Source organism: Lissotriton helveticus, chromosome 2_1 (assembly GCF_964261635.1).
Source record: "Lissotriton helveticus chromosome 2_1, aLisHel1.1, whole genome shotgun sequence".
NCBI classification, from domain to species: Eukaryota; Metazoa; Chordata; class Amphibia; order Caudata; family Salamandridae; genus Lissotriton; species Lissotriton helveticus.
The window spans coordinates 1,033,781,211-1,034,934,643 of record NC_136059.1 but is presented as its reverse complement, the minus strand read 5'-3'; the positions used below and the strand labels follow the sequence as shown (position 1 = coordinate 1,034,934,643).

Here is a 1,153,433-nt window from a genome sequence, read left to right as displayed (position 1 = left end):
ACAAAGCTCAGAAATGTGCCCCACAATAACATAGGGTGCCTCATGCATGAAAAGTGTTGCATCGCTGCAACAAAACAGCGTTGGCACACTTTTCACTGTGCCCTCCTTACAACACCATGGATGCACTTTATTTACTGCACGGTGCTCCATGTCGCAAGGATTTACAGATATGTCTGTATTCCTGAAGTATCTATCAGTGCTAAAATCACGCATTGCTGCATTTTTGTCGCAAGCATGATGCAACTCCAGTAATGCATGAGGCAGGTCTATCACTATGGCACTGCGTTGCCCTTACACCCGCCATGAGGCAGGCAAAAGGTTTTGACGCTGTGGTGTCCTAGAATTGTCGCAATGAAATCTCATAGATTTCACTGTGCCACACTTATGAGGCTTTGTTGCATGGGAACGCCCACCATGCATACATCCTACCTGACACAGGTATAATGTGGCATAGCGGTTCACAAGGTCACGCATATGCCTAGATGCTTCCCTTTGTACAAAGTCTAGTTTGGCTTCCAGGGTGTTTGCTGTCACCTTCTTCAGCAGCCAGCGACTCCCAGGGGTCCACCTACATGGAGGAGCTGCCAAGGCATTGGCGCAGTTGGGGCTCCACCGGTGGAGTTTGTGCATTGTGGTGTTGACGTCTGTAAGCGTTGACGGAGTGCTGGTGCTGAGGAATTTGCCAAAAAGTTCTTTGATGGCCTTGATCCACCTGCAGCTGGGTGAGTAGAGGATGGCGGTAGTGTATGGTGCGCATGGTGAAGACGTGATGTACACTATGGTGGACGGTCCAGGAGAGTTAGGTGGTGTGGCTGTAGTTGACGTTCCCACTGGCGGAGGAGATGGGGTCGAGCGTGTGTCCGGCTATGTGGGTTGGTGCGGTGACAAGCTTCTCGAGTTCGATGTTGGCGAGGTGCGCCAGGAGGGTGTTGGTGTCCTGGTCACTGGGGTTGTCCAGGTGGAAGTTGAGGTGTCCGAGTTGGATGTAGTCAGTGGATGAGAGAGCCTGGGGTGCAATGAGGTCTACAATGGCATTGGTGAATGGGGGTTCATGGGCCAGGGGGCCTGTAGATGAGGGTGCCGCTGAGGGTGGGGTTAATGTTGGTCCGGATCTGGGAGTGGAGGTGTACGGGTCATTAGAGTGTGCGGTCAGTCAGAGTGTGCTTTTTTAGACAATGGCAATGCCTCCTCCTGGGCGCTCGGATGGTCCATGAGGGTGAATTTGTGGCCGTCTTGGATGGTGATGGTGATGTCCGGTCCGGAGCAGAGGTTAGTCCAGGTTTCCGTGAACAAGGTGATGTCTGAAGGGGTGGCATCGAGGAGGTCCCAGATTTCTGTTGCGTGTTTGGTGAGAGACCGCACGTTGAGGTGAATGCTGTTGAGCCTGTCGGCTGTGCTGTTGGTTGGCTGGGCGGCAGGAGGTGCTGATGTGCTGATGTGGCTGAAGGTACATTTGCAGTTTTGGTAGGCGCAGGGTCCAAGGGGATTCAAAAGTGATGCTAGATGGCAGGAGGTGGGGCGTCCAGGGATGATGGTGAGGAGGGTACTGGCTTCGTAGTGGTGGAGTATCCGAGAGGAAGGGTCCTTTGTGCTGGGCGCAGTTCAGGGGCGGATGGACGCAGATGAGCTTGCCTTTGGCTCACCTTTGGTATACCTGCTGTGCATGGCCACACAATGGCTGCCTTTAAGCAGTGCTGTGGGCGGGACTGGGCAGCTAGGAGGCAGGAAACACAGGAAAGGACATTGGAGGGGGTAGGGATGCGGGCGGTAGGTTGTAAATATATATATATTATTAATCTTACCTCGAGGCCGGGTCCCGAGTCTTCTGTGCTCCTGGTTTCCTGAGTCTGCTTCCAGGAACAGGAATCAGGCAGACAGGGTCCCTCCCCTAAGCCAATCATAATGCTGCAATGCAGCATTGTGATTGTTCTTGAGCACCGTGACAAGACGTTCAGCCATGGGCTGGAGGGGTATGCATGCTGTAATGCAGCCTGCATTGCGAACAGGGAAGTGCCCATGACTGGTTTGGGTGGTCTGAGAGGGCCGACCAAACGGTCATTGCGCACTTCAGTGGCCATACCACACCTCCCCTGCCCTGCTCCTTAATTAGGGCAGTCCCACCCACCCTCCCGCCCGCAAAGGAAACATAGCATGAGAATATCAGAAAGTTATCATGTTATGTTATGTGACGCTCTTCCGCCATAGCGGAGCAACCGCCAATGGGGGGGCGTCACCCACAGGTGCTAGGCATGTGATAAACTCGACCCCCTGGCCTCCTCCGCTATGCTTCACTACTTCTCCTCACCTGGACATTGACACTGGCGCAATCCGCTGCACTCACTCCAAATCTGTGACTCACCCAGCAGGAGCCTCAACCAGGCGGGATTTCATAAGCCTGGGTACAGCAGTCGCCGCCAAGTCCGTTGGGGAACCTCTCGATGCAAGTGACAGAGCCCCCTTATGCGTGAAAGTGAAGCGCTCCTGCCACACAAGTTCGGCGGAGCTCAGGGACCTCACCCTCCACAGCGTCCGTCCAGCGCTACATCCTTCGGCCTGTGATGCAGAGGTGCATCCCACCATTGGTAATCCCCTACATACACCCCGGTGTAGTGATGGTGCTTGGTATGTTATGCAGACTTCCTTACGTTGGTGCGCAGGAGCACCTCTACTGTTTACAGCTCCAAGGGGCACTGGGTAGAGTTCTCACACAGGTCAGCAACATGTCTCCATGCGACTTGGCAGACTTCACCACCATGTAAGGGTGATTGCTGATGCCTCAATGTCTACCGCCATGGCCCAGCAACTCCACAGCAGCTCCGCATCCCACTCCGGATCCCAGACGCAGGCACAGTGAGGCCTCCGGGCCCCAGCGACTGTCCGCGCTTTCAAGATTTTGGCTGACATGGGGTTGCAAGGAGGGTGCTATGAAAAGTGATGCATCACAGGTTTTCTCCATCGATGCGCATCTTTTCATATATGTAGCCCTGATTCTGCATTTCCTCTTCCCTTGGTACTCTGGCTTGTCGTCCTGGCTGTTGGGGGGTTTGGGGAGGTTGGTGATTTGTGGTACACTTGTCCCTGGCTGCTCCATTCTGCCTTCCATTGTTTTTATTTTCTTTTTTTCATTGGAGGTGGACTTATTGTATATTTTTGCCTCTAGAGACAAAAAAGGTGAAGTTCTGTTGACTAACTTGAGTTTTTTGCCCACAAATTGACCTTTTGTCAGTTTTTGCTCGCTAACGTCAAAATTGTTATCGCCTTCACGCTAGTGTTAGCAGCAGTTTTCACCGCGGCTACCTGAAACTATTGTCATGTAACAACATGTTGTAAATAGTTTTCGCCGATGGCACACGTTAAGAAAATTGCAGCTAACTAGCGCTAACGCAAGTTAGCAGCAGTTCTTGTAAATATACTCCTGAGTGTCTTCAGAGGTCACCCATTCGGCTTCAATACTGCATCCACCAACAGTCCAGTTTGTTGCAGCCTGACTCTTTCTTTCATTAATTGTGTGGTACACACCCCCTTATATTTCTACTTCTTTACTCAACTATGAAGATCAATCAATGGCTCTCACTTTGGGCACTTTGTAATAGTATTCATTTATTAAGTAATTTTTCAATGTCCATATCACACATCATTGTTTCAGGAAAGAACAACAATTATTGGCATTTTAGACAAAAATGCCTTTAGACTGTGGCAGTCCTCCTTTCCAACAATAATAAAAACAAGCATTTGAAATGCAATAGGTCTCGCATTTACGGTAGTTTGAGCTATTGGTATTATAAATGACACTGCCTTTTATTTATGTGTTGTTTTTTAAAACATAAATAAAAGGCATAGTCAGTTACAATGCTAATAGATTAAACTCTTGGAAATGCAAGAGCTATTGCAGTCCAAATGCTTGTTTTGTAAAAACGCCCTGTGAAAGCATGCATGGCGCACTGAATGTTGCAGGAAAGCATGTAGTGCCTGCAATAGGAGAAACCATTAAAGAAAATAGTGCTTACAGAGTAAATAAGACGTACTGTGTAGCAACCGAAGTAAAAGGGCCAGTCCTCATGGGAGGTTACAAATGAAGACAAGGCGGTACTAAGGAGGGACTAACAAGCCTATTAACGAATCAGAAGCCAGCATTTAGGAAGGACAATGACACAAGCCAATGACAAATATGGGCGGAAAGTGGGCGGTGCTTCAAGTCCATACTCCAATACAGCATGGCTCGCAGCACATGCGCTGCCAGGCTCAACCTAAAAAGACTGTATTTGTAGCTTCCAGCTGCCTCTGCTGGGGGTGCCAATAGCCCCTTACTTCACCTCAAGGGCACGTCAGCCATGCATCGCTCTACTTCACTCGTACATTTCATAATATCCTTCCTCCTCCTCCTACCACTAATGAAGCTGTTTTGCTGTTTTGTTTGACTGTGGTATTTATTTATAAGTACCATTGCTATTGGATTGCCAAACCTACTAGTACTTCTTTTTGCATACACTTTCTGCCTATCTCCTGCTTCGGAGAATCCTTCTAATTATGATGCCATTATGTCAAGTTTATGTTCACTGCTTCTAGATAATATTGCCCTGTTTCATATCTGTTTTTCAAATTCGCAGCAAAGTCTTAAATACAGAGGAGCAGATTTACAAGGACTGTGCCAGTAAAGATGCAACACATAGGAATGCCCTTGCGCCACCAGGGATGCGTCGCATTTCCAATGCGACGCACCATGGCACAAGGATAGTCAGATGCGTGTGGCATCTTATGTCGTAAGAGCAACGCATTGCTGTAGTCGTGTTGCAAGCGAGACGCAACTCCAGCAATGCTCAGGGGCGGCCTATACCTATTGTGCTGCATCACGCCTGCTACAAGCAGGCGTACGTTTTTGACGCAGATTGGAGGTAAAAGTGACTCCGTCAAGTCTTGTAGATTTCACTGCGTCACTTTTACGGGGCTTCCTTGTGACGGAATGCCCACTCTGCATACATTATACCTGACGCAGGTATAATGTAGCGCAGGACTGTACAATGTAAAGCATCTCACTAGATGCGTCACGTTGTAAATCTGTTGAATAGTGGCGCATTGTTTACGACGCTACTGCCCCACAGAAGTGACGCAACAGTGTCGTAAAGATGTCGCAAGGGGCTTGTAAATCTGCCCCATAGTTTGGCAGCTCAATATGTTTATATCTTAATTATTACGATGATTACTAAATGCAGTACATTTGTAAAAAAAAACAAAAAAAACTGATTGCTGTATACAGTCTCGTCTGTGGAATGCTTTCCATTGTCTTCAGATAGATATCGTTTCCAAGAATACGCTTTTCTGGAGTCACGTAACTAAAGCTCGCCTGCGCGTCGCATATGCTTGCATTTCCCTTCTTCGTACACTAGCATTTACATGTTCAAGAGGGGACTTGCGTGACCCCCAACCAATTCGTTCCCCATGGTTAGACGTGAAATGCAAAACAGAACCGGCACCTGTTTTCCTCTTCTCCAAGAAGTAAACACGAATGATGCTTTTGCACCCTCCGTGCATTATCAACACAATACAACAACAAAAAGCATGCGTCTTTCACTGGACAGCCTCTCCCGCCCTCCTAGTCTTTCCCTCAGCTGTGAATGCTTCTGGCAGGCCTATTAGCAATTCTATTATGTTCCTCTCTACTTTCTGTCGCTATTTCCGTTATTACTTACTACCCTTCCTAGCCTGTTTCGCCCTACTACACACAACACGATAAAGACAGCTGACAGCCCAGCATTCCCCTGCACTTTAAGCTCCGTCACTAGGCAACCCTCAAAAACACGCGGGGCTTATCTGTGTACCCAGTCTTGGTGGCCGCGCACCACGACACTTGTGACTCACAGCTCCCGGGGAGTCGGTGTTTGTTCCCAACAGTTGTTTGGCAGCGGGGACGCCACGCACTGGCATCTTCAGCGTATTTGCTTAAGGTGTTTACTGTTTGCTCTGGAATTTACCGTGAGAATGGCGCAGAAGTATAGAAAGCAGCAGGTTACCCGCTCATGCGCTCAGTTTCCCGGCCGCAACCTTGAGCGGGTTCCTATTTTAGACCGCGTGAGCCTTAACCAGTGCATTCCAGAGTGCGTGCAGGATTGCATTATATTAGCATCGAGACGTGTAGCTGCTGGGGTCACCGCCAGCCTGTTCGGTGCTTTGCGTACTCGCAGAGACTGCTTCTGGGTGTCTGCCAGTGGCTATGAGTCAGGTGTGACACAGTGATATGTACGTTTTTATGGCCATGATCACACAGCCTGCAAAGTGCCAGCTGTAAATGAAGTTCAGGATGTCCTGGTTGTAATTAAATTCTGTGACGTCGTTATTAATTTGGAACCTACGTAAGGAAGGGAGGATTAAAGGAACAGTACAAATCTACATACCAAACACAATAAGATGATGGACGAAGCGCTGAAACTTTTTAGATACTCATCCCCAGTCATAGATCTGGGTTTAATCCGTCGTTTTTTCGCTCACCATGCCATCCCAGTTTGGACCCAGCCATATGCAAATTGGTCTTGACCCTGCTCCTCATGCAAACAGTTCAGCCCGAACTGCCAGGCCAGGTTCTCCCTGGACCGGATGCAAGCATTATGGGCCTGGTTTCAGGGTATCACCCCTCATCAGCCAGGCTAGCTTGAATCCAGTGTAAAGTGAGCCCTAAGTGGCTAAGGGTATGCTCAGACGAGGGTCCCTTGCTCACTACGCCACTGGATTCAAGCTAGCCTGGCTAATGAAGAGGGATGCCCCAAAACCGGTCCCAGGATGCTTATATTTTTTAGTCCAGGGAGGACTTGGACTGGGAGTTTAAACTGGACTGTTCCCATGGTGAGCAGGGTCAATACTGATATGCATAAGGCTGGGTCCAAACTGGAGTCACGTGGTGAGCAAAATAACAATAGATTAAAACCAGATCTGTGATGGGGTGAGTGTCTGAAAAGTTTCAACATTCATCCATCATTTTATTTTGTGATGTTGCTATGGGTATGCCCAGAAGGGGACGGATCCTTGCTCGTTGTACCACTGGATTCAAGCTAGCCTGACTCATGAGGGATGATACCCTGAAACCAGTCCCAGGATTCTTGTTTCCAGTCCAGGGAGGACTCGGCCTGGCAGTTCCGACGACTGTTCCCATAGGGAGCAGGGTCGAGACGGATTTGCATATGGCTGAGTTCAAACTGGGGTGATGTGGAGACCAAAATAAGGATGGATTAAAACCAGATCGATGCCTAGGGGCAAGTGTCTGAAAAGTTTCAACACTCCATTCATTTTATTTTGTGATGTTGCTGGTTTACAAATCGACATGTTACATAAAATGGGCCTATCAGGACACAATAGATCCTTTCTACAGGTAGTTTATGAGCGTCATATGTTGTAACAAAGGCCATTTTAAATTTATAACTGAATATGAACTATCTTTTTCCAAAAACTATAGAATATTTGTGTCAGACCAAAAAGCCATTTCCCAGTAAGAATTTGCACCATGCCATTCATCATAGATAATATGATGCTTGAGATAATTGTATCAAACGATAAAGATGTTTTGGCTGAGAGTATATCCGCCGAGCACATAACCCCACCCATACATACATATTTTGTATATATGTATATAAACATAATGCCATAGCAGTGACAATAGATGTGCTTTAAAAATTATATGATTTAGAGCAACTATTCTAATAAAAGACCATTCACAGATTTATTACCACCGTGCAAAGGTCACATTCTTGTTTATTACAATAGTACAGAGTACTTGAGATGAAAAAAACACTATTCACAGCCTTACAAGTTGCATGCTACAATTACTTTATACACAGAAACAGCTCTCCCAATGTTAACAAGGTCTCTTCAATGTGACTTTACACTCTTGCACAAATTTAACCCATGGGTTTTTGTTTTCGATAAATATCTTTCTTCAACAAATGAACATGACAAAATGTTATGACATAAACAATGCATGCAAATGCAAATACTGCCAATATGCTATTTCTTACTATTGATGATAGAGAGGCATCACAACCCTGTACAAGGCTTAATCTCTCACTGATTATGCCCCCAGCCCCCACGCACAACATTAAAGTAGCATATTACACTCTGGGCATGGGCATATATTATGTATGTATGCATTTATGTTTCGAATATTTATTAAACAATGTATGGATGTTTATGTTTATTTGTTTTCAATATAACTCACAACGCTATGTTTTGCTCTTAGAAGACCACCTTTACTGTCTTGTGCCATCGGCTAAGTTGTACACTGAGAATGGCTGGTGAGGTATAGTGTGCATTGTGAGCTTTATACCATAACTGGTGAATTTCATAGCTTTTCAGCGTTTGTCTCAGCTTAACCACAACTAAAGTTTAACAATATTTTTTATAGTGAATTTCTAGAGCTTTTACTGACTGCATTCACCTCTCATGTACCCATTCAAGGTTGTTCGTGAATGCACTCAATAGGTATTAGCTACAGGACCTAGACTTTTCAGACAGACAACCTCTGCTGCACCTGTTCCTGTACAGTCGGAGGTGGCCACAGAGTCTGGCATGTGGCTAGGCCCACAGCCACCACCCTATCAAGACCTTCACTAACTGTAGCCTGCGCTGTTTCATGTTTATCAATGAAAGTTGTGATTTTTATGTTATGTAAATCAAGACTCATAATGCCTGCTTTGAAATATAAAATTACACCAAAAAAGTTAACCCTTGGGTCTGAAATGATTACTGGCCTTGCTAATGAAGGGGCTACCACGCAGGCGAAATCCTTTCTTAGGACAGTTTCCCTCACCCACCAATGGTGGCAGGCTTCATCACTGGGGAACCTTCTCATATCGGGATGCCTAGTCATGATCTAGGTTACAACCCCCTCTCTGGGGTGTTTTAGTGCTAAGGGAGGTAAATACTAAATACCCAACAGTAGAGCTCGGGGTGGTGAAGGCAGCAGAGCAAAAGCGGCAAGCTGGCGTTTTTGAAAATGATAGAGAACCATCCACCCCTTGAGCTTCATGCCAAGTACAGATGAGGTGTGACACCTAACATTAGTAGGTGCCACCAGTGAATCCTCCATCTGATGATGCTCCATGGGATCACTGAATGGTTTTGTATATATCGTTAGGTTGATTTGTTGTATTATTTTGAGCACATTTGAGCTGCAGCACCCATAGGTCCTGAAAAAAAACTGCGACACCAGTTTGGCCAATGGTTCAAACATGTCGACCTTTGTGACACACAAGCAGGTTAAATCAATCCCGCAGTGCCATACTGTTGTTTAATCCTAATCCAGGGTTGCCCCATTAAATTTTTTTTAGCGAAACCTGTGGTTAGTTTTAATTACTGTGTTTTTCATTTGCTCTGCTGCCCTCACGACAACGAGCTGTACTGTTGGGTATTTAGTATATTCCTCCCTTAGCACTAAAACCTCCCTGAGCTCCTTCCTCTTAGAAAGGGGTTTGGAGCCCGTATAGTGACTAGGCATCACACTATGCGGAGGTTCCCCAATGATGAAGCATGCCACCATTGGTGGGTGAGGGAAACCATCCTAAGAAAGAATTCTCCCCCGGTGGTATCCCCATCATTAGTGAGGCTAGTAATGATTCCACATTTTTGAGGTGTAATATATGAAGTAGGGGGGCTAACCCATGCGTGTCTTCAACCCTCCTCAAGCCCACGTTTTGTGAAACTACTTGAAAATGCCATCTGCATAAGGCAGTACAAAATGATCGATATAGATGTGTTTTCAAGAAAACCAAACTGTGCTAAAATAATTGAATAATGAATACCTTTTTCTACAATGATTATTTGTTACCGCTTTACGTACTACCACTACCATCATATGTTAGAGACACAAAAAAATTCCTTTGCAAAATCTATGACATCAAGTGAAACAATATATTTTTATCACTTTGAATGTGATGTAACTGTACACCAATATCAGGCACAGTGAAGGGATCATGGCTGGTAAACACTTTTAGAGATCCCAACCCTTCACCACTTTTACCATAGCAGTATGATTATCAAAAAGATGAAACGCTGCTTAATGGAGAATATACTTTTGTCTGATACTCTTTTGTACAGACAACTGCAGGGAACAACCATGGATGACGTCTGTGCACCCAGAAATGCAAATGTATTCATATGCTGGTGGGAGGATTGGGTAGTCTTATTTGTCAGAATTTACCAACCACATAGTGATTTGACTATGATATATAGATGAACTCTTCCTACAGGCAGGGAAGAGAAAATAAAGCTAAGGAGTTCATTCATCTTTTGAACCAGAACTCAGTCACAAATAAACCCTGTCTTAAGTTTTCCATCAACTCCACCAATGGAAAAATTCCACAGATTGCATGACAGAGGTGGGCCCATCGGAAGAACGATATTGCGTGGTCCACCATATTTGGACTGGATGATGCAATGCCTTTTTTTCCTGCCCACCCCCACCAAATATTGACTCCCATGGTGTGTAGGTAATTAATTTTTTTGTTTTTCTGAAATGAACTCCCACGTTGGGACATTGGTCCCTTGCAATATACAGATATGATCGCTGGGCCAGCAGTCATGTCTAAGTTTAACGGATGGTAGTCCATCAGGATGGCAGAGGTTATATCCTCCTCTGCCCTGATGGATGTAGCACCCTTCATCAAATGCTAAATCAGGCCTTAAATATATTCTAAATTTAGATACACTGGAGTCTAATTAGTTAAGTATGAGCGAAGCATTAGCAGCTCATTTCATGGGATGTGAATGGTTGTATGAGTGTGTGAGTGGGTGTTTGCATGGTTGTATGAGTGTGTGGATGGTTGTGTGAGTGGTTGTAAGAGTGTGTCAGTGGGTGTGTGAGTAACTATGAGGGTGTGTGTCTAGCTGTGTCAGTGTGTGAATGGGTGTGTGATTGGTTGGATGGATGTGTGAGTGTGTGAGGGTTATATTGGTGTCTGAGTGGTTTTATGGGTATGTGAGTGGTTGTATGGGTGTGTGAGTTTGTGTGTGAGTGGTTGTATGAGCGTGTGAGTAGTCTTCCCTGCAAATAGCAGAAAACACATTTTTTTAGATACCTGCTAGCTCTTCCCCACGGCACGTTTGTTTTTAATTGTCACGCAGACCTAGGCATGGACTACATTTCCGATTTGATCAAACTACAACCTATCTTGCTCTGGCGGAGAGTATGGGCATCAAAAGCGCTTGGCCTAAACCAGGGTATTATTAGGGATGTTATGGGCTTGGACAATGCCAAGCGCATTCGTTGGCTTGAGTATGTCAGGGAAACGCTAACTGACCTGCAAAGGCCAGAGCTATTCAGTAACCCGGAAATGATCCGTGAAGTTCCAAAGAAAGTACTAAAAAGGCTCTGCATGGATCATTTTGTCTTGTTAAGATGCTCAGCGGAGCTCATAAAGAAAACTGTAACTCAACATCAACTGTCATTGTCCTGCTACACAATACAACCTTATCTGACCCTTTGTACTTTGAGCTTTGATCGTTTTATTTTAATCAGGTTTAGGTTTGATTTATTTCACTGTCTGGTTACATTTCCAACTAAAAACGATTGGTCGAGAATCCTAGACTTATGTCCATGTGATAATATGTCAATGCAATCTACTTTTCACGTGGTGCTATTTTGCAAACTGTATGAAAAGGAACGTAGTAGATGGATCAAGCAATATATGATATATGGAGCATGGCGGCAATGCAGGCCTGCGTACCTTAGTCTACAACAGTTGGGAAATGTTACATGTACCATGGTTATGACGGGATTTTTAAAAAGTGTTCTGAGGAAACGCAACTCAATGATTAGCTAATTTCGATATATGACAGATTAATTACATGTCGATTTAATACTTTTTTATCCTTAAATGTTATTTATAATCTAACGAAATTTATAGATGTGTATATATATGTATTGTTGCTTTTATGATTTTATACTATGAAAATCGAATAAAGCTAATCTGAATCTGAATCTGAGTAGTTGTATGAGTGTGTGAATGGGTGTGTGAGGTGTTGTATGGGTGTGTGAATGGCTGTGTGAGTAGCTGTGTGGGTGTGTGAGTAAGGGTGGAGTGATTGTATGGGTGTGTGTGTGTGATTGGTTGTATGGGTATGTGAGTGGTTGCACGAGTGTGTGAATGGGTATTTGAGTGGTTGTATGGGTGTGTAGTAGGGTTTGAATGCTAGCTTTTCACAAGCTTAATCTAATCTTTTCCCATACTGATATGTTCTAGGAGTGCAAGGTCCTGGCCTACTTCTACAAATTCTTGTGAATTCATGAAAGCCGGAAATCTGCACCAATGCAAGGATATTTACAGTGGGTGCACTTTTTAAATTCTTTAAGAATTTGGTTCCAAATAAGAGTTGGCTTTAATTATGACCTTTTTTTAAAATTAAAATACTATCTCTCTCTCTCTTTATCTAACAACTGGTTCCAATGTGAGTGACAGCATTCTGCTCTTTCACAAGGAGCATAATGGCGCTCATAGTAGTTTTGTTCTGTGCCAAGGACTACTGTGGCAATGTGTGCTTTTTCAGACCCAAACATATTTTTACTTTTGTCAATGTTTGGTATAATGATGAGGGCCCAGCAGCTCCCACAACAATAAAGTTTTACAAAAACCATGTCAAAACAAGATACGCAATTACAAAACCAAAAGGCTGACGACCCAGGTCAAGCCTATTGATTTTGCCAATGCTTGTTTATTTTCATATTGCCTGTAATGTTGTTGAAACTGGTCACACTGATTTTCCATTATGATTTTTAGGGGGCAAATACTAGTGTGCATCAACACATTTTACTAAATGATGCTTCAAACAATGGTACTTAAAATATATATTACATGTTCATTTTGGGGTAGTTGGTCTTAAACGTATTTTGTTCAAGTGCAGCAGTGAATAGGTACCAGTTGAAATGTTTGTATTCATCTTTTATGAATAAATTGATGCTAAAACAATGGACATCTGTCAGGGCCTATGTATTTATGCAATTCTGTCGCTACAGAGTTTACCACATATTTATGGAATTATCAGATGGGCCAAATATTTGGAAGATTACACCCAAAATGTTGTTTCTAACCCAAATGGATTAAAATAATACTGTGAGGAAATTGTGCCGCATAATTGGCCCTTTTCACGTAAATTAGATAGGTTTAACTCTTAATTGAAATAAAGTTATTCCATAATGCTAGTGGCCCTGAAAATGGGTTGGGAGAGAATGTGCCCAAATGGCTAGGGCGGTCGACCTTAGAGCTGGGGAACCGGGTTGGACTCTCAGCAGGGACGCTCAACATTCTGTGATTCTGGGCAAATCACGTAATCTCCCAGTACTTAACACAAAAAAATGAATGTGTCCGTCTGTATCGTAACTGGTGCTCATGTAAAGCACTCTGATACCTTTGTGTCTAGTTCGGGCTACATACAATTCCACAAAAAAAATCTACAGACTGGTTTGAGGGCTGTCATTATGATGATTAAACCAATTCTAATGATGTATTCACCTTTGCTGTAGTTTTTCAGTGTATTTATATTTCTTATGATACACTACAATATGCTTCAAATTCAGCCAGTTCCCCATTTTGCCTGGCTGTCTCATTATCTAAAGTAACTATAATTTGCTCCCCCTCCACTTACATTGTTGTCATCAACCATGTCATTTCAGATGTTGCAGTGATGTCCTCAATTATTTCATAGAACACGTCACAAGTAATGTAACAGTGCAATAATTAGCAGTGCATGCTTCTTTAAGGCACAAGTTCTAGTTACTTGAGATAACTATATCTGGTGAAAGTCAGTGGTTTTGTTAGTTTAAAATGGTATGTTTGAACTGACATTTTCACTTAACTATAATTTCTCTTTAGCTTCTGTTTTGTTTAGGGAAATTGTGAGGTTTTTTAATGTAAAATAAGATATTATTACAATTCCTAACTATAGCTTCACTTTAACCTTTGTTTTTTTTCTGTGAATGTCTATTTGTTTAAATGTAAAGTAAGATGTACAACGCCATGCTCAGGCTGTGATTGCACGGGTGCCCCTCCTCAGCTGAGCGCAGCCATCACCCATAGCTGTGCATGTCCGCATGTGGCTGGATGCTGGGGCTGCCTGCAGCTAGACTCTATGATCAACCCCAAAGGCGCCCAACCAATGACTATATCGTGTAACAATATGAAATTTAAGTAAGGACATCCTATTGGTGTGTCAAAGGTCCAGAACACCAAAATATTAAAAGTGGGCATATTGGGTTTATCAAGGGGTCAGCACATCAAAATATATAAATATAAATCAGACCTATTGCCTTTGTTTAAAAGTCACCAATAACTACAGTAACATGTATATTTTTAAAATTCACACATTGCAATTTTTAATAAAAATGATTGTCATAAAATATTTTTAATAAAACATTTAAAACAAAAGGAACACATTAACCTGTCTTTAAGTCTTTCTTTAACAATTTTTCAGACCACAAAGTGCAGCTATAGGACCAACCACAAGTGGTCCTGGCACTCCAGGCTGAAGAAATCACCAAAATATCATCAAAATATTATTGTTTACAAAAATACAATCCTCCTAGACTTCATTACAAATAACACAAATATTGATGACAAAGATATTGCCGTAAGAAATATTTTAATTTAACAACATCAAACACACAAGTATCAAAACAAAAATTGTTGTGGGCTAATTAAATGCATACAAAATAACAACATTTTGAAACACATTATCAACTACAATATTTAAATTACAAATAAGGAAAGAATAACACATGAAATCATTAACTCCTATTTTCAAATTTAATAAATATAAAAATACCAATAAATTAACAAAGTGCACAAATAATAAAATTTTAAACCAATAAAAATAAAATTATTAAAATATATAAACCACATTTATTCAACATACATTTTCTATAAAAATAAACAGATTTTAAACCACCAAACATTTATACAAAATAAATACTATAAAAAACATTAACCCCTTGCATGCGTTGGATGGCCCCCGGCCGTCCAACGTCACAGTTGGCGTGTGCGGAGGACGGCCGAGGGCCGCCCGAACCCGCCCACTCATTAATTCACCAGCACCGCAGCGTAATATGTGCCGTGGTCAAGGGGTTAAACAGATATTATTAATACAACAATATAATAAATGTACACATTTGAAAAAATAACCAAGCAACAACACAAGTAAGTTTACAAATGAAAACAACTGCAATGTAACCTAACATATTTTAAAATACAAATAGGTAAATAATTCACCAAACTCTCTCTTTTATTATGTATATTACTCCTTAGATACTAAAAACCACTTCAACTAAAACGGACCAGTGGACACTGAAAAATAAAATTCAAACCCACTCTCGTACAGCAGGACAAAGGCAATTTCAAATTAAGTAAAACAAACACATATAAAAAGGAGAAGAAACCTTACAAGTTAAAACTAAAACCAACTGCCCCCCCCAAAAATGAACCAAACCTTTATTTTATTATGTAACTAAAACAAATCTTTTCTCACCAACAGAAATGAAAACCCCACCTGACCCAAATCCCAACAGCATCAAACAGAAACAGAAGAAAACTAAGTGCAACTTAAATCAACAGCGCATACGTGAGTATAAAATGTAAAATTATTTAAAGCATGTTTACATTATATTACTAAACAAAATAGATGTATCAATCTAATTTCACACAGAATGGCAGCAAGACAAACACATTTCACATCACTTAAAGACAAACAATTGCTTTCTCACATGAGATACACATCCAGCAAGGCAAGCGGAAGCACTGAGACTGTTAATCAGAAACATACTAAATATTATGCAATACTTATTATGGGAAAGCGACAACAAAAGTGGTATTGTAAGTAATATGAGAGCACACAACCACCCCCAAATGTAACCGAGATAGAAGTAAGGCACATACTTTAAAAGAAGCAAGTACTAGTTCTCAAAAGCCCAATACTAAAATTCTAAAAGATATACCCCCTAAAGTACCTGCGGACATCGCATGCCAGCTACCAGCAATTCCTACTTTAAAACGCCTAATATCACATACTAAAAAAGCCACAAGTTAAACTGCTGATACCAAGACATACAGAGTCCAGAAAACCTAACCACTCCCACTACACATTACAAAAAATCCTTCTTCCTGCACTGAAAATAATCTCGTAAGACTAAGCAAATATGAAACATAGATGATGGACAGAACTTTAAAAATGTGCTCTCCAGCACTCACACACATATATACCATACTAGATTATCCATATCAAAACACTAAGATATCCCTCATTTATGCACTGCTGCCTAGCAACTTAGAATTAAACCAAATTGAAATGAAAACTAACAACTACTTCTGCACACATCAAAATTGACTTTGAACAGGCAATAATCCAAACAATACTTAAACTATACCCACAAAGATCCATACCAGTCTGCTATTTCCACTTGAACCCAAACATTTGAAGACATCTCCAAAAATCTGCATTAAGGGGCCGATTAGGATTGCGGTTTTTCCGCATACTTCGGGCCGGCGGAAGTGTCTGCCTGCCTGGAGGATGCGGAAAAACCGCTGCGGAGCCTTCAAAGACCCCCGCTAGATTAGGATGGCTGGGGGGTCAAGAAGACCGTCCGCAGCTTTTCCGCCGCGGTCGTCTTCCAACCGCGGCGGAAAAGCTCTAGCATGGCTGGCGGTGTCTATCAGACACCGCCAGGCATATTAGGATGTTGGTGGCCCTATGCCTTTCCACGGCGGCATTTCTGCCGTGGAAAGGCATACGGTCTTTTCTTTGGGGGCCCATTGCGGGCCCCCAGGGATGAAGGGGGGTGGAGGGTGCACATGGGGGGTTCCTATGGTACCCCCTGCCTTTGCGTGCACGAAGCGGCAGGCACCGCGCGGTGCTGCCGCTTTGTGCATGCAAATGCACTGCTTTCATTTTTAACCTTGAGGCGGGTGCTGCTTCAAGCAGCACCCGCCGCAATGTTAAAAATACAGGATGTGCCCGCCAGTGTGGGGGTCACATCCTAATTTGCACAGAGGGACCGCCGCTGCCCCTGCGGATGGTCCCTCCTACTCTGGGGTGGCGGACGGACGCAGGTCCGTCCGCCATCCTAATCGGCCCCTAAGTGTAGAATATACCACAAACAGCCAATTTGTGTTTGCAATTAAAACATCAATAGCCCTTGCATATGTAACAGTAAAGAATAGCTAAATTTCACAACATGCTAATAGACTCCCCATTTTACTAAAGTAATTAGCAAAAATTAAGTTGACTAATGGACTACTTCAAAGACACATGGCTTGGCAGACTGACCTCCTCTGGGCACAGATGGCAACACATATTCCAAATACAATATTAGAATGACTACAGCAGCAGAACTATGGCTCAACAATCCAAAACCCACAAAGCCGTAGAAGGATGGCATAACGCCTTGAAAGCCACACTGGGAAATACTTAACCAACAGAGAAATGTTCGAAATGCTCAATTCAAAGTCAGACTCTTTTTAAATAGCAAAGAAGTAACCTACCTAGAAATGATAGCTAAATCACTATTATAAACCACCTATCTACTCACAACTAAAATACACAAAACACAAGCTCCACAATACCATAACCATTTTTAAATAAATATTGAAATTATTTTCATGAATCAGGCAAAAATATTAAAGAACCAAACAAGACTGATGAATAAAAATACATTATTTCAATATTTAACTATTATTCTCCATATGAAAACCAAACAGATGCAATATTAAAAATAAACATAGTAGTTCACCATTTAAAACACAAACGTATAAAATTAAACTTTTACATATAAAATATGACCTTTCCTACTCATAGAAAAATAAGAATATCATACCTACAGTTGTGTAGCTGAAGAACTTCATTCACCTCCAATCCACAAAAAAGGAAAACATTAAATCACAAGTAACCAAAAATAAAATGAAATGTCCAAACGAAACCTACCATAGTAATCTATAGTCATTGCAAACCACAACAAATCCCAAAAAATTTAACAAAAATTCAAAAATTTAAAACAAAAACGGCTCCAGGAAAACCAAAAAATGTAAGGAAATTCAACTATAGGGCTTGATTTAGATCTTGGCGGACAGGTTACTTTGTCATAGCTGTGCCAGATATCCTGTCTGCCAAAAAATAAATTTTGTTTTATTATGTGGGATATATATGTCAGCGGACGGGATATCTGTCACAATTGTGAAAGAGTAACCCACCCGTCGACATCTAAAACAGGCCTCCATGTTGGTTTAAATTAAATCAGACTAATTCCCTCTAAAAAAAGGCATTAAAAATAGCTTTAAATGATGCATTCTAATATCCAAATCTATAAATAAAAGAGCAAACCCACACACACAAAACATACATACCAAATACAATAGATACATAATAAAATAATGCATTACAACTTTGCAAACTAGTACAACACATAACCATATATACAATAGCACACTACTACTATGAAACTATAGTTGGGCCTACCTCATTATACTACATAACAATGCACAATAAACCAACTCTAAACAACCTTAACAAACAAGAGTGAAACCATAATCCACACTAACTACACTTAATCCCATACCCCTAAAGAAAACTTTTCAAAAAATTATTGCCTGGTCTGTCAAACAGCAACAGGCAACGATGACCTATGTGAATGAATTCCTCGTCAAAATAACACTAATAGGAGGCCTTCCGACAATCCGACAACTGATCCGTAGTTTACCAGACCCCCAGGAACTGGAACCAGATCCCGTGATCGAGCGGTAGCAGCCGGTGAAACTCCGGTGTCAATTGAAGGCCAGAAAGTACGTCTATCACCGACGGTGCCGGAGCGGCCTACCATCAGGCAGAGACCGGGCACACAAGTAAACTCCGACGCCGACGTCCAGTGCGAGACACCCGGACGGCACCCCGAGGGTTTGTACGCCGCCGGAGGGACTGCGGCAGGAATTAAACAAAACAAACACCTCATCGCCGGGGGAGATGCGCACCTAATAAACACGCCACACTTCTCGGTTACGTTACCCAAGCTGCAGCGGTAGAGGCTGTTTACCCGCCATCCACGCACTTACAGGCGAGAGCGCTCCTGCTGTGAGAAACGCGGAGGACACCGGACTGTGGCGTGCGGAGGGAGTGGAGATCGTCCTGAACACTCAAGGCTGGGGGTAGGTGGCAAAGACCTCCCCCCCACCCCTCCCCGGACCGGCTGTCGCACTAAGAGAGATCCTGGTGGCATCGCAAAAACAAGGGGCTCCCATTACATCGCCCATAGGCGGCTGAAAACTAGATTATGGTGGAGGGTGCACCACCGTCACCGCACAACCCCTTTGGAGAAAGTAATAGCGGATGCTGTGGTCAGAAGCCCAAGCATAGAGGGAAGAGGAGTTAAAATCCACAGAAACTACGCCCCGGCGCCAGGACCACCACAGGCCTGGACCGACAGCGACGGCCCATCCCCCTCGCGAGGGAAGTCTCTAATGAGATGCTGATAGACGCAGGGGGGACATTGAGGTGCACGGGGGTACTCAATGCTCATAATTGAACAAAGAGCACGGCGCCTTTCCTCACGCTGATGCCATAACGGTGCACCACTGGACACTGGTCAGAGACTGAACGGTGCACAAAGCGTCGAGCGCGCAGACCCCCACTGTGCCATAAGAACACAATAAAACCGCGCGCATACACAGAACGTCGCCCACTCCACGTAAGAAGGAATCATGGCGAACAGGGGTCCAAGAACCAGTAACGGCCAATCTAAGCTGGACAGATTTGCCTTTGAGAAAAACACTGTGACATACTCGGAAGGGCGTTTGTCCGCAAGCAAAACCCATGATGGAGACGGGGCAAAAAAGATCACTTTAGAAGACGTCATGGCGGCCTTAACGAACGTACAAGCCACGGTTGGCACAATCTCAACAGATATATCCCTCCTACGCGCAGATCTTCACAAAATGGCCGACAGGGTAAAAGATGTAGAAATCGTGACGAAATCCCTGGTGACAGATACGTCGGAATTACAAACTGAGGTCGTGCAACTCAAGAAAGAGAATAAATCTCTGGCTGACAAGCTGGACGATCAGGAGGGGCGTGCACGACGCAACAATGTGCGCATAATTGGAATTCCGACCGAACGCAAGCAGGCAATGGATCTCTACGTGGAGGAACTGATAAAGACAATGCTGAAACCTAAGGGGCTCTCGAATTTCTTTACAGTGGAGCGAGCACACAGAGTTCCTGGCGGTAGGCCATAGCAGGGAGCCCCCCCCCCCCCTCCGAGACCGGTGCTCGCCAGTCTCCTCAACTTCCGAGACAGGGACGCTATTCTGCAGGCTGCGAGAACTTCCCCACCGGTGCGTGTATAAAACTCCACAATAACCTTCTTTCCAGAATACACGGCGGCTGTGTCCCGGTGCAGGAGGAACTTTCAAGAAGTTAAAAGAGAACTGAGAGCGCGAGAATTGCCCTACTCTATGCTCTTCCCGGGGCGAGGCTCAGGGTGGTGGCAGATGACCGGAACTGGTTCTTTGAAACTCCAGAAGAGGCACAAGATTGGGTTGATGGCTGGCGTCAAGCAGGTAGCAATAACCGTGGAAACAGACAATTCCGCCGGCGAGACGGACAGGAGTGGCCAGAATCGCAGCACACTAAACATCCGGAACCAGGGCAGTCTCAAAGACGCGAAGACGAAGAATAAACGATTAACCAAAGACTCTAAATCAAAAAGCTACTGACACATTGGTCTCATAGTTACAGTAATGAGGCTGTGGCGGCTCTAAGAGCGGGTCGGAACCGGCCCCTGGGGGCTTGAAGGTCTGGAAACTCCACTGGACCTAATACCCCGGATACGCAAGTACTATGATGTTGGGAGGGACAGAGCGCTCTGCTAAGTTGGGGAGGCGGGTAGTTACAAGTCCGCATAGCAGGGAGGCAGAGAGGGGGAGAAGGGCATGGGGGGAACTGTTATCTGTATGCGTAAATTGTTTGTTTTTGTACAAGGCAATGGCAATAGGAAAAAACTTCACTCATTAGGTAGGCCTGCATACCTAACTCACACTGCACGTTGTAGACTTAACATGACAGTCCACACGATAGATAATCAGATCCGACTTGTACACACCGACACGTCCTTTCGCCGTCTTATGGCCAATAGGCAATACCTCTGGCCCTTGATCCTCTACCGAGTGACACCGACATGACGTTGCGAGAAGTCGCTGTGCACCCCCTCACGGTTGTGACTTGGAATGTGAGAGGGCTGGGCGACAAAATGTAGAGAGGATTGGTCTTACAGGCTCTGAAGAGACACAACCCGGTGCTAGCACTCCTACAGGAAACACATCTCACAGGGTCGGCCTGTAAAGCATTAGATAGATGGGGATACAAAATGATTGCCCACTCTCAATTCACTACGGGATCTAAAGGCACTGGCATTTTAATTTTTGGTGCTACAGACTAAGATTGATGATCAGGGATGATTTGCGGCAATCCAAGGGCAATGGGAAGGTAAACTTTTCAATATCGTCTCGGTCTACATTCCACCGGCACTGAATGCAGTGGCTCTACCAGCACTAAGCGACTTCTTACTGGTCTACCTGAGGGAGATCTTATCATTGGAGGGGACTTTAATACCGTACTATATGCGACATCAGATAGATATCCAGCTCGTAAACACACACCTGGACCTTCGCATTTCCAGGGATTCTTGGAGGCAATGGGCATGATAGATGTATGGAGACACACAAACCCAGAAGCGCGTCAATACACATATCACTCCGCGGTCCAAGATAGTTTATCCCGCATAGATTACTTCCTTATGCTGAGTGTGGGACTACAACACATTGAAGACATAGCCATAAAACCTAGAGGAATTTCAGACCATTCCCTGTTAATGCTTACACTCTAATGTCCGAAAAAAAAACGTAGACGGCTCTATCCCATATACCCGGGCTATCTTGCGGTCTCAGCCATCAAAAAATCGCTTCGTACCTCAACCAAACTTTATTTTGAGGAAAATCCGGCCTCAGTTGACTCTGCCATTACTGTATGGGAGGCTTACAAGGCTGTGTTTAGGGGGCAAGCTATTGCGTCTGTCACGGGTTATAAGCGGGAACGTCACAGAGAACTAACAGAGTTGGAAGGGGCGCTCTAGGAGGCAGAAACCGCTCACGCGACCAACCCAACATCTGACACAGAACACACACTGAATATATGCCAGCTACACTATAGGGATTACTTAAAACTACGAACAACTGAAAAATCACGGCGACAAGAGATAGAGTTTACGACGTAGAAGATAAGGCGGGCCAAATGTTGGCCTGGCTAGATAGGAATAGAGAAGGCGTAAGAGGCATACAACAGCTCCGAACGAAGGAAGGGATGCTTACACCACAGCCAGATGAAATAGTGAATATCCTGGCGGATCATTTTAAAGAGGTATATAACCCTACGGCATGTCTATCAGGAACGGACATAAGAGATTCGCTCCAACAACTTGATATGGTCACTCTTGAGCCGGAGGCAGCTTTAGAATTAGAGGCGGAACTAACAGTGGAAGAACTCCAAAACGCTATACAGTCGGTAAAATCAGGGAAAGCTCTGGGCCCGAACGGAATACCAGTAGAATGGTATCAAGCAATGGCGGAAACGTTGGTCCCACATCTCCTGGACATGTTTAAGGAGAGCTTAGAAATAGCAGAACTGCCGTTGGACCAACGAAATGCGATGATAGTAGCAATCCCAAAGCCAGGTAAACCACCTACCGAAAGTTCATCATACCGACCGATCTCACTGTTGAATGCAGAGGGCAAAATCTTTGCAAAACTGCTTGCAACCAGATTGAAAGCGCATCTGCCAAAACTGATACACTCGGATCAATCCGGATTTATGCCTCACAGGACTCCGGCCCTCAATCTCAGAAGACTGCAAGGGGCAATGGCTAGAGCCTCAAGTCTGGTGGACCCGGCAGTTATCTTGGCATTAGACGCTAAAATGGCGTTTGACATGGTGGAATGGCAATATTTATTTGCAGTCTTATCACATGTGGGATTTGGCCCCAAATTCTGCGCTTGGGTAAAGCTCCTTTACACCAATCCGGTCGCTAGGATAACAGCAAATGGTCACCTATCAGGAGAGGTTACTTTGGCATGGGGCACACGTCTAGGATGCCCTCTATCACCGCTATTGTTCGCACTGGTACTAGAACCGCTTGCGACAATGATTAGGCAAACCCCATTGTTAAAAGGAATCAATTGGAAAGAAGGGTGGGAAGACCGTGTATCATTATATGCCGATGACATGCTGGTGTATCTATCGGAACCTAGTAGCGGCATACCGGAGCTTCTTAAGATCTGTAACACTCACGGTACACTCTCAGGGTATACTATAAATTGGTCTAAATCGGTTATGTATATTCTCAAGGGACCGAGACCAACTTTATCGGCGGAATGTCCCCTGCTGATTGCAGAGGACTCATTTAAATATTTAGGGATACACATCACTAACTCAACAGCCGATTTCTTTTCCAAAAATCTCACCCCCCCCGCTAGAGAGACTCAAACGTGACGTGAAGCACTGGGCGACACTACCCCTCACACTCCCCAGAAGGGCAGCGCTGTATAAAATGAAGGCTCTCCCCCGGTTTTTATACGCCCTGGAAAATACGCCTGACCTGATCCCACCCCGATATTTTAAGCAAGTGGCAGCGTAGGTCTCAATCCTTCTTTGGGGCAAACGCCCGGCGCGTATAGCCCAAGCAAAACTATATGGCAGCTGGTACGATGGTGGAATAGCTCTCCCAAATCTCCAACTGTACTACTGGGCAGCACAGCTCAAAGTCATAAATCACTGGATACACGCGCCTCATGATGACCCAGCATACAGCGCAGACAGGGCTCAACTAGGAACTAATAATATGCTAGCGGCACTATACAACAAAAGTATGGTTGCATATTTAGTGGGACCCACTAAACACACAGCACTGATATGGTATATAGCTCACACCAGGCTAGGGTGGAAAGGAGTAATTACAAAAATGACCCCACTCTGGGATACTAAGGCACTAGGGCCGCTGCGGAGGTGTAAGGGTTTTACAATGTGGGACAACATAGGCATCTCCACAGTGGGAGATATGTGGGACAAGGGGGAGGTGATCCCGTTCCTGCAGCTACAACAACAATACGAGCTAGGACAGACTGAAAAATTTAGATATATGCAAATAAGACACGCCTTACTGCCGGTACTTCCACCAAACACTGAAATCCCTGAGGCCTCACCGTTAGTGGACAGACTCCTGACAGACCATATGCCGCAAAAAGCCACCTCTCTCACGTATCGAAAGCTTCTTAATAATTCACCAGACCCCACGGGTAACGTGAAAGAGAAATGGATAGCGGAGGTGGGTGATATAGATGAGCCCGAATGGAGAGAGGCCCTAGCATCCCCTGGGGAGGTGGGCATCTCAGCACGACTGCGATTGGTACAACTTAAAATCTTACATAGAATATACTATACTAGAACAACACTACACAAAATACAGAGGGCACCACACCCGTTCTGCCTGAGAGGTTGCGGGGAGGAGGGAACCTTTTTTCATACCATATGGGACTGCCCAGTTATACTAAACTATTGGAGACAGGTACTACGCACCATTTCACAGACAACAGAAATTTCAGTACTGCCTGAGCCACGAAGAGGTCTGTTAAACATATGGGAGCCCAATGATCTCACCAGACATGGACTGATATGGGTCACGCTAGGGCTCTTAATTGCCAAAAGAGACATTGCACAAAAATGGGAAGCTGCAGAAGCGCCGGCACTATCAGCTTGGTGCAGAAACATGGACTTAACAATGATCACGGAACGTACGGTATATACTGTAAGGAAATGCCCGCGAAAATGGAATAAAATATGGGCTCCCTGGAATGCCTTCAGAGGGGACATTTGTGATCCACTGGTAGAATCAGACAATGCCAGTTCAGATGAAGAGATATAGGAGATGTAGACCGGGAACTGTGGGAAGAGGGGATAGACATGGGATGAAGCTGCATATTATATCAAACTTCAAACACTGGTAGATGGAATGTACTTGAGTCATTGATGTAATGTGAGTGATTTCTGAATGTATTGCCAAGTTTATTGAAATTGTATAAAAAATGTGTTAAAAAATAAAAAAGTAAAAAATAACACTAATAGGCTATAAATTACAGGTAGTGGTGAAAAAGGTTACTAAATGATTTTTTTTTTAAAAAAGCCTATCATTGTATAGAAAGCAAGAGAAATGTTAAAAAAGTTTTTGAAAGTGTTTAAAAATTAATATAAAAATGTACTAAAATACTAAAATGTTTAAAAATGTTAAAGAATGTAACAAATATAAATGTATATTTAAACTATATACACTAAAGAGTACTATAAAAATATAACTATATTACATCATACTAATAAATATATACTAAAAATGTAAACAATTCAGTGTAAACATATTAATGTAAACCATTATTTACCTTTTTTTTAAAATGTTTAGAAACATACATGTATTAAAACTGTGTAAAATACACCACATGTAATACTGTACTAAAATGTACAAACATGTTTCCCTATTGTAACATTAAAAAATATGTTTAGTTTCAAGATTTGTATGTATGTGAAATAACATTTAGAAATGTACATTAAATATAAGAAATAAAATACAAAAATACAAAATATTTAAAAACCTTGACATGTGTTAGTTACTGTTGTAAAAAAAACTACACACTTTACAAAAGTAATAACTACAAACCATTGTGGGGAATATTTTAACAAAATTTTGTTACTAGTCCCACTCCAATCTAAACCATTTTGGGGAAGATGTTGGACACTAAAAGGGTTGGATTTACTATTCCCACTCAAACATAAAACATTTAGGGAAGATTTTGGAAACTTAAGGGGTTAGATTTACTATTCTCACTCAAACATGAACTATTATGGGGAAGTGGTTGGACACTAAAGTGCTTAGATGTACTATTCCCAGTCCAATCCAAACCATTTAGGGGAAGGTGTTGGGCACTAAAGGGGTTAGATGAACTATTCCCACTCCAATCTAAACCATTTAGGGGAAGGTGTTGGACACTAAAGGGGGTGGATGTGCTAGTCCCACTCCAATCTAAACCACTTTGGGGGAAGGTTTTGCACACTAAAGTATTTACATGTATTATTCCCACTTCAATGTAACACATTTTGGAGGAGATGCTGGACAGTAAAGCTTAACATCTACAATTCATACAAGAGAATACTTTATGTTTGTACATGTGAACATGTATCAAATGTACTTTCATTGCTCAGTTTAGTGTTAAAAAATATTAGATTCTCCAAAGACAAATTTGGGTAAAGTACCTGTCACAGAGTAATTACAAATTTAGTTAACCCCTTTGGTGCTAAGGCAATTCCCGCTGTTACTCTAATTTCCATTGAAATGACAAGGTCAGCTCGGCTGCACTGCATGACGAGCTGACCTTGTCATTAGCATGGAAGGGGTTAATAGTTATTTTAGGGCTGGGCGAGCTGAACTGTTGATTGCTGAAAAATTTAGTGGTCAGCAAATCACAAGTATAAACTCAGCAAATGGAATCAGCTTTCCATGTCAATTATTTCTTATGAAATGGCAGAAGTTGTGTTCAAAGCACTACATAAAAATATAAATTTTCTAAGATTTAGACATTTCTTGTATGTTTGAAAGCACGGAGGGCTAAACCAGGAATTGATATGTACGATGTCTCTGACTTTAAACTTAAACTAATAAAATGATGCATGGAAGGCCAAAGCTTTTATTTTACATTTATTTTCCACAGGAAGGATCAACATTGTAGATGCACCTATACTCCAGGTGCTTCTTGGCCCAATGTTAAGTATATTTTGTTGCTTTTCAGGTTGTCTTAAATTTATAATATTGAGTTATGGTGTACTCAGGTTTAAGCTGAAGCAGGGCCCAAGTTCAGTTGCTTTGGATTCCTAATGACTTCTCCATCAATGGGTTGGGCCAGTTCTTCTCCTGGGGAGACGTCACAGTACATATGTAGAGGCTGAATATATAATGCTCATCCCTGTGAGCCAGCCCCTGCCACCCCTGAGCTGCATTATCAAGACTTGAGCTATGGCCAGTTGAATAATAGTTACTCTTCTTTCGCTCCTAAGCGTCCTACACATGGTATGTGCTGATGGCTTAACATGCCTTCAGTGCTTGTACTGTTGTCTCTCATGGGTGAAATCAACGCACCATTCTGTGGTTGCTTATCAGTACCTCCTGTGCCTGGGATTCTGTCACTCCTGGGGGACAATTTTTCACTGGAGGCATAATATTGCTTCTAAAGGTTGTGCTGCTATAAGGTGGCTTCTACTTTATGACACAAATACAGATGGTACGCATTTGATTGCGGGACTGCAACTTTTCTCACATTCTCCAAAACACTTTGCTTAGCATTCCAATGCTGCTGCACCATGTTCAGACTACATCTCTACATACACCTTAACCAACACTTTCAAGGTATGACACACTACGTCCAAAACCCTTTTCAAACCTGCACTCTGAATGGGTACCTATGGTCCAGATACAAACTGGAGCACTGTGCAGCACCATCTATGGTAAGGCGTGTGATATAATTGGCCTACAAGAAGTGTCTGTGTCATGAGGTAGCACATCCTCTTGTGAGAAAGTAGATTATTAATTGGGGTGGGTGGTAGTCCACTTCAAGTAAAAAAGGTCACTGTTTTCCTTAAGTCCAGTAAAGGTTTCAGCAATTTAAACCTGGGCTCAACCCCTAATAGCTTGACAGGAAGTCAGCCAAATGGCCTTTGGAGTTCACTTCTTTGTTCTGGGTACAAGCGGGAGCAGGTCCAGCCTTTCAGGTCTCCTCATAGGTCTCAACAGCAGGTGCACTCCTTCTGTCTTCCACAGGCCCAGCAGTGTTCTGAAGAGTGGCCCCAGGATTCCACATTTATGCCTGGCATTAACATGAGGGCATGGGTGATTTCTGGCACCTCCTTAAGAATTAGGGAAGAAGATCCTGGTTTAACTCTACCCCCTTTGCAACACTCTTGTGTGCCTTGGTGCAAATAATCCCACAGTGCCCTTATCTAACTAAATCCAACATTGAAGAACCTTTCTTCCCCTGTGAAGGAATCCTGTGCCCACTCAACTGGAGTGGCTAGGTAAATGAGCAACCCCTCTTTTCTGTTCACTCAACGCCAGTTTTAGGGAGCAGCCCCTTTCCCACAGGGATTAGTGCCTGCCTGACTAGAGGGACAAAGGAGGGTGAAAATTCACAAGTTAGTTACATCTGCTTGTGACTACATCTTCGAAGTTAAGTTCTTGGGCTCAGCCCAGATGGCCATCCTGCTAGAGGAACAGAACTCCTACCCACACCCAAGGCCTTTTGTATCAGCTCTGGGAACACATTCACACCTTATAAATGAGCTATTCAGCTCCTGGGTGACACTTGGAAGCTCATGCAAATGGACTTCTTAGGCATTGCAACAGCTCCTCATCCATAAAAGAAACTCTGGATAATCAAAGACACACCCACCACAACAAAAACAGAAAGTGCAAACTCCCATCACAAAGGCAGTTAAGAGCCAAAAATAGAAAAACGATAGAAGCAATCTCAAATCATGTTTTTTTGCCATTAATAATACAAGGAAAGAAAAATCTGCATCTTAGTAATAGGTTTATTTTAATTTCTTCCTCCTGTGTGGCAATTCCTAACTTGGATACAGACTTCAGATAATGGGCTTCTGGGGAGAAAGGGATAAATAAAGGACGATGCTAATTATGTTGGCAGCAGCATCAAACACATTCAGAAAGTGTACATAAGTGCTTTGAGTACTAATTTTCAGTGCATGTAGTTTTCAGATTGTAGTATAAGCATGACAATTGTAATTATTGGTGATGTATATTTTCTATTTTTATAGATACCCCCGAAGAAGGGTTTTATGCCCGAAATGCATTGGGTGTTTTTTAAATAAAGTGTGACACGTGGAAGCATGCCGCGTTCTTGTGCTTTTTTGAAGAATTATGAAACATAACAGAAATGAGTAAAATGAATTGAAGGAAACAAAGAAGTACAAAAGATAAATAAAAGGATAAAATTGTGGAATAAGTGTCTTATGGATTTAATTCATTGGATTTGTTTTGAAATAATGGTTGTGCAGCTTGATGGGAATCGAAATGCGGTCCTAACTTGGGACAGAATATAAAAAATAAACTGAAAGAAAAGTGAAGAAATTAAATGTATCACCCTTAGGTTTGGTTAAATTAAGAACATTCGGTACATAATTCTACTTAAATCATATTGCATTCATGTGTTTATTGATGGGTGTACATGCTAAAATAGCATTATGTAGGGATCTATACATACTTGTATGGCACAGGCTTGAATCGATCAGGGACATCTAAACATGTCATCTTTCTGAGAATGATAAAAATGATTCTCGCCAAGTTGTCTAATAGGAGCACATGCTATTCTCAGTCTTTCAAAACAGCTACATATGATGAAGCAAGCAGTATCTAAAACAAGTTACTGTATATTTGTTTACTGAAACAGCACAGTTTTCAATGAAAGTTACATTTAAATTGGGTTATAAGCTACAAAACAAAAAAAGACCAATAGCCTGATTTAGAAATATACCTACCTCTTCTTTTGACTCTATCTCTCTTATCAGTGTGATCTTAAGGATTTTAGGGTCCAAGGGAAGACATATTTCAACTTTTTTTGTATGACCCAGATAAAATTTACCATGTTTTTTAAAAACTATTTGGCATCATGCAGACTTGAAATAGCATGGCATGGGCAAAAAACTCACATTTGTTCTGTACCAGGGCCCCAAAGTATATCTTGCCCTGGTCACCAAAAGTCCTTAAGATGGCACTGCACTAATGTTTGGTTGTCTTGACAGTATAATCGGCCACGAGGCAGAGCTGTATATAAATATTACCAAAACTCCATAATCTGTTATGTATCACATTTGTTTACATGTCTTTACAAAAGGGATATGTATAGTGAAAAACATTGCTACATAATTGTGATTCAAAGCCTTATTTAACATGCATTTTTCACAATTTCTACTTGGTTGTAGTTCCACAGGATACCTAGACTTACAGCTCATGCATTTCAGACATGCCTTGTGGTGAAACTACTTCAGCCTCCTGCTATAATCTCTGGGCATGGCTACTCCTAGAAAGCACTGGTCACGTTGGCTTGACCCAATACCTGTTGGGCATGGCCTGGATTGTGCTCATCAGAGGCTGAGAATAGTATGCACCTGTTCCCAGTATCCCTGCTCTCAGTACAAATAGGTCACTGACCACAGGGCGTGATCAAAGGTCCTGTCCAACAGGTCCAACTTTATGAAGATATATAGTTATCAGTTCTTAGAAATCATTATCACCAATAAACTTTATTCAGCTTTAAAAATAAAACCATAAAAGTCATACAAACATCAATGTACCATCATTCAGGTTACAAAATGACAAATATGGTAAGTTCCGGGTAATCTAAACACAGGATAAAAATACATGATTTACAATACAGAAATTAATCACAGCTTGCCCTGAGTCTGACTGCGACCCGTAAAAAGTTAAAAGTGTACAAAACAGTATCACTAGAGAAAAGTTGTAAAAAAATAAAAGCTGGTCTCACCCTCCTAAAGCCCATTTTTTTAAGAATGGGGATAATAAATAACTTTCTAGTAACAGCATAAAAAATACAAAACATTAAAAAATGCCTCATGTCCTGAGGAGGATCACCGTCGCAGCCACAGTGCATGAGGCACTGACCTCTATGGGAGCCATGGGGTGTGCCAATAAGTAGTGAAAGAGGTCAAGCCGGAACCTCGTCAATAAAAAACTATCATAAATGCTTTAAACCCTTGGAGATATGGCTCGGTGATAGGCACAGTTTTCAGTATAATGTACTTTCACACACTGGGCATACACAGCTCTTTTCCCTCTCTTTCACAATGACGCGTTCTTAAAAACCACTCCTTGGCCCAAACAAGGTCCCTTTTACATGTACGCTCAGGGTTCGTAAAAAGTTCTACTCTCCCTAGCCTGGCGAGGCCGACTCTTATGTACTGGAGCCATTGAATACGTGAGACATGATCAAAAGAAAGACAATCCCGAAAGTTCTACTCTCCCTAGCCTGGCGAGGCCGACTCTTATGTACTGGAGCCATTGAATACGTGAGACATGATCAAAAGAAAGACAATCCCGAATGACGTCTTTACTAAGTGTGTTCTCTTGCTTAGCCCAGAACTTAAGCCACAAAGCCAGGGGATGGAAGCCAAGTTCATCTGAAAGGAAAGACATCCCCAGTTCTTCATGGACAAAATAAGATGGGATACATTGCGGGACAGAAAGGACCCTTCTCAAGAAAGAGTTTTCAGCACTTTGCACAGTCCCAAGCTCCATGTGGCCCCATATCTTACTACCATAAGTAACCTTTGAGATACATTTTGCTTGGTAGATCTTTAAGAGGGCCCCTATTGGCTTCCCTACCACTCTGCTGGCAAGATTAAAAACAGCTGCAGAGGCTTTCACTAGATCCCCTTCCTTCTGATTAAGCAAGGGGCACCAGCTCAAGGAGTTGTTAAACACTACTCCCAAGTAGGAGAAAACGTTGGTCTTGGGTATTGAGACGCATCCTAGTTTAAAAATGGGCTGTTTTACATTTGCCTTGCCAGGGCCCACCTGCATAATGTAAGATTTGGAGTGGTTCACCGACAGGTCCAGGTCCTCCATAACTGAGGCGAAAGAGTTAAGGAGAAGTTGTTGGCCTCTTGCTGTCTTTGCCAGGAGGTCTTCATCATCTGCATATAAGAGGACAGGCAGACTACGCTTGGTTACCTGGGGACAGTCAGCTTTTGTTGCCAGAAGGGCCTTCTCTAGAAAGTTAATATATAGATTAAAAAGAAAGGGTTCTAGGATACACCCATGACACACCCCCCTCTTAATGTTGAACTGGCAGGACACTTTCAACTCCTTCGTATAATAGACTACCGCTCTGGAGTCTCGATGAAGATCCCTCAAGAAACAAAGATTATTGTTGTCAATGCCGATGGATGACATCAACTGCCATAGCTTGGCACAGGTCCATAAAGGATAGGTATATGGGGCAGGCACGAGCTACGGTATACTTATTCAGGACCAAATATAAATGTGAATACTGCTCCACAGTGGAACGACCAGGGCAAAAGCCATATTGAATCTCAGCTAGAAAGTTACTTTCGTCAGCCCAAGATACAAGTCTGTCGAAAATCATGCGACCCACCACCTTCACCACAGAGTCTGGAAGGGAAGTGGGCCTGTTACAAGAGGTGCTGTTCCGATCACCCTTTTTAAATACTGGAACTATAGTCAATAAAGCCCAAGAATCTGGGCGGCCAACCCGAACTGAAGCATTGATAACAGCTGTAAGAACAGGCGCTCAGGTTTCTATGTGGCAATGTAGAGGTCAGGCGGGATCCCGTCTTACCCAGCAGCGTTACTTTTAACCAGTCCCAATATACCAGCTCTCACCTCTTGAATGGTGAAGATGAGACCCGCCTTGCCTTCCACCCTTTCCTGCCCCTCAGTTGGCATAATATCCGGCTGAAAGACACCCTCAAAGTGATGTACCCAATCGTCCTCCATAATGTGGGCGTCTAATAGGTAAACATTTTGATAAAAATGGAATGTTGATAATGGCCCAGAACTTAGAGCTGTTATGCAATGTACTTGCCTCCACTAAATCAGTCCAGGCCTCCTCCTTCAGGGTGGACTTACGAGGTGCTAGCGCAGCCTTGTATACTCTGCGAAGACCTTTGACTGCCACCAGATCTCGTGGCTTAACACTCAAGGCCTGCCTCAAGTTCCTGGAAGCCTGGGAACACGCAGAGTAAAACCATCTTGGGCCTAATGACTCAAGGCCCCCACTCGGGGCCCATAGTAACCTCTGTATAACAATGGACATGGTACCAAATGCACCCATGATGTCCGAGGCACTTGCCTCACCATCAAGACAGGTAGCAAACTCCCTACAACACTGATTTGCGAGGGACTCATGTAGTGGCTGGGGCAATACCAACCCATTTTATGCTCCTCTCCGCCTCCACCACTTTGAGAGGGACACACCCCCGCCCACCTTGGTGTGTCCGTCTACACTGGACCATCCTGTTGCAACACAAATGGGGTTATGGTTGCTACATTCACTTGTCTGGATGAAAAAAATCAGTGACCTAGAAAAAGAAAAGGGTAGATACAAAGGTAAAATCTATAAAGGTCTTACACCGTCTCCCAATGAAGGTGGGAGTGAAATCTGTTTTCCCCGGGGGCAGCTTGTTCATGACTGATGTTAAATCAAGTTCAAGCAGGAAGGAGTTAAGCTCAGTACCCTGAGGGGTATGTTCCATGTGCAGGCCTGCTAGACCTGCACAACCCTTAGCTTCCACTCATCCTTGTCTGATGTCGCCGCACTTATGGATGTTAAAGTACCCTGTTAAGAAGATGTAATGGCAACTCTGACATTTCAAAACGCCACCCTCTAGTACTGACCCCAGCTATTATGTTACCCGTGTCCTTGTGAGTAACTCCCGTGTTATAACATTTTTCCAAAAGGAGCTTGCTCTTGCCACTAGACAGCAACACCACATGCACATTGGGGGAAACATAAAGTGAGGTAACGGAGATATCGGGGACAGCTAATGAGACAAAAGTAGTGAGGCCACCCTTAGCTCTCCCTGACATGGACGGGATTGCTGGAACGCCATGTTAAAATTGTCAGTGTCTAAAAAAGCTAAATTCCTGAAACCCCTTGCTGTTTTTTGTCTGATCTCCCTTGCCTCATCATGGCCCACCAGTTCTTTTTTATGCCCCTCATGGAACCAGAGCCCCAGGACCCAGCCTTTTATGCACTATGTACAATCACCTGTGCCCTAGAAGTGGCAGATTGCCAAGACTGCACAGAGAGGCCATACTAAAGTCAACACAGAGATGTACAAATAGATTTTAACATAACATACCATCTCTGTGGTCCTCCAATAAGCATTTCCTCAGCGACATCACCATTTGAAACCAATAACATTCGCCAATATCCTCCATTTAACACTTTCAAACACCCACAGTGTCATACTTTTTCAAATCACACACACAGGCACACCCAAAAATAACCACTCTCTCCCATTCACGCACACACTCATATGCACTCACATCTCATTTCCCCATCTAGCACACACAACTGTGCATGCACAAACGCATTTGTGGATGTCTGTGTTTGCCAGTGTTAGCAGATTAAAGACAACCTATTGGTTTTTCCAGCACTTGTTTGTTGTTCCTGCCTGACAAAGATGATAGTGAATAGGAAACAGAGCTGATGAAATGTATTAGAAACCTGTTTTTATTTGTTATCTTTGACTGGCCTGAACACTTGGCAAACAGTGTCAGAACTTTCCATGAAGGGAACGTTTCTACTTGTTTATAATATCTTGTTGGCTCCACAAGGTGCCCTCAGATATTAAGAAACATAATAAGTCACCTTTCTGTGGTATTAAGATAGACAGGTCTCTTGTCAATTGTAGTGTGTTTAGGTAAAATTCAGAGGGCGCACTCTGCCTATATTGCCAGCACTACATTGCCCTATCCTTACATTGCCTGCATTACAAAACTCCTTCAAACACAAATCAACATGCTGACATTTGCATATGTTACAGCTGTATTGCCTTCCTGTTTCTCTCTCGCAGGCCTCCTCTCTTTCTCGCTCATACATACACACTCACACATTTTATCACAGGCGCACACGAACACATAACATGGCACCCTCACTCACCCGCATATATCAAACTTTAATCATTTAAATGATGGGAACAACATCTAAGGAAGCATGGTATCTGTCTGGCACTTTAGCACATTATTAGATAAGGGAAGGCATGCAGGAACTATTCAACACATGCGTACATATATAAATTACATATATTATCTATGAGTCATGCTTTTTTCCCCCATCTGATCGGCATTTAGGCTTCAGCCTCATTTTCGACTTCCAGGTGGAATGGGCTTGGGAAATAAGTATTAACATACCAAGGTACTCGACAAACAGAGTGTGATCCTTGGAAGTCGGCCCATCATGGACCCCCTGGGTGTCTAGTTATCAGAAATACTAGGTTTGGTGGGTTTCCCTGAACAGGAGCTGAGCCCAGCCCAATTCCCACAGCTACCCACATTGCTAACAAGCATTTGCAATGCAATAGGTCTGGCCTTTGGGATCTTATAAGGATTTAGTAATGCAGCATATTGGGCAGCCCCAGAGCTTTCAGGGTGCTTAGTCACTGATGAGCAAGTGATGTACTGTGATTTTGAGCAAATACCTTAAAATACAAGCTGCGTTCTCAGAGGGGTGGTGGGGGTGCGGTGAAGGGGTACGGTGCCACTAGCAGGAAACAAGGAGCTATGGTGCAATTGAAAGCGTGTCCTGTGATTTGGGGCAAATCACTTAAAAATACAAGAAGCAATCTTGGAGGGGTAGTCAGTGCAATGTGAAGGGGTAGGGAGAGATGCCACAGGGCGAGTATGAAACAAGATACAATGGTGAAAATTAAAGCAGTGAGGAGGTGGGGAGTGACTTGAACAGCATTTGAGCTTATAAATGACTCCATTTGGCAGCATTTAAGAAACAGCATCAAACATGCAGTGACGGGCATGCGATCAGAGCTGCCGACTTGGGAGCTTGAGTCTCTGTGTTAGCTCAATATCCTGTGATTTTTGGCCAACCACTTAAAATACAAGTAGCGATCTCGGAGGGATGGTGGGGGAGGGGTGTAGGGAGAGACGACACAGAGCGAGCAGGCTGCCACGAGCAGTAAACAAGACGCATTGTGAAAATGAAAGTGGGCACATCGTTAAAAGGAGCATAGCCTCCAAAGGAAAACAATAAATAACCTGCGAAGTAAGTGCAGACCGAAACATGAAGCACATGGATCACTGACAGAATATCGACTGTCAAAATATCGACAGTCAAAATATCGAGGTAAAAATATAGAATGCCAGAATATCGACCTCCTATCTACAAACAGGTAAGTACAAAAATATCGACTCCAAAATATCGATAGGAAAAAATATAGACAGTCAAAATATCGATTTTTTGAAATATCTTAAAAGTAATTTTAAAGTACTATAATAATAAATATAACTATTTTATACATACTTAAAATACTTAAACTTAAAATTAATAAATAATTATTGTAACTTAAAAAAATATATTTTTAAAACATATATATATATATATATATGTATATACATATTATTAACAAAACATATACAAAAATCTTTGCCGTAAGATAGCGAGAGTTTTACACTTACTATTCCAACTCCAATGAGTGCAACAGTAGGGAAAGCGTTGGATAGCGTAGGGGTAAAAATTACTATTCCTACTCCAAAGAGTGCAACAGTAGGGAAAGCATTGGATAGTGTAGGGGTGAAAATTACTATTCCCACTCCAAAGAGTGCAACAGTAGGAAAGCGTTGGATAACGTAGGGGTAAAAATTACTATTCCAACTCCAGCGAGTGCAACAGTAGAGAAAGCGTTGGATAGCGTAGGGGTAAAAATTACTATTCCCACTCCAGCGAGTGCAACAGTAGGGAAAGCGTTGGATAGCGTAGGGGTAAAAATTACTATTCCCACTCCAGAGAGTGCAACAGTAGGGAAAGCATTAGATGGCGTAGGGGTAAAAATAACTATTCCAACTCCAGCAAGTGCAACAGTAGGGAAAGCGTAGGATAGCGTAGGGGTAAATATTACTATTCCCACTCCAGAGAGTGCAACAGTAGGGAAAGCGTTGGATAGCGTAGGGGTAAAAATTACTATTCCCACTCCAGAGAGTGCAATAGTAGGGAAAGCGTTGTATAGCGTAGGGGTAAAAATTACTATTCCCACTCCAGAGAGTGCAACAGTAGGGAAGACGTTGGATAGCGTAGGGGTAAAAATTACTATTCCAACTCCAGCGAGTGCAACAGTAGGGAAAGCGTTGGATAGCGTAGGGGTAAAAATTACTATTCAAACTCCAGCGTGTGCAACAGTAGGGAAAGCGTTGGATAGCATAGGGGTAAAAATTACTATTCCCACTCCAGAGAGTACAACAGTAGAGAAAGCGTTGGATGGCGTAGGGGTAAAAATTACTATTCCAACTCCAGCGAGTGCAAACAGTAGGGAAAGCGTTGGATAGCGTAGGGGTAAAAATTACTATTCCCACTCCAGAGAGTGCAACAGTAGGGAAAGCGTTGGATAGCGTACGGATAAAAATTACTATTCCCACTCCAGTGAGTGCAACAGTAGGGAAAGCGTTGGATAGCGTAGGGGTAAAAATTACTATTCCTACTCCAGAGAGTGCAACAGTAGGGAAAGCATTGGATAGTGTAGGGGTAAATATTACTATTCCCACTCCAGAGAGTGCAACAGTAGGGAAAGCGTTGGATAGCGTAGGGGTAAAACTTACTATTCCCACTCCAGAGAGTGCAACAGTAGGGAAAGCGTTGGATGGCATAGGGGTAAAAATTACTATTCCCACTCCAGAGAGTGCAACAGTAAGGAAAGCGTTGGATAGCATAGGGGTAAATTTTAATATCCCCCCTCTAGTGAAAATAAATTAATCTAAGTCACATCATTATAAATTAATCAATTAATACATTTTAATTACCAATTAAGAATTAATTAATTACCAATTAAACATTAATTAACAATTTATTTAAAATAAATACCAATTAATTAATTATCATGTTTAATTAATTATATTAAATTACTTCCCACCCTATTCCCCTATAATCCCACAACCCGCTACTACAAATAAAATAATATTATTCATATAATTATTAATTAAAAAATTAATTTAAATTAATTATCAATTAAGAATTAAATATTTATCAATTAAAAATTACTTAACAATTAATTCAAAATAAATACCAATTAATTAATTAACATATTTAATTAATTATAATTAAATTACTTCCCACCCTAGTCCCCTATAAACCCACAACCCGCTACAGAAAATAAATTACTAAAATTAAAATAATTATCAATTAATCAATTAAACTTAATTACCAATTATATTTTAATTAATTACCAATTTATATGTAATTAACAATTAATTCTAAATAATAAATAAATAAAATTAACATATTTAATTAATTATAATTAAATTACTTCCCACCCTATTCCCCTATAAACCCACAACCCGCTACAGAAAATAAATGACTAAAATTAAAATAATTATCAATTAATCAATTAAAATTAATTACCAATTATATTTTAATTAATTACCAATTAATAATTAATTAGCAATTAATTCTAAATAAATAACAAAAAATAAATTAACATATTTCATTAATTATAATTAAATTACTTCCCACCCTATTCCCCTATAAACCCAGAACCCGCTACAGATTTATATTACACAAAAAGAAAAATTAATATTAACTTACCTAAATTTCGATATTTTTGTTGTCTATATTATGTCTAGTCGATATTATGTCCATTCTATATTTTTGATTCGATATTATGTCCATTTTATTCGATATTAAAATTTTCTAGTCGATATTTTGGTAGTCTATATTATGTCTAGTCGATATTATGTCCATTCTATATTTTTTACTCGATATTATGTCTAGTCGATATTAAAAACTCGATATTTTGACTCTATACCGAAGCACATTGTCCATGAAGCGGGTGCTGTGCTGATACACAAGCTGAGGCAAATAAGAAAACAAGTCTTCATTCATGTTAAAAAGAAAAAGGAAGTTCCAATCATAAAGTAAAAAAAGCGGAAGCAGACAAGTCCTGCGGCAATACTTCAGAGCCCACAAAGTACATACAACAGAACATCCTGCAGCGCAAGCGCTGTAGGCTTGACCTAAAACAGATTGCTTTTAATGGCAGAAATGTAATATCTCCATATCTTCTTTCGAGGCTTATTGTGCTGCAAGCAGAAAGCACAGCTATTCAAGTGGGGTACTGTTTTTATCAGGAGAAGAGTTGGAACACAGAATAGTACAACATTTGTTATTACCAGTTGGATTTCTCTTCCTTTTTTATTTATTTTATTTTTATTTTTATTTATAAAGTTTTATATAGCGCGAACAAGATCCCGAAGGATATCAGAGCGCTTTACAATCAGTTGGTAGAGAGTCAAAATGAAATATACACAGCAATTGTGGAAAGAAAGAAGAGAAAAAAAACAAAAGAGCAATGATAAACAGTAAGCAATGGTACACATAAAAGGTACAATATTAAGCAGACAAAATGGTCTGTGACTGTTAGTTGTGCCATGGAGCTAGGAACCAAGAGAAAGCATCCTTATGAGTGCCACAACCCCTTATGGTAGGAATTTGCTCATTAAGAATCTTTTGGCTTCCAGTTTGAAAGCCGTCGTCGAGGCGAGTCTGCATACATCCGGAGGAAAAGAGTTCCATATTTTAGGGGCAACACCAGAGAAGGCTCGGAGACAAGTTCTCTTTTTGCTAAGGATGTTAGGTTTCAGGAGGAGAGTAGAGGCGCTTCTGAAACCCTCACCCCGCAGGATATTTCAAGTTTTTGCGCTAGATAAGTGGGAGTATTGTAGTGAAGGGCTTTGAGCGTCAGGATTGCAATCTTTAGCTCTATTTGTGCTTCAGAGGGTAGCCAGTTGAGAGATTTAAGGACTGGGCATATGTGCTCATTTCGTTTAGAGCCTGTAATCAGTCTTGCTGCAGAGTTCAGAGAGGCCCTAAGTGGAGCTAAGGCGTATTTAGGAAGGCCACAGAGAGTTGCACTGCCATAGTCTAACCTTAGTAAGACAAGCGCTTGTACCACCTGGCCATAAGCATCACACTTAGAGAATCACGCTGAGGAATCCTCTGTGTGAAATGGCATAGTGAGCCAATAAGAAAGGACTAGAATGTGGCACCAAGAAATTGCCAATGGCTGATACTTTTACATGCATTTTACCCACCGCCGTTTGTGTTTTTCTTAGTGCAACAGATGCCTGTTGTCTCTGCATGGCCGGTGTGCATGGGAATGCGCTTAATTGAAGTTGGTTAAGATGTTGCAGTGTTATCTATTTCGGGGCACACTGCTGCCATCAATTATGCGCTTCCTTGTTTGCAATGTTTATGCCTAATTTATAGTGCTTTATGTGTGCGCTTTACTCGCAATGGAAGCCTTTAATTGCACGTTCTTGGTCTCCTTTGGCATCTCTCTGTGAATCATTTTGTGAGTGCTTATCTAACGGTGGGTTAGTAAAATTCGATTTTTTGAGCAACTTTGATTTTTTCTGCTACTACAATCAAAGTGAAAATCTGCAAAGCGGTTTGTTGTATTACTATAGTTACTGCTGTCATTATTGGTCATGGTCAGCCCAATGCGATAATCTGTGAGACTTTGGCTCATGGCTTGTATTGGTGAAAACTGATCTCCGACAAAGACATGGTTTTAAGGATGTAATTTTTTTATTTCACTGTTAAAGTACAGTGGATTTTGTGCTTATTTCTGACTGGTAAACCATATGTTTTGCAACGATGGGTTAAATCTATTAAACTCTTTAGCTGAAAAGTCCACATTAGCTTAAAATTGCTAGAAGCCCCACTGCCACAGCAATATAAAAAATAAAACAATATTCAATGACTATGTTAAGGTTTCTAATCCTCGTTACAAGAAATTGGTAATAGACGCAAACACTAAGGTTGTGTGTTTTGTAAGCAAACAGCATAATTTGACACTATGTTTGTGCAATAAAAGACAATTTAGCAAAACTGCCCTCTAAATCATAAAATAAAATGGACAACCTCAAATCTAGAGGTGCACAAATACCCTCTTTCTCTAAACTCAGTATCTAGTGCACATTTCAAAAATATACAGGGCTCCTTCATACCAACTTTTCATTTGTTAGATGTTTCTATATGAGTTTCTGCATGGGTGCTACACAATGACAAATCATTACAAGCTGAAGCTCAGTTGTTCGCTCTGAGTATGATGTATCTTTTGACAACCATCAAGTACTATATATCCCCACAACCAGAAGGGTTTGATGGACGTAACAGTATGGTTCTTTTGTAAATCGACCGTTAAAGCAGAAAATTACGCGTAAAATATTGTCACTGTTGTAAAATGAAATTGTGTTGGTGGTTGACTGGGGTATGAGCCCTAGTCAAGCAACAACCCCAATCCTAGTCAGGTTAAGAAGCAGGCAACCCCTAAATTAACTTGTGTTTACCCTCTGGCAGCTTGGCACAGAGCAGTCAGGCTTAACTTGGAGGCAATGTGTAAAGTGCCTGTGCAACACTTCAAACAATAAAACACCACTCAAAAGATTCCACATCAGGTTTGAAAAATAGAACCTGATTTAATAAACAAAACAAAACCAAAATAACAAAATTTCAATAAGTAGAACTTGAGATATGAATTTTTAAAGAGTATACTGTAAAATAGTGCTTAGAAGTAATAAGCAATTACCTAGAATATCTGGTCGCACCAGACCAGGACAGAGTCAACATTTCAGGCTGGCTGCGATAGTGTGGGCCGGATAAAAGGACCCAGTGAGGCATGCTGAAAAAAAGTACCTTGATCCTGGCTACATCAAAGATGCGGGCCACACCTGAAGTGATGCATTGGTGTCAATTCAAGTAGTGGTGGTGATACACCGGTCCTGATCAGTGCAGCAGCGACGATGCGTTGGCTCTGATGAGCACAGAGATGGTATGTGGAAATTCGTCAACAGTGTTGAAGATGTCTTTGACAGAGATGTGAAGACCTTATGCAGTGATGATTTGTAAGGCAATGTATTTGGGGCCGATCCACACAGTAAAGGGGATGCACCAGTTCTGGTCATGTAACGGAAGCGGTGTGCCAGTTCCGATCCATAGAACAGGGGCAATATGCTGGTCTGATCCACGCAATGGTGCCAATGCACCGGTTCAACAGAGGATGAGTGGGTGTTGTTTCTAGTTTACTGAAACAAGCACCTTAGGTCCAACTTTCATGGGTCCAGGACTGGGGTCCACCATTTGGTAGGGCAGAGTCCAGGTGCAGAAGCAGGTACGTTGGAAATCTTTTATGTCCCTGAGAATTCAGATCAGGAGGCCAATCAGCTAGCCATTGGAGTCCCTTTGGATTCAAGTGATGCGGGTCCAGTCCTCCTTACCCAATCAAGGGAACAGTGGGAAGCAGGGAAGCACAGCATGGCCGGAGTCCAGAAAAGCAGCAGTCTGGCAGAGTAGCAGTCCTTCAGCAGTGCAGTAGTCCTTCTTCACACGTCCAGAAGTGTACTGAAGGCCTGGTGTCAGAGGTCTAGTACTTATACCCAGTTGTGCCTTTGAAGTGGGGGAGACTTCAAAGATAGGTCTTTGAAGTGCACAGAGGTCCTCCCTTCCTGCATGGGCTCCAGACTCACAAAAGGGGGTATGCAGCACTTTTGTGTGGGGACATGACGCAGACTATTCAGGTGTGAGGCTGGGTTCCTCCTATACTGCCAGAATGGCCCATCAACTCACTCCTAAGCTCCCATTGTATGTGGCTGTCTAAGGTGAATATACAAAGTCCAGCTATCACCCTCACCAGATGTGTATCAGTCTCAGCAGCAGGCACCAAATAGCTAAAGTAAGAACTTTCTAAAAGTGGAATTTTCAGAACTGCAGTTTAAAATTTGACTTCACCGTAAATTGTGATTTTAAATTGTGATTCCAGAGACATCAAACTTGAGAAGTCTATCTCTCCACAATTGGGATTTATACTTAGAACATGTAATAAGGTAATCCCAATGTTAGCGTATGGGAGTGATAGGCCTTGCAATAATGAAAAATTAATTTGAGAGTTTTTGACTACCAGGACATGTCAAACTTAAAAGAACACGCTCTGTCTTTGCACCCTGGCCTGTGGGTTGTCCATAGCCTACTTTAGGAGTGGCTTATATGTATAAAAAGGGAAAGTTTGGGCCAGGCAAGAGCTTTATCTTGCCAAATCGAAATGGCTGTATAAATTGCACACACGGGCTTTGCTTTGGCAGGCATGAGCCATAGTTAGAGGGCTACAGAAGTGGGTGGCTCAAAACGTGCTGCAGGCCCACTAGTAACATTTAATTTACAGGCCCTGGACACCTGGCACACTTTACTAGGGACTTATAAGTAATTTAAATATGCCAATGGGGGATGAGCCAATATTACTGTGTTTACGAGAACACAAACACCTCAGCACTGGTTAACAGTGGTAAAGTACACAGAGTCCTACAGCCAGAATAAACTAGGTCAGAAAAGTGGAGGAGTTAGGCAAAACATTGGGGGGAAGGCCACCGTAAGGCTGTCAGGTCTAACAGTCACCAATTGCTATTTTTCTATCCTTATGTTCATTATTTTTGTAATTCAAATGTTACTTTCTTTTGGAAAACCATGAGCAAACTACAAAAATGACTCCCTGGTGAAGTTATTTGGAATTGGACCTCCTTTTCAGAAATAAATAGCTTTCTAGGTTCACCCAAGGATTTCACACCTATTTCCACCGCAAACTGCAGCCACATAAATAGGAAAAATAGACTCCCAGTTAGAAAAAATGTTATGAAAATTGTGTTTCTGTTACAACTCTGCTTTTTCCTGAAAGCTGGGAAGATGGTCATCTTAGCACAGCAAACCATTCCTGATGTCATCCTTTGGAATAAACATATGCTTTTTTGCACAGCACTTTTTCTCCTTTTTACAACAAAACACAATCATTTGCCATATTTTGGTGTTTTTCTTGGCACTCCCCAGTGGAATCCATAAAACCCTGGGTACTTTCAGAATTTCCAAAATGTAGAGAAAACAGCACACAAATTTGACCTTGATACCTTTTGTTGGGGTAAAGTTAAGAAGGCTCACCCACAAAGTACCCCAAAGGGCAAAATAAAAGGCTCAACACTATATGACAGGAAAAGCCTTTGAAGCTAAACACCCTCATAAACGGTATAATTAAAAAAAACACTTGCACTGCTCAAAACAACGTATGAAACTCAAAAAAGGAACTGTAGGCCGCCCCTAAATTATATATAATGAAACAGGACTCAAAAAGTCCCAGAATATACAACTGAAAACAAGCTTCTGTTTCTCCTTACGCCTATTGATTTATTCAATGATTGTTTTCCCGCTCAAAGAACACGTAAGTTAACACCTTTGACTAGTAAAGAGTGTTTATTCTCCTCTCTTTTAAAGATATTTGCATAAAGTTAGTATCTGAAAACACTGACACCACGCAGCAGATATTCATTTCCTTCTATTGCTATGAATGTTAACACCAGACTGTCTGACCCTTTCAAATCCCTATTTATCTCATATACTCAGACTGCCTCTGTTTCATAAATACCTATATCCGAGATCAGCAGCGCTAACTTCTTCATTTTTTTGCATTTTTACAGAGGTTGTGATTTTTGGAAATAAATGCAAATATTTAGAAAGTGTAGTGTAGTTGCCCATTTATTTATGGCCTTTCCTGCCAGCAGCAAAAGTTTATTTTACTTAGAACAATGTGTAACTTCATTCACTAGTTTTATGGGATGATGTGTATTCATGAGAAGTGTTCAAAACTTCCAGCAATTGTTCAGGTAAATATTTACAATTTGTGCTTCATTATTTTATTCATTATATTTAAATAAGGCAGGCCTAGCCATATAGGTAGCAAGTGTGGGAAGAGTGAGCAAGAATAGGGTTTAACAAACTCAGCATCATCCGAGATAATAGTGGGAGGCAAAGTCTGAAAGAACTAGTTTTTGTAACATCCACTTGCTGTCAAAGCGCCACCAAGGACAGAGTGATCAAGACATTATCTCTCTCCAACTTTCTCGTGGATATATCATTCACCACCTGAAATCACTGTGAGTACAAATATTAGCTCTCAGAAGCAAATCTGCCTTTTCAGTTTAAAAAAAAGCCTCTCTTATTATGGACCCGTGGCATGTGCACCCCTATTTAAGAAGTTTGTGAAGTCAGTTACTGGCTGTCCAAATGTGCCATGAGAGAGAAGAAGAGAGATGTTGATCCAGGGGCTGAAAACGTCAGCGCTGTCTGATTTTAATAATAAAATCAAATTATTTATAATATGTGTAAGGCAGCGTTTCCCAGACTGTGGAGCGGAACCCACTAGTGGGTCACGAGATGGTTGTTGGTGAGTGAAGAATGTCCTGGACTATATGCAGGGGCATAGAGTTGGGGGAGAGGGGTCTTGGGGTTTAACACCCTCCTAACAAATGTACTGTCTGATCATAGTTGGGTACAGGTGCTTTCAGTCGGGTATGGTGAGGTGTCTGTCGGATTTAACCAGGAATTCTTACACAGACACAGACAAAAAAACACACACGTTCTCTCCCTCTCTTTTTTGAATGTCCTAAAAAATGTTGGTGATTTCACAAAATATTGTGTTTTCTCTCTTAGTACTCCTACCAATCTGTATTCCTCTCCTTTTCCACTGCCCCTTAGGCCTCTCTCATGCACCTTGCTTCCCTTATAATGTATTTTAATAGCCTGAGTGTTGGAAAATCTGACTCTCACCCCCACCCCCCAATCGCACTGATAAGTTCAGCCCCTGACTGTATGTAAGTAATTAAAAGTACTTACCTCATTTCTACACCAGTACAAAGGTGCTGAACAATGTATTTTTAAGTTCAATTTTAAAACAAACCATTGCAAGTATTTTTTTTATTTTAAAAGTTTTTTATAGCGCTGGTTAGAACCAGAGGTGTCAGAGCGCTTTACATGAGAAGATAATATAAAGCAAACATGGCATACAAGTAGATACAAAGATAATGAAACAACATGTAAAATATACAAATCAAGCTAGATATAGGGGGGACGTGGCTTGGAGCCCAGCAGATATGGAGGCGTTGGAGTGAGGCTCCCGATCCGGCGCGGGTGAATCGGACTCAGAGCGTATTAGCTGCAACGCTTCACGGAGAAATCAACGGGCGAACTGATGCTCGCAACGATGCAGCCCCCTCAGATAACTGCTCCGGTAATTTTAGCAACATTATTTAAAGACGAACGCGCATCGGAGAAATCACGTCTTGACGGCCGCCATTTTGTTGCATTTATCGCGGCACGAACGCACCTTTTTCCTCATAAGAGGCGATTCAATTTTTTCATTAGCACATATTTCAGACCCCCCCTATGCTTCGGCAATGCTTTTTCCTCACTCAGCAGGGGTCTTTAGCGGCACGTCAACCCAGTTTCACCTCACCTTTTTATAAGTGTGAGGTGATCTGGTTATGGCCGCCATTTTGTGTCTCATCTCTAATTTACTTGAGATAAGTTTTCAACATTAACAAAGGCGCACTGGCTCCAGTTTTATTTCTCTATGAAGTCCTGCATGAGACTAATTTCATATATGTGATGCCTCTTTGATTCAAATGTTTCATTTTGCTTTCTCAAGTGATTTATTTCTTCGCTCTGAGGCGATGACCAAACAAACTCCTGGCATTTAAAGGTTCCTAAGATTTTTTGGACTGTTATATCTTCAACACCCATTCTGAAGGCGTGGCCTAGTTCAGCTTTGCAATCTTTCAGCCTGATTTTTCTTCTTTTTGCTAGTTTCCTCTTTTTGCATTTGCTTTCTGGACTCTTAATTTCACAGGTTCATGGGCAGAATAAAAGGTACCCTTTCTACTATTTTGAAACAAAAGCGTATTTTTATCAAGAATTCAACAAAAAAAATCTGAATTCTCTAAGCTGGAAACTTTGGGGGTCCTTGACATAGATCAGTGCAACGCAAACATGGAACTTACGCAGATAGCGACAGGAAAGTCTAATGCGAAACGTTTAAAAAAAGACCCCCCTCACCACCTAAACCAGCTTCCCCAGTCTCAATGGAATTACTACTTCGGGAAATAAGAGATCTCAGACCTTTTGTAGAGGAAACAAATGCCATACTACAAATCCTTTCAGACAATTGGTCGCAGTTGGACGTTAGACTTACAACAGTGGAGCAGAATGTTTACTCTTTTCATGACACCACCAAATGCATTACCTCCTTACACTCTCAAGTATCATCACTACAAAAACAGGTTGAGGACCCTGAAAATGGAAATAGGAGAAATAATATGCGCATTTATAATTTGGCAGAGGGTGTTGAGGGGGCAGATTCCATTGTTTTCTTTGAATCTTTTCTTCCCAATATTCTTCATCTGCCAGAAGGAACTTTATTGAATATCCAACGCACCCATAGATTGGGTCGTATTACCACCAATACTTCATCTTCACAGAGACCGAGAGGTGTCATTTTGTACTTTCTTTAGTATACAGGCCAGTTAAAGGTTCTGGCCGCTGCTTGGGCTATTAAAAAAATGTCTAGGTCTGGTGCTACATTATTTTTTGCACAGGATTATTCAAAAGCCACCGCATCACGACGTAAAGGCTTCCTCAACATGAGACCAACTCTCCGTTCCATGGGTGCCAGATATGGCCTCTTTCATCCATGCTTGTTTAAAGTTACTTATAATAACAAAACTACTTCGTATGAAGATCCAACGCGGCTGCAAAGCTTCATAAATGCGCATGTGACAGGTTCCATAGACTCTTCAGGGCCATCCTCCTCACATGTTCCTTAATCTGCTTAAGTCGCTTCTTCAAGTTGTCACTTTCTTATTGAACGCAGGTTATGCTGTTATACATCTTTAACTGTTCTGCATTTTAATGTTATCTTTGACGTTGTTAATTATTTTTACGAGAATCAGCTTCTTCAATGTTTATGTTTAGTATATGAACTAAGTTAATTTGATCACTCCATTTCTTTTTTGCTTCCACAGTTACATTTATGTTTTGGTGCGATCCACCCCCCGGTTCGGTCTAGTCCTCGCTGGGAGTCTCGTCTGCTCCATGTGGTTCCACCTTCCCCCATTTTCATGTTCCCTTTTTGTATGTATGTTTTTTGTTTTGTCTTTTGTTCTGTGTGTTGCATTATATTCTTCTACTTTGTTCTTTTACCATCTAATCTCTTCACTTACTTTTTCTTATGTGAATATTTTCTTCTTTCATCCCTATGGCTGCTTATCTACTTTCTATATTTCTCTATGTTATGAACTCAACGAGTTTTCCATTTTTGAGACTTTCACCTTTTCTTGTTTCTGCTTATATACGCTCTATACATCTCAATGTCTTAAACTCATTTCACCCTCTCATTTTTCTTTTATCTCTTTTTATGCTACACAATGTTTTTGGAATGAATTGGACTTTTTCACTACAAACTTTATGCTGCTTTTATCATCCCACTTTAATATTAGTCACTTAGATTAGTTTCATGGAACATTAGGGGTCTAAACTCTCCTATCAAGAGACAGAGAGTTTTATCACACTTGGCTAAGTTAAATGCTGATATTGTTTTCTTACAAGAAACCCACCTTACAGATATTGAATCTCTGAAATTGAAACGGGGCCTGGGTGGGTGAGGCTTATTTTTCTCCAGGGGATGGTAAACGAAATGGAGTGGTGATACTATGTGGTGATACTATGTCGTAAATCTTTATCAGTTATTTTGTTATCGCAAGAATCAGATGATGAAGGGAGATGGCTCATTGTTAAACTATCACTAAAGAGTGTTCTAATCTCTCTTCTTAATGTTTATGCACCTACAGGCGGAGATGCTTCCTTTTGGCCTGCTTTAGCTAAGCATATTTCTCACTGCATTGAAGATAATTTTATTATGGCTGGAGACTGCAACCAGGTGTTTGACCCCTTTTTAGACAGAAACTCAAAAGACTTTTTCGTACCCAGTAAATCACATAAATCTTTACTCACACTATACATCAACATAAATTGCTTGACGCTTGGCGCCTCTGTAACCCGACTACTAGAGAATATTTCTTCTGCTCCTCCACCCATTATACCCAATCAAGGATTGACTATGTTTTTGTATCCCATAACATTTCACAGTCCCTTACATATGCAGAAATTAGCCCTATTCTCCTATCGGATCATGCACCGGTTTCAATTGGCTTTGATATACTCCCCAGAAACAATGCTCCTAGAGAAGATGGCGTTTTAATAATGCACTCCTCTTAGATTGCAAATTCACTACAGCTTTTGCCTCCTTCTCAAGGGAATATTTTAAAAGAAATAATACAGATACCCTGTCTCCCGCAACCATTTGGGATGCCTTTAAGGCGTCAGCAAGAGATTTTATTTTAGGTTACGTTGCAAAGAAATGAAAAAAGCTGCGCGTAAGATTACTAGGGACCTTCTCAAAGACATTAAGGCATTAGAACATTCATATTGCACATCACAGTCAGAAGAATGTTTAAAGACCCTCATCAATGCTAAATTGAAATTTAACAAAAAATCAACAGAAGATGCTTCACTTTATTTATTAAAATCCAGCGCAAACTTTTATGGAGGTAAAAACAAGGCAGGGAAAATTTTAGCCAATTACTTAAAGATTCGCCAAAACAAACTAATTAGTGATTCTGTCTTTGATGAGCACTCAGTCTTAAAATTTAAAGATGCTAACATTTTAAATGACTTCTCCCTTTTATAAATCTTTATACTCATCAGAAACCCAACCTACAGATCACTCATTATCGCAATTTTTGTAAATGTAAATGTAAGGGACATTTCTACCGCGCACTTTCACTCCAAGGAGTATCTTGGCGCTCACACAACTCAGGTGGAAGAGTTGGAAAGGAAAGGATGTTCTGCATTTTACACCACAGTTACACCAGAGTTCTACATGTAGCATCGGGCAGAGAGAAGATCCAGGTTTTTAATGCTTTCCTAAAAGGGGCTTCTAAAGAGAAAGTACGTAAAGATAGGGGAAGCTTATTCCAGGCCTTAGTGCCCAGTACTAAAAGGGATTTGCCCCCTTTTGTAGCCAGCTTGAACCGAGGAAGAGTGAGTAGGTTCTGACTGGCGGATCTCAGGCAGCGCGTCGGGTGGTATCTTTTGAACCCATGAAGTAGGTATTTTGGGCCACGCTGGTGGAAAGCCCTAAAGGTAATTAAAAGAATTTTAAACAAAATTCTTTTGCTTACAGGCAGCCAGTGGAGAGTATTAAGTGCCGCTGTAGCTGACGACCTTCTTGGCCAACGTAGTACGAGGCGGGCTGCCGCATTTTGGACCATTTGTAACCTATGGAGAACGCTTTTGTTGGCTCCAGCATATACTCCGTTACAATAGTCTAGCCTAGAACTTATTAAGGCCACTGTTTTCCTCGCTGACAGTGGGAGCAGATCGAAAAACTTCCTCAGTGCTTTGATGATTTGAAAGCACATGCCTGCCACTGCTATAGCCTGGGGCTTAAAAGATAATTGGTTGTCAAATTTAATGCCCAGGTTGCGGGCAGATGCAATTATGTTGGGGGGAGCTTCTACCTCCGTTGGCCAACACATTTTTGGTGAGAACAAGTTATGGCTCCCAACAGGAAGAATTTCAGTTTTGCCGGTGTTGCACTTTAGGTGGTTGTTTGTCATCCATCTAAATGTGGCTGTCAAACACTCCTTGAGATTTTGCTCTGCGCCTGGTCGTTCTCTGTCCAAAACCAGTATGAGCTGAGTGTCGTCAGCATATGAGATGGAACTGATCTGGAATGACGCGATCAGTTTCACAAGGGGTACCATGTACAAGTTGAAGAGGACAGGGCTCAATCTTGAGCCCTGCGGAACCCCTGAGCTGACGTTTTTAGCTTCAGACTGGTATTGGCCTAACACTGTCACTTGGCGTCTGTTGCTGAGGAAATTCCTGAGCCATGCCAAGACCTGGCCACCTACTCCTGCGGCAGCCAACCGGTCCACTAAGATGTTATGTGAAACCGTATCGAAGGCTGCCGACAGGTCGAGTAGGATAAGGACGGCCTTTTTTCCTTGGTCCATTGCTGCCCGTAAGGTTTCTGCAGTGAAAAGTAGGGCCGTCTCAGTGGAGTGTTCTGACCGAAATCCTGATTGATGAGGATGGAGAATGTTATTCTTCTCCAAGAAATTAGTCAGTTGGTTATTGACAAATTTTTCGGTCAGTTTAAACAGGATAGGTAGTAAGGAAATAGGTCGCAGGTTAGACAGGGTAGTAGGGTCGGCCAGTGCTTTTTTTTGGAGTGGCTTGACGGCTGCCAGCTTCCAGTCATTGGGGATGTTTGCCGTGGCTAGAGAGGAATTGATAATCCTGTTAATTATAGGATTAACCAGCTCGACCAAGGTATGCAACACCAGAGGGGGACAAGGATCGAAAGGGGAGCCCGATTTGCAAGCCAGGATAGCTTTAGAGGTATCCTCAAGGGACACTAGGGCAAACTCCTCAAAGCAGGGGGAGGTCGTCATTTCGCTACCTTGTTCAGTTTCCACAGTTGTCATTTCTCCTGATGGAAAGGTGTTTACAATGGCCAGGATCTTGTTGTCAAAATAGTTGGATATCGCATTACAGAGATCCTGAGATGGTGGAATCTCCTGCGATAAAGCTGAAGGATTCATAAAATCCTTGACAATCTTAAAGATTGCTTTTTGTTCCTGACCTGCTGTGGACAAAGCCTGTAGATAGTAGTTTTTTTTGCGGATTTTATTTCTGCATGATATTTTCGTCTTGCTATTATGTAGATGTTACGTGCGGTGGTGTCATAATTTCGACGCCATCTTCGTTCTAATACTCTGACCTTACCCAGTTCAAGTTTCAGAGTCATTGAGAACCAAGGGGCACTCTTTTTAATCCTGCTGGTTTTAGAATTATTGTTTCTAAGCGGACTTAACAGAAGTCCTGCTCTAGCAATCCAATCACAGAAGCTCTGATTATCTACTGGGGTAGAGTCAGTTAGAACTGGTAGATTGTCTTTAAGTTTATTCATTACATCAGGTCTATTGGTTAAAGATTTCCAATCAGGGGTAGATGTAGTTTGAACTTTATTTATCCGAGTTGTAGGGTTAGTGATGGATTTCAAATTCCATACAATATTAAAAGGAATAAAATAATGATCTGTCCATGTCTGAGGACTGGGAGGTTTAACTCTCAGATTGGGAGAATTGGAACATATGCAGTCCAATAGGTGTCCTGCCTGATGGGTGGGCTCATGATTCAAAAGTGAAAGTCCTAGTACTTCCATGATTTCCATAAAGCAGCCTACTCCGGGGTCATTTGGAGACTCTAGGTGCAGATTTAAATCGCCCAATACTGCAAAATGGGAAAATCTGAGTGCTAATTCACTCAGAGCGTCACCTACTGTTTCCAAGAATTTCGAAGATGGGCCCGGAGGACGGTAAATGAGGGCCCCAGAGAAGACAAAGGTGTCATGGATCTCCAATGAGAATGCCAAGGCTTCTGCTTCTTTAATCTCCGGCAGTTCTTGGGATGAGCACTTAATAGTGTTACGGTAGATGATTGCCAGACCCCCTCCACGTTGTTCAAATCTATCCAAACGTTGGATAAGATAATTATGAGGGAGGGCTATGGCTAAATCAGGGTTACACCAAGGCTTAAGCCATGTCTCTGTGACTAAAAGCCAATCCAGCTGGAGATCGACAATAAGGTCATGGATGTTCTGGGCATTTTTGGATAAGGATCGTGCATTGATTAATCCGCCCCGTATAGTACTAGAATCCAAAGGTGTTTCCATAGGGGGCTCCGGAATTAAAGTCCTGCGACAATAGGTGCACGATACAGGGCCATGCCAGCTATGGGGGAGTAGAACATCTCTACAGTGGGCTTGAGAGCCAGTATGTGATAACAGGAATTCTCTAGACATGTCGGAACGAGAGTGGGGGGAAGCCATAGGGGTCGCTCAGAGTCTCCCGCCTTTCCCGCCTCCTTAGCGCTGACGGGCGCAGACGGGCAGACTCTGGCTTGACTCAGGCGCGAGTCCGGCGCGCCCGCTGCGCATCACCGCTGCGCGGGAGGGGTGAGGATTAAATAAAGGCTCACCTGCTCTGCTGACTGAGCACTAGAGCGCTCAGGCGAATGGTACACAGGAGGTCCCGGTCCCACCCAAGATGGAGGAAGACGCCACGAAGAGCCGGTGAAATACACGCTTAAATCCGCTCTAAAAGCGGTGGGGGGCACAAATTAGAGTGCAAGTGTGTGGGCGCAATGATGGTAATTTAAAAACAGGGCCAAAGAAATTAAATCAACCTAAATAGTAGAATCGGTAATTTTTAAAAAAACTCTCTAACATCCAAAAGCCTCAACAGGCTCCTTTGGATTTTTCCCCCTTAGAATCGGACCTCTCCCAGCATGAACTTCTAAAAGCCCTTCTGAATATCAAAAAAGACAAAGCCCCTGGCCCGATGGCTTTACCTAAGCTTTTAATACCCAAATTGCATTCACTTATACATTTTTTTTGCACCTCAAAAGATTCCGAAGCCCATATCTGTCTTATCCCTAAAGAAGGTAAAGACTCTAAATATTGTAAAAACTACAGACCTATTTTGCTGGTCAATATTGATTATAAAAAAAATTCTAAAGCTTTGGCCATACGTCTTGACCCTTACCTACCAAATTTACTAGGAAAGGAACAGTCTGGCTTTGTCAAAGGGTGAGTCATTACAGATAACACACAGCTCTTTTTTGATATCTTATCCAAATCTTCACATCTTGACCATCCTTTGGCGGCAATTGCACTAGATGCCGAAAAGGCTTTTGTTAGAGTGGAGTGGAAATATTTATTTTACGCCCTTAAATAGTTTGGATTTGGCCCCAATTTTATAAATTTACTATCTCTACTCTATTCTAATCCTCGTGCTGCAGTTTGTGCCAATGGCTTAATCTCCTCATTTTTTAACTTAAGCAGAGGGGTGCGCCAGGGTGGTCCTCTTCCTCCTTTTCTTTTTAACTTGGCCTTAGAAACATTTTTATCCAAACTATTTCAAAACCCAAACATTTATGGAATTCAAATACCAAATGTTCACATCAAACTTGCAGCCTATGCTAATGATATTCTTCTTTGTCCAAAAAAGAAGAATCAATTCTGGCTTTTTTAGCGGAAGTGAAATCTTATTCACTAATTTCTGGATACAAATTAAATATTGATAAATACGAAATACTACCGTTAACAAAACATACTTTTAGCTCACAATTTCAAGCTTCTCAATTTAAATGGCGTTCAAATCATATTGAATATTTAGGTTTACACTTTACACCTTCAATTTCAGAAACGGTAACATTATGTATGAATAAGTGCCTTCAAAAGATCACAGAACTGACTTCCAAGTGGCATCCCCTTTATTTGGCTTGGTGGGGCCTCTTGGCCACCATAAAGATGATGTTATCACCCATAGTATTATACACTATCTTGAATATCCCAATCCCCATTACTTCCAAATTAATTAAACAAATTAACTCCATTTTATCCTCTTTCTTATGGAATAATAAGAAATCTCAAATGTCTTTATTAAAACGAATCCGTCCTAAGACAGAGGGTGGAGTTAACTTCCCAGATTTCCAGGCTTATCACAAAGCTTTCTTGCTGCGTCAGGCCTCGCTGTGATTGCTTGAATCTGTGGACGAATGCCCTCTCTGGACTTCAATTGAACACCTGTTTATGTCTCCTTACTCATTTTGTGAATATCTTTCTTTTTCGGGTAAGCCGCAGTCCATTTCCACTTCTGCACTAAAGCATACTTCCAAATTACTTGACTTACCTTCCCACTCTACTCTTGCTTCTAAGGATTCCTTTTTGAATTCCACAATTTGGCATAATAAAGATTTACTGATCCATAACAGACCCTTTTATTGGAGGACTTGGAGAGACAGGGGTTTGATATGGATTCATCGATTATTCTTAAATTCAGTATTTTAGCCTTTTGTTACGCTCATGCAGGTATTCATCTTACCGACTTCCTTTATTCATAAATACAATATACTTAAACAAGCTGTATTGGAAGCCTATTCCCATCTCCCTGACATGCATGCCACCTCCAATAACTCAGAACCCTCGTTACGACTTCATGCCCTGTTAATGACCAAACCGCAAGCCTCTACTATTTACAAACACCTACAAGACATCGACACTGATAGACAGAAAACAAAAACTGAAGAGGCTTGGGAAAAAGACTTTGCGGTATTGGCCACTCTCACTTTGGAAAGGCATCTGGTCCAAAATACATACGCCTCTAGAGCAGCAAATACCAGACAGTCAGTCAAATTACTTTTATTTGATAAATTAATATCATAAAAAGACAGAGGTACATATATATACAGCTGACATATACAACATTAAAAATTATACATTAATTAAAAAGATGCGATAAAATTTGATAAAAATTCATCACTAGAAATGTACAAAACATCCCAATTATAATATAATACTTCATTAGTGCCGTAAGTCTAAAATGCATTCATTCCAATAAATTTCCACCTCAAATAGATGGGGCACAGATGCTCTTGTTCTTAATCCGGACACCAGCTACTAAAAAACTTGCAACATGAAATATAATACGAGGACTATTTAACAATTGTAAATACAGGAGGGCTGGCCTAACCTGTAAGAATCCCGCCTCCTGCAAAATGGGAAGCAAGAACTTCTTCCTGATGTCCAAGTAGTATTCGCAAAACATAATAAAGTGCAAAGTGTCCTGTGCCGAGAAGTTATCACATTTACAAGGGTTGGAATTTTCTGGAGTGCCCCATGAGTGAAAACAGCCTAATGTCAAATGAATCAGGTTAAAACGAAATCTAGTTAACAGGTGCCAATGAAAGGGTTGATTCACAATAGTAAGATAGGGCTCAAGTCCAAGGGAGCTAGCTAAAACATAATTCGCTCTAACAGTAGGTTTCCTCATTTCCACCTCCTCCCTCTCCAGCGACAACAAATTCAACAAAGCATTTTTTGTCTGTAAAATATCCTCTCTTGTAATAGTTTCTGAAGAATAAAAAAGCTCAGGTCACCCTATTTTAAGACAGCTTGATCTAATGTACGCCAGCCATGGTATCCTACTGGCTTTATCCAACGAAAGCAATCTTTAAGGATCATATGATTCAGGGAAATTTCATGATTAAGCCAGGTCTTCATCCAACAGGTCAGGAGGGCAATTTTTATTAAGTCTGTAAAATACCCCACCCCCAACTCTGTGTGAATGGTATGAGTGAGAGTAGATTGTGGCACTGTTAAGACTGACCTTAGAAATTTATTTTCAATCACCTGAATTCTGTCTTTGGGCGAATAGCCCCATATCGAGGAGCCGTAAGTGGCTACTGGTAGACATTTAGCTTTATCCACTTTCAATATTGCCTCTACTGGTCTAGCCCCCAGTTTTTTTGTAAATCCCAGGAGTGCAGCGGTGGATCTAGCAAATACATTACTTCTGTTATTTTTGTCCTGGCCCCAGTTCCCTCTACCGTCGAAAAGGACCCCTAAATAAGTAAAAATAGGGACCCTTCTGACTTCTTCAGCTCCACAGAAGAAAGTTTTCACTTTTTTCTTTCTGCTACATTCCCCTACAAACATGACATTATTTTTTGTTTACAATAGACTTTTATTCACACCAGCCATTTTAGGTAAGCGTTTTTCAGCCAATCCGGACACATGTTGGACCTACTCTTCCCCCAATGCTGACTTGTTTCATATGTTATTTACTTGTCCACAAGTACAAACCTTCTAGAAGCAAGTATGGTCACAAGTTAACTTGATATATGATACTACATTTCCTTTTTCTGTTACTCATATCTTCTTGGGTTGTCTCTCTTCTATCTGGGACGGGGTTTCACTTATTGTCAAGATTATCGATTTATTGTTAGCGATTGACTTTCAACAAACTACTGTCAATTGGAAAGACTTCTCAAAGATTTCGTACAGAGCATGGTGGTACACTGTTTGACATAATCATAGGTTAGACACTGCCTTTGTATACCCACCTCAAATGGCTACAAAGCGCATTGACTTGTGGTCACCTGTTACAATATTTATTGATGATAGTCCCAAGAAATGTTCTTTACCGAAACTATCTCAACAGGAGGTTCCCAAACCAACCTGTAGATCCATGAGTCTTTTGTTTCACTTCTGTATTATCCATCCAATTCCTTTACTTGTAAGATTTATAACATATACTTTGTATGATCACCTTGTTTTCTTTTCAATAAAATAATTTTAACTTTAAAAAAAGATAGATATACAGGTACAAGAGCTATACACTTGAAGTAATTAGGAAGATGATGTTCAGGAAAAGGCCAAATATTACTGAAGAAATATAACATGGTGATTGGAGATCAGGTGCAGGTCACAGGTTAGGACCCCAATAATGATTGGGCCAAACATGACATACAAGTAGATAAAAGATAATAAAAACAACATGCGAAATATACAAATCAAATAGATTAAGAGGAGCAAGAACTATACAAATGAAGTAATTAGGTAGAGGATGTTCAGGGAATGGACAAATATTACTGAACTAAAACAACATGGTGAGTTGGAGATCAAGTGCAGGTCACAGGTTATAATCCCCAGTAATAATTGAGGAAGTGGATTTTTAGGTCTTTTTTGAAGCTGAAATAGGAGGGGTCACAGCACAGGTTTTTTGGGAGGGCATTCCAGATGATAGGGGCATTACCAGAGAAGGAGCGTGATTGTGTGGATTTCTTTTTATGCAGTGGTGGGATTAGGAGGAGGGTATTGGTGCTTCTCAGAGGTGGTGCGGTACCCGCAATGAGGAGTTTCTTGGAGAGGTACAACGGAGTGTTTGGTGGGGGACTTTATGAGTAATGCAGGCAGTTTTGTAGGCAGATCTGCCTTCAATAGGGAGCCATTTAAGAGATTTGAGAGCTGGGGATATTTGATCGAAGCGTTTGCAGTCTGTGATGAGCCTGGCTGCAAGGTTTAGCACAGCTTTGATTGGAGCAAGGAACAAGTATTCCCAAACAAGACTCTTGGTGAACCATCCAGTATTTGTTTCTGTTGTTTTTTTATTTCAGAAAAACATTTCAACAGAGAATGTGCTCACTATATATGATCATACACAAGCATACCACTTGTGTATGACTTCCACACACAAATTCAGAAATATGGATGAGGCCTAATGGATCCAGAGAACCAGGTTGGAATCTTGGAGTTGGCTAAAAATTATTTGATCTGGATAAAAAAAATACTCTTCTGTGTTTATAATAAAATTAATCTGGCCTTGTGTAATGTAATCTGGTGCTCTTGAAAAGTATTCCAATGCCATAGGGCCATGCTGGCGCTATATAAAACCTCAATACATATATGAATTCCAAACTTCAGCACTGGGTCTAGTTTTAACACAAAAATGGATATGAGGCCATACCTAATCTCCGTACTAAAATGTGGAAGGTGTTTCTCAAATTTGTTAACCGACTGGTATCAACACCAAGATTTTTCAGCATCCTTGTGATTTTAGTGAACGGATGCCACAAGCCAGCACCCCAATCTGAAAAGTGTTCAAACTCCAGACTCCAATGCATTTCACAATCTGCTACAGTCCAATATCAAAGGGTGTGGTCAAGGGGATTACATTTGCAAACAACTGTGTTTATTCCATTACAAAATGGCCCCTACTTTATGTTCATTAAAGCTAGGTGGTCGTGAAAGTTTGAAATTTCTAAAAATTGAGTTGTGGGTCTAAAATGTTTGGGAAGGACTTGTGTAGGAAATATCTCTTTGTGATTGATCATTCCCATTTTGTTGACTGATGCTGCTGGTTTTTTTAATTGTGTGTACTGGAGCTCTACTAATCAGGCCCCAGAGCATATGTTCTGAGTCCTCAAACATGTCAAAATGTGCTATTCTCCTAATCAGGATATTTAACTTACCTACAAGTCCCCAGCATATGGTACAAAGTGTACCCAGGGTGTGTAAGTTAAATGTCACTAGTGGGCAGTAGCACACACTATGCAACCCACTACTGTGGCAATGCAAACCTGACTTCAGGCCTACAACTATAGCTTATATATGCAGTTTTAAACCTGCAAATTTGATCTGCCAAAATAACCCATTTTGACAAGCCCAACTCCTCCTTTCAAATAATATTAAGTCACCCCTAATCCCTATAATGTACTGTGGCATGGTATTTAAAAGTAGGACATGCAAACGTTTAATGTAAAACATGTTCTTATAGTGACAAGAAGCTATTTTTCCCAGAAGCTATTTTCCCTGTAAAAGTCTTAGCTGTTCCACAGGAAAGCATGGATATAATATTAAAATTAAATAATGTGATCTACTCTGAGGAAACATCTACACATTTCATTCTTGAAATTTTAAAAATATTTATTACAAGTCCAACTCATTGATAAAGTCAGATGTGTAATAATTATTTTGCAAAAGGTTAATTTAAAAAGTCCCCTTTTACCTGCCTAAAGCCTCTGGAAGCCCACTTTCACAAGCTTCCAAATGTCACCCAATAGCTGAATATCCCCTATAATGAGATATGAGTTTGATCCTACAGTGGAGACAAAAGCCTTGGGAGTGTGGACGTGTTCTTTTCCTCCGAAAGGGCAACCATCTTGGCAGTGCCCAGGAACGTATTAACATCAAAGACACCTACCCTATTAAGGGCAGATGTAGCTAACACCTTTGGCCTGCCCCTTTTATGTCCCTCTAGTCAGCCAGGCACCATTCTTAGAGAGGAGGAGGCCTTGGAGTAATTTGAATTACACCAGAGTAACCAGAATAATTGTAGTAATTCTGCATCACTATTTTCAACGTGGAATGAACAATAATAAGGCAATTACTCCAGCTTGGGTAATTACGAATAATTTGGGGTAGAAAATCTGCATCAAGAGCACATTTAGGGGCCGATTAGGATGGCGGTTTTTCCGCATCCTCCGGGCCGGCGGAAGTGTCCGCCGGCCTGGAGGATGCGTAAAAACCGCGGCGGAGACTCCAAAGACCCACCGCCAAATTAGGATGGCTGGTGGGTCTGGAATTCCGTCCGCCGCTTTTCCGCCGCGGTCGGCTTCCGACCGCGGCGGAAAAGCTATAACATGGCAGGCGGTGTCTATGAGACACCGTCCGCCATATTATGATGTTGGTGTAAATATGCTTTTCCACGGCGGCTTTTCCGCCATGGAAAAGCATACGGACATTCACTTTGGGGGCCCGTTGCGGGCCCCCTGGGTGAATGGGGGGTGGGGGGTGCACATGGGGGGTACCAATGGTACCCCCCTGCATTTGCGTACACAAAGCAGCAGGCACCGTGCGGTGCCTGCCGCTTTGTGCATGTAAATGCAACACATGCATTTTTAACATTGCGGCGGGTGCAGCTTGAAGCTGCACCCGCCGCAATGTAAAAAATAGAGGATGTGACCGCCACCCTGGCGGTCACATCCTAATTGCCATGGAGGGACCGCCGCTGCCCATGCGGACGGTCCCTCCTACTCAGGGGTGGCGGACGGACGCAAGTCCGTCCGCCATCCTAATCGGCCCCTTAGTGTGTGGGCAGCTGCTCATGCTGTTGTTCATATTCTGATGCATCTAGCGCTATTTTCTTAATGCAAAATTTATCCTTACGTCTATTTTAAAGGCGAGGGTGTATTTAGCTCTAAAACAACTAGTGCTACATGCAGAGACTAGGTTGGGGAAAAGCCTACCCCAAAAGCACATTTAGCAATTGTGAGTGGCTACTCGTGCTGCTATTCATGTTCTGTTGCATTTAGCACTATGAGTGCAAAATGCATCCTTGCTCTCATTTTGGACCCAAGGAATCATTTTTGCATTAAGAAAACAGCACTAAATGCAGAACTAATATTCCAGCATAAATCTGTGTCATTCCACAGAGCACAGTTTTTAGGTAATTCTGCTCATTCTACCTCATGGAATTAAGTGAGTTACACCAACCCCTAGAGAGGGGTAGTCCTCAGCTCCAGTTTTGGGTGATCACAGAAGAGGGGTCACTCATTTGCCTGGCCACACCTTTTGGGTGGGCATGGGGGCTCTACTCAAGGGAAGAACTGTTCTGCCATGTGGATTTAGGTAGAGTGGGGCACTGTAGGACTGTTTACAATGGGGCAAACAAGAACTGCTGCAAAAGTGGATTGGGCTTTCCCAGGAACCTTTTCCCCACTGGTTAGGGAAGGACCAAAAGTCACCCTCAGTCACAAGCCACTGACATAAATATGGTGCCCTTGTGTACCCTCTTAGGTATACAACTGGATCTGTAAAAGGCAAAGGAAGAACTGCACCTGTGGTTGAGACCTGTGAGGAGACTGAAAGGCTGGACCTGTTCCCTCCTGTACCCAAGACAAAGAATTTAACTCCAATGGTTAGTGGGTGGACTTCTGTTTAGTTACAGAGACACAACAAACTGCTAGAAGTCCTTTTCCTGAAGAGCCTAGCTAACCACTTCCAACTGAACCTCCCCTAGATCCTGCTGGTGGTTTCCAACGGAGCGAGTCTCACCCACAAGTGTTGTTCTTGATGCCCTGGTACCCTTGACTGTGTCAAAGTGTAATCCTCTGAACATTCTGAAAAACCTGGGACTTAGAATCTGTTTGCCTCCAAAGACCAGACCAAACCAGTCAAGCGAATCTGACAATGGTGTGCTGTCCCAAAGATTCAGGTTCCTCCTGCTCAGAGCCTTTTTCCTCAGCAGTAAATCAGTTTCAGTGGGACGTCACAGAGGAGGTATCCGGCCTCTTGAACCCCTGTTCGACTATAGCTTGCAGCCTTGACTGACTGTATTTGTACTGTACTGGATCTCTTGGCTTTAGTCCCTCTGCAGGTTTCTGGAAACTCTCATTAAACCAGTATCCATTCCTCCCATAGGATTAGCAATCCCCAAGTTCTGGTACAGGTAAGTATGTTATCAGTATTTTTAATGCAATATTCATACTATTATATATGCAGTGATTATAACCAACTCACCCATTTTCCAGGATTGGTGTGTTCAGCTGTGGGTGGTTCTATATTTTTCCTAATCAGTGTTGTTTTTTTCCTGTGTTCCTAAGACCATTCCTCTAGAGCATTGTATTCTATCTAGTGCCCTTACATTTTGTTCAGGGAAGTAGGGGTTTGAAGTCCTTATTAAAACTTGTGGTCGAGACATCTGTATAAAAAAGACAGGAGAGGTCAGAAGTAGAGATCTCCAGCTGAGGACTTGTGAGTTGCACTTTGTAGTATTACTTTACTTGCTCAAAAATTGCTTTCGTGAATAGAGTCCATTGTGTTTAAGAATAACTTCATCTGGAAGGTACATTGGCAAAGAGTAATGCTATAGTGGCAGTAAAATGACCCCCACCTCTCATATTTTAGCTCATCCCCTAATTTTGAAGTGAGGAAAAAGCAGTATGACATGGAAGAGTACACTAATATGAATTTCAGCATCAACCTAGGTTCAGTGGTTTGGTAGACGTAATATTTCCTTCAGAAGCTTTCAAAATGTTATCCTCTATAGACAAATAATACTGCACAAGCACTGTGGGTCTCTTATTTTTTTCTAACCTATACTATGCTAATGTAGTATTAGGGGGCCAGATTGCGCGTTAGCATTAAGAACCCACACCAATTATAGCATCTAGACTCATGTTGAATCCGGGGAATCTTGCAGCGTTGGCACTGATGACCATGTGCTATGTGTTGGGACTATTGAAAGGCTATTCACTAGATCTTTAAAGTTATACAGACAGTTGCTTTTTAAGCATGCTACAACTTGGCTACATACCTAGGGTTATGTAGTCATCTTTAGGCAGCTGAAGATTTAGGGTGGAGATTTCTTTGTAAGATGATAAGCAGATACCCTCTTCTGCAGATATGTGCCTTCGGTACAACATGAAAACTCCTTAGCGATTGTCTAGGGAGCACACAAGCTGTTGAATTTGCAGAGTAAAGAGGATCTTAATGTTCTTTCACTTTGGTTCAACATTACACTTGAAAATACCATAGTTATTGAACATCTTTATCAAGAGAGTTATTTGGTGATAATCACTAATGACATGGTTAAGAGTCATACTCTGAAGTACCTTTGATGATTCCAATATTGTACACTTGCAATTTCCCCAAAAGAATCCTCAATTAATTTTTCCATATGTTAGCATATTTTCCCACTCTCTGTAAAGACAGATTGTTATATCTTCACCATCTCTCTGGGACATTGGTTATACAAAGTAGCTTGAAGGTGGATCTTCTAGCAACTGGAAACCAATGTAGGGCCCTCAATGCAGGGGAGATGTGGGTGTGTAGCTACACATGATCGAGTAGCTTTGCAGCAGAGTACTGAATTTGTTGTAGTCTTTTCATAGTTGATAAAGAAGATCTGTGGTAGAGGCCATTGTCATTAACACGTTTAGACAGTACAAGGGAGATAGTAGCCTGACCTTTTGTGGAAATCCAAAGTAGGGGATGAAACATCACAGAATTTTTAAATTAATAAAGCTTACTTCCTTAGTTACTTTAGGAGGTGGTCCCAGATCGTCAGGCACAGAGTGGGTCATACATTTTCCAATCCCCACACGTGAGTATTTCAGTTTTGGAAGCATTCAATATAAGATGACTCCATGTCATCCACTGATCACTGGCGCGCCGCTAACTGAAGATTTTTGAATTTCCAATGTCTTTGGGGATTTCCCGTTTAAGAAGTGCTTATCATCTGCATAGTCAGAGGATGTGCTCTGAAATTCATTGATCTTTGCAGTAATGACTTCATGTAGTTGTTGAAAAGCATGGGTGAGATCATATAGCTTTTAGGGACTCCTGCTTTGTGAAGTACGGTTTTGATGAGAAAGGGGGAGTATGGATGACGGTGGTTCTGTTTTGAAGGCAGGATGCGATCCAGTAATGAGCAGTCCCCTCGATGCTCCATAGAGTCTTTGGATTAGAGAGAGTGTCATGGTCAACTGTGTCAATGGCAGCTAAGAAGTCTAAGAGAAGTAGTGCAGCAACTATGTTCTGGTCTGCTACGTTTTAAGGTCATGTCAGATGTTGATGAGGTCAGATTCTCTGCCTCTTGCTGGATGGAATCCTACTGGGAAGTCGGAAAGTATAGAATTATCTTCAACGAATTGTGACATCTGGGTGAATTCTGTTCTTTCCATCAGTTTGCCCAGGAAAGGTCCATGTGTAATCAGTTTGTAGGTGTTGGGGTCATGTGGGTCCAGGTTTGTTTTCTTTAATAGTGTATGATTGAATGACTTTTTTTAGTCTTTTAGAAAGATTCCTGTAGTTAAAGACTAATTGATGGTTCTTCTTACTGGTATGGCAGCAGAGGTAGTAAAAAGAATGTTCTTGAAGATTTGTAGTTGAAAAGGGTCAGAAGGGCAGCCGCCTGGCCTGCTTGATTTGACGAGATCTGTAAATTCTCTTTGTGATAGTTGCTGGTAGGAATGCAGAGGCAGGGTTTGCCTACTCATAGAGGGAATTGTTATAAATGGGTCAGTGATGGTGGTTTTCCTTTGTTTTAAATAGGAGTCCAACAGGTCTGCTTTGGTTGTGTAATGATTTGCCAGTTAGTCAGTAAATTCCTGAGTAATGGGATGAGTTCCTTCTGTGCACATAGGTTCATAAAAATCTGTGAGAATTTCATCAAATTTCTTACTTGTACATTTAGCATTTTGAATTCTGTCTGAATAGTATCTTTTTTATCGCTTTTTTGATTAATGACTTGTATATTCTACTAAGTTTGTGTAGGTGAAGTGTGTCTTGATTGCTATTTGTTTTGGGCAGGTGTGTTGCAGCTTTGCAAATTTTCTTTTTTCTTTTTTAGGTCTGCATTCCTCCAAGTTGCATATCTTCTTTTGTCCTGTGTTGTAGCTCTTAGTGGCATTAGGATATCAAAAGCTTCATGGAGCCACTCAGAAAGTTTTTGAATGGAATTTATTGTGTCTAGATCGGTGTTGGATGTTAGTTGTGTTTCTAAGTTTTGAAAATTGAGCTTGGATTCGAGGCAAATATAGTCTCACCAGGGTATAAATTAAGTACTATATCTGGTGTACTTCAGCTGCTGAATGTTATGGTTTAACCACATAGTTGATTGATGGTCTGTTTTCTCTGAATCTTTTGAAGATTACATTTTAGCTGTATTCTCATTGATGAAATTCATGTATTTAAGATCCAGGTTATATGTATTTAAAGGAACTGCCACAGTGCTTTCAATACCTCAAACTCTGTTTTCAAATTAGCAATGGTGCTCGACTGGAGATTTGTGATCCTTGACTAATGAGGTGGTAAGCTTTGGTTTGTGCACACAGAGTGCATACCCCAAGAGTTAATTGGTAGGCTCCAACACATACAGGATTGGTCTGCAATGTTGACCTTCAAGTGGAAGAAACTGGGCCACATGAAAAATGCTTAAATGTAATCCCCGTTGGCCCTAAAAACATGCAGATGTGGGTCAAAAATTGGAGCCAAACTAGTAATCCCTGTTTACTCAAATCCAGAACCAGGTGCCAAAAGAAATTTAAAAGACAAATGTCTGCCTATCTCTCGAAATTCTAGGCTCAATACCCTGGAATTCTCTCCCCTTGGATATTAAGTGAACAGCCAAATGATTTGATCTTCAGGAAACTGCTGCAGTTGAAACTGTTGCAGTTGAAGCATAAAACAATGTGGGTAGACTCTTGATATGCTAGACTGAGGATTAACCACTCACAACCCCACTAGAATAATCATGCTGTTGTTCTCCAAATAACATAGGGGCATATTATCAAGGGATTTATCTCCGCTTTTTTGGCTTTAAAAGCCAAGAAAGCGGAGATTAAATTATCTCCCTATCATCAACAGGGTGCTAACACGCAAATTCGCATGTTAGCACCCTTTTTCTCTATGCTTCCCCTTGCATCTCTAATGTGATGCAAAGGGGGCGTTCCAGAGAAAAATAATAGGAGAAATGTTGTTAAGCGACATTTCTCCTATTATCAAGGATTTCGCTAACCCTGTTAGTGATAAAAAAAAAGCAGCGCTAACCACGGTTAGCACTGCTTTTTTACACCTGGTATTTTCCTGACTTAACCATGATATCCTGTGGAAGTTGGATATCATGGCTAAGTTTGTGAGCCCCTATCATCAAGCTAACGCCAAACTTCGAGGAATGATCGTTGGTTTTTCAGCGATAATTTCTCATTTGGCAGTTAGCGCGAGGAATTTTATCACTTCTGAGATAAACCTTGCTAATAGCAAGTTATCTCTGCGATAATTTCCGGCGATGATTAGCGTTAAAACATTTGTTGCTAAGCATCGTTAGCGATAATTATCGCTAATCGTTGGTAATATGCCCCATAGTTCTCATTACTGCCACACCCTTACCAAATTAGCTTCTAGCACCTCTTTGCTGCTCTCATTTCCCAAGCATTATAAGATAAATATACAGCAGAAAGTGTTCCTCACTGACTGCCTGCTTGTAGGTTTACATTAGTCATCACTACCAATGGCACAATCATACATCATGACCTTGGGTTTTCTATATTGCTGTCTAACATTAACCTGCCAACTACTGTCCATCATGTCTGTGGACTCTGGTATAAGGCAGGAAGCTTCTTGATTTACTGTCCAGGACACAGAGCCAATCATTTGTACATGCCACTAAACCAAGAAAGTCCAAAAAACTAAACTTTTCATGAGGCCTGGTTCTTGTCGGCATGTATGGTATCCATTTTGGACACGCTGCTCTAAAAATAAAGGGAACGTAGCTGCTTTTTACTTTGAAAAAGCAGATTCATATCTGGAAAGCACCTCCGTGGATGTCAGTCCTATGTTCCTGCAAAGTTACGACCCAAAGAATCTTCCTGATGTGGCAAAAATAAAATACTTTGAGAGTGTAAGTTTCATAATTTGCCTCTAACAATGTTTGTACTTCGAAGATTAGTTACAAAATTGTGTACTAATATCTCCCAAGGTCTTCTGAATGGAACGAATCTAGGCCTGGGCGGAATTATAATTCTGCTTGCGGAATTGGCAGAATTTGGTACCTCCACATTACATTTGTAACACGGGGTTCCTGCCAAATTCCACCAATCGGTGCATGGTGGAATTATTCTGCCGTTTGTGACTTTCAATGTTTACAGGGACAGCACAAGGCTCCCCAGCACTCACATGCCATCGCAACTTGCTGTCCCCTGGCACAATTTCCAGTTTCCACCGAGCCATACAGAGCATTTTATAACACTGGTGATCGTGAGCAGTCGTGGTCAGAGAGGGCTGCAGTTCGAGTAGATTTGCTGCCGCTCAAGTAGATTTTCTATTCAAGCAGCAGCAAAATCAATTAGCATGGCTGCACACTCTCTCGCACAACACATGGTGCTGTTCACACTGATTTTCAGCACTGCCCGCACTACTAGTACTAAATTGCAGTGCTAGCTGCATACTTTCTGCTTGTTGGCGGAATTCTGCGAAATCTCGTGGAGTTTATCTGTAACGCTGCAGAATTCAACGGAGTAAAACTAAGTGGAATTCTGCCCATCCCTAAAAATACTAATCCTATTTGAGAAACCATGAGGAACAGAAAGTATCACTGGACAATAATGCAGGTACTACTACTGTCTAAGAGTAAGCCTTGATTGTAATATCTTGTCTTTCTAGAAGAGGTGTCTTCTCATCCTATATTTCTGCCCATTGCCCTCTTAAAGTTATTTCATGTCTGTATAACTGGTGAGTTCTTGGGTATGTTCAGACTTAGGTGCAGACTGGGATCTAAGCATCATGCATTCCAAATCAGGTGTCAAATAGTTTGTTTTCTGCATACATTTGAATTGGTATCATGTACTCACACAAAGTTTCATCAGCAGTGAGCTGTCGGAAGCGATGGCAGACCTGTGCCGTCTGACAGAGATCCTTATGGGAAAGCCAGGTAAAGACACTAATCCAGATTTCATCCGGAAGATACAGCCACATGGACAGATATCGATGGTCACCGTTCATATCCTAAAATCAACAGAACATCCATGAAAATCCATATTTGTTATGATAGTGTTTTGACAAAACAAAGAAAAACGTAATTGGCTAACAACAATAGGAAACTTCATCCTCAAAGGGTACATTATTGCAGTCAGAAGAGAAACAGTTTGCATATATATATTATGAGTGCAATATAAAGGTCACCAAACAAATTCCAACTCAAAACTATGGTAGGTGTTCCCTCCTTTCTAGATTCTAGCGCGGGGACACGCCGAGATGGTGTAACCATGAGTTTTACAAATTTCTTTATTATTATTATCATTATTATTATTAATGATCAAGGACAGACTAAAATAACTGAGTTCAGTGGCAATGTTGCCGTCCATATAAGCAATTAGTATGGTCCAGGCACACCATTGAAAGCCCAGCTATTGTATCTGAGTAATATTTGGACTGCAGCTGGAAACTGCTAAGCTATCGTAGCAGGCAGATTGGCATCTGATTCGTAAATGGTGACCTAGAATCCGAATACCCCAGGATCAAGCAGCCAAATCAAAGTGAAAAAAATGTATCCAATCAATTACCAAGCATTTTTAAAACAGCGTACTGCTTTAATGAGAAGTTGGACATTCTGTCCATTGCATTATGTTGCCTATGCACTAGAGAAGCAATACATATAAAAATACAAAGCCGATGAAGATTGCTGTGGTACATAGACATTAGCTGCACATGGCCCATGTTAAAAATAAACTCATAGATTTTTTACTACATCACAACCTGGGATAATTGTTCCTTATCTAAGATATTTATATTCAATTACGATTGGAGGATCAGTTGTAACAGAGCGGGGCTTTAAATGTTTTTCAAAGGTTTCAATGGTATTTCCAGAAAATGCATCTTTAAATATATACATGTTAGAGATTACTTGGCACAAAAGATTGGTAAGCAAATAATCTTAAGTATTGAAATAAGAAATAGATCTGAATTTTAGTGTCCAGTTTTTCCAATGCTTGTTTTCATAGGCATACTATATCATTACTAACAGCTGCAAGATGACCAAATGCTTAGAACCAATGTGCTGGCCAATAAAACATGGCAAAAACATTCTGAGATGGCCACCCAAAGGGGCTAATTTTAGATGTTTTTGTTACACTTTGACAAAAACTACTCGAAGATGGCCACTCATGCGTGCGCACACATGAGCATACATACTCAAGCACAGGCTGCATCTTGGAATAGGTTCAGTTATAAAATATTACAAGAAGTTCAAACAAAATGGTTTATTTTATAAAATGTAACAGAACCCTTTTAAAGATGGTAATCTATGCTATAAATAAGTCTGCACACATTCGCTTGCCCCAGTGGCCATTTTGTATTTCTGTTTAACATTCCTTGTTACTAACAAAGAATACTAAAGTACATTCCAAAATATCCACCATTAGCAGTGCCTAAGAGGGAGGTCACGGAGGGCCAGGCAGCAGAGTCTAGAGAGCAGTCCAAGCCCTCTCCAAAGTAAAAAGAAAATGCAGTTTGTTTAAAGTAAAATAAAGCACACATTGTCCCATAAGCCTTTGTGCCGAAGAGCAATATTTTAATGGTGGATATGTATAAACAAGATGCGGTCATTCATATGCAGGAAAGCCAGTGCTTGAAGTGAGGTGGCCCCTTGTCCCAGCGCTGTATGCTGCGGCAGGCGCAAGCAAAGTGCAAATGATAATATAGCAGACCAATGGATTAAGACCACTTATTAAAACCCCCAATGTATATTTATATCATATATATTAAAAAATAGTCTTCTGAGGCAGCTAAAGATCAAATATAACAAGCAGTGATAATGCATCGGTTTCGCCTATGTAATGCGTAAAGGGCCAGATGTACGACCATATTTTGCGGTCGCAAACGGGACATTGGCTCGTTAGCGACCACAAAATTATTCTGGCCCATGTACAAACCCTATTTTGCGAGTCTATAACCTATTACCGACTTGCAAAATAGGATTTGCAACTCGCTATTAGGAAGGGGTGTGCCAAGGGTTCGGGACAAGAAATAATAACACACACGACCAAGTCATCACTCATTGATTATAATTACGTTATAAAGAATTTAGCTAATTCAACATCCCGCAAAGGAAACACCATGCACGCCTGTTGAATTAATATGTAGTGTTGCCAAGAAGACCACCTAGAGGTTACAATCATCTCTGAGCCGCTAAGTGACATTTTAATCCCTTTTCAAGACTTCTACTTATTGAGGAGTTTTCACCTACATTCAAGGAAACACGCACATACTGATTCTTCGGCCCTCAATAAGTAGAATCCCTTCCACGTATTGGTTTGGCTGTCCATAAGGTCAGTCCTGATGAAGACACGCTGTGACGCCTTTTGATTTGTGCACAATCTTGGGTCCAAACGTGTACGTGTTTTTAGGTCATGTCCGTCAGTCCCCTCTCCCTAAGGTTGAAATAACTATCACCAGAGTTACTGATGAAGATACAAATAAGCACTAAAGGACAGACCATTACTTTTTGTATATATGTATATATATGTAACATGTACTTTCCCTACACTGATATCACCACTGTGTCACTTTTTCTAACTTGATTCTCATATGTCACTGCTCTCACTTTTGTTGACAGAATTATATATATGACAGCCATATGTCTGAACCTTTTTAATATATAAAAAAAAGTGATTGTTTACATTTACAATTGTATGAGTATCTTTACTTATGTAACTTGGGGTGTTTCTGAAATTGTTCAACGATCATGATGAATTAATTGACTGGTTTAAATCTTTATTACTAAACAATTGCTTGACCCGACAGCATCAGGTTATTTAAAAAGCAGTCACAGACATGGTGGTTTGCTGAAACCAGCAGGCCACCATCCCTGGGAGTGCTAGCCATTCCTAGTGTGGTCGCAAATTGCACCTGCCTCATGAATATTAATGAGGCAGGCAATTTGCGACCCCATTAGGAATTGCTAACAGTGTCTGATAGACTGTGTTAAATTACATTTTGCGAGTCGCAAATTGTGAGTCGCAAAGCGACACAATTTGCGACTCACAAATTGTAAGGGTCGTGCATCTGGCTTAAAGAACTGTTTTCATCAATCATCAAGGATATAAGTGGTGCCATATACTCTGATGAGGCTCTGTGGCCGAGTGCAGAGTCACAGTTGCCTGCTCTCTGGCCTCCTCAGACACCACACTAGCTTCCCTAAAACAATCATATGTGCAGCATATCTCATCAAGGTCTAAAAAGGTCTAAAGAGGTTTGAGAAAAGCACTCCAGGGCAGATGCAACTATACCTCAAGAGGCATGGCATGCAGTCATCAGAACTCTAAGCATGGCAGTAAAAGTAAATCTCGGTGCTGGAAAGTGCAAGAACCAAAGCCAAGTCATTGTAAGACCGGCATGGGTGTCAATTCACCAAAATACTAGGGGTTACATAGGTCACATCACATACTCTTTGACTATAATGATATCATAGGAAGTGACATCATATGGCCCTCAACCCCGATTTGTTTTAGTAAGGATTGTCACATAACCTTTATATCATAACAATTGACTTCACAGAAGTTGCCTGATAAATGGGATTTGCATAATAACATTATACAGACCAATGTCTATTTTAGCTACCACCTATAATATGGAGCTGACTTGGTCTTTGACTGTCCTGGGAAATGACATTTGCCCTGAATTGTAGTGAGTTAGCAAAGTAAGTAAGCTAGGTCTTTTCTGGAGGGTTTCTCCCACTCTGAGAAAAATTCTAAAAGAATGGGATAAAATTGTGTGTTTTAAAGCATAATTTAAAGAAACATTTGCTAAAATGGTGGAGGTAATGAAAGGGCACTCGTTAAATATTCAAACCCTTTCATGTTGTAGCAAGCCAATGAAACCTGACGTTCTCCAGAAGTTGACCCCTTTTTAAAAGAAATTTTCCATGGTTGCCGTTATATGTCTAAAATTGCCTCCATTGTGCCAGGGCCAGAATTATGTAATGGGTGCTCTCATATGCCAAGGGTGCCTCCTTACATCATACATTACATAAAATATGCCAGTGCTACTATTTTGTAAATGACGCTGTCCATATACCATTGGTGACTCTTATGTCAGAAATTACCTCAGTATGTCAGGGTCAGTATTTTGTCATGGTTGCAACTTGTCACCCTTTAGTCCAAGAATTGCCTCCAATGTTCTAGTACCAGCATTTTGCCACTGACCAAATATTACGTCTAAGTATGCCAGTATTATTCCACGAGTGCCCTGTATGCCTTTAATTACCTTTAGTATGCCAGTACCAGTAATTTACCATTGGTGCCCTTTATGCTAAGAATTAACCCCAGCTTTCCAGTATTTTGTCACAGGTGTCTTCAATGCTAAGAATTGCCTAAGTATGCCAGTGCCAGTATATTGCCATTGGTGCTTCTATAAGAGAATAATTACCTTCACTATGTCAAGGCCAACGACATACTCACAAGCATTACATTCTCGCTCACGCTTGCATTCCCTCACTCACATTCATTCTCTCATTCACTCTCATTCATTATCACAGAAACTCTCTTTGACCCCTTACACTAATTCTCATTCATTCCTTGCTTGCATTCATTCTTAATTTCATTCACTCATTCTGACTCATTCATACTTACTGATTCGATTTCACTCACTACCAGTTATGGGCTCCCACTCTCTTTCGCTCGCACACACATGCTTACACTTACAGACACCTATGCTCACACATTCACATACTCTCTCTCATATGAGCACACTGTTAGACCTGTTAGACTTAGGGTGGTCTTTCACTCAACCTTTTGCCTTAACCCTCCACATTTTGCTGAATTTGTTTTTGTTGGCTCTAGGACTCTGTGCACCTTTCCACTCCTAACCAGAGTTAAAGTGCTTGTGCTCACCCCAATAAACATGGTACTTTTGGCTTACACCTGATTGGCATATTTAATTTATTTATAAGTCCCTTGTAGATTAGTATAGTGTAAGAAACTGAGTTATTCGTTGACTGGAGTATGAGCCCTGGTCTGGTAGCTTGGCACAGAGCAGTCAGGCTTAAGACTTTAAAAGGTAACACAGAGAAAACACACCACAATTTAATAAATAAAACAAGACTAAAATTACAAAAATCAATCAGTAGAACCAGAGTTACTGAATTTTAAAGTTTGAAGTAAAAATGGCACCCAAAAGCAAGAAGCGCTACTGGGGATATCTGGTTACACCAGACCGGGACAAAGTCACAATTCAGCTACAGGGACCCAGTTAGGCCATCTGAACAAAGTACCCTAAATCTTGGTTCCAGTGTGTTGCGTGGATTCGTGTCGGTGATGCACCGCGCAGCCACGGCGATGTGTCGGATCCGTGATGCGGCAAGGCTGCGGTGCGAGGTCCTGCTATGCCGATGTCGAGGATCCCGTTGACAGGACTTGAGATGCAAAGACCAGTGTCGGGGATGCACTGTGCAGTTGAGGCCATGTGTTGGTTCCGATGAGCAGTTGTCAACGAGTGATTCGAGGTTTTGCTCTGGAGAAGCATTGAGCAGTTGCGGCAATGTGAGTATTTTGCAACGGTTTCAATCCACACAGTACCAGCGATGCAGTGGTTATGCTCAAGGATGCTCCTTTCAGCCAAGGAGATCCATCAGTTCTGCTCCAGGATGCATTGCTCAGCAGAGAGTATGTGTTGGTTCCACTGCCAAGCACCTTAGACCCACTTCCAAAGGTCCAGGATTGGTGTTGCACCACTTGGCTGGGTAGACTCACAGATGGCAGAGTCCAGGTACAGAAGCAGGGTGGTTGGAAGTCTTTTATGTCCTTGAGACTTCTGATCAATAGGCCAACCAACTGGCCCTTGGAATCATTCTGGGTTCGGGTTGAAGAGATACAGGTCCAGTCCTATTTACCCAGGCAACAGGTCAGCACAGCAAAGCAGGAGTCCAGCAGAGTGCAGTCCTGCAGAGTAGCAGTCATTCAGCAACACAGCAGTCCTTCTTCCTGGCAGAGTATCCACAGGTCGAGAAATGCACTGAAGTGGTAGTGTCTGAGGTCCAATTCTTATACCCAGTTGCGCCTTTGAAATGGGGAGACTTCAAAGATATGCCTTTGAAGTGCACAGATGAGCTGCCCTCCTGTCCTGGCTCCAGGCTAACTACAGAGGAAATGCAGCCCTTTGTCTGGGGACAGAACACAGCCTATCCAGTTATAAGTAAGGCTGCATCTAGCTATTCAATCCATCCTGCCCAGGATGGCCCATCGAGTCACACTTAAGCTCCTATTGTGTGTGGCTGCTTATGGGGAATACACAAAGCCCAACTGACCGCCCAGTCATGGGACCAGAGACAGGTCGCAAGCACCAAATGGCTAGGGCATGAAAATGACAACTTTCTGAAAGTGGCATTTTCAGATTTGCAATTTAAAATCTGACTTCATCATAAATTAGAATTTTAAATTGTGATTCCAGAGATACCAAACATGAAGGAAGTATCTCTTTCCACGCTTATAAGATGTAATAAGGCAACTCCAATGTTATCCTAGCGAAAACAAATGTACGAGTTTTTCACTACTAGGACATATTAAACTTAAAAGTACATGTCCCACTTTTTAAGTACAGTGCACCCTGCCCTCTGGACTGTCTAGGGCCTACCCTAGGGATAACTCACATGTACTAAAAAGGAAGGTTTGGGCCTAGCAAATGCTTTATTTTGCCATGTACAATGGCAGTTTAAAATTGCACACACAGGCTCTGCAACAGCAGGGCTGAGACATGTGTTAAAGAGCCACTAAGTGGGTGGCACAATCAGAGCTCGAGGCCCACTGGTAGCATTTCATTTACAGCCCCATGGCACATGTAATGCACTCTACTAGGGACTTATAAGTAAATTAAATATTTTAATTGGGCATAATCCAATATTACCGTGTTTAGAGGAGTGAGCACCAGTATTTTAGCACTGGTTAGCAGTGGGAAAGTGAACAGTGTCCCAATACCAGAAAAAAGAAGGTCAGAAAAATGGAAGAGAAAGGCAAACCTTTGGGTGGAAGACCATGTTAAGATTGACAGGTCTAACATATACCATATACCCAGAGCCTGTAAATTAAATGCTTCTAGTGCACCTTCAAATAGCAATATTAGTGCTGCTATCTAGGGTTTAGGACCAGCTAGAAAACTGCTATTATTTTTAAATATTTATTAAAGGCCCAATTCCATGGTGAAGTTCGATTTGTAATATACATTTAGAAAGTTAACTTTTCCATGCACATGGCTCTAGGGAGACTAAGAGTAATAACTAAGTATATGCACAATCAATATCATTTTATGTATGGACAGCTGTGATGCTCAACACTTGCTTGTGATGGTCATTCTAGTTTTCCCTTCCGTGAAGGCACTTAGGATCTGAGAGTAGGAAAATACACTTCCTAATTAGCGATGAACCAACTGCTTGTCCCAGACTTGCCAGTTGCAAATTAATTATTGTTCACCCATGCCAAGTTAGTTAACAGAAATTGTAATATTGTCCTCAAGAAGCCTACATTCAGATACACAAGACAAGTCAAATGTGTGGATAAGCAGTAAGCCAACGCTACTGAAATGCTGAGCTACCACTTTTTGATAATCTTACAAGTAACAGGTGTCCAGAACGCAGGAAATTTTAATGCAGAAGTCTTAAACACAAACTAATTAGCGAATGAATATAGACTTGAGGAGACCTTTAGAGTTTTTCAGTTTTGAACCATCTGACAAAAACTGCAGATGCCCGACCACCAAAATAGCAGTACATTCCACCACATTTATAGGTGGGTGAAGCTCCAGATTATTTCTGGGTGAGCCTCAACAGGCTCTGTCATTGGAAACCTTTGACTAGTGCCCTGTCTGACACAGAGCTGTTGGTAAACATAAGTGAGATTATGCACCCTATTGCCTCCAGTGCCAGTCTGCCTTCCTCAACCATGGGGAAACCCCCCTCTGGCAGTACACATCTGCCCTGCAAGAGCAGCTTCACTTTCGAAGTTTGCCTTTTGGTGCTGACACCCAGTGGTTTCCCGGAGGAGGGAGGTGACACCTACCTGGCCTGCAATCCCTCATTGCTCTCCTTCCTCAGAGTCATTAGCAAGTCTCTCCAGGAGGGCAGAAAGCTGTTTTATAGGGCAGGCTCCATGTGTGCCCGTGAAGGCACAGGAGTTTTAAAAGCAACAAAATGGCAGCTTTGCTGAAGCTGCACCCTGCAACAAGGTAAATTAGTTTTGACTTGAGATGCAAGTCGGGCTTAATGTAACAAGTAGTTTGATACCTTGGAGTGACCACTTTGGTCACACCATTCAGGAGTTAGCTGAGGGGTTAGTGTGTAAGGCTGTGATCACCAATTGGGTAAACCACCCGTTCCACAGTAAAAAACATTGTTTTGTGTATTTTACTGTCAGGGCAGGTAAAGTACATGTCCTGCCTTTGTCATATGTTGCACCCTGGCTTTAGGGCTCGGTAGGTCTGCCAGAGGGGTGACTCTCACACGTCTAGGGGAAGTGGTAGATTTGCCTTTGTCTTATTTGGCAAAGTTGGGCTAGCAGTGCACAACTGCTCTATCAGTCTGCAGTGGCAGACTGGGGGATTAGTTTCACTTGTGGGACCTCCAAGATGGCACAATTAGTGCTGCAAGCCCTGAGGTACCCCTTGAACTTGTAGGTCCTGGGTGCCAGGGTACCATTTCCTACGGACTTTCAGGTAAGTTAGCCATTTCTATGGATATAGTCAATTCGACATACACTTTTAGGGTCAGGGCACTGGCACTAATGTCTGGTTATCAGGCCTCAGTGCAGCCTCATAGTTGAAAAACGAGCAGCATCAGTAGAAGAACTTGGGGTTGACCATACAAAAAGTGGCATTTCCTTATAAAAAACAAAAAAACGTTGTCTCATGTTCAGGGCCGGACTAAAAACAGAAACCGGCCCTGGCAAACTGCTCAGCTGGCCCCCCAGGGGTCAGGGGGAGTGCAGATGAGCAGTTTGCAACGACCGGTTTCGGACGATTTTGTTACCGTGGGCCGACATTGCCGAACCCCGGTAACAAAAACGGCCCCCCCAGGGGCCCAAAACCGGCCCCACCCTAGCGGCCGACCGGGGAAATGCCCGGTGCCCGCTATGGCAAGTCCGGCCCTGCTCATGTTTACATGAAACATGACACCAGCTTGGGGATCAGTGCCTTCAACACAGTGGCCAAAGGGAAGGCTCCATTGAAGGTACAGAGATCCCTGCCAAGTACGCAAAGATTTCTACATCTGGTAGGCCAACGGCTCACCTAGCAAACTCTAAATGAACCTCTTGATTTTATGGTATAGTGAGTCTGCTTAACGTGTTTTCCTGATTATTGATGGCATGGGCATATGATAAGCACTAGTCTGATTGGTACATGTATTTAGGTTTACACCTCTATAGGACTGCAGTTTGTGTACAGTTACACCTCTGTACTATCTGCACCATGCATTCCAGATAAAGATGGTGGTTGAAATAAGTAATGTAAATGTGTCATGGCAAGGTCAACCAACACCCCTTCTGGACTCTTAAGTCCAATTTTCCAGGAGTTCTCCAGTCAGCAAGTGCACACGTGTGGAAGTAAAGGTTTGTGGTTTATTTAACATAACAATTAGGTCTAGGTGAAATTGTAATTATGCCAGAGTACTTGGAGTCATTTCAATAAATTCGCGTTACTCTTGTGACAATTATGCAATTACCCCTGTCGCACAATTTGGAGTAATTTGTGGCAAAAAATGTCAATCCACAAATCCAGGAACAGAGCGTCAGCGGCTGCTGCTGTTCCTGTCCTGTTCCAATTATCGCAAAAGCGCAAAACGCATCCTCTGGTTCATTATGGACTCAAGGGTGTATTTTGCGCTATGAAAATAATGTTAAATAATTTCTTTCGCAGTTTTAACTACGCATGCAGTCGTTTCCTGATTTGAGATGTGAAAAGGCAAACATACATCAATGTATGAGTTAGATCCAATCTAGCAATCCGTGTTTTTTCATGCAACTTGCACTGGTGAGGTTAGGGTCAGCTTTCTCCCACTCAGATCTTCACCTGGGAGCGTTCAGACAGCAGGTCTCAATATACACATGTTTACTTTGTGCCCCCGGGCTGCGATCGAATTCTGCTGGTTTTGTTATCAGGAGAACTAAAGATTTATCAAGAATGGAGAATCCCGTTTCCTTCCCTTTGCAGACAAATAGGATCAGGTGCTGACAGGATGAGGCCCGCGTCACAGGCTGGAAAAGAAAGACTACGTTTGAGCTCATTGACAGCTTTCTTCAGTGTCATAATGATCAAAAGCAGTGATGACAACCTGATTTCTGAGGCCGGATGTCTCTAGTAGGATTGTAACAAAGACGTTCTCTGCAGCTCACCGATAGATGGAAAGAACAGCCAGGAATATGAGCACCACGGAAAGCAAACACAATATTGTCAGAACACGGGAACATGGATAATAACTGCTCCTTAATATTCTTTGGGGAAAAAAATAGAGAAATAAATTGGAAATTGAGGAGTTAACGTTGTTGAAATTCTGTCACTATGTTTTCAGTGCATTCAAAAAGACCTAAAGCTAATGAGTGTATTACCTCCTCATCCACGTGCTCTTTTCAGTCCTTACTCGCAGGAGGAGCACGTGCTATTCCAAGACTGGCCCCACGCTGCCCATCTAGCTTAAAACCCTGGCAGGGATCTGATTGGGAATGCCAGCTGTCATAATCCATTTCACCTCCTTGCCAAGCGCATTGCATAATGTCGGCTTTATTTGCCAATCTAGTCTGATGCAACCAAGTGCATTTGAGCACTTATCTTGGCTTGGTTTTGATGCCAGAGCGCTAACCTAGCTCGTTGAAAAACTGGAATTGTGGGCTTCTCAGCTGCTTCCTGCAGGTGAAAGGCTACTTGCTATGACGTTGAGCTGCTGGACTTATTGTCTCAGTAGGGACAACAAGAGGTCCTGACATCCCCCTTGGAAAGACCAAAGAGGGTGTGACTCTTGAAATGAATTAGCTAAGTCACTAAAAAGGTCTTCACATAATTGTTACACACGAGAGAACCAAATACCCTTCAAGACACCCAGGTCCTTTGACGCATTTTGTGTTACCCCATTAGTTTCTAATGGCTTTATTGTCTCGTCAATGTGTTTTAAACTCGTGTGTCTTTCATTTTGCCTAACACACTGAGTAATTTTGGAAATTCGTGTTGAATTGTTTCTTTGTCTTGTAACGAGTAATTGATAGACATTAGTCCCATTTTGTCCGCTGTGTGAGAGCTTAGAAGGTATGCTGCTGGCATTCCTCTATCCGGGCCAGGAATCTTTGTCTTTACTGATGAGGATTTGTATTTTAGCCCTCCTTTGAAAGATCCCATGCATTTCAGAGGGCTTGATGTCACTCAAGTGTCATGGAGTATGTCAGATTTCTCAAGAACTGGCGAAGGTTTCAGTTTTTGGACCTCTTCCATACACATCACATTTATCGATACCTGGCTGTCGAGGAAGAGACGCGTGGGATGGTCATCCACCTTCACCCAGATGCACCCACGTCTCTTAATGTCGGCTGGGTTGCAGAGGAGAGGTCGCTTTTCACTATGAGCGCTGGGGTTTTGCCTCACTAGCTCTAATGCAGTCACATCCTTGAAACACGAAAGGACATGGCGCAGGTACCTTACCTCCCAATATGTGGATATCCGTGGTGACTCTTCTCCATTCATGCTGTGTGCAAACTGCAAACTTGTCTCTGCAGAGTACGAAATTCACATCCACCCATGTGTAGATTTTTCCTCTGGTTTCTCTTTCTGTTTCTTGAATTCAATGATCCCCATGACATTCCCAGAGGCTCCACTGTCTAGTATGAATTTAATTGATTGTATCCTATCCAGAGTGTTGCAGAGGAAGCTCATGGCTGCTGCATCTGATAGCATCAAAATAAACTTTTCTTTACTTCTGTGGGTGGTTGCCCCAAAAGCGGCGGATCTGGCAGAGGGTGATTCTGATCGCTAGATGTGGAGGCCAAAACCCTTATGTGGTGCTTCATATGCGTTCCCCTGGCTCATCCCTTCCCTCCATCCTTTCCGCAGTTTCTTTTCGTCCATGTTGAAATGGTTCTCCTTCCCACAGATTTTGCACTCGGCCCATGGCTGGGCATTTCCCTTGGTGTGAGTATGTTAACCCACAGCAGCAGCCGACATTGGGCCAGATTTAGATCTCTGGGGATGGAATGGCCCGTCACAAATTATTCCGTCCGCATTATTGCAAGTGCTATAGGATATAAGGCACTTGTAATATGGGTACGGAATTTCCGTCACATTTGTGATGGAGTATCCCATCCACCAAGTTATATATCAGGCCCTTTGAGCTTACGTTCTTTCTGGTGTTCTGATGCGCTGTTCGTGTTTTCTCTTCTTGAAAGCTTTTGACTTATTATGGCCATTACGATATCTGCCTGGCTTCTTTGGCATCCATTTGTTTCTGTTTTTTATTCAGCTCCAGCAGTCGCTAACATCTAGTCCAAAGCGTGTTTTCTTTTTAGCATGCATTACAGAACTGATTGCGGCAGGCATCCATCTATGATGCCAAGTCTCCTTCTGCATCATTTAATTCACTGAACCTGCATTGCTTGAGTAGTTTTTTCAGACATTTGTGAGGCCATATGGAATATGCACCTCTAATGGTCAATATTTGAGGAAAAGTCAAAATTCTTAGCAATAACAATAACAACAATAACAAGTGTGTCTTTCTCTTTCTTGTCAGAGACTATTTCCTGTTTTGATAACTTTTCAAATTACATCAGCTACACTATCCCACACAGCATTCTTTAGATATTTGATTATTTGCCATTATCTGTTTCAGCAAGGTGTTTTATGATCTCATCACATTTTTGATCCATTCCAACTAGCGCCTATATCCTCACCCGAGAGTCACTACAGACACAGGTAGTAGCAGACAATATGTTTACTCCAATGCACACAAGTAAACCATGATCCTCTCACCTGCCCCTCGTTGCCCAAATGTCCCATTTCCTTCTGCCCTAAGCCATTTCCCTTTTCCCTTCCCACAGAGAGTGGTCACTGTCCAGTGGGTACTTTATCCTTGCCCTGCCCCAGGGTCTTACCCATGGCTATACACCTTCCATTTGGATCACGTCTGATTGGATGGCTGTTTGGTGAGTTTATAACTCTCTGGCTTGCTAGTGAACTTGTTTTTCTATGCAACCATGTAGCGCTCCAGATTGCTTGCTGTCCCCTGTAGTCAGACTGGAACAGTGCTGGCCCTGAAGGTTCCATCTGGAAAGAGGAATATAAAGCCCTTATGAAAGTAACTCTGACTCATATTTACCGAATAGCATGATGGAGCCCTGCTGTATACCAACGCAACTAACATCCTACCAAACTCACAATTCACCCACCTCAATCAACCCGTTTACAGCGGTAAACATTCCGCTGCAGTGCAGGCATTCTAAAGGGTGGGTGTGGCTGCGTCGGCCAACGGTCGTTCGCAGCACCAGGGAGGGAGTGCTCCTTTCGGCCCTAGGCCGACGGGATCACGGAACAGGTTAAATGTTGACGAAGCACCAGTTGTCCGGTGCTGCAGCCTCAAACGACTACACTGTTGAAGTACATTGACCAGTGACCCATCTTCCAGAGTCTTCATTGTATGTTCATCAAAAGTGCTACTCCCCAACGGGCGGGCCTTCCAGCACACATATTTCCTGTTCAAAAATTTCAAGAAAAGATGGAGGTCCCAGAGAGAAACAAAACATATAGCCCTTACTCATTGGGAGAAAACATCCAGTGTTTCAGGGCCTTTTGTTATTCTAAATAAATGATCTAACAGGGCCAAAACAATATTGTGCCCACTCAGCAAAGTTTTCTGTTGTCTAGGTCACTGCCGCACCAGTAAATGAACAGAAGGAAGTGAGATCTACACCAGGGAGGCAGGGGTCTGAATGAAGACTGTGTTAACAACTAGCCACGGACACGTAAAAGGGATCAGTCATCTGGGAGGGGGACAGGAGCTGTTTGTAGGAGAAAGAATTGCCTTCACACTCCCTATTTCAACTTGGACACCCCAAATAAAGTACAGATACTTGCTCACATTCATTCCCGAGCCCTCCTAGGTTTTGAGGCTCCAATCCCAGGGACAGACCATTTTGATCCTGACAGAGGAAAGGTTAACTCATCTAAACAGGTGAGTGGTTTAGGAAGAGACAAAAACCCTTCTGATGGAAGAAGTGTTTTGCCATCTTGGAATTAGGGCATCTAGGAATTTGTAAAGTAAAGCGAATAGTAAGTGCTATGAAATTCGGTGGGTGTAGAGTGAGAAAGTAGACACAATTGGGTATGGAAAATTCCTCAATCATTGGTTACTGTGCATTTCTCACCACATTCCCTAAATACTACTGGATCTGGAAAGACTATGGGGTCGATTCCGATCCGTTAAAAATCTCCGTCCGTACGACTCGCATCCGGAGCCGTTTCCGTACGACTCGTACGGACGCCGTACGACCGGACGATTCCGATCCCGATCGGGCAACCCGGACGCGATTCGTACGGTCCACGTCGATTCGTACGGAAAAGTGCACGATCACCTACACACCGTACGGTGCGTACCCCCCATGATCGCAGGGGTATGCGCCGTACCCCTGCGATCATGGGGGTACGTGTCGTGCACCCAGCGTACATGGGGGTACGTGCCGTACACCCGGCGTACATGGGGTGTACGGCACGTGCCCCCATGAACGCAGGGGTACGGCGCGTACCCCTGCGATCATGGGGGGTATGCGCCGTACCCGGGGGGGCAGTTCCATACCTGTTTTGGGGCGAACTCTGACTGTATGACAGTTTCCTGCTCCTGTAGAAAAAGGTTCGTACGGAGAGTACACAACACAGATCGTACTTGCCGGGTCGTAAAAAGCAGCCGCGAAACGTATGAACGTCGTGTACAGCGGCTTCCGAGGGCAATTTGAACGGGGGTTTCATTCGTATGGTCCCTGGTACGATTCGGACGGATAGCTGCATCGGGTGTGGATCGTACTACGTCGTTCGTACGGAGACGGTTACGGGTACGATTCGTACGGAAAATAATGCTCCGTACGACGATTCGGAGCGCTTTTTACGGGATCGGAATCGACCCCTATATCTGAAGAAGAAGGCTCTGCTGGAAGAAAGAAAACTCAAAGACTCCTGCCTCATGTTGGCAACCAGGGACGGGAACTGCTCTCCACAACCCTAGCGGCTGACCTCCTGTTTGCCAGCACCAGCGGTTCAAAAAAGCAAAACAACACCTGACTCCAAGATTGCCCTGCTGGCCACTGATTACTGAACCCTGAATGAGCCCTAGCTGGATAAAAGCCTGGTGTGTAGGAGCCTGCCCGGATGAGCTGAGGGCTGCAGGAGTTACCAGAAAGAACTTTCTCAGCAGTTGGAGAAATGTGGGACTTAGGGCCTGATTTGGGAGGCTCGCCACCACAGAGAGCAGCAGAACCAAACGGTCCTGGGCGCAGTGTACACATACTGCTGAGCACGTGAGGGAAACTTTTTATTTATAGATTCTCAGAGGAGCGTTTAATCAAGGTATGCTTTATGGTTTGCCTCTGTGAGTACTGACGCAACTGACTCCAGATAAGATCTGCACAGTCTGGGGAGAAGCACAGAGAGAAAAGACCCACCCAGTTCTCGCCTTGTTGCGTGTATCGGAGACCGCAATGCCTCACAGACACTGGGGAAAGTTGCGACCTGATAAGGGGCACGTAGACAGGCCAGGAAGGACTGGCTAGGCCTGCTCCCATCCCTAGTGTACCGCAGGACTGTAGGGTGCGGACCATACATGTTAGAGTGGAAGGTGTAGAAGACACCTCCTCCCCCCCTTGACAGCGGAGAATAGTGAAGGCTGAACCGAGCCTAGCGGTGGGGGGACATCTTGGGTTCACACACCAAGCGCTGGTAAGACATCGCCTCCACAGCAACATTTGGAAAGGCCCTGTAGGGCTGCACTAGTTTATTGAGGAGGCTCAAAAAGGTGTTTTGAGGCGGTCGCTACTGCATGCAGCGGGAACTGTTCACCTGGGACACAACACGCTACTCGCACCCCCAATAGTCACCATGCACAAGACGGATAACACTCAGCCCAAACTCCAATTTGAGGAGCGTAAGACCCCCAGGTCGAAAGACACTGAACTAAACAATGCAGAGCAGATTCGGAAGCAACAGACCAACCAGTAGATACTGAACTGAAACAGATTCTCCCAGCATTTCAGCGCAGCCTAACAAAAATCAATGGCAAAATAGATGCATTGACCTTCAGAATGGACAGAATGATTGAAAGGCTTGACAAGCATACAGAGAGTCGTGACACAGTGGAGAGAAGGGTATCAGACGCCGAAGATGATCAGCAGTATCAACTGAACATAAAAAGGTGGCCAAAATGCTTCAGATCTTAAGAGGAAAAGCTGAAGATTTAGAAGCACGCTCTCAGAGGAATAACCTGCATATTGTGGGGATCGTGGATTCAACCCACATAGAGAACATGGAACTCTTTGTTTGAAGTCTCCTGATCACCATTTTTGGCAGAAACACATTCTCTGAGATCTTTGTCGTACAGCGAGCACATCACTCTCTGGCACCCAGACTGGCTTCCCCTCGTCCCATTTCAGCATGTCTTCTTAATTACTGTGATCGAGATGCAGCATTCTGCAAGGTGCGAGAGCTACGATCCCTGCCATATGAAGGTATGGAATTATCCCTATATCCTGATTTTACATAACAGGTACAAGAAGCGGAGCGACTACTTGTCCCAGTTAGAAGGAAGCTTTGAAAACTCCTGCTCGAAAAGAACATGCTGTACTCAGCTAAACTGTGCATCATTGCAGAGGGCAAAGCACACTACTTAACTGACCTAAAGCAGGTGTTCCATTTTGTTAAGCAAAGAGGAGAAACAAGAAACAGACGCAGCTCGCCATGTGGAAATCTCAGAGGAGACGAAGAAGTGCTGGGCGTGGAAGAGCAATAGAGGAGAATATCCTAATGGGTAGTAAAGGGTAATCAATCCATTCACGATGAAGGTCTAAATGCTACCAGGGATTTGTATGTTGTGCTTTTGGTTTGCCCAGTTGAGGTGTCACAGTATGTAGATATGAGAGAGAGGCCCAGAATTAAGCGCCTGGAACTGAGTGCATAGGTAAGACTGTTCTGATTAACTTGTGTTGAACCGCTCCAATGTCCAGCGCACAACATAGACTACGCAGGCAGGGAGTCATCTCCCGCAAACCGAAAGACTGTTACAGATAATACATCTATAGTCATTTTGAAGGGGAAGAACTTGTGGATGGGTTTTGGGAATACACATGGGATAGAGTCCCGTGTTTAACTCTGCTCCTGTATTCTGATTCTATTAGAATACGCTGTGGGTGAGACCATATAAGATGTATAGCACTTGGCGGTCGGTGCCTTGGATAATTAGAGACTCACTCAGCCAGCAACATCCACCCCTATGTGTGCACCACCACATTCAAGTCATAGAATTGGGTTGTTTTTTGGGGGGAATTTTGAGTAGGGAGGGGGTGGGAGATGATATCGCTATGCAAAGTTGGGAGGTACATAGCGTTAGAGGGGGTGATTTGGGGAATACATGACAGTACTATATGTATCATAGAAGCATGATTGAAAACATAAAGCAAAGCATGACTGACAGCTCGAAAGTGCCATGCATTTTATTCCTTCCCTGGAACGTACAAGGGCTTAATGAACACTTGAAACTTTGAAAAGTAGTAACCTTAAACTACATAAACTAGATATAGCCATGTTACAGGAAACGCATTCATCTCGCAATAACAGGGTATTGATGACACAGCGGATGCAGCACACTTTACCTCACATGCTCGCGGGGTTATTATATGGACTGACAATAGAGCAAGGGTAGACTTGACAGGTATGCAAACTGATGCAGGTGGTAGATTTGTGATAGCTATATGCCGTAAAGATGATTTGGAGGCGGTATTGGTGGGGATATACAGACCTAACAATGACGAACCACAGTTTTACCATTCTCTCAGCGCCCATCTACTGCAGTGGGGGAATCTTCCACAAGTATGGGGGAGATTTTAACTGTCTACTGAACCCATGCTTAGACCGTTCTAAGGGTCCACCCCATCGGATATCTGTGGCGGCCAAGGCACTACTGGATATACCAGATAACACAGCACTAGTGGACATATGGTGTCATCAAAGCCCGGTTGGCAAGGGGTACACACATTACTCATCTGCTCACAACATCCACACTCAAATAGACTACTGGATGATATCCAGGAGTCTGGTCTCCCAGGTTGCCAGATGTTGACCACTCCACGTACTTACTCTGATCACTTCCCAGCGATTCTGGATTTAAAACTTCTGGCACGGCGGATTACCCCATTCACCAGGTGCTCCCCCCCCCCACTACTCCTTGCTGGATTCCGCCTTCAAGGCAGAGTTGGCACAGTCGATAGAAGAATTTTTCACAAATAATGTGGGCTCAGTGTCCGGCTTTGTCACAGTCTGGGAAACTTTCAATGTATACATGGGGGGAGTCACACTTTCTGAACATGCAGGGGTCCTAAAATCTCTGAGGAACAGACTAGCGTGATTGGAAGGAGAGATAGCAGCCTTGGAATTGAAGCACAGACATTTAGGAGACACCAGAGTAAGGGGGAAAATTAAGACCAAACTGGCAGAATATTATGACACTGTAAATGATGAGGTCAAACATTTAGGCAAATACTCCATTGCGAGAACGTATGGGGAAGGAGAGCTCCCGGGAACTGCTGTAGTGACACTTCTCCACCCAAATAGGGAACATACTGCAATCTTAGGCATTCTCGACAAAGAGGAGAAACTGATTTCGGATACGGAACAAATTGCAGACAGATTTCAGCACTATTTCACTAAGTTATACCACACATGCATCACTCCTGACAAAGTAACTACAACAGACTACTTAGAGCACAGAGCGTTGACATGGCTTACAACAAAACACAGAGAACATCTGATAGCACCCCTAAACCCCTCAGAAATAAGGGCAGCACTTGCTGTTATGCAGGCTGGTAAAACCCTGGGAATGGATGGCCTCACAGTGGGCTTCTATAAGGCTTTTCAGAAACTCCTTATCCCTCATGTAGTCACATTTTATGAAGAGATGGTAGAGACAGGCACTATGCCTCCTTCAATGTGGAAGCATTAATAATTACACTCCTAAAACCAGGTAAAAGCCCTGACAACTGCTCCTAGTACAGGCCTTTGTCCTTATTGAATGTGGACACTAAAACATTTGCGAAAGTGTTAGCTAACAGACTTGCTCCCCCTGCTACCAGGGGTAGTGCGACCAGAACAGGCAGAGTTTTTCCCATTCCGTAGCTCAATGTATAACCTTTGTGCACAATATCTAGACCCAGAGTTGAGAGCCGCTGCCGTGTTTTTGGATGCAGAGAAAGTGTTCGGTAAAATGGACCTTTCTGACAGCAGTTCGTTGCAGAATAGCGGGAGGAATATACCTCAGATTAATTGAGGTCCTATATAATAGATCAACTGCCGGAATATGAGTGGGAAACATAGCCATGACCCCTATCGAGATCACCAGATGCCCCAGGCAGGGATGCCCCCTATAACCAGTGTTGCATGCTATTGTGCCTGAGCATGAGCATGATCTTTGAGGTAATATCATGGACACAGAGGCCTATGTTTCCCTGGTTACAGACTTATAATTTCAGCATATGCTGACGATACATTATTGTACATTCACGACCCTGAGAGGAACCTCTCCCCAGTATTGAGATAAGTGGTGCACTTCGGAGGTCTTTCAGGTCTCCAGATCAATTGGGACAAACCTAGTGTCTTTCCTCTCACCCCCACAACGATACAGATAGCACTGGAGTTCCCACTGCGATGGACAACAGACCCGGTTAGATACCTAGGGATACAAATAAATACAAACCCAGCCCAGGTCATAAGGGAAAACTATGGTAAAGTGATCCACAAACTGGGGAGGACATTGAATGATAGCTCAAACTCCCACTATCCATAATAGGGCGCATAGCAATTATGAAGATGGTAGTGCTGCCCAGATTCTTATTTTTATTTCAAAACATCCCAATGTTACTGCCGCAATAATTTTTTCACACATTGCAATCCTTACTACTTCGGCTGGCTTGGGCAGGAAAACAACCAAGGGTGCAGTGGAAGATCCTAGTTTTACTGTATGACATGGGGGGCCTCAATGCTCCCGATTTAGAGTTATATTATAGAGCCGCACAGTCCCGGCATTTTACTGGCATCATGGCCCGCATGATTTGTTACCACATTTACAAATCGAAGGAGATGCTGCAACTCCACACACTCCACACACTCTCCCTAGAGCACTGTTCCATAATCCAACAAGGTACCATGGAGTCCCTGATTTGCTTAATTCCACAATACACTCCAGGGGACAACTATTAGAATACCAGGCTAGCTCCCCACTATACACCCCTACATAGAAATAAAAAGGTGCACCTGGTTCCCATGGAGTCAGGAGAGAAGTGTTGTGAAGGTACTACATACATTGGGGATCACCACAATGAGAGAACTATTCAGCGAAGGGGTAGCAAAAGAGTGGGAATCTATCCAAGAAGTTGAAGAGACACAAAAACCCTTAACCCTTTTTTAATATTTTAGAGTCAGGATCGCGATACTGTAACTATTGGTAGAGGAAATGTAAGAACCCCCAGATATCTCAGAGCTATTTACCCTGTTACAAGCAAACTCCCCCACTTGACTTGCTGCGAGAGTATAATGCAGACCAAATATCACAAAGACACAATTAGAATGGCTGAGAGATCTAGACAGGGCAATAGATGACGTGTTGGAAATATTGCTGCTCTGTGACTCAAACTGTATCATTAAATGGTTGATATAGACGTATTCACTTTAAATATGTCAGTAGAGTATATTACACTCCAGAGCAAATGTTTAGGTATGGCCTGTGAGACACAAAGGAATGTTCTAGATGCCATGCAACCACAGCAGATTTCATACATGTGTTGTGGTATTGTCCCGAGATTGCTATATTCTGGGGCGTGGTCATTCATGAGTTAGAATCCATTACCGGCTCCGCCCTGGAATTTGATCCAATGCTTGCCCTCTTGGGGTTTGATGGGGGGTAGACACCACCAATTGAAAACTGGTAGCGATTGGTCTATTGCTGGCTAAGTGTTATGTGGCAATGCTTTGGGCGAGGGGTCCAACCCCCACTATAAAGGAATGGCACGCAGACATGGTATTTTGCAATATGCAATCAGATGTATACAGTGAACTATTATCCCCCCATTGTCACCCCAACAGACAATGGGGCCCATATTAGACTTCCTAGTGAGGAAGGAGACGGGAGAAGCGGAAGAAGAGCAGGAAACAGATAGGGGGTCTACTGCACAGGGACGCAGTAATGGCAGAACAGACTGAGTAGAACGAGATAGCAAGTGTATATAGGGGGACAAGGAGCCCATCAGAAATGACAACAGATCTTCAACTAGCGCCCCAACAAAAGAAACATAACAGGACTGTACAAAGAGGAGAAAGTTATATTGGACAGAATTGCACCCAAACACTATGCAGATTGATTGTATTGTTGTAAACAATTGTAATTTATACCAAGTATTATAAATTATAGAAGTACGTCTGTTAATTGAACTAAGGTCATCATGCATACCTGATTAATGTGTTTCGTTAAAATAAATAATTTAAAAAAAACTGCCTTAGTGGGACCTACAAGTGAAGTTACCTAGACTCATGGAGCTTGGCCTGACTACGGCTTCCAATCTTGCTCACAGAACGATTTAGACAACCTAAATAGTGACTAAGCCGGAAGGAATAACCTTGGCCTGGAGTTAGGCAGCAAACCAATCTCACTTTGGAAAGCAACCTCACTGGCTATGAAATCCAGCATTGTCCTGCTCAGAGCTTTTTCCATCAAAACCAACCACTTCAGTGGAATCTCAGATATGACATATCAACACTAAAGAGTTCTTTCTGGCTCCATTTTTGGACTTTCCAGTCTAATGATTCAGACTTCCAAAAGGTAGAAGGTAAATACTTTGACAGGGACAACCCGCTTTGTGCATCCAACCTCCGCCCCATCAGGGTTGGACTGAAAACACATTCAGTTCCCGGTCAACTGTGAATGGCTATTTTTTTAGGGAACTTTACTTTTTCTAGGTGGTTTTTACCTTAATATTTTCATAATATATATATCTCTAGATCCCCTTAACTGATTTTAATAAATATGGATATAATTTGTGTCTATTTTTAAAGATAAATTTACTTTAAACATTGTTGGCATTGCATTAACGTGCATTTTGAACAATATCCTGCTGCTGTGCCTTAGCTACTGGGGTTCGAGCAGAGTTTCACTAATACTTGCATTGAGACCTAACCAGAGTGTGTTTATTAAGTTGGTAAGTGTCCCACTTCCCAAATTAATCACTGACTTTGCGAGAGCCAGTCTTCGGATTACATTTTGCATCTGGTGTTTATGGTTTATAACCCCACACTTCGATTTCTGTCCAAAGAGAAGCCTCTCCTTCCGCCAGCTTCCTCTGCAAAGGGTTTAATTTCTTCTCTTCCTTTCGATGGAGGTTTATCTTCTTTATGATGATGATTGGTCCAGCAAGTCCTACAACAACTTTCAGGGTCAGTCTTGTCAGAAGGATGTGGGCATTCATTGCTCACTTCCCCCCAAGCCCTCCATAGTTTTTGTGACTATGATCTCCCTCAGAACCTTAGATTAGCAAGCTCTCTGTTAGAATTCCGTAGGAATCTAAAGACCTGGCTCTATCCCACGATCTAGTCTGTGCTCTTCCCTTCTGTGGCGACCTGTTCTACTCTGGTCACGGCTTGTTCTCTGTTCTTAAGCGCCAGGATGCCCGTAGGGTGACAGTATGCGCTATATAAAAGCTAAAATCAATCAATCAAATCAATCAATCAAGATGGAGCACCTGCTCTACGGTCATCTTTCAGCTTCCCTGGATGTTTGGTTGAACTAGAATTCTTGGAGACCTTGCTTACTTTGTGGTCACCGCTTCACCTCGGGAAGGATCCTAAAAGTCTCTACTCTGGGGCAACCTGTTGTACTGCTAGCAAAGACAGCCATCTTCCCATTCACATCTTCGAGTGAAGCCTGGATATGTTTTCACAACTACTCCTGATGTACAAATCATTGGGGAGCTTTTAGATGATCATCAATCTCTAGAATGTCAACATGTATGATTCTGCCATCCTTCTCAAGGTGGATACCCTGCATCCCATCATTCCCCTAATTCGGCTGGTGAATTGATTATGTCACTGGATCTAGAAGATGCCTACCTTCATGAGCAAAATCCCCAAGAGTGATTACAAAAAGGATCTGTATCTAGGAAGAAAACAGTTGCAAAACCTGTGCCAGATCAGAGGTTGAAAAACCCATTGCTAGTAATTGTGGAGATTGCATTACATACCCTATATGTGGTATTTGCAGCATCTTGGAATGAACCGTGGTTGAGACCTTCAGGCACCATCCCTAAGAAAATGAAAGAGTTTCAATATAACAACCACACAAAACCAAAACCAAAAATTATCTTTTCAACCAAAAACTAAAGTATCTGTTGCAGGGATTCTGTTAGGGAACAGAACTATTCCAGGGACCACAGGACATCAGAATGTAGGAAATGAGTCACCCAACCACATTAGTACCTATAAACCCAAATCCAGACTAGCTCATAGTGCTTTACCTGCCCTCCTAACCCTTCCAGAGTAACAGAGCACAATACTCTAGTCCCGTGAGGGAAATGTGGTAGCAGGTAATCACCTTTCATTCTCTCACTCATGCATGTCCATATAAAGAGAACTAAGACACAAGAGCAGTTTACAATATTTATTGAAACTATTGTGCTCTATTATGAAGCAACAGTACTGTAACTAGAAAACATACAAAACATAGTAGTGCAATTAGCATTACCAAAAACCATACACAAAGAAAAGCCCTGTCATGTATCTGCCTAAGCCTAGCCTCACAAATATTTAACTAAAATTTCTGGGATGGTACTAGGCTCCATACCTGGTATTTGCCGTTAACTGGTCTGCATCTCAGATTGCACAGAGCTGGCGTGCTCTCGTCTTGGTACCTTTTCTCTGATAGAAATGCTCCCATCTGTTTTCAAAATGGCAAGTCTCTGCTTATATGATAAGAAATGCCCTACGTAAAAACAGCAGCTGGGTCTCTCTATTATGTCTAGCTGTTAGTGTTCAACCACAGAGAAAAACAAGGCACAATGTTGTTTGACCTTGTATGAAATTTCAGACTGACTACCAGCAGAAGAGCTGAATAATAAATCATGTACTACCTATTTCTAAAATAATAGTGTGGCATGAAACCAAATGATTTACTGTGTAACATGTGCAAAGCAAAAGCCGTCTAAAACGTGTGCAGTTAGGCTAACATAGGGGAAAACTATAGTGGGACCAATACAAGACTCACAACACTCTCCCTCGGTTGGGATAGTAACGTGATGACTATTTGAATAATAAGGACTAAAGGCACAAGGTAGGCAAGTTTAAAGTGTTCCTAATAAGCACATTATACAAAAGGGATTATATACATAAGAAAAAAAATGCAACTTGGCAATTTTGAAAAGGTAGCAGAATTAAAGCATGTCGGAGGTATCTAGGATTTCTTTCGCCAGTTCAAAAGCCATTGAATCCAGAATAGATTCCATCTCTGCAGCCGATGATTGTTCAACAGCCCAGCTCACCAACTCCAGAGAACAGTCATGATTTTGAGGGGCTTTTTTCAAACCCCTTGCACTGCAGGTGCGTCACTTTTAATATGGGAAAAGGTGACGTACGGGTGGCTCAAGGGCTCAAAGGACTTGTAAATAAGCCCCTGGGACTCAAGCAATGCTGAGAAAGTAACCGGGTAACCTGCATCTCTGTTATACAATTCATTTGGCAATAATCCATGTGCAGAAGTACGCATGTCTGCCGAAAGAAGTGGCTCATTTCTAGCATTCTGAAGAAGCGGTAGCCCCAAGTGACAACTTTAAAATCGGTTCGCTTATGGACTCATTAACAGGTCTTTGTCCACGGGAGCTGACACCAGTAGAGCCAGGCAAACGTCTAGTACCCATTCAAAGGGGCACCAGAGGCGGTGAAACACGGGTTGAACATAGGTAAACCAGCCTGGTGACAGTGACCAATTAATGTCAAATTCCTGGAGCAACAGGATTCCAAAGAATTGAAGCATGCGCTCACGGCACAGCTGGAGCTGTGGTAATTCCAGTGGGCTGGCAAAGACAACATCCATTGAGGATGAACAAAAATAATACCGGAATGCTGCAAATGAGGAATAACAGCAGCAGAAAACCCCCCAATACACTGGAAAAAGGGAATGAATAAAAGTTGGCATTACTCCAAAGATTGTCTGGAAGGAACTGACTAAGCCGGAACCTACAACCTCAAAAAACTGAGTAGGTATTGAGGCAGTATTGGATGCATTAAAAATGTGATGGACTAATTTGCAGAAATGTAATGGGAGGTTAAAGGACTGTATCCCACTAGATGTCCTTGTGACTTGTAATTCAAATGTTTCTCTAGCAGATGTTAGGGCTACTTCTTTTTCAAACAATAGTGCTTTGAGTCTGCTTAGCTTGTTAAAATCTGCCTTCAAAGTTGAAATGAAGGGCCACAACTAACTATCCATAACCCATTGTGTGGGAGGGAAGAGGACGTTGTTACAGCAGGTGACTCTCTGCAACACTGATAAATTGTATGGGATACCAGCGAGCGTCCCGCAGCAGGCTTGAACACTTAACATTAAATAACTTCCATTTGAAAGGACTACGATTAATGGGATCATTGCATGGACTGGTAAGCCTTTGAGATAACAGACCAAATTCTCTACGAAAGCATTGCATGTGCTTTGAATGATAACATGTTTGCAAACGAGTGAATGTCCAACAGAAGAGTCGCATTCCTTTCCAGTAAGGAAGGCCGCTTTGTGAGCAAGTTCACAAGAGTAAGAAAATAGGAGTCACTATAGTTCATAAATAAAGCTGCCTCATACGGGCTCATATCTACAGGCAGGGAAATGTTTCACACAAGCTGTGAATTGAAATGTTGAAATTTGTGAAGATATTACGCCATGTATTAACCATACAGCTGATGGTGTTTTATCTATAGTGAAAGGGAGCTGTTCTAACTTCTCTAGAAGTAAAATTGTGTGGGTTCTGTCTTTTTTTGCCATGAGCCGTTCTTTACATGTCATTGAAAGGCATGCATAGGTGGCTGGAATTAAGGTAACAGCAAGAGAAGCGACCATTCTTAAGGGTTGGAAGAGTCCAGCTAAACTGCATGATGGATCTAAGCTGACTTTGGCCATGGTACAATATAGACATGTCACTCTGCATGATATCAATAACAGATGACACAATGTTATTCCGATTGTAAATTTGAGAAGGCAACATATTAATACTATTATCAACAACAGCAAGCACTTTATTCAAGTTATATTGATCAATTTGTCTAAAGCGTGCAGCAGCTTCCATTTGTGACAATTTCAAAATGTCATTACATGTAGCATAAAAAAATCTTTTAGAACGTGGAGACTTAGGACCTAATAGAAAGTCTGATAAGTCCATGTCTTCCGATAGAAGAGAAAGATGTTGTTTCACTGCAGATAGTGTGGAGGGTTCTAACCACTGTTGAAGTAATTTCACCACTGAATAGATAGTGACTATTCCTGAGTATTGTGATTGCTGGCCTTAAACCTTGGTGTGTAATTTAAAAAACGACCATGACAACCATTTGTGTCTAGAGGCTACAATAACCACTTGTGAGGACCTGAAAGTGTGGAATTGAATGCACCATTCTGCAACATACTATTGGGCTGGTTTTCAGTGCAATCTGTTACATTTTGCCAATTTTCAAACCGAGCAATGGAAGAAATAATGGGTGCATTTATATCTTTATTGTTAGAAAATCCGACAAATGTGGTGTGTTGAACAGTGTCATTCAGAAAATTAATTTGTGTCGGGATTAAAAAGGTTCGGAACAAGGTTTCCGTCCCCTGAACTTGCCAAGATTTGGTACCCCAAATGGATTTTATGTCAATTGTATCCTTTCAATAGTCATAGCCTTGAAAGCTAATTGTGTAACAAATGAGTCCGTATATATGAGCTTAGTTTGTGTGAGCATGTATTTTTTTAGTAGTGTAGAGACAAGTTTGAAATAAAAGGGTGTTGGATCTGACTTGTCATATCCTGAACAGTATGTGAATTTATGTTTGTATTGGAACTCCCTTGTGGGGGAGAAGGACAATATTCCCACTGTGTGTTACTTAGAATGGTACAATGAACACTACTAGTTCGATGCAAATGATGATGTCCATAATGGTGATAACAGAACATTTCATCACTGTTACCAGAACTAAGGTATAAATCCTCCGATTCGAAAACAGTATAATATTCTAGCTTGGAGAGCATGGAGTTTACAGTTTCAACATCCCAATCATCAGAATGCAAGCTAGAATGTAACCCATCAGAATGTAACCCCATTGAAACTTTAAACAGATGTAGTATCTGCAGGATTTCTGTAGGCCCAAATTTGTCGTAAGGAACTTTACCCCAAACAATTCCATCAGTTACTGGAATAGCTGAAATGTTCACGAGGTACAAGTCTCTTTTTAGCTTATGTAAAGAAGAGTGGGGGGCCAACACCCCATCGACCAATTCTGTAGCAGAGCATTCTGGAAGGTAGTGGCCATTAATCAGGAGGAAAAAAACGGTCACAAATCAAAATCCCAGAAATAGAAAAACCAAGGAAAGTGTTGTCCAAACATATATACATGGTGGGACCAAATAAGTATGTCTGAACCTTGAAAGGAAAACACATATCTGTGCAAGAGTGCCTAGAACAGATAAATTGTCGAAAGGAGTCGGAAGAAAAATCATCTCGCTCCACATAATGCCCAAAAACTGTTTGCTGAAAAATGTATGCCTCAGGTATCGCAATAGCATTGGAAAAAATTCAGAAGAGGTAGATCCAAAAAAGATGGATCTGTATAAATGACATCAGTTGCAGAAGATGCATTAGTAAGGCCAGTACTCACTTCAGTCGAGTTTCTGGCAATTGCAGCGAATGCAGGAATTAACTGTAGTACATCTCAGCCCCCTCCTCACCCCAGCTAGGAAGAAACAGCTTTGGTGGAGCTCACTAGTTGTAAAGGGATTTCCTGTATGGTAGCAAGAGAAGTTAGGGAACCACCAAGGACTCATTGTGGCCTATTGTTGAGAATCAGCTTTATGATGTAACTTGATGTGATCAATAGAGATAAAACGATTGTCTTTGGAACTAGAAAGCAATGGCAAGATTACAGTTCTTGAGATCCCCAACTTTCGGAATCCAGACAGGAGGTTCTGGTTTCTCCTTGATTTCTGCAGAGGCAGATGTCTTCAACTTCTTATTGGATTGGGCATCACAGATGTTTTGCAGATCCTGTAAGACAGCACAATTATCATTTACGTCAAAATGTGTTGCTTGTGCCACAATATCTGGACCGTCAATGTCAGTAACAGACATGTTGATACCAAAATGAACCTGATATGGGGTTCGGCCACCCAGAGATCTTTTAGGGAGGATGTTTAGGGCTCCCTGCCATAAAGCTGTTCCTAATACTCTAGCTGTTAAGGACTGCTTTAAGTCACGATTCATCCTCTCCACAACAGAATTATCCTTGGCCTATATGGAGAGGAATAATGCACCGGTACACCCAGGGAAGCCATAGTATCCCGATAAACTTTAGAAGCGAAAGCTGGGCCCAAGTTTAAGTGGAATGTACTGCATGCATGTATCCTGATAAAGACTTGCATGTTTTTAATAACAGTGCATACATCAACCGAACGCTGTGGCCAAACCCAGAGGAACCTGGAGCAAGAATCAACTGCAACAAAGATACATTTAAGTGCAGTATCCAAAATAAGAGGACCGCAATGGTGCAATAAATGCAGCCAAAAGGTTTGTTAGAAATTAACAGGTGTGCCTGCGGAGGATGCGCCATGGTGGAGGCTTTAATTTGTAGACAAAAATGTCACAGCAAAGGAATTTGTTTTTGGCATTTCGATATAAGCTGTGCCACCAATAATGTTGCTGTAGCAGTGAAATTGTGGCTGCCACACCTGCATGTGCAGAAGCAACTCCTTCATGCACAGCTATCACTAAAGCTAGTCTTTGGTATTGGTTGGGAATCACTCAATTGCGAACTCCTGGAATAGTTACAAAAGCGATGTTTTGTTCACTAAAGTGTTATATATATTTAGAAGGAAAACCCTTTGCTAACTGGGTGCCATCTCTATTTGCATTCACAGCAGCCATATATATTAGAATCTATTCTTGTTTTAGAATGAGTAATTGCAGCAACAGTCGCAACTGACCGCTTCATCAGCCAGAGAATTCCCTACAACGTGTGCTCCCACATGCTGATGACTCAATGTATATATAAAATGAGCCTGTGGCAGCCTATCTTTGAGGTCCGCCACTTTAACTTAAAGCGTTTTAGGCTTGATTGTTTTGCCTTTAGAATATTTTTATCCATTCTGACATCATTAATGTACACAGCCATATGAACCACACACAATAAGTGTGGGGAATTCAGGATACACATGTTCGAGTGCAAGAAGCAAAGCTTTTAGTTCAGCAAACTGCGCAGTGTCAGAAGGCGGAAGATGCTAATGTATTATCCTGGGGCATCCTTCTGTACTTACTTAAGAGACTCCAGTTGGTGCAGAATGCTGTAACCAGGCTCCTGTTGAACATGCAGAGAAATGTCTCTGCTCAGGTCAATCTGAAGGAGTTACACTAGATTCCGATATGGGTGAGAGTGTAGTTCAAGGGACTGGTACTAGCCCATACAGCTTTCTATGAATAGGGGGCTTCTTTAGGTTTTGTGTACCTGAAGCTTAACAGGAGGCTAGCCAAATAACCCTTGGAGTCCACTCACTGTTCCTTGGCACAACTGGGAACAGGTTTGGTCCTTCGGGCCTCTCTCCGTGGGTTTAGCAGCAGTAGAAGCCCTTCTATTTCTGAAGTCCTGTCTTGGTCTATTTGATGGAGCAGCTGTGGTCTTCTTTGGTGCAGCCTCTCTTTCTGGGTTCCACTAGTTTAGCAGATGCAGTTCTTTTTCTGTTCTTTCAGAATTCAGCAGTGTTCTGACACCGGAGGCCAGGGGTGCAACTTTTATGCCAGTTTCAAGTTTGTAGGTGGGGAGGGCTCAGTAGCCAATGGGCTACAATACCATGGGGCAACCCTACACACTTTCACATAATTTCTTGAGGGGTTGTCACTGAACAATCCCACAGTGCATCTCTCTGCCCTAATCTACGATGTTGGGACCCTTCTTCCCTGAAACCCCTCAGGCGGGTCGAGCATAATGAGCAACCACTCCTGGAAAACCTGTTCTGCAACAGGTTTTCCCCCTCTGGATGAGATGTCAACCTGTCTACCTACAAAAAGTAGCAGGCAAGCTAAGGTGTGATTCACATTTGCCTCTCAAAGGCTGGAGTCCTTTTGCAGGAGGGTCATCTATGGCCACCGCCCTTAGGCCATCCTGGCAGAAGGAAGTCACATCTCCTTCTCCAGCAGACCATTTGTTCCCCTCTCTGGGAGCACTTCATACCTATTAGCAGGAGGGCAGCATTCTGACTTGGGTGAAATCTGCTGCAGTTATTCAGAAGCAACTACTAAAAGTTTGGGACACCAAATCACAAAAGCTGCTTGATCCATATGGCATTACTGGTACGTTGGGCAACCTGGAGCATTAATTTTTTAAGCGGCAGCCTAGCCGCGGGGGAAGCACTACCGCGTTAATGGAAGCGGGCCGCTGAGTCGGGAAGCTGCCCGGTTCACTGAGGAAGGACTGGTGCCGGTACTATGATCCTTCAGCCCTTGGGCCCATCCCGGGCATGCATCAGTGATCGACGGTCTCCTGGCACCTATTCAAGGTTTGAGAGTGCAGCATGGACACTACAAGTCCCACTATGCAGTGGGTAATTGCCGAACCTATCAGCATGCGGTATTAGTGATTTTAATGATTGCGCACGCCGTTGGTGAACCGAACAGATCGGCTTTTGATAAAGCATTTAGCGAAACGCATGAGGCCGCATCACAAGAGCTGCTTGATCCATATGGCATTACTGGTCCTAGAGTGTTTCCTGATACGTTGGGCAACATGGAGCATATATATATATATATATATATATATATATATATATATATGTATATATATTCACTGAAAAAAACATAGGTTTCACACATGTTATAGTTAGCTGGACATTGCACTCATACAAAACCATTGAAATTCCCCCTTTATAGTTAGTTCAGCTAACTATAACTTGCGCGCCTGCAATGCACTGCTGATGACGTCACATATAACATCACTCATGACATGGTCAGTGACATCACTCATGACATCACTGCTGACATCTCAAATGACATCACTGAAATGTCCAGCTAACCATAACATGTGTGAAACCTATGGTTTTTTCAGTGAATTTCTAAGGTTTTTTAAATGCTAATTCCTAACTATAACGTGGCTGAAACCTATGGTTTTTTCAGTGAATTTTTAAGGTTTTTTAAATGCTAATTCCTAACTATAACGTGGCTGAAACCTATGGTTTTTTCAGTGAATTTCAAAGGTTTGGTAAATGATCATTTTTAAATGTATTAATTGTTATATTTTTTTATACTGATTTACTACATTGTTTTAAAGTATTTATTTTTAGAAATGTTATTTTTTAAATGACATTACATATTTTTAATATAAATTGAAAAAAAATGTTTTAAAAAATATTGAAATTGTAATATTTGTTTTTTTATTTTATATATTTTTTCATTTATATATATTTTATATAGCAGGCAATGATATCCTATGGAAGGAAATTCAAGTTACTGGTTAGTACGGTTGAGATTACTTTTCAGGATCAGTACTGGGCTGAAAGATGCAGCACTGAGGTCTCCCCTGATAACAGGTGAGTAAATTGGAATTCATAGTTCGGCTGATTTTAGAGGAATTTTTTAAAGTTCTAAAACTCCACACCAAAGAATTTCCAAGTGAAACCAGTCAATGTTAGCCTATGGAAGGAAATTCAAGTTACTGTAAGTATGGTTAGAATTACTTTTCAGGATCAGTAGTGGGCTGAAAGATGCAACACTTAGGTCTCTCCTGATAACAGGTGAGTAAATCGGAATTCGTAGTTCGGCTGTTTTTAGAGGAATTTTTTAACCCCTTCGGGGCTGATGACGAGCTGGGCTCGTCATGGAGCAGGGCGCTCGCACGCTGATGACGAGCCCAGCTCGTCATAAGCCCCACCCTCGGGGGAAGCGCCAGCGCTCCCCCCGAGTCTGCCCGATTTTCTTCTTTTCTGCGGGGATGGCAGGGGAAGACCTTCCCCTGCCTACCCCCGCCCGCGTCATCAATGACGTCAGCGCGCGAGGCGCGCTGACGTCACTGGAGGTTCCCTTTGTTTACCGACGCGCAGGGTAGCCATTTGCTTCCTGCGCGTCGTTGGAGAAAGAGGTTGGTTTTGCGGCTGGGGCGGGGGGGATTGTTTTGAAACTTGCATCGAGGGAAAGGAAAGGCTTTTCCTTTCCCTCGATGCAACTTTAGAGCATTCCTGCTGCACGATGGTGCGATCGTGCAGCTGGAATGCTAGGGATTTACATTTTATTTTTTTTATTTTCCAATTTCGTTGTTCGGGGAGCGGCCCCTTGGGGAAGGGTCGTTCCCCTTTTTGGGGGAACAGTAACTTTGAAGTGTTTTCGTGCCTCTTATGTTTATAAATGGCCGGTTTTTTTTTTAAAATGCTGATGGGGGTCATTTGGAAATTATAATTATAGTGCTCATTTTAATCAAGGATGCAAGTGCCTCTGTCCTTTATTACTTTTACTTTGTGTTTATCTGAAGTGGCTAAAAAACACACCTGTCCTGCCTAGGCAAAGCTCACTAGTGTTTTTGGGCTGATGAATGTTTTTTTGTATTTGTGCTGCAATTCGAACACATGCTTTGTCTCCAGTGACCATGTGTGTGTTACTATGCCATCGCAGCGATGTGCGAAGGGGTCCCTTGAGTGAGCTGTCCATCATAGTGGGAAGCTCACAAATGTTTTTGGGCTGATGATTGTTTTCCTGAATTTGTGCTGCAACTCGAGCGCCATCTTTGTCTCCAGTGACCATGTGTGCGTTACTATGCAATCGCACAGATGTGCGCAGGGGTCCCTTGTGTGAGCTGTCCATCATAGTGGAAAGGTCACAAATGTTTTTGGGCTGATGAATGTTTTCCTGAATTTGTGCTGCAACTCGATCACCTGCTTTGTCTCTAGTGACCTTTGTGTGTGTTATTATGCCATTGCACCGATGTGCGCAGGGGTCCCTTGAGTGAGCTGTCCATCATAGTGGGAAGCTCACAAATGTTTTTGGGCTGATGATTGTTTTCCTGAATTTGTGCTGCAACTCGAGCGCCATCTTTGTCTCCAGTGTCCATGTGTGCGTTACTATGCAATCGCACAGATGTGCGCAGGGGTCCCTTGTGTGAGCTGTCCATCATAGTGGGAAGCTCACAAATGTTTTTGGGCTGATGATTGTTTTCCTGAATTTGTGCTGCAACTCGAGCGCCATCTTTGTCTCCAGTGACCATGTGTGCGTTACTATGCAATCGCACAGATGTGCGCAGGGGTCCCTTGTGTGAGCTGTCCATCATAGTGGAAAGGTCACAAATGTTTTTGGGCTGATGAATGTTTTCCTGAATTTGTGCTGCAACTCGATCACCTGCTTTGTCTCTAGTGACCTTTGTGTGTGTTATTATGCCATTGCACCGATGTGCGCAGGGGTCCCTTGAGTGAGCTGTCCATCATAGTGGGAAGCTCACAAATGTTTTTGCGCTGATGATTGTTTTCCTGAATTTGTGCTGCAACTCGAGCGCCATCTTTGTCTCCAGTGTCCATGTGTGCGTTACTATGCAATCGCACAGATGTGCGCAGGGGTCCCTTGTGTGAGCTGTCCATCATAGTGGGAAGGTCACAAATGTTTTTGGGCTGATGAATGTTTTCCTGAATTTGTGCTGCAACTCGAGCGCTTGCTTTGTCTCCAGTGACCGTGTGTGTTACTATGCCATCGCACCGATGTGTGCACAGGTCCCTTGAGTGAGCTGTCCATCATAGTGGGTAAATTTAGGAAAGATGGTGCACTCCGCTAGTTGGTGGGCGTGGCCAAACGGGGGTCTTCTGTGTGAGTTCACATGCCTCTTATGTGTATAAATGGTCAGAGACTGATGAGAGCAGCAGATGGTGAGAAAGAAGCTCCTGGTCATAGGAACTGTTTTTGGATTGCGCTTGTGAAAATCAAGGATGCAAGTGCCTCTGTCCAGCATCACAGTTAACCACAGTTATTCTGCTGCCCCCCTCCCCATGAGAATCCCTGATGACGTCAGCGCGCACAGCACGCGCCAACATCTTCAGGGATTCCCAGGCGGTCGGGAAGCCATTTGCTTCCTGCGCCTGGAGGTGTTAGGTTGGTTTTGAGATTTTTGGGGGGGTTTGGGGCTGCAAAGAGGCATCAGGGGAGAGGCAAGTGAATTTCCTCTCTCCTGATGTCTCTTTGCAGGGCATTTCTGCCTCACGGTCGCGCACAGCATTGCGATTGTGCGGTGGAAATGCCCCCACTAGCACCTGGGATTTTATTTTAGATTGTAGGAAGTGACCCCTTGGGCAAGAGTCGCTTCCAGGTGGGTCAGATTTAAATTTTAGATTTTCGGCCCCCCCCCCCCCCGGTGGGCAAATCAACCCGTACTTTTGTCCGTTTTGCCCTTTTTGATGGCCCATCTGTGTGGATGTGATTTTGGGGGTAAATTTGTGTGTTGTTTATTCATTTGTTATGTTGTTTGTGAAATGTAGTATTAATTTTTTTTTTCTTCTTTGTTTTTGATCCAGGCTTTTGCTGTTTGTATTGGTGTAGGTTGTGGTTCAGTTAATGCTGGTTTTGCAGCTTGTGTAGTTGCATGTGCTTGGTAAGTAAATGTTTTTTGTACTACTTTCCCTAGATGAATGTGTTTTTATGAAAAGTGTAGTTATTGCTGTTTGTGTGGCTTTGTGTTTCTTGATTGTTAACTTTTTTTGTATTGCTGCTTGATGTGTACTTTGTTTAATCTATACTTTTTTTTTCTTTCTAGTGGGATTTCCTTTCTTTTTGCTGTGTTTCAGCAGAGTAGGTGCTGGTGAGTGTTCTTATATTTGGTTAGATTTGAATTGTTTTTGAGTGTATTGATTTTTGTGTGAAGACTCTACCTTGTTTACTTCTTACTTTGCACAGTGTAGGTTGTTGTTCACTTGTGTGTGTAGTCTTCTTGCTTTGTAAGGATAATGGCTGCTCGCAGGATGACTGCTAAGCAGGTTGTTAGTTTGCTTTTTGAGTCTTCCTCTGACCATGGTCCAGACACTGACTCCGATTCGGAGCATGAGGTAGGTGCAGAAGATTCAGGCAGTGAGTTTTCTCTTCGCATGGTATCATCGGATGATGATTCTTCTTCTAGTGCTGATGAAGTGTCTGTGGTAGAGAGGGACATTGCTGTGCCGGTAGAGAGGCAAGAGCCATCTGAGCGGCAGCCTAGGTCCTCAAGGTTTCCCTTTTTTTCTCGTCGGGAAGAGGCAAGTGTGGTAAAGGCTGCGCCCAAAAGGTTTCACATTGCTGTGGTGCGCCAAGGGTTATCTGGTGCTGCTAGTCTTCCTGTTGTAGAGCAGCATGAGGCATCTGGTGCTGCTAGTCTTTCTGTTGTTGTTGAGCAGCAAGTGGCATCTGGGGATGCGAGTTCTTCTGTTGATGTTGAGATGCAAGAGGCAGCTGGGGATGTGAGTTCTCCTGTTGGTGTAGAGATGCAAAATGTATCTGGGGATGCTAGTATTCCTGTTGGTGTAGTGATGCAAGAGGCATCTGGGGATGCTAGTGTTCCCGTTGATGTAGTGCAGCAAGAGGCATCTGGGCTGCAGGCTAGGGTGGCTTCTTCTCCCGATGTTAGTGATGACGTCTGGGTTGCCCCTGGCGTGGTGCAGCCGGAATTGCCAGACTTCACTGGTGTTCCAGGGTGTAGAGTGAATACTGACAATTTTTTGCCAATTCAATTTTTTCAGTTGTTTTTTGACTATGAGTTTTTGCAAGAGATTGTGGAGCAAACTAATTTGTATGCAGAGCAGTATTTGAGGGACCACAGTGCCAGCCTTAAGCCCCATTCTAGAGCTACCCATTGGGCTCCCACATATGTTGAAGAGATGAAGAAGTTTTTGGGATTAACTTTTTTGATGGGCTTGCTAAGGAAGCCATCAATGTCTTCTTATTGGTCCACTAGTCCCTTGATGGCAACATATATATTTCCAGCAGTTATGTCTCGTGATCGATATATGCTTCTTCTTCGCATGATGCATTTTGTTGATAATGATTTAGCGTTGCCACGCGATCACCCTGATTGTGACCGTCTTTTTAAGATTCGGCCTGTCCTTGATCACTTTGTTGATCGTTTTCCTGAGATCTTTGCTCCTGGAAAAGAAATAGCTGTGGACGAGTCTTTGGTATTGTTCAAGGGCCGCTTGGTTTTTAGGCAATACATTCCTAGTAAGAGGGCACGCTATGGAATCAAACTGTATATGCTGTGTGACAGTGATACTGGATATGTTTATAATTTCAGGGTGTACACCGGTAAGGATTCCAGCATTAACACTTCTGCTTGTCCGTCCACTTTTGGAGTGACTGAGAAAATTGTGTGAGAACTAGGTAGACGATTATTTAACAAAGGCCACCATTTATATGTAGATAACTTCTACACTAGTGTGCGTTTGTTCAAGGAATTGGCCAAAGTGGGCACTGTTGCTTGTGGCACGATGCGCAGTAACCGGAAAGGTTTCCCAATAGAACTTGTTTGCAAAAGGCTTGTGCGGGGACAGTCTACTGCATTGCGATGTGGGAAGCATCTAGCTGTGAAGTTTTCAGACAGGAGAGATGTGTACATGCTGACTACTATCCATGACGAAAGCACTGAAGCTCTGCCTGTTCGGGGTGAGAGTGCTGAAGTGCGTAAACCTGTGTACATTTTACAGTACAATAAGTACATGGGTGGTGTTGACAGAGTAGATCAGAGGTTGGAACCTTATGCTGCTCTTCGAAAGGCCTACGTTTGGTACAAGAAGTTGGCTATCCATCTTTTCCACTTGGCATCCTTTAATGCTTTTGTTGTTTTCCAGAAATCTTGTCCTGAGTCAAAGATGCCTTTTGTTAAGTTTCAGGAGACTATAATAGGCAGCCTTGTACTAGTGGAACAGGCAAGTGTGCCAAGATTTGGAGTGGTGGAGGAAGTGGCTAGACTGAAAGATCGCCACTTTCCAGAATACATTCCTCCCACAACTGCAAAAGACCATCCCACTAAAAGATGTAGAGTCTGTTGGCGAAGAGAAGTGCGGAGGGAGTCTCGTATGTACTGCCCTGACTGTCCTTCAAATCCTGGATTGTGTGTGCCAGCTTGTTTTAAATCGTACCACACACAAAAGAAGTTTTGGGTGTTTCATTGAGCTTGTAAGTGTACTGTCTGGTCTGTATTCTGTAATATTTTTTAGTCTGCTTTAAGGTTTGCATTAGTGCGAAGCATTTAGTTTTTGAATTTGTGTTAGCAGATTTGTAGGTTTCTTCATTTGATTTGAGGTATTTCTTAAAAAAATTCTAATTTCGATGGTGGTGTGTGCAGGATTGTGCTTGGATTGTTGGTGTGCGTGGACTGGCGCTTGGCTGGTGGTGTGCGTGGTCTGGTGCTTGGCTGGCATAGTGCATGGATTGGAGTTGTGCTGGGGGGGTGAGTGGATTTTTGCTTGGCTGGCGGAGTGCATGGTTAGGTGCTTGGCTGGTGGTGTGAGTGGATGGCGCTTGGCTGGTGGTGTGCGTGGTCTGGTGCTTGGTTGGCATAGTGCATGGATTGGAGTTGTGCTGGGGGGTGCGTGGATTTTTGCTTGGCTGGCGGAGTGCATGGTTAGGTGCTTGGCTGGCGGTGTGAGTGGAGTGGTGCTTGGCTGGCGGTGTGTGTGGAGTGGTGCTTGGCTGGTGTTGTGTTTGTGGAGTGGCGCTTGGCTGGTGGTGTGCGTGGAGTGATGCTTGGCTGGTGGTGTGTGTGGAGTGGTACTTGGCTGTCGGTGTGCGCTGAGTGGTGTGTGGCTGGCGGTGTGCATGGTCTGGTGCTTGGATGGTGGTGTGGGTGGACTGGCGCTCGGCAGGTGGTGTGTGAGTAGTTACTTTCTGTTGGTCACTACACACACTGCTAGTTGAGTGACACTCCACACAGTCCATCATTTTGTGTAGTTGCAGTGTCAGAAATGTGGGCGTGTGAAAGTGATGGGCCCTTGAATGGCGCTGTTTTCTGGTGTGAGTGTTGAAATGTGATGGGTCCGCGGCTGGCGGTGTGAATGTTTTGTATGTGTCACGCATACGAAAGGTGTATGAATGGCCTGTAAAGAGGTTGGTGCCTTGACGTGGCTTTACAGCTCACGAGCTGTGAGTCAGTGGTTCAGTTTATCATACTTTCAATTATACGCAGTGTATTTCATTTTTGATGAAATTACTTGCGTATCCAATTGTATGTACTGAATCATCACTCACCCTCGTGCCAAATCCAACCAGTATGTGTGTGTGCTTGCGGATTAGATGGGTGTGCAGTAATAATTGTTTTTTTCTCTTTCTGCTTGTGATCGTTGTAATGTGTTGCTTTTCCATTCGGATGGTGTCAATGGTCTGGTTTGTATCAGGTATGAAAGGTGCGTGAATGGCCTGTAAAACGGTTGGTGCCTTGTCGTGGCTTTACAGCTCACGAGTTGCGAGTCACTGGTTCGGTTTTTATGCATTTATTTATTGACAGAGCATTTCATTTTTTTGAAATATCTTGTTAATAAAATTTTATGTACTGAACCATCACTCGCCCTCGTGCCAAATCCAACCTGTATGTGTGTCTTTGAGGAATAGATAGCTGTGCTTGAATGTTTGACTTTTGAGTAACTCTGTTAAGGTGTGGTATCCTTTTACTCGGGAGAACAAGGGGAACGCAGGGTGGTAGGACATTATTGCCGGCACGGCGATCCCACGCCAAAAAGTTTGGAAAAGTGCTATTTTTATCTAATTTTAAGGTTTACAAGGAGTTCTGGGTAGGAAAACATTGGGGGACCCACGCATGCCATACCTCCCTGAACTCTCCCGGGTGTCTAGTTTCCAGAACTGTTTGGGTTTGCTACTTTCCAAAGAATACCACCCAGCCCCGGGCCAAAAACTCAGGTGCCCACCCCCCCAAAATCAAAGTTATATTGCTTCAGGGTATTTTAAATTCACCACCATACGATTTGGACCTTTTCCTGTTGCAGCCACTATGGCTACCCACGCAAGTGAGGTACCGTTTTTATCGGGAGACCTGGGGGATCGCTGGGTGGGAGGTAATTTGTGTGAGCCCAGTGATGCCACGCTTTCCCAGACTACAACGTGTGAAAAAATTAATTTTTTTCTGCTAAAATTGAGGTTTGCAAGGGATTCTGGGTAAGGGAACGTTGGAGGATCCACGCAAGCCATACCTCCTTGGAAGCCCCCGGGTGTCTACTTTTCAGAAATGTGTGGGTTTGGTAGGTTTCCATAGATGGCTGTCTCGCACGGGGCCAGAAACCCAGGTAACCCCTCTTGCAAAAGCTGGTGAATTTAACAATGGTGACAATGTCAAGTCCACCAGCTTTTGCAAGAGGGGTTACCTGGGTTTTTGGCCCCGTGCGAGACAGCCATCTAGGGAAACCTACCAAACCCACACATTTCTGACAAGTAGACACCCGGGGGCTTCCAAGGAGGTATGGCTTGCATGGATCCTCTAATGTTCCTTTACCCAGAATCCCTTGCAAACCTCATTTTTTGCTTAGAAAAAATCTGTTTTTTCACACATTTTAGTGTGGGAAAGCGTGGCATCACTGGGCTCACACAAATTACCTCCCACCCAGCGTTCCCCAAGGTCTCCCGATAAAAATGGTACCTCACTTGCATGGGTAGGCATAGTGGCTGCTTTAGGAAAAGGCCCAATTCATACTGTGGAGACCAAAAAATTACCTTTAGCCAAATAATCTTATTTTTTGAGGGGGTCACCTGAGCTTTTGGCCCGGGGCTTGGCGGGCATCTTTGGAAACTACCAAACCCAAACAGTTCTGAAAACTAGACACCCGGGGGAGTCCAGGGAGGTATGGCATGCGTGGGTCCCCCAATGTTTTCCTACCCAGAAACCCCTGCAAACCTTAAATTTTGGTAAAAAAACCCACTTTTCCGTACTTTTTTGGGTGGGATCTCGCTGACGGCACAAATGTCCTACCACCCAGCGTTTCCCTTGTTCTCCCGAGTAAAATGATACCTCACTTGTGTGGGTGGGCCAAAGGCATCTGACTCAGGCTGGGGGGCTTAGTTTCTAAAACTTAAATATTACTAAAAACTACTTTTTTCCAAATTCATTTTTGGCGTGTTCTGCTTTGGGGCACCCACACAAGTGAGGTATCCTTTTACTCGGGAGAACAAGGGGAACGCAGGGTGGTAGGACTTTTTTGCCGGCACGGCGATCCCATGCCAAAAAGTTTGGAAAAGTGCTATTTTTACCTAATTTTAAGGTTTGCAAGGAGTTCTGAGTAAGAAAACATTGGGGGACCCACGCATGCCATACCTCCCTGGACTCCCCCAGGTGTCTAGTTTTCAGAACTGTTTGGGTTTGCTACTTTGCAAAGAATACCATCGAGCCCCGGGCCACAAACTTAGACCCCCCCCCAAAATCAAGGTAGTTTTGCAATAAGGTAATGTAAATTCACCACCGTAAGATTTGAACCGTTTCCTGTTGCAGCCACTATGTCTATCCACGCAAGCGAGGTACCATTTTTTTCAGGAGACCTGGGAGCACGCTGGGTGGGTGGAATTTTGTGGATCCACGCAGATTCCAGAAGTTTCCACCACAGAAATGTGAGGAAAATGTGTTTTTTTGTCACATTTTTATGTTTGCAAGGGATTCTGGGTAACAAAACCTGGGGGTAGGCAGACGAGTCACCCCTTCCTGAATTCCCCTGGGTGTCTAGTATTCAAAAATGTATAGGTTTGCTAGGTTTCCCTAGGTGCTGGCAGAGCTACGGCGCAAAAACAAAAGGTAGTCTTTTTGTCCAAAACGTGCTAAATTTCACTGGGAAATTGAGGTGCGACCATGCTGCGTTTTGCGCTGTTTCATGTCGCAGCCACTATGCCTACTCACGCAAGTGAGGTACCATTTTTTTTCGGGAGACCTGGGGGCACGCTGGGTGGGTGGAAATTTGTTGATCCACACAGATTCCAGAACTTCCAACCACAGAAATGTGAGGAAAATGTGTTTTTTAGTCAAATTTGTATGTTTGCAAGGGATTCTGGGTAACAAACCCTGGGGGTAGGCAGACGAGTCACCCCATCCTGATTTTCCCTGGGTGTCTAGTTTTAAAAAATGTATAGGTTTGCTAGGTTTCCCTAGGTGCTGGCAGAGCTACGGCGCAAAAACAAAATGTAGTCTTTTTGTCCAAAACGTGCTAAATTTCACTGGGAAATTGAGGTGCGACCATGCTGCGTTTTGCGCTGTTTCATGTCGCAGCCACTATGCCTACCCACGCAAGTGAGGTACCATTTTTTTCGGGAGACCTGGGGACACGCTGGGCGGGTGGAAATTTGTTGATCCACGCAGATTCCAGAACTTTCCACCACAGAAATGTGAGGAAAATGTGTTTTTTTTGTCAAATTCTTATGTTTGCAAAGGAATTCTGGGTAACAAAACCTGGGGGTAGGCAGACGAGTCACCCCATTCTGAATTCCCCTGGGTGTCTAGTTTTCAAAAATGTACAGGTTTGCTAGGTTTCCCTAGGTGCTGGCAGAGCTACGGCGCAAAAACAAAAGGTAGTCTTTTTGTCCAAAACGTGCTAAATTTCACTGTGAAATTGAGGTGCGACCATGCTGCGTTTTGCGCTGTTTCATGTCGCAGCCACTATGCCTACCCACGCAAATGAGGTACCATTTTTTCGGGAGACCTGGGGACAGGCTCGGTGGGTGGAAATTTGTTGATCCACGCAGATTCCAGAACTTTCCACCACAGAAATGTGAGGAAAATGTGTTTTTTTGGTCAAATTTTTATGTTTGCAAGGGATTCTGGGTAACAAAACCTGGGGGTAGGCAGATGAATCACCCAATCCTGAATTTCCCTGGGTGTCTAGTTTGCAAAAAGGTATAGGTTTTCTAGGTTTCCCTAGGTGCTGGCAGAGCTACGGCGCAAAAACAAAAGGTAGTCTTTTTGTCCAAAACTTGCTAAATTTCACTGTGAAATTGAGGTGCGACCATGCTGCGTTTTGTGCTGTTTCATGTCGCAGCCACTATGCCTACCCACGCAAGTGAGGTACCATTTTTTTTGGCAGACCTGAGGACACGCTGGGTGGGTGGAAATTTGTTGATCCACGCAGATTCCAGAACTTTCCACCACAGAAATGTGAGGAAAATGTGTTTTTTTGGTCAAATTTTTATGTTTGCAAGGGATTCTGGGTAACAAAACCTGGGGGTAGGCAGACGAATCACCCCATCCTGAATTCCCCTGGGTGTCTAGGTTTCAAAAAGGTATAGGTTTGCTAGGTTTCCCTAGGTGCTGGCAGAGCTACGGCGCAAAAAGAAAAGGTATTCTTTTTGTCCAAAACGTGCTAAATTTCACTGGGAAATTGAGGTGCGACCATGCTGCGTTTTGCGCTGTTTCATGTCGCAGCCACTATGCCTACCCATGCAAGTGAGATACCATTTTTTTCAAGAGACCTGGGGACACGCTGGGTGGGTGGAAATTTGTTGATCCACGCAGATTCCAGAACTTTCCATCACAGAAATGTGAGGAAAATGTGTTTTTTTTGTCAAATGTTTAGATTTGCAAGGGATTCTGGGTAACAAAACCTGGGGGTAGGCAGATGAGTCACCCCATCCTAAATTCCCCTGGGTGTCTAGTTTTCAAAAATGTATAGGTTTGCTAGGTTTCCCTAGGTGCTGGCAGAGCTACGGCGCTAAAACAAAAGGTAGTCTTTTTGTCCAAAACGTGCTAAATTTCACTGGGAAATTGAGGTGCGACCATGCTGCGTTTTGCGCTGTTTCATGTCGCAGCCACTATGCCTACTCACGCAAGTGAGGTACCATTTTTTTCGGGAGACCTGGGGGCACGCTGGGTGGGTGGAAATTTGTTGATCCACGCAGATTCCAGAACTTTCCACCACAGAAATGTGAGGAAAATGTGTTTTTTTGGTCAAATTTTTATGTTTGCAAGGGATTCTGGGTAACAAAACCTGGGGGTAGGCAGACGAATCACCCCATCCTGAATTCCCCTGGGTGTCTAGGTTTCAAAAAGGTATAGGTTTGCTAGGTTTCCCTAGGTGCTGGCAGAGCTACGGCGCAAAAAGAAAAGGTATTCTTTTTGTCCAAAACGTGCTAAATTTCACTGGGAAATTGAGGTGCGACCATGCTGCGTTTTGCGCTGTTTCATGTCGCAGCCACTATGCCTACCCATGCAAGTGAGATACCATTTTTTTCAAGAGACCTGGGGACACGCTGGGTGGGTGGAAATTTGTTGATCCACGCAGATTCCAGAACTTTCCATCACAGAAATGTGAGGAAAATGTGTTTTTTTTGGTCAAATTTTTATGTTTGCAAAGGAATTCTGGGTAACAAAACCTGGGTGTAGGCAGACGAGTCACCCCATTCTGAATTCCCCTGGGTGTCTAGTTTTCAAAAATGTACAGGTTTGCTAGGTTTCCCTAGGTGCTGGCAGAGCTACAGCGCAAAAACAAAAGGTAGTCTTTTTGTCCAAAACGTGCTAAATTTCACAGGGAAATTGAGGTGCGACCATGCTGCGTTTTGCGCTGTTTCATGTCGCAGCCACTATGCCTACCCACGCAAGTGAGGTTACATTTTTTTTGGCAGACCTGGGGACACGCTGGGTGGGTGGAAATTTGTTGATCCACGCAGATTCCAGAACTTTCCACCACAGAAATGTGAGGAAAATGTGTTTTTTTGGTCAAATTTTTATGTTTGCAAGGGATTTTGGGTAACAAAACCTGGGGGTAGGCAGACGAGTCACCCCATCCTGAATTCCCCTGGGTGTCTAGTTTTCAAAAAGGTATAGGTTTGCTAGGTTTCCCTAGGTGCTGGCAGAGCTACGGCGCAAAAAGAAAAGGTATTCTTTTTGTCCAAAACGTGCTAAATTTCACTGGGAAATTGAGGTGCGACCATGCTGCGTTTTGCGCTGTTTCATGTCGCAGCCACTATGCCTACCCACGCAAGTGAGATACCATTTTTTTCGGGAGACCTGGGGACACGCTGGGTGGGTGGAAATTTGTTGATCCACGCAGATTCCAGAACTTTCCACCACAGAAATGTGAGGAAAATGTGTTTTTTTTGTTAAATGTTTATGTTTGCAAGGGATTCTGGGTAACAAAACCTGGGGTAGGCAGACGAGTCACCCCATCCTGAATTCCCCTGTGTGTCTAGTTTTAAAAAATGTATAGGTTTGCTAGGTTTCCCTAGGTGCTGGCAGAGCTACGGCGCAAAAACAAAATGTAGTCTTTTTGTCCAAAACGTGCTAAATTTCACTGGGAAATTGAGGTGCGACCATGCTGCGTTTTGCGCTGTTTCATGTCGCAGCCACTATGCCTACCCACGCAAGTGAGGTACCATTTTTTTCGGGAGACCTGGGGGCACGCTGGGTGGGTGGAAATTTGTTGATCCACGCAGATTCCAGAACTTTCCACCACAGAAATGTGAGGAAAATGTGTTTTTTTAGTCAAATTTTTATGTTTGCAAGGGATTCTGGGTAACAAAACCTGGGGGTAGGCAGACGAGTCACCCCATCCTGAATTTCCCTGGGTGTCTAGTTTTCAATAATGTACAGGTTTGCTAGGTTTCCCTAGGTGCTGGCAGAGCTACGGCGCAAAAACAAAAGGTAGTCTTTTTGTCCAAAACGTGCTAAATTTCACTGGGAAATTGAGGTGCGACCATGCTGCGTTTTGCGCTGTTTCGTGTGGCAGCCACTATGCCTACCCACGCAAGTGAGGTACCGTTTTTATCGGGAAACCTGGGGGAACGATGGGTGGGTGGAAATTTGTTGTTCCACGCAGATTCCAGAACTTTCCACCACTGAAATGTGAGGAAAATGTGTTTTTTGTCAAATTCTTAGCTTTGCAAGGGATTCTGGGTAACAAAACCTGGTGAAAGGCAGTCAAGTCAGCCCATCCTGAATTCCCCTGGGTGTCTACTTTTCAAAAATATATAGGTTTGCTAGGTTTCCCTAGGTTCCAGCTGAGCTAGGGCTCAAAAAACAAAAGGTAGTCTCTTTGTCCAAAGAGCGCAAGATTTCACTGGGAAATTGAGGTGCGACCACGTTGCATTTTGTGCCGTTTCCTGTCGTAGGCACAAGGCCGACCCACACAAGTGAGGTACCGTTTTTATCGGGAGACCTGGGGAAACGCTGGGTGGGTGGAAATTTGTTGATCCACGCAGATTCCAGAAATTTCCACCACAGAAATGTGAGGAAAATGTGTTTTTTTGTCAAAATCTTAGCTTTGCAAGGAATTCTGGGTAACAAAACCTGGTGGTAGGCAGTCGAGTCACCCCATCCTGAATTCCCCTGGGTGTCTACTTTTCAAAAATGTATAGGTTTGCTAGGTTTCCCTAGGTGCCGGCAGAGTTAGGGTGCAAAAACTACAGGTAGGCACTTTGCCAAAAAAGGGTCAATTTGTAACTGCAAAATGTAGGTGTGACCACGTTGCATTTTGCGCCGTTTCCTGTCGCAGGCACAAGGCCGACCCACACAAGTGAGGTACCGTTTTTATCGGGACACTTGGGGTAATACAGATTTGTAAATCAACTGTTATTACCAATTGAGCTTTCATGCATTTCTCCCTTTCAATGAAAGACATTGTGTAAAAAAAAATCTTTATGAAAAATGACCAATAATTCTCATGCTAGTATGAGTATTCCCAATTTTGAAAATGTGCAATTATATACTGTTTCTGAACTCTATAATTTGTACCCAATTCAGAAATACATAGGTGTCTTTCATACAGATTATTCCATGTATACATTTTCCAAGACAAAGTGCACTATACCCAGTAAATGAAAAAATACCATTGCAAGTTGCTGCTCAGTTTTTGGATCTGGGTTCATCGGGTTCTTGGTGAAACTACAAGTCCTATATATCCCCACAACCAGGAAGGTCTAACGGATGTAACTATATATTGCTTTCCAAGAGCTGTCAAAATTAGAAAAAGTTATAGGTGAAAACGTTGAGACAAAAGGCTGTTTTTTTCAACAAATTTTCAATTATTCCAATATCTAACTGTTAGTTTCTATAACGAAACCTTCATGGATTTAGACAAATGACCCCTTTCTGAATTCAGAATATTGTCTACTTTTCGAAAATGTAAAGCTTTCCAGGATCCATTATTGCTTTCAAACTCATTTCTACCATTAACTGGAAGGAGGTGGAAAGCTCTAAAAATAGCAAAAATAGGCTATGTCCCAGAAAAATGCCAAAACTGAGTGAAAACTTTCGGTTCTCTGACAAAGGACTGTCATTCCCTAAAAGCTGAGAAAATGGAGATTTCAGCCCCACAAACCCTTTTTTGATACCATTTTCAGGGAAAAACCCAGAGGCTTTCATTTGCAGCACGTTTTTCCCATTTTTCTGAAAAAAACCAAAAAATCACTATATTTTGGTTAATTTCTGGGTCCCCTCCAAGGGAATCCACAAACCCTGGGCGCCTTTAGAATCCACATGATGTTGGAAGAAAAGGACGCAAATTTGGCATGGATACCTTATGTGGTCAAAAAGTTACAAGGGCCTAAGCGCGCACTACTCCAAAACGCCAAAAAAAGCCTTAGCACAGGAGGGGAAAAGGCCTAGCAGCGAAGGGGTTAAAGTTCCAAAACTCCACACTTAGAAGAATTGACAAGTGAAACCAGTCAATGTTAGCCTATGGAAGGAAATTCAAGTTACTGTAAGTATGGTTAAAATTAATTTTCAAGATCAGTGATGGCGTGAAAGATGCAGCACCGAGGTCTCTCCTGATAACAGGTGATTAAATCGGAATTCATAGTTCAGCTGATTTTAGAGGAATATTTTCCTCAATAGTGAAGGAAGGGGACGGGGCCTGAGGTGCATGTGTGCAAACACGCCCTTTGGCGCGTTTTAAGTTGGGGAATTAATTCCTCTTCAATCCAGAGGTCCCCTAGGGGCCAACTAGCCCACTAGGTACCTCCAGTATGCGCCAGGGAGCTGCGTTCCAGAGGTGTTCAGAGGCCAGGCCCCTTTTTACAACACTCTTCAACGCAGCTCCGTGGCGCTTACTGGAGGTACCTGGTGGGCCAGTTGGCCCCTAGGGGACCTCTGGATTGAAAAGGAATTAATTGCCCAACTTAAAACGCGCCACAGGGCGTGTTTGCACACACATCACCTCAAGCCCCGCCCCCTCCCTTCACCACTGTGCAAACACGCCCCGTGGCGAGTTCTAAGTTGGGGGATTAAGTCCCCTTGAATACTGGGGGTCCCTGGGGGCCAGGTAGCCCACCAGGAACCTCCAGTATGCACCAGGGGGCTGCGTTTCAGAGAGGTGTAATGAAGCCACGCCCCTTTTTACACCTCTCTGCAACGAAGCCCCCTGACGCATAGTGGAGGTTCCTGGTGGGCTAGTTGGCCCCCAGGGACCCCCAGTATTCAAGGGGACTTAATCCCCCAATTTAGAATGCGCCACAGGGCGCATTTGCAGAGTGGTGCAATCAGTCACCTCAAGCCCCGCCCCCTACCTGCACCACTCTGCAAATGCGCCCTGTGGCACGTTCTAAATTGGAAGATTAAGTCCCCTTGAATACTGGGGGTCCCTGGAGGTCAACTAGCCCACCAGGAACCTCCACTATGCGCCAGGGGGCTGCCTAGCAGAGAGGTGTAAAAAGGGGCATGGCCTCTGAACACCTCTCTGCAACGCAGCCCCCTGGCGCATACTGGAGGTTCCTGATGGGCTACTTGGCCCCCAGGGAACCCCAGCATTCAAGGGGAATTACTTCCCCCTCTGCAAACGCGCCAGTGGGCGTATTTGCAGAGTGGTGCAGGGAGGGGGGCGTGGCCTCCTCCCCGATCCCGGTTTAAAAAGAAAAAAAATTCACAGCCCCCCTTCTTTTTCTTGGGCCCTGGGGACCCCATCCCCAAGGGTCTGGCCCCCAAATATATATTTTTTAATTATTTTAACGGGAAGGGGGGCACGTGGCCCCCCCTCCTGTGGCTAATTCCAGACCCGGGGGACCTCATCCCCCGGGGCATGCCACATTTAAAAAAATATTTTTAAGGAGGGGGGCTGCACAACCTCCCTCCTCAGGCCACTTAAGGCCCCAGGGACCCCATCACACAGGGCCGGCCTGCCTCCTTTTTTAAATTTTTTTTTTGTTTAAATTATTTGGGGAGGGGGGCACGTGGCCCCCCTCCTGTGGCTAATTCCAGACCCGGGGGACCTCATCCCCCGGGGCATGCCACATTTTTTAAAATATTTTTAAGGAGGGGGGCTGCACAACCTCCCTCCTCAGGCCACTTAAGGCCCCAGGGACCCCATCACACGGGGCCGGCCTGCCTCCTTTTTTTTTTTTTTTTTTTTTTATTTAAATTATTTGGGGAGGGGGGCACGTGGCCCCCCCTCCAGGGCCACTTCTGGCCCCAGGGACCCCATCCCACTTCTGGCCCTCTCTGTTGGGGACCGTGTGGGGGTCCCCAAGCCCCCCACGGTCCCTGCCGGCTCCCCGCATCCTGCGAGAGCCAGCATTGCTTTTCTGCAGGGGGAGCAGCTAACATGCTGCTCCCCATGTAGAAAAGCAATAGTCTTTGGTTTTTGGAAGAGAGAGAAGGTTTCCTGCTCTCTCTTCCAAAAACCATAGCATACTACAGTGTCCCGTGGGGGGACACTGCAGGAGCCGGCCCTCGGGGGTGGGGGTCCCGGTGGCTTCTTTTATTTTATAATAATCGGGGCCCAGAGGGGCCCCCCAGCCCCGGGAACCGCCACCCCCGGGGCTTTAACATTATGTATGGGGGCCTCACAGGTGTAAGACATAAGGGGGACAAAGGACAGATTTACCTGCAAATGCGGCTGCAGTGGCATGGAATCACCATCCAAAACAATTTTGGAAGTACCACTTGGTGTTTTAGAAATCCTTTCACTGCATGGGCTCTAACGGAGGACTTCAATGCCCAGCATGCAACGGGACTGTAGGAGAGCGCAAGATGTCTTACACCTGTGAGGCAAATATGGGGCCAGTAATCACATGATCAAGAGTGGTCACGGGTTTAAACATCGCCATAACGGACCCCCGGAAACAGCGAGAAGGCAGCTGAGACAGGCACTGATGAGGCCAATGGATGGTTGAAACGCGTCTGCCCAGCGTTTCAGGGACATTATTGCCAGCGCAAGAAGATCAATAAATCTGTGGTTATTCCCCCGGAGCTGTGTCACACTCTTTCTTGAGTAAGAGGGAGCCTGGATTTTGTGTTTTACGAGCTTGCAGGTGCTGGATTTGTGACACGCCCTCTCGGTCTGGAGCTGCGCGGTTTACCTGCAATCTTTGGTGGTTTGTCAAAACGCGTAGGCCCCCCCCCGGTGTTGGATTCCCACTTGGAGGCGATTAACACATGGGGAGAGAGGAGTTGAACGCGTTTTTTTGCCTGATAAGGGGGACAAAGGACAGATTTACCTGCAAATCCTACTGCAGTGGTGTTTTCAAAATCCTTTCACTGCATGGGCTCTAAAGGAGGACTTCAACACCCAGCATGCAACAGGGTTTTAACATTATGTATGGGGGCCTCACAGGTGTAAGACATAAGGGGGACAAAGGACAGATTTACCTGAAAATCCGGCTGCAGTGGCTTGGAATCACCGTCCAAAACAATTTTGGAAGTACCACTTGGTGTTTTAGAAATCCTTTCACTGCATGGGCTCTAACGGAGGACTTCAAGGCCCAGCATGCAACCGGACTGTAGGAGAGCGCAAGATGTCTTACACCTGTGAGGCAAAGGTGGGGCAAGTGATCACATGATCAAGAGTGGTCACGGGTTAAAACATCGCCACAACGGACCCCCGGAAACAGCGAGAAGCCAGATGAGACGGGCACTGATGAGGCCAATGGATGGCTGAAACGCATCTGCCCAGCGTTTCAGGGACATTATTGCCAGCGCAAGAAAATCATTACATCTGTGCGTATTCCCCCGGAGCTGTGTCACACTCTTTCTTGAGTAAGAGGGAGCCTGGATGTTATGTTTTACCAGCTTGAAGGGGCTGGATTTGTGACACGCCCTCTCAGTCTGGAGCTGCGCGGTTTACCTGCAATCTTTGGTGGATATATACAGATATATATATATATATATATATATATATATAGATATATATATATATATATATATATATATATATATATATATATATAGATATATATATATATATATATATATATATATATCTATATATATATATATATATATATATATTTTCCACAATGCGATCCCTTAGACTCCACGCGCTCATCTACTGGTGCTCTGCATAGGGGTCGGATCTTGGCCCAAAACGACAATTTTACAGCAAGAGATGCGGCACTCAAGGTTTGGTTTTTGTTTTGGATTTATTACAGCTTCAAGCTCGGACCAACGCGTTTTAGCCTAGCACAGGCTTTGTTATATATATATATATATATATATATATATATATATATATATATATATATATATATATCCAACACAGTGAGGGGACCCATTAGGAAGCAGCCACACACGAACTCCGTAGTGAACTCTTTATTTTTCAAGAACCTGCCAGCAGGAATTCAAAGGTGACGATCTTCAAAGTAAATCAGCTGCCAAATGCATTTCGAGAGACGAGCTCTCTTCTTCAGTGGCATATTCGTCATCAGCCAGAACTCTCCCCCTTTCATAATCAGTCCCCGCCCCCTGGGCGTTAGCAATCAGTGGCGTTTGTGGGATCTGTAGTCCGTGTCAGGTAGGGATTAATCCTGGCGAAATGGATCCAAATTTCAAACCAAGTGGGAATGAAGGCACATCTCGATTGTTTCCCTGCCTTGCTTCCAGTTCTTAATAGAGTGTTCAAAAGGGCAACCCCTGCAATGTCCTTAAGAACGTTCGTGTCCACTTGCCCCCCCGTAGTGAAGAGGGCTGGCTCTGTGGCAACAGCGGGCAGCTTCCACGACCGGGCGGCCGTCTATAAATCCAACACAGTGAGGGGACCCATTAGGAAGCAGCCACACACGAACTCCGTAGTGAACTCTTTATTTTTCAAGAACCTGCCAGCAGGAATTCAAAGGTGACGATCTTCAAAGTAAATCAGCTGCCAAATGCATTTCGAGAGACAAGCTCTCTTCTTCAGTGGCATATTCGTCATCAGCCAGAACTCTCCCCCTTTCATAATCAGTCCCCGCCCCCTGGGCGTTAGCAATCAGTGGCGTTTGTGGGATCTGTAGTCCGTGTCAGGTAGGGATTAATCCTGGCGAAATGGATCCAAATTTCCAACCTAGTGGGAATGAAGGCACATCTCGATTGTTTCCCTGCCTTACTTCCAGTTCTTAATAGAGTGTTCAAAAGGGCAACCCCTGCAATGTCCTTAAGAACTTCGTGTCCACTTGCCCCCCCCGTAGTGAAGAGGGCTGGCTCTGTGGCAACAGCGGGCAGCTTCCACGACCGGGCGGCCGTCTATAAATCCAACACAGTGAGGGGACCCATTAGGAAGCAGCCACACACGAACTCCGTAGTGAACTCTTTATTTTTCAAGAACCTGCCAGCAGGAATTCAAAGGTGACGATCTTCAAAGTAAATCAGCTGCCAAATGCATTTCGAGAGACGAGCTCTCTTCTTCAGTGGCATATTCGTCATCAGCCAGAACTCTCCCCCTTTTATAATCAGTCCCCGCCCCCTGGGCGTTAGCAATCAGTGGCGTTTGTGGGATCTGTAGTCCGTGTCAGGTAGGGATTAATCCTGGCGAAATGGATCCAAATTTCAAACCAAGTGGGAATGAAGGCACATCTCGATTGTTTCCCTGCCTTGCTTCCAGTTCTTAATAGAGTGTTCAAAAGGGCAACCCCTGCAATGTCCTTAAGAACGTTCGCGTCCACTTGCCCCCCCCGTAGTGAAGAGGGCTGGCTCTGTGACAACAGCGGGCAGCTTCCACGACCGGGCGGCCGTCTATAAATCCAAATATAATGCCACAGAGCCAGCCCTCTTCACTACGGGGGGGCAAGTGGACACGAACGTTCTTAAGGACATTGCAGGGGTTGCCCTTTTGAACACTCTATTAAGAACTGGAAGCAAGGCAGGGAAACAATGGAGATGTGCCTTCATTCCCACTTGGTTTGAAATTTGGATCCATTTCGCCAGGATTAATCCCTACCTGACACGGACTACAGATCCCACAAACGCCACTGATTGCTAACGCCCAGGGGGCGGGGACTGATTATGTAAGGGGGAGAGTTCTGGCAGATGACGAATATGCCACTGAAGAAGAGAGCTCGTCTCTTGAAATGCATTTGGCAGCTGATTTACTTTGAAGATCGTCACCTTTGAATTCCTGCTGGCAGGTTCTTGAAAAATAAAGAGTTCACTACGGAGTTCGTGTGTGGCTGCTTCCTAATGGGTCCCCTCACTGTGTTGGATATATATATATATATATATATATATATATATATATATATATATATATATATATATATATATATATATATATATATATATATATATATATATATATATATATATTATATTCACTGAAAAAACCATAGGTTATAGACCATATATAGTTAGGAATTAGCATTTACAAAACCTTATTTTACTCACACAAAACCATTGAAATTCGCATATATAGTTAGTTGCACTAACTATATATCGCGCACCCGCAATCCACTGCTGATCATGTCACATATTACATCATTCATGACATGGTCAGTGACATCACTGATGACATCACTGATGACATCTCAAGTGACATCACTGATGACATCACTGATGACATCTCAAATGACATCACTGATGACATCACTGATGACATCTCAAATGACATCACTGATGACATCACTGATGACATCTCATTTGACATTACTGATCACATCACTGATGACATCATTCATGTGATAATACGATGAACCTCTTCAGACTCTAATATAACCTTAGATACACTCAGTGTAAACAGACACTCACAGACTGTCACTCATCCATGGAGTTACTCACACACCTAGTCAGTCATGCAAAGAATCAATCACACCTCCATTTCCTCAACTATACAGTTATACACACCTTACTTATTCAAACATATACTAACACATATTTACTCTCTTATACAATCCCTGATACAAGTTCACAATGATCCATACAGCCACTCACACATTCACTGGCTCTTATGCACAGTTATTTATATATGTCAACTATCACATGTACTGTGTTTTACATATGTACTTACTTTGACATGTAGCACTGAGATATCCATTCACTCACCAATACACTCATGCACACAGTCAACCGCCCATACAGCTGTTTCCACATGCACTTTTGAACCCATACATCTAGTGAATCAACTGCTCACATATCTATGCACAGAGTCATACACCTCCCAGCCACCCACACACACACTCAGTCTCCTATACAAATACTTGGGCAACCAATCAATAACCCATATAGTTACTCATATAGCTACTGATCAACACATGCAGCAGTTTACAGAACAACAGACATAATGATGCACAAATTAAGACAGTTTAGTCACTAACCCATGCACTCAGTGAGACACATTTAATCACTCACTCATACAGTCAGTCATGCACCTACTAAATCCTTCATCCAGACACTTATACATCCACTCATTCTTCAATATGTGAGACATATTTTAACTTTACAGAAACATACAGTCACTGGATGTTGTCATCAGTGATGTTATCAGTGATGTGATTTGAGATGTCATCAGTGATGTCATCAGTGATGTCACTGACCATGTCATGAATGATGTAATATGTGACATGATCAGCAGTGGATTGCGGGTGCGCGATATATAGTTAGTGCAACTAACTATATATGCGAATTTCAATGGTTTTGTGTAAGTAAAATAAGGTTTTGTAAATGCTAATTCCTAACTATATATGGTCTATAACCTATGGTTTTTTCAGTGAATTTTCAAGGTTTTGTAAATGCTAATTCCTAACTATTTATAGTCTATAACCTATGGTTTTTTCAGTGAATTTCAATGGTTTTTTAATAGCAAATATCAAAAGCTGTAAAATGTATTCTTCTTTTAAAGGAAAAATATATTTTATATGTATTTAATATAATTTTATTATGTATATACATTTTTTGAGGGAACGAATTTATCAACTATCATGCTGAAGAAGAGTGTGGGGAAAAAAAACCAAAGAGGAGGACTAAGAGGAAAGAACAATCAGTTCAAAAATACAATTGCTTTAAAGCATGAAGTGCTTTTCCACACATTTACATTTAAATAACCCATATTAGAACATACAAAATATCTACAGAGGAGACGGTGTACATTGAATTTTAGACTCTTCATTGGTACCTACATGTTGGTACTTACATCACCCACACAACACAACAGCTCTATTCAGAGCTACCCTACCTCAAAGCACTCTAAAATATTATTTTAATATTTCCCTTGGTTTTCCCCTTGTTACGCTTTCCGGAACGCTACCCGGTGCGCGGACCGGACGCTAACCGTGCGAAAATTTGAAAAAAAAAGGTTTGTTTTTTTACATATATGGGCCTCCTCAGCCACCCTCAGAAAACCTAGGGGGTCAGGATATGTCTCCCGTGCCCCCTTATACCCATTCCCAACATTGTTTATCCTCCATCTTGTGACTAAATTTGTCCGAAACACAAGATGGCGGACTCCCGTTACGCTACCGGTGAGCTACCCGGTTCGCGTACCGGGTAGCGCTTCCACCGCGAAAAATCGAAAAAAAAATTATTTTATTTTTTTGCCCCGCGGGGCCCTTTAATAGCCCCCACATAAATCCTAGGGGGTCAGGAGGGGTCTACCTTGCCCCCTTTCATTCATTTCCCCCTTCGTTTATTTCCACCTCTTGTCTCTCGATCCTACCGAGAGACAAGATGGCGGCCGCTCCGGACTGTTTAGAATGTTGACAGTCACCGGAGAGCCAATCCGCTTCTCCTCGCTAAGTTCCGTTACGCGTCTGGTACGCGAACCGGGGCGCTAACCGGGACGCTGTCACAGATATATATATTTTTTTGAACGTTAATTTCTCAAAATCCACTGGAGCACATATCTTGAGACCTAGCAAAGGCACATCGGGCAAACAGTCTCTACAATTTTGGCAAGTTTCATAGAAATCCATTCAGCCGTTCGAGCTAAAAGTGAGTCCAACCGCCCTATGGAAAACTCAATGTTAAAAACACGTTTTGGGACCCCTTTTTTCTCGGCCCCCGCTTGACGAAACCCCCCCCAAACTTTCAGGGGACGCTCAGAAACAAAATGTGCCATTTTCCTGAAAATTTCAGCCAATTCCGTCCATCAACGCCAAAGTTATTCAACATAGAATTTTCAGAAATCCCTATTCAAAAAAATCCTAACTATATATACCTACTGGCGACCGCCAGTAGGTAATATATATATATATATATATATATTACCTACTGGCGGTCGCCAGTAGGTATATATAGTTAGGATTTTTTCTCTATGGGTTTTTTGAAAATTCTATGTCTAATAACTTTGGCGTTTGTGGACGGAATTGGCTGAAATTTTCAGGAAAATGGCACATTTTGTTTCTGAGCAGCCCCTGAAAATTTTGAGGGGGTTCGTCAAGGGGGGGCCGAGAAAAAAGGGGGGTCCCAAAACACGTTTTTCCCATGTTAATTTCCATAGGGCGGTTGGCCTCACTTTTAGCCCGAACGGCTGAATGGATTTGCACGAAACTTGGCAAAATTGTAGGGACTGGTAGCCCGATGTGCCTTTTGTAGGTCTCAATATATGTGCTCCAGTGGATTTTGAGAAATTAACGTTTAAAAAAAGATATATATCTGTAACAGCGGACCGGGCAGCGCTCTGGTTCGCGGACTTTTCGCGCAACGGAGCTTTGTGAAGCGAAGCTGATTGGTTCTCCGGCGTCTGTCAACATTCCAAACAGTCCGTAGCGGCCGCCATCTTGTCTCTCGGTAGGATCGAGAGACAAGAGGAGGTCAAAACAAAGGGGGAAATAACTATAAGGGGGCATAGTAGATCCTCGCTGACCCCCTAGGTTTGATGTGGAGGTTTTAAAAGGGCCCCGCGGGGCAAAAAAAAATAATAATAATAATAATCGAACGGCTGAATGGATTTGCACGAAACTTGGCAAAATATTAGGGACTGGTAGCCCGATGTGCCTTTGCTAGGTCTCAATATATGTGCTCCAGTGGATTTTGAGAAATTAACGTTCAAAAAAAGATATATATCTGTAACAGCGCTCCGCTTCGCGTAACGGAGGTTTGCGAAGCTGATTGGTCATTCTGTCACTGGGCTATAGTTGGGCTACATCTGGCTGTTATTTGGGCTACATTTGTTTTTTTGTGTGTCTGGCGGCCATCTTTGGGCTACATTGGGCTACATTGGGCTTCATTGGGCTACATTCGGCTAATTAGCAAATAGCTCATCGCAAACTAGGAATGGTAAAGAATCTCTATTTATTCCTTAAACTTCGCTATTTAGGAAATGCAAAAAACTTTGATGATATATATGGCGGTTCATCTCTAACAAGATAAGAAGCATAGGGATACATTTATGATGACTGGCGCATCACCAGGGATGTGTTAGTCATTCTGTGCCGCTGTTCCGTCACCTATGGTGTGCTGCATTTACAATGCGGCGCATCATGGGGCAAAAACAGCACAGATGCGTGATGTATCTGTGCCGTAAAGGTGGCGCATTGCTGGAGTTGTATCGCAAGTGTGATGAAGCTCCAGCAAGGGTCGGGGGTGCCCCTGTCGCAGGGTTTCTGTTCTCACACAGAACTGTGGACAGAGGATTGGAACCTCGGCGAATGCATTGCTGGAGTTGTATCGCAAGTGTGATGAAGCTCCAGCAAGGGTCGGGGGTGCCCCTGTCGCAGGGTTTCTGTTCTCACACAGAACTGTGGACAGAGGATTGGAACCTCGGCGAATTAGGGTGTCCCAAAACTCACGTTAGTAATCAAAAACTCCTTAGCAAGCTAGGTACAGTGTCACATTGGATATAACAAACTCTCAATGTTTAGACAATCCAGAATATGAACTTATAGTACCTCAGGATACGTGGAACTCATGAACAGTCGGTCGTTATAGATTTCTTAGAAACCAGAACATGGAGTTAAGAAGAACAGATGTGTATTTGAAATGTTTATTTACTAATGCCGTCTTCTCAGGCGTAGTACCGTAGATAATAAAAGTACACATATTATCAGTAGCAAAATTACCAGCATAGTTACTAGTACATAAAAAGTGAATGGTGATAGTATGTTAACATGCTGTAAATGAATAAGAGTTAGCAACACTTATAAGCAGCCGCGGGCCGTGGAGGGAGTTACGGTGAGGCAGGGAGGCGGGGAGGGGGAGAAGCAGGGTGGAGAATACAAGTACACATATTATCAGTAGCAAAATTACCAGCATAGTTACTAGTACATAAAAAGCGAATGGTGACAGTATGTTAACATGCTGTAAATGAATAAGAGTTAGCAACACTTATAAGCAGCCGCGGGCCGTGGAGGGAGTTACGGTGGGGCAGGGAGGCGGGGAGGGGGAGGGGCAAGGTAGAGAGGGCTCCACCCTGCTTCTCCCCCTCCCCGCCTCCCTGCCCCATCGTAACTCCCTCCACAGCCCGCGGCTGCTTATATCTCACCCTCCCTAATACACATATTATATTATTTGCTAAGAAGGTCTCTTTGTGTTGGTTTAGGGCGTGCCCATACTTTAGTGTCTTAGATTTGAAGGAATCACATCAGCATACACCAGCTCTCTCTTCATGTGAACCGCATCAACTGTTGTGTATGTGTGTTCGGCAAAGCAATATAAAACCCGCCTCATGCCCAGAATTGGCAGAAGTTGCACTTATGTTATGAGTATGAAGTCGTGGAGATCAGACCTCATAACAATTCTGTATCGTGTTGTTCTTGAAACTTTAGCACTCGCTGTACAGATATAGTTTAACAAGTAAAGCAGATAGTAGACCAATAACATATTATTCTCATGTAAACCACGATGAACTACTAGGTGGAAAGCTAAAGCAACAACTAAGTGTCGTGTGCAGAAGTTGCAAAAAAGGAAAAATGGCGTTTAAACCGGTAATGAGCCCATGCTAACTTAACACGGTGTAAAGATATCCAGGACCTAGATGACACCTCCTCATGATCCGGAAACGAACTGAATAAGATAATAGAAGTGCCATCTCATGAGAGCAGATTGCAAGTTTATATGTGGACGGTCCGCAAGGTAAAGCATTAAAAACTAGGAAAATTTAATGATAAAGAAAAATAAAACAGCCAAGTACTTTATCGAGTCTTAAGCCAATAGGCAAGGTAAATAATAAAAACTTGACAAATAAGTCAATGAATTGTCAATGAAATGCTAGTACTCAGCATATCAAACATGAAAAAGGTCTATGACATAACTGTGTATGCAAAATAAGCTGCAACAGCCTCCAATAGGAAGTCACCGTCTTCATCCGAAAACAGTTCAGCCATCCAATTTAAAAGCGGAAAAGAACATACGTGCTCTCCCAGCACCGGATCCTCTATCACCATCAGAGGACAGCTCGGTGGGTTTTCAAGAAAGCTCTGTTCCAAGAAAGACTGTGCTGCCGCCAGTAAATTCCAGGGACCAAGTAGTCCATGCATCAATGCCACAGCCATAATCCTTTCGCCAGGACAAACCAACTCGTGAGTAATGATAGGAGTCATCAGCTGATTAAAGTCGACGTCAGGAGAAACCGGTCCGCAGAGACACAAATCAATGGCCCAATCGAAATCACAGGTCAGGCAGTGAAATACAGGCTGGACACAGGTGAAGTAGGAGAATCGAAAAGATAATCCATATGCCGTGCTTAATATCGCCAACGGCATTGTGCCATAATATTCTAGCATGCGATTGCGGAACAGTGTCAGCAGCTGCAGGGTGGGAGGTTGCATAGGAGGGACATCCATATTTAAAAATGTAAAAAAGCACAAGAGCGTCCGCTGGTAATGCAAGTAAAAATGCCAATCCACGAACCAGAGTGCAGAAAATAGAATGAAAGGAAGCAGGGATGACTCCAAAGATTTTCTCAAATGAAGTCACGAGACCACTGGTAACAACTTTAAAAAAGTGCGCCAGGGACTTTGTGGAGGATGCGTTAAAGATAGTCGGAAACATGTTGCTGAAATTGAAAGGCAAATCTTAATTGAAAAGGGTGTGCACCTCTGTACGGGTGTTCGCTATGTGAAGTACGAAAGTTTCACGGGCCGAACTCAAGGCCACCTCTCTCTGAGACAAAAGAGCTCTTATTCTTGCCATGCCGTTGAAACGTGTCCCAAGGTTGGTATTTGTGGCCAGATTGAAAACTCCCTATGTTCATGTGTGGGAGGAAATAGAACATTTCTGCAGCAAATAACCCGTTCACTTACTGTTACGATAAAAGGAATACTTTTAATTAACTCAGAACAATCTTCATTATTGAGCATCAAATAACTACCATTTTCCAACAACTTGAACGTGGGGATGATAGCAGGAACTGGCGTGCCTTGCAACACGCAAGCCATATTTGGTCGGTGTTTGTTGCATGAACCGTGTAACTGTATGTGCCTACACATTAGTGAATGATCTGGCGTCTCAGTGCATTCCTCTCCATTCAGATAAACTTCTTGATCATCTTTGAAACATCTGTATGTGTATGGAAGCGACCAGACCTCATGAAGAAAAGCACTACCTAAAGGTTCATAACGACCTATTGGTATATATTTCATACAATTTGAAAACTTATATAAAGCAAAAGGCAGCGTTATTAAACCGTGGATAAGGCATGTTGCCAAAAAACCCGCAATCCTCTGCTGATGATGTCACTGAGCATGTCATGAATGATGTAATATGTGACATCATCAGCAGTGGATTACGGGTAATGGTATCTCTAGTTTACTCCCTTATAGCTGTCTTTCTTTTAACATAAGTGTCTGTTTCCTTCCCTTATACTTACTGTTTTTGGTTCGCTTCCGGTTCGCGTACCGGCGAGCGAACTGGGAAGCGAACTAAGAGAAATAGAGGTTGGCACAGTTCCAAATATTGTACCAATTTTTTAATAACGGGGAGGTAGTTCTGAAAAGAACTTTTTTTTTTATTTTTCTGAACATTTTTTTACTGTTTTTGAATTTTTCGGAACAGTTTTATATTTTTTTGGGTTTTTCTTGGAGGGGGCAATGAAAACGATTCATTGTAAAGGGCTCAACAGGAGCAACAAAACAAAAAAAAGAAGTATTTATTATTTTGGGCGTTTCGGACAAACTTGCATATGATAGTCAATAGCTCTGTTGATCAGAGTGATGCTTTTTTCTCCGTAGGAAATGAATCCATCGCAAAATGCGCAGATGTGTTTTACATCACCAAATCTCATTTGTATATTTGGCACCATCTCCCTGCCCTCTGGTCCCGTTACTTCCGGTACAACAGATCTTCTGGCCATAATAGGGAGATTATCTAGGTCGTTCCGAAACTGTGCAGCACTGTAGTTGTTAGGATGCCACCTAGTCATATGGCGATGCATTGTGTAGTTTCCGAAACTGTATTTTTTGTCGGTCCCTCTGGACAGTCTATCTTGACATATAAGGCAAGTTACGTATCTTGCATTTACTTTTTTCTGACCTTTGGGAATTTTAAAAAATTGCCAAATGAAGTTTTCTTTCCGGTGAGACGTCCTGGGCTGCTCAGGCAAAAACTGCCTCTCTTCGTGCTCGTCCTCCTGTTCCTCTTCTTCTTCTTCTTGTTGAATTATAACTTGAGCAGGTGGTCCACTCTTCCTTGGATGTGGTGGAGGTGGTGGGGAAGCACCAGCTGAAGCTACTAAAGAAGCCATTGCTCAGTGATCACAAAGGGTCTTTCTCTCACAATGATGAAAGTCAGAGTGAGGAAAGAAGGAGGGATTTTCATCATTTGGGAAAAACAAGAGTTCTCAACCAATCAAAAGTGTTCATTTTAGATTATATGACCTAGTCTTACATCATTAGGAAACCAAAAGTGAAATGAACCAATGAAAAGTGTTATTACCAAGTCACATGACTTGCTGTGTTTACGTTAAGCGCTTTGCAGGGCCTCCCGGTTTGCTTCCAGAAACCTGCGCTTTGCGACTCGCTTCGCGTACCAGTTCGCTAACGTAGTACGTCATATGACGTATCACGCGACAACGTGAAACGTCATGCGGACGGGAGGCGTCACGATGTTGTTTTGTAACGCGGCACTTGCGGTAAAGAAACGTTTACCGGCTCGCGGTCTATTTCGCGGCATCAAGGTCAGCTAACGGGAAGCTTCCCGATTTGCGAAGCGGGAACGAAGAAAAAAAAATATTAAAAAAAAAAATTATTCATAAACATATAAAATATATTTTTGGATTTAAAGAAGAATACATTTTACAGCTACAGATATTAGCTGTTAAAAAACCAATGAAATTCACAGAAAAAACCATAGGTTATGGACCATATATAGTTAGGAATTAGCATTTACAAAACCTTGAAAATTCACTGAAAAAACCATAGGTTATAGACCATATATAGTTAGGAATTAGCATTTACAAAACCTTGAAAATTCACTGAAAAAACCATAGGTTATAGACCATATATAGTTAGGAATTAGCATTTAAAAAACCTTATTTTACTCACACAAAACCATTGAAATTCCATATATAGTTAGTTGCACTAACTATATATCGCGCACCCGCAATCCACTGCTGATCATGTCACATATTACATCATTCATGACATGGTCAGTGACATCACTGATGACATCACTGATGACATCTCAAATGACATCACTGATGACATCACTGATGACATCTCATTTGACATCATTCTTGTGCTAATACGATAAACCTCTTCAGACTCTAATATAACCTTAGATACACTCAGTGTATACAGACACTCACACACTGCCACTCATCCATGGAGTTACTCACACATCCAGTCAGTCATGCAAAGAAACAATCTCACCTCCATTTCTTCAACTATACAGTTAAACACACCTTACTTATTGAAACATATACTAACACATATTTACTCTCTTATACAATCCCTGATACAAGTTCACAATGATCGATACAACCACTCACTCATTTAGTGGCTCTCATGCACAGTTATTTATATATGCCAACTCTCACATGTACTGTGTTTTACATATGTACTTACTATGACATGTAGCATTGAGATATCCATTCACTCATCAATACACTCATGCACACAGTCAACTGCCCATGTAGCTGTTTCCACATGCACTCTTGAACTCATACACCTAGTGAATAAACTGCTCACACATCTATGCATAGAGTCACACACCTTCCAGCCACCCCCACACAAACTCAATCTCCCATAGAAATACTTGGGCAACCAATTAATAACACATATAGCCTCTCGTATAGCTAATGATCAACACATGCAGCAGTTTACAGAACAACAGACATAATGATGCACAAATTAAGACAGTTTAGTCACTAACCCATGCATTCAGTGAGACACATTTAATCACTCACTCATACAGTCAGTCATGCACCTACTAAATCCTTCATCCAGACACTTATACATCCACTCAAGACATATTTTAACTTTACAGAAAAATACAGTCACTGGATGTTGTCATCAGTGATGTCATCAGTGATGTCATTTGAGATGTCATCAGTGATGTCATCAGTGATGTCACTGACCATGTCATGAATGATGTAATATGTGACATGATCAGCAGTGGATTGCGGGTGCGCGATATATAGTTAGTGCAACTAACTATATATGGAATTTCAATGGTTTTGTGTAAGTAAAATAAGGTTTTTTAAATGCTAATTCCTAACTATATATGGTCTATAACCTATGGTTTTTTCAGTGAATATATATATATATATATATATATATATATATATATATATATATATATATAACATTTCTATTGCAAAATGAAACCCCTCATTATGTTCCTTTTCAAATTAAATGTATTAAGTGTTACCACTTTATTCCAATCAAGATGACTTCAGGTGTGCCATACTTTTGTCATAAGTAAGACTGTTAGCGTTCTAGTTGTTCTTTAGAACACTCTGGGACATTCTGTCATTGGGCTATAGTTGGGCTACATCTGGCTGATATTTGGGCTACATTTGGGCTCTTTTGTCTCTGGTGGCCATCTTGGGAGACTGCATATCAGAAGTTTTTTTAATGAAATATAAGAGGATTTGAGAAGTCACTCAAAATGTGCCCTAATTTTTCTTTCTTCAGCACTAATCATAATTTCTATGGCAAAATGAACCCCCTCATTTTGTTCCTTTGCAAATTAAATGTTTTAAGTGTTAACACTTTATTCCAATCAAGATGACTTCAGGTGTGCCATACTTTTGTCATAAGTAAGACTGTTAGCGCTCTAGTTGTTCTTTAGAACACTCTGGGACATTCTGTCACTGGGCTATAGTTGGGCTACATCTGGCTGATATTTGGGCTACATTTGTTTTTTTTGTCTCTGGTGGCCATCTTTGGGCTACATTGGGCTACATTGGGCTACATTTGGGCTCTAACATATATATAGCCCAATGTAGCCCAATATATATTTTTCAAAGTTAATTTTCGTAAAAACCACTGGAGCATATATCTTGAGACATAGCAAAGGCACATCGGGCAAACAGTCTCTACAATTTTGCCAAGTTTCATAGAAATCCATTCAGCCGTTCGAGCTAAAAGTGAGTCCAACCGCCCTATGGAAAACTCAATGTTAAAAACACGTTTTGGGACCCCCATTTTTTCTCGGCCCCCGCTTGACGAAACCCCCCCAAACTTTCAGGGGACGCTCAGAAACAAAATGTGCCATTTTCCTGACAATTTCAGCCAATTCCGTCCATCAACGCCAAAGTTATTCAACATAGAATTTTCAGAAATCCCTATTCAAAAAAATCCTAACTATATATACCTACTGGCGACTGCCAGTAGGTAATATATATATATATATACTGCAACGAATAAATACCAGCACTCGCGGGGGGTAAATCCAAGGTACAGATTTATTTGGCACAAAAAAAAATAAAGAAACAAACCCGTTTCAGCAGAACTCCTTCGTCGGTGTTAGGCGGCCGCCGCAAACGGACTTTCTGATATATACGTCATGGATCAGGTGACTCACAAGTTTCATGGGCGCCATTATTACATCAGGCAAAACGTCAAATTCCAATTCATTAATTCAAAGCAAAACAAAACAAATTCAAGTAGGAATTCATAACAGTGCCAACGATGCATGATTTGCAAAACTAAAAGCAGTTAATTAATTGTCACTGCCTAGTACCACAGCAAAAAGTTTGTAGATCGCAAATATACATATATACACATTATTTAAAATGATTTGAGCTAATAAATGCCTGTAATCCGGCTTTTGCTCATACAGCCCTAGAGGGGCATGTAACCCGGCATTTATTCGTGTAGCCCTGAATGGGCATTATCAGGGTCGTCCATCGCCCTAATAAATCTCAAAATATACATGTAATACAGTAATCGCGCTAGCTAGCTGCTCGTGTAATCACGCCCTGGATGGGCACTTAAAGTAGACACTGCTACATTCTATATACAAGCCTAATTCATCATGCCCCTAGCCTTGCAAGTGCTTCCCTATTCCTCCCAGTTCTATTATTTACATATTTACAAGTGTACCCTTAGCTCCTCCCCCATGTTCAGACCTGTCGAAACTTTAGTGGCCATATCTATAATGTAACAGGACTCTAGTCTTCTGAGACGTTTCTCATTGTCCCCACCTCTAGGGTCTCGAGCCACATGGTCCAAACAGAAATATTTCAGTCGCTTCCGGTTGCTGTTGTGATGCAACTGAAAGTGTCTAGCAACATGATAGTTGTTGTCCTTATTCTGAATGGCTCTTTGGTGTTCCAATATCCTAATCTATGCTGCATGAATGGTACTGCCCACGTACCTAAGGCCACATGGGCAGACCAAACAATACACTACAAAGGCTGTATTGCAGTTCATAAATTTAGAAATGTGTACAGGATCCTTACGCCACGGAACCATGTAAAATGCTACTTTGCTGCTGTCAGCACAGGCCTTGCATTTAAATGCAAGGCCTGTGCTAGGCATGGGTAAAAACATGCTACGCCCAGGATACCTCTTTGAATTGGTGGTAGGTGACTTTTAACCAGCTGATCTTTGGGGGATTGCTTCTTTCTGAAAGTGAGGGAGGGGTTGTGGTGGAATATCTCGGCCAATGATCACATCTGATTTTAATATATTCCAGTTTGCTTGTATAATTTTCCTAACATTGTTAGCTGCACTGGAGTAATTAGTGATCAGCCTGAAATTATGTGTGCTCCCTACTGCCTTCATTTTAGGGACATCTTTCAACAGATCTGTCCTACTTTTAGTTTCAGTTTTCTTCAATGCCTCTTTCAAGGTTCTCCCCTGGTATCCTCTCTCTTGGAACCTAGCTACACTTTCAACAGCCGCTTGTTTGTAATCCTCCGGTCTGGTGCTGTTGCGTTTTATACGCAACAGCTCCCCGTAAGGGATGCTGTTTTTCAGGTTCACTGGGTGGCTACTTCTCGCGTGGAGCACTGAATTCCCTGCTGTGGGTTTCCTGAACCGTGCCTTTTGAATTTTACCTTCTGCCACAAAAACCCTAACATCCTGATAGGTGACCTCTACCGCGCTGATGTTGCTAGTAAAACTCAAGTTCAGATTGTTGGTATTCAAATGATCAATGTATTCTATTGTTGATTTTTTGCTACCTCGCCAGATTACAAAGAGGTCATCTATGTAACGCCTCCAGCTAATGGTTTTTTCAAGCCAGTGATCACATGAGTCCGCCCAGGCGGCCTGCTTCTCCCACCAGCCCACGAATAAATTTGCGTAGCTGGGGTCGAAGCAGACCCCAATGGCATTCCCCCGTTTCTGTCTATATATTTGATCCTGAAAAACAAAGATATCATTGTACAAGCAAAACTTCAGAAATTCAATTAACATTTCACTGTGCTCTAAGAATTTCCGAGGGTAGTTTCGTAAGAAATGTTGGATGGCCACAATCCCATCTTCATTGGGAGATGCTAGTATATAAGCTAGCTATGTCAAGGGTAATCATCTGAAAATCTGGCTCCCATGAGATTCCTTTAATGTACCTAAAAAAATCATTGATGTCTCTAGTATAAGAGGGGGTGTCTGAGGAAGAAATTTGGAGGTAGGTCTGAAAGAGCTTGCTTCTCTTTCCTGGTGAGTTGTCTGACTGGCCTCTGTGTTCGTTCCTTCCGAGTTATTTACTTCAAAGGTGTCTCCTACATTCCACAATTCCTCTAGAGTTGCAAGTGGTTCCACCTCATGTTCATTTAGCCGATCACTTGTAGTTGACTGGAGGGGAGCAGCGCTTGCTCTTGTTTGCAATCCCTTCTTCTTGAAGAATTTGAAAAGTTTTATCTTTCTTGTGAATTTAAAAATGTCAATTCTCGTCTGGGCAAATTCAAATTTGCTGGTTGGGCAAAACGTCAGACCCAATTGTAGGACCGATTCTTCCACATTGGTGAGTGCCCTTGGTGTGAGATTATTGATATTCAGATTATTGGTCTGAGGAACACTTCTTACTGCCTGTATTTCGGGGTTCTCTTCGGTCGGGTATAGGTGCCTACGCCTCTTTTTGGTCGGGCACCCCCCACCTCTCCTTGTGCGTCTGTGGCTGATTGTTCTGGAGGTCTCCCTTTGCCCCCCCGTAGCCACGTCTGCCGGATAAGGTCGAACTCCTCGTGAAAATGGGGAGGTGCTGGTCCACTTGCTCTTGCTCCCCAGTTTCCTCCTCAGATTGCTCAGCAGTAGATACCTGCGATTCGGAGGTTTCCTTGGATGCCGCGATCCTTTGAGATTTATTGTTCCTCAAATCCCTTCTGGGTGCATCATATTTACGAGCAAAGGTTAGAATCCTACCTTATATATATATATATATATATATATATATATATATATATATATATATATATATATATATATATATATATATATGTATATATATATATATATATATATATATATATATATATATATATATATATATATATATATATATATATATATATATATACTGAAGTTTATTTCCCCATGACGCGTTTCGACTGCCACAGAGTTGTAAAGTACAGCCCCATTTTAGAGTGTGTCAGTGACAATCAGAAAAGTACAAAAACATGAAACAATACCATACTCCTACCCCAAAAGGAACATGATAAAGCAAATATATTAGGTGTACACATCTTTGCATATATACGACTTGAAGAATAACGAGTCAATTATTTGCTTCAATAATAATATTTTAGAAGTATATATGCAAAAGTAAACAGGCATAAAATAGCAACATAAAATTACAAATGCTTGCCTAAATGTATAACTCAAGGTCTTCTAACACAGCAGTGTATCTTGTCTCCCTGGCTCACATTGAAGTAGTGCCCATAGTGGGCATATCAGACACCAATGTAGACCATAGAAAAATGTAATGATTAAAGCATATAAAAATACGAATGAAAAAGAAAGCCATCCAAATCAACATCAAAAGTCCATCATTTAACTAATCAGGTAATGTCCCCAAAGGGGTAAGCGAACATACCAGTCACAAACCTATAACTATACTACATAAAACACTTAGTGTATAGAAAAACACCCAAAGTAAATGGACATGGTTCAAAAAGTGGCTGAAAAGGGTCCCCCAGATTGTTAAATGCATATAGAAGAATTGAAATAAATGAAATCATATACAATAAATGGTCCAGGGCCCAACCCTCCTAGTGTTCCAATAGGTTGATCTCATCGGTAAAAGCATTTCACATCACAGTTATGAACACTGCATAATATATGGCAAAGAGTGTAAAAATATTCCAACATTATATTTATGTCCCCGCAACCAAACGCTTGTAATGTGAAGACAAGGGTAGGGGGAGTCGACCACCTATGTCGAGAGAGTTCCTTCTTCGTCTCCTGTGAAGAAGTGCAATCGAAAAAAAAGCATTAAAAACTTGGGTGATCGGACATAACAGTATGTGGTCAAGGGTCCTTTGAGCTGAAATGCGTCATGAGGAAATATACAATTTGCTGCACTGCTACTCCGCATGTTCCTGCTAGGAAGTGTTTGGAACAAGTTATTATATTGAAGGCACTGGTACCGATTCCAGTGTAATGCGAGACACCAGCATTAAGGTCAGGCATTCGAATAGTGGATGTTTGGAAATATATATGTATTGTATTGATGAATCAGTGGCTGAATGGGTGCCTGTATGGATGATTTTGTGGGTGGGTGACTGACTGTTTAAGTGAGTGGTTAGGTGTCTCAGTGAATTTATGGGTGAGTGACTAGGTTTTGAGAATGTCTTTATCAGTCTGTCAGATGGTGTCTAAGTGTCTGTATAGGTTGGTGAGTGGGTACGTGATTATCTGTAAGGGTGATTGATTGGGTGTCTGTGTACCCGTATGGGTGTATGAGTGTATGTGTGACTGGGTGAGAGGGTGTGTGACTGCTTGCATGGATGAGTGAGTGGGTGAGTCAGTGGCTGTATGGATTAGTGAGTATTTAAGTGAGGGGCTGTATAGGTGACTTAGTGTGTGTATGGGTGTGTTGGTGAGTGAATGAATGTGTCAGTGGTATATGGGTGAGTAACCGGATATGTGAAAGGCAGTATAGGTGAGATCTGGAGCATATGAGTGACTGTTTGTGTGAGTGAGGGATTGCGATAGTGGCTTTATGGGTGAGTGTGTGTTTGCGTCAGTGACTGTATAGTTGAGTGAGTATGTGTTAGTATCTGTATGAATACGTGAGTGAGTGTGTATACCTGTAAAGGCGAATAAATGGCTGTGTGAGTGACTCTCTAGGTGAGTGAGTAGGTGTGTGAGTAGCTCTATGAGTGATTGACAGTGTGTGAGTGGCTATATGTGTATATGAGTGGATGTATCAGTGGCTGTATTAGTGAGTGAGTTGGTGAATAAGTGGCTGTATGGGTGACTGATCAAATGTGTGTGTGTAGACATATGAATCAGAGAGTGGGTGTAAGAACTGGTATGGGTGTGTTAATGGTTTTGAGATGGTAGTTTGGAAGTTGGAGTGGGTGGGTGAAAGGATATATGGGGTTTGAGTCTGTGCATCAGAGATTCTGTGGATGATGCCTTCAGTGATGTCATCAGTGATGTCAATTGAGATGTTGTCAGTGATGTCACTGATCATGTCATGAGTGATGTAATATGTTAGGTCATAAGCAGTACATTGCGGGGCATGAGTTATAACTGCTGAAATTGTCTGGTTTTGTACGATTGAAATATCAGCCTAACTATAACGTCCCTGTAACCTTTGTTTCACTGAATTTCTAAGTTTTTTTTAATTGTGTTTCCGATTTATAATGCCCCTGTAACCTTTATTTTTTTCAGTGAATTTCTAAGGTTTTTTACATGCTAAATCCTCACTATAACGTCCCTGTAACCTTTGTTTTTTCAGTGAATTTCTAAGTTTTACCAGATTTTATTTCCCAACTATAATGTCCATGTAACCTATAATTTTTTATTGAATTTTTAAGGTTTTTAAATTGCATTTTCTATCACAATTGGCTCTAAGAGAGGTATTTTTATAAGCTTGTTTTTTCTTCAGTGGATTAATAAGTGTTGTATTTTTTTCTTTACATACTTTATATAGGCAACTACGTCACGATCCCCGTGGGCACATAATGAAAACAGAAAACAAAAGCAGACATTCAAAGGCCACCAACACATCCAAAAATAATATGTAAAAAAATCCATTCTGAGCATTGCCCTACTCATATTACTATATATATAGTTCTTTCAAAGCATGTTTAAACACATATTTTTCTACTTTAAAAACCATCTTTCAAACCTATTTTTCCCTTTTGGAGTTATTTGGGACATTGCGATGACATCATTAACCATGACGATCATACTGTTTCCATAAAGTGAAAACACATACATGCACATTATGTTACAGCATAGCATTTTACACACCAGAGGTTTATTACTGTGCACTTAAAACTCATGTTTTTCTGGTGTATTTCTGGAATAACCATTTCTAAAACATATTTTCAGTTTTTGCGGTGATTCTGGAGACTGCAATGACGTCGGTAATCGCGATTCCTAAAGACACATCGGGAAAGCATAAAACAAAAGCAGACATTCAATGGCCCTCAACACAGCCAAAAATAATATGTAAAAAAATCCATTCTGACCATTGCACTATTTTCCGTTCTCGCATTTATTTGGGACGTCGCTGTGACGATCTAGCCTTTTCTATAAAGTCTAAAATACATATATACACACATACTACAGTATTTTACACACTAGGGGTTTCTTACAGTATTCTCTAAACTCATTTTTCTAGAGAGTTTTCTATAAAAACCATCTCTAAAACCTTTTTATATTTTCACTGTGACTCCAGAGATTGCAATGACGTCTGTGATTGTGGTCCCCAGGACACGTCACGAAAACAGAAAACAAAAGCAGGAATTCAATAGCCACCACCACAGTCAAAATTTATAGCTATAGAATTAATTCTAACTATCACAGTACCTAACTCACTATCTAAATAACTCTATAAAAACATTTATCAGAATCGCAATATCTCTATAACAATGCATATTAATGATACACTGATGTATTTTTTATATTTGCGACAACGTTGATAGTTGTGATATCCCCACAATGGTTAACGAGGGGCCACGCTGGCAATCGTCGCAAATTTCACTCGTGAAAAAAAAACCAATTTTGGACACATAACTCGTGTCACTAATATATATATCAAAACAATACCCTTTCAGGCATAAAGTGATGCATAAATTATGCAAAAAGGAAACAAAGAACTCTAGGTAGATATCAACTTTAGGTGGAAAGCAGCTCCTGTATAGAGCACTCTCAACACCAGCAACACTCTAGATCTGCTCACCCCAAATGTCTTCTTTTCTATCAAAGTCTTAAAGAATAGGATTAGCAGAGTGCCATCCATGCTGCGATATAAAGAGACAAAGCATTTTGCTATTTCTACAGCAGTCTTTAAGCATAGGATGAGCACAGTGCTGTCCATGCCGATTTACCACTCCAGGCACAGTATTACAGCTTTGAATTGGTAAAATACAACCCAAGCCAACCTGAAACGAGTAAAAACAACCCCTGACACAGTGTTTGGCTCTCATTAGAGCTCTACAGAGCTCTACAGAGAGGTATTGCATTGTCCAGACACAAGGGAGCACCCAGTATAAGTCAAAACAATACCTTTCAGGTATAAAGTGATCCTACAGAGGGTTGCAATACTACACATACGTAACCCCGAGAAGACCAGTAGTACAACCGTCCACCCAACCAACATTCCAAATGCAGCCTCCCCTGCTCTCTGTCGTGGCATGTGACCTACAAGGAGCTCTGTGAGCTTCCCACCTCCAGCTCTTCATCTGGCGTTTGAAGTTTGGCAGTCCAAGCAATGAACGGCTCCCAAATATTTCGTGGTCTAGAGGTAGGCGGCAAAAACTCCCAGAAAGTAGTGAGTTGTGTGTGCCCATATGCAATGTCTCTAATCCAGTCATTAAAGGAGGGCACTCGCCCTCTACCCCAGTGTACTGCGACCTGGTGTTTCGCAAATAGGAGAAGGAGCGCATGTAGCTTATGCAGTTTGGGTGGGGTGTCTTTTACATAACCCAATATACCGAGATTGGGGGATGGCTCTAGCGCCACCCCCAACATTCTGTTTATGGACTCAAAAACTTCACCCAGAAGTCCGCAAGCCTGGGGCAGTGCCACGCCACGTGCAGAAAAGTGGCCGGGGCATAGCCACATCTCCAGCAGCTGCTGTCAGCACGGAGACCCATCCAATGCAGACTCACCGACGTTCTATAGTATCTATGCAGATACGTAAAGTGAATCAGCCTTAGCTTATAATTTGGAGAAAGCTGCCCACAGCAGTAGTCCCACTGCGCGTACGTCAGTGGTGGATCAAGCTCTTCATTCCAGTGCGTGAGAGAGGGTGGTATTATTATCGGGGCAGTGTCTTGCATGTGAATATAGAGACGCGTAACAAGCTTACGGGAGGACGGGAACCACGTTTTCTAGTGCATGCAATGTCGGCGGCGCTTTTGGGAAGTTCTCCCCGAGTGAACGGCACGCCGTGCAAATTCTATCGTATAAAAAAATTTCAGTGAATGGCACCACTTGTCCCTCAGATGCCTCGGGGAGGGGGTAGGGGCGGTGGGGGGGGCTGAATTTGTCTCCAGGATATAAGTCCTCAAATGTTTAGAGCTTCATTTTCTGGGCAAGTGACTTACTCATAGTATCCCGTAAGCAGGGCATCATTGGATTCTGTAATAGGAGTATAGAGGAGGCGAATAGCAGCGGGGCTCCCGCCCTCTTATGCAACTCATCCCATGTAAATGTAAATGTAGTGTATTTTGTAAAGCGCACAGCTGCCCCAACGGGGCGTCCCGGCGCTGTATAACGCTGTGGAACCCTTCCAGGTTCTCCCTGTGCGATCCCCCTCCTGAGCACCCCCAAGGTGAAGCCAGGCCTCCCAGTGTTGTAGGGGTCGTTGTGGAGATTAAGCAAGCTATTGCCCAGAGTTGCAGCGTGGGACCCATGATTAGAGTAGGCGCTGAGGCGAGAATTATTGAGTCCGCGGACATTGAGCTCAAGACCCTGCCGCGTCGGGACTTGAACCCTGGTCCCGGGCCCGATCTCTGCTTCAGAGTCTGCCACTCTAACTCACACCCATTCTTTAGCCCACTCTGCCACCCCAGTTCAGACATGGGTATATGCAAATCAGTCTGACCCTGTGCCCCATGGGAACAGTCCAGCCCGAACTGCCAAGCCATGCCTTCCCTGGACCTGAAACAAGCTTCCGAGGACCGGTTTCTGGCATTCCAGCCATCTTCAGCCCGGCTTGCTTGAATCCAGTGGCAAAGTGAGCAAGGGACTCACGTCTGAGCATACCCTTCCACACTTATGGCGGCCAAAGCGGTACAAAAGGGGGTGGTGATGGACGGAGCATCTGAACCAATCAAACACTCACACCCAGTCAAAAGATCTGGGTTTGATCCATCACCGTTCTTTAGCCTACTCTGCCACCCCAGTTCAAACATGGCTTTTTGTAACACTCTAACCAGTGAGCCACACTCCTCACATGACCAGCACAAGGTTCCAGCAGAGTCTATATTGCCTCGGGGTCGATGTGGCTTCTGATATAGAGCGACCTTCAACGGAATTGGGGCCATAACATCAGTCTTGACCGCTACATGCGGCTGAAAGGGGGTCGGATGCACCCAGTAATGCAAAAACTGTGCCTGTGTACACAACGCATATAATCGCATATCCAAGGCCCCCAACCCCCCCTGCTGCAGAGGGAGAGTCAATAAATCCCATGAGGCCCTGACCTGTTTTCCGGCCCATGCCAGCGTGATTAAATGAGATTTTAGGGTCTCAAAAAAATGTTTGGTTAGGGGGACTGGGATGTTAACAAAGAGATATAGGAACTTTGACAGTATAACCATTTTGGCTAGTGATATCCTACCGGCCAATGATAGCGGCAATTTAGCCCACACCAGTACCTTATCTTCTAGCCATGTCATCGTTCGACCAAAAGTTAGCTGCCACACCTCCTGCGTGTCTCGACTGATCCATATCCCCAAGTATTTAATTTCATCGGCTTCCCAGCGCAAAGGGAATTCTGAAACCCCCGGCGGGTGTTCTCGGTCAGCGGATAAACCACAGACTTGGTCCAGTTTATGAAGACACCCGAAAGCCCACCAAATCAGATGAACTCTCTCAGCAATGGGTCTAAATTCTCCTGTGGGTTCATTATGTAAAGCGTGACATCTTCAGCGTCCAATGAGATAAGCAGACTACGAGAGCTGAAGCCTATGGCACGTGCGGTATGATGTTGCCGGACACGGGCAGCCAGAGGTTCCATAGCAATAGCATAAAGTAGAGGGGACAACGGGCATCCCTGCCTGGTGCCACGCAATATCAAAAATGGGTCGGACAGAAGGCCATTCATTGAATGCAGTTCAAAAAAAGCAGAATAAACCCCATGCGCCCTAGAATGAAAAAGAGGTAGGACCATTCAAGCGTTTCAAACGTCAAACGCTTTTGTTGCGTCAAGAAAGACGACTGTGGCCTTTTCGCTAGGATGTAGGTAGTGTAGCACCGGAAATATGGTCCGCAAATTGTGGGATGTCGACCTCCCCGGAATGAATACGGATTGGTCCGGCAGTGCAATCATTGTCAGGAGCGGCTGTAATCTATTGGCAATCAGTTTCGCCAATATCTTGACATCTACATTTATCATGGAAAGGGGGCGGTAGGAGTCAAGTTCCTCCTCAGGTTTCCCAGGTTTGAGGAGCGTGAATCATTGCCTCTCTCATAGTCTGTATTAAAACCCCCTCTTCCAGTGCCTCCTCATATACGCCAGCATCCTAGCCGCCAACTCCTCAGTTTGCCTTATAAAAGGCCATAGTGAGGCCATCAGGGCCAGGAGCCTTCCCCAGGGGTAGGTTTTTAATGACCTGGGCCACATCCTCCACAGTAAAAGGGAGGTCCATGTACACCCTATGAGTATTGTTGAACCAAACCAGCCCCAGTGTGTCAAGGAATGCCTTAAGTTCTTCGGTGCATGTCCCCCGTGTAGTCGCGTACAAGCAGTAGTAAAATGCAAAAAACTCACTGGAAACCCCCTCCTGACCTCTAACCATGTCACCGTGCGCATTGCGTATTTCCTGAACAAAGGAAGCTGACCTAGATGGTCTAATCATACCCGCCAGTGTGCGACCCGGCCTGTCACCCTTGCTGCATAAGAATTTCGCTTCACGTTGTGCCTCCTCTGCATTTTCTAATAGCAGCAATTTTAGTTTTTGCGCAGTATGGGGGTCGTTCATGGAGTAAAACGGGCCCTCCAGTGCCCTAATTTTGACTTCTAAGGAGGCCAAAGTACCCCGAATTGCCTTTAACACTCCAGCCTGTCGCACAAAGCATTGACCCCTAACCACTGCTTTAAAAGCCTCCCAAAGAAAAGCTTCAGTATCAACAGAGCCTACATTATTTGCAGAGGAATCCACTATATCTCCCCTTATCTCCTCCTTGAAGGCCTCATCTAGCAATGCGTGTGGTGGGAGTCTCCAGGTGAACGCGCGGGGCAGGGATCCAGGGAGCAATAGCCGCAACAGACATGGTGCATAGTCGGACAGAGTGCGGGGTAGATGTGAAATACCCGCGGTCCAGGCCGCGGCATCCCTAGTGATTAACCAAAAGTCCAGACGAGACCATGCATTATGATGGTCCGATATACATGTGCCTTCCTGTTCCAATGGGTGTCTATTGCGTCAAATGTCAGCTAGGTTTCCTTATGTAACTATGGACTGCAAAGTGGCGCTTGCGGCCGGGTGTAAGGCCCTAGCCATTCCCCTCCTGTCCATGGCATCGTCAAGTATGGCATTGTAATCTCCACCCCACAGCACTGTGTCACAAACTGTCATCTTAATTCTAGACCATACATCGCAGTAAAAGTCAGGGGAGTCTATATTGGGGCCATAAATGGCAGCAATCGCCAGGGGCATTCCGTCCAGCACCCCACACACAATTACATACCGGCCCTCATGGTCCCCGTGTACCTCCCTCTTCCGCCAGTTCATCCCCTGCCTCATCAGAACAGCCACCCCTCTAGCATAATTTGAATATATGGACGAGTATACGCACCCCTATCTGCGATTTCGCAGCCTCGGTGACGGTGTAGTATTTAGATGTGTCTCTTGTAGCAAGCAAACATTAATATTATGTCTTGTTAAAAAAGCATGTACAAGTCTGGCCTTTCAACAATCGTTCAGCCCTCTAATGTTCCATGTTAGCAAATTCAACGGTCTAGCATGCTACATCCGAGAGAGTCACACCCGTGGGGAGGAGGTAGCCCGTCAGCATAAAATACAAATCATAAAACATGCATCCAGACCAGCTGCTAGTCACCGTACTGGCATAAAACAAACTAACAAACCCCACCTCCAACCCGCCACCCACTCCAACCCCCCCAATCAGGTTGCAGAGTAACCCTCCCCAGCAACGTAAAATATAACAGTCTCTGTAAAACATAAGGGAGATCTCCCATGGGGGCGTAGTGGCACCAGATTTCACCCCGAGTAAACAGGGTGGCTAGGGATTCTACAGTGCCTGGTACCAGCCCTCCCCGACACTCCCAGACTAATCCACTAGGAAAGAAGAACAAAATACAAGGACAGTTAGACCCACAGTAGCATCAGTGAGAGTGATCATACATTTCAGCGTAGCGGTAGAAAGGCACTTCAGACAACCAATATTGTATCATACCAGTCAATCATTATCACTAAGTTATCCAGTAGCCGATGCTGCTGCTCCACTAGAGACTTTACCCTTCTTCCCTCCAATATGTTTAGCATATTTTAGGGCAGATTTCGCATCAGTGAAATAGTGCGCAGTTCCGTCGTAAGAAACTTTTAATTTGACAGGGTAAAGTAGTGAGTAGGGAATTTGCGCCTGGAGAAGAATCCGCTTAGCCGGCAAAAACTCACGCCTCGCCGCCTGAACAGCAGCGGTAAAGTCCGGGCAGAACGATAAGTTGTTACCTTGATGAGACAGTTGGCCCCTCTCTCTCGCCATCCGCAGGATGTTGTCCCTGTCTTGGTAATTCAGCAGCTTGGCCAAGATCAGTCTCAGGGGCAACCCCACCAGAGGTTTCTGACCCAAGGCCCTGTGTGCCCTCTCCACCATAAACACATGTCAAACAACGCATGTAGGAGATCTGCCACGTAGGTTTCCATCTTGGCAATCACAGTCGTCTCTGGCAATCCTAAAATGCGTAGGTTATTCCTCCAGGACCTCGCCTCCAAATCGTCGTTCTTTGCACGGATTACCCCCAAGAGCTTGTCCATATGTAGCAATTGCTCCTTGGTTTCCACTTGAAACTCGTGGAATTCGGTTTGTCGGTTCTCCAAGGTATCTAGCCGAGTTTCATGGGCAGTGACTTGGGCCTTCACAGAGTCTAGCTGTGTGGTCAGAGTGTCCAGCTTAGACTCGATATTTCGCAGGCTGGAGTGCATTTCTAACATGAGGGTGCGCAGGTCTTCTCCCTGATCCTCCGAGTGTTCCTCCCGCTGTTCCTCAGATTGTGGCCCCCGAAGACGGTTCATTCTGGCATGTGGAGCGTTTGTCAAAATTAAGCTTGGGTTGCTTGGCATCTGGCTTGCCCATGATGAAGTAACAAATGCCCGGCTGGCCTAGGCCCGAGGCAAGGCAGAGGCCCCGCTCCAAATAAGCTTCGGTGACTCTCAGCCACCAGTTCCCTCAGCTCAGGCGGCGCGACACAGGATCTCCAGCACAGCTCCACACAGCCTAGTCACACCACGGAGTTGCAATGGCCCGCTATGTCAATTCGTGGACTAGTACCTCGAATGAACCACAGCTCCAGCAGTAGTCAGTTGGGAAGGGAGGGACAGGCTCCCAGGCCACGCACAGTGGAAGGTGAACAGGGGAGAACCGCCTCCAATCCGTTCCAGTGGGCAGTATGGGCTTCACAAATTCATCGGCCCAGCGCAAGAGGCCAGCCACAAGCACAAAGCAAGATCACAGGTAGGTGGCCAGGAGAAGAGAAGCAGTTCACATTGCCACATGAAGCCCCCCAGGGCTCCCCCCACTCCTGCAATCAGCAGTTCCCACCAGCCACGCGACCGGGCATCAGGGTTCATATACAGCTAATGTTTAGGAGTCTTCTCTGCACCACAACTCTAGGTATCTTGCAGGTCACTCTTGGCAGGAGAAACCCCAAGGGGTGCGCAGAACCTCCACAGCACTGAGTCTCCGCCCACTGCCGGCACCGCAAAATGGCTCCCCCTGCTCGCGGTCTTCCCTCAGTGTCCGGTGCAGAAGGGCAGATATCACCCACCCCCCCGTGCACTCCAGGCACGTTGGTCAGCATCTCAGGTGCATCACTCAAGGATTTAACTTCAGGAAGAAGGCAGGATTTCTCCACCAATCTCGCCTGCAGGCGCACACCCTCCGAGCGCGAGGGTGCCAAGATGGCGGTCGGGGATTCCCCACACTTTCTCCGGTCTCGACACCGCACGGTCAAAAGCTTTTCCCAGCAGCAGAGGAGCCAGGCATCCCGAGGATCGAATGCCTCTCCGCCCTCCTCAGTGCTGCGTACACCAACCAAAGCCAGTCGGGGCTGCAGCCAAGTCTCTTCCCTCCATCGGCGGCTTCAGGCCTGCAGCGCCTCTGAATCCCCAGGCTCAATTTTGGAGATAGCAATCTCTCCCACCTAGCCGCAGATGGAGGCCGCGCAGGGCCCAGACAGCGCTCGCGTCACCCCTCCGGAGAGCCGTCGCAGGTCGTGAAAAGTCCACCTCTGAAATCCGCCGCAGGTCAGGGGTGCAGGGGCGTCGGGTTTAGGCTTCCCACAGCACCATACATCAGGGTTCCTCAAGGATTCATGACCTAGCTGGCGGAGCTCACTCAGAGAGCGGCCATTCTGCTACTCGGCAGACCACGCCCCCTCCCTGTATTGCATCCTTCACAAAATGCATAGACTCCATTAAAAAGAGATTGACAGGTGTGGAAAACTAGCTGTACAATCCTCCAAACTGGGATAAAGAACTATGAAAACTTTGCAAGAATCAGATTGATGTGGAAGAAATAAACAACGGATTTCAGGGAACCAGAGTAAGAAGACATACTACAATTCTTGAACATTTTTATTCAAGAGGAAAGGAATATTGAATTTTAGTGTCCTATTAAATCCCGGAGGCCTCACCAGATAAACTCCGATCAGCCAGTGCAGAGAGACTCACTGCACCCAGAGATAGCCTGCTTTCCTTGGTATCAGCAGGATCATCAGATCATCATGGCAACTAAGACATATGGCCCCCAATATATGTATCTCTGAGTTCTTGTAAGAGACCAAGCATTCCTGTCATTGAGAGCACAACTGAAGGATCTTCGATCTATCTTCCATGTTGATCAAGATGGATGATAAAATACAGCACCTTTCCTAGGAACTTTGAACGAATCTGCTACAGGCAAAACGCAGAGCAATGGTACTCCTGGCATCACTAGCTATCAGAACTATTGAAGACAAATCCTTCGTTGACGAGACAGAGAATAAAGAGTGTCACATGGAAATGTGCGGAGAGGGATAAGCAACGTCAAGAGGGATCACTAAAAGTTACACCAGAAAACTCCAGATCCCCACTGATACCATGCAAGGGCATCTAAGGTTATTTTGGCATAATGCAACTTGGAATGAAGGATAAGATTAATGAAAAAAACACAAAAGGTTTATTTGTAGACCAAAAAGTACCCCCTACTACAGCCTTCATTAACATGTTACAAAATCTGTGACTTTCCACTAGTCGAGCATCTGAGGGAGAGCAGTAGTTTCTTATTCACACTTAGACTACTCTGTATATTTGTAAGACATTGCAAACTATATAAGAACATTGATGGATAACTTAGACTATCAAGCCTTTTGGAAATTCTGTGGCAGGGTTGTTCTCTCTCACTCTCTCTCTCTCTATCTCTCCTCAGATTTGCTGGAACAAAATGTGTTCTATTTTTCCCCAGTGCTATGTCCTACCTTTCACCAGAACTAGCTACTGGACAGACAAGTTCATACACAAACGTCATTGCTTATAGCCTAAACATATATACGATTGGCTTTTGGACCCCATGCTATTCGAGGATTAGCTCACCTAATAAATTACACTTGGACAGTTAGGCCTCCTTGCACATCTGTTTATCTTAGATAGGCTGAGTACCCTAAAGGTTTGATCAACTCTATATCGTTTCCAGCTTTGTGAGGTGGTATGCTGTTCTACATGATATTCTGCTGCCCTAGTAGAACCTCAGAAACCCGGCTGCCTGGGTTGCAATAGACTTTAACTACAATATTGAAACTCACACCACACTTCATAAGAATGTATACATTCATATGTCCTTCTCTTCCTATATCACCATATCTTGATATCCTTTGAGGCACAGAACTCTGCCTTATCTCACACTTCTGAATTGGGTTCTATCACTGAAGCTATCATGACTTTCACAATACTGCCTAGAGACCTTATTATCCTACCCATAACAATGAACTGTCTTGTGCACCATTGAAGCATAACAAATCCTGCAACTGCCTAGGCTCAAAAGAGTCAGGCTTCATTTTGACGCAAGAATAAACATCTGATGTCCTCAGATGCGTATATGATACATCTAATGTCGCCAGATGCGTATATGTTACACAGAGATTGGGTAAGTAAAGGGATGGATGCTAGTCAATCTTAAGAAAATGAAATACTAGCCAAACCAGGTTGTAGGAAATGTGGGCATACTAAATTATTCAGGAAAATGCTCCCAGTACAGCAAAAAAGGAAGAACCCAAAGGGCCATTTTGTTTTAATCAAATTTAAAATTCAGAGCACCTTGATGGCATGAGGGTTAGTGTTCACCCCAATAGGTTCCAAAAGTGCCTTTCTCTCAAACCTCTCCAGACTTCTCACTGAATTCTGGAAACTAAGACTACTAGGTGTTTTAATCTTTATGTAGCACCACTTTTCAACCTACTGACGAAGCTGGAAATATCTTTCCACCAATAGGCTATTGTGTCCCAGTAATATAATTATCATTGTTATAAAACAGTTTTTAGACTTGTAAACATATTAAAACTTTCAATATTCATAGAATTTTAGCATAAATGAAGGAGAGGAAAGCTATCTTTATAATAAAACTATTACATGTGCTAGTTCACTGGGTAGAAGGGCTACAAATAGCAGTAAAAACAGCTGGCGCCGCAATATGTAAAGTTTGCACTGTCCCTGGTACCACAGAGATGCAGCCTGGTGCACTCAAGTACACATCGTCCTATTTCAGATAATGCAGTGCTCCTAGAACAGCCGCAAACACGTTGCTGTCCTGGCGAAATGCATTAGTAAAAGGCAGATTTCCTGTTTAAAGCAGTCTTTCCATCTTTCATAGGGCATGCGGCACACGGCCTTCTTTACAAATGGTGGCCCCTGTAGCAAATGGCCCACTGTTCCCCCCCAGTCTCACTTTCATAGAGCACCCTCTTTGTGGAGCACAGTCGGTATATTTCCTGAGGCTGTCTTTGCCAACAGGCCTATGACTTCAATATGACGCGGGCGCAGAGGCGAAGTGTTTCCTTCATTAGCCTGGAGCACCGCCACCCCCCTAATGCAAATAAAGAACCCCCCCCCCATTAAGATTATACCAATGCTATATGTGAACTGGTGTGACCTGTATTACAGAAGGGGCTGCACAAGCATCTGCAGTCCCTACTGTAAGCGCCCTGTGGGTGCAGATATCCGGCACACAAGCCCGGTGTGCTTCTGTGGCACTCTTTGTTTGATTGCCCCTGGTGCTTTTTTTAAAATTATAATTATTACAAAGTGTGCCCAAACATAAAAGAAGCATTTGGCCCCATAAATTTTTATTTAAAACATTCAGTAAATATTTTCCTGCCCCTGCCATTAATTTTACTGCATTGAAAAAAGGCAGTCACTTTTTGTGAGGTTTATCCCCCACTTTTGGCCCCCATTTGCAGTGCTGGATGCCTTTTTTTCAACTTCGAGAGTGCCAGACCTCTGTGCCAGTGCTCTAACCCACTACAAAATGTATGTTGAATTGACTATGCAGAATTGGCATAAGTTGACTTGCTTAAAAGTCCCTAGCATATGGTACCAAGGGTACCTAGGGCATGTATGGGCATGTATGTTAGAGTGCCCACCGAGGGCAGAAGCACTGATTGTGCCACGATACATGTGATAATAGACAAAATGGCTCCTAGCCTGCACTGCAGCCGGGAAGAGCAGAGTAAAACTGCTAGTTTGTCTTTGCCATTTAAACCAATAGCAAAGCCCCCACTTCCCTTAACAAAATAAGGAAAGTCTTATTGAACCCTAAGGCAGGGAACTGTATGTTATTAAGGGAACTATATATTTTAACATGGCTTAACAGTAAAATCTCCAAATTGTAGGTTTACTGTGGAAAAGCTATCAGTCTCATTGGGTAATACAGAGTTATGGCTTGACAGCTCGCTCCTGATAATTGCTGAATTAAACTAATAAAATGGATACTTCAAGGTATCAAATTAATTGAGGCATTAAACCCGACTTGATTCCCAAGCCAAATTTAAGATCACTTTCAAGGAAAAGCAACTTTTAGAAAGTTGTCACTCTGTTTGCCCAGTTTATCGAGTAGCCTTTCACAATTGTTGGGCACCAGGCAGCCTTCTGCCGTCCTTAGGGGTAGTGTGAATGACTCCGAGGCTCAGGAGCAATAGATATCTGCCACAGAGAGAGGTGCACCTCAGTCAAGAAGAAATCCCCTTTGGGCAACTTAATTCATCAAAACATACACATTCATACACATAACCATATCACCAGAACATAACACCATCACCATCAAAGGGCAAGTGTTGAAAAATACAAGTATTTTATTAAAAGTTAATCAAACATGTGATTGCACACATAGAAAGTATTTTCCAAACAAAGTTTAAAAATAAGTTAAAAACACTATATAGTAATTGTTGCAAATTTTTTTTTTTAAATCAGACAAATGAATACAATACTGGGAGAACCTGCAAGAAAAATTGTTTCTAATCATATACACAGGCAAATACATCAGACCAAATTCATTCTTCCGACATTTGATTTTAGTAAAAATGATTTAACAATAATAACAAATGTCTTCACACTCTATAGTATGCCTGGTAACAGTAACCATTGACGCGTTTTGGTGGGCATTACTGCGCAAAGACCACCTTTTTCAGGACAAAAGATGATATCTCCCAAAGCACAATACGAATCTGTTCTGAATCCACAGTATTTACCCCATACAATCTGCAGGTATACCCATGCAGTCGCGTTTACAGGGTTGATCAACCTCACTCTCAATTGGACACCCCGATTATTTTGGAGGATTATTTTTCAACCCTTGTGTTTTTTGCACCTAAGCGTTAGAAGATTATACAGCCAATATATGCCTCTTTAAGATGAATTTACAGGCTCAAACATCAAGCCCCTTCCTGTATCACTCTTCGCAGGGTTTCAAACTGTTTTGTTTTCCTGTAGTTCCCTCAAACTTGTCCTGTAGTCCTTGTAGTCCGCAATGGATCTTGTTCTCAGTATAAAGTCACATACTGGGTTGAAAAAGCCTCCGTTAACAGGAATCTTTCAGAGAGGTGTTGCAAGAAGCAAAACAGGGTGATCAAAGGGGAAGCTGTCCTTGGTGGGCAAATGACGGCCACACTCAAGTAGGGCTGCCTCTTTGTTCAGTTAGACGGGCTGGCAGTGGGAACAGAGAGGGTAAACTAGTTGCTTAACCAGGTTTTTCTTGGGTGTGTATATCCACCGGTTTACAATACTCTTGGGTGGGGTACAAAGCTCCTAACATCCAAAGTAAAGTTAAAAAAAGTTCACTCTGGAATTGCTAGATGCCACACATAGCCAGAAGTTATTATAGAGAGGGAGGGATCCTGGTAACCCATTGGCTAGTGGTGGTCAAATCGTCTCTCAGGGGGCTTTCTGGGCATAAATATGGCAATCCTGGCACCCTGAACCTCAGATCATATCTGAACTAGAGAGAGGACCAAAGGACTACCCTGCTCACCTGGCAAGAGATAGATGCTGCACCACCCGATGGGCTGCACCTGCTGCTACTTGGGCTAGTAAAGAAAGGACTGAACCTGTGGTGCCTGGCTCAAGGAAAAGTCACTCCTGAGCCCCAGACTGAAGTAGTGACTCCAGGGGTCAGTCGGATCTAACGCAAGGACCATACAATCTAAAGTCATCCACCCTGGGCAGTTAGTAGGTATTTGCAAGGAATTGCCAATGACTACCAATGTGCAGTTAAGAAGACCTCCACTTCAAACTCAAAAATTGCACCTATATCTGCCTGACCCATTAGAGTCATCATAATGTGGATTGGCCACCAAGATGGACACTTGCCCTCACCAAAGCAAACCACTGGACCTGCTGTCAACGGAGATCGGTAGACCGCCCACAACTAGCATTTTACAGAATCATAGCAGAATGTGAGGGACTCTGACACAGGTGGTCAAAGTCGCCCCACCTTACCCATGCACCAAGGAATAGCCCCAGGAAGGCCCCTGTCAAATGCACAGCATCTAGAGGATATTCCAGCATCCTCTGCATCCTCTATCACGGATCACTGACATAATATAGAATACCAAAATATCGACCTTCCAAAATATCGATGAAAAAATCTAGAATGCAAAAATATCGAATTCCTATCTACAAACAGGTAAGTACATTAATATCGAATCAAAAATATTGTTGTAAAAAACTATAGTTAGTCAAAATGTCGAATTTTTTTATGTCTTAAAATTAATTGAAAATTAATGAAATAATAAATATAATTAACTTAAACATACTTAAAATACTTAAATAACCTTAAAATTCATAAATAATTAATGTAAGTTAAAAAAACATACAATTTTATTTTTTAATACATATATATATTAACGTAATATTAATAAAAAAATATACAATATTTTTACCATACGATAGCGGGAGGGTAAAATGTACTATTACAACTCTAGTGAGTGCAACCATAGGGAAAGCGTTGGATAGCGTAGGGGTAAAAATAACTATTCCCACTCCAGTGAGTGCAACAGTAGGGAAAGCGTTGGATTGCGGGAGGGTAAAAGTTACTATTCCCACTCCAGTGAGTGCAAGAGTAGGGAAAGTGTTGGATAGCGTAGGGGTAAAAATTACTATTCCCACTCCAGAGAGCGCAACAGTAGAGAAAACGTTGGATAGCGTAGGGGTAAAAATGACTATTCCCACTCCAGAGAGTGCAACAGTAGGGAAAGCGTTGGATAGCATAGGGGTAAAAAATACTATTCCCACTCCAGAGAGTGCAACAGTAGGGAAAGCGTTGGATAGCGGGAGGGTAAACATTACTATTTCCACTCCAGTGAGTGCAACAGTAGGGAAAGCGTTGGATAGGAGGAGGGTAAAAATTACTATTCCCACTCCAAAGAGTGCAACAGTAGAGAAAACATTGGATAGCGTAGAGGTACAAATTACTATTCCCAATCCAGAGAGTGCAACAGTAGGGAAAGCGTTGGATAGCGTAGGAGTAAAAATTACTATTCCCACTCCACAGAGTGCAACAGTAGGGAAAGCGTTGGATAAGGGGAGGGTAAGAATTACTATTCCCACTCCAGAGAGTGCAACAGTAGGAAAAGCGTTGGATAGCGTAGGGGTAAAATATACTATTCCAACTCCACAGAGTGCAAGAGTAGAGAAAGCGTTGGATAGTGGGAGGGTAAAAATTACTATTCCCACTCCAGTGAGTGCCTACAGTAGGGAAAGCGTTGGATAGCGTATGGGTAAAAATTACTATTCCCACTCCAGAGAGTGCAACAGTAGAGAAAACGTTAGATAGCGTAGGGGTAAAAATTACTATTCACATTCCAGAGAGTGCAAGAGTAGGGAAAGCGTTGGATAGTGTAGGGGTAAAAAATACTATTCCCACTCCAGAGAGTGCAACAGTAGAGAAAACATTGGATAGCTTAGAGGTAAAAATTACTATTCTCAATCCAGAGAGTGCAACAGCAGGGAAAGCGTTGGATAGCGTTGGGGTAAAAATTACTATTACCACTCCACAAAGTGCAACAGTAGGGAAAGCGTTGGATAGGGGGAGGGTAAGAATTACTATTCCCACTCCAGAGAGTGCAACAGTAGGGAAAGCGTTGCATAGCGTAGGGGTAAAATTAACTATTCCCACTCCACAGAGTGCAACAGTAGGGAAAGCGTTGGATAATGGGAGGGTAAAAATTACTATTCCCACTCCAGTGAGTGCAACAGTAGAGAAAAGGTTGGATAGCGTAGGAGTAAAACTTACTATTCCCACTCCAGTGAGTTAAACAGTAGGGAAAGTAATGATTTAATGTATTAATAAAAATAAATTAAATATCAATAACAATAAAACATTAATGAAAATTAATTACCAATGTAATATTATGTAATATTTAATTAATTGGAAATACAAATAAATAGTAGTTATTAAAAATTAATTACGCATTCATAATTAATAAACAACTAATTAAGTTTCAATAACAAAAACTAATTATTAATACAAATTAATACCAATTAATAATTAATTAACTGTAAATTAATTATCAATATACAAAAAGTATTTTTAATATGCAGTTAATTACAATTACATTACTTCCCACCCTATTCCCCAATAAACCCACAACCTGCTACAGAAATTAATACAATTATCATAATTATCTAAGAATTAATTAATAAAAAGGAATTAAGATTTAATAAAAATTAATTACCAATTAAAAATGTATTAACAATAAATTAAAAATGAAGACCAATAAATAAATAAAAAATATTTACTTAATTACAATTAAATTACTTTCCACCCTATTCCCCTATAAACCCACAACCCGCTACGGAAAACAAATTAATACAATTAACATAATTATCAATTAATTAATTAATAAAAATTCATTACCAATTAATAAAAATTCATTACCAATTAAAAAAGTAATTTACAATAAATTCAAAATAAATACCAATAAATAAATACAAATATTTAAATAATTACAATTAAATTACTACCCACCCTATTCCCCTATAAACCCACAACCCGCTACAGAACTAAAAAGCAAAATTAAATTAAAAATAATTAATAATTGTTAAAAATGTATATTTAATTTAATATATTTAAATTACTTCCCACCCTATTCCCCTATAAACCCACAAACCGCTACAGAATTAAATTGCGCAAAAATAAAAGAACATAAAATTCATTACTTTAAAAAAATCAAACATACATTACAAAAATAATATACACTTTTCACACATATACTAACTTGCAAAACACTTAAAAAATTGATATTATTAAACATTCGATATATTTTCATGCCTATATTATATACTTTGATATTTTAAACTTCGATATTTTAAACTTAGATATTTTGACAATGGATATTACTTACCTTCAATTCGATATTTTTAACAAGTATATTATGTCCATTCGATATTTTGTCTATTCTATATTTTTGATTCGATATTATGTCCATTCTATACTTTTACTTCGATATTATGTCTTGTTACCCTTTATCACCAGCATTGTGGCCACATAATTGAAGACTATGGCAGTCTTGATGTAAAGTGTGAACTGGACTCAACACTGCTTTGGATAACTGGCCAAATCTTCCTTGCTCAGCCCCCTGACCTTCTCCCTGTGTTGGTCAACCCTGGTCAGAGGAGCCAAACACAAATCTTCCAAAGTTTCCAAATGTTTACACATTTTACCGTTACCAATGCTGAGATTTACGTTTTACTTACAAATCCACATCGCCGGAACCCGGCAGTTGATTTTGCTCATCTTGCTGTCTACAAATTGTTAGATATATAACCTATCATGAGAGAAGTCAGGTTCCAGATGGGCAAGGAGGGGTCAGGAGCCTAGTGCTCCAGGACTCTTTGGTGGGGGGAAATGACCTCGACTCCGGCGGTGTTACAGCTGTGACGGATCCAGTTCTCAGGATTTTCAGCTGGAACATCGTGGGAATCGACAGAAAGCTGGAGTTGTCTGACTGGAATGCCCTTGTGAAGGGATACTCCATCTGCATATTCCAGGAGACATGGGCCATGGAGCCCTGCCATAAGGTGGGCTATTCGTCCCACTTTGTTCCCGCTGTCATGTCCCAGGCAGGGAGGGGGCGCCCCTCGGGGGCCTCCTCATTTGGGTTGCTGTCTCCCTGGATTGCAGGGTGGAGGAACACCCCACAAATTCTCCTGACATCCTCAACATTACGTTGAAGGATTCCCGGGGCCGCCTGCTCTTAGACATTTTTAATGTCTATGCGAGAGGTACTAGGGGAGGAGTACAATCGGCCACCATTGCACTTCTGGAAGATCTCCTAAGGCAACGGCCAAGGAACTCGTGCACCATGGTGGCGGGTGATCTAAATTGTACGTTCGAGCCCCTGGGCCTCGACGACATGTTAGGCATAGAAGAGGAGGATGCGAGAAAGGGGATTCCGGCCCTGGGTCTGCCCCCCATTAAGAAGTGGACGAAAGTGGCGTTGCAGATCAACGCACTTAATTTGGAATTCGATCTGAGGGCGGTAAACGGGAGGTCCAAATCTGATCTGAAGGGCGCACACACATACAATAGGCCCAATCATTTATTGTGAATAGATTATATTCTTCTCGATGTATGTTTATGGAACACTCTGAGTGACATGGAGATTATTGAGAGTATCAATAGCGATCATAATCTTCTCTCTCTTGTTCTGTCTCCGGAGTGGCTAAGGGGCAAGGTTGGGTATCAATTATTGTTGGCACCCACCACCCAGACGATCAGTGTATCTAACTGCGGGAGGCGGTTAAAATGGCCTAAGATCGCCCTGTCCAGTGAGAAACTATCTGCCATAGGGGCCCTGCTGGCTGTAGCCCAGAGCAATTTGGGCCCATTGCTTAGTGCTCCTAAGGAGGCTACGCAGGTTTTTTGTGCCCTAATTGGGGCACTGAGCAAACTCTTTGTCTCGCCCAGCAGTGCCCCGGGTATGTCCAACAGGAATAAATCCTGGACAAGACAGGGTTGGTACACGTCCAAATGCAGGTCCCAGAAAAAGGCCTTGATAGGGGCTGTGAAATCCAAGTCCCCACTAGCAGTTAGAACAGCAAGGAAGGACTATTCTCTCACCATAAAGGCAGCGAAAAGGGAGTGGGAGGAGAAGTTTTGGGAAGATCTTTTGGCTGCAAGCAAGGGAAAGGATGCAAGGGGCTTCTGGAGTTTGATTAGGAATAAGAATAGGCCAGATGTTTCGCTGGTTACATGTAACATCCCTGCCCAGCTCTGGTACATTCACTTCGAGGCCCTGTATTCTCATCCTGAAGGGGTTATTAGCGAGTCCTTTTTCTTGGAGGATGACACAACGGATAGTGACATGGACGATTTTACTGAGAGGGAGGTGGAGGCTGTAATTAAGTCCCTGGTCCCATTAAAGGCTGTGGGGCCGGATGGGATACCCGGCGACTTGCTTCGTGCCAATCCCAAGGAATGGGGACAATTGGTCGCTACGTTATTAAATGCAATCATGAAGGGCGCACCAGTACCTGATTCCTGGAAGGGGGCGGAGGTTGTCCCGATATTCAAAAAGGGGTGTCGGGAAAACCCCGCCAACTACAGGCCCATCAGCCTAATTGACTCTTCCCAAAAGGTGGCAGGGAAGGTGATTTTGGGGAGGGTCCTCTAATGAGCAGATGAGCATAAAATACTGTCGGACTTCCAGGCGGGTTTCCGCTCAGGTACGGGGACGATAGACCAAGCATTCAGGTTGACACTCTTGTACTGGAAGGTGGTGGTGCTGGGCAAGGGCAGTCTTTATCTGGCCTTTATTGCCCTGAAGACTGCCTTTGACCTAGTACCGAGGGAGGAGCTATGGAGGGTTTTGCAGGGGCTGGGACTGCCCACCTACATCCTGTCGCTTCTGATTAAACTTCATTCAGACAACTATGCACAGGTGCGGTGGGGTAAGAACGGGGAGAAAACCAACAGAATCCCAGTGTGTAGGGGCGTCCGCCAGGGATGTGTGCTGGCTCCCACACTATTCTCACTGTATGTGAATGGTATGGTTGAGCACCTGCTTAACGAACCTGCAGATGCTCCGTCCCTGGCGGGCACCCAGATCCCCACCCTGCTCTTTGCCGACGATACCCTGCTCATTGCAAAGACACCTCAGGGTCTCCAAAAGCTCCTTACCCGCTTCCAGGAGTTATGTTCCCTTAGGGGCCTGACAATTAACGTAGACAAGACCAAATTCCTGACTATGAACCCTCCCAAAAAGCTAGGGCCCCCACCGGTTTTAAATACCGTCCCCTGGAGAGGGTCCGTGAGTTTGATTATTTGGGGATTCGCCTCAGTAACTCCATGAGCTGGACCCCACATATCCAAAAGATGTTGCTCAACCACAAAAGGGTGACTGGTGCCCTACTTAGGGAACATTGTTCTTCTCCCAAACATTGTATCTCCCCAGCTATAGATATTTATAAAGCTAGAGGGGTTGCTGCGGCTTTGTATGGGGCGGAGTTGTGGGGCTCCACAAACCTGGAGGTATTAGCCAAGGCAGAAAGTAAATTCCTGAAAGAACTCTTGGTACTCCCATCGAGCACACCTACAGTCCCAGTGCTTCTTGACTTGGGCTGCAAATCAATCGCGGACCAGGCGCGATTACGGCCTCTGCTTTTGTGGGCCCGCCTGTGGAGGGTCCCAGAGCTAGCCTCCTATGCAGCAGGTCTGTCTGAGGTAATTGCAATTGAGGGTTGGCATCGAATCAAATGGCTAAGGGACATCAAGAGCCTATTGGTGGAGATGGGTTTGGAAGATTCCTGGGTTACTCGCTCTGCCCCTCCGAAAGCCACCCTGAAGAAGCTATATTGGGTCTGGATAGCCACCAAACTCATTCGCAATCCTCATCACTGCAATTCGACCGCAGCTTTCCTGAGAATCAAAGACGTGGTTGCTTATGAGCCTTACTTGGACCTAATCTCCATTCCCCTGGACAGGATTCTCTATTTCAAACTCAGAGTGGGCACCTTACCTCTGGCCAACTTGGTGTCCAGGTGGAGATCTTAATCTTCCCAGTCCTCACCCTTCTGTGCCATGTGCTCGACACGGGTGGAGACGGTGGCACATTTTTTCTTCGAATGTCCTGACTATCGTGCCCCTAGGAGGCGCTGGCTAATACCATTGTGCAGGCTCTTAGGTACAAGACAGCATCTGGTGGCCCTTCGCATTTTATTGACTGATACATCCCCCTCCATTGTCTGTGGTGTTTCAAAGTTTTTTAAATGGGCTTGGGTGATCCGAGCTAAAAGGCTTTCTATTGCAATTTAATTCTCTTTTTAACTATTTATTGTATTTTACTCGATTATTTTAGGAATCACAACTGTATCTTACCATAAGCCTTGAAAATGTATTTTTGTATGTATCGCTTTTAAGATATTTACGTATCGAAATAAAGCTTTTACAACAACAACATACCTATCTCTATAAATTGGTGTTGAATTTCTTTTCTGTTGGGCATCCTTCTTATTTTGTTGTTTGGTGGTTCTAAATGATTTACTCTTGTTCCTTTGTTTAAGCCAAAAGAGCCAGACTAGACCCAAGACGGTTTTGTAGCTGCATACAGTGGCGGCTCCTCCATGGGGGCGTTTGGGCGCTGCCCCCCTGCTTTCTTGCCGTGCGAGAAGGCAGAAACAAATGGTAGTTATTGCCGTAGTTCGGCGAGAAAGCAGAAGTACCTGGTTGAGAGTGGGCGGTGTTACTCGAGGGCAGGGGGGAGTTGCTTGCCCACTGTTTTTAATAATGTCTGTTTGAGCAGCCTCAGGCTGTCCAAACAGGCAGTATTATCAACAGTGGGCAATTCACTCCCCCCTGCCCTCGAGTAACACCGCCCACTCTCCATGTTCTCTCTGTATGCTGCAGCATAGAGAGAGAAAATGACGTGGGTGGGGCAGCAGCAGCACCAATCAACTACGCAGCGGTGGAGGGGAGGGAGGCTGCCTGCCACCTTCCTGATGACGTGCACAGTGCTGCTGGAATTGAAAACCAGGACGGCGGGAGTCGGGAGTCTCAGGACGGTAAGTTTATTTTATTTTATATATTTCTTTATGTTTGAGCGAGGTGGTGGCAGCGCCTTGTGATAGCGCTTGGGAAAAACAAGGCGTGCAGACTGCGAGTAAATCTCTTCTGCCCTCCTTCTCTGCACAGGACTAACGCAGCAGGCGCTCTTAACCCTTTTAATCCTTTTAAAAAACGATTTCGTTTCACTGACCCAATTGATTTACTAATTGTGTAGTGTTGTTATAAATTGTTTGCTTTTTAAAAACTTACCTAATTGCTGCTTCTTGGTCCCCTTGCTCCCCGGTCCACCGCGGCTTGCCTGTGCCGATTGTGTGGAGGGACAGGTCGGGCGCCATCTTGGGAGTCCCGGACCCCTACTGGAACGAAGTTAGCGCTCCAGCTCGGGGAGGGGCTTGTGCGTCAAATAGGATCAGTTCTGGCAGTTCTGTGCGTTTGAGCGAGGTGGTGGCAGCGCCTTGTGATAGCGCTTGGGAAAAACAAGGCGTGCAGACTGCGAGTAAATCTCTTCTGCCCTCCTTCTCTGCACAGGACTAACGCAGCAGGCGCTCTTAACCCTTTTAATCCTTTTAAAAAACGATTTTGTTTCACTGACCCAATTGATTTACTAATTGTGTAGTGTTGTTATAAATTGTTTGCTTTTTAAAAACTTACCTAATTGCTGCTTCTTGGTCCCCCTGCTCCCCGGTCCACCGCGGCTTGCCTGTGCCGATTGTGTGGAGGGACAGGTCGGGCGCCATCTTGGGAGTCCCGGACCCCTACTGGAACGGAGTTAGCGCTCCAGCTCGGGGAGGGGCTTGTGCGTCAAATAGGATCAGTTCTGGCAGTTCTGTGCGTTTGAGCGAGGTGGTGGCAGCGCCTTGTGATAGCGCTTGGGAAAAACAAGGCGTGCAGACTGCGAGTAAATCTCTTCTGCCCTCTTTCTCTGCACAGGACTAACGCAGCAGGCGCTCTTAACCCTTTTAATCCTTTTAAAAAACGATTTCGTTTCACTGACCCAATTGATTTACTAATTGTGTAGTGTTGTTATAAATTGTTTGCTTTTTAAAAACTTACCTAATTGCTGCTTCTTGGTCCCCCTGCTCCCCGGTCCACCGCGGCTTGCCTGTGCCGATTGTGTGGAGGGACAGGTCGGGCGCCATCTTGGGAGTCCCGGACCCCTACTGGAACGGAGTTAGCGCTCCAGCTCGGGGAGGGGCTTGTGCGTCAAATAGGGATGTCTCCAATGACGCGCAGCGGTCGCGCGCAGCGGGCACGCCGTCTGCGCGCCGAAGGAGCGCCAAAGGAGGGCCCGTCTGTGCCCGTCCGTGTCTCGGACGGGCCCAGGGCCAGCCATTCTGCTCGGCGACCTCCGGGGATGGTCATTTCAGAGACACGCAAGTACTCGCGCCATGATCTTTGGAGACTTGCCCCCCCCCCGTCAAGGGTTTGCCGTGTACACGTGCGGATCTAGACTGTGTTCTGGCCAAATGCCCCATCTGTGGTTTTCTTCCCCAACCCTCCCCCCCCCACGTTCAGTCAATAACGCCACTGTTACCAACATTAGGGCGGGACTGATTAATGCTAGATCTGCGGTTAGGCATGCCGCTGAGGTCTTTGAACTTCTGGTGGACGGCCAGCTGGAGGTACTGTTCCTCACGGAGACATGGATGACCAGTACTTCCGCTCCCAGTGTGGAACTGGCTGTCCCCAGGGGGTTTAAGATTGTTAGGGTAGATCGACCCTCGGGTAGAGGGGGTGGACTAGCAGTTGTTTTTAGAGAGGGGTGGAGCTTTGCTTCTGAGCCTCCGACGGTGGGTGTAGGGGGTGAGGTTGTTCACTTCTCCATCATAACTTCCCCCCATTTCACCTTAGGTGGATCTCTGATCTACAGGCCCCCGGGCCAGGCTACTCACTTTCTGGACTCCCTAGAAGAATATATAGTGCCGCGGGCCTTAGGTTTTCCTAAGTTTCTTTTGGTCGGCGACCTAAATATTCATATGGATGTTCCTGACTCGCCTGAAGCCCGCAGGCTTGGTGAAATTCTCGAGCTTGCTCAGCTTAAACAATGGGTGACTGCTCCGACGCATACGGGTGGTCATTTGCTCGATCTGGTGTGCTCTAATTTCCCAATTCAGTCCGTGATCGTTGAAAAAACAACCTGGTCCGACCATGATCTGGTCAGGTTTATGTGGGAGATGGCAGAGCCTAGTCTTCCACCTTCTATATGTCATTCCCAAAAGATCAACCTGCCTGCGCTCAGACAGGCTCTGTCTAAAACTCGCCCAAAATCTAAGACGCATCTGGACGATGCGGTCTGTGAGTTTAATGAGTGGGTACGGCAGGCGGCTGCTGCCTCCACTAAGCAAACCACGCTGACCAGAGCCAGACGCTCTCCTTCTCAACCCTGGTTCTCCCCTGAAATGAGGGAGTTGAAACTGGGGTGCAAAAAACTTGAACGAGCGTGGAGACGTGTATATAGCTCTGAGGCTAAATCCGCCCTACGGCTCGCCCAAAAAGACTACTATGCAGCCATTAAGGTAGCTAAGGGGACCTACTATGCAGGGCGCATCGCCAAAGCAGATAACAACAGCAGAGAGATCTTTGCTATTGTCAAAAGCTTTGTGGCACCTGTCGCTGAGGCTGTCTCCCTCCTGCCCTCGGCGTAATGGTGCGAGGAGTTGTCCACCTTTTTTATTACTAAAATAGCAAGGATTCAGCAGGACCTTTTAGCGGCTCTCCCCACCGACTGCTCTGCAGCTGGCCTGTGTCCTTCCTTTTGCCCATGTTCTGGACAGCAACTCACGAACTTTGCGCAGATTGCGGAGGGTGCTGTTCTCCCCCTTCTCCAGTCCCTGAAATCCGGCTCTCCAACCGATCCGTGTCCAGCCCGAGTGCTTTCGGAGGTGGCGGAAACAGTCTGCGCTGAGATCACGCAGATAGTGAATCTCTCCCTGGCTGCGGGCGAGGTTCCTCTTGTTTGGAAACAGGCCAAACTTCTGCCGCTTTTGAAAAAACCGGGACTGGATGCGTCGGCTCCTGGGAATTACCGTCCTATCTCCCTTTTACCGGCACTCACGAAAATCTGTGAGAAGGTAGTACTTCAACAATTGGAGAGCTTTGTTGAAACCTCCAACGCCCTCCACCCTGCTCAATCGGGCCTCAGGGCTGCATACAGCACCGAGACGGCCCTGTTGGAGATGACCGAGGCAATTCGGGACTGTTTAGACGGAGGTGGCAGAGCGGTCCTCATTTTATTGGACCTCTCTGCCGCGTTCGATACCGTCCCTCATGAGCTCCTCCTCGGCCGGCTGTCTGCCATAGGCATTGGGGGGGTTGTGCTAGACTGGCTGTCCTCTTTTCTATCTGATAGGACCCAGCAGGTCTGGATGCCTCCCCATGCCTCTGAGCCCAAACCTCTGCTTACAGGGGTCCCGCAGGGGTCCACTCTTAGCCCCTTACTGTTCAATGTTTACATCACCCCCCTGGTTTATCTAGCGGAACAGTTTGGGGCTAAGATCATAGGGTATGCAGATGATACTCAACTGTTGTTCACCTGGCCAGGTGATAATCTGGATACGTCTACAGTCCATCTGTGTTTGTCCTCTGTATTTCGCTGGTTAACGCAGGCCCAGTTGAAATGCAATGAGGACAAATCGGAAGTGCTTTTTTATGGTTCCTTCCCCCCCTCGTTTATGAGCACACTGTGGCCTTCTAACATTCCCAGCCCGAAAGAGATGGGGAGACCTGCCAAAAATCTTGGCATCTGGTTCACAGAGGATCTCAGATTCGAGTACCATATTAAAAAGCTTACAGGCACCTGCTTTGCCACTCTGAGAATGCTCCGTAAATTTTTCCCCTTGCTCCCTAGGGATGCTAGGGAGTCGGTTGCTCGGGCGCTCATACTGGCTAGGTTGGACTATGCGAATGCACTGTTCAGTGGCATTCCGGCATACCTGATGAGACGCCTGCAAATTATCCAGAATGCGGCTGTCCGTCTATTATTTAACATCCCTAGACGGAAGAGCGTCCGCGCTGAGATGCGCACGCTCCACTGGCTTCCTGTTGCACAGCGCATTTTGTTTAAATCTCTGGTGCTTGCGTTTCGTGCAACTCATGATCAAGGCCCCCTGTATCTGAGAAAGAGATTCACTAGCTATGTCCCTGCACGCACCCTGAGATCTTCCACTCTGTTTAAATTGTCCCTCCCCCGCTTCAAACGTGCTAGACTTGGTGGCCAGTCGATATCTGTGATTGTGGCTCGGGCCTGGAACGCTCTCCCTCTCCATCTGCGCTCCATGCCAACAGTGGCTGCATTCAAAAAACACCTGAAAACTCATTTATTCAAGAGTACAATCTAATGTGTTTTTTTTTTCTCTGTGTTCTGCTGTCTGCCTTTCCCTTTCCCGCGCCAGGATACTCCCCAGTAACGGAGCGCGCTATAAAATGGTTTATACTTATACTTACTTATACTTTCCATTAAACCCCTCCCGCCTCCCCTCTCATCCCCTCCGGTCGTCGCGACCCCATTTCCACCCCCCCACCCGCCCGTAATGCCGGCCGCGACTGTGGCCTGGTTAAATGAGGAAGAAAAGTATTCTTCCTTGCATGTGACGTCGTCATCTTTGATGAATTAGGTTAGCGACTTAGCATGTGGAGAAGCTTCCGTTTTATTATTCAATTACTTTTGGGCATTATGTCTCCAGTCTCGCGCATGCCATGGCCTCCCTCCAATAACGCAAAGTGCCAACAACAGAGGTAAAAGCAGAGGTAATGAGGGAAGAGGGCCATCTTTTATTAGATTGTTCTGATCGAAAGGCACTAATCAAATCCAAGGCAGTACTGGACAAGCATAAAGCAGGCATGTCTCGGAGTACCCGGATTGTACCTCTTCACTGAAATGCCCTATTGTTCACACCTGCGCAAGAATTCCACTGTAGGCAGCGGAATGGGGAGTCATTTTGTCTGTGCTGTGAATTTCTTAACCTATAAAACATAAGACAAGTCAACCTTGGGTCAGGGTCACACTGGTTACCTCATTCACAAATGACGAGGCGTATGCTAGACGAGTTTAGGATTTTCGTAAATTATTCAGGTAACAATGTGTTGCACAAACTAGCCTGGCGTATCTTCTGTATGCCTTCCAATAGCAATCATCAGCAGGGGTATTTTTAAGGAAATGTGAAACTGCGGCTTGTCTCTGGCTGTTACTGCTGGCCATTTGGCAGTATGAATTATTCTCGAGTATGCACTGCCCTTGAGGCTGCTGGAGGTGTGACTGGGCAGAACAGCCAGCTTCTAAGGTACATCGATCTCAAGGCCCTGAGCACCGCTCGAAGGCCAATGAATGATTGTTTCAGAGGCTATCCCGCAGTGATAAACATATTCATCAGAGGCAAAGGAGAAACCAGGCCACTGATTTGTGAGATGAGTCTTTGCATATGGGAGTTGTGACGTTGAGGATGGACCTTCGCTGCCAAATGTTACAATAGGGCATAACAACATGTACTGTTTAATTATGTTTTGCTTTCCGAATGAAAAAGATGCCTTTGGGGAAAATGGATGGCGATATGGTTTTATAAGATGCATTGTTATCTCAAACTCTGTTATAAAGTTCTCTGGTTATACTGAATGAGTAGCTACCTACATCATTATCATAAGATATCTCTTTATTGATGGCATAACTACACTTTCACAATTGCTTTATCACTTCTGCTTTCTCAAATTTGCTTGAAAATGCACCATTAGCCCAATCTTTTCCCGAAATTTTCCATGGGGGTGAACTCTCTCCCCGAACATCCCTTATGGCAGTCGGGCTCACCTGCTACACTCACTCGCCACTGGGCATTTATCCCGAACATTTACGGCTCACCGATTTCAAATGTCACCAGCCACCACTGGGTGCATAACATGATAAGGTCACACAACCATACCCTATAATACACAGCATTCATCACACTTTTTAGTTGCTTTAAATTGCTTTTCTGCATTAAATAACTCTCCAATGCCATCTGTCTTAAAACATATCAGCACCTATTTCATTAAGCTCAATATACACTTCTTAACCTTAAAATAGTTTTTTATTTACCATAAATAATGGCAGTCTGTGACATCTTTCAGGTACTGTGCTGCTACACTAGATTAACATTTGATTTCCAGAGATGCTGTGAAATGTATGCATGTTATCTCATTTCCTTTATATGGTGAGCATAATCCTATTGGTGATCCTAGAGAATGGTGTAGGGCCTAACTATCATGAAATCACACACTCCCTCTGTAACTAATCCTGATATACATAGGTTTTAGCTCTTTATACGTCCAGCTGCAGTGCAAATGTTATGTCGCCATATTGTCAATTCAATTGGACCAGAACTGTCATGTCATGACTCCCTTTACTTGAACAGGCACTTGGGGAACATGTTCACCAAAACAGAAATGATATTAGAAATTCACACTCAAGTACTTATAATATTTGAACAACTCTGGTTGTACACTGTTAATGAACCAACCACCCCTCCCCCATCATCACCTGGGTCTTCTTTTTGTTATTTATAAGGTTGAAGCCAACCAGACAGTCAGCTGCCTGACTGCAAAGACATATTGGGGACATCCTGAAAGCTGACATATATTGGCTTTTTGTTTTGTCACTCACATTTGCTCGCTTTCTATTCGCTGACTTTATTTATTTCAGGCCACCCAGCATGTTGTTGTTCCTTTTATTAAGCATAGTCTGTTTACCACCTCTCTCACTGATTTTTTGTATTCTTCCATAAGTGCTTGCTTTCTGGGAACTCTTCTTTCTTTTTTAGGATGCCCTCCATGAGAATGCTTGTGTTGTCAGCAGTTATCTGAACTATGGGTGCCGATATTTAAATATTATCAGAGCCTGCTGCCAAGGGCTATACTGGTTGTTAAAGGCCCTGAACCCGAGTAAATGGCCCGAGTTGAATCTCGAATTGTTCGTCTTGCAAAGGGATAACAGCATGTTCTTTTACTTCTCTGGCATAAGGCACTGTCATTTTGGGCTTTTTTCCCACAATGCAGTTGTTCTCTGTCGAAGATGGAAGATCTGTTGTTTAAAAATTAAATAATGGGATATGTTTCCAGCTGATGGCTCTGAGAAGGTGCTTCATGGGTGTGAGTTATGGACAGGTGGCACCCGCCTCCCATTCCTGACATGCCTCAGTTAGGAGCTATGAAAGGCTCGGGTGTGTGGCTCAAATGTCAAGCGATGTAGACAATATTTACTGTCATTTGATTCAAGTAATAGAATTCTGTTTATCTGGTACAAAAGCTCTTCAACAAACAGAGTAAGCGGATTTATTGTTTGACATCAAAGAAGAAGGTATCTCCGTGGGATGAGCCGCTGGGGGCACGGACTCTGCTCTGTGGCAAACACAAAGGCCACGCTGTGTGCAGCGCCAGGGATGAAATGTATAGCACTGTGAGAATCATCTTCGTGGCTGGCTACGGCCTCACTCAGCAGCTTGAACCCTGATCAGGTGGCAGATCCTGTGGCATGTTGAAGAACACGTCACGTTATGTCTCCTCTGCGATCTCTGGTTGACAACTGTAAACCATCTCTGGAGCGAGAAAACTCATTGTTATAATGATATGATCCACTGAAAAATCTGACCATGAAATTGATTTTAAAAAAATGCATAAGGTCACCGACCACTACTACAGATAGTAGTCACAGGGGCGTAGCTACCAATGGTGCAGCAGGTGCAGTGGCACCTAGGGCACATAGCGCAGAGTGACTCATTGAACCCGTTTAATTGTTGTAGTTTACTACCCCAAAAACAAGGCAACCATTTTCTTTGCTTGCGACGGGGACGGTGGCAATCTTGCTGCAGGTTGTACGTCAGAAGCAAATGCATTATGTGGAAATCCTACACAGCACAAAAGAGGTCGCGTACACAGGTATCGAACATTTAATGGGATAGTACGACTGCGTTGCGTGTACGTACGACAGAGTGCACGGTGCACTGGGATTAAGTGGGAGTCTCTGCTGTGGGTCATGTCGAGTTACACAGCAGGGGTTGGAGGGGCCAGGAGTCAGGAAGATACCAATTTTGACAGGGAATTGGTTTAAACAGGATGATCGAGAAATAATGATGCACAAGTATTTCAGGTGCTGAGATTGTTTCAGGTAAGAGGACACTGCGGGGAGGGTGCGTGGTATGAAATGTTCAAGTTAGGTACGAGGGGCAGATTTACAAGCCCCTTGTGCCACTTTTGCGTCACTTTTCCCATGTTAAATGAGTGAGCAGTGTGAGCAGGCGCACATGAATGTGCGCCTGCTCACACTGCTCACTTCTCACTAGTGGAGGTTACTGCATGACTTCATGCCAGGTGAGCGTTGTACAGGCAGCCCATTTTTTCCGTACTGCAGTGATAGCAGGCACATGGATGTGCGCGTGCTCACACTGCTCCCTTCCCACTAGTGGAAGTTACGGCATGACGTCATGCCAGGTGAGCATTGTAGGGGAAGGAAAATCCTTTAAAGAGAGTCACTTTCTTTCTGGATTTCCCTTCTCTTTTTGAAACTCAGGAGCAGCAACATTGTCGTGGTGTCACCAGGGCTTTAAGTGGAAGCTTTATCAATATTATAAACAAGCCATAGTTGATGCTTATTTATCTTATGCAACTATCAACCATTGACAAAGCCAATAGTCGACTTCTTGTAGGTATGATGTTACTTGTTGTATCATATATCTTTGTGCAATGACAGAAACAGCAAAATACAAGTCGGGCGGCCCCCTATGCTGAGCACAGATTTTTAGCTTACCTGTTTTTAAGCCACGCCCTTAATTACATTGGCCACGCCCCTTTGAAAGACCCCCCCCTCCAGTTTTTTCATCCCACTTAAAGCCCTGGGTGTCTTCCACGCTGAAGCTAAACCTATGAAACAGTGCCTCCACCTGCCACCATCAAACTACCTTTCTGTCTTGATGACCTACTAGTATGACGTCAGGCCTCTTGGGAACGTCTTTATTTTGTGTCCTTTCCTTATAGTGTTTAATTTGTGCAGGTGTTCGGCACCGGCACTTATTGCTGACAGTCCACCACATGGTGGCGCTGTCCTTCCGTTTTTAAGCACTGCAAAGCAGCAGCGTGTTGAAAATATCAAAATACATTCAAATCAAAGTAATAATTTAAACATTTGTGTTTCACAGAGTAGACAAAATTGACGGATTTGTTAGAGAGTGATTGTTAGTAAACAACAGCAGAGCTGGTATTTGTCAGGGCTGCCTGGGGCAGTTGGTAGGTCGGGTTAAAGTTGCCTCCCGTGAACACCTTTGGCTCTGGCACTTATTGTTTTACAAATTAAGCACTGCCTTTGGACCTGGTCTTGTGTTCTTGTGTTCTTTTCTAAATCTCCAAAGACACAATATGATATGGAGTCTGTGTGGAAGGGTGGGACATAAGGAATGGAAGGAGAAAGGCTGAATCACTGTGATGAGATCACCAGTAAAGTAATCACAATGTCTCCCTTATCATGTTCCTCACTCTAATCCTAACATATGGTCGATATCCCTAACTTATACTTAGGAATGAATAGACTAAACTACTGATAGTCAAAATATGTGATTTCATTCAGATTGTAAAAGGGGGTGCCTTTGAAGAGGGAACTTCGGGGCCAAAATAAATTGCCTCATTCTCCTCCACCTCTAATCTGTAGTGTTTTGTAATTGTGGCGGGAGTCCAAGTAGTTGCTAAACAGACCTCTTGTATGGACGCGCCTCATCCCAGGATGTCAATATGTGGTATGGCAACGGCAGACCGGGTTCACCTAGTCAGGATTTTGACCCTCTCAAGAAAGCTCAAAAATCACAAAAATATAGTCAGGCTCTCTGAAGCAATCCTTGCAGAAAATGTGCAGGACCGCTTCGAACCTCACAAGGGTAGCAAAAGTACCCCCTCAGATGAAGTGTATTCTGCACAAAATCTCAGAATTATTTTTTATTCCTAACAAACACCAATACCATTTTAGGTATAAAAGTGTGTCCATGTTGGAGAATTAGGCAGTTCAGAAAAGCCTTAGATATTGAGCTTTGTTAATCAGTTTCACAAGGCCTGAGCAGAAGTGATGGCAGACACATGAGATACTGCAAGACACAAGTTGAATGGAATTGCTCTTCAAGGGTCAAACAGGTATTCGTGTGACTCAGAATCACTAAGGTATTTCGAAGAAGGATCAGGAATTAAACCCCTGGAGATGCCAAGGGGGATCACCTCAACATTCTAGCTGGTAAGTCTTCGATTTCTGAAATCCCTCTCTGAGTTGTCTAAAGGGGCAACCGAAAACCTGAGAAGAAACGCTGGTATGGTGAATATCCATCCTCACACACTTAAAGACACATGTAATGCTGACATCACCCACATGGAGAAAAAATGGGCATTTTAGATACAGCTGTTGCTATTAATTTCTAATAAAAGGCTCTGAATGTATTCAGTTTTCTTTTCCAGACCATATTACTATCAATCAGTCAGGATTTGTTGACAGGGGCGTAGCTTCAAGGGGGTTGGGGTGTTACACCCACTTAATAAATGTAGTTTCTGATAAATAGTTGGTTACAGGTGCTTTCAGTGAGGTATTGTGAGGTGTCATACACACAGACAAAATCACACACCCACTCTCTCAATCTTCGTTTTGAAGGTCCTCCAAATATTGGTTATTTTACAAAATATTGTATATGCTCCCTTAGAACTCCTACCAAGCTGCATTCTTCCCCCTTTCCATTATAATTTGGCCCCTTTCATGCACCCTGATTGTTGTCTAATATATTGAAACATTATATGCCAGCCTGATTGTTGGAAAATCCAAAGTTCCCACCACCCAAACATACTGGCCAAGCTACGCCCCTGTTTGTGGAGTGCGACTGCATCACCCATGAGGGTCTCGAGGCATTGGCCCTAGAGCTTTTGAAACAAAGTGATAGGAACTCTGGTTAGTCTCACTGGATACTACTGAAGTGCAGCACTCATAGCACAAATGATGTACTCAATGCGATTTGCAATACAGAACATGCATAGGTGAGTTCACTATGACATGGAAGGGAAGTCTGGTGCACCAGCAAAACAGAGAAAGGCAGTAATAGCTGAAGCAAATATATGAACAAGGCACTATGTTAACAGGCAATCACTAACATTCATAAAGGTAAAAAGGTGTTTTTGTAAGTAATGCCATTTATGTGTCTTGATTGGTAAGTCCTAAAAAATAAAGTGGGGGACTAGCCTAGTTAGGCAGTATGCAAGTGACATCACGGCACATGACATCACGGCGTGAAATCGCACGTGGCATCACAAGAATTAACGTCACATGGAATGGCATCACAAGCCATGTCTTTACAGGAAGTGGAATCACAAAGTGATATCAGATCGTAAGACCTCGCATATACACAACGAGATGGATACTTACATGTTTGCACAGAGGGCCTCTGGGCCACTGTTGTGGTTTGGTCGTCTGTGGATTTCCATGTGCCAGTTCCAGGCTGGATAGCACTGCGAGGCCTTTGGCTAGGAATTGCTCGTTTCAGTTTAGATTTAGGTGTGGGACCACCTGAAACAAGATGGAAACAGTGGTTAGAGACTGTCTGATGCGTGAAGGTTCTAAACATAACTAAGGAGTATGCAGTGTTTTAAATCAGATGCAGCTGTAAGTTGACTGTGGACCTGGTCCCTTTAGCAGGGTTATCCCCACATTTTTTCCCTTCCTCCTGTTTTTTTCTGACCTGTTTTTGTTGGCATTAGGACTCTGGGTGCTTTACCACTGCTATTCAGTGCTAAAGTGCATTTGCTCTCTCCTTTGGTTTACACCCGTTGTACAATGGTATCCCAAATACCCAGGACCTGTAAAGTAAATGCTACTAGTGGGACTGCAGAGCTGCTTGCACCACCCACAGAAGTAGCCTTTCAAACCCGCCTCAGGCCTCTGCCACTGCAAGGCCTGTGTGTGTGTTTACAGCCACATTGACTTGGCATTTAAAGTTAACTACCAAGCCTGAAGCTCCCCTTTTTCTACATATAGGTCACCCCTAAAGTAGGCCCTAGGTAGGTCTATGGGCAGGGTCCTGTGTAGGTAAAAGGTAGGACGTGTGCCTTTATTGTGTGGCATGTCTTGATAGTGACAAGCAGCCTATTTGGTTTCTCACTGCTGTGAGGTCTGCTCCTCTCATAGGTTTGCATTTTGAATTCCCTGGTTTGTTCTTCAGTGGTAATATCTGATCTCAAAGAAGTAGTGTTGCCATGTGTGGCATGTTTGGAATAGTGGTGATAAATCCTGCTTATTGGTGAAGGTGGATTTTTCATTACTACTTTAGAAATGCCACTTTTAGAAAGTGGGCATTTCTATGTGCTTATGACTCTCTGGGCCTCATTACGATGTCGGTCAGAGTTGCCTCCGACCAACACTGTTTCTTTGTGAGAACCAACCGACCATAGGTCAGCGATTCCGCACACCTCATTACCATGCGACTGCACATGGTGCAGTCGCAAACTCCCATTTCTCTATGGGAGCTTGTGCAGCAGGCGGAAACCGGCCACAGCATAAGCTCCCATTGAGAAATGGGAGTTTGTGTAAATCCCTGCACCGTGTGGCAGACACGGTGAAGGGATTTTCAGGGGGGCACCATAAGTGCTCCCCAGGGCCACAACTGGAGGCCGCAGAGTAATGGGGGTCCTGCTAGGGGCCCCCCAAATCACTTTCTGACAGCCTTTCCATGGCAGAAAGGCCAACATCGAAAGGCTGTCGGAAACCAACACCATAATCCCAACTGTGGAAACGCCGTCCTTAAGGAATTATGAATGGTTTCTGACTGGCTGATGGACTCTTTGAGCCCGTCGGAACTGAGTTGGATGTCCCGGCCGGTTTGGACTCAGACCCCCGTCATTGAAATATGGTGGTTGGAGTTTAAACCACCGATGCTGGTCTTTCTAACCAACATCAAAATAAGGCCCTTTGTGCTTTGCTGCATGACTCTAATCACCGTCTGGTGTAGACTGACAGGGGCTGTGTCTGCATTCATTCTAGACAGTCAAACAAAGTGAGGTGAGGTGTGCCCTGCATATCCTGATGTCCAATCACCAAGCTAAAGGTTCTTCCTAAGCTAGAGTGGTGGGAGAAATTGTCACTGACACCTGAATAGGACTGTACCTATCCTCTCACAAGGCTATATCCACGGTATTCTACCTTGCTACGTGGTCATTACTTCGTATTACCATTACTATGCATATTTTAGTTCGCAGATGCATTACTTCATCTCAATGCCCAGTTAGTGTGTCTGGAGCCAGGGCTGGGATTGAATGGGGGTGTTGTGCATGTCTAAAGGTCTTCTGAAGTTACATCCGCATCAAAGACATTTTGAGTATAAGTACAGGGACTCTGACCCCATGATCTGAGACACTGTATGGGACTTGTAAACAGAGGCTACTGGCTCTACATACTGCACCAGAGGAACTGCTGCGCTGTCAGGAAAACCACCACTTGGACTTTGCTTTGTTGTGCTGACCTGTTTAAAAGACTGTCTCTTTGTCTACAATGACTCTGTGTGCTGACCTGCTGCTGCCTACAGTCCTGTTTGTGTGTCCCCTAGTGATCTCCCAGGGCTTGGTGATTTGCCATGTGTGTGTAAAAACCTAGTGCATGGTGAGCGCTTTGTTTTTCTGGTTCTGATACCTCAAACTGAGCATGCTAGGCGCTTCAGCCTTTGTGTCTGCTGTATCAGGCCTCTTGATTTATGGGGGCTGGGACCGTAGCACTGAAGAAGTGTCTGGACTCCAGCTGCTTAAGCTGGTGCTGCAGCACCGACTACTGTGCAATTGGTTCTCATCCTCTAAGATGCGCTCTGGAGGTCGGGCAAGCTTTGAGCATGTGCAAGGTCTAGGGGTGAAGATCGTGCAGTGCTCTGGCAGATGAGGAGCATGCTGCTGCATGAAAGGCCAGCCCCGATCAAGGAGTCCCAGGAAGCTGACAACAGCTACTCCACTTGCCTTGAGGAAGGCACTGGTTAGGATCCGAGGTCACAATGCGGACGCGGCAGAAGTAACAACTGCTCGATTCAGACCCAAGCAGTCCCAGTGTGGCTGCCCATAGCTCCTCGGCTTGGGGGCTTTCCTTTTTGGGGTTCTGGTCATACACTAGTAGCTGCCCTGTGTTCAATTTACAAGCAGGGGACCCAGTGAGATCTCCCGCGCTAGAATCTACAGAAGGGGCCCTTTCCCATGCGTTGGCATACCTTGAGGGCACTAGCTATTCATTAAAGAGCATTCTGGAAAGAGCCCTCAACGGAGGTCCCCGCTTCATTGAAAAACACTGAAAGTATTGTTAACCATGCAGTAGGTGTCCTGTAACCTACGTTGGGGCTCTTTTTACCGCAAAGCATATAATAGGGACGTAAGGTCACTGAATCTAGGTATTCTGCCCGATGTGCTGATGGTGGTTATTATTCATGAAGTATTGGTGAAACTGGATGATGTTATTTTGGCGAGCCGTGCTTTTCTTGTGATCTATGATGCTCCATGTGGTATGCAGCGTTTAGAACGCAAGCATTACAACGGAATACCTTTACAACGCGGGCGTAACAACGAAAGTTGTTACCACGCATTGCACTGGGGGGCGCTCAAGGATAGTAAATGATTTAATTTACTATCCCAACACCTTCCCTACTATCCACGGGGACTGGTGTTGGAATAGTAAATTAAATTAATCAATTTTGCGCCCCCCAGCGCAATGCGTGGTAACAACTTTCGTTGTTACGAACGCGTTGTAAAGGTACGCGTTGTCAATGTATGCGTTCTAACGTCATACATCCGCTCCATGTATGTTGTTTCCAAACCAAGACTCAGTATTTGCCCTACTGTGGTGATTTGTGTGGTTTTCTTTTTCATTACATGCTGCATGTCATGTTCATGGTGAGATGTTGGTGTATGCCTTGCACTGACAGGATAATGAGTAACTTACTAGAATGTGATTGTATCAAATACACAGTAATTATGTTTTGGTGACGTGCAATTGCACGCGTTGTAATGTTATGACAATTACCTAATTGGCAAAGTGATAATTAGTTTATGTAGTTTTGGTCTTAGTTTATATGCAATACAGATATGTATTTTTATATACTACTATGTGGTGTCTCTTTTGTGATGTATTTATTGTGTCACTGGTGTGTGTGTGTGTGTGTGTTGTGCAAACGCTTTCACATTGCCTCTGGGATAAGCCTGACCGCTCGTGCCAAGCTACCAAGGGGGGTGAGCTGGGGTTATCTTAGGTGTGTAACTCCCTTACCCTGACTAGAGTGGTGGGTTCTCCCTGGCTTAAGTGCATACCCTAGCCAACCAGGAACCCCATTTCTAACAATGACACACGCTGGTACTGTTCTTACAAGGCCTGGTGCAGCACACTTTTCAGAGCTGCTAACCCTTTGGTGAAACGGTACTGGCACCTGTTATCTCTTTCTGTGGCTGACAATATCAATCTCAATCTTTTATTATAGCATACTTTTTGGGCATTACCTGTGTCCTGTATGAAATGCAATTTCAAATTCAGAACGCACATGAAGCTACAGTAATTTAAAAGCAAGAGAATACTGTAAATAATGCCATGCTGGTTCATACTTCAGAGCGGGAGTCGTGAAATATGGGGCACGGTTGTATGGGACATGGGTGATAGTTTGTCATATTTTCTGCTAGATGGAGGATTTAAACAATTCTGGTTCGTTGATTTTTTATACTTCATTGAGTGAGAGAGTTTTTCTTTTGCACCTCCTCTCTGTCCCTGCTCAACCATGTCCTTTGTGAGCTCCTTCCCTAGTTTACCCCTTGTGTGAGATTAATTATCTTTCACTTCCTGGCCCCTGCTCACCTTTGGTTCTTCATACACTTTGCCCGCATGTGCACCCAGATTCTCTTGCGTTGCGTAATTGGTTTTCTTTATTTTTTGTCCTCTATGTTTATTTTGGAAAGGCTTCACATTGCCTCGTGATATAGATAGTTAAGTGTCTTGTTCTCTCTCCTAATCCTGAGCCCTTCATGTTAACTTTAATATGCTTTCCTTAATCACTGAGGGCCACATTTATGAGACTGTCACGCCGCGCTGCAAGTCAGCTTGCTGCGCTGCACTGCGTGGCAAGGAAAGGGCAGGAATGCGCTGTATTGAAAAGAATATGCTGAATTCCTGCCTTTCCCCCTGTGCTGTTGCTGTTTTGGCTGCCTTGCGCAGGCCCCCCTTGCACCATGGTACAAGGGTACCTGCGTTGTAAGGTAGATTGTTTTTGTGCACAAAAACATTCACCCTAGGCATTTTCCTCTTTCTACCTGTGCTGCAGAATGCGCCCCACACAGAAAGAGGAAAAATCGAGGAGGAGGTGTAGGTTTTTGGTGCATTCCCAGGTCTATCCCTTCTGGTAAATCTGGGAAAGCGTCAAAATCAATGGATATTGCATGGGAACACCCACGCAACACCCATGGAATGCCTCCCTGGTGCAAAGTAAGGCAGCACAACGATTTGCGCTGCGTTGCTTTACTCAGTTTTAGCAATACCTGCGTTACATCCACACTGTGAAAGAAGAAGACAGGGGGCCTCATTTATGAAAAGTGACACATCGCTGCGTGAAAACAGCGATGCGTCACTTTTCACTGCGCCCTCCTTGCGACACCAATGATGCATCATATTTACAGTATGACGCATCATGGCGCAAGGAGTTACAGATACGTCAGTATTTCTGACGTATCTGTATGGCTCAAAAGTGACGCATTGCTGGAGTGTGTCACAAAAGTGACGCAACTCCAGCAATGTATCCTTTCACATGGGGCAAGCCACATGTTAAAAGGGCCTGCGTCAGTCTTATGCCTGCTGTGAGGCAGGCATCAGAAATTGACGCATTTGTGTCCTAGAAGTGGAGCAGTGAAATCTCATAGATTTCACTGCGTCATTTCTACGACCCTTTCTTGCGTCAAAACGCCCCTCTTGCATACATTATACCTGGCGCAGGTATAATGTGGCGCAGGGGTTTACAAAGTGACGCATCTACCTAGATGCGTCACTTTGTAAATATAGTGCAACAAGGCACATTTTTTAAGCTGCTGGTGCGTCACAAAAAGTGACGCGCCAGTGGCGTAAAAGTGATGCACGGCCTCATAATTGAGGCCCAGGATGTTTCCTTGGCCCCTCGAGATTGCACGCCAACCTAAGGAGTCGTCCCGGCAGTACATTAATCATCCCAGACGAGCTTTTCCTAAAAACTGTTTCTCAAGGCTGTGCATTTCCCTTACTCGGATTTAACTGCAAACGGCAGAGTACACAATAAAAAAAAAGAAGTGAGCACACATTATGTGGCCTATCTGTCTCCTGAAATAAAAAGATAAATTCAAATGGCATTTTTGAGTATATATGAGCCATTGATCTAATCGACTGGCTTTCTACTCCCCAATGGCAATTGCGCCCCACAGTTACATACAGAGAGACCTCCAATCCGCAGTAACCCTTTTAACATCAGGATCAAGTCCATATTATTGCAATATTAAAATAAAATATACCTGGGTAGCACTGATCCTATATGCGATGTGATCAATCAAAAACATTCAGTGGCATATAGGCACACAAATTGTTTGGTGGTAATTCCTGACGAAGGCACCTCTAGTGCCGAAACGGGTGTCAAGAAGCCATCGCCGCTACTATCGAATTGTTCATTTTCTTAATGATTTTATATATGCATCAATGAAGGTTATTTACTGATGTTTTTTAAGTATAAAAGTATTTATAAAGATAATTAAAATTGTGTATTCTTTTAAGACCTCTTCTTTGAACTCATTCTCTACGTTGCATTAGTCATATATTGCCTGGGAGCGTTGCTTTTCATTGTTTGCTTTACCCTGTCCCAGGAATTGATTCAATTCACAGGGGGTCCTTGATACTTACGGTTTTTGGTGCACTCCCAGGTCTACCACTTCTGGTAAATCTGGGAAAGCGTCAAAATCAATGGATGTTGCATGGGAACACCCACGCAACACCCATGGAATGCCTCACTGGTGCAAAGTAAGGCAGCGCAATGATTTGTGCTTCGTTGCTTTACTCAAGATTTATGAAGCTACTAAGGGCCACGCCTTGTGTGGCGTCATAAATCAAATTTTTGAGCTGTGTCACACTTGCACCATGCTGTGTGGTGCACAAGCAATGCAACTGGGCTTGTAAATATTCCCCTAAGTGTGGATTTAAGGTAGGACAGGCACCAGCGCTACACAGTCCCATTATATATCATATATTTTTTTTGAGATGTCAGAAGCCCTCTCAGGGTATTTTTACACCGTGAACTTGGCACAGCATTTGAGCTCCCCTTTCTTTCTTGTTGGACGTGCAACCCGCCGGCTTCTCCAAGCTTGACCTCTGACTCCTCCCTCTCTCAACTCACTGCTTATTCCAGGGGCTAATGGACAACTGTTTACCACCAACTTGGTGGGGTCAAACACTGCAGTGCTTCAGCTGGGCGATGCCCGCGAATACCAAGGCGCCCATCTAAAAAAATAATGCAGAATTACCTTCAGGCAGCTCCCCCATGTGCACCTAGATACTGACCTGCATCAACCCTGTCCAACGCCCTTGTCATTCTAGACCAGGGGCAACACACAGCTCTGCCAGTGCACTGTGGGCTTGACCTGCAGAACCACGCCCTCCACGCTGACCTGCAGCACTTCCGCTTTAGCATTACAGAAGCCCACAAACAACTCTGCCAAGCATCTGGCGCCTGACCAAAGTCCTCTCTGACATAATAGTACTGAAAAAAACCCTATGTTTGCACCTCGTCACTGACCTGCAGCAATTTCAATACTCCAATACTGAAACCACCACTTCTAGACTATGTACGTCAAACTTGATGTGGAAATACTCTCTGATATTCTGGTGCTGAGACCCACACACAACTCCTCTAAAGCTGGTGTGTTTTTTCCAATGGACTTTAAACCTCAGGTGCAGTAAGTGCTTTTCCAGACTCAGACAAAGCTTCTCCTTCAGTGCAACTCAGTGGAACCAGAGCAAGCCAAAGTCCAGCACATAAAAACGACCAAAACCAACACAACACACTGAACTGTTGACTGCCTAAGTCAGAAAGAAGGTATTCCTCATTAATAAAACTATTCGACAGCAGTCATGGACGAATCACTGTATCATTTGCTCTTTACATTGACTAATAAATGTCCTAAACAGCCCTATGGAATAATTAATTGCAACAACTATTGCAAACTATAAGGACGCCCCCTGCAAGTACACAAAGCAATGACAAGAAGCAATAGATTGATCAGCTGCTCATGCCATATCTGGGTACATCCCTTGGCACATAAGGAAAGATACGCAGGAAGTTCTTTTTAATAAAAGCCTCTGTCTGTTTTCTTGATTGGATTCTACACACTGCCCTCAGGAAACAAGGAATTAAGACAAAGAACAGCCTAAGGATTGTGTTTGGAATCAAACGGTGGTGATTTGGGTGTGCCCGGCAACCACTGCCCAAAGTACACTTGCAAATATTTCTACACTATGCATGGAAACACCTTGTAAGCTGTGCAATTATGTACATAGAAGGGTTTTTCTGGAACTCTTGTACTTTACGTGTTAGCTGATAAGTGCACTTAAACTGTCAACAGTTACTATTAACCCCACCCACCCACGCCTAACTCTATGGTACAGTGAACGCCATTTCTTATCAGCAGCAAGTAAAGCAAGTGTGGTAGAGCAGTGTATTGTACACCGTGGAAGGATTACAGCCTCAGCGTTCCTCTTAAGATAAGTGCAAAACTTGTGTCACGTAATCTATGAATATCAACTCAATTGTCTTCAAAGCGAGAGGCTGAAGAGCCTCCCCTTGAAATGGTGGGGCAAGAGAGACACATTAGAGCCCCACCAGTTGTATGTCTATTTCCAAGTTGTGGTATAATACTCCCAGGTCTGTATGCTCAGTGTTCCCCTCCTATGGTGCCTTCCTTGCTAGTCATCTTCAAGCACCGTCTTAGTGCAAAGTATCTGTATATAGGCATTTTTTCACAGCACTTCATCTCCCCATCCAAGGACCATGCATTTTTCAACATTTTCTTCTAGTGCTGATCATTGCTATTCAATATCTTTTCTAGATTCAACAATAGTTATTTATTTTGCTGCTTTGAATTTATATACATCAGTGATGTTTGGCATGCAACGGCAGTGCAACTGGACGGACAACATACTTGGCCACTTCGTGTGGCCATGTCAGAAGACATAATATATGTGATATTGAAAGCTATTGTGCTGGGAAATCATTGTACATATTTTTGAAATGTTCCACAAAATCGACGGCAATGGTACCTGGAAAAAGACAATCTTCTGCATCCTAGTTAGTCGGGGTTCAGAGCTAACTGTAGCACAGAAACAGCTTTGCTAGAAGAAGTTGACCACATCGAAAGCATGCTAGATAATGGGGGAAAGGCCATCCTGATTATGTTAGATATATCAGTGGCCTTTGATATAGTCCCCCATGAAAGGTTGCCGGCTCGCCTACAACTTTTGGGATTGGAGGTCTGGCTCTGAAGTGGCTGACCTCCTTTCTGAACAATAGATGTCAAGTGTGGATCTCACCGTATTCATCCCCAATTTGTGAGTTGGCTATGGGAGTACCTCAAGGTTCGGTATTGAGACCCACCTTATTCAATGCCTACTTTACTCCTCTTGCTGTTTTGGCTGAGGCTCTGGGGGCAAAAGTAATATCATATGCAGATCACATTCAGTTGCTTTCCACCTGTGGAAAAGGGGTAGAATTCGATAGAAGGGTCATTAAGTCAAGTCTTTGCAATGTGTTCAACTGGCTATCCACTAACCAATCAAAAGCCAACCCATACAACACTGAGATTGTGTTTATTGGTGTCACCTCACCAGAGGTTTGGAGGACATGGTGACCTCAAAACGTCCCCTCCAGGTACGCTACAGAGCTCCGTAAAAAACCTGGGAATCAATATTGACCGTGCTTTGTTGTTCCAATCCCAAATATAGGCTCTGGTAGGTTCTTTTTTTGGGCAACTACGCTCTTAGAAAAATTCTTACCTTTCCTATCTGTCGAAAATAGGAAAATGGTGGTTCAGGCCCTGATCACTTCCAGTTTTCAATATGGAAATGCACTCTTGTTAGGCCTTCCAGGATACCTTCGAAGTCACTAACAAGTGGTCCAGAATGCGGCAGCCAGAATGATTCTTGATGTTGTTCCAAGGACTCATATGACAGCACACTTGAGGGTGCTTCACTGGCTCGCCATCAAAAAGAGGATTCTTTTTAAGACACTGGTTCTGGCCCATAAAGCCCTTCATGAGAAGGGAGCTGTTCCCCAAGGAGAAGGATGTGCGTATGCCCCTCCCAGGTTTTGTGATCTACACACAGCCATTTAACCAGCCTTCATAAAATTCGCTTTGCCAGAAATGGTGGAAGATCTTTCTCTTTTCTTGGTTTGAAGGCCTGGAATAAACTCCCTGTAAGAACCACTTGCCATCTCTGATCTTACTGTTTTCAGGAAGTTTCTAATAACCTGTTTTTTCCAACAAATCGAATAGGACTATCATTTTCTGCTGGCAGGATTCCCTATCTTCAGGAATATGTTCACGCTCTATAAATGGCTTTTTACTTGACTTCAATTCATGGTGTAATGTGAAGCGGTAATCCTTTTTTCGGAGGGATTTTGGGAGGTAATGCACTGTGCACTGAGGGAGGATCAGAACTTTGATGCATGGTCTAAAAATCACTACCTCCACGTTGCAGCAGATATCTGATAAGGTACATCTGACGGTGCATGTTTGTAGATTAAGATGCACTCTATAGTCATTTGGAATCCCTGGAGCTTTAAGGGGTGACTCTCTGACACCATTTTAAATGTTCTCCATCCATAATCCGTTCCGGGTACATTGATTGCATTCCCCATTCCATGGATGGCGCCATTTTAAAGGATTTATTGGTATCCACCATGTCAACCTTGGGATTGGAGTGACATAGCCACAAGGCAACTGGAATTATGTAACATTGAAGGATCAAACTGTTAAACAGGAATGGCAAAAATATACAGCAAGAAAAGGTAAATTACATTACAAAATTATACAGCAAGAAAAGGTAAATTACATGGCATAATGTGCCACCAACAGTAGCAGTAGTATGTTATCATTTTAACACCTTATAATACTTTCTGGGCAAAGATGTGCCTCATTAGTACCAGTTCGTCAACTAAATACAGCCATCGACCAGATAACTTTTACAAAGGGTCAGGTGCTGGCCGAAACTATGTGTGACACTCTTTGATCCTTTCGAGTAAGAAACACATTTTGATGGGGGGGAGAGGGGGCTGCAAATGATGTAGCAAGTGGGAGATTATGTGACAAATGCTCCCAATCCATAATTATGCGGAAAACACTACATCCGCATTATTCCATAATTCCAGTGGCCCTTGAGATCCAGGTTGCACTGGTGTTTAGAGCAATATTTTAACTTTTGAGAAAGCTACCGACATCCACATGCATGCCTTTGAATCTTTTACGTACAATTCTCAGAGACCATCTCTTGTCTTATTATCAACCCAATATTTCAGGGTTTTATCGGATGTTCTGTAGTGGGTTTATCACGCACCTGGGAGTGGATGGCTCTGGGATACCTCCTTCGCTCGCCTCTTCTCTGCTTCAGCTGAAAAAGGCCGCTGCAGGACCTGTGATCTGTAATATGCAAATGGGAAAGGTTGGTAGCATTATTTCCTTTTACATCCTGTTGTATGATTTGTCATTAAAACACAAGAAAGCAGCTGTGTACTGTAAACCTCTCAGATAACCATAATCAGTTGCAGGCATTAGCACAAAGAGCTCTATCATCTGATTGTGTGAACGTCATATCAGGAAGGGCAGAACTGACTGGCCTTTGAGGCTGGATATGGGATTTCATTTATGGAGAGATGCTCTTGTGTGGTAAAAAGATGATGGACAGTGTTCTTCATTATCACTTCTGCCGCATGGGGGCTGTGCTGACTCATTGCAGGTCCATGTCTGGAATTATATTTTATAATTAAAAAGCAAGGTGTGCCGTTGTCCTGTCTTCACCGCTGGATCAACACAAATAATGTTATCACCCTTGCTGATCACCCTTGAGTATTTTAGGGGGCTCTACCCAGCAGGATTTCCATTTTTGATAGCTGCTTGCCTACTGCTGCATATTCCTCGTATGTGGAGCACTTTACGTAGTTGTCCTAAGGCGCTCTGGAAGCCTGCAAGTGCTTCTGGAAGATAGTTCTCCTCTAAGCCTCACAAGTGCTTCTGGGCGATAATTCTCTTCACAGTTGACAGGCTGTTCTCGCGATATTTGCACTTCAGACGCATCTCTTCCTCCTACAGTCAACATTTGTTGTCATGCTCTTCAGGCAAATGTCACAAAGAAGATAGTTCCTCTGGGGCACATGTGGCTTCACCCAGTGAATCCCTCACACCAGACCTTTCATTCTCTAAATCCAAGTATATGCTGATTGGGCAGATCTGGGAGACAGAGCAGAGGGGGTTCAGATAGAATAGGTAGTGCAAGGCAGGTCTTCCTTGTATCCACCCATGGAGTCCTGCAAAATCAGCCTCTGTAAACATGCATCTTCTGCACTAATATCCGTAAATTTGCAGATTGTAAACCACAGTGCCCTGTAGTACAGGTGTAATAAATCATCTGAAATTCAGCAATGTAACTGCATTCTCACAAACTTGTAGTCATAAACTGGCACCCATGCAACCACCTGTTGTGACATTGAGATGCATCAGGAACGGCCCGTGCACGTAAGAGCAGTAGGGTAGGGCGGGGGGTGGGGGGTGGCTCTTCGCTGTTAAGTCCCCCCACCCCGCCCTACCGCTCTTACCTGCAAGGGCCGCTCCTGAGGAGCATACCGCCAAATTCTCAGGAAAGCTCCTGCTGACCCACGTAGCATATTTTAAGTTTACTTTCAACAGCATTGAGCAAACTTTCCTAACTGAAGAATCATTAAAGAGGTCACCTTATTATCTTGCCTTTCTTTAAGACTAATAATAAGAAGTGGTGAAGCCAACTCGCTTTCAACCTACGTTCAAAAAGTGTATTATTTTTCGGACAGAATTCATAATGCTAAATGTGCAAGTAAAGTATTTTATAATATTCTCACCGATTTTCATAAAACCTAAATGCACAGATGGAACTCATCCCATTACTCAAGAAATAACGGACAAACTGGCAGATCATTGCACCACCAAAGCAGACACATTGGACTCCTACTTAAAACAAAGAAAAACCACCAGCACCAACCCATTTCCCAAAATACCCTCCAAGAGTAGGCTAACTTACCCTCTGCATTCCTTCAAATAAATATCAGTAAGTGAATTTATGTATCTGGTCAAAGTAAGGAGGCCAACCAGCTGCCCTCCTGACCCTTGCCCACCATAAATCTTCAAGAACATAGGTTTAACTACCTCTGCTGCCGCACCAGTAAGAAGAATCATCAATAATTTTTTAACTGCAGGAATCTTTCCAGAAGACCTAAAAAAAGGCGTACATACAATTGACCTTTCCTGGGCAAATTGATAGAAAGAGCAGCATTCACCCAGGTATCACAAATCATTGAAGATAACTTCATATTTTCAGAATACCACGCAAGATTCTGCCCAGGAAGAGACACAGAATCCCCCCTCATCACCATCTAGGATGACCTTAAAAATGCAGTAGATCGGAATAGGGTTGCTGCACTACGTTTCATGGACCTCTCAGCTACCTTAAACTGAGTTGACCATGACTTTCTAATACAAATACTCTATGAAGATTGCATAGAGTGGATTGCTTGCAACTGGATCACATCCTACCTTCAAAACAGAACAAATGTCATCCATTCTCCCCCTTCCTCATCCAAACCGTACTTCACAAAAGCAGGTGTTCCTCAAGGCTCTATCATCTCACCCATGCTTTTCAATATCTAGATGAAGTCATTAGAGGTAACAATCAATTAATTTCAACTCACATGATATAGCTTTGCAGATGACACCCAAATACTATTTAAATGGGGGGTGCCCACAAAGACATTGGAAACTCTAAAAATCTTCAGTTGCCTCCGAGCCATTAATCAGTGGATGATTTGGAGCTATCTCAAATTGAATGCTTCCAAAACTGAAATACTCAAATGTGGCGATTGGACAAATTATGAACTAGCCTGTGCCTCAGGGGCGTGGCTTGCTAGCATGGCCGTTTAGACGTGCTCGAGCATAGCTCCATGCGGCAGCCAAAGCAGACCCTAGCGACTGAGATACAAGTCTCCTGGGTACTCACGGAACAGATGAGATGGTCGGAGCTCCGGGAATTGTCTCGGAGCTTGGAGTCCGGAGTGATCAGAGGAGCGGCCGCCATCTTTAAGGCGGGAAGACGGGATCAGACGGGGCAGTCCGGCCTGTGGATCTGTGGAGCCTGTTGGTCGGGAGTGGTGCGCAAGACGGTCCTCTGGAGTGGTCGAGTGCAGCCAAATATCACCGCAAGACGACTCCGCATCTGCCGGAGGAAGGACAGCTATTCAGTGGGCCGAGTGCCGATTGTTTCCTGCCAAAGTGGTTTGTGTCCCCTGTGGGGGTTAGGCACCCCCCCCGGCAGCAGAGAAACGACAAATATATGCCCAAGTGTTTCCCCCGGGCCTGTGGAGTGCCTACTAATTGAAGGTGAGGACAGCTCGGGGGGAACCTGACTCCAAAGATCGATTTGCGGGCCCGTGGGCTGCCTGAGGTGGCGGCGTCCCTTCACCGCTGGTGCGTGCCAATGGGTGACAATACAAGCCCTTGCCGGTTGAGACGTGGTCCACAAGAAGCTGGGCGGCCAAGGGTGTAGTGACCATCGGATTGCATGAGCATTGACAAGCCATGAGACGCTTGTGAGCAGCGTACCTATGGTGCGAGACGCCAACCCAGTGCCCTGGCTGCCCTGCTGATACCGTATGGCATTGGAGAGAGTCTCACTGTGCGATAAGACCTGAAGGCTCTCAGACAGCGAGTTAGCTCAGTAGGCTGAGAAGCGATGGATATCCTTAGGCCAGAAGGGGCCTGATGCATCGAGTTGTGGGGGAGAGTCTGCAACTGGTGAGAGTCCGTGGGCCACCTTTGAACTCACATGGATATTAGGGCCTGAAGGCGAGTACTTGGTGCACAGTGATAAGAGACCCTCCATGGTTCGGGAGGGTGGCATAAGATACAGCTTGAGCACCTAGCCAGCCACGATGGGGAAGGATAAAATGGCGAAAACCCATTACAATAAAATATCAAACTACACCCAGCCCATACCCCATGGCCCGGGGCACAGAAATGAGAATGGACCACCAGAACAGGGAGCACTTGAGGGAGCTGGCGATGATTCTCTGACACTGGTGGATGTTATTAGAGCTGTGCAGTTGACCAGAGATGACATGATCCGGAAGATCGATGCTGTGGCTATAGACATTAATCTCTTGAGGTGTGACCTCAGGAAAGTCTCGGAAAGGGTGCTGGTTACGGAAAAGGACACAGAGGTCCTAAAGGTGGAGGTCAAGGGCCTACCACTACGATGGTAGAGCTGAAACACCAAGTGAACAGGATTGAAGACCAGGCTGAAGATTCGGAAGGTCGGTCCAGAGGGGGGAATCTAAGATTCATGGAGTTCGACGAGAAGGTGGAGGGCCCTGTGACAGACCTGTTCTTGGAGGTTTGGATCACGCCAGAAATGGCTCCCAATCTGCTGTCGAACCTCCTCAGTATTCAGCAGGCGCATAGGCGCCGCTGGTGGCCCCCCTAGGCCCGGAGCCTCCCCCGTGGCATCATTGCAAAACTATTTAACTTCAACGATAGAGACCTTTTGCTTCAGCTCTCTCGCAGTGGACGGCGGTTTTTCTATGAGGGACATTCCATAGCCATATACACGGACTACACCCAAAGAGTATAGGAACAGAGAAAGACATTCATTGCTATCAAACGACGGCTTAGGGACCTGAACCTTAAATATAGTCTTATTTTCCCTGAGAAACTAGTTTAGGCAGGGCCCTGTTTTTCTTCTCCGTGGAGGAGGGGAGAGACTGGTTGGATGCCAGGGCCCCAGAGGGGAGGCGCTTGGTCCCCTCTACGAGTTCAGCAGGGACGCATATCTTGCAGTCTCCCTTGAAGGGCTGTAGACAGCCTACACGACAGGCGCCAAAAAAGAGAACAATGAGCTCAGGCCGAATCACCGTCCTCCGAGATTGTATACTGCAGGCATCAGATTCGGAGGTTGTTCTGGATTCGATGGAGGCTATGCTGGACCTTGAGCATGGAGCAGAGGGCCCAGATAGTAGCCATGACTGAATTCTATGAGTCACGCAGCAACTGATGAACTGCACAGATAAGTCTACGGGGAGCTTTGAACTCCTGGGGGTCTTGGAAGGACTGGTTGGCAGTAGTTATGGGAGTGCTCTCGGTGAGGTGGGCATTCTGAGGCTCGGTAGGTAGCCTATTGACCCCTGGGTTGCTATGGTTAGTCTCGCTTTATTTCATTCTGTACGGGGTAAAGGTAGGGGGTGATGTTGTTTCACTTAATACATTCGGGAATTGGGCTGCCGCCGGAGTAGCGACGTCCCCGACAGAGACCGGGTTCATCGGGGTACTTTAAGAGGAATCTCGCGCACGGTGTACCTAAATCTCTTGCACAGCGCTTGGTTGCTATTTGAAGGGGGGGTGGTAGGGGGCGGTATGTATGATTCGTTATATGGGAACGTATACTCAAATTGTACTGCTGCCCTAGGGAGGGGGTAGGGTTCATGAACGTTCAGTTTGTGGGAGTTTATATGTTTGTTGGGGAACCTATGGAGTCACATAGAGAGTACTTTGCAATGTATGGACAACAGTGTGGAAGGGAGGAACATCTAGGGCAGGGGAGAGGACATCTCAATTATCACTACATTGCCATGACATCACAGACTTTGTAGTTTATTACCTGGAATGTCTGTGGGATAGCCGGTCTGGACAAGCACAGTAGAGTGCATGCTTTTCTGAAGAGATATGGAATAGCGATTGCGGGGTTGCAGGAGACACACATTTGGGGGAACACTATAAAAAGCCTCCGTAAATGTTGGAGGGGACAAATCTACTCTACATCCTACTCTGGTTTTGCACTGGGGCATTGGTGTGGTTTCCTACACCTTCAACATGTTCTCGATCCGGAAGGTAGGTATGTCATCCTGTTTGGACGATGGGAAGGAAGGGAGCTGTGTATTACTAATGTCTATGCGCCCAACCTGGATTTCTCTGAGTTCTATCCGGCAGTTCTGAAAGCAGCATTACCTTATATGGGTGCTGAAAGCCTTCTCTTTGAAGATTTAAATTTTATCTTTGATGGGGCGTTGGATCGGGAGCCCCCCAGAGAAAATACTAAGCCCCATTTCATGAGGTCCCTCATGGGTATTCTACAGGGCATGCAGTTACGCGATGAGTGGAGAGAGCAAAACCCTAGCAAGAGGTATAAACAGTTGCATACCGATGCGACGATTCGCGTCTTCACGATAAGGCATGTGTGCCAGGATTCAGGGCACCTATGATATCTACTGACTACTTAGATTTAATCTTCCTTCTCTGCTTATAGAAAGACTGTGAGAAGGATCCAAGGGGAAGGAGAAGAGGATATCCAAGGGCAAAACGGCCGCCACCGCCACCAGCATTACAGCGAGTGTGACCACCACTGGAGCTGCAGCCGCAGCAGATGGTTCTGTTGGCCCCATTCAAACCTTTTGATTTCCACGGTATCTGCATTGGTAGATCTGCAGTCTGTAGTTGTGCATGCTTGATGCATATAACATGGATTGCGTCCTCAACACCGCTGCCGCATAAACGACACTGCTAGGCTCCTTCCTTTCTCTCCGAAGGCGGCAGGAATTGGTTAAAGGGGCCTACCCCCAGTCGGTTTCAGGCCAGGTTTTGTGGATTGCCCAGAGTACAGAGCACAGACGAGCACAGCAGAGCGAGACACCGCCGCCGCCTGCCGCCGCTGCTGCTGTTCCTACGTCCTCGACTGCTGCCGCTGACCAGCTTGCCTTGCCCTGTGCATTTTGTACATTCTGCACGGCTTCCCAGCTTCGGAGCGGGCGGGCGGACGGCCTGAGGGCGGCACAGCTTGTGCGGCCGGAGCGGCTTGTGTTGGGCTTGACAGGCCTCTGCGATATTCTCTCCCGGGCTCATCTAGTCTTCCAGGCAGGCAGGCAAGCAGAGAGGAGAGCAGAGGTGAAAGCGGAGCGAGGCAGAGGAAAGCGGAGAGGCAGCATGACGGATCCGCAGTGCACATTGTGAGTTTTTGTTAAAAAAAAAAAAACCTTCAAAATCCTTCAGCTGCTTCGCTCTGCTGCTCTGCTGTCCCAACAGGGTGGGAAGAGGAAGAGGACAGAGGGGGTGGGACGGAGCTTCGAGATCCTGGCTCGGTGGGGGGAATATCATCGTGAGAACCGAGGCCAGGTTAGGTAAACTCTGCTGGCCCCCACTGAGGTTCTTACATAGCCATAACTTTTCCACCAGGACTGCCAGACTGTTGGACCGCCATCGGATTGGGCTGCTGAGCCTGGCTGGTAGCTGACTGGTAGTTGGCTATGCAGCTTGAGAATACGGAGGGCATATTAAAAGATAAATTGATCATAGTCATAGATCATAGACCAGCGATCATAGACCAGCGCTGCATCATTGTCTCCATGCTTTTATGTCGTGTGATCTGAGGAGGATAGGCTCAAACTACTAACTGGGGAGCCGCCGGTGAAGTTGGTTGGTTGACTCTCTCTCCTGGAACGCTGACTTCTTCTGATTCCTATCATAATTCAACCATCATTCAACCATCATTCAACCGCGCTACAACAGCTCGGACCCCCTAAGGTCTTCAAGGCACTACCATCTCAAGTTGCGGTCCTGTGGAGGAGTCTCTCAGCCTTGCACCCATCGGCAAGGTCCACAGGTTCTGAACCCCACGGGGACCTACGAAACCGGGCTCTGTAGAGGGGCCAGGGGGAAGCCAGGGGGAAGCCCGACTGGCCCACCATCTTCATAACATCTCTTTAACTTCTTGGGCCATATCCAAGTATGAGGTCAGGCAAGAAAAGGGGCCAGCCCGAGAATAAATCCAAATCCAAGTCCAAGCCCACGTCCATGGCCAAACAAAAGGAGAACATAAAACCAGTCAGTGTGAGCCCGGACTCATCTCTGGACGAAGTCGGGGCATGCAGCGACCTAGCCCTCCAGACTGGGGTTCGTCATTCCAATCTTCGCCAACCAAAAATTACATCAAAATTTCAATTTTTAAAGGACCCACTTTCCACCATCTTTTCATCCAGTGGAAAACTCCTGGGCCTTCAGGACTCCTTACTTCCACTATCCCCTCTGGAACCGCAAGAAGATCAACCCACGGGTCAAGCCCCAGATACCATCAACACTCTTCTCTTAACAGACGGTTCATCTATACAGGGTCCACTTGCTCATGGTAAAATAGGGGCAGTGGGAGAAGGGGAGTCCATGAACAGGGGCACTAGTAGCCCAGCTGCCCCGCAATCAGGCGACGGGGGCCAGTCCTGCCTTACGCTCATCCCCCTCTCCCAAGCACATTAACTCCTCAACTACTCCAACCATTCCAACAAGTCAAAAGCCAAGGCACTCCTCGCGCAACCTCACGACAAGCAGTGGTAAGGACTCTAATAAATGGCAAGAAGATCCCAGCGGGTTCAATTCAAATAACCCGCCAAAGATCACCAATATCTTCTCGCACCACCTGGATGGCTCAAAGATCTGCCAACTGCCCATCGAAGTAAATTTAGAAGAACAGAGTTCCGCTAAATACCCGAAGGAGGCCGTAGAAAACACACAAAACTCCGGGTGCGACGGCCCTGTTAACCTCATCTATCTGGGATCACAGGAGTGGGCAGATCTAGTCGCTTCCTACATCCTGGTTACTCCGGTTAAACAACCTGTGACAACAGACGAAACTAACAACAAAAATCAGCTGACCAAACAGGCTTCCGATCAGGAGGCTATCCTCTCGAATTCAATAACCTCACAAAATCTTTCTGTTTCTTTTACACCAACCGATTCCTTAAATCAACAAAGGCCCAAAACTAGGACTCAAGCATCAAACGTGTCGAACACCTGGGACATTCTTTTAAACACCATGCAACGAACCGTTGACACTCTCCACTTTCAATCTGATAAAATGGACTTACAGTTGACTCTACTTGACACCTTGGCTGTCTTTGTGGGGCGAATTTGACGAGAAACTCGCCCAATTAAACTCGCTAATCGGCAGAGTCCAGCAGGAAGCAAAGTTGACGTGCAGTTGCGGTCCCATCATCGACAAATTATCAGCACTCCCAGAAATAGTATCTACTCTGATAGAAGGCCTGCTAAAAGGGCCTTACGCAAGGGTCCAGTACATCAATCCCTGCGATACAGCCAGTCTCGAACCCTCAAAAGGAGATTCCATCACAGTTAACACTACGGACAAAACTGTACTGGCACCATCAGCGGGTCTTTTGTCAACACGCTCCTCTTCACTTTCCAAGGACCAAATTCCAATCCAGAATGCCAAGGGTCGCCGTCGGCAAAGAAGGAAAGGTCGTAATAAATTAACAATTTCAAGTGCCGCAGAAGTTTATCCACTGTTTAGGACTGAAACCAGACAGCAGCCGCTAGAACTGAGCCCCATCATAGTAACTAATGCAAGCATAGAACAAACTTCCACTGCGCCAAGCGTCTCTTCAAAAGGGGGGTACGTGGCAGCAACCATAGAGGCTCCAACACAGGAGGCCGGTAGGGTCCTGTCTAGCAGCCAAACCAGCAATCCAAATACTATGGTAAACAGTGGTCCTAGGAAAGGGAAGGACGCTAGCCCCCCTATACTACCATTGTCATCTGTATCAAGGGGGGCCCTCCAACACACAGTCCACATTCTGCACCAGAAGCTATGACCATCCCTCACTGTCCAAGACCTTCGGCTCAAGAACCGAAGAAAACAGGACCCCCGGGTCCCCAAATCCAACTATATTCCTCTATAGTGGGTGACTTCACAGCTCCCTCTGTTTCTGAACCTTGAAAATGTTCCTCCTGTGATACCTTCATAGGAACTTTACCACAGTTCATCACTAACAACAGAGGAATCCAAGTGTGTGGCAACCCCCAACAGCTCAGTCAGATGACCAAAATAGGAATTCTACTATTATTCTCTTTACTCCAGAATACGAATCAAAGGGTCCATTTGATATTCTGAATAGAGGTAATCTACTCCGTCTCCTTAACACTAAACCATCCTTAAATGGTTTATGCTCAGCTGACCTCCTCTCAGTAGAATTCATAAAAATGGACAGAACACAGGACAAGGAAGCTACAAAAGCAACCTGGAGTTCGTCCAAAATTGTAAATAAAATCCTAGAGGAGCAAAATATCCTCAAAACCTGGGGGATCAAATCCGCCCTATATCATAACATAGGATATCCGCTCCCCCTGCTCCAGAGACCTCGGTACGGACCGTCTATAAAAAACTCTAAGACAACGTCAGTTTTTAGGGGTGCACTAGGTGGATCACCTGTAAAAACACAGGCAACATTCACCCAAAAGAGCATAATGGTTTCTAACTCAGACAATCCAGACGATCTTCGGCCATTTAGAATAAGGAACACACCAAGTCACCCACAATGACAGGGTAATAAAACAGAGGTGGGCTCGCATTTGGCCACGCCGCTTCTGAAACTATGCTCTTGGAACCTAAATGGGCTCAACAACAAGGCAGCAGACACTGAATTCTTACAATACGTGAAATCATTTGATATTATCCTCCTTCAGGAAACATGGCTGGAGGATCCTGCACACATAGAAGGCTACACCTGCTATCACTCCCCAGCCACAAGAAAAAGTAAATTCGGTCGGCTGGCGGGTGGCTTAGCAACCTATATCAAAATCTCAAACATTCATAGTGCACAGGAACTTACCACCTACTCTCCCGCCATAAACACAGTTCATATTAAATTAAATCTTAGGGGGAAAAAAGAAGAGGTGCTGTTGATCAACACCTACATCAATCCAAAAAAGAAGAAACAGGAGTCGAAACTTCTAATGGACCACCTACACCATTTAATGACTACGTACACTTCTCCTAACTTCATTCTTTCTGGAGACTTTAACCAATACATTTTAGGCTCATCCTCAAACAATGACATTCAGGCCCAGTCCTACTACTGGAATATTCTAACTCAATCCTTTAGCAACCAAGGTAAAACCTCCAAGCTGGCGAAGGAGCTGCTGGAAGACCTGGAGCACATCGGCCTGAGGGTTCTAAATTGAAGATTCGCTGATGACTCCCCATCTGTTGCCTCATTCAACTCAGGCAACACAACCTCTACAATAGACTACACGCTAGTCTCCCTTCCACTTTTTCATCATATACTAGGCTTTATCCTAGGAGACAAGGGAGATAGTGACCACCTTCCCCAGGAAACCTCTATTCTTGCCTTTCCGGATCCAATTCTCCCTAATCCAACAGGACCACACGCCTGTCATACCATAAATCTCAAACGAATTAAATCTTCTGTCGCAAACACAATGGAGGTACTTCAAGTAGCAAAACTACAATGAAATAGCTTAAACTATCCTATGGGTAATCCAGTAACCGTATGGGAAACCTTTACGGACGAATTTGCAAACATATACTCAACAACAGTATGACACTTCCCATCTCTTGGCTCCACGGTCACAGGGAAGATTTCAAGCACCCAGAAATTGGCACTAAAAAACCACAAAAAAGTGATCAACAAATCCCTAAGACTATTGAGAACAAGCCCGGGTGAAAGCGGTCTTCTCGAACAGCTTCGCAAGCACCGGGCGGACCTCAAAAAACTTAAATGGGAGGTCAAAAGATCTAATGAAGACGATTTCTGGGCCAAACTTCACTAGGACTCTAAGGGAAACAACAGTGCCCGATTTTGGTCCACACTAAACACATTTTTAAATCCAAAACATGGTGGAATAACATCGTACCTAACCAACAACTCCAGGGAATCTTTCTTAGACACTCATTTCAACCAACAGGTCATTGTAACAAACACGTCCCAGGATGCCCCGGAGGGTCATCCCCCACAAACAATAAAACTACATGAACAAGCTAAAATCGAAATCAATGCTGTTACACTTAGGAAACTAATCTCCAAAGGAAGGAAGGATGGTGCACCGGGGCCAAACGGAATTCCTCCAGCCCTCTTCAAACTTGACCCGGAATACTGGGCAAAATCCTTGACCCCCCTCTACACGTCTGTCAGCTACTCTGGGTGTCTCCCTGCATCATGGAAGGGATCAGTTATTTCACCGATATATAAAGCAGGGGACAGAACGTTACCAAAAAACTACTGCCTGATAGCCCTTTTGGACATTGAGGCAAAATACTTTGCAGGGCTTTTACTGACACATCTGTGCGAATGGGCAACCAAGTGCAATATAATTCCACCTAGTCAAACTGGATTTTGTAGAGATATGGGAACTACAACAAAGCTCCTGGCACTATCGCTACTTATAGACAAAGCAAAACTGACTAAACAAACTCTTCACTTTTGCTTTGTGGACTTCAAGGCGGCCTTCGACAATGTCAATCGAGCCAATCTTTGGAGAAAATTAGCCTTCTGGGGGATCCCTGCCCCTCTCGTAAGCCTTTTGATCGAACTGCACTCTAATACGTGGGTTCAGGTGAAGCTTGGGAATGGCACCCACCCCTCCAGGCGCATTCCAACTACAAAAGGCCTCAAGCAGGGCTGCGTTTTAGCGCCAACCCTTTTCAATTTATTTACAGCCGATCTGCCACCTGCTCTAGAAACCTGCAACGCGCACGTACCCCGACTGGGGGGTAAAGCCCTGCCCAGCATATCCTACGCAGACAAAGTGGTCCTGGTTAGTCATACCAAAGTAGGACTGCAGAATCTCAATAATATGCTGCATGGATACGCCGAAGAGAATTTACTTGAAGTAAACATTGACAAAACCAAAGTACTGTCAATAACTGGGAATAAAAAGTCGCACTCTTGGCTCCTTGGAAGACAGGTAGTTACAAACTGCTCTGAATATAAATATCTTGGCATCATAGTCGACAAAGGAGGTCGCTTCTCAAACCACCTTGAGGCCACAAAGAGAAAAGGTATGCTGATCGCAACAACACTTAAAGAACTTAAAACTAAGTTGACCGGCCCGATTCTTCTACCATTGTTTCGTGTTGCCCAAGTTAAAATACAATCATCAATTACTTACGGCAGCGAAGCATTAAGAGGCACAGACGCGAAACTGCTGGATACAATCATTTCAAAAGCATACCGACTTCTCTTAAATCTACCATCTTATACCTCACAAGCCCAGATCCGGCTAGAATTTGGACTAACGAGCCAAATGCTCGCAAGGAGAGGATCATATATTAAGCGCTGGCACAAAATAAAGAACTCACCAGAGAATACATTGAACCACCAGCTTTGGCAAGATCTGTGCAGCTCCTCCAAAATGCCGGGGAAAAATACTTAGAGGAGTCCCTGATTGTTACAGGACTAAAAGAACTATGGGAAATCCCATTACCGCAAGCACAATTCAAACGTGTAGCAAATAAGAGTATAAAGAGACTCTCGCTCATAGAGGACAAAGCTATTTTTTCCCATAGGTTTCACGCTTGGATGACATATAAATCACCCGGGTTACAAGCATATACTGGACTGGCGTACTGCAGGAAATCAAAAGAAGCCTTTTTAAAACATAGGCTAGGAATTCTACCAGCTATACCACATCTACAACCATGGTTGAGAAGGAACTGTGAGACAACATGCAGGTTATGCGGTGCAGGGAAAGAAGATATTGAACATTTGCTATGCACCTGCTTGAGGTTGAAAGAGGAAAGAGCCGCTCTTCTAAAAACGTCTTTTAATGAACACAGAATACGCACACGCAGACAAGCAGTCCTTGCATGTTTCGACCCAGGATTTCCGTCACTAAGCGGGAATTTGGTGAAATTCCTGAAATTAGTGGCGCTGAAATTAACAAGCCAAGATGTCTGCCCAGACAAGACATAATGCACTATGGACACTTCCCAAACCCTATTTTCTACTAATATATCTATTAATAATCATGATCTCTTTTTTTTAGACTTTTTATTGATAAAATGTGCACCCGAATGTATTTTTGTAATGGTTTTAATTAATCAGAAACAATACAAATGTTTACTTACTTACCTAGCAAGAGGGAGTTTTCTTGTTTTACTTCGGCTACCAACCCCCTTTTTACGGATTGATCACTGTTGCCTTACTCCAGGTCTCTCAGCTACGACACAGGCCATCTCTTATTTGCCCAGGTACCTATCTGACCATGCGCCTTTGTTGCTGACACCGTCCTCTGGACCGGGGCGACCACTCATTCCACTATGGCGGAGTTGAGCTGAGGCCCTTACGGACCCTCCATATGTACAGACTGTTACAGAGGGTCTCCAACATTAGTTTGCAGAGAATTGGGGGTCCACTGCCCCTAGATCTACGAATTGGGAGGCTATGAAGGTTGTAATCAGGGGGATATGTATGCAGACTACTTATGGGGTCCACCACCAGCTTAGTGCAGATATCGATTCCCTAGAAAAACACTTATGAACCCTAGAGACTGCACTATATCAGAACCCCACTGATAGAACTGCATGGACACAGGTGCTGGGAGAGTTACTGGAGGCCTGGTTGCATTTGGATAAATACAGATACACTACTTATAGACAGAGGCTTCACATTGAGGGTGATAGATCAGGAGCGTTGTTAGCTCGACTTATCAGGACGGAGACGGAGCACAAACCAGTGTTACAGCTTCATGATAGTTTTGGGAATGTGATGCACACACAGGACGAGATTATTAAAGAATTTTCGACCCACCTGCGCCAGACTTGCTCCACTATTGCTCAGACAAGCCCTATCACACTTCAGGAATTCTTTAAAGATATAACACTTCCCACTCCTTGAGGTATACCCCGAAGCTCAGCCAGGGGGACACTTCCCAATACTATGATGGAGGCGCTGGTCTCCATGATTCTTAAACCAGACAGGGATGCCCTTTTCCAGAGTTCCTATAGGTCCATCTCTCTCCTAAGTATAGACGAGAAAATATTAGGTGGGGTATTAGCGGCGCGTCTATTGCCATACATGACCCAACTGGTCCACCAAGATCAGTCTGGGTTATCCCAGGGCAGAATACTACACATAACTTGAGCAGACTCGCACATGTATGTTATGTTATGTTATGTTATTATAAGCTTGTAGAGCGCTATATCACCCTGGGGTATCTAAGCGCTTTCAGCGGACACACAACATCAGTGGGTACAGGTGCCAAATCACAAGGGCCCCATGCCTCCCCAAAAAGCACCGTCTTCAGCTTTTTCCTAAACAACAGCAGGTTAGTTTCCTTCCTAAGTTCCGCGGGCAGGTGGTTCCATGCCAGGGGGACAATGCTAGAAAAGGCTCTGCCACCCTTGGATGTGAGGTTATACCGAGGGCAAAGCAGGTTACATGCCTCAGCCGACCGGAGGGACCTGGTGGGTAGGTACCTGAAGAGCCGATCCTTGATGTATTTAGGGGCTGAGCCGTAGATTGCCTTGTGCACAATGCAGAGGCTTTTACATTTTATTCTTTGAGCAATAGGCAGCCAATGTAAACTGCAAAGTAGGGGCGTAGCTCGGGTGTGCCTAGGTTTGTTGAAGATGAGCCTGGCCGCATTGTTCATTACGACCTGAAGTCGGGCCAGAAGATTGTTTGGGAGGCCATGGTATAGGCAGTTACCATAATCCAGCCGTGCCAGAATCAAGGCGGAGACCGCCACCTCATCGTGGAGAAGGACAACAATGAGGAGAGTTTCCGCAGTTGGCGTATCAAACTCACACAAATGCCCACCACAGATGATACCTGCTGAGTCATAGATAGTAGGGCATCAATTTTTTATGCCAAGGCTTTTTACTGCTGGTGCTGGTTCTGGGAGTGGCCCTAATTCGGCCGGCCAAAACTGGTCACACCAAGGGTTAGCGGCAGTAGTAATTGCCAGGACTTCAGTTTTGTCTGGATTTAAATACCCCTGCACCCCATAATGATAACTCACCCTTACTCCTTAAAATACCCCAACACCCTTAAACACTAACCCATCTTAACCCTATAAATATACCCTGTACCCCAAAAACCCAAACCTACCCCTGAACCCTAAAATACCCCTGTACCCCAAAACCCAAACCTACCCCTGAACCCTAAAATACCCCTGTACCCCAAACCCCAAACCGAGCCCTGAACCCTTAAAATACCCATGTACCCCAAAACCCAAACCTACCCCTGAACCCTAAAAATACCCCTGTACCCCAAAACCCAAACCTAGCCCTGAACCCTAAAAATAACCCGTACTCCAAAAACCAAACCTACCCCTGAACCCTAAAATACCCCTGTACCCCAAAACCCAAACCTAGCCCTGAACCCTTAAAATACCCCTGTACCCCAAAACCCAAACCTACCCCTGAACCCTAAAAATACCCCTATACCCCAAAACCCAAACCTAGCCCTGAACCCTAAAAATAACCCCGTACTCCAAAACCCAAACCTACCCCTGAACCCTAAAATACCCCTGTACCCCAAAACCCAAACCTAGCCCTGAACCCTAAACATACCCCTGTACCCCAAAACCCAAACCTACCCCTGAACCCTAAAAATACCCCTATACCGCAAAACCCAAACCTACCCCTGAACCCTAAAAATACCCCTGTACCCCAAACCCCATACCTATCCCTAAACCCTAAAACTACCCCTATACCCCATAACCCAAAACTATATCTGAACCCTTAAAATACCCAAACACCCCAAAACATATACCTCAGTACCCCAAAACATATACCCCTATACCCATACTTACCTTATCCAAACATTAAAAAAAAAACATGCTTTTACCATTCATGCATTTCGTTGTAAATGTATGCGTGGTAAAAGCATATAAAATGTAATGCCATGCGTTATAATGGCATTGCGGAGTGATGGTACGCGGAAAGAAAGTTGCGGAATAATGGGTGTTTACCCTCCCTGGTAAGTACATTGGTGGCACGGCGGCCCACATCTCCAGCAACATACTCATATTTTTTCACCACCTATTTGAAAAATGCACAGGTCTCTCTCATTGATGGCCAGCACCGACATACACTTTTAGACACACCTCTCGCCACAAGTTCTAGAATTGCGAACTTTAGAGCTGGGGAGATACGTTTGAATCTCGGCATCAGCTCAACATCATGTGATTCCAGGCAAATAGCTTTGTCTCCACGTGCCTACCACAAATGAAGGTGTTCTTCTGTAATGTAAATTGTGCTCATGCCATGTTGTTGAGTTTGCGCTATATAATATTGCAAAGAAAAATAAAGTAGGGAAACTCGAGTTCACACACTACTGAACGTGCACTCTTAAGTGCATCAGCAGTGCACTGTGAATCGGAGCGTTTCACAGGCCTGTCACAGATAAGAAATGCTATCTAAACGAAATCCTACAAAACAATATACTGCTTACCGGCAGCAATTCATACCCAGACAACGTCGGGACCGGCTGCTAGTTAGTTATAGAAAAGAAATAAATCAATAAGCTTCAAGTACAGCAACACTTGAAAGTCTCAGTTTGTACAATACAACTTTAAATCTCAATATCTTATATTCCTTATACATGCATACCGTCTCTAAGTAGTTATGTATCTATATATGTATTTCTTTACTCCTACTGTGGAAGAAGAAATATAGGTAAATGTATATCGTTTCTATGTAGTTATGTATCCATATATGTATTACTTTACTCATGCTGTAAAAGAAAAGAAAAAAACACCTTAACCCTCCCCAATGCACTATTCTGTTTCACCCTATACCTCTCTCAATATATCCTCTGCCTTCACTCTCTGACTCATTCCAAACCTCATTCATCTACTATGATCTCCAGAATATCCCTTTTTAGAATCTCCCCCTTCCCTCCTTGACTCACCCCTAACCTCATTTCACTACTATGATCTCCCAAGCAACCCTTTCTAAATTCTTCTCTCAAGTACACTCCTTTGCCTCATCCCAAACCTCATTTTATTACTATGATTTCCCTAATACCTTTCTAGGGACTTTTCCCTCCTCCAACTTTCCTTTTACTCATCCCAAGCCTCATATTAATACTTTGATCTTCCAAATACCACTTTCTAGACTCTTCCCTTTCTCCATCCCTCCATTATCCTATTTATTCCAACTAACAGAATGGAATATCCACAGCTCAAATTACTAATCCACCACTAACCCTTTTTGGGCTCAATTATTATGTGTGAGGGCTTCATTGCCTCTTCTTCACAAAAGAAAATCTTTTCAAATTTGCCAAAAATGTAGTCAACCTATGTTCCTTCTTAGCACAAAGTTGAACTGTTGCATAATCAAAGGACAGGTGAGCGAGCAAGAAAAAAAAAGTTATTCCCTGTGAAATGGCCTCCATTTTTGCCACTGTTCATCATTTGTATATCTTGAGTCCGGTTAGTCATGCGTTCACAACTAATGGCCTGAATATGCAAATGAGCATTTGCTGGGAAGGACATGTTATTTTATAATCTGAAAGAACATAACCTTTGGTCTTTGACCGAAAACTGCACCATCTGTGAGTAAATTGTTCTCCACAAACAAGGGTCCTCATTTATGGGGATTTGTTGTAGGGCAGCGCAGTAAGTCACCTTGCTGCACTGCCCTATGCCAAAGTGAAAGGGCAGGAATGTACCATATTTATCTAATACAGTGCATTCCTGTAACTTTCCTCCAGCGCTGGCATTGTTTTGGCAGCCTAGGGCCAACACAGGCACCCTTGCACCAGTGCAACGGTGCCTGTGTTGTTGGCTGAATGGGTTTTGTGTGGGAAGGGGCACCTTTCAGCACAAAAACAATCCTGAGAGGAGTCTTCCTCTTTCCATGTGGTCTGCAGCTCTTATGGAAAGAGGAATAAATTAGGAGAAATAAAGTTATTTCTCCGTGTTAAGCCTCACATCTGGAGGCGTAAGGGTTTGACGCTTCCCCAGCTTTACATGGTCTTGTAAATCTGAGGCAGCATCAAAATCCATGGTGGTTGCCAGGGAACACTCACCGCAACGCCCTTGGAATGCCTCCTGAGCGCAGAGTAAGGCAACTCAGCCATTTGCGCTGCCTTTCCTTACTCCGTATCTTATAGGACATTCAAAGCCACGCCAATTGGCTTTGCGTGACCTCATAGATAAGATTTTGTAGTTAGTGCCACCGGAGCATCACCAAAAAGTCACGCTCCGACCATGCAAGGGCTCATCAATATGCCCCATGGTTTCTAAATTATATTATTTGGATCCTATGTAAGGTTATGACACTGGGCTCCATCCAATAATGTAGACAACTAGAAATGCATTCATCTGTCCACCGTTATTGTTCAGTAGAATCTCCTAAATTTGACCTCTGATCATACTGTAGCCAAAAGTGAAGATGAGGGGAGAGGGGTTAACCCCACTTATTTCCACGTTACCTTAGTTGTAGCTCTGCTACTTCTAGTCCTTATGCTCTCTCTCATTACCAGCTTAAGTCTTTCCTGCCACCTAGTGGTTCGATAAGAAACTGCTTCGATGACTGTTCAATATGAGCTCACTGCACACGGTAGGTACCACAGCAGACATGTCTGGTGCTCGCACAGCCCTTCCTGCGCACCTTCGCCACTTCCCTTCTGAAAACAAAGGTGGACAAAGGCAATGTGTCTGCTTTTGTATAGGGCTCATGTTTTGGTTCTAACGCTTCTGGCGCCTGGATGCCTTATAGATTTGACGCAAAATAAATACCTTTTGGCTTTGCTTTGTTGAGTGCATGCAGACAAATGCACAGAACATACGGCACATAGGAGGATGCACACAGAACAGTACGCTATGAATACCCATGTTCACAAAGTTGAACTGACAAACAGGCACTCGTGCAATCAAACAGATGTACAGGCATCAAAGCATTAGCCAACCGTCACACATGACCCAGTGCAGCAAAAAAAAACAGAGAGATATGCATCAGTGGAGCATCATATGATGTGCAACAAGGGACACAAGGTGATGTGCATCAGAGGAGCAGAGAGTCATCTACAGCAAAGAAGCACACAGTGATGTGCATCAGAGGAGCAGAATCATCTACTGCTAAGAAGCACACAGTGATGATGTGCATCAGAGGAGCAGAAAGTCATCTACAGCAAAGAAGCACACAGTGATGTGCATCAGAGGAGCAGAGTCATCTACAGCAAAGAAGCACACAGTGATGATGTGCATCAGAGGAGCAGAGAGTCATCTACAGCAAAGAAGCACACAGTGATGTGCATCAGAGGAGCAGAGTCATCTACAGCAAAGAAGCACACAGTGATGTGCATCAGAGGAGCAGAGTCATCTACAGCAAAGAAGCACACAGTGATGTGCATCAGAGGAGCAGAGCGTCATCTACAGCAAAGAAGCACACAGTGATGATGTGCATCAGAGGAGCAGAGAGTCATCTATAGCAAAGAAGCACACAGTGATGATGTGCATCAGAGGAGCAGAGAGTCATCTACAGCAAAGAAGCACACAGTGATGTGCATCAGAGGAGCAGAGAGTCATCTACAGCAAAGAAGCACACAGTGATGATGTGCATCAGAGGAGCAGAGAGTCATCTACAGCAAAGAAGCACACAGTAATGTGCATCAGAGGAGCAGAGAGTCGTCTACAGCAAAGAAGCACACAATGATGTGCATCAGAGGAGCAGAGAGTCATCTACAGCTAAGAAGTACACAGTGATGTGCATCAGAGGAGCAGAGAGTCATCTACAGCAAAGAAGCACACAGTGATGATGTGCATCAGAGGAGCAGAGAGTCATCTACAGCTAAGAAGCACACAGTGATGTGCATCAGAGGAGCAGAGAGTCATCTACAGCAAAGAAGCACACAGTGATGTGCATCAGAGGAGCAGAGAGTCATCTACAGCAAAGAAGCACACAGTGATGATGTGCATCAGAGGAGCAGAGAGTCATCTACAGCTAAGAAGCACACAGTGATGTGCATCAGAGGAGCAGAGCGTCACCTACAGCAAAGAAGCACACAGTGATGCTGTGCATCAGAGGAGCAGAGAGTCATCTACAGCAAAGAAGCACACAGTGATGATGTGCATCAGAGGAGCAGAGAGTCATCTACAGCAAAGAAGCACACAGTGATGTGCATCAGAGGAGCAGAGAGTCATCTTCAGCTAAGAAGCACACAGTGATGTGCATCAGAGAAGCAGAGTCATCTACAGCAAAGAAGCACACAGTGATGTGCATCAGAGGAGTAGAGAGTCATCTACAGCAAAGAAGCACACAGTGCTGTGCATCAGAGGAGCAGAGAGTCATCTACAGCAAAGAAGCACACAGTGATGTGCATCAGAGGAGCAGAGAGTCATCTACAGCAAAGAAGCACACAGTGATGTGCATCAGAGGAGCAGAGAGTCATCTACAGCAAAGAAGCACACAGTGATGTGCATCAGAGGAGCAGAGCATCATCTACAGCTAAGAAGCACACAGTGATGTGCATCAGAGGAGCAGAGAGTCGTCTACAGCAAAGAAGCACACAGTGATGTGCATCAGAGGAGCAGAGAGTCATCTTCAGCTAAGAAGCACACAGTGATGCTGTGCATCAGAGAAGCAGAGAATCATCTACAGCAAAGAAGCACACAGTGATGTGCATCAGAGAAGCAGAGTCATCTACAGCAAAGAAGCACACAGTGGTGTGCATCAGAGGAGGAGAGAGTCATCTACAGCAAAGAAGCACACAGTGATGTGCATCAGAGGAGCAGAGTCATCTACAGCAAAGAAGCACACAGTGATGATGTGCATCAGAGGAGCAGAGAGTCATCTACAGCAAAGAAGCACACAGTGATGTGCATCAGAGGAGCAGAGTCATCTACAGCAAAGAAGCACACAGTGATGTGTATCAGAGGAGCAGAGTCATCTACAGCAAAGAAGCACACAGTGATGATGTGCATCAGAGGAGCAGAGAGTCATCTACAGCAAAGAAGCACACAGTGATGTGCATCAGAGGAGCAGAGAGTCATCTACAGCAAAGAAGCACACAGTGATGATGTGCATCAGAGGAGCAGAGAGTCATCTACAGCAAAGAAGCACACAGTGATGTGCATCAGAGGAGCAGAGAGTCATCTACAGCAAAGAAGCACACAATGATGTGCATCAGAGGAGCAGAGAGTCATCTACAGCTAAGAAGCACACAGTGATGTGCATCAGAGGAGCAGAGAGTCATCTACAGCTAAGAAGCACACAGTGATGTGCATCAGAGGAGCAGAGAGTCATCTACAGCTAAGAAGCACACAGTGATGTGCATCAGAGGAGCAGAGAGTCATCTACAGCAAAGAAGCACACAGTGATGTGCATCAGAGGAGCAGAGAGTCATCTACAGCAAAGAAGCACATAATGATGTGCATCAGAGGAGCAGAGAGTCATCTACAGCTAAGAAGCACACAGTGATGTGCATCAGAGGAGCAGAGCGTCATCTACAGCAAAGAAGCACACAGTGATGCTGTGCATCAGAGGAGCAGAGAGTCATCTACAGCAAAGAAGCACACAGTGATGATGTGCATCAGAGGAGCAGAGAGTCATCTACAGCAAAGAAGCACACAGTGATGTGCATCAGAGGAGCAGAGAGTCATCTACAGCTAAGAAGCACACAGTGATGTGCATCAGAGGAGCAGAGAGTCATCTACAGCAAAGAAGCACACAGTGATGTGCATCAGAGGAGCAGAGAGTCATCTACAGCAAAGAAGCACACAAGGTGATGTGCATCAGAGGAGCAGAGAGTCATCTACAGCTAAGAAGCACACAGTGATGTGCATCAGAGGAGCAGAGAGTCATCTACAGCAAAGAAGCACACAGTGATGTGCATCAGAGGAGCAGAGAGTCATCTACAGCTAAGAATCACACAGTGATGTGCATCAGAAGAGCAGAGAGTCATCTACAGCTAAGAAGCACACAATGATGTGCATCAGAGGAGCAGAGAGTCATCTACAGCAAAGAAGCACACTGTGATGTGCATCAGAGGAGCAGAGAGTCATCTACAGCAAAGAAGCACACAGTGATGATGTGCATCAGAGGAGCAGAGAGTCATCTACAGCAAAGAAGCACACGGTGATGTGCATCAGAGGAGCAGAGAGTTATCTACAGCAAAGAAGCACACAGTGATGATGTGCATCAGAGGAGCAGAGAGTCATCTACAGCAAAGAAGCACACAGTGAGGTGCATCAGAGGAGCAGAGAGTCATCTACAGCTAAGAAGCACACAGTGATGTGCATCAGAGGAGCAGAGAGTCATCTACAGCAAAGAAGCACACAGTGATGTGCATCAGAGGAGCAGAGAGTCATCTACAGCACACAGTGATGTGCATCAGAGAAGCAGAGAGTCATCTACAGCAAATAAGCACACAGTGATGTGCATCAGAGGAGAGAGTCATCTACAGCAAAGAAGCACACAAGGTGATGTGCATCAGAGGAGCAGAGCATCATCTACAGCTAAGAAGCACACAGTGATGTGCATCAGAGGAGCAGAGAGTCATCTACAGCAAAGAAGCACACAGTGATGTGCATCAGAGGAGCAGAGAGTCATCTTCAGCTAAGAAGCACACAGTGATGTGCATTAGAGGAGCAGAGAGTCATCTACAGCAAAGAAGCACACAGTGTTGTGCATCAGAGGAGCAGAGAGTCATCTACAGCAAAGAAGCACACAGTGATGTGCATCAGAGGAGCAGAGAGTCATCTACAGCAAAGAAGCACACAGTGATGTGCATCAGAGGAGCAGAGAGTCATCTACAGCTAAGAAGCACACAGTGATGTGCATCAGAGGAGCAGAGAGTCATCTACAGCTAAGAAGCACACAGTGCTGTGCATCAGAGGAGCAGAGAGTCATCTACAGCTAAGAAGCACACAGTGATGTGCATCAGAGGAGCAGAGAGTCATCTACAGCTAAGAAGCACACAATGATGTGCATCAGAGGAGCAGAGAGTTATCTACAGCTAAGAAGGACACAGTGATGTGCATCAGAGGAGCAGAGAGTCATCTACAGCTAAGAAGCACACAGTGCATCAGAGGAGCAGAGAGTCATCTACAGCTAAGAAGCACACAGTGCTGTGCATCAGAGGAGCAGAGAGTCATCTACAGCTAAGAAGCACACAGTGATGTGCATCAGAGGAGCAGAGAGTCATCTACAGCTAAGAAGCACACAGTGATGTGCATCAGAGGAGCAGAGAGTCATCTACAGCTAAGAAGGACACAGTGATGTGCATCAGAGGAGCAGAGAGTCATCTACAGCTAAGAAGCACACAGTGCTGTGCATCAGAGGAGCAGAGAGTCATCTACAGCGAAGAAGGACACAGTGATGTGCATCAGAGGAGCAGAGAGTCATCTACAGGTAAGAAGCACACAGTGATGTGCATCAGAGGAGCAGAGCGTCATCTACAGCTAAGAAGCACACAGTGCATCAGAGGAGCAGAGAGTCATCTACAGCTAAGAAGCACACAGTGCTGTGCATCAGAGGAGCAGAGAGTCATCTACAGCAAAGAAGCACACAGTGCTGTGCATCAGAGGAGCAGAGAGTCATCTACAGCAAAGAAGCACACAATGAAGTGCATCAGAGGAGCAGGCAGTCATCTACAGCAAAGAAGCACACAATGATGTGCATCAGAGGAGCAGAGAGTCATCTACAGCAAAGAAGCACACGGTGATGTGCATCAGAGGAGCAGAGAATCATCTAAAGCAAAGAAGCGCACAGTGATGTGCATCAGAGAATCAGAGAGTCATCTACAGCTAAGAAGGATACAGTGATGTGCATCAGAGGAGCAGAGAGTCATCTACAGCAAAGAAGCACACAGTGCTGTGCATCAGAGGAGCAGAGAGTCATCTACAGCTAAGAAGGACACAGTGATGTGCATCAGAGGAGCAGAGAGTCATCTACAGCAAAGAAGCACACAGTGCTGTGCATCAGAGGAGCAGAGAGTCATCTACAGCTAAGAAGGACACAGTGATGTGCATCAGAGGAGCAGAGAGTCATCTACAGCAAAGAAGCACACAGTGATGTGCATCAGAGGAGCAGAGAGTCATCTACAGCTAAGAAGGACACGGTGATGTGCATCAGTGGAGCAGAGAGTCATCTACAGCAAAGAAGCACACGGTGATGTGCATCAGAGGAGCAGAAAGTCATCTACAGCAAAGAAGCACACGGTGATGTGCATCAGAGGAGCAGAGAGTCATCCACAGCAAAGAAGCACACAATGATGTGCACCAGAGGAGCAGAGAATCATCTACAGCAAAGAAGCACACAGTGATGTGCATCAGAGGAGCAGAGAGTCATCTACAGCTAAGAAGCACACAGTGATGCTGTGCATCAGAGAAGCAGAGAATCATCTACAGCAAAGAAGCACACAGTGATGTGCATCAGAGGAGCAGAGCGTCATCTACAGCAAAGAAGCACACAGTGATGCTGTGCATCAGAGGAGCAGAGAGTCATCTACAGCAAAGAAGCACACAGTGATGATGTGCATCAGAGGAGCAGAGAGTCATCTACAGCAAAGAAGCACACCGTGATGTGCATCAGAGGAGCAGAGAGTCATCTACAGCAAAGAAGCACACAGTGATGTGCATCAGAGGAGCAGAGAGTCATCTACAGCAAAGAAGCACACAGTGATGATGTGCATCAGAGGAGCAGAGAGTCATCTACAGCTAAGAAGCACACAGTGATGTGCATCAGAGGAGCAGAGCGTCATCTACAGCAAAGAAGCACACAGTGATGCTGTGCATCAGAGGAGCAGAGAGTCATCTACAGCAAAGAAGCACACAGTGATGATGTGCATCAGAGGAGCAGAGAGTCATCTACAGCAAAGAAGCACACAGTGATGTGCATCAGAGGAGCAGAGAGTCATCTACAGCTAAGAAGCACACAGTGATGTGCATCAGAGGAGCAGAGAGTCATCTACAGCAAAGAAGCACACAGTGATGAGCATCAGAGGAGCAGAGAGTCATCTACAGCAAAGAAGCACACAAGGTGATGTGCATCAGAGGAGCAGAGAGTCATCTACAGCTAAGAAGCACACAGTGATGTGCATCAGAGGAGCAGAGAGTCATCTACAGCAAAGAAGCACACAGTGATGTGCATCAGAGGAGCAGAGAGTCATCTACAGCAAAGAAGCACACAGTGATGTGCATCAGAGGAGAGAGTCATCTACAGCAAAGAAGCACACAAGGTGATGTGCATCAGAGGAGCAGAGCATCATCTACAGCTAAGAAGCACACAGTGATGTGCATCAGAGGAGCAGAGAGTCATCTACAGCAAAGAAGCACACAGTGATGTGCATCAGAGGAGCAGAGAGTCATCTTCAGCTAAGAAGCACACAGTGATGTGCATTAGAGGAGCAGAGAGTCATCTACAGCAAAGAAGCACACAGTGATGTGCATCTGTGGAGCAGAGAGTCATCTACAGCAAAGAAGCACTCAGTGATGTGCATCAGAGGAGCAGAGAGTCATCTACAGCAAAGAAGCACACAGTGATGTGCATCAGAGGAGCAGAGAGTCATCTACAGCTAAGAAGCACACAGTGATGTGCATCAGAGGAGCAGAGAGTCATCTACAGCTAAGAAGCACACAGTGCTGTGCATCAGAGGAGCAGAGAGTCATCTACAGCTAAGAAGCACACAGTGATGTGCATCAGAGGAGCAGAGAGTCATCTACAGCTAAGAAGCACACAATGATGTGCATCAGAGGAGCAGAGAGTTATCTACAGCTAAGAAGGACACAGTGATGTGCATCAGAGGAGCAGAGAGTCATCTACAGCTAAGAAGCACACAGTGCATCAGAGGAGCAGAGAGTCATCTACAGCTAAGAAGCACACAGTGATGTGCATCAGAGGAGCAGAGAGTCATCTACAGCAAAGAAGCACACAGTGCTGTGCATCAGAGGAGCAGAGAGTCATCTACAGCTAAGAAGCACACAGTGATGTGCATCAGAGGAGCAGAGAGTCATCTACAGCTAAGAAGCACACAGTGCTGTGCATCAGATGAGCAGAGAGTCATCTACAGCTAAGAAGCACACAGTGATGTGCATCAGAGGAGCAGAGAGTCATCTACAGCTAAGAAGCACACAATGATGTGCATCAGAGGAGCAGAGAGTCATCTACAGCTAAGAAGGACACAGTGATGTGCATCAGAGGAGCAGAGAGTCATCTACAGCTAAGAAGCACACAGTGCTGTGCATCAGAGGAGCAGAGAGTCATCTACAGCTAAGAAGGACACAGTGATGTGCATCAGAGGAGCAGAGAGTCATCTACAGCTAAGAAGCACACCGTGATGTGCATCAGAGGAGCAGAGAGTCATCTACAGCAAAGAAGCACACAGTGATGTGCATCAGAGGAGCAGAGAGTCATCTACAGCTAAGAAGCACACAGTGATGTGCATCAGAGGAGCAGAGAGTCATCTACAGCAAAGAAGCACACAGTGATGTGCATCAGAGGAGCAGAGAGTCATCTACAGCTAAGAAGCACACAGTGCATCAGAGGAGCAGAGAGTCGTCTACAGCTAAGAAGCACACAGTGCTGTGCATCAGAGGAGCAGAGAGTCATCTACAGCAAAGAAGCACACAGTGCTGTGCATCAGAGGAGCAGAGAGTCATCTACAGCAAAGAAGCACACAATGAAGTGCATCAGAGGAGCAGGCAGTCATCTACAGCAAAGAAGCACACAATGATGTGCATCAGAGGAGCAGAGAGTCATCTACAGCAAAGAAGCACACGGTGATGTGCATCAGAGGAGCAGAGAGTCATCTACAGCAAAGAAGCACACAGTGCTGTGCATCAGAGGAGCAGAGAGTCATCTACAGCTAAGAAGGACACAGTGATGTGCATCAGAGGAGCAGAGAGTCATCTACAGCAAAGAAGCACACAGTGCTGTGCATCAGAGGAGCAAAGAGTCATCTACAGCTAAGAAGGACACAGTGATGTGCATCAGAGGAGCAGAGAGTCATCTACAGCAAAGAAGCACACAGTGATGTGCATCAGAGGAGCAGAGAGTCATCTACAGCTAAGAAGGACACGGTGATGTGCATCAGAGGAGCAGAGAGTCATCTACAGCAAAGAAGCACACGGTGATGTGCATCAGAGGAGCAGAAAGTCATCTACAGCAAAGAAGCACACGGTGATGTGCATCAGAGGAGCAGAGAGTCATCCACAGCAAAGAAGCACACAATGATGTGCACCAGAGGAGCAGAGAATCATCTACAGCAAAGAAGCACACAGTGATGTGCATCAGAGGAGCAGAGAGTCATCTACAGCTAAGAAGCACACAGTGATGCTGTGCATCAGAGAAGCAGAGAATCATCTACAGCAAAGAAGCACACAGTGATGTGCATCAGAGGAGCAGAGAGTCATCTACAGCTAAGAAGCACACAGTGATGCTGTGCATCAGAGAAGCAGAGAATCATCTACAGCAAAGAAGCACACAATGATGTGCATCAGTACGCACAGGGCGACGTGGATGGAAGAGAGCACTAAGATGCACCTCGGGCAGCAATGAGTGGTAAACTATTCCTGGGAGCATTAGGTGTGGTGGTCATGAAAGCACTCAGTGTTCTGAATCAGAAGAGCCCCGATGCCCTGCTTAAAGTGAGCACTTGCTATTTGCTATTGTGCATAGGGGAGCCCTGTGTCAGGTAAACATCAGGGCCACAATGGTGTGTGCATTATTGAGATACAGGCAGTGTGATTTGCAAATCATCTGTGTTCACTGTCCCACTATACCACAGTTACTGTCTGGTAAGGACCTGGCCTGGCTGTAGGTGATTGGCGGAATTTGACCAGAGGTCCACATTATAAGAGTAATGCAGGGTCTCCAAATTACGCAGGAGGAATCAAACATACCGCCCACTCCTACTCACAGCATACAACTAAGATAGTGGGACCCTACTGGATTAGTACAGATAGCGGTTTTATTTCAATATTAGTCAGCAAGCATTGACTAAGTCAATAGGTCTCATCTTAGAGCGCTATTGGCTCTTCAACAAAGCACATGCTGAACAGCTTGAAGGAAAAGTATAAAAAAGGAATTACAAAATAGGCATCATGAAGGATCTGCTGGGCCATAACATCATTTTGTAGGCCAGTGCATGCGTTAAACATGCCTGAGTGCACCTACAAAATGATGCAGGCCAGAGGCTGCCTCATCCCTATTATTACGTTAATGGGTTCCAGGTTGTGGATCGGGGAGGGCAGTGACGTGGAGTGGAGAGGAAAGCAACATGGAGGAGAGTGGGGGACACAGAAGGACATGAGCAAGAGAGGGCAACCTGGGTGGGGCAGAAGCACATGGCCGAGAGAGGGCCACATAAGCGTGGGTGAGTGTACAAGCACACAGGTGAGGGAGAGCAACACGGGGCATAGAAGCTCATGGATGAGGGATGGGGACAGGTGCACACAGAAGAGAGAGTGGCTCAGAGTAAGGGGGAGAAGCACGAGGGAGGCAGCTTGTTAACACATGCACTCAAGAATACTTCAACAAAAATAAAAAAATTGCTCCCAAACCGCAAGCGATAGGCGTACTTTGGGCAAGCTCCAAGGGCAGGCCAAATACAAGAATAGGATGGAAGCTGACATGCATGGGAGTGGCGATGAAGTCAACCAATGGTAAGCAAAGGACGGGCTATAAGCACACTGTAAGCTAACAAAATGGCTTTCAAGCAACAGTACATGCGCTATTTCATGCGAAACTTAGAAAGGACACAGGATATACAGTACCATCTAATTGGACATCTGAAGTGCAGGCAAAATAATGAACCTTTTTTAAAGGTAATATACAATGAATACAATTAAAAAAACAAAGTTTGAAAGAGTTTTGTCACTGAAGAGAAAGGAACTATTTTTAAGCAGATGTGAACTATGAGCAGTGATAAATAGTGCAGTGAAGAAGATGTGTAAGTGGGTATGTAACGTTTACAACGCAATTTTTACAACGCACTACCATTACAACGAAACTTTTACAACGCAAAATCCATTACAACGCATACATTTACAACGCAGTCATTACAACGCATGACACTACAACCACACCACTACAACTCATACCATTACAACGCAGTCATTACAACGCATACCATTACAACGCATAACTTACCATCCAACACTTACCCTACTGTGCACCCCCTGGAGTTAGAATAGTAATTTTAACCCCTACACTATCCAACACTTACCCTACTGTTGCACCCCCTGGAGTTAGAATAGTAATTTTAACCCCTACACTATCCAACACTTACCTTATATGCAAAGTAGTGAAATGCGTTGTAATGGTATGCATTGTAAATGTACTATGCGTTGTAGTGGAATGCGTTGTAAATGTATTTTTAAAGTATTCATTGTAATGGTATGCGTTGTAATGGTGTGCGTTGTAATGGATGTTGCGTTGTAAAAATTGCGTTGTAATGGTATGCGTTGTAAAAGTGTGCGTTGTAACGTCATACATCTGTGTAAGTGTTATAAATTACACAGACACCAAGTGTGAAGTGAGAATTACATATGATCCGAGCTATAAACACTAACAAAGCACAGCACTCCAGCACTTTTTGCTATGTGATTACACTGTTGCGGCTCAGGAGGAAGCGCTGGAGGGGGGGGATTTTCTGCCCTCTCCATGGTTTGAGTGTGCAGTGTGGCATTGCGTTATGTCATTGCTATCTTTGGCCTAATAAAAAACACTCCAGCTGTAGTAGGGCCCTGGCTTCACCTCCTGGTGCAGGGTGGGCTGTGCTTTATGGCAGGCATTGATGGAGGAAGGGATGATCTCGGCTGCAGCTCCAGCTTCGTACAGTGCCCCTGCTATTACTAGGGAAAGAGAGGCCCTGAGGTGGTGGTATTGCTATTGGTGGTGGTGGTATTGGTTTTAATGGCATTGTTATTGGTGGTGGTATTCGTGGTATTGGTGACGGTATTGTTGGTGGTGGTATTGGTATTGGTGGTGGTGGTATTGGTATTGGTGGTATTTGATTGGTGGTGGTGGTATTGGTGGGGGTGGTGTTGGTGGTGGTATTGGTGGTGGTATTGGTGGTGTTAGTGGTGGTATTGATGGTGGTATTGGTGGAGGTGGTATTGGTGCTGGTGGTGGTATTGGTGGTAGTGGTATTGGCGGTGGTATTAGTGGTGGTGGTAGTGGTTTTGAGTTGTAGTGGTATTGGTGGTGGTGGTATTGGTGGTGGTGGTGACATTGGTGGTGGTACTGGTGGGGGTGGTGGTATTGGTGGTGGTGGTATTGGTGGTGTTAGTGGTGGTGGTGGTATTGGTGGGGGTGATATTGGTGGGGGTAGTGGTGGTGGTGGTATTAGTGATGGTGGTGGTAATAGTGGTGGTATTGGTGGTGGTATTGGTGGTGGTATTGGTGGTGGTATTGGTGGTGGTAATGGTGGTGGTAATGGTGGTGGTATTGGTATTGGTGGTGGTGTTATTGGGGGTGGTATTGATGGTGGTGGTATTAGTGGTGGTGGTGGTATTGGTGCTGGTATAGGTTGTATTGGTGGTAGTGGTATTGGCAGTGGTGGTTGCATTGGTGGTGGTATTGGTGAAAGTGGTAGTATTGGTGGTATTGGTGGTGGTAATGGTATTGGTGGTGGTATTGGTGGTGTTGATGGTGGTGGTGTTGGTAGTGGTGGTTGTTGTATTGGCGGTGCTGGTGGTATTTGTGGTGGTGGTGTTGTTGTTAATAAATAGGCTTTTGAAAACAACCTGTTAGGTGGCTTTAATACAGAGGACATGTAACACAGATGTGCTGTTGTCTGCTTCAGCCCATTAGTACAGGATTATGTTCTACCTGGAATTCACATGACTTAATACGCTAATTATTTCTAAATCCATTTTACTTGGGGTGTTGAAACAGACACGAGATAATGCCGGGTTAAAGTGATTGAAGCAGACGCCAGTGTTACGGGGGCGGCTGTGCTGCTTAAAAAAACACAAGCGGTTTCAGCTGAAGTCGAGACGAGGCTGTATTTGTTTAAAGTTGCCTGTTTACTATATTTCACCTAAGTGGCCATGCTTCAGTCCAGGGCTATTGTTTTACAAATCATTGTTTTAGGCGTGTGTTGGACTTTGGCCCTTAGGGCAGGTTCACCCCTAGACTTTTTGCGTGAAATGGTGACCTGGTGATGGTGATTTAGGGATTCTGCGCACTTTCACTGTGTCCCAGTGGAAAGTGCGTGCGCACTCTGAGTGCATGTGCTGAGCTAGGCCTGCCCGCCCATAGGAATGCATGGGGAATGTATGTGTCCCTGGTAGTTCCTGATGCGTGGGGTGTACAGGCTTGAGTCTGGTATGTGTGAACTCGTGAGAATGAATGCTGTGCAACGGTATGTGCGGCTTGTATGTGTCTAGTGGGGAAGTATCATTTCTAGACATGGCTGTACGTGTGCTGTGAGGGTGCTGGCGTGTGATTGGCTGGAGCTGGCTGGCATGCCAGGCTCCAGGAAGTCTGGATGGGTCTGCCCGGTGGTGAGTGGGAGTTTAGCATGAGTGATGTGTGGGAGGAGTGTACCTGTGTCCTGGATGGGCTGGGTTTTCCCCACACAATGCTGGCTCCGCCCCCCTGTGGTGTGTCTAATGACCCAAGCCCTGCCAGTGAATAGAGAGGGTGGTTGAGGTAAACAGAGTACTCAAGAACCAGCTGCGACTGGTTCCGCCCCCACTCTGCACCCTTGAACAAAGGAAGGCACTGTATAAAAGTGGGGCTGTGTCCCCACTGAAGTTGTTCTCTTCCAGGATCCTGAGGGGGCTGTTGCTGCTGCTGGGCCAGAGGACCGCCACTTGGGCTGTCTCCCTGCCTGGAGACCCAGTGTGCTGGCTCTGGGCCCAGCCTTGCCCCCTGCCTTGCTGAAGGACTCTGCTGGACCTTTATTTTACTTATAGCGCCTGGGAGCGCTCTATTTTGGTCCTCTAGCGCTTGAGAGCGCTGTATTTGGCATTTAGCGCAGGGAGCGCTGTAAATTGCCTTTTAGCGCTGGGAGCGCTTTATTTTCATTTGGGCCTTCGCTGAAACCCTAGACCAAGGGGAGCTTTATGGCCTGCTAGTGCTCGGAGTGCTTTTCTCACCCCCTGCTTCTTTCCCCGGGATTTGCCTCAGCAGCGTGCCCCGAGCCGAGGAGGGAGGCTCGTCAGGGAGGCTGCTCTGCTATTGGCTGCCGAGTCAGCCTATGCCCAGAGAGAGAGAGAGGGGCAGGAAGTCTCTCCCCACACAGCCCGGAGCCGAGAAAGGAAGCCTACAAGCTGGTGAGTGGGGCCCCGGGGGCATTCCTTCTTTGAGCCCGGAGAGGCTCTGGCCTCATACTTGTTTTATAGCCCTGAGAGGGCTCTGGGGGCAGTTCCGGATTCCGAGTCCCAGAGAGGGGGACTCCAACGGCTGGGCACAAGTTTCACTCGAGCCCTGAGAGGCTCCCCACCCCATTTGGTGTTCGAGCCTAAGAGAGGCTCGAGGCACCCCCAGTGTTCCCGGGTCCCCCGTGAGGGACCCCAACAGCCCAGTGAGGCTGCACCTTTCTGCTTTTGAGCCCTGAGAGGCTCGAGGTGGCAGATTGATGAGAGGCTCTGGAGGGCCACAGTCATTTCTTAGGGCCCGTAGAGAGGCTCCAGGCGCCAAAGTTGTGTTGAAAAGCCCAGAGAGGCTCAGGGGGACATTTTGTTGCTGCAGAGCCTGTGAGGCTCCCACATCGTGTTCGCCCCACCAGTGTTCTGAGAGCCCAGCAAGGTTCCCACATTGGCCCCATTGTTGTTCTTGAGCCCTGGCAGGCTCAAACATTGTTGCGCCAGTTGCCCAGCACTTTGTGGGCAACTGCTACGTTTAGGCTCCCTGACTTTGGACACAGGGCGTCCTAGCCCCAACAAGGCCAGAGGGCCTAGGGACAGTCACAGGTGGTGACTTACGTGAGTTTGGCGCAATTGTGTTTTCCTCCCTTACACCTCTGAATGAATGTTATGCATTGCATCATGTGTTGTGTTCTTACACCCCTACAGGTATTGTAATACATAGGTGGTTGTTTTCTCCCTAGTACAGGTGGTGCTAGTGAGGTCCTGGTTACCAGTGATTACTGGTTGGGTGCTATTTTGTGCTATATTCTATGTACTAAGTGCTATTTCTGAAAGTGCTACTTCTGATTCCTGACAGTGGTCCAGGTGGCCCTGTCTTGTAAATAATCCCTTGTAAATTCTGCCCGTGCCTCTGGCACATTGTAAAGTGTGTGTTTTATCTAATGTGTTTTGGTGTAATACAAAGGCTATTTTTATATAACCTTGTGTGGAGTTTCCTTTGTGGTGGGCCTTTGGTTGTTGTTGCTGGGGTGCGTGCGCAAATACTTAACTTACATCGCCTCCAAGTTTAGCCTTGCTGCTCGCGCCACGTTACCTAGAGGGCGAGTAGGGGTTATCTTGGCGTGTAACTCCCTTGCCCTGACTTGGTAGTGGTGGTCTCTGATTGACTTTGGCGAAAGCCCTGGCCAGCCGGGGATCCCATTTCCAACATTGGCGGCAAGCGGTGGGATAAGGATTTGTGTTTGCCTTGTACCTTAGTGGCAACTGGCCATACCACAAAACTCTGCATTTTAGATGACCACATTTTAAGGGGATTGTTTTTTTGGAAGTTTCATATTTTCTTCTCCTGAAGGTATCATTGTGCAATTGTGTCCAGTGCATTTGTCCCCCACCCCGCGCCCAGAGTCTGGTACCTGTGTCACTTGTGGTCAGGTTGAGAAGTCAGGGGTGGTAGAAACTGCCTTACTAGTCCGAGGGGGGGTTGTGTGTGGATGAATGGTGTGTGGCACTAGGCAAATGAGTGTGAGTTCTCTGGGGTAGAGAGCTTGCTGATACCTGGTGAATTGTGTACTCCTGTGTTAGCTCAGACCCCTAGGTTCCCTGTGTGATCTCTTCTTTTAGAACGTCCGCCAGAATGGAGCCTGCTTTTGATTTCTGTGTTCTGTTTAGATACAGTATGGGAGAGTTGGTAAGGTTCTGTGAAGAGAGAGACATAGGGGTGGATGAGTTAGACACTCAGTCCGAACTTAGGAGCCGCCTGATGCTATGGCAAAAGGGTCAGTGGGATCTTGAGCGCAGTGAGGAAAGGGCCCGGCTTCACACCAGGAGGGTGGTGGGTCTGTGGGGAGCCCTGAAGATTCTGAGGAGGAGGAAGAAAATGATAGCACAGGGACGCCAGCAGATAGTGAGGACCCCATAGATAGGGAGTCCCTTGCTGGGTCCAGCGTAGGAGGCAGCGCCTCATCCCTTTACCTGTCCCCAGAGGAGCTGGAAGATAGGAGGAGAGAAAGGGAGCACCAGCTGGCTTTAGAAAAGCTCAGGTTGGAGCATGCCCAGGCTATGGCACAGCTGGGCGTTAGAAAGCAACAGCTGGAGGTTAAGAAGCAACAGCTGGAGACCGAGAGGGTCTTAGTGCAAGAAAGGATAGAGGAGGCTGAGAGGGCCGCCACCAGAGGCAAAGTAGCTCTGGAGGGTAGACTATCCCCTGCGCGCAGTGTTGAGTGTCTGGATTCCCCAGGGAGGGTTGAGTCCAGTGGTGGCAGCTATTTAGATTTCAGTGTAGGAAATCCCAGTCCCAGTTCCCCCAGTCTGGTACCTGTTTCCCCAGAGGAGGAGTTAAGGGTGAAGTTCAGGGACAGTAGGAAACTGTCTCACCAGTCTTGGGTAGATTTTGAGGATGAATGTTGTGATACACTGTGGGCTTGGGTAGAGGTTCACACTGACTCTGATTTTGAAGTCTTGTTTGATCTTATTGTCAAAGAGCAGGTGCTCAGTGGTTGTTCGCCAGAGTTGCGCCAACACCTGTTGCGAGTTGGATTTACTGATCCAGAGTTACTGGCAAGGGAAGCCGACCGCTGGGAAAGGGCCAGAGGTTCTCTAGAGTCATTAGGGAGTGAGTCCAAAAGAAGTGGTTCAGGTATCTTCCAGCCCAGCGTGGTGGAAGAGGCTCAGTGTGGCCCAGCTAGGTCCCAGGATAGCGAGGAGGGTGTAGGGGCTCACTGCCTGGCTCAGTGGAGCAGGAGTGAGGGGGAGACCGAGGTTCCCCAGGCGCCCGAAGCCCTGCCTCAGGACTTGGATGGTTTCTTGAGGGAACACCAGGTTGGGGACCTAGGCTGTCCTGTTAGTCCACTTGAGGAAGATCTCCTAGTGAGTAGAGGACCTGGAGTGTCTGTAAACAGAGCTCCTGTGGTTCTAGATGCTGGCAGTACCACTCCGGTAGGGAGGGTACAGGAGTCCAGAGTGAGGAGTGATTGGGGGAGTTCCCCAGTGGCTGGACCAGTGGGTCAGGGACTACCCAGTTGGGCTAGGTTCCCGTGTAGTGACCATGGTGACACCACTTCTGGTCTGGGGGATCTTCGCGCACTGTCAGGTGGACAGGGAGCGGGAGATCTGCGCCAGACAGACAGTCACACGACACATGGGCCATGTGTCAGCCTCAGGGGGATTGTGTGTGAGTCCCCAGAAGTCCTGGAGTGCCAGGCAATTGTTCCACCGAAGGTTTTAGACCAGAGGTTGGAAGGCCAGGTTCAGGATCCACCTGACCTGAAGGGTAGGACGACTGTAACCAGTGTCCTGACCGGTTCTTCTTCCAGAGGAACTTCTCCAGGTGGGAGAGGGCAGACCTCTGGAAGGGGGTGCAGAGGGTGGGAGAGCCCACCTCTGACCCCGGTGCAACCTGAGTGGATAAGCCCTGGGTTGGAATGGCGTTCTAGGTGTACCCCTCACCGGAGGAGGAACCCTAGAAGAAGAGGTAAGGGGAGGAGAGCCTTCCCTGAGACTCCTGGTCCGCCTGAGGTTGTAGACCCTAGGCTTGAGAACCAGTGGCAGTCTAGTCCTGTCTTGCAGACAGGAAGAGTGGAAAATGGCTCCTATGTGCCAGGGGTTACTACCCCCCGCTCTGCGAATTGGCATGGACCAGTGGCACCTGGGTGGCCCAGGGCCTGGTCCTGGCCGCGGACAGCTTGGGAGTACCAGTGGGGTAGCCCAGTTGGTCCAGACAGTGGTTTGAGATGGAATCCCATGGGTTCACCGTGGCATAGAACAGGAGGGTGTCCCTGCAGTTGCGGGCCCGCGTCCGTGTTCTATCGCCCCAAGCAGGGAAGTCCATCACGGTGGTGATTGTTCTACCCTGCGTTTTGGCTGGAAGGGGGTTGTGTTGGACTTTGGCCCTTAGGGCAGGTTCACCCCTAGACTTTTTGCGTGAAATGGTGACCTGGTGATGGTGATTTAGGGATTCTGCGCACTTTCACTGTGTCCCAGTGGAAAGTGCGTGCGCACTCTGAGTGCATGTGCTGAGCTAGGCCTGCCCGCCCATAGGAATGCATGGGGAATGTATGTGTCCCTGGTAGTTCCTGATGCGTGGGGTGTACAGGCTTGAGTCTGGTATGTGTGAACTCGTGAGAATGAATGCTGCGCAACGGTATGGGCGGCTTGTATGTGTCTAGTGGGGAAGTATCATTTCTAGACATGGCTGTACGTGTGCTGTGAGGGTGCTGGCGTGTGATTGGCTGGAGCTGGCTGGCATGCCAGGCTCCAGGAAGTCTGGATGGGTCTGCCCGGTGGTGAGTGGGAGTTTAGCATGAGTGATGTGTGGGAGGAGTGTACCTGTGTCCTGGATGGGCTGGGTTTTCCCCACACAATGCTGGCTCCGCCCCCCTGTGGTGTGTCTAATGACCCAAGCCCTGCCAGTGAATAGAGAGGGTGGTTGAGGTAAACAGAGTACTCAAGAACCAGCTGCGACTGGTTCCGCCCCCACTCTGCACCCTTGAACAAAGGAATGCACTGTATAAAAGTGGGGCTGTGTCCCCACTGAAGTTGTTCTCTTCCAGGATCCTGAGGGGGCTGTTGCTGCTGCTGGGCCAGAGGACCGCCACTTGGGCTGTCTCCCTGCCTGGAGACCCAGTGTGCTGGCTCTGGGCCCAGCCTTGCCCCCTGCCTTGCTGAAGGACTCTGCTGGACCTTTATTTTACTTATAGCGCCTGGGAGCGCTCTATTTTGGTCCTCTAGCGCTTGAGAGCGCTGTATTTGGCATTTAGCGCAGGGAGCGCTGTAAATTGCCTTTTAGCGCTGGGAGCGCTTTATTTTCATTTGGGCCTTCGCTGAAACCCTAGACCAAGGGGAGCTTTATGGCCTGCTAGTGCTCGGAGTGCTTTTCTCACCCCCTGCTTCTTTCCCCGGGATTTGCCTCAGCAGCGTGCCCCGAGCCGAGGAGGGAGGCTCGTCAGGGAGGCTGCTCTGCTATTGGCTGCCGAGTCAGCCTATGCCCAGAGAGAGAGAGAGGGGCAGGAAGTCTCTCCCCACACAGCCCGGAGCCGAGAAAGGAAGCCTACAAGCTGGTGAGTGGGGCCCCGGGGGCATTCCTTCTTTGAGCCCGGAGAGGCTCTGGCCTCATACTTGTTTTATAGCCCTGAGAGGGCTCTGGGGGCAGTTCCGGATTCCGAGTCCCAGAGAGGGGGACTCCAACGGCTGGGCACAAGTTTCACTCGAGCCCTGAGAGGCTCCCCACCCCATTTGGTGTTCGAGCCTAAGAGAGGCTCGAGGCACCCCCAGTGTTCCCGGGTCCCCCGTGAGGGACCCCAACAGCCCAGTGAGGCTGCACCTTTCTGCTTTTGAGCCCTGAGAGGCTCGAGGTGGCAGATTGATGAGAGGCTCTGGAGGGCCACAGTCATTTCTTAGGGCCCGTAGAGAGGCTCCAGGCGCCAAAGTTGTGTTGAAAAGCCCAGAGAGGCTCAGGGGGACATTTTGTTGCTGCAGAGCCTGTGAGGCTCCCACATCGTGTTCGCCCCACCAGTGTTCTGAGAGCCCAGCAAGGTTCCCACATTGGCCCCATTGTTGTTCTTGAGCCCTGGCAGGCTCAAACATTGTTGCGCCAGTTGCCCAGCACTTTGTGGGCAACTGCTACGTTTAGGCTCCCTGACTTTGGACACAGGGCGTCCTAGCCCCAACAAGGCCAGAGGGCCTAGGGACAGTCACAGGTGGTGACTTACGTGAGTTTGGCGCAATTGTGTTTTCCTCCCTTACACCTCTGAATGAATGTTATGCATTGCATCATGTGTTGTGTTCTTACACCCCTACAGGTATTGTAATACATAGGTGGTTGTTTTCTCCCTAGTACAGGTGGTGCTAGTGAGGTCCTGGTTACCAGTGATTACTGGTTGGGTGCTATTTTGTGCTATATTCTATGTACTAAGTGCTATTTCTGAAAGTGCTACTTCTGATTCCTGACAGTGGTCCAGGTGGCCCTGTCTTGTAAATAATCCCTTGTAAATTCTGCCCGTGCCTCTGGCACATTGTAAAGTGTGTGTTTTATCTAATGTGTTTTGGTGTAATACAAAGGCTATTTTTATATAACCTTGTGTGGAGTTTCCTTTGTGGTGGGCCTTTGGTTGTTGTTGCTGGGGTGCGTGCGCAAATACTTAACTTACATCGCCTCCAAGTTTAGCCTTGCTGCTCGCGCCACGTTACCTAGAGGGCGAGTAGGGGTTATCTTGGCGTGTAACTCCCTTGCCCTGACTTGGTAGTGGTAGTCTCTGATTGACTTTGGCGAAAGCCCTGGCCAGCCGGGGATCCCATTTCCAACATTGGCGGCAAGCGGTGGGATAAGGATTTGTGTTTGCCTTGTACCTTAGTGGCAACTGGCCATACCACAAAACTCTGCATTTTAGATGACCACATTTTAAGGGGATTGTTTTTTTGGAAGTTTCATATTTTCTTCTCCTGAAGGTATCATTGTGCAATTGTGTCCAGTGCATTTGTCCCCCACCCCGCGCCCAGAGTCTGGTACCTGTGTCACTTGTGGTCAGGTTGAGAAGTCAGGGGTGGTAGAAACTGCCTTACTAGTCCGAGGGGGGGTTGTGTGTGGATGAATGGTGTGTGGCACTAGGCAAATGAGTGTGAGTTCTCTGGGGTAGAGAGCTTGCTGATACCTGGTGAATTGTGTACTCCTGTGTTAGCTCAGACCCCTAGGTTCCCTGTGTGATCTCTTCTTTTAGAACGTCCGCCAGAATGGAGCCTGCTTTTGATTTCTGTGTTCTGTTTAGATACAGTATGGGAGAGTTGGTAAGGTTCTGTGAAGAGAGAGACATAGGGGTGGATGAGTTAGACACTCAGTCCGAACTTAGGAGCCGCCTGATGCTATGGCAAAAGGGTCAGTGGGATCTTGAGCGCAGTGAGGAAAGGGCCCGGGCTTCACACCAGGAGGGTGGTGGGTCTGTGGGGAGCCCTGAAGATTCTGAGGAGGAGGAAGAAAATGATAGCACAGGGACGCCAGCAGATAGTGAGGACCCCATAGATAGGGAGTCCCTTGCTGGGTCCAGCGTAGGAGGCAGCGCCTCATCCCTTTACCTGTCCCCAGAGGAGCTGGAAGATAGGAGGAGAGAAAGGGAGCACCAGCTGGCTTTAGAAAAGCTCAGGTTGGAGCATGCCCAGGCTATGGCACAGCTGGGCGTTAGAAAGCAACAGCTGGAGGTTAAGAAGCAACAGCTGGAGACCGAGAGGGTCTTAGTGCAAGAAAGGATAGAGGAGGCTGAGAGGGCCGCCACCAGAGGCAAAGTAGCTCTGGAGGGTAGACTATCCCCTGCGCGCAGTGTTGAGTGTCTGGATTCCCCAGGGAGGGTTGAGTCCAGTGGTGGCAGCTATTTAGATTTCAGTGTAGGAAATCCCAGTCCCAGTTCCCCCAGTCTGGTACCTGTTTCCCCAGAGGAGGAGTTAAGGGTGAAGTTCAGGGACAGTAGGAAACTGTCTCACCAGTCTTGGGTAGATTTTGAGGATGAATGTTGTGATACACTGTGGGCTTGGGTAGAGGTTCACACTGACTCTGATTTTGAAGTCTTGTTTGATCTTATTGTCAAAGAGCAGGTGCTCAGTGGTTGTTCGCCAGAGTTGCGCCAACACCTGTTGCGAGTTGGATTTACTGATCCAGAGTTACTGGCAAGGGAAGCCGACCGCTGGGAAAGGGCCAGAGGTTCTCTAGAGTCATTAGGGAGTGAGTCCAAAAGAAGTGGTTCAGGTATCTTCCAGCCCAGCGTGGTGGAAGAGGCTCAGTGTGGCCCAGCTAGGTCCCAGGATAGCGAGGAGGGTGTAGGGGCTCACTGCCTGGCTCAGTGGAGCAGGAGTGAGGGGGAGACCGAGGTTCCCCAGGCGCCCGAAGCCCTGCCTCAGGACTTGGATGGTTTCTTGAGGGAACACCAGGTTGGGGACCTAGGCTGTCCTGTTAGTCCACTTGAGGAAGATCTCCTAGTGAGTAGAGGACCTGGAGTGTCTGTAAACAGAGCTCCTGTGGTTCTAGATGCTGGCAGTACCGCTCCGGTAGGGAGGGTACAGGAGTCCAGAGTGAGGAGTGATTGGGGGAGTTCCCCAGTGGCTGGACCAGTGGGTCAGGGACTACCCAGTTGGGCTAGGTTCCCGTGTAGTGACCATGGTGACACCACTTCTGGTCTGGGGGATCTTCGCGCACTGTCAGGTGGACAGGGAGCGGGAGATCTGCGCCAGACAGACAGTCACACGACACATGGGCCATGTGTCAGCCTCAGGGGGATTGTGTGTGAGTCCCCAGAAGTCCTGGAGTGCCAGGCAATTGTTCCACCGAAGGTTTTAGACCAGAGGTTGGAAGGCCAGGTTCAGGATCCACCTGACCTGAAGGGTAGGACGACTGTAACCAGTGTCCTGACCGGTTCTTCTTCCAGAGGAACTTCTCCAGGTGGGAGAGGGCAGACCTCTGGAAGGGGGTGCAGAGGGTGGGAGAGCCCACCTCTGACCCCGGTGCAACCTGAGTGGATAAGCCCTGGGTTGGAATGGCGTTCTAGGTGTACCCCTCACCGGAGGAGGAACCCTAGAAGAAGAGGTAAGGGGAGGAGAGCCTTCCCTGAGACTCCTGGTCCGCCTGAGGTTGTAGACCCTAGGCTTGAGAACCAGTGGCAGTCTAGTCCTGTCTTGCAGACAGGAAGAGTGGAAAATGGCTCCTATGTGCCAGGGGTTACTACCCCCCGCTCTGCGAATTGGCATGGACCAGTGGCACCTGGGTGGCCCAGGGCCTGGTCCTGGCCGCGGACAGCTTGGGAGTACCAGTGGGGTAGCCCAGTTGGTCCAGACAGTGGTTTGAGATGGAATCCCATGGGTTCACCGTGGCATAGAACAGGAGGGTGTCCCTGCAGTTGCGGGCCCGCGTCCGTGTTCTATCGCCCCAAGCAGGGAAGTCCATCACGGTGGTGATTGTTCTACCCTGCGTTTTGGCTGGAAGGGGGTTGTGTTGGACTTTGGCCCTTAGGGCAGGTTCACCCCTAGACTTTTTGCGTGAAATGGTGACCTGGTGATGGTGATTTAGGGATTCTGCGCACTTTCACTGTGTCCCAGTGGAAAGTGCGTGCGCACTCTGAGTGCATGTGCTGAGCTAGGCCTGCCCGCCCATAGGAATGCATGGGGAATGTATGTGTCCCTGGTAGTTCCTGATGCGTGGGGTGTACAGGCTTGAGTCTGGTATGTGTGAACTCGTGAGAATGAATGCTGCGCAACGGTATGTGCGGCTTGTATGTGTCTAGTGGGGAAGTATCATTTCTAGACATGGCTGTACGTGTGCTGTGAGGGTGCTGGCGTGTGATTGGCTGGAGCTGGCTGGCATGCCAGGCTCCAGGAAGTCTGGATGGGTCTGCCCGGTGGTGAGTGGGAGTTTAGCATGAGTGATGTGTGGGAGGAGTGTACCTGTGTCCTGGATGGGCTGGGTTTTCCCCACACAATGCTGGCTCCGCCCCCCTGTGGTGTGTCTAATGACCCAAGCCCTGCCAGTGAATAGAGAGGGTGGTTGAGGTAAACAGAGTACTCAAGAACCAGCTGCGACTGGTTCCGCCCCCACTCTGCACCCTTGAACAAAGGAATGCACTGTATAAAAGTGGGGCTGTGTCCCCACTGAAGTTGTTCTCTTCCAGGATCCTGAGGGGGCTGTTGCTGCTGCTGGGCCAGAGGACCGCCACTTGGGCTGTCTCCCTGCCTGGAGACCCAGTGTGCTGGCTCTGGGCCCAGCCTTGCCCCCTGCCTTGCTGAAGGACTCTGCTGGACCTTTATTTTACTTATAGCGCCTGGGAGCGCTCTATTTTGGTCCTCTAGCGCTTGAGAGCGCTGTATTTGGCATTTAGCGCAGGGAGCGCTGTAAATTGCCTTTTAGCGCTGGGAGCGCTTTATTTTCATTTGGGCCTTCGCTGAAACCCTAGACCAAGGGGAGCTTTATGGCCTGCTAGTGCTCGGAGTGCTTTTCTCACCCCCTGCTTCTTTCCCCGGGATTTGCCTCAGCAGCGTGCCCAGAGCCGAGGAGGGAGGCTCGTCAGGGAGGCTGCTCTGCTATTGGCTGCCGAGTCAGCCTATGCCCAGAGAGAGAGAGAGGGGCAGGAAGTCTCTCCCCACACAGCCCGGAGCCGAGAAAGGAAGCCTACAAGCTGGTGAGTGGGGCCCCGGGGGCATTCCTTCTTTGAGCCCGGAGAGGCTCTGGCCTCATACTTGTTTTATAGCCCTGAGAGGGCTCTGGGGGCAGTTCCGGATTCCGAGTCCCAGAGAGGGGGACTCCAACGGCTGGGCACAAGTTTCACTCGAGCCCTGAGAGGCTCCCCACCCCATTTGGTGTTCGAGCCTAAGAGAGGCTCGAGGCACCCCCAGTGTTCCCGGGTCCCCCGTGAGGGACCCCAACAGCCCAGTGAGGCTGCACCTTTCTGCTTTTGAGCCCTGAGAGGCTCGAGGTGGCAGATTGATGAGAGGCTCTGGAGGGCCACAGTCATTTCTTAGGGCCCGTAGAGAGGCTCCAGGCGCCAAAGTTGTGTTGAAAAGCCCAGAGAGGCTCAGGGGGACATTTTGTTGCTGCAGAGCCTGTGAGGCTCCCACATCGTGTTCGCCCCACCAGTGTTCTGAGAGCCCAGCAAGGTTCCCACATTGGCCCCATTGTTGTTCTTGAGCCCTGGCAGGCTCAAACATTGTTGCGCCAGTTGCCCAGCACTTTGTGGGCAACTGCTACGTTTAGGCTCCCTGACTTTGGACACAGGGCGTCCTAGCCCCAACAAGGCCAGAGGGCCTAGGGACAGTCACAGGTGGTGACTTACGTGAGTTTGGCGCAATTGTGTTTTCCTCCCTTACACCTCTGAATGAATGTTATGCATTGCATCATGTGTTGTGTTCTTACACCCCTACAGGTATTGTAATACATAGGTGGTTGTTTTCTCCCTAGTACAGGTGGTGCTAGTGAGGTCCTGGTTACCAGTGATTACTGGTTGGGTGCTATTTTGTGCTATATTCTATGTACTAAGTGTTATTTCTGAAAGTGCTACTTCTGATTCCTGACAGTGGTCCAGGTGGCCCTGTCTTGTAAATAATCCCTTGTAAATTCTGCCCGTGCCTCTGGCACATTGTAAAGTGTGTGTTTTATCTAATGTGTTTTGGTGTAATACAAAGGCTATTTTTATATAACCTTGTGTGGAGTTTCCTTTGTGGTGGGCCTTTGGTTGTTGTTGCTGGGGTGCGTGCGCAAATACTTAACTTACATCGCCTCCAAGTTTAGCCTTGCTGCTCGCGCCACGTTACCTAGAGGGCGAGTAGGGGTTATCTTGGCGTGTAACTCCCTTGCCCTGACTTGGTAGTGGTGGTCTCTGATTGACTTGGGCGAGAGCCCTGGCCAGCCGGGGATCCCATTTCCAACAGCGTGTTTGTCAAGTCACAAAATGTAAACATATTTGTTGGAATTTGAAGGTGCTTTTCTTAATTGAAGTCATACCAATGTGGGCATCGCAGCGCTTTAGGAAGGGGAACGATGTTTAGTAGGCAAACAAAATCAAATAGTGTAAATAATAAAACGCTTCTTGTATAGCACTTGCTGCCGCAGTCTTGCAGCTTTGCTGCACTGAGAATACCACGGGGGATATTCTCAAGAACGTCTGATAATTATCACAAATTTAGCTTAACGCAACTTTGCACATGGCAGTCTAGCGTGACAAAATAACACAGTGTTAACGTTGTATTCCCAACCCGGCAGCACCATGCAATAGTATCACAATAACGAACCCAATGACCGTGTAAAAATCAACACGACGCCGATAAAATGCAAAATATGAACGCAATGCCCCAATTTGCGATACAAAAATCAGCGACAACCAGCGACAGGCCTACAATTCCCACACGTTTTGCCGGAAAATGCACTATAAAAGCTGCAAAGAAAACACACCAAAACCAAATCAAATTGCGTAGCACCATGGATTCACCAGGACCTAGTGCAGAGGACAACCCGAACCCCACAAGCCCCACAGAGGACTAGCCAGGAAACCCGTGTTCGGAGAAGGGCAAGGAGAAGAGGAAGAGGAAGACGGGGTTTAGTCCGCAGGAAGACCGGATCATCGTCACGGAGGTGATAGAACACTACCAACAACTGTCCGTCACCTCCACTGCATCATTGGCAACACAAACGGAAATATGGCAGTCCATTGTGAACAGCGTGAATGCAGTCGGAATGTTCGGGAAGTCAATGGAGGAGGTCAACGGCACTGGCATGATGTGGAAAGCCAAACCAAACAGAAACTTGCTGCCAACAGGAAGGCAACAAAGGCGACTGGAGGTGGGAGTAATGCGCCACAGGAGGAGCTGGATGAGCTTGAGGAAATGGTGGCTACAGTCATCAGTGTGGAGACGGTGCAAGGAGTTGGGAGCCCAGACACAGCTCGATATGACCTGAACCAATAGCAACTGGGTGAGTAACGACCAGTGACTGGGGGGAAGGAGGGAGATGGGCACAATGCAGTGCTTAATTTGTGCCGGTGCTTTCCGGTGCTTAGCCCTGGCACTTAATTATCAGGGCCGGGTCCACGCGTCTGCTGGCTGCACGCAGTATTTGTCACACATGGATTATTTACAATAAGTTAATAACTCCCAAGTCCGCCTCGAGATTCAGAGTCGAGTCCCGACTCTGCTCCCCAGTCCCGGTGATTGAAATGTGTTGCGGCGGCTGTAAGAGTCAGAGACCTGAGCTATTGATTCAGCCAAGTGACAGAACATAAGATAAAAAAAATTATATGAAGGCATTGACAGCCGCCGGCCCGCGGCCCTCAGTTCAGTGTACTGTTGTGCCGGTGGGTGGGACATTGAGATTGGGGCATTGGGCTGGTTTTGGTTGTTCGGGGGTAGGGGGTGTACGGCAGCGTGCGCAGATTCTGTACAAATTGCCACGCCCCGGCACACCCTCACTGAGGCATCATTCAAGGCAAGGCTGCAGCAGGATGACATTGAGGTCAGGCAGGCAGCCATGCCCAGGCCAGCTTAAAGTTAATAAAGGCTCTAAGGCAGTGTGCCCAGGCCCAGTTAAGTAACAGCAGTAGCCACGCATCATCGTTACAGTCCGCCCCCATCCTGTGGCGTACCTTGGGCAGCCAAATGCGCCTCTTGGTGTGGCACTGCCCCAGTGTCTGTGTACGGGGCTCAGGGGCTGAGCTGTTGAGCTAATTAACAGTTACTTTACGATTGTCTTGCGCCGGTGCACAATTCACAAACATTATTTCCTGGCGCTAGTTTTTTTTTTTTTTTTAGTTCAAAAAAAGGATCTTTATTTGGTCTTACACAAGGTACACAGCAGTGCGCCTACAACCCTGAGGCCGGCAGCAGGATAATTAATCAGTAGTGTATAATGTATTGACACAGCCTTTGTGGCCGACAACCCAGAGGTCCGGAGGCATACAGATATACATTTCACAACGAGTAATTTTCTTGTGCAATAATGGATATCGCCAGGACGCCCCTTTGCTGGGGCAGCTGTGCGCGATAGAAATATAAATAACATAACATAACATAACATATTCCAGAGCCTGCGGGTTGAACTTATTTTTGGTTTAAAAATCAGGTAACATTCTTAACTAAGAAACAAACATTGATCACTTCACCAGCGCAATTTGCTGGCGCTAGTTTATGTTGTACTGCAATCGGAATGGATGATCAGGATCAGCAGCAATCGTAGCAAAGAAAGAACAATCTCCCTCACTGCTGCTCCAAAATAAATAACTAAAAATGGGGTCCACTGTCCACCCCACCCCATAATAATGTGTTAGTAATCGCCCTAGCACACTAAACAGACCTGTATTATTGAAGCAATTCTTGTGGGCGCAACAGCAGTTCCAGTTTTAGTGATGTGCTGCAATGGCCTAGTAGGAAAGGCTAATACGATCGGATGTGGCATAAATACAATAAATAGCTCATTGCAATGCGCAGGCAGTTTGCGCAGTCAGATTTCTGCCGTCCGCAGCCCACTCCCAGCTCTGCACTTGTGAGACAAGGAGCTGCTGAGCTGGAAGAGCCCAACCCTTGAAAGCCATGATTCCAGGCTTTTTTTGGTGGGGGTGGGTGGCAGCAATAGTCAGAGTAGTTTAATGGCAGCTGGTAAATACATCTCCAACTCTGAGTATGGAAGACTTTCAACAATGCTGACTGACCGACCATAATGGATGTGTGCCTCAAATCAGTTCTCTCTGTCCCTAGTCTGTATTTTCTTCATCCTGTTCATGAGCTTCCCCCCCGGATGCCTAATAACATAACATAACCTATATTCAGTTTTTAATTTAGGCGGTGCCGGTGGCTTCCGGTGCTCGGCACCTGTGTCTTAATCTACAACACCGGAATTTATCCTCTAGGTATTGGAGTGCTTTTCATGAGCACCAGTTAATGTATGCATACGTTTTGTTTGTAGGCACGGGGAGATAAAGTCATTTGTCCAGAATAACTGGATGAGGCTGTTGAGCCTACAGTGACACTTGAACCCAGGGCTCAAGTCGGGGTACCACGTGGGTGGACGGTGTCCCCCCACTTATTTTACCAGGAGCTCAATTACTGGAGCAAATGGAGCCACACATTCACTCTTTGGCCTCTCTGGGGCGAGATCGGAGCTCATTCAAAATGGTGCTCACGCGCTGGCTTCTCTGATGCAATCACATCTAAGGGGTGAGTGAGAGGAGGCAATGAGTCTGATGGTGCAAGCCACCTTTTGTGACGTCACTTCCTGTCATGACGTCAGCGTCCCCCCACATCTTTATTTAGCCCTTGTGCCCAGCTTAAACCTCATTCCCAGCTCCAAAGTTGACAGCTCTTGCTGTTACGCTACACTCACCACTTGTAGGGTTTCATGATTCGTAGTTGGTTCTGTTATAGGTGGTGCTAATAGGAGCAATGGGCTGGTGCAAGCTGCCTCCTGAGAAGAGCTCCGGCCCGGGACTTATTTTTCCATAAATTAACTACTGCAAACCTGTATCCTTCCACTAGCAGCTCCCCAGCCCAAGAATCATGAGAGCAAGGGAGGATGTGGGCCTGTCCCCACAGGAGACCTAGTGGGTCCCAATGCCACGTACCCTGAAGGGGTGTGCTTTCTCCATACTTGCAGACCGGATTGGACTCCAAACTCACTGCTATGAGACCTCAGGCTCTACCTAACTAAATATAATCCGCAAACCCCAAGGTTACCAACAAAGCCTCCTTTCTGCACTGTATTAGCAATGTATGTCACTTGTTGTGAGCCCCTCAGCCCCAGCCCCCCAAGTAACTATGTGAACCAACTCAACCAAGACACAAGGCCTTTGGTCTAAAACACCATTTTACTACAAAATACCCACTCACATTGGTCAGAGACAGATACTATCTTTTATCCTCACAATGAGCAACCCTCCTAAATAGACATGTACACCTCCTGTCCCCTGTGAGACATCCACCTCACACACTTGACTGATACTAGCATGTCACTAGCCTTTAATGCCTACCTTAATAATGGTTGAAGACCTCTTCACTTGGCTGCATTCTTGTTTCACTGGTCTCAGACTCCTTTCTATTAGCCTGAGAGACCCTCAAATGACTGGGCCGAAACGTTCCCCTGCCTGACTTAGAGACCCTCCACCTCAGTACATTGATACCCTACCTCAGTTGACTGAAACTACCTTCTAATTGGACAGTAGCCCACACTGAACGGCTGGCATACTTAAAATTGAATACCCCACCTCCGCGCTGCCTGAGACCACCAAATAACTTGAGTAAGACCTCCACCACGACTGTCAAAAATCCAATTTAACTTGATTGGGACCACAACTTCACAGGTCTAATATCTCTGTACATTGTTTCTTCCACCCCTCTGGAATGAGACTTCCTCGTTTTGAGAATTCCGCCTCATTGGTCTTAGTCCTCCATCACACTGGACTCACTCACTGAACTCACTTTGTTTCACTCTCTGAGACTCCCATCCCATCAACTACCATAATAAGAGTAATCTGCTTACAGTACTTTCCCCTCACCTGGAATGACAAAAATTAAGCTAAAACCAATTAAATGGACTGATGTAGTAGAATATAGTCTGGACTCATCTGACTTTTAGCAGTGGCAGTTGAGAATGTGGATGGAGCTAATAAAGTGGGTGGAGCCAGTGGAAGAAGTGGGTGGAGCCGGAGAAAAGTAGGTGTGGCCTCTGACAAACATTTGAGCCCGTGCACCTCATATTTTACAAATTAAGCACTCACACAATGGCACACATGCACCATCATGTGTAGCACACCGCACACCCACAATGATACCCTTGGCCCACTGCAGCACACATAGAAATGCCAAGTAGGCCCCTGTCCACCATGTGCACAAAGGGGCCCCCATCCCTATCACCAATCCCTCAACCTACCCATGCACATGTGCTGAATCCAGCAAAGCAACGGCTCTGTGAGCCACACTGACAATGCAAGTGACACAGCATGACCAATAGCATGGCTGCAGTCAAAATACATGACATGGTGCACGACACGACACTCAAGTGGCCCAGTGTGGATCACATCCTCAAAGTAGCAGGTCACACTCTGACAAATCCACGTGCACATGCAATCCCTGACGTCAACAACACATCTGCAGACAAACAATGCTCAAGAGTACAAAAACCGTCCAAGAGCAAAAATGACCCAAGTCGCCAACATTTCAGCACCATAAAAGCACACAAGTCGAAGGCGCACCGCCTCAAAGGGATAAGGGGCCGCTAAATCAGAGCACCAGGGGCGACTCTTCCACAATGCAGCACACACACATAGCAATCACAGCACATCAACATTGACAACAATGTGGTACAAAGTACAACACTTACACTACAGGACAGAGTACACAACTGGTGCCGCTTGGGCGTAGAAACTGGCCAATCACATCTGGCATTGCAGGAAACTGTAAGATGATAATGTAAGAGTACAACCTCACTTGCGTCATGTAGTCAAAATGTCCACTGTCTCCCATCAAATAGCCAGCTCCTCCAAAACAGGTACAATGTACATTGTCATGCCGTCTGTCTGGAAACATGTACAATGCGCCAACATACATGGAACACACTGTTAACCTGCATCTCCCCTTTACATTGCAGAGGGACAATCAACACCTCCTACAGAGCAGGCCAGACATCTCTTCAGTGATGATGAAGAGGACCCCCTGGGCATCTGCTCTGACACCCCCCAACAACTCGTAGACAGCCTGCGCACCTCACCTCCAGGAGCAGGTCAGCCCAGCTGCATTGAGGTGACCACATCCCCTGCACAGACCACACAGCAGGAAACACATACCAGCACAGTTGGCTCACAGGACTCCCACGACCAACACATGGCATTCCAACGCCGTGTGGTAGGGTTCCAGAAGAAGATGGCTGATCAGCTGCGGGTGGAGTTTGACCTCATGGCAGCCAAACTAGATGCCATACATGTGTGTCTAAGTCCCATCAGGGACCACTTAAAGTCCCTAACAGACACCCACTGTCCGCTCCATGCTCTCCAACAATCGCTGGGGCCATTACTCGGATACAAGAACTGTCTAGTCAGACAGGCTCCAGCAACGAGAGCACAGAGCTGGCACAGATGTGGAGGACAATGGAGACATGGAGCCAATGCAGGCTGGAAGTATGGCTGCCACGGCTGAACACCAGCGAGATGTAGCTGGGATCTTACATGCCCTGCAGATCCTCATCTTGCCATTGCTGCCACAGAGCCTGTCCCAGATGACTGCCGCAGGAACTTTGACACACACATCTCTGCCCCCTGATGTGTCATTGGCACACAGTGATGCAGCCCTACCACCTTTGCCCCCTGATGTGTCAGTGGCACATAGTGATGCAGCCACAACACCACCACCACACACACCTGACACACCGGACACAGAAGACATATCAGAGGAGTAAGATGTGGATGGTAATGACTGTGTGAGAAAGGAGGTAGTAGCATTCATCCTGCCATATGGCCTGTCCCTGCCTGGTTCAGCCCTCTGCATCATGCCCTGAAACAACACCTTCCACTGTCCCCCGAAACACTCTGCGACATTCACCTGCTCCCCGACATGGACTTCCATATCTGCTCTGGTTACCAATGACACAATGACACAGCAATGACTGAGGACTGAACTCTTCCTCTTCCGATTAACTTTCATTCCCCCAAGGACTCTGGTTGGCCCTCCACTGGGCAACCATGTAATGTGGGGTTGGCATGGCCATGTACTGTTCCAGCTCCGACACTCCACAGAATGTGAATAAAACATTCCAAATCACACAGATTTGTCATGTCTATGTTCAGTCAAGTTTAAAAGTATGGATGAATGTAGGGACATTGATTGCACTAAAAGGTACACCCTGGGAAATGACATCAATGAGCATGTTTGGCCCTGACCCACATGGCCAATTAGATCACTGTGAAGGTGTGAACTAGCTGTGCCCTCATTGCACATGAACAACAATCTCGCAACCCTCCAACGTAGCCCCATATCCATGTATTAAATAGAGCTGTGTGTAAAAATGTCAAATTCGGTAGCAGGCCCGAAGTAGTGTCCCCCATCACATGTGACAACAGAACATCACTTTGCATACCTACTCACACACATCTTTGTGGACACAGCCTGTTTTGATGGATCACATTGATCCATATGGCAAGAAGTTGGACACCATGCTCACATTGCTGAAGAACCGTAAGAGCACAGGTCTACCAGCAACTATCTCAACCACAATGTCTTGCTCACAGAGGTGGAGCTGGCAATAGGGACACACCCCAAAGTGAAATGCATCAGTCAGTTCCTCCCTGTGTACGGACAATGATCATTGAGGCACACAATTTGTCATTCTAATCAACACTCATCACAGTTGAACACTAGTGAAGTTGCGTAGACTTTATTAGCATGAGAGTGTCAGTACAGGCAAGACAAGGGCCACAACATGCAGACCAATGCTTAAGACACTTACAGGCAGCATAGGAACATGTAGAGGTGCAAGAAATGGAGAGGCAAAAATGAACACCAATCATTACGTATCACAACCGTCTCAGTCACCTTGCCTTGCTATACGAGTCATGTGATGTTTGGCGTCTGCTCATTGCCCCGTGTCAGGGGACACGACTCACAGCCCATGGGATCTGCATAGTGCTGTACCACCGGACTGCCCTGAATATCGGCTCTGCTGACAGTGAGCAGGTGAAAGGGTCCAACAAGGTCACATGTCGTACTACATTGCCATGTGTGTACTCTCCCTCCAGCAGTATGTCAGATTTAGGAACTTTGCCAAACAATGCTGTGCAGCTCAGTGGTTAGAGGCGGCAGACCCGGAAGCTGAGATCGACCGTGGACCAGGGTTCGATTCCCCGCCTCGGCGGGTCTCGGGCTCAAAATTCCACGGACTCGACAATTCTCGCTCTGGTGCCTACTCAACTCACGGGGTCACACTCTGCGACTCTGGGCAATAGCTTGCTTAATCTCCACTACGGCCCCTCGCGGCGGGATGCCTGGCTTTCACCTTGTGGACACCCTGCCGGGGTTTCTCACAGGGGAATACCAGGACGGGTTCCCTAAGCAAGCGCCGGGACGCTTACGGGCAGCTGTGCGCTTTACAAGTCCAGCACATTTACATTTACATTTACAGTTGTGTGTCAACACGCATAGGTGCATGCACATGCATTCTGAGTCCAGGCTAATGCAGACACGTCCACTGTTGTGGTGGGATATTTGACCATTCCGCCAAGATGCATGCAACAAGGTGTTGGGACATGTGCTCTAGGTTACAATCAGTTGTGGCTGCAGGAACGTAGTTACTCATCCATGAACCTTGATTTGTGTCTTAGGTATTCTGCTGGAATAGCGTGATAACTCTGATGTCCTAATATTTCCCTCTCATTTTATTCATGTTTTTTTGCTACTTTAGAGCGGTGCCTCGCTTTACCTGCGCTGTAGCCAGGTGAGGTGGGCCTTTCTCTCCTGCCAGTTAGGTAAGGGAGTAACTACAAACTTGATGTTATATATAGAGATGTGTTACATGCACATACAGGCGACCACATCTGGCAAGCAATGATATTGACTAAATTTTGTCTTTTTTTGTGCACATACACTGTGTTTTGCACTTAATATGTTGTATTTCTTCTGTTTCTTTTCTCTACATATATGTCATTACGAATGGACCCACTCTTGGCATGTGAACTCAATCAGCCAGGAGAAAGATGGTATCGCTATATTTCAGGTGATATCTGTTTACTTCCTTATTTCCCACTTATTTTTTTGTATAAGCAGTAGCCCAGAGGGACGCCCGGGGTACCGACGGACAGGTAGGCTCACACCATGTCTGTCTCTTGTGTTGTTTCCCGCTTGTCCGTTATGCTTACAAGTGCGTTGTGGCTCATGTCCCGGTGAGATAATACGAGATTGGTCTCCTTCGGAGCTCTAAAGGCAGTATTTGCTTTCTAGACTATGTCCGTTGAGTGCTTTAGAAACCTGAAAAGTCGAGGAGCGTGACTTCTCCCTGATTCCTCGCTGTCTCGCACGTTTGAGGTGGAGGTTTTGAAGGCATTTTTTGCTTTCAAACATCGTTTGCCTTGTACTTTGCAAAACCGAATATTCGTGCAGTACATTTCTTTTTGACTGCGTGTTTCCGACACCCTTACGATCTACATGGTGTGCATGACTTTTACGAGTATGATCAAGGGCTAGCTTTCCCTCTACTCTTTAAACAATTTTGTACCATCAGCAAATAATCACTGGTGGTGGTTGCAGATTTGAGATCATGATCTGTTATGAATGGAGAAAAAGAAAGATAAAAAACCTTGATTTGTGTCCTAGGTATTCTGCTGGAATAGCGTGATAACTCTGATGTCCTAATATTTCCCTCTCATTTTATTCATTTTTTTTGCTACTTTAGAGCGGTGCCTCGCTTTACCTGCGCTGTAGCCAGGTGAGGTGGGCCTTTCTCTCCTGCCAGTTAGGTAAGTGAGTAACTACAAACTTGATGTTATATATAGAGATGTGTTACATGCACATACAGGCGACCACATCTGGCAAGCAATGATATTGACTAAATTTTGTCTCTTTTTGTGCACATACACTGTGTTTTGCACTTAATATGTTGTATTTCTTCTGTTTCTTTTCTCTACATATATGTCATTACGAATGGACCCACTCTTGGCATGTGAACTCAATCAGCCAGGAGAAAGATGGTATCGCTATATTTCAGGTGATATCTGTTTACTTCCTAATTTCCCACTTATTTTTTTGTATAAGCAGTATCGTCTTTTGGTCCTGAGGAAGCAGCCAGATACTAGTTGATCTTGTAAGTCAGCAGAAACATGTCGACCTCTTTTTCCAACAGTGGTTATTTGTTTAGACCATTACGCACTCTTCTCTTTTAGAATTTAGGAAAGAAGCTAACCTTAATAAATTTCTTTTTCGCTTTCTTACCTAATTTTATAACCATTTGCTCACTTTTTCACTGTGCACCTCACTTTTTAGCACTCATTTAGCACTGCTTCCAGTCACCACCAAACATCTACAGTTCCCCTCTCAGTGTACGCCACAAGTAGGGTTAGGCTTTTGACATCTGCCAATCCACTGTGGGTCTATACATCTGTTGCTCAGAGGGTGAAGGATCCCAGATGATGAAGGGCGGATCCGAGTGGTGACTGATGGGAATCCTCCCGTAACAACAGGAGACCCTAGGTGTGATTTACTTTACACACCATCTGTTTTTCCTTTGCTTTTCTGTTCCATTCGTTGTTGTAGAGATTTAATTCAGTTAGAACTCATGTCTTGACCCCTTACTATCTTGTGTTGTGCATATGGTTTTTGGGATACTAGTATAGCTGGGTCATTAAACTATCCCTCAGACCCTCCCCCATCTGGTTTATGTAATGCGATACATTTATTGCCACTTTGGCTGTGATAAAATGCCAGTAACTCAGAGATGAATCCTTGAGAATGTGCCCCCACGTGTTTCGATCTCGTAACTCAACTAAGCATGCTTTGGACACGTCGGAAGACGTGAACCTGCAGGCGCTCAGATCTCTGCAGCAGAGCCTTACCCTCCTGAGCAAGTAAAGGCCAGTGGTGAAGTTGGGACATGATCCATCTAGAGATTAATATGTTGCAGCCTGAATGGGCAGCAGTCTGTCCACAATGCCACACATCTTGTCTACTTAAAGACATTAAAAAAAGAACAATAGCACTTTGTAAATAAAGAAAATAGTAAGTGAATCACAGGGGGGGAATAGATGGACAGTGGAGGGTCACTAATTAAGTGGAATCAATCTGTACTTGGTCCATTCTCCACAGAAAGAAAAGTAAGTGATGGTCGGCATGCACTGGCCAATTAGGAGGCAGCATAGACGAATGATAATGAAGCCAACAAATGGTAAGCAAGGGCGAGCTCCAAGTCCCCACAATACTCCTCCCAAACCAAAGCGCATGTGCTGTTGCAGGCTCGACCTAAAAAGGAGGACAACAGACATCCTTATCTAGTTTCACAACCCAAGTGAAACTCCTCATCTTTCTTCCTGTTTGTCAACACTTCTGAACATGCGTTGTAATACAAAGTTATAAACAGGTTTATAAAACCTTTCAAAAACAATTTTTTCCCAAATTTGACAATTGTATGTTGCTTGTGAATTAGGGGATGGAGCAAATAGCCTTTGTTACAAAAAGGTTTGTCCCAGGGAAAAAAAGGGCAACCAAATGTAGAGAACAGATTCACGCTCTTTCTTTGTTTCCATAATGTAATATGAGGTGGACAAAATAAAGATTCTCTGCATTTAAGTGATAAAAGATGTCCGAATCTAAACTATATTTTTACTTCCCTAGCATAAACCTGCTCTATTTAATTTTTTTTAAATAAGGGCATTCTTTGGCTGGGAATTCTCTGTAAAATATATATTACATACATGAAATGATTTAAAGCTATAAAGGTTATCCTTAGTGATAAGCAATGGTTCCAAAATTCATGTTCACAATGTTTGCCCTGGTGCAGAAATGGTTCTGCAAAACGGACTTCTGCAAAACCGTGACCAGTTCCTTGTTGCACAAACAGCTAAATGGAGTTGCCTTGTGCTGTAGCATTGATCTAATTATAGACAACATTTATTTTACCCGTTCCCTAGTTATGCACAGAGGACACTTCAGTTGTTTCAAAGGGGAAGCTGGACTCAGAAATTAACTCGGTGTTCCTCTGTTTCTAGTAACCATAAAAGTCATGTGTGAATAATTGGCATTTTGTCCTTAGGCAGTCCGACTTCAATAATAAGTTCTTAATGGTTCTTAAGTCCGACCAAAGAAATCCAGTTAGCACACATCCTTTCACTTGTATCACCACAGCAAAGACCCTTAGCGTGATTCCAATGTTCCAGAGATGAGATTTTAGGGATGGTGAACTGCATGTGAATTTTAGGGTCAGGTTTGAAATGCTGAGAATTGCCCTTCTGTTCTCATTGCCAGCATCATGCTTTCTCACAGCTCAGGAGGAGGCTGCTGTGGCTTCTCAATCAGTCAGCCTCGTGAAGCGTGAAGACACATGAAGGAGATTATCAATGGATGTCACCCGGGGAACCTATGGGCAGATTTGAGACTGTGAGAAACCTGGAGCAATAGAATCTTCAGCAACTGTGAAGGTGGGAATAAATGACATAGAGAATTATAGATGGGTAACTGAATTACAAAGGTGATTTTCACCAAGGAGTTCTGGATCACATAAAATAGACAACAAGAGCAAAGCACATTGGTAATTAGGTATTTGATTGAATATTTAAAAGTGATAACTGCAATATTCGGCCTGTTAAATATGTTACGTGTTGCCATAGGTCCATTATCAGCCAGTTGTCTTGTTTTATCCAACAGCATATTGCATTTTGGGACTTTTTTTGCATTTAACATTGTAAGGACGAACTCAAAAATTCCAGGAGGCAAAGTGCTTCTGGCTGAAAATCAAAGACTAGCTAGGAGGGGGGGCATGGCTAGCATAGCTAAGAGGGTGGATGCACTCACTAACAACACCAATTTATCAGTCAATATCCTGCTTTCTGCCAGCCATCGGTGATTGCAACCAACCCTATTGCATCCCTGGAGTCACCCTGCCCTGAGAAAGCTGCCCCATTCGTACCAACAACACTGAAATCGGCGGAGGTGACCTGGGAAGCTGTCCCAATACTGCCACCGCCGCTGGGAATCGAGGTCTTGGCCTGCTGTAAAGCTGGGGCCCTATCCCTGTAAATGCGACTCTACACTGCAGGCTGCCGGCACCTGAGGAGCATCGGCCAACGCTTGGGCGGTAACGCCGGAGGGGGCCTGCCATGACATCACCTCATGGTAAAGCTGGCGCTACATTGGAGGAACAATCGGTGCTGCTGCTGCTTCTGACACGTGCAGCCCTGCGCTGCCTGCACCAATGCATCTGCTTGGCTGGCTTCCTTCACTGGTGCCATGAATGTGTGGGCGTCCGGGTGCAGGGTACTTAAGAGGAGTCTGGAGCCCAATGCAATTCAATATACGATGTTGGTCACGAAAAAGGACTGTAGGCTGGAGCCAGAAGACTAGATGAAGGGAACCAATGACTGTAGTAGGAAGTTGAAGAGTTGCTGGACACCAGGACACCGTTGGTCATCAGCTCACAGGAGCTGCAGATGCAGGGGAGTCCTTTCGTGCCGGGGTCTTTTCAGCAGTTCCTGTCGCAGTTAGGGTGACCCTTCAAAATGAGGCTGCAGACTTTGAGTTGAAGGTCTGTGGATGTCGTCCAATGCTGGATCACAGGTCAAGATCACTGGGTAGAACTCGCTGGGGTGCTGGGCCACTCGAACATGGGCTGTGGGCATTGTTTGAAGAGCGGATCTGGAGTCCTGGCTTGGGTTGGTGTTGGACTAATCCGGTATCCATGGGAGATAGGAGTTCTTTGTGAAGGCAGGGCAGGTCTGCGGGGGTTCTTGGAGGCTGCTGGCAACAAGACACGCTGGGTTCAGCTCTCAGGGGTTAAGACCAGGAGACAGGCCTATAGGGCTGGGGCCAAGGTAGCTGTTATCGTCCTACACTTCTGCAGTGCGGCTCTTCAGTGCTTCTTCTTCTTGTCATGTTGAATCTGAAAAGGCAAGGTGCAGGGATGCCCCTAAATACTAGATTTTGGGGTGTTACAGGGGTGTGCAGGTTGAAACCAATGGGTCCCTTCCTTGGTGTGTATCCCCCTCTTAGTATGCTCCCCTCCAATGGGGGGCATACACCTCTTCCTGATTAGAGGGGTCCCCCCATCTACAAGATGGCGGGCACTGAGATGTGGGCTTCACCTCGCCTCCTCCATTTGAGGGATTGGGTTGGCAAAGGTGGGCACACCTCCCTTCCTAGCCAGGTTATCCTGCCGGTTCTTGTGCCCAAAATGGGGAACAGAACCAGTGGGAGCCAGTTACTGATAGCAGCAAAAGGCTGGGGGTAGCTAACAAAAGTGGCAGACTTTGAGGCTCCCTCTTCTAGGACCTTGCCCATCCTGGGGGAGGAGGCATGACACTTCTGCTCAGGATGTGCTTTGTTCCCAGACCCAGAGGACAAAGGGCCCTCTACCCAGGGGTCCAGAAATCTATCTGGCGGTGACAGATGGCTAGGAGTCAGTCAGAGACCACGCCAGAGTTGGTCGTTTTTCATGGGGCATCTCTAAGATGTCCTCTGTGTGTATTTTTCATGAAATTCAGCACTGGCATCAGGGTGGGTTTAATGTTTTGAGCTGTTTGATGCCATACTTCCCAGACTTCAGTAAAGCCATCATGGAGCTGTGGAGTTCGTATTGAGAAGCTCCCAGCCCATGTCCTCAAAATGGCTTCACTGCACTTACTGCACCCTATAGGAACAGTCCAGCCCAAACTGCCAGGCCAGGTCATCCCTGGACCGGAAACAAACATCCTGGGACCAGTTTTGGGGTTTCACCCCTCATCAGCCAAGCTAACTTGACTCCAGGGGCACGGGGCCCACGTCTGGGCATATCTCTTCCATGTAGGGCAATAAATTCAAAAGGAAAGATTAATGAACGGAATGCTGAACTATGTCATGCATTCACTCCAGTACAGAGAACTAGGCCTAAATCCACAGTTTTTTTTGCTTACCATGACATTCCAGTCCGGACCCAGTCACATGCAAATAAGTCTTGACCCTGCTCACCATGGGAACAGTCCAGGCTGAACTTCCAGGAAAAGTCCTCCATTGACCAGAAGAAAGCATCCTGGGACTGGTTTCGGGGTATCACCCCTCTTCAGCCAGGCTAGCTTTAGGGGTGGGTGAAAAATTTCGCTCTGCCGTCAGAGTTTGCAGAGATTTGCCCACACATCGCTCTGCGTGGAGCACGGAGTTCCAAAAAAGCCCGCAAAGTGCTGTGTAGCGGAGTTTTTTCTCTCTCGCGGCTCACCAGTGTTAAGTTGGCTAGTACTCACGAGAAAAAAAAGCGTGCTGGACCTCCTCCTGCCGATATTTCTCAAGGCGGACGGTTGCAGCAGGTCGCTCCCGCTCACATTGAGGAATCTGCTGCTCGTGTTGCGGAAGCTGCCGCTTGAGTAGAATGTCTGCTTGAGTGGCAGAAAGCAGCAGCACCCTCTGGCGTGACAAGTAGTGCCATTTGCACTGATATTACAGTGTGGGACAAACTCCCAGAGCTAAAAACCAGTGTCAGCAGCGTGACTTAACAGACTCTGCCGCTGGTGGAACTCCGCGGAGGGTGGCAGAGTTTTTCCAGCACTTTGCGGAGTTCCTCAGAATAAAACTCTGCCAACTCTGCCCAGGTCTAGCTAGCTTGACTCCAGTGGCATGGGAAGAACGGGACCCACGTCTGGGCATACCCATCCCACTTAAGGCGACAAATGCAAAAAGAACGATTGACGGATGGAATGCTGAACAATGTCACATATTCACCCCCAGTACAGAGATCTGGACCTAAATTAATTTTTTGGGTGCTCACCATGCCATTCCAGTTTGGACCCAGCATATGCAAATCAGTCATGACCCTGTCCCCCATGGGACTAGCCCAGCACAAACTACCAGGCCAGGTCCTCCCTGGACCAGAAACAAGTATCTTGGGACCTGTGTCAGGGTAGCACCCCTCATCAGCCAGGCTAGCTTTACTCCAGTGGCATGGTGAGCATGAGACCCAGGTCTGGGCATATGCAACGCACTTAGGGCGATAAATGCAGAAAGAAAGATTGATGGACTTATGCTTGTTGCTGGTCCAGAGAAGATCTGGCCTGGTAGTTTGGGCTGGACTTCTCCCACAGGGAGCAGGGTCAAGACTGATTTGCGTATGGCTGGATCCAAACTTAATGTGATCTGTGACTGGGGGTGAATCTTTTGATTTGTTCAGCCCTCCGTCCCTCATTTGTTCTTTTTTCTAATGGTTTGCCCCCTGGACACTTCCTTTTATATATCTCCCTGATCACAAAGCTAGAGAACAAATAGAATGACATGGCACAAGTTCACCTAGCACATCTCACTATACAGTATCTTCATGTGATGGGACCAGGCAGATACTTGATACATAGGTTTTCCAACATGCTGCGAACCCACACTGCATTATAGATCACGACCCTGGGCCATCTCTGGCAGAAGAACCTGGCTTTTTCCGGTGTGGACAAATAATGGGTTGCTTTATTGGAAAGCCCAGCCAAATTCAATGCAATGCTCGCTTCCGACTAATTAAAGTTTACATTATGTAAAGAGCCCACCTTACCCCTGCTAAAATAAACCTCTATTTCCACTGAACTGATCAGTCCTGCTCCTGTTATCATTAGCTTGACGCATATTTACTTCAAGTGCTATGGGTCTGTCCCTCCCTTGACTGATACTGGCAGGGTGTCACGCATACACAGGGTGCCCTGCATTACAAATGTGGGAAACATGCCTCGTAGGTCTTTACGATAGGACAGAAAACAAAAGGTCACCGCCTGCTTGCTAGATCTAGGATTACTGACAGCCAATGTCTCATTATTCGGCGATTGAAATCGCATGAGCCCCCAGGTCTTGCAGCCTGGATGCAATCCCTAATCTCATGGGCCCAGGCAGAGAGTGTTGTCCTGCATAAGGAGAATAGCCTTAGGCTGCACACATTTCCAATACCAACATTGGGACACTATCGTGATTGATCTTGAGACTGACATACAACTTACCGCCGATGCCCCAGTCAACATGCCCCAGATGACAGATGACTGAGGACACACTTACCCACATGGCACCCATGAGGCATGTTCACTGTGCTCGAAGATCTAGAACAGTTACTTTGACTAGTTTAATTATGTGTACTCCTGATTAATCACATTGTATGTCGCTGACTTGGGGGGAAAGGGCTCAGGTTTCTTTGTCTGTTGTTTTACTCAAAATTGGAATTGTCTATTTCTCGATGCATATGTTGTTGGCCTTCTTAGTGGCTACTTTGTCCGAACCTTATCTCCTACGTAGTTGTGTTCAATCTGACAAAGTATTTGCATGCTGATGTATGGCCAATTCCGGCTTTCAGCACTGTTCTTCTCTATGGAGCGTAATTTGTTGTACTCCATAAGGCTCCGCATCTGAGGTGCTGTAATAACTGTGTAATTGTAATATGTCTGGTTGTTTGATTGACTCACTGACAACCCAAAAAAACAATACAGTTTCAAACAAAAAAAAGCAAGGACCGGCTCGAGGTGTTGCACAAGATATGGGGATAGTTGCCAGCTGGTTATGATAATGTTACAGAATAAAATACATGAATGAACATCAATTTTTTTCAAACTGTCTTTGGTATTCTCCAAAAACACTTGCACATTTTGGCTCCTTTCCTTACAATATGTTTTCAATTTCATATATGGGATCTGTTTCTGGATAATCTTTTCATATGTTCGTCTACCCTGTGGTCTAGCTAGAAATGTAAATGTTTAGCTTGCCTGCTATGTTTTATCCTGCATCTTTCTAGTGCGAGAAACTGAAAAGCACTACAGTAAATCAGTATTACTTACTTGTTAGAGTATGTGCCCTAGGGCCCATACAATTCTTTAACTTGCTTCCAGTATTTAACATTGTATAACATAAGTGTGGGAATTTATCATTTTAGGGATCCCTGCTGAATATATTGTACACGGGGCAGGGGTGTTGCATTAATACTTTTGGAGGCCATTAACCTGGACGCAGGGTGCCATCATTGATTAATGAACATGGCCAGTTGTTCCTCCCTTTGGGGAATGATCATGAATGAGTATATTGTAAATTCACTGTTGATGTCAAAGGGCCACACTTGTTTGGTCATATGGGTAAGGCAATTTTAAGGCAATTTTTAAGATTGTTCTCATATTCTCTAATGCTTTCCAGGGTGATTTGTGTCAATCAATATGCCCTGGAACCTGCTGTCCCACAGCTAAGCTTTAAATTAAATGCTATTCCCAATAATGTTAACTTTAGAGAGGTGGTATCTACAAACGTAATTTTAGGAAGCATTGTGGATATTAGAATAAAAGGAACTAACAAAAACGGAGAATTCAGTTATCTCGATTGAAAATATAGGTTTAAGAGGCAAAAAGGATTTAGTCGTTTTCCTTTAACTGACTGAATATACAAATTCTAGAACCTCTGTCTTCAAGGAAAAACCATTATAAAGAAAACATTTATTCCTGTGGGAAGCAGTTTGCTTTCTGCTACCAATAACGTTTCCACCACATGGATTAGGATACAGGCTTTTTGGTCTCTCTACTACTGCTTGTGGAGTGGGGTGGGAGTTCATGCTTTTTGTTCTGCAGGAAAGTGGGGAAGGCCTCTGCTGTGCCCAGTGTTGATTAAATTAGGATGTTCTCAAAAGGAGACACCCACCATCCTGGATGAGGGAAGTAGTAGCTAGTGAAAGTTCCTTGACCTGAAGTCAACTCTAACAGGCTCTAAGTGGCACCACATTGTAGTGAAAGGTGGCATGGGCCACATCAGTGAAACCAAGTATTTTTTTTAGTGTTTCCACCAATTGTCCATCCCCTTCTTATGTGCTGTGGGAATCGTCATCCCTTCTAATTGAGGTTCTGACCTGCTCCATTGGGTCCTGATTTGCCTTCCATACCCACTGAGTTATCTAGTGTACTGTATTGCCTGCAACACAGCCTGCAACATGATGTTTGAAGACCTTGTCTCTAGGTCTGTGTGTACCTAAGGGGTATGTCATGTCATCTGTATGGTTCAAACATTTGGAATTCGTTAGTCATTTTATTATAAGCAGCTCGAATAAAAATATCGGGCCAGATTTATTTATCAAAGTGTTGCATTGCCCTTGCGTCACGCAGGTTTCCCTTCCTGCACAAAAACAATCCTGCCTCATGACTCAAGGGTGCCTGCATTGGTGCTAGGCAGCCAAAATTGCACCAGCGTACGGAGAGGACGAGGATGAACTATGTAATGTTAAATATGGTTAATTCCTGCCCTCTCCCTTTCAAGTAGTGCAGCCCAGCAAGGCTTATTGCTACGTTTTGTGAAATATTGATAAATCCACCTGCTGGATTGTGCCATATTGGCTTTTTTTTATCTAGGAACCATAATACAGGAGTAAGCCCGTTAACCCAGTTGAGACCGGGTAGAGTATGCAACAAAACAACAATGTCTCAACCGGTAATCATTTGCGAGGACAATTACAAGACTTGTATAAATCACTGAAAGGAGGTGGAAGAAAGGGAGACCACGAGAAAATTTATGGAGTGTAGAGTGTTATTTGCAAGTAGTTGCATCAGCACTACAATACAATTTTAAAAATGTAACCATGACACACAATTGTGCACTGAACGAGCAAGTGACGGTGAACGGCGCAGAGACACAAGGGTGAAAAAACAGCATGGACGGCGATAAAACAACTGATAACAATTATTGAGTGGTCAGTAAAACAAAACAGATATATACAAGGTAGGTATTACGATTTAGACTGAGTTGGTTGACGACACAAGCGCTACAGTTTGCGCTTAATAGTCGACGGCGTTACAACCTGTTCAATTCAGGTCATTATCAGGACAATGGTTAATGATTTCAAAATAGTGCTGAGGTGGTAGTGGGATATCAATCCAGATAAAAATAAGCTGGTGGCCATTTGGCGCAGGCAAATAAAGGGTCAAGAAAGAACCACTGGGTTAAGGGAATAGAGACGCAATCCAACAGAAATTCCGTGTCCGGAAGGGTACCGGGACATGGAAGCTTGAATTAAGGCTGTCCTTAGTGTGGTCCAGGGATTCACAAAGTTGGCGGGGCCTGCAAATGTCCTTGGTGGCTATCCTCGGGGGAGTCCAAGTTGTCACAAAGCAGGCGGGCCAAGTACAGCTGGTGAGCAATCGATGGAGGGTTAGTGAAGCACCCTGGTCGTGGGTAGTGGAACATGCAAAGGCCCTCTGTGGCTGTCCTCGGGAGAGTCCAAAGTATCAGAAAGCAGGCGGGCCAAGTACTGCTGCTGAGCAATCATAATACCTACCTTGTATATATCTGCTTTGTTTTACTGACCACTCAATCATTTGTATCAGTTGTTTTTTTGCCGTCCACGCTGTTTTTTCACCCTTGTGTCTCTGCGCCATTCACCCTCACATGCTCGTTCAGTGCACATTGTGTGTCATGGTTACTTTTGTAAAATAGTATTGTAGTGCTGATACAACTACTTGCAAATAACACTCTACACTCCATACATTTTCTCCTGCTTTCCCTTTCTTTGTCTAGGGCGTATTATGGGTTATGGTGTGAAACAGAAAGTATCTTCTGGGACCAATACACAGAGAGTGGGTTTTGAGTTGACCTCTTCAGCCCTGCTTGCCTGAGAAGTCTTTCACATTTGTATCAGTCCACAGGAGTATTGTGCAGCTTTGAATCTGTCAGCGGAGACTGGCAAATAAAGTAATTAACTTCTTACTTTGCAGCTGAGCACCTACATGGCCCATGCACAGAGTCTGTTGGCGGTGATCTTAGAATGGGGTTTTCCAATGAAAATCCCATTTATGAAGACCACCATTTCTCCATATAACGGTAGAGTTCTCACAACACTAGGGTGCATGGTATATGTAACCTGTTGCTGTCATGAAAAGATCCCAGATACTTTATCTGAACAAATAACATAACGTACATTTGTAAAGCACACGTTCACCCCCCACGGGGTATCTTGGCACTGAATAACAGATTTTTATTGTTACCCAACTTAATGGTACTCATTTTATTGACCCCAGATGGATGGAAGGCTGAGAGGACCCGCCAGGATTTAAACATGTGACCATGAGGTCGAACAAAGGTCGCGGCAATGGATGCATTTTTACACTGAGCCTTCAGACCCAGCAATAGGAAGTTATTTACTAAGGGTTTGCCCATAGCATAAAGCGACATGACACAACGCATAGTATCTATTTAGTTACCTTTATCAAAGCTTGCCCACACAGTGCAAAATTGCATAGTGCTTTGGAAACACCTCTGCAACAATTAGTGAATGACCATCCAAGTCTGCCGAACAATGCCCTTGACATCACCCTGACTCCAAACATCACTGCTCCATTACTCATGTAAAGGGCAGAAAATGCTGGCAGCCAGACCTACATAGTCCTGAGAAGTTTCTGAAAATCATCTAAGTATACTGTTACTAACATGACTGAAGACAACCAACACAAGACCAGGGGGGGCAGGTGGCACATATATCAAGAAACAACTCCCACTGCCTCTTGCCCAACTCTGGGATAACTTAGGTCCAACTAGACCAGTGACCGCACTCAAGGTTATTAGTGCTCTCCTTGCATACACCTCTTCAGCATTGCCACATCAGTTAGTGCAAGCTCCAGAAACCCCACAAGGAGTAAGCTGCCAAAGAGAAGGCCCCAACAGACTCCGACAGCCTTCTACACTTCGGTGACCAAGTGAATTCAGTGGCATTTTTTGGGGCATTAGGCTTGTCTATACTAAAAGGGCCATAAAGTCTACACTAGCCATATTTTGAGTCATTCTTTTGTGACATGTTCTCAAGCTCCCTGAACCCCAGAAGCCAGTAGATTGGGTTCCAGGCAAACTAAAAAAAATGACAATCTTTTTCCAATCCTTTGTGTGTCCAAGGCCAACTGCAGTTACTTGCTGCTTTGTTTTGTGTACAAACTGCTCAATTCCCCAGCCTAAAGATCAAAGGACAACACATATATTGAGTCCCCACTTTCCCCCAGAAGAACATTTCTCCCGAAAACAAATTATTGAGACCTATTGTAACTTTTTTCCTAAGACCAACTTCTGTCACTAGCCAGCTAGGTTGCTAATGATACCCCTGCGAATTCGTTTGAGATAAAAAAAAGTTCATCAAAACAGCCTAGATGCTGTAATTTCAGAGACCCCCTTTTACTTGGAGTGTCAGCCTTGAAGCCACAGATGGATAAGACATCTATTTAGATTAATTTAACTTAAATTGACCTTTTGTTCGCAGTATATACATGATCCTAGTTGGCATGGCATTGGTGTATTTTGCACAGATTGATTCTAGTAATAAATTCACTTTATTTCTATAATTCCTTTAGTATTAGGTTCAGCTTCTTTAACTCTTGAGCGGAGTTATATTTTATGTTGCATCTTGTATCCTCCATCACCTCCTTCAGGTCTTGGACCGTACAACATATCAAACCTTAATCAAGGATTGCTTTATAGAGTCTTGCTTCATAACAGAATCGCTACGCTCAGTTGCAGCGAGAGTTGAGATTAGTGGGTTAAGACATATGGCCTGATTTAGATCTTGGCTGATGGGTTAATCCATCACAACAGTGATGGATATCCCATCTTCTAAAATATAAATCCCATAATATCCTATGGGATTTATTTTCGGCAGATGGGATATCCGTCACCGTTGTGATGGAGTAACCCGTCGGCCAAGATTTAAATCAGGCCCTTAATCTCCTGTCCCACAACCCGCAGACCAGTGTCTCACAACAGCCTGTTAAAGATCTTATCAAGAATTATGAAAACAAGTAAAGTTGTATTGAACTTCCGAGGTACGTGTTCACAAGACAACTGATTATACATAAACAAATTATTGATGAGAAGAAGAACAATAACAATTTATCAAGCAGGTTGAAAAAATATATTGATCAAATGCTGCCTTTAAGTGACAAAGCTCCCAGAATATCTGCAGGCCTCGCAAGGCCAAAACAAGCACTATTTTATACAATTCCTGCCTCACATTTGAGTAATTAGAGAGGAGTTCAACATATATCTTAAGGGAGAGGCGGGGGATTTAGGAGCAAGAACGTAGAATAGTGATACTGTTAGCAAAATATATAATGTAATATAGAAATCAAGTTTTAATACAAAGGAAACGTTATTAGGGAACTGTCATAAAAACTGATGAAAATTGATGAAGAGAAAACGGGTACATTGGTTTAATGGGAGTTCTACTTAACAAGGAACTCAGTGGAAAATAAATGACATCAGAGGGCAGTTACCAAGCCAGACAAATTATTAGTGCCATTAGGGATCTGTTCAGTGAAGCCTAAGCCAAAATTAGATCAACTTAAAGTGCACCTGGTCGAATCAGCTGTTTGTATGGTGGCCAAGCCTCACAAGTTGACAGCATCCTACGACTTTATCCAACAAGTGTTGGCAGGCCACATTGCCAAGTGCATGGGCTGGTGTGTCACAGGAAAGAAAGATGAAGAACACAAAACAGTTCAAGGCTGGCAAAGGTGCATTTCAGTGCCATATGCTGTGTGCATACAATTATAGTTCTTGTTTGTGATTCTTTCAAATGTGTTTCTTGCCAATTGCTGTAGACTACAGGCGTAGGCAAAATAAGGGTCCATATGGTTGGATTGGGTTTGTGGTATCTTGTGGTGAGGATCTTTGCAATAATGGAAGAGACATTGTGTGGTACAAAGTGGCAGTAAGAGTATTTTCTTTATTTAGTGGATTGGTGTACGAGTAGAGACTGTCGTCATATAATTCTCATAAACAGTTCTAGGTGTTTGGACTGTTAAGATTTATCATAGGATGGTGTAGCACCATGCTTGGAGGATCTTCTGTCCAACAAAATTACTTTTCAAGCATAAGTGTAATCCACTTCTCATACAAAACCTCTGTGCAAATAATTGCTCTGGATTCTATGTTCTGGAGCACAATATCTCAACCACTGTGGCAAAATTGGAAACGGCGTTCCTCTGTTTTTGCGGTAATTTTGAAAAAAAGCTTGCAGTTCAGGTTGGTTAAGATGTCCAGACAAACTCTTCTTTTGCTATCCAACTGCTCTTGCTTGGACTATGGTTCAAGATTGCAGAGTAGCCATAGGAAAGCATGCAACCACCTTCAACTTTTGATCTATATCTAACAAGTGTGGGTTTCAGTCAGTGGTGTATGGCCTGTAAGTTTAAACCATTGTCGGAGGCTACACCTAAACTCGCTTTATATACTTTCTACCTACCATCATTTTGTGTTATTTGATACCTAAATACAAATGCTCTTCAGAAAATTGCTAATGATTAAATGATTACTGCCTGCACATTACTGATTAATGCTGCCCTACATATTTCTAATCATGAAAGGAAACATATCTTTGTGCCAATAATACCAAGAAAAAGTGGTAACCAAACCTTGACTTCAGTTCTCCATGTGTGTAGGATGACCATGCAATACTGGACTTCTCCCAATACCTCCTGGGGGCAGTCACCGTGGGCTTTGTGTGTTTTGTCTTGGGGGGCGTCCTATCTAGAAATATGTAATAACACTGGGTTACAAAAGCCTGAATGAAATAAAAGGGACATGTAATGCTCTAGCTGTTGGAGGAGGGTGATGGTTTATCTAGGCAGCAGACCAGCCCTGTTGTGATTAACTAATAACTGTTTCATCCTCCAATAGGAGAAATATTACATGTCTTTTTGTTCATTACGTGACAGGGCATTAAACAAAATATGAAATATCACAAGTTCTAACTAAATATTATTTTGTTAAATCATTCAATAATACATCTATGCCCAATTACACAATCTGTACTGAAAGCACAGCGTGTGTAAATAGACCATAAGAGATGATTTGCACTACATTACCCCCTCCAACTGGATGTTAGGATTACAGAAGTGACTTTCTTTCCCTTCTGTGACATCCATAATGCTATTGGAGATCTGGCACTGGTGAATTGAAATAGGACAGTTTTGCATTGGGGAATTCCAGAGTTAAAATATGGCAACCCATACATGGTCCAATAACACAACATACAGTAAGGTAACTCGTCTCGGGGAAGGCTGGGAATTTACTCCAAGCATGACGTTGTCTGTATCGTGTCCCCTGCGGGGTGGTCCTTTAGGTGGCCCAATAGAGAGTTTGGCAAGTTGAAGGGGAGAAGCAATATCCTGGGTGCACTGACATATCTAAGCATAACTGTCAAGGCAGTGGTACTTGGGTGTGCACCAGGGCTTTGCTTACCCCAATCTTAGGTTCTCCTGCAAATGTCTGGATGCCTAAAGATCCTCTCTCAGACAGTCTGAGGTCAGAACAACCCTTTTTGAGGGTGCACTTGAGTTCATCACAGACCCTGGCACATTATGCCTGTGTGTTCGCCACTAGTGCATTGGTGATTAAGTCCAACAGGAGTCTTTGCCAAGCACAAAAAAAACGTGCCTGACAAACAGAAGTGCTGGTGGAGGATTATTTGATTTTACCCCATGTGCTTAATTTCACTAGATCCGACAAACTACAAAAAATAAGATTGTAATTAAATGTATGCTTTATAAAGGGACTCAAAATTCGCTGGTCAGCATTAGATGTACCCGAACATGTTTTCATCTAGCTAAGGCTCCTACAGCAATGTACTTGAAATCATATGTTCATTCTTCATAACACTCATCTGACTCAGACAGGAAACGCCTTTGAGTAACAATAACAGCCCAATTAGGAGTGTATTCACTATTGCTTTATTTCATTAAGCAAAAAATTTACAAAAAGCACTTATGAAAATAATTAATGTCAATTAGTTATGAAAGGAAACAGATGTTTCTTGTTCACATCATAAAAATATATTTCTCAAAGAAAAAGACAATTACTGGGACACAACACACAGTTATCTATGCATAATTAGTTCCAGTATTTGCACATTTCAAGTGATGCTTTCAATTAGAGGTATGAATCACAAATTTGATTTGCCTATACGGTTAAAAACAGAATACAGTAAAATAGGAAAAACACTCATTAGCAGATACAAAAACACCTGAGATGTTGTTTGTCAGGGGAGGTTTTACTTATATATGGGCATGATCTTCTAAATGAAGTTAAAAATATCTGTGGAACACACCCCAGCACCTTGGCCATTCTTTTACTTTGCTTTTGTGTTTCCATTCAGAGTGCCTAATCCCCACCAAGTCTATCTGGATTGTGCATTTTGGGGCAGAAACAAGACTGATGTCCACATGGATGGCGCCTGTCTTTTATAGCACAAGCAAAATAAAAACCAATGGACTGGAGTGCTGAGCAAGGTAGGGTAGTTTCCATTGGCTGAGATTGAATGAAGAATTCCATCCTTTTATGGACCGATAAATTCCTTATTTTAGACGTACAAACATACAAACAATGCTTACTCAATTCACTTAAGCTCCAATCTTATGCCTTTACATATATGTTTGCCAATACGGTCCATTTCAAATGATGTTTACACATGGGCTTGTCTCCTCACACAAAACATACAGAATCCTAAAATACTATGGTATATAATTCTCTGCAAACGGAAATGCATGAATCACTTTTAAGATTTAAAAATTGAAATATACCTGATAGCGTCTATGGGAGCAGGTCAAGATGAACAGAAGAGCAGAAATGCACTGAAGAGAAAACCATGGATAGCAATAAGGAAGGTTAGAACAGGCACGATTAATAAGACCAGTGGAATATTGAGAGTTCCGTTGGAGAGAAAGGAGCGGCAGCAGGCGTTAACCACTGTTATAGGCCCGCTGCCTTCAATATTACAGGTCCCAAGTCCACAACTTCTGTCTCTCCCTCTCTTCCGTTCCTCAGGATATGAGGAGTTGTACAGAGGAGTGAGACAGACAGAAGTATCTTTGGGTAAAGAGTGCCGGATGTCCCCTCCCTCCTTCCAGAGCACAAACTTACTGGTATGGCAATGTATTTAAACCAGAGCTGTGGAACGCTGCAAGGTGAAGTCTCCACAGCTCCCATGTTTATCTCTGCCTTTCCAAACAAAGCAAAGCAATTTGGCACCTCAGAGGGAGAAGTATTAATGTGGAGACTTCTCTCTCCCTTCTTTGACAGCTCTTGAAGTCTCTTTATGCCTCATATAGGAGGCAGCACTGCAGCTTACATGAATTGACATCAGCAACTGTCAAATAAGGCAGAGAGAAGCTGCTGAGACTAATAGGGTTTTTTTACTGTTTGGGTTTTGCAGCAAGCTTTTTTATTAGAAGATTCGATATGGGCAACAGTACTTTGCTGGGCTGAGAGGAGCCTACAGATAAAACTGCTATCCATCTTTTGCAGTGATGCTGAATTGGTGGATCCCCAGGTGCCCTTTCAGTGATGCTGAATTGCTATACCCCTAGATGCCTGCGCAGTGATCCTGAATTACTGTATTCCCAGGTGCCTGTGCAGTGATGGTGAATTGCTACACCCCCAGATGCCTGTGAAGTGATGCTGAATTGCTACACCCCCAGATGCCTGTGAAGTGATGCTGAATTGCTGTATTCACAGGTGCCTGTGCAGTGATGCTGAATTGGTGGATCCCGAGGTGCCTGTGCAGTGATGCTGAATTGGTGGATCCCCAGGTGCCTGTGCAGTGATGCTGAATTGGTGGATCCCCAGGTGCCTGTACAGTGATGCTGAATTGCTACACCCCCAGATGCCTGTGAAGTGATGCTGAATTGCTGTATTCACAGGTGCCTGTGCAGTGATGCTGAATTGGTGGATCCCGAGGTGCCTGTGCAGTGATGCTGAATTGGTGGATCCCGAGGTGCCTGTGCAGTGATGCTGAATTGCTGTATTCCCAGGTGCCTGTGCAGTGATGCTGAATTGGTGGATCCCGAGGTGCCTGTGCAGTGATGCTGAATTGGTGTATCCCGCGGTGCCTGTGCAGTGATGCTGAATTGCTGTATTCCCAGGTGCCTGTGCAGTGATGCTGAATTGGTGGATCCCGAGGTGCCTGTGCAGTGATGCTGAATTGCTGTATTCCAAAATGCCTGTGTAGTGATGCTGAATTGGTGGATCCCGAGGTGCCTGTGCAGTGATGCCGAATTGCTGTACCCCCAGATGCCTGTGCAGTGATGCTAAATTGCTGTATACCCAGATTCCTGTGCAGTTATGCTGAACTGCTGTGCCACCAGTTGCCTGTGCAGTGATGCTGAATTGCTGTATCCCACATGCATGTGCCAAAAAGACCCACCGATAAACATTTGCTTTTGTAAATCTGTACCAACCCAGAGGTTTGGCCCCTAGCCTAGAGAAGAATCAAAAAAGAGCCTACAAGGCTCTCTCTGATGGTTGTAATTTTAACTGTAAGAGTGGTCCCATTTTAACTTTGAATTATAAAGGATGCCAAGATAATATTTTATCCATCGTGATTCCCTCTTTATTGTATGTTTGGGATTTTGATTTACGAGGGCCACAAGTCATATCAAAAGATTTTGCAAAGTTAACTTTTAAATCCAGGTCTTCCATGAATGCTAAAAATGTATCTAAAGGCAATTGAAGCCCATAGGTCGCCTAGCAATGATGGCAGCATAATCTGTGTATAATAATACCGGTAGGAGACGGTTCCCCATCTTTGGTAAGTCCTTTCCTTTGGATTATATAAAGCTCTCCACCTTATTGAAGTAATTGTTTTATTTATTGTTGTTTTATGGATTCTATTTATTGAATTTTTTTATGGCATGCTGCACAATAAAGGTTAATTGACTGGCTGACTATTAGAAGACAGCGAAGATAGCAGAAGATCGAAAGATGATGCATCGCGGAACACTCAACTACACTAACCAGAGTCCTTAGGGGCGATACCGCCGGTGTGTGAGTAGTGTGCGAGCCCACCCCCCTTTTGTAACAGTAATGCTGAATTGCTGTATTCCCAGGTGCCTGTGCAGTAATGCTGAATTGCTGTATTCCCAGGTGCCTGTGCAGTGATGCTGAATTGGTGGAACCCGAGGTGCCTGTGCAGTGATGCTGAATTGGTGGATCCCGTGGTGCCTGTGCAGTGATGCTGAATTGGTGGATCCCGAGGTGCCTGTGCAGTGATGCTGAATTGCTGTATTCCCAGGTGCCTGTGCAGTGATGCTGAATTGGTGGATCCCGAGGTGCCTGTACAGTGATGCTGAATTGCTGTATTCCCTGGTGCCTGTGCAGTGATGCTGAATTGGTGTATTCCCAGGTGCCTGTGCAGTGATGCTGAATTGGTGGATCCCGAGGTGCCTGTGCAGTGATGCTGAATTGGTGGATCCCCAGGTGCCTGTGCAGTGATGCCGAATTGCTGTACCCCCAGATGCCTGTGCAGTGATGCTAAATTGCTGTATACCCAGATACCTGTGCAGTTATGCTGAATTGCTGTGCCACCAGTTGCCTGTGCAGTGATGCTGAATTGCTGTATTCCCAGGTGCCTGTGCAGTAATGCTGAATTGCTGTATTCCCAGGTGCCTGTGCAGTGATGCTGAATTGGTGGATCCCGAGGTGCCTGTGCAGTGATGCTGAATTGCTGTATTCCCTGGTGCCTGTGCAGTGATGCTGCATTGGTGTATTCCCAGGTGCCTGTGCAGTGATGCTGAATTGGTGGATCCCGAGGTGCCTGTGCAGTGATGCTGAATTGCTGTATTCCCAGGTGCCTGTGTAGTGATGCTGAATTGCTGTACCCCCAGATGCCTGTGCAGTGATGCTAAATTGCTGTATACCCAGATTCCTGTGCAGTTATGCTGAATTGCTGTGCCACCAGTTGCCTGTGCAGTGATGCTGAATTGCTGTATCCCACATGCATGTGCCAAAAAGACCCACCGATAAACATTTGCTTTTGTAAATCTGTACCAACCCAGAGGTTTGGCCCCTAGCCTAGAGAAGAATCAAAAAAGAGCCTCCAAGGCTCTCTCTGATGGTTGTAATTTTAACTGTAAGAGTGGTCCCATTTTAACTTTGAATTATAAAGGATGCCAAGATAATATTTTATCCATCGTGATTCCCTCTTTATTGTAGGTTTGGGATTTTGATTTACGAGGGCCACAAGTCATATCAAAAGACTTTGCAAAGTTAACTTTTAAATCCAGGTTTTCCATGAATGCTAAAAATGTATCTAAAGGCAATCGAAGCCCATAGGTCGCCTAGCAATGATGGCAGCATAATCTGTGTATAATAATACCGGTAGGAGATGGTTCCCCATCTTTGGTAAGTCCTTTCCTTTGGATTATATAAAGCTCTCCACGTTATTGAAGTAATTGTTTTATTTATTGTTGTTTTATGGATTCTATTTATTGAATGTTTTTATGGTATGCTGCACAATAAAGGTTAATTGACTGGCTGACTATTAGAAGACTCCACCCTCATTGGTCAGAATGTTCTAATAGTCTTCCACTCAGCTGCAGCTGGCTATATCAAACATCAAAGGCTCATTCCCATGTTAATGGCCCTTACATCTTACTGGTATATAAGGCTAGCACTGGCCTTTAAGGGCTAGTTTATCTCTTTGCGGCGGGTTATAAAGTTCTTTTAGGTGGTACCTACAAGTATGAGAGATTGCATAAAATGAGACAAAAGTAAACAAGGGATTCAAATGCGACAATAGATTATAAGCAGACACTGGGAAGAAAGATGAGGTCAAAAATGGAATAGAACATTCTCAAGGTGCAGAAAAACCGTCAACATACATATGTTAATAAAAGAAAGGAAGAAATGGCCCTTTGAAGTCACATGAAAAAGGGAAAAAAGAAAAGCAAGATTTTACTGGTTTCTGCATAGTAATGACAATAGACGCCAAATCAAGTAGCATGAAAGAAGAGGAGGAACAAGAACAGAACCTTGTGGATCTCATATGCAGGAGGAAGAAATCAAAGGGTTTGGCAAGACAAGGAAGTACAAAGGGTGTGATAAAACGAGTAAATATTAAATGATATAGAACCAATCTTTAGATGCCAAAAGCATTACAATGTAAAGAATTATACTAAAGTGGATTACTTGACCTACTCTATATGCCATTAACAACAGTGAGAAAGAAAGCCTAACAGGGAAGGAAATTAAGATAAGATAATTACAGACAAAAGGAGTTTGATTGGAGTCGTTAGAAAAACATGTTGAAGTGGGAGAAGGGTAAAAAGAGGAATAGATGTGGACAAGTCACTGAAAGAGAGGAAAGGAGGAAGTGACTTGGGAAAGAAATTGAAAGGAGAAGAGGAATTCAATATTTTCTCTTAAATAATAAGTAATAATGTAATTGTAATATGAAATGTTTTAATTAGTAATGTCTTTTAAGGAAGCAGGAAAGATGCTTGTGGAAAGTGAAAATATAAAGAAAGGTATGAGATGCCAAGTAAGGGAAGCTCCATAGTGAAAATTAAGAGCAAAGGAAGAATCAGATTGAACCATTTTAGTATTTGTTACAAACAGACAAGAGGTCCAGCTCTGAATTAATTGCAAAACAGGAGCAGTGGCCGCTGGGGAATATAAACATGTGGGGGTAGAAACTGAAAACAAGAGAACATGGAAGAATCACAGGGCTAGGGGGAAACATTGGTTTATAACTAGTGTCATTCATCAAGCATAGGGAGTCGAAGAAGTAGTATGGAATTGTCCAGAATGATGAAATCTGTGAGCCTGCATATAAAGCTATGTAATTTTCTAACTCCATGCTTACAAAACAAAGTTGTTTAAAAAAGTGCAGAATCATAGACATGTATCAACACAATGACGGTAGTGTCATTTGTAGGAGACTGGAACATTTCACTGCACCCTTTGGCTTTATGAAGAGCGTTACAGGCCAAATAAATGTCTGTGATTAGCCAAGACTGGATAGTTTTACAGGATTTCCTGTGACTTAAACAACTGTTCTTTGATATGGTTTATACGTCACTGTTTCTGATAGAAAGAGCTAAACAAATACTTTACTGAAATATATTGTGATGTATTGAACAGTAATCTCACATTCATCAACCACTTGCTGCTCTTTGTGAACATAGGGGCATATTATCAAGGACAGGCGATACATTATCGCCGCTTTTATCGGCAGGAAACTGCTGATAAAGCGGCGATAATGGCTTGATAATATGCTCTATGAATTCCAATCGAAGCCCATGTTAGATGTGTTCACATCTAACATGGGATTCGATTGGAATTCATAGAGCATATTATCAAGGCCATTATCGCCACTTTATGGGCAGTTTCCTGCCGATAAAAGCGGCGATAATGTATCGCCTGTCTTTGATAATATGCCCCATAGTCACCTACTCCATACAGACTGCAGCCTCACTGCATGATCAGTTTATCATTCTAAACCATTGGAGCGCCAGCAATAGAGAACACTCACAGAGTCCTGCCCTGGAAACTGCTTCTAGAGTTTTACTACTCTGGTAAAGGACAAACGCAGAAGCAGTACAATATTAGCCCAATATTATAATGTATCCTATGAATTCAAGTTATATTCAGTCCATAATATTATGTGCTTTGTCCAATCACACAGAGTAAACACTTGTTGCTACTTGGCTCACCTCTAGCACTACATGCTAGCATAACACTGGCTGAGAGCTTTTGTGTCTGTTCCTTTAACGGAAGCATTACACATTTTTCTTCAAAGAGACAAAAATATATTTATGCTCACCCACTCTGTCCATCACATTACTTCTGCCTATTCTCTGTTCTCTACTCTACAAATTATATCATGCCCCTTTCTTTATGTCTCATGCAACACATGCTCATGGTTCATCTTTCCTGCTGGCATATGTTTCAGCAGTGTTGTATGAAGACACTGGGGGGAGCAACTCAAAAAGAGGAAAGAGGTAGTATCTGGGATGATGTAATACACAGCTGAGACTAACGCCCCTAGTGTGTTAGAGGTGCTTAGGGTTTCCACTGACATATGTCTATGTTGTGTCACAATTGCACTTTTAGTCCATAAAAACAACCCACAAACATTTAACAAATAAAAAGAGACATTTTATCCAGAATTGAACAATGTAGAAAGTGACCAATTTGATTAAAAAAGAACAAGGCCCTCACACGTGCTCCCCTTTTTACAAACTGGTTCCTAAAGGTAGTATACTGTTGAATATGTGTTGCTTGAAAGGAGAGGGTTCATTTATGGAGTAGTCTGTGTATAAGCATGCATTTAAGGTCAGCATAATATCCATCAGATTTCAAATAAATCTTTACCTATTGCAGATTTTCCTTGGAAAATCTTGCTTTCTCCCAAAGGTTTCTCAAGATGGCTTCCAGCTGATCTTGGATGAAGCGCCTCAAAGCGCTCCATTTCGGAATTACCATAAGTATGCACTTCTTCGTCTCCACAATCACTAGCTTCACTTTCGAAAGTCAGATCTTTCTCAATCCTGGTTTCTTCCAGAGCAGTTTTCTCAAGTTGACTTTTAGAATAACTCTCTACAGGGAATGCAGTGGATTCTTTTGATAATGAAGATACTTGTTTCCCATCCCTGCTTAGTTTGTTCATGCAGTAATAATATTTATCGATCACACTAGAGCCAAGATTTGAAGAAACATCTGAATCAGTGTCCCAACATAGCTTCCTGCGGTCAAGTGTTTCCTTCTTCAGTCTGAAGATTTCCTCTGAGCTGGATTCTGAGCTTTCAATGGATTCAGAGTCCGTCCTTGATGACAGCTTTTCACCAGGCATGATTCCATTTGTTAAACAGTTTCTATGACTTTTGTCGGTTCCAGGTGTAGTACCAACTAAAATAGAACCACACTCAATGCACCAATTGGAATCCGAATGGTTTGCACTGGAACAGATGGGACATTCCTTGTCTGAAATGTCCTCATGATGTTTCACTGCTACTCTCAATGATGGACTGCTGCCTGTAATGCCTGGCTCTTTCGTGCATATTACGGGGCCTACATACTTATGTTCTTTTTTGCTGTAAATGTCTGTATCAGTGTACTTGTCAAAGATGAATTCTCTTGCTCCAGTCTTTCCTTCTCTCGTGTTATTTACAATGAAGGTCCTGTCAGTAATATCTCCATAATTAGTTGTTGATTTACTGCTCTTACTTATAAAGTTATGAGGGGACATAAAGTCCTCTGCAAGAGTTTTAGCATCATTTTTTTTCAAGTAGTGTTCCACAAAAAAAGAACTATTTTCCGACTGTTTTTTAGTTTCGCTTTCAGAAAACTTTCCTTCAAAGAAATGACTATTCTTATACAGTGACGGATAATCCTTATGCTTATATTGGTGCATATTGCCAGTCATCCACTTTTGTTTTGTGTTCCACTCCTCTCTTGTGATGTTACCAGTCTCTGTTATGGATGAAGAACTGCTTTCAGGGGTACTGCAAGGCAAATAAGACAAATGTTGATGATTTTGGGACAAAGTGCTGGATGAAGGTCCATAAAAATGTTTATCAGTGTTGAATTTAATATTTGACTTTCTTGACTCAAATTCATCATCTGAGCTATCATCAAGTGGGACCCAAAAATAATTAAAATCCTGAGCTGGAGTTTGATTTCTACTTATTGACTTGTCATGTACGCTAAAAGCACCGCCTATAGACTGTATGTGTACATTATCCCTATCCACAGGTAAAGAATGTGTTGTACCTCTGTTATTTCCACACCCATTGGGTCCACCAAGTTGTACTAAGCTGTCTTCTGAATCTGACTCAACCCTAGAAATGTTAATATTTGCCTCCTCTTTCCATCCCTTTTCCTTGATGTCATGCAGAGCCCCTTTTTCGGAGGCTAATATATTATCCTTGCAAAAATAAAAAGGTACGGCTCTTTCATTAGTGTTTTGGTTTTTACCCAAATAGGAGCTAAGACACACTTCTGATGGACTAGATGTGTAATCTTGCGACCAGTGAGGCACTGAAGGTTGCAATCTTTTGGTGTCTTCTTTCCTGATGTTTAGTGTTCTTTTGTCTCCAGTAATTGGTGCAAACCCATCTGATTCAGACACTATTGAGCTAGTTTCAATGTCATCTTCACATTCACGCTTCTTGAGAAACTTCTGCGCCCAGCCCATAACATGCTTTAGTTTCTGTGCTTCTGGGATACCCACATCATCAAGTAAACCACCATCCAGATCAGAAACAAAACTTCTCCTCATAACGCTTCTGTCAGTTTCAGGCTGGGTGAACATTGTTTCTTTCTTTAACTTTTGTAAATAAGGCGTGGGTGATTCCTCAGTATAGTGATCATGTTCATGGGTATCTTGTCGCGCTTCAGATAGCCTGGGAGTTTCTTTCTGGTCATTGGTGCTCTCTGTAGACTTCTCTGCGCTACCCTTAGACTTGTGCTTTTCTGAGACACACGGATCCTCGAGTGAAGTACCCTCTAGGTCTGAAACAAAACTTCTCAGCAAAAAAACTGCATTCTTTTCCTGCACATTGGACCTTGGTGTTTCTTGAATTCCACTTTCTGATTCATGATTATGTTTTGGCAGTTCACATATTGTGAAGCTGTCTTTATGTGCAGTAGTGTTCAGAGACTTCTCCATCACATGACTAAGTTTCTCGATATCTGGGACACATGTGTCATCTACTATGCCACTGTCCACATTTGCAACAAAACTTTTGTTTGTATCAGATTGTTCAAGATTTGTTTCTTGCTTTAGTTTGGAGGAATGTGAACATGGGGCCTCCTGCACAGCAATGTCTTGTTTGTATTTAATTGGTTGAGGTTCACATAACCTGGGAGTTTGCTTTTGTTTGATACCACTCTCAATCGCCTTGTCCTTTGAAATCTTATCATCAAGTAAGCTTTGCTTCCCGTTCTTGCTGCGAGGTGTTCTTGTGGCCTTTTCACCAGTGAAGAATGCCAAACGCTTGGACCGCAAGAATTTTAGATTTTGTGTGCGGGGTGTATCCAAATCAATTTCTTCTTTTGATCGAAGCTTATCCCTTGATATTTCCCTTGGCTGGTCCATCTGCAAAGAAAGTCAAAACATACATGTTCTATTAATATGCAATTGTTATACTATATGGGAAAATATTTGACTTATTCAACAATTGTTTCCGGTCATATTAAGTTGATATGGTCACTTCCATTTTATTCCATTAAATATTTTTTAACATTTTCCAAAAGAACTACAAAATTGTATCATGAGTGAACATTATCCTATTAGCTTGCAATGTGCAAAGCAACTTGCTGTAAAAATCCATATTTCCTTTTAACAACTTTGCAGATTATGTGCATCGGTTTTACAGTTTCTGCTATACATCGCAGTACAATGCAACAATTCTTTGTGGTAAAAAAAAAGACATATGGGAGTTTAGGAAATGATCGCTAAACAATAGGAGGAGTACACCCTGGAGGTACCTCAATGCCTCCGTAGGAAAGATAGAGGTGCACACAAAGGACTGATTAGTCCTTTGTTAGAAGACCCCTCACTCACTAACCTAGTTGGTGACATGCTTCATCATTGGGGTCCCACTCGGATAGCCGAATGCCATCCAGGTGTGCTGCGACACATGATTACAGTGGAGCGTTTTGTTTTCTTTTTTATGTGCAAGTGAATAGGTAAGTGGTTTAGAAATTGACCAGTTTAAACTCTCTACAGAAAAAAACTCTTTATTCTGGAGATTGGCTTGAGGTATCAAAAGTGGCAATACCTCTGTCATTCTCACGGCTTTTTCCACCCTATTTGCACACATCGCTTGAGTCCTACAAATGCAGAAGTATGCATATCATAAATACCATGTTTAGTCTTTACCTGTCTAGAGTGGGAATTCCCCTCCTTTTAATTCCAACTCTGCAAATGACAATTGCGTGTCAGGGATCTAATCAAATGTTCATAATTTTTCATAATAGTCTGTATAATCAAGCTTACATGAATATATTTGTAGTATTTAATAATTGACTTTGATCATTTATATGTTTCATCATTATTGGAAATAATACAGTTCCAAGACAGTTGATATGTGTTAGATTTGTTGTCTTTCAAAGGGAGTAATATATGAAAGATTTAAAATAGCTGAAAGTGTATTAAGCCACTCTATGTTAAATATTTATCCTGAAATTCTTCAACAGAACCTGGATGGACTAATCTATAAAAACCAGACATATGGAGCTAATATAGCTGTGTCTGAACCGGGGTGGCGAAGTGAGCTAAAGAACAATGATGGATTCAACCCAGATCTGTGACTGGGGGTGAGTGTCTGAAAAGTTTTAGCACTCTGACCATCATCTCCTTGTGCTTGCTTTTTTCACCCTAAGTTGGCAGGGAAGGCCCAGAAGTGGGTTCCTTGCTCACTTTGCCACTTGATTCAAGCTAGCCTGTCTGATGACGGCTGATTAGCCAGAAACCGGTCCAAGGAGGCTTGTTTCCGGTCCAGGGAAGACATGGCTTGGCAGTTCGGGTGGACTGTTCCCATGAGGCACAGGGTCAAGACTGATTTGTATATAGCTGTGTCTGAACTAGGGCAGTGAAGTGAGCTAAAGAACGATGATGGATTCAACCCATATCTATGACTGGGGGTGAGTGTCTGAAAAGTTTCAGTGCTCCGTTCATCATCTCGTTGTGTTTGCTTTGTTCGCCCTAAGTTGGCAGGGTATGCCCAGACGTGGGTCCCTTGCTCACTTTGCCACTGGATTCAAGCTAACCTGGCGGATGATGACTGATTAGCCAGAAACTGGTCCCAGGATGCTTGTTTCCGGTCCAGGGAAGATATGGCTTGTCAGTTCGGGCTGAACTGTTCCCATGAGGCACGGGGTCAGACTGATTTGTATATGGCCATGTCTGAACTGGGGTGGCAGAGTGAGCTAAAGAATGATGATGGATTAAACCCAGATCAGTTGACTGGGGGTGAGTGCTTGCAATGTTTAACACTCCATCCATCATCCCCTTTGGTTTTGCTTTGTTCGACCTAAGTTGGCAGGGTATGCCCAGACGTGCGTCCCTTGCTCACTTTGCCACTGGATTCAAGCTAGCCTGGCTGATTAGCCAGAAACCGGTCCCAGGATGCTTGTTTCCGGTCCAGGGAAGACATGGCTTGGCAGTTCGGGCTGGACTGTTCCCATGAGGCACAGGGTCAGACTGATTTGCATATGGCCATGCCTGACCTGGTGTGGCGGAGTGAGCTAAAGAATGATGATGGATTAAACCCAGATCAGTTGACTGGGGTTGAGTGCTTGCAATGTTCAACACTCCGGCCATCACCCCCTTTGGTTTTGGGAGGACACGGTGACTCCTGGATTGCGTACCCACGTGAAGTGTGTGGTTCATTTATGAGAGAGGATTCGGTGTTCCACTAATTGTCCCTGTCTCAAATCCAGTGTTAGAGCAATCCTTGAGTGTGTGGTTCATTTATGAAAGAGGATTTTGTGTTCCACTAATTGTCCCTGTCTGATGTCTCATGTGACTGCACGTAGCCTGAAACACATAAAACACAACATTTGCTCAGTGGGTTAATTATGGATTGCAATTCAACTGGTTTTCGGATTCAGATTGGCACGTAGATTGAGTCCTTAATCCCAGGGGGGGGGGGGCAAGAAATCCAAACTGGCGGCTCTAGAAAAGCTCTAGACAACATAACACATACAGTGAAAATGACCCAAAAAGCATCCATATTTTCAGGGTGTGGAAAAAATAAGTATTTTCACAGGGAAAATTGTTTTCCATGTTAAGTAGCAATAAAGAAAAGTCATACAGTTTAATGTACGACTATTGCACTACTTTGTGTCAATGTCTGGTTTGGGGACGATCCTCAAGAGTAGGACTATGCATAAACAAATCTATTATTATTGTGGATTTCCTTGCATACATGTGGATATTTTGATGAATTCCCCCCCAAAAAATCAATCTGTGCAAATTAACGTTGTAGCTCTCCAAAGTGCAGATTTAATAATTTTGTATGCATCCTGTTTTAAATGCTTTCTTACATGCAACTTGAGAAAACATAATTATGTTTTCGTGTTGCTAATATCAATGCTTCTCTGTCCATGCAAATCACAACGTAGTGCACGTTGTGATGTGCATGGACAGAGAAGCATTCTACTACATAATCAGAGTTGAATGTTGTTACTGTATTAGTTGAAGTGTGCATTATGATTCTCTTGGGACCAGGGGGGGCGTGGCCAAGTACGCGATGTGAGGAGACGTGCCCGAGCTGAGCTCCGAGCGCGGCTCCCCTTCCACGGGCTATTTCTCCTCCATTTCTAGTGCTACCGGGCCCAAACTCGAACCGAGTGCACCTGGGGACCTGGTCAGCCATCACCGAAATTTTCGGAAGGATCGGAGTACTTGACCCTCCGACCGCCGACTGCCACGGCGCCTGCCCGCCCGGGGCTCACTTCCGGTCGGCGGCCCCATCTACTCGAGACCGGGGATCCAACCCATCGAGGTAGGCCGCGACAAGTGTGCACTCCCCGGCGCGCTCAAGTGGGGGAAGGAGATCGCGCCGCAACGCCGGCTGCCCACCGGCGCACCAGCTGCGCAGGAGCCCCAGCCACTACTGTAAGGCACACCACCCTGGCTTGCAACTGGCGGTGAAATCGGCCCGCCCTGCCCACCGGCTCTGGAGGCATCCTGCCAAGCCCTGTGAGCACCAGAGAAGGGTTGCACTCGGGTCTCTGGGGGCCCATTTGGACAGCATTGCCCCTGGCTCCCGACAGGCTACAGCGAGGACTGACCCGCTCTGCCCCCTGGGCCCTTGTACCCGCCCACCGCCTCGACGCTGGCCCAGCAAGAGGGAAGGCACCGTACCACAACGCCCGGTGCCCCCCGGCGAACCCACAGCGCAGGGATCCCAGAAGCTACCAGCGGGCACGCCACTCTGGCCCGCGGCGCCCTGTGCCACTGACCCGCCTTGCCTGCCGGCACTGGGGACTTCCCGCCACAATTAGCGGATACCGGAGGTCGGTCGTGCTCCACTGTTTGGAAGCCCGCACTGGCGACATCCCCCCCTGGGCCTGAACAACCAGCGACGGAGACTGTGCGGCCCCACCTCCTAGACACCAGCACCCGCCCGCTGTTCAAGTATAGCCGCTGGTCAACGCAGGACCCATCCAGCGCCGAAGAGCCCGGCCCGCACGACACACGAACTGCGGCCACGCTGCAACGGCCCATCTCACAGTCGGCCCTGTCCACAGTGGCCTACCCGGGCCCACGCGGGTGAGCTCCCAGGACAGCCCCGCATTCTCCACTCCGGCTGCCCCGGTGCTGACCTCCACGGTGCCCCACACATCGCTAGGTGGCGTCTGGAATCCTGCGCGCCACCCGGCAAGGGCGGAGCTGACGGCCTGACCGGGAGAGACCAGAGCACACGGACCCCGTCAGTGTTCACCGCAAGTGCCTGCCCACTCGGCTGCCTACCCGTGACGACCACCCTCATGTCAGGAGGGACCAGAGCAAAGTCCGGCACCGGTGGGACACTGAGCAAAGGGAAGATGGTGAAGAACACAGAGACTGACCAAACCACCTCCAAACTGGACACTATGCTGGCGGCCATGGAACGCCTGGAGGAATCCATGCAGCTGACCCGTACGTCGCTGGAGAACAGGATCGATAAGGTGGCTGTGGACCTGACGCTCCTTCGCGCGGACCACAAGAAACTGTCCGACCGCACCACGACCTTGGAACAGACGATGGCGGAGACCACGCCCAAGCTGTCGCAGACGGAGAAGCACGTCCGTGACCTACTCAACCGGGTGGAGTTCCTCGAGGACAGGGCGGAGGATGCGGAAGGACGGGCCAGAAGGAACAATGTGCGCATAGTGGGCCTGCCGGAACGATGGGAACGGAGGGAGACGGCGGAACATATGGAGACCTGGCTCAGAGAGCTCCTACCAGAAGGCACACTGTCTCCACATTTTGTGGTGGAAAGGGCGCACAGGGTACCATCCCGTCCACCCCCGGAGGGCTCCAACCCGAGGCCTATGCTTATGCGGGTGCTGAACTACCGTGACCGGGACGCCATTCTCCGCGAAACGCGGAAACTATCGGACATACAGGTAGACAACGCCAAGGTGATGTTCTTCCCTGATTACACCATCCAAGTCCAGCGTCGGCGTCAATCGTTCCTCGAGGTGAAACATCGGCTCAGGCGCCTGGCTCTCAAGTACTCCTTGCTGTTCCCAGCACGTCTCAGAGTGGTGGCGCAGGACAAAACCCACTTCTTCGATACTCCAGAGGCGGCGGCGGCCTGGCTGGATTCAGGAATAGATGCGAACCACGTACCCGCGCCGAAGGAGCAGCGCCGAAATCGAGGTACTCGTAGGCGGAGACAACGACACGCCTCGAGGGCCGGGTCGCCAACCACGGACGCGGAAATCGGACCCACTCCGGAGCAAATACACGCTGAACAGCAGGGGGCCATTCGAATAGTAGCTGAGATCAGTGGATCACAGTCACCCATCCTGATCTCCAACGCAAGCCCAAGATCACGCGGGAGCGAAGACGACGACTTCATGTACGGACTGCCAGATGACACGAACACGGAGGGCCTGCCGGATGTCACACCCCAAACATCGGATCAGATTGTATAAGCCACTCCCCTCAACCTAGTCCGGGCTAGGCCGTTGCAACTGGCATCTTGGAACAGCTTGATCACCTCTAAGGCAGGCTCGGCCGGAGGTCCACGACGGCACTACTGGGAACCACGGCAGCTATGTTCAGCCCCTTCTCCGGGATCTGAGCTCCACTCCTGATCCCCCCCCCTGCCGATCCGTCACGGACCCCCCGTGACAACGAGAGCGGAGCCGGAGCGGTCCCTATGGCACATCACCGGGTGCGGGTGTCTGAAGGGGTGGACGGACCCCCAGAGGTGAGTGTCCCCCCCGAGGGAATGGCAGATGGGATCCCCCTTCTGGGGTGGACTGTCTGAGACCAGTGACATTGGGAACTCTGATCTGTCTGCAGACGCTGCCACTGACTTTTGGTGACCCTTGACCCACTGCCCGTGGTGGGGAGCCGCCACGGCTCTCTTGGCGACTTGAACTGACTTGTTCATCCAAGTGCTAAACTTCGTCATCCCCCCATTGAACTCACGGATTGATTGAGCTCGATTGAGCGTTTGGGCGGCGACTTGTTCTGTTGTCGCCCTTTTGGTATTATGTTTCTGTTAAAGTTCTTCCTTATGAGACTAGTGTGGACATTGATAAGTTACGACGTGCATCCCTGGGCCTGTGTGGGTGGGCGAGGGGAAACAATGGTCGCTGTTCACGGCTGCTGTGCGTGTGTGGGTGGGGCGGGCTGGGGGTTGGGGGGGGGGGGTGGGCGCTTGGGCACGAGACACACTGTGATGGCTACGGTTAAATTTTGTACCTGGAATGTCAGGGGCATGCACACACCCTCACGTAGATACCAGGTGTACTCATACCTTAGGCGACATCAGGTCCAGATTGCACTACTACAGGAGACGCACCTGGTCACCGCTGAGGTAGCCGCACTTCGCCGTAGGTGGAGGGGGCAGATATTCGCCACCACCTTTTCAGCGTTCGCACGGGGGACCCTGATATGGGTCAGACCCGGGGTTCCATTCGCACTAACACACAGCAATATCGACACTGAGGGACGTTACGTCTTCATACAGGGCAGGCTAGACGGGCAACAGATTGTCATAGCCTCCATATATGCACCTAATGTAGAGCAGGGGAAATTCTTCACGCGCTTGTCAGCAGTAATTGCGCCCTGGCCAGACGTACCTTTGCTGGTGGGTGGGGATTACAACTGCGTACTGGATGTTTCCCTTGACCGCTCGTCCCCCCCAGCAGCGATCGCCCCAGCGCAAGCAACTTCCAAGGCCCTGCTTGATTGGGCAACGCAATGGAACTTACACGATGCCTGGCGAGTCAGAAATCCCACCGCCCGGGTGTATTCTTATTACTCGGGAGCCCATTCACTACATGTCCGGTTGGATCGATACATGCTGTCCCGCGCCCTGATTTCCTCCGTGACTGACGCAGATTATCTGGGACGGACGCACTCGGACCATAACCCGCACACACTGGTCTATGGATGGCGGCGCCCGCGTCCGCCCGTACCCACATGGCGCTTGCAACCGGACCTCCTGCTTGACACACCTTTCCGGGAGGAGATGTCTAGGAGAATCATACAATATTTCGAAGACAACGACGACTCGACCTCCTCACCGAGAGTTGTGTGGGACGCCTTCAAGGCGGACACCCGGGGAGGCTGCCTCAGTGTGCAGGCGGGCATACGAGGTCAGGTGGAGAGGGATCTGATAAGGGCGGAGGAGGCACTACTAGATAAGGAGCGGGAGGCGACGGGGGGCGACGATTCCCAACTGATTTCGGCCAGAGCGGCTCACGCTGTATTGCTAGAGCGCCTAAAGAACGTTAACTTCGCAGCCCACTCCGCGCGCACTCACAACACGGGGGACAAACCTGGTAGGCTGCTGTCGTGGCTGATACGGCAGGACACGCAATCCGCGTCGGTCCTGTCGATCCGCACGACCCAGGGCGTCGAGGTCTATACCCAGACGCAGATCCACGAGGCGTTCACGTCACATTACAAGTCCCTGTATAGCTCACGGCTGCGGGCCACTGTGGTGGAGATTGTGGACTATCTAACGACTCTACGGCTCCCAACAGCTACTGCTGCCCACCAGACTGAATTGGGCGCTGCGCTCACCGGTGAGGAATTACGGGAAGTGATTTTCTCCCTTTCCAATAGCAAAGCGCCGGGCCCTGACGGGCTCCCGGCAGAATTCTATAAAGCCTACTCACTGGTTTTGATACCGGAACTGCTGAAAATGTATAAGGCGGCATTGGAGGATGCTGAGCTCCCGGCGTCCCTAAACGAAGCTAATGTGGTCTCTCTACTGAAGCCGGGTAGGGACGCGTCCGAACTTGGCTCATATAGACCCTTGGCACTCCTCAACACCGATTATAAAATATTGGCCGCGACGCTGGCTCGGAGACTTGCACCGCTAGTCCCCACGCTGGTACACGCTGATCAAAATGGCTTCGTGCCCACCCGGAGCACGTCCTACAATCTACGCCGCTTTTTTAGGATCCAACGGTATGCAACCCCCACCTGGCCACGTTCAGGGTGTATCGTGCTCGATCTGGAATAAGCATTTGATTCGGTGGAATGGCCGTATCTCCTCCGAGTCCTCGAGAAATACGAACTAGGCGAGGCCTATATCCAGATGGTGGGGCTCCTTTATCAGGCGCCCGAGGTGCGCGTCCGGACTGGACGGTTGTTCTCTGACAGGATCCGCATAGGGCGGGGTACCAGGCAGGGCTGCCCCCTCTCCCCTATGATATTCGCCCTGGCGATGGAGCCATTGGTGGAGCTGCTCCGCACCTCCGGCGCCACATGGGGCATCCCGCTAGCGGACGGCGTACACTCGGTGTCTCTGTATGCCGACGATCTACTACTGTATGTCAGGGACCTCACGCATGTACCCGAGGCAATCGCAGACATCTTCCGTACATTCGGGGATATGTCGGGCCTCCTCGTTAACTGGGTCAAATCGGGAACTTATGCATTCAGTAGCGAGCTGCCGCAATGTGAGGTGCGCATGATGGGGGAGACGCTCCGGTGGCACCCGACGGTATTCAGGTACCTAGGGATCTTGATATATCGAGACCCCGTGGATCTCCTGGAGGGTAACCTGGTGAGAGCTATATCCTCGCTCACGGCCCAGGTCACGTTCTGGAACTCCCTCCCACTGAATGTGCCGGCCAGAGTGGCGCTGACCAAAATGATAATGCTCCCCCGGCTCCTTTATTATTATGCTAACCTGCCAGTGTATGTGCCAACGCACATCTTCAGAGGGCTGGAAACTCTCACCAGGCGCCTCATTTGGAACAAAGGGAGGCCCCGGGTAGCGTTAAGGACCTTATATGCTGCCACGGACGCTGGAGGCTTGGCAGTCCCCAATCAAGAGCTATATTACTTAGCGGCCCAGCTACAATGGGTCGCTTACTGGCTGAGCGGCAAGAACCTGATGGACACGGCCACGGCCGACACCATCCTGTCCCCCGTGCGGGTGCTAACACTCTTCCACCCCCTAACGCAGGGACGGCACCTCACACAAGTCCATGTGGCACTTGCAAGGCGGTGCTTTGCGCGGGCCCTCAGACTCACCAAAGGTACCATACCCTATGCCCCGAACCTACCTCTACTAGGGACTCCCTTGGGCACGGGCATACTGTCCTCGACTGAGCTACGCAGCTGGACTGCGGCAGACCTAGACGACCTGAGCGGCCTGTATAGCGACGGAGAGCTGCTGCCCTTCGAGACCCTGGCCGCAGATACCGAGCTACCGGTGGGTCAATTCCTGACACATGCCAGACTCCTCCATGAGCTGACGAAGGCATGGGGTGACATGAGCCAAGAACCGCCCACTCATCTGCTCATCCAGTACCTACATGTGATGGGCAATGGGTCTCACATAGTGCACTGGCTGGCACAGGCTCTACACACCCATACCCAATTCTCCTCCCAAAGATTGAGGGAGAAGTGGACGGCCGACCGGGGCTCCGGCTGGACGGACAAACAATGGGTCGCGATACTAGCGGGCGCTAGAAATGTTCCCCGCAACGCGCGATTTCAAACCATCCAGTATTATATCGTTCACCGAGCGTATTTGTCTCCTGACAAACTGAATCGCTATTTTGGACTCACTTCGTCGGCGTGTCCCCGATGCGGCCTCCTGGACTCAGACTTCCTACACGCACTCTGGAATTGTGCCCACCTCGCCTCGTACTGGTCAGCGGTCACTGACACGCTGTCAGCGGCCACAGGCGAAACTCTCCCCAGGACGTGGGAAGTATGCCTATTGGGACTCTACAAGAGATCCAAGCAGACCAAGCTGCGGGCACGTTTTTGGGACTTAGGCCTCGTCACGGCCAAGCGCCTCATAACGAAACGGTGGAAAAGCGCCACTCCACCGCGCCCTGCGGACTGGCGTCGCTCTTTTGGCAACTGGGCCTGTGCGGAGAGTGTGTCACTGCACGGGGAGGAGACCGCTGGCCTACGGAAATACCCGATCGCCCAAGACTGGGACGCTACCCTGATCGCGTACCATCGGGCGTGCGCCCAGGCCGGTATAGAATGCCGCCTCGACGCAGACTAGACAGGACCCAGTTCATTGCTGTCCATGTAGGGCACGGAATTTACCCCCCCCCCCCCGCTGCCGCATCCCCCCTCCTCCCCCCCCCCGCCGCCTGCCCTGACTGCTGAGATTTTACACAACGTGGGATGTCCCCTGCCGCTCCCCGCCGCTGCCCTTCCCCCCCCCCGCCTCCACCCCCTCCCTCCGCCCTGCAGCAGCAGCGACCCCACATCCTCATTTACGCCCGCCCCCGCGCAGCCCACATAGGGTGCACCACATACAGCTAGGGACCTAGATACACACTACCACACACACATATACTAGTCCAACAGTTGTTGAAATATTTTTCCCTTTCCCTCTTCTCTTATTTCCCAGTTATATCTTTTGGTTGACGCAGAGATTGTTGATAACCAGGGAACGCAACTTCATACAATGACTGTTGGACTTCTTGGACACCCTGGCCTTTGCGCAGTGCTACGAGTCGCGAGCACTGCGACACGAGACATTTCCTAGCACTGCCACTTGTGAACTAATGCCTCTCCACTGGCTACTGTTTATTTTCACTTGTATATAATTGACATGTCATTTTGTGCTGATAGCCAAGTACCGTTTGTAGTAATGTTTCATTGGTATGACACTGTATGATTACTGCTTACCTCATCTGTGAAACTAAATAAAGTTTGGGACCGTTGGTCTTAAAAAAAAAAAAAAAAATTATTCTCTTGGGACCAGAGGCCATTTATTTGAGATAATACATTTGCACATTTTCTGCATCCTGTAGCAATGTGGTGTGAGTTTAAGAAGGTGTTTTAACCCCGAATTCTCTTTATGTTTTTTGTCTTCTTGCATTCTCAATGTGAGAAGATCCTGCCTCCTGATTGTTAAATAGTTTCGTTCAAGTAACAATTTTTATCATGTGTTCATGTTCTATTGACTAATATTGATAGAAAATGTATTAGAACCCTCAATGATTGCATGCATTTTAGCATTACATGCTCCAATTTGCTTTTTGGGCGAATGTTCTGGTCAGTTGAAATGTCCATTGTCACTTATTATTTTGCTATGACACCTCCACTTTTTGCATTAAAGGCCTTTCAGACTTGTAGACTTCCCAACGTGTGGAGTTTTATTTTAACAACTGTTAGAACTAGGGGTCTCTAGTTGGCAGGGCTAGGTACCACTGTCCAAATAGAAACCCTTGCTTCTAGTCAGGGCAAGGAGGAAACCCTCTGGGATAACCCCTGCTCACCCTCTAGGTAGCTTCGCACGAGCAGTCTAGGCTAACCAGAGGCAATGTGTAAAGTATTTGTACCAACACTCACAGTAACACAGTGAAAACACCACAAACTGACTCCACAACAGTTTAGAAACATAAAGGTATTTAATCTAAACTACACAAGACCAAAACGACAAAAATCCAACATACACAGTTAAATTGATACTTGTATAGCGCACTACTCACCCGCAAGGGTCTCAAGGCGCTTGTATGAATACCACTGTAGAACCCATCCTGGCTTTCCCTGTGAGGTGTCCACTCCTGGGCACCCCCAAGGTGGAGGCCAGGCATCCTTAGCGTTGTGGGGGCCGTTGTGGAGATTAAGCAAGCTATTGCCCAGAGTTGCAGAGTGGGACTCCGTGACTGGAGTAGGCACCGAGGCGAGAGTTATCAGGTCCGTGGAATTTTTTAGCCCAAGACCCGCTGAGGCGGGGAATTGAACCCTGGTCCCGGGATAGACCTCTGCATCAGGGTCTGCCGCACTAACCATTGAGCCACACTTCTTACAGTTCAAGAATATGGTTTCAAAAGAGTTCTTAAGGTTGCGATAAAATTCTTCAAGTTGCGACAAAATAATCCACAGATGCGTGAAAAGTTCACAGTTGCGTCACGTTTACTCACAGTACCTTTTAGTTGCGACAAAGTTCCAAAAGCAGAAGCTGGTGCGGTGGAAAACAAGCGATGCATTACTCCTGAGACCCTGGGGAGGCGATGCGACAGCCCCTCTGCAGCAGCGGGCGTGTTGCGACGGATCCAGTCTGTATGGGGAGGAAGGCCACTTGTATGGATTCCAGTGCGGAGGGTCCGTAGGAAGTTTGTTCTCGCAAAGGCACGATGCGACGATCTTTGGAGTTGCGACGATCCCCGGGGCGACGAAGCGCGGACCAGCGATGATCTTCTCTCTTGCAGCTCCTCAACGCGATTGTTTCTGCGACGACACTCGCAGCGACGTGATGCGGTCCGCTAGCAAGCGGTGCGGCGATCTCACCCAGCGACGACAGGCTCTGCGACGACACTCGCAGCGATGTTAGACTTTCCCACACCGGTCTGGTGTGTCCAGCACACGAAGGATGCGACGGCTCTGGCAGCGGCAACAGGCGCTGCGACGATCTCAGCCTTCGTAGCGGCGGGAATTTCCTCGCACTGTCGGGGATGCGCTCCGCAGCGAGCGATGAGATAACTTTTCAATTGCAAAAGTCTCTCATTAGCTTAGTTTCAAGCTTCCCAGCACAGGTACTACTTCCAGAGGCCCCACAACTGGATCAAGCACTCTAGGAAGGACAGAACTCTCTCAGCAGAGTTCAGGGAAGCTGGGGGTGAAGTCCTTTGGTTCCTGCGACTTTAGGACAGGGAGCCAGCTCTTCTCAGGCCCTTGGAGATTCCTTCAAGACAGGGGACAAAGCACAACAGCAAAGTCCTTCCCCTCTCCTTGGCAGCAAAGCAACAGCAGGTCAGTCCAGCAGAGAAACAGCAGGACAGTTTTCCTTCTTCAGTTTCAGCAGAGGTTCCTTCTTGATTCCAGGATGATCTAATTTTCTGTTGTATGGGGTCCTGTACTTATACCCCTAAAAGTCTTTGTTCTCTTTGTGCAAGTGGGCCCTGAGCCCGGTCTGAACCAGTTCTGGGTGTTGCTTGAGCACTTTGTTTGCCTGGCTTCTTCTTTCCTTTCAGGGTGAGGGGCAGGGTCGTCAGCCGCCCAGCAGGAGGTGGAGCCAGCATTGTGGAAGGAAAGCACAGCCCTGGAGCGCTTTGTTGACATGATTCCTTCTTTTCTTTCACAGTGCTGGAAGAGACATCAGATGCACCACAGGGGGTGGAGCCAGCACTGTGGGGGGCGGGCACAGTCCTATTCAGGCCCAGGTGCTAACTCCTCCCACTACTCAAGTTGCAAATGCAGTCATTCAGCCTAGGGCTGACTCAGCCAGCCTCCTGGGGAATCCCCAGCCCCTGTCACTCTCAAACCAGACAGTCAATACACAAACAGGCCAAGGCACACAGAAGGGTCAGACAAGAGAACAGCAACTTTCTAAAAGTGCTGTTCTCAAACACAGGATTTAAAAACAACCTTTCCTAAAAGATGTGTTATTAAATTCTGAGTTCAGGGAAACTAGACTCTTATGTCCTATCTTGTTCCTATGGGAAGAAATGCTGGTAGCCACTGTAGCCAGTATCCCCCATGTTAATCTATGGAGCAAGATAGCCTTATAATAGTGAAAAACGAAAATGGCTGCCATTCACTACCAGAGCATGCCACCTGCACAAGTACATGCTCTACCTTTCACATACACTGCACCCTGCCCAAGGGGGTACCTTGGGCCTTCCATAGGGGTGACCTATGTGCACAAAAAGGGAAGGGTTAGGCCTGGTCAGTGGGGACACTGACCAGGAGGACATGGCAGTTCACAGACTGCACACAGGCACTGCGGTGGCAGGACTGAGACACCATTTTAGGGCTACTCATGTGGGTGGCACAATCAGTGCTGCAGGCCCACTAGTAGCATTTGTCATCACCAGCCCTGGCACACCCAGTGCACTTTACTAGGGACTTCTTGGTGATACAAATATGCCAACCATGTATATCCAATCATAATAACAATTTACACAGAGAGCATATGCACTTTAGCACTGATCAGCAGTGGTAAAGTGTGCAGAGTCCTATTGCCAACAGCCACGGGTCAGGACAAATAAGGGAGGAAGAAGCAAAAAGTTTGGGGATGACCCTGCAAGAAGGGCCAGTTCCAACAACAACCTTTTCAAGACATTGCGGCTTTCCACCATATACTATTATTTCTCATTTGGCATAGATGGCAGGGTTGGCAGAACCCCAAGTGCTTTAGTTCTGTCAGTGACATCCAACCCTATCATCTACCCTTTGTCACTCAAATGTCTTTCTGAGCCCGGACTCACATGCACTAGCATGTAATATCCTTAAGTGGATTCACTTTTGTCTATCTGAAAGGGAACAATTTGCGTGCATCCAACCCTTTGGACCTACCCCTAGTCTGAATAGTGGCGCACTCTAAAATTCATCTTTGCCCTTCCTGCTGTTTCATACCTAAATGAAATCACTGGGGAACATAATCCAATCGCAATCATGTTCATGTACGCCAATGATGATCTGATTCCAAGGAAACTGGTTGGCGATAAGTAGGCCACAGCACAAGACTCAGACTGCCTTGCTGGCTTTCAAAAGGAATATCTGCCAAACGACTCAAACTCAATCAAAACAATTCATGGCCCCTGATTGTTTACAATAATCCCGGCCCCTAAGGATCTTCCTTTTGGCAAGAGACCATTATCTGCTGCCAGCAAACTGCCATTGTTTCGAAATGAATGGATTATTGTTGATATGCACTTCTTAGTCTTGGAACTCTAAGCCAATGTCCTTTATTTTTTTACATATTTGAATAGAAATTACTGCTGCATCTGATTCTTCTTTGTTTCATTCCATACATGATGAAGCAGGCTGCCACTACACAAATGCTTGAGGTTCTTGGTTTCATTTCAGAAATCCCTTTTTTCTTTCCATGACTAGCCATGTCATGCTCCATCTCCACTGTTTACATAATAGGTGGGAGTTACAAGAACCTCCTTTTTGTTTGTTGGTCTCTGACAGATGCATCTGGAAGTCTAGCCAAGACAGTTTCACTTGGAGGATGGTGCCCAGGTGGTCTCTGTAAGTTTCACCTCAATGTTAATTTTCAACTTAAGGACCTACATGAAGGGGTCACACTTTTCCTGCACTACTTGATCAGACAGGGACATACTACTGTTTCAGAATGGGTAATGTGAAGTAGAAGCAGGATGAGTCTGACAGGAGGTTACTCGGTGCATGAAGCTCTCAAGGGTCCACTCAGCCTTTCATCCATCTGAGGTCAATAAAATGAGTACCATTGAGTTGGGTAACAATAAACATCTGTTATTCAGCGCCAAGAAACCTCTGGGTGAACGTGCGCTTTACAAATACACATGTTATGTTATGTTATGTTATAAGGGAGACAAGTAAGTGCCACTTTGGAGTACAAAGGATCATATCTATGAGAAAGTTATCCAGGAAATCATCTGTTGGTCTGAGGGGATGCCGCATGTCCCACTCTCACTCAACATACCCTTCACTTTCTCCCAAGCAGCACAGGAGCTCTGGCCTGCCTGCAGGAGAATCGTTGCCACACTGCAGGACTCGAGTACAGTCATTAATTTACAAAGCCATTTCAAAAGCTGCGCCTGTGATGTCACTTCCTCAGACTTTGAAATAGACGTGCAACGTGAAACAATCCAACTTCATGGTAAAGAAATTAGTGCAGAAGTTTCTGGCTCACATAAGAAAAAATAGGGTTTGTTCCCTGTGCACGTGTATCATGCTGAAGCAAAAGACATGTTTGATCTCTTTGATTTGCCATCAACTTTTGGGTTCCTTCTGTACAAATCAATGAAGAATTTGGTAATAATGGAATGGAAACTTCCAAAAGAAACTACTCACTTAGTCCAATTTTATTACTGTGATGTTTCCAGCTAATGGAATAATCTGCATTTGGCTGATCAAGAAACTAATGATTCCATGTTTCTTAATTTGGCTGTGAGGTTGTACATGTCCAGGATACAGCACCACAATATTCCATTTACAACTAGATGAGTGCAATGTTGAAGCAGATGTAGGCAGTATCCAACCTGTTCGAGACTTGGGGTGTACTCTACCCATGTTGCTAATTCTTTAAAGCTTGATTTCCAGTCCCTTTTTATTATTAAAGGCAGAACGAGCAGGGATTTTCTGAGTTTCTTTCAATGATGGAACAGCAAGTGGATCATTTGGCAGACATGGCTTTTGATGTTATCAGGACTGCAGTATTTGCTGGAAGCTTGGCTGCAGCTGCAATGTGAAATATGGGGATCAGGGAATAGCATAGAGATTCTTTTCAAACATGACTGCTCCTTGTTTTGTGTTTTCAGGGGCTACAGTTATTTGCCCATGAGCTGGATATATTGTGTGAAAAGCATTTGAGAATCATAAACGTGCAGATCTGGCAAAACCAAGGAATTTAGGGGCCTATAATGATGGCGGGCTCACTTTTGTCCGCCCGCCACCCTGGCAGTGCTGGGACCGGCCGCCAGAGGTGCGGCAGTCCCACACCGGCAATTAGGATGCCAACACCACGGTGGCATCCCCCATGCACAACATTGTGGCGGGCTGTGCTCACAGCACCGCCCGCCACAATGCTGTGGCTGCACTGGTGCATTTGAAGGCACAACGTGGCAGGCACCACGCGGTGTCTGCCATGTTGTGCATGCAAATGCTGGGGGTACCATAAGTACCCCCCATGTGCACCCCCCACCCCCCAACATCTTGGGGGCCCGCTACGGGCCCCCAACCCAGGAACTTGCAACTTTTCTGTGGCACCAACGCCACCACGGAAAGGCTGCTTCCCGCTGCCATCGTAATATGGTTGGCAGTGTCTAGCAGACAAGGTCACCATATGCAACCCTTTTCTGCCCGGTCGACCTGTCCCGTCGACTGGGTGGAAAAGCGGCGGACAGTCTTCCAGTCCGTCACGGTCCCCCCCCTCCCCCCCCCCCATCATAATATGGCAGAGAGAAATGGGAGGCGGGCGGGGGATGATATAGGGCGGATCGCCACCGCCATGCGGGCTGTGGCGATCCGCCCTACATCCTAATAGACCCCTTAGTGTTTGGATTGGGGCTCCTTTTCAGCCAAATTATATGGTCACAACCGAGAGCTGGCTTGTCCTGCAGAGGAAAAGTCTAGCTTTCAGCCAACTACCTAGAAAAATCAGTCTAGGTGCTGACAGCTGAATATCCCAGAAGGGGGTCATCTTCGTATATTCAGGATTGTTTGGCACCATCTTTCCTAGATCTTTGGGTATTCCTGGTGGTCTCCAGGTATTTCCACAAACAAATGTCAGAGGGAAGAGGCCCATTGGACTTGTGGCTGCTCTAGTTTCCATAGATCTAGCCAGGAGGTTGGTGATGCCTGCAGGTCTCATGCTTCTATTAAGCTCAATGCCATACTATCTATCCCAAAGAAAGAACGGGCTCAGAGTTCCACTAGATAATTTTTATGGTTCCGAAATTATCAGGTTGCATTCAGCTTAATATTAGCGTTTACAGACTTGAATCTCTGGATTACTGATATCAAATTCAGAACGGAAACTCTACAACAGATTATTCCAATACCCCATTCTCCGTTGTACATTATATCACTGGATTGGCAGGACTCATATGTGTGTACTATATGTGACTATTTAGTAGCCTCACCTGAGCTTTCCCCGGTATGCTATGTGTGGAGGACATTTTCAGTTCACAGATTGCCTGACTCCCAGACTTTTCGCCAAAGCCATGCCTCAATTGGTTTGGCTGTTACACACAGATGGCATTATGGTACATCTGTCAATTAGCAGTTCACAAGCAGAGAGTCTGCTCAGTCTGACTGAAGCACAGATGTCTAATCAGTTAGCCAAAATCTCCATTATTGTCCTCCCGCTCATTAGAACGTTTTGGAAGGGGATTCCGTACTCATCTGGGTGGGTATTCATATCAGAAAGAAGAATAAAGGTCCTGGAGTCCAAATTTACACCTCCGTTGACCACCAACAAGGCTTCCAACTTGGATTGGTTGAGGGTCATATCGCCTCAAAACTGTTCCTATTTCCTTGCATTCTGGTTCTTTTACAACCTCTGATGCATCACCTGTTAGGTTCAAGGGATCCGACTCCAGAGTACTTCAACCTTTTTTTAAGGTTTTCCACTGTCTTCAGACTAAATTAAATTTGTGCCTGCGTCCTTTACACCTGAGAAAGCTCCCCTGTTCTGTGCGTAGTCACGACAGATGGCAATGCAGTGGGAGCAAGGTGCCTTCCACAGCAATATCAACTTACATGTCCAGATCCTGCTATTGTGCACATTGTGCATGAAGGTAGAGAGAGAAGAGATATATGCCAGAAGCTGGGTTCTGGCCTCTGGGAAACAAGAATGTCCCACAAAAGTAGGATAAACCCGCTTAAAATAGAACATAACCAAATTGATATCCTTTAAGTACAGAATTGGTACAGAAGATGGATAAGTACTTGATAGGTATTCCCATGCCTGACGTGTGAAGAAGCAAACATTTGGAGGCTCACGATCAGACAGAATACATCTTTAAATCAATAGAAACAAAGATGTTGCAAATCTTGATATAGGTGGCATGGCTAATAACCCTATGAAACATTCTATCCACAACTATTTACACCACTCATCTTCCATATTTAATATGATCCTGGCTTTGTGAAGATCACAAATACATGTAAGAGACAACAATCTCAATCATATGCACACCCAATCGTATACACTATCAATACAGACCCTTCTGGTTGGGGGTCGAAGAATGTAGGTGAAGGGCTATTCAATAAGATGCTGGCATCTAAATTAGAGAAGTTTCTGTCCCTCCTGATGGGTCATACCAGATTTATACAGGAAACATGGGCATTGAGTAACTTGGAAAAGACTGTATGCCCAATCCCTATACATTCAACGCTTAATAAAAGGCTATGAACTTGACACCTAATACAGAGCGAGTTTTTATCAGATCCAATGTGGTTTTTGAGAAGGATGCTCAAGCATTTAGCTTGGGGCCTAGATACATAAAGTAGACTGTTATGTGTATGGATAACCTGTTAATTATAATCTAGGATCGAGATCACTGCAGCAAAATTAAAGGTATAAAGGGCAGCATCAGTTGACAACATTTGACAACATATCAGTATATCAATCCCTTCTTACAGACTAACCACAACCGAGCGTTTTTTTTGGGGGGGGCCAACACAGCAGATCCAAAACATGAGAGGAGAAAGACTGCAAATAATTAGATGATCTCTTCTAGGGGTGACCCAATTAAATAATGTATAGAGTGGTAATCAGATGTCAGAAGTATGAGAGCCCTCTAGGTTAAAAAAAGATCAGAAATTGTGTCACTTGCTGCCTCATGCCCCAGTCTTGCAGCAAGAGTGCGTTAGCTGCTCCTAATGCCATGCCATTACTCTGCCAAAACTAAGAAAAAAAATCTAGTCCTCTCTGACTTAATGGTCGTGATAATAGTAATGAATGGGGGGTGCACATATGATTGACACAACTTATTTTGCAGACAGTAAAGCATAGCAATGAAAATCAAATGTCATGTTTCAATCACAATAAAAGGGGAAAAGGGATGTATTTATTTAATACGTGAGTTCTTCCACTGTGACCATTTACAGAAGGCAGCATGTTTTTTGTCATCTTATTATCTGCATGTTTTAGAATATTTTGCTCTCTCTCGCATTATAAAATGCTTTTTATTTGTATTTTATTTTAATAAAATCCCTCGTGTTTTCTACTCAAAAGAAAACAGAATACGTTTAATTAAAAACGCCACCAGTGTTAAAAAAGGAAGCTTCTAAGTGCGTTCCAATAAATTGCATAATCTGCAATAATGTATTTGTGATTTATTGAATTTACGACATTATTAGATCGTCATCAAATGCGTTTGGTGATCCGCCGCAACAGGTGCAGTCGAGCAGGTGCTGTGCCCCTAGAGCATAGCAGCATAATCAGGCAAGCAATACTACATAGCGATGTTACTGACAAAAATATATTTATGTGAGGAGTCGTACGTTACCCCAGCGCATCAATGTGTTGGCGCCAGAACAAACTCCAGGTGTGAGGATCACAGCAGTTCCTATGCCTTCACAAAAAGTGTTCCAAAGTCTGCAAGCAAAATCCAGCAGTCAATTCGATGGAAGGTTAGAAAGCATACACAGTGACCATAGTAACCATCCTGGCAACTCAGAAGCAGGGCCAATGAAACCGGAAGTTACGAACTGTTGCATGTGTTGGTATGGCTACCATGCAGCAATGAAGGAGCCTGGGGCATGTCTCCGGAAGTTGAGCAAGCTTACTTAGTGACCATGACAACCACACAGCAATTCATGGAGCCGCAGGCTCACTGCTTTTCATGGCAGTGTTACAGTGTACCGATTCGTTCTGCGTTTCTGAAAAAGCTACCTGTACGACGGCAACATTTGAAAAAAATCTTATTGCTGATTCCATTCCAAGTGAAAGCTTGTCGTACACGCCCAGCAAGCGAATTAAGGGTCAAGAATAGCGCTTTTCAAAAATGCAAAGAGGGGATGCAAGGTGACAGACAGGGTCACTGAGAGAGACAGAGAAAGAAAGGGACACTGAGGGAGAGAGATGAGTGTGTGTGAAACAGATGTAGAACCAGAAAAATAGCTCGCAACGTGCTTTCTAAATGGGCACTATCAGCTAGATTCATCATTGAAAAATGGGCTCGCAAAGGGCCAGATTCTGAGAATCTGGCCCTTAGCGCAATTTTTGCATTTGGGATTCATCATCCCAAATGCAAAAATCGCTAATTGCGAAATCGCATATTTGCGAGGAATTGCATTTAAGGAATCTCTTTTGAGATTTCTTAAATGAAATTAATTAACCATTTTTTATTTGCGAATTCGCTATTTCTGGTCGCTATTTACTGCGAAGTCTGACTTCGTGGTAGATAGCGAAAACTTAGAAAAATGCACGTTAGTGCATTTTTCTAAGTGGTATGTTACACACACACATGTCCTTTGGACATGTGTGTGCGCAACATCAGGCTAAATTTACATTTCAGCTGTGCCACAGGGTGTCCTTTGGACGCCCCTGGCACCCTTGAAATCACATCCTTATTTGCGATTAGCAAATTGCTAATTGCAAATAAGGAATGACATTTGCTAATCGCAAATAAGGAAGCTGTAGGATCCGCAAAATAAATTGCGATTTGTACATGATTCCCGTTTTGCGAGTCTGTAATAGCGATTCCTTATGAATCGCTATTACAGAGTCGCAAAACGGGACTTTGATGAATCTAGGTGTTAATTCTTCTCTGTTTCTTTGAATACTTAGGAATGACTGTGAGGCGCATGGGTATTGACAATTTTAAGCAGTGTGCTCACCACAACTAAATGTTTCTTTGTGCTGTAGGAGTATGATTGTGTAACTGGGCCATAGTACACACGGTGCCCCCTGGGCCCTTTGGTATTACAGAAGGGCCGCAGATGCTTGTGCAGCCCCTTCTGTAATACCAAGGTAACCCCAGGGCACTTTGGTATTACAGAAGGGGCCACAGATGCTTGTGCAGCCCCTTTTGTAATACCGCTAGTGCTGGTGCACAGAAAGTGCCAGCGCTATATGCAGAGGGCGATCCCTCATTTGCATGGGGTGTGCCCCATGCAAATGAGGTAATCCCTTTGCCTCTGTGCCCATGTCGTATTACAGAGTCGGTCGCAGAGGCAAAAAACCTCTCAGGAGGTGCACTGTCAGGGCGTCCCCTGATGGCAACCCTCTGGTAGGGGAAAAGGGGGTATCATGGACCCCCCAGATATCCCCTTGCAGGCGGGTGCAGTCACAGACTGCACCAGCATACAAGGGGATCTCTATTCCCCGTTAAAAGTGCAGGCGGGTGCCGCCTGCACTCTGAAAACACAGAGTGGCTTTAAAGCAGCTGCTTTGTTTTTCACTTGAATGGGCTCCCCCAGCGCGTTCACTATAATGGAGCACATTTTCCTGTATTGCGTTGTACGTACCTTTAAAAAGGTGCGCCCAGCGCCATCCAGGAAGATGAATCCCATGTGTAATATGGCCCCTGAATGGCTCCATGTGATATTTGTGGAGCTCGGAAGGCAGATTGGGTTGTAAAGGGCTAAAGGTAAAGATATAGTCAACAAAGTGATTGGCGGGGGTAGCGCAGGACTGGAAATGGAAGAATTAGGTCCAGAATCCCATAAAGGTCAAGAGGTGGCAGCAGAAAGCAGGCAGGGTCACAAGGGGCGGGGTCCTGAAGAGCAAAGTCTGCCAGTTCACTTATACATGCATTTGTCACGTACATGATGCATTTTACAATATTTTACTGGATTAAGGCATTGCAGCAGAGATCTTTATATGCCTAGGAAGTTGCAGGATAAAACTGTGGTAAGATAACTCTGGTCGTCAATGTACTTGCTGGAGAGCATTGTTTTCATTCCAGTTATAGGAGTGACTTATCATAACATTCATTGGCAAAGTCAATCAATGCGATGCAGTCTGTGCAACGAAATTCATTTTATTTATTTTTATGTTTACTTACCTTTTAAAGTCCGTAATCCATACATTACTACCCCCCACCCTGCCCCTCCCCCTCCCCACGTCACCGCCAGGCCGGTACTCCCACTACCGGCCGCGGCTGCCCCTCCGCTATCCAACACTTTCCCTATTGTTGCACTCACTGGAGTGGGAATAGTAATTTTTACCCCTACGCTATCCAACACTTTCCCTACTGTTGCACTCTATAGAGTGGGAATATTAAATTTTTCCCTTTGCTAGCCAACAACTTTCCCTACTGTTTCACTCTCTGGAGTGGGAATAGTATTTTTTACACCTACGCTATCCAACACTTTCCCTACTGTTGCACACCCTGGAGTGGGAATAGTAAATTTTACCCTTTGCTCTCCAACACTTTCCCTACTGTTGCACTCACTGGAGTGGGAATAGTAATTTTTACCCCTACGCTATCTAACACTTCCCGTACTGTTGCCGTAATTGCAATGGGAATAGTAACATTTGTACCCTTACGCTAGTCAACAATTTTCTTTCTGTTGCACTCAATGGAGTGCAAAATGTAAGTTTAAAAATGTATAAATATTTTATGTTTTATAATATAATGTTTTTAATATATATATATATATATATATATATATATATATATATATATATATATATATATATATTCACTGAAAAAACCATAGGTTATAGACCATATATAGTTAGGAATTAGCATTTACAAAACCTTGAAAATTCACTGAAAAAACCATAGGTTATAGACCATATATAGTTAGGAATTAGCATTTAAAAAACCTTATTTTACTCACACAAAACCATTGAAATTCCATATATAGTTAGTTGTACTAACTATATATCGCGCACCCGCAATCCACTGCTGATCATGTCACATATTACATCATTCATGACATGGTCAGTGACATCACTGATGACATCACTGATGACATCTCAAATGACATCACTGATGACATCACTGATGACATCTCAAATGACATCACTGATGACATCACATCACAACTAAATGAATGGATGTATAAGTGTCTGAATGAAGGTTTTAGTAGGTGCGTGACTGACTGTATGAGTGAGTGATTAAATGTGTCTCACTGAATGCATAGGTTAGTGACTAAACTGTCTTAATTTGTGCATCATTATGTCTGGTATTCTGTAAACTGCTGCATGTGTTGATCAGTAGCTGTATGAGTAACTATAAGGGTTATTGATTGATTGTCCAAGTATTTGTATGGGAGACTGAGTGTGTGTGTGGCTGGCTGGGAGATGTGTGACTCTGTGCAGATCAATGTATTCTTGTATCAATGATTTATAAGAGAGTAAGTATGTGTTAGAATATGTTTGAAAATGTAAGGTACTCTATGTTTAACTGTATAGATTAGAAAATGGAAGTGTGATTGATTCTTTACAGGACTGACTAGGTGTGTGAGTAACTCCAAGGATGAGTGGCAGAGTGTGAGTGTCTGTATAGGGTGTATGAGTGCATATGATAGTGTTGTAAAGATGAGTGATTGTATGTATGAATGATTGTATGGGTGAATGAGTGAATGTGTGTGTAGACGTAGGAATCAGTGAGTGCGTATGTAGTAACTAGTATTGGTGTGTCAATTGTTTAAAAAAATATGTTCTGTATTTAACACTGGGTGTAACAGAGGTTATATTAAAGTGTGAGGAGATGCATTGTATTGTCACATGAATGATATCATCAGTGATGTGACCATTGATTTCAAATGAGATGTCATCAGTGATGTCATTTGAGATGTTATCAGTGATGTCATTTGAGATGTTATCAGTGATGTCATCAGTGATGTCATTTGAGATGTCATCAGTGATGTCATCAGTGATGTCATTTGAGATGTCATCAGTGATGTCATCAGTGATGTCATTTGAGATGTCATCAGTGATGTCATCAGTGATGTCACTGACCATGTCATGAATGATGTAATATGTGACATGATCAGCAGTGGATTGCGGGTGCGCGATATATAGTTAGTACAACTAACTATATATGGAATTTCAATGGTTTTGTGTGAGTAAAATAAGGTTTTTTAAATGCTAATTCCTAACTATATATGGTCTATAACCTATGGTTTTTTCAGTGAATTTTCAAGGTTTTGTAAATGCTAATTCCTAACTATATATGGTCTATAACCTATGGTTTTTTCAGTGAATTTCATTGGTTTTTTAAAAGCTAATATCTATAGCTGTAAAATTTATTCTTCTTTAAATCCAAAAATATATTTTATATGTTTATTAATAATTTTTTTTAAATATTTTTTTTGTTTCGCTCCCGGTCCGCGAACCGGGAAGCTTCCCGTTAGCTCACTTTGATTCCGCGACCCGGTCCGCGAACCGGTAAGAAATCAACATAGTGACGGTATCGCGTTGCCGCGTAATGCGTCTTATGACGTACTGCGTTAGCGCACCCGGAAGTGCCCCGGGGCGCGGACCGAGGCGCGAAACGCAGCTCCCCAGAAGCGATCCGCGGCGCGAAAGCACGACGTATCGCGTTGCCGCGAAATGCGTCTTGTGACGTATCGCGTTAGCGCACCCGGAAGTGTCCCGGGGCGCGTACCGAGGCGCGAAGCGGAGCGAACCGGAAGCTAACCGGGGAGCGTTCCGCAGCGCGTAACATGAGCGTGAGAGGTCATGTGACTTGTTAAGAAAACTTTTCATTGGTTCATTTCACTTTTGGTTTCATAATGATGGAAGGCTAGGTCAGGTGACTTAAAAATAACACTTTTCATTGGTTGAGAAGTATTGTTTTTTCCCAAATGATGAAAACCCCTCCTTCTTTCCTCACTCTGACTTTCATCATTGTGAGAGGAAGACCTATTTTGCTTCTTGGAAAATGGCTTCATTGGTAGCTTCAGCTGGTGGACCCCCACCACCACCTCCTCATGGGAAGAAAGGACCACCTCCCCAGGTCCTTACCAACACTGAGGAGGAAGAGGAAGAAATGGATGAGGAGGGAGAAGAACCACAATTTTTAGAAGAGTTGCCCCGGGTTTCCAGAAAGAAAGCCAGTTTCATCTGGCAGTTTTTTTCAATACCTCGTGGGCAAAAAAAAGTCAACGCGAGGTATGTCACCTGCCTGATATGCAAGGAACAATTGTCCAGAGGGACGGACAAAAAATATAGCTTTGGCAATCACACTATGCACAGGCACATGACGAGGAAACATCCCCTAAATTACAGCCGGGCGGAATTAAGGGATATGCACGACAATCCCAGACCAACTCCTGTGGCCAGACCAACAATACCGGTTTCTCTATCACCAGAAGAGGCACGGGAAACTGTGCCAAATATTCAACAAAATTTTGGGCACATGATCCACTTATGTATGCACTGTCGTGCATTATTAGCTTGTGGCAACATGAGCATCAATGCACTGAACCTGGCGTATGAACACCATGATTGCCCTAACCGCCCCCAGTAATTTTTTTTTGCTCCTGTTGAGCCCTTTTCAACGCCTGTTTTTTGTTGTTTCCCCCCCCCAAAATAAACCAAAAAATATATAAAATCGTTCAAAAAATACAAAAAAAACAAAAAAAATTCAAAAAAAAAAAAAAATATATAAAACAACAAAAATATAAAAAAAAAGTTCTTTTCAGAACTACCTTCCCTTTCCAAAAAAATTGCTAGAATGTTTAGCACTCTGGCAAGCTCTATTTCTTTTGGTTCGCTTTCGGGTTAGCTTCCCGGTACGCGGACCGGGAGCTAACCCAAAAATTTTTTTTTTTTTTAAAAAGTGTAAGTATAAGGAAAGGAAACAGAGAGTGATGTTAAAAGAAAGACAGCTATAGGGAGTAAAGAAGAGATACTGTTTAATAGATCTATTTACCGAAGAAAAGACAGAAGAGGGTATAATTGTGAAAAACAAAATAGATAACGAAGTGAAAGAAAAAAAAAGAGAGTATAACATTAACAAAGAAGAGTTTCTTGGAGAATGTGAGTGAATGTTCAAAATAAGATTAAAAAATGAGGAATAACAGAGAGAAAAAATAGAAAACAGAAAACAAAAAATAATAGAAAAAGATTAATTGAAACAGCAAAGAAATGTAATTAACATAGAGCCATATCATCAACATAGGCAATAAAAGTTTTGCAGCTTTTATTGACAGAAATGTGTCGCTAAAGCTGCTTTTGTGGCAGAAAACTGCCACTAAAACCACTTTTGCACCAGTTTTCTGCCAATAAAAAGAGCAATAATTTTATTGGCTGTGTTCATAATATTACCCTTAGTGTGCTTCAACTACACAGAGAAAGCATTATGAACAAGTAGTGATAGAGTGATCAGTCAAAGACACTAAGAGTAATAGAGACGCAGTGAGTGAACAAGAGTGAGGAACTATGAGAAGAGAGGGACTGAGAAAAAGAGTGGAAGGAGTTGAGTAAGTAGGTAATAGAGAAAGGAATGAGGGAAGTAGCAAAGGCAGGAAACTGAGGGTTAAAGAAATGAAGCAGTGGAACTAATAGTAGTTAAATGTGATAGAAATGTAACGAAAACAGTACAAAATATTTACCTTATAATTGTCGTTAAATTACTCACTTTTTGTTTTTATACTTTCAATCTGTGAAAGAGAGAACAAACATTTGAAAAATATTAAAAAATGTATTTAAAAATTAGAAAAGACAAGGGAAAAGATTGAAGGTCAAACAGTTTTTCAACAACTTTGACACTTACAGAAGCTTCTGCTTCTCCAGGCCCCCTACACAGTCCTAAAGATATACATTTTAAACTAACAGTATCTTGATGCAGATGAAGTGAGGCCTATCTTAAAACATGGTGCATCTTTTGCATTGCTGTTGTTTCAGAAAAGTGTCGCAAGACACTAAAATTTTAAATAATTGCTTCAGGATGCCAATAAGATGTCTACTATCCAGAGGTTTGTTTCAGGTGAGGCCTACTCAGGGTTGCAGATGAGATTTACACTTGTTGAAGAGTACAGAGGAGATAATACATGTGAAGGTCTACCAATGAAGTGAGTCATGTCCACTGCACTCTTCAACAAAGTCCAAATCTCCTATGTTTCCCTGGACAGACCTAAACTTGATCTGCACAATGTGATTCATAATGATAGGAAACACAGGTGATGTAATTGAAATACGTGCAATTTATTTTGCTCATTTCACAATCACATCACTTGTGTTTCCTTTGCTTAGGTATCTCATTGTGCAGATGTAGTCTAGCATATGAAAGAATACGCAGAAGTGCAGCACTGCATGCAACAACTTTGACACTTACAGAAGCCTCACCTTCTCCATGCCTCCTACACAGTTCTACATATACATCATAAATGCAAACAGTACAGAATTAATTATACATGTTAAATGGTTTATTTTTGCTGTTCTCAGAATGTATCAAATTTCACTAAAAACAGTGACTTGAAGGTATTCATCATGTAACAGCGGGGAAAAAAAAACACAATCAAAATGATTGTGTTTAAAAAACCCATACAACATCAGAAATCAAAATTCAGAACTCGTTAAAGTTAACTTACTTTTCATGACGTCCAAGGATGTCCTATGAACAGCTTACATTCTTTTGTGCTGTTATTACTTTCAGCCCGCCACTTTCTGAAAGAAAATCTCCATCGTTTTAAAAACACATTACATGCAATAAATGACTTCTTGCTCTCTACCACAATTTTCCACAAGGCCAAATCTGGTCAGAGCCATTTATAACTCTTGGATTTCTTGTAAGCCAATCCCGTCATTTGGCATTTCCGCAACTTTCAGAATTAAAATGTTGAAGATCATTTTCACAATCCTGGAATAGTAATATCTTCCCCTTCTTGCTCAGTCATGTTCTACATTTCCTATGACACTGATACTGCTTACTATGAAGCAGACTTACACTACCTCTATGACTACTACAATTATTTAATTCTCTACATCACTTTTAATCACAAAGCAATGTAAAACAGTAGACAGCATTGCAGACTTACATTCCCTCTACTCCATGTTTTGATTGGCTGCTTCAATTAGCTTATAAAAAGAAACAGTTTTTCTGAACTCATTGTAAGTGCATGTATTTCTCCATGACGTCCAGTCCTATGGTTAGAAGTTATGTCTCTGAACTACACTTATCCTCAAGGCCAAATTGTGTAGGAGCCATTAGAACTTCTTGAAATTCCACAGAGCACATCCCAAGCTTATTTCCCTAAAATTTTGGTTTTAAAAACACCAGGTAAGAGTTTTTAAGGTCATACGGCAATTTTTTTTTGAAAATTAAAACAGAATCATTGCAGAATGACCAGCCATTTCTAGACTTTAAATAAGCTGTGTAATGTCCTGATGTTATTGAAGGGCCGTCATGATATATAATTGCTGCAGTTACAAAAGTCCTTCCTGATATTGACAACTGCGAAGCTACAAAATTTTTAATTAAAGTTGTCAATTTTGTTCCATCAGGCCTACATCGTTGGAACATTAAAATGACATACTGGCCATATGTTCGTATAAATAATGTGGACATCATTTCAGATTTACATTGGCTACACTCCATGTTGTGATCAGCTGCTTTTACTAGCTTATTAAAGGAGACTGATTTACTGTCTGGCAAAGTTAAATATATAAATCTTTCTGAGTCTACACTAGTAGTACTTGATACCATACAGTTCTCGCAGTCATGCTGCCATTGATAAGAAAGCCCAAACAGCTGATCTACATCTACACCTTCAGCATGCAATACATCAAGCATATACATTAAAAACTCCTGACAATCTTGCTGAATATTTTGAGAGAATTGTGTTTGGCCTGAACATCTGTCTAACAGATTTCGAATTTCAGACACACTTTCTATGTTTCTTCTATCAGTGGTACATTTCTCTAACACAGAATTTAACAAACTGCAAAATCTTTGATCAGAATTTACCACAATCTCTTCTTTTACATTTTTTAGAGAAAACAAAACATTAACCACTACATTAGCATAGCAGTTGACACCAGAACTGTTTTCAAACTGAAAACCAACAACATCTTCAACAGAATCCTTTTTGTTTCTGCTTGTAATTTTAGGTTCATTGACTTTTTGTCTTTTTGCTACAACCTCCCCAGTATTGTTCTCATTTCTTCGTTTCCGGCCTACCACACGTTTCTCAAACAAAGGATACTGAGGCAAATGTGGCGCATACTCTCTTCTTAACCTATTGTATTCCTTAACACAATCTAGATCCGCACAAATGTTTGTGACATCACACTCAATCAAGTACAATCCCGATAAAGTTCTAACTCGTGACAATGCCACATATGCCATACCCTCCTTGAACACAGAACTGCCAATATTCACCAATGCACTGTCTACACTTAAACCTTGCGATTTATGAATTGTCACCGCATATGCCAAGCAAACAGGAAACTGCTTACGGCGAACATATAAGTCTTTTACAAGCAAAAATCTAGCAGAACAACGAGCAATTAGCTGTACTTCCTCAATGCCATCAAATTTAATTTTTAAAAATTCAATTCCATCTCTATTTCTGTATTTCACAAAATCAACAACATTACCCATTGATCCATTTACCAGACCTCTTTCAACATGTAAATTCCTTCTTAAAATTATACGGCAGTTCAAGCACACATTCAGAGTCTTTTCAAAACCTGCAGTTTTAGATATACTCTTCTCTAATGAATCCAATTTTGTTTTCAGATTCTCAGACAAAATAATTGTTGATCCCATATGCTCTACTCTATCAATAGCTTCCAGTTTCACAATCTCTTGCTTTTCTAAATGCAACATTTTGTTGTTAAATTTGGCACATTCTGCAAGAGTTGGCATCAAACATATTCCAGATTTCTTCTCAGTAATTTTCTGAAAAATATTCTCAGGCACAACATCTTGTTCTGGATATAAATTTGACAGTAATCGTGCATGTAAAGCTTCTTTCCCATGCTCGGTCACTTTTCCAATTCTAACATCTTGTAGAATAGTCTTGTAAACTTCATCCTTCGCCTGACGCATATTTTCATGCAGTTCAGCATAATTAAATTTAACCATATATTGACGTTGCCAATGCTGCCTAGGCACTTCCTGGTATCTTCATGCGTGAGCATTTTGAACACAGGTTGCCCTTTCACTGGTGTCAGCTGCAGAAGATCTCCGAAAACAATGATGTGTTTGCCACCAAATAACACATCATACTCTGTTTTGAGAACTTCTTGCATTCTCAAATGCACAAAGGCAAGCATGACATTGGAAACCATGCTTACTTCGTCAATGATAAGAAGTTTCATTTTCCTCAAGATTCTTGAAACTTCAAAACAAGCATCTCCAGATAGCTTGTGATATTGTAATTTGTTGTCATGCTCCACTGGCAGCATCAGTAAACGATGTAAAGTAATCCCTTTAATATTATGTGCTGCCAGTCCAGTTGGAGCAGTGACAACACAAGACAGCGATGACTCTGTCCTTTCCTGCAAATAGCATGAAATTGCTTTAATGAGGAAACTTTTTCCAGTTCCCGCTTCTCCACTCACGTACAGTCGGACAGGCTTCAACGACGTACATGAGCACTCTTTCTTATCATGACTTAATCCATGATCAATTTGCATGGTAACTTCGTCATATATTTTCCTCTGCTCAACGTTGAGTTGTCTTTCCAACTCTTCTAAGTTAACCGCATCCTCTTGAGCATGTGCCATGGCTCTTTCCACTTCATTCATAGCAGTGGCAGCTTCATTTTCGATAACAGGTCCTCCTAGTGGATCCTGACTCAATGAAGCAGAACTCTGACTGTCCTGAGAACTGTCTCTGGCAATCTCGGCTGCAATCGTTGCTTCCTGCTCAATTTCCGCATTCAACATTTCTACATATTTGGGAAAAGCAGGACATTCTATGGTCTCCTTGGCGGCATTGAAAGAGTCTTCGTAACAGAGGAAATCTCCAAGCAGTTCCTCTTCTGCACGCCAAGGCTTGAAAAGTTGCAAAAGTGCTAAATAGAAAAACTCCTTTTTTTCAGGAGATTCGCCACTCAATTTTCGATGGTTTACCAAGTGGCATTTTCTTTGCTTGACCAGACATCCCTCACTTCCTATTACAGCATACACTCCTTTCTCAGTATCTTCTTTGATGTTCCTCTTGAATATGTAATTTTGCAGAACCTCATACAGACAAACATTCTCGAGGTGACTGCTTCGATTTGGATAATATGTATCCAACATGTTTGTCTTCAAAATGTCGGTACTGTTTGGCTCCTTTTCCGCCAAATACTCAATTTCCCGCACAGGTTTGAGAACTCGATTGCGCGTTGCTGCAAGACCAAGACTCGCCCAAACGATACTCCTGGACTTGGCATAGAGACTTGCTGAAGACAACCGGTCAGAACATTCGTACGCTCCGATTTCTCGATGCGACAACATCTTCAGACTGAAACTGTACAACTTCTTGCTGAGGCTCTTTTCATGGGAAATGTCCTCCCACATATCCTTCAATTCTGTCTTCTCTTTTTTGGTGATGTAAGACGTCACATACCGAGCCACAGCCATACAGTTATCAGCCACAAACTGTATATCCATGTTAGCATTCCACATGGACAAAATCACCGGGTTGTAGTCGTTGATGTACTTGGACTCTTGGTTCCTCTTCAAATTGTAAGTGTTTTAAGGTGATTTCTTCATGACATTGTGTCGCAGCGAAGACATCAAACTGTTTACTCTTCCTTTAGAAATCACCGGTCGTGGAAAGCCGAAACGACATTTAGTGTAGAACTTGTCCTTATTTCGGAATTTACGACGGCAGTACTTTCCACATCGATGGCTTTGGAAACGCAGAACTTTTTCTCTTAGGCTTTTCTTCTCCTTTGCGTTTGGAACAGCACACGTAGAATACTGTTGGATGAAACTCATCACTGAGTCTTCTGGATCCGTTCCAAATTTAGGTGCATCCTTGATCCACAGCAACATATGTATATGAGGAGCACCTCTTGCTTGGTACTCCTTTCTCCAGAAGAAATCCAACACCTCTCCAAGAGGTGGATTCTTCTTATTCATGATGAAAGACATCATAGCTTCAAATCTATGATTGAAGTACCTACATACATTGACTGGATCCAAAGAGCACAGTTCTCCAGGTGTCTTGAATTCGATGTTATCTACGTTAGCATTTGCCTCTCGTAGAAATTCAAGTAAGTCTTCCCAGCCATACTCGGCACAGCTCAGAGTGAGGAACCATGTGGGAGTACCTAAGTTCCTCAGCATACATTTTAAATCACCATGACAACGGTACCAGTACTCATTAGTACCACGCTGACACGCCATGAGATTAATCAGGTGAGAATCCAAAATACTGTCTTGGACATTGACTTTATCCATAAAGTCACTTGCCGAGATGTTTTGCATGTGTATACCACTTTTCAAGATGTGGTTCACTGCATATGACAGTCCAGACAGATCGCTTTCAAACAGGAGATGAAACAAATAGGGAATGCATTGTCGAAACCTAGCATCTCCTGCATACAATCGCAAAGTCCGGTATTCAGAAGCAGGAATTTGATGAGGTCGCTCATCATATCTTCCTCCCTGACCTGTTGGAAAAAGCTGTGGGAAACACCGAGCTTCCAAACTTTCCTCCCAAACACTAATGGGACTCCCTTTGGCTTGTTTCATTTGAAACAACTCAATAGCATTCCCCATGACTTCCTTGGAATGCAAAGGATGAACACTATAATGTTCATATATTTCTTCACTAGTAGAGGGTTCTACTTTCTCAATTTGACCAGCACACAAATCGCTATCCTCTTCCTCACTTACTTCCTCTTCTGCAACATATACATTCTTATAGTATTTATTATTTTTTTTTAAATACAATGTTGCCTTTTTAACTTTCCTAACATCTACTAAATCTTGCCATATTTTCTTATTCTTTGTCGGAACCCCATTAACTAAGATAACCAGAGGTTCCTCTTCCACTTTTTCTACTCCAATTGTGTTAATGTTTTTCTTCAAATCTAGAGGCAAATAAACAACTCTTCCCTTTAATCCTCTCTGTAAATCTGATGGAGGCAATTTCCCTGTCTTTGGCTCCATTCTTACAATAGCCTGAAAGGGATGGATACTTTGAATCAAAATAGATTCATAAGTATTTAAATCCTTCAATTCAGAAGGAATCTCAACCAATTCCAGATTATTATGAACTGCTCTAGCAGGCATCTGGTTTTGATTTAATTTGCAACAACAATAAGTACACACACGTTGATCCAATCCCAAATCAAAACAATTTTCTACCATCAAGTATGTTGCGAAATCCTTCCATTCACTATTATTTTCCCTTTCACTTTTTGCATATAAATCCACTAACTTAGTCTGATTCTTATAATAAGTGCGTCGACAACACACACAAGTGAAATTAGGCCTCTCACTTGATTTCACCTCAAATGTCGCAATTTCCCTCTGGAAATTATCTGTACTGGAAACCTGTACACTATCTTCCACATGACCCTCTTCTTCTTGCTCAATTTCAACATTCTCCTCTTTACTTCCAAAGTAACAAAACTCAATTTCTTCACATATATTCTTCACATCTATTTCAGAACCATGCAAAAGAGCAGCGCATAATTTTTTAAGCATAATTGCTGGACTCTTAGCATAATACAACATTCTAACTAATTTCCTCACTTTATTATGATGCACTGCTAGCATCCTGAAATGATGAAAAACACTCTGGCATACTCTCCTGGAAAGACAAGCCAGTGAATGACCATGCAAACCTGTCACTTCTCTCACTCTGCAAGGATCTAATTCTTGCAACAACCTTATTTTCTGCTTCAAACTTTTCTTATTAAATGACCGTACAAAATCACAAAGCAAATTGATGGAATCCTGTCGCACACTGCAAATACTACTACACTTCCAGGTGTACACAGGACCCTTAGCACGTCTTCCTAAAACCTCATTACCTAACACCTCTTCTGCCTCTGTTGTCACAAGTTTTTCTTTTTCAACTGGACAACCATCTTTCACTTCATAAGCACGACCACTGGTGTCAACTGCATGCACCAAATCATTATCCTGGAAATAACTCTCCTCATTAAAAAATGCCTCACAGCTTGAACTATGCATCCATTCTCCAGAAAAAACTTCACAAAAATTACTACGATTAACTATTCTCTTCCATCTACTATTTCTTTTGAAATCATAAATTGCCTTGTTTAGCTTCCTAATTCTATTGATTATCAAAATAAATAACTTACGTTTAATTTCAAATGCCTGATCAATAACTTTCTCAACTTTTTTTTTCTCTTATAAAAAACCAGTTTCTGTTGACGTTTCTTAATATTTTTTAACAAATTGCCAATTATCCTGTTGCGGAACATTCGTTTACGAATCTCCCTAAACTGTTGTTTCCTTCTACTATCATGCACAGAGTTATCTCTTGCTCTAGCAGTAACATTTTTCATTGGCCTTTCCTTTCCATTTGATTTCCTTCTCGTTTTATGGACTGAAACATTTTCTGTAGTAATATTTTTTTTACTACACATATTTCTTATGAATTGTTTTGTGCTCTTACCCGGTGCTTTCTTCGTGACTTGACAAATCTTTTTGTTAGAGGACTGCTGCTTATTTTTTTTCACCTGCTGTCTTTGACGTTTTGCAGCCTTTCTCTGTCTTTCTATTGTAGGCATGGTGAAATCTTGAAATAATCTGCAGTTGAATCTGTGGTAAAATATATTAAAAAATGTTATTAACCATTATTACCAAACAGTAAAACAATAACAGTGATCTTCAAAATATTTTGCATTTCCTAAATAGCGAATTTTAAGGAATAAATAGCGATTCTTTACCATTCCTAATTTGCAATGAGCAAATTGCTAATTGCAAGTTACCCATTCATTTCCATGGGCTAGGAGGCTCATAGGAATGAAGGTTTAATTTGCGATTAGCAATTTGCTCATCACAAATTAGGAATTTTTCCAAGGGTGCAGGGGTGTCTCAAGAACACCCTGCTGCACCCCTGAAAAAGAAATTTGGGGGCATATGGCACACATACATGCCCTAAGGGCATGTGTTGGCGTCATATGGGACCTTTTGTTTTTTTTAAAAAAAGCTTTTTGAAAAGAATTCACAAATTACCACCAATTTACCACAATAGTTTCCAAATCCTTAATGTCATTTTTACATATTTTTTGTTTGATACATTGCATTTAAGTAGTCACAAAATTTGCAAATCCTTCAGTGCAATTGCAAAATAAGGAATAGCAAATTTTGCTACTCCTTATTTTGCATCAAACTTGTTTGATACATACCATTTGTCTAATTTACATTTGCAAAGGCCGAAATTCGTAGAATTTTGATCTTTGCGAATGCTAATTAGCTTGATACATATGGCCCCAAGTGAGGCCTGTCTTGCGACATGGTGCATCTTTTGCATCACTGCTGCATCGGTTTCATGTGGTACGTTTTTTTTACACCATGACATATCTGCCTAAATGCATCAATTTGTAATGTTGTCGCCTCATAGCAAATCTTTTCCACCGCCGCTGCATCATAAAAGTGACGCACAGTGGCAGAAAAGAGGCATACACCTATCATAAATCTGTCCCTAGCATTTTAAATGATTAATCCAGGATGACAATAAGGTGTGGCCTATCCAAAGGTTTGTTTAAGTTGAGGCCTACTCAGGATTGCAGATTAAAGTTACGCTTGATGAAAAATACAGAGGAGATAATACATGTAAAGGCCTACCAATGAAGTAAGTAATGTCCACTTTATTGCACCAGTCATCATAAATGTATCCCTAAGCTTCTTATCTTGTTACAGATGAACCACCATATGTACCATCAAACTATTTTGCATTTCCTAAATAGCAAATTTTAAGGAATAAATAGCAATTCTTTACCATTCCTAATTTGCAATGAGCAAATTGCTAATTGCAAATTACCCATTCATTTCCATGGGCTAGGAGGCTCATAGGAATGAAGGTTGCAATTTGCGATTAGCAATTAGCTCATCACAAAAAATGGAATTTTTTCAAGCGTGCAGGGGTATCTCAAGAACACCCTGCTGCACCCCTGAAAAAGAAATTTGGGGGCATATGGCACACATACATGCCCTAAGGACATGTATGGGCGTCATATGGGACCTTTTGTTTTTTAGAAAAAAATGCTTTTTGAAAAGAATTCGCAAATTACCACAAACTAGAAGTTGGTGGTAGTTTCCAAATCCTTAATATCATTTTTTACATATTTTTTGTTTGATACATTGCATTTAAGGAATCGTAAAATTTGCAAATCCTTCAGTGCAATCGCAAAATAAGGAATAGCAAATTTTGAATTAAGGACATTTTAAGTCATTTCCATATGTGCAGTGTTTTGAAATTATGATTTGAAAATCGTTTTGGGGGAAAAGTAATGGTTTGCAAATTTATGACAAGGACATAATGGTGTATGCTTCTCTATAAGGCATTTCAGTGTCTCTGATGTCATTTTTCCCATATTACATTATAAGACCTTTCCCCATGGAGCACATTCCTTGTAAATATGCTCCCACCTGAGCATGGCGAATTTAGATTTTGACTGTTTGAGTCACATAACCATGTTAAAAGTGACCCAAAAAAATTGCAAACGTTTTAAAAAAACACATTCATGTGTCTTAAGGACATTTTAAGTCATTTCCCCATGGACAGTGTTTTCTAAGTGGCGCAAAAGAGGCATACACCTATCATAAATCTGTCCCTAGCATTTTAAATGATTAATTCAGGATGACAATAAGATGTGGCCTATCCAGAGGTTTGTTTAAGGTGAGGCCTACTCAGGATTGCAGATTAAAGTTACGCTTGATGAAGAATACAGAGGACATAATACATGTAAAGCTCTACCAATGAAGTAAGTGATGTCAACTTCATTGCGCCAGTCATCATAAATGTATCCCTAAGCTTCTTATCTTCTTAGACATCAACCGCCATATGTATCATATAACTATTTTGCATTTCCAAAATAGCGAATTTTAAGGAATAAATAGCGATTCTTTACCATTCCAAATTTGCGATGAGCAAATTGCTAATTGCAAATTACCCATTCATTTCCATGGGCTAGGAGGCTCATATAAATGAAGGTGCAATTTGCGATTAACAATTTGCTCATCGCAAATTAGGAATTTTTCCAAAGCTGCAGGGGTGTCTCAATAACACCCTGCTGCACCCCTGAAAAAGAAATTTGGGGGCATATGGCGCACATAAATTTTAACAACATTCCTTTACCTCAAAAACGATTTTCAAATCATAATTTCAAAACACTGCACATGGGAAAATTACTTAAAATGTCCTTAAGACACATAAAAGCGTTTTTTGATTGCCTTTGCAGCATGTTTGTATCACTTTTAACATGGCTATGTAACACAAACATTCAAAATCTAAATTTGCCATGCACAGGTAGGAGCATATTTACAAGCAATTTGCGCCACAGACAAAGGTCTTACACTAAAATGGGAAAAATAACATCAGGGACAGTCAATTGCCTTATAAAGAAGCATACACCATTATGTCCTTGTCATAAATTTAAAAACAATTCCTTTTCCCCAAAAACGATTTTCAAATCATAATTTCAAAACACTGCACATGGGAAAATGACTTAAAATGTCCTTAAGACACATGAAAGCGTTTTTTGATTGCCTTTCCAGCATGGTTGGGTCACTTTTAACATGGCTATGTAACACAAACATTTAAAATCTAAATTTACCATGCACAGGTGGGAGCATATTTACAAGCAATTTGCGCCACAGAGAAAAGTCTTACATTAAAATGGGAAAAATAACATCAGGGACAGTCAATTGCCTTATAAAGAAGCATACACCATTATGTCCTTGTCATACATTTAAAAACAATTCCTTTACCTCAAAAACGATTTTCAAATCATAATTTCAAAACACTGCACATGGGAAAATTACTTAAAATGTCCTTAAGACACATAAAAGCGTTTTTTGATTGCCTTTCCTGCATGGTTGGGTCACTTTTAACATGGCTATGTAACACAAACATTCAAAATCTAAATTTTCCATGCACAGGTGGGAGCATATTTACAAGCAATTTGCGCCACATAATTCATAATTTTCTCCTTAAAGCACACTATTCTCTATCTAAATTAAAGAAATATTTTCTCACCTTAGCAAATACTTTGAGTTTGAAAACAGTCTCAGAAACACACCAATTTGTCTTCAGCAGAGCAAAAGGTATGCACTCCAGAGTCTGCAGCTATCAAAAGCACAGAAATGCTGTAATTCTTCACACATATTTCTCATGTCACCCAATCAAAACTCTTCCCTCACTTTTTTTCAAATGAAAACCCTTCCCCCCTCTGCCCTTTCTGTCTTTTCTGCATGGCAACCACCTCTTGGAAGACTTCTGGTGTTTGCAAGTTCACACAACTTTGTTGCAATTGAACTCTGAACTCTCAGTGCACCTGCATATCCAGTGCATTCTTTCATTTAATGATTTTTTATTGACCATTCAAAATACATCTTTCAAAGAACACATCCGTGCACCCTAACTTTCTGTTTTCAGCAATCAAAATCCACCAATCACTGTTACTGCTTCATGAACACAGAAACTCCACAGTTTTTTTTCATTTTAAACTCTCATTTTTTCAACTGCCATTTCATTGCCACACTTCATCTGACTGCAGGAGAACCTTCTCTCACCATGTTTTCTGTCTGGATTGTTGGACATAGTTATATTCACTGGGCTCAAAGGTACGTTGAAAACAGGAAATTACCTAACCTCAATTTACAAGATGTGGAAATTAAGTGGTTTGGCCACAGAGGATTAAAATGTCACCAATTGATACCATTGGTGAAAACCTTTATGCATTTGCCCAAACCTGACCTGTTAATTGTGCACTGTGGAGGTAATGACTTGGGCACTTTGACTGGTGTAGGTCTGGAAATGCTTTTAAGGACACCTTTGAGCAATTAATGGCACTTTTTCCTCAGACTGCCTTGGTATATTCAAATATATGCCAAAGACAGAAATGGAGGTGGTCAAACCAATTTTGTCCACAAATTGAGAAGTCGAGGAAGCATGTAAACAAATCTGTTTCAGCTTACATGAGAGACCATGGAATGGGCTCCCTGTACAACAATAACTTGCGATACTACATGCAAGATATCTACAGAGGAGATGGAGTTCACTTCTCAGATGAGGGCAACAGAGTTTTCACTCTGAATTTAAGAATGTGCATTGGTACCTACTTATAAGTACCTAAATGTACCATAAACCCAAAAGCTCTTCTCAGAGCTACCCTACATCTGATCACTCACAATTATTATTTTACTCTAACATTTTTCACTAATTTCCAACAAAGTACGCTCCCTGGGGCGCTACCCGGTACGCGAACCGGGAGCTAACCTCGCGAATTTTTTTTTAAAAATGTGTTTTTTTCGCACATATAAGCCTTCTCAGCCACCCTCAGAAAACCTAGGGGGTCAAGATAACTCTACCGTGCCCCCTTCTACCCATTCTGAACATTATTTGCCCTCCATCTTGTATCTTAATTCGACCGAAACACAAAATGGTGGACTCCCGGAACGCTTAAGGTTCGCGAACCGGGGCGCTCAACGGTTCGCGTACCGGGTCGCTCTCTGGGAAGCGCACCATCAAAAAAGGTGGGAAAGACGGGGCGTGGCTAGCAGCCTAAGATGGTGGCAGCCTAGAGGGCGAGCTCCGCGGTTGAAGCGGCCTCCAGACATATCCGCTCACGAATCCGCTAATATATTTCGCCCTGCGGGCTGGGACTGAGGCCCGGGGCCGGGCGGCACGCCCGACAGCAACCAGATTTTGAATCCGATTGCGGGAAGTACAGATATCCGCGCCACTCGCACTGGCCTTGGAGGGCGATTGCAGCCGGGGACCTGCCTGGCATGACGGAGCCGACGGGAAGTGCTCCGGACTGGGCGTGAGGGAGCCGGAAGTGGGGGCGGACGCCGGAGCACCGGAGACGTGAGTGCTCGAGACCCGGCGCGACCACCGGCGCCCTTGAGACCTGCATGAGAGTGACCGGCAGCCACCGTCTGCTACCCGGTGAGTGCTGGGAGCGCTCCGGACCTCCGCATTGCGGCGACGGGATCTGATCTGGGCCTGCGGCCGCCATCTTGACTCCAGGCCAGCCGGAGGAGCCGGGGCCCAGCCTTGCACTGCGCTACAGCCTGCTACAGATCAACAGTGACAGACACCCGAACTGAAGAAAGATTGTCGCGGAGACTCCTGGGGGTGAGACGCGGGGGCAGATGTTGACGCGCTGGCAGCGCGACCACATCCTGCGGAGACCGCGCAGCCGGCTCAGTTCAACCTGGACACACACTCCCCATCCGCAGTGCTCTGAGTCCTCGCTCCGTCTGCTGGGGAGAGGCACAGCTGAGCCCCCGCCGCTAAGGGGGCAGATCCTGACCCACTGTGGGCGCTGTAGTGTACCCTGTGCCCTTCGGACCGACAGGCGCCCCCCGGGGTGTGGCAGCGCCGTACCAGGCGAGGGCGAGGGCGAGGGCCTGGGGACATCGAGATCTGCGACACACCTGCTAAGGGGGTGAGTGAGTCGGCTCGTGGGCCCCTGGGGACTTGAACTTCACACGCCGCCCTGATCACTGGTTCTTTCTTCTCCTTCGGTGCAGAGGGCCACCTGGATCGCCGAATTGCGCAGCGAACCGACCTCACCCGCTGATCTAGTCGGCGGACCAAGAGACGAGGGCAACGACAATTGGTCCCCTGATCCAACCGCTTTCGGGGACTGCTGCTGCCGGAGCTCCTTTTGCAGAGTCTTGGCTCCCTCACGACCCTGCATATACCCTCACTGCGGCACAAGCATATCTGTCATGGCGGGCAAAGGACCGAAGGGTGGCAATGCGCAGGCACGACTTGAGAAGTACGCATTCGACAAAGCGTCCACCTCCCCACCAGACGCTAAATCGCAGGCCAGCAAGTCGGCAGACCCGGCGGGGGGGAAAAAAGCAACCCTTGATGACGTCATGCGGGCCCTGGCGCAAGTGCAGGCTACAGTGGGTTCGATCTCGACGGAAATAACACTGATCAGAGCCGACTTCCACAAGATGTCGGAAAGAGTTTCCTCGATGGAGGTGGTGACCAAATCCTTGGTGGAGGACGTCTCGGAGCTCCAGATTAATGTGGAACGGATCTCCAACGAAAATAAGGACCTACGTGCAAAGCTGGACGAGCAGGAGGGACGCTCGAGGCGGAACAACATCCGAATTATTGGGGTTCCGGAGTCGGAGGACACGAGAGCGATGGATCTCTATGTGGAACAATTGATCGAACAGGAACTCAAACCCAAGGGACTATCCGCCTTCTTTTCAGTGGAGAGGGCGCATCGGGTCCCGGGGGGACGTCCAAAACAAGGAGTGGCGCCGCGGCCGATCATTGCACGACTCTTTAATTTTAGGGACCGCGATGCGATCTTACAAGCGGCAAGGACCTCTCCCCCAGTCAGGGTTCAAAATTCCACCATTGCGTTTTTCCCGGACTACACGGCGGAGGTCGCACGTAGGCGGAGGACATTCTTTGAAGTCAAAAAGGAACTAAGGGCGAGAGAACTTCCCTATGCCATGCTCTTTCCAGCCAAGTTGAGAGTGGTGGCTGACAACAGAACGTGGTTCTTCGACACTCCGGAGGCTGCACACGACTGGCTGGAAGGATGGAGACCAGCAGGGCTACCCCGCCGCTCCACGCGACCGAATAAACACCGTACAAATGGATCCCGACCGGGTCCCCACATGCCCGAAGGGAACGTGGATCCGCATTCCCCGCTGAGTGAAGCCCAAGAACCTGAGAACGACGGCGACGAACAATGACTTCCCAGGCTCACTAGATTAAACTAAAGGTAACGCTGGTCGGGCGGGCCGTCCAGGACGCCGGGCGGAGGTCCTCCGTGGACATGAAGGGAGGCCGCCGACTCCGGAGAGTCCCTCACCCCGACGAGCAAGTACTATGTTTGGGGTTTGGATCAGGCACTCTGCTAAGTTGGGGGGGCGGGCAGTTCGGGGTCCGTCTAGCAGGGGGGCAGGGAGGGGGGAAGTTGGGAAGGGGGGATGTTTGTTTGTTTTGGTTGGTGTTCCAGGTGTAGATTGGCAACACGAGACACACACACTTAGTATGATGGGCTCGTGTCCAGAGATTGGCTCGCACTTTCTATGTTGTACAGATTTTCTCACCCACAGAAGCAATGGCTTGCGATTCACGGCATGAAATAGGTAGGGGGGACCTGGGGACAGGGAGAATGACACCTCTGCAAATAATGTCCTGGAATGTGAGGGGGCTGGGGGACAAGGTCAAGCGAGGTCTGGTGTTACACAGTATTAAGAGATTTAGCCCAGCCCTGGTCCTATTGCAAGAGACGCACCTCACGGGCACAGCCACGCGCGCCTTAGACAGGAGAGGCTACAATATGATCGTCCACTCCGAATTCACGAGGGGGTCCCGTGGGACAGGGATACTGATGCACCGGTCCTCCAGATTTATACTTCAGTCCACGAAGCTAGACACACAGGGGCGCTTCGCAGCGGCACTCGGGCAGTGGGAAGGGAGACAGCTGAATATAGTTTCGGTGTATATTCCACCGGCGCTACACACGATAGCTCTCCCAGATTTGGGACAATTCCTACTGGACCTCCCGGAAGGTGACCTTCTTGTAGGGGGGACTTCAATGCAGTGGTACACAATACACTGGATAGGTTTCCGATTCGAACACGGACTGCAGGGCCCTCCCGGCTCAATGACTTCCTAGAAGCGCAAGGCCTGATAGACCTATGGAGGCGCCTGCACCCGACTGACCGACACTACACCTACCACTCGGCGGTCCACGACAGCCTGTCGCGGATCGACTACTTCCTTGCACCGGGGCACGGGAGGTTCACTGTCGATGACGTTCAGATTCAACCCAGGGGTGTCTCGGACCATTCCCCGTTGATGTTGACCCTCTCCAACCCGGAACGGTCCCGAGGGCGCATATACCCGATATTCCCGGGATACCTTAGGGTCCCACAGGTGACCAAAACTCTTAAAACAGCGACAAGGTGTTACCTTACGGAGAATAGTGGCTCGGTCTCCTCCCCATCGGTCCTCTGGGAGGCTTATAAAACGGTCCTCCGAGGCCAAGCCATCTCCGTTATTACGAGTTATAAGCGCACTCAGACGGGAGAACTACTTGATTTAGAGGACAAACTTGCCAGGGCACACGAGGCTCACATGGCTGACCCGACCGGAGATACACTCCACACACTACGGCTGTGCCAACAGAGTCATACTGATCTTCTACGCCGTAGAGTGGTTGACAGCATGTCGGCCTCAGCAACTAGGGTATACGATGTGGGAGATAAGGCGAGTAAACTCCTGGCCTGGCTGGCGAAAAAACGTGAGGGACAGAGGACCATCTTACAACTGAGGGACTCTGCTGGGGCAATGCACACCCGCCCTGCCCAGATAGTCGAACTCTTAGCTGATCACTTCCAGGCGGTGTATACCCCTGACATCGCGGTCTCCCGGGAAATGGCGGAAGGGGCACTCGCGGGGGTGCCCACCCGCACCCTGACACAGGACGGGGTTGACGACCTAGACTCAGACTTAACAACTGAGGAGGTACAATCGGCTATCGCAGCACTGCATCCGGGGAAAGCCATGGGCCCCAACGGAATCCCGATTGAATGGTACAAGATCATGTCGGAAACGCTCGCAACACCGCTACTCAATATGTACCTGGACAGCTTGAAACAAGGGTGCCTGCCTCCTGATCAATGTATGGCCACCATCGTGGCAATTCCAAAACCTGGTAAGCCCCCTGAGGACTGCGGCTCTTACCGGCCGATTTCCCTCCTTAATGCCGAAAGCAAAATTCTAGCGAAATTACTAGCCAACAGACTGTTGCCTCACCTTAGTCATCTCATCCATCCAGACCAATCGGGATTCATGCCACACAGGAGCACGGCGCTGAATCTCAGACGCCTGCATGGTGTTATGGCGAGAGCTCCGACGTTGACGACCGATGCAGCTGTCCTCTCATTGGACGCCACTATGGCGTTCGATTTGGTGGAGTGGAGGTACCTCTTTGCAGTCCTGCACCATATGGGCTTCGGCCCGAAATTCATAGGGTGGATCAAGCTACTGTACACATCCCCAATGGCAAGAGTGACTGCAAACGGACACGTCTCGAGAGTCATCTCATTAGCAAGGGGCACGAGACAAGGCTGCCCGCTCTCGCCGCTACTGTTCGCCCTGGTACTGGAGCCGTTGGCAACTATCATCAGGACTACGCCACTACTCCGGGGCATTGACTGGGGGGATGGCTGGGAGGACAGAGTGTCCTTATATGCCGATGATATGCTAATTTACCTGACGAACCCGGCAGAGGGGATTCCAATATTATTGGCACTGTGTGAGCGGCAGGGCGTGGCCTCTGGCTACAAGATTAACTGGATGAAATCGGTGCTCTTCATGCTGCATGGCACCCCGCCGCGTCTAGAGGAGGATTGCCCCTTGGTGTTGGAGGCTGTTTCCTTTCGATATCTAGGGATTCGGATCGCGCGAGACCCTGTAACCTTTCAAGACTTGAATCTGAGACCGCTGCTCGACAGATTGAAAGCAGACGTGCGCCACTGGATGGCGCTCCCGTTGACACTGTTGGGCAGAGCGGCGCTTTTCAAAATGATGGCGCTGCCCCGGTTCCTCTATGTTTTAGAAAGCTCGCCGGTGATAGTACCGCCTTCCTTTTTCAAACAGATAGCTGGGCAATTGTCGGGCCTGTTGTGGGGAGGCAGACCGGCGAGGGTGGCACAGTTAAAACTGATCAGAGATTGGTACAGTGGGGGAATTGCGCTTCCAAACCTGGAATTGTACTACTGGGCGGCACACCTTAAGGTGATCAACCAGTGGCTGCATGCACCGCAGGACGACCCGGCATACTTAGCGGATAGACGGCAGCTTGGCACTACTACACTTCTGGCCCCGCTTTACAACAAAGGACTTATGACAAAACTGATCGGCCCGACTAAACACACCGTCACATTGTGGCACAGAGCTCAATCCCGTCTGAAATGGGGGGGGGTGATTACACAGCTCACACCACTATGGGACACTAGATCGCTTGGTAACCTGAGACGTAGTAAAGGATTTGATCACTGGGACACAATAGGGATTTCCACGGTGGGTGATCTCTGGACTAATGAGGGAGTGGTTTCATTTGACACGCTGCGAGAACAGTATGAGCTGAGCACCACTGAGACATATCGATACATACAGATTAGACATGCTTTACTGGGAGCGCTGACACCAGGTACTCAGGTCCCGGCTTCGGCCCCTTTGGAAGATAGGCTGCTCACTGACTACATGGAAACTAGCGCTACATCCTTAACATATCGAAAATTGGTGAATAACCTGCCTGACCCACTACAGAAATTGAAAGGGAAATGGGAGGAGGAGGTTGGAGACATGGATGAGGCAGAGTGGAATGCCGCAATGGCATCGCCTAAAGAAGCGGGAATCTCAGCAAGATTCCGTTTGGTACAATTCAAGATATTGCACCGAGTGTACTACACACGCACCACCCTCCACAAATTCCACAGGGCAGATCACCCATACTGTTTGCGAAATTGTGGGGAGGAGGGCACGCTGTTCCATACCCTTTGGTCCTGTCCGTACATAACCGAATACTGGAAGCGAGTGGCACGCACAGTCGCCCAAACATTACAGAACTCATACACTCCCGACCCAAGGATTTGTTTGTTAAATGTATGGGGCCCAACCGACCTTACACCACATGGGCGGAAATGGGTGGTTATTGGGATGATGCTAGCGAAACGGGATATAGCGCAAAGGTGGGGGGCATCAGAGTTACCGACTTTGGCACAGTGGTGCAGGAATATGGATTTGCTCATGATGGTGGAGCGGGCGGTTTATCAGCAGCGGGCCAATCCTCGTAAATGGAACAAAATATGGTTGCCATGGAACACTTACAGGGGGGAACTTTGTGAACCACTACCGGAAGAAGAAGAAGTGGACAGTTCAGAGGGGGAGGATGAGGTAGAATAGCAATGGGATTGCGGGTGGGATGGGGTGGCGCGGGGGCGGGCTGCTTGGGTCCTCCATTGCCCGTCAGAATTAGCCGGTGGTAAGACTACCTGTGGATGGTGCAATCTGGCCAGCTGGCCTGACATACCTAGGATAGATACTGTACAATTAATGTGCCTCTGTAAGCCCAATCTGTACACCTGACTGTTGTTTTTGGTTCAATATTTCAAAAAATAAGAAAAAGTTGCGCTTCAATTTGATTTTGGCGGAATGTTGACGCCACGTCTCATGCTACCTACACTGCCATATATGTTTATTTGCTGCAACAATAAAAAAAATTAAAAAAAAAAAAAAAAGGTGGGAAAGTAGTTCACAGAAAAGCCACTGGAGACAATTTCACCAAATATAGATTAGCTCATACTACATACCAATCCCTACCATTTTCACAAATTTGATTGGAATTCCATTTAGTCATTTAGCCTGTAGACCTCTCTAAATACCCTGAGGTAAATTACTTCACAAAACACATCTGAAGTGTTGGAATTGACAACCAATGAAAATGTTACTTTCATTTTCTATTTTTTTTACCTGACATTTCATTGGTTATATACCTGAATATATATAAAGGAAGAGAAGAAAACACAGCCATTTTGACTACTACTTCTTGCTGTACATTTCAATAGTATTTTCACTAATTCCTTCAACTTCTTTCTAAAGGTAAGTTTTTATTTTTAAAACTGAAGTATATTGTGCACTATAAGTTAATATGGTAAACTTTTTCTGATAGATATATACTATCCCTCTGTAGTAGTTATAGATTTAGAGAGACTTCTCTGTTATAGTTATGGATGGAGTTAGGCTTCTCTTGTATAATTATGAATTTACTTACGTTAAATCACATACACTTTTTTATATTCCTACTTCCACTCTGATACTATACACTGCCCAAAGATAAATTCACTGATAAAAAATGCCTATCTAAAATTATTCCCAACATTGCCCTATCTCTACTAATATATATTTTTTTAATCCAAATTTCAGGCAAAATGGAAGGCGAAAACCAAGTTTCTTTTGAAATGGACCTGCAAGAGAGCAGCCAAGAATTGATTGATACAATTGATCAAATTGACATTGAATTTTTCGATGAAACTTGGGACAATGAACTACTGCAATGTGTACAAGCAGTAGATAACCTCCTTGCAAATGAGGACATTTTACACCCTCAGAGACTACAATGTATATTCCATGATAATTATGAAATTTCTGACAATGAAATGTTAGAAAGTTTAATAAATTATGAAACACAATCACATTAAAAAAAATGCTTAAAAAATAAAGAAAATAAAAAATAATCAACAAAAACAACAATCAATTAACATACAGCATTTGAAAAGTCTATCATTCATTTTTCATTGCAGTACGCTGCCCAGAACGCTTCCCGGTTCGCGGACCGGGCGCTCCCCACGCAAAAAAAACAAAAAAAAATTTTTGTTTTTTTTGCCCCGCGGGGCCCTTTTAAAACCTCCACATTAAACCTAGGGGGTCAGGGAGGATCTAGTATGCCCCCTTATGGTCATTTTCGCCTTTGTTTTGGCCTCCTCTTGTCTCTCAATCCTACCGAGAGACAAGATGGCGGCCGCTCCGGACTGTTTAGAATGTTGACAGACACCGGAGAGCCAATCAGCTTAGCTACGCGAAGTTCCGGTACGCTTAAGGTCCGCGGACCGGAGCGCTGCCCGGAGCGCGCTTACAGATATATATCTTTTTTTAAACGTTAATTTCTCAAAATCCACTGGAGCACATATATTGAGACCTAGAAAAGGCACATCGGGCTACCAGTCCCTACAATTTTGCCAAGTTTCATGGAAATCCATTCAGCTGTTCGGGCTAAAAGTGAGGCCAACCGCCCTATGGAAAACTCAATGTTAAAAACACGTTTTGGGACCCCCCTTTTTTCTCGGCCCCCCCTGGACGAACACCCCCCAAATTTTCAGGGGCTGCTCAGAAACAAAATGTTCCATTTTCCAGAAAATTTCATCCAATTCCGTCCACAAACGCCAAAGTTATTAGACATAGAATTTTCAAAAATCCCATAGGGAAAAAATCCTAACTATATATACCTACTGGCGACCGCCAGTAGGTAATATATATTTTGTGCAAATCGCCTTAGCTTTGGAAAGCACTTCAACAGCGCTGTGCCCTCTGGCCTCTTCCTCTCAGCCTGCCTCTGCGCTCACAATTAATTCAGAGTGCCGACGCGTTTCGAGGTCTTACCCTCTTCATCATGGGCTGCACAGAAAAGACTCTTGATGTTCATTTTATTTTCATTTCCGGTTTCTTTTATTTCAAACCCCCAGATAGGCGTGTTTTTTATCCCACGTCATTGTACTGCATACTGGGATTTGAAGTCCGTGCAAAAACATTATTTCCTTTGGTAAGTTCAAGAGTTCATTTTCAAAATTCGTGCTTCAATTATTTACCTTAGTAGGTTGTTGGCGCTATCAGCAGGCTATTTACAAGACAGCGCTGTGCCCAGGTAGTCTCAAGGTGTTGGACTCCGGCCCCACCCAGTTGGAAATGGCGTTCTCCTCCTCTGGATGATGGTGCCTTTCCCACGACCAGGCAGCCGTAACATCATAGTTTGTGCAAATCGCCTTAGCTTTGGAAAGCACTTCAACAGCGCTGTGCCCTCTGGCCTCTTCCTCTCAGCCTGCCTCTGCGCTCACAATTAATTCAGAGTGCCGACGCGTTTCGAGGTCTTACCCTCTTCATCATGGGCTGCACAGAAAAGACTCTTGATGTTCATTTTATTTTCATTTCCGGTTTCTTTTATTTCAAACCCCCAGATAGGCGTGCTTTTTATCCCACGTCATTGTACTGCATACTGGGATTTGAAGTCCGTGCAAAAACATTATTTCCTTTGGTAAGTTCAAGAGTTCATTTTCAAAATTCGTGCTTCAATTATTTACCTTAGTAGGTTGTTGGCGCTATCAGCAGGCTATTTACAAGACAGCGCTGTGTCCAGGTAGTCTCAAGGTGTTGGACTCCGGCCCCACCCAGTTGGAAATGGTGTTCTCCTCCTCTGGATGATGGTGCCTTTCCCACGACCAGGCAGCCGTAACATCATAGTTTGTGCAAATCGCCTTAGCTTTGGAAAGCACTTCAACAGCGCTGTGCCCTCTGGCCTCTTCCTCTCAGCCTGCCTCTGCGCTCACAATTAATTCAGAGTGCCGACGCGTTTCGAGGTCTTACCCTCTTCATCATGGGCTGCACAGAAAAGACTCTTGATGTTCATTTTATTTTCATTTCCGGTTTCTTTTATTTCAAACCCCCAGATAGGCGTGCTTTTTATCCCACGTCATTGTACTGCATACTGGGATTTGAAGTCCGTGCAAAAACATTATTTCCTTTGGTAAGTTCATGATGAAGAGGGTAAGACCTCGAAACGCGTCGGCACTCTGAATTAATTGTGAGGGCAGAGGCAGGCTGAGAGGAAGAGGCCAGAGGGCACAGCGCTGTTGAAGTGCTTTCCAAAGCTAAGGCGATTTGCACAATATATATATATATATATATATATATATATATATATATCCAAGAAAGAAGTGACTCAAACAGATATATTCACCAAAGAACAAAAATATATTTCCACTACAACGTTTCAGCTTCCGCCTTCCTCAGGTAGTTTCAAGATGGTAAGCTCAGTGGCTGCACAGATGACACCTAGGTGTCATCTGTGCAGCCACTGAGCTTACCATCTTGAAACTACCTGAGGAAGGCGGAAGCTGAAACGTTGTAGTGGAAATATATTTTTGTTCTTTGGTGAATATATCTGTTTGAGTCACTTCTTTCTTGGATATTTTATTTCTTTGTGACTCATTGTATCCTTTGGGATCCAGATTTTTGCCCTGGCTGGCTGTTGTTTTCTTGTGATCCTTCATCTTCAAGTATATATATATATATATATATATATATATATATATATATATTATGGTAAATTTTATATATTTTTAATATTTTAAATACATTAAAGTTATTAGTTTATTAATTCTTTTAAAGTAAATATGCATGTAAATATTACATTTCATATATGTACATTTACGTTTTTTTAACTTACATTTGGTTAGTATATATTTTTTAATGTATATTATATCTAAATAATGTATTGTAGTTAGTTTTATAATATAATTGTTTCCACATTATTTTTTATATATTAAAAACGATATTTTGGACATCAATATTTTTGACATCTATATATTTTTTTCGATATTTTTGTCATTTACATTTTAAAGATAGGATGTAAATATTTTGACTATCCATATTTTTACATCGATATTTGTGTACGTAGATATTTTTGTGTTCGATATTACGTCAGTGATTCGTCCGATCATTTAGACTTCTCCTTTTCCTCATAGGACTTTGTCCATTTGGCGAGAGTCTTTCCTTTGCCCTTCTAGGATCTCTGTGTGTACCTCTAATGATTTTATTGCCTGATAAGACTTAGAATAATTTAGTTTTCTGACTGTGTACTCTGAGCCTTCATGGCATTGATTGCATTTCCCTATACTACCTATTTTGAGATTTTTGTAATACAACGTTTTCACTTTAGTTGATCTAGAGTTCATTTATTGAATAATGCCTGTCACTATTTGATTTATTCTGCTAATTTGCTGGACCTGATGTCAAGCACTGTGGTGACTCTGTTTTTTGTTTAAATTCGTTTATTGGGTTTTTGTTTGCATTTTACATTCAGCATGACAGTGATTATGCAGTACAGTGGTGAATGACTAAGTACATAATATCAGTAAACACCGAGCGGCCTTCCCTATACAGTAATCATGTGTTGATCAACCAATCCAATCTGTTCAGTCCATTAATCTTTACCAAATAGTCCCCTGCAATGTCAGTAGCTTACCCCTGAGGAGAGCAGAGACTGTCCATGGTGAGCGACCTATCATACTCAGCATGGTAAGGACCCTGTGGTATGTTGACCCTTACTCAGTCGCCTCAGGTATTGCCAACGAGGCAGGCATGATACGTGTCTGCATGTGTCATCATGTCGTCCTTGTCCATAGGTCTTTCCAATAAACCATTGGTAGGGGGGATACCCCCTCCAGTCTAAACTTTCTAACTTTTTCAACCTTTGGGGTTAACCTGGTGGGGTGGGGGGATCCAGGGGGGGAGCGGGGGAGGTTATCAGCTGCGCTGGGGTGGGGTTGCAATTATATTTGATTGTATAATACGGTAGCATGTGGGGAGTCAGGAGCGTGTGCTGGATAGCAGGGGTCACAGGGTGCGGAGCTATGTGGTGTTCAGGTGGTTTTGTGACTGTGTCATTGAGGTGTAGGGGCCGGAGTGGCTGTTCGGGTCTGGCACTGCGAGACCGCCGGTGACTCTTGTGGATTCATTGCCTGTGTGAATCCGTGCAGTAACTGGGCCCATTCTAGGGATGTAGGGTGTTTGCGGTGCCCCTTCACTTCCTCCTCCCGGAGTATCTCCTCCTCCGCTTTACCCCATTTTGCACGGCGCCTATCCAGGCTACTTCCGGTGGTCCCGTGGGGGTTCTCCAATGCATGGCTATTCCCCGCTTTGCCAAGAGAATGGCCAGTGATAGAAAACGATACTGCACTTTCTCGGTTTTCCGCCTGCGGAAGATCGCGAGCGCACATGCGTCCCATGTAGACATGGTTGTGATGGCAGTTACCTCTTCGAGGGTCCGATGGACTTTATCCCAGAACCCTTGCAGTGTGGGGCAGTCCCAGAACATGTGCTTAAAATCTGCTTCCGGGGTTTGACTGCGGGGGCAGGCAAAGTGTGTGTCTGGAAAGAAGCGATGCAGTCGGCGTGGTGTGAGATAGGCTCTATGGAGGATGTTAAACTGTATGTTACGGAATCTTGCATTCCTGGATATTTTTTGGGGTATTCCAGGGCCATGCTCTATTCTTTGTAGTGGACCACTCTGCCTATGTCCGTCTCCCACTTCTGACGTAGGGGTTGTAGGGATGGGAGGATCACTGTACGTACTGCCTTGTAAAGCCAGGTGACCAAATGTCGTCCCACTCCCATGTGCAAGATTGTGTGTATCACTGGGTGTGGTGTGGGCTCCCCTGTGTTAGGATTCCATTATTTACGACTGCTAATTATTAATTGCCTGTGGAGTAAGAATTGCCCGGGGGGGAGGTCATATTGCTCCATCATCTGGTCGTATGTCTTCAGCTGTCCCTCTTCGAAGAATGATTCTACCTCTGTGACTGACAACTCTGTCCAGATCTGAAGTGTTCCCTGTGTGTAGTAGGTGTCCCCTCGCGGGAAGCCCACCAGTGGTAGCAAGGGCGAGTATGGTGGCCGTGTTTTGGACATGCGGTGAATATGCATCATACAGGTGCGGGCTATTGACATTTGTAGGGGTTATGGGTTTAGTACCTGGTAGCAGCATTCTGTGGATTGCTGGTTGTGGCATGGGGCCGTCTGCAGGGAAGGTTTCTCCTATGTGTCGCCCTGCTGTCCAATATGATAGCCATGGAGCTGGGCCGCTAAGAAGTACGCTTCAAAGGCCGGCGCTCCTAATCCTCCCTCTGCAGGAGGCAGGTAAAGTGTTGACAACGCAACTGGTCGTCGTCCCCCGCCCCACACCAACTCTGTGAGGAGACTGTCCAGTTCTTTAAAGAACGATCGCGGCGGAACCACTGGGAGGTTAACGAAATTATACAGTAGTCTGGGGACCATGATCATTTTTGCCAGGACCACTCGGCCTATAGGTGCCAATGGTAGCGTTTTTCAAAAGCCCACCGCTGAGCGTAGCCCTGCCAGGGTTTTACAATGGTTTCCCTCGTATAAATCCACTGGGGTGTGATATAACCGCACTCCCAGATAAGGGGGACCTCTGCATTCCACGCAAGTGATTGGGTGCCTATTCGGGCCTCGAATGGGGCCATAAGGGGGCTTAGCGGGTACAATGAGGATTTCTCCCAGTTTACCTTGAGGCCCGAGATGTCCGCGAAGTCCTCCAGTGTTCTCCAGATACAGGTCAGGTCGCTGGTGGTGTCCCGAACATATATTAAGAGGTCATCCGCGTATAAGGACACACAGTGCCTCGTGCCTGCTAGGGGGATTCCCCATTCCTCACCTTCTTGTAACAGGCGTATTGCTAGGAGTTTGATCGCTAAGGCGAATAGTAGGGGTGACAGTGGGCATCCCTGCATAGTCCCTCTCTCCACCGCGAACTCTGACGAGATGTAGCTGCCCATCCGGACTCGGGACGTGAGGCGCGTGTATATGCGCCTTGTGTATGCTGACAGGCCTGGGCCAATATTATTCTTCCTGAGGACCTCGAATAAGTACGGCCATAAGAGAGTGTCGAATGCCTTTTCGAGGTCTAATATTTATTTTATTTATTTATTTATTTATATCATTTCTAAAGCGCGCTGTAACCCTACGGGCATCCTGGCGCTGAAAAATGCAACTGATGGGCTGGTTTGTGAGGGCAAAAACAGGGGGGAGGCTTTATGGAAGTGAGACATTAGGAAATAGCCAGGTCTTGATCCTTTTGCGGAAGAGCATCAGTTCGTTGGTTTTCCTAATTGCCAGAGGCAGGCTATTCCAAAGGTGGGCTGCCGCTATGCTGAAAGCTCTGCCACCATAGGTGGCTTTCCTGATCCTGGGTATACTAATAAGATTGGTGGAAGAGGATCGGAGGACCCGTGTAGGTTCATACCACTTGAACTTGGCCTGCAGGGGTTTGGGACCCAAACCATGTGCAGCCTTGAAAACGGTACACAGAGATTTGAACCGGATCCTCTGCTGAATGGGTAACCAGTGCAGCTCGGCCAGAGCAAGAGTGGTGGAAGAACGACGTCCTCGAGAAAGCACCATCTTTGCAGCTGCCGCCTGGATGCTCTGGAGCCTGGAGATCAGATAAGCAGGAGATTCCAGTAACAGAGCATTGCAGTAATCCAGGCGGCTAAGGATGATGCTTCTGACCACGGTTGCTCTGGTGTGTGCTGGTAATAAGGGCAGTAGCTTTCGAAGGCCCCGCATTAATATGAAGCAGCTGCTCACCTGTCTGTTGACGTTAGACTCAAGACTTAATTTGTCATTGAGATTAACCCCCAGGTTCCGTACGGTTGTTACTGGTGCCAATGGCTCTCCTGAGTCCAGAGGCCAAAAATCAGCGGGCAGGTTTCTGGCTATTCTACCCACTTTGCATTGCATTATCTCAGTTTTACTGCTGTTAAACTGTAGTGAATTTCTTTTTAGCCAGGTTGCCATTTTCCTTATGCAGGTATGGAAGGTCTCAAGGGATTCTGCATGGGCACCATCAAGGGAGATCATCAGCTGCGTGTCATCCGCATAGTTGATCACGCTAATGCCGTGGGCCTTGATGATGGTCATCAGGGGCTGCATATATACGTTGAAAAGGATTGGGCTGATCGCAGACCCCTGAGGAACCCCATGTGGAACCATAGCAAACTCCGACTGATACGGGGGTAGTGCCACTGCCTGCCATCTATCTGACAGGTAAGAGCGTAGCCACTCAAGTGCCATCCCCTCTACTCCAGCAGCTTCCAACCGAGTCAGCAGGATGTCGTGGCTCACCGTATCGAATGCGGCGGACAGGTCAAGCAGAATCAGAATTGCTGACTCTCCCCTGTCCGCCCTCATATGAGGCATGCTGCGTTGGGGTACCGCTCCTGTGTCGTGTCTTGAATATGAAATAGTCTACGGAGGTTGTGTGACGTGTTGCGGTTTGGAACAAACCCACATTGATCTGGTTGGACTAACGGGGTTAGGATTTGGGTATATCTCTCCGCTAGTATTTTACCTAAGATTTTGCAGTCCGTGTTAAGCAATGTGATCGGTCTATAGGACGACGGGAGTGTGGACTCCCTGTGTGGTTTCAGAAATGTAACTATTATCGACTCCCTGAGGGAGCTCGGCAAAACCCCCGCCTCGAGCGCGTCATTGAACATGGTGACCATTCGTGGGACTAGGTGAGCCGAGAAGGTGTTATAGTACTCGAGCGGGAAGCCATCCATCCCTGGGGCTTTGTTTCTGGCTAATGCTCCTATCGCTTTTTTTACCTCAGTCGGTCCTATCTTTTGCTCTAGTTCTTCTTTATCTGCCGGGGAGACTTGGGGGATTGTCAGAGTGTGGAAGAATCTGTCCATTGCTTGGGGGTCTCCCTGTCTAGGGGCTTGATAAATGCGGGAGTAATATGTGTAGAAGACTTGCAGGATTGCGAGTTGGGAGGTTTGGAGCCGTCCAGTCTGAGCTCTAATTTATGTAATAGGTTTCATATCGGGGTCCTGTCTAGCTAGCCAGGACAGAAGTGTTCCTCCCCTATTGCCCTCCCGGTGTACCTTGGCTGCGTAGACTCTGAAAATATATTTGCGGAGATCTCTTAACGTTTCCACGTACCTTGTTTTGTCTTCGGCCACGCGCTCCGGGGCGGCATCGCTGTATACAATGACCCCTCGCCACCACCTTATGTGTGTCCCATTCTACGAGCCTAGAGGATGCTATCCCTGCATTGAGTGTGAAGTGTTCCTGTAGGTGTCCCTCGTGATCATGTGTGAATACCTGATCCGTGAGACACTCCCGAGGGAGTTTCCATGTAGGCACTGGAGGGTGTGGCAGTTTCCACCTAATGGTCAGTGAGTGGGCATCGTGGTCCGAGAGCACTCTTCCCAGATAGTCTGAATGTTGTACCTTAGTGTGCAGAGCTGCCGAGCAAAGAAACCGATCTAATTGCGCTCTGTGGTCATGAGGAATGGAATGAAATGAGTACAGTTTTGTGGTGGGGTGTAGCATCCTCCAAGTGTCGATCAATGCCCAGTGTTTCACCCATTTATTAAAGAGTTCCATTTGTTTGTAAAGTGGTGAGTGTGCCGGTGGAGGGCGGGAGCGGTCTAGGGCCGTGTCTAGGATGCAGTTGTAATCTCCACCTAATATCCAGGGGGTGTGGGTATTGTGCGCTAACGTTTTTGTGAGGCGGCTCCAAATCACATTCTGCTCTATGTTAGGGGCGTAGATACTGCCTTTTAGAATCGATTGCCCATCCAATAGTCTCTCCAGCAGCACATATCGCCCTTCCTTATCCACCACCCTGGTCTGCTCTTTAAATGGGATGCCTGGCCTGACCCCTCTGGCAAACGCGGAGTACCCGGTAGCGCAGACCATGCCCCTCCATTTTCTCTGTAGACGCCCAACCTCTGTCATTGTCAAGTGGGTCTCTTGTAAGAGGGCTATGTGTGCTTGTTGTCTTTTCAGGTAAGCATACACTGCGTAGCGCTTACTCGCTGTATTGGGGTTTCTCGTCATGTCAGTCAACTAGTCACACAGGTCACCATTCCACTTCCCTTTGGCACATGACTAGAGCCACCCCCGCCCATACAATCCCTCCCCACATGTCCATTAGTAGACCAGCTGTCCACTCCCGCGGGTGTATTAGGAACAGGTAGGATAAAGGGGAACTCAAGAACAATGTCTGGGAAACCGTCCCAACTGAAGGGGCCTATTGCTTGGCACAATAAGTCCAAACTGTACATCTCGTACTGTCTCTAGTTTGTTTTGTGTGGGGGGGTGGGTTGGCACCGCTGCCGAGGGCTCGAGGTCTGGCTGCCCACTGCATAGTAAGTGTGTTCGCGGCTGCCATTACCTTTGTTGGTGATTCGCGATGCCGTCCGGTGCCCACCTTGCTGGAGTGTCCTGGTCTTACCGCATTCTCTGCTCGTTGTCGTTCAAATTAGCGTGTCAGCCGTTTGCGGGGTTACCAGTGGCGGGGAGACTGAGCCCTCCTTGGAGGTGCGAGTGTCGCTATGTTCTTCTTCTTCGGATGTGAAGAGGTGCGGGCCCCGGTCCTCTCCCGAGTCTTCCACCGCCTGCCGGGCCTCCGCCACCACCGCCACCCGTAGGGCCTTCCGCCGGTCCGCTATTATTTGTTCCAGGTCCGGGGAGTTTCTGGTGTTGGGGACCGACGGGCGGTTCAGCTGCGTGAGGGCAACCTTCTTGGAGCGTAGTCTCCGTTTATTCGGGAGGGAGCGCGATGGTGTGGCCCTTCGCTCCAGTAGGTCATCGTTGTGGTGTTCCAGACAACGCCGTGCCTCCGCTGGATCCGTACAGAAATGTGTTGAGTCCCCACATATAATTTTAAGGTGAGCCGGGAAGAGGAGCACATATTGTATCTTGTGCTGTCGCAGGGTTTGTTTTACTGCCTGGAATGTGTCTCGTTCGCGTTATACTCCCTGAGAATAATCTGGGAACAGCATTACGTACTTGTCTTCCACTCTGAGTGTTCTCGCTTGTCTGGCCGCTCGCAGTATCGTATCCATATCTTGGTAGTGCAGCAGTTTAAGCAAAAACGGCCTGGGTGGGGAGCCTGCAGGTGGTCGTCGGACTGGAATCCTATTCGCTCTCTCCACCGAGAAGATGGGTGTGAGGTCCTGGGTCTGAGTGAATGTTTTTATCCAAGTTTCGATATATTGTATGGGGTCTGCCCCTTCCACTCCCTCCGGCAGGTTGAGTACACGTATGTTGCTCCGGCAGGAGCAACCCTCCAAATCGTCGGCCTTGTGCTCTAGGAATTTGACTTTGTTCTGCAGTTCTTTGATGGCCTCTTGATGTAGTTGGACCTGCGGCTTCAGTTCTTGTAGCATCTTTTCCTCTTGGCCCACCCTGTCTGCAAGTTTCCTGTGGTCATCTCGCAGGAGGTTAATGTCTGAGGCGAGTTCTCCGAATTTGTTCTCCATGGACAGCCGGGAGTGCTCAATGGCTGCTAGCACTTTATCCAGCTTGGTCGCATATCCTAATCCTGTGGCGGTCCTCCGGTCTTCGGCTTTCCCGAGGGGCCCGGGGAGTGCGATCGTCTCGGGGCCGGCGCTGGTGTCGTGGTCAATGCCCGCTGTGGTCTCCCCATTGCTGTCACTGGTGGTCTACTGGCTTGGTGGCGACCTCCTCACTGCTAGGGATCTTGGGGCTCCTCCAGGGTTGGCGTGTCCTGTCTCCGCCTCTCCTATGTGATCGTGTGTCTCTGGTTCCGTGCACTGGAGGGGGCCCACGTGGCTGTTCATGGACTGGTGGCCCTCTTCACCTCCCTCCGGCTGGGTAGTATTCGGAGTTGTGTGTCCTTGGAGGGGGCTCACAATGAGCGGGGGCTCCCCAGAGGCACCCGGGACCCTCTTGCGTCTGTGATGCCGGTGCGGCACTCTAGCCCGTCCCTTGTGTCCTCCGTGGAGGTGTTTCCGGGGGAGTCGTCCTGCTCAGGCCGCAAGTCGCTGCATGTCCATCAGGAGCGTCCCGCGTCTGCCGCCATTTTGTAAATGCTCCGATGGCGGCACGCCGTGGCCCGGCCCCCGTGCTGCTGTTGGAATGGGGGTTGCGGGGAGGGCTGATCCTGGACACCGGCTCAGCAGGTTATGTCGGGGGGGCCTCCTGCTCTCTGCCACGGGTCAGCGCTGTCGTCGGCTTCTGTGTGGGGGAGGCGGGACCCTCTCCACATGGAGCACCATGGTGGTCCTTCTTTGGGTCCCTGCCTTCTCGCTGGTGTCTGCTGCTGGTATGGTGGGTCGGGTTGCTGATCCCGGCCATGACCACCTGTTGGGGTTCAACTCACGGGAGTGACCGCTCGGGCTCTTGTCTGGTGGTCGTCACCGTTGGCTGCATTCGCCGCCATCCATTTCGTGCCCAGGCGGGCCGCCGTTGGGCACACAGGGCTTCAATGCGGTATGTGTTGTTCCTATGGGGCCCCCCATAGGAGCCTGCCCCAGTGTGGCGTCCCTGTGCTCCCCTCCGATAGTTTGCGATGGAGGGAGGAGGGGAAGGGTTGTTCGTTCGGAGGGTCCCGGTATATGCATTGCTTTATCACCCCCTGGGGTGATTGGGGTGTCCCCCGCACCTTCACTGGCTGCGTGCGGGGTTGCGGGGTGTATCGCTGTCATCGGCAATGCGCGGGGTTGTCCAGGCAGGCCGGGATCATGCACAGTGCGTCGCCGCCGGGCCTTCGAGCCCACACAGCGTACTCACTGCGGCGGGGCGGCAATGCGGGTCCGGTGCTCAGAGTGTCCCTGGAGTGCACCGGGATCGCCGCACAGTGTCTCCGGGCGCCGTGTTTCTCCTCTCCGGTCCCCTTGGTGTCAGGAGCTAGGCGCCGCCATCTTAGGCGAGCCAGGGCACCAACTGACGCCTGTCACCCCGGGTCCGCAACAGTGGCTGGGCGATGTTTAGGGGCACCGGAGGCATCCTTGGGGGTCCATCACCGGATCGCCATATATTTTGGCCGGTTCGTGGCCGTCTGCACGATGCTAGGTGACTGTTATGCGACCGGAGCACTAGGGAAGTGCGTCGCCATCTTGGCTGGCTCGGCCACACCCCCCAAGCACTGTGGTGACTCTTATCACAAGATCAAGTGTGCAGGATTAGAGCCGCCACAAGTAAATGTTGAGGTGATCAAAATAGCCGGGCTCAGTGAAATATTGGGGTTCAGGCTCTCACAAATTTAGTAGCAGAGGATGGTTATGTAAGAGCACCTATCTTTGGTAGGAATCCCTTAAAAAATGTACTGGTCTTTAATTCCCAGTCTGAGGGAGAAGAGAGAGTTTTGGAATTCTGCCAAAAGTCCGATGCTGTATACTCCAGATAAGTGACTAGCTGTGTGTTCCTGAACGATTTGGAGTGTAAGTATGAATAGGAAGAAAATATTTTGTGACTGTACAATAAAATATGTGTTTTGTGAGATGGATTTCTGTTTCTGTTGTGAGTTGTTTGGGTATGCGATGATGATTTTGGGTTCAGTTGGTGGATCGATCACTGTGGTACTGATTTATTATTTGTATTTTTGTAAATGCATTGGATGATTATTTGAAATGTATTGGTTGTTTTGGTTGTAAGATTCGTAGAATGATTGAAAGTTAGATTTCTTGAAACAAACTATGTATGATGTGAATCAGATGCAAAGACCTACACAATTTGAGGCGCTTAATGAATGTGATTGCATGGCGACAGAGAAAAAGAGAACAAAAGCAACAAAGCAGGTGAAAATTTCATTTAAGCATTGACTTGAGAGCAAAATGGATTGGCAGGAAAAACGTTGGAGCGAGGATATGAATGAATGTGTAAAGACATTCCATGCAATAATTACTTACAATGACAAAGATACACAAATAAAAAATAAACACTAGTAGATGATTCAGATGATAAACTTATGAGTGAGCTAATGAATATTAGACCTCTTCCATATACAGATAGAGTGGCAAATACAACTCCTCCTACTGAGGGAGTCGACACATGTGCTAAGGGAGATAATAGGGTGGTGCAAGCTTCTACAGGAGTAGCAAAGAGTGCACCAGCAGAATTAGCGATGACAGTCTTACTTGGAACGAGCAGAGATATGCAATCTGAAACCCATATTCAAGCTGCCACACCTGAAGAAATAGTGATGGTTGAGAAGCTCCTAAAGAAATTATAACTGCCATTTTAAATATAGGATTTGGTGAGATGCTTCAGGGCAATGTGAATTTGAATACTTTGTTAACCTACAATACTGATGAAATGAGATATTTGATTAAAGAAGCAGCCAATACATTAGAAGAATTAGCTGATAAATATGGAGGTTTACATCAGTAAAATGAAAAATGTGAAACACAACAAAAAATGCACTTGACAAATGATGAAATCAAAAAAATGGGTTTATTACTCGTGGGGGCATATTCACAAGGACTTATCGTAAATTTATTGGCACAGTAGCGCAGCCAAAGTGGCGATAAATGTATCACGCTATTCTCAAGCTGGTGCAAACAGCCGATATCGCCAGTTTCCCTGTGATACCAGCCGCAAAAAAAATTGCCACAGATGACACCAGCAACTAACGCTAATGATATGCAGAGTAGACGTTCCTGTGCAAAAAGCCGTAAAAACACCACTTCGCAACATTCTCAACGACCAGCCAGATTGGCGATAAGATCACAAAACAGCCGATATGGCGCGTTAACAGCAGGGATTTAACACCTGCCTTTTACTGGTGTTAAGCAGGACGACTACCTGCAGTATGAAAGGGAGCCCAGCCCAGAGTCACATCTGAAGACCAACAGATGCCATGGAGCCAATGATCATGCAACTTGGAGACCCAAGAGGGCCACAACACCCACCGCCACCACCCCCAGGACCACCCCACCCCCGGACTACCACTGAGGCAGCACAGAACAGTACAGAACAGTAGTTGATGGTGTTCTATCACCTCCGTTATCAGGAATCTGTTTTCCAGTGGACTGATCCACGTGTTTCTCTTATTCTTGTCCTTGCCCTTCCCTGAACCCTAGGTCCCAGGCTGATCCTCTGTGGGGCTCTGGTTGTCCTCTGTACTTGCTCCGGCTACCTCCATAGTGCTTCGTAGTTGTTTTGGTTTTGTTTGTGTTTTTTCCTACTTTTATGGTGATTTTTCCCGCCTGATGTGGATGAATTGCAGGCCTGGCGAAGATTATCGCAGATTTTTTTTATCGCGGTTGGGCCCATCAGAACTTTTTTCACGTTGGGGGTTTAGATTTTTAGCGCCGTCCCGGTGAAGTTGTCGCGGACATTTCATGTGTTATCGGGAAACTATTGCATGTTACCACTGTGTTGTGAATAGGACGTTAACACAGAGTTGTTTTCCTTCTATAGACGGTGATATGAAACAGTGCGTTAACCGATTTTGGCGATGATTAACGCACACTCTTGAGAATATCCCCCGTTGAGCTCATACTAAAGATTTACTGGAGAAACCTAGGGATATGAGTAATTTGAAAAAATACAGCGAAAGATGGAAGAAATGGGCAGCAAATAAAAAGAAAGGTAAGGAAAGAGGAGTTGCAATGAATTCAGAACTTAGAACAGGGACAGTTTTGAAATTTCCTCTGAGAGAGTTACCTGGGGGGGGAATCTGGTGCATGGGCCATAGACTCAAGCTGACTTATACGCATTTACACATCATTTTATCAAAGTTCCAAGAAGATCCTGGAAAGGCGGGATTTTACCTCTAGAGTCTGCTTACCATTCTCCAGAATCCCGTCACAGGTCGACTAGACCTTTTTACCTGTCATAGAGTGAATTAGGCAATCTTTTCATATGGAAAATAAACGACTTTTAGAAGTCCCAATTGCTTTCCCCAAGAACCACTGACCAAACTAAGTTTGAAAGGTTTATTACATAACCAAAAATAACTGCAGGTACAAACACCTCAGCAAGAGGTTCAAAAGGTAAACAGGCACTAATACAAACATAATCCTACGGAAAAGTCTCAAGCGACTGATGAATAATACGAGAATCAATTCCAGAATCATCAGACTGAACAGAATCGCTATAACCTGAGTTCTGGTACTCATCGGGATAATAGGCATAAGTTCAGGTTAGTCTGTCCCTACCCTATACTAGGTGACATCCCTACTTAACAACAGTCCATCCTAGCAAAAGGTGTCAGCCGTGGTGACTTCCAAAGAAGTTCACCCACATCCTCTGAAATCAGGTGTAATTCTCAATCCTAGCTAAGCTCCTTGCCATCCGACTGCTCTCTCTAGCTCCTCAGCCCATCTGCTCTGCCTCCACCCTCGGGGTGCTGTCCCTAATACGAAACCCCACAATGTAAATTACACGCCTTCATGTACGCCCCTCTCGGAGGTGTTACTTCGAAACTTTCCAGTATGGCTCTCTTCCATCTTTGTCCATGCAAACGTCCTTGGGTCCCAGACTCTTCATCGCCTCTAGTTGCTTCTTCAAATTCCTGGTCTACTCCTCCATGTCTGAGTCTAGCATTTCTAACTCTCATACACAATGGGCCCTTCTACTCTATAATCTACTTGGTGATGCACCTGCAAAGGAATATACGCAAATAGACTCACAGTCTAATAATGTTGCAACATCTTCTAAAAGCTTCTTTTATAAAACATTTCCACATCTAAATACTAAGCAAAACTTTCAACAGGCCTGCATCAATTCTATGAACAAGGCCTCGGCTTGATTTAAAGGCCCAACAGTTTACATTAGTCACTAGGCCTCCAACCTTAACAGCAAATACATTTTCTACTTTAAGCTAATTGTCAAATATAAAAGGCACAGTTAACTTCAATAAGCAGATCTAAATGCACAATAGTGCTCGTTTAAACGCACTTCTTATAAGTGAAAGATTTCATTTTAACGACATTTCTAGATTATACAGCAAGTGTGGATGTAATTCATAACCGTGGCTCTTCAGATTTCTAATACCAGTTACTCTAGTTCTCCATCCCACCTTACATCTAAGCATGATTAAAGTCCTCTATATATGCGGGTGCTGACTACTTGTACATATGATGCACCCCTACAAATTTCACTGTAAATGGCGCTCTCTCAGTTCCCCCCTTTGATGACCCGTGTCATCACCACCTTACATCATCCTCAGGGTAAGAACCAACTAAACCGAGCTTGTGGCCATTTTCCCTCGCTTGAGCATTTCCAACGCTCTCAAGCTGCGGTATTGACTGTCCTGCAGCCTCTCCATTCGCATCTCTTGCGCTCTCATTGATCTCGCCAGTCTATTGGACTTGTACCACTTGTACAATCTTACCAAACCCCACAACCCAATCACACATGCCACTGCTATGATAAGGGGTTTCAGTACAAACCCAAGGAAACTCTTCCCCAAATTGGCAAACCAGTTTCCAACTTTCCCAAATCCTTTGCCAACCGTCTCCCACGCATTCTCTTGTGTCAAGTCCTCTATTTCATAATGGATTGCAGTAATGTTGCTTATATATTTCTCCAGATCTTTAGAATTGTCTGGTATATAAGTGCAACATTCTTGGACCTTCAATCGTTTACAGACCCCGCCCTCTTGAATGACGTCTAGGGCAAGACGGTTCTGTAAAACCATTGTCCTAATCGACAACATCTCACCCTCAACCAGCACTAATGACTTGGCTGTATTCATCCACTACAGTTGCCAACCGCCGTATCTTTATGTCATTCAAAATTACACCCAACATAGGTATCGCTGCTCCAAACACATCTCCCACAATTGCTCCAGCACTTTCCCCTCGCTTTACCCTCCTTTGAGGCCCTCCCTCTAGGAGTGCAAAATCTTCTGTATGATAAATCTTGGGAAAGATAATTGCTAGATAGCAAGTTCCATATCACTTCTCTGGCAACCTCACATACGCATTCTTTCCACAAACAAAATACACAGTAGGAATCACTTGCACCACGCTCTTCAGGAAATCTTTGGTGTAGTATTCCAATGTGAAAGTGTGTTCACACGTAGTATGACCCACATACACATTTTCATAATACGTCTGTGGTCTGTGAAGGCACAACTTCCCCTTCTGCACTTCATCCAGAGCTATTGGACCATAACTCCCTCTTAACTTATGCTGCTTCTCTTCCTCCGTCCAATCTAACTTGCCTTGCCCTGAGTCTCGCAACTGTTTTTGCTTTGTGTACCTATCTTCCACTTGCTCAATGAACTTCTTCTCCGTCTCAGATAATAAGCAGGTCAAGTTATGTCGGAGTGCATACGGTGTGTCTAGCTCCTGCGTGGGAATGAAAAAATATCCAAGTCTGTCCTCTGACTTATAATAATCCCACTTGTTCAAATGCTTGTAATTCGGGACTTCTGGTAACACAGCATCATAATTCGAAAAGAAATATTCAAAGTGATTTCGCCCATAAAGTATACTAATCAGCAAACTACATGCAATTCCATATGTCAAGGGAAGGTGATGGTATTTAATGCCCTCATCTACTGAAGCTGGCAATTGCATACACACATAACAGTCCTTCGCATCCATCGCATCAATGTATGCATACAATAGCTTTGCATATGCATTCTGTCCAAAGTTTCCCTTAGGCAGATCTGTATGTAGCCTGTGACTTTCCGCAGCTAACAAAGCCTTCTCTCTTCGCTCTCTGTCTTCTTTCTGACTAGAGGTGGTAGGTGTCGGTGTCCCCCCAGCCTTCTCTACCTGTTTGTGTGGTGCAAAATAGGAAACTAAAACTACTATAGCTATAAGGAGTATCACTCCTCCTAAAAGAGTGCCTACTATGCACTTGGCTCTACGATTCGGGGTTCCAGGCGCCATGGTCTCAGCACAAAATAGTTCGTTCTCGGAAAGTACCCAAAAGTCTCTTTCTTTGTTATTTGAGTCTCTCGAGCCACCGCGGAAGCAGGAATCCCCGTTTTCAGTTCTTCTTTTGCTTCAACAATAGACAGCCCTAACCCTTCTCCGCCACTGTGGAAAGTCCCTAAATTTGTTCTTCTTCCACTCGGCTCTAGGTTAAGTTCAACAGCTATTTACAAAGTCTTTTCAACGTCTTTTCAAGTCTTTAATAATCAATGATGATACTTGATCCGATATCCTGCAACACATAGTCTAAAAGTTCCATGCGGAGCACAACTGCGTCATAAGCTGGTATATCTGGACCAAATGTAGGAAAGATCAGTCTATCCAGAAGTAAATCACGTATCTTGCTTAGGTAAGGGGGATTGGGAATAGTGAGTGTTAGTACGCCTTCAATTTCAAGTCCAGGTACTAACAGTATCACTTCCAGCTTAACATTTGGGATCGTACTGGTCACCGCCACTGACCTTACCCTCCCGGACCTCAGTACTCCTGGCATTTGTGAAAGGGTAGGTCCACTCTGGAGTGGCGTATCTTTGGCAAGGTACTCTCACCCTCCTTGACCTTCTCGGACCCCTTTGCTCAGCTCCTTGTTCTCCCTCTTCCGGATCTGATTCTTCGGACACAGGGGCAAGATCTATTTCGGAAGCCAATCTCACATTCATCCGCCTCCGTCTCTCGGGCCAATGATCCTCTGCACTTCTTGCCCTTCTGTTTCTCGTTTGCACACCCTGTTCGTCTCCACTGTCAACCTCCTCTGCGCTCAGATCACCTTCTCTGCCACTTCCTCCTTCTGAGGCAGATTCCGTGTCACTTTCGTCTTGGCCGTTTCCTGCCTGATCAGGGGAGTCCCCAACTTCTACAGGCACCCCCACAGCTTGACTTGCCCCCTCTGATGAATCCTCTTCTTCGTTATTATTTTCATCTACGAGAGGAGCTGTTCCCTCCACGGGTGCTGGGACTCGTCGGGTGTGAGAAGCATGGACCCAGTTTGGCAATCCGCCACACTTCACAGCAGTAGTAGTGACTAGAATCACTTGGAAAGGGCCTCTCCAACGTTCAAGTTCAAGTTCAATAAGCTTTATTCGGTTCAGAAGAAACAAACCATAAAAGCACATATAAAAACGTTGTTAAAAATCTATACAATTCATTAGTCAATGGAATACAATTATAAATGTTGGTACAGTTTAAAATAACATCTTAAAATATGTCGCAGTATAAACATCAAATTAATAGCAGCATTTATGGGTACAGATTAAAAGGAAGATGTGCCTGGTCTATTGGAACAATTCAATCACTTCAGGAATTCCAGTGTTTATATACGGAGTCAAATCTATAGCGAGCAGGAGAGCTAGTACCAGTAAGAGTACGAAAACCAGTTCCCATCATGTGTTGGTATGCTGAAGTATGTGGGATACTTGGATAAAAATCGTGCAGGTCCCAGATGGAAATGGAGCCGTCTCCATCTTTGGGCTGGGAAAGTCGTAACTGGGGAACAATGTTCCGATTCCTAAACTTCACCAGAATTAGGTCCCCGGGGATTTCTTTAGGTAGGGACCCCAACCAGCCCACCCTTCTAACACCCAGAATCCCACCGTCATGGTTGGGTGGGAGGGATCTGTTTTTATTTAGCCAAAATATGACTTTGTTCAGAAGGTCCCTGTGTCTTTCCGGATTCCCAGGAGAGGGTGCCGGTACTCCCGACAGAACAAGCACAAAAGGGGCGGCTTCCGGGGGTAAATGAATGCGCGTTACTCTATTTTGTTCCACTCCAGCCCGAGGGAAGTTTGTAGATACAAATTTGGGGGGAATTTTAACTCCAGCCCGAGGGAAGTTTGTAGATACAAATTTGGGGGGATTTTTAAAAGCAGTTTGGGGTGGTATTTTAGAGTTTACACTTTCAGTTAAGGTATGTTTCCTGATGTTAATTGGCATAGGGGCTTCGGATGCAGTCGGTAGGTTGGGATGCTTGAGTGTTACTGTCTTTATGGGAGGTAAGGAGTTGATTTTCATAGTTGTCTCTAAATTTGTCAGCCTATCCCCCAAGATATTTATTTTTTCTATGAGGGGTGCTAGTGTGGATTTTAGCATTTGCTCAAACTGAACTAAGAGTGGCAACTGGGGCAATTGTACTTGGGCATTCATACATTCATCACCCCCCTTAAGTACGGCGGAGTTCCTGACGGGAGATTTAGGACCAACACCACCAGAAAGGTTCTGTATTTTGCATTCGATAGCCCCGTCGATTTTCCTTCTGATACTTGGACCCTGTGGCTGGACGGCAACTTGAGAGTTGGCTTCATTGAGTGTTGGAGGTGAATCGCACAGTCTGCCAAAAGGGTTATCGCAACAAAAATTTTGTACAGGGGAGGGGGATGCAACTCGAGCGTACTTAGTACCACACAACGCATTTAGTTCCTCCCAATAAGACATGGTTTGCGGGGTTCCAGAGGTTAAAGGGGGTGATAGCGTGCTATCTAGAAGATGGGAGGATATGTCAGTGTATATTGTTGTTGGAGGGGAAGGGGTATTCAATCTCAGAGTTTTTTCCCCAGTCCCCTTTCCCGAGCCCCTCAAGAAAAAAGAATTTTTTAATGCCTCCTTATGCATCATACTTGACAAGATGTATGCAAAGTTAAAGTCTTTACCCGTTCATGAAAGATCAATAAGTAATGGAAAAGGAGTTCTTTGTACCTCAAGTAGTCAGGGAACCAAGGGAGGTGGCCCGTCCCGTCCTCCTCCGGCCCCTGACGGCCACAGACGGCCCCGCCCTTGTCCCGGGCTTCTCCCGCGCGCGACTCGCGTGGCGAGAGGGGTGTCAGCCCTTTTCAAGCGCCTCCTGGCACTCCCGGCGCGTCACGGGCGCGCTTGCCCCAGATGCTGCTGGGCAATTTGGTCCGGTTCGCGGGTCCGCCTCCCGCGTCTCCCGCTGCACAGCCGTTCACCTCACGGCACCGCCCGATGGCGTGGCGGTCAGGTGAGTGGTCCGCTGGTGTTCCCCACTGGGCTCTCGGGGGTCAGCCCTTTTCAAGCGCCTCCTGGCGCTCCCGGAACGTCACGGGCGCGCTTGCCCCAGAGGCTGCTGGGCAATTTGGTCCGGTTCGCGGGTCCACCTCCCGCGTCTCCCGCTGCACAGCCGTTCACCTCACGGCACTGCCCGATGGCGTGGCGGTCAGGTGAGTGGTCCGCTGGTGTTCCCCACTGGGCTCTCGGGGGTCAGCCCTTTTCAAGCGCCTCCTGGCGCTCCCGGCGCGTCACGGGCGCGCTTGCCCCAGAGGCTGCTGGGCAATTTGGTCCGGTTCGCGGGTCCGCCTCCCGCATCTCCCGCTGCACAGCCGTTCACCTCACGGCACCGCCCGATGGCGTGGCGGTCAGGTGAGTGGTCCGCTGGCGTTCCCTCTCCAACGTACATCCAGGCAGCTCTTCCGCACGTGCTTCCGCACCAGGACCCAGTCACCAGGGCACAGGTCGCGACAAAGGTCGCTAGAAGCCGGGATTTCAGCAGCCTGCACCTGAAGAGACACAGAACGTATGACGTCAGAAAGTCCCCTGCAGTAATCAAGGATCAGGTCATCTGTGATATTCAGCAAAGCAGTTGTAGGAATAGATGGCAGCCTCATAGCCCTCCCCATCAGCACTTCATGAGGTGAAAGCCCTGTCCTCCGGTCTGGGGTACTATGTATACTCATTAGTACCAACGGCAATGCGTCGGGCCACTTCAGGGATGTGGATGAGCACACGTTTGCCATTCGGGCTTTAAGGGTTCCATTTATTTGCTCCACTATGCTAGAAGCCTCTGGACGGTAGCTACAATGCAGTCTCTGGTCTATGTTCAAGGCAGAGCAGAGCATCTTCACAACATCGCTATTAAAGTGCTTTCCTCTGTCCAATTCCAAAGAGGTCGGAACCCCGAATCGTGGCACCAATTCCCTCAACAATAGTTTTGCTACTGTGAGTGTATCGCACCTACGAGTGGGATATGCCTCAACCCATCTAGAGAACACACACACAATCACTAAGACATACCTGAGGCGATTGCACCTCGGCATCTCAATGAAATCTATCTGCATCCTATAGAAAGGTCCGCCGGACCTCCCAATGTGACTCAATGTAACAGGTGTTCTTTTCCCAACATTCAGCTGTTGACAGGTTACACACCTCTGACATACTGCTTCCGCAGCCTGTCTAAAATTTGGATTGTACCACGTCTGTCTGAACACACGCACCATCGCATCCCTTCCCAGATGCACAGGACCATGTATCTGTCGTGCCATTGCACTCACCAGCACATTTGGCAACACAGCTCGTCCATCAGCCGAAACCCACATATCCAACTCTCCCTTGACACAGCCAGCCGATTCCCACACCCTTCTTTCATAATCGGACACTTGTCCCTGCATGTCTCTCAGCTCCTCCCATGTGTCTGCCACCTCCAGCATCATGCTTAGTTCGGTTCTTTCCCTTGGCCCCTCAATAGTTTGTTCGGTAAGGAGTATCCCTGCTCCGCACAGTATCGTGCAACTTCATCAGCATAACGATTCCCCATTGTCACAAAATCCGTACCTTTGGTATGGGCTGTACATTTTACCACGGCTATCTCTGCAGGACCTTGCAGGGCCTCCAGTAATAACCTGATAAATTCGCCATTTCTTATTGGGGAGCCCGATGATGTCATGTAGCCCCTTTGAGACCACAATTGACTGAAGTCGTGAACCAGCCCAAACCCGTATTGGCTGTCAGTGAATATGGTGATCCGAATCCCGTTGGCTGCCAAACAGGCACGCGTCAACGCAATTATCTCAGCCACCTGCGCGGAGTGTACTCCTTCCAGACAGGCTGCTTCAATTATTCCAGAAATAGTACAGACAGCAAACGCTGCTCTCAACTGACCAGTATTGTCTCTTACACATGAGCCATCCACAAAGTAAATTTCATCAGGGTCCGTCAATGGCTCATCAACAATATTCGGTCTAGGTTTGGTGCACAGTTCAGTCACATCAAGACAATCATGGTCTTCCCAATCATCTTCTATATCATTTGGTAATGGCAACAAGGTAGCAGGATTCAAGACAGAGCACCTCCTGAGAGTCACATTATCCGCAGCAAGTATAACCTGCTCGTAGCGTGTGAGTCTGTTGTTGGTCAAGTGCTGCGTCTTGGTCCTGGTCATCAACAATTCCACAGAATGAGGTACATGCACTGTCAGTGGATATCCCATCACGATACTTTCACATCTTTCAATGCTGACACCTGTTGCAGCAACGGATTTGAGACATCCGGGCAACGCTGAGGCTACTGGATCTAAGGTAGCCGAGAAGTATGCAACTGGTCTACGGACTCCTCCATGGTCTTGCACTAAGACTGCCAATGCACACCCCTCTCTCTCTCAGCAGAACAATGCAAATGATTTGGTGTAATCGGGCATTCCCAGAGCTGGAGCGCGACACAGGTCCTCTCGCAGCTCGAGAAAGGCCATCATACAATCTGTGTCCCATGGTACCGGATCACTCACGTCCTTGTGCGTCAGTTTCTGCAATGGTTTCGCCTTCAGGGAAAAGTTAGCAATCCACTGTCGGCAGTAGCCAACCATACCTAAGAACATCCTAACCTCTCTTTGTGTCGAGGGCACAGTCATTCTCATGATAGTCTCAATCCTGTCAGGCGACACCTTTCTCTTTCCCTTCTCTATTCTGTGACCCAGATACTGCACTTCTTGCAGGCAGTACTGTAACTTGCTGGGGGACACCTTGTGTCCATTCTCTCCCAAGTGGTTCAACAAGGCAATGGTGTCAATCCTGCAAGCATCTTCTGTGTCTGACGCAACAAGGAGGTCGTCTATATACTGCACAAGAACAGAGTTCTGCGGCAGTACCAGACTCTCAAGATTCCTTTTCAACAGCTGATTAAAGATCGATGGGCTCTCTGTATACCCTTGTGGGATACAACACCATGTTAAGACGCGACTCTCTATTTTGAACGCGAAAAGAAATTGGCTCTCCTCGTGCAATGGGATGGAAAAGAAAGCCTGGCACAAATCAATCACAGAAAACCATTCAGCTTGGAACGGTATCTGAAACAGTATCACTGATGGATTCGGTACCACTGGACAGCATGGAACAACTATGTTGTTAACCTTTCGTAAATCCTGCACAATCCTGAACTTCCCACTTGGCTTCTGCAACCCCATTATCGGAGAGTTACAGGGACTGCCCATAACCTCCTTTAGGATTCCCTGTCTCATCATGGACTCAATCACGGGTCTTATCCCTGCAATTGTTTCCGGAGTCAACTTGTACTGGGGTGTCCTTGGGAATTCAGCATTCGGCTTCACTTGAATTCTAACTGGCTCTACTCCTTTGATCAATCCGATTTTCTTCCCTGTAAAGTCCCACACCTGTGGCGAGACTGAATCTCTCAGGTCCCAAGGGAGTTCTTCCACTGTCAGAGCAGGGTACAGTTCAATGCACACATGCGTATTTGCAACCTTAAAATCTGCATCGTCATCGTTTGTCTGCAACTCAACTCCCTTGGGGGTACAATAGATGGTGCAATTGAGTTTACACAAAAGATCCCTTCCTAACAGGCACACAGGACTAGAATCACACACTACGAACTGGTGTCTATCTCTGAAACTTCCGATCTTCACAGGGACCGGCTCAGTCAGGGGGTTGGTCATTCTTCTGTTTGCTACCCCTACAACTTGTATGGTCTGTCCTGAAAGGGGTAAGTTGGGGACTACCGCAGACCGCACAGTGGAGCGAGAGGCACCAGTGTCAACCAGAAAGGTGGTGGGATGACCATCTACATCTGCCTCTACAAATGGTCCTCTCTGATCTACCTCCAGTACTGCTCCAAGAGTACAGCCCTCCTCCCCATCCACATAGCGTCCGGTCACTGGGTCAAATTGGTAACACTCGTCCCCTTCCACTATGAAAGGCATCTGCTTGTATACCTTGTTTCCTGTTGAAATCTTCGGTGGCTGGGTAACCGGAGCCCTAGGGGCTGACGTCCCCCCTTTCGTCGTCTGGAACTTGGTCACTGTCACCTTTCGTACCAGAGGGGCTTGTACTTCCTCCTCCTCCTGCTCCTGTACGTGATTGTCTGGGTTATGGGGACACTCGCGTCTCCAATGCCCGACCTCATGACATTGATGACACTTGGTCGTCTTTTTCAGGGTGGCTATATCTATCCTTGGTCTCGGACCTTCCTCATTGTCCCTCTTCTGTCCCCCCGGCTTCCTCCCCAATGTGCCATTGCCTGACTGACCCTGTCCTCCCGATTGCATCTGTACTAACATCAATTTGTCCTTCAGCTTCCTTGTCTTCGAGTCTATCTCATCACTGCAATACCTCGCATATCTCAAGATCTCATCCAGAGGCTTGTTTTGCCAACAGATTAAATGTTGCTGTATCATAAGGCAAATATCAGGCCTCAGTCCCAGAACAAATTTGGATCCGAACTGTCCCATGTCCTTTGGGTCCATCACATCTAACCCACTGTACTGCTTAAAAATCTGCAATAGCCTCTCGTAATATTCATGCACTGTTTCCTTTGGTTCCTGCCTAGTCCGATCTATTTTCACCCAATCAATGTCCTGTGGAGGTACTTTGGTCTTTAGCCACGTGATCGCTTGCTCGTACTTTGCCATCACCCTAGGTGACGGTCCATTTGTGGCAGTATCTCGCTCTGGCTCCGCTGTGGGCCATTCAACACTGACCTTGCATGCTATCCACAAATCACCTGGAACCACAATATCAAACAGCGTGTTCAAATCAATCCACAGCACCTTTGAAATTTTAACGAACCTCTCTACCTGCTTGTACCATTCCACTGGACTCTCACGCAACCTGGGAAATGTGTTTGTAAAGGCAGCCAGATCTCCCCTACTCCAGGGTACATGTACATAACCCCCATGAGCCACCTCCCGCAAGGGGTACGCTTCTCTATGCATCAATCCTCCTCCCGGGGATGTCTCAATAGTACTTCGTCTAACCGTCTTCTTCTTTGACCACCTTTCTTCCCACTTCTCCAAATTTGACCACGTTCGGATTCCCACAATCAGTTCCCTGATGTGAGTTTTTAATCCGATCACCCTCTTTTCTTCTAGATCTTGGTCCGAGTACTGCAACCTATGGCCACCCTGCAGCGCTTTTGTCTTTGTTAAATCCACAGCATACTTATTCGCTAGTTCAGAGAGTTTCTCATGGGCTGTCCTAGCTCTCCGGGTAACATCTTTAGCCACAAACAACAACTCGTCTGGTTCATAGAGTTCTATTCTTTCTAGTTGGCAGTGTACCTTCCACTATTTCCTCCACTTCTGATTTCAGCCTCAGCACATCTAACCTTCTTGCCTTAATTGCGGCCCTCAATGTACCTTGACTAGAAGTCCCATTAGAGTCCCTCCCGCCACAGTCCTGACTCTCTCGTCTGTTCTCTTCAGGTGTATTAGGGGGAACCCTTCTGTTTTCCCAGCCTTCACGGTCCCACTCTTGTCGGCTATCTACGGAGGTGTGGTGGGATGCCCCCCTATTCTCCACACTTCCGCGTTCCCATTCCTGTCTGCTTTCACCAGGTGCGCAGTGGGACACCCTCCTACTTTCCTGGTTCTCGGACCCAAACACATTCCTCGATCTATCGCTCTGAGTGTCCACAATGGTCTCCCAAGTTCTCAAATCTGGCCTTAATTCCCTCATCGACCTCGGCCTCGGTCCCCTCAGATCCATTGGTCCTCTCCAACCCATGTGCTCCTCTGAGGAGTCTGCTGATGCTGCCAAAGGAGTGCTTCTTTCTACGGGCTTTGGCAACTGCCTCCACCCATCTGCCACGTTACTCCTGTCCTCACTGAAACATCTCTCGCGCTCTCTTTGTGATGAGCTCTCGCATTCTTTCTGTTCTGGATTGTACACGGATACTATGGGACCTATGGTAACTGGTACCGTAAGAGCATCTGGCAGTTTCTGAGAGTTGACGCCCTCTTCTATCCGAACTTTTTGTACTGTAAACCTTCCCACTACTCTCGCCACTGGGGAAGGTGGAGGTACCTTTTTCCCTTCTTCTGGGCAAAACTTGTCCCCTAAGGTACTTGACTCACTCACCATTTTACCCCCTCCATCCCCTTCCGAGACTCCCCAGTTCTTTGCTGGAGTTTGCGTTCCTTCCAACTCGGGATTGTATGGAGGTGGTCTCTCTGACAACAGTCTCTCTATCAGGCTGTCATCTGTCTCACTGTCTTCATCCTCCGTACTTTTCCTCTGTGCATCCCCTGTCTTTTCCAACAATGGGTACAACCTATCCCCTTCTATGGTCTGTACCCTCCACCTCTTGGCCAATGCATCCCATCTCGCGTCTTGAACTGCCCTAACTGATCGTTTCACCCTTTCTTGTCTCCTATCTCTGTTCCGTTCATGGGCTGCCCTGATCCATGCATTTAGTGCTTCGAACTGTGTTGGTCTGGGCAAAGGTCGCAACGCAGCCATAATCGCTTTCAGCTGATACAACACCTCTAGTCTAAACGTTCCATATTTAGGAAATGTCAATTCTTCGTTTCCATCTGTCATCTTACACCAGGTACTAAGCCACAATATGGTGTGTAACCCAACATTCGTTGCCATATAATAAGCTGGAGTATCCTCGGGCGGAGCCTCCTCTCCACCCCGAGGTTCTATCTTGTTGTCACCCTTGAAACATTTCCGCAACAATTTAAAACATTTCATGATGAAAATCCACAACGTTTCCTTGTTTACAGCACTCGTTTACTTCCTGATGACAATCTACCAATACCAGCACGGCCTCTCACTAACCGCCCTATCCCAGCGCGGCTCCACGCTAGCCGACCAATCCCAGCGCGGCTCTTTCTGACGTCACTCGCCTCCGATTCGCAGCAGTTCCCCTCCTTTCTCCGCTCGTCTCCCGATCACGCATGCGTCCCAATCATACACTGAAAATGATTACTTCCGCCCAAGCAACCACCTCCCTGACTGTACGTCCACAGTCTGACTGTAATTGTCACCAAAACTGGCAAATGTCTGTCCGCGAACGACCGGACAATCGCCTCAGCTGATAGGTTACAAATTCACGGCAACTTCCGACCAGCGTCCGTTACCCACGCACTCACACATTCGTTCCCCCTATCTCGCTCCTGCGGGCGATCAATGGTACCTCATGACCCCCTTAACATTGGTCGACAATTACTTTGGGTGTTCGATACACCCGAACCACTTAAACTCCACACGAGCTTAAGATTTTCACTGCTTGCACGCGCTCACAACCTGTTCTCTTTCACACTACAGGCACTCAACTCCGCAAGACAATACAACATACAACCCAACATAACAGCAATCTAACAACGCATGACCCTTTTCATACTCACTCTCCTCCGACCTGCTGCTTTCTGCCGCACTGTCACTTTTCATCAGTTTCCATGGAACTCCATCCGTCTGCTGCTTTCTGGACACTCTTCATTGCTTCTCTATGGGCCTCGGGGAAATCTCAACCTAATTCTAGATTACCCTCACTCCAGAAGATAAACCATCCTACTCTGCTACCAACTGGAAAGGCGGGATTTTACCTCTAGAGTCTGCTTACCATTCTCCAGAATCCCGTCACAGGTCGACTAGACCTTTTTACCTGTCATAGAGTGAATTAGGCAATCTTTTCATATGGAAAATAAACGACTTTTAGAAGTCCCAATTGCTTTCCTCAAGAACCACTGACCAAACTAAGTTTGAAAGGTTTATTACATAACCAAAAATAACTGCAGGTACAAACACCTCAGCAAGGGGTTCAAAAGGTAAACAGGCACTAATACAAACATAATCCTACGGAAAAGTCTCAAGCGACTGATGAATAATACGAGAATCAATTCCAGAATCATCAGCCTGAACAGAATCGCTATAACCTGAGTTCTGGTACTCATCGGGATAATAGGCATAAGTTCATGTTAGTCTGTCCCTACCCTATACTAGGTGACATCCCTACTTAACAACAGTCCATCCTAGCAAAAGGTGTCAGCCGTGGTGACTTCCAAAGAAGTTCACCCACATCCTCTGAAATCAGGTGTAATTCTCAATCCTAGCTAAGCTCCTTGCCATCCGACTGCTCTCTCTAGCTCCTCAGCCCATCTGCTCTGCCTCCACCCTCGGGGTGCTGTCCCTAATACGAAACCCCACAATGTAAATGACACGCCTTCAGGTACGCCCCTCTCGGAGGTGTTACTTCGAAACTTTCCAGTATGGCTTTCTTCCATCTTTGTCCATGCAGACGTCCTTGGGTCCCAGACTCTTCATCGCCTCTAGTTGCTTCTTCAAATTCCTGGTCTACTCCTCCATGTCTGAGTCTAGCATTTCTAACTCTCATACACAATGGGCCCTTCTACTCTATAATCTACTTGGTGATGCACCTGCAAAGGAATATACGCAAATAGGCTCACAGTCTAATAATGTTGCAACATCTTCTAAAAGCTTCTTTTATAAAACATTTCCACATCTAAATGCTAAGCAAAACTTTCAACAGGCCTGCATCAATTCTATGAACTAGGCCTCGGCTTGATTTAAAGGCCCAACAGTTTACATTAGTCACTAGGCCTCCAACCTTAACAGCAAATACATTTTCTACTTTAAGCTAATTGTCAAATATAAAAGGCACAGTTAACTTCAATAAGCAGATCTAAATGCACAATAGTGCTCGTTTAAACGCGCTTCTTATAAGTGAAAGATTTCATTTTAACGACATTTCTAGATTATACAGCAAGTGTGGATGTAATTCATAACCGTGGCTCTTCAGATTTCTAATACCAGTTACTCTAGTTCTCCATCCCACATTACATCTAAGCATGATTAAAGTCCTCTATTTATGCGGGTGCTGACTACTTGTACATATGATGCACCCCTACAAATTTCACTGTAAATGGCGCTCTCTCAATCCGGCAAATCAGTATGATGAGGTACATAAACTCACACATATTTCTCATATTTTAATTTGGGATTTGGGATTGTGGTTCCTGGAGATTTCTGGCTGTAGCGTAAGGTTGTGGTTGGATGCCCAACACAAGAACCAGTTAGAATCGGTCCTAATAATGCATCAGCAGACTGATTGACTATTTGAAAAAACTAGTTCCTGAAAAGGATATACATTGACATAAACTGTTGAGAACCTCACAAGAGCCAAAAAATTCAGAGCATTTGTTTTTATGAGCGATTTATGCATAAAGAAACACTGTAGAATTGAAAATCCCGAAAAAGATGGGGTTTAGGTTAGTAATCTGATCTGATGATCTAAGACTGAGACTTAGACTCAGTCACTGAGTTGTCTCACTTGTTTCACAAATGCTGTAGCATGATGATAGGGCTGGCTTCTTCGAAAATGCTATGGTAAATCTCGGTGAGCGACAGTCAGCTAGACAGACGACCGAGCTCATTACGAAAACAGAACTTGTGCAGCAAAAAGACAGTTTTAATTTTCTATAACGATCTTCGGAAATGTCACTAGATGGCAGTGTTGTTCTGTTTCCTACTGCAACTGCCACTAGACTCAAATGTTCCATTTAGTTTTGGGTTTTCATGCCCTCTTCTCATGAAATTGCCAGAGAAGGATGTCACCCTCTGATTTGTTAATTCTGACATTTATTTGTATTTATGTCCCCCTCTGGTTTGTTAATTCTGACATGTATTTGTTTTTATTTAAGATAGTAATATACAGCTACAAACAGGAATCAGGTTAGCGGCCAGGAAACGTTGTGTAAACGGCATAGGTTGCCCGCTCAAACTCTACTTATCCCGTCCACACGTTAGACTGGAAATCCCTCTTGCCTTAGTATGCGTGTAATTACAACTGCTGTTCAAAATCGTCATTCATTTTGTGCATTTTAGTCTTGTGCTTTTACGGCTTCATAGATTCATAGCAGGTGACTTCTAATGTAAAAATGTAATGTGCAAGAAATACCACCGCTCAATAGTTTGCTCTCAAAATAGCACTTTAGAAAAAAAGGCATGATTTGCAAAAACATAAACGAGGAAAAGGAAGATGTCTTGTGAAAAAAAACACCTGTTTGCAAAATCATAACCTGCCCAAATTCAATATTAAAATTATATATAGATATATATATATAGATATTTGTATACACGGCATGAATCTGAATCCTCTGGGTAAACTATTTAAGTTAAACATTGTTTAAGTTAATAGATCTTGTCTTGTTTAGAGTGGAAATTGTTTGCAGGATCTGAGACGCAGATGTATCAACCAATTTTTTAGTCGCAAACGCTGCAAATCGCACAAAAACTGCGTTTGCGACTAAAAAAGAGGAAAAAGGTATGTATGAAAGAAATCGCATCGCAAAATTGCGATTTCTTACGTTGCGAGAACATGAATTCTGCTAATTATATTGCGATTTCTTAATTTGCGATGTTCCAACTTTGCGAAAATCGCAAACTGGATATCGCAAATTAAGACATCACAATGACATGTATGAAAAATGTATAAATTGCGAAATCGTGAAATGCGCAATTGAAGAAATCGCAATTACCACCAAGTGCATGCAGGTGGTAACCAGGTGGAAGATATAAAAAGCAACCCACAAGGCAACTGCAACTTCCACAATGGCAGGACTATATGTGATAGCCAGGAGGCTGGCCATCTGTGCCCTTGCACAGAGGAGACTGATACAGGAGTGAATATTCAGACTGCGCATCACGCTGTTCCAGGCTGCACCCACACACCATCTTGGACCTCATAGATGAGCTGAAACCCTATTTGGAGCACCCAACAGGCAGGACACTATCAATTCCCACCCATGTGCAGGTATTGTGCTCACTGCACCTTCTGGCATCAGGGAGTTTCCAAGGAGTCATAGCAGAGGTTGGTGGGGTGTCACAGAGTACTCTATCGCATTTTTTTCATGCCTTTTTGGATGCAATGCTGAACAGGCTAGGACATCACATTTTCTTTCCAAGCACCCAACAGGCATTACAAGAAACCAAACTTGACTTTTATCAATTTGCACGTTTCACCCATGTAATTGGCTGCATTGATGGGACCCATATCGCCATCACACCGCCAGCAGCTACAGAATATGTCTTCAGAAACCGGAAATGCTACCATTCCCTGAATATTCAGATTGTGTGCAATGCTAAATACATCATCAATGACATTGTGGCAAAATACCCTGGCAGCACACATGACTCTTTCATTTTCCGACATAGTGGGATACATGGACGTCTGAGTGCTGGACAGTTTGGAGAGGGATACCTGCTAGGTAAATACATATCACACATCCATCCATCCATCCATTACTCATTTGGCAGAGGAACTTTGACTTACTTTTCATTTCCATCAATGCAGGTGACAGTGCCTACGCAGTGCAAGACTTTATCCTAACGCCATATCTGAATCCAGCTAATGCAAGTGAGAGGAGCTACAACAGGGCACACTGGTCAACGCGCAGAGTCATAGAACGCACATTTGGCATTTTGAAAAGCCGTTTCAGATGCATACAGAAAAGTGGAGGGGCACTGCAGTACAGCCCTGAGACATGTTGTACAATAGTAACAAGCTGCGCAATGTTCCACAACATGACAATGAGGAAAGGGACTGAAATTGAAGTGAGCGACTCAGACACATCGGATGATGATTGCACACCTCCCCCTGGCAGGGCAGCAGCAGGAGTAGGGGCAGCGGCTGGACTCCAGAGACGGTCTGAGATCACACGGAACTACTTTTAGGTAAGAAATGAATGTATTGTACCAAAATATGTGTGTTACAGGTGCTGTGTTTTTTGACACTTCACACACATTTTTGTTATCAGAACCCATAACATGTTGCAACACAGTCATGGCACTGTTAAGTAAAGTAAAGACAAGCATTTACAATGCAATAGGTCTCGCAGCATTAAAGTTTGAGTTACTGGCATTGTAAATGAAAATGCTTTGCATACATTATTTTTTTTTAATTTGCAATTGGTATATAAACATTGTTTGTGAATGGTTAGCTGTTGCTTATGCTAAGCAAAGTTGGCAGTAATATAGAGTGCTAGTGTTGCTTGTTATAAGCATGCTGATTTAAAGCGCTCTGATACCTGCGGGTATAGTTTGCACTATATAAAAGTAAAACCTAATAAATAAATTTAAAAAAGCCTACCTGTACCACGTTCGTTCTTATTCTGCGATGCCACATATCTTTGGGTCCCTGTACTTATTAACTGCACCCAGCTGTGGGAAACCACCATGGCAGGAACAACATGTTGCGGGGCAGACACAGGCAATGTAGCCACTGTCCTGTGGCTGCACCGCGGGGTAACAGTGTAGGGGCAGGAAGGCAGGCAGTTGGTAGTGCTGTGTCATAGCAGTGTAGTTCTCTGTGTATGCTGGGCATGGGGGTTGCTATTGGCTGACAAGAAGTGGTGAGGAGGTGCCGGTTCGGTGTGCCTGCTTCCTGATCTTGGGCAGGCGACAGGTAAAAAAAAGAAGGAGGCGGAGGACTCATTTTGAAGACTCTCTGGAAAGGCACTACATTGGAAACACCGACTGAGCATAATAATTTCCCAAGTCAGTTAAGTGGTCTGAAAAAGACTCAGGAGCTATAGGTGCTTTACAAAAAGCATCACTTAAATCAATGCATAAATACACTAGAGAATGTGCTTGTACTGTGCTGTTTAAAAGAAAGAAAGGTATGAAGGAAGGAATACATCAAAGAAGACAGCAACAAATTCAGGCAGGAATGTGAGTAATGTAATCAGGAATTAAATGAGTAATGGATAAAGAAGGAGGGAATAAGAAAATAATGTGAAAGGAAGTAATTAAGGGATAAAGGAATGAGGGAGAAAGGAAGTGGATGATGTGTGATGGATGTATAGAAAGAAGAAAGGAAATGAGGAAGAAAAGCAGAAGGAAGGGTTGAAGGTAAGAAAAGAAGAAATTAAAGAAGGGATAAAGGAAGGACCAGGATAAAAAGAAAGTATTGAATGAAAGGAGGAAGAAGGAAGAAATGTACCAAGGAACGGGAGGATGGGAAATGGATGAGAGTGTAAGGAAGCAAGAATAGAAAGAGGAAAGGAGGCATGGCTGAAGGTGCTTCAGAGACACCTGAAGGCGGGCTGACATTATTTGAGACACACACAGACAGTGGAAACTAAAGAGGACCGTTTACAGACACTCAGAGACCAACAGCACAGTCAGGCACAGAGTATTGTCAGACACAGACGGACCGAGGTAAGTAACTAGACAGTTTACTGACACTCCAAGACTCACGGTACGGTCAGACACTGACAGACAAAGGTAGCAAGATAGTTTACAGACACTCAGATACCCACAGCACAGTCAGACACAGAGTATAGTCAGACACAGACAGATCCCGGTAACTAGACAGTTTACAGACACTCTGAGATACACAGCAGGGTGAGACATAGACAGGAAGACATTACTAGACCGTTTACAGATACTCTGAGACCCACAGTATGGTCAGACACAAACAGAGGTACCTAGACAGTTTGCAGACACTCCGAGACCCATGGCACAGTTATACAGGTAGACACTGTCAGTTTACTCACACTCAGAGACCCACAGCACTGTCAGACACTGACAGACAGAGGTAAGTAGACTGGGTCCACTCAGCAATTCATCCTTCCGAAGACGATAAAATGAGTCTCATTGAGTTGGGTAACAATAAACATCTGCTATCAGCGCCAAGATACCAAGGGTGAACGTGTGCTTAACAAATACGCATGTTATGTTAGGTTACGTTATGTTATTTGTGTTGGTGTGTTTGCAGGGTGCTTTAGCTCGAGGCACAGATGGTAAATAAGACCGCGAGACAGGGGGCGCCCGAGGTAGTGAGACACACAGAGGAGCCCACGGGGTGGAGAGGCAGAGACAGAGCGAGGAGCAGAGAGAGTTTCCAACAGAGACAAGAGGAGAGAGGGGGGCCCGAAGCACGATGTTTGATTGATGGGAGGTAAAGAAAAAGAGGTGACTGTAAGAGATAAGGCGATGGACACACGGACTGAGCTCCAGACAGACTGACAAAGGCTCCAACAGCTGCTCTAAAATCAGGTCTCACAGAGCCCAGAGATGCTACTAGCTGCGTGCCGCACACCTTGTGTACCTTGCTGCACAGTGTACGTACCTCACCCGCTATTCCCTTTGTACCTCAAAGTGCTGCCCCTGTACACGACCCTGCTGCTCACAGTGCTGCTCCTGCTCGCCTCTCGGCGCTATCCTCCGAGTGTTACCCACCGTACCTCTCAGTGCTGCATCATGTGCATGTTATAAAGGCGATCCCGGGGGAGGCAGAAGATGTCTGACTGACCACCCCTAGGTCCACCCCTCCGTCGAGAAGTAGCCGAGCGTTATCGAGAGGCCTCCTGGGTGAGGGTCCTCTCCTAGGATCGTACAGCAGGGTAACCACAACACTACAAACGGACACCACACAAGAGGTTAAGTTCTTAGGCTTTATCAAGAATAAAGGTTGCTGGGTCTCAGCGGTATATACAGGCAGATCGAGGGATCTGTAGAGTCTCGTAAAAGGGACAGGGTAGTGGGACAGTCTCGGTATGGATACAGGAAGGGATACCCTGCGCACAGCTCTCAATCCTCGAGCCGGGGGTTCCGAGAGGTCGAGCCGCGGCAGCGCCAGCAGGACTCGACAGGTGGTCTTAACGGAGAGGAGGCCGCGGCAGCGCCAGCAGGCTCTCAAGATGGGTCAGCCGCGGCAGCGCAAGCAGGCTCTCAAGATGGTTCAGCCGCGGCAGCACCAGCAGGCTCTCAAGATGGTTCAGCCGCGGCAGCGCCAGCAGGCTCTCAAGATGGTTCAGCCGCGGCAGCGCCAGCAGGCTCTCCGGTGGTTCAGCCGTGGCAGCGCCAGCAGGCTCCTAGGATGGTACAGCAAAGGTGGGCCGCGGCAGCGCCAGCAGGCTCTCAGGGTCTCTTCAGGTTACAGGCAATGAGTTCTTCTGGTGTCGGCCGTGACAGCGTCAGCAGGGCTTCCAGTCCAGGATACAACTGGCGTCCTAATCCAGGGCTGGCCCAGATATAGGACTGGAGTCCTTTGATGTCCGGACCCTCGCGCCTGGGGGTCAGAGGGGCCGGGATGATGGTGTCCAGACACCCAGCAGGGGGGTGGAGCCAGCGCCCAGGGAGGCCGGAGGGCGATCGAAACCAGGCGTCCGGGGACGGCTGGAGGGCCATCGAAACTCCCTTTTCTCCGGGATCTGTCGAGTGGCCACTCGACCACCTGGGTGGATCTTGGTGCCTCGATGTCTGGGCTTCGCTAGGGCCTGGGCCGGGGCCGAGGCCACGTGGTCGTGACGTGGTGGGCCCAAGATGGAGTCGGGCGCGGCCTCGTGCTTAGGTCGTGAGGGGCCCATGATGGAGCCAGGCCGGTAGTGGGGGTCCGGGATGGTGACCGGACCAACAATGTTGGGACGTGCAGTGTCGGGCAAAAGGGCTGCCCGATGCTGGGTGGAGGGCCGATGTCGTCCTGGGCCCGCCATGCTGGCGGGGTAGGACCACGCCATGAGGCCGGGTCCAACACGCGTCCCCCCCCAGCTGAAGGCAGGGGAGAGTCACCCATCTTCTTGGGGATTCTCCTCGCCGAGGCGGAAGAATCGGGACAGGCCGTCAGCATTGGCGTGGTCGTTGCCGGGGCGATGCTCCACAGTGAAGTCCATCCCTTGCAGGGAGATGGACCATCGCAACAGTTTCGGGTTTTCTCCCCGCATCTGCATCAACCACCGCAGGGGCCGGTGGTCGGTCTGGACCTGGAAGTGGGTGCCGAAGAGGTAGGGCCGGAGCTTCCTTAGTGCCCACACGACGGCGAAGGCTTCCCTCTCGATGGTGCTCCAGCGCTGTTCTCTGGCCAGCAGCCGCCGGCTGATGAAGGCAACGGGAAGGTCGATTCCCTCAGGGTTCACTTGTGAGAGGACCGCCCCAATGCCGTGCTCCGAGGCGTCGGTTTGGACCACAAACTCTCAGCTGTAGTCGGGGGCCTGGAGCACAGGGGCGGTGCACATGGCAGTCTTTAGAGCCTCGAAGGCTGTTTGGCACTCTGGGGTCCAGCGCACCTTTTGGGGTAGCCTCTTGGAGGTCAGTTCTGTGAGTGGCCCCACAATGCTTCCATAGTCTTTTATGAAGCGCCGATAGTATCCTGTGAGCCCCAGGAAGGCTCGGACGGCTGTTTGGGTGATCGGGGGCTCCCAGGCCCGGATGGCGTCAATCTTTGGCTGGAGGGGAGCCACCAGGCCGCTCCCCACTTGGTGTCCCAGATACGTCACGGACCCTTGGCCGATCTGGCACTTGCTGGCCTTTATTGTTAGTCCGGCCTGTCGGAGGGCTGACAGGACCTCCCGGAGGTGGGTCAGGTGCTCACCCCAGTGGCGGCTGTACACCGCAATGTCGTCTAGATAGGCGGCACTGAATTCTTCTAGTCCGGCCAGTACCCGGTTCACGAGTCTCTGGAAGGTGGCCGGGGCGTTCTTCATGCCGAAGGGCATCACTTTGAAGTGGTAGTGGCCATCAGGGGTCGAGAAGGCTGATCGCTCTTGTGCTCCAGGGGTGAGGCCAATCTGCCAATACCCCGCCGTGAGGTCGAAGATGCTGAGATATTTGGCGGTCCCCAGGCGATCGATCAGTTCATCCGCCCGGGGATGGGATGGGCGTCGGTCCGGGTGACCGCATTCAGCCCCCAGTAGTCAACACAGAACCGGAGCTCCGGGGGTGTGCCAGGGACGGTGGCTTTGGGGACCAGGACAACAGGACTGGCCCAGGGACTGTCGGAGGGTTCGACTACCCCCAGAGCTAGCATCTTGGCCACTTCGGATTGAATGCAGGCCCGAACTCGGTCGGGTACTCGGAAAGCTCGGTGTCTTACAGGCGGGTTGTCTCCGGTGTCCACATCGTGGACACACCACCGGGTGACTCCAGGGGTGAGGGAAAACAGGTCTGCAAGTTGCCCCAGCAGCTCCCGGCAGTCTTGGTGCTGTTCTGGGGACAGGGTAGAGGAGAGCGTGACCCCTTCGATGGAGCCGTCTTTCTCGGTGATGCTCATGAGATCTGGTACGGGTTCGGAGTCGTCTTCAGCTCCGTCATCGGTCGCTAGCAGAAGACTTAGTTCAGTGCGGGCGAAGTGTGGCTTGAGCCGGTTAGCGTGCAGAACCCGGAGGGGGTTCCGGGGGGATTCCAGGTCCACCAGGTAAGTGACGGGGCTCGTGCGCTCCACCACTTTGAAGGGCCCCGTCCATTTGTCCTGGAGGGCGCAAGGTTCAACCGGGGACGTGACCCAGACTTGCTGGCCTGGCTCGAATTCAATGGATGAGGCGTTCTGGTCATACCAGCGTTTCATCTCCTCCTGACTGGCCTCGAGGTTGGCCTCGGCAAGTTCCCGGAACTTCCGAGTCTGGTTGCGGAGTGTCAGGAGGTACTGGTAGACATCTGGTAGGGCACCTCGGACAGCCATCTCCCAGCCTTCTTTGACCAGGCTGAGGGGGCCTCGGACCGGGTGCCCGTACAATAGTTCGAAGGGGCTGAACCCCAGGGACTTCTGGGGTACCTCTCGATACGCAAACAGGAGGCAGGGCAGCAGGACGTCCCATCTGCGTCGTAGTGGCTTGTCTAAGCCTTTGATCTTCCCCTTCAGTGTTCGGTTAAACCGTTCTACAAGTCCATTTCCTTGGGGGTGATACGGGGTGGTGAACTTATATGTGACCCCGCACTGTTGCCACAGGGATCGCATATGCTTGGAGATAAAGTTTGTACCCCGATCACTCACGACTTCGCGGGGGAAGCTGACTCTGGAGAAGATCCCCATCAGCGCTCGGCCTACTACTGGGGCCGTGATGGTCCGGAGGGGGATGGCCTCAGGATAGCGGGTGGCATGGTCCACCAGAACGAGGATGAAGCGGTGCCCCTGAGAGGTGCGGGGGTCCAAGGGTCCCACAATGTCGATCCCCACTCTCTCGAAGGGGGTGGTGACCACAGGAAAGGGCTGGAGTGGGGCCTTGACTTTTCCCCCGCTCTTCCCGCTGGCTTGACACGTCGGACAGGATCGGCAGTGGTTGTGCACATCGTTGCGCATCTTCGGCCAGTAGAAATGGGTCACCAGGCGGCTGTAAGTTTTATCCTGCCCCAGGTGCCCGGCGAGGGGCACGTCGTGTGCCAAGTTCAAGAGGAAGTCTCTGAAACGAAGGGGAACGACCAGTACTCGGCTGGCCCCTAGTTCAGCAACTTTCTGCTCGCTGTAGAGAAGGTCGTGGTCCCAATAGACCCAGTGGGACCCCGAGGGGCCTCCAGCGGCTTGAGTGGCAGCTTGTTGTCGGATTCCCTCGAGGGAGGGACAGGTTTTCTGTTCCTGCCGGAATTGTTCGCGGGTGGGGCCACCTTCTTGGCGCCATTGAGCTAGTTCTGGAAGGTGGCCGAGCTCGGTGAGGTCTTCATGGTTGGGCCCCTGGGGGCCAGGTTCAGGGTCGGCGTCCTCGGGGACGGCAGGCGGTGGCGGTGTGGGCCACTCTGGTTCCTCGGTCGGAGCATCCTCTGGTGGGGCGAAGGCTCGGGCGGACATGGAGCGGGTGGTCGCACAGATCCACTCTGGAAGGCCTAGCATCCCCAGATGCTCTCTCCGCTCGACGCTGGCCCAGGGGGAACTTTCCAGGTCGTTCCCGAGGAGGCAGTCCACGGGGGCATCGTCCCGGACGGTCACCTTCAGTATACCCGACACCCCTCCCCATTCGAAGGGGATGCGGGCCATCTGGCACAAACTCTCGGAGTTGTCCGCCGTCCGCACCGGGCACATGATATTGGGGAGAATTTGCTCTGGGGTCACCAAGTGGCGTCGGACCGCTGTTACGCTGGCTCCAGTGTCTCGGAGGGCTTCGGCCCGGCGGCCGTTGATGGTGACCCATTGGCGATATTTCTGGGTGTTGCCTGGAATTGGGTCTCGGGGGACCATGTCTCGATCGCCCAGGCATGCCAAGATCATGGCGGCGGGCTCCCACTCGGCCTGTTCGTGGTCGTTGTCGTCTTCCTCGCCTCTTTCTTCCCCCAGGGCGGCCGCCGCGATCTGGCGGTTGGGAGGACCGGTGGTGCCGGGTCGCTGGTTCATCGGGCAGAGGGGGTCATTCGCGTAGTGACCCTGTCGCTGGCATCTGTGGCACGTCACATTCGGGCGGGGCCCAGGTCGGGCTAGGGGAACCCCCCTTCGGCCCAGGGCTGGTGAAGTGGAGGTAGGGGAGGACCCCGTGGGGGTGTCTCGTCCCCTGCTTTGGCCTCCTCCGCCGCCTCGTGGTCGGTGGATCCCTGGGGATCCCCGGCCGTAGTCTCCCATCGGACTCCGGGGGACTCAGGTGCTCACCCATCTATCCGCCTCGACAGCGAGTTTTCGGGGCTCAGTCAGTTTGCTGTCGAGGAGGTGCTGCCGGAGTTCGATGAAGCAGTTGTTGGACAGATGTTCCCATATAATGAGGTCGACCAACTGCTGGTAGGTGGTGACCTTGCTGCCTTTGATCCACCCCTCGAAGGCTCTGCTGTAAAAGTTCACGTATTCCACCCAAGTGGTACCGGGTATTTTTTTACAGTCTCGGAATCGCTGCCGGTACATCTCGGGGGTGAGTCCATAGCGAGTGAGGAGAGCGGTTTTCATGTGCTCGTACGAGGTCATCTCGGCATCAGGGAGCTCTAGCAGGGCGTCTCTCCCCTCATTGACGAACTTCCCCCACAGGCCGGCGCCCCAGTCCTTGAGGGGTACTCGATGGGCGGTCATGGCGACCTCGTAGGCTTTGAACCACTGTTGGATGTCGTCGTTCTTGTAATATTCCTTGACGACATCCTCGGGTATGTGCACCTTTGTGTCCAAGGGCGGGGGCGAGGTCTTGCCCCCGGAGGCGTTGGCATCATTCGTTTTGGCTTTGAGTTCTAGTTCTTTTAGGCCGCGCTCATGCTCGAGCATGAGTCTCTTTTCATCGAGGTCTCTTTGTCTTCTCTTCTCTTCCAGGTCTCCTTCTAGCCGTCGTTGCTCGAGTGCGATTTTCCTTTCCTCCAGCTGTAGTTCTCCATCCAACCGGAGTCGGGCGAGCTCCAACTCGTGGAGCCGGTTCCTCTCTCGCTCTCGGGTGTCTTCGTGGGGGCTCGTGCCGGGATTGACGGGTCTCTCCCCCGCTGGGGTTGTGTCGGTCTCCGGGCGTCCGCTCGGTCCCGGGTTGTCTTCATTCCGGGGTGGTGTATCATCGGTGTCCACCCATGCTTGTAGGGCTGATTTAAAGTCTTCCTTGGTGCTTAGCCCAGTGGTAGCGATGCCCAGATCTTTGCAGAATTGTTTTAATTCTTTGTGACTGTAATCTTCCATTTTTTCTTTCTGGAATTCCGTAGTCGGTCTTGTCTCTTGCGTAGTCATGGTCGTAGTGTGTTTTTCTCGGTAGTGATTGAATCACCCTCTGTACGATCTGCGTCGGCTCGGATCCCGTCGCTTGCCACCAATGTTAGAAAGGCGATCCCGGGGGAGGCAGAAGATGTCTGACTGACCACCCCTAGGTCCACCCCTCCGTCGAGAAGTAGCCGAGCGTTATCGAGAGGCCTCCTGGGTGAGGGTCCTCTCCTAGGATCGTACAGCAGGGTAACCACAACACTCAAAACGGACACCACACAAGAGGTTAAGTTCTTAGGCTTTATCAAGAATAAAGGTTGCTGGGTCTCAGCGGTATATACAGGCAGATCGAGGGATATGTAGAGTCTCGTAAAAGGGACAGGGTAGCGGGACAGTCTCGGTATGTATACAGGAAGGGATACCCTGCGCACAGCTCTCAATGCTCGAGCCGGGGGCTCCGAGAGGTCGAGCCGCGGCAGCGCCAGCAGGACTCGACAGGTGGTCTTAACGGAGAGGAGGCCGCGGCAGCGCCAGCAGGCTCTCAAGATGGGTCAGCCGCGGCAGCGCCAGCAGGCTCTCAAGATGGTTCAGCCGCGGCAGCGCCAGCAGGCTCTCAAGATGGTTCAGCCGCGGCAGCGCCAGCAGGCTCTCAAGATGGTTCAGCCGCGGCAGCGCCAGCAGCCTCTCCGGTGGTTCAGCCGCGGCAGCGCCAGCAGGCTCCTAGGGTCTCTTCAGGTTACAGGCAATGAGTTCTTCTGGTGTCGGCCGTGACAGAGTCAGCAGGGCTTCCAGTCCAGGATACAACTGGCGTCCTAATCCAGGGCTGGCCCAGATATAGGACTGGAGTCCTTTGATGTCCGGACCCTCGCGCCTGGGGGTCAGAGGGGCCGGGATGATGGTGTCCAGACACCCAGCAGGGGGGTGGAGCCAGCGCCCAGGGAGGCCGGAGGGCGGTCGAAACCAGGCGTCCGGGGACGGCTGGAGGGCCATCAAAACTCCCTTTTCTCCGGGATCTGTCGAGTGGCCACTCGACCACCTGGGTGGATCTTGGTGCCTCGATGTCTGGGCTTCGCTAGGGCCTGGGCCGGGGCCGAGGCAACGTGGTCGTGACGTGGTGGGCCCAAGATGGAGTCGGGCGCGGCCTCGTGCTTAGGTCGTGAGGGGCCCATGATGGAGCCAGGCCGGTAGTGGGGGTCCGGGATGGTGACCGGACCAACAATGTTGGGACGTGCAGTGTCGGGCAAAAGGGCTGCCCGATGCTGGGTGGAGGGCCGATGTCATCCTGTGCCCGCCATGCTGGTGGGGTAGGACCACGCCATGAGGCCGGGTCCAACAGTGCATCACAGCACAGGCTCCCTGTGCGCAGCCCACAGGACTATTGCATATACCCGACATCCGCTGTACCTCACAACGTGCTACTGCTGCGCTTCTCGGCTCTATCTTCTGCGTAATTCGTCTTTACACAACTTGGCCTCTATCATACACCTCCCAGGAGGTTGCCTCGTTACCATCTCTACCTCACGGTGCTAGTCGCTTTCCACGCTTTGTGTAATCCAAAACCTCCTCCACTTACATACCTCACAGGACAGCTGCCTGGACCTGGCCCTGCTGCTCCCGCTGTACCTCCCAGCACTCCTGCAGCGCCTCTCAACGTTGTCATCTGCGTATACGTCCATGTGCAACTCTACCTCAAGCCTGCGCCTCACTGGAGGCCACAGTGCTACCCACGTACCTCAGCGCTGCACCATGTATGACACAGGCTCCCTGTGCCACCTCACAGGTGTATTGCATCTACCTCGCACCCGTGTTCCAGCTACCTGTACCTCACAGTGCGATACAGCTGCACCTCTCAGCGCTATCATCTGCCCGCTTCTTCGAGGTATATCTTTGACACTTGCTGAAGGGTTTGATGCTTTTTCTGTACCTCACAGTGCAGCAACATCTATGCCACAGGCTGTTCTATGTACATACCTCACAGGACTGTTAGCTGCACCTGGCACTGCTGCTCCCTCTGTACCTCACAGTGCGCTTCTGCTGTGCCTCCCAGCGCTATACTCTGGGCGCCTCCCCCATGAACCAGTTAGACTCCCACTGGAGGGTGCGCTCCTCTCTCTGTACCTCACAGCACTGCTCACTGTACCTGACCGAGATTCTCCCGTACCTCAGATGACCGCTGCCGGTAGGTACAGAGCGGCTTGCGCTGCCTCATAGCACTACCCTCCCAGCTCCTCCTACATATACAAATCTCATACAGCAGGGGAGCTTCATTGCTTTCTTTTTTTTTTTTTTTATTTAATGCGATTTTCTATAGCGTGAACTTTACCCGAAGGTGTCAAAGCGCTTTACATAAGAACCATGGGCACATGTCTACGCTTCCTTCGCACTATTGGTGTTGTAATACATTCTAACCGTTGGCGTAGTACGCGTAGTCGCGCTACGCGTGCATAGTAGCTTGCTGGGCCCGTTCGCGAGCCGTTTTTCTTGCTCGGGAACACGTTGTGCGTGTTCGGGGCGCTGTCTGCGTGTTCGGTGGATTGTAGCGTGCCACCTTACCCATGTGGTGGGCTATGGGCGTGGCAATCTTGTTTTTTCAATTGTCCCGCCCGCTCGCGTCCCCTATTTCCTTTTCCGGGTCGCGTATAACGTGTTCGCGCGGTGCACGTTTTTTTCGGGAACATAACTACTTGTTCACGCTGTCAAAGTGTGTGTTCGCGTGAAATCGCGCGCGAACTTACCCACGTGGTCGCGATGGGCGCGGCCATCTTGTTTTTCACACTCTATGCTATGGTTCTGGGCCTAGTTTTCTATCCACCTTATTTCTTACTGTTTTTACTTATCATCTATCTCTCTCTGTCCCTAAGTTTATATTTTGCATTTTATTTCTACTTTTCCACCTTTTTGGAAACTTTTCTACTGTTTATTTTACTTCTTTATTTAAGCTCCTACTTCTTCCCCCCTAACTTTTTTTCCTTTTGTTCTAACTTTTCTTTTCCACCTCCACCTCCACCCCAGAACCATGGCAAAGGGGAGCAGCAGAACCGGCTCGAAGGGCAAGGCGCCTGCGCCCACGAGCCGGCTGCCTTGCGGCAGAATGAGACCTGCAGGGATGCATGCCCGGAATCTTTTCGGGGAGGCGGAGGCGGCCGCCCTGGTTTTTTTCATCCAGCGCCACCTCCCCTTGACCTTGGCAGCAGGCGGCAGGCCAGGCTCCAGTTACCTGCCAGAGGAGCGTTGCTGCCGGTGGGCGAAGTTGCGCCGAGCAGTCTTCCGCTGCACGGATATCCGGCGCACCCACCAGCAGCTGGCCCACCGGTGGGCAGACATTCTGGACAGGGAGCAGAACCTGTTAGACCTGCTAGGTGTCGAGGTCGTGGGGCTTGGTGAGTAGCTAGTAATATTAATATATGTATATATAGTAGTATAAGTATTGTGTATAATTCTTGGACGAATAAGTAACACGATTACTTGTGCGCTTAGTTACATTGCAGATCAATTCCGTCTCAAAATCTTCTGTTACCATATGACACAGGTGCTGCTTGCTCGCCACTTCTCTTACTGGTTTGTAACTGTGCGCTAGCTTGGGCTGGTGATTATTGATGTTAGAGTTTACTTTAGAGAACTGAAGTTAGTTAATGCTATTGCTAGAGTCTAGTCCTTACATTGTCCTTTAGTGAAATAGTGGTGGATGGATAGTATTAGTTCATATTTTCTTATCGGTCTGCATGACGCGGCGCCTCCTCTGTCACTGAATGCTTAGTTAGTTCTTATTTATCCCACCCCTCCATAGAACCAGTTTGCAGTTTGTTTACTGAGTGGTAGGCTTAGCAGCAATAGCATTGTCACGTCAGTCAGTAGCAGTTCGTATGATGCAAGCAACCAACAATTTCGTGTTTGAACAAATTTATGCATGTGTCCTACTCCTCCATCTCATCTATGCATGTTTGCGGGCAAAAATAAAATGGAAATGCCGACTTACTGAACAATTGGCCCGGCTGGATTCTGGAATAGGTGGTGTAGGTCAGGAGGTACTGGCTTCGTTAGTATATTCTGCAATCAGAATGTTTATGGAACATTTGATTAGTGTTCTATAAGTAGACGGTCTGTGAATCCTGCAAGCCAGTAGTCATTTAGACTTCGAAGTAAATTTTATTGCAATTGTTGTTTCCTAAAATGTTTGAGAGGATTTTTGAATGATGTATTTGTTTCACAGCACTCAATGTTTCTCTTTCTTTATTATTTCTTACATGATCAGCACCACCCAGGGGCACGAAGACGGGGTCTGAGTCGGCGGGACAACCACCAGAGGAGCGCTCCTCTACCGAGGATCCTGCTGCTGGCCCCAGTAAGTCCTCCAGTGCTTATATTATTATGAATTATATTTCCCTAACTTTTTAACGCACCTTATTGTTTCAAACCTATTAAGCCTCCTTCCTAATTAAATGTTAGCTAAACCTTCTTTGGTCTTCAATTTGTTTTCCAAATTTTGGGTATCTAATGCCATCCCTGACTTTAAATTCCTTCAAACTGCCTCTGCCCGATGACTCTCCATGCTACTACTATTAGACTGTCTTTAGCTAAGCTTGCCCTGTTGGCCACTCTTTAGTTAAGATAAAGCTGTGATAGAATAGCTGTAGCCACTGGGTCCACTCGTGTCTTTTGCGTTGTCCTCTATAATCTCTAGTCTTTGTCAATTCCCACCTCAAAAATGCGCAACCAGATGTTTGCCTACTAATTTTTGTTAGGTTATTATACTACTACTACTGTTGCGGTTATTCTCTGCACAGGCACATACAGAACTATGCACAAGAAAATAGGATGTTGGTGATAGGGAGGTTGGACCTTACTTATACCCCAGTCACAGAACTCAGTCAGAAGAACCCACAATTCAACGACAGTCTACCTACCTAAGTGTCTCATTCATAGTCATTTGTCCCACTCCCGACCCCCACAAGAAGATAGTTAGATATACCCAATGATTTTCTTACACAACCCAGAACAGAAGAACACCCTTTCGCTCACTCACTCGTTTAAGTCCACAACACCCCAGACACTCAAAATATACCACAGAGTCTGTGCAAGTTCAAAAATGTTATTTTTTTAATAACAAGCTTTGTATTGTTGTAACTTGTAAGTTGTTCCATGAAAAACATCCAGCTCCACCATGCAAAATAAAGAAGATTAAATACTCTATATTTGTGTACAACTAGTGCATGATAGAGAACTGTGGGAATTGTGGGAGACCCCTCACCGTTGAACATATACTGGTTACACATGCATCTTTCGAAAGCTCTGCTAATCTCGGGTTCGTAGAAGGCAATCTTCTCATCTGCCTAGGAGAAAAATGTTGCACGTTAGACAGTGAATACAACTATGCCAGTTTATAGCAGTCATGCCAAAAAGTGTAACATTATGGATAAGCAAAAGAGATTAACAATACTGTAAGTAAGTAAGTAAGTCAACCTCTTTAGTTATATGCAACACTCATGTGGCCTCAAAGGTGTCTTTCTTACTGTGCAACAAGCTGCAAGGTAACAACATGGGCAAAACAGTAGACCCGGATCATTCTGAAATGGTTACATGGCTCAGGCTAACGTTCCAAAGACTAGAGTAGGAGTAGAGTTTAGATGACCCTAGGGACCATCTAATAAAGTAAAACTAAACTCTGTCTAATGACTGCTGTACAGTAGTACGCAATTTGGACTAGTTACACTTACAATGCTTTATGTTGTACGTAACTGTATTTTCAATCTTCCTTCCTGGTGAAGTACAACTAGTAAAATAGGTGAAGTTGTGCAGGCATCTCAAAAGGTGTACTTGCTTTTATAGGTGCACAATCACTACCAACGACCAGTGCCACTGCCGACGGGGCCAGCGGCGATACTAATGCCATCCAGGAGGGGACAGTGGCTGCGGCACCTGCAGTAGCAACAGTGGGGGAGGAAACTTCAGCGGTGGGCGGTGGTAATTATATTCATTACTTATTTGCATTACTAGGTGGAAGGGGAACATTTCCCTCACTGTGCTATGAGACTTATTAAGAAAGTATGAATTTGAAATTGTACTGGACAATATACAATGGTTGAAGAAGACACCCTTTGCAGCATTACCAGCGTGAGTTGAGTAAACAAGGCCTCTTCTATCAGACTCCAACTCAGCTGTGAAAGTTATGGAGAAGACTAAAAGTCAGATCAGATGACCTTGAGGGATGTGTTGAACAAAAAGGGAAAGAAGTGAACTAGGGAGGAAGGAGGAAGGACGAAAGATGTAATAAGACTACCATAGAAGGATACTTTGGAAGGTTCATGCACGTGGCTGATATGAATCCGATGTATGGGTTGTTGAAGAATGGGTAAAACTGGAAGGTGAAAGAGAAGATGCATGCCTGGTTGGGCAAAACAATATGGGTGCATGGATATAGTGGATATCAAGAATCATGAGCAGAGTTTGTGACAATGAAACCCAAGGCAAGGAAGGAGTGGACGCATGGGTGGTTGTTGGTGAAAGTGAAACCAGCTAAGGCGATAATAAAGAATGATAGACATTTATTTTTATTGGTTGTTTTCCCCCTAAATGTATTGTATTCATCATAGGTGGAGACTGTCACTGGAAGCAGAGTCTTACTTTGAAAATATAAAAGGAGATACAAAAAATACTGGTGTTCTTCTGTGTACTCAAGTCCACCCATAGTACTAGGGCCAGTATAATGCCAGAAAAAACTTCAACAAAAGTTACAGGCAGGGGAAGCAGGAGGATAGATTAGATAGATACTAAAAGTTGCCACCATTTATATGTACTGCGCTTGGTAGTGCTACTATGCCACTATGTGTTGAATTAATTTGGAAGAGTTTCAGTTACAATTCTGTTTCTTTTTTTATAGATACTCATACTCCTTCCCAAAAACCTTCAAGGAAGGAGTTGGCAGCCAGGGCCCGGCAAAGGAAACTGCAGGCCATTGTCGAGGAGTACCGCCGGCTGGTGGCTGAGGCCGAGGAGGAGGAGAAAGAGGCAACAGCTGCTGCCTCTACCAATGCCCCAGGCCCCAGCCAGGCCCCACCTGCAGGAGTACGGCGCCGTGGTCAGGCAGCCGCTCACCACCGGCATTTAACAACATCTGCCGCCCCCCACATCATGTATGCAAATATAGGTGCCGTGCATTTCGGCAAAAGATTCTCCTCCGGGTGTCAAAGTTGGAGGATCAATTAGAGGAGCGTGTGAAGATATTGGTGGACAAACACCTTAAAGCCCGCCGATTGTGATGAACCCTGTTCATTTGCCCCTTTTTTAATACTTTTGTTGGTGGGTGGGAATTGGGTGTTGGGGTTATTATTGTGGGACATTCTTTGGACTTGGACATTGGTTGGGGTTAGGGTGGGGATAGGGGTGGGATAGGAGAGGACTAGGAGGATATTTTTTATGTACATCAATAAATGTTATTTATTTCCAACGTACACACATGATGTTGTTTTGTGGTGGGGTTACTGTTGTACGTCACAAGGTTTACTCTACATGCAGGCCAGCGGCCAGTGTTTGATTGAAATAATTTATTAATTGACCACATGTAACAACATCATGCCAACAGATAGATGCGGTACCCCTCACTGAGTTATATTTGTCCTATTTGTACTACCAGTCTCTCCTCCATTATACCTCCAAGCAAACTTCTCTTCTTACCTGTGATTGATGAAGATTAAGTTTGGCACTTTGGCACTGCAAGCAGGGCTGCATGGTTTCCCAAGACAACGGAGAATATGCCGTGGTTGTGTGATGGTAGTAGTAGACTAGTAGACACTGGCACTAGCATTGGAAAACAAAAACAAAGAGACAGTCATTTGCCTGAGACAGAATGTGGGAGAAGTTGAAAAATACAGTACATAAGACTGACCCCAAAAAATACAAACAATATTGCAACTGCTAGTGCTAAACTCAAAGAAATCAATGTTGTTGGGGACTGCCAAGTACAAGAAGATAAATGTAGTTGTGTTGAAGGAGTCAGTAAAACACAATCCAATTCGTAAACTTAAATGCTGTCAAATTAAATTCAAACAATGCCACCAATTATTTAGATGTATTTGTTGGGTCACTTTGGAAAATTAATTGCCTTGTACACTAGTACATACAGTGAGCTTGGGTGGGCAAGCAGAAGAGGATCCTCGCCCTGCCTCGTTGACATTTGATTTCATTAGTGTTGCTTTCACCACATCTGCCCCAGCAAGCGTGTGATCAATTGTTGGCGTAGATTTAATGTAGTCACACCTCAATATAAAACCACACAGCCCGGGGGAAGAGGATTAGGGTTTGATGAATGGATGGGAACGGGGTTTTGGGGAAAGGTTTGACAAAGAAAAACAGTACGCATGGAGACAACAAAAGCAAAACAATGAAGACGAAGATTGATGATCCACTACTACCCAATAAATGTAAAGTCAAGTAAGAAAAACGAAATGGATGCATGATGAAGGTTTATTATTAACTTGATGGTTAATAATAAGTGGTACTTACTTAACTACTACTACACAATTCAAAGGAAGTATTTCTTAACCTTGATATTAATATGACTTTTGCCTAGGCTGTATGCCCTCTGAGAAATCGTAATACCTGATGTAGCGGGCTGAAAGCTAGCAAAGAAAATTAAGAGATAGTTTAAGTGAACAATCAATTACCAAACACAAGCGTAAAATAAATGAAGAGGAAAAAGGAATCAAAGAAAATTACGAAAATGATACTAAAGTTAATGTATTATGTTATCCAGGGTCAAATGTGTAGTTGTATCTCGTCATTCATCTTTCTCCTCCCTTCCATGGACACTGTGACTGATTATATCATTCTTGGGCGCCTCTGGCTGGATGATAATGAGGAGGATGGATTGGTAAGGTAAGTGTGAGTTGTTGCTCCACGTATAATAGCGCTGGGTGAAAGGCCGGCCTGTAAGTGTTAATGAAAGAAGAAATGGGGTATTACAAAATAAGTTAACTGAATGAAAATATAAAAATAAATTACGGTGTAGTGCAAAAAAGACAAGACTCGTGAGCGAGAAGATTTTCAGACTGAGGCTGCTTGGATACATTAATTAACTCTACTCTTCTAGTTGCACAGCAGTCATCGAAAAGAACAACAAGATAGGAGCCAGCACAGAACAGTTACATGGCCACACCACAACACCGGGCCGTGAGTCTGTGGCCCAAACTCCATTTACCTACATTTTTCACAGTTTCAGACAAAAGGCATATACATCAACCTAGCATTTTTCAAAACAAGTGATTAAATCAATGCGCCAATGGCAGTCAATCATACCACTATTCTATTCCACCACTGCACACACATGTAGCCTAGGTCTGCTGTGATTCTTGTTGATTGGGTTGCGTTTACCTTGTATTCCACTTCCTGAACATATTCCAGCAATCATCTCTGATCAAACTGACTGACAGCGTGCAAAGATGGTATGGTGGTCATCATCATTCATCATCTGGTGTGGCACGTGTACGTGTTCTCCAACAGACCACCAACAGCAACTCAGTCTGTAGTGAGTGACTACGATTAAGTCCAGAGTCAGACTGCACCTGCAGTAGTAGGAGTACAATTGGATACATATTATTAAACAACATGGAAACATTGACCATCACTTGAGACACAAGTACTTTGTTATTATATTAAACTACTAGTATATTTCTACTTCATGCACATTTGCTATGAGTCAGCAAGCAGCCAATGCAATGTATGGCATCATTCATTTCATATACCTGTCTTTCTCTTCTTTGTGGCTGTCAGATCACAGATGCAGCAGAGTCTTCTGAAAGTGATGACGAGTTTACTTTATTTTTGGAGCCCTGCTCAAGTTCTGACATTGAAGAGTTGTGTATGCCTGCAGACAGAGGTGTGGCCTTAAGACAGTGATGCATTTCAGATTGGAAACAAAACAGAAGATGGCTATAGTCACGTACGTTTCACTTGTTATGGAGGGACTGTTAGAGGCTACATTATTGTACTATTGTCCATCTCCATCCAATGTACATTGGCAAGATAGAAATGTATTTAGGGTGAGTCAGGAAGATGGAGCAGGACTCTGATGAGTGGAGTGCACAGTAAATGCTCAGATGTGCAACTCCAATAGGTAATTAAAATAGAAAGGAAGATGGTGTTGGTTTTGAAGTTTGAGTCAGAAAGACAGATACACACAAATAAGGAAGGGAGAATGTAACAATTTCAAAGCCTAGTTGTCAGGGAAGAGGAGCTCGTCCTCAAACCCTGGTGGTTCTTCCGACATAAGTAGGTCCTGTAACCCACTAATTATTTCTTCCGACTCGCTCTCCTCTTCCAACTCTGATTCACGTACTTTGTAGTCTGGTGGTATCAAGTGCTGATTCATTTTGATCATGGTTAACCTCTCCACGCTTTTGGGCGAGAGACTGGTCCTTTTCACAGTCACAATGGCACCAGCAGCACTGAAAACACGCTCAGAAGAGACACTTGTAACAGGCAAGCTAGATACTTTGTCGCCAGCCTGCTGAGCAGTGGCCATTGGCTTCTTGTCCTATACCAATACACCAATGGGCTTTGCTCCATGAACACCTCTGTTGTGTCATCCAGATAGGCCTGGACCAACCGCTCAATGTTCATTGGTGCTCGGGTTTGCTTGTCCTCTTTTTGCTTTGCGACAGCAACGGACTTACCCATCCCTTTCTGTAGAAACCAAGCAGCTATTTTTTTGCTTGTGTCTGATGACTCAGATTCTGTTGGTGCGGTTGTTGTTATTGTTTGTGTTGGTGACTGCTGGGAAGCAAACGCACTGCTCGCATGCTGTGAAGAAGAACTTGACTCTGTAGGATGCTCAGTAGTACTTGCACTGTCCTGGGCTGGCACTGGCAGGCCTCTAATTAAGAGCCGTTCATTTTCTAAATCAGTGGATTCCTCGGCTATTACAGTTTTGTACTTGGAAACATCCCCTTCTGAAAAAGGAATTACTGCATTACTGTTCACAAATAATTTGTACCGTGGATCCAAAATTGTGGCAGTAATGTAATGTTGATGCGACACAATCTTATTTTGAATACTTGTATTCTCAGATAAGCGGCCGGCTAAGGACTTCGCCAAATTACATGCTTCAAGTTTTCCTTCAACACCTTCGTATGTTTCAGACACCTCCTTCAGCTCTTGCTCCAGCATGTACAACAATGGGATAGCTTGGCTCATAGTACAGACCTCCCTGCTGACTGCACGTGTGAAGACCTCAAAAGGAAGTAGCATCTCTGTCAGGCATTTAATGAGGTCCCATTGCGACATCTCAACTGTCATGGCTTTAATAACACCAGTTGGATCCCCTGATCTTCTTGTCATGACATAAGCATTAAGTGGTATGTACTGCTCAAACAGCCGATCAAGCATGTAATAAGTAGAGTTCCAACGTGTTGGTACCTCCTGGATGAGTGCTTTGACTGGCATTTTATACTCACGTTGAATGACCGGTAGCTGCTTCCGGGCTTTAAAAGAATGATTGAAATGCGTGCAGATTCTTCTGCAAATGGTCAGTAAGCTGCTGACTTTGCTTTCATTTTTCAGAAAGTCTTGAACCACAATGTTAATGCAGTGTGCCAAACATGGGACACTAAAATAGCCACCATCTTCCATGGCCTTAACTACATTACTGCCATTGTCGGTGGCAACAAAACCAATATTGAGGCCTCTTGGTCGCAGCTGTTGAACTCATCCAAAATGTTTGCAGCAGTATGCGATGTCTCCATAGCAAACATGGCTACAGTAGCATGTCTGCGAGTATCATTAAAAATCTCAGTAGTGTCAATGCATGTAGATATCTTGTCTCTAACACCTGTAAAAGAGATCCTGTGTGCAGTGATGCACATGTAATCAGTGGCTTGGCTACTGTTCCACATGTCTGTTGTCAGGTGGATACTATGCACAGCACTCTGCTGCAAGGCTTTTCCAAGCAATTCCAGCACGTCGTGGTGTAGTGCTGGAACAGCAACTCTGGCAAAATAGTAGCGGCTGGGAACATTCCATTTTGGGCAGAGGGTTGTCACAAATTCCAGGAAAACCACCCCTTCAACAAAGGAAAAAGGGAGAAGGTCCAGAGCTAACATTTTAGCAAGCTTAGCATTGTACAAAAGTGCTATTGGGTGGTTGCACTCGTACTTTCCCTCCTGCCTAAACATGCTAACAATGGTACACTGCTTGGTATTTCTTTCAGTTGTGCCCGATGCTGTCATTCGCGTCGCAGACTTCGCACCCGTACTCCTTTGTGTCTCCGGGTTACTCTTACTCTGGTGCCACAGAGATGTTGCTGATGCGGAGGATGTGGGACCTACCACTGCAGTGCTGGGGAGTTGGACAGGGGTACTTAGTGTACCACTACCAGATAGAATGTCTCCCTCTTCTTCCTGTTCGACCTGTGGACCTTCTAATGCTTGCCGACCAACATTAATGGTTCCTGCTTTTATGATACGTAGGTGGTCCTCCCACTTGATTGGGTGGTGTTTTTTCATATGGGTCATTTGGCCTCCGGTACCATAGTTTGTACCAAGCTTACCACGACTAACAGAGGAATGACAAATGGAGGATAGAGCAATGTTCTCCTCATTTGCGCTAACTGTAAAGAAGTCCCACACTGGGGAGCTTAACTTTTGTCTCCTGCTAGAGGTGCCACTTCCAATGCCGGATGAACTGGAGGTTGTGTGGTGAATTTCACTATGTGGCTGCTCAGTAGTACCACTACCTACTTCTGCTGAGGTGGCACTTGTGCTGCATGTAGGGCGCTGCCGGCTGTGTGCAAATGTAAAAATAGAAGCTGGAGGTAGTTTTGGTGTGGTCTGTGTTGGTGGTATGCGTGCTACATCCCTACTAGTCGCAGCCATTCTTGCTAGGGTTAAAATGTTGGTCTCCATGTCCTCAGGGCCAGGAGTAATGCTTGTGATGACTGCGTCTGACTCATCATCACCATCATTATCCGGCTGCTCAACATCGCACTCCATAAGTGGTAGGCTTCCTGGAACCTTCCTTTTCCCTAGCCTGGTCTTCTTGGGATGTCTCTCCCTCTCATGCTCAGATTGTTGTGGCTCCCAATTGGGATCAAGATCATCAGAAGGGATGCTTGGCGAAGAACTCGATGGACTAACCCACCTTTTCCTTGGTGGGGATTTGGAAAACAATAGATCTCCTGCATGAGGTGCTGCCTCTTCTTGCTCTGCATCAAGCTCAATTTCCTGAACTGCCCCAACTTCGGGAGGAACAACAACTAAACAACTACTATTGCCGGTGGTGGTTCTTGAACAACAAGTATTGCAGGCGGTGGTTGTGGTTGTTGTTTTCGTTGAACATCTACTATTGCGGGCGGTGGTTGTGGAACACCTACTATTGCAGGCGGTGGTTGTGGTTGTTCTTTTCGTTGAGCATCTACTATTGCGGGCGGTGGTTGTTGAACAACTACTATTGCGGGCGGTGGCTCAGGTTGAACATCTACTATTGCGGGCGCTGGTTGTTGTTCACCACTTTTCTGCTGTGTTCCCTCTTGCATGGAATGTGTACTACTTTGAGATAGCGATAAATTCAGGTCAGGCTCAGTATCACTGCTTCCACCATTAGGCTGGCTACCTCTTCCCCACTCATCTGCTTGGGCCTGGGTTGGTGGCTTGGGCCCACTGATGCGGAGGTGCTGGCCCCAACTTGGACCCCGGTCACTGCTGCTGCAGGCGTACTTTTATTTTGCCCAAAAAAGGTTTTCGGGTCAACACCAGACTTAAGTGTCACTTCCTTCTTCTGTTCTTCCTTCTTCTCAGCAACTTTCTTGGTCTTGGAGGACCTGGTACCTGCTTTCTTTGGGCCCATCTTCTTCAGATGTCAGCAGCAGCACTCAGTTGCACAAGTTGCTGAGAATGATGTCTGATTCAGAAAAGGGGGTGGTGATGAACAGAGTGTCTGAATTAAGCAGACCACTCTCACCCAGTCCAAAGATCAGGGCTTGATCCATCACCGTTATTTAGCTCACTGCCCCATCCCAGCTCAGAACCTGGCTATATGCAAATTAGTCTGTCCCTGGCCCAGTGCATCATGGGAACAGGGCAGACCAAACTACCAAGCCAATTCTTCACCAGAAAGGATACAAGCTACCGGGGACCGGTTTCTGGCATTTCAGCCTCGTCGGCCCGGCTTGCTTGAATCCTGATGGAGCAGTGAGCAAGGGACTCATGTCTGAGTATACCCTGCCACACCTATAGTGGCCAAAAACGATTCAGAAAAGGGGGTGGTGATGAACAGAGTGTCTGAATTAAGCAGACCACTCTCACCCAGTCCAAAGATCAGGGCTTGATCCATCACCGTTATTTAGAGAATGATGTCTGGTCAGGTTAGTCACACCACACGTGACGTAGTACAGAACAGAAGGAGGTCCGTCTGGCAGTAGAACAGGCGATGAATGATGACAGACACCTCCTCTTCAGTCTTTTGTGCACCTACAAGCAAAGAAGGCAGAACAACATCAGTCGAATGTGGATTTTTTTTAGCTTTAATTTTAATTACTACTAGAAGCCTTAGTACAACCAGTAAGAGTAAGAATAGCAAATAACTAAAATGCAAATGTAGTGGAAGTGGAACTTGTTTATCCTTAATTTGTGCATCATTTCGGATGGATGCAGCATCAGTGACCTGCAGCAGATAGCAATGGGGATGTGAACAGTAGTAAGCCAACAGGAACAATGGCAAGACACAGGTCAATTTGTCAAAAACAAAACAGCACACTACTACTACCACCACAGCTCCACATGGGCACTCTCATCACAGGTACATGGGTAAAGGCCAGAAAACAATAAACTCAAGCAGGCCTATATCCCTCCCTATATGGCCAGAAAAAGGAGGATGCCTGCATCACAGCTTAATGCAAAAAAGACAATCCCAATATGTTGGAACCTAATGTTGTCAGGTCACCTAAGGTAGCCTGGCCTAGGGCAAGACATTTAATAATTAGAGGCACATGTGTGAAGGTTGCAAATCACCCAGCAGTAACTCAATGCAATTCCACGTTAAAAACGACACTACACCAAAAGATTGGAAAAATATGGATTGCTTTATAAAAATAGATTGGATTTTCTCTTTCTTTTTCACACCATAATTTCTCCTGTTATTTCTTTTCACTCTTACAGTTAGTCATCACATTTCACAGTTAAATTACATTTACTTTGTCAATCACATTTGGTTTCGGTCTTAAACTCTCTCTTACAGCTTTTTATCAGTATTACTCAACAGGGCTTAGAGCAAATAGAACTTTGAGCAATTTATCTCTTTTCAGTTTCCCCAATTGGTCATCAGCATTTCAACAATCAGAATGTAGGTGACAAATCAAAATTCCACTGAAGACCCTGTTGTTTGGGTACCCACGCAGTACACTGGGAAACTGGAAACAGGCAGGCTCTGTCAAACCTAATCCAAGGAACCACCTACTCTGTCTACCAATGGGGGATTTCCTGCTGACATCCACTCATAGGCTGGCTCTATTGCTTGGTCAGGGACAGTGTCTACCTCCCAGTGGCTCCGGACTTCCTATGTAACTCACGCTCATCAGCTTGTGAGCAACGTTAGATAAAACCGATTTATTGGTCTCTTGGGCTACACCCCAGCTCAGGAGTCAGGAAATCTGAATGTCACCTTGTGTCTGAGATCTGCTCCAGGGACTCCGTCAGACCACTTTCCCTGAACCCTGCCGCCTGATAGGAAATATTCGTCCTTCTCTGGGACTTCACCCAGACAGGACGCTTACTTCTTTAATCTTCCCCGCTCCTCTTGTAGGGCACAGGAGAACTTCCGCGCTCCTCACCAGGCCCGTCTCCCTCACGCTGCTGGGCCGCCCGCCAGTCTTTCCAGCTCCGCTCCTCACCAGTTTAGATGGACACCCAGCGCGCCTCTGGGCCTGCGCAACTCACGGAACGCCTCCGCTCCTCACCAGCCGCCCACCAGCACTAGGCATGCGCGGCCCTGAGACGGCGCTTCGCCTCACGGTAATCACCTCGCACCTCACTGGGCCTGCGCAGCATACAGGACGACTTCACTCCTCCGGAGCGGCCTGCCTTCACACGCTGGTCACCGCTTCGCGCTACTCAGCATGCGCAAAGACCAGTGACTCTGATCTCCTTCTCCAGCCCAGCAGCTCCGCCGAAATTCCTTGCCTCTGCCTCACAGAGTCTCCGACCGGTGCAGGGAGATTCACTGCCACTTCTCGGGGAGAACGGTAAGGCAAATCAAAGGGAGAGGATTTTACTCAGTCCACAATGAGGCTTAAGGCTAGCAGGGGCCCGAGGATATCAACAAGGGGGGGGGCAACTGAAATCTCTGAGCTGCCTCACTCAGATAACAAGGTCCCATCAGAGGGTTTAGTTAGAGGCAAAGGGGGAAACGTCTACCAGAAGAGGCTGTCAAACTTTCTGTGCAACTAACTTCTCTCTGTGCGTCCACCTTCCCTCACCACCACCTTACTCCTCTCACTCTCTAACTACACCAAATGGCTTCCTGACCCCTACCCTTATATAGCCTGTCCACACAGGGTCCAGTAGGGTCCAGAAGGTTCTGGAAGGCCCCAATGTTAGTCTATGAGGCCATTCCAGGGAATGGCAGTTGTGACAGTTGGCAGCCACCATTTTGTGACTCCAAGTGAATTCCTGTCAGGAAAGGCATCTAGGCCTGGGATGAAAAACTATGAGCGCAAAAGAGCACCTGTCCCCCAGACCAACACCATAAAAACCTAGTGGCACAAAAAGATACGAAAGTGTGAGGGGCAAAAAGGGGACAAAATAAATAATAATTTGGAGGGACTACGCAAAGGGCCAGACAGGTCTAACACCATGGCTACAAGGTTTGAAAGTTACACAAGAAACACAAACAACAAAGGCATTTAGAGTTTTTTTCACCCAAACAGTTAACTACACCCCAAACACCACATTTGAAAATTCAATGCATTGCCACCCATGCCCTAAATGAAGTTAAATTCAACAGACAAAATGGAAAACGCTACATCAAGCATCCCCGCTGACTATCTCTGGGACTCTAGGCCTACTGGCAGAAAAAATCACACAAGTTTGTAGGCCCGCGGCAAAAAAACTAAACCACGATGGAAGGTCACACAAAATGGCCGCCCCCACATGGCCTGGCCACCCCCAAAAACATGAAAAGAAAGAGAAGACAGACAATACATTCCTATGGCAAAAGGGGTTTGCAGCCATTATCCCGCATTTTTCATTCCACATACCTTTAGTCCGCATACCATTAGAACGAAAGTACCATCAGTCCGCAAAATTTTAAAACGCATGCCATTATATCTTATATGGTTTTATCACGCATGCTTTCACAACGAAATTCGTTGTAAAAGCATGAATGGTAAAAGCATATGTTTTTAATTTTTAAGTGTAAGGTAAGTATATGGTTTTAGTTTGGGGGTGTTGGGGTATATGTTTAGGGGTTCAAGAGTATTTTAAGGGTGAGTTTGGGGGTGTTGGGGTATATGTTTTAAGGGTGTGTTTGGGTTTTTGTGTATAGGGGTATTTTAAGGGTTTAGGGCTAGGTTTGGGTTTTGGGGTACAGGGGTATTTTTAGGGTTCAGGGATATGTTTGGGTTTTGGGGTACAGGGGTATTTTAGGGTTCAGGGGTAGGTTTGGGTTTTGGGGTGCAGGGGTATTTTTAGGGTTCAGGGCTAGGTTTGGGTTTTGGGGTACAGGGGTATTTTTAGGGTTCAGGGCTAGGTTTGGGTTTTGGGGTACAGGGGTATTTTTAAGGTTCAGGGATAGGTTTGTGTTTTGGGGTACAGGGGTATTTTTAGGGTTCAGGGCAAGGTTTGAGGTTTGGGGTACAGGGGTATTTTTAGGGGTCAGGGATAGGTTTGGGTTTTGGGGTACAGGGTATTTTTAGGGTTCAGGGATAGGTTTGGGTTTTGGGGTACAGGGGTATTTTTAGGGTTTAGGGATAGGTTTGGGTTTTGGGGTACAGGGGTATTTTTAGGGTTCAGGGAAAGGTTTGGGTTTTGGGGTACAGGGGTGTTTTAGGGTTCAGGGCAAGGTTTGAGGTTTGGGGTACAGGGGTATTTTTAGGGTTCAGGGCTAGGTTTGGGTTTTGGGGTACAGGGGTATTTTTAGGGTTCAGGGATAGGTTTGTGTTTTGGGGTACAGGGGTATTTTTAGGGTTCAGGGCAAGGTTTGAGGTTTGGGGTACAGGGGTATTTTTAGGGTTCAGGGATAGGTTTGGGTTTTGGGGTACAGGGGTATTTTTAGGGTTTAGGGATAGGTTTGGGTTTTGGGGTACAGGGGTATTTTTAGGGTTCAGGGAAAGGTTTGGGTTTTGGGGTACAGGGGTATTTTAGGGTTCAGGGGTAGGTTTGGGTTTTGGGGTACAGGGTTATTTTAGGGTTCAGGGGTAGGTTTGGGTTTTGGGGTAAAGGGGTATTTTTAAGGTTCAGGGGTAGGTTTGGGTTTTGGGGTACAGGGGTATTTTTAGGGTCAGGATGGGTTATTGTTTAAGGGTGCTGGTGTATTATAATGAGTAAGGGTGGGTTATGATTTTGGGGTGCAGGGATATTTTACGGGATAAGGTATATTGTTTGGGGGGTCTATAGGGTAATTTAATTTAAAATATATATATATATATATATAAACATTAAATAGTTATTTAGATAAAAATATAATTTTAAATAATTTAATTTAAATGAGGAAAAAGTTTATTTTTAAATTTTGATTTAAAAAAAAAAAAATATATATATATATATATATATATATACATTAAAAATTATATATATAAACTATTTTTACAAAGTATATGCCTTTACCACGCATGCCTTTGCGTTGTGATGGCATGCGTGATAAAGGCATATGTGGAGTAAATGTTTGGCTTGACAAAATGGCCGACAAGCCGCCCACATGGTCAGGCCACCCTCAAACAACAAAGTACATAGAGGACAGACACAGTAAGTGGTCCATGCTCCAAAAACTACAAGCAAATGACAACCTAAGGAGTTTCTTTTAGCAAAATGAACAGTGTTAGACCTGTCTGACTTTTGGCGTAGTCCCTCTAATTTATTATTTATTTTGTCCCCTTTTTGCCCCTCATGCCTTTATTAATTTTTGTGTCCACTAGCTTTCTCAAGGTGTTGGTCTAGGGGATAGGTGTTTTTTTTCACCCTCATAGTTTTTCACTTCAGGCCTAGAGGCCTTTCCTGACAGGAATTTCTTTGGAGTCACAAAATGGTGGCTACCAACTGTCATACTGACATACCTGGATCCTGTCCCATAGGATAGAGTAGGGCATTCCAGAACCTTCTGGTCCCTTCTGGACCTCTGAGGGTCAGCCTATAGAAGGCGGAATGCTGGTCAGCCATTTTGTTTTGCCAGTGAGGAACAGCTAGAGTGAAGGCTGAGGTCTGGTAGGGGTAGGATCCTGAAGGGTGGATTGCTCTACAAGGGTAGCCCTCTGTCTAGGTTTTTCCACCCCCCCATTCCTGTTGACCTAGCCGAGTTAGTTTATCCTGCTGACCCTGGACAGTTAGGTGAAGGGGTTAATCCCAGTAGTCTGTGGAGCTGAGAAGGTCCCTGTATTGGGAACCCAACTAGGGGATCGCCTGGGCCCCTATATCTGTCCAGTAAGGAGGGGTTGTGGACTATTGCTGAACTAGGAGTTCTGGGGTTCCAACGCAAAGGGATCCCCCCTTTTACCCTCCCTCTTTAGAGTGAGAAGAAAGCTCCTTCTCTAAATGACACTGAGACTTCCCTACCAGTGCCTGGTCCTGTAGCGTGTGGCAAACCTCCCGACTCGTGAGGTAGAGGAGTGAGGAGTAGGGGTCTATTTCCCTTTGTTTCCACTGTGAGCAGGACTCCTGGGGCACTGATCGCGCTCCGTGTCAGCGCCTCCAAAGGAGAAAGAGTAGGGAGCAAGTTGACTGATTCCCAGCGCTACCGCGCATAATCTCATCTGAGCCGGGTTGTTATCACAGGAGGGGCCTAGGATCGAGCAGGCCCGCTGCGAAGACGCTACTCCGTGATAGGACGACGGAGCAGTCTCTGAGGCCGAGTCGCCGATCCCCCGCGCATGCGCGAAGGCGCCTTCGTGAAGAAACCGCCGGCAGCAACTGAGGTGAAGCACCAAGGAGGGAAGCGGCCCCGCCGAGCGTCCGGCGTCCGGTGAAGCGCCACGAGTTACCCTCAAAAGGGCCTCTGCTCCTCCGTGAGGGAGCGGGGAGGCCCGATTTCTGCACGGAAGTGTCCTTGAAGCGAGAGGGTGTTACAGAGGAACAGGCCTCCCAGCACACACTGTCAAGTAAGCGGGGAAACCTAAGGGGTGGCACAGGAGAGCTGGTTGTGCCTAGGATCGTCTGACCCCTTCTAAATAAAGTGGTGCAGCGCTGATTGATTCCTGTGCATGAAAAGGGGTAGAGGGGCTGTTAAATAACTGCACATTGCCAAGCCTACATTATTAAGTATCCCATGGTGCACCCGAGGGGTGAAAAGTAACTGAGGCCTAAACCAGTCTTTTGAGACATTCCTTCCTAGCCTCTGGTGTCTGAAAACTTGAGACAGCTGGTCCTCAGACAGGGTGGGATTGCTGAGGAGACTGACAACCTGGGCTGGGGAATGCAAATTTGTATCTGGACATAGAGCAATTGTGGGGAGAGGTGGTTATCTGTTTAAACCTTGATTTTAAAAGAAGATTCAAAAAGGGGTTAATCAGAGTACAGCAATTGCTCATCTGAACTGTTGAAGTATATAGATGTAAACCTGCTAGATGTGGTAATGTGAAGAGGTTAAAGATGCTGTGATGTAATGAACTGTATTTATTAGAGCTAAATAACTGACAAAAAGACCAAAGACTATTTTTCTATAAACAGGCTCGTATTTTTCCAAACATTGGTGTAGCGTCATTTTTGGGTGTTATTGCGTTGATTTACTGCTGGGTGGTTTGCAACCTTCACACATGTGCCTCTAGTGATTGTGTCTTACCCTAGGCCAGGCTACCCTAGGTGACCTGACATATTTAGGTTCCAACAAGTTGGTGGCAGCGGTGGGATCCTGACTGTGGTTGCAACTACTCAGTAGTAATTGAGCGTAATTCACTAGACTACACCAGGAGTTTTCTCCTAGCGGCCCTCCTAATTTTTACTTTTGTTTTTCCAAATTTGTTCCTGGTGGTGGGGTGGAGGTAGCTTCAGGTTGCCCTTGCAACTCAAATTTCCTTGTGTGTATAACTTGGTATTGCCTATTGTAAAATGGAGTTTGCACTAGAAAACCTAGACACCTATTCTGTGGCTCAGCTGAAAGATTTCTGCCAGAAAATGGGGGTATTTTTTAAGCATGGTGCCAAGAAGGGGGAACTCCAGACCAGTCTAAGGGCTTGGGTGGAGGCACACAAAGAAGGAAAGGAGGAGGATGAAGGGGCAGACCGGGACACGGTTGTGGAGATAGATGGATTATTCTACTCAGAGGGGGAAAACCTACTCCCAGGACCAGTGTCCTACTCCAGGAAGGGCAGTAGTGTCTCCGGGGGAAGCTTGACCGAAGCAGAGCTCACTGACCGGAGGGAAAAGAGGAAATTAAGATGGGAGTTGGCTAAGCTGGAGCAGGAGAAGGAAGAGAGGAGGATGGTTCATGAGTTCAGGTTGAAAGAGTTGGAACTCCAGGCCCTGCAACGGGGGCCCTCTCCTGTAATGAATGGTGGCAGCGAATCCAAAGAAACAGCCAGGGAGTCCAGACCCTATTTGCCAAAAGACCTTATTGCTAGCTTTAGTCAGGGGGATGACATAGCCAAGTGGTTGGCTGCCTATGAGGTCTCTTTAAGAGCCCATGGGGTGCAGGAGAAGCACTGGGGGGTTGGATTGTATAAGTACATGCCTCCTACTGGTCGGGTCACCTTGCTGGCCCTGGAACCAGAGGAGCAAACCAACTACCCCACCATGAAGCTAGCATTGGTAAGGAAGTTTGGGCTTACCCCAGAAAGGTACCGTCAGAAGTTCAGGGGGAGCCACAAGTTAAGCACCCAGAACTGGGTGGACTTCCTTGATTACGCAAGAAAGGCATTAGAGGGCTGGGTAAAGGGCAGTGAGGTGAAGGATTATGAGGGGTTGTATGATCTATTTTTGAAAGAACACCTCCTCGAGAAATGTTTTCCCGAGCTGCGCCAACACCTGGTGGACAGCAAGCTGACCAATCCCCGGAAGCTTGCAGAGGAGGCGGACATCTGGGCAAGTACCCGGGTGTCCTCAAAGGGGACTGGAGGGGATTCCCAAAAGGCCGGACAGGGCGCCCCCCAGAAGAAGGAGGGGGGAGATAAAAAGCGGGAGTTCTCTAAAGGTCCCCAAAACAATTTCCAGGGAAAGGGAACAGGTTTCACCCCAAAGGCAAACCCGCCCAGAAACCCTAATCCTGGCCAAAGCCAGCAGCCAAGGGTTCTCCACTGTTTTGAGTGTGGTGGTGTTGGACATTATAAGGGAGATGTCAGATGCCCAAAGAGACCACCCCCTCCCACCGGAGGAAAACCACCGGGAGTAGCTAGTGTAGCGCTCGGGGAGGAGTTGCCCTTAGATAAGGGGGGTGAGTGGGCGGGTGTCACCTTAGTGTCCCTGGGAGAACGGGAGATGGTCCCAAAGATCCAGGTGCCCCCAAATACTGTTAAGTATGGGCAATGGGTCACCATCAATGGCCAGAGAGGGGAGGCTCTGAGAGATACAGGAGCCAGTATGACTATGGTGAGAAGTCAACTGGTGTCTCCAGAGCAGGTGATTCCCAATGTACTCCACCCCGCCGCGATGGCTGACGGCAGAATGGGCCACTATCCAGTGGCTGAGGTTCCCTTTGAGTGGGAAGGGGTTGCAGGTTCACTTCGAGTTGCCGTAAGCCCTGCCGTGCCAGTTGATTGTCTGCTGGGAAATGATATGGAGCACAACACTTGGAGAGAGGTGGAATACCGGACGCACACTGCGATGCTGGGTACACCTGACTGGGCCTGTGTGAGCACAAGGTCTGCGACTGCCCGGAGAGGGAGTTCGCCTGGGTTGGAGCCTGGAACAATGGCCCAACCCGCTGCCAAAAAGGGACAGACCCGAAGACAGGAAGAGCCTGCTTCGACTTCCGCACCCCATGTGACGGATCGGCCACCTGCAGTGGTGGACCGGGAGTCCGTGGAGGGGGAAGTAGACTCTCTGGAGGATTTACCCATCCCTGCTGAGTGGCATGTGGAGGGAGGACCTATCAGAGAGGAATTCTGTAAGGGGCAGAGGGAGTGCCCTACCCTTGGGGGACTGAGGCGACAGACTGAAGCCCAGGCAGCAGGTGATGTTACGGGACACTACCATATTTACTGGGAGGATGGACTCCTCTACAGTGAACCCAAGGTACCCTTACCTGGTTCATCAAGGGCCTTGGTAGTCCCGCAACAATACCGAGCCTTTCTGCTGGAATTGGCTCATGCTATACCCTTGGCAGGACACCTAGGTCAGGACAAGACCTTTGCTCGGCTTGTCCTCCTCTTTTACTGGCCTCAGATGAAAGTGGCGTCCAACACTTACTGTCGGACATGTGTATCCTGCCAGGCCAGTGGGAAAACAGGGGTGAAGCTGAAAGCCCCCCTGGAACCACTTCCAGTCGTTAGCACCCCCTTTGAAAGGGTGGGCATCGACATTGTAGGGCCTTTAGATCCACCAACAACAGCTGGTCACAGGTTCATCCTGGTTCTGGTGGATCATGCCACACGATACCCAGAGGCAATTCCTCTGAGGACAGTTACTGCACCTGTGGTGGCTAGGGCCCTAATGGGGATCTTTACCCGAGTGGGTTTCCCCAAGGAAGTTGTGTCTGACAGGGGGACCAACTTTATGTCAGCGTACATGCGGGCAATGTGGAAGGAGTGTGGAGTGACCTACCGGTTCACCACTCCATACCACCCCCAGTCCAATGGACTGGTAGAGAGGTTCAATAAGACCCTGAAGGGCATGATAAGAAGTCTGCCTGAGAGCCTACGGAGGAAATGGGACGTCCTCCTGCCCTGTTTGCTGTTTTCCTACCGAGAAGTGCCGCAGAAGGGAGTGGGCTTCAGCCCTTTTGAACTGTTGTACGGGCACCCTGTGCGTGGACCTCTCAGCCTGGTGAAGGATGGATGGGAAAAGTCTCCCAGAAAGCCTCCTCAGGATGTGGTGAGCTACATGCTGGCCTTTCGGAGCCAAATGGCAAAGTTGTGGAAGCAAGCTTCTGACAACTTGGAGGCCAGCCAGGCAGTAATGAAGGAATGGTACGACCACAATGCTCACCCGGTGGAGTTGGGGCCTGGCCAGAAAGTGTGGGTGATGGAACCTGGAGAGCTAAGTGCCCTTCAAGATCGCTGGGCTGGCCCCTTTGAGGTGTTGGAAAAGAAGGGTAAGGCCACCTATGTGGTGGATCTTAAGACCCCTCGACAGCCCCTACGGGTGCTGCATGCCAATCGCCTCAAACCCCACCATGAGAGGCCAGAGGTCATCCTGATGATGGTGACTGATGGTGCCGAGGAAGCAGAAAGCGAGCCTCTCCCTTATCTCTTCTCGTCTCAAGAGAAGGATGGGTCGGTGGAGGGAGGGATTCTCTCCCCATCCCTAACTCCTGAGCAGCGAGAGGATTGCCGCCAGGTATTGGAGCAGTACTCTTCGTTGTTCTCCCTTGTCCCGGGAAGAACCCACCTGTGTACCCATGATGTAGACACAGGAGACAGCCCACCAGTGAAGTCAAAGACCTACCGGCTGTCAGACAAGGTGAAGGCTAGCATCCATGGAGAGGTTGCCAAGATGCTAGAGCTAGGAGTGATAGAACCTTCCAACAGCCCTTGGTCCAGTCCGGTGGTGCTAGTGCCAAAAGCCGCTCCACCGGGCACCACGCCAGAACTGAGGTTCTGTGTGGATTACCGGGGACTGAACTCAGTTACAAAAACTGATGCCCATCCGATCCCTAGGGCGGATGAGTTAATTGACCGGCTGGGAGCTGCCCAATACCTAAGTACCTTTGACCTCACTTCAGGGTACTGGCAGATCTCCTTGTCAGATGGAGCAAAGGAAAGGTCAGCCTTCTCCACGCCTGAGGGACACTTCCAATTTTGCGTGATGCCCTTTGGGCTCAAAAATGCCCCTGCCACATTTCAGCGGCTGGTGAATCAGGTCCTCTCTGGAATGGAGGGTTTCTCTGCTGCTTACCTGGATGACATTGCTGTCTTCAGTAGCAGTTGGGAGGACCATTTGCAACATTTGCAGGCAGTTCTCCAGGCCCTGAAACAAGCTGGATTGACAATCAAGGCCAGCAAATGCCAGATTAGGCAGGGGTCGGTTGTGTACCTTGGACACTTGGTGGGTAGGGGGACAGTGCAGCCCCTGCAGGCAAAGATTGAGGCAATCATGGCCTGGGAACCCCCCAAGACACAGACTGAGGTCCGAGCTTTCCTGGGCCTCACAGGCTACTACCGTCGCTTTGTGAAGGGGTATGGCACTATTGTAGCGCCCCTCACAGAGCTCACCTCCAAGAAACAACCTCGACGGGTAGTTTGGACGAAAGCTTGTCAGCAAGCTTTTGAAAAACTGAAGCAGGCAATGTGTGCAGCACCGGTCCTGAGGGCCCCAGACTTCTCCAAGGAGTTCATTGTCCAGACAGATGCATCAGAACATGGCATTGGGGCAGTGTTATCGCAACTGAATGAAGAGGGCCTGGATCAGCCTGTGGTCTTCTTATCCAGGAGACTGCTTCCCCGGGAACAGAAGTGGAGTGCAATTGAGAGGGAAGCTTTTGCGGTGGTGTGGGCTCTGAAGAAGCTGCGGCCATACCTGTTTGGCTCGCACTTCCTGGTTCAGACTGACCACCGACCCCTTCGTTGGCTAATGCAGATGAAGGGGGAGAATCCCAAGTTGCTGAGATGGTCCATCTCCCTACAGGGAATGGACTTCTGGGTGGAACATCGGCCTGGAGTGGACCACGCCAATGCAGACGGTCTCTCCAGGTATTTCCGCCTTAGTGATGAGGACTCCCAAGGGGTTGGGTAGTTCTCCCCACTTTCAGCTGGGGGGACGCGTGTTACTTTTTGCGTAGTCCCTCCAATTTATTATTTATTTTGTCCCCTTTTTGCCCCTCATGCCTTTATTAATTTTTGTGTCCACTAGCTTTCTCAAGGTGTTGGTCTAGGGGATAGGTGTTTTTTCACCCTCATAGTTTTTCACCTCAGGCCTAGAGGCCTTTCCTGACAGGCATTTCTTTGGAGTCACAAAATGGTGGCTACCAACTGTCATACTGACATACCTGGAACCTGTCCCATAGGATAGAGTAGGGCATTCCAGAACCTTCTGGTCCCTTCTGGACCTCTGAGGGTCAGCCTATAAAAGGCGGAATGCTGGTCAGCCATTTTGTTTTTGTCAGTGAGGAACAGCTAGAGTGAAGGCTGAGGTCTGGTAGGGGTAGGATCCTGAAGGGTGGATTGCTCTACAAGGGTAGCCCTCTGTCTAGGTTTTTCCACCCCCCCATTCCTGTTGACCTAGCCGAGTTAGTTTATCCTGCTGACCCTGGACAGTTAGGTGAAGGGGTTAATCCCAGTAGTCTGTGGAGCTGAGAAGGTCCCTGTATTGGGAACCCAACTAGGAGATCGCCTGGGCCCCTATATCTGTCCAGTAAGGAGGGGTTGTGGACTATTGCTGAACTAGGAGTTCTGGGGTTCCAACGCAAAGGGATCCCCCCTTTTACCCTGCCTCTTTAGAGTGAGAAGAAAGCTCCTTCTCTAAATGACACTGAGACTTCCCTACCAGTGCCTGGTCCTGTAGCGTGTGGCAAACCTCCCGACTCGTGAGGTAGAGGAGTGAGGAGTAGGGGTCTATTTCCCTTTGTTTCCACTGTGAGCAGGACTCCTGGGGCACTGATCGCGCTCCGTGTCTGCGCCTCCAAAGGAGAAAGAGTAGGGAGCAAGTTGACTGATTCCCAGCGCTACCGCGCATAATCTCATCTGAGCCGGGTTGTTATCACAGGAGGGGCCTAGGATCGAGCAGGCCCGCTGCGAAGACGCTACTCCGTGATAGGACGACGGAGCAGTCTCTGAGGCCGAGTCGCCGATCCCCCGCGCATGCGCGAAGGCGCCTTCGTGAAGAAACCGCCGGCAGCAACTGAGGTGAAGCACCAAGGAGGGAAGCGGCCCCGCCGAGCGTCCGGCGTCCGGTGAAGCGCCACGAGTTACCCTCAAAAGGGCCTCTGCTCCTCCGTGAGGGAGCGGGGAGGCCCGATTTCTGCACGGAAGTGTCCTTGAAGCGAGAGGGTGTTACAGAGGAACAGGCCTCCCAGCACACACTGTCAAGTAAGCGGGGAAACCTAAGGGGTGGGACAGGAGAGCTGGTTGTGCCTAGGATCGTCTGACCCCTTCTAAATAAAGTGGTGCAGCGCTGATTGATTCCTGTGCATGAAAAGGGGTAGAGGGGCTGTTAAATAACTGCACATTGCCAAGCCTACAGCATTAAGTATCCCATGGTGCACCCGAGGGGTGAAAAGTAACTGAGGCCTAAACCAGTCTTTTGAGACATTCCTTCCTAGCCTCTGGTGTCTGAAAACTTGAGACAGCTGGTCCTCAGACAGGGTGGGATTGCTGAGGAGACTGACAACCTGGGCTGGGGAATGCAAATTTGTATCTGGACATAGAGCAATTGTGGGGAGAGGTGGTTATCTGTTTAAACCTTGATTTTAAAAGAAGATTCAAAAAGGGGTTAATCAGAGTACAGCAATTGCTCATCTGAACTGTTGAAGTATATAGATGTAAACCTGCTAGATGTGGTAATGTGAAGAGGTTAAAGATGCTGTGATGTAATGAACTGTATTTATTAGAGCTAAATAACTGACAAAAAGAGCAAAGACTATTTTTCTATAAACAGGCTCGTATTTTTCCCAACATTGGTGTAGCGTCATTTTTGGGTGTTATTGCGTTGATTTACTGCTGGGTGGTTTGCAACCTTCACACATGTGCCTCTAGTGAATGTGTCTTACCCTAGGCCAGGCTACCCTAGGTGACCTGACATATTTAGGTTCCAACAAACAGCATCTACATTTTCGGGAACGTTTTAGGCAACTCGAGAGATATTGCTCGCGAGAATGCAAATTCGGCGTGTTCGGCAGCGCGAACTGTACAAAACGTCATTATCGCGTGCGCGAGCACGCACATTGAGCTCGTGAAGAAGACAAAAACTGTAAGGGCGCGTTGTTGCACTGTGCAAAGTTACCAAAACTACGCGAGCTGAATCCTAGAGTTACCTAGTGCGCAGAAAAAGCCATATTATTCAACAGACACCCAAAACCTGCAATTCAACACCAAAAACACATTTTGCTAACTAATCCAAAGCCATCCATGACCTACATGATGTTACACTTACAACTTAAACACCCCTATAACAGTAGAACAACTTTCATGCACCCATGATGAGGACTGTAGTAGTACCCTTGGGCCTACTGGCAGAGTAGGCCACAAGCTTGGAGGCCTATGGCAAAAACACAGTGGCTACAAACACAAAATGGCCACCACCACCTGGCCAAGCCACCCACAGAAAGTAAATGAACTCAAGCAGGCCTACACTAACTACATGAACTACTAAGGTTACCTAATTTTACTAAACAAAAATTAAATTCCACTACAACAGAGTATGCAATTAAATCCAATGCCATCCATGATGTTTTACAGACACAACAGAAACATGGGTGGACCCTTGGGTACCTCTAGGCCTACTGGATGAAATTTCAAACACATACAACTTGGCCCCTCATGAAAGTACAGGCCTCCCTCAATAATAATTTTTAAGAAGGGTTGAGAAGCACAGAAAACTGTAGTTAAAAAAAACCCAAACCAAACAAACATTTACAGTACACCAATTCTCAATTCTCAAACTTACTTGTAAAAGAAAAGTTCAAATCCAAAATTCCTCAATAAATCCGAATAAATGCTATGATGCAGCAGACATACACAAAGAATGATCCTTCCAGCTCCAATTCCAAATGAAAGTGAACACCACATGGACAAAGCACTGGGAGGAGCCTGGTGGACAGGAACAGGAAGTTGGAGACTCAGGGGCACTTCCTTTATCTTGAAAAGAGTAGAAACAAAAAGAGGACTCCTAGCCCAAAAAAGTACAGTCAAATCACAATCTAAGGGGTTAAATGAAAATTTTTGAGAAGATTTTAACATGCTCGGGAGATATTCTGTGCCAGATTGCAGTTTCTGCGTGTTCGGAAACGCGTTCTTACCAACATGGCACTGCAAGGAGGATCGCACGTCCCAATGACATGTTCGCGCGTCCGAATGACGTAATCGCGTTCTCAAAGTGGCATGGGATTGTGCGGCCGGATTCCAAACATCGTAGCGAACACGACCGGGAGAGAAAAGCTAGAAAGCCAATGCAGAACCACGGTAAGTCATTACCGCGCACGCGAGAATGCTATTGAGCGCGCGAGGAAGAAAAACTACTACGCTATGCTGTAGATTGCACAGTAGTCGACAACTTCGCGCTCGCCACGAAGTGCGAAGTTGCCGAAAATTCGCGAACGGAGCGTAGTTCTCCGCCGAGGGTTAATACATTCCTCGCTGCTTTCCCCTTTATTGCCGTAATCCATATTAATTTGGGAGTCCTCTCCCTCAGCAATGTCCCCTGGTGCCCTTGATTGTGCTGTGAATGTAAAGGGGGACATATGAGTTTGTGTTTTCTCATGCATTTTAGACCAAATAAAGTTTTCAAACTTGGAGTTCTATCAATCCTGACACTCTCATTTTGCCTTCAATGCAACCCACAATCTAAGCATGTGTGTCATTGTTGTCATTGACAAAATATCCCTAATCATACTACAACTCCCATGATGCATATGTATGTGTGTTGTAAGGAGTGGACCAGAGTCAAATATGTTTACTTAATGTCCCTCAATCTACACTGTTTGCATGCAATACCTAGCTGTTTCAATCTTTTTGCCATGCATCTTACCTTGAATACTGGAAGCAGGGTCAGAGCTGTCAATCTCAGCCACTTCACAAACACTCTCAGGCAGGAGAGTGGCCTCCACAAGCTCCTCGTGTGGTGTTGGTTGCTCAGCAGTTGAAGTTCCTCCACCGGTCTTCTGTGCCTCCTTCAACCTGGCTGCCACCCTCTCTTTTGATCTCTGGCGCATGTCGTACCATCTTTTTCGCAGTTCATCTATTGTACGTGTGGTGACTCCAACTACATTTATCTTTTGTTGTATTTCAAGCCAGATCTTCCGTTTCCTTGACTCTGGTACCTTCAAGGCTTTTTTGCCAAAAAGCAGTTCATGGTTGCGAACCTTTTCTTCTATTAAGACCTCATGCTCCTTATCTGAAAACTTGTGCTTCCTTTGTCTTTTTTCTGGCTCCATACCCTCCTGTGGCCTCTGTGACTCCATAGCAGAGCTAGCAGTGCTGTGCAGCCTCCAAACACACTCCTAACTGCCACTGGGTGTGGCTCAGGCAAGCAGGTGCAGCTAATCACTCTCACTTCCTGGTTGTGATGTCATCAGGCTGCACCTGCATTGCAGATTTCCGGTTTTGCAATTTCCAAAATTGTGAATTTTGCTTTTAAGGAATCGCAAAACAGAATTCTGTGATTTTTTTGCGACATTTAAGAACCTACATACATCCCGTTTTGCGAATCTGAAACTGCGAATAGCAAATTTTCCCAATTTGAGATTCGCAAAACGGAATCTTGATGCATTTGCCCCCTGAATGAATGAATTTTTGTAGTAGTTGTGTGAGACTGGGAATGAGGCAAGCGTACTGTCCGTGAGTGTGTCTGGGACGTAGCTTCATTGCTGAGCCTTTCTGCTTCCATCGGATGCATCACAAATGTTTTTCCCTGCCCTAGCGAGCAGGGAAACAATGGTGTCCCGGGGGTTGGGCTCCCCGGAACACTGTCACTGAATTGGGCCCAATGGATGGGGTCCCTGGGCCATACTATGACTCGGGGGCAGCCGCACGACCCCTCCCCTACATTTTAAAAATGGCCCGTCCCTATAGAGCAGCATAATTTCGATTCAATCTTTACACATCACAATTACGTGCACTTAGCACATGTTTCCTGTGTGACCTAGCGACAACTAAAGTAAAGGTGTTGCACTTGACATCATTATTGAAGTGCATTCACTGTAGAATTAGAGAATTTATACATTTATACATACTGTGTGCCATGATCATATTAAATGAGCTATTCTTTGGAGACTTTATGAATAAGCTCATTTATTTAGAATGGGTTTACTTTTGAAATGACAATGGAATTATGTAATGTGTGGACTAATGTGTCACCTATATTTAATTTAAAATGTATTTCTTAGCCATACTTACACATGCGTATTAAAGATTTTACCGTATGCCACATGCAATTTGAATCTAATGTACTGACAAGTTACATTAATTTGTGTTTGAAAGTGCACACACATATTAAATGTGCACCATTGATTTAATATTCTAAAATTGCCCTTAATGGACAGGAAGCCCTCGAGACAGACGCCAATCTGGCACTGCACGTGGCTGGCGGAACTCCACAAACTAACAGGATATAAACGATGGGATGACATAGGGATCTCCACCCTAGGAGATATAGTTGCCAAAGGGCAATTGAAGTCGTTTGCGACGCTGACCTTGGAATTCGGACTACACCCCAAACAGAGATACAAATACACCAGACTGAAACATGCATGGGGGCCCAAAATATCAACATTGCAGAGCTGGTAGACTTTGCCCCACTCGAAGGCAGGCTCCTCCAGGAGCACATACAACAGAAGGCGGTCTCTCTCACATATAAAACCCTCACGAATAACATGTTAGGTGATTTGGCCAAGCTTCGGCAGCAGTGGGAAACGGACATGGGTGACATGGAGGAGATAGACTGGGAACTAGTATTAACACATCCTAGAGAGGTGGCCGTTAAATCCCGACTCCGTCTCATCCAATTCAATGTACTGCATAGAACTTACTTCGATAGGGTGCGGCTCCAGAAAATGGGGAGGATAGATGATGCAAGGTGCTTAAGATGCCGGGACCCCAGGGGGGACTTCTTCCATGTCCTGTGGTCATGCACTAAAATACAGGGATACTGGTCAGGCATTTTCACGGAACTAACTGCGGTCTTGGAAACCCAAATTCAAATCGACCCCAGGCTGGCCCTATTAGGAATGACGAATGATGTAGATTTGACACGTCCCATGCTGGCCTTTCTGGTACTGGCTTTGGTAGTGGCCAAAAGGGATATAGCGAGACACTGGGGGGCGCCGGAGATACCATCGTTGGATGAATGGAGGAGAGGACTAGACCTATATATGGCGGCTGAGAGAGTCACACACAAAGCACAGGGATGCCCTAGGACGTTTCACAAAGTCTGGGGGAAGTGGAGACATTACCACGGCTTGGATGGTGGATTGCAATGGGGTAAGGCGGGAGGCACATAATGGGATAAAGAGGGACTGTGTGATGATTAGACTATTGATGGTACTGTGGAGTGGTAACCTAGTGGTCCTTTTCACTTTGGAACTGTCTGCATCAAATTGGGCAATGTCGCGGGGGAGGCGGAAGTAGGGGGGAGATATGTGGACTTTACTATTGAAATGACTGTACTGTTTAGTGTTGGAAAAAATGCAAATAAAAATGGTTATAAAAAAAAAATTGCCCTTAATGGGCCTGTTTTAAATTCTGTAAAAAAAACTGTTTTTCATTTCTGCTGGCAATTGCAGGTACGTTCACATACATTGTTAGTTTGAGAATAGGTACAACACTTTACTAGCAAGAGAGAAAGAGCCTGTGTTAGAATAAAATAGTTTTCGCTGTTTTGATTACGCACTTATTCATGTAAAAGTTAGCATTCGCAGCAACAGTTTATGTTTGGCCGCCATTTTAAGTCATGATCGAAACTTATCCTTGCCATTCAGAGAAACGGCTTTTCATAAGTTTTGTTTCTTCAAGGTTGGGCCTTGCTTAGCTAATGAATAGACTGTTCTTATTGCTGCATACCTTTCTTGCTAGATAGAGGCCCTCTCCCACTAGTCTGGTGACGGAGCTGACTAGACCAGCTATGGACTTTTGAAACTGTGTAATGATAAGCGTGCTGAGATCATGTTCCTTGTACTCCATTGCTTAAGCTGTACCTGCTTGGAAAATTCCACTGTGGGCATGTTTTGCCCAGCTATGAAATGTACTTAATGTGCCTTTATGCTTATCGATTTTAGTCCCGCTGCGGCACTCCTAAGAGACTGGGCAGATTGGGTTTCACTCTGAGTGTATCTGAATAAATGATTATTGGTTTGTATTCTCAAAGTCTGACCGACTCTTCACTTGGTATTGAAGGTTGAGAGGTGGTCATGAGTGATCTGGGTGGCCCTATTTGGGCTATTCCTTCACTTGAAGAGAAGACCGTGACCAACGATCATGGAGATCCATGACGTTAACTGAAGAGTTCTATCCAGCAATCTTATTCCATGGCTTGGTTGAGCAATGATATTGTAATTCCCATGTTCAGGGTAGGCCATTTCTTAAATGTTGCAGCTTACAACGTGAGAATGGAATAGGACAATGGATCCCCTGATGACACGAACAGAGGGGTGGCACTTGAGTGATTTCGGTGGAAATAACTGAAGTCTTATCTGGCTGAGATTGCTTCCACTTTTCCCTGGACTTTCAGAGGTTTAGACCTCTCTGCCTAATTACCTTTGACTCTTGCTGAGTATGGCTTAATTCAAAATTACCCTGACCCAAGAATACTCTTGACCCGGCTTTTACAATGCTGATGCTTTCTTTTATCCTACTTATTTCCTTACTTGCAGAACTGTCCCATGTTTTTCCTATTTTTCTGACGTTCCCTGAATTTTGAGATTGCTTAGGCTATTGAACCATCCACTTAGTTTGGACTTTAAAATCGATCATTCTAAATTTTACTCATGTATATGAGAGAGAACCAGAAACTCATCTGAGCACCAGATCTAGCTATTGGTCTTTTGTATTTCTGTGACTGAACTTCTAGTTTGTCTACTACTGGTACACCTAAACTTCTTTAGGTGATTGGGGTTACATGGTGCTAAGATTCGTGTACCTCAACCTGGTTGCAAATTTGTAATAAATCTTCTTAACTATAGTCAATGATTCCTTATTATGTAGCCAAATGGGTTACACTGTTAATTGAATTTGATTGATGTAATATTTTCTCCCATCACCTCTCATGCAGGAAAGAAAAGGTCCATCAGAGGATGAATGTTATGAGGGTTGGACCAGAGCGCTAGATCACCTATATCATTTAACATGGCCCTGATAGATGGGGTCTACAAAGCCTTGAAATGACCTGGTGAGAGGTCCACACACCTTATTAACCTTTTTAAATTAATAAATCATGTGGGTAGGGTGTCCAGGGCCTAGAAAATGCCTAGGGAGAGGGGGCCACACGCCCCCCCCCCCACCATTCAAAACATGTAGCACCACCCATCTGGCCTACCACAGGTTTTCATTTAAAAAAAGGTGTGAGGCCACGTTTAAAAAAGATTTTTTTACAGCGGATTACAGCGGAGCCTCTGCAAACTTAACTGTAATTTTAAAAAAAATATTATGTTTTGGTGTGTAACCCCCAACCATGCCTAGAGGGGCAGGGTATACCTATCCTGCCCCTGTATGCTTTTCTATACCAAATTTGAGGACAAGGGACTTAGTGCTAAATTGGCTGCAATTAAACTTTTGTTGAAGGGGTGGCAACCAATCAGATCATATCTCTAGATTTGTAGGCTCTGGAGATCCTCTGAGGTGTGAAATATGCAGACATTTTGGACCTTATATTCTCCAAAACTACTGAATGATGTACACCAAAAAGCATGCTTTCCGGACCAAGAGTTAACTATCTGCCATATTTGGTGCAATTCCATTTAGCCATTTTGGCTTTAGCTGTGTCTTAATTTTCCTGTGGAAAAATGCATCAGGAAATTGTGTTTGGGAACCCCCCTTTTTCTCAGCCTCTGCTTGAAGGATCACTTTAAAACTTTCCAGGAACGACCTGATGTGGATAAGACTCTTTTTCAAAAGTTTCGTGAAGATTCGTCAAATGGCAATAGAGTACTAAGCAAACCAAAAAATCGATTTCCTATGGAAATGTGGTCTTGATTATAACTTCCCAGGTGTGAAGGTGACCAGGTAATATTCACTGAAAAAACAAAAATTAAAATGGCTTTAAAAAGAAGTTTTAAATGATACCATGGAAATTCACCAGATAGAGTTTACTTTACCGCGCTAATTATAACCCCACAATGCACTGATTACAACCTCACGTATTACCACGCTCATGACTAGTTAAATTAATTTTAAGGCTTTTTCTTAATGTTTTACTTGCATGGCGTTGCTTAATTTGTCCCCAGACTTTGCCTGTGACGAGGCCCTCCACCCAACCCCTGCCACCACACCAGCTTCACCTATATGGTACTGCAGAACAATGCAAGATTCACTTATTGAAGCTTGCCTGGTCCTGTGGTACCATAGGGTGCGGTTTGTGTATCAGTTTGCACTCGATTCCCACTGTGACTCAGAAGCGTGCTACACTGGGCCCCACAGGAGTACCGCTGTACCCCCGGCAATTTGTTGGGTCCCTCGTGGGGGATCCCTGTGGATCCCCCTCGAGAAGTGCCAGGGGGTTAGCGTATCACTGCACAGCCTTACTGCAACACGTGTCGGTGTCATAAAACAAAAAATTGGGTGCCGCACAGTTCTTCACAAATGCTTAAAGCTTTCTTCCTTATCAGCCAATACAGGCCTCTTCACCTATTAAATGGCCTTCATCCGCTGCATTGGTAAGTGGTTGGCGGCAAGTGAGACTGTTTTTGTGCATTTACTTGACTCATTCTCCCCTGCGGCTTGCACTGCATGTCAGGCATCACACGTTGAAAGATTTCCCATAACATTAGACATGCAGCGGTAAATATATCTTCAGTGTCAATGCCCCTGGTGCAATTGCATCATTTAAAACACAGGTTGCTTTCGTTCTAGCATATTCCTCCACAATTTTTATGTCTAGGGGAACATATCTATATGGGGCAATCCCAATGATCTGCAGCAACAAAGGACACATTGCCTCTCGAGAAAGAGAGTCTTCCCTGGAATATTTCTTTGTCAGGTAGCCTGAGATGGGCTTCCTTTTCATCTTTGCAACCAAAAGGGAAGTATGAACTTTACCAGTAATCTGGCGTTTCAGATCAAATTCTCCTTGATGCCCACAATAGACATTCGGAACAAAGCACAAGGATTACTCTTAACAAGAACAATGATTCCTAACAGTTAAAAATTATTTACAAAATTTTGATTGTCCCCTATGAGTTTTGGGAAGATTTTAAAGTAAAGCACTAGTGCATACAATGTTTTTTGTAAGCACCCAATGAGCTGTCTTAATGCAGGCTGCTGTGGTACAAGACAAAAACCTTTCATTGCTTTTTTTCGGAACCGGGCCCAATACTATATTTAGTAAAAGACGCCAAGCATTGAGCTCAGCATATTCAGGTGCCCAATTTACACACATAAAATGTAGAAATCTAGTTTATCATATAGTGTTTGTAAGTACTTCCACATTTGACTGAAACATGTAGTATACATAGGGAGAAAATGGAATACCCAGGAGACCATGGTCAGGTGGAGTTGGAAATACAAAGACATTCAACTTATCACTTTGCAAATGCTCAGGATAAAATCTATGATTTATAGGCAGGTTTTTGATTTTTCCAAGCTCTTTATGTTAGAGATAAACACACAATAGAAATGTCAAATTATATATGTTTATAGGCGTAATTACACTAATTATACATAAAAATAAAAATCCACTCGTAGCAGTGTCACTTCACTGGAGATGGATCCTATGGATGTCTGCATTTGTAGCAGAGTCGCCATAACATCCTTGAGGGTAATTTTCTGCGTCGGTTCTGGCTGCTGGCCTTTCGCGGCACTGTCTGCCATGTTATGCGCCCCTTGTTGGTCCTTTGCGATGGTGTACTTTTCAATTCGGTGACTCTGCACCACTCTAGATCCCCTGGTACTCATTGTGCTGTGTAACTTGGGGGGGGGGGGTCCTCTTGTTGTGCGTGCAGTGGCCTGGTCACTACGTTCCGCACCCCAACTGTATCGAAGAGTCCAGTTATCCAGTTATTCTGGTGGGGGGGGCCCAGTGCTTGTCGGTTCTGTGCCTCTTGGATTAATGACTGGAGCCGTTGATGTCCCGTTTAGGGTACTGCACCTCGTGCCTGTTCTTTGTTTCTATGGCACGCGCCCCACTCTTCTCACCGGGCTGCCCCTGCCCCTTCCTGTACCTCGGGGGGTCCAAGCTCCGCTGTCCCCGGCCACCGCTGCACTCACCGGCGTTTCTCTCCGCTTCGCTGTCACTTCGGCTCTTCCCCCGGTCGGAGCCCGCCGTCACTCAATGCCACACACCAGTGGTGCGCCGTGTCTCTCGTTCTGTTGTGGGCCGCCGCGATGGGCCGTCGCACCCCCTGGTGTCGTTGGGATGCCGCGCCGCCAACGTCAGCGCTGCGTGGCGCCTCCGCTACACTGTGGCTCCCGGCTCTGCCTCGAGGTGTAGGCCGCTACTCTCCGCCGCGGGCGGATCGGTGCTTGCCGGACGTCTCTGCTCCTCGTTTTTTCTCTGCCAGGACCGGAGGCTGTACTGCAGCCGTTTTTCATTACCTCGTTGCGTGTGAGGTCAGGATTAATGCCTGGATATACTGGGGTAGTTCAGCGGGCTACGGAGCTCCTCTAAGCTGCGACCTTCTTCCTCCGTCACTAGCCACGCCCCCTATCTTGGATTCTTAGAATCTGTGAAAAATGTGTTAGCAAAAAATTGCCAAGTTATTTGAAGGATCACAGTATCCTAGAAAATGAACAAACAGGTTTTATACCAGTCCACAGGACAGAATCAGCTTTGATACTGGGTTTGGACGAGCTAACAACGATGGTTGACAGTGGTTAAACAGTAGTGCTGCTTTTACTAGATCTATGATCCCCGTTTGAAACTGTCAACCAACAAATATTGATTAGAAGACGGCAGAAGATTGGTATAGGAGAACTACCACTGGAGTGGATCAAATCCTACCTGTCAGACATGAACCAGGCTATCTCCCTCCCCCTTTCCAATCAAAGTGCAAATGATTAGAAGAACATGGGGTACCTCAGGGGTCAGCACTGAGCCTGATCCTCTTCAATATTTATTTACTACCACTTTTGACCCACATCAGACTTCTTTTGTCAACTACACAGTAGCTTGGAGTCTGACCGGACAGGTGTCTTTTCGGTTCTCAACATGCAGGCTTCATTATGCCTGTAAGAACTCCAAGGGTTTCCAGTGCAATACACTGGAGGAAATTGTCAATGGGCCTCTGCACTTTTGTATATCATTGATGACTCTATAAGCACTGACGAAGTTCCCCTTAAGGGGAATGAAACGCGTTGGCTGAGCATTGCTTACTATAGGACTTCCATATGAAATAACAATTTGAAATAAAGGAGTTTTTGATATTATTTACAGCCTACTGGACTTCATTGCCTGGTGCACCCCTGCTTGCAGTAACCTTTTGTAAAATGCCCTCTAAATCACTTGACATTGTGGATATCCCAAAATTCTGAGTCAAACAAATAACTAGCATTACTAAACTCAAGTTCTTCTGCACATTTGAAAAAAATATAGCTTTCCCTCATACTCCTCATTCAGTCATTAGATTTAACCATGCATGGTCAATACACAATGAAAAATAATTATAAGCTGCCATCGGGTAATGGCTCCAGATATCTTGGATCTCATTTATGAGGCCTTGCATTACTTTTATGCCATCGGTGCATGACTTTTTGTGATGCACCAACGGCATAACAAATTTGCCATTTTGCGCCCTATTTACAAAGTGTTGCATCTAGACAGATTGATCACTTTGTTAACCCCTGCGCTACATTATACCTCCGTCAAGTATAATGTATGCACGGTGGGCGTTCCTCCGCAAAAAGCCTTGTAGAAGTGTGCATTGAAATCTGTAAGATTTCAGTGTGCCACTTTTAGGATGCTACTGTGTCAACTGACGCAGGCCCTTTCACATGGGGCTTGCCCCATGTAAAAGGAACATTGCTGGAGTTGCGTCATGCTTCCAACACAACTCCAGCAATCCATCAGTTTTGCGCCAACAGAAACGCCAGTAATACTGACGTATCTGTAATTCCTTGCGACATGATGCGGCATACAGCAAATATGATGCATCAATCATGGCGGAAGGAGGGCACACTGAGAAGTGATGCATTGCTGTTTTCACACAGCGATGCGTCACTTCTCATAAATAAGGCCCCTTGTGTTTTCAGACAACGAACAAACACTGTAAATCCCTGAAACCAGTAGATACTGACATGTGTAACAGTATGTTACTTTTGGAAATCGAGCATCAAGTAAAAAAATTACAGACGAAAACATTGTCTGACTTTTCATTACAAGGATTAGCTTCTTAGGGAAAACTATGAGTAGAATTACAGGTGACACCTTGCTAAATTCTGAATTTTGTCTAATTTTTAGAAATATACAACTCTCAATGTTGACTCACAGGTGTTATACCTCTTTTCCGCCACAAACTGCAAGGCTGTACAAACTGATAAATAAGAAATATGTATACCATTTAGAAAATTGCAAGATATATGGTGTAAAGAATTGATGTTTTACAATCCTGCCTGTTCCCGAATTATTTTGTTGATGACATTACAAAAGAAACATGCACTTTATTGCACAGTACTTATTGGCCCGATTACCTAATGGAAATTGCAACATTTGGGCATTTTCTCTCTTCCCTTCAAGGGAATCCACAAGCAGAACACACCTTTACAATCCCCTGTATAGGGGATAAAGGATGTAAGTTTGGCATGGATTCCTTTTGTACAAAAAACTTATGAAGGCTTTTGTGTAAACTAAAGGGATCAGCATGGAGAATTTAGATCATAGTCTCAACGTCATCATTCCCTGATTCTCCCTCTCTGCTACTCCCTGACAAGGGAGATCTATGCACTAATTCAATATTATTTTGATAAATTAGGGGATAGCAGTGAATTAGTCCCACTTTGTATAGAAACAGCAAATGCTGCAAAGTGAAAAGAAACATTTGATGCAAAAAAGTGGTTACTTTAAGTTTATGTTTAATTAGGACCTTTCAAGAATAGTAACATACAAAACATTTTTAATGTAGACTTACAAAGTTTTTAATTTACTATACAAATATTATAAGGCTCGTAAAAGGGACATTTTAAACCATTTAAATAATTATTATCATTTTGTTTCTTCTGGGGCTGCTTTTACAAATATTAGACCAGCTACAAAAAAGTCCAAATACATAACATATTACAGTACATGTCAAGCACAAACGTAAATATACAATACTATTCCCACATTTTCTTTCAATTCTATTGAGTACTGAAGAAAACAACAATTTCTGATTGTGTACACACTGTATGCTTTTGCAAACAAATACAGAATGAACTAGAAGGTCGAAGTGAGTTTGTTTTCTTAACCAGGAATGTTTCAAGAATTTTTATCATAATGATGCAAAACTTTCACAACTATGAGCTCAAGCCTTCCCATGCACGAGGGCTTCATAAACAATATAGTATCTTGCATTCATAAGGGGTCATAATATGCTACTATCCTGCAGTATTTTCTAATGATTGCTTATGTGTGTCCTAGATTGTCTGGTTGTTACATTGCTTGCAGTTTTGGATGTCTGATACTAAAATAAACTAAAATAAACATTTTAAGTGTAAATGTTAATGATAGAGCAAATTAAATGATACAATCTTCCATTTGTCTGAAAAAGAATTTAAAAACCTTCAACTGGAGCTGGGGTCGAATCAACTGTGGATGGAAGATTCAATTTCAATTTTAAATTTAAAGATGCTCAAACCACTTTGCCACTAATCTTCCTCACTAGAGGACTGCTCTCACTCTATAGGCGTCACCCTTCTCTCACTCGCCCATATGCCATCATCAGTTGGCACCCTCCAACATGCTACACTTACACTGAACTCCTCCATACACCACACCACCTCCATCCCAATAGATCACACCTCCTTTTCTGACAAAGACATCTCCTAAATTGCCATTTTTAACCAGACCTCCATTCCCTTTACAAATATACAACTTTCACGTGCTCCATTGAATCTCTTGACTAAATGAATGACAACTAACATTCATCAACTTCTATTGTAGGTGCTCCATTATATCCTAAAATATGATCTGCATCAGTTTAGTAGCACACCTTCCATGCAGATTACTCGAAGAAATGGTCAATGTTATGTGGATTGGACAATGATATACTTTTCAGTATGAAAACATAAATCAAAAGTGGTAATAATGTTGACATCACCAGTGGCAAGAGTTCCTTCCTCTATTTTTGTTGAGGTAGGATACTATTCATCTTGCAAGGCTGCTCCCGAGCTCCTCATTGACATGTATGGATACTTTGTTTGAACTTGACGAAATGTAACTGTGCATTTTAAGTTTTGGAATCCATCATTGCCAGATACATTAATACAGTGAAAGTATAATGTAAGGTATTTGTAATATTTGTTCCAAGTCTCCTATTTTACATCACATACATTCTGCCCCGGGGTTATTGTGTCTGACAGTAATGGATTCCAGCTCTTGAAATGTACTGTTTCCAAAAAATGCATTAAAAAATATTCCTAAAAGCTTTTTTGAGTATATGAAGTACTGCTCATGTAGTACTACTTTTCATACTCTTGGATGCCTTTGTGAATGGGCCCCAAAACGTCTAAAATGCAAATAAGATGGGAATATTCACAGAATATTCATACACAATTCATACAAATAGAAAGGAATGTGCCCTCTTTTCCCATTTACTACGACGGGATTGAACATTTTGGGGGCTGATTCAGAAAGAAATTTGTGAATGTATGAAGTAGCAAAGCCTACTCAATTTCTCTCTGACTTACACTGAAACTTGACTCCATGCTGTATAGTAGAAGGGGAAAATGCCTTTCTTTTGAAAGCATATAAGCTATAATCTTGTTTGCAAAACCAGGTAAAACGTTAAAATAATTCAACAAGTTGTATTTAAATTAATGCTTCAATGAGCCGGGCAATAAAAAAATACAAAATTATGGAGCAAATCTAAATGATGCCCCAAAAATGCAAATTATGCAACACAACATTTTGGTGAAATCACTAAATTATGTTTAAAATTATGTAGCAAATGTAATGACCCAGAATCATCTAGAATTGCTTTTTAAACCATAATGGTTTGTGGTCAAGAGTTCTGTACCTATATCTGCCAGAGTGTGGCAATCATGCTGTCATCAATACTACTATCCACACTGAAACGTTGCGTTGTTGTTTACTTCTTAATTCTTGGATCTTAACGGTCTATTTATATTTTTCTATCTGTAATAAAATCTGTAGAACATACTTATAATAGTGAGAAAAATCTACAAAAAAGCATTTGATAATACTGTATGTGTGACAGTCATGTTAGGACCTTATTTTGGGGTGTGCAGGAAGGCAGATGAGGTGGTTCTACACTTGGAAGTACTAATAGCACAGGGTCAGTAATTCTGGAATGCAGAAATACTGCAGTATTCCTTTGTGCCTTGTGTTTCTGTTGTGCCCATCAGTTTCTCTCTTGCACCCACTCTACAGTGGGTCTTATACCATGTATAATCTAATTTCTTTATTCTTTCTTAGGTTATGTTCTGCAGATTTGTAGAGCACATTATCAGCTGGGAGGACATCCTGGCCCTCACCCTTCGTATACCTCTTGCTCTATCGTCTACTTATATCTCTTGCCCTCCATCGCCTTTTTACCTCACCCCTTCCTATCTGTTATTGTCGTTCTTACTCTCCACTCTCCCTTTTTACCCTTCTAACGCTCAGTCATGTTTATTTTATCCTCACTCTCTTCTGTATCTGGGCACACTTCCTCACTCTTCACTGTCTTCTACTAGTCCCTTGTATTTTTCCCCCGTGAACCCCTCTAATCCCACTCCATACCCCTTCTCGCATGCGTACATCCCGGGGGTCTGTAACCCACCTCGCTTCCCGATATAAGAGTTTAAATCGCCTTCACACTCTGCCCATATTTCTGTACCTTGTTTCACGTACTGTGCCCTGAGCATCTTCCTCTGTCCCATGTCCCTGCCCTCCTGTACCCTTATCACCTGGGGGCTATACCCCTCCTCACTGTCAGTCTCCTGTTACCTGCTGCCACTCCTTCCTCTGTATTCACTCCCTGTCCTCTCTTAATGGTTAATGGTTCTCGTAAGGCGCCAACAAACTACGCTTGGATGATTCAAGGTGATTTGCTATAGTGTCATCTATAGTCGGCTGGGAAGTGGAATGAATTACATTTCAATACTATGGGTATGCTTACGTGGATGGTTTGCATTGCTTGCCTGAACCTGAATACCCCATGCACTACAGTGATCCATCCCACGCTCATCACATGTGTCTGTCTTCAGCTTGGGCCGGTGAGCTGCTGCACTTTTCCAAAAGCTGGAAATCTACTCCTAAATATGGAGTAGATTTACCACATCCCAGTAGTACTCCTGGAAATCTATGACAGTTGCAGATTCCCAAGAGTACTGCACTCCCACTTCTGTACTTTGTCTCACAGGCTGTCAAACACCTAGGACAGAATTGATCGCTTACACACAAAAAAAGTGGCGGACAGAATGCTTGAATTATTTTTAAGTACTGGTGATTGCTCTGAGAAACTTCCCATTGTTTTTACTCACTTTGCAACTGCGGTCAGAGACCGACCATATGCAAATCATTCAGCCACCCGCTATAACAAATGGGCCATTAATTCAAATCCAAGGACATATCCCGTGCGATTGAAAACACAAGAAATGCCACACATACTTCAGTCATGTTCAGCCATATCATGGAACCAAAATACGAGTACCTGTGGTGTATCGCTTTACTGGTACTGTGCCCAATCAGATCCCTGGCACCTGGGGCTAATCACAGACAAACTTAGTGGGTGGGCATGCTTTAATTATTCTTAACCGCTGGCACCTGCTCAAAGCAGCATTCCTTTACATCTGTATTTGCTCACTGTGCCATTATGGACAGTGACCAGCCATATGCAAACAACTTTTTCCTCAGTCACAATAAAACGGTCACCAAAGCAATTGTGGTTAAGATTAAATCAAACACGTCCACTTATCACTTGATACTTTTCTGAGAAAATGTAAATTGCCATATAGATGTAATGATTCTATCGTCTCCAAAGGACAAACCCCTTTGTCTACATACCCAGGAAATTTAGAGGTGTGTGTGTGCTCTTTCCCAATCCCACAATGAAGACAGATTTATTTCGTCCAGGGTGGAAATGGCCATGACAAATATTTGTGCATGTGCACACACACACACACATATATGGGTTTGATGGTTTTCCATGCATTTTCCAGGGTAACTGCTAAGGCACTCTTCTATCCAGTCCTCAATCCTTACCTTACGATTTTGTGGAGACGGAAAATACGATAATGCATAATGGTGACTTTTCTGTCTTTGTAGGTGTACTTTCCAATCCTAAATTTACACATGTGACTCAGGGTGCAGCATTTATTATTGTACATGTTGTTTTCACGCACCACCTAACCTCTGAACTTGGCCCTCTGTTTTTTTGATCCACTACTCCCTCTCTCCTTCAGTGCCTCTCAGTCTATGCTCAATGTTTCCTCTATCACCCTCTATGTGCTTTTCTAGATACTCACTATATCCCTTGTGCTTCTGTACTCCACGAAAATCCTTACGCAATGTGTTTCTAAACCTCAGCCTTATCATCTGCCATGCTTCTGTCTGTGCCAAGTGCCAATGGACCCTTCACTCTGCCCAGCACACTTCCGTACCCAATCACTTTCCAGCTGTACTCCCCAGTCCTTTGGACACCTTCTGTGTCCAGTATGTTGTTCTGTACCCCCCACTCTCTGATCCATCTTCCACTGTGCCTGGCTCTCATTCAACGGAGCCCTATCTTTTACTCTGTTCTATATGTTCTTACTTCCATAGTGTGTTTTCAACTGGCTGTATGTGTTAGTGATCTTGTTCATGCCTCAACAGAGAATCTTGCACATGAATGATCTGGTTTAATTTCTAAACCGGACCTGCCTTGTTCATGTGTGAGATCCCTCAGGGTAAGTGGACCCTGAGGGTCTAATTACGACTTTTGGTGGAGCAGTGGCGCCAATCACCACGCCTCTGCTCCGCCAAAGGTTGCTGCCACCCCCGCGCCAGATTACGACCAATTCTGTGGTCTGGCAGGGGGACACCGTGGCGGTCCTGCTGGGGTGCGCCTTTCAGAGTTGGCGGTGCCTTTGAAAGAGGCACTGCAATGGGAACGCCACAAAGGGTTCCTGCACAGCATGGACTCCAACGCCCATGCCGTGCAGGAACCTGAGTGCATACACACAAGTGGGATGTTGTGCCCCCCTGCATGTATCCCCAGGGTGGGGGGCTTTGTTTCAGCACCGCCAGCCTTTACATGGAGGAAAGACCTCCGTGAAACCTCTGTAGGTCCTGAAACTGGTATTATGCATGGCAGTGCTGCAGCGGTACCACGTGCATATTAAATAGCCTCGGACCGCAGCGCCACCACCAGGTAACGGTGGTTCCTTGCCAGAGCTAGAGCTGCAATGAGTGTCTGCCCAAGTCGTAATAGGGTGGTAGGACCGCCACTGCTGCGCCACCATGGATCTGATGGTCCTCGGACCATCAGACTCCTAATTCGGCCATGAATATAGACAGATTATGTGGAATGAAGTTGATGTACTGCTTCAGTGACTGTGGATATTCTGGTGAACACTGTGTTCACTTAGTGTACTGTGTAGTTATGAAGACCAGTGTTTGATAGGAAAGGGCAGCAGATTTGACCACTGCCTCTGCTGATTCTTACCTTATGCCTGACTGCCACTTGTATGCACAGTCATAGTGACAACAATGGCCATGGAGAGTAAATCTGTGTTTGTAACCTTTTGAACTGGAGATGAACATGCAAATGCACTACCTTAGCCTGGCACAATGGCCGGCTCTCTCTTCATGCAAAAGGTAAATCTATGCCCTCCATGGGGCTCCTTGTGAAAAGAGCTTGCACCTTTTACACTAATATTTTTGACTTGCAGTGTATGCTATGATGTGAGAGCCAGATGATCTGATAATTCAAATATGCAAATACCTGATTGTGTGCCTCGTATATAAAACCTTTGTAAGTTAAAAGAGCATTCATTGTTTAAAAAGTAGCACGACAGGCCCATCAATAAAGCCTGTAGCCATTGATTGCACTGTTCAGGCAGCAGCCCTCAAGAGATAAGGAAGCTCATAAGCATGGACCCTGTTACACCGCGGTAGAGACAACAAGGCCATCGAGGGTGGAGCGGTCGAGTTGGGGCAACGCCCTACGTCCCTCTCCTGGAGGATTCCATCCTCCTGCACCCCTGAGAATCTACAATGTTTTAGCTGCACTGAGGCAGTTCCTGAAAGCCATCCAAGATGGACAGTCTTCTGCACAGGCCCAGAGGAGGGGACAACAATAATGAGACCATGCTCAGAGGCAGCACAGAGCCACCATCCATGAGCTGGCAAAAACAGGATCACTGAACAAGCCCCCATTAAATAGCCACTTTATTGGGACATGTCATTCAAATCCTTCTAGCAGAGGGTAAGGTACTCTAACCACCCACCCTTTCCACATCCATTTGAGTTAAATGTTTGACTGCAATGAAATCTGTTTCTTAAAAAAGGACTATCTAGCATGCCCACAAAGTACCCACTTCTTTTGGAACCAGGGTCTAGATAAATGTCAGTGGTAAACTCGTCCAACTACCTGCAAAAGTGCAATATGTCATACTATGAGGCGTTCTGAGACTGCCAACCAACAACCTGGAAATCATAAGGGTAAAAACAACTCTCACAAGTTAGGTAACCTCTGCCTTTGGAGCTTCCTTCAAATGTATGTAGTTAGGATTTGTTCATGGTAAGAACCACCCCATGGGAATTTCTCATATTGCTGCCACATGGCACATCATTGCAATCCTTTCTTTAAATCCTATATGCGCGGTTAGATCACTGCAGTGATTTTCATTGAGTATCACTAATCACAATTGAAGAATGGTGAATATGACATGTAAACAGAGCACAATGCACCAAACAAAAACTTTGTACAGTAATATTGCATCAGCCAGAGGCTGAAATGGTCTGTATCTATTGGGAACAATTGTTCGTGCTATATAAAACTTTATAAGTAAACGTTAAAAACCTTAATTAAATGCACGAAAAGAGTTCCCCTGCTTTTTGATTTAAAACAACTGTTCCTGGACAGTTAATGCTGACTCTAAGGTGCCTCTGCCTGAAAGGTAACGAAAGGGACAGGACCTGATTTTCTGTACTTGGAAGCCAAGGGAGAGACAGACAGCGAAAGAAGAAAACGGTCTTTTGCGCGAGGCTGCCTGCTGCCTGAAAGAAATGTAAATGTGTGCAATTGGTTAATCACTAAATCTAAGGCCTACTTGGGAGCCATTATGTGGCTCTAATTGATGCAGTCATTTGAGGCTTCTTAGTGAGAAAGATTTACTCTTTTTCAGAGGTAATGTAAGAGGGTTATTAGAGGAGTTCTGTAATGCCTCCATAATGGAAATCTATAAAATAAGGTTTGCACTGGGTACAGTCTGATTGTGTATCATTAAACTATGTATTTTGAAAACGGCGATATAGTGTATGTAACTTAATTTTACAATAATGACTTGCAAATTCAGACTGCTTTCATTCACAAGCTGGGATCTCGTAGCACTATCAATACAGATCACTGTTTTCCAGTCCACCAACAAGGATCCAGTTCTCTGACTGCCTGATTACAGACACAGACATCTGTACTGATTGCATTAACCCATTGAGAGTGCATTTCCAACCATTTCACTTGTATTTATTTTTACGTTAAGGTGTGCAGGTTTTATTTTATATCTATTTACCTGACGATGAAAGGCCAATAAAATTGTTGCAGAACATTTTTGAACCTTTTAGCTCTGAAGATTAAAAGGATCTGCCGCTTTTCGACAGGGATAGAAATGAACAGAGTACACGGGCCTTGTGCTTTTGATCTGACGCCATTTTCTATGTATGTTGTATCCGTGTTGCAAACTTGCCACAGCTTAAAAATGTGAAAAGGTAATTAGAGGTGATTAGCCTCTGTGTTTATTTCCTGCTCTAGTGAACACCAACAAAAAACATGCACACAGAAAGATGCTGAGACCTTAGTACATCTTGAACCGTTTTTTCAGAGAAACATCATTACATTTTTAAGAATACAACAGACAAACTACCTACCAGGCCACGTGACCCCAAGCACATCCAAGTGCCATAGTCAATACCTGCTACTCTAGGAACACGATCAGCTACTGGTACGTGTGTCTTTCTCCTTTTCATCTTTACATTATATGTACAGTAAATATACACAGGTTGAAGACAACTTCTTTCGAAGCATACTCCTGTCTTCTTCTGCAGACTTCCGGCAGCACTGGCTGATATGTAGGCTGAATGAGAACAATTGGTGCTTGCAGTAAGTTCCATGCCTTTGTGCCCTGTTAAAGGATAATTGCATCCTGACCTGTAATCTTTCCCGCTATATGCAAACCTGACAAGCTACCAAAGCAGAAAGTCACCTCGTATATTGGTATTAAAAACTGAATGTTTCACCAAAAGTTTAAAAAACAGGTTAAAAAATCCTGGCATGCCCTTGTGCATTTTTTATCTTACTCAATCTATACATTGAAATAATTTAAGAATTTTCATTTTTTCCCCAAAAAATTTACCAAAAACCTTTGAACAAATACAATAGTAAAAAAAAACACCAGCATAAACTTGCTTGTATAGGCAGTGGTTAAGATCACACCTTTCTTTTTCAAACTTGATTGACGTTCCAAGGTGCCCTTTCGAAAGATTTGAAGTTGAAATTCAGAGTCCTGTGAATGTAATGTTAAATCAAACCTACTTGTAACACAAGACAAAATGGCGACCTATTTACCGCCTCTACGGCTTACAGTAGAGAGAAGCCGAAACTTTAGAAAATTCACCTGCTTGCTTATGTACAGTTCATTTTGGAGTGAGCTGATCAATGGAAAATGTGTGTTTAATTGTCAGTCGATGAGTTTGAAGGCTTTTATGTATGAATCACAAAAAGTACTGTACCGCGAAGAAATTCAGGTTGCCTGGTAGGCCTTTCCGGAACCCGGCATGAGTGTAAAAATTCACCCATTTTGGATAAAGCCCTCAGCGGTGTTGAACTGATTCTTTACGAGTTGCCCTTCATTTCGAAGATGACGCTGAATTTGCAAGCCAGCCACTGCCTCAGGGGACAGTAGTACTCATTGTGGAACTGTTCAAATTCTGGGGTTTGGCGGATTTCATGAAGGAAGGAGACATCAATGCCTGATTCTAGTAGTAGTAGAAGCAGTGGGAAGACCACGAGCACCAGCAACAGTGCCACAACGACGAGCCTTGAAAAGCTCCTCACAAAAGCATTCACTTGCATGTTTCCCAACAGAATGTCACAGCTCCAGGTCAGGGCTCTTCTCGCTTCCTTCATCTCTTCTTCTTCGGCGATCAAAAATGCATGTTCGTCTACTTCCAACTCCTCAAAGGAGTCTGTATCATCTCTTGCCAGTTCTCCGCGGGTGGAACTTTCAAATAGCATGTCTATGCCCTCATCAACAGGGGTGGGCAGGAGGCTAGCACTGGGGTTGTAGACCAGTTCTGAAATGGTTAGGGGTTCCTCTGCAATCTTTTCTTCTTCTTCATTTTTAAGGTCTAACATCACCACCGACTCCTTGACTGGAGAATTAGCTGGCACTGGAGCTGAGCTCTCTTCCTGCTGGATAAGCAGAATACCTGAAAATAAAAATACAAGAAAAAGAAATGTTAATATTATCCCAGGAATATTGATTTATGGATGCCTTTCATTGCAATCATTTATAGCAGGGCCTACATGTGTACTGTTTGTACCCCACCTTTTCACAATGGCATGCCATTGTATCCTGGCTATTGACTAGGTTAGTTCTACCGCCAAATCATGGCATTACAAAAAAAAAAGAAAATATTTTTGCACAGTAGAACAATTTCTGCGGGTCTTTTAAAACTTTTAACAGTTTGCCCAATAGGTCATAAAATTAAATTCACCAGAAGTCTTACGTTTTCATCAAAAGGTCTATACATCTAGAGGAACATTGTCAACACCCAGCTCTAGCATTGCCACATGTGAAATGACTATTTTAGGAAATCTGCCTTTTCTGCGTGGTGAACCCAGATATTTCACCTTTTTCTGGACCATATTATTTGCTGGCTATAGAACTCTGTGCCCTTTATACCCTGCTAACCTGGATTAAAGTGCCTGACCTCATCCTCTAAATAGGTTTATACTGGCTTATTCTTGATTGCACACATAACGTGCCTGTATGTCCCTGGCATATGGTTCTGAAATTACACCCAGGTCCTAAATGGAGGACAGTAGCACCTATTGTGTCATCCACTACTGAGGCAGTGCAAACATGCTCTATTACTTACCGGTAATCTTCATTACTCCTGGTCCCGTTGTCCTCGGCCCATTCAGAACTTATGGAGATAATCATCTTCCAGACAGAAAATAAAAACAAGAGGAATGCTGGGATATCCCTACTGCCCCTCCCCCCGGGAGTATAAAGGTAGGATCTACCCAGCAGCCCTCCTGTACAAACAAGCTCAGACAGGAAGGCCGGCCGCCCGGGAGGGAGGGAGGGGCGCATGAATGGGCCGAGGACAACGGGACCAGGAGTAATGAAGATTACCGGTAAGTAATAGAGCATTACCCCCAGGTCCCTTATGTCCTCGGCCCATTCAGAACTTATGGAGAAATACCAAAGCAGAAAAAGCCGGCCTTCCCAACCCAACAGAAGCCAACCCAGGAAACCACACCAAGGCAGCAACCGCAGAAGGGAAAAAGGAAGAACCGGGGAAACCCCAGGCAGAGCCCCCGACAAGAGGGACCCCCACCAGACCAGCAGACACCCAACAAGAGCAAGGGCGCACAGCCAGACGACCAGACCGGCCACCACAGAGGCCAACCAGCCCACCGCAGGAACACCCGACAGCCAATCAGCGACAGGGAGAGCACAGCCCAATCCGCCACAGGCAAGGGGACAACAGCAGAAGAGAGGCCAAACAAAGAGAAAGGCCAAGAATCACCAGGCCAAAAAACCAGAAACGGGCCGAAGAAGACAACCCACGCCCGAACAGGCAGGAGACAAGCGGACCAGAGGAACCAAAGGCCCAACAAGAAGAACAGCGGAAGCCCACCAGAACCCGACCCGGAAGGCAAGACCGAGCCCAAGGCCAGGGAAAGAGAGAAACCCCAGACACCAGGGAACGAAGAGCAAACCCCAGGAAGCCAAGCCACCAGGCCCCGCAAGACGAGGACACAAGGCAAAGGGAACCAGCACCTCCAGGAAACCCGAGCAGGAAGAACCAACAAGGGCAACCAACCAGGACAAAGAGACCCGGAAAAAGAGGAAAGGGAACCGAAGGAACCCCAGGAACCCCAAAACAGAACTCCAGCCAAAGCGGAGGAAACGGGAGCAGGAATCAACAGCCCGAAGAAGGCAAACCTGAACACCAAAGCAGGAGCGCAACCGGACGGGCCAAGGACCCGGAGGACCCAAGACAACAGCAAGGGAACCACGAAGGACACAACAACCACAGCCAAGCCAAGCCAAACCAGAAAAGGGCCAGGCACAAAGACCCCAAACATCCCAAGCAAAGGACCGGGCAGAAACCCAGAGGCCAGAGAGACAGAGGCAAAACCACCCCAGAGGACCTCACAGAAGCAACCGCAGCCAGGGAGGAAAGCACAAGCAAACCACATCCCACAGCCCGGCAAGACCCAATGCAGGGCAAGCACAGGGGACGAACCCCGCACGGCGAAAAGCCGCAACCAAGGAAACAGACAGGAAGCCAAAGCCGAAGCCAAAGCAACCCGCAGAACCAACCCAAAACAAGGGAAGGACAAAGAGGGCAAGACCCCAACAGAGCACAGGCCCGGGAGCCAACAGCCCCGCCGAAGCCCCAACGAACCCCAGAAGAGGCAAGAAGGGCAAACAAGAAGGCAACAGCGTGACGGCCAGAAACAAGCACCAGACCGGAACACACCACACCCACAAGCAACCGGAACCCCACGACACAGGGACCAGCCACCCCACAGGCAGACAGGGCACCCGCAAAGAAGCGCCAAGCCACCCATGAAACCCCCAGAAGAGACACCACCAGGCAGCCCAGGACCGCAGAAAGAGCACAACCAGGCAACCCAGAGCAGGAGGCACAAACAGAAGGCAGACCAGCCCAGAACAGGAGCCAACAGGGAGGAATCCCAAGGCAACAGGCCACCACAGAAAGCCACGGCCGAAAGCCAAGCAGAAGTAAACGCAGTCCACAGCAACCACCGCAGCGCGCCACCCACACGGCCAAGCAACGGGGAGACGCGCAGAGCGACCCGGAAGAAACGGGGAGGCGGAGCCCCCGCCCCAAAGGGCCGAGAAACCGGAACACCGGCCAGGAGGAAGCCATGCCGCCCAGCAAGCCCTACAGGCCGGGAGGCAGACCCAGCAGACAACCAGCGAGCCAAAAACCCACAGGCCCAGGAGAGGCAACAACAACGGCCACCCCGCACCATCACCAGAAGAGGCAGGGAAGAAAACCAAAGGAAGAAGCCAAGCGCACCCCGCAGCTCCAGGACGCCAGGCAGAAACCCACCAGGCCAGACCAAGCCACCGAGCAGATAGCGGAGCGCGGGAACAACACACCAACCCCGAGAACAGGAGGCAAGACAGGACCAAGCAGCCGCCAGGAGGCCCCAGGCAGACAGCCCAGCAGACACAGGAGGGGACGCCAGGAAACAGCCAGCAAAGGGAAGGCCACAGCACCAGAAGGACCAAGCAGGCCCCCACTACGCACCCCGCCCGACAACAGGCACAGGCGGGGAGGAGCAGAACAGCCGGACCCAAGGCAGCAAAGCTACCCAAGCAGAGGCAGAGGGTAGAGAGCACCCCAAAGAACCAACGGCACCCACGAGAGGAACCAGGCGCAGCCAAGGCAAAGGAGGGACAGGACCAGGAACCCGGAAGGGAAGAACCAGGATCCCCAAGCAGGGCAGCGGCCACAACAGCCAGCCCGCAGAGGAGGCACGACCACCGAGGAAGAACAGGACGGCAGGCCAACCCGAACGAGGGGAGCCCACAGGACCCACCGCACAGCGGCCCAAGAAGTAGGAACAACGACCCAGCACCAGACGGGGCAGAGAGCCGGAGCAGAAGGCAACCCAAACAGGCCGCCGAAGCATAAAAAGAAGAGACACCGGCACCAGAGCACCAGAGGGCAAGGCGCAAACCAGCAGGCAGGGAAACCCCAACCACACAGGGAACCCACAAGCAAGCAAAGGCAGGAGCAGCAAAAAGAACCAGCCACCACAGAGGCGACCGGAACCCAAGCCAGAAACAGAAAGGGCAAACACCCCCAGAGGCGCCAAGAGCAGGGGAACCCTCGAAGAAGAGAACCAAGGGAACAGACCCACGGAACGTCCACCACAGGAGAACCGGGATCAGCCGAAGGGAGCGCGGACCCCCGAAACAGCAGCAGCAGGAAACCCCAAAAGGGAAGGTAGCACAGAGCCCACAAGCAAGCCCCGACACCAAACAGAGGCGAAAAACCGCCAGAGCGGAGGCCAACCAGACGCCGCACAGGGGACCGGAGGACCGACAGAGGGCAAAGCGCCAACCAACACAGCGAAAGGAAGCGCCAGCCAAGGCAACCCAGGAGGCGGACGAGCAGCAACACGGCAGCGAGGAGCCCACGACAAGGAGAAAGGCACCCACACCCAGCCGCAGCGGAACAGGCAGCAAGGATAACAAGGAAAGTACCCCGCACAGCTTCTCACACAGACCCCCGCACAACAAGTGCACAGGAAGGTCAAAGGAAACCCCACACCCAGAAGGGAAGAGGATCACAGAGCCACCAGACCCAGAACAAAACAGGGGCCAAAAAACAGCCCAACCAGCCACCACGGCAGGCAGCAGCGAACACACCCCTCCAGACCCGGGCCCAGGAAATCACCCCAGAAACCGAGACCCAAAGCCCAGCGCCCCACCAAGAAGCGTGGCGAGTCGAAGGGAGGCACGAACAAAGGGCGGCAGCACCAAAGACGGCAGAGGCAGCCAACAGAACACAACCACTCCCAGACTCCGAGGAACCCCCGCCAAGTCGGAAGGAACCCCGAGAAAGGAGAACCGTCGAGCACCGGAGGAAGAGCACCCCCGCCGAGACCAGAACCTGGACCACCCACCGCCAAGTCGTCCGACCAATCCGAAAGGGCACGACAGGCAGATCGGCAGGGACAGAGCAGCCCCACCATAGAGGTAGGTAGCCCCCCCCCACAAAAGTGAGGCAGTACAAAGCAATCCACTGAACAGTGCGCACCCTGGACAGAAAGCCACAGGCCAACCTCACACCGACGTCGGGAGCAGAGAGTGGCAACACACAGGAAACCCCGCCAACACGACAAACTCAAGACGGGGGTAAAACCAGTACAATGACAACAGCAAAGTACAGGATGTGGAACCAACAAGGACTCGGGACACCAGCCCCAAAGCCGGCAGCATGTGCAGGAATGTGACATGCACAGGCACCACAAGCAAACTGCCGAGAAAAACGCCGCATCACCAGGCAGGACACAGCATTGGTAGGTATGAGACATCCGAGGCATCTTGCATAGGCACCCCAAGAAAAAACTCCTGAGAAACGCCGTCTCCACAGGCAGGACTCCGCAGTGGCATCCACGAGACATCCGAGGCAGGAGAGCAAAACCTGCAAGGAGACAGACACAAAGCCAGCAGCGCAGCATTGCAGAAACAGAGCAACCGGCAAGACACGCTGCAGCCGCCTGACAAAACTCGGCTGCAGCGGTGAACAGGAAACCACACTCGGACAGGGGGAGCAAAAAAAAACACCGCAAAGCGGGACTCACCCGGAGCGGGGGCCCGAGCAGCTCCAGAAAGGCCCCCACACCAACAGCCGGATCCGGGAATGAAACACCAGCGCAGCGCGTCTCCCACCCGGCCAGGCTCGGGGAGACGCGCACAGCGACCCGGAAGGAACCGGGAGGCGGCGCACCAGCCGCAAAGGGCCGGAAACCCGGAAGAACGGCTGCAAAGAAGTCAATACCCCCCAGCAAGCCCGGCAGGCCGGGGGGGAGACACAACAGGAACCACACCCCTGCCCGAGAAGCCAGGCAGCCGGGCAGGAGGAGCCAGACGAGCACTGCACGCCACTCAAGCCCAGCAGGAGCCGGTGCAGCCTCGATCATCAATCACAGCATCCAACAGCCATTCTGTCGAAGACAGAAAAAAAGAACAGGAGGGCTGCTGGGTAGATCCTACCTTTATACTCCCGGGGGGAGGGGCAGTAGGGATATCCCAGCATTCCTCTTGTTTTTATTTTCTGTCTGGAAGATGATTATCTCCATAAGTTCTGAATGGGCCGAGGACATAAGGGACCTGGGGGTAATGGCTACAGGCTTACCCTGTGTAGTCAGGTTGCTGCAGGGAAAAAACTGAAGTCTGACCTGTCAAAATAACACTTTTCGACAAGTACAGACAACCCTTTCAGATATTATTAAGTGTATGTATGCCTTGCAGCTCACGAGGTAGGCTTTATAGTATTTAAAAGTGGGACAGGAAGAAAAATATAATTACCACAGCACTATAGTCACAAGGACTAAAGGCTATTTTCACACAGTACAGTTAAATTGCTAACACTGTATTTCGAGAATGGGACCAGCTAGAAAAATAATTAAACAACTATTTTAATAATTATTAAAGATCCAACTCAATGGTGAAGTCAGATTTTTATATATATATATTTAAGAAAATTAACTTTTAAAAAGTTACCTTTTCCCTCCCTGAAGTTCCTGGAGACTAATTTGCATTAGCTCTTAACTACTCCTAACCTGTGCTCAGCCTGGTAAGAGGTGTGAAATTCCACCCCAGAGCATGAAATAGGCTGAGCTGGATGTTCCGAGATAACTCCTCTGAGCTCAAAAGACCAAGCAAGATAGGGGCTTGAGGGCATTCTGCTAACACCATAGTGTCAAATCTTGCCTGACAGGTCTTTTAAGCCACATGTAATACTTTGGTGCACTTGAAAAGGAGAGAACAGAATGCCAGGACAATTCCTGCCAACCACTGTCTGATTGCTGAAGCACCCTGTCTTTGTCCTACCAGACATCTGAATCTGATTTTGTTTTGGGGACACTGCCTGCTTCAAACTGGATTTTAATGTTAGCTGTGGGAGTAAACTAGTGCTTACGGTGCTGACGGCTCAACACAACCATTAGTGCCCAAATTTAGGGGTCGATTAGTATAGCGGACGGACTTGAGTCCGTCCGCGACCCCAGAGTAGGAGGGAACGTCCGCATGGGCTGCGGCGTTCCCTCCGTGCAGATTAGGATGTGACCGCCAGGGTGGCGGTCACATCCTTCTATCTTTAACATTGCGGCGGGTGCAGCTTCAAGCTGCACCCACCGCAATGTTAAAAATGCATGCATCGCATTTGCATGCACAAACGGCAGGCACCGCGCGGTGCCTGCTGCTTTCTTCATGCAAATGCAGGGGGGTACCATAGGCAGCCCCCATGTGCACCCCCCACCCCCCTTCACCCAGGGGTCCCGCAACGGGCCCCCGAAGTGAAGGTCCGTATGCTTTTCCACGGCCGAAAAGCCGCCGCGGAAAAGCATACATTTTACACCATCCTAATATGGCTGGCGGTGTCTGATAGACACCGCCAGCCATGTTAAAGCTTTTTTGCCGCGGTCGGAAGGCGACCGCGGCGGAAAAGCTGCGGACGGAATGCCAGACCCACCAGCCATCCTAATATGGCGGTGGGTCTTTCCAGGCTCCGCGGCCGTTTTCCCGCATCCTCCAGGCCGGCGGTGGCTTCCGCCGGCCCGGAGGATGCTGGAAAACCGCAATCATAATAGGCCCCCTAGTGTGGCCGGAGACATTTTAACCATTTTGAAAATCCATTAGTGCATGGCATTTTGGGCCTGTTTGCAGTGTGGCAAATAGGAACTACTAAAAAGTTGGGTAGGATTGCCCCTGACAACTTGTATCTCATTGGTTAGGGAGTGCCCAGGACTACCCCTCACTCACTAGCTGGGGTCAGACATATATAAGGCACGAGGACCGAACTTGCTGTCTGTGACCTAAGTGGCACTCTGAAAGACAAAAAGGTGGCCACCAAGGGCCAATGGACTGACCTCCTGTGTGACTACAGGGACAAAAAAGGTGCATGAGGCATTTTCTCTACTATTCTCAGCTGACTAGTGGCAACTGAATCTTGGAAGAGGGTTTGCTGGTGGCCTTTGCCTAGCATCCTGAAATCAGTAGGTAATTTCTATCAATGCAAAATTGTATTTTAATTCACTTTGTTTTCCTGATCACTGCGCAATTTGTAACATTTGATACTTTTTAATTACATGACCTTTTGAACGGGTTTTTGTGCACCGGTGCAGTATCTCAGGACCTCGGATCTAACTACATTTTTCTCGTCTTCCATATGGCTTTTTCATTTCTTTTGCTATAGAAACCCAATCCCAGGCTACAACTGTAGCTTTACGTTTTTGAACAAAAAAATGTAAAACTGCAAAGTGAACCTCACATCACTAAGTGAAGCCTCATGCATAACTAAAAACAAAGCAACAAAAAACCATAGCAATTCCACAGTGCCTCCCTGGATCTCAATGGTAATTGACGTGACCACGGCAGTTAAACAATAATCAAGATATCAGTGACGGACACATGAACAGCAGCCAAACATACGTTCTTGGTATGTACATATTGTGTACTTAAAGTTCCTAGGTACCAATATTTTAAATGGCTGTGAATTGTCTGAATTACTGACACACTGTGAATGCGGAGAACAAATAACGCTGCTCTGAAAGACGCATTTCGGTTTAATAAAATTAAATGAGCACCTGTACGTATTATGGATTCTTTGAAGAAAATGTCAATAAACCTCTATATCTAATTTAATAAAGAAAATTAAATATTTATTTGTGAAGCCCTCGAATCATGATCTTAATCACGTGGAGGAAAGAAATAAGGTGTTTCTAAAGTGGCACCCCGAGGGAGTGCCAGGTAGGGCACCCAGACTGATGCACTTCTGTAGTCGCCTTGCTGCCTGCGGTGGCTTATCGTAATGGCTGACAGTTATAAATAGTTAACAACCTCGTGTGCAAGGAGGAGTCCAAATGCCTTTGTGCACTGCCTGGGGTGGTTTTTAACCTTCAAGTCTCGTTAGTCACGGGGTGTAGCATCTCGTGTATCCAGCCCCCTATGCTGTCCTCTGTTTTTGGGCACCATGCCAGTGGAGGCCTACCTGCGACAGAGGCGCTGGCAACCCCACTGCATGCACCCTTGACAGTGTAGATTGAGAAATTGGTAGCCCACTTTATTTGTGAAGCGCTCACCCTTGTGCATTAGCCAACCTGGTAGCTGCTACGGTCTATTATGAGGATACAGAACTATGCCAAACAGTCGCCAACCCAAGGACATTGAGATTTGGATGGATTTTCACCACTCGAAGCAAAATCCTCTAAAGATCAAGGGGCTCATTTTGGAGATTTTGGCGTAGGGCAGCACTGCGAGGCATGTTGCTGCGTTGCCCTATTCCAAAATGAAATGGCAGGAATGCACCATATTTAAACAATACGGTGCATTTCTGTCCTTTATCCCTGCGCTGGCGCCGTTTCAGCAGCCTAGCACTAAGGGTGCCCCCACTGCATGCAGGATTGTTTTTGTGAAGGAAGGGGCAACTTCCTGCAAAAAACAATTCCAAGAGACATGTTCCTCTTTCTATGTATGCTGCATTATATAGAAGACATAGAAAGAGGAAAAACAAGGAGAAATAATCATATTCCTCCTCATTGCACCTCACCTCGGGAAGATTTCGCACTTCTCCAGTTTTACATGATTGTGTAAATCTGTGGCAGCGTCAAATTCCATAGGTGTTGCGTTGGGAAGCCCACGGCAATGTACCACAGAAGGCCTTCTGACTGCAGAGTAAGGCGAAGCGGCGATTTACGCTGCACTGCATTGTCTTACCCATGATTTATGAGGCCACTCAAAGCCATGCAGGGTGGCTTTGTTTTGCTTCATAAATCGGATTGACAGCCTTGCTTCACTCATGTACCACCTTACGTGGTGGAAAAGTGGAGCAGGGCTATCGTAAATAGGCCCCCAAAATCCTACTCATGGCCTCGCCACAGAACTAAATCCCAATGGAGTCATAGTTTGACCCACTTAATAGACTTGACTGCAAACCTATGATATCCAATGCATGAAATCCCGTGGTTTCTCAATATGTGCAAAGATCAATCAGAATAGGTTCTTAAGAGGATAAGGACATAAACCAATCCCAAATCAAATTCTTATAAAAGGATGTGTCTTGGGATGACAAACAAGGTGTCGCTGAGATTGCCACTAGAAGAACCATGTATGCACAAGACCTGGTTAGTCAGTCTAATATTTTGTCTAACCGTTTCAAGAATGTTGCAGGAAAAAAAAGGGATACTTTCTCCTGCATGCAGGTCCTGACTCCAGAACAGTCATTTCCATTTCATTTGGGTCAATTCTATTCCATTCACATTCTAGCCAGTCGCTGAGACGGCAGTTATGTCTACTCAGTGATCTAACTCAGAGGGCCCATAAACACGCTCTGCTGACCCCCATCCAACTAGACCATCTACAGAACCCGCGCTTTTTGGGTGGCCAGAATGATAGAGGGAGGGCCTAACTCCATGACCCTCCACACCCACTCCTAGGCTCAAGACAGCCTCTTCAAACGCGGCACGGTCAAGCCTCACTCATTGGCATGATCAAGAGTAGGCATAGTAAAGTACCTTTCATGGCTTGTACTATTGCCTACTGTGAGAATCAAACAGTGCAAGTCTGTTGTGGGAAAAATCTACTGCAGTTTTGCTTTAATTTTGGAAAGTATTTGAGCACCCTGTTTTTTCCTGATGCTTAATTCCGACGGTTAATATGCCCCTAAGCAATCCCATTTACTGCTGAAAGGGGAGCTGAGGCACAAAACAAACTTTATTGATACCGTTTTCTTATATCACATGCTTTCATGTTCTACTCCCAGCAGCATTTTGAAGTAGCACAAGGTAGCACTAAGCACTGCATAGGTTACAAAATGATAAAATACTGAATCCATACAAAAATACAACATTACACACTAAATGAACTGTCAACAAAATCTCATCTAACCCACAGCACGGGATGAATGACGGTACGACGTGGGCCATTACCACGCGTACCGTTACAACGCGTGTTTTACAACGCAAGTCGTTACCACGACTTGCGCTGTAGGGTGCGGACTTAGGAATAGTTTAATTTACTATTCCAACACAAGTCCCCGTGGATAGTAGGGAAGGTGTTGGAATAGTAAATTAACTATTCCTTGTCCTTGAGCGCTCTCCAGCGCAAGTCGTGGTTACGACTTGCGTTGTAAGAGACGCGTCGTAATGGTAGCGCGGGGTAACATTCACGTCGTAAAGGATGATCCCCCACAGCTCGCCTTAAAAACATGACCAACAGATCACACTCACCCGAGTTAGGTATGAAAGTTGCAAAACTTCACACAGCCCTCCATCGCTCCCAAAGAGCACCTTCCATGTGGCAAATAAACATAATGCAGGAAACACCCATGAGCATGACAAAAAGTCACAAGACTATCCCTTCTCCTGCCACCTTCAATCACATCCTCGCATGTGGAAAGCCACAACATACACATGGCAGTATGCAAACCGAGCCCCCTGAGAGCACCTTGAGGTCAGGAAATGTGGGATGCTGCACTGTGGAGACAGTAGAACACTAGAATCTCTGTTCTTCATGACTAAATGAACCAATTAAAAGCCAACGGTTGTCCCTCTGTAAATGAAAGAAAACTGTGTCTCAGTATTTCCACAACGCATGATATCACCCTATTTTTAGTAAAAGACCAGTTCTGCATGATGTAAGACAATATGTACTACCTTGACATTGAACAGGTGGACAGCAACTGGGCTACTGACTTTCATCATGCTCTTAAATGTTTAGTCTAAGAGCTTGATGCTTGCGGTGGAGCTGCACTGCACACACAACCAGGAATCACAACCACATCACTTTTCAGTAGCAAAATGCACTATGACTGGGACCCCTTCAGAATGTGACGAGGGACACCAGAGACTCCCATATCTCAGAGATAGCCATAAGGTTTACACTGAATGTGGCCCACTTGTGCCACAGGGCTGCAAGGGCCTGCGCTATGCCTGCGTTACTTGTGCATGCGCTTGCACCAGTTGGGTCTGGCGCAAAGAAATGGCCAGTATGTGGAGGGGCTCTCATTAGTGCTGTTCAGTGCACATCCGCAATCCAGTTTAAGAAAAGGTGCTAAGCACTACTCATTTGGGCATTAGTGCAAGTCGACTTGTGCAGCAATGCTTTCACTTATCCACGTGGTTAGTGAATGCGCTGCTGCATGATGCCTTCGAAGGCCATGGATGAAGCAGACATGACGACAGAGCTTCATGTTCTTAATTGTATGAAATGCCACGAACAGCAACGTAATCTGTCGTAGATTTTTGAAAATGTGTACTTTAGTCTTAAGAAACGAAACTTTGTTGAGTCAATTTTACCTAACTTAATAGTTCACTGCTCTCTGAACTACAGTTTACCTGATAGCATTTGTAAATTGCTTATATAAGGTTCTAACATATTAGTGGTACATTCCAGTCAGCATGGAATAAAACATCATTTCAAAGGCTCTTACTGTTGCTGAATTTCCTCTCAGACACTCTTTACTTTGAAGACCGTGACCTACTTTATAGAGGAATGCTGATGTTTTATTCAGAAGGCCCTCGAACAATGCGTCGTTATTTTAAGGTAGAGTTAGGGATCAGAAATGAAAACCGAGTATTACAAAAGAGAATATTAAGCATATTCGGGGCCTCGCGTCTTCCCAGAAGTCCCCTGCTGCCACAATGCACGCGCTTCCCTAGAGGGCAGGAAGTACCCGTGAGGTCCCACCGCATGGCATTCTGGGAAAGAAAGACTGTCCCTCTTGAAATACCTTGATGTTTAGCTTTTAACTCCAGCCATGAGGCATAGTAGCCTTCCTTTATAAACCTGTAGGTATTCTGAGAATCATAAGCAGAGGGAGAATTTATATGTTTCCAATAAATAGCACATTTGCCGTATTATTCAGGGAACGGGTTCAGGAGAAATAAATTGTCAAAATTCACGGGTGTCCAATTTCTACTGTTTGGGGCGTGAAGGGTAGATGCTGACTACTAATACAATAAAATGTAAGAATGAATGACGCTTTTTTAATGCTTCTAGTCTACTTTATGTACCATTTATGTACCATATCTAAAAACACACTAACATAAGTACTTGTCAGTCTGAATGAAGCATTTTAAACTGTATATGGAAGCCTCATATGCCATATAATTATTCATACCAGCAGAAGATGCGTGCTACTGCCTGGTACTACACAATCCTGTCTCTTTCCTTCATCGAGAAATTCAAACACAATGAGTACTGAAAGGCTGCACACCCACAAGCTAACTGTCAACCTGGCAAAGTTAAAATAAATGCACAATCGGTCAAATGGCAAACTGGGCAAACGTCCAGATACACTCTCTAAGACTAACTATGGCAACACCAAGTAAACCCAACTTCACCAGCACCTCTTGCCGTCACCCTCGGTCCAAGCCTCAGCAAGCGGACGCACACTTCGTGGTCAGAGTGGTTCACCATGCACAGACGAATGTTCTTCCTGGTCTGAATCTTCACTAGGCACTTCATAGTGTTGGCGCTTTATTGTTCCACTGCCTTTCCGAGCTGCTGATATCGCTCAGTGACTGCGCGGCTTCGGGCGCAGTCATTGTATCTAGTTATATAAAGGGCACAGGCAAATTCCCTTGAATGACTCAATAATTAGCCTTCAAACACAGCCAACACAAGCATGGCATCAACAACAGAAGAAGGGGTCACTGTCATGTCCTTCCAAAAATAGCATCCTGCCCCCTATTTATATCAGTCACATAATCCCCAGCATCCTTTCACGCTAGGCTTTCTCCAATTAAACAGGCTTTAAGCTGGAAAAGAATCGGATCAAGGGATCTAAGCGTGGAAAGACCCACTGCAATCAAAAGAGGTATAAAAGCAGACAGACCTCAGCACAACGCAGCTGTGTGGAGTGACTCACCACAGAGAGGGCTTCAACACATGCAAGTGTATTCGGTTCAGTACTGTAGCTATCATAGGGCAAAGGTTGGAGCACCCGTAATATGTGCATAAATGTTCAAAATTAGCACAAAAATAAGAATAAAATGGGTGCATCCCTGTAAGGACCCGAAGGATTGCCTAATCATGTGCGCAGCAGCAAAGTGGTGAGAAAAAAACAAAAGAAAAAGTGTTGATTTGGGAGTAAATTGAGAGGTGATATCACAAACTAGATTTACAGCAATCACCTTACTTCCTGTCCACGAAGGGTTGCTCAATAATCAAACAGAGAATGTCTGAATCTTAAGCAAGATACGTATTTAAATAACGGGTGTCAAATATAGATCCGTGAGTTCCGAATCCATGCTAGATGTTCGGAACTTCTAACTAACTTCAGTAAAAAAGAATAATTTATATTAATTGTGCATATAATTATGTCATATGGGCCTTTTCTGACTTCTTTATCGTCGTCATTTTGTCTGGCTTGCCTGACATTTCTTTTTGGCTGTTCCTGGACAGGATGGTTTACTAGCGCTAAGATGTTTCTGCAGGTGGGAGTTTGTATTTAATGATTAATACGTTAAATGAAATCAAATGTACATACATTCAAAATATGGCATGGACTCAGCCCTCTTGGGTCTATGGTGGACATCTCTGCATCACATGAAAGTATTATTAATGCTTATATAGTTCGAATCTAGTCAAGAACGACACAGTGTTGTACATTGAGGCATTAGGGTGCAAGAACGCGTCATTACAACTCATGGTCCTTGAAATGGAGCCAGCACGATGACCTCGCGAGTTCGATGCATCCTGCTTACAAATGGGGCAATCTGATGGGCAAGAGTTTGAATCCCAGGAAAGTAGACTCAGCCTTCCATCCTTCTGACGTGGGTAAATTAAGTACCATATATTAAAAATAATAATATCTGTCATTTATAGCACTCACAAACAGCAGAAGTGCTATATAAGAAACACTTTATTGCTATAATTGGACGACTTGCCATGGTATTTTACAGGTTTGGTTTGATTCTGAAATGGTGGTCATGTAGCAAGTGAACTTAGCTTGAGTTTTGTTGTTGTAGTCTACTCAAAATAAATCTTTGTGAAATGTATTTCCACAAGCAGCGGTCCGTGCAGGTAAACACGGTGGGGTGGGGCAGGGGGATGTCAAAAGAAAAGGAATTATTTATTTATTTACTTTTCCCTATTCGTCGTCTGTCGACTCCCTCCCCCTCCTGCCCCGCCACACCGCCCCACCGTGCTTACCTGCACTGATCGTCACTTATTTCCACATAGACACACAAGAGATTCTCTAGCTATCTCTGGTATCTAAATATATACAAAATGTAAAACAAAAATGTTTCAAATGCTGTGTAAATGGGAACCAATTTGAATTTGGAGGCTAAAAGTTAAGTTGGTATCCATAGCTTGATTTGTAGGAGCAGGACATCTACAGGAAACATAATCAACTATGGATGATCGATTACCTCAATTGAAGAGCTGGTATGCACTGACAAAAAGAGAGCATTACTAACTGAAACAGTCGTCTCTATAGGAAGAAATACCAATGATAATATTAAGTATTTAATGTTGAAAAGAAAGATAACAAAAATATGTCTTATTCATATGTAATATGTCATAGCCAAATTTCAATTATGTTATTCAAAACTGGAAGTGGAATCAAAGTGGCAGGTACCAGTGGCGGCTGGTCAACTTTAAAATTGGTAGGGCGTAATCACTGGATCTTTTTCCATTGAGCGAGCCTGGCTTTTTCTTAGGGGTTTCAGAGGGGTTTCACTCACATTCGCTTGCACTCAGTCTTACACTCTCAATCATTCTCACTCAGTCTAATTCACTTATTCCCATTTGCGCTTGCACTCAGGGCCGACTTTAGCCCTGGGGGCACCTAGTGTGACAATGTTTGTTGCCACTTTACATCACACACACTATAGAGAGACAATAACCCATAGGTGTGTAAATCAGTGTATAGGAAATTTTACGCAAGACAGAGGACTACAAGGTGTGAGAGTCGCATGCCATCGATATCGGTAGACAGACAAGTTTAATAGCTCACTGTTCTATGTTAGCATTTTAACTTATAAACTGCAAGTAACAAAAGGATCTCTCAGACAAAAGCAGTAGCTCACTGACCAATTTACATTAAATTCACTTTGTGATCTGCATGGCACACGTTCTGTGCAGCAGGCATATTAAACCACTAACCACTGTGCTACCTTACTATGAGTCAAAACGTCCATTAGATAAACCTCTGATCTCTCTCTAGGAAGAAAATTAATCACTGGAGTTATCTTGACATTTTTATTGTTGCCTGAAAATTGCTGGGGCCAGGAACATGGCAGCAGGTACTTATCAAACTATAATATATTTGCAAATAAATGATGCCCCCACCTAAAGTCAATGCCTGGTGAGGTCGCACCGGTTGTACTGCCCAAGTGCCGGCCCTGCTTACACTCACTTTTACTTACTTTGACTCACTATGTCCCACTCAGCCTCATTGACCCACACAGTCTCCCTCATTCTCACTTTGACACACTGATTCTCACAGAGTCTCATGACTTCTCACTCTAACTCTCTTAGTATCACTGATTCACTCAGTCCTATCATTCCAATTCACTACATATCGATCTGACTCAGTCAGTACACCCCTACAGCAGGAGCACAGATACAACTAACACACATGGAATGTAGTGATGTCAGGAGAGGCAACATTCTAAGAGTTACTAAGAATCCATTTAATACATCACCAGAGATGGAAATGTTAAAAAGGATCAAGAGGCAGTCTTAAGGGAGGATAAAGGAGAGTGAATGGGGAGGGGAATCATTCCTGGCAAACTTTTATACGTGAAACAGAGTATTTTAAAATTATAGTGGATGAGACTGAGGGCCAGGTGAGGCCTGACCATATACTGGATACTCATTCTGTAATTCAGATATGCTACTGTATTTTTGGGCACTTTTGAAGCTAATGGGTGATTGACTAATGTTAAAGGTGCGAGAGGGAAGGTCAAGAACCAGCAGGTACTTGGGTCAAGGCCTCAGTTTAACACTTGCTTAGATTAAGGGTGTCCTCCCCATGCATATCTTTAGTAGACGTTCAGCGATAGGGCACTGCAGTCAAAGCTTCATGAACCCTCCTGAAATGCAGATATAGCTGTGTGTCAATGGTACTACCTGGAAAGAGAAGTTAGGATCCTATAATAGCGTCAGTGTCAGTTAGGCAGGAGAACTGGTACAAGGGAGCATTTATTCAGCAGTGACGCAAGCATATGTGGTTAAAGGAATTTGGGATGAGGCCTCAGAAGAGTGTTGATGATGATGATGGCACAGATAGCCATTATGTTAGAATGATCTTTGGCCAACATGGTTCTAGGTAACACTTCACTGTGTCAAAAAAGATTCTGCCATCAATGCAGATGGCAACACTCATTATATGATCTCTTAAAAATAGATTGAACTTGATATGTTCATCAAAATAAATTCTCGTAACTACTTTTGGAGAACAAACAAGTGTTTTTTAACATGGGACGGATTAGAGTAAAGTGTTTTTTTAGGTTTCGGCTAGACATCGTATGCGCTGTCTCAAAGAGACGTGTTATGTTATATCTGTGGGATTACAGATCACACATCTCCTACCATTGGTAACCCTCAGCATTGCACTCATTTTCTTTGATGCCATTCGTCATGGCTTGCAAGCACAATGCCCTCTTCTTGTGTTTGGCCCTCTCATAGGGCATGGGCCAAGTACATGACTCCTTACACTGCCACCGGTATACTGAGCTACTTTTTCTGTGTTTTCAAGCACTCCATTGGAGTGCTTGTGTTTTCAGGCTGTGTCAGGACTAGCCGTTTGGCCCACTTGCAATGGAGTAGAGCGACGTCGGGTCCCAGTGCCCTCCCAAGATTCTCCCGCCGACAAGAAATAACTTGCACAACAAGAAACTCTCTGGGGGGAAAGGGTTGGGGACAGAGAAGAGACTGCCAAGTCTTCACCAAGTTTTCCTCCTTCTTCGTACTCTCATTCTGCTCACTGTCTTCTATCTGACTCACTTGGTGAAACAGTAACACATATGATAGAAAAACATTACCCTGATATTCGCTATAGCTGGTATCTCCTTCTCCCTTCTTCTTTGTTACCTACTTAGTATTCACTTGGCCTTTGCTTCTCTTCTAATAGATGCTTGCATTATGCCAGCTAAACACTTCTGGTGTGTCTTAATTCTGCAATAAACAATGAGCATTAAACCTCGGGTATACGTCTTGAATTCAATATATTTATTTATATCTCTTTCTCTGTACCGTTAGTTTAATTCTTGTGTCTTCTAATATTGTGTTGTTTACTTCAATACTCATTAGTAATTTCTTATAACTGCTAATTCATCTTTTCTTTTGTGTTTCTTTTCTTTAGGACAACTGAGATTCAACTCCTACTCGTGGATACTTAGGTTCCTTTTTTAAGGTAAGTTTCTACTACTAAGATTTATATAAATGTCTACAATAATGAATAAACGTTTACTTCGAAATTGTGTATGACGCTATACTATCGTCAACAGTTTCCTTGCACTGATTTCTCACGCATGCACAACTTCTGGGAAATTCAGAATACAACTAATACTCTCTTCGCTTGCGCATGTGAACACACTGTTGCCTCACAATGTATCACTTCGTAGATGCCTTCTCCTTAATTTAACACGCATGCGTAATCTTGTTGCCTCACCAGAAACACACGCTTAACGCTCTGTACTCCTAAATGCGCATGCTCCTAAAATCAGTGACTCGCTTTGCGCAACCTCGAACAAACACAAGAACAGTCTTACTTTGAATGAAGACCTCTCGGGAACACTCTGACCAGCAATTTCACTCGGCGCGATGAAACTAATACGACGGTAACCGAGTCGCACTCTACCCTAACTGTCTTTCGTGCCGGTCTGAAGACTGCTGCCTATTCCTCTGGAATCTCAGGTGAAGTGCGAAATTCCAATGGCAACGTTCTGGGACCTTCTGATGGGTGCCACTGTGGAAGTGGGGATACTCTAGTCCACTGACCCTTCCTGCTTGCGGCTATCTTGGAATTTCTTCCAGCGCTTCGTAACCTGCCTAGTCCCTGCTGTTTTACATAATAAGGGCTCTTTTGAACTGGGGCATGTATTGAATCCTTGTTCAAACCTGTGCGATGGTGGGTCCTGACAGGCCATCTCCTCTGTACACATACACACATACCACTAAAATGCATGCATATGTACATAAACTAATGCATTTCTTTAAAAGTTGTTAAAACATGAACAGCACTATTTGATTTTTTTTGCATGATCCGATGGTATTGGAGTGCTTGCTCAGCCCTCCATTTTGCCATAGTGCGAATACAAGCCGATGGCATTGGAGTACTTCCTCCGCCCTCTCCTGTCATTGCTTGCCTATCTCCCCATACTCTCCTGTGTCCCTACTTGACCAGTTCCCCCACTACCTTCCTCGTCGCTGCTGCTTTTATTTATTTTAGTTTTTTTGCATGGTTTGATGGTATTGGAGTGCTTGTTCCATCCTCCATCTTGCCATAGTGCTAACACCAGCCAATGCTATTGGAACACTTTAAGTGCTCACCAGTTGTATCACACAATGACACATTCATAATCATAGACAGGGGGAAGCGTAAGTGATTTGCCCAGAATCACACATTGTTCAGCCGACTCCAAGATCCGGATTTGGTTCCCCAGTTCCCCTGTCAGCATCTTTGGCCACCCCGCCACATCCTCAACTATTTCTCAGTATCACTTACACATTTGTTCAGGAGGACCCCATCAACACCAGCAAGCATTGACAAAGACAATAGATCTCAGCAATGCCCGAGCTATTGGCCTTGTCAATGTGAATGTCTTTTACCCATGTTGTCTGCACCTCATCTGCTGTTCAGCATGACTGAAAGTCACTGGAAAAAAAGCACTATGATTCAGCCAGCGCAGGCCACATCATAGCACTTTTTTGTGTTCGGAGGGGCAGGACAATAAACTCACATGAGGGCGAAGAGACTCGGTGTCGGCTCAGCATCCCGTGTTTCTGGGCTATCAGTAACTTTCAGCCATGCTAAACAGCAAATGCGCTGATAGACAGCATAGCTAAAAGACATTCAAGTTGACAAGACCAATAGGTAGGGCATTGCCAATTGCTTGTTTGCATCCATGCACTCTCTTGGCTGTTGTTCCTTAGGCGCTCCAGTGAACTAGCTACGGCAAGCATCTGTTTTTATTTGTTACTTCTTTGATCTCATTCCTTGTAATACTGCCTAAAGTTTTCAGTGTTGTCTTAATATAATTCACTCATTGCATTGTGCTATTTTATAAAGGAATTTGCGAAAAATGGTTGCGAAGCTTAGAAAGAGCACCTGACCACGTTCATTTTTAACTTATTTATGGCAGACGCTAACACCCTTGCGCAGTTTATCGTTAAGTCATCATGTGTACTGGGAAATGATAAAACAGCATGAACTTAGTAATGGTGGCACCCCATGACAATCTTACTTTCATCCAACGGAGTCTCGTCCTCTTCACAAGGGGATGGCAGAAGGGGCTGCAGTGGTTCCATATTGATTATCAGCTGTTTATTCAAAGAGTACGAGCTGCGACCTTGTGATATCAGCGATCTGCAAGTAATTTGTAAAATAAAACATCTCATCAAACACAGAAAGAAACTGCTGCCCCGCCCACTTTTACACCGGGTTATGTGTTGTGCTGCAATGAGTGTGCAAAGGCTACCATTCCAAGATGTCACAGAACTGAACCGCCCAGAAACTACCGACATGTTCAGCATGAATGCAGCCCCTGAGCATATTGGCTCATGCAAATGTATCATACAATACAGCAGGCCAGACTTTGCACATGTCCAGTCTTTAAGAAAAAAAGTTGTTCTGTTTTTCTCCTCATAATTTGTTATTTTCCTCAAGATTCTACCTCTTAGTAATAACATACCAGTGCTTAATTAGTAAAAATATAAGTGCCTGGGCTTCTCATTTGGAGGCCACTGCAACTTACATTACACATTGCCCCTGCCATGCTGCCAATGATAGTAACAAAACAACTACTAACCATCACATGCCTACAAATGTGGCTGCTCGGACTATTCCAGGCCCCCAAAGCTATAAGAATGGCTTGGGCGGCAGGTAATAGTCATTTTTAATATATATAGAATTAATATTTGACTGTTGTGGTCATCTGAGACAGCACCACCTTGTAGCAGACTGTCACAAGCGGCTGTGTTGACAATTAAGTGCTGGTGCTGAGCACCGGAAATCACGGGCTCAAATTAAGCACTGCCATAGTCTATAATGCCAAGGGTTAAAGAGAAGAAAAGCAGCTTTGAAATAATGTTTTTCTTCAGTATTCTGTAAGGCAAACCTCTGATCAGCATCTGTCTACCATTCCGTTTGGCCTTGCCCATAATTTACCCCTAGAATCTGGTTAGAGCAAGTTTAATGCTGCATGTATAGTTCTGTATGTTAAAGTTTATGTTTCATGTATATCCCTGCATCATGTTTGCATAATTCATGTAAAAATCTGCAGATGACCCCATTTCATGTAAGAATGTACTCTTGAAAAAAATCATGTTTATAGTTTCAGCCATCGATGGAGATCAGTGCGCTGCATAAAGTGCTCTGCTGCCCAGCTGGCAACTTCAGCGCTATAAAAATACATCAATAAAATGCAATAACATAAAATGTTAGATTGTAAACATAAAGCACCCATTACCAGCTTTAGGGAACGAAAGGATGATATTTGGAAGAACTTGGTTATTGGATTAGAACTGGAGTCAACTCCTTTACTTCAACTCCTGGGAAGTATTCATTATTACTAATATGCTCTATCTTGTCACTAATATTCCAGGAACAATTCTATATATGGGAAAGTAGAATTCCAAGTATAAAGTGTTCTCTTTGCTGGAACATACGCAACTAACTTGTATATTTAATACCAGGAAACAATCAAGTCAGTGGAGGCAGTTGATTGACCCAACGTAGTAGTAAGTGAATCAAGTATCTCTTCTCCCCCCTCGGGTGATTGCTCCTGAGACTCACCTGTATTGCAACAGTTAGTGGGGTTAGAGTCCACTGATACAGTTTTGGACGTTGGGAGTGTTATCAACATTGACACCAACCAGGCCTTGGATGTAACTGCAAGTGCTTTAGTCCCCAGTAAGGTTCACATTAGTAACCTTAAAATTGTTTCGTGGAATGTGGCAGGTATGCGAAACCAGCTTTTGTTATCAGATTGGAATAGCTTTATTGATGGGTACGATATTTGTATGTTCCAGGAGACATGGAGCTTGGAACCTCTGCATAAGCAGGGATTTTCTTGCTTCCATGTACCTGCCACCACGGCTGGGCGTGACCGTCCTTCGGGCGGGCTTACGGTATGGGTAAGGGTTGACCTTAACCTTAAGATTACTCATCATACATCCTCCTGTCTGGCTATTATGAGACTCCATATTGAGGGTTTGAATGGTGCCCCCGCTTGGGAATTCTTCAATGTATATGCAAGAGGTACTCAAGGGGGGGCTAAGTTACCTACTATTGACATTTTGACTGACCTACTGAGGCTGTGTGCTCCTGACTCCTTAGTCTTGGTCGCTGGTGACTTTAACTGCTCGTTCGAACCTTTGGCAGCAGATGATATTCTTGGAGTGCATGAGGATGATGCACAATGGGGCGTCCCGTTTCTTACCCTCAAGCCTGTGAGGAGATGGTCTCCAGTAGTCATTCAATTGAATGCTCTAATGATCGAAACAGGTCTAAGAGCTGCCAACGGCCGTACTACCTCTGATGCTCAAGGAGCAAACACCTACAATAGAGTATCATGCGAGAGAAGGATTGACTACATAATGATAGACAGGAAGGCTTGGAAGTCAGTGGTGGATATGGTCATCATACCATCGGTGGAGAGCGACCATAACCCCCTGTCCCTTACATTGCTAGACCCGTGGCACAGAAGGGAGAGTATACCATCAAATAGCAGGGGGCTAATAACCAAGCAAATTATACCATCTAACTGCAATAGATTTCTTAAATGGCCCAAGTTCTGCCTGGACGAACCTAGACTGAGCGCGCTGGATAGCATTCTTGTTGCGCAGACACTAAGGCTATCAGTAGCATGCAATGAGGCGGCTGGGCCAGCAGAGGTAGACGCCATCTATACTGCCACTATGGATCAGATTGGCAAATTGTTTACGGTCCCATCCAAAAAGAATCTGGTGACTATCAAGCCAGCCCAGAACTGGTTTGATAGTAACTGTAGAAGGAGGAAAAACAATCTAATTATTGCCATTAAATCTTTTAATCCAGCTTCTGTTAGGCTGGCCAGGATGCACTATAGACAGGCTATAATAGCCGCCAAAAAGGTTTGGGAAGAATCTCATTGGGAAAACCTCATAGATGCAAGCCAAACTAAGAATGGCAACTTATTCTGGGCATTAGTTAGAAAATCGACTGGCTGTGATTCGAACCTAATTCCAAATCATATCACAGATAGAGAATGGTTCGAACATTTTACAAAACTCTATGGTGGGAATTAACTGCCCGGAGTCCCAGGGCATTTGAGCGGTGCTCTGGATGTTGGCTCCCGGCGGGTTGTACCAACTAGAGTTGACAAAAAAGTGGTCCTTGCGGCTATAGATAAAATAGTATCTGCTAAAGCCCCAGGACAGGACGGTGTGCCAGGTGACCTTTTTAAAGCCAATCCCGACGGTGGGGCAATTTACTTTACTACTCTGGTAAATGCACTGCTAGCAGGTTCACCCGTTCCTAACTCATGGGAGGCGGCTGAGGTGATTCCTATCTATAAGAAGGGCCCTAGGGAGGATCCTGCCAACTACCGCCCAATTAGTCTTATAGACGCTGGGCAGAAATTGGTTGGCAGGGTCCTCCTGGAGAGGATCCTTTTGTGGGTAGAGGAGAACAACATCATCTCCCTTTTTCAGGCAGGCTTTAGGGCATGCACGGGCACAGTTGACCAAGCATTTAGGTTGTTACTCCTCCACTGGAAGGTGGTTACCATTGGCAAAGGCGGTCTTTATATGGCATTTATTGACTTAAAGACCGCCTTTGACATGGTTCCTCGAGACCGCCTGTGGTTAATTCTGGAGGAGATGGGGATCCCTCTACCAATCCTAAATCTTTTGGCCCGTATGCATGACGGCACCTATGCCCATATTAGATGGGGATCCCAAGGCCAAAAAACGGATAGAATACCTGTGAACCGAGGGGTACGCCAGGGCTGCGTGTTAGCCCCAACACTTTTTTCGTTATTTGTGAATGGTGTGGTCTCTTTTTTGCTTGAAATAAATGCAGATGCCCAGGTTTTGGCGGGTGATAAAGTGCCCACCTTGCTTTTTGCAGACGACACGTTGTTGGTTTCAAAAACCCCCGTGGGTCTGCAAAAATTGTTGAACCGCTTTTGTTTGTTTTGCAAGCTTAGGGGCCTTGTCATAAATACCACAAAAACTAAGCTTCTTTATTTCAACCCAAGTAAGTCCTCCAGATCTACCATCTCTCTCTATGATGAACCACTGGAGCGGGTAAAAGAATTTGACTACCTGGGAATTAGGATTTCACAAAACCTAAAGTGGCAGCCACACATTGATAAAATGGTCTTAAATCATAGAAGGGTGGTGGGTGCACTAGGGCGAGAACATCGTCTGTCCATCTCTAAGCCCATTGCTCCTGCCTTGGATATTTACGCTGCAAAAGCTGTGGGCAGCGCCCTCTATGGTGCAGAGTTGTGGGGCTACGAATGTGTCAACAGCTTGATCGCCTCTGAGAATAAGTTCCTTAGGGAGCTGGTATCCCTTCCAAGGGGTACCCCGATAAAACCATTATTGAGTGATCTGGGTCGTCATTCCATTAAGGACCTAGCCAGGCTACGGCCTCTTTTATACTGGGCTAGGTTATGGCGGACCCCAGAGCTCTCAAAGTACCTAGATGGTTTGAAGGAGCTCATGAATCTTAATGGCGCCCATAAAATTAATTGGATTCGCAATATAAAGAAGCTTCTGCACGAAACTGGCTTGCCAATTGATTGGGAGCTCGGAGTTCCTTTATCCAAGACCGAAACTAAGCGAGTTTACTGGAATTGGGTTGATGAACATGATCTAAGGGACCCAGCCCAAGGAAGGTTGACTGAAGCGTTTAAACAGCACAAACTTAAGCCTCGCTTGGAGCTTTACCTGGATTTTATCAAGAAACCGCGAGATAGATCTTTATTTATCCAGTTCAGGTTGGGAAACCTCCCCCTCCACGAGTATACCTGTAAGTGGAAGCCCCCGTACCAAACCCCACCTGATTGCCCATTTTGTGAAGGTGTCATTGAAAGTATCGCTCACGTCTTCTTTGTATGCCCAGCCTATGTAAAACCCAGAAAGAAATGGCTTAAACCAGTGTGTTTATTGCTAGGAACCAGGGATCATTCCTCCGCACTCAGAATACTTAAGGCTGATACTAGCACAAGCCTAGTGTGTGGGGTCGCCAAATTCCTGAGCTGGGCTTGGCTGATTAGATTAAAGGCTATGAGTTGACCTTAGTTTTAGCATTATTTTTAAAACTCACAAAGCTGCTAATGTTTAATATGCCTTTTAAATTATTTATTGTAATACGAATGTTTTTATTGTGCCCTAAATTGTAAAATGTAACATTTATGAATTGTGGCTTTTATGTTTTGTATGTGCTTTTATGATATCTTGTATATCGAAATAAAGCTTTGATGGTTAAGTCAGGACTAGGCAAGATGTCGGATGCCTATATGTTTTATCGCAAGCATGTGGAACAATTAAATTAAAATTAAATGTAGAAAAGAACGGAAATATGGCACTTCCTAAACTTGGTGGCCTTACGAATGCCATACAAATTTTCAATTTAAAAGAAATTAACAATTGCATATAATTCACTGACAGTGAAGAGCACTTCTTTTTAGGTGATGTGCAAATGCGAGAAGGAAAAATGCTGTCACTCGTGGTACAAGTGAGACAATCCTTGAAGTTCGATGACCAATTGCCTCATGCTGTGAGTTGTAGTAGGTGGAAGTAACATGTGAATGACTGGTGACTGGAACAATTGATGAACAGGGCTGACCCAAAGACCATCCGGGTCTGAATTGGGGTGGCGAAGTGTGCTAAAGAACGATGATGGATTCAACCCTGATCTGTGTCTGGGGATGAGTGTCTGAAAAGTTTCAGCACTCCGTCCATCATCTCCTTGTGTTTGCATCTGTGTATATAGCCATTCATTTTGTATTTTTTTTATGAATTTTTGATTATATGAGTATGATTGTACTTTTAACGCTGTATCTAGGACATACCTAAAATGAAAACAGTACAGCTTCTGTATGCAGACATCTTTTACTACAGTCGTTTTGTAGCACAGGGGTATATGAACCTCTGGTCAATGTGACTGGTAAGGAAATAGGTGTACATTAGGGCAAGCTATTCTTTCATTCAAATCACCTGAATATTCACACACAACTCCTGGTTTGTTTCATAGCATAATCTGGTTAGCCTTATTTCTTCTGTAACAATCTAAGCATTCAACACCTGTTTTGAGATGCTGTTTTCATTTATTTTAAAATGAAAGGTGCTGTTTAGTGTAGAATTTGTCTGGTCTTTAGCAACATCGGGAATTATTATTTTGTAGGCGTGCTCATTATTCAAATTCAACTCCTCCCTTTTTGGAAACATGCTTTAGGAACAACAAATAGGATGCCTTGAACGTGTTTCCCCCATTATACCTGTGCACTTCTGGGGGCTCCCGCTGGATCTTGGAACTTGCTTCAACCACTTCTTTGGCGACCCGTCCACTAAAACAAAACAGGAAGACCATCAATGTTGTTAGCAGCTTTGTTTCTGGGAGAGTGGGGTGGAAAGTGCTCATTAAAGAGAGCGGTACAATGGGGGGGGTGCATTAATTATGCTGATATGGATGACTAACCTGTGTGTAAAGGAATGGACGGTTCAGAAAGATAGCAGGAGAACTGCAAACATGTTTAATACAACTGTTTCAACAGCGAATTCTTACTACTGCATCTTCTTCCTGGTAAGTTCTACTGCAATAACGGAATGTCATTTTTCATAGTCCTTCATTTGCCATTTCTAATGACTGTTAATAACAAGTGTAAATAGTACCCAGTCCAATGACACTCAGTTTATTGAACTTGGATTTATGAATTTGTCCATCTTAATGAGTACACATTCTACACAGTTTAAAATGAAAATTTTGGGCCAGAACAACATTTAGGGCCTGATTATGAGTTTGGTGGGCCTGGAGCGGGCTGCCACGCCAGCGCCTCACTCCAGGACCACCAAACCCGTAGTCAGACACCCACCAGATTAGGAGTTATCTCCTGGTCTTGCAGGTAGTCCTTTGGCATTCCCACAGCCGTGCTTATGAAAAAGGCACCACAGTGGGTTCGCAAAAGCCCGTTCCTGCACTGCATGGGCTGTAAAGTCCATGCCGTGCAGGAAAGGGGGTGCATGCAGACAGGGGGTACACCATGTGCCCCAGTGCTTGCATCCCATGGCCCTGATGGCACAGGGGGCCAGTAGGGCCCCCTAAATTTCCTCACCAAGGCAATTTTAATGGCAGGCTCACCGCCATTGAAAGTGAGGTGGTCAGGAAACTTCTAATATGCTTGGCAGTGGCAAAGTGGCCCCACAAAGCATATTAAGGCCTCTGGCCACTGTGCCACAGGATCCATAATCCCCCATGTTTTTTTTTTTTTTGTTATCCTCATTTGCCTGGCCCACTCTTATTCAGCCTCCAACTGCCATACGCGTACTCATAGTGCAAGGTTTCCCCTGCCCCTGATAACACGATTGGTGGAAACCGGCAGGAGATGGCCCGAAGAGTATCACGGGTAGTGACTCCGAACTTGATGTTTTATTCAGTTGAACTAGCCTTCGGAGCCAATTGAGGGGGCCTAGTTCTTGGAGTTCCAAGGCATAATCATAGGACCGGGAAAAAAATAAAAATAAAATAAACCCCGCTTACTGTCTCCAAAGAACCAAAAGGTTCCAAAAAGACCGACTGCGTTCGCCACCTGATCTCAATATGTCTGTTTTAGAGGTTGCGTAGAGAGATGATAGCCAGTTTGCGTGTGTTGGTGCTAGATTTTCAATCCAGACCTTGCATATCTCTCTTCTTGCAAGCAATATAGCATAGAACAGAAATGCCCTTGCATGGCCCTTTATGCTGTTGTCCCATCCAAATATAATCAAGGAAAGTGTAATGGAGATCGAGGTGTTAAGAATAGAGTCCAGGGTTGCTTTCACTTCGTTCCAAAACTGTAATATGTTGGGGCATTCCTTAAACATGTGGATATCTGAAGCTGCGATATAGCCACATTTGTTGCATTTCTTCCCTGGGATAAATTTAGATAGCTTTAACGGTGTAAAATATGCTCGATGTATTGTAAAAAAAAATGATTACGCCTGAGCCATGCAGGTTTGACACACTTATATAACAAGGTACAGGAATTCTGCCAGATTTTGATACTCTGGGCACCAAGTTCTGTGCCCCATAGTTGTTCCGGGAGGATGAATTCTCCATCTATTTCTTCTAGCAAACACCAATACCACTGCGAGACCTCTTTGCCCCCTACTGATTGCACTACCAGTTTCTCTTCAGTGATGCTGTGCTTCCCAAGTGTTGCCCCTGATCTGTTCGATGCTTTGACCCAGCTATCTAATTGTAAAAACTTAAACCTCGAAAGCTCTATGCCCAGCTGGTCCCGCAACTCCTCCCAGGGCCTCAATGATTCGCCTGCCAACACATCTCCCCATGTTGACATCCCTCCTGCTCTCAACGGAATGGTAAGCCTGTCATCCAGGCAAGAAGGCAGCCCTGGGGATTCCCAGATGGGTGCGAAGTTAGAGTAGTATGACAAGCCCAGGATCCTCCTTATATGTGACCATAACTTCGCTTGGGACATAAGAATCTTTAATTTAACTTTTTTGAAGTATTTCTGATCTCCAAACTTAAACATGTAGCCGTTAGTTGGTAATCCAGCACCAATCAGCATGGCCTTGAACATGAGACCTATTGATGTATTATATGGGACTTTTAAGAGCATTCTTGAATGAGATAGTTGGAATGCCCACGCATTGTATTGCTAATCAGGCAGAGATAGACCCCCCTTTTCCCTCCTCCTTCTCAGCTTTTTCCATGATACTCTTGCCGATTTATAACCCCACACGAAAGAATTAAGCTCTCTCTGGCATTTCTCTAATACTATTTAATTCCCCCATGGTTGTGGTGCTTCCACCACCATAACCGTAATACGGAGGTTGGACAACCAGTAAGGCGGTCCAGGGGTGGCCACTACGGGTTCGGCAAACTCGTAATCAAGCTCTTAGGCTATGGCAGCGGATACCCATCCTCTAATCAGCGTTCCACCGAAATAAGATACACTCCACAGACTTTTGTTAACATTCCACAGAAAAGATAACTATACTTTTTAAAGCCCCATACCAGAAAAAAGACATAAGTGCGACATTTGTGAGTCTTCTAGTACTCTACTGTAGTGGTTCCTACAGCCAGGTCCTGTGCCTAGCCCACTGTGGATGCCTAGCCTTAAGTCAGTCCCTGCAGCAAACCAGCCATAGGCAGCCAACCCCAGAGGTCACATGCAGTTGCGCAGCAGGGCTTGGCCACAGTGCCTGTCCAGGAGCTCCACCAAATCTGCTGTGAACAACCTGCCTCCTCTTTGTGCAGCCAAAGGCCATGTGCAGCGTTATTTGGCCAAGCAGAGCTGTACTGCATCTAATTTTCCTATAGGAAATGTTTTTCAGGAAATACACATCCCAGGGACGGATTTCTGAATCTCATATGTAGCAACAGCGCCTGCGTTGTTATAGTTAGATAGCATTTTCCATTGAAAAGGCTTTTTGATTTTTTTGATTTTGTACATTTTATTAGGCATTTCCATTTTACAGAAATAATGCTATGAAAAAAGAAAAAAAATGGTATAGACGAGAAGTAAAGGCGGTACAGTTTAGCACCTGCGAGTCCAATAAAAGAAAGACCATTTGTATAGTTCAGATGTCAACCTAATTAGAAAAGTATAGGTCATTGAGTGAGTCCAGCTAAACTGCCAGATTCTTTTTGGTGGTCCGGTGGGGGTTTACTCCTCGTGGAAAGAAGAGTGGAAAGAGGTGAGAAGATAGGAGAGAGGAGGGGGGATAGTTGGAAATGATAAATGTGTGTGGGGGGAGTGAATATCCCAAGTAATTAGTCGAGCGGGGACATTTATTTGTTTTTTAATGACTGAAGAGCTATCCAAAAACTCTGCACGAAACATTACCAAGAAATTTCTCCTGGCATCCTTTGCAGATTCACCGTTCACTGTCATTGGCTGGCCATACACCATTACTAAAACCCAGCCATGTTTTGCTATTGATAGACAGAATTTTTATGTCGTTTATATCCGGCACAGTGGTGTTTTGAGCATGATGTGGTGTCTGTTATGGTGTATGTTGTACATTATTCGCTATAATGGCAGACTTCAGTGCTTTATCAGTTTTTGTTCTCTGAACCATAACTAAAATTTAACAGTTTTTTTTCTTGGTTTCTGAGCTTGTTTTAGAATGTGCTAAATCCAACTTTTCACCCGCAGGATGCGTGAGATTGCCCACAGGACTTGGGGGCAGATTTATGATAACTGGCGCATCCCCAGGGATGCGCCAGTTATTTTGCGCCGCTGCTCCGCCACCCATGGTGCGCCGCATTTACAATGCAGCGCACCATGGGTCAAAAACGGCACAGATGCGTGACGCATCTGTGTCGTAAAGGTGGCGCATTGCTGAAGTTGCGTCGCAAGCGCGACGCAGCTCCAGCAAGGCTCGGGGTGCCCCATCTATACAATGCTGCGTCAAGAACTACACCTGCTTCAAGCAGGCGCAGGGTTTTGACGCAGCATTGGCCTGAAATTGACTGAGTGAAATCTTATAGATTTCACTCAGCCACTTTTGCGAGGCGCACCTGCCCCGGAACGCTCACCCTGCGCCGGAACGCCCACAAGTGGCGCAGGGCTTTACAACGGGACGCATCTGTCTAGATGCGTCACGTTGTAAATGGGTCGTAGGGATGCGCCACGTTTACGCCGCAGTTGCGTGACGCAAACGTGGCGCATTCCCATCATAAATCTGCCCCTTGGTTTACAGACATGAGCAGCAGACAGCCGGAGAGAGCTGAACCGTGTAATGTTGGTGAACTGTTCCACCTTTGGGAGGGACTGTCCGAGGGGTGTTCCCTGTGTGGGCCCTCCGCTCTGACGCCAATGGTGGATGCCAGCAGGGGGAGGGGAAAAGTAAATAAAGGAGGAGGTCTGGGGGCCTGTTTACCACAGGGCCTTTCTCATTCACTGGAGAGCGTAGAGGGCCTTTGGCAGAATATGGACCCCTCTTTGAAGGGATAGCGCTCTTCAGATTTGGTAGGGAATCTCTGAGTGAATCTCTGGTGTACTTCTGATGGAACTGATGCAGGGGCTGGGTTGCTGTTACTGTAAGTACTACAATTTGAAGAAGTGAAGTTTGGTAAATTAACATGCCCTCAGCTATTTCCAAGTCTTGAATGGTGGACAGGCCGGCTTTGTCAGCCTTGGACAATATCAGTGAGGTCATGTTGGCTTTAGGAGGAGGTGAAGGACTAGTACGTGTCGCCAGGTGCTTTTTTTTGCCCTCATTAATCCCTTCCCGCACACCAGGCCATGTTTGCTGTTAATCCATTTAGCTGTTTTGTCTGAAGAGGAAATCAAAATTTCCTATGGGAGCTTGAACAGGAATGTAACTTTTTGACACATTTCTTTTATTTTACATCTACACAGACCCGCATGCAACTTGGCATGCAAAACATTAGCCATTTTCATAAGGGGTATGCAATTTTTATTTTTGCAATTTATTTTATTAAGCAGAATCACAAATGAACTACAAATAAGACACATACCGGACAAATATTATACAGAATAGTAATTGATACTAGCAAGCTCATGTGCAAATGAACGAACCATCACATAGTTTACGGCAATCGATCTATTAAAAACAGTAATGCTGAAATACCATGTGGGAATCAATAAAGTGCCCACGTGACAGTTTTGGGTCTCCTCCTACAAATTGCTTTGTACAAATAATGCTTGTCAAACTGAGGGTAATCATTGCAATGAACTAGACACTCCAACCTTCTTGGTCCTACATACCCCTTTTATAAGAAAAAAGCATCATTGCCCCCAGGGCCAGCCCTAGGCATGAAAAGTGTGGGCAGATGCCCAGGGCCTCGCACTCTGCCTATTAGGATGGGCCCCCGCACAATGGCAACACCCCACCAGTCCTTGTGCACCCCTGCTGATCAAAGTGAAGGAAATGCGTCTCTTTACAATTGGGCTCATGGGAGGGGGGCCCCCTCCTGTGGCCTCTAAGGGATGATGTGGGAAGGCCTAGGAGAGGGGGATACCTCTCGGGCTGCCCATTCACAGGCTCCACGGGCGCCCATTGTCAGCACTTTAGGCCACACAGGTTTAACTTAGCTCCCAAGCAATTCTTACACCTTCAGTCCGAAATGGGCTGTAAAAGAGGTGCTTGTGGTGGCTGACAGGAGGAGCTGCGGCCCAGGTGGAGTCTTCACAAAGCAGCATCCCCGAGATCAGAAGGTGTTACTTATGTAAATTTCAGGGGCCTCTCACATTCCCTTATGCCCAGGGCCCCGAAAATCCTAGAACCGGTCCTGCTTGCCCCTTAGGGTACAGCTTTTAAACCAATAACAAAAAAGCCAGCAAGCCCACCTTACAAAAGCAAGAGAATTAAGTAATCCCAATATTTCCGAGAATCCTCCATGGAGCCATCAGTGGCACTGCTACCAAATTGGGGCCCAATTCTGCTAGGAAATCCACATGGCTTTAAATCTTTTTAAACCCCCCCCCCACACGTCTCACATATGCCTTCTTAAATTCTTTCGTCCTGAACATTTTATTCAGCCACTCTTGGAATAACAGAGCCCTAGATGATTTCCAGTTCTGTAAAATCAACGAGCGAGCAATTATTGAGGCGATAGATATAAACACCTATCCCCACTTGCAGATAGCCGATTCTTACTGGCAAACCCAAAGTGTGCCACCTCTGCCTCCAGATCTGTATTTATCTGGAGGGCGAAACTAAGAGCTTTTGCCAAAACTGTTCCAACAACTGGCAAGTAAAAAAAAAATGTAAAACCTCCCATCACCTGATGCTGACAGCGAAAGTACAGACCCTCTACCGCCAGATAGATTCTATGCAGGGCCGGAGGAGTATAATAGGCCACCCAGTGAGATAGGAAGGACATCCTCTTAAAATGAACTGTCATTAAAGACTTATGGCCTAATAATGAAATAGAGTGTCAATCCGCCTCTGAAATAGTGCATTGTGTATACCAGTTACTAGCTCCCTTGAATTTCAACCTAAAAAGTGTTCTCATGGAGGGGTCGGGATTTACACTAGATTCTGAGCAGTGATTTTTCAGAAACAGAGTGATCTGTTGGAATGCCAAAAAGAACAACTTACAGTGATCGCCACACCGCGCCTGCAATTTTTGCCAAGTAATACACTTTCCCCTTAACATAAAGTGGCTCAATTCATTAAAGCCACAAGCATTCCCCAATCTTAACTAACTTTGTGGTATTGACAAGCCAACATACGTGCACTCCTGTAATATAAGATACTCGAAGCCTCCTAAAATGGTTTTGGATAGGGGTGTGCAAAATTTCATACAGAGTCTTTAAATGAGGTCAGTATTAGTAATAAAAAAATGCATTTTCTATTGGAAGTTCAGCTGAAGGACTTGATAAGAGTCGAGCACAGCAGAATTTATGCATTGAATTCTGCTCCGCCTGCTGATAAGTTTGAAGAATTTTCCACTGCAGTTTTTTCCGGGTGTGAGAAAAGGATACCCGATTCTTGTGGCTTTTAAATCAAGACAGAACAATTGCCTGAGATTTTGGTTGCAGCAGCTGCCACGCCTCATTCCCCATTTGGTTCTGATAAGGGGCAGCATACAATGCACTGTCCAGGCCGTAATGACCCTACCATCTCCTCCCCCACCCCCTCACTGCTCTCCCTACCTCCTGACCACACCCAGAGGTCCATGCATACATTTACCAACTGCTCCGAATAGGTGGTAACTGTATGTGTTAAACTCCACCAAATTGGGAATTTCATGTGGTTTTACAAATGGAAAAACTATCCCACATGGTAGTTCGTTATTTCAAGGTGTTTCATTTATAATTTGACAGTTCTGGGTGGATTTACTGCACTGTAACAGTAAATTCACATGCATAGTTACCTTTACCCCAGTACTGTGCACCTCATAATATGAGTCAATCAATCAAACAATCAATCAGGCATTTGTTAAGCGTGACTACTCACCTGTAAGGGTCTCAAGACGCTGGGGGTGAGGGGGGTGCAGGTTCCAGTCCATCAAGGAGGGGTCTGTCGAAGAGCCAGGTTTTGAGGTTTCTTGCAAAGATGGGGAGCGATGCTGCCTGTCTGAGGTAGAGCGGAAGGGCGTTCCAGGCTTTGGCCGTGAGGAAGGAGAAGGAGCGGCCTCCCGATCTGGTCTTTCTTGTGTGGGGGACCACGGCGCAGGAGAGCTGGGCTGATCATGGGGTCCTTTGGGTTGCGTGGAATTTGAGTTGGCAGTTCAGGTATGCTGGTCTGGTGTTGTGGAGGGCCTTGTGTGCGTGGGTGAGCATCTTGAAGGTAACTCTATCCTCGATGGGGAGCCAGTGGGGTGTGCACAGGTGCTGGGAGATGTGACAGTGTCTTGGCAGGTTGAGGACCAGTCTCGCTGTGGTGTTCTGGATGTTTTGTAGCTTGCGGTGAGGTTTTTCTTTATTCCGGAATAGAGTGCGTTGCAGTAGTCGAGTCTGTTAGGGGCCAGTGTGTGAGTAACAGTCTTTCTGTGTTCGAGGGCGATCCATTTGAAGGATCACTGAAATAATATCGAGGGACAGAATATCGACCAATAAAAATATCGTTGAGAAAATATCGAGAGACAAAATATCGAGTTTCTATCTACAAACAGGTAAGTACAAAAATATCGAGTTAAAAATATCGTTTACAAAAATATAGTTGTAAAAAATATCGACTTTAATAAAAACAATGTTTAATTACATTAATATAAAAAATTAATTACTAAAATATACTTAACAATACTTAAAATAACTTTTAATAATTAAATAATTAATGAAAGTAAAAAAATAATATTTTTTTAATCATATTTCTTAAAACATATATATATATAGTAACAAAATTTAATTAAATAATAGCCAATATTATTAACGTACAAATACAAAAGAGTAAAAATTACTATTCCCACTCCAGTGGGTGCAACAGTAGGGAAAGCGTTGGATAGCGTAGGGGTTAAAATTACTATTCCCACTCCAAGGAGTGCAACAGTGGATATATGACGTTACAACGCAACTTTTACAACGCACTACCATTACAACGTAAGTATTGGTAAGTATATAAGAATTTTTATAATGTAAATTATTGAAAATTAATTTAATATAATTTAATTTAATGTCATTTCATTTCATTAAATTAATTTAAATTTAATTTTACTTTATTTTTACACTGTACCCCTGTACCCCAAAAACCCAAAACTGACCCTGAACCCTAAAAAAACCCTTTACCCAAAACCCCAAAACTGACCCTGAACCCTAAAAATACCCCTTTACGCAAAAACTAAAAACTGACCCTGAACCCAAAAAATACCCCTTTACCCAAAAACTAAAAACTGACCCTGAACCCTAAAAATACCCCTTTACCCAAAAACTAAAAACTGACCCTGAACCCTAAAAATACCCCTTTACCCAAAAACTAAAAACTGACCCTGAACCCAAAAAATACCCCTTTACCCAAAAACTCAAAACTGACCCTGAACCCTAAAAATACCCCTTTACCCAAAAACCAAAAACTGACCCTGAACCCTAAAAATACCCCTTTAATTTAACATAATTAGCAATTAATCAATTAAATTAAATTAATTACCAATTACATTTTAATTAATTAACAATTTTTTTTAATTAACAATTAATTAAATATTACTACCAATTATTAAATTTACATATTTAATTAATTATAATTAAATTACTTCCCACCCTATTCCCCTATAAACCCACAACCCGCTACAGAAAATGAATTATTTAAATTTACACAATTAGCAATTGATCAATTAAATTAAATTAATTACCAATTAAATTTTAAATAATTAACAAATATTATTTAATTACCAATTAATTAAATATTACTACCAATTAATACATTTACATATTTAATTAATTATAATTAAATTACTTCCCACCCTATTCCCCTATAAACCCACAACCCGCTACAGGAAATAAATTATTTTAATTTACATAATTAGCAATTAATCAATTACATTAAATTAATTACCAATTAAATTTTAAATAATTAACAAATATTATTTAATTACCAATTAATTAATTATTACTACCAATTAATAAATGTACATATTTAATTAATTATAATTGAATTACTTCCCACCCTATTCCCCTATAAACCCACAACCCGCTACAGAATAAAATTACACAATAATTTTTAAAAAATCATTACTTAAAAATAATTATAACATAAAATGACACTTTTCACACATATTATAACATAAAAACACTATAAATAATTAAATATTATTTAAAAAACGATATTTTTTACTATCTAGATTATATACTTGGATATTTTCACTTTCTATATTATTTACAGTCGATATTACTTCACTTACCTTAAAAACGATATTTTGACTGTCGATATTCTGTCCTGTCGATATTTTGTCCAAACGATATTTAAAACTCGATATTCTGTCCAAACGATATTTTGGAGTCGATATTATGTCTGTGCACCCCATTTGAAGGTCTTACAAAGGAGGTGAAGGGTGTGGAAGCAGGAGGACGCGAAGGAGTTGATCTGGCAGTCCATTTTGAGCTCGGAGTCCAGGATGATTCCCAGGTTGTGTGCATGGTCCATGGGGGTGGGCGGGCTTCCAGGGGCGGGGGGCCACCAGGTGTTGTTCCAGGCATGGGGGTTTGGGCCCATGATGAGTACTTCTGTTTTGTTGGTGTTTAGTTGTAGGAAGCTGTTTTTCATCCATTTGCCGACGGCTTCCATGCCTTCTTGAAAGTTGTGTCTGGTGGTGTTGGGTTCGTTGGATAGGGAGAGATGAGTTGGGTGACATCTGCGTATGGCACAATGTTGAGTCCGTAGGTTCTGACGATGGGGGCGAGTGAGCCATGTAGACGTTGAAGAGCGTGGGGCTGAGGGAGGACACCTGGGGGTCTCCGCAGGCTGTTGGTGTAGGGTCCGAGAGGAATGGGGGGAGTCTGACCCGCTGCGTTCTGCCGGAGAGGAAGGAGCGGATCCAGTTGAGGGCCTTGTCCTGAATCCCTGCGTCGTGGAGCCTGCGTATTAGGGTGCGGTGAGAGACTGTGTTGTATGCTGCTGAGAGGTCGAGGAGGATGAGGGCTACTGTTTCTCCTTTGTCCAGTATGGTGCAGATGTTGTCTGTTGTGGTGAGGAGGGCGGTTTTCGTACTCTGGTTTTTACTGAAGCAGGATTGGGAGGAGTCGAGGATGGTGTGCTCTTCGATGAATGTGGCGAGTTGGCTGTTGATGGCTTTCTCAATGACTTTCACTGGGAACGGGAGCAGGGAGATGGGTCTGTAGTTTTTGAGGTCGGTGGGGTCAGCTGAGGGTTTCTTCAGGAGGGCATTGACCTCTGCGTGTTTCCAGTCCTCGGGGAAGGAGGCGGTCGCCAGGGAGCGGTTGATGGTGTGGCGGAGCATGGGTGCGATGGTGTCGGCAGCTCTGTTGAAGATGTGGTGGGGGCAGGAGTCTGTGGGGGTCCGGGTGTATTGACTTCATAGTCTTCAGTGTGTCTTCGGTGGTAAGGGCTGTCCAGTTTTCAATCGTTGGCTTTAGGGTGTCGGGGATGGTTGGCGAGGGTTCAGTGTGTTGGTTGTCTTTGTCAAAGTTGTTGTAGATGCTCTTGTTTTTTTGTGGTGGAAGAAGGTGCTGAGTTTGTCGCAGAGGTCTTGTGAGTGAGGGATGACAGTATACTCCCTGGTTGGTTGGGCAAACTCCTTGATGATGTTGAAGAGTTGTTTGCTGTTGTGTGTGTGTGTGGAGATTTTGTCTACAATCGCTATTTTCCTTGTTTTTCTGATTAGTTGGTGGTGGGCGTTGGTGGCAGCTCTGAAGTTGTTGTGGGCTTCTGTGGATTTGGTGCTCCTCGAGGCCTTTTTGAGGCAGCGGCAAGTGTGTCTGGACTCTCGAAGTTTTGGCGGTAAACCATCTGGCTTTCTTGGCATGGGTGTTATTGTTTTTCTTGAGGGGGGCTATGGTGTTGGCACTGTCGGATATCCATCTGTGCAGGGTTCGTGCTGCGGTGTTGGGGTCATCATTTTCGTCGATGGTTGGGTGGAATTGCTGAGTGAGGAGGTGAGCTGGTCGTCAGTGATTCTGGTCCAGTTTCTTCGTGGGAGTGGGTGCTGGTGTCTGTGAATGGTGGGTGTTCTGAAGGTGAAGTGGACGCATCGATGGTCAGTCCATGGGAGTTCGGTGGTGTGGCTGAAGGTGATGGAGTATCCTGTTGTGAAGAGGGGGTCGAGGGTGTGTCCTGCTGAGTGTGTGGGTTCGGTCACGAACTGGCAGAGTCCAATGTTGTGGAGGTTGTCCAAGAGAGGTGTGGTGTTGGGGTCCAGTTGGTTGTTGAGGTGGAAGTTGAGGTCTCCCAGCAGGGTTTAGTTGGTGAATACGTTGGCATGTGAGGAGATGATGACCGTGATGGAGTTGGCGAAAGGTCCGCGGGGTCCAGGGGGTCGGTAGATATGGGTTTTTTGGAGGGTGGTGGTAGGGCTGGCCAGTATCTTGAAGTGAAGGTGATCCATCAGGCCTGTGGGCTCGTCGGGGAGTGTGCTCAGGCGGAAGGTAGATTTGTGAACAATGGCGATTCCTCCTCCTGGGTGGGTGTGGCGGTCCTTCCTGAAGATCTTGTATCCTTGGGAACTGGTGATGGCGATGTCTGGTACCGAGGTGGTGTTGGTCCAGATTTCAGTGAAGAACGCTACGTCCAGGGTGGTGCTGTCGAGGAGGCCCCAGATTTAGGTGGCGTGTTGTGTTGGGTCCTTGTTCTTGGCGGTGCTGTATGTGTGCCGGCAGGGGTGACAGCTGAAGGGTCCGTGGGTGTCGGCGGTGATGCTAGCTTGCAGTTGTTGTTGCGGCCTGGGTTGAGTTTGTGGAGTGCCGCTTGGTCGTAGCGTCGGCTGTGCGGAGGTCCATGGTACCTGGTCTCGGACGGTTCGTGGACGGGCGATGACGTGTGCGGACGGGCGCAGACGGGCTTGCCTTTGGCGTTGCAACGGCGCAGCCGTACAGCAGCCAGCATTTTATGGTGGAGGTGAGAGGAAGGCACAGCTGGGAGGTGGGAGCGTGAATGGCAGAGGAGAGGGGCCGTGGAGCAGCAGCGGTAGGAGGGATTAATGGGAAAACGAGCGGAACAAACGGGCAAAACGGCATGAATGAACAGTAGGGCACAGAAATTGCAAAACAGTAATGAAACAAGAAATAGGTGCAAAAAGCAAGGCTAAGGACAAACAGGCAATCGGGGTACAAAGTGGGGAAGGAAAACGAGAGAAAAACCACAGGAGGCAACCTGGGCTCGATCCCCTACCTGTCTAGCAGAGGCATAGCATGGCAGACCGGAGCTACGGGGGGAGGGGGGGAGCAGGTCCCTGGCCGAGGTTACTTTCCTCTACTTGTAATATATATAGGCAGCTTTAATTCCACCCCACATTTTCAGTAGAAAACCTGAGAGTTAGTTTATCACAGGAAAACTCACGAACAGTCTCCTTGGAAGTAAATCTCACACTGTCACTGGATACAATTAAAGAAAATGGAACCTACCTATATCGAAACCGGCTGCCTTTGAAAAAGATATTGCTGCTTGACATGGTCTTGATTTGACTGGATTTTGCATACCTGCAGGAAAAACAACAGAACAAAAGCTTTATCTGCTGCTACGTGAATCCTAACAGTATCGTGGCAACTTCTCATTTTCTATTCTGTTTCTAGGGAACGCAATGAGGTATACATACGGCCCATTAAAAGGCAATGTTAAGTTACGAATGACAATGAACATGATACATCGTCAGGTACACAAATTACCTGCGAAGGCACTTGACAGACTGCTCCGCTACCCAAAGTCAACCATCTTTGGTGTTGAGGTGCCCAGCAGTCCCTACCATTCATCTGGTATTCCTTATTGGTAAGAGTAATATCCCACGTGACAGGAAATAACAAGCCACTTTCTTTATAATCACATTTTATTTAATTTTATAACTAACACAACCCTAAGAGCAGACTATTTATTGTGTAGGCTTGAAGAGTATAGAAAAATTAACATTGTACAGAAATAAGTCGATGGTACCCGACACTATGAACTTCTCAAAGAATTTGAGAAGTTACACCATGTATTTTTTAGTCCCCTCCGAAATATTCCCACCACGGCCCCAACTTTTGCTGTATTTTCAAGGACACCCCCTCTCCCCACATACCACCTCTACATGGTGGCAGCAGCAGTCCATTGCCTGTTCCCACTGATCTGAAGATGGTGGTTTTTCTGCCCTCCAGGACCGTGTTATGTAGCATTTTGTCACAGCTATCAAGCCTGTGACTTTAGTGCCAACATCGGCCCATACCCCAGCCCGCTCACAACAATTTCCCATAATAACAAACACCACACAATGTTTTGTTGGAGAAAGTTGTTGCAGCTTTATTTGCATAAACATTATGCCAACATGTTGGGTTATCTTACGGGCGATCCAGGGTCAGGCCGCCCCTCGCCACCTGCCCATCTGATGAGCCATAAACCCCCTGTGGTGTTAACCGCAGGGGTGTTGTCAATTTTGGGGGAAGGGCTAGCCCCTCCCCCAGTGGACCTCCAGTCCACCCCTTACTCACGCCCCTCACCACTACAGGGGGCGGAGCGTTGCAGGCAACCCCCGGTTGCTCAGGTCCACAACCGCCCGAAGGACTAACGGGATTCTCACACTTGGCCACACACAAGCCTATTGGGCACATTAGGCAGCACTGTACAATGGAGGACTACATCATTGGCACAGTCACATCAGATACCCTTTTCCAGTGACTCACAGCAGACACCCATTTCCAGTGACTCACAGTAGATACCCCTTTCCAGTGACTCACAGTAGACATTCCTTTCCAGTGACTCACAGCAGATACCCCTTTCCAATGACTCACAGCAGACACCCCTTTCCAGTGACTCACAGCAGACACTCATTTCCAGTGACTGACTCACAGCAGACACTCCTTTCCAGCGACTCACAGCTCGTGTTTTCATTCTTATGTCTGACTTACTTGTAAAAGGCCTGGTTTTCCACCCCACATTTCCAAAGATGCTTACAGGCTGCTGGTGTCGAGGTATGGAATGCTAACATAGCTTTTTTCTGAAAAGAAATAAAGAACATAAATGATTTTCAGAAAGAAAAAACATATCAGACTTTGTGAATTCTTATTCTGGGCAAATAACCAGATGCTTCCCAGGTGGCCATCACCTCATGTTGACCTGCTGTTTCCCCAGGAGGCTAGAAGGGTGGGGGCCGGTTTTGGAGCGGTGGGGGTTGATGTTGTTACTGGATGCCTGTTTTGCTGCAGTGTTGCAATGTCGGCCCCAGTAACAACAAGCGTTTCCAGCCTCCTAGGGCCACGCAGTGCTTATCCAGGGGCTGGTCTGAGAAAACTGCCAGGGTTTCTTTGGGTCCCAAGTCCGGCTCTGTCCTTTTGCTCTCCCCCTCAATACCCTATGATGCAGTTCACCTTGGCTACCTCCCCTAACCTCCCCCTGCCCCCCAGAACAACACTCCCCACTCCTCACCTCCCCCCCCCGGCTGTACCACACCCTGTGTCTTTTGCTGTTTGTGTTTACGTTGGTCTGAGATTAAAGAGTGTTTTTAGGCCCCTATGTTTGTCTGTGTGTAAAGGTGGCTTTATGTCCGTTGGCCTTTGTGTAAATGGGTGAATTTATATATGTAGGTCTGTGTGCATGCCATATGCTTTGTGTGCTTTGGACAGGGCACAAGTTCTAAAAAAAGAAGTGGGGGGACGCTCTCACCTGAAGTGACGTCACGACAGGAAGTGACGTCACGAAAGGTGGCTTGCACCATCGGGCTCATTGCCTCCCCCCGCTCACCCCTTAGATGCGATTGCATCTGAGAAGCCAGTGCGTGTGCAGCGTGCTGTGAGCTCCGAGCTCGTCCCAGAGAGGCCAAAGAGTGAAGTCCAGCTGTTTGGCAGGAGGGACGGCATCCACCTGGTAAAATAAGTCGGGGGACGCCATCCATCCGCGTGGTACCCCGACTCGAGCCCTGGCTTTGGAGATCCTGTATTATACAGAAGCCACACCTACTGACGTTGTTGTTGTTTTTTATTAACTGGACACGATGGTCTGGATCCCGAGCGTTTGGTTTCTTCAAAATGAGCACATTTTCGCAACTAAACAACATTTGTTATTTCGTGCTCTCCATACTCTGCACTGCCTGCTAAGGCTCCTGACTACAGAAAACCCAATACAATGATAAACTGTTTGCACATGACGGTCAAATCTAAGCACAATTGCAAATGTTTTTTTTTCTTTTTTTTCAACTGATATATGAAGCAAAAGTCTAAGGAACATTGCTAGGTGAGCTGTGGAGCAAAGGGTTCTAATTAAGGTTATTCCCCCCACGGTGACATAATGCCACCTCATAAAGAAGCAAATAGGACAGGTTCTGGCAGCAGAACAAATAGAAATCAACAGTACAACTGGGTCTGCTGTGGTGCCATGCTCAAGTCTGTTTTCAGAAATTGTTGGCATGGTAGCTTTAGGATTCTCCTTGAAGGACATATACCATAATAGGTCATGCTGTAGCATCAACCTACTGCGAGGTAGGGTGACTACATACCACCAACTCATTAAGGACACTGTATCCAGTCCATGACTTCTGTGTGATAGCCTGATGCATTCTGGGTGTTGTAGTTTTGTTTTACTTATATTTAACTAGTTCAGGCATGGAGCCAGCGTATGTAAAGACCTCGAGTGAGGTGGTCACCTACTCCCCAGATAGGAAACCATTTTATTTTTGACACAGACTTTGCTATATTCTGTCTATCACTCACTGAGAACCTCTTAGGACTTGGTCCCTGAGAAGTGATCTAGAGAAGAGACATCTTTTTTTCCCATTTATAGGAAGCATAATAGGTGAACTTGTCATGGTTTCTGAAAAACGTAGAAATTAGTGGAAGGGAAACGGGGTCCTGCACCAAAATTGCAGACTCATCCACTGTTAGCTCTTTCTAGAGGCCTGCAGTTCAGCAGTTAGTCCCATAAGGACAGCCCATGTGCACCAGTCTCTCTCTCAAATAGACACGGAAGTTCATGGTGAACACAACAGTGGTTCTCTTTTTAGAAGTGGTATTAGCTGACGGCCATAAGGACATTGGAAAGTCGAAGTTCCCCCTAACCCAATTGAAAGCGTCCGCAATGCAGTGAGTGACACCTATGATGAGGTTATTGATGGTGGGTCCTGATGGCATCTTCAGCTGAGATGCAAGTTGGAAGTTGGAAGTTGAGTCCCATTCCTTAGCCATGACTGGAACTTTATAGTGGGTTTAACCACAGACAAATGGACAGCGATACCTGCTCCTAACAGGGGTAGGCCACCTAGCCCCGAAGGTAGTAACGTGTCTTGCTATAGCCTGCTGTGAAAAAATGAACCAGAATCAGCATGAAGTGCCATGACCCATCCTGGTCGATGGCCTCCTTCAGGAACCACTTGTGGACACTACCTAAAGGCCAAACAGGTTGGGGCTCAGTGAGGGAAAGGGATTATGCAGTGTAACCATGGCCTGGACATACAGTTCCCACTCAATGAGGAGCTGGGGACCTCCATGGCCAATAGGCAATTGGTGGCCGCAATTGAACTGTCAGTTGATATAGTGGATTATAGTAGAGAACTAAGGGGCATATTAGCAAGAACCTCGTAAAAAATATTGCAGTTTTAGAGGCAGGAAACTGCCGCTAAAACCGCAATAGTGGGCTTGCTAATATGCATTATAGAATTCCAATAGAAGCCCAGGTTAGATGTCCTGCACATCTAACTTGGGCTTCTATTCGAATTCTAAAACGCATATTAGCAAGCCCATTATCGCCGTTTTAGCAGCAGTTTCCTGCCGCTAAAACAGCGATAATTTTAACGAGGTTCTTGCTAATATGCCCCTACATTTTGTGTTCTAATTATAAGAATATTCAATATCTAAGGCAATTTTTCTAATGTTAGGGCACTTGTATATATGTGTTGCCTCTTGATATCGATGTTTATGAGAAATGTTGAATTCCAACATTTTGAGGTAACTTTCATGGAGGTGGAACAATAACTTTTTGGAGTTACCCTCTCTATCAAGTTACTTTGCATGCAATGAAGAATAACAAAGTTTGAAAAAAGATTAGAAGAAGTTGGTGTAATAAAAAGTTTGGAGCACAAGCGACCTTTAAGAACTTTTAATGCATGTGATGGAACAAATGCCAGAAATAAACACGGGATAGATCCCTAACAGGATAAATCACATTATACTGGAGTATCCTATAAAATGGCCATGTTCACCCACTTATGAAACAGGCATACATGACTTTTGTGTCTTTTTGCTTGATCCGCCATAAGGCTAACTTTCAGAGTCATTAATATGTAGTTTGCATCCCACGCTATTTCCACAATTTCATGCATCACAAGCCACCTAGATTGGCACCCGGCATGCTTTCAGTCATGATTACGGTATCAACATTCATGACTTCATTTGTTTTGTGTGTGTTCGATCATCCAAGGGCTCGAGAGATCACACCAGCTTAGGCCGGGCCTATCTCACCAAAACCTGCGACCATTGTCTCAACTTCAACCTGGTATATCATGACAGTATTCCTGTCCCTTTCATTAACATTTCAATCAACCACAGGAACAAATGTTCCTTCGACATTGAACAACAACAATGGGCAGAGGGGAAAGGTCAGATGTAGGTTAAACTGTAGCTCAACTATAATATTGTGAGGCTCTCATTTTTCGCCAGAGTAGGCAATTGGCAACATTTACATATGAACGTGTACCAGGAATCGGATACACAAAGAAAATCAGATTTTCATCAGGACTTTCCTGAAGCAAGAGAACTGAAGACAGAAAGGTATAATAGTTGAACACTTAAAACTGGTCTGAACTCACTCCCAAAAGTACAAAAAACAAGCAAAATTATCTGACCTCTTTCTGTGTCCCAATAACGTAAAACGTCTTCCCTTCATACTTCAGTTTGCAGACGTCCGACCTAGAAAGATAAAAACTGTGTTAGAATCCTAAATATAGTCCAAGTATGCATTCGGAAGCACTTTATAAAGGCTGACTGCAGATGGATACAAACTAGCACCATCAGAGCCATTAGCCTGGCAAAGCAACAAGCTTTCGATGCATGCTTCAACAGGACAATACTGATGGGCCCCCAGGAAGTGACATCATCCTGCACAGGCAAATGCAATGCACTCAAAACGCAGCTGTAGGACATATGCACAGCAACCTGCCGTGGAGGTACAATGCATGCAACCCGTCTGAGCTTTTAAATGTACAGCAACAAACCGCGATCTCAAGGATCAATCCTGAAATTTATGGCAAACAGTGCAGGAAATACTTTGCAATGGAAAGAAAGAACTAACATAACTTTTATACCCAGAAACACTCTGGTGGGTGGTGGAAATTCCCTGAAAATAATCAGACAGGGCCTGTGACTGCTTTGCATGGCTAACTATTTTTAACTCTCTTGTAATAAATACACGTGCCTACACAGCAGTCTACCTCTAAAAGAGCAGATGAAAATGAAGACACTGGAGCTAATGAATCCCCATAAACCAAAAATGCGAGTTATTCTAAATGATTCTTCAGGATGGAAATATATTTCCAGGATACAGAAAGTGGTTATCTCTAACCACTGGGGTCTACCACAGCAGTAGACCCATACAAATGACTTGATGTTCATCACCAGGAACTCCTATTAATTTGATTTTTTTCCACTTTGAATGTCAATTATTTTGATCGGAGAATATTGAAATAAAATATTAATAATACGCTATTAAAATGAGTTCCTTTTATAATGCAGTGGCACATGAGTAAAGGAGTTTGATTGGTCTACTATACTCCAATTACGTCTGTCTGTTACTCCATAGCGAGGGAGGGTGGCATGTTCCTTGCTTGTGCTAGATCCCATGGCTCCTTACTACACTAGTGAAGAAGTCGGTGGTAGCAGTGGCATAAAGAACCTCACTGTGCAGGAGGTGCAATAATTTATGCGAGGGTGTTTCCTTGCTAACATGGAGAAGGAGAAATCTATTGGTTTCTGGAGGAAATGCTAAATATGGTGGAGGATCCAGCAGAGAACAAGTCTCCAGCGCAGAGTCAGTACAGCAGAAGACCCGCCACATGAGGAATTCCTCCCTAGCGTACCATTTCTGGATGAAATTACCAGATTTCTATTACCATCCACTTCTAAACAGCTCCCTAAGTCAATGGACTACTTCAGGTTACCAATGTTTGTTGGTAAGTTGGAGCAGCTCTCGGGTACCAGACACCATATCAGGTACCATACTGTAATTAAGAGTAGTGTGGTGGGCGTAACTACCACGTGGGAAGATGGCCACCTAGCTTCAATGCACCGCCGCATTCGCACACCTTCACGGCTTATCCTACCATTTAGATGGGTAAATCTGCTCCAATGACGACAGAATCAGAGCCCTGATGCAGCTGAACAACTGATAAGCCATTCGCCTTTCTCTACTGAGCACCCACGCTGAACTTCCATGCTGTCATCCTCCCTCTGCATAGCGCCTTAATGGTGCACAGAGGCTAAACCTGCTCTCAATATGGCTTCAGCTAAGACACAGCTCCCTCGGCTGGCCATTCGATGCATCCCAACGCCCCCTGCGACCTCTACACACCTGAAAACCATTTGCCTCTTAGGGTGGATGCTTCATCCTGCCTCCTGATTCATGCGCAGTCAGCCTAGTGGAGCAAATAGGCTGTGCCTGAACTTAAAATAGCCACCGCTGGGACTCAGCTCTCTGTAAAACTGTCCTGTATATCTTGGAGCTCTCTGCCGCCTCTACACACCTGATATCAGGCCTCAATCTTCCTTTTAAGGTGGGTGCTTACTACTCTTGACATCGACGCAAACGCTACCAAAGATGCATGACTAATAATTCTGGTGCTCGCTTTTGCAGAAGGCCTGCCTATCTGCTGATGGTCACCCGGCACAGTAGACTTTTTCTCCCCTAACCAAGGTTCATACTGCTACTTCTGGGCTAATACCACTCTCCGCTTTCTTTCTATATTATCTATATCATGAGGCCTCTGAAGATGACCCAATAAGACAGAATGATCCCTTCTACCTCACACAGACCACTACGCATACTTAGAGATTTGGCACTCTCACGGTCGCGGACACCACCAGGGTGAACCTTAACTCACCAATAAGCCATGCTTCATCACCAAAGGTTGGGGGTTCAATACGCACCAAATAAACCCATCCTGTCGGACCTCAGAGCACAAGATACTATGTACTCCGTGGGGGGGGGGGGGGGCTTAAGACACTAAACCAGCACGAAAGTGATCCAAAGAGAATCCCCCCATTCATGACTCTCCAATTAAATCGAAACTAGATGCTAGCCCGACTCTGGACCTAATCATGCAGAAACTTGATACACTACATGTTCTTGCCCAAGCTACAAAGGCTAGCACAAATTCCACACAGAATGACCTTGCATCTATTTAAAAAGATATTTTTTTACTGGGTGAAGAGTAACAGAAGCAGAGTCCCCCATAAACCTACTGGAAGAGCAGAGCTCATCCAAGACTCTGGCAACCACCACTTCAAAACTTGCCCGACTGGAAAGAAGTCTCACAGACTTAGAAGACAGACAAAGTAGGGGCAGACAATATCAGACTTTTCCATCATGTCATTGACGAAACCCACCATCTCAACCAACCCACATGCACAGTCGCACTAGATGTGGAAAAGGCCTTTGACAAGGTCTTGTGGTCTTTGCTACAAGGCACCCTTAGTGCATTTAATGTAGGTCCTAATCTTTTTTAAATGTTCCTTGTCCAATACAAAAAACACAAAGCCAAAATAAATATTAGCGGAACATTAGCTAACACATTCAACCTACAATAAGGAACCAAATAAGACTGCCCCCTTTCCCCTCTATTGTTTCTACTAACCATGAAAGCACTGCTTATACAAATTATAGGGAGCCCCTGTATTCCTGGTATTCCATTTTCTGCAGGCCCACAAAAGGTGGCAGCTTATACAGATGACATCCTTCTTTTCACAACTCAAGCAGATGCCTTACTTAACATCATGTCACCCATCAATGACTATGGTCAAGTCTTAGGTTGAACCCTTATTAGAGATAAAACAGAGGTCCTACCCTATAACATCCACTGCAATAGCTCAGTCATTGGGGATTATGGTCTTAAATGAGCCTCAGACAAAATAAAATACCTAGGCATTTGGTTCACCCAAAATCTTAGAGAATCCTTTGATCACAACAACAAAATTACCCTCACCAAAATGAAAGACATATTAGATAAATGGTGAACTAGATTTATCACCTGGTGGACATACGGACATTCTTAATCTTAGTAGAAGGAAACATAGTAACATGTGGGAACATATGGAGACATCTTATTGCATGGCTGGATGCCCAGACACATCAGTTGAAAGAGTTAATTTAGGCCTCATCGGGCTGCAATGACTACTGGTAGTCTGATGCTATGCAAGTATACTCACAAAACTGGCTGTCTCACAGACATTCTTGAAACACATTGTAAGAGATGTTGCAGGGCTCTGTGCCAAATCACTTCCTTCTTGCCAGCACATGGGCATAGCGTGACTCCTGTCTTACCACTGACTTCAGTGTTTTTTACTGGACTCTGTACTGCTCAGAGGTGCGGCTCTTTACACATGCTGTGACCCTTTATTGGTCTGAGGTCTTGCTACATGTCAAAATCCAAATATTTACACCAAATTCTTTTTTCAGAAGCATTGGCCGGGAGGCCAAAATGTGACTCAGATAAGATGGCAGAGGTCGCCCTGTACACATTGCTACACAAGAATAATTCCAAAGTTGGGATTGACTCAGAATGAAAAGTCACCAAGAAATTAGCTGCACAAATTTAGTCCACAAGAGCAGATCTAGCTGTCTTAGATCCAAGTTGGCTATAATTGACTGGATCATGCATGCCTTAGAGAGTCACCTCAAGTGTCTTAATGATGGTCCAGACCTACAATGGGACATGTGACATCTGCAGAACCCAATGGTGCAAATGAAATACAGGAGACGCAGGAACAATGTCCATTTCTTCTGGTATTTCGGAGGGCCTTGAATCTGGAGACATGTCGTCCTTCTTGTCAACCTTTTTATCATAACTGAACAATCAACCTTCTGATGCCCTGCTGGATCTTAAGGGGGCACAGAGAATCCACTCAAGATTTCAGTGAAAACCTGACTTATCCTGGCCAGTTACAGCATGCTTCCTACACCATCACCAGGCCTGTCAACTGATCCCTGCTGCTCAACAAAAAAAGAGTCGTGATCTCCATGGTCCTCACATAATCTACATGTCTGCTGACCTGTCACAAGAAACCAGTTTAAGATGGAAAAAATCCTTGTATCTGCATCCACAGCTTCATAAATAAGACATTGGGTATGGCATGTTAGAGCCCCCAACAGTGCTACTGCCAATCAGTGGCAAAAACAAGGAATTAGAACCTGGATCGCTTTCCAGAGGACCTTGACTCATCAGCTATGGACACCACCCTTCCTCAAATGGACAAAGAAAAATAAGTGATGGAGACAACTTCTACTATTGATGATACTATAACTCAAAACTCACAAGTGTCATCAAGGTCGGAAACTGAGAGACTGGCTACAAGGAAATGGACTGACAGACAACACCACAACATGGAACCTTCTGCATGGAATACAGATAAGTCTGATCCCATTAGTGTTTGGTTGTTTTAAGACCTTGCTGGTTTGACTTGAGTTGCTGCCATTTTGCAGACTTTCACATGTTGTGCCCCCATGTGTGCATGCACGCCTCTTCCAGCACGGCATGGACTGCACAGTCCACGCTGTGCAGGAACGTGCATTGGAGGTCTCACAGCGGTGCAGTTCTAAGGCTCACTTATGAGCCTTTGTACTGCCCCACCACGGGACTACTGCGTTGCCCGCCCTCCAGACCACAAAATGAATCGTAATCTGGCAGGCAGCGGTGAGGTTTGCCATGTGGGAGCATGGTGTTGGCTTGGCAGCCCTCTCTCCCACCACCAACCTTATAATTAGTCCCTATCTCTATCCACACCTACATATTCTTGCCTTCACGATGTTGTGGGAGTAAATACTCCGGAGTCAATATGTTTTGTAGGACCGCATTATGTATTCAATACTGTGACATACAACCATCAGTGAAGAGGAAGCATGATACAGCCTTGGGGAATGATTGTTTGGCAGACTGATGAATCGCCGTGACGGTATTGAAAGCCTTTAAACTACTGTACATAATCAGACTACCTATGGTAATTCTAACGGGCCACCTGAAACATCTGAGCTCTGCCTGCCTATGGTACGACCGCTATGAAAATTGATGGGTAAGTGTAATCAATCAACTATGGTGTAAGTAGGATGAAAACTTTGCCGGTTAAGATTCGAATGAGGGAGGACGAAGGGTGGACTGGAGACAGCGCCGGATTGGTAACGTGGGCACTCAGGCAATGCCCATGGGGTCCGTATCCGAATTCCAGCTATGGGCTGGTTTTTTGAGCAGCCTGGGGGGCCGATTATGGCGGTTTCTGTGTTGTTCGATGCCGCCAGCAGCCCAGTGGGTGCTTGAGTGGCCTTTCTGGAGGTAGATGGGCATCCATTACCTCCCTTTTCTCAACGGGCAGAGGTGTGACTCCCTTTCTCTCGCCTGGGCCGGCCCATTAATATATGCATATTGAAAGCGGGCAGGGGGCCTGAGCAAAAATTGCCTCACTTGTTTTCAGGTGTGTTTCACCAGTGTAAACTAATCAGTGTATTTTTTTTAACACCCCCTCCCCCTTTTTTTAAATAAAATTTCGCCAAAGCAGTTTTTTGCAGAAAGGCAATATGCAAATGTGGGCCACTTTTTTTTAGCGTGCCCGGGCCGATTTTTAATCCCAATCCAACCCTGACTGGAGACACATACTATGGCCACCACCTTCCCTCACCACCTCCCCGATACTTCACTTCCTTGTGGATTATATTACCAAACTCTGTGTGGAGGAGAAAGTCGCCGGTGGTGGACCTATGCTTTGACTCTACTGACACTATCCACTAGACTGACACAATACAGGTAATTAATCCCAAAAACCAAGAGGGAAATTCTGTGAGGCTCATTAGCCAGGAACTACGTCCTAAAAACCTTGCACTTGGTGAAGTCAGACAGTATTGGGAAGAACAGGAGCGGCCCGTACAGGTACGAGCGGTGGGCCCGGGTTGGGGGTGATTTCCACAGACGACGGTGAGGAAAAATGATTTATTTATTTAATTTTCCCTTTTGGTTGTCTGTCAAATCCTACTCAACCCGGCCCCACCGCTCTTACCTGCACGGGCCGCTCCTGGGGTAGAACCCCATGCCTAGTAAAATCCCCTCTTAGACTGAAGCTCAGCCAAACATTTTGCAGTGAAGAAAGAACCACGCCAGAGTTTTAATTATTTCTCTAAATAGCGTTCTAAGAATAGATAAACATGCAGTGAGCCTTCGGGGCCACTGGAGCCAAGGCAACATGGCAGCTCATGCGCAGGGGGCACTGGCACTTTTTTCAAAGAGTAATGAAGCGCATGCTTGAGCTTGAGGTCACCTTGCCTGGCTTGGGTTTTCCAAAAGAGATATATATAAAGGAGACAGAGTATCAGTGAATAAACCGGTTTCATTTATGTGTGCTGTTTTTATGCAATACTTAATTCACAATAAAATATTTTAATTTTGAAAAAATGTAACCCCTGTGTGATGAAACGTTTTGCTAAACCTATATGCAAAATTTACAGCATTTAGATCCACTTATACAATAGTTTAAAAGTTTGTGACCAATTAAAAAGGTAAATGAACATTACAGAATACCACTCACCATTTCAACAAATGAATTCTTTTATTTCCCTGGAAGACTACAAAACCTGTGGCAGTGAATCCTAAAAATGTTGTGGTTCCCGTTGAATCCTTAAAAGTAAAAAAAGCATTTGAATGAGATTAATGAGTTTAATGTTGTAGATTATTACATATTTAACACACATGACATTGATTTTGCACAGTTATCTCTTCACATCTACAAAACACGGTTTTGTTCCCTGCTCAGGGTGTCATCATTACATAAAGAAAGCCTTGCCCTGTGCAGCTGATGAGCGGTCAGCATGAAGTGCGTGTGTGTCCACCTAACCCCGCAATGATATGTGGTACTCTCATCAAAGGGGCCAGAAGAAACATGGACATCAAATGCGCCTCAGTCACGAAAAATCCCTAATCTGGTCAAGATTTGAAAAATATAATTGAGTCATTCACAAAAAAGAGAACATCTAAGTTGGTAGAATTTAACCTATGTTTGTCCGAGTTTTCCTCTAATTTGCAGAGCTCACAGAATTCCAGTTGGTTACCGTCATTTTGGCATTTAGTTAGCCACTCTACGTTGATTTGCATTGGGTAGTCGTTACATGAGAGGAGCATGGGCATTCCTGCGCATCCACCCATGCAATCTGATGCAAACACAGATTTAAAACAAGCATTGGCATCAGGCGCGCAACACCCATTGGACTCACCGGGCTTCAGCCCCCTCCCGTCGTGTGTGGCAGCCCAGGCTGAGACAGATCCCGGGCACACACAGAGCCGCACCCGAACGTTTCACAGGTCTTTAAAAGACCATTTGAATGTTAATTAGACCTTGCAGTTGTTTCACCCCTTCTAAGACGCCCTGCAGCTCCACTCAGCCTACTGATTAAAGGTTCAGCCCCCCCAAATTTTTTCTTAGCCCCTCCCGAAATTTGGCTCTAGTTGCGCCTCTGATTGGCATAGTCAATAGGTCTCGCCTTTGGGACCTTATAAGTGTTTAGTTATCCAGCACAATGTCCTTAGTACAAATGTTGCATGGCTAAACACGTATAAGGTTCCAAAGGTGAGACCCATTGGCTATGCCGATGCTTGTTCCATGATGTTGTTTTTCTGTGGTTTTCTTATCACGCACCAAGTTACTTTTTAATAGCTGTACTGTGAGATGGATCACCTGTCCTGTAGTGTCTCTGGTCAGACTCTGGTGGGTTTTAATAAAGCTGTGTTTGTACATTTTACTGATAATATAGTGCATTGAATGCACGTCTGTCTTACATCAACAGTTTACTCTCTGCCTCCGGCAGTTATTTTTTCTATAAACCGTTACAGTTTTCCTTGAAAGGTTACACGATTGCTGTGAATTTGACCAAAAAAAACAGCAGAAAGTTTTTCATCCATTAAAGGGCACTCAGCTAAAGTGTCAAAAGAGAAGTTTTTTTTCTGGGCACGTTGGAGAGCTCTGATGCTGAAGAAGGGGCAAATGTCCCACAGTGCCCGCCAGTGGGGCATGAAGGTGTTCATAATCCGCGCTCGGGCAGTCCTGGGCCTCCTTGCAGATGGCACCAAGTAATGGTCCCAAGTGGCAGTGATGATTGTTATTTTAGCAGAAGTGTGTGAAAGGCAGTGCTGCTGCCCTACAAGGTAACGAGCTGCACAGACCGCCCTGTGACTGATGAGGGAGCCTGAGTGAGGGGGTGGGAGGAGGGAACCTGGCCGGGGGGGGGGGGTGAGGGGGTTGGAGGGGGGGGGCCTGGCTGGGGCGCTTAGAAGAACAGGGAAGGCTGCAAGAGGGTGGGGGCAAGGGGGTGGTGTAGGAGAAAGATATGAAGAGAAGATGGCATATGAGAGTGAAATGAAATGGAGGGATGGTGGAAAGAAATGAACAAGGAAGAGATAGGCAAGAGGGAGAGGAGAAACCATAGGACACCGTTAAACAAAAGGGAAGGGCACAGTAAGCAAGGACCTGAGCAGAGCATGGTAACAGGGCACACACACATGTACTTGGGAGGGTGCGCCTGCGACCTGGTGCATTCTGGAGTGAGGACTGGGTGCCAGCGTCACCGGAAGAGTCCTGTACTCTGCAGAGCAAGCCCTTCAGAGCCCCCTGGCCGGCGGCGGAAGGCAAAATGATGCCCCCACTTCCCTCAAACGTGACGAGAAAGGCCTGAGTCTCTCATAGCTATTTATTGGCCGTTGGTTGACTTGAAGAACCCCTGAGGAGTTGGGCCCCTGTGCACACCTGGGGCCCGCGTTACAACCTGTCCCTGGCACGGTACAGCACAGGGCCGGCAGGGCCAACTGCTCCTCACGGCAGGGGCCGGGAAAGGGCCCGCGTAGAGGAAGTTGTTCTCTGGCACTGTCACCTGCACCCCCGCCTCCCCCCCACTCGTGAGGGCGCGGGCTTTGAGTGCATGGCCTGCTCAATGGAGCGCTGTTCTAGGTGTGGTGGGTGCATAACCTTGACGTGTAGTTTGGAAATTCAGACTGGACGGCAAACACCTCCCCTCGCTTGGTGCTTACTGTCCCTGAGGGTCTATGGCACCTACGGTGTGAGTGGTTGCACTGTGTCCTGTGACCAGGCAAATGGTGTTTTGAGCCCTGGAATGTATTATGGATGACATTCCCTACCCTAAAACATTCTAAAGTGTGTGTAGACCCCAACTACAGCACCACATTTAGACCACAATGAGAATTATGACTGTTGAAAGTAAGCCCCCCCCCACCAGCACACTCTAGAAGACTCACTCTGAGGAGGGCAGACACCTGGAACTCCCTGCGAAAGTCAGACATTTAGAACTGTCCAAAGGGGTGCAACATCTAGAACTCTCCAAAGAGGTCAGAGATCAAGAACTCTCTGAGGAGATCACGCATCTACAACTCTCTGAGGAGGTCGGATATCAAGAACGCTGTGGGCCCGTCATGCATCTAGAACTCTATGAGAAGGTCACTTATGTAGAATTCTCTGAGGGTGTCATGCATCTAGAACTGCCCAAAGGGGTCAGACATACAGAACTCTCTGAGAAAACCATGCATCTAGAATTCAGGGGAGAGGTTGTGCACCTAGTACCCTCTTGGGAGGTCACCCATCTAGAACTCTGTGGGGAGGTCGTGCAATCTAGAACTCTGTGGTGAAGTCACACATCTAGAGCACTGTGGGGAGGTCATGTATCTAGAACTGTGTGGGGAGGTCATGCATCTAGAACTCTGTGGGGAGGTCATGCATATAGAACTCTATGGGGAAGTCATGCATCTAGAATTCTGTGGGGTGCTCATGCATCTAGAACTCTGTGGGGAAGTCATGCATCTAGAACTCTGTGGGGAGGTTATGCATCTAGTACTCTCTGAGGAGGTCATGCATCTAGAACTCCGTGGGGAAGTAGTGCATCTAGAATTCTATGGAGAGGTCACACATCTAGAACTCTGTGGGGAGGTCATGCATCTAGAACTCTGTGGGGAGGTCATGCATTTAGAACTCTGCGGGGAGGTCATGCATCTCGATCTCTCTGAGGCAGTCATGCACCTAGAACTCTCTGAGTAGGCCAGACAACTAGAACTCTCTGAGAAAGGCCTTCCCTAACAACAGCCACGAGAATGGCACAAGGAATGCAATGATATCACCAGTGACTAATCATCACGGCCAAGTTGCTAGCTTAATCTAGAACCCTCTGGAGTGCACTCTCTACTTGAGCACCTTGAAAAATCCTAGAAACACAGACTCTGTCCTCGTCGTCTAGATCAATGCACATGGTGCACACCGTGACTCCGTGTTTCAGAGCTCTTCTGGAAGGGGATGCCCTACCAGTGTAATCTAGAACACCCTGAGGAGGACAGAACCTGCTGCCATCACACGTAACAGCTCTACTACAGTGGAATGCCCCGCCTATACACTCAGAACAAACGAGCAGGATCAACCCTCCAGAATGATCTAGAATATTCTGAGGAGAGCACAGCAGGCTACCAGCACACACCAGAAGACCGCGAAAGTAGAGTCCTCGTCAGCGGAGTCCAGAACCGGAGGAGGGTACTGTAGTGTAGTTCCTATATTCCCAATAGGCTCTGCGCATTGGAATAATATATCCTATAGATTTGACGTAGGACTTATGTCTACTAGGTCTCTATCGAATATACTTAACTTAATTGTGAGCGCCAGCTAGCTCAGAGGTCACTAGAAACTTTCTTGAATTCACAAGAAGGGATTAGTTTCTGACAACCGGATAAACATGACAACTTTGTTTCCCAAGAATAAGAAATATATCTCTAGAGTCGTGGAAACAATAGATAAATATTTTACTCAGTCAATTGTGCATGCTTCGTTTCAACAGAGGTGCAGAGAAATAGAGAGACGGGCGTTTTCAAAAAAAGATTTATTGAAAAGTCTTCTTTCTCATGCAAGTAAAGTGAACTGCTACAATCGTAATGCAGGCTGCAAAGTATAACGTGTACAGCAAGAACAGAATTATAAAACAATACTGTAAAAGCATTGTATGGTTTCTAAACCATATAAAAGTGCATACATAAATAACAATAGTAAAGGGGTCCCCGTAAGAGAGGAAAGTGTATTGTGGACAACATACACTGAACAATTTTTTACTATTACTCAAACACAAATTCAAAAACTGGTTTGCAATTGGTAATTTGATTTATTTCCAATATTCTGTGATTGCCGATTGGCAAACAATGAATCACATCAATTCATAAATAGTAGAGCCCCGAGGGGGAGAAAGGGAGGGAGTTGGTGCTCAGGGGAGTGTTAGAGTAAGAAAGAATGACACAGTATCAAAAAAGGGGTAATACCAAATTCAAACATAGATCACATACAATTATAAAACAAGAGCCATCATACAGGCAGGATTCGAGAGAAGTTCATCAGAGAAAATTCAACGGTCACAGCTAATTATTAGATCAATCGTGGGTGTGCCGGATTTTCAACAACAGGGAAACAAGTCGACGTTTCGACCCCTAATAGTAGGCCAATTAAAGTCCTTTCACGGGGTCTTCATCAGGACGTCACAAAGGGAAAAGGGAAGGGTGGGGCAATTCTGAATAAAAAAATGTAAGGGAAATAATACTTTAGTGTATATCAAACTAATGACAGGTAAAAACAAATTATTTCTCAAAGAATAATTTCTCAAATTTCATTTACCATGGAGTACGGCCCAGCCGGGCTCTGTACATGGAGAGACACGCCACGCTAGCTGTCGTGGTCAAATCTAATAAAAGTGGAAACCTCAAACAAAGAGGAGAAGGAGTAATCAATAAGGTTCTTAATGAGTCAAAAGATAAAAAAGGGTTTGTAACTTCACTTGCATACTAGTAGAGGCTATGAGTTATCCAGAATACTACTTTAAGATTTACCAAACACTGTCGTCAATACCATTAAAGACATGAATAAACATGGCGGTGTTTGAGAACAACAACAGATTATGTAAGTTTATAAAATGTACCTTTAGGTCAATAGCACTCAGAACATCAGGGGTCCAAGGCGTTTTAACAATAATAAGGCAGAAACAGATTCTGATTAAGGAAATGTCCTCCTATGTTAAACAGAATGGGGAGAGATTGTTTACCAAACACTATTATCAATACTATCCACATCATGAAGAGTCATGGCGATGATTAAGAACGACATAGGATTATGTTAAAAAGTACCTTTAAATCAATAGTACTCGGAACGTCTGGGGTCCAAAGGTTTTAACAATACAGCCGATACAGAGTTCTGGTTGTGAAATTAGCCTCCTATGGTAAACAGAGTGAAGGGAGATTGTTTACCAACCAGTGTAAGGCAAAACAGTTCTCCGATTGGGGTTTTAACAATGCTACCGATTACTTACATCAAATGTAGCAGACACGCAGTCTACTTCAGGCGTTTAGGCAGCCTTAATGGCAGAAGTCGGCCGGATGAGAAGTTCGTCATCCGACTCAGGGCGGGAAATATTTCTAGTGCCTGTCCGACTGTTGATTCTTATACTAGAAAGGAAGGAGGGAAAGAATCAATTGTTTGGCCGAGGTACGGACTACTACGCGTAAGGATATGTGCAGACATTGGCTGCCCGCTTGCCTTTCCCCGTGAGTAATCCTAGGTGCGGTGCTTTTTTAGTAGTCCGTACCTCGGCCAAACAATTGATTCTTTCCCTCCTTCCTTTCTAGTATAAGAATCAACAGTCGGACAGGCACTAGAAATATTTCCCGCCCTGAGTCGGATGACGAACTTCTCATCCGGCCGACTTCTGCCATTAAGGCTGCCTAAACGCCTGAAGTAGACTGCGTGTCTGCTACATTTGATGTAAGTAATCGGTAGCATTGTTAAAACCCCAATCGGAGAACTGTTTTGCCTTACACTGGTTGGTAAACAATCTCCCTTCACTCTGTTTACCATAGGAGGCTAATTTCACAACCAGAACTCTGTATCGGCTGTATTGTTAAAACCTTTGGACCCCAGACGTTCCGAGTACTATTGATTTAAAGGTACTTTTTAACATAATCCTATGTCGTTCTTAATCATCGCCATGACTCTTCATGATGTGGATGGTATTGATAATAGTGTTTGGTAAACAATCTCTCCCCATTCTGTTTAACATAGGAGGACATTTCCTTAATCAGAATCTGTTTCTGCCTTATTATTGTTAAAACGCCTTGGACCCCTGATGTTCTGAGTGCTATTGACCTAAAGGTACATTTTATAAACTTACATAATCTGTTGTTGTTCTCAAACACCGCCATGTTTATTCATGTCTTTAATGGTATTGACGACAGTGTTTGGTAAATCTTAAAGTAGTATTCTGGATAACTCATGGCCTCTACTAGTGTAGTATGTAAGTGAAGTTACAAACCCTTTTTTATCTTCTGACTCATTAAGAACCTTATTGATTACTCCTTCTCCTCTTTGTTTGAGGTTTCCACTTTTATTAGATTTGACCACGACAGCTAGCGTGGCGTGTCTCTCCATGTACAGAGCCCGGCTGGGCCGTACTCCATGGTAAATGAAATTTGAGAAATTATTCTTTGAGAAATAATTAGTTTTTTCCTGTCATTAGTTTGATATACACTAAAGTATTATTTCCCTTACATTTTTTTATTCAGAATTGCCCACCCTTCCCTTTTCCCTTTGTGACGTCCTGATGAAGACCCCGTGAAAGGACTTTAATTGGCCTACTATTAGGGGTCGAAACGTCGACTTGTTTCCCTGTTGTTGAAAATCCGGCACACCCACGATTGATCTAATAATTAGCTGTGACCGTTGAATTTTCTCTGATGAACTTCTCTCGAATCCTGCCTGTATGATGGCTCTTGTTTTATAATTGTATGTGATCTATGTTTGAATTTGGTATTACCCCTTTTTTGATACTGTGTCATTCTTTCTTACTCTAACACTCCCCTGAGCACCAACTCCCTCCCTTTCTCCCCCTCGGGGCTCTACTATTTATGAATTGATGTGATTCATTTTTTGCCAATCGGCAATCACAGAATATTGGAAATAAATCAAATTACCAATTGCAAACCAGTTTTTGAATTTGTGTTTGAGTAATAGTAAAAAATTGTTCAGTGTATGTTGTCCACAATACACTTTCCTCTCTTACGGGGACCCCTTTACTAATGTATCACTTAGCACCCAGGTCCCCGTGACTATATGGGTTTAACCCCTTTTGTGTACCGTACATAAATAACAATGGCTTAACGTACTCAACTGGTGATTCTAAAATACGCCTACCCCAATGTACCTAACCTATGTCTAGTACGCGGGAGGGAGTAAGTATTTGTGCAGCATAGGTTTGGTTTTCTTTGCCAAGAATCTATCCAAGATTTCTCTTAGGTTTTAATCAGCTCCATACCTTTAGTTTAGAATGAGGGAGGTCTGGAATCTCTTGACTCGGGACTCGATTTCCCAATACCCCGCAAGGGAAGCTTGGAAACACTGGAGCTGGATAATCGCAGAGAGAAAGGCAGCCTCTTGATAAGTGTGTCAGCTGGAGGGTCGGCTTCCTTCGGCACTTGCTGTAGCGAGCTGCGTCAGGCAAGTAGATAGTCGTACTGCTCCGGAACACAGTGTCTTACTAGAGCAAGTGAAGGCATATTTATACCTTGAAGATGCCTAGTTTGACATAAAGTTGGGCGTAATAACGTCAGGAAAGAACCCCAAGGGAATAGTAGTTCTTTGTAAATTACATGAGTTCTTGGACAAATCAATATTCAAACAATGGGAGGTCCCTGACTGCTTAAGCCTATTTTCCAAGAAATCGTTGTGACGTTTTGGTACGGGTGGAAGTTGCCATGCCTGTATTTGGACTGCATGGACTATGTCTAAATATCGGTATGATTTCTATGCCTATATTAGGGCAATGTGAATTGTACCTATATAAGGGCATGAATCGGGAAATTTTGCTTGCGTCCTAAAACACCATACAACAGTACACCCTCTCAGTACACCCTAGGAATACACCCTCTCAGTACACCCTAGAAATACACCCTCTCAGTACAGCCTATCATACCCCGAGGCGGGCACGGTTAGACAGACACGCTCACACCCCGCCACAATTCGAGGAGGGTGCACGCCGCTAGTGCACACTAAACACCCCTCCTCACCCAGTGCACACCAGATAACTTTCACAATTGCACAACCTGGCGACACCCGCAGCCGACACTGCCTATGAAGGGAGTAAAATATTTACTGAACTCCAGAAGAGTAGTGTGAGAGTTGTGTACCTCGCCACAAATAGTTTAAATATGGCACATGCAAGAGGGTCACTCACTGTTACAGCATTCTTAAAGGCGGTATGTACCGCAAAGACAGCCGCACACTTTAAGGTGGGTATCACCTTACGGGGCACATTCAAGACCCAGGACTCCAATGCTGGCAGGCTCTGTGCCACCCAAAGCCTGGTACACTCTACTAAAACAGCGCAACTTGGACAAAAGAAAGTACTCTGGCTGGTGAAGGCACTACAAAAACCAAATGTGAACGTTTACCTAGACGCATTGTCAAACATGGTGTGTGTGATTTATTACAAGAAATGTGTTATAGTGAAAGAGTTTACTCAGCTTTCACCATTGAATAAAAACATTTAAACTCCTTTAACGTTCAAATACGCAAATGTGCAGTTCTTCCACAACAGCCTATTCTGAACACTGCAACCTGTACAAATATTAAAGTACAAATTAACCATTGTGTCTTGATTTCCGTCTACTGCACTGCGGAGGGGAGGGCTGCCTCCCTACCTTCGAGCACTTCCAAAGCTTTATGGGGTACCTACCAATATTATGGATTTTTAAAGTGTATTAAATATGTAACTATTGACAGTGCTTGGAAACGGTAGAAGTGCTTTGCAGCGCAATAGGGTAAACACGTTATTCACATTAATATTATTAAGAGAAGAGAAGTTTGATTTTTGGGTACATTGGAGAGGGTATGCAGACAAAATATAGAGTTTTAAATATCGACATACAATAATGTCGATGTTTAAATATCGAAGGGACATAAAATAGAAGGTAAGTTATATCGATATGTTTAATATCGATGTTAGTAATATCTATGTTACTAATATCGATGTTACTAATATCGATTTTTGTATGATTTTTATGTATATTATTATGTATTTATTATAGGGCCGATTCCGATTCGGGAAAAACCACTCCGAATAGCCGTACAGAGCGTTCTTCCCGTACAAATCATACCCTGCAGCCTCCCCCGTAAGTACGATGAAGTACGATTCGTACCAGGAGCAGGGCTCCGTACGAATCGTACAAAGACCGTACGACTCCAATCTCCATACGATTCTCCCTCAGAACCCTCTGTACGCGACATCCGTATGGTTCGAAGCAGGTTTTGCCGACCCAGCAAGTACGATTCGTGTCGGGTACGCACCATACAACACTTTTTTTTACGGGAGCCCAAAACGTCCGGAGAAGTAGAGTACGCCTCGAAAGAGGTACGGAACGCCCCCCCGGGTACAGTGCGTACATCCCATGTCTGCAGGGGTACAGTTCGTACCCCTGCGATCATGGGGTGTACGCACTGTACCCCACGATTATGGGGTGTACGCACCGTACCCCATGATCACAGGGTGTACGGTGCGTACACCCTGCGATCATGAGGTGTACGCACTGTACGATGTGTATGTGATTGTGTGGTTCACCGTACGAATCGCCCTTACCTGACGTGGACCATACGAATCTCGTCCTCATACCCCGGTCCGGATTGTACTCCTCGGGTCGTATGGCATGTTTACGAATTGTACGGTTCACTGTGAGGGTCTGTGTCGTACGGTTTCAGCCTTGCAATTCATAGTTTCTGGTTGCTCGGTCCATCAATCTCACTGATCCCCTCACTTTTGTGCTTGTTTATCGGCCTCCCCAGTCCATGCCTCAGTTTGTCCCCCTACTCCAGGACCTCTTGGCCACCCTGGCAGTTAACAACTCGTCTGTAATCCTGCTTGGGGATTTCAATTACTGGCCCGACGATCCCAGAGAATGTTCTGCCTCCAAAGACTTCTCTGCCACCCTTCAGTCACTGAACTTCTCTCCTCACATCACTGTCCCTACCCATGACAAGGGCCATATTCTAGACCAAATTTGGTCATTGCGCCGCCAAATTTCCCTTCCCTCTATCCTTCCCTGCATCTGGTCGGATCATTTTATGATTTCTTTTAGTATTTTTTCTGCCTCCCCTGTTAAAACTCCATTCTCCAAGAATGTGTCAGTCCGTTGTTGGAACAAGACGGACCTCGCTCTTCTTTCCTCTTCCCTGGCCTCTACAGCACCTGATTTGACGGATCTCCCTCTAGAATCCCAAGCTGATGCTATCAGCTCGTGGCTTTCTTCTTCCTGTGACATCGCTGCTCCCCTTAAGAAAGTTAAATCTGTCCGGCCTCACGATGCCAATAGATGGTTCACAAGCGAACTTAAAGACCTCAAACTTAGTCTCAGGCGCTCGGAGCGCCACTGGAGACGCAAATATTGTCCCTTGCTCCGCACTAGGTACAAACTGTTACTGAATAGCTATAAGAAAGCTATTGTGTCGGTCAAAACAGCTTACTTTTCAGAGAAGGTTGCTCTCTCTATTAATAAACCTCGCGAGATCTTCTCTCTGGTCAAGCAGCTTGCTACCTCTGACCACACTAATATCAGTTCTGCCCCATCTCAGTCTTTTTGCCTCACTCTTAATAACTATTTTATTGACAAGATTATTGCCATCAAAAACAACATCTCCACAGTCTCTCAAATTCAAGCTACCTTTTCTCCCCCTCCGCCGCCTTTGCTGCTGGATCACTTTCTCCCTATCACCTTTGAACAATTTTTTCTTTTGCTTGCTAAAGTCAAGTCCGGCTCCCCAGCTGACTGTGCCCCGGCTCGGATCCTTCAAATTCTCTTCACCTCCTGTCCTGGACCCCCTCTCACCCTGCTTAACTCTTCCCTGGCTCTTGGTTCCGTCCCTTCCTCTTTTAAAACTGCAATAGTCCTCCCTATCATTAAAAAACCGGGCTTGGATCCCTCTTCACCCCCTAATTTTAGGCCCATCTCCCTTCTCCCTTTTCTGGGAAAGATTTTGGAAAGACATGTCACCTCTTGTCTGTCCTCCCACATCGAGGAACACTGCCTCTTAGCTTCCCATCAGGCGGGTTTCCGCCCTGGCCACTCCACAGAGACTGTTGTCACCGCCGTTTTGGATGAGCTCAAGGGCAAGGCGGACCTTGGCCTTCCCCAGGCGTTGTTGCTCCTCGACCTGTCGGCTGCGTTTGACACGGTCGACCACACCATTCTTCTCGACCGTGTCAGCGCAGCCGGCATTAGAGGTGTTGCACTCTCTTGGATAGCATCCTTCCTCCGGGGCAGAACCCAGGCAGTCCACCTCGCAGGATTCTCCGCTCCTCCCCGCCCTCTTGTGTGTGGAGTTCCTCAAGGTTCCTCTCTTTCCCCTCTTCTCTTTAATCTTTATATCTACCCTCTTATTCTTTCTCTTCAGGAGCTGGGGGTCTCCGTGTACAACTACGCGGATGACCTTCAGCTCATCTTCGACCTGTCCACTCCTGACTCTCCCTCTTTTCTTAGTTCCACCCTAGTTTTCATTTCGGATTGGATGATCACGAATCATCTCAAGTTAAATCCGGACAAGACGGAGCTTGTCCTCACGGGTGGTCCCTCCAATCCTTGGTCCCCTTCTTACTGGCCCCCTTCCTTTGGCCCCTCCCCCCCACCTGCTCCCTCTGTTCGCACCTTGGGCATCAAGGTTAGTAATGACCTTTCCATGCATGCCCAAGTCAGCTCCGTTGTTTCATCCTGTTTCTTGTCCCTCCGTCTCATCCGAAAAATTTCTCGTTTCTTTTCTACCACTGCCCTTAAATCGATCATCATGGCTCTCATCACCTCCCGTCTTGATTATGGGAATTGCCTTTATGTTGGCATCCCGGCCTTCGAATCACGACGGCTACAGGCAATCCAAAATCAAGCAGCCCGTCTCATTTTTCATCTCCCCAAATTTTCTCACATCACGCCTGTCCTCAAGTCCCTACACTGGCTCCCGGTGCACTTCCGTTCCTTCTTTAAATTAGCCTGCTTAGCCTTTCTGGCCTACACCCACTCTGCTCCTCTCTTTATTGTTTCTTTAGTCACTCCCTACACCCCGTCTCGCACCCTTCGTTCCTCATCTCTTCTTCTCCTTCATGTACCCCGTTTCCGCAAATCTCGAACCGGTGGTACTCGCTTCTCGGTTTTGGCTCCCCAGTTCTGGAACAGCCTCCCGTTGTCCATTCGGTCCATTCCCATCTATTCCTCCTTTCGTAAAGCCTTAAAAACTTTTCTTTTCTCCCAGGCCTTCCCAGTTTAGCCCCTGGTAGCACTGTAGAATTTGACTTCCCCCCCCAGCGCCAGGAAGCCGCTTGGCCGCAGTGCGCTTTAGCAAGCATCTTTTCATTTCATTTCATTTCATTTCATACGGTTCACGACGATTCGGATGGATTGACGAGATATGGATCGTACTACGCGATTCGGACGGACGTGTACAATTCGTACAGAGAGGGCTCCGGATAAGATTCATACGAACGCTTTTTTTCCTGAATCGGAATCGGCCCCTTTGTATTTAATTTTTATTTATGTAATTTAAGTAAATGTTGTATTTTAGTACTGTAGCGGGTTCTGGATTTATAGGGGAATAGGGTGGGAAGTAATTTAATTATAGTAAATTAATTATTAAATTTTAGGAATTATAAATTAATTTTAATTAATTGGTAATTCATTTTTATTAATTGGTAATTAATTTTAATTAATTGATTAATTGATAATTATGTTTTGTAGCGGGTTATGGGTTTATAGGGGAATAGGGTGGGAAGTAATTTAATTATACTAAATTAATTATACATTTTTAGGAATTATAAATTAATTATAATAACTTGGTTATTAATTTTTATTGCTTGGTAATTAATTTTAATTAATTGATTAATTGATAATTATGTTCTGTAGCGGGTTATGGGTTTATAGGGGAATAGGCTGGGAAAGAATTTAATTATACTAAATTAATTATACATTTTTAGGAAATAAAATTAATTTTAATTAATTGGTATTTAATTTTTATTAATTGGTCATTAATTTTAATCAATTTATTAATTGGTAATTATGTTCTTTAGCGGGTTATGGGTTTATAGGGGAATAGGGTGGGAAGTAATTTAAATGTAATTAAGTAATAATTTATTTTAATTCATTGTTTTGTTAAATATATTATTATTAATTAACAATAACAATAACAATAACAATTATTAATTTGTAATTTATTACTATTAATTGGTATTTATTATTAATTTATCTTTACTTAATTATTTATTGCTAATCATGTTTTTAATAATTATGTATTGGTATTTGTAAATAGTTTATATTTATTTAATATTTAATTTTAAATTATTAATTTTTTTATAAGTATGTTATTTTTACTTTCTACGCTATCCAATACTTTACCTACTGTTGCACTCTCTGGAGTTGGAATAGTAATTTTTACCCCTACGCTATCCAACACTTTCCCTACTGATGCACTCTCAGGAGTGGGAATAGTAATTTTTACCCCTACGCTATCCAACAATTTCCCTACTGTTGCACTCTCGGGAGTGGGAATAGTAATTTCTACCCTTACGCTATCCAACACTTTCCCTACTGTTGCACTCTCTGGAGTGGGAATAGTAATTTTTACCCCTACGCTATCCGACACTTTCCCTATTGTTGCACTCTCTGGAGTGGGAATAGTAATTTTTACTCCTACGCTATCCAACACTTTCCCTACTGTTGCACTCTCTGGAGTGGGAATAGTAATTTTTACCCCTACGCTATCCAACACTTTCCCTACTGTTGCACTCTCTGGAGTGGGAATAGTAATTTTTACCCCTACGCTATCCAACATTTTCCCTACTGTTGCACTCTCTGTACTGGGAATAGTAATTTTTACCCCTACGCTATCCAACATTTACTTACTTTTTTACATTTGTTTTACATTTTTATTAATTTATATTTGTAATATTATTTTATGTGTATACATTTATTTGTAATTTATATTATTTTTATTTATTTATAAGTTATTAAAATTATTTTTAAAAGTTAGTATCAAGGAAGTATATACTATGTATTATAATTATATTAACTATGTTTATTACATGTATAAGTATTATTTTATTTATATTACATATTTTGTTAATAAAAAAACAATATTTTTTTAATAACAATATTTTTGACATCAATATATTTTTTTCTATATTTGTGTACTTACCTTGTTAGAGATAGCATGTCGATATTTTTGTAATCGATATTTTTGTTGCAATATTTTTGTAGGTAGATATTTTTGTAAACGATATTTTGTCAGAGATTCGTTGGAGAGCTGTGATGCGGAAGATGGGGCAAGTGTCCCACAGTGCCCACCAGTGGGGCATGAAGGTGTTCATAATCCGCACTCTGGCAGTCCTGGGCCTCCTTGCAGATGGCAATGCGTGGTGGTCCCAAGTGATAGTGATGATTGTTATTTTAGCAGAAGTGTGTGAAAAGCAGTGCTGGTGCCCTACATGGTAACAAGCAGCACAGACCGCCCTGTGACTGGTGGGGGGGAGCCTGAGGGAGGGATGGGGGTGGTGGGAACCTGATGGAGGGGGGCTGGCGGGGGTGGGAGCCTGGCTGGGGGCACACAGAAGAACAGGGAAGGCTGCAAGAGGGTGGGGCAAGGGGGTGGTGTAGGAGAAAGATATGAAGAGAAGATAGTGGAAGAGTGAATAAAACAGAGGGATGGTGGAAAGAAATGAACAAGGAAGAGATAGGCAAGAGAGACAGGAGAAACCACAGGACACCATTAAACAGAAGGGGAGGGCACAGTAAGTAAGGACCTGGGCAGAGCAGGGTAATGTGGCACACGCATTAGGGAGCAGACAGTAGGCACAAGAGGAGGGCACAGAAGGGAAGGTGGGGGGATTCGGAGACTCACCTCACTCCTCTGGAGCTGCAGGAAGGTGCTAAGGTAACTGTGTAACTGGATCTCGGTCGGACAAGCTCAGCAAACGCAGCATGGGAAAGGGAGGGGCGGGATTGAGTGGGCTGCTAGAACTAATAAAAACCGGCCCCTATAGATAAGAATTTGCTTCACGACAGCCGTGAAGCAAACAATCCTGTCCCGATGCGCCGTCCTAAAAGTGGACCAGGAGGTAACCTTAAAGCCTGGTTTTTAATCACACGCCAGCGTTTAACGTAAACGATGACGCATGCCAATTGAAAAGAGGGGCGGGGCTTAAAGTCTCTTCTGAAACTGTATTGATTTCAAAAGGCCCTCGCATGGCGAGAGCAGCACATTCGCGCTGCTAACGCGAGGTGCGACCTAAAAACTGGTGAACCTGGGTATGCACCAAACCAGTGTGCCTACTCGACAGACGTATAATGTGAATAAATATTTGTATTTCTCCTTTTTTACTTCTTTTTATGTGTAATGCATTCTGCAATGAAACTTACTCTTTGGATTGATTTTGTCCATGAAGGGAAACCTTCCTTTGCAAAAAAAAAAATCAGCCTGTCATACAGGCAGCCTTGCAGCATGGCACAAGGGTCCCTGCTGAGGTGTTAGGCAGCACAAAGTGAGCCAGCGATAGAAGGAGCAGAAGTGCTCAATATCTTAGCAGAAATGGCAAATTTCTTCTCTCTCCCTTTCACGCAAAACAACGCAGCAAGTTGTTTTGCATAACATATTACTAAATCTGTCCCTCAATGTGCGACATTTATGCAACACTTACACCTAGCCCTCTTAATGTCTATACACAATGCAAAAGCCATTTTTTCCACACAGGAAAATGCTTTCTATGAGGGGTGTGCCATCTTCATTACCCTAATGAAATATGGAAGTTTTTTCTGCCACCGTATAAAATCACAAGGCTCACGTTTTGCGGGAGTAATTTTGCATACGTTTTTATTATGAGGAGCACTTTTAAGAATTGTATGTGTTGTTACAAAATGTCGACTTTTTGGGTGTGTGGTACAATTTGTATGATCACCATCTAACAATCATGCTCCTGTAAACCCCTTTTTGCTCTACTTTAACCTCTCCTAAATATTGAGTTATTAGTCCATAAAGAAGCAGGAGAATTCTACATTGTCTCCTTTTCACTCCTGCCATGGATTCTATGGCCACAAATGCGAAGAGACCCTTGAAGCAAACCTTTTAAACTGTATGCATTCAAATCGTCTAGGTCCTTTGTTTTGGAACTAGCTACAACCCAAGCTAGTCCCAAAGCTAGAAGCTAAAACTAGCTAGTCCCAAAGCATTCTGTGTCATATTTTCATACTGAAAATATATATGAATACATTTTCACAGACTACCAAGGGAAGTATTGTAAAAAAGAACCTTTTCAAACTACAAATGCCGGATGGCTCAAGACAGCCTGTGAGCAACATGTGAGGAAAAGTAAAGTTACTCAGACAAAAATACAGAAAGCATTCTGTAGCTAGAATTCCCTGTCTCTTTGAAGGGCCTTAACTGGTTTGGATAAGACTAGACTCTCTCTCTCTTTCTCCAGTGTCTTTGGCCACCCATGGCGGGCCTACGTTTGCCGGCCCGGGGTTGCTTGTGAGATTACTCGGTTTCATTCGTGGCCGATTGAAGAGCGGGGGGAATGGGGGGACTGCTGCCCTGACACAGAAGGTAAGAGCGAGGGGACACCTCCGCCACCAAAACTCATGCTACGCCAATTCTCTATCTCTCTCTTTCTCTCTGTTTCTCTCTCTCTCTTTCTCTCTCTCTCTCTCTCTCTCTTGCGCTCTCTCTCTGACTCTCTCCCCCTCTACCTCTCCCTCCCTGGTTAAATGCATGGTGGCCTACTGAATGCAGGCCCCTTCGAACAGCAAAAAATTTGGGGGTCATCTTTGATGAGGGGCTGACGTTCGACACCCAAGTCAACCGTACAGTTGGTACTTGTTTCTATATTTTAGGAACTCTCAAAAAGGCGCTTCCATTCATTCCTTCTGAACTACATTGGTCAACTATCATTGCACTGTTTACCTCTTGTCTTGATTACTGTAACACCCTCTACCTCAATATCACCACTGCTTCACTGAAGAAGCTCCAGGTGGTATAGAATGCAGCAGCAAGACTGATTCTTAAAATTCCCAAACATCAGTCTGCCTGAAAAGGAATCCGTACATTACACTGGCTCCCCAACAAGGAATGTATCTCATTTAAGGTCTTAAGCACAGTATACAAGGCCAGGCACATCAAAGGCTTGTCTCAGCTCAAATCTTTGTTTCAATGGTATATTCCAGGGAGGACCTTGAGATCGTCCACACAGAACAAACAAGTCTTGCCCAGATTTAGCAGATCCAGATGGGCGGCCGCTCCTTCTCCGTTGCGGGCGCCAAACTCTGGAACTCTCTTCCCTTTGCCATTACCAATGCAAGCTAACTCTCTGTCTTCAAGAAACTCCTGACAACATGGTTATTCCCCTCTTAATCTGCTGTCGCGCTCTGTTCCCTCTGCCTATGTCTGCCCAGCGCCTTGACACCTTCACAAATCCTATCCTATTGTATCCCTGTACTGTTACCTTTAAAGCCACTCTTCCTTTACTGCCCAGTGCATGCTCCACCCCTAATCTAGTGAAAGAAATGGGGAGCTGCACAGTGGTACAGAGTAGCTGTTCCTCACAGCGGAAACTGGTGTGCTGAATTTGCCCTCCCTTCATTTCTGCTCCTGTTGCTCTACTCTTTTGGTGCTGGGGTACCAATAACTTTACTGCCCTTAACTGTGGGGCAATCGCAACTATTAACTACCCCACCTCCTTATGACCATCACCTGCAACTGTGCTCTATAATTTTGTGTAATTAATAGCTGCTACTACTGCCTGTAGGTGTAGATAATAATACCTAATTAACAACTTAAGTATGGCTGTTCAGAATATGGAATTGTACGTGGAAGCAGAGGTAGTCCCAAATAGTGTTGCATGTTTCTCTTTCGAACGCAACCAGATAAACCCTTAGGGGCAATAATGTTATTTCAATGAAAAGACACATGACTTTTGATGAATGGAATAATTACTTATCAGTAATCTTCATTACTCCTAGTGCTACTCGACCTCATCCCAGTAATTAATTATATGAGGAAATATGCCCAATTACAAGGTACAAAAAGCAGGAAACACAACAGGAAATTGCATCTATAACCCTGCCCTCCCTCAGCTCGGTAGTGCATATAAAACAACCTGCCCCAGCGCATCTTGAAATTCGAAGCCTCGTCAAAATGCGGAACCATACTAATGACTGGGCCAAGGACGTGTAAGATTTAGAGCAAAGAATATTCCCAGTACCTCATCAGTCGTTTACCTCTACATCCCTCATCCTCGTCCCAGTCTTTACTTCTATGAGGTACACCAAAGCAGTCACAGTCCTTTAATTCAGATACCATTACTAGAACAATGTGATACCAAATCCAGTGGATTTTAATCTTTCCTTAGTAAAACAATTAACAAACTATCATACTGAATCAGACTGTAACTAATAACATTATAGGAGATTGCCATACCCATACACACAAGTTTTTCTCTGTCCACTTTGCACACGCAAAAGCCTAAGGTGTTTTATGAATGTGTGATCTGAGGCCCTTGTCCCAGCTCTACAAATCTCTTCCAATGACACCCCTTGCAATTCATCCCAAGAAGTGAATACAGATCTGGATGAGCTGCCCTTAATGTTGTATGGAATAGTCTACTCCTAATTCAAATAATCAATTGTAATACTCTTTTTTAAACACTGACTTAAAGGTCCTTTAGGTTGCCTTTCTACCTTGATCAGAAACACCAAAACGTATACATAGTAGATTCATCTTCCTTGAATGCATTTTATTTATTGAGATAAATAGATAAAACATGCTTAGTATCCAATAAACTCAACAAACATTCATCAGCAGAAGGAGATGGAAAAAACTGAGAAAAATGGTTTGCTGAGGAGAGTGAACCTTTGAAACAAATTTGGGATGAAATGCAGAATCAAGCTTCAAAATTACTACATCATCCAAACATCTCAAAAGAGTGGATAATAAAGCACAACTGAGAGTTCCCCCAATCTGCGGGCAGAAGTGACTGCCACCAGAAAGAAAACTTTTAAGGTGGATAAAGCCAAATTCTTCTTAACCCCTTCCATGCGTCGAACGGCCCCCGGCCGTCTGACCTCACAGTGGGCGTGTGTGTCGGACGGCCGGGGCCGTCCGTTTTGCGCATGCGTAGAATTCGCCTGCACAGCGGGGAAATGTGCGCCGCATCGAAGCAGCTAAAGCTATCAACTAACATTTACATAATAGATGACTTTGAACAAGAAGTAGAGGATAGACTCTGATGACAGTTCCAAGGATTCTAGTGCCTAAAGAAGGACTTCAAAGTAGATGACTTTCTAGAATTGTCAATTACTTTTACCAAATGAGGCCCCTGCCTTAAAAAAGTCAATCTCTCATCTTCAAGACAATAGGGTGAGATTCTTGTGAAGAAGGTGGTTGGGGTTAAAAGGAGACAACAGAGTAGGTAGAATCCAAGGCAAAAGCAGTGCCAACTGACTGAGAAATGGAAACCAAGTTCTGAAAGGTCAAAAAGGCACCATGTCAATCACAAGGGCTTTCTGCTGCTTGAGCTTGCACAATATCTTCTGAATCGAAAGAAACTGAGGAAAGGAGTCAAACAGTTTCCTTGGTGACTTCATTAGCACAGCGTCTACTTTCTATGCCATCTTCTCGGAATTCCTTGTATAAAATCTTGGCAGTTAAGCATTTATCCTGGGAGCAAAGAGATATATGTATGCTGTGCCAGACATCTCCTTGATATTGTCAGATTCTGAGAGGAAGCGAACACTCGGCTCAGTTGATCTGCTTCCACATTCACCAAACCCCTGATGTGCACTGCTGGTTTTGAGAGGAGATTTGCCTCTGCCCAAAGACTCAGCTAACATTCCACTTCGCTGAAGGAAATCCAAGTTATGCTGCTTTGATGGTTGATACAGACCACTTACACCAAAATTGTCTGTCCTCATCATCACATTGAAGAGGAAAAGGAAACTCTGAAAATGAAGCAGAACTCTGAAAATAGCTCTAGCTCCCTCCAATTTGAGGATCTCAATGAGTCCACCAAGGACCATTTTTCTTGATAAGTGATATTCTCCACCATCAGACCCTAGTCTATTGCACTGGCATCCATTGTAAGAACCACTGACAGTTTCTGGTGCATAGGTATCCCTTTCAGATGATTATACAATATCAGCCACCCTATAGAGTTTCCTGATATCTTTAGTGATCAGAGTCCTGTGTTTTGGACCCTGCAGTGAAGGGAGCCAGTTTGAGAACAGGTGCCACATGAGAGGTATGTGTTCAATTCTCTCCCACTGCATGGTAAACATCGAGTCTGCTATGTGTCCTTGTATCTCGAGCCACTTCCTCGCTGGTGCTTCCTTTTCAAATAACAGTACAGACAGGAGTCTTTGAAAATATTAAACTCCTTTCATTGTAAAGAAACACTTTTTTCCCACTTAGGTCCAGATGCAGGTAATCCAGATTTACCGATTCTAAAATACCGAATTTGACCGATTCTGTATTTTATAATCCGTATATGGGATGTAGGTATTCATTTGGTAAATTTTACCGAATCGGTAAGATTCGGTTAATACCAAATCGGTATTAACCGTTTCAGTATTTCCCATTCATCCCTATGGGCCTCCAGTCCCATAGGAATGAATGGGAATTACCCAATCGGTAAATACAGATTCGGTAAAATGAGGAACACATTCAAGGGTGGCAGGGTGTCACTTTGACACCCTGTGGCACCCCTGAATAGTGCATGGGTGCACATGTGGCACATATATATGCCCTAAGGGCATGTATGTCTGCCACATGGCACTGTTATAATTTGCAAAAATTTCCTTTTTTAGGGTTTTCGATATTTACCAACAACTTGTAGTTGGTGGTAAATAACGAATCCTGAAATGGGAAAAGCGCTCATTTGAGTGCTCACTACATTAAGAAATTGGTAATTTACTGAATCAGTATTTTAAGGAATCCGTAATTTAGCGATTCCTTAAAATACTGATTCGGTAAATTACTGAATCCGTAAAATGGCCACCTACATCTCAAAAGCCTAATACCGGTCGGTAACGGCCGAAATTCTGTAATTTCGGCCATTACTGCCCGGTATTGGGCGACCTATATCTGGCCCTTAGGGCTAAATCTTGCCCCAATGAAAATTAGGTCCATGGAAGAGTCAAGTGACACTAGGCTCTGTTGATTAAGGAGCACAACAATGGTCAAGTCGATTTGATGACTTATCTGGTGTTGTGATGGAGCCTGGAGCATCCAGTCGTCTAGACATGGAAACATCGACACTCCTTGAAGGTGTAGCTATGTAATGACAGGAGCTACCACTTTCGTAAAGACCCTCAGAGAGAGCACCAAAAAGAATGAGCGGACACTGGAGTGCTAGTCTCTCGTGTTTACACAAACCTTCAGGTACTTCTTGTACAATTTCGCCATATTGATATGCAGTTATGCATCCTTCAGATTGAGTATTGCCAGGTGATGATTCCACGCAATTAAAGGAGTTATACACTGTAAGGTCTCCAATTTGAAAGGTTTATTCTTTACCATCATAAGCTTTCAATTCAGAATATAGTTACTTCCATTTACCTTCAGTACCAGAAAGACTTTTGAGTAAATTCCTGTCTTTTTCGCCTTCTCTGGCATAGGAACAATGGCTTTCTTTAACAGCAATGTTTTAATTTCTTCTTCCAATGATTGTTGTTTCATCAGGGATGCTGCAGGCGGGAATGATCCGTGAGTTGGCAGGAGAGGTAGAAATTCTATTTGATAGCTCTTCTTCAAAATGCATTGAACCCATTTGTCTGAGTAGATTTTACCCAACCTTCCAGCAAATCAGGGATCCTGCCACTGACGTATGATTCCTGTCCATTGCTTTTCTGGCACTCAACACAGTTCTGAGCACTGCTTTTTAGAAAACTCTTGGTTGTGTGGTTTATGGTATTTCTTCTAAAACCCTTACGGCTGAAACTTTGCATTGTTAAAATTCTGCTGTCTTCTATAAGGTTGTCTGAGTGACGATTTGTGCTTATAAAATCCTGATGTTTTAGACTGCTGTGATCTAAAAGAAGAGGAATGTTTTTCTTTTCTTAGAAACATTTCTGAAGCCTGTCTTCCAGGGGGAAACATCCTTTACAACGCAACTTTTACCATGCAGTGCCTTTACGACGTAACTTTTACAATGCAAACCATTACAACGCATTGCGCTGGGGGGCGCTCTAGGATAGGGAATAGGTTTAATTTACTATCCAACACCTTCCCTACTATCCACGGGGACTGGAGTTGGAATAGTAAATTAAACTATTCACTATCCAGCGCCCCAAAGCACTATGCGTTGTAAAGGCATGCGTTGTAAAAACAGCGTTGTAAAGGCGTGCGTGGTAAAAACATGCGATGTAATGTCATACATCCTCTTCCAGGGCAGCTCAACTAGTTTTACTCCCTCAAAAGGAATTCTCAAAGCAGCTGTTATTTGGGGATGAATCAGTATTCCAGTCTTTCAAATACGGATTACGTCTTGCCACCACGACCAACCCCTTATGGCATCAAAAGAGATATTGGAGAGACACTCATCTTGTTTCTTAATATTCTCTAATATATATTCCCACTATTGACCCTCCTGGGCTGCTTTTAAGAGTTCCTTAAAGTTTGGAAGGAATGATTGAGCTGTATAAGCTCCATAGCCCATGTACACAGAGTCAAATGAACCAGAAAGTACCTTCTTAATCCCTGCATCAACTGTTTTGTCTACTGCATCTCCTAGGACATTCTCCTGTTATGGAGGATGTGCCTACAATACTTGAGACCCACCAAGTCTACATGAATATTATCTGGATAATTTCCCATTAATCGTAATTCGATCTGGATCTTTCCAATCATTAAGCACTACATTCATAACATACTGGTAAATAGATATCTTTGTGGCCTGTAACTGACAAGATACAGTATCCTTGGGGGGAACAACTAGTTCCTCCACAGGAAACCCAGTATTCTGTTGGATGTGGTTCAACTTGTCTGGCATTAAATCTTTAAAAACATATTTTCCTTCATTGTCTCATTCGATAATTCTGGTGCCTAAACCTCGTAGTACATAGACCCATGCTCTGAGGCACCTCTTTCACACCCTCTCTTCTTATATATGGAGGCTGGAGACCACTGTCTCCAAGATTACCTTTTTTTATCTTTTGTTTCTCCATATCCCCACCATTGGACCTTTTAATAGGAGGTGATCCAGAAGCTGAAGAACCACAAGAGGAAAGGGAAGGTACATGATGTTTCCCCTTCTGGGTAAACTGGACAGAATTGACCAGTCTTTCAAAATCACGACCAAGAATGTAATACTGATAGCAAGTTATAAACGTTTGCCAAGTATAACAAGGACACTCATCTCTGCTTCCCCATACATCGTAAAACAACAACTCACCCCTCCCTGTAAAGAGTCACGCATACAAGTGCTAAGCCCCAAGATTCTGATATAAACTGAACACTGCTTCCTTGCACATGCGCTAATCCCTAGGAGCAAGAACCACTAATATAGATGCTGCCCCGCATTGCAGATAATTATCTTCATCCGACAAAACTCCATTTGGTAAGGGGATTTTTTCTTTTTTCTCTGCTTATATCTGCTCTGTCCTCAAAACAAAAAAATAATCTTGCCATCCACAACTAATCCAGGTTGTATACGGCAGCTTGTACTAACAACACCCTCTTTTGGTGGAAGGGATCCATACCTAACCTCCCCATAGCCTCTTTGCTCCATGGCAGCATAAAGGTACTTCCAAAGCCTGGCAGGGTGAGATACCTATACACAAATGGATCTGAGAGAGCAGCCCAGCAACCATCTCTACTCTTGCACCTTGTTCCAACAGGAAACAAAAGAGGAAATGCTAGGGAAGATTATTCTATCTATATATATAAAAACGAAAGTATGTCTGTCTGTCTGTCTGTCTGTTTGTCCTTTATGCATTACTACACCATTCATCCGATCGCCATGAAACTTTGGAAAGTTGTTGAGTACACTCCCGCGAAGGTTTCTGGCATAATTTATTTTCAAATATCAGCCTCCCAGGGCCCTCATAACCTTTCGAATACTGAGGTACGCACCAGACGGAAAAACAACAAATCGTTTATCCACAAGCACTCGAATAAATAAATAGAATTAAAACACCATTTATCCATTCGCCATGAAACTTTGGGAAGTTGTTGAGTACACTCCCACGAAGGTTTCTGGCATAACATTTATTTAAATATCGGCCCTCCAGGGCACTCATAATCTTTTGAATTCTGATATACGCACAAGACGGAAAAACAAAAAATTGTGTATCCACTAGCACTCGGATAAATAAATAGAATTAAAACAGCATCCATCCGATCACCAGGAAACTTTGGGAAGTTGTGAAGTACACTCCCGCGAAGGTTTCTTGCATACATTTTTTTTAAATATCGACCCCCCCAGGGCCCTCATAATCTTTCAAATACTGATGTGTGCACAAGACGGAAAAACAAAAAATTGTGTATCCACAAGCACTCGAATAAATAAATAGAATTAAAACAGCATTCATCCGATCGCCAGGAAACTTTAGGAAGTTGTTGAGTACACTCCCGCGAAGGTTTCTGGCATAACATTTTTTTAAAATATCGGCCCCCCAGGGCCCTCATAATCTTTCGAATACTGTGTAAGCACCAGACGGAAAAACAAAAAAATCGTGTATCCACAAGCACTTGAATAAATAAATAGAATTAAAACAACACTTTGAAATGTTTTCCATATTAAAATGAATAAGTTTCAATAAAAATAACACAATGTAAAATGAATGTTATCATAACGAGTTTCCTTGATTTTCTTTTCTTCGGAGATCGCAGCAACGTGCGACAGGTAATCGAGTATATCATATCCTGATGTATGTGATTTAATAGAAAACTAAAGACTGAGAAACCACATTGGAGAAAACCAAATCATGGAAAAACTATTTTAAGGAAAAACGATTTTGAGGAAATAAATCAAAAATTAAAGGAAACCGTTAAAGGAAAGATAATTAATGGGAAAATCCAAAATTACATTAAAATTGGGTGGAGTTTAGGGATAGTGAAGGGGTTTTTGGGTTTAATAATGAGTGGTGTTTAGGGATGATGTGGGATTTTTAGAGGCCAGGTATGGGCGCAGTTCTGGGCTACAAAAGGATTTAAGGGATTCAGGAATGGGCAGAGTTTAGTGGTGGTGAGAGTTTTTAGGGATCAGGAAAGTGTCATGAAGCATTTTTAAGATTCACGGATAAGGCGAGTTAAGAAGTTGTGAGGGTTTATAAGGTTCAGTGATGGGTAAAGTTTTGGGGTGGTGAAGCGCTTTTAGGCTTCAGGAATGAGTAGAGTTTAGGGGAAGTGAGTTGTCTTAGGGGTCAGGGAAGAGTGACATTAAAGGGCAGAATAGTTTTGGGTTTCAGCAATGGGTGGAATTTAAATCTGGAAAGGGTTTTTAGGGCTCACCGATGGGTGGGGTTTAGGGTGATGAGGGGTATTTAGGGTTCAGTGATGAGAGAAGATTAGAGATGGTGAGGGTGTCTATAGGTTTCTGGGATGGGTGGAGTTTACAGGTGGTGAGGGATTTTAAGGGTTCAAGGATGAGAGGAATTTAAGCATAAGGAGTTTTTAGAGTTCAGGAATGGGTAATCTTCAGAAGTAGCTTTCAGAGCTAGGGATAGGTAGAGTTTAGGAGTCAGGGATGGGTGGACTTTAGGCATGGTGCCAGGTTTTTAAGGGGGCAAGGATGGAAGGTGTTTAGGGGCTGTGAGGGGGTCAAGGATGAATGGTGTGCAGGGGAAGTGAGGGGTTAGCAAATTTAAAGCACCCAAAGTAATTATTTGACAATATATAAAATATAAATCTGAAGTAATGTCCCCTAAAGTAAAGCACTGAAATAAATTCCTCTGGCAAAGATGTTTCTGAAAGTAAGACCTGCAGCCATTGCATTTGCAATTTACAAATTAAGCACCCAAAAGCCAATTAAGCAAAATACTTTCAGTTAATTTGTTTCTATGAAATGGTAAATGTTATTCATTCTGAAAACTTCCATTAAACAGTTTAAGTGAAATGGTTTCTCAGTAATGGTAGTCAATGAAATTATTTTTCTATGGAATCACATACAACCATAATATCCATCTAATGGTGGGTGGAATTATAGATGTCATTTCCTGTTTTGTTTCCCTGTTCCTTGTAATTGGGCATATTTGGTCATATAAGTGCTGAGACAAGGACCAGGGACATAAAGGGAATCTAACTTTTTTGTTTGTTTTTTGTGTAGTGATAGACTGCAAAAGGGTGGGGTCTCCATACATGAGGTTTAATCAGGAACAAGATTGTCTCAGGCAACCCAATCAGGAGTATGAACAACAAATACATCAGCAGTTATTTCAAATAAATATAAAGAGAAGACAAAAAAATTGCATGTTACCTTGCATGGATGAGGATCTACACCATAGGTCTCCAAAGATTGTGCTTTAAGTAGTAGGTTAAACTCAGCCACAGCTGTGCTCTGACCCCTGGAATGAGAAAAGGAGAGATGATCTGTTGAGTCTATGACACACGGGAGACATATAATTCATACAGAGGATAGCTAAGCTCAAAGTGCACTGCATCTATTATGTTGTTACACAAGCCATCTTCAGACTTAAACGATTACGTGCACCTGACCCCCTCCTACCATCTCCCTCATTCACCTAGACTCACTCAACTCCAGCTAATGCAGAGGAACTTAGGTAAGCCAAACTACTGATTAGTTTGTTTTGCGATGATCATGGAAGCTTTTATAAACAGTTTCAGGAAAGTTGCTAATAGGATTATGACTGATCAACTGTCCCCTTTTCCTGTCTTCTCTACCACACCCTACACCATACAAGCCTGCTTAATCACCTATCTTCCTTCTGTAAATTCCCTCTTTTACTTCCAAAGTGCTCTTCGTACTGACAGATTACATTAAGACAGCAGTTACACTCTAACACTATACCCCATTGCTTAAAGGGACGTTAAAGTTAGGTGAAAATGCCAGCTAAAACATACCGTTTTAAACAAAAAGAACCACTTAAATTCACCAGTTATGAATGATCTAAAGTACTTATTACTTGTCCTCTAAAGTAACTATAACTTGCGCCTCGCCATGCACAGAGCTGTCATCAATGTTGTCATTTCAGATGCTGTAGTGGTGTTATCAATGATGTAGTAAAACATGTTGCAAGTGATGTAATATGGGTGGTAATTAGCTTTGCATGGCGAGGGCATGAGTTATAAGTATTTTAGGGCACAAGTTATAATTAGTTGCAATAACTACAACTGGCAAATTTCTGTGATTGTGTTCATTTAAAAATATATGTTTTTAACTAAGATTTTCAGCTAACTACAACGTCCCATTAAACCTTTTTATAAAGTAACATATTATTATTATTCTTAACTATAGTGTCACTTCAACCTTTCCTTTTTTAGCGTATTTCTATGTTTTTTTTACCTAAATCAAAATGTCCATTGGCCAGGCCCTGTGCCTAATCCCCCCTCCCCACTGTCACACAACCCCACACTGCACATGGGCTTCAGCCATGAGCCTAACCCCTTTCTGGTCCTAAACCCTCCACTAAGCACAGCCATTGGCCATACGCCGTATGGGGTTGAGTGCACCCAGCCTCTCAGAGGCATGCACGGCTGACCATTTTATGTAACAATACAAAGAGTGTCATTTAAAGTATTGCAGACCTAAAAAGGGTGTCATGTATAGTAAAGCAGTCCTACTGACTTTGATAAAGGATAAAAACACCAAAAGATCAAAAGATCAAAAGCAGGTATAGTGGTTTTATCAAGGGGTAGCACATCAACATATATAAAGCCGACCATTTGAATTTGTCAAAAAAAGTCTCCAATAGCTATACCAAAGGGTAAATTTTATAAATTCACAATTTGCAATATTTAATAAAGGTGAGTGTCATAATTTTTTTAAATAAAGCCTTACTAAAAAAAAAAACATCAACATGTCTTTGAGTCCATAAAAAAAATTCAGGCCACAAAATGCTACCCTAGAACCTTCCACAAGGTGACAAGAAGACCTGCACTCTAGCTGAAGATCATACAGCTCTAGCTTGAGGTGCTGTAAAAAATATGGTAAGCGCTCCTGGGGGTCGTGGATTCAATGACCTAGGAAACTTACAGTGTTTTTTTAATGTTGCTGGTGTTCTGCTGCTCTGCCTGCAGCCCCTCAACCATTATAATTATGGCTGAGGGTGCCCCTGCCCCTTCTAGGGGCACCACCAGAAATAAAAATATATCTTTCATAGACCATAGGGCATTATTTATTGCTCCTTGCAAGGGTAGTGAATAATAAATGAGCAGCTATCTCTCAATTTTCATTCCTTTTCTTTATTTTTTTCAAATGGGTGCTCCGGTGCCCACCCGAGGCCTCCACAGCATCTTTAATCATGGGGGGCAGCATGAGGAGCCCCGGCGGACCTGGCTAGCTCCCCAGATAGCACCCAGACCTGGTGCCATGGTAGCAAACATTTTTCTTCTCAATGTAGATGTGCCAATGCCCACCGAGAGCCTTCCTGCCTGCTGGCTGATTAGTTAGGGCAGTTACCAGTCCATAAGTCAAAAGTCTAGATTCTTGGCATCTGGTTTGATGCTAAGCTCTAGTTTGATAGCCAGATCACAGCTCTGGCTGGAAAATTCTTTCGAATCTTAAAAACTCTAAAAAAAGATTCTTGAAATTCTTCCAGAGGCTGCTAGAAAGACAGTGTTCCAGGCCTGAGTCACATCCAGGCTGGATTACTGTCATGTCTTGTATCTGGGAGTCTCACGGTCTCGAATGATGAGTCTCCAGCATGTACAGAATACGGCAGCTTGCTTACTTCTGAATCTTCCAAGGGGATTGCCTTCAGGCCCTGCTCTTGCTAAACTGCATTGGCTGCCTGTGAGGGAAAGGCTCTTTTTTAAAGCAATGTGTCACTGTCATCGAATTATTAACAACAAAGGCTCTTGTTATCTGCATTCTCTGGTTACGCCTTATTCTTCCAGAAGGGATTTAAGACCAACAGGAGCTTATCTGGTTGCAATCCTGCTGTAAAAATAGTGAACATCGGAGGCTGCTCTTTTAGTCTCTTGGCATTCAAGATGTGGAATTCTCTTCCCCTTCCTCTCAGACAGGAAAAAACGAACTATCATTTTGTAAAAACCTAAAAATCTGGTTATTTAGATCGATCCAATTGGGGCTGTTTGTGGCTAGTTGCTTAGATCTATTTTTAGGCGATATTCGTCAGCGCTGGAACACTTCATTAGAAGTTTACTATGCGTTTTGCAAATCACTTTATTATTATTATTGTTATTATTATTAATATTGTTATGGCATATGCCTTCTATTAGTTGGTGGCCACGTGACCACCCCCAAGACCCCCCTATCTCCCTGCTGGCTTCCCTGGTGGGAGCTGCCCACTTTTTATTTTGTAGTCAGTGCCCCAGTGCCCGACCAGGGCACCCATACCCCTTCTATTTATCTGGGGGTGCTGGGAGAATCCCAGGCCCCCCATGGTCCCTGCCGGCTCCCCTGGCAGGATCAGGCAACTTTTTATTTTGTAGTGGGTGCCTGGGACACTCACTTGCCTTCTATTTGTTGGGGGCCACGGAGGAGCCCAATGCTTCAGTGGCCAAAGCCGGCTCCCCAATCAGAACCCATTGTGGTGTTGACGGGAGCTGGCTAAATAACTTTGCTTCTTCCTGGGTAGCGATGGGAGCAAAGTTGTGTTTCCTGCCCTGGAGAATGTGGGCAGGGTATGCCCGCACACTTCCAGGCAGGTAACTGCAGTGCCCTGGGGGATGGGGTCCTCGGGACACTGTGATTGAGTTCCAGGGGATAAAGTCCATGAAGCTGAAATTCGGGGAGGGGGGCCATGCACGCCCACCTCCCAAAACAAACAATGGACCAGGGATGAAGTCACCAGTGACTCTCTGAGGCTCGGCGAGAGAACGACGCATCCCCTCCCCATTATAAAAATACTGGCCATGGGGGATTAGGTCCCTGCGGGCCTCCTAAAGGCTGAGGGAGGGGGGCAGCATGCCCCCGTTCTATAAATAGTGTATGTGCTGCCACTTCCCGGTCCTGGCCTACCCGGGAAGCTTTAAAAAAGATGGGAGACTGCTGTACACATTTACTTTTAGCAGCACCTCCAAAGATCCTCCGTGAATTCACAGCATTGGTTTAAAAAAGTGCTGCTTTTTGCCCCAGGGGGTCCCTTTGGGGCCACCCTCCAGGCCTAGGTGGCAGGGTATCCCTGCCCTACTCCCCTATATATTTCTGTTTTACTTTGTTTCAGGACAGGAAACTGACTTTTGTGATCTGTTATAATCTGCGGATCCAGTGTGGTGTGAAATATATACAATAATTTTTTAACCTTAATTTCTTGAAAACATCTGAACAGATTTACAAAAACTCCCAGGAGATGGGGACCTTGGGACACTGTGATCGAGCCCCAGGGATGAGGGCCTGGTGGTCAGTCTTCGGTGAGGGTGGGCATGCAGACCCACCTCCCCAAAATAATAGCCTGGCTCCATGGAATGGAGTCCATGGAGCCTCTCAGAGACTCGGGAAAGGGGGCGGCATGCCCCCTACCCATTATAAAAATGGAAAATACTAGCCCCGGGGATGGGCTTCTTGGGGCCTTAAGCAAACTCAGTGAGGGGAGCTGCTCACGCCCCTAACCATAATTTTTTTTAAAAGGCAGGAGACCTCCATTTTTTTTATCTGCACCTCAGATCCGCAGATTGTATTGTATTGTATTGTAAGGGGCATTTATAAAGCGCGCTGACACCATGGGTTTCCTGGCGCTGGCAGACTGCAGGGGGACTGGGAGGGTTTAGCCAGATTGAGGGAAGAGCCAAGTTTTTAGGGATTTGCGGAAGAGGGTGAGGGAATTGGAAGTTTTGAGAGAGATGGGGAAGGAATTCCAAAGTTTGGGGGCCAGAAATGCAAATCTCCGGCCTCCAGATCTGCAAAGTTTGACAGGGGGAGTGAGTAAGAGATGCAGGTGAGAAGATCTCAGATTCCGAGAGGGGCTGTAGGTCCTGATAAGAGATCTCAAGAAGACAGGACAGGAACCAGATAGGGATTTAAAGGTGAGGCAGCCGATCTTAAAGGCTGCCCTCAAGGTGACGGGGAGCCAGTGCAGTTTTAGAAGGAGGGGTTTAGCGGATTGCCATTTCGGGCTCCCAAAGGCCAATCTCGCCGCTTGATTCTGGACGAATTGTAGTCTGCAAAGAGATGTTTTAGGCAGACCATGATAAATAGCATTCGAGAAATCTAAGCGGGAGAGGACGAGGGCCATGATTACTTGCAGGAGGGCTTCAGGAGTGAGGAGATAAGCCACCTTCCTGATCCTGCGCAGCTGGAACATACAGGAGGAGACAACTGTCCCCACCTGAGGCCCGAGGGAGAGGCCGGAGTCGATAGTGATCCCGAGGCTTTTTACCGAGGCCGCAGGGGTAGGGGGAAGGCCAAGTTCTGCCGGCCAAAGGTGCGGACCCCAGTAGGTGGAGCTCTTACCCGGGAGGAGGAGCTCCGTCTTTCCGGGATTCAGCTTAAGCTGATTTTGGCACATCCACGATAGAATGTGTGACATAACTGCCTGAAAGTTGGGGATAGCAGAGGGGGAGTCAAGAGGGAAAATGAGTTGCAGGTCGTCCGCGTAATTGAACACGGTGACGTCCCACTGCCTCAAGGAAAAAAGAAGGGGTCGAAGATAAACATTGAAAAGAAGGGGGGATAGAGAGGAGCCCTGAGGGACCCCACAGGGCAAGTGCTCCCGAGGAGCTCTGAAAGTGCCCAGGCTAAGGGTCTGAGACCTCCCGGTCAGGAAGGATTTGACCCATGCCAGCGCCAGGCCCTGGATGCCAGCTTGCTCGACACGGTGGAGAAGGATGTTGTGGTCCACCGTGTCGAAGGCAGCCGACAGATCTAGTAAAACCAGAGCCTGGGGGGTACCCTTGTCGGCACCGTCTCTCAGGGCGTCCAGCACAGCCAAGATGACAGTCTCCGTAGAGTGGCCGGGTCTAAAGCCAGCCTGGTTAGTCTCAAGAAAGGTGGAGTTCTCAATAAACTGTGAGAGGCAGGTGGTGACATGGGCCTCCAAAATTTTGGAGAAGAAAGGCAAAAGAGAAATGGGGCGGTAATTCGCCGGGACGGCGGGATCAGCCCCAGGCTTCTTCAGTAGAGGCACCAACACGGCCTCCTTGAAGGAGCGGGGTACCGTACCAGACGACAGAGAAGAGTTCAGCAGGGGAAGGATACAGTCAGGTAAAGAATGGCAGATATTTCGTAATATGGTGGGGGGACAACAGTCGTCTGGGGATCCAGATTTAACACGGGTGGCCAGTGTGGCCAAAGCGGCAGGATCTATGGGCGGGAAGAATGTAAAAGAAAGAGCGTTATGGGGGGGAGAGGTGGAGCCAGCGCCAGGGGGGATAGTCGGAATGGTATCTTTGATTGAGGCAATTTTTTGGACAAAGAAAGTGCTCAGCGCGTTACATGATTCTTGTGTGGAGGCCTGAGTCGGAAGTGTCCTAGGATCGGAGGTAAATTCATTAAGGATTTTTAAAATCTCCTTAGACTTGCAGGGGGCAGATAAAATTTTATCTGAGGCATAAGCTTTTTTGGCGGCGGAAATGGCTGTTTTGTACTCGTTCCGCGCAGCCACATATGCACTTCTGCTAGATGGACCGTAGTCTCTCCTCCACCTGCGCTCGAGTCGGCGGAGTTCTAGCTGCAAAGTCTTAAGGTGAGGAGTGAACCATTTATGGGAATGACAGTGTCGGGATCGGGGAAACTTGGTTAGAGGTGCGAAAGTATCGCTGGCTGTAGTGAGCCAGTCAAAAACTTGTCCTTGAAGCTCGTCAGTACTTGAGTCTGTGGGGAACAGGGGACGGGTAAGAGAAAGATGAGATAAGAGTTTGGAGGAGTCGGCGACTCTCCACTTACGTGCGGTGCCGCCCTCCTGCAGTGGGGTCCTGATCTGGCCAACGGCCGAAAAGGTGGTGTCAATTAAGGAATGATCGGACCACACACAAGGTGTTATAAGTGGGCAGGAGGACTTGACCCCATGAACCCAAATGTGGTCAAGGATATGGCCACCGCTGTGAGTGGCAGACCTGACTAGTTGTGTGAAATCCAAGCTCGAAAGGGCCTCGAACAGTTCGATGGCATGGGGACCGGCATCCTCATTCTGGAACCAGTAGTTGAAATCCCCGATAATGATAGTACGGGGGGAAGAGGTAGCAAGGTTGGTTAACTGTTCAGTAAAAGAGGAAGGGAAGGAAGGCATGGGGTAGGGGGGACGGTAGAGTACCATACGGGTGACTGCGCCTACCTCAGTCCCAAGACGGAGGACCAGATTATCCACATCGGGGAGGGTCATATTGGCAGAGGCAATGATCTTAAGATTCTTCGGAATTACCGCTGCCACCCCTCCACCGGGGCGGCCTCCAGGGCGGTTGGTGTTCAGCAGAAAATAGTCAGGAGGTAGTGCAGCAAGGATGTCGGGGAGGGAGTCGTCAGTAAGCCAGGTCTCAGATAGTAAAAGGACATCTGGCTTCTCTGTCATGAGAAGATAGAAGATATCGGCTTCTGCCTGACCATGGAGCGAGTGTTGAGGTATAATACCCGGAGCTGCGACTCGGCAGGGACAGGAAGGGTGGGGGGTGATGACGGCCCCAGGAAAGGGGAAGAGTGACCTGGGATCCCCAGTGAGGAGATCCTGGTCCAGGTCTCGGAAGGTAGAGAGCAAGCAAAGGTTTGTAGTCTCATTAGAGTGGAGCGGGGATAAGAAATGGCAGATTCATGGCGCCAATTAAAAAAATGCTGTTTTTGGTGCCAGAGTCCCAAAGAGATGCCTACCACGCATAGGGGGGCTGAGTATATAGCCCTCTACATGTTTTTGTTTACTCTGTTTCAGGACAGAGGACTGAGTTCTTGAGTCCTTAGATGGCTGTTGCCACCTCTTTGGTGATGTGAGGGCAGCCAATCACATCAAATCTTTTGAACTGCTGGATCGGCAGATCCTGTGCTGTGTGATACATATACAACTATTTTTTAACCTAGATTTCTCCAAAACTATGGAGGAGATTTACACCACATCACAAAATGGACGCTTTCTGGACCACACTTTAGCTGTCTCCCAAATTTGATGCATTTCCTTTCAGCCGTTTTGGCTTTAGCTGTGTCTAATTTTTCCTATGGGAAAATGAATGGAGAAAACGTATTTTGGGACCTCCCCTTTTTGACCCCAATTTGACGGCTCACCCCTAAATTCTCCAGAATGGAGCAGAGGTGGATGATGCTCCTTTTTTGTACGTTTTGTGAAGATTCGCCACTTTGGGGAAACTTTTTCCAAAATAATTCGGTCTAATGGTTTCAGGTTCGGGCTTAAGTGAGACACCATTTAGGAGAGGTAATGTGCTTTATAGTATAACCCTGTTATGTATGTGGTCTCAGTCACCTTGAAATGGTATTAATAAAGTTTCAACATTTCAATCTTTGATGTGGCAGAACCTCAAATGTAGCTTTTTATCAGTTTGTCTATTGTTTTCAGAGAGGAAGTTCTTGATTCATAACAGTCTGAAAACATAACTAAATAATGTCACCAACACCATTTTTAGAGTTTGGACCCTACCCCACAGGTAGAGTTGTAGTTTTCCCCATTTAATAAATTCCCCTTTCAATTAGTTGGTTAAACTCATCATGTTGTCATTTGTACTTCTCTGACGACCAAAATGACTAGGTATTTTAGTTTTTGGGGTATAGTTTTAAATGGCAGACCAGTTAAAACAGTTATTGATGTGACTGGGGTCATGGGCATGCATTCGCATTGGAGCAGTTTGTTTTATACCACAGAAATTTGGAAAATTCAGCCTCATTATCGCTGGTACTGACTTATCCGGTTAACTGATGTAAGATATAATCTGTGTGCAGCATTACTTAAAGTTCACTGTAGAGGACCTTTGTTGCTAGGGGTTCCAGTAATAACAGGAAAAGTGGAGCCAAAAGGGGACAACCTTTTCTGGTGCCTCTCCCGATGCTGATATCTTCGAATATGAGACAGTCATGGGTGATTTCTGATGCAGTAGTTGGGTCATTAATATGAATGTGTTGACCAATCTGATCCTTTTCAGAGTTCAGAAAAGGTAGATCTACCCAGTCAAATGTTTTCTCAGCATCCAGTTACAGGGCCACGTTCTTATTCTTATCCTGTCTTGCACTACATAGCAGATATATTGGTGTTCGCATGTGACTCCATGAAGAATGGTTGTGCAAGAACCCCACTTGTTTATTGTGTCTTAGTAAGGTTATAACCTTATTTAGTCTCAAGACCATGATTATTTTCAATATTTTCGTGTCCTAATGATGCAGCGATATTGGTCTATAACTGGTGCAACCAAGGCTGTTCCTTCTCGGTTTTGGTATCAGGGAGATGTGAGTTCTGTTAAATTCAGGTTGGATAGTTACTCCTTCAAACCCCTCCCAGAAGACTTTTACTATTAGTGTGGTAGTTACACCGTTCATCCATTTATAAAATTCAGTAGTGAAGCTTTCCTCTCCTGTTGCTTTACGTGTTGACATAAGCTTGATGGCGAGCACAACTTCCACATCAGAAATCTGATCTAACTCTTTCTGTAGGTCTTAAGGTAGTTGTTGAAACTCCAGGTTTATTCTCCTTGACTGATTTTAGCGGATGCCCTGCAGGTATATAGCTTTGTATATTCCATCATATTGCCCACCGGGTGTGAAAGCAGTAGCTCCTCTAAATTGTATAAATCGCAGGGATGACTTTTTGAGCCTCTCTCTGCTTCAGTTGCAGCACCGGTAATCGACTTGCTATTTCTGCTTGATTGAAGTTCATTCCTTTAATATGGGATAAGGACTTCTCAGCAATGGAGAAAACTATTGTATTCAATTGAAGTTTTTTCTTCATTGAGAGCCTGACTGGTTTTAGCACATCTCTTTCCTTCCTTTTTTGCTTTCTTTTTTGAGTAGCTCAGCCATATATTCTTTCTGGATTCACCCTAAAATGAATTTCCTGCTACCAACATGAGTTGTGCTACTAATAATCATCATTTCATTGTGGTCCATGTATTCTTTGAGGTGGCCCTGCAGTTTCAGTTATTTACCCTCTAGTAGCTTGTGCTTCACAGTGTTTATTCGCCAAGTTTTTGTTTTCACAACAGTTATTTGTAGGTATAATACGACGTAGATAGGAACATGATCTGATACATCGCTGATTCCTATTCCTCCATCAAAAACTTTGGGAATATATATCTCCATTAAGCTGGAAAATGTCTTTTCTAGACTCAGTGCTATGTGTGTTGCAAAATTACAGAACAAAATCTAAAACCCAATTAAATGACTGCTTCAGTAAGCTAACCTTAACACGCTCCCCCATCATACACTGGTTATGACTTGACATATGACATCACCCATGACCTACAAAATGACAACATTGATAAAATCACTGATGACATCTCAAATGACATCTTTGATAACATTTCTCTCTCTCTTTATCTTTTTCTATTTTTGCTACGCATGTTACATACATATGGTAACATTGTACTCCTCTAAAGAAATGCATTTCTTAATTTTCAATACCTTGGTACACTTTCTAGGAATCTATCCGAATGTTCCATTTGTTAAATCCTGCAGGAAAAATGTTATGTAAACAGCTCTATAAGCTGAATGAATTTTCTCCAAATTTGAATGAAGTGAAGCAGCCCTGTGCAGATGACGATCCTTTTGAGTTTTCAAAAAAATACAGACAGCAATTTTGCACACAAAAAATGCAAACTAAGGATCAAATAAAGTGAAAAATGTCAATGAAATATGAATTACTTGCCATATAAAATTGGTTGGTGGAAGCCTTCAACGCATATTTTTTTTCTCAACAATCGCGATTTTGGTCTTAAACAGTGATTCAGTGTTCTGTTAAATAAATCTCTGGCCCAAGTGGTTATTATGGGTGTTACAGGTTTAGGACGGTGTAGACAGAGAGTGCTAAAAGTTAAACAGAAAATGTCTTCTAGCAGATTTAATGTTCTAACAGCGCAATTGTACATCGACATCTAGATTTTTTATATGGAATTGATTTGGTTATGTTTATTCGTTTAGATCTTTGGCACGTCATATGTGACATCATCACCTATTTCATGAGTGATTTTATTTGAGATGTCATCAGTGATGTCACATGTAAGGTCATGAGGAGGGCAGGAGCAGCATGAGTTTTGGTTTGCGCACTTATCATATCGAGCAAATCGTCCATAACATCACTTCTTGCCATGTGCTTTTAAGGGACTATATACACAGTAGCAGGAGAGTCGCGTTTTTAGAGTCTATTTGAAGAGCGAGCAGGTTGTGAAGTCTGCTGTCAGGTCGCATACTCGCTCCACTCAAAACAGGAACACAAAGATCTGACCTGAAAACCGATGAAAGTATGTGTTGGTGCAGATTAGCCCAGTGAGGCTTCACCTTCTCTCTGGGAGACCTCCCTGTCGCCTGGAGCATCATTTCTCAACTAACTCCTTTTGCTTGTCAAACAAAAAGACATCACTTTCAAGCACACTGCCTGGTTGTTTAGGCAGGTTTGCAGTGACAGCAACTGCAACCTCTTTCAGCCAGAGGACCATTTACGTTTTTGTTTACAACATTCAAGAGAGATACAAGAAATATTCATTGAGGTGCACAGTCTCGTTCATGGGTGCCTTAAACAGGCCCATTATGTGATTTTTGTACGAACAGCGATGACATACATTGTCTGAGATTCGCAAAACATAGGTGGCAAATTTGCAGGGGGACAAAATACCCCTCGCAAATGTCCCCCAAATTTTCGTTTGCCTCAGAGCCCTTTTCATAAAGGTGATCTGTGACTACTGGTAGGACTAGTTAGTGAGAACAGATACTGCACTTTTATTCTAGCTCTGCCCCTTTCTTCATAATAAATCAGCAGGTGTGCTTGCTGTTGTGTTATGCCTTAGGTCCCACGAGTCAAAGGGCATGAGGATGCTGATTTGTTGATGTCAACTCATGTCACCCATTGTATTGTATTGTATTGTAATTACATTTATATAGCGCTTACTGCCCCTGACAAGGCGCTTTTTCGGCGAGTAGCACGCTACTCCGGAACCCATAAAGGATTAGTGGTGAATTAGTACAGTAAAAAACAAAAGTAATTTGAGTGGTGGATATGTTAGTCAGTTATTTGGATTGAGTAGGTTAGTGGAGGGATAGAAGGCGGAAAAAGGTTTGCTCACAGGTAATGACCTAAAAGGACCAGGTCATGTGCATCCTTAGATTTATATTTTCTTCCCCAAGTTAGGGATGAGAATGTAAATCAGTAATGCACTTCTCATTTAGCACAAAGATCGGTAAATAATCGTCTTCAATGCAGAAAGGGAATATGTCTCCCCCATACATCCATTGTGCCTTCTCCTGCAGGAACCATTCACATCACCAAAGCAGTGATAGAGAAACCGAAGGTGCACCAGACCCACAGTTAATAGCATCTTTCTATGAATGATGGATTGCGGTAGAATCTATACTTGCTACACCCATTATACATCTCACAGAGCAACATTTTTGGGGAGTAATATGCACATGCGCAAACTTCCACTTTGTGAATCAATGCATATGTAAAATATGCCCTTTTTCCAGATTTGCCCTAGCTAGAAGAGATTGGAAACAAATTTAGGTAGAATTTAGTGTCAGCTGAATAAATGGCATTCGGCGAACTGTGGCAGATATCCTGACCACCATATTAAAAAAAGATCGCTGTTAATGGCATAGGTAAGGCTAAAAGGATATCCGCTACTTTTGGCAGCCAAACTCGAAATAATGTCCTAACTATATTATACAGTTCTGAGATCTGACAATGAATAATACGCAGGGTTCCCACGATGGTCTTCGTGCCTTTAGAACATCACAATTAAACATCTCCGAGCTCATCTTCTTACACAATTTTCATATAAACATGATAATACACTCAAAAATTAAAACACTATACGGGCATTGCATCAATCACAAAAGAAACATGGAACAACTCATTTATCATTGTCCATCTTTGCTCCTCTAAATCACAGACTGGACCTTCCTCCTCTTAGGAATAGTTTTATCTCAGTTTTTGTAGGCTGAATTTGTACATCCCAAAGGTTATTCCATCAGCACGTGTATGGAGCTTATGAATGCGCTGGAAACACAAGGACGCTCGTGCTGCACTGTTGCCCTAACACCAGTCCCACATTTAATTACCTGACGTCGTTTTTGTGTATTTCTGCTATTTTCTTTTCCAGCTTTTGTGACTGTTTTGGAAAAATCTTGAAGTCGCTGATGTAATTCTCGGGATGTTCATCAGGATCAAAATCACCAATCTCAGCTGTAAACAAAATATTAGAGAAAAAAAACAATATGCGTTACAGATGTTGACGTACTACTGAAAACCCATACCCAACTAGTTGGGCACATATTTCTGTATTAAAGCATTAATGGACCATAGTCCTTATTTGTTTATCTCATCTCATATTACGTATTGGGTGCCTCTAGTATATTATGTGAGGAGCTGGACATTTCAGAGAGGGACGACATATGGAGGATGATTGGGGATGGGAGGAAAGAAAAATGGAAGACCAAGGTGGTAGAGAATCAATATGTCTATGACCGTGTATGAATCAAAAGATTATGCACTGAGTTCTAAAAATCTGTAAATACAGCGTTTAAAAAAGATAAGAGACTAGCATAGCACATTTGTATTCAATTATCTGTATTCTACATCTCTCACATTACTCTCCACTGCATTGTAAGCATGTGTAGCTCACTGTATGGGGTTTGGACTAACACTTGGCTGAAGGAGAAGCACTGGAACATGTTTAGCCACTTTTCCCCTAAATCCGGTGGAGATTCTGCTGGAATTGTCTTCTCACCCATGTTCATACTTACTCATTTCAAAAACCTAAACCCGTTTAGGGACCTGACAGCTTGGGACAATTGTGAGGACAAGTTGAGGCTTAGTTAGTTTGATGAGAGCCTCAGCGCTGCAAGTGCCTAATGTTTCACATTTCCGCAAGGAGTTTCATTTGCATATGCAGAAGCAGTTGCACATGTGGGTAATTCTGCGATTGTTGTACATTTTCTGTGCTCGAGGAAATCTTTGAGACTTCATAAAAAGTGGGGCTTTGACTCCAAATGTAGGCATAATCAAATAGTAGTAGATTTCAGATTTTTTCTTACAATTCTGTGAATGAGAAGAGCGAGCTAGAAAAGTTCAGCAATATCAAATGCTAATGCAACGCTCCATTTATTTATTAATTTTATTTATTTAACTTCTATGGCGCACAGCTACCCACAAAGGGTTTCCCAGAGCCAAGGGACAGAATCAAAGAGGGAAAGAGAGGGCAAACGAAATCATTGCTGAAAGAGGCATGTCTTAAGTCATTTGCGAAAGCTGAGATAGAGGGTCTCGGTTTTCAGAGCAATGGGCAGGGTGTTCCAAATCTTAGGGCCTAAGTGGGAGAACGAGCGACCGCCCATTTTCACCAACTTAAACAGAGGAATTACAAAATCACCATTACAGGAAGTTCTAAGTGATCGAGTAGGGTGATAAGCATGAATAAGTTCCTGTACATATACAGGAGCTGGGCCCTGTTTGATCTTGAACATATAGCAGAGGGCCTTAAATTTGATTCTATTGGTGATCCTGAGCCAATGAAGGTCACAAAGCGACTGGGAGATGGAGGCTCTTCACGGAACATGGCAAAGAAGACGTGCAGCCGCATTCTGCACAACCTAAAGCTTTCGGAGAGTTTCTTGGTCAGCTCCCAGATAAAGAACATTGCCGTAGTCCAGGCGTGAGACAACCAATACTTGGACAACTGTGTTTTGTGGAGCCATCTTAAGATGGTGAAGCATGTAGAGGCTGACATACAAAGGTATATCAGTCCATAAAATTTTTAAGGGCATGTTTGAACACTGTGATGTATTGTAATATTGTATGGAAGCCATTCTGTATCACCTTTCTACATCTTGAGAAGGCCCCAAAGACTTGCCTTCCGGTTGGTCGACTAAATAGCTACTCTATCTGTTGTGTATTGTTGGAAGAGGGTGTTTGTTGCATTTAAGCAGGGCAACTGGAATTAGGCAAGTGTGCTGCCGCGGTGATTTTCACATAATTATAGATTTGTCGCATTTGCCACATAAACCATCATCTTCTGCATAATCTGCAGATTTTAACGAAAAAATAATGTTTCTAGCTCAAACGTTTAAAAGGTGCTAAAGTAAAAATGCAGGAACACATGTTGCTCACAGTGAAAGGCCCTTTGCAAAGCTCGACTCGTCACCTTTTTGTTGCTTTATTGTTATATTTGGACCAATGCCCAGGCAGTGTTACCAAGTTTGAAAATGATGAAATAACAAAGTGAATCTATTAAATAATGTGCCGCATTATGCTGCATAATTTACTCAACCCTGCTGCATATATGAGGCACTATATAACAACATCTAACATGTGGGGGGCATGGGAAAGGAATGTGAGCAATAGTTTTGTATGCTGTGCATAAACACAATAAACAAAAATATTGGATCCAAAATATCTACCTCAATATTAGAAAAGTTAGATGGTAAGTAGGTATGTATACAAAGCTAAGTATATATTTAGTATTGTTAACTCCCTATATATATATATACACTGACGAAGGCTAACGCCGAAACGCGTCTGTGCTTCTTTGTTCCCGAATAAACAACTTGGACACCTCTTGGTTTGTGAGTGCTGCCTCTTTGAGCTATACGCGAAGAGTTTGAGCGTCATATATATATATATATATATATATATATATTAACTCCCAAATGCCTGAAGCTTCAAGAGGCACACGACAGTCCTCCGCCCTCCGGGTTGATTAGTCAGCGCCTTTCACCACCTCGCTTCATTCAATCTTGCCCGACGCGTTTCAGGGAACTCCTCCCATCATCAGGGGCTGCCTTCAAAAAACACTTGTGTTGGCATCACTGGTTTACGGCTCTTTTATGTTCAAATCACCTGGTAGGCGTCTGCTGGAGAGCTGCGTCATACCATCGTTTCTGGGATTTGTAGTCCGCTTAGTGTGCTTTAATTTATTATCGCTTGTAAGTAAAGTCGAGTGTTTGTTGAAAATCAGGCACATTAGTTTGCCTATAGTAGGCTGCTTCCGTGGTTCAGTGCGCTGTGTCATTGACATGGAGTTCTGTGCTCAGCCTTCAATCGGTTTGAAAGCGTCCGCCTCACTCCGCTGTGAAGGGTCATGTTCGCAGCAGTTGATGGTGCTCTCCCCACGGCCCAGGCGGCCGTGTTGTAATATTAACTCCCAAATGCCTGAAGCTTCAGGAGGCACACGACAGTCCTCCGCCCTCCGGGTTGATTAGTCAGCGCCTTTCACCACCTCGCTTCATTCAATCTTGCCCGACGCGTTTCAGGGAACTCCTCCCATCATCAGGGGCTGCCTTCAAAAAACACTTGTGTTGGCATCACTGGTTTACGGCTCTTTTATGTTCAAATCACCTGGTAGGCGTCTGCTGGAGAGCTGCGTCATACCATCGTTTCTAGGATTTGTAGTCCGCTTAGTGTGCTTTAATTTATTATCGCTTGTAAGTAAAGTCGAGTGTTTGTTGAAAATCAGGCACATTAGTTTGCCTATAGTAGGCTGCTTCCGTGGTTCAGAGCACCATCAACTGCTGCGAACATGACCCTTCACAGCGGAGTGAGGCGGACGCTGATGATGGGAGGAGTTCCCTGAAAACGCGACGGGCAAGATTGAATGAAGCGAGGTGGTGAAAGGCGCTGACTAATCAACCCGGAGGGCGGAGGACTGTCGTGTGCCTCCTGAAGCTTCAGGCATTTGGGAGCTAATATTACAACACGGCCGCCTGGGCCGTGGGGAGAGCACCATCAACTGCTGCGAACATGACCCTTCACAGCGGAGTGAGGCGGACGCTTTCAAACCGATTGAAGGCTGAGCACAGAACTCCATGTCAATGACACAACGCACTGAACCACGGAAGCAGCCTACTATAGGCAAACTAATGTGCCTGATTTTCAACAAACACTCGACTTTACTTACAAGCGATAATAAATTAAAGCACACTAAGCGGACTACAAATCCCAGAAACGACGGTATGACGCAGCTCTCCAGCAGACGCCTACCAGGTGATTTGAACATAAAAGAGCCGTAAACCAGTGATGCCAACACGAGTGTTTTTTGAAGGCAGCCCCTGATGATGGGAGGAGTTCCCTGAAACGCGTCGGGCAAGATTGAATGAAGCGAGGTGGTGAAAGGCGCTGACTAATCAACCCGGAGGGCGGAGGACTGTCGTGTGCCTCCTGAAGCTTCAGGCATTTGGGAGTTAATATTACAACACGGCCGCCTGGGCCGTGGGGAGAGCACCATCAACTGCTGCGAACATGACCCTTCACAGCGGAGTGAGGCGGACGCTTTCAAACCGACTGAAGGCTGAGCACAGAACTCCATGTCAATGACACAGCGCACTGAACCACGGAAGCAGCCTAATATAGGCAAACTAATGTGCCTGATTTTCAACAAACACTCGACTTTACTTACAAGCGATAATAAATTAAAGCACACTAAGCGGACTACAAATCCCAGAAACGACGGTATGACGCAGGTCTCCAGCAGACGCCTACCAGGTGATTTGAACATAAAAGAACGGTAAATCAGTGATGCCAACACGAGTGTTTTTTGAAGGCAGCCCCTGATGATGGGAGGAGTTCCCTGAAACGCGTCGGGCAAGATTGAATGAAGCGAGGTGGTGAAAGGCGCTGACTAATCAACCCGGAGGGCGGAGGACTGTCGTGTGCCTCCTGAAGCTTCAGGCATTTGGGAGTTAATATTACAACACGGCCGCCTGGGCCGTGGGGAGAGCACCATCAACTGCTGCGAACATGACCCTTCACAGCGGAGTGAGGCGGACGCTTTCAAACCGATTGAAGGCTGAGCACAGAACTCCATGTCAATGACACAGCGCACTGAACCACGGAAGCAGCCTACTATAGGCAAACTAATGTGCCTGATTTTCAACAAACACTCGACTTTACTTACAAGCGATAATAAATTAAAGCACACTAAGCGGACTACAAATCCCAGAAACGACGGTATGACGCAGCTCTCCAGCAGACGCCTACCAGGTGATTTGAACATAAAAGAGCCGTAAACCAGTGATGCCAACATGAGTGTTTTTTGAAGGCAGCCCCTGATGATGGGAGGAGTTCCCTGAAACGCGTCGGGCAAGATTGAATGAAGCGAGGTGGTGAAAGGCGCTGACTAATCAACCCGGAGGGCGGAGGACTGTCGTGTGCCTCCTGAAGCTTCAGGCATTTGGGAGTTAATATTACAACACGGCCGCCTGGGCCGTGGGGAGAGCACCATCAACTGCTGCGAACATGACCCTTCACAGCGGAGTGAGGCGGACGCTTTCAAACCGATTGAAGGCTGAGCACAGAGCTCCATGTCAATGACACCGCGCACTGAACCACGGAAGCAGCCTACTATAGGCAAACTAATGTGCCTGATTTTCAACAAACACTCGACTTTACTTACAAGCGATAATAAATTAAAGCACACTAAGCGGACTACAAATCCCAGAAACGACGGTATGACGCAGCTCTCCAGCAGACGCCTACCAGGTGATTTGAACATAAAAGAGCCGTAAACCAGTGATGCCAACACGAGTGTTTTTTGAAGGCAGCCCCTGATGATGGGAGGAGTTCCCTGAAACGCGTCGGGCAAGATTGAATGAAGCGAGGTGGTGAAAGGCGCTGACTAATCAACCCGGAGGGCGGAGGACTGTCGTGTGCCTCCTGAAGCTTCAGGCATTTGGGAGTTATATATATATATATATATATATATATATATATATATATATATATATATTCACTGAAAAAACCATAGGTTATAGACCATATATAGTTAGGAATTAGCATTTACAAAACCTTGAAAATTCACTGAAAAAACCATAGGTTATAGACCATATTTAGTTAGGAATTAGCATTTAAAAAACCTTTTTTTACTCACACAAAACCATTGAAATTCCATATATAGTTAGTTAGTTGCACTAACTATATATCGCGCACCCGCAATCCACTGCTGATCATGTCACATATTACATCATTCATGACATGGTCAGTGACATCACTGATGACCTCACTGATGACATCTCAAATGACATCACTGATGACATCACTGATGACAACATCCAGTGACTGTATGTTTCTGTAAAGTTAAAATATGTCTTACATATTGAAGAATGAGTGGAAGTATACGTGTCTGGACGAAGGATTTAGTAGGTGCATGACTGAATGTATGAGTGAGTGATTAAATGTGTCTCACTGAGTGCATGGGTTAGTGACTAAACTGTCTTAATTTGTGCATCATTATGTCTGTTGTTCTGTAAACTGCTGCATGTGTTGATCAGTAGCTATATGATTAACTACATGGGTTATTGATTGATTGTCCAAGTATTTGTATGGGAGACTGAGTGTGTGTGTGGCTGGCTGGGAGGGGTGTGACTCTGTGCAGATCAATGTGTACTTGTATCAATGATTGTATAAGAGAGTAAGTATGTGTTAGTATATGTTTGAAAATGTAAGGTGCTCTATGTTTAACTGTATAGACAAGAAAATGGAAGTGTGATTGATTCTTTACAGGACTGACTAGGTGTGTGAGTAACTCCATGGATGAGTGGCAGAGTGTGAGTGTCTGTATAGGTGTATGAGTGCATATGATAGTGTTGTAAAGATGAGTGATTGTATGTATGAATGATTGTATGGGTGAATGAGTGAATGTGTGTGTAGACGTAGGAATCAGTGAGTGCGTATGTAGTAACTAGTATTGGTGTGTCAATGGTTTCAAAAATTATACTCTGTATTTAACACTGGGTGTAACAGAGGTTATATTAAAATGTGAGGAGATGCATTGTATTGTCACATGAATGATATCATCAGTAATGTGGTCATTGATGTCAAATGAGATGTCATCAGTGATGTCATCAGTGATGTCATTTGAGATGTCATCAGTGATGTCATCAGTGATGTCACTGACCATGTCATGAATGATGTAATATGTGACATGATCAGCAGTGGACATGATCAGACGTTGTTAGGAAGGCTCTTTCCATGAATGACAAGAGGCACAGAAGAGCGTTTTTTAGGTAAGTTTTCTTTTTTGTTTGAAACCCGCTCGTTTGATTTTTTTTTGGGGGGGGGACGCCCCCAGCACCCCCCAAGCCCTCATTTTTTATTCGACCTTTAACTCACATTCCTTTACTACGTATTTCGTAGTAAAGGAATGCCTGGTAAAGATTATAGTGGTAACCACGCATGCGTTGTAAAGCATGCGTGGTTAGTGCCTTCGTGGATACGGCGCGTTGTAGTGGCTGTTTCCTACTTTCTGCAAGACATTGTGGTACTTAATAATTTGTAGACAATACTTTTGTAGGATTATTTTGTGATTTACAACCATGCAACCATGCAAGCTAGAGTGACTTGCAGTTTGAGAAGCAGTTGAATCATGATTTTGGGAAGATCAAGATATTTTTTGCTTTTCTGAATTCTAGAAGGTTGTTGATGGACCTTAGTCTCTTAGAGACTGTGTTCCAGAGCTTGTATGTCTCAACGGAGAAGGAGATCCCAACAATGCAAACTTTAAAAAAAAAAGGTGAATTAAAAGAGTAAAGACATTTTGGTACTGGGTTTCTTTTTTGATTGTTCAGTTTAAACATTGACTCTAAGTGTCCTGTTATATGGATTTCCCAGTGTGTGGTTTAAGAGATTCGTCTTGCTTCTCATAACCAGTGTAGAATTGTAATGTCAGGGTAATATTATTCCATCTGTTCAAATTTCGGATTTGCCTGCCACTCTCTGGGTTCACTGTAACTTACCTATTCGATTTTTTAGGAAGTCTGATGCAGAGACATTCTGCATAATCAAGCCAGGACGAAGATTTAAGTTTAAGCTGCAAATGTATCATCCCTAGTCTATTACCAATAGACATTTGCCAAGACTGAATCTTTTCAACTTTTAAGAGGTTTTTTCTCGTTTTATAATGCTGTTCCTCCAGAGTTAAAGTAAGTAAGAGTGACATAGTTGACAAGGTCAGGAAGTGGAGAAAGATATTAATTAAATCGGAGAGGGGAGATTGCTGACTTCCCAGAGAGGCAAACATAGAATAGTAGAAAAGATAAAATTTGACCATTCAGGCTGTCAGTGAAGTATCAATCTATCCAAATCAGTAACGTGGATTCTTGTATCATTTAGTCTTTTCATCAGTTGATGGTGGTCCACAAAGTCTAATGCTTAAAATAAGGGATGTTGGATTAGGGATGGTACTCTATTAGAATCCATGGTGTGATTGAGGTCATCCCAGAGGATGATTGGTACTGATGCTTAGTCGTGTAATGCTCCTTCATAGTCTGAATCTTATTTATCTATATGAAAAGAGTTTGGTCTGTCCTATGAAGCAGGAGATCTGGAAAAATGCTGCCTTTCAATCAGTTTTTGCATGCAATCGTTCATTGCATATAGGTCTGTAAGTTGCTGAGTTGGGCTGATGAAGTGCCTGTGTATTTAGTATGGGTTTAATATAGGAGGTTTTTAGATTGATAGAGAACTTGCTAAGGAGAAATAGATCATTCTGGCTGGCATGTCCGGAACGGTTTCTTGGAGAATCCTTTCATATAATTTTGGAGGATAAAGCTTTTGTTCATAGTTTGTTTATAGCTAAGTTTATAGTTTAGATAGGTGGCTTGGCCTGGCAAGATCGCTGATAGGTTGTAGTTTTTGGAGGCTCCTATCCCAACCTCCATGATTCTGAGGAATCCAGCCACCCTTCTGCTTGTAAACAGCTTTGGCACATTTACACTAGCACTTTGGGGCGCTTAACAGTTGCAGGCTGCTGAAAAAGCCAAAGTGAGAGCAAAGATCATTGTTGAAGGCGGGCGGCTCCGGGCCCACCATCCTTATACCTGGTGTGGCCTAGACGGACTTTTTGGGCTGAAGTCACTAGATTCAGCATCTGTCAGCATATGTCAGCAGTGAGGAGGCCAGGGACTTTAAAACATAGGTACGCATAGTGGGTTGGCAGGTCAGCCCCCTGCTGAGGGACAGGAGCTGTTGGCCCAGTGAATGCTGCCATGTGGAAGGCGCGAACATGTCATGGGTCATGTGCGGTAGAAGGCATATAGGTAGTGTGCGGTAGATGGCAGATGCTACTGCCCAGGAGGTAGCTCCCTGGATGGCAGTGACATGACCTTAAGGGTTGTGTGCCGCGCACTGAGCCGGTGGGAATCTCTGCCTGGTTGGGGCCTTTGCCATCTTGAAGGATTCACAGGCCCTCAGTGAATGAAGGGAGCAAGGCTACTCTCACAGAGCAGGGCATGCTGCTGGCCCATGGTGGGTTTGTCATCAAGAGATTTCTTGCTGCAGGTGCCAATCCAATCAGAGTGCTGCCATTTTGGACGCCCTGTGGCCACACTGGCCAGGCCAGTAAGGGGAGATCTGCAGCCTGTGCACCGGGGTATTTGATGGTGAACCCACAGCAGAGGACGGGGAGGCTGGGACTCGGCGACTTCTGCAGGGAGGGTCTTTAGATAGCAGGAGCGGGGACCCCAGAGCATTGGAGGTAACTTGGCCTTCTGCTGTGGTCGTAGGGAGCCCCCAAGCGACTTGCTCTGGGGCATGTGAACTGTGCCCTTGACCTTGGGCCTGGTTTGGTAGACACTGGTAGAGGGCACTCCGGTATAGTGGACTCAGCGAAGATTGGTATTTTTGGCCTTGCTGCACAGCACAAGATCCTGGAAGGTTCTGCTGTACCCTCTTCCCACATTGGTAGGATCCAACATTGACCTAGGGTGGGCTGCTGGGACACCTGGCACTCTAAAGACTCAGTTGAAGTGGGAACAGTGATTACCTGAAGCAGGGTTGGAGCAGTGATGTTGTGGAAGCCTTGCTGTGCATCTATGGATGAATAACCTGGGTGGCTGGGCCTCCTGCCTCCCCTCCCTCGGCTGGCCGTTTCCTTGTGCCTTCTATGGCTCATGTCACAGCTCGCGTGGTAATTAACTGGCTGGTCTGTGGCAAGGTGGGTCCCATATTGCTGCTGGGGGAGCATGCATGGGATTTCATTATGCCCCCCCTTTTTTGGATCCTGGTGGCCCACAGCATTTTGGAAGGCTGAGACGGAGGTGCTTTTTGACCATATGCCACTGGGAAAGAAAAGCCTGTAAGGTCGCTCTCCAGCAACACCATTCACACAGTACACTACACCTAGCTAACCATCACAGAGGATCACCAGACAGGGTGCTTCGGTATTCCGGTAGTGTGTCCCTGGAGCACGAGAGTGAACCTTCACAAGCTTAATTACTGGCAGCTATTCAAGGATCCTGGATGGCACTTGAACATAAAATTGGGTCTGTCTCTATACATGTCAACTTACTTCAGGCCGACCTGCGGAAGGTGCTGATAAGGTGACGATGGTGGAGAGCAACTTTGAGAGTATACAGGGGGATGTTTCAGCTCTGAAGCAATAAATAGCCAAGATGACTACTGTTACACAGGAGTTGGAATTCAAAATGGAAGATGTAAAAGGCTGCTACAGCCAAAAAAATATTACATTGTTGGGATTCACGGAGAAGGAAGTGGGCTCCTCAGCAGAGGTATTCCTGGAACAGCTCCAGCCACAGGGCCTTTTAGATGTCTTTGTAGAGAAGGCTCATTTGACTTTGGTACCACCTCCTCCGCCATGTGCCCCTCAATAGCCTTTATAGCTAAAATTTTAAACTACAGAAAACTGAGAACTGACAGAGAACAGGAGGTGCCTGCATTTGACATAATAAAATAGTCACATATCCTGATTATTCTAGGAAAGTACAGGAACAGATTAATTTTTCCTTGATGTAAAACAAAAACTGCAAGCTCTAAACATGAAATATACGTTGTTGTATCCTTCAAAGCTGAAAGTCATTTCTCAGGGAAAAGCAAATTTGTTTGAATGCCCAGATGGGGTCCGGGAGTGGCTCGAAATCTGGGACAAAATTCCAGCTCACCGGCTGGAAGTCCAAAGCTGTTTAGGTGCTGGTTCCTCATGTCATTCCTGAAGGGATCAGCCCTGAAGGGGGCCAACAGATGGTGGCAAACATGGTTCATCCCGAGTCAAAATCTGACACCATGCAGGTGTCAGTTGCTGCTCCATACTTATTATTAACAATTAGACCACATATGTATATTATGGCCCTATGTATTCATGAGATATAATGCAACCTGCAAAAGAAAAGTGCTCTTAAAGTCACATTCGAAGTACACATGCTCTGTAATAGCGACATTTAAAGCTTCGTTTTAGTAATAATAAGTAATAGCTTATATGTACTTATAAGAAAATGTTTTGCTTCTACTATATAATGGAATATGCATACATGAGAAATATATTTACTTTTACAACACGATGATTCGTGTGTTAGCATTTATTCAGTTATAATGTGTATTGAAGTTCTTCATCAGTTACCTTGACCAAAGGCCTTAAGCTTTTGGGTTTCGCAATGTTTAACCATTTCTGTGAATGTTCTCTTGAATGAAGTGTTTTTCTCCTCTTTTAAGATGCCTGGTACGATGATCTAATGAATGGAAAGAAGGCTGCTTTGTGTGAAACTGATATGGTAGCAAGAAGGGAGTCATGGGTGAAAGAAAATATGATCAGAAGGAAGGCTTACTATCTGTGTGGATTGAAGGCATAAATTCAAGGTCATCTAGAGACATGCTTCTAAAGAAGAAGGAATTGTGATTGTGTCAAGTTAAAGAAAGCATTGTTTGAAGGTAGTCTCTAATTGGGTCATGAAAATAATTTATGAGGGTCTTTGAGAGTATAACTAGGTAATGCATGTGACTGCACACTATCCTGAGACTTCTTAGGAAAGGAGAGGTTTAGATATTGGTGCCTTACACTCCTATACTTTATTTTAGTTGTATGGCGTTATGCTGTGTGATATTTTGATATCAAACTTCTACTGAAGTTTCATGCTGACACTTTTCTTTGCATTATAGATTTAATCAAAGTCTAATTTAGCATTTATAGAGTAGTTTAATTGAAGATTCAGAAATCTCCCTGCATCATAGCCAGGGAGAGCAAACTTTTCAGTCCTCTTATACTGCTATGGTTTTGTTGTTCTGTACCATTGTTACTGAGGTTCTCATTGGCTACTTACTATTTATTATTTATTTATTTATTTATTTAAGGATTTGTAGAGCGCCTGGTGACCCGAGGGCATCCCCGCGCTATAAACTGTAAAGAAAAAGCCAGGAAGGGGAAAAAGGAGGAACGGAAATCTTTACTTAGGGAAGAGCAGCGTTTTAAGTTGTTTGCGAAAGCGAAGGTAGCAGGGTTCCAGTCGCAGGCTGCGGGGAAGCAGGTTCCAACGAGAGGCTGCCTTTACGGAGAAGCGACGGCCTCCAGTGCGTGCCCTCCTATACTTGGGGACATTCGCCAGTCGCTCGTTGTCTGATCGTAGTGACCTCAAGGCTTTGTACGGGGTAACCATTTCTTTCAGGATGGAGGGGCCTTGTCCATTTAGGAGCTTGTGGGAGATGCACATAGCCTTGAACTCGATCCTTTCACGCACTGGTAGCCAATGGAGTGCTTTGAGGGCCGGTCTTGCGGAGGATCTAGGGGGGAGGCTGAGCAACATCCGGGCAGCTGCATTTTGCATTCGTTGCAGCTTAGCCAGGGTGGATTCAGGGGCACCCAAATAGACAGCATTGCTGTAATCCAGTCGGGCAAGGACTAGTCCCTGAATCAGCAATTTCCTGGAGGAGGGGGGGAGTAGTGGAAGAATCTTGCGGACAGACCGCATGAGTCCAAAGCAGGTACCAGCTGTTTTAGTAGCTTGGGTTCTCATGGTTAGGTCTGGTTCCAGCCAGACCCCTAGGCTCTTAAGTTCTTTCTTGGGGGAGGGCACCTCACCTAGGGTGTTGGGCCAAACAGAAGGTGGAATAGTTGTCCATTTCTTGCCCATCAGCATGACCTCTGTTTTAGACCCATTTAGCTTAAGCGAGGATTCGCACATCCAGTGATGGATCTCCTGGAGGCAGTGCAGAAGACTATCTGGGTGCTGGTCTAAGTGTGACAGTGAGACGACCAGTTGTGTGTCGTCCGCGTAGCTTACGATCTTAAATTCGAAGGGGGCAACTACATCCTCCAGAGGGGCCATGTAGGCGTTAAAGAGGGTAGGGCTCAAAGAAGAGCCCTGGGGGACCCCATTTATCAGAGGGAGAGGGTCAGACCGAGAGCAGCCATCCCAGACCTGAAAAGAGCGGCCCGAGAGAAAGGACTCTAGCCACGCCAGCGCTGTGCCCCCGAGTCCCGTCTTCGCCAGCCGGTGGAGCAGGACACGGTGGTCCACCGTATCAAAGGCTGCACTAAGGTCCAGGAGGATCACTGCCACTGATCCCCCTGAATCCAAAATGCACCTAGCCTCCTCGATGACAGCGAGGAGGGCGGTGTCCATGCCCTGGCCAGGACGAAACCCAGTTTGGGACTGACGCAGCAGTTTATTTGATTCTAGGAACTGGGACAGCTGCGCGTTGACCAATTTTTCGGCGATTTTGCTGATGCCAGGAAGGAGCGATATTGGTCTGTAATTGGCTAGGTCGGAAGGGTCTAGTTGGGGTTTCTTTAGCAAAGCTTTGACAACCGCTCCCTTCCAGCCAGGAGGGACCAAGCCTTGAGACAGGGAGGCATTGATCAGCTCTGTGACTGAAGGAGCGATCACTGGGGCGACTGCTTTAAGAAATCTCATGGGTGCAGGATCTAGGGGGGAGCCACTTTTCATTTTGGCCAGGGTTTTTTCGACTTCGTCCAGTGTGACTGCTCTAAAGGCGTTAAGAGACGGGCCGGGGGAGTTTCCTGCGCTGGTGTTAGGTGTGATCGCGTTCTGATAGTGTAGCTGACTGGGCTGAGGAAGTGACTCCAGGATGGTGGTAATTTTGGAGTCAAAGAATTTAGCAAGTTCTTTACTCCTATCTGGGGATATGCTGGACAGTGATGGAGGTTCAGGGATCTTTAGAAGTTCTTTAACTATTAGATAAGATTCTCTAGCGGAATTGGAGGCATTTTTTATTCTGTCATCATAGTAGGAGGCTTTAGAGGTTTTCAGGGCGGCTTTGTACAATCTGACAGTTCTCCGGTACGCGTCTTTATTGGAGCGAAGCCAGTCCTTCCTCCATAATCGTTCGGCTTTTTTGCAGTTTTTGCGGAGAACTCTGAGTTCTAAGTTAAACCAAGGGGCCGAACCTAGCTTTCCGCTTTTATCTTCCCGAGTTTTCATGGGGATAATCGTATCAAGTGAATCGGAGAATTGAGAATTTTGAGAATTAACTGTTCATAGAGCTAGAAGTACTTTAAAAATTTTGTATTGTTATGCGATGTTCTTGAGATTGATTTGTATTATGCTGACTTTACATTTTTAGAAATACATGTTTAACCAGAGTTCTCGACTTGGAGCTTTACTATGTAGCCAAATGGGTGGCATTGTATTTTAAATTTGAATTGAAAATGAACTCCTTTATTCATCAAGCTCCCTACAAAGATCAGAGCCACAGGAGACAAAACGGGCCCAAATCCCCTCTGCTAAGGCATTGCCATCTCGCAGTCACTTGAGATGCGTTTCCAGCTCTTCCCTTGGACAGTTTAGTACCTGACACCCAATATGCCGCTACAGAAATTGTGCCAGAAACAATAATAACTGATACGTTGCCAGGCTAGTCTCTGTTACATACTCATACTTAAATCTACTGTGTAACCTTTACCTAGGGGACGGGGGACCTGCTGTCTTGACACCACTGGCTGCACATTGCAATGCGGCCTGTAGACTGCATTGTGGAGGCATCATGGATATACAAACTGACTCTTTGGTGAGATCTTTAATATATCTGAGGCGTTTTGATAGCTGTACACACCTTTTTGGACCTTACTGAACTGCTCATGGTGGAATTACAGTACCATCCCCACTAGCGTAGCATATGGTATGCAATTGAGTTTGCATGTTGAAGCATGAACTGATTGTTACTATTTAACGGTGGTTCATATGCCACCTACACAGGTGGGGTACAATTTGTATACTAGCAATAGACAGTTGATTGTGGGAGTTCTGTTTGGGGTTCTATTCCTGTTGGATAGGTTGGGGATGCTGTGTCAGTTCTGGCATATTATCAAGGTGGGCTTGCGTACAATTAATTTTTCACTATGTTTGACGGGGATTTGATTTGATTTCATTCCGTTTTAAGTGGCTTCAACCAATGTTTATTAAGAATGGCATTAAAAATGTTTTGTCTGCTCGAGATGTTCTGTTTTGTCCAAAAAATGAAACAGTATGCATAAAACTTTTTAACTTTTTTATGAATATATTTTAACTTTTGTCAGAGTACGGTCGGCTTTGCATTTAATTTGTTTTCCTATTATACTGATTTTAAAGCTTCAAGCCTTTTTGTCTCTTTAACTGGTGGTATAAAGTATATGGTCCTGCTATGATATGATAATTTCTCAAATTGTATTTATTTTTATCATGATTTGATCTTTTATCATTTCAGTATAAGAGGGAACTCTACGACTGTTGCTATGCTATTGTTGCCATTTGATGCATGTTGCTTAAATAATTTGTCGGTGTTGTGATTATGATCCATTTTCTATAATAGGCCACTGGATAAAATTGCATACTTATATTATTGAATCAAAATTGCACACGTCTGAATTGTACATTGTGTCATTTTCTGCTTATTGCAGGAAACCAATGCTGTCTAAAGAATCCCCTAGAGTCAATTTCGGAAATCTTTGATGTATTTTGATTATTTAAATTTATATAAACTGATGTAATGAGGTAGATATAATGGTTTTATGATGCAATTATATCTATTGCTGGATTTTTTCTTTTATATGATTATCTAAATATTTATGTATGTTTTAAGTGGACCTCATTAGAGATCCAAATTCTTAATAAACATATTGAATTGAATTGTCGGGGTGGGTGGGAGTTAATTATTGTGTTTAGACTGACAATAGATGCTATTGCAGCAATGCCAAGTTGTCATAGTACTGCAGGACAAGGGAGCCAACCCTGAGATGAATACAGAATTCTAACACGGAATGTCTGTGGGTTGAGGTCATGCATTAAAAGGTATAGGGTGCTCCCCATCCTGAAGCATCACAAAATTAGCATAGCCAGTATACTAGCGAACCATTTCAACGATACAGAAGCTCAGAAGGTGGCAAAAAAAATGAAGGGGCAGGTATATCATGCATCATACTTTACATATGCCACAGCCATCCTGGTTTGGGTAGCTCTGGGAACACTGTTCTCCATTACTTATTTGGAGGATGATGTAGAGGATAGTTATATCCTCTACATCATCCTCAGGGTGCGATGGATGGTCAAACCATATTTCTGGTATATGGATGATCTGCCCTTTGTTTTCAAAATGGACCATCTAGTTAGACAATATGTGGATGAACCCCTTCTGTGTATGGGGGCTTAATTGTGTGCTAGATGGGGAAATAGACAGGCTGCCTCCTCAATTTGGCACAATACTCAGTAGGATGTCCGCAATGCCTAATTTGTGGCTTTCTGATGCCTGCCATTCACTTTGGCTGGTGAACAAAGGGTACACATGCCACTTACTCATAAAATGTCCGCATACTGTATTGATAGCTGGGATCCTCCTTAATGAGAGGGTGCCTGTGATGCATTTGGCTTGGTTGTACGTTGAAGTGGGTTGGAGCTGAAGCAGTTTCCAGTGTGAAGAATCCCAGTGGATGTCCTGAATGAAGGCCTGGGTAAATATGCTGTGTCACAAGCTGTGAATGACTGCATGGGGCATAATTAGGGAACAGCACAATGAAGGCCCCCCCGAATGGGAAGCCATGAAGGCCATAATGCAGGGACGGTGCATGTGGCTGACATGAGGGGTGCGGAGACAGTTGCAAGAAGTGCTGCAGACTAGGCAATTTCGGCTGCCCTTCAAGTGCAGGAACTGTCCAGGCGGGAGCTGTGACAGGAGGAAACACGTGTTCACAGTCAGATTGCGGACACCTGGGATATGCTAGATATGTGATAATTGTTGGCCAGATGCACAGCTAGATTCAAAAAAGTTTGGTTGAGTTTTTGGGTGCTACACAAGTTACGTCAAGTGTCCCGCGACGTTAGTGTATGAACATGGAGATTGTGAGGTCAGTGAGTCACTGGTCCCATCCTTGAGTGCACACTCGTGTTCCTTTCGCAAAGCAGAGGTTCCAAACTGATTGTCAATTGTTAGATACGCTTTTATTCAGCAAAACAGTTCATAATTGACTTTTTATTTCAAATATGTAATTTTCATTAATTATTTCATTCTCAGCAATTTGACACTGTCCTTCATGTACATCCAATGCATTTCGGGGCTTATCTGCCCCTTCATCAGGGAAAGGATACTGAAATAAAATCAAATGAAACATAATGAGGGTGGGGTAAAATGGTCGGTGTGGGGTGGGGTTTTAAATTAGGTGTGAGCTAGGGCGGAGTGTTTGGGGAAGGTTGGGTGTCGAGTTATGTGGTCACCTTAAAAGGTCCCGAACCCGTGAGGGGGGCGAAGAAATACTCAGAGTTATGCTTACGTGTGCCGGATCTCTAATGATTCATGGCTCTGAAAACAAAAAGTTGTGTGTATAAGTAATCATGGCGTTACATGGTTAGCTCTATCCTGGGATCCAACTGGCAGGCATGGCCATGGGCAATTCAGCGGCGCCTGTATACGCCAACATCTTTATGCAACAATATGAGGAGACCCATATTTGGTCAGACAACTTACTACTATTAACAAGATACATTGATGACATTTTCATCGTCTGGAAAAACACCAAAGAAAAATTAGGAAAACTATTGACTGAATTTAACCAAATTGATGAACGTATTCAGCTAACTTGGGAAATATCGGAAACTAGTGTCAATTTCTTGGACGTCAATGTTTCTGTTAACCAACAGGGATTTGAGACAGACTTATTCACTAAGCCCACAGACAGAAACAACATGCTCCACTATACGAGTTTTCATGAATCAAACTTGAAAAAATATCTCCCATTTTCTCAAATGGCACGAGCAAAAAGAATTACATCAGACCTTACTAAATCTGTACAAAGAATTGAGCAAGTTGCCAACAAATTCCACAGCAGAGGATACCCACACAAAATCATTGAGGAATCCAAACAGAAAATCTTGAACATAGACAGGCAGAAACTATTGCAACCAGGCACAAAGAAACAACAGACCCGCGTAGTGGTAGTTTCCAAATGTTCTACTGCCAGTTCAAAATTTAAACGGATCATATACCAACATTGGCCACTGTTAAACCTGGAACCAGATTTCAACCAAATCTTCATGGAACCTCCCTTATTTGCGTTCACAAGAGCACAAAACGTAGGAGAACTGGTTCAATACAAACCCATACCGATTATCAAATACACTGGCACCAAACCATGTTTGAACTGTGGGAACTGTAATAGCATCATAAAAGGAAACGTAATCAACCATCCGATGAAAGGCAACACAGTTAAGCTTCAAGTTAATGCCACATGTGATTCAAGCAACGTTATCTATGCCCTGAAATGCCCCTGTGGTAAACTTTATGTCAGCAAGACGGAACGCAAAATCAAGATTAGACTGACAGAACATAAGTCTAATATCCGATTGAAAAACAGTAAATCTTCCATAGCCACTCATTTCCAAGAACAAAAACATAACATCTCCCAACTGAAATTCATCATACTGGAGACTATCGTGAGAACAGAAGGCAGAGACAATACCAAATACCTTCTTCAACGAGAAAACACCTGGATTCAAAGACTTTCCACACAGAAGCCGTTCGGCTTGAATGATAGAATTGAACTTTCTTGTTACCTATAAGTGCTGCAATTGGAGAACATAAGTGATACCTGTGTGAATTTAATATGTTAATTTCCATTTTTAAATTAATTTTTGTGTTAATCCTTGAACTTAAGTTGATTATCGTCCTGTTTTGATTTTACAACTGAGCAAAAAATACTCTCATGTATGAGGTCCGATAAATTACCCCCTGCCAAAACCCATTCTCGCAACCCCTGTTTAACATTGAGGGACGTTTTCCCCAACACAATCACACTTAATAGTCAGTGTTCCCCCCCCCATAACACCTCTTAGAAAATAGACTACCTCACTCCACCACTACAGCGGGTGCGACTCTTTCTTCACTACCCATGAACACGTGACCGCAACAACCAAATGTGATCAAACGCGGCAGTAGACGCTTTCGTCCTGACCGGCACTGACGAGCAGAACACCTACGAACCCTAACTACCTCTGACCAGGTTAGTTCACAGACAAACCCGTTTACCAATAGAATAACAGGATCCCAGAATAGAGCTAACCATGTAACGCCGTGATTACTTATACACACAACTTTTTGTTTTCAGAGCCATAAATCATTAGAGATCCGGCACACGTAAGCATAACTCTGAGTATTTCTTCGCCCCCCTCACGGGTTCGGGACCTTTTAAGGTGACCACATAACTCGACACCCAACCTTCCCCAAACACTCCGCCCTAGCTCACACCTAATTTAAAACCCCACCCCACACCGACCATTTTACCCCACCCTCATTATGTTTCATTTGATTTTATTTCAGTATCCTTTCCCTGATGAAGGGGCAGATAAGCCCCGAAATGCATTGGATGTACATGAAGGACAGTGTCAAATTGCTGAGAATGAAATAATTAATGAAAATTACATATTTGAAATGAAAAGTCAATTATGAACTGTTTTGCTGAATAAAAGCGTATCTAACAATTGACAATCAGTTTGGAACCTCTGCTTTGCGAGAGGAGCACGAGTGTGCACTCAAGGATGGGACCAGTGACTCACTGACCTCACAATCTCCATGTTCATATGCTAGATATGTACACTCTGAAGCAGTACTGTCAGAGATTACACCATGAGTGCAATAATTCAGGCAAACGTTTGGCCTGGATCTTGCGTAGGGAGATGGCTGCCATCCACATATCACACTTAATTACTGCAGATGACAAGGCAGTAACTTTGCAAGATGCTGTTGTGGCCACCTTTCATCATCATTTGGAGGCAGTCTATAAGGGAAACACACATATCACAGTTGACCGTATTCAAGCTTTTCTTGAGCGTATTGATCTCTCACAGGTTGAGGAAGAATTGGTTGCAGAACTAGACTTGGATATAATCCTAGAAGGGTTGGGTGCTGCTCTTCTGATGTCATCTAAGAATAAGGCACCCGGGGGAGGGACAGATTCCCAGCAGAATTATATCAGAAATACTCAGCTGCTCTTACTAAGGGGCTTCTCAAGGTGTTCCTGGAGGCCAGAGAGACAGGGGTTCTTTCAGAGCGACCATGAGGGTGGGCGTTATATGTATGTGGCCAAAGCAAGGCGGAGATAAGTCAGAACCTGCTGCATACACTCACAACGATTAACCGGATGTAAAGATTTTATGTAAACTTCTGGCCAACCTAGGAGCTCTATAACGAGAGCCCTAATACACAAAGATCACGGCGGTTTCCTCCCAGGATGCAACACAGGGATGAACATTAGAAGACTCACAAATGTTTTCCACAAAGTGGAGGCAGAGAGTGAGGAAATGGTACTGGTCTCAATTGACATAACAAAAAGCATTTGATACTGTGGACTGGGGGTATCTACTTGAAGTCTTGCATTCCAGGGGTTTTGGTTGGCACTTTAGGGCCTAGGTCCACTTGCTTTACACATGTCCTGCTTCTAGAGTCCAGGTTGGGCGGTGTTGTTTGGGCAGCTCCGAATTAGGGAGAGGGATCCGTCAGGGTTGCCCCTTTTCATCCCTATTGTTTGCTCTGGCATTGCAGACCATGGCTATTTGGACCTGACAGGTAATGCATGAATAAGACATAGAACTGGATCGACTGGACACATACTGTCGCTATATGCAGACAAAGCTCTGCTCTATTTTAGGGTCTCCAGAGAGGGCCTTGGGGTGTTACTATAACTCTTGGAGTCTGGAGAAAAGTCTGGCCTAAAAATGGATGAAAATAAATTGTTGTTGTTACCTTTAGAAGCATTGGTGGGAGAACCTGTGGACCATCTCCCTGATCTCAGGCTACGGTGGGAACTAAACCATTTTCGGTACTTGGGCATGATGGTCACTCATACGAATGCAGCACAACATCAGAAAGGTGATGTATTCCTTGCACTCTTCTGTGGTATTTTAGAACACTCTGCCACTGTTGCTCATGGGTAGTATTGCCGTCTGTAATGGTGCTTCTGCCATGCTGCCTTTACACAATTTAGAATTCCCTGTGCCCCTTGCCTTACAGCATGTTCAAGCAGTTGAATACCATTTTAACCTCCCTCCTCTGGGTGGGTAAGCAGGGCAGGGTGGCCCACGCAACATTGATGAGGAGTTGTGAGATGGGCGGACTCAACGTGCTGCATCAGGTGTATTATTACTCTGCATCCCATATGCAGCATGCTGCAAAATGGATAGCTGACTAAAGTAACTGGTAGAAACAGTTACTAGTGGGTTGGTGGAGGAGGGGAAGCTCCCGACATTGCTGATGGACGGTTTTGGTATCTCGTCGCGGTCCAACAGACCATGTGTGTATGGCACAGTGGTGCTTATTGAGGCGCCCTTTCACGGGGAACTACTGATTTGGATACTTGCTCCTTTTCAGGTTACGGGCGCCAAAATGACCTTTAAGACCTGGTGAGATGGGGGCTGTAAAATTCTTACCCCAATGAGCATTTTATCTCCTTTGACGAAGGGTAGACTGAGTTTGGGGGTAAGAGCTGGTCCCTTCCTGCATTATGCAGGCCTGACAGAGATCGCTAAGCAAATTTTAACAACTTTCCCACAGCACTAATGGCATCTGGCACACTGGAAGCCTGACTGATCTATGGTTCAGGGAGGCAACTAGTTTCAATGATGTATAATGCAATGAAAGCGTATGTAGTCCACTCAACTTTGCACGCCCGGCAGTCATGGGAAACTGATTTGGGTGACCCACTCACTGATACAGAATGGGTACAAATCTCTATCCTGTTGAAGACAGTCTTTAGCAATGCTCACTTTAAATTAATACATTTTAACTTCCTTTCACCATACTTATGTGACACCTCTGGCTTTAAGCAAGTTATCTCCGAATAGATCAGCTGCATGCCCTCAATTACGCTTTTTGGGAGAGGATTTTATGCATATGGCTGAGGATGCCCACCAGTACAAGCCTTCTGAAACTTGGTAGTTGATAAACATAATTTGACCACAGCGCTGCAAGTTACCCTTACACCACAGTTCTGTCTACTGGGGAACATTATCAGGCCCAAGAGCTGCAAAATATCATCCAAGTTTCTAAAGCTAGCAGTGGTGTTAGCCAGGAGGTTGGTGGCTATCACCTAGATGGGACAGAGGATGCAGCTGAGTGAACGTTGGTGGGAGAGCTGCATATGAAATGCAGTAGGAGGGATGAAAAACTTTGGGATGATTAGGAAACCTGGTGGCATAGTATTACATATCTATGGACCCTGCTAGAGTGCAATCAAGTGATGGGAGCACTGACACTGAGCTTTAGATGTGGCACTAACACTCCTGCATCTGTATATGGAAGGACATATCCATGTACTATGTAACTATTATTGTGTATAGTAATTGTCTCATGTGGTTTTCTAATGTTGCAGCATCTGAATGTTTTGTATAGTGGCTATACTGTGTATACTATTGATAAAAGAAAAAGAAAAGTTAAAAAGAAAAAGTTTAAGTTTAGATGAGCTCACAGGTTTCTTTTATGATTTCCAAGTTGAACGAGCACAGTGTAGTTTGCACTGTGGAGGTAGCATGATTTGGCAAAGTATGTGCTGGGGATGTTACTGCCTTCTTTTAGAGAAAAACTAATCTTTTAGGTTATCTGACTTTTCAATGGAGTGTTCTATCAACAAGATGCAGAGCCCCTAACTTTATTCTATGATTGAGGTACAGGTTGAGTTATGGATTTCAGAATACAATTTTGAACCCTTAAAAAAGAACTGTGTTCCGGCGTAGTCAACAGGCCGGTCTATGTAAAAAGTCTTCAATTGGCCGCCAGTTTGTACATATCAAATTAGGAATGGTGCCCCATAAATGTAGTATTTGGTGGCATTATCCTTTTGTGTATATATATGGTGTCTTTGTGAATGTTTTTTCATTATGTTTTCATTAGTTGTTATTTGGATTTTATGTGATTATTGTATGTAATATGTGTTGATGGTGTTTTTGATAATGATGTCATTTTTTGCAGATTTTTTAATTGAAAAACATGTAAAACAAAGTAAAACATAATCAAAAAGAAAATGTCGCTCGCTTAGGATTATTGGCTAGGTGCAGTTATAACATAATTAAATGTATGTACCAGGCCATTTTTTGGTTTATTCAGTTAGAGGGGTCTAGGCCAGGTAGGAATTAGACCCAAGCCTTTATTGTTCCCACTGTTATTAGAGCGAGCAGTCGCTCGCAAGGCTATTCCCTAGAAATATTATATTGTATTGTATATTCAGTAAGTCCAGGGCAGGTTCTCCTTCCCTGGAAACTTAATATGTCTGAAAAAGACACACTGTCATTTAGTGAGGACCATATCCAAAAGCTCATCTCAGACTCCACCCTTTTTTCATCGATTACTTTGAGTAGTACAGCCAAACAGCAGAATGTATCAGATAAACTGATCAGACTTCAAATGAAACATGTCAGAACAGATTTGCATGGACACTTCTTACTTGCAAATTTGAAGGCTGGCACAATCCCGTGGGGTCTTCAGATAAATAACGTGCCCATGATCTTTACAGATGACCGGGTATACAGAAAGGGGTTCAGCTGCATTAGCACTAAATGCAGTAGAGATTTGATGGTGCATACTATTGAGACAGCACAAAGAGTATGCCAAAAAGAACAGAAAGAGATCGAGGAGCAGCTACAAGTAATAAAAGACAACCACACGGACTCCAAAGCCAAACTACTGTTGGAGAAAATTGAAAAAGAACTAGCCACATTCAAAGACCACACTATCAATTTCAAGACGAATACATTTGAAAAAGACAAGAAGAGCATCAATCTCAAGACGGTGTACCCCTACTTGAAGGATGATTTTTACACACGTCCAGACTCTACTAGATTTCTAAACACGAATCAAGGGAGATCAAGGAAGAAGTTCCTTACTTTTTCCGAAACATCGTCCTCTGATTCCGCAGGGGACTCGGACCCAGGAGAAGGCTCCTCCAGCAGAAACCAAAAAAAAAGGCCTTTTTTAGGGCAGGGCCAACAACAACAATGCAGCAGGTTCAAGCCCCATAAGGAAATGACGACTCGCAAAAATCACTACAAGTCATAAATAAGTCTCCTATCATCAACTTATCAAACCGTGTGTTGACAAAGGCTGAAATGGAGGTGTTGGAATTGGGACTATTGTTCGTCCCTGGAACTACATTTGATGTCACGAAAGTCAAAATGGAAATGAGTGAATTCTTCAGAAAAATCCGATTAAGGTGGTTTTTCAAAGACTCACAAAATCAAGTCCAGACGGAGGCATCTGGATTGAGAAATAAATCTTCTTTCTGCCCTCCTAACCATAAAACATCAACAGACATCATTACCTTCGAGCACACAGTATTATCATCCCTCAATGCTCCTGAAAAGAAACGGTCATTTGTGCCATCTAACCTATCTAAATGTCAGAAGGAAGCCATCAGGGACTTAAAAAACCAGCAGGATGCAGTCATCAGACCAGCTGACAAGGGAGGTGCAGTGGTGCTGTGGTCAAAAGAGCTATACAAAGTTGAGGGCAGAAGTCATGTTTATAACCAGGAATGGTATCGCAATAATCAGCCAAGACCCCACCATGGAAATATTGCAAGAGATAACAGCAATTGTCAACAAAGCCAGAGAAAATGGCATACTCGGCCAAAAAGAAGCAGAATATCTGGTTAAAAAACATCCCCAGACACCACACCTATACTTTCTACCAAAGGTACATAAAGATGCATCCACGTCACCAGGGCGGCCCATTGTGTCCGGTTGTGACTCAATTTTGGAACCAGTGTCCTAATTTGTCGATGTATTTTTTAAACCGTTTCTTCCCGAGGTATCATCATACTTACGAGACACCATTGAGTTTATTAACAAAGTTGAAGGCTTCGAGTTTGATCCTACAACACAGATACTTGTGACAATGGACGTTTCGTCCCTGTATACACAAATTCCACACCAGGATGGACTGGATGCCATAGAGATCTATTTGGAAAAGAGACCTCGCCCCCATAGAGTGCCCACAGAGTTGATTTTAAGATTGGCATCATTAGCTCTGAAAAGGAATTTATTTACATTCAAAGATGAACTGTTCCTCCAGGTGAAGGGGACACCGATGGAATGTCCCTTTGCACCGGAGATGTCGGTGTTGTTTATGGCTCAATACGAAGAAAAGTACATATTCAACAACAACCCATATAAGGAACACATGAAACAATGGCTAAGGTATGTAGACGGCGTCTGGTGCATCTGGGAAGGATCCCAGACAGCGTTGACCGAGTTCCATGAATGGCTTAACAACCGCAGTCCGGACATCAAGTTCAGTCTGACGTATGACTGCAAATCTCTTCCATTTTTGGACGTTGAAATAAAACACACACCCGAAGGACTGATGTCCTCACTGTACCTCAAGAAGACAGATAAGAATAATGCACTTCACTTTCGGAGTTACCACCCGAGAAATTTAAAAAACAACCTCCCCTATGGACAATTCCTAAGGGTGAGACGGAATTGTTCCTGGTTGGAAGACTTTGACATATATAGTGAAGCTCTGCGACAAAAACTACGAGACAGAGGATACCCACACAAACTGGTCAAACATTCCAGAAAAAGAGCACGTTGGACTCCGAAAGAACATCTCTTACAGAAGAATTACAAACCGCAAACAGAACGAATAGTGTGCGTCTCAACATTAGGACCTCACACACATCCTGTCCAAAAAATCATACGGAATCATTGGCACCTGGTGGAAGATGCGATGCCGAGCATAGGACAACCACTTTTTGCTTTAAAGAAAAATCGTAACATTGGCCAACTTATTACTTCGACACGACCAGCTCCAAAAAAAGACAACCAAAGTACATTGTTTGGCATGAGTCCGGTTAAAGGGCATCACAAGTGTGGAACCTGCTCAGTATGCAACGTTACAATCGAGGGAACCCTGTTCTCAGATAGAAAAAAGTTCTGGTGACATGACCATTTTAGCAATTGCAAGTCTAAATATGCCATCTATGCCATTCTTTGTCCATGCCAAAAAATTTATATAGGCAAAACCACACAGGAAGTGTGCCAACGCATCATCCAACATCGTTCCAGAATTAAGAACAAGGTCCTAACGGCCCCGTTGGTACCCCATTTTCTACAGATGAACCATAGCCCAAATGATTTCACATGGACCATCCTTGCGGTGATAATCAATCAATCAATCAATCACTCGAACAGCCAGGTCTTGAGCTTCTTCCTGAAGGAGAGGTGGTCTTGGGTCAGGCGCAGGTCGGTCGGGAGGGAGTTCCAGGTCTTGGCGGCCAGGTAGGAGAAGGACCTTCCTCCTGTTGTCGCTCTTCGGATGCGGGGGACGGCGGCGAGGACGTGGCTGGTTGATCGGAGGTGGCGCTTGGGAGCGTAGAAGTTGATTCGGTTGTTGAGGTAGCTCGGGCCTTGATCGTGTAGGGCTTTGTGTGCGTGGGTGAGGAGACGGAAGGTTATTCTTTTGTTGACGGGGAGCCAGTGCAGGTCTCTCAGATGTCCGGAGATGTGGCTGTTTCGTGGGATGTCGAGGATGAGTCTGGCTGAGGCGTTCTGGATCCGTTGGAGTCTCTTCTGGAGCTTGGCGGTGGTTCCGGCGTAGAGGGCGTTGCCGTAGTCCAGTCGGCTGGTGACGAGGGCCTGGGTGACAGTCTTCCTGGTCTCGGTGGGGATCCACCAGAAGATCTTCCGTAGCATGCGCAGGATGTTGAAGCATGACGAGGAGACGGCGTTGACTTTTCTGGTCATGGAGAGGGAGGAGTCCAGGATGAAGCCCAGGTTGCGTGCGTGGTCCGTCGGTTTGGGTGCGGTGCCCAGGGCGGGGGGCCACCAGGAGTCGTCCCAGGCGGAGGGCGAGGAGCCCAGGATGAGGACCTCCGTCTTGTCTGAGTTCAGTTTCAGGCGGCTGGTCGTCATCCACTCGGCTACATCTTTCATCCCTTCGTGCAGGTTGGCTCTGGCGGCGGCGGGGTCGTTGGTCAGGGAGAGGATCAGCTGGGTGTCGTCGGCATAGGAGATTATGTTGAGGTTGTGTTGGCGTGCGATGGCCGCGAGGGGGCTCATGTAGACGTTGAAGAGGGTGGGACTCAGCGAGGATCCTTGAGGGACGCCGCAGATGACTTCGGTGGCCTCTGACTTGTACGGTGGTAGGCGGACTCTCTGTGTTCTTCCGTCGAGGAAGGAGGTGATCCATTCCAGTGCCTTCTCCTGGATTCCGACGTTGCTGAGGCGCTGCACTAGGGTGCGGTGGCAGACAGTGTCGAATGCCGCGGAGAGGTCCAGGAGGATGAGGGCCGCTGTTTCTCCGTTGTCCATCAGGGCTCGGATGTCATCGGTGGCAGCGATGAGGGCGGTCTCGGTGCTGTGGTTGGCTCGGAAGCCAGACTGTGAGGGGTCAAGGGATCCATTCGTCTCGAGGAAGGCGGCCAGATGTTTGTTGACGGTCTTCTCGATGACTTTGGCCGGGAACGGGAGGAGCGAGATGGGACGGTAATTCTTGAGTTCGGTGGGGTCCGCTGTAGGTTTCTTGAGTAGAGCGCTGAGTTCGGCGTGCTTCCAGCTCTCAGGGAAGGTGGCGGTGTCGAAGGAGGTGTTGATAATGTCCCGCAGGTGGGGTGCGATGACAGCGTCGGCCTTGTTGAAGACGTGGTGAGGGCAGGGGTCGGTCGGAGATCCGGAGTGGACGAGTTCATTGTGCGGACGGTGTCTTCGGTGCTGATCGGAGTCCAGGCGCGGAGGGTGGTGGTGGGTGGCGTTGCGTGGCGTGCGTCGGTTGGATGCTGAAGCTGTTGTGTATGTCCGCGATCTTGTTGTGGAAGTAGGAGGCGAGGGAGTTGCAGAGGTCTTGCGATGGGGTGATGTCGTTGTTTGCGGCGTTGGGGTTGGAGAGCTCTTTCACGATGTTGAAGAGTTCCTTGCAGTTGTGTGCGTTGTTGTCCAGCCGGTCCTTGTATGCATTTTTCTTGGTGGCGCGGATCAGTTGGTGGTGTTTCCCGGTGGCGAGCTTGAGGGTGGTCATGTTGTCCATTGTTGGTTCCCTTCTCCATACTTTCTCGAGGGCTCGGCAGTTCTTCTTGGAGCTCTTGAGTTCGTCGGTGAACCACGGGGCCTTCTTGCTTCCGGGTCTGCTGGGCGGGGTCCTCAGAGGGGTGAGTTCTATTGGTGGAGGGGGAGACCCTGATGTATTGTTGGCCCAAAAAGAGGTGTTTTTGATTATGAAATTCAACACAGCGATAACTGGATTGAACGAACTATCAGAACTCACCAGTCTACGATAAATACAATTGCACTTTGAAGTCTCTATGCCATTCTTCTATGACTGTATATAATTGATGTGAGCTCACACTGTTTGCAATGCTTTAATTACCACTATCTATTAATATACCATTGTACTAGGTATACGATCAATAAGCGTGAGGCTCCTTCTCCGTGACACGTAGACGTCAGTACTTCAAGTACCGAGATCCCTTGCACTATCTTGCTGTAAAAACAACAACCGCTCCCTCAAATATGGCATTCACGCACACGTAAAATCACGTGACACGCGTTGCCTTTGGAACCGAATATGGAAGTCAGAGCAACTTCGGCTGCCTCCAAGTAAGTTGCCGTGTCAAACGGGTTCGGCATACAGCGGGCTTAGCTGTTTCAAAAAAACTGTGAGTTACATCCACCTTTTCCTGGTTATTTTTCAGAAAAATTGAAGAAGTTTGTTGAAAAATTGACGCAACCATGTCACACTTTCTCTTCTGAATCGGAAAATACGAGAAGTTCTAAGGTACCTGCCACAATTTGTAGCCCTTGCTATAGGCCTATGCTAGTAACAACAGTAAACACATTCTTACTATTCCGTAATTGTTACCTACAGAGAAGCGCTTTCACCTGCAAACCCAATATAATCCGTCTAAGAGAGAAGGGACCCCTGCCATCAAGCAAGAAATAAAGGTACACATCTGACAGTTATTTAGGCACAAGTATAACGCAACGAAGTGTAGCAACTAATAGTCTGACACTAGTTTTCATTTCATTCAGCTATAGGGTTCCCCGCCCCATCTGTGAATAAAGAATATACAACATTGAAAGAAACAGAAAAAGACATACAGGTACTTTGAAGTGAAGGTGGTCTCAGAGTATTTGAGCGAAGAAAACATCCCCCACTTACACCGTGTTTTATTGTTATAGGCCATCTCCAGTCCCTGTCCTGAGGAGAACCCACAAGTGGTTGCAAGGGTTCGAAACGCATTGACGATCCTACACTGGACTAATAATATTTATGGGAGTTGCAAAAATACAGTTCAAATAATTTCTTTTTGCAATTTCAACCCTTAAAAAAGAACTGTGTTCCGGGGTAGTCGACAGGCCGGCCTATGTAAAAAGTCTTCAATTGGCCGCCTGTTTGTACATATCAAATTAGGACTGGGGCCCCATAAATGTAGTATTTGGTGGCATTTATCCTTTTGTGTATATATATGGTGTCTTTGTGAATGTTTTTTCATTATGTTTTCATTAGTTGTTATTTGGATTTTATGTGATTATTGTACGTACTATGTGTTGATGGTGTTCTTGATAATGATGTCTTTTTTTGCACATTTTTAAATTGAAAAACATGTAAAACAAAGTAAAAAATAATCAACAAGAAAATGTTGCTTGCGTAGGATTATTGGCTAGGTGCAGTGATAACATAATTAAATGTATGTACCTGGCCAATATTTGGTTTATTCAGTTAGAGTGGTCTAGGCCAGGTAGGAATTAGACCCAAGCCTTTATTTTTCCCACTGACAATGTAACAAGGACAGCATTGTTGATTCTTTTTGTCTGGTTTACAGGAAAGAATAATAAGATGTTGCGGACAATTGAGCTCAGGCTCCTTCGAAGAACAGAGGTTGGCTGTGAGAAATTGGGTTGTTGGTTGACTGGGGTGTGAGCCCTGGTCACGCACCAACCATAATCCTTGTCTAGTTGAGGCAACAGCCAACCCAAAAGTAGCCAGTCCTCAACCCTGTGGTAGCTTGGCACAGAGCAGTCAGCCTTAGTTCAGAGCCAATGTGGAAAGCATTTGTGCAACACTTCAAACAGGAATAAAGTGAAAAAGACCACACATGAAGGATCCCACACCAGAGCCACAAAATAGTTATATTGAATAAATACAACAAGACCAAAATGGCAAAACTCCAATTAGTAGAACCAGATATATGTAATATTAAAAATGCAAGGTAAAATAGCACCAAAAAGCACAAAGCAGCAACTGTGAATATCTGGTTGCGCCAGACCTGGACAAATCACAAGTTCAGGCCGACTGCATTGGAGCATGGGCCAACTACAGGGACCCTGTTAGATGTGCTGCACAAAGTACCTTATTTACATTTTTCAGGAGCATTGCAAGGGTCCATACTGAAGATACGTTGCGCAGTCCAATCAATGAGTTGATTTTGATGTACAGCGAGGCTGTGATGCGAGGCCTGACGCCATCAGCAAGGGATGCGAAGGCCTGCACCAAGGATGCTTCATGCAGCAGCGGTTGTGAGGTGGTTGTGGGCTGCGAGAGTGATGCAGGTCTTTGCAACGGGGTCAGTCCAAGCAACAGAGCACCTTAAGCCCATTTTCAAGGGTCCAGGATTGGAGTGGCACCACTTGGCAGGGTAGACTTACAGATGGTGGAGTTTAGGTTTTGGAGTCAATGTTGTTGTAGCCTTTTGTCCCTGAGACTTGAGCCTGGAGGCCAGCCAGCTATCTCTTGGAATCAAACTGATAGTCCTGAGTCCAAAAGATACAGGTCCAGGCCTTCTCACTCAGGTAGGAGGGCAGCAGGCAGCAGGTAAGCACAGCAGGGCAGCAGTCCTTCAGAGCATCAGCCCTGCAGAGTGTCTTTTTTTTTAGAGGCACAGAACTCCTTCTTCCTGCCAGAGTATCCACAGGTCGAGATATGTACTGAGGAGTTGGTGTCTGTGGTCCAATATTTAATTCTGGTCCTTCCCTTGAAGTGGGAGAGGCTTCTAGAAGCTACCCTTTGAAGTCCCCAGGCATCCTTTCTTCCTTGTCTTGACTCCGGACAAGCTACAGGGAGGTATGCAGCCCTTTGTGTGGAGGCAGGACACAGCCTAATCAAGTGTAAATAGGGCTGTGCCCAGCTCCACCTTCCCATCTTGCCAGTGGTCGCCCATCAAGATGCATCTAAGCTCTCTATTGTGTGTGGCTGTCTAGGTACAATACACAAAGCCCAACTGCCAAATACACCCAGTCATGTGACCCAGATACAGGCTAAAGGCACTTAAGGCCAGATGTAGGTAAATATCATTTACCGATTCTAAAATACTGAATTTTACCAATTCTGTATTTTAGAATCGGTAAATGATATGTAGCTAATGATTCGGTAAATGTTACCGAATCGGTAACATTCGGTAAATACCGAATCGGTATTTACTGAATCTGTATTCCCTATTCATTCCTATGGGCCTGGAGGCCCATAGGAATGAATGAAAATTACCGATTCGGTATATACCGAATCGGTAAAAGGAGGTAGACTTACAACGGTGGCAGGGTGGCACATTGACACCCTGAGCACCCCTGTACAGTGCATGGGTGCACATGTGGCACACATACATGCCCCCATGTGCACCCAAAAAAAATTGCTTTTTTTAAGGTTTTCGATATTTACCACCAACTTGTAGTTGGTGGTAAATAACGAATCCTTACAAGTGAAAAGCACTCACTTGAGCGCTTCCTACATTAAGGATTCGGTAATTTACCGAATCGGTATTTGAGAATTCAGTAATTTACCGATTCCTTAAATTACCGATTCAGTAAATTACCGAATCCCTAAATTAGGCCCCTACATCTGAAAAGCCTAATATCGGTCGGTAACGGACGAAATTACCGAATTTCGGCTGTTACCGACCGGTATTAGGCTTCCTACATCTGGCCCTAAATGGCTAAGGCAGGAAAATGCAAATTTTTTAAAAGTGGTATTTTCATAATGTCATGTATTCCTATAGGTTCTGAATCAATCCCCCTATTCCTGACCCTATTCTGGTTAAACTAACTATCAAGTTAACTAACAGTCAGCCCATGAGGCAAGAAAAGCCCCCATGATGCAGATACCGTTATCTGACGCAGTCACACTACGGCACAGGAACGTGTTATCTGATTAGGTCATAACGCTTGAGATCTAATTAGACAAGCGACATTCCTCCAGCCCCTGATAAGGCATACGACGTTCTCATAACAAATCAAACCTATGACAACCTGGAAAATCCGTGCGGCCATTGTTTTGATTTCACAGAGAACTTCAGTAAAAGAATGTGCTAACGAGCAAGTCGTATGACATCTTTATTGACGTATCTATGTCCATCCTTACGTCAATCTCGGCACCTTTAAGGTATAAATATTGCCGATCTTGCCCTATGCAAACACACGCGTGGTGACGAGACGGAGCAGCCATACTTGCCGAAGCCCAGAAGCAGAGCAGACCCCGCTGGCAGCAGCCCCGCCTTCCTGACGCGCTAAGAGATGCGCTGCTATCTCCTACCGAGAGACCCAGCACCGGCGCTTTCGGGCAGCCCTCGCAGGCAGCCTGGAATATCGAGACCAGAGAAAGAGATACCATTCCTCATTCATCCTAACTTCCAGGTACAGAACTGAATAACCCCTCACAGAGAATTCTTTAGTTATTCACTTGGCAAAAACAAACTTAACTTAAACTGTAACTTTCTATTCCCGCCCTCGCATTAGACTTAGGTCAGGTACACGGGGTAGGCGTATTTAGAAACACCAGTTGAGTACGTTTAGTCAAATGTATATGTGTATGTAAATATATTTTAATCATTTTAAACATCATATGGCTCAGAAACCATATCAATGTTTTTACAGTATTATTTTATACTATTGCTTTTAATGTATGCACTTTACTTAACTATAAGTATTGCAATAATATCGATCCATTTCTCTTGTATGAGAAAGGAGACTGATCAATAAATAACACCTTTTTATTGAACACGCCCGTATCTTCCTTTTCTCTACAATCTGATGAGACTAAGAATGCACGTACTGACTGAGTAAAATAATTGCCTTGTGCTCACACGACTCTGGAGATACACTCTTGATTAGGGGAGAGCAAAGTTGTCATGTTCTATGGTTGTCAGAAACTAAATCCCTTCTTGTCTAATCAGGGGAGTTAATTCTTTCCTGAACATTCGAGAAAGTTTCTAGCGAACTCTGAGCTACGCTGGCAAACCCAAAACTTAAGTCTAGTATCGACAGTAGTAGACCTAGTTAACGTCTGGCCTAGGCCTTTACTGCTGTAGGTATTATTCCAATGCGCAGAGCCTATTGGGAAGATAGGAACTACACTACATGGCGCCCAACGTGTTTGTAAAGGGCGATAAAACTAACGTAAGACATTTAGAGTAACTCAGTCGTGCTTTCTCACTCAGACCCCTTTTCCCAAATACTCCAAAGACGTCTGGAGTGGGTGAAAGGTAATATCCTCCAAAACCTCGCAGGAGGGAACTCCTATGTAAGGTTCTTGGTTTAGTCAACGTTGAAGGATACACTGTTCCAAAATATTGTGCATCTAATCTCTGTTTCCATAAAGAAACCTGATCTGCAAACAAAAAGAATAACCTTTCTAACAGTAAAATGTCAGAAAGTGATGACGAAAGAGAGGCAGTTAGATTAGCAGCTGAAATAGTAGCAGCTGATACTGCAGCACTAGATGCGGACGAGGATATAATACTCATCCCGGTCGCCAAAAGGAAATCTATAACCTTAAAACTTATAGAAAATGGACTGACACCTAGAGGTGGCACAGTCATATTCGTAATTGAGGCACACGAATATCGGCAGACAGAGGTATACTATACATGGATACATTTTCCAGCAGCAAATGCTGTAACAAAGTACTTCCACTATTACAAAATAGAGGTTCCACCCGACATTTACACTCCTTTCGAGGAGGTGGAAGTACCACTCAAATTCCAAGAGCATTTGCTCTTATTTGATGGCGCCCTAATACATAATAATCACATCACCAGGCTCGGTCCTTTAGGTAGACCAGGAGCAACGTGGCCGGTCTTAGCCGGATACACACCACACCCAGACATCGAAGGAATGTCTACAGGAGAGCTGTTAATACAGCTAAAACAATTACTAAAAATTCATAGACAATTAGTCCAGTATGTAATGCGGACTTCAACAATTCAGCCAGCGATTAAACTTCCACAGCTGACCCCTCACCAGGGGAACACAAATAAAATTACACCACAGAACATCCAATCCTGCCTAGGTAAAGTTCCGGCTAAACGGGAACAGATACCATTCTGGTTGGCACAGAAAATCACCCAAATAGAGGCGGTGTTTCCTGACACCACCCCGCTAGAAAAACACAGGATTCTGACTATATGTCTCCCAATGGGAATCGCACCACACATAGAGGACTGTGACACTTGGGGTACAGTCTTTGCTTCAATCTACACAAAAACGCACGGTGTTCCATCCATTTCGGTAATACCAGATGTGCTAAAACAAATTCAAGATGAATACGGTCCAGAACCAGCTTTAACTCTTGGTATGAAATTACTGAAAGACTTCAAGCAGGTCTCAGCTATATTATTAGCCAATATAAAAGGTGAAGCAGCAAACGTGGCGATCCGCCAGAGGTTAAAAGAGACAGATATAGCAGACCAACCAGCTGAAATTGCCAGAATCATAGAAAAATCTTATGAAGAACTAGGTAGAGATAGTTTAGGTGGAATACCAGTAAAACTGCAACTGACTGAAAGTCCAGAAAAAATATTTTTTAATAATAATTCACCAAAAAAGAACTGGGATGGAAACAAACAATCCAATCCAAAAGAAAAGAAATTCCAGTCCCGAGGAAGGTCTCCTAGGCGAAGGGAGAAATCTCCGAACCAGAGACACAGGTCACCCCAGAGTGACCCCTCTGGGAAAAGATATAACCTTAGAAATAGGGATAATATTAAAAAACCTGATAGATATCAAGACATTGATACACGTCCCTCTCAATCTTTTCAGACTTCCTCGCAGAAATCGGAAAGAAGAGGACGATCAGAACAAAGAGAAGAGCACGCCAAGTCCAAAGACAAGGAACCTGCTCAACAAAAAAAGAAATTACAATTTCCAAAAAAGAAGGTAGCCAGTATCAAGGTAGTTAACAATGCCGAGAATACTGAGGACACAACTGAAAAACGGAGAGTGGGCTCAGACAATGCTAGACAGCGCAGCAGAAGTGAGCATAGCTCGCAAAGTCCTTATGAATTATCTGGAGACAGTGGACACGAATGAATATCTTCAAGTGGAAACTGCAGACACCAGAGTTAGCAAACCCCACAAGATATACGAGATAACATTACGTATAGAGGGAGATAAGACTAGGAAAATAAGGGGACTATTTTGGGATAACCTTTCCAAGGGGTATGACATCCTTCTAGCTGAAAAAGACTGGCCACCAGAGTTTGTCAGGGAGTGCCCTCATGGCGAAGAAGTAATTATGCCTGCCTTCTCGAATCAAATCCCGATTCATAAAAAATACACACTTGCTAGAAAGTGGGCAGTGGCCTTAGCACCTGCTTTATATAAAAATCATGTAGGATGGGATGAGGATTCTCCTCCTCACAAAATCCAGTTAAAATCACAACCTACTGCACAAAGGCAGTACCCAATTAAGCAAGAAGCTAAAAAACAGGTAAATGAAATACTAGATCAGCTAGAATACCAGGGGGTGATTGAAACTTGCACCTCACAAATGAACAACCCTTTGTTTCCGGTCTCCAAACCAGACAATTCATATCGTCTAGTTTTGGATTACCGACACCTTAACACATGTTGCAAAACCTTTGCAGTGCAAAACTCACACAGTGCTGCACTAATGAATAACATAGTGCGCAAAAAATACAAAACAACCTTGGACATCTCCAATGGATTCTTTTGTCAAAACATAGCACCAGAGAGCAGATATTTAACTGCATTCTCAGTAAAAGGCACTCAAAAACAATTCTGTCGGTTAGCCCAGGGGTACAAGAACAGCCCGGGGGTATTCTCAGCGAGAGTAACAGAATTACTACAGCTATATGATGATGAAGCATTATCTTATGTCGATGACATTTACTTAACAGATGATGACTTGGAGACTCACTTGAAAAGAGTGAACACCATAATACTTGGGTTCGCAGCAGAGGGTTACAAATTCAACTTTAAAAAATCCAGAATTGCCCATTTAACGGTCTTATACGTAGGATATGAATTATCAAGTATAGCCTGGTTGACAATTTTCTAAAGAACAAGAACAATTAAAAAATCTAAAATATGAAAAGACGTATCCTCTGCCAATCGACATTCTGCCTCTACGACATTACGCCTGTGTAATCTTTACAGACGGACATGCTCAACCCTCCGTTTGGGGAGATCAAGCATACAACCCCACATGTGAGATTACAAAAGAAGTGTGGCGCGGAGGTAAACTAAGACCTCTATTAACAAAAACACACTCAGTTGAAACTAATTCAGAACTACAAACTGAGATAATAGCATTGAAAATGGCGCTAGATAATGCGGATCGCGAATTCCCGACACTTATAGTGTCAGATTCATATTACTGCGTCAAATCATATAACAGCGATTTGCAGACATGGATTCAAAACGGTTACAAAGATGACACAGATGCACCAATAAAGCAGAAACTGCTCTGGGAACAAATAGCTCTTTTACAAAAAGAACTACCAAAGACTCACTCACTGAGTCATCAGCGTGATGGCGTTCACGTTGTAGGGAATTCATTGGCTGAGACAGCCGCAGCGGCAGCCACTAAATCGGCTCCCGTAGTTCGAAAAAAGCGTACATTAAAATACATTGACGGTGAAACAGTGCTGGCGGTGAAAACGTCATCAAAAGGCGACTGCTCAGCGTTACCGATCAACTATCCACTCAATTATACATACATAATCGATGCAAACTCCGTCCCTTTTGCTCGAATCCCTGGAGTGGGGGATAGAGTGATTCCAAACATGGACAGGAGAAGCTTGTTAATCGCAGACGCACATATAGGCGAGGGTCTCAGACACCTCAAACTGAAAGATTCTCTGGAAGAATCACAATCACGGTACTGGTGGCCAGGCATGAGCCTGCATTACACCATGTTTGTAAAAAACTGCCCAAACTGCAACAGAGATCGCAGTGGGGAGAGAAACAGTTTAATACCTCGTCGTATCAAGGCAGATAATATGACCAATAGAAAGCAGGGCTTGCGATTAACATATACAGGCTAGTTTCCACTTATAATGTAGATCACCAGCACTCGGCTGACGTCCGGACTGTTATACAAAGATTTGCGAGTCTAAATGGCATATACGCTAAGAGCATGCTACGTTCGACCACTGTTTTCACTCAAGCCCACCAGCCTGGGGGGAAACATGGCCGAATGAGCACAGTCCAGCGGGAATCTTCTCACTTCCTTCCTGAGGGTACGGGATGGTGTAAAGAAAAAACCAAGGCAGAAAGCAATCTATAATGGAAAGGATATTAGGTTCGGGAGCTGGGTGGGTCAAACATCTAATAAGTGTCCAACGTAGTCTAAATAACTTGCCAAGAAATTCTCTGAAGGGATTCAGTCCGTACGAATTATTATTTGGAACTAGAATGATAATCTCTGACCTCGACAGTCAGACTTCAGTGGTTAAAGAAAAAAGCTTTGATGTCAAAGACCGTTTGGCTATTTTGCAGGACTTAAACAAAACAAGAAAAGACCTGAGCAACATACAGTTGAAACAACAGCCAACAACCACTGAAGAATCACCACCTGTCCCAGCAAGACCTGTCTGGATTCCAAAAGTCGGGGATCTAGTCAGGGAGAAGATCGCGGTAAAGAAGGAATTTGGGCCTTCTTACAGAAAAGCAGTTCCTGTCTTGTCTGTCAACGGGACAAGATCAGTTGAACTACCGCCACTTGCTGGTAAAAAGGAGAACCGAGTTGTATCCATCGACCTGGTAAAACCACAACATGTGGCCGATAACAAACAGTAGGCCAAGTGGACTCCCAATAAGTAGCAGAACACCAAGGTTTGCTACCAGTACAGAGGTCCTAACAAAGAGGCTCATCACATTCGAAACGCCTACAGAAGAACAACAAGGACTATGCAACAATGCAATAGAACTCAGACCTCTGAAAACCCAAATAAAAACATTTAGCAGAGACACACCAATCTATAATGAAGTACCAGGTGACAATTCAAGAAACAAAAATCCTGAACCAATTGGAACAATTGACAGAACTGCATCCGGCTACTTCATCAACTTCGATGATTCCTCTGAAAGCCTCAGTGAATCAAAGACACAGCCATCATCAAAATCCTTTAAAGACAAAGCTAAGGAACTTTTGAACCAACTGAAAGAAACATATCTGATTTCTCCATGGATTGAATTTTGGGTGGGTTTTGGTGCATTTATCCTCATACTTTGGCTCATCATGGTATTAACTTTGGGACGCTTCATTGAGGGAAAATATGCTAAAATGGACACAGCAAGTCAGAACATCAACTTGGTCCTCAAACCACACACATCTTCACACGTCGAGAAAAGAGAACTTTCTTCAGCCAACTTCACAGCCAATCCTATACCTGGTGGGGTAGCCTGGGACAACACTGACTATGAAATTTATGGTCCGGTCGAGATCCTGAAATATCCACACCAAATCAAGATCTCCTTGAGTGACTTTGCAAAACCAAACTCATTTGCTGATGATTGGGACTTCGAAAGCATTAATAACATGATGTCTGACTTAGTAATGTCTGCTAAATTTACAAAACATGATTATTTGCAAGGTTCTACAAATTATGATAGTATGTATTGCTATAACCACTATGGTAACCATTTTTTACATAAATCTGCACAACCTAGAAATGTTTTAAATAATAATCAATGGGAACATTGTGCAACACCTCCAAAAGGGAGCTCAAGAACCGTTTACGACAAATATTCATATTTTTCAGGTTTTAACACAAGTAATGCTGAAACATTTTATTTTAAATTGTCAAACAAGACAGGGATGAAAACCATGATAACCAACACAAAGTTGATATATTCAGATTCATTCTTCGAAGAAATGAATACTTTTGGATTTGATTATTGGGACAAAAATGTTGATTTGAAAAGTGTTTGGGGTACAAAAGAATGGCAAGTACAGGGTTTAGAAGCTTTGTTTAGAGCTTGCATGATCCCAGAACAAATGATATTTTTAAATGACACTGTTCAACAAACCACCTGTCTTGGCCTAGCCAAAATCAAAGATTTAAATAAACCGTCTATTCCAAAGCCAACAATGTTTAGCAATAGCTCTGATACGGATGAAGAGATAGACGTAAACCATATATTAAACCAAAACAGAACACATCCTGATTGGAAACAATGGTTAATCTGGCCCACAGATACAAATAACTGTCAAGACAGATTCCTGAATAAAACACAGGGGTTCAAAATGACCAGGCCAGACCCTAGATATCCCCAAAGACATCACCCAGGGATAATAACAACCTACAGTGTGGGCAAATTATGCCTTCAGTGGCTACAAACTTCCACACTGCCTGAAAATAAGCAACACCTAACTTTACTTACTGATGGTGCTGACTTGCGTGATTTCATAATGGGACCACGCAAACAGCGTCAAAAGCGTTTCATAGCAGCCTCTGTATATGCAGCATACAATGAGGCCTGGAAGGTTAATCAAATTGAAACAGCAGAGAGAATACGGGAAATTGACCGTATTAATTTGGAAAAATCACTTTCTGTAGTGGACAATGGGTTAATGACTCTGTCCTCCAGAATTTTTTCATTGGACAGCAGTGTGTCTTCAGCAATCGATATATTATCGCAAGACTTACTATTATTACAACATGGTCAGTCACAATTGCGTTCTATTGTACAGCTTGGCTGGACGTTACAAAATCTGCGTTCAGGCTACGTGCCTTGGCGTTTAATCAACACAACGTCACTATTCCAAATCTTTAACCTTACTGATAGACAAATCGGTATGGCGCAAAAGGGTGCTGATTATACAATCTTGAGCATTGAAAAACTAGAAAGATTACCAATGACAATGTCAGAACGACCTGTCAGTGAATGGATAATCCACGGAATCATAAATATTCCAATCTCAACCTTCAGGTTTCAATACTGCCAAAAATATATACAGGCTGGCATGTACGAGAGATTGGGAAAGGGGTACCTTAAAACAACTTGGAACCTGCCCTATTCACATGCATGTGTCAGTAATAAAGGACAGAAAGTGTTTCTTAGTGGCAACAATTGTGCTATGTCACTAAGCGGCACGCTTCTGTGTAACGGAATTAGTTTGCATGGAGCCTGTGAAGGGAATTCATACAACCTTTCATGTCACCAGCAAGGCGCACCTGCAACTGAAATAGAACCATTCTTTCAAAGACTCTATAATGGGAGTTATATTCTTATTGTAGACCGCAAATGTTGTAGTCTTATGCCCGGGACTCCTTATCTAGTCACTACGACTGCGAAGGTCAAGTGCTGTGGACGTTCTTTGTTCCCCAGCTCCTTTCCAGACAGGGAGGCAAGGGCATGGCCCAGTTTGAAAATTACTTCTATTCGAATAGATACTTTAAGCAGAATGAAAACAGTGCTTCTTCAGACGCCTACAAGGCTCACGTCATCAAAAGAAACGTATGATCTACAAGTCGCAAGGACGACTGCAGAGATACATACATTATTATCGACTAATTCCCCCGTACATTTCGCGGAAATCCTGAGCGAAATCTTAAATATTTCTGATACCACTGGGGTCTCAAAGGTATTTAAGACAGTATTTTCGATGGCATTAACACCATTCAAAGCCATACTGGGTATTTTTCCAGATTTCGTCCATTCGATTTTTGGCGGACTTCCCCTGATCCTGGGACTAATTGCAGGAATCCTATTCTTAGTCCTTATTTTTCGTTATGGCAACCCATGTCACAGATCAAACTCTCGCGACAATGGAAGATACAATCCTAGCCATTGGATACCGGGACCGGATATCAAAAATCCTGGGACTCTCCCGGCTTAGAGACCTGAACATGACTTGGTTTCTATCATTTCGACCAATGTGGCAAAGATGTGTTTTACCTATATTGAGATGTCTGCTATGCGGAGAAGAATGCGTGTTAGACACCTGTCTGACGCTACAATCGGATGCGCCAGTGGATGCAGATACATTGTTGGTTCCTACCAAGGTTCACGCTTTGTGCTGCCCTCAAAGGCTGCCAATCCTGATGACGGCATTCGTGGAATCTTCACCACTACGATTGAAGAGTAGTGAAGTTCAAGATGAAAGCAGCATTGATCAGGTACGACCTTCTGTCAGCAATGCGAATCAGAATGTCAATGGAGACAATCATGCGCACGAATGCATGGTTACACCTATTTCCGACTTAGTGGAACTTTCCCATGAAGCTGTTGACAGTTTTTTCGAAAGCCTTAATGATATGATGTTCTCTCCAGAACAGAAATAGAGACTTTTGAGCAAGCTCGCACACGGCGTTCCCTGAATTCGGCCTTCAACTTTAAAAATAAAGTCACATGAACAATTTTTCCCACCAGTTCACGGACAGCAATTTTTTAGCAGCCCCAAATTATTTTTTTACTAAATTTTCGGGACACTTATCTTCTGCTTAAAGTAAGAAACTATTCCTAGAGAACTAAGATTTCTATTTTTAGATACTTTATAAACTTTAGTTGCCCGCTGGTATGTTCACAAATATTTTATTATGTGATGAAATGGTCTCGAACTTTCTTTCTGTATAGCCATATTAAGAGCCATTTCATGTGTATTTCTCATATACTAAATAAGCAATAATGTCTACAAATGCGTGTTTACTTTAGCGTTTAATTCATAGCTTAAGTGCATACAATATATATGACTGCAATTTTTCAGTATATTTGAAAATTTCAAATTGCATTTATGTATTTTGGGGTGGTGAGGTATACACTATACTCTATAGTATGTTGTACTATGTTATACTATGCATAGATTAGTAAATATGACCATAGTTAGCATGGAGTGGGTGTCATGTATTCCTATAGGTTCTGAATCAATCCCCCTATTCCTGACCCTATTCTGGTTAAACTAACTATCAAGTTAACTAACAGTCAGCCCATGAGGCAAGAAAAGCCCCCATGATGCAGATACCGTTATCTGACGCAGTCACACTACGGCACAGGAACGTGTTATCTGATTAGGTCATAACGCTTGAGATCTAATTAGACAAGCGACATTCCTCCAGCCCCTGATAAGGCATACGACGTTCTCCTAACAAATCAAACCTATGACAACCTGGAAAATCCGTGCGGCCATTGTTTTGATTTCACAGAGAACTTCAGTAAAAGAATGTGCTAACGAGCAAGTCGTATGACATCTTTATTGACGTATCTATGTCCATCCTTACGTCAATCTCGGCACCTTTAAGGTATAAATATTGCCGATCTTGCCCTATGCAAACACACGCGTGGTGACGAGACGGAGCAGCCATACTTGCCGAAGCCCAGAAGCAGAGCAGACCCCGCTGGCAGCAGCCCCGCCTTCCTGACGCGCTGAGAGACGCGCTGCTATCTCCTACCGAGAGACCCAGCACCGGCGCTTTCGGGCAGCCCTCGCAGGCAGCCTGGAATATCGAGACCAGAGAAAGAGATACCATTCCTCATTCATCCTAACTTCCAGGTACAGAACTGAATAACCCCTCACAGAGAATTCTTTAGTTATTCACTTGGCAAAAACAAACTTAACTTAAACTGTAACTTTCTATTCCCGCCCTCGCATTAGACTTAGGTCAGGTACACGGGGTAGGCGTATTTAGAAACACCAGTTGAGTACGTTTAGTCAAATGTATATGTGTACGTAAATATATTTTAATCATTTTAAACATCATATGGCTCAGAAACCATATCAATGTTTTTACAGTATTATTTTATACTATTGCTTTTAATGTATGCACTTTACTTAACTATAAGTATTGCAATAATATCGATCCATTTCTCTTGTATGAGAAAGGAGACTGATCAATAAATAACACCTTTTTATTGAACACGCCCGTATCTTCCTTTTCTCTACAATCTGATGAGACTAAGAATGCACGTACTGACTGAGTAAAATAATTGCCTTGTGCTCACACGACTCTGGAGATACACTCTTGATTAGGGGAGAGCAAAGTTGTCATGTTCTATGGTTGTCAGAAACTAAATCCCTTCTTGTCTAATCAGGGGAGTTAATTCTTTCCTGAACATTCGAGAAAGTTTCTAGCGAACTCTGAGCTACGCTGGCAAACCCAAAACTTAAGTCTAGTATCGACAGTAGTAGACCTAGTTAACGTCTGGCCTAGGCCTTTACTGCTGTAGGTATTATTCCAATGCGCAGAACCTATTGGGAAGATAGGAACTACACTACAATAATTATGACTAAAAATCCAACTTGTCCATAAAATAGGGTTTTTCATTACATTTCTAGACACCAAACAAGAACTGGTTACTTGGATCAATTTGGAAATTACACTTTATTAAATGTAATATGGTAACTTTGATGTTATCCTACGAGAAAGGCAAGTCTTGTAGTTGTAAAAAACAAATTTTAGAGTTTTTCATTACCAGGTTATGTATTACTTAAAAGTACATGTCCTACCTTTTAAATACCCTTAACCTTGCCCTCTGGCTTGTCCAGGACATAAAGTAGTGATGACTTATATGTATGAAAAAGGGAGGTTTGGGCCTGTCAAAATGTATAGGCTTCAATAGCAGGCCTGAGATATGTCTTAAAAAATAATAATATTAAGTAATAATGTCTTCAGTTTGTGGCACAACACTTTATGCAGGTCCACTTGTAGCATTTAATTTTACAAGTAAATTAAACATGCCAATTGGGTTTAAGCCAATTCTACCATGTTTTAGGGGGAGAGCACAAGCACTTTAGCTGACTAGCAGTGGTAATGTGTGCAGATTCCTAAAGCCAGCAAACAGGAAGTTTGAAGCCAAAAAGTTAGAGGTATCCCACGCTAAGGATGGCAGGTCTAACATCGGCTGACAGCTTTAGCCGTTGGTCTACAAATTACTCTGGTAGGTGTAAAAGCCAATATATTGGTAATCTGATTTGCAGTGGGGTTCTATGAATAAAGACGAGATTACACATTAATGAGCGTTTCATAAACTCAGAGACCATTGACTGGTGGGATCCCATATCACTTACTGATTGAACACTGGGTAAGGTGTCCAAATAAACTTTTCAATGTTCTCCCTGTGGGCATTGCAGGAGTTAGAAATTACCAACGCACAGGAGTCAGGCATTATTAGATTGTACTTATAAATAACAGTGACTCAGCTGAAGAAAAGAAGAGAAGTGAAGAGGAGCAAGGCCAAATTACGATGGTTTTGGAAGTGAATCAACTGTCTGCAGAGACACGTGCATTGTGTTATCCATTTTCACACCTGACTACAATCCCTGCCCTTCTACAATATCCCCAGATGATTCTCAGTTCATTTTAAACATCACACTCAACTATGTTGCTTCTGAGCAATATGCCTTACTAGATAACATGCTTTGATCTAAATTTGAGTGAAATCCTCTTCATTTAATTTCACTTCACTAAATTTGTGTAGTTCTTTCGCCAAAACATGACACCGAAAACTAATACAATGGGATCACAATGAAAGCAACATAAGATTGGAAGGTATGAACAGAAAATCATCCTCGAACAGCAGTGGTAGGGGGTGATCCTTCAGTAGAAGATGGAAAACCTGCAGGCTAGGAATAGAGCAGATAGGGATAAGCAATGTATTCCAAGTGGGGGGGAAAAAATACTGAAAACATGACGGACTAGCTGTGGTGGTAGGGGAGGGGGGAGAGGGTGACATAAGAATTGAGAAGCAGAATGAAAATTATGTCAGAGAACATACAAAGAAGGAAGCGAAGAGAGAGATAAGGTTGTTTGTACTATAACATGAATGCATTTAAAAACGATAGTTAGGAAATGAAAAAGAACGTGGACATGGAAGCCAAAGTTGAGAAGCCATGAAGCAGAAATAAACACCTTGTAGAAATAGGCAGGAGAGACGGAGTATGGCGCAGCTCAATATAGAATGAAGAGAACCAAGTGAGTAAAAAAAGAAAGTCAACTCAGAAGGGAAGAAAAATAGTTCAAGCGAGAAATATTGACAACAATTTACAAAATAAATGAAACAATTTTATTTTTATTTTAAATCAAATGAGTGCTGCATATTCTCCCATTATGGTCATACCGACAAGAAGGTGTAATGTGTGATCACAATAGTAAAACATACTCGAACATATTATTGGGACAATTATTGATTTCCTACCGGCAGTGATGTTGAGTTAGAATAAATCTTTTTTGAAACAATTCTTACATGTATGTTTGCTTGTGAAATAAATTAAATATTTAGCTGCCTTATCTTGTAGGCAAGCCACTTTTCTTACCTTGCACAATACAGGCACCCAGGAAGGCAGCATCAGCAAAAGAGCAAAGGAGGCGACCGTGGAAGATATCTCTTTTAATTTGCAGATACAAAAGATACCTACAACGCAAGGAAGAAAACAGAATTATGCATGTAAAATGTGTCCACGTCATCAGCACTGTGCAGAGAGGCCCAAACTTAAAAAATTAATTTTCTCTTAATAACACCTACCATGCTTTGTTCATTTGCCTCATTTTTGTGGGGGAGAAGCACCTGGGTTTCCACATGGGCAGATGGAATCAGAGCACTGCACTCCTAAAGGGAGGTCTGCACTAGTGTATTACGTTGAGGGCACCTAGCAGGCGTCAATGCTTTCTGTTTTTCACAAGCAGTTCTTTCTCTATGGTTGAATAGTTGGCATCTGTTTATCTAAGATGCATATTGTAAAGGGCTGTGATGGGTCCTAGGCCCTCATGCTGGCAGGCACACATGCACTGACGCAGGACACACTGGAGGTCTGGTGCAACTGGCCCAGAGCACGTGGGCTCGGCCTCTTTTATTACTGCTGTTTCACCTGACCAGTGACATCAGTGGTGGGTGGGTGTTCAGTGTAGATACAGGCTCAGCACTAGAATGCTGACTTGTACTGGGCATTACATCCCTTCCCAAATTGGTTAAAAATTAACCCAAACAGAAAAAGTCCAAAAACCTGTGGGGGAAATAAAACACAGATAATAACATTGGACTGGCGCTTTCAAAAATGAGTCTCTTTGGCTGCTTGCAAGCCGCAGGCAGTATAGTTCTCGTATTCTGGACTAACAGTTCTCGGAGGCATTATTCGCAGTTGTTCGGCGGGTTCTTTCTTTGTCTGTGCTGTCTGTCTGCTGTTCTCAGCCCTGCCTTTGCCTCGCTCCGTTGGTGATGAGAGATAACTAGATGACACAGGTGTCGACAGTCTTCTGGTTTTGTTCTCTGTTCTGGTTTCGTGATATTTTTCCGGGCAGGCTTTAGTGTTGACTCTTGGCAGGTGAATAGAGTAGGTGCACACATCCCTCTCACTAGGATGTCCCTCTCTCCGGTATTCCTCTCTCACCAGATATCCGGGAGGACCTCTTTGCCAGCCTTCCACTGGACTGGTGTTGTTGGTCGTGTTGCTCCACCATAGCCTTTGGGCCGTGAGCGGGGCGCTCCACGAGCCTCACCGGCGTGTCCTAGTTCCACCTGAAGGTTGAGTTGTCGACTCTCTTCATTGCTCGCGAGGCTTTCATCCTCTTGGGTCCTGCAGACGTGCATCGGTAGACCTGTCTCCCGTGCGGGACTTGCTGCCACCAGAGTCCCTCGAGGTCTCTGATTCTGGTTTGCCACGGGCTGGTGCGAGGTGGTCAGGTCCTCAGCTTCCGGAGTCCTGAGTAGTCTCGTCATCCAATCTTCCGCTCAAACCCCAGAGGTAGATGTCGCCAACCGTCTAGCTTGCTCTCTCCTGCGATCGCCATGTGGATGGATGGCTCGTAGGTGGTTGTCTTTGGTCTGCGCTGCCGGTGCTCTTGCCAGGCTTGTCGTCCCTTGCACTCAGGTGTTCCAGTGCTGGTCACCTTGCTTCTTTCCGCAGGGGCAGCTTCTTCTTGCAGTGGCAGCGTGCCATTCCGATTTCTCCTTTCTTCCTTTCCTGGGTGGCGGTGTGCCACTCCAATCTTCCTTCTTCTCTTCTCCTCTTCTCACGACGTACCCTGGTCCCCTTTTCTTCATCTTCTCTGGCCAGGCTTCCCCATGCAGTGCGCGCACTCTGCACGTGTCATCCTCGTCTTGTCATAGTCTTAGGACACTGTCTTCTTGTCACTCACTTCCAGGGTTAGCATCGCGACCTTTTCTACTGTTCCTTCTTCCTTTTCTTTATGGCATCACGCCCTTCTTCTCCCTGTTCCTTCTTGCGACGTGATCTGGTCACTGTACTGCCTTGGTCTTCCCAGCCAGTCTTCTCCAGGTAGCGTGCACTCCACCTGGTTCTCACTGTTCTGGGCATGGCTCTCAGACATCGGTCTTCTCTTCTAGTGACTGGACCGGTTGTCGCTATCTTCTCAGTTGCTTCTTTTCTTTCCTTGGTGACCATACTGGGTGGTCGGCTTTCACCTTCGGCATGAGTCATCATGCTGTGCTATCTTTTCCTGGTCGCTATTCACCGTCCCGGTGTTTTTGGCGTTGGCGCGTCGCGTCACTTTGGCGCTCCTGATTCCTAACTCTCCTGGCACGTTCCGGCGCAGTGCTGCGCGGTCCTGTCGTGCGGGATGTGGAATTCTTGCACTCCTGTTGCGTCCCTGCGCGGTCTCCTGACGTCTTCCTCACGCTTTCTGGAGAGTACCTGCGCTTTCCTGCGCTGTCTCCTGGCGTCTTCCTTGCGATTTCTGGAGAGTTTCCGTCGCGTTCCTGCGCTGTCTCCTGTTGTCTTCCTTGCGCTTTCTGGAGAGTACCTGCGCTTCTGGCGTCGCAGTGCTGACCTTCTTTCCTCGCTTTCTTCTTTGAGCACTTTGGGCACTCCTGGTGCTTTCTTGCGCTTGACCCCTGTCACTGTCCTTCTACCTTGCGCAGCTCCTGGCCGTGTCACACTCTAGATCCTCCTCTTACTCCTTTGGTGCTGTGTGGCGTCACTGCACCAGTTTTGCATTGCTGCGTGGCTATGTGGGCGCTATGCCGTCTGTCTCCTTTATTTGTCTTCTCGTGAACCTGGGCAGGTTCTCGACGCTGCAGGGGCTCGTGCACTCTTCTCGCAGTGCAAGATGTCCCCTCCTGCTGACACCTTCTTGTGACTCCCTGTTAGCAAGGTAGGTGGACTTGTGTTGTCACCTTTACCCAGGCTTGTTTCTTGCTAGCATCAGTCCCTTGGTTTGCTAAAGGCTTGTTTTCGCCGTTTGCTGCAACTTTTGATAATGCCCATTAGGTGGCAGTGTTTCCTTTTCCTCACTGTTGCCGGTGATGGGCTTTCACTCTCGTGCCTCTTGGGAACTTGAAGACCCTCTCGGCATGCAGGAACGGCCTCTGCCTGTTATCAGGGACACACATGCTGCTCGCCTCCACTGCAGGCTTCCTCCCCTCATGGTGGTGAGTCTCTGTCCCTTCTCTGTGGCCGTTGTTTGGGGGGTGCTGCAGCCTATGTTGTGGGGGCACCGAGAGTTTAAGGCTGCTTGGGATGACCGGACTCGGGTCAGTCATGCAGGCTATTTGTGTTCACTTTCAGGACGGGGTGGGGGGGCGCGGCACGGACGGTGTGCGCTCTTCGCTGCTCTCCCCCAACGCGCTCCTCTGCACTCCTGCTGGCTTCTCACGGGATGGCCAACACTCTGTCCTCGCTTCCTCTCCGGCCCACTCTCACTGCTTGGCTACCGCAGCTTCTCTTCAGTGCTCGTCGAGTGGCGCGGTCATCGCGGGTGGGCTCCGCTGCCGCCTCCACATCGTTTGGCACTTCGCGCCTCACGTCCAGGCGCTCGGCAGTCCTCTTCAACGCGGGTGGGCACCGCTTGCTCAGTCGGCGCCCCGCAGCTTCCCTCACGCTGCGGGCGCTCTGGTGCAGTTTATTCCCTCGCCACCGCACTCAGGGCATACACGCTGCGCGGCGGGGGACAGACAACGCTGCTGCAGGCCGCGGGTGGGCTCCGCTGGCTCTGCTTTATGTGAAAGTTAGTGTGGCTGCCATTACGCCCGGCAAGGCGCGCTGGTCATGCGGGTGGGCTCCGCTTGATTTCCTTTCACTTTCCCTGCTCCTTGCGATCGCGGGTGGGCTCCGCTTGATTTACTTTCACTTCCCCCCCCCCCCCCCCCCCGCGGCAGCTCCTCGCCTCACATGCTGCGCTGGGCGGGGGACAGGGGACACTTCAGGCAGGCCGCAGGTGGGCTCTGCTGGCACTGCTTTAATTAAATATCTTTCACCCTCGCCGCGGCCGCCTCTTGTCACACACGGCGCAGCGGGGGACAGCAGACGCTGTAGGCAGGCCGCGGGTGGGCTCCGCGAGCCTTGCTGTATGACGAGCTGTGGCTGGCGCCGCTCGCACTGGGGCACAGTTAATGCTTATTGTCCATAGCGGGTGGGCTCCGCTTACATTGCCGGTCACGGCCAGGGCTCACCTTCGGCCGACGGGCCTGTTCAGCCACGCGGGTGGGCTCCGCGTTGGTCTCTTTTCACTCCAGGCAGGGGGGCACACACGCTGGGCACGGGAGGTGCGGGGTGAGCTCCCGATCACCTCTTCCTTTTCCTCTAGGCCCGAGGCTCTTCACACGCCTCGTGGGCCTCGCGGCGGCCGGCTGCTTTCTTCGGGGGTGTGCCTTCACTGCTGGCAGCTCCCCTTTCCTTTTTCCTTCACGATGATTTTGTCATAGCTGGCACGCGTGGCATCGCGTTACCGCCTCGTCGCCATTGTAAAGGGCTGTGATGGGCCCTAGGCCCTCATGCTGGCAGGCATACATGCACTGACGCAGGACACACTGGAGGTCTGGTGCAACTGGCCCAGAGCACGTGGGCTCGGCCTCTTTTATTACTGCTGTGTCACATGACCAGTGACATCAGTGGTGGGTGGGTGTTCAGTGTAGATACAGGCTCAGCACTAGAATGCTGACTTGTACTGGGCATTACACATATGTTCAGAGATTTAGTGCACTTTCTGCTTTAGACCTGAAGAATTACACTAGGTGCAGGTGTAGTCCTATCTGCCGCCTTGCAAAGCACCCCCCTTCCCCAAGAGACACTACAAAATGCAAAATCCTAATTCTAAAAATCAAGAAGTCAAAAGACATAAAGATGTTGGCCTTATTTCAAAATTCCTTCCTGAAAAGTCTATCCTTTGTTTGCTCTGTGCATTGACTAGTCTCTACTATGGGCACAAATTTGTCATCAAAATGTCCCACTGGTGAGCAGCACAAAACGTGTATAAAAATATAAGCAGACCCAAAGGAGCACATATAATATGCTCCTCTGCAGAGAAAAGTATGACTACAAAGCATTCATCCCCTGATTTCAGTAACAGATGCTGGGGATCCCACAGTACGTTTACATCAGTGCTAGGATTCACACTACCAACACGTCATTCCAATAACCAGGGGGCTCATTATGATAGCCGAAGGAGCACCACCGTCGGGCGGGTGGTGACGGTTCTTCCGCCATCACATTGAAATGTACCCACCCCATATTAAGATGGCGGTGGGTATTGCACAGGACGCAAAGTCTGTCTGCTGCATTTTCGCCTGCGGCAATCGCACCGATTGCCTGGCACACGGAAAAAGGCCACTAACTGGTGGCGGTGCCTAGCAGGCACTGTCCGCCATATTAGGATGTGTCCTGGTAGAGGCCTTACCAAGGCGTGCATGCCGCCATAGAAAGGCTGACGGGGATTGGGTTTGGGGGCCTGTTGCAGGTCCCCTCTGTGTGGGGTGAGGGTGTAGGTGCACTGGGAGGTACCCATGGTATGCCCCTACATTTCCATGCACAAGGTGGCAAGCACCGCATGGTGCCTGTCACGTTGTGCATGGAAATGCACATCATGGCATTTTAACATTGCAAACCGTGCTGCAGTCAGCAGCAACGTCCGCAATGTTAAAAGGCCAGGATGCGCCCCCATACTGGCGGGCGCATCCGAATTCGGCTGGTGAGACCGCCGCACGTGTGGCAGGCGGTCCCAGCACCGCTATGATGGTTGGCGGACTGAAGTCCGCCCTCCCCCCCCATCATAATGAGCCCCCAAAACAGCCAAAAGCAAAAAAGATCAGAACACAAACACTTGGTTATTCAGAATGAAGTGCACACCATTGTGGCACACATCCCACTTAAGTTCATCCAATTAATATGCTGGGTGGCACCTAAACCTGCTGGGAAACTCATCACCAGCAGATGTCATTCTATCAAAGCTGCCAACAACACCAAGCAACAGAGGCGAATACTAGACTCCTGTAGCTTCGAATTACCTATTCATCTGAGTTCACTTACATAGGATTTGGGTAGTTACAAGACCTTACCTCCCCGTTCCTCTAGAATGCCCCACCCCAACAAGCCGTCAAGACGGCTAATCTGGGATGGCATCTGTGCCAAGAGGCACTGACAGAACACATACTTTATCTAACACCCTGAAGCTTCTAATTAAAATAATTCTCCAAATGTTTTCAGATTTCCACCTAGCTCTTGTTTGCTCTAGACTTTACTACTACAGTTAGCTGTTCTTGAATCTCGGAAACTCTGCTCTGTATACACTGCCGCATGGTCCAAGCCACAGCAAAGCAACAAGCAGCCAGCCTGAGATGGAGGGACCGCATCTCGCACATCATTCTCGGGCTACATCATAAGTAGATCAGAACAGTGGTATAGTGGTCTCTAACCCACGCTACATGTTCATACAATTACTAATTACTGGGGATGAAGCTAATACTAATAATATCACAAGTGTTTTTTACAAAGAACAGGGGTTTACATATGCACCAAAAATCTTGAATCTTGAATTCCTGACACACTAATTAATGGTGATACCTACTATGCTCTCTATATCTACGTAAAGATGGTTTTACATACCCAGCACAAAACAGAACTAAAAGGTCATGTATTATTATAGGGTCTACAAACAAGAATGTGATGACGAATCTTGGTACCATTTCATGTGGAAGTGCCATGATCTCTTTGGACCATATATAAAAAGGAGGTTTTGCTTCTATTTTTGCAACTGATTTCCCCTTTTCTCTTTTTGAAATATGGGCTCTATGCTTAATTGGATATGTTTGTGATGATTGCAGGCTATTGGATATATTGTGTCTTTGGACTATAAAAAACAATAAAATACGCTCTCTTTGAACGTAACCGGCCGGCAGTGGGAGGAAATGCAGGGCGGTGACGTGGGGAGGGGGAGGGGCAGGGTTGGGGATTTAGTAATGTTTGGATTACGGAGTTTTACAGGTAAGTAAACATTTAAATAAATAAATAAAAGGAATTTCGTTGAGTACACTGCATCCCAAAAAGCGTTGCAGTGCGCGCAACGAAATTCGTTTTATTTATTTAAATGTTTACTTACCTGTAAAACTCCGTAATCCATACATTACTACCCCCCACCCTGCCCCTCCCCCTCACCACGTCACCGCCCTGCATTTCCTCCCACTGCCGGCCGTGGCTGAACCGGACGATGTACTTTATTTTTCTTCCAATAGAAGACAACCTACATTGTGCATAAACTACCTCCAGAATGAACCACATCACCAGAGTATGCACACACACAGTGTAGAGACTCGGGGAAACAAATCCACTTGTTCTATAGGCCTGCTAAGAGTCTCCTATATTTTCTACAATAGCTACTTCTGAACAGGAAAATAGTCGTGAGCAACTGATGACTTTTACAACTTTCACAACTGTTGCAGTAGTGAGCACATTACAGAAAATTAGAATAGTGTGCACACATTGCAGCTTTACTAGCAGTGGTCACTCAGATGTGTGTCACAGTATTGCATATAAATAGGTGTTGAGTTAAGTGTTAAGAATATTTTTGCTGCATGATATTTATAATAAAATATGGCAGTAGAATACCAACCACCCGACACATACAACAATAATGTCAGAAAAAGCCTTATCAAAGCCAAATGCTAAGTGCCCACTAGCACAAACGAAATACTGCAAGCTACAAATCTCCCCAACTCGATATGAGTTATCATTCAAAGAGCATTTTAAATTCGGTTTGGAATTTCAATCATTTTGTTTCCAAACATCATCATATTAAAATATATAGTTTTCTATCAATTATGCAAAGTGAATACTATCTGAATTAAGTACTGTACAAGACTGCACTCCAATGAGCTACTTCTAGGGTACTAGCAAGCTACTAATAGCTAGATCCCAAGCTACCCACTGGAGACCCCCCTTCAAAGCATATGCTGCCCACCTCTGTAGACATTACATACTAGCAAGTAGCAACCTGCTTGTGCACGCATCTTTATTTTACCATCAGTCCCACAGATGAACATTAAAACACAATTAAAATAAGAGTCGGTATCACAGAAATTTGCTGTCATATGCGCCTACGGTGAGGGTGAAAGACCGAGGTAGACCCTTGCTACAATGATTAAATGCTCATGGGCGGCAAATGATGTGATAAGTATTTAGGGCGAACATGCCCAGCCACATACCAATACAGCTTCTATTCTAAGGACCTTCGCTGACTTCTACTGCGCACTTTATACCAGCCAGCGGCAGGAGCCAGTGGAGGTGGCCCCTTACCTGGAGAAGCCACCTCCAGGTAGCCACCTCTTGAGCTGGCTGAGTAATGCTCAGCATACATTGTTGGAGCAGGATTTCACCACTGATGAAATCCATGACGTGATACAACAGCTGTAGTCCAGCAAAGCCCAGGGCCCGATGGTCTACCTGCTTAATTTTATAAAATCTATGCAGGCATTCTGGCCCCAATTTTACTCACTGTTTTGAATGAGGCACAACAAGTGGCACTCCTCCCCATGTCCATGTCCGAGGCCATAATTGTAGCTTTATTGAAACCTGGCAATCCTCCGGACAAGTGTGAGTCTTACCGAATGCTCTCCTTAACTGTGAAGTCAAAATTCTGGCTAAGTTACTACCAAATAGGCTAACCCTTGATGCCTCTGCTGGTCTGACCTATTAGTCGGGATTTATATAGGGGTGCTCCACCTCACATAACCTTCACACCCTGTTTGCGGTCATACAGGATATTGTGTCAGCGATAGCTGCAGAAAGCTGTGTTTCGGATGCCACTAAGGCCTTTGAGAACCTTGAATGGGACTATCTACAATCTATCCTTAGTAGTATGGGCTTTCTGCATACATATCTGTCCTGGATGTAGTTGCTTTATTCCAACCCTCTCTGTGCATAAATGGGATGATCTCTGATCCCTTTGTGATTTAGAGGGGTACAAGACAGGACTGCCTGCTCCCACCCCTCCTTTTTTTGGCCTGGCAGTTGAACCCCTGGCTTTAAGCATGAGACAGCACCACCGTGCTTTTGCCCTGTGATACCCCAGCCAGCATCTCTAAATCTCCTTATATGCCGATGATATCACACTTTATCTCAGAGACCCGCATCTGAGCCTGAATAGTGTATTGAGGGTGTTTATCAACTTTGGAGGGTTAACCGCATCCAAATTAACTGGGAGAAATCACGTATTTTTCCTCTCAGGGCCGTCACACACCCCTTCATCCCAGACTATCCATTTCAATTGTGCAGCGAGGACTTAAAATATTTAGGCGTAAGGATATTTTGTTACTGGGAGGGGGTGATCCCCTCTAATTACGGGACAGTGATTAACACCATCACCGAGCACATCTCATGCTGTATTTCCCTCTCATTGTCCCTTGCCGGGTGCATTGCTTTGAAGATAATGCTGCTCCTCCCAAAATCATATACCGATTCATGAAAGGCACTATGCCACTTTCCCACTCCCTCTTTAGAGAGCTGCAATCTCAGATGATGCCGCGATCCTGGGCGAGAAAGCAGCCCCCATTGAAAGGAAAACTCATTACCTTTCTTTTTCAGGAGGGAGGCTTTGAGGCACTGGACATGGAGCTCTATCATTTATTCCCTCAAGCCCTTCATGCTCTTCACTTGTATCACCCCACTCCCCCCGGTGTTTTGGTGGATAGGGGGACACATGGGATCCTACACATGGTGTACTATTGTCCGAGTTATTATTTGTAATATAACACTGAAACTTCAATAAACACATTTTCAAAGACCCATTAAAGTAGATAGAGTACTGTATAAAAAGGATAGTTTAGTTGTCAGGAGAAAAACGTTTCTTGCTCCAGAATTTGCATCTGAAGAGCTGGGTTTTTTCTTTTTGAACAATAGGTACTTTCTTTAAAAAGATAGTAATATTCCATGCTGTAAAAGCTCAATACAAAAGGTATTAGCATCTGAAACATTTGAAAAAAGTCTAATGTCTATTAAAATGTGATTGTTAATGTAAATACTTTTAAGTTGGGCTGATTGCTTATAATGAATTAAAGTAATTTGGGATTATTAAAAAGAAAGGTGGCAAAATGGATCAAAATGAATCGCTTGGTTTGCTGAAAACATGTAAACATTTCACACAACTTTGTGTTTTTTTAAAATCATTTCTGTATTGTCTTTTTTTATTCTTACATTCTCTGTCATTGCCATGGCAAATATAAAATTCTGCACAACTTTGTAAAAAAACAAGGAGAACATTTTCACGGTTAAAAGGTTTTTGTGCAGTTTCTGAAAATTGGAATTGCTAGATACTAACCCATGTGGAACCAATTTGGCAAGGAAAATGTTAGCAATATACCAGGCATATTATTATTTTAAGGTTGCATTGAATGCTCAAATATATATAAAGGTCACAGCTTATTATGTTTAAAATTACTGTCATTCTAACTTGCAATGTGATTTAACAGTGACGCCATTAGCAGAACTCAGTGGCCCTATGTACTTTCCGCGGTTTACCTTAGCACTTAGAGTTTGGCGAGGTGTACTCCATCTCTGCCAGGCCGGCGAAGATCTTGGTGCCTTCTGCTGAAGCCACTGAGCTTCCCTATGGGGCATCATGATCAATGTGTCTGCACAAAAATGTATTTTGTTTTTCACATACAAACTCCTAAAGCAGTGGGTTTTAAGTGAAAAAACAAAAAACAAACAGCCTAAGCAAACATTTATTTTTTTTCCTTTTCAAAGTTAAAAGGCTTTCCCGGGGTGGGCAGCCTTTGTACTTTGACAGATGGTGAATGTCAGTCGGGCCATCAGTCGAAGGTTTCCACCAGCCGAGGACGTGGAAGTTTGCCCCAGAAGAAAATGGAGGTTAACACCCTTTTAACCAAGCATTTGGGGACATCAGAGCGTTTAGGGACATCAAACTCTAAATAAGTCCCATACTCTAACAGAAATGTTCAACTTATCTTGAGTAAATACCAAATTAAATATAAATACGGTAGGATTCAACTTACTGTGAAATGTTCTAAAAATGTCAATTAACATATTTCTATGAGTATGAGCTCAATTATAAATCAGCTGCCAAAAAGCAAACTGGTCTTATTGAATGTGCAACCATCTGTGTTATATTACATTGCTGAAGCAATGTGTCACAATATATGCAGATTGGCTATAACCACACAGCAAAATAAATTCTTATTTCACAAGAGTTACATCAATTAATTTGTTTTATGTTCCTTTTCAAATTATTGGTTTTCCTCAGCTGAGTAGCAGGGAAGTAAGGGGTGTTACAAAGCCTAAAGGCGCAGTAATCCTGCTTGTACCCAGATTATCTAGTTGCAACACGTTCTAGGGCTTTATTACAAGACTGGCGGTCCACAGACTGCCAGACTCACTGGAGCGCAGTGATGGTCATCTTCTGACCACCCCATTACAACAAGGGCAGTCAGGGCCACCCTGGGACCACCGCATCCGCCAGAGATCAGAGAACCATGTGGTGGCGCGGTGGGATTGAGGCCGCAATATGCTTGATAGGGCCGCTGTGGCCACGCCAAGCATATTTCTAGTTTCCTCATCACCACACGTGGCGGTGAGGAAACAGAGGGGACCCCTTATGCCTCCTGCCATATGGATGCACATGGAGGTCACAACATGTGCCCCCCTGTGAGCATGCACAGCAGTACCTGCATGGCATGGACTGCAGCAGTCCATATCATGCAGGTACTGCCTTTGATGTTCCCATTGAGGTGCCTATTTTATAGGCACTGCCATAGGAACGCCAAAGAAATGCACACCAGACAGGAGATAACTCCTAATCTGGCGGGCAGTTTGTAGATGGGTTTGGCGCTGCAGGAGCGGGGCAGTCCCGCTCCCGCACTGCCAAACTCGTAATAAGGCCCAAAGTCTTTCTCGTTACAGACATAAGTGTATAAGAAGGTACCCACTCTCCTAAGATCAGTTAACGGTTTGCCCCTCAAAACGATCCACAAAGCCATTTTCTAATGTAAACTAATATTTATGTCTGAAAATGTGTGGATTAACCCCTTTACTCCATTGAATTTGTATACTACAATTGCATACATTTATGCAGGGGTAAATTCCGAGCAAATTCCAAAGGGACGCACTACAGTAAGTTCTGCTGGCGCTAGCTGCTAATACGAGCTGCTTTTTAAAAAAAAGCTGAGCCAGGAATTGCTGCTCCTTTTATTTATTTTTAACTTGCTCACCTTTCGCGTTGTTGCGTCCCGCTACCCGGTCCACCACGGGTTCGCCCTTGTTGTGGAGGGATCTCCGGTCTTGGTTGTTTCCGGGAGGAGGCGGGGGAAGTGGAGCACCGACATCAGCCCCCAGCTGACTGCCGGGCTTTAAATTCCACGCCTGCACTCCGCGCAGCAGACACGCTACAGTAAGTTCTGCTGGTGCTACCTGCTAATAAGAACTGCTTTTTAAAAAAACTGAACCCGGAGGGGGAGGAGCTACGCGTCCATACAAGATGGCCGCGTGAGCCCGTAGCTCTGTGCGACCCGCGCCTCGCCTACACTATCCTGCGGACATCCTGTGGCGCCGAGATCGGATTCGTACGGCGGAGAGGTAGCGGTGCAGACCGGTCCAAAGCCGGGCTCGCTTGGTGGAAGGGAGCCGGAGTTGTGGACTTGGGCAATTTGGGCCTCCGCCTGCCATGAAGCCGGGGACCCGAGTGGAGGCGGTGGCCGACCCGGAGTAGAACAACATCGGATGGGCAGACCGAAGTTGCCGGCTGCGGCCCGACATCAACTTGTGGACCGATCGGGGAGGCTGCTCTGCCCGTGGCGGCAACCCTGTTGAATATCCTGCCGGCGGGGAGGTGGAGAGGAGACTCGGCCACGCCTCTCCTGCTGGATTAGACGTCGTGGCCCGGGCGGGGGGTTCCGCGAGAGTGCGTCAGTGGTGGTGCTGGCGCCTGTGGCAATTATTGGAGCGGCGGCGGTTCTGTGGGCTCATGCTGAGTGGCTGGCTTCCCCCTTCCAAGTCGGGCCCTCGATGGTTGCTTGAGAGGTGGCGTGGAAGACCGTGAGGTGCCACGGGGCGCCCGCTCGTCGAGGCAGAGGACTGCCATAAAGATCCGGATCGCCGGAATGCATGAGCGGACAATACCTTGTTGCACCCTGGACCTCTTAATCCGGCGCCGGTGTGTGGGCTGCATCGCTGTCCTTGGTGGGCCCCTACCTCCTTATGTTCCTAACTGGGCCTCAACACTGTGTGACGCTGTAGACCCCTGCTGCGCTGGGGATACGGACGAAGATGTCGGCTGCCTGGTGGTGGCCCGCACCCCACAGTTGATTGTTGATACACCACGGGCTCGTGGTGCTGCAGGGGATTGACTCTTATCCTGCTACTTGGGACACAGTGGCCTGGGATTCAATACTGTTGCACGCTGGTCTCGTCGGCAGATGCCTCCTGGACCCGCTGGACAGCTGGTGATTGTGCCCCGCAGGGTCGATTACCCGTCGCTTCTTTGCCTGATGCCGGTGCCCCGGGGAGGCAGGGGGTTGGGCTGAAGTTTGGGGAGCTACCTGGTGCATCTGAGACGCCTGGCTCTCAGCTCTGGTGAGCGCTACAGGATGGAGGAACAGGTCCAGAAGCGGTAAGCCCAGGGGACTTCGACCTGGTGGGGTGCCATACTTATGCTCCACTGTCGACAGTCATAGCTTCCGAGATAGTGAGCTCACACCTTCTGAATACAGACCCATAATGGCGGCACGTCTGAGGGCGGGGTACAGCCTTCCAGATCGACCAAGGGATCTCGAGCAGTACAATCTAACAAGATGGACCGCTATACGCTGCCCAGGGGCTCGCCCTCTGGATTGGGTCGGGCGTTGGAGGGAGGCAGAGAGTCGGTAGACTCTGCGTCGGAGCCTACACTGCAAGACGTAATGGCGGCTATTGATTGCCTAAAGACTTCCTTGGGGCAGCAAATGGCGTCGCTGGACCATAAGCTGGATACTGTGACCATTACAGTGAACCTGATTCGCGCCGAACTCACCAAAACTAGTGAGAAGGTCAAATCGTTGGATATCAAAACCACAAGCTTGACGGACAACGTTTCGCAGCAGCAGCAAGATGTCCGAGATCTTAAGGCGTCCGGCGCCCTGATGCATTGCAAGCTGGATGAGTACGAGGGACGGGCCCGAAGGAATAGTATCCGCATCATCGGAGTTCCGGAGAAGGTGGAGGGATTGACCCCCGACCTCTTTGTGGAAGACATTATCCTTAAACACTTGAAACCGAAAGGGTTGGGGAATTTCTTCACCATAGAACGTGCGCACAGAATTCCGGGAGGAAGACAGAGGCCCAATGATCGTGAGGGTGCTCAATTTCAGAGATAGAGACGCTATCCTGCAGGCCTCCAAAACTGGAGGCCCTCTGAGGTATGAGAACTCCACCCTTAACTTCTTTCCAGACTTTACCCAGGCGGTTCAGAGGCAGCGACAGAGGGTTTCTTGGAGTCAAGCGGCGTCTCAGGGATCGAGGATTGAAATATGCTATGCTGTTCCCTGCTAAGCTGCGGGTTGAGACCAGGGGCGGTGGGTGAGATTTAAAAGTGGTGGGGCGTAAAGTGATTTGCATACAGCACCGTAGCGAGCGAGCGTAGCGAGCGAGCCCGACCTCCAAAAGGGGGGTTTGGAGGGATTACCCCCCCCAAGAAAATTTTGAAAAAAAAGAAGAAAAATCGTGCATTTTCAAGCAAATTTGAGAAAGCAGGAAGGTTAATAAAGCAATTGTGAAAGTGCAGTTATTACAATAATAGATGGCATAACATAGGTAGCTGCTTATTCAGTAATAACCACAAAGCTTCATACATTCCGTCCTATTATGCTCAGGAGCTGAATTCAGACTATATGACTTTCATGGAAATCTCAGCTCTAAGAGTAGAAGAAGTTGCACAGCAGTGTAATGGTTGCCAGGCTCGTTCCCCAGGAGCGTCAGGAACTTGAAGAAAAGTTCACAGCTCTGCATCGCAAAGCAGTTCTGCTGAGCCATAAAGTGCACCCAGTTTAAACCTTAAAAAACAGGGCAGTTCTCAGCCCTTTGCTCGTGTGCTCAAAGGCAGATCCACATATTGTCGGACATCTCTTTAGATAACCTTGAAAGGCACATCTCTGCTCATTACCAACATTTCGGGAGCTTCTAACTAGACCAGACTTCTCACCTGCCAATTAAAGGCTGGTTGGTGACACTGAGGGCAAAGGTTTCATGATATTGAGTGATTGGTTAAGGCTCCAGGAGTGACTACCCCAAGGGCCCCCTAGGGCCTGATGTACCTCTGGCAGATTAGGTATTATAATTTAGTGTTATATTGGTTAGGATGATTCAATTAGCTTTGCCACATGCTATGAGGAGAAACGTAATAGGGTGGATATGTAAGCCTGAGGCCTTATGGATTCATTTTATACTGAGACTCTAAATGTGCACTAATAAAAAAAAAAACACCAAGACTGACTGCAACAAGGGATACACTGGTCCTATTCATGTAAATCTTCTACATCTGTAGTAGGGACCTCATATGTGTGGGGTCTCAAAATCGAATGCACTATTTTTATTTTAAACATTTTTGCAGTTTTATTTGTGCGAGTCACACTCCAAAGGAAGCACAACTTCAAGGCATAGAGGCAGATTGGATCATTTCTACAAAGATCATTTAATAATTGTTACAAGTTGGATGCCACAGACAAACTACATGCAAGCATGATTTTCTATTTAGATGTTTATATGTGAGCCATATTTCATCCACCCATCCAAGATCTTCTTTTTTTATTGAGTAGAAACAATAAAGTAATTTATTACATCGTAAGTGATAGAAAGCAAGTATTCATAATATTTTGATACTACAAAACAAAAAACAATAAATAGGCTTAACAATAAAACGATACAAGAATAGGTACGTAATAGGTAATTTATACGTAGTAGGCCTCATGGCAGATGAAGGGTAAACGGTAGTTTTAAGGACAGTGCATGGTTTTAGGGCTCAAGGTGGAGGGGCTGGGGTCAGAATAGTTTTTGGTGGGAGGGCAGGGTTTTAGGCCTCGGGCAGGGGGCGAGGTAGAAGGATAGGATTTAGGGATTATGCCAGGAGGGGGGGAGTCAGGGTAGTGGTAATCTTTATCATGTATGGGGCAACAATGATGTGGTTACAGGTGTCAGCCGTCAGCGTCTGTATTTTGTTATGGCGGGTGGAGGACGGGATAACACGGACAGGGGAGGGAGGGGGAGAGTGGATTAGTGGGATGGGGTAACTTGAACAACAAAGGGAGAGGTGGTGGGAAGGTCATCATGGACAACAGAGGACTGGTTGGACAAACAACAAGCACAAAAAAAAGGTGGGAGGGCAGGAGGGGGCAAGCAAAAACATTAAGTGGATTGACTAGCTCTTCAGTGTTTCTGGGGATAGGACAACCAGATATGGGTCAACAAAGTGACACAACAACTCAGCAAAAAACATAATGTTGTGCTGCAAAATTTCCACATATGGTGCCGCAAAATTAGCCACTCCATGCTGCGGCATGCTCAGGGGTTTTCAATGGAGAGAAATACCTTGGCACAAGTGTGAGTGACAGATCAGAGCCAGTACATCTTAATGGCCCCCCTTTGCGTCTTTGGTGGCTCAAAAAGCAGCCTGATTCACATTGACCTGTGTGCGTTTGTCCTCCACTTTGTGGTCAGTTTATACTCACTTGTCCTCTCCCGAGACTGAAAACAGGGACCCTGCTAAACGCTTTTTTTGACCAGGGAATATCTTTTCACCATAAAAGGTTTTGTGGGCCTCTTCCCTACTGACACAGGGAATATTCAAGCAGAAGTTCAGATGCCCTCCATTAGCTTTGCTAAAGTTAAAACAAAGCAGCACAGATCTCCAGCACCTGTGTGCATCTACCTACCTCTTGAGGCGTCCCACTCAGCCCAAACATTCCTGCTGTATGACACAAAGCAGAGGGTATATAGTTCTTTCAACAGATGCAGTCACTGTAAAATGGTCAAGGGAGCACTGCCGTGCTTAAAGAGGAAGTGACACAACTGCTGTCATGTAGTGAGAGGGTTTTCACAAATAACCCACCAAAAGTGTAGCACGTGTTTCTCCATCTTTGGGACAACAACTGCCAGTGAAACGGCTTATTTTGATATCACAACTATTAAGATTTGTCTTTAAACGTATGAATCGCGTAACCCTTTTAGGTAAAATGTTTAGCACTGTTAAGGGCATGACGACTAAACCTACATGGTTATTTTCATGTATGTTGGGAAATCTCAATAAAAAGATTTAAACCATAAATTTATGAATCATTTGATCCCTCTGCATTTTAGTAAGAGAACACTAAATCGTGCAGAATTGTTACTGGTTGTTTACTGCTGAGTTGCCATTTTGCACCATTAGAGAGATTTGGGAACTAGCAAAAGAAGATTTAGTGTCTCTCAAAGCACTCATCTTTCTACATATCTCTCTGAACAATGAACGCCCTATAGTATTCATATATGGTGTTTAAATACAGAAAGCAGTCTATTCTATTGAATTCTAAAACAGCTCTGTTGCAAAAAAGAAATAAAAAATAAGGGCAAAGGTGAGTTTACATTTAAAGTGCTAGAGGCCTTTTCATTTCACATTTATACTTGCCAGCGCCCATACAAGAACGCTTCGGACATTTTGGAGCTTCCCACTTTTAATTATGGATAAATTGTTTACATGCTCTTTGTCAGGGAGCCTGGTGATGAATTCCAGCTGCCATCACGATTGTGACATTTCATTTTTAGAACACATTCAGGAATAGCCCTGGCGCTGGCTTTCATAATGATTCCTGCTTCAAATCACACAATCGACACACACTTGTGGTTGGTGAGACCATTTAAGCGTCCAAATTTGTAAGCTTTTCATGAAATTAGACCGCAGCGCATGTTTTAGCAGTACCTTTTTGAGGGCCGGGCTCATGGAGTTGAATAAATATCAGGCTTTTTACCTGATAGAAGGATATTGATAGTTCTGCATGGGCCATTTGCCCTGGCTTTTGTCGGTCTTCTTCCCACAGCCTGCAATACTCACTGGCCTGCAGTAGCGATGCAGCTTGGCAGAGGCAGTGACGTCAGAAGCGCCAGTTATTATCCTGTGGTATTACAGAAGTTATTGACGTTCATTCTTTAGATAATTAATTTAAACACCATCTGAGCCAAATCGTGATGGCTAGTACATCTAAGAATCCAAGAACTGAACGGGCAGGTCCTGAACTCCCTTCTCCCCGTTGGGTCATATGGTCCGCACTGGTTTCCAATGGCAGAAGCTTGCACTCCGTGATCTCTGTGGAGCACCGTTCATAACTTCTTACATCCCTCAGTAATAATTGTGACTCTGCCCCAGCCCTGTGGGCCTGTCAAGGACATCTGCCTATCGAAAAATCTCTATGTTTTCATACACGAGAGACCGTTTGAGAGCCAATACGGTTAAGGTTGTGCAACAGCCAGTCACAAGTCAGATTGGGGAAGGGGCGATGGGACTTGGGTTGGGAGTAGCTATGGCCATAACCCACACATGATGTGTAGCACATAGGAGCAGGGATCACTACAACCCACAGCGATAAGCAAGATAGTCACATCACACATACAGTACAGGTAATGCACAAATCCCTCAAAGCCATAAGGTTAAAAAAACAGCGCACGCAGCAAGAGGAGCACTGTATTCGTTTGTTAGAATTACGATCCCTACAGTAGAAGTCAGGACAATGATAAGGGGAAGAGTTAATAGCAGCATATTACTGCTAAAGTCCAAAGCAGACAGCAACATAAATTGGATGCTACACCATCTTTCCAATCAATAACAAAAATGCTGCGCCACCTTCCATCCAATTTCACAATCACAAACGGTGTTAGAAAGATTTGGGTCCAGGATTAGCACCTTTTCTTCATCCAAAATCCAGAGAACATCCAGTCATATCAGAAATACTGTATTTCATTATTTTCAAAGTGAAAAAAAGCCTGTCGTTGCCATCTTGTGATTGGTAGAGGCCTGTGCGGCGCAGGCTGGATGCGCTTGAAAGACAGCCTTGCAGCAAGTGGCAGCCCTCTGAAAACAAAAACCCAGAGTTGCTGCTTGACACATATGACAAGTCTGGGACTGCTTACAGATTTCAGAACAAGTTGCTTTATAAGGAAATCGGAGCACTGTTTAGATAACCCCAGTTAGCAGCAGGTCTTGCTCGTGATCGTTAGAGGTTACATTAGGCGATCATTAAAGTTCTGGGCCACGTTGTCAATCCGACTTTTTACTGAGTTACGCCGGTTCACCCAGGTCACATCACACACTGACTAGTATGTTGTCCCTCGTGGGGGCTAAAAATATGTTATTAAAAAGACTACACTGTTTAGAAAATGCCTTTCTCCAGAGATCACCGGGTTTGGGGGTTTCTTCGCGGCCGGAAGTTCAACTTACACCAAAAATAAGGGCGGCCTTTTCACTATATAAACATACTGAGATCCTTAAAGTTTGCCCAACAAACGCGAACCTTCCTCGAGCTGGGAAGAGATAATAATGTGAGCAGGAAATCTGCTCTGATTCCAACTCTACCCCTGAGGCAGAGAAGAGAGGGAGGCCTTGGGGTGACCCCATAAACCAGCCCCCTACTCACCGCTCCCGGCGCCTGCTGTGGCCTGCGCTGTGCTCCTCTGCGAGTTGTGTGATCCTGAGCAGAATCAGTGTTCAAAGCCCCCCCCCATCGAGAGGAAGGGGAGGAAAAGAGAGGGAGGCCTTGGGGTGACCCCATAAACCAGCACCCTACTCACCGCTCCCGGTGCCTGCTGGAACATGCTGCGGCCTGCGCTGTGCTCCTCTGCGAGTTGTGTGATCCTGAGCAGAATCAGTGTTCAAAGACCCCCCCCCCCCATTGAAAGGAAGGGGAGGAGAAGAGAGGGAGGCCTTGGGGGACCCCATAAACCAGCACACAGACTCACCGCTCCCGGCGCCTGCTGGAACATGCTGCTGCGGCCTGTGCTGGTCTGCAAGTTGTGTGATCCTGAGCAGAATCAGTGTTCAAAGACCCCAGGCTCAGGGCTGCTGCTGCTAGCGCCCAGAAACCGAGACACTAGCTCTCGGCACATGCCCGAAGCAGACTCCTCTTCCGGCCTACAGATAAAGAAACAGAAACTAAAGGATGGGGTGGACCGGACTCAAGACTGTAATAGCCGTGGGTATCCTAGTCATGCTTTCCTGCTCCTAAGATAATAAACCAATTAGTGTCTAGTCTAACCACAAATGATGAATGAAACATGTGCTAGCGATTTATAAACCCACTCAGAATATGATTAAGTAGTTATGGCAATCTGACAAGGGAAACCTAACCTTTTGAATGAATCTACCGATGACTTAGTTAGAATTAATTTATTTGACCATTCCAAACGACGCACATTTGCAGATGAAGACAGGTCGGCCATTATTTCCCGCCGCTGCTCTGTTCCCGGCGGCAGATGTAAAAAATTCAGTAGTACCTTTGTATGTAAAATATTCACAGGCTTTGGAGAAGCATGCATCCGTGGAGATATAATCAGCTAGGCTTATGGAGGACGGCTAGAGGTTCGAATAACTGATCTTTAAAAAGATTACATAGCCAAAATACATTTGTGCGCCTTGAATCATTGCACCAAGGCGCTGTACGAATCACTGAAACCTGGAAAACTCTGCCCCTTGGTGGTGGTGGCAAGCTGAGAAGATACGCAAAGCATTATTCATACACAAAAGCAACAAGCAGCACTCACTCACCCCCCCCCTCTCCCCCCCTCCCCCCCAAACACTCCACAGCGGCCTTCGCTTGGATGAAGAATCCAGCGCCGAGTCTGGCAATCAATTCATCTTCCTTGAGGCGCTAGACCCTGATGCATAAGTCTCCTGAAGAATTCCATTTGAAGGGCAGGTGTTTGTTGAAACAGCCCTCAGAATCACCCCAATCATCAACACCCGACATTGCACACCCAGAATAGAATTTTACATTCATGTGTAAGTCAGTTTATAACAGGGTAATAGGTAGCAGGTTTAAGGTCTTACTGTTGGGTGTTCCTCTTACAGGTCACAAACTCGATGGAGGATCCGATCCCGTCATCCCGATCATCGTCAGACTGACTTTACTTCACTTCACTACTGGTCGTCACGAGCTGAGCTCCAGGGACCACGACGTCACAGCAGCGCAGTAAACGGAAGCCACGCATCCCGGCGAAATGGCCAATCACTGCATGGCTTCACTGTGAAGCCATGCAGTGATTGGCCATTAAGTTGTGGCACGATGGCAGAGGCAGTGTGTGTGCCACCCCCACGCGCCAGGATTGGCTAGGGGGGCACATTTGCTGTTCGCCCTGTCGCCCTTTGTAAACCCGGGCTGTGACAGGTGAACAAGTACCCCTGGGTCCCGCTGGGGAGCTTCAGTGCGCATGCTTCGGCTAGTTGGATACCATATCGCACTTGCGCACTACGGTCTGCTGCAGCCTGAGTCTGTCACTCAAGCTGCAGCAGGCCACCCCCCCTGCGGTCTCCGAAATCGGCGGGTGTGTCCCGGATTCCCGGCGGCTGATTATTGTTGTAATGTTTATGTACAGTCAGTCAGTAATTTTATTTTAATAGGATTGCGGCCGGCGGCCGCGATGCGGGTCCATGTGGGCTGGTGGGGCTACGCCCCTACACCCCAATGGACGCACCGCTGCTGGTTGAGACCGAGGAGAAAGTTTGGTTCTTCGATGACCCGCCAATTGCTGCGGACTGGCTGGACAGTTTTTGCCCTCGGGGGGACCCCCAGGGGGGAAGGTGGTGAAGATGGCCAGGATGCTTAGCAACAAGAATGATAAGTATTGAACTGTATGAATAATGTGGACTGGTTGATGGGGAGCCATGTGCGAGACATTTTCACGAGTCAGCCCCTTCAAATTGTGCATCGCAGTGGGCACAAGATATGACCACGATGGACGGGGGCGGGGTAGCTGAGCTCTGAAGTCCTCCTCTAATCTATATTTATATAGTTGGTTAGTTAGACTATGGGGCAACAGGCACACTGCAAGGTGGGGGTTGGCGAATGCCGAGAGCAGGGGTGCAGCGTGGGGGGGTGGAGGGATGGGATTGTTTTGGTGTGGTTGCGATTTCCTCACACACACAGAGTAGTCGAGGATCGGGGATGATAGCGCTGAGTAGGAATGTAATGGTTTGGGAGACAAGATTAACAGAGGGATGGTCAGCCAGCTTATCAGGATACACTCCGCAGATGTAGTGGTGCGGCAGGAGACACACCTGGTGGGCAGCAAGTGTATGGCCCTCCATAAGGGGGGTTATAAATTGGTGGCACACGCTGGGTTCACATCCGGGTCCAGGGGGATTGGGATTCTGGTCAAAAACTCCTTCCCCCTGACAGTGCAGGCTACATGGTTAGATCAGAGGGGCAGGTATGCGGGAGTCTCGGGGCTCGTAGAGGGTAAGATTGTCACTCTATTGTCGATATATGTCCCTCCGGGCCTCCAGTCAGACACCTTTCGAGATCTGGGATCTGTGTTTCTTGCGCTACCCCTGGGTAGTCTAGTGTTAGGGGGAGACTTTAATGCTGTGCTTGACGGGGAAATTGACCGAAGCCCACCGCGTGTGCTCAGGCAATCACAGAGATGGCTCTCAGACTTTATAGAAACGTTAGGACTAATCGATAGCTGGTGCACACATAACCCAACGCTGTCGCATTTCACGCATGTATCAGCAGCACATGGTAGCCTGTCGTGATTAGATTATCTCCTGTTGCTGGCGGCAATGGTGCCTATGATTCAAGAGGTGAAGTACCTCGCCAGAGGGATCTCTGACCACTCCCCACTGTGGATGCAGCTCATATCCGACAGGCCCGCGGCGGGTAGGATTGCTCTGCTTAGTGCTTGGCAGTTAAAAGAACCACTTATCAAAAAAGAGGTGCTTCGAATGTCCGACCGCTACTTCCTGGAAAATATAGGCTCAGTTGACTCAGCCCAGTCTCTCTGGGAAGCCTACAAAACGGTAGCAAGGGGGGAGGTACTGTCCTTAGTTGCAGGGAAAAAGAAGAGGAACCAGGCCGCGGTGGCGCGGAAAGAGGCGGAAGTGATACGCTTGGAGGAAAAGGTGGCAGTGTCGCACATGGCTGCGGAGCTCCACCATTTAAGACTCCGGCAGGAGGAATACGAAGATCTGGTGCGTGATAGAGTGATCGCTCACAATAGTGCCGTGCAGAGTCACATATACGAGCATGGCGACAAAGCAGGTAAAATAATTGCATGGCTTGAACACTGTGAAAGAGCCTCCAGGCTGGTACCGGAATTAGTGGGATCGGAGTCACGTATGATTACAGATCCGCAGGTGGTGGCAGACGAGGTTTCAGTGCATTATGAGAAGGTCTATGCTGCTGGTAGTGGGTATTCTGAGGCTGAGAATAGTGATATGATTAGAGACATTGTTATGCCGACTCTGTCAGAGGAGGATAGAAGCTATCTTGACTCCCCTATCTCCGATGATGAAGTGGCACAGGCCATAAGGCAAATAAAATCAGGTAAAGCGATGGGCCCTAACGGGATACCGATTGAACTGTATAAATTGAATGCCAGCCGAATCGCCCCACATATTCATGCCATGTTCTTGGAGAATAGAGAGGAGGGCCGACTGGTGGCGAACATAGTGGTTATACATAAAGTGGGTAAACCCAAGACACAATGTTCTTCGTGTAGGCGTATTTCGCTTCTCAACGTGGAACACAAGATATTGGCGAAACTGCTTGCCACTCGGCTGGTCAAGGTGATTACGTCTTTGATTCATCCGGATCAATCTGGATTTATGCCGCGCCGTAGCACGGCGCTGAATCTGCGACGATTTCACGGTATCCTAGGGGGTTCCTCGCAGATTCATGAACCAACAGTGGTGGTGTCATTGGATACCACCATGGCGTTTGACAGGGTAGAATGGCAGCATTTGTTTGCAGTGTTGGCAAAGTTGGGCTTTGGGAGAGAGTTTGACAGTTGGGTATGACTGCTGTATGCTGAACCCCTGGCTAGAGTGGTGGTTAATAACTGCAGGTCCAGTGATTTCTCCCTGAAGAGAGGCACGAGGCAGGGATGCCCGTTGTCCCCGTTACTTTTTGCACTTACTATGGAACCCCTAGCGGCCTGGGTCCAATGGGATAGGTCGATACGGGGCCTACGGTGGACGCCTGAATGGGAAGAAAAGATTTCGCTTTATACGGATGATGTTTTGCTCTCCCTCTTTAATCCCAAAGACTCCCTGGCCTGCTTCTTAGATGTCCTGAATATTTTCAGCAGGTACTCGGGTTTGGCCATAAATTGGACAAAGTCAGTGCTCTTTGTCCTAGTTGGAGATCCGCCAGTGGTCCGGCGATCGTGTCCAATCCAGATTGAGATGATAGGTTTCAAGTACTTGGGTATATATCACGCTGGATCCGCGGCTGCGATATACCAACAATCTTGCTCTCCCATTGGACAGATGCAGGAAATATGTGCAGCGTTGGAAGGCTCTTCCGCTATCCATGCTCGGGCGAGCCGCTCTTTTCAAAATGATGGCCCTACCCCGGTTTTTATATGCCTTGCAGAACTCGATGGACTCTGTGCCGGCCTCCTATTCTAAAGAGATAGAAACTCTCCAGAGGCAGCTCCTAACGAATCGCGTTCGTTAAATTAACTCTCCCATGGTACGATGGCGGGATTGGTCTCCCAGACTTGCGGAGATACTATTGGGCTTCGCAATTGACTGCAGTGAACCACATTATTTATGGGCCCCCCGGGAACCCGGGTTTTGCCATGGACCGAGGTCAGGCACCAGGAGGCATGATAGACAGAGCAATATATGCCAAATCGGGGAAGTTCGCATTAACTGGCTCGACTGCGCGTGCGGTACACGTGTGGCATGTGGCTAATAGATGTCTAGGGTGGGAGGGTAGACTCACATTGGCTACCCCCTGTTGAATTCCGAGAAGCTGGGTAGGCTATGGAAAACTAAGGGGTTTGATAAATGGGACACTATTGGTATCACTCGTATAAAGGATGTTTGGGGGAAAGATGCGGTGCTTACATTCGAGTCTCTTCAAAAAGCATATAGCCTACATAATAATGAGTGGTTTCGGTATTTGCAGGCGAGGCACGCCCTTGCTGTACATATACCTAAAGATTCGGTTCTCCCAGAGTCGTCTCCCCTTGATGATTGCGTGCTTGACGGACATATTCCCGAGAAGACTGTCTCTTTGATATACAAGAAGCTGGTCAACAACATGGAGAACCCACTGGGGCGCATTAGAGCCCAGTGGTGCATGGACGGATTGGAACTGGATGATGAAGACTGGGTGGAAGCGGTTTCCTCTCCTAAGGTTGTTGCAATTCAGATGAGGCTCCAACTTGTACAATTGAAGATACTACACAGGTCTTATATCACGGGGCCCTGATTGGTACGAATGAGACAGGGAGAGAGTGGTGAGTGCATGAGAGAGTGTGGAGAATCTGGCAACCTCATTCATATTTTATGGCATTGTGTGGTGATACAGACTTTCTGGATAAAGATTCACGATGTGTTGAGAGAGGTTTTGGGGGCGGAGATATTACCGGAAGCCCAACGGTGTCTGTTGAATGTGTGGGAGCCTACGGATTTGAATGAGTATCAGAAGCAGTGGGTCACTCTGGCATATATGGTGGCTAAGCGGAACATTGCCCGGCTCTGGGGAGCTAGCCAACCGCCCGAATCACTCAGTGGGCAGAAGACCTTGACTGGTGCATGTTCAGGGAAAAGTCGGTGTTCATAGCCAGGGGATGCCTGAGGAAATGGGGGGAAGATGTGGGGAGCATGGAATACTCACCGGGGAGAGATTTGTGAACCGCCGCTGCCGAGTTTGGGATTGGAAGTGCAGGAATCCCCATGATCCTAGCATTGTATAATATTGCTTGAGATTCTGTATCTGGCCGGAGTGACCTGTATGTATTAGACTGTATGAGATCACCTGATGTTTTTTTTTCCTTTTTGTATTGTCTTTTTTCATTAATAAAAAGAGTTAAAAAAAAAAACTGAGCCCGGAATTGCTGTTCCTTTTATTTATTTTTTTACTTGCTCACCTTTCACGTTGTTGCCGCCCTCTCCCCGGTCCACCACGGGTTCGCCCGCTTGTTGTGGAGGTAGCGGTGGTCTTGTTTTTTTCCGGGAGGAGGCGGGGGAGGTGGAGCGCCGATGTCAGTAGCCAGTTGACTGCCGGGCTTTAAATTCAATGCCCTTACTCCGCGCAGCAGACGCGCTACAGTAAGTTCTGCTAGCGCTAGCTGCTAATACGAACTGCTTTTTAAAAAAACGGAGCCAGGAATTGCTTCTCCTTTTATTTTATTTTCAACTTGCTCACCTTTCACGTTGTTGCCGCCCACTCCCCGGTCCACCACGGGTTCGCCCGCTTGTTGTGGAGGGAGCGGCGGTCTTGGTTGTTTCCGGGAGGTGGCAGGGGAGGTGGAGCACCGACGTCAGCAGCCAGCTGACTGCCGGGCTTTAAATTCCATGCCCCTCTCTCTGCGTAGCGGACGCGTGCAGCGGGCTCGCCGGTGGCACGCAAACGGCAAGCTTGTCTGCGCCTGTTCCTGCCCTGCCAAGATCAGGGGCCACAACCCCTGCTCCATTTGGAAAAAATATTAGGAAATATTCGTCTAAATTTTTACTGAGTATGCAAAAGAGACTGAATGCTGATTGTACTACTTTTAAGCCAGGTAGTTCTATCTTTCCTTGCCCCTGCTGCAACTTTACCTGTACTTCCCTCTTAAACAGGAAACAGTCACCTAATAATGTTGGCAACTCAAACCCTAGTACATTGTTATCAGCGGGGGGAAATCGAATGACAGCCCACCGTACAGAGTTCACTTTTTTTAATTTATATTGTAGATCTTTATCACACAAAGAAGATATCTTTGACCTGTTGCACAACTCCCAATGTCAACCAGATGCAATATTCCTCATGGAGACCTGGTTACACGAAAGTTCAGGGCCTGATATTGCAATGGCCCTTCCGTCCAATTATTCTATCGTTAAGAAAGATAGAGTAGACAAACCTGGGGGCGGTATTGCAATAATTTTTAAAAAAGAATACTCGCGCAAATGGGAAGACGGTGGTCTTGAAGGCTGCAAAACTGGTCTTTTTAAGCTCCTTCTTATGCCGCAGTTTACGCTCACAGGCCTCTTAGTGTATCGCCCTCCTGGCCCAGTGGGACGTTGGGCAACTAGTTTCCCAGAAGTCATTACTCCCTTCTTACTTAATGCTGCGAATTTCACTATTGTTGGTGATCTCAATGTACACTTTAATGACACTGCATGTAAGATTGGCTCCACTCTTATTAATGACTTAGAAGCCGTGAATATGCTTCTCTGCAATTCTGGTCCCACTCACAGGACGGGCTGTTTGCTCGACCCTGTTTTTTCTAATCTACCCAATGTCCTATGCCAGACAGCTCTTCCATTAACCTGGTCCGACCATTTTCTGGTAGAGTTTAAGGTAACAGCTGATGCCACACTAAATAACTTCTTTAATTCTTTATCCGAACCAAAATGCAGAAACTGGAAGAAGTTGAACATTGACTCTTTCAATCATCAGCTGGCATCGAATATGCCGGATATTCCTTCCTTGGGAATATCGGATGCTAATACCATCCAAACTTGGATTATGGATTTTGTAAATGTATGCCTTCCTTTATCTTTAAGAAACTGAATAATCATCGCCCTCCTGCCCCATGGTTCACGGAAAACCTAAAGTCTGAAAAAACTAGGTGCAAAGCCTTAGAAAGATATTGGCAAAAGGATTACGCCTCTGAATCCAAGTATAATTATAAAGCTGCCAAAAAAAATAACTCTATTTGTAAAATCGCACGTGCTGAGTATGTAAATAATACCATACTACCATACTATCTGCTCAGAGCAATGCCAAAGTATTGTTCAAACTAGTTGGCGAGCTTTCGGGAGCTTCTTGTCAACAGACACCCCAGGCACTTGATGAAGCACATTGTGAAACTGTGGCAAAATTTTTTATTGTGAAGGCTGAAAAGATCTATACGGAACTGGAGATGGCACCTACTAAGGGGGAACAACAAAAGAATATCGTACCCTATAACCCTAATGATAATAAGTTAGAGGACACCCCTGCTTTTGTTCCCTCTCATAAAATCATGAACTGGCAACCACTTGACCCGATGTCTTTTAATAGTATTCTGAATGGTCTTAACTCAGGCTCACCTAAGGACCCGTTACCAGTCCAGATCCTTAAAAAAATAAAGCCCAGTACTCTACAGCCCATCATGGAATTACTTAATGCTTCCTTGAAAAAGGCCGTTCTGCCTGCACAGTGGAAACATGCAATGGTAGTTCCCCTGTTGAAAAAATCTAATGCTGATCCAGCAGAAACGTCTAATTTTCGACCGATTTCTCTCCTCCCCATTTTTTCTAAGATATTAGAAAAACATGTAAACCAACAGCTTTATCAATTTGTGGAAACTAATAAAATCCTGCACGGATCCCAATCGGGTTTCAGAGCCAGATACTCTACAGAAACTACTCTTTTGGGGGTACTGAAACAATCGGCCAGCTACTTGATAAAGGGGAAACGGCGGCACTTATCTTGTTAGACTTAAGTGCCGCCTTCGATACGGTGTCACACCGTACTCTTCTAAAAGTTCTACAATCGCTGGGAATTGCAGGCTTAGCTCTGGATTGGATCAAAGACTTCCTTACCAGAAGAACCTTCCAGGTGTTCTCTTCTTCAGCTAGTTCAAAGATCTATGAATCTCCCTATGGAGTACCACAGGGCTCGATTCTGAGCCCTGTGTTATTCAATCTTTATGTTAGCCTGTTGGCCACCATAGCGGAGGAAGCTGGGTTGTCTATCTTCTCTTATGCTGATGACACCTAGTTTCTTTTTTCCCTGTCTACTAATGATACCTCTAAAGTTTCCTCCTTACAGACAGGGCTGCTTAAAATAGCCAGTTGAATGCACAACAACTGGCTAAAACTAAATGGGGGTAAAACAGAGGTCCTGATCATGGGGTAAGATAAAGATCTTTGGGGCCCACGTCATTGGCCCATGGAAATGGGTCCACTTCCTCAGCCAGACCAATCCGCCCGCAACTTGGGTGTAATGATCGATGATCAACTTTCCATGAAGTAGCAAGCTACTAAAACTGCATCTATCTGCTTTACCATCTTGAGGTGGTTCCGGAAGATACTATGGATGCTCCCGGGACCTACCCAAAGAACAGTAATCCAAGCATTGATAATGTCAAGATTGGATTATGGCAACATCATTTATCTAGGAGCCAACAAGGAGGTAATTCATAGATTACAGGTTGTACAGAACTCTGCGGCTAGGATGCTCTGCCATGTTCCTAAAACATCTTCAATTTCAGGCACCCTTCAGGACCTCCATTGGCTAAGAGCTGCGAACAGGACTAAATTTAAAGCTTTGTGCTTTATGCATAAAATTAAACTAGGTATAGCTCCCCACTATTTATGTTCTCTGGTCCAGAATTATCACCCGACATGCATGCTTAGATCATACTCCCAGCCCAAATACTCAGTCCCAAGATTCAAATTTGCTCACTTGGGGGCCGTTCCTTCTCTTACCTGGCACCCGTGTTGTGGAACACTCTCCCTATCCCTCTTAGACACAAAACCAGCCATATAAGTTTCTGTAAAAACCTTAACACCTGGCTATTTAACCAGTAACCTCGATCTTTCTGTTGCTCTTGTCCCTGGCACCGGGAAACCGGGTAGCTGTGAGCCCTACACATTTAATTATAATAATAATAATAATAATAATAAAAGTCCATGCTATGGGGGATGCTTGCACACAGGGGGGTACAACATGTGCCCCCCGGGCATGTACCTACCTGCATGGGGCAAGAGCGAGGCTCTATAAGGCCCCCTCTGTTTCCCCACTGCCAGCTTTTACATGGCGGTGATGACCGCCATGTAAGACTGGTGGTCAGGAAACTCAAAATATGCATGGTGTTGTCGCAGGAGCACCACCAGCATATTCTGACTGCCGTATCACCACCAGGGAGTGCAGTTTCCTGGTATTTCAAGCGGTCAAATAACAGTCAGACCGCCTAACTTATCATACAGCGGTCGGACCGCCGGTGCAATGGTGTATGGATCACCACCACCACACCCCCACTAGTCTGGCAGTCCTAGGACCACGAGTCTCGTAATAAGGCCTTTTGTCTGAATTCTTGGGGTATACAGATCACTCTAGGTGTCAGCAGCAATCGCACAACTCACTAAGTTATCTTGGGTGAGCATGGCTGCCAGACACCTGGATAACAACTCTTTTTTTTCCTTGGTGAGGGTTTTCCCTTTATTTAGATGGGACAGAGGGACAAGATGGCGACCAAGATAAGGTAATCAATACATTTTGGGAAATTCTCATTTATGCCTGCTACACTACTCCATATTGGTCTCAACCTTTCCAATCTTTAAGTCACCCTTGGAGTACCAGGGAAAAAAAACAAAAAATAAACTTCAGGGTTTGCATAGCATGTAGGACAACTAGAAGGAGAACACCAGGGGCACATGCCTGGCAATATGCCAGATAAAGCTGGTGTTTTTATTAGTATATCGGATCTGATACCAAAATGTAGTATATTTTAGATGTACCTCGCAGAGTACAACAAAGGAAGCCACAGTCAGTAGTTGTCATGTGTTTCTTGCATGGCCCATTGTCGTTTTCCCTGTGTTGGCCTAGCTAGACCTGTTTGCTTTTGTGCCATATTGTATTTTCACATGGAACCTGCATATGTTTTGGCATTCCATTCTTTTCCTGGGATTTAGTCTGAGCACCGCCAGTAAGGTCAACCAACGTCACTTGTCAGACTTTCTGGCCAGGCACTAGCACCTACACATAACACAATAATGCAGCTGTTGTTTATGTGCACACATGTCCTCCCATACAGATGAGTACATGAGCCACATACAGACACATGGAACGAGAATTCTGTGGCAAGAGCACTACGTCTGCTGAAATGTAGAGCGTTTATCAGGATATGTTAATGTACGTGGTATGCCGATAATTTGTGATATCTTTCATACAATCATTTAGATTTACTCACAGGGGAGGGGTAGGTTACTCTGTCTTATAAAATTACAACATTCTTCATGGTATATGGATTATCGACCATGTAAACAGTATTTTTATTATGCATTTGTTTGTTAAATGTGGTGTGTATACTGCATTTCAGAGCACAATAGTTTGAATAAATATTCTAAACTTCTTTCGTGTCTCTCTGTTACTTTATTGTGAACATGTACGAGTGAGCGAGCAAAAGGGTGAGCCTTGCTACCGTGATCCCTGAGAGGGTTGAGAGTGTTGTGCCCTGGGGGTGCCTATTCACTTGTTTCTTTGGTATGGTTAGGAGGGCAGGTGAGGCACTATAGCAAGTTGGACTTAGGCTCATGGGCACTGAGGCGGTATGATGACTCAGTTCCTACATGCTGATATTCCATGGTCCCAAACATAGTTCTGTTCCAGAGCAAAATCCCTGCAACACAGTCATAACTGAGCCTCCACTTATGTGGGAGCTGTCAAAATGTGTTTATCTAATTTTTGTCAAGCTGACACTCAATGACAAAGGGCCCTGAAGTGTTGTCAGCTTTTCTCCGTCACAGCTTGAATTTTATCTGATGCTGTCCTTCTAATTATTCACACTAAGGTCCTGATTGCGAATATGATGGAGAAGTAGGTGCTATTTACCACAGCGAGTACAATTCAGAGATCAGAATTTACTGAGTGCGATAAATAACACCTATCCCATTTTTGCCATGTTACGGTAAATACCATACTGTTTTCCTAAAAAAAAAAGGTAACAAAAGGTGAGGTATTTATTGCACCTGGTAATTAATGGGTACAATAAATACCACTCAACTCAGAATTCCAACCCATGTGCTAGTAGGGGCTTGCACAGGGATCGGAAAACACCGACCCACTGATTATCAGTGCTTAGTGCTAATTCACAAAGGCATGAGTTGGTGAAGTACTACTTTAACTATTCATAAAAGAATGCAAAACTAAAGTATGCCCCTTATAGGTAACTCACAATGATGCAAGACTCTCAGAAAGGTTCTTATCTATTACACTGCATGTTTTATTAAATAAAGCATTCAGGGTCTTTCTTTAAAGAATGTTAGTTCTATGTCACCAATAATAAATAGTGCTAATGAAAGAAAAATGCATGGTCTTTATTGTTTTATTTTGTTACTAACCGAGCTGCACACAAATGTGTATCATGGTTTAAAAACAGTATGAGAAAGATTCATGAAGATGAGGGTCTGAGTAAGTGTGACTTAATTTTCTCTATGATTATTCCTGGAATTCAGGATTACTACAAGAGTATGTCACAACAAAATATTTGTGAATCGGTTCATACATGTCCAGGATGCTGGGTATCAACAAATATTCAGAATATATAGAAAAAGCACCAAAATAGATAGACCTCATTAGGTTCAGAGAAAGCTGAAGGTATTTATATTTCGTATATTATAGCAAATGCTTATCACTTTTATTAGCTATGTACAGCTAATCTGAATATGGTACATATTTAGATGATCATGATGCCCTCGCATCCATCCAAAGTGTTATTAAAGATGAAAAACAACTGCCTCCAGATCAACACAGGCAGAACCGAAGTCCTTATCTTTGGCAACAACCACTCCCCCAGGGCTTCTGGGTGACACTTCGAACATGGCCCCTCACCCACAACTGTGGACCATGCCAAAAACCTTGGGACTATCCTGGATACCAACCTCTCCATGATCAGACAGATCAATTGCATCTCCTCATCATACTTTCACATCCTGACAATGCTGCACAAGATTTTCAAGTGGATCCCATTGAACACCATACTCACAGTCATCCAGGTTATAATCACAAGTAGACTTGATCACGGAAATGCCCTCTACATCAGAATCCCAACCCATGTCCTACACCAACTCTAAAACCACCCAGAATGCAGCCGCTAGTTCAAGTTCAAGTTCAGAGATTTGTATAGCGCACTACTCACCCAGAGGGTCTCAAGGCGCTTGTGGGAGGAGGGGGGTAATTTACTTATCGAATATCCAAGTTTTAAGTTGTTTTCTGAAGAAGAGGTGGTTCTGTGTAAGGCGGAGGTGGGTGGGGAGAGAATTCCAGGTTTTGGCCGCTAAGTAGGAGAAGGATCTTCCCCACATGGTGGTTCTGTGGATGCGCGGAATAGTGGCGAGGGCCTGATTGGACGAGCGAAGTTGGCGGGTGGGGGTGTAAAAGGACAGGCGTGTGTTGAGGCATTCGGGTCCTAGGTCGTAGAGGGCTTTGTGTGCGTGGGTGAGGAGTCGGAACGTTATCCTCTTGTTGATTGGGAGCCAGTGGAGGTCTTTCAGGTGAACAGAAATGTGGTTTTGGCGGGGGATGTCTAGTATGTGTCTGGCTGAGGCGTTTTGGATGCGTTGGAGTTTTTTCTGTAGTTTGGTTGTTGTTCCGGCGTAAAGGGTGTTTCCGTAATCCAGTCGGCTTGTGACCAGTGCGTGGGTGACCGTTTTTCTTGTTTCGGTGGGGATCCAACGGAATATTTTTTTGAGCATGCGAAGGATGTTGAAGCATGAGGAAGAAACGGCGTTGACTTGCCTGGTCATCGAGAGGGAGGAGTCCAGGATGAAGCCTAGGTTGCGTGCGTGGTCCGTTGGTATGGGTGCTGTTCCCAGGGCCGGTGGCCACCATGAGTCGTCCCAAGCAGAGGGGGATGAGCCCAGGATCAGGAATTCCGTTTTGTCCAAATTCAGTTTTAGATGGCTGTTTTTCATCCATTCCGCTACCTCTTTCATTCCTTCGTGTAAGTTGGTTTTGGCGGTGTTTGGGTCTTTGGTGAGGGAGAGGATTAGCTGGGTGTCGTCTGCGTAGGAGATGATGTTGAGGTTGTGTTGGCGTATGATGGATGCGAGGGGCCTCATGTATATGTTGAAGAGGGTGGGACTGAGTGAGGATCCTTGTGGTACGCCGCAGATGACTTCGGTGGGTTCCGATCTGAAAGGGGGAAGGCGGACTCTCTGGGTTCTTCCGGCGAGGAATGAGATGATCCAATCCAATGCTTTTCCTTGAATTCCGACGTTATAGAGGCGTTGTATGAGGGTGCTATGACAGACTGTGTCGAAGGCTGCGGAGAGGTCAAGTAGGATGAGGGCAACTGTTTCTCCGTTATCCAGTAGTGTTCGAATATCGTCGGTTGCTGCGATTAGGGTGGTTTCGGTGCTGTGTTTGGCTCGAAAGCCGGACTGTGAAGGGTCGAGGGATTTGTTGGATTCGAGGAAGGCGGCGAGCTGACTGTTGACGGCTTTCTCAATAACTTTGGCAGGGAATGGGAGGAGCGAAATGGGGCGGTAGTTCTTAAGTTCAGTGGGGTCTGCTGTGGGTTTCTTCAGAAGGGCGCTGAGTTCGGCATGTTTCCAGCTTTCTGGGAAGGTAGCGGAGAAGAGGGAGCAGTTGATGACGTCTCGGAGATGGGGTGCGATGATGGAGTCTGCTTTGTTGAAAATGTGGTGGGGGCATGGGTCAGTAGGCGATCCTGAGAGGATGGAGTTCATCAGGTGGATGGTGTCTGCAGTGGTGATTGGGTCCCAGGCGCAAAGGTTGGTAGCGGGGGTATTTAGTTCGGGGGTGGGTGGATTGGCTTGGTCTCCGGACTGGTTTTCAAAGCTGTTATGTATGTCGGCGATTTTGTTGTGGAAGAAAGAGGCTAGGGAGTCGCAGAGGTCTTGGGATGGGGTGATGTCGTTGGTGCCGGCGGTGGGGTTGGTGAATTCTTTGACGATGTTAAATAGTTCCTTGCTGTTGTGGGCGTTGTTGTCAAGTCGATCCTTGAATGCTGATTTCTTGGTGGATCGAATCAGTTGGTGGTGTTTGCGGGTGGCGTTCTTGAGGGCGGCTAGGTTGTCAGTGGTTGGATTTTTTCTCCAAGCCTTCTCGAGGGTACGACAGAGCTTCTTGGATGTCTTAAGGTCATCGTTGAACCAGGGGGCTTTTTTGCTACTTTGCTTGATTTGATGGTTTTTCAAGGGTGCTCGTTCATCGGCGCTGTGGGTAATCGATTCTGTGAGGTTGATGGCAGCTTGGTTTGGGTCCGATGATTTGGCGGGAGGGTTTTTGTGAAGCGTAGTGAAGAGCTGGTCGGAGGTAATTTTGTTCCAGTTTCTTCGGGGGATTGGTTGAGGGAGGTTGTGGGTCGTGGACTTTTTGTAGTTAAAGTGAACGCAGCTGTGGTCCGTCCAGTGGAGAGCTGTGGTGTGGTTGAAGGAGATGTGCTTGCTGGAGGTGAAGATAGGGTCGAGCGTGTGCCCGGCATAGTGGGTGGGGGTATCAACAAGTTGTTTTAGTCCAAGATTGGCCAAGTTGTCCAGGAGGGTGGTGGTGTTGCTGTCGTTTTTCTTTTCCAGGTGGAAGTTGAGGTCTCCCAGTAGAATGTAGTCTTCAGAGGGGAGGACGTGTGGGCTGATGAAGTCAGTGATGTCTTCGCTGAATTGTGTGCGGGGTCCAGGTGGTCTGTAGATGAGGGTGCCTCTGAGTGTTGTTTTTGGGTCGGTGTGGATCTGGAAGTGGAGGTGTTCGGCGGCTGCGAGGTTATCGTCTGAGGTGGTCGTGATGCGGATGGAGTTCTTATGTACGATGGCGATGCCTCCACCTGTTTGGAAGGTGCGGTCTTTTCGGATGATCTTGTAGCCGTCCGGGATGGCTATGGCGATGTCGGGAGCTGATGAGGCGTTCATTCAGGTTTCTGTAAGAAAGGCGACGTCCGGTGAAGTGGTGTCGAGTTTGTTCCAGAGTTCAATGGCGTGTTTGTGGACCGAGCGGGTGTTGAGTAGGATGCACTTCAGGTGGTTAGTGTTGGAGCTCAGTTTGGAGTTTGTGGATTTAGAGTGGGTTCTGATGCAGTCGAGTTGGCAGGAGTGGCAGGCGAAGGGTCCATGGGTGTGTCCAGGGGCGGCTTGGTAGCAGTTTTGGAGACGGCCGGGGTTGAGTGCCGAGAGGGATGCGGCATCATACGTTATGCGGGTGTATTGAGATTTGCGAAGACCAGGGGGTCTGGCGCTGGGCGCGGTCCAGGCGCGGACGGGCGTAGACGGGCTTACCTTTGGCGCACCTTCGGCGCGCATAGGGCGCGTCCGCTGCGCATGAACGCTGCGCGTAGGCTGTTCTGACATAAGTGGATAGTGGAGGGGGAGGGGCGAGGGAGGAGCAGCTGGGAGGCGGTAGCGGGTTGGGGAGGATGGGCTCCGAGGCACAACAACAACAAAATGGCTGCAGAATCGAAACCGGAACCGGTTGGGGCAATAACAGTTATAACGCTGTGGGCAGAGGCACTATCACAATTAGGCAGAAATTAATTTTAATCTAACAGGTAATGCGAGTGCTACGCAAGGCGAAGCGGGTAATATATGCAGTGGCAGGGTAACTCAATGAGGCAATGCGAGCAATGCAGGCGCCAGTACTAATCAAGGCAAAGCGAGCAGCACAACGACAGTTAAAGCGAGCAGCACAACGATACCCAATGCAGGCAACAGTACAGTTGTAGACAACAGAGCAATGAGAGCAGCACAACGATAGCTAGCAAAGACCAGGGGCCGTGGGGAGCGACCGCTTCTGACGGAGTCAGGACGGTCACAGCGCTTCACAGGATGGGGCGAGCCTAGTCAGTCAGTGGGAGGGAGGAGCAGCTGGGAGGCGGTAGTGGGGTGGGGAGGACGGGCTCCGAGGCACAACAACAACAAAATGGCTGCAGAATCGAAACCGGAACCGGTTGGGGCAATAACAGTTATAACGCTGTGGGCAGAGGCACTATCACAATTAGGCAGAAATTAATTTTAATCTAACAGGTAATGCGAGCGCTACGCAAGGCGAAGCGGGTAATATATGCAGTGGCAGGGTAACTCAATGAGGCAATGCTAGCAATGCAGGCGCCAGTACTAATCAAGGCAAAGCGAGCAGCACAACGACAGTTAAAGCGAGCAGCACAACAATACCCAATGCAGGCAACAGTACAGTTGTAGACAGCAGAGCAATGCAAGCAGCACAACGATAGCTAGCAAAGACCACCGGCTACCTTGAGCCTAACCAAGCTGGCTTCAGACCTGCTCACTCTACTGAGGCTGTGATCTTGGCGGTTATGGACTCCCTCAGGAGCAATGCCGACAAAGGGTCCTCTCAGGCTCTGATCCTGTTGGATCTGTCGGCAGCGTTCGACACGGTGGATCATAACATCCTACTCCACCGTGTCGAACAAGCCGGCGTCCGGGGGTCAGCCTTGGCTTGGATCAAATCCTTCTTGACAGGTAGAACCCAGGCTGTTCACCTGGGTCCTTTTACAGCCACTAGGGAACCTTCCATCTGTGGCGTGCCCCAGGGTTCTTCTCTGTCTCCCCTGCTTTTTAATCTTTATCTTCGCCCGCTCATCCTTTCTTTAGTGGAAGAGGTGTGGCGCCGCGGCCAGGGCGACTGACGCTGGAATCTGGGGATCAGGGTTCGATCCCCGGCTCCGGCGGCAGGTTAGCCCAGCACCATGCGACTCTGGGCAATAGCTTGCTTAATCTTCCCGACGGCCCCCAGCGCCTAGAGACCCTAACGGGTGATTGTGCGCTATACAAATGTGGATTATTATTTCTTTGAAGAGCTGGGACATCACCGTCTTCAATTACGCAGACGATCTGCAAATAATTTTCCCTCTTAACACCTCTAATGCAGCTCTCGACTGTCAGGCGGTCATGTTAAATATACAGCAATGGATGAACCTCAACCAGCTTAAGCTGAACCCAGGGAAGACAGAACTAATTCTTCCAGGCAGTAGCCCCATCCACTGGGGCCCCCAGTTCTGGCCCACAGAGTTGGGCCCCCCACCCGTCCCGGCCAAGTCGGCAAAGAGTCTGGGGGTGATCATAGACTCAGAGCTCTCCCTAAAACCTCAGGTTGGTGCAGTCGTATCTTCTTGTATGTTTCCGCTTCGGAGACTCAGGAAAGTCTCCCACCTTCTTTCGCCTGCAGCCTTGATACAAGTCCTGATTGCTCTTGTGCTATCCCGCCTGGATTTTTCCAACTCCCTGTATCATGGCCTACCGAAATACCTGGTTCATAGGCTGCAAGTTGTGCAGAACCAGGTGGCCCGACTAGCCTACAAGACCCCAAAGTGGCAGTCTGCAAAACCACTGCTTGGCAAACTCCACTGGCTGCCGGTCGAACAGAGAGCCGCATTCAAGATCGGCTGCCTGACTTACAAAGCTGTGACTGGTACATCTCCCGCCTTTCTAAGATCCCTAGTGACTCCTTACTGTCCGGCACGTAACCTACGGTCCTCTCATCGTCAACTCCTGACTGTAGTCCCAATTAAACTAAAAAAATACGGTGGCTGCAGATTTGCCCATCTGGCTCCCAAACTTTGGAACCAGTTGCCGTTATCGCTCAAATCTTCCATGTCTCTGCTGGAATTTCGTAAAATTCTCAAAACCAATCTCTTCACACAGTCTGGCTAGCCCCCTTCTCTAACATCTCTCAGCCCCACCCAGCGCCAGGAAACCTATGGTGACAGAGCGCTATATAAGTTTCCCCTAAGATAAGATAAGATAAGACCAGGGGCCGTGAGGAGCGACCGCTTCTGACTAGACTCAACCTGAACATCCCGCAAGTTAACCACATCTCCCAACTCAACAATCTCCACTGGTTTCCAGTCCAGGAAAGATATAAGTTCAAGCTACTCACCCATACCTACCGAGCTCTCCACAACACTGGTTCAACTCACCTCAACCATCGCCTCAACTTCTACAAACACACCAGACACCTTCGATCTGCATCCCAGGTAGGAGCACACCTCCCTTGCATCAAGAAGACCAGAAGCAGAGGTTGCTCCTCCTCATACCTTGCAGCCAAGACCTGGAAAGACCTCATGAAACACCACATTACGTCCCCCTCCCTCATAGACTTCCGAAGGAACCTCAAGACATGGCTCTTCCAGATGAAACAGACATGAACTCCTCCGCCCCCTCAGGCCTGCCCTACTCAGTACCTGGGTATCCTCACGGGTGATTAGTCACACTCTAAAAATGTACATAACATATAAAGAAGGCCACAGCTCAGTGAACTTAGACATTCACTGCAGGGTTCTGTGATGGTCCCATGATCACAGGTTTAGATTTTCACCCCCTCGAGTTCCACCACTGAGATGGGGTAACAATAACCATTAGTTAGAAGTGCAAAGATACCCCAAGGGGCACAACCAGAGTGGTAACAGAAAAGGCTGCTTTGTGTTGCCTCAGCTGTGGATGACAGTATGTAATGTGATGTGCATTGTGTCCCTTCCAAAATAACCCAGAATTTTGGGAAAATTTCATGAACTGCATAGTCCCCTCTCCAGAGGACCAAAGACAGTCATCCTGTGTGCCACACACCCTTTATTGGATGAAGGCTAGAGAAACAGGGGTGAATTTTACTCCTATTCCGAACTAGGCTGATGAGGCCCACTCAGAACTTTGGTAACCGGTCTTGGGTTATTCAATATTTATACACATAGATGAGAAATCACTAAACTGCATGCCTTAGTGCCATCTCCACCAATGGTGTACAGATGGTGGGAATGAGCCTGATATCTGGATCCATCACACAGTGTGCCCAAGCTATTCTATCCCATTTCCTAGTGTCTTTGTCTAGAGAGTCATTTTGAGGCTTGGTTATAAAAGATCTCAACTATAAACAAAGAGCATAATCAGAGAAATGGGTGGTCCAAGGACACTACAAAATAATAAAACACAATTCAGATTTAGGAATACCCATTTAGATTCATAAAAAGTTCTATGAATACTTTTGATCATAAGGTGTGGGTTTCATTAAAGAATTGAGGCAAACCCTCGCCCACCAACCTAGGTGGCATGCTACATCATCAAGTTTGTTCCACATCAGTCTAATATTTTTAGAGAGACCAATGGACTCCTAAATGTTCTGGAGAACTTAGAGTGGAGGTTTAATTACCTTTTGTAGTTGTATTGGGAACTAATACAACTGTTTAAAGTTCTCTATAGAAGGCCCAAAATTATTTTTATTGATTCACTGTATGGAAATATAAAAAAATGTCGAGCATGGAGGTCTTGGGGATATTTATTATGCCTAAATCCCACATGTGGACATCTTCCAGCCATTTTAACCATCTCCTATGAGATCCATGGCTTTCTTCAGGACCTGGATCCCGGCATTTTATTTCACCCTATCTTGCTGTATGTCTATACCCAACTGAGTGGAGGGTGATGCTTTCACATAGATACACATGTACATACACTCATTCACACTGCTTTTATGGTCACTTCAGATGTTGTCGGTTTTCTATTTAGGAGCCCACCTCAGTATTAAAATAGGCTTCATGGGGGGAAGTACAGAGGGATCCTTCTGTGCTCACACAGTCATCACAATGGAATTCCACCCATGTACCTGTCCTGGTCCCTAGCCTCTGAATGTTCTTATGGGCAGCACAACAGACCACGGAGGGCAGGTAGGAGGGGGCAGGGGCAGCACATGCACCACAGAGGACAGGTCTGGGGGACAGGGAAGCAGGTGAGGGCAGTGGTGGCATAAGAGACCATGGAGAGCAGGTGGGATGAGGCAGTGACAGCGCACAGACCGTGGAGGACAGGCCTGGGGAGCAGAGGCAGATAGATGACCTCAGAGTTCAGTAGGGAGGTGTAGCAGCAGCACATGGGACCACGGAGGGCTGGCAGTAGGGGGCAGGGGCAGTACACGCACCATTGAGGGCAGGCGAGGGCATGGGCAGAACAACAGACCATGAAGGTCAGGCAGGAGTGACATGGGCAGCACACAGACCTAGGAGGACAGGCAGTAGGGGCAGGAGCAGCACACAGAACACTGAGGGCAGGCCGAGGGGAAAAGGCAGCAAGCGGACAATGGAGGGTAGGCAGGATGGGTCAGGGCAGAAAGCTGGCAATGAAGGGCCGGTAGAAGGGGCAGTGGGAGTTGGCCACTTGCAGTGAGTTGGGCACATGGCTAATGCATGGCTGTGCACAGTGTGGGGCAGTTGGATGCCCGTTAGTGGTTGATCGAAGGGCTGGCCTTCTCACCCCCTTCGCTCATGTTGTCTATTTGATGTCGCTCAGAGCCCTTCACAGAAAACATCACCAAAATTCACTTACCCATCTATAATTCATATGTTGTTTACAATGGTTCATTCAAAATGTTAACTGTCCTGAGTAGTATCTTTAAACATGGGAGTACTGATTTCTTACATGTTTATTTAATCAGAAGCAGTACATTTTCTATTTCTAACATGGTTACGAAGGGTAAATATATTTTGTTTGAAATTGTCTGGGAACAGACTGAAACATCTTACATTGCCCACATGCATAATAAATAAATACAACAGATTAAAAATACAACCTTTTTCAGGAGCTGGCCGTGATGTTTCCTCAGATGACAAGGAGAGGATATGCCAGATAGAGCTAGATAGATAGATAGATAGATAGATAGATAGATAGATAGATAGATAGATAGATAGATAGATAGATAGATAGATAGATAGATAGATAGATAGATAGATAGATAGATTTGCAGGCATCTTGATTTTGTTTTAATTTTGAGTGAATCCCCTATTTTATGTTTATATGTACATAGTCCATTTCATGTGCTTTTATGTGTAAATATATTCAGCTAATTTTTGTCTAATATTTTATGGGAAAACAGCATTATTTCAAAGATGTTTTTGTAAACCACATCATCACATGCACTTATTGTCCTGCATCCAGATTCCACAGCAATGTGCTGCCAACATATCTCCACAAGACAGTTCTGGGCGTAGGGAAATGCCAGTTTCTTTCTCCCTCATATTCTTCAGTAGTATTAACTGAGCCCGAAGCCAGCAGAAACTCTGCGTTTTAAACAAGGTGCCAAATATGTGTCTAAGCATGTGTGTACTTTTTCGCGGCATATCACAGCATATAAAAGCCCCCTGATTTTCAATGCTTTCCCAGAATCCCATCCGCCACATCAGACTGAAATGATAAATCTATGACCAAGGAAAGGCATTTAAAACATGAATTGATTGGTCTTTTGATAAAGTGTTACATTAAAAGTATAGAACCCCCATGTACTGCACGTCAAGGGTGGCACTGGGATGTGGCAAATATACTATTACACTTCCCCACTGAGAAATGAGACAAAGATATATGAATGTCCCAGAAGGATTCTTATTATTATTTAAAGAAGGCTTTAAAAAATTGAGGTTTTTAATTTGTCGGTTTTATGTGCTAGTATAGAGCTATAATATTAATGATTATTGCTTTATTGTACGCCCAGTGTGCTCCACACAATATGTTATCTGAATGCTACATGCACCTGTATGTATATATAGTGTTATATGTCATGCATAGTGCAGACTGCTCGCACCCATTCGATTAGCAAAGTGAAATGTGCACTCATCAATTGCAGATCAGGTAGCAAACATGCTCCCGATATTTAAGATCTCATCCTCTCGAATGATCTTGACATGATCGTCCTTACAGAAACTTGGCTAAATAGTTTCTCCTCTCCCATCCTAGACCTACTGGTCCCTCCTAGTCATGATATAATCCACTTAGACAGAACCGTGAAACCTGGTGGTGGGTTAGCCTGCATTTATCGAAACACAATAACAGTTAATCAAGCAGACATTGTCTCTTTATCTTTCTGCGAATATCCCTGCATCAACATCGCAAATGACAAGTGTCTTGCTAGCAAACTTCACCTAATATACCACCCCCCAGTGACAATCTGTTGTTCATCGATGAGTTAATGGAAGTCATTACATTCAACGACAACTCACAATTGCCGCAGATTTTTCTGGAAGACTTCAATCTCCACTGGAACAACACAAACAATCATGATGTTAGTTGTCTTAAATCCTTTCTGTCAGATCAGGATCGGTCCAATTTTGTGAAAGTCCAACCCACAACAAGGGAGAGACACTAGACCTCATCATAGCAAAAATGAACAATGTCTCATTAGAAACCATTAACCCATGTGATTGGACTGACCACTACAGCACCTTCTTCTCCATCAATATTGAGGAAACTCCAAAAAGATGCCAACCTACAAAAACTAAACAATGGAAAAGGAATATCCAAAATATCAACCCTATTGCCCTGGTAAACCAATGCAACACTGCCTTGATCCCCACGACAGGCTTGGTTGGCGTCCATGACCTCACAGACTTTTACAATTTCACTATGCTTGAAATACTTGACTCTACAGCACCCCTCCCCAAAAAAAGTTTTCACCACAATCTCCAAACCATGGTTCATTGACAACCTGAACTCTGATCGGCGCAAGCTAAGATCAGCTGAACAAATATGGAAATCGGTAAACTCCATTGAACACCTATATCACCTTAGAGCGCTGAGGGATGCATACAACAGGAAAATCTTAAAGGCCAAGGCAGACTTCTTTAAAACCCACCTGAACCAAGCCATTAATTGACCCAAAAAACTATTCGAAATCATCAAACACAATCGCGCAACACTCCTAATGCTACGGATCTAAGCGAATCGGCTATCCCTAATTGCGATGAGCTTCCCAATTTCTTCCTAGAAAAGACAAAACCATTAAATACGACATTCAATCTAAGAATGCCCTTCCACAGACTACTGCTCATGAGTCTACACTTTACTCGCAGATCAAGGACCAATTCAGTATACCGATGGAAATTTGAAAAAAATGTAAAAAAACAATGCTTCTTGGCACATCTTCTCTCCCATCCCAACACAAAATCTATAACACTCTTCTAGAGATTAACCCCTCCAATCACTTCTCTGATCCCTCACCTCCTTCATTATTGAAAATGATAAAAACCTCTATACTACCCTTGTGGTCAAAGATTGTAAATGCCCCTCTTAGTCTAGGCACCATACCGGACTGTCTTAAAGTTGGGAAGGTCACAACCATACTAAAGAAAGTCAACTCCTTCTCCTCAGACCTCAATAGCTACCGCCCCATATCCAACATACCCACTTTGGCGAAACTGCTAGAAAAATGTGTACAAATTCAATTATGCAACCACATTGAGAACTACAACCTCCTAGAAAAACACCAATCCAGCTTCCGTCATGGTCACAGCACTGTATAAGCACTCACCCACATAATGGATGATATATTAAAAATGTTAGACCATAACAAATCATGTCTTTTGATACTTCTTGATTTATCCTCCGTGTTCGACACGGTTAAGCATGACAACTTATTGTCCCTACTGGAAAGAAGGATGGGCCTATCTGGCCCCGTGCTACAATGGTTTACTAAATAACAGAACCCAAAGAATCAAGATGAAGCAATCACTTTTTCAACCCGCCATGGTCACCTTAGAGGTTCCACGGGGCTCAGCACTATCACCCATTCTTTTTCATCTACTCATGGAACCCCTGGCAAACATTCTATATCACCTATATGCAAATGACACACAACTGTACATGAAAATCTCCTCCTCAGATGACTTCATCTCTCTCAACACTATTCTACATAATACTCAAAGCTGGCTCACTGACATCACCTCATGCTTAACACCCAAAAACGGAATTCCTCCTCTTCTCCTCCCCAATCACACACCCAAGATAGGCCTGTGGCTGTAGCATCTAACTTCCTTTGACTGTGCTCCCCACATCATTGACCATGCTAAATCCTTGGGAATAACACTAGACAAACACATAAATATGCAGGCACATATCAGTAATGCTAGTAAGGGAGCTAATCATCAGATGAGCATCCTTATGAAACTTAAACCCTTCCTCCCACATACTGACTTAAAAATGGTGGTACAAGCCCTAGTGCTACCAAGATTGGACTATGGAAGCTCCGCTCTATGCGGACTTCCCAAATACAAGCTGGCCCCACTAAGGGCATCTCTTAACGCTGCGGTCAGACTGGTCTCTGGGACAAAAAGATAAACCACATATCTCCAACCTTGAAAGATCTGAACTGGTTTCCCTACGAGGCAAGAATCCAACTAAAAATCGCCTGCATGACTCATAAAGCCCTGCATAGCAATACCCCCAGTTACTTAGCACAAAAGCTAGAGCAGTCGGAAGGATGCAGACAATCGCAAAGTGCGAGTTCACTACTACTGAAACCACAATCCTTCCACAAAAAGAGAACCGGTTGCAGAGCATTCTCAGGTATCCCACCGAAGATGTGGAACTCTCCCTCCAGATTTATGCAGAATCTCTTCCTTTTCTTCCTTCAAAAAATAAGTAAAAATGCTACGAAGGAACAAATTCACATCTTAAGACTGTAATTCATACGTGACTATTACCCTCATATGTTATCCTGTATACCATTGTCTACCTCTTTTGTAGTGACTGTCGAATATCGAATGTGTGTATATTACCCCAATCTTCTTATGTTTTCAAAACAGTGTAATGTAAAGCGCTCCGATGCCCTCTTGGGGCATGTTCGCGCTATAAAAAACATTATAAATAAAAAAGAAAAATGCTAAGAGAGAGAGAGAGAGAGAGAGAGAGAGGTCGAAGGAGTGTTGTGTGATGGTCTGGGACTGTGGTGCATACGTACATGGCTGTCCGCTTTGCTGACATGTTTAGCCCAGATGCTCTTGTGGAACTTCAAGATATATAGATACACTTCGGATATTGTGATAACGAATGCATTCTGCATGGCTATTTCAAAGAATTGATTCATAGGAGATTTCAAAATGGAGTTTCCGAAATTATATATGGCGGTAAACTGTGTGGGAATTTAGCCTGTGCACATTAATTAAAATGGGACAAAATAACAGATTGATAGACTATTTAACAGAGTCACGAAAGCTGTTTAAAATACTATAGTCCCTTGTAAATCATCAGTAATAGTAGAAGACAGCCTGTCTTGTCACAGAAAGGACATTTATAGAAAATGTCAACCTGGATAAATCATGCACACCGTTTTGTACAAGTCAGGCAGCTTAGAGGATTCACTAAATTAAGACAACAGAACGCTGACTGGATGAAATAAATGTAACATCATCATTAATTTGGCTGCAAAATGAAGAAAAAAATTATAATCATTAAAAATACGGGGTTAAAAAGTAAGTGGGACTTCAAAACTAAAACACAGTTAGGTTTAAATTACCCATTTTAGGCTTGCAACTTTCTTGGGTTTTTGTGCCTGTGCCTTTTTTGTTTCTAAATGAAATATTTGTGACTGGATGATGCTAATCCTTTTCACTATACCTTACAAACTTGTCTACTAGATAACACTTAAAAAGGGCATTACCACAAAACCTCAGAAAAAAGGAGGAGTTGTACTACCCTCACCGACGGCACCTTTGTTCGAGAATAACCCAGCTCACGCCTACCTCCTTTCTGTAGAGGTTTTTCAGCATTCTCTTGATCCTCACCCCCAAAGGACATTACTGAAGAGTACCAGCAGGTATTTGATGTGCGTTGAGCAGTTCTAGCTTGATTGTGGTTGGCGATAAGCTGGGTCTGATAGCTTAGTGGACTAATGTGTCCACTGTAGGTACCTGTATTTGACCTCATAGTCACAGTTTTAAATCCCAGTGTGCCCACGGAGCCTTTCATCCTTCTAAAGTCGATAAAATGAGTACCATTGAGTTGGGTAATAATAAACATCAGTTATTCAGCACCAAGATACCCCTCTGGGTGAACGTGCACTTTACAAATACAACAAATACACATGCTAATTTAGTTGTTGAGGAAAGGAAAGCTCTTTTGCCACAAAGCTTTTCTCAGCCATTTTTGATTTAGCTTCAAAGATTTATAGTAGGGTATTGGTGCCTCTAGGGACTACTGGGCAGTACAAAGTTTTTTAGGATAGGACTAAGATCGCCTATACAAGGAACGCTATTCCCCTTTTAAAGTTATGGCTTGGTTGCCTGACTCGGAAGAAGGTAGAAGACTGTGCCTGCCTACTGCAAGATCATTTTCTGAGCCTGACAGTGGAACATTGATAAATGTGTTTCATGGGGCGGCTCCTCCATTATGGCGGAGGACCGTCACCCCAATAGTTGGCATCAGATTTTAACACATTGAAAATAAAAGGATAATAAACCAATTTTATTATCATTTTATTTTTCTTCTTACCTACAGGCTGCCAGCAAGTCACATCATAGGGCGGAGCCATGCAATCTAGGACAACAATGGGGAGAAGGGTGATTTGCACTACTAAGTCCACATGATGGTCTGGCTGCTGTCTTAAGCCATCCAAACTGTCATGCAAAGTTAGCAGTTCTCCACCAGGCTGTGTTGTACAGCCAGGTGGAGTAAAGCCACAGGATTCCAGGCACTGTCTGAGCGGCAAACCAGACCACTTAGATCAATCCCAGCACTTCTCTCATACTGGGAATGGTATTCCCAGCATGAAAGCAGCATCAGGATTGGTATCTGGGAGCCCGTGCAGTGTGCATCTGCCTTGGAGTCAAGGATCGGGAGAGGCCTTGGGTCTTTCGAGCCAGGAGGTCAATATTCTTGTGGCAAAGATAAACATGGTACTTGATCTGCATTCAAGTTCGAATTCTTCTTGGCAGGGATTGCAAGGTTATTGGACCTCTGAACCCATAACCATTTTGTCTCCCTCCTCGAGATGCTGTGTTGCATTCAAGCGTGGCTTTCAACAATTTAGGCACAGAGCTTGCTTCCCCTTTTCACGCCATTGTGTATAAAGATATAGGTATTGCATATTTTATGTGTAATTGGAAGCCCTAGTAGTGATGAGGCCCGCAAGTTGATGGGCTGAAACGTGTCGACATTTTGGAAAAGGACACCTAATGAATTAAAACTCACTAACAGTTATAAACAGCAGTGGATAAAAAAATAAGGATCAAATTGAGGATCTTGGAATACTGCGGTGATAAGGTGTACCTGATTAAATAGGAATGCTCTTTTGACACTATAGGATAGAGCATCCAGTAAAATAGTAGGGGCTATGAGAAATAATGAGTGAATTTATAACCTGTTGTGTTCATTGTTTTGTTGTCTATAAACAATTGTATATGTTGGGTGTATATGTTTGTAAATATTGATGTATATATGTGTATATTGTATGAAAAAAGCAAAGTAAAAATGAATATATGAAATATTTGAAAACAAAATAAAGTAAAGAAAAAGGAGACGTATCCGGTGAAGAAATTAGTTATTGAGGTAATGGTTGGTAATTGACATATAAAAAAACGAAGGATTTATTCCAGAACATGAAATGGGTCCAGATAGGTAATTAATAAACCTGTGTGAGTAAATTTGATTTAATTGGTCCCACAGCATCACAGTATGTTTTCTTCCCCTTTGCACTTCACGCACATTTCAACTGCTTCACGTTGGCAGTGGCTTAAGGGTCCTGATCTGTTGGATCTCAAGAGGTTCACGCTCAAAATCTTCTCAAGACAGGCTATAAACCTTCCTTCCAGTAAGAGACTGTGATCATTTGTGTTCCAATTGATTTCATGGATGTAATTGTTTTCAATAGATATTTCAAATTCTTTATCTATTATCCTAGTTTTTTGCCTTCGTTATTCCCTATTACTTAAATTGATGTGGACCTTCACAGTCTTGTTGATGTCTGTTATGTTATCCAGTTGTATCTTTACACAAAACACACCTCATGCATTTGTCCCCACGGGCTGCCTTGATGTTCTGGAAGAGCTAAGAAAGATAAGACTAGGAACCCTTACTGAAACCCGTTTACTTCAGTGGGATGGGTGGCTGACCCTTCTTAGTGTGTCACAAACATCAGATGTTTCAATTTCTTTTTTCCAATGGTGAACCTATAAAGCACCTTCACTATCCCTGGGAGCCTCAACCCACTTCATTTGACAGGCGCCTTGTACCTTGTTGCTGATTTACGAAAAAAATACTAATTGCAAGTGAGATTTACTGCCTAGAAAAAGGTGTAACTTACACAGTACAGAGGTGTAAATGCAGATGTCTGCGTTTGAAATGTATCTGCTTAATTTACTCAAATGTATCAGAGATGAGGAGCAATCTAGGCAATCATGGCGAGCACCAGCTAAGGTGTAACTTAGTGGGTATTCCTAGACAAGTGCATGTGCAGGTGTATTTTCCAAACTATTTACCACTTGTAGATTGCACCTACAAAATCCAGTTGCAAATGGTGTTTAAGGGAAATGAGCCAATCACACTAGTTTTGTCAGATCTAAAGAGGCAGGTACACGATAAACATTAACAAATGTATGCACATTCTGAACTGAAAAGAAAAAGATTTAAACCGTTTTTTTTTATTTTTCATAGTAGAAGAGCATTTTTTATGGAATGTTTACCATATTGACATTTAGCATTAGAAATATAGGTGTAAATGTGTCTTGTTAGACAACACCATACAAGTTCACCAGTTCCTTTCCTCCCAACAGATTTAAACAACATATTTGTTTTGGTGATACAGTTTCACGAATAATCTAAACGGATGTAACCTACTCCATTGTAGGAAGAGCTGCACGCTTCGGATTTTTTATTTAGGATTTTTTTAAATTGTCAAACTTTGTTTCTGCAAAGTTTATGGAAACTAAACACTTGGGGAATTTAATGCAGAAAACCTATTATAATATTATATGTTTACCTAGTGAGAGAAATGACAGAGAACCAGCAGATGCAAACATGAAAAATAAAATGATGATAAAACAATTTTAGTATAATTTTAATTTTCATCGTTGTCAAAGAGCTGAGTCTTGGGTGCATGGCCATCCTGACAGACAACAGCAGGGAGGAGGAATAGTGGACACTTCAAATTCACATGTTGATTTGGCCAGCTGTCTTAGGACAGCCAAACTGACATGTGCACTTAGATTTCTCCAACCTGAGCTGTGTTGCACAGTCGGGTGGAAAACAGGCTGAGTGAGCACCAAACCAGCCCGCTCTGACCAATCCCGGTGCTTCTGTCATGCTGGGCAATGGAATTACCAGCATGAGAGCCACATCCGATTGGTGTAGGGGAGTCTAGGAGGCTGTGCACTATCCCATGGACTCCCGGGACAGGAGCAGAGGAGAAGAAGAGCACAAGATGATGGGTGACAGGTAAGTTCTCTTTTATTTGTGTTTGTTATTCTCCCACCGTTGACTGACTAACCTTTTTTCGTTGACAGCAGCCGCTACTGATCACCTGCCCTAGAAGAATCCTGAGAAATTCATTTCATTTTTTCCATCTTGCCCCTTCAAAGTAGATCCACAATCTATTGTGGCTTAGAATCTGTGGGCAAAGGATGACAAAGTTGCCAGGAATAACCGCCATTTTGCAATGGCCAGTATCATATGAGGGGTGAGTGTCATTGATGTCCATAATTGCCAAGAACTACAATCTCGTTTCAACATGACCTTTTGTGGAGAGCATTCAGAACCCATAGGTTATGATAACTTTCATGTTTCTCAATTTCAGTCAGCATTGACATTTAGTAGTTTATTAAGCATTAGCCTGATTTTGATTGGAAACTGATGAGGCTCTCTATGACTTCTAAATAATGTTTTTCAATAAATCAGCATTTGTATAGTGCAGCACTGTCACCCCTAGAGGTATCTGGGCACTGTGGATGCGACATCACCGTCGAAGAGCCTGGTCTTGAGTTACTTCCTGAAGTCTGCCAGGGAGGGTGCTGTTTGAAGATGGAGGGGTTAGTCAATCCATATCTTGCTGGTGATGTAGGAGATGGAGCAGCCCCCGCTGTGGCTGGGATTGATGCGGGGGTTGCACAAGGGCAAGCAAGGAGCAGCACAGTTGTCTTGTAGGTAGGGGGAAGTTCAGTCATTGGTTGTTATAGGCTGGTCCTTGATCGTGCAGAGCTTTGTAGATGTGCTTGAGGATCTTGAACTGGCATCTCTTCCAGATGGGGAGCCAGTTGAGGTTTCTGACATGGGGGTCCATTTTGGGAGGTCCAGGAGGAGTCTGGCTGCAGTATTCTGTATGGTCTGGAGACTTTTGAGGAGCTGGGTGGAGATGCCGGCACAGAGAGCATTGCTGTAGTTGAGGCGGCTGGTGAAGAGGGCCTGAGTGACAGTCTTTCTAGTGTTAACTGGCATTCGTCTGACGATTCTGCGGAGCATGCAAAAAGTGTGGAAACAGGATGAGGTGACAGTGTTGACTTGTCATTTCATGGACAGCTCACTGTTAAGGATGATGCCTAAGTGGTGCGCATGGTCTGTAGGTGCAGGTGTTTGTCCAAGTTCTGCTGACCACCAGCTGTGGTCCCATATGGTTGGGTTCTTACCGAAGATCAGTACTCCTGTCTTGTCAGAGTTGCGTTTAAGGCAGTTGTCTCTTATCCAGTTGGCTACATTGGTCCTGGTGTTGCAGAAGTTGATTCTGGTGGTGGAGGGGTCTCGGTGAGCGAGAGGATGAGTTGAGTGTCATCCGAGTAGGAAATTATGTTAAGGCCATAGGATCTTATGATGTCTGCAAGGGAGGTGATGTAGGTGCTGAAGAAGGTGGGGCTGAGGGATGATCCTTGGTGTACGCGGCATAAGATGTTCGGAGGTGTAGGGAGACAGCCGGATGCTCTGTGTGCATCCTGTGAGGAAAGAGGTGATCCACTTGAGGGCATTTTGCTGAATGCCTGTGTTGTAGAGGGTGTGGTGGGAAACAGTGTTGAAGCAGCAGAGAGGTCGAGAAGGATAAGGGCCACAATTTCTCTGCGATCAAGAAGGGTTTTGATGTCGTCTGTGGCAGAGATCAGTGCTGTGGGTGGCACAGAATGCTGATTGGGAGGCATCAAGTAGGTGGTTTTGTTCCAGGTATTCAGTAAGCTGTTTGCTGATGGCCTTCTAGAGTACTTTGGCCCATTGAGGGGGCAAGGAGATTAGTCAATAATTTTTTAGTTCGCTGGGGTCGGTGGAGGGTTTCTTTAACAAGGGTCTGGCTTCTGCGTGTTTCTATCTGTCCGGGAAGGCTGCTGTGGTGATGGAGGTGTTGATGATGCTGATGAGTTCTACGCCGATAGTGTTGGTTCTGAAGTTGAAAAGACAGTGGGGGCAGGGGTCGATGGGTGCCCCGCAGTGAATGGATGACATGATGGCTGTGGTGGTCTAAGTGGTGAGCAGGGATCAAGTGGTGATCATTTGGCTGGTGTGTGCCTGTTGGTCGAGGCTGTTGAGGTTGGGTGCTGTGGGTTGGGGTTCTAAATTATTGTAGATTGTGGCAACTTGCTGTGGAAGTAGTCCAAGAGTGTGTTGCAGAGTTCCTGAGAGGGGTGGATTGTGTTCTCTGTAGCTGTTGGGTTGGAAAATTCCTTGACTATTTTGAAGAGTTCTTTCATGTGGTTGGCAACTGTATCACTGCTGGCTGTAATGGCTGCTCTCTTGGCTTCCTTAATGCACTGGTGGTAGTTGCTGAGGGCTGCTTTGTGACCCGCTCCGTAGGATTGGTTCTTTGTGGTGCGCCATTGTTTCTCGATTTGGTAATAGTTGTGCTTGGTGATTCTGACCTCTGTGGTCTACCAGCTGGTAGACCCCAGAGGTCAGAATCACCAAGCACAACAGAATCTGGCTTGTTTAGAGGTTTTGTTGGTTTTCACTGGTTTCATCATTGAGCTCTGTTGTGCTTTTGGTGAACCATGCAGAGAAGTTCTGGATGGCTTGTTCAAGGTCTGATGAAGCTTTGAGTTGGGTTGCACTGAGGGATTGTGTCCACTCTGTCTTTGTTACCTTGCCCCAGCTGCGGTGGGAGGTTCTGTGATGCGTAGGGATGGTGTGCTGAGCATCAGGGATGGTGAAGTGAATGATGGAGTGGTCAGCCTAGGTGAGTTCTGTGATGGGGCTGAATTGGATTTTGTCACTGTAGGTAAAAATGGAGTTGAGTGTGTGTCCTGCTATGTGCATGGGTTCTGTAGCCAGTTAGGTGAGGCCGACATTGTTCAGGTTCTCCAAGAGGGTGGTGGAGTTGGGGTCATTGATGTGGCAATTGAGGTAGTCAAGTATGACGTAGTGGTAGGAGTCGATGGCTAGGGGAACAATGAGGTTGGAGATGGCGTCGCAGAAAGTTGGTCGGGGTCCAGGAGATCTGTATACAAGGGTACCTCTTATTGTGCTCTTGACTTTGGTCTGTATTTGGAAGTTGTGGCATTTCATGAGGGGTGTTGGGTCATCGTTAGTGGTGATGCATCAGATGATTTCCTTGAAGATGATGGCAATGCCCCCGTCGTATTTAGTGGTGCTCTCAGTGTATCATTGTGTAGCCATAGGGAGTTGCAGTGCTGATGTCAGGGTACGAGAAGGGGTGAGCCGTGTTTCAGTGATGAATGCAACACCAGGGGAGAGGGTAGAGATGGTGTCACAGATTTTCATGACATGCCTGCAGAGGGAATGGGGGATGAACAGATTGCGTTGGAGTGGTTCCAGGTTGTTGGTGCTCTTCTGGGAGGAAGTAGTGAGTGATCCAGGGTGAGCTGGCGGCTTTGCGTGGCAGGAGAAGCATCAATGATGGCAGGTAGATAGTCCTTTGGTTGATCGCGGGGAGGAAGTGCAGAAGTTGTTTCAGTGTCCAGGGCTAAGAGCACCTTGGTGGTGTGGCGGTGGGTGGCAAGAGGACCACGGGTTCTGGCGCTGGGCGCGGCCCAGGCACAGACGGGTGCAGATGGGCTTGTCTTTGGCGTGCCAGTGATGCGGCCAAGCTCCCTCCTTCATTAAGTTGGTTCTTAGCGGAGGGTGGGGCACTAGGTGGCGTGAGGAGGGAAACGACTGGAAGAGAGAAATGGCTGGAGGAGGAAAACGGTAAAAAGAGGAGAAAAACTAGCAAAAAAAGGCCAAATAGAGGGCAGGAAATGACCAGAAAAGGCAAAACAGAGCAGAAGAGGGCAAAACAGGGGCAGAAAAACAAGCAGAAAAGGCAAAATAGAGAGCAAAAAAGGGAGCAGAATAGGCAAAACAGAGAGCAGAAAAACAAAGCAAGGGACAGAGAAACGAGCAGCAAAGGCAAAACAGGGAGCAGAAAAACAGGTAGAAAAAGGCAAAACAGAGCAAGACACGAGCAGAGGAAGCACAAACAGAGGGCAGCAGGAAGACAAGCAGCAGAGTGTAGTGGACTGTGAGCAAGCTGGGCAGGAGAACTGCCCCAGCTGGCAAGAGGACCTGCTCAATGGGGTTTCACTACGACCTCCATTAAGTAGGTCCTGTGGGAAGGGAGGGGCACTGGGCGAAGGGAGGAGCGAAATGGCAGGAGCAAGGAAATGGCAGAAAGAGGGAACAAAAAAGCAGAAAAAGTCCAAATAGAAGTTAGAAAACAAGCAGAAAAGGCAAAACAGAGAGTAGAAAAACAAGAGGAAGGCGCAAAACAATGAGCATAATAAAGAGCAGAAAAGGCAAAACAGAGAGCAGAAAACAAGCAGGATAGGCAAAACAGATAGCAGAAAAACAAGCAGAAGGCGCAAAACAATGAGCAGAATAAAGAGCAGAAAAGGCAAAACAGAGGGCAGAAAAATGAGCAGGAAAGACCAAACAGAGAGCAGAAACATGAGCAGAGCAAGGCAAAACAGAGGAAGACACATGCAGAGGAGGCACAAACAGAGGGCAGAGGGTGGACAGGCAACAGAGGGTAGCAGACTGCGGGCAAGCTGGACAGGAGAACTACTAGATAGATAGATAGATAGATAGATAGATAGATAGATAGATAGATAGATAGATAGATAGATAGATAGATAGATAGATAGATAGATAGATAGATAGATAGATAGATAGATAGATAGATAGATAGATAGATAGATAGATAGATAGATCATTTCTATGTTCGACTTCTCATCTGGCATCAGTCACAAAGAAAGTGATTTCCCTGATCCAGTTGCACAAATTCACTCTGTAAAGCCTAACCACTTCTACAAATGCATGGATGTGTTTAGCAACAAGGGAGCTGAATCCATGCCATCTAAATGATTGCCCTATTGAAAGCAAAACAGGTGCTAAGGTATGACTGAGCTGTATACTAGCATTGAAAGAAAAGAGTTTAAACATCTAAAAGAGTACCTAGATATGGACATCAAATACTGTGTCTTGAATCACATAACAATTCAAACAGATGCCCACTTCAAGATACTAGTACTACTGGATCAGATAATAATAATAATAATACTGATGCTTGTAAAGCGCGAACAGATACCTCACGAGGAGGTGTCCTGGCGCTAAGAGAGTACTTCAGTAAGGCAAGATGCATGGTGAGTTGCTTAGGTTTTCTGCATAAAGAGCCAGGTCTTTAGGAGCTTCTTAAAGCTAGCTTCTGTCGTAGCAGATTGGATGGCAAGGGGCAAGGTGTTCCAGAGTTTCGCTGTGCCAGCAGAGAAAGACCTGCCCCCAAGTCTGGCTTTTCTAACTCGTGGGACAGTTAACTGAAGCAGGGAATTGGATCGTAGGTGACTCTCCTGATGGTAACGGGGAAGTCTGAATTTTAAATAGGTTGGGCAGGTCCCTTTTAATGCTCTAAACGCCAAGGTAAGAACTTTGAATTTAATTCTGCTCACCACTGGGAGCCAATGCAGTTCGCGCAGATGCGGAGAGACATGATGTCTGAAAGGAATAGGAATAGTGGAGAAGTGTGGCTCACTGGTTAGAGGCAGCAGACCCGTAAGCAGAGAACAGCCCGGGACCAGGGTTCGATTCCCGACGCGGCAGGGTCGTGGACCAGGGTCAGCGGACTCGATAATTCTCGCCTCGGTGCCTACTCTAGTCAGAAACCACACTCGGCAACTCTGGGCATCAGCTTGCCTCATCTTCACAACGGCCCTCCCAGACCGCCGGGGATGCTTGGTCGCACCTTAGAGATACCCATCAGGGACCATCTCTCAGGGTGAGCCAGGACGGGTTCCCCAGCGGTCGAAGCGTGGAGATACTCCTCCGGGAGTCGATTCCTAGCGCTATATAAACCCGCAATTAAATTAAATTAAATTAAATTAAATTATCAGTCTCGCAGCAGCATTCTGCACGATCTGCAGGCGTTGCACCAGATATTTGGGCAGACCAAGGTAGAGGCCGTTCGAGTAGTCCAGTCTGGATGTAACTGTCGCATGGACTACCGTTTTGCGACACTCAACTGGTAGAAAAGAAAGAAATGTACGTAGGTTTCTAAGTTTGTGGAGACATCCAGTGGTGACCTGCTGTATGTGCGAGGAGAAAGAAAGATTCTCGTCTCATCTTACTCCCAAATTCTTCGCACTGGTTCCGGGAACTGGTGCTGAGCCCATTTCGGGGGGCCACCACAGGTCGGGAGGAGGATGTGTATTTTTTCCAAAGAATAGTACCTCCGTTTTGCTTGCATTCAATTTTAGTTTGTTTGCATTCATCCAGCTGGCCACATCTCGAAGGCAGCCCCTTATTTTACTAAAAGCTGCCTCCAACACCTCTACATAGGGGAAGACTAGTTGCGTATCATCTGCATACGAAATCGCCACAGTTTTCTAGAATTTGGACTTATGTTCCTGCTCCGAGTCGAAATTCACAATGGGGATCGAGTCCCTTTGGGACCCCTTCCTGTTTGCAAATGGTAGCAAAATATTAATAAAATATCAAATTAACACCCTTACACGTCCCTTCCAAAAAACGATTCTGCATTTTGCTTGAAACCTAAATTGCGATTTGGAAATGTGTTACTGAATGGCTTTTTGGGCTTTGTACATTTAAAAAAGCAATATTGCTGTCACAAACACAAAATTTGACCATTCCAGAAGAGGAAACTAAAGGAAGAAAAAGAAAGAAAATAAAATCAACTTATACGTTGCTTGAATCAAATTACGCAGTTCTTGAATTCTCCTTATGTGAATTTTACCCTCTTTTTATTCAACAAAATGTAGTTTATCCCATCACATAATCCCCATGCCAGACTGTCCTCCGTTTGATCCTTTCATGAGCTGGCTCTCATTCCATTTGCACCATCTCATGAGATGGATCACATTACCCTTGCATTTTCTCTTTTTCCAATTGAACTTCTTCCCTGCCTTTTACCTCTTCCTTCAACAGTCAGCAATTTTCACCACTTTCTAGTAGTTCCCCACATTGCCATCACTTAACAACACTGTACAGGGATACAACTTCTTCATTTGTAAATGTTCCGAAGACTTTGCCAAACCTTTGTCCTTTCTTCGCCCTTTACACACATGCACCCATTCTCCTACACCAAACTCGTTTTTAAGCCCAGTAACCTTTTCCACCCAGTTTTTCCTTTGCGCCCCTTTGGAAATCAGAACTTGATTTCCTTCCTCGCATAACCTCTACAGGCTACTTCTCTTTGGCAGTGCTGCTGGGTGTCCTGCGATATGCCCACACCAACTTCTTCACTGAAACCCTCCACTGATTGCCAGGACCCAATTCCAATATTAAGCCCTCCTTTAAAGTCCTATTCCAGCTCTCAACAAGCCCACTGCTCTGGGGATAATAAACTGATGATCTAACATGCTACAAGCCATACATTCTCAAAATTTCCTTTATCTTTTGGGAGGCAAACTGTATGCCGTTGTCAGTTACCACGTGCTCTGGTATCCCCTCTCTATCTTAAAATGTTTCCCACATTTTATTTACATCTTGAGTAGTCACATGATCTGTAAACTTAACCTCTGGCTACCTTGAAAAAGAATCTATGGCTACCAAGGCTAATATGGAACACAAACCCAGCACTCTGTATGGACCAGAAATGTCAGGACCAGTTTTCCTCCAGAGAGTATCGATTTTGTCACTCTCAACTGGCGGATACACCAACATCCACTGTGAATTGTTACTCAAAGCACACAACACACTCTCTTTTATTGCCAGTATGTCCTTTGTGCGCCAACCTCAAGATGTTACCCCTTAAAGCTTCTGGTACTATCAATAGCTCACCTCTGAGTATCACCTCACATATGACTGACAATTCAGTACAAAAATTTCTGAATGACTCCGCTCCATCAGATGCTCTTCCCTTCGCTGGCCAACCCCTTGTCAAATACTCCTTCATCTCTTTCAATATGATATCCTCCTTTACTGCTTGGACCCACTCCTCATGTGATATGCAGCCCTCAGTGAGTGTACACACATTTGGTATTAACCACTCCTCATTACCTTAAATTATCTCATCCACACTATTTACAGGTAATCAAAACAATCGCCCACCACATTTTTCTTTCGAAGGGACATATTCTGCCCTGAAAGTAAACTCCATCAATTCCAACACCCACCTGGTAATTCTAGAGAAAACCTGACAAGTGCAGTTATTGGTGAAAAACATCCACCAAAAGTCGATGATCCGTGCAAATCACAAAATCCACTCCCCATAGGAATTTGCAGACATGGCACATGCTCCACCAGCACGCCAATCCTTCCATCTCAATGGTGGAATGCATCAATTTAGCTCCCCTCAAGCAATAGTTGACTCTGTCCCATACCTGTATTGCATCAATACTGCCCCAAACCCACATGCTCTCATCCGTGTAAATTATACATTTGTCCCGTGTGCCAATAGTTTTATGGCTGGAGTCCATGCAATACACTTCTCCGGGTCCACAAACACTAACATGCTTCATCCCACTAAAAATTGACATTCTTTGCCATCAACTTCTGCATTCATTCTGTGTTGTCCACAAACACTGGAACAAAACGTGAGTAATAATCTGCCAGCCCTAAGAATGAACGCACATGGTCCTTATTCTGCAGAAATGATGCATCTATTGTCCTGACCAGCTTCAACTTGGGCGCCACTCCATACTCGTCCGGCCAGTGACCCAAGTATTTAACATTTCTCACGCTGATACTGCAGTTGTCATGCTATATGGTTAATTCATAATCCTGTAAGGTTCTTAACACCCCCTGCAAAACTTCGTCATGTTCTTCTATACTTTCCCCAAATACCAAGATGTTGTCCAGGACTAACTAGGCACATGAGAGTAATGTATTATTTATTATCTTCGAGTCATACTGTAACTCCAGGAGGGAGCTGCCAGCCAGCTCCGCATAGGTCCCTGCTGTACCCTCTTGAGTCTTCCCCGCATTCCAACCAGCCCCCGCATTCTAATGGAACCTCTGTACAAAGGCATGTCATGTGTACGGATGACAACAGATCAAACCCAGAAACAACAATATGGCCTACAGAATATTGACCCCGAGGATACCTGAACCCCATCTACTGAAAGGTCATGTGTTATAATTCTGCCATATGTTGGAAAGGGTGAGCTGAATCGAACACAATGTTGTACTAGTCTTGGTCCTCAAGCGGCCTCCTTTTGAAAGGAAACCCTATCATACAGGGAAGAGATTACTAGTTTTCAATTAGAAATGGATCAACTAGTGTTCTTTTTGGGTGACTTGGAGAAGAAGGCCCTATACCCCCTTACCACAACGGTTGCAACTCTTATTTCTCACATGTAATTACTGCTAGAATCTTTATAGCCTATGCCTGCCAGACACCTGACGATCCCCTTACTTCCCATTCGCCGAGCTCGCCACGAGCTGAGGATTAGATTTAAAGGTTGTCCTTCGATATCAATTTAATGTAGAATGTTTTTTTTATGTGACCAGCATGCGAGCTCCTGTTATTTTATGGCAGGTTTTATTTTCTTCTTGAAATACTGTGTTATTTTATTATTTTTGTCATGATTTTAGCATTTTTTTTCCTTATGGTCAAAACTTAAAGTACAATTGTACAAAAAGAAAAGATGAAAGATATTATGTTATCAGAAAAAGATAAAATTACCTCAAAAATGTCATAAATATGAATTCTACGAAAGAAACAATAAGAAAATATGAAAATCTGAATCTTCACTGTAAAAATATGCCCACGACGCTATACAATTAAAATAATCTTACTTAACGACACATTTATCTTTAACTACAAGACCAGCAGGCTGTTAATGACCATGATGATATCACTCAGCACTAGCATCATAGATATTTAATTGAAAAATCATCGCACTGCTGGTGTGCTGGAGTTCTTTTCTATTCTCTCACCCAGATGTTCATTTTTAATCCAACTCAGGTGCATGGTTCACATCTGCTAATTTAACTCTAGGGTGCTGTAGTTATAGAAGAGCAAGCGCGTCATAAACCAGGTATAATCACCTATCAATGTCATGACAAAACCAGTGGGCAATTTACTCACACTATTTTGTGCAGTTCTAAATGCTAAAATGACAAGTTACAAATCCATATGCTATTTTAAGGAATGCCTAAGTATACGTCATTATAACATTTTCTTCGGCGGCATGCACTTAGAGAGCCTGTGATAGAGTTGTAACTAAGAAAACATGCCAACAAACTTCTTCATTTTTTTTACATAAAGGGTGAAGAAAGTTTAAAGTCTTCAGATGAATAGTCTCACAATTACATTTGCTTTCCAACTATGGTATATTATTTGACCAGTTGCACTGTTACTGCACCAGCGTACTTACGCCACAATTCTTGGATTAGCTTTCTGCTCTCTTGATTTTACCAACCTCTATTCCAGCTGATGTACTCCCAATCTCACCTTCCAATAGGAATCTGGGTGTGCTATAGTCCCATACGAGACTGGTATAGTCCACCGCCGCAACTGATACAGCTACCATGTTGCAATACATGAACATTTGAAAGATTCATGAGCACCTTCCTTTCCACACTTTGAAATTCCTAACTATCACCCTGTCCATGAGCAGTGTTGACTAACAGAGCAGCCTCCCAGTCAGTCTATTGCTGTACTTCATCAACGCTAGGGATAATTTCTCTGGGGCTGAATCTCCTCGGAACAGTGTACTGTTGTTTGACTTCGGTTAGTTTGGGGAGAGTGTACACCGGACCGGTAATCCCAACGTCCTCTCTTGTGATATATATGTACTCCATCTAAGCCAATATCAAAACTATCAGCTCTGCTACTTGAATAACCCTTAGCCTCCCCAGGCACACATACACCTCCCACCACCACCACTGCCAGGCTGGCTTTCTATTCGTTAATCACAGGGCAAACTTTGTCATCCTTATCCTCGTCTTCAGGGCAGCACATGGCACTTCCCTCCCTCCACCGCTCATTGACCCTTTTCTGCTATGTCCCAACAGAAGCACTCACATCACAGACCTCAGTCTCTTTTCTCTCCCTTAGAAGGTCTTTCACTATCTAATATCAAGTCGTTTGAATTATTAGCAACTCTCCACTGGAATGTGGCATATTCTATGGTACATGTTAATATTTTTGATTTTCAATATGAAAGAAAGCAAGCACAACAGGTATTATTAATATGGGGTCACATTTTAACAACCTTTGTCTGCTCCCTGCTTCTGATGTATTCTCATTTACCGAGAGTGGAAAGGAATCATTCAAGTTAATCATTATAGATGTCAACACTTACATAGGGGTATCCTTCTTGAATATTTTATTATGGTTTCTGACCAACCACATTTGTATAATACTACTATTACTACTACTACTACTACTACTACTACTAATAATAATAATAATAATCATAATAATCATAATAATCATAATGTTCTCAATAACAGTAGCTTCATATCAGGATTCAAGCCCCTCCTCCTATCCAGCTGGTTCCTCCTCTTAAACTTCTACCTCCCACTCAGCTTCTGACCATGGACAACAACAAACAATATTATTGCAGGCCACAACATATTTGCAATATAGTATGTAATGGACCACCACTGTATTCTTACATAAATCAAAACAAAACCAGTCACTGTTTCTATCTATGAGCCTGAGACATGCTAAGAGTGATTACATCTTCTTGGGCAAATTTTGCTTTTTGTTTTTAATATTCAATTCCCAGTAGTTTTGTAAGTAACACTTATCACCAGATCAACTGCATACTTAATCAATGCCATGCACGCAAACTAGGATTTATCCTCGACTCCTCCCTCTCCATGGCTAAGCAGGTCAACGCCGTCTCCTCCTCGTGCTACAACACCCTCCGCATGCTCCGCAGAATCTACGAGTGGATCCCGACCGAAACCAGAAGAACGGTGACACAGGCCCTCGTCAGCAGCAGACTGGACTACGGCAACGCACTCTACGCAGGAATCCCAGTCAAACACCTACAACGCATCCAAAATGCCTCCCCCCGACTAATCGTCAACGTCCCCCACCGCAGCCACATCACCCCCCACCTGAGAGACCTACACTGGCTCCCCTTCGACAAGAGGATAACCTTCAAGCTCCTCATCCACGCCCACAAAGCACTCCACAATGCCAGACCAGCCTACCTTAACAGCAGACGCTTCTACACCCCTATACGCCAGCTCCGCTCCGCCAGCCTCGCCCTCGCCGCTGTCCCCCACATCCAACGAACGACCTCCGGCGGCAGATCCTTCTCCTACCTCTCCGCCAAGAACTGGAACACCCTCCCTACCCACATACGGCAGCCTCAAGACCTACTCGCCTTCAGAAGACTCCTCAAGACCTGGCTCTTCGAGCAGTAGCAGCACCCCCTCCCCTCAGCACCTTGAGACCCTCACGGGTAAGTAGCGTGCTCTACAAGTACTCTGATTGATTGATTGATTGAATGCCAGGCCTGTCCCCAACATGCTCGGTGGATGGTTCATCATTGATTTCAGCTCCTGCACAATGTTTATTGTATAGTGATTTGAAGAGAATGGGGAAATACAAAGAAGCTTACTTCGGGTTGTGTATTTAAGTATGTACGTATGTATGCATGTATATGGTATTTTTATAGCATGAACTTAGTCAAAAGGCAGTGGACAGGTGTACATGGTCAAAGGCTAGCTTAAAGTAGATGAGTGATAGGAGAGTAGGCTGAGTTGTAGATGGTTAATCCATTGTGATCTAGTGTTCTTTAAAGATGCAAGTAACCACCTCTTTCCTAAATTGGAGAAGTATTGGTGCAGTACTGACAGATATGGGGATGTTGTTCCAGATCTTGAGTGCATAGACCGAAAAGGCCTGTTGCCTGCCTTTTTTTCCCACTTCTTAGTGTAGTCTGATGGTGTCCTGGTTACCGGTGTGCCAAGAACCTCCAAAAATGGTGAGTTTGTCTGCAACGGTAGGGATCATATTCCGCTGGTTTTCCTTTTATCACTATTAGCTGCTTGGTCCACGCCTGATGTTCATTATTAAAAAACAGTAAATAATTTCATTCCTTTAGGCATTTATATGTTTATTGTATGATTGTAAAGCAACGCATATTGCAGAGGCATAAAGGCCTTGTACACACAGAAGTTAAGTAATAAAGTAAAGATAAAGATAAAATGCTTATAAATGTTTAAGGTGCAAGAGCCACAATGAACTGCTCGATTAAGGTAGAAGAAACAATACAAAATCTAACTGTTAAAGTGATTCAGAAGTACTAGTGAGTGTTGTTGACAGAATACCTGTATCTGCATCGATCAAGTTAGGCATGTACTGGGAGATGAGGTTTCAGGGCTTTGCACAAAAGCAAAAAAAGGTGGGAGACATCCTAATGCAGAGATCTTCAAATAGGGGGACGGGCCCACTTGATGAAGCTGAATCGGTTCTGGCCAAGAGGGAACAGAGACAAACACGCTGCTTAAAACAGCGCTTATTTTTAGTGAAAATGGCAGTTATTCCGTATTGGGTCGAGTAATGTCATTTTTTTCAATCAGGTCCTGACTAGAAGTGAGTAGTGGAGTGATGGAGGTGCCAAAAAAATACTCAAAACCCTCCTTCCCAATTACTGTTAAAGGATATCACTGTGACTACTTTTACACTTTAATAAAGCCAGCCTGCCACTAGCATGTTGGTAATCATGTTTTGTTGTATAGCTCCTATATATCCTTATATCGTGTTAAGTTAGCATAGGTACATTTGAGATTTAAACGCCATTTTTCCTTTCTTGCAACTTCTGCACACGACCCTTAATTGTTGACTTAGCTTTCAACCTAGTGGTTTGCCGTGGTGTATGTGAGAATAATATGTTATTGCTCTGATATCAGTCTTGTTTAATAAACCCTGTCTGCACGGAGAGTGCTGAAGTTTCAGGAGCAACACGATATGGAATTGTTATGAGGTCTGATCTCCACGCTTTCATAGTCATAACACAAGTGCAGCCTTTGCCAACTTGGGCTTGAGGCGGGATTGATATTGCTTTGCACGAGAATCGTTAACACACTTGATGCGGTGCACATGCAGAGAGAGCTGGTGTATGCTGATGTGATTCCTTCATGCTAGGACACTAAGGTATGGGCCCGCCCTAAAACAACCCAAAGAGACCTTCTTAGCTAATAATATAATATATGTGTTAGGGAGGGTGAGATATAAGTGTTGTTAACTCTTATTCATTACAGCATGTTAACATGCTGTCACCATTCGCTTTTTATGTCTTAGTAACTATGCTGATAATTGTGCTACTGATAATAAGTATACTTGTATTATCAAAGATACTGCGCCTGAGAAGACGGCATTAGTAAATAAACATTTCAAATGCACATGTGTCTTCTTTACTCCATGTTCTGGTTTGTAATGATAATATAACGAAAGAGTGTTCATGAGTCCCACGTACCCTGAGGTACTGTAAGTTCATGTTCTGGTTTGTCTAAACATTGGGTGTTTGATATGTCCAATGAGACACTGTAGCTAGCTCGGTAAGGGGTGAGTTGGTTGCTAAGGTAAGTTTTGGGACATCCTAATTTGCCGAGGTTCCACTCCTCTGTGCACAGTTCTGTGTGAGTACAGAAACCCTGCAACATGGCGCCCAACGGTTTCGGTGGTCTTATATCATGACACTCGAGTAGTTTATCGTTCATGCCTTAACCCCTTCACGTCCGTTTCCGGAAAACGGGGTGTTGGTGAAACCTACCTATTTTTTGAAATAGGTCTTTATTCAAGCTTGATTCTTACTTAAACGGTTTCTTTGAATTACTACCCAGTTGTGCTACAAAGTATTCTTTGTGTTTTCTTGTTTCCGATTCTGTGATGGCGGCTGCGGTGGCTATTGCACAGCATAGTCGCGTAGCGGTACGCAACCATCTTCAGACGTACCAGGTCCCAGTAGATGGGATGGCTGTGATTTTCGTGGTAAGTGCAGATCCGGCGTTTCCTTACGAGTTGTTTTACTCTTGGGTTACGTTTCCGGCTGTGGACGCTAATTCTGGTTTGTACCACTCCTACACCGCCTCGGATGTCCCGGCTGAATATACGCCATACAGGGCATTGGAAATACCTATTGATCATTGGCAGCATCGAGTTTGGTTTGATGGCGCCCTCCCCCACTCTTTGTCCCGTGCGAGGTTAGGTCCACTCTCAATTCCAGGTACTAATTGGCCTGCATTGGGTGGCTTTACCCCGCACCCGAATCACGGGGCTTGTACCCTGGCAGAAATTCGCAGGCTACATGTAGTTTCCATTTCCGTGATTCGTGCTTTAGTGCAATACATTGGTCGACATCTTCCTGGTGGTCCCCAGGGGGGTGCGGCCGCTCCCATGGAACGAGGCGGAATGCGTCTCAATCCAGTGATGGTAAATTCGGTTTTTGGTGCGCGTCCTGTTGACAACGATGACTTCCCATTCTGGCTAGCAGAGAAGTTTGATCAACTGGAGGCGGTTTTTCCGAATTCTACTCCTGCTGATAAACATAGAATGTTGACGATTACTCTACCGAAGGATATTACTCCTGAACTTGCTGACTGTGAAAGCTGGGGAAAAACTTTTGCGGCAGTTTATACGAGGTGCTTCGGCACCCCGTCTATGAATGCCCTGCCTGAAATCATTAGACGTGTTCAGAATGATCACGGTCCAGAGGCAGCTGTGGAATTGGGTATGCGCCTGTGTGGTTCTTTTGAGATTGTAAGTGATCTCATTCTCTCCAATGTTAAAGGAGATGCAGTTAACTTTCAGGTGTCGAATGCTTTGGCTGCTCTGCCCGATGCCGACAAACCCCGCCAGTTAGCAAAGATTGTAGTGGCCGCTTATAAAACTATTGGCCGCACAAGTAGAGGTCTGAAATATTTTCCAGTGAAGGATAAAAAACAACCTCAGGGACAATCTGCAGTGACAGATGCCCAGCCCAAGTCCAAGAAATCGAATTGGCCTAAAAAACAGACACAGGGGAAGCAGACAATGCAGACTCAGGGTACTTTTCCTGCAATACAAGCTCCTGCGCCATCCGAAAAAGTTTATGATTTGCGCGACCGCGCGATGATTAAATCACCTGATCGTTTTCAGGGTTCTGATCAACGCTCTCCTCGTTCCTTTCAGGACACATCGGCCCCGAAGACCGGTGGAGGAGGAGGGGGTGGACGTGGACGTGGTGGCCAACAAGGACGTGGTCAGTCCCGCCAGACGGACGGCGCAGTGAAGCAGGAGGATTCTACGCCTAGGCGTCCGCAGTTTGCGAAAAAGAAAGTCGCAGCCTTAACAGCGCATCGATATGCCACAGATAGTGAGAACGCGGCTTCGGAATCTGACGTGGGCTCTGACCTTGCTGGACAGCGCGGCGGAGATAACCATAGTCAGAGAGGCGCTGCGTCCACTACTGAGGGTGACAGCGACTGATGTCTACGTTGTGATAGAAACAGAGGATACAAGACTTGCTTCCCCTGAAAGACTATATGAAATTGTCCTGTTAATTGAAGGTGACATACAGCGTACCGTTAAAGGTGTATTTTGGGAGAATCTGTCTTCTACATATGATATTTTACTTTCGGAGGCTGACTGGCCCCCACCTTTTGTGCTCGCGGCGCCGCGAGGGGAGGAGGTGATCCTACCCAGTTTCGCGAACACTGTCTCGAAAGAGCATGCGCAGCATTTTGCAGAAGAGTGGGCTCGGGCTCTCGCGCCGGCTCTGTACCGTAACCAATGTGGTTGGGATAAATTGTCGCCTTGCCACGAAATTCCGTTGCGGTCTCAGCCGCAGCCTCAACCTCAATATCCCATTCGGCGTGAAGCGAAATCTTCCGTCGCGGAAATCCTTGAACAATTGGAATATCAGGGAGTTATTGAAACGTGTGTGTCACCGATGAATAATCCCCTTTTTACTGTGAACAAACCTGACGGATCATATCGTTTGGTTTTGGATTACCGGCATTTAAACTCGCATTGCCGTAACTGTGCAGTACAGAATACCCACGGCTCTGCCCTAGTGGATAGTCTCGTGCGTAAGCGTTTCAAGACAACGCTTGACATATCCAATGGTTTTTATGCCCACAGATTGGACAGCTTTAGCTCCCAATGGACCAGTTTTACAAGCGCTGGAGTCCAAAAGCAATTCCGGCGTCTTCCAATGGGCTACAAGAATAGTCCTGGTATATTTACCGCTCGAATTGTCTCTATTCTGGAGGCACTCGACCCTGATGCTTTTTCGTATGTGGATGACATATATCTCACAGACGACGATATTTGGGAGCATCTGTGTCGTGTAAATTCTCTTGTTTGCAACTTCGCAGACATGGGTTACAAATTCAACTTTGCAAAATCGCACATTGCTGAACACACAGTGTTGTTTTTGGGCTATGAGCTCAACAATGAAGGTAGAGGTTTGGCTCCTCACTTCTTGGAGAAGTGCGCACAATTGCGCGCACCAACAACACTGAAAAAATTACAATCCTTACTGGGCTTTTTGAATTTCGGCAGAACTTACATTCCGGAATATGCCCAGCGTATCAAGCCTTTGTATGCTTTGATACAACCAACTTTCTCTAAATCATGCTGGCTGCCTGAGCATTCAGCCATTTTGCAATCCTTGCAGGCTGATCTGCTCGCTTCTAAATATTTACTGACTCGTGATAACCACACCAACCTGGTCATAAGGATAATTCCTGGGACGGTGGGTTTCACGTACCTCACTTTTAATGAAGGTGACACGGTACCTATTGCTTACAAGTCACACTTGTACACTTCGGCTGAGATGCGGTTTCCCACAGTGGAAAAGGTTTTAACTGCTGTACAGATGGCAATTCTAAAAGAACGTGCTCTGTCACAGGGGAAGCGCATGCTAGTGGTAACACCCTGTCCTCATTTAGAGGCAGTCACGAAAGCCAGTGTACCAAATTCAAAGGCTTTGCACCCTCGGTGGATTCAGTGGGCTGCGTCATTGTCATCCGCGGATGTCATGTTTATTTTTGACGCTTCCTTACGGTCGCAGGAGTACTTGCAGTATGAATTCGTTCATCCTGCTCCTCTGGCGATGCGACCTTTGGAGGACTTCCATTGCATCATTTACACTGATGGGTCGGCGCAGGTTGCGCATGGCTCTAAACATGCCTACGTTTCCGCATGCGCCATTGTGGTCGGTGCTATGTTGAATGATGAGTTCATTTCCAGGGAGGTTCACACGTTGCCCCTGGGCGATTGCACCGCACAATTGGCAGAGCTTCGTGCTCTCTTACTAGCTTTGGAGTACGCAGATCCAAGTGTTACTACTCTAATTGTAAGTGATTCTTACTACTGTGTCCAGTCTTACAATGAAAACTTGTTCTTTTGGATTCAAAATGATTTTCATGATTCCAAGGGTAGCACAATAAAACATAAAATGATCTGGGTTCGAGTGGCAGAGCTTAAGGCTATGTTGCCACTCGTTTATGTGATTCATACTCTCGGTCATCAGCGCGTGGGAGTACACGCTGTTGGCAACTCGCTTGCTGATGAAGCGGCGAAATCAGCAGTATCTACATACTTAGTTGCAGCAGTTACTAGGTCTAAAACCAAGATTGATAGCGACATCTTGGCAGCGATTGCTGCCTCTGAGAAGGGAAGTAAACATCCTGCGGGATTCCCTTCGAAGTATAAATACCACTTAAGTCCCGAAAAGGTTCCTTTTGTGACAATTCCTGATGTTGGGGAACGGCTGATTCCCAACTCGGATCGCAGAGCAGACTTGATTACAGCGGCTCATGAAGGTGTGGCGTCTGCGCATGCGGGCGTCTCGGCCACTGTAACTCAATTACAATTACGTTTCTGGTGGCGGGGACTGTACAAACAGACGCGTGATTATGTCCTTCTTTGTGACATATGCCAGCAGATTAAACCTTCGACTGCTACGTGTCCGCCTCAGACTCAGTTGTACATTTCTAATAAACCGCTAGGCTGTGTTTATTTAGATCACTGCGGTCCATTTTCATCTGATACTGCGTATAAATACATCTTAGTAGCAGTTGACTCATGCACACGCTTTGTGTGGGTATGGCCACATCGCAGCGCTGATTCACGGACTGTCATTAGAGATTTGCGTATCTTTATAGGGATTTTTGCCTGTGGTACCTTCCATTCGGATCAGGGTCCGGCTTTCGCCTCTAAGGCGTATAAGGATGCCATGACTTCGATGGGGGTCCAAGTCAAGTTTTCGTCACCCTACAGACCTGAGGGTAATAGTGTAGTTGAACGAATGAACCGTGATTTAAAGCAATCTTTGACAGCCCGAGTTATAGGCACTGGCAGAAACTGGCTGGCTCACCTCTATGGCGTGCAGCGTGCTCTTAATAATCTCCCTAGAAGGTCTCTGGGTGGGCGGACCCCATACGAAATGCTCTTTGGCATCAAGATGTACGTCCCTGACCTTGACGGTCTAGACTCTGTGGTTCGCGCCACTTCCTTTGACGCAGATGAACATTGCACTGTTTTACAGAATCTACAAAAGACCAGAGACACTCTTGCAAAGGAACATTTGCCCTCCACATCGGATGATGCGTTGCAGATCCCGGTAGTTGGCTGGCTACCCCAAGTTGGAGAACTGGTTCGAGAGAAGATCGACAACAAGAAAGAGTTTGGTCCCTCCTATCGAGCTCCGGTCCCAGTGCTTGGAGTGAAGGGCACAAGAACAGTCATTTTACCACCACTTCCAGGTCGTAAGGAAAATAGGTTTATTTCTATTGACAATGTCAAGATACACAGAGTGGCCGATTCTTCTTAGCATGACACCGGCTGTTTCCTGTCCTTCCATTGTGAGAAATTCAATTATGCCCACTGCTTCTAATAATGAACCTGAGGTGGCCATCGAATTACCTGCTGTTTCCAGTCCATTATTGAATAATTTACCAGGAACTAACCTTGATGAGACAGACTATACATACCCCACTGATTTGTCCATGCCTGACCTGCAAGCTCGTTTAGCCACGGAATCCAGATTTTCATTTGACTCGGCTTCCCTTGCCTCGAAAAAACCCTCTAAATTTGCAGTATATGCTAGCCTGTTTAAAAAACATTTTTTGATACCTCCTTGGATATACATTTGGCTGGTCCTTTTTTCAGTTTACCTTTTTATGTCAATTGGTTTTGTGTTTTATTTTTTTCGGATTATGAATGGACACTATGTCGAGGAGAGAACTTGCATTACTCATTTAAATGGAACATTGGCCCCACTTTCCTCTTCACATTCTACACACAGATTAAAAAGAGACTTGACTTTGGTTAACATCACAGCATGGCCTGTTCTGGATGGAATCGCGTGGGATGCAGTTCGTTTTCAGATTCATGGTCCAACAGAAGTCGTTAATGTTCCTAATGTACTGAGAGTTAATATGGGGGATGTGGTGAAACAAAACATTCGTTCTGATGATTGGGATGTTAATGCTGTGGAAAGTTTGTTTTCTGATTTGAAATACTATGCTGCTTTTGATGCTGAGGATTTATATTTAGAATCTGCTAATTATGGTGAATTGTTCTGTTACCAACATTATGGCAATCACTTCTTACACAAGACATCTTCCCGAAGGGATGCGGTTAATTTTACTCAGTGGGAACATTGCCCAGCACCTACACAAGGGAGTTCAGAAACGTTTCTTAAAAAGTATACTTATTTCACTGACTTTAATCAGTCCAATCCCGAGTCCTTTTATTTTAAATTTCAAAAACAGCCACTGTCCAAGGTTCGACTTACAAATACAAAATTGTTGTATTCGAAGGCCTTCCTAGATCAATTAGTTACTGGGGGGTATGAGTTATGGAAGGATACCATAGACCTTAAATCAGTTTGGGGCTCAAGGGCCTGGCAGGTACGAGGCACTGAGGCTTTGCACCGTGCATGTCTCATCCCAAATCATATGTGGTTTTTAAATGAAACCATTTCCCAGACCACATGCTTTGGATTGGCTACATCTAAAAGGTTAAACACCCCGTCTTTCCCGGAGTTGGAGGAATATGAGAATTGGAGTAATTTTACTAAATTGTCCATTAGAGATATACAGGCTCTGCTTCTGAATTCCTCCTTTAACATTTCCAGTATGAATCCCAAGGGTTGGCTGCTTTGGCACCGTAGTGCTGATTCTTGCCAAAAAAGATTTTTAAATATAACTGACGGTTTTAAGACTGTTAGATCTGATCCCCGTTTTGATTTGAGTCATACTGTCACCTCTTACTCTGTGGGCAAGTTGTGTCAAGCTTGGCTGAAACATTCAACTTTACCTGCGGTTAAGTATCACCTTTCCAAACTGAATGCAGACGTGGATTTGAATGATTTCATTAAGAGCCCAGCTAGTGGCAGGTCGAAACGTTGGTTATATGGGGTTTACAATGAAATTTGGAAACTCTCACAGATTGAGGCTGCTTCACGTCTTAGGGCTATTGATCAGGCGAATCTTGAGAAAGTGCTTGCAGTTGTTGACAATAGCATTAACGTGCTTTCCTCTAGAATTTACACATTAGATAATATTGTGTCGTCTGTTGTTGATATTGTGCATGATGAAGTATCTGTATTATACCATGGTCAAAATCAATTACGTTCAATCATGCAGTTTGCATGGACACTTCAGACTCTGAAAATGGGTAAAGTTCCCTGGGGATACATGAATGTTTCTTCTTTATTTGCACCGTTTAATTTGACAGACAAACAACGCTTGCTTTCAATGCGTGATGCTTCCTTTTCTATGCTACATATTGAAAGGTTGGAATCTTTACCTTTTTCTGTGGCAGAAGCCACTGCTGCTACGTGGCTTATCCACGGTTTAATAACGCTGCCTTTTGCTTTATATAAGTTTTCAAATTGTATGAAATATGTGCCAATAGGTCGTTTTGAACCCTTAGGTAGCGGTTTTCTTCATGAGGTCTGGTCACTCCCATACACATACAGATGTTTCAAGGATGAACAAGAAGTTTATCTAACAGGGGATGAGTGTACTGAGACGCCGGATCATTCTTTAATGTGCAGACACATACAGTTACACGGTTCATGTAACAAGGACCGACCGAATATGGCTTGCGTTTTACAGGGCACGCCAGTTCCTGCTATCATCCCCACGTTCAAATTGTTAGAGAATGGTAGTTATTTAATGCTCAATAATGAAAACTGTTGTGGTTTAATTAAAGGTATAGCTTTCATAGTAACAGTTAGTGAGCGAGTTATTTGCTGCAGAAATGTTCTTTATCCTCCCACACGTGAACATAGGGAGTCTTCCATTTGGCCACAGATACCGACCTTGGGAGCAGAATTCAGCGGCATGGCTAGAATAAGAGCTCTATTGTCCCAGAAAGAGGTGGCCTTGAGCTCGGCCCGTGAAACTTTCGTGCTTCACATTGCTAACACCCGTACGGAGGTTCAGGCTCTATTAAACACTGATTTGCCTTTGCATTTCGGAGCCATGGTCCGTTCTATCTTTAACGCATCCTCCACAACGGGCCTAGCACATTTTTTTAAAGTTGTTAGCGGTGGTCTCGTGACTTCCTTTGAGAAGATATTTGGAGTCATCCCTGCCTTCTTCCATTCTATTTTTTCATCCTTATTTGGAGGGTTCCCGTTTTTGCTTGCATTAGCGGCTGGCGCATTGGTGGTTTTCTGCCTTTTTAAATATGGATGCCCTTCCTGTGCAAGACCACGCACAGCTACTACTGACGCGGTTTCGCAACCGCATGCTTGATTACTATGGCACACTGCCGTTAGCGACTCTAAGCACGGCGTTTGGATTATCTTTTCGGTTCTCCTATTTCACCTGTGTCCAGCCTGTATTTCGCTGTCTGACCTGTGATTTCCTTTGGGCCATTGATTTGTGTCTCTGCGGACCAGCATCTTCTGACGTCGATTTTGATCAACTGATGAGTCCTATCATTGCTCACGAGTTGGTTTGTTCTGACGAAAGGATTATGGCCTTAGCGGTGGCACATGGACTAATGGGTCCCTGGGATGTGTAGTCGGCAGCGCAAAATTTCTTGGAACTAAGTTTTCTTGAGAACCCACCGAGCTGTCCTCTGATGGTTATAGAGGATCCGGTGCTGGAAGATCACGTATGTTCCTTTCATCTTTTAAATTGGATGGCTGAACTGTTTTCTGATGAGGACAGTGACTTCCTCCTGGAGGCTGTTGCAGCTTACTTTTCATATACGGTCTTATCATAGACACTGCCTCAAATTGACATGCTGATTGATAGCATTTCCTTGATTTTATTGACTTTTGGTCAAGACATTTTATTTTTCCTTGCCTATTGGCTTGAGCCACATTATATTTGTGGGCTATTTTTTTAGCATTAATTTTTATAATTGAATCTTTATTCATGCTCGTTTATAAATGGATTCTGCTCTCATGTGATGGCACTTCTGTTACCTTATTTAGTCCGTTCTCGGATCATGGGGGGGTGTTGTATAGCTCCTATATATCCTTATATCGTGTTAAGTTAGCATAGGTACATTTGAGATTTAAACGCCATTTTTCCTTTCTTGCAACTTCTGCACACGACCCTTAATTGTTGACTTAGCTTTCAACCTAGTGGTTTGCCGTGGTGTATGTGAGAATAATATGTTATTGCTCTGATATCAGTCTTGTTTAATAAACCCTGTCTGCACGGAGAGTGCTGAAGTTTCAGGAGCAACACGATATGGAATTGTTATGAGGTCTGATCTCCACGCTTTCATAGTCATAACACAAGTGCAGCCTTTGCCAACTTGGGCTTGAGGCGGGATTGATATTGCTTTGCACGAGAATCGTTAACACACTTGATGCGGTGCACATGCAGAGAGAGCTGGTGTATGCTGATGTGATTCCTTCATGCTAGGACACTAAGGTATGGGCCCGCCCTAAAACAACCCAAAGAGACCTTCTTAGCTAATAATATAATATATGTGTTAGGGAGGGTGAGATATAAGTGTTGTTAACTCTTATTCATTACAGCATGTTAACATGCTGTCACCATTCGCTTTTTATGTCTTAGTAACTATGCTGATAATTGTGCTACTGATAATAAGTATACTTGTATTATCAAAGATACTGCGCCTGAGAAGACGGCATTAGTAAATAAACATTTCAAATGCACATGTGTCTTCTTTACTCCATGTTCTGGTTTGTAATGATAATATAACGAAAGAGTGTTCATGAGTCCCACGTACCCTGAGGTACTGTAAGTTCATGTTCTGGTTTGTCTAAACATTGGGTGTTTGATATGTCCAATGAGACACTGTAGCTAGCTCGGTAAGGGGTGAGTTGGTTGCTAAGGTAAGTTTTGGGACATCCTAATTTGCCGAGGTTCCACTCCTCTGTGCACAGTTCTGTGTGAGTACAGAAACCCTGCAACAGTTTTTGATGGCATTTTTAAAAGGGATAACTGAACGCAAGGTTTGAATTGTTAAAAATGATCAGAGCTGATAATTTTATTTAAAAAATGATTATGAAAATATGAGTTTGCCTTTCTGGGGGGGGTTATTTTGCGTGGGGGCGTTGCATTAAAAGGTTTAAGACCATTTCCAATGAAAGAGTATCAACATGCAAGAGTTGGAGGCTGAGAAAGACTTGCTGGGATTGGGTTTAACGATATTTGTCATGGTTCATGTGCAGTGGGGCCCTGCCCCTCGCCACACTGAACCCACCAGAGACACAAAGCACTTCTGTGCTGTGCTTTACTGCAGAGTGTGACATACTAAGGAATTCCCACAAGTATGACATGCGTCTTTGCATAACTGATCCACAAAGCTTTTCTGAAGTAAGTATGTCTTACACCTGGAAAGTAATTATAAGTCTTTAGTATAATATAACTCCTAGAAAATGCTTTGTGTACCAGGCTTGGAAAAACAGTAGTAATCAGCCCGCGACCCATGCAGGTAAGAGCGGTGGGGTGGTGAGGCCAGGTGGGGTGGGATTTCGACAGACGATGAGGGAGAATGTATTATTTATTTAATTTTCCCTTGCTGTCGTATGTCGAGTCCCCCCCAAATCCAACCCCATCGTTCTTACTTGCGCGTGCCGTGGCTGGTGGTAATTTAGACAGGACCAAGGCACACAAGTAGTCATCCATAGAGCCCATAGAAAAAGATTCTTAATCAAGTCCTAAAATCACTGCAGGCTGTCTGTTGTTTATTTGTATCACTTTTGACCTTTACTCCCTGCACTGTCTGAACACACAGAGCACAAAGTAATTGACAGTAGCACAAGGTCATTCACAACACTCCAGGCAGAGTCTGCTTCTGTTAAAGTTCGCCCTTGCAGTAAAGTATTTTTAATTTACAATGGTATTGATGTATTGGCAGTTTCTTGCCTGGTTAGTGCTAGTTTTAGGCTGCCAACCCCTCCTTCCACAGCGTCTTATCTTGTGATTTAGATTTCATATTTGCCCCTAACCTTTTTGAGACAAAAAGAAAACTATAAAGCACCATAATGTATTTAATTGAATGTTCCCAACATAATTTAGGAAACTGCAAAATAATGAGCCTCAGATTCACAAAGAAACTGCTAGAGCCGCGACTTTCTCTTGCATAACTTCTACCTTACACCTGAATTTCAAAAGACAGGCTAGAGTAGTAGTGCTTGCTTACTCCTGGGATTAAGGACTAAGCCAGGGGTACTGTCAGAGCAATTCACAGCAAATTCTTTTGAGAATTAGGTGTACAGTACTTGAAAACAGCCAGTCAGTGCACCTCTAAGAGTAACTCCTGTTTGCTATTCGACAGACAGGAGAGGGCAGACATTTGGGGATTCTTCCACAGAGCGAGGTGTTGGTTATTTAAATTTGTAAAATGTGTAAATTTGTGAAGCTTCTGTTTGAGATCTGATTAGACTGAACCATCTAACAATTTTAGTATAATTAATTATAAATCATATTTTTCTTAAACAAAATCCCTTGTAGGCACCCTGACTTGACACTGTTTAAACTGCCCAAGCCTCCAAGGGTATATTGGGTTTTCCCAAGTCCTTACTCTTTTTCTACAGGCTAGCAGCACACACAGGTAGTTTGTAAAAAACGATATTCACGTCCAGTTAGGTCTTTGACCGGCTGCACTTCCTCAAGGGTAGGGCGGATAATGTTGTAGGGCGAGCCCACCAGAATAATATCAGAGTGGTGGCCCTGCCTGAGGGAGCTGAGGGATTAGACATAGTGCACTTCCTAGAATCAAAATGCTCGCACCCACAAAGCACCTCACCCCTTTCTTCTCCTCAGAGCTAGCCCATTGTGTGCCGGCTCGGAGGTCCCCGATGGACTAGCTGTTGTGAACTGTGGTGACCAGGGTCCTTCATCACAAGAAAATAGACTAAATTTTCCCTGAGTTCAGCAGGCAGCCCCCATGAAACTAACAATCAGAAAGTGCTGGGTTTTACAGACAATACCTTGATGGTGCAGAGCCAACAGGCCTCCTTCCTAGGGTTCAAACTTTGCCTTCACGAAATGCATCTGCAATACTCATTGCTGTCCCACGCAAAGCTCAAGATATTCCATGACCAGAAGACCCACTTTTTTTCTAACTCTCCCTCGGCCTGGGACTGGACAGAAAACCAAGGCGTACTTGCTGGCTCTGGTCGTCCTAACCACCTGGCACCTTGCGATGGATGCTGCCAGAGGCAGTGCACCAGGCGAAGACCATATTCCAGGTCTGGTCCTGGTACTGCCTGATCTCTACACCAGGCTCACGATGAATGCCAGGGTGCACTAGCAGTTACCCATCATACTGAGACACTGCCCCCACATAGACTCGAACGGCATACTACTCCAGGTGAGGAAATCTCCATCCATCTGTCCCTGGCTGGATCTGATGAGGGACCTTATGTGACTCCACAGACCATGAATGATGTCCTGTCACACAAGTCCAGTGGCCACCGGGTCCGCTGGCAGCTTTCTACAAATGGAGCCCAACAAACTGAATTGTGCAAGTGACAGCCACACACAACAGCCAAAATCAAGTACAATGACCCCCCGCCTACAATAGGTGCACAGACTGGTTCCCGAATGCCCCGGTCTGGACTAACCATTGCTCAAATGTTTTATACAAGGCCAACTACGTACTGTTTACCCAAAGAGTTGCAGCCCTGAGATAGAGTACTTCAAACTACGTTTTGGATCTGAGCCTCCTCCCATTTAATAGTTCAGAGTAGTTGAGTGTCACAGGCACACTCACCAAAGCACAAGGGTCAGAAGGTACAGCAAAGGAGATCAATGGCGTAACGAAACTTGAAGGAGCCCCCTTGCAAGGTACATGAAGGGTCCACCTGCCGGGCTCTACTAGTAGCTCTCAGTTCAGGGTACTGTGCTGAGGAGGACCCTGGAGCTTGTGTCCCCCTTGCACCGCAGGGGCTGCGGGGGCCTATGTTCCATACCTGAAGGAGATACTGGGTCCTCTGAGGGTGTAACTGGCACTATCCACACATGGATTTTAACCACAGTGTGTCTTACTGCTTTACTGAAGAATATGCCGCAGGTGCAGCTGCTCCAGATCATGAACTCTCTGTACTGGTTGATGATGTACTCCACACAGTGCTTCCTTCATCAAAGAGATCCTGCAGCACGCTATAATCTGTCCCACTCTACGGGATTTGGCATGGGCGTGTTTGCCATGCACCAGGTTGTAGGAGTCGTGGTAACAGTCCATAGGAAGTCACTCATATATGAGCTCACCTTGATGCCGCTTTTGCAGCCCTCCTCATTCACAGAGCTTTACTTTCCTGAGCAGCTTCAACTGCGCCTACAGCTGAAAGTGATCACCCTCCCACCAACTGCTTCCGCTAGGGCAAATTGTCTGGCAGGGCCAGCTGCTGATCCCACACATAGTCTAGGAGGGTGTACCTGAAGAGGGAGAATTTGTACTCAATAAAGACAAGCATTGGTTGCACCTAGGTAGGCCCTTGATGTAAGCATGGCTGGAGAACAGGTGCTGAGTGGTGATGTCCAGGACTCTGTTTAGGAGGGAGTGCTTGGTAACAGACACCGGGCTGCTCAACCACCACTGGAAAGTGGGAGAATATGTCAGCAATGTCTCAAACCAATGGCTGCATATTTTGGAGAAAAAGAAACCGATGGCTGAAGGAGGTTGATCCCTTCAAAAAAGTATAGAGTAAAATATGTTTGCAATGAATGGCGCACACACAGAACACCTCAAAGGTGGGTGAAGGGACTTGCCCTGTTTTCCCATGCATCAGTCAAGCGCCTGAAAGTCTCAGGTGAAATGGCAGTCATTCAGCAGGGCAGTACATCAGCCCATCCACTGCATTTGCGGTAGGGGAACCTACATTGCCCCCGTAAGCATCAAACATTACGCCATTGCCAGGTCACGGGGGGGGCAAACTGTTACTTTACCACACTTCGCTTGGCGTCCCAAAATTCAGGGCACCGATCATGCCTGGGGATGAAGAGCTCAGGCAACAAACCACTGAGGGGGAATGAAAATCACCCTGATCACTGTCACTGTTTGGGTTTTACTCACAAAAAGGTGAATGCAAGATTGGAGTAAAAGAACAATCCCACTTTCAAATTCTGCTGTGCAAAGATGGGTCGCCAATGCCACTGATCATGGCAGCCACCGAATTAAATAAATAAATAACTATCAGAAATATGGATTGCAGGCTAGCTAATACACCGGGTGGGCTTCTGGAAAAAAATCCATCATCATATATAATTTTATTGCTTTTCAGCCTGCTGTCTCATTCTTCAGAAGATAATCGTGGGTTATCCGTGGGATTTATTTGTATCCATTAGACTGAGGAGATTTCCTCTGAACATCGAATTACTGCGCGTGCTGGAAAGTGAAACAGAGCCCAGCAGGCAAAGCCCGCATTCATCTAGATTATGTGTCTCCGTTCAAAAAGGCGGAAGGAAATAATAAATATATTCCGATATTATACAGTACGTATCTCGGGGAAATCAAGTTAAAATAGAGTTAATGAAAGGCATTCGTTCCAACATGGGTATGACAAACAATCAAACTCCCTCACACAAGCTTTTGTGTATCACCAACCAAAAGGACTGCTGGACTCCAGTAAAGAATACAAAACTTTTAATTCCCAGATGGCGTCTTAATAAAATCAGAGGAAGATAGTTGAAAGAAGCAAAATGTGAATCGTCCTGCCTAAAAATATGAGGAAAAGTTCACACCCAACTTGACCCTGTTTAATATGTTTCTTTTGTAGGGAGCTTATATTTTTAATTGTGTTTGTTTATTTTATACTGCGCAGCTGAGTTTTGGCATTTGTTTTGCACTATACATAAATACACTAAACTATTAACAAAGTGTAGTGATGATGTCCACGCAGATGATTAAGTAATGATGTTTATTTGTAATTAAGCATTTAAGATGGTAATAACACCCCACCAGGAACATCTAGCATGATGCTCAACCCAATGCTAACTGTCATCTACAGCCCCACAGAGCCCCAACATTCCACAATACATCATAGCTGGAACATTCCACAAGCTGGGGTAGAGAAGGAGATAATATGCAAAGCATAAACAGGATGTTAGAATACTACATTTTCCCCTTTTGTCCGAATTGAAAATAAACAGAGAAAGAACACAAATCAAAAAGAACTTCGGTAAGAAGGAATCAAGGAAGGTAAATCAAACAGAAGAATAAAACCCATCCTCCTTTAAAATAGAAACATGAATAAGTCAGGCAAACCTATCCACTCTTCCTTCAACATCAGAAGAAAGATAAGAAAACAGCAGAAAGGAAGACGAAAATTGAAAATACCAACAACCTATCCACTCTCCCTTCAATAACAGAAGAAAGATAAGAAAACAGCAGAAAGGAAGACGAAAATTGAAAATACCAACGGCTAAACAACATGCACACCTACTGGCCAGACAGGAATGCAAGACGGATAGACACAAGTATAAGAACCAAGATAGCGTTAAAAGTCCAACCCTCAAATATATGTGGTAAAGAACCACAACACGAGAGTGAGAACAATATAAAAACCAAGAGAAAACAGATAAAATTGCAACATCAAAAGAAGTCAAAATTACCCATCCTCTCACCAAAAAGTTAAACATAAGCATGTAGAAAAACTATTACAATGAAGAAAAACTCTCCCACATGAGGGATTTAGCATTTCAAGCATTTACGGGAATAAAACCCAACAAAGTCCCTTAGCACACAAAAAAAATGTGGGACTTAGACCTAAAATTAAAAAGCCTAGGTGGGACTAACACCCCCTAAACAGGTGGGACTGACACCCCCAAAACATAGGTAAGTCTTTTAGCACTGAGAAAATGGGACTAAGACAAAAATTAGAGACATAGGTGGAAATAATATTCCCTTGCCAGGTGGGATAGACACCCCTTAAACTTAGGTGGGACTACCACCCCCTAAATAGGTGGGACTGACACCCCCTAAAAATTAGGATATAATTTAATTTTTTGTATAGGTGGGACTCAAACCTCCTACAAAATTTTATTGAATGAGCCTGAAGTCCAGAAAAATCACATACTTTAAAAATAGGATGTGGGACTAAAAACCCACCCCTAAGGACTATGGGACTGTAACCCATTCCTATAGACAAAAAAATTACATAGCGTAAGCACAAAACTTTGAAAATAGGATATGGGACTTAAAACCCACCCCTAAGGATTATGGGACTGCAACCCATTCCTAGAGACAAAATACACAGCGTCAGCACAAAAAATTGGCAAATTACACCAAAAGCAATTACCAAACTGCAAAGTACTCTTTTGCAAAAGTAATTAATACAGTGCTAAATAAACAAATCAAAAAAAATTTGGAACATTTTCACTTAGAACATCACTATAATGTATTGTAACATTTTTTTTTGCTTTTTGAACCGATGGTGTTCCAAGATCAGCCTTGTTAAATTAAACTTATTATTTATATTAAAGCTGAAAAATTAAACATAAGAATGTAAAACTCTTCGAGGAATAAAGCATCAGTGAAAGACTTTAAATTTAGACTTTGTATGTAAATAGTTCGGATGACTTTTTCAATTATATCTTTCCAACACTGGAAAGAATTGTTTTGAAGCAGCAGAAAGTATTTTGAAATTCCAAAGTGTGCTATGGAGATATTTGCACTTTTCCAACGTTTGCGAAGCATCTTGATCAACATAACTGCTTAGACATACAGAGTTGTAAGCTACCTTTTGCGTCTGTAAGATTTGTAGATTATCTTCAATGTGATGTAGGTCGATCTCCGGCATATGATTTATGGCATATACTTTGTGTAACGTCACAACTTCTTTATGTTCGAACATCCTCATAGAAAACTAACCACACAGGAACATGACGGCACGTAATAGACGTAATGCCGGTTGGTTAAAGGCAACAGCGTGCGTGAAAATGCTTGACAGCAGCGCTGGAGTCGCTGCGTCACACTGTAAGAAGTCTCCAGAGTGTGCACGAGACGTTAGAACCATTCTCTCAGGTAAGCTCGAGCATAAATTATTTTGAATTTAAGAATGACAGTTTGAAAATGCGACACATTTGAAGGACTTTCGTTTAAGAAAAGTATTAAATATATGCAAAAACAAAAATGAAATGTGTTTGTTTGGCCCGAGAGTCTGCTTGGCTCGACAGTCAGCACACGATGCTCGTCGTACTGTACCAACTCGTGTGAAACTCGCACTGCCATCAAATACCAATGTTAATGTGATTCATTCTGAAGGTCGCTGCTGAGTGCCCCCAATTTTATGTTGTGATCTGGTTTTACTCTTCTTGGTACCACAACAGATAAAATGAGGGAAACTAACAAAGATCAAACGATTTCTTTTGCAAGTCTGTATGAATGTAGATAGCTAACATCTAAACACTTTGGGAAATGCGAGTGTAATAAGTAAATTGTCTTATTATATTTGAAGAGCGTCTCTTTGTAGTTCCTAACTCGCATGAAGAATTAATTTGTTTAGTTATTGAATAGTTTGTATCAGCTGACGTAGAATAATGTTCTTGCGTAGGTTTCATTTGATTTAAGGCAGAAATAAAAAAAGGAACAAAATTGTGCTTACGTTTGTTGAGAGTCCAGGAGAGCCATGTACAACACGCTTGGGCAGGGCTGTCCGATCTGAGGGACACTGGTGGGGTTTCAAAGCGTGTTGATTTTCTCTTGGTGGCTCCATGTTTCTTGGTTTTTTGTGTTCCTTAGTTTCTTCTGTAGTTTCATTTAGCTCACGTTTGTTGTGGCTTCTTGCTGAAATCTGTGTCATTTTTAGTTGCTGTAAATTGCGCCGGTTGCTATGTAGACGTGATGTAGAGGTTTCTTTAGTCTTTTGTAGCTTGATTTAAGCGTAGATTCTTCTAGTCCTCGTCGCCATAAATAATGTAGTGATGATGTCCACGCAGATGATTAAGTAATGATGTTTATTTGTAATTAAGCATTTAAGATGGTAATAACACCCCACCAGGAACATCTAGCATGATGCTCAACCCAATGCTAACTGTCATCTACAGCCCCACAGAGCCCCAACATTCCACAATACATCATAGCTGGAACATTCCACAAGCTGGGGTAGAGAAGGAGATAATATGCAAAGCATAAACAGGATGTTAGAATACTACACAAAGGAATGCTGCCCACAATCGTTGAAATAGGCACAAAATGCACAAACAGTTTCCAGAATAAGTGAACTGGACTGAGACATTTCTCGTTCTCTCGTCTATGTGAGAGAGACCGCGGTCTTGGTGTGAACTAAGACTGAACTCCCACACATTATATCTAGGGACGCTCAAGGATTAACCACTCTTTTCCCTATAGGTGTCCGCTGGGTCCCCATTGCTAGTATGGCGGAATCACAACACATTTCTTCGGCAATAGAAATACCTATCACGACCAGAAGAAGTTTTAAAAAGAAAGATTTAAGCATATTAACTAAATGCCATAAACATGAGAATAAAATGGTGGGTTAAGTCAGAAAAAGGTTATAATATAAGATTAAGCATTCCCATCTGAAATCATAGCGGATATCGAACTTGTAGAAATCAATGGAACAAGGTAGAAATCCTAGAAGAGTGATTGTCATCTTGTGCGACTGTAGCAGGACATAGGGGAAGCTGGGCAGAGAGGGCACACAATTGGACAAAGTTAGGAACCACGGACAGTCAGAAATGTGAACTTTGCACAGGCTGTTTGAGATGGAGGAAATCTTAGTTCAAATGAACAAACATGAAGTCTCTGTCCAAGCAGACTTCCACAGGTCCAAACACACGGAATGAGGGCCCAATGAAAAAAAAATCTTCAGTCAAAAACTTCAGTCAACTAATTTGTCAATGACTGGTGTGTAATGCAAGATTAAGATCGTCTTTCTGTCTTCCCTTGGTCAGATCTTGTTTTTCAGGCTTCCAGGAGGGACTTTCATAGATGCTTCAGTCACCACTGCTGCTTTGATTTGTGGACATCGCAGAAATTGCTTTTAGCATAAGCTGAAGCCATATTAAGTTGTGGCATCCATTTTGTTAAGCCATGTGATTCTGCCGTCTTCACTGTTGACTGCCTTTATATTCTGCTTGAGTCATCAACTGTAGTTAACTCCTTCAGTATTGAGCCAGAGCAATGTATGAGCTCAGAAAGGCCTTTAGCTGCTAGAATGTACCTGTTTTGGAATGTAACTGTCAGGCTATTTTAACTGATGCAAGCAGTTCTATCTCCCCTCCCACTCTGCTGACAAAGTGGTTCCTACCTGTCCATGTTAGTCAGTATCTATTCCTGTGTGGGCCGGTACCTTCGATTTGAGTCTCCATGCTTACTGTGCAACAAACAGGGTATAAAAGACCCTTGGTTTCTGTATTCCTTGTACTACCTCATACAGTGTCCGAGGGTGTTGTATTGATGTAGTCCCACTCATGAGTGATTAATACACTTGTTATTTGATATTCCAGCTTCTGTGCCAATTTCTATTTTGTTGGTTTAAGGACCTGTGGATAGATAAGGGTGAACCCCTGCACCAGTGAGCCCCTAAAAAGGCTTATTTCCACAGATGTAGTCAAAGAAAGTTACAGGAACCAGTCAATAGTTTGTGCAGCTCGAACTGAACTAGTTTTACAGACTTACATTTCCTCTAAGATTGACAATGCATTGCCTCCATTTGTGCAGTTCATGTTTTCTCAGACAGTGCTAAAAGGTCCCCTCAGTACTGCAGCGGAGTTCAGAAAAAAAGGTAAACTTTTCTCTCTTCGTGACAATACCACTCAATGATATTCCAATGTCTTGAACACAGTTTTTGTGTGTCCATCTGTGGTTCTGAAAATTCTGGACTTGAGAATAAAACTTTGTCGTAACATGACGGATTTAGTATCAAAAGACCGAAAATGACGAGTACAATATGTACAAGCATTTTCGTCATATTCCAGTGACGATTTCACATCGAAATCGTCATTTTCGTTCTGAACCCTTGGCTTCCATTTTGTATACGGCAGCCATTTTGTGAGTTGCCCTTTACATAGGCTTGTAATACAGCTAAATTCGATTCCAAAGCACACGTACACCTTAATTGACTTTCCTGTGACCTGGGCAAGTTGGAACCATTGCCCCAGGCCGAACCTGTTTGGTCAGTTCCTCTCCCAGTGGCCGAATGAGATAGCATCAAGGCACAACAGGCCATAAACCCATTTCATCGCACACACCCTGCCGAATCTTGCTCACACCTGTCCCTGCTCTTTTCTCTCACTTGCTTTATGATGGGGAGGTGCCCATTTTTATTGGGGGTCTACCGATATCTGATGAAATGTTGGGCCTTGCCGGGTGATTTGTTGTGGGCTGGACGAACTGAAATATAGACATGTCATCATGACTCTGCTTTTCCTTTGTAACAAAGAATGTGAATAGTGTACTGTAAATTCGAAGAATCTTTGCCTAAAGCACAATATTTTGTATAAAAAGAGAAGCTTGACTTTGTAAGTTTGAGCAGTCTCCTGAGAATATACATCCCGTGTGTTGTACTTCTAGGACGCTTGTTTCTTGGTTGCAGCCAATAAAATCGATCCTTTACTTCACCTAGAAGACTCTGAGTTTCTGTGGTCTGAATCAGGAAAGTACCCGAGGTCTTTGGGTGTACCCTGGCACCGCTGGGTTACCGGTTTGGTACCGGTTCTGAAAAACCCAGTACCTCAGTTGGCGCCCAACGTGGGGCGATACCAGCAATACCAGTCCAGCCAGAGGTTTGTGAGGAGCTTCGTGTGAAAATTCTGGAGGAAGACCATCCACTTCATCGACCCCTGCATGTCGACGTGGTCCGAAAGTCTTTGCTGCGAGGTTCCCCGCTTCCCGACGGCTACAAAGGACTGCTGCCCTGGCTATCGCCCTGATTTGGACCCTTGAAGTTTGGTAGAGCGAAACGATAAGACGAGTCTTCTGGTGACGTCATCGATATCTCAGTTAAGTATAAGTGGAGCGTCTCTCAGTCCTTAGTTGGCCTTAGTTTGGGTATTCCCTTTGGGATCATTTTTGGAACTTGCAAGTGCCAAAGCCGAAGGACTCGTGTATTCACGAGAAATATCGTAATCGATAATCCTTTGAAGTTTGGAGCTAGACTAGAGAGCGAAGATGCCTGGTCTTAGACTTGGAAATTTGTTTTGTCTTGGTTGTAATAATAGGGACTCCCGATTGGAGGACTCGTGTCCGGTTCCTCCGGTTGGAACTCCAACTTACGAATTATATGTAAAACATGGAGTAGGTCCCATCACATATAACGAAGTGTGGATCAAATACACCAAAAAAGATGGTGTTTTAAAATGGCCCCAATATGGTAGCTTTGATACAGAAATCTTAGATAACCTCGAAGTTAAACTTTTCAAGAAGAAAGCCCGGCCGGCGATGTTTGAATCTTTCCGCCTATGGTGTAAGGAAGCCAAACAGAAGGAAATTAAATTAGCGAAGAAAAATAAGAGAGAAAGGGGAATTTCGCTAATGCAAGCTGCTATGCAGTTTAAAGACAATGAAGAAGAACAGATGAGTGAGCAGTTGCACAGGCAACGTAAAATGGTAATAGATAAATGCTATCCAGTTTTGCCACCTCCTCAGCAGGATGCAGCAAAAGGGCTTGAAAAAGATCCCTTAATGTCGCATTTATTAAGTTCGCCACCCCCCTTATGCGCAAAATGCCACGGCACCTCCGCAACCTTTAGTTGTGCAACCTGTGCCTCCTGTTCCTCCACAGCACCCACCAGCTGTTCTTCAGCTGGCTCCTGCTCCTTTGGTGCAGCCTCCTCAAGGCCCACCGATCACATCTGTTTCACCTGTGCTTTCTACGACTTTGCCTAGTGCACCTTCTGTTTCTCCTAATGATCCCTCTGCTATTACTTCTGCCCCTGCCTTATCTCACCCTGTTTTTCCACCCGTTCTTCCGTCAGTTTCTCCTTCCGTTCGACAGAGAATGGCCAACACTGTTACTAATCTTTTCTCACCTCTTTTCGGGTCGCCTACTACGACCCCTAACATGGAACAAAGACAGTTGCGAAGTCAACTGCCTGACTATCAAGAGAGAGATTCACTGAATCGTTTAGCGCATAAATGGGTTATGGACACTGTAAGGTATGATGTAGAGTCTGTCATGGAAGTCTTCCGTCAATGGGAAGCACCGAAGCAGAGATACGTTTTTGAACAAATGTGTGTTTTTCTCTGTGAGGATTTGGAACACAATGATCTGGAATACACCCGCCCAAGTTGTGTCGTGTGCGGTTCGAGTTCGCAGAGGGCATGATCGTAGGTCCAGATGTCGAGAGAGCGGTTGAGACATTGTTGTCATTTCGGAGTAAGGGGGGCACTTCTCAGTCGCTATTTGAGCATGGCACATCCGGTAGGAAAAAGGCGCGACAGTACCCCATGAGAGAGGTTCCCCCCAGTGGAGGGAAGGGGACCTACAAGCTAACCCACCTATTCAGCCTTATTTCCAGCGGGTGTGGGTACATGTCCCATGGAGGCGGGCTGAAGTTTTAGCCCTTAAACAGACATTACCTGATCCCCGTAAAAATCCCGCAGGGTATTACAAAGAGTTGTCACAGACTGCAGGGTCATGTATCATGAATTTAGCCAATATCGATATGTTATTTGAGAATGTTGTTCCACAGCCTTTATGGGGTAAGATTCGTCATACAGATCATGATCAGGAGTTAGGTGACTCATGGGCTAATATTGCTGCTGCAGATGCCCGACAAGTTGGTGGTGCTAAGCCTGAGCCTTTAGTAGCCGAACTTCCTGGTAAAATAATTGATTACACGAAACGATAATGCCTGCAATACGTGTAAATTGGGATAAGTTGTCTGCATGTAAGCAGAAGAAAGATGAAACAGTGTCAGATTTCTTCACCAGGTTTGAAGAGACTTTTGTCGACCACAGTGGTCAAGATATGAGCACAGAAGGTGGTCAGCGTTTGTTCGTCGATAAATTCGTGCACAATCTGCTTCCCGAGTTGTGTAAAGAGTTAAAAGATTCAGAGAGTTCATGGGCAGTTTCCTCCTCAGCACAGATATTGGCTACTGCACAGTATTACGAAAATCGAGACAAAGACGAGAAAGATAGAGCAGAAAAGAAAACGAAAGAGTTGAAAACGAAGGTTTGTTACAGCAAGCATATCCGCCACGTGGTGGTGGTGGCCAGAATAGTGGTGGTCAAAATAATAGTGGTCAGAGTAACTATCAGAATAATTATCAGCAGCCTCAACAGTATCAGAGGAACTCGCGAAGAGTCGAGTATACTCAACCACGTGTCCCTGTAGGCCCCAATCAGTGTTCATATTGCAAGGAAGAGGGTCATTTCAAGTATAGTTGTCCTATTTTATTACAGCGTGCAAATGGTGCTTCTGGTGTAAGAGGTCGAGGTGTTCAGCAAGCGTCTAGAGGTAGAGGACGTGGAAATTTCCCCCAGAACACACAGTCTTTTCCACCTCAAAATTCGATGAATAGGTTTGATCAGCAGAATAACGCATCTGGTAGGACAGCTCAGTACTATGCTGATGATTACTATACAGAAGATGAGCATTGGGAAGGTAATGATTGCTAGGACAGCCATAGACAAAGAGAGGGAGTTGTTTCAGTTCCAGTAGATCAGAGTGGACCTTACGTTGAGGTGATTACATCAGGTGTGTCAGAGCCTTTTCTGTTGGATACTGGTGCTACAAAGAGTTCTATTATGCACTCCAAACTCCCTGGCGCACCTTTGTCTGGCGAAATGAATGTATCTGTAGATTTTTCTGGCGCCCCAGTTAGAAATCCGATTTCTGACCCTTTGTCCCTTTCTGTTGGACCTTGCGAATTCGAAGCACCCCTTATTCTGACAACAGGTTGTGGTGAAAACTTGCTAGGATTAGATTTGCTAAAAAGATTGTATGCGACTTTGTACTGTTCTCCTTCTGGAGTACAACTTACACTGGGTAAGAAAGTGGTTTCTCCAATGTATTTGTCGAGAGACAAACTTCCAACAGAATTGTCATCTCTCCCTAATATTCTTTGGGCTACTGGTCCTAATGATGTAGGTCTTTTAGAAATACCGCCATATGTTGTAACATTGAAAGCCAATGTTAAAATACCACGAATTCCCCAATATAGAATTTCTAGTGAAGGTGAAAAAGCCTTGCTAGCGATCGTTTACGATCTAATTGAAAAAGATGTCATTGAACAGACAAGAGGCAACGTTTGCAATAGCCCTGTTCTGCCTGTTTTAAAACAAACTGATCCTTCCCAGCCACCTGTTTACAGATTCGTGATTGATCTTAGAGAGGTCAATAAAATAGTTGTGCCACAATTTCCAGTTGTTCCTGACATTACTGCCCTATTGACTATGATTCCAGCTTCTGCCACCTGGTTTTCGGTGATTGACTTGAAGAATGCTTTCTTCAGCATCCCGATTGCTGAGGAGAGTAGGGATATTTTTGGTTTCAGTTTAGGAGGTTGCAGCTTCCGCTTTAAACGAGCTCCACAGGGCTACTGTGAAAGTCCATCAATATATAGTCAAGCTTTAAAAACACAGCTTGATACAATTGTTTTACCGGAAGGTGCTACCCTTATTCAGTATGTGGATGATTTGCTTGTTGCTGCAGATACTGAGGAAATCTGTAAAGAAGCCACATTGTCATTGTTGCGTCATTTGTGTGATTTGCACCACAAAGTGTCTCTCTCAAAATTGCAATATTGTCGACAAGAAGTGACCTACTTAGGTCATCTCTTATCGAAGGAGGGAAGGAAACTGACCCCAGAAAGAATTCCGGCAATAGCGAAATTGAGTGTGCCAAGAACACAGAGAGAAGTGCGTGCTTTCTTGGGTATTACATCATATTGCAGACAGTGGATACCAAATTTTTCGTTATTAGCCAAACCGTTGGTGGCATTAACGTGTAAAGATACATCCAATCCCATTCCTTGGTCTGAAGAGTGTCAGAAAAGTTTTTCTGAATTGCGCACAGCATTATGTTTGGCTCCTGTATTGGGTACCCCCAACTACAGTAAGCCCTTTACATTGTATGTCCATGAGAAGGAAGGTTGTGCATTGTCAGTGTTGACTCAGTTGTTTGGGGACAAACAGCGTCCATGTGCATATTTTTCGTCGACTTTTGATCCAGTAGCTAGAGCGTTGCCAAGTTGTTTAAGAGCCACAGCGGCAGCAGCTGTTTCTATTCGACAGTCTGCTGGTCTAGTAATGAACAATACGCTAGTCGTGATGGTCCCACATGCAGTAGACACGTTGTTAAATAGAACCAAGACACAGCACTTAACTAGTGCTCGATTGTCAGGTTACGAAATAACATTGTTAGCTAGTCATGTGCACATAAAAAGGTGCAACACTTTAAACCTAGCTACGTTGTTGCCAATTGTAGAGGAATTAGATGCTTCAGAACAGCATGATTGTTTTCTTAGAACAGAAGAAGAAACGAAAGGGAGAATAGATCTTAGGGACACTCCTCTTGCTGAATGTGATGGTACATTATGGGTGGATGGTTCATGCTTCAAGCTTCCGAATGGTGACACGACTGCAGCATATGCTGTCACGACTTTGCATACAATCGTTGAAGCTGCACGTATTCCACATAATTCAGCTCAAGCAGCAGAATTGATTGCACTTACAAGAGCATGTGTGTTGTCTAAAGGAATGAAAGTGACTATCTATACCGATAGTCAGTATGCGTTTGGTGTGGCTCACAGTTTTGGACGATTGTGGAAAGAACCTGGGTTCCTGACTTCGCATGGAGCTAAGATTCAGCATGGTCAGTTGGTGAACGAGCTTCTTGAATCACTGACCATGCCTCTGCAAGTGGCGATTGTGAAATGCAGTGCCCACAAAAAGGTGACTGATGATGTTGGTCATGGAAATGCATTTGCTGACGAAATCGCGAAAGAAACTGCAAGGAATGTAATGAGCCGAATGAATGTTGCAGGCCCTGCAAGATGGGTTGGTGATGTTGGAATGTGTGAGGACACGATAGAGAGTGTGAAGTCTATTCAAGCTGAGGCTACAGAGAAAGAGTTGAGCATGTGGAGAGAAAGTACGGGTAGAATGGATGCAAATGGTTGTTGGGTTGAATTGTCAGAGCATCAGAGATGGTTGTTACCCGATGCAGATGTGCTTGCAGTGGTTACAATGGCTCATGGAATGGCTCACATCAGTGTGAAAGGGATTTGTAAGTTGTTGGCTCCAGTATGGCAAAATGCAGGAATTCCCAAGTGTGCAGAGAATGTCGTCAAGAATTGCATGGTGTGTAATGAAACACAATTCTGGTAGGGGAACCCCAACTCCAGCTGGTCATTTTGCACCTCCTACGTATCCGTTTGAGGTTTTGCAGCTAGATTTCATCCACATGGAGAGGTGCAACAATCTAAAATACGTACTCGTTGTTGTTTGTGCCTTCTCAAGATGGGTAGAAGCATACCCCCTAAAAGACAATACTGCCTTATCCACAGCTAAAGCCCTTGTGAAAGAGTACTTCCCCAGATTCGGAATGCCTAGAATGGTCTGGAGTGATAATGGGAGTGAATTTGTGGGTTGAGTGATGAAGAGAGTTTGTGAAGGGTTAGGCATTCAGCAAAGGTTCCACGCTGCAAATCACCCCCAATCAGCTGGATTAGTGGAATGTTATAATGGCATGCTTAAGTTAAAACTAGCCAAAATTCAAGCGAGCACAGGTCTTAAATGGCCTGATGCTCTACCCTTAGTACTCCTATCCACCAGAATGACTGTGCATTCACGAGTGAAACTTAGTCCCTATGAGATTGTTTTCGGCCGCCCGGCCAACATATGGGGAGTGCCAAGGCCCACTAAGTTCAGCGAACTCGAACACCCTGTTTTGCTTGATTATCTGTACGAATTGACGGCTAAATTGTGTGTTTTGCATCAACAGGTTCACAACACCCTGCCTCCGGTCTCTGAGACTCCAGGACATCAGATCGACCCTGGATCCTGGGTGCTGGTCAAGAATTTCCAGCGAACCAAGAACGACCAGCCCAGGTGGACCGGACCGCACCTCGTCCTTCTTTCCACAAGATCTGCTGTTCGAGTGGAGGGGAAGAAATCCTGGATCCACGGGATCCACTGCAAGCGGATCCCTCTGCCTCTGCCATATGACCGGTGGGTCCAGGAGAGTGTCGCCGACTCAGAGACTGAAACCGTGCCACGTTTTCTGCCTTTCAGTGATGCACGTGTAAAAAGAACACTGACTGAACAAGAGAGTGGCGAAATTTTGCAACCAGCAGCATCACCATCAAAGCGATTGAACACTACAGAGCCTGAACTCCTGTTTCAGGATCAGACAGTACCCGGGAAAAAGCGCTATAATTTGAGGCCAAGACCTATGGACAAATAAAAAAAAACTTTTTTCACCCCCAAGTACTATTTTTTTGAAAGTGCAGCTCTCCCATCTGAGAAACTTGCTCATTTTTGTTTTTCGAACCGCCATCTGGGTTCCGCTGCTAGGGCCGCGATTGCCCAAAGTCTTTGGGGTGCAGCTGACTACGTTAGGTCGGCAGTTCTGGTTGGTCTAAGGGAGTTGCCCTGGACTGACAGAAGCATTCCTTAGCAGAATCAACCTCCCATCGGGGGCAGCACTTTAGAGAGGATGGAGTTTCTCGAGATGGAGAGACCTGCCAAGGAAATGAACTTTAAACACAAGATTTGTAAAATAATGACAGAGAAAAGCTTCTTGATATTGTGCATTTTCATGCTATTCATTGTGATGATATTTTTAATAAGTTATGTGTTATTCTCTTTTCGAGTAACATTTGCACCCACTACATCGCCTATACCTCCTCCTTCTACTGTTTCCCCACACTCTTTTCAACCCCTTCCTGAACACGAATCAGCTAGGAGATTAGAGTTTATTAATAACTCCTTTGTTCAGCTTTTGCACCAACACCAACTTGTAATGAACACGACTAACTGTTGGGTGTGTGGTCTTATGCCTCACACAACGGATAAAGGTATTCCTTATCTGGTCCTGCCATTCAGTCACAATGGTTCTGTGTGGGCATACAGAACAATGTTCATATACGCACATGAAGTCTACCCCCTACGTTCTGTAGCAGACAATCCTAAAAATAGTGCTCTAGTTAAGGGTATAGTAGACATGATTAAGGAAGGTATTTCTTAATAGACTATCCCGAGAGATGAGACACTAGTATACATAGGATGGAACGTAACCGGATATGGAGCTACTCTGAGTGAGAAACAGCAAGCTAAGAGATCTTCCCCGATTTGGATTGTACCCCATCAGGGTCATCTGTGTCTGCAAGGTAATGGCACGAATCCCAGAGCCCAGTTAGGGAAGAGTATCTGCACTAAAACGTATGTTTTTGCAGCCAGACTTCCCCTTCGTTTTTAGCAGCTAAGGGTACCTATTTCATCTGCCATGACAGAGCCTATACATGGTTGCCCCCTGATTTTTCGGGCTCATGTTTTGTTTCGTTCCTGTTGCCTCCCACCTACACAGCAGCGGCAGATTACCACAAGACAAGGATAGTTAGAGGTGCCTTGAGTCAAGAAGACACTGCAGGACAGGAATTTGGGGACTTCGTAAAGGGTTTTCTGCCGTTCTGGGGACCAATGGCTAACAGCAGGAACATAAGGCAATTGACAAGGGTGGTTGAATCCACCGTGATTGAAACTGCTGGTGCCCTTAGTAACTTGACTGCTGAGCTCCAGTCGGATCCACTTATGACCCTTCAGAACAGGGTCGCATTAGATGTCATACTTGCAGACCGAGGTAGGGTATGTAGATTGATCCAATCGAGTTGCTGTGTTTTCATTCCAGATAACGCTCCAACAGTGTACCAGGCCATCTCTAAACTGCATAAGATTTCCGAATCTATTCAGGTGGATAAAGGAGATTGGTCTTTAATGGGATGGTTCTGGGAACTGATATCCGCCTGGGGATGGAAAATTCTGATGGTCATTGGGAGGGTCCTAGCCATTCTTTTCCTGTTCTGTCTGTGCGTGCAGTGTGCTCCTGCAATATGTGGCCTCTGTGCTGCATCATGTGTAAGGAAACCTGTATCAAGAGACGAGCTAAGTACTAGAATGATGTTACAGCAACATCTCAATGACTTTAGGAATATAGACCTGGACTCAGATTAGCATGAGATTAGGTTAAATTGCCTATGTAAGGGCAAAAGGAGGGTTTGTGGTTCTGAAAATTCTGGACTTGAGAATAAAACTTCGTCGTAACATGACGAATTTAGTATTAAAAGACCGAAAATGACGAGTACACTATGTACAAGCATTTTCGTCATATTCCAGTGACGATTTCACATCGAAATCGTCATTTTCGTTCTGAACCCTTGGCTTCCATTTTGTATACGGCAGCCATTTTGTGAGTTGCCCTTTACATAGGCTTATAATACAGCTAAATTCGATTCCAAAGGACACGTACACCTTAATTGACTTTCCTGTGACCTGGGCAAGTTGGAACCATTGCCCCAGGCCGAACCTGTTTGGTCAGTTCCTCTCCCAGTGGCCGAATGAGATAGCATCAAGGCACAACAGGCCATAAACCCATTTCATCGCACACACCCTGCCGAATCTTGCTCACACCTGTCCCTGCTCTTTTCTCTCACTTGCTTTATGATGGGGAGGTGCCCATTTTTATTGGGGGTCCACCGATATCTGATGAAATGTTGGGCCTTGCCGGGTGATTTGCTGTGGGCTGGACGAACTGAAATATAGACATGTCATCATGACTCTGCTTTTCCTTTGTAACAAAGAATGTGAATAGTGTACTGTAAATTCGAAGAATGTTTGCCTAAAGCACAATATTTTGTATAAAAAGAGAAGCTTGACTTTGTAAGTTTGAGCAGTCTCCTGAGAATATACATCCCATGTGTTGTACTTCTAGGACGCTTGTTTCTTGGTTGCAGCCAATAAAATTGATCCTTGACTTCACTTAGAAGACTCTGAGTTTCTGTGGTCTGAATCAGGAAAGTACCCGAGGTCTTTGGGTGTACCCTTGCACCGCTGGGTTACCGGTTTGGTACCGGTTCTGAAAAACCCAGTACCTCACATCACTTGCTGGTCAGCTAGTCACTAAGACATTCCTAGCCTCCACAGAGCCATGCAAGAGGAGTCATCTACAGCAGACTGCATATCCCTCTGTCTCCAGCACCAGTCAACTCATGCATCGCAGGCAGGAATCATACAGTAGGTTCCAGGCTCCACAGCAGACCAGAGGCCCCACTGAGCTTGAAAGTCAATCAGGAGGTTTGCTTTCCTGGCCCTGGGTGCATGTTCTGATTACTGCAAAAAGAGCAGATGATAGACGGAATGTAAAACAAATCAAGATTTCAGCCCCAGTCACAGATCTGGGTTAAATCCAATATTTTTTGCTTGCTATACCGTTACAGGTTAGACCCAGTCATATGCAAATCAGTTTTGACACTGCTTCCCATTGAAACTGCCAGGCCAGGTCCTCCCTGGACCTGAAACAAGTATCCTGGGATTAGATGGATGAGTGCAAACTTGACCATTCTGTCCATCATCTGTTCTTTTTGAATTTACTGTGATTACAGTAGTGACTGAGGCGGATGTCAAGAGAGATCTAGTTGTTTTGCTACAGCACTCCAGCTATTATATCTTTGTCTTCTCTCCTTATAGCCCGTACAAGGGTAAGAGTGTCTACAATGGCATTGTAAGGGGGCAAGATCTTTTTTCTCTAAGTCATCCTGAAAACAACATTTGCCCCTGCCGGATTCCACATCCCCCCTTTTCCACAATATGGTGCACGCCAATGCCCTTGAGAGTTAACCAAAAGCCAGGGAGCTCTCATTGTTTTTAATCTGTCTGAACAAAGAAGGTAGAGCTGTCCATAAGGGAGCTAGATGTTGCCATAGACCAGATTCCCCCATTTCACGCAGAAGACAAATAAGCTCAAACTATTCCAAAGTTAATGGAGCTAGTAAGTGAAGCACATTCTGAAGTGAACTAAGGGAGCTCCACCTACTCTACATGCTCTAGAAGAGGTCAAACAGCCTTTCCTCTCCTCACCCGCCCCCCTGTGGTTGAAATACTATTGAAACATGAAGGCCGGTCGATCATCTGTGGTCTTTACCTAGGTTCACTATCCGAACACTACCAGGAGTTAGCCTACATCACTCAGTGCCAAGATATAAATGTAAAATGTCAACTTCTCACAAATTAATTTCCAAATAAAATGATAATCCATTGTTGTCACGTTTCAGAATGTATTCCCAAATCCATAAGGCTTCTGTAATCAAAGTCTGTACTTATCACAAACTAAGTCTCCACGACTGCCTTACGACTGCCTTACGACTGCCTTACCAACGTATATCAGTGGATGAGTGACTCTGCTTTGAAGCTAAATGGCTCCAAAACAGAGATCCTGCTCCTTGGACAAAAAACCCAGAACCTCCCATCTCACATCTGGCCCGCCTGCATGGGCGAACCCCCCACTCCCAAGAAGGAGGTCAAAAGTCTTGGAGTGTGGCTGGAGACCGACCTCACCTTCAGGACCCAGGCTAGGAAGACGGCCGGCACCTGCTACGGTTTACTTAAATCTTGCAGGAAGGTAATTCCACTTCTACCTTTTCAGTCGCGTCTCATGCTGATCCAGGGCTTAATTCTATCTAGGCTGGATTACAGCAATGCTATCTACCTGGGCGCCCCAGAATCCACCCTTCAAACTCTTCAGAAGGTTCAAAATGCCGCCGCCCGACTCCTCACAAACACCCCGGCCAGATCATCTGCCAAGCCTGCGCTCAGGAAGCTGCACTGGCTCCCGATTAGGGAAAGGGTCATTTTCAAGGCCCTCTGCCTTGCTCACAAGACTCTTCATAACACCGGCCCTCCTATACTAAACAACTGGATCACCCCCTATAGACCCACCAGAGCGCTTCGCTCAGAGCACGGAAACCTTATCACGATCCCTAAAGTGAAAAAGGCCCGCACAGGTGGCCGCCGCTTCTCAGTTAACACTGGAAATAAGTGGAATGCACTCCCTCTGAGCCTTAGGACAGAACCTAACCTCCTCCGGTTCAGAAAAGCCCTCAAAACTCTTCTCTTCCCCTAAAACTGTCACTTTCCCGGTCTACACCCCCTCGTGAGTAATATGGTTTTAGCGCTGGGATACCCACTGGGTGACTACGCGCTCTACAAATCCCTAAATAAATAAATAAAAGAGATAATAAATATTGGGAATATAAATTATGTACAAAATCACTCATGGCCCAAAAGGCCGACATCTTCTTCGTTGGCAAAAACCAACCTCATGTGATGCTTGGCAAAAATCAGAGGAGGCAGCGCGATGCTATTTGGAGACAAAGTTGCATACACCCCAGCTTGGAATCTAAATACACATATAACCAGACAAAGTGGCTTTGTACATATACAGTCAACTCACAGTACACTATTTATTAAACTTTCACATCTCAAAGTGATCATCCCCTGGCCTGTCTAAGTTCCATGACAAGGGCTGATCTGGAGAAGGGAGTGCCACTTTGAAAGCAGTACACATGAGGTCTGTTTAACAAGCTTCGAGAGCCAAAAGAGCTCAAAAGCTAAAAAAAAAAAATAGAAATACGTTAAAGGTAGAAGTGGTTTCTTACAAGGTGTATCTGTGTGTTTAGGTAAAGTAGGAGGTCAGAGAAAACAAATTTGACAGCACAAATATAGCACTAATTTGCAGGCTAAATTTGGGTTTAGCTTCTCCAGCACTAATAAGACTCCTATAGATTTGTTTGCGGTAGCTATTTACAACACATCCTTCATGGTAAAATCTTGCTATATTTGGCCTTTACCCATGATTAATTGCTACCAAGTAAGAGAACCAATCTTTTGCATCACGGTTACCACTAGAACTAAATTCTTCGGGTCACATTTCCAAACATATTTTACAATTTACTTGTGGTAAATGTCAACCCAAGTCAGGGATGAGGCAGGGTTGTCCCCTTTCTCCTCTGCTGTTCGCCCTGGCCATGGAGCCGCTGGCGGCACAGGCTAGGACGGGCTTGCATTATTCAGGATTTTATTTATTTATTTATTTATTTATTCAGTTTGTAAAGCGCGACAGCTACCCAAAAAGGGTTTCCCGGCGCTAAAATGAAGGCTAGCCTAGCGTAAGGTAAAAGGAAAGATTACTGGTTAAATAACCAGGTCTTAACTGCCCTTCGGAAACGGTTAAGACAACTTTCTGCACGAATGACCAGAGGGAGGGAGTTCCAGAGTCTAGGACCCATAAAGGCAAAGGACCTCCCACCCATCCTGGCAAATTTAACCTTGGGCACACAAAAAAGTTCTTGGGTGGATGATCTCAATGTGCGGGTAGGGGAATACGTTGACACCAAGTCTTGAAGATATCTTGGTGCCGTGCCAGCTTTTATTTTATGCATGTAACATAAAGCTTTAAACTTCACACGAATCTCCACTCGGAGCCAGTGGAGTTCCCATAGATGTCGTGTCATGGGTTCATTCCTCTTGCAGCCACAGAGTAGACGCGCCGCAGCGTTTTGGACCATTTGAAGGCGGCGGGTAACCGCCTTAGTGACTCCCAGATAGAGCACATTACGGGACCAACCGGGAGGTCACCAAGGCGTTGACTACGGACCTCTGAGTTTCCGGTGGCAGCATCCACAGTATCTTACGCAACCAGCGCAGGATAGAAAAGCAGGTAGCCGCTACTTTCGTTACTTGCGTCTGCATTGTTAGGCCCTGATCTATGATGACCTCCAGGTTGCGGACGTGTGTCGATGCTGGGGGATAGGCCCCATTTCCTCAGGCCAATGTTTGATGCCCCACAATTCGGGCTTACTTCCCAGAATAAGAATCTCTGTTTTTTCCCCATTGAGTTTCAACAGATTTTGACTCATCCAGGAGGCTATTTCGCTAAGCCCAGATTGAAGAAGAGAGGTGGTGGACATATCTGATTGTGTGAGGGAAAAGACTATCTGTGAGTCGTCCGCATAGGAAAATAACGTGATGCCAGCACGTTTTGCAATAAGAGCTAGTGGGATGACATACAGATTAAAAAGGAGAGGGCTGAGGATAGAGCCCTGAGGGACTCCAAATAGAGAGGCATGGACCTTGGATGTCGAGGAGTGGGAGAAGACTTGGAAAGACCTGTCCGACAAAAAAGATTCAATCCATTTCAGAGCCTTTCCGCCGATACCTAAAGAACTCAGTGCTCTAATAAGATAGCGTGGGAGATGGTATCGAAGGCCGCACTGAGATCTAATAAAATCAGTGCGGCTGTGTCCCCTCTGTCAAGCATCAGGCGGAAATTCTCGATGACACCTAGGAGAGTCGTCTCCGTCGAGAAACCAGGGCAAAACCCTGATTGCGAGTCATGCAGCAGATTGTTATCCGCAACGAACCTTGCCATATGTTGGTAAATGTGCCGTTCCAAGACTTTGGAAAAGATAGGAAGTAAGGAAATCGGCCTAAAGTTGGCAGGGATTTTAGGGTCTGCCATCGGTTTCTTTTGTAAGGGAGAAACCATGGCGTGCTTCCAACATGTCGGAACGCTGGCCTGATGTATTGAGGCATTAAGCGTGGAGCAAATCCTGTCGAGCTGAGGCTCTTCCAACAGTCTGAGCACGGAGACTGGTAAAGGGTCGTTTGGGGAGCCAGATTTAATTTTAGCCAGATGTAACGATAATGATGATGGATTGGGATCCGGCCATTCCTCCAATGGTGTATATGAGACCTGCAACGAGCTCCTGGGGCTCTCCCTGATGTCAATAAGAGGAAACCTTTTGTCTTCATGTTGTTCAGCTATATTTATTTCCTCAATCGTTCTTGTATTGAGCCAGCTCCTCACACTGGGATTTATCCATGGGTGGAGGCCCAGCTACTGTGCTGGATCCTGCTAAGTCCTTGACTAACCCAAGGAGCACTTTTGATTTATTTGTAGCGTCGTTTATTGTTTTGGTGACGTAGATGGTTCTTGCCTGGCGGCAAGCTTTGTGATAGTGCTTCAATTCTTTTTTATAAGCCAAATCATCAATAGAAGAGTAATCCTTTCGCCACGCTCTCTCTAGCTTTTTACAAAGTGACTTTTGAGTCTTTAATTGGTCATTATACCATGGGGCTGGGGGTTTGTGGATAATTGATTTTTGGCTGGACGTTGGCAGACAACTATTAATGGCTTCAGTGAGCCAAGTATTAGTATTGGCAGCTACTATATCTACGCTGTCCCTAAAGGTATCATCCTTAGGCAGATGAGAGTAGAGATGTTCTTTAAAAGCAGCTGCATCAAGCTTTTTCCAATTTCTCATCAAGGTAGTAGAAGAAGATTTCGGTTGAGCCTGGAGATCCCTTATAGAAATATCAAACCAGGTCAAGTAATGATCTGACCAATGAATGGGAAGTGCTGGGTAGCATTGTATATTATTCAAGTTGGAAAAAATAGGGTCCAACAGATGGCCCCCTATATGTGTAGGGCCCTGATTATGTATTACCATATTAAGAGTTTCCAGGTCCGACAATAGATTGGTGCTGACGCTGCATGTAGGGTCTTCTAAATGGATGTTAAGATCGCCCAGGATCATAAAATTATTAGAGTGTAATGATGTGGAGGCGACCAAATCTGATAATTGTGGGGCCCATGCATTTGCTGGCCCGGGGGGGCGATAGATTAATAGGCTTGAGAGTGCAGGAGCAAATACATCATATTGCATTATATGCTGATGATCTCCTTCTGTTTTTGGCTGATGCAGAGGGTGCCCTTCGTGGCGCAAAGGTATTATTGGAGGATCTTGGCAAGGTTGCCGGTCTAAAGGTAAATTGGACAAAGACTTGTCTGATTTCCTGCGGCACTGCAGGCAGAGGGCCAAGTATATACACAGGAGGTACGATGGGAGCGACAATGTCTGATGTACCTTGGCACTCGCATTGATCACACCCAAACTGATCTATTGGAGGGTAACGGGGGCAGGGCCATCAGAGACCTTAAGGGTTGTATTGAGTTTTGGGGTATGCTCCCACTTTCAGTAGTTGGACGAGTGGCCATTTTCAAGATGGTAGCACTCCCCAGACTGTTGTATTATTTCAGCTCAAGTCGATGGTGGTTGGGTTGCTCTGGGCTGGGGGATGGAGGAGAGTGGCTCTTAACACACTAATGAGACTGCGATCGGAGGGTGGACTGGTGGTCCCCGATTTTGAATCATATTATTTGGCGGCACAACTACAGTGGCTTACTCAGGCGGTGGCACAGATGTTCCGCATCGCTGATGATGTGGAGAGGAATCAGCTAAAAAGCCAAATGCTTTCCAAACTGCTATTGCAATTGCCACTCCCAGCCTCCTCTTTAACTCGAGAGATGGGGACGTTTAAGCTCTGCTGGAACAGAAGTCAAAGGAGCGCACAAATAGTGCGTCCATATGCCCCAGAGATCCCGTTGGTGGTATGTGGTGCTCTACTGCCTGGCGGTAACTGGGCGGCGCTGGAGGACTGGGCGGAGAGGGTGTTGACCACCGTAGGGGATCTGTATGAAGATGGCTCCGTGATTCCATATGAGGTATTACAGGACAGATATGAACTGGCTTGTGGAGACTACTTGTTATACTTAGCGCTCGTATCGGCCATCCAGACACATTGGAAAATTGGACTCGGGGAACCACCCACCTCAATGGTTTGTCAGTATATAGTCCTAGCTGCTGGCATCATCAAAGCAGTTACCTGCTATTATATCTCCGAATGACAAGCGAACGACTGACCCCACTAGTAACGCTCCAGCGGCGGTGGGAAGTAGACCTAGGTGACAAAATTCCTGAGAAGACATGGGTGGGACTGATGGAAGGTGCATGGAAAAGCACTAGGAATGCACGCTTTCAGCTGGTACATTTCTTTATTCTTCATCGAGCATACTTTACACCTGAAAAAATTAATAAATGTTTTAATGTGACTTCAGCAATGTGCCCGTGCTGCAGTATGGTAGGAGCGGATTTGTGTCACATGCTGTGGAATTGTCCTCATCTTGGTACATTTTGGGAAAAGTTGGTCGCTCTTTTACATACTGTTATGGACAGGGACATAGAATCCCCTATAGGTCTCTGTTTGCTGCACTGGTTCCCCCATACCTCTCAGAATAAGATAACAAGCAAGTTTATAGATTTGGGGCTTCTGCTGGCGAACAGGGAAATAACAGCCCACTGGAAGGCCAAGAAGGGCCCTAGTTTTCAGAGATGGAGTACTGAATTTATTAAATGGGCGGAATGTGAGGGAACCACAAGGCTGCAGCTGGCAGCCCGCGCTAAAAGCGATAAGGCGTTGGAGCTGGCAAGGGCCTGAGAGGCACTAGTACACTTATTGAAAATGTTGCATACTGACTCTGACGAGGACTCGAGCATATCAGGGTTGGAGACTCCGCCTCTAGGGATTACACCTCCCTAAGAGGACGGCTACAATGATTTCTCTCATGCAACTACCTCTGACACCACAGAGTGGCTTTCTGGTTTACTGTATTGTGCACGTTTAATATCAACACAGCTATGACTTGTCATTAACATTGCTTATAAATATTTGTTACGCCACCAGGGAGGGGGGAGGGATAAGTGGGAGGGAATGGGACTGCATTTCGTGATATTTGATTTAATGATAAGTGGATAGTTGCAGTTGTACGACACTGGCGAGGACGTTTATTTCCAGAGACTTTGATTGATATTATGATGTCTTAAGATTTGACAAAATATTATGGACTGTATTTTCCACTACTTCTAATGCATGATCGGATGTAGGAGATATTCATCAGAAAATAATTTATTTTTATAACATGATGCTGAGTGTACAACTATTGTTTGATATAAAATGTACTTGTTTTGTTTGGGAAGAAATTATAAAAATATATAAAAAATAAAAGTGTCATCGCAAGTCTTGCTCATAGTTTATACCAGCGGAAAGGGAGAAGATGGTGGCAAGGCTAGACGCGCGCTGAGCACTCACGCACAAAGGGATTTGCATGTTTTTGTGATTTCCCTCGCCTCCCTTATCCTGGGTCAGTTAGGCCCTGGATTAAGTCTGCGCCAGAAGATGGCACAAGGCACATGGGACAAGCATGCAAGCTGCTTTCACTGTAAACTCATGTACACCAGCACTCATGCAGAGCACGAGCACGTGCCCTTCATACAATTTACACTCTTTTATTATGGGCAGAAATCAAGAGGAGACCGCGTGACCTGCGAGGCTTTCTGTACATGGATCAATCTACCGAACCCATTCCTTAAATTTACAGGCACCATCTCTGAGACAGCCATCCCCTTTCTAGACCTCAGAATTGGTCTAAACCCAGAGGGGTTGAGCACTACTCTTTACCGCAAAGACACCGATAGGAATAGCCTGCTACTATATGAGAGCTACCATCCCAGAGCCCTGAGGGACAATCTCCCCTTCGGGCAGTTCCTCGGGGTCCGGAGGAACTGTACCACCAAAGCTGACTTCAAAAAGGAGGCTAGCCTCCTCCAACACAAATTACAGGACAGGGGATACCCGACAAGGCTCATCCACAACTCTTGTAAACGAGCCCTGAATAACCCTAGGGAAGCACTGTTGGAAACACACCCTAAAGAATCCGAAGAACTGATCACTTGTGTGACCTGTTTTACAAAAAATTCGACCTTCATTAAGAAGACAATAAATAAACATTGGAACATCATCAATTCAGGCGGCCTGGATATTCCGCGTCCTAGGTTTGCGTTCAAACGCACGTCTAATCTTAAGGACGCTCTGATCCACACAAGGCCTAACAAACAGAATGTCAGTACCCAGAGTACTCTGTGGGGCCTTCCACCAGTAGTGGGTCATTTCTCTTGTGGGGGATGCTCTGTATGCCCACAAACAAATCTATATAAAGAAATCAGGCTCACAGACACATTCACCTGGCACCTTAAAAGGCACACTAACTGTAATAGCGCCAGATGCATCTACATGCTCACTTGCCCCTGTGATAAACATTATATTGGGATGACAATGAGACAAGTGAAGCTCAGAATTACAGAGCATAAAAGTAATATTAGATGCCTGAAGACGCACACCAGACTTTACGGCCATTACACACAACAGGGACATTCAGCAGATAGTGTCCGTTGGCTGGTACTGGAATCTTACCCGACCATTTCCCCCCAGTCACTGTTCAGGATTGAACAGAGATGGGTGCATCGGTTGAGGCTAGATACGGTGGGTCTAAATGATTCTGTCCCATGGTCCTCCCCAACACGATAGACCTGTACAGGGAGTCGTTCCTGATTTAGTCACCTTTTAGCCCGTATTTAATGACTGCTCTGACACGTGTTCACATATAGTGCTTCGCTCAAGTTGAGCATCGTTGCCTTGTATTACCCTAAACCAAACAACCCCATTTTGAACCCTGGCATGCCAGTGTCATTACCTGGAAACTGAGCGACCAACCATACACTACCGTGACCACTACCTAGTCACCCCTGCAATGTGATCCATTACCACTCTCTACCACGACATGACGGGATCACATTTTACAAGCTGCTCGCCTTCCCTAACATCGAGGGGTATTGAGCTTTTGCCAACGTTTGAGCATGTTGTTAGCCGGTTTACAATTACCTCTGTGTGTATTTGGTAACTGTTGTCGAGCCACGACGTACTGGTAGCCACATTTCTTACAGTACACTCACATTACCTGCACTACCTAAGATGGCAGCCGCATTAATCCTCCCCGAGACTATGGCTCGGCCTTGATCATTGCATGCATTTTCCCTCCCCAGCGATGCGCATGCGTGGGACCGGGTCATACGACCACGCCCCCCCTCGGATCCAGCGAGACGGGACGGCGGTGGCTACAAGAGCGACGGTGAAAGCCCGAGCTCTACACCAGTCGCTCCTTGTCCTGACCTGACTTTGCGTGGGGGTAGGTGCTGACCGCAGAGACCGCACGCCGCTTAGGTGAGTAATCTGTAATGTCCTTGTTGCACGCCAAGTCCGGGATCACTAAGGTGATGCTCCGGGCATTATGCGCCCCACCTTGTGTGCAGTTCCTAGCTACCTGCCCCTCATTGGTTGCAGTGGCCGTTTTGCACTCACGGATCATAGTGGGCACATCGATCTTACCCGGGGTGTCTTTCCGGCTAGATTTCGGGACTAGGTCCTCTCCTGCTTCCATCCCTCCACCAATTAACATATGTGGAGACGTGAGGAAGGGGTTGGATCCGGCTACCATGAACAGAGCCTTGAGATCCCCTCCGGAGTGGTTGTCGCCGCCTCTTCTGCTTCCGTGAGGCTCCAGTGCCAGTAGACATACCTTTATGAGTAGGTACAGGGTAAAACACGAGAGCGACGGCTCAGCCCTGAGCAATGCCTGATGGACCCTGTGATAACGATCTTACAGCTGGCCTCATGTCCCTTCTAAGGTTTCCTTCTCTCCTTACGTCTTCTCTCCCTTAGGTACCTTACTCAAAGGTGCAGGTCCCACGGGAGCAGACTGCGGGGCACCTTAGGGATTGTCTTAGGGTTATCAGCGTGACGCATCACCCTTGTCTTATTTATTGAAGTGTCCTTTCATCCTCATTCTCATTTGAAATTCTCACCACCATTGTGGGTGTTTTGCCCAAACAATATCCACTAATTTTTAATTTCTTTTGTGTGTCACTAGTGTGTCTGTATAGTGTAGAGAACAAAGAACCTGGATAGTAATGGAGCACTACACTAATTGCCCTTCACTGCTGTGTGCTCTTTTTTCCTTTCTAGGTCGCTCGTCTAAGGGCAGGACCATTCGGCCTGCTTTTCTACTGACCTCAAGACATAAGGTTGTATTTAAAACATTCACTGTGTAGTACTGAGCACTTAGGTCCTGAAGAATTGCAATGAATGCAAGAAACATGTTGACCTGACCAGAGGGTTGTAGATATCTCACTGTGAACCTTATCACAGCACCTATCTCCCCTCCCACCTTTTAACCAAGGGAGTCAACCACACTAATAAAGTTCCCTGTGGATTGCCTAACCTTTTTTTAAATCCCTCTCACTTCACGACTACACATTCACTTGCCCTCTCACACGCATGCACCATATGGCTGGAACAGAAGATCTCTGATAAAGAGCCCCTTCGCGGGTGCCCGTCAGACATTGCAGCGCCAGTCTGACGAGGAGCAGAACCCATATGATGAAGCATGACACCTAGCTTGCTAGGTGTGTGAGGGTTTTAGTTCCAAAAAGGGAAATTTCCCGCCCTTTTTTTCCCTTTTCCTTCTCTACGCTACATTCATACTCTCACCTCACTCGGGGAACTTTGTACCCTCCTTGTGTTACTGTTCTCACAGACATGTACACTGGACCCCGCTAAATATAGACCGTTTCTCGTTCGTCCCTTTTATTGACAGAAATCAAATCAGTCACACATCTCTAGATTAACCCTTCATGGCCCACTGAAAGGAATGGACATACACATAAGGCGGGTTGGATTCTGAGGGCCTGCTGTCATCGCTCTGTCACTTTAATGTGGCACAATGCACGACAAAGTGCTGTGTGCACGCAGGTTACTTTAACCGAGCATCACTTGCACTGCCAGGCCCTTCCTACATCTACATATGTTCATATGTGAAATGATGGGGCCTGCGTGTAGGAAAGGAGAGTTGTACAGTTGACGTGAGTGAACAACCTACTCACCCTAAACGAGCAGGATGAAGGATGAGCAGTAATGTAGATGTATGAGCAACGTATGAGCAATAATACGCAAACAGGCCTTGGCCAAGCCAATGGGTTTGATCTTGACTCGCTGGCGCAATGGTTACATTTCTTTTTATATTTTATCGCAAGCATGTGTTGAAAAACGAAAAAAGAAGAAAGCATTGCATTGCGCCCCCGAAGCGTGGAAGCTAAAAGTTTGCAATTAACAATTTCAAATAAAAAATAGATTGGCCATTGCCTGCAATTTAAATGGAAAATGCAGGTGGTTCCTAGCAGGCAGGTATATTTAAAGACGGCATGGAAACCATGCATTTTTAATACACATCTCATTAACATAGTGTTCTCACTTGTGCAAAGAAAATTAAATGTACTATTGACCTATTGCTGTTAAATTGCCTGAAGGCATAGTTTAAACTCACTAAGATGACTAAAAAAGTCACAAAAAATAAGAAAAAAGCACCGGCAAAGTGAAGTATGGATACACTAGCTGTAGTGATTTCTTATGCCATATTTAATTGACAAATACAGTCATTTATTGAACTGGCAGGACATTAGGTACCCTATTCTAACGAGTGAAAACCACATCCTTATGGTGAGTTTCCAAAGGAAACATTTTGAACTATGGAGAGATATGGCTTTAGTTTTCAGCTCTCAAAGTGATTTCAAAACTTTGAACTGGGTACATTGTTACTTATTCTACGGCCTAAGACTGTCTGGTAGATGAGATATGAGAGGTCCCCAAAATATTTTCGTACCTTGTGCCTCAGCGTGGTTTATCACTGCATCTCACTCAAGCATGTTGGTTTTATATACTAGCTGGCCAACTCGACCACATTTTTTACATGACTTGCCTTGCTTACCTCCAATAAAAATAGATCATTGTAAATGAACAACGAGATGAACAACATTAGCTACATTTTAGGTAGAGACCAGGAACGCATTCGCTGCTGTGGATTAGTGTAGTTAATGTCTTGAAAGTTCACAGTTATTTACCTGAACATGTCTAAAGAATTGATGCACAGAGAATCGGGTGTAAATTTATCTTGCCTTCAATGCCACATAACCGAGCATCTCAAGTATTATGAGAGCTGTAAGAGGTCCTTCAGCTGTGTGTGACTGGCTGCTGAGTGTGGTTAGTATGCAGGCTGCATGGACAGAGTCAGAAGTCAGCTGATTGGTTAGAATATCTGCAACACTGGATTTTCTGGGAAACAGAGAGTGGGATGGACAATTGAAAGTGCACTTTGACCCTTGAGCAGGATGACATCTGAGGGATGGGGATGTGGACATAAAATAAAGCTACTTTCAGAGGCTCTTTAGGTTTCAAGCTCCAATGTCCAGGATACAGGAGCTTTGTTCACAGGTGTGCGGAAGTCTCTGTCTGTGGCAAAGTGAATGATGGTCAAAAAAGTTTGGGTTAAGCTCCTGGCAGGTTTTAATGATCCAAATAACAATCAGCACAGCTGAAAGAGAATACATGACAGCAAATGTCTGGTACATCAGAGGCTGATGTCTGCCCGAATATTGATAGGAGGCTTGATGTAAGGTGCTAGGTGAATAGTTCAGTTGGGAACACAAGAGACCATCAGAAAACCCGCTCATTGAGAACCATCTGAACTCAAGAATATGAAGAGCAGGCAGTATCGCCTCTCTCTTTTCTTTCTGCCTTACATCCCGTAATGTTATAAATTATTTTCTTTTATTTGTACCTGCCTTTGGAAAGAACAAATAAATATTACCTCGTGCATATTAATTTTAGGTGTATATCACCCAAACCTCGTCTATGTTCCTTCTCACTTTTAATGCATGAAAGTTGAACACATTGCTTAGTGACATCTTGAGTGACATGAAACACATTTATGACCTTGCATTTTTGTACAAAGTTGTTATTTAGATTTGCATCTTTTGTTTCATATGTTTTGGTAACCCATATAGGATAGCTTTGCTCTTTGTAAAACAATAATAAATATATTAGAAAGAAAAATCCTTTGGCGATAATTTTCAGCTAATAGAACCCCATAACAACTTCCTGGAAAACAAATCTAGGCTGCCATGAGCTAACCTTCTGGATACACAGAAGTGTGAGTTAGAGGTTAGGTGCTTGCAAAATAGGCGACCCTCACGTCACTACCGTGCTGGAATAGATGTTGGACAAATCCTGCTGCAGGCGAACAAACAGACGAGTGTTAAGAGAATTATTGTTCTTCAAGAATGCACGACAGTTTCCATAGAGAGCAGACGTACAACGTTTTTTACTGCAATTTGAACTAAATTATACTTGGGCAGAACCTACCTGCTAACACTAATCACTTTCATTGATTTGTGAACGTCAGGTGTTCGGATCAGGTTTACTGCAAAAATATAAATGTAATATATAGTATACCCTTTAGCATAGCACATAGTTAAATAAAGCAACTCTGTCAGGGAGCGCTACCTAGATCTGATTGCATTTAGTTACGAGAATTGCCTGTTGCTAAATTCAGATAGAGACACAAACATTACATGCCTTTTCTTCCAAGTCAGCAACAGGAAGCACCCCTATGTGTACCACAGAAATAATGTTGTTGAGGACGAGACAGGGATGTGGCCCAAGTAATCATCAATGGATGCCTAATTCAAGCATTCATCACTTTTACATTGGTCAATGTGGTCCTCTAAGTGCAAAGAGTACGCCCACACATGGGTCTCATGCTCACGCTGCCATTGCACCATAGCTGTACCTGACTGAAGAGGTTCAAACAGGCAGACACAAGTCTTGCCTTGCTTGTGTTCAGGTTTGTAGAGGGCCTGGCTTGGAAGTTCAGGCTGGACTGTTCCTACTTGAGAAGGCTGATTTGCATATGGCAGGGTCTGACCTGAGGGGCCATGGAGGGGGAAAATGGTGGTCTGGAAGTCATTACTAGTGGTAAGATTCATTCAAGCTTTTCATCAAGGACTTTTTTGTAGTGTTCAATGTGATGCCGTAAGTGTGACGGAGTACTACCAGACGTAGCTCTTGTGCTCACAATGCCACTTGAACCAAGCTGCACCCAACTGAAGAGGCCCAAAGAGGCCTAAACCTCTCCTGGGTTGCTTGTGTTCTTGTTTGGAGAGAACTTGGCAGTTTGGGCTGGACTGTACCTATTGGAGCAGTACCAAGGGTGATCTGCATTTTGCTGGTTCCAATCTGAAGTGGCATGGTGAGCATGAAAAGGATGTTCTCGGATGTGGCTAATTACCAGTGGCTAAAGTTAATTCAAGCATTCCATCCATTATGTTTTGTATTGTTCTTTATTCTCTTCTTACTTTACAGAAGTTAAGACATTGATAGTTAAAAGAGCTAATTATGAGTTGCGGCATAAATAACTGGAAGAAGGCCCTGCTATATTGTATAAATAAGTTCTAGGTTTAAGTTTAAAGCGCTCATCTACTCCATTGAGTGTCCCGGAGTTCATAGATTAGATGGCCCAAATTCCCACAGTACAATCAGTTTAACAAGCTACCTTAAATAGTCAGGTTTTTAAGTGACATTTAAAGGAGTCAATGTCGTTCATGGCGCGATGATGTAGTGGAAGAGCATTACACTCAGTCGCGGCCAGAGCTGAGAAAGAGGAGCCACCCCATCTTTTCCTCCTCATTTTTGGCGTCATCATCAGAAACGCGTGGGAGGCGCGTAAGGCTCTAGATGGCTAATAGTAGGAAAGTCTCTTGATTAGATAAAAGAGTCCAAGGCCATAAAAAGCCCTCTGTGCTAGCACCAGCCCTTTAAACCTCACTGCTTCCCGAATAGGCAACCAGTGCAGCTACTTAAGGTGGGCCCTAACAGAGATGTTTCTCAGGATGTTGCACAAGAGCCTTGCTGCACCATTCTGTACCAGATGGAGTCTCTTAAGTTGGTATAAAGGGAGACCCCAATATAGTGCATTAGCATAGTCCAGACATGAGGTAATCATGCCTGGGACCAAAAACAAAAACTTCCTGAAGAGCAGCAGAAGACTAAAGCAGGATGCAACCACACTTTCTACCTGAGGTTTAATGGACAGGCGATTATCAAATTTCACTCCAAGATTCCGGATCACTTCGGCCAGCATAGCAGGTGATGGTGCAGAGCTAGGCCAGACTTCAGCACCCGAGGATGGGGTAGGAGACCAGGAAAAAGGAAGATTCAGTTCTATATAGCAAAGTTTATGTCAAGAATCGAGTAATGAGATATGTGATATTATATTTAAATACCTGGAAGAAAGTTGCAGATTACATAATAAGGTACTGTAGAAGTTGCAGTCAGGACAGGCAGGCAGTGATGAATGCAGCAAGGGATACCAAAAAGGAATCTTAGGGCCTGATTTAGATCTTGGCGGATGGGTTACTCCATCACAACGGTGACGGATATCCCGCCTGCCGAAATATAAATCCCATTATATCCTATGGGATTTATTTTTGGGCGTACAGGGTATCCCTCACTATTCTGCAGACTAACCCGTTCACCAAGATCTAAATCAGACCCTAGGTAAAAGTAGACAACATCACTGGTCTTGCGAGAAGTTGGGAAAGGCTTTTAATGAGGAGAGAAGCTGGAAATTACGCCTCTCAACGGTCTTCTGGTCCGAGTCATAGCATTCATAGGCTGACTACAGGGCTTGATTTCTCCCAGGGAAGCAGCAATTTGCTTGTTCCAGAATAGCTATTTGCTGCAGCTTCTGTGATCTTAACAAAATCTTCAATCATTTTCCTTTGAATGTATATTGCATACAAATTTTAAAACTCATGCTAGGAAATTATTTACATGTGGTTATGCAAAGACATGTCTGATCCTTAGACTGTAAGTAACAGTGATGTTTGCTTTTAAGAATAGACATCTTGGTGCCATTATTATTATTTGTAACTGACTCCGATAAAGAAGGTAATGCGCACAAAGTACGAAAGATTACAAACTTTCCTTCTTAGCAAGTAAGCACATAGCTTATTCATTTTCAGCTACAGCAATTAGATTTTTGTAGAGAGAAAAGACAGATGAGAATAAGAGACCTGTAAGAAAGGTGAGGAAGTAGTTCGTAGAATAGAATTGTAGTTTAGGAGAAGGAATGATATATTTTCTCTTCTTTCTACCTCTTTACACAGGGAAGATACCTACAGGAGGATGTTCAAACCGCCAGAGAAGAACTGCTGCTGTTCTCTATCTCCTTCCCCTTTAGACTCTGCTTGTGGAATCATCAAATAGGATTCCCAGTCAAGAGTTTTTTTAGGGACAGAGTGAATAAACGCAGCCTGCATTCAATCCTGAGGAATAACCAGGTTAGGGACAGTTCATCTGTAAATTGTCAACAGTTTGAAATAGAATATGATAGCATTGCCGCCTATGTCTGAGTGATGTAGCAGTTTTTTTTTTTAAAACAACCCTCTCCCCGGGTTACAGACTCGAGCAGCAGGAATGGGAATACAAGTAGAAAGGGGGCTTTATCAATTGGTTTTGCCTGCTACTGTAGTTCTTAAATGTTATTAATACATTCCACCCTCTGAGAGTAAAGTGTTCAACATTAAACATGGAGAAAGAGAGAAGGAAACAGTAGAATGTTGTAGCAGAGGATCTATATCCTACATTATTGTCTGTTTCCCAACTCCCAACACTCAAATGTTTTAATATCAAATATGGTCCGCAGATAGTCTAACATTTTTATAATACAACATTGCATTTTAACAAAAATAATTATAGCTAATGAATTGTAATGGTGTAAAGTGCCTTATATGTTGTTAACAACTTTCTCTGTATAATGAGGGTTATTGATGTTGGTTTGATATATTATGTATTACTTATGCAATTACTTGTTCCAAAAGAAAGCATTTGGTTTTAAATATGAAGTTTTGAGAACTTTGAGAATATATGGCACCCAGTTCACATTAGCATGGTAAAATGGATATCAAATCTTATGGAAAGGGTTGCAATATCTAACAATACAAATCTTACACTTTTTCTTAAAATAGTGTTTTACTGTTTTTTGATATCCAATAAAAGGCCCTAACATTGGTGTCACCCATGTCTAAAGGAGCAAATGCTGATATGTATAAAACATCCCTGGTCCAAGTCAGTTTGCAAAAGGTTAGTCTGCAGTGAGGAGAAGAGCCGGTACAAACCACAATGAAGCAAATATGAACATAAAAGTATTTTGTAATGTGGTAATTGCACTTAATGCTTGCACACTAAGCATGGGTAGCAGGAAACATGAAAATAATTTATATTCAGAAGGAATTTTATTTCTGTTGCAGCTAGATATGTATTCTCTCTGTACACCACAACATATTTAAAAACTATAAATCAGAATATATGTGTTGGCGAAGGTGATTTGAGAGGCAGGCATTATTTCATTGTTGAACAAATACTACAGGTCATTTATTTATCAAGTTTATAAGTTTTCTTAAAAGTAAGGTTTCTCCATTACACTAGTAGTTTAATGCAACTTGAAAGGGCTCCTGCTAAAGCAATGAGGTTATTAATGTAGTATAATATTTGATGGCACCAAATGTAAAGACCTGGATCACTGGAATTGTGAAAACTGGGAGCCTCTGGCCATAACTCTATTAATTGTAAAGCACCAAGCAAATGTATGTGATTCTAGGGAGGAACGAGGGTCAAGGCTTTCACAACGTCGGTTTACATTTACACTACCTACAAGAGTGTGCTCTGGTCACTTTAAGCTGTGGAGAAATCACCATAGTCCGCTGATGGTCCCATCACACACACCCTACCCCGCTTTGTGGCGCGCGTACATCAAACGCACAGACAGAGAAGAAATACCTGGTGAGCTCTTCTTTTATCTTCATTGGTTCATGCGGGTAGAATTTCACTCTAAAGCACATGGTATATGGTGGATGAGCTGAAACGTTATAAAGAAAAAGCGTGAGATCAGCAGCAGCAGAAACATGGCTTTGATGACAACGCATGAGAGCCGGTCAACAGTGTCATAGAACAGCCTGTGGGTATTCGACAGCTGCAGTCTGAGGCGTGCGTTAAATTAAAAGAAATTGCATGACTTGGATTGGTCAAAGCGTAAACTTAATCTGCATATTAATAAAAAAATAATCAATTTTATACATGATTTTCCTCTTCACAATTTGTATTTACTGCTCCTCATTTCAAAATCAAGACCTTTAGCAAAAAAGTGTAAGAATAGCGGTTAAGAGAAAAATTCATTAAATTCAGGGGAGATTAAAGATGGCTGCTCATGGAGGACCTAAGTGTTCTGAATGAACTGATGCTAAAGCTTTGCATAATGTGCCAATTTGTAAAAAAAAGCAAGGCAGAGGTAAAGAGGAGAATTTCGGTGAATCCAAATTAAATTACAAATGGACACTCATGCAGGCTCCTTCGTGTACAATTGTGAAGTGCAAATGCTTCATGTATAATTATCATGGGAATGTTGATAATTCAAAATGGAGGCATAGGATAATCATGGGATCTGAGGGGTGTGTTTAGTTATTTGCAAGAAACTCATCTTTTACTGTTAGTAACAATTTGAGGGTTTCCATATTAAAGCCATCGGTCTCATGGCGGAATCGATTATATGCAACATTTTTTATTTTTCAAAAGGCAACGTAAATAACTTACATTAAAATCAAAATCACGGCAAATACGGTTCAAATATAAATGTTCCTCTTTTTCATTTTTCATCCTCTATTATGTTTGCTGAGCATGAAGTTCTGAGCAAGACAACTAAATCAAAAAGCTATGAAAATGAAATAATTTAAAATGACTCATTACACCGGTTGACCCATGTTTGGCAGAACAGGACAGCCTGAGTCCGATTCATACTGGGACCTGAAGGACAGAGTTAAGTCAGTCATGCACATCTAAAAGGCCGGTGTGGGTTGTGACAGAGATGGTGACAAGTCCAGCCTTCACTTCTGAGAGGCAACTAGGCCGAGGGCCACCTGTCACAAGCCAGGCTTCCCTGATAGACTAGCAGTCCTGAGAAAAGTCAGACACAAGTCTCCCTTTCATCTGCCAGTAGCACTGAGGCACAATATGGCAAATGTTCCGCCTGTGTCTCTGAAGCTGGTCACTTCTCTGTCACACTGTCTGTCTCTTGCTGGTGTCGCATACCTCTCACGTTCTATTTCTCACAAAACCAATCACGCATTTGCACTCTTGTGACTCTTGTGATTATTTTGCAAACAATTAATTATTGAATGAGCATCGAATCATCATAATCAGGGCACAAGTCCCAAAAAAAGAAGTGAGGGGACTAACCAGGTTAGGCAGTATGCAAGTGAAATCATGCCATCACAGCGCAAGATGTCATGACACCCGACATGGCACGTGACATCACAGGAAGTGACCTCACTGGAACTGGAAGTGACATCACAAGAAGTGACATCAGATATTAAGATATCACACATATGTTTATCAGGTATATCATGAGTACACTTAAGAGCGAGATTTGGCAATGGGGTTGTGCCAAAAAAGTGGCGCAATCCCGACACAAAATCTGAGCCTCAACTAATACATGTATTTTTTTAAACCCTGTCACAAAGAAATTGGCAACAAAGAGAAGCATGGTAGTAGCTCTCATATGGTTAATTGTTTGCAAAGTCTACATTTCAAAATATTTGATTGGGTTGAGGCATCTGTTGTGAAGGTGCCCAGTAAATCTCAGGGAAGAGTAATAATGGTGCAATAACTCTGGTGGTTAATGCACTTGCTGGAGAGATCTGTGTTTTGTAAAGTCCCAGGGCCTCATTTATGAGAAATGACGCATCGCTGCGTGAAAGAAGCGATGCGTCACTTCTCAGTGCGCACTCCTTGCGACATGATTGATGCATCATATTTACAGTATGACGCATCATGTCGCAAGGAGTTACAGATACGTCAGTATTTCTGACATATCTGTAAGCGCAAAAGTCACGCATTGCTGGAATGTCTCACAAAAGTGACGCAACTCCAGCAATGCATCCTTTCACATGGGGAAAGCCCCATGTGAAAGGGCTTGCGTCAGTCTTACGCCTGCTGTGAGGCAGGCGCAAGATTTTGACGCAACAACGTCCTAAAAGTGATGCAGTGAATTCTCATAGATTTCACTGCTTCACTATTACAAGACTTTTTGCGGGGGAACGCCCCCTCTGCATACATTATTCCTGACGCAGGTATAATGTAGCGCAGGGGTTTACAAAGTGACGCATCTGCTTAGATGCGTCACTTTGTAAATTGTGCGCAACAGGAGGCATGTTTTACGCCGCCGATGCGTCACAAAAAGTGACGCATCGGAAGTGCAAAACTGACGCAAGGCCTCATAAATGAGGCCCCCAGTTTTGAATCGAAGTACTAGAGAAGGCAAATGTGTCTCCTGCAAAGCACATCAGCTAACACGCAGAGGACAGATTTTTACTTTAGTTTTATGTAGCTAGTAAAGTCGATTACTGCTTTTAACACAGGGATCCTTTTGTTACCTGCAGTTCATAAATTGCGATCCTTCTAAAAAACCACAGTGAGGTATAAAAGACGTGACGCCTACACCTTGTAACCCTCACTGTCTCATGTAACTCATCTTGTACAATGATTTACATGTACATGATTTATAGTCAATGTATAATGTGTATGTCTCGTATAGAGCTCTGACATCCTGCATTGGGTTGCATAGCGCTATAAAAGAAATGAAATAATGTTATCGAAATTGTTATTTGTGTAAATACTGGGACATACCAACACACCTGACATTCTTACAGTGCATGCATTTATTATAAACAGGGACTGGTCAACGGCAAAAGCATGCCTCTTAAGTACCTGTGAAGAGATAACAAGCTGTGTGCCTTTGTTTCCCCTCCGTGGCATTTACATTTAAGTGTGAGGCTCCCGGCCGTCTCCAGTCAGGTTATTCAAACAAAAGGAGGCCTGATGGCCCTTTAACTTAGCCCAGCTGTGGGTAAAATAAAGCTCCCTGGCTGCCTGCAAGTTGCTGCTGGGAATGGAAAGCAGAAAACATGCAGGCGCTGCTGAAGGTGTCCCAGTGTCTGAAAAATACACCAGGACAAGTTTAGCATACTTCTGTGGGGCCCAACATCTTGGCTGGGCGGACAGCGTCCACCCTGTGACAAGAGTGGGTGGACGCTTTGTACCTGCGTGTACCCCCGACGTGTGCCCTGATCATAACGATTTAAACAAGCAGCTTGCAGTGCTGTGAAAGAAAACTTTAGCACACTCTCGTCACCAGCATTAAAACTAGCAGTCTCAGTAGCACCTTGCTGCTGCTCAGATCAGTGTCTCTATGGAGGGAGATTCACCGGCTCACTCGCTCGGAGCGCATGTCCTCACTTCTCAGTCCTACTACAGACATAAGACGCCTCTTATACGAGTTAGTGGACAGACAAACAGATGTTGGGTCCTTACTGCAATCACCGAGACCAGATTACCAGCAAGTAAATCTCTGATAAACTGACCACCAGAAAAGCACCAGAAACAGTGAAACATACATCAAAAATCTGCAGAAATGAGCAATTATTACAAGATGTTCTGTGGTGTTAGCAAATGAACGGTGAACTTTCCCCTGAGACACACACTTAAATTACTCATGCACTTTGACTACTTAGCTGCGCAGACATGAAATGATACAGGAGAAAACCATCAATTTTCCTCTACCAGAAGTGTGTAATGTACAGGCCAACAAAAACATTTCAAACAAGGAATTGTTAATAAGCTGATTAGACAAACCTGACAGGACACCTGTTCGTCACTCATTGGTTTTACATGCCTGCTCCTATACTATTTCCCACCAAGAACTTCTATATCTGGTACATCACTAGCACTTCTAGTATTTCTTGGTAATCCAATGACTGCTTAGGCTTGGAGATTTTTCTGTGTTGTAACCCGAGCAGGCTGATGCGCGCCCTTAGACACACAAGCACTTTTCACAGTGCTCCTACGCAGCTTCTTGAAACAAGAGTAGTGCAAAGTAACAGGAACGTCCCTCACAGAATCACCAAATATGGTCCATCAGAGATACTCAAGGCACGTGTCTTCCTGCTTACTCCCTTCCACTACCTTACATTATGGGGAACAGATGGACATTACCCTCAAGAGAATCTGGTTGCACCATTGAAGTTAGTTTGTTGAATTTATCAAGCATTGTAATGTCGGTGTGGCTCATGTCTTTAGAGGCAGCCCAAAAGGGGTTTCAGTCAGACTAAGCAAAAACATCTGAGCAGAGACAAAGGTTTTTCAAGATGTTTCTTTATTTGTGCTGTGAATACAGATTTCAACAGGTAAACTCCCCACTGTATAACTGTATATTACCATTCTTACAAAGCTGAGCTATGCAATAAGCTTTACAATGAGTCTTGCCCTTTTTGGCCCCAACTCTAACCTCAGTCGAATATTGTTGCACTGGAAGGGATCTATCTGACAGTAAAAGACTCCTCACGTGTGAAACTTTGGCCCATATTTATAAAGACCTTGCATAAACCCATGGATTTTGGTGCATTCCCAGATTTACAAAGACTTGTAAACCTAGGAAAGTGTCAAAATGCTGTGCCTTCCCAAGTGATGCGCAACAAGGAGAAATATCTCTATTTCTTCTCATTATTTCATCTTTCGACATGCGATGTGTTTTGCAGCACACAGAAAGAGGATAAAGGGCCATATGTATCAAGGCCAAATGGGTTCGCAAACACAGAAATTTGCAGAATTCCGGCGTTTGCGAACCCATTTTCGCTAAATGGCATGTATGAAACAATTTGGGTGCAAAATAAGGAATCGCAAAATTTGCCATTCCTTATTTTGCGATTGCATTTAAGGAATCGCAAATTTTGCGATTCCTTAAATGCAATGTATCAAGGGGAAAAAAAATCCAAAATGCCCTTAAGGAATCGCAAATTACCACCAACTTCTAGTTGGTGGTAAGTTGCGAATTCTTTTAAAAAAGCATTTTTTAAATCAAAAGGTGCCATGTGACGCTCATACATGCCCTTAGGGCATGTATGTGCGCCATATGTGCACACATGTCATTTTCAGGGGTGCAGCAGGGTGTTGTTGAGACACTCTTTAATAAACCAAAGAGAATGAAAGGTCTAAAGTGAATGGTCTATACAAGTGACTGAGAGGGTAGGCTACAGCGAGTGTGTAGAGTCGCAAATGGCTGAGATATTCCCATCAAACCACCCATTTATTTGGCGGAGTATCATCATGTGGGAAAGTTGTTACAACATCCGAACCTACCGCCTAAACCATTCTATGATGGTGCGGAGTGGATGAAACAGTAGACACTCTAGCCAATTGTTGCTCATAAGGTGGTGTTTAAAGTGAATGTGCAGTGCTTGTGGTGAAAAAAGTTAAAATTAGCGACTCAGGCAAAACAAAATTTATTAAACATGTCTGAGTGTTAATGTTAAAAACACGCCTGGTAGTTGAAACCTATGACTACTCTATGGCGCTGTGCAGGTGGTCAGAGACACCCCTGCACCCTTGAAATTATTCTCAATTTGCGATTAGCAAATTGCAAATCGCAAATTGAGAATAATTTCACATTCATTCCTATGGGCCTCCTGTCCCATAGAAATGAATGGGAAATTATTCCTTAATTGCGATTAGCAATTTGCTAATCGCAATTAAGGAATTTTAAGGAATCGCTAAAAAAAGCGATTTTCTTCATACATACCATTTTGCGATTTCTAAATAGCGATTCCTTAAAAATCCCTATTTAGAAATCTCAAAAGGGTATGTTGATACATATGGTCCAAAGTCTCTGAGGATTTTGTGTGCTGAATGAAGTCCCTTTAAGCACAAAAACAATCCTGCTTGTAACACAGAAACATTTGCTCTATGTTACAAGGGTGCCTGGGTTGATTCTAGGCAGCACACAGTGCGCCAGCCCGAGGAGAGGGCAGAAATGCTCAATAAATGTGTAAAAATGGAGCATTTCTGATCTCTCCTCTTTCATACAACGCAGCATAGCAACTTTGCTTACTGCCCTGAGTGAAAGTTTAGTAAATGTGCCCTGTTGTGTTTAGTGTGCATTAGTGCACATCTTTGTGCACAGTCCTACAGTGCTGGTTTCCGAGCTTGCTAGTACATCGCCCACTTTGGACGCTGGACCTACACAACCTGCTAACAATTTTTTTTTTTTTTTTTTTTTTTATGAATGTGTCCTTGTGTAATGAAACTGGTGCTATGTAAAGCACTTTGATACCCGATTCGGGACAAGTTCGCACTATGTAAAACTCTGTAAAATAAAATAAAAATAAGTGCTACACAATCAGTGTGATATGTGAGTTGTAGAGGAGATCTTGTCTGGATGCTTATTGTCTATTGTACTTTTGTTAGGGATTCTTAACATAGCTTTTAGTTATCTATTCACACAGCTGCAATGTTTGCTCTTTAGAAAGCAAAAAAAGTGATGTGTTGGAATGAATAATTTTACCCAAGGCATTGGTAATTACTCAGGGTAGCTTTATAAGCCATAATTATATATATTATTTCGGTCCATAGCCAGATATACGTAAACCAGGACTGTACTACTGAACATCGAGGCTATGAATGTCGTGGTACAAGCATGTCATGGACACAATATCGAACACCAAATTATGAACGATAAGTGCATATAGGAGAAGTATAGGTTTACTGTTGCTACATCTACGTATCTTGAAGATATGTACCTCGTCAAGGTACATATATATGGAGTTAGGTATACAAAAGCTATAACAACTTGTCTTTTGATATTTTGAAGTCTATATGTTGTCCTCAATATTTGCCTCCCTTCATAGCCTCCCACCGTAAACCAGCTGTGGTCCTGCTTCAATAGGAACACAGCAGCCTGAGCCACCTGACATGGTCTTTTCTGAACAAGGACTCAAGCACCCCAGACATTTTCAAACTGTATGGGCCTCGTCAGAAGGGTGTAGCCTGAGTACTGTGTCACACTGACCACAGGAACCACACCTGGGCATACCCTTCAGGGTTATGGTGTTGTACTGAAGAAATAAAAAAAATTATGAGGGGTATGCTTTAATTTCCATACTCACTCCACTGTTATGGAACAAGTTACCAGTTTCCTTGCGCAAGGAGTCAAATCTTCTTTGCTTCAGAAAACAGTTGAAAACGATCTTGTTTAGGGAGGCTTTTGGACACACAGGTTAACCTGTAACTTGTTGTTATCTTTTCTGTGAGTAAGAATAAAGTGTGTCTTCTTTGGTCTGGAGCGCCTTGAGACCTGTTGGTGAGGTGGCGCTATATAAACCAAATTAACATAACATAACATTAATCCTAGGAACTGGTATCTCCTCGGGCTGCAGCCCAATCAATTGCTTTTTTACCCACCATGCCACCCCAAGGGGGAAGCAGCCTTATTTCTGCTCCCATAGGAACACTCCAGCACAAACTTCCAGGCGTGTTCACCTCTGAATGGGAACACAAGCTACCCCAGATCAGTTTTGACCTATTTAAATAGAGTGATGCGGCTTTAGTACTATGACACATAGGTTCCATGTTCACTGTACCAGAGAACTGAAGCTGTACCTCAAAGGCACAGTAGGTGTAAAGTGATGAGTTGGAATGCTACTCAAAGCAATTACCATGGTTGAGAATAGGGGCTACTTTTAGGTGTCTGATTCAGTGACTGTGGATTGACGAATATCCTCAACTTTTCTGATGCTATTTTTAGTAGCGTTGTACAACTGGAACACTCTGTGCATAGTGTGCACTATATAAACAACACTGCAATGACGACAACAATAATATACTACTGCTACTACACCGTGACTTAGTGGCCTAGAACAGGGGTGCCTATTGGCTACATTACTATGTTCTCTATATATTCATGATTTACTGGCAGTGCTATCTAATGCAGTAGGTGACCCTCCAACAGTTGGCAGGAAAAAAAACCTTGTTTATTTTATCCTTACGATATAGTAAGGTTCGATCGGGCACTGATAGGTTTACAAAGATTGAGCAATTTGAAAGCCTTTTCGGATAGCCACTATTTGAAAATTAAGGGAGCAAAAAGCAAAATCTTTACATTCAAGGGTAGAAATAAGCAGAACGTTCCAAGTTTTAAGTGGTTTGTAGGAAAGTATCCACTGGAAGTAGTAAAAGAGTATATATATCTGGAGAAGATTTTTAGCTCTTCACTAGACGATAAAGCGCATATTGCCAATGTTTCTCAGAGAGCAGTGCACCATGTGGACGGGCTTTAACATTTTTACAATGCACTTGGTCACAGACACTTTATACATATTTTAAAGTTATATCAAATTAAAAATCCCCTTTACTGTACTATATGCAGCTGAATCAATTGACATTAATTAACACCTGGGTGTTTATGGATCTGGTGGAAGGGAACATTCTGAGAAAGTTGTGCTCTGTAAGCATATCTGCACCAGTAAATGCTATTAGGTTAGAATTCGGTTTGACCAGTGCTTATGTCTTGGGTATGGCTACATTATTAAGGTGGGGACTTTTCCTGGGGCTTTCTGAAAATAATTCCCTGCAAAAATTGTTAGCCACTGAGATTATGAAGGAAAACTGTTTTCTTCCTACACTCGGTGAAAGAATACTAGTAGCTCTCAAATTATTTGAATTGGAGAAAGAAGTATTTATAAATATGACAAAAATGGAGTTAAAGCAGTTTTTTAAGAAATCTTGCCCAGTTGTTTGTAGGCAAAGGGATATGGTTTCTTCTATCAGTAAAAGTAAGTTCCTTTATATCAGTTCTACCTCTAATGAAAAAGCAGCCCAACCATATGTAAAATGGAATTTACATCATGGTATACAATGAATAATCTTACTGATGAGATTGAATTTGCTCCCCCTAAAAATTATAGCAGGTTCATGCAAAAATGAAAAAATTGAACAACACATGCGTACGTTGTGTATTGGAGGTATCCAAGATTTAGAGCATGTGCTTTTTTGGCCAGCATTATCAGAGGTACAGAAATATTTCTTGCACTCCATTTTCTATTATATTGAAACAGTATCGCCTGATGTTGCAGACCTTTTTCTGATGCCCTCTCAAAATGAAATGACTTTTTATAGACTTTTTAAAACTTTTAGAACCTTTTTAGATGTTTGTTAAGGTCGTTAAGGCAAGTCTTTAATTTTGCTTGCTTTTGTTTTACTGTTTAATTATTAAAGGGCAGGAAATTATGAATGGGAACCCCTTTTTAATGAATTTGTTCAGAAACAGAGATACATTTGTTTAGTAAGTTTTTTTATAATGAAATGTTAGGCTGTGTATTTTTTAAGCTCTATAGAGTTATTTCTGGGATTACCTTTTTATAAATGTGTTGTTATTAGTGTGTTGGTGAATGCGTTGTAACTATTCCCATGAAATTACATTTTAATTAAATGTTATTTTTTGGAATTTTTAACTTACAAGTGTTAAGAAGTGTTTTTTACACGTGTTTAGAAGTGCGTTGTGATTTTTACTGTACAGATTATTGTTTAGTTATGTTTATCTTTGATATGTTCTGTCTGAGTGTAATACAATATACCTGTGAACCAAGTTAGTCTCCAATCTGGCACAATAAACTGGATCTAAAGTGGTACATTCCTTTAAAAGTGGGTTTATTAGATATCCTGGAACTTCCTACTTTTTGTCGTTTTACAGGTTATATCAGGGAATCTTTTTGTAGTTTTAGATTTTCTGGCAAGCATATTGCTCCTTTAAACACTACTGTCTAAACTAATATTCTGATTAGGTACAATACTAAGACTCATGGCTCACATTGATATTGCTCCTGTGTGTAAAAGCTGCTTGCATACTTGTCAACAATCATAGACTGATATAACCTCTGATACAGATGCTTCCCTATTTAAAGTTACCTTGCCCCACTCATCTCAGGATCCTGTGGTGAAACCCCACTACACTGTGGTCTTAATAAGGACCTGCATAAATATCAGACCCACAATAGCAACTACCGTCAAATGTTCGGGGTAAGTAGATGTGAATTAAGTATAGTAAATCTATACTTACCTATGTATGGTTGATGATATAGTGCTAGCTAATAGTGTGGATTCGATATTTTTCCCAGTCAATATTTCAACAGTGAAGTAGTGACAAAAAAAACCCTTGTCTTGTTATGCGTCACAAGCAGCTTTTCACAATTTTTCAGGCTTGTATTGTCTGTGGTCAAACCAAATGGCAGCACATCTCTGCTGTTTCTTAGGCCATGCTCGGAACTTGGTCATATTCTTCTGTGCCTTCAGTTCTGTTATTCAATTCCGGCATGAGCTGTAGAGGCAGGCAAGCCAAGAAAATCCCAGGGAAAGCTAAACTAGAGCTCAGCCATGGATCTGGCTCGGCCCTATGAGCCAAAGAACAAGTCAAGCCATCGAAAGGCCCATTGTGTCTTATAGACATAGTTTCACTTTCTAATTCTGGATTTATTTTAAGGTAAAACACACATTTTGTAACTTATTTGTGCTCATCAAGTGTTACAGAACATCTCCTTCATTATTGAGGATGCTTCATTGCACAGGACACTACCGAAGTGCATAATGGAGACAGATAAATAGTGGTTAACTGGCTTGTCTGTAGATCATCCTTTAACTGCGTCCCAGAACCAAGCCATGGCCACACAATCGCCTTGTGTGAGGCCTGCTGTGCCTCACCCCACCTATATCCATGACTGGCCTCCTCTGTCATGGATTAGAATGGCACTGGCTCATGAGATGATTGGTTTTACCACATCCATTGCACCTCCTCCTAACCACTGGACATTTCTCATTTATTCTACCTGGCACTTCACACAATGCATGCCTTGGATATTGTTTCCTGGGTTCATTGGGAGTCAACCTTCTTTCTTGTCCTGTGCCAATGGTCTCCCATGCTTCCCTGAACAGTCACTTCACTTCTGCTAGAACTCTATTACCCCTTGATCCATTCTTTGAACAACTCGGCTGCTGGTCCAGTTTGATTATTATTTACACTTATTGTATTAGAGGATTATGCATGTACAAGTCTTTTGTGCCACCTACAATTCGGTCTCTAATTGGCAAATTAGCAATGTGCCCAAATATGAAGGAAAATACCAGACTCCACAGTCTCTCTACAGTCTTATTTTATTGTGGCTTATTGAACAGTTTCACTGTCTGTGCAATTAAAGATGGGACCACTGCTAGGAGAAAAGTGCCTTTCAATTGTCTGCTTTCCGCCCTTCTGCTCCCCACAGGGAGTGCCAGAAGGGCTGGTCTCAAAGGATAGTGTGTGGGCTGGTTTTTTGGCTTTGTTACTGTTTGATGGTCTGTGGGCCAGTTTTTAGGTCGAGCCAAGGCAACGCATGTGCTGTCTCTCATACATGTTGTTATCAGTCTATGCGCTTACAGCCCGCCTCCAGCTTCTGACTGGCTTTTGTCAGTGTCCTTTGAAAACGTTGCTTCTACTTGGATAATGTTTCCTGCTTGTCCCACCTGTTTTCTCTCAATTGTTGTCTCCCGTGGATCTCTCCCAAAACTTGTCCTCTTCCACTTGTGCTATTGTACGTCCTGTCTTATGAATTTTTGTTTTACATTCACACAGAGAACTTCCAGTGCGGCATGCTGTGCTTTATCTTTTCTTTAAGTAAAGCGGCTACACCTTCCTTTTGTTTTGCAGGACACTGCTCACACAACTCTCCTTAATCAGATTGTTATTTGCAGTCGCATTTTCAGTTTTTAAACACACATTTCACGCAATTATCATGATGCCAAGACTCGAACCCGGTTCCCTAGTTCCAAAGACAGCAGCTCTGGAGGTTACGCCACAGCCTCTCTCCTGCTGGGCATAGGTGTCAGTGTGGGCATAATGACGTTCAGAAACTGCAGTTCTTGTTTTTGCTACTGCATCCGACTTTCAATTTTTGGAAATAATGTCAAAACTCGGATGACTTTAATGGTAATGATTTTTTTTACTTCGTGTCTTTAAAAAACAAATGCAGCTTGTACCCACAATAAGTTCTTTCCTGGGCTGTTAATAGATTAGGTCAAAGATTGAAGCAGACTCCTTTTAAAACAAAGCCTGCAGTTCCATGACCCCCACTGCTCCAGGCTCTGGCAGTCTGGCATCTTTCAGCCATTTAGGGAGTATGACGTGCCCACAGGAGGCTTTAGCAACTCCCTAGCCCCCCCCCCCCCCGCACCCCCCTCCCCCCATGTGTCTCAGCCCGGTTTGATGCAGTTTCCGAGACACTCACACACAGTCCTTGAGTTGTTGTGGGCTCCTTGGGCAGTGTCTTCCTTCTTATCTCAGTCTTGCCAGAGTATTTCACAGGTCTTTAAAATACCATTTATATCCCATAGGAATGGTTAACATGTCTTTGTAATACATTTGGTGAATACCTGCAGCACTGGTTCATGTTTTCCAGAGGCCCTAGGCTTTTAAAATTAAGCATCTTTCACAAGGCATGTTCATGTTGTTTATATATTTTTGCATGCCTCTGCAGTCCCTAAATCAACCAACCCTGCGGTTGCTGCTCGTCGCTTGCATTGGTTTCCCCCGGCCTCCTCCCAGCTGTTTCTGCTTGCCATGCCCATCCACACCCCTCCCCCCGCCACAACAACTCCCACCCTGCTTGAATTAATATTAACATCCCTACCTCCTCCCTCTTGTTCCTTGTTATAGCTGGCCCCGTAGTAATCACTATAACTACATCGGGAGAATAAAATGCATTTTCAGCCATTCTTTGATACAAATATGTGCGGGCACTCCAACTCGTCAATTATTTCTACCTTTAATAAAAGCACATTTTAAAGAAGAAAGCATCAAGCAGAAGATAATTAAAAAGGTATATTTTTGTAAGAAACCAAGAGGAGGTGATTGAACTAGAGAGCGCGTGGGCCAAGTCTCTAAATGTAAGCATCTTCCTACAGCACAACCAGACACCTTATGTTGAGCTTGTTGTACATAGCCTTGACATGTCACCAGTGGCAAGTTAAGTAACTGTAGATGTTGTAGCACGCGGGATAAGGTGCTGAATGGCTAAACACTTATAAGGTCCCAAAGGCGAAACCTATTGAATATGCCAATCCTTGTTACAGTTGTTTTCTCTGCTATAATAATCCAGAATTTGTAAAGCGCAGCAAATCACCCGTGAGGGTCTCAAGCCGCTGAATTGTAGGCACAGGGAGAAGAAGGGATTTCCCAAGAATCACAGGATGTTGACGTGGATGCCACAACTCAAATCTTGTTCCCACGGGCTCCATAGTCCTCAGCTCAGGCCGTTACGCCAATTACCATAAACAAGACCTGCATTAAGCACAAATGCATGCGAGCCTTTACACATTCAAAACTGCTCCTGGTTGCAAATGTGGGCCACATCATTAGCTGCCTGATAGCAGTGCTTAATTTGAGCCGTAGCTTGCCGGTAATTATTAGGGCCGGGTCTACAGTCACGGCAGCATTGAGTGCACCTGCGTCAGTAATTGATTTATTATACCGAGTTGTGCGTCAGAGAGAGCGTGTGCTGTGTTGCTGTCACTTTGTTTTTTAAGCTCTGGAGAGTAGACTAATACCTTACTGGTTGGTTGTTGACTGATGTGTAAAACTGGAACTGTAAATAGTACACTGACTCGCTGCCCAGACTCCGATTCTCCTCCTCACTCCCTCGTCTTCAAAACTGCCTTCCGGGCGGCCGCGGATCAGTGGTGGGCGGGACACTGTAGTTGTTGTTGAGTTGGGCAGGTCGGACTTTTTCTGCGGGGGTTGGGGCTGTGCGCGGCAGAGGCAGCGACGCATGCGCAGATTTGAATGCGCGCGCATTGGCCATTCGCTGTTTTAATTTTGCCTTGGCACGCAAGCCCGCCCCAGCATACCCGCAAGGCCGCCCGCACCTCACCCCGGTTGGTGGTGGTGTTGATTATTACGTCCGCGCCGCCTTTCAAAGTAGCGGGAGTAGTCGGGACCTCACCTGCTGCTTGGATGACTCAGTAAGTACAGTTCTGCTCACCAGGTGAGGGCGAGGGAGCAGGGCCTGGCACTCAGGCAGCAGGCGCGGCGCCGCCATGATGGTGATGACTGCTGGTCATGTTGATTGGGCTACCGTCTGGAGTGGACTCTGTTGGTCATGATGGCCGGCGCCGCCCGGCGCCAAATCAACATGATTAGGATTTAAATAAATAAAGCTGCGCAGCAGGGGGGGGGGGCTGGCAGGCCGCAGGATTACTGTTTTAAAAAAAAATCATAATGTTGATTCATTGGTGACTGACTGGTTTGATCAAGATGGCCTGGTGTAGGACTGGCCTGGTGTAGGCGGCGTAGGTCCGCGGCCAAATAAATAAATAAAGCTGCGCAGGTGAGGCCTACGCTACGCCGACTGGTTTACTTACTGGTTATTACGTTGATCATGCTTGGTCACTCTGATCATGAGGTGGAGGTTTGTGTGTTTGATCATAAAGATCATGTTGCCAGTAGTGCACTGCAGGATATTGTTGCGGGCCGGTCCGGGCTGCCTGGATAGATGTATCAGTACTAGCCCAGGCAGGCTGGGATGGATTCAGTTTCGGTTCAGGGCAGAGGGCAGGGCAGGCTGAGCTCATAAAATCTGTGGGGGTTGGCAAGCAGCGTGCGCAATGTTTTTCACACTGTAATGCGCGCGCATTTACTGCTTTGCCACCACACCCCACCCCACCATACCCGCACTGGATCAGGCTCTGAGGCCCGCTCACCGCCACCATCCGAGTCATCGTGGCCCGGTGGCCAGCCAGTCAGCCGCCGATCAAAGTAGCGATGATCGGGGATGATTGGCTGTGATGGATTGATTTTGTCACTTGTGCACACTCACAGTATGTTCACAAGATCAATGCGGATTGCGGCGTGATGATGTAAATAAAATTTGAAAGTTCACTCTGCAGTCCAAGTAATACTGCATAACACCGGAGGGTCAGGTAGCCACGGCGAGGAGGAGGGGGGTGCTTTAGGAATAGCACAGCACGGGCGGGGCATCTCTGCAGTAGGGGGGGTATGTGCATGGGGCATGATTCGCTAAGACGGGCTTGAACGGGGCCCTTCCTAAGCTGCGAAGAGGCATCTCTCTCATCAGGACGGGGGGGCCGTACCCAATCACTGGTGCCTTTTGTTCAGTATTGCACGTTTTTCCTACTGCTCAGAGTGACTGGTTAGTATATGAAACCTTAAAACGATATTAAGCGGCTGCACACCAAGGCAGAAGTTCTAACTTGTTGAGGCATCAAAAGTATGAACTTTTCTACCAGTGCACGAGATCCTCATAATTTTGGAGAACTAAACATTATTTTAGCGGCTTTTCGGTTATTTTGCAAGTGAAACGGTTCACACGAGTTCAAGGCAATGCTGGCCAGTCAAGGGACCCTTCTCTTTACCAGCGACTTCTCACATGATGCCTGCAGCAGACGCAGCCCAGTTAAAAGGCGCACTTTCTCCCTTTGCGAGTGTACCACATGTGCCTCAAAAACGCCACGTGTAAAAGTGCACATGACGTGGACACGCCTCATAGTACAGTATAAATGCATCAAGCAAATTAAAGGACGTCTCCGGGTCCTACAACAGTCAAGACTGCAGCGTGATTCCAAAATTCGGGCCTTAGTTATGAAGGCCTTGCGCCACCGGTGCGTCCCTTTTTCCCATTTTAAAAGTGACGCGCCGGTGGCGCAAGGCCTTCATAAATAAGCCCCCTGGGCCGAATATATGGCGATTGTGCAAAGAGGCTGGACCTAAGTTTCAACCAACTGAGCTCAGATTGAAATGTCTGCCTCGCGATCTCCCAGTCTGCTCTGTCTTGCCCAAGAAGAAGGTATTTGCCCCATCCACAGACCTCTGTTAAAGGAAACTGAACAACATTCCTGGCTCCTCTAAACACCAACCTCCTCAACTCTTCCTATCTTGGGGTGTTATGCCGCCACACAAAGCCAAACTTGCAATGGCTGTCCCTTTGTAGGAAAAAGCCAAATGATGAAACTGAAAATGTCCCTATAGAAAATGAATGTGTTCATTAGACTGTTTTAATTCTTTAACTATTCAACCTCAGTTCCTTAATTACATGCCTATATAAGCCCTCACCATATCCTCGTCCAAGCTGAAGACCATCAACAATTTCGGAAGGCATGCTCATTTTATTATCAAGGCTATTAGGGAGCAGAACATTGATTTGGGTGGTACCAGCAATGCATGGCAGCAGCTAAACTGGTTTTCAGTGCGCTACAGACAACTCCCTACTATCAGGATGAAAGGATCAGAGCTGAGCTACAGCCTGAATAGAGAAAGTATAAGAGAGCACTGTGATGGTCCACGTGTTCCATGTTTTTTTGTAATGTTGCACATTTCAAGAACTGAGGCTGAGTATACATGTAATCTGCAGGGTGTCCACATCATTTACTGTGCATAGGAGGGACAATTTCGTTCAAGAGATTCTGTGGCATCTGGAGTGGATGTTTAATGGATGCCAAGATCACACAGACTTTTGAATGATTGATACCCTTAAAAACGGTATCTTTTCGGAAATACGTCAGGTTTATAAAGTGCTCTCTTCTTCCTATTCCAAGACTGTGAAATGCATTTTGTTTGCCTTTTATTTTCTCTGTAATCACTCTTCAATAGTTGAAAACCTGAATAAGCCAAGATGCAAAGAATTCTGTGAGGTTAATTAGGTTTTTCTTGGCTGCCAAACACCTTACTTTTAAGTATGCTAGGCCTAGGATTGTTAATCTCGGCTGTTTAAATCATTTTTTAAAAAGCAGGTGGCATGTGTTTTGTAACATTTTAATGAGCTCTTGTTGGCCAAAGCCATGGTAAAGAAACTCCTCTGCAGCTGTAGCACATACATGAAATTAACTCTAAACATGTACAAATGCTTGCAAGTAACATATCTTTTTTTTCCTTTTAATTATTATTCAAGCTTTGTGTTTGGTGCAGCCAAGCTTCATGAGAGCTGGTGCACCCGTGCAAGGAAATGAGGGTATACAGAATTTACATATGATTTACAAAAACTTGAGAGGGCTGATTGTGTTGCACGCCTCTGTTTTACTGAAAGAAAATATAAACACTTGTTTTCTATAAGGAGAAATAACACGGGAACAGGTTGAGCATTCTTGCTGACAACACATGCTGTCCAGGTAAATCATACTCCTGAAGGATGTTTTAGCAGAGCTCAGGCATGTTCAAGAAACAATGAATCATGGTTAAGGCATTGTGTCAATTGAAAGGACTGTAGTTATGTATCTGATGTTTTCCAGAGCCATTGGAGGCCCTGGGTATTTGTGCAGGTATCTTCATTGCTCAGGCTGCGTGAGAAAAAAAAATGATGTGTCAATCCTCTTTGTTAGTTAGCCCACGTGTCATCATCAGATAGATTTGAGCCTGCTTCTTCACTGTGGTAATGGGACCCACTCCCAAATGTCATTACATTGAAGTTTACTTTTCAAATGTGTAACTTTAATGTGGTAAATCAACACATACAGCACTGAAATTGTCCCTTTTCAATGCATTAGTGATTTTAGCTAATGTATTCCAAAATTGTGCTTTAAATGCACTTTTGAGTTAATCTTTTTCAAAATGTTTAAAGGGCAGGGGAACCTCCTATCAAAACCTTACTATGAGGAAAGCTCCCTTGCTGAAATTCGGATCAGCCAGGTATATATTACCTCTGACTTTTAGCAGTGGCAGTTGACGATGTGGGTGGAGCGACTATAGTAAGTGGGTAGAGCCAGGGGAGGAAGTGGGTGGAGCAAGAGAAAAGTAGGTGTGGCCTCCGACAAACATTTGAGCACCTGCACTTCATATTTTACAAATTAAGCACTGCCTGATAGGCTAATAAGTAGAACCTGTTGCATTGTCTGCCTCAGTCCAACCCTGCCTCCCTGCTGTACCTTAATTTCTTCCTCTTCAATCTTTTTGGTGATCTGGTTGTACAGTATCTGACCACTTCCACATTGACACCCCGGTACTTTTAGAATGTCACTTTTTTCTCATTTCAAGACCTCTTTCACTCTTCTTCCTAACTGCCCTTTGCTTCAAGCCACTGCCACCATGTTTATGTGTACCTTCAGGACATGTCCCACATCACCCAGCTCCCCGGCTAGCGTGTTTCACAGAAAGGATACCTTGTGGAATGCCCAACCCTCTTTGTGGTTTATGCTATTTGGCACAAAAACAATTGCAACTCCTAAAATGAACTTGGTCCCCATGTGTAATATATTTTATGGGTTTCAAGTTCCAAAGAGGCGTTGACTTTTTGCCACCGGAAAGGTACGGCCTCTATTGTGTACCTGTGTCAGCATACATCTAGTCTGCTTGGCAGACAAAAGTCGTGTACTCAAGCAGTGGCCCTTTATTCAAATGCTTTTAATGTCTACAATATTAAATGGTCTCTGATTCTACTGTTTAATGAATGCTGCTTTTAATATCTGCTCGCAATGGACACTGTATGGCTGTTAGCTGAGACAATAAATAAATAAGCTATATTTCATATTGTTGCAGAATGGGAGAGGCTGATCGCTGGGTGAAAGAGCAAAGGTCGCCTCTTAGTCATCAGTCATCCCTACACCACACACATAACTTGGCTAGAGAGACCCTAGAACACTCTCCAATGGGGTTTGAGTCTGCAGGTCAGGGCACTGCAGTGGAAAAAGAGGGGCATCCTGGCAGCCCAACAACTCTGGGATCAGGCCAGAAGATGGGTGAGGGTTGCTGCGACTGACAGGACAGATACTGGTCTTGTCTACAAAAGTATTTAACCGCATGCGTGCGGGCGGAAACTGCACTTTACGTGACGAGCTGGGCTCGTCATGAGCGTGCGAGGAGGCTACGCCATGACGAGCCCAGCTTGTCATGAGCGTCGAAGGGGTTAAGTGTCTTTTTTCCTACAGGGTCTCTGCAGAGTGAAGCTAATAATAAAAGCATACACCATGTTTAGTAGGTCTTTCTTTTCTCCAAACTCCTAGACAAGATGTGACACTCCCTCATAAAATGGTATTTTGGAAGGTGGGGCGTTTTGGCTACCCCTAAATGACATCCACGATAGGGCACAGTTGGAAACCTTCGAAAAATTGATTTTCCAATGGTATGAAGTGAATTAAAAGATTGGGGCAGCCTGTACTGCTAGCTGCTACCCGTAGCTTGCCCTTTGGTCCTCTGCACTGTCCCTGCTTCCTCTGGTACTAAGGGTCATGAAAGGGGAAGCAGGAACCGGAAGTAAACATGGTTTCAAGAGTCATGTTTACTTACTTTCAGTAGCTTCCACTCTTGCTCTTCCCTTAGTCACTCAGCAGTAATTAGAAGTATGTTGGAGGGTAAAGGGTGGGCATGGAGTCAAACCTGTGATGTTACCAACACACAAAGAGTGGATGCTCTCACTTTTGCTACCATTAGTTTTTTGGGTGAATTAGCGTTCATGAAAGGACAATGTGGAGCATGTACTAGGGCAGATATGGAATGGCCAGGAAGAAATAGAAGCCTAAGTTAGACAAGAAAAGAAGTGGCATAGGGTGGAGGGTGGAAACATTTCTGAGTAAGCGCAGATGCCTTCGGAAATCATTTGTTAAATGTTTTAACTAATTTTACTGCGATTGGATTTTCAGGCTTTTTATGTCTTTCTTGTTGCTGCCTCTTCCTCCTTACTTATGTGTTTGAATCAGCGGTCTATGTGCATAATGAAAAGTATGGGAACTGTAATTCTGAGTACAGTTGAGATGGGGTCAGCGAGTGTGATGGGGGGTCAGAGACAAGCTTTAAAAAAACAAAATGTTCTCTAGCTACTTTGTTGACCTTTTCACCTGCAGGTAATTGCGTATAAAATATAATGCACACACCTTAAATAAAAAATAAATACAACTTACATTTATTTGAGGGAAACTCATTTTTCTGTTAAGAAAGCTCGGTTGTTTAATGCAATCACTTCAGATGTCTGTGGGTGTAACCAGATGGTCACAGGTTTGAATTCGAGGTGGTGCACTTAAATCCTTTACTAGCTCACAAGCAGCCTTTAGATTTGATGATTAACAGTTGTACACATTTACATTTCTTTCTGGTAGTTGGCCCTCTAGAGAGGAGTTTTGTTTCTTCTCTCACTCACACTTAAGGAGACCCTCTCCTTTCAACCAGTGGGATTTCAACTATTCAGGAACGGTTGTTTTTTTACAAAAAAGTATAGGAACTGTTTTGACCAAATTATTAAAGCTTGAACTGACCACTTCGAGCTCTGGTTTGAATATATGGACTATTTCTTCTTACTCCCTATCTGTCTGGTTTTGTTTGCACACTGGGAATGACTTAGTGCCTAGATTGTGCTAAAGATTTGTTTTGAATTTTAAATCAATTTCCTGTTTTGCAAAGCAGTCATGTAATGGAGAATCCAGGCAAGTGTCTCCAGCAGGCTGACTTCCCAGTAGCGCAGCGTGTGCTTTTCTTGGCGCAGTACAGGAGGAAGTTCCATCAAGGCACATTAGGTGCCTCAAATGTAAGCGACAACTGATCAAATGACCAGTTCACAATCACCTTGACTTAGAGTAATTTTCCCCTTCTCTTTACCTGATGACACTTCAGGCATCTCACAAAGGGCATTAGTTAGGGAAAGGAATATGGTTGGGATCATTCCTAAAGAATGCCCCTGACCGACTGTAAGGCTTGATAGCGGGGACAAACATGTTGGCACAACACTAGGCAGGTGCATCACACAACACTGCGAGTACACTGTTTTCACCTACACTATTAAGGGTTTAGGGGTAAAATTATAAATTGTAGCCACCATATGTACAATAGTATTGCTTTGAAGTCCAATCATAACAAATACCCACACTAACCATGAGGGTTAGTGGATAAAAGCATTTCAATACAAAACCAATGAGTAAACATCTTTACTCTGTTCCTGTGTATATATTAAAAGCACACACATCTCTAACCCTACCAAGAGCCCCCCAAGGAGCCAGCTATGAACCAAAGGATGTTTGTAGATAGGAGAAATCCAATGATGAAGCATGTCACTGGTAAGAGGTGAGGGCTAATGCCCTTTTTAGGGAAACCCTCTAGCATGGTCTAAGGACAATGTCCTAAGCAAATTTATTTGATATCATTCATCTTTCAAATCTGAGTACCTAGTGATACCCTTCTCACTCTTGTGGTACCCTGTTACCTCTTGGTACCAGTGTGGATCTGGAAATGACCAGGCATAACATTGTTGTTCAGTGGTGATAGGTGTTAAGATTTTGGGAAAGGTTGGGCACACATGCACTAACTCTAGGCGATGGTGACACAGATACACTGTTCCCGTGGAATGTTGGTGCACTGTAATGGCCCTGATGATATCTGGGTATATAGCGCCATCTTTCGGGGGCACAGTTGCTGGGCAAACAACACCTTTGGGCACACAAGTTGTGACTTTGGTGATTGCTGATCACACATTGGCTACTTCTTGACAAAGGTAGGTGTATGTGTTCTCTCTTCAGGGATTGTTGTCGCACACATACTTCTTCTTGGGAATGTTGGGCAACATATGTTGTATTTAGGGAATTTTTTGCACAAATACGGTGCCTTTTTAAAATGTAATGTCCCTGTGAAATACTGATCAAATAATACGGGAAAACCCACCAACAGCATTGATGTGATTGATTTTCCTTGGGGATTGCTGGGCATTCAAAACAGTCCCTGCGGGTTGAAACCAAGAAATGAATGTTACATTGAAAGAGAGATAACAGAGGAGTGATAATAAGCAAGATAGCAAAGAGATTTATATGTGTAGATATTTGTGGATTTTCATCAGCATGTCACAGGCCTGAAAGGATGCACATCAGTACAATTTCACAGTAAAACTTACATGTGCCTCAAACAGAAGCATGAAGCAACCACAGTGTGTTTATTTATACAATACATAGATGTTTGTGATATGAATTTATTGTTTTTTTAAACATCTCAAGGTGCAGCACGCTGCTTCTGATTGCCTCCTGAGCCAGCTATGAAGATAAGTCCATCACCAGCCTCTTGTCGTCCCTGGGGACCCTGACAAACTATGTATAGGGTTCACCGTCATTTACAGCTAGCATGTGAGCTTCTAAATCAGGGCCAAACCAGATATTTCCTTCACATTTATAGAAGGGAATATGTTACACACTAGTAATACCTAAGCTACACCTATCCACTTTAGATAATATCTACATAAGAGTAGTTATGGTTCTATCCCTAGGTTCTAAAGAAACACCATCGGGCCATTGGACAGAGAGGGGTGAAACATGTGGACCACCAACTGGACAAACAAAGAACTTATGTTGTATTGGTCCACATCAACTTCTAACCTTGTCACAGATAAAGCCCAAGAATAAAAAGAGTCGTTTCAGGGTTATCTGTAGCCACTTTTAAAATCACTATCCCCCTTATACCCTGTCTACCACCACATTGTGGGCTAAACTTCATCCAAGAGCCCTCTCTGAGGGGCCCATTGCGTATTACATCTCCCACCCAAGGTGGAGCACGCCACCTCGGTGTGTGAGGGTCAGTTCATCCTGAAAGGGATATCCCTAGAGATTCAAGTATGACAGATAGTGTAAAACAAGAATATATTCTGGTTTTGCATCAATGTAGCTGCAAAACCACACGGAATGTTGCATTATTTTTGATGATCTCATACATGAAGATTACCCAATTGAAATATTAGAAAAACCAGCACAAAGCTAAGCAAATGAACACATTTCTTTTTACAAAATAGCTCTCTCTCTTCTGCAAAGCGAGTGATTGATTGCTATGTCTTTCTGAATGTTTCACAATACTCAACACGTTCCATCACTCACAGTAAAGTAAGCAAGTCAAGCCATCATAATTTGAAATCAATGCAAGTGATGGGGCCTGCCGCCTGCTGCTGAGCGCGCGCCCATCTGTGAAGCCGCGCCTGATGGTCCAGCTTCAGTAGACATGGCGCTTCTCATCCGCAGCTTCAAACTTCATACACATAACATTTAACAGAACATCTGGGAGCATTTCAAGCACATTAGACGCAGGGATTTCAACACTTACACTTCATTTGCTTGGCGATAGATTTGTTGGGTTCCAGCCAGTGCTGTGAAAGGAAAGGAGAGGAGCGGTTAATGCGACAGTCAGTGCAACACAGGAAGCTTACACTAAGATGTCTGCGTCCATTGGCTTTCAAACAGCATCATGCTTTATAACAACAGCTGGCGCAGGAGTAAATACTCATGTTGCTGGAAGACTTAGGCCTCCATTTTGAGAGCCCTGAAGGGTGGTGTGCTATTTATTGCACTCAGTAAAAGCCTGCACCAAGTGGTTGGGAATATGTTGTGCGGTAAGTAGCACCTATGACAAGGGGGCTCTCAAAAATGGAGCATGACATGGGTATTTTGAATCTTTCGGCCCCAAAATCTGCATCTCTTGGTATTTACTGTGCCTTTTCCCCTTTTAACAAACCTGCAGAACTTATTCCAGGGAAAATCGGAAGGTGCAGCGTTTATCACATTGGTAATTATCAGTTTAAATTCACTTCTCACCTCTTATAATTGGGAACCCTGTGCAAAAGGCTTTTGTGTAGGGGCAGCAAACGAGGCACTTGCAATCCAGAAATATGATCAATTTAATAGGTTTCATACACTTTCAATTGACTGAAGTACTTGTCTTTTTTCACGCAATTCACAAGTGTGAGCCCAAAGAAGCAAAGGTAAAGATTCATTATTTTTTTTGTTCCCGTTTTATCGCTAAAGAAAGGCATTGACGTCAACGGAAGAGAAAGTGACTTCTCCTGTTTTCCACGGACTCCAATTCCTTCCTGGGAGTAAAAGCTCGGCTCGCGCACAGACAGTGCAAACACCGGGCAGGGAATACATACACTTCCCACGTGTTGCTCGTTTATGCAGTGGTTCCTCTATCTAGCAGAATTGAAGGTGCCATTATCTCCACAGAATATGGCAGTGGTGAAAGGTGTCAGCATTGCTCTAAACACATAGGGGCTTATTTACAAGGCCCTTGCGCCACTTTTGTGTCATTTTTAACATGGGAAAAGTGACGCAAAAGTGGCGCAAGGGCCTTGTAAATCTTCCCCATATTCTTCAAAACATAATTTATTTAAATATCACTGGCAGCAATGGAAAAAGTACACCATGGCGCTGTAAAAGGGCTGCAAGTTCTGCACCATATACCGCTCATAAACTCAAACATATCCAGCTTCTCTTAGGCAAAGAAATCAAATATCATTTACTTGACCCAAATCCACAATATGTACTCTCACGATATGTTATTTTGTGTAGTGCCTTTCTCTAGTAGATGCTTCTGTTTTCCTGCACCGGTAAACAAAATCAGTTATTCATATTTGTACAACTGTGTAATAGTTGTATATAAAATAAGATCAATCTTTATTATTTTTGCTGCATAGAATTTCGAAAAATTGGAGTAACATAGTGACTCATTTCAACATTTAGGGCCAGATTACGATCTAGTTAGGAAGGCCTCCAAACGGGTACCGGAACGTGCAAATTCGAATCAGAGCCTTTGTTTTGGACCGAGTCGTCACCCGGTCCGAACGACCAAATACGATGTGAAGATCTCGTCTGGGTCGACCAAATTGTTTCCGGAACTCAATCCTATCCGACCAACTTGTTCGCAGACGAATCGTGCAGCGCAATGGAGCCGGATACCGACCGAGCAAGTACGAAGCACTATTCTGTCATCTGTATCTCCTTGGTCTGAGTAAGATGAAATGGCTGTCGGAATTGGACTTCGGGGGCCGTAGCAGGCCCCCCTTTACCTGGAGCCCTTCGAATCAGCCAATGGGGGGGTGCCCATGGGTCCCCCACATTCCATGCATACACAGTGCGGCAGGCAACATGGCCTGCCACAGGGTGTACGCTTTTCCCCACCCACCCCTTTTTCCTATGGGAGCCTGTGTATGCGTCGGTACACAGGCTCCCATAGAGTTCAATGGGAGTCTGAGCGAACCGAGTCCGTCAGCATACGGCTGCATCGTACTCATTCGGTCTGAAACGCACAGCGCGATTCGCTTGGAAAGACCACAGAATCAGAGTCGTACGGAGGGCTTTCCTAGCGAGATCGTAATCGGACCCTTAAATGGTTTGCCAAGAAGTCTGAGGTGCAAATTAGCCTCACTGTGACAAGGGGCATAGATATCATTAGTTCAGCAAGTGCTGTGCCACCAGGATCAAGGGGAGCGAGGAAGGACTTCACCCTCATTAGCATAAATGTGCCTTTTCGCTGTTTTAAATAGCAAATCACATACCATTGTGCAAAGGAGCCTGCGTTGGGGCAGGCAGCCCATTGTACGCCGGTGCAGGGGAAAAGGACAGGATTGCGCCGTATCTTATAGATGCAACGCATTCCTGCCCTTTTCTTTTGCCGTAGGAAAGCGCAGCAGGAAGGCCTGCTGCGCTTCCCTACGGCAAAACTTCATAAATGAGGCCCACAGAGTTTAAATGACTGTGACAAGAAAGACGGACGAGAGACAGGTAATTGAGCTTATGATAGTGTAACACAGAGAACACAGTTTTTTACGTAAGGGTTATGTCTAGGGCAGTAAAAATAACAATCCAACCTTTATAGCTGAAACGAATATTTCATGTCAAGCAGCAAGTTGCTGCAGATTTAGTATAGATTTGGATGAAGCAAACGCTTACCATTCCCTGCGCTGGCTAAGAGAATTAAGTTAGAAGTCTAATTTCAGCATGTCCTCGGGTGTCCTCTCTGCTCCAGCTTGTTTCCCTATAAAAGCACGCCATTTGGCTAATGCAGCCTCGGAGGCGCCGAGAGCAAATGGTTCTTCTGTTCCCAAACTGCTCTTCAGAACACCACTTTCCCTGTATGTATAATACATGACTCGCCGAGATAGTCTGCATACGCAAAATGAGGTGTACAGGGCTTAGGAGAAAGAGGTTGCACAATTTACTGGCACTGCGGAAAGGAAAGTGGCCCTGTCACGTGATGTTTAAGGAAGTCCAATCGTACCTGTAACTGACACGTCAGCTTTGCCCGATGGGGCGCGAGAGTGTCACAAGTAGGTAAAATATCCTGGTGTTGTTCAATGCGTTTGCACAACAGGCATAATCATGAAATGTTCCTGACAAATATACTGACAAATTGAATATTTTTAGGCCCATTGAAGTGGTCGAATCTTAACAGACTTTAAAGACTAATTTTCAGAGTGTTGCACATCCGGTTGGTCCTCAGAGACCTCCTCAGACCTCCTTTGGGTCCTGAGAGAGTGTCTTAGACTTGAAGTCAGTCATCTCCAGATAGCTATCAGAGTCCATCATTTAACTGTTTGCGGCCCTTGGCTATCAAACATACTAGCTGACCCTTCAGTGTCCCTGTAAGGGTTCAAAAGATCCTTGGCATGCTCTCAGATACTAACAGGAGGCCATCAGGGACCCTCAGTCACACCCTGGATGCCCTGTGTCTGCTTTCAGACTTCAGCAGCCTATACTCAAACTTATCTCCAGCTCACCTTCAGACATTCTGTCCTGGCCCTCAGTGCTTGCCTACAGTGCACATAAAACTCAACCAGCCTTCACACATGCACTGCTGGCCATAGACCCCACCAGACATCTCTCAGAGACCTTCAACCTGCTTCCAAACGCCCTAAGCAGGCCATGGGAAGCACTGAGTCAGCCCTGAGAGACCCTCAGTTCCCAATCCACACCCCTGCCCACATTCAGACACCACAGGTCAGACCTAAGAGACCTACCAGTGGGTTTCCAAGCCAGGACACTAAGCAAGACTTCTTTCCACCGCTGCATTTGATATGTAGGTATTTATTTAGGCCACAATGGTGAAAATAAATGTGGCAAAATAACAAAAGGAATTTAGAGTAATTATACTAATAAATACACTTTCATACATATATGTTGACGAGGGAGAACTGTTTATTTTATCATAGATTGCACGTTACAAACTCTTTAACACCTTAGCTGTGGCCGTGCGGCGGTTCCGTGGAGTGGGCGGGGCCGCGTCGGCCGTTGGACGTTCGCAGCACCAGCAAGGTAGTGCTCGCGTTGGCCAAAGGCCGACGGCAGCAGGGAAGGGGTTAAACAGGAAAACAGCATTTATGCTTATACAAAGGTCTATCTAGTTGCATTTTATCTCAGGTCATTGATTTAACTTCTTGTATCCCGATTCTGCATGAATGCGTTTGTTTATAACTTCTACACAAGAAAAACCAGCATGGCAAAATGCATATATGCAGATCCGAATTGTGTAATATGCTATTTATCACCATTGTTGAGGGAGTGGCAGGCATTGTGAGCGGCTTAAGCCTTCACATCTTGTGATGTTTTTGTCCCCGACAACATTGGTAATAAAAAAAATACCCTTTACACATCTCTATATATATATATATATATATATCTCGCGTCCATGGGTTTACATGTGATCAAGGCCGAAACGGGTATTGACAGGTTGTGGGAGCACAGCAAGCAGTTGAAAATAAAAAAACAACTTAAATAACTGCAATTGGAGTTTGTGTGTCTCTCCATCGCCAGCCGGAGGTTGGGGAGACTTTGGATTTGGTAATATATATATATATATCTAGATAGATAGATAGATAGATAGATAGATAGATAGATAGATAGATAGATAGATAGATAGATAGATAGATAGATAGATAGATAGATAGATAGATAGATAGATAGATAGAGAGATAGATTATTTCGGAAACACAGGAACATAGCCTAACTGGGACAATCTTCCAAATGGTCAAACTCTACTAACCATACACAGCAATATAAATTCTGCAGCTCAGCTACTCCAGTGCTTAATTTGAGCCAGTGGTGTCTGGTGCTCAGCTCGGCACTTAATTGTCAACACCGGCACTTATGACACTCTGCTGCATGGTAGTGCTCTTTGTCTCATTTAGAGACGAGTACAGCAACAGTTGTTTATTAATTCAATGCGCTTTAAAAATGACTAAAACATGCTGCCAAAGCAATTCTTAGAGCTTTGGGGGGATGGAATAGTCAAAATTGTCACACTTGTAGGTGAGTGACGTTTAGTAGTTGTGTTGTTCCTGTTATTGGCAGCGTTGACAGCAGCAATGGGCGGTGCAAGCGAAAGCGACCTCCTAAAGAGGGCCCTGGCAATTCTATTTTTACAAATTAAGCACTGGCTACTACCACAGACAACACTGTCACATTCTTCTGCAAGAAGTTACAGAAGGCTTCAAGCAATTCAAAGGTACAGAAAAGAGTCAATGAAGGATGGCCATCCTTTCCAAAATAAGGCCTACAACTCTTATTCCAAGCCGTCAACTTGGCCCTAGCCTCAACCTACCCTTTGACATGAAGAGCCCAATACTACCTAAGCATGTGCTGAGGTTGCTGTTTACTTCGGTCACAAAATCATAAACAGCTTTCTGGAAGAAGGCTGATTCCTCTTGCCAAATCTTGATCCTAGCTAGTTTCTGAACCTGACTTATCTCTAAACGTGCCCTCCTAGGGCAAATTATAGTGAAAGCAGAATCAAGGCAACCCATAGTTTATAAAAATGATTATGAGTTTGCCAACAGTTCAAAAAATGTTCTTGTGCTTTTTCTGGTCCAGGAATAGATCAATATATTACTCATTATTATCTACACTTAAAACATTACCTTAATAGTTAAAGAAATGCTTATATTGCCGTTTGGTTAGGGTCCTAGTAGGAGCGTAACTATAGTTTCTTCTATTTGTTGAGAATAAAGAGATGTAGTTTGAATAATACTGATTCTTTGACTTGTGTACTTATTGTATTTCTTGTAATAGTGAAAATAACTCATCCTGCCATTCTCAGTCGGAATCATAATTCTGCTGCCTTAAGTGCGGGTTTAAGAACAGATAAGCTAAAATTAAACCAATCCAAGTAAATATATTGGCTTTTGCAGGCCTGTTTTTTGCTGAAGGAACTAAATTCTCAGATATCTGAGAATTATGTCTTTGGTAAGTTGCGAGAGGGTGCCGTAGTGTACAACAAGCGCCAAACCTCTGAGAGTGGGAGTCAGGGAAGAGGCTCAATGTATAGTAAGAACTTTATATGAAATTATGGTTGGATGGAAATGAGATGGAATGGGGTTGGGTTTGAAATAAAATAGTGAATTGGTTGCTCTAAATCAAAGGTAGAATCGATTTGAAAGCAACCTGAGCATAAGTGTAGCAAACCAGATGCTGTGTATAGTCTGTGCTATGCGTATATAAATTCACAAGCAGAGAATGGTGGAATAGGTGTAGCTTGACAATCATTCTTAGGCCCATAGGTGAGCTGATAGGTGAATGTTCTACCTGGATATTAGAGGTAACAGTCATTATCACCTCAGAAGTAGACAAAGAGGAAAGGCTGGAGTTCTAAAAGTTTGTAATTTATGGGACAATGCCTATCACATTGCTTGTGATATGGCCCATTACACAATATGTTAGTGATATGACCTGTGCAGCGGTTTCTTTCCCTTATTATTACTACAAATAATCCCAGCTTATACAATGTGGTTCACTTAGCGCCAGATATTAACCTTCCTGTTTTATTTCTTATTAGTGCTATTGGTTAAACAAGAGATCGGGTCTCACTCGCTCAGCAATGGGTCGAGGTTGGGTTGACATAAAATCTTTAGAAAACTCCAGTGGTACTTATCATAATATGTATGCCGCTACACAAACTCGAGTTTTACCCACATTACTCTCACCATATGAACACGGTGCTTCCGCTTTACCAAAGGGGAATCTTATACCACCGGTGTCCCATTTGGTATACACTACCCTGATTGACAAACACATCAACATCAACATTTTAACATAAGGTGCTCAGTGGTGGTCAATGAACAATTATTCAAATCTGTTTTTCAGAAGAACTATTCTTCCTTTTATTTTAACTTTAGCCATGCAGCTGGACAAGAAACAATACAACTCCAGGCTCAAATCTATTTAAAACCTTGACCGCGGCGCGAATTGTGCCGCGGTGCTGGTGATTTATTGAGTGGGTGGGGTTCGGACGCCCCCGGCCGTCCTCCGTGCACGCCCACTGTGACGTCGGACAGCCGGGGGCCGTCCGACGCATGGAAGGGGTTAAAAATGTTATTCCTCTCACCTGGTGTTAGACTTGGCATCCTTGGAGTGGTTTCCCCAGACTTTTTGCCTCTACCTCCTGTATGTTTGACTGTGTGCTGGATTTAGTTTTTGCTGGGTTAGGTGCTTTGGGCACTTTGCCACTGCTGATCACTGTTAAAGTGCAAGTGCTCCCTGTGTAAATTGCAATTATGTTTGGTTGTCCATTATTGGCATATTTTATTTACTGGTAAGTCCCTAGTAAAGTGCAGTGAGTGTGCCCAGGGCCTGTTAATCAAATGCTACTAATAGGTCTGTAGCACACCCTGTACATGGCAGCCTTACATTCAAGCAAATGTAAGGCCAATTGTTCCTTCCTCAATAGTTTTGGAATATGTATTTATACATGAGATTATTATATGCTTGTAATATCTATGGGCCCGATTCACAGAATGAACTTAAGACTAAATCCTAAACTTACTACCATTTGGTATTCACAGAATGCATTTACTACTTCTGGCATTCGCAGAATGAACTTACTACTTTTGGTATTCACAGAACAGACTTACGACTACTAACTTTACGTCCGCACTCGGGCCGTAATTTCCGCAACCGGGCTGGAATTTACGGCTCTGCAGCAGAATTTACGATTCCGGTCTGCAATTTCCGACATTGTGCCGTAGTTTACGATTCCGGGCTGGAAAATACAATTCCGGGCCGGAAGATACAAATTTTGGCAGTTGGTCATGTTATCTATAATTGACGGTGGATGATAGAATATCATCACCTAACCAAGCGCACAGCTGTGCGCTTGGTTAGGTGATGATATTCTATCATCCACCGTCAATTATAGATATTTCAGAACTAGGGACAGGCAGCCCTACGATACCAAACAGCACGCCATAACACGAGGAATGGAGACTTTCATTTGATAAATTTAAACTATCACAAAAAAAGGAAAAGAAAGGAGTGCCAGTGGCCAAACCCATCACCAATATAGAACAGTTGGTCATGTTAGCCAAGGGTAAACACCTGTCCAAGTGCCTACCATACCCCCTCATGGATCAGCTGACACACTGCAGCCAACCCCAACCCTGCAGCATGTATGAATTCAGAGCAGACACAAACAAACCCTTTCAGGATGTCTTGAATGTGTTTGTAGCACTGCCCTTTGCCATGCGGCAAAACTACATGAGGAGGAGGAGGAGAGCAGAGAGGATCGTCAGACAGAGGATCAACCTATTTGAAATGTCCAGCCAGGATGTAAGGGCCAGGTACCGTTTCCCTCCAGAAGTCATCTTGGATATGGTATGTGAGTGGGAGCAGGAACTTGACTCTGTGACCTGCTGCTCACATGCAATACCAGCATATCTCAAGATCCTTTCTGCTCTCCACTTCTTTGCTACTGGGTCCTTCCAAAGGGTCTCCAGTGACCATGTGGGCATTTCCCAGGCGAGCCAGTCACGGCGCCTGCACCAGGTACTGAGATCCATCACTGCTAGAGCCCCCAACTACATATAAATGCCACATACACTGGCCATGAGACAAACGGCAGCAAGAGATTTTTATCTCCTTGCACAATTTCCACTTGTGCTGGGTGCAATTGATTGCACCCTTGGGGCCCTTCAGCCACCCTGCCACATTGCACACATCTTCTGCAACAGACACAGATGGTATTCCATCAATGTGCAAGCTGTCTTTGATGCCAGTGGGAGGTTCATCAATGTGCATGCAGTGTTCCCAGGCAGTACCCGTGACAGCTTCATATACCGCATGTCACCTCTTGCCCGGCGTATGGCTGCTGGAGTATTTGGCAACATGTGGCTACTGGGTAAGTACCAAGCACTAAAAATTAGTGATATGTGTAATTGAAATGTCTGAATGCCCCCCAATAGTAACAATTGTACAATAAGAATCATGGCCCAACACACACTGCATGTACGAACATATAGATCATGTTCTGTGCAAGTCAAAGAGGGAAATGTTAACAACTGCCCTTTCTACCCTCCTCAGGCGACGCTGGGTATGCACTCTCCCCACATCTCCTCACCCCTTACAGGCGTGCAGACACTGTACCTCAGCGTAGGTACAATAGGGCACACATATGTACTCGAGCCATCATAGAGCGCACTTTTGGTCTGTTGAAGTTGCGATTCTGATGTCTCGACCGTACAGGGGGTGTGCTTTTGTACTCCCCAGAAGTCGTGTGCAAGATCATATTAACCTGTAGTGTTTTGCACAACATTGCTTTAACGCATGGCTTACACATGCCTCTGGAACCTCGGCTAGCTCTGAATGTGGGAAACCGGGCCATTGCACATGACCGACGTCAGGGCATGCAAGTCAGTGATAAGCTCGTTGCCACGTTTTTCACATGAGCAACCTGTAGTGTCACGGACAACATGTGGTTTGCTGTCTGTTGTCAGTTATGAAACTTGGATAGACACGACAGTGTCAATAAATCCCACCCTGAGACGACTTTGCAAGCCACACTAACTGCATGCAAATCACAGCCGCTGACAGTAGTCAAAAGGTGGAGTGTGCCTCAGGTAATGTGCCCATGTCAGCTATCAGTGTAGTGGACATCCCTAAAACCAACTATTCACACTGATGACAAACAATACATGTCCTGAGAGACATACCTGGACCTCATGAGGATGGGTCACCAAATCACAAAAGGGTGCATACTCAGGCCTGTGACCTCAACAGATTTGACTCCCCCACAAATGATGGGCCCAGAATGTGAGTGATGATGTCATGGGAGAATCAGGCACCATGGGGCAGATTTACAATAACTGGTGCATCCCTGCATATCAGCAGGGATGCCCCAGTTATTGTGCGTCACAGCAGACACCCCTAGCGCCATCATGGATGCGCCACATTTACAATGTGGCGCGCCATGGGGCAATTATAGACAGAAGCATGACACATCTGCTGCCATTAAGGTAAAGCACCGCTGGAATTGCGTCGCAAGCGCAACCCAGCTCCAGCAAGGCTAGCTGTGACCCTTTGCCTAACATGCTGCATCAATCCTTCCGCCTTCTACAAGCAGGCGCAGGGTTCTGACGCAGCATGGCCATTAAAGTGACTGAGTGAAATCGTATAGATTTCACTCAGCCACTTTTAGTAGGCGTTCCTGTGCTGGAACGCCCCCTCCACCCGCGCAGGAACACCCAACTGTGGCGCAGGGCTTTACATCATGACACATTTCCCAGATGCGTCACGTTGAAAATACCCCACAGCATGGCGTTGGCTTTGCGCTGCCGCTGCGTCACAAAAGTGATGCAACTGTGGCGTAAATGTGGCATACGGGGTTCGTAAATCTGCCCCAATGTGTCTGTGACATATCCACACTGCTCCACACCAATGTTACGTAACACATCACACAATTCTGATAATGAGCACTCAATATGGACTACATGTCCCATAATGCAAAGTATGAGAAAATGAAACTGGGGTTTGATGTTGTGTCAGCCCCCCCTGTCTGTGCAGAAATGTCATGAAATGGTCTGTTCCCCCTTTTGTTACATATTCATGATTCACACCTGCACTGTCATTTCACTTTTTCCTACAACACAACAGCAGGATGGCAGTGGATTTGATTACTGATTATGAATGGACCAGGATGAATACAAAATGGCTGCCTACTACTTCCTGTGATGTATTTCCTGTCTCCCACTTCCTGTATAACATCTCCTGTATGATATAATGTGTTCCGGGTACTTTTCGGAGGTTACGGCCCAAAATCATAAGTTCGGGTGTCGCGGCGTAATGCGCGTGCGCGTAAACGACGCTCCGGATCCGGATCCGGATCCGGAAACTACGTTTTCGGGCCGCTAATTCTGAAAATAAACTGGAACACATCATTTCATATAGGCAATGTTATACAGGAAGTGGGAGACAGGAAATACATCACAGGAAGTAGTTGGCAGCCATTTTGTGTTCATTCTGAGTCAACCTCTATCACTGATCGGATCCTCAGGCATCCTGCTGCTCTCATCAAACTTATTTCCCCATAATGGCTGAGGAGTATGAGGAGAGAGCACCCCGTTTCTCAGAAAGGGAATTGGACATCTTGGTGGAGGGGATGCTGAAGAAATGTCCTCAGCTATATGGGGACCCTGAGCACCAGCTGAGCACTGCAGCCCGGGCCAGGATATGGGCCAACATCGCCGAGCGCTGCAGTACAGTGGGAGTGTCCACCAGGAGTGCTAGGGCGTGCCGTAAGCGCTGGGAGGACCTAACGCGCTGGGCCCGTCACAAGGCTACGGAGCTGGCTGGCCTGTCTTCCCAGCATCATGTGCATCGCCCTCGCCTCTCCCCACTGTACAGGAGTGTCCTGCAAGCAGCTTGACCAACCCTCCATATGCTGGAGGAGCATGAGCAGCAAGGACCTAGTAAGTGCATCATATGCAATATGTGTCTGGGAGTATGATGTGTGTGAAACAGTGCTGTACCATTGTGTGTCCCATGCCTCCATTCAACAATTCCGTGTCCAAGCAGCAGTCACCAAGATTAAACAAGCATTTACAATGCAATGGTTTTGCCTTTGTTAAAGTTAGAGCTATTGGCATTGCTCTTGACATTATTTTTATTTATGTTTTTTTAACATAAATAAATGGCATTGTCATTTACAATGCCACTAGCTTTATCTCTCGCAAATGACACACAGAGCCCCCCCACACACACACCCACACAAAGCTTCCCACACACACAGCCACACAAAGCTTCCCACACACACAGCCACACAAAGCTTCCCACACACACAGCCACACAAAGCTTCCCACACACACAGCCACACAGAGCCCTCCACACACACCCACACAGAGCCTTCCACACACACCTACACAGCACAAGCAGGCAACAGGGGCACAAGCAGGCAACAGGGGCACACGGAGGCACAAGCAGGCAACAGGGGCACACGGAGGCACAAGCAGGCAACAGGGGCACAAGCAGGCAACAGGGACACATTAGAGTAAAGAGCGTTTGTAGGGTCCTCAAAGTAAATTCCGACTGGCGATGTATGGTGTTCCTGCTCATGAAAAAAAGCTGTTGCTTAAGAGAAACTGCCTTTACACTACGGCCGTTACCCTGTAATACCTTTATCACACATCCGTTACAATGCATATGCCTTTACCAGACTATTTTACAGCACATATGCCTTTACCATGAAAATGAAGAAAAAAAGTGTATGCATTATATATATGTGTGTATAGATCCATATAGTGGCTAGGAGATTCATATCTCAAATGCAGCTCTGGGCTCAAACGATCCAGAAAAATACGCACTCAGTCATGTGCAGTAGAACACTTATTGCGTAAAATTTGAATGTAAATCCAGCATATTGCAGCTTCTTGCCAGACGGCTGAGACCCACGGAGAAGGAGACCCGACACGAGGGAAGGAGGAGGCGCACGGGGCTGCACGGGACAGAGGCGCAGGGGACATGGTGACTTCTACTACGGGGGGAGGGGCGGACACCGACAATGTGTCCCGACGCCCCTCTCCCCTTGCAGGCACTCACCGGGTCCGGCGGCTGCTGGACGAGAGCTCCCGCTCCTCGGGACTCTCCGGGGCCGCGGAGGGACGTTCTCTTTTCCCCGGGGCTCCTCCTGTGCAAGCAGATAGACTCACCTGCACCTTGCCACGGCGGCACTTCTCCGGTCTCCCTTTTCGGCATGGGAGACCGGCAACATCGACGGCGGCAATCTCGCTGGCACTTCTCCGGTCTCCCTCTTTGGCATGGGAGACCGGCAACGTCCTCCGCATCTCCCGGGGCTCCCTCCAGGCCACGGGAGCCCCGCGGGCGCCGCCATACTTCTTGCCGTCTTCCTTCTTCCCCCGGGCTGCGGGGGGCGGGCACTTCCGGCCGGCCGCGCTAGGATTGGCCGGCCGGCCGGTCACTTCCGGGTCGCCGCGGGCAGCGCGGCGGCCCGTCTCTAGCTCAGGCAGGCGAGCGGCGAAGTTTCCCGAGGAGTGGGCTCCCTCGTGGACCAGCAGTGACGTCCACGCAGCTTCACCAATCAGGAGCAGGATAGTCACTGGTGCCGGCAATGCCGGACCAGATTCGGGGGCGTTCCCGGCTTTCGGCTGACGTCGCGTGACGTCGGCAAAAGCCAAAGAATCTCGGGAACGCCCCCGAATCTGGTCCGGCATTGACGGACAGGCCCCTCGTCCAATGGCTAGGCTCCATTTATGGAGCCAGCCAATAAATGACGAGGGCCGACCCAAACCCCACTACAGTTCTCATCAGGTTTTCGCCTGCGCGAAAAAGATGCGCAGAGCGCATCTTTTCGCCAGGCAAAACCTAAAAAGCACACTGTGGCATATGGACTATAGAGGGCAGAGTGCTTTTGGGAGTTGTAGTTTCTTCATGACAACTGGGTAAATGTGCCACACTCATGCATTCATATTGAATTCTGCTCTGCCAGCACCACTACCATTGAACCAAGTAAATCATAACTGATGTGTGCATTGGATGAGCTATGGTACAGAGACTGTCCAGTGTGCGCATGGCAGGCCATAGGGTATTGGATGTTGTGATTTCCATTGCACCTGTAGAGTTGGGTTCCAATTGAGACAGATCATCATGTGCCATGGAGTCAAGACAGACTTTGAAATCCTTGCATCACTCTTAAGTTTTCCTAAATTTGCAAGGTGTGTCCACTGACAGACGTCTCATTCTCAGTGGCCTGTATTACATTTTACTTGGACAGGTAGCTGTCACAACCACCCACCACTGTTCACCGGTGTACTGCACTACCTTTTAAGTCAACAAAGCCAGTATGTGGCACTAGATTGTCCGATGATGTGTGGGGACTGCAAAAGGTTAGACTCACAATGTAGCTAGAGGAGTAGTCCAGACCCTATGTGGATTTGTGACCCACATTTGGCTTGTCCCATACAATGCTACAAAGCAGATGACACTTGTCCAGACGTTAAATAGCTGCAAATCCATATCAATGGCCAAATTCTATTAAATCTGGACTCTTCATGTTCTCCTTTGGTGGACTGGTTTTTGAACTGGCACATGTAGCAGTGACAGGACACACAGATCACAAGAATGCCAAGGTTGAGGTTTGGCCAATATAGTTGCGTAAGCCACAATAATACACACACGATGTCCATGTACCAATACAGTTGCGTAAGCCACAATAATACACACAAGATGTCCATGTAAAACTCAATTCAGTATATGACAGTGAACATACATGTAATGTAAGTTCACAAACAGAATGGGGGTTGAGAGCACACTGCCTCACAGTCCCAGCACAGTTCGCCCCTTTGCATCCAGGTAAATGCAGTACACAATTCAAACTTACTTCAAAATTATCTGGAGTTTTTCATCAAAGTTGGTGCAGACATTGCTGTATATCTCTAGACATGTGTTTCTGGATTGAGCCCTTCATCAGTAGAGAGCAGCAGTTTTAGAGAGCAAAGAAAAATCATCTGGGGTTGCTGTGTGCCAGTGAGTGGTACTGTGACCTGAGAGGAACTTGGCAGCATTTCCAGCAACCCCAGATGAATTTGAAGTAAGTTTGAACTGTGTACTGCATTTACCAGGATGCAAAGAGGCGAACAGTGCTGGGACTGTGAGGCAGTGTGCTCCCAACCCCCATTAAGTTCATAAAGACTGAGGGGCAGTATTACAAGGCACTTGTGCCTCTTTTACACCGCCATTGGGCCACTTTTGTGACGCAGCGGCGGAGCAAACAAAGCACCATGCTGCTGGGTAATTACAATGTGACGCATCTGGTGCAGGAACACCTCCTAAAAGTGGCTGAGTGAAATCTACAAGATTTCACTCAGTCACTTTTAGGGCCATGCTGCGCCAAAACTCTGCGCCTGCTTGAAGCAGGCTTAAGGATTGACGCAGCATGTTAGCGATCGTGCACCCCCGAGCCTTGCTGGAGTGGGGTCGCACTTGCCACGCCACTCCAGCAAAGTGCCGCTATTCTACCGGGGATGCGTCACACATCTGCCCACCCAAGCGCCACGGTGTGCTACATTGTAAATGCGGCACATCAGGGGTGGCGCACGGGTGGGCAGATGCGTCGCAACTCTTCTGGCACACCTCTGCTGATTAGCAGAGATGCGCCAGAAGTTGTAAATCGGCCCCTGACAACTGTAGAGTGTGATCAGAGGAGAACAAAATCTGACCTTGGCTCATCTATGTATGTGTATCGTCCTGCATCAAACAACCACCACATCAGGATTTTGCTTACACTTCTGTAGGCAAGTCCGGACCAGGAGGACATCAGTTCGCCGGCGGCTACACCCTCTTTCCACCAGCGATGAAGAAGAGGGGGAGGAGGGGACCTCAACATCTGCAGGCCAGGGGGTTGCACCCACCCGGGATGAGGAAGGACACGACTCTGGTACTACATCCCGGGTGGAGGCTGTAGACATTGTAGGGGGGAGGACCGGACACCTCGGACCATGATGTGGTGGAGAACCACTCACCCACATACTCATCACCAGTGGCTCACAAAGAGGTGTCCCCAGGGCGGGCCAATATTCAATATGGGCCTGCCATCTGCCCCTCCCTACCTCTAGAGTCCCCCATGCCATCGGGGGCTCCAGATCAATCCCCTGAACCCTGTCCCCCTCCTCGTAGCCGCCAAGCCGAACACATCAGCTCGGGACCTGAGGCACCACATCCCTTCTGTCCCCCCCGACCCCTCCCGGTGTTGTTCCTCCTATGGCTGTGCCAGGGGACTTGAGTTGGATGGTCGAGGGTCAACCTGACTTGTCCGCTCACATCTTGCTACAAGTGTGTCTCGAGATATGCACGATGCGAGCGGACCTTGTCCGATCTATGGACAACCTCAGCACCCACATCTAGTCCCTGAGCACAGCCATGTCGTCTTTTGTCTCCTAAATCCCTTCCCATACCCCTGTCCGAGATCCCACACTGTTTCCCCCCGTACTCCTCGTCTATCACGTACCCATGTGGTGCCTGTTCCTGCACCAGCCAGCCGTGTGGATGTGTCCGACCCTGAGGATCTAGACATTGTGGTCCTGGAGGATGACCAGAAGGACACTTGACTTTTGGACTGAGACATTGTTCTGGACGAAGATGTATTTTTCCCCTTGTTAATAGACTGGTTTCCCTGACGCTCCCGGACGCATTATATTTGTTTTGACCCACCCCAATCCAAGTTCCCTTCTCCTTCTGCATTAAGATCATCATTTGTTTTCCTTTCTCCCTTCCAAACGGATGGTTAGTTTTTGTTCCTACATAAATATCTTTGAGGAATTCTACTTTGTTTAACTTGTTTGACTTCATTTTGAATGTCTGTTTCCAAACCTTGTCATCATCTCCAAAGCAATGTATGTTCTTAAGAGCAACTTTTGTACTTTGATGGACTTAGTTATTCTTCTTTATCTATAGGAGCTGATGTTTTGTTATGAACTGATTTGCTGATTAATTTACACATCTGTTCGTGACACTTTTGCTTATAATTAACTATTTGTTGTATCCCCTTTAATTGATTTCTGACATATAAAATACAATATATTTTCATATAAAAAGGATCTTCCGTGTGCTTCTTCTATCCTTATCATTGTGATTAATATCAATATTTATTATGGTTTATCCTATGGATACATTGGAGTTAGATTGTTGACAACCAACTCTAAGATTCACGCTAGCAAATCAACTGAATTAGTATACAAATAAAATCCCTTGTAGTCAATCCCTACCCTATACTGTTTCCAAATATGGACCCATATTTTGTGAGTCATATGCCATGCACACAATAACGTGTTGCTATGATGTGTTACACTTGTAACTGTCTCACACACACACACACATGCCTACATCGTTAGACAGGACATGATACACAACAGGATATTACTTTTGTAGATCTTTATTTTCACTATACACCTAAGGACCGCAAGACAAATTGGCCACGTGAATGTTACTGGCGATCATGTTTGCGTCTCCGCAATAGTGGTGGTGATGAACGCGGTGAGGGGTCAGGTTGAGCTTGTCGCCTTCGTGTATGTGTGTGTTGTACAGGGTGATCAAGAGGTTCAGGTACAGATGGTGTCTGCACATTTGGTGTCTGTACCTGGACAAGGGCTGGTTGTGAAGGTGGTGGAAGTGTCTGTACAGAGGTTGGTGGTGTTTGTGCAGGTGGCGGGGGTGGAGGGAATGACTGTACAGAGGTTGGTGGTGTTTGTGCAGGTGGTGGGGTGGTGGGAGTGACTGTACAGAGGTTGGTGGTGTTTGTGCAGGTGGTGGGGGTGCCTGTACGGGGGTTGGTTGTGCAGGTGGTGAGGGTGGTGGGCGTGGTTGGGGTGCCTGTTCAGGGTGCCGGTGTGCTTGTGTACCTTTGCTGTGGTGCTGTACAGTTGGTGTTATAGGTGTGTGGATGTGATGTCCTGCAGGCCGATATGATTGTTCCCCTCCCTGCGTTGGCCGTGAAGGGAGACTTTGGATCACTCTCACAATGCCCTCCATCATCTTCATGGCCAAGGCATGGTGTCTGGCACTCTCTTCCCTTTGGATGGATATCAGGTCTGTCATATTCCTGGACATTTCCTGCCAAGTGCTATCCATCCTATCCAAAGCTTGGCACACCCTATCCACCACCTGAGGGAATTGGACCATGTCCTGCAGGGACCCAGACATGTCTGACAGGGTAGCCCCTATGGCACGAATGTCCTGCCTAACATCTGCCTGCTGTTGGTAGAAATCCTGCTCCCACTGGCCACCATCGCCACGTGCAGGCCCCCTCTGCAGGTGTCTGCCAGGGATGAGATGAGCAGGTCCAACATCGGGGGGTGGCAGGTGGAAGACTGTGGGCAGGAGAAGGGTGCCCAGGGAATACATGTACCACAACAGGGCTGGTACGTCCCACAGATGGTGGAAAGAATAGCAGGGTTACACTGTGTAGGCAAGAGCGGTAGGGGAACCACCATGTCAGTCCCGGATGTGAGGGCTGTGAGGGAGTGATGTCTGTGATTGGATGTGTGGGAGCCATGGCTGGTTTGATCCATGCTGAGGACATGGTATTGTTTGTTTGGGAGGAGGCAGACGAGCATTGCTTGGCAGAGGATGTGATGCCGTGACATCAGTATCGTCATCCACGGAGTCGATGGATATGTGGTCACCATCCTCCTCAAAGTCAACGTCCTCATGATCTTGATCCTCCTCTTGAGCATGACTTGCTGCAGACATTACTGCCTGGAGGATCAGGGGATTCTCCCCTCTGATTCCCCGTCGGCCATCACTGGTTGTCGGTCTGTCATCCTCTCCCTCAGCATCATCTGAAACACAGAGGTTGCAACCGTATTAGTGATTGACCAGATATTACATGTGCTGCAACACCAGGGTTGTGTTAACTGTACTTTGCATCAGAAGATGAGGATCCTGTGATCTGATTAGGGTACCACCACAAATGACCGCTCACACCATAGCACTGAGGTGTTACACGGAGAAGTACATAATACTAGCAAACTCACCAGCTACAGCCACAACTCTCTGTCACTTCGCGTTCCCACCTGGTGTATCCTGCTGCACCTGTCTCCTCATAGTTGTTGTAGACATAGCTGTAGTGGGTAGAAACAACATTCTCAATGATCTGCATCACCAATTGACAGACAGGCATATGTGACACTCCTGGTTTGTATTCCACTTTGTAAACAACAACTGTTGATTCCATGCAGTAGGGGATCTCGATCTCTGTCATGGCTTAGTAATCTAAGCTATGTGACACACCTCATGCCCAATTTACCTGAAGGAAAGGTGCGCGAGGGTTTCACTACTGCAGCCAGGATGTCATGCATCCCCCGGGATGGTGTCCGCTGCAGTGGTCTCATCCTGTCAGCACCTGTGATGAGAAATACATGTCCATATTTTAGTACAACAGATTGTAGCTATGAGCCAACATGTCATTCTCATTAACCATTTGCGGATAATCAAGGACGATGTGCAGCATGTTTACCTCATTGACTTTACATGTGGGCACCTGCTCACAAGCAGCATTTGCCAGCTGTTACATCCATGCAGCACTGACATCAATAAGATGACACATCAACTGACAAACTTGTATGAGAAGGTTACTGATGTTTCAAGGAAGGTGATAAATGACCCAGACTCATCTGCATCACACTGATTTCACCTACCTACGAATCCAGAGTTAAGGTTCACTATCGTGTTTTGTTGATGCCCAGAAAATAATCCATCCAATGTACGCAGTACATGATCAGCTGTGTGGACTGTGCAATTTAATGCATATTGGAAAGATTTGAAGTTGGACAGTGTATGCATTGTCAATACTACAGAGACTGGTAGCTCACTGCTTGTTCATCATTTCCATATCTGTGCCAATAGAAATTCTTGATTAGGTCTACAGACACTATTACAATTTAGTGGGCACACCCTTTTGACTAGTTGTGGCCCTCGATTACAGGATTGGTTTCCCCGGTCTGGGACTGTTGGTGAAATACATGTTGTGTACCACAATTACAAAGGTATGATGAGCCAAGACATTTTATATTTTGTCTTTCGCTCTTCACAAATGTCATATGGTAAAGGTGAATGTCCATTGACAACTCCAATTGTAATGAAGCAAATTTTGCATCACTGGTTGACTTACATAGGTGGGCACTATTTGTCCCTCTGTCGTCTCCTGACAGTGTATGCATTTTGCTCATCTCCTGGCCAGTTTGACTTACCAGTTAGTGTAGTTGTCATGCCTTCCACTGTACGTTGACGATTCCTCCCATTAGATGCGGTGACCTACTGCAGTCTGTGCTCTGGCTGGATGTGTCAATGTGTGAGTAGAGAGAAAAGTAAACAAATGGGAAATGTACTTGTGGAACTTTTCTGGGATTTGCCCATATCTTCTGCGTGCTAACAGTGTTGTGAAGTACTGCCGCAGACGGGGCAGGTAGGAGCAGTGGTGTGTTGGGGATGTAATGGCGTGGCAGAGTGGAAAATGGACAACAGAATATGTGTATGACATATTTACATCTGATGACACTCTCACCTTCTGCTTTGTGATTTAGGCTGGCACAGGGTGATGTACTTCTTGGAGAATTTGTGGCGGGTTTACAAGCCCCTTGAATAAGATTTACACTGCTGTTGCATCACTTCTGTGACACAACGGTGGTGTACAACAGACAACACATTTAGAATTATTTGCAACGTGACACTTCTATGGTGGAGCGTCACGTTGTGAGGCCCTGCGCAACATTGAACCTGCGTCAGCTTTGATGTAGGCATGGTGGGCATTCCTTTGGGATATGCCACGTACAAGTGATTCCGTGAAATCTACAAGATTTGACAGAGTCACTTTTTAGAGTCCGCTGTGACGCCACCTTACGCCTGCTTGAAGCAGACGTAAGGAGTGGCGCAGCACGTTAGGTATGGGCAGTGCATGGATATTATTGGAGTTGCGACACGACTCCAGCAAAGCCCCCCTACACACTATCAGATTCAACACACATCTGTCTATCCCTGCGCCACAGTGCACCACCATGTAAACGAGACGCATCCGTGTTTGCGCAAGGGTTGAATTGCATGTCACATTGGTACTGGCGCTTCCCTGCTAATATTTGTCAATTGCTACTTTTTTTTAAACTTCATTTAGCATTTCCATATATCATTGCACATTTTCAGTCAATATGAACAGCTATTGAATTAGAAGGGTTGTGTATGTATGGCAGCAGTACTGTGCCCATGTTTTTAATAGAGGTGGAGGGATTAGCCTTTTCTGATACAAAGGATTCTGGGACTTGTGGTGCTACGTAGAGGGCGACACATGAGTCTCTGACTGACTATATTTTTATATACACTTTGGACAAGTTCCATAATCACAATAACAATGTAACACAGACAATCTTTTCATGCACTTTTTCTTTTCATTCCATTTACCTGGTACCACGTAGCGGACGTCACTGAAAGGTAGCCCATGGACCAAGTGGGGGTGTATTGTTGTGAGTATATCCCCCTCCAGTGGGGTGAGACGGATGTGGGGTCCAGGGCATGCAGCAGAGAGGATCCTGCTTAATTTGATCCTGGAGTATTTCTCCTTCACCCTCTGCCACTTTTTTTTATGTCCTGTACTGTGTGCCTCTCCTCCCCCAATACTGAAACAGCAGTGGCCAACTGCTGCCATAGGGCTGCCTTCTGTGTCCCACTGGTGCAGTAGGGTGGGAGTCCATGTCGGCTCTTGTGGTGCCTGACTATGAACTCCACAAGCATGGTGGTCTCCTTTGCTGTAAAGTTATTTTTTCTCCTTTTTCCATTTTCTGTGGCACTATGAGCATTGTAGACACAAACTCTCTGTGGCCAAACCTGTTCCATCAATGTGTGCTGCTTTTATGTGTTTTGTGGTGCTGGTCAATTAGTGTTAATTGGCTTCAGCTGGAGCATGGTGGGGGATGGTAGGCACTGGCAACAGTCACCATGGCAAAAATGGAGCTGTTGGCTGGGATTGGCTGCAGTGTGTCAGATGAACCATGGTGGGGATGGTAGGCACTTGGACAGGTGTTTACCCTCGACTAACATGACTAACTGCCAAAAAATCGTTTCTTCCGGCCCGGAATCTTATTTTCCGGCCCGGAATCGTAAATTCCGGCACAATGCCGGAAATTGCGGGCCGGAATCGTAAATTCCGCCCAAGAGCCGTAAATTCCGACCCGGTGCCGGAAATTACGGCCCAGGTGTGGACGTAAAGTTAGTAGTCGTAAGTCTGTTCTGTGAATACCGAAAGTAGTAAGTTCATTCTGTGAATGCCAGAAGTAGTAAGTGCATTCTGCGAATGCCAAATGGTAGTAAGTTTAAGATTTAGTCTTAAGTTCATTCTGTGAATCGAGCCCTTCGACTATGAACTCTCAATAAAAATATATATTTTTTTTAAAAGCAAATGCAGGTCTTCATTTAACACTAACAATACAAAACGCCTTCATTGTATACCACTATCTTAGTACACACAACTGATCAATAATATACCTTTTGTTTGCTTTCCTTTCTAGACTGCAGAGTCCACTGCTCAGGGTGCTACTGTCTGTCCTGCTCTCTTTTATTCTCACCGTCCATGTATCAACATATTTTAATCACTCTGGTTTTCCCTTATTCCAAGCTTTGATAAGAGTTACTCCAATTCCTAAGTTCACTGTTGTGAATCCTGTGGGTTCCCCCCCAAAACATTGTTTATCTCAGGGCTGTGCTCTCATTTGCTGCTTTCATTAATAATGAAAGCGTTTTGGTTCTCTGAAACCCTTCTACTGGTTACAGAAATCATAGAGATTCTCTCCGATCAAGTCCAATGGGGGCTGTGGGCAACTTATCCAAAATAAGGCTACCTGTTTTCTGTTTTTACAGATAAATACAGATAGAAAAACATTTATTTTCTGTTTGTATTTATTTTTAATGAGGTCAAAAACGGATATTAGGTACCTTTTTTAGTGATTATAACTGCTGTCACTCATGACTGCCATGCCCATAGCTGTGTGGATTGGCAGGTAAGAGGGTTAAGCAAAGAAAGAAATGTTAGTAATGAGGCTTAAACACCAGTATATAGGCACAAGGCTGATATTAAAGTTAGCTTGTTTTCATATAAGTGTATTGATCTATCATCTGTGGATGTGCATATAATTGAATCTTGTCTACCATTCTAGTAGGAGTATATATTTTTAGTTAAGAAAATGTGACATATACAAGTTTCAGCTTTGTTTTTTCACAAACCTATGCCAATCAGGAAAATAGATCAGAAGAATTTCAGTGAAAAGCTTGTGAGATGAAACCCCTACTTGGTAAGCAATATAGTACTACATAAAGCTCTGTCAAACTAACTGTGGTGCAGAATGTCAACCTTTCATAATACGGTAGCATGGAGGAATGAATATCTCAATATTACCCCAGGGTACAATTAATTACCCTATACCAGGCCCATTGTCAAAAGGGCTGGTGTATGTATGAACGCATGTGTTTCTTATTTTTTTTGCTGTTTGTTATCTATATACTAGTTTGTCTCATTATAATGAAATTAGCACAATGAAGAACTATCCTAACAAGGAAATTTGAGTGGTATGTGGTTTTTTATGTATTAGAAAATGAAAGGAAACGATGGGCCTGGTATAGGGTAATTAATTGTATCATTGGTTAATATTGAGATATTCATTCCTCCTCGCGACGGTGTTATAAAAGGTGATGTTCTTAGCCCAAGTTGTGGAGGGTGATTTGGGCAAACCCCTATGATTCTGTAAGCAGAATGTCAACCAGCATTACACCCTGTGGCGCTAGTCACTACTTGAGTAATAAAGACATTACCCTTACACATAGGAGAGGGAATAAATGTAGTTTGAGATGACTTGTACAAAAAGCAACATTACCAAGTTGCACATCATCACTGTGTTTACGTTAACACTGTTTTTTGCTTGTGTGTGTTTTTTTTACCGTAGTGAATGCCTTGTTTCTGCTTATTTTACTTGAGTATGTTTGCTCAATTTTAGGCCTCACTTACAAAAAGCATTTAACTGTCTGTTGTATGAAATATATTAGTAATGTCTTTTATTAAGAAGTAGGATAGCATTTTCAATCTAGATGGAGGTAGTATTCTCTTATTAGGAAGAAACCTTCAGTATCTGTGATAGTATGAGATGACCCCATTAACGGCAGGGGTCCCTTAAGAGACTCTAGCACTTGGGTACTCACAAATATTTTCCGGGGGCCGCAAGTTGGGTCTTTGGTGTGACCAAGGGCGGCACTGATGCAAGCGGGGGAGGGAATTGTAAAGTGGGTGTAGGGGAAGCAAAGCATGTATATCTACTGGATGAACTAAATTGTTGAATGTGGAACGGGAAAACATGGGATGATTCCCGGCTTCTCCACTTGATCAAATTGTTTGACCATGGGCAATTGTTTTATTTCAATTTCCCTCCTTTTTCTTCATTAACACATATAAAAAGATCTCGAAATACATGACTTCAGGATGCGTGCTGTACAAAACCATCTCCTGTGTTTGGATGTAAGCACTAATGGCATAGATGTCAAGGTATGTGGGAAGCATGAACGATTCTATATTGATGTTTGAAAACCATCATGTTAAAAAAATACTTCTGAAAGCACTGCTATAATTTGATTTACTAAGGTGAAATGGTCCCACAGGTCAATGAAATACACTTTTTGAATTTTGAAAATCTATCGTATTTTTACATGTTTGCTGTCTTTACAAATGAAGGTGTTCATAAAATTAAGGGCCTGGTTACTTTCTTTTTGTTTAAACTGCATTTAGCCTTTAAGTAAGTGCTTGCTGTATATATTTATATTTTTTAATGTTAGTGCTGAGTCGAGTAAACAGCAGCCCAGTGCTACGGCTGCTCATGGGGCTGCATGTAGAGGTCAGGAGGGCCACAGCGGCCCCCAGGCGTACTTTGAGTATCACAGCTCTAACACAACAAATATATAGGAGACACACTATTTCATGATGTATAGCTGGTGTTATATTTACAGCAGTTTTATTTTTGCCATAGAAAGTCTCCTTGAGAGGATACGGGGCATGTATTTGCTCTTTCTGTAATCTCAAATGACATTTTCTGAGGACATTTTGAAAGCAATATCTCGGGCCGTGGAAACTCTAGCTGCCTCCTCCTGTTTATGTCATTGTTGGAATATGCCACATAAGTAGCGTTTATCTCATAATACTTTCAGCCCAGGGCTTTCCATGCCAACTTTCCAAAATGTCACAAGAACTAAATAGAGATCACTGGTGGTGTTCCTAATTCAAGGGGCTGACTCCTTGCATACACCCACTACCTATAAAATAATTGCTTTGCAGAATAGAAGTTTCATTTCCACAACATGGAGGTAGCATTTTTTAATAGGGACCATCATTGATTCTTGATTATAGCTTGGAAATTACCCATTATGATTCCTGTGTGATTTCTGTGAGTAAAATACTATTACCCTTTGAACAAGAAAGAGCAATCTTACATGTCATGCCAACCTGGTTTCTTGCATAGCGTTTATGTTGCACTGCTGAAATGTAGATAGAAACAAGACCCTGACAACACTTACCACCATCACTGGCAGATGGCTATGCCTTCCATTGTCATGAACAGACAACATTAATAGATAGAAAAGGGAACGCGAGGGACTGCTAGAGGAGAGTTGAAGAAATAGGAATACCTTGGGTAAATGAAGTGATTTGGGGGGAGGGTTTTGTTAGTTTGACTTCTTTGTGGAAAATAGGACAAGTTATAAAGATGGTGAATGAGAAGCCTCATGGGTGACGCAGGTCACCCTAGACATAAGGGGCATGAATGGAGTGGAGCAGAGATGGTAGAAGCAGGTTGATGATAAGCTTTGATTTCTGAGCATAGAGGACGGCGATGGCAGGAGAGTAAAGAGGACATCAGAGGTAGCAGCACCTGAACTGTAACCACAATTCTTTTGGGGTGAGTGGGTGTGAGGAGATAGAGGTCAGGTATAGTGGGCAACATGGGTTGTTGGAATGGTCACCTGGGAAAGTGATGCAAGTAGTGTTGTGTATTATGGCAAATAAGGTAAAAAGTTAATTAGCGAGTGTTTGGGCAGTGGTTGTGTAGGATTTTGCAGTAGATAAAGCAAAAGATGGAACAACAGATGTGACCATTGTTGTAATCTGAAGGTATCATGGCTTTAGCAAAGAACCTGGCTTTAGTAGTAGCCTGGGAGAAACTATATAGCATGATGGAAAACAAGGTACAGCCCAGGCTGGGATTGATTACAAATATGCAAGGAGTCGAGACAAAGCAAGAAACAAGCATTACACTGATGGAGAGAAAATCAAAAGAGAGTAAGGAAGCTAACAAAAGTCTAGTCTAGATGACAAAACATGTGTCGGGTGCCTTTGTGTGATGGATTTTATGTCGCAGATGGAAGAAATGTGATTAACTGTAAAAAGAATAAGTCCAAGCCTACGCAACTCCGATATTGCAACATTCATTTATTATTCACGCTATATGATAACTGGACTTCTCCGAGTGCTTCGGTATTTTCTGTTCATCGGGTACAGAGAAGCGCTAGAAGTAGTGACAGAAAAGGGTGAGAGAGCACTAGCAGGGAAAATAGCCAAATATAGAGAAGCGCTAAAGACAGTGAAAACCAGGTTGAAAGAACATTGTGGTACTTACCAAAAGTTGAGTGAAGAGAGTTATTATGCCACCGCTGTTGACACCATGACGCAAGTAGAATACCTGGGGTTATGAATACGGAGCTGTAGATCCCTGAAGTGGACACCACAGATGGTGCCAGGTGTGTTCTGCACGACTCAAACGTCCTTCAAGAGTTGAAAAGCTCCGATGACCACGCAAAAGGAGGTACTACCCATTCAGATTGGCCATAATGACCCTGAAGCAAGTACATCACAAGAACTTTCCGATGGTATGAATGGTGTCCAGGTAAGCAGCATAGATTCTCAACGTCAGTAAGCTCCACAACTACTTAAATAGCCGCCACCTTCCCGAAAAACCACCTCCTCCATTCGACACTACTAAGAAGCAGAACATTGGTGACAGATGGAATGCCTGGATAGAAATGTTTGATATTTTCATTGATGCACTAGAAGAAACAAATACACAAAAAGACTGACAAATATCTCAAAAATGTTGCCGGTGAAGGAGTAAAAGAGGTAATCAATAAATTTTCGCAAACTGACAAAGTCGCATACCGTCAAATCAAAGACGTATTAAATCTCAAGTTCAAGCCGATGCTGAATGTCAATTACGAAAGATATATTTTCAGTCAAGAATGACAGAAAGCTGGTAAAACAATCTGCAAATTTGTTGAGAGACTTGATATGCTCATTAAACACTGTAAGTTCACTTAATTCAACGGTGAAGAAGATATATTTCTCCGAGTTATCAACAGGTGTCGGTCATATTCATTCAGACAATGAATGCTGAGGGAAACCCTTAGTCACGAGTGAGTTCTCATTACTGCCAGAGCTGAGAAACGTGCTGATCTACAAGCTGCTGACATGGATGTCAAAGATGCCAAAAATGAGTCAGTCACGAACATGAATAGTAAGCAGAAACACAAAGCTGAAGGACACAAAATGATGTCTCTGTAGAAAAAAAAACTGTGCTTTAGATGTGAATTTTTGTTTCCACATGAAGGTAAATGTCCCGCCATTGGACAAGTATGCAATGGCTGTGGGAAGGAAAACCATTTTATACTGGTTTGCAAGGCGATGCACAAGCTAATGCGTCACAACGAGAAAACAAAATGGACGCACAAATTTTCCAGACACACCATTCTACGCATGCCCACAAGGCCAAGCGGCAACATCTGATGAGGCAATTCAACACTAAACAAAGCCGATCTGCAGATAAATCTTCGTCCAAGAGTTCTTCAGTTTCATTGTCAAGCAACAGTGAGGAAGAGGGATGTGTGATGTCGATGTTTACCTCAGAAAAACGTGAGCATGTCTGACTGGCCACATGCAGAGAATAAAATGAGTTAAAGAAAAGTCAAGTAAAATCACAAAAGTCATTTAAAGATTGTCCAAAAATTACACTAAAAGTAAACGGTTGGTCAATACCTTTTAATATTGACAGTGGTGCATCGATAAATGTCATTCCTGAGTAGAAATATCATGAACTGTCTCCATTGCCCCGCTCACACTATTGAAGACCAAAGTGTATACATGTGCTGCATCAATGCCATTAAAGAGTCAAGGTTCATGTGTAGCAAACATGAAAAATATAACATACCGGTAGTAGAAGGGTGTAAGGGAAGTATTTTAAGACCTACCCAGGTTAATATCCCCTAATGTCTAACACGAAAAACCAAATAAACCTGGGTGTCTACTAAAGAGTAAAATGTATACCCTGAAACGATAAGACTTACACCTAACTATTTAGTGCCAGGTAAAGCTACCTTTAAGTCTTGTGAGAAGCGCTCATATTCCAACACACATAACCACCAGCAATAGTAGGTGAGACCCAATGTCCAGAGATGGATTACCATCAAAGTCTTGTTAATGATCAATATTATCATATCGTCATCCAAAGGTTGGGATGGTGCGTCTCTAGATCATTGAGACAGTATCCATACCCACCATGACAGACAGGGTTTCGACCCGCAATTACTCATAGACCATGCGTATGACCATTAAATCGGAACATGTGCAGTGCAAAAAATAATATAAGTGTAAATATAGTGATTAAAAGTAGAATAGAGGACAAACAGCGAAAACAGCTATTAGTCCCTTTCTGATTAAAACCAAGAACAGCACAAAAAAGCAGTTTTAACAAATAGCTGCTTAAGGGCCGACATGTTTCTGCCAAAACTATGAAAGAACTCAGAGGAGTGCTGTTTTGTTTAAACGCACTCTCTAAATTAATCTTTAAAGAAAGCCAATGAGTAACTGTTAATTCAGATGGCTCATGGGTGAGCCTGATAGTGAGCTGCAGCAGTAGGGTGGTGGAAGTTAGGAAAAGAGAGAGGTGAATGATTGATGTAGAAAGGAGCAGTACTATATGTCCTCCTCTTATATCAAACACCCCATTCCTTGCTTTTACAGTGCGTGGCCTCCTTTATCCTGAGCCTGGTCCAGGTGAGGTGAGGTCCTATCCCCTGTCACTATGGGTGAGTAAGGAATTTTGAATGTTGGGTTCAACTTATATTTTTAAATAATGTAATATCCAATGCACTTACACCATTTTTTGTTTGTTGTAGGTGAACAATACACCATTTGACATGGAGGAATAGTAATACATATCCTTTATAGTTTGATTTACTCACGATTAATATATGGTTTATTTATATGTAGCACACACATGCTGTGGCAAGAATTGTTTAGAACAGAGGCCCTAAAGAAAGCCTGGGGAGCTTGTCCCCTTTTTGGCAGAAACATGTCGGCCCGTATGCAGCTATTTGTTAAACCTGCTTTTTTGCGCTGTTCTTGGTTTTAATCAGAAAGAGACTAATAGCTAGTAAAGTGTTTTCGCTGTTTGTCCTCTATTCTACTTTTTATCACTATAGTTACACTTATATTATTTTTTTCACTGCACATGTTCCCATTTAATGGTCATACGCATGGTCTATGAGTAATTGCGGGTCGGAACCCTTCCTTTCATGGTGGGTATGGATACTGTCGCAATGATCTAGAGATGCACCATCCCAACCTTTGGATGACCATATGATAATATTGATCATTAACAAGACTTTGATGGTAATCCATCTCTGGACATTGGGTCTCACCTACTATTGCTGGTGGTTATGTGTGTTGGAATATGAGCGCTTCTCACAAGACTTAAAGGTAGCTTTACCTGGCACTAAATAGTTAGGTGTAAGTCTTATCGTTTCAGGGTATACATTTTACTCTTTAGTAGACCCCCAGGTTTATTTGGTTTTTCATAGCAAACATGAAACACAAAAGAACAAAAGTAAAAGCACCTATTCATTTACTTCAAGGTAATGTTTAAAGTTCCTGTTTATTCAGTTTCAATATTGCTGCTGATATGGGTTTGATATCTGTGTACTACAACATGAATGCTCATCATGAAATAGTAAGTAAATTCCTGTCATTATTTCATGGGGTGGTTGAAACTTAAAACCATGAAAGTACAACTGCATATCAATGAGGATATTCATCCTGTTGCTCAAACAATAGACAAATTGCATTTGATCTACATGAAGCTGTTGCGAAAGAGCTTGAGACATTACTAAAGCATGATATCATTGAGCCACCTACTGGTCCAACTCTGTGGGTATTGCCCATAGTGGTAGTACCCAAAAAGGACAGTGAAAGAGCTGTACGTATCCGTGTTGATATGTGCCAACAAGGCAATTAAACGAGAACAACATCCTGGTCCGCACATTGCCGACATGATGGCTCAGCTAAATGATGCCAGGATCTTCTCTTGCCTTGAACTGAACATAGGGTATCAGCAATTGGAACTCAAACAAAATGCAGGTACATTACCACATTTTCTACCCATATTGGTTTGTTCAGATACAAATGCTTAGGTTTTGGTGTATCATTAGCTGTCAAACTTTTTCAAGGTGTCATTCGACCTATCATGCAGCCTGTCATGAATGCCTTCAATTATAGTAATGGCATATTGATTTTAGGAGCTACAGAAAAAGAACATGATAAAGCTCTTAAACAAGTGAGTCATTTACTTGCCAATGCAGGTTTAACTTTGAATGAAGAGTAATGTGAGTTTCCACAAAACAAAACTCTAATCTTTGGCCATATCTTTTCTGATGGGGACATGATGCCGGACCCAGCTAAAGTACAAGCATGTCAGACACCAATCCCCAGAATGTGACTTTGCCACAGTAAGTGCTCCCTTAAGAAATGCTTCATTTTACAGGTCACATGAATGTGAACAAAATTTTAAGAAAATCAAGCTTGCAATTGAGAATGCCACTGAAATGGCCTACTTTGAACCAAAGCTCCATACCAAGGTTGTTGTTGATGCATGCCTAGTCGGGTTGGGGGTGAGCCTTGCCTCCAGAGTAGACACCCAAATACTCAAAGGCATATTGTGGCATATGCAAGCAGAAGTTTGTCACAAACTGAACACGACTATTCCCAACCGAACAAAGAAAGCTTAGCAGTTGTGTGGGCTTGTGAACATTTACACGTATTCCTATATGGAAAACCTTTTACTCTTGTAACGGATTATCATGAATTGCTTTCCATCTCTGGCAACCCAAAAGCCATGATGCCTCCTAGAATTAACTGTTGAGGTTGGTGATTATTGGAATATAAGTACACTATAGTGCACCTGCCAGGGAAAGATTCAAAACCCTACTGACTACTTTCCAAGATTACTAGTAGAGTGCCCTGGTGCCTCTTCCAAAGCGGCCAAAACCTACATTAACTTCATTGTAAGGTCCAATACTCCTGCCACTATTTCGTTAGAACAGATAATTGCTGCAAAGATAGTGACCTGTTAATGCTAAAATACATTATTACACATCTATCCTGTAAACAACACATTTGACCTCTTAGTGTGACAACGCATTTCAAAAGTTCAAGAATGTGAAAGATGAACTGTCTGTGACTCAAAAGGTATTGTCTTAAGAGGTGGTAGAAGAACTTTTATGTCGGAGAGTCGGCGACAACAAGTAATTGAAGCGGGCCATGAAGGTCATTATGGAATATTTTGATTTTGGTTTCCTTATCTTGACAAGAGAGTTGGATGAGAGTTTGAGGCCTGTCATTTGTGCAATTGCTAATCTCCCAAAGCCACTCTACATGCCTTGAATATGTCTGATTTGCCCAAAACATATATGGGAGAGACTTGTTGTTGATTTCTTTCGTCCTTTTGACAATGCACATCGCCTGTTGGTGGTTATCGATGAATCCTCCTGTTTTCCAATGGTAGAAGATCTCTCATCTACCACCCAAGAAAGAGTCATCAAGAGGTTAGATGGCAGTTTTGCAACATGGGGTGCTCCTTCAGTTCTAAAGTCTGATAATGCCCCACTGTTCAACAGTTGAGAATTCAGAGACTTTCTTAAGCATCTCAATGTGAAGCATCATAAATGAACACTTCTTTGGCCACAAGCAAATGGCATTGTCAGACACTTTATGAGCACACTTACAGCTTACTGGTCGACTCCTCATTGAACGACAGGTGGAAGTCCTGCCACCCTGATGTTCGGGAGAGCCATGACAACCAAGTTACCACTATGGGCCAACAGAAGATCATAAACAGATGGTGAACTTCATCAAACAGACTTGTACTGTAATCAAAAGATGAAAGTATATGCTGACAAGCGGTCTATGTGCCAAAAAAATTACTTTCACTAAAGTTGAACAAGTATCGGTGTGACAATAGAGAAAACACAAATCTGATGCACCCTTTTAAGCTGAACCTTTCAAAGTTGTGACTCGAAGAAGACACATGGTGACTGCTCACTGTCCTGGAAAGTCCATTACGCACGATTCTTTGCACTTCAGGCATATGCCTCATCATTCATCCAAACCTGATGGCAGAGAAGAGACTGGTTTTGTTGCTAGAGAGCCCCATGACTGCACCTGTCCCTACATCACCAGTGCCAGTCATGGACGCTTCTGTTCTCTCTTCCCAGTTTCAGACCACACAATCTGGGTTTTTGGTCAAAGCTCCATGACGGCTTATCGGGGAGTTGTAATTTATGTGTATATATGTCTGTGAAAAATGGTTTCTTTTTTATTTAAAGAAGGGGGAGATGTAGTGTCTTGTGAGTTAGCGATGACGGGACCCTTTTGGTTCATAATGGACTCCAAAGAACTATGATGTAAGGGTTCGGGTATGGGGAATAGTGTTCATGTTTTAGAAAGTTGAGTTCACAGTTAAAAGCTGTGGAATAAAGATGTGTAATGCTAAGCTCCATGTGTGGCATAGGTATTTAAGAGTACTCCAGCTTGGGAAGACACTACACCAATAACAAGGAGGGATAGCTAAATAGGAAATTATAAACTGGAAAAAGCACAAGCAAAGCCACTAGGGCTCGTCTATGGCTTTGCCAGTACAGACGTATTGGCTTTACCAATGCTTTTGCCAGCATTCCCACAAAGAAATAAATGATTACTGCCAATGCTGAAAAGCATCAGACAAAAAGTAAAACAATGCATACACTGGCATGTTTCATCACCTATGCATAAGTATGCTTCATGATGTTACTGCCGTCCTAGAATCAGCATGAAGGCATGTGCATGCGTCATAACAAGGAAGACAGTTTGTTTGTTGTTTTAATTTTCCACTTCAAGATGGCATATGCCCATCTTGGAGAAGTAGCAATTTGCATTAATTTTTGGAAAGCAGTGGTCCAGCAGTCAATAGCAGCTGCCAGAGCCTCCAAACAATAAACTTTTTTCTTAAAAAAACAGAAAAAAACTGAAAAGTGGAAGAGCAATGATTGAGTGGATGGAGGTATAGTGTAAGTGTCGACGAGAGGTGGAAGTGGGGTAACACTGGAGCAGGTGGGTGCAAGGTTGTAAACAGGGCCAGAATGGGGAAACAAAAGCAGGCTTGGCAAAAATGTTCAAACCAGCCCTGCTCCCTTTGACTCCTCGCACAATCAACCTCTTATCATCTATTCTCTCTCTCCTCTTCTCTCTCATCTTCCTCTCTGATCACATCCTCTAAACCTTCCCTCGCCTTCCCATTCTTCTGTCTCCCTTGAAGCCTCTCCGTGCCTGCTGTAATTAACCTCTGTGAATTGGGGAAAGTGCAATAGGCACCAGGAAAGACCCTCTGCTTTTATGGCCGGCCTCAAGATGTGCACCCCATTAGGAAAGTCCTGGTGGAATAAAAGGCCTGCCCAGTCCTGGTTGTAAAATTAAAAAGCAGAGACAAAACCGAGTGGGATGGATAGAGACTGCAGAAACAAAGGACAAGCAGGGTGGTGGCACCATACTGAGAAAACGGGGAGATCGCTGTGAGGTAGCAGTACACAAGGAATAGACCAACAAATCACATGGCTCACTCGCACTGCTGAAAAAGAAGGAGAAAAGTGGTCCTCTGAATGTAAGAAGTAGAAGATAACAAGTCACCAAGTCAAATAAATGGTACAGAAACAATACTCCACAGAAGGGACAAACACAAGAGAACAAAAGAAGCAAAAAATAAGATTGCCAAATAAGGCAACCTATTTTAAGCAATGTTCTTGGCCAAAGCCAACTGTAAGTATTGACCTAGTCCTCAATATATTTTAGACAACAGAAAGTTAAATGCTGTTTGTAAGTGAGGACTAAAAAGGAGCTGACATACTCAAGTAAAACAAGAAAAAAACAGGCATTCACTATGGTAAAAAAAACACACAAGTAAATGTAGGATAGTAAAGAGGTAAGTTGGCAATGATAAGGTGCTTGAAACAGAGGAGGCTGCTGGCAGAGCTAAAACGTCCTAGAGAATTATCGTGAACTAGCAATGCACATCAAGTCTATTAATAGTTAATAAATACAATGATGGCACACAAGCGTGAATGCTGCCAACACATCAAAGACTTAGAATCAGAGAGCCAGAGAACAGGAACAAGTATTGTAATTCATGGCGAACATGCATGTAGAGAGGGTTTCCCCCAAAGCAAAAACAAAATAATGAAAAATAAAACCATCATTTAGGATGTACAACAAAGAAGGCTGTTTTGTAAAGCTTTCATTATTGACAAATGTGTTGTAAAAGTCATTGTCAGTCCCTCAAAGACCCTCTCAGGGAGAATCCCAGTATTTGGCAGATTCAGATGTACAATATATAAAAATATACTTCATTTATGCTATTTAACAATGTCTGAGACTGGCACAAGAGAACAATAGTAGCATACACGTTGATTCACCAAAATGCCAGGGGTAGCGGAAAGTGACATCTCATACGAGGATTTGTGTTGGATGGAATCGCAAAGTAATGCAAATGTGTGCTATGTGCTGCTTTGCATTACTTTGTATCAAGGGGATTACAAATGTAGCACTGAGTAACACAATTAAATGGAAAGGACATTTGCAATTAGCATGTAGAAATATATTCATGTAGGTTGTTCCATATAAGTGATGATTTGATTGGAGATGTTTTTTTGGACTGGCTAAAAAAAATGTAACTCCTTTCCATAAATATAAGATTCAATCTAACCATACCTGTACGGATAAGAAGTGAGCAGATTATCAATGTATAGTAATCTATTTAATAGCGCATGAGAACAAAAGACCAAATAATTGGAATTCATTTCCATAGCGCGGGGACACGCCGGTGGGCGTACTTCCAGGCGCTTTACAAATGTCCAAAATGAAAATTTTCGAATATAAAAATGCAGAATAATAAATTCCATCCCGGCACCCTTTAACTATGTCATCCAATTGTGCAAGAAAGTTTGATTTTGCAGCAGTACATAAAATGATTTCCATAATATTTGTTACAAAAGTGAGATGTTCCAGCTAGTCCATACCGGCTAAACGTGTTAAAGAAATGGTAAACTCAAATGTAATGCCTTGCTAACTACTAGCAATATTTTTTACAAAGATTTGTTTCCATTTCCCTTATGAGAGATCCAATATTTTATTTTCTAAAAACAAAAACATCTGTGTATATTTTACTATAAAATCCATCCTCCATTTTACTTTAAAATAAGAAATAAATGAAATGTCATTCACCATCTAATTACAGAAACTTTAAAATAAGAAATAAATTAAACGTTTTTCACCATCTAATTACAGAAACGTTAATCCAATTATAAAGTTGTGTGTCACTATTAGTTTGCTTTGCTCTTTGGGACATTTAAAAACGATGACTCTTTGGCTGGTGATAAATAATATTCTTTTGCTGCTGTTGACTGTTTTCTGGTTTCATTTCTTAGTGCCATTTGACACAGTCAAACCTGTGAGACCAGCAACTACTTGGTCAGCAAGCATGGGAAATGCGGCAATTATGTCCTCCCTGGGTTATTATTTATCTTTCTTGATTGAGCAAACTCAGTAAGTTTGAATGAAATCAGCCACCTTTAACATACCACAATGCTTTATGGTCACCACCTCACTCTGAGTCATTAAAGACACTGTCTCCAGTTCTAAAATTTACACCTACAAGTCATTCTTTTCAGGTGTATTAATATAAGCAGTTCTATAGAAACAAAGCAAGACTACAACACCCCTAATGCATTTGGTTTTCTCATGAATGCACAGGACTGGAAACAGTGTCCATAATAGTTTGGAGGGAGGTTGTAACCCTTTCAATGTGTGGTGAACCCAAAGACTTAATACTATCTCCTATATTGTTGAATCTTTATGTGGAGCCCATGGGAGGCCTGGAGGGTGAGCCGGTTTTTACTGAAATGTACCTTTGAACTAATCCTGTTTAAAATATTTGATGGGCAATGTTTTGTTTGGCAGCCATCGGGGCTTGAATTTGAGCCAATTATCTAAAATGAACCTACAAGACAGCATTTGGCTTGATTTATATAGTTATGAATTCAGGACCTACTCATCCTTATCCTGTCTAGGCTACTTAGTTAGTCATTCTATAGTCGAATTATGGTGTTAGTAACACAAGCTTAAATACTCACAGTTATCTCTAAGACTAAGCAAACGTATCTCTATAGGGCAACATAAACACATCATTTAATAACTTAGAAGAAATAGGCAAATAAAAAATATGCTAATTATTTCAATGTTTTCTTGTTTGTTTTTAAATCTTGTGTAACTAACACCATAATTAAATCCCATTAATTGGGTTTTCTTTTAAACAGTTTTAACCACATGATTCTGAATCCCTGCATTATCATCTAGAGCGGAGCATATTTCTCAACTCCACTGCCGTACAATTAATCGTACAATTAAGTGTTGAGACATTCCCTATGATGAAGCATGCCATGAATCGTGGCTGAGGGCATTGTGTCCTAAAATAGTGAGATCTATTTTACTATATGGTTTCATCAGTCATTACGTGTGTGATGTTATATGTGGGAGGGTGATTATTGAATTATTCCTTACTCTTTGTGTATGTGCATCTAATGAAAAGTCAATATCCCAGAGAGGTTAGATAACAGAATCTCTTTACAATCGCAGATACCAGTGGATGTGGCGTCATATTACTCAGGAAAGTAGACTCAAGATTTATTCGATAATGTAATCATTGGTTAGTGGAGTTTTGAATCTTAAGTTAGAGGTCGATGGAGGCAGGAGTCAATAGAATCAGAAGACTGGGTCATGCCAAAGTGCAATCTGGAGTCAGTTGGGACCATATTTATGACCCTTGTGGGGCAGGGTAGCACAGTAAGTCACCTTGCTGCACTGCATTGCATCACAGGGAAATGGCAGGAATGCATCGTATTTATCCAACATGGCACATTCCTGTCTTTTCCCCTTGGGCTGGCGCCATTTTGGCAGACTAGTGTCAACGCAGGCACCCTTGCACCATGGTGCACAGGTGCCTGTGTTGTAGGCAGGATTGTTTTTGTACAGGAAGGGGTACTAATAAAGATATTTCTCCTCATTACGCCTCACCTGGGGAGGAGTATCTTTTTGGTGCATTTCCAGGTTAACCAGGTTTAGTAAATCTGCGAATACGTCAAAAACCATGGGAGTTGCGTGGAAACACTGACACAACACCCACAGAACGCCTCCCTTGTGCAGAGTAATGCAATGCGCTGCGGTGCATTACTCCATATTTGTGAAGCAATTCAAAGCCACACAAAGGGACTTTGCATGGCTTCAAAACTATGGCTTTAGGTTTGCATGGCTCTTGCACCACCTTGTATAGTGCACAAATGATGCAAACTGGGTCATAAATATGGCCCTAACTGTTCAGGTATTTCACAAGGGAAGGTCAGGAATCAGTGCAATTCTAATGTACCCCTGCTTGCAGCTGTTTGTTTGATTTAAGCCTATGAATAGGACGTTACAGTCATCGAAGTATAATAATACATGGTCAGCTCCATGCTGTGGTTGAACTCAAGCAGTGGAAGCACCACCATATGTAAATATGGGTGGGAGTTGATGGCTTTAATCACTGTGTAGGACAAAGGATAACTGTTTGTCCCTTCTGCATGAAATGAGGATTTCCCTGGGAAATGGCCCCTGTAAAAGGCAGGGATTTACTATTTCTGGCATTGCAAAGCAGTACCTTTAGTTGAATTCCATTCAAGCAAACGAAGCTCCAGCCAGACGTATACTGTTCTGGATATTCTGTTTTATTGATCCAGATGTGAGAGCCATCCTTGAAGGTTATGGTTATGGATGTCATCTGCCTATGTCTGGAAATTAGGGATTTGTAACTCAATAGCTGGGCTTAATGGGGAGCATGCACCCAGTGAACAACAAGAGAATCAGGGAAGGAACCTCAGCACGTCACAGCATGCTCATGGCAGACATTCAATGTGAGATTCACTCAAACCGTTGGCTCTCTGGGTTTGTTATATTGTTAGTCCACTTTTGCGGTGATTGGTACATGTCTGGTTGTGTTTATTGAGATGGTGATTTGTTAGATGGAACTGGATGTATTTCACAGTGGTTCAAGACAATACCGTTCATTCTCATGCAAAGGAACCAGTGATCCCCTGTTACAGACAGTAAACAAGTTAAATAGGTGTTAAACTCCCAACTCTCACTCACCAACCCAACTACATGGTGACCAAATTTGAAAAGTCATGGACCCCACTCTCTGATGCATTTATCCAAAGTAGGGGTAACCACAGAGAAGAGACTGGGCACATGTCAACGATAGTCCACAGATCCAAACTGTGTCACCCAACCACTTCATCTGCATCCGAGAACATAGATGATGCAATACAAGAGTGACATTAAGGCTAAATGACCTATTAAGTAGCATTATGTGGACTAATACTCCAAATCTCAATATTTGCCTGCATGCACATTAAACACACGCTATCTGATGGGAGGATGCTAACCATAGGCAATGGCTTAGGGTAGCATTCCATTCTATCGTTCTGTAGCCCACCATGCCATTTCAGATTAGACCCAGCAAATCAGTCTTAGTCCTCTTCTAGTAGGATCAGTCCAGCGCAAACTGCCAAGCCAGGTCCACTCTGAACTGAAACACAAGCAAGCAAACAAAGACCAGTTCCGCCCTGATTGGGCTCTTCATCTAGGTGTGGCTTGGTTCCAGTGGCACAGTGAAGAGACCGGCATCTGGGCATATCCTGGGCCTCTTAGGGTGTTACATCAAACACACAAAATGTGATGGGAGGATGACAGCAATACGTCTAACCCTAGAAACCTATAGCACATTGACTCTGGCTATGGGTTTCTCAGGTTAAGACGGGCAAGATGTTGAAGCATTTCAGTTGCTGGAAGGCAAGACGAGAAGGGAATTGGAGTCTGGGCTTCAGAATGAGGTTTTCAGTTTGTCCCTTGGTGCAGGGATATATTTCATGGTAATGCACTTCTTTTTCTAAGGCTCATGCCGACATAAAAAGTGGATAAACTAAATATGGGTGGAAACAATTCATACTTTAAGTCAGAAAGTGTTACAGAAGCTTAGTCTGCACAGTGCCATGGATTAGACCGACATTTATGTTTTGTAATGCAATACACAGCAAATGTAGTTTCAAACGCCAAAGAAAAGAAATAAAGATAGAAATATTATATACATAAATATTTACTTTACTATATAAGTTTTACAAAACAATTACAGTGAAATAGTTCACCACAAAAGGGTTAGTGTTTTGTGTTTGGTTCCAACATATGTGTAAATGTATTTGTGTGAAGTAGGGGTAACTTGGGCTTCTGCTGCAGCCAAGGTGTAAGGGGTGCTTTCTGGAGCAGTGAGGTGAGTACTATTATTTCACACTAGGGTCCCTCGGCCTCTGATACTACTTGACTCCAACAGGCTAACTGAGTTGCTCTATAGTATAATTCACTCTCCAAGGCAGCAAAGTCAAGCAGTCGAGGCTTACTACAGAAGGTGGCAGCAGGTAGCGAAACCAGATACAGGTAGACCAGGTAATCACAATAATAAAAATGTAGTGTTCTGTAAGAGCTATTACATCTGTAATGAATAGGTCTTCAATTGTAAGTAGGCAAAGTAAGAAAGGTTAAAAGTAAGCAAAGCACAAAATCCGGAATGTCATTGTGCATTTGGGGCCAACTAATGACCCCAAACACTTACAAAAAAATACTTTATTTCGGCCATATGCCATTAAAGTTAAACAATAATAACACAGTTAAAATACAATTCCTTGTCACTGTGGCTAAACAGTACATCTCTATTAACAGTCTTCCTTGCAGGGAAATGGGACATACAGTATTTCTCTGATTTCATGACAACTCAAGGAGAAAGAACAAAAAAACACAACCCATAGACAGAAAACGAATATGGTTCGCCAGATGTAAAAAGTGGAATTTAACAAGCCTGCAATCCTTCAGCTTTAGGGGTTTCACCAAACTGACAAGATTCCAACAAAGATTGCATGTGCGGGAAGTTGCTGCCTCTCATATTTCTGAACATTCACTGGCTCACAGCTTTTTTGTTTGTCTTTATTTTAACAAAGAGGCATAACTTAAAAGGCATGGTGTACAGTGAGAAACGTGCTATGCGGTAATATTGCCATCACTAGTATTGTGCTTCAATCATATTTCAATCATTCAATACGGTACTCCCGGACCAACACCAAATTAAAAAATACAAATAAATAAATCACCTGAAGGCGTATGCCAAGAAGCAAAATGTCTAAACCCTTTGCATTGGACTAGCACCTTTTTTATAGAAAAGCAAGCACTATCTCTGCCACATGATGGTCTGCCTGTCCGTTGCTGCAAAACAACTACTTCCAACGCGACTCAAATGATGGCAGCATTGCCACATCCCAGGATAAATAAATAAACCAGAAAAAAAACTTTGCAGGATTTGTCATCGACCTGCCCTCCTCTCCTTAAGAGCATCACAGCTCTGACACCGTTCAGCTGATGCCCCATAGAGCTAAAAAACAGAAAATGCACATTCCCGGTGGAAAGAGAAAAACATCGAACTAAGGGGACCGAATATACATTAGGGTGGCATGGGTCAAAAAAAGAGGCTTGTCATATTCTACAAAGAAAGAACTGTGTGTAGGCAGGGTGACGACTGACAAGGAGGGGCCAAAAACATTATTCGGAATTCTGGACGGATGCTGACAGATCACAGAAACACAGCCTGAAAAAGTAGACATGACTGTGATATGTATATGGATGGGTTTGCCTTCCTCCTGGAAAGGGAAAGAAGCCTAATAAGTATTTTTCTTGTTATTAAAAATGCAATATGGAACAAGGGAAATCATGTTGATAAAAAATGATTGGCAATAATTAACCTAGGAGAGTATTTTAATTATAAAGGATGTGCTCTCCCTGCAGTTCTTTACCGCTCAGCTTGCCCCTGAGTGTCTTTAAAAAGCATGCATTGTGTTACTGAGAGCTCTCCTTCCTTCTGTGGTGAGAGAAAACGCTTTCAAGATGGTCACAGAAATGTGCACGTTTATCTCTAGACATATCGTCGTACTTTTCCACTACTTAGTAGAATATCTAAAATAACAGGGAAGCACTATAGCTAGGAAGTAAAAAATGGACTAGCCCTTCCTTCAGAGAAAGAAAAGTAAATGGCCCCCGGGAAACAGTGTCTGATATGTTACCTTGTTTTTTAAATGCACAGAGAAATGGCAATAGGAGCAAGCATTCTTGTAAAGTGCTAAAAATGAATTAAAAAAGTAATCCATAGAACAGTTGCTTTAATGGGACCTGTGGATTAATAGAAGCAATTGGTCCCTGCTCTTGAGGACAGCTAAACAGATGAAGAGGCATGACATATTCATAGAATGGACAAATGGGGATAAAGAATTGAATAGCAACAATGGTGTCAGCAAATGGGATGCCTATGGGCAGGCTGAAGTCCATAAAGTAAATACAACAGGTCTCTTATCAAGACAATGCATGTGCGATATCTGAAGCTGAGACCTAAAATAGGAACTCATGGTTTCCGTCCCTATAGAAATCAATACTATAACAGTGCTAAAGTGCTGACCAATTAAAGTGGATTAAAATATTGTTACTGCAAACAATAGAATAGAGGAAAGGACAAATATTGCAGTACTAGGACTAAGGTGCGAGTCATACAAAGTGCATTGTTACAGTTTCTGGATGTCTTAGTTAGCAGACTTTTTAGAGCTTATATATTAAGGTGCTGGCATCAAAATAACATTGGAGTGTTATCAATAATGTTGTTACTTTATGGAAATCATGTGTCGTTTGTAATCTCTAGTTACGTACTAAGAGCTGTAGCCAGCTCGGCCTTGCTCTTGTCCCCTATGTTATGATAGCTCCTCTCCTACTCAGGCAGTCCAGCTCTTTGTCTTTCTATGCAGCACGCATCAGAAAGGCTTCTCCATAAGCTATGCTTGGTCCTATCCTCATGGAAACAGCTGTGGCTGGATAGTGTCTGCTAAAGTCTATGAGTATACCGGATATTGTTTCTGGACGGCCAGTTTTTGGTCAACGGGGAGCAGTAATGTGAAGCCAGGGCACATTGCATTGTGTAATATGTTCAAAATCTATGGGGTAGATGTATCAAGATTTCATTTTGCGATTTCTAAATAGCGATTTTTAAGGAATCGCTATTTAAAATCGCAAAATGGGATGTATGTAAAAAATCGCTATTTTTTTGCGATTTCTTAATCTTCCTTATTTGCGAATTCACATTTTGCGAATTCGCAATTAAGGAATAATTTCCAATTCATTCCTATGGCCCATAGGAATGATTGTGAAATTAATCTCAATCTGCGAATCGCACTTTGCGAATTCGCAAATTGAGAATAATTTCAAGGGTGCAGGGGTGTCTCAAAGACACCCTGCTGCACCCCTAAAATGTACATGTGTGTGCATATGGCGCACATACATGCCCTATGGGCATGTGTGTGCGTCACATGCCACCTTCAAAAATGCCAAATTGTGCATTTTTTAAAGAATTCGCAAATTAACATCAACTACAAGTTGGTGTTAATTTGTGATTTCTTAACTAAAATTCGCAAATCAAAAATGCTACATACATAGCATTTAAGGAATCGCAAAAATTGTGATTCCTTAAATGCTATGGCAAAATAAGGAATCGCAATTTTTTGCGATTCCTTAATTTGCGAAATTTTGATGCATGCCAAACATGCAAAAAGACTGTTTGCAACTCGCAAAGGCTGAAATTCTGCTAATTTCAGCCTTTGCGATTCGCAAATGGCTTGATACATCTAGGCCTATATGTCTAGCCAAGCCGTGGAGGAAAAGGAGGACATTGCATTACCAGTGCTTTTTTGAAGGATAGTATGTTTTCACCCTCATTAGACCCTTTGCATTTTTAACTGTATTGGGTTGGGGCTTGTAAAACATTGACCCTTATAGCTACCCTACTTTTTAAATGTCATGCACCCTGCCATCTGAGCATTTAGGGCATATCTTAGGGCTGACTTAAAAGCATCAAAAAGGACGGTTTAGGCCTGGCAAAAGGCTTTTTTTGCCAGGTCGATATGACAGTTTTAAAACTGCACACCCAGGCGGCAGGGGCAGGCCTGGAGGCATGTTTTACAGTACTACTTTAGTGGGTGGCACAATTAGTCCTGCAGCCCATTAGCAGCATGTCATTACAGGCCCTAGGTACAGGTATTGTCATATACATTATGCCAATTTTACCCGGTTTAAAAGGGAGGGCACAAGCACTTTGCAATGGTTGCCAGGAGTAAAGTGCATAGAGTCCTATGAACAATAAAAACAGGTTCAACAAAAGAATGCAAAACATCTGGGGAAATATTATGCAAAGGATGGTCATTCTAACAATAACCTAAGAGAAAAATGAAGATTTTATATTCTTATGATGTGTTACGTTAATAACTTCAAGATTAAGGTTAAAGGTGAAGATGGACAAGGTTTACCAACCCCCACAAATATAAAACAAATGACAACTACTGCTTTTCAATGAGAACACATATTAAAAGCTGGATCAAAAATTGAACAAATTATACTTTGTATGAACCAGAGAAGAATAACTTGACTGTCATTTATTATTTATTTCTTTAAAAAAAAATTAAAGCTGAAATTGACATTTGCCAATCCACAAATGGTGTATTTGTCATATCATAATGAGGTCTAATTTATTACTGGCAATCATGGTGAATTATTTTTATGCTTACATACAATTGTTATTTGGATTTTGGGCTTGAAAAGTCCACATTCTTTCAATTTACATCCTCTTATGCTAAAATTTTTATTTCTTTTATTTATTTGATGTCTTGAAACCCTTTGGTGAAATGCTAGCAGCATGATTTACAGAAAATGATGCTATTGCAGCAGATGCATTGCATGGTGCTGTACATAAATCAGTGTGATTGTGTGGGTGATTTAAATCGGATGACAGAAGCTACAACTTAATGGCAGTGGGACAGCTGGGAGCGTGCAATATTGGAAATGTTAAACAGGACGGTCATCCCTTACACTACCCATCTGAAAGTTACCCGAATGTACAGTTTGAAACTCTATGGAGCACTCTTACCAGTTTCTGGTGCAATAAAGAGCAACAACCGAGGTTGCTGCATTATGTTGCGGTAGAGAGCAAAACAGAGCAATCTCTAATAAGATATGGTGCTGCTACTCTCTTCCCCACCGCTGGCACACTATTAGGCTAACTAGCGCCATGTACACACTTTTGCACCAGAGTGCAAAGACGTATGTGTGATGTTCAGCATAGGTTTTGTACTGGAAGGGTATCCTTCATTACAAGATACAATGCCCAGAAAAGTTTAAAACTTTTCATACATTGGATGTCTGCTGTACAGTGCAGCGCTCAACACATTTCTCCAACGTAATGCCCGCTTCGAGGGGGCATTATTTTTAGTCACAAAGTTCTCTGTAGCATTGTTAGAAGATATGGCTTTGTGTCTAAAACCATTGGTGGTAGCCAACGTGTAAAGCACTATTTGTGTTCATTTACAGGCTGCTTTCCAGCACAAATAAATTTTTACGCTGGGGGTCAACAGTTTATTAACACTCCGCGCTTAATTTTATGTGACTTTGACCATCTGTAAGTCAAAGATAAATCTGCCCCAAATAGTTAAACCTATTTGTAGAAAACCAAGGGTTTTTGGTCATTTGTTGAGGCCTACATTAAACCCCAACTCTCTAATATTCTAGGATGGGAGGATGGGAAAATAAGACATTAAGGGCCTGATTAAAAGTTGGGCAGTTCAGACTGAACCATGCATAACCCCTGTTTATGCACAGGTTGGAATTATGAGTTCTTAGGTTTTTAACACATCCAATAATTAGCAGATTCGTTAAATAACTCAACCTTCGATACATTTTGACAGGTCAAACCTGCCGAACTTTAACGTGGGAAAATCATACAGAATTTGGTGTGTTAAACACCAAAATCTGCATGTTATTGCCCAATAACTCGTATTAGGTGCTTTTTATTGCACTCAATAGATAACGCACCCAGCGGTATTGTTATTTATCATGTGCAAAAAATACAACCTATATTCATATTCAGGGCCTTAGCCCCCTATGATGTTCTTGCCATTAATTTGCAGACTGGAAAAAAAGTTCAGCAACCAGATTAAAATATTTGTTTTCTGCTTTGGACTATTATGAAAACTTCACTTGTGTCACCAGGGGTGATAATCCCATGAGATTGACTGATATTGATGTGCATCTCTGTGGAATTTTCAGACTGATCCTAGGCATGTTTTTACTGCCAGAGAAAGTGTCCAGAGACTTCTGTGGTGATCTGTTAATCTTCATTTTTGTGTGGTAATACAGCAGAAATAATCCCTTAATGTTATAACTGGCTCACTCACTTACTACGTATTTGTAGGCTAAGGTCATAACCTGGCCTTACCTAAGTCATTAGACCCAATCCTTTAAATGTTATGGTCTGGCAAAGACAGCTTCAGCTGGCTGTGACATCTTTTGATATGACATTAATATGCAGAGAGAGATGGTCAATGGCAGGGGCGTAACACAGGCCCCTGCAGCCCCCACGGTGCGGGGGGCCCTCACCCTCCAGGGGGCCTGTCAGCACCGCACTTCTGCTGGGGAGCTCTAGATTGAGTCTGGAGGGGGGCCCCTTCACGTACCCTGCAGGGGGGCCCCCTCAAGGTTTGTTACGCCACTGGTCAATGGATCAGGTCCCATAGGCCCTTGTTGTAAGTGCCATGCAAAAGTTGAATCAGTCAGATGTATGCAGTTTTGCTTATGTACTGAGTTAGTGAATCATGCGTTTTGTCATCACCCTACAGAGCCCACCACCCCTTCCAACACCATCATTTAGGGACAATTAACTTTGATTGGGAGTTGGTGTTAAAGAAAGCACTGAGTGACCCTGTGTATTATAAAGAGCAGAGCCGAGTGTTCTTCCGAAAGGAAGAACACTCTAAACTACTCTGGAGAGTTAAGAGAGTTTTTATTGACTTTTGGTATTAAGTTTCATACATGTCTGAGGGACTCTTGGTGCATAGAGAAGAGTCCTGCCTGTAGTTGGGTATTACGAACATTAATTGGAGTGTGGCTTACAGACCTGACAGCAAAAGAGAGGAATATCACACCATTTTCTGACCAACCACACATTGCCCACCTTTTGTGTGCCCGTATAGATCAAACAAACAGGTAGAATCTTTCCATAAATGTCCTGCCTTCTGTCAGCTTAAATGCTCTTGGATACCAGAGAATGTGTGTTGAGATGTGTGTTGGAAGTGTCATACAGTTGCTTGCATTTTGGATGAGGGCTTTCTCCTGCTGTCAAATATTCTGTGGCCAATTGCTGTGGTGTAAAATCCTGTATGTAAGGTTAGGGTACAATATTTTAAGGAACATTGGCCCAGATGTACTAAACTCTTTTGCAGTTGCAAACCCTGTGATGCACAAATTCACTGATTGTGCAACAGCAAAAGGGCCATTTCGAATGTGCAAAACCCATTTTACCATGCTAACAAGATTTCCTGACTCGTATAATACGTTCTGCGAACCGTACCAATTTGCAACCGGTGTTCCTTATAAATTGCAATTCGGGTTTGACTAGGTCAGTGGTTTGCAAATACAATTCCAGTCACAAAACATTGACCAGTTATGAACTCTTGAAAGGAAATGGTAACTGATTCCCCTTTGGAAATTGAAGTGGCAGACTCAAAGGGAGCAGGCAATGATCCAGTGGACCACTCCCTTCTCCCCCTGAAGTATTCCTCAAATGATTTTTTTTAAAGCAGCACTGGTACCTTCAAGGATCAGGGGCTGCTTAAAAAAAGTTTTCCGTTTTTTAATGCAAACAAAGGAAGGGTGGGGCAGCCAATTAGTTAGTCGCAAATTGGAGCCTGCCTAATCAATATTAATTAGGCAGGTTGTTGCATGACCGCTTACAATTCATAATTGTTTGAACTGACCTTTAGGTACCTACATCAATTTGCAAAATCTAATTTCATTCACAAGAAAGTAAGTGAGCAATTTGTGGCCACTTTTTGCACATGGAATATTAGTACATCTGTCCTATTGTCAAATTCCAAAGCAATGGCATTCTGAGAGGTACTATTCAATAATGAATTAGCACGTTGGGAATTACTGCTAGTACACGCACAGTATTTCAGAACAGTATATAGGAGGATGTGGATATTTATCGTAACACAGAATATAATGATCCCAATTATTTCCCTCAGAATCATATTTTTGGAAGCACGTTACTTGGGGACAACGGGTATTTGGGGAGGGGCATGCATAATTCATCGGAGCTGCAGAAGGATGCTATATTTTGCATGGTTGAAAAATGGTAAATTAATTTACAAGGTCCCTTTCAAACCCATCTTAAAACAGGTCATTATAACTTATGCCATGTAGTTTTGATTGGGTTGCTCAGTACTTTGATCTGTTAATGTATTTGCATCCAGAATGATGCCATTTCATTAGAGTGTGCCCATCATAAATGAGCAGACACTATTACACCACTTTATTGCCATAATCTACCCATCTGTTTAGGAACATATGCTCCAAAATGGACTAATGAATTTATATTTGTCACAGATCTCTTTGGAAGCCGGCCCCATCCTTCACAAGCTCACTCTTAAGGAAGGGGCTTGGGTCTCTTTAAAAAAATGGCAGCTATGTGAACAAATGACGCAGCAAGTTTACCAATCAGAAGACAAATGAAGTGGTGGGGGAGCCAAGAATTGTACAAGGACAGCCGAGGCAAGGGTCTCGGTGGGCTCTAGGAGACCTTGAATCAGCCAAGCCCTGAAATGTTTCCAATGAAAATCATCCAACAAACATCACTTAAAATAGTATAAAGTATCTACTTTTTTTATTTTGAAATTTCTTTAACATGGTGCAGCTTTGACATTGATAGGTCTGATTATACAACATTGAGGAATAATGAAGAAAAGGGGACATTTGTAAAATACAATATTTGCCTAAGATTACAGAGTTTGGTTGAGTGGAGAAGCCGGGATAAATCCAAGGTTTTCTTGTTTCACTTTGTACATATCAGCCACTAAATGGGTATCTATTTCTCTCCTTTTTAGGTCTTGGCTAGTAACGCACTGAAAGCGCCTTCTCTCCAGAGAACTATAGCCGGCGTCTCAGCAGTCTGAGAACGCTGAAGGGAGACAAGACCTGGCCGCGCGCAGCGTTTTCCCATAGGATAACGTTGTGCGCGCGGCCATGTCTTGTGTCCACAGCTGCATGGCATACCGGATCGCGATGCGCGCCTCTCTGGAATGCAGGCGGAGTCTGCAGAGAGGCGTGCGGCGCTGCTAAAGAGGCTGACGTCCGACACAGCTTAAAGTGTCCAGCTACGAAAACGGTTCACTTACAGTTTTATAACATGATTGATTTTAGAACATGTATGCAAATATACCTGTAAATACAAACATAACTCCGCATCAATATGCAGTGAGTAACAGTGTACGTGATCATACAATGCCAACGAGGCATTCTGGTGACAACCAACACGTCTGATTGCAAGTAGGTTCCATCTTTCTAAGACGGCATCAGAGGGCCCTGACACGCGGTATCCTTTTGGTGAGAACAAATACTAGCGCCCAATTTAGCTGTGCCCAGTTTACAAACGGCGGAAGAATTGAAAAGCCACACTGGCCCTGCCAGGAATCCAGTTTGTCACTTTCAGCTCGCGCAGATGTGATCTGACACGTTTAACTTGCTGAGCACACATATATAAACTTTGATATATAGGCGCCTGCACCCTCTTCTTGGCACTAGACCGCTGCTGCCCGTATAGCATGGTTTGTGTACTGCCTCCTTCCAGTTAGCGGACAGAGGCTCCAGGTTGAGTAATATCGCCGAACTCAAGGGACAAGGTCTTCGATTAAAAAAAACTCAGTTCGGAAAAGTGCACCTTGAAGTCCATTTCAACACCACCACTCCCATGCACACACATACACCACCACTGCCATGCACACACGGACACCACCACTGCCATGCACACACGGACACCATCACTGCTATGCACACACGGACACCATCACTGCTATGCACACACAGACACCACCACTGCCATGCGCACACAGACACCACCACTGCCATGCACACACGGACACCACCACTGCCATGCACACACGGACACCACCACTGCCATGCACACAGCACACACGGACACCACCACTGCCATGCACACACGGACACCACCACGGACACCACCACTGCCATGCACACACGGACACCACCACTGCCATGCACACACAGACACCACCACTGCCATGCACACACGGACACCACCACTGCCATGCACACACGGACACCACCACTGCCATGCACACACAGACACCACCACTGCCATGCACACATGGACACCACCACTGCCATGCACACACGGACACCACCACTGCCATGCACACACGGACACCACCACTGCCATGCACACAAGGACACCACCACTGCCATGCACACACGGACACCACCACTGCCATGCAGACACGAACACCACCACTGCCATGCACACACGGACACCACCACTGCCATGCACACACGGACACCACCACTGCCATGCACACACGGACACCACCACTGCCGTGCACACACGGACACCACCACTGCCATGCACACACAGACACCACCACTGCCATGCACACACGCACACCACCACTGCCGTGCACACAGGGACACCACCTCATTATGCAGGAGCTGCACCTCTTGCCCCGTTATGATGTGTCGGGGCGTAAAAGAAAAAGGTTATTACATCGCAACACCTCGCAAGTTGTGTTTTTTAAAATATTTTTTATCCTTTTTACGGTTTGTGGCATATTGAATTTTACATTGTGTTATTTTATTAACCTATGTCCTGTCCCGTCCCCCCCCCCCCCACTTCAAATAAGGCATACAATCTACAACATATCACTCTGCACTGCTACAAGTTAAACCCTTGTGGTCATTGACTATGTCTGTTGACTTCCATTACAAAGGCGTAGCGAACAAGGCCTATATTTATTCAGCACAGTAAAACTAGCACTCTATATTACTGGCAACTTTGTTTGGCATAAGCAACAGCTAACCATTCACAAACAATGTTTATATACCAATTGCAAATAAAAAAAAAGTTAATGCAAAGCATTGTCATTTACAATGCCAGTAACTCAAACTTTAATGCTGCGAGACCTATTGCATTGCAAATGCTTGTTACGTCAGATGTTAATGTTGTGAGATTAACTTTGTGCATAAGGGTACAGCGAGTGCAGCAGGCAGAAGCCACATGAAATTTTGGCTCATTTTGGGCTCAACCTTGAGTTGATCCAGAGCCCAGCGTCTGGCTGAAGCCTGGCTCGACCTGTAAGTGGCTCACACACCTCTAGGCAAATGCTCTTTAAAATACCTACTCATGGGGCCAACTCTAGCTTTATTAATCGGGTAAAGGCCAAGGGTTGGAAGCAGAAAATGGTGCAGTCTCAAAGAGCAAAGTCTGAACGTAATTCTTTTTTAAAACTCTGACCCAAAGAATTTGACAACAAGACAAATGTGATAATAACTTTATTCTGCCCTGGCTAACTCATCACAACATGCGGCATTTCGAAATATTACCTGGTACAGAGATCTTTGCGTATCCAGTACATTTCCGGGTATAATGGCACTTCAATAACTTTGGTGGTTAATGCGCTTTCTGGAAATATGTATGTGCATTCTTCTAATCAAAGGTTTGACTGAACATAAAATTGCATAGAGGATCAATGTGCCTGCTGTAACGCACAGCATGAAACATGCAGATCACAATTTTCTTCTTTATATTGAGAGCTCTGTTGGTTACTCTTTGTGCTGCAGAGATCATTGTGTTACCTGCAGACCACAAGTTAAAAACGTTGTCATAGGGGGAGGAGCCAGGCAGCCGTCTGAAATGGCCGCATAGTCGCTCACTCCGCGAGCCCCTTTGCCCCACACGACTATCCTGCCGAATATCCTGACCCAAAGTGCCCTCCTTTGACTCCGGAGAGAAAGCGAACACCTACCGTCTGCTTCCGGAGCGCCTACGTGCCGCCGATCCTGAGAAATCTCCCCGTCTGCTTTGCGGCCCGTGTGATGGTGAGACCGGGGCGTTGATTAGGCGGAGCCTCCGGCCTCGGCCGCAGCTTCGCCGGCCGTCGAGGGTGGAGCGGCGCCTCGCCGGTGGGGGCCGGTGTTCTGACCGGCTGCTGCCGGCGGTACCGACACGGACTGCTCGACGTGGACCCTCGTTGGACAGAGTGGCGGCGCGGGATCGGAGGGGGCGATTGACTCCTGCCCCCTCCCCAAAGTTTGTTGCCCAGGCATAACCGGAGATCGCTCTGATATAGGTAGGCGACTCCCGGGGCCCGGCGGGACTTTAGCCTTTCGGTGGCTCTCCTTTCTGGACCTTGCCCCACATTTGTTTGTCCTGGAGATGCATCCTGCGGTGCCACCACGGTGCGGCCCGTTCCCTGGATCTGTGCAGGGGACCGGCGCCGATTGGCTCAAGATGGCGGCTGGCGCCTTTCTTCGCGGCTCCCGTCCGGGCGGCTGTTGCAGAGATGGGACAGGGCTGCCCGCATCGAACAACGGAGTTCACACCCCGAGATGTGTTGGCTGCCTTGACGACTTTACAGGAGACTGTTGATTGCTATGCCCGGGTTCTGGGTACAGGACTGGACGCCATCGCTGTTTCGCTACCCATGTCGGCCGTGGTCCTATTCAGGGAGTCGGCCGCTGACCATGCTGCTGCCTCTTTGGGGAAGGCTCTGGTTCCTCGGAGTCTCCTCGGACCGCTTGGAGCCCTGCCTTCTTTGCCCGTGTTGGCCGTCTTGATCGCCTGTATGACTTTGCCCTCAGGGCCCTTGTTTGCCTGGCGGCTGGGAGTGGAGTGCTTTTTAGGTTTCGACCTGGCGATCTGTGCAAGCAGTTCGCGCAGGCGAAATCTAATGTTTACAATATTGGCTACAGGAACGTCCCCCGGCTCCCATTGGCTAGCTCCATAAATGGAGGCTAGCCATTGGAAGCCGGATCTGTCCGTCAAGGCCGGACCAGATTCGGGGGCGTTCCCGAGATTTTTTCGCTCTCCGCCTCTGCGATGTCGTCATCGCGGCCGTGGGCGGAGTTTCATTTTCAGGTGAGTGCTTGTGCTTCAGTGCTATCGATTCGCCTGCTAGTGTCACACTAGCCTGTACATTTCAACATGTATTCACACTTTTCACATTTGGCAGCAACATTTACCCCTATTCTCCAAAGCCCACTGCCCTCAGGCCCTCGACAGAGACACAGAGCCCTCCCATCACCTCAACGCCCGTGCCCCTTCCTTCGTCAAATCCAGAGACCTCCCCTTGAAAGCCCTGGCCCCATCCCTCTCCAAAATCCAGAACTCCCCCTCCCCCAGTCCCTACTCTCTCCCGAGTGTCAGAGCTCTCCTCATCCTCAAAACCCCACTTCTCCTCCTGCGTCTAGTCCCTGTCTGTTGGGATCCCACCAAAGCCGCCAGACGCCCTTTACCCAGTCAGCCAAGTCCCTTCTCCTAACCCCCTCATCTTCGTCCTCCTTTCTCCAGTCCTTAATTCCGAGGCGACTCCACCTCACGAGTGAGGACTGGGACGAGGAGTTCTACAGCTGGGTAACGAAGATTAGTAAGTAAGTCACTGCCCATTCCAGAAGCCTGGAAAAGACTGCGGGCAGAGTTTGCTCGACTTTTTCCCCGTGAAGTGGTGTCTTTAAAAATCCGTTGACGATCACAGTTTGAGCAGAGACCGAAGAGTCAGAGAGGTGTAGAAAAGCGGCGACGGTGTCACTGTGGCCGCCCCTCCTAGAGGCAGACACGGCAGCCACCATTTTCCTCGACAGTGATCCCCAGACAGATTTCTGGGGATCACTGGTGACAGTGGATTTAGTCGCTGGAATGCATCGGAGCAAGGACTGAGACGAGCAGGTTTCCCAGGCTCCCAAGGTGTGTGGGAGAGGTCCCCATACATAGATGGGCACATTAAGAAAATAACTGCTCATCAGTTAGCTACAGTTATAGGAGGGATTGACACAGAGGGCTTCACCAATAATGGCTGTGAGGAGGGTAGGTGAGTTCAGACGCTTTGCTCTTGAGATGCTCGTGCGCAGTGAATCCTGAGAAAGCCTCCTCTCTCGCTGGAAAAGCAGAACAGCTCTGCTCCGGGCACACTGGATAGAACCACCCCAGCAGTAGACTGACATGAGGAGGGCACAGGGAACGTTTTACTCGAGGCACACGAATTTAGTATATTTGGAATGGGTGCAATAGAAACACTTGCTTGTACACATCAAAGATTCTTTTTTTTTTGGCATTGGGCTGAATCCCCATCCTCTCCTCCCCGTGGGGCTATGGGCCCTGAAGGGTCGACCTTCCTCTACTTCATTGGCTACGGGGCCTGTGTGAGCGACGACTGTTCTAGAACCAGCAGCGAGAGCTCTGAGCTCCTAGAGAGTGGGGTGAGTACTGCAGCAACTCTGCTCTAGAAAGACGAGTTAGAGCTCATTGTATCTGAGATGAGTACAGAGACGATTTGCTCTAGTCGGCGACAGCCTAGGTCAGTGCTGAATAAGGTATGTTATATAAACAATAGTTAGAGCACACTATTTGCGAATAAGATAGGCAAGGTTTGCACTAAAAACACGCTAGCTCACTGTATCTGAGTGGAGCTCAGGAAGGCTCTGCTATAGAATCATTCATCCACGAGAGCTCACTGTGGTGATGCGAGAACAGTAAAGCTCTGCTCTCTGTATGCGACGTTCGAAGAGGAGAAGCAGTGATCGGAAGTTTATACACGCAGACTACCCTAGAAAGAAATGAGCGAAACAAATTGCGATTTTATTGTCATTTTGTATTGGAAGTTGGCACGTTAGACCATCAGCTCTAGAAACTCCAGGGACAGCCCGTTGTGCCAATTGAGTACAAGAGCGGTTCTGTTGTAGCAAGAGCGAACGTACTTTGTCTTCGGGTATTACGGCAAACTTTTCTTAAGATCCGCCAGTGTGAGCCCATGATCCCCGGAGCACACACACACGAAGCAGTGCTCTGGAAACATCAGTGAAGCTGCATAAAAGAAGGGCAGCTTTCAGAACAGCTCCGCATTGTAGAGAGCAGTGTTCAGAGGACCTTTGTTTCCTGGATTTTCTCCCCGATCTGTACAGCTGCCACATACGACTGCCTGGATCGATCGCCTGCTCCAACATAGGTGGCTCACCACCGCATCTCACTTCAGTTTTTTCAGTCATGCTCGTTCTGAACACACAGTTTTGCTGGTGCACCTAGATAGAGCAGTTCGTTTGTTTTATTGTCCGCCCTTTCTGATGATCCCTTCCATGTGTGCCTCCTGCCTTTATGCTGTACTTTATAGCACCCATCATGGCATTCCTGCAGCCATGATGGGCAGGCACTTAATCTGCTGACAGACGGAGATGCCTTCAGCGGTTGTTATGGAGGCCGAATCACTAAAAGAACATGTTGAAAAGGTGAGCTGCCGAGGCAGCTCGGCTGCAGCGTCCGGGGAACGTTCTGCCTCTTCACCTTGGGGGTTGGACAGGCTCAGAGCTCATGAGCTAAGGAGCTTGAGAGCCACAGCTTCGTTTCTCCTCTTTGGGCTCCACGTGCTGCAAAGGAGAGTGCAGAGTAGAGAGTGCAGAGTAGAGAGTGCAGAGTAGGGAGTGCAGAGTAGGGAGTGCAGAGTAGGGAGTGCAGAGTAGGGAGTGCAGAGTAGGGAGTGCAGAGTAGGGAGTGCAGAGTGACTAGGGAGTGCAGAGTGACTAGGGAGTGCAGAGTGACTAGGGAGTGCAGAGTGACTAGGGAGTGCAGAGTGACTAGGGAGTGCAAGGTGACTAGGGAGTGCAGAGTGACTAGGGAGTGCAAGGTGACTAGGGAGTGCTAGGGACTGCAGAGTGACTAGGGAGTGCTAGGGACTGCAGAGTGACTAGGGAGTGCTAGGGAGTGCAGAGTGACTAGGGAGTGCAGAGTGACTAGGGAGTGCTAGGGAGTGCAGAGTGACTAGGGAGTGCTAGGGACTGCAGAGTGACTAGGGAGTGCTAGGGACTGCAGAGTGACTAGGGAGTGCTAGGGACTGCAGAGTGACTAGGGAGTGCTAGGGACTGCAAAGTGACTAGGGAGTGCAGAGTGACTGCAAAGTGACTAGGGAGTGCAGAGTGACTGCAAAGTGACTGCTAGGGAGTGCAGAGTGACTGCAAAGTGACTGCTAGGGAGTGCAGAGTGACTGCAAAGTGACTGCTAGGGAGTGCTAGGGAGTTCAGAGTGACTGCAGAGTGACTGCTAGGGAGTGCTAAGGAGTGCAGAGTGACTGCAAAGTGACTGCTAGGGAGTGCAGAGTGACTGCAAAGTGACTGCAGAGATTAAGCTAATGGCGATGTAAATGACAATGCCATTTATGTATCTGTTTTCAAAACCAACACATAAATACAAATTTTGTCATTTACAATGCCAATAGCTCTAACTTTTCCAAAGGCGAAACCATTGCATTGTAAATGCTTGTTTCCGTCTTGGACTGGCCTCGGGGATTCGCGACCATGGCCGGACTGTTTGACTTTTTCCTCCTGGATGCTGTTCTTTTATGTCAGCTTTGGGAAGTTCATGGGCCCGGCGCTGTGGCTGACTTCTCTTTACTGTCTGTATTTGGGGTGCTTTGAATTTTTATGTTTTTTTATGGCTATGTTCCGTCCGGACCCGCTTATCCTGTTCGGTCCCTCGAGACTGTGCTTCCCCTTGCTTATTGATAGACCTTCAGGTAGTATTCTTATCAGACAGGGTCAGGGCTGAGGTGGCCTGTCCTCTATTTGCTTTATTGTTGACGGGCGGTGTCGTGGATATCTGTGATTGCTATTTCTTTGTTCCTGTACCCAGGCTCTATTGCTTTTCTTTGGGGTTCTGCCTCCTTTTTGGGATTTTCGTAGTGTTGGGGTGCAGGGCGGGGCCGAGCGGCGCATTGGGCGTCCTTCTCCGTTTCTCTCTTTTTCTTTTTTGTTTTCCTTCTTTTCTATCTTTCTATATTTCGGGTTCTATTAGGGCGACAGGCACGCGGCTGGGGGGTAGGCCTTGACCTTCTGCGGGTGTGCAGGGTGGGGGGTTGCGGGTGGGGTGTATGTTTGTGTTCGTTACTATGGCCCTCTTGTCTTTCTTTTTCTCAGTTGTCGTCGTTGCCTGTGTTTCTTGCGGTGTGTATGGCGCTGAAGGGTGGGTTTGGCCTGTGGTATGCTGGGGCTGTGCCTTTGTTTCTCCTGTTCTGTATTTTTTGTCCCCGGGGGCCCCCCTCATCGTATAGACACTGTTTCATCCATCCTGATTTACGCACTATCGTGGGAATGCGTGTGACTGCGTGACGCTTCTTTTTGCTCCTTATTAGTAAAATGAACCTTTCATATCCTTACTCGAGCTGCTATGTTGCATCCGAATTCTGTACTATTACTGTATTATCCTGTGCCTTGAATTACTCGAGCTGATATGCCGCATCCGAATTTTATGGCAAGACCGGAGGCTCCTATTATGCTTTCTTATCTTGCATTTATTACTATAGCAGCCAAGATAAGTGCAAGAACTACAGTTCCCAGAGGGCCAGGCAACAACTGGGCCATGGGAATGAGAAAAAACGAGAGTACAGCAACCAATCAGCAGTCACATTATAGATAAGAATACACACTGACTGCGCAGCTTCCTCTTTTCTTGCTGCTCGCAGTCAGATAAGTGTTCCCTTATCTATGCTCTCAGTTTAATGTTGTTATTTGACTATTGTATGTTATATATTTTGATTGAATATTGTGGTATTCTATTTCTGTGGGCTCGCCTAGCGCTCTTGCGCCTCTGGGTTCGCGCTAGTCGCGCGTTTCATTTCTCGTCCGGTTCCTTTACCGGCTCCTCCCCCTCCCCCTCCCCCTCCCGCCCTGTCTTGGTTTCTCCCTGATCTGCGGTCCTCGCGCTGCTCGCGCAGGCTTTTACCGCTTCTGGAGCTTCTGCCGGGCGCCTAATTCTACCGCGTCTCTCACCGCTCTCCTCAGCGGTTGCTTCTGTGCACTCTAGGGCTCCTTCTCCCTCTCTCCCTGCTCCGTGTCTGGGGTCGGCCCGCCTTTGTACACTCCCTTAGTTACACGCCCCCCTTTTCACACGCCTACCTTCTTCCTCACAGGAATTAACCCTTACCTGCCACGCTTCAAGAACATGGAACATGACAGTTCTGAGGAGAATTCCTCTACCATGGACGATGGGTCTCTCAAAAAGGACCTTCGCAGATTTATTAATACTTCTGTCGGGCAGGCAGTTGAAGTCTCCATGAAAAGGATGTCAAAGAACATGGAGAATTCTATGGTCAGCATGTTGTCCAAGGTTTTGGCCCAATCTGCGGGGGATAGCAGAAAACGCAAGGTGGAACACTCTGCTTCTGTGCAAAAGACTCAAAAGGCGTCAATGTTGGTTAGCGAGTCTTACTCGCCTATGGATGAGGACGACGTGCCTCCCAGGCCTCCTGCTAAGGAGGGGTTTGTCGGTTCAGAGGGCAAAAGGAAACAGAAATCCAAGCACACAGAGTCTCCTACTAAGAAATTAGTAATTTCCACCATCCTGGACACTGATGATGATATGCCTGATGCTGACGATTTGTGCGATATCTTTGACGTCACAGATCCCCCCCCCCAAACTCCCCAAAAATGATTCCTTTACTTTTGATCCAGTTTATGACTCGGAGGGTCTCCCTATGTTTGACCCATCCTCCATCCGTCATCCCAACTCAACTGAATGGCTTCCATCTCATCACGTTGGTGAATACATTTCTGCCCGTCTTCGTCTTCCTCTGGAGGCAGCGGTGCGGTCCCGATTAAAATCTGAATGTCCCAAACCCGCCCTCCCTGATAAAATCACCCTTGTCCCTTCCATCGACCAGCCTCTCCTTACCTTCTTTTCTAAGTTTGGTAAAGACCCTCGACGTGGGGTTGACAAGGCATGGTCCACATGCCAAGACAAACTGCTGGACGTCGTTGGTCCTTTGGCCCGTATCTTCGACATGGCAGAGTCTGCCCGTCTTGAGGGTACTGATCTTTCAGCCGCTGACATTTCCATGTGGGTCCAGAGTGCCTTCTGCCTTGTGGGTAATGCTAACGCAGCAATTACCCATGAACGACGTAAATGTCTTTTGATCAAGTTGGACCCCAAGCTGGCTAACCTTGCTCCCATGGACCCCGGCTCTAAGGCGAATGGCCTCCTCTTTGGGGAGAATTTGGTTTGTGACATCAGCCGTTTTGTCTCTACCTTTGCCTCTCTTGACAAGGCCCAGCAATCCATAAAAAAGACTTTCGCCCCTCGGGTTTTTGGACGGGCCGGACGAGGCAGGGGTCGCTCTTCCGGCCGTCCCTACAATCAAGGCTCCAGAGGTTCCTTCGACACCTCCAAAGAATACAAGCCGCAGTTCTATCCACAACGTGGACGTGGTTTCCGCGGCAGAGGTCACAAAGGTTATCGCAACTCCAACCCCAATCAACAAGGTAAGCCTTTCTTTTTTCCCTCCTGTAGGAGGTCGTTTAAAACTGTTTCTTCCAAAATGGCATTCCATAAGTATATATCCGTGGGTCCTCAACACAATTCGAGGCTATCTTATAGAATTTTACTCTCCTCCTGTCCAGACCTCTTCCCTCCTCCTCTGGTGTTCTCTTCACACATGGCAAATCTCATCTCCACCGAGATACAGTCCTTGTTACAGAAAAATGCCATCAGGATTTCTCACTACGACTCTACAGGCTTTTCAAGCTCCATTTTTCTAGTCCAGAAGAAAAACAAGAAGTTACGCACTGTCATAAACCTGAAATGGTTCAACCACTTTGTAGTGTATCGTCATTTCAAAATGGAGACGATCCTTCATCTGAGGGATACCCTTCGGCCAAACGATTGGATGGTTCGTTTGGACCTTCAAGATGCCTATCTTACAGTTCCTATCCACCAGTCTCACTGGAAGTTCCTTCAGTTCCAGTGGGCAGGAGTGACCTACTGTTTCACCTCTCTTCCCTTTGGTCTCTCTTCTGCTCCATGGTGCTTCACAAAACTTCTGAAGCCGGTGGTCGCTTTTCTGCGCTCTCTTGGGATCAGACTCATAATATACTTAGACGATATTCTTATCCTGAACTTGGACAGACAGGGTCTACTTGCAGATCTCCAAACCACTCAGTCTCTGCTTCTGGACTTGGGTTTCCTTATCAACCTCGAAAAGTCTTCGCTGATCCCTTCTCAGAACATGGAATTTCTGGGCTTCCTTGTGGACTCGGTGGCGGCGTCTTTACGCCTCCCCCTTTCCAAAATTTCCAAAATCAAAGCGGAGATTGCCTCTGTGCTCCATCTTTCGGTCATCTCCCTCAGATCTCTGGCCAGGATTGTCGGTCTTCTTTCCTCCTCTATCCAAGCCATTTTTCCGGGCCCCCTGCACTATCGGGCCCTCCAGCGCCTAAAGATCAGACACCTTCGTCAGGGTTTAGCTTATTCAGACGTTCTCGCTCTAGACCAAGAGTCCCGCACAGAACTGCAATGGTGGATAGACCATTTAGATGCGTGGAACGGGCACACTATCTTCGCCACCGCTCCAGATCTGGTCTTAGAATCCGATGCCAGTCTCTCGGGTTGGGGCGCCCACTGTGGTCCAATCTCAACTGGAGGAGCTTGGTCCAAAGAAGAGTCCAGACTGCACATAAATTGTTTAGAGATGCTTGCTGGCTCCTTTGCGATCAAAAGTCTTTCCAAAGACAGGATCCGTTGTTCCATACTCCTACGCATGGACAATGTTTCTGCGGTTCGCTACATCAATCATCTCGGCGGCACCAAATCCAAGCCTCTAGCAGATTTGGCGAAAAGTCTTTGGGAATACTGTCTAGCCCATCATCTCTACTTGACAGCGGAATACCTTCCAGGCGACCTCAATTCTGTGGCGGATTGGCACTCAAGGTTCCTGCGCGATTCCAGCGACTGGAGGCTTTGTCCCTCCGTCTTCCATTCTTTTCCTCTTTTGTGGGGTCCCTTTTCCATCGATCTCTTTGCTTCTCGCCTCAATTCCCATTTGCCCCAGTTTTTCAGCTGGCGTCCAGACCCCCTAGCTCTGGCCACGGATGCCTTTCTCCAGGATTGGTCTCTTCAACTCCATTATGCCTTTCCTCCGTTCATTATGATCAACCGTGTGCTGGCGCAAGTCCGTCGCCAGGAATCTTCTCTGGTTCTGATAGTCCCCTTCTGGCAAGCTCAAATCTGGTTTCCTGTTCTTCTGGAAATGGCGATGGATTTTCCTGTACTTCTGCCGTCCTTCGACGATCTTCTGCTCAACCCTCGAGGCGAACGTCACAGTCTGATCTTGGATTCTTCCCTCACTCTGTCGGCCTGGAAAGTTTCCGGCCTTCCCCTTCTAACGTCCTCATTTCACAAGAGGCTGCTCACTTTATCGACCAGGCCGGGGCTCCAGGCACTTCCAAAGCATACAAATCCGCCTGGTCTCTTTGGGCAAGCTGGTGTCTGGAAAGGTCTCTCGATCCCCTTTCAGCCCCTCTAAGTTTGGTTATCAATTTCCTAGCCTCTCAGGCCAGTGCTGGGAAGGCCTATCGCACTGTCAACCTCTACCGCTCTGCCATTTCTCTCCACCACGACCAAATTGACGGAAAACCTGTAGGCGCTCATCCTCTGATTTGTCGCCTCCTCAAAGGTGTTCGATGCTCTAAACCACCGTTGGCTAAGTATACCTCTTTGTGGGATGTTTCTGTTGTTCTTAAATTGTTTTTAAATTGGCCCTCTAATTCTGCTTTGTCTCTCAAAATGTTATCGGCCAAGCTTACCATGTTACTTTGTTTAGTTTCTATCAAAAGGGTTTCTGATGTTAGAGCTTTGGATGTTTCTTCTCGTCAATTTTCCCCTACAGGTGTGCTGTTCCAGATTCGCAGACGCACGAAGACTAATTTAGACTCTGTTTTTTATCCCTATTTTCCTGATCAACCCCAACTTTGTGTGGGCCAATGTTTGAAAACGTACGAACAAAGAACTGCTGATCTCAGAACGCCCTCTTGTTCCCAACTCCTCATTTCCTTTCGCAAACCCCATCTTCCTGTTTCCTCCCCGACTCCCGCCAGGTGGGTTCGCTGGGTTATGTCCCTTGCCGGTATCGATGTCTCTGTTTTCGGAGCACATTCGGCTAGAGGAGCCATGGCTTCTAAGGCCTTTTGGTCTGGCTCTCGTTTAGAGGACATACTGAGATCAGCAGATTGGTCCAATGACAGTATTTTCCGCATGTTCTACTGTAAACCTATTCATTCTGTTGCTTCTGATGTTATTGACTTGCTTTGAACAAGCATAATAGGAGCCTCCGGTCTTGCCATAAAATGTAGATTTTCCTAGTTATTATGACGGAAAGTCTTAATTTTATTAAAGACACGGAGGCGAGTATTATCCCGCCGCTACACTATTAACATGTGTTCTCCCTCCCTACAGCGAATCCGGCCTTACCGCCTGCCTCATCATAGAAGATCTACTCTCAAGCGGCTCCGTTCATCTCCTGCTTGGTTTTCCCCTCCGGTCCTTCCAGCTCCTTCTTCGGATCCTTTCCTTGGACTTTGGCTCTGGATTCCAGTGATTAAGGATTTCTGCTCCTGGACTTTGGCGTTCTTTCTGGTTATGGCTATTTTTCCTTTATTTTCCATTGTTATCTGACTATCTCTCAGCGAAAAGAGGAAGCTGCGCAGTCAGTGTGTATTCTTATCTATAATGTGACTGCTGATTGGTTGCTGTACTCTCGTTTTTTCTCATTCCCATGGCCCAGTTGTTGCCTGGCCCTCTGGGAACTGTAGTTCTTGCACTTATCTTGGCTGCTATAGTAATAAATGCAAGATAAGAAAGCATAATACTCGCCTCCGTGTCTTTAATAAAATTAAGACTTTCCGTCATAATAACTAGGAAAATCTACATTCTGTATTGTAACTATATTGTCCTGTGCCTTGCATTGTTGCTATGACGTTTATCGCTCGCAATGTTTTGCCTTACTAGCGGCCGGCCGGGATGGTTGTAGGCCCTTTTCTGTACTCTGCTTTGCTACAAATAAAGGTTCAAAAAAAAAAAAACGTTGTCATATAGTTCAGTGGTTCATGATTCTGCATCAAGGATATGCATGCAAACAACAAGGCAAACATTAAGAACCTTGCAGTTTTTTTCTCAATATTTTATTATAAGGTTGCTAAAAAGAGGTTACTTTGGTTAATATTAAGTGCTGATTGATAAATACTAAGTAAATAGTTAGACATTTTGACATTGCATGCATATTATTTGCATACAAAGCTTAGAAAGGTGAAAAACGTAGCCCTGCCCCTTGCCCCACCCCAAACTCCACCCCAATCCACTGCTTATTTTTGGTGAGTATCTGCACTTATTTTTTTCCATTTAAAGCACTGTTCTATGTGGCATGGAGGAGAGACGTGGGTGGCCATTCATTGTCAGCGTGTGATGTTTGTTTGTTTCCTAACACGGCAATTGCTCAAATAATGGTGGTAAACTTTGAGTGTGCCAAAACGCCTCCATACAGCACACAGATGCACGTGTGCTACTTACAGCAATTGCACAAGATGTTAAGTAAATATAGGATTTTAAGGTACCTTGCTGGGTAAACTTCTCTGGGATCACCCCCACCTTGCTTTTTTTATTTTTGCAGATTTATATAGCGCAAACTCAACCCGAATGTATCAGAGCACTTTACATGAGCCCCAGGTACGTTACACAAGGACACATTAATTTTTTTCGCAGGCACGGGGAGATTAAGGGCCAGATGTAGGTAGGCTTTTACCGGTCGGTAACGGTCGAAATCGGCCGTTACCGACCGGTAATAGCCTTTTCCTGTGTAGGTGTCATATTTACGGATTCGGTAAATAACTAATCGGTATTTACCGATTCGGAATTTACCGAATCATCATTTACCGAATCAGTAAATGAGATGTAGGAAGCACTTTAAAGAGTGCTTTTGTGCTTTAAGGATTCGTTATTTACCACCAACTATTGGTTGGTGGTAAATAAGGAATTCCTGTGTAAATGCAAATATGTGCATTGACACCTGTGCCTTCACCTGTGTCTTCGTATCCTCTAGGGATGATGGGAACTGGGTGTCTGCTGTGGTCAGGATCTGAACATGATTGTAAACCATGCAACAAACATCATGTTTGAATATGATACGCTGCCTTCAAAATTAAAAAAGTCTATTTCTTTCACCTGGAGTAGTGTTTACCTAAGAGCATCACTTTACATCAAGCAACTGCGAGGCATATCTCAAAAGTGAATATTTTTAAACAAGCACTGAGAAACTGAGTGTATGTTAAGGCCCTTTTTAAGCCTAAACCTAACAGTAGCCTTCAATTAATTACATCAAAGGCTTGGTCAGTAATTTTTGGAGGATGAGATTAGAGGATGGATAGGGTCAAATTGGGACAGAAAAAAGGATGTGTGCCATAATAAAAGCGACCTCCATGATGGAAACAGACAGCTAAAAAAGAGATAATATTTGAAAACGCAACAGATTTGGCACATGTCAAAAAATATAACGCTTTCTTTCACAGTCACTTTAAAAAGTTGCCATGCTACAGACATTTCCCTCCATGCACTAGGATCCAGGATACACTGCCAATATTCTTTTAAACATGCTATTTTGTGTCTTTTGCCTGGCTGGATTCTGCACGGGTCTCAGGTTGTTAAATAAAAAGTGTGCATTATGCGTTTTTGCTGAGTAAACTTAAGTAGTTGATCTGCAGCTTTCAGTTAGGGTTGCCACCCTTCTCAGAGAAAATTGCTGAAGCACACTTTTCTAGTTCTCATGATTTAGGCCACACCCCAAAATTGTGTTGGCCATGCCCCTTTAACAGGTTTGGCTCGTCCCTTTCGGAGACCCCCCCACAGATTTTCATCCCACTTAGAGCTCTGATTTTAATTGGATGACTATACCGCTGTTTTCTTGCAAAGGTCTATGATCTATGAAAGTCTGGCTTGCCAGGCTGTGGGTAATGCTTTCCCTGTTCACAAAGAATCTCTGAAATATCTTCGCCAGGTCCTGCTGAAGTGTTGTACTTTCAGTTTCAGTCAGAGATGGGGGCCCATCTCATTTACATGGTTCATGCATTTATTCCAGTGTTCCACATCATGGTCAGCTCTCATGTTTGTGACTCTCTACGGGATTCATTTCCTAAATGTATCACTACCTGCTGTGTCAAGTCAAAGCCTCTTTTTTTGAGTCAAATTGTTTTATTAATTTAAGAGAAAATGCATGCAATCAGACGATACTGTGATACAAACAAAGGGAATGATGTACAGGTTGCATATGACGTCAATAATTTATATACAGAAGTTGTTCCGGCTGACTTTATGAGAACAATCCAGGTCCAGAAGGACTATAATGTATACAGTGCCTGCATTATAACTAGAAAGGTATGCACTCTATAGGCACAAAAGGTATGGTAACTTGTATGAGCTGGATTCAAAGGGTAGGTTCAGTACCAAGGAATATGGCATCAGGTGCATCGCCTGTATACCAAGAACTCTTTTTGTGCTCATCACCACCAGGTTGCCCTCTCTCCATGTTTATTTATTTTACAACTTAAATACACAACCCAAACCCAAAAAATGCTCTGAAGTACAACTCCTGAATAAAAAGCATTACAGAAGAAAACATGTATTACTAAAAGGACAATACCAAGTACTTTCAAACTGCAAAAAAAAAAAAAAATAGAACGGTACTCTGAAACTTCAAAGGAAACTTACAGAGGAGAAGAGGCAAGAGGTAAAAGAGAAAAACTTGATCAAGCAGGACAAATAAATCCGCAAGGGCTAACAGTCAGAAAGCTACGAAGCAAACCGTGCCTATGATAGTATCTACACAATAAAAGTACCCATATAAATTCATTTTTAATGTGTTATGAACAAAAAATGGCTTGCGGATTGCCATTTATTTATTTATTTATTTATTTTATATGCTTGTATAGCGCCTGAATAGACCCCTGAAGGGGTATCTCCGCGCTTTTGCCAACAGAAGGAACATAGATTATCCCAGTTCATGTTAGAAAGTAACTGAGGGAATGAAGAATGTTTAACTACTTGTAAAAAGATGGGTTTTGAGGGTTTTTCGGAAGGATAGGTGATTAGTGATAAGTTTTAGTGTTTGTGGAAGAGAGTTCCAGAGAGCAGGTCCAGTGTATGCCAGAGCACGGCCTCCTTGGCGAGATTTTTTAATTCTGGGAACCTGTAACAGTTGGAGGTTGCTGGATCGTAAGGAGCGACCTGGGACATAGGGTTGGAAGGCCTTTGTTAGATATTTGGGCCCCTTTCCTATCAGACATTTGTGGATAGTGCACAAAATGTTAAACTTAGTGCGTTGCCGCACTGGCAGCCAGTGGAGTTTAGTCAGTAGAGGTCGGGAGGGGGTCCTGGATGGAGCGTTTAGGACTAGCCTCGCCGCCGTGTTTTGGACTACTTGCAGTTTGTTAAATTGGCCTTCATTGGTTAATAAAAGAAGGCCATTGCAGTAGTCCAATCTACTAATAACTAATGCCTGGACTAAGGTCTTCCTATGGTTGTCAGGTAGGTAGGGAAACACCCTTCTCAACAGTCCAATGGCCCTAAAACATGTACCGGCAACTTGGTTGACATGGTCTTTAAATGTCAGGGCTTGGTCGAATAGCACTCCCAAGTTTTTCACGGTCTGTTTTGGGATGGGAACAGGTCCCAGTTCTAGGGGCCACCACTCATCAGACCATAGTGTGACCGCTTCCCCAAACAGTAGTACTTCTGTTTTGCCTACATTGCACTGTAGGCAGTTCTTAGCCATCCACTTTGACACAGCCCTCATTCCTTCTGCAAAAGATTTTTGTAGAGCAGGTGTAAAGGTTTTAAAAGGGAACAGAAGTTGGGTGTCGTCGGCGTAAGACACCGGGGTAAACCCAAAGGACCTCACTAAGTCAGCCAGGGGGGCCACATACACATTAAATATTGTGGGGCTTAGGCATGAGCCCTGTGGCACACCCCTGGTGAGCTCCCTAGAGATGGATTAATGGGAGCCCAATCTGACTTCTTGAGAGCGGCAGGAGAGAAAACTTTCCATCCAGGACAGAGCTATACCTCCCAGTCCCACATCCCTCAGACGACCGAGAAGCACTTCGTGAGACACCGTATCGAAGGCAGCGGATAAATCCAACAGCACCAGAATCATAGACCCCCCACCATCCAGTGTCATCCTGATGTTGTTGGTCACTGCTAGGAGGGCTGATTTGGTGCTGTGATTAGGCCTGAACCCAGATTGTGAATGGTCCAGGCCTTCCGCTGCCTCGATATGATTTGATAAGTGGGTGTTCACGTGCTTCTCTGTCATCTTACCGATGTATGGTAGGAGGGAGATGGGCCGAAGGTTAGAGAGATCTGTCCAGGGGGAGGCCGCTTTTTTCCTTATTGGGTTTACCACCGCAATCTTCCATTCCCTTGGGACTTGTCCTTCAGTCAATGAGATGTTCATTACAGACTGGATGGAGGGTCCCAAGAGGGTGATCAGAGGGGCGACCATTTTTGCAGGGAGGTAGTCATTGGGAGAACCGGTTTTTAAGTGGTTGATGAGGGTTGGCAGGTCTAAATCACTGACTGGAGGGAAGGTAAGTAATGAGTTTTTGTTCTGTGTGGGTGGGTCATTGGGGAGGGAAGTCGTGGTTCCTGCACCCCTAGAGGCTAAAATTTTGTTGTAGATGAGATTAATTTTGTCCTCAAAGAACATAGAAATCTCATCACAAAGTGTTTGTGAAGCATCATCGGGGCTCTCACTAGCTGTGGGTTTTACAAAACTCTGTAAGATTTTGAACAATTCCTTTGGACAGTTGCCTGCCTCTGCAAGTTGTAAGGAGAGATTGTTTTTCCTCGCTTGCTTTATGTTTTTATAATAGATTGACTGGGCCTCTTGGAGGATTTTCCTTTCCTTTTCATTTTTAGATTTCCTCCATGCTTTTTCTAACCGCCTACATTTCAGTTTTTCTATTCTAAGATCTAGAGTGTACCATTTTTCTTGTTTGGTTGGAGAGTACTGCTTATGGAGTTTTAAAGGAGCCAAGGTGTCGATGGCTAGCTTAAGTGAATTATTAAATGTTTCCAGTGCAATGTCTACTGAATCTTCATCTGTAAATGATGGTTGTTGCCAGTTTTCCCGCAATTTTTCCACTGATATTTTGTGCCATTGGCGGCGCAGAATTGGCGGGGGCGGTGTTCTGTGCAATTGTTTAATCGGTCCAGCCAAATGGAACTCGATCAGAAAATGATCTGACCAGTGGACTTCTTTGGCGGGTAAACATCTTATTTTAGTACAGTTGGTGAATAGAGAATCCAGGGTATGATCACCTGTGTGGGTAGCACCACTATTTATTGCATTTAGCCCAAGGTTAGACAGGTCTGCTGTTAGTAGGATTGTTTCAGGATGTGCAGGATTATCCATGTGTATATTGAAATCCCCAAGGAGGATAAAATCCTCCTTGGCTTTAATGTGTGGGGCTAGTAGCTCCAGAAGGGATAGAGCAAAGTCTGGATTGGGGCCTGGTGGGCGGTACACTAGTGCGTCTTTCCAGGAAATGTTACCTGCTAAATTGATCTTAAAGATCATAATTTCCAGTTGAGGACTAGACCTTTGTTCTAAAATTGCTACCTTATATGTGTCTTTAAATATGATGGCTAATCCACCACCAATTTTATTCGGCCGGTCAAAATGTATGATCTTGTAGCCTGATGGGACCCCTAGTGTTATTGCTGTTACCGTGTGTGGTTTCATCCATGTTTCGGTAAAAAAACATATATCAGGCTGCATAGTGAAGATAAGATCCCAAATCTGCAGTTGATGTTTTGGGAGGGACCGTACATTTAAAAGGAAGCATTTTGGTACCGCTGGAGGTGTTACTTTAGAAACATTCTCGTTGGTGCTCTTCCTTACCGCATGTGATTGAAAACGACATTGTAGGCACGAGAAACAGCCCTCAAGCTGTTTACAGGGTAATCGAATGTCACAGTTTCCCATAGGTTGAAGAAGACGAAGAGTTTTGGCGGGGTATGTAATGAATCTCGGGCCTGCGGTGTCAGGGTCCATAGTGGTTGGGCCCATAGCCCTATGCCTCGTACTGTCGCGGACGGGCGCAGACGGGCAGCTCTTTGGCTGGTCTTCGGCGACGCTGCGCGTGATCGCTGCGCGCTTATAGGGGGCGATGGCTAAATAGGCCCTCAAGAAGCATCCACTAGAGCGCTAACCGCTCGGGAGGTGCCCCCGCAGGAAGTGACTGGCTCTCCCTGACCCGACCTCCGCGCAACGGTAATGGTTACCGCGTCGGACCGGGGCGGGCAGGAGTAAAGACGAGCACAGGCTTCTAGGCCTACTGTGAGTATTCCCTCCCCCTTGTAATCAGGGTAAGGAAGGTGGTACAGATCGCACAAAAGCAGCAAGTGTGGCGATTTTACAATGCGTGCAAATTAATTGAGTGAGTTTTTTTTAAAAATGAGTAAACAAGTTAAAAGTTCCATTTTGCATTTAACACAGAGACATCGTTTTTAAATCAACAATGAATTTTAAGGGGGGAGGAGCCAAGCTCGCGTCCGAGATGGCCGCGCTTTAGCTCGGCTCCGTCAACTTTCCTGTTCGAAACATAAATCCTGCCTTTATCCTGCCCCGGGAAGACAATTTCTGCTACGCTGTGGATCTACGGCGATTTATAGTCACTTACCGTCTGTTCCGGTTGCCTCTGGGTGCCGTGGTTCCGGAACTGTGCCTTCGCTCGCTTCGGGACCTCCGGAGCGGACTGGCCTGAGTCTCCTTGGCGGCGCCCGGACGGGGCGCTACGCTGTGGCCGGCCCTTGATGGCGCAGTGGGCTCGGCCGACGAGGCGGTTGTGCAGAGAGGCCGGTCGCGGCTTTCTGGTCTGATCAGGCGGTCCCGCGGCCTGGGGTGGAGGCGCTGCCTTCTGTTGACGGTACTGACCGTAAATGTGGCTTGTCCCCCCCTTTGTTCTCCGGTCCGGCCATTTTGAGTGCCTCCGCCCGGACTCGGAGAACGGGGCCGGTGGCATTGGGGGGCCGGCGATCCTCCTTCTTCTGGTGGCCCCCCTTCCTGCTCTGGACGTGCCTCTGCTGGTGGTTGACTGAATTCCGTTTGCCTTGCTGCGGCCCGGTCGGGGGTCGGGGATCGCTGCGACCCCGCCGGGCTTCCAAGATGGCGGCCGACCCTGTATATCCCAGCCGGGCCGAGATGGGCGGCGGTGGTCCACGATGTGGCACAGAAACCGGATACTGTAAAGGTGTTCCTACACTTGCGGACATCCTCGCCGCCCTGCGCTCCTGGGGTACTCCTGTGGCCGCACCCGCTGTTAACCTGGAGGAGGCTCGTTTCGCTGGGCCGTTTGAGCCCCCCCTGGTGTGTGCGGCTACGTCGCTGCTGGGTGCGGCTGGTTCTATCCTGGAAATTATGGACCCGGTGTCTGCCGTTTCTGCGGATCTGCGGAGTTCCGCTGCCCTCCATCGTGATGTGTCCTCTCCTGTGCTGTGGGTCGGTGGGCCGGGTCCTGTCCGGGCCGGTCTTGGTGGTTCTTCCTGTTCTTCATCTCCTCGAATGGCCGATCGTAGATCCTGTGCTGACTCCGCTGGGTCGGCTTTCCTCAGATCATCTTCGGAACTGTGCCTGCATTGTGTACAATGGTTTCTGACTGCTCCGGATCATTCGAGTTGTGCACGAAACATCTTATGCGGATTGAAGTTTGACCTCCCTGTTCTCTGCCTCCTGTTCCTTGTGGTCTGGTTCTTCGTGAGGCGGACTGCTACAGATTTGGAAAGAAAAGGACAGGGATGAGACGATCTTGCCTTTGTGGACTGTTGTCTTGTAATGGTTGGATGATCGGTTAGTACGGTATGACCATGTCGGATTTTTGTCGTATTCCTGGTCTGTATCCTTAGATTCTTTGTCTTCCCGTGGACACTGATGTTTCGGACGGGAGGGTGGGAGCCTATGATTCTGTTTTATGGCCCTCTCCCGTGTTCTTTCCTCCCTTATTCCTTCTTTTCCCCCCCTTTTTTGTCTTTATGGTTCTATCTTGCTTTATCTCTTCTATATTTCGGGTTCTGATTAGGGCGACAAGCACGCTGCTGGGGGGTGGGCCATAGCCTTCTGCAGGGGTGCAGGGTGGGCTTGCGGGGTGGGGGGGGGTCTGTCATTTCTTTGGGGGTTTTTTCTCCCCTCATTTTTCTTACTTTTTTGGTTCTATGGCTCTTGTGTGTCCTCTTTTTCGGGACGCGGTCTCAGCATGTGTCCCCCTGGGTGGGTTATTATTGATGCGCTGGCCGTTTGGTCTTACTGTGACTTTGGCTCACTATTTAATTTTGCTCTGGTTATTACCGGTTCTGTATACCAATTTGTGGTTTCCGGCCTCGTTTGCCATGGGGCGCGTGCTTGAGGTGGCGTTCTTCCTTTCGCCTTTTGTCCCCTTCTCCCTCTTTTTCCTCCCTTCCTCCCCCCTCTCGTGGGGGGGTTTTTTCCTTATTCCCTGGGTTGTGTGACGGAGGGCTTTATTTGATAAGCTTTTTTCGACTCTGTTTGATATGATACGTTCTTATTGTGGTGGGTGGGCGTTGAACGGCGGTTGCCACTGTTTTTCTGGTGCGACTCATATTCTGCCTTTACCGATAGGTGTTTGTCATTATTGAGTTATCCTGTATCTTCTACCGCGGCTGTTCGCGGCCCACCACGGCCCTCCGAGACTTCCTACCTGTTATTATCCTGTCGTACCCGTTTCTATATTAGAAAATCAACCTTCTCGTATCCTGTCCCTGCTGGTTGCTATATGGCTTTTAGCCCTTATTTCCTGTATGATTTGTTGTGATATTCTGTATGCGTTTCTGTATTGTTGACTATGTTCCTTATTTGTGGTGGCCGGCCCGCTGGGTTGTAGGCCCGTATTTGTGAGCCTTCTCTGTACAATAAAGGTTTAAAAAAAAAAAAAAAAACAATGAATTTTAAAATTATGCAGGCCATCACCTTTTTTAATGAATTAGGAACAAAACTTAATTGAGTAATTTCAACCTAGAAAATAAAATTTCATTTTATATGGAAACGTCGCCTTCATTTTAACGAAGAACGATCAAAAATGGCATTTCCATCTTGAAACATGTTTGTGTCTCTCTGTGCTAATTGGAAGTTTTGTGGCTTTTGGCAAAATGCTGCAAATCTATTAATATTCAAGAAGCTCAAGCTCAAGTGAAATGAACGTGAAAGAAAGTAGAATTTACATATAGTGGAAAACAGACCATATCGATGCAGCAAACACCAAAGTCTCCAGAGAGATTTTCCTGACTATTAGCAATTCAAATGACCTATGTGTGGATTATAGGAAAGGCTTTGCGGAGTCCTACGAGATTGCAACTGAAATATCTGTTTGTGCCTGCGCGTGTGTGTGTGTGTGTGCGTGTGTTGTGTGTGTGTGATTGACCACAGTTTGCTGGGTTGCATTCGGGCTCTGTCAACATTGCTTCACCACTACTCTCCCATAATGTATATGTTTGATCGACAACAACTGTAACACTGCTATTGCTGGCTCGTTGTTGTCTCCACTGACTGTCATAAGCGTTTTTCCCCAATTATGAAAACAAAAACAAACGGAAATAAGATAAACAAGAATTTACAATGCAATGGTTTCGCCTTTGGAAAAGTTAGAGCTATTGGCATTGTAAATGACAAAATTTGTATTTATGTGTTGGTTTTGAAAACAGATAAATAAATGGCATTGTCATTTACATTGCCATTAGCTTAATCTCTCGCAAATGTGAGACCTATTGAACCCTACGGACGAGCTCAGCAGACAGCAATTACTACCACACACACACCCAGAGCCCCCCCACACACACACACACCCAGAGTCCCCCCCACACACACACACCCAGAGCCCCACACACACACACACACCCAGAGCCCCCCCCACACACACACACCCAGAGCCATATATATATATGTAAAAGTAATTATCCAAATATCAGCTGGCTCTTCAGTTACAAAGTTTCTGTGAGCTCGGATGACTTGCTCATTGAACTGTGGCATAGAGTCCAAGAGCTGCTAGTCTGTCCATACTATCTACTGTCCATTTACCACTCCATCCAATGAACAGCTTCCAAACCTTAACCCAGAACCATAACCTCATGTTCCCCTACTAGCAGTGCCAAAAAAACTAAAGCCCTGGTCACAACAGTAACCAGTGGACCAAACATGGTCATTGTCTTAACTTCCCTCGTGTCAACAACCACATGAGAAAATAAAGATGAACTGCTACAAACAGCAAGCAATACACACCAAGTAAGTCTACATTTCTAACAAAATTACCCCTTAATCAGTGCCTCGCAAAGAGATGACGCCACATAACAGTTAAAGAACCACAATAATCACTGCCTACCATGCCCATAAACTAAGAAATCCGGGCTTGAGCCACGAGCACCATCCAAGACTTGCTCAGTCACAACCCAGAATCACCGCCATGGAAGTAATGTTATAGCCCAAAAGCCAAATTGGTGGTGTTCAACCAAAATTTAGAGGGGGGGGGGAACAGGACTATGAATGTCCCGTAGATGACTAATGTAGGCGCAGTGCCACAAGAACAAGCCGTTCCTAGAGACCATATCACTGACAAAATTACGCAAAACTTTCAAAGAAAACAGTTCTCTTCATGGAGCACGTCAATTACAGTAAAAAAAAACACAATACTCATGTCCCTGGTATGTCCATTGCTGCAGAACGTGCCATGGAGTGACACGGGGTCAATGTACGCATGCTCCCGGCCACATTTTTGTTGTGGGTTTCTCACTACTCTGTATAGCCATGTGCCACTCCTCCATGCCTGTAACCATCTAGCAGACCAAACTGGGTGAGAAATTAAATAATGTGGTAATCAACATATTTAACTATTTAATAAATCTGGCATACTTTCGTACAGCTTGTGATGACAACCGACTTGCCTCTTAATTCACCAATGTCATTGTCATCAGAGCTGCGGAGCAGGAATATTTCCAATTTCATGTTTAAAACTATCACTTCTGATAATAATTCGATATGCTGTGATGATACACGCGTGTTAAAGCAGAACACTTGTTTTGAGTTTGCAGAAACGTTACATATTTCTAGAAGATGTTGCTGCATGATTTGCGAGCCAGCGCGAGCTCTCAGAGCCAGGCCAGGCGGACCCTTGGCTCGGCTCCCACGGGTAATGTGTTGGCTCGGCTCGCCCACCTCTAATCCACATGTTCTGAAAGCCTCAAACGAGACAGAAACATGCCACCTCTTTAGACGCCCACAGAGCAGCAACAGGCGCCATTGGAGCGTGTCAAATGGCCGCCTAGCTAATCTTGTCGGGGGCTTCAAGGCGCTCCCTATAGGCGAACGGAGTGATACGATTTGGTTCTATTTGCTCTAACATAATTCGTCTACAGTGTTATTATTATTTCTGAAGTAGTATTGGGGGCGGGGATGTTGGTTGGCAGAGTCGGAGACGGACACGGACAGCGGGAGGGGGGCGGCACACGGACAGCGGGAGGGGGGACGGCACACGGACAGCAGGAGGGGGGGCGGGAAAAGCACGGACAGCGGGAGGGGGGGGCGGCGGGAACGGCCAGCACTCACCTGGACCTGGACTTCCTCCGGCGGCGGTCGGCCGCGGAATGGCCAAAACAAACATGGACGACAAAAAAAATAAACCCCGCCCACGGCCGCATGACGTTGTCAAAGGGGCAGGATGAGTAAAAATGGCCGGAACGCCCCCGAATCTGCTCCGCAATTGACGGACAGATCTCTGTTCCAATGGCTAGCCTCCATTTATGGAGCTAGCCAATGGAACAGAGGGGCGGGACATGAGTACACATCTCTAGACATAAGCTTTTGCCTTGCGCAGAAAGTCTGCTGCGCAGCCTTTCGGCGAGGCGAAACCTAAAAAGGTTGTGCGGTGGTTGAGAGTAGATGGAGAAGCTGGCAATGAAAAGGAAAAACATTTAAGCAGTGTCGTTCCAGACTACTCTTGTCTGCCTTATTACAAGTGCCATAAGATATAATAATCATGTATTTGGAAGGATTGGGTCCTTATTACCAGCTAGAATAGGCCCCTCTGTATATTCATCAACAGAATGTTCTAGCGGTCTATTTAAAATTTAAAATACTTTTAGAAAACAGGACAATTGAATCAATTCTCTTGGACCTTGCATTTATTAATTACTGTTCTTCCATCAATTTTGTTGAAAACTCAATACATTTTTAGTCAGGGCAGAGACCAAATTGATTTATTTGTAATATCGATAAACATTATTCTGTGAGTCAAATAAACCAATTAAATCAAAAATCAAGGAAAAAACAATTTTTTCAGACACCTCCTCAAACCCGACTGAAAGCACCTGTACCCAACTATTTATCTGAAAATATATGTATAAGGGAGGTGTAACACCCCACAATTCTCGACCTGAAGCTACTCCCCTGCAAATCATCTCAGATCAGGATTTCATGAGATAGGATTTAACAGTGATCAAGCTATTTATAAAACATACATTTCTTCTAGAATGTCATCAAATTGGTTCCTCACTGGTTGTTGCTTGGTAGGGAAGTACACAAAATAGAAGGAGTCTGTTGCCACCATAGGTAGTTAGTGCATCCTGACTGTTTTGTAATATATTCAGGATCTGTCTTGATAGACTACTACTAAACATGCTATACCAGTGCAACTTGCTACTAAACTTAAGTCGGATTTGGGACTAAGAATATGAAAAAGAAAAATAACATTGGTTTAACTGTGGGACTCATAGAGAGATCATTTTCCAAAGTGTGAAATGGGCTTCACTAAATGAGGAAGGGCGAGTTTGTGTCAAGTATCAATCAGATGATGAGCGTGATCAAAGTGTTTAGCTAGAACTAGCAGATTGCATCAGTTTCAGGTGTGGTCAGTCGTGGCACTGCTATGTCTACTGCCCCCCCCCCCCCCGCTTTGCTTAGAAGTGAAGGATTACATCATTCTCGGCTGGATGGTGAGAATGCCATTCTTCTTTCCCGGCTTTTTTTTTAAAAAAAAAGTGTTTACTCATTTTCAGTTCCAGACAACATACAGTAATTACCAAATCAAATCAGAAATAAGTTTAAAACCTCACAATTACAATAAATAAGTGCAGTTAATGGTCCATCAATGTTGAAAGTCCCACTATTAGTCCTAAGTCTTATGGAGTTTCTGGGGACAACGCTTTGAGTTCTATACATGCTCTTCAGCCTGTGAGTAATAGTCTATATTGTCAGTTTATTCTTTGATGGTGGGGGCCGTGTCAATTGCCAATGGAGTACAATGTCCCACTTGGCTCTCAGTAAACACAGCGCAACAAATAATCTTGCGACATGACTTCCACCCTTCTCATCCATGAGACACAGGAGAGCCATCTTAGGATCAGGTGCAACAGGCATATTTACAATCTGGATCAGAATATCATGCACCCAGGCCCAGTAAGGTTGTATGACTGGGCAGGTCCATATCATCTGGTAGAAGGTGCCTAAGGACCCTTTACATTGTAAACAGTTAGGGTCAAATCCCGGTTTCATTCTGTAATACATCTGGTGAAAATGCTTAAATTGTATAAAGCTCAGATGTTTGAACAATGCTGGATTCCGAAGGCCATCTTTGCCTTGGCACAATCAGCATCATCCAGGGGCTGGATTCCTGCGTCCATCTGTTTCTGAATTGAGAAAGGGGAGCTGGGGTGTTGTTGACCAATGTAGCGTAGATAGTCGAGATACCCTTGCTGTCACGTTGTGCAATCATGACCCTGGGATTCAATGGGCTACACTCAGATAAAGCCTTAAGATTGGGCGCATGCGCCTCCAGGCCGCGAGGTAGATCTAGTTAACAGTAAAATTGGGTCTTATGAAGATTATAGGTGTCACTTAAGGAGGCAAATGAAAGGCTGTGATCCACGGTCCAGACATCCTTGAGCTTTAAAATCGGTGTGAGATCTCTTGGACATAATCCTGACAAATTGACAGTGTGTTTATGCCAGGTGCCATGACAAAATGGCATGGGGCTTTGGCTGTCAGGACTCCCTCCCACACAATCAACTTGAGAGCAGAACACCAATATTAAAACGCTGTTCTAATAGCCGAGGGACAATTCTAGCATATTGTCGGGTTGCGTACCAAATTAAGTTTACAATGCATATTATGCATTCCAGTTCAGAGCAGATAGTCAGGTAGGTATGATCAGCAAATAACCAATCATTAATCTGTATGAGTTGGCAAGCCCAATGATAAAGTTTATTAACTGCTAATCCACGTCCTCCTTTATATGGGGGGCAGTACACAGTTTCAAAAAGCAACTCTAGGTTGCTTTCCATCCCAAAGAAATGTTGATATGGCTGACTGAAGGAAGTGAAAGGAGATCCCACCTCAAGCCACACCACTGGCCACAGCTCTGGTGTGCATCACCAGCAAAGACGGCAGCTTCATAGGCCCACACTCATCAAAGCTCACACAGCAGGCTGTGCCTCATCGATCCCATGTACCGGGTCGGATGTCAGGGCTGGCCGGCACTGACTGAATGTCCTCCCAGGAAGCAGATCATTGGGCACAGCCAGAGCACTCTTCACTGCATTATATGACAGTAGTAGAGCGGGGAAAAGGGGCCTCATCACATGTCGCTGATAGAGGGCACACCCACACTTTTTCAATCCCATCAGCCAGCGTTAATATCGGAGCCAGCAGCCATCCATTGCGCACCTCCTCAGCTCACAGTCCAGTGGGCCTGGGTGCAGCACTTTCCTGCACCCGCCACAGGCCACCAGGCCCAACCTCAGTTGTGGGTCACAGGGGCTGTCCAAGCACGGTCTGCAGGTGGCAGGACTCCATGCTCCGGGCCACAGGGCACACTCTAGGCATCCAGGGTAGCATCAATCAGTCTACAAATGTCATCAGGTGGGCTAGGATTATTGCAGATGTTGGGCGCTCTGCAGCACTCAGCTAGTCTGTGTGGGACGACATAATTGGGTTCCACCAGGGGTTAAAGTACACTGTGAGCATTCTAGCGTGGTCAGTTGACCTGCTGGACTGTTGCATGAATGAGGTGAAATAAATTCCACTTGAAGCATGTATTTTGGGTCTACATTGTTTTTTACATGTGGTAAACACCAAATAATTTGGCGACAAGTACGGGATCAAGCCCTTGGATTCAACTCAACATCTGGACCCTGGAGAAAACTACCCAGTGGAAGCTGCACTGACCGCATAATTTTGATAAGGAGGTGAGATCAGAAGAGGTTGCAAGAAGACACCGCTGTGTGCTACTGCTCGGCTGAGAGGCAGAAAAGACTGGCTGGAGAGTTTTCAAGGATGTGAAAAGTCCGGCACCTGGTGTGTGAAGTCCAGCACCTGCTGAAATGCAACTGCATTTCAGATTGGCCGTTACGTGGCTGAAAGCTCCATTGACCATTAAAAGAGGAGTGTGTCCTGGAAAACAAGCTCTATCTCCCACCAAAACAGCCTGTTTGGTTGCGGGAGGAACATCGGCTACAAGCCCAATCGCCTTAAGAAATCAACCTGATGGAATGCGTGATGAAACACATCAGCCATCTTAAGTGTTTGGGGGGCTTTTTATTCACAATCAATGATTTCAGACCTATCTCGGTGACGCTACCTTCTGTGGGTTGCGTATTTATATTTACAGGTGATAATTAGCACATCATACAAACTGTTGCCTTGACAGATTGTGATCATTTCCAGACTGTATGACTGTTACTTATTTTGGACTAAGTACTGGTGACGGACGGTGATTAGCAAATCTTTAGGTCAAGTCTGTATGACATAATTAGTGCGTTCTGCAGCTAGTATTGCTTTGTGTAGCAGTTCTTTGTGGGAGAACACTAGACATAACTGCAATTAACACATTTAAGGATAAAATTGGGAGTTGTCTGCAATTATTAATACTGTTTCTAGACAATAACATATTGGTGGGAAATTAACCTAGATTAATAGTAAATTGAGATGCAGATGTTACGCCACCTCTGTTCTTCTTAAGTAGTCCTGGAGAACTGAGAGTTAAATGGCAAAACTAGAAGATGATTTTTGTGAATTACGCAAGGGTACACAGCACATATTTAAGAGAAGAACACAAAGAATCTTTTTTACTCCACTGTCTAGGTGATGAGGGGCAAGAGGTACTAGAATATGTACCTGAGTTAAGTGCTGTGGGTCAGAGGTCGCAAAATGAATATGGAATGTGTATACTGCAACAAGATCATAAGTATCTACCACAAGTTAGCACCATCACAAAGAGGTATTATTTTGGGTTAAGAGAGCAAGCAAAAGATGGGTCATTTTGTAACTATCCTCAAGAAAATAGTGGCTAGCTGTAAATTTGGAGGGGCAACGGAGGAAAGAGTAAGGGATCAATTTGAATTGAAATGTGCACATGACAAGATAAGAGAAGAATTGTGGATGAAGGATGAACCACCTTTGTAAGAGATAATTACGATTGCTAAACGGGTGGAGCATATGGTCAAGCGTGTAGATGAAGTAAGCAATGGCAAGAATAAGATGAAGGAAAGAAATGTGAATGTAGATGAAATAGTGTGGCAGGTCAAAAGCAAGATTTCAACTGTTTTAGAGACTAATACATTTACAAATGTCTGAGAGGGCAAATATGCACAAGAATTTCAGGGCACATTTTTTCAGTGTGGACACGTCACAAAGCAAATGCAACTTTCTGTCCAGCTATGCATGTTATTAGTAATATGTGTGGAAAGAAAGGTCATTTCTCCAAGTGCTGCAGAAGTAAGATAAAGAAAGATGATCATCACAAGGTATAGGGGATTGTACTTCAGGTGGCTGATGCTAAGACTCAACATCCATCACATAAAGTGAACATTGCGGCAGTTGATATAGAGATGAAGTTTGAATCATGATCACATCTCACCATGTTCTGTATGAACACCTTTGACAATTTCTTTAAGGAAAAAGTGAAATTTGATAAATGAAAATATGTTGCAGGCAACCAAGTCGTTTTGGGTTATGTTGTAAAGATAAGGGCACCTGTGGGGTGCCAACCATTATCTAAATACAATGAGGAGAGAAAAGAGGTGAATTTATTTTAAAATACTTTAAAGATGAAGGATGGAAGAATTTGGAATAAGATTCCGTGGTGGTAATCAAACTTTGGTCTGACTCTGCCCAAGATCTACACAGTCATGATCGCAATCAGTACTCAGAACAGAATTGTTTAGGAAGTCATAGAAAGTCACATCCGGGTCTCATTAGATAAAGAAGTGTGAAAGCATTTTTTCAGTGTGGACACGTCACAAAGCAAATGCAACTTTCTGTCCAGCTATGCATGTTATTAGTAATATGTGTGGAAAGAAAGGTCATTTCTCCAAGCGCTGCAGAAGTAAGATAAAGAAAGATGATCATCACGAGGTATAGGAGATTGTTCTTCAGGTGGCTGATGCTAAGACTCAACATCCATCACATAAAGTGAACATTGCGGGAGTTGATATAGAGATGAAGTTTGAATCATGATCACATCTCACCATGTTCTGTATGAACACCTTTGACAATTTCTTTAAGGAAAAAGTGAAATTTGATAAATGAAAATATGTTGCAGGCAACCAAGTCGTTTTGGGTTATGTTGTTAAGATAAGGGCACCTGTGGGGTGCCAACCATGATCTAAATACAATGAGGAGAGAAAAGAGGTGAAATTATTTTAAAATACTATAAAGATGAAGGATGGAAGAATTTGGAATAAGATTCCGTGGTGGTAATCAAACTTTGGTCTGACTTTGCCCAAGATCTACACAGTCATGATCGCAATCAGTTCTCCGAACAGAATGGTTTAGGAAGTCATAGAGAGTCACATCCGGGTCTCATTAGATAAAGATGTGTGAACGCATGTAAAATGGCACTGTACATGAAGGATTATATTTGCAGTATTTGATTGTGGTACTATGTTCTTACTTAACATTAAATGTACAGTTATTAGATGATTAGTTTAAAGTATGAAGGGGAATTACTGATGTAAATTATTTCTGAATAAAATGATACTTATGTATGTTATGGTTTATCTCAAGCTTAAATAGGTTTCTATGACAAGGTTGTTTTTAGGACAATGTGGTTATGTGATACATTTTATATGTTGTTTATTAAAGGGGGAAGTGTGGAATGACATAGGTGGGTTCTATCAAGGTACCTTTGTATGTAAGGGTTCTACAAGAGGTTGAAGTACATTGTGAACATTCTAGCGTGGTCAGTTGACCTGCTGGACTGTTGGATGGATGAGGTGAATAAAGTGCATGTGACGCATGTATTTCAGGCCTATGTTGTTTGTTTACATGTGGTAAACACCAAAGTCCTCATCTGCCATCTTTGTGTGCCAAGCCATGCTCCCAAAAATGCCATTCTTGCTGTGTTTCATCTGCTAGATTTGGTTCTTATACATCTTTTCTTCACACTGAGGCCTTTTTGATCTCTGGTTCTCACTAATTTGGTAGTATCATCTCTGCTTTGTTTAACTTATACTAATTATTCTTTAACAACCAGATCATTTTCAATGTAAAATCTCTGACAATCCAAAGCCAAAGGGAAGCCAAAGTTAGGCAGCTTACATTTAAATATTCACACATTCTGTTGCAAAACTGTTCTTATGCTCTGCAATGTCTGCATAATTCTCCTTCATTTAACCCCTCTGTGGCCTTTGAACAGGCCCACCACTTTTTTACTGGTTTCTTGGCCTACCTTTACAAATCCCATTGCTTTCGTTGGTGAATAGAGTACATTTGTCCCAGTTTGTGGATGTTTTGTTACCGCCCTGGACACTGCCCCTGCTACATGGATCCTTTCACTAGTGGCCATATGTTTTGTTTCAGTTTACTACTTTTTCGTTCCACCCTCTCCTAGCCACTCACGGGTGCACAGAACTGCTTCCAGACCCAGTTCTCCTAATCTCCCTGTGCCTTCCTCAACAACACCTTCTACCCCTCGCAACTTGTTATTTGCAGTGTCATTGTTCTGTTCCATCGCCTGTGACAGGGTTTGTTCACAGTGGCACAAAGGCCAGCTCCGGCCAGCTGCTGGGGCCGTTTATAGCTCTGCCACCTAAAAATATTGCCTGCATAATTAATGAAGAAAATCCCCACAAAACAAATGATGAAACTGGTCATGTGATTTTCGAATTGCATGCAAATATCAGTGGGGACAGGCGCACATTGATTAGTGTACACATGTCTGTGTTTTGCTAATGGCTTTAAAGGTCCTCCATGTGAGAGCGCGGCCAGTCGGGGAGAAGGCACCCAAATGGAAATTGTTCACAGTGGTCTGTTGCGTTCAGTGACTGGCTCTGGCTTACGCCACTGCCTTTCTCAGCCCCGCTCACACTGGCACTGCTATTTTACAGCCTTCTAACTGTTGCAGTAGCACTGCCTGGCTTACATGAAGAGGCACTGGCAAACCAGGGCTGCGTGTCCCCTCTGCCTCACAGAGGATCCTCCCTCCACAGTGGCTGTTGTTGGTGGACGTTTTGTTGTTTTTGCATGCTGGTAGTGTTTTTTACCCATCTATATCACCTAGCCAGAAAAGCAAATAACTTATTTACTGAAGTGCTTGGATGCCGTTAATACTCGTCTCTTGAAAATATATACCTTTACCCACATTAAAATTACTTTTAGCTACAAACTACTTGGTAACTAGTGGGGGAGAACTGATGCTCTACAGACGTATCAGGCTTTTTTTTTTATAACAAACAGACATTCAATGATGGTGCTCTAAAAGGGAGAGAGGTTAGTTACCAATTTAAACTCATAATGCCCCACATTGAAGGGGTATAACAAATACAAAAGGGTCCACCCTGAGCACATGTTAATAATTATTTCACAGTCCAATATTTATATTTAACTCTTGCAGTGTCGTTCCAAAATTCGATAGTTTTATTGATGGTATATCCACAGCTTGATGAAGTATGATGTAACAAACAACAGCCAACACATGTTTCATCATGTGGAGTTACGCACAAATGACTTCTTCAGGGCTATAAACCCCAAAACTTTTTTAACACAATTACTAGAATAATCAGAAGCGTAAAAATAGAAGTATACAGGCCAACACCCATAGATAAAACCTAGGTGTATCCTTCACCAGAAGAGAAAAAGAGAAAATATCAGTGAAGATAAAAAGGGAGAGCTACACCAGGGTCACACCATTGATTTAAGTGAGAAGTAAAAGTACCAAGAAAGCCACAGTTCAATGACCAAAGATTGATTAAAGAAAAGAGTAACACCCTTATCCTTCAAGGAATCATAATAACCTGAAAGTTTATTTTCATTAATCCCGACCAGTGAGTCCACGTTCAAGGCAACAGTCTAAAGAAAACCTATGGGTATAAACACAACCCATTATCTGTTTCCTGAAACCAGTAAGAATAAAACGGTAAGTAGAAAAAAGTGTGAAACAGAAGGCACATCTGGTAGGTATTCCAAGGATAGCTTTTAGCGCTTCACCTATCATGTGCTCCACACACTATAATAAAGAGTAAATAATAATACCACTCAGAGTTGTATGATAATACTCAGGAGCCAAAAGCAAACGAAACACTAGGTATTACTAAGTACCATTATTAATCAATAGGCTCACCTCTATGTATCCGATGTAGTCGCATATAAATCTAGAGAGTGGTGCATCAGATTCAAACCGCGCAAAAGCTTGAATTATCCTGCAGTGGGAGAGCCTCAAGAAGCGATATCACTCTCCTCCTGAAACCAACCATCCTTAGCCAAAAGAGAACCGGTCTCCGAGCCTTCTCCGGCGCTGCCCCAAGAATATGGAACTCTCTTCCACCGGAAATACACAGAATATCTTTAACGACTGCTTTTAAAATGGAAGCCAAAAGATTCCTAATAAACACATTTTTACCTTAACTTGGGCTAGGATCACTTCCTCAAAATCATTATTCCTACAACCATTGTACCTTCATATGATGCTGCTTTTCTTTACCGCATTGTGTGTCCCCCTTCGTAGCCCGTAATATTCCTGTTTATCGTATTACTCTCCTTGATTCACTTGTCTGGGAAACGTGTGTATTCCTGTTGTGTATTCCTACTTGATGTCAATATTGGATCTATACTCTTCTTTTCCGCATTGTGTACCCCTTTTCATAACCTGCTACACACCCATTTATTGTACTACTCTCCTTGATTCATTTGTCTGGGAATTATGTGATTATTTGTCTGGGATTTATGTGATTATTCCTGTTGTGTATTCTTACTTGTTGTCAATATTGGATTTATGTCCTTCCTTCTCTCCTTTGTAATGTGCTCTGATATCCTTCAGAATCTTGTTTGCGCTATATAAAACTTTATAAATAAAAATAAATAAATAAAATGATTAACAATATCCTTTCACGAGCCCAGTCATCTTCTGCAATTCGCAGTAGCCCAGCAACACTGCAGCTGGCAGCCGTGTACTGTAGCGGAAGCCATGCACGATTGTCAGTATCCCAGCTACTTTCCCAGCATTCTTCCACAAACGAAAGCAGTATTAATTTTTAGCCATAGCTTTGCTTTGTCAGCCAGGAGCCTTTCACTCTCGCCAACTATTAACAATTTTTTTATTTTGCTCACTCAATTTCGCTTTGTCTGGAACAATGTTTTTTCATTGTTCTTTTTAGTCATTACAAACCCTTGCTTCCCTCTTAAAATATCTGTGTCCGCCATCCCCCCCCCTGGTAGGGACACATACTAGGAACTTCAAAGCTTGTTATAAAAGGTTTATTATCCTTATCGCATACTCCCGGATTCCTTCAGGGCACAATTACATGCCGACCCACGCCTCAATTTGTAGAAACATTGCCAATTTTTGTTTGTTTATTTTTCTACTTAAAACCGGTATTAAGTCTATCCAACGATCGCAGATTTCCCCATGATGGTATTGTGCATTTTATTACACCCTCACTTAAAATAGCCCCTTTGTACTATGACTTCCACTTACCCCGCCCATCAACAGGGAGGTGGGCTGAGTTTTGTTAAATCGGTATCCCCAGTGAATTAGGATCTCATTGTTGTTGAAATTCAAATTGATGCTGCCACAGGCACATAAAAACCATGCCCTTTGTACTGCCTCGAGCATTCTAGACAGCAGCTACACTGCTCTAAAACTTACCTTTAACACATTGTCAAAGCCAATAGCTCTAGCAAAACACTTAAAAGATCCCAAAGGAGAGACCTATTTGCTATGCCACTGCCTGTTTAGACTTGAATGTCCAACTTTGGTATAATATTTTAAATTTTGTGTCATATCCTGGGGAGTCTCTCCCTGTACTCTACTGGGTCCATTAGGATGTCGGGCAGACTTTGTCCGCCCGTCATCCTAGCCGGGATTGGGACCGCCCCCCCACAGTGGCGGGCACATCCTGCATTTGTAGCATTGTGGCGGGCGGTGCTCTCAGCACCGCCCGCCACAATGCTAGAAATGCATTTCAGCATTTGCATATACAAAGCGGCAGGCACCGCGCGGTGCCTGCCGCTTTGTTTATGCAAATGTGAGGGGGGTACCACAGGTACCCCCCGTGTGCAGCCCCCACCCCTCCTTCACTCTGGGGGCCCGCAGGGGGCCCCCAGAGTGAAGACCACATGCCTTTCGGCATTGTAAAATGCCCATGCTAATATGGCTGGCGGTGTCTGATAGACACCGCCACCATATTATTTCATTTCCGCCACGGCCGCAAGGCGACCGGGGCAAAAAAGTGGCAGACGGTCTTTCCGTCCGCCGAGGTCCCCCCGCCATACTAATATGGCGGGGGGGGGGGAACTAGTAAGGATGTCGGGCGGATTGCCCCCGCCAGGCTGGCGGTGGCTACAGCCAGCCTGGCGGGGGCAATCCGCCCGACATTCTAATGGGCCCCTAAGTTATTTTTTAATATAAAACGTAATTATTTGTGTGCCTTCCTATTTTACTAGGTATTTTTACTTTTCATTTTGTTTACTATATTGACGCACTGCTCTTTAGGGCCCGATTACCCTTAATACATTTCTTAAATAAAAAATAAAAAGTGTCTGCAGGGTGAATTGAGAGTGTGTTCCAAATTACCTTGGGAAACCAAGGACTCCAAGCCTTGAGACTATCCATGCTAAATGGCTTGCCCAGCATCACGAGGGTGTCAGGTAATCTAGCCTACAAATGGGACATAAAATGTGCCTCCTCCTATACGGATTGGGTACCAACACTTTGTGACAGGATCACATCACTGTGTGCAAAATGGTGCCTAGACATCATACCACTACATTCTGCCTGGGACAGAAAAGGACTATAAACGACTATCCCAGTAGAAACATCTCCCTCCATGACATTGCTTTTGAGGGCAAGAAATGTATCAGTTTGAACATTGGCTGATGACACGACACGTCCTGTTATAGATGACATGGGACTAAATTACATGGTATCTTTTGCAAGACAGTAAAGACATTTTCACTAGTTCATTTGGAGGACAAATAGCTCACCTCGCTGTTTGTCCATCTATTATGTAAGCCAGAACAATATAATGTTACTTAAGAGAATTGATTAGATATCAGATACTTACCCTCTGCTTCTCTGGGTCCACATATCGAATACCAAAATAGTCCTTCTCCAGCAAGCTGTAATGGTTACAGATGTGGTCCAGGAGAAACTGCCCCTTGGTTTCCCTCTGAAAAGAAATCACGTTGACAATTAGCTTGGGGAAGTTGACTCACTCCTGACAGATTTCATTCAGATCAAAGTTACACACTTCAGTACATCATTTATTTAAAAAAAGCTCTCTGTCTTTTCTGGAATGTCTTGGGCACAAAGAAACATTTCTTTACAAAAGAAAGCTTAAAGCGCTGTTTACTGAAAGGAAAATGACACAGTGGCAGCATGGGGTTAGAAAACAGTGCAGATACTCTAAGTTACATTTCTTGCTGACTCTTGAATGAAACTGGTATCTTAAGACTGTGTGCAGTTCAGTGTTTCAAGACACCATGCTAAACAATCTGAGAATGACCCTTATTGAGAGAGAGATCACCGATTCCAGCCTGTACTTCCACCCCTAATTCCAGCACAAGTTTGAGTTCCTAGAGTGTGGAGTAATCCGACTAACCCATAGTTATGTGTTTTACTTGTACACAAGTACATCTGCCTAAAAACTGGGCCACTTAATGCCTGGTCTTGTGAGCCAAACCATGCGTTCATTTCCACTTTCCTTTCACATTATGTTTTACTTATTTTTGGTTACAAGCATACAAACCCTACCATTATGCATTTTTACTTTTTTTTATTACTTTTACATTTGTAATGCTTATTGGAATAAAAAAACGAATTTTCCCATGGACAGACCTATTGGCTTTTTCAAAGCTTCTTCGTTGTGTCAGCTGTGTATTTAAGTATTTAAGTATTTTTCGTATTCATACCTTTAACCACATAAGTCATCGAATATTGAGAAACGTATTTATTTAGATTTGGTGCTACTGTGTCTCCTTTCAACCACTTTAGATTTCATCAAAACTCTAGAGAGAAGAAAAGGGGATGAGTTGACAGCGGATAGAATCAAATAAGGAGAACACAACAAACGGATCAGAATAGGGAGACTGGGAGATTTTGAAAGTGGCATTTCAGTGCAAGGGTAAGCAGGGTAATGGAAGGCAATTGTGAGCTTTTTTGGGGGGGTTATGTAGCGTGAACTTGACTAGAAGGTATCAAAGCACTTTACATGAGCACCAGTTGTGTTACACACACTACAATGTAGGAAGCTGGCTCTGTATATGGTATACCACTAGGTAGTTATACTGTACACAGAGTCCAGAAATGCCCCCAGAAGTGTACAGGGCTCAATGCAAACCCAAAGTGCTCTATTTGTGGTAGTGTGGGTGAGCAGCCTTAGGACAATCATAGAGCTTTAGGGAAACATGGAGTGTGCGAAGACGACCAAGGAGATCTGGGGTATAGATGGGAGCACAGGGGAAGGGATCAGGGCACCAGTTGCAAAGCAAAATTGTGAGCGGATAAAGAACAAGCATATACAATGCAATGGTCTCTGCATTATTAAAGGTAGAGCTATTGGCATTGCTCATGACATTTTTTTTCTTTTTTTTTTTAAACATAAATAAATGGTATTGTCATTTACAATGGCAATAGGTGAGCATTAGAGAGTAGTAGAGGGTATTCGCGGACACAGAGCCACACACACACAGACAGAGTTGTGCACACACACCCAGACAGAGTCGTGCACACACACCCAGACAGAGCCGTGCACACACACCCAGACAGAGCCGCGCGCGCACACACACAGACAGAGCCGCGCACACACACACACACAGAGCCACGCACACACACACACAGAGACAAAGCCACGCACACACATACACAGAGACAAAGCCACGCACACACACACACAGAGACAAAGCCACGCGCACACACAGAGCCAAGCACACACACAGACAGAGCCAAGCGTGCATACACACACACAGACAGAGCCACGCGCTCACACACACAGACAGATCCACGCACACACACACATAGACAGAGCCACGCGCACACACACACAGACAGAGCCACGCGCACACACACACAGACAGAGCCACGCGCACACACACAGACAGAGCCACGCGCACACACACAGACAGAGCCACGCGCACACACACAGACAGAGCCATGCGCACACACACAGACAGAGCCACGTGCCAAAAACACAGACAGAGCCACGCGCAAACACACAGACAGAGCCATGCGCACACACAGACAGAGCCACGCGCGTGCACTCAGACAGAGCCACGGGCGCACACACAGACAGAGCCACGCGTGCACACACAGACAGAGCCACGCGCCTACACAGACAGAGCCACGCGCGCACACACAGACAGAGCCACGCGCACACACAGACAGAGCCACGCGCACACACAGACAGAGCCACGCGCACACACAGACAGAGCCACGCGCACACAGACAGAGCCATGCACACACACACATACAGAGCCACCCACACAGTCATTCACATAGAGCCACCCACACACACACAGAGCCACCCACACACACAGCCACCTACACACACAGAGCCACCCACACATAGATCCACCTACAAAAAAAGCTACACACACAGACAGAGCCACACACACAGACAGAGCCACAGACACACACACACACAGAGTCCAACACACACAGAGTTCAACACACACAGGGTCCAACACACACAGAGTCCAACACATACAGAGTCCAACACACACACACAGACAGAGCAGAGGCAAGAAAAATGGCAAAATCCGGGTGGCAGAGGCAAGAAAAATGGCACAATCAGGGGAGCAGAGGCAAGAAAAATAGCACAATCAGGGGAGCAGAGGCAAGAAAAATGGCACAATCAGGGGAGCAGAGGCAAGAAAAATGGCACAATCAGGGGAGCAGAGGCAAGAAAAATGGCACACCATAAATGAGCACCAAGAGCTGAGATCATATCAAATGTATCTGCAAGAAGAACTGAGGACCGGAACTCCCTGGAGCCTGTTTGTTTGTAATACAAAGGTCGCCTGCTCTTCAAACCACAATCGCAATGATTTACTAACCTCAACACACACGAACAGAGCAGCAAAGCAAAGGAGCTCCACCTGCAGCCCGGAGCCCGCCATCTTCAGTTAAACTAGGCAGAGTGGGACACTCACTCACGGCTGGCACACACAGGGTGGGCTGTAGCACCCACAACCATGGGCGGCTTTAGAGCATGGATTCCACCCCCGTGGAAGGCGCAGAGCACACTGCACAAGAGCCGCTCCCCCCCTTGCCGGTTAAAAGTCCCGGCCGGCATCCGTGCCTAATGCGAAATACCACACATGTACAAGGTGCGTGCTCGGAGCACCGTGCCTGGCTGGCTTTCACGGGCCCCAAACTGCCGAGTCCTGGAAGGGGGAGGTGGTTGCAGTCTACGGTGCGGCGGGCAGGGTCCAGCAATGCCATCTGCACTCAATGGTCACCGGCCCCAAAGTAAACACTTGAGAGCTGAGATCATATCAAATGTATCTGCAAGAAGAACTGAGGACCGGAGCTCCCTGGAGCCTGTTTGTTTGTAATAGAAAGGTCGCCTGCTCTTCAAACCACAATCACAATGATTTACTAACCTCAACACACACGAACAGAGCAGCAAAGCAAAGGAGCTCCACCTGCAGCCCGGAGCCCGCCATCTTCAGTTAAACTGGGCAGAGTGGGACACTCACTCACGGCTGGCACACACAGGGTGGGCTGTAGCACCCACAACCACGGGCGGCTTTAGAGCATGGATTCCACCCCTGTGGAAGGCGCAGAGCACACTGCACAAGAGCCGCTCCCCTCCTGCCGGTTAAAAGTCCCGGGCCGGCATCCGTGCCTAATGCGAAATACCACACATGTACAAGGTGCGTGCTCGGAGCACCGTGCCTGGCTGGATTTCACGGGCCCCAAACTGCCGAATCCTGGAAGAGGGAGGTGGTTGCAGTCTACGGTGCGGCGGGCGGGGTCCAGCAATGTCATCTGCACTCAATGGTCACCGGCCCCAAAGTAAACTCTCGGCTGCAAGCAGTGTGCGTGCTCAGTTGCAGGAAGCACCTCCTCCGTCCCCCGGCCGCCCCGCCCGAAACTACCTGCACCCTGAGAGCTCAGCCAGCTTATCACCGAGGCCATCATATGGCTGAGCCAGGAGCTGCAGCAGAACACCGTCACCGTTAACGAAGAAGAGCGGGGGTGCCCCCAAAGTGATGGAGCCTCGTGGGGCTCGAAATGCAGCAATGCCCTCTGAGCCTCGCTGGGCTCGAAATGACCAAATGCCCCCAACACTGGAGAACCGGAGCAGCACTCACCGGGACTCCTGGGGCGGATGCTTCTCCTCGCGCTGCTCCTCTGCTGTGTCTCCCGGTACACAGGAGAGCTCCCGCTCCTCTGGGCTCTCCCTCCACACTTTGCTTGGTGCCGCGGGCGGGGTTGGAGAGCTCCCGCTCCTTGGGGCTCTCCTCTCACTCTCCGGGGCTCTCCCACGCTCTGGGAGCCCCGGGGGGGTGTGCGGCGGCAGTAATCTCTGGCAATGCTGGAGCGCGGAGTAGGCTCCCGCCGCTTCCTGCTTCGTCTCTTCCTTGGGCAACCAATCACCGCGCAGGTCGCCCGGCGAGCCTCCCGCAGCCTCAACTAATGGAAGCGCAGCTCCCGGGTGACGTCAGTGGCTGCTCCCTTGGCTTCTCCTCGGTCCTGGTGCTGCTGCGGTGATCTCGGGGCTACCACGAGGGGTAGGCTCCCTCTATAAATTACTTAATAAATGCCGGCAGGGTCAAATTAAAAAGCACTAAACACGGCAACATGCGGCAAGTCATCAACAAGAAAAACGCAAAATGGCGGCGCAACTCAAAAAATTTTCAGATTCGGGGGCGTGTTTTGGCGTTCTGAGTGACGGGTGACGTCACAGGGCGAAAGAACGCCAAAAACACGCCCCCGAATCCGAAAGAGACGGGGCTTCATTGGAGTGACTCCCCTCTCCTCCAATGGCTGGCCTCCGTTTAGGAAGTCAGCCAATGGAAAAGAGGTGGAAGAGAGAGGCGGGTTCCAAGCCCCGTCTAAAAATCAGTAAATCTACGACCAAAGACTGCGCAAGCGCAGCCTTTAGGTCCTCGACCTAAAATGGGGTGGGTGTCAAGCATGGATTAATAGAGTTGGGTGGCACAAGGAGGAATGGAAGCTTTCGTAAGGGGTGAATTTGCAAACCAGGAGATGCTGGGGGGAGAAACCAATGTCTGGCAACAATCTATAAGTCAATTACGACTATCTGAGAGAAACCTGAATCTACTATCAGGGAGCTCCAGTGAGGCCGCTGACATGCTCTCCAGCCACAGCATCGCTGCGATTTACACGCATAATGCCCGTAACACCAGTGCCACACAGCCGAGGCGTACTTTCAAATAAAAGAAATCAAACCACATCCGCACCTCCACCAGCCCAATCATAACTTGCACTCAAACAAGCAGCAGAGAAACAGCCAACTACAAGACAGAGTACTCTGCAAATGTCAGAAGTGGCGTAGCAAGGATGGCATGGACCCTAAGGTGAGCAAGGCTAATGGGTCCTCAGTCCACACATTGAGTACTGACTATGTGGCCTAAGGGCTAGAGCGGTCGACCTCAAAGCTGGGGAAACGCTTCGAGTCGCGACAGGGACGCTCAACATTCTGTGATTCTGGGCAAATCACTTAATCTCCCGTGCCTAACAAAAATGACTGTGCCCTTGTGTAATGCAACTGGTGCTGCATGTAAAGCGCTCTGATACCTTCGAGTCGAGTTTGCACTAAATTAAACAACAAAAAAGACAACAAGAGGGGAGTTGTGGGCCACTCAGACCCATCAGTCGTAGTGTCACTGCACCTGCTGCACAATTGATAACTACATCCTGATTTACATCTTGCACGGGTGTCTCCTTTCCACCTCCCGGGAGAAAAGACCTGTGAGCGAAGGCAAGGGTTTCCCTTGGTGAGCGTGTCTAACACTCGCCCTTGATTAATCAGACAATAACGACGGCTAATATGAAGAACGTGCCCTGACTGTACATGTAAACATTCCACACGGTTAACCTACGTTCCACACAGCCTGCTAATTGGCCATGTTGTGCTAATTACAAAAGCATTGTACATTTATCTATCGCTTGCCATTTGTATCGCCTTGTAGGAAATCTGTATCAACAGCAATCCTACTGATCACTAGTGTACATATGTACACAGAAAGGTTTCCACTCCCCCTTGTTGGAAAGCTTCCAGCTGTGTCTCTTTCTGTGGGGAAACAATTGCTTTCTCCCGCGCGCCTCAAGGCGCGGAGCCCCTGCTGAAAGTGACAGAGAAGCCCTGACACCTTACAGTCTCTTAAAGCGTCATTATTCAAGGGTCTCCGAACGCTGCTGTCAGTTGGCGCCGGCTCCTGAATTCATTAAGTCTTCCTCGCCGCCCTCCCGCGGGGTAGCGCGAGCTTCCTGCCTCGGCGAGCGCCGCGCGCCCCTTTCACGCGCCACGCACGTGGACATATTTCACTTTGATTCGCTGCTTCGCTTTTTATCTTATCGATCTGGCGAATGATTACACGGGCAATTAGGATTGACTTGCACAGCCGGAAGGAACGCCTTCTGGCATGTCCTTCATCCAGCACCTGACCTCAGCTGAACTCGCTCATAGCCGTTACTCGCTCAGCTGTTTGGCATTGTGTAGATTCTGCCTGAGGACGCCATTGTGAAACTGGTAGTAGTGGGGGCGGCCTTCAACTTGTTTGCGTGAATGTATAAAACTCTAGGTAAGGTGCAGCCGAGCATGTCACCCACGAGAATCCGCTGCAAGTGCCCGGCGGGTTCCAGGCCTCACAGGTCCCCAGCTCTGCTATAATGACTGTGTAGCATGAGCATATACATTCACAAAGCATACGCTTCCGTTACCAGGGAAACAGGGTTAAGGTGCGTTATGAGACTGCCTCTATTGCATGCTTAGGGTGGTGAAGTGATGGTGCGTGCCTTGCCTCTGTTTCCATAGCAACAACCGATTGCGTGAATGTATAAAGAGACACAAAGTAGAAAGTATATACATTAAAGACATCTCTTCCATTTTATGTTACGTTATTAGCACAGATACAGAGAAGATGGCCCATGCTGACTCCACATAGCTAAATAAAATTGCTTTGAGAGCCATCCATTGGACAAAGGCACCCCCCCCCCACATTCTATTCTCATGTGATCCAATGAATAGCCCTGCCTTCCATATCTTTTTCTCTTCATGTGAATGTAATAGGCTGGTAAGAAATTAGCGGAGGGGTTTCCCAGTACAGTTTGCAATTATATGTTTCTAGAAACTACTCTGTACAAGATTTGAATGGCTGCTGTTACAATGTGGGTCATGCCAGGCTTGCGGTTCTGTTTTCCACTAACAGTGTGTACTTAGGACTGTAAACTGTTGGTGGAAAAAAATGTTTTCTTTTTTTTAAGTCTAGATTTTGATCCCTGGCCATCATGGGCATTTTAGTGCTTCCTACTATCTACAGCCTTTTTGCCTTTTTACAGCAGGGTTCTCCAGGTAATGTGCACACGATGGAGTGACTATCTTGACAACCCCTTTACCACCATAAGTCCCGAATATTGAAATTCCAAATGGCAACTTTATCCAAGAACACCACAACACGCATGGAAAAAGCTGACATTTGACACCTTGAAAACTCTAGTTACATCAACCAAACCTACTTCCAAAACCTTTAGATGTATGCTAAAAACAGTTACAATCAACTCATACAAGGTCAGCAAAATGATTCACCAAGGAGCTCACAACGCTAAAAGCTACTAACAGCCTTCTTCAGCTTAAATGGGGGAAAAGCTACACCAAATCAGCAAAATGTACCTACTCCGCATCTATAAAGCAACCATTTGAAAAAAATGACACCCCCTGCCTCGCCTTTGCATCATGCCATGCAAAGTGAGTCTTCAGAATCAATACTCTAAAGTCTTCTGCAATTAATTGGTTCCTTCTCAAACTCTCTGTAATGGCCTGATCACTATTATAAGCAAGCATTGCAAGGCCAATAGCTCTTGCTTATGTAAAAGCTATTGGCTTTGTCAATGTTTCTTAGCCATGTTGTGCAGCTGCATGGCTAATATTCAGCATGGCTTAAAGTTAGAAAATAAAGCACCATGATGCAGACAATGCTGGCTTTTATTTCTGGCGGGGAGGTAAATCAACGCCAAGCGGGAGACGTATGGAGCAAGCAATGCGGGAGGGACAGGGCAAGTCACACGAGAGGGGAAGTGGTTAAACAAAACAATGCAGGAGGTGGGAGTGATGAGATGGGGAAAGCAACACAACACAGGTGGCGTCCTGGGGGATGGGCAAGTAACATAATGCCGGGGGACAAGGCAAGCAACACAAAGCAGGAGGTGTTGGGGCCAACAACGAGGATGGTATTCAAGCAACACAAAGGACAGCAGGTGGATGGGGGAAGGAGGCAAGGAAAACGAAGAACAGTGGAAGGAGGGCAGGAGCGGAGCAAACAACACTGCAGATGGTGAGAGGAGCACAGGATGAGGTAAACAACACCAAAGACAACGAGAGGAGTGCAGGAGGGACAAGCATAATGCACATCTATGGAGTGCTTCTACAGTAAAAAAAAAAGAAGGTTAGAATGTGCGAGCAGTAGAAGGACACTGAACAAGGAAGCAGTACTTGGGCTAATCTCTAGGGAAGTTCCAAAGACAAGAAGAGTAAATCAAGCTGGCACACATCAACCAAACAGAGGCAAGCAAATGAGAGTGATGATGAAGCCAAACAATATTAAGAAATGGGTGGGCTCTAAGCTTCCTGTAAGTAAGCAAAATGTTCTACATGCGACAGTACATGCGCTCTCAGGCAAGACCTAAAAAGCCAAAAAGTTACACACTCTCCACACCTAAAAAGAACCAAGAAACAACCCACAACACAGCCCAGTAGTGCATACCTAAATAACTGTAAGAAAAATTATAGTATTTTCTCCCTATTTTTACACCAATCGTTTAAATCTCTAGTATCAAACAGCAAAAAGCTTCGACTCATGCCCATTGGCTATTTTCAAAAGCCACAAAAATGATTATCATACATGACTGATTATGGGTACCTAAGGAGCTCAAATACTCACCTATCAAACTGCTGCAGACAAAACCTGGTCTGGATGCAACTAAACCCGCATACTATAGACCAATACCAAACAGATGCTACTTTACTACACTAATTGAAGAGACAGCTTACATAAAAATGTGGGAAATCTATGAAGAAAAAAAACATCCTTTCAGATGTACAGACCGGCTTCTGTCCATTCAAAGAAACAGAATCAATTCTAGTCTCTACAATGAAAGTAATAGGAACACAGGTGAATAGTAATGAAGCAGCTGCCTTGTTCCTACAGTACTAACCAGACCAAAGAAACCGGGCAACCAAGAAAAATCATTGGCTTGATTGCCTCCTTTTCTATCCAATCAGAGACACATCATCTCACTGCCATCTTTCTCTTCAAAACCTCACCACTTGAATACAGACATTTCCCTGGTCTAAAACAGAAGTCTCTTCTTTTCAAAAGCTATCTCAGCACAATGTGTGGACTGATCCAGTCCTTTGGTCTATCTTGCTACAACATTGCTGATTACACACAGATTATCGTGAAATGCAAGAACCTCAGTTACAACACTAGAACTACATTGGGACCATGCCTCATTGCAGGGAAAGGATGGCTGACTGCCAACGTACTTTAACTCAAACCAAACAAAACTAAAATCCTCAGAGGAACAAGAGATCTCATTCTGGTTTGTAGACCAATAGGAAGTGCCCAGAAAAGAAAAAACACAACAAAAAGCCTACAAGTCATACTAGATGCGGAGCTTACTGTGGAGCCACAGATGCTGTAGTGAAATGTTCGAAAAAAATTCCTCAGAATATTGCGATGGTTTTTTTCCTACATAGGTTGCCCCCACACAGTTGAAGCCAGAGTCACACTTGAGCTCTCTAAGTTGGAATAACTGAATGGTCTATAGTATAAGATCATAGAAATCTCTCCTAAACAAATGACAATAGGTGCACAATTCAGAAGCCATGCTCCTTTCACCCCTAATCCCATGGTCTCACATTACCCCAGCTCTTAAAACCTTGCACTGGCTCCCAGTATCTTGACGGATCACATTCAAAAGTCTATGCATAACACACCAAGCACTGTATGGAATCGGACCAACATTTATAAAATTAAATATCCAGATCTACTTTCAAAGACGTAACCTGCAATCCAACATACCCTTTCAGCTAAAATTGCCTTGCTTAGAAAACACTCCCGAATAGGAGGGCACTCTCTCTGTCCCAGTCCCTGCCAGTAAGATGTGAGACCATTTCCCCACTTAGTTAAGGAAACAAAATCAAATCTCTGTGAATCTTTGAGGCTTAAGTGATACCTAAGCTACTCCAAGAAAACATCCAACAAACATGAAACTAGTGACCAACAGTGTAAAACAATATTATTAATTTTTCCAACTCAACAGCTTTTTTTCAGGTATAATATACCTGAATGAAGCAACAGCTATCTTTCTCCCATTTTAAACATGAGTGTGCGAATGGGCATCTTCACATTTATTCACCTCAAGATGACAATACCACGTCACAATCTCACATATCTCAACTAAAACTTCAAACATAGGTCATACTCCATCTACACATTTCAACAACCACACATCCAAGTCCACCTGTAATCACTGAGGACAAATAGAATGTGCCGGTGCGCGATGCCACGCTAGTAGAAGTTGCACACAATTCAAGTACTAGATAACATAACATGACCCCATGTCCGTCAGTCTGTGCCTCCACTTCTATACTAGTTATTTTCGGATCTGTAGCAGGTATGTTGGGCAATATTGACCTCTGGTGTGACTTTCAGTCGCTTCCCCCTCCAACTTGAACAGAACCATCAATGGAAGTTCTCATATTTTGTGCAGCAAAAAGGAAGTAAAGACAAAATATATAAAAAATGCCACACCCTATTGAAGGTATTTGCTCTCAACAGGCCATTTGCTTCGAGGCGCTTGAACTTTCAAAGAAGACTAAATCTGAAGCAAAAATGATAAGTCAGACCACTATTTGGAAAAATATTACTCTGATAACACGGGAAAATAGCAGAAAACATTTTCATGATTTATAGGAAAGAAAGCTAGCGGATGTGTATAGGTATCTGTTGTGACACTCATCTGAGGTCCTTTTTCTTTATAGAATAGGACGTGTCCTGGAAGACCAGATTTATGCCAGAATTTCAGAATAACCCCTGATTATGTAAATTAGTTTCATTTAAATTCATTGGATGTATTTTTTGTTTTGTGGATATCACCAAAATTCAGAATGATACCAGCACTCCTGGACCGACAGTGGACCCAGGCTACCTATTGTTTTCAAAATGGATTGGTATCTTCAACAATTCCGGAAACTGTCTAAAAGTTTGTAACGCGTTTCACCTTAACATAAGGCTTGTTCCCGTGAACAAGCCTTATGTTAAGGTGAAACGTGTTGGGCATGGTTGAACTCTGTGAATAAAACCGCCATAATTTCTGTCAACAAGAGAGTGCGTTTCTTTCCTTTTTAGCGCAAGGTAAAATATCAGTTTGCATATTCACCGGCGTGACCCTGCCGGTAGAAACGCACCGCCCCACCTAAGAGCGCCGGCGTCCTCACCTTTTGGGTCACACAACTGCTAGAGATATATATACATATATATATATATATATATATATATATATATATATATATACACATACATATATGTAGGTGTGAGCAAGGCAGGAGATACTGCTGAAATGCGTAATAGTGTATATTAATAACCAGGACTGAGTCTGCAGTGTCGATGTCCGTTTCTATTGGGGAAGTGGAGAATATATATGAATACCTTGATTACCTTGATTTATAAATACATAGATGGGCTTTGGGTCAGCCCAGTTTATCTATTGGTCTGTATGCCTGTCATTTTGCTGGAGCAAGACCTCTGACCCACGGTCTGGGGCCTGCTGTCACCCCAGCACCTCCGTTGTTCTCTGCTGCAGCGCGTACCGATCGTGAGCCCCACCCTGGTAGGGTTCGAGACCGCTCTGTGCCGGTGACTGTTCTCATGCCTCTGCTCTTTTTTTAGGTTTCGACTGGGGCACGGAGCTTTAGCTCCGCCCCCAGGAGAAATCTGTAGTCTTCAGTAACGGACACTTGAATCCGCCCTCTGTTCCATTGGCTAGCTCCATAAATGGAGGCTAGCCATTGGAACAGAGATCTGTCCGTCAAGGCCGGACCAGATTCGGGGGCGTTCCCACGATTTTTTCGCTCTCCGCCTCTGCGATGTCGTCATCGCGGCGGTGGGCGGAGTTTCGTTTTTTTTTTATTCGTTTGTTTTTCCCATTACGCGGCCGACCGCCGCTGGAGGAAGTTGAGGTGAGTGCTGCTGTTTCCTCCCCCCTCCCGCTGTCCGTGAGCCCCCCCGCCCCCCTCCCGCTGGCTCTTTAAGCCGCTCGACTTCCCGAGTATGCTACGGGACATATTACCTTGCCCATCGGATACCCCCACAACTCGTGGACTTGGGCAACTTGACAGGGCTGCTTCATTCCATGTCCCTTTTCTATGGCGCGGGTGCCAAAGCGGCACGCGGCGGGCAAACCCTGTGGAGGAATGCTTGTATGAACCAAGTACGGAGAAAATAATTGCGGGAGGTGGGTGGGGTGGAGTTAGGTGACTGGCTGGAAACCAACACCAGGGAGGCTCGTAGCTTTTCCATAGTTATCCCTGCGCCTCCCCTGCATCGGGCTCTGCCTCTGGAAGCGCCCAGTGGGTATAATAGCCGCTCGTAATGTAATACTTTTAAAAGAAGCGTGAGTGAAAGTTCTTCTGTTCCTGTAATCTGTCCATTCACTGCTTGTGCAAATGCAGTTCTAGGGCCCGCGGTGAGGGGCAGAGCGCCAGCCTCGGCGGATGGTGTCTGCGTCAGCGCTAGAACCAGCCTCCCCCTTACCCTGAGGCCTTTGTGGGTGATGGACGGCGCTCCCCAGAGCTCGGGCTGCCCCTCCCCGATAAAGATCCTTTCAAGGCCTTCTTCGCGCTTTTGGGAGCGCAGAGTTCATTGTCACCGACGCAGAGGAAGATAAAGTGTCACCTTTTGTTTCTTGGTGCGGCAGGGGAACGTGAGGCGAAGTGGATCGCGCCACCCCACGCGCTACACCAAACCTGGCATTGGGCATGCACGGGCCCGTCCCTTAAGGGCCGTCTCCAGTTCCAGTCAGGCCTACTTAATACGTGCATGATATTCTCAGGGCCATGGGCGCGCGTGCCACCCTCTAAGGCACATGCAGTTTCATAACAATTACAAAAGTGTCGCCTTTCGTTGTGAGACAGTCCAGTGGGGTTATGTATCTGCTACAGAGATGTGTATGCAATAGACAAGTGTTCGAATTTGGAAAGGCGTGGTCTATCAATTCAGATTGTACTTGGATGATATGCGCACCAATGAGTTTTGGAAACAGTATCTATGTTATCTAAAATGCCCTTTGAGAATTCGTTTTCTGTTTTATTATTCAAATTAAGCTGACCATCACCCATACAGGAAGATGGAGGCTGGGTCCCATGTCATATTAATGTGGATTTGAAATATTATAACTTGGTGCTTTTAAATTGATTAATAAAAATAAAGTCTGTTATTTCTTTATCCCAGACTGCCAGAGTGTATTCATTTGTACAACCATAATTGCTATTCTACTTTACTAACTTGGAAACGTAACCAGGAAGGCAGCTAAACAAAGAAAGCTACATGCATGTTCAACATTTTTTTTCCTCTTCTATTATGGTCTTTCTTACAAAAGTCTCATGACAGCAAGTACTAGTTTTGTCCTACAGTATCAATTAAAGCCAGTACTGGCTTTCAAGCATCCTTTACATTTGCAGACTTGTGCTTGCTCTCCTGCCCTGCTATTGGCATTGTAAATGACAATGCCATTTATTTATGTTTTAAAAATAAAACATAAATAAAAATAATGTCATGAGCAATGCCAATAGCTCTAACTTTTGCAAAGGCGAAACCGTTGCATTGTAAATGCTTGTTAAATTCTGTGTGTATCTTGTGCCTTGTTTTTTTTCTCCTTCGCTACCCACTTATGCCCTTCTTGTATTCTTGTGCCCATATTTTTTGTTCTGTTTAGCGCCAGTGCTTGTTTTTTCCCACCGTTCCCGCCCCGCCTCCCAGCTGAATGCCCCTCCCCCTACTTAATGGTGGCCTCTGCAAGGGAGCGCGTGCAATACCTCTGTCACACGATCTGAGGCCTGCTCTCACCACAGCAGCTCTGCTGTGCTACCGATCGTGAGCCCTACCCTGGTAGGGTTCGAGACCGCTCTGTGCCGGTGACTGTTCTCGTGCCTCGGTCTGGGGCCTGTTGTGACCCCAGCACCTCCGCTGTGCTCTGCTGCAGCGCATACCGATCGTGAGCTCCACCCTGTTAGGGTTCGAGACCACTCTGTGCCGGTGACTGTTCTCATGCCTCTGCTCTTTTTTTAAATTCTGTGTGTATCTTGTGCCTTCACTGCCCACTTGTGCCCTTCTAGTATGCTTGTGCCCATACTTTTTGTTCTTTTTACCACCACTGCTCGTATTATCCTGCCGTTCCTTCCCCGCTCCTGCCTTTCAGCTGCACGCCCCTCCCCCTACTTAATGGCAGCCGCTGCGCAGACATGTGCAGTGGACACGCACAGCGCGCACCGCTGGCACGCCGGAGGCGCACCTAAGACAAGCCCGTCTGCGCCCGTCCGCCACCTGACCGCGACCAGCGCCTGGATCTCCGACCATCCATCGCTAAGACACAACCACCCTCCTCGCACTCAACCCCGGAAGACTCAGAGACTTCCAACAGGCCTCGCCGAACAAGACCCACGGCCAGTTCTCCGGCCTCCACTGCTGCCTGACCCTCACTACAATCCCGGCTGCCAACACCACCGACGCCAACAACTGCGACACCCTAAGATGCATCCTCCTCAATGTATGCTCCGTACACAAGCACGCCATGGAAATCTGGAACCTACTCGACACTTCTCGCCCGACATCGCCTTCTTTACAGAGACTTGGACCAATGCTACCTCCGCACCCGACATCAACATCGCCATCCCGAAGGGATACAAGATCCAGAGGAAGGACCGCCCCAACCACCCGTGAGGGGGCCTCACCATCGCCAACAAGAGCACCCTCCGCCTCACTACCTCCAGTGACACCTTCCCCTCCGCCGAACACCTGCACTTGCAGATCCAGATCACTCCAATGCCACACTCTGAGGAACCCATGTCTACAGAGCCTCCGGCCCCTGGACACCCTTCGCCACCACCATCACCGACTTCATCGCACCCCACGCCATTGCATCAACGAACTACATACTCATTGGAGACCTGAACTTCCACCTCGACAACCCTAACAACCCCAACTCCCACCACCATTCGTGACACAGTCGCCAACATCAGACTCAAACAACTCATCACCACACCGACCCACCGAGCAGGACACACCCTCGACCCCATCTTCGCTACAGTAAACAGTGTCCACTTCAGCCACACAACGCAACTACCATGGACCGACCACCACTGCGTACACTTCAACGTCGACAAACCCAAGGCACCCAAACCAACCACACACCACCACGAAGGAACTGGAGAAAAGTCATAGACGAGCAACTTAACTCCACCCTCACGAGACAGCCACACCGGGACACCCGACGCAAACAGCGCAGCCAGATAACTCCACACTTGGCTCTCCAACTGCACAGATAAACTCATCCCTCTTTGCAACCCCGACAAACACCGCCCCATGAAAGCTGCCTGGTTCACCACCGCTCTCGAAGAAGCCAGGCGCACCTGCAGACGCCTAGAGAAGAACTGGAGAAACACCAAGACAACCAAAAACTACTCCACCTACAAGGATGCCATGACGGACTATCACAACCAAATTAGAACCACCAAGAGGAACTTCATCCACAACAAAATCCTCGCCAACTCCACCAATGCCAAGGAACTCTTCAGCGTCATTCAGGAATTCACCAACACGCGCAGCAAAGCCACAGACATTACCCCGTCCCAAGACTTCTGCGACAAGCTTGGAACCTACTTCCACCGCAATATCAAAACCCTCTACGACAACTTCATCAACCAACCTCCTGACGCCACAGCTGCCCACCCACCCCCCCAAGGACAGCAGCTAATCCACCATCTCTAATGGAACACTGATCACGACTGAAGACAGCGCCTTGACCATGAAAAGCATCCACTCGGGGGTCCCCACTGACCCCTGCCCCCTCACATATACCACAGAGCCGCGCCCGTCATCGCACCCGAACTGCAACGCACCATCAACACCACCTTCAAAACAGGCACCTTCCCAGATGACTGGAAGCGTGCAGAAGTCAGGCCCCTGCTGAAAAAGCCCACAGCAGACCCCACCGACCTAAAAAACTACTGGCCCATCTCGCTCCTCCCTTTCGCAGCCAAAGTCACAGAGAAAACGGTCAACAGGGAACTGACATGATTCATCGAAGAGAACACCATCTTCGACCCGTCCCAATCCAGATTCCAAAGCAACTACAGCACTGAGACCGTCCTACTTGCTGCCACTGACGACATTCGCACACTCCTGGGCCAAGGCCACTCCACAGCCCTCATCCTACTCGACCTGTGAGGGGTTTTCGACACCGTCTCTCACCGCACACTAGTCGCCAGACTACATGAAGCCGGCATACAACAAACAGCCCTGGACTGAATCCGATTGTTCCTCACCGGAAGAAGCCAGAGAGAATCAGACTACCACCCTTCCTTTCCAATTCTATGAAAATCACCTGCAGAGTCCCACAGGGGTCATCCCTGAGCCTGACCTTCTTCAATATCTACATAGCCCCCCTCAAAGCCATCTTCTGACAATACGGCCTCAATATCGTATCCTACGCCGACGACACCAGCTCATCCTCTCCTTCTCCCTCACCCGAGACCCCACCACCGCCAAACTCAACTTGTAGAAAGGAATGCAAGATGTTGCAGACCGGATGACCAACAGCTGTCTGAAACTCAACGCCAAGAAGACAGAATTACGTATCCTTGGAATCACTCCTTCAGCATGGGACAACACCTCGTGGCGGACCGCCTTGGAAAGTCCGCCCACCCCTCAGACTGTGCCAAGAACCTGGGCCTCATACTTGACCCAACACTCACCATGAACCGACAGGTCAACACCATCACATCCAGCTGCTGCAACACCCTCCGCATACTTTGCAAGACCTTCAAATGGATCCCCCTGAGTCAAGGAAGACAGTCACCCACACACTCATCACCAGCAGACTGGACTACGGCAATGCACTCTACCCCAGCATCAACAAGTCCCTACTCCGCAAACTCCAGACCATACAGAACACCACACCCCCAGGCAAGAACACGTCAGCCAACACCTACGAAGACTCCACTGGCTCTCCCTGGAGAAAAGAGTCACCTTCAAAATCCTCACCCATGCCTACAAATGCCTACACAACAACGAACCCAAATACCTCAACCACAGAATCAACTTCGACGTACCCAAAAGAAACCTCCGATCTTCCAACCTCGCACTGGCCGAAACCCCACGCATCCACAGAGCCAGAGCAGGCAGAAGATCCTTCTCTCACATTGCAGCCAAATCCTGGAACGAGCTACCGCTGACATCAGACGTGCCCCGCCCCCTCCCTGAACACCTTCAGGAAGACTCTCAAGACCTGGCTTTTCGGCTAAAACAGATGTGCGCCCACCCACCCCAGTGCCTTGAGACCCTCACAGGTGAGTAGCACACTTACAATTCCCTTGATTGATTGATTGATTGATTGATTGATTGATTGATTGATTGATTGATTGATTGACCGGAGCTCACAGTATGGAGCAGCGGGTCAGCTGAATTCAGCCACTTGCTCTCTTGCAGTGTGAGTGAAAAAAGAAGTGGACTACGGTGCCAGGGCATATGGGCCAACACTTCGCTTTACCAATGCTTCATTTCTTTTCATTCTTTAACATTGTTTACCGTTTTAGTCATCTTTCTGGCTTTAACTTTGCCTTCAGGTTACAGTAAATCAAAGAGAATGCTACCTTTATTTTGACACAATAAGAACCATATTTTACTATGAATTGGAAGCTAAAAACTGGAATTGGAAATGTGCATAGAAACTTTAAAAAAAAGTCTGCATGTACTAAGTACACCTGCTTGCGAGGAGAACCACATACTTTTCTATTCAATTTATATGAAATTGATAATATTCCACTGGAAAAATTGTATTGCTAGCATATGGCTGCCACGTTTAGTCAGCAGCACATTTTTGTTATTTTTGTTTTTCTTTAGGCCAGCTCTTATTTCTCTTCCAAAGCATGTTAATGTGTATGTTCTATATGTGCTTGTCTGAATTAATCAGACAATAAATAGTAAAAACCACAGTAAGCAAATACATTTCTTTCAAGTAGCCATACAAATCTGGAAGACTTTCTTTACACCTAGGTATTTAGAAAAGTTATGTGCAAATTGCTTGACTACATGGAATTTGCCACCCATGAAAGCTAAAATGTGTTGACACATTCGAAGAGCAAGAGCACCTACATTCCTCCCTCTATGCCACCATTATATTTAGTGCACTTCTTTTACTGTAATTGCTTGTTAAATGTGCATAATGGATGAAGGTGATGAAGCGCGATGTTGTTCTGAAATTTGTAGGGGTGCATCATGATCACGGATAGTCCGCACCTGCATATATTTTTTTGTTGTATTAACATTTGACCATTAGAATGTGTTTTGAAATAACACATGAAAGTGTAAGTGGTAGGAAAGGTGTTGTGCCATGTAAAGAGATAACATAGAATTTATTAGGATATTGTAATTCATAGTATTTGATTTCATTTGCCTAAAGAAATTGCTTATATGTGATGTGCTGTGTATGATTTAAATGTACACAATATCAAAGTTGCCCATAGGCGTGACTTTGTTGCATCTGACATGTAGGTTTTCATAAGTTGCTTGCAGTCGACATGAATTTGATGTGCTTCTGTAATGTAATGAGATATAAAGGCCTAAATGAAATGTTCACTTACGTGTATTCAAAAGGCCTATGTGTTTCACTCTTATGTTGGCCAATTTCTGTAGGCCTGAAATGTATTTTTCCTGGCGTGGATCAGTAGTGAGGGTTTTAGAGAAACTTCATGTGCATGTTGAATCTGTTCTGTTCTCACATTTCTGTTGCAGGAGGAGAAAGACTTCTTTGTTAGTTACAATAACGTCTTTTGTTTAGGAGAGTTAGGCAATGCAACACATTTTGTTGAAGAAAGCTGATAATTGGGAGCCGGTGTTCTTTCTCATTGAGAGAGGCCTGGTATTCAAGGTCATCGTGCCAAGAGCTGGGAGCACCGACACCACATGGAATATCACCTATGGGAATTGTCTAGTGAGATGAGGTGATCTGGGGCGTGTTTTATGTTTTTTGTGTTTGGTATTAGGGATAGTGTCCCGGGGTGGAGTCAGGCGAAGGGGTGAGGAGATCAAAGGGGAGAGAATGAGCATCTTAGAATGAGCTCTGCAGCTTTGGCTACTTGACCCAAGCAACGTGAGTGTACTTCTTAGGAAGGCTTCACACGCTGACACCTTTTTCCTGACCTTGCCTTGGAAATGCTAAGTAGGGATGTCACGATAGTGGTAATGTAGGGACAGACTAATGCTTTTTATTCATACTCCGCAAATTAAGACCAAACTCGACATGGGGGCAATCATTGCCTGCGTTCTGTTTCTGGAGATTGTCATTCTGTTCATGATTCATCGTATAAAGTTAGCCTGTAGGTATAGATTTGTATTAGTTCCCATTTATTTCTACAACCTCGTAATGAGGTGCTTGTATATCCAGTTGTTTTTGGCTTTGTTATAAACCCCACTAACTTGGAGTCTGGGGTCTGTGATTTTTCTGAGTCATGGTTTCTTGTAAATTGTGATCCTCTTTAAATGAATTGTTTCTCCCCTTTACGCTTCACAGCAGGCAATAAAGGTCCATCTGCCATGAGTTCCACAGTAATTTGTGAGGGAGGAACTCGGCCCTTTGAAAGGCATGCTATATCTACGTAGTAAAGAAATCAGCGTGTAGATAAAAGATAAAACTGCCTGCGATATTTGATCAGACTGTACTAATTACCAGACAACAGGCAAACAGAAGTACCAATGAGCAGCATGTGACCAGCCTGCCTCCGAGGCAGTGGGAAAAGTTGTGCTGGCATCTGCCACAGAGAGCGGCCTGCTCAAAAGCAGCGAGAGCTGTCATTGGATTGACCCGCTTCTATGGATTTACTTTCTAATCACTTCATTTTAATGAGTCCCTGCACCCTGCAGCTTAGGGCTCAGGCCTCCAGTCCATTAATGTGATCAAGCAGCAGACAGACGCGCTGCGAGTGACTTCAGCGGAGGTCAAAGCAACAAGCTGGGCAAAAACAATCATTCATAAGCATAAGGAAAACAGATGTGCTGGCCAGTTGAAAAACCGTGTAAGAGTGATGTCAACAAATCAAGAAGGCATGACGTGATACACATTTGCTAGAACGTTATTTTGGTAATTCTCCATTTCAGTGTTCAGTTTCACATGTTGGCATAATTTTCCAAGGCTGGAAATAAAATGTACACAAGCATGCTAAAATAAGCATTGATAAATAAATTAATAATGCTTAGTGAAAAATATGTCTAAAAATGTTGGAATGAGAAGATAAATATTTCAACTTGCTATATTTTTCGGTTTAGGTACAACTTTGGAACAGCGCTATGATAACTGCATTATTGATAGCAAACCACGCGGTGGATCACCAATTTGTATGAATATAGAAAATAACTACACATTTCAATTTGAAATTTGTATTTCACTCATATTTATTTGTAGCAAAAATTTGATTTAGAAATAAATGCAAAACCTGACATAAAAGGAGAGAGTAAAATGAAATTTATAGATGCATTTGAAATTTCACCAATAAAATCGAAATCAATGTCACCCAACACCCTTTGTATCAGAAGGTTAATTGCAAATTCATTCTTGTCTATGAGTCAAAGCATTTTTAAATACAATGTAGATGAAACAGAAGGCTCGAGGCTCTACATTGATACTGTTCATTTTAACGAAATCTTTTTCACCATAAAGGGAAAAAAGTAATCTATCGCTTGCTTTAGTGACAGTCTCAGAATAGTTCCTACTAAGTTTTAGTGCCGCTTGCAAGTAGTGGTAGGCCCCTTGCTCCTTGTGCTGAACACACCTCTTCCTAGCATTAATGCCAGCTTGCCACTCAAGAAACCTGAGGGGACAGTTGCTCTGACTTTCTGCAGTGCGTTAGGGAAATATAGTGGCGGCGAGACAAAATGTGTGCACCCAAAAGACAATTATATAAATAAATGCATATATTTGTGCATCACATTTGTCTATTTTACGGGGTTATTACTCAAACAACCACAATAAATATATGAATCATAACCGATTATGGTGGGTGGTTTGAAGTTTAGACAGACAGCAAAAAGGAAGGGCAAATGTAGGATAAAAAAATATGAGATTATAGTTTGTTTTCTCCTAGGGTGACGAGAACAAGGGACCATAAATTGGTAAGTTAATATTTCATTTTTTTGGGGGAGTATGGGATGTAACGCGATACAGAAGCTAAACTTTAAAGGCTCTGCAAGCACCAGTGTGTACACCACCTGCAATGGAGCAGCCTTGTGGCTGTAGTTTTTATTAGTACTATGGTACTGAGGTGCATATTCAACCAATGCATCATTGACAGAATATAGGACACACCTCATGACTACACATATTGCACACCTATGGCGACCCAAGACACAAGAATAGAAAAAGAAAATCAAGCGCTCCAAGCAGACTAAGGGGCAGATTTATAGTTTGCAGACAGGGTACACCATCACCAAAGTGAAAGAGAGGGCAGTCTGCCAAATTGATGGTCTACCTGCACATTGGCTCCATCTACCGAAAGCCTACTTCGACGGCCCAACTAGGGACTGTCAGAGGAAGGGCATTCCACTGCCCGCCCTAAATTAGGGTGGACAGTGTGATGTCCTATTTTCGCTGTCCATCATTGCCTGGTGAAACTAAGTGTGGAACAAATATTGACCACCAGATCCAAGGAAAAAACTCCATGAATGTGGAGACCATTAGTTTTTTTCCAATAACCAGCTCCCCACTTTGGGAGATTGAGTTTGAAAATCAAAAACTTTGTTAAAGTTTGGTGGATGGCCATCAAAATTGATGGCGGCTGTCCACCAAATCTTTTGTACCTTTGCCGGAACCACCATGGTGGTGGTTCCTGTCAAGGTACAGAGATAAATTTGGTGGATGGTGTAATATCATCCATAAGGAGGCGAACATCATTCAGGTTCGGAGTCTAGCTGCTGACCAACCAGAACTTCCTGGCCTCACAGCAAAGGTAGCGGGCAATGAGAGAAGAATCTGGAGGAGGGGGTGAAGAGGAGTAGGGCACTTATAAACTATCAAGGGCAACTTTTAATAAAAGGAAATCTATATCACCCTCGCCTCCCTGTTTTATTGAAAACCAGGCTGTCGGGAGGCCGGCAATAAGAAGGAAGATCGCACACTATTGTCGAAGGGAGAGAAATAATGTTGGCCATAAAGAGCTGAAAACCGTGGACGGTAGACCATCAGGGCTCCGGAAACCGGACGGACAGAGTACCACCCACCAAACTAAGGGTCAGCCTACTAAGAGAGAAAACTGAAAAGTGAAACATGAATATGAAACAACTCCATATTAACCAATTCAGAATAATCACAAAAATGTGCACATTTACACAGTTTAAAAGCCAAAGCTATGAACATGTGGAACGGGCATTTTACACTATTACACTCTAAAATAGCAATATAATACAAACTTCAAGAAAAAAGGAGAGCACTATGTTAAGGTTGATACAACTCCAGTACTGATAAATTAGTGTGGTTATAGTCTTTGTTATACTGCTATGCTATCTCATAAATTAACATATTCTTAATATAAGGATGTCTCAGGACAGTAAGTGGTGCAATAATGCATAGATTAGTTACCAACAATCTTCATTACATGGAGTCTGAACTTTCCTTCTCACAGTTGTTTGATAATTTAGGATGAGTTTCTATTCTAAAAGAACAGTAGTGCTGTTTGTCATTAACCTTTTTTTTAATGTTGCCCCTTCCTGTAACCTGGAGCTGTGAGGTGATAACAATAAATGCGATTGTTTAACTTCTGCAGTCTAATATGCCTTGAATGGCAGTTCCACAGATCTTGTAATAACCAAAACCTTACAGTTAGTTGACATGCTCAATATTTAGCAGATTAAGTGATGTGATGCAAAGTTATTCCCGGAAGCCTGATGCTGGCGATGCTGAATGTTTAGCCTGTTGAATACCAAGGCTGTATATTCTTAATTCCACCTCATGCCTCTTTCATACAACTCTCTGCACTCCTTGCTTCTTTATCTCACTCTTTCAGGTTCTTCTATTTTTTTCTTCCCCCCTTTATCACTGTTTACCTACATCCCTCTTTTGCCTTCTTTCTGCCTTTTCTGCCTTTGTCTCTCTTGCTCTGGTTGAAAGCCTGATGATAAAAAATAAGTCCTGGTCCTCAACAATGATTGCTAGGGGGCCACACCTGCAACCACCAGATCAAATTAAGCACAGGTTGGTTACAATCACTCTTTCACAACCTCTCATCAAACAAACATCTGATTGCTGAAATTCTTTTACATATAGTATGCCTATTAGTGAAAAAAGATATGTTTAAAACTGAGCGAATCCAAAATGTGACAGATCTGTGAGGTTTTGCTTGAAAGTTTATATAAAAGTGACAATTGGTCAATGATGACTTTTCACATTATATATTTTTTATTAATATTACTACTATTATTAGTATTTTTTAATATTATTATTATTAGGCTTCCTGGAGTGTTCCCTTTATCGTTAATGCAGTCCCTGAATTTTCACCTCAATCTTATTTAACATTTTTTATCTTGATTGACACAATCTCCTTATACCTTCTAATTTATTTATTTATTTAAATAGTTTTTTTTACAGCGTCAACTTATCAGAGTTCTTGACAGATTTTCCTCATGTATAGCCATTGAAAGGCGGTAAGTAGAGAGGCGAGGTGCACAATGAGCTCAACCAATATCTGCTCAAAAGATATTGGATTTGGCTTCAAAAACTATTTTTTTTCAAACTGCTTTTATGTTTTTGGCAGTAGTAGTAGTAAGTGGTGTACCAAGGTGCAGAGTTTTTTTTAAATATTATTATTATTATTTTTAGGTTTTGGCTTTTTAGCCTTTGTGGGACAAAGTAATTTCATATTTCTGACATGGTCTTGTTGTAGTGTCTCACTGGTGAATTGGTGCCCTAAAACTCGGTATGGGTAGGGTGTTGCTATTGGTTTTATGGGAAATACTGATGTCTCTGAGATGGGAATGGAAATGGGAGATAGGGTTAATGGAGTAGGTCCAGGGGAAAAGAATACTGCAATTTGTGTTATAGAAAATGCGACGGTGAGTCCAACCAGTGGCGGCTCCTCCACTACGGTGGTGGAACGTTGCACCACTGCTTTCAAGCAGTACGAGAAGCAGACTTTGCAGACTGCAGACTTTGTGCTGCTTTGTGGGCGGGCAGGTGGGCGGGGCTGTTCTGCTCTCGGAGCATGGAAGGAGTGGTTTGCCCACTCCTAAGTGAGCAATCAATCCCGCACTTGCAACCCCCCCTATCCCACTGCGTGACCCCCGGCAACCCCGTATGCCCACCAACCCACCCGCGAGCCATGCCAGCCGCCACTGAGTCCAGCATTTAGTATCATTCAGACCAGAACGGGCTGTGAAGGATTTTAGGAGGCCAGGGTCTTCACTGCACGTTTTCGTACACTTTTCAGTGAGGTTGGCACAGAGTGTGCTTCTATGTGGCCATTTAATTTCTAGGCTCTAGAATGCGTAGAGAAGAGTAGCACGGAGGGAGCAGGCCAGTGGTTAATGTGGAAGGTACAGTGCTAAGGATGTTTAGAGCCTTGGCAGCGGCCACCACTGATGTCATGACTCAATTGCTTACTGTACTATGCTAGGAATAGAAGCATAACCTTTGGATTAAGAAAATATAACATTTCAAAATGTCAGGTGATACAGTATCATTGTTTCATAGTCTCCACCACAGAAAACTGTTAAAAGAACATTTGATACAATAATAACATGGGTCATCATATGACGGATAGAAAATGAATGAGACTAGCAAGTAACATTTTTGCTTCCTGTTTGTCAATTTCTCCTGCATAAATCATCAATGTCCAGTTTCTTCAAGCGTCAGTCATTTAACACGTTTATAAGCATACGTACTATTTGCATAAACCGGTTCACGCAGAGGTTTTCATGGCGCTGACAGAATTCACTGAATATCAACAGAAACAGACGGGTCTTGAGGTGTTTTAAAAAGCACATGTGGTTTGTCGCAAGCCAGTAGTGTAAGGGGACGCTGTGTTAGATATCGAAAGAGGTGCAGTGCATACTGCATAGATTTTGGAGCGGTGCCTAGACTTGACAAAGCAAGTGATTGTTTGAAAGAAATTGCAGAACCAAAAGCAGAGCCAGTTATAAGACATGCGAGACAAGGCAGCCAGCCAATGTGCAATTAAGGTCAGTACTTAATTTGTAAAAAACATAAGTGCCAGGAACCTTGTCAGGAGATCACTGCAGATTGCACCACTCATTGCCAAAGTCAGAACTACTAATGACAATTCAGTCTTTTTATACATTAAAATGACATATCTATCACCCAAACTATTCTCATAGCTTTGGGTGGCAGGTATTAGTCATATTAATGTATATAGAATTATTAAACAACTGTTGTTTTGTTCATCACAAAATCAGACAAACAGTGCCAAAATGTGGTTGGTTGCCATATGTCCCGGTGTTGACTATTAAGTGCAGGTGCAAAGCACCGGAAACCACTGGCTCAAATTAAGCACTGATACATCAGATTACCTGCTACAAACAACAGGTTGTGTTTTATGTTGGAAAGTGGGGGGCAAATTGCCCCTTTACCAGCGTGGCAAAAATCCTAACACCAGCCCTAGTAACTAAGTTAATGAGCCCTCACAAAAGGGTCAGTGAGATTCATGTTAGCCAACAGAGTTGTCTCTCATAATTCAGATTTCAACAATCCAAGCCATTCCAGCAATCGTAAATTATGTTGTGTGTCTTTAGGTCAACATACCAAAAGCACTGTTAAGGTTTTTCCTGCAAAGAAGCCTGTTAAACTTCTAATTTAAAAAGTCACCCCACTGTGTGCTCTGAGTGTTAATGTGCAGCTAAGGGGCAGATTATGCTAGTATTGTTACAGCAATCATCTAAGCCAGAAGTTAAGACTGTGGTCCGGGAACCCCTTGGGGTACGCGATGTTTACTCAGGGGGTCTCCGACTGTTCTGAAAATTAAATGATATTGATATATTAAAGAAGCAAAATGTAAAATTAAGAATTTAAAAACATTCTGTAAATGTGAAAGAATCTCAAATTGGTGGCTAAAAATTAAGTTGGTATGCTCAGATTGATTCAAGGGAGCAGTGCAAGTGCATCAAACAGTATGGATGATGAGTGGCTTCAATTGAATTAAGAAAAGCTCCAACCTTCCTATTAAGATTCAGATTTAGATTATAAATTAAATAAAATATTGCATCATTTGTATGTTTGTTGGATAAATGCTTGTTTGTTTATTTTTATGTATTGTTTTGCAGTTAAAAAGATCAAATTTGCTTAAGCCCTAATCCTCCCCAGCTTCGAACAATGACTCAAATGAGGTCCCTGGATTCCAATAATGATTCAATGGGAGGTCCCTTGATTCCAATAATGATCACATGGGTGTTAAAAATGGGGACTCTAGTTGGCAGAGTTATGCACCCTGTCCAACGTGGGACCTACACTAAAAGTTTACCTGCGCTCACTCTCTGGTAGCTTGGTACAGAACAGTCAAGCTAAACTAAAGGGGATATGTGTAAAGTATTTGTTCACACACACACAGTAACACTGTGAAAATACCACAAAAGTTCACCACACCTGTTTAGAAAAATAGCCAATATTTATCTGAGTAAAACAAGGCCAAAATTATAAAAAAACAACATACACAAGTCAAGATATGAATTTTTAAAGACTAAATCAAAATGCACTGCTTATAAGTGGATAGCTCCAACTTGGGTTGTCTGGTCACATCTGACTGGGACAAATCCAAAATTTCAGTCCAACCGTGATGGAGTGCGGACTGAATACAGGAATAATGCAGATCCCCCTACAGTACCATGGACACGTTGAAAACCAAAACTGATGTATTGCGCAGAGGAAGTGAGTTGTTGCGGATGCAGGTGATGCCTCGATTCCTTAAAGCGGTGCAGGGTCATTGAAGCTTTGCTGCTCAGGCATGATGCGTTGCGCAGAGTAGGTGATGCGTCGATTGCTTGTATGAGACTTCGGTTCCAGAAGGCGACGCGGTGTCAGTGATGCGTCATTGTCAAACCCTTGGACTACAGGTGCTGCATTGGTTAAAAACCACACAGGTCCGGGGCAGCATCGGAGTCAGAGTGATGCATCACAGACTTCAGTGAGGCAGTGCTCGAGATTCAAACATCAGTGTTTCTTCAGCAGTGCAGCAGCAAAGTTAGGGCTACTTTGAAAGTAAAGGTTGATGCGTCACGCACTCAGCAAGCAAGTTTCGGTGCAGGAAGCAGCGATGCATCGGTTTTGCAAGGATGCGCCAGTTCCAAACTGACACTTGGAGTTAATGTGTTGTTTTCTTGGTTGCAGCGCCAAACTAACCTCCAAGAGCCCAGGACTGGATTTGGCACCACTTGGCAGGACAGAACTCAGAGCAGAGGAGCCCAGGTGCTGGAAGTTAGATGCAGATGAAGTCTTTCTTGTTCATGAGGCTTCAGCAACAGGATGCAAGCTCAGTCAAGCCCTTGACAAACATTTAGAAAGCATGATGCAAAGAATAACATCCAGTTCTCTCTCTCCCAGGCAAGAAGCACTAGGCAGAAACCCAACACAGCCAAGCAAACAGCAAAGTAGCAGTCTCTTCTGGCAGCCCAACAGCTCTTCTTCCTAGCACAATGTCCCCAGTTCAGAAGTGTTCAAAGTATATGGTGTCAGAGGTCCAGTACTTATACCCATTTTAGTCTTTGAAGTAAGGAGACTTCAAAGAAAGGTCTTTGTAGTGCACAAAACCCTGCACCTCCTGCCCCTGGCTACAGACAGAGTCCAGGTCAGGAAGGCTCATCAGACCGGTAATTGGCTATCAGGATATGCAGGGCAAACCTCAGCTCCCTTTGTGTGTAATTGTCTAGAGTGAATTCACAAAGCCCAACTGTCATCCAACCCAGATGCGTATTCTAGGGACAGGCTAAGGCACAGAATAGTTAATTAAGAAAATGCCAACTCATGAAGTGTCATTTTTCAGATCAGCAATTTAAAAACCAACTAAAATTGTGACTCCAATTTTCTATATGTTCCCATTTGGAAGATACACTTGTAAAGTGTTACAAGGCCGTTCCAGTGCTGACCAATGGGAAAGATAGGCCTTGCTGTAGTCAAAAACAAATTTAGCAGTTTTACACTACCAGGGCATGTAAAACTCACAAGTACATGCCCTGCCTTTTAAATACACTGCATACATCCCAGGGGGCTACCTAGGGCCTACCTTAGGGGGTGACCTGTATGTAAGAAAAAGGAAGGTTTGAGCCAGGCAAGTAGGTGAAATTGACAGGTCGAAATGGCAATTTAAAACTCCACACACAGGCTTTGCAGTGGCAGGACCGAGAAAGGCTTGAAGGGCTACTCATGTGGGTGGCACAATCAGTGCTGCAGACCCACTAGCAGTATTTGATTTACAGACCCTGGGCACACATTGAACTAAATCAAATATGTCAATCATGGAGAAAACAAATACTATTACATTTTAGACACATAGTACATGCACTTTAGCAATGGTCAGCAGTGTTAAAGTTCCCAGAGTTCTAAAACCAGCAAAAATGAAGTTCAGCACACAGTCAAAAACAGGAGGCCCAGAGCATAGAGAATGGAGAAACCACGCCAAAAGATGCCAGGTCTAAAGTGGGGATTCACAGAAGTCAAAAGGTTAAAAACCATTTACCTAAGCAGATCAGTGTTGATTATCTTTATACTCCATCAACTCTCTAATAAACATGATTAATATTAATTTAGGGCAAAAGGTAATATGTTTTTAAAGAGCAAGAGTGAGAGTCGCATACAATTGTACACTGCTATGCACCAATGCAATTTTGTTACAAATAAAAACAGTTTAAAAAAAAAGAAAAAGATTGAGAGTTGCAGGAAAGGGTTGTCAATAGAAAGGATCCACTAGAAACAGTGAGGTGCACTTAATAAACAGCCTTAGAAGAAGTGATGAAAATGACATGAATGTATCTTTAAAATATGGAAAGGAAATTTGGAGTGTGTATAAAGTGTGGTATTTGAGACAGTAGAGCATCATGTGTTATTTATTGTGCACATAGTGTAGAGTGCACAGGGAGTCTATGAAGGTGATTATTTGTGCCATTGTGATACGTGTGGAAATTGTGCAGCACTTATTAGTGTGTGATAGTAATGAATATGGAAGACTGCAGCATTATGTGTTGCAATATGTGTGACAGGCAGATGATGGCATTGAACTACACTAAATTAAAGTAAATGTATACAGTAACAGTGCAGAATGTGCATGTCATAATTCACATATGTTATTCCAGGGAGATTTCTACATAGCAGGCAGACATAGTGACAATAGTAAGGTAAAGTAGCAGGTCAAATGAGTATGGTGCGTTCACTAGAGATCTCATCGAAGACATGTCACAAAATGATAACTTTATGAAAAAAATCACACTTGTTAAAGGAGAAGTTTACTGAAAGATGAAAACTTTGTTTGTTCAAAGCTGCACCCCCATGCAAAAGCCAAGTAAGAAAGCAGAGCTTGTCTCTCACCACTTTACAAGTGAGTGCTGCTCCCACCTCAAAATGTCTCTCAAAGTCACTCACCCACGAAGAGAGGGGAGATTCTGTGAAAAATTGGTTAACCCGCCCCAACGCCCATCTTGGTCCTAGCGAGCCTTCGCTCGACCCTCCCCTCCACCTGGACTTCTTTCAATAAGAGTCAGTGACCCTGGATGGAGGTAAAGGTCGCAGTTTATTAACATTTAGTCATAAATCATGAGATGAGCATTAATCATCATGACAGCAATCGATCATTGATATTCGCAGTAAATCATTCAAGAATATCATAAATCAATCACACAATAATAAATAATTGATCCCCAGCCATAAGCCAATTTGGTGCCACCGTAAATCATCTTTGACAGCACCATCCGGCAGAGGTTCCTGTCCAAGTGCTAGGTGTGAATGCCCTTGTGGATGTGCGCAGCAGCTTCTAGGCTTCCCTTGCTACCGATGTGTGACATACGAAGCCCATTCTGGCCGTGCCTGCCTGGCCTGCAAGTGCCGTGTCTGATTCGTGGCAATCCCCTCTGGTTCTCTCCATTGCCCCCAGTATCCCAACCATCAGGCATCCCAAGGACCACTGTTATGGCAACTCTTTCCTTTTCATGTTTGGGGTTAGCAAGTTACTGCTGACCTCAGTCTCTGCATTTAGGCTTCAGGAGGGGTCCCACCCTTCTCCCGATATTGGTTCCTTTAAAAAGGACATTGGCAAATCTAGAACACCGGTTTTTCCACGTCAAAGTACAGCTACCTGCCAAAGCCAGGGGGAGGGGGAGGGTGCATATGATCTCTGCTTCCTCACCCTCCTTACTCCTCCCCAATGCCCGTAGTCCTGGAGCCCTCGAAGGCATGTTAGCCGTGGTCCACTCATGGTCCGGCTTTGCCTACCCAGCCTTGCTCTTCTTTCATTCAGTATCTTCTTTGAAACACACAGACAAGTGTAAAATAATGCCCTTATTCCAGCCTATTAGTTAAGCAAAACATTCCTGTTGCATGCAGGACATCAATGTTGAGTTGTTTGTTTTAATGTACATATCCTGCTGAAAGAACAGCTCTGAAATGTCCTGTTTCACCTCGTTGAAAATGCTGATGTTAATGGTGACAGTCAGCCTCGTGCCACACAGAGGAACACTGCATGCCAGTAAGACAGAGGAGGCAACACTGACACCCTCAGTTACTGATCAAAACACAGGGGAGGCCTGAGCTACGGCACGCCGGCCAGTCCATGACTGCTTGATGGCAAAGTCTTACAAGCAATGATATATCCTATAGATCCAGTCACATTTAAGCAGCACTACAAAAATAATGTGATGGGAACCTCAGCCGAGAATATAGTACAGATAACACAAATAATTCCCCCAGCAGTAGATGCGGAGATGTTCAAAGATCAGTCAAGGAAAATCAATGGCACTGCTCTGCCGAGAGTATTTCCTTTCATGCATCTTACATTGATCCTTAGGATATGAGATACAGCGCGTTCCTTCTTTGGGAATAGTATTTCTTCAACGTGAAGTCATTTTCCGCAGTGCAGTGCGTTTCCTGTTATGAAGACTATTGGAGTGGGCAAGCTCAGAGATGGCAATCAATTTTCAAGTTTTTTAGAGAATGTTCTTATTAATCACTGGAAAAACTGGGTGCTCAAAAATGCACCTTGATATTACTCATATAGGAGGGTTATACTGAGAACCCTCACTGCCAGAGGCACCCCAATGTGTCAAAATAACACATTCACCACACTCTGTTGCATACGCGAGGAAGTGACAAAGAAAATGCCGATATTGTAGGAAATTTTCGTCCTTTATACATCAAATGTTCAAAGAAAGCTATAAAACAATAAACACCATACATATAAATAAAAATCCTTAACCCCTCATCCACTGCTGCTCCCACCCCCACACACACTACATTCAAAAGAGCGATCCCACAAGGGCTTCGGGTAGATGTCACCATCATCAGAAAAGTGCAAGTGCACATTTTCGTATTGATGTAAATCCAAGCTGTTGGTGTTCAGCTCTGATCAGGAATTCCATGATGCCCCCTTCGTGGTGTGAATACAAGAGTAAAATTAAGCAACTGCCTTCGACCTGCCTCACCACATAAGAGAAGGCAGTCTGAAATTATTTCCAAAATACTGTTTTCAAGTTTTTGTAAAAGGAGTTATGATGAGTCAATTCAGGCCATGATAATGGAAATGCTGTTTTTTTAATGTAGCGAATGAAAAATGGTTGTTGGTAAACACCGGTATGACAAATTCACCGGTGTGACAAATTTCTTCATCGTACGCGGCATTCTGTAATGGTAAGCCTATTCTGAGGTTGACATGGATCTTAAATTCCTAGAATAGCTGTACTCTGCCTTTCAAACACTCTAAAAGCTTCCTGGAAACACAGAGTGAAAGAACATGAAGGACAGACAAATGGTTTCAGGTGATGAAGTGGTATGACTCATTCATGCTGGGTAAGCCTTGCTGCTAATGGAGCAATCCATGCCCCAGTCGTGCATGCACCGGACTGTAAGCCAATGGAGGTTGCTGGCCTCAGGCCTCTGATCAGCCAGAGGACAGTAGTGGGCCAAGGAGTTTTAATGTCTTTAGCACAGGTGAGGATGTCTAGAGCCTCAGGTGATTTAGGCTGTGTCATAGCTGTGGGGCGAGTCAAAGGGCTGTCTTAAACGCTCTTTCAAATTTTCTCAAGTTTGCTTTATGTCATAAGTGAGGAGGGGGAAGAGCAGCAGAGAGATGAGCTTGTATTCTGTCTCCAGATTTAGGGTACCTGATATCAGTGATTGGAGCGGAGGCTGCAGAAGCCAAATGATTAGTTGTAAAGCAGCAGTAGTCTTGACTGTGCCCATGTAGACCCTTTTTTATGGCAAAGAAGGTCTTAAACTGCAGTCCTTAAACTGCAGTCTTTATTTAATATGCAAAAAACAAAGAGAGAGTAAGGGATTTTCCCACAACGTGGAGGGGGATACTCCTGGTCACCTTGACCCTGAAATAAACAAACAAGTAGTACCACCACAGGACCTGTCAAGGTCTCAATGGAGTGTGGGGAGAGGGAGTGTACAAAAGAAAGATGTTCTTTTGTTAGAAGAGCCCTCACTCACCAACCTGGTTGGTGACATGCTTCATCATGTGGGTCCCACCCGGAGAGCCGAATGCCGCCCGGGTGTGCTGCGACACCTGATTACAGTGGAGCGTGTAATTTTTCATGAATGTGAAGTGAAAAAAAGGTGGGCTAAAAATTGCCCAGATATAACTTTATGGAAAAAACTTTATCCTAAAGCTACTGGACAAATTTCGATACTTGCGTTGGTTAGGTTGACCGACAGTATCTGTGTAGGTGCAAAAGGATAAAAAGGTCTACATGTTTCAATGTGTATTGGGAATTGCCAGGTTTTCATCAGGACCAAGTGTGAGTGACCTGGGCGGTATACACATGCTAAGGTGTACCCAAACCCTCGGCCACAGTGACCTAACTACGTACTTACAGTTGGTGTCCTTTCATCCAAATTAGTGAAATGAAAAAACCTGTGAAGAAAAAAACACAATCACAAACATACAGATTACTTGCCTGCAACGTGGTTTCTGGGTGGTTGGGTGCTCCATTCTCTCTCCGTCATGCGTGCTGCATGAGCAAGTTGAATACATACTATAGTAGTGGTGGCTATCTGTGCTAGCGAGAGCAGGTGGATTGGTCATAGTATGCGCATTTTTCAATCTTGTGACCAAATTCATCACAGGAGAATGGTTGGAAACCCAATCTATGGATTGTGCTTAAAGGCAAAAATTGCCGTAACACTGCAGTGTCAGTCAAACTCACACTGTATCAATATTGGAGCACCAGTGAGTATATTTTTAAACACACCACTTTCATACATCATTTAAAAGTGGTTGTATACGCTCTCGTGACAATCGTGCGGGCGTAATCGATATTGCATGCATGTTATCTGACAAAGCGTTGTCATGTGCGGTACCGTAAGATCAGGAGGGATTCAGAAGGGGAATCATGCTTACTCTAATACTAAGTGTTCAGTGCCGCATGGGAGTCGGGTTCAGGCCGCTACTCCTGAAGCACGATCTCAATTAAGGGAGAGAAAAGGAAGTAAGGGCATTAAGCACCCCGGTTCTGGAATCAGAGCCGCAATGTCAAAACAAAGGGAGGACATGGCCCGTTGCCGAAGAAATGAGGCCTCCTCGCATCACGGAAAGTACTCACTGTGCCAGGGCTGTAGCATCTGCCAGTACGCCTATTCGCCGACCGCCGCTCCCCGTGGTTGAGGTATCGGAGAGGCTCCGCCATTAGGTGCAGAACTCTTCTGGGTGGGTGTGGCCACGTTGTCACGTGGTCAACGTAACGGCATCATAGAGAGCGTTAGCATGGCAACGTGGGTAAACAACGCTGGTGTTACGTGCTCTGAGGATTCCGTGGTGAAAGGACCAGTTCCAAGCCACGGGGTTAGATCATAAGTGTAAATATACTCAGACCGATAACGGTATAATAGCTATATAAATATTATGTGTAGTGATTAGTGACACTCAGAGTTGGACTTGTGGTATGCATGGGTGCCTGCCGCACAGTGTTACCATGGCAACACCAGTACGCTGTACTGGGGCGTCCCCGTGTATGTTAATACAGTCAATGAAAAAAAGGGGTTTTCCTTTAAAAAGGAAGTAATGATCAGTTACCGATTTAAAATAGGCATGAACAATTCGTTATCCTAGTGATTGAGGCAATGACCACCAAACATGAATCAGTATTACAGTGTCATTGAGTTCCTTTGTGTTCAGGTGTGGCTCTCCAGCTTAATGGGTAGCTTAATGGTTGTTTTCTGATATTCATATGTTCATATAATTATGAGTTAGCCCGAACGTGGATTAAGTAATTGTAGACAGGTTTAGTGATGAAATTCATTTTAGGAGGACTGAGTTCCAAGGAATATTGTCATTTAATCCAAATTTATGAGTTGAAAGCCTGTAAATCCATCGTTGTTCCTTTTCAAACAGACGTTGTTGGATTCTAGTCCCTGTTTTGATTTGTTCGATGACGGTCGTATGATAGATTGCATGGGCATTTAATCAAATAGACTACATTAGTGCTATTGCAGTTAGTGTGGACAAGTTGGTTCCACACTTTCCCTGGTTCCAGTGATAGTGTTTTGGTGTTGCTGGTTAGGTGGCATACACTACAATTCCCACATTGCTAGTGCCCTACGATAATGGGAAGGCCCCATGCCATGGTGACCGATTGCGTCATTTTTGTTTTTCAATCCTCGGGCGTGTGTTCACCAGGGAATCTCTTAAGCTGCGGGATCTTTTGAAAGAGAAGAGCAGTTTCTCCCAATGTAGATTTGATTAAATGCCCATGCAATCTATCATACATGGGTATGACATGCAGTAAAATCAAACAGAGAATCTGTGAACATCGGAGCACGATCAGGTGCAGAAAGACCACAACAAAACTCACCGAGCACTTTCTTGAGAAAAATCATACCACTAATGATATAAAATGGACCGTCATCGAACAAATCAAAACAGGCACTAGAATCCAACAACGCCTGTTTGAAAAGGAACAACGATGGATTTACAGGCTTTCAACTCATGAAGTTGGATTAAATGACAATATATCTTGGAACTCAGTCCTCCCAAAATGAATTTCATCACTAAACCTGTCTACAATAACTTAATCCACGTTTGGGCAAACTCATAATTATATGAACATATGAATATCAGAAAACTACCATTAAGCTTCCCCTTAAGCTGGAGAGCCATACCTGAACACAAATGAACTCAATGACACTGTAATACTGATTCATGTTTGGAGGTCATTGCCTCAATCACTAGGATCCCAAATTGTTCATGCCTATTTTAAATCAGTAACTGATCATTACTTAATTTTTAAAGGAAAACACCTTTTTTTCATTGACCGTATTAACAAACACGGAGACGCCCCGGTACAGCGTACTGGTGCTGCCCTGGTAACACTCTGTGGCAGGCACCCACGCATACCACAAGTCCAACTCTGAGTGTCACTAATCGCTACACATAATATTTATATAGCTATCATACCGTTATCGGTCTGAGTATATTTACACTTATGATACAACCCAGTGGCTTGAAACTATTCCTTTCACCACGGAATCCTCAGAGCACATAACACCAGCATTGTTTACCCACGTTGCCATGTTAACGCTCTCCATGACGCCGTTACGTTGACCACGTGACAACGTGGCAACGCCACCAAGAAGAGTTCTGCACTTAATGGCGGAGCCTCTCCGATACCTCAACCACGGGAAGCAGCGGTCGGCGAATAGGCGTACTGGCAGATGCTACAGCCTTGGCACAGTGAGTACTTTACGTGATGCGAGGGGGCCTCATTTCTTCGGCAACAGGCCATGTCCGCTCTTTGTTTTGACATCGCGGCTCTGATTCCAGAACCGCGGTGCTTAATGCCCTTACTTCCTTTTCTCTCCATTAATTCAGATCGTGCTTCAGGAGAAGCGGCCTGACCCCGACTCCCATGAGGCACTGAACACTTAGTATTTGAGTAAGCACGATTCCCCTTCTGAATCCTTCCTGATCTTACGGTACCGCATAGGTTGACGCTTTGTCAGATAACATGTATGCAATATAGATTACGCCCACACAATTGTTACGAGAGCGTATACAACCACTTTTAAATGATGTATGAAAGTGGTGTGTTTACAAATATACTCACTGGTGCTCCAATATTGATACCGTGTGAGTTTGACTGACACTGCAGTGTTACGGCAATTTTTGCCTTCATTCACAATCCATAGATTGCGTTTCCAACCATTCTGCTGTGATGAATTCGGTCACAAGATTGAAAAATGCACATACTATGACCACTCCGCTGGCTATCACTAGCACAGATAGCCACCACTACTATACTATGTATTCAACTTGCTCATACAGCACTCATGACGGGGAGAGCATGGAGCACCCAACCACCCAGAAAGCACGTTGCAGGCACGTAATCTGTATGTTTGTGATTGTGTTTTTGTCTTCACAGGTTATTTCCTTTCAGTAATTTGGACAAAAGGACACCAATTGTAAGTACGCAGTTAGGTCACTGTGGCCGAGGGTTAGGGTACACCTTAGCATGTGTATACCGCCCAGGTCACTCACACTTGGTCCTGACGAAAACCTGGAAATTCCCAATACAGGTTGAAACATGTAGACATTTTTATCCTTTTGCACCTATACAGATACTGTCGGTCAACCTAACCAACGCAAGTATCGAAAAATTGTTTTAACATTGTCCAGTAGCTTTAGAACAAAGTTTTTTCCATAAAGTTATATCTGGGCAATTTTTAGCCCACCTTTTTTTCACTTCACATTCACGAAAAATAACACGCTCCACTGTAATCAGGTGTCGCAGCACACCCGGACGGCATTCGGCTGTCCGGGTGGGACCCCGATGATGAAGCATGTCACCAACCAGGTTGGTGAGTGAGGGGTCTTCTAACAAAAGAACATCTTTCTTTTGTACACTCCCTCTCCCCACACTCCATTGAGACGTTGACAGGTCCTGTGGTGATACTCCTTCTTTTTTTTTTTGTCTTTATTTAATAGTCAGAAGGTGTTAAGTCTTAAAAGCCGGCATATTGTGGTCATAGATTCTAACTAAAGGTTAGAAGTCCTTTGCATGTACCTTGAAAACCCAACAAAACTCACCTGGATTAAAAATGGGATTGCCAGCCAAGCCTAAACAAAACATATGTACATTGTATGTAACTGCTCCCATGACCGCAAGGAAACACAATCACCCAAAATGGGATTATTCACCTTCCCCGACTACATGGGCTCCTTCAACTCCTATAGATACCCCCTAATGTGGCTATTATACATATAGTAGTGAAGCCACCCTTGAGTAACTAGAACACTATCCATTAAATGTTTAAGTGATCCCAGAACCATTCAATCCTGCCCTTTTTTACTCTATAATGTCTACCCGGTCTCTCTTTATGGGGCAGAAAGTATAAGCATAAGTATGATGTACATTCAGAAGTTGCATCCGTGCCGCCAAATGGTTGTTTTTCCATTTATTGATCCGTTTAAAACAGGTAAGTGGTGTTAACAGAGTGCCTTTCAATGGGGAGCAAAATAAAATATAAATAGAATGCTGATTGCTCCATGAAACAAAAGAAACAAAAGTACTGTGCAAGTGAAAGCTTGTGCTTAGTGGTTACTAACATCTGTACATTGTTTCTCCTGCTGCATTAAAACACATTTTACCGCATCTTCTTTCACACAACACAGCATCAACAAAATACATTACAAAGAGGTCCCTAGGAATATTACATTAGAGTGTATTCACTTGAAATAATGTGTAGAGTATGTCTTCCTCACCTCGGCTGTGTTGCAAACAAGAACACTTCCAAAGATGAGTGCCTGAAGAGCAGAGATCAGCTGGTCATCATATGGACGCTAGACATATTAGTCAGATATTCTCAGCAGAGAAGTACATATTAGTGCAAAAATATTTGCATTTTAGGGCTAGAGTGCAAATATTTTTTGCGCTATTATATGCTTCCCAGATAAGACCAAGAATGGAGGTGCCAATCAGTGTTTGCCATGCTATCTTCAGGAGGCAGGGCTGACTGATGGATATTCAGAGAGCCTGGGTATGCAGTGCTCCAGGTCCTCACTCATGTAGACTGAAGTACGACACTGCCCCAATAGGAACGACTGTTCGGGAGATAGCGATGGCAGCAACCATCTTGGAATATCTGGTATAACTTCCCTCAGGTTTCCTAGCACCCTTGTTAGGCAATCAAGTTGCTATGTAGCTGCAGCCAGGACCCTTGCTTTCTGGATTGTGTTTTTTGTAGGAGGAGGATTATCGTCCTAAAAGTGCGGGAGAAGTAATCCATTATACAGAGAACTTGTTTTGGATCAAGCAAACTTTAAACCATTAGTAAAAGTAGGTTTGTAGTCAAGACTATGGGAACTATTTACAGTCTTTTGAAGTTGAATTATTTTGTTAAAGAATAGAAAGGATTACATCACCTAATCATCACTGATTTTTCTATGAGTATCGAAGGAAGGTACAAGTAAATTGTCTTCAAACGATACACGTGCCATTCAGAGCAGGAATCACATTTGTACTAACGAGTCAAAATTATTTTTCAGTTACACCAAAGACAAGATCAGAACCTAAACTAATTAACATGGGGGGGGGGGTGTGGTGCAGCAGCCAGCGCAGCTCACTCTGGAGCTTGGGGCTCACGGTTCGATTGCTGGCGGCAGTTCAGCTCAGCACCATGTGACTCTGGGCAATAATAGCTCACTTAATCTCCCCGACGGCTCCCAGCGCCTTGAAACTTTAAGGGATGATATGTTTGTGCTTTACAAATCTGGATTATAATTATTATTATAACATCCGAAATGGATATGTACGAAGTTAGCTGTAGATATCTTGCCAAGTAAAAGGGATTTTAATCAGCCTTTTAGCAGTCAATTATAACTTTATGTCAGTTTCAGGGATGTCAGTTCATATGAAAGACAGGGAGAGTTTGTAAATCAAATATATTCTAAGGGTGCATTTGCCTATATCAAACTGTACACATCCATACCAAGCAGGTTGACAAGCGAAATAGTGATAACCTAGTCTCTGTTTCTTTTCTTACCCTATTTCAATTTCCACGCTTCGACTTTCTGTGTCACAAATTATCCTGTGTGTGGTCAGTAATGGTTGTGGTGAAGTGTGAGAGAGTGCATCACATCCGATCGAGGGTTAGATGTGCAGGACATCTAACCTGGGCTTCTATTAGAATTCTATAACTCATATTAGCAAGCTCATTATCGCCGTTTTAGCGGCAGTTTCCTGCCGCTAAAACGGTGATAATTTTAAGGAGGTTCTTGCTAATATGCCCCCTAGTTCTTGTGAAGAGGAAAAAAGTTTTAAATGTGCTTGGTTCAGAGGGTGTAGATGATGTCAAGGAGGGGGCATCATCCAAATGAGGATGAGTTTCGAGGTAGGGCTGATATAAATGGTGGATAGTGTTAATCAATTTATTTAAACTCCAGACATTTTCTACATATGGAATCTCTGTGCTCCTAATATCTTCTTTTCACTTCCTTGTTTAGAGTTCTCTTTGTAGACCCCCCTGCATGTCTCTATCGTCACATCTCTGGTTTGTACCCTGTTTCCATGCTTCTCTGCCCTTTGGGGCTAGATCTGCTTCGTAAATACCCCAATAAAACAACAAATGAACACTATACGAATGATTGAAATAATATTACTACACAGCAGAGTAAACAATACCAACGAAGCCCATACATAGTGTAAATTCTTTAAAAGCATGCGCTGTGCTGCTATGAGGGTGAACAACTGACATCAATAAATGAAAATAGGCAATCACATCCCTGCCCAACCTCCTGCTTACTAAGCTTTCGTTACAATAGGCATACGCATCATTTACAATTGTTTTTAATGATCTGACAAGCGAAATATTGCCGGGCAGAATAGATTTAATCAGAAAGGTCGAGGTTTGCAGTCAAACGGAAGCGACATCCTGGTACTTTTGCAAACAGCCCCTGGCTCCATTATTTTGTCAATATAAATTAATTACTTCTGTACAACCAACCAACAGGGATTGTAGAACAGCTACCGCGACTCAGGCAATTACCGGCCCACCCCTGGGGTAATATTTGACATTACTTACAGAAAATAATTTCCAGAAGTGACAGAGAATGAGGTAGAAATCGAAAAAGTTCCTAAAGCACGGTGCTTTGGGTGTTTAAATGCCCATTGGAAGACCTTCTAGGTTTGCCAGGGTGGGTGAGGTGTCAGCCGTTTGTGTTGTGAACACTGCAAGCGCAGTGGTACCTAGAGTCCGTACGCTTGCATATGAGGCACCCTATCCGCGCTCTCCGCTCTTCAGGAGCCATGGTAATGGCGCATGCGCTCACTGTGAGACCAGTTCACAAAGCCTCCAACCCACTCCTTCTTGTACTATTTGTCTGTGAAGGTCAGATTGTGTTTTGTCAATAAAGTCCCCTCAGGTTGACCCTGAGAATGTTGTCGTTCTTATGAATCAGCAAATGGCAACAATTCAACAAAAAACTGGGTTACGAAATGGGACTGCACCGCCATCACAAAAACCTGACCTTGTCTGGTTTTTGGTGGAATTTGCAGTTTATAGAAACATTGTTACTGTCAATGGCTTGAACCTACATCTATTGATCTGTCCATATCTCCTCTGTCCTCTAATTCTCAAATTTCTCGGCTACAGGTTACTGAACTCTTCCTTGTAGTTTCAATGACCCAGCATGAAAAAGCATGGCCCAAAAGACATAATCTATCCCACAATATTAATACCGCTATGACAAATTAATAACAGTCCACTAGGACAAATATTTATGGTAGGGCACAGTTACCTGCCTCCATGCTCCCATTTACCTCCACATTACCAAGAAGCTATCAAGATTGTGAACTTATCGACAACTCAACCAGCTGCATCGATTGACAATAACAGATAACTTCCTCTAGACGGGGAACATCCTTTACAACGCGGATGTTACCCCGCAGTGCAGTTACGACGCGTCTTTTACAACGCAAGTCGTTACTACGACTTGCGCTGGATGGCGCTGTGGGATAAGGAATCTTGTCATTTTATATTCCAACACCTTCCCTACTGTTACGGGGACTGGTGTTGGAACATAAAATTATAAGATTCCGAAATCCGCACCCTCCAACGCAAGTCGTTGTAACGACTTGCGTTGTAAAATCTGCGATGTAAAGTACCGCGTTGAAAACAACCGCGTTGTACTGACATACATCCCTTCTAGACTATAAACAGAGATGCAACTAATCAGTACAGAAATCTCTAGTAGTGCGGCTTCATGGACATCTCACAAAAATACTTACAACCAGCACTAGCAGCTAACTCTGGCCGCCGAGTTGCATGCTACCCGTCCGGAGTTGCGTGCTACCCATCCAGGCAGAGCGGGCTCTAGGGCAGTGCGATCAGTGCCACTTGAGGGTAGAAGGGTGCTGTGTTTTCAAGTACAATATGGTTTTAAGAGCACCTGCTGCAGTGTTCCTTGCCTACAGCAATGTTCCAGCAACAATAAAAATGACAAGATAACTCTGGTGATTAATGGATCTGCTGCAGAGAGATGGAGTTTCCTCTAGTGGAAGTTATGACTCATCACAAAGTAGCACAGGAGGTTAAAATGCCTGCTGCAAAGCACGTGTAACATGCAGATCACAAAGTGCACATAATGAAAATAGGTCATGGCATTACTGCTTCTTCGGAGAGCCCCCTACGTTACTTACAGTTAATACGTTTAAATCCTAATATAGAACAGTTAGCTATTAAGTGTCATCAAAGAGCTGCATGCAAACTGCATGGTATTGATCAGGGCGTTATGATTTTTTCCCCAGTCTTTCATTATCCTAATGTTGCAAAAAAGGTTAATTTGGGTGGAAATCAATTCTTATTAGTAAAGCCAGTTGCGGCCGGCATGACTCGCGGGTGGGGGGCGGGTGGTAGCAGAGGAAGGGGGTCGCACTGAGGGAGGAGTCGTGCGGGGAAGGAGGTCGCACGGGGAGGTTTAATTAAAAAAAATAAGTTAACTTACCTTCGCCGGCCTAGTTCGGTCCCACATAGTCTCTGCTTCTCTGTTCCTCACAGGAAGCAGGCAGCGTCCCCCCTCCCCAAAGACAATCACAATGCTGCAATGGCAGCATTGTGATTGGTTGGGACGCCGACCAGACAGGCGCCTATGGGGAGGCCATTTTCTCCATGTAGGCTGAGAAAAGGCAGAGTGCGTATGACTGGTTTGACCAAACAGTCAGCACTCTCAGAGTGGGCAAGCCACTCCTCCCCTGGAGCATGACTGCTCACCCGGCCCACTCCAATTGAACCCTTCTGCTTTCTCGGGTGCGAGAAGCAGAAACATAAAATGGTATTTATAATACCATTTCATGTTTCTGCTTCTCACACTGCGAGAAAGCAGTGGCGCAACGCTCCTCCCCCCACATGGAGGAGCCGCCCCTGAGTAAAGCCAACCCACAACCATGGTGTTACGTTTTACATTCTGAGTCTGTGCTTCTCCAGACCAAGCACTCTTAACGTATACTGTCTACCACAAGAGATGACTTGTGACTCCTACACCTTGTAGTCCTCTGTCTGATGTAACCTATACGCTGATTTACACACTTATGAGTCATTGTCTCTGTGTAATATGTATGTGATGTAAAGTGCTCTGACACCTTACATTGGGTTGAGTGGCAATATAAAACAGAAACAAGCATTTACAATGCAATGGTTTTGCCTTTGACAATGTTAGAGCTATTGGCATTGTAAATGTTAAAATTTCCATCTATTTTTTTTTGAGTAAACAGATAAATAAATGGTGTTGTTGTTTAGTAGTAAATAGCTTTATTTTTCGAAATTGTGAGACTTATTGCATTTGCACTTATACACACACACACACAGGTATATGTACACAGAGCTATACATACACAGAGAGATAGAGAGAGCTAGAGTGAGAAAGACAGAGAGAGAGAGCTAGAGGGAGTAAGACAGAGAGAGAAGGAGCTAGAGAGAGTAAGACAGAGAGAGAGGGAGACAGAGGGAGCTAGAGGGAGTAAAACAGAGAGAGAGGGAGCTAGACAGAGAGAGGGAGCTAGAGGGAGTAAGAGAGAGAGAAGGAGCTAGAGGGAGCTAGAGCGAGCAAGACAGAGAGAGGGGGAGCTAGAGGGAGCAAGGGAGAGAGAGGGAGCTAGAGGGAGCAAGACAGAGAGAGGGAGCTAGAGGGATTAAGACGGAGAGAGAAGGAGCTAGAGAGAGTAAGACAGAGAGAGAAGGAGACAGAGGGAGCTAGAAGGAGTAAAACAGAGAGAGAGGGAGCTAGACAGAGAGGGAGGTGGAGTAAGATAGAGAGAGAAGGAGCTAGGGCGAGCAAGACAGAGAGAGAGGGAGCTAAAGGGAGCAAGGGAGCTAGAGGGAGCAAGACAGAGAGAGGGAGCTAGAGGGATTAAGACGGAGAGAGAAGGAGCTAGAGGGAGTAAAACAGAGAGAGAGGGAGCTAGACGGAGCAAGACACAGAGAGAGGGAGCTAGACGGAGCAAGACACAGAGAGAGGGAGCTAGAAAGAGCAAGACATATAGAGAGGGAGCTATAGAGAGTAAGACAGAGAGAGAGAGAGAGAGAGAGAGCTAGAGTGAGAAAGACAGAGAGAAGCTAGGATTTATCATGTAGTTGGGGGAGTCTTAAATGCCAGTGTCCAGCACATTTACTCAAAATGGCCTTCCCTGTTCACTTGTAATATCTAGGAATCAACGTAGACATCACAGAGGCAAACTGTCCCCGTCTGCCTAAAAATGTCACGTTTCTACCGACAGGGGCAACCTCGGATGCCGGGATCCCAACGAGCCAATTGCATTTTTTCCTTGTTTCCCAGGAAACAAGGAAACTTTGTATAGGCCGGGCATAGGACCATGGATTACCAGGCTAAAGTTAAGATAACATACACATGGCACACCACAAACTTCTTCAGCAGGATCCGAACGAATTTTACTTCTATTCTTACATATGATATGGGTCCTTTTGCCCCAGTAGGTATAAAAGTGGCCTTGGAGAGCAATGTACTCACAATATACTACACCATTGTGGCATAATCTTGGCCATGACTAAAATGATTTGTGACTGCACGATTAAATTTCTCAAACAGCTTTTACGTGCACATTGAGCCAATTGCTCGTGTAACTTGAATTTACATGCGGATATGGCTCTGTGGATAGAGTCCTGCACAGGTGGTGGGCGAGCTGTCCGCCTCACTTGCAATATTTGTGGCTTTTTCAGCGACAGGAACGCTCAGTGCTCTGACAGAGAGACGCAATATTCGTACAGCAGGCCTCAGCTCTCTAAAAGAACGCTGTGCACCCGCCCGCCCCCTCCCACTCCCCAGGCAATATGACGTCGTGTCAGACTGAAAAGGCGCGCGCTCGCGCACCAGTGTGACTGACATCGCAGGGTGTGGAACATATGCCAGCCATGAACTTCCTGTTCTATTTCCGAAGCACGCATGGCACAACCCAATGTGATTCTATAAAACATGCCCGATATATTTTTAGTAACTAACATGAAAATACGGTAATAGACTAATTATTCGTAGCATAATCCGTATTAGCAAGAGTTGCTCCAAAACCCGCATGAAAAGACTTCTTTTTTGGACGGCCGCAAAAAGAGAAAAGAAATGCACTTAATCAACAGTTTCACCCTGGTGCTGAGATGAAAATAAATATATCTCTTATTATGTCACAAAGGACTAAGCTTTCATGAGTGGTATTTCCTTACTTACTTTTTCTTTCTTTTGAATGTCAAAAGTGAGGAGCAAATAAGAGAAAGTTATTTTTACAAAGTACCTAAGTGTAAAGCGTATGGTCATAGTGCGAGGAACACAAATTCATCGAAAGGAGTTTAAACATCAGAAGCAATAACAACTTACAATAACCTGATGTTAAGAACAATAACATGAGTTAGATTAACAGTATTGATGCCTGCTCGAGTTTCTGAAGGAGTTAAGACCCCCTCATGCCCCTCGCAGCCCCCCCTCCTACCCCCCCCCCCATCTCCTCCGCCGCTCTCCCCTGCTGCCCCGTCCCCGCTGCCCTCCCTGCCCCTGGCCATCAAACCCAAGGCAAATCAGCAGCGTCAATGACTGAGAAACCTCATACCTGGAAAGAGGACAACCGAGTGGCCCAGGGTCCCTGAGTGACACGGCGGCGGAGAAAAGACGAGCGGAGACCAACACGCTGGAAGGGGAGACGAACCGCCGGCTGCAGTGCCAGACAGCAGAGCCCGGGTAAGTGTGGTGAAGTGTGCCTGGACCCTGCACTGCGGAGGTGGGAGCGGGAGACAGGTACACAACACCACATGAGCGAGGGCAGGGAAGTGAGGACCCAGAAAGACACGAGGAAGGGGCACCGAGGGGGCTGTGAACGGATCCTGGACACAATACGATTGAAGGGGAAAAGGGAACACCCCAGGGCCCATGAATTACGTGAAGGGCAAATTAAAGCAACTAGTGGAGGACAGAGACTCTGGAAGCGGGAAGAAAGAGCCCGGTGGCATGTTGTAAGGAGCGAGCGCTGATGAGGGCCGAGCAGGGAGCGCTGCCATCTGGGTCAAGAGAACGCCTGAGGGGCGGGCACTGTAAAAACTGCGACCTGAGCTGCACACGGACGCACGGCTAGGCGGGTGAGGCAACCACTTTCACACGGGGAGGGGGGGGCGGAACGGACACACGGGGAGGGGGGGGCGGAACGGACACACGGGGAGGGGGGGCGGAACGGACACACGGGGAGGGGGGAGGGAACGGCAGCACTCACCTCGACTTCCTCCAGAGGCGGTCGGCCGCGTAATGGGAAAAACAAACAAAAAAAAAAAAAAACGAAAGTCCGCCCACCGCCGCGATGACGACATCGCAGAGGCGGAGAGGGAAAAAATGTCGGGAACGCCCCCGAATCTGGTCCGGCCTTGACGGACAGATCCGGCTCCCAATGGCTAGCCTCCATTTATGGAGCTAGCCAATGGGAGCAGGGGGCGAGTAGGGGGCGAGTCCCTGTTCCCCACTGTAAGACATAAGATTTTGCTAGCGCATGCGTACTTCGTACGCATTGCCAAGCAAAACCTAAAAATGCATGTGAGAGAGTGGTTATGGTGAGATATGAGGGTCTGTTAAAGGGTGGTAGTGAGGGAATCAGTGGAGAAGGAGGTCATTGGGGGGCACCAACAAATATTGTTGCACTAGGAGCCACCAGAGCTAAAGCCAGCCCTGCCACGTATGCTTCATCAGTGGTAGAAAGTGCTATATGCATTCACTGTACAGTACAATACATTCTGTGCACACGGTTGATAAAGGCTAAATCTCTGGTGCTGCCAAGTCCAGGTTAACTCAGGCAAAAAAAAAAATACTTAAGGAAATGCACAGTAGCAACTGTGGAATTATGCTTCTGATATGGCGGGCATGTATTAGAATTTTCATCTCATTGTGTTTCACTAGCAATACATTTGGCGAAATATTTTCAAGATGTTTAAACAAATCAAATTAATTTAATGTTGAAAACAGGATAAAGTAATTTTATTGCACCTTTACATTATATTTCAAGGATTCTCTTCAGTTTCTTGGACTGAATTCCTTGCCACTCGTACTCAGAATATTTCGGGGCAGGTGGTTGGCATGGGGCAATGTGCATTTTTATCAACTTCGAAATTGCAGAGAACAGACACATTTTTGTAATTTTTCACTCGGAACTGTCTCAGACTACAATGCAGGATTGTCTGGTCATGACTGCAAATAGGTATCACAGACCTGGCCAGATTCAGCGTTTTGCTTTTCAGGGTGTTAAACAGCACAGAACAATGTGACAAGAACACACTCTCTGGGTCTCAAGTCTCAGATGGGGCATACAAGCGAGTTCTTCAGACACTACACTACATGAAAACAAGCATTCTCAATGCCAAACATTTTGATCGATGTATAATCGAGAAAGAGTGCTTGCCAAGCTTCACAAACACGCAGCACAGGAGAAGCTTGGATTCAGGTTTGAGTCATCATAAAACATCTTAAAAGCTTAACCCACTTGCTGAAGAGCTCTGTGTGCAAAGCGTAGGTAACAGGTATAAATCATCGCAAGATAGCTGAGTGTGTTAATTCATTTGTTCCAGCCATACCTGTATACTATGCATATCATACGCTCACATCCTAATCTATAACTCAGTCAGTTAAACATTCTCTACAAAGAACGGCTTGTAAATTGTACAACAACATTGTGAAGGCTTTATCTCAAACTTGCATTACTCTAAAGTTGGTAATTTGGGTCCTACTGAGTTGTTCAGTATTTGCAACCAAATATTTAATACCAATAATAAACCAGTTTGTATTGTGTGATACACACCTTCGGTATGAGTGTTAAGTTATATACAGTCCTACAAACTTTGCATATATAGGGAACACTCATAGATCTACATAAGTTGCTTATACAAGAGGGTGTGAAAGAAGACATGTTTTCATTACTAGGGCTATCTCAGGGGAACCTTGTGCAGGGACAGGCAGAGTGCTTATGTTCTCCCTGATGAGACACTGTTCTGCATTAATGTGAGACGTTTGGAGCCACAATTACCTGCAGAGGAAATAGGAGCCGCAAGCTTCCCAACTACCTCCCCCAAATATTCCAGAGTAGCTCAGTATGGCAGCACCCACAAAACATGTGTGCGGGCACCTCTGTGGTGCTTGCTACAATGGATCCTATGCTGGTAAACTGCCTAGGACGCAGCAAGGAAGATTCTGGTAACCTGGGTCCTGGAATGAGAATAGCGACAAGGACCAAGCCTTGCTGTTCGCTCCTCGATGCCTGCACTGCCCGGTGGGAACCATGGGGGCATATGCAAGGGTACTCGATGGTTCCAAATCACAGGGACATCTTACTTTAAGTCTTGGGCTCTCAATTAGTAAATCGGTGCACTCTGGGAGTTGTCGTCTTGCTTCATTCAAATGAAATATTGGACTGACACCTCTTAAACAATGATTGGTATTACGAAAACTCAGGACTGGAAAGGGTCTGTCAAAGTGATATGCAGTAAATCCATAAATCTTGGGAAGGGGGTAGAAGATGTGAGGGAAAGTGTCAAATGGGGTGCTAGCAAGTGTTGGAAAAGAGGGTAGAGGTGATGAATATAGGACAATTGGATTAGGAGGCGCTGAATGGGATAAACCGGAGAAGCAGGTGCATTCATAGCACTGGCAAATTATACACAGGCAAAGGGTTTCTTGACCTGACTGTAGCCACTCCTTCAATTCTCCCACACCCCTTCTTTAACAGCAGTTTCACAAACCCACTTTGCCTGCTCAAACCAACACTTTCCACCAGGAATCCCCTGGATTACCGAATGCCCAATTTTTCTCTCCACCATGGTAGAGGCTCACTTCTACAAAGTGGATGAATATTTCTCCACTGCTTTGAATGGAGGCTTCATTGTCCATGCATTTCAATAGAAGCACATTTCTACATTTTGGTAGCGTAAAGGTATGTAATGGGTTGCAAGAAATGTCTGACTAATCTCTGACAAATCTGTCTCCATTTCTTGAAAGATAGGCTCCAATAGCTTTCCCCTAGTGCCCCAAAATGCCATCACACCAAAATGTAAATTGGGAACATCTGGCTGCACTTTAAATCGTCATGGAGCCTATTTATCAAAAAGTAATGCAGCACGGCAAACCACCCTTCTTTACAAGGAAAGGGCAGGAATGAACCATATTTAACACAATAAGGCCAGTTCCTGCCTCTTCCCCAGCGCTTGCGCACAATGGGCTGTCTAGTGCCAACGCAGGCACCCTTGCACCATGGTGCAAGGGTGCCTGTGTTGCATGCAGGACTGTTTTTTTATGCAGGAAAGGTGACCCTCCTGCACTAAAACAATCCTGAGGCATATTCCTCTTTCTTGTGTGCTGCATAATGCACACGAAGAAAGCGGAAGTAACTAAAAGAAATAAAGATATTTCTCCTCATTATGCCTCCCGTGGGAAGGCGTAGCATTTTGGCGCATTACCAGGTCTACCAGTAATGGTAAATCTAGGAATGCATGGGAGGTGAGTGGGGACACCTACGCAAACACCCATTGAATGCCTTCCTGGGGCAGAGTAGCGCAATGTAGCGATCTCCGTTGCGTTACTCTTGATTTATCAAGCCACCCAGGACCACACAAAGTAGACTTGCATGGCTTAATAATCTGCATTTTAGGGTTTTCATCGCACTGGGTGATGCAAATGTGATGCGTAGCCTTGATAAATATGCCCCTGAGTGTATCCAGGCAAAGGTTAACAGCGTCACCTGCAATAAAGCCAGGCCGATCCTGGTCAGTGGCGTTGACATAATTCCTGGGGTGACTAAAAATATTAAAGTCAATATTTCTGCTATTCTGCCTCACGACTCTTCGGGTCTGAAGTTAAAGCGCCGCATTCCTTCCTCTCGCCCACTGCAGGGGCAGATACCACGCCAGAGATGCGCGCGCCAGGCTTTACTTGCAGAGCACGATCACATCTTTCGGGTCACAGAACATCCTTTGCAATTAATTAAGGGGCATTTGGTGCAAACGCTCATCATATTACAAAATGCAAACAGGTAATGATGCGAGAAGATCAAACATTCATGGAGTGTAAGTTGTGCCAGTCATGGAGGAGCAGTATACTAATTAACCACGTATATAACGTTAATGAGAGGCACAATTTATCCATCTGAAAAGCAGGTTTATAGTTGCCCAAATCATCAAGGTCGAGGAAGGTCTTGCAGTCATGTATGTATATGAGAGAGTCCAGCAAAATGAACTCATTTTACTCTGTGATTGGCTGCCTCTGGTGGGTTTATTGCTTGCTGGGATTCTCAAAGTAGATGAACCTTTGAGTCTCCTTTTCAAACAAGCATCGTCAAAGCCAATAGGTCTTGCCTATTAGAGATCTATTGGCTTTGTCAGTGATTTTTAAGCCATGCTGCTGTACAACATGGCTAGAAAAAAACACTGACAACGTCAATAGATCTCGCATACGCGAGACCTATTGGATTTGCCAATGCTTGCTATTGTGATGTGTCCTTCCCTATACAAGGCCCCGGCATCTTACTTAATTGTAGGCTTGAACCCTGTATGCAAAAGCACTGAAACCGCGCTTAGCTGGACATTTTGGCAATCGCTCGGGCACATGGCGACCAAGAGTGCAGCAAGAGCGGTAGCAGTGGGGCTCAGGAGTTTGAGGTGTCCTCAGCGCCCCAACTGTGGTTTCATTTTCCTACCCAACTTAGGGTGGGATTCCAATTTCCTTGCTTGCATTGGGGCAAAACTGGTACCCCGGTGGAATTTGTAGATGTATCTGCCTGTTGATTTTTTTAGTTGTAATCTTCACTCTTTCTGCACTTACCAATGCAGAAACGCAAAGGGAAGCCACGCGGTGAGTGCGCATAGTGACTGAGCCTTGAACATGAAGCGGGGAAGAGAGGCCGTGCAGCTCCAGGGAAGGGGGTGCACCTCTCGCCCATGGTATAGCCACTCAGCCATTGCTCCTCTGCAGCTGTGGGAACAGTTCTTCATGTAACTTGTCTCTATGAATTGTACAGTGGTTCTGTATGTACTTTGTATTATACAGTATATCTAGGTGTTTTTGTGTAAATATGTGTGCTAACATGTATGTCTGTCTTTTATGTCTATGTATGCGGGTATTACAATATGTGAGACTGTAAAACACACTGTTTTTTGTGTATATGCATGTATGTACGAGTATCTGTGTGTGGCTGTTTCTGTTTGTTTTTTAATTATTGTGTTTGTATGACACAGTGTGTCAGAGATTGTCTTGAATTCTGCATTTCTGTGTGTGCGAACATGCACCTATGTCATGGTTTGAATTTGGTCTCATTTATGTATGCATGTTTTTGCTTATGAGAAATGGCATGTCCACTTGTTACCTGATCACAGAAAAGAACTGTAGGCTTATGTTATGCTGCAGATGTTTGGGGGAACAGTATTGCTGACAGTATAGAGGGGGGTAGTAAGGTGGGTTGAGGAGAAGGGTGCATAGACATTTAGTACGTGAGAAGCTATAAATCAGCAATGTGTCACTCATTTAAAACATGCTTTTAAATAATCTTACAAACAGCACTTTTGCAGTTTCTAAGAGCTATACAATTTTGTAAATACGGAAACAAATATGAGTCGTGTAGGCTAATGGTATTTTATTAGCTAAGTAGTCATGCTATAACCATCCCTGGTAACACGGAAAGTAACAAGACGAAAAGAATGTGGCCTTTATTTACTTTTCCGGCTTCCATTTTAAACTATCACAAATTTGGTTCCTGGCTTCCTTTCCATTTCATTTACATGTTTTCCTTTGTAATGCTAGTTTTATTTACATGTATCCATATTAGCAAAGTTTTATAATTTTATTACCCAGGAATTTTACCCAAACACACAAAGTGAATTACATCTTGGCATCTTCAACATTTCAATACACAGTAAATGATGTACCTGGGTAGTTTAATTTCAATTATTTTATCCATCTGAAACTCTCCAGAAACGTTTGCTTCCCACTGAAAACAAACATATGCATGAGATGCATGAGATGAAACACGCTTTACGGACTTATGCTGGATGGTATACTGCGAATGTGATTGCTATGAGCTGAGGAAATGTTATAGATGTTTTTGAACTTTTTTTTCTCAGCAGTCCTTGAAGTAGCCAAATATGACCTTCACCGCCCTTTTTTAATTGTAGGCTGTAGTACTCGACACACTTGCGCCACAGCTGCTCTCAGCTGTACATTATAGCATTTGTGGAATGTACACAATGGTCTTTTGTTAATAATCTAGATGTTCTTTGTAGTTACCAATGTGAAAAAGTAATGCAGTGAGCAGCTCCACTGTGAGGTCGCACAGTGTCTGAGCCCGATAATGAAAAGCAGGGTAGAGAGACGTTGCAGCTCCGGGGCTGCGTTTACCATCCATGGTGCAGAACCAGGGCCGGACTGGGAAATGAAAGCAGCCCTGGCAAATTTTGCCAGACCAGCCTCCGTCCGGCGCGTAGCGAGCGAGCGCAGCGAGCGAGCCCGACTGCTACTAGGGGGGTTTGGAAAATGACAGAGCAAAATGGTGAATTTTACAGCACATTTTTCATTACATATTCAAATTGTATCAACTTTCAAAGCACAGTAAATAGTAGATGATGACCTTAAAGAACATTAGGTTACCCACCCAGTCATGTGTACCCATAGGCATTCTTTCAGAGAGCATCAAAAATAGACACAAGTAGTGAATCAGAGAGAACAAAGTAAAAGTGAGTTCAGCCCCCACATGGTGTGTAGCGAGCAAGCGCAGTGAACAACCACTACTAGGGGGAGTGCTGGTGCTAAGGTACCAGGACTTCTCTTGTTTTGCGGGACCTTCTACGGTCTAGCATGGGAATGTGCTCCCTCAGGAGAGCAGTCTGGGGGACTGGTCATGAAGGCGGAGCCTGGTTCCCCAGTTCTAAATTCAACAGCTCTGACCACAGTGCTACATCCGCTACCTCAATGATTACCATTCTGCCCCACTGAGAGAAATTCACACTGCCTTCAACTACAATCCAATTTGACCTACTATAAACAACTGGATGCAACTGAATTCAAATTACACACTACGCAAGAGCAATATGCTGCCTAAAAGAAAAAGTAAAATCATCCTAGAAAAAGCAAACACTCATAGGGAATGAAAGATTAAATAAAGCATGTGAAAGCAGGAACAATATGGTGAACTTAACGCTTTTGCTCTCAGTATTCAGAAATCAATGAGTATTTTTGCCAGAAAAGTTAAGGACAAGACTACTGGGCCCAGAAAGGACCCATTCCAATGTCCACTGCTTATATGCTTATAAAACGTGAGCAGTACGGTTTAAAATGACCACATTCGTGAACACAAAACTGCCGTACACATTTTGTTTTCCAATCCACCCATCAACCATGTATTGCAGTACCTCCAGGTTTGGTACACTTCCCCACCGGGGAAAACAGTGCTATTCAAAGAAAGACAAGTAAACAAAAGGAGCGCTTCACTGGCAGAGTCTGCAAAGTGACGCTAAGGAGTTTGGGTCTGAATAAAACCAATCTGGCCACTTTAAGAACACTCTGTTTTTCTTTATTTTGTTATTTCTTTTCATATTTTGAACCTTTTATTTCAGAGGCTGCAGTTTGAATTTCAAAAATGCCAAAAACAGCATATCCAGCAAAAGTGTTTTTCTTTTTTGCATCCATTTCACAGGGGAACAAATGAACGAAAAGAAGAAAGAGAGGGTGAGAACCATTTCTTGAGTCACGGTTTTCTGTAAGTGAGGACGAGCTAGACAGAAAGAGAGGGAGGGAATAAGAGTAGGAAAGAGAGGAGGGCAGCAGCCAGTGGCAGAGCAGAAGCGGACACTGTCCTTGTCTTGTCTGTCAGGAAGCAAGAGAACGAGACCTTTCCGTCCCCGAAAAGCCACTAATGCCGGGCCTTCTCGGCAGACCGTGGATATTTCTGAGGTCCTCCAGGGACACATGTTCAAAATGAAAAAGTAGGGGAACGGAATCTATACAATTAAAGAAGTAGGGGCACCCCTGCATCGCCTCAGCAGATAGTCCAATGAGTCTCCTAAGAAGATAGTCCAGTGCGTTTATGCACCTGCTGCAGAAGTACATAAATTGTTGAACAAAGGTTGGAAAATCTGACTATGGTTTGCAGGGTTTCTGAGGAAGAGAGGAGGAAGTCGATCCTGTGTATCCTCGATAGATAGCCGAGAGGGTTTATGCACCTGCTGTAAAAGTGTGTAAACTTCTGACCACAAGTTTGAATCCCTATACTGTGATATCGAGGGATACTGGGGGAAGAAGCGAAGAATGCGAGCCAGCACCTCTTCAGCTGATAGACCTGTGGGTTTGTGCAACTGCCTGCGGAAGAGGGGCAAAAAGTGCAGCCAATGGGTTCAAATTACTTCAGGGTCCCCTCAACACTTTATTATCAGCGTGTCTACGTAGTAGTCTACCTATATAAAATAGTGCTAACAATGAAATATTTCAGTTATTTTGGTCTGAGTATTTGTAATTGATATAAAGGAAAACACTACCCCTTCCACAGACTTAGTAAAGCTCAGTTCACAGACTAATATTATCAGAATTTTAAAATGTTCCATTCTAACCAATCACAACAAAATGATTGACATTGCTCATTGATCTGATACAGCTAGAATGCACCGGCATAAGCTATAGGGCTGGTTTGTTTTAGGCATATGTTTGTCATTGTGTAATGTCTGGATAATGTAGCATACAACTGAGAGAAAACTCTCAAATACAAGTCATTGTTTTCATTTACAGGTGTCACTGGCAGTACCACACATTTGACAGTAGAATGTCAACTGAAATCATAGAAATGTCAACTATAAGCAATCTGTGAACTTAACAGCTACGTCATTTCTACTGCATCCTCTTCTCCAGACCTCTCAACAGTAGACCAGAGTTGCTGAGCAGTTAAAGGCAGGCAGTGGGTTATTGTGCAAAAACAACAGTTGATGGACAGAATGCAGAACAATGTCATACATTCACCCCAGTACAGAGATCTGGGCCTAAATCCATCGTTTTTTTGCTCACCATGCCATTCCAGTTTGAACCCAGCCATATGCAAATCAGTCTTGACCCTGTGCCCCATGGGAACAGTCCAGCCCGAACTGCCAAGCCAGGTTCTCCGTGGACTGGAAACAAGCATCCAAGGACCGGTTTCTGGCTTTCAGCCCTCATCAGCCTGGATAGCTTGATTCCAGTGGCATGGAGTTGTGTGATTGTGGTCAATGAACGTGTGATCTCACAATTATTTCCCATGGCATTTTATAGCAAAATCCGCGTACTTTCTGGTATGTCCCACATTATGCAAGATAGAACAGCTCCTGGCACGCTGATAAAGGCAATGCAAGCTTCTCACAGTGCATGTCAGTGGGCCAAACACCAGCACAACTCGGAAAACAAACGGCTAGCTGTTTACTGAAGCATCGTAAGACTAATTTGTTAGAAGACATATACTGTGGAATTTAACTAATTCATTATTCAACTGCAAACAAACTTCAAAAAGACAAACGTAATCACGTTACCATTTTAGTTCACGTTTCAGCACGCAAACAACGCCACTCTGGGCAGTTCGGTTCCCTAAAAATGAGCTTCTAAACCCCACCAGCCCGTGCCTCCCGCCAACGCTCTAGACTCGTTATCAGGCCTGCTCGTTATTAACTGGATTTGTTAAGTTCACCTGTGCTCTCATCGCAGGCCTGCTTCACTCCTCCCTTTCTTTTGGAAACTTGGAAAGCGAAGTGCTTTTCTTAAAAGGGGTAAACAGTTCTACAATTTAGCATGAACCGTGTTTAATTTCTGAAACAAAATGCTTACTGTTGCAGTTTGTTTTTCACCTTTTCACTTGATGTGTAGAAGCAGAGTAGCCAAAGGTCACTTGGAATAATAAAATACCTTAATATAGCTTGTATTTGGGTCAACAATGCCTAGCAAGTTAGAAAAGATTAAGCCTCACGAAGAATATCAACACAAGAACCTGTATTTTTCTCTGAGAAAGCTGTTAATTTGCCCTGCCCGTCCCGATCACGGCCCTAACCAGCACTTTTTGCTTTTAGTTTTGAAATCGGCCCACGCGCCCAAGCCCAGCTGCCGCAGTCCCATGAATCATCATGAATCAGGGATTACAACAGCATGCAGGCCTGACACCAGCATGCATTTAATTTTCAACTTAAAACGACTGGACCGGAGGGTCCTGACTAGACTTACCTGCAGACAGGGGGCTGAGGGGCTAGAAATAATTAAATGTTGTGCCTCACTCTTTTTTGGTTGTTGAGTGACTCATGACTCGTCTCTGCCTCTCAGATCACGAGACCTCGCACACGCCCTTTGAAAAGAGCCCGGCCCCAATGCGCATGAGTTTTAAAATCCAGACCCCACCCTAAGGAGTGAACTACACCCCTCAGCTTGCCGGACGCGCGCAGACACGAGGGCCAGGCAGAGGAGACATCTGCGCGCTGCGCGCGATCTGCCTGCGCAGCAGCAGGTACATTTATTTAATAAATTTTACATGGAATACTGCCAGCCTTATGCACAGCAGCACATTTAGCATTAATTATGCAGCAGATTTAGCTGCTACTGCACTAACTCGGGTCGCGGACCGTCACCAGGGCCAGGGTCCAATTCCAAACCGGCCCACTGGCACAAAACCGGCCCCCCCTGGCACAAAACCGGCCCCCACCCCGTCCAGCCGACCGGGGGATTGCCCGGTGCCCGGACTTACCAGTCCGGGCCTGTGCAGAACTGGACTCTTTGTTCACGCAGCTAACTTGATGTCCCAGGAAAGAAGACAAATGTTTTGTGCAGCTGGAGAACGAGATAACCATTTCAAATGACATGTGGTATATGCAGGATCCTTGGAGAAAATAAGTTGCATTCCTCTTTCCTATAAGCGCTCTCAAGTTGAAGTCAGCCGAAAGCATGATACCAGGCTCTATTGGTTGATACACCTTGCCTCTCCTGGGCCCGTACCTTTTATGCAGCTTCTCATGTACTGGAAGTGGCAAAGATGAAGGAGTCAAACAGGGCTGGTATCTTAAGTGGCGATTCACCACTTGTAAGGCTAACAACTCTGGGGTATAGGGTGTAGCTGAGACCTGACCCAATGTACACAAGGGTGGGTCCTTTCACAGACCCTATTAGCCCTTAGCTAGCTATCAGATGGGAACAAGCACCAAAACCATGGCCTTATCATTACTGATTGATGCAGTAAAGGAAGCTAAGAAATTGTTATTGTTATGCTTCGTCTACTATAGCTTAGCGTTTGATCATGTCGATCGAGCAAGACTATGTTAGACGCTGAAAAGATAGGACATTGCTCCAGTCCTCTAAAATCTGTTAATCTTATTACACATGGACACTTGGGTCAAAATCAAGCTGGGAGCAGGGACGCACTTCTCCAGCCATATGAACACCACTAAAGGGCTAAAACAAGGCTGTGTCAACCTCTTTCCTGAGAACTGGGCGTAAATTTACGAGAAAAAACTTTTCTTCCTTTTGATTGTGTGTTTAATGCTTTTCACGGCATCTCCACGAAATTATAAGACGACCCCTTGTAGATCTTTTCTCTAAAAATTGCCGCCACAGATTCTAATTAATTGACTGAAAGCTCAAAGTTTTATCTCAAGCAGCTTACACTTTATGGTCGTTTTGTATCCCTTTTTAAAACCTTGCTTTGTGTGGTGTATATGGATTTGTATAACGATACGCGTATGCAACAATTTTTTATTAATCACGCATAATACATGTATTCTATTCTATTCTACTTAGCCAGCTATCATGCCTTAATTTTCCAACCAGGCATCCATATAGTTGGTGATCTGAAGTGGGTGGTTACAGGTGGGTTTTACCTTTGCACCTGCTTACAAGAGCCCTTTCATGGGAAAATATTATCTGCTGCTAAGGAGGTTGGCACCACATGCCCACATGCATACAAAGCACCTCATACAAAGGTAGCGGAGAGGGTTAGTGAAAAAGAGGCTACACCTGTTAAACCTGTTCACGCAGCTCTAGCCTCTTTCCATTATTTCTATATTTACAGGCCTCTAATTTTAGTTCTGTTGGATTGTTTGCAGGTGGTTGAAAAACATACAGAGCAAATGATCCATATTTCCTGAAACTACTTCATCAAATGCTATGTTGGGATCATTAAACATAAATGTGCCAGCATTTCTTAGAAAACACTAGCCTCACGGGGTACGTGTTGTCCTATTTAATGCAGTGGATGCTGTTCTTCCAAGTACTAAAGCTGACTGTGAGTGAAAATAGCTCCATGGTGTATCTTTATACTCTGCAAAATAGGTCTCAAATTGATCCTTGGGGATTCTGTGTGTGTCAGAAACTATAGTGCAACCTCCTTCTAGGCTAATGATCCTCATTACCTGTGGAGGTCGAGGGGCAGGAGAAGGAGAGCTAACAGCAACAAAGTTTTTGGTGTGCCTCAATAGTAAAATATAACTTCAAATCGATGTATTCTCTACATATTATGTGTCAGTACGTTCTGATTGCATTTGATATTATACACCTCTATAAGGCCGATTTAATTAACTGTCAGAGTCACGTTTCCAGTTTTACACATTGCAAATCTCCTAATACAATCCTTAAAGTTCATTTTATAATTCAGATACCTTAAATACGAATTAAATTACTCAGAGCCCTGATCAGGTGGTTTTATATAGATAACACATGTCAACTGTGGAACTAAGGAAATGTATAAGGTGATATTATAATGATGTGCAGAACATAAAAGCAACCTATCTACGATGCAATGAAAATTAGTTGAATAATTTATAACAAACTATCATCTTCCTATGTCGAATAGCAAGAAGAATGCAATGCAAAATATAATGTGAAATAGAAGTTCCTGACTGACATTTAGACTTTAATTTTTATGAATAATAAACTGCATGAATTGTTACACTTCTATTAGATGTTTCTATATATTGCCACCTTCTAGTGCACATTTTCCCATTGCAATCACCTCCAGAATTTTCCGTGAGGTACTTGAGTGGTGTGCAATGATTTTATCACGTCACACACACACCTGAAACATAGTGGTTTACGGAATCGCACTCTACACCAGCATCAACGAGACCCTCCTATACAAGCTCCAAACCATCCAGAACGCAGCGGCCAGACTCGATTCAAGCAAGCCGGGCTGAAGACGGCTAAAATGCCAGAAACCGGTCCCCGGAAGCTTGTTTCCGGTCCAGGGAAGGCATGGCTTGGTGGTTCGGGCTGGACTGTTCCCATGAGGCACAGGGTCAGACTGATTTGCATATGGCCATGTCTGAACTGGGGTGGCAGAGTGGGCTAAAGAACGGTGATGGATTAAACCCAGATCTGTTGACTGGGTGTGAGTGTTTGATTGGTTCAGAAGCTCCTTCCATCACCACCCCCTTTGTACCACCTCGTGCTCGGGACTCTTCGGCACGAAAACATGACGCAACACCTCTGCGACCTACACTGGCTCCCCATTGAGAAGAGAATAACCTTCAAGCTTCTCACGTACACCTACAAATCCCTCCACATCGTACCCAAATCCCTCAACAACAGAGTCTGCTTCCACACCCCCAAAAGGAATCTCGGATCCGCCGACCTCGCCCTAGCAGAGATCCCCGCATCCGCAGAAGCAGAGCAGGAGCAAGGACCTTCTCCTACATCGCAGCCAAGACCTGGAAAGAGCTGCCTATCAGCATCAGATGCTCCCCCAACCTGCACGCCTTCAGCACTGGCGTAACGAAAAGTGAGGGGGCCTCCCTGCACGGTACTTAGAGTGGCCCCCTCCAGGCTCAATGAGGAGCTCTCCGGCCACAGTGCAGTACCGAGGGGGCCCCTTGGAGCTAGAGCCCCCCCGCACCGCGGGGGCTGCGTGGGGCTGTGTTACGCCCCTGGCCTTCAGGAAGGACCTCAAAACCCTGTTCTTTGACTGAGTAGGAGCTGCCTCCTCCCCAGCACCTTTAGACCCACACGGGTGAGTATCGCACTCTATAAACCCCCTGATTGATTGATTGGTTATACTGCAAAACCTTAAAAGAGCGCAATTGGCAATTTTTTCAAAATCAGGTTTACGCACAAAATTTCTCTTGGTTCTCATTTATAATGACACATTTTTTTCTATGCATGCCACAATGGAGCCACTGCAGGTCACCACAAAGCATGAGTTGAGCCAGGTGTAGGCCGTTTGGAGTGATATCAGGAGGAACTCATCTTTAATGGGTTCAGTTTGAGGGGATGTAAAAAATTGAGGACCAAAATATCAAGAAGGTAAGTATAAATAGGTAAGTATAGATCTACTATACTTAACTCCACAGCTATGTACTTTGACAATATATATATATATATATATATATATATATATATATTTTCAAGGTACATAGATATGGAAATATATATAGTGATACTTCTTTTCCTATAGAAACTTATCTTCACTAAATTGTTGTCTTTGATATTCTTGACACAATATTTTATCACACAATATTTTTGTATCCAATATTCTGTGTAAACACTGTATTGTCATTTATAACTGGATATCAGCCAGAACTTGTACCGCAATATATGTGGCTTTTTGCATGGAATTGGTCAATCAGGGTTGAAAGTCGTCATGGGTGTCATTTAGGGGTCGCCAGGCGTTGCAGCTGCGATCCCTAGCTTGCCCTTTGCTACACATAGCACTGCCATTGCCACCACTGGCCTCAGAGGTGTCAAATTCAGTGCCAGAAACACAGGGGAAGCTTGGGTTCCACACTCTTTATTTTCTGTCAATTTTGGAACACTAATAGTGAATAAATAAAATATATTATTCAATAATAGGGTAATAAAAATGGAGTACAATAAGCTGGAATATGCCCTTCCATGGCAGCTGAGGTAAGTATGAAATGCATGTCCAGTGACATCACTGATGACATCTCAAATGTCATCACTGATGACATCATCCAGTGAATGTGGTTTGGTTTGTTATTTAAATATGTATTATATATATATAGCAATCTCCATTTAAGAATCAGTGGATATATACCTATCTTGATGGAGGATTTAGTAGCAATGTGATTGACTGTTTACTTGACTAATTTATAGTGTCTCACTAAATATATTGGATAGTGACTAAAATGTGTGAATATCTGTCTTACTTTGTCAGTTGTTGTGTAAACTGCTGCACCAGTTGGTTACTAGCTACGTGAAAGTCGATATTAGTTATTGATTTGTTAACTGACTATTTGTATGGGAGAGTGAATGTGTTTGTGGTTCGGTGGAGGATCTGTGACTGCCCAAAGATATGTGAATAGTTAATTCAGTAGGTATATGACGTTAAGATTACATTTTATAATAGTTATTTGGGTGAGTGAATATCTTTATGGGTGGAGCGCCCTGAGACCTCTTCTGGTGAATTGTTGCGCTATATAAAAGCCTTTGACATTTGACATTTGACATTTAGTGATGAGCAAATATATTTCTAAATGGTACATGTCCAAAAAGTAGAAAAACAAAAGGCAGTGTATGTGACAGTTGTTGTATATAAATATGTATACATAAGACTCATTGATTGCACAAATGACTCTATAGATAACTGTCAACTTGTAATAGTGATTTCATAACACACTAAGTATGAGTTACTATCTATATGAATAAATGAAGTGCTATTTGTATATGTGTGTAGCTGAGTAAATGTAAATATGATACATTGTTTTCAAAAGTGAGTAGGATGACTTCATAACTAAATAGGATGTGTGCTGGTGTGTAATGTCATTATAGGTGTATAAGTATATTTGATAGTGTTGTAAGGATCATTGACAACATGTATGAGTGAATCTATAGGTAATTGATTAGATGTGTGTGTAGATCTAGGAATCACTGAGTGGGTTTTTAGATACTTGTATTGCTGTGTCAATGGATTCAAACATGGTACTCTGTATTTTACAGTGAGTGATGAAAGGTTATACTAGTGTATGATGAGGTGGATCGGATTGTCACGTGGATGTCATCAGTGATGTCATCAGTGATGTCATTTGGGATGTCATTAGTGATGTCATCAGTGATGTCACTGACCATGTCCTGAATGATGTAATATGTGACATCATCATCAGTGGATTGTGAGCGCAAGAGTTACAGTTAGTACAACTAACTATAACAGAGGAATTTCGATGGTTTTGTATGAGTGAAATGCCAAATTAACTATAAAACCCCTGAAACCTATGTTTTTTTCAGCGAATTTCTAAGGTTTTTTAAATGCTAATTTCTAACTATAACCTGCCTGAAACCTATGGTTTTTCAGTGAATTTCAAAGGTTTTTTAAATGGTAATTCCTAATTGTAATGTTCATTAAGAATATCTGTTTTTTTCTATCTTTTTTCATTAACATCCCGTTCTCAACCTAGTAAAAACTACAAATATTACCACTCTTCAATTGATTCCTTCCTCCAAGAAAATCGCTACAAACCAGAACCACAACTAACGTTAATAATATACAAACTAGGCGTTCCCATAGAAAAAAAACACCACTTCCCCATACTTTCAACAACAAACCAAATCTACAATGCTACCTAAAAAAAGAGGCGATCGTTCCATTTACCACTAACAAATTAATATCAACATTTAACTAGTGTAAGGACGTCGACTATGTACTGCCTGAATTACATCCAACGCACACCCATATTTAAAGACGAATATGTAATAGAAGTACTATTTATGCACTTCCAACAACCAACAAAATCACAACACTCAGCGCCACCACCACTACAACCACCCCTGCTTACCCCTCCCCCTCTACTACCTCAGAGGCAGCGCAAAACAGAACAACGGACCTTCCCAAAATAATATATCCCCTCAACAGCACACTAGCTCAATGTTCAGAAATGTGGCAACTAACTATGTATAAGGGAGGAAACAAGCACATCAAGAATAATTTACACAATGCCAAGACTACCGTGAAATGCTATACACAACTCACTATACAAACCAAAAACTTTCCTGTGTGTAGATATACTATTGATACGTGTAGTGTACTGCACAGTGGACACCACCATATTATCTCAGACTCTGGGGAATATCTCGGTCATGTAGCTGTGTTGTCTCCCCCGCCTAGAAGCAGAAGTGATGTGGGCTGGTCCAACGTATGCAACTCCAACGTAAGAGTATACATAATTAGGCTACGCCTTGTGGGTGGTTCACTTCTGCAAAGAGAAAAGACTCTGCCACAGCAGAGGTCCTCACTCTGTCACTTGGCTGCCGCCTTGACAACGTGCCTCCTCGATACAGGCCCAGTGCGAACTCAGCGCCACAGCACCGCAGACTTATGTCTGTATCGACTACTGCTTTCGATCTACACTGTGGACAACAGGGTTCACAACTTGAATTCAGCTTTGGATCTACACTACGGACAGCATTGAAGTTAGCCTTGATTTATGTAAGGCAGAGACAATTGTACTCTATGTCCTCAGATCTTGTTAAAATAAGTGACAAAAATTCTTCATCGATATATGTGCTGACTACTGCCTTTAATCTACACAGCGGACAGCAGAGTTTACAACATGAAATCAGTTTTGCATCTAGACTACAGACAGCATTGAATTCAGTCTCGATTTATTTAAGGCAGAGACAATTGTACTCTATGTCCTCAGATTTTGTTAAAGGATGTGACAAAAAGCATTCCTCGATGTTTGTGTCGACTACTGCCTAAAATCTACACTGCGGACAGCAGGGTTTACAACTTGAATTCAGCTTTGCATCTATACTACAGACAGTAGGGAATTAAGCCTTGATTTACTTAATGCAGAGACAATTATACTGTATGTACGCAGATTTTGTTAAAATAAGTGAAAGAAAGCATTCTTCTATTACTGTGCTGACTACTGCCTTCAATGTACACTGTGGACAGCAAGGTTTACAACTTAAAATCAGTTTTGCATCTACTTTACAGACAGCATTGAATTCAGCCTCAATTTATTTAAGGCAGAGACAAAAAATACTCCTGTGGCACTGCTAGTATGCACAAGCACCTTCAATCCCTGCATCCTGTGAATTATGCTTACAAAGAATGTAGAAAACTGCGCCAAAATGTACCTTCACCACCGGCAACACCAAGTACCTCTGGGGCATCACCTTCAACATCGCCACCAGACATACGTCCCCAATTTGGGAAAGTTAGAATGCACTGCGTGAAGTGCAATCGTTTAATGTGTTATGGGGAGCAATAGCTGTCTTTACTCGCGTGCGCACGCTATTGTAGCGCTGGTGCCGAGCTGCTGACATATTTTAACCTTAGCCTGTTTAGAATATTTTATTTTGTATTTGATATTTGTCCCTGATTTTAATTCTGCTGGCCCTTACCTGCACGATAACTTGGTGAGTTACACCGCTGTTGGGCGGGTCCGCTTCCTGGCGTCTCTCCCTGCAGCTGCGCCATCCTGGGGGTAGGCGGTGCCGCTTTCCGGCGCATTGTTGCAGCCCACTCGCTCTAGCCGTCACAAGGACGCTAGGCGGGCATAAAAGGAGAGGTAAATGCTTAATGCTCCCTCTCTAGCTGTCTTTACTCGCGTGCGCACGCTATTGTAGCGCTGGTGCCGAGCTGCTGACATATTTTAACTTTAGCCTGTTTAGAATATTTTATTTTGTATTTGTTATTTGTCCCTGATTTTAATTCTGCTGGCCCTTACCTGCACGATAACTTGGTGAGTTACACCGCTGTTGGGCGGGTCCGCTTCCCGGCGTCTCTCCCTGCAGCTGCGCCATCCTGGGGGTAGGCGGTGCCGCTTTCCGGCGCATTGTTGCAGCCCACTCGCTCTAGCCGTCACAAGGACGCTAGGCGGGCATAAAAGGAGAGGTAAATGCTTAATGCTCCCTCTCTAGCTGTCTTTACTCGCGTGCGCACGCTATTGTAGCGCTGGTGCCGAGCTGCTGACATATTTTAACTTTAGCCTGTTTAGAATATTTTATTTTGTATTTGTTATTTGTCCCTGATTTTAATTCTGCTGGCCCTTACCTGCACGATAACTTGGTGAGTTACACCGCTGTTGGGCGGGTCCGCTTCCCGGCGTCTCTCCCTGCAGCTGCGCCATCCTGGGGGTAGGCGGTGCCGCTTTCCGGCGCATTGTTGCAGCCCACTCGCTCTAGCCGTCACAAGGACGCTAGGCGGGCATAAAAGGAGAGGTAAATGCTTAATGCTCCCTCTCTAGCTGTCTTTACTCGCGTGCGCACGCTATTGTAGCGCTGGTGCCGAGCTGCTGACATATTTTAACTTTAGCCTGTTTAGAATATTTTATTTTGTATTTGTTATTTGTCCCTGATTTTAATTCTGCTGGCCCTTACCTGCACGATAACTTGGTGAGTTACACCGCTGTTGGGCGGGTCCGCTTCCCGGCGTCTCTCCCTGCAGCTGCGCCATCCTGGGGGTAGGCGGTGCCGCTTTCCGGCGCATTGTTGCAGCCCACTCGCTCTAGCCGTCACAAGGACGCTAGGCGGGCATAAAAGGAGAGGTAAATGCTTAATGCTCCCTCTCTAGCTGTCTTTACTCGCGTGCGCACGCTATTGTAGCGCTGGTGCCGAGCTGCTGACATATTTTAACTTTAGCCTGTTTAGAATATTTTATTTTGTATTTGTTATTTGTCCCTGATTTTAATTCTGCTGGCCCTTACCTGCACGATAACTTGGTGAGTTACACCGCTGTTGGGCGGGTCCGCTTCCCGGCGTCTCTCCCTGCAGCTGCGCCATCCTGGGGGTAGGCGGTGCCGCTTTCCGGCGCATTGTTGCAGCCCACTCGCTCTAGCCGTCACAAGGACGCTAGGCGGGCATAAAAGGAGAGGTAAATGCTTAATGCTCCCTCTCTAGCTGTCTTTACTCGCGTGCGCACGCTATTGTAGCGCTGGTGCCGAGCTGCTGACATATTTTAACTTTAGCCTGTTTAGAATATTTTATTTTGTATTTTGTTATTTGTCCCTGATTTCAATTCTGCTGGCCCTTACCTGCACGATAACTTGGTGAGTTACACCGCTCATGGGCGGGTCCGCTTCCCGGCGTCTCTCCCTGCAGCTGCGCCATCCTGGGGGTAGGCGGTGCCGCTTTCCGGCGCATTGTTGCAGCCCACTCGCTCTAGCCGTCACAAGGACGCTAGGCGGGCATAAAAAGAGAGTCATGTTGACGCGCAGCGGTTACGCGCTGCGGGGACGCCGGACTGACGCCGGAGTTACGCCAGAGTTCAGCCCGTCTGCGCCCGTCCGCGCTGAGGACGCGCTGCAGGACGGGCTGGACCCTGGGACTCCTGTCGGCCCGGTACCGTTACCTCGGGAAAATCTATTGCGTGATCTACTGCGTTACAGACCCTCTGTGCTTCCCTGCCACCATCGGCTGCGCCCTGAGATTCTTCGTCAGACTTGGGTATGTTCCTCATGTAAATCCTGTTGTAATACTACTTCACGGGTGGCTACTAATTTTCTTCCTCCTTCCCATGATGGAGGCAGACCCTCTCAACTTAGGCAGGGCTTTCTGATTAATGCACGTTCCCTCATCAAACACAATATTGAGTTCCATGATTTTGTTAGCGACAGGCAACCGGATTGGGTTTTTGTAACCGAGACATGGGCCTCTGACTCTTCGGGCCATGATCTTCTTCTGGCTATACCGGAAGGATATTCTCTTCATAGGTTAGATAGAGTGCGACGTAGGGGGGGGGGCTAGCAGTCCTTTATAAAACCACCCTCTCTTGCACTATCAAACCTCTGTCAATTCCCTCGGATCCCTTTGAGGCTATATACTTTTGCATTATATGTGCTTCTTCGATCTCTTTTACCGGAATTTTGGTATATAGACCCCCGGGACCCAGGGCTAATTTCTGCCCTGAACTATTCAGAATTATGGAACCCTATCTTGGGAGATCTTCCTTTACAGTCCTTGGTGATATGAACTTCCACTTAGATGATCGGTTATCCTTGGAGACATACTCTTTGGTTAATGCCCTGGACGCAGGTGAGCTGGTCCAAAGGGTGTCCTTCCCGACGCACAAGGCGGGTCACACCCTTGACGGTGTGTTCTCTAATGATTCCAGGCTAACGGTCGGCATTCCTTTGCCGATAGTCTGGTCTGATCATCTGGCAGTACCACTATATCTGAATATGCCCAATATGGAAGGTAACTTGGTTATCACTAAGAAATGCCTTAAAAGAAATTTTGGAAACATTCCGAATGAGGGACTTGGACCTTTTGTCCCGACTGTAAATAGGACATCCCAGATGAAAGTAGATGATGCAGCTCAAGAGCTGGCTGACTCTCTCTCCACAGCGGTGGATGAGCTAGCCCCTGCCTCTCTCAAGTATGTTGCGCGACAAAAACCCACTGCCCCCTGGTTTACGGAAACTCTGAGGTTACTCAGACAGAAATGTAGAAGGAAGGAAAGGTGTTGGCGTAAATCCTGGGATCCAACTGACCGGGAAGTATACAGGCGCCTGATACAAGAGTACAAAAGTAGTCATCAAGGAGAAACAGGATTATTTTACCAACTTAATTCGTTCTCCCACTTCTTCTAAAGAGCTCTTTAAGATCGTGAGCTCTCTCTGCTCTCTTCAGGCCCCTGACCCCGTGGTAGTCACACAGGAGCTTTGCAACAACATCTCGGACTTCTTTTTTAAAAAAAATAGATGATATCTATTTGGCACTGCAAACTCAGAGGAGTGTCCTGAGTGAAGAGGACTCCGCTCGAGTTAGACATCTTGAAGCTGCGGTCGATAACCCTTCCCAGGTGTTTAACCACTTTCCTGAGCTCTCTCTGGAGGGGCTGAACTGCCTGCTGGATGGAATTAAATCTGCCTCTCCCTTAGATCCGGTTCCTCTGAAAGTGCTTAAGGCCTGCAGGGATACTATTCTTCCTCCCATGTTGAAAATCATGAATAATGCGATGGAACATGGCATTTTCCCTGCAGCCTGGAAGAAAGCCATAGTAAAACCCCTGCTCAAGAAACCTACCCTGGACCCAGGAATGTTACAGAATTTTAGACCCATATCTCTCCTGCCGGCTCCTGCTAAGATGCTTGAAGCCCACCTAAATCGACATCTCTCTCGCTTTTTGGATGGCTCGGGATTCTTGGATGGGTCTCAGCATGGTTTTAGAAAGCTGCATAGCACTGAGTCTGCCCTGACTATGGTTACGGACAACATACGTAGGAAAGTAGACTTGGGCCATACCACCGTGCTAGTATTGTTAGATCTAACAGCAGCTTTCGATACCCTGTCTCCCATTATATTAACATCTAGGTTAAGGGAGGCAGGAGTAACAGGACCTGCCCTTAGTATCCTGAGCTCCTTCTTACTGCAAAGAGAGCAGCGTGTGATGCTGGGTGATCTCCTCTCCCCTGCTAAGCTCTTGCAATGTGGGGTGCCACAGGGGTCGGCATTGAGTCCGACCCTGTTTAATATCTACGTGGCCCCCCTTGCTAGACTTGTAAGATCTCAGGGGATGGAGGTAGTATCGTATGCTGATGACACGCAGATCATGGTCTCCCTGACCCACTCTGTGACTGTCACCGCTTCTAACTTTAGGTCCTGTATGCAACTTGTTGCAGAGTGGATGATTCTCAACTCCCTAAAGTTGAACGGTGACAAAACAGAGGTCCTGGTCTTTGGTAAAGACCAGGACATATGGTCTGGTGCCTGGTGGCCTCCATCTTTAGGCAATTGCCCTACTCCCACTCAATCGGCGAGGAACCTTGGGGTCATCTTTGATACTCGGCTTTCTATGGAAGCCCAGGTTAACAAAACTGTGGCCACCTGTTGGGGTGTTATTAGGACTCTGAAGAGGATCCTTCACTATCTCCCCCTACAGGCACGTAAGCAGGTTGTGGTTGCCCTTGTTGGCTCAAGGCTTGACTACTGTAACTCCCTCTATGCCGGAGCTAACAAGGGCCTCCTACAGCGCCTACAGGTCGTACAGAATGCGGCGGCACGGTTTGTTTTGGCCTTGCCCTGGATGTCATCTGTGACCATGGCAAGGAAGAGACTTCATTGGCTCCCTATCACCTCGAGAGTATCCTTTAAACTTCTGTGCTTTACATATCGTGCTCTCATGGCTGGTCCTACTGATGCTCTGGGATCTCGGCTCACTCGATATGTTCCGAGTAGGTGCCTACGCTCTTCTGAGCTTAATCACCTGGTAGTTCCTCGTTCTATGAGGGTTAGATGGGGGAGCAAGGCCTTTTCCATCCTGGCACCCCAAGTATGGAACTCACTTCCCTTTGAGATTAAGTCACAACCCTCATTGGATCTCTTTAGGAAGGCTCTAAAAACTTGGTTTTTTGTTGATGCATATCAGTAAGCTCTTTACATCCGTCGACTCAGCTAGATTATTGGTAGGCGCCTTGACGCCCATGGGGCTAAGTTGCGCATGTGTAAATCCCACTTCATTCATTCATTCATTCAATCAGTAGACCTAGCTTGCAGAGCAATTGATAACCATCAATGCTAGTTTTTTTTCCCCCTCAAAGTTCATGCAGTCCAGTATGCAACAGTCAATGATTTGAGTGCAGCCCGTTCAGACCACGCATCATCGCAGGGTGTGCACACGCCAAACACCAGACGTACCACTAACTCAGTACACCATAAATAATCACGACGTGGCCTTATTAAGGCAAAATTCAGTAGTCAAAACACATTCTTACCAGTGCGGTCTGCCTGGACCACGCATCATCACAGGCTCCATTCAAACCGCCCCTACCTCAGTGCACCACAACTCATGAACCCTTTACGATAGAATCTTCTGTGTATTATTTCATATGTAGTGCTCCTACATTACTACTCTACTAATTTTTCATAAATCGAAGCCCATTAAACAAGTTGGAACTGTACAAATAGTTGTATTTTTAATACAGGAGAGAAGGTGTGTGAAAGGGCAATGTTATTCTACTCCACATTAAGATAGTGGCAATTACCAGTCATAACATCTTTCTTTTGCTATCTTTTAGATGTAGAGCTTCAGGGTGCACTATGTCCCGGCACGTGGTGGAAGACGCACCAGTGATAGAAAGGTGAGCTGCAAATATTCTTTTCAGTCACTCTTTCACTTCCTATCTCCTTTGATAAACAAATGACACACAATCTTATCTTCCTTTTTATCTAACAGGTTGTGTTTCACAAATTGGCGTTCCCCCCCCAACACCTCCAAAGCTCAACATTTGAAGATTCTGCAATGATGCGGGTCATCGTAACAACGCATATGAAGGCTGCTCCGACACGTGGTGGACCCTCTTTGAATCACGCCAATGGCACAAGGTGAGCAAAGAAGCTTGTTTCTGAAGCAACAAGAAGTCACCTGTGGGCAGAGAGAGTGGATAGTGTGCACCAACTTGACTCCGTACGGATGTACAATTACCTCCGGGCAGTGGGAGTGGATAGGTTGCAACAGTCTGGGTGCGCAAGAAAGGGCACTCACCTCCTGTCACCAGGAATCAATGGGGTGCAACAGTCTGGGTACGCAGTAATGAGAACTCACCACTATGCAGTGGGAGTGCATGGGTATAGTACTCTGGGAGACAAAGAGCGCCCAGACACCTCCTTGCAGTGGAAGTTGATATAATACAGTCTCCTGAGTGGCCAAAGGCATAACGTAGAAATATATGTGTGCAGTTGTATGTACTCTGCTATTACTAACTCTATGCTATCTTTCAGATCATTAAACTTGAGGGTGCACTATGAACCAGCACGTGCTTGGACACACACTGGAGGCAAAAAGGTGAGCCACAAAGATTTTCTCCAGTATCAACACTACCTCTCTTGCTCCATCTATTACTTTCTCTCTCTCACACTTTCAATGTCGTTTTTTCTCTCTTTCTCTCTCTACCTCTCTCTCACATTGTTTCTCTTTCTCTTTTCAAGTTATGAACGTTGCTGTCCACTCTGCAGATAAATAAATCACGGCTGAATTTAATACAGTATGCAGGATAGAACCAAAGCAGAATTGAAGTTGTGAGCTCTGCTAAAAACAGTGTTTGCAAAAGGTAAGCAGAGCGGCCTAGATACACAATGCCTCCAATTAAACGCGCTGCAAATAAACGATATTGTCCTGCATAATGACGTGATCTCCCACCTAATTCTGTCTCATCTCTGAATCATTTTAAAGACCTGCTGGACCATACTGTAGACCTGACCCAGCAGGCACTTCCCTACAGACACCTCTACAGCACGGGCCAATGAGAGGGGTGGGATGTATCAGGCACACTGCACACGTGCGAATAAACAATATTGCCAAGTGTTATGTTCATTTGTGATCTTTGACCTCATTCAGTCACATCTCTGTCTCATTTTAAATACCATCTATACCATAAGATAGGCCTAAGCCAACAAGCAGCGCTGCCCTACAGACTCCTGTTGAGGGTGATTCTGTGGGAGAGGTAGGGTGCACTACCCTGAGTGTGCATGTGAGAAAAAAGCAATCTTGCCTTTCGTAAAGATGTAATCTCTCACCTCAGTCAATTACATCAATCTAATTTTAAAGACTTATTTTCATTTTTGTTTTGCAGGTTACCTAGGCTCCTACCATTAAAGTCCATCTCACATTTTGTTCATTATACTGTTATGTTAAAGTTAAGTTTCTATTTATTTATTTTTGTTTTAATAAAAGTTCATTAACCCGTTCCGTGCTCCCGTCGGACAACTGCCGACGGGAGCACTCCCTACCTGGTGCTGCGAACGACCGTTGGCCGTCGCAGCCCCGCCTACCCTTCAGAATGCAGGCACCACGGCGCAGTTTCCGCCATGGTTAAGGCGTTAAAAAAAGAAAACTGAGTGTGTATGTACTCTTTTTCTAACAACATTTCACTATTATTTAGTGTGATAATCATATGCTTAGAGAAGATTTAAAAATCAAAAGTAGAAATGATGTTTATAACTAGAAGTATAATACTGAGGCTAACACTTTACCAGCTCTCTACCGGAGTCTGTAGCTGCGATTAACGGTTCCTATAGAAATCTTTAAAAAGTCCAGCAGACTTGCTGTTTGGATTAGCAACATTGTGTGCTGAACTTGTGACCTGTGTGCTCAGTTAAGTGTTCCATGAACTGTTACTATGGTAACAGGCAGTAAGCAGTTTGGGGGTAGGGTTGAAAGGTACTGGCTGTACAGAAGCCGTTATATTTACCCAGGATCCTCTACATGACAGAGGAGAAAGCAAACTTAGACGACAGAACACTACGTACATTACGAGCAAAAGAAGTACACAACTCTCCGAATTAACCTCAAGAGAGGGCTCGAGGAATAGCCACCAACGTTACAAAACCCCAAGTACAATTTGCCTACTCTGTACTCAACAACGGGCAATTCTTTATCGATCACAATCAGACATTGTTGCTTCATGATTCAACAGTGTGCATTTCACTAAATACTTTGTGCCTATTTAAATGGGAGACAGGAGTGTCGAAATTCCAAAACTTAGGGTCATATTTACAAGGACGGCGTTAAAATTATCGCCACTTTAACGGCAGCAAACTACAGCTAAAATGGCGATAATGGACTTCAAAATCTTTTGTTGTCTTACCGGAAGATTTTTTCAACACTGCTGTTTGCTATGGCAGGGTGAGAGCTGAGGCTCCCGCCCTGCCACAGGAAACTTAGTTTGCATTTTGAAAGAGAGAACACGAAAACCTACTCTCTCTTTTACAATGCAAAGAAGAATGCTTTTCCCCATGGGGAGCTGCATATTAGCAGGTCCTCGTGTGGAAAAGTAATGGTGGCTTCCGAAGGACGCAGGGAGCTGACTGGCACCATAGTGACATTGGGCCTCCACCCACAGTCCCCAACGTTGAATATACGCCCATTGGATGGAATCCCGAGGAAGAATAAAAGTTTGTAGTAGGTGATATTTTTTTTAACAGTAAAATTAGGAGTCTGTAATGGGCATATTTACAAGGACAGCGTTAAAATGTTGTGGTGTAAACCTGGGCTTCTATTGGAATTTTCACAAATTCTCAAAAGTCTATTATTAAGCCCATTATGGCCACTTTAACTGAACTTTCCTAATGCTAAAGCGATGATAATTTTAATGCTGTCCTTGTAAATATGACCCCAATATCGCGAGAAATACAGCGAAAATTCATGTTTGCAAGTGACAAGCTTGTTAATATAAGACTGTGGACTTAACAAATAAATCCACCTCTCATATTAAACATGCTTAAGTCTACTTCAGAACAGATGTTAGGATCCGACATAAACCGCAATTACCAAGAGTTTTCCTATCGGTCCTCAAATCCAGGGCCGCCTTGTAAATACAACGCTGTTGTCATACCTCCATCTTCCATGTTATATTGTCATAGGAACGCCTACCTTGCCACTGGGAACGCCTTCATTCCAAATCATTGGAGATACGAGGCGAGCCGTTAGCAAACCGGCTGCTAACATGTGTTAATGCATCTTAGCGTCGCCTAGTAAATAGGGCAATATAATTTTCACCACATTTTGGGCTTTTTTTTAAATTGTGACGAAATGGCACTTGTTTACATGCCCTCAAGTTTGCTATGACAGAGTAGGAACCTTGACTCCCGCCCTGCCATAGCAAACAGCAGTGTCCCGGGGTAGGCACCCCAAGACACAGAAAGAGCCGCTCCTGGGGGGTGGTGTTCCCCAATGCTTTCGACTGCTCCAGAATGGGGACCACGCGACCCCCTCCCAAAATATAAAAAGACCCGGAGGGTGGTAATCCCCGGGGCTTAGAAGGACCTTTGAGCTCCCTCACCCATTTATTTTGTAGCACCGAGGAATGGCGGTCCCCGGGCTACAGGGTCCCTCTGAACCCCCATCAAGTGTAATATTTTAGACCAGGGGATTTGGCCCTCCCAGGTAGCTAATTTTCAAACAAGCACAGGAGCCCGCTCTTCGTTTTTATTTTTTTTATGACAGGTCCATGCACCAAGCGCACATTTCTCCATTTTTTCCACAAAATAAAAAATACATTTTTGGGCCCTAGGGGTCCTTTTGGGACCCCCTAAGCAGGTCTAGAGGGTCAAAATATTTCTAACCTGCCCCCTTTATACGTTTTGAACACTTGTTCCACTAATTCTAGATCCTCACTTCTACCGAGGCACAAAATGGCTGCCAACACTTCCTGGTTCGAATGTTGACAACCACTTGACAGCCAATTAGCATTCAGCCCGTGATCGGCACAGTGCGCTTAGGCTGCGCTCAGGATGCGCGGATCCACCGCGGCCATAGATATATATATGTACTTTTAAACATGATTTTCTCAGGAACTACTGAACAGATTTACACCATTTAAGCAAAAGGCACGAATCTGAACCAAGGACTACCTCTTTGCCAAATTTGGTGTAATTCCATTCGGCAGACCGGGCGGTAGCTGCGATGAACGGTTCCTATGGAAAATTGCATAAGGAAAACACGTTTTGTGACCCCCCTTTTTCCCGGCCCCCGCTTCACGAATCACCCCGAGACTTTCAGGATAGTAGCGGACCAGAGCCCCCCCTAGTTTTGAAAATTTCACGAAGATTCGTCAACCGGCGCCAAAGTTATTCCAAATAGAATGTTGTGGATTTCCTATGGAAAATAGGTCCTAACTATAACTACCTACTGGCGACCGCCAGTAGATAATAAAGGCACACTCTACTTCCTAAAACTGTAATTTGCATTTTTATCTCTGAGTCTTCAATTTCACTAATGTCACAGAGGAAGGTTTATTGCACCATCTTTGCTCAATAGCTCTAATAATTCTCCCTTCTTCCTTCAGGTATTTTCTATATAATTGTCCTGATTCATTGACATTGTTCTTCTGAGTTTTTTCAGTGCTGCTGTGTCAGTGATTTTTCAAAAGGTTTATGAGTAATGGCTCTCAAGCCTAAAGATTTCTTGTTGTGTAAGTATATATTCTAGGGATAAGGCTAACATATCAGAAATGGAGGCAGGATAATTATTAGGAAGATTTCTGACACACTGGGTCGTTTAGTTGGCCTGAAGTCAGGACTTTGGCGAAAAGAAGACAGAAGCGGAAAATGAATGTGTCTGTTCTAAGCAACAGAGATCCGTGTCTTGGCCTTAAGCGTCATTTTTGTAGCAATTAGGAGGTCTGGAATGGAGCGATTAGAGTGGGTGGGAGTCGAAACACTTTTGTACAGGTTCAGTTAATAAAAATGAAGGGACTGCAATACCTCAAAACCCTTCGTTCCCCATAAAGTAAATTAAGCCTCTGAGGAAGAAGTTATGCAAAAAGACAATTAGGTAAGGAACTGTGGGCCCGATTTAGGTAAATTAGATTTACCGATTCATAAATACCGAATTTTACCGATTCGGTATTCATGAATCGGTAAATCTGATGTAGGTAATTATTCGGTAACAAATACCGAATCGGTAGCATTCGGTATTTACCGATTCTGTAATTACAGAATCGGTATTTGTCATTGATTCCTATGGGCCTTGAAGCCCATAGGATTCAATGGCAGATACCGATTCGATAATTACCGAATCGGTAAAAATACCGAATTTACAAGGGGGACAGGGTGTCACTTTGACACCCTGTTGCACCCCTGTTTCTGGCTTGTGTGCCATGTGACACACATACATGCCCTTAGGGCATGTGTGTGTGCCACATGGCACAGGTGTACATGCACAGATGTGCATGTACACAGGAATTCGTTATTTACCATGGAATAGTATTCCATGGTAAATAACGATTCGGTAAGGGCCTGTGGCACTGATTACAGTGCCACCTACATATTGATTTACAGAATCGGTAAATTTACTGATTCAGTATTTTACCGACTCTGTAAATCAATGGCCCCCTACATTACAAATCCCAAATACCGGTCGGTAACGGCCGAAATCGGCCGTTACCGACCGGTATTTGGGAGCTACATCTGGCCCTTGATGAGCTGCTCCACAAATGTTATGTTGTTACCCAGCAGGTGGTAGATAACACACAGACTAGCTGGGACTGGGTCAATCGTTTTAATTTCCTCTGAAGGACATTGGAATGATGCAAATTGGTCATTTTTTAGACATTTACATTTAATTCTCGGCGTATAATTGCTTTACTCCAGTTTTCTTTACCCGCCCAAGGTAAATGATGGAATGAATTGAATGAGAAGGTCTACTGGTGGTTGTAATAATTCGTCGATCTTTGTTTCAGTGAGGAATAAGAGGCTGAGGTTACTAGAGGTAATTGGATCACCAATCTCATACTTCCTACTTGGGCCACACTACAAACCCATCCAAACACAGCCTATGGAGGGAGAGCTGTGCTACTGGTCCACCATCATGCTTCAGCCCCTCACTAATGCAAATACAATACAATCTATTTTCATGACTTTATTTCTGGAGCCAATTTCCCATTCCATCAGCTAAAAACGCTGCTTCAGAGCATTAAATAAACCCTCCCCTCTCCTTTCAAGCTATCGGTTCTTTGAACCTCACAAATCCAACTGCAATTATATTTTTAAGTCGAGAAAAAAGGAAACCTGAAGGTGCCCTGTTTGCTTGCTCTGCTGTTTGCTTTCCTTAAAAAGCCATCCCTTGCTCGTTCTCCCTTTGAAGTGGGTTCAATTTAGTAAGAAGCATCCTGCAAACTTCATAAACAAGCACGGCAAAAGATGCAAGTCGAGCATTAAAGGAACCCGAGATTGCACCGATGAGTCAGAAAGCTTCTCTGGTGGATGCCTCTCAAACCTCCCTTTGAAGTTGATTCCTCTTAAGAAGTGCTTTGAGTGGCTAGGTGTCACCGAGCTGGCAGCACTGGCACCTCTTCATTTTCAAAGGGAATGTGCAATCCAGAAGTACAAAGATCCGCTGCATCACCCTGTGATGTTGCTTCTTTTCAATGAACTGGAAAACACCACTGCCACTCTGTACCACTGCAGCTTCCCTCTCCTGCACTGGGCACAGTCCTTCCACTGGATAGTAGTGTCCATGTACTACTGGAAAGTATTTGTTGCTGCTGACAAATGTGAGTGTCAGGTTTTTATTCATAGCCACTTGCTAGAGGTGAGCCAGTAATGGGATTCCTCAGGAGAGACAAGAGAGGGGTAATGTGTCACACTTAGAAAACTCCTAAAGAAATATATTTCAGGTCCAAATGCTCAGCCACGGTCCATGCAGGTAAGCGTGTGCTGCAGGGTGGGAAGGGTGGGGCGGTGTAGACAGACGACGGAAAAGGATTTAAATATTTTTTTACATATTCCTTATTTTGTTTTCTGTCGACTTCCCCATATCCCGCCCGCCCCTCCCCCCCTCCCCACAGCGCTTACCTGAATTGACCGCCGCTGCAAATGCTATACAGAGGCAGGATATTAACCAGACTGTATAAAGTAACCCCAGCTAGACGTGCATTGAAAGCTGAATTAGGGGCAACATTATTGTCCATGGGAGCTCCCATTCATTTGTGAATCTCTCTCATTTATTACTTTTTACAATGTATTTAAGTACATGAGCCATAAACCCCATGATGCAATACGCATCTGTTTGATATCTAATGCCATAATTGAACTTCGAAGTGCGTGTAGTCAAGCGAGGGGGACAGCGTTCCTGGTAGTACGGATTTTAACATGGCTCCGTATAGTTTCACAGTCAGAGGCGGGTGACCTTTTAAATTCACTGGGAGAGCCGAGCCGGAGCTGAGCCAAGGGTCTGGTTTGGATCTTAGAGCCCATTCACGAGTCAAGCCCGGAAAATGTTAGCTATGTAAATCATATAACAAATATCACATAAAATATGACAAGACCACTCTGTTATGTTGTGTAATACATGTTATACACCTTTAACTGTGTTCATTCCACATTCTACTGTACTGTGTTTTTGCTTATGTGTTCCAATGTTTTACAGTTGATACTGACTGCTTACCTGTCAGGCTGCGTACCTGCTCTTCTCTGCATTAAACATAATTGAACCTACTAAGAGTAATTATCTTCAATAGAACAAGTGGCGACGATCGGGATATTTTTTTTAAATACTTTGAGACCGCTTTATTTTTTTTTTTTTAACTGGTCTTATGGATTTATGAGCAGAGACGACGTTTGGTTGTGTTTTGATGGCGCATTGGGGACGACTTGTAAGGATAAGGAGCTAATTCCGGTGTGCGACCTATTTCTGGAAAGAAATTGTGGATTTTTGACACCTGGCACCGAGATTGTATTACCTAATGTTGTGGCGCTCACAAGTTCTTCCCCGAAGGCTCGCTGCATTGCTACCTACGTCAGACGTTCTTTGTGAACGTGGCGCGTCATCTTACGCGTGGCAGCCAATTTGAATTGGGCAGGCCTACTCGTATTTGCTTATCAACACGAAGGATTTTATAATACCGATTTTAACACTTACAGACCAGTTTTGAATAGCAGTTGAAGGTACTGTTCATAAATGCTTTGTGCTGCTGTACTGGAACTACATTTTTAACATTTTTATTGGATTTTGGCACTTTTCTGGATTTGGGTGGTGAAGATTGGACAGTGTAAAAAGCACATTTTTACTTAGTTTTGTGTTGCATTTCTCTACAAATACACTGAACAATTCCACCACAAGCATCTTTACTGCAGCATTGTTGTTTACTTTTATTTCGACAAGCATCATTATTGACAGCATTGTTATTTACCTTTCAACATGAGTCAACAAACCTTTTCTTTAAGTAACCCTCAAGATTTCTGGTCTAAGGGTTCTGCACCAGATTTGAAATGGTTGGAGTGGAAAGATTATTTTTTAAATTATATATCGAAACTGTAGACTCTGATGGTAAAATGTCAGCTGAGCAAAAGAAGAGTATTCTGTTGCACTCTTTAGGTCCGCAAGGCCTAAAATGTTATAACCAGATGAACAAACCCATCATTGGGGGCGGGGACAGTAATATTTTCACTGTTGCTTTGTCTAATTTAGATAAGTATTTTTCCCCAAAGGTCTGTATCGGCACTACGCGATACACATTCTTCCAAAGGAAGCAGTCTAAAAATGAATCTGTTGACGACTGCGTTGGTGAATTTAAAAAAATGGGGAATGATTGTGCTTTTGGGGGGTTACTGGAAGATTTGGTTCGTGATCAGGTTGTCATGCATGCTAATAATCCTGCCATTAAAGAACGTCTCTGGATGAATGGGAATGCTTGATTAGATGACATCTTAGCTTTAGTTCGTAAAGCTGAAACTTCTAGCAGGTGTGCTAGAGCTTTGAAATCTGACATTGCTAACAAAGATGTTATAGCTAAAGTTAATTCCAGTTAAAAAAAGAACAGTAGTTTTAAGAAAAAGAATGAAACATGGGCAAAGCCTAGGCATAGCAGTGAACCTCCAAAATGTTATAGGTGTGGGAGTTCTGAGCATTTGGCTTTTGCTAAGTCGTGTACGGCTAAGAAGAGTAAATGTGGTGCTTGTGGACTGTATGGTCATTATACTAAAGCATGTAGAAGAAGGACCAGGACAGTTAAATGTATTCAAGAGGACGTTGTCTCTGACGACAACGCCTCTAGTGATGATGATCAGGCCTCTGAGTGTGCAGTTGTCTTAAAGAAGAAACTTCTTCTCAACATTCGTGATGGATGTTTACTGGTTGACAATAAGCCTGAATGCTGGATGCACATAGGTGGTGTGCGTGTGAGGGTATATGTGGATTCTGGTTCGCCCTACACAATTGTCAATGAAGATGTTTGGCTTAACACTTTTGTGACAGCGTTGGTCCAAAATTATCTCCTCCTGATATTGACCCCGAGGGTTATAAAGGTGGAAAGATTGATATTATTGGTTTTCGTTGGCTGAAATTTGAGTTTAAGAATCACAAATCTTGTGGCAAGTTGTATGTTTCTAAAAAAGGTCCATCGGTGTTGGGATGGAAAGATCAAGGGGAGTTGCATATAATTCTTGAACCCAATTCGGTGGAAAAGGTGTTGAGTTTGAGTTTAGTTTGAGTTTGAGTTTAAAAGTTTTTATAAAGCGCTCTTTCACCAGCGGTTTCATGGCGCTGTAACTAGCAGATCTCCACAGGGGACAAAGGGAGGGGGACAGATGACCGGGGACTAAATAAAGATTTTGCTGAAAAAATAAGTTTTAAGTTTCTTTCGAAACTGGGAATATGGAGTTAGGGATCTGAGCTCTAGGGGTAATGAATTCCAGAGAGCTGGGGCAAGGGTCGCAAATTTTGAGCCCCCCCATTTTTTCCGACGAAACCGGGGGACTATCAACAAAAATTGAGAAGAGGATCGGAGCTCCCTGGCTGGAACATAAGGGATAATCTCCGAGGAAATGAAAGCAGGGGCCGTGCCCAGTCGAGCCTGGTAGGTGATAGTCGCAAGCTTGAATTGGACACGTTCCCGGACCGGGAGCCAATGTAAGGTTTTCAGGAGGGGAGTGACAAGTGAGGATTTGGGAAGGTTAAAGACCAACCGAGCCGCCTGGTTTTGAATCATCTGCAGCCGTCTAAGACTGTATGCAGGTATACCTGCATATAGGGCGTTGCCATAATCCAGGCGGGAGATGACCCCGTGATGGATGAAGGGACCAAGACGGGTGAGGAACTCTTAAAGAAGTTTCCTTCTGTGTTTCAGAAGAAAATTGGCAAATTAAAGAATTTTGAGCATAAGATAATTTTAAAAGATAGTGCGGTGCCAAAAATCCATGAGGTCAGAAATGTGCCAATCGCTTTAAGAAAGGATGTTGCGTCTGAGCTTGATAGATTGGTCTCCTCTGACATAATTGAGCCTATTGAGGCATCTGCTTGGGTTTCTCCCTTAGTTGTTGTGAAACGTGCAAACGGAAAATTGAGATTGTGTGTGGATTTACGCCATTTGAATGATAATATTGTGGTGGATCAATTCCCTTTGCCAAAAATTAATGAAATGTTAGCCTTACTTGATGGAGCTAGGTGGTTCACCACAATTGACCTATCTGCCACTTACCACCAGATTCCTGTGTTTGAAGACAGTAAGCAGTATACTGCTATTATAACTCCTCATGGCTGTTTTCAATTTAAGAGAATGCCTTTCGGCCTTGCTTCGGCTGCGGCTCTTTTTCAGTGCTTAATGCACAGGCTGTTTTCCACTGTAAAAAACACCAAATTTTTCAAGGACGATATCCTCGTTTTTGGTAAAAACAAGGCAGAATATGATAATACTTTGGAAAAAGTGTTGGGTATACTTGATGTGAAAGGTTTGACCGTAGAATATACTAAGTGTACTTTTGCCAGCGATCATGTTACTTATTTGGGTCATGTCATTGATTGTGATGGGATCAGACCTAAACCCAATTTAATTGATGCAATTAAGTGCACTCCTTCTCCCAAAGGGAAGGATGATGTTAGATCTTTAATTGGCCTAGCCGAATTTTGTTCTAAATATATTCCAAATTTTGCAACCAGGACGTATAATATTAGACAACTGTTAAAAAAACAAAGCTAAGTTTGTTTGGTCTATGGAATGTGAACAAGATTTTGAGGGCATAAAAAGCTGCATCACTAACATCGCTTCTTTGAAAAGTTTTAATCCTGAGGCGCAAACAATCATCACTACTGATGCCAGCATTAAAGGTTTAGGTTCTGTTTTATCTCAAATTGGTTTGAATGGCAAAGAACAAATTGTGGCATATGCTTCTAGATCACTATCGCCCACTGAGGAAAAATATTCTACCATTGGAAAAGAAACTTTAGCATGTGTGTGGGTGGTAAATAATTTCAGAGCTTTTGTGTGAGGTACAAAATTTATTTTACGCTGTGATCACAAGTCATTACTCAGGGTTTTAACCACTGAAGGAACTATTAATACTTCTACAAGAGTTGCCAGACTTGCTATCAAGTTGCAGGATTTCTGTTATAAAATGGAATATTTACCAGGGAAAAAAAATTGTATAGCGGATTTTCTGTCTAGGATGCCAAAGCGGCTTGTAGAATGTGAAGATGAATTGTGGAACTCTTTTCAGGTGGCTTATGTTCAGGATTTTGAAGGTGCAGGTATTTTGAAGGAGAAGTAGGATGATGAATATCTCAAAGATGAGGAGTTAACTTTGGTGAAATCGCATCTAGCTGAGTCCTGGTCGAGGAAAGTGGATAGTAAACATTCGTTAAAGTCTTTTTGGGAGGTCAGATTTGATTTAAGTGTCAGGGATGGTAATATCTGGTTTGGCGAAAGGGTTATACCTCCAAAGACTTTGCGTTTGTCCAGCATGGCTTTATGCCATGAGGGACATTTTGGCATTGTCCGTTCTAAACGCACAGTTAAAACTTCATTTTGGTGGCCTGGAATGGATGCAGATATAGATAGATTTGTGAGGAATTGTAAATTGTGTCAAGCTGCTGATAAGTCTTTGGTGATGTATAAGCCTTCTATGGGTACTACGGTTGGACCTAGTTCTCCGTGGGAGCACACAGCTATTGACATTATGGGTCCCATTGGAAATGAGCAGAAGTATATTTTGGTGTTAATGGATTTGTTCTCAAGGTGGCCTTTTGTAAAAATTGTGAATAGGGCTGATACTGATACTGTTTTGCGATTTTTAGATAAATCTTTTACTTTGGAAGGCATTCCTTCTGTTTTGTTAAGTGACAATGGCGTTCAGTTTATGTCAATTAAGGCCAAAGAGTACTTTAATAGATTGGGAATCAGACATAAAACCACAGCTTTATATAACCCAAACAGCAATGGTATGGTTGAGCGCTTTAACCGAGTTATCAAAAACACCATCCAAATGTCAGGAAATAATAAGGATTGGGAAACTCAAGTTCTGAAAATGGTTTGGTCTTACAGAACCTCAATTTGTGAAGCTACTGGTTATCCTCCTTTTGTCCTTATGCGTGGTAAAAATCCACAAACAAAATTTACACCTGGATGGTTGTTCAAATCCAATGTGGTCAATTGGTCTGAAAATTTTGTTAAGGAAAAAAGTCAGGCTTCACATCTCAAGAGCAACATTTGGTATGATACCAAGCATAATGTGAAGGATGTTGATTTTGTTGTTGGTCAGTGGGTAAGAGTTAGGAAACCTGGTAAATCTCCTAAGGAAGAAAGTCGTTTTTATGAACCTATGCAAGTTGTGGAAATTCTGAATAATTCTGTTCGCCTCACTGATGGACGTGTATGGAACCTTAAGAGGATTGCTAAGTGTTCTCCTCCTCAAGTTTCTTTCAACAAATCTTCTGATTTGATTGATTTGGAGGATTTGTTGTGTGCAAACTCCTCGTTGCCACCTGATATTATTAATCAAGATGTAGTTTCTGATACCTCCAATATTCCTGTACCTGATGTTTCAGGTTTGGTTAATTGTGATGAGCTATCAGATTTGGCTGCTCCTAGTCTTTCAAGTGTTGCCAGTCAAGATGTGTCGAATGCTTTAAGGAATTCTAGAAGTGAAAAAGGCCTCCTGTATGGTTAGCTGATAATATTTCTGAAGGTTTTCCCTTATAGGTACCTTTTCATTTTGTTTCTTTCTTTTATTTATTTAATTATTTATTTATTTTTCATAAGGTGGGGGGTGATGTCGGCTGCTAGTTATTTGTTTTTTTTTTTTATTCTGTTCCGAAGGGGATGTGTTATGTTGTGTAATACATGCTATACACCTTTAACTGTGTTCATTCCACATTCTACTGTAGTGTGTTCTTGCTTATGTGTTCCAATGTTTTGCAGTTGATACTGACTGCTTACCTGTCAGGCTGCGTACCTGCTCTTCTCTGCATTAAACATAATTGAACCTACTAAGAGTAATTATCTTCAATAGAACACACTCCGAAATTCAGTGTTTTGACAAGTGGCAGCTTCGACATTAATGACATTAATGCATCATTTAATAGCACTGTACTGAGAGTACCAGTTACTTTGCACTAGATCACATTAATTATTTGAAGGCACGGAGAGATTAAGTGATTTATCCAGAATCACAGTATGCTGAGCCTACACTGAGACTCGAATCTAGTTCCTCAGTTCCGAAGTCGGCAGCTCTGGATGTAATGTCACATTCTGGGTAAAGGTAGGGTGGCAGGGAAAACCTACCTTCAGGCTGGGCGTGTTATGTCCTGGAGGTTCCAACAGGACATCAAGCTGAGCCAGAGCCAGGCCTTTAAAAGCTCACCCACCTCTATTCACAGTGTATGGTACTGCTTGTCTACATACATGAAATGAGGGGGGCCTGCAATCGTCCCGAAACCTCTTTGCGAAACCAACCTCGTACTAGCATCATGAGTGCTGGAAAACTGATATCAAAGAATTTCTTTCCACTTCCAGGAAATAAAATGGACGTATTTTATGTCCATATAATTTTTGACCAGACTGATTAAATACAACGAGAACAAATCTCTATTGTTACAAAAATGCATAGGTTTATCCTTTTTTTTTTCGCTGAAGGAACAATTAACATGCACAACAACTGCTGATTATTAGAAAGTAAAGTAAGATAATGTCCCACATAATTGGTTTGCCATTGATCTGCCATGGGGATGCTTTCTCTGACTCGGTCAATTAGTCTGGCTCATTCGCCTGACGAGAACCACTAACTCTCAATCAAGACAGGCAGAGTTAAAAGCAACACAACCGGGGGCGTGCGCTTATCCCAGCATGCTCCTCAGAGCGGCCTTCGTCAGCCATTAACGCTTGTGTTCTTGGACTCCGCCGCCTACATCACTCGAGCTCCATTAGAGCAGCCTTCTTGGTGTTATTCCAATGCACTATTGATTTTCTACTGAGGCTCTGAGTGCATCAATCAACAAACGTACTGGGGAATTTCATACATTCCACAATCAGTCACAAACAAAAGGTGAAACTGGTGTATCTGGTATGTGCTGCTTCCCAGGGATGCCAAGATGGTTTGCGGAGGGACAGCGCTACCCAGCACCGATGCACTTTGCGGACAAGAATGATATCCGAAGATTTAAGGCAGAAGTGAGATCTGCATAACCCTGGCTTAGTGTGTGCATGAATAGCAATTCGCTTCGCCCACCTCTGGTTTAGTACATGTGAAACTAGCAGTTTGCTTTGCCCACCGACATATGTGTAGACACAGTACTTTAAAGGGAAATATAGAAGTGCTGGTACTTACTACTTGCAGTACCTCTTTTGATCCTAAAGAATTGCTGGCACCCTCCCATTAAAAGTATTGCAGCAGCTCTGAGAAGTGCAGACACTCTCCCTTTCAAATTAAAGAAGTGCAGGCACCTAGTACTGATCGATAAGTACCTGCCTATCTGAAGCATTGTACACATGCTAGCTCTCAGACTCAAAGCCAGCTCCAACATTGGCAAGGAACTCTTCACCATCATCAAGGAGTTCTCCAATCCCACAGATGCCAACAAAGGCATCATCCCATCTCAAGCACTCTGCAACGACCTCTCAAACTTCTTTGAATAAACGATTGCCAAGATCTACAACACATTCGACCCACAGCATACTGATGCAAACTCCCCGACCAGCCGGACACCTCCTTCATCGGCAAACAGCCCATCTCAAAAAAAGAAACCACCACCCTAAAGAATGTCATCCACTCAGGAGCCCCCTCAGACCCATGCCTCCACTTCATACACAACCTTGAAAGAACCATCATCTCGTCCACACTCACCGCTATCATCAACATGTCCATAACCACGTCACCTTCCCATCTTGTGAGAAAAATGCAGAAGTCAATGCGCTATTGAACAAACAAACAGCGGACCCCAACATCCTCAGCAGCTACAGACCCATCTTGCTCTTGCCTTTTTATTGAGAAAGCTATCAATACTCAACTTGCAGACCGCCTAGAACTCCATCAACTCCTAGACAGCTTTCAATCAGGCTATCACACCAACCACAGCACAGAGACAGCCAACATTGCAACCACCGATGACATCAGAAGCATACTCGAATGAGGATAAACGGATGCACTCATCCTCCTTAACCTCTCTGCAACTGTTGTTACAGTCTCTCACAAGTAACTTATCCGAAAGCTTCAGCACTTGGGTATCTGCTGACCAGCTCTCAAAAGGATTCCCTCCTTCCGCACGGACAGACCCCAATGAGCTACACTTCCCTCCCACACCTCAGAATCTGCTTCCCAGACAAGAGCATACCTCTCTCACAACAAGAAGACCAGAACCAGAGGCCACTCCTTCTCTCCTGTCTCGGGAAACTGCAGTGACAGTTCCCCACCTTTGTGACCTTCAAGGGCCAGGACCAACAAATGGAGGGAGGGCATCACATAAGGGCACAGGTGGCAGATAATTAAGATGATTTCTGAGGGAGCCCACTGACTTTATCCCAATTATACGTTCAGTCTATGTGTGGATGGGTGATAAATATAGAGCAAATATAGCAAAAACGCCCCAAACCGTTGTAGATGCCCAGGAGAAATGTACTTATAGCTGCAAACCTAGATACAGATCTGCCAAGAGCTGTACAGTTAAGGGGCACAGAATATGGGTATCGTCATCTAGTCCGGAAGAGGAGGGACACTCCAGGGAGCTCCACGAGAGAGGGGGGCTCATAAAGGGTGTCACCCACCACTAAACAAACCACATCTTTTGAGGTAGTCTTGGAGACAGGCACTGCTTTGAATTTGGCTGAAAAGCGGTCGCAAACATGGAGTCTAGGGTGCTGCGCCACTTTACTTTGCGAGAGATTATACCAATCAGTAATGGGACTGAAAGTTGAGCACCAGCCCATTTGTCACCCAGGTGAAGCGCCAATTGAGCTTGTTGCATTAAAAATTGCATCTACACCAGTGAAAAGCATGTTTGTTAGTACTATTACAGCATTGTGTGATCCAAATGTTTGTACACCTCTCTCGTTGGGTATGTTTAATGCAACAAAATGGGATGCTACCATTGCTATCCTTGCTGTTAAGCACTTAAAAGCATTCTAAAGGCAATATCAGAACCAGAACCGTATAAAGAAGCTAATAAATACATGAAACCAGAGAAAAAGAGAGAGAAGCCAATATATTTTAGTCACATGCTCTTCAATGTCGACAAATTTCCCCATGTACTGCCACTCTCTTGCAAAAACTCATTTGATATGATTCACTTCAGTGATGCGTGCGGACGTGCTGTGCGGAGTCAGTCTCCGTAGCCTCCACATTATTTTTCATGTTTTCCTTTAGAGGAGGATCCTCACAAAGCAAGTGCAGGATCAGTGACACTTGTTGGAAACTTTGCTAGCATTGCTTTAGAGGGGGTCAAGCCTGCAAATTCATGGAGATAGTCAAGCCAGAACCAAGCAAGAGTCTAGACTGGCCCTAAGAGCCAAAGCGCAATCCAAACCATCATATGATCCAGACTGTAAATGATACAGAAAATGTCATGTAAACATAGGATGAAGACTCTTTCAGATTAGAAATAGGTAATTTCTTGTGTTTCGCTTTTATTGCGTTATGTCATAGGGCTTTCATTACAGTTGTGTATTTATTTTCTTCTACAATAGGAGTACAGTAATAAATATATAAATACATAACTACATAGAAAGGTTATACATGTATAAGGAAGGTAACATATTGAGATTTAAAGTTGTATTGTATAAACTCAGAATTTCAAGTCTTGCTGTAATTGACGCTAATTTTTGCTGTATTGTTATAACTAATATTATTTTTAGTTTTTATTTGATTTTCATTTTAATTTTATATTTTCCTCAATATTTTAATAGTGAAGCACTTGTAGTTAAAATAGTTATGATAATATTTCCATATTGTGGTAGGTAAATAAAACAAAGACCCATAAGCATAACGTATATAAAAACTATGCAGTGACCTATATATAGAGCAACATCATTGTGTATTAAATCTTATATAAGTGAGGTTTCCACATAGTACATATCCTGAACTGTATTGCTTCGGGATGGACTCATGTTTGAGAATCAAAACGAGGCACAGTGAAGTGAAGGGATTTGTGTAGGAGCACAGAGTGTGGTCAAGTGGGGAAGCCCAACTTTGAACTCAGGTTTCACACACATTCAGGAACTGGACAAACATCTCCTTCTTGCTCCCTTTCACCACCAAAGCTCACTGCTATGCGTTCAATCGTTTCATGGCCTAATTAGTAAACTGCGTTCAATAAATACAAGTATCACATTTTATTTCAATCTGGCACGATATGTATGTATAAAATGCTAAAACATCTTTTTGGGGAAAAAATACAAAAATAAGTATTAGGGAAGGAACCTCATTTTATGTTAATGTCACTGTCTTTCTCCGACTGAACTAACAGTAGAGAGGGGGAGGGATGGCAGCAATTACATCCATTAGCACAACAAAGAGCAGTCTGGCTTCCTGCAGAGTATTGAGTGATCATACACAGGAATGAATGTTCTGCCACAGACACACACAGCTGAAAAGCACCTTTGTAGATTTGATTTGCTCCTCTCTCAGCTGTCATAAATCTAGTGGTTTTTGTCTTCCAAAAACAGCAATAGGAAGGGTGAAACGTAGTGTCTGGATGCTTTGCTCAGTTCTATTTTGGAGCCCAATCCCCATGGTACAAGGAAAGAGCCGGAGTGAGGCATTCACCTTGAGCCTGGTTCGGTCCTTGCTTGCCTTACACACCTCTACATTGCTTATATCTAGGAATTAGACTGGGGGCCTCAGACAGCCCCTGGCAGGCTGACAGTATGGCCATTTGGGAGGAGAAGGCACTGCCACCATTGGTGAAGCAGACACTTGCCAATTGTATGACAAAGTGAGTAAATGTACGCCGGATGATTTAGCAAGAGTATTTGTTGATGAAAAGGCAATGCGGGTGGGCCACCATAACATGGTGGCCTGCTTGACATGTATTTTACTTCACAAAATCAACTTTCCAAAGCAAGTGGTTGTATCCGTGAAACAAAATAACCTTGATTCTGACACAAGAGGGGTTTCCTTGCCAAACCTAAGAATTCATTGCTTATTTTTTCTACCCAGATCTACCATCCATTGAAGCAAAGCATTACAAGGCCTCTACTACTTAGGGCTGGCTTTGCCATGCCCTGTAGCCAGCAGCCCCTAGGCAGATAAGGCTAAGGATTTATGTGAGCTACAAGGATGCAGGTTCTGCAGTCAGTAAGGCAGTGGTTTTCAAACTTGTAAATGAAGTAATGGAGAGATTTACAGCCAATGTCCCACTTCGGCCAACCTGTAAATGCCCCCCTAACTCACAATTTGGACAAGAGCAAAGCTGATGAAGCTTGCCCTAACTCTGCAATTACACATCCTCCCACGGGTGTAGCTAGACGTACTGCCACCCGTGGCAGCCCCTACGTTTGCTGCCCAGATGCAGGTAGGAGCGGGGGTGGCAGCCGACAGCCGACTTCTTCCAGGGTGGGGGGGTGGCTAGCAATGGACGACTTGTTTTCGTGGCCAGGGGAATGGTGGTAGTCGACAGACACGACTCCGGACACCCCCCTCCCTCCCCCAGCTACGCCATTGCCTCCTCCATTAATGTAGAAAAGCAGTTGTCTAAGTAAGCACTGGACTGGTCACACATGGTATGCACAAGCAAATAAAGGGCTAGCTGTATGGCTGTCGCCCTGCACATACGCAAGCAAGTGGGCGCCGCGTCGCAGCTATTTTTGGTTTCTATAATTGGTGGAATATGGACCCTGAACAGGGAACGGATGCTAGAATTATTTACAATACCACAGTTTCTCACTACTAGTTTCATGTTTGTTGTTCCATGAAAGATTTGATAGGCGGTCTGAAAATACTCCTCACAACAGGGGCTTCAGGGCACCTGATGTTGGCATTCAGAACGCTATGCATGATGGGTGCATGGCTGGAGGTCTCCGCTCAGGATCTCTCCTCGCATCAAATGTTATGTGAAGGGTGGGCTGCGGGCACTGTGCCATGCACGGGCACGATTAGCCCTTCCTCATGCATTTGATGTGCCAGGAGGGGGAAACCTTATCAGATTCTTACATGCTATCTACAAGAGGACACTGCAGCACCATGAAGCTGCTGTGACATATTTTGATTACTCTTTCAGCCTTGTCTGGATTAACAGGAAGAAACAAGCCTTTCATTTTTTTCCATTTTTTTATTTTAGGAATTTGATGTTTGAGAAAGGGAGAGGGCATCTCCCAGGAGCAACAGAGCATTTTACAGAGAGAGTTATTATTGCAGAAGGAGCATTTCAAACACGATTATAGAAATAATTATGCTATGGAAAAACTTATAATGGGATAATGGGGGTGGTACTAAACAGCCTCCCCATGTACGGCATCACACACACTTGGACAAACAAACTATACGGGGCACCTATCTAAATTCCACTACACGTTCACAATTTAATAAAGTCAATAGGTCTGTAGGTTTTGTAGTACAAATATTGGGCTTACTGAATATGACGTTGTGTTTCTGGGAGCGCAGAGTGGCCATTTCTACAGGGTGTTAGTGTGGTGCTCTAGGGCGGGAGTGCAGCATTGGGGAAAATCAGTCCTATGGGGTATCATTGCAGCAGCTGCGGCTTGTGAAGGTGAGAGCGGTGGGGCCGTGGGGCCGGGTGGGGGGAGATTTCGACATACGGACAGGAGGGAAAATTAATTATCTATTTATTTTTCCCTCGTGGTTGTCTGTCGAATCACCCCCAACTCTGCCCCACCGCTCTTACCTGCACGGCCCGCGGCTGGATTGCAATGCTGGGAGTGCAAGGGTGGCACTGAGGGTGATAGTGCAGTGGAGGTTGGATGGTAACGTGTAAGTGTAGGGTGATAGCTCACAGGTGGGAGTAGCCGTGCATTACAGGGCAAAGGAGTGCTGTACTTTGGGATGGAAATGCAGGATGCCAGAGGCAGTAGTGCTGTGGTGGATGTGGTAGTGTGCTGTTGGAGGAGCCTAGAGAGATACCAGCATGGCTGTACAGTTCAGAGGTTGGAAGTGGAGTTGAAGATATATTGCATTAGGGTCTTGTTTGGTGTATACTATTTATTCTAAATGCAAATTTATAAGAAATAATGACTTCAAACGTGTGTCTGTATATTTAAAAGTGCACACATTTAGGCCTGACTTAGTACTTTTAGGTTTTCGCAAAATACGATCAGAGATTTACGACTCTGCACCCCATCTACTTATTTGTGTGGACCTTTCCGCACCAGAAGACTAAGCAGTTGGGACAGAGAACTCTGCACACATAAGTATAGGTAGTCCGCAGTCATTACATTTCGCATGTAGTAAGTGAATACCTAGAATTAATTAAATACAACATTTTCGAGTCTTATTTTCACGAAAACTACTGAACGGATTTCCACCAAATCACAAAAAGCACACGCTTTCTGGACCAAGATCTAGCTTGCTGCCAAATTTGGTGCAAATCTATTCAGCAGTTTTGTTCTGTAACTGTGTCTAATTTTCCTATAGAAAAATTAATGGAAAAAATATGTTTTGGGATCCCCCTTTTCCGCAGCCCCCACTTACGGATCACCTCGAAACTTTCCAGTTAGGAGCTGAGGTGAAAGAATATTTGTTTGGGAAAGTATTGTGAAGATTTGCCAAACTGTGCCACAGTTTTTAGGAAAACAAAAATGCTTTTCCTATGGAAACACAATCCTAACTTAACTACCCTGTGGCAAATTCCACTAGTTAATACACACATATACACACATACATCACTGATAAAAGGACCTAAAACCCACTAAACCTACTGGTGCCACTGTGATACTACCCTTTATCTCTGTCCTTTGCCTGAAACTAAGGGCCAGGAAGCACACACCTCATTGGAGTGACAGAGGAAGGTGTCCCTCTGCAAGAGACAGGAACATAATGGATGCCCCTGCAGCCCTTATGGTGCTGGGGTGGGACCAACTCTTCAGGGGGCACTCTAACTCGTCAGGTAGTTCCCATTCAGTCGTAAGCTCTGGAAACTCTGGGTTACTCCTTTTCATTCTCCGGTGGGGGGAGGGGTGGAGGGGTGGAATGATCATTTTGCATGACACCACTAGCAAGAGGGGAGCAAAAAGCTATCTTTCAGTATGTCAACAGAAGTGTACTTGCTATGACAAGTTACTGAATATTGCACTGGCTGAAAAAGTCAGTAGCACATTTTCGAAAAGCCTTGCTATGTTTTGGAAGTGGATAATGAAATCCTTATATAATAGAAGGGGGTTCCCATGGGGGATTTTAGCTCGTTGTATCTTGCGTCACATCGGGACGAGGACCGGGCCCGGCTGCCTAAACCATCCACCTTCGGACATTTTGACGATCTACTTTCTTGTCTTGAAGTCATCATTAGAAGGACCACCAGATCGAGTGCAGTGCCCTCTCCTCCCCCTCCACTGAACCGATTCTGCGCCGACAGCCAGTCGGTTTACAAACATCGTCGGACTGAATCGAAAAAGAACCGCAAGTCCTTCGGGTGGACATACCCCATAGCCCTACGGGTAATTTTAGCAAAACATCGATTCCACAGAATTGCGAAGCAGGACGGACATCGCTTTTTAAATTCAGGACGTGATATAGGAAGAGAACTTAACCAGTCTGTGACTCCCTGAACTCCAGTGCCCCCCGGGACCTTTCCTTAATCAACTTAGGAAACCTCCCGAGCGAATACCCCCGTCGGACCCATATAAATGTGAATGCTATATCATCAACATATTTCTACTTGTTTGTTCCCCTCCCTGGTTGTATACACCCCCGCCCTGAAGAAGGTGTGGCCTCCTTGGCACCAAACACCGAAACGCACGTCGGCGTGAATTCTATGGACGGCAGTAACTTAGCCCTTGTGAACTACATTCCTCCATTTGCTCTGCGTCCATAACTTGCACCCCTGTCCAAGCAACCATTATTCTATCCTATGGTAGTTGTGGGTGTACCCCAGTATGTCATTGTTTGAATGAATGAGAAAGTGAATGAATAAGCGAGTCATGGAATGTATGTGAGTTGCCCCTGTGTATACGGGAGTGTGAGGAACGTTTGTATGTATTTTATCTATTTTTCCCATATATCCACTTATTGTTTCTTGTTTTATCAGAATTGAAAAATGTATATATATGCAATGTTTTTCATAAATGCAATGGATTTGAAAAAAAACACAAAAAAAGTAATAAAAGGATTATATCTCTAAAATACTAGTAATGTCTATGGCTCAGATGGTTTGTTGATGTCACCCCATATATAATCTCACGGATCCCTATTGGGACCTTTGATATCTATTCCGGCAGGGTGTCTTTTTTCTATTTTGCGATAATGAAATCCTTACCAGTGTAACCCTGTTCCTGACCTGCAGTCCTCAGAGCAAATTTGTCTCTAGGGCGAAGATGTTGTGCTGCAGGACCGGCTTTACATGCGGTGCGACCGGTGTGGCCGCACTGGGCGCTGACCTGGAAGGGGGTACTGACTCGGGGGGGGGGGCAGTGTTTAGCAATAACGTAGAATTTAAAAGCAGCAATAAAAATGTCAGAATAACTCTTGTGATTAATGTTCTTGCTAGAGAGAGAGATATAATTTGGCTAGTGGCAGTTTTGTCTAGTCAAAAAGTAGCGCAGAGGGTTAATATGCCTGCTGCAAAGAACAGTTCTGTATTATATGTGGATAGCTGAGTGGACTAGCAAAGCTAGCCTTTACCAGCGCTTTCAAACAAATGAAATATATGTGAGAGAGGTGCTATGGAGAGATGAGGGGCACTTTTGCCAGCTAGTAGTGAGGGAATCTGAGGAGCAGGTCAAGAGGGGTGGGAGGTGCCAAAAAACATTGTCGCACCAGGCTTCAGCAATGCTAAAGCCAGCCCTGTTGTGCTCTGATTGGAAAAAGGATTTAAAAAATATGGCAGCATTGTCTTCTTTGAGTCTGCCAAAGCATAGCTTTCCATTTCTGTATACAAACATTTGTGTACACATAGTTGCATTCATGAAGAGAGGGAATGTGATTTACGAGGCAGCGATTCGAGCTTTGCGCCGGAAATGTCCCCAATGTGTGATGTGTGCACTTAGTATGCAAAACAAGTAGAATGCGCTTTTAAACGTAATTGCTTCCCTTCATTACAATGACAGCATACGTTCATTAGCCAGGGTCCCCACGCAATTGTATGGCATAATCATAATGATGTAGACAGACGCCAACATGTAGTTTACATTCATGCACCTATGCTAAGGTGTTTGTGCTTATTCCAACCTAGATAATGTGAAAGTGGCATGATAGGATTTGTAAAACATTTTTTGCATTCCAATTTTTCTTTTGAAAAACACACACCTATGCGTCCATTTTGTTTTCTGGTGTAAACTGTAATTTTAACAATCATTGAGTGAACTTAATCAATAAACAGATTTGACTAAATGATTGAGAACCCAATGCAAAGACATGCAGAGTGGCTTTGCGTCGCCTCATAGATATGATTGAGAGGCTTGCGCTGCCAGAGTGTAAAAAAAAGTGACGCTCTAGTGGGGCAAGCTACTCATAAATAAGCCCCCTAGTGGTCATTTTCACTAAGGCCACCACCAGCGCTCGTTCTGTAGTAGCCCTAAGTATTTTGAGTTGTTACTAACACAGCAGGGCATTTTGACAAAAATGCTACTTGTAATACATTGAGACCACTTTTTTGCAAAGACGTAATGCTGGTCAAGCAGTCATTTCATCCAATCTGCTCAGGGTTTCATTGTGTTTCAGCGAAACAGACCGCCAAACAAGGGCTGTGTTTCTGTGAACCTAAAAACAAAAAACAAACAAAAAAATGACCCTGATGCGCAAGGAGTCTTCTTGCTGTGTGTTGAAGATACTGTGTTGTTTTTACTGCTTTTGTCCTCCAAGCCTCACATGGCTCACCAGGGCAGTAAATATGAATGTTTGAATACCTGCCGTATGCAAAAAGGAACTACTAACATTAGTCAGCATCCTTGTGCCGGATATGCTGCTGGCTAATGGTTTCCAACAGCTCAGCCAGGTGACAGTCCACTAGTTCCCCACGTCTAAAGAAGACCAGAGAACCATCAGTTTGGCGGACCTGGAGACCTGACAATTTGCAACGGTTCCCTTGCACCTTCAAACCCATAACTGACCCAACTAGACGTTGTGGGCTATTTAGATTGGGATGGACGTGGGACATCCCCCAATACTTACTGAATGTCCTATTGTATCCCACTGTGGTTCCCCCATCTGATTTAGAGATGGGAGAACTGTTCAGGTTATGATATCAAAGCCTCAGTCAGCTATACCGTGGAAAATCCTTAGGCAACTTCTCATGCGCCACAATATTGTAGGTTTTAGAATATTGGAAGGCGGCCTTCGGACAAAGATTTTCCCTGCCTGCGTCTGCCATTCGTGGCATGCTAGACCTGCACCGGAAACATCAGCAATGATCACCTTCCCCTCTTGCGTTGGGAGAAACCATCCAGCAGTTCAGGGCCATTGCCATTTTGCTTCACTTAAACAAACCACTGCTTTGGGGATATCTTTATGTGGAATAAAAACAAGGTTGTGCGGACTGCTATGATATCACGGTCAGGCTGGCATTGACATTTTTACTGAATGTGCTCTTGCCATGTCAACAGGAGACCTTTCGATGAAAATTTCCCACACGAATGAAGGAGAACTCTAAGTTAGCAGGTGAGCCACCACTGTTTAGCAGCTCGTCTGCAAATGTAAAATGATTCTCCTAGTCATACTCTAGCTAGTGTTGTTTTAAGTACATATATTTCTCTCTTACATTATTAAAGAGCGTCATTCCATCTTGCTTCTTTACTGGTACTGGAAGAATACTAGCTTTGAGCAAAGTGAATTCCATTTCCACGCATCCTGTAGTAACTGTTGGCTTTTAGAGTCTTCACAATAAACATATTAGTTCCATTCAAAGTACTGGTTGTTGGTTCTTGGATTTGGTCCTTGAGGTTTAATTTCCACATGTACGTCTTTTCATGTTGGTATGCTCTCTATGCTCTCCACATGCTAGACTACTTTCTAAATCTAAGTTTTATAAGGACCCAGTAGGCGACAGGGTTGACTCCGCCGTAGAGTTTGGCTTTGAAACTGCAAGTCAGTCAACCAGTAAACAAGATGGTTTAGAAGAAACTGAAGGCATCACAGTATCAGGCAGGATAATTGTGTCTCCTGACACCCACGTGAGTTCCACCTGAGTGTTGCTTTCATGTGCTCTATGGTCACCTTTGTGGCATGCAGGGAAGTATAAAGAGGAAAAGAAGGAAAGTCAGATGCAATCTCCTGCAAAGTAATGCAAATGGTATATTAGACATCTAGAACTAAGCAAGAGGGCATCTAATGAACAACCCATAAGGCAGCATCCTTACTAAGCCAAAATCAATTAGAGACTAAGATGTAGGAAGCCAAATAGTGATCGCAAAAGCCGAAATTCGCAGAATTTCAGCATTTGAGATCTCAATTTGGCTTTGAGCAATGTAGGTAAGATTAAACTTACTCGCAAAATAAGGAATCACAAAAATTGTGATTCCATATTTTGAGATTGCATTTAAGGAATTGCAAATTGCGATTCCTTAAATGCAATGTTAGTAGCATAAAAGAAAGTGCACTTTAGCCTTAAGGAATCGCTAATTACCACCAACTTCAAGTTGGTGGTAATTAGCAATTTCCTTTAAAAAAGCACCGTTTTGCTTTTTTTAAAGTGCCAAGTGGCACACATTCCTGCCCTTAGGGCATGTATGTGCGCCACATGTGCACACATGCACATTTCATGGGCGCAACAGGGTGTCCTTTTGGAACCCTTGCACCCTTGAAATTGCGCCCGCAATTTTGCGAGTGCCTCTTGGTTACTCGCAAATTGCAGGCGCAAATCCTATTCATTTCTATGGGTCTCTTGGCCCATAGGAATGAATGGGATGGTATTTCTTGATTGCGAATCTCAATTTGCAATTCACAATTAAGGAATATTAAGGAATCGCAATGTTTTTGCGATTCCTCCCTACATTCAATTTAGCACGTCCTTAATAGCGATTTGGTAAAAATACCTATTAAGGACTCGCTAAATTGAATTTACCTACATCTGGCCCCAACTTTTTTAGATCATGCCACCAAAGTGATCAACATTCAGATGCCAACATTCAGATCCGGGAGTAAAAAAGGGAAAAATTGATCTCAGCAACTTCAAGCTTCACTTTAACTCTTGAAGGTATGAGATAGAAATGAACAGATTGTATTGATTTCACCTTCTACGGAGTAGCATGATTCTCCTATGCCGACAAATATGGCTGCGTGGCTTTTCGCTCCACCACTGTAATTGTCGCCTCATGTTTCCTGCCACATCGTTATCTTGTAGGTAAAATGATATGGAACCTACGGGTGGAAGTGCCTATTCTAAAAACTCATTAGGGGCCAGATGTAGGTGGCCATTTACCGGCCGGTAACGGCCGATTACCAACCGGTAAATGGGTTTTTGGGATGTAGGGGGCCAATTTTACCAATTCGGTAAATTTACCGAATCTGTAAAATACAGATTCGGTATTTTTTACCGATTCGGTAACTTCTAGATGTAGGTGGGACTCTTCTGAGTCCCAAAGGCCTTTCAGATTCGGTATTTTACCACCCAATCCAATTGGGTGGTAAAATACCGAATCCTGGTCTGCTTGCACATGTGTGCATGCACACCTATGCCATGTGACAGACAGACATGCCCTTAGGGCATGTCTGTGTGCCACATGGCACACATGCCTGTATTTGGGGTGCTAGAGGGTGTCAAAGTGACACCCCATGCACCCTTGCTGGAATCGGTATTTACCGATTCTGTAAATACCGATTCGGTAATGCCCATTGATTCCTATGGGCTTCAATGCCCATAGGAATCAATGGGCATTACCGAATCGGTATTTACAGAATCGGTAAATACCGAATCTTAACGATTCGGTATTTACCGAATCTGTAATACCTACATCCCCCCCCTCTATTTTACCACTTCTTAAATACCGAATCGGTAAAATTCGGTATTTAAGAAGTGGTAAAATAAAGTTACCTACATCTAGGCCTAGGTAACATGCTAAATGTATTTCTTATGTGAGGAAGGTTAGAGACAAAAAACTGCAGCACAGACAACGTCTTATCTGAATTCTCCCCTGACATTATAAGTCGAATGAAAAAAAAGATACATTTCCTCTTTTTCGCTGTCATTTCAATATTGAAATCAGAAGTCTTTGTTCAGCAGAGTGGAAAAGCTCTTTTCAGAACTGTCACTCTTATTTTATGTATCGTTTATAGTCAAAACATTCAGATTCAATTTTACTCAGATTTCAGAACTTGCCATTATAGTGGTTAGCTCCGTTATTATATTTATTGGAAGCATGTCTATGTATCTAGTGTCCTTTGCTAGTTGAGGGTCTCATAGCTTGTTGTTACCTGTAAAAAATATTCACAAATAAAATGCTTTTGAAATGCACTAAGGGCCACATGTACAAATGGTTTTGGAGGTCGCAGGCGGAGAATGGGGCCGTTAGCGACCGCTTAATATCCTTTTGACATGTACTAGCCCTATTTAACGAGTCAGTAACCTATTACTGACTCCCAAAATAGGGTTTGCGAGTCGCTTTTAAGAAGCAGTATGTCATGGGCGTCCCTTCCTAAAGGCGAGTTGCAGGGTATGTATGAATGTTTTGTAACCGGAATGGGCTCGTAAAACAGTCACAGTTTACTGCCTACTTTAAATTGGTGGTAAGCCAGTCGCAAACAACTTCCCCTTTGTGAATGCTTCTGAAAAAGTTTTTTAAGAGCAGGCTGTGGTTCCACGGACCACTGCCTACTCCTAAAAAATGAAACTGAAAAGTTTAATTTTTCTTTTTGAAACGCATCCTGCTTTCCTTGAAGGAAAACGGGCTGCAATAAAAAAAAATGCATTATTTAAAGCAGACAAAACCATGGTGGTCTGCTGTCCCCAGTAGGCCACCATCCTTGTGTTTTTAGTGGTTCCCAATAGGTCGCAAAGTGAATATTGATGAGGTAGGTTGATTGCAACCCCATTAGGAATCGCTAAAAGTGTCAGAGACACATTAGTACATTACATTTTGCAACTTCCTAATTGCGAGTAGCAAAAAGTTGCAATTAAGAACTCGCAAATGAAGCAGTTGTACATGTGGCCCCAAATCCAGGGCTTTAAGTGAGCCGGGTCTTGCCGGTGCTGAGCGCAGGCAGTTTTTAAAAGGGGCCCTCGAAACGGGTCCCTGTTGGGCACTGTTTTGTGCCCTGTCACAGGTGGTCCTTTTTTTCTGGAATGCAGTGACAGCAGGCACATTGATGTGCACATGCTCACACTGCTCACATCTCACTAGTGGAGAAGTTAGAGCATGATGTCATCCCAGGTGAGCGTTGTAGGGGAAGAGCAATCCTTTAAAAAGAGTAATTTTTCTGGATTTCCCTTCTCAGCAACATCGTCGTGGTGTTACGAGGGCTTTAAGTGGAATCTTTTTCAATATTATAAACAACAAGTTATAGTTGCTGCTTATTTATCTTACGCCAAGCAGCCATATTTGTCAGCATGTGAGAATCATGCTACTCACTCCGTATGCTTATTTATGTTACTTCTTGTATCATATATCTGAATGCGTTGACAGAAACAGCAAAAGACAAGTCGGCACACTATACTAAGTCAGATTCAAGCTTGCATGCTCTTCCTGCTAGAGAAGCTGATTCAAGGTAAAAAGGAAATACTAATTTTTATGACTTTATTCAGATCTAAAAAGATAAACCTGGATCATCACTATGGTTACCAGATAACTCAATTCCGATGGGAGGTATATCTCAGTGTATTTTTTAGTACACATCTTTGTGCTATACATCTACTATGGTTACCGTATACCACAAATTTGAGGGGCCTCTGGCCATATTTCAGTCTAGGTTTTACTTTTTATATATCATTTTACTATCTAGAGTTCACGCAGCTAAAGCCACTTTTGAAGACCTGCCATCTTGAATGTGTATACCTTATACTTTCACAATGGAAATTGACGGCCATTTAAAAGAAAAAAAAACATTTTACACCACATTGCTTGACACAATGTGACATGAGCAACCCATCTTCAAAGCATAAAAAATACTTTTGTATGTTTTCAAGATGGCCACCACGCTATGTCAGACCATGTTGAGTCATTTAATGCGTGGTGAACTTGAATGTATACAAAACACACTTTCAAGGTGTCCAGTATTGGTTTTGCCAATGCTGGTGTCTTTTAATAGCAGCAGGTATTTGCAAACCCAATAGTGCAACCAAATAACATTAGCAAAGCTAGACTGATTGGCTTTTCTGAAGCTTGTTGGCATAGCTTGTGGTACCCACTGCTAAAAAACGGTCCTACGCTGCCCTGTGGATGAGTTTGCTTAGCATCCCTGTAGAATCCTCATTGAGGGCTTTAGGACCCAGCTGTGGTTTAGAGGTGGTTTTGGGGAGCCCTAAGAATCTGCCCTGGATGGATTATCTAGTTATCCTGGACTGGACTGGGTTACTCCTTGTCTGTTTTGCCGAGATCTGGGAATCTGGGTTTATTCTGTGTATCCTCACTGGTGTACAGATGTACCAATTTAAGTGTTTTATACATCTCTGGTTGCCATCTTATGGTATCTTCAGGGCCCTGGGAGAAAAAACATAAATTTAATTAAATATCTGTCTAATGTGTTTACTTTGGTTTAAAAAAAAATCCATTACACTATTGAAACGAGAACTCTAGCTAACTTAGCAAATATAGGCCCCATACTCTATTTTGTGTATATGTGTTGCCAATCTTGTATGTTCATGACTAGAATAATGTTTGAATTTTTTTTTCATAGACAAGTCTCAACCTTCACAAAAATATAAGTACTGTTTCAGTAGAAACTGTGAATTTTCGAGGTTACATTGCGCTGTCCTAGCAGAGTCGCACAACAATGTAACAATATTTCCTCTAGTATAGGTGGCGTTTGTGGGAAGCTCCATGTTGTAGATTTATGAGAGACTTTCAAGATGTATTTACTTGCCACTGTGTCACTCTGTTTGATTCTGATTTGCTTATTTTCTGAGATTCGGAACTGTATTGAATGTATGAAATCTATTGTTCATACCCCTATAAAAATGTGCTCTTTTGGAGGTGTTGAAGACCCCTTTCGTCCTAACCTTAGATGATGAATCCATGAGGGGTTGATCTACCATTTTATCTTTTGTATTTTGCTGACCTGGATTTAACTGAGTTCTTCTGATTGATTCTGTATCTTTACCAAGCTTTGCACTCTGATTATTGATTAATTCATTTTTATTAAATTACTCAATTTCTGAATGACTTATAGTATTAAATTAAAATGTAACGTTTACATTTTCCCTGTCTGTTGTCTTTGTAGGGCCGAAAGGGTGCTATATGTCCATATAGAACCTGTCCTTTAGGGTGTATTTAAAGAGACACAGGCTGTCTCCTACCTGCTCGGTCTTTGGGCTGACTTTCCCTTTATCTCTTTTCTGTCTTCCCCCTCGTCTTCTCCCTTCTCACTCCACCTCTCCCCTTTCCCTCTCTATTTGTCTCTCCGGACATTGGACACAGCTCTTCCTTATCTCCCTGCTATGGCTCCTTCCTCCCCTCCCTTCCTATAAATTCTCTCAATCTTGTTGTTTGTTTACTGTACCTTACTACGCTATTGTAACAGTTGTAATTTGTAATGCAATGTTCATCTGTTATAGCTCTCTGATACCTAAGGGTCTAGCCAGCGCTTTATAATCCTTTTGATGTACCTTCTAATACATCGTTCCCCTGGTTATGCGCTCTGATATCTCCAGGTCTAGATAGCACTATATAACATTTGCAAATCAAATAAACTAAAAACAGTTTTTTCCTGTACGCTGAGACCTGAGCAACATGGCTGATGACCGGTGGAGCTGCTTGACAGCTAATGAGGAGATTGGCCCTGGTTTCCCCCTTGACCGTCACCTACCCAGCCGGACATTGGGCATTGTTCCTCTCCGTCTCCCCGCTATTACTCCTTCCTCCCCTCCCTCCTACGAATTATTGAAACATTGTTTATGTGTACTGTACCTTACTATGCTTTTGTATCTGATGTAACTTGTAATGCAACGATCCTAAATGTAAAGCGATCTGATACCCTTTTTAATATTTACCTCAGCGCATTAGCTCTTATCATCCAAGAATTTGGTATCTCCGTCGTGTCTTACGCGGATGATACACAACTAGTCTTTTCAATCTCAGACACCCTGAATTCTGATCACCGACAGCTTGTCCCTTGCCTCGAGAAAATCGGATCTTGGATGGCAGACTATAAACTTAAGTTAAACGGTGACAAAACTGAACTGATGATTCTGGGTAACAACCTCAATCCCCACATGGATATCCCATGGCCTGTCAGTTGGGGATCACCGCCCTCACCCAAACCCGCCATAAAAAACCTCGGCATGTGGCTAGATCTAAATCTCACGATGGAGACACAGGCTAAAAAGCTATCCTGCCCTTGCTTTGGGACATTACGTCTGCTTAGGAAGATTATGCCCCTACTCCCAGAAGATGGAAAGTAAACAGTGGTTCAGGCCCTGGTGGTCTCAAGGCTGGACTACGGCAACTCCCTCTTTTTGGGTTCTCTGAAATATGTAGTCAACCATCTTCAAGTTGTTCAAAACGCTGCAGCACGGCTACTATTAAACGCACCCAGACGTCAATCAATCCAACCGAGGCTGAAGGAACTTCACTGGCTTCCGGTGCAAGCCAGAATCAAATTCAGATCCCTCAACCTGGCTCATTGTGCCATGCACGGAAGGGGTCCGGCACTCATTCAAAACCTGGTCAGCCACTACACACCCCAACAACAACTCAGGTCAAGCTCAAAGTTTCTCATGAAGAACACCGTAACTAAAAGAGCCAGATGGGGGGGAAGGTCCTTTTCCCATCTGATACCCAAGCTTTGGAACAGCCTAGATCCCAACATCCGATCCATCCAAGAAGAAGCACAGTTCCGGAAAAAACTTAAGACCCGGCTTTTCCCACAGGATTAGTTTCCCTCTCCCGCTGTACTTCATCTTTAGCGCTGAGATGCCCAAGGGTAGTCATGCGCTCTACAAATCCCATAAACATACCATCTTGGGTCAAGATTGCGCTATATAAAACTTTATAAATAAAAATAAAACACTGCTCCTCGTACATCAGTCGTGCAGAGTACAAGGTGTAGCACAATGTCACACGTTATCAATAATATAAATATAAATGGACAGGTTTGGTCAATGACTTCCAGACTTGGCAGATTTTATGATTCTTGTGATTTACTTAGTTTGGATGCTCGTACCATATTTTTTACATATTATACTGCGGGTGCAATTTCGTATTTTATTGACTTCTTTTTGCAGCAGTATAGGCAATACGAAATGGGGCCCCTAACAGAACCTTATACCTAAAGGATCAGGAGGTGTAGGCGCAAGGGGAGGGCATGGCCAGGTATCTTGTGATCCAGAAGTCGGTCAATTAAACAATGGATTGTTCATTTCACTAACTTCTGACTGGGACCTAGCCTTCTGGATGCATGCCCCTATTTGCATGGAACACAGAGAAGGGACAAGAAAACCAAGCATGTGGCATACCAAGAATGTAGTAAAAAAAGAATGTAATACAGAAGTCAATCACTCATTAAGTAAGTATCCCTATATTACCACATCTTTTGTAATTCAAAAAAACTGAAACATACCCTGTCACGCACCGCTCTAGTCTATTACAATTGCAAGTAATTTGTACATTTCACGAAAATGTTGATAACAAATGGAATTGTTAGACTTTGTGTTCTAAAATATCATTCAGCTTGCAAACATATTAACTCAACTGTTTAAGCCAGGCAACAATGTATTGGGATCAAGTAATCTGTAATTATAAACCACCTGCTGGGATCAATGGAGGCGGCGGCGTGAGATGCATTGAAGGCGCCTTCAAAAGGTAGGCAGCAGTTCTGCAAACCTATAATCTGCTGCCAAAAGCTACTGGTGGGAGAACAATTCTGTGGAGCTGTAATGAATAGAGTGTTGATAAAAGAACGATCACAAGTGCAAAGCGTCCTTAATTCTAAACCTTAATGAATTTTCATTAAAAAATTGATAGTTTATAGAGCTGTGGGTAGACGCGACTGCAGCAAATTTGCATGAAGTTTCTTCCCTGATCTTTCATTGTGATATGCTTGATGTTAATGTGTCCATCTGTTGACCCTCTGTAGATTGTTTCCTCCTTTCTGACAAGTAGGCCATGCTTTGGTGAGCACAATGCACCTCTGGACCAGCAGTTGGAGTATGGAGATGAATCAATAAACCTCTGGATCGGTGTTACCACAGAAAAAGACTTCATCCAAGTATTTTTAGATTAGTGGTAACATCCCTTCGGTATAATCCTATGGTCTCGATTATAAATTGGGCACAGTGGCGTAGCAAAACATGCGGGCCCCCTTGCAGAGAACATGGAGGGAGCCCTCACACCCCAGATCCAGTCAGGAGGTCTCAGCCAGCCGCCACCCATGCACAGTGCCAGACCAGGCCCCCTCGAACTCAGGCCTGCCCCACTCTCATCCCGGGGCTGCTGGGGCTATTGTTACGCAACTGTTTGGGCAGAGTATTCCATCCAATTATAACTGGCCAGTGTTCTTGCCCCTGCATTTCCTTGGTATGAGAACACTGGACCCAACTATGCCAGACCAAAAAATCACATTATACTAAAGGTGCATGTCTGCCTCAGCCCCAGCCTGCAACCGAGCCCTTCCATGGCACAGTTGACACAGCACTCTTCCCACGCCAGCCCACAGCCTCTGCTAGTCCTTGATACCCTCCCCTCCCCTCCCTCTCCTGTCGCCTCACACCACACCGGTCCCCATGGTTTCAGTTACCACCTGCTCATAGCAAGTGGTAAATGAAAGCGCATTTGTCCATGGAATAACCATGTCCGCCTGTTGTTCCCCATTCCAGAAACAAATGCTCTTGACAGTCGAATGTATGTGCAGGGATGCTGTCTGGAAACATTGGGGCAGATTATCAAGGGATTTATCTCCGCTTTTTTGGCCAAGAAAGCGGAGATAAAATTATCTCCCTATTATCTAGCTGTCGCTAACACCAGTTAGCGACAGATAGTAGGAGATAGCGACCATCTTGGGCCCCGCTTTGCATGTCAGAGATAATTATCACTAATGACATGCAAAGTGGGCGTGCCAAGATGTTAGCGACTGGAAACAGTCTCTAACATCGCTATCTCCTATTACCAACTTTTGGAGATATTCGCGCTAAGTGCGAATATCTCCAAAAGCTAACACCTGCCCATAGCAGTTCTTAGCCATGTTATCCAACGGGAGGTGGATAACATGGCTAAGAGCATTAGCTTGGTAATGCATGAATATCGCTGACTTTACAGCGATATTCATGCATTTCGGCCGATTTTTATCACTTAGGAGATAAACCTTGATAATAGCAAGGCTCCTAAGCGATAAAAATCGCCGCAACACGGCGATAAAATTATTGCCGTTAAGCCAACATAGCGAAAATTATCGCTAGTTGTTGGTAATATGCCCCATTATTTTCATCTACATGGTATCCACGTATATAAATCTGGCCATCTTGTAATCGGGACCGGTACGGTATTATCCTGTGTGGTAAATATCATAACGTTGAACAGCAACACAATCAACAACCAATATTACCTGAAACAAATGATCACCAACCAAAAGCAGATGCTAAACTTGTAGTGCATTCAGACATAGCAATGAACAGTATGTCACCGTTCACTGAACTGAAACTGGGTTGCACTAAGGCCAACAGTTAACCTGTTCCTCCTGATGGAGTGCAGTCTTTGGGGACTACCATGGTTGGCACACTGTAAGGTTATGATAATTACTGGTCGTTAGTAAATTTATGTCTAACTGCGCTTTGTGCACAGTATTGGAAAATCCATGTTTTTTTGTGCAACCCCACTGTCATTTGACCATCTCTTGGAGGCAGTAATGGTTTCTGCACCTCATTTTATTTGACTGAGTATTAGATGTTTACTTTGTATACTGAATGTGGTCTTATTTTTAGAAAGTTAATCAATCGGCAGTACTGAATCCAGTGCCTGTGGTTAATCGGATGCTCCACGTTCGAAGGGCCTGAGTATCTCTACATAGTAAGTAATCTGAGACATTTGGGTCCATATTTTTCAAGGTTTTGTGTCACCCTTGCGCCACACAAGTGGATGCAAGGTTGATGCAGAACCTAAATGAGAATTACCAAGCCATGCAAGGCCAACTTACGTGGCCCGGCATGGCTTGATAAATGTAGAGTAATGCAAGGCAGTGCAGATCCCTGCCCTGCATTACTCCGAAGAATTGAGGTGTGCCATAGATGGAGCATAGGTTTCCCATCCATGCATTGTGACACATTACCAGATTTACCAACACTGGTAGGCCTGGGAATACGCCAGAGGCACAATGAAGTGAAATATCTTTATTGTTCCTTATTATTTCCTCTTTCTAAGAGTGCAGAATTGTGCAGCACATTTGGAAAGAGAAAAATGCCTCTGAGGATTGTTTTGTGCAGGAAGATCTTCTTTCCTGCACAAAAACAATCCTGCCTACAATGCAGGCATCTTTGCACCATGATGCAAGGATGCCTGCGTTGGCGCTAGGTAGCAGTTTGTGCACCAGCACAGGCAGAGTGAATGAATGAATTATTATTTATTTATATTGCACAGTTAATTAAAACCATTTGCAATACGTCTTACATACAATTTAAAAGGAAATTGAAGCAACAATTATAAAAGAAAGACATTTGTGTGCAACACTATCAAATCATTATATATAAAATTCCCCTGACATTTGTTGTTCCAAAGTAATATCACCCCTGAGGACCTTACTCTGTGGACCATGGCAGGACGGGAGATGAGAAGTAAGTCAACCTTGGCGGCGGGACATACAACGGGAACCATGGACCAATTCCTTGTCAGAGCCAATACCTTAATATCTAAAGAAATAACGGCTTTGGAAAAACGCCTTTCGCAGGGAATCTTGGCAGCTAAGAGATCCTCATTGGGTGGCATTGCGAACGCTAAAATACCTGAGAGGTGAACGGACACAAACACGCATGAACTACTTGTACCTGTGTGTGATGATAATTCGATAGTTAACGACCATGATTCACACGACATTGAAATATTGACTAATGACATCTTGCCGAAAATTAACTTGTTACTTAGTACCCACGGTATTAGTTCAATTGATAACGAGGGAAATGCTAACAATATGCAGACCAATGCGATTAGGGAGGGGGCGGTCCCTAAAAGGAAACGTGCGACAACAACATGTTGGGAGAAAGGCTAAACAAGCTAAACAACTGAGTGGTACCTCTCCCAAAGACAGGACCCCTACTGATATGAGAAAGGTTATCGAACCACCGGGTGTGGGTATGGCCCTTCTTCCCCGGGCAACCAACAGCCGGTATCGACAAGCCCTGCATTGTCGATTGAAGGCTTAGGCGTACTCCTTAAGACCCTACTCCACTCCCTAGAAGTAAGGCTGGCTAACATTGAATCTAGATTGGCAAGCATTGAAAAGGCTACTACTGGGGTTGTAGAAAGTATAAGTAATGCTAAAAAAAAGTTGGATTCAGGTGGGAATGAGATATGTCAGGGGGGTGTGCATTTGCCTACAACTAAAACCCCAGTTATTTTAAATGCTGCCCCGCAGCATTCCCCTAGTACGACTGTCGGCCCTCCAGCGCACACCCATGCACTAGCTAGTAAACCTGATATACCAGTAAAACAAAAGTTGCAGGCAAACAGTATCATGGAGGAAAAAATGTTATTACCCGATTTGCCCCCTTAAGCTAATCCCCTAGTGGTCGTCTTGGCTGGAGTCCCTGTCTTGGAGGAGCAGGCTAGAGAATATTTTGTTTCTCTCAAAAATAAGGTGGTTAGTTGGCTTAACTTGTATAGACCACTGCCCCCCCCCAAATCTCGAGTGAGATCATAATGGTAAGAAGGCTCCCATGGCTAGGTAAAACAGCTAAAACGATAAAAGGCGATTGCGTATTAGTGACTTTTCGAGACCCTAGATCTGTCTCCCATATATGCGCATGGCCTAGTCAAGTATTTGATACCATCATTCAGTCACTCCCGCTATCTTTCTTCTACCCCCCGGCTTGTACGGGGAGGATTGATGAATGGTTAAGAGTAGAACGTAGGGGTGGGAATTGGGGGAACCGAGGCAGACCAGGTCTCATGCACACCCCTGACATCTTTTGTAATTACAATCGATATACCTGCTTAGATGCAGTAGATTGACTACATCCTCCAAACCAGGAGTTAGGGATATGCCTGGATTTGGTGGGTGGTATTGGACCTCCTTTAGAGCTTCCTGAGGTGTCTACCCGAGACCAAGCCAATTTAATGGAGGACCGTTGTCCCTCGGAGAACAATGTTGTGGAGGCACAAGAAAATGTGGACTCCGTAGGGGCAGTCTTCCAGCCCGATTCCATTACAATTGTAAGTGGTAAACCAACTCCTAATACAGTGTTAACAACGACATTAGATGTTACACCCCTGACAACTATTGAAGTCCCCGAACCCAGAATAGGAGTTCATTCGAAATGGTATAACCTAGCTAGCTGGAACATCGACGGGTGGAATAGTAAAGTAGATTCTCTTGGGTGGAGGGATTTTGTTAATAACTATGACATATTATGTCTACAAGAGACATGGTGTATGGAGCACATTAATTATGAGGGTTATGTCTCTTTTAATTTACTCGCACAGGGATCGATTATGGGCAGAGCCAAAGGTGGTCTTCCCATTCTACTTCCTGTGAAACTCCCAGTGCAAGTTATAAGATATGAAATGGTTGGTTGTCATTCCCAAGTGCTCTGGTTGCAACATAAGAATGGTCGTAACGTTTTGTTAATTAACTACTATAATAATTTGTTCGACTCCTCACGTTCTATTGTAGTTAACGAATTAGAGATAAGATTTGTTTGTATACTCATGTTTATTTTGCTTTTATATGGGGAGGCGATTTTAATATTTCTATGTGTCCCCTATCACTAACCAAGGCCTGTGGGTTTAATGATGACAGAGGGGAGGATTGTACTCACTTTCGTCATAGCACCTATGGAGAATTGTTGAACTCTGTAATGGTTAAATTTGACCTGCTTGCACTGCAGCCTGCCAAAGATAGAGAGAGTAATTCTGTTCCTACCTTTACTGGCAGAAATGCCGTTACCGTTATTGACCACTTGTTGATTTCAGAGGATATTAATGCCTATTGTGATACCCCGGTAGTACTGGATTTATCTGTTAGCGATCACAATTGTATTACGCTAGCATTATCTATCTGGGGTTATAAGGATCAGACCGTCCAAACCGTTATTAATGATATTATCCCTTGTAGGCCAAATGGCCATAGGATTAAATGGAAAGGAGACAATTCGGAAATACTCATGATTAAAATCGTGGTGGCCTGCTTGCCGGAGCTGCATAATTGTTTGGATGGGAACCCAGACTCATTGTGCATTTTAACGTGTTTTAATAAGATTAATGTTTTAATTAATAACATCCTGACTACGACAAAGGACAGTAGAAAGAAGGAAAAGATAGGGTGGTTTGATAACGCCTGTACAGAGTCCTTACGGAAGTTAAAGAAGGCTCTATCTCGTAGCTCCCGGGATAAGCCAACAATTATAACTCTCAGAGCTGCATATAAAGAGCAGCTGAAGCGTAGGAAGCGCGAGCTTTAGGAGGAAGTCTGGGGCAAACTGACAATGGCCGTAGAACTATCAAACAGTAAGCTCTTTTGGGATACAGTTGACAGTCCCTTTTTTAGGATTGACGATGCCCCAGTTTTAACTGCCCAAGTCAGTGAGGAAAGTAGGGTCTTTCACTTATCGAGCATCTTCGACCCGGTGGGTGTGGTTACCTCGTCCACTCGGGACGACATTCATTGGCCAATTGTCCCCCTCCATATTACAGTCCTAGAGGTAGAACATGCTATTAGGTGTAGTAAGGGAGGGAAAGCCCCGGGTCCAGACGGGGTGCCAATTGACCTATATAAGGCCTACATGTTACTCTGGGTCCCTCTCCTGACCAAAGTTTTTAATGCGGCAGTAATGGAAAGTGCACCACCTACCTGGGGTGAGTCCGTAATCATTCCTATATTTAAAAAGGGAATTAGGTCCGATGCAAAAAATTATAGACCCATTTCCCTTTTAGACTCATCCCTGAAAATCATGAGTAGGGTGTTGCTGTTTAGGCTAGAAGAGTGGGCCGGTGACAATGGAATTCTTGCGCAGTCATAATTTGGGTTCCGGAAGGGACTTGGGACCATCGAACAGTGCATTAATTTGGACCTCATAATAGGGAAATACACGCGCGCTAAGCAGGGTTCGCTTTTCCTCTGCTTCGCAGATTTAAGTAGCGCGTTTGATTTAGTCGATCATCCCCTATTATGGTCAATGTTACTAGAACTAGGTGCCCCTGCGGCGATCATTTATTTTCTGGCCAGACTTTATACCAAATTATCTGCCCGTATACGGTATGGTCAAGCAGGAGAATGTACTGATAAAATCAAGGTCAATTTAGGCACAAGGCAAGACTGCGTCCTTGCGCCCCTCCTTTTTTCCCTTTTTATTAATGCCATTGATGCAGAACTTAAATTGGTTAATTCTGACGCCCCGCAAGCTGAGGGTCAAGTTATCCCTGTGCTGCTTTACGCAGATGATGCAGTACTTTTATCGAGAACTCCCCTTGGCTTGCAGAGATTAATGGATAGGTTTTCAGGTTTTATTAGGGGAAGGAATCTGAAGATTACCAATACTAAAACATTTATTATGTCATGTGGCAAAAAAATGAGGAAATTGAGACCCTTCTATATTGAGGACCAAAAAATACAAGTTGTAAACAAATTTTGCTACCTAGGTATAACTTTTAGCAGTAGTGGCATGTGGTCGCAGGAGATAACTAACGTTAGAGCCAAGATGGCCAAAAGTGCCTTTGGAGTATTTAACTTTGCTACTAAGTTGGGGGACCGCCGCATCCATGACATGATGTCTATATATCGTCAAAGATGCGTCTCAATTACACTTTATGGATCTGGTGTCTGGGGCTATTGCCGCCATGGGGATTTGCAAGTCGAAGAAATTTGTTTTTTTTTAAAACTTCTTTGCTTACCTAAGTCTGCCTCTACTGAGATAGTACATCATGAAGTGGGGTTAGAATATCTGACAGACTTAATCGGGTTAAGACCCCTGATGGTATGGAGAGCGATTTGGTAGAAGGAAGAAACTGGTTTTACCAGAAGTATCATCAGTGACTGCCTTCGCCTGGATAAATGCTCATTGAATCCATGGATTAATTATGTGGGAACCACCTTTAGGGACATGTTTAACGTGAATATTATGGCTAACCCTGAAAGTGTAATTGATATCCCCAAGAAAGAGCTCAATTATATCTATCTGGGGAAGAAAGCCCAAGCACGTAGAGTTGCTAATATGCAGTTAACAATCCCCCAGTATTATTACTCCAATGTGGTCACTACCGGTTATCAAAAATATCTAACCGTAGTTACTAGACCATCCCATCGGTTTGTTCTCACTAGGTTAAGACTAGGAATCGTACACTATTTGGTGGCGTTCCCCTGCATAAAAAAATATCCTTCTGCACCATGCCCCTGTGATGGGGTCACGAAACAAAGCACCACGCATTTTTTATTTATTTGTGATTTATATCTGTATTATCGCATTACTTATCTGAAACCACTGTTTACAAAAATGCAGTAACAACTATAAAATCTGCCATGAGACTGTTGTTCTCTTTAGAAGAGTCAGATATATGCTTTTTTACGGCTACTTACATTCTGAAATCAATAGCCGCAAGGAAAAGTATGTTTTTTTAACATACACTGGTTGTTTGCTGCTACGTGGATATGCACTGAGTTCCTTCAATGTTTGCTTTTAAACCTGTCTTTCCTTCCTTTTGACAACTGTACTAGAACATAATTTTATGGATTGTAAATGTTAATTTTTTTTATTATGTGCTTTTATGGTTATTTTTTAATCGAATAAAGCTTTTGGAACGTACGACTGCATTCACAATATCTTAGGGCATTCTATGCTCTCTATACTGATCTAGCACCCCATCATAAGGTATTCCATCACACATACTCATCCTTCCTTTTGGGCCTTCTATGCACACAAAAAGCTTCGGCAAGCAAACTAAGAAACAAACTAACAAACCCATCAGTGTCCAAGCTGACACCCAACCTCATCAGTGCCATCTGATCTGGTGCCTTGCACAGTCTGAAAGGGGCAATTCAAATATCCACGGGGATACTTCTCACCAAAGGTTTACCAGTCCCTAATAAAATGCACTCCCAAAGCACTCACCAAATACTCCTTCTGCACGCACTCGTTACATAAGATGTTACTCCATATGTAGCTCCTATCAACTTTCTATGACAAGAATCACCTCATATAATTCAGACCACCTGCTTGATATAAACACGATGAAACTTTATTCTTACAGTCCACCCTGCAATCTTTTAGTGCAATGCTCTCTTCCTGAGGGGATGATAGGACATTAGAAAGAAAGATGAATGGTAAAATGCACCTAATGAGCTGGCACACTGGTCTCCAGTAGTCATGGAGACCAACTTCACAAGATGAGACCGGTAGGGCTATCACAGTACGTCTCTGCATAAGAGCACCTCACATGCAACATATTTAATAATGAACATAATGTTTATGACAGTCTACGATATACATCTGCTTGGACACTGCATTTATGAGGTTCAGATAGCATAGACAAACCAGCTAGCCTACCCCTCTTCAGCAGAAACTTTCACTCGTGTTTCTTCACATCTGCATTCAGATGTTCAGGCAAGAATCCATCAATCAGGATTTGTAGAGCACGGCTGCTTCACCCTTGAGGGTCTCGAGGCGCTGTTTGTTCCATCCTAATCCTGTCCCTTGAACTTTCCTTGAGCTATAATGTCTGATAAATTCACAAGCTCTCCTCAATTAGATCAGAAACATGTTTTTCCCTTGAGGTTTCCTCACAGCCGCAGGCCAGTCAACACAGTCTCAAACTTCTTCTTGTGATGCTCTAATTTCTGGAGCAAAGCTGTCCTGTTGCCTTTTCTTCTGCGTCCATTTCTTTTCTCTCACACATTGGCCTATACATCTCTTCTCTAGGTTAAAGCTGTACAAAAATGCTGGTCTCAGGTGTTCACGCAGGCAGCACATTTGGCAGGTATATAGATGATACGTCTAGGTGCTCCATCAGGAGCTGTGCAACTTCCCTCAGAGCCTGCTCCTCAAAACATCTCCCATGCTTGGCAGCAGTCCATATAGGACATTGAAGACACGGATTCTAGCAAATGAATATTATAATAGCCTCTCTTAATCAGAATACTCAGAATACTGGCACAAAGTACTGTTGATTACCAGCTATATGGGTTCAGGGTGGCTTATTCATAGCTTTACTGCCCACCTACAGTCAGGATTTCAAAGCTCTTAATTGCTCTTCGCCTCATTAACTACTTTAACTTTTGAGCTGGGTACATAGTAGTTTCATGTAAAAATCAGACGGTCTCTTACTAAAAGTGTGGAAATCGTAATTTACTAAATTACTATCATGTCTTTTTTGGCTTATGAATATTTAAAACAAAAGCAGAATCTTTCCAAGTGTTGTATAAACATTCATGGCGTATCTTTATAAGATGACGTAGAGGCAGAGAAGCCGATTTTAAAATGTGGCTCTTCAGCTGGGGCCACCCTCTGATGATACAGCTGCTCAATTTATGTCGGCCGTGCTGCATACTTCCGCCGGATGGTGATGCGCGTGGATACTTCAGGCTGCACAATGAATGAAACACTGGCATGGCTTCCGCTGCATTGGGCAGATATTCAAAACTTACGGTTGTCATGGAAATGGGTAAAAATCTTGAGGCAGCACTTATTGGAAAGAAGAAAAAAAACTGTTACTCCAACCGATTTCCAGAGAAACAAACAATCAATCAATCAATCAAAGACATTTATATCGCGCACTACTCACCCGGAGGGTCTCAAGGCGCTTGGGGGGGGGTCTGCTACTGCTCGAACAGCCAGGTCTTGAGCTGCTTCCTGAAGGCGAGGTGGTCTTGGGTCAGGCAGAGGTGGGTCGGGAGGGAGTTCCAGGTCTTGGCGGCCAGGTGGGAGAAGGACCTTCCTCCTGTTGTGGCTCTTCGGATGCGGGGGACGGCGGCGAGGGCGTGGCTGGTCGATCGGAGATGGCGTGTGGGAGCGTAGAAGTTGAGGCGGCTGTTGAGGTAACTTGGGCCTTGGTTGTGTAGGGCTTTGTGTGCGTGGGTGAGGAGCCGGAAGGTGATTCTCTTGTTGACCGGGAGCCAGTGCAGGTCTCTCAGGTGTCCGGAGATGTGGCCGTGTCTGGGGATGTCGAGGATGAGTCTCGCTGGGGCGTTCTGGATTCGCTGGAGTCTCTTCTGAAGCTTGGCGGTTGTTCCGGCGTAGAGGGCGTTGCCGTAGTCCAGCCGGCTTGTGACGAGGGCCTGGGTGACCGCTTTCCTGGTCTCGGTGGGGATCCACCGGAAGATCTTACGTAGCATGCGTAGGATGTTGAAGCACGACGAGGAGACATCGTTGACTTGTCTGGTCATGGAGAGGGTGGAGTCCAGGATGAAGCCCAGGTTGCGTGCGTGGTCTGTTGGTTTGGGTGCGGCGCCCAGGGCGGGGGGCCACCAGGAGTCGTCCCAGGCGGAGGGTGAGAAGCCCAGGATGAGGACTTCCGTCTTGTCTAAGTTCAGTTTCAGGCGGCTGGTCATCATCCACTCGGCTACGTCTTTCATCCCTTCGTGTAGGTTGGCTCTGGCGGTGGCGGGGTCGTTGGTGAGGGAGAGGATCAGCTGGGTGTCGTCGGCGTAGGAGATGATGTTGAGGTTGTGTTGGCGTGCGATGGCTGCGAGGGGGCTCATGTAGACATTGAAGAGGGTGGGGCTGAGCAAAGAGCCTTGAGGAACGCCGCAGATGACTTCTGTGGCTTCTGACCTGTACGGGGGTAGGCGGACTCTCTGTGTCCTTCCAGCGAGGAAGGAGATGATCCACCCCAGTGCCTTCTCCTGGATTCCGATGTTGCTGAGGCGCTGCACTAGGGTGCGGTGTCAGACAGTGTCGAATGCCGCCGAGAGGTCTAGGAGGATGAGGGCCGCCGTTTCTCCGTTGTCAAGCAGGGCTCGGATGTCATCGGTGGCAGCGATGAGGGCGGTCTTGGTGCTGTGGTTGGCCCTGAAGCCTGACTGTGAGGGGTCGAGGGATCCATTCGTCTCGAGGAAGGCGGCCAGTTGCTTGTTGACTGTCTTCTCGATGACTTTGGCTGGAAACGGGAGGAGCGAGATGGGGCGGAAGTTTTTGAGTTCGGTGGGGTCCGCTGTTGGTTTCTTTAGTAGAGCGCTGAGTTCGGCATGCTTCCAGCTCTCAGGGAAGGTGGCGGTGTCGAAGGAGGTGTTGATGATGTCCCGCAGGTGGGGTGCGATGACAGCGTCGGCCTTGTTGAAGACGTGGTGAGGGCAGGGGTCGGTCGGAGATCCGGAGTGGATGGAGTTCATTGTGCGGATGGTGTCTTCGGTGCTGATTGGGGTCCAGGCGCTGAGGGTGGTGGTGGGGGGCGTTGGTGCGGTTGTGGGGAGCGTTGGTTGTGTGCTGAAGCTGTTGTGTATGTCCGCGATCTTGTTGTGGAAGTAGGAGGCGAGGGAGTTGCAGAGGTCTTGTGATGGTGTGATGTCGTTGTTTCCGGCGTTGGGGTTGGAGAGCTCTTTCACGATGTTGAAGAGTTCCTTGCTATTGTGTGCGTTGTTGTCCAGCGCTCCTTGAATGCTGTTTTCTTGGTGGCGTGGATCAGTTGATGGTGCTTTCGGGTGGCGAGCTTGAGGGTGGTCATGTTGTAGGGTGTTGGGTCTCTTCTCCATGCTTTCTCGAGGGTTCGGCAGTTCTTCTTGGAGCTCTTGAGTTCGTCTGTGAACCATGGGGCCTTCTTGCTGCCGGGTCTGCTGGGCGGGGTCCTCAGAGGGGCGAGGTCGTCTGCGCAGCTGTTGATCCACTTCGTGAGGTTGTTGGCCGCCTGGCTGGGGTTCGCTGAGCTGGCGGGAGGGTGCTGGCTCAGGGATGCGGCGAGTTGGTCGGCTGTGATCTTGTTCCAGCTTCTTCGTGCAACCTGTTGCTGGTGGTGGTGGGTTGTTGTTCTTCTGAAGCTGAAGTGGATGCAGCTGTGGTCCGTCCAGTGGAGTCCGGTGGCGTGGCTGAAGACGATGTCCTTGCTGGATGAGAAGACAGCGTCGAGTGTGTGTCCGGCGAGGTGGGTGGGGGTGGTCACCAGCTGCTTGAGACCGAGGTTGGCGAGGTTGTCAAGCAGGGAGGTGGTGTTGCGGTCGTTGTTGTTCTCCAGGTGGAAGTTGAGGTCCCCGAGGAGGATGTAGTCAGCGGAGGGGAGGGCGTGCGATGTCTTCGCTGAATTGTGTGCGGGGTCCCGGGGGTCTGTAGATGAGGGTGCCTCTGAGGGTGGTCTTGGGGTCGGTGTGGATCTGGAAGTGAAGGTGTTCGGCGGTTGTCAGGGTGTCGTCGGTGTTGGTCGTGATGCGGATGGAGATCCTGTCGATGATGGCGATGCCTCCTCCGGTCTGGATGGCGCCGTCTCTCCGGGTGATCTTGTAGCCCTCCGGGATGGCGATGGCGATGTCTGGCGATGAGGAGGCGTTCATCCAGGTTTCCGTGAGGTAGGCGACGTCTGGAGATGTGGTGTCGAGGAGGTTCCAGAGTTGGACGGCGTGTCTGTGGACGGAGCGGGTGTTGAGCAGGATGCACTTCAGGTGGTTGTTGCTTGTGTTCGGCGTGGTGGGTGCGGGTGCAGTGCAGGTCCGGATGCAGGTGAACTTGCAGAAGTGGCAGCTGAAGGGTCCGTGGGTGCGTCTCGGCGTGGCTCGGTAGCATCCCGGGGTTCGGCCGGTGTTGAGTGCGTTGAGGGTGGCGGCGTCATACGTCCGGCGGGTGGGCTGGTGTCTGCGGGGGCCAGGGGTTCGGGCGCTGGGCACGGTCCAGGCGCGGACGGGCGCAAACGGGCTTAACTTTGGCGCACCTTCGGCGCACAATCGGCGCACCCGGTGCGCGTCAACGCTGCGTGTTGGCCACTCTGCCATATGTGGAGAGTGGGGGGGGGCGGAGCACGGGCGGGGCAGCTGGGAGGCGGGAGCGGGGAGGGCACAGAAAGGAAGAGGGCGTGGCCGCGTGAACGGCGGCGGGAAGCCGGGAGGGCACAGGGGGGGACAACCAGGTGGAAATGCACAAAACAAAACAAATAAACAAAATGCAGGAGGGCACAGGGGGGACAGCCAAGTGGAAAAAGTACAACAAGCAGGAACAGTAATCACAGCAAAACGGGCGGCAGAATACTACCGTGGACGGCGGAGCCGGCCCAGGGGGTGGGAGCGCTCACAGTGTGCGAGCGTAGCTTCGCAGCAGGACAGGCCGCAGAGGAGGGCGGACCTGCGTGGCAGAGCGGGCTGGGAGCAGCAGCGAGGGGAGAGGGCACCGGCACAGCTGGTGGCCGTGCGGCGCGGGAGTGTCCTGCGAGCAGGTTTAGGCCAACGTGCTAGTGTAGCGTTTTATGTTTGCACTGTTTTTTATGTTTTTTTCTCCATGTTTCATCCTAGAGTGCTCAAGTGTAACGTTGCAGGGCACCCACAATGCAACTCTGGAGTGGGCGGCCAGAGAACTCTGTCCACTCCAAGCAAACACAAACATTACCTAAAATGGAGGCAAGTGCGCACACTGACTTGATTTCAAGGGCCAGTGTTATTTTCACAAATATTTACTCATATTAAGACTTTAACCCCATTGAAGGGGGAATGACTGTGCCGACCCAGGTGTACGAAGCAGTGTTCTGCACCGCATTCCCATTCACTGTGGTGTGGTTCAAGAACAACATTTACGACCTGCTCTAAGCGGGTGGAAAAATGTGCAAGGGGTGTTGGAAGGTTGGACTTGAAAGAAGGGGGGTGAGTTGGGCGGAAAAGGGAAGTAGGGAAGGAGTGGTTAATTTGTAACACAATAAGTGCCAGAGTCCTCGTCAGGAGGACATGACAGCTTGCACCATCCAATACAACTACTAGCACACTTCTACAAGTGTGAACATTCAGACTATTCCAGGCCCCCAAAGCTATAAGAAAGGTTTGGGCAGCAATTATTAGTGTTTGTCAATGCATATTAAATTAATAAACAGCTGTTGTGCTCATATCTAATTTGGCTTGGCAGACAGCGCAGTCACAGACTATGGAGAAGTTAAGAGTCGAGATTGTGGTTTCAACAGTTCTTTATTGTATATCCATTACTCCAATGTTGCCCTTGTCTTTAAATAATGCCAACACGTTTCATCTGTTGTTGACCCTGTACCAGCCGGCTTCATCAGAGCTAGTTCGATGTATATGTGGCTGATATGCATTTAGAATGTTGACCAGAAGTCCCATAGAGTAAGCGGTTATCTTAGCGTTCTCCTGAATGCCAAGATGCCCATTTACATTACGGGGACTTCTCATCGACAGATCACATGATACTAAATTATACATAGAGTCCCATTCTCCACACAAGTCAATGGGATAACTCAAGAGTACCAGGGCGGAATTTATATTCTTGGTCTATCCACAAATTCTAAATGCATATCAACCACGTATACATGGAACTGTCCCTGATGAAGTCTGCTGGTACAATGTCAGCAATAGACGAAACACATGTTGGCATCATTTAAAGACAAGGGCAAAATTGGAGTAATGGAAATCTAATAAAGAACTTTTGAAACAACAATCTCAACTCTTGGCTTCTGTGTCCCCAGAGAACACCCCTTCACAAATGTTTGGATCCTTTCCAGTAGAGAACGACTAGGTGTTTCTTCCTCCTCCCGAGTACCACATGACATTGGGTACTATTTAAGTACGACTAAAGCATTAGTTTTTACTTGTGATTTACTGTTTTTGTGTGTGCCTAGATTCCAGTGACCACAATTGCATGTCCTTATGTGGAAGACTATCACAAGCACTGGATCTAAGAATTATGTGGTTGTGCCAAGCAACAGAAACAACAGGCTCAAATTAAGCACTGGGGAAGGTTGGCTAGCAGGGTGTCTGCATTGTAAGCACCTATATGCCTTGTATGTGAGTACGGTAAGGGTCTGAGGGAGAGGTTTGGACTACAATAAAGTCCCTTTCCAAGGCAATTGTATTGGCTGCATTGTTGGCCTGTAAAATCAGGTTAGTTGTTCCGGTACCCAGAAGACCCTTGTTTGGGAACAAGAGCCAACTCATGATTGAGAGCACATGGGAACTCTGCTCCACTCAGCTCATTATCTGGGTCTAACTTGGGATAGAGGAAACAAGAGAGAGAGAGAGAGAGAGAGAGAGTGAGAGTTTCCAACAAAAGATTAATCAGTAATTCCTATTTTATAAATGTAAAAAAAAAGCACAAGGAATAAGCTATTGGATTTGGAGAAAATTATTTTCATATACAGAACCTGCCCAAAGTCGGCGCACCATTTAACGTGTGGTTCTCCACAAAACCTGCAGATTTGGTAAAATATGCACAAGTTGATTACGGAACGAGGAGTGTTTCCAAAACAGACAAATCAGTTTTGAAATTATTTCATAAGTGGCTCTGCCTTGCAGGTGCCGTATCATATCATGGAGCGGCACATCAGAGGCGTTTTAAGGCATGGGCACAGAGGCTCTGGCCCAGTACCCCTGCCTTAAGGGCTCACCTGATAGATCCAGCTCTGTTCTGCACAGAGCCTTGCTCATAGGGCCCTTGAAAATTCCTAAATAGATTGGTTTAAATACCATTTTGCTTTCATTTATTTTTTAATGTGGGTGATGTGTGAGAGTATTATAGACAATGTGCTGAGAATTGTGTGTTTGTTTCATTCAACATCCATATACAAAGTTTCTTTTAGATCAAAACAGGTCCACATATGAAAAATGAGAGTGCGTCAGATTATTTTCAGTAATATTAGTGAGCTGCTGCTGTGTTATAATATTGAAAACACACGTCACTATCCCTAAATATTAGAAGTAAACACATTTAGAATTTATTTGGACAAGTGTGCCAGTGCACTGTCAGTGACCTGGCCATAGAGGGTATGAAAGAGTTGAAATTGGATCATAAATTTAAAGCTGTTCCAAACAGACCCAAAATTTGTGTGTCCCAGAGCCACCAAAATCCTTAAAATGTCCCTGGAGCACATATTGCAGTAAATACGGTGCACAAACTTACAAGATCTTTGAAACATGGACCGCAGGATATTGCATAGAGACCACACGTGGTCTAATAAAATATATCAGAAAATCAAACCTACAGTTTCGGACACTCAGCTTTACATAGAGGTGTAAATCCCTCAATTGCAAATTAGCCCATACTTCACTCTCTAATAGCCCCTGCCATTTAAAAGATCACCTTCACTTCTACAAAATTGTGCTCTGGCACCCCCTTCTCTGCCGAGTTTATCCAGTCTTCTAGCTTGTTTCCATTCCTTGTCCTGCCCCTGGTCGGTCCCTGGTAGGCCTAGCGGCCAGTTAACTTCCTACCAACCTGGTCATATTTTCTTCACCTGATCCTACAAAGCATGATGGCCCACTGGAATACAGATTCCAAATCTCAAATTAGTATTTGCATATCTCCAGCACCTCTAAAGCCCAATAAACCCAAACTACTTTGCACAAAGCTGAGCCTAACTTTCCTTCTGGTGATTTAAAATGACCCAACCCTCGAGAAACATCTTGCAGATAGTTGTAGGTTCTATCAGATCCAACATCGTCAACCCAGCACCCCTTTTTTAAATCAAGTAGAAGGGAGATGTAGATGGAAATCTTCTTGAGCTTCAGAGAGGAAAGAATGCCTTGCCCCCAACTCATCCAGTGGCGATTAGCTGACCAATGGCAGGCATGAGCAAGTTGGTTGTTCAGTCATCTGCTCCTCCCCTCCATGAGTCAATGCCCCTAGACAGAGCTGGAGTCTGCCTTCCTTGCGTTCAAGTACCATATCCCGGGGGATGTGGCGTAGGAACCAAATGAATACTTTAGGGTTGAGAAAAAGTTGATTTATTGTTCTAACATACTGCTTACAGATTACTAATGATCACTAATTATCAAAGAAATGCATTATTCTCTCCCTTATCGCCCAACGAAGAGCACACCAGTTCCTCGATTCGGGTCTAGCATCGCATGCTTTGCACAAATTCTCCAGCCCCTTGTCCTTTTTCCTTCGCCGACCATTTTGTGCTACTCAGCCACTTTATTTTCTACTGTCTTAACAGTTTTTTCTATACTTGGTCCTATCAATCCACTCTCAAACATGTCTGCTAATGGAAAAGGATTGCCTTGGGAGTCCAGTCACTGCCCAAGAGGAGCATCATGCTGAAATCAGTGCTGTCTTTCAGTGCAAAAACACAGAGCTGCAGTAAGCCACTCGGTAATGGGCCATAAGTAACATCTTCTGTCTTCTCTGGGCTCTACCATGCCTCACACCTGTTCCAGCTCACCTTACCTTTTAAAGTAAATGGTCATCCTAATTGTTCCATTCCCATTCTTTAGGTTAACCACTTGGATGCTAAGGCTATTTTGGATCTTCAATGTAATTTCCATTGAAATCAATGGAAACTCCATGACGAGCTGGGCTCGTCATGAGCGTCGAAGGAGTTAAAAAATGTGGCATTTTCTCCATATGAAGCCAAAACTATAAATCTTGGTCGCGAAGCATTCATCCTATCACAGGTCTGGCAATTAAATGCTATTAATGGGTAGCAGCACTCATTGTGCCACCCACTTAAGTAGCCTTTTAAAACATGCCTCAGGCCTGCCACTGCAGCCTTTAGTACAGTTTAAACTGCCATTCCGATGTGGCAAAATAAATCTGTTGCCAGCCTAAATCTACCTTTTTAATACTTATAAATTACCCCTAGGGTAGGACCTAAGTGTTCTTAGGGCAGGGTGCATTGTATTTAAAAATGTCAGACGTGTATTTAAGTTTTACTTGTTGGGGCATATGAAGTCGTTTTTTCACTGTGTTAAGGTCTTTCTCTCCCATTTATAAACACTGGATTACCTTATTACATTTAATAGATGCCATCTATGGATCGCTTTGTTCGCCCTAGGTGTGGCAGGGTATGCTCAGACGTGAGTCCCTTGCTCACTTGGCCACTGGATTCAAGATAGCCTGGCTGATGAGGATTATGAATCCGAAACCGGTCCCAGGGTGCTTGTTTCCGGTCCATGGAAGACATGGCTTGGCAGTTCGGGCTGGACTGTTCCCATGAGGCACAGGGTCAGACTGATTTGCATATAGCCATGTCTGAAATGGGGTGGCTAAGTGGGCTAAAGAATGGTGATGGATTAAACCCAGATCAGTTGACTGGGGGTGAGTGTTTGATTTGCTCAAACGCTCCGTCCATCATCCCCTTTTGTATCGCTTTGTTCGCCCTAAGTGTGGCAGGGTATGCTCAGACGTGAGTCCCTTGCTCACTTGGCCACTAGATTCAAGATAGCCTGGCTGATGAGGATTATGAATCAGAAACCGGTCCCAGGATGCTTGTTTCCGGTCCATGGAAGACATGGCTTGGCAGTTCGGGCTGGACTGTTCCCATGAGGCACAGGGTCAGACTGATTTGCATATAGCCATGTCTGAAATGGGGTTGCTGAGTGGGCTAAAGAATGGTGATGGATTAAACCCAGATCAGTTGACTGGGGGTGAGTGTTTGATTTGCTCAAACGCTCCGTACATCATCCCCTTTTGTATCGCTTTGTTCGCCCTAAGTGTGGCAGGGTATGCTCAGACGTGAGTCCCTTGCTCACTTGGCCACTGGATTCAAGATAGCCTGGCTGATGAGGATTATGAATCCGAAACCGGTCCCAGGATGCTTGTTTCCGGTCCATGGAAGACATGGCTTGGCAGTTCGGGCTGGACTGTTCCCATGAGGCACAGGGTCAGACTGATTTGCATATAGCCATGTCTGAAATGGGGTGGCTGAGTGGGCTAAAGAATGGTGATGGATTAAACCCAGATCAGTTGACTGGGGGTGAGTGTTTGATTTGCTCAAACGCTCCGTCCATCATCCCCTTTTGTATCGCTTTGTTCGCCCTAAGTGTGGCAGGGTATGCTCAGACGTGAGTCCCTTGCTCACTTGGCCACTGAATTCAAGATAGCCTGGCTGATGAGGATTATGAATCCGAAACCGGTCCCAGGATGCTTGTTTCCGGCCATGGAATATATGGCTTGGCAGTTCAGGCTGGACTGTTCCCATGAGGCACAGGGTCAGACTGATTTGCATATAGCCATGTCTGAAATGGGGTGGCTGAGTGGGCTAAAGAATGGTGATGGATTAAACCCAGATCAGTTGACTGGGGGTGAGTGTTTGATTTGCTCAAACGCTCCGTCCATCATCCCCTTTTGTATCGCTTTGTTCGCCCTAAGTGTGGCAGGGTATGCTCAGACGTGAGTCCCTTGCTCACTTGGCCACTGGATTCAAGATAGCCTGGCTGATGAGGATTATGAATCCGAAACCGGTCCCAGGATGCTTGTTTCCGGTCCATGGAAGACATGGCTTGGCAGTTCGGGCTGGACTGTTCCCATGAGGCACAGGGTCAGACTGATTTGCATATAGCCATGTCTGAAATGGGGTGGCTGAGTGGGCTAAAGAATGGTGAAGGATTAAACCCAGATCAGTTGACTGGGGGTGAGTGTTTGATTTGCTCAAACGCTCCGTCCATCATCCCCTTTTGTATCGCTTTGTTCGCCCTCTATGGATTGAGAGCAGCTAAAGATATGCTGTTTACCCTCAAATAAATTGTAATTCAACATTCTCTATAAGAAGGTTAGATTAGAGGTTTTATATACGGCTCTGAAGAATTGGGTGTTTGTCAGAAAAAAACTAGGCATCCCGTATTATACACCTCAGGCCCCCATATGGGATTCCCCAGGAACACCTGAATGCCTCAGAGACCGATTATCGCTTCCCCTCAAAGCAGCTGGTATCATGCAGTGGCAGGATCTCCTTGATAACTCACAGCTATTACGGTGGGATTCACTCTATAGGCTGACAAATGGAACTCTCACCAGGTTCAAATATTATCAGTTATCTAGCTGGTGGGCTACCATACCTTGGGATTTAACAACTAACCCTAAGTTTGAACTGGTAAAGAAAAAAGGGAGATGGAAAAAAGAGATTTCCTTTTGGTATGAGGCACTAAATGAGAAAGATGAAGTCACAGAATTTGAACTTAATAAGCTGTGGGGAGAAGCGGAAGCTTTGCAATGTGATAATCTACCAGCTCTATGGGGAGATTCCTTTAAATTGCTAAATACAGTGGTGAAATCAGCTCCCTTAAAACAAAATCATTTGTTCACTTTGTATAGAGCGTACATATCCCCAAAAAATTGGTTAAGATTACGAACCTTGAATATTGTTGCCCACTTTGCAAGGCTTCCGCCGCGAATGACTTGCACATGTTTGTAGAGTGTCCAAGATTGTCGCCCTTTTGGTCTAAAATGGAAGAATTTATAACAGAAGTTTTGGGTATGCATTTTGTCATTTCCCCAAAGATAATTCTCTTTGGCATAGGTGTAGAGTCCCAGCTTAACGACATGAGGACCAAATTTATATTTTATGTAATGATATTAGCTAGGCGGGAAATTTGCAAGGCCTTGAAGTCAGAGAATGCTCCCACCTTCTCTGACTGTCTGAAATACATCATATATATTAGTGAGTCTGATATAGCATGCGATAGCTCTAGTCAAGATAAGATCTGGGCGGCCCTAGTGGCTTGGCGGAACAGATGAGAGTATTCCTATGATTTCACCTGGGTACTGTTGGTGCTTGGTCTCCAACCCAACTAAGGGCCTTCCAGGTTAAAGGGTATGGAGTGGACATAGCAAACAGCTAAGCCTAGAGGGGTTTTCTCTTTCCTCTCCTATCTCGGATTAAATTCTTGAGACCAGTACATCGCAATATGGAGAGGAGGAGTTACCCTATCTAGAATACCCAGTATTGGTATATGAGGAATACAAAAAAAATTAAAAAAAGAAAAAATTCTCTTTAATTGTATAGTCATATTGTAAGTTAGAATTCTGAAAATATAACTTAGAAATTTGCCATTTTCTTGTCCTAAGCATTTGTACCTTCTGCCAATGCCCTGGGTCACATGACTGTGAATGGCTCTTCTGTTTTGGTGTCTGTATTGCTTCCAGACCGTAACACAAAGGAGGCTAAGGTATGGACAGGCTGATCCATCCTGGCAGGATGACTGGAAGGGGCTGTATCCAATCCCACATACATTCCAAAGGGCTCTGCCTCCTGCATACACAAAGGAATCTGACACCAGGCCTGCTCTGTATTTTGTCACCACAGAAAGTTTAGAGTCATGGTTGAGGAAGGGGAAAAGCTTTCCAGAATCATATGTGGGGATAGGACAGGGAGCCCCCACACAAAGGCTGGCACTAGGTATAAATATTGGATATTCACAGCCACTCTTCAGAACACACCTGGGCCTGTGGGCATTGCAGATGGAAATTAGCCAGTGCTGCCTTACTCCTAAAGGACTGTCTTGCTGATTGGAGACTGCCTGGTTGTCTGAGAAGGAATAGTGGACCTGGCTAATCTGAGTGACTCCAAGGGTTAGTTGGCTGACCTCCTGTTTGTGCTGCAGGGACATAACACACTTCAGAGGCATCCCTTCAACTGGCCAGCTGACCTGATGCAACTTGACCTGCCTGTACCTGCAACTGGACCTGCCGTATCCCTGCTGGCCTATGCTAGAGTAAGTTCCTGATGTTTGAGAGGTGCCCCCCCCCCAGTCCTGGACACTTGGCTGGCATCGGTATGAGCTCCTCCCAAGAAGAAAAGGTGAAATCTGAAAGTTTGGACTCTTCACAACCGCAAGTAGGCCCCTTCACAGCGAGTCTCTGCCACCCGTGACAATTGTCAACGAGAAGTTGTGGGGAGACCTGCCTTTCAGGCTACACTGACGACCGTCAATGCAAGATCAGCACTCCATGCTACAACAACAACAGTCTGTGGTGACCGCCAATGTGAAGCTCCAGCAACAGCCGTCCATGATACCTGACCGAGGGTTTGTGCTAGAGCAACAAAAGCCTATGGTGACCGCCAATACGAAGCTCAAACAACGACCATTCTCGACACCCGACAGGCTCTTCCCGCTACAGCGAGGGCAGCCTGTGTTGACCATCAATGCAAAGCTCCAGCAATGATCATTTGCAAAGTCTTTCCACCTCTTAAAGCTACAGCCATGACCATCTTTGAAGCTTTCCCTGCTCCTCGCAGCCTACTTCACTGCGAATGGATAGCTTTAAGCTGGACTTTCAGAAGGTAACACTTTCAGCGGGACAAACCTGGTCCCTGTACCCAACCCACTCTCCATCGTGATAGGCCTGAACTTGTGATTTTTCCCGGGCCAGCATGACCAAATGACCTCGAGTGGTACTTTGTGCTTTTAAGCGCTATATTTACTTTTATCTTCAAAATTGAATATCTCCAGTTCGACAAATGGGATTTATGTCTTTCTGGTATCATTTTATTTATAAAAACGGACCTCTACATTTCTAAATTTGGTTTGGGATATTTCTTGTGTTGTGTTTCACTTCATTACTGTTTGTGTGCTGCATAAATACTTTGCACATTGGCTGTAAATGAAGCCTGACTGCTTTATACCAAGCCACCAGAGAATTAATCACAGGATGATTTAGTGACTTTTGTGGTTCATCCTGACAAGCATTGTGGTTTTTTCCTGAGTGGGGCTTCCAGCCCTCTCAACCAATTACCCACTTTCTAACAGGGAGGAAGCGGTGTCAGTACTCGGCTCCATTTCATAACATTTACCTATCAATGTGTAAAATGGTACCCGTACAATGATTCCAATACAGTTCTGCAAATATCTCATTTGCACTGAACAAAGCTCTGTTTATGTTTGTTTTAAAAAAAAATCTTTTTATTTAACAAAATAACAAAGAAAAATATCAGGTGACATTAGCAGTTGTCACACTTGTCAATGTTACCTTCCCATACATGCAGAATAATAAATACAACATAAAAATAATGGATCACGGGGAATCATGCGCCTCCACTTCTTCCAGACGTATCAGGGGCATACAAATATCTCCACGGTATCGATTCCAGGCCTCGCATACCTTCCCCCACTTCTCAGGACAACCCCTGGCTACGTAGACTGACCTCTCCCTGAACATGCACCAATCCAAGTCTTCCACCCACTTCGCAACCCGGGGTGGCTGACTGGCTCCCCACAGCTGAGCTATGTTCTGTATAGCTTTCAAACATGCCAACGTTGCCCGTTGCTTCCCGTACACACTCAGATGTGTGGGTTCCCAAACGTTTAATATGCACCTGCGGGCCTCCGGTCGTATCTCCACCCGCAGGACATCTCACAGCGCATCATGGATCTTCAGCCAGTAGTCCTGCACCTCCGTACAGTGCCACAAGATATGCATAAAGGTGCCAAGCTCTCCGCACCCCCTCCGACACTCCCCACTTTCCACTCTACCCATATGAACCAGACGAGGCCCCGTAACATATGACCTGTATAAAATCTTCAGTTGCACTAATCTGAGCCTCATCTGTATCGCTACCACCCTTGGAGAGGAGACCGCCTCTCACCAATCCTCCTCGTCCACCTCCAACCCATCTGCACTCCAGTGCGTCCTGATTAGTACCAGCGGGTCCTCCATATTATTTATGAGCTTTTTATATATTAAAGAGATAGTCTTCTCTGGGAGGTCCAACACTCGATCTTCAAGAGGAGAAGCGTCTGGAAGCGTTGTGTCTCTAGGGATATGTGTAAGTAGAGCATGTCTCATCTGGAGGTAACAGTAGTGCTCACCTGTTTATGGGTTTTAAGTAATCCCTAATTCAAGTGATTTGGATGAAGAAACATCCTACAAATGCTTTAGATACTTTAGCATATCCTGTAGAGGCAGGCTTATTATTTGCGCCTGGTCTTGGTTCTAACACATTATCATGCCGCTGCAACAGACACTAGATTGGTTTGGTAAGACTTGACAAAACCCACAGGCATTGATAGAGTGTCTTTTCATACATTTTAAGAAACATATAAAGAAGACTGGTCCACGAATTGCGCCGCAATGGACTAAACTCCTAAAATGCATGGAGGAAACAAATCCCTGTTTGTACATTATACATTTATCACAAGATTACTGGTAGAGAAGAGGCTTGGTCCCTCGATCATGACCCCTTTGAGACACTCACAAAAGAAAACAGTTGTGCCCATGTGGCTCGGGTTTCAGGAAAACCTATTAGTAAGTCCATTAAGGTTCTTTCTATTATGTGGCTAAATAAATATTCAGAAATTCTTCCTTGAAAATTTGTGACATAGAATTTATTCAATTTCCATGTGTAATGTTGAATGTCATTTTAAACCAAGGGACCGCTTGTTCCTCGATAAACACTCCTTACCTCTTGTCCATTGTATACCTTTGGGTTCCCTTGTCCTTGAAAACGTTGTTATACACTAAGAACTGAACAACATTTCACTGAAATTTGCATCTCTGCCAGAATAAAAAAGTGAATATTTATTTCTCCAGAAAGAGTCAACATTTAAGCAGTAACCTCTTTAGAAATGGTAGGTAAAAGCAGGCAAAGGATTTAGATGATTTTGCACCTTGAATATGCTGAAGCAATTAAGAGTTGGAACCATCTGCTCTGCATTCAGAGCAGGAGAAGAGTGGGGAGTACACATTCAGCATTGCCATGACAGCCAGAACAGCTGTGATTGAGACCCCAAAGTCAACACAATACCTTTACTCCATAAAGAATTTCGGGACTTTGGGGAATTTACAGAAATGAAGCTCCAACTAGAACACCTGCTTTGTTCATATTTGTAAGTGCTTTTGATTGATGTTTAATTTTTGCGAATTGAGCATCTTTGGTAAAATGGAACCCTACATAGATTTTTCACCAAGACCAGTCCACAATTTTGCATCAAATGTCCAGCCAACAGGATTTCCTTTCATTGCTTGATTAGTGAGTGCTTTTAGTTGGGTGAAACACTAGTGTGTAAGCTCCACTATGCACATGTCAACGACTAAAGAGAGTCATGGGTTCTGATCTTACTGTGGCCAGGTCTATATTGCCAATAAGCAGCTGCGTCTGTTCCTGGATGTATCGTCCATTTATAAAGCCCTTTTGGTCGGTATTAACCAATCCAGGGACCAGTTTAGCCAATCTCCCTACTAAGATGCAGATAAAGATCTTATAGTCGGCATTCATTAGGGAGATCGGGCGATAAGAATCTGCTCTTGAAGGGTCTTTCCCAGGTTTAAGTATTAAAGCAATAGTTGCTTCCCTCCAGGATCTAGGAATTTGACTTGTTAGGTTATAAATGGACTGAAATAGAGTCCCCAAGGCTGGAGGTAACTCATCCGACAGAAGCTTGTATACTTTGTTTGGGAGGGAGTCCATACCAGATGCTTTATTATGTTTAGATATCTTGATTTGAGTTTTTATCTCCTCCAACGTGATCGTGGAATCCAGGAGATCTTTGACGGCCTGCGTTAGGGAAGATAGTGATTTCGTGCTCAGCCATGCCCGTACTTGTTGTTTTGAGGGATTAAAATTCTCTTTATAAAGATCTGATAACAAGGTGCGTAGGCAAACCTGTATATCCTCTATACAGTTAGATTTATCCCCACTGTTGTTTATCACTAACTCGCCTATGTTGTTTCTTGAGCGGTCGTTTCTGGCCTTCCATGCCAGCAGGGCACCTGCCTTCTCCCCATACTCATAGTTCTCCATATTCTTATTCAGCCGTTGAGCCTTACACTTTTCATCTAACTTCGCTCTAAAATCTTGTCTAGCTTGCTCAAGATCTTCCTGTAATTTATCCAACCTCTCAGGTGGCCCTCCTGTTAACGAGAGGCATTCCGCTTCTAATTGCTTCAATTTTTCCTCCCTCAATTTTAAATCCCGCTCTTCAGCTCGATTTTTTAACATATAAGGCCGTGGAGCCGACCCCTAAGGTCAGCCTTAAAGGCATCCCAGACAACCTCCATGGTCGTTGAACCGATGTTTAGATCAAAAAACTCTGAGGAGGATATTTTAATGTCCTGAATAATGTCTGGATCAGCCAACTTTCCCCTGTTAAGTGTCCATCTTGTTTGGATCATATTTGTTATTTTTTTATATGAAAACAGAATTGGGGCATGATCCGAAGCCTGCTTGGGAGAATGGAAACCACAGAAGTTTTATCCAGGAGATCCCTGTTCACTAACACGTAATCAATCCTGAATGAATGATGGTATTTTTTACTATGAAACGTAAACCCAGCTAATTCTCCATTCTTACCCCTCCAAGCGTCTACCAGCTCCAGGTCGTGCATCAAATTCTTCATTGCACAACGAATACGAGGTGCCCCTCTATACTGCCCTTGATTTGACCTGTCCTTAAGGGGGTCTAGAAGGACATTAAAATCCCCCCCCCCCCACAATCATTGGAGGATTCTCCAAAATTAACTTGGAGTGGAGTTTAGAAATATATGATGAGTCGTCCATATTAGGACCATAAAAAGAAACACATATTAGATCAGTGCCTCCAAGATCCAAATGCGCGACGATCCACCTCCCAGTTTGATCTGTTTGTATTGATTTTATAGAATACATTAACCCTTGCTTAATCAAAATTGCAACTCCACGGCTATTTATTGTTTGATCAGAAGAGAAATCACTTTTAACCCAGGGCGTATCAGAGAACAGTTTTGTGGATTCCCCAGCAGTTAAATGTGTTTCTTGTAGGAGGCAAACCTGTGCCTTTGAGAGCTCCAGGTATTTCATTATCAATCTTTGCCTCCTTTCGGCATCTCAGCCCATTCACATTCCATGAGATAAAACTCGTCTTTATTTGTTTTACTGCTACACCTGCCATCCGACTACAAATCACTGACCCAGACCAACCAGCCAATATGATAAATACTTCAAGTGAGACAAGGTTTTTTTATTTTTTTCCCCTTGCTCCCCACCCTATGAACCCATTCCAACCCCCATCCCTCCAGTGCCCCCATACTCCCGTAAGGAACCCTCCCTTCCAAGAGGCTAAGCCTATTAGGTCGCACCCACCTCAGGTGATATACTAAAACATTAACGAAAAGAATGAAAAGGAATGGATGATCTAAGTATCTATGGTCACGAGCTACTTGCGCTATCGCTCCCTCATGTTAACTCCTTCTCATAATTCACTTCCCTGACTTCCCTCCTCAAATTTTTGCCATGAATTCATCTACCTCTTCAGTTGTGCGAAATTGATGCATCTGGTTGTTAAACATGGCAGTGACATTTCTTGATATTTTATTTTGAATTACATATGTTTAATCCTAATGTAATTAAAACTATTTAAGTGTTACCACTTAGTTTTCTCCTGCTACCTCTTGCCTTAGTGCACATTCTTGTCCTTTTGGGTGACTGATTCAAGTTAAATGTGATCGATTGATGGTTCACTATGAGCCATTTGGAAATATTCACAGCTTTCCTTTGGCAATTTATTAACTTTGAGTTATGTTATTTGCCCAGAACAATAAACAAGATACAGTACAAATCTTGCTCAGTTACATAAACGTTGACAGCTACGAACCCCAACTTTCATCGAATGCCAAGTCACTTGGATTCACCAACCTCACCCTCAAGGAACACATTGCCAAAAATACTAAGATGGCTTCGTACCAACTCTCTCATCTAAAGAAAGTCAAATCATTCCCCAGAAAGCAACTTCAGAATAGCTGTTCAAGCCCTCATACTGTTGCATCTAGATGGTGGTAATGCCCTACATGAAGGCCTCCCCGCCGCCACGCTGGCACCCCTTAGGGGTATCCTACTTGCTGCAGCACATCTCATCCTCCTGGGCCTGAAGAAACATGATCAGATTATCCCCATTCTGATGGAACACCATTGGCACCCCTTGCTAGCCGCAACATCATCAAAACCAGCTGCATTATTTACAAACCTTTTGCGACCAGACCCCTATTTACCTTGCAGACAAGCTCACCATCTCTGGTGGATCCCGACATTCCCGTAGCCAGGACATTATCAGACTACAGACTAAGAAGTGTAAAAAAGAAAAAAACAAGACTGAAAGCTTTTCCAACTATGCTTTCAGGATCTGTAACACCATCCCCAAATCCATCAGTATCACCCCAACACTTCTCCAATTTAAGAAAGAGTTGCAGACTCACCACTTTAAAGAACACTACATCGCAATGCATCAACTGTCCTCAACCCACCTCTACTGCCTCTTACTTTATGCTTGCCTGTGACCTCGTACAGCGCTCGACTGCCTTTTAGCTAGATTTACGCTATAGAAATACCACATACTTACATACATAATTTATAGGCTATGCGTTTTAGTTGTTAACATGCTCAGTCTGTAATGCTCGTTAAATCAGCGTGTATAATTACAAGAAAGCAAGCCATGAAGTTGCTATGCATTTGACACTAACGGCAGAGTATATTTCCTTTCTCTACTTCCTTGTTTCAATGTTCATATGTGTATTTTTCAAACTGACTGTACACTAACTTGCAAGTTCAGAATGTCTGGTATTACTGGCAGCGTTTCTAATTGGGACTGTAATCATTAGTAAATGGATTAACACTGAGGCCATCAAGAGGACATTTCCTTGTTAGTATCTCCAGCTATGTTGCTCATTCACTTAGTTCAATATCCTTCCAGGGAAATTGTTTATTTACCACATTACTGTAAGGTGCCAGTATCTGAGCAGCCACAACATGATTCATTTGAAACCATTCTACATTCTAGAGGGTATTTCACCAGCCATGGTATTTTATACTGTTAAACCTTGTTGGTACAGTATCTATCTATCTCTCTATCTCTCTATCTCTCTATCTCTCTATCTATCTATCTATCTGTCTGTCTGTCTGTCTGTCTGTCTGTCTGTCTGTCTGTCTGTCTAACTATCTATCTATCTATCTATCTATCTGTCTGTCTATTTATCTATCTATCTGCCTGCCTGTCTGTCTATCTACATCTAACTTTTTATCCATCTATCTGTCTATCTATCTAGATTTCCAATACTCATAATTTGATATCAATGACCAAAAACACCTAATCACCTAGTAGGACCGAACACAGCACAGCAAGTTCCTACACCTCAAGAAAGTGCTATGTTGCCGGCTGTAAAAAAATTAATTGTTGTTCTGGGATCTCTTTAGCAAGCAAACCATACCTCCATTTAATCTCGGGTGTTCATTTTAATGAAAAAATTGCCATATGAATTTTGCATTCAATTGCTTTTGCTGATTTACAAAAATGTTTGAAGAAGTACCTTTTGAAACTGGTCCCTTTTTTGCAGTTTTTGTTGGTTGCCTGTAATCGTGTGTTTTGATGAGGAATATCACTTGGGAAAGCATAGAAGGAAGACAGAAATGGGGCTACATATATGTACAATGTATTTGGTAAAAGTGGTTGCAATTTGTGAACCTTCTTTTATCGAATGCATGATGTGCGAATCGACCTTTGTACTAATAAGTTGGTTCACAAACACCGAATCATTGTGGGTCGCAATTTAACCTACCACATTATTATAAATGAGGTATGTCAACAGACCACAATGTTTGCGATTGATTTTAAATGAAGCATTCATTTTTTAATTAAATGCAGCTGGTTTCCTTAAAGGAAAACAGAATGTGTTTAGAAAAAACATTTAAATTTCACAATGTTAATTCTCATGAGTAAGCACTGGAACATGGACCACTGCCTACTCTGAAAAGAAAGTTTTTTCAACATTCACAAAGGGGTTGAGACGTTTTACCGTTCGCAAATGGGATACCACCTCCCTCGAAGTGTTGGTTACAGACCATAAGGAATCGTTTTTGGATGGGATGTTTTTACACAACCCTTCTAAATACCAATACGGTATGATTTCCCAAAGCCATTTAATGATCCCAGAAATCTTTCAATTCAGAGGACATGAGAACCCTAAAACTCTTTGTAAATCTTGCCCTTGATCGCTAAACCTATCTGACAGGCATTTGACAATATAGAAAAGCCATAACACAGAAAGTAAATTTTAATTTGTGGCAGTGTGGCTCTCGAGTGCTATGACCAACTTGGATGAAATCAGGAAGGAGGTTTGATGTGGTTCTAGAACCCTCTTTTTATCGATTGGGCTGAAGATTTCAGAGTAATGTAGGTCAATCTACTCCCATTGCCTGTCCCCACATTTCTGGAGAATTTCCAGAAGTGATAAAGAGGCTGAAACAAGATTTGCCATTGGACAATAATGAACAAAGACAATTAAAGAGGCATGCGGACGGTAGCAAAAGATGCCTGCTCAAAAGCAGAAGAACCTGATGCATTTGAAACAGCCAGAAAAGGAGTTAGGAAGTTGCACGATCCTAAATCCCAGATTTTCAGTGAATTAAGCACTTGCAGAGAATACAGGAATGAGGCAAAGCTACCAAAAAGTCTGATGTGATTCCGTGTAGGCAGCCGTCGATGGACAGTATCTTTGTTGATACTGTTATTTGTTGATATTTCTGAAAAAAGTACTTGTTAAGCAATAGTGTGATTGAGACTAGAGAGATTCCAACACTGCGACATGTGAGATGGTCAGACTCCCAATACCAGCAGACTGCAACAAACTATTATTCCCCGTGCCTGAAGTGTTTGCCCCCCCCCCCCCCCCCCCGACTAGGACTATCTACTCTCAAGCTGAAAGAGGCATTTTTAATCTAATACTCATTAGCACATAATGTACTATTGATTAAAACTAGTCTCTATACCTAACATTTTGACAAGATGCTCTGAAGGTTTTGAATGTTACACAGGATGACAAACATGGGGCATCTTGCTAGAGTTTATTCTCCTCGAATTAGGAATACATGTAGGGCTTGCAAGAGGCTATGAATAGCGAAAAGTAGTTGGGTTTTAGAATTTTTAAACACGCATGGTGATTAGTTTTAACCAGGACACCATACAAGAAATTTATATCCAAGATGTATGAAAATGGATATCTGACCTATTCCTGGCACGGACCATTCAACCTATTCAGGTAGACAGGACAAGCAGGAGTACTGCCATGGTCAATACTATCCGGTGCTCCTGAAAGATCAAGAAATGCCCGAAGAGCTAAATCCTCTTTGATCATTAGTTGCACTGGAATTGTGATGTGAGTTGGTTGCCTCTGCAGGATGGGGACAGCTTGGATTGTTATCGTATTGGCATGTTCTGTGATTCCAGGAGTTTAGACAGATCATTGCTAGTAATTGAATAAAAAAAAAGTGCTAAATTAGAACTGTGGAGAAGTATAAATACACCAAAAACACAAATCAAAATACATATTTCAATTCTTTTTTGGGGACTAACCCCCAGATTCATTAAGAACACATTTTGCCAATCCTTAATAGCGAAAAATACCGAATCGCTATTAATGAATAGCAAAATGCTATGCATCAAGAAATCACTAAAAAAATAGCGATTTCTAATAATTCCTTAATTGCGACTCACAAATTGCGAGTCGCAATTAAGGAATATCTCTCCATTCATTCCTATGGGCTTAGAGGCCCATAGGAATGAATAAAGTTCAAGTTCAAGTTCATGCATTTATAAAGCGCACTACTCACCCAGAGGGTCTCAAGGCGCTGGGGGGGAGTGGTTTACTGTTTATCGAATAGCCATGTTTTCAGTTCTTTTCTGAAGGAGATGTGATTCTGAGTAAGGCGGAGGTGGGTGGGGAGTGAGTTCCAGGTCTTGGCAGCCAGGAAGGAGAAGGATCTGCCACCCATGGTGGTTTTTCGGATGCGCGGGACTGCGGCGAGGGCTTGATTGGATGATCTTAGTTGGCGGGTGGGATAGTAGAAGGATAGTCGTGTGTTGAGGCATTCGGGTCCTAGATTATAAAGGGCCTTGTGTGCGTGGGTAAGAAGGCGGAAAGTAATTCTTTTGTTGACGGGAAGCCAGTGGAGGTTTTTTAAGTGACCGGTGATGTGCTCTTGGCGCGGGATGTCTAATATGAGTCTCGCTGATGCGTTTTGGATGCGCTGGAGCTTTTTCTGCAATTTTGTTGTAATTCCGGCGTATAGTGTGTTGCCATAGTCCAGTCGACTCGTGACCAGTGCATGGGTGACAGTCTTTCTTGTTTCGAGGGGGATCCAGCGGAAGATCTTTTTGAGAATGCGAAGGACGTTGAAGCAGGAGGACGATACGGCGTTGACTTGTCTGGACATTGAGAGGGAGGAGTCTAGAATGAAGCCAAGGTTACGTGCATGATCTGTGGGTGTGGGCGCAGATCCCAAAGCGGAAGGCCACCAGGAGTCGTCCCAAGCTGAGGGGGAGGATCCTAGGATGAGCACCTCCGTTTTGTCTGAGTTGAGTTTTAAGCGGCTCTGTTTCATCCATTCGGCTACTTCTTTCATACCTTCGTGAAGGTTGTTTTTGGCGGTGTTGGGGTCTTTGGTGAGGGAAAGGATTAGCTGGGTGTCGTCGGCGTAGGAGATGATGTTGAGGTTGTGTTGACGCGCGATGGAGGCGAGGGGACTCATGTAGACGTTGAAGAGGGTGGGACTGAGTGAGGAGCCTTGAGGTACGCCGCAGATGACTTCGGTGGGCTCTGAGTAGAAAGGGGGGAGTCGGACTCTCTGGGTTCTCCCGGCTAGGAACGAGATGATCCAGTCCAAGGCTTTTCCTTGTATGCCGATGTTGTTGAGGCGTTGTATGAGGGTGTTGTGACAGACAGTGTCGAAGGCGGCGGAGAGGTCGAGTAGAATGAGGGCCGCTGTGTCACCGTTGTCCAGGAGTGCTCGGATGTCGTCGGTCGCCGCAATGAGGGCGGTTTCGGTGCTGTGTTTGGCTCGAAAGCCGTTCTGTGAGGGATCCAGGGAGTTGTTGGATTCAAGGAAGGCTGCGAGTTGGCTGTTGACGGCTTTCTCGATGACTTTGGCCGGGAAAGGGAGGAGGGAAATGGGTCGGTAGTTTTTCAGATCTGAGGGGTCTGCTGTTGGTTTTTTCAGAAGGGCGTTGAGTTCGGCGTGTTTCCATATTTCTGGAAAGGTGGCGGAGTTGAAGGAGCAGTTGATGACATCGCAGAGTTGGGGAGCGATGATGGAGTCAGCTTTATTGAAGATGTAGTGGGGACAGGGGTCAGAAGGTGAGCCAGAGTGGATTGAGTTCATGAGGCGAATGGTGTCTTCAATGGTGATTGGGTTCCAGGAGTTGAGGTAGTTAGTTGGAGGGGTGGGATCTGAAGGGGGGTGGGGTGAATTGGTCATTAGGAGTATTCTTGAAGCTGTTGTGGATGTTGGCAATTTTGTTGTAGAAGAAGGAGGATAGCGCATCGCAGAGGTCTTGGGAGTTAGTGATGTCGTTGGATGCTGCGGGAGGGTTGGTGAATTCTTTGACGATATTGAAGAGTTCCTTGCTGTTATGGGAATTGTTGTCGAGACAGTCCTTGAATGCTGATTTCTTGGCGGATCGAATCAGTTGGTGGTGTTTGCGGGTGGCTGTCTTGAGGGAGGCCATGTTGTCTGAGGTTGGTTCTTTTCTCCAATTCTTCTCCAGGGTGCGGCATGTCTTCTTGGATTTTTTAAGGTCATCATTGAACCGGGGAGCTTTTTTGCTGCATGATTGCGACTGGTGTTTTTTCAGGGGTGCTAGTTCGTCCGCACTGTGGGTAATCCATTGCCTGAGGTTGGTGGCCGCTAGGTCTGGGTCCGTTGCTAGGGTGGGAGTGTTTTGGCTGAGTGATGTGAGGAGTTGGTCGGTGGTGATTTTGTTCCATTTTCTTCGGGGAATGGGTTGTGGGTGGTTGTGGGTCAGTGTTGTTTTGTAGCTGAAGTGAACACAGCTGTGATCCGTCCAGTGGAGAGCTGTAGTGTGATCGAAGGAGATGTGCTTGCTGGAGGTGAAGATAGGGTCGAGTGTGTGTCCGGCTATGTGAGTGGGGGTGTCAACAAGTTGTTTGAGTCCGAGAATGGACAGGTTGTCCAGCAGGGTGGTGGTGTTGTTGTCGAGAATGTTGTCAAGGTGGTAGTTGAGGTCTCCTAGGAGAATGTAGTTCTCGGAGGCGAGGGCGTGCGGGCTGACGAAGTCAGTGATGTCGTCGCTGAATTGAGATCGGGTGCCTGGGGGCCTGTAAATGAGGGTTCCTCTAAGTGTGGTCCTGGGGTCGGTGTGGATCTGAAAGTGGAGGTGTTCAGCGGTTGCAAGATTGACGTCAGAGCTGGTTGTAATTTTGATGGTGTTTCTATGGACGATGGCGATGCCTCCTCCAGTTTGATCGGTGCGGTCTTTTCGAATGATCTTGTAAGTGTCCGGTATGGCTATGGCGATGTCGGGGGCAGAAGATGCATTCATCCAAGTTTCAGTAAGGAAGGCGATGTCAGGTGACGCAGTGTCGATTAGGTCCCAGAGTTCGGTTGCATGTCTGTGGACCGAGCGGGTGTTGAGCAGGATGCATTTCAAGTAGTTGGGTTCGGAGCTGAGTGTGGAGGAAGTGTGTTTGGTGAGGGTCCTGAAGCAGTTGAACTTACAGGAGAGGCAGGAGAATGGGCCGTGGGTACGTCCTGGGGTAGCTTCGCAGCAAAGTGGGGTGCGTCCGGCGTTGAGGGCGAGGAGAGTAGCGGCATCATAGGTTATTCTGGGGGGTTGGGAGCGGCATGGAGCAGGGGGACGGGCGCTGGGCGCGGTCCAGGCGTAGACGGGCTTACCTTTGGCGCACCTTCGGCACGGCCGCAGCGCGTGGACGCTGCGCGTGGGGGCATTGGCCATAAATGGATGGTGGAGGGGGTGGAGCGTGGGAGGGGCAGCAGCTGGGAGGCGGTGGCGGGAGGAGGGGCGGACCAGGGGAAAACAACACAAAATGGAGGGTCAAAGGCGAGCACCGACAGGGGCAGCAAATGCGCAGATTGTGCAGGAAAAAACAAACTTAGGCACACCAACCAGCCTCAGTGTAGCGCAAATAAATCTTATAGCCTCAGCAAGGTCGCGCTATTAATTAAATAATTAAATCCGATAGTGCAGCGCTAAGCGAGCAAAGCGCTGCAGTGATGCGAGGGTCAGGTACACAGAGCTGAAAGTAGGACAGAGAACGATACCACTCAGTCGGCAGAGCGTGGCAGCTGCAGGTCAGCAGGAGCGTGGGGGAGCAACCGGTCTGAAGGAGGGTCCAGGCGGTCACAGTGTGCTCGGGAACGAGGAAGGCTACTAATCGTGGGTGGGAGGGGCAGCAGCTGGGAGGCGGTGGCGGGAGGAGGGGCGGACCAGGGGAAAACAACACAAAATGGAGGGTCAAAGGCGAGCACCGACAGGGGCAGCAAATGCGCAGATTGTGCAGGAAAAAACAAACTTAGGCACACCAACCAGCCTCAGTGTAGCGCAAATAAATCTTATAGCCTCAGCAAGGTCGCGCTATTAATTAAATAATTAAATCCGATAGTGCAGCGCTAAGCGAGCAAAGCGCTGCAGTGATGCGAGGGTCAGGTACACAGAGCTGAAAGTAGGACAGAGAACGATACCACTCAGTCGGCAGAGCGTGGCAGCTGCAGGTCAGCAGGAGCGTGGGGGAGCAACCGGTCTGAAGGAGGGTCCAGGCGGTCAGACAATCTCAATTTGCTAATCGCAATTAGCGATTCGCAAATTGAGATTGCGATTTCAAGGGTGCATGGGTGTCCAAAGGACACCCTGTTGTACCCCTGAAATGATGTGTGCACATATGTTGCGCACACACTCAATAGAGGCAGTCAAGTAATGTGGTTGAAATTCCAGCACTCAGTAATTACTGATACTTTCTGAGAAAAATATATAGGATTCGCTGTTTTGTTGTGCAGTTTTCCTCTCCATTACATACACTTTTCTGCATTCCCATCTCACCAAGGTTTTCTGACAAAATGTGAAGCGGAAAATGCCCAGCCAGTCACTGAAGACTTCCATGACCTTATAGAGGAACGAGGCTGTAGGTCATAGAACTCTGTGGTGATTGGCAATATCCTTTTAAATTACTTTGGGGGTCCTTTCTTCCTTAGTTACGCCATCATCCTTCCCATGAATTGTGGTCTTTCATATGAAGTGTGTTGGTCTTTCACATGAAAGAGATGAGATGTTTGCAGGCATGAAGAATCTGTAGTGCAAATTTAAGCACACCAAAAGGCAGTTAGATATTTGTTGAAATAAAATAGTAAAACCTGTTTAAAGTATGCCACATTTTAAACGCTCTAGCTCAGAATGTGTAGAAACATATATACAGATTCTCTTTTTTCTATAATTATGTAAAGGCTGCAAAAAATAAACATATTCTCAAAACTCAACATGGACAAGACTGAAGTACTGATCTTCGGGAACAACATCTCCTTGTGGGAAGACTCCTGGTGGCCTCCCCGAACTAGGACCCTAAACCACTCCGACTGACCATGCCCAAAACCTTGGCATCATCCTGGACACTAAGCTCACCATGAAAAAGTAGATCAATGCAGTCTCTCGAGCAGTGGCGGCTTGCATAGGTAACGCTGTGGGGTGGTGAGGCAGGGCAGGGACGGGAGTGGTGGGGTAGTGAGGTTCGACATACAACAGGAAAGATTAAAATAAATAAATAAATAAATAAAACCACTTGCCTTGCGCTCGGCAGATCGCCGAGTCGGCTTTGTCATGGTTGTTTTTGATAGGGGGCAGGGTTTTAAGCGTCAGGGCGAGGGGAAGGGGCAGTTTTAAGAGCAGGGCAGGGTCAGTTTTAGGGCTCAGGGCGGGGTGGGCCGAGGGAGCGGGATAGGATTTTACGGCTTAGGGCAGGGCGGGGGGCTTCGGGGTAGTGGTAATTTACCACAGATATCCCTTTAGCAAACATGCATTTACAAGGAAAATTAAACGTGGTTCAGCCATGCGTGCTTCTGTCATACACCTGAATGTTTCAAATTATTTAGATGTGTATGACAAACTCTGCAATTGAATTTTTAGAGGTAAAATAATACATGAATTTGCCCAAGAATGTGTTTGTTTGGGCTGTTTTGGCTGAAACATCCAAATCATAGGCTCTGATTTACAAAGACATTTAAGAGTACATGAGAACGTACTATGGTAAAGAAATAGTCTTAAAACATCTAAAATGGGAATATTCAGGGAATATTCATATACAAATAAAGAACTATGTTCTTTACTAAAAAGGAGTTAAATGTTTCAGGGCCAAATGACAAAGGCATGTAAGAATATGTAAAACTTAATTCCCATAGTACAACTTCCTGTAGTGATAAAGACTTTTGTGAATCAACTCCAGGTTGATTACTTTTTGCTTCTTCCTGTTTTACAACATCACCAACAGCTGCAAGTAAAGGCTGTCTTTGCAGCAGAGAGTACTCGAGGCAAATAGCTTGTGGCTTATAACGCCAGAGTTTATTTATTTATTTTAAGTATACAATGGCCAGATCTCAGCATGGGCTGAGGATACTGCATTCAGGCTTCTCCCACAATTTATGTTTTGCACATTTCCAGAGATGCTTTAAGTGACTTTGTGAAGCAAGGACGGCAGCCCCACACTTAAGTGCTTGGTTGTGTGCGTGCGGTGGGAGAGCCAACGAATTGCCCATCCCAACGGATAGCGTAGGGACTTTTCACTTTTTTCTGAGTACAGGGATAGAAAATTGCTTATGAAAGGAGATTCAGGGTCAACTGTGAAATGTAATTGATTGTGACATAAATAATCAAGGCTGGTACTGGGCAAGTTCACAAATCTGACCAACTTTCATTTAAATTTTAATTAGTGTAGGACTCCTTTATGAGCTGGATGTTAAATACACTCAAGAAGGAGGGCAACAATCCAATTATCTTCCCTGACACTAATGAAAGCTAACTGCAGTCTTGAGGTCTTAACGGGTTGTGCAGATTCAGTCATTACTTCCTTCTTTCACATGGTTTCGATGTGATGCTCAGTTTTGCAAATTTATAGAGGATTTCCTGGGTCCCTTTCGAACTATCTTCCACTAGTCTTGTTATGCAAAGTGATACCACATTTAGTTAACTCCTTTTGCATTCATCATTAAGAGCGATGATCTGTGTATGCCCTTATGGCTTAGTTTGAGGCCAAGAACTGGGAATTAAGAAAAGCACAATATTGATGCCTTCCTAATAAAGGGTGCAGCCCTCTGCAAGGACATTTTATTGTGATGTTGTGAAGCACGGTTCAGACATGGCTTTAAGTGGGCCGGGTTCTAAAAAGCAGGTGATGACACAGGTCCCGAAAAGGATTGAGCATATTTTACTTTTCCCTTTAACCAGTATGACTCATTACCCAAAAATACAATGATTGTCGGATCTCCATTGACCCCAAACACAGTGGCAAAAATCACCCAGAATCCTGAAGCGTTAACAGCCCCATACAAATGGAATAAATGTGCTAGACATTTCCAGATAATGTAATATTATCTTTTGTTCATCAGAGGACAATGCCTCTAAAAACCGACTTCAGCCGTTTTCATCCAGGGACACCAGTTGTATGTTCAGATGCTACCACTGGCGGCTTAATTCAGTACAGAAAAAATTCTAGCACAGTTTTGATGTCCTTGATGACCAACTCTGCAAACCAACCCACTGGTGGCTGCAAACAATAGCACCTTCCATTTTAATAAAAAGTGTAATACAAGCCGTGCCAATTCATAGCATGTACAGCCCATATGAATTAGTCAAACTTTCATTGACATGTGTTCTTAAGAGGCATAATGTGGAACTGTTTTGGAGCCAGTACAGATTCTTACAAACAAAAACCACAACCACAGAACACCAGCATTGAATGCAGATTTCACTACGTAGATATTAATTTGGGAATATGATACTGTAGATCATGGCATCTTTTGCACATAGCAATATCAAAGCAGTAACAGCAGACTACAACAAGCACGTCTCGTCTATCGGCTTTGCCAGTACATTTTTTAACCTATGCCATTCAGCATCCGCAAATAAATAGTTACTGTCTGTGCCGAACCAGGCGGTGCTGGAGACCCAGAATGAAAGTAATTTATATCGTCCCCCATGTTTCCGTATAGCGACCCAAATATCTGAGTATGACTACAACCCAACAGCAACTGATAGTGTACCGGCCCAGACACAGCGGCTTGTGTAGAGAGCTCCGAGTGAGGGAAGTCAGCTTCTCCTGGAGAGACTGAGACAGCCGGAGACCAAGCAATGGCAAGATCCGTAGCACTCACCTTTGCAGCATACCAAAGAGGCATTGGCATAGCCAATAGGCCTCGCCTTTGGGACCTTATACGTTTTTAGTTATGCAGCACAATATATTTGGTGCAACAACATCAACTGTTGCATGGCTGAACACTTATAAGGTTCCAAAGGTGAGACCTATTGACTATGCCAATGCTTGTTTTTGTTGCAGGGTAGAGGGGCACGGAGAGGGAGTGACTGTCAACTGACTATAGCATGGAAGTCTCAGATTTCGGCACATATATAAGGGTGAGTATCAGTATGTCATTAAGTGAAATCAGTGACACACTTAGTGACTCACTCTTAAAACAGCACGTGTGCCTTTCTCGTGAATAAAGTGCTGTATCTGCGAAAAAACGTTGTATCTCTTGACGTCTTTATCAAAAATATTGTCAGTATGTGCCCTAAATGTTGTTTGCAAAAATGTTGTCCACTTTGGCATAGATTTTAAATTATTAACTCTAATGGGCAGATATTTTGGTAAATGATATTTATGATAGATGATATTCTGAGTATGCTATTGCACAGACTTTGATGTGAAATAGTTATATTCGGTAACTGGTAGTGAGCTGCTTGGGCTCAACTTGAGGAGCTCTTGACCCTACACAACCAGACCACCGGTACCTGCACGGGCCGAGGGTACAAACACAAGGGGCGTGACCCGCTCGAGGTTCAGGCCCAGCCTGGTAACCAATCACCTGTGTGCAGGACGCGTTTGTACCGAGCGCGGGCTTAAGAGGCCTCACACCTACGGTCCAAGTTACAGTAAGCACAATATTTACATATTGCAGGGCGGGGCAAGTAGGTACTGGATATGAAGGTTTTGAGAGAAATTCAGTTTCGTTTGAAGGCAGTTTGGTTTCAGGTGCAGTGTTGGGAGTCAGTTATCAGACATGTCCTGCAGAAGAGCTAAATTGTGTTTTTAGGCGAGGGATGGGGGCCCTGGGGAGGGGCGGGAGGAAAAGGAGTTTGTGAATAGATTACGGGTGGGTTTTCTTTTTTTGCCTGTGCAGGATTTCACATTCACATTGTGTGTTATCAACATTCATTTTGGAATCCTACGCGTGAATATCACCTCCCATTCTGTTTTTGCTCTGTCCTGGTAAGCCACTTTTGAGGTGAAAGGGTCACAGAGCTGTCTTCCATATTAGTGTGGTGCCATGTTTGAGACACAACTCTATCTTGTTGCATTATCTTGGCCCAGAAGGGGCTTGAACATGTTTAACTATGCCTAATTTAACAAATGATGATGCAAATAGAGAGGCTTTAAACATCCTTGAGGTATCTTGAAGAAATCTGAACACACGTTATAATCCCCTGGCGAAAGGGATGTCGGAACAACGGGAAGTGCGTTGGCTACGGAGCACATCACAGCATTACATAGTTTTGCAGTAGCATGTATACTATAAAGGGGACCCTATATGATGAACACATGAGAGACCAGTTCATGCTTTGTTCTAGGAACGGGGAAGGTATGTGAAAGAGAAGCGAGAGACCATACCCTCCATGAATGAATTACAGTATCCAAGGTGGTGTAGGACACATTTAATTGTGTAAAGAAATTGATGTAGTAAATGCTTCGGGAGAGAGACAGGTTATCAGCATAAAGAATGTAAAGTGAGGCGGTGGTGGTGTTGCTGACTGAAAATAACAAGCATTGGCTGTGCGCTAACTCCGTCTCACATAATAAAAAATAAAAAAAGCCCAGGAGTTGTGTGTGCGCACGCGCGCTACAAGGCAAAAGTGAAAGCAGGCTGGCAAATGGTGTGCGATGTGCGCACACCATGACGACAGAGGAAAGCCAGATGGCGCCTCTGCTCGTCATTGTGTGCGTAACCGCACACTCGATGCCAGCCAAAAAGCTGTGGTAGCACTTTTAAAAGCCCACAGACAAAATGTCTCGCCAGCGCATGCACTGGCTCAGGCGAGACCTAAAAAGGAGTGTCTATGGGGAAGGAAAAAAACAGCCAAAGAGAGAGAGCAAAGATGGAGACCGAATGGGAACACAAGCTAGAAAGAGCAAAAGAAGCTTGGGGTGAAAGGGGCAAACCATGGATGTGAGTAAACAGCACAAACTCTGGAATGGCGAGAGGATGTGGTGTTATGGCTAGAGCTGCTGACTCTGGAACTGGGGAACAAGGTTCAAGTCGCAGCATCAGCTCAACATCCTGTGATTCTGGGCAAATCACGTAATCTCCCGGTGCCTCCAACAAATATATAAATAATAATGTGTGCTTGTGTAATGTAACTGTCACTAATGTAAAGCATTCCCATACCTTCGGGTTGAGTAGGCGCTGCAAAAAAACAAGCCATCGCTCCCTGATTATACAGAATGAGGCACATGAGGACTGTTTAAAGCTAAAGAAAAAAGCAGCCCCCGCAAGAGAAGCAGTGGAAGAGCATAAGTGCTTGGGCCATGCTCCATATGAGTGTTCAGCAGATGAAAAGGAAGTGAAGCGGTCATGCACTGACCGCATAGAAGCAGGATTATGAGAGTGACAATGAAGTCAACCAATGGTAGGCAATGGGCGGGCTGTAAGCCCACTTATAGTAAACAAAATGTCTCAAAGAAACAGCACATACGCTGCCTAGGAGAGACCTAAAAATCAAGATGGCCCCATGTTTTTTAGAGCCAAGAACTTATTTTGATGTAAGCTGATCAACAAAAGGATAAAACGAGGGATTAAATTAGTAAAAACAAGAAGAGAATAGGACTTGCAACATAAATCCTTTCAGAAGAAGAAAAAACAGCTAATCAGTCAGTGCTGAGATGTCCTACTATTTTTGGCACCTATGGTATTCTTCTTTTGGGCACTCCTTGTCACATTACATTGTTTCATCTGAAATGCCCAACTTAAACACTTCAGAACACCTGAAATATTTTTCTCAGAAGCGTACCTGCTTGCACTCTTGCAATTTCCATGCATAACCACTGCACTGCATTGTAGCTTGGATGATGACTTCATAATTGGAAACATGCCACTACATAATTGTTTGCAGACATAGGACCTGATTCACCCAAATATAAACTTACACTTTTGAGTACATTTACTATTTTTTTGGTATTCACAGACTACAAGTTTAATTTTACTGTTAGTAATTTTGCGACTTTGAGACTCTGCGGTCCAGGTGGAGAACTCCGTACATAAAAAAAAAAGAAGATAGGTCTATCTTTTTACGTGCGGATTCTTCACCATGAATGCGGACTCTCTGCAGTCATTACATTTCTATTTGTAAAATTAAACTTGTAACTTGTGAATACCTAAAACATAGTAAACTTACACAAACGTGTACTTGCACCTTTGTGAATCAGTCCAACAGATTGTGACCCTCACTAGTAGACGTGTCTGCTCTACCCAAAGTCCCAAATCTGCAGTGGCATAACATAAATGATGGCGCCACAGTGCAGAATGTGAAGAGGGGCCCCAGAGTCTCCTATATCTCATAGATATTAATTGGCTTTGGGGTGGCATGTGCCCCCTTGAAGTATTGAGGGCCCCCCAGCGCCTCAGAGGTTGTAAGGGTCTGCGTTACGCCCCTGGAAAATACTATAGCAAGATCCTAGCACTATCCTGCCCTGCACATTTCTGGATTAACCACAATTCAAGACATGGCATAGAGACTGGGACAAGTTTTCAGCCACCTCGGGACTGTGAAACTTCTCTGCTTTGCATGGTGCAAAGCAGGGCCGGCTCTTGAGCGGCGTGACCAGTGCCACTGCAATGGGCACTGAATTTGGGGGAGGGGCCCACCATTTAAAAAATCTATTATGGAGTTAAAAGCACCTGCAGTGTTCCTTTCCTCCAGCAATTTTCCAGCAACAGTAAAAATGTCAAGATAACTCTGGTGATGAATGGACCTACTGGAGAGAGATGAGAGTTTTGTCTAGTGGAAGTTTGGACTCATCATAAAGTAGCGCAGATGGTTAATATGCCTGCTGTGAAGCACGTGTACCATGCAGACCACAGAAGTGCATATAATGTAAATAGTTCAGTGGGTTACTGCTTTTATCATAGAAATCCTTCTATTACGTGCAGTTTATAAACTAAAATTATATTATAGAAAAGTGAGCTATTACCTGCCATGAAGGCGCCGCATGTAGAAATGCATGTGAGAGAGCGTGGTTATGGGGACTTGAGTGGCACTGTTATAGGGGGGTAGTGAGGGAATGTGGGTGTAAGGCGGCCATTGTGAGGTGCCAACAATCATTGTTGCGCCGGGTGCCCCCAGCGCTGAAGTTGGCCCTGCTGCACTTTGTACATCTGTAGTTTTCATTCGTGCATACGTATCCTCAAGCAAAACAACCTCAGGGCTGATTTCACAAAACTGCTTAGTGAGCAACCTGGTAACTTTAATGAGAGGTTAACAACGTGCGTGTGCGCGCACGTCCGTCCGAGCATGCGCAGTAATGAGGCAGAATTCACTTCATCTGATGAGCCCCTTCTCAGTCTGCATCATAAAGCTACAGAAGTCGCATTAGGGCTGACATTAATATTTACTCCTACTCATGTAAACACTCTTTATCATCTTGAGGAATTCCTTGCGGACAATATGCATTTAGATCTGTATGCTGCCTCAGTGCGTAAATGCTAATGTGATCCAAATACAGCGAGCTTTGTTCATGCAGAAGTGACATTTTACATTTCTAGAGGGCTGTCTCCGAATTCCAGTGCGGGTGAAGGACATAAACAAGCAAGGCTGCCAGCAGACGCTACTTACGGAAGCAATTGTGAATTGCTAAACGGGTACTTCATTTATCCCAGTATGCAACAAAATTATTTTATGTTTTTCTTATGACAAGAGTGCGTTCCTAATAAAGGTAAAAACATGGCATAAATGTACATTACTAATTACCACATCATATTCCATCGGTCATTTAAGTCCCCAGAATCGAGGCTTTTTTTTCCTCCAGAGTTTTATATAGCGCAAACTCGACCCAAAGGTATCGGAACACTGTACATAAGCACCAGTTGTGTTGCACATGGACTCATAAATTTTTTTGTTAGGCACGGGGAGTAAGTGATTTTCCCAGAATCACAGGATGTTGAGCATCCTTGCCAAGACTCGAAACCAGTTCCCCAGGTTCGAGGTCAGCGGCACTAGCCATTAGGCCACATTCTCTCCCCAAAAATCATATCCAAACAAAATCTGTTCACAAGGTAACATTGGCAATAACTATGCCCTGGGTCAGACAAATCAATTTCACAGGCTTATATATTTCAGGACAGTTCAGTTCTTTGTTTAAATATTAACTAAGAGTGAAGTATTGTAATACAATTTGTTCAATATCCTCACCTTTCGCGGAAAAAGTAACTTGGCAAATGCGGAATTTTATTGAATTTCAGCAATATTTACTTGGGAAAAATCCGAGATCAGTACTGGAAAGTGGTAAAATACCTGGTAATCTAACAAATCTATCTCCAGTTCATGAATGACCCTGCGAGCCCTGCATGACTGTCACTGCTGTGGTTCCCCATCCCGTTTAACCCCTCCCATGCTCGTGACGGAACCGTTCCGTCACGAGCCTCGGGTGGGTTGTGCTGGTGACGGAACGGTTCCGTCACAGGCACAGCTCACCCACGTGCCGTGACGGAGCGGTACCGTCACAAGCACGGGACCGCCGCGCCGCTGCCCCACCCCCTTAGCGCTGCGGCGGAATAGCCGCCGCAGCGAAGGGATTAATGTTTCCACTAGCTTATTTTGCTAAGTACCACATATGTGAACTACTTGCAAAAATTCTACTCAAGATATATTTTAATATATTCCCCACTCTGTTCAACGCCTACATGACCATACTAATCTGCATCATCCGTACCCTTTGAATCAACATCATATCCTGTGCTGACGACACCCAACTCATAACTCATAATATCCCCTCTGTTAAGATGACACACTCCTAGGCCAATTTCTTCACCTGCATGAACGAAGTTACCCAATGGATGAAAAATGACTGCCTCAAGCTCAATGCAGACAATACGGAAGTAGTAATTTTTGGAAAAGACACCTAGCTCTGGGGCTCCACCTAGTAGCCTGCCAAAGTCAGACCATACCCTTCCCGGCTGCCCACAAAAAGTACTTTGGAATACAGTAGCGGCCGGTGTCCTTTCAAAGTGGTGAGGCAGGGGAGGGTGGACTGGGGACGGCGGACAACCAACCAAACAAAAAAATAATAACTTCCCTGCCCCTCCAACGCTCCTCTCTGGCTCCATGCACTGCATGCACAGGCTCCCAGAATCCCCTGCGCCCAATCCTGATGCTGCTTTGATGCTGAGAGCAGCTTCAGTATTGTCTGGCATCCTCTGAATTTGCGCTACCAGGTAGACTGTGAGCCTGTGCCTTCTGTTTCCAATCCGGCAACTTAGCTCGGGTTGGAGACAGCTTCAGTGCACATTACAGTTTGGCCAGCCTGAGAGAACAGTGCACCTAGCACTCCCCCTCTGCCTGTCATCCCCATGGCCCCACCCCTAGACACAATGCTATGGAGAAAAATAAAACGATAATAAACGCAGATTTATCATCGTTTTATTTTTCATTTTTTTGACTGCTGGCAGGGCGGTGGGGGGATGACGCTCCTCCAGGAGCCACGGCTGTTGGAATAGTAACTGACAACCAACTCACCATGACCGGCCAACTGAACACAGTCTATGTCTCCTCCTTCCACACACTCAAGATGCTCTTGAAGATCTTCAAATGGCTCCACACCAACATTTGCAGAACCAGCAAGCTGGACTACAGCAACACACTCTATGCTGGAATCAACAATCAACTAACCAGAAGGCTTGACACCATAGAAAACTCATAAACCAGGCTGACTCTCAACCTCTCACCTCACACTTCCAAAAGCTCCACTGGCTCCCAATCCACAAACTCCTCCTGCACATATGCAAAGCCCTAGACAACACTGGCCTCATGTACTTCATGAACTGCATGACCTTCCACAAACCTACCAGACTCCTCCACTCAGCCGGATTCCAACTAGCACACACTCTTGCATGCTCAAAACCAGATATGGCGGACGGGTCTTCTCCTACCTAGCTCCTAAAGCCTGGAATGACTTACCCCTGCACATCAGAGCCTCCTCCCGAGTCATTGAATTCCACAAGAAACTGAAGACCTGACTTTTCACGTAGCCCTGACCTTACCTCAGCCCATCCTGCTCCTGTTGGAGTGTCAGGATACCCTGCCTGGTGACATGTGCACTATAGAAATTCACATAACATAACAATATTTTAAATACATTTATAGCAGATATTTTGTCCCAAAAGGAAATGTCTATACAAGAGTTATCCATATGGGCCTTCCTCATGTTCCCTACTGCAGCCTGAACATATTAATGTTTTATTTTTCGAAATGGAAGCTGAAAGCTTCTCCGACCAGAGTGGAGGCTAAACGACTGGAGTGTGGTTGATTTAAACTGTGCAGTAATGAAATTGTGAAATGGCACACATCACTCAGAACACAATGCTTGCCCTTTCCAGGGAATATTACCTCAACTCAGATTGAATTTGTGAAACACAAGGGCAAAGAAACTTGTATTAAAAAAATAATTATGTGAGGTATTCTGTGAACGCACAAATCCGCAATGTGATGTGTCTCTTGTTGCACAGTCTAAAATCAACTAAAGAGTGGCTAAAGGCTCTTCAAGCAATTGTGAACAACAATAATCCAATATTTTTGTCACCATTTAATTTCTCCAATATAATTAAAATCTTGCCCCAGTGAATTTTTGACTTACACTACTTCTCCTAAGGTAGATGATGTATAATATCTGTATAGACTTGGATGTGAGCATATGATGGTCTTAAACTTCTCTGCATTAATTGTACGAAATGTGGATCACAAATTTTACTTTCTTTTAGGCTAATGATATCTCTCAGGTTTATGATCTGTACTAACTGAACAGGCTCAAATTTGACAATCTGATATTTGTACACTTGTTTGTATTAAGCATCTGATATACTTTATATGGGCTGTTTAATCACTCATATTTGCTAACTGGGCACCTTATTACTGCTTAATGGACTGATATCCCATCAACCTACAATTTCAATATTACTGTCGTAGATGTTGAATATTTGCTCTATTGTCATCAGTTCATAATCAACCACTCCAATTTAGTATTTCACTTGATATTTTGTATCAAATATGATATAGTGTCCCAAGAGCTTGGTGGGACTATATGTTCGAGTCCAAATATTGATTTAGAGTTATAAATGAAATCATATGCATGTGACTTTGAGCAAGTTTGGCTTAGTCAAACATGTTTTAATATAGAATGGTGTTTAGCCTCAATGATATGCTTAGAAACACACTACAAGATGGCAACAGTGCTGTTTGAGTATTTCACGAGGTGATTGTTGTACCAGATATGACGTAACACAATCATGGTTAACATGGTTAGGGCTGATACTTGATTCTGAGTTACACCAATGAAATCATAAACACTTAATTTGAGCAGGAGTGACTAGGCTAATTAGGATAAAGTATGGCTTTCCTATTAGTTTTTTTCTGGCTTAAGGAGATAGTGATCAATGATAGAGTGGCAACAGCAAGATGGTAACTGCTCTAATAGGAACTTTGACATTGGATGTGGTATGGCATCTGATATCATTAGCCACAAGATTTCAAATACATTTCAGATGGTGCTATTTAAAAATGTCAATCAACGAGGGAAAGTCATGTTGGGAATCATTGGGAGCCTTATTATGTGGTGTGGGAAACTGGGTTACTGGTTTGAGGGGGGTGAAACCCTACTCAAGCAACAACCACAATTTCTGTCAGGGTGAAGTCACAAGCAAACCCCAAATTAACCTGTGATTAACCCCCTGGTAGTTTGGCACAAAGCAGTCAGACTTTACTTCTTAAGAGGCAATGTGTAAAGTATTTATGTGCACTTTACACAGTAATAGAGTGAAAACACAACTCAAAAAAAATCCAACACCAATTTAGTAAAATAGAGTTACATGTATTAAAAAGGAAGGTTTGGCTTGGCAAAATGTTTATTTTACCAGGTGGAAATGGCAGTTTACAACTGCAAACACAGGCTGCAGCGGCATGCTGAGACATGTTTAAAGGGTTATTTAATTGAGTGGCACAATCAGTGATGCAGGCCAACTAGTAGCATTTAATTTACAGGCCCTGGTACACACATTACTAGGGACTTAGAATTGAATGTGCCGATTGGGCATTCGCCAATTTCACTGTGTCTAAAGGAAAGCACATACAAACGTTAGCACTGGTTAGCAGCAGGGCACAGAGCCCCAGGAACAACAAAACAAGATCAGCAATAAGGGAAGAGTAAGGCAAAAAATTTGGGGGAAGACCACCCTAAGGAAGACAGCTCTAACAGTAAGGATGCATGACCTGAATAATTTTGGTGCTACGTTTGAGTTTTGAGCAGTTTACATCACTTCCACTCGATATTAGGAAACACGTTTTTTGTTGTAACAGGGTTATTCTTTGGCAATAGGTGCAATACTGCAGGATGGAAATATTGCTAAGGAGGGTTATTGCTTTGTAGAATATAGGTAAGCATATATCCATGCATACAGGTACCAGTACTTAATTACATTTCATGAGTGGGTCACTTTGGTTTAGATTGGTTATGTATTCTTATTTATTTAGATGATTGATGACGATATGTTTCATTAAAATGGACATGATGTTGTGACTATACTATCAATTACCATTCTATGGTGGGCAAGTTGTGTATACTGTGTTGTTATACTGGTGTTTCTTTCCAGTCCATGATAACTTTCTGTTTTTTGGGAAGATGTTAATACAGTTGGCGGTGTTTAGTGGTGTTCCTCAGTTTTAGGGAGTTTTATATTTTGTGTGATATATATATATTCTTTTTCCTTTGCATGGGAGTGATGGCTTTTATGTACAGTAACAAACTATCATTTTTTTGTATGCTCATTTTCATATAGTTCTTGCATGGCACTCACCAACTATTGGATGTTAGAATCAAATTATATATTGGACGTGGATTGGTATGGTTACTGTTTAATTAATTAAATATAATCATTGTTATGTGTTTGATTGTTATTTCCAAAGGAACACATCACGTGTTGGCAAAGAAACTCTGTTGGAATGAGGTTTTGAGAAACATTCCCCATGACAAAAACAAATAGCAGTATTTATATATGAATTGCTCTATCAGGACCTACATTTGGAAGGACTTTGAGAGTACATGTCTTAAGTGTGCGTATGATCTTACATTTTTTGTTCACTACACAACATGTTACTATACAAGTAGCAGTCCCATCAAAGCTTGTAGTGGCCCTGCGTTTTAACTACGGATATCTCCACTTCAAAGTCAGTGAAAAGGAACATGTCAGCGACAACTATGGCATTTTATGTACAGCAGCCTCTTTGAGCAACATCAAAGACGAAACACTATTTAGAAATCAACTACAGTCCCATTAACATTTTGAAAGATTTTTGAGAGAAAGCAGAGTATATGAAAAACCCGTCAAGAAATACCTCGTTATGATTTTTTCTTCATTTTGGTAAGACACTGACAGTTTTTCTTTGCCTGATTTGATATGCAAAAGTGCGGCATTGTAAGCCAAGGCGGTTTATACAAAACATTCTTGTACAAAGAGGGGGATTTGTGCAATGTGATGTAAAACAATTGTAGCACTGCATTTGTATCAACTTTGGCCACAAATTAGATTTTGCATGCCACAGTGAAGAGCCATTTTGTCACGCAAGCATCCCATCAAAATGATAGTACATCTGTGTCCAAATGATTAACTAAGTTCAGGAAGTGATATAAGAAGTGGGTCAGCAATTCCACAATCACTTCTTTGTGTGCCAAGCTTTCTTTGCTAAAAACATGTGACCTGGAAAAAATTATCCCTAATTTTGTTTGTGTGGTTTTATGTGTCATCATACATTAACCACAACTTACATGACACTTTATGATTTTAGTTTTGGTATTATATAGTGGTCTTCCACTTCTCTTCCATCTAAAAATGTTATTTTCTTCACGTATCAACAGCAGGAATATCATAAGTTATATCTTTGAAGATTGAATGTGGTTTTGTGGCTGGAAACAATGACTGAAGGTACAAAGACTCAGAATGAGTGTGGGTGTTAAGGTTACATTACTTTCTTAACTGGTAAACTTCATGTCTTTCCATAATTGTTTTCACTTGCACCATGGCAAACCATCTCTAACATTTAACAAAAGTGGTTTGCGAATTTTCAGGGATTCGTTTTATCAAAATCTCAATTCTTTAGAGGACAAAATGGTTAAAATGTATTATGCTAAGACACAATATGTGGTGGTGTATGGGGGTGGAGCACCACATGAGGGGTGGCGCATGAGGAAGCGGCATCACATGGACCACAGTTAATGACAGTCTACCTACAGTATGACAGTACATACTGTATAGTAGCCCCAGGAAAGGGTGGTTTGGTCTACGAACCACCTTTTTCTGTAGATACACCTTTCAACCTGGAACAAGAGCCACAGAGTAGTTTCTTGATGCTTTACCCCCACACCCTGCTTCCGTGGCTCATGCAATAATTAACATTCATGGCCTGGCAGTAATAAAATAAATGGCCCTAGCCAGTATTGAGCATCAATAACCCAGTCAGTAATGGAGCTCAATGCCCAAATGCACTCACGAGCCTCAGTGGACAGATACATTAATGACAATAGGCAGTAGTAAGCCTCAATTACTCCACGTAGTAATGAATCTCAAACTCCAGGCAGTAATGGGCATCATTGTCTCCAAGCACTAACAAGTATTTATGTAGGCATCAAACATTAATGTACATCAATGGCCCCAGGCAGAGACATGTGTCAATGGCCCCAGGCATTAAAAAAGTAACACCACCCCAGGCTGTAATGAGCCTCATTTGTCCTGGGCAGTAACAATTATCAATGAAACCAAGTATTATGAGCCCCAAGCAGAAATGAGCATCAGTGATCCCTGACAGTAAGGTCCATCAATTTATGACTCAGACAGGAATGAACATTAATGACTGTATGCAGTAACAACCACAATAGTGTACCAGTATGTAATGAAAACCAAAGGGCCAAGACAATGCAGATCACTGATGTTCCTTTGTTGAAGAACTATTGTGGACAATACCAATACTTACAGTGGGCGTTGAGTCAGCTCATTGCTTATCATTGATTGGCTTTCTTGGTAATCTTGTTTTGTTTTTTTATTTGAGGTTTTCCCTTCCTCTTCTTGTGTTTGCCCTCGCCCGTCACCCCACACAAGAGCATGACCTCTTTACCATTCTTTTCATTGGGTGACTTTTATGAATGTTTACTTTCAGGAAAGTATTTATTCTTTTTATTTCCCCACTCTGTGGGGGCGCATATGTTTTCCTTCATATGATGTTCCTCCCTCAAATCTCCATACCTGTGCTTCCTATGTTACTCCTCTCTCATCACAAGGGTTGTCCCTTGATTGCCTCACTGGATTTTTTTCAGTTTTATTTTTTATACCTCCCCAGTCTCCCAAGCTCTTCCATTGCTTCCCTGACCTCCCTGCCCACACGGCATCATTTACTGCTGCTTCTTCCACTCCACCAGCTGCAATGCTGCCCTCAAAATTGTGTCAGTTTTTGGAAGGCTCAGCATCTGCAATTTACTGCTAGGCCATTCCTTCCTAACAAAAACAAGCATTTGCAATGCAATCCGTCTCGCATTTACACTAGTTTAAGCTATTGGCATTGAAAATGACAATGCCTTTTATTTAAGTTTTAAATATGAAAACAAAAATAAAAGGCATTGTTATTTGCAATGTCAAAAGCTCAAAGTTGTGTAAATGCGAGACCTATTTCATTGCAAATGCTTGTTTTAGGATTTGTGCCCTGTGTGCCTCTAAATAAATCGGGTGGACTCCAAGCTGCTTCCTTGTCTGGATGGAATAAGATGCTTCCACCATCCGCCCTTGAAAGCAGCACCAGTCAGTGGGTTTTCGCAGGACTTCCCAAGTAAGCGATCCAGGCCTAATGCCAAGAGCAGGTGTCACGAGTGCTAGTAGTGGTCATATCTTAAATTGACTTTTGGTTGCAGTCCTTAAACTGCTGTCACTATTGACTAAAACAAAAACACTCCCTACACATGTTCTAGGTTAGTTCTCACGTTCCGGACTTTAGGAAAACGTTTATATTATGCACACATAGGGAAACCATTCCTGATTCAAAGTTACGAATGAAAATCCTGTTCTTGCTTGCACAACTTAAAAAAAATCCTTCTTTAAATCATACCACGAAAAAATTATTAAGAAGCCTCTCTTTAACAGTTACTTGGAGGACGTCGCGGAAAATACATTAGTCAACAAGCCGCCAAAGGGCCATAAGCAAGAATCTACCCTCCCCTCACTCGAGGGTCAATATGGTACAGCTCAATGGTTTGCTGAGCCAGGAAGCCTCGAAATGTCACGTAGCAGCAGGATGACGTGATAGCTGATGTAGCGGCCTGCCACACCAACCAAGCCAATGGCACGGAGGAACAGGTTTCAACATTGGTTGTCCCCAAAAAGCAACTGAAATCTAGGGGGCTGCGGGTAAATGAAGGCTCAATGTTCCACAAGTCTAAACAAGCGCAGTGCACGTGCACTGCAAGGAATGTCAGGTGTGCAGCTGGCACCCTGCCGTGCTGATGCTTGCTCCCGAGCTCCCTAGGCCAGGGGAGAGAGAAGACGGGAAATGCACCCGCCTTTGGCCAATTGCGATCTGTCTTTCTTATAAAGATGCACGCAAAGGCCAATAGCGTGTGACAAATCCGAGTTAAAAGTCCTTACTAAAAGCTTCGCAGAGCAGCACATGCGCGCTGGCTCAGACGAGACCTAAAAAGCATTGCCACACTATTTATGGCTTGCTAAATTTACTCCTCCAAGATGAAAATCCCCCATCTTGGAATGATAAATTAAAACATGCATGACGAGCGCATAAGCGTGGTGATGCTGGGGCTGCCATAGCATCATGAAACATGCGAGTGTATGAATCATCACACCTTTTTAATTTTTTACTTATGCCAGCGCTGTTTTACATAGACAATACAGCATTAACCTTTTTTTTTTTGCTGATACTCTAAAGCATTGTCAAAATGTATTGCAAAACTAAAAAGTTTACATATGCAAAAAAACGCAAAGACCTGTTTTTTAATGCCTATTTAATACTTTAAATCTCCCTTGGTGTTCGCATCCATTGGCAGAAATTAAAAAAAGAAGGAAAGGCTGTTTAAAGTGCTGGACTACAGCAGAATCGCGATTGGGATGCGAAAAGTACAAGTGTGGTTTTTGAACCACTGTAGTTCTGAGCTTTTCAATGTTTCCTCTCATCTTCATGAACGTTGAGCGAGATCAAAAAATCCATTTATTCTTTAGGTTGAAAACTTTTAATGATTGAGCTCTTCTATTACCATTAGAGCCACACCCCACTCATGGTCATGACTGCCTGGGCCTCTCAATTCTCTTAATATTCATCATCATAAATAACTTTATTCGATTCAAAAAGAATCATAAAAGTATACATTTTTAACATACAAAATTCACAAACGGTATTTCTTATCCAAAGGCTCAGGCAAACAACATACGAGAAATCACAGACACATTATCAATGGACATTATCTTCTATGTAAAACTTGTATAAATCATTCCAATGGTTCTAAAAATACTAACCTGCTAAAATACATCTAAAAACACAATCTGACATGTATAAAGTGCACTGTGCATTTTAAATTATAATATCGCATATGTGAATTAGTTAGCCACTCCTGCCAACCCACTTGATTTTACAACCATGATTGAATATTTACATATTTTATGAGCTATAAAGGCCAATATAAAATTTTGCTATACATTATCTTAATATTCATTAATGCACAGAGTTGTTGATTATCATCATTTCCTGGTGCCATTAATCCTTCTTAAGAGTTGCTACAGCATAGGGCTATTAAAGCTCCTTACAGTATGCATAAAGCCTTGCCTGCTTTTCTGCATTCCAAGCTTTCCCTGTATCTGCACTCTCAGGTCTTAAGATCTTCCAGCAAGTTTTTTCTTAAAATACCTTGCATCAACATGGCTAGATTTGGAGGTAGATCATTGTCTTATCTGGTGCAATTTTTCTGGAATAAACCTCCTGTGTCTATTCGGTTATGTGAGGACCATGCTAAATTCAAAAAGGCATTAAAAGTGGTGGCTCTTTAAAGTTTCTCCTTAATTCTCTGGTGTTCTTTCCTGCCAACCTGCTGTGCCCAGCACAGAGATACTCCTTTGGGAGTGAGTCGTGAGTGACAACAAGTTTAAATAACATAATTTGTGCATACTATATAATGCATGCCTCCACAGAAAGAATCATAATCACGCTATTATTATAGAAACTAACCCAATTGTGGGCAAGATTTTGATACCAAATATTGCAAATAAATTATTTTGCAAGTCAAAAAAATAGCAATTTGCTGCTTTCTTCTGATTAAAGCTATTCATAGAACTGTGTATTAATGCTGTACACTTGAATATAAAAATAGCACTGCATTGTTACAGTTAAGTGCTTTGATTGTTTGTATGAAATGCACCCAGTGCAATAATGGTCCCTGTTCCATTGTCGGTCTGCCAAAATTCAATTGATTTTAGAATAAAGAAACAAAGTAAAAGCTGATGACTTCTGTGGACCACCCTGACCTGCTTCAGCAGATTCTATAGAGCTGGTGATGGCACAGCTTATAGAACCCTGTGTGTCGTTGTTTCTTTTTCCAAGCAGCATACTTTCCAGTGTGAATATTTTCTGGATGTGGCCAGCTGGCAGACAAAAGCCACTGCCTTGGCTGGCCACCTGGGTGCTCTGCTGATGAACCATAAAGTACTGTATATGAGTCACAGTTACGTAAATAACAGATCCATACACCTAGAGATGGGTTAAGAATAGGGGCGGGTGATAAATTCCGCTCTGCTGGAGGATTAGGCAGAGTTCCGGCCAAATTCCCGCCAACCACTATGTGGTGGAGGTTTTATTTCGCTTGCAGCTTGCCAATGGTAAGTCAGTGAGTGCGAGCAAGATTTGGCATCCCCTAGTATGATTTTCAGTCGAAAGAAGGGTACTCGGAGAGATTTCCCTAACGCGAGCAGTTGCGGCCGGTCGCTTATATTCGTGGTCAGAAAGCTGCAGCTCGAGTAGAAAATCTACTGGAGCTGCAGCAAAATCAACTCGATAAGCAGCGCCATGTGGTACTGTTCACACTGATTTATCAGCACGGGGTGAGCTCCTGGCGCTAAAATAAGCATGAACAGTGCAATGTGCAATGTGCCTATTTCCACCTGTTTGCAGAACTTTGTGGAATCTCGCTGAGTTTCCTGTAACTCTGCGGAATTCATCGGAGTGAAACTTCACGAGTTCTGCCCACCTGTAGTTAAGAATTGATCAGCTTACACTGCGGGAGCGATGGGAGAGGGATGCATTTGAGCTGGATGAAGAGGAGTGGCAGGAGGCAGTAGCCTCCCCTGAAGTGGCGATTTCATCCAGACTACGCCTTGTCCAACAAACATTTTTACACAGAATATATGTATCCGGACCGATTGGCGCAAATGGGCAGGATGATTGACGGACAATGTAAGAGACAGTGTGGCCTAGAGGGCTCATTTATGCACATTATATGGGAGTGTGGGCATATCCAGAAATATTGGAAGAAGGTGCATGACTGTATGAGCGAAGTATTGTAAACGGTTATTGGGCCTGAAGCAAAGAGGTGTCTCTTGAATGTGTGGGAACCCACAGATCTCAATAGTATTTATAAGCACTGGTCAACCCTGGGTCAAATGATAGCAAAAAGAAATATTGCACAACTGTGGGGGGCAGCAATACCGCCGAAGATTAAAGCCTGGAAGGCGGATATGGACTGATGCATGGCCAGGGAAACAAGCATTGGAAATGCAATAGGTCTCGCAGCATTAGAGTTAGTGCATTTAGAATTGTTTATGGGTTTTTTGTTGTAAATCTTTTGCATTTTTATTTTTTTTTGCCAATGCTAAAGAATTACAAATCAAAAAAGCAATAAACAATTGTAAAAGCTGTAACTAAAAATCCTACGAGACCTATTGCACTGTGTGAGGGTGAGGTGTTGAGGGTGAGTGAGGGTGGGGATGAGTGAGGAGTTGAGTGTGAGTGAGGTGTTGAGGGTGAGTGAGGTGTTGAGGGTGAGTGAGAGTGAGAGTGAGTGAGGGTGAGGGTGAGGGAGCGTTATTGCGAGTTAGGATGAGGGGTTGAGGGTGGGTGATGGTGAGGGTGAGGTGTTGAGGGTGAGTGAGGATGAGTGAGGGTGAGTGAGGAGTTGAGGGTGAGTGAGGGTGAGTGAGGGTGAGTGAGGGTGAGTGAGGGTGACTGAGTGTAAGTGAGTGTGAGTGAGGGTGAGTGAGGGTGAGTGAGAGTGAGTGAGGGTGAGGTGTTGAGGGTGAGTTGTTGAGGTTGAGGTTTTGAAGGTGAGGTGTTGAGGGTGAGGTGTTGAGGGTGAGGTGTTGAGGGTGAGGTGTTGAGGGTGATTGAGTGTGAGTTAGTGAGGGTGAGGTGTTGAGTGTTAGTGATGGTGAGGTGTTGAGGGTGAGTGAGGGTGAGGGTGAGTGAGGGGGAGGGGGAGGCGTTGAGGATGAGTGACGTGTTTAGGGTGAAGTGTTGAGGGTGTGGGTGAGGAATTGAGGGTGAGGGAGGGTGAGTGTGGGTGAATTGTTGAGGGTGAGTGATTGAGGGTGAGGTGTTGAGGCTGATGTTTTGTGGGTGAGTGAGGGTGAGATGTTGATGGTGAGTGAAGGTGAGGTGTTGGGTGAGGCGTTGAGGGTCATTGAAGTTGAGGGTGGTTGAGTGAGGATGAGTGAGAATGAGGGTGAGTGAGGAGTTGAGGGTGAGTGAGGGTGAGGTGTTGAGGGTGAGTGAGGGTGAGTGAGTGTGTGATGTTGAGGGTGATTGAGGATGAGTGAGAGTGAGGGTGAGTGAGGATTTGAGGGTAAGGCGTTGAGGGTGAGGTGTTGCTGGTGAGTGAGGGTGAGAGTGATTGAGTGTGAGTGAGTGTCAGTGAGGGTGAGGTAGCGTCTTACTGATTGCCCGTGAAAAGCCCAATTATCTTCTTATATGTGAAAAAGAATGAAATGCGATAGGTACATTTTACAAAAAAAATTGTGAGCTTATGTGTTGTATTTATTGTTATAAAATAGCACTCGCTCGGTAGGGAGGCTACTTCAGAGCTGATAAAAACAGAATTATACATTTAATAAACTGTCATTTTTTGTCCTGTGTGTTTAAGCGTAGTTGAGACATTGACAGCACGAGTCTGAAATATAAATGAAAACAACGCAGCAGGACCCGGCGCCTTTTCATCCCTAAAAGTATTTACCATTTGAGGAAGGACAAGGCGCGAACCCGAAATGCATCGAGGGGTGTGATGTACAAGTTGCCTATCTAGAATGTGAACGATTGTCCGATAAAGTATTTCAATCAATCATGCAATAGAAGTATAGAAAATTATTTTCAGCAAAGAAAAGACAAATGCACCAGTTTACGTTGGGATGACTGAATGCCAGCCACGGATACAAGAAAATTTATCAGGGATTCCAGGCTGCAATCGCGTAGAGTGTTAGGGGGTGTGAGGGGGGGAGGATGAGTGAAGTTATTTGCGTAAGAGAGTGTGTGAGTGTGTTAGTGTGAGGGTGAGTAAGTGTGTGTGAGGCTGAAGGTGTGTGATGGTGTATGAGGGAGATGTTGTTTTAGCGTTACTGAGCGTGTGTGAAAGAGTGTGATAGTTTTGTTGTGTGAGGGTGATGTTAAGAGTGTGTGTATATGTTAATAATAATTAAGTAATGTGTTGTTTGTAACTAAAGGTGTCCCCTTTGTATTACTTCAGTCTTATGTGTATATTAGTATGTAATTTTAAATGTGTATGTATTGTACTAACTATGTGTATGTTTTGTAACATGTTTGTGTAGTCTCGTTTTTTTTTTTTTTTTTAAAATGGCCGACGTATAGCGTCACGTCGACGTCTGCTATGTTTAGCGGTCTAGTTTATTTTTGAGTTGTGTGTGTTTTTTGTTTACGTATTTTTCTAGCCAATCGGAGCGCGACGTTTTTGACGTAGCGTTCCGATTTGCATACGTCAACCGTTGAATTCCCCATTGATCGAGAATGTTGGTGTGCGGAAGGCGTGTTCTTGTCCCGGTGGTGTTGCTGCGTCGTTTGACAGGTAAGAATGTATTCCTAAGTTTATTTTAATGTAATGTAATGTAGTATATATACTATGTAAAATTTAAATACTTGCTAAATTTATTTAATTCACTCGTAATATTTGTAAATGTTTGTAATGTAACATAAAGTAGTGTTTTTTATTGGCGATGTGTAATGCATATGTTTTGTTAAACTGTAATGTAATGTATTAATGTCCTTTTTTTGGTAATTTGACATACAAAAGGGGTTTGTTTCATTTCGAAGTGGTAAATGTGTTGTAATATATTGATGTAAGTTGTTTTTTTATTATTTTTTTGTGTGATGCTGAAGTAGTCGGATAATTTGTTATTGACGTACTTGAAGTATGAAATGAAACTTTGTGTCTTTGCTGACTGTAGTATTTTTAGCAATGTATGAACGACATGTACAGTGAACTAATGTATTTTTCGTTAGATTTTTGTGACTGACTCTTTCTATGTTCGTAATATGTTTTATTGTATTTGAACTAATTCCGTCTGGATAAATGCTATTGTGTTAAGCGTTTCTTTTTTTGTGTAAATCTCGACTATTGTATTCAATGCGTCCCATTTTCCGGATGAATCGTTCTTGTTTATTTCCCTCTGAAAAATTTGATTGTTTCTGAATTTTTGTTTATTTCGTCATATTTGCTTTATATTAGACGGAATTCCGTGAGAAGAAGTGCTATTGTTGTATGCGTCCGGTTTTTTGTGTAACTGTTGACTACTGTCTTTAAACCGTCCCATTCTCCGGATGAATAGTGCTTGTTTATTGCCCAGCGAAAAAGTTGCCTGTTTCACTTGTGTCTTTGTATCTCCTCGTCCTCGCTTCCTGCCACATATTTGTATTTGTTTCCTTTGTGTAATATTGTTGTAATATCGTACGAATTAAATTTACTTTTTGGCCCGAAGACTGATTAACATCCTTGCATCCTTTTAGGTCAATGATGTTAAGTTTTTTTTGTGTCTAACGTATCTGATGCTATACTCCGTCGACCCCCTTGTTTTCCGTCCTGAAATTTCTTTATGTGTAAGAAAATGGCCTAACATTCCTCAAATTGCAGAGTGGGTGAATGCTGCAGAGTGGGTGAATGCTGCAGAGTGGGTGAATGCTGCAGAGTGGGTGAATGCTGCAGAGTGGGTGTATGCTGCAGAGTGGGTGAATGCTGCAGAGTGGGTGAATGCTGCAGAGTGGGTGAATGCTGCAGAGTGGGTGAATGCTGCAGAGTGGGTGAATGCTGCAGAGTGGGTGAATGCTGCAGAGTGGGTGAATGCTGCAGAGTGGGTGAATGCTGCAGAGTGGGTGAATGCTGCAGAGTGGGTGAATGCTGCAGAGTGGGTGAATGCTGCAGAGTGGGTGAATGCTGCAGATTGGGTGAATGCTGCAGATTGGGTGAATGCTGCAGATTGGGTGAATGCTGCAGATTGGGTGAATGCTGCAGATTGGGTGAATGCTGCAGATTGGGTGAATGCTGCAGATTGGGTGAATGCTGTCTATTGGGTGAATGCTGTCTATTGGGTGAATGCTGTAGATTGGGTGAATGCTGTAGATTGGGTGAATGATGGAGATTGGGTGAATGATGGAGATTGGGTGAATGATGGTGAGTGGGTGAATGATGCAGAGTTTCTGAAAGATGGATAGTGTGTGAATGATGGATAGAGTGTGAATGATGGAGAGGCAGAGTGCTGTTGCGTTTTTGAGTGTTAGTGTGTGTAACTGAGGGTGAGTCGTTGAGGGTGAGTGAGGGTGATGTTGAGTGAAGGTGAGGGTGAGGTGTTGAATGGTATTGAGGGTGAGGGTGAGGTGTTAAGGGTGAGTGAGTGTGACTTGTTGAGGATGAGTGAGGGTGAGTGAGGTGTTAAGAGTGAGGTGTTAAGGATGAGATGTTGAGGGTGAGTGATGGTGATGTTGAGTGTAGATGAGGGTGATGTGTTGAGTGTGAGTGAGGGTGAGTGATGGTGAGGGTGAGTGAGGGTGTGGAATTGTGGGTGAGGTGATAAGGGTGAAGTTAGTGAGGGTGAGGTGTTGAGGGTGAGGGTCTGAGGGTATGCTGTGCTGTACCTGCTCCGTGTGTGAGGGAAGCTTGCATTGCCGTTGCCTGTGCTATACCTGCTCCGTGTGTGATGGAAGCTTGCACTGCTGCTGTCAGTGCTGTACCTGTTGCATGTGTAAGAGAAGCTTGCACTGCTGCCGCCTGTGCTGTACCTGATCTATGTGTGAGGGAAGCTTGCACTGCTGCTGCCTGTGCTGTACCTGCTCTGTGTGTGAGGGAAGCTTGCACTGCTGCCGGCTGTGCTGTACCTGATGTATGTGTGAGGGAAGATTGCACTGCAGCTCTCGGTGCTGTACCTGTTCCATGTGTAAGGGAATGCTGTTGCCTGTGCTGTACCTGCTCCGTGTTTGAGTGAAGCTTGCATTGCCGTTGCCTGTGCTGGAGCAGCTCCGTGTGTGATGGAAGATTGTGAGATCTGGCATAACGGAAGGATTGGTAGTGCGTGCACAGTTTTTTTTTTTGTTTGTTTATTGTTGTAGTGAAAAGTTTTATGTATGCACTGTGTATGTTCTCTTTGTGTGTTTTCTTTTTTATATTTTCTTTATTTCAGGGAATGAGCTGCTACGATGGACAGGTAATGACAAATTAATTTGCATAATATTAAAGCGTGTCTTTGTGACTTTTATACTTTTGTTTATTGATTTGCTTATTGTAAAGCTAATGTAATTATTTTATTAGGTCTCTCTGCTCGCATGTACTTTCTGCCTGGCTTCTTGCATTTGATTTTTATTTTATCAATGGCTGCTATTTCGGTGTATTTGTTGCCATGGATTGTGTTCCGTTTTGCCGTACGTGTTTTTTGGTCGCACTTGGCTTGTGTATACGTTTCTAAAATTATGTAGTGTATGTAATTAAAAGTTTTTGTTTTTCTGTTCTAGTAAAGGGTATTACGCAATGTATTCCCTTTACGTTTGTTACGTAAGGGATGTTAGCGTTCTATTTTTTAATTGATGGTGATGTAATTATGAGCGTTACGTAATTTTTAGCCAATCGCAGCTCTACGTTGTGTGACGTAGCGTTGCATTTGACATGCGTCAACGGGGCTTTTTCCAAATTGATGTGAATGTTCGTGCGGTAAAGGTGTGTTATTCCTCCGTGTTTGTTGCTGCGTCGTCTGACTGGTAAGATGTACATTTATTAAAAGTGAGTACATGAATTTGAATGTATTAATACGTGTGTGTATATACGTATTATTAATAATGTTTTATTAGGATGTATGAGTGTTTTATTTGTATTGCGCCATGTGTATTATCGAGTTTTGAGTTACAATATTCCTTAGTACTGTTCTAAAAGATATATGTTTGAAAAATATAGTTTTTTCGAAATGTTACATAAAGCAATGTTTATGTTTGTATGTGTTATGTCTTTGAAATTGCGTCCCTTGTTATTTCTCGCTCACTTTCCTTGTGTTTTGAATTTTTCTTGATCTTTATGCGAATGTTGGCTCGTGTTTAAGTAGATTCTTTGGGATGCATTGAGTAATCTTTGCTAGTGTCTTCCTGGTATGTAGTTTCAGTAGTTCCGTTTCGCCTGAGGTGGCACTGTGATGTTTATTTTCCCTCTGACTTAGCTTTTGCTTGTGTCATTTGTACCGGTATGTGACTTGTTTCGCCGCTATTCATTTTTTTTGTTAGTTGCTTGTTGTAGTTAAAAGTATAATGTATGCACTGTGTATGTTCTCTTTGTTGTGTTTTTTTTTATATTTTCTACATTTCAGGGAATGAGCTGCTACGATCGACAGGTAATGACAATTTTATTTGCATATTATGAAAAAGTGCCTTTGTGAGTTCTTATACTTTTGTTTATGCCTTTCCTTTTATTGATGTTAATGTAATTATTGTATTTGGTTTTGCTTTGCTCGTACGTATTTTCTGTCTGGCTCCTCTCATTAGAGTGTGTTTAGTATTTTATCAATGGCTGCTATTTAGTTTTATTCTTTGGCATGGATTGAGTTTCGTTTTGGCGTACGTGTTTTTCGGTCGCACTTTCCTTGTGTGTAGTAATTTTCTCTTGCACGGCATCCGATTTTAAATACCACGCTGTAGAGGGAAGTTGTGAAATACTAGACATGGTTATGTGAAGTAAATAATTTTTGTTAAAAAAACATCACGTTTCTAGTGTTAGTATTTTCGTTCAGTGGGATTGTTTAAGTTTAGCGAAAAAGCATCACGTTTCTAGTGTTAGTATTTTCTTCCAGTGACTTTGTTTTTGGGGGGGTTTGTTGTTGTTCTCGAGGTAACACCCGGCTCGCATCCTGCTGTTCTAAATTAGCACATCCCCAAAGGAACTTCACAAGTGATTACAATCTTGAACACGGCGCTTAAAGTAGTCTAGCATCCTGGAGTTTTGGTAACGAAAGCCTTGGAGTCTGTGGCCTGGCTTTGTGTTCATGTAAATGGTATTAAAGAATGGTCCCAGCAGGTCCGTCGTATTGTTGGGGGTTATGGCGGGTTGCGAGGACTGTTTAGTCACGTGGATGTGCTAGAGGCTCTGTGATGTCACTCTGTGTCGGAGGAGGGAAATAGTAGGCCCGTTGAATTGAACTGACTCTGTGTGTTCATTCCGTTTATAAACATGTCAAAATATTACATGTTTTTTAGGTGCAATGCTATAGATACAAGCGCTATTTTTGGCGTAGGAGGCTGTAGAGGGAGGGGTGGGAATAGTAGGTCTGCTGATTAGGGAATGTACAAGGCCATGTAGCTTGTAATGCGTCTGTCATTATTTCATTTTGTAGACGATTTCAATTTCAAGTCTTTTTGTGTTCTGAGAGCCTGGCTGTGTGCAGGGACAGAGAGGGGAGGTGCTGGCGTCTGGGGAGGGGGAGTTGAATTGCGAGCCTGGATGTGTACGGGAACAGAGGGGAGAGGTGCTGGCGTTTGTGGGTTGTAATATTAACTGTTTTTTAGGTGCAATGCTATACATACTAACGGCGTTGCGTGGCTGAGTGGCGTTCCTTGGGTGAGTGGCGTTGCGTGGGTGAGTGGCGTTGCGTGGGTGAGTGGCGTTGCGTGGGTGAGTGGCGTTGCGTGGGTGAGTGGCGTTGCGTGGGTGAGTGGCGTTGCGTGTGAGTGGCGTTGCGTGTGTGAGTGGCGTTGCGTGGCTGAGTGGCGTTGCGTGGCTGAGTGGCGTTGCGTGGCAGAGTGGCAGTGCGTGGCTGAGTGGCGTTGCATGTGTGCGTGGCGTTGCGTGTGTGAGTGGCGTGTGTGAGTGGCGTTGCGTGGCTGAGTGGCGTTGCGTGGGTGAGTGGCGTTGCGTGGGTGAGTGGCGTTGCGTGGGTGAGTGGCGTTGCGTGGGTGAGTGGCGTTGCGTGGGTGAGTGGCGTTGCGTGGCTGAGTGGCGTTGCGTGGCTGAGTGGCGTTGCGTGGGTGAGTGGCGTTGCGTGGGTGAGTGGCGTTGCGTGGGTGAGTGGCGTTGCGTGGGTGAGTGGCGTTGCGTGGGTGAGTGGCGTTGCGTGGCTGAGTGGCGTTGCGTGGCTGAGTGGCGTTGCGTGGCTGAGTGGCGTTGCGTGGGTGAGTGGCGTTGCGTGTGAGTGGCGTTGCGTGTGTGAGTGGCGTTGCGTGGGTGAGTGGCGTTGCGTGGCTGAGTGGCGTTGCGTGGCTGAGTGGCATTGCGTGGCTGAGTGGCGTTGCGTGGGTGAGTGGCGTTGCGTGGGTGAGTGGCGTTGTGTGGGTGAGTGGCGTTGCGTGGGTGAGTGGCGTTGCGTGGGTGAGTGGCGTTGCGTGCCAGAGTGGCGTTGCGGGCCAGAGTGGCATTGCGTGGGTGAGTGGCGTTGCGTGGGTGAGTGGCGTTGCGTGGGTGAGTGGTGTTGCGTGTGTGAGTGGCGTTGCGTGGCTGAGTGGCGTTGCGTGGCTGAGTGGCGTTGCGTGGCTGAGTGGCGTTGCGTGGGTGAGTGGCGTTGCGTGTGAGTGGCGTTGCGTGTGTGAGTGGCGTTGCGTGGGTGAGTGGCGTTGCGTGGCTGAGTGGCGTTGCGTGCCAGAGTGGCGTTGCGTGGGTGAGTGGCGTTGCGTGGGTGAGTGGCGTTGCGTGGGTGAGTGGCGTTGCGTGGGTGAGTGGCGTTGCGTGGGTGAGTGGCGTTGCGTGGGTGAGTGGCGTTGCATGGGTGAGTGGCGTTGCGTGGCTGAGTGGCGTTGCGTGGCTGAGTGGCGTTGCGTGGCTGAGTGGCGTTGCGTGGCTGAGTGGCGTTGCGTGGGTGAGTGGCGTTGCGTGGGGGAGTGGCGTTGCGTGGGGGAGTGGCGTTGCGTGGGTGAGTGGCGTTGCGTGGGTGAGTGGCGTTGCGTGCCAGAGTGGCGTTGCGTGCCAGAGTGGCGTTGCGTGCCAGAGTGGCGTTGCGTGCCAGAGTGGCGTTGCGTGCCAGAGTGGCGTTGCGTGCCAGAGTGGCGTTGCGTGGGTGAGTGGCGTTGCGTGGGTGAGTGGCGTTGCGTGGGTGAGTGGCGTTGCGTGGGTGAGTGGCGTTGCGTGGGTGAGTGGCGTTGCGTGGCTGAGTGGCGTTGCGTGGCTGAGTGGCGTTGCGTGGCTGAGTGGCGTTGCGTGGCTGAGTGGCGTTGCGTGGGTGAGTGGCGTTGCGTGCCAGAGTGGCGTTGCGTGCCAGAGTGGCGTTGCGTGCCAGAGTGGCGTTGCGTGCCAGAGTGGCGTTGCGTGCCAGAGTGGCGTTGCGTGGGTGAGTGGCGTTGCGTGGGTGAGTGGCGTTGCGTGGGTGAGTGGCGTTGCGTGGGTGAGTGGCGTTGCGTGGGTGAGTGGCGTTGCGTGGGTGAGTGGCGTTGCGTGGGTGAGTGGCGTTGCATGGGTGAGTGGCGTTGCGTGGCTGAGTGGCGTTGCGTGGCTGAGTGGCGTTGCGTGGGTGAGTGGCGTTGCGTGGGTGAGTGGCGTTGCGTGGGTGAGTGGCGTTGCGTGGGTGAGTGGCATTGCGTGGGTGAGTGGCGTTGCGTGGGTGAGTGGCGTTGCGTGGCTGAGTGGCGTTGCGTGGGTGAGTGGCGTTGCGTGGCTGAGTGGCGTTGCGTGGCTGAGTGGCGTTGCGTGGCTGAGTGGCGTTGCGTGGCAGAGTGGCAGTGAGTGGCTGAGTGGCGTTGCATGTGTGCGTAGCGTTGCGTGTGTGAGTGGCGTGCATGAGTGGCGTTGCGTGGGTGAGTGGCGTTGCGTGGGTGAGTGGCGTTGCGTGGCTGAGTGGCGTTGCGTGGGTGAGTGGCGTTGCGTGGCTGAGTGGCGTTGCGTGCGTGAGTGGCGTTGCGTGCCTGAGTGGCGTTGCGTGGCTGAGTGAAACAGGCAGAAACGTAAATGGAGAGGGGGGTGAGAGTTAAAAGAGAGAGTGAAACAAGCAGAAACGTGGAGAGTTAAAAAAAAAAGCAAATGAATCTAAGCTGCGAGATGTGGCATAACAGAAGGATTGGTACTGCGTGCACCGCTGCTTGGGGTATCTGCGAGATTTGTGTAAGTAAATGGAGAGGGGGGTGAGAGTTGGAAGAGAGAGTGAAACAGGCAGAAACGTGGGGAGTTAAAAGAAAGAGGGAATGAATCTAAGCTGCGAGATGTGGCATAACAGAAGGATTGGTACTGCGTGCACCGCTGCTTGGGGTATCTGCGAGATATGTGTAAGTAAATGGAGAGGGGGGTGAGAGTTAAAAGAGAGAGTGAAACAGGAAGAAACGTGGAGAGTTAAAAGAAAGAGCGAATGAATCTAAGCTGCGAGATGTGGCATAACAGAAGGATTGGTACTGCGTGCACCGCTGCTTGGGGTATCTGCGAGATTTGTGTAAGTAAATGGAGAGGGGGGTGAGAGTTAAAAGAGAGAGTGAAACAGGCAGAAACGTGGAGAGTTAAAAGAAAGAGCGAAAGAATCTAAGCTGCGAGATGTGGCATAACAGAAGGATTGGTACTGCGTGCACCGCTGCTTGGGGTATCTGCGAGATTTGTGTAAGTAAATGGAGAGGGGGGTGAGAGTTGGAAGAGAGAGTGAAACAGGCAGAAACGTGAATCTAAGCTGCGAGACGGAGAGGGAGGGAGAGAGGAGGAAAAAGAGAGGGGGAGTGAGACAGAGGGAGGAACACAGTTAGAGTGAGACAGAGGAAGACAGGAGAGAGGGAGGGGGAGCTATAGATGTAGGGAGAGCGCGAGAGAAAGAGAGCGATAAAATTATGTGTATGCCGGGAGGGCTCAGTGCACGAAGCCTTCGGCTGCAGGGTCCTGTGATTAACTTCATGGTCAGTTTTATGTTGTTGCTGTCCCTCCAAGCGCAATGCCGCTGCCAGCAATACCAGCATCAAAGAAAACAAGACGGAGGGAAGAGAGGGGAGAGGGGAGAGGGGAGGGGGGAGGAGAAATGCGACACGGCGGGAAGGGGCAGGCAGGATGACTCAGGGGAGGGGGCGGAGCGGGGCAGAGCGGCATGTGGGTGTGAACAAGCCGGGCCTTTGAAGTGAAGCTAAGTTTCACTTCAAAGGTGTCGGAGGAATGCGGGCGGCTGTGCACGCGCTTTTAAGCTCAATGCACATGCGCATTGAGCTTAAAAGTCACGGGCACTGCAAGGAATCGCCACGATTCCTTGAAAGTTAGATAAAGTCTGGATGAGCCCCTATAGTCTCGCTTGCTCGATGCGCATGCGCATCGACAGGCGAGACCTAAAAACTATATACGTTGCACGAGGCTCCCCTAAAAAAATTGATTGCTATCTGGGACAAATGGAATGTATATATGTGAGCCTCCTGTCCTTCCTTCCCAAGACGATCCAACTTCACTGTTACTGTAATAACTCGTCATGTCTTAATGAAAAGGTGATACTGAAAATGTTTACTGTCATGTCTGCATAACGGTATCATTCAAGTATTTTAATGTTCGAAGTTGTGACCAGCTACTATTTAATAAAAAGTATTATAAAAAAAAAGTGATCAGCAAACAGTCACAGGACAATGAAATTAAATGCAACAGGCAAAAAGCAGATTAAAGCTCTGGGATTTCTATGGAATGTGCCACAGAAACCACTCAAGTGTTCACCTCCTGCCACAGACACGTCTCAGGATTCCAAATGAAACGTTTTAAAGGCTTTTTTTTATCTTTACAGACTTTGTAGATTTACAGTGAAATGAGGTCAAACTTATGAATCTACAGTTTGAAATTCAAAAGCGGTGGAACATCTTTAATATTTTCAAAATGTCACTCTACAGAGCCAAATTTAAAGTGCACTTTACGGCAACAAATATGCCTTCCAATAAAATTTCTTGGTTGTGTACTATTGCTTGTTGAGACCTGCACATTCAGAAGATTTCGGCTGGAGTCTTTTAAAAGAGAGATTTTGTTCAGTTTTCACTTCTATGTTAGATTTCTTTTATTTTTTTTTATGTTTGTCACATCCTTTCTTACTATAACAGCAAACGTGTAATTTATTCCATTTTTTCATCAGTGTTAGCTGAGCAAAAATCGAATTATTATTGTTTTAAGCAAACAAGGGGTGATTACCAAAAAAACTATTCTTTAAGTACCAGGGCCCGCTTTAGGGCAAATGTCACCTAGTGTGAAAATATTTTTGGGAGCTCTGCCAGTGACCTCCTTCTCCGCGTATTCCATCACTAGCACCCTCCACCAGAGACCCTCATCTCTCCATAGCCACTCTCTCACATGCATTTCATGTGTTTTAAAGCACTGGTAAGGGTAGGCTTAACTAAAGAATGTATTTCTACCCAAACAAACCCTTTTAAGCAACATTAGGAATAGATACTGAAAGACTGGGGAAAAAACATAAGGTCCTAACCTATACTATGCAGTTTGCATGCAGCTCTTTGATGACAGTTCATACCTCACTGTGATATAATAGGACTGTAAATTATGAACTGCCAGTAACAAAAGGATCTCTGTGACAAAAGGAGTAACCCACTGAATATCCACATAAAATAAAGTTCTGTGATCTGCATAGTATTATAATGAGTCAAATCGCCACTAGACAAAACTGGATCTCTCTCCAGCAGGAATATTAATCACCCAAATTATTTTGACTTTTTTTATTGTTGCCTGAAATCTTCTGAACACACAGGAAACTCTACAGCAGGTGCTTGTAAACTCATAAGTTAATTCTAAACACAGCGCCCCCCCAAGGTCAGCATCAGATGCAACCACACCGGTTGCACCACCCTAAAGACAGTCCTGTTCACTGCTATTAACGCCATTCCTGTTCAGTTCAATGCCGATTGTGCAAGTTTCAGCGCTGTTCTCAGGTCTGGACAGTGAAAGCTCTATACTCCCAAGGCTGTACTGTGGATTGCGACCTCCCAACACTCGTGCCCAGATTTACTAACACTTTGCACCAGGTTGGTGTTACTTTTGTTATGGAAACCCGATGCAAAGTGTTATGCTGGGATATTTACTATCCAACGCAAATCAGGATTTGCTTTGGCGAGGTTCTCAAAGTATTTCAAAGTTGCTCTTTGGGCTGCTTTGTCTTACTTTACGTCAAGAGGAATTACACGGGTGGTACATGGTCATTCCCTTTCAACCACCCATAGGTTTTGACACAATTACCTATCTACAAACATTCGTACACTTAGATTTATGGCAAAACCTTGCGCATCCTCGTGGCAGACCTAATGAGGAGGAATATTTACACTTGCCCTTGTTTGTCCTGCTTGACATGAGTGGTGTATTGTGCATCAAACTTACAAAGCAGGAAAAGTATTAAAGGATAGTTTTGTACTGGAAGAATCCTTTTCCAATAAAAATACCATTCCGTACAGAACATACATGCACATGGCAGTCTAAAGTGCGCTGGTGCAAGAAGAAAGGAATATAGCGCCGTATCTTACTAAATATGGTGCCGTTATGCTCGCTTTTGGTGATGCAGTGCGCGCAACGAAATTCATTTTATTTATTTATATGTTTACTTACCTGTTAAAGTCCGTAATCCATACATTACTACCCCCCACCCTGCCCCTCCCCCTCCCCATGTCACTGCCCTGCAGTTACACCTACTATCGGCCGCAGCTGATGTTTAACAGTGCTTAAACAAGTATGGTCGCTGATGATGTGATGCACCCTGTTCACCAAAACCTCCTTGTCATTGGAAGGGCGAGATTTTGATCGATACCTTATCACTATTGATCTAAACCCCGATCTGGTCGACTGAACCTTTGTTGCCTGTCATTGAAGGAAGAAAGTGCCTCTCTTACCAAGTTAGTTCACCCAATAAAGGACCCCGCTCCAAAAGATCACAAACAACTTCTAGCTTTCAAAAGTTTATTGTAAGGTTAGGATAAGCTGCAAATACAGGCATCTCAGAATGAGATTCACAAGATACACAGGTCCAACTACATACATGTGCTCTCTGAAAGCCCTCAGACGAGCAACGGAAATTACCAGCACAAGTTCTAAGAATAATAAAGCTATCAACATTGACGCATATTGAGATCTCTCCTTCATTTAAGTTGGAGGAAAACACACAGGTTAGGCTGTCCCTACCCTGCTCTAGATGGTATCCCTACTTAACCAAGTCTCAACCTAACAAAAGGTGTCAGCAGTGAATGACCCCCAAGGGAAGTCACTCACTCTTAGTCTCTTGGTGAAAACCTATAGTTCTCCAGTCATGACCCCTCTCTGCCTACCCATCCGCTCTCTAAAGGGTCCTCAGGCATCTGCTCTAACTCCACCCAGGGGTGCTGTCCCTAATACAAAACAGTCAACAACATTTGAGACGCCCCTCGTGAGACGCCCCTCACGTGGTGTAGCTTCTGGCTTTTTCCATGCTGCTTTGTATTGGGCCTCATACGTTGGAGTTGACCTTGCTTCTCAGACTCTTCTCCGGCCCGCTGATACCCCTTAAAACATTCCGGAACCCTCCTCCATGTCTGGGCCGTCTACTGAACAGACCTCTATTCATTTTATTAATAATCGGATCCTCCCTTTTCTCTTGCAGACAGACATCTGCAGCCAAGATCCCAACTCTCATAGACTTCCAAAAAGGTTCGCAACATTTCTCGGCCCAGACATGTACGTGTAAATCAATGTTAAAACATTTCAGGCCTACAACATTTCTCATAATGATTATAGCATTCAACTTCTTCATTAATTAAAGCATGTTAATACTCTTATTCTATTATTCAGTAAACACATCTATAAATCATGGCCCATTAATGCAATGACCAAAACATTAGTTCAATCTATGTCGTGAAAAGAAACACCTTCCCTTCTAGCTCTGGCCCTGAGGCCTACCACATTCTGCGTTTAACCACATGCCATCTTACATTTTAACAGCTACACGACATAGATTCAGGAATAATCACATCTAATAAAATCATATAGTGTCACACATTTTTGTATTAGTTCCACTTCTACTTAAACCTCTACATTAGCTATACATTCAGAATATAATTGCAGATACTACTAGCACTTATGGCATTTCTCCTCATGATTTGTGCTTACTACAGGTAAGTGTGATGCACTCATACATTTAGGTCAGTTTGCGCTCTCTCAGTTCCCCCCTTTGATGACCTCTCGGGGTCATCACTAACATTTAAACTGCAGTTATTGCTAGCATAACTTGTCTCTGCGCTTCCAGAGCTCTCAGACTCCTGTACTGATTATCTTGTATGGCAGCCAACCTCTGCAGCTGCTCTCTTTGGGCCCTTTCTGACCTTTTTGCTCTGTACCATTTGAATACCCTCACCAATCCCCACAGTATGATCCCACAGATCAATATTATAATGATAGGTTTTAGTATATACCACACAAAGCTTTTGCCTAGGGTGGAGATCCACCCTCCAACTTCACTCATTCCGTGGCCCACCTTTTCCCATACATTTTCTCTACTCAAGTCTTCGATCTCCTTGTGAATATCAGTTATGTTCCTAATAACTTTCTCAAGGGGCTTCGAATTGTCTGGAATGTAAGTACAACATTCCTGGACCTTCAAAGCCTTACAGACTCCGCCCTCTTTTGCTAGTAGGACGTCTAACGCAAGACGGTTCTGAAGAACCATAGCCCTTATCGATTGCATCTCTCCTTCTACCAGCATTAAGGACTGAGCAGTGCTGGCAGACAACCTGTCGACGACTGTTGCCAGTCGTCTAATTTTAACATCATTAAGGATTAGTCCCAAAAGAGGGAACATAGCTCCAAAGACATCTCCAACCATTTCTGCATCTCCTATATCTCTCCTTCCCCTCGATGATGTCTTGCCCTCGATGATCTCTAAGTCTTGTGCATGATATATTTTGGGGAAGACAATTGCTAGGTAACATGATCCATACCAGTTGTCAGGTAGTCTCACGTAGGCATTTCTTCCACATACAAAATACACATTTGGAATCACTTGCATTCCCTTCAGGAAATCCTTAGTATAGTACTCTATATTGAAAGCATGTTCACAGCTGACTTCTCCCACGTATACATTTTCGTAATACGTTTTGGCTCGGTGAAGACATAGCTTTCCTTTCTGCGTCTTATCTAAAGCTATTGGACCACTACTACCCTTTCTCTTGTGTGCCTTCTCTTCCTCGGTCCAATCTGTTTTCCATTGTCCTGATTTTTTCAAAATCTTTTGTCTCCTGTAACGATCATCCACCTGCCCTATGAACTTCTTCTCGACTTCTGACACTTTGCATGTCAGGTTATTTCTACGGGCATGTGAAGTATCTAAGGTAATCCAAGGAATGAAGAACTTGGCCAGTCTGTCTTCACTCTTCCAGTAGTCCCATTTGTTCATCTGCTTATAATTTGGGACTTCTGGCAACACTGAATCATAGTTGGAGAAATAGTATTCAAAACTATCTCTCCCATAAAATATACTAAGCAATAAGCTACATGTAATGCCATATGTCAGCGGGAGGTGATGATATCTAATGCCTTCATCTACAGACGCCGGCAACTGCATGCAGACGTAACAGTCCTTAACCTCCATGGCATCCACGTATTCATATAAGAGTTTAGCATAAGCATTTGACCTAAAGTCTCCTTGGGACTCATCTACATGTAACCTGCGGGCTTCTGCAGCTAATAACGCTTTCTCTTGAGTGTTTTCCCTTTTCTCACCAGCAACAGTGGGTGTAAGCGTTTCTACAGATTTCACATCAGTTACCTTCGCCTCTTCCTCATGTCCCTTTACATAAGAAATTGTTACCACTAAAGCTATTAATATTATCACTCCTACTATTAGTGTACCTATTATACATTTAGCTCTGCGGTTCTGGGTGCCGGCTTCCATTTCGTCAGACAATATAGCTCTCTCTTATCTTGGCACAAAGTTCCTTTCTTCTCGTTCCTTTACAGTCTCTTTTTACTCTTTTTGTCTTTAAAATCCACACAACTGGAAGCTGACAACCTTCTTCGCAAAGGTCCTTTAACAGTTCAATAAAGACAACCCTAGCCCTTCTCCATCAACTCAAGGGAAGGTCCCTGATATTCTCTGCTTCCTGGGCGCTAGGTAATCTTCTTTTTCTGCTTGCTTTATTTACAAAGTCCTTTAAGCATCTACTATCAGGTTTGTACCTGCAGCTTCGATAGCAAAGTTCAGTATTTCCAAACGAAGATTGTGCTCTTCATGGGCTGTTATCGTTGTACCAAAGTCGGGGAATTGCAATTCTGAAAGAAACATGTGTTTTAACTTGCTGAGGCGGGGAGGTCTGGGGAGCATGAATGTTAGTGACCCTTCTTGTTCGACTCCGGGTACCAACAGTCGTATTTCCACGGTGACGATGGGCTCAGAACTGGACACCACCACCGCTCGAATCCTCCCTGTCTCCTGTTTCAAAGACATTTGTCGCCAGATATGTCCACTCAGGGGTGGAGTATCTTCTGCTAGGCACACGCACTCTTCTTGACCTTCTTCGGTCCGGTGCTTCAGCGCCCTGAGCACCTTCTTCCGGGTCTGAGTCTTCTGATATCGGAGGAAGGGTTATCTCTGGAGTTGACCTCAGGCTAGAGCTCCTTCTTTGCGGCCAATTAGCTTCTCCACGTGCCCTTCTACTCCTTCTCCTTCTTGTCTGTTCTCGCTCTCTGTCAGACCTGTCCGTGTCTGACTCGTACTCCCAGCTACTTTCTCCTTCTGTAGCGTCGTCTGTTTCACTGTTGTACTGACCGTCCTCAGCTTGGTCAGACTCGTTCCCTGCTTCCGCTGGCACCTCTACAGCTTGGCTAGCCCCCTCTATGGCTTCTCGGTCCTCTGCTGGACGTCTATCCGAGAGAGGAGCTGTTTCTTCCCGAGGTGCTGGAACCCTTCGCGTATGTGACGCGTGGATCCAATTGGGCAGGCCTCCCACCTTTACAGCCGTATTCGCGATCAGGATGATCTGGAAGGGCCCACGCCAACGAACATCCAAGCAGCTTCTTCTCACATGTTTTTTCACCAGGACCCAGTCCCCAGGGTACAGGTCATGGCACGGGCCCTGGCACGATGGAACCTCGGCAGCCTGCACCTGAAGGGACACAGAATGAATGGCGTCAGACAGCCCCTTACAATAGTCCAGGATCATATCATCTGTGATATTTAACAGTGCAGTAGTTGGGACAGATGGCAGCCTCATTGCTCTCCCCATTAACACCTCATGTGGTGACAACCCCGTTCTTCTGTCTGGGGTACTACGAAGGCTCATGAGGACCAATGGCAGGGCGTCAGGCCAACTCAGGGTCGTTGAGGAACACACTTTTGCAATTCTGGCTTTGATCGTGCCATTGATCTGCTCCACAATTCCTGAGGCTTCTGGTCGGTAACTGCAATGCAATTTCTGATCTATGTTCAGAGCCGCACAAATCATCTTCACAAGCTCGCTGTTGAAATGCGTTCCCCTATCTGATTCCAAAGAGGCCGGCACCCCGAAGCGCGGAATGAGTTCCCTAAGCAGTAACTTGGCCACTGTGAGGGTGTCGCACCTACGTGTAGGGTATGCCTCAACCCATCTGGAGAATACACAAACAACCACCAGGACATAGCGGAGGCGGTTGCACCTCGGCATTTCAATGAAATCTATCTGCATTCGATTGAATGGACCTCCAGACCTTCCTATGTGGCTCAGTGCAACTGGTGTTCTTTTCCCTACGTTCAGCTGCTGACAGGTCACACAACGCTGGCACACTGCTTCTGCTGCTATTCTAAACTTAGGATTGTACCAAGTCTGTCTAAACACTCTCAGCATAGCGTCTCTCCCTAGGTGTACGGGACCATGTATGTGTCTGGCCATTGGGCTCACCATCTCATTGGGCAACACTGCTCTGCCATCTGCTGAGACCCAAAAATGGGACTCACCCACTACACATCCTGCCTTTTCCCATGTTTCTTTTTCAAAATCAGGAGCATTTTCTTGCATGTTTGCCAATTCGTCCCAAGTATCAACAGTTTCCAATATCATGGCTAATTCAGTCCTTACATTTATTCCACCCACTTCCACCTCTGTGAAAGAGTACCCTTGTTCTGCGCAATACCGCGCGACTTCGTCGGCATATCTATTGCCTTTCGAGACGAAGTCCTCATTTCTGGTATGTGCGGTGCACTTTACAACTGCGATACCTGCTGGACATTGCAACGCCTCTAACAACAGGCGCACAAACTCTCCATTGCGAATGGGAGAGCCTGAAGAGGTCATGAACCCTCTTTGAGACCATAACTGCCCGTAATCATGAACCACCCCATAACCATATTGGCTGTCGGTGTATATGGTGACTCGAATTTGATTGCTTGCCAAGCAAGCACGTGTCAAGGCAATAATCTCGGCTACCTGAGCGGAGTGTACTCCTTCCAGGCACCCAGCTTCTACAACTCCAGTAATTGTACAAACAGCGTAAGCTGCTCTCAACTGCCCAACTTCGTCTCTTACACATGAGCCATCGACAAAGAAAATTTCGTCTGGGTCGGTCAGTGGCTCATCTACGATGTCGGGTCTGGGTTTGGTGCATAGTTCAGTCACATCGAGGCAGTCATGGTCTGTACATTCATCATCATCCTCGATATCATTTGGGAGTGGCATCAAGGTGGCAGGGTTCAAAACAGAGCATCTCCTGAGGGTCACATTCTCTGCAGCAAGAATAACTTGCTCATAGCGCGTGAGCCTGCTGTTGGTCAGATGCTGTGTTTTGGTCCTGGTCATCAATAGTTCAACAGAATGGGGCACGCACACCTCTAACGGGTGCCCCATGACGATATTTTCACATCTCTCAATGCTGACACCCGTTGCAGCAACGGATTTGAGACATCCGGGCAACGCTGCGGCTACTGGGTCTAAAGTAGCCGAGAAATAAGCAACTGGTCTACGGGCATTCCCATGGATTTGGACTAACACAGACAACGCGCAACCTTCTCTCTCACAACAGTAAAGCAAAAATGGTTTATTGTAATCAGGCATTCCCAATGCCGGAGCACGACACAGGTCCTCTCGCAGCTGTAGGAATGCCATCAAACAGTCTTTGTCCCATGGTACCGGATCGCTCACCTCCTTATGCGTCAGTTTTTGCAAGGGCTTTGCTTTCAGTGAAAAGTTCGCGATCCACTGTCGGCAATAACCCACCATCCCTAGGAACATCCTGACCTCTCTCTGTGTCTTAGGCGCATTCATTTTCATGATCGCCTCTATCCTGTCTGGTGACACCTTTCGTTTGCCTTTCTCTATTCTGTGTCCCAAGTACTGCACTTCTGTCAGGCAGTACTGCAACTTTCCCGGGGACACCTTGTGCCCATTGGCAGCTAGGTGATTTAACAAAGCAATGGAGTCCTCCCTGCAAGCTTCTTCTGTTTCTGACGCCACGAGGAGGTCGTCTATGTACTGGACCAGAACTGACTTCTGGGGCAGCACTAGACTTTCAAGATTTTTCTTCAAAAGCTGGTTAAAGATCGATGGGCTCTCTGTATACCCCTGAGGAATACGACACCATGTTAGGACGCGACCTTCCAGCTTAAATGCGAAAAGAAAATGGCTTTCTTCGTCCAGAGGGATCGAAAAGAAAGCCTGACAAAGATCAATCACAGTGAACCACTCAGCTTGGAATGGAATCTGAAACAGTATCACTGATGGATTCGGTACCACTGGACAACACGAAACGACTATGTTATTAATCTTTCGAAGGTCCTGTACTATCCGGAATTTCCCATTTGGTTTCTGCAGACCCATAATCGGGGAGTTGCATGGACTACCCACGATTTCTTTCAGTATTCCCTGTTTAATCATGGACTCGATCACGGGTTTTATGCCTGCAATCGTTTCTGGAGTCAATTTATATTGGGGTGTTCTTGGGAACTCAGCATGCGGTTTCACTACAATTTTCACTGGGTCCACCCCTTTGACCAATCCAATCTCTTCCCCAGTGAAGTCCCATACTTCTGGTGCCACTGTCTCTCTCAAGTCCCAGGGGAGCTCATCTACTGTCAAAGTAGGGTACAGCTCCACGCATATTCTTGAGTTTGCAACTTTGAAGTCTGCGTCATCATCATTGGTCAATACCTCCACTCCCTGAGGTGTACAGTATATTGTACAATTCAATTTACACAACAGGTCTCTGCCTAGCAGACACACAGGACTTGAATCGCAAACCACAAACTGGTGCTCATCGCTGTACTTCCCTATTTTCACCTGTACCGGTTCTGTCAATTGGCTGGTTATTCTCCTGTTTGCGACCCCCACCACTTGTATGGTCTCTCCAGACATGGGCAGGTCTGGAACTGCAGCTGATCTGATCGTGGATCTAGTGGCTCCTGTGTCCACCAGAAATGTCGTGGGGCACCCTGCTACTTCTGCTTCGACATAGGGTCCCCTCTGGTCCACCTCCAAGGCTGCCCCGAGGGTGCAGTCTTCTCTTTCCACTCTCTGTCCGGTTAATGGGTCCACATAATAGCACTCTTCTCCTGCTACAAACAGGGGCATCTGTCTATAGGTCTTACCCATATTCCCTACTCGGGGAGGTTGCGGGAACTGGGCTCGGGGAGGAGCCCCCCCCCCTTTTAGCACCTTTCCCTGGTATGGCGTCACCCCTCTCGTAGGCGCTCTCTGGACCTCTTCCTCCTCTTCCTCTTGTTCTCCTATCTCTACATTGTAGGGACACTCGCGTTTCCAATGCCCCACCTCGTTACACTGGTGGCACCTAGTCGTTTTCTTCAGGGCAGCTATGTCTATTCTGGGTCTAAAGGTGGAACTCTCCTCATTGCCCTTGTTCTGACTGTACTGCTTCTTTCCTCCTGTACCTGTTCCTTGCTGCTGTTGCTGCTGTCCCCCCTTCCCTGCTGCCTGCATCTGTACCACCATCAATTTTTCTTTTAGTTTCTTAGCCTTGGAGTCTATCTCATCACAGCAGTACCTGGCATATCTCAGTATTTCGTCTAGGGGTCTATTTTGCCAACAAATCAAGTGTTGCTGAATCATTAAACTAATATCCGGTCTCAGTCCCAGGACGAACTTGGACACAAATTGCCCTATGTCTTTTGGATCCATTACATCCAAGCCGCTATACTGTTTAAACGCCTTCAGCAATCTCTCATAATATTCGTGGACTGTCTCTTTGGGTTCCTGTCTGGTTCGGTCTATTTTGACCCAATCTATGTCTTGCATTGGCACTTTCTCTTTCAGCCAAGTCATCACTCTCTCGAATTTTGCCATCACAATCTCGGACGGCCCATTAGTCTTAGCATCTCTCTCCGGCTCCGTTGTGGGCCACTCAGCGCTAACCTTGCATGCTGTCCACAGATCTCCTGGTACTACAATGTCAAACAGCGTGTTCAGATCTATCCATAGGACCTTTGAGATTTTTACAAATCTCTCAACTTGCTTGTACCACTCCACTGGGCTTTCCCGCAATTTGGGGAAGGAGGTGGTAAAAGCAGCTAAATCTCCCCTACTCCAAGGGACATGCACATAATTCCCATTTGCGACTTCACGCAAAGGGTATGCTTCTATTCCCTGCAGCCTTCCTGGTGTCGTACCAAGCGTGCTCCTCCTGACGGTCCCTTTCTTGGACCACCTCTCTTCCCATTTATCTAGTGCCCTCCATGTCCTTATTCCAGTGATCAGTTCCCTTATGTGCGTTTTCAGCCCGATCGTTCTCCTCTCATCTAGGTCTCGATCTGTGTAATGTAGCCTGTGGTTACCCTGTAATGCTTTGGTTCTTGACAGGTCCACCATATATTTGCCTGCTAATTCGACTAACTTCTCATGGATTGCTCTCGCCTTTCGAGTGATGTCCTTTGCCATATACAGTATTTCATCCTGCTCATACATTTCCATTCTCTCTAAAGGCAGGGTACCATCTATCATGTCATCCAGGTCTGACCTTAAGCTGGCGACATCGAGTCTCTTAGCTTTTATCTCAGCTCGCAATATGTCTTTCGAAGGGGGCTCACTGGTCTCCCTACCATCCCAACTCCGAGCTCTACGTTTGGGCTCGGGAGAGTTAATGAGTGCTCTCCCTTGCTCCCATCTCTCCAGGTCCCATGCTCGGCCATCCGATCTTGGAAGGTGATGGAACACGGGCCTATTACCCCCACTCTCTCCTGCTTCTCTCCTTTCACCGTACGCCTCTCTGTTATTTTCCCTCTGGTCGCTACTCTCCCTTTGCCTAGTATCGCTCAGTATCCGATACGATCCTTCCTGGTTCCCCATATTCCCTGGGCTGCGCTCATTTCCGTCATCACAGGGACTATGGTGCGACCTCTCACAACTCCCATTCAGTTCTCTGGTGCCGGGCACACAGTGGGTACACTTAAAGCTGTTTCTGTACTCTTGCGTTCTCCTCTCCCCTTCACTGAGTATTGGGCGCGCCACCCCTCCACTCCCGGGGCCCCCGTTTTCCAGGTCCGTTCTATCTCCACTCCGGGCCCAATGGGTGACTCCCCTACTATCTCTCTCTCTCCAGTCCCACTCCGGGCTGCTCTCCCCAGCCCCGCAGTGAGTCCGAGCTCTGCTGTCCTGACTTTCCCTTTCAGCTTCTGCAGCTATGATGCTCTTGTGAGCCTCCACTGCCTCATCCCACTTCTTCATGTACTCATTTAGCTCTTGAAAGGATTTTCGTCCAGATCCCCTCAGATCCACTGGCCATCTAGGGCCCCCGGGATCCCCTCCTGGGTCCCCTGCTGTGTGCATCGGGGTGCTCCACTCTCTGGGTATCGGCATCTGACTTGGGGAATTGATCGTATCGTTCCTCCTTGCCGTCTCTGCTCTTTCTCCGTCCTTCCGTACCCGTTCTTCCCCTCTTGCTCTCTCTGGGTCATATATCGATACTATAGGACCTATGGTAACAGGTACCTGTAGTGCAGCTGGTAATCCGTAGGATGTGGCGCACTCCGTTTCCGGCGCTCTTTGTACCACAAACCTCCCGACTACCTGTTGCACCTGACTAGGCTGGGACAGCTCTTTCTTTGCCTCAGGATCCCACTCTGAACTGGGAAGCGGTCCATGCTCCCCTGCATTGCCCCCCTTTTCTCTTTCACTATGCTCGACTTCTCCCCCTGCTCTATTATACGGGGGTGGCCTGTCTGTCAATAATCTGTTTATCAGGCTGTCCTCTGTTTCGCTCTCATCATCTTCTTCTAGGGGGCTTTTATTTCCGGGCACCTCTAACACTGGGTACAGTTTATTTACTTCCATGTTATGCACTCTCCATCTTTTAGCATCCGCATCCCATCTGGCATCCTGCACTGCCCTTACCGATCGTTTCACCCTTTCTTGTCGTCTGTTCATATTCTTTACATGCGCTGCCCTAATCCATGCATCAAGGGCTTCAAACTGGGTCGGTCTAGGCAAGGGTCTCATTGAGGTCATGACTGATTTTAATCGATGTAACACCTCTAATCTGAACGTCCCGTACTTCGGGAACGTCAGTTCCTCATTTCCTTCCGTAATCTTACTCCACTCTGATATCCAAAGGATCGTATGCAGCCCAACATTCACTGCCATGTAACGAGCCGGCGTACCCTCCGGCGGGGCTTCTTCCCCTTCATCCGATCCCCGCTTCTCTTTTTTAAACGCCGCTCTCAGCCATTTAAAACACTTCATAATTATGCGCACAATATCCAGCCTCGCTACTCTGTTTACTTCCTGATGACAATCCACCAATCCTGTCGCGGCTTTGCTAACTTGGCCTATCGCAGCGCGGTCTTTCTCCGGTCGGCCAATCCCAGCTCGACACTTTCTGACGTCTTTGCTAGCTGGCCTATCACAGCGCGGTCTTTCTCCGGTCAGCCAATCACTGCGCGACACTTCCTGACGTCACTTTTCTCCGCTTCGCAGCAGCACCCCTCCTTTCTCAACTCGTCTCCCGGTCATGCATGCGTCCCATTCATACACCGAAAAATGACTACTTCCGACCAAGCGGTCACTTCCCTCGACTGTACGTCCACAGTCTATATGTAATTGTCAACACAACTGACGAAATGTCTATCGTCTCTCTGATAGGTTGCTTACACACACAGTAACCTCCGACCAGCGTCCGTTACTCACGCACTCACTCTTACGTTCCCCCTATCTCGGTCTTTCGGGTGATCAATGGTACCTCATGACCCCCTTCACACTAGTTGACAATTACTCTGGGTGTCCGATACACCCGAACCACTTAAGCTCTCCTTGAACTTAAGATTTCCACCGGTTGCGCGCGCTCACAACCTGTTCCACAGTCACTCTACAGACATTCAACTCCGCCAGACATTACAACATAGATACAATACAAAAACACCGCAATCTAACACGCATGACCCTTTATACTCACTCTCGACCGATACTGCTGCTTTTTCTGTCTCACGTCATCCGGATCTTCTTCGGCGGGCGGTTCTTCCGATCATCAATCTCTAGGGGCCTTGGGGTAAGCTAACCTGGCCTAGGTCACCGTCCTCAAGAAGGCAACCATCCTCTATAGCTACCAACTGGAAGGGCGAGATTTTGATCGATACCTTATCACTATTGATCTAAACCCCGATCTGGTCGACTGAACCTTTGTTGCCTGTCATTGAAGGAAGAAAGTGCCTCTCTTACCAAGTTAGTTCACCCAATAAAGGACCCCGCTCCAAAAGATCACAAACAACTTCTAGCTTTCAAAAGTTTATTGTAAGGTTAGGATAAGCTGCAAATACAGGCATCTCAGAATGAGATTCACAAGATACACAGGTCCAACTACATACATGTGCTCTCTGAAAGCCCTCAGACGAGCAACGGAAATTACCAGCACAAGTTCTAAGAATAATAAAGCTATCAACATTGACGCATATTGAGATCTCTCCTTCATTTAAGTTGGAGGAAAACACACAGGTTAGGCTGTCCCTACCCTGCTCTAGATGGTATCCCTACTTAACCAAGTCTCAACCTAACAAAAGGTGTCAGCAGTGAATGACCCCCAAGGGAAGTCACTCACTCTTAGTCTCTTGGTGAAAACCTATAGTTCTCCAGTCATGACCCCTCTCTGCCTACCCATCCGCTCTCTAAAGGGTCCTCAGGCATCTGCTCTAACTCCACCCAGGGGTGCTGTCCCTAATACAAAACAGTCAACAACATTTGAGGCGCCCCTCGTGAGACGCCCCTCACGTGGTGTAGCTTCTGGCTTTTTCCATGCTGCTTTGTATTGGGCCTCATACGTTGGAGTTGACCTTGCTTCTCAGACTCTTCTCCGGCCCGCTGATACCCCTTAAAACATTCCGGAACCCTCCTCCATGTCTGGGCCGTCTACTGAACAGACCTCTATTCATTTTATTAATAATCGGATCCTCCCTTTTCTCTTGCAGACAGACATCTGCAGCCAAGATCCCAACTCTCATAGACTTCCAAAAAGGTTCGCAACATTTCTCGGCCCAGACATGTACGTGTAAATCAATGTTAAAACATTTCAGGCCTACAACATTTCTCATAATGATTATAGCATTCAACTTCTTCATTAATTAAAGCATGTTAATACTCTTATTCTATTATTCAGTAAACACATCTATAAATCATGGCCCATTAATGCAATGACCAAAACATTAGTTCAATCTATGTCGTGAAAAGAAACACCTTCCCTTCTAGCTCTGGCCCTGAGGCCTACCACATTCTGCGTTTAACCACATGCCATCTTACATTTTAACAGCTACACGACATAGATTCAGGAATAATCACATCTAATAAAATCATATAGTGTCACACATTTTTGTATTAGTTCCACTTCTACTTAAACCTCTACATTAGCTATACATTCAGAATATAATTGCAGATACTACTAGCACTTATGGCATTTCTCCTCATGATTTGTGCTTACTACAGGTAAGTGTGATGCACTCATACATTTAGGTCAGTTTGCGCTCTCTCATCATCATCAAAGAAAGAGTAGAGTGTTATGGTGCCATTATAGGGCCCAGAGGGTTTGAGGTGCAGTACTGATTGTTTTTGCTGTATTTAAAATATGGCTACCTACACATCTGTGTTTCCTTTTTCCTGTGGACTGGTAAATATTGGGGACAGAGAAAACACCTGGTATGGTAATGAACAAGGGGCTCCTTAGTGGACGGACAGAAGAACAGCAGCTATCCAGCCTGGTACCCAGCTCTGAGGGAAGAAACATAATTCTCTTAGTTTTGTACACAATTTGACCCCACTCAAAATACTTCTGGAGACGATGGGCTCAGCCACTACATTAACACTGTATCACAAATGGCTGGAATGAACTCATTTTCCAGGACTGCTTTTAGCTCCCAGTCCACCATGGCTCCCAACCCTACAAGCTTATGTAGCGCAAACTCAACCCAAATGTATTGTATTGCTTTACATGAGCCCGAGTTACATTGCACAACAAAACATTCATTTTGTTTATAAGTACAGGGAGATTAAGTGATATGCCAAGGGCCGTCCTTGGGAATGGGTGAGATGGGCCCAGGTCCAAGGTGCCAATATTCCATGGGGCACAGCAGGGAGCTGCCTGACTAATTGTTATGCGCACAGCAGCTCTCTATCCCACTGGAACTCAATTAGGTCCAATTAAAGACTTTGTAATAAGCCCTTTTTGTACCTCAGGGTAATTGTTAGCACCCCATCAACCCCCTGCTCTCCTCCTTTCTTCTGCACACCTCCTGCCATCACACTGCAACACCCACCCAATCCCTACAACAAACACACATTTTCTTTCCGCCCAGTGTCCCGGTCAATCCCATTTAGGGCCGTCCATGGATATGCCCACAATCATATATTGTTTAGCCGAAAAGACTCTAACATTTGTCCCCAGCTCTGGCCATTACACCGCATCCTCTACCTGCGGCATATGTTACAGGGCTCCAGCATGTGATTAACAACTGTTGTGATAAAAGTAACTCCAGGGCCAGAAATTACTGTTCTCTGCTCTATAAAGTTTACCACTCTTGATTTTCACTTTGTTAGCTTCAGAGTAAGGCCTCGCCGTCATTTGGAAAGCCAAACAGGTTCCCGCGATTGCAATGCAGACACCACAGTCTACCTGACATTCCTGTTAATGCACTGTTGAAGACTGAATGGGGATGAAAAAGCACACAGATCAAACACTGACCTGTAAAATCAGGACATAAGTCCTATAAATAAAAGAGGGGCCTATTTACTAAGAAGTCAAGCAGGGCAGCGCAGCAAGTCACCTTGTTGCGGTGCGTGACAGGGAAGGGGCAAGAATGAGCCATATTTAAGGCAATACGGTGCATTTCTGTCATTTTCCATTCGATGGCAAACAATGGGCTGCCTAGCGCCAATTCAGGCACCCTTACTCCATGGTGTAAGGTTTCCTGTGCTGCATGCAGGATAGTTTTTATGCAGGAAGGGGCACCTGGGTCCTGGATGACATATACCTCTTTCTATGTTTACATAGAAAGAGGAAGAAACGAGAAGAAATAGAGATATTTCTCCTCGTTGTGCCTCCCCTGTGAAGGTGTAACTTTATGGCGCATTCCCAGGTTAAACAGTTCTGGTAAATCTGGGATTGCATTAAATTCCACACAATGCCCATGAAATGCCTTACCAGGGCAGAGTAACACAATACAAAAGTGGCTTTGCGTGGCTTCCTAAATCTTACTTAGGGTGTGCGTTTCTCATGTACCACGTTGCGTGATGCAAACTCTATGCAAAACTCTTCGTAAATATACCCCATAGTGTGGGGGTAATTAGCATATGCAGTGACATCACAGAAAGTGATGACACACCCCTAAAATATCCCTCATGTGAAAGGAAAAATATCTACTTTATAGTCAAGCCTGAGGCGGTTTATACAGAGGAATGTCACTGCAGCCATACAATGTATGGATTTGATACAAACAGTATAGAATTCTGTCCTTGATGTCTGTAAGCACGCTTTGTGATAGTACAATAAATCAAACGCTTATTTTGTTTAGTCTACTATTATATATGAAGTGTTTCGTCAAAGTACTATACGGACATATAGAAAACGTTAACAACAAGAACACAAAACAAGAAGACGCTTGTGATGTTGTGCTAGGTCTTTTTGGTACCTCATTGTTTGTGGTAGGTTGCTGTTGTGGTGTGCTATTGAGTGTTGTTTTTTATTATTGCTTTGATTTATGACATGTGGTTGCAAAACTGTTATTTTGAGTTGCATTGTATTGTTTCTTTACTGTGTTTTTGTGGCTGAATTTCAAATGTGTTGTGTAATGGTTGTTTTGTGGCTCTTGAGCATGTGGTTGCTCAATTACACATGAAGCCAGGGACGTTTTAAGACACAGGCAAAATGGGCAACTGCCCAGGGGCCACAGCCTTCAAGGGCCCTCTTGGAAACTGACCTTTCTCTGTGTTTGACATCTGTCAATTTTATTTCTCTATCTGAGCTTCTGTCCCTCTGTGCCCATATCTACCCCTGACGCTGTCTAATGACTCAGATTCATCTTAAGGACTTTTGGCAAACTACACAAGACATATTTCAGCTGTTTTTGTGTGACAGTGTTAAAATGTAACATACAGTTTAGTGTTGTTTGGCATCATGTGGGCATTAAATGGATAATAACATTGAAATTTGTTCTGTACATTGGCCCCAAAAAATATGGTTTGCCCAGGAACCAAAAACTCTTAGATCACACTGCATGAAACTACTTATGGTGTTTCTTTTATTCAAAATATTGAAAGCCCTCACTTATAAAAGGAGTGAAACTGACACAGAATAGCTAATTTAGGGCCAGATGTAGGAAGCCAAATACCGGTCGGTAATGGCCGATTTCGGCCGTTACCGACCGGTATTTGGCTTTTGAGATGTAGGTGGGTCATTATTTACAGAATCGGTATATTTACCGATTCGGTAAATTTACCACTTCAGTATTTTACCGAATCGGTAAATATACTGATTCTGTAAATCCATATGTAGCTGACACTCCTAAGAGTGCCACAGGCCCTTTAGAGTCGGTATTTTACCACACAATCCTATTGTGTGGTAAAATACTGAATTCAGGTGTGCATGCACATCCTTGCATGCACACCTGTGCAATGTGACACACAGACATGCCCTTAGGGCATGTATGTGTGCCACATGTCACACAAGCCTGTACTTGGGGTGCTAGAGGGTGTCAAAGTGACACCCATGCACCTTTGCAGGATTCGGTATTTACTGATTCTGTAAATACCAAATCGGTATTTCTCATTGATTCCTATGGGCTTCAAGGCCCATAGGAATCAATGTGAAATACCGATTCGGTATTTACAGAATCGGTAATTACCGAATCTTACCGAATCGGTAATTGAAAAATAAGAATTACCTACATATACCTCCTTCCTATTTACCTACTCTTAAATACCGAATCGGTATGATTCGGTATTTACGAGTCGGTTAATAGGAATTACCTACATCTGGCCCTTAATGACTTACTTTCTGGAAACAGGCGACACAATGTAGCATATTGTGCTGAATGTAGGCTTTCTGAATTTCACTTTATTAAAAATCTTTTTATTGAACATTTAAGGGTATTAGCAAAACAGTGCCATGTGTGATTTTCGTTTGTGATTAAATCAACAGTGTGAAATATGGCAAATAGTAAGCATTACCCAGAGAGTGTGATCAACAGCGGTAGCCAACAGGCATTAATAGTACGTTTCAAAGCCAGGGGTATAGCTTCAAGGGGGTGTTTGGGGTGGTACGCCCCCTTATAATTGTATTTTCAGATGAACAGTTGGTTGTAGGTGCTTACAGTCTGGTATGGTGAGGTGTCTGTTGGATTTCACCAGGAATATTTACATATACACAGACAAAAATGCACACACACCCTCTCTTCCCCTCTGTTTTGAAATTCCCTAAAAAATGTTGGTTATTTTACAAAATATTTTGTTTTCTGACACCTAGTGTCCCTATCAATCAGCAATGCTCCCGCTAAGGTTTTAGTTTTCTTTATCATGGCCAGACCTAGACAAAAAATACATAACAGTCCAATAGAATTATAACTTGCTTGGCTAACACTACATAATACATTGACGGGCAGACTGTGGTTTTTTTAATTTTTTCTGGTGGATCCAATATTCAATATTACAGTTTGGTGGACAGCAGCCTGCCCCACTCTGACATTAAATGCATGTTCTATGGATTGATGAGAATTACTGGCACCAGTCTAGTGTATAACTGTGATGTAATAGTAATCATGAAATAGTCACGTGGGGCACATCTTGATAACATCTCAAAACGTGTCTAATGATTTAATCTTCACATAGAGTACTAGAATAATATAATGCTAATGAACTGAAACGTTAAAAGTCTGCTTCTTTCAAAAATGATGTATTATAGGGTGCACATCAGTGCTCGAAGCCAGACCGGCTGTTGGTTTTACAGCACAGCTTCTAATGACAGATCCAGGTGCCCAGTGAAATCTATTTCCGGTGTTTGACAGAGTGCCAAGTCTGTGTCTTGCAGCCACTTCACAGGCTTTGTAGCCCTTACAAATACTCTTCCGATTAGTAGGTGTAACGCCGAGATAAAGGCTTACAAAGCAGAGTTCACAACAGGCATGGCAAGAGGAGTATTTTTCAGTGAGAACGGTAGGCGCAGGTCGCTATGTTTTGTTTTTGGTTTTTTTAATTTGTTTTTTAAAGCGCGAACCCGAAAGTATCAGAGCACTTTACATGAACCGGGCACATTTTTTTTATTAGGCAGGTTGTAAGGTGCAGGTGGCGCGGTAATAATGAGGCATACACCGTACTTAAAGAAGATAGCTCTTTATTCCCCAGAGAGCGCCAGGGGTGAATCCGCTCTTCTGAGGTGTCCGGCTCTCTTGTGGCAAATGGCCGCCAGCGCTCCCAGCATTCCCTGTGACCTGACGTCACGGGAACACTAGAGCGCTACACTACATGTCTCCGCCCTTTACAACATCCCAAAATAATCAACAATAAGAACGTGGGAAGCTGCTGGAGGATGACGATCAGGAAGGTAAGCTAGTGAGGATGTACGGGCTGTGGTGAAGGGTGCAGAGTGCTACACTTTCATGTCATACTCTTTGTACCTCTTAGGTAGTACCACTGCTCTGCCTGTGCGTGTACGTGTGGAAGATGTGCATGCTCTGGTCTCCCCAGTATTGCTTGTTTGGTCGTAAGTTGTCCTCGGAGGTGATTGATGCCTGGTGTCTGACCCTCCCATATTCTGGTTCTCTTGCAGTACGTGATGTTCTGTGTCCACTAGGCTCCTCTGTGCTCTAGTATTATCATTCTCTTCTTTGCTGGTGCTTGTGTCTCCTCTTCTCGGCGCGCCCGCTACTGGTGTCTGTTCCTCCTCATCCAGACTCCAACTGTCGTTCTTCTCAGGCGGCACTGCTCCATGCTTGTCCCACCTCATTACTCTGTTACACCAGGCCATTCTGTCCTGGGACCATACTTTTCCGTCACTTAATAGAGTAGATCTGGCATAAGTTTCTTTTACTTGCAAGGGGGCGCTGAACTTGCTGTCACCTTTTCTCCCTAGCTGTAGTAGCTTCACTCGGACCCACTCCCCTTTCTCCAGTGACACTTCCTTGACTCTGCGCCGCTTGTTGTAGTGGTCGGTATAGATTTCTTGTGCTTTTTGTAAGTTGCTGCGCACCACTGCTGGAAACCACTTACTTTGTAGCGTGAGCTACATCCAAGTTAAGTTGTCCTTCGTGAATGGGTCTCGGTCCGGTAGTATCATGAAAGGACTAGATCCTGTCGAAGTGGGAGTAATGTGGTAGACCGACACAGTGCATTTGAGTTCCCACTCCCAGTTCTTTCCTGCGCTGATGGCTGCCTGTACCGATCCCATGAGCACTCGGTTGAACCTTTCTGCAAGACCGTTCCCGGCGGAATGATACACTGGGGTGTGATTAGTCACGATGCCATTCCGTTCCATGAGTGTTTTCCATTTGTCGGACCTAAATTGTGGGCCATTGTCACACGTGATGACCCTTAGTATCCCTTCTCTTAAAAAGGTGGCAGTGAGAAAGGCTAGGATGGTGTTCGTGTCTGCTGTTTCGCGTAGGTGGACTTTTGGTCACTTGGAATATTTGTCTATGAGGAGGATGGCATACTTGGGAATGCACTGTGCATCCAGAATTGGGCCCAAAATGTCCACGAATACTTCTTCCCATGGGTTGGCGGGGTTTATGAACTTCCCCACGGGGGTCCTAGCAAGGTTTGCATTTTGTCGGCGTTGCTGCACTGCTCACAGGCTCTGACGTGCCTCTCCACTTGGTTGTCCATTGCTGGCCACCAACACGCCTGTTTGACTCTTTGTTTCATTTTGACGATCCCAAAGTGACCTTCATGCATGATCGCAAGCAGGCCTTCCACCAGTTGCCTTGGAGGCATTACCTTGTCTCCACGTAGGAGGAAGATGGCGTTGTCCCCTGCAGATAGTTCTTCCCGAACCTCCGAGAATTTCCGGAGTTCGGTGTCCAAATGCTTCTTTTCTGGTTACCCCGTTACGATAAATTGCTTGATGGTCGTGAGGCACGCGTCATGTTCCTATGCAGTTTCCCAGTCTTGTGCGCTTATGACTGCTTCTTGTTCTTCGGCGAAGGCTCTTGAGTACTCATTCCAAGCTGTGCTCTCTGGTGCCTCTTCCATCGCTGCTGCTCGGCTGAGGTAGTCTGCGACTTTGTTTTTGTTGCCTGGCAGGTATTCCAATGCGTACACAAAGTCCAGCAGTCGGAGTGTCATTATTGCAATGCGTGGGGTGGCACTGGCATGTCCGCTGGATGTCAACACTTTGACCAATGGTTTATGGTCCGTTCGAAGGAGAAATCTGGAACCTCAAAGAAACTGGTGGAATTTTTCCATCGCCCAGATAGCTGCTAACATCTCCTTCTCGATGACACTAAACATTTCCTTATTGGGGGCAAGGGAACGAGACGCGAAGCTGACAGTGGTTACTTCCCCTTCCGTGGATCTCTGCATGAGGACTGCTCCCAATCCTCTGTCACTCGTGTCGGTGGTGAGAATGGATAATGCCATATGGTCGAAGCCGTGTAGCGGCACTTGTGCACAAATGTCGTCTTTGATCCGTTGAAATTCCTCGTAGGCAGCCTCTGACCATGCAAATGCATTCTTCTCCTTGAGTATCTGGGGTAGGTGGTGCGTCTTGGTAGCAAAATGTTGCACGAATGTGCTGTAAAACTCCGCCATTTCCAGGAATGAGCAAACATCATCTTTGTTTAGTGGTGTGGGTGCTTCCTTGATGGCTTCCACGATGGCGCGTTTCGGCGCATTGCCATTATCACTTATTTCATGGCCCAGGTACGTGACAGAGCGTAAGCCGAATTTGCCTTTGTCCCACTCAGCTGTGAGGCCATTCTGAGCCAGTATGCGTAGCACCTTAGCGAGCTTGGCATCATGGTCTCATTTTGTCTTTCCCATGATTAGGAAGTATTGCACCCCTTTGGTGTCTTTGAAAAGCTTGTACATTAGTTTCTGAAACACTGCTGCGCAGAAGCCAATCCAAAAGGCATACGCCGAACCTGTAGCACCCAAAGGGCATGATGAAGGATGTTAGGTTCTTGCAGGTGGGGTGGAGTGCAATTTGGTGGTATGCTGAGGTGAGGTCTATCGTGGAGAATCATTTAATGTCCTTGGTCAGGGACAACATTTCATTTATTTTTGGCAACTGGAATTTGTCCAAAATAATGTTATTGTTGAGTTCTCTCAAGTCTATGCAGAGGCGCACTTTTCCGTTGGGTTTCTGGGCTACCACCAAGGGTGCTAGCTACTCTGCGCTCTCGATTGGCTCTATTACTCCGTTGTCCTCAAGGCGTTGCAACTCTTGTTGCATCGCATCCCTGCAGTTGAATGGGATGTTCTCCACCTTGCAACTTACTGGCTTGGCACCCTCTTTGAGGCATATTTTATGTGTACATTTCATGAATTTGCCTATTGCACTGCTGAAAAGTCTACTTTCCATCTATTGTTCTCATATGTTTGCAAGTGGTCTGTCATGAGCACCTGCATTGTGCCGCCCCGGTTTAGTTGGATTCCTAAAGCTCCCTGGTCGACCCACCCCAACACTGAGGGTCCTTTCTCCGCTACATACAGCTTTCCATCTGCGGTGCGCCCCTTGAATTCAAATTGCAAGGGGCGGAAACCTACCATGGGGATCGGTTCCCCCGTGAAGGGAGTAGGTGAGTGCCCAAGGTGGGCGCGAAGTCTCGGTCCCAGATGCGGCATTGGATGATGGTGGACGGGAACCTGAGTCAGCTGCCATGGATACCTGCACGTTCCCAACTGACAATACACACAAAGGTTTTTTTGTTCTGGAGCAGTCTATGCCCACAATTTAGTCATCAACACATAGTACGCTGTCTTCATCAGCCTCGCCCTCTCCCTCGTCCGTATCTGAGTCCTGCAGAATATATTTCACTGAGGTCTTTCAAGGCTTGCATCTGCATACCTTCTCAAAATGTCCCATAATACCACAATACAAGCACTTGGCTCTGAAGGCTGGGCATTGTTTGTCATAAGCTGCGTGCGTGCAGCTGCCACACCTGTTGCAGACGGTCTTGTAATCCCCCGGGGTCTTTTGGGGAGCAGACGATTTGGCGATGGCCTTCTTGTGCTGCCTTGTTCCGCTTGTGGATGGCTGCTTGTTCTCTTGGGGTTTTGCATCCGTTACCTTGCACACCGTAGCTTTGCTGGTGCTGTCTTTCTTTGCCGCTTCTGTGCAATGTTTAGAGAGTTCCGCCTTTTTGACCAAGGCTACTATCTCTTTGAGGGGGGGCGTCGCCACTGACCCACAGCTTTTCCTGAATGGACGTGTTCACAGTGGGCATGATTATTTGGTCGCGTATCAGGTCATCATGAAGCTCGCCGAATTTGCATGTGACCTCCAATCTTCTTAAGGCCTCTACATAGTCTTCTGCTGACTCACTGGTGGACTGTTTCCTTGGAACAAATTAAAGCGGTTGATGGCGGTACACACTACGGCCTGGTAATGACTATCCAGGTCTTCTAACACGTTCTGAAAGACATCATCATCATCAGGGAGCCTGGTCTTTTTTACCAAGTTTTGGTGCACCCTGAGGCCTTCCGGGACCAAATTGTGTAGCTGGATTTTTTTCTTGCGTTTGCTCAGGAATACCTCGTCCCCTTCATCTTCTAGAGCCGATAAGTAGTTCAAAAAGTAGCCTTTCCACTCCTCCCATTTCAAGGCGGGTTCCCCTGGTTTTGGCAGGAAGGGGACCGGGTTGGTAAGGGAGAACATTTGCGCACACATGCTGGCTGGCCTTCGTGATGGGGAGGTTCCTGGTGTGGGTGTGGAACTCCCTGGTGCTGCCTGATTGTGCTGGCCACTAGACTCCGCCTGGGATGTGAGGTCTACACCCACTTGGTCCTGGCTTTGGTGCGCCAGGGTTGGGTGCCGGAGGCAGGCCTGGTGCTGAACTGGTGGGCTGGGGAGTGCTTGCCCCTTGGGTGCCTGAGGCAGGGGTTGTGTTCTGCGTGCAGGTGTCTCTGATGGTCTGCTGGGGAGTGGCAGATGGCAGAGGAGGGCTCAATGCGTGTGCAGTCAGGGCTCTCTGGTACTCACGGTTGCTGGTGGTTGTTCTGGCTGCCTCTGTCCAGTGCTGTTCAGTGCTGTCCCTCTGCAGGCTTCTGCTAGCATGTGGGTGCTCCTGGCTGTCTCCTCTGCACTTGGAGAATGCCTGGCTTGATCCCTGCTGCCTTGTGTGAATCTTCAGTTTAGTGCTGTCTCTCTGCAGGGTCTGCTGCCCTGTGGGTGCCCCTGGCTGTCTCCACTGGACTAGGAGAATGCCTGGCGTGCTTCCTGCGGCTCCGTGTGGACCTCCTGCCTGGTCCGTGGCCACGTTGGTGTCTGTGCACAGGAGGAGCAGCGGTTTACACCTGCGGCCCTCTGCCGCGCTCTCTGGGGGGTCCAGGTGCTGCCACGGCCGTAATGCGTTGGCGCGTGCACACACGCGGTGTTCGGGGACGGCTGGAGAGTTTCCCCCCAGCCTCATCACCAAATTGTATGGTACGGGTGGCGCAGTAATAATGAGGCATACACTGTGCTTAAAGATGATAGCTCTTTATTTCCCAGAGAGCGCCGGGGTGAATCTGCTCTTCTGAGGTGTCTGGCTCTCTCGCGGCAAATGGCCGCCAGTGCTCCCAGCATTCCCTGTGACCTGACATCACGGGAACGCTATAGCGCTACACTACACAGGTGCAGATTAAGTGATTTTACCAGAAGCACAGAATGATGAGGGTCCCTGTCGAGACTCGAACCCAGTTCCCCAGCCTCAAGGTCCACCGCTCTAGCCTTCAGTAAGGGTAGCAAAAGTACCTAGGTCGGTTTTGAGGTTGAAAGGGAATAGGTGCTGAGAGTGGCCCTTATTTAGGCAGGGGAGAAGGCCCCATTTTTATCCAGACCTTCCCCCCTCCCTTCTAACCCCGACCAATCCTTGCCAGAACTCACATGGACGATTGAAGGTTTCACTTTCAGCTAAAGAATGGTCCTGTCCATGCTATAGAGAGGGAACAACAGTGTGGTGGGGTGGCCTCTTGTATTTAAGAATTTCCTAGACTTCCACCGTCACTTCTGGGTCGCCTGTTGGAACATGGACATCTCCATGTAGTCGAAGGTACAGAAAAGCAGGAGGAACAAGGAAATTAGGACATGAGAGCATCACAGGCACCTCTCTGGTATGGTGGACCTCAGTAATCCCTACGATTACTTTCCGTAGAATGCGCAACCACTGCAAGAAAAGGTTCTACTATAATTGACAATTACTCATCGGGTGGGTATGCTTTTTAAATCAGGTCATTTTTGTGCGTTCCCAAGTACCAAATGATGGATTAAGCTCACAAGGACCATTTGCTACCTGCCTTGACTTTTACAGGCAGAATGTAGGAAAAGTGTTGCACTTCCTTGCCCTTTTCTTTTAATATATGCTTAGTGAGTTAATGTATGCTAGCCCCATTTTCATTTAATGTATGCACATTCATTAAATATTTTCAATCCAACAAAATTGATATAATAATACATCACAGAAACCTCGATGATTAAATCTGTTTTGGGGGTAGATTTACATTTATAATAGCTTTCGTCTTCCCACTTTAATTAAAATATGACTGCCTGTAATGTCCAGCATGAATACTAAGGCTCTGATAGACTGTTTTTCTAAATGAGAGAATAAGTCTTTCTGAGAAGACAAATGATTTACTGTAGAAACACAATTAACTCGTTATAGTTTATCATGAATTAACCTGTCATTCTTCTTGTAGGAATGTCTGTCGGTGGCCAGATAAAACTGCCATGAATTAGCACAAAAATCCATGGGACTATGAACTTGATGTGTGGAAATTGTGCAGTGGTTTTCACCACTCCTGGGACAATGGCATTTGCCTGCCGGCACACTCCTCATGCATTGACAAACAGCCATTTTCTCAGTTACTTTTGTTGTAATTTCGCACCAGCACATGGTGGCGCTCTAATGCAACTAGCCCACGTCACCTTAAAGGAGAATAGGCTTGATTGATGATGTATGCTAGGTTATTTTGACAGCAATGTGCCAGGAACCCACCGGGCACATAACCTTATCCCATACACTTCAATATTATCAGAATTTTTACTTGCAGCTAATATTACCTATGTAATGAGGCAACATTACACTTTAAATGTAGAATGCCTACATGTTTAGATTCTAAGTATTTTTTTATGTAATCGTCTGTGTGTGCGAGTGCGTGTGTCAGTGGCGTAACAATAGCGCCTGTAGCCCCTGCTACTACTCCTATGTTCTTCTGAAGCTTCACCCCTATACTTCTAACAAACCCCTATGATAGAGGGACGGTTCTTCATTTTTGAAGCTGTCAAGGAACCTTTTGGATATAATTTGCATCTTGTCTGGGGTGATGAGAGAGTGTTTTTTTGTTGTTGTATCTTCTCCTCTTTGCTGCCAAGCTTCCAAATCTCCTACAGGAGAGAGCTTCTCCACCCAGGCTGTGTGAAACCAGCCAGCGAAAACCCACAGCTCTCTCTGCTCAAATGAGCCCATGCTGCGTCATTCATTTTGATTTGCTATCTCCCCAGGGTACCACCTGTCACGGAATGTAAGCATCACACATATTTACCGCAAGCATTATTCCTGCACAACACCACCGCAGACATGGTGACAGCCATAGAAAATTCTGCTCATTGGCTCTTGGCCTGCTTTCGTTTAGGATTATCTTTTTCCACCCCATAATATATAAGACATACATTTTAGTTCCTCTTTGACGCATCTTTCACCAAAATTGGCTATTAGAAGTAGTAAGCCACAAGCATTTTTTCCTGACATTTTTCTTGAGAAACAATCCAATAGACCAGAAAATGCTCTCTTCTCGGGGCGCAGACTGCGGCTAACCTTAACCAGTCTTAGAAGTTTACTCTTGACCAGTTTGGCTAACAAGCCTTTGAGCACTTCACTTCATTAAGATTCTGATTGTGGTCTGTGGCCTTTGGCGAGCCATTGTACGGTATTTTATTGAACTCTAACAATTAAATAGTGCTTGTCCCCCTCAGCAATAAAGCGCTTCGATTTGCATTGGCTCCTGGTGCCTTTTCGGAGTCCAAGGATTTTGTTTACCCAGTATGGGAGGTGGTGAGTGAAATGTGTGAGGCTGAACGCAATTAATCAAACTTGCAGTGGAAAACAGTGTTGTACACAAGCATGAGATGTTACAGAGTGTCCGAGTAGACAAAGCCCCACATAAAACTACCATTTTAGGAGTGGTCAATATCCTAATAAGAACTTGCCTGCTAAATGCCAGCTTCCCTTTAAACAATAGGCGATAGCCAGTAGGTATATATAGTTAGGACCTAGCTACCATAGGAAATCCGCAACATTCTATTGGGAATAACTTTGGCGCCGGTTGAGGAATTTGCGTGTAATTTTCCAAAATTTTGGCCAGATCTGCTGCGCTCCTTCCTTGAAAGTTTCGGGGAGATTCGTGAAGTGGGGTTTGAGAAAAAAGGGGGGTCCCAAAACGTGTTTTCCCCATGTTAATTTCCATAGGACGTTCTGACAAGGCTACAGCCCGAACCGCTGAACGGAATTACACCAAACTTGGCAAAATTGTAGGGACTGGTACGCAGAAGTGCCTTTGCTATATTTGGTGAAAATTGCTCCAGTGGTTTTTATGAAAATTAACTTCAAAAACACATATATATCTGGGCGGAGCCTAACCACACATCTCATCGTGAGATCTGATTGGCTGTCAGCACTTCATCCAAGAAGTGTTGGCAGCCATCTTGGGACCAATATACATGATAGCACCTAATTAAAAAGCATTGTAGTTAATAGAGGGTTTTAGGACTTTAGTTACATTATAAATCATTTGTTGATGGTACCATACCCATTTTAGGAATTGTGGTGTGTTCTAAGGTGATTTTACCATGTGAAAAAGCCTTCTGCTGGAATATCATGAATCATGTTTGAAAGAAAACTATTATCTCATGCTTTTCCCACAGTGGTTTGGAAGGGGATCTATAAGCTAAACTGAAAGCATATTTTCTGTAAATTCACATTATCTTTCTCAGTCATGTGAGAATGAAGTCTGACATTCTCAGTAAAACATGTACATCCAACAAGGACAGAGACTGTCAGTTGATTCCTTTGTGTTCTACTGCAGCCTCCTAGAGTGTTCTAAAGAACAACTAGAGCGCTAACAGTCCTACTTATTACAAAGGTATGGCACACCTGAAGCCATCTTGATTGGAATAAAGTGGTAACTCTTAAAACATTTAATTTAAAAAGGAACAAAATGAGGGGGTATATTTTGCCATAGAAAGTATGATTTGTGCTGCAGAAAGAAAAATGAGGGCTTCCCAAATCCTCTTCTATTTCATTAAAAAATTCTGACATGCAGTCTCCCAAGATGGCCACCAGAGACAAAAGAGCCCAAATGTAGCCCAAATATCACCCAGAAGTAGCCCAAGTATAGCCCAATGACAGAATGTCCCAGAGTGTTCTAAAGAACAACTAGAGCGCTAACAGTCTTACTTATGACAAAAGTATGGCACACCAGAAGCCATCTTGATTGGAATGAAGTGGTAAGTCTGAAAACATTTAATTTAAAAAGGAACAAAATGAGGGGGTTCATTTTGCCATAGAAAGTATGATTAGCAGCAGACTTCCCTGGTGAGCAGTAGCTTTACTACAGTGATCTAATGAGCAACTAGAGTGCTAACATTCAGAATTTATGGCAAATGTGTGACACATCTGAATGCCTTCTTGATGGAACCAAAGTAAACAAGCATTGAAAATGCAATAGATCTCGCCCTCTTTTAAGTTCAAGCCATTCTGTTTGTAATTAGGTGGCTTTTTAGCTTTGCTTTTATTAGTGTTTTTAAAACTTTCATGTAAATAACATGCATATGTATGCATATATGTATATGTATGCATGCATTTATATTTGTATTTATATAGATATGCAGATTATATATGTTTATATATGTATGTATATATATATATATACACATACATAAATGCATATGCATATATATGCATATATATGTGTATATGTGTGCGTGTAGAGAGAGGTAGAGAGGTAGTGGTAGAGAGGTAGAGACTAGTAGAGAAAGAAGTAGAGAGAGGTAGAGAGAAGAGAGTGAGTAATAGAGTAGAGAGTGTGTAGTAGAGAGTAGTAGAGAGCAGTAGAGAGAGTAGCAGAGAGTGAGTAGTAGAGAGTAGTAGAGTGAATAGTAGAGTGAGTAGTAGAGAGTGAGTAGTAGAGAGCAGTAGAGAGTGAGTAGTAGAGAGTAGTAAAGAGTGAGTAGTAGAGAGTAGTAGAGAGTGAGTAGCAGAGAGAGAGAATAGTAGAGAGTAGTAGAGAGCGAGTAGTAGAGTGAGTAGTAGAGAGTAGTAGAGAGAGAGTAGTAGAGAGTGAGTAGTAGAGAGTTGTAGAGAGTGAGTAGTAGAGAGTGAGTAGTAGAGAGTAGTAGAGAGTGAGTAGTAGAGAGTAGTAGAGAGTGAGAAGTAGAGAGTGAGTAGTAGAGAGTAGTAGATAGTGAGTAGTAAAGAGTGAGTAGTAGAGAGAGAGTAGTAGAGAGTGAGTAGTAGAGAGTAGAGTAGTAGAGAGTGAGTAGTAGAGAGTAGTAGATAGTGAGTAGTAGGGAGTGAGTAGTAGAGAGAGAGTAGTAGAGTAGTAGAGAATGAGTAGTAGAGAGTGAGTATTAGAGAGTAGTGGAGTAGTAGAGAGTAAGTAGTAAAGAGTAGTGGAGAATATTCCAAAGTTTGGCACAGCACCACTTGCACAATAAGTCCAATCAAATCATATCACTTAGAGTCCTTATTGAAGCGCTGAATCTTGGTGTATATTCAAATGCTTTTATTTTCCTTAAGTTTATGTACCACAGCCAGCTGACGCGTTTCGTTCTGTACAACAGAACTTCTTCAGGGCGTTCTTATTTCCTTCAAGTTATGTCGGTATCCTGTTGTCATATAACTAGATATTTCTTCCAAATGTTAGACGAGACGTAAGTACATTCTTATTCAAAGTGACTAGGTATCAATTTTACCCACACAATTCGGGCAGACTTGAGTAATTTATAGCATCCTCAAAGTCAGTCTTTCAAAAATTCCAAAGTATAGGACATGATAATCCAAATCCAAATGTTTCTCAAGAAAAGTCATTTTCAATCGTTCGGAATTTCGGCGTTTGGGCAGATATGACCCAGGGACCCCCAGTATGCAAGGGGAATTAGTCCCCCCTTTGCAAACGCGCCAGTGGCCTGCGTTGCAGAGAGGTGTAAAAAGAGGCATAGCCTCATTACACCTCTGTGCAATACAGCCCCCTGGCGCATACTGGAGGTTCCTGGTGGGCTAGTTGGCCCCCAGGGACCCCCAGTATGCAAGGAGAATTAGCTCCCCCTCTTCAAACATGCACGGGGCTGCGTTGCAGAGAGGTGTAAAAAAGGGTGTGGCCTCATTACACCTCTCTGCAATGCAGCCCCCTGGCGCATACTGGAGGCTCCTGGTGGGCTAGTTGGCCCCCAGGGACCCCCAGTATGCAAGGGGAATTAGTTCCCCCTCTGCAAACGCGCCAGGGGGCTGCGTTGCAGAGAGGTGTAACAAGGGGCATAGCCTCATTACACCTGTTCAATGCAGCCCCCTGGCACATACTGGAGGTTCAAGGTGGGCTAGTTGGCCCCCAGGGGCCCCCAGTATGCAAGGGGAATTAGTTCCCTCTCTTCAAACATGCACGGGGGCTGCATTGCAGAGAGGTGTAAAAAGGGGCGTGGCTTCATTACACCTCTCTGCAATGCAGTCCCCTGGCGCATACTGGAGATTCCTGGTGGGCTTTCAGGTCTTATATAATTAGGAATTAGTATTAAAAAACCTTTGAAATTCACTGAAAAAAACATAGGTTTCAGGCCTTATATAGTTAGGAATTAGCATTTAAAAAACCTTGCAAATTCACTGAAAAAAACATAGGTTTCGGGCCTTATATAGTTAGGAATTAGCATTTAAAAAACCTTGCAAATTCACTGAAAAAAACATAGGTTTCAAGCCTTATATAGTTAGGAATTAGCATTTAAAAAACCTTTAAAATTCACTCAAAAAACTATAGGTTTTAGGGGTCTTATAGTTAGCTGGACATTTCACTCATACAAAACCATTGAAATTGCTCCTATATAGTTAGTTGTACTAACTATATTTCGCGCACCCGCAATCCACTGCTGATGATGTCACATATTACATCATTCATGACATGGTCAGTGACATCACTGATGACATCTCAAATGACATCACTGATGACATCACTGATTACATCATCCACGTGACAATCACATACACCTTTTCATACACTAGTAAAATCTTTCATCGCTCTTTGTAAAATACAGAGTATCATATTTGAATCCATTGTTACAGCAATACAAGTATCTAAAAACCCACTCAGTGATTCATAGATGTATACACACATCTAATCACTTACCCGTAGATTCACTCATACATGCTGTCATTGAACAATAGAACACTATCAAAAATACTTATACACCTAAATCGACATTACACACCAGCACACATCCTATTCACATATGAAGTCATCCTACTCACGTATGCAAACAATGGATCATACTTACATATTTACTTAGCTACACACTTATACAAACACAACTTCATCTATTCATTTAGATAGTAAGTCATACTTAGTGAATTATAAAATCATTATTACAAGTATAAAGTTATCCATACAGTCACTCACACAATCATTGAGTCTTATGTATACTTATTAATATACAACAACTCACACATACACTGCCTTTTATTTTTCTAGTTTGTTGAACATGTACCATTGAGAAATATATTTGCTCATCACCACACCCATAAAGATATTCACTCACCCAAACAACTGTTAGAACATGTAGTTTTAACTTCATATATCTAGTGAATCAACTATTCACACATCTTTGGGAAGTCACACCCCTCCCACCGAACCACACACACATTCACTCTCCCATACAAATACTCAGTTAACTAATCAATAACTAATACAGACTTTCACATAGCTAGTAACCAACTGGAGAACCAGTTTACACAACAACTGACAAAGTGATACAGATATTCAAACAGTTTAGTCACTATCTACTATATTTAGTGAGACACTATAAATTGGTCAAGTAAACAGTCAATTACACTGCTACTAAATCCTCCATCCAAATATTTATTTTTATATATCCACTCATTCTTCAATGCAAATTGCTATATATATAATGCATATTTAAATAACGAAGCAAACCACATTCAGTGGATTGCGGGTGCGCGAAATATAGTTAGTACAACTAACTATATAGGAGCAATTTCAATGGTTTTGTATGAGTGAAATGTCCAGCTAACTATAACACCCCTAAAACTTATAGTTTTTTGAGTGAATTTTAAAGGTTTTTTAAATGCTAATTCCTAACTATATAAGGCCTGAAACCTATGTTTTTTTCAGTGAATATATATATATATATATATCCTTGATTTGCTATTAGAGGGGCAATCCAGCAATCATGAACAAAGCGTACAGGGACTACTGCATGATGTGTGATGAAACCACGGCAAACTGTAAAGCTGACTCGCTATACTTGCCAAAGGCAGCCATCATGCAGTCAGTGTGCATCACTTCACACTTCCATCTGCTCTCATGCTGAAAGGCGGGTTACTGGAAAGGGTCACTGGTGGGCTGAGGGGCTTTAACTTGTATACATCATGGCTTCAGACACAGACACCAACACTGAGGCGGTGCAAGCTGTTATACCGCCTCACTACACTCAAGAGGGGGCCTTCCGGGCGTACAATAACTTGGCATTGCAAGACATAGCACTGCATATCTTTCCTTTTAGTATTCATTTTAGCAATGAAATCAAGATGGTGGAACTGTGCATTAATATCTAAAAAAACAATAAACTGCACGCCAAGAATTGTAAGCCCTTGAAATTTAACTCTGAGAAATAACATGACACAGCAAAAGGTCTGTAATCTGATCATAATGTAAGTATCTACAAGTGGTTTGCTAACTGGTCTCTGACAGGTGCCAACTTGACACAACAATCTACCCCGCTTTCAACTAGAAAAATTGAGTTTGATGTAAAGCCGGTGGCTCGTGGCCAGCTTCCTATCCTCTTGTGTTGTCTAGGCATTCCAAACCCCTTAGTAAGACAGGTTTGTTGACACCTCAAAATGGAAAGCTCTTAATCATTTTAATACAAAAACAATAATGGTACCTCCATCCTAATATTTTATTGTGAGATGAAGGGAACCAAATGATAAACAAGAGGAATCATGCGATTACTCAAAGGTGCAAGTTAGCCATACATTCTAAGAAGATTTAAACATTATCACATGATAAATAGCAAAATAAAAACTTAGAAGTAACGTAAGCCATAGTCGTAGTGTTCCTCACGCGAAGTCAATTTTACCGTAAACAAAGCGATTAGTGGGCATATTTAAAAGGGCTTGATCTTTGCTTTGTTGGCTTAAAAAGCCAAAAAAGCGGAGATAAAACTATCGCCCTATTTACAAGAGGGTGCAAACATGCATAATCGCATGTTAGCACCCTTTTTCCCAACGCCTCCCTTTGCATCTCTAATGATATGCAAAGTGGGCGTCACTGGGCGTATCCCGGATGGACTACCTTGCAAATATCGCTGATATTCACATCGCGATATTGACAAGGCAAGCCACAGGATTTTAGCAGACGTTAGATTTTGGCGAAAACAGACGTATCGCCACAATCTAACATCTGCTAAAATCCTGACTTACCTATGTTTGACATAGGGGGTGAATTATGCTGATATGACCACATGGTCGTATCAGCAAAGTTATCGCCGTTTTGCAGGGAACATCGCTGGAAAACCAGCGATGTTCCCTGCAAAACGGCGATAACCTCGCTATCTCTGGAATTTTTATCGCCCTGGAGAAACGTGCTGTTAATAACGCGCTTCCAGGGCGATAAATTCCAGAGATAGCCTGCGATAAGAAATGTATTGCTAAGCACGGCCAGCGATAATTATGGCTGGCCATTGATAATATGCCCCTTCGTTGCTTTAGAAAGATTATTCAGAGAAGAGGTAGCACAAGACATTGTTATCCAGAACCTTATCTCCTACGGCCCTACAGGATTTTTACGATTTACTCCCTGTGGTAAAACACAATGTAACCACGTACTCATGGTCTATGCGTTGATTCAAATAGTGAGGCCAGATTTGCTATGATATTAAGGAAGGAAGTAGTATAGGATTCCAGAACGACACTGAACGTCAAAATGAAGAAACATTTCAGGAGACAAAGGTAGCAAATGCCTGATACAGTTGCTCATACAATAAAGATGGGGTGCACTTGTGAGATGTGAGGCCGGATATGCTTCCAGGTGATCTGTACGCCGTTGAATGGTACTGTTTTGTACAGTAACGCTTTCATAGGGCTTCGTACCTCTAGTTAGACCAGGGAATGCTCTGTTGGGTAAGGTTCTTGGAGTTTTTTCGGAGCCCGTGTCTGATAGGATATCCTGAATGTAAATTTGCCTATATTATTTCAAACACACAAAAGGTGATGAGAGAAATGCTTACATTTAATCTAGCCCTGAAAATTGCTCTGGGGTAGCATTTCAACCCTTAATTTTTTTTGCCCAGAGGCGTAACAAAACTTGCGGGCCCACCTGCAAAGTACAGGGAGGGCCCACCTCCAGACTCACTCAGGAGCGCTCAGGCCAGGGTACTGTGTTGTGGGCCCCCCCCCCCCCCCCGAAGCTGGTCCCCCCCCCCGCACTGTGGGAGCTATTATTACACCACTGATTTTGACTACCCTGCCACCTCAGATTAGACCCAGCCATATTCAAATCAATGCTACCCCGAGCGATTGCCAGTGGTTAGACAAACTGCACGCATGCCTCCCATCCCCTTTGGTGTGTTTTATGCAATTTATTGTGAGAATTGTTTTCTATGGAATTAAGAATTTGAAGAATGTACCGTATAATCCACAATCCATTATGTAGTCTACAGATTTCAATAGAAAAGGTTTCTATGTAATAAACACCAATTGCTGCAAATGGAATGCACTGAATCTCAGTACACTGTTCAATGATTATCTACTTATCCTTGACCCACCGAGTATTATATTCAGGCATGAATGAGCTCAGTATTTTGCCCAGACGCTGTTAATATTCTTAGTGCATGTTAGCTTTTGTTTATAGAAGGAAATAAAAACTTGACATATTTAGATATATGTGAAACAAGGATGAAGAAATGTTGAACTAATGCTTTGTTTTTTTCTATTGATGAAATTTCTTATTTACATCACTATGTCCGGAAAGCATTATCAGGGGGCACTAAGAATTTAGAATAATCTAAAATATTTTGAATCCCTTTTTATTTATTATTTCAATTACAAATCTTTTAAAGAACTGCTAACCACTCATCAGTGGGCTCAGAGTACTTGAGGGTATGGGTAGAAATTGGGAAATATGGGTAGAAGAATGATGCTTCGCGGATACTGTTGAAGAAAAACCAGGTAGTAAATAGGGAAAGAGTGAGCTGTACTGAGAACGCTAACTATTATGCCCCAAAGATGATGCATTCCTAAAGGAACAGAGTCCTGACACCAACTGTGAGGAATGCATGCTGATCTTACGAATCTCGTGCCTTCAATGCTCGGGCAACTGATGCTCGGGCAACTGATTGTTTGAATATTTTATATAATAGAAGAATCAGTATACATTTTGTTTTGCTGGGCTCTTTCTTGAGGGAACACAACAGTTCTGTGATGTGATCATTGAATGCATTAGGCAATGAACTCAAAGAGAAAGTTTTTAAAACATAGGGCCTGATTTAATAGCGACACAAAATGGGCAGCATAATTTACCTCTAATGTTATAATCTGCCAGAACATTTGGCTTTAACCTTATCTCATAATTCTGCCAACCTTACTGAATAACATAATCCAACACTGCCACATATTTTAAGTGTCCCTTATCATATGTTAGCTCTTCCGTGATCTCTGGATTTTGTTTGGTGTGCCAAGACCTTTGACGCCCACGAGAGGCTAGGCTCATGCTACAGTCCAGCATCTTTAGGTCTCTTGGGCAGGTGAGATAGCAGTGGGAGATATGGTGAGACGTTCTACACGCCCAATTGCTCCTGTATTGGCATTAGGAAGATTACGTTGTGCCTCTTTTCTATAAAATATCTCACTGTAGCAGGGAGGGTACCTCCTGTATGAGATCTAAAGTGGTGATTAACACTGTATTTTGCATTTGTTTGTGTCTCCTATGAATGCACTTTGTCAAATGTACAAAAATAATTGTCAATATCAGTGAAGAGTTGAATCCGATCCCTATTTGCAACCCCAATTCCCCCCTATTAAACACAGGGCTGTCGCAATCTTTTGCGGGCCCAGGACATGACATTTGGTGGGACCCTCCTAATTAGGAATAGGCGAAATAAAACACCAAAATGGGAATGAGAAATCCACTTTCTAAAAAAATTTGTCTGCAGAGCGAAATTGGGTTAAATAATATGCTTGCAGTCCAGTCCAAAGTCTGTCTGAGTTTCAGCTACCTGCACCTCTGGACTACAAAATGTGGACAAGAAAGATATGCGCTGCCCACATCAATTCTGACTACCAGCAGCCAATCTGTTGTAGTCCTACTCTACTGATTGCACTCCCTCTATAGTGTCTCTCTGCATACATGCTCAACTTATGATGAAGTCATACAGAATGTTGATGTGAGTTAGAATGAAGGGAGTGTCAGTTGGATCTGGATGGGTGAGCAGCCAGGAGGCTGCTCCTGGTGGGGCAATAACTAGGGCAATCACTTAGACAATTATTGAGGTATTAACTGAACCTACCATCTTCCTGTACTTATGAATAAATATACTTAATGAACTACTAGACCCTGACTACGCATCATCTTTGATTACAATACAATCCGTATAAGGTTTACTGCAGAGACATATTTTAAATGGGTGAAAGGGTGGTCAATCAAATTCCAATTCTTTCAGAAATCTGATTGATCACTATTTCAACCAATCAGAATAGGATGCCATGTTAAACTTACTCTGATTGGCTAAAGGCAGGTAATTTAGTACTACCAGTATTTAGCTGTGGTCAGCTCTTTTGTAGCAAATCACCGAATGCAGCAAAATTACCACCACTAGATCACCTTATTTAGTCCATAACAGATGGATGAACCTCTCACGCAAATTACAGATTTGCGACATGATTCACATCTGTGGTTCACAGTCCTAGTACTGGGATCAGACAGTCCTGTCAAATAACCTGACCTGGAATACAAAGCACTTTGAAACTACCTTTTGTAGATAATAATCTCAGACACAGCAGTAGCTGTGCCACTGCACCTCACTCCTGCTGGGCAACGCATACTATTATTCGTTACTAGGATCCACATGCGTAATACTAAATGGACCCTAGTAGTGCGACACACAGCTCTATTAATATCTTAATGTCTGACCTGCAGTACTCCTTGTTGTTCCATTACTGGAAAGTACATACAGCTCTTCCATAACACCCCAATCATATCCAGCAGCACAATATACTATTCCAGCACTGAAACAGACACAATAACTTAACAGAAGCACCTCAAACCTGCCCTGCAGCAGCCCCCCCCTCTCCACGTGGACTCTAGCAATGCACCCCAATTCTGTCCAGGAGTAACTTCTACTTTTCATGTTTGATTTCATCAATAACTGTTCACTGCAAGTAAGGTTAAAAAAAACATGCAGCACCAATTATTCCAGTCCAGGGAACACACAGGCCTGACACTGCACATCAGTACTGGCCCAGAAAAATCCTTACACTCCCTGTTCTAGAACACACAATAAGTAATGATTATGCAACAAGATGCTGACTCTCAGCAATCCTGTACTAATACTTGGACCCACACACAGCTATGCCACAGAAAGTTAACATTAAACTATGATACTATCTCATATTACAGTACTGATAATATGGACCAGCCCCTCTGTCCTGTCGATGTACCTTAATCCTGCTCTGTAGCATATTTGGCAATTGAAGGATTGAGACCCACCCAGCTCTTCTAGTGTACTTTAAGACTCACTTGCATCCCACCAAGCACTTGGATCACACTGCTGTAAAATTTTAACTCTGTGGTTATGAGATGACTAGAGGAACAAGGACACTTTTGTTCCTCTATTGGACTACATTTACCAAATCACTGCAGTCTGGGACATGAGGCTTTGTGTAGTGTTCTCTCCAGCCTGGGTACCCGTCAATAACTACGCCACACACAGAGCTTGATATTACACATTGTTCCTCGTCTGTGTGTAACTGCAAACTCAACATTCTAAACCTGCATTCAGTTCACTATGCTCTAACAATTATGTCACAGTTCTACAGAGTCCACCAGGAGCCAAAGGATTCCATCATTGCTAACACATATGACACTACATCTCCCCCTCTGTTAAATAAAACATTTTTTTTACAATTATATATACAATCATAGTTCTTTGATGATAATTTGTGGTGCTCTGATCAATCATCTGAAACTTAATCCAGACAGAGTGCACTTAGTTGGAACCCCAGCTTCTGGCCTTCTAGCATGGGTGCCCCTCCACCTAAGTCATCCTCGGTTAAGAGCCTGGGAATTTTCATCAGTGAGGATCTCTCCCTAAAAAAACAGGTAGGAGCAGTTGTGTCATCTAGCTTTTTCCAGCTGAAGAAAATTAAGAAAATTGCCTGTTTCTTCTCCCCGGCTGCCCTTACACAGATCGTCATCTCCCTGGTTCTTTCCAGATTAGATTTTTCCAACAGCCTTTATTTTGGCCTTCAAAGTGGAGAGCTTAAACGCCTCCAGCTCGTTCAGAACCAGGCAGCCAGACTTCTTCTGAATCTCTCCAAGAGGCAGTCTGTTAGACTTGGCTTGAAGCAGCTACACTGGCTGCCTGTTGAACAACGCGTAGCTTTTAAAGCAGGGTGCATCTTATTTAAGTCTTTACATGATTCTGGCCCCCTATTCATTAGAGATCTATTCAAAAGATACAGCCCTTCCCGTAATCTCCGGTCCATCCACAAATCCCTTCTGATCGTCCCTTCCTATAAGAGGAAACGTCTCGGAGGCAGCTGCTTTGACCATCTTGCAGCTGCCTTCGGGAACTCTCTCCCCCTTGATCTTAAACTGAATGATAACATCCTCAGTTTTAGACATTCCCTGAAAACCTGGCTCTTCTCGCAGGCGCATTACTGAGCTGCCTCATTTCTACGGTGATTGTTGTGCTACGTTCCTTCCTACAGCGCCATGAAGCCCTTGGGCGTACGAGCGCTTAATAAATTCATTTTAACATTAACATTAACATTAACATGTCCCAAGCATGTTTTCGGAAACTGGGGACAGGCAGTAGAAGTGTCCACGATCTGCGTTGGCTATGTAGGAACAACAGCAGGCATGGGGTTTTCAATTATCCTTTCAGACAGTTTCTACATTGAAATCAGTGCCTGACGAGTGATAAGACACATGTCGGAATCGCTCATAATGGACTTCCTAGGACGTTGGGCAGCCACCTTGTGCCCTTTGCTTTTTACAACAGGAAATGGCTCAGCATCCAAGGGAGAATCAGAATTTTGATTTTTAGATTGGCGGACAAGCACTCAACCTCCTCTCATCTTTTGCACGTCGGTGCTTGTCTACATAGGCCTTCATTTTCCTTTTACAATCCAATTCCTTTATGCAGGTTTCTTCCTCAATACTTAATCTTCTGTTTGTCCATTGAGGTAACTTGGTCGCCATGGCTATCCCGAACATAAAGGCTGCAGGGCTTTCACTTGTGGTCGAGTGAGGTGTCGAACAGTAAGCTTGAGAGTAGAATTCAGGACACTTTTAAGTTCAAACTTTTCCAATACAGGACGCTGACCAGCTTTCCTAATAGTATTCATGAAACGTTTGACAAGGCCTTTGATGATAGATGAGAGATCTTCTAACAATCGAAATGGGAATATTCATTAACAATCACAATCAGGTGATGTCCATTATCAAAAGGAATGATGAAGTGAATTGAAATTCTTTTCCCTGCATGATTTTGCAACTCTGACATGTTTAAGGTGTGTTGAGTGGTTTTCAATGAAAGGCAATTGCATCAATGAAAAGCCTTCAATTCTTTTTCAACTCTCTCATCGTGATAAGGAAACTAGACTTGGTTTCAGACAGCTTGTTTTGTGGCAACGATTCCGTGATGCCCTTCATGAGCCACTTATATTATCTGTTGTCACTGACTTTCCGGAATAACCATTCTCAAACCTCTCAGGATAATCCCTTCTTGCGTAAAGGACAGTTAATCTTTGACATTTTAAAACTTCTGGTAATCACGGTCATTGGTAAGAGGTCGAGTGTGCTAGTTCCAAGACTGATGTGTAATAATGTGTTTTAGTTTTAACATGTCACTATCTTAACTCGTGGCAGCTGGTGTGCTTGATTTTACAATGACCTTTATGTAGGCGTCAGCCATCTTGGAAGGGGTGCAATTCCACTGTAGAGGCACTCTAAAGAAGTAGTCGACAGGGTGTTTTTGATCTTTCCTGGGATGGTGCATGATTGTGTAGTTTTATTCTTGTAATTGTAGACCCCAACATTCATGCGAGGTGGTATTTTGGCCTTTGGATTGCCAAAGATGGTCAGTAATGCTTAGGGATCCGTCACAAGCATGAAAGGCTTCCCATATAAGAATACGTGGAAATGTTCACAAGCCCACACCACTGCTAAACTTTCTTTTTCTGGTTGTGAAGAAGCACAATCAGTTTGGGACAAACTCCTGCTTGCATATGTCACTATCACTATATGTCTTCGAGCATTTGAGTGTCCGCTGTGCTGTGAAAGGATTGCACCTCACTCAACTGGGCTAGCGCCAACAACAACCTCTATATGAAGCTTTGGATCACAGTATGCCATTTCAGTAGCATTCTCAATAGCTTGTTTGATTTTCTTTAAGTTGTGCCCACATTCATATGACCAATGAAATAAAACATTTGTTTTCGTCGCGTCTCTCAATTGAGCACTTACAGTGCCAAACTCACGTATGTATCTAGAACAATAGCTGGCCATGCCAAGGACAGAATGTATAACGGAAACATTTTGTGGGCAAATGGCAGTTGACAACGCTTGCACTGTAGCTCAATTGGGTGTCATACCCCCATCAGAAAATACATGGCCAAAGAATTTTAGCTTTGCCTTGTGGAACTCACATTTCTCAACATCCAAAGTTAAACCTGCATCAACAAGTACGACAAACTTGTGTGGGAACTTTATTGTGCTCCTTCTGTGTAGCTCTGACATCACTATAATTGGAAGCATTCATGACTGACTATAGGATTTGTCAAATGACATCTTGAAAAAGCTCTGCAGCTGATGACACACCGAAACATAGTCTTTTACATCAGAACAGACCAATATGTGTAGAAAAGGTAGTAATGTACCTGCAGTTCTCCTCGAATTCCAAATGATAATATCCTTTATTTAAATTAAGGACAGAGAAGACCATCACTCCAGTTAATTGTGTTATTATGTTGGCAATGTGTGGACCTCAATGTCCTTCTCTTTCAATTGCCTTGTTCGCTTGACGCATATCAACACTGATGCGTACAGCTCCTTCACTGTCCTTTTTGGGTACTATCACTATGGGAGAAACTCATGGTCTTGGGCCAGTGGAACGCTCAATGGTATCCTGTTTGAGTAATTATTATCTTTCTATTTCAACAGCTTCCTGTAAATTAAATGCAATTCATCCGTCCTTGAGCAACAAGAAGGATGTCCTCATTAATGTGTAATTGTACTTTTTATAGTCTTGAGTTTTCCTAACCCATGAAACAATGAAGGGAACTCACGTGCTATTTTGTGATGAGCATTCATGTTACAGTTCACTGATATCAGTACCATATCAGCAGCTGTGCTGAAACTGACCAAACAGACATTTGACACAGCACCTTGAAGTACATGAAAGGGTGCTTGCACTTTTGTTTTCTTATGTTTTATTGTTGCTACAAATGAACCTTGACTTGGTAATGGCACGGATGCAGCCCGTGTATACACTTTAGTTTTAAATGGCGTAAGTCATGGCAATGGAGATAGCTCATTATATTTCTCCTCAGGCATAATATTTACCGATACACCATGGTTGATAATAAAAGGCATTGAGCAACTGTTACTTGTGGTATAATCTTTGGACAATTTTTTATGACTTTGGTGCTTTCCATGGTGCTTCACATGCAGCTAGTACAAAATGCGTAGGTTTTTCTGAGGTAAACATTTGTTTATTTATTTTATTTATTCATTCAACTTGTTAAGCACACTGTCACCTTGCAGGTATCCTGGTGCTGAGCAGCCAGAGAATAGGAGTGAGTCGGGCCGGAACTGCCGTCTGGATCTTAGGGAAACAGCCAGGTTTTAACACGTTTCCTGAACGGGAGAAGTTCTCTAATTTGTCTAATTTCCCAGGGAAGTTTGTTCCACAATCTGGCTGCTGCCACTCCAAAGGATCTGCCTCCTGACCTGACTTTCTTAAAGGTTGGCACCTTCACCAGTCTGGCCGAGGACGAGCGAAGAAGGCTCGATGGAGTGTACCAGTAAAAAAATTTTCGCAAACTCATTGGTCCGCCCCCATGAAGGGCTTTGAAAACCAGACAGAGCGATTTAAAGTGCACTGTCTGTCTCAAAGGGAGCCAGTGGAGTTTGGCTAGGGCAGCAGAGGCAGAGGAACTTCTAGACAGGCCTAGCACCAGCTTGGCAGCCGCTGATTGGATCCTTTGTAGCCTATCCAGGAGAAAATTAGGGGAGTCTAGAAGGAGGGCATTACAGTAGTCAAGCCTACTGAGAATTGTGCACCTCGCCACTGTGGCACGCGCCTGATGAGATAGAAGAGAAAAAATTTTGCGGAGGGACCTGATGATAGCGAAACAGGTGGCTGTAGTTTTTGTAACCTGGGCTTCCAGGGAAAGCTTGCAGTCAAACATAATACCCAGGTTACAATCATTTTTTATTGGCTGCACAGTGTTAGAAAAACCCGGGAGACAGAAGTTGTCAGGAAGGGGACTGGGGATATTATTCGTAGCACACACAATCACCTCGGTCTTGCCAGCATTGAATTGTAGGGAGTTGGCCCAAAGCCATCGTGCCATATCCTGCAGGCAATCATGGAAAACCTCTACAGACGTTGAATCCTCTCCCTCAAAGGAGAGGATCATCTGAGTATCATCGGCGTAATTCACCGTGTCTATGTCGTACGATTTTATGACCACAATCAGAGGTTTTAAATAAATTTTAAAATGAATAGGGCTAATTGCCGATCCTTGAGGCACACCAAACTGCACATAAGAAAAAGCTGATTGAAAGGGAGGGAGGGATACTGCCTGCTGTCTATCGTGCAGGAAGGAGCGAAACCAGCGTAAAGCACAGCCTCTCACTCCAGCCTCGCTAAGTCTCTCCAGCAGAATCCCGTGATTTACCTCAACATTGCACAGCCATCTTCATCATTTTGATTTTATTTTGATACCGAAGAATTTTCTGACGATGATTTAGATGATGTTCAACTTCACTTGGTGTCGATTTGCCGCAACTGGTCTTGTCGCTTAGCCTTGTTGGTGGGCATAGAACATCGCTTCTGGGGCGTTCTGGAGGCTATTTTGTCTTTGCACCGTGACACGCTTACTTTTTTCTTTGCCTTGCAAACTGTTACAAAATGATCCTCCTTTCCACAGCCTTTGAAAATCTGTCCAATGGACATTAACCTTCATGTGGAAACAAAAATCCACTCCTCTAACACACCTTCTTTTTCTGTGGAGACATCAATCTGTGTCTTTCTGCCTTGTGTTTTTGCTTACTTTTCATGTTCATGTCTGATTCATTCTGGGCATCCCCAGCCTCTATGTCAGCTGCCTGTCGATAGGCATGCTCTTCTGCTCTGGCAGCCATGAGAACTAGCTCCAGACTAAGACTTTCCCTCAGCATTTGTTGTCTAAATGAATCTGGCGGGCATCCGTCAATAACCCTGAGACATATAGCTTCCTCATCATTATATTCATTGAACTTACAGTGTTTGATGAGCACATCCAGTCTCTCAACAGATTTGTTAATAGTTTCATCGTCTTTGTGTCGCTCCTAACTGAAAATGAACCTTTCATAATCTACATTCGGCAACTTGAGATTCAAGGCTTCTTTGATTTGAATGTATGTAACTGTGTCTGCTCCCAACATTTACTTTATGACTCCTTTTACACCTTCATCAGCAAGATTCTTAAGGTATTTGATAATCTCGTTATCTATTTCTTCTACACATACATGAAATAATGTCTCTATCCAAGCAGTCCATCTGTTACCAATAATCTGCTTTTTGGTGGTATTGAATGGTGGTGGTTTCAGAAAGGCGGTGGCATTGTAACCACTATGGGATTGGCTGACACTGCGAGTGGAGTTCTCACCGACACTGTCTGCTGTCCACTAGGACCCACCTTATCCATGCTGTCACTAAGGCCTTGTGCTGTTATGGCCTCCAGGTCATCTATGGATAGTTTGTGGAACTGTGACCTTCCTCATGGTCTCCTTTGGAGCCCTTCGATTTCCTGGAGACCTTTGGAGTTTTTCAGAGCCTCTACCCAGCAACTTTGATGGTGTGCTGCTTCATGTATGGACGGCTCCATAAGCACAACCCCCAGCACTTATTCTTGGGCCACTTCAGCCAATGCTGTGGCATGATGACTGTCTTTAATCATGTCTGGTAAGTAGATGACCGTTTCTTCTATCTGAATCGCTTTGCTTTTAGGTGTCTCTTTGTACTGTCTGACACCTGGTTAATCTCTGCTTTGCAGACCTTCTGATCACAGTGTTATCTTTAAAAACAACCCATTTGTATGGCGAATCAGCGGATGGATCCACTATATAGACAATGTTTTCCTCACCTGGACAGGTGATGAAAAAGAACTCACGGAATTTCACGAGTGGCTAAATAACCGTACTTTGGATATTAAATTCAGCATGCAACATTCTAAAGAAAAAATGGCCTTTCTAGATGTTGAAAGTATACTGCTCAAATGGAGAATTGGTCACTACACTCTTCAAGAAGGAATCGGACAGAAGCAAAGCCCTACATTATACCAGCAATCATCCGAGAAGCTTAAAAGAGAACTTACCTTTTGGTCAGTTCCTTCGTATTCGTAGGAACTGTTCATTCAAAGATGAGTATATGGAACATGCCAACGCCTTGAGGGAGAAATTACTAAACAGAGAGTATCCCTCTAAACTCCTTAAGCATGCAATAAAAAGAGCTTGGTGGATGCCACGTGAGACATTGCTGTCAAAAAAAGAAAAAAAGACCCAGACCCGCATAGTATGCGTATCAACTTTTTGTCCCACATCTAACTGGCTGAAAAAAGCCATTCATCAAAACTGGCATTTAATCAAAGATTTGGACACCCAGTTCACGGAAACACCTTTGTTCGCCTTCAAAAAAGATAAGTATCGCGAACCAGATTATAAGAGCTGCTTTACCAAAAACAAAGAGTGCAACTTTACGGGATTATGTCAATCTGCCCCCAATTGTTGGACACCACAAGTGTGGGACATGTCTATGCTGCTCCTCTAATATAGAAGGAGACCTTTTCGAACATGATGGAGTATCCTGGAAACATGAACGGTTTACGAATTGTAAAACAAAATATGTTATTTACGGGATTGTATGCCCTTGTAAGAAACTTTACATTGGTAAAACGAACCAAGAAATCAGACAACGAATTTCTCAACACAAGTCACGAATTCGAATAAGTGTTCTTAATGCACCTTTAGTCCAACATTGGAAAGACTGTTTACACAGTGAAATTGACCTAAAGTGGACAGTAATATCTAAAATTGAGCCAGACCCAAGAGGAGGGGATATTGAAGAAAAACTGTCCAAAAGAGAGGCCCTACTGATTTTGAAATATAATACTGCGACAAACGGATTGAATGAAATGTCTAAACTCTATCATCTGTGAATCCACCAATCAGACTAGTGAAATACTGAAGATGCATTAAAGTGACCATTCTAAAGTTCATATCACTTTTGGACATAAGTACAGCCTTCAAATTTTCACTGTTCCCTTTAATATGATAGGCTGCCTAATAATATCCACACTGGAGGAGAATTTTTCTTGCATATAATTTGATTTTGCATTAAATTGTCCACTTAGATAGTAAATATACAGCCCCCTTTTTTTGCGTTTTCATAAGAGACATTTTCCGAATTTCGTGGCCAAACTTTATAAAAAAACTGATCCGGAAAAAATCTTAGCGTTATATAATAAGTCACAAGCATTGTGCAATGAGCAGATAGTTCGACATTTAGCACATTATATGGAAAGGCTTATGTATAAAACAAATACTATGGTTGTCTAACAAGACCTAATGGAAAGCGAGCATCTTGCACCACAAATCCCAAGATCCCCGGTTTCTCTTGCGTAACTTAAAGAACGGGATTCCGAGCAGAACCAACATGGCAGTCCGAATAATAAAACTTTGCCGTCAGGAGACTCTGGCTTGAGAGGAAGGTGAGCTTCTTTGAACGTCTTATTCTTTAAATGACACGAGGGATAATGGCTCGACCTTAGGGGAAAGGAATTACCACACGATAACCGCTCAATATTGGCCAATTATGTGGAGCTTTGTGTTAAAACACACGCTCACACCATGCCTAATCTGATTAACTTTATTGTTCCACTAATAGTTTACATCACGGTCTTGAAAAGCTCGGATTCCAAATTAACTAACAAACATTATGTAGAAGCAGGCTTTGCACTACCGTTGGACATGTTAGCACCATGGTTTACTCAAATTTGGTTCGCAATCGCCCAAACTAGAAATCGCAAGTTACCGCACTGAGTGACGCTAAAAGAACGCGCTAAATCTATATTTCTCACATTGTTGCGGCCACAACACAAAACTAAATAAAATGAGTATCTGTCAGACAGTTATACAAATACGAATTTTACACCGGTCATTGCTCTTTGTTCTCCAGATTCCTAACTTTGAGAGATTAAGAGACCAACTAAGGTAAATATTCAATACATGCCCTCCAGAATATAAGGTTCTAAAGATACGGATATTTAAATATGTTCACATCTACACTTCCAGCTGGACCTTTAACCTATGAAAAAACAAAACGCTAAGAGAATTAGGAGTGTGACCAACCTCCAACAACAAAAACGTGAGTACTTGCAATTGTTGCTTTGATCCCCCTGATTAGGATGTTTTAAAATAGCTTGTTCATTTCAATTGATTCCGCTTTTTTCTGTCGACAGTCTACAGAATCAACACAGATTACTTGAAGAATGACAGGTAAAATTTAGTTTTGTGTAATACTGAATATCAAGTTTGAAGATCGCTTAGTTTGTGCTTGGTAGTAAGAATGGCTCTTCTTGTTGTTTCAGATTAATTCCATCTGTGGTCCTGAGGATAATCCCCACAATTTGGGGGATTTGAAACGCATCGACCCTTTGTTTGTCTGTTTGTTCTATTAGGCCAATCATACCTTCATGGATGTCTTGTAGATTTTTTAATAATTTATGATGGCTTGTTTTATGTACTAAACAAAACTTGTGACTGATTGACTATTGAGTAAATGCCCCTACCTGTCTTAAATGATACAAATAACTAGGCAAGGGACACACACACATACAAACTATCTCTCTTTTTCTTTTTTGTTTCTCCATTGCACTATATTTGTTTGGTATGAATGTGACACAGACTGATAGTGGATGAATCTACAACGGATGCTTGGGATTTTATTTTTTTCACCAAAGAAATCTTCTTTCTTCTACACTTTGTTTTGTATATATTTGTAAATAAAATTATGAGACTTTAACTGACTGTAAAATACATTGGAATTTTAAAAAAATATCAAAAAGATTTGAATAAACAAATTGATTTTACAATTTATTTCAGACTGAACGGCTAGTCCTTGCAGACAGTGTTGTGTTCATTGTTTTCGCAGATAGCAATTGAATTTATTGAGCAGTACTGGCATTTTTGTTTTGTTGATATCTTTAATTTGGTGTCGCTATTTGCTGATCTTTCACAACCTGGTTGTATCTGCATTTAACGGCATCGCTCCGTATGATGTATAGCTTTAGGTTGCGTAGTAGCGCGGTACCTCACTTTATGGCCTTACCAGCAGGTTCTTAGCCAATGAAGTGCAGACTTCTGAGTGGAGCTTTCGTTATCTTCAAATACTTTACACTGGCTGGAGTTGCGCTTTGAATCCACATATGCCAAATATCGATTCTGCAGTTCGACTGAGGCACACGTGGCATGCGCAAGCAGTTTGCTGGACCACGGCAAACCCTCTGGGAGAGCATTGTCGATCTTTGGGTTACCTTTTCCATCCTAGTCACCATTTGCAGCATCCTCCCCAGCCTGAATACCCGCCAATGCCTATACAACACACAGAGCTTGGTATTCCACGTTTTTATTCATTAGTGTGTAACCGCGAACTCAACATTTGTTGCATTCACTTCACTATGCTCTAACACTTACGTCACATTTCTATGGAGACCACCATGAGCCAAAAGGGTTGTGTCAAATGGCGTGGCACACCCCGCAGGGGGCCCCCTCAGCACAGTTACGCCAGTGGTTGTGTCATTGTTAACTCGCACAACGCTACCCCTTGGTTTAGTTCAATTGATCCAAATGCGTCATTACATCTCAAATCAATAATATTTCAAAAGAAAGTACTGAACTGGACAACACTATGCATCTCAATCATGACATGAGGCATACATTATGGGTCATTATCCATCCCAAAGCCACACATAGCTCTGTCACTTCAGCCCATCCTTGGCCTGTGGCACTCTTCGACACTGCCGAACTGAGACAATTTCCTCTTTTCTTGTAAAAAGCCCTCCTTCTACACCTCATCCAAGTTTGAAGGAGAGCAGTACCTCTTTATTTCTTGGAAAGGGAGTTACACAAGTCCTTTGTTGCAGTAAAACTCAGACTGCTTTCAAAGTGGGAAAGACTCAGATTGGAATTTTGCATACCAATAACATAGAACGTTGTAGGCATTCACAAACTTTCATGGCAAATAAATACTGCAGAAGGTTTAAACCACACTTGTGGTGGAGAAATACGCAGTAATAAAATAATTTATGTCTGTCAGGAATCCTTCTGTGAGTTCCTGACAGCAGTTAATGAAGCCATTTTCCAGGATTATACCTATGTTTACTCTTGTAAGTGCCTTTGTAGATCAGACAAATTTTTTACATGTTATTCAACTCTAGATTATATGATAAACCAAGTTATAAGGAATAAAGTACACCCAAAGGTCCGTAATGAGGAAAATGCAAGTTACCTCAGGTTTCTAAGACTGGTGAGCCCCCTTAATATAGAATCAACAGTATAGATGGGACAGAATATTGAGGACAGATTTTCAAAAATAAATTATCGGCAGGTGTGTAAGTCTAGGTTTTCCTACACCTTATTCCACATTTATGTACCTATGTGGTACATAAATCTTCAAGGTACACAGATGAGTAATCAGGAATAGTAAATCTTAATATTTCTCTGTATGCATTTACCTTTCGATATTTTGCCCCACGATATTCTATCCTAGATAATAGTAAGCCATGATGTTGTAGGTGTCGATATTGAAAAGTCCAATCTCAAGACTAAAGGGCATATCTATGAGCCCTGTTGCATCACTCTTGCACCACGCAACATCGTGCAAGAGAGTCGCAACTCAGAAATGAGATTTATGAAGCCATGCAAGGCCAGCTTGCGTGGGCATGAGTGGCTTCATAAATCTCGAATAAAGTAACACAGTGGAACTCGCTGCGTTGCCTTACTCTTCATTAGGGAGGCGTTCTATGGACGTTGCTTGGGTGTTCCCATGCAACTCCCATGGTTTTTGACGCATTCTCAGATTTACCAGACCTGGTAAACCTGGGAAAGTGCCAAAAGATACAGCTTCCCAGGACAGGCGTAAAGAGGAGAAATATCTTTATTTCTTCTTGTTACTTCCTCTTTCTATGTGTGCTGCTGAATGCAACACACATAGAAAGAGGAACATGCCTTTCAGGATTGCTTTTATGCAGGAAGGTGCAAAAACAAAAACAATCCTGCATGCAACACAGGCACCCTTGCGCCATGGTGCAAGGGTGGCTTCGTTGGTGAAAGGGTGCCTGCATTGGGGCAAGGCAGCCAAAACGACGACAGCGCAGGGAAAAGCCAGGATGCAATGTCATAAATAAGCCCCTAAATTTGTAATAATGACACTGCTTTGTGATTTGCATTATCCTTAACATGTACATTTAAGAGCATTTTATCTCATATATTTCACTATATTCTTAACATTGTAACTGACTGTTTCTTTTTTCTTTTTAATTAGGACTGTGTGATGCACCTGGCCTGTATCCTGTGTTTATACTGCTTCACAAGAAGGCTCTGTCTTACACCTTTGAAGTGTCTGAAAAGGTCCGGCTTCCCTTGCCACAGAAAAGCAAACAGAGACCATGCACTCAGTCATTTATAGTACTTCACCTACGGTGCACTTACTGATAACTGATGAACATCACTGATTGAAGTTAAAGACCGTACCAATTAAGTTCTTCCCTGTATGTCCCACATACTACCAGGCGTTAACAGTTGTTATTTGACTTTACTCTCATTTTACACCCTTGTTTTCAGCTTCCATCCATTTCTGAGGGCAGCTATTAGCAGTGATTAATGCCCTCGGCAGATGATATTAATCACTGTTAACTCCCTGACCAGCAGACAGCGATAATACTTAAGTGTTTCATGTCTCCAGCAAGCAGCGATACCCAGTTTCCTTCTAATGTTCAGCCATTCTCCCACGTCGGATTCAGTTGAATCAGCCCCGCTCTAGGAAAAGCGATTTTCCATTTCCCTTCTTTTGCTGTAGTGAGGCAGAAGATGAGCTTTAAGCATAATAAATTGTACCGCAAGGGTCTATTCGACCCAAGTCTTCCTATTTATTTCGAGTATAGGATGCCCCAGTTCCTTATTTTTAGCTCTGTCCTTAATTAGCACTTCAGTGGCCCCAAATGTCATCCCTTTCAGGTTGAGTGATGTATTTTCCAGACCTAAATCTGTTTAAGAATTCAAGGCATATTTGTACAACCTGTCAAATGTGCATGTCCCCTTTGGAGAGTCTGTCTTTGCTAGGTTGACAGCATTACCTGGCGTTTAAAGCAAGCATACCAGTATAAGGCGGCAAAATAAGTATGTATTTTATGTAAGGAAAGGCTACAAGCCATGTATTTGGTTTCGGTTAGGATATAAGATACTATTTCCAGTTTTGCTATGTTAAAGGCCAAACTTTCAGATTTTTTTTATCAACACTAAATTCTAGAAATTAGCTGGTATCCGGTTTATGTACAAAATAAAAGATGTAAAGAAGGGATGGGGGCGAGAAACCTATAACTGCAGCTTCTATAGCATCTAACATGGCAATTCGAGGTTGCTGGGCAACAGCTGTTGCTATGGAAGCTTGTGTGTTACTCCCAAATGAGTGCCCAATCCACTAAGAAACTAGAGGACGATCTATTTTTTTGCTAATTGAAGACAAAGGTGGGACAGCCGGTGACCGAGCTCTAATTGTTGGCACATGTAGGGGGAGCGACATTGACGGATAGCACCTCAGGACCACAAAAGTCTCTCTGCAACGGGTTATTTTTAAACTGAGGCAAAAGACCCCCGCTGCCTTAGCCTTGGACAGTGGCATAGCAAGGGGTTCCGGGGGGCGGGCCACCGCAGGCGGCACAAATTTTGGGGGCTGTGTCCTCCCCCTGACCCACCGTGGGTGGCAAACATAGGGGCTGCCACGGGCTGCCGAAGGTGTAGCTACGCCACTGCCCTGGGGTCACTGTAGTGGGTCACCGAAGTGTCCATCTCGGTTTTAAAAGGCAACCCAAACCCTCCAGATTTTTATTGGACTAACAAAAAATGCAATGCAACAAAGGTTCAATAAAAAAAGGCTTCAGAGTTGTATAATCATCCATCAGATGGCGGTGGTGCAGATAAACTCAGAAGTAAGTGAGGGGGTAAAGACCATGGCTCCAGACCACTGAATGTCACATGCATGTCCAGGCTGCAAATGTGGGCAAATGAGTCCAACCTTGGATAAGAACAAGTCTACAGCTCCTTCTCCTGGTCTGTGTTATTTTTTCCCCGAATTATGGGTTTTTCTAGACATGGTCCCAGGAACAGTAAAGAAGGCACCTTACCATCTGAAAGAGAAGCTTATTTTCTTCCCTGTGTGAGATTATTTCTAAGCTTATATTTTTGTACATTAGTAATAATGTATAATATTCAATTGTACTATGAAATAATATAGTACCAATTTTAAAAAATTGATATGATATATAGAAATGAAGCTATTAATATGTTTTAGTTTGGCAACGTCAATATAAATCTCCATTTTGAACACAATGGATGTCATCTCTGTCACTCACTCCTGTTTCCCCCTCTGTGCACTTCTCCTTACAGGCTCCGCACAGAACAGTCAAGATGATGTGTAGTATTTTATTTTCACTGTTATTATGTATTGCTTTTAATTAATTCTCCCCTGTTTTCTATGACTTGTATTGTTTCTCAAGGTCTCCTCTGCAGCCTTCCTCTGCAATTACTAGTCTATTCATTTGCTGAAAGTTTCATATTTGTACAAGAATATGCGTATGACATTATTACTGAGGTGTTGAATACGTTTTTAGAAATGGGATGGTGCTTAAGTGCTATGCTAATGACATGTATTATTCTTGTGTTCTGATTTGCTAAAGAAATGACACTTTTGCTCGCACCACAATGATTTTGCAGTTTCTCTATTTTCCTACGCAATAATTGTGTATAAGAGCCCCTTAATTTCAGGGGTGAGCCAGGGATTTTCGTGAGCTTTACTATGCTGCCTGTGATGCCGCCCAATGTCTTATGATTTTGCAGACCGTTGTGACTTAAAATATTTTTCTGTTTTTTTAAATACCCTGCATTCACTCTGTACCAATTTTTTTTTTTAATTAATAAAACCCTTTCGTTTTTCATTGATCTCAAACTAAATTATTAAGTGGGCCCCATTATTTAATGAACTGCTTTTATTCTGATGTTTGGTGAGGGGCCTTAACAGGGGAACATATTGCCTCATAAAACTGAGGTTTAACACTGCTTTCGATTTAGTAAACAGAGGGAGAACCAAATAGGTACATTTTGGGGTGTTCAAATTTGTGGGTACAGGTTTCCTTCCATACATCTGAGCTCCATCCATATTCACTTTTTCCCAGCTACATTAACAGTCCCCTCTGAATTCTGAGAACCCTGAACTTTACGAGTCACTTGGGTTTGAGCCTTCCATTTTCACTCTCTAACGTTGGACAGGTTCCCTGTTATAATGAAAGTCTCCCCAATCAAAGGGCTAGTCAAGAAGCCAGATCTCCATCCCTCCCTGGCACTAGCAGCACACACTGGCAGGAGCCCTGGGTTGTTTCACAAACCAGAGAGGGTTTGGAAGTGCTCCAGTGTGGTTCAGTCATCATCCAGGAGGACATGCCTCAGTAGTAACCTGGGTGTATATGGCCGCGTTTGAGTCTATAGTTTGAGGAAGACCCAATGTAGGCATCGCCTGAAAAAGACATCAACAAGGAAATTAGACAGTGTACATTCCTCTTAATGGTTCCTGATGTCAGGTGGCTATGTGATATCAGCAGAAAAATGTATCCAGTGGAAGGTTCTATCAGTGATGAGCTTGGTGAACAATGGTCTGAGCAGCTCCTCGGGATTCGCTGTCCAGGATGGCAGTCACCCTGGTTACTGGATGGCATAGAGAGTCCTGCTGCCAGGATTAGATGTATTGTTTTTCCACGGAAGAAGCTGTGATCCTGTTTGCTCTTTTATAGTCAAGAACGCCAACCTCGTATTCTCCAGTCTGCACTAGAACTGCTGTTACAGCCTGCTTCAGCTTGCAAGGCTGGAACATGCTGTTGTTCCCTCACAGCAAGCGTTATTGTAGTCTGGCAGACCCAGCACTAGTCCAGCTGCAGATCTTCTGAGAGTAAGACTTTTCTATCTATCTATCTATCTATCTATCTATCTATCTATCTATCTAACTCTTCTTTTATATCTAGAAGAACTCATAGACGAAACCCTTCCATTTTTACCCACAGGGCTGGACAAACGCCTTCGAGAAGATTGCCAGATCCCAGAGACTGCAAAACACTTCAATGTACTCTGAACGTAAAATACAGACTGTTTTGTTTTATTTTGCCCTTTATCAGTGAATCTAGTCTGCTTCAGTGCCCTCCCCAGCAGCCGAACTCATCCACCCTTCAATAACTAGTCTGCTCACCAAGACATCTCTGTCACAGCCCCTGTGCAAAGGAGCGACCCGTTTAGCTAAGAGCAGTGAGGCGGTGGGGCCAGGTTGGGGGGGGGTTCGACAGACGACCACAAGGGAAAATTAAATAAATAATTATTTTTCCCTTGTCATCGTCTTTCAAAATCCCTCCCCCACCTGGCCTCACCCGGCCTCACCAACCGCCGCTCTTACCTGCATGGGCCGCGGCTGCTTCTGCCCCCTTTAGGCGTCCATCTCTTTCAGAGCAGTGGCCCCAGCTATTGGCCCATCAGCAGACACCACAATGCATCTCTTGAGTGTTCTCATCTGCCATTGCAGGGATTCAAGCTCCAAAATCTTCCGCAACCTCCCTGGGTTATTATTACCTTCTCAGCTGCGCACCAGCTTGGAGTGCACGCTCTAAAATTATGTTATTGGGTCTTGATTAAAATGTTTTCTTTTTTGCTTATTTTAGCTTCCCTTTGCCTACTAAAGTTACCAACTAATGCTGAGTTTGGTTACATTTCATGATCGTACATGGTCTTTACCGTTTTCCACAAAATGTACATTGCAAGGGGCAGGCGCGTAACACCCATTGGACTCACCGGGCTTCAGCCCCCCCCCCCGTCGTGTGTGGCAGCCCGGGATGAGACAGATCCCGGGCACACACAGAGTCGCACCGAACGTTTCACAGGTCTTTAAAAGACCATTTGAATTTTAATTAGGCCTTGCAGTTGTTTCACCCCTTCTAAGAGCCCCTGCAGCTCCACTCTGCCTACTGGTGAGAGGTTCAGCCCCCCCCGAAATTTTTTCTTAGCCCCCCCCGAAATGTGTCTCTAGTTGCGCCTCTGGCAAGGGGAGTGTCCTACTCTCTTACCCCCGCTATCACGTGAGGTTCATGGACAATCTCTTACCACCACAGAAGATCTGATACACAAGGTAAGGCACACTTATCCCCCGCCAAGGTGGGGAACACTGTGCAAACCACCATGGAGAAGACACAATCATCTCTCTGGTGTTCCTATACACAAATTAGCATGTACATCCCTCACTGGGGCAGTCCATCCTACCAAAGGTAGCAAAACTCCTATTCGTCTACCTGCTTTTGCGCCAGGCTCCAACCCACCGCCAAGCATATATTCATACATTTTTCTGAAATATCCCAGAGTTTTCTACATTTCAACATTTTAGCCTGAAGTTAACGTACTGACACTCCTTTTCGTTTATCTTGTTGTACAATAATTATATAAGACCAGTGGGAAATTCCCCTACCTTGAGGATTATTTATCCACTGATAGACACCGGATGATGGAAGTCCAAGGCGGAGGCGCAGTGAGAGGCACCTTCTGGTCTGGCACACAGCAGGCCATCTCTAAAATGGCTGCTCTCACGCTGACTTTGGCGCGGAGGCTAATGAGTCACCGAGCAACGCTGGCGCCGCGATGCCGGATGCAGGCTGCAAATTGGCTCTTTGCATTCATGTTTCATTCCCAGGCGCATCTCAGGTTCAAAATGCCCCTCTTAAATTTCAGCCCTCGGATGCAATTTTCATTTACAGCCTGCTCGATACTTAAAAAAACATACATGCGCAATATTCCACCACGGAAAATTTGAGGATTCTTTATCTTTGACATAAATAGGATGATCTATTTTTGTAAAATAAAAATAGAATATTTATAAAAATGGACGATCTTGAGAATCATATTTCACTCCCTCCTTGCAATAAATAGAATGCGCTCAGATCCGTTGTTTATATCTCTGTTCCGAGAAGCACCTGGCTCTTCACATGGGGGGAGGGAGAGGGGGTGGACAGGATTATAATTTGAAAAAAAACCATCCCCGTCATTTTATCATCTAAAAAAGTTTGGAAGCCTTGAGACTGTAATTCACCTGTTAGCTAACATACTGCGTATACACTTTTTTGTTAACGGTTTAACAAAAACACAGTTTGTCTCCGAGTTCTTTTACTGCCATTTGAATTATGTTTCTGGCACTCATGCTTGTATCTTTACCTTGGTCCTTGCCACATGTGGCTGCACTTCATCCCCACTTTCTCCCTTTCCGCTACCCTATACCACTCTCATCACCCCAAAGTTCAACAACGCCCAGGGTTGAAAATCCCTATTGATAATGTACAAAAATGTGTTCTAGGATGGCAAGATGGCCAACAGCTTTTTGAGCCCTGACAGGATTAGGCCTAATGACAGGAGAAGTCACGTGCTGTAAATTATCTCCCACGCACCTCACACTGCGTCCTTGCCCAAACATCTTCCCATTAATGGCATCTGAGTTGGAGCTGACTTTCCATGGCGACAGACATGTTTGTCCTCATACAAAACAGGTGGGCTTCAGGCCAAGATCCCCGCTGTATGTCTTAGTACCCAATCTTATGAAAACGTCTTCCAAGTCACGTGACCTATGTCATAGCAGATAATGCATTGTATAAACCGTTGTGCAATGTTTTCCCTGTCAGCAGTGAAGCAGGTAGAGGGCAATTGGGGAGGAGTCTGTTTCCAAGCTAGTAAGAAACCAGCCGATTTTAATGCCTACAATTTCCAAATGAGCACGCAATGCTGAATCAGGCGACTCAACAAAAACTCAATAGTTTGCTACTTAGTCCTGACATAGTTTCTAGAACATCTGCAAACTGAAAATGATAGCAGCAGCCTATAGATAATTGGCTTATTTCTACCCCCCTGAAAAGTATGATACTGGCCCAATGTATTACCAAATTTTATATATTCGTCGATCTTAAATTGGGCCAAAACTCACCTGAGCAGGTATCCCGGTTCTATCTATTTAGCTACAATCTGCGTCTTGTAGTCTTGCACTTATACAGTGACGGCTCCACCGCTTAGGCGGAGGAACGTCGCCCCACTGCCTTGAAGCAGTAAAAAAAGGAAAAAATAAAATGATAATAGCCTAATGTTATCATTTTATTTTGTCCTCCTGCTGCGGCAGCTTTGCGTGACGGAGTGGGGTTGCAGAGCAAGGGAAGAGTGGTAAGACTGTCCTAAGAGTGCAGAGCACGAGTAGGGGGTACGCGCGGTTGGAAAGCATCCACCCACTATTTTCATAGGGTGGACGCTGTTCACCCCGCCAACAAGATGGGCCCCACTGAAAAATATGCTGTATTTGTTCCGGTGTAATTTGCAAACACTGGGACACATTCAGCAGCTCCTGCACATTGTTGTCTGCTTTCGATCCGCAACAACGTGCAGGCGGATCGGGGCTTTCTTAATGCAGACTCCTGCTGGGCCCATAACAAAGGCCGAATCTGAGGGGTTATCAGGGCTCCTTCTGTATGAGTCTCCTGGCTAGCAGCAGTCAGGAGCCTCACACCTAGATGCAAATGCGGCAGAGGGGAAACAAAGTCTCACACCTTTTTAGCACTTCACACATACTTAAGAGAGGTGGCTTTTCACCTTGTTCAGTCTCTGTTTAGGAGATATGCAAGCACTGTAAGAATGTCAAATGTGTTGTTCTTTCCCAGTATTTACACAAAATAAATAGCATTTATATAGAGCCTACTTCACCTGAGGAGGCAATGTAATAATCTAAATATCACAATTTTTTCTAGTAAGGCACTATAGGTAGAGGAAGTTTACACTGACAAAAGGCAACGTTGTTTTATGTGTAGCTTACAAAAGTGTGAGTCTTCTCCCATAATCAGGAGGGTTTGCATGTTTGCTCGAAATGTGCTGCAATGTACACATGATAGACCTGGTAAACATGTATGTGAGGTCTTAAGTTTCTTGACACTTCTTGAGATGTCACACACTGTGATGTCACATGCCGTGATGTCACGAGCCATAGGTTAGCCCCCCACTTCTGTTTTTTAGGACTTGTGTCCTGTAAGAGTGCAATGACTGTTTGGCTGACCATCTTGGGCCGCCCAAAACATTAATGCACACATTTTCTGTGCTCCATGCAGGCTGCTTTATAGGCCCCCAGTCCCTGACTGAGCGCCGAACCACGGCGCTCAGACCAATCACACCGCTGTATTGCAGCATTCTGATTGGTCAGGGGAGCCTGTCTGTGCCTCCTGGAGTCTGAGAGCAGGGGTAGAAACATGGGACCCGGCGATAAGGTAAATGTATTTTATTTTACATTTTATATTGTGCCCTGCACCCCTCCACCCCTGCTGTTCCCCCACCCACTCCACCATCCACGAGCCCTGCCAGCCCCACTGCACTTAAAATAAGAAAAGTACTTGTAGCAGAACACAAAGAGGGAAAAACAGGATTGGGTGATTAGGCGTGCCTGACAAAGAAAACGTGAAAGCTCTGGGTGTGCCAGTTAATTTCTAAAAACAAATCCTTTGGAAAGCTACACCCATTTCATAGTGTAAATCAGTCGGTAAACCTTGATAAAGTTCAAATATTGTTATTAGCTGTGCTACTTCACTAATTTTCCGAAAAAAAGTAATCCTAGAACACCCAACACCTTCTCCGCTATACAAAAAGCACTTCAACATTTCATCAGGGGTAGCAATGTATTTATATTTGTTAAGCGCATCAATCATCTGGAAAGCAGTGTCCTGGTATGATAGTGATCATATAACCCGGCAGACTAAGAGTAAGAAACCAAGGTGCAAGCTACAAGTATTGTTGTTACCACCTAGGGAACAGTGTAATCTCCAGGTTCTTTCTGAATATCATATAATCGGCTGCGCGGCGAAGGTCTAGGGTGAGTTCGTTCCAGTGGACGGCGCCAGATTGGAGAATGATAAGAACTTCTAATCTGGTTTTCTTGATACGTTTATTTTTTGCCAGACCAAGATTGCAAGACCTCAGTTGTCATGTAGGAATGTAAAATTCAATTTTGTCCTGCAAGATTCGAGGGCCAAGTTTGTGTAGCGCTCTATGTGCATAGCACATGAGTTTGAACTTGGCTCTTTGATGCACAAGCAGCCAGTGGAGTTCCTTCAGGCATTCTAATGCTGAGCAATACTTGCTTTTATTGCAAACAAGCTTGGCAGCTGCGTTCTGAATCACCTGTAGTCGGGAGAAGAGGTAGTCTGTCATGCCCACATAGAGCGCATTCCCGTAATCCAACCTACTGAAGACTAGTGCTTGAGTGATGGTCTTTCTACAATTCAAGGGGATCCATGAAAAAAGTCTTCTTAGAAGCTTTAAAATGGCAAAGCTGTTTCCACATAGTGATCTGATTTAGTCCTGCATGGTTAGTCTGTTGTCGATAAGGATGCCCAGGTTTTTTATGACCTATTTCGGTTCCGGGGCATTTCCTAGTGCACGAGGCCACTAGGTATCGTCCCAGATTAGGTGAGCCCCTCCGAAGAGTAGGTTCTCAGATTTCTCAGCATTCAATTTCAGGCAGTGTTCTGTCATTCAAGTTGCTGTTTCTGACAGACAGTTAATTAGATTGTTCCTGGTGTCCTCGTGCCTTCCTTCATAGGTGATTAAAGCCCCATTTCCTGCCAATCTTGGCCAGAGAGTAGACGTAGGCATTAAAAAGGGTTGGCCTCAGAGAGGCTCCCTGCGGGACACCATAGGAGAAGTGTGGCTCACTGGTTAGAGGAGGCAGACCTGGAAGCAGAGGTCAGCCCGGGACCAGGGTTCAATTCCCGGCTCGGCGGGGTCTTGAGTCCTAAAATATCCATGGACTCGACAATTCTTGCTCCGGTGCCTACTCGATTCACGGGTTCACACTCTGCGACTCTGGGCAATAGCTTGCTTAATCTCCACAACGGCCCCTCGCGGCGGGATGCCTGGCTTTCACCTTGCGGATACCCTGCCGGGGTTATCTCACAGGGGAATATCAGGACGGGTTCCCTAAGCAAGCGCTTAGAAACCGCTTGGTGATTTGCGCTATATAAATTCCTGTACATTTACATTTACATTTACATAGTTGATGTTTTTGAGCTGAAGTAAAATGGTCCCATATGGACTCTCTATGTTCTATTACGTAGAAAGGAGCTGAACCATTGAAGGGCTTCCGAGTGAAGCCCCTTTTCATGTAAGATGTTGAGTAAAAGGTCATGAGATACGGTATCGAACGCTGCAGACAAGTCCAAAAGGATCAGGGTGGCAGCTTTGGCTTGATCTACCAAGGATCTAATGCTGTCCAATACCGCAAGAGGTGTGGCTTCTGTGCTATTTGAGGCTCTAAAGCCAGTCTGAGATGGATCCAGGAGCTCACTGGTTTCTAAGAAATCAATCAGTTGTTTGTTGACAAATCTCTCCAAGACTTTGGAGTTGGGAGATTGGTCGGTAGTTTGCTTGGTTGTGGACTTCCATGCTGTCTTTTTATAAAAGTGGAAATACAATGGTTTCTTTCCAGATGTCCAGGAAGACTGCAGATTCCACTGACTTGTTAAAAATGTGGGTAGCATACAGACTTAGGACCATTGTAAGTCGAGAAAAAATGAAGTGGGGGCATAGGTGGAGTGGGGATTCTAACTTGACCTCAGTCATGGCTTTTGCTGCTTGCTCGTCGGAAAAGGGAGTCCGGTTGTTTAAGTGAGCATGTGCTTTTGGTGGGGGGCCGTGGTGTCCCGATCTGACTCATCGATGAATGATTGGTTTTTAAAAGAGGAGTCAATTTTATAAATGTTATCGATGAAGAAATTACTGATTATCTCACAGTTATCTATTGCGTGAGTCATTGTTTGGGACATACTAGTCAGCTTGCAAAGTTCTTCCACTATTTTGTAAAGCCTTTTTGATGAGTTGATGTTGTCCTCTATGCGTTTTACGTAATAGTTTCTCTTAGCTTTTGAGGGAATTGTGGTAGGTTTTCAATTCTCCTTCATAGAGCTGCTTATTACTACTTTCTTTAGACAATCTTCACTTGTTTTCTAGTACTTTACATTTCCTTTTTAGTAGATTAAGTTTTGGTGAATACCATTTTTCTGAAGGTGTTTTCTTATTTGGTCTGTTTCTTAGCTTGGGGGCACACAGGTCTAGTGCATTGGAGATCTCAGAGTATAGAACTTCGGCCTCTGTCTGAATGGAAGGTGTCTTTAGAGTATTTTGACCATTTGTGGGGAAGTGAGAGGCGAATGAGTCTGGGTTGATGAGCTTCCACGCCCTTTTCGTTGTTGAAGAGGGTGCAGTCGGGCAGGTGAGGTTAGTGAGCAACCTAAAGGAAAAGGAAATTAGGGACTGATCTGTTCTGGTCAGTGGTGCAACCTCTGGGGTATTAATGGGGTCTACATTGGAGAACAGCAAGTCGAGTGTGTGACCAGCAATATGTGTTGGCCTTTTGGTCCATTGCTTTAGCTACAGTATCTGCATATCTTTCTCCAAGTATTTAGCTGTGGGATCATCAGAGTTTTCAAAATGAATGTTAAAATGACCTATGGCCAAAATATGCATGTGTTTTAGGCAGGAGGGGAATATTTGGGTCAGCAGTTTAGAGCTACAATCCGGTTATATAGTAAGCGCAAAATATAAATGCAAACCCTTCCCTCTTCTATCCCTCCACTATCCTTTTACCATCCAAATAACAGACTAACATATCCACCACTCAAACTAATTTAATATTTCCCTAGACTAATTCACCACTAATCATTTTTTGGTTCCGGAGTAACGGGCTACTCATTGACAAGAGAGCGCTTCAACACCTCATCAGGGGTAGCAAGCACTCTATAAATGCAAACAGTTCCATCTTATAGCCACCCCTATCCTTCTCAATCCAAATAATAGACTAATAATCACAGCTAAAATTAATTTCATATTTCACTATACTTATTCACCACTAATCCTTCTGGGTTCCGGAGCAGCGTGCTACTCGCTGAAAAAAATGCTTCAACACCTCGTCAGGGGTAGTAAGTGCTATATAAATGGAATTACAATACAATTCAATACTTGAAGTAGCCTTTAAATTTTACAAAATGCTGCCACTGGAGTCAAGCTATGCTGGCTGATGAGGGGTGAAACCCTGAAACCGGTCCTAGGATACTTGGTTCCAGTCCAGGGAGGACCTGGCCTGGCAGTTCAGGCTTGGCTGTTCCCATTGGGCACAGGGTCAAGACTGATTTGCATATGGCTGCGTTCAAACTGGAATGGCATGGTGATCAAAATAACGATCGATTTAGGCCCAGATCTCTTTTCCAGGGGTGAATGTATGGCATTGTTCTGCATTCTGCAAAACACACAAGATGATGGACGGAATGTTGCACAATGGCAAAACATTCAGCCCCAGTCACAGATCTGGGTTTAATCCATCGTTATTTTGCTCACCAAGCCACCGCAGTTCAGACATGGCCATATGCAAATCAGTCTTGACCCTGTGCCTCATGGGAAAAGTCCAGCCCGAACTGCCAAGCTATGTCTTCCCTGGACCGGAATCAAGCATCCTAGGACCGGTTTCTGGCTATCAGCCTTCATCAGCCAGGATAGCTTGACTCCAGTGGTGTACTGAGCACGAGACCCACATCTGGGCATACCCTTGCCACATAGGGTGAACAGCAAAACACACAAGATGATGGACGGAATGTTGCACAATGTCAAAACATTCACCCCCAGTCACAGATCTGGGTTTAATCCATTGTTATTTTGCTCACCATGCCACCCCAGTTCAGACATGGCCATATGAAAATCAGTCTTGACCCTGTGCCTCATGGGAACAGTCCAGCCCGAACTGCCAAGCCATGTCTTGCTTAGACGTGGGTCCAGAGCTCTCCATGCCACAGGAGTCAAGCTATCCTGGCTGAAGAGGGGTGAAACCCCAAAAACGGTCCTAGGATGCTTGGTTCCAGTCCAGGGAGGACCTGGCCTGGCAGTTCAGGCTGGACTGTTCCTATTGGGCACAGGGTCAAGACTGATTTGCATATGGCTGTGTTCAAACTTGAATGGCATGGTGAGCAAAAGAATGATCGATTTAGGCCCAGGTCTCTGTACTGGGGTGAATGTATGACATTGTTCTGCAATCTGTCCGTCAATTGTTCTTATAGCATTTGATCAACAGAGCAAAAGCAACCATTCTTGGGGACACACAGCAAGAAAGAAAAAGGCAATAAGGTACAAAGAAGAAGGCCGATAAGAGAAATAAAGGAAGAAAAGGAATGGGAGAAAGGAGGATAAAAAGAGAGATAAAGGAAGAAAGAGGACAGAGTAGGAGGAAGAGAAAATGAGGAAAATAGTGATAAAAGCAGAAAGCGTGTATGAAAAAGAACCTGCAAGAATAAGATAAAGAGAGAGAAAAGAGAAGGTGGTGTGCGATACAAGCATGTGTTCGAGTGAGGATCAGGCAGCCTGGGTAGTCTGCAGCCTTGACACAGGGAACGTACGCCGAAGGCTCCCTAGCAAAACTTTGTGTCCCTGCTTTAACTTCCTTTTTTTTTTTTTTTTTTACAAGTTAAGCATTGTGTGTGGGAATTTCAGGTACGTTTGTACTTCACACTTCATATCGGTTGAAAAGTTTACCAATTTTTCCAACTTTTTCCAACTTTACTTTGTGAGAGAATACTCGGTCAAGAGAGGAGGTTCTTTCCGTTTTCTCTAACATAGCTTTTTTGTGCACAAGAGGTTCTCATTTTTCCACAGAAACTTTGCATCATCCACAAAGCTGGTAAAGATTTCCCAAAACAATTACAAAGCTGCAAGACAAAGCCCCCCCACCCACACGTGGTAAGGAATAGAGAAAAACAATGAATGAAACACATACATAAACATGTACATCCACCATTTTCCACAACAATATTGTTGGAAATTGGATTTCCCCACTGGGGTGGTGGGTGAATGAAGACGCTACTCAAGCAACAACCTCAATCGCTGTCCCTGTCAAAGTCACAAAATTAACTTGTGCTTATCCCTGTGGTAGATTGGCACAAAAGCAGTCAGGCTTAATTTAAAAGGCAATATACAAAGTATTTAATCACCACTCAAACAGTAATTAAGTGAAAGCACAACACAAAATAATCCCACACCAATTTAGAAAAACAGAGAACGTTTTAATAAATAAAATGAGACAAAACAAAGAAACAACAAGTTATGAATTATTAAAGTTTTTGTAAAAAATAGTGCCTAAAAGATCTAAACACCGTCCACCGACATCTATCCGTGCAAGACCGGGGCGAAATCAAAAGTTATGGCCGCCCACAATGGAGCGCTGTGCAGATACACAAGGTGGATTGGGCCCGGATTTGGCTTACTTAGAAGAAAGTTCAAAGCTAAATATCTGAGAAGGTAAAGTTCAGAGGGGCAAGGCAGTCAGTAGTGTCTGAGCAGGAGGCATAGTTATCAGGGAGGCTCTAAATGCAGTGAAGATTTCTATATTCAGATTTTGTCACTTTTTTGGAAGTTGAAAGTCTCCAATTGGACGAAGTTGCAGGCTGAGGGCTTCACGAGGCTGGTTACCCTTCCGAAGAGGATCTGCTGAACAGGATTTGCTGCTGTGGAGAGGAATGTAGCTGGAGCTACGTGGAGTCAGGACAAACGGTGTAGCTTGGGTGCATCTGCACGCATGTAGGTCCCGGTCTTCCGTTGGTTCTCCGGTCACTTTTTGGTGAAAATGTTTCTAAGTCCTAAATTTCTGTTTTAGGCTGTTTGGGCACCTTTAGCACAACTTGAAGGGTCAATGACTGGTAGGGCACCACTTGGAGGGCAGGACACACTTTAGTACAGTACACTATTCCATCTGGCCACTGATAACTTTTGCAGCTGGCCAAACTTCTTGTCACGTTACCCTACACTTCCCTAAAGCCAACACTTCTCGCTTTTGTCACTGGCCTTATCCACATACTGATTAGTAAAGTACACTGCACCAACTTGATTTAGCACATAAATTGTACATTACTAGGTACATTCTCTTCTAACGTTGAACACAGAATGTGCCCATCTGTAATTCTAATATATTTCGTGGTATGGCATCCAAGACATGAAGAGTCTGATTCACAAAAGTAAACTTAAACTTTTGTGTAAGTTTACTACGTTTAGGTATTCAGAAACTGCAGAGTGTTACCACTCCACACTCCCTACTCTTATGTGTGCGGACTTCTCCACACCTGGAGACAGCCCAATCGTGGCAGGGAACCCTGGCCATTTGCAGCGGGTGGTTGTCTGCCCGAGGGGGGGGGGGGTGGTTTGGAGGTTGGGCACAGGGCCTGGCTATTGGCTGGGACACAAACTAGAAGCAGTGGAAAGACACACCGAAAAAACAGGACGCAGTACTTGGTCAGAGCACCAGTGACAAACACACATACAGAAAGTCAAGCCAGCACGTGCTGACCAAACAGGAGCCAGCAGACTGACAATGAAACCAACACATGGTAAGCAATGGCTGGGCTTTAACGCCCCCTCCTGTATGTAAACAAAATGCCTTGCATGCGACCGCGCATACGGTTTCTCAGGCAAGACCTGAAAAGATATACATATAAACCAATAGCTTATAATTAAAACCCAGACCCTATGCACCATTAAGGAATAAAAAGGCACCAAAAATCCTTGCCGATAGTTTCATTATAATCCCATGTTACGTTTGTATTCATAATTGGAAATATTCTATTTGTTCTCATACAATTCATTCTTGGACATGCTAAACTTCTTTACATTAAACGACCTGAAAATATACTATTTACAGTGTTTCTCAGCTCTTTTTCCCTACCACCGTGTGATATTGGCTCCTCACCGGGTGACCGTGTGAAGGGGGCCGATATCGTGTGTCAAATGGTGGTACAGTGTGAGTTAGCAGATCTGGTGTGGGACGGGTTAGAAACTGATGGTTAGAACACTACTTAGGGTTATTTAGGCTGTGTGGCTAGGTTGCTAGAATTTGTGAGCTCTGCATGCTTGCAGTAAAGCGGCCTTTTTCGCAATACACACGTCAAGATCGGTCCCTCTCCTAATGTAGACTTTCTGTTGCAAACTTTACGGCACTGCATGTTTGAATGAAGTCTGACCACAAACACTCAGTTTATAATTTTCCTTTGATCCATATCAATTCATTGAAAGATTATATTTAAGTGTTTTTCTTAGCTAAATATTTTTCAACAAGTGCATTGGCATTTTATGTGTTACAAAATATAGCAATTTCAACACAACAGCACTTTGCTAATTCGTGCTCCCTTCCATCCTGGAAAATATGACGAGTCCAAACACCTTGCTGCTTTTGTACATAACATCTTTAGAGGCATCTGGTAAACACTCTTGGCTTTACATTCGGGAATTAATGTTCCACTTTGAAATCTCGATGCCCTTAAAACTGTAAAATCCATGCAACCATCCTGCACCCTGGGGACCAGAGCATATGTGCAAAATAATTGTTTTGTCAGACAGGCCCTGGAAGGCACTGGTAGCGTCGCGCCTGCCTTCGCGGCTCCATCCAACTGCGGCTGCACTGCACAGTGCCAGCCACTGGAGAGGCAGCCTGGCATCTGCTCATGGTGCCCGCGCTCCTGGCTAATTCCAATCAGTTCCTCTATGATTCCCAGCCTAGAGCATACCGGTTTCTCAAGCTGGAGATGCTCAGTGAAACTCCTAAGAATTTTCCTATAGATTTTAACAGATTGGAAATTTTTTCCTTTCAGACCAGATATCCAGTTTAGACAAAAATATTTGGTGCACCAGCATTATTGAGCATGCATTCAGTACCGTGCTACAAGATTTGAGCATATAAATAGAAAAACTCATAGAAACAGTCTCATCTGGACAACCAATTGACCTGGTCAATCATGATCACATTTGGGAGAGGTGATAGAAGATTATTTTTCCAAGACCCTGGCATCGGAAGAATCTCTATTGTAACACTGTTTACTACTCATCAATCGTCATCTCCAGAAAAGCACTGAATACCCAGATGTTTCCTCCAACACTGTGCAACAACCTCTTACTAACTATCTGAAGAACACCCAGCCACTCCTGGGGTGCCAAATAAAACTTTCTCCCCGAGGCAACATACTTTCACCACTGCCCCTGGCAGACAGATAGGAGACTATAATTCTACCCACAATCCATGTGCCCAACCCCGAGTAGTTCAACAACTCAAACCCTGCTGCTACTGTTGAGGCCTAAATATTGGCAGTACATACGGGCAACACACCTTAAAGGAACCTAGAGACAAGATGCTGGCTAAAATCAAAGGATGCATATGTACAAATGATGCATAGATATAAACATATAAGGCCTCCAAGCAGACATAAACTATTCAAATCAAGTCACTCTATCTGACTGGGATGATACTAGTGTAAGAACATTAGGGTCCTATTAAAATAGTGGCCTTGGCAATGGGAAGATGGATGCACAATCCTACCCATGAGACAATCTGAAGAAGGATACAGCCAAAACCTTAGGTTAGATGTATAGAGCGCTTTATATGGTCAAGATACTATTCAAGAGATGATTTCCCCTCTTGTGGGCATATTACAGATGTGCCCTGGGGTCGCAATGAGCGTTTGCCCTCCCTTTGTGTGCCCCTGGGGCACAAGGGGCAGCAGACGTTTGTGCATCCCATTCTGTAATACAGATGGTGCACATAAAGCACTAGCGCTATGATGAGTGGGTGTTACCTCATTTGCATTGGGGTGTGCCTCTATGCCCGTGCTTTATTACAGATGCGGGTGCAGAGGCAAAGATGCTGTAAGGAGGCGCACTGATAGTGGGCCACCTAAAAGGCGACGCACTGTCATGTGGCCCCTGACAGTAGCCCTCTGGAGGGGGGAAAGGGGGTCCCATGGACCCCCCCCCCAACATCACCTTGCAGGCGGGTAGAGTCACTAACTGCACGCCCCTGCAAGGGAATCTCTAATCCCCCTTAAAAGTGCAGGCAGATTGCCGCCTGCACTATGAAACACAGAGCGGCTTCAAAGCAGCCGCTCCATTTTTCACATGAATGCGCTGCCCCCATGGCAGCCCGAGTTTGCGGTTGCCAGGGGAAACGCGCATTCATCCTAATACTGTGCGTTTTCCTTGTTTGCAGCGGGAGCACCTTTTAAAAGGTGCACCCTGCGCAAATAAGGAAAATGAGCGGTATGTATGATACAGCCCCTGGTGTTTTATTTTGTGTTCTCTGTGGCAGAGCACACCGAGGTCGCATGTTTTTTCTGCTCTCCTTATGGGGCTTGGGGCTGTCAGTAGCAGGCGTTCATTGAAGGGTTTTGCAACATGGAAGCCCACCTCCTTTGGTTCCGATTCCCAGGCACTCCTGCTCTTCAGTCTGCTGCCCTCTTTGAAAGTTTTTTATTTCCCTGACAGCGCCTTCCACAGTGTCAGAAGTCCTCCCTGCAGTGTAGCACTGATGTGGAAATGATCAGCAGTCCAATTGCAGTGGTGAGTTACCTGCACACCTTACATTTCTTAAGTTTTAAAATCTATTTGACCATGGGCCTTTCCATCAGGCATGCAAGTGCTGACCGACTGACAATTGCTCTACTCACTCGCCTTCCCCACAATGTGAAAACACAATCTGTCTGAGAAAGATACACCTGCTCTCATCCTCAGAAGCCAACAGGAACAACGCTATCTTAAAATGCTAGCAAAGAAATCTGCACAATGTTATTAAGATGTAGCCATTGACACATTGTGTGCTTATAAGCCAGAATTCAATGTCCTAAATGTTCACGTTGCTTCTATTGGAGCATGAACATCAAACCTTCAGGTGAAAACCAAACAATTTTCTTAGCTAAACATTTTACTTGATGGCTTGCGCATTGTGAAGTTCATTGCTTGTATGACCCATGTAAACCCTCCAAACATGATCTTCTTTCTCAGACCTTCATCTCCGTGAACACTTTAGAGGAGACTTTTTTTTTTAATGGGATAGTGTCGGTGGTACCGGCGCTAAGAATGGGTGTAGAAGTCAACCCGAAAGAAAACCAAACTAGTTAAGTCTTAGAGCAGTAGATCCCATGCATAATTTTGATCATGATGCTGGTACTTAACTATGTTTTACTCAAAAACTTGACCAAAAACATTTTTGTCGACCCCTCTTAGACAAGGAGTACTTTGCGGGCTCAACTGCAGCGCTACATACATTGAGGTGCTGATGTCGGCAATTTGGTCTCATCTCCTCTGAGACACCAGCTGCATTTGATCGAGGTTTGTATTACTAGCTAAGGCTACTACATATTCTACATTTTTTCAAGTTGTACATTCACCATATCAAATTTTAAGTTTATAGCTTTGTTTGCTGGACTCTCCTAGCTGTGCTAAATGTGAAGCCCCTCCCCTTGTTGTATGGCGTTTTAGGATCCGAGCAAAATTTACAGATTCATGCCTTTATATCGGTACAATTCACATTGCCCTTATATAAGCATAGAAATCATAACCATATTTAGACATAGCCCATGCTGTCCAAATACAGGCATGGCTACATTCGCCCGTTCCAAAAAGCCACAACGGTTTCTTGAAAAAATCCGCTTAAGCAGTCAGAGACATCCCCTTGCTTGAATAATGATTTGTCCAAGAATCCATGGAGTTTTCAAAGAACTACCATTCCCTTGGGGTTCATTGAAGACGTTATTATGCCCGACTTTACGTCAACCTAGGCACCTTCAAGGTATAAATATGCCTACACTTGCTCTAGCAAAGACATGGTGGTTCGGAGCAGCTCAACTATCTACTTGCCCGAGGCAGCTCACTACAGCAAGTGCCGAAGGAAGCCGACCCTCCAGTTGACGCACTGATCGAGAGGCTGCATTTCTCTCGGCGAGAATCTAGCTCCAGTGTTTCCAAGCTCCCCTCGCGGGCTGTTGGGAGATCGAGCCCGAGACAGAGATACCAGACCTCCTTCATTCTAAAACCAAGGTACGGAACTGATTAGACCCTAAAGAGAAATCTTGGATTGATTCTTGGCAAAGAAACTAAACCTATGCTAAACCACACTTACTTCTTCCCTCGTACTAGACTTAGGTTAGGTACATTGGGGTAGGCATATTTTAGAAGCACCAGTTGAGTACTTTTAGCCTTTGTTATTTATGTATGTATTTATCTATGGTTTAGAAACCATACAATGCTTTTACAGTATTATTTTATAATACTCTTCTTGCTGTACGCATTATACTTTGCAGCCAGTATTACGATTGTAGCAGTTCACTTTACTTGCATGAGAAAGAAGACTGTTCAATAAATCCTTTTATTGAAAACGCCTGTCTCTCTATTTTCTCTGCACCTCTGATGAAAAGAAGCATGCACCCTCCCAAATCTGTTCTAGAGCCTGTGTGCCACGGACAGGCTCTTAGGGAGCCCAGTTAAAGCAGTCAGGAATTCCTTTATGATGTAGCAACAGTTGGAAACAACTTTTGTTTTGCACTGCTGCTATGTCACAGCGGTGAACATGAGTATTTAGAATTTTGTACTCACAATTGTGGCGCTCTGTGAGAGCTATACATAATATTCTGGGCTGTAATTCTGTGAATATAGAAAGCTCAAATTGTTAGGCATTATACTAAAAATAGTTATAGCCTCCAATCCCACAACACCAGCATAGCTACGAGTCCAGGATTACTAATTAGATTATTGTGAAACATCAGCCAACCTGTACAGGACCTCAAGACTACAGCACAATCAGTTGTTCTCTGAAGACATATTTCTCCCACCCACTACAGCATGGGACAGTAGGTTAGCCCACTTCAGTCATTGGCTAACTTTACTGTGAATAATGGCATTCTGCTCTTTGACAAGGACCACATACACACACAAAATAGTTCCCTCCGTACCTGAGTCTACTACGTCAGTTTTCTTTTTTTAGTTCAAAAAATTGGTTTCGCTTTTTTTTAATGTATATATTGGGAAGGGTCCCCCCAATTATTTTTTTGAAAAAACATAGAAAAACAAAACAAGCATTGGCAAAGCCCACAGGCTGGCAGTCAATGCCATACCGATTGGTTTTCACTATGGTGGTTATTTTTATGGTGCACCATGTCTCGAGATAATTCTATAAAAGCTAATGTTGGGTTAAACAGATGGGATTCTCAGAGTGTTGAGTTACAAATCAGCTGAGGTCGACAAACACTCCAAATATATTAATTATGCCCAAGTGTTTTTACGACATTTTGCAAATCTACAACTATTTAAAATTCAATAAACCTTAGTACTCTGGTTTGTGGTCATTGTATGCACCCATGGGACGCATGGTTCTCAAAAACTGTGCCATGGTATATTCTTATCCCTATCTTACCGAACTTTACAAGCTGGGCCCTTTGGTTGGCTGCGATACGGATGGCTCATCACAACGGCTATGTAAAATACAATATATCCATTATGTATTTTGTGACGTGTGGTATGCACACATATTATATTACATAGGGTAGATACAGGGCCACTGGAATTGTGTGTTTTTGCATAATTATTAATCTACCGCAATGGCCACAAAATTCATCATCTGCTGCACAATCTCCAAATTTTAACAACAACATAATTTGTTTCTAGCCCAAATGGATCAAAAGTTACTAAAACTTAGCATCATGTGCTCCTGCACCGTGGAAGGCCATTCGCAAAGGTTGACTAGTCATCTTTCAGTTGCTTATCGCTGCATTTGGTCGTTAAACAGATACTAATGAGGTGAACTGTTTACCAGTATTACCAAAAGTAAAGACATACAAAATAATGTAGTAATACTATCACAAATTGTGCCGCCTTATGCCAAGTAATTTTCATTTACTAGCCACATAATTTAGTCAAGCCTGCCACAAAATGTGGTCCTTCCCTGCTTCATAATTCCAGTGGGCCTGGGTGTATATATAAGATACACCCTGTGGCACTGTAAATTATAGGGTCTGAAAGTGATTCCCTCGCTAAAATAAGGTGTGATACCATGAACAAAAAGGATTATAGAAATAATTCTTCCTATGAATCTGCAAAGCATAATTTTGAAAGGTCAAAGCTAAGTCTAACATGTAAATGTAGCGAAACACAGTATAATGAAAAATACCACGTGCAGCAATTATTAGATGAGAGGGATGATGTGACCTTTCTTTTTAATTTGCAAAGGTCATTTTCTTTTAAATTTTTGTATGGTCAGTTCTCAAGGGGTTTTTACGAGCTTGTGAATATGCAATCAGATGTATTATCATGAATAATAAGGCCTCTCTTTTACTTATGTATTAATTAGTGTAAAGTAAAATGTGATGCATTTATTCATATACAGTACTGAACTATTTGAGTCATGTAACTAGATATTAATATGCATAGTTTAGATGTACAAAATGCAGGGCCTCTCCTGAGAAACAGTGACTGCCGGAAAAAAAGGTTTTGAGATGCCATTCTGTACTTGATTTTATTGTCGGTAGAATATAGGTGTAGATGTAGATTTTATACATACAATTAGTACCTGGTTCCCGCCGCGCTTTGAGGTTCATGGACAGGACAGAGCACTCGAATTTTTTTCACGGTACAGTCACACCAGTGATTTATAGGGAGAGAAACAAAAGCACACAAGCGCTAAATGTGCTCGATATTGTATATAATTACTCAGAATGTAATTAGCACCAATTTAGTGGTGGTTAAACATGGTACCTGGTCCCTCTGTTTGATTTGGCGATGTTATGAATCCAAAATGACCTAAAGGGAGCACTCCAATATCACTTGGTGCATTGCAGGTAGTCAGTACATCTGTAACCTGTAGTCTCGAGCACAGATGGGTGGGGTCCAATTGAAATGACCAACCCAGGACGCATGCCACTGCTCACTCACTTTTTAAGGGGTTTACTTAAGCATCCACTTAATATGATATATTTGATAATACATATAAACGAGCATCAAGCACCAGAGGCCATATTTACCACGGATAAAGGCTACAGTTGCACTAAAATCAATTGGACTAAAGCGAATAAATGTTAAAAAAGCCTTTGTTCAACTGAGTGTATGCGCATGTTATCTTCCCTGAAATACTGATATTTGTACTATCAATTCGACAATTGGAGTCGATATTCTAATCTACTTTAATGTTTATTTGTTTAAACATAATTGTATTGGTTTTATTCATATAATCGTTACAGTCCAGCTTGATATTGTTGTAGGTTACAGGAGTCGTCAGCATATTTCTTTGTTGGTCTTATAAGTTTACATTCTGTGACACATACTATTCCCAGTACAATTGCAATAGTCGATCAGTTTATGTACATTCAATTATGGCCATTTTGATCAATTTTGCGTCTCTGTAGCTGTTTGACGACTCTGTAATAAACTAATCTAGCCTGGAACACAATAACCTTTCCCAACGCCCCTTTATCCCACCCCCCTACTGTTAAATGGCTCACTTCCGTACTCATCAGCATAGGATTCCGTTGTGCTTTAATGCTAGATTCCCCAATGGGGAGTGTTATAGAGGGGGCTGCACCACAGTGCAATCTACTTTAATGTTGTCACTTCCTATGACGTCACTGGGTCAATGGTCCTGGGATTTGAATTCCCGAGATATTAGAGGAAGGCGAAATGGAAACATATGCCTGAGGTAAAAGCTAATAAATTGTGCAACTTTGAAATACCACGCCTGAGATACCAGGCGAAATGGCTTGTTATCACCCTGATACACTCACTCAGGAAAAAAGCATTGGCATAGCCAATAGGTCTCGCCTTTGGGACCTTATAAGTGTTTAGGCAAGCAACAGCTGATGTTGTTGCACCAAGGATATTGTGCTGGATAACTAAACACTTATAAGGTCCCAAAGGCAAGACCTACTGGCTACTCAGTGTGAGTGTGAGCTGCCACATAATGCCCCTGATCTCTGCCTACTCTGCTGTGCATTCATTTAGCAGTATTCATGAGAAGCATGCCACTAGCTCAGGTCAGCCCTCTTAGCCTCTTCAAACTCCTCAGCTAGTCACCAGAGAAGGAACACTGCAGAGGAGCTGACCCACAATCCATCTAGAGAGCTGTTTAAGAACAAGGCACTGTGTGAGAGGATATCTGGTTTCCGATTGATTGAGTGCAAACATCAGCTACATCTTCTTAAACAAGCACAATCCATGTATTCTTTTTAAGATATACTGCACATCATGCCTCAAGCAACAGAGCATATCGGCTAAAATGTGGCTATCAGGGTGTTATCAGTATATCCCTGTGCCCAATTACGATCTGCACAGAGCAGCAGTGGCGGGATCTCAATCCCTGTCCTATCATCTGAAATGGCTGTGCTTCCACCTTGATCATAAATAGGGAAAGGGACTGAAGTCGGCCTTTCTCTTGTTTATCTTTCCCCTTCGCCTCTGTCTGGCTCCTCAATTGCAGCACACGATTACTGACTTGCTGCTTTCATGGAAGGGTCATCAGCAGAGAAAGCAAGGTGTGCAAAAAACATTTTACAACTGTTCTGTGCATGTGTAAGTGAGAACGGGAGTATGAGCAAGAATGAGTGAGTGAGTGTGAATAAATGAGTACAAATGAGTGAGAGTAAGCATGAGTGAGAAGGAGTGTGTGAGTAGAGGAAGAGGACGTATGTTTGAGTAAAAGTGAGTGACAGAGTGAGCTGGACTGAATGAGTGAGTACGAGTGATAGCATGTGAGTGAGCAAGAGAAAGAATGGCTTATGGAGGAACTGATGTTAACAAGTTGGCGATGGAATGTTACAGGCTATTCTGGGCAAAAGAGAGGGCACTTGTGGCAAAATGAAGGCCCTGGCATGTGGGAGATAGTTCTTGGCATACGGTGGCACCAATGGCCAAATGTAAGCCATGGCGAAATGGAGTTAATACTTGGAATAAGGCAGGATAACCCTGGCATATGGGGTGCCTGGAAACTATAAGCCGGGTCTGCTGGCTCAGTGGACTAGCAGCCACTGCAGGGGCCTGTGTTCGACCTCATGGTCACAGGTTCAAATCCCGGCGGGTCCACTCAGCCTTTCATCCACTTGAGGTCGATAAATTGAGTACCATTGAGTTTGGTAACAATAAACATCTGTTATTCAGCGCCAGGACACCTTAGGGTAATCGTGCGCTTTACAAATACACCTGTTATGTTATAACAAAGCGCTGGTTATGAAAAACTGGAGGTAATTTTTGACCTAACGGGTACCCATAATATATATGCCAGCATCAGTAGCAAAATCCAGGCACTGGTACATCGAAGGTAATTTTTGGAGTAAGGTGACATCCATGACAAAATGCTGGTCTTGGCAATACTGCAGGTAAGTTCTGACATATGGAGGACATCAACAGAAAATTAGGGGGACAGAAAAGAGGTGAACCTCCAGGGAATGTCAGGGGGCATTGGCACACCACGAAATTACTCAAATATTTTGTGATTGTGCTTTCACAGCGCATGGCTTTTTAGCAAATGTATATGAAAATTGTGCTCTAAAAAGCACTTATTGACCCAAATTAAAAAAACAATTAAAAAAAAACCTTTGCAAAAAAGTAGTAATACTCACTTTCTTCGCTCTTTAAAATGTGGCACAAGAATTATGCCTCACCATTTTCAAACATAACCAGCGGCCATTTCCAGAGACTTCTGTCAAAGCTTAGTACCGTCATGCCAAAATGTACAGTAAGAGAAATTACTGGCAATTAACTAGGGGCCGAAGGGTTGGGTCTCAAGTGTGTACAACATACTTCTTGCACTTCCAGTCCAATGAGTGGAAATACATCTCAAAGTGAAGTAGAGATCTGAACAGAGACACTGCGAGAAGGAATGGGGATACGTTATTGAGAGATGATACAATCGCTGATAATCGTGAAGTGGGGGGAGGCAACACACGATAAGCTGTATAAAATAAACTTTGAAACAGAAGAAAAATGTTGGAGGGGCTGTGGAGGCATGTGTAAGGAGCTCCACATATAGTTGACATGTCTACTCCTGAGCACATACTGGAAAGAAGGTGCCACTCACCATTAAAGATATGATAGTTTCTCGACGGGAAAGAGCACAGCTACGATTATCTTGGGCCTCCAGCACAAAAAAAAAGTGCTATTGCTGTCAAAAGAAATGTCAGGGTTGCCATGTAATTAAGCACGTTGGCCATGAGCCGAATTAGGGACAGGCTTAATTGTCCTACTTTACAAGTGTAAACATCATTAAGCCTTAGAAGGTACTGCAGAGCAGGCCTCATCTGTTTAACCTTTAACATTGGAAATAAAAATCCTTTTCTTGGAACAATAAAATTGACAGAATAAATCGTAAAACTCCACACACAGCAATCTACCAGAGCGGTAGGGCACTTGAAGCAGAACATGGAAGTGATGACCTTGTGAATGTTTGGAGGACACATAGCGCTGAGGAGAAAAGTATACTTTTTCTATTCTTCCGTTCGCAGCTCAAATTCGTGTTGGTTGATGCCCAGAAACTATTGTCCACTGGGAACATTCTATCTCATTTCTACAAGGAACCTCTCCAACCACTCACTCATCAATACTCCTCACGCAATTTAGGTGTCAAAAGATCGAGGCTGGAGATTAGCATCTGTGCCCTTCTGGTATGGGAGGAGCTGCGCTCCAACATGGAGGAATTCTTTGTCACCAATATAGGACCAGTCTATAGCCACAATACTATCTGGCAGACCTTTGTGGTCATTTCAAAGCAGTGTGGTGTACTCAAATCCAACAGAACACAAATACAACAGCTACCAGAAACCAAGCTAGTACCAGTGGAGACACGCCATGCCGTGAACTCAGATTAAAAGGTTTTGACATAGATTAACAAGTAGGGAAATACACTTTGGGGGGAAGCAATGGAGAGTACAAGCTGGAAACTAGCCTGGTTGCTGCGCCCTCCCAGGAAGGATCCTCCCATCAGCTGTCATCAGTGACAAAAATGGCCGCGGCACGGCACTTAAAACAACGGACCAACCAATCTTGGCATGCGTGCCGGAGGATCTGGGAAACGGTACCAGGTGAGAGGAAAGAGGGAACATTTCGGCAATAAGGCTGTCCGTCTTGAAATACATGGAGGAATAGAAAACATACAGATTCGGCGAAGTGGATGCATCAGTCCTCAGGGCTCTACGAGCGACATGGTGAATTCATTGACAAACTCATATAGAGCACTATTCCAACAAGCATTGGCCGTGCGGCCGGGCCGCGAAAGAAATCATTTTTTTAAAAACTTGAGTTGTGCGCACGCGCGACGAAAAAAAGTGCTGTGCTCGTCGCGCGCATGCTTGTGCGCGTGAGGGTTAGCTGATCGCTGCTTTGGAAGCACATCCAAAAGCGGTTTACTAAATGTCTCGGCCAGACCAACGCTAATGCGCTGAATCAGGCCGAGACCTAAAAACAAAGTTCACCCCCAAGAAAGCATAAACAGTCTGTTGCGGTAACACGTCAATGATAGATAAGAGCAGTTATCAGTAAGCTTGTCTGTATACCTTCTTAAGTCAATAGCTACTCTTATAGTGCCTGAAGGCTTCCTGGCAACTACAATTAGATTTTTAAGTTCGCTAACCTCAACGGTGTGATGACCAAACGTCTTTTTTTCACAGCACCTTTTAAATGTATAGGTGCATTATACCTCTTTTGAACTGACAGCTTTTTGTGTCAATGTTGAATGCTGTGTGAGCAACCATGTACAACATCCTTACATACCAAGGCATCAGACAGATGCACTACAAAGCCAAGACACTAACACAACATGTTTTAAGCCTTAATAAACATTGCACCCAGGTCAAGCTGAAGATCAAAGACCGAAAGGGGAGCAAAAATGACTACCAAATATCCATAGCCTGGTGCACTGATGCTGGGAATGTACTGCAGCTTACATTTTAAAACAAAATGTTAATTAGGAGTTTGTTAATTGACACATGCCAGATAGAAATTATTTGACTCATTTTACACTTAGACCACTTTTGCATATTTGGCAAAAATACGAGAGCTATTAACGTTTTGAATGAACCATACTTCCACAAATATTTAATCTTTGTATGAATACATGGACCTAAAATTGTGAATGTAAGACAGATGCAGAGCTTTACTGCAATTTTCAAACAAAATATTACCAATAGCAATGGAAACAGCAGATGCATTCACAGATGGTCACCATATTTACAATACACTGTATTTATGTTGATCTTATGTGTTCTTAATTGAATAAATTACAGCATCTCATATTATATTACTTAATAGTGAATTCGGTTATCATTTTGCTCAAATTGTTCTCTTAAAATGTGCACCCTTTTTTCTGCCATTGCATTTCAGAGAAAAACTACCCTAATTGACCCTCTGAAAAGTTGTTATCTATGTGGAAGGGATCAGGCAAAGTGATGAGCATGCACGCAACCTCAGCATCATACTGGACCCATTGGGCACAATGAATTGCCAGTTCAACGTCGTCTTCTCCGCATGCTTCAACACCCTCCGCAAACTACATAAAACATTCAAATGGATACCCACCGACTCCAGGAGTACGGTCACTCACGCCCTCATCACCAGCAGATTGGACTACGGCAACGTCCTCTATGCCAGAATCAGCAAAAAACTCCTCAGCAACCTCCAGACCGTCCAGAACGCTGCAGCCAGGCTAATCCTCGACATCCCAAGGCACAACCACAACACCCAACACCTCTGTGACCTCCACTGGCTCTCTGTCAAAAGAAGGATAACTTTCAAGCTGCTCATGCATGCCTTAAAGGCCCTCCACATCAGACCTCAATACCTCAACAACCGCCTCTCCTTCCACGCACCCAAGAGAAATTTACGATCAGCCGACCTCTCCCTAGCCACCGTCCCACGCTTCTACAGGAACATAGCTCCCCCGTCACCTCAGGCAAAGCCTGACACTGGACCAATTCAGGAAAGACCTCAAGACCTGGCTCTTTGAATGAACCCAACAGTGCCATGAGACCCTAACGGGTGAGAAGCGCGCTTTACAAAACCCTGATTGATTGATTGACTGATTACACAAGCTGTGGAAACGGGTAACGTTATATAGCATCTCTCTGCACTACACACTTACAGCTTGTGTTTAATACCTTGGTCACACTGGACACATTTTGCTGCTCCCACACCAAGGTTTACAGTATGGGAAACAAACCTAAGACATTTTCAGCACCATCCCCCCACCCGTTAGGTTAGAGAAGCGTTGTTCCCCTGCTGCCAGTACAGCAAAAGTGAAAGAATAGAAAAATAATAGGATGAATTACGGTTTTATTTTTTACTGCTCCTACCCCAATCAGTGTTTGTGGGGGGGCATTGATGCTATTGGCAGCAGAAAAGTGCTGCTCATTCCACCAGTTTACACTGAGCAGGTCACTTTGGCCTGCCATCTTGCCACGGCCAGCCTGACATGCGCAGTGTAAACCTCTCCACCTAGCTGTTTCAGATAGCTGGATGAAGAGCAGATACAGGACTCCTGTGCCTGCTGGAGCATCGAAGCAGCCCGCTCCTGTCAATCCTGGCGTTGCTCTCATGCTTCTCATCTGCAGCAGGACATCAGCGTTGGGATTTGCAGAAAGGGGTTGCCTGAGGCTCCATGAGGTGCCCTGGCTAGCGCTGACGCCAGGAGAATGAAGAACACACAAAGAGCGAAACAAGGGTAAATATATCTTTTTAAATTATCTTTTCCCCCACCACTGGGTTTGTCTCTTGGTCCATCCCTTCCCCCCAGTAGCTCACCAGTTTTGAGGGTCACCACCCGCCACTGGACATTTTACAACCAGCAAAAATGCCAAATATTGATTTTGCAGTTTCGCCATTCACAGAATAAGGAATGGGACAAACCAGAGTTGCATTTGATCTTTTCGCATACTTCAGATGCAAACATTTGAAGCAGAATCATGTTTCTCCCTTTTCCTGCATGTGGGAATTTTGATTGAATATGGGTCATGCAGTGTTTTTCACTTCAATAATGAAGAGAAACTGGTTAATGCAGATTTTCCTAATTTTTCATTCTGTATCAAACATTGGCAAAGCCAAAAGGTCTTGTTTACGCATGCAAGTGCGATGGTTTATTATTTAATTTATTATTGCACACCAATGTCCCAAAAAAGAAAACCTAAGCGTGGCAGTAATGTGCTTGCCATAAAATTGTTACAGTTAAAAAACAATTATCACCATTGCAGATGATTTTATTCGAACAATATGTGTGATTCCTAGCAGGCAGATGTACTGAAAACAGACGTGGAAACTATTTTTATTTTTAATGCACATCACTGTAAATTATGATTATTATTAGTGCAAAGGAAAGGTACTATTGGTCTTAAAATTTCTATACCTGAGGCCATAGTCCAAACACCAAACAGGATTGCAAAAGGAACAATCATTTGTAATGCAATAGGTCTCGCCTTTTCGATTATATGTATTTTGCTATGCAGCACATTAGCATTGGTGCTGAAACATCTAATGTTTTTTAACATCGAGGGAAAGTAAGCTCCAAACTGCGTGACACGCCAGGTATGGGTACACATGGAGAGAAATATTGACTGTCAGTGGGAAATGATATTGTCCAAAGCTCTGTTTTTAATATAAAATCAGGGCCCTCGTGGTCATATCACTGAGAATGCAAGATTTTAATAAAAATATTATTGTCGACGGGTGCTCGTGGAAGACAATTTCTACGGACAGGAATCTTGTGAATGATAAAGTGATTCTGGTATTTTACTGACCTCTGCTGGTCGTTTTCTATCAAGAAAGTTCAATAGAGTCAGTTGCAAGAAAAATAAACAAAAAATCCCTCAGCAGAAAACAATTTTGGTATTTTATTGACCTCTACTGGTCGTTTAAATAGAGGCAGTTGAACAGTAAAAACGTCCCTATGCGGAAGCAGTCAAGTCCTAGGGCTGATCTCCCAAGCCCACAAAGTACATACACATACAAATATATACCAAGTATATACTAGAGGTCTCGAATGCTCAACCTAAAAGTGATAAAGAATGGAAAGCAAAAAGCATTGGTGAAGTAAGGTATTGGTGAAACAACTGTAGCACTGAAATGCATTTCATTTCAAGCAGAAATATCCATGTGATCAGGAAAAATTAATTCATACAGAACGAGTGTCTGAAGTGGCCACATTCAGTGTGCTGTGGTGAGAGGAATCATGGTATGAATGACAGCTGAACAGCCCAATGGAGGAAAAGGGCCAACCGAAATATGTATTTATTTATTTATTAATTGTTCATGGGGCTAGTGATAGAGCCTCAGCTACCTCTAAGCCAGGCCTAAAAATCGTTTTGCAACACTACCCACTGGCTTCTTCAGATTCCACACACTGAATGCAGCGTATTCGCTGAAAGGTTCCCCTTTGCATTGACAGTGTTTTTTCGCAGAGTCCATACCAAAGATCTGACAACAGTGTAGGTGGGTTGCTATGTAGTTTAAAGGAACAACCAGTGCTTAATTTGAGCCGGTGGTTTCCGGTGCTCGGCACCAGCACTTAATTGGTTTCCGGTGCTCGGCACTGGCACTTAACTGTCGTCACAACACTTATGGCAGTCTGCCACATGGTGGAGCTTTTCATCTAATTGAGAGATAAGCAGAACAACGTTGTTTATGAATACTTCACTTCCGAAAGCTTTATTTCCACATTAATGTCATAAAAGCACATACAAAAAAGCATCCATAATTTAGCAAATGGGTAAATCTTACTAGAGAAACTATATCAGTGTGTACAAGTAAACCAACCATTAGACATTCCATCCAGAGAGGCGATCTCGTCATTAATACCTTTTTGACTCACATAACATACTCTGGATAGAGTTTATGAATACAATATACAGAGACTATTTAAGGCATAGACAAAGTGGGCTATGGCGCAGGCCGAGCCTTTTCAGTAGACCCTGGTGGATCTACCAACTTTGTTTTCCACACAGTCCTGCCCTGAGGAACCTGAATGAATTTTAAACACAGAGGCCCTTATTTATGAAGGGCTTACGCTGCCGTTGCATCACTTTGTTGTGACGCTGCGGCGGCGTAATCAATGCACCATACTGAACCCTATTTACAAAGTGACGCATCTAGGCAGATGCCTGCGCTACATTATACCTGTGTCCGGTTTAATGTATGTAGGGTAGGTGTTTCCACATAAAAAAGCCTCGTAGAAGTGGTGCAGTAAAATCTATGAGATTTCACTGTGCCACTTCAATGACTTGACTGCGTCAAATCCTTGTGATGCAGGGTCTTTGACATGGGACACGCCCATGTGTAATGACACCATCGCTGGAGTTGCGTCAGTTGACCGACACACTCCAGCAATGAGTCTTTACTGAGCCACCAGATACGTCAGGATTCCAGATATATCTGATCAATTCTTGGGACATGGAGCGCAGTAGTGTAAATATGGCGCATCCATGGTGCCGCAAAGAGGGTACAATGAAAAGTGTTGCACAGCTGTTTTTCCCCAGCAATGCGCTACTTTTCATAAATAGGGCCCAGACTGTTTTAAATACAATTATACTTTAACTTATTTTTAATAGAGTAATGTGTGAAAGTCTGTTGTAGGCATTTTGCAGAGAAATGTTGTGTTGGTTTTTTAACACCATGCAAAATCAATTTAAAAAGTGTCTTTTCAAAACAGGACCTCACATATGAGATATGGCACTGGGTTGCAGGGATTATGTGCAATAATATTATTGAGCTGCTGCTGCTGTATTACAAAATTGAAACAAAACGTAATTATCCCTGAGTATTAGATGGAAACACATTTAGAATTTGGACGTGTCTGACTATTCTGTGTCAATGACCTGGTCAAAGAGAGCATGAAAAATCGGAAATTGGACCATAAATTCAAAGCTGGGCCTAACAGGGACTCCTAAAATATTTTTGTCCCAGGGCCCCGAAAATATTTAAGATTTCCCTGACAATAAACATGAAAAATGGTAATACCTGCCGCCCCAGCCATTCCTTCAGCTTTGGGGACCTGGAATAATCTGAACTTTCGCACTTGCAGGTGAGGAAGGTCTTAAGTAGTTGTTTTGGTAACAATTGGCAGCGATGAAGGGGCAATGGGGGGTGTAAGCTACAGTGGCCTCCTGATCAGGGCCCTGGCACTTATTATTTTACAAATTAAGCACAGGGAACAACAATTAGTACTGCAGGCTGCACAAACTAGACGAACCCTCCTGCTGTCAGCCCGTCTCTGTGCACAGCCCATATAACACTGCTGAGAAAAGTCAAGTGACAATTGTTCGTTCCCACAGCTATGACATTGGGTTGATTAAGAAAACATTAGGACGCAGTCTACAGGCAAGGATAGCATGCTACACAACCAGGTCAGGCTATGCCAGCTCTATAATATCCACCACGAGCGCGCCTACATTTCCTAGTCACTACAGCGCGCAGTAACTCTCCCCCTCTGACTCCACTGAGCGCGCGCCTGTGTGCTGTGGTCATGCCTCGGTGCGGATGAATTATTGAGTTCCGGTGCCTGCGAGGTAACCTATTATTTATGAGGCAGAAATAATTCGCAGCTAGTTAAAAGGAATCTTTTGCATCAAAAGACATTTTATTCTTTCAGAAGCTCATCTTGTCATATCAATTCGTAGCTCTTTTAGGAAATGTAGAGGCATATGACAGAAGAATGCAAAAGAGTACAGTACTTCACATTCGTAGGTAGAGAGTGAGGGTGAGGAATTTAAATGGGAATTCAATAAGATTCTCTTTATTGAGGTCAGGGCCGGACTGGCCGTAGCGGGCACCTGGCATTTCCCCGGTGGGCCGGAAGGGTGGGTGCCGGTTTTGTGGCCGCAGGAGGCCGCTTTTCTTACAGGGTGCCGGTTTTGAAGCAGTGCTGCAACATCAGCCCTCTGTTATAAAAGCGGGAGTGGTGCTTGCGGTTCCTACCCCCGCTCCCAGTGCCGATCGAAATGCAACCTGCCAGGGCTGGTTGCTGCTCCCAGTCCGGCCCTGATTGTGGTGAACTCTCCCAAGGCAGGCCACAATGGTAGAGAGGGCGCCACACTCTCCACCTGGGGGAGTGTTGATAGAGGCGGGCGTGATAGCCTGGACGATGACGCTTTATCACGTTTCTGGGCAAGTGCAGAACCACACAAGTGGCATTTCCTCATGCATCAGCGATGCTTTTCTCCCTACCATGCAATGTGATGTCAATGAAGGCGCAAGTCAGTTGCAAGCCCCCTTAATATAGAGGTAGGAACACAATATAGTAGAACAAGATTTATTTTTTAATATAACGCAAACTCAACCCAAAGGTATCAGAGTGCTTTAGATGAGCACCAGTTGCGTTACAGGCAGACACATTTATTTTGCTAGGCACGGGGAGATTAAGTGATTTGCCCAGAATCACAGGATGTTGAGCATCCCTGCAGAGACTCGAACCCAGTTCCCCAGCTTCGAGGTCGATCACTCTAGCCGGGGGAAGCAAGTATAGATGCTCTATACCTAACTCCACATCTATTTACCTTGATGATACTTCTCTATTTTCATAGTGCAAAGATATGGAGTTAAGAATATTACATTTATACTAACTCTTTATACACTTACTTTTGTCATTTTGTCCTCGAGATTCTGTCCATGATAATAGCATATCTCGATATTCCTAGCCTTGATATCAGGTCGTACAATAGCAAGCAGGGCACGGCGGAGGATCAATGTTGTTGCATTTGTTATTGTCACAGGAAACCTGTGGCAAAAGTAGAAAGCATGCAGGGTTAAAGCTGGATTGAGGGTTGGCACAGGGGAGGGTTTTAGCAAAAGAACAGGAGAATGGAAAAAGCCTGGGCCTAGTGCAGGCCAGCGGATTGACAGACCGGCATGAACAGGCTCATAGACTATAGAAGAGAAAAGACGGTCAGCTGGCCTGAATGACATGGACAGGCCTGTTAAAGTAGAAAGTGAGAAGGAGTAGAGGAAACAAGAAGGGGAAGAGTGATAAAGCCGATGTAACCTGGATGAGTTCTTACGGAGAGGGAGTAATTGTGTTTGTAAAATGATGGCATGAAGAAAGGGCATACTAGGATTTCCCCGACAATGGCTGAGGATGTCTTCACCATGAGCTAGGAGTCCTTTACCCAATTTGTCCTGAGCCCATTCTCTGTCTGACTCCCAAATAGAGGTGAGCATGCTAATTTGTGGACACTGCCCACAAATCTTCGGTGCACAGATAGGAGCAGTTCGTTCCATGGGCTCTCAGTGCTTCGTTTAAGCCAGCACTTACGGTTTCTCATCAGATTTACAGCCAGAGCAAGAGAGTAAAAAACAGACAAGTGGGGAAAAAGGAGGAAAAGAAAGATGGAAACAGGGCGAGAAAGGTAGAAAGCAGGAACCTGCAAGAGTGAGATAAAGGGGCAGGGAGTGTCTGGTGGTGGATTAAAGAGGCATGACTGCGCTGTCTTTGTATTCAGCACCCTGACATCCCATTGTGCTGACTGTCGGCTTCTGAGCTTCATGTTCTGCATACAGTGTGGACCTAGTGGGGGTGTCTGCACCATAAGCCTAACCTGGCCCTCAAAATGATCTCACAAATGTAAGGTGTTCCTATATACACTAATATTATTTGTATCCCTAAAAGAAATATGAAGGTGTTAGAGAACAGAGAGACAGACAAACTACAAACAACCCCTACAGAGGTATATCTGAGTTTCTCCAAAATATGTAATCTTATCTTTTTATCAGAAGAAAAGGAGAACCATGATAGATTGGAATATTGCTACTATAACTTCCGGCAAGCATACTCATTTAAGAAAGAACCAGTTGAGGGTTTTTTACATATTTCACTAACAGCAGGCTTAGAACTGTTTCGTGGTGTAGCTGATCAAGCGCTGATGGTGACTCATGCTCCACGAATAGTCCACTTTGAACAACAACTTTTAACTTTTGTTAGCATTCTTTTTTTTGTTATCTACTCTGTTATCACCTTCGGTGTTCATGACGAGACCAGCTTGTCATGAGTCACAGTGGAGCTGTGCTCATGATGAGCTAGTCTCGTCATCACGACTGCGCTCCGCTCATGCGCGATTGATTCCCCGCCTGTGCGGGCGAATTAATCAGTGGGCGGAGTCATGACGAGACCAGCTCGTCATGACGAGACCAGCTCGTCATGAGCACAGCTCCACTGTGACTCATGACGAGCTGGTCTCGTCACGTGCACCGCGGCGCCGTGCTCACCCCCCCGCACCCCCCCACACCGTGGGGGAATTACCCTCGCAGCGAAGGGGTTACATTTGTATATTATTGTTTTATTGAAATTTAAAAAAAAACAAAGATACAGTGTTAGAAATTGGGTTACTACTTAGCAAAAGGTATGCACACTGTCCTAGCAGGAACCACAATCCTAGCCAGGGTAAGTCACAAACACACCCTAAATTAACCTGTGCTCGAACCTTGGCAGCTTGGCACAGAGCAGTCAGGCTTAACTTAAGAGGCAATGTGTAAAGTATTTGTGCAACATTTCCAACAGTAAAAAAGTGAAAATATCACCCAGAAATAATCCACACTAGGTTAGAAAAATAGAACTTAATTTAAAAAATAAAACAAGACCAAAACGAAAAAAATCCAATTTGTAGAACTTAAGACATGAATTTTTAAAAAATAAAATGTAAAATAGAGCTTACAAGCAATAAGCGCCTATTTGGGATATCTGGTCATGCTGGACCGGGGCAAAGTCAAAACGTAAGGCCGACCGCGATGAGGCACGGGACAAATACAAGGAACCACTTGGGCCCACTGAACAAAAGTACCTTGATCTTGGTTTGTATTGACGTCGAGGAAGATGCGGGGTGCAGCCAAGGCGATGGGTTAGTTCCGATCCTGCAACAGAGGGAGATATCCGAATGCGATGCGTTGGTTCCGCTCTTATAGCAGATGATGTGCCAGTTCTGATCCATGCAAATGTGAAGATGCGCCGGTTCTGGTCTCTGCAACAGCAAAGATGCACCGGATCTGATGAGGATGCATGGGATGGCTGAAGAAGCACCTTAGGCCTTAATGTGAGGGTCCAGGATTGGGTTGGCACTGCTTTGCAGGGCAAACTCACAAATGGTGGAGTCCAGGTGCAAGCAGGTACGTTGGAAGTCTTTTATGTCCATGGGACTTCAATCTGGAGGCAAGCCAGCAAACCCTTGCAGTCACTCTTGGTTCAAGAGATGCAGGTCCAGAGCTTCTCACCAATGGAGGGGACAGCAGGTAGGAGGGTAGTACAGCAAAACAGGAATACAGCAAAGCAACAGTTCCGCAGAATGGCAGTCTTTCAGCAGCCCAGCAGTCACTTTTCCTGGCAGAGCCTTCACAGGTCCAAAAGTGGACTGATGTGGTGGTGTCAGAGGACCAGTATTTATACTCAGTTGTGCATTTGAAATCGGGGATACTTCTAAGACAGGTCTTTGAAGGGCACAGAGGTCCTCCCTTTCTGACCTTTCTCCAGACTCACTACAGGGGGTATGCAGCCCTTTGTGTTTGAACGTGACACAGCCTATTGAGTTGTAAGTGTGAGGTTATGTCCAGATCCTCCCTAACATCCTGCCCAGGATGGCTATTAGGATGTAGATGGCCCATCATTCACACCTAAGCTCCTGTTGTGTGTGAGTGTCTAGAGGGAATGCACAAAGCCCAGCTGTCACCCACCTCAGACATGTATTCGGAGACAGACAGCAGGCACAAAATGGCTAAAGTAGGAAAATGCTCATTTCCTGATAAAAGCGGCATTTTCAGAACTGCCATTTAAAATCCAACTTCGCCATAAGTTGTGATTTTGAATTGTGAGTCCAGGGACACCAAACTTGAAAAGTTTATCTCTTCCCAGTTTGGAATTACACTTATAAAAGGGAATAAGGTAATCTCAACATTATCCTATGGGAGAGATAGGCCTTGCAGTAGTGAAAAATGAGTTTGAGAGCTTTTCACTACCAGGACATTTAAAACTTTAAAGTACATGTCCTGACTTTTAAATACATTGCACCCTGCCCTCTTTTTTGTCTAGGGCCTACTTTAAGGTTGACTTATATGTAGAAGAAGGGAAGGTTTGGGCCTGACAAGAGGTTTCTTTTGTCAGGTCGACATGGCAGTGAAAACTTCACACACAGGTTCTGAAATGGCAGGCCTGAGACATGGTTAGAGGGCTATTTACGTATGTGGCACAACTGGGCTGCAGGCCAAATAGTAGCGTTTAATTAACAGGCCCTGGTCACATATAGTGCACTTTGCTAGGAACTTGTAGGTAAATTAAATATGCCGTTTGGGTATGAGCCAATGTTACCATGTTTAGAGGAGAGAGCACATGCACTTTAGCACTGGATAGCAGTGGTAACGTGCTCAGAGTAATAGAGCCAACAAAAACAAATTCAGCATAATAAGAGAAGGAAGGCAAAATATTTGGGGCTGGCTCTGCAGAGAGGGCCATTTTCCAACATACAGTAAAAGTGGGAGTTGAATGGGTACATTCATGACAGACCTTATTTTAAGAAAAAGCAGAATGTTAGAACTTATTAATCACAATATCTAAAAGTCCAAAGACAGTCATTACATCGCCATGTTGTCACATATATTCTATACCTCTGCTAGTCAATCTACCAATTACTAGTTAGTCCTTCCTTCCCTTCTACCTATCTTTTCTTTTCAATTTTCTTCTCAATCTCCCCTCCACCATTCCTTCCTCACCCTTGTTCTCTTTTCTCTTTTGCCAGACTCCTCCTAACGCCACTCCCCTCACCCCCCCCCAACCACCACCCCAACTCCTAGTCCTCAATTGTCAACAGGCACGTAATATTCCATAACTGCAATATCTTCATTTTGGCCACCGCTAGAGCAGTAGCTGTGGGTAAACACCAGATATTGCACAGAATCATATAAGAGAAATGCAAAGCCTGTTACTTCTCCCACCTCTCCAACAGATAGTGTCTTCCAGATATCTCTCCAGTATAATTCTAATGCTGGACAATCCCAAAAACTCTTGGCATGAGAAGTTCAAGTGTTTTAATAAAATTGAATTCAGTTAGGAAAACTCATATTTTCCTCCTCACTTATCACTCTTTCTTTTTAGTGACCATGAGTGAGGACTGACTGCTCCAGTGTTTGCAGCTCCAGCTTAGAAATGTCCACCATGAGAGACACAGGGCTCTCCACTAATGCCAGAAAGGGCACTTCCTCACAAGATCACTAAATACTTCTGCCACTCCTTCTTCTTTACTTTAAAAACAAGAACATTTTTACATCGACCTACAGTCTTGTCAATGGCTGTCACAATCTTAGCATTTTTCCTGTGCCCAAGACACTAGCTAAAAATAAATCCTTCTTCTTTAAATGCTTCCTTTGGCCTACCTACGAGTTTCATTGTTGCATGTGTTGGGTAAGCATCTTTTTGAGACTGAAAGTCATCAGCGATCCACTGTTGTGATTTGGCCTGCATGTCACAAAGCCTTTTTGCAAGCAAATGGATATCTGCTGGGACTTGAGTAAGCAAATGGCAAAGCGGCCATCCAGTCATGGAGCCTCCTCAAAGGGGTACTGGACTAGAACACGTACAAGCAGTGCTTAATTTATAAAGCAATAAGAGCCAGGCCCCTCGCCAGGAGGCCACTGCAGCTTGCAGCACCCATTGCCCCTTGCGAGTGTTGCCAATGACAGTACAAACACAACTAGTAATCATCACACCCCTACAGAGGGACAATTCAGAATATTCCAAGCCCCCAGTGTTAGAAGAATGGCTTAGGTGGCAGATTTAGTCATTTTTAATGTATATTGGATTAATAAACCACTGTGTTTGTGCTCATCTCCAAATTAGACCACCAGTGCTACCATGTGGCAGACTATCATAGGTGCCGGTGATGACATTTAGGTATCGGTGCCTAGCACCGGAAACCACCTGCTCTAATTAAGCACTACGTACAAGAAATGTGTGATAGACCGAACATGAACACACCCTCACGGAGCATAAAGGAGGTTGAGAGAGTGACCAAGAGGGAGAGGAAGAAATATAGAGTGAGCACAACTCCACATGTTACCTACCACCATGGAGGTTATGCCATAAGATCAAAGTCAGACATATAGTCTGACATAAGTAGATTGTCCTAAATATCCGTCTATTGGATGAAGAATTTCTCTTACTAACTCCAATTGGGAAATATTTTAGCAAAATATATTTATGGCAGATTTTATTCTGACTAGGACATTCTGGTCCTGCACCCTCCATGGATACAAGTTCTTGAATGCAAGACTTGCTCTTGGCAGTGTCTCTTTAATACTCATCAAGCAGCAGTAGCGGCTTTTGGTGGGAATGCTGCGGGCGGTGAGGCGGGGCCGGGGAGGCGCAGGGTAGGGGGGTAGTAAACTACAGCATACAGCCGACCAGAGGCAAGTAAACAAATAAATAAATAAAACAAATTTTGTTGTGCACGCTGCATTGCCAAATGCGATGCAGTGCGTGTAACGAAATTAGTTTTATTTATTTATTTGTTTACTTACCTCCGTTGGGCCATATTCCGTAGTTTACTACCCCCCCACCCTGCTCCTCCCCCAGCCCGCCCCACTGCCAAGCGACACTCCTATCACGAGCCACTACTGTCAAGCAGGAATACTGGTGCGAACAAAAGAGCCCACTCACATCTACAGCTATCAAGGAGACTTGTTGTTTATAAGGTAACTATAAACAATGCAGGTCAGCAGAGAAACATGGAGACAGGCTAAAACAGTTTATGTGAAAGGCCCCTCTGGAGTCCCTCCATTGAAGAGAGCACATATATCACCGTTCTTGCACTCAGAGCATCTTAGATAACTTGGCAAACCAATGTAAATCAATTCTGTATCCATAGGTGCTGAGAAGCCTAACCTGCCACTAAACAATATTTTGCATTTAGACAGCATAAGAAACATCGAGGAAAGAGAACTGCATAATGATTTCTCCCAGGCATATATGGTAGAAAACTGTTACACAGGAGTATACCGGGGGGGGAGGGGGACACAAGTTCTCTTCAATTTTGAATATTTCTGTCTCTTCGTGGCTGCAATTTTATAGAATTTGACTTGCGCTTACCGATAAATAAAGTTTCTGTGTTTCCATTTTGAACCAAAATGGAGTTGGTACATGAATTGACCAAAAGAATAGGAACTTGGTCTGTCCACATAGTTTCAGAATAAGGTGCCATTGTGCTGGTGTCATCTAAGATTTCTTCAAAGACTTGCACAGGTCATGAAGTAATCCATCAAAGCCTTGCACCGCTCACAAAGATGATCCAGAAATTCCCTTGGGCTAGAAGCCACCCTCCAGTAGATCGAAAAAAAGCACTACACACACTGCAGGAGGAAGGTACATGTAAATTTAAACAGGTGATGCTTGCAGCCTTTATCATCTCTTCCAGTCACCCTGTATTGAACAGGAAGGACTCCGCTAATGTACATCTGTGCAGTAGGGTAGATGCTTCAAACCATCACGACTAATGACTGCCATTAGCGGAGCCACAGGACCCACTTGCGGACAGTTCAGCAGAAACCACTCATCGGCAAAACACCGAAGCTTCTAAAATGCATCAGTTGGCCTGTCAAACTACCCCGAGAAGCGAATGGCAAGCTGTTAGAAGCAGCTTGCTCAGTATAAACATACTATGCTGACTCCTGTCATATAAGTTTCATTGCTGTCAGCAACCCAAAATACATGAAATGATTTGTCACAGCCAAAGTCCAAGTTCCATCCACAGGTCTACATATCACATTGTGAACATAGCTAAAACCTGAAGGCTACAATAACAGCATTTTATAGTGATGCAATACCAAAATGTGGATGTGACATGGTTTTTCATTAAATGTAGTGGTGATCCAAATGACCTCATAGGCACCCAGACATTTATTTAAATTATTTCCTTTAAAAAATGGACAACAATAGCATACCGGTGTCAGGTTTCTGCCAGTTTAGTAATGAGCACTTCCTGTATTCCAGTGGCCACACAACTGCATGTTGTGGTTTCTGAAGGGTGGCCAGACTCTGACACTTGCTGATGGAGTGTTTCAGGTGGCGGTTGCAAGAGCAGTAAAACTGTGATTGGCAAGGGGGCGCTTCAGTTCAATAACAAATGTATGCAGCCTTGGTTCTCCTGTCATTTGTCATACAATATTTGGATCCCATTCCACACCAAACCTACCATGTGGTTATTAACAAATACTCAGGGCTTAATTTGAGCCAGTAGTTTCCAGCACTAAGCACCAGAACTTAATTGTCGGCACCAGGGCCTGTGACAGTCTGCCACAAGGTGGCGATGTCTGGCTAATTTCGAGATTACCACAACAACAGTTAATTATTAACTCAATATACATTCAAATTAATATTACCTGCCCCCAAGCCATTCTTATAGCTTTGGGGCCTGAAATAGTCTGAATTGTCACACTTGTAGGAGTGTGAATGTTAGTACTTCTGTTGTTACTATCATTGGCAGCATGGTAGGGGCAACGTGTGGTGCAAGCTGCAGAGGCCTCCTAACAAGATCACTGGCACTTATTTGTATTGCAAATTAAGCACTGCGAATACTATTACAAAGCAGAATGGAGGTTCAGCTATTAAAGCACACACTTTGTCTAGAGGCACGAATCCCCCTCCGGAGAAGTTCAAGCTAGACCCCTGCAAGCACGTGAAGGAACCCTTCCCAGGGCTCATCCTATTTTCTCTCTCTTCTTCCCCTGACACTTCTAGCTACAGCAATCAAAGCCGCAACGATACACAATATATATGAATCTCCTTTATGAATGTTTTACGGTTTTGACGAAGTGAATAAAAATGTATCTGAACATTTAAATCGTCTGGCTCCGCGATGGCGCAGTTAACTCCAAGGTACGGCTGGAAACGCTACTGCGTCATCACGCCCGAGGCCACGTGCAGCCCTTTTGTGTAGCCCGTGGTGGGATAAAATGAAACTGCTTAACAAACCATCCAATTTAGCACCAGCCGCACAGCGCATTACAAATACAATAATCGGTTGCTCTCTTCTGACTAAAATCTCTAGGAAATATCTCCAGAACATCTGCTGTGAGATTAAAATGAAAAGGCCAGTTGCAATAAAATTACTGGTTTGGCACCGAACCTCTCATAAAATGGCACTGTCCTCCTGTTTACCGATGCTACCTGTTAACCCAGCCTCGCTGAAGCACTTTATTTTCTGTAGATAGACACCCTGCCGCATCAACAGTCCTTAAGGAACCTTTGACCTGCTACAGAGTAGAAGTTTGGAGCGGCAATACCGCTGGCAGGATTTTGAGGAGATTCGACATGCATTTCCCAAGAGGATTAGCTAGCTAAATCCTGGATTGGGAATTAAATCATAGTGGGTAATAATATTTAGTACAATCCCTCACTTGCTTGGGTCTGTCCCTTCATCTGTTACTCCAGCCGCTATGTCACTCAATGTCAAATGTGGTCTCAGAAAATGTCATCAGGCGTCCAGCTGCAAAGAGATAGCTTGTCTTATTTAGAAGCACATTATAGGAGCAGCATTTAGAAACACATGTCTATGAAAGACTTTGCAATGTGACATTTGTACATTGATTTTTTTTTTAAACTAGTGGAGAGCTTGAAACTACATGCAGCTTGATGTATTCAAGAGTAGAGTTGTTTGGGTCTGATTAAGAAACCGCTGGTAAATACAACAATAATGGTTGTGGCAGTAATAGCATTACCGCTGGTCACTGCCGCTCCGATTACAGGATGTTGAGGAAATAGAGGCAGTAAGCTTGATAGCAATAGCTGTATCCCTATATTTTCATTTACTGCCACAACCGCACACGCTTCATGCTCTCATACTCCTATCTCTCGGTCTCTCATTCTCTCTATTTCGTGCCCTCTCTCTCACACACATACCCTTATCTCTAATTTACTTTCATCTTTTCTACCTGCTCACTCTTGATCTGACAGACATCCTCCTGCCACACCCTTCTTCTCTGTCACTCTCCCACAGGGCAGAACTGGGAGCTAAAAGCAGCCCAGACAGCAATTTTTTTATTATTTATTTATTTATTATTAGAGTTTTGTATAGCGCGAACAAGACCCGTGGGTATCAGAGCGCTTAACATCAAGGTAGGTTACATATTGACAGTCAATATTCAATCTAAAAACAGACAGATCTAAGGCAAGAGGCACTATGGCTATAAGAGGTGCCTAAATAAATCTATTCAAACACATGTGCAGTTAGTAGTAAGAGGTGAGAAAGGCCTGGTTCATAAATACGATCCATATCAGTAGATAAGGTGGACCTTGCAAGATCCCAATTGCATGAGGACAAGGGGTTGAGATTACTTGGTTAATCCGGACTCATTGAGAATTGTTGCTAGGAATGGATTAACCATCTCAGCACACTACATCACGTTACATCGCGGTAGGTTACACATTGACAGTCAGATATCGATTCCAACAACCACAGATATAAAGTAGAAAAGGTTGTGGCTATAAGGGATGCCTGAATAAATATATTCCAAACACATGTGCAATTAGTAACAAAATGTGAGAAAGGCCTAGCTTATAACACAATCACTATCAATTGATAAGGTGAGGTAGAAGTTATATAGTTTGGCTATGAAAAACAACCTATTGCGATTCCTTGATTAACCCGGAATCAATTAGTTCTATTGCTTAGTAGCGAATTGAGCCATCTCAACACATTACATCACATAACATCATTGTAGGTTACATATTGGCAGTCAAATATCACTTCTCAATATCAATTCTAAAACCAACAGATATGAGGTGAAACGAGGCCCACATAGGTATATTCCAAAACATAAGAGTAATTAGTAATAGAAGGTGATAAAGGCCCAGCTTATAACGCGATCCATATCAGTAGATAAGGTGAGGTAGAGGTTATATAGTTTGGCTATGAAAACATCAATTGGTTCACATTGTGGTATCGATCAGGGTACCGCCGAGGCTTGCGAGAGGTGTCAGTCCCTTGACAATGTTAGTATTCATGAAGGGGGACCACTCTTCAGCTGGTGTAGTAGTTCTTATCAGCGATCCGTCGGCTTCCCTATGCCAAGTATTTACTCATCATATGGCTTTTCAATTCCCGTTTGAATGTTGCAATATTTTGGATCTTCCTAATGCTTGGAGGGAGTGAGTTCCAAACTCTGGGGGCAGCTCCAGTGAATGCTCGATCATAGGTCTTTTTCTTTCGAAAAAAGGCCGGCCTCAGCAGCATCTCCTTGGCGCTTCTCGTTGGTCTGTTTCCTCCTGATAGCTTTATTTTCTTGCTTAGGTATCCTGGTGTGTTATAGTGCACCGCTTTGTGAGTAATACATGCTGTCTTCATTTGTATTCTGGCCTCAAAGGGTAGCCAGTTTAGTGCTTTCAGGTGAGGAGATATATGATCAAATTTCCTCGATCCCGTGATAAGTCTTGCCGCAGCATTGAGACAGGCTTTTAGTGGTGCTGTAGATGTTTTAGGTAGACCAGTTAGTGTAGAGCAGCCATATTCGATCCTGGATATGACTAGGGACTGTATAGCCAATTTCAAGTCTGCCTCTGAAATGAATGGTTTTAATTTTCTTAAGTAGCTCAGATGGAAGCGGGCACTTTTCGCCATTGAATTAATGTGGGCTTTCATGTCGAGGTTCTCATCCAATATGATTCCTAATGATTTCGCTGAGTTAACTAGGGTTGGTGTGCAGTTAAGCGCAGTCACCAATTTGGTCCATTCCTTTACTTCCGGGTGGCTCCTTGGGGGTGCAATTAACATGAATTCTGTTTTCTGGGCATTTAATTTCAGATGATTCATCGTTAACCATTGCATAGCCATCTTTAGTGTCTTATTCATTAGATCTATGTCATCAAGGGAGGCGATCTTTAAGTATATTTGCGTGTCGTCAGCATACATGTGGTAGGATATCGTTGATTTCCGAAGTATGTCTGTAAGAGGTTCGACATATAAGTTGAATAGATCTGGGGATAGTGTTGAGCCTTGCGGGACCCCAATTGCATTAGGACATGGGGTTGAAATTGCTTGGTTAACCCGGAATCGTTGTGTTCTGTTGCTTAGGAACGATTTGAACCATCTCAGCACATTACCGGCCAATCCCATCCTGTCCTGTAGCCTGGACAGTAGTGTTTCGTGGTTTACCGTGTCAAAAGCGGATGACAGATCTAGGAGAATCAATAGGCATGCTTGATTTTGATCTAGAGCTTGTAGCGCGTCATCAACAATATGCAGGATCGCTGTTTCTGTGCTGTGCCCTGCTCTGAACCCTGATTGGCATTTGTCTAGTAGGGAGAACTTGGTGATGTGTTGCTTCAATTGGCTCTGCACGCATTTCTCAATTAGTTTGGCCAGTAAAGGGATGTTGGTTACTGGTCGATAGTTATTCGGATCTGATGCGTCCGCTGTCGGTTTTTTGATTATTGGCGCTACTTGTCCTGTTTTTAGGCAGTCGGGGAGGATCCCTTGTGTAAGTGAAGCGTTTATTATTTTGGTCCAGATTGGAACCACAGTGTGGCTGATTTCTCTTACACATTTTGCAGGTAAAGGGTCTTGATAGTGGTTGTTTGGTCTGATTTCTGACAGTGTTTTGGCGATCTTGACCTGGTCATATAGTTCAAATGTGTCCCAGTTTGCTTCGTTCTTTGTTTTATCATTCTCTATTGTTACACCGGCCTCGCTTCTCGGCTGAGTTTGGGTCGGGAGGATAGCCGCGGCATTTGAGAGCTCTCCCTCTAGCGATTTTGTTTTCTCGGAGAAGAATGTAGAGAATTCCTCACAGCTTAAGGGAGTTTTTGAGTTTTCTTGGGTTGATTTGGCTAGTTTATCTGATTGCTGTTTTAGTATCTCGAAGAGTTTTCGTGGTCTGTTTTTGGCATTGTCTAGTTCTGCTTTTATGAATTCTTTTTTGGAATTGATTACCTTTTTGTTATATTCGTTTCTGATTTTTCTGAGGGCTTTCAGCTCAGGTGAGGAAGGGTGTTGTCTCCATTTTCTCTCGGCTGTTCTCAGTTTGCGCCTGTCCTCATTCAGTGACCCACTAAACCACGGATTCTTTGGCTTGTCTGTGACTTTTTTCATTTTTAGAGGCATGGTGTCATTGACAATATTTCCTATTGAGGTTATGTAGTGCTCAGTCAGCTCATTTACATCCTGCATGTTGTTGGGTGGCTTTAGGTCTCTCTCGCAGCTCTCGACCAATAGCTCAATATTCGCCTCTTTTATATCTCGGATCATTATTGTGGACTTGGGGGGTTGTACGGTTCTACCCTTTTTCACTGTGGGAATCACAAATGTTATGGCGTGATGGTCAGACCAGTCGCATGGATCTATGGCGCAGATCAATGTCTCTTTGTTTCTGGAGATGATCCAATCTAAGGTCGCTCCTTGCACGTGGGTGGGTTGGGTGCATGTTTGTATGAGGTTTAGTTCGGCGAGGAACTCTTTTAACAAATTAACCAGTTTGTCGTTGACGTCGTCCCAGTGTAAATTAAAGTCACCCAGGAATATGTTGTTGGCATCCGGATTGGAGTTGGCAGTTATGATCTCTATTAGCTGCTCAGTGAACTTTCCATTATCTCCTGGTGGATGATAGAATGCATGCAAGTTGCATTTTTGATTACTTGATGATCTTATATTCAAACCCAGGTATTCACAGGCTTCTAAGGGGTCGGCTTGAATCATGTTGACCTCTATCTCTGATCGATGAATACATGCTATACCTCCTCCTGTTTTCCTTGGCCTATCTAATCTCACAATGTTATAATGAGGTGGTACTAAGAGATCAATGGCGGGGGAGGATGATTCCTTTAGCCACGTTTCCGTAAGGATTGCCAGGTCGATTTCGTTGTTGATGATGAGGGCTGCTATGTCTGATGCATGTTTGGATGCCGAACGACAGTTGAGTAGGAGGCATTTCAAGGGATTATCTGGGTTAAGGATGTTCCCATTTTCAGATTCATTTGCTGATAACTGAATATTTTGTAAGTTGAGGTGAATTGCTTTCCTGTCATTCTTTCTGGATGTTCTATTTGAATCAATTGGTACTGTTTTGATTCTCTCCTCCTTCCCCCGGGCCGGTTGATCGTAAGTTCGGAGTAAGGCCTGAGTTTCTTCGTTTGACAAGGGGTTTATCCTGTCTGGTCTGTTGGGCCTATTTTTTAGGGACAGGGCCATCTCGTCATTCCTTTTTTGTGCGGCAAGTACTAGATTCTGGATATCAGAGACCTTGGAGTGTGTGCTTGCCGTCAACTCCCACATTTTTTCGAATGCCTGCGAAATTATCATCGATCCTTGTGCCAGGTTGCCTACTATTTTCTGTAGCTTCTTGATTTCTTTCTGGTTTCGGGGTATTTTCTTAGGGAGGATTGCCCTGCCACTTCGGGTTGTGCATTTTGCTCTACTCCGTCGTTGTTCTGTTCTCATTTTCACGGTTCTATTCTTTGTTTCCTTGGTTGGGTTGTCGCTTCTGAGTCTGTTTGTGTCGTGTGTGTTATTTATGTTGTGTAATGGAAGTATTGAATTTATGAGTGGGGATCTATCACACTCTGGTATGAAATTCGGGAGAGGTATCGAGTCATTTAGTGACTCGCTAGGAGCTGAGGTATTCTTTTCAAGCAGATTCGCACTGACTGGTGGCGGCATCAGCTGTATCCTTTGGACCTGGACCTGCTCTTCCTTTGCCATATTGGAAGATCTCTCTGTACTTTCTGGCTCGTTCTCTGGGGTTGCCATCTCCCTTTCTGGCTCGTTCTCTGGGGTTGCTATCTCCCTTTCAGTTATGTCTTCCGAGCTGGAAGTTTGATTGTTATGGTCCCCGGTTCGGTTGGTATCTCTAGTTGTAGTCTCAGTGTTGTCGAGAGTGACTTCATGTGAGGTCATAGGTAGTTGGTATCTTGGTCTCTCCAGAGTATCTTTTATTATTAGGAAAGACTTTTCAAACTCTTCCAAGTCTCTATTAGGTGCTTGTATCAGCACTATTCCCGTTTTATATAAAGTGATGCATAATTCTGCATTGCATCTTATTGACGGGGAGGACATTATTTTTGTGCCATGAGGGATGTTTCTCATAATTTTTATGAACAGCATGTCTGTGAGGGCGTAGCGCCATTTCGCTGTTTTGTTTGTGTAGAAAATCAAGTCATTCTTTATGGTGCCATTGACTCCATCAAAGTATGGGTCTGCGAACAGTATGTCTGGGTTCTTTCTTAATGTGTTATGTTTAAACTTTTTGGCAGCATTTTTGGATAGCGAAGGAGGATATTTTATAGTCTGTGCTTTGGGACTAGCCATCGCCCGGTATCTATTATCCATATTCCTTTCCCGTAGTAAATCTTCAGGTGATTAGTTCTGATTTGATAGCTTGTAGTTGAACAGTGGTAGTCAGAGGATTGGCAATAGTTTAGGTATCAGTATTTCGTGGTAAGTATATTTCCTCTGCTATCCTCTAAATATATCCTTATGACTGCGTTGTATAGCAAATACATACGAAACTGCAAAAGTGGAGCAAGTATATAAGCAGTACAAAGTACCCGAGTGAAGTAAAATCATGGGAAAGGGTACAAATGCACGTATCAAGTTGCGTGTGATCAAAGTACAGGTAGAAGTGTCACTAGTGAGGAATCCTAATATGAGGTACTAATCTGTGCGTTACAGGTGTTCAAAATACCAATATAGTTATAGTACTGCAGTGGTATGCAAGCACTCATATATAGGGTAGTGATCTGTGCAATACAATGCTTAAAATAAGGCTAGGAGTGTAATAATGTAATAATAGCAGACACTCTTTCATATATGCGGTAGCAATCTGTGTGATATAAAAGTTCAGAATAAGACTAGGAGAGCAACACTGCAATAATACAATAATAGGGAGACATTCTTTCATATATGAGGTAGTACTCTGCAATACACAAATGATCCGACTATAGATATAAGTATAATCCTACGGGCAAAGGCCAGCGTACTATTCTACTAGTCTAAAATACTCTACCCAATGGAAACTAGAAACTAGCTTAAAATGGCCGCCAAATAGTTCAGTTCAGCCAGTAGTCCTCTCTTTGTTGCTGTGTAGGCTGGGAGAAAGAGAGATTAGTCCTCTGTTTGTTGCTATTACTCTGCCTACAGGGGAGGAGATTCCACTTCCTGTTTAATCAAACAAACAGGGCTCAAGGCTAGCTGGAGGAAATCTTATCTCTGTGTGGGGGAGTCACGCCGGGGGGCCACGTGGATGCCAGAGGTATGGGGGATTTATTGTTACAGTTTTATGGCCCCAGCCATTTTGTACAAAGGAGTTGGATTTTTCAAAAGAGAGCGGGCGGGTGGGAGAAGTAAATACCTGAGTTTCTGTGTTTCAGTAAATATTACCAGTGGAGTTTTACCGCAGCGCTGCATTAATCCATGATTGGCTCATATCCTTCCTCCTCGTAAATGTATAAGGCTGTATGTAATTGATCTCACGTCAGATCTCAGCCTGTAATATATTGAGAAGCATCCCATCCATTTGTCAGGTATCCACCGATGTCAGTGTGGGCAGGCTTCGATGTTCTGTCGCCCTTACAGTTCCTCGCTCGCTCTTATTAAAGGTTTTCTTTTGAAGTTGCGCTGTGTTTAGTTCACACTGATCCGCTTCGAGAGCTTGTGCCCCCGCAGTATTAGCCAGCAGCCGGTGGCCAGCGTCCCTCCCAGCTCTCCAGTCCTCTAGTATTTCTCTGCTGCGGAGTGTGGAGGAGAGGGGGGGGTTTTGTCACTTCCCCGGTGCTGCCTTTGCTGCCGTCAGTACCAGAGAGAATGAACGTGAAAAATTAGAGAGGGGTCCGGTGCTCCTCCCGCTTTGGTCCTGGTGTCCGCTGCCCGCTCTGATTCCTCTGCTGCGGCGGGAGGTGCAAGGAGGCGGGGGGTGGGGGGGGGGGCTCCGTTGTCTTGTTCCCGCTGATCTCGGTGATCCTCCTCCTGTCCCGGTGCAGCGGCCAGCGTCCTCTGCTGCAGTCGGGTGGGTGTTCCGTTGTATTTGCCTCAGCCTTAATCCCCTGCGGTCCCGGGGTGTCCGCTGAGATGCGACCCCCTATCTCCCGATATCCGCGTCTGCCTTCTGTTCAGGGTGGGGGGAGGGTCCGGTGTGAGATCCGGTCCGTCCTCGGGTGTCGGTTACCAGCGTCCCGAGCCTTCCGAAGTCCCTTTAGTTCCTCTGCTGTGGAGCGGGCCGTTTCTAGCGTTGTTCCGTGTCCCAAGGCTTTCACAGCTCTCCGTTCCTGCAGGGACTTCTCTGTTGTGACGCTGTCGGGTCACAGCGGTGTCCAAGACATTACTCCTGTTACTCTTGTTCCTGGAGAGGTCGATGGCTGCTGCTAACAGGGATATACCCGATTAAGGGATCCCAAGCACGGGGAGCTCCTTCGGGAGGCTCCTACCAGGCGGCCATCTTCCCCTTTTTTTGTTTAAACTAGCCCGTTCCCTTCCTCTCTCTTTTTTCAGTTCATTCCTCCTCTCTCTCTCTCTCTCGCTCTCTCTCCCTCTCTCTCTCTCTCTCTCGCTCTCTCTCTCTCTCTCTCTCTCTCTCTCTCTCGCTCTCTCTAGAATTCTCTCCCTCTTGTCTCTCTTTCCTTTTGCACCTCACTGTGTTTGCAGAGGCATCCAGCTGGGCTTGTAGACAGAGACAGTCCTGTTGACCTTCAACACCAGCATCCAGTAGCTCCAGCCCCAAGGGGGTATGTCCAAAATGGCCATTATGGAGCTGCTCTCCCCTCCAAGACCGGCTTTAGTGCTGTTGGTGCCCGGTGTGACAATCATTTTTGGCGTCCCCACATCCCATGACCGCCTCCTCAGGTTCTCTCACTACCACCGGGCAAAAGTGTCCCTCATCGCTCCAATCCTAAGCTATTGCTAAACACAGGGGCCCCCCTGAGGTCGGCGCCCCCTCCACAGGCCAGCACCCAGTGCAGACGCACTAGTCTCACTGCCCTTATCTCCTCCTCTCGCTTTCTCTTTTTCTGTTTGTCACACATGTCTTACATTTTGGTGACCCACTTATTTATTTGAAGATTTTGTATAGCACGATCAAGACCCTCGGGGGTATCAGAGCGCTTTACCTATGTTAACGAGCAGAAAACATAATATTAATATTAAATAGCCGAGAAACAGTACAAGATATGGCAGATCCCAGATGAGGGTGGGATCTCCACAATGATAAGACAGGGTGCTCAAGAACAGTAGCATAATAGGCGAGCAGTAATCCTGAGTCCTGAAAAGCTCAGAGAGACGAGTTTCAGGATCTAAGGCATAAGTTTGCTCATGAGTAGCAGTTTAATTTCTTTCTTGAAGGATGCCATTGAGGGATTCAGTTTGGTTTCAGGGGGGAGGGAGCTCCAAGTTCTCGGGCCAATGCCAGAGAAGGCCCTAGTGTAGTTTTTCTTTTTACCAAATCTCTGTGGTTTTAGCAGTAAAGTTCTGGCGCTTCTAGAGCATCTGGATCCAAACCAAAAGATCAAGCTTCTGAGCAAGTCAGCTTGGGGTATTGAAGTGTAGGGCTTTGTGGGTCATGTATGTAATTTTCAGTTCAATTCTTGCTTTGTAGGCAAGCCAGTTGAGGGCTTTTAAGTCAGGGGTGATGTGGTTGTTTCCTTTCAATCCAGTGATGAGCCTTGCAGCAGAGTTGAGGGAGGCCCTTAAGGGGCCATTTTGGATTTGGGCAACCCACTTAGGGTAGCACTTTCATAGTCCAACCTGAGAATCATTAGGGCTTCAACATCAGAGATAAAGTCCTTGGAGGGTCAGAAGGGTTTTACATTTCTTAAGATGTTCATTTGGAGGTTCGCTCCTTTGGTGGCAACACTAATGTGCTTCTGCATGTTAAGGTTCTTGTTGAGAGTTATTCCCAGTGATCTTGTGGAGTCAATGACCTGAGGCAGGCAAATGAAGGCTGTTAGTTGCTTCATCCATTCATTAATGACAGGTGATTGTTTGGCTGGGGCGATTAGGAGGAGTTCAGTTTTCAGAGTGTTTAGTTTGAGGTGGTTGCATGTCAGCCAATTTTGGAATTTTTTAGGGTTAAATTGAGGGCTTTGATGTCTTTAGCGGAGGAGACTTTCAGGTGTAATTGGGTGTCATTGCCATACATGTGATAGTGAGTGTTGGAAGTGTTCAGAATTACTGTTAGCGGCTCCGTGAACAGGTTAAAGATAGTGGGTGAGAGGGAGGAACCCTAAGGTGACAGTCGAGGATTTAGATAGAGACTGACTAACCTTGATTTTTTTATTTCTGTTTTAGAGAAACAAGGTAAACCAGCTTAGGACAGTCCCTGAGAGCCCCATCCTATTGTATTGTGTTGTATTGTATTGTAATTGCATTTATATGGCGCTTACTACCCCTGATGAGGCATCAAAGAGCTTTTTCGGCGAGTAGCACACTACTTCTGTTCCAGTAGGTCAAGAAGGTAGTCATGCTTACCCGTATCAAATGCTGAAGATAGGTCAAGGAGGATAAGGAGACATGATTCGCTTTGATCCGACAATTTCAGTACATCGTCCACTATAGGTGAAAGTACCGATTTGGGGCTGTGCCCCAGGCGGAAGTCGGATTGCAATGGGTCAAGCAGACAGAATTGATCAATATGGTTACATAGTTGTACATGTACACATTTTTCAAGGAGCTTTGACAGGGTTGGAATAATTGGAGATGGGGCAAAGGTTATATAGGTCCATGTGATCAGCCACTATTTTTTTAGGATGAGGTGAGCTGCCCAGATGGGAGGCAATCAGGGATTGTGCCTTGAAGTAGAGAGGCAATAACGATCTTGGACCAAAGAGGGAGTAACGATTGTTTGATCTCATTGAAGAAGTTGGGGGGTAGAGGGTCACTGAAGTGATTTGAAGGTTTCAGATCTGCTAGAATTTTGAGAATGGTGTTTTCTTCAACAGTTTTGAAAGAGTTCCATGAGGTGTTGTTTTTGAGGATGTGCTCCAGTAGACATGATGGTACGGCAAACCAGGAATGGGAGGTCTAGAGTGAGGTGAGAGAGGGCGGTGCTCCAATGCCATCTGCAACTCAGACCTAATATTTTACATCATCTCAAGGAAGAAGGAGGAAAATTCTTCGCCATTTGGTAGCTGACTGGGTCCAGCTGGAGATGGGTATGGAAGGCCATTTAAGTGAAGTTTAACAAGCTCAAATCGTTTTTTTGGGATAGTTTCTAGCTTGATCTAGTTGGTTTCTTCAGAAATTAGCTTTCAAGTTTCTAATGCTTTTGTAATATGAGTTCCTCAGTGATCTCAGATGCTTGTGGGATCCAAGGGAAGGTGAGGTTCTCCACTTTCGGTCCTTTAGTCACAAGTTACGTTTTTCAATGTTAAGGCTTTCGTAGAACCATTGTCTTTGGCGGACAGTCTTTTTAGCCTTAAGGGTGTGATCGCGTCCTCTCTATAGTTCTCTCCCTCACCTTCTAGCATACTCTTTGTCACTCTTTGTCACTCTTGTTCTAATTCTCTCTCTCTCTCTCTCTCTCTCTCTTGGTTCCCTTACTTTCCTGTTCATAATTTTTCACAATATTGCTCTCTTATTCTTGTGTCTAGCCCATCTCTCCATCCTTTCTATCGTCTACTCCCTGCTGCACCATTTACAGACACAGGCTTCTTTGCCTGGTGGGGCCGGTGCTCCAGCTCCCTTAGTCTTAGCACCCCTTGAGCTCCACCACCAAAGCTATTAAATGTAGCCCTCTGCCGGGCGGCACCCAGGGAAAAAAAGATACCACACCTTGCCGCGCATATTAACATGTCAAAGCGGTGATTGACTGAGGCAATAGTCGAGCCTATATGTTGTGCTTAGAATGTTTAAACATTAATTTATTTGTGATATATATAGATATATTACATATGTTGGTGCTTATCCTCCACTAAATGCAGTGGTATAGAATGCCTATATCACAGGGAACTGTGAATATGGCAAATATTTCACAATTGCTTGTGAAATATGGACTTAATCATCATAATGACAACCCACTCTGCAGAACTTTAACATTGTCAGTGTTACCAGGGCTGTGTGGCATGGAGCAACACGTTATGCAGGAAGTTTATCTAAATTCATAATTTCATCGTAAACGCTACATCCACAGAATCGCCCCAATCCACTGACTATCACCATTGCCTATTTTTTTATTAAAAAATTATTCGAGACCGGTAAACAGAAGCCTAAACACTCTAATTCCAATCCGTGCCCACTGTCAGCTGCACTTTGAAGAACACAGCTTTTTCAAGCTTACAATCTGATAATAAACATGTAATATAAAAAAATACATAAGGGGTATAACATGGTCCTATATTGTCATCTCAGGATTCTAGTGACATTTACAAAGCACACAGCTGTTGGCCTTGTGGTGTTTGGTGTTGCTAGAACCCCTCAATGGCAAAATTATACCATATTACATGGTTACCCGTTATGTAGTCTCCATATCTAGATTCCAATATGAGCACACATGCGCATGCACCATTTGTGGGTGGCCGCACCAGTTTCATCTGTGGACCATTGCATACGCCCTCCTAAATACCACTTCTTGAGATCCCACTGTTGACAGACTACAGGTGGTTTTAATGAGTGTGATGTAGGGCCCAAAGTACAGGGCTTTGGAAACATTAACTATGCTGCTAGGAAGCTTGTTTTTGCTGAGACACTCCCTCTTGGTTCTTCATGGTTTTGCCTACAGCAGCTGCACCTACACACAGCTTGACAGCTTAATGAAGTCTTTAAACTGTTGCTTCACCTTTTAATATGTTCATATCCATTACTTAAGCAGTGCTTTGTGTAATTACAAATTCACTCGAATGTGAAATCATCACCCTCCTCACCATTATTGGGCTAAACTCATTAACTCCCCTCTTTCAGTAGGTGATGTTCTGACTGCCTACGTGAGCCCGCACCCATCACAAAAAGGCCTGTTACTATTTAATAAAAGCACAAGGCAAGGCCCCTCACAAAGGTATTCACCCCTGTGCAAGAAAACCACCAGAAATACACCCCATACCCCGATCAAAATGGAACAGGAACACGCTTATTGCAGCTCAATCTTCGGCATTGCAAAAACCTGCCTTGACTCCAAGAGATAAATACGCTGTTGATGCGGCTTTAGCTACCATAACTGGTGGCAGCAGCTGAAAATTCATCTTCAAATTCAATTGTGCTACACAGTAGAATCCTCTCATAAGCTAGCGATTTACAAAATCAAACACATAAATAAACACATTTGGCTCCATAACTCAACCACAGACAGCAGTGGCGTAACAAAACTTGAGAGGGGACCCCCTGCCCCCCCCCCCCCCCCCGGAAGCCCAGCCCACCACTTTGCCCCACCGCCCAAAAAACTGGCATATTTTGATTTTAAACCTCCAACAAAGTCCTAATGAGAAAGTGGGAAACCTTCTTAACATATAAGCTACGCCATTTGTAACAATAATGTCAAAAGCAGATTATTTAACTGAGGCAGCAATCAGAACAATGCCAAGGAGCGGTCCTATTGTCTCAGGAACTACCAATGGCTGAAGAATAACTATGAAAGGTCTAAATTAGAATTTACATTAATGGACAATAACATGAAACGTTGAAAGACAACCCAAACCTGCAATTCCATAAAAACTCGACAGACAATCATTGGTGGCTCGTGACATTTAAAAGTGGTGGGGTGTAAACGTTCTGTGGGAGAGCATAGTGGCGAGCGAGCACAGCGAGATTGCCCGAAGAATTAAAGGAGGGTTCGGGGGGGAGGAAATAAATCATGTGCTAATCCTGCAACAAGCTTCCAGTCTTATGATTAGGGTTTTTATTCATAACCCTATTTAGTGTCAAGATGAGGTCTTTCAGTGTCTTTAAACAACACATGGCTGGCATTTTTCTTTTGGCAATCCTACTTTATATTCCTTTTCATGAATTGCATTCTCACACTACAGCAGTAAAAGTACATTTCAAATGTAAGGAATAGGCAGAGTGGGTGCCCTCTTTTTTTGGTCACAGCATGCCTAGGCTTTGGGTGTCATCCTGCCTCAGGCACATGGTTTGTGTTGCTTGCATTTTCTAGTCATGCCTTGCCTATTCTCTCCTATTCCCACCTACCTGCACTTGTTGGGGCTACCCTGGTTGTACAGATACTGTATCTTTCATGTTCGTCCACGGCATTACCCTGCATATGTCCCAGAAATCAACATGTCTATTCTCTCTCTCTATCTCTCTCCCCCATCTCTCTCTCCCCCTCCCCCTCTCTCTCCCCCTAATTCTCTCTCACCCATCCTCTCTCTCACTCTCGCCCCCCTCTCTCTCCCTCTCGCCCCCCTCCCTCTCTCTGCTCCACCTATCATGGTATCACCTTGCCTGTGTTAACCCATCTTACTCTGATTTGCTCGCTGGCCTGAATGTCTGCATGTAGAGGCCCCCTGTTCTCACCACATTAAATGCCATCCTTCAATGGATTGCGGAGTCTTACTAGAGTCTCCCATAGTGACTTCCTGTACTTTACTGCCTCTGGTTATAAAGTTACATATTATCTCAGCGACTCCTGTTGTCATCTAGCGTACCCTTAAGTGTTCATAGATTGGCGACATCTACTACACACGTGCTTCTCAAACTGTGCACAGCACACCCTGTTGAACTAAGTGAAAACTAACAGCGGCAAATTGCAGCAGCACGCAACGCCGGCTATAATTTTGGGCAAGGCAGTGCAGCCATATATGTTTGTAGGATTATGAGTGTATAATGCTGCAAAAACACAAAACAACACTGGGGAGCCCAATTGCTTATACTTCAAACTGTCTTGATTTAACTGATTTCATAGTGTATAACCCAGTCATAAAAAGTAGTGGTAAATTACAGAAACTCAAAAAAAATATTTTAAAAACAACAGTAGTTTTCTCCAGTTATATGTTAGTACTCATTCAAAGCACAGAGGTGAAATTTTAATTCGAACTAATTTTCCATATGTTGACAATTATGAAAATCTGCAACATCTTGTTTATAAATTTGTCCCTGATTCCTCATCCAAGGCTATCAGTGCGGCTGAGAAATTTGCATATGAAACGGTGCCCTGTAGAAATCCATGTTGCTATAATAAATTACTGCAGCAAGTCGGTTTGGCAATAAACATACCTACATCTTTGTGTCTTCCTATAAAAGTGTGATAGGCCAGCATGACCCAGGGCTGTGTGGTTTACATTTCTTTCAAAAACAGTGATATGGCCATCGGCCAACATGATGACGGTATAGTGTTAACAAAAGTTCTTCATCAAGCCGTTCAAACAGCTCTACACGGAAAGCATCTATTCCCACTGATTACCCCGGAAGTTCATTCAGCAGTCTTCCACGCATAAGCAGCTCATACTGTCCAATACTTTGATTTGCAATGCAGACACAAAAAATGCATGGTACCAGAAGTCACCCTGAAAGGCCAGAGACATAAAACAGAGAAGACTCCAGGACTCCCTTGAAGGCAGCCTGCACTCAGTTATTGGCAGAAACATGACGTATGCTGTCATTCTTAATGAAAGAGCACAGTAAATTTCAATTGCATTTTAGAAATTGTTCACTTGATGAATAGTTTGTTCCCATTTTTATCCAATAAGCATGAGTCACACCCTGATATAATGCACTTCAATCCGAGGTTTCATCAATATCACAGTTATAAACAGTGTTTAAGGTTTGGCCGGATTTGCACAGGACATAACCAGGCCCGGACTGGCCATAGCGGGCACCGGGCAATCCCCCGGTGCGCCGCAAGGGTGGGGGCCGGTTTTGAGCCCCAGGGGGCCGATTTTGTTACAGGGCCGTTATTGCAGCATAGCTGCAAAATCGGCCCTGCAACAAAATCGGCCGAAAACCGGCCCCGGCAAAGCGCTCGGCGGCACCTCCAACCCCCCGTGTGGGGAGGGGGGGCCGGCCGAGCACTTTGCCAGGGCCGGTTTTGGTTCCCAGTCCGGCCCTGGACATAACCCCACAAGCGACGAAAGGCCAGTAACAGAATCGCAAGAAGCCTTAACTCAACAGTCATTTAGGTCCTGTGGAAATATCAGTATGACACCAGAGGCTCACAAAGGAGTAGAAAAACAGCATCTCCAAGCAAAGCCTATCCGACAGAGTACCTTGGTCTCCCAAATCCATTCGCGAGCAGTCCGCCCAGTCCAGGATGTTCTTTGCATTTTTTTACTGCAGTGCTTGGATTTTTATGTGCTACAAGTACCTGCATGCAAATGAACTTGATATTGATCTGCCCACAGGTGCAGAACATTTAGGGGAAGGTGGGTAAAGCTATCTCTGACATAACTAGAGAACCAATCATGCTCACCCCACTTGTGGTGCTTCATGATGAAATGGCCGTTGTTTGTTTGAAGTTTCACTTCACGGTCCTGGAAATGATACCTCAGTCACCCCCACTTTTAATTGTGCTACCAATGGCATTGATTGGTCACCAGCGCCACTTTATACTGGCCCCGCCCTGAAGTCTGCACGCGCAGCCTCGGAGACAACTGCATGCGTACCATTTAATTTTGAAGAGCTGCAGAGGCCCGGCCGGGCCCAAGCGTGGGCACCAACCATTTAATTAATTATGAGGCTGGCAGGGCATGCGCATGTTCGTTTCATTTATGGGGAAGCCGTGGGCACCATATCAATGAAGACTTGAAGAGGGCAAGGCTTGCTTGCTGGCTCTGCTGAGTGAGGGGCCCCTGGAGTGCTGGGGCCCCCCCCCCGCACCGCGGGGGCTGCGGGGCCTGTGTTACGCCCCTCACAGACAGTCATATGACTTTTTATTTTTGTTATGCCTTATGGGGCCTTACTTTTACTACATAAAACAAAGACCTGTTCTTTTAATGGGGATATAGTTCTTGCTTGATAATGATTTTATTGTGTGTGTTAGAAATGGTGGTCTCTAGTTGGCAGAGGTATGCATCCTTGTCCAAGTAGGGACCCTTGCTTCTAGGAAGGATAAGGAAGTCACACACTTTAGATAACCCCTGCTCCCCCTTGGTAGCTTGGCACGAGCAGACAGGCTTATCCCAAAGGCAATGTGTAAAGTATTTGCACCCAAACACACTGTAACACAATGAAAACACTACAAATGGACCACATACCAGTTTCAAAAAATAAAGTATCTTTATCTATACCAAACAAGACCAAAGCAACAAAAATCCAACATACACGATTCAAAATATGACTTTTAAAAGGTTTCAAGCACTTCTGTCCATGGAAAACTATGGATGCGTGACATTTACACAAAGTACCTCAAGTGCGTCAAAATCCACAGGGCTAAACAGCCGCAGAGAGGGGAAGCATCGAGAAACACAGTGATACATCAGTTCCTGAGTCCTTGGGGAGGCAATGCGACAGTTAAGCTGCACGCAGGAGAAGTGATGCAGCAAATTTGGACTGTAGGGGGAAGTGAGCATCGATTTCAACACAGTTCTGGTCTGCGGGTGGTGCATCAGAAAACTAGTCGCACAGGTACAATGCTTGGAAATCTGGGATGCAGCGGCAGTCAATGCAGCGGGGCAAACAGGCGTTGCATCAGTTTCTGCGGCCACGGTCCCCCGATGCGTCCTTTTTTTCAGCAGGGCCTGCATCGGAGTCAGTGTGGTGATTTCGGACTTCGGAGATTGGTACACATGACTCAGTGTACAGCAGATTTTTCAGCTCGGTGGTGCTGCATCAGAAAAACAGGCGCTGAAAGGGCGATTCGTCTGATTTCTTTATTTCTTGAAGCTTTTTCAGCTTCCAGCAACAAGAACAACCTCCAGAGGCACGAGAACTGTAACAGGCACCTCCTGGCAGGTCAGAATTTCCAGCATTGGGTTCAAGGAAGCTGGTGGTGAAGTCTTTGTGTCCCTGAGACTTCAGAACAGGACACAAGCACACACAAGCCCTTGGACATTCTTCATAAGCAAATTCACAGCAAAGGTCCAGTCTTTGTCCTCTCCTTGGCAGAAGCAGCAACTGCAGGCCAACCCAGCAAAGCAACACACAGCAAAGGGGCAGTCTCCTCCTCACAGCACTTCAGCTCTTCTTCCTTGGCAGAGGTTCCTCTTGATTCCAGAAGTAATCAAAGGTTCTGTGGTTTTAGGTCTAATATTTATACCCCATTTTCTCATTGTAGTTGTTGTTGCAAGAGCCTCTGAGCTAAGTAAAACCAGTTCTGTCCTGCCTGATCCAGCTTCACTACAGAAGGTGGAAAAACCCCTCCAACAATTCTGAATGCAGAAAGGTCTATTCAGCCTGGCTTTGAGTCACCCTGGAAAGGCAGGGCACACCTCATTCCCCCCCCCCCCCCTAGTGACTGCCTAGAGTGAATGCACAGCCCATGCTCCTGTCACTCCAAAACCAGGTGGTGAACATCCAAACAAGGAGAACCCACAGAGGATGGCTGATCAATAAAATGCCCACTTTCAACAAAGTGGCATTTTCAAACACGCAATTTAAAAACCACCTTCACTAAGAGGTGTGTTATTAAATTCTGAGTTCAGAAAGCTTATACCCCATTTCTCTATCTTGCCCGAATAGAAAGTTACACATGTAGAATGTTACAGTGCAGTTCCATTGATAGCCTATGTGACAGACACCCTTTCAACAGTTAAAACCTAAATTTACAGTATTTCACTATCAGGACATGTAAAATACACCAGTACATTTCCTACCTTTCACATACACTGCACCCTGCCCATGGGGGTACCTCGGGCCTACCTTTGTGGTGCCTTATATGTAAGAAAAGGGAAGGTTAGTGCCTGGCAAGTGGGTGCACTTGCCAGGTCGACATGCCAGTCTAAGACTGAGCAAACAGACACCGCAGTGGCAGGTCTCAGACACATTTTACAGGGCTACTTGGGTGAGGAGGCACAACCAGTGCTGCAAGCCCACTGGTAGTATTTGATTTACAGGCCCTGGGTACACACAGTGAACTTTACTAAGGACTTACCAGTAAATCAAATATGCCAATGATGGAAGACCAACCATAATTACAATTTACCTAGGGAGCACTTGCACTTTGAAACTGATCAACAGTGGCAAAGTGCCCAAAACATCTAAGCCAGCAAAAACAAAATCCAGCACACAGTCAAAAAGGCAGGAGGTAGAGGCAAAAGTGCAGGGAAAAGCGCGCCAAGGATGCCAAGTCTAACAGTGTGTTTAATGTGTCATACTGTATCTAAGATCCAAAGCTAAACTCAGATAGTAGAAAAGGTATTGAATCCTTAACTGTGCTACCTTTGAAATCCAGAAATAAAAGCACTGGCAATGCCAGTACATCTGGCCTGAACTTTGAGTCTTGAGAATAACATTTAACAGTCTCCTTTGTGAACAAAACTCACCAAAAATGCTTTCTATAGAAAAAGACTCTGTGGGATGACAAATTTACTGTAGGATGTTTCAGAGTAATTTCAAATGCCAAATAGCCCCTCATACATCCCAATGCAAGCCTTCTATAGGCTGTAGAGTGATGCATCAAACAGACAACAGCAGGCACTAATACTCCTCTGGGCGGAGCAAAAAACTGAGTCAATGTATATTTTTTAGAACTGATAACAACAGATCGTATGACAACTGTGTTGTCAGGCCAGAGATAAAAATGGAGTTCTGGCTATCCAATTGCAATTATAGTGCAAAGTCATAGTAGGATCAACACAGAAAAATCAATGTCTGCCCCGGGACCTGAAGGAAAGTTTTCTCAATTCTTCTGTTACCAAAGGCTGATAGTGCATTTCTATGGACCATATTATTTTACATCACAAGGGGAAAGAGAGGAAACAGTCCGCTATAACATTCTCCCAAATTTATCACAACACAAACAGTATAGCACACCCTCTGGAGACCCATTTACAGGATCTCAGATACAAAAGGAATCCCTTTTCTTCCATAAGAGGACCCTCACAAGCATTTTGTGGCATGCTTCTTCATAGGTTCTTATCTCATCTGGTAATATCTTTTTGGGATGGGCTCAACCTCTAAAAGGAAGCTCTAATATCTCAAGTAGGACAGTGAGCAGATAGGAAGATCTAAAGTTGTCTAGAGGAATCATCCTTCAATATTATTCTGGATTCCTCAGGCAAGATTAAAAAACAATGTGGATTTTATGGGGAGCCAATAATCTCGCAAACACAACAAGAAGTTAGACGGAGTGCTGAAACTTTTCAATCAGAGATCTGGGTTTAATCCATTGTTCTTTTGCTAACTATACCACCCCAATTTGGACCCACCCATATGCTAATCAGTCTTGACCCTGCTCCTCCTGAGAACAGTCCAGCCCGCACTGCCAGGCCAGGTCCTCCCTGGACCTAAAACAATCCTCCTGGGTCCATTTTCTGGGTATCACCCCTCATCAGCCAAGCTAGCTTGAATCCAGTGGCATAGAAAGCAAGACACTCTTGTCTGTGCATGCCCTTGGCCACTTAGGGTGAACATAGCACACACAACAAGATTATGGACAGAGTGCTGAAACTTTTTAACTACTCACCACCTAATCATCGCTACATCACATTTTTGTAAACACATTTCAGGCAGTCAATAAAGTCAAATCTGGCCAATTACCAGCCAGGATACCCGTCGGGTGACAGCCGCGCTTTACAAGTATGCCATACCATACCAATGGCTTTAGTCAGTTTGTATATATCTCTACTATTGAGTCCCTACCATATGCTGCCACTATACCAGTTAAGAAGACACACTCTGATCCTCTGTCAGCAAAAATGATGGTGCATTTCTGTGGATCTTAGTCATGCACCTACTGAAGATAAAATGACTGTGCAGGGGTGACACCGCCTGATGTAAAATGGAAGTCTGATTCCTCCACGCACATACAACATCAGCCAAGAGACTAGTGCTGTGGCTTGTATGCATTGGGCTAATGGTGCAAACATGTACCTTTACATAGGGTGCTTCAAAATGAAAAAGTAAAGAACAGCCCTGTCTACTTCTGAACACTCATTAGATTTACCTGAATTACATTTCCAGACAGTCCCTGGATTGTACTCTTCTGCTGTGCACCCCCTGTGCAGGAGCAGTCCATCCCAAGCTAATAGATGAAGTCACTGTCAAAGGCAACCCCAAACACAATTGGCCACATTGGGGTGGTGCACCTTGATTCTCTATGGTTCTTATGGTTGCCCCCTCCTTTTATGATGACACAAATATACTAAAAAGAAAATGGATTGGAATGCTGCCCAGCGTAATGACCACTGGTCAAGGCTGAATCAGCATTTCCATCCATCATTTTTTTTTCCTGTCAGAGCACATTTTCATGTATTTCTCATATTCCAAGCCTTACCTCTGCCAGATGTGTAGTGGAAAGAGCAAAATAATTTCCTGTGCACACTATATAATGTATTTCACACTCCTAATCTGTATTGGCTCATTTAATTGTCAACTGGGCTAACGGCTACCTCAATATCCACAGCAGGCTGACAGTCCGTAACTCCTTTGCAATAGACCCAACTGAAATATGGCCAAAGGATGGTTTGTCCTATCACAGAAATAGCACATGTGGAAGGCCTGACAGAATTACCGCAACCAGAACGGTACTACATTTAATCTGAACAACAAATTAAGAGAGTCGGGCATTGGGAGCCTTGGCCAAAGACCATCACAGGAACAACATTGGGCACACTACCCCACAATTACCAGCTACTAAATCCCCAAAGTTACGATGTGCCATCTCTAGCGCAGCAATGGGATGTGAAAAAGTGCAATGGCGGACTCCAGCACTTAAGCGAGTCCTCCTCAAACGTTTTCCCTGTACCTCTTGATTTTTAAGATTCAAAGCACACGGTGTTCAAGAAACGATTGTCAATGTACAGTCAATGTTCAGTGCAGGTTTTCTCGAGCCTTCCCACATTAATATGGCTCCATAATGTCTGGAGAATATTGATGCTCAGCATGCAATTCAATTTCAAGGCACTTCTCCATCAGTCAAGGACTGACCGAGAGCCCAGGACAGCCATTACATGCATCCCTTGCTCGGCGAGCCCTGAGAGCAGAGCAGACTCAAGCCTCTGAGGCCGTCCTGCAGTCTGGTACAGTGGACACCTGTCCTGATCCCCTCATTCCGAAGCCCGCCCCCATCAAGCTCAACAACACCCTGTCTGGTCAGATGTGCACAGACCTGGTTCCCACAGAGGAAGAGACATTTCCAAACCACTTATTGTGCAACACTCCAAACAACACTTACAAGCTGACAGGGAACAGCTTTAGTAGTCTTGCAATGGCAACAGCTGTTAAAAATAAACTTTTGGTGGGAATAGCACTTCTACACATAGGTCTTATACATTCATAAATGGGAAGGCAGTGCTGAACGCAGAGCTCTACCAGAAGCAACCGATTCTCCACATTTTACCCTAGCTATCTGCAACGATGCCAACCTTTGGAGCTGCAAGGTCAGCTTCTCTCTTTAGTCAGTCTTGTTATATAAACAGTAGAAATGTTCTGTGTGACCTTCTGAAATATTTACCTGGTCCAACGTTTGTTAATGGAGTTAGGGCTTAAGTACATTTTAAAGCATAGTAACATTGACTGCTGTCAGACAAGTTGGAAAAATGAGTGTGTTCTATTTTTATGTTTATACATACTCTGGCCTGGCCAAACACTGCTTGCCAGCGTGGAGACTGTACACAACGACGATATGTCAGCAGTCGGCCAGTGATTTTGTCTATTTACCAATAACAAAGCTGCACTCAAGTAGTGTGCAAAGGTCACACATACAGTGCAATATGGTATGCATGATTTTAGTGCATACACTGCAATTACAGTGCATGACGATACCACTAGAGCATCCAGAAGCACAGCTTTACATACATGTGTTTTATTCAAGCGCGCAACGCCCAAAGGGCTTGTTTGTGTCAGCCGGGCTGAGACAACTTCCCGGGCACACACACACTGACAGTTTTTGAGCTTCTGTAGGCTGGCTGGTCTGGCGTCCATCCTATTGCAGACGCACCTCAGTACTTTAGGGGCTTTAAAAGACCATTTACTTGTTAACGAGGCTTTGTTGTTGTTTCACCCCTTCGCAGAGCCCAAGCATCTCCACTCTGCCTATTGCTGGAAGAATTAGGCCCCCCCCTGAAATTGTTATTATCCCCATCCCCCCCGAATTTTTAACTCTAGTTGCACCTCTGCTTTAATTGCCACTTGCTACCCTGACATCGACTAAAGAGTCATATCCTGGTCCACTGGAATTATGCAGCAGAGTATCACCAAATTATGTGGTAGGGTTAACTAAATTATGCCTGTGCGAAAAGGCAAATTATGCGACATAATGTGGCACATATTTTGATATTATCCTTTTTTTTTTTTGCATACGGTAATGCTGTCTACGCAAAAATGATACCTCATCAGTACCAGTTTAACAACCAAATACAGAAATAAGCAACTAAAAGCGATCCGTTAACCTCTTCAAAAAGCCTTCCACAGCATGCAAAAGCAAGTCTTCACCTTTGCTGTTACTTTTCATCTATTTGAGCAAAAAACTAATTTTCTTTTGGTTAAAATCTGCAGATTATGCAGCAGATGATGGATCGTGAGCAAATGCGTTGAATCCATAATAATGCAAGAAAAGCAGCTGCCGCAGAATCGCATAATTCCAGTGACTGACTGAACAATGCCTCTTTAGGTTTCAAACTTGCAGACGCACTTGGCAAGATCAGGTGTCACCAAGCTCGAGGCGTGCACAGACTGTTCTGGTGAAGCAAACTTTCCTGCATTACTTTATTGCCTTTGGCACATTGTATTGTATTGTATTGTAATTGCATTTATATAGCGCTTACTACCCCTGACGAGGCGTCAAAGCGCTTTTTCGGCGAGTAGCAAGCTACTCCAGGACCCATAGAGGATTAGTGTTGAATTAGTATAGTGAAACATGCAAATACATTTTAAGTGTTGGATAGGTTAGTCAGTTATTTGGATTTGGAATGATGGCAGAAGGATAGAGGAGGAAAAAGGTTTTTACTTATATAGCGCTTGTTGACGCACACTATTATGTGGAGTGGTGTGGCTCAATGGTTAGAGGCGGCAGACCCGTAAGCAGAGACCGGCCCGGGACCAGAGTTCAATTCCCGACGCGGCAGGGTCGTGGACCAGGGTCAAAATGGACTCGATAATTCTCGCCTCGCGCCTACTCTAACCAGGGAACACTCTCGGCAACTCTGGGCATTAAGCTTGCCTCATCTCTACAACGGCCCCCCAGGGATGCCTGGTTTCACCTTGGAGATACCCAGAAAGGGACAATCTCACAGGGAAAACCAGGACATGTTCCCCAGCGGTCTTTAGCGCCAGGATACTCCATGGAGTCTGTGAGAAGTTGGCCTGGTAGGGGATGTTTCCAATTCTGGAACCACCTACTACCTGACCAAACAATCCCCTTATGGTGTCTGGTTGTAAGTCAACCTTATTAGACAAGCTATCCTAGGGGTAGCATGGACTAAGCAGCCTAAAGGCTTAACTTAAGAGGTCGTGTTAAGCGAGCTGTTTTACCACATACAATCCTGTAATACCAAATGAAAGGACACCACACAAGTATATATTATAAAAATATATGTGTTTATTACTAAAAACAATCCCCAGTATTCTTTATGAATAAAGGGGCACAAGCGTTAAATCAAAAGCACTGTTTAAACATACAAGTTGCACAATTATGGATGAGGGCGGGGGGCCACTCAAACCATATACTAAACAAGTGGTATAAGAGAGGCCACTCGAACAGTGGTTAGGCCTAGGGCCTAGGGAATCGCTGGGAGCAGTCAGGACAAGCAATGCTGAAGTCGGGAATGGCCCTCGGGATTCGGGAGATGTGCGGAAAGCGCACGCATGCACCAATGTTAACCAATGGTGCGTAAAAGTCAAATAGTTAAAGTTTAAGGACACTTCCGCTGAACCTAGAGGAACAAAACTTAACACACAGACCCTAGAGGTGTGCACCAGTGTGGGAACACCGGCGGAGCAAAGTTACCTCACCCACAGGAAGTGGGTGCACAGGGTCGAAGTGGCGTCGGGTTTTGACACGCAGGCTCTTGGTGCTTGAAGCTGAAAGGGCTGCAGGCAGGGTGAAGACGAAGTGTCCGGTGGAGTCCAAGGGTGGACTCAAGTTGTAGAGTACCTGAAAGCAGAGGGGACAGAGTCTGGGTCACTCAGCAGTGACCAGGGTGGAACCAGGACGGAACCAGGCAATGTCGGGCGCAATCAGGTGGTCGTCGAGGCGCTTCTCTTCGCTGTCACGTGGGCTCTGGGGCATCTGCGACGTCCAGGAGCAGGTCACGATCTGTCCCACGCAGGCTCTCACCGTCGGTGCAGTCGGCTTCCGGTTTGGAGCAAACAAGCCTTGGTAAGAGCAATCCACGCGGGATTGGAAGATGGCGTCTCACTCGGACCAGGAAGGTCAGAGTCGGGGCTCCCTTTCAGGGGAGCTGGTGTGGATCTGGAGCAACCAGAATCACGAGTCTTCTTTTGTAGTTCGTCGGCACAGGGACCACAAGCCAGCTGGCAAGTGACCGGGCCAACGCGTTGAGCCAAATCGTGCCAAAGGGCCCCACGCAGCACTCGTCGAGTGTGGAGGGCTGAACTTCGGCTCAGGAGTAGCTCAGGGTGGGGGCTTCTCAAACCCCGGTGTACAGCTTCGAGGGTCACTCGTGGGCTGCACGGTCAGCGTCTCGTGGTCACTTCAAGATGGCGTGCCCCACGCTTCCGGTCGCCTCCACGGGTCTCAGCTTTGCAGGGACTGTGGATCGGGCTGTTAGAAGCTGGGCAGGCTTGATCTCGTCGATCTCAGTCGCTCGAGTTCCGGCGGGAACTGCAACTAAGTAGACGTCGAGGGCTGGATGGTGCCTGCTGCTGCAGGGTGGTCACTCCTTGACCACAAGGGAGATTCTTCGGGCTTCCACGTTGAGATGGAGGGCGAAGGGTCCAGAATATCGTTTCAAATGTTTCTTCCAGGAAATCTGATGTGCATTGGCACTGCTCCCACTCTTATTCGAATCTGGTGGGCGTGATTACCTGCTAGGTCCCCTCCTATGGGTGGGACCCAGGAAGTGGGTGGATACACCCCCTTCCTTTGATCCAGGCCGCCCTGGCACGAGGGCTGGAGTGCCCCAGAACCGGTTTGGCCGGATTATGCAAGGGGCAGCCTTGTGCGCCCCAGGCAGTGTCTGGTTTCTTTCAAACCTCCCTGCTACAATACACTATCTCCTGTCTGGAGGGCGGTGACACCCTCCTGTGACAGGAAACCCTTTGTCCAGGACCCCCTTGACTGGGTTTCGGTCAGCTCCAGGGGTCCAGACATTTGTCTGTGGCAGAGGCATCCATTTTGTGGATCTTAAGGCCTTTGGAGAAATCAACCGCATTAAAGTGAAGTAACATGTCTTACCCCTCTAGAGGGGTGGAATGCCATCCCCGTCGCCAGAACTGGCGAGGGGATGGTATTCCAAAGCGTATGACACCTTACACGACATGTTTTGATAAAGCCAAACCAGAGTTGCTAAATAACCGCGAGGATTATAAGGCACTTAATAGTATATGGTATGGCATTATCCTGAAACAGCTTAGGGATTTGTTCCCGACGGCTGCAGACAGGCTCAGCTCATGCTAGAGCTCCATCTCACATAAAAACCATGCACCCAGCCTCCAGGATTGGTGAGGCCTGTCTATAGGAGTGGCTCACAGGTTTACATGTGTCCAGATATAGGTTTAGACATAGGTATACTATATCTAAGCAAGGGGTGTGTACACCACCTTACCCCAGCTGAGTGATCAGCCAGTTGTGTCAATTTAAGAACCAGCCAGGGGTGGCAAAAGATATGCTGCAGCCCCTGGTAGGCCTTAGTGGCTCCTGTGCCCTGTGCACCTATAGTGCATTCTACAGGGGCTGACAAGGAGTCCATTTCCAATTGGTATGTACCTAGGGTACATGGAATCCATTTTACAGAGAGAGCAGATGGCCTGGGGCCCTGATTAGCAGGGAACCAGGTCAACTAAGTCAAAAAACCAGCTAAACACAGGCAAAAAATCTGGGGTAACCATAGTCAGGTAGCCACCTTCCTACATAACCCCCCCCAAACGAAAGGAGATAAGGCTATCCTTGGCCAGGTAAGCCTATATTGCCTGAGTGGCCATATAAGGAAGTACCTGCACTAGCATGGGTACCCCCTGTCTCATGGTCCACTAAGCAGTCCCTCACCCTTTGGGTATTGGAGGGTCTCCACCATAGGGAATCACTACCTTGGGTGTGTTTATGCAAAGTTAAAGGCTGGTTTGGATATGGAGTTTTGAAGTGAGGCTCTACTAAGTTAGGGCTTGGCTTCCTCCAATTATCTTCCACCATGTGTGCCTTTCTTTCTTTAACTGAGTTGCACTGTGCTCTCAGGGTCAACCTCTGGCTACCTAAAGCTGGAGGCTGGGTCCCTCTGTTTGGCTTGCTGGAGGGACAGTTCAGGTTTGGGCCCTTTGGGTCCCAGGTTTGGCTGTGCCCAACAGAATCCATCTGTGGGAGGTCCCTAACTACTTTTAAGGGGGCTCCCTCAGGAGTTTTTAAAGTTTTCACCTTACTAGGGCTACTAGTTTTGGTGCACCTAATCTTTTGATGGGGGTGCTTTATTTGACAGGGGGCCCTCTGGGTCTCACTGTCCTTCTTGTCCTCTGCAGCCCTGGGCTGGCTAAGGCAAGGTAGAGAGGGGCAGGTTACCTGCTCCAGACTGGGTCCCACCTGAGAAGGGTCCACTGACATCAGAGGTTCTGTCAGGCTAGGCCCAACCACCTCTGGGGCAGTTCCTTCATCAGGGGTAAGATCAGTTCCCTGAGGAGGCTGATCCTGTCCTAAAGTCTGGTGAGGGGGAGATTTCTCTTCCTCCTCCATGCTCTCAGTTTGTGTGGAGTTATCCATCATTTCAGGTTTCACAACACACGTGTCAGTTTGAGTTTGGGCTGTGGCCATCACAGCCCCACCAACCTTTTCAGGAGGAGACTCAGTTTGGGTTTCTGCTGTTATCATAACAGCTTTGCTATTCTGTTCAGGAAGAGCTTTTGCTAAAGATGGGGCAGGGAGTATCTCCGCCCTACCAACCTTTTCAGGAAGGACATCTTGAATTGGGGCTGTAGCCATTACAGCCCCACTAACCTTTCCATTGGAATTTACCATTCTAGAATGGATTTCCTGTTCAACCCCAGCCCAGGCTGAGATTTCTAAATCATTACCCAGTAGACAGTCTACAGGCAAGTTTGGGGACACTGCCACTCTCTTTGGGCCAGTGACACCTCCCCAGCTGAGACTTACTACTGCCATGGGATGATTTGTTTGGATGCCATCAATGTTTATTACCTGGTATGTGGCACCAGGTAAAAGTTGCTTAGAGGGGACTATGCCATCAGCCACCATGGTGATGCTAGCCCCTGTGTCTCTAAAAGCTTCAACTCTTAAACCATTGATGATGGGTTCTTGTCTATACTTGCTCAAAGTATTTGGGCAAGCAGAGAAGTTGGCAAACCCCATGCCAGCCTCATAAACAAGATCATTGGGTGATGGGGACCTGGATAGGCCAGGGTCCACCTGATTTCCAAAAGTAAACCCACCCAGATTCCTGGGTGTGCTTCCACTTCCTGGGGGATTACTGCTGACAGTAACAGGAGGTGTTGAAGCTGGCTTTGGAGGTATATTTTCTTTATTGTTATTCTTGGGACAACAGCTGTCTGTTTTGTAATGCCCCACCTGTTTACAGGGATAACAATAGGGCTTTTTCTCAGTTGAAGAAGTGTCTTGGGACCCACCCCCATCCTTGGAGTTTTGGGGCCCTGGGGAAGTCTTTTCTTTACTTTTATCCCCACCCCTATCTTGAGGCTTGGTAGACTCCTTCTTCTGGTTACTGTCCTGATTCTTAGGCCTAATCCTGGTTCTGACCCATTTGTCTGCCTTCTTTCCCAATTCTTGGGGAGAGGTCAGATCAGAGTCTACCAGGTGCTGGTGTAAGAGCTGGTTCTGACAATTACTTAGGATCTGCTCCCTCATAATCAAATTATACAATCCTGTAAAGTCATGTACTTTGCTGCCATGTAGCCAACCCTCCAGAGCCTTAGTAGCACAATCTACAAAATCAGTCCAGTCCTGAGTCTGTGTCTTCTGGGTATCTCTGAACTTCAACCTGTACTGTTCAGTGGTTAAGCCAAACCCATCTATCAGAACACTCTTCAGGACTTTGTATTTGTTTGCATCCTCATGTCTGACAGTGAGGAGCTTGTCCCTCCCTTTCTCTGAAAAGGAGTACCATAAGATTGCTGCCCACTGTTCCTCAGGAACCTGCTGTACCATGCAGGCTCTCTCAAGAGCAGTCATCCATTTGTGGATGTCATCCCCTTCTTTGAAGGGGGGCACAATCTTTGTCAGGTTTCTACTATCATAGGACCTGGGTTTCTCTTTTGGGATATTGCTGCCACCAGTGGCATCTAAGCCACACAATTTCTGCTCTCTTGCCAAGGCAAGTTTAGCTTGAGCCAAGGCTACCTCCTCCCTCTCTATCTGGAGTTTGACAGCCCTCATTCTGGCCCTATGCTCTAACTTTTGAGAAGCATTCATGCCTCTCTGTGATTCCCTGGAGGCACTAGAAAGATGAGAGTCTCCTGAGGGAGATCTCACTCTTCTGTTGCCTGGGGGAATCATATGTTGGGTTCTGGGGAGGTGCTGGCCCTCTCCATTCCCCAGTAGGTCCAAGTTGGCCTGGCTAAGCCTACCAACTGGAACCTGGCTACCCTGATCCTGTACTTCTAAGTCCTCAACCTCTGAGTCCTCATCCAAGTCATCATCATCCTCCTCTTCAGGGGGATCAACTGCAGGGGGGTTCCCTCCAGTTCCTGTATCTAGGGAAGCTGCTTTTGCCCTCTCTAAGTCATCCTGTTCTAGGAGTCCTATCAGGATTAGGCAGGTGGGGCTTCTGCCCCTTTTTAACCCTCTTGCTTTGCACAAGACAATCAAGTCTCTGCGGGTTAGTTTGTCATATCCAGAAGTTGCCTGGGTAGGGTCAACTGTCACAGGACTAGACCCTGAGGCCTTTCCTGTGTCGGACATGGTTACTAGTGAGGTGTAAGTGGTGCACTTACCTACACTAAGTGTTTTCCTACTGGACCTTGCTAGTGAGTTGTAGTCAGGGGTGTGCTACTCCCTTCAACCTACAACTACTAAGTTCAGTAGAACTTAATATGCTAAGCTTTTGATTTTATATGTACCTAGAGGTACTTGATGTGATCTTTCAATTTGATATAAAGATTGCAATGGTAAAACAACAGCAAGCTCAAATCCGCACCGCTGCTCACCAATGTGAGAAGTTGGCCTGGTAGGGGATGTTTCCAATTCTGGAACCACCTACTACCTGACCAAACAATCCCCTTATGGTGTCTGGTTGTAAGTCAACCTTATTAGACAAGCTATCCTAGGGGTAGCATGGACTAAGCAGCCTAAAGGCTTAACTTAAGAGGTCGTGTTAAGCGAGCTGTTTTACCACATACAATCCTGTAATACCAAATGAAAGGACACCACACAAGTATATATTATAAAAATATATGTGTTTATTACTAAAAACAATCCCCAGTATTCTTTATGAATAAAGGGGCACAAGCGTTAAATCAAAAGCACTGTTTAAACATACAAGTTGCACAATTATGGATGAGGGCGGGGGGCCACTCAAACCATATACTAAACAAGTGGTATAAGAGAGGCCACTCGAACAGTGGTTAGGCCTAGGGCCTAGGGAATCGCTGGGAGCAGTCAGGACAAGCAATGCTGAAGTCGGGAATGGCCCTCGGGATTCGGGAGATGTGCGGAAAGCGCACGCATGCACCAATGTTAACCAATGGTGCGTAAAAGTCAAATAGTTAAAGTTTAAGGACACTTCCGCTGAACCTAGAGGAACAAAACTTAACACACAGACCCTAGAGGTGTGCACCAGTGTGGGAACACCGGCGGAGCAAAGTTACCTCACCCACAGGAAGTGGGTGCACAGGGTCGAAGTGGCGTCGGGTTTTGACACGCAGGCTCTTGGTGCTTGAAGCTGAAAGGGCTGCAGGCAGGGTGAAGACGAAGTGTCCGGTGGAGTCCAAGGGTGGACTCAAGTTGTAGAGTACCTGAAAGCAGAGGGGACAGAGTCTGGGTCACTCAGCAGTGACCAGGGTGGAACCAGGACGGAACCAGGCAATGTCGGGCGCAATCAGGTGGTCGTCGAGGCGCTTCTCTTCGCTGTCACGTGGGCTCTGGGGCATCTGCGACGTCCAGGAGCAGGTCACGATCTGTCCCACGCAGGCTCTCACCGTCGGTGCAGTCGGCTTCCGGTTTGGAGCAAACAAGCCTTGGTAAGAGCAATCCACGCGGGATTGGAAGATGGCGTCTCACTCGGACCAGGAAGGTCAGAGTCGGGGCTCCCTTTCAGGGGAGCTGGTGTGGATCTGGAGCAACCAGAATCACGAGTCTTCTTTTGTAGTTCGTCGGCACAGGGACCACAAGCCAGCTGGCAAGTGACCGGGCCAACGCGTTGAGCCAAATCGTGCCAAAGGGCCCCACGCAGCACTCGTCGAGTGTGGAGGGCTGAACTTCGGCTCAGGAGTAGCTCAGGGTGGGGGCTTCTCAAACCCCGGTGTACAGCTTCGAGGGTCACTCGTGGGCTGCACGGTCAGCGTCTCGTGGTCACTTCAAGATGGCGTGCCCCACGCTTCCGGTCGCCTCCACGGGTCTCAGCTTTGCAGGGACTGTGGATCGGGCTGTTAGAAGCTGGGCAGGCTTGATCTCGTCGATCTCAGTCGCTCGAGTTCCGGCGGGAACTGCAACTAAGTAGACGTCGAGGGCTGGATGGTGCCTGCTGCTGCAGGGTGGTCACTCCTTGACCACAAGGGAGATTCTTCGGGCTTCCACGTTGAGATGGAGGGCGAAGGGTCCAGAATATCGTTTCAAATGTTTCTTCCAGGAAATCTGATGTGCATTGGCACTGCTCCCACTCTTATTCGAATCTGGTGGGCGTGATTACCTGCTAGGTCCCCTCCTATGGGTGGGACCCAGGAAGTGGGTGGATACACCCCCTTCCTTTGATCCAGGCCGCCCTGGCACGAGGGCTGGAGTGCCCCAGAACCGGTTTGGCCGGATTATGCAAGGGGCAGCCTTGTGCGCCCCAGGCAGTGTCTGGTTTCTTTCAAACCTCCCTGCTACAATACACTATCTCCTGTCTGGAGGGCGGTGACACCCTCCTGTGACAGGAAACCCTTTGTCCAGGACCCCCTTGACTGGGTTTCGGTCAGCTCCAGGGGTCCAGACATTTGTCTGTGGCAGAGGCATCCATTTTGTGGATCTTAAGGCCTTTGGAGAAATCAACCGCATTAAAGTGAAGTAACATGTCTTACCCCTCTAGAGGGGTGGAATGCCATCCCCGTCGCCAGAACTGGCGAGGGGATGGTATTCCAAAGCGTATGACACCTTACACGACATGTTTTGATAAAGCCAAACCAGAGTTGCTAAATAACCGCGAGGATTATAAGGCACTTAATAGTATATGGTATGGCATTATCCTGAAACAGCTTAGGGATTTGTTCCCGACGGCTGCAGACAGGCTCAGCTCATGCTAGAGCTCCATCTCACATAAAAACCATGCACCCAGCCTCCAGGATTGGTGAGGCCTGTCTATAGGAGTGGCTCACAGGTTTACATGTGTCCAGATATAGGTTTAGACATAGGTATACTATATCTAAGCAAGGGGTGTGTACACCACCTTACCCCAGCTGAGTGATCAGCCAGTTGTGTCAATTTAAGAACCAGCCAGGGGTGGCAAAAGATATGCTGCAGCCCCTGGTAGGCCTTAGTGGCTCCTGTGCCCTGTGCACCTATAGTGCATTCTACAGGGGCTGACAAGGAGTCCATTTCCAATTGGTATGTACCTAGGGTACATGGAATCCATTTTACAGAGAGAGCAGATGGCCTGGGGCCCTGATTAGCAGGGAACCAGGTCAACTAAGTCAAAAAACCAGCTAAACACAGGCAAAAAATCTGGGGTAACCATAGTCAGGTAGCCACCTTCCTACAGAGTCGCAGTGCGCTTTACAAGTACACCACCTTTTACATTTACATTTATTCAGGAAGCCCATAAAGGATTAGTGGTGAATTAATATGGTGAAATATGAAGTAGTTTCAGTGGTGGATATTTAGTCAGATTATTTGGAGTGAGAAGGATAGCAGAGGGTTAAAAGGGGAAGAAAGATTTGCCTTCATATAGCACTTTGTTACCCCCTGATGGGCGTTGAAGCGCTTTTCTTTGGCACTGTGGTCAGTTATGTATTGGTACTGTAGACAGCCATCGTCGTTGGCAAAATCACTCAGCCCGTTATGGCACTCGCAAGGTGTCCCAGGCTGCTTTGAGCATTGGTGCTTTCGTGGTACTTTCACCTGACTGGCGAAAGCAAATGCCTGCATGAATCTATATTTGACCACAAACGGTAAAATTGCAGGGTTTTAAAAAATAAATGTGTCCGGGCGGCTAGAGCAGTGTAGCGGCCCTCCTTTGACTAAAATAGGCTTGAAATGTGGGTCGGGCCCTCGAACTGAGACTCTTGCCAGGAGACCCGGTGTCCCAGGTCGCTGCTGACAGACACACCTCCCGAGACAGGCCAGGTGCGGAATGGATCCCAAGCCGCTCGCTGTCTACAGGTAACATTTCTCGGTTCTCAAGTTTCACTTCCTGTTGCGAAGGCCGTCTAGAGTGGCGGTATCTCTGGTGACAGCAGCAAAGAACAGGTCACAACCCCTAAGGCACGAGACAAGCTGTCCCCTGCACAGCACAATACGCCAGCGTCACGCTCTCTAGCTCCCTGTGCGTAGGATAGGCTCTTCCTGGCACTCTGTCACACTTCGCTCTCCCACTGGGCAGTTGAGTGTGTGACGGAACCCGGGGGTAACCGCCCCTCCCTCTGACCTGCATATATCAATCTTGGGTGAGATGGACATTTCGCTGCGCCTTGAAACAAAAGGCCCCATTGAAGAGTTGGGCGCACCATTGTCAGTGTTGTACGCATGGTGTGCAAGCAGTTTGCGCGTTTTCACTGGCTGACACATACTGAGGTTAAAGGTGGGGTGATTCTTAGCATGTGTGTAGCTTCTTTTGGGGCAGCAGGTGCAGTCTCCCTGGGCGAAGCGGCTGAGGGGGGCCACTGAACCCTGATTGTTGCTGTGTTTTTCAATTCAAGCAGCAGTCAGGGGGGCATGTACTTCACACACTGGCTCTTACTGTCAAAGGCTGCCAGTGGAGAAGTGTGTGACCTGGTAAACTGCGCGCCGAGCGTAAGGGGTGCTACATCACAAAGTGCGCTGACAGGAACAGGCGATCTGCAAACAACTGAGAGATGCGGTGGTGCCTCACTCTAAGCAAGCACCAGTGGGGCAGGTGCGGTGAAACAAACGCTGGCGCTGTCCAGCTCACAACCGGAGCCATCAAGCCAGGCTACACTGAGGGGAGGGCCTGCGAGCCGCACATAGCTGCACCTCAGAAAGGCACTCACGCAAGAAAAAAAAACCTAGCTGGACAGCAACTCTCTCCAGGACCGGGCGCTTCCTTCACATCACTTGGCAATGCACCCCCCTCGGAAACCAGCACACGCGGCAGATCAAACACTACTTAAAACTAACACCACTCACAACCTCAAGCTTGACGACTGGAGGGTCAATGTGTCAACGCAAGCCATGCGTTGGCACGCCTTGCGTTCTGCATCACACTTCAACCAGTCCGTTTTTTGTAAACAGCGCAAGCCCCCAAGCCTCAGGCATGCTTGTGCTTCTTGCAACCATTCACCATCCTCCTGCAACGACACAAGGTGCTCCTATGTGGCTCGTTTCTTGCCTAAATGCGGCTTGGCCGCTTCTCCTATGTAAAACTTTTCGACAATGATGAATTCAAACCCACCGGCAGTCAGACCCTCACCCCTTGACAGAAAATGCAAAGCAAGAACCTCCTCAGGGGATGTGAGCGTATGGCACGCTCTCAAGGGGCAGCGAACACACTGGGGCGCAGCGAACGAATCGGAAATGCAACCTGCTCCTGCCAGGCACAGTCCCCGCTGGTGGTGGCTTGTGCGCGCGCGTGCATGCCAGCAGCCCTCCTCCGCAGCAGCAGGCATGGTTGTTTTGTTGTTGTTTCCATCTCATGCTGCTCTTAGCATGCGTGCTTCGCTGCTGGCCCCACATTGTTGCATTTTCAGCCCAGCCCAGTCCTTACCTGGATGTTGCACGCGATCTCGGAGTCGTCCAGCAGCCGGACGGTGCATTTCATTTCCAGGTTTAAGGACTTGATGCTGGAGCTCCGAAAACGGATCATTTTCATGGTAGCCCCTTTCTCCTTGGTGCACTCACAGGAAAACATACAACCCACTCGGAAAGGAAGAACAAACAAAATAATCCAGGCGCGGCGAGTAGCAGGCAGCGAGAAGCCGTCGGTTCAGTGGAGCAAGCAGGGCTGTGCCCGGCCGGAATGCGGACACATTGCGCCTTTCCTCCTCAGTGCGGGGCTGCGCTCTGGGAAGCCATCTGACAGTCACACAGGCGGACGGCTGCCAGGAGAATGGGGCTGGAAGCACAGGCAGAGCAGCGACAGAGGGGGGAGGAAGGAGGGAGGGGGGGATGCTGCTGCTTGTTGTGGCTGCGTCAGGATGGTGAGTCTGACGGAGAGGGAACGCCCCGCGGTTCCACCTCCGACTGTTCCTGACAGAAGCTTTAGCTACGAGCATAGTAAGCACATGGGAAGCGATTCACAAAAAAACGCAAACCTCTGATCCTACCCGCCTGAGAGGGCTCTTTGAACAGCCTACAGGTACGTCTTTTCAACTGAATCACTAACGTGACAGGCGTAGGTAACGTATGTAATGCCATGTTAACAGGGAGACTGCTCCAATAACATTACGAGAGTTGGCTCTACACTCTGCAAAAACGCCCTGGGTTTACAGTGCTAGCCTGCTTGTGATATTACATAAAATCTTTTGTTTTTCTTTTTATTTCATGTTCAAAATACATTTTCAAATGAAGGCTTTCTTTCCTCAACATGCATGCACTCCACTATAGACCTAGTTTACATAAATATGTTTTGGAAGTGTAGATATGTGTGAAAGTAGTGCTCTAAATGTTTGTGGATAATTCCTTCAAAGTCACCTCAGTTTCAGGACACACCTGGAAACACCTGCAATCCCACTTCTGCAGAAAAAGTCACACCTGGTTGTACTATCACTGCGCGCACTGTCGCTGTACAACACTGAGAGACGCCAAGAGAAAAACGAATCAACCAATCCTCTTAAGTGTGGGCAATCCCTGCTAATGGAGTTCTCCAACTACATGAATGATAGACCTCAGTAGGCAGGTCAGGCTACACATCTGGCTGTATACACTAGCTAAGGTTCCCATAGCATGGGAATCTGAACTGAATGTGGAGGATGCCTCTGATAGGATGGTGTTGATGTGTGTGGAGAGATAGATTGTTCAGTGAATGTGCTGTTCATAAGTCATCTGTAGTTAAGTGGAGCACCCCCATCAGATTGAAATTCATAATGAAGAGGAAATCTTATTCACAAGCGACTTAGTTAGTCAGTACACACCCATAGCACAGAAAGAGAGTTCTGAAGCAATTTAGTGGTGTTTGATAACAAAAATGAAGACATAGGGTTTGTATTGCAAATGATGAAGGTTATTGTTACAACAATTACGTCAGAATTAATGATGAGTTTTATGCTCAAATTACTGGAACTATTATGGGCTCCAATGTAGGCCCAGCGTATGTAAACACATTTCTGTACTACTTTGATTGCAAGTATTCGATGAGCTCTGAAACAGCACTTTCACGTTTACAAAGATGGAAAAGAAACCTTGAAACTATGTTTGGTACATACGAAGGTGCCAGAGAAAGTCCTTTGGATTTTCACAGATTAATGACCCAAAGAAACAACACAATCAAATTCTTATTAAACACTGGGGAAACAGATATCAACTTCCTAAATATAATGGCAGTTAAGCAAGGAACCAAACTGGCCAGAAGACTGTGCACAAAACCTATGGATAAAACAATTATTGACTTAACCAGAGTTTTTACACACAACATCAATTGAAGGATCTCAGCTACAGTCAATTAGATTGAATAGATTATATCAGATCTACACATATTTAAAGAACAACAGTAATCTTTATCACCCAGATTCAACTAACAAAACATTTTAAAATAAGCAAAATGAAAATAATGCAGAAACACTGGATCGGCATATTCAAGAGAAAATTGCAGATTGAAATGTACTGTTACTTTATTTACACATTAGTCAACAGTTTATTACAAGATCAAGAAGGTAGTTGAACAGGAATGATAGATGATCAATAGTCATAACTATTTGAATAATGTTTTCCCAGCAAACCTTAAAAATCATGTTATTACAAGCTGAAAAAACAAAGATGTCAAATATTCAGAGGAGATTCAGCTTGCAACAGCATCGAACATACACTTGTTCATATTTTATTAACTATAACAGCAAAGTTAAAGGAGATGTTGGAGTTGACCTGCGTACCAAAAAAAAATTACAAAGATTTTACTCTTGTGATACCACCATTGAAACACATAGCATCAAAGCTATTGGGGACTGTTTTATGCAAGGTAAACTTCACAGAAAGCCAAAGTAAGGTGGAATGAACGTCGAGCAAATATACAATTTCACATTCAGAAATCACCAGTGACTAGGGGCCAGATGTAGGTAATTCTATTTTTCCGACTCATAAATACCGAATTTTACCAATTCGGTATTTAGGAATCGGTAAAATAGAAGGAGGGAGATTTAGGTAAATTCGGTAATTGAATTACCGAATCTGTAAAAATCGGTATTTACCGAATCGGTAAATACCGATTCGGTAATGCCCATTGATTCCTATGGGCATTGAAGTCCATAGGAATCAATGGGCATTACTGAATCGGTATTTACCGATTCGGTAAATAACGAGTCAAGCAAGGGTGCAGGGGGTGTCACTTTGACACCCTCTAGCACCCCAAATACAGGCATGTGTGCCATGTGGCACACAAACATGCCCTAAGGGCATGTCTGTCTGTCACATGGCATAGGTGTGCATGCACACCTGGATTCGGTATTTTACCACCCAATTGGATTGGGTGGTAAAATACCGAATCTGAAAGGCCTTTGGGACTCAGAAGAGTCCCACCTACATCTCGAAGTTACCGAATCAGTAAAAATACCGATTCTGTATTTTACCGATTCAGTAAATTTACCGATTCGGTAAATTTACCGAATCGGTAAAATTGGCCCCCTACATCCCAAATACCCATTTACCGGTCGGTAGCGGTCGAAATCGGCCGTTACCGGTCGGTAAATGGCCGCCTACATCTGGCCCTAGATATGTAATGGAGAAAAGCATGCCATAACACAAATATAATTACAAATTTTGGAACAAGTCCCAAAAATGAATAAAGGAGGTAACACACGCCTGTTTAATCAAAGAGAGACATATTGAGCCAATTTACTTGAAACTTTTACATCCAAGGGGTATAAATAAATACAAGAACTTGAAGTGGTATTTATAATACATAGTATAATGTGAACATGTATAAATTGGTGAAATCAGTAATTTTACTAAAGAGGGAGACTTATTCTGTTTATTAAGAATGTATAACAACAATGATAACCACTTTATATAAATTCAATTAATATAATAAACATCTCACGAATGCTACTTCAATTTAAGTGATATGTGCTTCATTTAAAGTACCACATTTTGGCCTAGAAAATGGCTTGGATTTCGAGGGTGGGAAAAACCAGGCCAATACAAAGTAGACCAAAACAGTCCCCTAAGAAACGAGAAATTACCCAGGGAAACAATATTTCCAGATACAATTCCCTGGGTAATTCCTCATTTCCCCCAGGCTTTTCACACAGAGATTTCTGGTGATTTCAGCAGCCAAAATCTCTGTGTGAAATAAACAGATCCAGGGAAACACTGGGGAACTAACAATTTTGAAGAGGACAGTAATTGCTTTGACTATTCCGATCGGAATTGAATGACCACTCACAAAGAGGAAAGGAGTAATGAGTAGGCCGAGATCTATAGATAAAAGGAACGTTAATAATGATTCCCTGTACTTAGGAACATGTAAAGATGGAGACTGTAAATATATGACACAAAGGGCAGGTCTTTTAAGCAGAAGTAGTGATTAATTCCTGACAGAGAATTACAAACAAGGAAGTAAATAGAGGAAAGAAAGGGGAGACATTGTGATTACATGAAAGAGTGAATCAGAGGCAACAATATATTTACAGTGAGAGACACTTGGGGTCGATTCCGATCCTGGAAAAAATTCCGCCGTACGATTCGTATTCGTAGCCGATTCCGTACGAATGGAAAAATTCCCTCCGACCTGCGAAGTACGATCCATTTCCGTCTTTCTCCGTACGATTATCAGGGATCCGTACGAACCGCAGTCGAAGACCCGTACGAATAAGCGTCGGGAATCAAACCGTACGATTTGTAAACCTGCCATACAAACTGACAAGTACGATGCACTGCGGCAACCCAGTACGCGATTTGTACGGACCAAAAGAGTCGCGCATGAAGAATGATTCGTACGGAAAATATCGCGTTTCAGCAAGCCGCATCAACATATATGAACCGTTTACCCCTCGATCAAGCGTACGCGAACCGCCCTACCCCCAACGGCCCGTATAAGTCACCCGCACCTACAAGTACGAACCGAACACCCCCCGATCAAGCCTACACGAACCCCCCTACCCCCCAACGACCCGTATAAGTCACCTGCACCTACAAGTATGACCTGCACACACCCCGACCAAGCGTACACGAACCCCCCACGCCCCAACGGCCCGTATAAGTCACCCGCACTAACAAATATGATCCGCACACACCCCGATCAAGCGTACACGAACCCCCCACCCCCCAACGGCCCGTATAAGTCACCCGCACCAACAAATACGACCCGCACACACCCCGATCAAGCGTACACGAACCCCCCCACCCCCCAACGGCCTGTATAAGACACCTGCACCAACAAATACGAACCGCACACACCCTGATCAAGCCTACGCGAACCCCCCTACCCCCCAACGGCCCGTATAAGTCACCAGCACCTACAAGGACGAACCGCACACACCCGATCAAGCGTACACGAACCCCCCCACCCCCCAATGGCCCGTATAAGTCACCCGCACCAACAATTACGAACCGCACACACCCCGATCAAGCGTACACGAACCCCCCCACCCCCAACGGCCCGTATAAGTCACCCGCACCGACAAATACGACCTGCACACACCCCGATCAAGCGTACACGAACCCCCCCACCCCCCCAACGGCCCGTATAAGTCACCCGCACCAACAAATAAGAACCGCACACACCCCGATCAAGCCTATGCGAACCCCCCTAACCCCCAATGGCCCGTATAAGTCACCCGCACCTACAAGTACGACCCGCACACACCCCGATCCAGCGTACACGAACCCCCCCCCAACGACCCGTATAAGTCACCCGAACCAACAAATACGAACCGCACACCCCCCGATCAAGCGTACACCAACTCCCTACCCCCCAACTGCCCGTATAAGTCACCCGCACTTACAAGTACGACCCGCACACACCCCGATCAAGCGTACACGAACCCCCCCACCCCCCAACAGCCCGTATAAGTCACCCGCACCAACAAATACGACCTGCACACACCCCGATAAAGTGTACACGAACCCCCCCACCCCCCAACGGCCCGTATAAGTCACCCGCACCACCAAATACGACCCGCACACACCCCGATCAAGCGTACACGAACCCCCCACCCCTCAACGGCCCATATAAGTCACCCGCACCAACAAATACGACCCGCACACATAACAATTATAAAGCGCACGTGACCCCGAAACCAGCACAAGGAGTTCGCGAACGAGTCGCACAACAACACAAAACATGTCTCCTGTGTACACACCATTGGGAAACAATGTCCTGGCCACATACAAACAGGCAAACAGAGGGCCCAAGTAACACCCACCCCATATAATACACCCACCACTAATACAAAATAAGCCACACCCACACATTGACCAATAAAAGGGGCAACACATACAACCCATCATCCTTTCCAACATACCTATTTGCAAAAAGAAGACACTGCCAGCACATCAACAACTGCACCCATTAACCCTCACACATACACCCTATCTCATCTACACCCACAACACCCCTTCACAATCAGACCCACACACCCCCATCCATACACACCATCACCCCCTCAATCAAATACACCCCACACCATGACTACACAAAAGAATCCAAAGTTCACTAACCCGGAGATGGAGGTCCTTACAGATGAAGTCATCAGAGTGGAGCCACAGCTGTTTGGAGCATTGGTCAGACAGACCAGCATAGCTCAGAAAACACACCTGTGGGAGAGGATCGCAGACCGGGTCAATGCTGTTGCACCCATCAAGCGCACCAGGCTGGAATGTCAGTCCAGGTGGTATGATCTGCGGAGGATGGTCAAGAAGAAGATGGACCAGGACTACGTCTGTGCACACCACACTGGAGGTGGTGGTCCCCGCAGACCTCCACAATACCAGCCCTGGGAGGAGAAAGTCATGGCCCTGCTACCACCGGTGGGAGTTCACGGAATACAAGGAGCCGTTGAGCCTGGTGAGTATACAAACAACTCATGTAATATGGGGGGACTCCCAGCAGTGCCCAACAGTATGTGGGTGGGTGGCCATAAGTCCCAGCAGTGCCCAACAGTATGGGGGTGGGGTGGATATGAGTCCCAGCAGTGCCCAACGGTATGGGGGTGGGGTGGATATGAGTCCCAGCAGTGCCCAACAGTATGGGGGTGGGTGGCCATAAGTCCCAGCAGTGCCCAACAGTATGGGGATGGGGTGGATATGAGTCCCAGCAGTGCCCAACGGTATGGGGTGGGTGGCCACAAGTCCCAGCAGTGCCCAACAGTATGGGGGTGGGGTGGATATGAGTCCCAGCAGTGCCCAACGGTATGGGGGTGGGTGGCCATAAGTCCCAGCAGTGCCCAACGGTATGGGGGTGGGTGGCCATGAGTCCCAGCAGTGCCCAACAGTATTGGGGTGGGTGGACATGAGTCCCAGCAGTGCCCAACAGTATGGGGGTGGGGTGGATATGAGTCCCAGCAGTGCCCAACGGTATGGGGGTGGGTGGCCATGAACCCCAGCAGTGCCCAACAGTATGGGGGTGGGGTGGATATGAGTCCCAGCAGTGCCCAACAGTATGGGGGAGGGGTGGATATGAGTCCCAGCAGTGCCCAACGGTATGGGGGTGGGTGGCCATGAGTCCCAGCAGTGCCCAACAGTATGGGGGTGGGGTTGATATGAGTGCCAGCAGTGCCCAACAGTATGGGGGTGTGTGTGGCTAAGACCCCCAGCAGTGCCCAGCAGTAGAGGGTGTGTGTGGCTATGAGTCCCAGCAGTGCCCAACGGTATGGGGGTGGGTGGCCATAAGTCCCAGCAGTGCCCAACAGTATGGGGGTGGGTGGATATGAGTCCCAGCAGTGCCCAACGGTATGGGGATGGGGTGGATATGAGTCCCAGCAGTGCCCAACAGTATGGGGGTGGGGTGGATATGAGTCCCAACAGTGCCCAACGGTATGGGGGTGGGGTGGATATGAGTCCCAGCAGTGCCCAACGGTATGGGGGTGGTTGTAAGGGGAGGGTGATAGTGTGGAAGGTGTAGGGTAGAAGGCTGCCCTCATCCCATATGTCCCAGGTACACACCCAAGCACCATGCCCAATGCACAGGGAGTGTGAAATTACGCACAAGATAGCAGACAATGGGCCCTGGTGTAGGCAGCACAAGGCCCTCCTGTGACCAGTGCAAACACAAACACCAGGACAAGGTCAGACATCCTGTGCAGGAACCCACAACCACAATCATGGCAGCATGCTTCATGGGGGCACAGCCAAACCACGAAGGATGGACGCTTGCAAATCACACTCAAACAACTAGCATGGCCTGTCACACACACCCCTTACAGAAACCTATCCCCTGGGGACAGGCAATGGAGTGCAACACTGTCACAATTGTCATGTAACAACAAAACAATCACTGATATGATTACGCATCCAAATTTAACATGCACAGTGCTAATTCTCAAGTCCATTGTGCCTCTCACACAATGCACTTGACCCATCTCATGAACGTTGTGGATGCACTAAAGTTGCACCATGGACATGGGTATTGACAAGGTGATGCGTCTTGGAGAAGTGCCACGTTCTAAAGCCATGATCTAGAAGTGGGTGTTCAGGTCCAGGGGGGTTGGCATCGTTTGGCCATCATGGAACAGCAACACCTATCAAAAGTAGCTGAATTGAATCAGAACAATCTGCTCTGTCTCTTACATTAACATGCTGCATCTAAACCCTGTGCATGCTTGACGCTGGCATAAGGATTGACACTGTATTGTGAATATTGCATCAAACAGAGCACTGCTGTATCTGTGTCGTGCCTGAAACACAAGCCACAGCAATGGCTGTGTCAGTCATTCTCAAGAAAATGCAACATGGCTAATACCCCTGAGCATATGTTAATTGGATCCCACTACATACACATACACAAGTGAACAATGACAACAATATAAAGCAGGTTGAACAGTGATGCTGACAATGGAGAACAAAAAAAGATGTGTCATGATAGTGCATTAACAGTGTCTGTCTCTCACACCCACAGGGCAATGTGTGGAAACCACCCCCAACCAGGGAGGAGAAGGATCCCAGTCCCAGGCTCAGCAGGACCCTGACCCCACCGACAGCGACGCCTCACAACACACCGTGCATGACCCCAACCAACCTGGCCCCTCTGGATCCCAAACCCCTGCAGCAACTGGATCAGATACATCTGTGCCAACCACCAGACCCATTCCCACCACATCCCAGCAGACAGGTCAGAGCCCTGCCCATGATCCACCAGAGAGCCAGTCTGAAAATGAGGGACACCCTTCGGCGGGCACCCTGGGGGTGGCAGACAACATCCACCCTGCCAACACTCGGGGGTCCCGTCGATCCGATGTGCCCACAAGCGCAGGCCGTGCTCATGTGGGTCAGGGTGGTGGGAGTGGCGCAAGGCGGAGGCGAGATTCTGGCCAGGAAGCTGCAGGCACCGGTATGTCTCAACTGAGTACCATCCTGGAGGCATACCGGCGGGACATCAGGGAGGTCAGCCAGGTAGTGAAGGCCCTCAACGAACTGAAACAACAGCAGGCCGAGCAACATGCCAGGCAAGAACGACATCATGGACGGGTGGAGGCAACACTGGCTGAGCTCTTTTTTATTATTATTATTTTTTTTTTTTTTGTTGTCCTCATATTCGCCCTTGGTAACCATGTAATGACGAAGGAGTGTTGAAGATGACTGAGGCACTGGCCCAGATAAACTGGGGGGAAATTAGATGGTACCTAGGAGCGTATCCCACAATGCCACGCCTCCAACTTAATCCTCATCCTATGGTACCGACAGGGTTAGTAAACTGCTATGTACAACCCACTTTATAGCTGGAGTCGCATATATAGGGTATGTAAAGCAAAAAGACGAAAAAGGGATCAAGAAAACAAATGATCCATCCAAGCAGCATAATCATAGGACTTGAGGGGAAAAAAACCAAAAAAAAAAACCCTCAATGTTCTGGCCTGTTACCAGTTCAAAAGTAGCCAAAATCTCCTTTTATGTTGGTTGCCTCCTCTAGCCAGATCTAGTTTAGACATCTGTAACATCGCTGCTCGCCAATCTGTATAAAGAGGAGGGATCTTGTCTTTCCAGCGTTTACAAATTTCTCTTCTAGCTAATAGACAACTATAGAAGACCATCTTTTTACTTATACCTTCGATCCCGGGTATAATACCAAAGAAAACTAACGTGGGGCAGAGACTTACTCTTAGATCAATTGCTAGTGAAAGGGAGGCACAAATTTCATTCCAAAAAGATGTTATATAGGGACACTCCAAGAACATGTGTGTATCTGATGCTGCTACTAAACCGCATTTGGGGCATACGACCTGAGCATTATTGGAGAATTTTGATAGACGTAGTGGTGAGTAATACGCTCTATGCAGTGTCAACAGATGGTTCCGACGAAGCCAGGAAGGCTTTACAGTTTCGCCTAGAGTCTTGAACGATTTAAGCCATATGTCCTCTAGATCAGTATTTGGTATATATGTTTCCCAAAGGGATTGGGGTAGCAGGAATTCGCCATCAATCTCATCTAGTATAAGGTTATACCAAAATGTTATCTCTTTTTTAAATGGGGGTCTGTCCATCATATAGGATACTAGGTTGTGATCAGCTCCTAATTTATGCCTACCCCTTCCAAGGCTGTAAGCTTGGGACCAACTCTGGATTTGAAGATATTTGAAGCGTGAAAAGCGAGTTCCTATTATTGAGCTCAAGGTCTCCCATGGAAGTAATACTCCATCAACAAACAAGTCCCCCCATGCTGAGATCCCGGCCTCTCCAACTGGGAGGGCTAAACAGTCCAAAAGCCAAGATGGGGCACCTGGCGAGTCCCATAACGGGGCCCGACTCTGATAATAATCCAAATTAAGAGTGCGTCTTAAGTTTGTCCATGTTCTAGCTAAATCCCTTAGCACCTTTAGCTTGACCTTCTTAAAGTATTTTGGGTCCCCAAATTTTAGCAAAAAGTTTGTTGGCCCAATTCTTTCCCCTTTGAGAAGTGATACAAATAGTTTTCCGCTCCCTACGTTATTAGGGGTCTTTAAAAGCATCCTAATGTGAGAAAATTGAAACGCCCACCCATATATCTGGAGGTCTGGTGCTGCGAGGCCTCCTTTTTCTCGGCGCCGTCTGATCTTCTTCCAAGATAACCTGGGCGTACGGCTATTCCAAATAAATCTATTTAATTCCGTTTGAAGGTTGGCAGTCGAGGATGGATCAAAAAAAAGAGGAATAGTGTTAAACAAAAACATAATCTTGGGTAAGATGGTCATTTTGACCAAATTAGATCTACCAATCAGGGAAATAGGAAGAGCTGACCATGATCTCAACAACCTTCGGGCTTCCTTAGCCACACGGGCAAAATTTAACGGAGCGATCTTATTAATATCCGTATAGATATTTAACCCGAGATATCTAAGGGTGGCACTCGGCTGTACTCCTATAACCGGAGCAGATTGATTCCAAACCATGATGTCGGTTTTTGATGCATTTACTTCGTAACCAGATATTGCCCCAAACTCTTGTGCAATAGATATAACCGTAGGGAAGGCTGAGCTTAACTTTGATGAAAAAATAAGAACGTCGTCCGCATATAGTGCGACTTTCCGCTCCCAACCTTTAAAAATAAAAGGTTTTATATTAATATTGTCCCGAATTAGTTGAGCGAAAGGTTCGATATATAAATCAAATAAAAGTGGTCAGAGGGGACACCCTTGACGGGTTCCTCGTGTAATATCAAATGGCTCCGTAAGTTCTCCGTTAACCAGTAATGAAGCAGAAGGATTTTTATATAGTAGTTTTACTGCTCGTCTAAAATTGTCTCCCAGATTGAATGTTTTTAACACTTCTTCTAAATACACCCAGCTTACCTTGTCAAAGGCTTTGGTGGCATCAAGAGTAAAAACTGCTAAAGGAAGTGATGCTGAAGTAGCCATATCTATTGCACCGATGAGATCATACGTCAGTTCATGCAATTGCCTCTCCTTCACAAAGCCTTTCTGATCCATATGCAAGATGTTATTTGCTAGACCACTCAATCTATTCGCAAGTACGGCTGCAAAGATCTTGTAGTCCGTACTAAGAATTGAAATTGGTCTATATGACCCACAGTTAGATTCGGGCTTACCAGGCTTTAAGATCAGGGTTATAGAGGCCCTATCCCAAGATACAGGAGGTGGGGCACCTTCTAATAAGATGTTATTAAACAAATTTTTTAAGTAGGGGAGAATAGTTGGACATATTACTTTGTATATTTCCGATGGTAACCCATCTGGTCCTGCTGCTTTGCCTTTTTTACTTTTCGAGATGGCTAAACTCACTTCCTCCGATGTAATAGGGCCATCTAGAATTCCCATTTGTTCAAGGTCCAGAGCCGGTAAAACTATCCTGGATAACCAGTCCCTTGCTTGAGTGGGTTGTACGTCAATGTCTTCTTGATAAATCTCACTAAAGAAACTTCTAAAAGCACCACTAATTCCTTCATCTGTGGAATATAGTATACCATCTTTACTGTTGGAGCTAATATTATTTCGGGCCCTATCCGACTTTGACTTCCAGGCAAGAAGCTTACCGGCACCTTCCCCATACTCGAAGTGGGCCAGTCTACTCGCCTCCCATCTTTCTAAGACCCGTGCGCTCAAAACTGAGGAAAGGTCTCCCTTTAGAACTGTTAGTCTCTCTTGCATCCCATCAGGTGTGGACCCTATTGAGGCTGGATTCGTGAGAATCTCTTCTTGAAGTCTTGCTATCTCAAATTCAAGAGAGGCAACTTCTTCCCTGTAGGTCTTATTTTTATGTGCTGAAATATTTGATAGATAGCCCCTTAGAGTTGCTTTAAATGCGTCCCATGTTATTCCAGGTGGCGCAGACCCCTGGTTAAACTCCCAAAAGAATTTAACTTCCTGGTTTAATGCCTCAGAGATGTCCAAAGAAGAAAGTATTGATCTGTCAAACGACCAACATTTTAACGCGGGCCTAGATGAAACCTCAAGCTCAAGCAAAATAGCAGTATGGTCTGAGAGATGGAAAGGAAGATGAGCAATTGATTTTACGTATTTAACTAAAGATTGATTAATCAAAATGAAGTCTATCCGAGACTGGTGATGAAATTTATAATTTTTAAAAGTGACCCCCTTTTGGGACCCGTGTAGAGTTCTCCATATATCAATATAGTTTAATATTTTCATATTATTTAATAGAAACGTCCTTGTCTTGGATAAAATAATAGCCCTGTTGGTGGAAGACTTATCTAATAGTGGATCTAGAACTATATTAAAGTCCCCTGCTAGGATGACCGGCTCTGCAAATGCATATAGTTCTGTAAAAAGAGATGTCAATACAGATGGATCGTCTTAGTTTGGGCCATAGTAACCTACTATGGTGAATGGTGAACCCGAAATAATAACAGAAGCAATTGCCCATCGACCACATGGGTCTACCTGTTTAGCGACTAGCCTAGCCTTGATAACCCTGTGCATGCTTGACGCTGGCATAAGGATTGACACTGTATTGTGAATATTGCATCAAACAGAGCACTGCTGTATCTGTGTCGTGCCGGAAACACAAGCCACAGCAATGGCTGTGTCAGTCATTCTCCAGGAAATGCAACATGGCTAATACCCCTGAGCACATGTTAATTGGATCACACTACATACACATACACAAGTGAACAATGACAACAATATAAAGCAGGTTGAACAGTGATGCTGACAATGGAGAACAAAAAAAGATGTGTCATGATAGTGCATTAACAGTGTCTGTCTCTCACACCCACAGGGCAATGTGTGGAAACCACCCCCAACCAGGGGGGAGAAGGATCCCATTACCAGGCTCAGCAGGACCCTGACCCCACCGACAGCGACGCCTCACAACACACCAAGGATGACCCCAACCAACCTGGCCCCTCTGGATCCCAAACCCCTGCAGCAACTGGATCAGATACATCTGTGCCAACCACCAGACCCATTCCCACCACATCCCAGCAGACAGGTCAGAGCCCTGCCCATGATCCACCAGAGAGCCAGTCTGAAAATGAGGGACACCCTTCGGCGGGCACCCTGGGGGTGGCAGACAACATCCACCCTGCCAACACTCGGGGGTCCCGTCGATCCGATGTGCCCACAAGCGCAGGCCGTGCTCATGTGGGTCAGGGTGGTGGGAGTGGCGCAAGGCGGAGGCGAGATTCTGGCCAGGAAGCTGCAGGCACCGGTATGTCTCAACTGAGTACCATCCTGGAGGCATACCGGCGGGACATCAGGGAGGTCAGCCAGGTAGTGAAGGCCCTCAACGAACTGAAACAACAGCAGGCCGAGCAACATGCCAGGCAAGAACAACATCATGGACGGGTGGAGGCAACACTGGCTGAGCTCTTGACGGTGCATCGGGATATAAGCCAATCTCTCCGTCAGATGTCTGCCAACATGCAGCACCCTCCCTGTGTCACCAGGCCACAAACGTCAAGGCAAAGTTCTACTCCAGCCACAGGGAGGGAGGAGGAGGAGGAACAATCTGACGGAGCGTCCCATGCATCGTCAAGGCCTGCATGCCAGGGTCCCCTAAGGAAGGTGGGTCGTCCACGGCGAAGACGTTGAGAGGCAATGGGCCATGCACAACTCCCAGGACACCTGCCTGGCATATTGCCCTTGGGTGCAACAGCATCACCTATTTGACTCTCCCACATGGACTTGCTGGTCACAGTCTGCCCAATGATGCCACGCACTGTGGCCTGGACTCTGTTGACTGAAACTGTAAGGCATCTCATCTCCAGCTGTGAACTTTGGATTCCCCCATTATTGTACAGCACCTACTCACGTTTCCTGCACAAGATCACCAAATAAATCTAAGAAACATCATACGCATTGGTGTAGTAATCTTGTACCTAGAGTCTAAAACATATGTGTGTGGAAATGTATGAAATGCTAGAGTGTTTAACAAACTGCAGCCATCCACACACTTGGATCTGAGTCCGGTTGAGGACACACATAGGTCAAATTTTTCAAATAACAAGATACATGGATGGCAATGCACACCCGTGATGGTTACTAAATGCTGTAGGGGGGTTTGGCTTGAAATACTGCAATTACAGACAGGCACAGGAGAGTCACTTGTAGGTGTATAGATCAGGGTTAAAATGTAGGTCTCCACGTAGGGAGTACCAACATCTGTGTCCTGATGTATGAGAACTATCATCAGCATGCAGCTATGTGGATGTGATGAATGGTGCACAGGCCAAGGGTGGCAGGAGAAACTGTGGGCAATGGCCTGTTGCACTCTCTACAAGCTCACCTGATCACGTGACCGCCCCCTATGCAGCTACAACAACCAAACTCATGTGACGGGTGCAACGCATCCAGAACGCCTTGCCACGTCTGAGAAATCTCTTCACCAGACCGGCCACATCACACCACACCCAAGAGACGTGGTTTTGGTGTGTGTTCCCGGTGGCTATTTGACTGTCTGTGACGGCCATGTTGAAGTGGTGTGCTGAGGTTGCGTACTGCCACGTTACTGTAAGGAAGGCGAGGTGTGCTGCTGTGGTGTTCACAAGGTAACACAGTACAATATTGTGCAGCTGGAAGGTGTGTGTGTGCTGTACGAGGCACATGACCTGGTTGTACGTAGACACACTGTCAGGTGGGGCAGCATAGTCTTGCCAGTATGTGTTGCACACACAGGCAGAGAAGCTGTTATGGGTGAGTTTGAGGTATCGTGATACCAGGTGGATGAATGTCTGGTGTTCTCTGTGTGTAGGCTGGCAAGAGCATGCTCTACAAATGGATGAAAGGAGGAGTATCCTGTAGGCGTGTGGGGTCCAGGATCTGGCCACTCGGTGCTGCATTGTGGCTGTGGATGTGTCTGGGTGACTCATGGTCACTGCAAGCAAAATGGCAGCGTAATCACCAAATATCACGGTCACAGGATCAGGCCCCTTAGGGCCAAGTGGGGCACAGGACACACAGCGTCAGCAGGTGTAGTCTGCACGTAGTGGGTAGCAAGCTAAACAGCACTCACACAGCCATCTACCTCACGCACAATATAGAACTTTTGTCTTTACCAACACCATGCATGTTGTCACTGTACACGTATCCACATATGAACAATTAATTAACATTAGGCCATATTGAATACATGCACATTAGAAAGACATGTGCATTGACAGCAAGGAGGCACAATGTTCTGTGGAAATCACACGTCATACACAACATGATGAAGTTCCTTGGGAGGCCATGCAGCATTATCCAATGTACATGGCCAGTGGCATTGCCCTGAACACAATAACAGTCATGCAATGATGTCACCTGTAATGCTGCAGAAAGATTTCCACACGACTGCCAGGGACTGTCCGTACCTTTGATCATCAGAGTGGTGCGATGCTGAAAGGGTTCCACCTCCAAAAAGCCCCTTGGTCTGAGTACAAATGACAGACACAAAAGGGTGATCAGGCGAGGAAAGGAGAGGATGGGAACTGCATGGAGGGAGATCTGAAACAGAGGCAAAAAAGCATTAGGATTGCATTCTTATGTCACTGATTCGACAAATACCTCATAAGATACACTGTACCAGTCACACCTGTGAAGTGTAACCACTGTACCCTATTTGAGATCACAGATAATGCTATGACATAGGATCAGATGCATGTACACAGACACATAAAATATAGTCCAGTCTGTCACCTATTAGAATCTTGTGTAACGCTCACAAGTCTGCTACTATGCAATGAGATCCATGTTGACAAAAAACTAAGTCACAGTGTATGATGATGTGTCCCAAAACAATAAATCAAATTGTATGGCAGTGCTACTTACGCAAAGTCAAATATCAGTATTTGGCCCTGTGTATCCCTAAGGGCCATGAAGGCAAACTTGACATCACCCACAACAGCTGTAAGCATCTCATATGATGAGGAAGCTAATGACCTAAATCCAATGAAGCCCCTCTGGAGCCAGTCTGTTGCTCTTGCAAATGAGCCTCACTGTGCTAAACATGACAACCAGGTGGACATTAAGTCAACAGCAAGTAATGAGGAGCTAGGCCACATAAAGAACCCTACCGTCACCAAGAGATGCTGCACGGGACTAGAGAATCATGTGATTAACCTCACTCCACTGGTGCCACGGAATAATTTACATGTGATTCAGCCCACCATTCTAATGTCATCAGCCCAACATACCTGGCATCATGGGAATGGAAAGGGAACTTCAACTCACTGTGAAAGCAAGCGTAGCAGTATTCTCAACCTGCACTGAGGTACCGACATGACAGTGACATGACATACTGGCACAAGGGGCATTGCATCCATGCAAACAGACTCACATGACAGTTGTCTTAACATGAGGGACATACACCGGCCCACACCTACACAACATGGTTTTTGTGAAACCAAAGTGTACTGGCCCACAGGGTTGAGGGGATGATCCAGACACATCCTGCTGCACACAGTTAGGCTGCAATCCCCCACAGAGTCCGTGGTTGTGATCTCCCACACAATGTCCAACCATGGTATATGCAATGTTTCAGTGTCGATTTTACACACATTGATGCATTCACCAGAGTCAAAACTCAAAGACAGATGACTGTCAGATAGGGTGACTATCCTGTCATGGGAGTGGGGCTACATGGAATCGGAAACCTGATGTTGTTGCATGTACGCATGGTCCAACAACTTGCGCATGAACATGTACCACGAAGGCTAGGTGGCGCCGGACCAAGATGGCCGCACTGCTGTGAGGCTCTCGCCCTGCTGAGCCTAATCACCATCCTCCATGCCATCCTGACCAGTTTCACTGCCTCCTACATAGCGGTATCTGGACCGCCTTGCTGCTGTGACCACTCCGGTGTCTTCAGCCACCACGTCGCACGACCAGAACCGGAGAAATTCGGCCCAGACCCCGCGACCGGCGCCTTGCGCTCGACCGCCGCATCACCACCCCTGGGCGCCCCGGCTGGGAAAGCCCGGGGCTTTGAGGCCTGGACGGAGGAGCCCCGAACCCTGCACTGCGAGAGGCCTAACTCGCCACCCCGTTACACGCCGAGGGAGCCCGCTTCACGGACGCCAGCATCCTGCACCAGCTCAAGGTACGAGCCCTATCTCCGTACTGCCGGCACTGCTGGACTCCGCTCTGCCCCCGGACTCCCCTGCGCACTGCGGCCTGCCATGCGCCCGGACCGAAACGGGCCGAGATACGGACCCTGCCACGCCTGCTCATCTGAGGCGCTGTCGGCCTCGATAGCTGCTGCCCCCAGACACTAACCTCGAGGCTGCAAGAGGCGCTATTACGCTAGATGCTTAGTAGCACACCCGAGCTGGCACTGCTATCTCCAAGTCGGGTCCCTGCCGAGCTCACCCCTCTCTTCTCTGGCCTGAGAGGATCCTCCCCGCCATCATGTCTGCTGGGGCTGCCGAGTTCGCGGCCATATTGGGCGAGCCCGCCTTGACGCTGTGACTCTACCACTGGTGGGATTGCACACCCTTACCTTCCTGATCCACCGGGGCAACTCTGAGCGCTGCTCCATAACGGACACTGGCCGCATCTCCTCACTCCTTGAGACCCCCTACGGAGACTCGCTTTCACCACTTGAACTGCTGCTGCTTGGCCTAGGAACACTGCCTCCCTAGCGGTATTGGCTCTGACTCCCGGGGAAACGCTCCTGCCCATTCCGAGCTGTCATCGGCACCCTGCGGGCTCGCACCCATGACTCACGTGCTTCAGCCCCTGGCCCCGTCCTCCTTCCCCCTTCCCAACCTGCTCCCTTTCGAGATCTGGCGTCCATACCCTCTGTGGAGACCCGGACGTCGCCACGCATCATGGGGCGCACTGATGCAAGACAATCAAAAATCGCGTTCGAATCTAAGAGGACCTCCAAGACAACACCGGAGGGAGCCCCTCGACCTCGCCCCCCCCAGATGAGGACTGGAAAACGCTTTTATTAGGCATGAAGCAAAGCCTATCGACGATCGACTCTAAAATCGACACTATTAATGCGCGCATGGACAGCGTGGTGACGAAACTCGATCATCACGATACTCGCATAAAGGAGGCCGAGGAGAGAATCTCGGGGCTGGAGGATAATGCTACGTCTTCGCAACGCCACATCACCCAAACGGATAGACTGCTCAAAATCATCGCGGACAAGAACGAAGATTTAGAAGCGAGGTCGCGAAGGAATAATGTTCGCATTTTGGGCCTTGCGGAGACCACCAACACGGGAAAGATGGAACTTTTTGTTGAAAAACTCGTTACGGACCTGTTTGGTAAGGAAGCCTTCTCCCCACTCCTCGCTGTTGAGAGGGCCCATCGCTCCCTGGCTGCCCCCCCTCCCCCCGGATCCCCGCCTAGGCCTATCATAGCGCGCTTTCTTAACTACAGGGACCGGGATGCGGTGTTGCGCCGTGCGAGGGAGCTGAAGACGGTGCGTTATGACAACACAACGCTTTCCTTTTTCCCTGACTTCACCCCTGCTGTCCAGGAAGCCAGACGCAAATTCACAGGGATAAAAAAGAAATTGCAAACCCTGGAGATCCCCTATGCCATGCTATACCCGGCCAAGCTAAAACTGTCCCACCAGGGTAAGCACCACTTTTTCCAGAATCCGCAGCAGGTGGAGGACTACCTTAAACAGTGCAAGAAGGATCAGCTCAGAGAGGAGTCCACTCGCCGCCGCTCTAGATCGCACTCTCCGTTATCTCAACAAGACTGACATGCGGCTTGCATGGTGGCCCCTTTGAACTTCTGAATCCCTGTGTAATGGCCTCCGAGCGAATTGACTCCTCTGTATTCCGGTGAGGTCTTTGATTTATTACACATGTGACTGGTCTAACTGTATACTGTGTGCTCACTAGACCACCTCCGTCCCGTGGTTTCGACTGGGTCGACCTGGTTGTAAGCGGGTGTGAGTAGGGAGGTGGTTGGCAGGTCTGGTGCCCCTAGTTTCAGACCCCCAATGGGTATTCCCCAAATTCCCTCTCCCCTACTGAGGGCTGAGGTTTATGCTGCCTTTTTTTTGGCATTTGTTCCAGTTCTGTTTAGGTCATGGGTGGGTGGGTGGGAAATCATTACACGGCGAGTTGGGGTAGCCGTTGTGGGTGGGTTGTTGCTCCAGTTTTACAGAGTCATAGATGTCGAGGTGCTGTGGGGTGGGTTGTGCTGGGGTGTGGGGTGGTCGCTGGGGGGGAAATGTTGTTTCCATTCACCTGATACTGAACTGAGCCGATTTGAGGCACTAATACGCTGCACATATTTACACTTTACCACATGGGTGACGTAATGCCGCCATACCCGACACAGCAGTTCCGCCTCGTGACATGGAACATTCGGGGGCTTAATGACCCGCGAAAGAAGTGGCAAATATTAGGTTATCTGGATCGACAGGGGGTATCTATCGCCATGCTTCAAGAAACTCACTTGCGACCGGATGGTTCCCCTGTGTTTGCCTCTAGATGGGCCTCTTGTAAGGTTTTCTCCTCCTACTCTAATTATGCTCGGGGGGTCACGATCTTGGTCCGGCGGGGGTTGCGCTTCTCGCTAGCTGGCACTGAGGCAGACTCAGGTGGGAGATACTGCATATTATGGGGGACACTATACTCACATACGGTCCTTCTAGCTTGTTATTACGGCCCCAACACAGATGACACTTCTGCACTCCTTACGATGTGGGGCAAATTTCAAACGCTAGGTATCAGCCACGTCATACTCGGGGGGGACTTCAACACGGCATTGGAACCGAGCCGGGACAGATCCCACCCCCAGGCACTCCATTACACGCATACCCAATGTACATTATCTGATCTTGTCAAAGACCACCAATACATTGATGCATGGCGACACCTACACCCCACTCTCAATCAGGGTACTCATCCCTCGGCGGTACACTCAACATGGGCGCGGCTTGATTATGTTTTCCTTTCAGCTGGCCTCCTCCCTTGGCTGGATGAAGCCCTCCATCTCGCTAGAACTTTCTCCGACCACTCACCAGTCCTCCTGACTATGCGCATACCCATTGACGCCTCCCCATACTTGAGCTGGCGCCTCAACCCCGCGCACCTTACTGACTCAGCGTTCAGGGGGGAACTTGAACAAGACATTCCGGATTTTTTTGATCGCAATACTGATTCCGTCACATCTTTTACTATGGTGTGGGAGGCCTTTAAGGTCACTGTAAGGGGCTGGTGTATTGCGAAGGGTGGTGGTGTCCTCAAATCGCTACGTGGGGAACTGCACAAATTAGAAGCTGAACTCAAGTTACTCGAACGTGACGTGGTCCGTGACCCTCACAGTCCTACACCTAAGGCCCTCCTCAGGGACAAGCTTAATGAATACGCGGAGGCGGCCAAAAAGGAATGCAAATTCCTTGGGAAGCCATACACAGCCCGTCTATACGGCGAGGGCGACAGGCCCGGAAGGGCACTTGCTTTTGCGGTTAAGCCTGCGAAATATCACAACTATATTTCGACCCTAATGGATGAACGTCAGGTACCACAGAAAGACCTTAAGGAACAACTGCGTATCCTAACTCACCATTACTCTACCCTCTACACTTCACACCGCCAGACGTCCATTGACTTGCAGTCCTACCTTGACGACACTGCAGTCGCGTGGCTCGGTCCCTCCCAACAGAAATTTCTACATCACGAGCTAGAACTTGATGAAATCAAGGACGCCATCATGTCTATGAAATCCGGCAAAGCGCCTGGTTCGGACGGGCTCCCAATAGATTTTTACAAGGCCTATATACACTTGCTTGCTCCCCTGCTGAAACGAGTTTACTACTCTGCCCTAGAGGATGGCGCGCTGCCTTCCACTATGCGGGAAGCCCTTATAGCTTCCTTGTTGAAACCTGGCAAACCTCCAGAATTCTGTGATTCCAACAGGCCCCTGTCGCTGCTCAATACAGACGTGAAAATTCTGGCAAAAGTACTCGCGACACGCCTGAACTTACTGATGGAGCGTCTGGTCTTACCGGACCAGGCTGGATTCGTCCCCAACCGTGCGACGTCTCACAACTTGCGCACCCTACAAGCTGTCCTGCAGGACATTAACCCTCTATGCGAGGCGGCTGCCGTCTTCCTGGACGCGACGAAAGCGTTCGACTCCCTAGAGTGGGACTACCTGCTGGCCCTTCTGGAGCGGATGGGGACCCCCTTCTCCTTTCTAGATTGGATCAGGCTGCTGTATTTCAGACCTCAGGCCACCGTATTGTTGAATGGCTCTCGTTCTGCCCCGTTTGTGATCCATAGGGGCACCCGGCAGGGCTGCCCGCTCTCGCCGGTCCTCTTCGCGATTGCCATTGAACCCTTGGCGGCCAAGCTCCAGCAGCACCACAACCACCGCTCCTTGATCTACCCGGAGAGGCAGCTGCTTGTCGCCTTATATGCGGACGATGTGACTTTATACGTAGACAAACCGCGGGAGAACCTTAACCCTCTGCTGCGGGAGATAACCAAGTTTGGTGCCATATCCGGTATCCAGATCAATTGGTCAAAATCAGCCCTGTTTCCTTTGACGGACAAGACCGTCCCCTTCCCGCTGGATTACCCCTTGGTGTGGGAGGCTGACGAAATAAAATACCTGGGTATAATCGTGACTAGGGACCGGGAGGCCCTCATCAGAGCAAATTATGGTACAGCTATAGACAAGCTGACCGATACCATCACTCGGTGGATCCACCTCCCACTTTCGATGGCGGGACGTATTTCCCTTATCAAGATGGTGATCCTCCCCAAGCTCCTTTACCTATTTACTAATATACCGTACTCTCCGGGAGCCAGCTTCTTCCGCGTACTGAATTCTCAGCTGTCTAGACTAATCTGGGGTGGCAAGCAGGCTAGGCTCAGTCTTAAAACGCTTATGTTGCCATACCACCAGGGCGGATTCGACGTCCCGAATTTCCAGCGCTACTACGACTGCGCCCAGGGACACTTTGCTGTGTATTGGCTGCATCCCCCTCCCTTCATGGCTCACCTTGCGATGGAAGACGGTTATATGAGACCAGCTCAGCCATCAGGGTACCTTTATGTCCCGTCCCGGGCGAGTGAACGGTACCCTACTACGGTCAATTGCACGGTGAGGGCCTGGAATCGCATCGCGGCTCAGATGGGTATCGAGTTCTTATACTCGCCACGTATGCTCCTTGCGCACGACCCCAGGTTAAGCGTCGCCTGCGAGGAAATAGGCCGCAAACTGCTTACAAAATGTGTGGCCCATACCTGGGGCGACTTGTATCTTGGGGGGCAGTTTCGCACCTCAGCCCAATTCTTTGGGGACTTTACCCCTTCAATCATGGATACATTCCTCTATACCCGGCTGCGCCAAAATGTCAGGGCGGTCACGCCCAATTTTCCTGCTGAACCGGAAACAGTGGCTCCGCTACACGCTCTCCTTCACCCTGACCCCCCGAAACATGTGGTGTCTATGCTGTACAAACACACCCAGGCCTCCCCCTCACCCCCGACGCTCAGAGCCGGCGGTGACTGGGATAGTGACCTTGACGAGCCATTGTCGGATGAGCAATGGGAAGAAAGCTGCTCACACACTAACGCAGTCACGGGTAACACGCGTCTCAGGCTTGCACATTATAAATTCTTACACCGACTCTACCATACCCCCGCCAAACTACTCCGCTTTGGCCTGCGGGATAACGACAGATGCTTGAGATGTGGTTCCGAGGGGGCGGGTTTCCTACACTTGGCCTGGTCGTGCCCGGCTGTAGCGACATATTGGGTGGAAATATTTCAGGCACTGTCCGACATGGTCGGAGTGGACGTCGCTCCGTGCCCTAGGATCGCTTTGTTAGGTCTCCCACCTCCAGCGATCAGGGTGCATCGGAAGTTTTTTGCGCTGGGCTTCCTCCTGGCTAAGAGACATGTGGCGTGCCGTTGGGGTAGGGGCCGCGCCCCCAAATTTAAGGCATGGCTTTCTACGATGACGACGTGGCAAGAACATTTACACACATATGCCGATCTACTGCCACCAAAGTCGCGTCCCAAAGATCTCTGGACCCCCCTGACCACGTATCTCCTTTCACTGCAGGAGACAGATGGCCCCCAGGCTGATGGAGATGGGAGTGGTGACTAGGTGTGCCCTTTCCCTTAGTCTGAGCAGCGCCCTTGCGCCTCCCCCCCCCGAGCACTGCCCTACTGCACGAATGCTTGCTAGTTGCTGGCACTAGAGGTGGGTTACACCTACTGGTCTGGACACATTCCCACGGGGTACATATTCACGGGCTTTGCACATCCCCCCCCCTCCCGCCGCAGACGAGTAGACAACACTCCCCGTCCCTGCTCCTACCCTGCCACGCTCCCACATGCCACGCGAGGCTCCCAACTCGTTAAGTCGTGCACTACTGCTGCCTAGATCGGTTCATCGTCTCCCCCCCCCTCCCCCCCCCTTACTTTATGCATTTCGTACGCCACCCTGCACCCTTCGACACCCCTTACTTCTTTCTTGAAGGATTAGGACATCACAGTTGGGATTGTTTTCGTTTTGTAGTTTTTTGTTGTTTTTTTTTTTGGTTGCATTACTAGATAAATGAAACCTCATGTTATGAGAATATGATGGTACGCTGCCAGATTGCAAGCTTGTGGATCCAGAGTTTAACAGTTATTTGAGTCTTTACACCGCGGCCGGCCCTCTGGGTTGTAGGCGACTTGCTGTGTCTATAATACTGAACTGCTTATTAACATTTGTTCTCCTGCGTACATGCTTGAAGTGAGATCACTGCCAGCCTGAAGATGACAGGTTGTAGGCAATTGGCTGTGTACACTTTCCTTGTCCCGAATAAAGGTTTTTTTCAACAAAATTTTTTTTTAACATGTACCACACAATTGAAACCATACCAACGCAAAAAAGCCTTATATGAGTCCTTACCCAAACTGAAATTTCCACATGTACGTGCATGGTCCGTTGATTTGGCTGACGTTGCTATCATCATGAGCAATAGCAGGCTGACCAAGATGACACCAACGGACAACAGGCAGCGCGACCTGGGAATGAGAGGCACACAAGGGGTCAAGTACAGAATAAGTTCATTCAGACATTGTCATGTTGAATAGACTAAGGTTGTACTACACTTGTACATTCCAAGTTCACACATAGCACGTCTGTGTGTGGCATTACATCTGCACCTGTGTGACACTGCACAACAAACATCAAAGTGACATTGCATACAGTCAGCTGGACACACAGCATGCTACCCATTCAACTCTATGGTACATCCGTGAACAAAATGCACCTAGGACTCACCATTATGAAAAGAAGTTGCGGATGAGGTGACTCCGGATATCATCTTCAACCTCCTCGTCACTGGCATCCTGGCCAAGTCCTTCATCCTCCACGGCAGATGTTCCAGCTCATCAGGATCTAGGATGAGTGGCACAGCCTCCTCCACTGCCATGTTGTGTAGCATGCAGCACACGGTGAAGATGTCACACACCTTAAATGGGGTGTATTGGAGGGCTCCGCCTGTCTTGTCGAGGCACCTGAACCGGCTCTTCAGGAGTCCAAATGTTCGCTCTATCACCCGCCTGGTCTGCCCATGAGCATTGTTGTACCGCTGGTCTGCAACTGTTCTGGGGTTGCGTAGCGGAGTCATGAGCCACGGCATGTTTGGATATCCTGCGTCTCCTGCAAATTGACATCATTGAAATGAGTGTGTAATATGATGCAGTTAAGGAAATAATGACATACAGACATACATGAGTAACAGAGTTTACCCACCAACAAGACATGCCCGATGGTTGCGCAGCATCATCTGTGGTACCCTGCTACGCCTCATGATGAATGCATCGTGGCACGATCCTGGAAAACGTGCACAAACATGGGAGATCAGCATGTTGGCAAGACACACCACCAGGGCATTTATCGAGTGGTAATGTTTCCTGTTGCGGAAGGCTTGCTCCTGAGCTTGTGGTGGCACCAGAGAAACATGTGTTCCATCAATAGCACCAACTACATGTGGCGTGTGTCCCAGGGCATAGAATTTCCCCTTGACATCTGTCAACTGTGCAGGAGTAGGGAATGTTATAAATTCATCTATGTGCACCAACATGGCTGCCAATACATCACGTAAAACCCTGCTGAACAGTGTTTGGGACATCCCCCCCACATCAGCTATGGTAAATTGGAATGTACCTGTGGCAAAGAAATGTAGTGCTGCCATCACCTTTACATTGGGTGTCATCGCAGTTGGATACCTGTGTCGTGGTTGGAGATGTGGTTCCAGCCTGTCCGTCAGGTCCTGAATCAACTTTTGTGTGAAGCGGTAACGCCGTATGCAATCACGTTCCCTCATGGCATCCAAGTCTGGCAACAGCCTTGCCAGAGGGGATGCCCTGCACAACATATTGAGGAAAAAAAGTGTACAACTGTCAGACAAAGACAATTACAATGTACATGGCTGTTAGAAGGGGCGATCCCAGAGGACCAGGATAAACTCTCCCGATCACTCCGTGACCCACCTCTTCCTGGAATACAGCCGAGTCCTCCCGTGAGGTCCTCGCCGGGGAGGACTCCGGGTCTAAGATCGTACACACTGAGCTCACACCACACTTAAGAACGGACACCACACCGTGGGTTTCAGTAAGCAAGTTCTTTATCACACAGTAGAATTTGAGGCAAAATGAACACGTATTTACAAGCGATCGAGGGATCGTAAAGTCTCAGTTAGAAGGAATAGGGTAGCGGGACAGTCTCAGTATTAGGCCAGTATGAAGCATACCCTGCGCACAGCTCACAATCCTCGAGCCAGGGGATACGGGAGATGGAGGTCGTACTGGCTGCTCCACTCACTTCTTCTCGAGCCAGGTCGTGTTGGTAGCGTCGATGGTCCAGCCGGACCAGAGTACTCCTTGAGCCGCGAAGAGGTCAGCAGGGCTCGATCCGGAGTGAACAGAGTGTCTGTCAGTTCTTGAGGAGCCGCAGCGACGTCAGCAGGGCTCAGGATGTTCAACGAATGTCCTTAGAGTTCAAAGGAGCTGCGACGGGGTCAGCAAGGCTCCAAGGTTCCAGTTCCTTCTCCACGAGGGTGAGCCGCGTCAGCGTCAGCAGGGCTCAGGATGTTTCAATGAATGTCCTTAGAGTTTCAAGGATGAGCCGCGACGAGGTCAGCATCGCTCCGAGGTTCCAGTTCCTTCTCCACGAGGATGAGCCGCGACAGCGTCAGCAGAGCTCAGGGTGTTTCAACAAATGTCCTTAGAGTTTCAAGGATGAGCCGCGACGAGGTCAGCAGGGCTCCGAGGTTCCAGTTTCTTCTTCACGAGGATGAGCCGCGACAGCGTCAGCAGGGCTCTCTTGTCCAGGATACAACTGCCCGCTAGTTCTTGGGCAGGCCTTGATATAGCACAGTGGCCCTTTGATGTCCGGACCCTCGCAGGCGGAGATCTCATGCCTCGGGGCTGGTCGCCGGAGTGTCTGTCAGCTGGCCCTTTGATTCTTGGGAAGATGCGTCCAGGGATTCCCAGACGCCCAGCAGGGTCTGGAGCCAGATCTCGGGGAGGCCAGAGGTGCGATCGAAACCAGCCCCAAGTGAGAGAAACCAGTCTCCCAGGGGAGGCCGGAGGTGCAATCGAAACTCTGTGGTCCTATGTCACTCAGGGGGCCCTCTACCCCCCAGCCGGGCATGGAGCGTCTGAGGCCTAGGTTTTGCTGGGCCCGGGGTCAGGCCAAGGCTATGGAGTCAGGGACCTCGGGAAGGGTAATGGCGGCCGGTGGCCCTGTGGGGTGATGCAGGTTCTGGGCGTCCGGTACCGGGAGGAGCATGCGGGGATGGTCGTCCCTTGGTAGGGTTGTGTAGGGAGTGGGGCGGACAGGGGACGGGACGACCAGGGGTTGCGTGGTGCAGGGCTGAGCTAATGGGGCGCTGAGGAACGGGGGGAACCACGCCACGAGGCCAGGTCCAACAATGGCACAAGCAACACTGCTTCAATGCATCTAATCAATTTTGAGTCTGGCGTGGGCTACACATTGAGGACACATGTGCCAGCTGGCTGCCACTCCTCCATGATAACTGATAGACCTGTTGTATGTGGAATGGACATGACATGCATACAAATGATCTGCTGGGCTGGTCTGAGTGAGCAGGACCATGTATCATGTCAGTGACACACGTCACGTGAACTGCATGAGGAGGTTGTCTGCACATCCAGACAGCTGACAGCAATGCACACACCCACATCACATGTGCCATCATTTGCACATATCAGACATATTGTGCTTGAGGTGTGCATTTGCAACAACTACAACATGGACATTATCAGACTGCAGATATGTATGTTTGGGGACAAATGGTCTATAATGCCATCACACATATGAGCGGATGATTTGCACCAGTGGCATGGTGTGCGTACATGTGTAACCCTGTCATCACGGCAAAGACCCATCATAGATGCTCCTACAGCAGATTAACTTGACAGTATACAAACAGCATGCACAATTTTACACATGGCACACACATGACGTGGTCACACACGGTCATGCTGGGCGTCAATTTTACATCTGTGACAGTGGGCACGTTGCTGTCATCATGTGACAGATGCCTGTACTGAATGTTGTGCCATACCAGTGTTGATGTGCATCACAATATGTTCAAGATGTAACTCAGGTGAGTAGTGTTGAATGTATGTGGAACACATGTGCACCGTGATTAATGACATGTCAGAACAGCTCTTCCCACATCAACTGTGCGACAATATCACATTCCCTGTGCTATATCACTGTCTGCCACACCTAGGGCCCGCTGATGTAACAATGCCATGCAAATCTATACATCCACATCCTCAACATGAGCCTACACCTACATCCTTGCCATGTGATTTCCTGGTATCACTCTCCCAATGTTGACATGAATGAGCTTATGAACACAGCCTACACATGGCTTCACTTGAGCATGTCAAACGCACAGTACCCCGATTGAACGTGTGTGTGTACGGCTGGTTTTCCTATTGCATTGTAGCTATACGCGAGCTGAGCGTACCCCGATTGAACGTGCGTGTGTACGGGTCGTTTCCCTATTGCATTGTAGCTATACGCGAGCAGAGCGTACCCCAATTGAACGTGCGTGTGTACGGGTCGTTTCCCTATTGCATTGTAGCTATACGCGATCAGAGCGTACCCTGATTGAACGTGCGTGTGTGCGGCTCGTTTCCCTATTGCATTGTAGCTATACGCGAGCAGAGCGTACCCCGATTGAACGTGCGTGTGTACGGGTCGTTTCCCTATTGCATTGTAGCTATACGCGAGCAGAGCGTACCCCGATTGAACGTGCGTGTGTACAGGTCGTTTCCCTATTGCATTGTAGCCATACGCGAGCAGAGCGTACCCCAAGTGAACGTGCGTGTGTACGGGTCGTTTCCCTATTGCATTGTAGCTATACGCGAGCAGAGCGTACCCCGATTGAACTTGCGTTTGTACGGCTCGTTTCCCTATTGCATTGTAGCTATACGCGAGCAGAGCGTACCCCAAGTGAATCTGCGTGTGTACGGCTCGTTTCCCTACTGCATTGTAGCCATACGCGAGCAGAGCGTACCCCAAGTGAAGGTGCGTGTGTACGGCTCGTTTCACCATTGAATGAGTTGCATTTGCGACGGCAATCGCACCGTACTTGTGTGGGGATTCTAGAAAATACATAGGGAACATCTAGGGGAACAGTGGAATGGTTAGAATGCAGTCAGGTTGTCAAGGAAACAGAGATTTTAGAGTGTTCTACAGGTGTTCTTGAAAATTCAGTTGGGCAAAACTATACAATGTTGCAAAAGTTGTTGTTGAGCTCAGGCTCATTTTTCAAACCATGCAAATGTGTGTCATGGCCTTATGTGTCATGGTATTGGATGAAACATAGGATGCAAACTATTCTGGCCTATCACACAGTACTCTTCGGACTCACAGACCCTCTGCAGCACAGATATAAGGCAGCATGTGGCTGTGAGAGGGCACTTGCCTGCACAAATGGCCTTATGTGTCATGGTATTGGATGAAACATAGGATGCAAACTATTCTGGCCTATCACACAGTACTCTTTGGACTCACAGACCCTCTGCAGCACAGATATAAGGCAGCATGTGGCTGTGAGAGGGCACTTGCCTGCACAAATTGGAGTGGACAACACAGCTGCTGTCTCTGTATCCTCTGGACCCTGATTAGCTGAGCATGGAGAGGACACCTGCATTCAGTGAGGGGGAGAACAAGGCCCTGCTGGATGCCCTCCTGCCTAACTACAGCAAGCTGTATGGGAGACCAAAGGAGCAGGTGAGTGATGTATGCACTACCTTGGACTGTGCACCTGTTGTGTGTGTGACACTACAGCCATTGTGTATGTATTGTTAAGAGATGCTATGTTGTTTGGAGTGAGTGCCGGTGTGTACAGTGTGGTCTCTCACATGCAGTTAATGATGTGGTGTAATAGTGTTTACTGCTCCTCGGCATTGTGTTAACTGTGACATTAACTGCAATGTGAATCACACCTTCTGATGTGCCACACCTTGCATGTTCTTTTTGGATGTTTTCCTGAGCTGTTGCAGTGTTCCCCCACGAATGACAGATGAATGTACTCACTGTAGATGGATTTGTTCATGACATGTGTGCCTGTTGGACAAAAGCATGCTTTGAAGTGATGTACATTGAAGAGTGTGATAGATCTTTGTCACCTGGCAAATTGTGTTGGTGATGTTTTGCAAGACTGGTGCATGACGTATGGCGCAGCTATACCCATGTGATGAGACAAGTATGCTGCGCCGTGTGCATTACTTGGACAGTTAGCTTGAGGCCTGTGTCACATCTTTCGCAGGTGTGACATGTGCTAAGTGATGTTGTATACACTGTTGACAATGACAAGCAGATGAGCTGTGCTAGGGTGTGCATGTGTGGTCTGAAGATGGTTGTTTGGTGTAGTGGGGTGTGTGACAGCATGTCACGTGCTGCAGTGCACCCTGATTTAGCATATTTTGCTCAGTGTGTGCCATGCTCAAAGAGTGGTTTGCACCCTTTATGGCATCTGTAGCCTTTCTTTGGCATGTAGTGCATTGGTGTTTGCTCACAGGCCACATACACATGGACAATGATGCAAGTGTGGTCAGTATCCTATGCCCTGTTGTCATCGTCTATTTGGTGCAAGTGTGTGTCTTTGGGACATGGACCAGGTGTACTGATGTTGTCTCACTTTATATTCGTGACAGGTATCTGCCTATGAGAAGGGTGACATCTAGTTGGACATCGCCAGGGCTGTCAGGAGTGAGGGGGGCCTCGCAGGAGGCTCAGTAACATCAGGAAGAGGTGGCAGGACATCCGGTGCTGGACCCGCCGCATCGCCAGGGTACAGCTCAAGCTCGAAGCTCCACGCCGGCATGGCGGCACCCGCCACCTCACCCCCCACATGCTCCGGGTCCTGGAAGTGGTGTTCCCAGACCTCCTAAGGCAGTTGCAGGAGGGACAGCAGCAAAAAGGGGGTAGGTACATGTCTGTTTGTTGTCATGTGTGTCACATGCTACCTGCAGTGCTCCGAGGCATGGTAACACTCCCACAGTTGGAGTGGTGTCGTCAGACAGGCACTTTATGCATTGGCATAAGAATGGCCCAGTTTCAGCAGATGCTTCTTTACATGCCTTGCCCTACTGCACATTTGACCAGCGCTTTGGCTATTGATTGTTTTTCACATGTACTCCTAAGGTGCAATGTCTTAGTATGCATATTCCTTTGCACATCATCATGTTGGAGGGAGGTCTGTGACACCTGTTGGTACCTTACATGTAGCACCACATGTGCACTGTGTCTGCCCTTCTTCATATTTTGGCACTGATCAGGAGTCTCAACATGTGTTTTCTGCACGAGTCAGCCTCAGTGGCCTTTGGCCATGGTACACTTTCTAATTGTCATGTGTTAGCTACAGGTGCACACTGTACATGTAAACTCATTTTGGCTTGTGCATACTCACACTGGGCAGTGCGTGTGTGCATATTCTCAAAATATGTTGCATGTTGTTTGTAAATAATATTGATGGTCAGCCACACAATGTGACTTTGGGTGTAGACAGCTGTGATGCCAGTGTGAGGTGATGGAACACTTGTTTCAGGTCCCAGGATGGTATCACATGGCAGTTTGGGCAGGACTTTTCACATGTGGCACAGGGTCAAAGCGATTCAAACATGACCAGGTCTGGATTTGGGTGGGAGGGTGGGCAAATGTACAGTGATTCATCATCAGCTATCCTGTTGTCAGGCAGTGGCTCATCATTGTGTCTTTCATACAAGTTGTTGCCTTGCCTGTTACTTGTATCCTACTATACATTGAGCGTTGTGTCTCTTACAATTGCCCAAGACTAGGCTTAGCATTGTGCAGAGTTCAGTGGCATGTGACTCATGATGCATGCCATGTTTAGAAATGTATTATACAAGACAGTGGTCCCTACTCATGGGAAAATGGTGTACAGAACCGATAATCATACACCTGATAAGTGTTATGTCTTTTGTCCAGCCGGACAAGAAATTTATTTAGCATTATAATTGATAAAACAGTATGAACAACTTAATACCAAGTGGGCACAGCCGTGACCCACAACATTCAAGACAAAACAACGACAAGAATAGCCAAAAGGGCAAAGCAAAAATCCGTCTGTGTACTTGTAGTCAGTGTTACAGACACAAATTATTGTAACCACACCATTGCATTTTACAATATTTCAATGTCATATTGCATAAGGGGTTTTTTGGTCGACGACGTTTCGATGCCTTAGTTACATGAGGGGCATCATCATCAGGACAAGAATTTAATCATTGTTGTCTTATACTTTCATATGCTTTCATTCTGCCTTTTGTCGCATTACTTCACATTTAAGGATTACATTAATGGGAGAACAGAAGGGAAAAAAAGGAAAAATACATAAAGTTAGGCATATAGGTTTAAAAACTGTCATCCTCATCTCTTGCAGTGGCAACTGAGTGGAGGGGTGTGTTTTAAGAGTGTCGGTGTGGGCTAGTACAGTGAAGGAGAACGGCGCAACGGAAAGCTGTGTGTCTGTGGCCGTGAGGGCAGACTGGTTCTAGTAAGCGCAGTGCCTGTTGCGATCTGGAAGAAGATCGTTGAGCTGTGACTGGGTGGTCAGGGCCGTTAAGCGTAAAAAACGGAGTGAGATGGTTAAAAAATATCCGTGAATTAGCTCTGGGGCCGTGTAATACTGGTGCTGTTTATAGGGGCACGGGTGTGGTGACCGGCACAGCGTCGGTGGGTATAAGAATTATTATAGCGAGTGGTCATGGCGCCAGTCGGTCGACGAATTAAAGTGAACAATTGCGTACAGCATGCACAAGTGCCAAGCGGCGGCTGTCATTTAGTGTAAACTAACCTATGCGCACAGAATTTGGGCGGGTCGGCGGGTCTTTTGGGAGTTCAAAAGGAATAGAAGATGTATCTGGAAAGAAAATTGATGAAAATTATATTAAGGGAGGCCAAAGGGCGACCATGGTGGAGACCGGGCAAAACCGAAAGCCACATATAATTACCGGTAATGCTGCGTCCAGCTAAAATGTAGCCTTGAACCGGATCAGAGCATAATGGCTCAATCTATGGGAGAGATGGATGGAATCGGTTAGCCGGCATCACCCAAGCGGGACTGGGGGTAAAAGAATCCGCGAAGGGCGGTAACTTACATGCAGACGTCAGTGGTGCTGTGGCGGGTATGGTGGTCTGTTGGTCGATCAGAGCGTGCTGGTTCAGGCAGTATGACAAATCACGAGGGCTGCAGACAGCGAAGGTGGACTAAGGGGGTGAAGATCATGTGATAATAGCGCGCAACCGGGGCGGCCATCTTAAGATGGTGAAAAGTGAGGTACTAAGTGCAGAGTGTAAAAAAACGGCGCAGGTGCATGTGTAGAGAACGGCGCAGAGGGATACAAAAAGTAACATTTTCAAGTTGTCATATACATATGATTTACAGTAAGGAGGTCCAATCTTCAAGGCGATTCAAGCCATTTCTGATGCTGTTAGTTTTCACAATCCAATGAAGTTCTTCCTTATTGAGCAGTTGAGAAATGTTCGCTCCCCTAGGAGGGGGTTTGATGGTGGTGATCACAGTCCATAGTAGGTCTTTTTCACTGTGGCCTTTTTCTGAAAAGTGTTCTACAAGTGGCGCATTTGCTGTCTTACACCTTATTCTGCTTCGGTGTTGGCCAATTCTTAGTTTCTCTTTTTGGCCTGTTTGACCTATGTAGATGAGCATGCAAGGACATAAAATAGCATATACCAAGTTTGCAGAGTTGCAGTTAGAAAAATATTTCCGGTCAAATTTTATGTTTCCATATTCAAAAGTTTTGCCTTCAATTGTAGAGTCGCAACAAACACAGTTTCCACATTTTGTATGTCCTAAGAGTAGAGGTAAACCCCATGCATCATTTATTGTGGCTTTAAGGGGTTGCTGTGGCAAGGAAGCTCTCACTAGGTGGTCTTTTATATTCTTAGCCCTCTTAAAAGCGAACATAGGGCGATCCAAAGTTAGTTGTCCTGCGTTGAGAACTGGCCAATGTTTTAGCACACTTTTTCTGACAGCATTGGGAACGGGAATATGTGGTCACGCAAATTAACCTATCTTGTTCTTTCTTAGGTTTGGGCTCCAAAAGGGCTTCTCTTGGACAATACCAGGCCCTCTTGAGGGAGCGACGCACCAATTTTCGTGGGTAGCCTCGATTTCTAAGTTTTTTGCTGAGTGTTTTTGCTTCAGTGAAATAATCCTCTTTGAAATAGCAGTTGCGCCTGATACGTAGAAACTGGGAGAAGGGAAGTGAATCACGTATGGCCCTGGGGTGGTGACTACTGTATTCTAACAGGGGCTTGTGCTCTGTTGGTTTGCGATGTAAAGAAGTAGTTAGGCGGCCTTCGGTGTATCTTATTTCTATATCTAGAAATGGGATGGATACTGTACTAGTGGACAGAGTGTATTTGAGTCCTCCGCTAATATTGTTCAGCCAGTGTTGGAACAGTAAAAGGTTACAGTACAAAATTGGGAACCAATGGTGGACAATATTTAACGGGGTCCACAGTACATGTCCAGACAACTGAAAGGCAAAAGAGTACTGAGTTCCCCAGGAATAAGAAAAGAAAGGAAAGCTATGGAGGTATAAGAAGGGTGGAACAGACGCAGGGAACAAGGTGTTCCCTTATTGGAACTAGGAGACCTCACATACCCAGAAACCTAGGTGTCAGGCTTCATCATTGGTCTCCTGATCCTCGTCAGACTGGCGCTGCAATGTCCGACGGGCGCCAAAAGGCGCTCTTTGTTGGAGATCTTTTGTTCCAGCCAATAGTTTGAGTGCGTGTGAGGGGTCTGGTGAAGTGTAGTCGTGTAGGTAGGAGTGAGGTTAAAAAAGGTAGGTCAGTCCACAAAGGACTTTTATTCGAGTGGCTGACTCCCTATTTAAAAGGGGTGAGAGGGGAGAAAGGAAGCTGCCTAAATTACAGTGTGCTAACTCAACCCTCTAGAAGGTCGACATGTGTCATGCCTGTCTGGCAATTCTTCAGGACCTCAGTTGTTAGGTACTACACAGTGAAAAAATAAATTAAATGAAGAGTATATTTATAAGGATACAACCTCACTGGGTCAATCAGGGAGTGGGCCGTCTGGTCCTACTCTAGAAGGTAACCTAGAAAAAGCATGTAAAGGATAGCCAATTTAACATGAGTACTGGCAATGCATCGTATGACTAGGGTCCGTCAAGTAATCCATACAGCTTATACCTAGCATATATCGAAAGCTTTCCTTAAATCACATGCAGGAAGACAATTGGCTAATCACACTTCTAATTATAACATTTATAGCAGTGTGCTGCAGGTTTGCTGAAATTATGAACTGCAAATTGTCAGAACAAATATTTTCAATAGGAAACGTAATGAGAATAATGCGACAAGGAGGTTAAAACAACATTTACAAGTTGACTGGTCCCATGCTTACCCTAACAAAAACCCTGTAGGGCCCCGCAGACTGTTCTCGTGGGACTGTCCAGAAAGGTAAGGTACCTGTCATAGAGAGACACAAACACAGGCACCCGGGGGGTATATATAATCATGTCAGGAGGATTATATTGGTCACGACGGGGCCAGGTGGGAATGTGAACACCAAGCCTCGCAGCGACCCAAAGAAATTGAGTGAGTGGGGAGACCAGGGGGAGCCAAGACAGTCCCCCCTCTCTCGTCCCATGATACGTCCTTCTCAGTCGTGAATCCTGAGCGGGTATCGAGAAGACCGCGCTGTATACCGCGCACAAAAGCCAGCGCCCCAGCGGCCAGGCGGGTCCGCCAGGAATCAGACCCGCCCGAACACCGGTACAACTGCCTGGGCGGGGAGGCAATACACGGCCCCATCGTATAGCCAATCGCCGCAGGGCACCCGACCGAAGTGGGCACATCTGATGGAACCGGGTTGGAGGGGAACATGTGGAGGAGCCCGCAAGGAGAAACCCGTCACAATTTCGTGGTGGGAGGTAGGGGCTGCTGTTCAATGGAGATTACCGCCAAAAGAGCTTACCTGCAGCAGTGGACAGCCTGGGTGGAAACCTACCCAACACGCGAGGCACCCCAGCCGGTGGCGCAGAACAGCTGGTCCCGTCTCAACGCCTCTCTCGGGATTAAGAGCTGTTTGATCCGGAAGACGCAGCGCTGCACCCCGCCCGTGGGCGTGGCTACCGGACCCTGGCCGCACATGCGCAGTGTGATTTTTGGCATGTAATGTGGCCGGAGTGAATGGGAGCCCTCTGACTGTGGCGGCCATCTTGGAGAGGAGTCAAATAAACGGGAGATTATTACAGGAATAATGAGGGTACAGGTACTAAACACTCCACCATGTGAATGGTGTGTCTGCCGCGATAAACGGCTGTAAGAGACTAAGCCACTATTAAGCGGGGATGTTGGCCATTGTAGGGTATGGAAACTAGTAGATCAGGAGCTCGCTACTGTGTCTGTTGTTCGAAACCCTGTTTAGACAACTTTATTTAGACAGCCAATAACAGCCCAAACCGCTGCGTCCTGTTGTTCTAACTGGATGGAGTAGTGCCTAAGCGATTGCCTCAATAGGACGGTGTCCTGTACAGTGGGGTGCTTGTTAGTAGGTTAAGCCCGTGATATTGATAGAATCAAAACTGGTGGCACTTTGCAGGGCGTAATAACATGGGCAATGGATGGTCTTCAGGGAGTTGGTGGGGGTATGAATTGGCTAGAAGTTAGCGTGTCAATAGTCCTACCCCATGGTAACCAGAAGTGTGCGCAAGCTTGATAAGCCACATGTTATGGTCTGTCAAGTTGATACGATGACAACGTGTGGTGTGCCCCAAAGTATAGTACACTTATGGTAGTTCACAGGGGCTCTCATAGTTGTGGAGGTGTATATGGACCATTACCCAAAACTATTAGGAGTCTTTTCTGTCAGGGAATAGTGATGGGAATGACGTAACCAGACCTAGAGGGTGCCCCATGTTTAGGGGGTCCGGTTATCTTGCTAATGATGTCCAGGGCACTGAGTCATTCAGGCCCCTGGTATCCAGCCGGAGACGATGTACCCATCGCTGTTCAATTCTGAACAGAGCTTGGTTAGTGATGGAGGAGTGGGATTCAATAACCAGCCATTTGATATCATCTGCTTTGTGGCCATGCTGCACATAGTGTTCGTATAGTCTGGTGTGGGTCTTGGATCAGCGAATGTTGCTTTTATGTTCCATGATTCTGAGTTTAACTTGTCTCATCGTCATGCCAATGTAATGGATGTCACAAGGGCATGTCAGCAGGTAGATACATTTTGAACTGTTGCAGTTCGTGTGTTTGTTCATGTGCCAGGTGAAGTTGTCTGAGAATTTAATCTCCTTACATTGTGTCGTTTGTTGACATACAACACATCCCCCACAAGGGTAATGTCCGACCACCGGTGGAAGCCTCCACAATGTACTCTGGTTGATTGTCAATTGTTTTTTTGGGCGAGTGTGAATGAGGGAGTCTTTTAGGTTTGCCGTACGCTTGAAGGCAAACCGAGGGCGCGGTATTTCCAGGTCCCCTGAGTTTAAAAGATTCCAGTGTTTATTAATTATTTTCTTCAGACCGGTGGAATTCTGTGTGAAACAAGTCACGCAGGTGATCACATCGTCTGGTTCTTTTAAGCGTGACACAAGCAAGGCCTCTCTTGGGTTATTGAGGGCTCTTTTGCGTGAGTTGCTGATCAGTCTGGTGGGATAGCCTCTCTCTTGTAATTTGTGTTGAAGTATCATTGATTCCCTTTTGTAATCAGAAGTTACAGTACAATTCCTTCGAATCCTCAGGAATTGTCCGAAGGGGAGGTTTTCCCTTAGGGATCTGGGATGATGGCTTCCAAAGAGCAGTAAGCTGTTCCTATCTGTCTCTTTCCTATACAAGGATGTGCTCAGTCCCTCCTCATTGAGGTTGATTGTGAGATCAAGAAATGGTATTTTGACGTCTGATATTGTGGCTGTGAATTTAAGAAATGGGTTTCGGTTATTGATCCACACACAGAAGGCTTCACAGCTCTCCCGGTTGCCATGCCACAGGAAAAGAATATCGTCGATATACCTGCGCCACATAATGATGTTCTGGTTATAGGGATTGTTATCTGAGTAGATGTGGTGGTTCTCAAAGGTGGCCATATATATGCAGGCTAGGCTAGGAGCAAAGGTCGAACCCATAGAGGTCCCCTGGATCTGGTGGTATATCTGGGACTCATATTGGAAGACATTTTCAGTCAACGCTATGCTTGCACATGCCATGATGAAAGAAATTGGTGTCGGTGAGCTCCAATCCTCCAGCCGGAGGGTGTGCTCAACTGCATCCAGAGTGGCTTGTTGTGGAATGTTTGTGTAAAGAGCCTCCACATCTAATGTTAGCAGGAGGTCCACATTCTCTTTGCCCTCGATGGAGTCAATGAGGCGAAGTACATCCCTGGTATCTTGGAGGAAGGATGGTATCTTTTTTACTATGGGTTGTAAGAATACGTCACAGAATTTGGATAATGGTTCGAGAAGTGAACCAATGCCAGACACTATAGGTCTCCCGGGAACTGGCATCGTTCCCTTATGTATTTTAGGAAGGGTGTAAAAGTAAGGGATGACCGGATCTTTTGTGAGCAAGAAATCAGCCTCGTTTTTCGAAATCCATTCGTTGGTTTCTCCTTCCATCACTAGACTAGTGATGGCGACGGTAAGTCTAGGGGTGGGATCTGATGTTAGTGGTCTGTAATGCCTGGTGTTGGCAAGCTGCCGTCTGCATTCAGAAAAAGGTTGTCAGAGGATTCATTCCATAGCATGAAAATGTCATCTATATAGCGTTTCCACAAGGCAATGCCATTGTGGAAAGGATTAGATGTATTAGATGTATTCAAGATGTTATTGATCTCCAGGTGGTCCATGTACAGGATGGCCAGGTTAGGGGCAAAAATAGCTCCCATGGAAGTACCTCTAACCTGGCCGTAGAACTGTCCTTCGAAAAGAAAAAAGTTTTTCGTGAGGCAAATTTCTAGTAACTGCAGGATGAACATGGATGGAACATTGTGTGGGCGTGTCCTTGATTCAAGTACCTTTTCAATCACACGGAGAGATTCGTACTGTGGGATGTTGGTGTACAATGATTCCACATCCAGCGTACACATGGTGCTGGATGTGGGATCAAATGGATGTTCTTCTATCATGTTAATCATGTCCATGCTGTCCTTGATATAGCAAAGGGTCTCAGGTACAAAGGGTTTAATGAAATAGTCTATGTAATGGCCCGGTGGTTCTAGAACAGAGCCACAACTGGAGACTATGGGACAGCCAGGGGGGGATAGAGGGTTTTTGTGGATTTTGGGTAGGCAATAGATGACTGGGATGCGGGGAGATTTGGTATTGAGAAAATCAAACTCTTTTTTGGACAGGAAACCTGAATCAAGGCCTTCCGTGGTGACTTTAGTGATCATTTCCTGAATCTCTGCTGTGGGACTACGGGGGAGCTTGCAATAGTGATCGGTGTTATTAAGTTGACGTAGTATCTCCTGTTTATATAGGTCGATATCTTGGATCACTATACCACCTCCCTTGTCCGCAGGTTTTATTATGAGAGACTGGTTGTTTTTGAGGGAGGAGATTGCATGTTTTTCTTCGAGCGTGATGTTATAGGGTATAAAAGACCTCTTACTCTCCAGGTGGCTTAAATCTTTGAGGACCAATTTCTCAAAGGTAGGTATCTCAGGAGGGATCATACCGGCAGTGGGGGAGAATTTGGACGGGGGTTTGAAGGGGGTGTTGCCATGGGTGGAAGGGGAGGGGTTGAGAGTAAAGAAGCTGTGTAGGCAGATCTTCCTGAAGAATCTCAAGAGTTCTATCTGTACGTCTTGAAAATTGGGGCGTACTGTGGGGACAAATGAAAGTCCTCTGCTCAGCAATGAGACTTCGGTACTGGACAGGGTATGCTTGGTGAGATTAAAGATTGGGAGGAGGCCACTTTGTTCAAGGGAGGTTTCAGTCATATTGTGGTTGGATGTAGCCACCAGCGATAGTGTTGGCGGCGTGTGAATCGTTCGCCCGGAGGATTCTGTGGTTTCTTCCATGTCTGGGGTTGCTTCCCTCTGCCCCTCGGTTGACCATGACCTCCTTCTAAAAAAGGACGATGGGAAGGACCAGGACTGTCACTTTGGTCTGACTGTCCTGAAGACTCAGCTGAGCTGTCTGAGAAACCAACAAACTGTTGCCTTCTATTAAACCTACCCCAAGGTCTTTGATTTTGAGGGCCGTTATATGGGCGGTTTGTATAGTAATCTTTGGACAGATAGGGGTACGTTCTTTCCTGACTGAAATTCTTTATGTCTTTACGTACTTTAGTTGTTTTGTTGTTGAGTTCAAACTTGTGAAAGTCTTCGATCGTTTTGTTTATTTGGTCTAAAAGTCTACTGGTTTCTGAGCTGGTGTTATTGCCTTTGATTTGTTTCTCGAGATCTGTTATCTCTATATTTAGTTTTTGAAGCTCTTCCGTGGCAATGTCAATTCCAAGCACCATCCAGTGCCTGGAGCATGTTGTGCTAATATAGCTGAAACCGTTCAAGTATTTCGGGTTGCTGGTGAAAACCCCTGGAACATTGCGTACTTGTAGGCCCAGTGGGATTATGTTTGATTTTAAATAGTCAGTTAGTAATCTGATCATTAACAGTAGTCGTACCTCCTTTTTCTTTAGTTTTTCTAGGTCATCAGCTAGTGATGTGCTTGACCCAGATGGTGTTTCTGTTGAATCAGAGAGAAGAGAAGGTCCTCCTAAGATTTTATTAATGTATTCCAAGTTATACAATGGAGGGTGAGGATCAGAGATGCCCGGAGGGGGATATCAAGAGGGAAAGTGGCAGAGAATGGGACAATACAAGGGTGGACAGGGAGGACCTACTTGTGAACAAGGGGCTGGGATTATCTAAATCCCTTGCAACCCGGCGGTTGCGCTAATTATGTTTACAAAAAAACAAGGGAACCCAAAAGGTATGCCATAGGGACCTTGGGCAGTATCATATTATACAAGACAGTGGTCCTTACTCATGGGAAAATGGTGTACAGAACCGATAATTATAAGCAAAACCAAGACAGGGGTATAGGGTAAGACACTTAACTGCACTCCATCCACTCTATCCTGGTCTAGTTGTATTTGTGGGTGCCAGAAACCTGAAGCCACATACCCCTAGGCTTCCAAAGTTAATGCCCTAAAGCACTGTATACAGTTCAACACAATGGTTCAGCACACCACACAATGTATAATAGCAATAGTAATCAAATTAATGATATCAGTAGGCCATGAAGTATTCTTTCTTGTTTTTATTCCAAATCTTCACACATAAGTAGCCAACGCGTTTCGTCCGAAGGACTTCTTCAGGGCGAAAATTGTCAAAGTTATATCAAGGATTATGCATTCCAGGGCTTTATCAGTATGAACCCGTCTTCAATTAGTGAAAAAGAATCCTTATTTTAAAATAGACTGGTTGGTTTTCTTCCAAACTTGTATTCAATGGAAAACGTAATTATAAGATGCCAAAATTCACATCCTTTATCAGTGATATCTGTATTCACCTTGAGTGGTCGTTACATCTCGCTTCTATCCGGTCGCCGCCTCGAGTTCGTAGTTCGAGAACTACGAACTCGACATCATCATCATCAGATGAACACAATTTATTGTAACCACACCATTGCATTTTACAATATTTCAATGTCATATTGCATAAGGGGTTTTTTGGTCGACGACGTTTCGATGCCTTAGTGACATGAGGGGCATCATCATCAGGATGATGCCCCTCATGTAACTAAGGCATCGAAACGTCGTCGACCAAAAAACCCCTTATGCAATATGACATTGATATATTGTAAAATGCAATGGTGTGGTTACAATAATTTGTGTCTGTAACACTGACTACAAGTACACAGATGGATTTTTGCTTTGCCCTTTTGGCCATTCTTGTCGTTGTTTTGTCTTGAATGTTGTGGGTCACGGCTGTGCCCACTTGTTATTAAGTTGTTCATACTGTTTTATCAATTATAATGCTAAAATAAATTTCTTGTCCGGCTGGACAAAAGACATAACATTTTTCCCATGAGTAGGGACCACTGTCTTGTATAATATGATACTGCCCAAGGTCCCTATGGCATACCTTTTGGATTCCCTTGTTTTTTTCCAAACATGTTTAGACATGTGCCCAAATGATTTGTAGCTGATATGTCTGATGTGTACAGGTGACTGATATGTTTTTCTTATTCTCCTTGCTAACAGCATCATCACCGCAATCTGGAGGAGACACTGGCGCGGACCAGACAGAGGGACCCAGCGACAGTGCCACCTGCTTTGAGGAGTCAGAGGGAGGCAGTGGCACGGAGGGTGAGGAGAGTCAGACAGCCGGAACTCATGAGCACGACACCTCCTACCATTAGGACGGCTCGGAATCAGACTCTTCGGAGGAGGGGGAATATGCAGCTATGCCATCTTTAACATCTTTGGCTGTCCCCTCCTCCTCCAGTACCATCTCCACCCTCCCAGTTGTTAGGGTCCCTAGGGTCCGTGCTAGCCCCTGTGTCTCCTTTGTTCCCTGCACTGCAGCCCCTGCCCCTGTCTCCCCTGCTGCCCTCAGTGCTGAGTCTGTGGACCTACTCCGGCAGATTCTAGTAGGTCAGACATCCATGTTGACTGTCCTCCATGGACATACACGAATAATGACACAGTTGTTGTCGTTCATGGAGTGCATGTCATCTGCCATGTCTAATCTACGTCGGAGTGTGGCTGCCATAGAGTCATCACTGACGGCAGCACTGTCCACCCAGCAGCATCAGCCCCCCCCTCCTTCAGACCCATCCACCTCAGCCTCTCCCATACCTGGCCAACGTACACGCAGACGCCACAGGTCAGACACCACAACAGACACACCCAGTACACCCTCACGACAGACAAAGCGCAAATCTCCACACACCCAATCTCAAGGGGATGTAGGCACACCCACATGGAGAGGGGACAGACGTCACACAAGCATCCACAGACCCACGACAACAGACTCACAGCCCTCTACCTCCCCCCCCAATGTGTCCCTGGTTTCAGGTGGTAGTTTTTCAGAACTGGCTGAAGTGTGCAGCCAAGTATATCTAGCCACATTCTGCGAGGCACCGGCCAGTGTGGAGGGATCCACACCACCTGCACCCACTACACCTGTCCTTCCCTCTCCTGTCCCTGCGGTGCCGGAGGATTCCCCAGATGATGCCCCCACTGTTTCCACAGACAATTGAACTCTATGTGCAGGCAAGTTTGGGTGTGACAACATCCAGGATGCCACAACCTTTTTTCTACATTATTTGGACTGGCCATTGTCCTTCTGTGAGCATGGACTCATATTTACGTTTTATCTTTTGATGCGGCTGAATAAAGCTTTTGATTCTTGGTTCTGTACTTTTGGTTTTCTGATAATGGCTTTGACTGCTGTGTGCCTGGGAGCTGGTGTGATGTTCACATTTGGGTATTGTAACATGTGTCTATTTCCTGATGGTAATGAGGTTAACCATGGTATGTTTCTGCTTTCACTGCTGGGCACTGCTGGGCACTGCTGGGGGTCTTAGTCACACACACCCTCTACTGCTGGGCACTGCTGGGCACTGCTGGGACTCATAGCCACACACACCCTCTACTGCTGGGCACTGCTGGGCCTCATAGCCACACACACCCTATGCTGCTGGGCACTGCTGGGGGTCTTAGCCACACACACCCTCTACTGCTGGGCACTGCTGGGGGTCTTAGCCACACACACCCTATGGTGCTGGGCACTGATGGGGGTCTTAGCCACACACACCCTCTAATGCTGGGCACTGCTGGGCACTGCTGGGACTCATAGCCACACACACCCTCTACTGCGGGGCACTGCTGGGCACTGCTGGGGGTCTTAGCCACACACACCCTATGCTGCTGGGCACTGCTGGGGGTCTTAGCCACACACACCCTCTACTGCTGGGCAATGCTAGGCACTGCTGGCAGTCTTAGCCACACACACCCTATGCTGCTGGGCACTGCTGGGGTTCTTAGCCACACACACCCTCTACTGCTGGGGGTCTTAGCCACACACACCCTATGCTGCTGGGCACTGCTGGGACTCATAGCCACACACACCCTCTACTGCTGGGCACTGCTGGGGGTCTTAGCCACACACACCCTGTGCTGCTGGGCACTGCTGGGACTCATAGCCACACACACCCTATGCTGCTGGGCACTGCTGGGGGTCTTAGCCACACACGCCCTCTACTGCTGGGCACTTCTGGGCACTCCTGGGGGTCTTAGCCACACACACCATATGCTGCTGGGCACTGCTGGGGGTCTTAGCCACACAAACCCTCTAATGCTGGGCACTGCTGGGCACTGCTGGGAACTGCTGGGACTCATAGCCATACACACCATATGCTGCTGGGCACTGCTGGGACTCATAGCCACACACACCCTCTACTGCTGGGCACTGCCGGGCACTGCTGGGGGTCTTAGCCACACACACCCTATGCTGCTGGGCACTTCTGGGCACTGCTTGGGGTCTTAGCCACACACACCCTCTACTGCTGGGCACTGCTGGGGGTCTTAGCCACACACACCCTATGCTGCTGGGCACTGCTGGGACTCATAGCCACACACACCCTATGCTGCTGGGCACTGCTGGACACTGCTGGGGGTCTTAGCCACACACACCCTCTACTGCTGGGCACTGCTGGGCACTGCTGGGGGTCTTAGCCACACACACCCTGTGCTGCTGGGCACTGCTGGGACTCATAGCCACACGCACCCTATGCTGCTGGGCACTGCTGGGTACTGCTGGGGGTCTTAGCCACACACACCCTCTACTGCTGGGCACTGCTGGGCACTGCTGGGGGTCTTAGCCCACACACACCCTCTAATGCTGGGCCCTGCTGGGACTTATAACCACACACACCCTATGCTGCTGGGCACTGCTGGGGGTCTTAGCCACGCACACCCTCTAATGCTGGGCACTGCTGGGCACTGCTGGGGGTCTTAGCCACACACACCCTATGCTGGTGGGCACTGCTGGGGGTCTTAGCCACACACACCCTCTAATGCTGGGCACTGCTGGGCACTGCTGGGACTCATAGCCACACACACCCTATGCTGCTGGGCACTGCTGGGGAGTCTTAGCCACACACACCCCCTAATGCTGGGCACTGCTGGGACTCATAGCCACACACACCCTCTACTGCTGGGCACTGCTGGGGGTCTTAGCCACACACACCCTATGCTGCTGGGCACTGCTGGGGGTCTTAGCCACACACCCTCTAATGCTGGGCACTGCTGGGACTCATAGCCACACACACCCTATGCTGCTGGGCACTGCTGAGGGTCTTAGCCACACGCCCCCTCTAATGCTAGGCACTGCTGGGCACTGCTGGGCACTGCTGGGACTCATAGCCACACACACCCTATGCTGATGGGCACTGCTGGGGGTCTTAGCCACACACACCCTCTACTGCTGGGCACTGCTGGGGTTCTTAGCCACACACACCCTATGCTGCTGGGCACTGCTGGGGGTCTTAGCCATACACACCCTCTAATGCTGGGCACTGCTGGGCACTGCTGGGACTCATAGCCACACACACCCTCTACTGCTGGGCACTGCTGGGACTCATAGCCACACACACCCGCTACTGCTGGGCACTGCTGGGGGTCTTAGCCACACACACCCTATGCTGCTGGGCACTGCTGGGCACTGCTGGGGGTCTTAGCCACACACACCCTCTACTGCTGGGCACTGCTGGGCACTGCTGGGGGTCTTAGCCATACACACCCTTTGCGGCTGGGCACTGCTGGGACCCATAGCCACACAAACCCTATGCTGCTGGGCACTGCTGGGGGTCTTAGCCACAAACACCCTCTACTGCTGGGCACTGCTGGGGGTCTTAGACACACACACCCTATGCTGCTGGGCACTGCTGGGACTCAGCCACACACACCCTATGCTGCTGGGCACTGCTGGGGGTCTTAGCCACACACACCCTCTACCGCTGGGCACTGCTGGGCACTGCTGAGGGTCTCAGCCACACACACCCTATGCTACTGGGCACTGCTGGGGGTCTTAGCCACACACACCCTCTAATGCTGGGCACTGCTGGGCACTGCTGGGACTCATAGCCACACACACCCTATGCTGCTGGGCACTGCTGAGGGTCTTAGCCACACACACCCTCTAATGGTGGGCACTGCTGGGCACTGCTGGGACTCATAGCCACACACAACCTATGCTGCTGGGCACTGCTGGGGGTCTTAGCCACACACACCCTCTAATGCTGGGCACTGCTGGGCACTGCTGGGACTCATAGCCACACACACCATCTACTGCTGGGCACTGCTGGGCACTGCCGGGCACTGCTGGGACTCATAGCCACACACACCCTATGCTGCTGGGCACTGCTGGGGGTCTTAGCCACACAAACCCTCTACTGCTGGGCACTGCTGGGGGTCTTAGCCACACACAACCTCTACTGCTGGGAACTGCTGGGGGTCTTAGACACACACACCCTATGCTGCTGGGCACTGCTGGGACTCAGCCACACACACCCTCTACTGCTAGGCACTGCTGGGGGTCTTAGCCACACACACCCTATGCTGCTGGGCACTGCTGGGACTCATAGCCACACACACCCTATGCTGCTGGGCACTGCTGGGGGTCTTAGCCACACACACCCTCTACTGCTGGGCACTGCTGGGCACTGCTGGGGGTCTTAGCCACACACACCCTATGCTGCTGGGCCCTGCTGGGACTCATAGCCACACACACCCTATGCTGCTGGGCACTGCTGGGGGTCTTAGCCACACACACCCTCTACTGCTGGGCACTGCTGGGTACTGCTGGGGGTCTTAGCCACACACACCCTCTAATGCTGGGCACTGCTGGGCACTGCTGGGACTCATAGCCACACACATCCTATGCTGCTGGGCACTGCTGGGGGTCTTAGCCACACCCACCCTCTAATGCTGGGCACTGCTGGGCACTGCTGGGACTCATAGCCACACACACCCTATGCTGCTGGGCACTGCTGGGGGTCTTAGCCACACACACCCTCTAATGCTGGGCACTGCTGGGACTCATAGCCACACATACCCTATGCTGCTGGGCACTGCTGGGGGTCTTAGCCACACACACCCTCTAATGCTGGGCACTGCTGGGCACTGCTGGGCACTGCTGGGACTCCTAGCCACATACACCCTCTACTGCTGGGCACTGCTGGGGGTCTTAGCCACACACACCCTATGCTGCTGGGCACTTCTGGGGGTCTTAGCCACACACCCTCTAATGCTGGGCACTGCTGGGTACTGCTGGGCACTGCTGGGACTCATAGCCATACACACCCTATGCTGCTGGGCACTGCTGAGGGTCTTAGCCACACACCCCCTCTAATGCTGGGCACCGTTGGGCACTGCTGGGCACTGCTGGGACTCATAGCCACACACACCCTATGTTGCTGGGCACTGCTGGGGTCTTAGCCACACACACCCTCTACTGCTGGGCACTGCTGGGGGTATTAGCCACACACACCCTATGCTGCTGGGCACTGCTGGGGGTCTTAGCCACACACACCCTCTAATGCTGGGCACTGCTGGGCACGGCTGGGCACTGCTGGGACTCATAGCCACACACACCCTCTACTGCTGGGCACTGCTGGGGGTCTTAGCCACACACACCCTCTACCGCTGGGCACTGCTGGGCACTGCTGAGGGTCTCAGCCACACACACCCTATGCTACTGGGCACTGCTGGGGGTCTTAGCCACACACACCCTCTAATGCTGGGCACTGCTGGGCACTGCTGGGACTCATAGCCACACACACCCTATGCTGCTGGGCACTGCTGAGGGTCTTAGCCACACACACCCTCTAATGGTGGGCACTGCTGGGCACTGCTGGGACTCATAGCCACACACAACCTATGCTGCTCGGCACTGCTGGGGGTCTTAGCCACACACACCCTCTAATGCTGGGCACTGCTGGGCACTGCTGGGACTCATAGCCACACACACCATCTACTGCTGGGCACTGCTGGGCACTGCCGGGCACTGCTGGGACTCATAGCCACACACACCCTATGCTGCTGGGCACTGCTGGGGGTCTTAGCCACACACACCCTCTAATGCTGGGCACTGCTGGGCACTGCTGGGACTCATAGCCACACAAACCCTCTACTGCTGGGCACTGCTGGGGGTCTTAGCCACACACACCCTCTACTGCTGGGAACTGCTGGGGGTCTTAGACACACACACCCTATGCTGCTGGGCACTGCTGGGACTCAGCCACACACACCCTCTACTGCTAGGCACTGCTGGGGGTCTTAGCCACACACACCCTATGCTGCTGGGCACTGCTGGGACTCATAGCCACACACACCCTATGCTGCTGGGCACTGCTGGGGGTCTTAGCCACACACACCCTCTACTGCTGGGCACTGCTGGGCACTGCTGGGGGTCTTAGCCACACACACCCTATGCTGCTGGGCACTGCTGGGACTCATAGCCACACACACCCTATGCTGCTGGGCACTGCTGGGGGTCTTAGCCACACACACCCTCTACTGCTGGGCACTGCTGGGCACTGCTGGGGGTCCTAGCCACACACACCCTCTAATGCTGGGCACTGCTGGGCACTGCTGGGACTCATAGCCACACACATCCTATGCTGCTGGGCACTGCTGGGGGTCTTAGCCACACCCACCCTCTAATGCTGGGCACTGCTGGGCACTGCTGGGACTCATAGCCACACACACCCTATGCTGCTGGGCACTGCTGGGGGTCTTAGCCACACACACCCTCTAATGCTGGGCACTGCTGGGACTCATAGCCACACATACCCTATGCTGCTGGGCACTGCTGGGGGTCTTAGCCACACACACCCTCTAATGCTGGGCACTGCTGGGCACTGCTGGGACTCCTAGCCACATACACCCTCTACTGCTGGGCACTGCTGGGGGTCTTAGCCACACACACCCTATGCTGCTGGGCACTTCTGGGGGTCTTAGCCACACACCCTCTATTGCTGGGCACTGCTGGGTACTGCTGGGCACTGCTGGGACTCATAGCCATACACACCCTATGCTGCTGGGCACTGCTGAGGGTCTTAGCCACACACCCCCTCTAATGCTGGGCACTGTTGGGCACTGCTGGGCACTGCTGGGACTCATAGCCACACACACCCTATGTTGCTGGGCACTGCTGGGGGTCTTAGCCACACACACCCTCTACTGCTGGGCACTGCTGGGCACTGCTGGGGGTATTAGCCACACACACCCTATGCTGCTGGGCACTGCTGGGGGTCTTAGCCACACACACCCTCTAATGCTGGGCACTGCTGGGCACGGCTGGGCACTGCTGGGACTCATAGCCACACACACCCTCTACTGCTGGGCACTGCTGGGGACTGCTGGGACTCATAGCCACACACACCCTCTACTGCTGGGCACTGCTGGGGGTCTTAGCCACACACACCCTATGCTGCTGGGCACTGCTGGGGGTCTTAGCCACACACACCCTCTACTGCTGGGAACTGCTGGGCACTGCTGGGGGTCTTAGCCACACACACCCTTTGCTGCTGGGCACTGCTGGGACCCATAGCCACACACACCCTCTACTGCTGGGCACTGCTAGGACCAGCCACACACACCCTATGCTGCGGGGCACTGCTGGGCACTGCTGGGGGTCTTAGCCACACACACCCTCTACTGCTGGGCACTGCTGGGCACTGCTGGGGGTCTTAGCCACAAACACCCTATGCTGTGGGCACTGCAGGGGGTCTTAGCCACACAGACCCTCTAATGCTGGGCACTGCTGGGCACTGCTGGGACTCATAGCCACACACGCCCTATGCTGCTGGGCACTGCTGGGGGTCTTAGCCACACACACCCTCTAATGCTGGGCACTGCTGGGACTCATAGCCACACACAACCTATGCTGCTGGGCACTGCTGGGGGTCTTAGCCACACACACCCTCTAAAGCTGGGCACTGCTGGGCACTGCTGGGCACTGCTGGGACTCATAGCCACACACACCCTCTACTGCTGGGCACTGCTGGGCACTGCCGGGCACTGCTGGGACTCATAGCCACACACACCCTATGCTGCTGGGCACTGCTGGGGGTCTTAGCCACACACACCCTCTAATGCTGGGCACTGCTGGGCACTGCTGGGACTCATAGCCGCACACACCCTCTACTGCTGGGCACTGCTGGGCCCTGCTGGGACTCATAGCCACACACACCCTATGCTGCTGGGCACTGCTGGGGGTCTTAGCCACACACACCCTCTACTGCTGGGCACTGCTGGGGGTCGTAGCCACACACACTCTCTAATGCTGGACACTGCTGGGCACTGCTGGGGGTCTTAGCCACACACACCCTATGCTGCTGGCACTGCTGGGACTCATAGCCACACACACCCTATGCTGCTGGGCACTGCTGGGGGTCTTAGCCACACACACCCTCTACTGCTGGGCACTGCTGGGCACTGCTGGGGGTCTTAGCCACACACACCCTATGCTGCTGGGCACTGCTGGGGGTCTTAGCCACATACACCCTCTAATGCTGGGCACTGCTGGGCACTGCTAGGCTTTGCTGGGACTCATAGCCACACACACCCTATGCTGCTGGGCACTGCTTGGGGTCTTAGCCACACACACCCTCTACTGCTGGGCACTGCTGGGCACTGCTGGGGGTCTTAGCCACACACACCCTATGCTGCTGGGCACTGCTGGGACTCATAGCCACACACACCCTATGCTGCTGGGCACTGCTGGGCACTGCTGAGGGTCTTAGTCACACACACCGTCTACTGCTGGGCACTGCTGGGCACTGCTGGGGGTCTTAGCCACACACACCCTATGCTGCTCTGCACTGCTGGGGGTCTTAGCCACACACACCCTCTAATGCTGGGCACTGCTGGGACTCATAGCCACACACACCCTATGCTGCTGAGCACTGCTGGCGGTCTTAGCCACACACACCCTCTAATGTTGAGCACTGCTGGGCACTGCTGGGACTCATAGCCACACACACCCTCTAAAGCTGGGCACTGCTGGGCACTGCTGGGACTCATAGCCACAAACACCCTCTACTGCTGGGCACTGCTGGGCACTGCCGGGCACTGCTGGGACTCATAGCCACACACACCCTATGCTGCTGGGCACTGCTGGGGGTCTTAGCCACACACACCCTCTAATGCTGGGCACTGCTGGGCACTGCTGGGACTCATAGCCGCACACACCCTCTACTGCTGGGCACTGCTGGGCCCTGCTGGGACTCATAGCCACACACACCCTATGCTGCTGGGCACTGCTGGGGGTCTTAGCCACACACACCCTCTACTGCTGGGCACTGCTGGGGGTCGTAGCCACACACACTCTCTAATGCTGGACACTGCTGGGCACTGCTGGGGGTCTTAGCCACACACACCCTATGCTGCTGGCACTGCTGGGACTCATAGCCACACACACCCTATGCTGCTGGGCACTGCTTGGGGTCTTAGCCACACACACCCTCTACTGCTGGGCACTGCTGGGCACTGCTGGGGGTCTTAGCCACACACACCCTATGCTGCTGGGCACTGCTGGGACTCATAGCCACACACACCCTATGCTGCTGGGCACTGCTGGGCACTGCTGAGGGTCTTAGCCACACACACCGTCTACTGCTGGGCACTGCTGGGCACTGCTGGGGGTCTTAGCCACACACACCCTCTACTCCTGGGCACTGCTGGGCACTGCAGGGGGTCTTAGCCACACACACCCTATGCTGCTGGGCACTGCTGGGGGTCTTAGCCACACACACCCTCTAATGCTGGTCACTGCTGGGCACTGCTGGGCACTGCTGGGACTCATAGCCACACACACCCTATGCTGCTGGGCACTGCCGGGGGTCTTAGCCACACACACCCTCTACTGCTAGGCACTGCTGGGCACTGCTGGGCACTGCTGGGGGTCTTAGCCACACACACCCTATGCTGCTGGGCACTGCTGGGACTCATAGCCACACACACCCTATGCTGCTGGGCACTGCTGGGCACTGCTGGGGGTCTTAGCCACATACACCGTCTACTGCTGGGCACTGCTGGGCACTGCTGGGGGTCTTAGCCACACACACCCTATGCTGCTGGGCACTGCTGGGGGTCTTAGCCACACACACCCTCTAATGCTGGGCACTGCTGGGACTCATAGCCACACACACCCTATGCTGCTGGGCACTGCTGGGGGTCTTAGCCACACACACCCTCTAATGTTGGGTACTGCTGGGCACTGCTGGGACTCATAGCCACACACACCCTATGCTGCTGGGCACTGCTGGGGGTCTAAGCCACACGCACTCTCTACTTCTGGGCACTGCTGGGTACTGCTGGGGGTCTTAGCCACACACACCCTCTACGGCTGGGCACTGCTGGGGGTCTTAGCCACACTCATCCTATGCTGCTGGGCACTGCTGGGACTCATAGCCACACACCCCCTATGCTGCTGGGCACTGCTGGGCATTGCTGGGGGTCTTAGCCACAAACACCCTCTACTGCTGGGCACTGCTGGGGGTCTTAGCCACACACACCCTATGCTGCTGGGCACTTCTGGGACTCATAGCCACAGACACCCTATGCTGCTGGGCACTGCTGGGCACCGCTGGGGGTCTTAGCCACACACACCCTATGCTTCTGGGCACTGCTGGGCACTGCTGGGTGTGTTTTCCACACATCACTTAGATGTGACGTAACAAACACATACATTACTGACGTATGTCCCACACGTCTCACCATTCCACTGGTGATATGCGGTAGCGTACCATACCGCGAGGTCGATGACGTAGGTGCGGCACGTCTCACTATTACACTGGTGATATGCGGTAGCGTACCGTACCCCGAGGTCGATGACGTAGGTGCACCACGTCTCACTATTACACTGGTGATATACGGTAGCGTACCGTACCCCGAGGTCGATGACGTAGGTGTGGCACGTCTCACTATTACACTGGTGATATGCAGTAGCGTTCCGTACCCCGAGGTTGATGACGTAGGTGCGGCACGTCTCACCATTCCACTGTTGATATGCATTAGCGTACTGTACCCCGAGGTCGATGACGTTGCTGAGGCACGTCTCACTATTACAATGATACTATGCGTGTTGCTCAACGTACCCAGACATTACAGGCGTGCAATGGTGATGTGCGCCTGTGGCGCCATGTTCAAGTTAAACTTCAGTTGGTGAGGGTTCATCGTACTCACCGTCTGCGCCGTCGCCCGTTTCTATGTACGAGGTGTGGGCGTACAGGACTGGGATGACACGGACGATGGGGTTCATGTCTTGTTTGTCGCGTACCGGGGTGCGGTTCGTGCCGGACTCTGCTTTTATGGCAGTTTTGAGCTCTCGTAGCAAAAGAGCCGTACGGATTGTCTTCAAGACGGATCGTACTTCCTGGTACGGATGACGCGGTCTATTTAAGCTCCGACGTAGCGTGGAGCGTCAGCCGAATGCAAATCGTATGGACTTGCAATTTGTACGGAGTTTGTTACGAGTCGTACGGAGTGACGCTTTTGGTTGGGATCGTACTTGCTGAATCGTACGAGGACGTTTACGAGTACGAATCGTATGGGGAAAAACGCTCCGTACGAAGATTCGGAGCGCTTTTTACCGGATCGGAATCGACCCCCAAAGACTGCTTAGTGGCAAGAATTTGTAAAGTTTGCTTAATGAAGGAGCAGGATACAAAGGGACTCCTGGGTAAGTTACAATTTTCCTTTTCTGTTTTTAGATTTATAAAGTTAAAATTTTTCTCAGCATGGAAAGCAGGAACAACAAGCATTGTCAAAGCCAACAAGCCTCACCTCTGTGACTTATTGACTTTGCTAATGATTTTTAGTCACGTGTCATACCATTCTCAAAAGTAAAGTAAAAATAAAAGAACTTCTACACAGCTGCCAACTTCTTTTTTAGGCAGGTGTATCACTTATGCATGCACTTACAAAATGACGCTGCCCTCTTTTTCTGTTTTAGTTACCTATCCAAGTCGGATAGGTAACTAAAAACAAATAAAAATGAGCAAAAGTGTTTTTTTAAATTCTTTTATAGGGGGTGAGAGGAGCAGAAGTGGTGGGAATAGAAGAAACGGGGGTCGGAAAAAACATGGGAATGGTGGGAGACATGGAAGCAGCAAAGGGGAAAGCAGGGAACAAAGAAGCAACAAGAAGGAGGATGGGGACATGGGAGCAACACGGGGCGGGGAGGGCAGAAGACTCGAAAGCAACATGGGGGAGTACAGGGGGACATGGACACAACATAGGGGAATACGAGAAGGTGGATGCAACACAGAGAAGCACACCGGCCAGTGCAACGGGAAGGGGCAGGGAGAAGCACACAGAGACAGGAAGAAGCATAATACGGAGAAAAGTACACGTGAGAGATGACTGGAAAACACATGCACTATCTGTGAGTGCTTGCACAAAAAGAAAAAAAGTAATTACCTAACATCAGGTACAGACACCAGGCAAACACACACATGGTAAAGAGGCAATGCTTCATGAGAAGGACAAACATAAAGTTGAGAAGCCTTGACACGAATAGGAGGCAGGCAAATGAGACTGACAGGATCACCCTTTATTCATTGGTAAGCCACAATATGTCTTGCATCAGACAGGATTTTTACTGTCTAGTAGGTTCGACTTAAAAATGGTAACTGTCAGGGATTGTAAATAAGGTGTGTAGGGTCACTAGTTGGTTTTAAAACGTAATAAAATAATAATTTCTGCAATGTGAAAGTTTTTTAATTTTCGATTAATTCATTTTCTGCCCAGAGATCATGCAATAACTGTGATGAAGGAGTATTCACACTTTGAAATCCATTGGTAATAGAAACAACAATCTAAATATACTAATATCCTGTTTGAAGACAATTGAGTCTCATAATTTCCCATGATAATTGAAGTTGTGGATAAGAAGATTATGTGAAAGTAAGAAAGAAGATATTAACCAAATTACTAAGAATAATTAAGACTCTGGGTCAATACAATATATTTTTTGTTTGGGTCACAGAAGAAAGCCTTAGACTTTGTACTGATATTTGAATACAATGAATAGAAACACCCAAAGACCAGGAAAACAATAGACAATTGATAGAAATGTATTGCAACCTTGGACACTGGGATAGTTTTGTCCTTCACAAATATCTATTAGGTTATGGCCTGGGCGTTAATAGAAAGTTAAGGTTGAGTAGCTACCACACCTGTCAACATTGGAGATTTTTAGATTTTGCATCAAAATCTTGGCACCATTTGAAGTACGCAGGTAAAATAATACGTGTTCGGTTAAATAAAACCATTGTGAACCATTGAAAGCACAGCAACAAAAAAATAGATATTCCACAACTCTTGTGTACATTCTAACTTTCTATACAGAATTAAAACAACCTGTTCGTCACAATGCAGCATATGAATTAATGGAAACATAACATAGTGTCACAATTAATACACAAGAATCATCAACATACTCCTCTTTATGAATCTAAAACAGACCCAGCATGCAATAATTTAACAGTCATCCCACAAGATCCATTTTTTCTACATTCTCGATGTAATTCCAGAGCATCCTTCCCTGTTCGGATATTATAAATCATTTTACAAATAGGGTGTGAAAAAGTTTCCGCATCAAGACTGCAGAGCTGTTTCCCCTAACCATAATGGAAAGCAAAGTAACATATTGAGATCTAAAACAAATACATTTCTGGCATATTGCTGACAGTAGATTTTTCCTATGGAGTAGGAAAAGATGACTAAACTGTCAAAGTGTACCGACTTTTGCACGTAGAACTATCACAGAATCTTTAATAAAATTAGTGAATAATCTGCTGCTTGTCTAGTGTTTGAGATACCAATTTGTAAGGAATGCCTCCTTTTTACATGGTCACACCCACTTTTAGCTCACGGGTAGTGATGCTTTTGATTAAATTAAAGAATATTTTTTCTGATACCTATTAGTATCATTAACCTGCAGTTGCGGATTTTCATTAAGCATATACACATTTTTTTCTACTTTTCTTTCTTTGGTAAGAGAAACCATTAAGGTTTTTCTAGTTTATCAATTTTCAACGTTTTTTCCCCAACTTATTTCCCGACCTCTATCTGCCCATTACTTTTTAATTTCAGCGAAACTGCCCTGGAGACGTGAACCCAAGACTGTGAACACGTACAAAAGGAAGCTGCTCCATAGAGAGCTGCTATTTTGCCACAGTCAACGCTCTAGCATTTGCTGATATGAGGTCTCTGATAGCCAGCCACGGCCGGTAGTAGGTGTAATTGCAGGGCGGTGACGTGGGGAGGGGGAGGGGCAGGGTGGGGGGTAGTAATGTATGGATTACGGACTTTTACAGGTAAGTAATCATATAAATAAATAAGACGAATTTCGTTGCGCGCACTGCATCGCATTTGGTGATGCAGTGCACGCAACGAAATTCATTTTATTTATTTATATGTTTACTTACCTGTTAATGTCCATAATCCAGTATGTGAAAAACAAGGACCCCCTGGGTAGTGTTGAGGAAGAACTCCTAGGGCAGGGTAAACCAAATATATGCAAAAAACTCCTAGGCAGACTTAATGTTAGACAACAGCATAAAGGACCCAATTATGGATAGGAACAAGTAAGGAAAAATTATCAGAAAAATCATAAATGCAAAACAGACATGTTTTTAATATACACAATTAAAATCATATAATAACCCTACACAATTAGATTTATAAACATTACACAATTAAAATTATTAAGTGCAAAAAGGTACATATAATAACACCAAAAATAACAACATTAGTTAAAAAGACACAATGAATGATTGTTACAGGGTGTCCAACACTTAATGAAGCAGAAATTACTCAAACACTTAATGAAGAAGAGATTACTGAGTAATCTCTTCTTCATTAAGTGTTGGACACCCTGTAACAATCATTCATTGTGTCTTTTCTAACTAATGTTGTTATTTTTGGTGTTATTATATGTACCTTTTTGCACTTAATAATTTTAATTGTGTAATGTCATATAAATCTAATTGTGTAAGGTTATTATATGATTTTAATTGTGTATATTAAAAACATGTCTGTTTTGCATTTATGATTTTTCTGATAATTTTTCCTTACTTGTTCCTATCCATAATTGGGTCCTTTATGCTGTTGTCTAACATTAAGTCTGCCTAGGAGTTTTTTGCATATATAATGTCCATAATCCATACATTACTACCTCCCACCCTGCCCCTCCCCCTCCCCACGTCACCGCCCTGCAGTTACACCTACTACCGGCCGCGGCTGCTGATAGCTGCCCCGTCCTGGGAATTATATTCCAGGCCGGTCACGTCCGCCGGCGTCTTCGGAGTCCCGGGCGGGTGTGTTTTCCATAGAGCGAGGGAACAGCCTTGAGGAAGTGAGTACCAGGGGGTTCCCCCGTGCTATTTGGTCCTTTTCCCTGACACGATCTACATTTGCATTTTTCTTAAAAGCGGAGCGTGACTACAGGTGTCCCTCCTCCGCCGTTTGGACTCATGATGCCTCAAGGAGGCGTTTAACATGTATGTAGCTTATGTGTAGTTTGTGAATTCTGTTTGTGTTTGTTTTGTTTATGGTATTTACTATGATATCACTAGAAGAGCCCACCAATGATAGCGAGAAAAATATATCACGTTTACCCACTATGGTGTAGTTTGCATAAAATATAATGCATGCAATATAGCCATAGGACTATATTTTTATTAATCTCGTTTCTTTTATACTCTCTTCAGGGGCGTACTGGGAACTACAACCGGCCCTGCAGCTATGCTTCAAAAACGACCCTGTAACAAAAACGGCCCCCATCCGTGAGGCGCACCGGGGATTGCCCGGTGCCCGCTATGGCCACCCCTGACTCTCTTAGATAACAAAGGAATAGACCGACTAGGTGCTGTATACATATATATTTTTTCCTTTATCTGTAAATACAGACGTCTTTGACTGAAGGAGTGGTAACAGGGAGTAACCTCCATAGGTCCCGATGAAAAGCCTTGAGGTAGGGCTTGAAACAAGTTGACCAGAGAAACCAAGGGACATGACCCCATGGAGATTCTCATTTCCCCTTATTTTAACCATACCGACTAGAGGTGCTAATAAATAATATTTTCCAACTTGCCAGATATTCTTAATCTCTTTTTTCATAAAACACCACCCTCCACTCCTGTAAACCTTTCTCAACTGGATAGGTTCCAACACTTATAAATAACACAAGAAAACTGGTGGTCTAGGAAAGAAGAAAACAAGTAGACACAGAACAAGGGTACGAGCATGATCCAAACCAGATAATTGTGAATGTCTGACAATTAATAATAGTAACCAGATAATGGCGCAAATACGACTTCATGCCAGGAGAAACCCTGAGGAGGGGAGAAAAAAGTCAGTTAGGATTTCCATCATCTGCCCTTGGTGGCCAGTGTCATCATCTGGAAAACCAAAAGTGCCCCTGTCACCTCAGCTCTTCTGGCAACAAGCCAGACGCTGGTAGGCTAGGCGTATTGTAACAAAGATGGAAAGAAACAAGTATCTCAAAAAGTATACTCATGCAGTGCAAAGACAAAAGTGAGGGAGTGAGTGAATTAAAAAAGGTACAGAAGTGGTCCAAAACACATTTATTAATGACCACTGGTCTACCGAAAGAAATGGTCTACTAGTTTCAGCCGTAGTGGGTTAAAAGAACCCGGCTTTCTTCAGGACCCAGTTGTTATGGCTACTGCATTAAGTGCAATTTTGAAAAAACAGTGAAAACAAAAAAGCATAAAAATATCAAAGTGTCATTGCTGCGCTGCACTGCGTGACTTGGCCATAAATATCGCCCTGTATATGGATCCGATCTGAATAAGATGCCTTCAGTGGCTTTATCACCCTTGAGACAGGTTGCAAAAGGCTTAATATGAACGGCAGATAACCGGGAAAAGAGGGCATCCCTGCCTGGTCCCTCTACAGAGCTGGAAAGGTTTGAATTATTTACCATCCATTACAGGGCCATCCAACGAGTAGCTAATTAGCTATTGGTAGCTCACCGGTACCCTTGAAGTAGCTCTAGTAGGTGAAGCTGAGCCTAGTATCTTATTTAGAGGGTCTGTGTATATTAAAGATTGCAGCACTGCTTAGCCCAAGAGCTAAGGTGAGCAGGGTATGGAATCAGAGCTGAGACAATTAAGAGCCTCATATGCATTATTCTGCGTGTGTATGCATTTGTGCCTGTACATGTGAAACATTGGGTCCTTCTCCATGAAACAGTGCTGCTCCCTGGAAGCTATGCCTGGTGTCAATGATCACCGAAAGTATTCGCTACCTCCAATCCTAAGGGGTTAATTTCTAGCTCCATTGTTCCCATTCATTGCATAACATTGGTAATGGCATACTAATAGTCACCCCTGACAAATTGTGGGCATTCTTGGTATAGTTGTGGTATACTGGCAGCCCACATTGCCATATAAGGAGAATGACGGGCCTACTTTAAGCCATGCCCTGCATTATGGTGGCATCCCTCATAGACTAATAAAGGCCATGACTGAAACATGCTGGGCATCGTGGTCATTTTGGGCCCAATGTTTGCACAGTGGTCACCCTGGTAAAATGATGGGCTTTATTGGCACATTACAGGCACCCTTGGTGTTATAGTGAGCATTAATGGCCTATGATTGTAATATCAGGGTATTTTAAGCAGAATATGTCTGTATGCGGTATTTGCAAATGTGAGTATTGAATTTTATTTCCTAAAAATGAAAACTGCCCTTTTTTAAAAAGAACTTTTGGAGTGGGCAAGGGTCCGGTTGTATGCCGTATGTCGACTTGTAGGCCTTTTACAGGCCTGTGGACCACATCCCCTGGGGCAGCATACATTTTTTGGGAAGGGGCTCTCGGCTCCCCTCTCCAAATCGTTTAACCCTTTAACTGCTGCTGTCGGCCGTTGGCCGCTGCGAGCACTACCTCGCTGGTGCTGCGAACGTCCAACGGCCAACGAGGCACCGACCACTCCGCGGAACCGCTGCACTGCAGCGAATAAACGGCCGTGGCTAAAGTGTTAAGGCCCTGGGGACTGAATCCCTTGGGGATTGTGAAATTGAAGAGGACTCCACAAAAGTAAGTTTTCTTGAGTTAATTTACTCCAATGCAGACACCCACGAACCAGAGCTTCCGATGCATGCCAAGGACTCCAGCAACTAAACAAATGTTCACCGAGTCCTCACACTCATTGTTCCAGCTTCCGATTGTGGAATACTATTCAAATAAATACAAGGTATACATATACACAGATCATCCGTGCACTACAGAAGGACGCTGAGATGCCCTCATATTACAACTTCTACCTCCTTTTGCAAACATAAAATGCAAGCGAGCATAAAAACAAAAACTGGTAAAAGCTGCAAGGCAGAACTTCATATTCATCTGTAGTTTGGCAATCTATCCCAAAACATAGTCATCAAACCTGCAAGGCATTTTTCTTTAACGACAACCTACACCAACTTTGGCAGAGATCCATAGACCTCTTAAGCACATGCCTTCATAGCAGGAATCACAGTCATCACCAATCGGCGGTGTGACGTGCTGTTAACAAGTGATGTCCCCAGAGCCATCCTCGCTTATGCACACTGAAGCATCTGAAGATGAATCCTGCAACCAACTGGACCAATCACACTGTTCAACCTCCAATTTTGTCAACTTCTTCAATGCGCTCACCTGATTGTCAGAAAGATGCACAAGCAACCTCTTGTTCCACCAGCCCTTGTTCCCAAGAAGTGCTGACCCGTTGCTCACATTTGTCACTTGTACTGGAGAGGAAAACCTCAACAAAACTTTGGATACTTTTTTAGGACATTTGATAGGGACCCAATCCTTTATTTCAGGATCCACATTCTTAAAACTTTTGCCAGCATCCAACCTCACCTTCATGGCATGCTGCTTCTGCATCACTTGGGAAGCAACACGTTTACCATCTCTACTTGCACTCTCAACACTATGTCTGTTCTGCAACCATTCAGGACATAAATCAGTGTGTACTTTCCTTCCCCTCAGAAGATTGGGAATACAAGGCAACTTTGAAATGTTTTACATCGTTAGCTGCTACAAATGTGCACATTTTGTGGGACGCAAAGTGTGTGCCATTGTCTGTCACTATCACATAGGGCAAACCTTCAGTAGCAAACACCCTCTTCAAAAACTTAATGCCATTGTTGGTGTTACGTGCATCACAAAACATATGGTATAACCATTTTGTTTAAAAAAATATGTATTTGTATTGATTTTTTCATTTGCAAAAGTCAGAAAAAAGTTAATTAATACATGTCATGATATTTTGTTCCTACATAATACATAGCACATCAAGTATATGGAGAGAGGAGAGATAAAATACAGAATTCATTCAAAGTATACAAGAAGTCGCAGCTCGGATCACCTCATAGGTTAAAACCGATAGAGGAAAAGTACATGTGCAATAAATAGGTTGGTAATTACAAACTTCATTAGTAAAAATCTCAACAGGCAGTCCCCGCAGGTTACAATACTTAGTTACGTAGTACCTTCCTGCCACCTTGCTTGGTTGTCCAAACTGCCAGCCCTCCAACACTTTGTTTGGATGACAACTATTAATTAACCAAGCTTTTTAATTGGGGCCCAAATTCTTTGCCCTAACTCCCTTTTTCTTCCGGCCCCTTAACTTGTATACTGAAGATTCGATATTATAGAAAGCCAGCATTCTAGACCACCAGTTAGAGAAAGTGGGAGGGTCAGTGCTTATCTATTGAGAAGTAAAACATGAGCGAGCAATAGCCAGTGCAATGAACAAGAAGCCTATTTAAGTCCTAGCTCTTTTATTTGACTCTGTGCTATCTAATAACCCCAAAATAAAAAGAGCTAGGGTAATTGATACAGAGAACCCTAAAACCTCAGTTAGGAAAGTCTCAAGGTCCTGCAAAAAGATATCCATTTTGGGGCAAAAATAAAACATGTGTAGGGTGTCAGCAGCATATAGGCCGCATCTATTGCATTCTCTTCCTCTCCCTCCATCCCATTTAGCTACCTTTGTTGGGGTGTAATACAAATCAAAAACGTACATAAAATGCTGGCTCCTGAGACTCCCATTTAATAACACCTGGTTTGGCAATTCCAATGAGTCCTCGTTTGCTCTCTTCCAAGCCTATTTTCCCATTTTGCATTCTGGGTATTGATATCATCTGGAGAAGCGAGTTAAAATTTGTAGATCTTCCCAATCCGGGGCTTACTCCTCACTATCTCCACCAAGGGTATCCTTTCTGATATCAGATCTATCCTATTCTCATTTCCACCAAGAAAGCTCCGTATTTGCAGATATTTAAAAAAGTCTCTTTTATCCACCCCAAACTTTTCCTGCAGATTCGTAAATGAAAAGAGCTGGCCTTCCCTACACAGGTCACCCAGGGACCTAATTCATTTTCTCCCCCATCTAAAAGTAACTTGGTCCTGAAAAATTGGTGGAAGTAGACCCAGAGGGGAGAGTGGAGTGTATGCATTCAGATTTGAAATCTTCAATTTCCGCCGTACCTGTCTCCATACTCTGTAAGCCGCTTTCAATATTTTGAATTTAGTCTTTTTATAATAGCTGGGTTCAAGTATCCCGACCAGGCAGCCCTTAGCTTCCTGGTCAGGATACTTATATTGTCGATCTGGCTTCCTCTGGAATTTCTGCCTTATCCCCGACTAATAGGATACCCATGTGTTGTAAAATAGATGTCCAGTAGTAGAGAAAAAAACTGGGAATTGCCCTGCCCTCCGCTGTTTCGGAAGGGTCATCTATTTGGCCGCCCTTCTTGGTTTACGGTACCCCCATAAAAATCTCTGACAGATCCTATCAATTCTTACTAAGGAGGACGAGGAAAATTCTAAAGGAACCGTTCTAAAAATGTATAAGAACTTTCAGAGGACCGACATTTTAATAACATTACTTCGACCACATAAAGAAAGATGTAGATGGTCTAGCCTTTACAGTTTTTTACTCACATTGTCCATTATTGGAATAATATTCAGATCAGGGATTTTATCTGCGGCAGCTGTGATCTTAACCACCAGGTATGTTACTTCTTGAGTGACCAAGAGACCTGCAGATTGAGTAGTTCCGGAGCAGAGAATCTGTGTTTTCTCAATATTTAACTTATGTCCTGATAGGGTGCCAAACTGTTCCGCTAAGATCTTTACCTCTGGCATTGCCGAGACAACATCTGCAGTAAGCACTGCGATGTCGTCCGCGTACGCCAATGCTCTATAGTCAATATCATTGACCTTTACCGCCTTGATATTAATGTCCAGCTCTAATTCAGCGCTGGGATACCCCCTGGGTGACTACGCGCTTTAGAAATCTTTAAATAAATAAATAAATAAAAATAATTTTTATTAAAGCGGTTAATTTAGAGTGCGAAGAGCAGAGGAGAACACAGGCACCCCTGCCTCGTACCTCTACTAATATTGAACTCCTTTGAGTCCTTCCCTGATATTTGGATTATGGCTTTTGGTGAAAGATATAATGCCTTAATCACCTGGATAAATTCTCCACATATTCCCTTCCACTGCAGGACAGACCACAGATACCGCCAGGAGACCCTGTTGAACGCTTTCTCAGAGTCCAGCAGGACTACCCCCAGCAGTGATTACGTGGCCTGAGCACAGTTAAGGAGGGCTATAACCTGGCGGACATGATCTGTCGTGTCCCTGCCGGGGATAGGCCTGTGTTGGCAGAGTGATGAGAGGAATGATGACCTTACCCATCCTGGTTGCAAGTATTTTAGAGTAGATTTTACTATCACAGTTTATAAGTGATATGGGTCGATACGATGCTGGAGTCAGGTCAGGCTTCCCCTTTTCTATTGTTGTCTTCTGCCATGAACTGAGGGCGTATCCCCTTTGGGTCAGCTGGAAGATTTGCAGCATCTCTTGCTGCAAAGACTTGGAAAATGTCCTATAAAACTCTAGGGGAATGCTGTCGGGCCGGTAGCCTTGCTGAGGGCCAAGGAAGTTAAGGCAGTCTCCAGTTCTTTCCAAGTAATCGGGGATGCAAGGATTTCGTTTTGTGCATATGTGACCTTCATCGTTTCTAGATCCTTCAAGAAGTCTGCCAGAGATGCCCCCGGTGGAGACACTCCCTCAGTATACAACTGTTTATATTAATTTTAAAATACATTTACTACTTCTATTGGAGAAACTTGAATTTGGTCTTGGTGATCTCTAATTTTACCAATTCGATTAGTCACCTCTCGTTGTCGTAGGTGTTTTGCCAGGACCCGCCCGGTATTTTCCCCCAATTCATATAATTCAGTCCTATACTGTACATATTTAGCTGCCACCTCTGAAGCGAAATGACGATGTATTTTAGATTTAATAATTGCAATTGCCTGTTGACACTCCTCGATATTATGCTCCTTACTTACATTCCCCATGAGTTCAAGCTCCGCCGTTCTTAACTACTCAAACCATTTCCCAATTTCCTTCTGCTGAGCTTTCTGTGGGGAGATGGAGAAGCTCAGGGTCTCTCCTCAATTTCAATCAATTCAATATTTTATTATGGTTTAGAATTCCGAAGGATTCCACATAAAATACATGATTAAAACACAATTCCATACACCAAAGAATTCAAATAAAATTACAGATTCTCATTTTCATTTAAAAAGACATGAGCTGGCAGCACCGGAGGAGGAGCTTCGCGCGCAACCAAGATGGTCGCGTGAGCACAGGGCTCCCGGACCCTCGCCACCTCCACCGACTATCCTGACTTCTATCCTAATTTGGACGACGGGTTGTTACTGGCACAGCCCCGCTGATCAATTATCCATTTACCGACTTTCATTTGGACTTTGGGAGCCGAAGATATGGATCTCTGCCTCTTTCAGGCCTGCTCCATGGCTCTGCCCTGGGCTCTGTTTCTCTGCCAGCCGGACGGCAATTGAACAACAATGGACCACCCGAATCATCTCGGCTCGGTCGTCTACTTTCGGTTTCGTTTCTCACCCAGGGGCCTCATTGACTCTGCCTGAGTGGCCTGTTCCGACTGCCTCCCACCTTATTACTTCTCGGAACGGTGCCTCTGGTTCATTTGGCTCACTGCCTGGTGAGGGGCCCGTATTTCCTCCTTCTCATTGCTGCGGGCGACTTGGTTGTAGCCATTTTTACCCGGTATCAGGCTTCCCTCCGGGGCTCCAGATCTAAAATGGCCACCAAGCCTGAGGGTGAAAAACACAAGACCAAGCCGGGTGTCCGGGGGAATTCCGTGCAATCGAATATCATGGATAGATACACCCTCACTAAGGGCTCTCCTGGAGGACCGACTAAATCCCCGACTATTGCTGCAGAAGACTCCTCGATTGGTGAGGACCTGTCGCTACGAGACGTCATGGGCGCCATTTCTGCGATGAAGGCCACAGTGGGACAACAATATGAGGCCCTGTCCCGCAAACTGGACACTGTCGCTATTGATGTTAACTTGATCAGGGCTGACCTTGCAAAGACCAATGAAAGGGTCCAGTCCCTTGATCTTAAGACATCTAGCCTCACGATCGACATCTCAGATCTACAGGCTGAGGTCGGTAACCTACGGACTGCCCAGGCCTACTTTTCTCGACGCCTGGAGGATTTCGAAAGCAGGGCCCGGCGGAACATCGTCCGCCTGATTGGTGTCCCGGAAACGTTGGGGGCCTCTCTGGTGGACTTACTGGTGGAAGACGTTGTATTGAACCATCTAGCACCCAAGGGCCTTAGTAAGTTCTTTGCTGTGGAACGTGCGCATAGGATCCCTGGAGGCGCGCCTATGTCGGGTGCCGCTCCGCGTCCCATCATCGCTCGGATTTTTCGGGACAGGGACGCGATCCTGCAAGCGTCACGCCAGTCGGGTTCGACTGCTTTCGAGAATACTACAGTCAGTTTCTACCCGAACTTTACCCAGCAGGTCCAGAAACAGCGACTTGGTTTCCAAGGAGTGAAGAAGAGGCTGAGGGACAGAGATATGAAGTATGCTATGCTTTTCCCGGCCCATCTACGTGTGGTGTATAAAGAGCGGACATTTTTCTTCGACCATCCTGAGGCCGCAAGTGACTGGCTGGACTCCCTGCCTATGGTGCAGGAACATCTTGAGAACTTTGGACATTCCGGTGGTGCAGAAGGCGGCCCGGTGGAACAAGAATAGAGATCGAGATCGGCCCCCTTTCCATGGACTTGACTTTCAGCTGTGGTTTGATGCCATGATATTATTGCTTGCAAACGTTTCTTCCTTTTGGGGTGTGGGCGGGGGGGGTGGGTGACCCTTCCTCCTCTGGGGTTCTTTTCGTAGATTAGTTGGGTACTTGGGCGACAGGCACATTGCAAGTTGGGGTGGCTTTTTAGTCTCACGCAGGGGTGCGGGGAGGGGGGTGAGATGTATGGGGTTTTTTTAGGGGAAGGGGGGTTGAAGTTTAGGTTTCATGTTTATTCACAAGGCACTGTAATGTTGAGCTTTTCTTGTACAGCGTTGCGCTGGGTGTGGGATGTGGGCGGGGCTGCACACTGGGATGGGGTAGGGGACTTCGATTGTTGTGTTGGAACGTCAACGGGTTGGGGGATAGGATTAAACGGGGAGTGGTGTTGCAACTGTTGAGACGTCTATCCCCTGATGTTGTTCTGCTCCAGGAGACGCACTTGCTTGGTAATGCGTGCCATGCGCTGAATAGGCGTGGCTATCGTCTCCTGGCGCACTCGGGTTTCACTTCTGGATCCAGGGGGGCGGGCATTCTGGTCCGGAACTCCCTCCCTCTTGCTATTGAAGAGACCATCTTTGACGATAGGGGACGATATGCCGCCATTGTTGGGCGTTGGGAGGGGAAGGTGATAACCCTGCTCTCTGTCTACATACCACCTGGCCTCCAGACTACTACCTATGCTGACCTGGGAAGGGTTATCCTGGGAGTCCCAGAGGGTTTGTTGGTGGTGGGCGGGGACTTTAATTCTGTAGTTTCGGGGATGTGTGATCGCTATCCTCCCCGGGAACTTACGAAGGCTCAATCATGGTTAAGCGACTTTCTTGAGACTCTGGGGCTCACCGATTGTTGGCGATTGCTTCACCCTGGGACTTCGCAGTACACCTTTCATTCTGGGGCACACGGTAGTCTCTCGAGACTCGACTATGTTCTGATGCCCTCTGCCCAGGCCTCCGCAATACGGGAGGTAAAGCATCTTGCTAGAGGTATATCAGATCACTCCCCGATCTGGTTGGTGGTAGACGCGCAGCTGGGGACGGAGGGCCGTTTGGCCCCGATTAACCCCTGGTACCTCCGTGATCCCAAAGTTAGAGTAGAATTGATCAAGACGCTCGACCATTATTTTGCGGAGAATGTCGGATCTGTATCCTCCTCGGTTTCATTATGGGAGGCGTATAAAGCTGTTATCCGGGGCCAGGCCCTCTCCCTGATTAGTAACTTTAAGAGGAGTAGTCGAGAGGACATTGTCCGTATTGAGGGTGAAATTACTGCTCTGGAGGGAGAACTGGAGTCCGAGGTCACCCCAGATGGATTACACCTAGTGGGTCTTAAGCAATTTGAATATAGAGCGTTGGTCACGGATGCTGCGAAAGTGATGAGCAGGGAACAGCGGGGACGCCTGTATGATGTTGGTGATAAAGCGGGGAAGCTGCTTGCCTGGCTGGATAAAAGGGAGAGTGCGAGTCGAGTGGTTCCTGTTATTGTGGATATGAATGGTGTGAGTCACACTGAGCCGGTTGCAATAGTTGAATGTTTTGCTGATTATTTCCGGGAAGTGTATTCCCCTGTGTCCGATAGACCTGAACAGGATTCCCGCTTGCTTTTGCGCGATATTGCGCTGCCCTGTCTGTCTGATCCCGAAAGGGAACTTTTTGATGCGCCGCCTACGGTGGAGGAGGTTGCGACTGCTATCCGCTCTGTTCGTTCCGGGAAAGCCGCAGGCCCCAACGGGCTTCCTATTGAGCTCTACAAACTCCGCCCAGATACGATAGCCCCACATTTACGCTCGATGTTTCTAGAATCACTAGAGACAGGTTCCCTCCCTCCTGACCAGAGACTGGCGTCTATAGTGGTGATTCCTAAGGAGGGTAAGCCTTGTGATCGCTGCGCCTCCTTCCGACCTATATCTTTGATCAACGCTGAACCGAAGATCCTGGCTAAATTGCTTGCTAATAGATTGGTCACTGTTATAAGTGACCTGGTTCATCCGGACCAATCCGGCTTTATACCGCGTTGCAACACTGCGCTTAACCTCCGGCAATTGCATGGCGTTCTCGCACGAGCGGGAACGTTGCGTGAACCGGCCATTTTGGCGTCTTTAGATGCCACTATGGCGTTTGATACGCTAGAATGGCCATACTTATGGGCGGTCCTTGCTAAATTTGGTTTCGGTTCGGCGTTCATTGACTGGGTGAAACTGCTTTACACCGACCCCTTGGCTCAAGTGGTTGTGAACGGTCGAGTCTCTGCTTCCTTTGCGCTTGGTAGGGGCACGCGCCAGGGCTGTCCTTTGTCTCCTCTTTTGTTTGCCCTTGCCTTGGAGCCACTGGCGGCCTGGTTGAGGTAGGAGCCGTCCTTGAAGGGCATTAGATGGACTCCAGAATTCGAAGATCGCATATCCCTATATGCGGATGATATTCTGCTATATCTTACTTCCCCGCGAAAATCACTGTTAGTCCTCTTTGACGTTTTGACATCGTTCCGCAAGAACTCTGGCCTTGTCATTAACTGGTCGAAGTCTTGTGTCTATGTCCTTTCAGGAGATGCTCCTACTTTGCCCCGCGGCTGTCCTATTACAGTAGTGCGGGAGGGATTTAAATATCTGGAAATCTTTATTACCCTGGACCTAGGTCTTCGATATGAACGCAATTTGCTACCTCCTCTCCAGCGCCTCCGTGCCGATGTCCTTGCTTGGGGTAGACTCCCTCTCTCTCCCCTCGGAAGGGCGGCGTTGTTCAAGATGATGTCGCTACCCCGTTTCCTCTACGCGTTGCAGAATACATTAGACGCCGTGCCTGCTAGTTATTTCCGTGAGATTGAAAGTTTACAGAGACAATTGGTATGGGGGGGCCGCTCTCGTATTGCTATTGCGAAATTCACGCTTCCGTGGTACGATGGCAGTGTCGCACTCCCTGATATTCGCCGATACTACTGGGCGTCTCAGTTAGGGGCTATTAATCACTGTACCTATGCTCCTTCGCCGAATCCGGCCTTTGAGATGGATAAGTGGCTACTGCCTGGCGGAGATTACAATAGGGCTCTCTATTCTAGATCTGCCGGTAGGACTCTCACGGGCCCGACTAGGACGGCAGTCCAGGTCTGGCATCGCGCTACGGTGGCTCTAGGTTGGGCTGATAGGTTGACCCGTGCGACTCCGTTGTACGCATCGGATAAACTTGGGTCCCTTTGGCGGTCGAAGGGTTTTGACAGGTGGGATGTGATCGGTATTAGCAAGGTGAATGACGTGTGGACCAAGGAGAGAGTTAAGACGTTTGATGAGTTGAGAACTGAATATGATTTGAATGATAGGGAATTTTTTCGGTACTTGCAAATTCGACACGCGGTAATCTCAGTCTTTCCCTCGGGTACGGAAGTACCGGAGGCGTCCCCGCTCGAAGATAGGATACTGGATGGGTACGTTCCTGATAGCACGATCTCGCTTATATATAAAAAATTGATCAACTCCAGGGCTGATCTCTTATGTCACCTTCGAGAGGTGTGGACTAGCGATGGGCTGGAACTTGATGATGAAGACTGGCAGGCTGCGATCTCCTCCCCTAGGGAAGTGGCGATCCCGGCGCGTCTCCGGTTCGTCGAGCTTAAGATTCTACACAGGGTGTATGTGACCGGTCCTCGTCTAGTACGCATGGGCTTTTCTGTTGATGGACTGTGCAGGCGTGGCTGTGGTCTCGTGGGAACATTTCTCCATATCATTTGGGAGTGTCCTGTAGTGATGCAATATTGGTCTCGTGTGCATGAAGTTATGAGTGAGGTTACGGGTGTGCGGTCGGTGCCTGAGGCGAGGCGATGTTTGCTGAATGTTTGGGAACCGAATGATTATAGTGTGGCCCAAATTCGTTGGGTGACCGTAGGAAATATGATTGCCAAGAGAGACATTGCCCAACTATGGGGTGCCCAGAGATCGCCGACAGTTCAGCTTTGGAAACAGAACTTGGACTGGTGTATGTTCAGGGAAAAAACGGTGTATATCTCCCGGGGCACGCCCCGGAAATGGGGGAAGGTATGGACTCAATGGAATGTGTATCGTGGTGAGATATGTACTCCCCCCCTTCCAGAGCTTGATATTGACCCGCCGTCTCCCCAACCCGATGTTTCCTCCACGCAGACTTAGACATATTTGATTGCTTTTGGTCCCTCTGCCCCCCGCACTTAAGAAATGTCTCTACCTCCTCTTTGACATGTGCTTTCCCCCCCCCACACGCTGTAACTCTGTGATGATAGTACTGCCTTGTGTTTGTTTTTTGTTTCTGTTTCTGTTTTCTGTAACTTTATATTTAATAAAAAGTTAAAAAAAAAAAAAAAGACATGAGCTTTAGGTAATAAAGTTACCATATATGAATTATTACCAATTTATACAGATTGTTTAAGCTAATTCTATGCTAAAAACATTCAATTAAAAAAGAACAATTTTTCTGTTCACTGAGCTATACTCTGCGGTGGTCAACATAATTTTAATGCAGATGGTCTTTCAACATATAGAGGCTTCTTTCAATTACAGTACACTATAGTTTATCGGAAAAACCAGGGTCTCTCCTCGAATCCCCACTTTAAAAGTATCCCAGACTATAATTTTGGAGGCTGAGCCTCTATTAGTATAAAAAAATTCTCCAATCCACTTAGCCATATGATCACGATATAATTGATCACCCAAAAGTTTTCTTTCAAAGGTCCAAGGCCTCTGAACCCTAGTAACACTGATCAATGAAAATTCAGCTTCTAAAGCATTATGATCTGAGATGACCCTTGGAAAGCTCTCCACTTTAGCTATTTTGGCTTGTTGGTCAGAGATAAAAATAATAGTCCAGCCGGATACCAGCTAGGCAGTGCAGTGAAATTTTATCAATCCACACTTTGGCATCAACAAATTCTTGAACATCCTGGCTTGAATACAGAGCTGTCTGTATCCCCTCCTTCACTGATCTATTTGCCCTCTCAACCAACCCATTGGAAGATGAGCAATACAAGGCAACTTTGAAATGTTTTACATCGGTGGCTGCTAAAAATGTGCAAATTTTGTGAGACACAAAGTTTGTGCCATTGTCCGTCACTACCACGGAGGGTGAATCTTCAGTAGCAAACACCCTCTTCAAAAACTTAATCGCATTGTTGGTGTTACGTGCATCACAAAACATATAGTATAACCATTTCGAATGATAATCAATCAATAAAATAAGAAATCTGATGTTACCAGGCAAAATATCATAAGGACCTGAAAAATCCAAACCAACCTTGCGCCAAGGTTTGTCTGGAAAAGGGACAGGGTGAAGTGGAGTATCCATCTACTTCCACCGTTTGTTAGATTTGAGACATTCAGCACATGATTCTAACCAAAACTTAACCTGAGCTTCAAAGGAAGGCCACTAATAACACAACTTAATAAGTTGACATGCCTTTAATATACCTAAGTGGCCACGATGCGCAAACTTGATGATATCCCCTCTAAGACTCTCTAGAAGGACGAACAATTTAACACACATCACCATGTTATTGACAACAGATAACTCAGAAGCCACCATCGAAAAAGCCTTTTTTTTCACCAGATAACCTTCTACTCTCAGGCCATCCCCTTACTTCACTGTAAGGGGATGGCCAGAAGGGGCTTAAGGAGGGGGGCGTATTGCCCTTTTCCAATATATCAGCCTTGGCAGGTTGGGCCCCTGAGGCCCTTAAGTGTCTTAGGGAGGGGGCCATATGCTGATGAGCCCTAACTAAGGGAAAATCGATCCTGAGTTGCTTGCATTCCAGTTCAGGGAGGATCTGGCCTGGCAGTTTGGGGTGGAATGGGTCCAAACTGAGGTGTGCAAAAAAACAATTGACTGGGAGGCAGCCCTGAGTAATTACCAGTAGCTGAGATTAATTCAAGCATTCCATGTATCACTTTATTTTGTATATTTTACTGTTATTACTCTTGGCAGTGGTATGTCACTGTGTTTCATGCAGGGTATCGCATGGCAATAAAATGCATCCACTACGTGACCTACCTCTACATTATAAGGGAAGTACACAGTTACTGCTAATTCTATTTACACTTACCTCACAATGTAAGTATATGTGGAGTTTAGAATAGTAACTATATACTTACTCCATAATGTAGTGCAAGTCAATGTAGTGGATGCAATATGATTGTGGACTTTGATATCGTGACAAACAGCCACTCTCTGCATTTTCAAAAACAGATCACAACCACTTTTTAGCACAGCCCTGGGATTTCAAACATGCTTTTAACAGCACTATTCTTAAGTAGTTCCTTTACTTAGTGCCTCCTTCACTCAAATAAAGACAAGATAGCAAACAATCTGTAGTTCCCACCTCCTCCTCGTTATACATACACCATAAGAAGTTGCTTAAGAGTGTCTCCTTTTACTGGCTCTTCATTCATTACATTGAGCTGCCAGGGGAAATAATTGGTAACATGGAAGCATCCATCAAGCAGTCCATGAACAATATTCAAGTAGACCCAAAAATCACTTGTTAACAAGTCACCTGCCTCAAGTCTATGGATGCCATTGAAACCTGACTGTCTCTTTTTTACCTAAAGCAAAATTCCTAAAAACCACACATTTCTCCAGGTTGAATCTTTCATAGCTCATCTCACCCGGAACATACTCTCAACCCTGTCTTCAGCCGGGATTTCACCCACAGTCAGAGAGAAAGAGAAGTATTATTCCTAAATTGGACTTTCACAGTGCTAAAACCCCACAACCAAGGAAGCAAGGCTGTTACACCAAGAGGACCCTGCACTCTGGAATCCACAAGGGGACCCTGCACTCTGGAAGCAACAAGAGGACCCTGCACTCCGGAAGCAACAAGAGGATCCTGCACTCTGGAAGCAACAAGAATATCATGTACTGTGGAAACAACAAGAGGATCCTGCACTCTGGAAGCAACAAGTGGACCCTGCACTCTGAAAGCAACAAGAATATCATGTACTGTGGAAACAACAAGAGGATCCTGCACTCTGGAAGCAACACGAGGATCCTGCACTCTGGAAGCAACAAGAGGATCCTACACTCTGGAAGTAACCAGAGGCTCCTGCACTCTAGAAGCAACAAGAGGACCCTACACTCTGGAAACAACAAGAGGATCCTGCACTCTGGAAGCAACAAGAGGATCTTTCACTCTGGAAGCAACAAGAGGATCCTGCACTCTGGAAGCAACAAGAGGACCCTGCACTCCGGAAGCAACAAGAGGATCCTGCACTCTGGAAGCAACAAGTGGATCCTGCACTCTGTAAGCAACAAGAATATCATGTACTGTGGAAACAACAAGAGGATCCTGCACTCTGGAAGCAACACGAGGATCCTGCACTCTGGAAGCAACAAGAGGATCCTACACTCTGGAAGTAACCAGAGGCTCCTGCACTCTAGAAGCAACAAGAGGACCCTACACTCTGGAAACAACAAGAGGATCCTGCACTCTGGAAGCAACAAGAGGATCTTTCACTCTGGAAGCAACAAGAGGATCCTGCACTCTGGAAGCAACAAGAGGACCCTGCACTCCGGAAGCAACAAGAGGATCCTGCACTCTGGAAGCAACAAGTGGATCCTGCACTCTGTAAGCAACAAGAATATCATGTACTGTGGAAACAACAAGAGGATCCTGCACTCTGGAAGCAACACGAGGATCCTGCACTCTGGAAGCAACAAGAGGATCCTACACTCTGGAAGTAACAAGAGGCTCCTGCACTCTAGAAGCAACAAGAGGACCCTACACTCTGGAAACAACAAGAGGATCCTGCACTCTGGAAGCAACAAGAGGATTCTTCACTCTGGAAGCAACAAGAGGATCCTGCACTCTGCAAGCAACCTAGAAATAAATCCTATGAAGAATCTTTGCTTGTGTTCCCTTATTACTCATGCTATGGATGCATCACAGGTATCCTGATCATTCGGCTCCTTCTGGTCTCTCCTTATTTTGTAAAGATATGTAAATCCTTTACAGTCTTTCTCATATTCTTCTACTCTCTTACTTTCCATTACTTACTTTGCCTTTCTTTCTTTGCCTTTTGGGGATTCACATATTTATCTAATTGTCTTAATTTGATATATTGAATTAGTTCGGCACATTTGTATAATGTATTTTTTATTGATGGATGTATGTTCTCTTTTTTTCTGTCTGTTTGAAATAAGTGCTACCTTTACGGCTGGTTTGCATATGTCATGCTCTTCATTCTTAATGTAATTCCTCTTGATGAATCTCTCCAATAAAAAAAAATGTGAATTAAGAAAATCTTTTCTTCAATATTTTTCTCATGAAAGGTTTTTCCTACCTTATAGGCTTGATTTCATTACGGTCGTGCCAGCTGCCCTGAAATATGTCCGGCATGGGGCACACCCTCTAGGAGGCTCCAATAACTCCTACATTTTGAAATATCCTATCCAGTGTTCAGTAACGTCAGGTGAGACCATTCCTATCAGGACTATTCCCATGAGATTATTATTAAGAACCCCTGCTCACTTCTCATTGGTTTCTTCTGGCTGCTTCCCAAATGCTTCATTACTCCTTCTTATAGTGCTGGACACAAACCTTTGTGTTAAAGCTCTACACTCTTGTTTCCAATGGCTACTAATGTATATGCCCAAATCAGTAAAGGCATATTTTTTGTCTTACATGTAGATGTTGAAATGTATATTGTTGTTGAATCTGTTTTTGTTTCCCACTCAACTAATCAGACAACGAATTGTTGGAAACCTGCATCAAATGGTAAAAGGCCTTTTTCTAACCACCACCCACACAATTACCTACTCTGCTTTATCATAATTGCACACAGAATCTGTCCATCATTCCCACTTCCATGCTATACCTTTGGCTTTTAACTACCATCCTATCGGTTTGTTTGTTGTTGCATTAATTTGTTTTGGAATTCAGCACTGCCTTTTACAGCAACAAACAAATGGCACAGACTTTTAAAGTTGTATGTAGCTTTATGTTTTACAGTTCAGCACTTCTTTTTTATAGCACCAAACAAATGGCATGGAATATTTAAGCAGTGCGTGTGACTGCATGTGTTTGTAGGATGTACCTCTTGTCTGTGCATACAAAGTATGAGTCTGTTTAAAGGGTACACTCGTCTGAAACTTGACTACCAAAGCCTTTCCAGACAAGCAGTCAAGTCACATGCTGCCACTGCTACTAAGCAACATAAACATTTTGGACACATCTGTGTCTTTTCAAGCACAAAGTGTGTGGATTTTTAAAGTGTCATTTTTGGGCAGCGCTGCAGTTAATCAATTTTTCCCTAAAACGTGTGTCCTCAGTCTCATATGTAGCTCATCTCTTATCTGCACATATTATTATTATTATTATTATGGAATTTGATAAAGCGCGCGGCTACCCCCGCCGGGGTTGTCCCGGCGCTGAGGACAGAGACATCAGAGATTAGACAACTAGCAGCGTGAGAACAGGTATGTTTTTAGCTTGGATCTAAACAGACATTCTGATTCAATAAGTCTAAGGTCAAGCGGCAGAGAGTTCCATAGCTTGGCGGTGACTACAGCAAAAGCTCTACCACCTCTTCTCGAACGATGAAAACGGGGAGGTAGTATGAGACGGAGGTGGTTGGATTTTAGAGAGCGGACAGAGTGAACCTGCTTCAGTCTATCTCTGAGATAGCGTGGCCCGAGACCATTGACGCGCTCTGAAGGCTAGGACCAGGGCTTTGAACTGTATACGGTAGGTGATTTGAAGCCAGTGTAAATTCTTCAGGTAAGGGGAGATGGAATGCCGATAGGGGACATGACAAATCAGTCTTGCCGCCGCATTCTGGACGACTTGCAGTCGATGGCATAGGAATGCAGGTGCCCCTACATACAAACTATTGGCATAATCCAAATGTGAGGTGATGAGGGCGTCCACAACAGTCCTCATCGACTCATTGGGAAGATAAGGGGACATTTTTTTAAAATCATTTTTAGTTTACCAAAATAAGCAGATGTGACCTTTTGAATTTGCGTTTTGCATGACAGTTCATTATCAAAATGGAACCCAAGGTTTCGGGCCGAGTGGGCGGGGATAGGTGGTGGATTAAGCTCAGTCGGCCACCATACAGACGTCAGCAAAGGTGTTTTTGAATTAAAAAACAGCACCTCAGTCTTATCTGTATTCAGTTTTAATGTGTTAGATGTCATCCAGTCCACTATTTTGGTGAGACAGGTTTTAAAATTGTCGAGCCCAGTGTCCGAGTGGTCTCTAAAGGAGAGAATAAGCTGAGTATCATCAGCATAAGAGACCACTCTGACACCACAGCTCTCAACAACCTTCGCCAATGGTGACATGTAGACATTAAAAAACGGAGGGCTGAGTGCCGAGCCCTGTGGGACACCACACTCGAGGGGCATCTTATTTTTTGACAGGAAGGGACGGCACCATAACGGTTGCGTTCTGCCTGTTAGAAAGGATTTTATCCACGCCAGTGGAATGCCCTGAATACCTAGCTCATAAAGTCTATTCAGTAAAATAGAGTGGGTCACGGTGTCAAATGCCGCGGACAGATCGAGGAGAACCAACATGGCTACCTCGTCTCTGTCCACGCTTTCTCTTATGGTCTCTGATACTTCCAGAAGGGCCGTCTTGGTACTATACCCGGATCTAAATCCGGATTGTGAGTCATGCAACAGGGAGTTAGATTCCAGGTAGACGGCCAACTGCTCCTGTACCACCTTTTCCAGAATCTTGGCAGGTTCGGGTAGGAGGGAGATGGGGCGGTAATTGCTGAGTACGGATGGATCAGCATCCACTTTATACAAAGTACAAAGTATGTGTCTGTTTTAAGCAAGTGGTTTCAGGCATCCTACGTTCACATGCACGTAGGTGCAAGAGATCTAGCCTAATGGCCACAGTCACACCCAACCCCACTCCAATTTACCAAACTTCATTCCAATCCACCACAAAATGCTCCACTTGACTTCACTCCAACGCACACCACTACAATATACCCCACTCCACTCCAATCTACCCCACTCCAATCCACCCTACTCCCATCCATCCCACTCCACTCCACTCAACTCCAATCTACCTCACTCCACTACACTCCAATCTATCCCATTCCAATCTACACTAATCTACCCCACTCCAATCTACCCTTTCCAACCAAATCTACTGTTAAAATCCGGAGGCCCCACTCCCACGTTAGGCCAAGAAAGGACACCATCCAAGACAGCCCTGCTCACAACCTTAGTAGCTTGACACGAGCGGCCAGGCTTATCTCCAAGGCACGAGTGTTCAGTATGTGCAACCACTCCCACAACAATCCCAATGATGTCACCACAAATGGACTCCAAACAAGTTTGTATAAAACGAGTATACTTTATATAAAAAGATATAAGAAATGACCACACTATACAACTCCCACATATTTACACTGGGTAATATTGTTTCTGGTGGGTTGGGCCGTCCTAATCCTCAACCACTGCTTCTACCCAACAGTTACACTGACTTTTACCCATTCTCAATGGGTTAGGTACGTCGTATCACTAGATTCACACACATTGCAAAATACAAGGAATACTGCTCTACTTAACGATGGGTTCCTGTACAGTTCCACAGTAATACAATGCCATGCGTAGTGTCAAGATCATGTACTGAGTCAACACAAGATAATGCAACTTGGTTCGCTACCAACATGCCCTGGTCAAGGAAGGAATACAGCAATGTGTGACGCTGCAATTACGTACAGTGCGATAGGAAAACAATGCAATGTGTATCACCACCAGCATGCCCTGTGCACGGAAGGAATAAGGTAATGCATCACAGTGTAATTCAGTACAGTGCAGTTATCAATCAATGCAGTGCGCTATGCTATGATCCTGTATCCTGCAAGGGAAACATACTGTAGTGCGTAGCGCACTAACCCCTGAGTTCGTTAAGCACCTCTAGTGTCAGACGTTGTTCAATAGTTTGATAGTTCCTTAGCAGCAAATATGCAAAGTGTTACACAACTGTTTTTGGAAGTGTGCAACCTGTTGCCCCCAACACGGATCAACAATGACACCCAAGTTCCACTCTGGTCCCTGACCCCTGTACTGCCCCGTCCAGGACCAGCACGGACGAGATCTGGGCCGGAGCAACAGGCGCACACAGCTGCCTGCAGAGAGAGGCCGAGAGAGTGTCCCTCCGGGCACACACCCCGCCCCAGGCGATGATCCACTTTACCTGGGGGGGCACGACCCCACTCTCCTCTCCTGCCGCAGTGGCTTGGCCTTATTCCAGAACCTTGTCAACACGGGCAAGAAGCGCTCGGCCGGTAATTCAGCTCCTGTGGGGCTGCCGGTCCAGGCCGCCAACGTTCAGCACAAACTTCTTCCACAAGGCCTTCCACATGATGCAGGAGCTACCTCACGTTGCCTTCGAAGGCCTGATCACTTGGCCCTCCTCTCCAGCGCTGTTAGGATTGCTTCATTTCCTGGTGCTCACCGCTCCCCGGTACTCCTCACCAGCACCTTTGGTGGCACCTTCAACACGTATCCCTGGTGCGTCCGAGACTCACTGCATCTCCTGTTGCACACGGTCTCCGGCACTCTCCACTAACACCCCGGTCGCACCATGATACGCACAGTGCGTGCCTGAGTCTCACCTCTCCATCACACGTCGATCCGCGTGTCGGAGACTAACTCCTCCTTAGTGCCCACGATGTCCCGGCACTCTCCACCAGTGCCTTGACTGCACTGCGACACGCACCCCCTGCGCGTCCCGAATCTCAGCTCTCTTCCATGAGGCCCACACTTCACAGGTGCTCCAACACCTGTAGCCACACCAAGACACGCACCCTGCGCGTCAGAGTCTTGATTCGCTCTGGGTGCCCACGATCACCTTAGGCACCCCTTCGGAGGTCTCAGGCTGCCACGACACGGTCCCACCACTGCGCCACTTGAGACTTCCTGGAAACTTTTATGTTCCTGTGTTTCCAAACAGGGAGCCAGCTCACCTCGGGCCCTTGGGGTACAGGACGCAGCACACAGGAAAGTCCTGCTCAGGAAGAAGGGGGGACATGACCCACTGCAGCGCCCTTTCAGTCTCTCCTCGGTCAAGAGCTACAACTTGTGGGACACCCCCGCGCCGCACGGCCACCAGCTGCTGCGTGTGCCCCTTGCCCTGCCTCTACTGCCTCGCCGCCTGCCTCGCTGCCGCTGACCACGCCCCCTCCTCCGAGCGGCGTGGTCCGTGCTCGGCTGCCGGCCACTTTTGCCTCTGTCAGTATCTGGTCTTGTTTTGCCATTAATTTGTGCTTGTATCATCGTATTTTGTAACTTCTGCCCGTGTTATCGTTTTTTCCTTCCTGTTTGTCCGCCTACCTCGCTGCCCTCCGCTCTCCCTCCCCGCTTCCCGCCACCGCCGATTACCCCGCCCCTTTCTCTTCTGTACCCTCCCCGCTCCCGCCTCCCAGCTGCTCCGCCCACCCGCGCACTTGGCCTTATATGGAGACCGTGCGAATGCGCAGCGGCCACGCGCAGCGGGTGCGCCGATTGTGCGCCGAAGGCACGCCAAAGGTAAGCCCGTCTGCTCCCGTCCGCGCCTGGACCGCGCCCAGTGCCAGGACCCCTGGCCCCCGCGGACCCCGACCGACCCGCCTGACGTACTCCGCCGCCACCCTCACCGCACTCAACACCGGCCGACTCCCAGAATGCCACCAAGCCACACCACGTCGCTCCCACGGACCCTTCAGCTGCCACGCCTGCAAGTACACCTGCATCCGGACCTGCCTCGCTCCAACACCCGCCAAGTCGACCTCCAGCAGCACCCACCTCAAGTGCATCCTGCTCAACACCCGCTCCGTCCACAGGCACGCCATCGAACTCTGGAACCTCCTAGACACCACAGCCCCTGACGTTGCCTTCCTCACTGAGACCTGGATGAACGCCTCTTCAGCTCCCGACATCGCCATCGCTATCCCAGAGGGCTACAAGATCGTCCGGAGGGACCGCAACGCCAACCAGATGGGAGGAGGCATCGCCATCATTCACAGGAACACCATCCGTCTCTCGACCAGCACCGACAACTCCCTGACCACTGCGGAACACCTGCATTTCCAGATCCACACCGACCCGAACACCACCCTCAGAGGCACCCTGATCTACCGACCCCCGGGACCACGCACACAATTCAGCGAGGACATCACCGACTTCATCAGCCCGCACGCCCTACCCTCCGCTGACTACATCCTCCTGGGGGACCTCAACTTCCACCTGGAGAACAACAACGACCGCAACACCAGCGCCCTGCTCGACAACCTCGCCAATCTTGGACTCAAGCAGCTGGTGTCCACCCCCACCCACCTCGCCGGACACACACTCGACGCAGTCTTCTCTTCCAGCACAGACATCGACTTCAGCCACGCCACAGAGCTTCAATGGACGGACCACAGCTGCGTCCACTTCACCTTCAAGAGAACGAAGACCCACCACCACCAGCAACAGGCCGCCCGCAGAAGCTGGAACAAGATCACAGCAGACCAGCTCGCCACCTCCCTGAGCCAGCACCCTCCTGCCAGCTCAGCGAACCCCAGCCAGGCCGCCGACAACCTCACGAAGTGGATCAGCATCTGCGCGGACGAGCTCGCCCCGCTGAGGACCCCGCCCAACAGACCCAGCAGCAAGAAGGTCCCGTGGTTCACCGACGAACTCAAGAGCTCCAAGAAGAACTGCCGAGCCCTCGAGAAAGTCTGGAGAAGGGAACCCACACCGGACAACAGGACCACCTTCAAGCTGGCCACCCGGAAGCACCACCAGCTGATCCGCGCCGCCAAGAAAACTGCATTCAAGGACCGGCTGGACAACAACGCACACAACTGCAAAGAACTCTTCAACATCGTGAAAGAGCTATCCAACCCCAGCGCAGGAAACAACGACATCACCCCATCGCAAGACCTCTGCAACTCCCTCGCATCATACTTCCACAACAAGATCGCGGACATACACAACAGCTTCAACAACCAACCAACGTACACCAAGACCGAACAACCACCCCCCACCACCACCCTCCACGCCTGGACCCCGATCAGCACCGAAGACACCATCCGCACGATGAACTCCATCCACTCCGGATCACCGACCGACCCCTGCCCTCACCACGTCTTCAACAAGGCCGACGCTGTCATCGCACCCCACCTGCGAGACATCATCAACACATCCTTCGAAACCGCCACCTTCCCTGAGAGCTGGAAGCACGCCGAACTCAGCGCTCTACTCAAGAAACCCACAGCGGACCCCACCGAACTCAAGAACTACCGCCCAATCTCGCTCCTACCGTTTCCAGCCAAAGTCATCGAGAAGACCGTCAACAAGCAGATGGCCGCCTTCCTCGAGACGAATGGATCCCTCGACCCCTCACAGTCCGGCTTCCGAGCCAATCACAGCACCGAGACCGCCCTCATAGCCGCCACCGATGACATCCGAGCCCTGATGGACAACGGAGAAACAGTGGCCCTCATCCTCCTAGACCTCTCCGCGGCATTCGACACTGTCTGCCACCGCACCCTAGTACAGCGCCTCAGCAACGTCGGAATCCAGGACAAGGCACTGGAATGGATCATCTCCTTCCTCGACGGAAGAACACAGAGAGTCCGCCTACCACCGTACAAATCAGAGGCCACCGAAGTCATCTGCGGCGTCCCCCAAGGATCCTCACTGAGCCCCACCCTGTTCAACGTCTACATGAGCCCCCTCGCGGCCATCGCACGCCAACACAACCTCAGCATAATCTCCTACGCCGACGACACCCAGCTGATCCTCTCCCTGACCAACGACCCCGCCGCCGCCAGAGCCAACCTGCACGAAGGGATGAAAGAGGTAGCCGAGTGGATGACGACCAGCCGCCTGAAACTGAACTCGGACAAGACGGAGGTCCTCATCCTGGGCTCTTCACCCTCCGCCTGGGACGACTCCTGGTGGCCCCCCGCCCTGGGCACCGCACCCAAACCGACAGACCATGCACGCAACCTGGGCTTCATCCTGGACTCCTCCCTCTCCATGACCAGGCAAGTCAACGCCGTCTCCTCGTCGTGCTTCAACATCCTACGCATGCTACGGAAGATCTTCTGGTGGATCCCCACCGAGACCAGGAAGACCGTCACCCAGGCCCTCGTCACCAGCCGACTGGACTACGGCAACGCCCTCTACGCCGGTACCACCGCCAAGCTCCAGAAGAGACTCCAGCGGATCCAGAACGCCTCAGCCAGACTCATCCTCGACATCCCGCGAACCAGCCACATCTCCGGACACCTGAGAGACCTTCACTGGCTCCCCGTCAACAAAAGAATCACCTTCCGCCTCCTCACCCACGCACACAAAGCCCTACACGACCAAGGCCCAAGCTACCTCAACAGCCGAATCAACTTCTACGCTCCCAAACGCCACCTCCGATCAGCCAACCACGCCCTCGCCGCCGTCCCCCGCATCCGAAGAGCGACTACAGGAGGAAGGTCCTACCTGGCCGCCAAGACCTGGAACTCCCTCCCGGCCGACCTGCGCCTGACCCAAGACCATCTCTCCTTCAGGAAGAAGCTGAAGACCTGGCTGTTCGAGCAGTAGCGGCACCCCCCTCCCCCAGCGCCTTGAGACCCTACGGGTATGTAGTGCGCTCTATAAATGTCATTGATTGATTGATTGATTGAAACTGCCAACAAGCCCCAGATCACGAAGCAAGGTCAAGTGTCTCCCGCAGCCTATTCAGCAACCCTTCCTGAGGCATAGGTTTTCTTCCTGATCACGGACAGGTCAAAGCAACAGAGGCTCGACCAGTCAACGGCGTCTTCAAAGCGCTCCCAGCACTTCTCTGAATGATACCGAGACCGTTCTCGATGACATCATCAACATGACCAAAACCAAACTCTTGGGGTTACAGTTCTTCCAGTTATACCCCTCATTGTCTTTGAAGTTTCCTTGTGCTCAGGGGTCCTGACCCCTCCCTAAATCAGTCTTGCATATCCCCCTCCCCCCACAGTGTCACCGTCCTCGCTTTGATATTTGGGGCCTGGATCTTTAATCACTCAGAGGGAGATGGGTCTATTGTTTTATGGCTCTGAACCAGGCCTCTTCACCTCGCAAAGCCTCTCCTTCTCCCCTCTCCTAGGGCACGACCTCCCTCAGCCTTTCTCACCTCTCCCAGATCCAGGCAGGCAATTCACATTCTGCTAAGACACGCAAAAAGGTCTAAAGCACAAACTTGGCTATTTTCTCAAACAGCGACTTCTGGACACACAGCGACAAAACCATCTACCCAAAAAGATGCATTATGACACTGTGAGTTCAGACATACCAAGCTTCACTGTTCCATTTCCAATTCTTGGGAAACTAGGCTAACAATACTACACCCAGCCTCTCCCATTCTGTCCTATGGGCAGGATGGCCATTGACCAGGGAAAATGATATGGAACATTTTCCACTGTCAGGGCCTAGCACCCACTCTGGCACAGGTCCTGCCTTTTACCTGCACTGCACCATTCCTAGGGGTTACCCAGGACGTCCTACAGGGGTGCCCCATGTGTATGCAAAAGGGAAAGTAAGGCCTGACAAGTGGTAGCACTTGTCAGGACAACATGCTCATTTAGCACAATGCGCGCAGGCCTTACACTGAAGACCTGTGTTTTCTCTCCCCGCGCATTTCTTTAGTGCGAGCTTTGGCGCACACAGTGCACATCACTTAGGGATCTTGCTAGTAAGGCAAACATACCAATCAGAGACAACCAAACACCACTACACTTTATACAGGGAACATCTGTACTTGCACACTGATTAGCAGTGGCAAGTACCTACAGCATCTAACTTCACAGGAGGCAAAGGCAAAAAGTCTGGGGTAATCACGCCAAGCTACGCCAGGTCTAACATCTACCCACTCCTGTCCACTCCAATCTACCCCACCCCACTCCACTCCACTCTCCCCCAAACATATCCCTACTTCACTCCAATCTACGCCACTCCATTATACCACATTCCACCCCAATCCATCCCAATCTGCTCCATTCCAATCTACCAGACCCCATTTCACCCCATTCCAATCTGCTCCACTCCAATTTACGCCACTCCATTCTACCCTACTCCAATCTACCCTTCAATCAACCACACTCCCCTCCAATCCACTCCAATCTACCACACTCCCATTTACCCTAATATCTCCCACTCCACTGTAGCCCAGTCTACCACCACTCAACTCCACTTTAGGCAACTGTAGCCCATTCCACTCCACTCCACTCCACTCCACTCCAACCTACCCCATTCCACTGCAATCTACCTCAGTACACTCCAATGTACCCCATTCCACCCAAATCTACCCCACTGCACCCAAATCTACCCTAATCTACTCCACTCCACTCCAACCCACCCCATCCCCACTCCAATCTACCCACTCCAATCTATCCCACACCAATCTATCCCATTCCATCCTACCCCAATCATCTGCACTACACTCTAGCTACCTCACTCAACTCCACTCCAAACGACACCATTCCAGTCTACCTCAGTTTACCCTACTCCACTCCAATCTACCACAGTCCACTCCAGTCTATCCCAAACTATCCCACTCTAATCGACCCCAATGCATCCTACTCCTACTTACCTTATTCCACCCCAATATGTCCCACTCCACCCCAGTCTATCCAACTTCCCTCTAATCTACTCCAATCCACCCAGTGTACCCCAATCTACCATAATCCACTCTAACCTACCCCACTCAACTCCAATCTACCCCACACTAAACCACTCCGCTCCAATCTATCCCACTCCATTCCAATCAGCCCCACTCCACTCCAGTCTACCTCATTTCACTCCAATCTACCCCAATGTATCCCACTCTAAACTACCCCAATCTACAGCACTCCACTCCAATCTACCCCAATCTACACCACTCCATTACACAACTCCACTCCAATCTACCCACTGCACCCAACGTCACCCCCAATCTAGCCCACTCCAATCTAACCTACTCCAATTTAACATGCTCCCCATGCCAATCTACCGCTACTCCAAGCTAGTCCTCTCCAATCTACCCCTACTCCAACCTACCCCATTGCACTCCACCCCACTCTACTTCAATCTACCCCAATCTATCCCACTCCAATATACCCCACTCCACTCCAATGTACCTCAATCTACCTCACTCCACTCAAATCTACCACATTGTACTCCAATCTACCCTGCTCCACTCAACTTTACCCCAATCTACCCAACTGCCCTCTAATCTACCCCAATCTACACCAGTCTACCCCACTCTACCCCAATCTACCCTAATCTACTCCATTATACCCCACTCCACTCCAATCTACCCCAAACTACACCACTCCACTTCAATCTATCCCACTCCACTCGAAACAACCCCACCCACTCCACTCTACACCAATCCACGCCACTCCAATCTACCCCACTACACGCCAATTTACCTCATTCCACTCCAATCTACCTCAATGTATACCACTCTAATCTACTGCACTCTACTCCAATGTACCGCAATCTACATCACTCTACTCCAATCCAACCCACCCACTCCATTCCACTCCACTTCACTCATCTTCAATCTACCTAGTCTACCCCACTGTATCCCACTCCACTCCACTCCAATCTGCTCCACTCCAATATACCTCAATCTACCCCACTCCGCTCATATCTACCACAATCTACTCCAATCTACCTCACTCAACCCCACTCCATTCCAGTCTACCCCACTATAAACCTAAAACACTCCTCTCTAACACACTCCTCACTCTGATCTATCCCACTCCAATCTACCCCACTCCAATATATACCTCTCCAATCTACCCCACAGCAGCCCATTGCACTTCATTCTACCCCAATCCAATCCAAATTACCCCAATCTACCCAACTCCACCCCAATCTACCCTATTAAACCCATATCTACCTCACTCCACTCCAGGCCACCCCAGTCTACCTCTCTCCAATCTAACCTACGCCAATCCATACAATCTACCACAATCTACTCCACTCCAGTCTACCCCATTCCACTTCCACTCCAGTCTACCCCATTCCACTCTACCCCAATCCACCCCAATCTACTCAATTTTACCCCACTCTAAACCACTCCACTCTATCTCAATCTACCCCAGCACACTTTACCCCAATCTACCCAACTGCACTCTACCCCAATCTACTTCTCTCCAATCTACCCCACTCGGCTCCACTCCACTCCAATCTACCCCACTCCAAAATAACCCACTCCACTACAATCTTCCCAATCGACTCCAGTCCTTTCTGGAGCGGGGTCCTTTCTACCCCGCTCTACTCCAATCTATTCCACTCCAGTCTACCCCACTCTACCCCAAAACACCCCACTGTACCCCAATCTACCACACTCCAATCTGCTACAATCTACCAAAACTCAAGCTACCCCACTTCAATCTACCCCACCCCATTAACTTTAGCCATGCTGAACAGCAGCCTCACTGGTGTACAACATGGCTAAAACACAGTACTAATAGGTCTCGCATATGCTTGTTTATAAATGGCTCCTCTATTTCTAGGGGAACTTGTTCCTACTCCTGCGCTCCAATCTAACCCAATCCACTCCAATCTACCCCAATCCACCTCATTCCACTCCAATATACCCCAATGTATCCCACTCTAATCTTCCCCATTCTACCGCACTACATTCCTGTCTAACCCAATCTACACCACTGCACTCCAATCTACCCACTCCACCCCACTTCACCCCAATCTAGCCAACTCCAATTTAACCCACTCCAATCTAACATGATCCCCCACTCCAATCTACCCCACTCCAATCTAACCCTCTCCAATATAACCCCACTTCAACCTACCCCACTCCACTCCACCCCACCCCACTCCATTCCACCCCACGCCACCCACTCCACTCAATCTACCCCAATCTACGCCACTCTATCCCACTCCACTCCAGTCTACCCCCACCCCACTCCAATATATATCAATCTACCCCACTCCACTCAAATCTACCAAATTCTACCCTGATCCACCCCACTCCACCCAAATGTACCCCACTCCCCTCTAATCTACCCAATTCACACCAATCTACCCCTATTCACACCAGTCGGCCCCAGTCTACCCTAATACCCCACTCCACACCAATCTACCCCAAACTACACACCCTCTCCAATCTATCCCACTCCACTCCAGTCTACCCCACTCCACTCCTCTATACACCACTCCACCCCACTCATCCCAATCTACCCCAATCCACTCCAATCTACCTAATTCAATTCCAATCTACCTCAATGTATCCTACTCTAATCTAACACACTCCACTTCAATGTACCCCAGTCTACATCACTCCATTCCAATCTACCCCACTCCAGTCTGCTCCAATCTACCCACTACACCCCAATCTACCCCACTCAAATCTAACCCACACCAATCTAACATGCTCCCCCACTCTAATCTACCCGACTCAAATCTAACCCTCCCCAATCTACCTCTATCCAACCTACCCCACTCCACTCCAATCATTCCACTCCACCCCACTCACTCCAATGTACCCAGTCTATCCCATTCTATCCCACTCCACTCCAATATACCTCAATCTGTCCCACTCCACTCAAATCTACCACAATCAACTCCAATCTACCCTGTAGCACCCCACTCCACCCCAGTCTACCCTACTATAATCTGCCACACTCCACTCTAACCCCCCTCCAATAAATCCCACTCCAATCAATCCCACTCCAATCTACCCCACTCCAATCTATCCCACTCCAATCTACTCCACTGCACTCCATTACACTCCACTCCACCCCACTCCAATGTATCCCAGTGTACCCTACTCGAACCCAATCTACCCCATTAAACTCCAATCTAACCTACTCCACTCCAATCAACCTCAATCTACTCCACTCCAGTCTATTATATTCCACTCTACCCCAATCAATCCCACTCTATGCCACTCTACCCTATCCCAATCTACCCCACCACAGTCTTCCCCAATCTACCCCACTGCACTCTACCCGAATCTACCCCTCTCTAGTCTACCGCAATCTACCTCACTCATCTCTGCTTTAACCTACCTGGACCCAAAATACCCCACTCCAATCTACCCCACTTCACTTCACCCCACTCCACTCCACCCCATTAACTTTTAGCCATGCGAAACAGCAGCCTCACTGGTGTACACCATGGCTTGAATACATTGCCTATAGGTCTTGGATATCCTTGTTTATAAATGGCCCCTCATATTTCTAGGGGAACTTGTTCCTACTTCTGCCCTCCAAGTACTTACTTAATGGGGAATGTTGTTCCTGTCCAGTCCTCAACAAGAAGTGGTGTTGTGTTCTTGCTGTGGATCTTGAAGGACTTGTGTGTTCAGGGTCACACTGAACACCACACCACATGACATAATCTGCACTTTATCACATATTCCAAAGACAGCTTTGGTACTGATTTCAGTTAAACAGCTTAAACTCTTAAATGTGATTGCCAAACAATACAATCGCTCATTATTTTGAAGGTATAGATTCCACTTATTTTTGGCATATCTGTCACAAGGGGGATCTTATCAAGAGGTTAAGGAAGGATACTATTGTCACAATGGTTATGAGAAATAAGATATTCCATCCTATACTTAAGAAGGAAAGTGTACATCCCAAACGGCTGGTTTGTAGCTATCACCTCTAAGGCCCGTAAATTCTTATCGGCCAACAAACCCCCTAGAATATCCTTTGATAAATGTGTTCGGTCCACGTTCAACGGAGGCCTGACGTCTGTCTCTGTTATTGGGATGACACATGTTGGTGGGGAACAACTGGATATATGGTGGATCCTACCTTTTTAGCAGAAAACTCCCTAATGGCCTGGACAATATTCTTGTCATACTATATAGAACACCGACCCCCTAGGCGCTTCCAGAGATTCCCAGGGAAGCATTACAGGCCTGGAGGTCAGCATTGCGATGGTCAGGGTGGGTTTGCTGTGTGACACTGGAAACCCCCCTTTGGACAGGTCATGGCTGGACCGAGTACCTCACCACTAAGGGATTAAGGGATAGGACGGAGAGAGGTGTCGAGAGTGGGAGATGTTTGGGAGGAGGACCACATGAAATCTTTACTTACGCTCCAAACTGAATTCTCTCTCCATAAATCCCAGTTTTACCACTATCTCTAGCTTAGACATGCACTGGTGAGGCACCAGCAGGCACTCATCATGCCACCAGAATACAATCCACTGTAGGTAAGAATACTCATAGGCCTGTTGAATAAGGGAGGCATCTCTCAGATATATAGGTTCCATAGTTAATCACTCTCCATGTACTTTACTGTACCTTAGTGAACGTAGGGGGAATGGCTTGGCCCCTTGGAAGAGGCAAAGTGGTGGAAGCATGTATCAACTCGCACCCTGGCCTTATCAGCCTGTTTGAGCTTCATTCAACTTAATTTTCACACCCCAAAGCCTGTGGAAATCCCAGAGACTCTCTGAGCCCACGTGTACCAGATATAAGCAGGAAGTGAGAGATTTTTTTCACATGGTATGGGGATGCTCAATCATTCAACTGTATTGGTTTTGCATCTTTGGGACACTCTCGAGGGGTCCTGGGTCAGGAGATAGAGGCATCTCCCAAGGTCACCCTGGTTGGTATTCTGGATGAGCTGGGGTGCCCGAGAGGCAATAGAATGTTGGTGGGATTGGGAACGCTGCCAGCAAAAAGGGATACTGGAAGGCGCCTAATGCCCCTCCACTGTGGGAGTGGAGGGTAAGTATTGACCGAGGTGCTAAATTAGAAGAACCAATTTGATTTCAAAGTTTTTAATACATTTTATACATGCAGTTATCATCACTTTACCATTACAGGGTGATAGCCCAAACTGGCTGTCCTTGCCAAGTATACAGGTAAATGGTATACATGTTTTGCTGTCCCCCTTTCCACTGTCTTGCTAGAAGAGTAAAAGTGAATGAAAGGGGAAAGAAAGAGAATAGAAAAGAGAAGAGAGAAGATAGTATACAAGAAGATTACTTCAGTCGCGGGTCTGTTCTGGCCCTGTGGGGAAATGCTTTGTGGGCAGCTGCCCTTCTACAGCTGAGTTCACGGGGGTTTGTAGAGGTCCAGACACTCATCCAGTGATACCCATATTCCCCTGGTTGCTGGTCTTCAGGGTGAGTTCCGCAGGGCGGTACTGTCTGCGCCTCTGAGGTACGTCAACTTAGAAAGAACCATTTTCACTGCTGCGGTCAGAAGGAGATTCAACAAGTCCCTGTCGTGCTGTGAGTCTAGTTCTGCGGTCATAAACGCGGTGGCGAGGGTAGAGAACTCTGGTTTTAGTGTGCACCCCAGCGCTTTTTTTTACGAAGGTGAACATTTTCTCCCAGAACCTTTTAATTTTTGGACAGTAGAAGATGAGGTGTGCTAGGTACCTCTTTTCGGTGTCGCAGTTCCAGCACAGGTCATTCTCCCTGAGGCCTAGCGCTGCTAGGCGAGCTGGGGTCCAATAGGTCTTGTGTATTAACCAGAATTTTGTCTGAGCTAGCACTGGGGAGATTTTGTTCCGTGAGGGGGAGGCCCAAAGGAGATTCAGTTTGTGCTCATTTAGGGCCAGATGTAGGTCACCAAATACCGGTCGGTAACGGCCGATTTCGGCCGTTACCGACCGGTATTTGGAGATTGAGGTGTAGGGGGCCTTAAATTAACCGATTCGGTATATTTACAGAATCGGTAAATTTACCGATTCTGTAAATTACCGAATCGGTAAATTTACTGAATCTCCAGTTTGTGATGTAGGTGGCACTGAAAACAGTGCCACCGGCCCTCAAGAATTCGTTATTTACCATGACATACTACGTCATGGTAAATAATGAATTCCTGTGTAAATGCACATCTGTGCATGTACACCTGTGTCATGTGGCACACATACATGTGTGCCACATGGCACACAAGCCAGAATCAGGGGTGCAACAGGGTGTCAAAGCGACACCCTGTCCCCCTTGCAAATTCGGAAATTTTACCGAATCGATATTTACCGATTCGGTAATTGACATTGATTCCTATGGGCCTCAAGGCCCGTAGGAATCAATGGCAATTACAGAATTGGTAAATACCGATTCATTAATTACCGAATCATACCGATTCGGTAATTAATTCGGTAAAATTACCTACATCCCGATTGCCAGTTCTTAAATACCGAATCGGTATGATTCGGTATTTAAGAATCGGTAATCTGGGATTACCTACATCGGGCCCTTAGTGTGGTGCCAAGTTGTTTTGCCCAGTATTCAGCTGGTTTAACGTTAATTTTGGTAGCGCTAGGACGTAGTAGCTTGTAAAGATGTTATACCTGATGGCCTATTCTGTTGGGGCTCATCATGTATGGCAATCTGATGCCCTAAGAAATCTGGGGAATATGGTGGGAGTATTACTGACTAAATGGGTGGCAAGTCTGAGACTAGGGAGAAGGGATGGATGGGAAATTGGGATTGTTGTGAATGACTCCTGGGAGTTCCCTGTGGGGGGACCTCAATGTGTCTGTTTTTTCTGTGCCCCTTCTATTAAAACCAATAAAATGTTATCAACAAAAAAAGGAAGGATAGCGTGAGACACCTCAAACTTCTGCAGTCATAAAATATCTCCGCCTGTATATAGGATCTCCTGGGTGAATGCCTGTACACATATCACATGACAGGGGCTATTGGTTCATGTTACTTTTTTGTAAGCAAAAAATGTAATAACAAAGTGCAGAAGGCCTGCGGTAACTACAGATTTTTCAGGAATTGGAGATTTTACATTTTATAATAATAAGATTGGTATTGCTTGTGCCCCATACAAACAATGTCGATATCTTGTCAGTAGATTATTGAACCACAATCCGTTATATTAACACAATATTTTCTGTATATCACACAAAGTAACCATTTCCTGTCTTTTCAAGAGTCTGTCAGCAGCTAGAAAGGAAAAGGCAGACAGAACACGGCCAAAGGTATTTGTTACAATAATTCTTCAATGGAGCTGGGGTGGGGTGATGGGACTGTCAGAGCGCCCTGTTACCACGACAACCACCCGGAACTGACAGAGAGAAGGTCGCATGTGTTGACAGTTGCCTGGACAACTCAACTTAAATATTTAGATTACCTCACTGACAGGTCATTTCATTGGGGAAGAGCAAGGAAAAAGGCCAAGCAGCACTCTGCCAGGGTGTTGAGATGAGCAGACTCCTCTGCAGAGGGGGAGACAATGCGGGAGAAATAGGGATACATGGTAGTTAACGCGAAGATGCGCAAATGATGTCACACTTCATAGCTTGAATAGTTCCCCACATAAGTGCAGAATAATAAAACAAACTAAAGGCAGCTTTTTAAAACTTTGAGTACCGAACAATATGCTGCAATTGGTAAAGAAGAGTCAAGCTCCATTGGTGACTGATACCTCCAACCTCAATGACACGAGGCACTAGAAAAGGGAAGATAAAACATTGTCCAATGTGCAAAAGGGCAGGTGAATTCCTCGTAAAATTCTACATATGATAGGGTTCCCTGCAGCCAGGGCTTTAAGTGGGCCAGGTCTCAAGGGGTCTGAGCACCGGCAGTTTTTTTAAGGGGGCCTCGAAACGGGTCTCTATCGGGCTCTGTTTTGAGCCCTGGCATAGGTGGTCCGTTTTTTTCCGACCTGCAGTGCCAGTAGTTTGCTGTCACTGCAGTCCGGAATAAAGTGCCAGGAACCAAAACAGTCCGATAGAGACCCGTTTCGAGACAGCAAGCACATCGATGTGCGCTGCCCACTTCTCACTAGTGGCGAAGTGACGGCATGACGTCATGCCAGGGAAGAGAAATCCTTTAAAGAGTCATTTTCTCTTTGGATTTCCCTTCTCTTTCTGAAACGCAAGAGCAGCAACATTGTGGTGGTGTCACCGGGGCTTTAAGTGGAAGCTTTTTCAATATTATATGTAACAAGCCATAGTTGCAGCCTATTTATCTTATGCAACTAATAACCATTGACAAAGCCAGTAGTCCTTACTTGTTGTAGGTATGATGTTACATGTTGTATCATATATCCGGATGCAATGACAGAAACAGCAAAATACAAGTCGGGCGGCACACTATGGTAAACACATATTTTTAGCGTTAGTGTTTTAAAGCCACGCCCCTAATTACACTGGCCACGCCCCTTTGAGAGACACCCCCCCCCCCCCCAGTTTTTTTTTATCCCACTTAAAGCCCTGCCTGCAGCCCTTTATCAAGTGTGTACTCACCTCATCAATCATGGCTCGGCATGAGTGAGTCAGCAAATATTCATCTCTTTAGCTTCAAAGCGACCAAGCAACCACCGAGAAACTGTCATAATGTGAATGCAGTAAAATGTTACCTTTGGAAGAAGGAGCTGATTTCACACCGTAATTCACGTTCCCGATCT

The 1,153,433-nt window shown here is 45.1% G+C and overlaps 2 protein-coding genes across 2 annotated transcripts; both read right to left on the bottom strand.

The window, feature by feature from the left end:
- Nucleotides 1-259,357: 259,357 nt before the first annotated feature.
- Nucleotides 259,358-282,200, bottom strand: LOC144819581 (uncharacterized). The gene is made up of 2 exons (XM_078677412.1): nucleotides 282,124-282,200; nucleotides 259,358-262,105 (listed from the first exon to the last, which is right to left on the bottom strand). The coding sequence occupies exon 2, from the start codon at nucleotides 262,103-262,105 to the stop codon at nucleotides 259,358-259,360; it is 2,748 nt and encodes a 915-aa protein (XP_078533538.1). The 5' UTR covers nucleotides 282,124-282,200.
- Nucleotides 282,201-391,186: 108,986 nt separating this feature from the next.
- On the bottom strand, nucleotides 391,187-1,060,197 carry FRMD3 (FERM domain containing 3). The gene is made up of 14 exons (XM_078675836.1): nucleotides 1,059,894-1,060,197; nucleotides 759,546-759,650; nucleotides 674,045-674,087; nucleotides 650,914-650,992; nucleotides 538,169-538,266; nucleotides 492,565-492,688; nucleotides 479,707-479,794; nucleotides 452,736-452,824; nucleotides 445,802-445,865; nucleotides 441,879-441,967; nucleotides 440,406-440,480; nucleotides 427,197-427,265; nucleotides 420,951-421,072; nucleotides 391,187-400,957 (listed from the first exon to the last, which is right to left on the bottom strand). Exons 1-14 carry the CDS (start codon nucleotides 1,060,035-1,060,037, stop codon nucleotides 400,362-400,364), a joined length of 1,785 nt encoding a protein of 594 aa, XP_078531962.1. The 5' UTR covers nucleotides 1,060,038-1,060,197; the 3' UTR covers nucleotides 391,187-400,361.
- Between the last annotated feature and the right edge of the window lie 93,236 nt (nucleotides 1,060,198-1,153,433).

Coding starts and splice junctions, on each gene's coding strand:
- LOC144819581 (XM_078677412.1), bottom strand. CDS start 262,105: ATGGACCAGCCAAGGGAAATATCAAGGGATAAGCTTCGATCAAAAGAA.
- FRMD3 (XM_078675836.1), bottom strand. CDS start 1,060,037: ATGTTTTCCTGTGAGTGCACCAAGGAGAAAGGGGCTACCATGAAAATG. Junction 492,689..538,168: donor GGGTGCCTGTATTGTGCAAG/GTAAGAAAAGTG, acceptor TTTTGTTTACAG/CTGAGATTGGTGATTTTGAT. Junction 445,866..452,735: donor AGAATTCATTTGTTGAAATG/GTGAGTGGTATT, acceptor TTATCTTTCTAG/GTCGGACGTCTGCAAACTGA.